At 40.0% G+C, this 1,153,433-nt stretch overlaps 1 protein-coding gene and 1 pseudogene across 1 annotated transcript; both read left to right on the top strand.

Annotated features, from left to right (window-relative positions):
- The first annotated feature begins 3,254 nt into the window (after positions 1-3,254).
- LOC126195465 (dynein axonemal heavy chain 1-like) lies at positions 3,255-966,964 on the top strand. Its single transcript, XM_049934091.1, has 63 exons — positions 3,255-3,488; positions 3,577-3,815; positions 23,791-24,126; positions 25,639-25,765; positions 55,402-55,537; positions 57,596-57,807; positions 68,123-68,290; positions 73,368-73,487; positions 87,239-87,458; positions 108,514-108,769; positions 131,039-131,264; positions 141,736-141,879; positions 147,801-148,043; positions 174,006-174,186; positions 186,427-186,558; positions 186,732-186,860; positions 209,928-210,119; positions 210,199-210,376; positions 224,664-224,796; positions 239,950-240,177; positions 256,244-256,357; positions 268,159-268,362; positions 275,480-275,643; positions 298,023-298,230; positions 298,403-298,500; positions 298,607-298,720; positions 328,609-328,864; positions 333,463-333,625; positions 343,257-343,328; positions 364,977-365,110; positions 377,907-378,260; positions 388,150-388,486; positions 397,610-397,772; positions 417,778-417,896; positions 435,606-435,974; positions 467,618-467,778; positions 512,024-512,242; positions 553,427-553,660; positions 557,917-558,249; positions 586,678-586,886; positions 602,711-602,813; positions 616,501-616,629; positions 642,845-642,965; positions 643,153-643,283; positions 647,804-647,909; positions 661,971-662,125; positions 669,695-669,883; positions 680,250-680,414; positions 687,158-687,374; positions 693,724-693,998; positions 706,997-707,307; positions 712,870-713,095; positions 758,089-758,284; positions 760,687-760,880; positions 761,111-761,265; positions 817,418-817,673; positions 837,021-837,131; positions 865,827-866,006; positions 866,958-867,209; positions 921,470-921,622; positions 943,661-943,929; positions 959,914-960,140; positions 966,753-966,964. The coding sequence occupies exons 1-63, from the start codon at positions 3,255-3,257 to the stop codon at positions 966,962-966,964; spliced, it is 12,192 nt and encodes a 4,063-aa protein (XP_049790048.1).
- On the top strand, positions 834,325-834,442 carry LOC126195960 (5S ribosomal RNA; annotated as a pseudogene).
- Positions 966,965-1,153,433: the final 186,469 nt, after the last annotated feature.

Below are 1,153,433 nucleotides of genomic sequence, written 5' to 3' on the forward strand. Positions count from 1 at the left end.
ATATGAGGAATTAAATGACCTGCAAACTAAGATCCGTGATATTGACACCCCCCCTTTCCGTTCACTTTTTGCACATCGTTTGGATTTTGTTTTGGAGCAGAGCTATTCTTGTATAAAATCACTAAGCCTTATTTTTTCCGCTTTCTTCAAATGGTTCAAATGGCTCTGAGCACTATGGGACTCAACTGCTGAGGTCATTAGTCCCCTAGAACTTAGAACTAGTTAAACCTAACTAACCTAAGGACATCACAAACATCCATGCCCGAGGCAGGATTCGAACCTGCGACCGTAGCGGTCTTGCGGTTCCAGACTGCAGCGCCTTTAACCGCACGGCCACTTCGGCCGGCCCGCTTTCTTCCACCGGTCTTCCAAACGCACAGCAGTTCTCGACACTGTTATTGGTAAACGCATTCCTTCAAACTGCGAAACGAGACGGAACTATAGCGCCAGAATAGTGTCTGCCATTCACGAAAACCTTCCGAGGCTAATTGATGTTTTACATGAAATAATCGGCAGTTAAGACTCTAGTTTAACGACTACAAGTCTGTGTTTCGCAAAAATTCTCCTAGCCTTTAGCTTTTTCTTCACTCTGTTTTTCAAAGCATGTTTTTGAAAACTGAACTGCTTTTCAACATTCTTCAGAACAAAACCAATGATCCTCAATTGTGCTACAATGCTGTCTCAGAATGCATAGCTTACATGAAAAACTTAAAACATGAATATAAATTGATCGCCTTTTTAAATCCGATGAAACGCTCGACTGATTTGCAACCTGAAGCTTCTACGGATAGAGCTGAAATGATGGATGTCAAAATACAAACAGGTATACTTCTTCTGGATGATATTGTAACATAGCTGGAGACAAAGATTTTCACAGCGTGATAAACAGCTCGTCGTTAAACTGGGCGATGCTACTCAGTTCGCCAGTCACGCTCAGTATTTCCCTGTAGACAGTTTGAATTCATTATAGGGCGTCCTTCAATCGCTCGCGGTTATACGTACAACTGGAGACTGTACTTTCTTCCCGCCATGAAGAAACATTTCAATCCGTCGGCATCGGGTATGCTGCCAAAAGAATGACTGAGAATCAAACGGGCCACATTCTTCCAGTAGTTTTCAAACCATTTTGTCTCATTGCTTCCATTCCTGCAACAAGTATTTCATTTGGAAGGAGTTTTTCTTATCTTAAACGCATAAAAACGTATTTGTGAAACAGTATGGACCAGGATCACTTATCAGCTCTTGTTCGTACCTCAGTTGAAAAACCAATACTACGAATACTTGAAAGCAAAGACACATGGTATGTCGATTTCAAAGAAAGATACGAAAAGAAGAAGGATCGCCGAGTTAACTTGTTTTACAGGTAACAACGCTCAAACGCCCAATCTGCCAGTTCGTAAATAAAAGTGAGTGTCATTGTTACTGTGACCAGCGACCTTGTCGCAGTGATAACTCGGGTTACCATCAGATTACCGAAGTTAAGCACTGTCGGGCTTGGCTAGCACTTGGGTCTGCCGAGAGCTGTTGGCTAGTGGGGTGCATTCAGCCCTTGTGAGGCACACTGAGGAGCTACTTGACTGAGAAGTGGAGGCTGGGAAAGCGGTATGCTGACCTCACGCCCCTCCATATCTCCAACCATTGACATCTATAGTCTGAGGAGGACACGGCGGTCGCTCAGTACCTTTCGGTCTTCCGAGTACTGTTCGGACAGAGTTGTAGTTTTATTATTATAATTATCATCATCATTATTATTATTAGCGGTAGCAGCAGTGGTGGTAGTAGTAGTATAGTAGTAGTAACCGCAGTACTAGTGGTATTGGTCGTCGTTAGCTACGCTAAGTACACGTACATTCAAACGGAACGAAAGGGAGTTCTCCAATATGTTTCCTGGTCTCTCAGAATTTAGGCCCATGATCTGCCACTGCTGCCGGGCACATCACTGCGATTTAATACTTACGACAACCAGCTTCAAACTGACACTGACTAGGTCCGCAGTGACCTTGATGTCAGTCTGAATGTAAAACATATATCTGGGGTGTTTGAAGTTTTGCGGCAAAATCTTATGCACCTTTACGGTGCAAGTACTGAGATTTGGAGACAATAACTCTGATCCATAAGTTGCTGAGGTAAAGTGTAAATTGTTTGCGTGAATAAAAATCAGATGTTAATTTCCAGCCATAGGTTTCTTAGCTAAAAATACGGAGTTTAGAATGCTCTGTCATCCTCTATAAATTTTGTTTCTAAAGATATAAGACCACACTATTATAGGCTTCAATCCAAAACATGGTTGGATTGCCGCTCCTCGCGCTGATGTATCTTGGCAAATCTTTTCATATCTGCGTAACTACATCATCTGAACTGCTTACTGTGTACAAATCTCTCTCTGATTCCACCCCGCCCCTCTCTCTCATACTACCCTCAATAGTAAGGGACCTGTTCCTTGATGCTCCAGAATGTGTCCTGTGCAACATATTTCTTGTTTTAGTGAGGCCGCGCCACAAAGTTCTTTTCTCTGCACTTCGACCCTTCTAAACTTCAGCATTCTTCTCTACGATGACTCTGGATACATCTTAATGTTTCTCGGCGTAACATTCGCGAAATGACACGTTCAACGGGAAATTTTGTACTTACAATGATACGCCAAGTTCTCGATGCTAATTGAGTCGACTTCTAAGACTAAATACAGCGAGCGAGGTGGCGCAGTGGCTAGCACACGGACTCGCATTCGGGAGGACGACGGTTCAATCCCGCATCCGACCATCCTGATTTAGGTTTTCCGTGATTTCCCTAAATCGCTCCAGGCAAATGCCGGGATGGTTCCTTTGAAAGGGCACGGCCGACTTCCTTCCCTGTCCTTCCCTAATCCAATGAGACCGATGACCTCGCTGTCTGGTCTCCTCCCCGAAACAACCAATAAGACTAAATACCCCAGATTCATTATAGCATTACGACTCGCATCTATAGGATGTGTTTCAATTCAGTTTTTAAAAAATTATTGGAAATTTCACATAATTCGATAAATTATGCACTTAGTACTGCTCGCTGCAAAGAACAGCTGTCTTTTTTTAACAATAAATCTAATATTTAGGATTCCATGAAGCATAAGTATTCCGAGGTGACAAGACAGTCATAAGCAAAGAAAAACAATTTAGTTAGTGTTCCCTCTACGTCGGTTCGCCAGTCAACGTAGAGGATCTATCGAATATTAGATAACTGAATTATTGAAATAGTGAGAGGAAAACTGACACACGAAAATGAGCTATACTAATCAAAAGAATCTGTACGCTGCTGCGTACACCAGCGAGGAGGAAGATGAAGAAGAGTTACCGGTAATAAAGAGAAGACACAAGTGTCCGCAAAGCACGAAGTTGGCTGAAAAGATGCGAAAACAGCCCACAGTTTATATGAGAAAAATTCCTCCTATTGCAAGAGAGACGTACGTAGCAGCAGCAAGACAGTGGACGACATATTTAGAAGGGCGGGACATAGTGAGTACCATAAATCCCGAAAGTGAGTTCTCAAATTCTTTTTTCTAAAGAATAATACTTAAATCTTTTTCTCTTAACTTTCCACCAGGCATTTCCTATCAAGTCGTTCAAGCCAAAGGTTCAAGTCGGCTACACGTTTCGGCAACAAAGGGAGTACGCTAGTCTGAAAATCAGCGAATTGTTAGAAGAAATGGATATTAGCAACGAGAAATTGATACCACCTCATGTTATGGAGCATTATACTAGCCACAAAAGACGATTTGGATTGTACAGCACTGTGAATTATCTGCCACTGGAAATATTTGACGACGAAGATTTCGACTGCAGGTCTGAATATTTTCACTACGCCATTTCATAGGTTACATCTTTAAAGCCAAATATAGCGTAATATCTGTTAGCACCACTCCCACGGTTCTGCTAACTTCAAATTTCATTTCTCAATTTAATCCCCCCACCCCCTGCCATCGCTTTCTGTTTAGCAAGGCACGCGCAAGTATTGTAAGGTTGTGTTTCTCACTTTCATTTTTAACGTGTTACACAAAACATTTGATATGAAATTTAGGCTTGTTTATCGCAGTTTTCTTGTTCGATGGGATCCTTAGTCCTAAATCGCTAGGTGTCAGTAATAGTTTGAAGACTTCGGGATGCTAGTGTTCATATAAGGACGTTACAGAGTAAACCTGCTTGAGTTTAGTAGACCAACATTACAGATCTAACTATGAAGTTCTGCGTGTCTAATGCTGGGTAGAGTTTACGGTAGGCAGTGAATACAGTATTGCGCTGTATGGCTTGTTAGTTGCAAAATGTCGACTAATCCAATTCCGCGGCCGTTGCGATAGCTATTACTTCTAGGATACAGGGTTAGATTTACAGGCGGCGGAGCCCTAGACCGGATATTTTTCTGGGGTCAAAAGCAAGGTCAATTTCCACTCGTCCGTTTTGACCCAAGACGTATGACGTCAGTAGTTTACTTTCCAAAGGATGTAAGCGACCTGTTGTTACATGCTGTCTGTGTTTTTATTAGTTTCTCGTATAATATAAATGCATTGTGCAGTTGTATTTTTAATTCTAGACACATTTGCGCATGTAATTTTTCGACGTTTTTAGAAATAGTGTCTGGTATTGCTATCTTCGTTTGACCGCTATAGGTCAAGCGAATTGTTCGATTCAGAATATGTATTTTCTGTATATTTGCGTTCCGTTTCTTCCAGATGAATTCTCGTGTCCTATTTTTCGATATCGTGGTTCCTCTGGGATGTTACTATCTTTATTAATTGTTTTTCAAGCTTATCCCCGCCCAAAACCCCTTCATTTCCTCGGTTGCCTCGTTAATTTCATTTTCTTTGCTGACTGAAATACTTTGGGTGTTATTTACGTTCGTGTATGAACATCATAATGGTCTATTGCCATCTTCAACAGTGTAATCGGCCTGTTATTAAACCTAACCTATGGTTGTTGTAACTAAGATAACACGTTCGTCTCTACGCCTAACATCACGTCATTGGTCAGAGCAGACAGGTGGAATCAGATATTACTCTACTCACTTTTTCTGCGCCGAACCTCGTCATCCCCAACATCTTGTTTTCGACTTTTCACATTTCTAGTTTTCGTACATTTCTTTGTTTCGCTACAAAGTTAATATTCCATGTTACAAAAATTGTAATAATGGAATTGCTTAAACGACATCTTCCTTTTTCTGTTCGATAGTTATTTTCTTATTTGTTTGCCGATGAGCTTCTTTACATCGCCCATCGTGTTGCATGTTGCACAGACTACTTTTTAAAATAAATGAAACGATAGTGTGGCATTGATGGCCGGTAGACCCCATCCAGGGACGTTCGGCCACAAGTCATATTGCAGGTGATGCCACATAGGGCTACTTGTGCGTTGGTGACGATGGAGGGAGCATTTCACCCATTCCACGAGCGGAAAAAGTGTCCAACCTGGCCGGGAATCGAACCCGGGCCCGCTGCATGGTAGGAAAACACGTTACTACCCAGCTAAGCAGGCGGACAATATTTTTTTAAAAAAAATAGTAACTATCACGTGTAATGATGAGCTGACAACTAAAGCAATGTTAAACCTTGAGCAATGTATAAAGTGCGCCAACTACAAATAACATTGCATTTATCATTCCATTGTTGTTTTACAGTGGCGAGCCCGTGCCTATTCCTACACTACAGCTTCAGATAACACCCTGATAAGTTGTGCTGTATGTCCAGGTGAGCAGCATTAATGTAAAATGAACCGCGAGCTAGGTGAGAAATAATTAAGATGTGCAAGAAAATAACTCAGACTGCGAGCGAGCAGCACATTCTGACATAAGGCAGTTTTGTATGGGTTAATTAGTAGTCGGCTAAGCGTTGGCTGCGATCTGACCAACTGCGCCTTTTAATGCTTTCTGTGGTGTAGCACTTGTACGCTGGACCATAGTGATATAATGAAAGTCTGTTTTATCATTATTTAACTAAACGAATATTATATGTGATTTTGCTCGTATATGTTTACCTTGGTAATCTAATGACAGCAATTCTTTGCATGTGTACAAAATACGCAGAGCGCCAGCTCGCGTTACGAAAAACGGCGCGCCCCTTCGAAGGTTAATCTTGTGCCAGAATTGATGTGAAACAGCTAGAGATTCGTCGTCCGGGAACTAACGGGTCGAAAGGAACGGTTCACAAAGATGAACGGAAGGAGAGAGGAACGAATTCTAAGGAACGGTCTTTGATAGTTCACTTCGGTCGCGGCTTTCTACTTATAGTTCCCGGGAACGGGAAACGGTTGGTCTCGTTCCAGCCTCGGTCCCGTTCCAGTCTCTGTCTCGGTCGGTCTCGTCCTTCGCGTGGCCACTCGTCGCAGTTCCACTGCCGGCTGCTCCTAGTGTCGAGTTGTTCGTTTCGCCCACTCTAAATCTGTTTCAAACCTTTCTTGAAGCCGGCCGAAGTGGCCGTGCGGTTAAAGGCGCTGCAGTCTGGAACCGCAAGACCGCTACGGTCGCAGGTTCGAATCCTGCCTCGGGCATGGATGTTTGTGATGTTCTTAGGTTAGCTAGGTTTAACTAGTTCTAAGTTCTAGGGGACTAATGACCTCAGCAGTTGAGTCCCATAGTGCTCAGAGCCATTTGAACCATTTTGAACCTTTCTTGAACTCTGCATTTCTGGTTCTTTTTTCTATTCAGCGTCCGCGACCGGTAATGAAAATGTATTTCATAATTATGTAAATTACATAAAAATTACATTGTATGTAATACATACATCTTTTCAGTTAAGAAAAGGGCATATCAGCTTACTTCATTATTTCGATAAACAGCAGAAGACATAAAAAGACAAGTTTTTTTTTTGTTATTACACATGCAAAGGAAGTCAGTCGGCACGGGGCACACGAGTGGCCATTTTCCGTCCTTTTTGATACAAGGTAAAACAGCATTTTCGTTGTTATGGAAGGCAGACCAACTTACAACCGATTGAAGCCCGCACTTCAATTCGAGTATCTAGTCTCACAGTTTGTAAAGATAATATAATTCTACAATATTATTTCAGCGGTACAGGGTGGCGCACGAAAAATCGGCACCGAGCACCTGACTGCTCACTGTCGCCCACCAATCATCAATTGCTTCGAAGTTATTGTTTGCATTAGCTTATTTGTTATTTCTTCACTGCCTAATAATTACATGTTTATCAATCCTTCTCGTAGCGGTCAACAAATCGTGCGTAATTGGCGAGCGGTCTGTAGTCGCTGGCGGTTTTTAGTGCGCCACTTCATATTATTTCACTGCGATCAGCCACTTCACACTACAGTTGGCTAAACGAGAGGTTTTACAGAATCACGGAACATGAATAAAGACCTCGTACTCCTGGGGGGAGGCCAGTACCCTCTCCTGGCGCCTTCCATCCTTCAGTTACTCATGCTACTAATTTTCAAGTTTCCATAAGAACCATATACCATGCACAAATGAACGGTGAACTAGTAAAAATGAATGGTTCCCAAAAAAAAGAGAGATCACCAGTGAACTATAGTTCAATTCTTTTATCTTGGCGGCTCGCGCATGCCCGCCTAGACGCGGGAGATTGCTGCGTTGCCAGTTGCACACGACGCACGCGCCAAGAGAAGCAGCGCCATAGTATAGCATAGTTCGCAAGCTTACGTTTAGGGGGGAGCGCGCAGTTCATTAAGTAAAGCCACCACGGCCGCATTAACCCTTTCGCTGCTACAAAGACGTGCTCCCTGCATTCCGCGCTGTGGGCGATTTTGTCACTGCACTGCTCGCCTGTGCAGACACATTGTGTTCCGACTGCTTTGACACTCTTTATCATTCGATTCCACAAAAACTATTTGGCTCAAAAATTAGATTTTTACCTATCTTCTTGACTGATACCTTCCCCCCATAAATGACTTAATTTTGTTTCGATGTTCAACGCAGTTATTATGCAGCATTAAATATAGTAAACCATTGCACGAAATTCTGAAGAGTTTGCAGAGGTAAAGTCCATAGAGTATACTTTCCGGATGGTCGATTTTAGTTGCCACAATGTTGAGAATGAAATGTGGACAAGATACCTATATATTTCATTTAATTTAAGTACCACATAAGTGTCGTATGTAATATTCAGAAATATTTCACCTTTCGCGACTGTAACAAAAGTTTTACTTACACTAGGCACGTTTGGCTTTATTTTAAAGCTCTCAAAAGGAAGTAGGCAAAATACATTAAACAAAACTGTGGACTTACAAAAACATTAGGACTTGAATATACCGTCTGTCAGTGAAGTGCTCAGAGCTATGCCAAATATAATTTTGTGTGTGGCACACACAAACAGCATTTATTTGCTAAAACACTGATGAGCCAACACAAACGTTGAATATTGTGCTACCGCAGCACAAAACTACGAAAGGTGACTTGGCAATGGAGGACACAAAATACAGTCCTCTTATGATGCTTCAAAAGAGAGAAACGCATCTGGTCTAAATAAGTCGCTTATTACAGTTGCAGAATAGGGATATATTTCAATACCATTGGTAAAACTGCGACTGTGGAACAAAAACAAGAAATAGAACATGAATACCATTGTGTATGTGCCATACCTTTTCACCTTTCACTTTAAAATAAAGCCAAACGCGCCCTGTGTAAATAAAACTTTTATTACAGTCGCGAAAGACGGAATATTTCTCAATATTACATACGACACCTATGTGGTACTTAAATTAAATGAGATATTGTTATACAGTAAATATTATATGAAATTTAGGTATATTGTCCACATTTCATTCTCAACATTGTGGCAACTAAAATCGACCATACGGAAAGTATACGCTATGGACTTTTACCTCTGCAAACTCTTCAAAATTTCGTGCAATGGTTTACTACATTTAATGCTACACATCAAAACAAAATTAAGTCATTTATGGGGGGAAGGTATCAGTCAAGAAGACGTGTAAAAATCAAATTTTTTGGCCAAATAGTTTTTGTGAAATCGAATGATAAGTGTGTCAAAGCAGTGGGAACACCATGTGTCTGCACAGGCGGAAGTGCAGTGATGACAAAATCGCGCACAGCGCGGAATGCGGGGAGCACGTGTCTGCAGCAGCGAAAAAGTTAATGAAGAGGCAAAGCACTAGAAATTTCATTCAAACGAATAAAAATCGTGAAGTATGGCACTCCAATATTGTTTTTAAATAAAGAAAATATTAAGCACCGCACGAGGTTTGAACTCGTAACCTTTCACTGGGCAGCCCAACACCTTAACCGTTCCGCTACATTTTTTTTTATATCTTTTTTCCTTTATTAAAACAACCATATATCTACATAAGCACAAAAACAAAATATTGAAGTGCTGGAACTGATTCAACACAAATTGTATCCTACAATAGACTGAAGAACACATTTCAATATAGTGCCATTTGTAAGCTTACAAAATAGAACATAAATAGTAAACTGACAATAGCCTCTTCAGTCATACAGAGACATAGATCCGAAACGCAAACATATATATAATTGATTGTCTTAACTGGAATGACAGTTCTGTCATTTGATTCATAACCGTCCAAACTCAGTCATTTGGAGCACTCAACGGATAACAAAAGATGCACAGGAACATAAATTAATGAAAATGTCATAATGAAGTTAATAACACCATTAAGAAGTCGGGAGTAGTCCTAGGAACTAGTATAACCCCTTACTCGTTATGTATTTTGTTCGCTACATAGTCTTGCATGTGATTTGTGTCCTTACCGGCATCGAGAATTACCCTACGCCTTGTTTTTCAAAAATTATGTCTAACATGTTAGCAAACATCTTCCTGAAATTTGGGTAACGTTTCATCTTCCAGCGTGCCGTTCTCATGTAAGCCTCGAAACTAATGAGATTATCTTCACTATTGTGGATGATGATATATGTCACAAACTGTCCTAACATCCACATCACGGTGTTGTTCTTGGTAGCGGGAAAATGTTTCGCGTCCGGCCAGAGCAGGATGTCGGTGCAGTGGCTGGCTGGGCTGCTGCGGGTAATCAGGCCCAGCCTCTGCTGCACCCATTTCCAGTTAATGAGATGACCGCCACAAGTGAAGCGATGGCGTAAGGTGTCGACCAGGCCACAGCGGACGCATTTATCACTGTCACTTAAACCGATTCTATGCAACCTTTCATTAGTGGGTATAACATCGTTTACCACTTTATACCATGTGGACGCCACTTCAGCAGTGTGGACGGTTAAACTTATGTTGTCCCAAACTGCCTTCCAATGAACACTCGGGTAATTAAGTTCAATGGGATTCCGGACTATTGGAGATGTCCATCTTTTTAATAACAGCTGCGTCGTCGGTAAATCCTGCGTGCAATAATGTCCATCAATATAGCTTACTTCAAGAAAAAACTGCTTGACATGTCGTAGTTTGTAATGTATTTTACCTACATCAATGGGTGGATGCGTATCGGTGGGCTGTAAGGTTCGGAAGAGCCAACTGGTTACGCTGAGAGGTTCCTTGTCCAACAAACGGGTGATTCGTTTAATATATAACGCAGTACACTTTCGGTTAATGTCAGGCATGTTTAGTCCGCCGGCCTGTCTGGAAGACGTCAGCGTGGTGTATTTCACTTTGAACAGATGCCCTTGCCAGATAAATCTATTAGAGAGTTTCATCACGTGTTTGGCCTGCATCTTGGGAACTGGAAATAGTTGGGCCATATAGTACGCTTTACTGAATATATAACTGCTGAGGAGTCGTATGCGTTGGAGAATGTTAACGGACCGCCAATTGTTTTCATAGATGGCACCTTGCATTTTATTGGTGACCTGCTTCCAATTTTTTGCATTCATTTTTAGCGGGCATTTGTCGATAATCATCCCCAGAGTGGTGTGGTTTTCGACACGCTTCGCCCAAGTTATAATAACTGCGTCGAATCCTCGAATGTTGACAAAGGCGCATTTACCGGCGTTGATTTTAGCACCGGAAGCACGACAGTACTCGTCTACCGCGGTCTTGATGGTTGTTATGTCTCCGTCGTTGCGCAATAACACTCCGACGTCGTCGGCGTAAGCACGAACCACGAAGGACGTCCCGGCGATCGAAAGGCCTGCAAGTTTGTCATGAATAGAGCGTAAGAGCGGCTCGAGCGATAAAACAAATAACATCATGGAGAGAGGGCTCCCCTGCGGCACTCCTCTTTGGACCTCGATGGGTTGAGTAAGCTGTCCATTTACGCTGATTCTCGTTGTAATGCCCGTGACGAAATGTTGCACGACATTTATAGCCCGTTGCTCAAAACCACACCGCTGCAGTAGCTGTAGGAGGTACTCGTGGCGGACGCGATCAAAAGCCTTGCAAAAGTCGATAAACAGCAATGCGAGATTCACGTTAGTGACTGACGCTATGGCTATTACATCTCTATATTCCGAAAGGGGCGTCATAATAGTGCGGCCAGGGATGCATGATTGATGGTTGTGAATCACTTGCTTCATTAACGGGGACAATCTGCTGTTGAGTGCTCTGGCGAAGGTTTTATAATCAAAATTGAGTAAAGTAATAGGTCGGAAGTTATCTAAGGTTTTTCGGTGTTTGCTTTTTGGTATCAATACAATTCGGCCTTCCTTCATTTCGGCCGGCACGTCACTCCCTCGCATCACTTCATTGAGAACATCTGTAAATGCGTGTCCGATTATGGGCCAGAAGCGCACATAAAATTCCCGTGGCAAACCATCAGGGCCAGGGGATTTATTTGATGGCGAGCCAGAAATCAGTTCAAGGACTTCGTCTGGAGCAAAATCGTGTACGACCGCCGAGTTGTCCGCAGGCGTGACTACGGTGGGCAGAGCACTCGCGATATCGCCGCCGTCATCACCATATGTATCGCATTGCGAGTACAGATCCGTGAAGTACCGGTAAACTGCAGTAAGAATCTCACTCTGTCGGGTCAAACGGAGTCCATCATCTGTGTCCAGCTCCCCGATAAAAGCTCGCTTGCGATGGGCACGATGTTTTATGAGGTGATACAGCGATGCAAGTTCGTCCTCTTGAAGCGATTTTGCTTTAGATCTGATCTTCAGTCCTTCAAGCTGCGTTCGCTTTATGCCTATAAGCTTCGCCTTTATTTGTTTGATGGTCGTCAGCTGTGTGTTGGTTGGTGTCGTAGTCGTATACAACTCTCGCAGAACTGTTTGGTAAAAATCAATCGTGCGTTTGACATCTTGCGCCCGTTGCCAACTGTAGTTTCTTAAAGATAATCGCATTTTCCGTTTGACCACAGCATTCCACCAGGCTATCTTGCTCGGATATCTGCAGCATTGCTTGAGACAATCCGCCCATGTCGTGGAGATGACATCTTGTAGCAAGGCATCGGCGAGAATAGAAACATTTAGGCTCCACGGAATCCTATGCCATTTAGTATGCTGTTTGTCCAGATTTATTGTGACACAGAGGGCGCAGTGGTCGGAGAAGCTAGCCGGAATGACATCGGCGTCCAGAACATGTTGGCAAATGTTCTCAAGATGTACAAACGGTCTAGACGGCTACATGCGGTGGTGGTCAGGTACGTGTACTTTACCAGGGTAGGAAATTTTAGTTCCCACGCATCCTTCAGCTGCAGGTGACGCACCAGATCATGTAGTTCCCTACAGTAATTAAAGTTTGGCGATTGGTCTTTCCTGTGGATCACACAGTTGAAATCACCACTAATTATCAACTGGGTTGGGTTGCGGCGTAGCAAGTATATGATGTCTTGTTTAAAGAAGTTAGCTCTTTCTGATTTTAAGGTCGTTCCAGATGGAGCATAGATATTGACGAGGGTGACGTCAAAAATTTGGCAAGCTATGCCTCTACCGGAGTCCAACATTTCGATATTGCTCACTGGGATTCCGTCTCGTACCTGTACCCCCGTCCGCCACGGTGTTTACGATTGTTGCAAATCCTGATACATGAAAATTTAAGGAAGACACTTCCTGTAACAGAACTATATCAGCTTCGGACTCATAGATAAACTGCCGTAGCATTGCTAATTTTAAATCTGTCCTAACTCTATTAATGTTCAGGGACAAAAACTTATAAGCTTGACTCATGATCGTCCGAGACTTGTGGGTGATGGGAAGCGTAGGAAGCCCAGTCCATCTCACCGTCGGACTTCGAACCTACATCCGCAGGTTTTGTGCCAGTTTTTGCGCTGACTTTACTTTTTGAGTTACTTTTACTTTTTGAGTTACTTCCAGCCACGGAGTCCTTTGGTTTAACTTTATTTTGCCGTCGCAAAGGCGTCCGAAGTGTCATTGAAGACGGCGGAGTCGGTGAGTCATGGCTGTAAGCAATTACATCGACTCATCGAACAGTGTAACTCCATAAGGAGTCTAACACCTCACGCAACTACTTATAAACACTGTTGGTATGACTATGAATTACTCACGCTTTGTCGAAGTACAATAGGAAATAAACAATTACCGCTGTTCTTTATTGCGAAAAAGCAGTTCGTGAGATTCCTACAAACACCTTTCCTTGCTATCGCCTGAATTAGGAGTCTTATTGCTTGTTTGGTTTAATTAATTAATAGAATATGAAGCTATTGGTATAAAGAATGCTTTTTCCAAACTTTCTATAAAAGAAAGTCTGCTATCAAGACATTGCTTTTGTTCTATTACTGTATTTATGACTGAACGTTTCTAAAACTGAAGAGACTCGTCCGTGCTCTGCACTGCATTCGAGATCTGGCAACGTCGTTCTCTGTTCATTGGCTGACTGTGTTTTCTGACGTCAGATGCGCAGAACGAACCTAAACTCGGCCGCCAAGATATATGACGCGCACTTTAGTTCCCAAGGAAGAACGAGTTTGCCCATCTCTAGAAACAACACAGCAGTTGGATCAGTGACTTTAACAATCGCAGTCCTACAACTGCAGAGCCGATCGAGATCTCTCGGCGCCCCCATTCCGTACGGCCCCCGTGGCCACATCTACAGGAAGAACGTATATATATCTATACTCTGCAAGCCATCCTAAGGTGTGTGTCAGAGGGTATGTTGCGTACCAATCCCACTCTCTACCTTTCCCAATCCAGTCGCGACTACTCCACGGGGAGAGCAATTGTTGCTGAGCCTGTGTGTGAGCTCGAATCTCTCTGATTCTACTTTCACGGTCTTTCCGTAAAATATACGCACGAGAAAGCAATGTATTGATTGACTCTTCTAGGAACGGACGCTCTCGGAATTTTAGCAGTAAACAGCTTCGTGATGCAGAACGCCTCTCTTGTAGCGCTGCAATCTTTTCTCAAATGACAAAAATTGCTTCAGAAAATTAAACTTTTTCCAGATGTACAACCATGTTCCAAGATACAACATGGTCATGTACGTAGGCACAAATATTCTAATGAAATTTAAAAGCGCTGCAATCGAGAAACTCTGGTGAATACTTTATTTTGTAGACTGTTATATTATTACTTTACTACACACCAGTAATCAGTAAGCGAAAGCAAATTAAGGAGAAGTACTATCAAAAACCGGTTGAAAGTTAAATACATTTTGAAACTGAAGCTATTGTGACACAAATTTAAATTTTCAAGACTGGTAAAAGTGTTAAGACATTGACGGAAGTCAGTTATATGCGATTTCAATGAGTTTCGTACCCATCATCTTCTGGCGATGTGATGGGTACGAAACTCAATGAAACGTTGCAACAAGACGACGCCACCACTCGGCTGATAACCCGAGAAGAATTCATCGGAAGTCAGTTAATTTGCAAATAGCTCATTTTTCATGACAGAAGACCCTCTGTTAAGGTTCACGATGGTGCACGGCCGATTAAGTATGGCTTTACCGTCCACACGTTATGTAGTTAATTTTAAAAATATATATAATTTAAATTGCCATAAAATACTGTAGCTAAAGAACTAAAAATGTGTCCCACATAACATTAATATATTATACAGCACTTAAATATGTAGAACTCTAAATATTTACAAATGCTGTACAAAACGCAATTTCATGTCTGGAAATAACAAAAATTGTAGAAAATGGAGGGAAATGCTTAAGGCAGTCTCTAGTGCGCATTCCTTCACGCGATTCTAAAATCAGACACTACACTGAGAAGCACTGAAAATATTTGTTCCTAGATACATTATCCTCTACGTACAATTTTGTCCCCTACGAATCCCAAGCGAGTAATATTCAAGTATTGATAAAATGATGATTTTGTAAGTTATATGCTATAACGAGCGGTGAAAAGGTTTCCGTTTGTGGGCGTCACTGCATCGTATAAGTAACGTAGCAAGACTTCGATGCAGCACCGACATGTAGGCAAGGAATTCGTGTAGCGTTCGTGTCTTTCCAACTTCCATGCGGTAAATGCAGGAACTTGAACTATGAATACGTTGTTACCAAATGGAGCAATACAGGACCAACACGCTGCTGTTATTTTCTTGGCTGCTGAAGGACGAACATCGGTATACGTCCGCCGGAGAATGAAAAATTTGTACAGGGCAGCATTGTCTGTCGGAAACCACGGCTGTGGAATGGTGAGCCGCGGGGTGCCGCTGCTTCATGAAAACTCACGCCACCATATCGCACGTGTCGTAAGGCCAGTGTTACACTATCAAACTTCTTTGTCAAAGATGTGATCAAATATTCCGTCAAATATATTTGACTGAGATCTTTGACGTAGCGCTAGGAGGGGTATTACACTGTCATAATATTTTTCGTCAAAGTTCAAGACGACTGACAACAACAACTTCTTATTAATCGCATCAGTTGCGTGTACCACAATTGCTCTGTGTGCACATGCGGAAGAGAAGCTGGGGAAAAAACGGAAACATACCTGGGTGAAGCCGTGGGTTTTACGACGCACGATAAGAGCATTCAACAAATCTTGTTATGTGAGCTTATAGTGGAGGACGTCAAGTCGTACATCAATTACTTAAGAATGGATGAGCATACATTTCTGTATGTGCTCAGTGAAGTGTATCCTCATATCACAAAGCACAATATTCACTTAAGAACAGCTACATCTGTAGAAGACAGGCTCCCTGTAACACTCCGATTCCTTGCTACAGGAGAGGGTTGGGTTAGGTTAGGTCAGGTCACGTCTCCAATGTTCTTAATCTATTTTTGTATTCAGGGTGTCTCACGTTGTAAAGCACCTCACACCACAGACAGAATGCTGCAGCGATGCTAGCGCTCCTTGTGGAACATGTCACAGAAGACAAGCGACTTCACCGAGCGAGGTGGCGCAGTGGTTAGCACACTGGACTCGCATTCGGGAGGACGACGGTTCAATCCCGTCTCCGGCCCTCCTGATTTAGGTTTTCCGTGATTTCCCTAAATCGTTTCAGGCAAATGCCGGGACGGTTCCTTTGAAAGGGCACGGCCGATTTCCTTCCCAATCCTTCCCTAACCCGAGCTTGCGCTCCGTCTCTAATGACCTCGCTGTCGACGGGACGTTAAACACTAACCACCACCACCACCACAAGCGACTTCTTTGATCAAATCTACAGCGAGGCCCTAGATTTGATCAAATATTGGACGACATTTGACATCTACAGCGAGGCCCTAGATTTGATCAAATATTGGACGACATTTGACAAAGTTCCCTATTACACCATCAAATATCTTTGACAAAGATTTTTGACAAAGAAATTTGATAGTGTAATACCGGCCTAACGAAGAAATTACGCCAACTGCAGTGGGAAACACTTGAACGCCCACCCTATAGTCCTGATCTCTTCCCATGTGATTATCACGCTTTCGGTCTCTTTAAAAAAGGCCTTTAAGGATCGACGATTCCTGTCGGACAAGGATGTGCAGCAGGCAGTTACAGACTTCTTCACGTAGTAGGATACGGTATTTAACCAGTACTGTTTAACAAACGTGTATCTTCAATCCGGTGATTCTGCAGGATGATTGCCTCAATGCTCACGGCGATTTCACCTGATTGGCATGCCGACTCTGGATTGTTACGGTCTTCGAACGGGAACTTTTTGATCGTTCGTTATATCCCGTTAGTCGATAACTACACTTCCTGAGAATTCTCCCAGTGAATCTCAGTTTAACATCTTCCTCGCCTGCTATTAGTTTTATGTAGTCGTTGTACACAAACTCTCAGACATTTAATGGATGTAACTGCTTCCAATAATTGTTCTGCAATTGTGTAATGATACAATAAAGAATCTTCCTGTCTTACGTTTACACAGTATTTATTCACATTGAAGATCAAATTCCAATCCCTGCACCATGAGTCGATCCCCTGCAGTGCTTCTTGTATTTCGCTACAAGTTTCTAGCGTTGCTGCTCCCCTGCATAAAACATCAATCATAAAAAGCGTCTTCCACCAAGTCATTTACATTATATTGTGAAAAGTAAGGGTTCTAGAACACTTCACTGGGATGCGCCCTAAGTTACTTTTACTGCTGAAGATCACTCTACATTATTTAAGAATGTCAAGCTGTACTCTGCTTGCTAGAAAACAGAAGCGCCGATGGAGGGTTCTACGCGCCCCCTTTCCTCCTGGCACCCTAGGCGTGGAGTACATGGTCTATGCGTAAACAGAAGTTTGTTGGGAAAAAGTTGGATTGAATATGCAGTGATACGAGAAAAACAATGCCGCAGAATCTCGAACTAAAAACCTGACAACGAAATCCGTTGCAGTTAGGTTAACGGAGCTTGCTTCTCTGCTGTCGTACCAACTACTGGAACCGACCACAACAGAACCTTCACAAATAGTAGACAGTAGGCGGTAGGGATGTAACTGAGAGCCGAGACAGTGGGTACACGCAGACCACGCAAGTCCCCATCGAACTGCCATGCCATTACGATATTCGAAACCAACATCAAAATCATGTGACAGCCGACTAAGTCCCTATCACTAAGCGCTTTGTAACTTACAGTCTGGTGAATAACAAGCCAACTATCAAATATGTATGTTTAAATGAAACTAAGACCAAACTCCGTCCGAACAGGCCCTGTAGGGCCCAACAGTAGCGACCGACCGCCGAGTCATCCTCGGCCGATAGGCGTCACTGGATACGGATATGGGCGGCATGTGGTCAGCACACCGCTCTCCCAGCCATTGTCAGTTTTCGTGAACGGAGCTCCTCAACTTCCCTCACAAGAGCTCAGTGCTTCCTGCTGCCAACAGTGCAGTGTGTTAACTTTAAGACGGCAGAGTTTTGAGGGGAGTGCGGGGAGAGGAGGAAGCAAGCATTGGCTGGTGAAGGGTGAGAAGCCGTTGGGGGGGGGGGGGGGGGGACAAGGCACGCCTACCAGTTGCAGTGCTGGCACTACAAATTGCGCGTCATGCTTACACGAAAGCAGACGAAAGGCTTGGAAGTAAAACTCGCTTTAAATGTTCTTCGTAAACGAAACTGAAATCGTCATGTACATTAAAATCTATATATATGAAAATGAATGTATGTATGTTTGTCTACTATGCGCTCACAAACCATTCATCCGATTACAATGAAACTTTGGTGAGTTGTTCTCCGAACGCCCGAAAACACTAATGAACAATGATTCAACAGTTAGGTTATCATTGTACGCGTAGCGCAATTGATTAGGTAAAGGCTTGTCACGCAGCGGACCCGCGTTCGATTCCCATTATTCCCAACTTCTTTTTCATTTTATTTCATTCCCTGCAATGTTAAAACTATTAATTATAAAATTTAAATATACTTAAACAGGTCATATTGTATAACATAACTGTCAATCTCTATATATAAAAATGAACGTATGTATGTCTGCCCTCTGTGAGTTCCGAAACCATTCATCCGATTGCGATGAAATTTTGGTGATTCCTTCAAAGTGATCGCGAATAAAATATCTGAAATGGAAACTCACCTTTTCTTGCCAGGCCTTTGTGGTGATACGCCAGGATGATTCTTGGAAAACTGTTTGGATCTTCCAATGCTACGCATGCTTTGTCCTGTGTATGTAGCAGCTCTCACTGAAGATTTGTAAATGGGGTGAAGCAATTTTTTCTGCTCCCTTTCCCTTTCGTAGCATTCAATCACACGCAATATAATTTTGCGAGCATCGCTACGTAATACTGGCTTCCTTCTAACCGTAGGCCTGCCGGTAGGGGTTGTTGGCGACTCCCGAGATGGGCCAGCAACTGCCTCTTCACTCATTTTGATAATGTTTAGCACAACTGCACAATAAAAACACGCAGAACAGTACAGCGCAAAACAATAACGAAGCAGACGACAATGGCTACCTTGTACAACACAGTCAGCTACGTAATGTTGGCAGCAGTCGAAACTGCGTGCCTACCGAAGCCTCCGGACGTTTACCGACTTCTGCCGATTCAGGACTAGGGAGAGGTCTGCCATCTAAAAGTTTACACACTGTACTCGGCAGACCCGGACGGTCACCCATCCACTACAGCGCGTACCTTTACTGATCTGACAGTCACAGATTTCTCTCATTTGTAGCTGAAATTGGGCATTTATTTTAACCAAATTTTAATCACTGAGCGTTTTCATTTATTAGCTCAACATGCTGAGTACTACGATTGGCGTAATCTCTGCGAAATCCTCAATAATAATGAGATAACTGTCATTTTAACATTCGATCAGGGAAACTTACCAAACGAAGTCTTCAATACTGTTCAGCACTGTGAGATTTTCGATCACCTCCCTAGTCTTAAATTGACAGAAGTCGGAAGGTTTCAGCCGATAGTCATTTGTTTTTGGTTACAGCCACCGTTAGCTACCGTAGTGCTGTGTGAGGTAGCCATTGTTGTCTTCTGTGTTATACTCCACTGCATTTCGCACATTTTTCTTCCCTCGTGATAAGTGTACGTACCTGTTTCAGTTACAATTGTTATTACTTGTGACAGGTGTACGTGATTGTTGAAGTTGGGTCGTTAATAAACATGCCAGTTCACCACATAATTTCAGTTTCGATTACCAACAACATTTAAGCGAGTATCAACCTCCGTGCGTGACTTTTACTGTCGCGGAAGCAGAAGACTGTGACAGTGACAGTACTGCGAGAAGCTGGCGGATTTGTTGGAACCTCCACCTCATGGCTCCTCACCCCGCCGCTTTCTTTACGGAGGCCCAGATAGCTTCCTCTGCTTCCTGCAACCCGCCAACTTGAAGTTAACACGCTGCATTTATATCTGTTTTGTATTTCTCTGTGAAAGCGCCGGAATTATCTTTTCTGCAGCAGATTCCACTTTTTAGCTACGCTGTTCATCTTTCGATTCATAGTCTGGATTGGATTGGACGCAAAGGACCTGTACCTTGGCCGACCCGTTCCCCGGATTTGACACCTGTAGACTTTTTTTCTGTGGGAGAGGCTGAAAGACACTATCTACAAGACATATCAACTACACCCGATGATATGCAACTACGTATTAGTGCAGCCTGCTCTGACTTCTCCGCTGAAATGTTAGCACGTGTGCAACAGTCGTTCCATACCAGACTGGAAACGTGTATTACGGCTACCGGTGGTCATTGTGAACACAACCTGTGATTGTCTCCTTACTGGTCAGAGTCCACTTAATGTGTACATTTGTGTTTTTCTTTAGTGTGTGCTACCACAGGTCTTGTACAAGAGTCGGCGTGAGAGCTTTTTAAAATATATCTTGTAAATGGCTCGCACTAGATTCCTGCAACAAATACCACTGACATTCTAATGTAATCTACTTTTAGTTTGTTAGTGCCCAAAGCCATTGTTCCATTTCAAAAAGTGAATGTTTGCACAAGAAATATACTTTCTAAGTATTATTACTATCAGTTGATTGGATAACAATTCGGGCCCCTGACTACCATTCCATTCTGTGAAAACCGCACTTAAGTAGCACTTTCCAGTTCCGCAATATCTGCGGTGCAAATTTTATGTAGTTTACCGTGTATATGAATACGGTCTGCAAAGCATACTGCGATTATAATTGGTAGAAAAGAAGTAATAAATTATTTGCACATGCCTGCAGCTGAAAATTTAGTGCATGAACAGTGAAAATGCAGTGAGCGATAAGAATTTTTCCTGTAATCATCATGGAGCGAGAAAAAGTTTCACAGAAGTTTAAAATTGTGTGGCTCGTTCGTTGCAAGTCACCAAGTGCTCTCACACTGGAATACTGGATGAATATAGAGTCTGGGTAATTTGCGCGACCTGAACTACAATACCTCTCGTACTATGTTAAACCTTTAACGGAAGATTATAGCTCTTAATTAGTAGATTGTGGCAGCATTTTAAATTGTTAAATTCGGTCAATTACGATACGAAATATTGCAAATCAATATTTGTTGCCCCTTGAAGCCGTTAGATAGGTAACCTGAAACTGAAACCGCGTGGCGGTGCACCGGGTAGTCATTTACTAATATAGACACAATAATGATTTACCAAGTGGGTTTCTAATGACCGTTTCGTTCCCTGCTCACATATTAGAATACCAGATAAAAAATAGCTGTTACCCTTTAATCAACTTGAAGACAAGAAGGGAAAAATTCAGATGATAGAAGGAAAACAGTTACTTACAAGGGAACCTCCCCATCGCACCCCCCTCAGATTTAGTTATAAGTTGGCACAGTGGATAGGCCTTGAAAAACTGAACACAGATCAATCGAGAAAACAGGAAGAAGTTGTGTGGAACTATGATAAAAACTACTAAAATATACAAACTGAGTAGTCCATGCGTAACATATGCAACATAAAGGATAACGTGAACTCAGGAGCGCCGTGGTCCCGTGCTTAGCGTGAGTAGTTGCCGTACTAGAGGTCCTCAGTTCAAGTCTTCCCTCGACTGAAAATTTTACTTTCTTTATTTTCGCAAAGTTATGATCTGTCCGTTCGTTCATTGACGTCTCTGTTCACTGTAATAAGTTTAGTGTCTGTGTTTTGCGACCGCACCGCAAAACCGTGCGAATAGTAGACGAAAGGACGTGCCTCTCCAATGGGAACCGAAAGCATTTGATCGCAAGGTCATATGTCAACCGATTCCTCCACAGGAAAACACATCTGATATATTCCATACGACAATGGTAACGGCATGTGCGTCACATGACAGGAATATGTTGTCGACCCACCTAACTTGTACGCTTAGCGAATGGGTAAAAAGATTCTTCTACCTTGCCCGATTTGTTTTCTTGTGGATGTGATAATCACTCCCAAAAAAGTGGTGAAAACATAAGAGAGTGTCACATAAACTGAATATAAAAAGTTCAACTTTTCACTCGAGGGAAGAATTGAACCTCGGACCTTTCGTTCCGTAGCTGCTCTCGCTAACCACGGGACCACGGCGCTCCTTGCCTCCCATTGTCCTTGATGTTGCCTATCATTGCATGGACTACTCAGTTTGTAGATTTTACTAATTTTTTTCATAGTTCCACACAACTTCTTCCTGTTTTCTCGATTGATCTGTGTTCAGTTTTTCAAGGCCTATCCACTGTGCCAACTTATAACTAAATCTGAAGGGGGTGCGATGGGGAGGTTCCCTTGTTAGAAATTAAACGCCTAGTAATCAAAATAATCATATTAAATGACTTTTAACTACTATCGCGAAAACAAAGAGTTGGGAGGCCCGGCGTGGAGATAGTACCAACAGACGTCGCTAGATCGCGGGACAAGCGAAAGCTTAAAAATTAAGTTGAGTATGATTACTATGATCTGCACCATAGAAGATACTTCAGTCCTTACCAACAGTTTATTTTATTAATAAAGTCCATAGTACATTAATAACATTGTTTTATTCTGTTGTGAATAAATTCCTGTACAACGCCGAAATCAAATGCGATTGCGAGAATATTATGACAGCGCTGACACACGTCGTGGAGATTGTACGAACATAAATTACTACATCGCGAGACGATCGAAATCTTGAGCAGAGCCTGTGACGTAAATTACGCGATCCGTTTGAGTCGTGCTTAACCGCAGCACTAGTTTGCAGTCTTTGGCTTTGTCCACGTTAAACAAAATAATGCAGCAGGCCGACTCATAACAATAACCTAACGTACAGATGTGACCAAACACTTAGCTCAAGGGAATCAGAAAGTAAGTACGAATTAAGATATACTAACTTTCTTATGCAAGTAAGAGAATTATGACTGGAATATTAATCAGATAATTAATATTTTAAGCATTGGCTAGGCGGCCTTTATTTAGTTCCGATCGCTCGATAACTTTTGTCTTCCCAGCTATTTACAAAACGACGCATGTAACAAAGTTTCAAGTTAAATACGCTAATGTGGTATAAATAAATGAAATCAACAGCATATAACTTACGCACTAAGTGAACAATTTTATAAATATGCTGACTGATGTTTTGACAAGAAACTGAAATCATCATAATATACTAGGATTTCATTTATTAACATGTCACTAGCGTTGTTTATAACACTATGTTACCCTATAACAGCACACACACACACACACACACACACACACACACACACACACACAGAACACTAGTAGCCATCTTGGTTATCACTGAATGTATTAACCGACTCCGATAAGTACGTTCTATTGTCGATACTGCCACATTTTCTAAGCTTTGCACTACTTTTGAATCTTTTTCTGTTAAAAATAGTGATCTTATTATTTGAAACGTCTTTTGCTAAGTAAAAAAAAGATTTTGTAATTGATTGATCAGTTAGTATAGGCTAGTTGTGCAAAGCCGCCACTTATAAGTTTAAAATGGTGGTAGCTACTAAAGCGAGAATTCATGTGTTGGCATGGGAACTTTCAATTCCCCTCGTGTCGTGGTGCAAAGAAAGAATGTAGCAGCAGCCTACTGACAACAGCACCTTCCCAATACTACAAAATTTACTGATTTGCATGTTGCAGAATTAGTTGTTATTAAAACCGTGTCACACATAAAATTTCTGTACTTACAGGACTCCGGATGAATGGGTAAATGTCGGCATCGTCGACGATGTTAGGCACCCAGTTCCAGCCGAAGCATTTATCCCGCTCACCGGAGGAACTGACGGCAGCATCCCTACCGGCCCAGACAAGGATATAACCAGCCTCTACGACTGGGTCCGCGTTGCAGTCACGGATTACGACAAGGAGGCGAAGCTGTACACAGTTCTCAGCACATCTGATGGGACTGACAGAATCTTTCATCTACCCAGGATCTACGTCATGTTTAAAGCGGAAGATCCAATAAATTTTGCCGATAGAATCGCAGATGCCGTTCAGAGGAGAGACGAGGCCGAAAACAATATAAAGTGAGTAAGCCGGAAGTGCAAACCAGAGGGCATTTCATGCTATGCAGCAGCAACCATAGTATCCTTTTTTGCGGCGTCCCCGAATTGTTAAAATCTGTGACATTCAAAAGCAGCTAGAAACATTAATATAAGATAACATAATGATCACAGACTCTTTTAATGATTTTATTTCTATACTTTCGACTAGTAGCAGTATTCAAAGACTCAATTTATTAGCTATACGAATAATCACTACCATTCTATATAAAGATATACTGGAACAACTGTATTCGTTCTTTTTTTTTTTAAAAAAAAGTGTACAGATGTACGCATTCTCATAGCATTCGAGAGCTCTTTTTTAATTTATTGGTTTTCGATACGCACCCACACAGCCACCTCAACAGTGAAAAGATGATACTAGAGTGTGCTTCGACAATTCAGTGTGTTCATTAGCGTCAAACCGTACCCTGGTACGAAGTTACACCGGCTTAGATTTGTCATGTGCCGCCATGCTATCGTTTTTTATGTTAGTTATGACGATACGAAGGTAAGAACAACGCAACACCCAGTGCGAGCGGAGAAATGTCCAACTCGGTCGGGAATCGAACTCGCGCATTTTCGGTTAACAATCTACCGCGCTGAACTCACAGCAAAGAAACCTTTTGCAACCAACAGTTAGGAAATGTTAAAAGAGTACTCTATAATTTGATCTCCTTTCATACAGACGATACGTGGATGTTCTGAAATTGGCATATATCGATAGTCAAAAGCAAAATTGCTAGTATCACTGTTTATTGTATAATGCATTTCTAAACGTAAAAGTAAAGGTAAATGTCTCGGTTCCATCTCCTAATGGCACGCCAATGCAACTGAAAATGTGCAGAGTGTCGTCGACTTCGGCTCTTAACATTCATCACAGTTCCTCTTCTGTTTCGAAAAATTTCAGCCACTTAAAACCAGCGAGAGCAATATCCATATACTCATTTTTCCATGAGCTCTTCGGTGCCTTTACATAAGTGAATATATACTTTAAAAATGGTCAAAGTTGTTTCAGTTGGGTTAGGTTGTTTGGGGGAAGAGACCAGACTGCGAGGTCATCGGTCTCGTCGAATTAGGGAAGGACGGGGAAGAAAGTCGGGTGTGCCCTTTCAAAGGAACCATCCCGGCATTTGCCTGGAGCGATTTAGGGAAATCACGGAAAACCTAAATCAGGATGGCCGGACACGAGATTGAACCCTCATCCTCCCGAATGCGAGTCCAGTGTGCTAACCACTGCGCCACCTCGCTCGGTAGTTGTTTCAGTATTTCACTATATACAATGGGAGAGAGTGTGTAGGAAAATTAGCCAAATACCAAAACACTCGCTATTTTGAAAAGTGTGAAGTATAAGGAATATTATTTCAGTATATCGAAATGTTTGTGAACAGTAGTGAGTACATTATATTCTAAACTTATCGAATTAATTCATATTCATGTGTCACAATTAGCCGCTATACGTTTTAATAGTTTTTATTTTTTATTGTTATTCCGAAGGTACCAGTTCTACGTCGACTGTATGATGCTGCCGGGAATACCAGATCTAAACGAAGCAAGCCTCAATAAACTGCTGAAAATGGCATCAGGCTTAAAGTTTTCGCCTCCAAGGGACAGTCTCGACAGGGTAAACTGATTTGAAATGTTCCTGAACTAAATGTTTCAGTTAGTTTAGTTACGTAGACAAGCGATATTTACACACTCTACTATCACCACGCCTTAGGTTCAGTATACCCTCATAGAATGACTTTATGTCTCACGTAAACTGGATCTGAAGACTCTGTCTCTCTTACGTTAGGTTATTGTTAAAAACATATTTATTTACTTGGCATTGTTATTGGTTGGATTCTTAACTACAGAAAGAATTTCATTTTAAAGCTGGACTATGCGACTGACCTGTGAAATATTGCAATACCAGGAACGGAATTCAACTTTTTGCTCACAGCTGTTTTTTTTTCCTTTTCTTCTTCTTCTACTTCTTCTTCTTCTCCTCTGACATTTGGACTGACTTGTCCAATTAGTTGCAGGGCAACTACATTAGAGCTAGGACTCCAAATTACAGTGCACCTTAGCATTTCTCACATTAACATCGTTTGCCAGAGACGAAGGAGGCGGTAAGTGACAGAAAATACCTGAACCGACTGGAGATCGAATTTCCAAAACACTGGATTCGTAACTTGGCATTTACACTCTTACTTTTTTCGCCGAAAATGAATAGAAAAAAAGGATGCGTTGAAATAGAACATCATCTCTTCTGGTGGTTTATTACTGCGAAACGCAATGGAACACTCAACTCCTGATAAATGTAACTCAAATTCTCTTTGAAAATAAAATATTTCAGTCTTCTTGTGCTACTTGGCAACCAAACTTTTGAAGTGGAGATTCTATCCGAGATTAAAATCTGTTGGAACTGTGGAAATTCATTTAAAGTGACGCCAGTCTAAAACCCGACAGCCGTTCTTAAAACAAATCTTCCTGGCGATGCTGTTCTTGAACTAAACGTCCTAAAACTTGGTTACGGAATTAAATTTCTACGTACACATTAATATAAAAGCATTCGCTGATAACGGAGACGGTGAAACAAAAGTTTTCTTGCGACCAAGACGCTGCTTAAAGGCGTAAAAATCTTCGACTGAAATCAGCTTTGATTCCCTGTTCGATTACTGGCCGAAAGAAACTTGACAGAGACTGCGTCGCGAACCCTTTTCTTATAACTAAAATTCCTCATTCCGAAAATGTTCATGCTGCGCTTATATCAACTAGGATTACATTAACTGGAACATCTTTTCTAAATTAGCGATTTATATGCATGTGCCTTCCATATACTGTCCGAATCTTGCGTTACTAACCACATCTGCAAGCATCACCAAGTCAAGTACGCATTGTTTTACAACTTTTTCTCATGTCTGTCCGCTATAATTATATCCTTAAGAAGTCATTCCGTGTCCACCACTTGTAGCAATAATGATCCGAAGAGCGTAACTTTAATCTCCTCATGTCTTTGGATTACTTTCTTTAGTCCGAAATACTAAGCCCATATTGCGAAACAAAAGATTTCCCACTTTTATTCTCGCTCGTTTTAGAAATTGTCCAGAGCTGCTGACCAAGCAGTTACCTCAAGTTGTAGCTACTGTCTTCATAGCAAAGATTACAAAATGTCGCAGTATCCAGATGGTTTTTTCGTGAGGGAGTTCTTCCAGCCGGCCGGAGTGGCCGAGCGGTTAAAGGCGCTACAGTCTGGAACTGCACGACCGCTACGGTCGCAGGTTCGAATCCTGCGTCGGGCATGGATGTGTGTCGGTAGCTCAGCGTGCTCGGTCACAGGGTTAGCCGCCCTCTGTAATAAAAAAACTGAGTTAATAGATCAACAACGAACTTAAAAGGGTGTCTTACGACGTCCGCCCCGATCATATACAACGAAAGAAAACGAACAAAATGAAATTAAAAATTAAAAAAAATGTGTGATGTCCTTAGGTTAGTTAGGTTTAAGTAGTTCTAAGTTCTAGGGGACTTATGACCACAGCAGTTGAGTCCCATAGTGCTCAGAGCCATTTGAACCATTTTTTGGAGTTCTTCCAATCCGGTAGTAAGGTATCTTCGATTTGTAGGCAATTCTACGATGTTCTTGTAATGAGTGCTAATACGTCACAGTTTCAAACCTGAAAGCTATCTTCGCAGGTAAAATGGTGCACCGTTGAAGTTATCACGTGACACTCACGGCAAACCGAGGAGTCTGTTAAACACATTTTAAAACTTTCTTTTTTCCTTACTCATGATTAATTTGGTTACAGCAATGACTACGAACGTTTGTATGAAGAAGGATTATACATGTTTGACCGTACCTGTGCCAATTTCGGGTACAGATTTTCAAGATCCGCGGGTGCTCTGGGGAAACTAGCATGGATTTTTCGTGCGTCTAAATAGTACTGACAGACGTAACTAAATCCAGCTATTCTTACGAGAAGAAAAACTTCTTAGCCAAGATCACAATAAAACACTGCATTGTGGATGAAGGGTTTCAGATCTTCGTACAGGTTATTAGAAACATCTTGTTTCGGATGCGCACGCAATCTTTCTATTAAATCTCCAGGTGCACAACATATGACATGAATGATGTGTTCGCACGTCAAAAGTAAAATTTAAAATTACCGTGTACACAAATCGCCTACTTAGGGTGGTCATCTGCAATGCAGTGTTTTATTGTGATCGTGGCTAAGAATTTTTTCTTCTCCTAAGAAAGTAAATACATATCGCCCCTTCATACTTAATATGAGTAAACTAATAAACCTAGATATTCTGTTATTGATGTCCGTCGGTGGTTCTACAATGCAGTATTAGGAAGTTACTTCATAATACTATTTTCTTCATCTGTTAGCATTTTGTGCACTCTGCAGAGATAGTGTCAATTTACTTCGAGACTGCACAAATCTAAATCCCCTTTTTTTCTACATTCAGTGTTGCCCCACACGTGAACAACCTTGACTTCGCATAGCTTGTCTGACACCTGTTGGTTATTTACTAGAACACTTGCATGACAAATGTAGGAGTGTGTCGTTGTCCTCAAACTCCTAACAAGGGAACCTCCCCATCGCACCCCCCTCAGATTTAGTTATAAGTTGGCCCAGTGGATAGGCCTTGAAAAACTGTACACAGATCAATCGAGAAAACAGGAAGAAGTTGTGTGGAACTATAAAAAAATAAGCAAAATATACAAACTGAGTAGTCCACAAGCAAGATATGTAACGTCAAGGACACTATCACCTCACGAGCGCCGTAGTCCCGTGGTTAGCGTGAGGAGCTGGGGAACGAGAGGTCCCGGGTTCAAGTCTTCCCTCGAGTAAAAAATTTACTTCTTTTATTTTCGCAAAGTTATGATCTTTCCGTTCGTTCATTGACGTCTCTGTTCACTGTAATAAGTTTAGTGTCTGTGTTTTGCGACCGCACCGCAAAACCGTGCGACTAGTAGACGAAAGGACGTGCCTCTCCAATGGGAACCGAAAACATCTGATCGCAAGGTCATAGGTCAACCGAATCCTCCACAGGAAAACACGTCTGATATATTCTATACGACACTGGTGATGGCATGTGCGTCACATGACAGGAATATGTTGTTGACCCACCTAACTTGTACACTTGGCGAATGGGTAAAACAATTCTTCTACCTTGCCCGATTTAGATTTTCTTGTGGATGTAATAATCACTCCCAAAAAAGTGATGAAAACGTAAGAGTTTGTCACATAAACTGCAACAAATGAATGCAACAATTTCACAGTCGCACAGTTTTCCCTGTGCTCTGTCAAAACATATGTTTTTCACACAACGTCCCCATACTACGGCGCAGTTACCTCGCATCGGACGAACAGATAATAATTGTCTGAAAATAAAAAATTAAACTTTTCACCCGAGGAGAGACTTGAAGCTAGGACCTCTCGTTCAACAGCTCCTCACGCTAACCACGAGACCACGACGCTCTGGGTTTCGGATTTCCCTAGATGTTGCCTATGTTGGGCATGCACTACTCAGTTTGTATATTTTGCTTATTTTTGTCATAGTTCCACGCAACTTCTTCCTGTTTTCTCGATTGATCTGTGTTCAGTTTTTCAAGGCCTATCCACTGTGCCAACTTATACCTAAATCTGAGGGGGGTGCGATGGGGAGGTTCCCTTGTAAGAAGTAATCCCTGCACCACAAGTCTCCATTGCGAATGTGTACAACGTAGCGAATAACGCGCGATGGCTGCATGCTTTGAAGGCTTTTATCCCGCTGGGAGACGAGACAGTCCATTACTGTTCGTTGAATGCGGTCGGCCGCTGACGGATGCACAACCGCATTCACGCTCTCTCTTCCTCGACCGACAGAAAAGGACATCCACGTATGTCTCTCTGCAAATTACCAAAGATGAGAAAATCACACGGTTGTACAGAGGCCGAATAGCACTGTGGGGGCGGGCTTTATCGTGCAACAGGATGATTCCATCCGACAGCATTCCCGTGCGTGTTGCCTTGATAGTGCGTCGCAGTTTCTGCAAAGTGTCTTCACAGCGCGGGAGATCCACGCTCGAGGAACTCGACGAGCAGAGGGCTCCTGCCTTCGAAAAATAGGTTATTAATAGTCTCTGTGCAGCGCGTGACGTAATCTTAGGATTACACGGTCACCATTGAATGTAGGCAGGTGAAACAGATTTGAGTTGTACCATTGCTAGCAGTTTAGCATTTTTGTGGCCAAATTTAGCATGTTTTAAAGTAATGCGGTATGAAAAAATTAATCAAAGATTGTTTATTTTTTGTTCAAAACGTAAAAATACATTATCAGGATTGTCTTAGTTTCCACAGTGCCGCCACACTATTGTATAAACATTCGACTTGCCGTCTAGTGTCGTAACATCACAATTGTCGGACATTCTTAATAGTTTTTTTGTAGTTGCTTAGGGGAATCCCAGACAGGACTGAAACTTTATTGTAGATCCAGACCGGAGATTACTTGTTAATTTTTTTGTTCTTTCGCAACTAATTAGTACGTAATGGTTATGTCGGATTAATGATCATAATTCACTAGTAATATGTTGACAATTACCACGAAATACAGTCAAGTTCAGGGTGTACGTTGATATACGAGTTTGAAGACTAGCCTCAACAAATCGAAAACGAATCCACGAAAATATACTGTAAGTATTGCTAGTGCAATATTGTGGCTGAAATCTGCTCTTTAAAAGAACATCTTCCATCTTGAAGACACGTTAAAGCCTTGGCCACTGTTTCTATGTTTCGATACAGTGTATCGATACGTGGAACTGTTTCAGTGTTTCGAAACAGCTATGTTTCACTGTTTCGAAACAGTGGTGTCTCGGATACCGGGAGCAGATTCGATCTCTTGCCAGACACAGAAACTGTATCGCTGTTTCAAAATAACGCTGCTCCAGTCCACTTATGCTTGGAACGGACTAATTGTATCGAAACAGTGACGTTTCATTCCGCTCTGTCTCGGACGAGATTCGGGCACGGTACAGATATTGAAACACATTTGACGTTCACTTCAATAAACACTTTCAAGTGTGTCGAAATCTTTTTGACACACAACAGCACGAAGCTTAAGGTTTCCGAAAATAAAAGCTTCGTTTCTAATTGACTGCCCTATTCCGAAATGGCGTAATATCCGCTTTATGAACATTAACAAACAATAAAATAACGCACACTATTGTCATTCAAAATAATAATAGTGCGAAAAACATTCAGTGTGATTACACATTTCTTATAACATAGACGTGCTGCACTATAGTCGAACTTGATAAATATATGAAAATGCCACTGATACAAAGATCACAAGATCCATTTCTACGGTGGAAATAAAATCATGTGCTGTTTCCTACGCTGTTTGAAATAATGAAATGACGTCTTTGTGTTATGGCCACCTCTGTTCCATGTGAGCGCATATTTTCGAAGCGGGGGCAAACAATAACAGAGAGACGATCCCGTCTTTCAGGCTAAAAGGTATTAAAAAAAAGATCAAATGTGTGTAAAATCTTAAGGGACTTAACTGCTAAGGTCATCAGTCCCTAAGCTTACACACTACTTAACCTAAATTATCCTAAGGACACACACACACTCTCATGCCCGAGGGAGGACTCGAACCTCCGACGGGACCAGCCGCACAGTCCATGACTGCAGCGTAAAAGGTATCAAAAATGATATTTCTAAACTACAACTTGGTATAGGTAGAGTAGATCTATTCAGAAATGAAACAGTAAAATTTCAGATGATTTTGTTCTTCTCTGGCCAATGTGCACTGCATTTGTATTTGACTGTATTTTGTTTAGTCCACTAAATCTTACATGTAGCTACCATACAAGAACATTTTTCTCAGATTTGTTGCACGCAGAAGACACTTACGTTTTTGCTCACCATTCAGTGAGTTCAATTTTTTTGAGTATGTTTATTTACGTGTTCGAGAATAATTATCTGATTTCTTTATGTATATGTTTGTATGTTGTAAATGTGCTATGTTTGGTTATTACACAATATAGGGATCTTAATACTTTTGTATCATAGATAATTCTCAGTCAAATCAATAACGGTACTTTGATAAAAAAAAATGGCTCTGAGCACTATGGGACTTAACTTCTGCGGTCAACAGCCCCCTAGAACTTAGAACTACTTAAACCTAACTAACCTAAGGACATCACACACGTCCATGCCCGAGGCAGGATTCGAACCTGCGACCGTAGCGTCCGCGCGGTTCCAGACTGTAGCGCTTAGAACCGCTCGGCCACCTCGGCCGGCCGGTACTTTGATACTTTCGTTTTTGGCTTTCAGATACTATGATAAAAATTGAATTTCAACAGCAACTTAACTTTATATCTGATTTCCTGGGGAAGTTGACTTAACATCTTAGGTCATCAGTCCCCTAGAACTTAGAACTACTTAAACCTAACTAACCTAAGGACATCACACACAACCATGCCCGAGGCAGGATTCGAACCTGCGACCGTAGTAGTCCCGCGGTTACGGACTGCAGCGCCTAGAACCGCACGGCCACCACGGCCGGCTCGGGGAAGTTTGTAATAAAATGATAATATATCTGCTTGCTGTGAGTGCCTGAGGGAACTCCATATACCTGTACATCGAACAAACCTCCTTAATAAGAATTGTAAGTGGTGTAGAACCAGATCTGACATAATACAGGTATCACAAAGCCATTACACTGTATGAATTGCTTTAAATTTTAGTTTGGATTTTGTACTTCAAGGAAACATACCGAAAACAATGGAAAATTTAACTGTGAGAAAGAAAAGTGTGAGTGGCACACCCATAAATGTTAATTCAGTGCCTTGCTTCCCAGAATGCTATCTCAATAAATTGTATTCCATAATATGCCTTTCAAGAACACACACAGATCGTCACTCATAAAACCAATCAAAATTAGGCACTATAATACAGGAAAACGAGTTTGGCAAAATCTGTTATGTCAATCATACAAACTCTGACCTCAGTCAATTGGAAAATATGAAAGCCACATGACACAAAAGCAGCGGATTTGCTGCAGGAAATACGAAACTGCCAAGACACCAAAGTGAAATTTTCATACTTTCTGCGATATGATTGGCTCTCTCGCACCTCATTTGTGTTTATATGACAATATTTATACAGTAGACACTCAATATGATATAATGTGTAGGTCTATACAATTACGAAACACAAACTATTTCACTGTTTCGAAACAGCGTTTCGAAACATCATATTGTACTGTCTCATTTGTTTCGAAACAATTATGTGTTTCAGTTAGCCCATGTCTACTTATAACCATTGAAACGTCAAAGAAAGATTGAGTTCCCAAAAATAAAATTACTTGACCATGCAAAACGCAGAAACCACGCTAGCCGTATTTATGTGTTTGCATATTTCTATTTTGACGACTGACCATTTATCCCAATTAATGTTAAAAAAGTTAAGCATCCAATGTTTATCCTTATTTTTAATTTATTTTTAACTAATTCAGGTACCATAAAATAAAAATGTATTGTTCGTTCGTATTTTTAACCGAAAATTATATTTAAGTTTTGTTTCAGATAATTTTTAAGATAGTATTTACCTGCATATCACGATATCTCCTACCGACGCAAGCTAATCAATGTTTTCTGTTCCTTTCATCGGGTGATACATAGATGTGGGTACGATGATACACTGTGAACACAAACTACCTTACTAATACTCTTCGCCCTCCTACCACTGGCGTGGAAGTTCCAAATTTTTATACTCGGGTTGTTTTGCATTGAGTTTACAGTTCTGATTTAAGCCCAGTTCTGTGAAGTATATTAAGTTCAAATTTATATTTAATGACTTTAGAAGTTTCGGAGGCTGTTTCAAAGGTAAAACTATCTGCCCAGTTATCCAAAGCAAATAAATTTCACCATAAGTTACGAAATGTATCTCTGAACAGTAATTTTCGTCTACATGCGGTTCTTGATCATGATGCTGAAACCGAAAAAGTGGCAGCATCTATCTATACATCTCTGCAAACCACCATGAAGTGGATGAAAGAGGGTACGTCCCACTGTACCGGTTATTAGGGTTTCTTCCCGTTCGATTAACGTACGGAGCGCTGGAAGAACGATTGCCTTTGTGCGTCCAGTGCACTCTTCGCCAAATAATAGTAATAATAATAATAATAATAATAACAACAACAACAACAATATTTTCAGTAGGCCATTACAGCAATGACACACACACACACACACATTATAATATTAACTGATAACTTTAAAGAAACCGTAGGCTTGTTATTAAAATTACAGTATTATATAACAATGAATTTCTTCAATATGATAGAATGGTTGTTTGAGTGCTTGTTCTGGTAAATAATTTGTGCCTCATAAGGTCACAGCTGTTAAGTAAGCGTGATAATCTGCGGTAAACAGGTACATTACATATCTTAAATACTTTTATATAGGCCTAACTTATTGCAATTGTAATTATATAGTTATTTACATGTGCAAACTGCTGCTTTCATTTGCACCTTTAGTGGCGTCATTTCGACAGTAAAAGCAGCTCCAGCTAGTTTTTCTTTCATTTTATTCATCCAGGGATCCTCTCTCAAAGATGTAAGATTTGACTTAATGCAGTGAAAATCAATAGTTCAAAATAGCCTACATAGACAATGAATGTATATATGTTTTTATGGCAGTCGGACAGGTGGTGAGCCATGGACTTGCTGAAGCCACTATTGTGGCATTTTCCCGAAATGATTTAGGAAAACCACAGAAAACCTATGTCAAGATGACTGGACAGACAAAACTCCATCCTCCCGAATATTAGATTAGATTAGATTTACTTTCATTCCAATTGATCCGTAGTGAGGAGGTCCTCCAGGATGTGGAACATGTCAGAAAAACAACAATACATGACAAATATTTACAATTAAAACAAATAAGCTAATGTACCATTCCACAGGTCCCAAGTGGAATGATCGTCATTTTTTAATGAACACTAAGAGTAATTTTACAAATACTAATGCACTGAATTTAAAATAAAAAAGTTTTTTATTTATTTATAAGGTAATACAACTACTGTAATACTTATTTACAATGAACACATTACTGCACTGAAATGGTGCAGAAGTTAGATTATACTAACACACACACACACACACACACACACACACACACACACAAATTTTCAATGAACACATTACTGCACTGAAATTGTGCAGAAGTTATGTTGTACTTATATACAAATCAGTTGGTTTTACTAAGAAATTCATCAATGGAGTAGAAGGAGTTGGCCACCAATAAATCCTTTAGGCTTCTCTTAAACTGAATTTCATTGGTTGTTAAGATTTTTATGGATGCTGGCAAGTTATTGAAAATGTGTGTTCCTCAATAATGCACACCTTTTTGTACAAGACTAAGTGACTTTAAATCCTTGTGAAGATTATTCTTATTTCTAGTATTGATTCCATGAATTGAGCTGTTGGTTTGAAAAAGTGATATATTTTTAATGACAAATTTCATTAAGGAATAAATATATTGGGAAGCAGTAGTTAGTATCCCTAGTTCCCTAAACAGGCTTCTGCAGGATGTTCTTGAGTTCACACCACATATAACTCTCACTGCACGTTTTTGTGCCCGGAAAACTTTAGCTTGGCTTGATGAATTACCCCAAAAAATAATCCCATATGACATTATGGAATGAAAGTAAGCATAGTATGCCAGCTTTTTCATTTTTATATCCCCTATGTCTGACAAAATTCGCATTGCAAACAGAGATTTGTTAAGACGCTTCAGCAGTTCTGTGGTGTGCTCCTCCCAGTTGAATTTATTATCAAGCTGTAATCCCAAGAATTTAACACTGTCCACTTCTTCTATCTTCTTGTCATCGTATGTTAGACATATACTCTTGGGACACCCCTTACAAGTTCTGAACTGCATGTAGTGTGTTTTTTCAAAGTTTAGTGACAAAGAATTGGCTAGGAACCAGTGATTAATGTCCACAAATATTTTATTGGCTGATCTTTCTAAGACTACATTTGACTTGCTATTTATTGCAATGTTTGTATCATCGGCAAACAAAACAAACTTGGCATCTGGTAATGTTACTGATGAAAGGTCATTGATATACACAAGAGGTCAGGGTCTTAAGTTTCAATGCTTCAAGATTCAAGATTCTTTATTAGCCATTGATCATGCAAGATGAAATAGGCTTCGTCAGTACATAAAATAATATTAATATTCCAGACACTATATATAAGGCATAGATATAATTAGCATATGAGTAACTTACAAATAACCTAAACCTTAAGCAGGTGACTACAATGCTTAATACATATTCTTGTTTCAGATACATACAAAGGTACCAAAAATGGGTTACATTGTAGTAGCAAACACAGTAGTTACGTAACACATCATAACACTGGCAAATAAAGTAGTTACCTAACACAGTTGAAATACAAAGGTATTAGATATGAAATATTTTGTAACAGTATATATAGTAGTTAATTGAGTTAATTATGCAATTACAGGTTTATCTCTGTGCTACTCAGATCATAATATTCTTGCATAGAATAAAATGGATTGTCAGATAACCAATTGTACAAATTTTGTTTAAGAATTTTTTTGGGCATGTCCCGAGCAGATTGCGGTAGTTTGTTGAATATTTTTAAGGTATTCACTTTGTGTGAGTTACTACTTTTTGTTAGTCTGTGTCTTGGTATATCATAATCTGCCTTCCTTCTAGTGTTGTAGTTATGAATTTCTTCCCTGACAACACCTTCCATACCATTGTTTTTAATGTGTAACACACAGATATAAATATACGAGTTTACAATGGTCAACAGTCTTAGCCTTATAAAGAGAGGACGACAGTGCTCCGTGGGACCGACTTTACACATTATGCGCAGCATTCTTTTCTGCATCAACAAAATTTTGTTACTGTGAGAGCTGTGCCCCCATATGAGAAGGCCATATGTAATATGTGACTGGAAGAGTCCACAGTACATTGTTCTCAGAAAGTTCATGCTAATCATGTCCCTAAGTTTCCAAAGGAGATAGGAGACTCTGGAAAGCTTTTTGCAAACCTGATTTACGTGTTCTTCCCAGTTAAGTTTGGAATCAATATGCATTCCTAATAGTTTTACAGTTTTGTTTTCTATGGTTTTGGGTAACCCTAAGAGAAGCTGTTGTGTTTTCTCTGAGTTACACAGTAATTTATTGGATGTGAACCAGTGGATGGCTGATTTGAGTGATTCCTGTGTGTTATTGTCCAAAGCTGAGAAGTTCTGATGTGAGGTGAGGAGGGTTGTGTCATCTGCATAGCATATGGTAGTACTATTTATGTGATGAGGTAGGTCATTGATGGCTATGATGAAGAAGAAGGGTCCCAGAACCGAGCCCTGTGGTACACCAGTACTAACTGCTGCTACAGGGGAGTAATTATTTTTAACTGAGACAAACTGTCTTCTATTATGAAGATATGACTCTATTACTGCTAATGCTGGGTTACATACACCATAAAATTCTAGTTTTGCAACCAGGGTGCCAAAGGGAATGCAGTCAAAAGCTTTGCTCAGATCACACAAGACAAGTGACACCATATTCCGGTCTTCAAAGGCTGTTAATGTCTGGTCAACAATTTCCAGGATGGCCGCAGTGGTATTTCTGCCCTGTCGGAATCCGAACTGACTATTGCTCAAAAGGTTGTGTGTCTCAAAATAGCTACTTAATTGAGTGTACATAAGTGACTCAAATACTTTAGAAAATATTGGCACAATTGAGATTGGGCGATAACTTTTAGGAAGATGTTTGTCACCCTTTTTAAACACTGGAATAACTTTGGAAATTTTGAGGGAGTCGGGAAACACTCCTGACTGTAAACATTTATTAAATATGAATGCCAATGGTTTAGCGATCGAGTCTACAGTTTTTTTTTACTATGTAATTGGAGAGCCAGTAGCAGTCCATACTTTTAGAATTTGAAAATTTTGTGACTTCTTTTAATCTGAGCAGGTGTGATACTATACCAGTTAAAGACATGATCTACTGGTGGAAGGGCATTAAGTAAATCGCTTGCAGATGTATCTGTTTTTTCTATCTTACTTTCAATTTCTTTAATTGAGCTAATGAAGTAGTCATTTAGTTCCCTTGGAGTGAGCTGAGTTTCATGTGTGTGACGTGTGGGATTTTCTTGTGCTACAATCTGCCATGCTGCCTTGCACTTGTTTGTTGCACCTTCTATGTACCCTTCATAAGCAGCCTTTTTTGTCTGTATCAGCTTAAGTTTGTAGAATTTTTTACATTTTTGGTATGCTGCATAAAAGGTGCCCTCCTGCTCTGATCTTTGTTTACATGCATTTTTATATGCTGTGTATAGTACAAGCATGTTTTTTCTTATCTGGACCAGTTCGTCTGTTTACCATTCCAGCTTTTTATTTTTATATGTTCCAGAAGAGTTGGTTTTAATTAGTGGTGAGCATGAATACCATAATTCTGTATAATTTTTAAGGAAGTTTTCAAAGGTAGTTTCAACATCAGACTTCTCAGATGAACACTTATAGACAAAGTCCCAACTTGCATCCTCTAGTATACGAATAAATGACATAATGTATTCTTCTTTTTGTCTTCTTACCCATGTCATATTGTGCACACTAGTGGAATTTGGTTGCTTACTAACGAGATTGAGAAGCAATGGGTCGTGGTCTGCAAAGCACCCATTTGCAAGGCTAACAGTGTAGCTGCCACGGGGAAAATTCACAATAATATTGTCTATGCATGAATTTTTACGTGTTGGACACTGGATGGTACAGTACAGATTAAGGGACCTTAATAAATTAAGAAAAGTTCTTGAGGGCTCATTACTTGTGTTTACCATTTCTATATTAAGATCACCACATATGGCAATCTTTGTTTTATGCATTAGTATTTTTCTAACCATTAGTTCAAATCTTTCAAAAAATGTATCAATGTTGCCATTGGGAGATCTGTATAGGCTTACAATTATTAGATTTTCATCAGTCATTTTTATACAACTAAATTCTGCATCTAACTCTGTACAGTAAGATGATACATCTATTTTTGTAAAGTTGAAATTATCTCTGATAAAGATCCCAGCCCCACCATTTCGCCTCTGCTTTCTGCACATTATGTCTGCAGTGACGTATCCTTGAGGTACAAACATATCTACCTCATTTGCAACTAACCAATGCTCACATAAACATATTACATCAACATTCTTAATCTTACAGAAATGTTCCAATTCTAACATCTTATTTCTAATACAACAAATATTAACTTGAAGTAATGTCAGCATATTATCTCCCTTTTTGTTTATCTGGATACAGTTTGACTTTGAATCACAGTTTATATTTTTTACATTACCTACGAGTGGTGTGCTTGTCAGATTGTTGATCCCCATGTCTGTTATGGTGTGCTGTTGCTGATCTGGGGCCAACAAAAATCCTGACTTCTCGCAGGTGGTTGCCTCTTGTGAATTGGTCGGCTGCTGCTGGCTTCATTGTATACAAAATCCTGGTCCTTTAGCTGTTTCTTTCTTCTCTCTCCTCTCCCATATCTTGGCTGCAGGATCTCTGAAGGTCGTGCTTCTTCTTCAGCTGGTGGTGTCACAACTTCTTCTTCTGGAGGTGACAACACTGGTTCTTCTGCTGGTAATAACACTGATTTTTCCTTTATAGGGCAAAGTGGTGACTCTTCCTTTTCTTCCTTCACTGGCAGTGTTATGGGTGGATGTATCTGTTCTTGTGGTTTGTCAATTTTTTCTAATATTTCTTTGCACAGAATTGTTTTACCAAAATTGTTTCTGTGCAACCCATGCTTTGTAAAATGATCTCTCTGAGAGCTTGTTGCATCAATAAATGTTACATTGGCGAAACTGCTACAGATCTTTCTAAATTTTCTATTTGTTCGAATAATTTCTTTATTTACGCATGAAGCTTCCATCAAGTCGTGTCTTTGTGGAATGCTTACAACATATACATCTGAATGTGTAATTTTCCCTAAGGTTTCACGTAGAGCCCTTGTTGCATTGACACTTTCGTTTCTATAAACGTCGTTACCTCCTCCAATAATGACACATTTCGAACCTTTTGTTACTGATGTTTCACAGTTTTTTAGCACTTCTCGTAGAGGAGCCCCAGGCTTGGTGGTTCCACTTACTTTTCGTTTATTTTGCATAGTGGCCATTTTACCTGCTAAGCCTCTTCCGTGGCTAGCTGAAAAAATGTAAACATCGCCCTTACTCTCACTTCGTGAACCATTTTGCGAAAATTTAGTGTTTTCTTCACTCTTCAGAGTATGCCCTAGAGACGTGTATTCATTTCTCTTATGTCCCTGGTTGTTCGTCTCTTCATACGTGTCTAGCAGCTCATATTTATTCCTTGTTTTTAGTTCGAAACGATTTCCACTTTGTTTCACACGCCTGTTTATTTTAGGCCTAAGAAAAGGCTCGTTTTCCACTTTTTGTTTTTGTTTGAGATCACTAATCACTGTTTCCAAATTATGTATATACTCTTTAGCGTACAATAAATCCTGTTCTAATGTGGAGACAACGTTTTCTTCTCGCACAGTATCTTGTTTTGATAAGCACATCGATCGCAAACAACAGCCAATTACACCACAGTCACATTTTGCGCTTACCGCGGCAGAACTCGAGATGCATTTTGAATGAATCCATTTTTGACTCGCTGAACATAGTCTGAAACCATTAAAAAGTCTTTCACTGCATAAGATGCACTTTATATCGGCAGTATACATGTTTTTCACGGAGCCACTTACTAAAACTTCTATACGAGCCGCCATCTTGCATATACCAGCAAATAGGCCTGTATTGTACAATGTTCTTTTAATTACATCAGATAACTTATAGTATAAAACATAGTTTTGCACAGAATTACTCCAAACCCTGTAATAAGGACACCCACTGGTGACTCTTGGCCCATGAATGTGCTGATATGGTTCTTGCACTCCCTGCAATCTGTTCGGGAAACTGATTCCAGCCTCATAATTGTGCAGCGGTGCCCCTTGCATATCTTAATGGCCTCTCTTCACTCCACCTGCAAAAGTCAGTATCCCCCCCAATGGTGAGTGATAGGACATTACTATCGTGCACTATAAATCTTGGCAGAAGATTTTCTTGTAACAGCGTTGTATTGTTATCAGGTGTTGTAATGTGACAGAGTGTTGTCCCTTTTCATTATTAATCATTACGCTGAGTTCTCCCACTAATATTTAATTGTGTGGTCTGTGTTAGCTCCCTTTTTAAATAGATGTAGTGCAGTAGGACTAATCTTTTTCATCTCATTTGGCAGTTTGTATCTATGTATAAAAATTCAACCTGCATTTGTTTGTGCTTGCGAAACTCGAAAACTAAGTCAGTCAACTGACTTGAAATTTTGACACAATGTTGCATTCAAATATGCAAGTTTTTATCTGCCTATTTTTTCATAAATATAATAATAAATAAATATGTAACATATAAGAGGGAAATATCCCAAAATTCTCAAAAATTCTTTTCCACTTTACTTCAGATTTTTACATGTTACTGTAAGAAACATTTGGATGATATTTTTTAAACAACAATGTAGATGTTTTCTGGTAAAACTGACTGCAAGGAAGAAAATACTCTGCTGTAAAAATGTGCTAATTTGTTTCCTTTGTCACAGGTAATTTCAACTACGATAGTAGGACATTTAAATCATTAGACAAACTGTTTCTCCCAATATATATTCTTTCTCATAATATGTTTTTAAACATGAATTGTTCATACAACAATGTGCAGTGTTTTCTTCCTCACAGACTGTTTTTACAGAAAGCAAGAAAGTTGTATTTATGGCGTATCGGCTTCTGTTTGGAATTCTACTACAGAATCTGAATTGGCAATAACAGTAAACAAGGCTCAAGGTCAGAGGGAGGAGGGGGAGAGGAGATGGATAGAGGGGTGGCAGGAAATAGACATAGAGAGCAGAGAGTAGGAGAGGGGCAGGAGGAGACGGAGAGAGGGGGGGAGGAGAAGGAGATGGATGAAGAGAGCAGGAGGAGATAGATAGATAGGGATGGGGGGACAATGTGATTAGAATGTATATCCATTTCCCGTACATATTGGAAACTTGTGCTTTCACTTTTCTTTCTTTTCCATTCAACAAGACTGAGCCACAGCAGTGCATGGCTGGGTACAGCTGGTAGTATTAAATAATTTTAATCGATGGTAGGAAGTGCTGTTTGGGTTTCTTGTTTTTGCTTGGTAAATATAAGTGCAATTTGGCTCTTCTTCTATGATTGTTTAGAACGCTGTACATTTAGCCCAACTACTACTTTTGGTTATAATTCTTATTGCCCAGTAAAAGAGTCCTCTAAGAGCCTATTGTATGTAGGAATAGTATGTCATCACAGGACATTGGCTGTTACAAAGTAATGCCATTCTTTTTTGTTGGCGATATCTTTGTATATTTGTTCAATGTTAATTGACAGTCAGTATTCACCCCTAAAAACTTTCTGTCAGTTGCACAATTTATAAATTTGTCATTTATACTTGCCATGATGGAATTGTGTTTCCTCTTTATTTTGAAGCACATAATGTTTGTTTTCTTTATGTTCATTCTTAATCTATTACATATAGCCCAAGTGTGAACATCCTTGAAAGTTATTTGTCTTTTCTAGTAGGAGTTCTGGTGTTTTATCAGTGATTATGATGTTGATGTTATCGACAAAGAAACTTTTTCTTCAGATCTTGTACTGTCTGGAAAGTCATTGCAGGGTGTCTCATACTTTTTGGGTCAAATTGAAAGAGGTGATACTGAGTCCACAACCAATTATATTGAGATACTTATTTGCTGCCTCCCTGACTGACTGATCCATTTTACCTACTGTTGCAGCGAGATGTGCTGTCACAGTTCTTGGAAACTGTAGCCTTGTTGTCCATGAAAGGCTGTGATTTCAACACAACAGTGCACCAGCCCATTTTAATGTCAATCTGTGTGTGCATCTGTACAACATGTATACTCCTCGTTGTATTGTAAGGGAGGGGAACTCCTGTGCCATTGCCTGTGGGATTGCTGGATCTCAAACCTCTGAACCTTTTCTTTTGGGGTTACATCAAGATGTTGGTGTATGAAACCCCCATAGAAATGAACCCTCGATGAAGATCGGGTTGCTAGGGTCCAATGTGTCTGTCTCCTGGTACAACAGACAGAAGGGTACTTTGAGAGAGCACAGCAGAATGTCATGCACCATTGGCATGCATACATTGAGGCTTGTGGTGATTACTTTGAACAGTTACTGTGAGCTACGTTGTAGTTATGCGGTATGCACTATGTGTGTTGAGATAGAAAACCAGTAGTCAGAAATACGTATTTATTGTGTTATGGACATACACAGTGGACACCACATTGTCCAAGATCATCTGATAGGTCCTTATTTGCTGCCTCCCCATTTGACTGGTCCATGTTACCTGGTGTTTCTGCAAGTTACGGTGCTGCGGTTCTTGGAGACTATATCTTGGTTGTCTGTGAAAGGATATGGTTTCAACTTGATGATGCACCAGCCCACTTTAATGTTAATCTCTGCGAGCACCTGTACGACTTGCACCCTTGTCGTTAGGTGGAAAAGGGATGTCCTGTCCCGTGGCAGCACAATCACTGGCTCTCACACCTCGGGATTTTTTCCTCGGGGTTTCATCAAGTTATTGGTATATGAAACTCCTTTAGAAACGGATGAAGAACTAATTTCAAAGGCCCAAGCTGCCTGTCTTCTGGCACAATAGACACCAGGTAGTTTTGAGAGAGTACATGTTGTTACAGGGCATTTCACATATAAATGTTACTAACTTTGTTAATGTTTATTGTACAACTCTAAACTAAAACTGTCCCAGCAGGTCTCAGAAGGCCCAGTGGTACCAACTGACCACTATGTCATGGTCAGCCAATAGACGTCACTGGATGCAGATGTGGTGGAGCATGTGGTCAGCATACTGCTCTCTCAGCTGTTGTCAGTTTTTGCGACCTGAGCAATCGAGCAGCCCCTAAATTGGTCTCGCAAGGGATGAGTGCAGCCCATTTGCCAAAAGTGCTCAGCAGACCTGGACGGCCAACTCTGTCATTACATTTTCTGTAACTGGTTCAAATGGCTCCGAGCACTATGGGACTTAACTTCTGAGGTCATCAGTCCCCTAGAACTTACAACTACTTAAACCTAACTAACCTAAGGATATCACACACATCCATGCCCGAGGCAGGATTCGAACCTGCGACCGCAGCGGTCGTGCGGCTCCAGACTGTAGCGCCTAGAACCACTCGGCCACTCCGGCCGGCTTTTGTAACTCTGCTGGAACTGATTTCACTGTTTTCAGCGAATGTATGTAACCTCGCTATGCAGCTCAGCATCCATCGCCATGTGCTGGCTCAGTTTCCCACATTTCTGCCATGCGGAAATCGAGGCAATTTCTGCCTTCAGGCGTGTCGGGTACTTACTCATCTCTGTGTTCAGCTTGCTGTGGCCCCTGACTTTCCTGTCTGGCCTAGCCGCTGTACAGCAAGATGCCAACCATATATTGCTCAGTTAAATTTTCCATCCTTTGGTCAGTATTTGTGTAATATTAGCTTGCTTCATATGACACAGAGTATCACCAGTCTGCAGGTGTTTAATATCAATTTCTTTACATGCGTACTTGTAGTACCAAACCATTTATCATCTGTGTTGTGGATTGTTCAGCATGAGTATTACATGTTCCAGTTACATTAATGTGACCACCACCTATGTTTGATATTAAGGTGCAATGACCACTCACAGATAAGCAGTGGCAGCACTAGCTGTGGAGGGTAAATAAAGCATACCAGGGATGTGGAAAACTGCAATCATTATCATACTGCAGGAACAGAGCGATTTATTTGACGTCTAAAAGGGCATGATCATTGGCTATCGGGCCAAAGGTGGAAGGATTTCTGAAGCAGCTAAGTTTCTAAATTGTTTGCTTGTCACTGTACTTAAAGAATATCATGTGTTGCAAAATGATACTATCCCAAATCGGTGCTGAGGAAATTGTGGTGCACCACAGGCCATAGGTGACAGGGGTGAACAATGGCTGTGGATATGAGTACAAGCAAATAGATGTGTGACTTTTGAGCATCTGACTACCCAGATGAACCAAGGGGCTACCAGCAGTGTCTTCTCAACAACTGTTCAGTGAGCGTTGCTGCATATGGGTCTCCACAACAGGTACCTGATTTATGCACTCATACTGACTGCTGTTCAATGATGAAGACTGTAATTTGCATTTGAATATCACAACTGGATATCAGCTGAGTGGCAGAAGAGGGCATTTTCAGATGAATCATGTTTTATGCTCTGTCGGACAGATAACCTTTGTTGTGTATGGTGCGAAAGCCTGAAATTTGAGGTGTCAGCCTGGAGAAGGGAGTGTTATGGTCTGTGGAATGTTTTTGTGGCATTCCTTAGGTGATCGCATCATTCTGAAAGGCACAGTGGATCAACGGAAGTTTACTTCAATCCTTGGGCACCATATCCACCCGTGCATTGAGTTCATTTTTCCTCAGCATGATCTACCAGCATGACACACTTTTTTTCCCTGAGTAAGGTCTACCAGCAGGACAATGCAATTTGGCACACAGCTCGAAGTGTATGTGCATGGTCCCAGTAGCACCAGGATGAGTTTACCATAGCCCCAGGCCACCAAACTCCCCAGATTTAAATCCAATTGAGAATCGGGTTGTTCATGCTGTGGATCCTCAACCTAGAAACCTAGTGCAGCTGGCCATGGTACTGGAGTCAGCATGGATCCACATCCCTTGTTGTTACCTCCCTGAATGGTATGGACTCTCTTCGTGCATGTCTCAGAGGGGTCTGCACTGTAAAAGCTGGTTACTCAGGCTTTTGACAGGTGGTCACATTAATGTGAGTGGACCGTATAATACTCATATCTCATCGGTGGGCTTGCAGTGTATTATTGTCAACTCTGCTGCATCCATGCTTGTATTTCTCACTGTAATTAACATCCCTTCACTGTGTTTCTGTGTGTAGTTCATTGTTTATATCAAGTAGAGATGCCCTATCTGTTGTATTAGCATTACTGCAGTCCCCGTTCAGGCCACATAGGTACAGCTAACAATCTTGTGCATCCATCACTAACCAAACCATCTGATAAAATACCATAAAATTCTCAAATAAGTGATTGCTATGATAATCAGACACACGACTCCCAGTGATCAGGCTATGTTAACCCTTGCTGCAGTCATCTTATATCCATTGTGCATTGCTTTCAATTGAAGTTAATTAAGACAACTAGAAACAAAAACATACATATTTAAATAGAAACATCTGCTTACCTCCTCTGTTTTCCACACACTACGATGTTACACATAACTATATTAAACATATGCACGTCGCCAAACCATTGTTCATGAAGGTGATAACATATACCTAAATTTTCAGTCCATTATTTAAATGAGCCAGTTTATATGAACAATCCTAGTAAATTTGGAAATTGTATTCAGGAAATTTTATTCAGCACATGTACTGATACAGCTCGTTTTATCATAAGGTATTGAGTAAGATGTTTGGCTACTGTAACGAATTGGTCAGTATATTGATGTCAACAGAAAAGGCCTATTCATCGTTCATTGGAAAATTAAGATCTGTGGGAGACCTTTTCAGCTTTAAGACAGATGTTACATTAACATACATGGTTATTCTGCATTTGTGCAACATGTAATGTGTGAAACAACACCTCATTTTCATGACCAAGTGCAGAACCAGAACATTTCTATGCTGGACAGCTGGCAAGAATTCAACAAGAAGAAAAAATTAACACTTTTCATGGGAAGAATTCTCAGTAAATGGTGTGGTTATCCTTAGTAACATTAGTTAATAGCCAAGATTGCGCAGCAGTGCTGAAGGTAATTATACCATACTGCAAGTGAAGATGATATGATTAGTTGATGAGCAACTGATAAATCCTCTGATTACAGTTACTATAAACAAGAATTTTAGTAGTCAGAAAATTTTCACCTACCACACCAGAAGGCACCCACCACACCAGAAGGCTTCAATCGTGCCATCAGTTCCATGACAGCTTCGCAGCAGTCATTGCAATGACATCTGTGGCTCTTCAGCTGACAGTGTTGGCTTCATCTGTACTCTAGCCTCCAATCTGCAGCAATATTGCCTGATTTTTGTAGTCTCTCCTCAGTAACACAAACTTCTGATCGCACCAAAATAGAAAGTCTAAATGAGTGCAAGAATTTGCTCAAGAATGTAAATGACACAATAATTTGAATTGCATTAGCACATATTTATTCTTCACTAAGCTCAATTATTAGGAACAGTGGCCAGTAGTTTATCGACTATTTTCATAATATTAGCACACTGAAAGAGACCAACATGTACAATTAGAGTGGTGAAGCTAATTGTCCTTTTGTGGCACAAAATAAAGTTCATATCTACATTAAAGTATTACATTTCACACTTGGCACAGTCCTGTAGTAATTTATTAGGGAAAAAATACTATGTGGTAATTTAATTAAGCTTGTCCATAATGAACATCGCCTGTCAAAAAATCACTAATTTCATTGACAGTAATCAGCCATACCACATAATAATCATAGTTTAGTAAAAATGTTTGTTAATTTAGATTGCAGAAATCATTCAAAAGTTACTAAACATTAAAGTTCTTGAGTTCGCAGTTTTTGGTGCGCATATTTTCACGTGCTGCATGTGCATAGTAGTGGTGGGACTCAGCGCTGAAAGCTCACCCAAATTCGTGCGCATTCAAACTGCAAACTGCTAGTTCTGAGCAAAGTTTGGTAACTTATAGACAGGAGTAAGAATTAACTTATTTCCTAAATTACATTATGCATTGAAAATCGGCTAGGCTGGATTTCACTGAATTACAAGAACTAATGTGATTTTGATTTATAAAAAAGTTTGTTGGTCACAAATTCAGAAAGATACATTGACATTATTATTTTTATACAGTGTGGATCCCCTGGTTTACCTTTGTGATGCAGATTTTAGTAAATTAAAATGATTATTATGTAGTGAGTTAATTAACCAATGCTGTACATCATTTTGTCCAGAAAAATTAGTGTAACAAAAGTATGTAGCTGAGGATCGAAACCTGACAGTGAAGAACTCTGCAATGGAAAATGTGGCTGCTTGTGAACTTGGTTTAATTTTTTCATAAGATAATTAGTTCCATATAAGTGAATAGATGCTACTGGAAAGTTGGAGTGCTTAGCTGTACAATGGCATATGTCACTACATGGAATTATACTGATTAGCTCACAAAATTTCCACATACTGAACTGTAGTGCTAGGTTTAATTAACCATAAGTGAATCATCATGCTCTATAGCCAAACTAATGGTATCAGTGACATTAGTGTAGTTTGAAGAATAAACAACAATAAATATAAATGGAGAAAAGCATAATTGTGCTTCTGGAATACCAGTACTTACGCCACATGTTATTTATAAAACAGTATTAAAAATAAAGAATTAGAGAAAGGAAAAAAATAGTTATTAGCAGCAGTCAAAGACATAACAGATGTGGAGAATCCACCATGCTACATTGCAAGTCATACAGTACCCAGCATTGATTGGGCTTTCCATGAGCATTGTAACCTGGTGAGCACCACAAGAAATTTGGTGACCTGTATTGTCCCACTGAAGTAGTTTTGTGCTTGACTATAGTTATGGTGTTTGTATTGTGTGAACTGCAGGTGATTTGAAAACCAAAGTTTGTGGGTGTAATATGGTGGTATGGTTGGTACTATTACAGTAATAATCTAAGTCTAATTATAAACAACAACATTATGGAAAGATGCTACTCACCATATAGTGGAGATGTTGAGTTGCATACAGGCACAACAAAAAGACTGTTAACAGGTAAGTTTTTGGTCAAAAGACTTCCTTCTGAATTAGACAACATAGGTACACATATTCATGCAAACACAACTTGCTCACATATGACCAATTTCTCTGGCTGCCGAGGCAGCTTACTTGTTTAGCAGTCTTTTTGTTGTGCCTGTCTGTGATTCAGCATCTCCACTGTATTGTGTGTCCAGAGGCCTAGACAATTTGTTTGGACATCCAATCCCTAAGTAACTCATGGAATGGAATGCAATTACTGCTCTACACTGGACGAGCCAAACCAATTGCAGCATACTGCATGATTTATGTTAACAAAACTATGAAACGAAATTAATCGTCAGATGACACTAATTTGTTACTACCTAATCATGGGAAGATGAGCATACAGCCATAAATTTAGTGGCTGAGCTGCTAATCTAGAGGTTGTGACGGTTGCTTTGTGTGCTTATGAATGCATCTAATGATTATTTGGGAGGCTTAAGGAAACAGTCAGTGAATAATGTAAAAGAATACATGACTAAAGTAAGTGCTTAAATAAAAAGGGAAGCAAAGTTAATGAACCTTCAGGATTTAATGTAGACTAACCACACTATTAGATTTCATTGTCAGTTTATTCACAGGTGATAAAAATTTACATTGAATGGTGGCCTTACTCATGATAATGTTACTCTCAGTGCTATAAATGAAATAAAAAACAACTATCCTATCTGAGAATTGAATTGAATTGAATTTTATTATATTTGATCCTGTAAGATTACACTGTGTACAGTAAATGTACTTGTAATATAGGACATGTCGAAGTATTAAAATTCTTTATCACTTATTTTTCTACACCTTTAGCTTACATTTTTACATCACTGATAATGAGTAACAATATATACAAATTTAATGGCATAAGTATTCTGCAACACTGTAAAACTCTTTTTCAATGAGATAGTCTTTAAGTTTCTTTGCAAAGTCATTGTGAAGTACACTATCTTGCAGGGTTTTGGGCAGACTTCTTAGTAGTCTGATACCAGAGTACTGGGGTCCTTTTTCTAGCATTGCCAGTCAGTGGGGTATGCTCCGTACTTAATTCTTCTTTCTTGTATTGTGGGTGTGTACACTAGCATTTGTAATCCAGTCCTCACTACCTTTTGTGATGTACATTATTGTTTTGTATATATACAACATGAAAAAGTTAAGATACCTAACTTCTTGAAACAGTTTCTGCATGTTTTAGAGGTCTTTCTTCTTAAAATGCTCCTAATTGCTTTTTTTTTTGTAATGTGAACACTCATTTTGTCTCTTGTTTGTTTGAGTACCCCCACACAGTCACTCCATACTGTAAGTATGGTTCGAAAAGTCCATGATACACTGTACACAGAAGGTTCTTGTGTGAATACTGTGATATCTGCATCATTAAGAATATGACAGAGCTCAGTTTCTTACTGACATTATTAATATGTTTTTTCCATTTCAGTTCATTATCCACAAGAATACCTAAGAATCTAGCAGATTCTACTTCTTCCAGCCTTGTTCATCAACCTCTAAATCCATGTCTACAGACTTTTCCTTGTTTTTAAACACTACATACATAGTCTTTTTTAGATTTATAACCAGTTCATTTTCCAACAGCCATTGAGCTGTGACATTTGCAGATATGTATGCTCTTCTCTCAAGCTGTTCCATATTTTGGTCACTGTTTAGTATTGTCATGTCATCAGCATACAATATTTTCTTTTCTTCCTCCTCAACACCTATATCATTAACAAATACATTAAATAACAATGGCCCCATTACCGAACCCTGCGGCACTCCATATTTGATGGATTTGGTTTCTGATTGGTACGAGTTTCCTAATGATACATACTGCTTGCGGTTGCACAAGTATGATTTTATCCATTCACCTGGTTGCCCCCAAATGCCATAGTTGCTTAATTTTTGTATCAGCATTTCATGGTCAATGGTGTCAAATGCCTTTGAAAGATCCAGAAACATTGCAGAAACAACCTTTTTCTCATCTAAGGACTGTAAAATGTATTCTGTTAGACTGACAATTGCTGATTCTGTAGATTTACCCTTTCTGAAACCATGTTGTGAGGTCATGAGAATGTTATGTTTGTCCAAATAGTTAACTAATCTGGTATACATAAGCATTTCTAGGATTTTTGAGAAACCTGATATCAGTGAAACTGGTCTGTAGTTGTTGGGATCATCCTTACACCCTTTCTTGTACACTGGCACTACCTTCATTATCTTCAGTTTTTCTGGAAAAATTGCATCTCTGAAAGAACAGTTTGCTATGTTCAGCAGTGGTGTTATTATCTCCTCACATACCAGCTTTATTACATGATTTGATATTTCATCATCACCAGCTGATTTCTTGGACTTCAGTTTCTGTATAGTTTTCCGCAATTCATCTTCCGTGACTGGTCTTAAGAACATAGTACTGCATGATCTTTTTGGTACCTTAATACCCTTCTGTTTTGACTATTTCTTTCCAATTTTAGGTTTTCTACTACACTGATATAGTTGTTATTCAGTATGTTTGCTATTTCCATACCATCTGTGACCACTGTGTTGTCTACTTTAATTGACCTAATACCTTCTTCTTTGTTTGACCCATCTTTTTCCTTTCTTTCAGCATTGATTGCATTCCAAGCTGCCTTTGCCTTGTTTTTTGAGTTCGCTATAGTGGTGTCAATTGCTCTTGCTTTCGCTTCTCTTATTGTTTTTCTATACTTATTTTTTAACATTTTATAGTTTTCAGCTTCGCCCATCCATCTCACGTCCTGAAGCTTCCTTCGCTGTTCTAGTATTTCACTCGTAATCCACTGTGCTTGATCTTGATGCCTTTCTTGTCTCTTTACTTTGGGAAATGCTACATTAAAATGGTACTTAATTGTTGAAATAAATGCATCATATTTTTCATTTACACTCTGGGCCTGTAGGGTTTCATTCAAGGTTTCCTTACTTAACATTGTTCTAAAGATGTTGATATTTTGTTCACTGATGATCCTAATTTCTTTGTTTGTTTTGGTTCTGATACTGTGTCATTACTTCTGCAAAAGCTGATTAGTTGTCCATGATGATCAGATATTTGTCTGAACTACATGTGACTCATAGTTACACATATTAGTAATTATGTTGTCAATAATTGTCTCACTTTGTGAAGTCACTCTTGTTGGTGCAGTTATTGTCACTTTCATGTTATGCTGTATTAACAATTCTTCAAAATCCTGTCTTATTTTTGTGTCTTTTCCCATGTCAATGTTGAAGTCTCCACATATGATAAGATTTCTCTTCATATTCATTCTCAATAAGCTAGCAAATTTTTTTAGAAAGATGCTAATATTGCCACATGGTGACCTGTACACACAAAACACTCGAAAATCCTCTGCCACTATACCAGTAACTTCAAAGTCTTTTTCTCTAGCTATGGGAAATGTAGCAGCTTCACTGTTTACTTTCTTTGATAGAGTACCTGTTTTAATATATATACAAACGCCACCACCCTTATATTTAGATCTGCAGAAGTAACTAGCTAGTTTGTAGTCCTTTATTGCCACATTATGTATTTTACTTTCAGTTAGTCCATGTTCACTTATGCATAATATGTCTGGTCTTACTTCACTCAGGAGTACTTCTGCTTCTAATTTTTTGTTACCAAAGTATTGAATATTTTGATGAAGTACTTTTATGTAATTTTTCTTTTGTTGGTTTACATGTTGTGAGCTGTATTCTGGGGCAAATTCTTTAGTATCGTCTTTTTTTGTATGGTGCTTATATTTTTCTTTTCCAGCTTGAGTGTATGATTTTTCATCCCCTTCAGGCCATATTAGTTTCTCTTGCATCACAGGCAATGACTAATGTATGCCAAAGGCAATGTGCAGGGCATCAAATTGTTAATCTTAACAGTCCTAATGTTTAACCAGTTCACTCAAGCCTATTGCAATAGCTGATGCTTTAAATTATAGCTCAGCAAACTGCACACAGTGCTGTCACTTTAACACGTTGCTCATAGGCCACACTAAACCTCACCATCTTACTCCACCAAGAACAGCATCCAAAGAAGATCCCTCTGCCACTTCAGCTTGCTCCCTTCTCAACTCTCTCACATGACTAACACTGTAGCCATGTCAGCTCTAAAGTTCTGGTGTTCTAGAATATTATTTTAACTTACTTACAAGATTTTTTAACATATTCAATTTCAAAGAGATAAGAACACATCTTTACGATTAATTAGCATCCCATTATTACATAGACTAATTTTAGATACAGCTGAAACCGTGTTTTCAGATAATTGTTTTACACTACAAATCAAAATTGAAGGAATCTAGTAAAATTCATATACAGTATTTGGTCTTCACATTCCTGGAGTACTGCTCTAATCAGCTAACCTTCTTACAACATTATATTACCAAATCTTGACTTAAAATACATATAAATAAATTGGGATAGTCAGGTAACTTATTGGCAGAACACTAGGAAAATGCAGTTAATATGCAAAGGAGATTGCTTACAGAATACTTGTGTGACCCATCCTAAAATATACATTAAGTGTGTGGGACACACACACCATATAATACTAAAAGGTAATACTGAACATGTACGAAGAAGGGCAGCAGGTCTACCCACATGTTGTGTAACCCGTTGGAGAAGGTCATGCAGATGTTGAAAAACCTGATTGACTGCTTCTTAAGGATAGAATTCAACTGTTCCTCGAAAGCCTAATCAAAATGTTTCAAGAACCAGCATTCAGTGAGGAATCCATAAATGTTGTAAAATTTCTTATTTACCAATCCCATAGGTGACTTGAAGCACTCTCACATGCCTTATAAGCAAATGGAACTGGAAGAAGCCCTCCTAAATAGTACATTGGGAAATACCTTCTCCAATGTCATTCACATTGTTTTGCAGAATATAGATGTAGATGAATATATTATGCAGAACATTTTTAACTTCTGAAAATTCTCAAAATATTCCTTTATTCACATGATACATAGTGAAATTGGCATGAGTGTTTCTTGTTTTGTTTCTGTACAGTAATACTATTGCTTAAACCATGTAAAGCAAAAATATAGATTACACCTGATGCTATAGAATGAAAATTGTTTTTCATGGCACTTAAGATTTGAAAATTCAAAGTATTTCACTTCACATTGCACAAATTTTGTTACAATCAACAAAAATGTCCCATTTAAATTTTACATAAAATTTTAGGATCTAGGTTTTCAAAGTGAATTTATCTGCGACAATGCAAGTCAGCTTAAAAAAATAAATGTATGGATTTTGCAAATAGCTGGTTCCATGATACTTTCTACACTAGCATGCAAGAGGTGAACAATGTAGTGAAATTAACCACAGAAATAGTGAAAATGTAGAAGTGCAACAAAGCTCTTTTTTGCATAGGGTGGGTAACAATGTGCAATAGTTTGATAACTTTCCAACTCATAATCTTTAGATAAAATTTCCATAGAAACTCTGTATTCTCATATTAAATATATTACAAATCAACGCTTCATCCACTGAATTAAGATGTCAACACTTTGTGGTGTAGGAGAGCACTGAGAATCTAAAAGAAATTTAAATACAGTTTCAGGAAAAGTATACTGTTACGTCACTCACACTGGATATGTCACCATGAGATATTCCAAAACTGGCTTAGAAACTACTGATATAGTGCAACAGCATTCTGTTAAATAGTTGTTGATGACCATGATAGTAATAATAATAATAATAATAATGATAATAACTCAGTGTAGCTCAGTGGCCTGGTGCAAGTGTTTCAATTGGATGCCACTTCAACAACTTGGTATCCCTTCCATTCCTGCTGAATCTTTATATCAATGGTAGACTGAAAATTCCATGGTCTGAGCAGGATTCTATCCCACAACCTTTTCATTCCCAGGCAGTGGCTTACCACTAGACTACTGGGCCCGACTTTGCAAAATAGATAATTGCCAGTGTTTTGACTGTTTAATAACATATTGAATTTCAGACTCTGAACATCGGGCATCCCGGAAGAAAGTAGTCATCAAATTGGAACGTATTTTATATATTTTAAGATACAATGGAAATGCTTAGGTGCATCATAACCCATCTCTTATCATGTTTGTCATTTGTATAATGAATGCATAAGGAAGCAATTTTTTGCTTTCTGTGATTGATCTCTCATCCTCTTGTAGTTCATTTAAGAGCATGGTTCATAATCATAAGAAAAGTAAATTTAGATTCTTCACACTTACATTGTGTTCTTACTTTGTTTACTACGAGAGATTTGGCCTTGTTTTGTGTGTGTGTGTGTGTGTGTGTGTGTGTGTGTGTGTGTGTGTGTGTGAGAGAGAGAGAGAGAGAGAGAGAGAGAGAGAGTTTTAATTTGCTCTGCTTTTTCATGTCATAGCTGGAACTTGAAATAAGGAATGATTACAAGAGAACAATGTGTGAACTCAGCTTTCGTCGCACTATTCAGCTATATCCAAGTACCTATGCTTATGTGACACCACCAGTACAGCAACAGTATACGGTGCCAGTGAAGGGTAAGTCTATGAAATAAGACATTTTTTCAACAATGTTCTTTTATTTGTAACACTGTTGCTGTGAGTACGTAGGGCTTGTTTGAGTCTGCAGTTTTTTATATTAATCTTAATAGGTCTATCAAATTCCATAACTAGGTCCATATTGGCTATGTAGCATATATTTGTGGCTACTAAGTAAAGTAAATAGAGCTTGTTCAAATGACAAATGGCTACGTCTTCCCAGGACACTTTTTTTACTTTTTTAATATTATTTTGAAAATTAGCATATCATTGCACACCTATTTTTTTGGAGCAAACCTTCTTGATCATCTTTTGGTTTGGCTTTTATCGATTCTCTGTGTAGAAGATCATATATATCATCACAAATCAACTCCTGTCAGAGCCAACCAACTGAATTTATCCTGTTGGTGTTTTCATTACAGTTGCCTTTAATTGAGTGGGCTGTAAGATTCTGTTGGGAAATGGAATTCTCAAGGCAGTAACAGAATTCTTTGTAAGTGTAGGAAGTTTTGCCTTCATTGGAGAAAGGTCTCCTCAACAAATCACAACCCAGGGATAAAACTAAACTTGGAATGAGGGAACATAGCATATGGAGCCTCTTATAGTTCAGTACGGGGTGTTTTCCTGTTCTTAACATACACCAGTGAGGTAAAACTAAACTTGGAATGAGGGAACATAGCATATGGAGCCTCTTATAGTTCAGTACGGGGTGTTTTCCTGTTCTTAACATACACCAGTGAGCTGTCTTAAGTCTTTCTAATGAGAGAATCATAGTAACTGTAGGTCTAAATCAGCCATACCTGATGTAGCCTGGATGATGGCTGAACAGGTATATAAGTGACTGATAGCAAAAGCTTTATTGCTTCCTGTTTTGATGCAGCCTACCACAAATTCCTCTCCTGTGCTAACCTCTTCATATCAGAGTAGCACCTACACTCGGTGTCATCAATTATTAGTTGACTGTATTGCTTCCATAAGAAGCTCAGCTTCAGACGGCCTCCCACCATCATCATGCTCCCCAACCCACCCCGATTTTGGTGATGTAGGGTGGCAATAATGACTAGCCATGGGAGGCTAAGTAGTTGTAAACATTGCCACCCCCAACCCATTTCCGGCACACACTACTGTCACCTGCAACCTCCCTTATAAATTTAACATAATAGCTTAGATCAATCTTTGAATCAATAAGGTGTCACTGGAGTTGGAGCCAGTTCGATCTCCCATACTCCCTTGAGCACCCACTCCCTCCCTATGGTGGAGTTCCGTGCTAAAATATGTGCATGCAATCATGTGCATCCACTTGCCTGTTTTCTCTGAAAGCCTTCAGACCCCACCATTTGGTACAGTGTTTGATTATTGCTTGTTGGAAGATTTTGTGCTTTTTGGTATTCACTGTGGACTGATCTTCTAAGCTTGTGACAACTTTGTTGTGTTACAGATTTTGTCCCTTGCCAACCTTCACTAGGTGAACTTGATCATTACTGACCACTAGGAACTAGGATTTGTTTCTCTGATTACTGTGTCACTGAATACTGAGTGATGTTGTCCCTCAGATACCAACATCAAGTAGGATCATAAGCTGGGGATGACCATTACTTATACTATACAGGAGGAGTCATGTCCACATACAAGTCTGTCAACAACACTTACGTTGGTGGAACCATCAACCAGCTGTCCATCTAAATGTATAGCCACTATAAAATTGTGGCTAAGGGCAGAATTAACCACTCAGTTGTGTAACGTACTGCTGAATACAACTTGCCAACATTCACAGCTTCAGTGACTGTTTCTCAACCCATATCTTCTGATTTAGTAATGTCATTTTTAAGAATTGTGTTAAACATGTGTATTGTTTATGCTTAGTTTTTTGTGTATGATAATTATTGTTGATTTTATTTCAATTGAGCTCTTGTTTTAATCAGTGTGCTAAGCTTTCACAGTAAACCTCCCACTCTGCATCTGTCTAACATTGCTAACAGAAATCAGTTTATCAAGCACAATATTTTAGGTGTTGGTACTGCGGGCATTGTCATTAACTTAATGTTTTTCACTTTACAGGATGCATCGGCACTGGCATGAATGATTTTATTGGTAAAAAAAGTAACTTACCGCAGCTTACAATCTATGCCATACCTGAAAGCTATCATGCTATGCTGCATATAGTTGAAGAGTGTGACAAGGTTGCTAATATGAACCTTTTCACATCTGCATTTGGAAAATTTGTGCCACTTGAAGAATTTGAATCTACTCAGACTCATACTACTGAAAATGTATGTACAGTAGTCATTATATAAACCTCATATGTGTTGGGTCACTGTGTTCTTACTATTGTAAAAATTGCACCGCAAAGAAAATGAATTTTTTCATGCAGTGATGGTGACATTTTTCCACCAGGGTTTTAAATTCTTTTGGGCTCTCTCATTGGTCACATCATAAACACACACTACTAATTTCTGCTCACACTGGCATTTTTAATTGTAAAAGTACGTCAACAAGTACGTCATAAAGAGCAGGGTATAAATTTCACTAAGTCTGTCGTACTGCATGCCAGAAGGCTAAGTTCATATTTGTATTTCTGCATCCACATGCATACCAATGGAAGTGTGTGGCAAAGGGTATTTGTCATTGAAACACTTTTAAGAGTTTCTTGTCATTTCATTTGTGTGTGGCTTGCTAATGCCTCTGTGCATGCTGCAGTTAGTCTAGTCTTGGCTTTGCATTCCCTATGGTAGCAATGCAAAGGGAACTGAAGTATGTATATATAGATTCTTCACTTAATATGGATTCTTGAAAACCTTGTAATTAATCTTTTGTTGGATAACTGATATTTATCATCACACATTTGCCAACTCAGGTTATCCATAATTTCATTGACACTCTCCTGTGAATCAAACTTGTGGCTATTCATATTGCCCTTATTTGTGTACAACTGATAGCTTCTATGAGTCCTATTTGGAATGGGTTCCACACAAACATGAGTGGTGTTCTAAGATAGGACATGCAATAGTTTTGTAAGCAATTTCCTTTGTGGGCTGACTGTTTTTTCCCAATGCACTATCAGTGAAGCAAAGTCAGCCACTTGCTTTACCTACAAATGAGACCATGTGATCATTCAGTCACCACACTTTTGTTACACAGAGTTATTTATACGAACGGTAGTCATAAAGTTTGAATTATCACCACAAAAATATCAAACTGTGTTTGTGATAGTGTTGATTCTTCTCTACATATTCACCCTCCAATGTGACACTTTTTTCCAATGGTTAATGACTTGGCAGTGACTTTTAATTGTAGATATCTGCATTTTAGTTCTTTAGGAAGTGTTCCATGTCGAAAATCACCTCATTTTCATTCTGTAAATGCCTGACACACAATAGTTTCTTTGTCTGAGGGAAGAGTAAAAAGTCACTGGGTACTATGTCAGGAGAATAATTTAGATGGGGGCGGGGGGGAATTCGATTGCCCGAAGAACAGCATGTATGACAAGATGACAAGTGTTCTGCGAAGAATGAATTGGGACATCGTGGAACATTGACACTCCTCGTTTTACCACCACACTATGTCACTTAAAAAACTGTAAACATCACCTTATCTGGTGATGGTTGTGACTCCTCGTTTTTTTCAATGTTGAATCCACATTTGCTTGTATCACTCATCCATTGTGATTAGGTGATTAAAGAAGTCATTTGGATTGGCCTGACTTGGCTGCTACATTTGCACAGGTGTCTTGATTCTGCAAGCTTTTTGAAAGGGAGTGAGTAGTTTCAGGACGCAATGGGGAGCAGCCCTTGTCCAGTTCAAAATGTCATGTGGGCCTCCACTTCTCCTGAAACACCTGATTTTTTAGAGAGATTGTCTGCCACATCATTTTTTGTTGTTGATATTTGTTTTAACAAACTCCAAGAATTTGCGCCACCTAATCACTGTGTTATAAGATAGTGCATTGTTGCTGTACAGTTCCACCAACATAGCATTGATTGTTCCAGTGTTGTTCTAACCTTGGTTGGTCTCATAGGAACTTACCTCCACCTACCATCTAACCTTGGGCACAGTTCGAGGGCTGTATGGTTGGTAAAAATGGGAGCTAACTCAGCTATAAATTCTGTATGGAATTCAGTAGGAATTCTATTGGATTCGATAAAGAATTTATAGCTGAGTTAGCTCCCATTTTTACCAACTATGCTCAATAATGTTCATTCTATTGGGCATTGGAGCCTTTTTTGTGATAACAGCTTTTCCTGAATGCCACTGTCATTAATTCCTCATCATTGGATTGGTGTGTGAATTAAACTGAGGCAGTATTTCTGTACCTACCTTTGTACACTTCTGCCCTCAATTTTATTTCCTGTGTCATCCATGAAAGTCTGGCACTAACTTTGGTGCCACTGACAGTCTTTAAATATAACTAGAATTTCTTTAGGTTTTGATCAAGGTGTTTTGGTTAGATTCTTCTACAGTGGTCACTGAAGCCTTCATGCATTGCCATTTTGACAGTGAAACATATTTCATTCAGCATCTCTCTATCTGTTAGTTCCTCATGGAGTATACCACTACTGCCTGTTTATGTATTGGTAGTTTACTGAACATTTAAATCTTTCTGCTCATTTTGATTGTCCTTTGTACTTCAGTAATAATTGTTGCTACAACAGCAGTGGTCATTGATGTCAGTGCGATCATCCTGAAAGAAGTCAGGTCTATTTGTTGGCATTATGTCTAATACACACTGAAGCACCAAAGAAATTGGTACAGACATGCATATTCAAATACAGAGATATGTAAGCAGGAAGAATACGCACTGCAGTTGGTAACACCTCTGTAAGACAACAAGTGTCTGGTGCAGTTGTTAGATTGGTTACTACTGCTACAGTGGCAGGTTATCGAGATGTGAGTGAGTTTCAACATGGTATTATAGTCGGCACAGGAGTCAAGGTAGTGATGAAGTGGGATTTTGCCGTACGACCATTTCATGAGTATACTATGAATCAGGAATCTGGTAAAACATCAAATCTCGGACATTTCTGTGTCCAGAAATATCCTGCAAGAATGGGACCAATGCCAACTGAAGAGAATTCTTCAACGTGACAGAAGTGCAACTATTGGCCATCAACAAGTGTCAGTGTACGAACCATTCAACAAAACATCATCAGTATGGGCTTTCAGAGCCGAAAAGGCCCACTCGTGTAACCTTGATGACTGCATGACACAAAGCTTTACGCATCGCCTGGGCCTCTCAATCTGATGGTAGACTGTTCATGACTGGAAACATGTTGCCTTGTTGCACAAGTCTCATTTAAAATTGAATGGGATGGTATGCGTGCAGTGTATGGGTATGGAGACAGCCTCATGAATCTATGGACCTTGCATGTCAGCAGGGGACTGTTAAAGCTGGTGGAGGCTCTGTAATGGTGTGGGGCATGTGCAGTTGGAGTGATATAGGACCCCTGATATATGTAGTTATGACTCTGACAGGTGACACGTATGTAAGCATCCTGTTTGATCACCTGCATCCATTCATGTCCACTGTGCTTTCCAACGGACTTGGGCAATTCCAGCAGGACAATGTGACACCCCACACATCCAGATTGCTACAGAGTGGCTCTAGCGACACACTTCTGGGTTTAAACACTTCTGCTGACCACAAAACTCCCCAGACATGAACATTGTTGAGCATATCTGGGAAGCCTTGCTACGTGCTTTTCAGAAGAGATCTCCACCCTCTTCACATTCTTATAAACTTATGGACAGCCCTGCAGGACTCATGGTATCAGTTCCTTCCAGCACTACTTCAGACATTAGTCGAATACATGCCACGTCGTGTTGCGGCACTTCTGTGTGCTTGTGGGGTCCCCACACGATAGTAGGCAGGTGTACCAGTTTCTTTGGCTCTTCAATGTATTTGTGTCATGAATGGGCACATGAACTATTTATTCTAAGTAGCAATAAGAGAAAGTGTTTTATGTCATTTCACATTGTCTTGTCATGCCATCTCTTACAAAACTCTAACCCTCCAAACTCTTTGATGATTAATGTCTCATTCATTAATGAGAACATGGTTACGTCCTAGAGGTTTGATTTTCAGCTACATCTGGAAGTGAGTCAGTAGTTGATAGAAGGACCCAATTATAAGTAATGTTTACCCATGATGCTAAGTGTTGCCCAAACAATCTAGCATGCAGCTTCAGTTTCCACCTTGGTGGCCTGAGTTTCTTCTCTATTGCTATGAATTCAACAACTCCATTTCCCATTAGCCTATCCTTTCAATATGCACTTAGATTTAGACAAAAAATTTCATTATTGTTAAATTTGGGATTCATGCAATGCTCATATCGGATACCAAAAGTCATAGAATGATAATTATGAACGCCTGTACAGATAACAGCATAACTGTGTACCTATATAAAAACCTGAAACATTACTGACCTGTAACAGGAATCCAATAGCTACCTGAATGCAATTAGGTACTGGTAGTGTAACATTCCTGGTCACTTGAGCAGCAACTGCTGAGCTTATCTGTATGGCATTTTGCTGTATAATTTATTGCTGGCACACTGGCCAACATATCCATAGAGTTCAAGTTAACAGAAGTAATTGTAGATGCTGCAGTTTGTACCTTAATGTATTTACATAATTATATCTAAAAAGAAAGATGATGAGACTTACCAAACAAAAGCGCTGGCAGGTCGATAGACACACAAACAAACACAAATATACACACAAAATTCAAGCTTTCGCAACAAACTGTTGCCTCATCAGGAAAGAGGGGAAGGAGAGGGAAAGACAAAAGGATGTGGGTTTTAAGGGAGAGGATAAGGAGTCATTCCAATCCCGGGAGCGGAAAGACTTACCTTAGGGGGAAAAAAGGACAGGTATACACTCGCACACACACCCATATCCATCCACACATACAGACACAAGCAGACATATATTTACATAATTATGTATTTTTCTTTCATGCCAATACTGTCAGTTTCTGTATATTTACGGACAGGAAAAATTTACATAGATTATGAAGAGAAAAATAATCCAAAATCTGTGATTTGTAATTACTTAATGCAAAATTGACAGTTTTCACAAATTGTCATGAAATTTGGCATTTTCCCCAGTTCTGTGTAAAAATGAAAATCTGTGGGTGGTAGTTTAGTAATATTGGTAACTGACAGTTATTCAATGATGGAATTGGATTTTGACTTTTTTTTATCAACTCTTAGAATTTTGTATAGTCTTAAAATAACAGTTGACTTCCCACGTAAAGAAAAAAGATGTGACTTCAAACTAACTGCATTCCAGTAACAGCTCTAGTCATCATTATGATACTTCCCAACCCTTTTGCCCAATATGTTACACAAATAATTGTATTTTTAAGAGGTCTTTAATATGGTTCATAATTAAACTAGATATTTTAGTAGTACATAAATATAAATGTGAAAAAAATCAGATATGACACTTTTTTTGCAAACACGTAAACCAATGTGGCATCTGATAATGTCTCAACCTAATCTAGGCCCCAGCCTGTGCAACAGATCACGCTATGATTACAGATCTCATTCATGAAATGATAGCAATAGTATTGAACAAATATTGAAGTAAATATCATTCTTATGGATAGACCATATTTGCATGACGACATGTGTTCTATGCTGCAATTGGCTGATAGAAGCAAGTGAGTGGGAACAATGTTGATAATGTGTTCGTGAAGCTAAATTTCTGTATTTGGCAATTTTCATATTTACTCTTGCTTATGACAAAATATATGCAGTTTAATTGATGCACTACATTAAAGATCTATCCAAACAACATTGTTTTTGGTATGATTTGTTGCCCAAAAATATAGGAAAATCTGACATTGCTGTATGAAAATATTACCTGTGTTCCAAGTTAAGACTGAGGATAGTTTTATCATTGTGAGAAAAATGAATTTATGGTGATAAACCAGTAAGATTTTGAGAAATATAGGGACTAAATATTTGAGGCACAAGTGAAGGAAATGCTGAAATGTCCTCTGTTGCATCTTCAAATCAGGCTTTTAACTATTCTGATCACAAATCCATGTATTAAAAATTTTGCACATGGATGGAGCATCAACCATAGCATTAAATCTTCTTGTAGTGTTAGTAAACAGTCAGTCAGTTGCAAAATGGAAGGTTTATTAAAATCCCTTTACCATAGTTTCAACATTTGTTAAAATGTTTTCTTCAGAAACAGATTTCGAATGGAAACTTTTTTGATCGCTCCTTATGTAAATGATTTTTTTAATAATGTAAATAAATCTGATCTGTGATGTCAATAAATATAATGCAATTCATAAGTATATTTTCATTTTCAATGTAAAGCGGAAAACAATGAAATAAGACAAAAATGGGAACATACAGGACTTAAAAAAAGCCGTCTGAAGCAATTACTGAAATTGAAAGAAAATAAAGCCACAACTGACATAAGATAATGTAAAAAAATAATGAGTACAAACAAAATTTGCAAAAAATAATACGGAAGCTGCTCATAAAATAAAATAGTTTTTCCTGTTCCTCCTCATATTTTACATAACTACTCATTCAGCTATTTCAGTTATTTTCAATTGCAGCTGTCTTCTTGCTCTGTTATACTTCTTATCAAAGTAATGAAGTGGGATGTGATTCATTCCTCATTGTGTCTGCAGCATTTCATGAGCTGCACATTGCTCTGGTGGTTACAAATGGCTAACGTCGTGGGTCACTCACCGAACATTCACTAAGTTTGGGTACTAGAGTTCCACACTGGTCACTGTGCATGATTCCTCAGTTTTGAGCGTACTTTTGACCATCAACTTATAGAACTTTGTCTCTCGGGTAGGGAAATCCTGTCTTATTTGTCTCTGCCTGGATTTTGAGAAAATTCAAAACCCCAAAAAACTCATTCTTAGTGTGAGCTATACACTGAATAAGTGAATGGTTACTGAGGGCAGACAGTCATTAGTGATTGGACTCTGTGGCACTTGATACACATCAGTTGTATTAGGTTTACTCAAGCATTTAGAAAAAATTTTCACCATTCATCCATTGTTTCCTAAAGGCCGATGAGACTACCAATTAAGTGGGCCACATGTGTATATACACTTCAACAACTTATAGAACTGAATCACATTACTTCTGAAACAAAAGTCGTAACGGCCCTTGCTACTACCTATTGTGCCTCATTATCGCCACCAGAGGAATGGCGTTATAATGGAACTACATGATTGCTAGAGATACAAACGCCATCATCACAGTCCCTATTACCAGTAATTTGTAGTGTGATTTGTATATCTATGGCTGTAATAGTGATCAAGATGAAAACAAAATTCTCTTAACAGAGATTCCATACAATGACTGTTGTCTGTGACTAGGACTTGTCAAAAGTGTAATACTTGTGCTGTATGTTATAGTTCAGTGACTGCAAAACACATCAATACTAAAAGCACAACCCTAGTGTTATAAAACTTTGTAAAGAGGTTGTTGCATTTATTGTTGCCATATTTCGTACATTTAACCAAAAGGTGCAATGTCGTTGAAATCATGAAATGTTCCTCAGATCCAAATCTGTACTTCTTAATGTTTGTAATTTAAGTACAGTTACAAATCAGACTTTTGCCTTTAACAGAAGAGACATAAATGATTCCAGATGTAAAAATAATCTGGATAAGGGTGAGTAGGACTTAACACACCAAGAGTTCTGTACAAACTCAATTATGTATACAGATTGGTTCATTCATCCCAGGAATTGACAGTTTCAACAATTTTTGATTTTTGTGTATTATTGACATTGATAATGGCAAGATATCAAAATATGTGACATAAATGGCCGTATCTTTTGATTGGATTGAAATAGAAACTAATATTTTAGACCGCCTATTGACCATGGACTTTAGTATGTGGAAAAGTGTCACAGAGATTTCTAAAAAGCTTTTGATTCCATACTTTTGACAATAAACATAGGTGTAGTAGTACTATGATGTGGTGTACCAAGTGAAATTTGTGACTGCATTGAGCACATTTTGACAGGGAGGATGCAGTATGTTATGTGGGATGCAGAGTTATTGTCAGATGTAGAGTAACTTTGGTTATGCCTCAGAGAAGAGTGTTGGGACTCTTACTGTTCATTTTCTTTATTAATGACCTTGTGGACATTATTAATGGTAACCTTAGACTTTTTGCAGATGATGCAGTCATCTATAATGTAGTACTATCTGAAAGAAGCCTCATGAATATTCAGTCAGATCTTGATGGTGCAAAGATTGGCAGTTTGCTTTAAATGTTCAGAAATTTGAAATTGTGCACTTTACAGAATGAAAGAAGATAGGATCCTATGACTATAATATCAATGAATCACAGTTGGAATCTGCCAACTCATACAAATACATGGGTGTGCAAAGATTGGCAGCTTGCTTTAACTGTTCAGAAATTTGAAATTGTGCACTTCACAAAATGAAAGAATGTAGGATCCTATGACTATAATATCAATGAATCACGGTTGGAATCTGCCAACTCATACACATACATGGGTGTAACACTTCGTAGGGATTTGAAATGGAATGATTGCGTAGGCTCAGTTGTGGGTAAAGAAGGTAGCCAACTTTGATTTACTGATAGAATACTAGGGAAGCGCAATCAGTCTACAAAGGAGATTGCTTACAAATCACTTCTACAACCCATTCCATAATATTGATCAAGTGTGTGGGACCCATACCAAATAGACCAACAGGAGGTGATGAATGTATACAGAGAAGGGCAGCATGAGTGGTCACAGGTTTGTTTGATATATGGGAGAGTGTCACAGAGAAGCTGAAGAAACTGAATGGCAGACTCCTGAATTCAGGCTTAAGCTATCCCGTGAAAGTCTATTAACAAAGTTTCAAGAACTGGCTTTAATTGACAGCTGTAGAAAGTTACTACAATCCCGGGTGTATCATTCACATAGGGATCATGAGGACAAGATTCGGATAATTACATCATGCACAGAGGCATTCAATCAATCATTCTTCCTGTGCTCCATACATGAATGGAATGGGAAGAAACCCTGATAACTGGTACAGCAGAATGTACCCTCTGCCATGCACTTCACAGTGGTTTGAAGAGTACAGTTGTAGATATAGACGTAGAATAATACCAGTCTTCAGGCATTGTGCATAGGACTAGGTTAGCTTAACCAGTTTGAGTGAAGAATGTAAAGAGACGCAAAAAGATGTAGAATGTATTATTTAAGTACTTCGCAGATTGAGCAGCAATCTGCAGTTCAGTGGACCAAATCTTCTGAAAGGAGAAGGAATGTTATGCCAGCATCTTCCCTAATAGATGCATGTTGCCTTCTAAATTGCACTGGCAAGGCCATGGTACTGCTGGGGTGGCATGACATGAGCTTCCAGCCTGACCCAGTGGAGTGTTGGGTTATTCATTCCATACACCGTTTTGTAATAAAACCGAACAGAGCAAGTATAAATACTAAGCCACCCAAACCTAACAGTGGCTGTTGTTGACTGCTGACCACTCTAGAGAACTAGTACACACCAGCTGTCTTCCGATGTGGGTAACCCAGCCTCCATTTACAACTAGCCATTGTTGTTGATAGCTGCTGGTCTATGGTTCACACCTAGAACTTGTGCTATGAGGGCTTGAACTGGTTCCATTTGCTGAGGCCTCCTGCAGGCTGACATCAACCGACTCTTGGGTAGCTTTGAGAGGCACACCTGACATACTTCAGGTCCACTGCCTGCTCTGTGTAGAGGCACCCTGCTGCTCGAGGCTTACATTTGTGGGCCACTCATGCTGCACTCTTCACCGTGGTCCCAGGTTCGAAGCACTGCACATTTCTCTTTTAGGCTGCTATCTGGGGCTTTAGGCCACACACACACCAGCTCCTGTCACTGCCGTCCACTGCTGGACCATCCATGCTGCATCAGTACCCCCAAACAGAACCACTGGGACATAGTGACAGCACAAGGCCACAGCACTGTTGCGCTTTTCTGACTGGAGGAATTACTGCCACCACCACACACTGCCGTCCTGTTGTCAACGCTGCAGCCATGATGCCGTCCATAGTGGCTGTATGAATTCTGCTGAAAAAAATATGTTGTTGATACCACTGCTTTTATGATTCATGACAGCTGAGGAATTGGCTCTTCCTGACATTCTGTGGTGTGAATAATTCACTAATCATCCGAGCACTGTAATTTAAAAATGATTCCATGTTAAATGAGAGAAACATCCTTATGCCGTTAATCTTGTCAAGATAAATGAATACACCAAAATACAACCTATTTCCATAAACATTATTAGTTCTTAATGCCTATCTGTGAAGAATGTGAGCTTCATGGATGTACACACCCTCCTTTTTCAGTGTCATCCAAGCCCAAATTGTATGAGGCTTCCATAATGTAAATTGCTTACAGATATCTTGGGGACTTGCTGAAAATACATCTCTGTCCTTTGAGACTCTTACTTTGCTTGTTTTCAGTACCAAATGACATTCAAACTGGTGGTTTCTAGGAGACAGAATTACTAATCAACATATTTAAATATTTCTTGCTTGTTGAGTGAACATTAGTTTTTGAGGTTAACACTGGCTTACTACTTACAGGTTATCAAATTTTTGCAAAGTACGTGGCTGGAAACCATTACTACAAATATCGTAATGTGTTTGCGAGATGTTGGGAAAGGTTGGTTTGATATATTTGTTGACAAGTGGCATGTATATGAAGTTTCAAAGCTCTCTAGAATGATGGAACTAGCAAAGCTCCGGATGCAGGTATTTCTTCCATTCTTTTCATTATCTAAATATGTTACAATATAATGGACGTTTCATTTGTGACATTTTCCAACTTGGGTAAATTGTAGTGTAATTTTATGATTTTGATGCTCTAGGGTGTTAACAGCTTGTTTCTATTACACATTATTTCAAAAGTAGTGATATATTACTACATAATACAGTCTGCCTCGATAGCTGAGTGGTCAGCGTGACGGATTGCCATGGTAAGGGGCCTGGGTTTGATTCCCGGCTGGGTCGGAGATTTTCTCTCTGCTCAGGGTCTAGGTGTTGTGTTGTCATCATCATCATCTCATCCCCATCGACATGCAAGTTGCCGAAGTGGTGTCAACTCAAAAGACTTGCACCAGGCGACTGGTCTACCCAACAGGAGGCCCTAGCCACACGACATTTCGTTTCGTTTCACTACTAATACAATAATTTCCAAGTGCCTCCATTTTCTGTTTGGAAAAAAGAATTAAGGCTTTTGTTTAGCTCATCCAGCACTGAAGGTGATGGGCTTATCTTTCTACCAAAGCTATAATATAAAGGGAGACACACAAATTTTTTGAGAGGTTAAAAAAATGTAGGGCAGAGCAGGTAAAATAGAAGAAAAGACAAGTAACACAATGACTTCCGTCTTCAGGCCATGAGTGGCCTACCGGGACCATCCGACCGCCGTGTCAACCTCCGTGGAGGATGTGGATAGGAGGGGCGCGGGGTCAGCACACCACTCTCTCGGTCGTTAAGATGGTATTCTTGACCGAAGCCGCTACTATTCGGTCAAGTAGCTCCTCAATTGGCATCACAAGGCTGAGTGCACCCCGATAAATGGCAACAGCGTATGGAGGCCTGGATGTTCACCCATTCATGTGCCAACCACGCCTGACAGCACTTAACTTCGGTGATCTCATGGGTACCGGTGTATCCACTGCGGCAAGGCCGTTGCCCAACACAACGGCTTAAGTAAAAAATAATTAAAAAACACCTTTGATAATGCATTCTTTTACAGGGGTTTCAGTTATTTTCTATTTTTTCATACACTATGTGATCAAAAATATCTGGACAACCCCAAAAACATTTGTTTTTCATATTAGGTGCATTGTGCTGCCACCTACTGCCAGGTACTTCATATCAGCAACCTCTGTAGTCATTATACATCGTGAGAGAGCAGAATGGGGTGCTCTGCAGAACTTACGGACTTCAAACGTGGTCAAGTGATTGGGTGTCATTGTCATATGTCTGTATGCTAGATTTCCACACTCCTAAACATTCCTAGGTCCACTGTTTCCGATGTGATAGTGAAGCGTAAACGTGAAGGGACACATACAGCACAGAAGTGTACAGGCCAACCTTGTCTGTTGACTGACAGAGACCGCTGACATTTGAAGAGGGTCATAAAGTGTAATAGACAGTCATCTATCCAGACCATCACACAGGAATTCTAAACTGCATCAGGACCCACTGCAAGTACTATGACAGCTAGGCAGGAGGTGAGAAAATTTGGATTTCATGGTCAAGCGGCTGCTCATAAGCCACACATCACGGCAGTAAATTCCAAACGACGCCTCGCTTGGTGTAAGGAGTGTAAACATTGGACGATTGAACCCAGCGGAAAAACGTTGTGTGGAGTGATGAATTACGGTACACAATGTGGCGATCCGATGGCAGGGTGTGGGTTTGGCGAATGCTTGGGGGACATCATCTCCCAGTGTGTGTAGTGCCAACAGCAAAATTCAGAGGCAGTGGTGTTATGGTGTGGTTGTGTTTTTCATGGAGGGGGCTTGCACCCCTTGTTGTTTTGCATGGCACTATCACAGCACAGGCCTACATTGATGTTTTAAGCACAATCCTGCTTCCCACTCTTGAAGAGCAATTCGGGGATGGTGATTGCATGTTTCAACACAACTGAGCACTTGTTCATAATGCACAGCCTGTAGTTGAGTGGTTACACGACAATAACATCCCTGTAATTGACTGGCCTGCACAGAGTCCTGACTTGAATCCTATAGAACATCTTTGGGATGTTTTGGAATGCCGACATCAATACCTCTCCTCAGTGCAGTACTCCGTGAAGAATGGGTTGCCATTCCCCAAGAAATCTTCCAGCATGTAATTGAACGTATGCTTCTGAGAGTGGAAGCTGTCATCAAGGCTAAGGGTGGGCCAACACCATATTGAATTGCAATGGAGGGCGCCGTGAACTTACAAGTCATTTTCAGCCAGGTGCCCGGATACTTCTGATCACACAGTATATATCTAGATAACCTTATATATAATTTGAAACCAATCCAAGTAACTCAAATACAGCTTTGTTTGTAAACCTCTGAACAATAACAGAAATAAGCTTCTTGTGATTCCACAAATTACAAGACAAGAGAATCATACAGAAAGTGCAACATAAGCAATACATAGAACAACTGAAGTGAGCAGTACAAACTAAAAACATAGTGAGAGTGAATTAGTACTGTTCTGCACATAAACAGGTGTGAGTTGCTGGAAGATGGCATGACAGAGACAGTGCCATGTGCAGGCTTCCTGCAGGCAGCCTCTAATGGCCAGCTCATGCTGATACAGTTGACAGTATTTAAGTTCATACTCACGGCGACACTACACTTGGCGCACTCATACTCACATGAACTCGTTGCAGGATACAGCATACCTTTCCCTCACATAAAGAGGCCCCCAGGCGACGTAGGAGATGTCAGCCATCCAACGAGAGACACAACCATCAGCTCCTGAGATGCAGTAGCTGGTGCTGATTGCAGTGGCAGGACAATGTGGCAGGTGGGCGCCAGAACATAGGGCCAGAATGCATGGGTTGTGGGCATGCATGAGGGCAGTGGGCCTATGCGTGTCTGATGACAGCACCTGGGAGGAGGGTGCCATTTCAATCTCTGCATCGTCATCAGCAGGCTGGTCTCAGTGTGGATGAGATGGGGCTAGACAAACCAGCATTATGGTTGAGGTGGTGATGGTGAGGGATCCGTTGGAGGTGGCCTGACCAGAGCAGCTGTCTATGGCAATGGACTCAAGGCTGGAGATGGACTGGCACCCATTGCCAGGAAGCTGGAACCCCAGGGTGCCGCATGTGAAGGAGACAACCAGTGAAATGGGGGGACCTGCACAGCGGGGGACGACGGGCTCGAGGTGAAGGGTGATGGGACGGGCTGTGGCGACGTGGGTCACACCAGCTAACCATTAGCTTCCAGTGGTGAGTGTTGGCGCAACTTATCAAAGTGGCATCCTACCAGCCTGTCGGTCATATGGACATCACAAAGACAGTGTTTGGTGGACAACAGTGGCTGGTATCCAATTTGTCCGGAAACCAAACCCTCATGCCCAAACTGATAATCCTGGTGCCCAGCATCCGCGTGAACCTAACTGCAGCAGGCAAGGCGTGGGCTACAGAAGAGGGAGGAGCGTGTGTGGCTGGTGGCTGTGTAGCATCTCAGCTGGGCTCCAGTCCCCCATAGACATGAAGTGATAAGTGATAGGTTCTCAAAAAATGGAGAAGGGCTGGAATGTACAACAAACTTTTTCATTTAGGATTTGAATGTATGCACTAGTTATTGCGCACCTCATCATTTGATTGAGGAGGGAATGGCAGAGCCATAACATGATGAATGCTATTACAGGAACAAAACAATTGAAAGGTGTGAGATATGAACTGGGGCCTGTTATCAGAAGCTAAAGAACAAGGCAACCCCTCAATAGAAAAAATCCTCGAAAGCATATTGATTGTGACCTCAAGTGGCACTCACCAGAGAATGTAAGGAATTTGGGAAAAGTATCCACAAGCAACAGCCAGTAGGAATTTAAGAAGGGTCGCACAAAGTCTATGTGAATGCATTCCCATGGTTGGCACGGAGTGGGCCAGGGGGAACAGAGGTGCCCTAGCAGCTACCTGTAGTCGGGCACACTGCTCACAAACTGCGACAAAACTGGCAATTTTGCCATCAGTCCCTGCTCAAGAAATGTCTCCTAGTTGACTGTTTCCTGATGAAGAAGGCGTAGAACCTCTCGACACAGTGCGGCAGGAATGACTACTCTGGGAGACAGGTCTTCCGTGGACAACAACAAAACACTGTCAGAAACAGAGAGGCGATCCCTTGAGGAACAATAGTTGCTCAGGGGGTCCAAAGCCTGACCCGGTGGTTTTTTGGTAAGCCCAGTTGAACAAACCAAACCACTTGGTGGAGAACAGGATTGGTGAAAATGGCAGCTGGTGTGCGTAAGCTCGTTATCGGGAAACCCTCGACTGCCACCTGAGTTTCAATATCGAGAAGGAAGCAAAGCAATTTTTCATAATCAGGACAGGAATATGGGACAAGGCATTGTCATTGGCATGTTTAGACATAGGTCAAAAATGGACATCGTAATTCTAGCAAGACAAGAACAGCGCCCAGCATTGTAGGCAGTGTGCTGCCTTGTCAGGCAAGAAAACATGAAGGTTAAACAATAAAACCAAGGGTTTATGGTCAGTATTAAGGTGAAAGTTGGAGCCATACAAATAAAACATGAAATTTCTGGAAAGCATAGACTATGGCTAGAGCCTCTTTTTCCACCTGAGAGTAACACTGCTGGGCCGGAGTGACAGACTGAGGCCAATATTAGACTACCATATTTCTTTGACAAAGATATGATCAAATATTTGTCAAATTTGTGTGACAAAGATATTTGACATGGTGCTAAAAAGGGGTGTTACACTGTCATCATATTTTTCGTCAAAGTTCAAGATGGTTGACAGCAACAACTTGTTATTATGCACAGCAGTTGCATGTACTGCAATTGTACTGCATGCGCATTTGGAAGAGAAGCAGGGAGGAAAAAAAGAAACTTACCTCAGTGAATCCATGGGTGTTATGACGAGATGATGAAAGCAGTCAACAAAATATGTTATGTGAGCTTCTAGTGGAGGACGTCAAGTTGTGCATAAATTACTTAAGATTGGATGAAAATAGATTTTAGTATTTGCTCAGTGAAGTGTCTTGTCATATCACAAAGCACAGTACTCGCTTAAGAACTGCTGTATCTGCAGAAGACAGGCTCACAGTAACACTCTGATTTCTTGCTACAGGAGAGAGTTACCCTAGCTTACAGTACAGCACTCGAATACCCACCACAGTGCATATTAACTAAAATAATACCTGGAACGTGTGAAGCAATCTATAAAGCACTAAAGGACCAATATCTGAAAGTAAGTAAATCTTCAGTTCACTTTATGTGCATTAAGAACTATTTTTATTGTCGATCAAATATCCCCCCATGAACCATGGACCTTGCCGTTGGTGGGGAGGCTTGCGTGCCTCAACGATACAGATAGCCATACCGTAGGTGCAACCACAATGGAGAGGTGTCTCTTGAGAGGCTAGACAAACGTGTGGTTCCTGAAGAGGGGCAGCAGCCTTTTCAGCAGTTGCAGGGGCAACAGTCTGGATGATTGACTGATCTGGCCTCATAACACTAACCAAAATGGCCTTGCTGTTCTGGTGCTGTGAACAGCTGAAAGCAAGGGGAAACTGCAGCCGTAATTTTTCCCGAGGGCATGCAGCTTTACTGTATGATTAAATGATGATGGCGTCCACTTGGGTAAAATATTCCGGAGGTAAAATAGTCCCTCATTCGGATCTCCGGGCGGGGACTACTCAATAGGACGTTGTTATCAGGAGAAAGAAAACTGGCGTTCTACGGATCGGAGCATGGAATGTCAGATCCCTTAATCGGGCAGGTAGATTAGAAAATTTAAAAATGGAAATGGATAGGTTAAAGTTAGATATAGTGGAAATTAGTGAAGTTCGGTGGCAGAGGAACAAGACTTTTGGTCAGGTGAATACAGGGTTATAAATACAAAATCAAATAGGGGTAATGCAGGAGTAGGTTTAATAATGAATAAAAAAAAATAGGACTGCGAGTAAGCTAGTACAAACAGCATAGTGAACGCATTATTGTGACCAAGATAGACATGAAGCCCATGCCTACTACAGTAGTACACGTTTATATGCCAACTAGCTCTGCAGATGACGAAGAAATTGATGAAATGTATGATGAGATAAAAGAAATTATTTAGGTAGTGAAGGGAGACGAAAATTTAATAGTCATGGGTGACTGGAGTTCGAGTGTAGGAAAAGGGAGAGAAGGAAACATAGTGGGTGAATATGGATTGGGGGAGAGAAATGAAAGAGGAAGCCGCCTGGTAGAGTTTTGCACAGAGCATAACTTAATCATAGCTAACACTTGGTTCAAGAATCATAAAAGAAGGTTGTATACATGGTAGAACCCAGGAGATACTAAAAGGTATCAGATAGACTATATAATGGTAAGACAGAGATTTAGGAACCCGGTTTTAAATTGTAAGACATTTCCAGGTGCAGATGTGGACTCTGACCACAATCTATTGGTTTTGAACTTTAGATTGAAACTGAAGAAACTGCAAAAAGGTGGGAATTTAAGGAGATGGGACCTGGATAAACTGAAAGAACCAGAGGTTGTACAGAGTTTCAGGGAGAGCATAAGGGAACAATTGACAGGAATGGGGGAAAGAAATACAGTAGAAGAAGAATGGGTAGCTTTGAAGGATGAAATAGTGAAGGCAGCAGAGGATCAAATAGGTAAAAAGACGAGGGCTAGTAGAAACTCTTGGGTAACACAAGAAATAATGAATTTGATTGATAAAAGGTGAAAATATAAAAATGCAGTAAATGAAGCAGGCAAAAAGGAATACAAATGTCTCAAAAATGATATCGACAGGAAGTGCAAAATGGCTAAGCAGGGATGGCTAGAGGACAAATGTAAGGGCACGGCCGACTTCTTTCCCCATCCTTCCCCAATCCGATGAGACTGATGACCACGCTGTCTGGTCTCCTTCCCCAAAACCAACCAACCAACCAACCAACCAACAAATGTAAGGATGTAGAGGCTTATCTCACTAGGGGTAAGATAGATACTGCCTACAGGAAAATTAAAGAGACCTTTGGAGAAAAGAGAGCCACTTGTACGAATATCAAGAGCTCAGATGGAAACCCAGTTCTAAGCAAAGAAGGGATAGCAGAAAGTTGGAAGGACTATATAGAGGTTCTATACAAGGGCGATGTACTTGAGGACAATATTATGGAAATGGAAGAGGATGTAGATGAAGATGAAATGGGAGATATGATACTGTGTGAAGAGTTTGACAAAGCACTGAAAGACGTGAGTCGAAACAAGGCCCCCAGAGTAGACAACATTCCGTTAGAACTACTGACAGCCTTGGGAGAGCCAGTCCTGACAAAACACTACCATCTGGTGAGCAAGATGTATGAGACAGGCGAAATACCCTCAGACTTCAAGAAGAATATAATAATTCCAATCCCAAAGAAAGCAGGTGTTGACAGATGTGAAAATTACCGAACTATCAGTTTAATAAGTCACAGCTGCAAAATACTAACGCGAATTATTTGCAGACGAATGGAAAACTGATAGAAGCCGACCTCGGGGAAGATCAGTTTGGATTCTGTAGAAATGTTGGAACACGTGAGGCAATACTGACCCTACGACTTATCTTAGAAAATAGATTAAGGAAAGGCAAACCTACGTGTCTAGCATTTGTAGACTTAGAGAAAGCTTTCGACAATGTTGACTGGAATTCTCTCTTTCAAATTCTAAAGATGGCAGGGGTGAAATACAGGGAGCGAAAGGCTATTTTCAATTTGTACAGAAACCAGATGGCAGTTATAAGAGTCGAGGAGTATGAAAGGGAAGCAGTGGTTGTGAAGGGCGTGAGACAGGGTTGTAGCCTATCCCCGATGTTATTCAATCTGTATATTGAGCAAGCAATAAAGAAAACAAAAGAAAAGTTCGGAGTAGGTATTAAAATCCATGGAGAAGAAATAAAAACTTTGAGGTTCTCTGATGACATTGTAGTTATGTCAGAGACAGCAAAGGACTTGGAAGAGCAGTTGAATGGAATGGACAGTGTCTTGAAAGGAGGATATAAGATGAACATCAACAAAAGCAAAACGAGGATAATGGAATGTAGTCTAATTAAGTCGGGTGATGCTGAGGGAATTAGATTAGGAAATGAGACACTTAAAGTAGTAAAGGAGTTTTGCTATTTGGGGAGCAAAATAACTGATGATGGTCGAAGTAGAGAGGATATAAAATATAGACTGTCAATGGCAAGGAAAGCGTTTCTGAAGAAGAAAAATTTGTTAACATTGAGTATAGATTTAAATGTCAGGAAGTCATTTCTGAAAGTATTTGTATGGAGTGTAGCCATGTGTGGAAGTGAAATGTGGATGATAAATATATTAGACAAGAAGAGAATCGAAGCTTTCGAAATGTGGTGCTACAGAAGAATGCTGAAGATTAGATGGGTAGATCACATAACTAATGAGGAGGTATTGAGTAGAATTGGGGAGAAGAGGAGCTTGTGGCACAACTTGACTAGAAGGAGGGATCGGTTGGTAGGGCATGTTCTGAGACATCAAGGGATCACGAATTTAGTATTGGAGGGCAGCGTGGAGGGTAAAAATCGTAGAGGGAGACCAAGAGATGAATACACTAAGCAGATTCAGAAGGATGTAGGCTGCAGTAAGTACTGGGAGATGTAGAAGCTTGCACAGGTTAGAGTAGCATGGAGAGCTGCATCAAACCAGTCTCAGGACTGAAGACCACAACAACAACAAAGTAATAATTACATTTTGTGTTTCACAACTACAAAATTAATAGAAATGAATGAAGCTGATGAGGCGCTTAACAATGTGAGGCGTCATGAGTACAAAAATAAATTAAGAAGACTAGTGACCTCAGAAAATTTCATATATACATTGTGTCCCACTCAAACCTCCCTGATCTCAAGGACCCAGGAGGGAAAAACCCAGTAGATACGACAATGAAAAGTGCACCATATTGTAGAGCATCACAAAGAATTAATATTCCCACATCAGAAGTGCCAAGTATCATCGCCAGAGTGCAGCATGGTCGCATTAAGTGAAAATGGCAACTCCACGGCAGCATGCGCAAGTAGTAGTGTGTTTTGCTGAAACAAAATTGCCAATTATGGTGCAAAGAAATTATTGCTGTGTGTATGAATGTGATCCACTTGATGTGAAAACAATTAAGGAAGGGTACAGGGAGTTTCTGGCAACAGGAAGTGTTCTGAAACGTTCTGGCAGTGCACGTTATGGGGTTTCAGAAGAGACAGTGGAGGACATCAGACATTTCTCAGAAGCCCATGTAAGTCAATTTGTCAAGCATCTAGGCAACTTGATGTACCTCGATGAACATTGCATTGTGTAGTTCACCAGTGTCTTCGTATGTGTGCTTACAAAGTGCACATTCTGCAACATCTGACGCAGAACAAAAAACCACTCCAACAATAGTTTGCTGCAGATATGCTGCAGCGTATTGATATGGATGCCAGTTTCTTGGAAATATGTTGATTTTCAGATGAGGCAACCTTTCATCTATCAGGAAGGGTTAATAGGCATAATGTTCGGATTTAGGTTTCGCAAAATCCACACGGATTGTTGGACCGTTCTTCTTTGCGGAACAAATAATGAATGGGTCAGTGTATCGGGACATATTGGAGCAGTTTGTGTACCCTCAGATACAAGACTTGCAACCCAACATCATTTTTCAACAAGATGGAGCTCCGCCGCATTGGTCAACGGCTGTTCACAAGCTCCTGTATAGGAAATTTCCCAATCGTTGGATTGGACGTGGAGGATCCATTGCCTGGCCAACACGTTCACCTGACATTATGCCGCTTGATTTCTTCATGTGGGTATTTGTGAAGGACCACATGTATCCAACAAAAGTGGATGATATTCCTATGTGGTGACATTATATCACTAATGTGATTGCAACTATAACAGACGAAATCTTAACAAACAACTCGCCAAGAAATTGAGTATAGAGTAGATATTCTTCGTGCTTCAAATCGTTGACATGTAGAGGTGTATTGATGATAAATAAATAAATTCTTTGAGATGCTCTACAGTGTGGTGCATTTTCCATTGTCGCATCTCATGAGAGTAGCTTGAGCAGAGGCCATTAATTTACTTTATGTCCGCAGCTGTGCACCTGGGCTGAATCTCACGGCTAATGACCTCCGCAATTTTTTTGTAGCTCTCCATTGTAGTTGACAGCACACACGAATTAAACTTCGCAGCCATGTTTAAAAACACACTACTGGTGACAGAGCGCTGCAGCAATGCTAGTGCTCCGAGTGGTAACATTTCACATTGCAGTGAACAGAAGACAGCGAGGCCATAGATTTGATCGTATTTATTTGACGACAAGCAAGATTTGACAAAATTCCCTATTAAAGCATCAAATTTCTTTGACATAAATATGACATATCAACTTTGACAAAGAATTATGATAGTGTAATACTGATGAGTGAAAGCAATAGGTCATTCAGAGCCATTGTCATTTCAGTGCGATAGGGCCACGCCGAGGCCATACTGTGAGGCATCAGTCGCCAAAACTATGTGCTGGTCCAGAGAGAATGTAGCTAAACAAGGGGTCAAGTGTAGTTTGGATTTCAACATTCAAAAAGTGTGTTCACAATCCAGGCTCCAGCAAAAAGGTATGTTCTTGCATAACAAGGCATGCAATGGGTGAGCCAATGTGGCTGCCCCCAGCAGGAATTTATTGTAGTAGGCTATCTTCCTTAGGAAGGCCTTAAGCTCCTTTGTGGACAAGAGGTGAGGCATAGACATAACAGTGGTGATGTGGTCTGGCAGTGTGTGTCATGCCGTGAGACCTCGAACCCCAAATAAAAAATTGGAGTTTTAAAAAACAGATTTCGTGAGGTTACACTGTAAGCCTGTGGTCTGTAAGATAGAAAATAAAGTGCGGAAGTTTCTCAGATGATCGCCCTTAGAGGAGCCCATGACAACAATTTCACCTAGATAATGAATGCAACCTGGGGCACTCATAGTCAGTTGCTCTAAAAATCATTGGAAAATAGCGGGGGCACTAGCCACACCAGAAGGAAGACACAAAGGGATCAAAAGGAGTATTGAAAACCAGAACTCGCTGAGACTCTTCATCCTCAGGAACCTGCAGAGACACTTCTGACAAATCAGTTGTAGAAAACTACTGACCACCCAATATTTTTACCAACAGTTGCTCCTGGCATGGGAGAGGATACATATCCATGATCGACTGTGCATTGACAGTAGTACTTTAGTAGCCATAGAGGCGAAGTTCCTTGTTGGCTTCCAAACTACAACCAACGGAGATGACCAATATCTAGCCATACCAGGTTGCACCACCCCTAGAGATTGAAGGCTGTCCAATTCTACTTTTACTTGATCTTTCAGGGTGACAGGAATAGGACATGCATGACAAAAATGAGACCAAGCTGTGGATTTCAAACAAATATGAGCAGAAAAATTGGTAGCACACCAAATATCTTTTGAAAATAAGTCGAAACTCCTCACACAGTGTTTCCAGATGAGAAACTGATCAGCCACAAAGCGAATTGTGTCGGTCACAGAAAATCCAAATGCTTGAAATGTGTCAATCCCGAACAAATTCTCATCACTATCATCAGCATCCACCAAAAATGTAGTGGAACGAATCACTAACTTGTAAGAGGCAGATGCCGTAGATTGTCCCAACAGCACAAAGTTCTGTTTGTTATACTGACCGATTCTGTGTGACCGGTGTCAACTGCAGTGTGCCTAAACTCACATAGGTTTGAGAAGTCAGTAATGTCACTGCAGCACCTGGGAGAAGTCACAAGCATTGGAGTCACACAGTTTAAACCATGTCCATATCCTGAGAAACCTATGGCAAATGACTCACAAAGGCCACATGGCCTTTTTTCTGGCAAGCATTACAAGAATTGCAGTGCTTAGGCCACACTAAATGTTCATGCTGGACAAAACAGAAAGGTGAAGATGGAAACAGAGATCACTGATGCTGGCACTGTGGCAATTGCAGTTGCTTGGGCTGGTCCTGGTCTGTTCAGTGATGGGCCCGCATGTTTATCATCACCACTGCCAATTCCTCGTGCCCACTATCTGTTGTCCTAGTGGGTACATCTTGTACCAATACTGCCACATTGCCTCGCGCTTCAATTTGATCACCCACTACCCAAGAAACTCCAATGAGCTATTTGCAAAACTTCTGCCAGTGGTGGTTTTTCACAGAATAAAGCCTTATGGTGCACTTCCTTGTCTGGAGCTAAACAAATAACTGTGACACACACCATAGAGTCTGCATAAGAGTCATTATGGGCATCAGTAATGAATTGAACTTATGGTTAGATCTGTGAAGTTCGACTGTCCTGGCCTTGTATGATTGGCTTGGTTTCTTGCAGCATTGGTAGAATTGAATTGGTTATTATGAAAATGTCAAAGTCCATAAAACATGATTTTGAGATATTCAAAGAAAACTGTTTTATGCTTCAATTGTAGAAGATATGAAGTACTTGGATTTTTATACTCTGGTGTCTGTGGAAACCATTGAATCTACATCTTCAAATCATCAATTTTTATTTTCATATTCTTCAGATTAAATTTTTTTATCTTGGACACATGACCTTTTTGAACCAAATTAAAATATATAATAGTACAACTATAGAATAATTTATTAATGATATGAATATAATAGAGGGAAACATTCCACGTGGGGAAAAATATATCTAAAATATATATTTTTAGATATCTAAAATATATATTTTTAGAATAATTTATTAATAAACACAAATTACAAATAGTTTTTTAACATAATCATCATTACAGATAAGCATTGTTGCAACATTTTCTGTAGGTTTCATACATTTTCATCTTCAGCTGTTGTAGGCCAAGTGAATAAATTAATATAAAAGTTTTTATGCTCCTCTGGGATGTACTGTTCCAGTTTTTGTATATCGTTTATCTTAACTTTGTTTATAGGATAGTTCTCTCCATGTGCTAAGGTTGTTGGGAGTCTGATATTTGCTAGGGGTTTTAAAAGTCTGAAAGAGTTTTGAGTCAGTCCATCAATGAATGATCGGGCTACTGGGTTGTGGCTGTCATACTCAAACATATTGTACTGTGAAACACTGAAGTTGACTTTCATTGAACCGTCTTTTCCTATTGTGTTTCTGAACCCTGGGAGTTGTGTTTAAAAAGATCTGGCCACCAGTCCTTATAGTTTTTAACAGTGTTGTTATCCTCAAGGTAGTTTACAATGAATGAGTTATTTTTATTGGCAGAATGAAGAATAAGTTCAATATATTCTTTCACAGTGTAAACTCTTATCAGTTTTTCATAACTTTCTTTTTATACCCCCAAACACCCTATCACAAGGTCGGAAAGAATGCCCTCCGATAGGAAAGTATTGAAAATTTTTTTCAAACATACCAGTCCCTACTAATGCCACTAGGAATCGGACTACTGTATTGTTACGGTTTTGTCCTGGGCAAAAGTAATGTTCTTTGAAGAATGCAAGCAAGAAACTACAAATCTCATTAGCTCCCTTTTTGGCTATTCCTTCATGGAATACAAAGGAATGAGGTTTGCCACTCTTAAGGTCGTAAATACAGAAAGTAAAGACCCAGAGCTGATGTAGGTAAGACACTTCCTGTACTGGAATGCAGGGAAATGGTGCGCTCTGCATAAAATCCATACATATGCCTTTGACATCATCGTTTTTCTTGCACTTTTCCTGTACAGTTTTTATCTTTTTATAAAACTTTTTGGTCCTTCGAATATGAACTATTTGCTCAGCAACAATCACTCTTTTAGCTCAGTCACAAATGTAAGTGTTTTTAGTTTAGTTTTAAGGTCATAAAAGTAACCACAATCATCTTTTTGAGGTCTATCAAGCCTGTAATTATAATTCTCATGGTAAAACTTTAAATAAAATCCATATTTTACATCCAAATCAGCGATGTCTCTAGAAATAGTGAATGCATGATCTTTACATTCAAACCAGCCTTCAAATGCTTAATATCTCTGTTTGCATAGTGAGTAACTTTTACCTCGAATGATTCAATGTGTTCCTTTATTTTATCAATAACATCACCTTTTATAGCTCTGATTCCCATGTTATCTACAGGAGATTTTCCTAAAACCAGCAGGTCTCCTAATCTTCAAATCCTCCTCTCACTCTTCAGGCCATGAATACAAATAAAGGCAGTTTCACATACCAGTATTCTCTTTGCCTGAACTTGAACATGATATTTGAAGTTCATCTCCCTACTTTTTGGATTAGAATAAACAAGGGAAACATGTATTCAACATTTAGTTTTTAAATTCATACTTAAATTTTTCCCCACTGCAGTTGCAGGAATGTTTTGTCCTTTGTAGTTAATGTGTTCTTCTCCTCATAATCTAACCTTCTTTGTATTTATCATAATGCCGTATACCTTTCCTGTTGTTATGACTGTTACCTTCTTCATTTGAGTCCATGCTCTCTTTTCTGATTAAATTACCACTACTAAATAATGAAAGATTAGACAAGAACCACACAAGATTTTTCTTACAATGTGGTGCCAACAATAGATCCTGAAATCAGTACTGGTAAAATCTGATTTTGTTAATGTAGGGACATAAACCATAGACTATGTCTGGTGATTCAAAAAATATTACATAAAACTAATGGAACATGTAGTACGAAAACTCATGATATTTTCGTACCAACTAAATACTTTGGCAACGATTTTCTTGGCTTTAAAACTCATGACGTTCTCAACGCAGTTGCATGCGTCTACAGATAGAGAATGCAAAAATACTGAAATATGAATTTATGAAAAATTGGACTCGTGACCTTTTCATAATAACTGATTCAATTCAACTCATGCCACTCTGTCATGCATTCATTTGTGATGGTGTTTGGACAATAAACTGCACACATGATCAAATGTAAGAGCTGCCGGTTCTTATAAGGAGCAACCTGACACAGTGATTTACACACCTTGGGTGGAATCCACGAGAGGAATAAGGCTTTGTACAAATTCGAGTCTGTCATACCAAAAGCCAAAAAATGCTGTCTGAGTATGTTTTCTTGAGCTTCCCAGTCCTTGGCTGAATTGTCATACGGATAAAAAGTTGGTGGATGGACCAGTGGAATAGTACCCAGCTGTTAATTGAAGTCGACAAAGAGTAATTGGCGAAGTAAGCCATTCAGTCGGAGCTGGTAGAAAGGCATCCATAATGACTACACCCGCTGAAACTGCACTTAAAGGCTGCACACATGGAGACCATTCCAAACTCGTCACCAATTACGTAGTAAACAAGTAATACATAAAACTGATCCAAGTAACACAAATATGACTTTATTCATACACCTCTGAATAATAACAGAAATAAGCCTTTCGTAACTTCACAAGTTACAAGACAAAAGAATCGTACTGAAGGTGCAACATAAGTGACACACAGAACAACTGACGTGAGTGGTACAAACTAAAAGAACATAGGGAGAGTGATTTGGCACTGTTTCGCACGTATTTAGGTACTGGTATATGTGCGGCGAAAACCGTGCCATGTGCATGCTTCCTGCACGTGACCTCTAGTGGCGAGCCTGTGTGAATCCAGTTGGTGATTGATTTAAGTACACATGTGCAGTGATACTACATGCACATTCACTCACTCTAGTTGCAGGATGCAGCTATATCATTATAATAAGTCCCAGTAGACGTATGGGAGCTGCCTCGAAAAAGAGTTTTTGGTGGTTTGATTTCTGTTAACATTTATATTTATTAAGAGAGAAAAGAGAAAAAGTGATAAATAATTTAAAATGTAAAGTTAATAGATCACCAAATAGTCAATGTGCTGAATTGTTGATAGGCACATTAATGAGTAGGGAACATTCCTGGCTTATAGATGAACCCTTTTTCAGAACTATATAGCACACAATGTGCGTACAGTTGAGATCATTTGATTGCTTCACTACTGTTGGACATCATTTCAAGTCTCTGGAAGCAGGAGCATCTACCTATGAAGCATTCCTGAAGTACTTTTCCAACGGGAGTATACACTGATAAGTCAAAACATTGTGACCCCTGCCCACAGTAATGTTACTTGCTGCCTTATGACATTGCAGGCATGTTACATGGTAACAAAAGTATGTAAGCAGAGCAGACGAGAACAGGGTATCATCCTAGTGCAGGTATGGGCTGCGAATGGGAAAATCCATTGAGATAAGTGACTTTCAAAAAGGGCAGACATTATTAGATCCTACAAAAGAGTATCTTGAAAATACTGAAGCTATTAGAATGTTCACATGCTACTGTTGTGAGCCTCTACAGAAAGAGGTAGAGGACAGTGAAGCTACCACTAGCTGCTAAATGGTTGGATGTCCATGGCCGTTCACAGAATGTGGGGTTCGGAGGCTTGCCTGTGCTGTAAAGTAGTATAGATGGTGATCCGTAGCATCGCTGCCAAAAGAGCACAATGCTGGTGCATGCACAAGTGTTTCGGAGCACACTGTTCAGGGCTATTACAAATGATTGAAGCGATTTCATAAATTCACTGTAGCTCCATTCATTGACATATGGTCACGACACACACTACAGATCCGTAGAGAAACTCATGAAGTTTTGTTCGGCTGAAGCCGCACTTCAGGTTTCTGCCGCCAGAGCGCTAGAGCGCGCAGTGAGACAAAATGGCGACAGGAGCTGAGAAAGCGTATGTCGTGCTTGAAATGCACTCACATCAGTCAGTCATAACAGTGCAACGACACTTCAGGACGAAGTTCAACAAAGATCCACCAACTGCTAACTCCATTCGGCGATGGTATGCGCAGTTTAAAGCTTCTGGATGCTTCTGTAAGGGGAAATCAACGGGTCGGCCTGCAGTGAGCGAAGAAACGGTTGAACGCGTGCGGGCAAGTTTCACGCGTAGCCCGCGGAAGTCGACGAATAAAGCAAGCAGGGAGCTAAACGTACCACAGGATGGTGCTCCACCGCACTTCCATCATGATGTTCGGCATTTCTTAAACAGGAGATTGGAAAACCGATGGATCGGTCGTGGTGGAGATCATGATCAGCAATTCATGTCATGGCCTCCACGCTCTCCCGACTTAACCCCATACAATTTCTTTCTGTGGGGTTATGTGAAAGATTCAGTGTTTAAACCTCCTCTACCAAGAAACGTGCCAGAACTGCGAGCTCGCATCAACGATGCTTTCGAACTCATTGATGGGGACATGCTGCGCCGAGTGTGGGAGGAACTTGATTATCAGCTTGATGTCTGCCGAATCACTAAAGGGGCACATATCGAACATTTGTGAATGCCTAAAAAAACTTTTTGAGTTTTTGTATGTGTGTGCAAAGCATTGTGAAAATATCTCAAATAATAAAGTTATTGTAGAGCTGTGAAATCGCTTCAATCATTTGTAATAACCCTGTATGTTGTGGAACATAGAGCTCCAAAGCAGGCTAGCCCTACATGTTCACATTTTGCAGTGGGCACAGGACTATCAGGATTCAACCATTGATTAATGGAAATGTGTCAGCTCTTTCAATGAATCACATTTTTGCTACACTAGGTCAATGGTTTCCTCCACAGATGCCATTATTGAGCTGAATGGCGGCTCAAAATATGCAGTGCGCCATGGTGTGAGCAGTACTATGCTATGGGAGACATTCTCCTGTGGTTGCCTGAGACCTGTGGAAGAAATCGAAGACTCGCTGACAGCTGTGGACCACTTGCATCCCTTCATGCCTAATGTCCTCCCTGATGGAAATGTCATCTTTCACCAGTATAACTGTCTGTTTCTTGGAGCCAGGACTGTACTACGAAGAGCATTATAGTGAATTCACATTGATGTCTCAGCAACCAAATTTACCTAATGTAAATCCTGTGGAACCCACTTGGATTGTTACTGGGCACCATCAACATGTGCACAAAACAGCAGCCCATTATTTATATGAATCACGTGACCTGTGCATAGACGTCTAAAGCCACATACCTCCCAAACCTACCAACAAACTGTCAGATCTCTGATACGCAGTGTAGTGTCGGCAGACTTGCCAACACTACGCACACTAATTGAAAGAGGTGGCCAAGATGCACGCGCTAACTCACGAAGGATGGAGTGAGGTCTGAAACAGGAGACTTAATGAATGTGATAAAGAAAATATGTATCTTTGGAATATACTTAACTTTTAATACATCCTTGTATACATCGTTCTTGATGAGACATCTGGAGATTGTGGCGATACAAGTGACTCTTTATATACAAGCTATTTAAGGCTAATGGCGCCTTGCTAAGTCGTAGCCATTAACTTAGCTGAAGGCTATTCTAACTGTCTCTCGGCAAATGAGAGCAAAGGCTTCGTCAGTATAGTCGCTAGCAACGTCGCCGTACAACTGGGGCGAGTTCTCGTACGTCTCTCGAGACCTGCCGTGTGGTGGCGCTCGGTCTACGATCACACAGTGGCAACACGCGGGTCCGACATGTACTAATGGACCGCGGCCGATTTAAGCTACCACCTAGCAAGTGTGGTGTCTGGCAGTGACACCACATGCAGAATCAGTGATTTAATTTGTTCCAGAGACAGACAAACAAGCTTAATAAGCAGGTGGTCGTCATGTTTTGTCTCATCAGAGCATCATGGAGCCTTCACAATGTGGGCAGTGGGTGTTAACCATCACTTATACATACAGGAAAGCAACTGGGGATATGTGAAGGTACATCACTGAAAAAGAATATAACTACACTATTTTCAATTTCACTATGTTAGTTCTATGTCGAGCTAAATGTCATTTGTCCAAAAAATGATCATCTCATTTTTGGCAGATGATCTCTTATAGGAGAAATGAAAGTGAAAGATTCTGAACAGGCAAGTGCATACTTCTGAATTATTTTTAACGAATATAAATAGATAACAGACATGTAATTTGGAAGCTACCTTCATGAATTAATAATTTTTTTTTGTTAATTTTAAATTTTCTACTATTGCTGTGACAAAATGTTTTTCTCTTACTAAACTACATCTTTTATTTTATTTTTTTTCGTTTACAGAGTGCACTCAGACAGTTAATTGAAGCCTCACTACAGATGTTAACAAATCTAATAGAGACCCCATGTCTGTGTACCATGGACTGCGATGAGACATTTACATGGGGTGATGATGTTGTTAACACCCAGTTCAAACCATTAGGCATGCCTATATTTGTTTTATATTTGAATGTGAATGAAAATGGTGTGTTCTACAACACAAATCCACTGAATTTTGAGGTTTGTTTTATAAAGACTAGTGTTTTTTTTAGAACTACAATACTTTTTTATATTCTGTTTGCTTAATCAGTTGCTATAACTTAATGGTTGAGCTTCTTTGTTGATCTGTGATACTTGCTATGATGACACATACATTTCATATCTAGTTTCACTTCAACAACCAATGTTGTAGATTCTGAATCAGGAAATATTTGAACATTGAACACTGTGAAACTGAATTTCATATTTTTTTGATAGGCTAAGCCACTAAATTTAGTTTAGTTTTCCCAGATGAATCAAGTGAGTATAAAGATAGCACAAATTGACTAGAGAATACATCATCCTGGCTAAAATTATTTATATTGTGTAAAACTGTTGAAATTTGTAATACAGTAGATTCCCGTTAATCCAAACTAATCGTGACCAGACCTTGTTTGGATTACCGATTTGTTTGGATTAGCCAGAATTATGCTGACGAGTTTCTGCAATCAAGTATACCAAGCAGATAAGTAGGTACACCATGGTAAGAAATGGGAACAAGTGTGGGAACAATGGCTCACTCTCACTCCCTGCCCGTTCTTGTTTTTGTGCATTGTTGAGACCTTTGTAGTGTCTGAGGTCAGTGCTCTGCCATTGGCTCTCAAACTGCTGGTTATGTTAGTTATTGATTTCAGCACTAGTAACAGTTGTATTGTATTCGTTCAGGTGTAGTGGTGTACGTAGTTTTGTCATGAGTAAACGGAAACATACAACGTTAACTCTCAAAGAAAAAATGAATGCTTTGAAGCAGATAGACAATGGTGAGAGTGATTGGAAGAAGAACAGAGTGAAGCTTGAACAGTCCTGTGCAATGTCTTCAAGAAAAACACTCAAAATTCGGCAGACTTTGAAACAGTCCCAGTACGATAAAGTGGATGAAGTTCTTTTCCTTTGGTTTACGCAAGAAATAGGAAGGGGAATTCCTCTGAGTGGAGCACTGGTTCAGGAGAAGGCTGTTTACCTTAACAAGTTAATGAATAAGTTTCCTTTAATTTATGTCTATGGTCACAAACTGTTTGATAACAGATTACTGGTTTTGGTCTTTCATGACCATTGTCAGATCTGTTTCATAAAAACAAAGTCCTAATGTACTGCAGTTTATGAAACAGATCTGATGATGGTCATTAAAGACTGAAACCCGTAATCTGTTATCAAACAGTTTGTGACCATAGAGGTAAATTAAAGGAAACTTATTACATATACGGGTCACTGTTTTTTCACTGTTTTTACTGCAAACATTAAAACTGATTTACAGAAAACAATTTTTAAGAATGCTGATACAAGATGATAGCATTCCTTTAGTGAACAAAATAAAAAAGACCATGTTTTTTATTGGGCCACTGGGGCATGGCAGAATATTTCAGAAAATGCTCTGAGAAGATCGCGGAGAAAACTGTGGACATCTCTTGAATTTCAGGACAACCTAGTTAAAAAATGAAGAGGAAAATCTACTACAAATGATACAATCCCTGGATGTGAAGAAGCTAGTGAACGAGACGTAAATGAGTGGATGGCAGCGGATGGGGCATGTGTGAAGAACCTTAGTGATGCTGGTTTAGTTGCTGCTGTGACTCAAGACCAGGAAGAAGTGGACTGCAGTGACAATGAGCCTGAAAGCGACAAAGGAGAGCTGGTGCCACACAGTGACACAGCAGCAGAAGCCCTTGACCTCGTGCTATGTTATTTGGAGCAACAGCCCACTGCCACACCTGCTGATTTGATGTTTATGAGATGATGGCACAACTGTGTGTCATATAACAGACTGGCTTCATTACACCAAAAAACAATGACTGAGTTTTTGTCATCTAAAAAATAGGGATAAAATGTCCGCTGTATTTTAGTATGTTTGACAGCTTTTCTTTCATTGTTATGCATTGCTTAAACCTAATGTTTTCTTGCTAATTTTTCTAATGCCTGTTTACTGTACTGTGTAAATTAAAATAGTGTGTATGTACAGCTGTTTACCACACAGTTTTCCATATTTTAGACCAACATATTTCATGAATGAGATTTTTACTCTGCAGCGGAGTGTGCGCTGATATGAAACTTCCTGGCAGATTAAAACTGCGTGCCTTTCGCGGGCAAGTGCTCTACCATCTGAGCTACCGAAGCACAACTCACGACTGGTACTCACAGCTTTACTTCTGCCAGTATCTCGTCTCCTACCTTCCAAACTTTACAGAAGCTCTCCTGCGAACCTTGCAGAACTAGCACTCCTGAAAGAAAGGATACTGTGGAGACATGGCTTAGCCACAGCCCGGGGGTGTTTCCAGAATGAGATTTTCACTCTGCAGCGGAGTGTGCGCTGATATGAAACTTCCTGGCAGATTAAAACTGTGTGCCCGATCGAGACTCGAACTTGAGGTCCCGAGTTCGAGTCTCGATCGGGCACACAGTTTTAATCTGCCAGGAAGTTTCAACATATTTCATGTTTGGATTACTGGGGTTTGGATTAGCTGAACTCTGCTGTACTTACAATGTAGATATTTAGCAAGTGCAACACTTGTGTCAAATCCTACAGTGTTTCATCCTTCCCTCCTTTTGCAACTGTGAAAACACTCATTGCTATTTACAAATTGCACCATTTTGTACATAAAATTAGTGTAATAAATTTGATTCTGTGAGGCAGTTTACCAATTTGTGAACTCCCATTCTTCTCTGTGTGCTTTTCAGCAGAGGGCATTGTTAAGATAGATTTCAATAAAAGTTCATTTTATTGTGCTGTAAGGGTTGTACTTCTTCCAATATGTTTGAATAAATGATCTAAATGATCTCATCTTGGTATGCCCCAAACATCACTATTGTTGTTCTGAAGACGTCTCATCCATTTGGAATCATTCATTTTTCTTAGGTGATTGTAAAACTGGACTTGTGTTTCTGCATTGTATCCATAATGTACTGTGTTTTAGAATATATTTCTTCTCTTGATTTTTTTCAATGTTGATTCTGTTTTCATAAATGGGACCTAGTAAATTGTAAGAGCTTTCTCTCTATGTGCCAATATTTCATTAAGAAACATCTCTCAGAGAGGGTGAAACACTAGTGTGTGTGTGTGTGTGTGTGTGTGTGTGTTTTCATTGGTTTTATGAGAGTTGTATGCAAAGTTTGGAAAGCTATTTCCATTTTTCTGTATCTTCTTTTCAAGGCTTCTTTATCTAGCCTGTTGACTGTGTAATCTTATCCTTCCACACATCTCCATTAAAGTTCTCATTCTTTGCACAAATTTTGAAACACTTGGAGAGGAGTAAGATTACAAAAGAAGAACTTTTGTACTTATCTTGATTATCTCATTGTTGTTGCTGTTGCTGGCTCAAAATCTTATTGTGTCTAGGAGTACATTCTTCCTGTTGAAAATTTTGATTTAACGTTGCGAGGTCTTGTTGCACTAAATAACTGATGAAGATTTGCCTGTTGCTGTGAACATCCTTTTTATTTTATTCCATTGTTCTAAATCACACCGACTTGACAATTTTCACTTCTGTCATACCAAAACTTACATAGTTGTTGACAAGTTTAGCAAAACACGTGCGTTTCCGTCAGAGGGATGCCCCCCACTACTTAAATTCTGCTGTACTTACAATTTCCAAAGAGTTTACAAAGCAAAAGAGTTCACAAATTTTCTGGACTGGAGAATAATCTTTACCAAATTATATCATTATTTCATAAATAAATCGAGAAACAAATTTAATAATTAACGTTAGACTGTGCAGTTAATAAAATGAATTTTAACTATGCCAGAAATTTTGTAATTTAATTATTGTTAAAAGAAGTGTATATTTACTGTTAGTGCATATCGATTGTAACACATTAATATCTTTTTTATACATTTTAGCCTGAAATGTAATACATCATATACAAAATCATATGAATTCTTTTAGTGAAACAGCTGAGATAATTTTAACCTATGCAAGAATCGATAGTATGCATGGTATCGATTATTTCTATGAAAAAGGTAATTTTAGAGGAGGGTGAGTCTGATCATACGATGTAAACTTTCACGGCCGGTATTGTCTTCACTTAAAACTTCCGGGCTGATAGGCCATGGTCGAAGTATAAAACTGTCTCCTGACGTTTCATCTCCGACTGCGGGAGACATCCTTGGAGGTAAAGCAGCGAACTGCAGTTCGCCGCTTTACCTCCGAGGATGTCTCCCGCAGTCGGGGATGAAACGTCAGGAAACAGTTTTATACTTCGACCACGGCCTATCAGCCCGGAAGTTTTAAGTGAAGGAGGATGAGTCATTAACTGGAATGCATGAATCCAGATATTTAAAGCTATTCTAATGTATCACATTTTGTGTTTAGCTGATTTGTATTGTCCTTGATATTTGACTCTACATGCGCGCATGCTTGCATGCAAGCATGTATTAAGTCTGAAAATAGCTGGCTGCTTGCTGTATGCATTCCTCCAATTTTTAAATAGTTTGTGTTCATACATTTGTACTTGGATACTGTAATTTAATTTTGTGAAATGATGAAATATACTTTTCAACTTCCATTGAATATTCAAGAGAAGAATTTACATTTTAGAACGTAATCAAATGATTGTGAATGGAAAGTCAATTACTGCACATGTGTTAAGCAAGGGCCACCACGCCAGCAATTAGATATTTATGTATTTTCCTATTTTTACCTTTTAAGCAAACATGATTCAAAGACTTTGTAGGTAAAGATTGCTTGTACACTTATGGGTAAAAAAGCGTACATTCTGTTGTGACGGCACTGGCATGGTACTGTACTGCATGCTTCATAACTGGTAGTTTCTCCAAGGTGACTAAGAAACTACAAATGATGGTATTAAAGTCACTAATTTACTCAAGCCACAATGTATACATTTCAAGTTATATGAGGAAAATCTGGATAAAATGCACAAGTTCATTAAAGATTGCTTAGAATCAAAATCAAAACCGGGTAAATTACATATTACTGATTCAATGCCCAGCCCAAGCTAGCCAGCTTGCAGTCTGTAAATATTCATAAACCAGAGTTGAAATCTGGAGTTCCCTAACCCACGGTTAGGGAACTTAAGAAAAACTGCACATACAATTCAGTGGTAGCTGCTCATTATTTCACTTCACTGGTATCACAATTCAACTGGAGCTATAGTCTGAATACTTTGGCTTGGAGCTGTGCTGTATCTCAAATACTGGCCAAGTGGAAGGTTACTTGTCTTGCTATCTTTTCGTACAAATGACTGGTGTAAGGAGGGGGTAAGGCAGCCTTGGGAGCTGCCTCTGGTGCCATCTGTCCGAATGGGGCCGTCAGCAGGCCTGACTATAAACATGTTGTTGTTATGCTGTTGATGTCTGCAGAGCAGGCAACCCAGCAGACCGGCTGAACTGCGGGTCATACGAGCCCCAGTAAACCTCAACCTCTCCCTCCCCCCTCCCCCTTCTCACTAGGGAGGGATGAAAGATGATGGAGCTCTCTTTATTTTGTGGAGAACGGCCATGGAGGCTGTGCAGATGGGTTGAGATGTCTCTGGATCGGCAAAATCAACCTCCTTTGGAACAGTGTTGAAATCGGCAGTCACATCTTGCTCACGGAGATGTGGCCCTGGAGCCAGGAAGACCCTGGCTTTGGGTGCTATGGCTAGCCGATGGAGACCCAAATGGAGTGTGTCCAAGAATAAAACAAGGCATTGTTCTTGTTGCTTGAGGTCAAACCTGTTATAACTGTTGAGACGCTTCCTAGCAGGGCCTGATAGTCTGTTCGGTCGTCTGATCTGGAGATACCCAACAGCTTGGTAATTTGAGCTGGCATCCATTGTCGTTTGCATGATGAAATGTGGAGACAAGCTCTTTATAGCTTGAACCTGGGCAGGCACCCCATATTTGATAAATCACTATGGTCAACCAGCCCAACAAGAAAGCAGGGTCCCCTGGTGTTGAAGGTTGAGCTTTGCTGCTGGATGGTGACTGTCTTAGGTGTGCTGCTTAAGAATTCCATAAGGTGAATGTGGAGTATTGTAGTGTGCACCATATTGGTTGAGTTGTGCATTTCCATTCCCAACTTTGCGAATAGGTCGAGAGCAAGAATATTACAAGAGTCCTACGATTTGACCACTAACAACTTTGCTGAAATTGTGGTATCTGTATAACATACATTAGTACAGAAATGGCTGCAGACTGGCATGCAGTCATTGCTGCAACTGGTCAGCTGATGGTGGAACGATGTGAGCTGTGGTGAGCCTAACTGTCAATGTTTGCAAATCCTTCCAGTGATGGGTGCAGCAGATTATGAGGTCTAAATTTAAAGGTTTTGTGGATCATGCTACAATAGTGTTGAGCTGAAAGTTACATAAAACTTGCGCCCTTTACTTTCATCCATTGTGAGGAATTCTACACTTTGGCCTTGTAGCCTTTCTTTTGACAATAATTCCATTTGGCCCTTCACTGTTGGGTTATCAAACAATTAACACAAGAGTGTAAGTTACTAAGAACTTGTTTCCCTGGTATGTCCTAAGAGCAGACAGGTGGTTTTCATGTTGTGTCTTGAGAGCAGAAAGTTGCCTCTGACCTGTTGTGTGAACTGGAGCGGCATGAGCACTCTGGGTGTTGCTTTACTAGTCTAAAATGCAACTAAGGGATCCTGCAATGCCACAGTCAGTGTCATTGTTTATTCAAAAGCACAGATGAGTAGTAAACAATTGTCTAATGAAGGTGGTGGTATTCTCTCTCCCTTCAGCATGGTGTTGTTTCTAGAGAGGAATTCAATCCATGCAGTAAAAGAGTCAGAGAAGAGTCAAAGAAGTGGTGGGACACCCATTGGTTCACTGAGAAAATTTCAAAAATATGTTCTGTATGAAGCACTAAATTATCGCTCGTGTTCAAACATTCTCATCACCATTTTGTTGTGATGGTAGTCAAAGAGTGCTGTATTGTGTGCCTAATAAATGGCAATTTCTCCAATAACTAAAAATTACAATATTAATAAAAGGCTCCAAATTTATTCAAGGCAAAATATGTATAGTTCATGCCTTATGAGGAGACGTGTTGTATAAGGACACATGTTCATTTAAGACTATTTTAGAAGCAAAGTCCAAACTGAATAAGTTATGCATTCCTGTTTCAAGTCCATTCCAGGCTACCCGGCTTGCTGGATGTACATTTGCTATAAAAATTAATGACATTCAGCTTATGTTTCGTATGAAGTTCACTAGACTTTGTCTGTTTATACTTTTAAAAAGTAATTGAAATATCGTAATTCAATGGAATCCTTTTGGTCTAATGAATTACAGCACACACTAAATGTGGACAAATGTAAGATAAAACCTGTAACAAAGATAAAGAATCCAACACTATACATTTACAAAAGAAATGGTGGAAATTTGGAGCAAGTCAAATTGCATAAATATTCAAGAGTAATAAATACTAAGAAGGGATATGTAAATGGACCAACACATTAAATAAGTAGTAGAGAATGGCAAATGGAAGATTCAGATTTGTTGGAAGCCTTCTGGCAAAGTGCAATGAAACTATAAATGAAGTTCCTTACAGAACACTAGTGCAAATCTAATGCTATTGTTGTATATTTTATGTAGGAAGATTGAAGTATGCATTTCCTCCCTGCCTCCTGTCCAGAAGTTTTGTCTCGTGATTTTACAGTTTTCTCAAGAGACTTTTTGTTGTGATACTTTTATATAGTTACTAATTTATCCAATATTGTGAAGCATATTCATTATTCCAATTACTTGATGGAGATATACATCCGTCGTAAAGGCAGGTAACCATTTAGATTTGGCACAGCTTTGAAATATAGAATGGTCTTGATCGCACAATTTTTTACTAAGTGTTACGTGATGATGAAATTTTGAAAGGCGTGTTGTTGTTGTGGTCTTCAGTCCAAACACTGGTTTGATGCAGCTCTTCATGCTACTCTATCCTGTGCAAGCCTCTTCATCTCCAAGTAACTACTGCAACCTACATCCTCCTGAATGTGCTTAGTGTATTCATCTCTTGGTCTCCCTCTACAATTTTTACCCTCCACGCTTCCCTCCAGTACTAAATTGATTCCTTGATGCTTCAGAAAGTGTCCTACCAACTGATCCCTTCTAGTGAAGTTGTGGCACAAATTCCTCTTCTCCCCGATTCTATTCAGTACCTCCTCATAAGTTACGTAATCTACCCATCTAATCTTCAGCATTCTTCTATAGCAACACATTTCAAAAGCTTCTGTTCTCTTCTTGTTGAAACTGTTTCATCATCTATGTTTCACGTCCATACATGGATGGCTACACTCGACACAAATATTTTCAGAAAAGACTTCCTGCACTTAAATCTGTACTCAATATTAACAAATTCCTATTCTTCAGATACGTTTTCCTTACCATTGCCAGTCTCTGCATTTTATGTCCTCTCTACTTCAACCATTCTCAGTTATTTTCCTGCCCAAACAGCAAAATTCGTGCACTACTTTAAGTATCTCATTTCCTAGTCTAATTCCCTCAGCATCACCCAATTTTATTTGACTACATTCCTGTATTCTCATTTTGCTTTGCTGATGCTCACCTTTTATCCTGCTTTCAACACACTGTCCATTCCGTTCAACTGTTCTTCCAAGTCCATTTTTTGTCTTTGACAGAATTAGAATGTCATTGTCAAACATGAAGGTTTTTGTTTCTTCTCCTTGGATTTTAATTTCTGCTCCAAATTTTTCTTTTCCTTGGATTTTAATTTCTGCTCCAAATTTTTCTTTGGTTTCCTTTACTGCTTGTTCAGTGTACAGATTGAATAACATCAGGGGCAGGCTACAACCCTGTTTCACTCCCTTATCAACCATTGCTTCCCTATCGTGCCCCTCGACTCATAACAGTATTCTGGTTTCTGTACAAGTTGTAAATAGCCTTTCGCTCACTGTATTTTACCCTTGCCACCTTCAAAATTTGAAAGACAGTATTCCACTCAACACTGTCAAAAGCTTTTTCTAAATCTACAAATGCTATAAATGTAGGTTTGCCTTTTCTTAACCTAGCTTCTAAAATAAGTTGTAGGGTTGGTATTGCCTCCTGTGTACCTACAATTCTACTGAATCGAAACTGATCTTCCCTGAGGCAGCTTCTACCAGATTTTCCATTCATCTGTAAAGAATTTGTGTTAGTATTTTATTAAACTGATAGTTTGGTAATTCTCTCACCTTTCAGCACCTGATTTCTTTGGAGTTGGAATTGTTATATTCTTCTTGAAGTCTGAGGGTGTTTCACCTGGTCTTGCACATCTTGGCAACGCGGGAGTAGCCGAGCGGTCTAAGGCGCTGCAATCATGGACTGTGCAGCTGGTCCCGGCGGAGGTTCAAGTCCTCCCTCGCGCATGGTTGTGTGTGTTTGTCCCTAGGATAATTTAGGTTAAGTAGTGTGTAAGCTTAGGGATTGATGACCTTAGCAGTTAAGTCCCATAAGATTTCACACACATTTGAGCATCATACATCTTGTCCACCAGATGGAAGAGTTTGGTCATGGGTGGCTTTCCCAAGGCTATCAGTATTTCTAACGGAATGTTGTGTACTCCTGGGCTCTTGTTTCTACTTAGATCTTTCAGTGTTCTGTCCAATTCTTCATGCAGTATCATATTGTCTTGTAGAGGAAGGTGTAAGTAGATGAATGATGAACACTAACTTCAGTTAACAAAGGTTTATTCAGCACTTACATATACAAGAGCGTGGAGCAGTGCCTCTGGCCAGAACACATACGGTATATATGCAGCTACTGAACATTTCAGTACAATGATTCGTGCCATTTGTGGGTACTTCTAGAATGTACTTGAACCAAATATAGAAATTAAAATGTTTCTGTTCAGGTGAGTTTTGAACTCACAACCCTCTATATATCAATATAGTATCATAACCAACACACTACAGCAACTGCACTACTGGGCTCATTCTGTGACATTGCTCCCTCCTTAAGAGAACAGTGTCTCGGTGTTATGTCCTCCTATTCCAGGAACGAGTTATCAGTCCTGCATACTCCGACTCCCGATGACTGAAGTTCACCCTGGTGGTGATCTTCTTAGAACTTCCCTTGCTGCTATGTTCTTCGGTACCTTTCCACTTGTTGCCTGTCACTGGAGCTTCAAATGTACCCTGGTTGCAGGATCCTTATAGGGCTTCATTCGAAGGATGTGGACCGTATCTCTGCTCTTTCATCCTCTTGTGTCAGGGTCGAAATCTTCAACTTCATAAGTAACATTAGACAATTGTCTTACAACCTTATAAGGTCCAAAGCAGCGCCTGAGGAGCTTCTCAGAGAGCTCCAAACAGGAGTAACCACGTCACCAGACTGGTAGACAACAGGCCGGTGGCTCGCGTCATATCTTCAGCGATTGTTTTCTTGAGCCTGCAGCATGTGGAGTCGAGCTAACTGCCAAGCTTCCTCAGCTCTGGTTAACACCTGGCCGATGTAGTCATCGTCCACGTCATCAGGATGTAACGGAAACACAGTGTTCGTCGTCGTCACCTCAAGCCCATGCACCAGGAAAAATGGCGTAAATCCTGTGGTGTCTTGTTTGGCGGTGTTATAGGCGAATGTCATGAAAGGTAGCACCTCATCCCAGTTGCTCTGCTCAGTATTGATGAACATTGATAACATGTCGGCCGAGGTCTTATTAAGGCGTGCAGTAAGCCCATTAGTTTGTGGATGGCCGGCAGTTGTCATGTGATGAGTAATGTTGCACCGACAGTTTATCTCTGTCACAAGATTTGATTGAAAAACTTTCCCTCGATTCGTAATTATCGACCCTGGGGCACAGTTTTTTAATACAATGTCTTCTACAATGAATTTGGCTACCTCGAATGTTTCAGCTGTTTTCACGGCTTTTGTAATGGCATAGTGCATCAGATTATCAGTGCAAACAATAATCCATCTATTGCCACTAGCAGACATTGGAAATCGTCCGAGGAGGTCAATCCCAACATGCTGGAAAGGCGTTTCAGCTGGTGGAATTGGTATGAGTCGGCCAAGTGGTTTCTGAGGAATTGCCTTTCTCCTCTGGCACTCTCGACAGTGCGACACATAGTGACGGACACTCCTAAATAAACCTGGCCAGAAAAATCTCTTGCGGATCCTATCATATGTCTTAATAAATCCTAAATGTCCAGCCTCAGGTGTATCAAGGAATTTCTGTAGAACATCTAAGCGCATGTGTTTAGGAATCACTCTTTCAAAATGGATCAAACTTTATCTTGCAAAGTAATCCATTAACTGCCTTAAATTGTCCTTTCACATCCTCTGACCGATTTAAGGCAAGAATAATTTGAGATATTGTGGCATCCTCCTTCTGCTCAGCAGAGAGATCCTGGAGTGCAGTGAGACAGTCAATATCTTTGTCAAAGTCTTGATAGTCTTAACACAGGGTCTAGTCTTACACAGGGTTTCTTGAGAGACAGTCGGCATCTTGGTGCTTTCTTCTACTTTTGTACACTATGGTAATGTCATACTCTTGAAGACATAATGCCCACCTGGCGAGTCGTTCTGTTGGATACTTAAGACCTGTCAACCAACAAAGTGAATGATTGTCTGCAACAACTGTGAATGGCCTTTCATAGAGATACTGTCGAAATTTGCACATGCCACAGATCACAGCAAAACATTCTCCTTCTGTAGTTGAGTAGTTTCTCTCGGCTTTTGTAAGTGTCTTAGAAGCATAGGCTATAACCTTCTTTTTCCCATCGGAAATCTGCACCAGAACAGCACCGATCCCATACCCACTGGCATCTGTGTGTAGTTCTGTAGGTGCTCTCTCATCATACAGACCAAATACAGGGTCAGTTGTCAGAGCTTTTTGCAGCACATCAAAAGAATCTTGTTGAGCACCACCCCAGATAAATTTAGCATTGGGTTTTAACAACTCTTGGAGTGGCCTGGCTTTGATACAAAAGTCTTTGATAAAATGACGGTAATAAGAACATAATCCGAGGAAGCTTCTCACATCTCTAATACTTTTAGGAATAGGAAATTTCATTATAGCTCTCACCTTTTCTGGGTCTGGCTGCACACCTTCGTTTCACACAAGGTGCCCAAGAATTTTGATGTCTTTTGCTCCAAAGAGAGACTTTCTTGGATTAAGTTTCAGTCCGGCTTGTTGGAGACACTTAAGAACGGTCCTCAGTCTTCTTATGTGTTCATCAAATGTCTCTGAGAACACTATAATGTCATCTAAATAACAAAGACACATCGTCCATTCAGGTGCCTTAGAAGATTATCCATCATTCCTTCAAAAGTTGCTGGTGCATTACACAAACCAAACGGTATTACCTTGAACTCATACAGGCCCTCAGTGGTGATGAATGCAGTTTTCTCATGATCAGCCTCATCTACTTTGATCTGCCAGTATCCCAAGTACATGTCCATGGTTGAGAAAAACTTAGCCCCCTTCAGACAATGTAGTGTATCATCAATTCGTGGAAGACGGTAAACGTCCTTTTCGGATATCTTATTAAGCTTCCTGTAATCAACACAAAAGCGCCAACTGCCATCCTTCCTGACAAGAACCACTGGTGACGACCATGGGCTCTGCGAAGGCTGAATGATGTAATTCTTCATCATTTTCTCTACCTTGTCGCGAATTATTCAATGTTCCGTTGCTGAAACATGATATGCTCTCTGGCTTATTGCTTGATGGTCTCCAGTTCTAATCTGGTGCTTCACTGTCGATTTGTCTAATTTGCTCTTCACCTGTGGATTGAGGCATTCAGAGAACTCGTGAAGAATGGCAAGTAGCTTCTTCAGTTGTTCCTTAGTGAGATCTGGTAACAGTTGAGCTAGAAGATCTTGTCTCGTAGTGGTAGCACTAATTTCACCCACAGACTCGGCATGGGAGGTTTCTATGACACTCAGCTGCTCTGCAATTAATGGCTCAGCGTTTGCCACACCCTTGCATCTTGGAAGGATCTGTGGTTCTCGGTGACAGTTAATTATCCACAATTCACTGAATCTGTTCTTAAACAAGATGACAGAGGCTGGAATGACCAAGTTATTCTTCGGTGGTATGCTTCTCTTACATTCCACTACAAGATCCATGGGTTGATGAATGGCATGACACATGACAGCTACCTTTCTGGTGCTGACTGCAGGAATGATCACTTCATCCAGCACACACAATCTCCATGCAAGCGGATGTGCATCTTCCTGTCCACAGTATCTCATCTCGTCTAGCATAATTTTCAAGCAACCACAATCAATAATTGCTTGAGAAGCTTTCAAAATATCCCATCTGAGAATGACGTCATGACTACACTCTAGTAAGACGATGAGTTCTAAGGGCTGTGTATAGTCACTTATATCCACACGAATGACATATCTTCCTGTAGGTTTTACATATTTCCCATTAGCCACCTTCAGTAGAGATGTTTTGGTGTCAATGAATACGATTTTCTGCAGCTGGCGATGGTACTTCTCCGAAATGACTAAATATGATGCTCCAGAGTCCACAAGAGCTTGGGCTGGTTGGCCATCCGTGAGGATATTGACGTAGTTTCCTATCAATTTTGTAGTGACCGACAGCAGAGGATTTTTCTCTTCGGTGGCCTCACCTCCAAGGAAGGTCGCATCCTTTAGTTTTCCAGCTTGCGGCGGCTAGGTGATCGGCTGGAGCTTCTAAACAGTGATGGAGACCTTGATCGGCGTATTGGGGAGCATCCTCTCCAGCGGCTAGCTTGTGGCGATGGTGACGTACGTCGTCCTGCACCCACATCTTCTTGTTCAACTTTGTTTTCCTGGAGTTGGCATCTTCGTCAATTATCCACTACCTTTGTCGACAATAGCGCACCACATGTCCCAGTTGTCCGCAGTGGAAACATACTGGTTGGTTATCCTGGGTCCTCGAGACATCAGTCTTCCTTGGTGCACAAACAGGTTTCTTATGCGCCATTATAGGAACATAACTTCACCTGGGTCTCGACTCTTTTACCGTTTTAAAGGGGAATGAAGGACGAGGGATTGGGTTCAATGTCTGTTCCACTTCCTCCCGTACGACCTCCTGAAGCGTCTCAGTTATCTACTCGCCGTGCAATCCTAGTGCCTTCTGAACTTCCTCTCTCACTATATGACAAAGAACACTTGTGAAATCAGTTTCTTCCTCCATCACAGACACTGATACGAACTTTGGAAGCCATTCAATCTTCTTGCGTTTAATTCTTTTTTTATACATTGTCTTGATATACTGGCATCATTTTATGAAGTCGTCTGCTGTCGAAACTTCCTTCAGGAGTAGGGCTAGATACATGTCCTCAGCAACATCCTTCATGAGATGTGCAACCTTATCTTCCTCCTTCATTTGAGGATCCACTATTTTACACAGCTCCAAGACGTCTTGAATGTAGGATGCTGATGTTTCTCCTGGATGCTGTGCCCTACACTTTAATTTATCTTCCCTTGCACTTTTGTCATTGTGTGTCACCGAAATACTTGCGCAGTTCCGCCTGGAATACTTCTCAGGTTTTGAACTTCTCCTCATTGTTCTCATACCATTGCTTGGCAGTGCCCTCCAAGTAGAAAAATATGTTAGCCAAACAGACGGTGTCATCCCATTAGTTAAATTTGGCTATATACTCATATACCTTCAGCCAATTGTTTGGATCTTGGCCATCATCACCAGAGAACCCGGAAGGATGTCTCATGTGGTAGCACACAGTTGCTGTCATCATGATGTCCTCTTTTTCTTCTTCTTCCGTCTCTGATAGATTGTGATCTGTTGAATATGGCTTGAACTCAGATTTGTCGCCACATAAACGGCGGCTCTGTCGTGGCCTGATGGGAGCCACTGGGTCATCGATAATGTGCGCTGTCATAAATTACAATACCTGACATCTCCACCAGAATAATGTCACGTAGAAGGAGGTGTAATTAAATGAATGACGAACACTAACTTCACTTAACAAAGGTTTATTCAGGACTGGAACCTATAAGAGCGAGGAACAAACTGCCACCGGCCAGAACACATACGGTATATATACAGCTACCGAACATTCCGTACAATGATTCCTGCCATTTGTAGATACTTCTAGAATGTTCTTGAACTGAATATAGAAATTAAAATGTTTTCAGTGCCGGTGAGTTTTGAACTCACGACCCTCTATGCAACAATCTCGTATCGTAAACACCACACTATGGCGACTGCGCTACTGGGCTCCTGTGACAATATCTCCCATTTCATCTTCATCTAAGTCCTCTTCCATTTCCATAGTATTGCCCTCAAGTACATCACCCTTTTGTATAGACTTTCTATATAATACTTCCACCTTCGGCTTTCCCTTCTGGCTTTCCCTTCTTAGCCTAGGACTGGTTTGCCATCTGAGTTCTTCATATTCATGCAGGTGGTCCTCTTTTCTCCAAAGGTCTCTTTAATTTCGCTGTAGGCAGCATGTATCTTACCCCTAGTGATATGCGCCTGTACATCCTTACATTTGTCCTCTAGCCATCCCTGCTTAACAGTTTTGCACTTCCTATCGATCTCATTTTTGAGATGTTTGTATTCCTTTTCGTCTGCTTCATTTACTTCATTTTTATATTTTCTCCTTTCATCAATTAAATTCAGTATCTCTTGTGTTACCCAAGGATTTTTACTAGCCTTCATCTTTATACCTACTTGATCCTCTGCTGCCTTCAATATTTCCTCTCTCATAGCTATCCATTCTTCTTGTACTGTATTCCCTTCACCTGTTCTTGTCAATCATTCCCCTATGATCCACCTGAAACTCTGTACAACCTCTAGTTGTTTCAGTCTACCCAGGTCCTGTCTCCTTAAATTCGTTCCTTTCTGCAGTTTCTTCAGTTTTAACCTACAGTTCATAACCAATAAATTGTGGTCAGAGTCCACATCTGCCCCTGGAACTGTCTTTCAAATTAAAATCTGGTTCCTAAATCTCTGTCTTACCAATATATAATCAATCTGAAACCTTCCAGTGTCTGGAGGCCTCTTCCACGTATACAGTATTCTTTCATGATTCTTAAACGAAGTGTTAGTAATTATTAAGTTGTGCTCTGTGCAAAATTCAACCAGGCTGCTTCCTCTTTCATTCCTTACCCCAGTCCATATTCACTTCCTACTATTCCTTCTCTTCCTTTTCCTACTATCGACTTCCAGTCCCCCATGACTATTAAATTTTCATCTCCATTAACTACTTGAATAATTTTCTTTTATCTCATCATACATTTCTTCAATTTCTTCTTCATCTGTGGAGTTATTGGCATATAAACTTGTACTACTGTTGTAAGTGTGTGCTTCATGTCTATCTTGGCTACAATAATGCATTCAGTATGCTGTTCGTAGTAGCTTACCTGTACTCCTATTTTTTTAATCATTATTAAACCTACTCCTGCATTACCCCTATTTGATTTTGTATTTATAACCCTGTATTCACCTGGCCAGAAGTCCTGTCCCTCCTGCCATCGAACTTTACTAATTCCCACTATATCTAACTCTAAATTATCCATTTCCCTTCTTAAATTTTTTAACCTGCCTGCCTGGTTAAGGGATCTGACATTCCATGCTCCGATCCATAGAATGCCAGTTTTGTTTCTCTGATAACAATTTCCTTCTGAGTAGTCCCTGTCTAGAGATCTGATTGGGGGAGTATTTTACCTCCAGAATATTTTACCCAAGAGGACACCGTTATCGTTTAATGATAAATTAAAGCTGCATGCTGTTGAGAAACATTACGGCTGTAGTTTCTCCTTGGTTTCAGCCGTTCACAGTACCAGCACAGCAATGCTGTTTTGGTTGATGTTACAAGGCCAGTTCAGTCAAACATCCAGACTGTTGGCCTGGCAACTATTGAAGATGCCCTACTAATGACAAGGTTCATGGGGGTGGGGTTTGAAACTCATAACACTTAATAAAGAATTGTGTGACCAAGACTTTTCTCTGTTTCAGAGTTGTGCCATATTCATTATTTATTCTCATATCACATGACTGTAGTCTATATTCTCTCCTATGTTTCATTACCTTTCATCCAAAAATTTGTCTTTCCCTTATAAATTCCTGCCCCATCCCCCTATTCCTACCAAATGTATATTGTAATTCTTAACTTATTTCATATTCTGTGTTTGACACATTTAAAGCACCAGCTAATTACATCTCCCTTTCTATTGTGTTACCAACCAGTTAAAATTAAATGCAGATTATATTAACTGATTTTTCTATTGCTGCTTGGTTGAATAGCAGGGTATTATTATAAATACAGTTGTTTTTGGAGTGAACAACTAATGACGTGAGATTATTCTACCTGTTCTCTGTTAGTGTCTGAAGAATTCCATTTTTCCTCTTGCCATTTCTACCCAGTAGTTGAGAAATGGTTACAGAAACCAGTCATGTAGTTGTCAGTGTGTTGATTTTGTTCTTGAAATGTCTTTTTTGCTGATACATTGTGTTAAACTTTTATCATGATAACTGCCTCGAGTGCCCAATCTCATTTTAACATTTTAGTTTAGATTAGACTGGATTAGATTTACTTTCATTCCAATTGATCCGTAGTGAGGAGGTCCTCCAGGATGTGGAACATGTCAGAAAAACAACAATACATGACAAATATTTACAACTAAAACAAATAAGCTAATGTACCATTCCACAGGTCCCAAGTGGAATGATCGTCATTTTTTAATGAACACTAAGAGTCATTTTACAAATACTGATGCACTGAATTTAAAATAAAAAAGTTTTTTATTTATTTATAAGGTAATACAACTACTGTAATACTTATTTACAATGAACACATTACTGCACTGAAATGGTGCAGAAGTTTAGATTATACTAACACACACACACACACACACACACACACACACACACACACTTAAATTTTCAATGAACATGTTACTGCACTGAAATTGTGCAGAAGTTATGTTGTACTTATATACAAATCAGTTGGTTTTACTAAGAAATTCATCAATGGAGTAGAAGGAGTTGGCCACCAATAAATCCTTTAGGCTTCTCTTAAACTGAATTTCATTGGTTGTTAAGCTTTTTATGGCTGCTGGCAAGTTATTGAAAATGTGTGTTCCTGAATAATGCACACCTTTTTGTACAAGACTAAGTGACTTTAAATCCTTGTGAAGATTATTCTTATTTCTAGTATTGATTCCATGAATTGAGCTGTTGGTTTGAAAAAGTGATATATTTTTAATGACAAATTTCATTAAGGAATAAATATATTGGAAAGCAGTAGTTAGTATCCCTAGTTCCCTAAACAGGCTTCTGCAGGATGTTCTTGAGTTCACACCACATATAACTCTCACTGCACGTTTTTGTGCCCGGAAAACTTTACCTTGGCTTGACGAATTACCCCAAAAAATAATCCCATATGACATTATGGAATGAAAGTAAGCATAGTATGCCAGCTTTTTCATTTTTATATCGACTATGTCTGACAAAATTCGCATTGCAAACAGAGATTTGTTAAGACGCTTCAGCAGTTCTGTGGTGTGCTCCTCCCAGTTGAATTTATTATCAAGCTGTAATCCCAAGAATTTAACACTGTCCACTTCTTCTATCTTCTTGTCATCGTATGTTAGACATATACTCTTGGGACACCCTTTACAAGTTCTGAACTGCATGTAGTGTGTTTTTTCAAAGTTTAGTGACAAAGAATTGGCTAGGAACCAGTGATTAATGTCCACAAATATTTTATTGGCTGATCTTTCTAAGACTACACTTGATTTGCTATTTATTGCAATGTTTGTATCATCGGCAAACAAAACAAACTTGGCATCTGGTAATGTTACTGATGAAAGGTCATTGATATACACAAGAAAAAGTAAGGGCCCCAAAATGGAACCTTGTGGGACCCCACATGTAATTAGTTCCCAGTTGGATGGTGCCTGATAGCTTGATACATGTCTCTTTCCTAATAACACCCTTTGTTTCCTGCCAGAGATATAAGATTTGAACCATTTTGCAGCATTTCCTGTTATACTATAATATTCTAGTTTACTTAAAAGGATATTGTGATTTACACAGTCAAATGCCTTTGACAGATCACAAAATATACCAGTTGCCTGCAATTTTTTGTCTAATGAATTAAGCACATTTTCACTGTAAGTGTAGATAGCCTTCTCAATATCAGAACCTTTTAGAAATCCAAACTGTGACTTTGACAGTATGTTATTTGAGATAAGATGGTTATAAAGACGACTGTACATTACTTTTTCGAAAATTTTTGAGAATGCTGGCAACAGTGAAATTGGACAGAAATTTGATGCTATTTCTTTATCTCCCTTCTTAAACAGTGGCTTAACTTCAGCATATTTCAGCCATTCAGGAAATATTCCACTAATAAATGACTGGTTACACAGATAGCTTAATATGTTACTTAGCTCAGAATCACATTCTTTAATTAACTCTGTTGATATTTCATCATACCCACTAGATGTTTTTGATTTTAAAGATTTTATGATGGACATTATTTCTGTTGGGGTAGTGAGGGTCAAATTCATATTATGGAAGTTACTTGAAATGTCTGGTCTAAGGTAATTCATAGCAGCATCTACCGAACCTGACAACCCCATCTTTTCAGTAACAGTTATAAAATGTTTGTTAAAAAGTTCTGAAACACTGTACATGATGTGTCGACAGAAGTGTCGACACAGTGTGGTTTGGAGGCCGAATGCACGCGTTTAACTCGTGCAGGCTAGAGAGAGGTCTGAAACAGGATATGTAATGAATGCTATAAAGAAAAGTACATAGCTGCTGGAATACTTAACTTTAATCCATCATTGTTGTACATCGCTCTTGACGATACAAGTGAGACTCTGTAGATACATGCAATGTCATATTAATGGCGCCTTGCTAGGTCGTAGCCATTGACTTAGCTGAAGGCTATTCTAACTATCTGCTCTGCAAATGAGTGAGGCTTCGTCAGTGTGCATCGCTAGCTAAGTCGTCCGTACAACTGGGGCGAGTGCTCGTAAGTCTCTCGAGACCTGCCGTGTGGTGGCGCTCGGTCTGTGATCACTGACAGTGGAGACACGCGGGTCCGACATGTACTAATGGAGCGCGGCCGATTTAAAGGTACCACCTAGCAAGTGTGGTGTCTGGCGGTGACACCACAATACACATCTGTCACCAATGTATCATTTACTCTTAATGGTATTTGTCCCTCTTCATGTCTGGTTCTATCGGTCTCCTCCTTCACTATATCCCGTATTGCCTTTATTTTGTTATCTGATATGACTATCTTTTCCTTGTAATATATTTGCTTTGACATCCGTATTACAGTCTTTAATATTTTGCAGTATTTCTTATAATGTGCTATAGCATCAACATTGGAAATGTTTCGGATTGACAGATACAGTTTTCTTTTTGTTTTACATATTTTTCACTAAGTGTGGTTACTAATTTCTCTCTTCCTGAGTAATGATTTTATAATTTTTGCTGTTCAGTTATAGTAAATTTAGGTATTCACCAGTTGAGAGTAACAATTAGATTTATATATAGTGTTCTCATAACTTACATCTTGTAGCTGCCTGTTTAAGCAGTTGTGAATATTAACCAAAACTTCATAGTACATTTCACTCACAGAAGTAATTCGTTGTGAACAGCTTATTTAAGTTTGAGAATAATGAAAATATTAACAGACACAGTACAAATGAATCTAATTGTGCTGTCAGGGAGAATGACATATACAGCTATAAAACTCTTTGACAATAAATCTATTGGAATTTAATGTCTGACAGTGTGCAGAAATGATATCAAATGAAATGCAAACTACAGCTTTCTCCTTGTAAATCTAGAACAGAAATAAATCATCAGCTAAAACCTCTTAATGTCCAGCAGTCATATAAATATATATTTTTAAGAATTATTTTCAGTTTGGTCAATTATCATGTTCAGTACGATAAGGTATTTTGAATGTAGTGTACAGACTACAAAATAGTGAGTGCTTGGAAGTTTGACTTTTAGCTCGCTATAACATTTATGCATGCAGTCATGCCTGTAAAGCTCAGTTTCCCTTTGATTTGATTTACTTGTAATACCTTTAATGCTAAAATAATAGATTCTATGTCATTGCTATGCAAGCTTTGAACTAATGCAATTAGTTGATCATTACAGGAAGTGATAATGCAGCTGCTGAACTCAGCTGTAAGATTAACCCACACAATAAAGCAGGTACACCCAATGGTGCTACAAAATTTGAAGTTTCCGGAGGATCTGTTGCTATCTTCTGTGGGTCTTATGGATCCATATGTATGTAAAATGAGAGAAAGAATAAGAAGTTGCATTCAGCATTCAATAATACCTCTCATAGCCTATTCCAAGGAGTATTACAAACACATGGATCTGTGGAAACTAAACGTTGATGAATACATCAGGTTTGACAATAGCTAAGTGGATAAAATATCACAATGCAAGAGTTACTCTTTAACTTTAGTTTTTATTTAAACTTACTGTCAACATAAATAATTCTTATACACTTTTTTGTAATAGGAAGTGGTTAATGAAGTTAATATTTTTTCAATGAATGATAGTAACAAGTTTGCATCCAGAAATTGCAGTAGATGTATGACATATTATTCTTTTTGTGGGGTTATGCTCTCAGAAACAGAATTATATAATGAATAATGTACCATTCCAATTGTATGTCTTCTAAGCCCTTTCATTTGGTAATAGAATGTTGAACTGTTCATTCCTTACTTTCTCCTATGTTTTTCTCTACCTCTCCCTCCCCTTTCCCTGTTATTATTAATAGGATCTTCTCATTGGTACATGGGTTTCTAATTAAGGTACAATAAATTTCAAGGAGCTATATTTTATTATATTCTGAGATGTTAACCTGTTAGGTATCTCCCTGCTTTAACTAACAGCAAGATTATTGTGATAAGTGTTTTTCGTTTTTACATAATATCTGATCTGTCATCTAATTTTTTGGAGGAGATTTTGAATTTGTTTCCAAGTGACTGGCTTGTACTGTTTAATATAGAGTTCAGACAGCTCCATTGTTATTTATGTTTTAGTCCTTATTAATCTGTTGTACACGTGTGTTTTATTCAGTTGTGCAAGCAGGAATTGTAGAGAATGGGATACATCGAAAAAGATTTATCATTTTAAATGTGAAAAAAAATTGGCCCAAGGGTCAGAGTGCAGGAAGAAATCTTGTACCATCTTGGAGGCAAATGTTTTTGGTGAAACACCTGTGACACTATCACTTTGTTGTTTTCATATTGAAAGAAAGATGGGTTGGTTGATTTGCAGTTAAGTGGAGAACCACCAATCATTGGATAAAAGATGGAATATTAACTGATCATAATACAAAAATCATCGCTAATTTTCAAGGGTTGTATTAGCATGTGTACACAGTAATTTTGTCCTACAGTTTAGATTCTTTGAAGGAAACAAATGCGAAGAAATTTTCTCCACAATTACACAGTTTATCAGCTGCATTATTTTTGTAACACTTCCTGGCAGATTAAATTTGTGTGCTACACCGAGATGCAAAATTGAAACCTATGCCTTTCACTGGCAGCTGCTTACTGACTGAGCTAACATGACTCACGGTCCATCCTCACAGATTCGTTTCTGCCCATACCTCATCTCCTACCTTCCGAACTTCAGAGAAGCGCTCATGCAAAACTTGCAAGACTGGGGCTCTTGGAGGAAAGGATATTGTGGAGATATGGCTTAGCCACAGCTTGTAGGATGTTTCCTTAATGATATTTTCACTCTACAACAGAGTGTGCACTGATATGTAACTCCCTGTCAGATTAAAACTGTGTGCTGGTCCGACATTCAACTCGGCACCTTTGCCTTTCACGAGCAAGTGCTCTACCAACTGTTGGTAGGTATAGGTAGGAGATCAAGTACTGGCGGAAGCATGTGAGGATGAGTCATGAGTTGTGCTTGCACAGTTCAGTCCATAGAGCACTTGCCCATGAAAGGCAAAGTTGCCAATTTCAAGTTTCATCCATCACTAGTTTTATATGCCCGGGGGTGAACACACTGCTACAGAGTGAAAATCTCATACTATAATTTTTTATCGTGTGTAAACATGTAGTTCAGACCAGTGAATACAACAGTATGTGACAGATAACTGTAGCAAACTGACATCTTTGCAGAACAACGGATGTACATATCAATGTGGATGGTGCTTTGAAATATAGGAAACTGAAATGAAATGTTGACAGTGCAAAATGTTTGGAACAATTAAGTATGCACACTCAGCTGCTTGAAGACCACAAAAACGGGAAGGGAGGGGGAGAGTGTGTGTGTGTGTGTGTGTGTGTGTGTGTGTGTGTGTGTGTGTGTGTGTGAGAGAATACTGTTTTCTGTCATGTCTTTATGTGCCAAGCGGGATCAAATAAAGAAAAAGAAAAAAGTATTGAAGCCTGGAGCGATACAAGAACAAGAACAATGGTTTCACTTTGCTCTGTTTCATAGGATAAGTTTTCCCATTACGGGTATAATTCCATACTTGTGGCATAGTCTGCTTTCATTTATGAAGGTAAGACTGGTTGAATGTAAAAAGAATGCCTTTAACAATGCCATAACATTACAATTTCCCAAGTACAATTTTGCCAGTATTATATCATTGGCCGCTTTACAAAAAACGTTTGAAAAGAGTGACCCATCGATCTGATGGGTATCTAGCAGGATGCTAAAGCACTGTGCTGCCTCTGTTAGCCCCATACTTAGCCACACTTTAAAATTTGTGTGTAGGATTGGCCATTTTTGTGAGTGATTAATGTACTCAGCGGTGCAACTGCTTTATAGAAGAGGTGAAAGGGATAATGTAGACAATTTTTAGACCTGTTTCTGTGCCATCCATGTTGCAAACATTATTGAAAAGGCTGCATATATAAGAGTACTTGATCATTTCACTTCATGTAATTTGCTGTCAGCGTTTGATTTCAGAAGAGATTTAACCACTGAAAATGCTATTTTCTCTTTTCTCTGCGTGACACTTGACAGGTGAAATGGAAAGTTACGATCACTAGCTATCTTCTTTGGGTTAACTAAGGTGTTTGAGTATGTTGATCACAAGATATTACTGCAGAATTTGGGTCATTATGGGATAAGAGGAGTAGCCCACAACTGATTCCTCTCATACTTCACAGTAATGAGAACAGTTATGACGTGGCATCTGATTGGGGTGAGGTTAACTGACGGAGGAAGGTGCCCCAGAGGTCAGTGCTGGGACCACTACTGTTTCTTAAATATATCAATGATTTGCCTTCTATTGTGACAGATGATTCAAAAATATTTTTGTTTACTGAGGACACTAGCTGAGTAGTGAAGAATGTGCGACATAGGCAGTGTGTCAACTAGTTCATTTCAAGACAAAGTTCATCACTTGTAGAAAATAAATTGATGCTAAATCAAAGTAAGACCCAGTTTCTACATTTTATAACACACAGGTCAATTAAAACTGCCATTTTGGTTACACAGGGCATATGATTAATGAGTCTGAACAATTCAAATTTCTAAGTATTCAGATCGATAGTCAACTGTCATGGAAAGCCCATATTCAGATTGTTGTTCAAAAACTGGTAGCAGTTATATTTACCATTAAAACAGTATTTGCAATAAGCAGTGATCTAACATTAAAATTAGTCTACTTCGTTTATTTTCATTCCCTTATGACATGAGGCATATATTCAGGCATAACTCTTCCCATTCGCAAAGGGTATTTTTGGCCCAGAAACAGGGGGTTTTAGTAATATTTGGTTTTATTTCGTTAACCTCTTGTCAACACATGTCCGGGGGTTCTGATATTGGCCTCTCAAATGAAAATTTCACCCCCCCCCCCACACCATTAATAATATGACCTTATTCTCAAGACTCAGCATCTATCAATCAGATAATACTAGGCAGAAATCCAATTTGCTTTATGATCATACCTCCAGAAAGGCTTGCAGTGTGCTGCTGCATCCACTTTTGGTAAGCTACCACAAGAATTAAAAGATTTTAGCTGTAACTTCACACTTTCAATGCTAATCTGAAGAATTTTCTCATGGCACACACCACCTATTCTGTTGGGGAGCTCCTGAAAAATAATTTAAGCCCATTCCTATATTACATTGTTGATTGTGCTAATACATGCTTATCAGGTGTAGTAGGATGAAACTAGAATTTCCTTATAGATAGATAGACATCAGTGTATGGCTCATGAGACTGCATCTGCAGCACCATCTGCTTTCTGTAATGGTTGATGACGAATGTTAACACATGGTAACCCAAGTTCCATACATCAGTATCTGTTTCAAACCCCTAAACATGTTGAGTTGTGTGCCTATGAACTAAGATTTGCCGACAGCATTGGTTTTCTGTTATCATTTGAAGAAAACTGCTGCAGAATTGCATTGAATGCTTGTCGAAGCTTTCAGCGAACATGCTGTTGTGAAATAAGTGTTTTGAGTGGTTCAAAATACTGAAAAGTGGTGATTTTGACGTGAGAAATGACGTGCATGGGAAACCACCGAAAAAGTTTGAAGCTAACAAATTGCAGGCTTTATTGGAAGAAGATGATACTCAAACTCAACAAGAACTCGCGGAACAATTCACTTTGACACAGAAAGCCATTTCACTTTGGTTGAGAGCAGTGGGAAAGGTGCAGAAAGTGTGAAAATGGGTTCTGCATGAACTGAATGAAAGACAGCAAGCAAATTGAAAGACCACTTGTGAAATGCTGCTCACCAGATAAAAAAGAAAGCTGTTTCTCCATTGAATAGTGACAGGTGATGAAAAATTGATATATTTTGAGAATGGGTGAATGTAGGCAAACTATTGACATCCACTACAAGATCAAATCTCTTAGGAAAGAAGACAATGCTCTGTTTTTGATGGAATCAGAAGGGTGTAATCTATTATGAGTTGCTAAAACTGGTTGGTGAAATCGTTAACACTGATTGCTACCAACAGCAAATGATTAATTTAAATCGAGCATTACATGAAAAATTGCTGGAATTTGGAGAAAGGCAACACAAACTCATATTGCTCCAATGATAACAATCAATCACACACAGCAAAATGGGTCAGGGAAACGATCGAGGCATGCAGCTTATTCTCCAGATTTGACTCCATCTGATTACCATATGTTTGCATCACTGGGACAAGCTTTGGCAGAACAATGCTTCAGTTTGCATAAAAATGTACAAAAATGGCTCACAGACTAGTTCGCTTCCAAAGAAGAAAAATTTTTTTGGCATAGCCCACCAGAGAGGTGGGGGAAATGTATAAATAGCAACGGAGATTATTTTGAATAGAACATTGTTTATCAGTTTCAAACAACAGATGTGCATAATTATTGCAACCAAATTCTGGTTTCATACTTCTACACCTGGTAAAACTTGCCCTCTGCGTAAGATTTACATACATTTTATTTTATCTATTATTACTTTTCTGATGTAAATTAAATATACTGATTCCTTCCATGACCATGAAGACTTGCTCCTCAGTATGGTCCCATAGAATTAGCCATGTAAAATAAAAAAATAAAAGGATCCATAGTTAAAGGCATTTTACATATCTCCAGTTTTGTGGATGGGTGCTGTCGTTTACCGTGTTGTAAAGTCAACAGATGATCAAAACCAATTGCAAAATGATTTAGACAACAATTCTGTTTGGCACGAAAAGTGGCAATTGACTCTAAATTATGACAAGCAAAGTACTAAAAGAAAACTACTAAATTTCAGTTACACAGTAAATTACTCAAATGTAAAAGTTATAAATTTAACTAAGTACAGGATGTCTCATGAAAGATGCCCGTGAGGGGTCTATGGGTCATGCGGCACATTTGCCAGCTGTTGCTGCTGCATCTGCTGATTGTCGCTATGCTTAGTTCTTGGACACCAGTACTTTGCATGTGCCCACTACACTGTGTGACTGAGTATACGGGCGTTTTGTTACAGGTTGTTCGTCTCAAGTTTATTTGCTTCAAATATTGTAGCTAGACATCGTTATTGGTACTGCGCCAATTTCAGAGGTTTCACTGCCTGTATGTCACTGGGCCCAGTTCTCAGGCAAACACACCATACATGTGTCTTCTATATTGTGCGACTAGGTGTTCAGGTATTTTGTTTTGAGTTTCCTGTCAAGTTTCCATTCAGTATCAATCAAATAATGGAAAATCCAGGATGTAATGTACATTATTATGAAAAGGAAAGTTGCAACTCACCATATAGTGGAGATGCTGTGTTGCATATAGACACAACTAAAAGACTGTCACAATATAAGCTTTCGACCAACAAGGCCTTTGTTGAAAGGCCATTCAGTATGATATGCAGGAAAGATCAGTGAATGATTCATGTGTTGAACTAAGCCGAAATAGGAACGTATGTGGAATGTTGGCTTGAATTCTGGTACTTCAGACTGGTGTGTCAAGAGCATCTGCTCACAGAGATGTGCACAAACTGAAACCATACGAACTAACAGTAGTGCATCAACTGAGGATTTTGCTCAACATTGTTATTGTAACTGGCTGTTAAAGTCTGTGTACAAAGCATGGCTGCAGTTATCAGCGTATGTAAATGCTCAGACCAATAGACATTAGAGCTCCAAAAATCCTCATGAATTACACCAACAACCTCTGCATGAGGAGTCTGATGTGCAGTTAGTGCAAGATGATTTACTGAACCAATCATTTTTCATGGAACAGTGGGTTCTGAGAGTTATGTGAAAAAATATACTGCATCCTTTTTTTTTCAGAACTAATGCCTACAGTTATTTCCTGCAGGATAATGCAAGACCACTCATCACCAACACTTTTGTGACAGCGGTACCAACTGTTTTTGATGATAGGATATTTGACTGGCCTCCTCATTCTCCAGATCTAAATCTGTGTTATTTTTATCTTTGGGGAATGTTAAAAGACAAGATGTATGCAACCAATCTCCACACACTCGAAGAGGTGGAAAGCAGGGTTCAGCTAGTCGTTTACCAGATTTTGGCTGCTGGAATTCATCAAGTGTTTGCTAATGTGTTCAGGAGATGTCAGGCTGCTCTTATCACAGAGGGGCATTGTTTTGAGCAGCTGCTGTAAATAAAGTTAAGCTTAAGTTAAACAGAGGGCAGCATTGTTTATACGTACCTGAGGGGAAGTTCGCATGTGCAGCTGACTACTGGCAGATTATTGTCCGAGAGTCAGGTGCGGCTGCGGCGGTTGGGTGCGGCAGCAGCTGTCTGGTGCAGCGATGGCGGTCGGTGGCTGTGCCACGCGACCTGTGAACCCCTCACGGGCATCTTACATGAGACACCCTGTACTTAGAGATTATAATTACAAATAACTTAAATTAGAATAATCAACTGATAATGTTCATCTACATCTACCTCTGCAAATGAGAGTGCAGAGGCAGAGGGTTCATTGAACCACCTTGACAATAATTCTCTATTATTCCAGTCTTGTACAGTGCATGAAGAATGAACTTCTCTATCTTTTCATGCAAGCTCTGATTTCCCTTATTTTATCATGATGATCGTTTCTCCCTGTGTAGGTCGATGTCAACAAAATATTTTCGAATTCGGAGGGGAAAGTGGTGATTGAAATTTCGTGAAAAGATTCTGGTGCAATGAAAAACGCATTTGTTTTAATGATGTCCACCCCAAATCCTGTATCATTTCAGTGACACTCTCTCCCCTATTTTGCGATAATTCGAAACATGTTGCCATTCTTTGAACTTTCTCAATGTACTCTGTCAATCCTATCTGGTAAGGATCCCACACTATGCAGCAGTATTCTAAAAGAGGATGGACAAGCATAGTGTAGGCAGTCTCTTTAGTGGATCTGTTACATTATCTAAGTGTCCTGCCAACAAAACACATGCTTTGGTTAACCTTTCCCACAATATTTTCTACACGTTCCTTCCAATGTAAGTTGTTTGTAATTCCTAGGTATTAAGTTGAATTTACAGGCTTTAGATTTGACTGATTTATCATGTCACTGAAGTTCAACAAATTCTTTTTAACACTCATTTGGATGACCTCACACTTTTCATTATTTAGGGTCAATTTCCAATTTTTGCACCATACAGATATATTTTCTAAATTGTTTTGCAATGTCCTGATGACTTTACTAATCGATAAATGATAGCGTCATCTGAAAATAACCAAGTATAGCTGCTCAGATTGTAAGTTAGTTAGTTAGTTGGTTGAGTGTTCCATTGATCAATCGCATGATATGGTAGCCTTTGATGTGGAAAGTGTCAAGTTCACAAGAAATGCACATAGAAACAAAATTTGTTAATATATATGGTGTATGTGCAGTTGGATATGGGTGTGTGTGCGAGTGTATACCTGTCCTTTTTTCCCCCTAAGGTAAGTCTTTCCGCTCCCGGGATTGGAATGACTCCTTACCCTCTCCCTTAAAACCCACATCCTTTCGTCTTTCCCTCTCCTTCCCTCTTTCCTGATGAAGCAACCGTTGGTTGCGAAAGCTTGAATTTTGTGTGTATGTTTGTGTGTCTATCGACCTGCCAGCGCTTTCGGCAGATTGTAAGTTAGTTAGTTGGTTGCGTGTTAGGGAAACATTCCACGTGGGAAAAATATATCTAAAAACAAAGATGATGTAACTTACCAAACGAAAGTGTTGTCATGTTGATAGACACACAAACACACACACAAAATTCAAGCTTTCGCAACCTCAGGTTGCTTCATCAGGAAAGAGGGAAGGAGAGGGAAAGACGAAAGGATGTGGGTTTAAGGGAGAGGGTAAGGAGTCATTCCAATCCCGGGAGTGGAAACTAACAACATTCCACGTGGGAAAAATATATCTAAAAACAAAGATTATGGAACTTCCCAAACAAAAGTGTTGGCATGTTGATAGACACACAAACACACACACAAAATTCAAGCTTTCGCAACCAACAGTTGCCTCATCAGGAAAGAGGAAAGGAGAGGGAAAGACGAAAGGATGAGGGTTTTAAGGGAGAGGGCAAGGAGTCATTCCAATCCTGGGAGCGGAAAGAGTTACCTTAGGGGGAAAGAAGGACAGGTATACACTCGCGCACACACACATATCCATCCGCACATATACAGGCACAAGCAGACATATGTAGAGGCAAAGAATTTGGGCAGAGATGTCAGTCGAGGCGGAAGTACAGGGGCAAAGATGTTGTTGAATGACAGGTGAAGTATGAGCGGCGGCAACTTGAAATTATCGGAGGTTGAGGCCTGGTGGGTAACGGGAAGAGAGGATATATTGAAGGGCAAGTTCCCATCTCCGGAGTTCTGATAGGTTGCTGTTAGTGGGAAGTATCCAGATAACTTGGACGGTGTAACACTGTGCCAAGATGTGCTGGCCGTACACCAAGGCATGTGTAGCCACAGGGTGATACTCATTACCAACAAATGCTGTCTGCCTGTGTCCATTCATGTGAATGGACAGTTTGTTGCTGGTCATTCCCACATAGAAAGCTTCACAGTGTAGGCAGGTCAGTTGGTAAATCATGTGGGTGCTTTCACACGTGGCTCTGCCTTTGATCGTGTACACCTTCCGGGTTACAGGACTGGAGTAGGTGGTTGTGGGAGGGTGCATGGGACAGGTTTTACACTGGGGGTGGTTACAAGGATATGAGCCAGAGGATAGGGAAGGTGGTTTGGGGATTTCATAGGGATGAACCAAGACGTTACGAAGGTTAGGTGGACGGCGGAAAGAGACACTTGGTGGAGTTGGGAGGATTTCATGAAGGATGGATCTCATTTCAGGGCAGGATTTGAGGAAGTCGTATCCCTGCTGGAGAGCCACATTCAGAGTCTGATCCAGTCCCGGAAAGTATCCTGTCACAAGTGGGGCAGTTTTGGGGTTCTTCTGTGGGAGGTTCTGCGTTGGAGGGGATGTGGAAGTGGCTCTGGTAATTTGCTTCTGTACCAGGTCGGGAGGGTAGTTGCGGGATGCGAAAGCTGTTTTCAGGTTGTTGGTGTAATGGTTCAGGGATTCCGGACTGGAGCAGATTCGTTTACCACGAAGACCTAGGCTGTAGGGAAGGGACCGTTTGATGTGGAATGGGTGGCAGCTGTCATAATGGAGGTACTGTTGCTTGTTGGTGGGTTTGATGTGAACGGATGTGTGAAGCTGGCCATTGGACAGATGGGGGTCAATGTCAAGGAAAGTGGCATGGGATTTTGAGTAAGACCAGGTGAATCTGATGGAACCAAAGGAGTTGAGGTTGGAGAGGAAATTCTGGAGTTCTTCCCTGTGAGTCCAGATCATGAATATGTCATCAATAAATCTGTGCCAAACTTTGGGTTGGCAGGCCTGGGTAACCAAGAAGAAGGCTTCCTCTAAGCGACCCATAAATAGGTTGGCATACGAGGGGGCTATCCTGGTACCCATGGCTGTTCCCTTTAATTGTTTGTATGTCTGGCCTTCGAAAGTGAAGAATTTGTGAGTCAGGATGAAGCTAAGGTAATGAGGAAAGAGGTTTTAGGTAGGGTGGCAGGTTACCCCATCCCCTTAAATGACAGTAAATGCATATACTATATTTGTAGATTTATTTATTCCTATTCAAGAATTCATCTATGGTATAGAAGGAGTTGTCAAGGAGATATGATTTCAATTTACAGCAGAGGGCCTCTAACACTTCCTTGGGGAGCGCCAGAAATTACTTCTATTTTACTCAATGTGTTTCGGTCAGTTACTACGAACTGTGACCTCCCTGACAGGAAATCATGAATCCAGTCACATAACTGAGTCAATATTCCAGTTGTGTGGTACAGTGTCGAAAGCCTTTTGGAAATTAGAAATATGAAATCAGATTGAAATCCCTTGTCAGTAGCGCTCAGCACTTTGTGTGAGTAAAGAGCTGTTTGTGTTTCACAAGACAGATGTTTTCTAAAGCCGTCAAGAGGCTGTGTGTCAGTAGATCATTTTCTTTGAGGTGATTTATAATGTTCAAACACAATATATGTTCCAAAATCCTGCTGCATATCGACATTAATGATATGGGCCGGTAATGTAGTGGGTTACTCCTACTACCTTTCTTGAATATTGGTGAGACGTGTGCAACTTTCCAGTTTTTGGGTACGGATCTTTCATTGAGTGAACAGTTGTATATGAATGTTAAATATGAAGCTATTGTATCAGCATACTGTGAAAAGAACCTAACTGCTATAGAATTTGGACCAGAAGACGTGCTTTTATTAAGGGGCTCCGGAAAGGCTCAAAATCATGAAAAGTTCAATTTTTACTTTTTTGCATTTTCTGAATCTGCAGACTATTACCTTTTACTAGATATATAATTTATTCAATTCCGAAGACAACTATTTTTAAATTTTTTTAAAAATGTGTTCTACATGGGCGTGACCCACTGTGGCGCTGTTAAACTGCTGTCAAATGGTGTTATTATTAACGTCCGTGTTCATCAGGTACATTTTAGTGATGTGAGATAAAGTATGTGTTGTGGCTAACCTGTGATGGTTCAATATATATCGCTGGTGTGATTGTCGATTGTTTCATGTTTATTTACTCTGTCGTTATCTCGAAAATATTCATAATTAATTCTGTTTCTTGAGTCTCTGTTTTGTTGAAGTATAATAATGAGTAAAAGTAAAGTTATTAGAAATCCTCTGAAGGCTTTTAAGAAAAGGAGAAATGTTGGAAAGCCAAAGGTATGTGTTATTACTGTAAACAATAAAGATGATGAAAATCCCCAACATAGCTTGTGTCCCAAAGAAGAAGACAGTTGGTGTAAATATAACAAAGGATTGCTAACTGGTGAAGTGTACACTCATAAGCATAGTCTGCCTCATGCAATAATGGAGGTGATAAAACCTATTTTCAGAGACTTAGCAGCACCTGAACTGTTGAAAAAGTGTATTCACGGAAAAACTCAAAACCCCAATGAAAGTGTAAATAGCGTTATATGGTCGAGAATCCCCAAGACTGTATTTGTTGGAATAGAAACACTTCACTTTGGTGTGTATGATGCTGTTGTGACTTTCAATGATGGCAACATTGTAAGGTGCAAGGTATTTAGAAATATGGGAATGAAGATAGGTTCTAACATGGTACGAGCGATGCTTGCTTTAGACAAGGAACGCCTTCGGGCTGCAGACAGGGCTGTAAAGAGTCTAGAAATACAAGCAAGAGTAAACAGGAGGAGGAACAAGAGGAAGCTGGAGGAGGAGTTTGCAGAGGCTGAAGATAATCCATCCTATGGACCTGGAATGCACTAAAAAGTTAATCCAATCTTTGTCGCTCGATTCCCAAAACTTTTATTTTCTCATACTAATTACATGTTTTCTAAGGATCTTCCAAACATATTTGTTTCAAACTTTCAGTAAATGTTACACAGTACCTTCTGCATAATTTAACACAGCCTTTTTCCAAAAAACTGTATATTTTTGAATATATAAATAAAAAATTGCAAAAAAATGTTGTGAATTTTCATTACAATTGAAAAAAAAATCATCTTTAATAACTGAACTAAAATTCTGTAAAATCCCTGTGTTAAGTTGTAGCCCATATTCCAATAAATAATCTGTAAAAAGTTCAACTTCCTACCTCAAATACTTTGTGAGGAAAGATGTAATTTGTAAGCGTTATTTTAACATTGCAAGTATAGGGCGTTCTGGAGCCCCTTAAGTGATTTAAGTTGATTCACTACTCAGACGATATCTACTTCTACATTAATCATGTTGGCAGCTGTTCTTGATTCGAATTCTGGAATATTTACTTTGTCTTCTTTGGGGAAGGGAGGCTGTGTTTAGTAACTCTGCTTTGGCAGCACTGTTGTCGATAGTATTTCCATTGCTATCATTCAGAGAAGACATTGATTGTGTCTTGCTGCTGGCATACCTCACATACGACCAGAATCTCTTTGGTCTTTCTCTCAGGTTTTGTGACAAAGTTTCATTGTGGAAACTATTAGAAGCATCATCCATTGAAGTCCACACTAAATTTAGAGCTTCTGTAAAGATTGCCAGTCTTGGAGGTTTTGTGTCCATTAAAATTTACCATGTTTTTTTCATTGTTTCTGCAACAGTGTTCCGGTCCGTTTTGTGTACCAAGGAGGATCAGCTCCATTGTTTGTTAATTTATTTGGTATAAATCTGTCAGTTGCTGCTGATACTATTTTGGGGTTACAATATTCAATCTCACTAAACAACCCTGTATTCACTAATCTATCTATCCATTTTGATGCTCATTATTAACTCAGGATTATTTGTTGGTAAGAGTTCAAGTGTGTTTTCACAACCATTTACTATTTGTGTGGGCCCATGAACTAACTGCTTGAAATAATTTTGAGATAATGTGTTTAGCATATTTTCGGATGATGGTTTATGCATACCTCCAGAATTAAATATGTATTTTCACCAACATATTGAGGGTAAGTTCAAGTCAATACCAACTATAATTGTGTGAGTTGAGTACGTGTTTGAAACCAAACTCAAGTTTTCTATGAACCTTTCAGCAATTGTATCATTTGAATTGGGAGGTCACTAAAAGGATCCAATTATTATGTTATTCCAGTTGCCAAGAGTGACATGTGTCCATACTGACTCACAGGAACTATCTACTTCAATTTCGCAACAAGCTAAACTACTAACAGCAACAAACACGCCGCCACCAACTGTGTTCGGCCTATCATTTCGGAATACCGTTAGGTTCTTTGCAGAAGTTTCTGCTGAACTTATCTCTGGCTTTAGCCAGCTCTTAGTGCCTATATCGATTTGAGCGTCAGCGCTTTCCATTAGCGCTTGGAGCTCTGGTACTTTCCCAACACAGCTACAACAATTTACAACTGTTATACTGATGGTTCGTGTATTTATGTTATTTCTGTGTTCAACCTCCACCCTTTGAGACTGAAGCCCTTTTTGTGTTTTCCCAAGACCCTCTAACCTAAAAAACCGCCCAGTCCATGCCACACAGCCCCTGATACCTGTGTAGCCGCCTACTGCATGTAGTGGACTCCTGACCTATTCAGCACAACCCCAAACCCAACCACCCAAGCCAGCTGGAGTGGCCGTGCAGTTCTAGGCACTACAGTCTGGAACCGAGCGACCGCTACGGTTGCAGATTCGAATCCTGCCTCGGACATGGATGTGTGTGATGTCCTTAGGTTAGTTAGGTTTAATTAGTTCTAAGCTCTAGGTGACTGATGACCTCAGAAGTTAAGTCACATAGTGCTCAGAGCCATTTGAACCAACCACCCAATGGTGCAAGTCGAGGAAACTGTAGCCTACACGGTAGCAGAACCATCTGAGTCTGTGATTCAGATGCTCCACTTGGCTTTGTACCAGAGGTCCGCAATTGATCCTGTTGACTATGCCACAAATGCTCAGCTCTCGTTTCCATCTCACAAGCAAGATTGGCAGCCTTTACCACTTCTGTTAGGCACTTGAAATTAGAATCTCATCTGATCCAAAGTGAAACATGTCATTGGTACCATGTGAGTCACCACCTGCAGTTTGCTGCACCCTGTGCTCTTCATGGCATCCAAAAGGACCTGTTCCACATCTGGAATGACTCTACCAGGTGTGCACATGGAGTGCACATTGTCTTTCTTTCCCTTCTTGGCAGCCATATCCCTAATGAGCCCATAATGCGCCTAACATTGGAGCTCCCAACTATCAATAATCTCACCCTCTGTGGTTGCCTGGATCTTGCATGCTGAGTGGTTTCCTCTGAAACAGGATGGGCTATGGCATCTCACTGAGTGACAGTCTCGGCCAGAGACAGCACCTGGAAGCTGTTTGTCAGATTAACTGGGGGAGGCCTTTGCTGACTGCCATGCTCTGAGCTGACCTTCCACTCAACCATGGGTGAGGGGTCAACCTCAGTGTGAGCAGTAACTGGGCTTGCCACTGGTGAGGACTGATCGGAGGATTCGGACATGCTGGATGTCTGTTTGATCCCCTCGGCTGGCCCTCAACAGTGTTGCCCATCCACTGCAGCTTCAAGCTATGTAAATGAAGCCATCACAGCATGGAGCTGAGAGAGAAGTCTCACCAACTTGGCTCGTATCCGCACACAACAATCACAGTCCCTATCCATACTAAAGACCATGGAAAACTACACTACACAGGCAAATGGACCATCAACATATGCTGTGGAACTCTACTGTAGGTGCTGGTGAAAATGCAAGACTGTGTCTAATAAATTAGATTAATATGCAGAGATTCAAAAAGTTAACTACTGAAGCACTCAAATGAGACTAAACAATTCACTCCTGACTAGGAACTTGTAATATATCACAAACTCTGTTTACTTCTGGTGCAAATGAAATTGCTAGAACTGTGTCAGTTAGATATTAAATTAACATGCAGAAACTCAAGAAACTAAACTATCAAAGCACACAGAACAAATTATACATTTCAGTCCTTGTTAGGAACTCGTAAAAGTCACAAAATCTGTTACTTCCCTGTTGCTGCTTCTGTCTAGGCTGGTTGCTGCTACCTGACTGGTGACTAACGCCAACAAATGATCACTACCTTACAAAACCAAGAAACAAACGACTATCGGCTCGAGCTACAGAACACTCTTGTAGACCCTGATGAAAACACAGGAACTGTGTCTAGTAAATTAGATTAATATGCAGAGATATGAAAACTGAACTACCAAAGCACTCAGACGAGATTAAATAATTCGCTCTCGGTTAGTAACTAATAATGTGTCACAAAATCTGTTTACTTTTGATGCAGATGAAAACATGAGAACTGTGTCTATTAGATATTAAATTAACACATATAAACTCAAAAATGTAACTATTAAAGAATGCAGATGAAATTATACAATTTACTCCTGGTTAGGAACTCATAAAATTCACAAAATTGATTACTCCCCTATTGCTGCTTCTGTCTCGGCCAGTTGCTGCTGCCTGACTGACTGTTGTGGGAAAGTAAACAAAAGAATGCAATTTATTGGCAGAACACTAAGAAAATGCACCAGGTCTACCATAGAGACTGCTTACACTACACTTGTCTGCCCTCTTGTGGAGTACTGGTGTGCAATGTGGTATATGTATCAGATAGAATTGATGGAGGACATAGAGAAAGTCCACAGAAGGGCGGCTTGTTTTGTATTATCACAAAATAAGGAACAGAATGTTGCATATATGATAAGTGAAAATATTTTGTTGGCACCCATCTACATAGGGACAAATGATCATCATCATAAAAAGTCAGAGCTCCCACAGAAAGATTAAGTGTTTTTTTTTTTCCAATACTCTGTTCAAGAGTGGAAAGGTAGATCAGTAGCTTGAAGATGGTTTGATGAACACTCAGCAAGGCACATGAATGTGAATTGCAGAGTAATCGAGTAGATATTGATGTTGACTATGGCATATTCTTGCCCCTTGGACCATGGACCTTGCCGTTGGTGGGGAGGCTTGCGTGCCTCAGCGATACATATGGCCGCACTGTAGGTGCAACCACAACGGAGGGGTATCTGTTGAGAGGCCAGACAAACGTGTGGTTCCTGAAGAGGGGCAGCAGCCTTTTCAGTAGTTGCAGGGGCAACAGTCTGGATGATTGACTGATCTGGCCTTGTAACACTAACCAAAACAGCCTTGCAGTCCAGGTACAGCGAACTCTGAAAGCAAGGGGAAACTATAGCTATAATTTTTCCCGAGGGCATGCAGCTTTACTGTATCATTAAATGATGATGGCATCTTCTTGGGTAAAATATTCCGGAGGTAAAATAGTCCCCCATTCGGATCTCCAGGCAGGGACTATTAAGGACGACGCCATTATCAGGAGAAAGAAAACTGACGTTCTACGGATCGGAGCGTGGAATGTCAGATCCCTTAATCGGGCAGGTAGGTTAGAAAATTTAAAAAGGGAAATGGATATGTTAAAGTTAGATATAGTGGGAATTAGTGAAGTTTGGTGGCAGTAGTAACAAGACTTTTGGTCAGGTGAATGCAGGGTTATAAATACAAAATCAAATAGAGGTAATGCAGGAGTAGGTTTAATAATGAATAAAAAAATTAGGAGTATTGGTAGGCTACTACAAACAGCATAGTGAACACATTATTGTGGCCAAGATAGGCACGAAGCCCCCGCCTACTACAGTAGTACAAGTTTATATGCCAACTATCTCTGCAGATGATGAAGAAATTGATGAAATGTATGATGAGGTAAAAGAAATTATTCAGATAGTGAAGGGAGACGAAAATTTAATAGTCATGGGTGACTGGAATTCAAGAGTAGGATAAGGGAAAGAAGGAAAAATAGTAGGTGAATATGGATTGGGGGTAAGAAATGAAAGAGGAAGCTGTCTGGTAGAATTTTGCACAGAGCATAACTTAATCATAGCTAACACTTGGTTCAAGAATCATAAAAGGTTGTATACATGGTAGAATCCTGGAGATACTAAAAGGTATCAGATAGATTATATAATGGTAAGACAGAGATTTAGGAACCAGGTTTTAAATTGTAAGACATTTCCAGGGGCAGATGTGGACTCTGACCATAATCTATTGGTTATGAACTGTAGATTAAAACTGAAGAAACTGCAAAAAGGTGGGACTTTAAGGAGATGGGACCTGGATAAACTGAAAGAACCAGAGGTTGTACAGAGTTTCAGGGAGAGCATAAGGGAACAATTGACAGGAATGGGGGAAAGAAATACAGTAGAAGAAGAATGGGTAGCTTTGATGGATGAAGTAGTGAAGGCAGCAGAGGTTCAAGTAGGTAAAAAGACGAGGGCTAGTAGAAATCCTTGGTTAACAGAAGAAATATTGAATTTAATTGATGAAAGGAGAAAATATAAAAATGCAGTAAATGAAGCAGGCAAAAAGGAATACAAACATCTAAACAATGAGATCGACAGGAAGTGCAAAATAGCTAAGCAGGGATGGCTAGAGGACAAATGTAAGGATGTAGAGGCTTATCTCACTAGGGGTAAGATAGATACTGCCTACAGGAAAATTAAAGAGACCTTTGGAGCAAAGAGAACCACTTGTATGAATATCCAGAGCTCAGATGGAAACCCAGTTCTAAGCAAAGAAGGGAAAGCAGAAAGGTGGAAGGAGTATATAGAGGGTCTATACAAGGGCGATATTCTTGAGGACAATATTATAGAAATGGAAGAGGAAGTAGATGAAGATGAAATGGGAGATACGATACTGCATGAAGAGTTTGACAGAGCACTGAAAGACTGAGTTGAAACAAGGTCCCGGGAGTAGACAACATTCCATTAGAACTACTGACAGCCTTGGGAGAGCCAGTCCTAACAAAACTCTACCATCTGGTGAGCAAGATGTATGAGAGAGGTGAAATACCCTCAGACTTCAAGAAGAATATAATAATTCCAATCCCAAAGAAAGCATGTGTTGACAGATGTGAAAATTACCTAACTATCAGTGTAATAAGTCAGAGCTGCAAAATACTAACACGAATTCTTTACAGACGAATGGAAAAACTGGTAGAAGCTGACCTTGGGGAAGATCAGTTTGGATTCCGTAGAAATATTTGAACACGTGAGGCAATACTGATTCTACGACTTATCTTAGAAGAAAGATTAACGAAAGGAAACCTATGTTTCTAGGATTTGTAGAAAGCTTTTGACAATGTTGACTGGAATACTCTCTTTCAAATGCGAAAGGTGGCAGGGGTAAAATACAGGGAGCGAAAGGCTATCTACAATTTGTACAGAAACCAGACGGCAGTTATGAGAGTCGAAGGGCATGAAAGGGAAGCAGTGGTTGGGTAGGGAGTGAGACAGGGTTGTAGCGTCTCCCTGATGTTATTCAATCTTTATATTGAGCAAGCATTAAAGGAAACAAAAGAAAAATTCGGAGTAGGTATTAAAATCCATGGAGAAGAAATAAAAACTTTGAGGTTTGCCGATGACATTGTAATTCTGTCAGAGACAGCAAAGGACTTGGAAGAGCAGTTGAATGGAATTGACAGTGTCCTGAAAGGAGGATATAAGATGAACATCAACAAAAGCAAAATGTGGATAATGGAATGTAGTTGAATTAAGTTGGGTGATGCTGAGGAAATTAGATTAGGAAATGAGACACTTAAAGTAGTAAAGGAGTTTTGCTGTTTGGGGAGCAAAATAACTGATGATGGTTGAAGTAGATAGGATATAAAATGTAGACTGGCAATGGCAAGGAAAGCGTTTCTGAAGAAGAGGAATTTGTTAACATCGAGTATAGATTTAAGTGTCAGGAAGTCGTTTCTGAAAGTATTTGTGTGGAGTGTAGCCATGTATGGAAGTGAAACATGGACGATAAACAGTTTGCACAAGAAGAGAATAGAAGCTTTCGAAGTGTGGTGCTACAGAAGAATGCTGAAGATTAGATGGGTAGATCACATAACTAATGTGGAGGTATTGAATAGAATTGGGGAGAAGAGGAGTTTGTGGCACAACTTGACAAGAAGATGGGACCGGTTGGTAGGACATGTTTTGAAGCATCAAGGGATCACAAATTTAGTATTGGAGGGCAGCGTGGAGGGTAAAAATCGTAGAGGGAGACCAAGAGACGAATACACTAAGCTGATTCAGAAGGATGTAGGTTGCAGCAAGTACTGGGAGATGAAGAAGCTTGCACAGGATAGAGTAGCATGGAGAGCCGCATCAAACCGGTCTCAGGACTGAAGACCATAACAACAACAAACATGGCATATTTCAGTGTGTTGGGAAATATTTCCTGACTCTTTCATTTGGTTACAGAGATATCTTAATTTTAAGTGTATAAAGTCAGTACAATATTTTAAAATTTTATCGTAAATACAGTCGTAACAGCAAAATAACTAATTTCCAGTGAACTGAGAAATTGTAAAATCTCCATAAGGATTTTATTATAATTTTTAAAATAATGTCCAAAGGTGATGCCTGCAGTGAGAGTTTCTTCCTAAGTAAATCTAATGCATTTAATTTAGTTGTTTACTAGTGGCTGCTACCTTTACTGCCATTGTGAGGAAATAATTATTATATTTGATGGCTCATGATTTGGAAGGTTGCCATTTTTGCTAGATCTGTTTTCTGGGGGCCCAATTTCATTTCAATCACTGTTTTTTAATAATGTTGCAAATACTTTTTGCCTGATTTCCTGGTGCTGTGTCAATGTCTTCTGCCACTCAGCCAATTACTGACAACACAGATGAGTAATGCAGGTGCAGATTGTGGCTGATCTGCCAGCAAAGCTTGCAGACTGCTGTTATTTCATTATATGCTTCTTGCTATTCAGTGTTAGCTAACAATTTAGAAGCTTGATCCATAAGAGCAGTTACCATATCACTAAGTACTTGCTGCCGTGTTTGTGCCATGTTTGTGCAGTTTACTTTCTCTTTTTTTCACAAACAAACTAACATCACTTCCAAACACTAACTCAGTAACTGCAGTTGTGACCAAGGCTTTTACTTCTAATTCTTACACCTGATCATTGTCCAATGACACTGTGAGCAATCATCTGCTGTGTGCCTGTATCTTCTACATATGGCACATGTTGCAGTTATAAATTTACTTCAAGGTGCACTATGACCTGTTAAATTAACATATTTTACAATGTGTTGGAACAAGGTACTCTTTCCCAATATTATGCTTGAATTTAGATTAATCAACATGCTTAATTGGCTAACTAAAAGTAACTTTCCAATCTTCTAAGTCTTGTTCTGGACATGGCAAAAATTACAGTTTTCCTGAGAACAAGTACAATGTTTCTTCACGACGCACTCTATGAGGCTGCTGCAGATGTCAGTGTACTGGGTTGGAACCACTTCCGGTATCATGTCAGTGTGCTGGGTTGAAACCACTTCCGGAATCATTGTGCGCCTTTGGCTTGACAGATATTTATTGCCCACCAGTTCAAATTGGTGCTGGGCCTGAGCACTTCTGAAAGCCTATTTGTAGCCTTGAACACTTCTGACAAACAGTTTCTAGGGGTCGCCTAGTCCTGTGCTGTAATCCCCTACCTGGGCCGGAAACCCCTACTATTTTGTCAGGATGTAGGTCAAGGAACCTGTGTGGCACCATCATACACAATGAAGCAAGATTAAATATTACTTATTTTATTCCTGAGAATGCATCTTGTAACTTAGTTTTACTTGGTGGCTGGTGGCTTCATAATCTGGAGTGGAATGTGCTGAATCCAGAGGTGGAGTCAGGGCTGCCAAAGGTCATTGCATCATCCCCCAGTGCAGGCCAGTGACTCAGAGTATGGTAGGGTGCCAGAGGGTTCGGAAGGCACTCTCCGTCAGCTGGTCTGATGTGGGTGAGGAAGTGACCAGAGCACGTGTGTCTGGCTCACACTCCATCCTAAGAGTACTTTATCCCTCTGCCCATATTGTCCCATCAGATGGACCATGAGGTTGGATGCCAAGATGTGTTGAATGCTGATCCTGGACCACCATTTTGGTAGGCTGTCTGACCTGAATGATGCTGTAGTTTCAGAGCTGCACTGGAATGGTGTTGGCAGACTCATGGATTACCCTTCAGTGGCAGCTTCAGTACAGGATTTTAGTTCATAGTCATCCATGAATATGGATCAATGGTCATCCCATCAGGCAGCAAGAGTATGACCATTACTGGAACAATCCCACACAAGATGTTAGTATATAATAAGCAGAGAATTAAGTGCAAATGACATGAATGCAAATGATGCTACTGGTTGACTGACCCTAGGCTAGTGGGGTGGAGTATTTATGGTGCCGAGGACGCCTTGCAATGTCTTTTGTAATGTCTGAGTCAGTTTTGCTCATTAGAGTTGTCAGCAGTCTTCAGTTGTGCTGTATTAGCTTAATCAGTTTGTTTCAGTATAATAACTGCTTCGTCAAACCCCTATTGGTTGTTTTGTCCTACCTACTACTTTTTACATATTGCAACAAGAGTAACTGAGGTTGATTTGCACTTGTCTTAATACTTTTCCACTGAGCTGCTTCATGCTCACACACAGAAGTGTTGATGTTGCACACTTTGTGACCACCTAAGCATATTGAAGCATGAAACCTACCTTTCTTCCAATGTCTACAATATTCAAATACTCATAACTTATAGGAATAGATCCAGATGACATCATTGACAACTGCCAAGAAACAGCTACTTGAGTGTGCAGTGTCCAATTTACCTTCGTGATTACCTACCTAAGCAGCCACATATAATAATAATAATAATAATAATAATAATAATAATGGAATATAGTTGCCTCTGCTAGGTAGTGGCATTGTCAGTGGACTGTAAGTTGTTGGCCATTCCAGTTAGGCAGAGAAAGTAGGACCTATGATGGAAATGACACCTTAGCAAATGTTCTGTGAAAGGAACAGCATTTCATTCACTTTGCAATAATGTCAGGAGATTAACAAGCCAACTAGCAAATCTGTATGTTTAACTGAAAAAAAAATAGCTTTATTGTCAAGAAATTCTTAAAAAAAAAGCTCAGATCATACTGTTAATAAAAATGATGCAGACAGAGATATTTGTGAGGTAGTTGATGATTGTTGGGAAGAGGTTGAGAGAGATTCATTCATACAGAGACTCCTCAAATCTGTTTTTTGATAATCCTGCATTGAAAACACAGTGCATATTATTTATATTTTGCACTCATTCTGTTGTAATAAGCAGTTTTTGCCTTTGATGAGTGGCCATTGCTTAGCTTGATCTCTCTCTCTCTCTCTCTCTCTCTCTCTCACTCACACACACACACACACACACACACACACACACTCACACACACAGTCTTTTAATGTGCTAATTTTTGTTCCAGCGAATATGAATCAGAAAAACATGAAGCTGATGAAATCAAAGATCAAATTTCACTACTAGCTAAACTAAGGAAGCATTTGGAACTTACTCTACCAGAACGAATTTGGATTGGACCTTTCATTGTCATCATAGACCCACTGAAAAAATTCCTTGTAAACAAGAGGCAAGACTTATATGTAAAAATGCTGGAAAGTTTTGCAACTCGACAGAGAGAAGCTATTGAAGATGTAAGGAATCATTTTTAAAGAAGGACACTACCTACAAATATTGTTACTGTTGTTTGTCTCTGAGAAAAATTCAGATACCTTGTAAGAGTTGTCTGAATTTTTCCCATTTCTAAACTGATAAAAAGTGTTAACAGTTATCATTTTTGACTGTTCTTGTATCGATTAATTTTTATTGATCTTTAACTTGTAATATTTTGACACATCTTATATGTGTTGAATGCACAGGCATGTGTATCTATGTGTGAGTGTATTTTTTTATTTTTTATTAGGTGTTGCCATGCACTTTTGTACAGTGGTATATTGTAAAATATAATTTTAGTGCACTTTTAATTAACTTTTAGAGACTCCAAATTATTTGCTGTATGCAGATTCCATGACCTCAGCTGCTTTGAGTATTAATGTGTTACCCGACTGTGACATAGAAAATTTTTTACCAGACTTGGGCTCAGAACGCTTGGCAAAAATTCTCATATGTTACAGTTGGATATAATGATTGCAGCTGAGGTAACTGAAATTTGCGTTCAGTGTATAATTTGCCATAATCTTTCATATAGAGCTTCTGATCATCAAATCAGTCCTAGTACACTAGCTGGTTTTCTTTTTATGGAAGTTCAGTGAAGTGCTCCATATTTAAAGATGTATATATAACATGCCACATATGTTTATGAAATTTATAGACACTAATCTGTGATATAATACTTTACTAGCTTATTATAAAACGCCATAAGATGCCTTCGTATCATCATCATTTATTACACTTAAACAGGTCATTTAGGCCCAGGAGTGAAGACAAAAATATACAGAAATGTAAACATAAATCGTATTAAAATGATCAACACATCCAGTCCACAAATGGTGACTAATTAGGATTGTAACATCACAAAAATTGCTTTCACATGTTCACCCATTTACTTCTGCCTCATCCATCCTCAATTCTGGCTGTTGGATCTGCCTCTTCCAGGGCCACTAAAGTTGTTTGCAGATAACCTTTTGTACAAAAGGCTGACCTGCTAATACTTTGTTAGGGAGAGTACCTCTGCTCAGAGAACATGTCCTGCCCACTGTAGTCTTCCCCTTGCAGTCACTCGCCCAGTATCAGCTTTCTTAAACTCTTGATACAGATCTTCATTGTGTCTTCTTTTCCATCTTCCAGTTTCTGTATTGTAAACTGCACCATAAATTTTCCTTAAAATCTTCTTAAAATCCTCCATTGCCTGTGCAGTGCTCATGTCTCACGACCATAGAATGTAACTGGTCATACTGTCATACTTTCCTGGGATACAATGTGTGACATGTATAGGTAGTTTAAACTGTCATAAACCCAGTTTGCATTTATTATTCTTTGTTGACTTTCCTTCTCTGTCTCACTTTTATTCGATCAATCTCCTTCACCCTCTTACTTCCAACTGCATGTCTCACCTTTTTGCAGCACAATGTTGAACAGAACTGGCCGCAGAGGGTTGCCCTGTCTCAACCAGTTCTTAACTGTGAAGGGTGCTGACAGTCGATTTGCAGAGTATACTTGGTAATTTTATTCATTGTAACAGCCTGATGTACTTCATTGGTATGCTGAACTCCTACATTATTTTCCAGAGGGCTATCCGATTAATGCTGTTGTATTTCTGCTGGAAGTCAATGAATGTGAGTTGTAGGTCTTTATCAAATTCATGAAACTTCTCCACCATTTGTATCATTGTGAAGATGTGGTCATGTCTCACAACCATAGAATGTAACTGATCATGCTGTCATACTTTCCTGGGATGCGCCTACAGCCCCTCTGAGCAAAAAAAACTAATGATCGTATGGCATTTATTGGCCGGGATATCCCCTTCGGGGTTCGGCCTCCGTATTCCAAGTGTTTTTAGTTGACGCCACTTCAGTGATTTGCATGTCAATGATGATGAAATGATGATGGACACACAACACTCAGTCCCCTGTTGGGAATCAAACCCAGGCCCCCTTGTGTGGTAGACGGTAACGCTATGGCTGCGCTATGGAGGCGGACTTAGTCGACTCAGTATCAGAGTGGTGTAAACTATATCCTGTCTTCAGCAGCAAGATCCTTCATATACCTTTCGGACCCACTGGCTACAATTGTGTACACTAAATTTTACTGTCTCTCAGGTGGAACAGAAATATTTTTCCCCATTGGAAACCTCATGTACATATTTGTGAATTTTCAATCATTTTATCATGTATAAGTGCTGCCAACTTTTGAGCTTCACTATAGCAGTGCACAGCAGCATTTGACTGCCAGAATACATGGAATTGGTTTGTTATATTCCACTGTATAAATGAATAATTAATGTTATATTGCATTGTAATTATTGAATAATCAGTTTACTTCTTACAGTAGTGAATATTTCAAAATTAGCTATTTTAGACTATAAAAAGAAACCAAGTTATAAATTATATTTTGAAAATGGGTACTTGTTTTTGTTAGATCTTGCATCTAAAGTCATTAAAAATTACCTAAGAACATTACAGAATAAAATTCAGGTCTGAAAGGGGAATACACTTTAAAATTATGCCCTGTATATGTGTAAATTAGATCTAGAGTAGGAGCATCAGTGTGTCATCCATCAAAACAGACAGCAAAATACCCAATATTGCTTTACGTGCAGAGTAAACCAAATTCGTCATACTAGATACAGAGACAGTCATGTGGCATTGTTCTCTAATAACCTTGTGGGTTTATATAATTTCCTTGTTGGAAAACATTTTCTTTTCCGTGTGTAATGCCTTTTTCCATGCAGTATATGAGAATTTTCTTAAATGTATTGATTTACTTTAAGTGACTATAATGCATCTTCGTTTCACACCATGTTTGTGTTGGTGAAAATGCTGATGATGGTGAGAGAAAGTAGAAGACAGGAGTTAGTGTCAACACATAGTATAGCCCTGTCAAATAACACCACCAGGCTTAATATACCATCTGACAAAATCCAATCCAGATAATGACAGCTGTAGGAGACCTGTAAGTATCAGTGTAAGATCCAAAGAAATGCCATCTACAGGTGAGAGTATTTAGATCATCAGTACAGATCTGTGGCTAAGGCTAGTCCTATTGAGTCGGCACAAGAACACTCTGTGAGAAACACAATTGTATCAAGTAGAATTACTACTTTTTAGAGGCCTGAGGACTTATATGATCTCAATTGGTCTTTTTAAAGAATGTCACATGTGGTATTTGTTCTGCCATAGCTGTTTTTCTCCCCTATAGTTTCATAATGTTGCAAATTGTTGTTGTATTACTCTTTGAGTACTTTTTTTAAGCATAGTGCATGTGTTTTGCTTTTCAAAAACTGACAAAAATATTACAGTACTGACGGAAATGCTATTGGCTACAGGCTGTCCTCTGAATTAGGTAGAGCTCTCTGCTCCTAGCACAAGATACTGTAATCCTACGAGTTATCCCTCCTTCATCCTGACTTTTGTTTAGTTTAATTATTTAAGGGTAAAACAAGACACAATATTCTGCGGGCATATATTTAAGGAAGAGTTTAGTTTTAAACTGCATGATTAGGTTTATAATATTGCCCCCTCCCTCCAAGTATTCTTCTCATAATTCCTCTGTAAACATTGTGACTCATTGCTTATAGATCTTTGATGAAGTTCTTTTCTTATGTGGTATATGTCTAAGTGGTCATTGTACTACATTGTCATCATTTGATCATAAAGATCAGATAAACAGTTGACTATTGGTTTTACATCTAAATCACTGAGCATTGTTGGACTCACTACTGTGGCGCAGCTTTTGAATAGTTGTTCAGCACAATATTCATAAACCTGAAGGGCCTGTGCTTCATCTTTTTCATCTATAACCACTCTCCCTTTCCTGTTATTGGTTCTACAGTGGTACAATATTGGCATATATGCATCAAGGAGAATCTGTTAATTTTAGTGTTTTCCATGTTAAATTCTGATAGGCAGAAGTCTGCTGGAATTGCAGTGATCATTTCCTTTTCCTGTTTGGATATGAGAAGTTCACACTTTTTTTAACGGAAGACACTAACACTTTTTCAACTGCAACTTTATTTGTTATGGAGCTCTGTTTTTCAGATGAATTGACTGTTAATAAGTTTAATATGCGGATTGGAACTTAAATACTGGCAACTATTTATTCACAACCAGTGAAAAAGAGTTAGATGTTTGCACCCGTTACTGTCCTTGAAAGTAGTCACCAGCATTGTGTAGAACCTGTTGCCAGCGATGTGGAAGGCGTAGTATACCGTTAACAGAGCCTGTTTTGTTGATGGTGCGAATGGAGCAGTCTACTGCCTGTCGAATCTCTGGAACAATTCTGAAGCGAATGCCACGAAGCCAAAACTGAAACGCCAATCCAACGAATGGCGTCATTATGGGTTTCTGTGAAAGTCAAAAGTGCGTCAGAGCCCCAGTATGGTGAAAGTTATGGTGATTCTCCTGTACAGCTGTGGTGGTGTTATCTTAATGCATTACGTTCCTCCACAGCAGACCATCAGTGAACAGTATTACTGTTCATTTTTGGAGCATCACCTGTGACCAGCTTTACGAAAGAAGTGGCGACTCTTTCTGTGCAACCCACCCATCATTTTTCATGACAATGTGCGGGCGCATACAGCACAAGCTGTGGCTGCTCTGTTCGGTTTATGGGACTGGAAAGTACTGTACCATCCACCATACTCCCCAGACTTACGTGCTTGTGACTTTGATTTGATTCCGAAGATGAAGGAACCACTTCGTGGCATTCGCTTCAGAACTGTTCCAGAGATTCGACAGGCAGTAGACACCTCATTTCGTACCATCAACAGAACAGGCTGTGCTAACGGTATACTATGCCTTCCACATCGCTGGCAATGGGTTCTACACAACGCTGGTGACTGTATTGAAGGACAGTAACAGGTGCAAATGTCTAACTCTTTTGTATCAGTTGTGAATAAATAGTTGCCACTATTTAAGTTCCAACCCTTGTATTTTCCACAAAACGTACAAGTATGAAGAATTTGCTATTTTGTGATCAAATATACACTTTTAGCTATATGTTAACAACTTTTAGAGGTGGTAGATAAGTAGTTAAAGATTGTTAACAGATTTTTTGGTTTATGGTGTCTTTAGTACACAATAGAACACTTGTATGTGGTACACAGTAAAACAGTGTAGTCTTGTGGATGCTGAGAAATTCAGGCCTAAGACAATGTATCAAGTTGCAATATGTGTTGGTTAAAGTTTTTATTAAGGCAGTGACACCAACGAATGTAACTTCTGCATTTAGAAAAAAGTGGAATTAATCCACTTAATGTCACATCCTTGCGGAGTTGGAGTTCTATAAGTCTGCAGTTTCAGACCACTCTCTAAATTCGGATGACATGATTAATGCAGTAGAACCATTGGATTCAGATAGATGTGTGATCTGTCAACACACTTTAGAAGATAATATGCAAAATGTTGGAGGCAGTTGTAGTTTACATGCCAATAACAGTATCACCAGAATATTGTATATCTAACTGAAGCAGTTTCATGGTTACCCAAAGACTCGTCTCAGAAATCAGCTGGACATTCAAAAGAGAGAAGCTTCATATGGACTTCAGTGTCTGAGAAATTGACCATTGAAGATAAACCTTTAAGGAAAGATGAAAAATTAGAAGAAAAAGAGAAAGGAAGTGTGAAGAGGGCTGACAAGCATAAAACTGAGCAACATGAAGATAAAAGCACTTCAAGCAAAAGTAGTGAACAAAGTAGTAAAGATGAAAGTTATATGATAAATCAGACAGATCTTTTTAATTTGAACTGGAATGTTTCTATTTGTGACTATATTTTGGTAGCATTTCCAAAAGATATATTTTTTGTAGCTAAAGTGTTGAAGCCAGTAGACAGTGATGATGAATATTGAGGTCGTATTCATTCTAAAGAGTAAAACCTAGGGCAGGTGTGAGTAGGTCTCGCACTCTAATGGTTCTGTATAAATTTAATTATGTATGTATATAGACAGTTCATCCATCCCATGAATTGAGAATCTCGAAGATTTTTGGACATTATTGACATCAATAATGGTAAGATATCTGTTCTGGATTTTCCAGGACTTTCGGGACTTGTAATTTCAAGTTTGAAGTTTCATAGCAAAGAACAAGGAATATTTTTTTCACGTGATATAATTACAAATTAACATTTTTTTTGTTTTTTCCCATATTTGTATTGTTTGAAACCTTGCTTCTTGCCCGATTTCATGATTCTAGGTCACTGGGAAGTACCCTATAGATTTCAATGATGAGTTTGTGAGCCTCAAAATATGTGGGTTAGATGGCCTCTCTCTTGATTTCATTGACTTAGATGCTTACATTTATGACACTGCCAAGGGATCATGGACTTTAGCATGTGAAATAAATTTCAGCTTGTTACCTAACCTGTTACTGAGAAAATGGCTCGTACCAGACAGACAGTCAGTCTAATAACAAATGCCATAACAATTGTTTTTCATAAAATATAATTACATATTAACAATTTTTGGATTTTTTTCTCCAGTTGTGCTGCAGAAAGTTGCTTTTCGCTAAATTTTATCATCCTAAGTCAACAGGAAATATGCAATAGATTTTCAATCAGTGAGTTTGCAAGTGTTAAAATATGTGACATTAATTGCTGTGTCTTTTGGCTTGATTGATTTGGAAGCTTCATTGGCTTGGAAGTTTCCGTTTTTTACACCACCAAGGGATCATAGACCTTAGTATGTAACGTAAATTTCTACTTCATAAATTAATCTGTTTCTGAGAAAAAGGGTTTAGAATAGTCGACAGACAGGTGGATGGACAACAAAATGAACCTATACAGGTTCTGTTTATATCTATTGAGGTACAGAACCTTGAAAAATAACAAGTTTTGTTTTTCAGAAATAGAAGATACAGTGTATGTATAGCACAAGGATGCCTCCAGCATTGACTATGGCTACTAAATGACTATCAAATTATATTCGATTTCTGATCAGTTTAGGTAACCTTGGTGTTTATTGAAAAAAACTTAACAGTTGTAGCTGTATTGAACTTATTCATTTATGTTGTATGTTTGATCTAAGCTCTTCAGTTGTTAATAAATGTAAAAAATGATTAAGTTATAACTTCATTATACAGTGAAACCTGCTTTTACACTTTTCAAGGGACTTCAAAAAACTGAGGTAAGATGTAGGAAATAACGTTTTAAGCTTTAAAAGTTACTTATAGGATACCCCCTTGCACTTAATGCATGATATATGTACATAATAGGCATCAAAAGACTTGTCAGGGACTTGTTTGTTATCTAATAAAGGTTTATTATCTAATAAAAACTGCTGATGTAACTGGAACTGTTAACTGTGGCTTCCTTGCCAGTTAGCTGTTCAAGCATTCAGATACAAACCATGTCATGTTGATGTGATAAAGTAGGTGACAGGTAATGCATCCAAGTGTTTTCCTGAGTGATCTTACAAGCTCTGCATGAATGTGCTGCACCGAGTGCTTCATCTGTATTGTGTTTAAAATTAGCTTTTGGTAGTTCAGTGCGGAGTGAGTGGAGGGAAACACAGTTGCCAGTGTGTGGTCTGGTAATGATAATGCATGTCCTACTCAGTGAGGAACCTGGCAGGTTTGTTTGACTGTGTGAATGGCAAGTTGCACAAGCTGGCCGATTTGGAATCTTTCACAAATGATTTGAAAGAAACTATTCAGTAATAAACTCTGATACTTGCATATCTTATAGCTTAATTTGTCAGCTTCATTATGACCTACTTATCATTCATTACTGGTCATAGTTATTATGATATTTTGATATTAGGTAAACTACAGCAAGAATTCTTAGAGTTTGCACTGAAAAATAGCAGTCTCTTTGAAATTGTGGTTGGTGTATGGTAGGTAGTATGTTGGCTGCATGTGAAATGTAGATAACATATTGAATTATTCTCTAAACTTGGAAGGATATCACTGTCTCCAACCTCAGGAAAATCGCATGTGTGTAGACTAGTCTGTCATGAACATATGTGGAAGTGAAAAAGCCAGAATGAAATATTCATAACTCCGTCGTATCTCCTAAAAGATTTTGGCATATGATAGCACACGGAAAGGAGATTATTTTGCCATACAATTAATATGTGAATGTTTCATATCTACCACAATATTGAAGCAAATTCAGAATTTTTCAATGAAGTAATTTTTCAGTGAGGTAATGTAATTTTTAAGGACCATCAGTAGCTGGTGAAATGAGAATTGCTTTGGGTTTTGTAACAAAATAAATGAAGTTACACTGTTTATTTTTATTCTGAGAGTGGGCATTTTCATCAAATTGACCCTTTCTTGCATTCAGTTGCTAGTTTAATAATACAGTGTTTCAGGATTCTGTTGCAATTTCAGCTGCATTTGGTGAGATGAATATTTGTAAACCGTGGTGTGTTTTGGCAAAAGAAACAGATTTTAACATGGCAACAAGAGAAGTTCCGTATTATTCAAAACTCATCATAGTCCTTCATGAATCCTTAGTTGGGCCGGCCAGAGTGGCCAAGCTGTTCTAGGCGCTTCAGTCTGAAACCGCATGACAGCTACGGTCGCAGCTTCGAATCCTGCTTCGGGCATGGATGTGTGTGTCATCCTTAGGTTAGTTAGGTGTAAGTAGTTCTGAGTTCTACGGGACTGATGACCTCAGATGTTAAGTCCCATAGTGCTCAGAGCCAATTTTGAATCCTTGGTTGACAACTCAAGATCCATCTTGTGGTTTAACATTTGCAATGGCTTCTTTTGTCAGCATTTTAGCCTCATTGAGTGTAAACTACTTGCTGTTTTTTGCCACATTGCATTTCACCTTGGCCCATATATTCTCAGTTAGATTTAAATTAGCACTGTATGGAAGAAGCCTTATTAAACTATGTCCTTTAGTGTTGGGTTTGTAGACCGGGTAGTGTGGAGTTTTTGGCTTGTACAGCACAAGTTCCAGTAACTTTGTCTTATGCATGGTAGGTTCACGTTAATCCAGTAAAACATTTCTCTGTACCCAGAGCAATATATCTGCTTTCCTCTACTGCACAGTTGTAGCTTTATCAATTATGGCAGAGTGATATGGTGCATTGTTCATTGTTATTATTGAATTTGCAGAAATGTTTTGCAGCAAAACATTATTTTCACAGGCAAGTAAATGTGTTCCTGAATGACCATGTGTATTGAAAATCTCATGTTCAGACATGCTTCATTGCTGTTATTAATGCATCACTGACGCAAACCACTTGTTCACAATACCTGATTACTACAGAACACTTCAACACCAGAAAATATCACTTTACAATGAGCGCTAATGAATTAGATGCATCTGATATATGACACCACATGGTATGTTTATGCATGGCATGTCAGTAGGGATGCTTTACCAACTGAACTGCTGGTGACGAGGTAGGGAAAACAACTCTCCATTGGTGCTACGTGGGTAGCGGTGTCAGGTCCCCTCCAGTGAGCCAAATGTCAAAAGTTGCAATAATTTTAAACTCACTATAGGGCTCATTATACCACTTGGAGAGTAACACGATCTTCACATCAGTCAAGTGTGTGATGTCACCTTTAGTTGTGTAAGTGGGATTATGGTTCAAATTCGTTCTGTACTTCTCCACGATGGTTCCCCAAAGAACCTAAAACAGGACATTTGGCTTAAAAATACTAGTTATCTGGTAATCCCTTCTGAAAAAGTACTGTACCAGGGTTAAATTTTGTGACGAAGTTCTTGTTAAATGTAAATATTTTCGAGTTGGAGGAGACCACTCGCTGAAAAGCAGAAGTAATGAGTTCTCAATAGGCACACACAAAAGAACGAAAACTTGCTGATTTTCAGAAATATCTTTTGATGAGTTAGAGTAAAAAACACACACACGCACACGCGCCTATGCTCCTACATGGTGCTGGCTGTACCAGGTATGACATTCCACTCCCATGACCAGTGCATGCTTGGCCTTGTTAAAGCTTTCTCCCTAAGACTTGACTTGTACCTTATGCCCTGTAATACTAGACTGATTATGAACTTGTAGGGTTGTTTTTGACCACAGTCTGCAAAGCAGGCACTGTGACACAATGTGCAGTTTTCCAGCAGACACTCAGATGTTTCCCATAATTCACCATCAGAGTTGAATTCAGGCTTTTGGTCTGGTACCTATTATAATACAAACTACGAGACATTTAAGTCTGAAAGATGTCCTGCAAAGAATCCTCTTGTTTGTTTATTTGGGAAATTAATAAGAGATGAAACAGGTATAGTTCTGAGGCCCCCTGCCCCACCCCCTCCCCCCAGAGTTGTGTCTGTTCACCAGTAACCCTGTTGGAAGATATTTTGCAGAAACAAAGGCACCCAGCAAATCGGGCTGTTGATTTTATATACGAGTATGCAGTGCTGATGTCACTTGACTGATGTCAAATTGCAGTCCTGCGAGTTTTGCATCATCTACATATGTTACAGACAGATATAATATAAATACCTTATTACATACCTTATTTTGCAGATATTGGATGAATTTAAACAAATATTTCGTAAGCTACTGGAAAAACCAAATTCGATAGAGCATCTTTTTGAAATAAAAGAATGGATGGAAACTGTACCAGTAACTGTGAAAAACCTGGAAGAAGCTACGAGAAAAATTGTGATAGTAAGTACATTATTTTATTTACAAGTTTTGACTATTTTCTTGGAAAGTGTCTTGAGATGTACTTGGTGTATTTCAAGTAACAGAAGAAAAGAAAGTCCCACCAGAAAAATGAGTTAACACTAGAATGGAAGGATAGTGAGAGATAGTTCTTTAACATCTCATTACAAGTATATTGCTTTATCTTTTCTGTTCCTGATTTTTTTGTGCAGTATGGAGCACTGTTAATCTTCTGCTAGTACTGAGCTGAATCATTTACAAACTCTCCACTTAATTTGTTTCTTGTTTTCCGTCTGTATGTATCAATCCTAATAATGCTTAGTAACAAAAGAAGTATTAATATACTAGCTGGTCATTGCTTATCTGACTGTCCTATCCCCTCTATATCTACATATCCTGTGCAAATTCACACACTAGCTCATTCACAAATTATGTTCTCAGTGGAACTTCAGTGATCCTCATCCTGTCCCATAAATTAAGTTGCACATCTTTGAACAAATGTTGATTCTTAACTTTGCATTTAAATTGAATAATTGAGTGCGACCTGGTAAAAATAGTACCTGCAACGAACCATACAAATGTTGGCGTGGTTCCTGCTTTCATGCGGTATGATCGTCCCCAATTGAACAGCTCCATCAGGAGGGTCAATATGGAGCTAGATCAGCTGCTTCGTGCAGCTACTTTGTCAGGCATAGGTTTGTTTCCTGTTGATGGTATTGGTAGATGGGACTTCATGAGACATGGCCTGCATCTCAATAGGAAAGGGAAGGGTAAACTGGCTGGGATGATACCAAAATCTTTAATGGGGGGGGGGGGGGCACTGAAACTCATGGGAGTACTTTTTTAGGGTAAGATCAGTATCCAGTCATCCAAAATTGATTGAAATTAAGCTTAAAGAGAAGTTCAGACAGGCAGGTATTAGAGATGTTAAAATATCACAAGATTCTAATAATAGTACAGTGAAAAATAATGTTAGTATGTCGCAAGATTCACATAAAAGCACAGTGAAAAATTATGTTAGTATATAGCATCAGAATATAAGGGTATTAAAAAAACATAGTAGATGAGCTTCTTGTTTGTTTAGAAGATTTAGAAACTGAGCATGGAATAGATGTACTATGCCTGTCTGAACAACATATAGTCACAGGTATGAAAATGGTAAATGTAGATGGATGTAAACTTTCAGCACATTGTAAGTAGAGACACTATGGAGAGGAGTTGCCATATATGTTAAAATCTGTCGTAGTGTGAAAAATTTGGAAACCAAAAAATGTTGCATAGAGAAACGTATAGAAGCATGTGCGTGTGAGCTTAAACTAAATAATGGCACCTGTATAATGTAGCCGTATATAGGTCCCCATTGGGAAATTTTCAACTATTTTTGAAAAAACTTGGATTCTTTGTTGTGCTATCTGTCAGGCAGAGGAAAGCTAATTGTTGTTTGTGGGGATTTCAATGTAGATTTTCTGAAAGAGTCTGATAGAGAGCTTGACCTAGAAGTATTACTTGGTTCTTTCACTTTGACATCAGTTATTGACTTTCCTACTCAGGTGGTACAGGAAAGCAGCACACTGATACTGTTTTCACAGACCAAGATAAATTTAATCAAATAAAAACTTTTCCTGTTAAGAATGGTCTGTCTGATCATGATGCACAGCTAATTACTGTATATGACGTAACTCCACACGATAATGCAAAACAGCCCTCCAAAATAGTGCATTCAGTAAACGATTTCACAATTCAAAATTTTAGGGAAAGCTTGCAACAGTTAGACTGGGGTGAGGTGTTCAGGGAACATGATGCTAATTTAAAATTTAACCTGTTTCATGATACCTTTGTGAGTATGTTTGAAAACAGTTTCCCTAAGAAAACAGTGAAATATAATTATAAGAACCTATGTAAAAAGCCATGGCTTACTAAAGGGATAAAAATATCTTGTAAACAGAAAAGGGAAATGTATCATATAGCTTGGAAGAGTAATGATACCAAAACAGTGAAACGTTATAAAAACTACTGCAATGTATTAAGAAAAGTTATTAAAAAGTCCAGAAGTATGTGCATTATGTTGAGATTAACACATCTGATAGTAAAATTAAAACAATTTGGAATATTGTTAAAAGGGAAACAGGGCAACCGAGAGTACAGGAAGACTGTATTTCTATCAAACTCAATGAAAAGTTTATTAACAAGAAGTCAGAAGTAGAAAACATTTTTAATAATCATTTTTAAGTGTTGTAGAGAAAATAGGATCCAGCTGTTCATTAGAAAATGCAAGGCAATATATGGAAGAGGCAGTACCAATGCAATTTGATAAAATGGAAATTCAAACCACCTCTCCCACTGAAATTAGGAAAATAATAAATTCACTCAAAAGTAAAACCACACATGGAATTGATGGCATTTCCAACAGAGTACTAAAAGCTTGTTCCCAACAAATAAGTAGGATTCTCAGCCACTTTTGTAGTAACTCACTGAAACAGGGCATTTTTCCAGATAGACTGAAATATGATATTGTTACACTTATGACAGCTTTATCCAACATTCTTGAAAAGGTAATGTATTCGAGAGTAGCATCACATATTTGTAAAAATGAAGTACTAACAAAATGTCAGTTTGGTTTTCAGAAAGGCGTTTCAACAGAAAATGCTATATCAGGTTTCACTGAAGAAATATTAAATGCATTAAATCACCGAACACCACTCATTGGGATATTTTGCGATTTCTCAAAGGCTTTTGATTGTCTGACTCATGAAATCGTTCTAGATAAGTTTAAGTATTGTGGTATGAGTGAGACAGTGCACAAATGGTTTAATTTACACTTAACTGGAAGAATGCAGAAGGTTGAAATTAACAGTACAGTAATCACACCAAACAAGCAAGAATCAGCTGAGGAAATTGTAAATAATGTCTTTCAAAAAATTATTAAGTGCTTCTCTGCAAAAGGACTCTCACTAAATTTTGAGAAAACACAGTTTATACAATTCTGTACAGCAAATGGCATAACACGATTGATAAATGTAGACTATGATTAGAAGTCTGTTGCTAAGGCAGAATACTCAACGTTTCTGGGTGTGTGCATGATGAGAAATTGAACTGGAATAAACACATTGATGATATGCTGAAACTGTTAGGTTCAGCTACTTATGCTATCAGGGTTATTGCAAATTTTGGTGATAAACATATCAGTAAATTAGCCTACCATGCCTGCTTTCATTCACTGCTTTCATATGGCATTATATTTTGGGGTAATTTGTCACTAAAAGAGAGAGTATTCATTGCACAAAAGCGTGTGATCAGAATAATAGCTGGATAACCTTGCAGATATTTATATAAGGAACTCAGGATATTCACAGTACCTTCGCAATACACATATTCACTTACAAAATTTGTCATTAATAACCCATCCCAATTCAAAAATAAAAGTGAAGTGAAGTGCATAGCTACAACACTAGAAGAAAGGATGATCCTCACTGTTCTGGATTAAATCTCACTTTGGCACAGAAAGGGGTGAATTACGCCGCCATAAAAATCTTTGGTCATTTGCCGAATAGATAGCCAACCAACACTTAAAAGCAAATTAAAAGAATTTCTGAATGACAGCTCTTCTACTCAATAGATGAATTCTTAGATATGAAGAAGTAACTGTAAAAATAAATAAATAAATAAAATAAAATAAAATAAAAATAAAAAAAATTAATTATTTTGTGTATAGAAAACTTATGTTAAAGTGACACGTTCCACATCATTACAAAATGTTTTATTCATGATCTATGGAACAAGGATTAATGTATGTATGTATGTATTTCTCATTTTAATGAAGCAACTCTGTAAATAAAAGTACAGCTTTATATGAGGAGAAAACAGAATACAGTGGAAATACACACATGTGCCCATCCTGTTTCTACATTCTTCTTTCATACAAAATTTCTAAAAGTGGATAAGTAAGATTTCTTATTACTTGATAATAACTATGTCTGTGTAATGTTACAGTGCTTTAAAAGTGCATTAGTAAAATCTCCAAAAGTTAAATAGTTACCATAGTGATAGTTATGCCATTGGCAAGTGTTTTTAATAGAAATTAAGCTAAAATATTAAATAAAAAAGTATATAGGGTGTGCATTGAAATTTTGAAAATTAAATATTAGATACGAAAATAATTTTCAGATGCCAAACTCATATAAACAGTATATCAGTAGAAATGTGATACACTGTTTATTGTGTGTGGATATTCAGGAATGTTGATATTTAAGAGAAAACTTGTGTTATTTCCAGAAATGCACTGAATGCTGTGACAAAACATTAACAAATATTCTTTGTTAGTGGCAGGAATTTTAAAGAAATTGTATATTCATTAATCCATCATTGTTGTACATCATAGATTTTAGGCAGGATATTGAACAGGTCAAACATAATGTGCGCTATTAGTGGAAAAGAGAAATATTACAATTTAGTTGATTACCCAACATTTACAGAAAAATGACTGTTTCTACATTTCTATAAATTCTTGACAAAATAGAAATAGTGCTTTATCAGGAATGGCTTTAAAGTGATTTTGATTATCGATTTAAAAGCATGTTTCTTTTGATATGTTGTTCTTTTTTCTGGTAGGATGATGTGGTAAATACTTGATGTGTATTTGATTTTCCTGTGATACAGTAATGTGTGTATCCTTGTTATGTATTAGCCTGCTGGTTTTCTTGAGGCTGTCTGTGGCGAGTAAAATGCTTTCAAGGACAAACAAATACGGAATATTTTGACCAGTAAATTCATTAAAGGGAAATTCATAAAAACTCCATTTTTGAGATTACTAATTATCCTCAACCCCTCTTTGGTTGTAGATGTTAATATATTTTCATGGAGTAGCACACCCTTGAGTGTTTTTGACAAATTACTCATATGTGTATCCCGTTCAAGTTCTGCTGAACCCATCGACCCAAGAACGTAGTCAGATTTAAAGCAGATGAAGCGGATGAAATAAATGGAAGGAAGTTCACATTTACTGTTCTTTCAGTGTTTGCAATTAATTTTTTTATGTTAAACAAATACTAACAAAGAGATAAGAGGGGCTGGCCAGTACTTACCTCAGCTCAGTACAGCCGACAGATACACAAAACAGAACTCTGCCAAAACAGATATCTTTGGCTTCCTTTTGACAACCATGCCTCCATCCTTGCTACCCTCCCTGTTTACCTTTTCTTGTTGCTTCATAACCTGGGTTGTGAGTAACTGAATCCACTTTCCCTTCTTCCCCTTTTTTCCCCTCTCTCCTCCCTGATGAAGGAACAAAGTTCTGAAAGCTAGGAATGTAAATTTTCTGTTCTGTTTTGTGTATCTGTCGGCTGTACTGAGCTGAGGTAAGTACTGGCCAACCCCTCTATCTCTTTGTTAGTATTTATTTCACATCTTTATATGAGATTTTACATTAATCATTTGTTTTTGTTAAAGCAGTCTGAGGATCAAGCTTGGTCTTAAACCTTGAGGTACTTCATATTTTCTGACTTCAACATTGAACTCTTACTGCCATGAAACATCTGCAGGTTTCCAGATGTAAAAATAAAACTGCAGGAGAATATTTTGTGTTCTGAAGGTGGCATTAGCCAAAACCGTTAATAGTGGATTGTAAAAAAATTGTGTGGTCGAGGCGGAGCTTTACGAAGAAAGTGCTACAGTATGATCAGACTCATTACAGACTTTGTCTTCATTTGATAAATGTTTGTTAATGCCTTCTTCTTTGTTAAAATACCCCTCTTAATTTGTGCATTAAATTTATCTTCACAACTATTTCCAGTTGAATCATTAAATTTATCTTTACAGCTATTTCCAGCTGATTCAAAATTTTCTGTTCTCAGACAGATATCAACATAAATTTTCATTTTATCATTATTCTTAGCAAAAAAGTACAAATAGATGACTTTTGTTCATAGGAGTATGATATATTTGACCATTTCTGGTACTCGTTGTCTCAAGAAGATTTTGAAAGCAAATGGGAAGCTGTTGGATGGCCATTGCGAGTATATGAACAAATAGATGAGACAAATTTGTTCCATGAGGAGGAAATAGAAAGGCTTCACAAAATCCAAATAGAAGACGAATTTGCTTTGTATGCCAGACTTGAGCAGATAACAGTTCAAGTCAGTCAAATGGCCAGAGAGACTGATATAGCTAAGGTAATTTCAAGAGTGTTTAATATTGTGTTAAGCATGTTCTGTAGGTATATTTGAGACACCCTAATTGATTCTAAAGAAATAGAAACTTAGTAATAATAAGTTTTGAATGGTGATGTGTCTTTTCTTCAATTATATTTGTCTGCAATCAAACTAGTAATCTAGTCAGTTGGTTTTCAAAACAGCCCAAAATTTGTGGAAGTTTTTTTCTTCAATGTTCCTGTATGTCTTTTGGGGCTGAATCTGAATTTAATGTTATCTGCTTTGTAAGAGCTCGGCTTCTCACCTCAGACTCCAGCTCTCATCTGAGATACGGGTACGTCTGCAGAGTGGCAAGTGAAGTGTTTATCCTTTTCTGTGTTTTCCATGGAGTATGTTTATTAAATTTTGTACGTGTTTGTCTGTTTAAAGGGTTAATCTCACGTTTTTGTAAGAGTAAATTCATCCAGTCCAGTGGTGACACGTCTGGGGGCAACAAGTCACATATCTAGGATAGTCACTTCTTCAGTAGGTTTGTTAGGATGGACATGATGTGCGCATGCTGTGTGTGGGCGTAGGAGAAGCTGGCCACAGTTTGCGAATAGCTGAACATGCTGTTGGCTATGGTCAGTCACCTTCAGGCTGCTGTTTCAGGGTGTAGAGGTGGTGGAGAATCTGGCGCATTGTATGGGACACCTCAGGCATCACTTGTTTTGCACACAGACTCTGCTTCCAAGGCCCCTCCAAGTGCACCTGATGTGGTGGATCCACTCTCACAACAGTGATTGGCGGTTGGTGATGTGTTCGCGTCGCTCAAGCCGGAGAGCCATGACCACTCCTTCAGCAGGGTCTGAGCAGGCATGGTGATGGTGCGGAAGGGGGGGGGGGGGTGTTTAGTGGTTGTTGGGAGCTCCAATGTTAGGTGTGTTATGGAGCCCCTTAGGCAGATACTGTTCGGGACTGGAAAGAAAGCCAATGTGCACTCGATATGTGCACCGGGGGGCCTCATCTGAGAAGTGGAGGCAGCGTCACCTGTTGCTATCGAGCATGCAGGGTGCAATCGTCTGCAAGTTGTGGCTCACATCGACACAAATGATGCCTGTTGCACGGGTTCTGAGGCGAACCTCAGTTCGTACAGATGGTTGGTGGAGGTGGTGAAGACTCCTGGCCGCAGGGTGCAAGCAGAGCTTGCAATTTGTAGCATTATTCCCAGAGCTGATTGGGGTCCTTTGGTTTGGAGCCGAGTGGAGGGTCTCACCCAAAGGCTACGCCGAATCTGTGGAAGTATTGACTGCAGATTTCTAGACTTGCATTATTGTATGACCATTTGTAGGACTCACCTTGATAGGCCAGTGGTGCACTACACAAAGGAAGCAGCTACTCAAGTGGCAGAGTACTTTTGGAGTGCACATGAGGGTTTTTAGGCAAGGTGGTAATTTGCTTGCTGTGAATCGACTGGCGAGTGTTCATTAGCACACAAATGAACATTCGCTAGTTGATTCACAGCAAGGGAAGTCAAACAGCATTCACAATAAAGACACACTGACTGCAAAAGTTTTATCAGCAAACTGTTGAAGTATTCATAATGAAGTTCCTGAATTTACTACTCACCAAGAAAGATTTAGCACTCATTATTCTTGGAACTGAGAGCTGGCTGAAACCCAAAGTGGAAAGCTCTGAGATATTTAATGAGTCATGGAACATATATTGCAAAGACAGATTAGTGGCTATAGGAGGGGCACTGTTCGTTGCAGTTGGCAAAAATGTTGTCTCCATTGATGTCAAAGTTGAGTGTGACAGTGAAATAATCTAGTCACATATAACAGGTGTAGGTGAAACTAAGTTAATTGTTGGATCTTTTTACCGGCCACCCAATTCTGCTTTGACAGTTCTAGAGTCATTCAACGAAAGTCTACTGTCAGTAGTGTGTAAATACCCATATCATGCAATACTAGTTGGAGATGACTTTAACCTGCCTAGAATGGACTGGGATGTCTATGGATTCATTTCAGGGGTTACAGACAGACAATCATGCAAAATAGTTTTGAACATGTTTTCTGAAAATTGTCTTGAGCAGCTAGCCTGGCAGCCCACATACAGTGGAAATGTCATAGACCTTGTAGCTACAAATAGGCCGGACCTTATCGACAATGTCAGTATAGAAATGGGAATTAGTGATCATGATGTCATTATCACAACTAAGATTAAGAAAGTTAATAAATCAGTCAAGAAGGCTAGGAGAGTGTTTCTGCTAGAAAGAGCAGACAAGCATTTATTAATATGTCACTTAGACAGTGAATTGGCACCGCTTAGTCCCAGTAAGATGGATGTAGAGGAATTACGGGAACAGTTTAAGTAGATAGTAAATCTTGGTCTGGGGAGTTACATGCCTAGTATGTGGTTAAAGGATGGGAAAGACCCATCATGGTTTAATAATGAAATTCGGTGGGGGGCTGAGGAAGCAGAGGCTGTTGCACTCTTGGTTCAAAATGGGATGCACAAATAACAACAAGCAAAGGTTAGTAGAGATTTGTGCGATTGTGAAAAGATCTATGCGCGAAGCATACAACTACTACTGTCACAGCTTAACAAAAGATATGACAGAGAACCCAAGAAAGTTCTGGTCGTATGTGAAATCGCTAAGTGGGTCTAAGGCTTCCTTTCATTCCCATGTTGACCAGTCTGGTGTGGCAATTGTAGATAGTGAAACAAAAGCTGAAGTTTTAAATTTCACATTCAAGAAATTGATCACAGAGGAGAACCGTACAAACATACCATCATTTAACCATCAGACAGACTCCTGTATGGACGACTTAGAAATAATCAAACCTGGCACAGAGAAACAACTGAAAGATTGAAAACAAATAAATCACCAGGTCCAGATGGAATCACAATTAGATTTTACAAAGGGTACTCTACGGCATTGACCGCTTACCTAGCTTGCATTTATTGCGAATCTCTCACTCAACACAAAGTCCGAAGTGACTGGAAAAAATCACAGGTGACGCCAGTATATAAGAAAGGTAAAAGAACAGACCTGCAAAATTACAGACCAATATCCCGAACTTCTGTTTTTGCTGCAGAACCCTTGAACATATTCTCAGTTCATATATAATAAACTTTCTTGAGGCTAAGAAGCTTATATCCACAAATCAGCTTGGTTTTAGAAAGCATCACTCGTGCGAAACTCAGTTTGCCATTCTCTTGCAAGATATATTGAGAATTATGGATGAAGGGCAACAGACAAATTCTATATTTCTAGATTTTTGGAAAGCATTTGACATGGTGCCCCATTGCAGGCTGTTAAAGGTATGAGAATATGGAATAAGTTTGCAGATATGTGAGTAGCGCAAGGACTTCTAAAATAATAGAACCAAGTATGTTGTCCTCGATGGTGGGTGTTTATCAGAGACAAGGATATCATCAGGAGTGCCCCAGAGAAGTTTGATAGGGCTGCTGTTGTTCTCGATACACATAAATGCTTTGGCTGACTGGGGGGTTAGCAATCCGTGATTGTTTGCTGCTGATGCCAAGGTGTACAGTAAGGTGTCAAAGTTGAGTGACTGTAGGAAGATACAAGACAACTTAGGCAAAATTTCCAGTTGGTGTGATGAATGGCAGCTAGCCCTAAATGTAAAAAAATGTAAGTTGATGCCGATGGTTGGAAGAACAAACCAGTAATGTTTGGATACAGTGTTACTAGTGTCCTACTTGCCACAGTCAAGTTGTTTAAATATCTTGGAATAACATTGATATGAGGTGGAACGAGCATGTGACAACTGTGGTAGTGAAGGCAAACAGTCGACTTCAGGTTATTGGGAGAATTTTAGGTAATAGTGGTTTACCTGTAAAGGAGAATGCTCATAGGACCATTCTTGAGTATTACTCGATTGTTTGGGATCTGTACTAGGTCAGATTGAAGGAAGACATCGAAGCAATTCAGAGGCGGGTTGTTAGATTTGTTACTGGTAGTTTTGAACAACACATAAGTGTTACAGAGATGCTTCGAGTACTAAAATGGGAATACCTGGAGGGAAGGCGATGTTCTTTTCAAGAAACACTAGTGTGAAAATTTAGAGAACTGGCATTTGAAGCTCAGTGCCGAACAATTATACTGCTGCCAACATACATTGCACGTAAAGACCATGATGATAAGGTACAAAAAATTAGGGCTCATACGGAGTCTCTCAGACAGTCGTTCATCTCTCATTCTATTTGCTAGTGGTACAGGAGAGGAAATAGCAAGTACTGGTACAGGGTACCTTCCACCATGCACCATACAGTGGCTTGCAGAATATCTTTGTAGATGTGGATGTAGATGCAGATGAACACAAAAAACTTAAAATTTTTCCTCTTTCAGTTTTCTCTTGTATTTTGAGAACTACGTTTTTGCTTATGATGACTACTCTACACAGAATTACAGTAGACAAAAATTTTCCACAGAATCCACCAGTCAGGTTTGATTTTCTGGTGAGCGATATTGGCACTGGACCATGCTGAAAAGCAATGATTCATTAGCCCTTCCGCAATAATGTCAAAAATGCCAACTTCCACCCCTAGAATTCGAAAAATATACATGTTATCAACAAAAATCCCTACACCTTTTGAAAGCACATTAAATCTCCTGTAAGCGACATCAGTTTTCTCATAAGGGAGGCTAGAGAAAAACAAAAATTACGAAAAATGCCTTTTGTACCTTACAGCCAAATGACCCCACCCTCCCACCTATCTATCTCTCATTGGTGCTAAACTTTTGGTGTGTTATGCTTGCAAGAGATTGTTTTGAATGAATTGATGGGAAAGCAAGTTTGTTGGAAACATTAACAGGTTATATTTGCATCATATTAGGTACATGACACTGGAGAGGAAGAAGAATATGATGTCTGTATGTAGTAATGTAGAGATTATGTAAAATAAGTGAATGTCGAGCCTAGGATTGGTCATCTCTTTGAGTAGGTTCTCCATCTGGAAAAGAAAGAAGGCATTTAGTGACAGAATATGAGATACAAAAGCCATGTAACTTGTATATTGAACTGGTGCTAATGTTGTGTGTGCTGTTCTTTCACTTGTTTGGCTGTTAGTGGCCCAGTCATTGTATCTTTGGGTCTAGAAGGTCCAGGTGAAGGATCCAGAACAAGGAAGCTCCAGGCAAAGTGTAAGGCTGTGGAATATCTAGTCTGAACAGTGGGTTGTTGCTGTCCTTCAACTGAAAAATTTGTAGTTGGATGATTAATGTTATGATAGGGAAAAAGTGATTCATAAATATGCGTAATGCTGCAAATATCACAAGAATTAATACCTTCTGTCACCTCAGCTGCTTCGATAGTGATACTGCAAGAGACCCATCCAGATCATCTTCTATATCAATATTGTCGTCGATGTTGGAGCGTGATCTTTCACACTGTTTCATGCGAAACAGTCTTGCTCATGTATGCCCACACTGGTCTTCGCAATCTGTCTTGCATTTGCAAGATACAAGCTGAAGATGCCTCTCTGGAGTTGGGGTTTCAGTGTTGTAGTGGGGAGCTAACCCTCTATGGTCTGGATCCAAGTACTACAGTGTATGTGTAAGGCAGGGATATGGTCTTTCACCCCTACTTGCTTTTGAAGAAGCAATGACAGAAATAAAAGAATGGTTCAAGAGTGGAATTAAAATTCAAGGTGGAAGGATATCAATGATAAGATTCGCTGATGATATTGCTATCTTCAATGAGAGGGAAGAGGAATTACAGGGCTTGCTGATTGGAATAAACAGTCTAATGAGCATAGAATATGGACTGAGACTATATCAAAGAAATATGAAAGCAATGAGAAGTAGCAGAAATGAGGACAGTGAGAAATTTAATATCAGGATTAGTGATTGTGAAGAAGATGAAGTTAAGGAACTCTGTTACCTAGGCAGCAAAATAGCCCATGACGCATGGAGCGAGGGGGACATCAAAAGCAGAGTAGCACTGGCAAAAATGGCACTTCTGGCAAAGAGAAGTCTGCTAGTATCAATTGTAGGCCTTAATTTGAGGAAGAAATTTCTGAGAATGTACGTTTGGAGCATGACATTGTATGGTAGTGAAACATTGACTGTGGGCAGACCAGAACAGAAAGGAATCAAATCATTTGAACTGTTACAGCAAATAATCGAGGTTGGCATAGGAGAGGAATTTGCGGTAGGCTGCATCAAAGCAGACAGATGATTCAAAAAAAGGTGTGGGGGGTTTTTGTTGCCAGATTCATATGCTCAAGTGGGCACATTTTCTAACCAATGTGCGACTCGTACATCAATTATGTATAAAGTAAGTACAATAAAAGCGCGACAGTTATGTTCAATGGGTATTCCCATGGACAGAAGGATACCAAGTCTATGGAGAGTTTGAGTAGGTTGAACAAAAAGCACTCTGTGGAGATACAATTTAGCAGCACCGTAACAGCAACAGTTTCACAAATAAATTTCTATCAAATGCAAAAAAGTAAGGATAGACAAATCACCATGCTCATGGCAAAATGCAATGAATGTGGAATCACCTCCAAGCAGGCAGCTGATGATGGAGACACACAGGTTAAGCAGATAGCAGAACACCTGGCTTTGGCTCACAAGAGTGTTACAATTGTGGGGAAGATGTTGATCTTCTGGTTATAATGATGGGTTTCAAACTCGTCCCAGTGTATAGTTCCTAAAGCCAGGGACAGGTACAGCTCCACAGCTCCTCTACTATCTGGGAAATGGAGAAGAATGTTGCCAACCACATTCCCTTAATCCACACAATGAGTGGTTCTTGCCCTATGTCTGCATTATTCAACAAAGGCAAAGTTAAATTTCTCAAGATCCCCTCCAAAAATCAGGGTATTGAATCATACATTTCCCATTCAGTGATCCTTCAGCACATCAAAAGGAAATAACAGCAGCTGGTAAGAAATTTCTAATTGACCTTTATGAATGGTAACCACCCAATCACTACATTCAGCAAGTTGAGGTATAAGCAGTATGTTACATCAGTGTACAAGGCATCAACAAACATAGCCCCAAAACCTTCCATTGAAGCTGCAGCTCAATAACACACCTTCAGAGTTATCTACAAGAAACAGCAGTGGAGTGGATTGTGTGTGGATCTGGAACAGTTTGGGGTGGGAGCTGACAAAAAATGGGTTGACTTCCCACTACCACACTGAAATCCCCAGCTCCAGAGAGATATGTTCAGCTTATTTCTTGCAGATGCCAGACAGAATCCCATGGTTGGTGTGGGTGACAAGCAGTACTGTTCCGCATGAAACAGTGCCATCACTGTGAAGTGTTGTGCTCCAATGCCGATGACAATTTTGATATACATGTGGCATTTAATAAGTAATGCAACACATTTTTTTTCTGAGAGCTGAAGGATTTTATTCAGGTTTTCACTACACCATACTATTCTCCACTCTTTTGGATGCAAAAACCCTAACTTTCAATGTACTCTCAGTTCAGTACAATGCCCTTACGCCACATTACTGGGAGCACCTGTAATGGCCGATGCTGGAGCCATTGTCTTATTGCAACAATAACCTCTCCCTCATTCATATACTGCTTTCCATTGACTTCATTGGCCCAAACATATGGAAGTTGGAAGGTGTGAGATCTGGACTGTATGTTGGATGAGGAAGAACAATCCAATTAAGTTTTGTGAGCTCCTCTCAGGTGTGCGGACCTGGATGAGACCTTGCATTGTCGTGGGGAAGGAGAAGTCATTTGCATTTCTGTAACAATGAACATGCTGAAGTTGGTTTTTCAATTTCCTGATGGTCCCACAATACAATTCAGAGTTGATCATAGCACTATGAAGGAGGTCGTCAAACAGAATAATGTATCAAAAGACTATTTCCTTGACTACCAGCTGAGGATGTGGCTTTGATCTTTTTCTTCAGAGAAAAAGTGGTGTGGCGTTACACCATGGATTGACATCTTGTTTCCAGTTCAAAGTGAATGCATGTTTCATTGACTTGATGATGTTCAACAAAAAATTGTCATGATTAGCCTCATAATGTGCAAGTAATTCTGCACAGATGTTCCATTCATTACTCTTTGTGGTGTCCTGTTAGGCAGTGAGGACCCAGCAGTCACACATCTCTGAGTATGCCAACTGGTGGATGAGTATGTCAGCAGTACCAACAGATGTCTGTCTAGTTGTGCAGCCAGGTGTTTGAATGCGATCTGTTGATTATCTCAAATGAGAGTGTCTACACTTTCCAACATTGCAGGAGTTACAGCTGTTTGCGGCCGGCCAGCACGTGGGAGATTGGACGGGTTTGCATAACCTTGTTGCGATGATGACAGACGCCTCACCCAATGACTCACTTATTTTTGTTCACTGCCATGTCTCTGTAGATGTTCTGCAAGTGCCCATGAATATCTGAAATGCTCTCTCTGGTTTTCACCAAAGGAGACTCAATGACAGCTTGCTGCTTGGAACACTCCTCTGTTACAGATGGCATTTTGAAGGTTAACATATGGCACCATCACCTATCAGAACTTTGTGAAACTGTAGGGGGTGAAGTAGGAATTTTCCATGATGACCCACAACAAATTCTACTTTTTTTCCAACCAAAATTGGCCAAGAAAAGAAATATGTTGCATTACTTACTGAACACCCCTCATACAAACAAAGACCATCTGGACGAGCAACTTGCAGTACCACTGTCTGAAGCAGCTGAGGTAACAGAAGGTATTAATTCATGTAATATTTTGTGCTTTATGCATCTTCAGAATCAGTTTTTATCAATCGTAACATTAACCCTTCAAATACAAATTTTTCAGTTGATGGACAGCAACAACTCACTGTTCAGCCTGGACTTTCCACAGCCCCTGACGCTTTTCCTGGAGCTTCCATTGCTCAGGACCCTTCACCTGGACCTTCTAGTGCCAAAAATACATTGGCTGGTCCATCAATAGTCAAACGGAGATGAGTAAAAAAATTGAGCACATGGTATCAGTACCTCATACATCGATAGTTCACTCTACAAATTATCTGCCTTCTGTATCCATATTCTGTCACCAAACGCCTTTTTTTTCCATATGGAGAGCCTACTCAAAGAGGTGACCAATCCTGGGCTGACAATCACTCATTTCATAGAATATGTACATCACTACACACAGATATCATATTCGTCTTTTTTTCCAGTGTCATGTACCTAATACGTCGTAAATATAATTTGTTAATGTTTTTATCAGACATGCTTTCCCATCAGTTCATTCGAAACAACTTTTTTTAAGCATAGTACCCTGAAAGTATAGCACTGGTCAGAGAGAGGCAGGCAGAGGGGATCCTTTGGCTATACAGTGTAAAAGGCATTTTATGTAATTTTCACATTTCTCCATCCCCCTGCCCCCTCCCTCTTATGAGAAAATTGAAAGTTACAGATGTCGCTTGTTGGGAATTTAGTGTACTTTCATGTGATGTAGGGGTTTTTAGTGACAGCATGTACATTTTTTTTAACTGTAAAGTGTGGAAGTGGGCATCTTTGACATTTTTGCAGAAGAGCCAAAAAGTATCAGCTTTTCAGCATGCTCTAGCACCGATGCAGTGCATCAGAAAATCACAGCTGCAAGTGAGTTTTGTAGTAAATTTTGTCTACTTTAATTTCGTATAGAGTGGTTGTCTTCTAAAATTTTGCGGCCTTTTTTGTGTTTTTGTTGTGGAGCTGAGCTCCTACAAGGCAGCAAGCATGAAATTCGGATTCAGCATCCCAAAAAGGAATATTGAGCTGCTGTGAAAAAAGGGCAGGGTCAACATAATGAGGAGAAAGACAAACACTCCATTGATCACTGCAAGAAAGGGAAAAAATTTTCAGAAAAAAAGGTATGCAGCAAGTCACTTGTCATCCTCTTGGGGAAAATATTCTGGAGGTACAATAGTCCCCCAGGATCTCTGGGCAGGGACTACTCAGAAGGACGCCATTATCAGGAGAAACGAAACTGGCATTCTATGGATCAGTGTGTCAAATGTCAGATCCCTTAATCGGGTATATAGGTTAGAAAATTTAAAAAGGGAAATCCATAGGTTAAAGTTATAGTGGGAATTAGTGAAGTTTGGTGGCAGGAGGAACAAGACTCTGGTCAGGTGATTACAGGGTTATAAATACAAAATCAAATAGGGGTATTGCAGGAATAGGTTTAGTAATGAATAAAAAAAAATAGGAGTGCAGGTAAGCTGATACGAACAACATAGTGAACGCATTATTGTAGCCAAGGTAGACATGAAGCCCATGCCTACCACAGCAGTACAAGTTTATATGCCTACTAGATCTGCAGATGATGAAGAGATTGAAGAAATGTATGATGCAATAAAAGAAATTATTCAGATAGTGAAGGGAGACAAAAATTTAATAGTCATGGGGGACTGGAATTCGATAGTAGGAAATGTAAGAGAAGGGAAAGTAGTAGATGAATATGGAATGAGGGTAAGGAATGAAAGAGGAAGCTGCCTGGTAGAATTTTGCACAGAGAATAACTTAATCATAGCTAACACTTAGTTTAAGAATCATAAAAGAAGGTTGTATGTGGGGGAGGTGCCTGGAGACACTGAAAGGTTTCAGATAGATTATATAATGGTAAGACAGAGATTTAGGAACCAGGTGTTAAATTGTAAGACATTCCCAGGGACAGATGTGCACTCGATCACAATTTATTAGTTAAGATCTGTAGGTTAAAAACAAAGAAACTGCAGAAAGTATAAATTTAAGAAGACAGAATCCCGATAAACTGAAAGAACCAGAAGTTGTAAAGAGTTTCAGAGAGAGCATTAGGGAGCAATTGACAAGAATGGGGGGAAAGAAATACAGTAGAAGAAGAATGAGTAGCTTTGAGAGACGAAATAGTGAAGGCAGCAGAGGATCAAGTAGGTAAAAAAAATGAGAGCTAGAAGAAATCCGTGGGTAACAGAAGAGATACTGAATTTAATTGACGAAAGGAGAAAATATAAAAATGCGGTAAATGAAGCAGGCAAAAAGGAATACAAATGTCTCAAAAATGAGATTGACAGGAAGTGCAAAATGGCTAAGCAGGGATGGCTAGAGAAAAAATGTAGGGATGTAGAGGCTTATCTCACTAGGGTAAGACTGATACTGCCTACAGGAAAGTTAAAAAGACCTTCGGAGAAAAGAGAACCAATTGCATGAATATCAGGAACACAGATGGAAAACCATTTCTATGCAAAGTAGGGAAGGCAGAAAGGTGGAAGGAGTATATAAGAGGGTGTATACAAGGCCAATGAAAATGGAAGGGGACGTGGGTGAAGATGAAATGGGACATATGATACTGCATAAAGCACTGAAAGACCTAAGTCAAAACAAGGCCCCAGGAGTTGACAACTTTCCATTAGAACTACTGATAGCCTTGGGAGAACCAACCTTGACAAAACTCTTACCATCTGTTGAGCAAGATGTATGAGACCGGCGAAATACCCTCAAGACTTCAAGAAGAATATAATAATACTAATCCCAAAGAAAGCAAGTGTTGACAGGTGTGAAAATTACTACCAGTTTCATAAGTCATGGCTGCAAAATACTAACATGAATTCTTTACAGATGAATGGAAAAACTGGTGGAAGCCGACCTCAGAGAAGATCAGTTTGGATTCCGTAGAAATGTTGGAATGTGAGGCAATATTGACCAAATGAATTATCTTGGAAGATAGATTAAGGAAAGGCATTATGGTATTTGTAGACTTAGAGAAAGCTTTTGACAATGTTGAGTGGAATACTGTCTTTGAAATTTTGAAGGTGGAAGGGGTAAAATGCTGGGAGTGAAAGGCTATTTACAATTTGCACAGGAACCAGGCGGGAGTTAAGAGTTGAGGGGCATGAAAGGGAAGCAGTGGTTGGGAAGGGAGTGAGACGGGGTTTTAGCCTGTTGCCGATGTTATTCAATCTGTATATTGAGCAAGCAGTAAGGGAAACAAAAGAAAAATTGGGAGTAGGAATTAAAATCCATGGAGAAGAAATGAAGACTTTGAGGTTTGCCGATGACATTGTAATTCTTTTGGAGACAGCAAAGGATCTGGAAGAGTAGTTGAGCTGAATGGACAATGTCTTGAAGGGAGGATATAAGGGAGGATAACAAAAGAAAAATGAGGATGATGGAATGTAGTCGAGTTAACTTGTGTGATGCTGAGGGAAGTACATTAGCAAATGAGACACTTAAAGTAGTAAATGAGTGTTGCTATTTGGGGAGCAAAATGACTGGTGATGGTTGGAGTAGAGAGGATGTAAAATGTATACAGGCAATGGCAAGGAAAGCGTTTCTGAAGATGAGAAATTTGTAAACATCGAGTCTAGATTTAAGTGTCAGGAAGTCTTTTTCTGAAAGTATTTGTGTGGAGTGTAGCCATGTATGGAAGTGAAACATGGACAATAAATAGTTTGGACAAGAAGAGAATAGAAGCTTTCAAAATGTGGTGTTACAGAAGAATGGAAATTATCATATGGCGTCAGTGGCCGGGAGTTACCAGCGGGAAGTTTGGCCGCCATGTGCAAGTCTTATTGAGTGTGACTTCACATTGGCCGATTTGCGCGCTGACAATGGGGTTGAAATGATAATGAGGACAGCACAACACCCAGTGCCTGAGGGTAAAAAATCACCCACCCCAGCCAGGAATCGAACCCGGGCCCCATGCGAGGCATTCCAATGCGCTGACTGTTCAGCTAATGGGGTGCACCGCAGAAGAATGCTGAAGATTAGATGGGTAGATCATGTAACTAATGAGGAGGTACTGAACAGACCTGGGGAGAAGAGGAATTTGTGGCACATCTTGACTAGAAGAAGGGATTGGTTGGTGGGGCATGTTCTGAGGCATCAAGGGACACCAGCTTAGTATTGGAGGGCAGTGTGGAGGGTAAAAATTGTTGAGGGAGACCAAGAGATGAATACACTAAGTAGATTCAGAAGGATGTAGTTTGCAGTAGTTACTTGGAGGTGAAGAAGCTTGCACAGGGTAGAGTAGCATGGAGACCTGCATCAAAACAAGTCACTGGACTGAAGACCGCAACAACTACAACAACAAATGATGTTACTCCTAACTTCAATGCAGTTAACAGATTGTAAAAAAATAATAGAACTGTACTTACATTCAGTTAGTGAACAACTCTTAAGGTGCACAGAATAACATTAATGACAGGCACACAGCCATTTCAAAATGGTATCTACCTATAGTAATCGATTTACTGTAATATAAGGCACTCAGTTCAGTCAGATAGTTCAAAAAACAGTTATGACAGCTTGGAACCAAAGAGTAAATTTCTGTAACTAACAGTCCCCATGGACCTTGCCATTGGTGGGGGGGAGGCTTGCATGCCTCAACGATACAGATAGCCGTACCGTAGGTGCAACCACAACGGAGGGGTATCTGTTGAGAGGCCAGACAAACGTGTGGTTCCTGAAGAGTGGCAGCAGCCTTTTCAGTAGTTGCAGGGGAAAACAGTCTGGATGATTGACTGATCTGGCCTTGTAACACTAACGAAAATGGCCTTGCTGTTCTGGTACTGCAAACGGCTGAAAGCAACGGGAAACTACAGCCGTAATTTTTCCCGAGGGCATGCAGCTTTACTGTATGATTAAATGATGATGGCGTCCTCTTGGGTAAAATATTCCGCAGGTAAAATAGTCCCCAATTCGGATCTCCGGGCAGGGACTACTCAAGAGGACGTCGTTATCAGGAGAAAGAAAACTGGCGTTCTACGGATCGGAGCGTGGAATGTCAGATCCCTTAATCGGGCAGGTAGGTTAGAAAATTTAAAAAGGGAAATGGATCGGTTAAAGTTAGATATAGTGGGAATTAGTGAAGATCGGTGGCAGGATGAACAAGACTTTTGGTCAGGTGAATACAGGGTTATAAATACAAAATCAGATAGGGGTAGTACAGGAGTAGGTTTTATAATGAATAAAAAAATAGAAGTACGGGTAAGCTACTACAAACAGCACAGTCAACGCATTATTGTGGCCAAGATAGACACGAAGCCCACGCCTACTACAGTAGTACAAGTTTATATGCCAACTAGCTCTGCAGATGATGAAGAAATTGATGAAATGTATGATGAGATAAAAGAAATTTTCAGGTAGTGAACGGAGACGAAAATTTAATAGTCATGGGTGACTGGAATTCGAGAGTAGGAAAAGGGAGAGAAGGAAACATAGTAGGTGAATATGGATTGGGGGTAAGAAATGAAAGAGGAAGCCACCTGGTAGAATTTTGCACAGAGCATAACTTAATGATAGCTAACACTTGGTTCAAGAATCATGAAAGAAGGTTGTATACATGGAAGAATCCTCGAGATACTAAAAGGTATCAGATAGATTATATAATGGTAAGACAGAGATTTAGGAACCGGGTTTTAAATTGTAAGACTTTTCCAGGTGCAGATGTGGACTCTGACCACAATCTATTGGTTATGAACTTTAGATTAAAACTGAAGAAACTGCAAAAATGTTGGTATTTAAGGAGATGGGACCTGGATAAACTGAAAGAACCAGAGGTTGTACTGAGTGACAGGAATGGGGGAAAGAAATACGGTAGAAGAAGAATGGGTAGCTTTGAGGGATGAAATAGTGAAGGCAGCAGAGGTTCAAGTAGGTAAAAAGACGAGGGCTAGTAGAAACCCTTGGGTAACAGAAGAAATAATGAATTTGATTGATGAAAGGAGAAAATATAAAAATGCAGTAAATGAAGCAGGCAAAAAGGAATACAAACGTCTCAAAAAAGATATCGACAGGAAGTGCAAAATGGCTAAGCATGGATGGCTACAGGACAAATGTAAGGATGTAGAGGCTTATCTCACTAGGGGTAAGATAGATCCTTCTACAGGAAAATTAAAGAGACCTTTGGAGAAAGGAGAACCACTTGCATGAATATCAAGAGCTTTGATGGAAACCCAGTTCTAAGCAAAGAAGGGAAAGCAGAAAGTTGGAAGGAGTATATAGAGGGTCTATACAAGGGGGATGTTATTGAGGACAATATTATGGAAATGGAAGAGGATGTAGACGAAGATGAAATGGGAGATATGATACTGCGTGAAGAGTTTAACAGAGCAATGATACTGCGTGAAGAGTTTGAAAGAGCACTGAAAGACCTGAGTCGAAACAAGGCCCCCGGAGTAGACAACATTCCATTAGAACTACTGACAGCCTTGGGAGAGCCAGTCCTAACAAAACTCTACCATCTGGTGAGCAAGATGTATGAGACAGCCGAAATACCCTCAGACTTCAAGAAGAATATAATAATTCCAATCCCAAAGAAAGCAGGTGTTGACAGATGTGAAAATTACCGAACTATCAGTTTAATAAGTCACAGCTGCAAAATACTAACGCGAATTCTTTACAGATGAATGGAAAAACTGGTAGAAGCCAACCTCGGGGAAGATCCGTTTGGATATACTGACCCTACGACGAAAGGCAAACCTACGTTTCTAGCATTTGTAGACTTAGAGAAAGCTTTTGACAATGTTGACTGGAATACTCTGTTTCAAATTCTGAAGGTGGAAGGGGTAAAATACAGGGAGCGAAAGGCTATTTACAATTTGTACGGAAAGCAGATGGCAGTTATAAGGGTCGAGGGGCATGAAAGGGAAGCAGTGGTTGGGAAGGGAGTGAGACAGGGTTGTAACCTCTCCCCAATGTTTTTCAATCTGTATATTAAGCAAGCAAGAAAGGAAACAAAAGAAAAGTTCGGAGTATGTGTTAAAATCCATGGAGAAGAAATAAAAACGTTGAAGTTCGCTGATGACAAATTAATTCTGTCAGAGACAGCAAGGGTCTTGGAAGAGCAGTTGAACGGAATGAACAGTGTCTTGAAAGGAGGGTATAAGATGAACATCAACAAAAGCAAAATGAGGATAATGGAATGTAGTCGAATAAGTCGGGTGATACTGAGGGAATTAGATTAGGAAGTGAGACGCTTAAAGTAGTAAAGTAGTTTTGCTATTTGGGGAGCAAAATGACTGATGATGGTCGAAGCAGAGAGGATATCAAATGTAGACTGTCAATGGCAAGGAAAGCGTTTCTGAGTAAGAAAAATTTGTTAACATCAAGTATAGATTTAAGTGTCAGGAAGTCGTTTCTGAAAGTATTTGTATGGAGTGTAGCCATGTATGGAAGTGAAATGTCGATGATAAATAGTTTAGACAAGAAGAGAATAGAAGCTTTCGAAATGTGGTGCTACAGAAGAATGCTGAAGATTAGATGTGTAGATCACATAACTAATGTGGAGGTATTGAATAGAATTGGGGAGAAGAGGAGCTTGTGGCACAACTTGACTAGAAGAAGGGATTGTTTGGTAGGACATCACCAATTTAGTATTGGAGGGCAGCGTGGAGGATAAAAAACATAGAGGGAGACCGAGAGATGAATGCACTAAGCAGATTCAGAAGGATGTAGGCAGCAGTAGGTACTGGGAGATGAAGAAGCTTGCACAGGACAGAGTAGCATGGAGAACTGCATCAGACCAGTCTCACGACTGAAGACCATAACAACAACAACAACAGTCCCCATGGTACACAGAGATTGAACAGCATGGTTATAATTACAATTGACTAACTTAAGCAGGAAAACAAATTAAATACCTGTCTCCATATAACAACACACAGGTGCAAGTCCCATTATCAAGTCGCTGCTCTGTACATTTTTTAAAATGTCAGTCATGAGTATGGCCTTTACAATGAATTTTTACGGAGCAGAATATTTATATAAAAAGTACCTGAAACATGAATTTGTCATCACAAGCTACCCACATGTGTAAGACATAGAGGAAGGCACTTACACACCAAACAAGGATAAAATTAGTGGTACTTGTTACATAGAGTAGCTACTGATTTAAAACTTAATAAATGATGAACAACTTGAGCTCACGAAACTGTTCAAAATTGGACAGGATAGCAAACTCATGACTTGGATTTCAGCTGTAACCATGGTGCAGGAACAGTATAATAAGCACAATAATTCTCATCGGTTTCTGGAGAACCCAGAAAAAGAGAGCCAGTGCACCATAACGGAGCCCTCAAGACCACCTGGAAGTAACATTGTGGCCATAGACTACCAGAGTGTAGAAGTTGACAATACTTTTGTAATAGTCTTCAACAATGTCATCAGGTCATTGCAGGATCCACAAGACTCCATGCCACAGAATTCCAGATTACCGTGCTGCCCCTTGACTTGTTCTACAGGGGCTGACAGGGCCTTTCATGATACACGTGCTTCTAGCAGTTGCATTTGGCCCACACTATTACTGAAGTGCCAGCCACATTGAACACTCCATTGACTGCTCTTGCCCAAGCCATTGCACTTAGTGTCACTTACGGCACCTCATGCGCAGCCACCACATGACCCAGGTGCTGCAATCCAAGTCTCTCCAGTGGCAACTTACATGCACCCAAATAGTCTCCTGCTCACTGCACAAGAAACGCTTGTGATTAGAAGTTTCGAGAGAACAATCAAACTGACAGAGGTGGTAGAAGGCGCAGTGAAACCATAGCAAAAAATAAATTGCTACACACTATCCAAGGGTCATCGTCAGTGTGTTCTGTGCATTCCTTTCACCTACAGTATTTCTTGAGGCAACACATATGACGTGTGGTTCACTTTCTTCATGATTCTCCCTGGTGGATTAGAGGCAGGCCAATATTCAGCTATTGAGAATTGTTCTATGTCATTCCTCTGTAGCGTTTCTTTCCACTCTCTTGAAATAAACTGTCGATGATTGTCAGTCAGAATCTGTTTATGCTTGCATATATTTGTGAAGTAATGGTTGTCCAGTTTTGCAGATGTCTCCTTTTTTTTTTTGCTCCTCTCAGCATGTACTAGTTGTCATACTTTGAACTCACCTCTAATACCACCATTGGCTGCATTAAATTTCCACAAGATTTCTGTAAATGACCAAGTAAATCTATGGCCACAATATCGTTAATGCCTTTTGATATTGTTTGGTGCATAGACCCTTGGTGTCTTAACAGGTGCTGCCTTTGCCTTCAGGCATATGTCACGTGTGGAGGATCTTATGAATGTTTCTGTGGATTTCCAAAAAATAGACACACTCAGCATTTGTCTGCACCAATATGGTCATTCTGGAATTCATGGACTGCAACAGGTATTCAATTTTGTGTTCCAGAATACAATATCCAAGCCTGTGTTAACTCATTCAGGTGCTGATAGATTGATGAATCAGATAGTATTTCCGCTGCACAACTGTACTTTAATGTTCTTCAGTTGCAGATGCTCAATCTCCCATGATATTCTTAAGTAACTTTTGTCAGGTATGATTTATATGGCACTTCCAGTATCAAATTAATGTAGTGTTCTGGCTTCCAGGTCATTAGATAACCCTAAATTGCTAATGTGCAAAATCAGCACCGATCTAGGAAGGTAGCTGTGGCGTAATTTGCTTTCCAGAAGAAAAGAATGTCTTACCACCCATTACAACCGTAGTGACCCTGAATGCTAAATAGTATCTAAGTTTGGTGAATCCCTACAGGATTGCAGGTACCTCTCTTTCATTTACGGTGTACTGCCACCCCCACTTGGTCAGACACCTGCACGTGCTCATAGACATGATAGGTCTTATGTTACCGTAGTCAGCCTCATTTATTGGTATGGATATACACACAGTCCAGAATGCAAACTATCTCAGGCCATGGAGATCTCATTATTCAAATATGGATGTAAAAGTAATTGCAGATTACACAGATGTCTTAATCTCATCAGATCGCCATTGGCATTCCCCAGTTCATCGCCATAGAGTCTTGTTTTTGAGTAGGTGCAATCATTAATAAGCTTCCTATACCATTCATATAAGCTAAGGAATCCTCGTAAGCTGCTTCTTACAGTGAGGCACTGCAAAACTTAAAAATTACTTTTAATTTTGCATCCTCTGGTTTTATTCCTTGTGTATTGGTAACATGCCTCAGAAACTTTATTGTATCTTTTCCAAATTCTGACTTCTTTAAATTTGCAGTTACACCCTCTGTTTCAAAAGCCATTAGTATGTCTTCAATTATCTTCACTTGCTTTTCCCATGTTGGACTTCCGATTAAACTGCCATCTGCATACATGGTCACCTTAGTAATTAACTGTTCGCCAAATACTTTGTTCATTGATCTTATGAAAGATGAGATGGAAATATTGAAACCAAACAGTAGCATACAGTATTTGTAGCTGCGTACAATGTACAAAAATGTTGTGTGCTATCTGGAATCCTTGTGAAATGGTACTTGCTAGTATCCAGATCTCCAGTCACAAAACACTTTCACGCCATGGAACTTCTGGAGTAAGTTTTTATGTCTGTCTCACTGTGGAATTAATATCTTAGTCACTGTGTGTGCATTTAGAATGAGTTTGATGTCCTAATTTTCCTTTTTTGCCACAAATAATGGGTTTATACTGGCTAGTATACTGTTTCCCCAAGAAAGTAATTAAATCTAATTATAAGAAACTATGCAAAAAACCTTGGCTTACTAAAGGAATAAAAATATCTTGTAACCACAAAAGGGAACTGTATCTAACAACAAGAAAGAATAATGACCGAGAAACAGCCAAATATTATATTTTATTTAATAAAATTGCAGCCAAATAGCCATATACAGTTACTTTGCTTAACATTTTACATTTACATTTTACATTTTTGCATATTCATTTATCGATTTCACTCTTTTACTGCACAGTTCTATGTGATATCGTTCACAGGCTTCGTTACACAGTTCACATACACATGTTGCGGTTGGGTCGTGATAAGTTTTGTTTTTGCAGATTAGATGATGAAAGCCGTGAATAGAAAGTCTAGTTACGACATGTCGCTGTTCGAAGTTTGGTGCTGTCCATGAGCGGTTCGTCATTGCTTCGGTGCCATAAAACTCCGGCCATATTTTTTCTCGTTTGTCCTCCATGATCTTCAGTTGCTTTCTGGAAGCCCTGGTGTGTGGCATCATATATCGAAGTCTGATGTCTTCAATTAGGAATGTCTCTCTCGCTAGCAGGTACACTAGTCTAGATCTTGTTGTCTTTGAGAGACCTAGTGCTCTTTTTAGATAGGTCGATTTTACCTTTTCTAGTGTTTCCAGATTTTTTTCTGTCAGGTGGTCCCATATAACCTCCATCCCATAGGCCAGGATTGGTAAGATTTTTGTGTTGAATAATTTCATGGCTGTTTCTAGACTGAGTAGGCGGATGTTTTTGATGTCCTGTATTGCTATTATTGCTTGGGCTGCGCGTTCTGTTGTATGTTTTGTGAAGCATTTGGCTGTTGGTTGCAATGTCACTCCTAGGTATTTAAAGTCTGATGAGATTTTTATTTTTTGTCCTCTGATACTGATTTCCGCATTCTTGGGTGTTTTGCCTCCTTTTCTGAAAATTACCATTTCTGTCTTTGTTATGTTTATGTGTAGTTTGTGTTCACTGCACCATCTGTCTATTTTCTCAATGATTCTCTGCAGCTTCTGTATATCTGTTGATCCTACGGCTATGTCGTCAGCGTATGCATATACATACACATCTTCTTCATTTTCTCCAATTCGGAGTACTTCTTCAGTGGCAAGAATGTACAGCAAAGGGCTCATTGGGTCACCCTGTAAGACTCCATTTGATTGCAGAATGCATCGGTGGTTCAGTGGTAGAATGCTCGCCTGCCAAATATTATAAAAACTACTGTGCTACATTAAGAAAGGTTATTAAAAAGTCCAGAAGCATGTGCATCATGTCTGAGATTAATACCTCTGATAACAAAATCAAAACAATTTGGAATATTATTACAAGGGAGACAGGACAACCAAGAGTACAGGATGACTGCATCACCATCAAAATGAATGGAAACTTGATAAACAACAATCAGGAAGTCTAAAACATTTTGAATAATCATTTTTTAAATGTTGTAGAGAAAATAGGATCTAAACGTTCATTAGAAGAAGTAAGGCAGTTAATGGAAGAGGCCTTACCCACACCATTTGATACAATTGAAATTCCACCCACCTCTCCATCTGAAATTAGGAAGATAATAAACTCTCTCAAGAATAAAAGCTCACATGGGATTGATGGCATTTCCAGCAGGATAATAAAAGCTTATTTCCAAGAAATAAGTGGGATTCTTAGCCACATATGTAATAGCTCTCTGAAGCAGGGTATTTTCCCAGATAGACTGAAGTATGCCATTGTTATACCACTGCATAAAAAAGGGGATACGTCTGATGTCAACAACTAACACCCAGCCTCTCTTCTGACTGCCTTATCCAAAATTCTTGAAAAAGTAATGTATTGTAGCTTCACACCTTTGTAAAAATAAAGTTTTAACAAAATGTCAGTTTGGTTTCCAGAAGGTTTTTTCAACGGAAAATGCTATATATACTTTCACTAATGAAATATTAAATGCTCTGAGTAACCGGAAGTCACCCGTTGTGATATTTTGTGATCTATCAAAGGCTTTTGATAGTGTAAATCAATGTTATTATGTTATTAACAATCCAAACGAATTCAAAAGTAATAGCAGTGTACATGGCTACAACACTAGGAGAAAGGATGATCTTCACTACTCAAGGTTAAATCTCACTTTGGCTCAGAAGGTGGTAAATTATGCTGCCACAAAAGTCTTTGGTCACTTACCTAATAGCATCAAAAGTCTGACAGATAGCCATATAACATTTAAAAGGAAATTAAAAGAATTTCTTAATGGTAACTCCTTCTACTCATTAGATGAATTTTTTGATATAGTAAGTGGGAAATTTCCCAACCTCCACAAAAAAAAAAATTAAAAATATTAAGTGTCGTGTAATATTTAGCGTAATGTAATATCTTGTATAGGCACATTTTATTAACCTGACACGTTCCACATCATTACGAAGTGTCGTGTTCATGATCTATGGAACAAGTACTAATCTAATCTAATCTAGTTGACTGTTCGATAATTCCTACCTGTAGTGTCTTTTGAATTTCCTCATACACTGCTCCACATTTGACTGTTAAGATTGGATATGGCCTTACCAAAAAGGCATACTATCCTGGCCTCAATGTATGGAAAGCTACTGTCCCCACACCCTCCATCCAACAGTTTCCTGACCCCTCGGTCCTGTCACCTCTTTCCAATTCACGCCCTCACCCTACTGTCTGACACACTGATCTTTTCCCCTTCTCTGCTCCTCTCCTTTTTCACTCCCCCCACAGCCTCCTGACATTGTGTCTGGCAGCCTTATCCTGCCTCCTATCTAGTCCTCTCATGCTCCACCAGAGTCTCTCTCTCCATCTGTACACTGCTATCTCTGCCCCTCCTCCATCCATGTTGTACCCATTCAACAGACCAGCCCTTGGTCAACCAACAGAGAACATGCTGAAGGCTCATGCATGTAATAGCACAAAATAGAAATATGTTATTGATTACTGATTCACAGAAGATTATAGGATCATAATGGAAAGAGTGCCAGGCTCTTGACTGATAATAATTTGTAATAAGTGAAGTCCAGTTAGCTAAAAGATAAATAAGCCAAAGGGCACCATCACAATGCATGCAGTGAAATTTTATAAAAATTATTTGAGTGGCTGAATTAAACATTCAAGGTGGTCAATCAGAAAGAGATCAGCCTAGAGAATGGTTTGCAGGGCATTGATTAAAATGAGAGAGCACTTCTGTGGCAGACTTTGAGGCTCACAAAACCCATTTTCTTAAGTGTTGATCATCATCTGAGACCTTATGAACTATGAATGATTAAAATGATAGAGAAGAATTCCCATGCACCATATGGAAGTGGAATAGTTATGGAGGAGATGATTCTGGTATTTTATGTACTATTCACCATACACCATATAGTGGTGTGTAAAGTATAGATTTAAATGAAGAAGCCTTTGAGAGAGAATTCAAAACTGCTGTTATGGACTTCATCTCGGAATGTTGGTGATGGAGTGATAGTGCTCAGTATTTCTGATTTGGACCTCCATGTTACTACGTGCCTAAATTGCTGCTACTGCATAAGAGCTGTGCACTCACAGACTTGCTTAATTAGCAGAAGAACACTGAAGAAACATCCGACTCAGTAAGTAGATACAGGCAAAACAAGCACTGTGCAGTATCTATTGTTTTACTCCAAAGTTTTGGGAGCCTGTGTTAAATAAGTGTGTAGAAACATATAACTTCGTCTAACTTCTGTGTTACATAATTTCTTTGAGTTTAAAATTAAAGGAACATGTATATACTGAGACATACTGACTGTCATTTTTCTCATGCACTATATGCAAATGGAATAGTTAGGGAGGGTACGATTGTGGTATCCTGTGTACCGTTCACAATACATCACGCAATGGTCTGTAAAGTATAGCTTTAAATGAAGAAGACCTCTGGGAGAGAATTCAAAGCTCCTGCTGTGGACTTCATGTAGGGATGTTGTTGATGGGGTGACAGTGCTCAGTATTTCCAATTTGGACCTCCCAAGTTGCTACATGCCTAAATTGCTGCTACTGCATAAATACTTGACATCACAGCTACTGCAGATGAGACTTGATACTTGGCAATTGCACAAGTAGGCATGAATTAAGTTAGCTTACAATGTTCTGAATAAATATCTCAATCAAAGTAAATTAATGTACCTATGCAAAGTGTCTCTAAGAAGTACAAGTAACGTGGAAAGTTTAATCAAATGTTAATTAATGTAAAATGCAATATACACCATATAGCAGAGATGCTGAGTCGCAGATAGGCACAACAAAAAGACTGTCACAAATAAAGCTTTCACACGTGCGTGCGCGCGCAAACGCAACTAGAGAATGCAGTCGTGTGTGTGAATTGCATTTGCCCTGCTGTATGGTGAGTAGCAACTTTCCTTTTCATAATATTGTTATATTCCATCCTGGATTTTCCATTGTTTAAAATGCATTATATTTTTTCTGGTAATATTTTCAAAGTTATATACTTTTAAATATTGTGTACTGATGTGTGGATTTACAGTGGATTCTAGTGATGCAAAGAAATACATTATTCACAAAATTCTGACTCAGGAACCACAGTCAATGTTGCAATAAAATTGTTGCTGATGCTTGTTTATTCACATTCCAAGTAGCTAGTATACATAATCACATTATTGTGCATAACTGTTATACCCAACTCATATGCAAATTTTAATTAATTCACTGACTGAAAATGTTACATTGGATGCACTGAAGTATGGAAGTGTCAGAATATGTCCATATTTAGAATGTTTAAATCAAATAATATTCGCTAGCTTTTTACTTAATATTTCAAATGTTTTTTATTCCAGTCTTTGATCACAATATGAATTCTTTAGATGATAACCGGTTTCAGTCTGTAATGACCATCCTCAGATCTATAATATACAAATATATACACCTATTGAGCAGTGTGTCTTTTAACATAATACAGCAATATGTATCGCAAACTACGTTGCTAAGTACTGGGAAGGGAAGATATAATTGGTGCATCCGGATACGGAAGAAGAAGAAATCATACAACCAGGGAAATGTACAGAAAATACAGTAAAACGTACCTTTTTTTACACCATGTCCTAAAGTGATAAGGCCATAATGGCATCGTCAAAACATTAAAATATAATCAGCATAGCACCGTCATGTAGATCTAAAATAAGGTGTAGAATAGGCCGCATCATCCACACAGTCATTATTGCAACTGGCTACTGAAGTACAGTAGCTGCCAGAAATTTGTTTGCCTATGTCCTCCCTAGATGTCGCTACTGTCGGCTTAGATGTAGTCATCATTTACGCAAAAAACATAATCTGATAAAAACACATTATGTAAAATGCATGTAGCATACTTTTAAAATTGATAACTATCATAGAAACCAACTGTGATACATTAAAAGATGAATACAGTTACCCATATAAAATTTTTAAAAGGAAATATATGAATAGAATAGGACCGATCCTTTTTATGGTGAATTTACGGCCAACAATTAATATAGGTATTACATTGCCTGTAGCAACCTATAAATTGCCTAAGGAAGATAAAGTGTATATATGACAGCTGGAAAAAGGACAGATCAATGAGCAGCACCCTCTGTTGGGTCGGCTGGCAGGATGTTATTTAGGCGCGCACCGATCTTAAGAACTTAACCACTAGAGGGCTTTATGTACAACATGATATGTCTCCCACAGAAAACTTTTAAACAACATATTAACAGTCAATAAATAAAATTATATAGTCTGGTTAAACATTCAATGAGTAGGTAGGACATAATCAATTACAGGATTAGTGTGATTAATGTATGGAAGTAAGGCAAATGTCTACTGTTCTCGACATAAATTGTCAAGTAAGGCTAGGTATAAATACACGAGGCATTACTTGGTGATCGTAGTATGTTATCAAACAAAGCAAAGTAGGCGTTGGGCACAAAATCACTTTGTCCATTGAATGCCTTAGTGGGCTCATGCTTTTTCACTTTGTAAATCTCCAACTCCTCCAACAAGTCAAGAGCGCGACCCTTCTCTGCCATGTGTAGAATACGCATACAACTCTTGATATTGCCTAGGGTGTGGCCGGTTTCTGCCAATTGCATTCCCAATGCAGTTTTGTTACGTGCCTGCAAGTGCTCCCTGAATCTAACCAGGACATGGTGTAACAAAGGTACGTTTTACTGTATTTTATGTACATTTCCCTGGTTGTATGATAGTATATTGTGATACATATTGCTGTATTATGTTGAAAGACACACTGCTCACTAGGTGTATATATTTGTATATTATAGATTTGAGGATGGTCATTATGGACTGAAACTGCTCATCGTCTAATGAATTCATATTGTGATCAAAGACTGGAATAAAAAACATTTGACAGTATTGGATCACTGTTTGTATACGTGACCATATTTATTATTAACCACAGACTTTTTTGTGTCAGTAAGCATGAGATTATAATCCTGATATCCAAAGTTTTATAGTTGATAAACAGTATATTTTAGAGTGTCCACCAAATTTAGAATTCCATCTTATGATTGTTGATTAAATTCAGTAGATTTCTCAGTTTGACTTCTATTGTTGTAGGCTCACGAACTGGCTGTGGAAGTTAGACGTATGTGGAAAGCAATGAAAGAGACTCAGGAACATGGCCAGCTGCTGAATCAGAGACAAAGGCTCTTTGGTGATCCTATAACTCCTTTTGATGCACTTATGAGGCTCATTAAGGAATCTGAACCATACAGAAATATGTGGCTTGCAACATCAGGTACCTTTTGTCTGTAATGCGTAATGTAATGTAATGTTTAAATAAGTTACACATTCTTTAAGTAAAAATGCACTTGGTCATTTCTTTTTATAATAGAGTATGTCTCGTGGTGAATTATGTTTAGCAATTTAGCAACAATTTTATGTTCTCTAAATACATATTTTATGACATAAATTATGAGCTCTAATAGCTTAATATTTAACATTAAACTGCATTCATTTATGATACAAATTTGTTAAAAAAAGAATAGTGAAGAATGGAAAAGAATATGAAGAATGATAAGTAATAGCTAAACTCATGGCAATTAACACAAAATGGTTTAAACTAATGTATTATTCTTTATTTTATGCAAATACTATTTCTGGGATTGTCAACTCATTTTGAGGAGGGGGTGGGGGTGGACAATTTTGATGTGAGGGCACTTCCAAACAGCATTAGTAGCTGATGAAATGATGACAGAAAGTTATCAAGGCCTTAGTGATAATTGGCTGTTAATAATGTGGAAGAACTGGTAATAGGGTGAGATACAAGTAGATACTTTCATATAATTCTAAAGTTAAAAAATACAGAATTGAAGAGGATAAGACATTTAGAGAATGGTTTTGATTAGGGATGCCAGAAACAAAGGAAGAAATAAAGTGAGAAAGAGGGAGGCGCAAAAAGTGGTTGTAGAGGCAAAGAGAAAGTTGATGAATAAGCGGACCACAATGGTGGAACAAGATAATAAAAGATATAAAAGCTACTGTATGGAATGAGTAGACATAGGAGAAGATGAATAAATGGCAGAGAATAAAATAATCATTGATAAGGATAGAAATGAGGTGGTGGTGGTGGTGGTGGTGGTGGTGGTGGAGGAGGAGGAGGAGTAGGAGAAGAAAGTTAAAGAGCTATCGAGGACATATTTGATGATTTGCTACATCCACATGGAACAGTGGAGGAAGCTAGAGATGTAGAAGAGATAGTGGAATGGAAATATGGAGAGATATAATGTGACAGAAGAGATGAGGGTGTACACCTGCTGTACAGAGTTATGAATGTTATATGGAAGAAAGTGAGAATTCCAGAAAACTCAAAGAGGGAATAACAGTCCAGTTTTCAAGAAAGAAAGACAAAATATTAAAAAAAAAAAAAAACTATGGCATTGTCATGCTTAAGTGCTACTGTGCAAAGCTTTTTTTGAGAAGACTGGAGGAATGAACGAGGATAACAAGGTAAGAGCAACTTAGGAAAGCAGGACAGTGCATAGTAGATCCCCTGTTTGCAGTTAGACAGACGTTGGAACACCACTGTGTATAAAGGAGAGACATACTGATGGTCATCTGTTATTTAGGGAAGCACACACAACTGTGTCCAGATTTAAAGTGTAGTGGGAACTGAGAAGAAAGGGGTCAGGGGAGGAGCATAGTTTTCTACTGTCACAATCACCCCCCCCCCCCCCCCAATCTCCCCCACCAAATGTGACTCACCATCACCAATTATAATGTGTCATGAGTGACAAGTATTCCAATAATGATAACTAAATACTTTTTTTGCATCAGTGCTTAGTTCATCACATTAGCATAATTTACAAGAAATGCCGTTCACAGCATTTGAAAACCATTTGTCTGAAAATTTGAGAATCACATGTGTCACACAATCGATTTCACAACTATAATAGCAACAGACTATCACAGCTTGGACATCAGGATACTTTAGACAATATAAATTCGTAGTGTGTGGTCTCTATAATCAGTACTTCATTTAACTCCAAGATGTGAACACAGGTCTACAAACTGTGGCTGTGCAAACATTCAATGAGATTAATGCTATTTCTTTCTGTTGCCTATGCCTTCACGTGGGAGGTCACTCTTTATGTTTTTTTTTTTCTTCTTAGTGTATGGTCTTTCTGCTTTGTGTTGCCTTAGACAACTGCCTGTGCTTTTCCAGTTCTAGACTTGTGCTCTGTGTCAGATTTGTTGACAGCAGGCATTGAATAAGTACCTTCTATTTGAAATCTTCTGTGCAGATGATCATGCCAGAAACCATCTGACTTCGGGTAATCCACAGGTTGCAAGCCCATCCATTTGCAAGACTGTCACACAAGCAACTGAAAAGCATCCTGTATTAAACAACCATGTAGCTTGTAATTCCTAGAATTCCTTACTATTTTTCACATTGCTTTATTCTCCAAAAATTAGCAGATAAATCTGGAATTTTTTTAATGCCCTATATAAATGCTAGATGCTTTTCTTTAGGAGGGAGTGGTGAGGGGAGGGGACAGGGGACGACACTCATGGCCCCTTTCCTCCCAGATCTATGTCTGCTGAGAATGAAAGAATTGAAATAGTGAAGCATAATTTGCGTGAGAGTGGGAAGAAAGAGATCAGAATGGCTGAAGCAGAGGAATGATCCAAACTAAGGAAGCACACATCTCCATTACTTTCCATAATGTCGATTGGTGATATAATAACACAAGTAGCAAGAGAGGCAAGATGGCAGCAACACTTGTTGCTGATAATTTGATGTGGCTAAACATTGAGGGAAAAGCACAGGCTAAACAATGAGGGAAAAGCACAGAAGTAATTTGATCTTTGGGAAGAAGTTTTCCAAGAGTATGGAATAAAATTGACAGCAGAGAAGTGTGAGCTGGTATTGAGCCTACAGTGTTTAGCAACAGACTTCCCTATAAAAAATTTTGGTTCCTCTGTGGCCTCACATGTGGGATAATTCTAAATCATGATGTGAACTGGACTGACAAAATAATCTAAGCCCCAATGTGTGCACTGTGCACCCACTTGCTGCTGAGAAATCAAGTTAAACACTAACTTCATAATCTCGTGTCCTGAAGAAAGACCTCCTCATTTTTTCAGGTTTAAACAGAGAGCTTCCACACATTCTAGTCCTTCCAATTCCCAACATGCAATTCCTTCGTACTATACTTTCCCCACTGCTTCTGTTAGCTTGGTTCCCACTGGCTGCCACTATCGATTCTTACTTACTAAGCTGCTCAGTTTTACCGATGTGCGTTAAATTACATAGTAATACAGCTTAAGAATTAAATGGCCGACATCAGTGAGAGTGTTCATACTCAAAATGAAATAAAAACAACACACTATATGTCTAAATGAATTGCTTCTCTTAAAACATTCCATTAAAGAATCTGCCACCTCCAATACATTAACAACTGTACATGAATTAGTTATTCTCTATACCTGTTATTCAGTCACAGAGGTTGACCAATATCATAAACATCCTTTATTTTATTAGTTCAGTACTAAGTACTTTTAAATTTCATTTTATAAAATTTCATTAACAGGAATATTCTATTGATAAACTAAGACATATGTACCAAGTGTATAAGTATGAAATGCTGAAAGATTTGACACTGCACCATTTTGTTGTGCCATCAACAAGTGTCAGATGTGTATGACTGATAAATTAGAAAAGTGATTTTTTTGTTTTTATTTGAAGAAAACTGCTGCTTAATCATACCGATTGCTTTGAGAAGCTTATGGTAAACATGCTCTATCGCAAGATACATGTGAATGATGGTTTCAGCCTTTCAAAAATGGTGGCTTTGATGTTATAGACAAGGACTGTGGAAAATCGCCAATACAATTTGAAGATGTGGAATAGGAAGCGTTATTGAATGAAGATGATTCGCAAACACAAAAACAACTCACTGAGCAATTGGGCGTTGGTCAACAAGCTGTTTCCAATTGGCTAAGAGAGATGGGAAAGATTCAGAAGCATGTGTTGAATGACAGGCAAATGGAAATACTCTTGTGTTTGGTGGGGACCAGAGGGTTGTGGTCTATTATGAGCTCTTAAAACATGGGGAAACGTTAATACTAAATGTTACCAACAACAATTGAATGGTTTGAATTGATCACTGCTTGAAAAAAGCCCACAATACCAAAAGAAGCAACACAAAGTCAATTTTCTTCACAACAGTCCTCCTTCACATAAGGCAAAGCCAGTTTGTGACATGTTGGAAGACTCAGGTGGGAAGTTCTGTGACTTACTCACCAGACTTGGCTCCTTCTGATGACCACTCGTTTGCGTCGATGTAGCACTTTGGTTCATACAAAGATGTGAAATAATGGCTTGATGAATGGTTTGCAGAAAAAGGGAAACATTTTTACTGGCGTGATATTCACAAATTGATGGGAAAAATAACAAACGATGAAGCGTACTATGAATAAAGCACCGTTTATCATTCTTCTGAATTCAACAAGTTTTTTTTTAGACAAAAAATCTGCATTTCATACTTGTACTCCTGGTAATCTGCACATTTTCAGTATCAAGTAAGGTTGTGCAAATTTAAAAATAAGGTGATCTAGTTTTGCATGTTGTGATGTGTGCAAGAAGTGTCAAGTTTGGTTTGGTTGAATTATACCTCAGTGGCCTGTGTGGCGAGAGCTGCTCCTCTACACCATTGCTGTCTGGTGGCTTTCCCTCCTTGGGTCAGGCCTAGTTTGACGGCTAGCGTATCTGCTGCTGCTGCTAAGCACCCTGTCAACTATACATTTTGTATATAATAGCATCCCTTTCAACTTTCCTTACTGGAAATATTTCAGTCCCATTTGCATACAGAAACATCCTGTCCTCCTGCAGTATTTCTAATGGAAACCACAACAAAAGGTTTAGAGACCTGGCCGCTCACAGCTTAAGTTCTCTCAAGTGCTCTGTACTCAGTATTTCTCACTGGAAATCTTTAAGTTATTAAAACCCACACTCAGGTGTTTCTCAGTGACCATCAGCGTGGCTTCCACCTGCACCACTAACAAGTATGATTTTCTTCATTGTCAGGGTTTGCTTGGAACACAAGAATAAGTGTTCTCTGATCTTCACACCATCCCTCTGTTGCTATTCTGATGTAGTTTTCTACTCTCTCCTGAAAGCATTCTTCTACACCTCTCAGTCATTCCCCTTGATATCTTACCCTTCATCAATCTTCCTGGGTATCTTCTTATCATCCATTCTCCTCACATGCTCATACTACTTTAAACTTTTTCCTGAATCTTTCCTTGTTGGGTTTCCTCATGGGTTATCTCCTCAGTCATCTTTGGTATTACAGGAGGATCCATCTTACCCTGGGGTCTGGGTAATTTGGCTCTTCTCTTTAATCTTCCCCAACCTATCCCTATCACTCTCTTCTACCTAAGTAAAGATTAGTCCCAAAAACAAGAAGAGTATAATATACTTTTTCGGGTGTCTATCAGTAATTCTAAACATTTCACCTCATGAAAATAAGTATTGGCCAGCAGTTCAATTTTTCAACTTAATTGGCATGTAATATGTTGGGTATATGACCTTACTTTAAATCTTTTCCTTCACAGTTCTCACAAAGTTAACGCCTTGTCTTGCATGTTTACCTATCTTTTTGTCATTTCTTCCATTTTCCTAAGTTATACTCCCAGGTACTTGAAATATTCCACTGATCACAGCTAATCCCCACTATCTATCATGTTTTCTGTAGATCTATTCCTTTTACCTGTTTCACCAGCAAACATTTCTTTGCAGTAAATTCCCAAATATGTAATTACTTTTGTACTTCTAGGTCATTGTGTGCCTACATCAAGTTATTCATGAATCATGAGGGATATTTCAAGTCAGCTATTGTGGATTTGGCTTAGAGCTTATGTTGCTCAGGAAATTTGTACTGTTACAACAACACTGTGTATTTAGTGACTAAACTACTGAGTTTAAAATAAGTAGTGGTGTCACCTAACTTGTTTGATAAAATTAACTCCAGCTACATTTATTTATTTATGTTGCAAGTAACAAATCTGCAAAAAACTACCATTTTTAAAAAATAGGAACTCTTTTGCAGTAGTGTTCAATAGGTCTCTAGGCAACATCTAATGAGTCAAAATCATTTGAAGTAGATCTGATCATGTGTTTATGTTCTCCTTCCAAGACATGTTTATTAAAATAGAGTGGTAACTTGCATGACTCCCTATTAAAATTTCCAACTAAAGCAGTTCCTATGCACACTTATATTTCCTGCTTAGAATATCAATCCTTTCTCAATTTTTTGTATGCGCCCTTTTTTTGGTATGGTGTCTTGCTTGCTGCAAGCCAACCCTGGTCAGGCTCTTAATCTGGTCTATATGCACCACAGTGGTGCATGTGCTCTAGGTCTTCAGCTGTTGATTTTTCCTTCTGTGATTGTTCTTTCCATTGCCTCTTGCCTTCTAGAAATGTAATCAAAATGTTTCAACTGATTTTGGTTGAAAAGAGTCTACAGTCACGGTTTGATCTTCTGTCCACGGTATTTGACGCACCATATTTCCAGAGCATCAAACCTGTGATGATCTGCTATCTTCAGTGATCAAATTTCAGCTGCATATTTCATGATATGGAGTGTGAGTTTTTGTCCTGACAGTTACAGTGTCCTTCCAGATTCAAACAAGTTTTGCTGTAGAATTCCTTGTAATTGAAATGCAGCTATGGATTCCAGGTTTGCAATCTGCAGTATTAATGACAACAGATCCTAAGAACTCAAAGCAACTGATGACCACATAGCCAGCAGTTCTTGTGGTGTCTGGTCTGTTGTCATTAGGGTGATCTACAATCATCACTTTGGTCTTTGTGTTGTTGATTTTGAGACCATATTCACTACTTCATTTGGGCTACTTTTGCATGAAGGTTTCCAGTTGATGTTCATTTTGCAATTATCGGAGTGTCATTGCTTACCTGAGATTGTTAATTTCTGTGCCACTTACAACAGAGCCATCATACCAATCTTCAAGAACCTCCCTCATAACATGCTCACTACATGCATTTAACAGTAATGGAGAGAGAATGAAACCTTGTCTGAACTTTAATTAATTGAAAAGATATCTGAGAGAGTGTCATTAATTCTTCTGGTGCTGTGTTTGAAAAGTACAGTCTCCAGATCAGATAGACAAGGTGTCTTGGTGTACCCATCGTGATGAAGAGTGTCCACAGCTTTGAGCATTTCATCTTGTCGAAAACTTACTTTTAATCCACAAAGCACATGAATATTCTGATATTATATTCCCTTGCCTTCTCTATGGACTGCTGGATGTTTAGGATCTGCTCAGGGGTTCTAACGTCTGAAATAAACGCAGTTTGTTCGTGTGATATTTGTGGAAGCGAGAAGGTTTCAGCCTCTCATTCAGTATAGTGAATGTGATTTTATGGGCATGGGATGGCTATAGTTTGATAGTTTGTGCAGTCAAGTGGAGAACTTTGCTTGAACAGTGGTATGAAAATGGAGTGGCACCATTCCTTTTGCCAATTATTATTATCATCATCACCAAATGTACTACTAGGAGATCAGTACAGACCTGTAGCAATTGGAAGCACTTAGTTTTAAACAACAAACTTTATTGCTGATATTCAAAATTTTATACATTAGATGCTGCAATGAAGTCTAGTTGTGTGAGCAGCAAATGGTCATACAGTATGTGATACATCCCCATCCTACCTCTTACACTGCCAGATCAAAAGTACACCCCTGTGTAATGCAGAATTAACCACTAGATGTCATGAGAGATGGATCCACCATTACAAAGGAAGGAAGGAAGGGAAGATAAGGGTTTTACATCCTGTCCACAATGAGGTCATTAGAGATGGAACACAAACTCAGATTGTTTCATGTATGTGGAAGGATATCAGCCATGCTCTTTCAGAGGAGCCATCCTGGAATTTGCCTAGTGCAACTTAGGAAAGTCATGGAAAACATAAATGTGGATGGCTGGACACAGATTTGAACATTTGTCCTTCCAAATGCAAGTACAGTGTGCTAACCAATGTGCTGCCTCACTCAGTTCCACCAGTACAAAAGGAGACAAGAAGTATTGCGTTGTCAGTAGATAAGCAGTATCAACAGAATGGATTGGTCAGGACAGCTCAGTGACTTAGAATGTGGACTAATCATTGAATGTCACCTGAATAACAAGTTAATCAGAAGCATTTCAGCACCTCTAAATCTGCTCAGGTTGACTGTTGGTGATGTGATTGTGAATTGAAAACATAAGGAAACAACCATAGTTAAGCCTAGACTAGGCAGAACTGTTGAACAATTTGGAGGGTGGTTGTAAAAAATCGCATGAAATCAACAAAAGAAATCACTTGTTAGTTCCAAAGTGCTACCAGCAATCCAGCTAGCACAGGGAAGGTGCATAGAGAGTTAAAAAGAATGGGACACGGCGGTTGAGTAACAGCTCGTAAACCGTACATTTCCATTGTCAGTGCTAAGCAATGCTTGAGGTTGTATAAAGAATGGTGCCACTGGACAGTGGATGATTAGAAATTAGTTAATTTGGAGTGATAAGTCACTCTCTACACTATGGAAATGCGGTGGACATGTTTGGGTTTGGTGAATGCCTGGAGAACATTACTTGCCATCACGTGTAGTAGTGCGAACAGTGCGGTATGGATGGGGTGGTGGAGTGGTATCGGTGTGTTTTTGTGGTTACAGTGTATTTGTTCTCTTATTGCCGTTACGAAGAGACTAAATGTGGAAGGATATGAATGCATTTTACAGGATTGCATACTGTGTAGAGCAGAGGAACTTTTCAATGACGACAACTGATTGTATTGACATGGGTTTGCACCCTTTCATAAAGCAGCATCTATGAGGCAACAGGCAACAGTTTGTGGACAATAACATTCTGGAAATGGACTGGGCTACCCAGAGACCTAACCTGAACCCAATAAAATACCTTTCAGATGAATTAGAATGCCAACTTCACTTCATACCCCAGCATCCAACATCACTACCTTCTGTGATTTTTGCTACTGAAGAGGAATGTGCTGCCATTTCTCCACAGGCATTCTGACATCTTATTGAAAGGGTAGCCAGCAGAGTTCAAGAGTAAAGGTGAAGGGTGCACATGTCTGATATGTCCACTAATAGGTGTTCGGGTACTTTGATTAGATAGTGTATATGCTACAGACCATAGCCATTGAATTTTGCCATAGCTTTGAGAGATGACACAGCAAAAGCAGCAGCAGACCAAGTTGGTGAAAAGACAAGGCCCAGTGGAAATCTGTGACTAATATATAAGATATAGAATGTAACTGACGATAGAAAAAATATGCAAGTATAGTAAATTTAGAATGCAAAATGAAATAGAAGTATCTAAGGAGTAAGACAGACAACACTCTCAATATGAGCTAGCAGTTACGGCTAGAGGACAAATGCCAAGGTTGTAGAAGCATATGTGACTGGGGAAGATATAGATACTGTCTGTGAGGAATTTAAAGAGGCTTTTGGAGAAACTGAACATTTGTTGTAGTAATTTAAGATCTGTTTATGACCTTTTTAATAGGCTATATAATTTACTGCTAACATCAGGATATGCCAAGTGTCCCTCAAAATAACTATCTAGTGCATCTTTTTGTAGCATTTCACAAGTATTTGTGATGTAATTTTACAATAAATGGATAGAGTCAGCCCAAATAAATTCTACCCCTCATGTGTTTCATCTGACACCAACTATCAACAGAAAACATAAATTTATTTCTTGTTACAAATCAAACAGTTTTAAAACTGGAATTTTATATTCCCACACAATAGAACAATCACATAGTAGTCCAATTTTTATAATATATATTAACAGGGACAGCAAACCATTATGATTAACAATATTATGAAAAGGATAGATTTCTACGCACCATAAAGATGACGTATTGTGTTGCAGACAGGCACAACGAAAAAACTGTCTGCAACTCAACATCTCATCTTTATGGTGAGTAGCAATCTCTCCTTTTCATAATATTGTTGAGATTCCAGCCTGGCACTTTCCATTGTTTAAACATAATGTTTAACAACCAATATGGGGCAAGTCAGCCAAGGAAGACATGGCAAACAAATGTTCGTCAACCTTACAGTGTCTGTATCATTGATTGCATTAGACATTGATCAAGTGCAAGCCACATATCAACAATACTAATACAATAAGGGCAGTATCACTCTGATGGCCTGGTTTTACATTTCCTGTATGCTAACATTATAATATGCAGTATAAAATATTTCACAACTATTTGGGATTTAAAAGGCAAACCGCTGCAATGTTCTCTAGCTAGCACTCTTCATATTAGGAACATTTGTTTGCCATGTCTATTACTATGCTGCGGTATTAGTTTCCTGCTGATGTAATGGTCATTGTTTGTGCTATGCTGTCCATAATAATGGATATCATTTGGCCAAATCGTACTAGACTAATTTAGATCCATTCTATCAGATGAACATGCTGCACTTGTAAAAAAAAATGGCTCTGAGCACTATGGGACTAAACATCTATGGTCATCAGTCCCCTAGAACTTAGAACTACTTAAACCTAACTAACCTAAGGACATCACACAACACCCAGCCATCACGAGGCAGAGAAAATCCCTGACCCCGCCGGGAATCGAACCCGGGAACCCGAGCGTGGGAAACGAGAACGCTACCGCATGACCACGAGATGCGGGCTGCACGTGTAAAAATATATTGTTTGTAATAAGAATAAAATCAACATTTTCAGCTGACATTGGGTGTCATATGAAATATGATGAGTGGCATTTCTTTGGACTGGCTCCACTGGAAAAATTAAACTGCAAATATATGTGAAAACACCAGAGAAAATAAGTCTGATGACTCTCTGGAGAGATACCCAGTATTGCTTGAAGATTCTAATCCCTTTAAGTTAAGACCCGCCCTTGCTAGATGTTTGTCATTTAAAAATTTGTTTGGCTCAGTGAATATAGATGCAAGCCCGTTGAGTTGTTCTCGTATAGCACACATTTATTTGCAAATGTGTTTATGATGGTGCTTATTATTAGTTTGGATAATGGATATACACATTATGCTAAACAGAGGTCCTTGTTTTACTGATAATGTACTATTCACTATCACTTTGAACAGAATTCACCATAATATGATTAAAGGCACCTTTATCATTATCCTTGAATTCTGTTGCATTGCCTGATGTACCTTGTTTCAAATTCAAAATACTTTTAATGTGTGTGTTGAGTTGATTTTCTATAATCAGCATAAGCACACCAATCTCATTGCTAGGAGCCACAACATTTCTTAACATAGAGTTGCTATTATTTTGTATCTGATTTGTAGCAAATCATTTCCAACATGATTACAACACCTGAAATCAAAATAATTCTATGCTGCCCACCCACCGTTTAAAACTTTATGCTCAAACTCCATATTATATGGGTATGAAAATTTATTACAAAGTGAAAGGAAGAGAATTGCTCCGCATAAAATTTAGAAACACTGAAAAAATCCTTATATGAGAAACTAGTGCAGGAATGTTACTATTAAGTAGAAGAATTCATAAATGACAACATGAAAATTTGAGCAGGAGAGAGCAAGTACTTAGGACTGTTAATCTTAAAAGTTTGTTACTTTTGAAGAAAAATTATTAACTGCTTAATTAAGTAATTATTCAGTACTGTATATTATATTACTGGTATTATAAGGAAAATTGTAAACCAGTTTTTGTGTTTTGACGAGTCTTCTGTACTTTTCAGTCAATGTCTTGAAATTGTATGTTATGAGACAATAAACTTCTACTTCACAGTGTTTGGTACATCTTTATCAACCCTCTCTTTCCTTTCACTGTCTTCCAGTTTTATTGACTTTCCAATTTCCTAAGTACTTCAATTTTCATATCATCATCACCGTCACCATCACCATAAATACTGCAAATAATTTGTTTATCATAGCATGCACACGAAATTGGTTCTTGCAAATTCAGTACTGCAATTCACTTATTACCTTGGCCAGAAGTTCCATTTTAAGTCTTTCCATGAATCTTTGCAGTAATTTAATTTCTTTTGAATTCAGTGCACTTATTAGATCTGCACTTTCTGAGACATAAGCAGTTACAGCATGACCAAGGAGTGTCACTGATTGTGAATTTCATAAACTTTGAAACATTTTTCATGTATCCAACAATTAACAATTGACTCAGCCCATGAGATTCTGATGAAACACATTTTTCACATCGAACTACCGATGTTTCAAAAAAGTGTTAAAATATTAAACATTTTCTAGACGTTCTGCTAAAATTTTGCACTGTTTCTCTACATCATCTTTTTGGTGAATTTCATGTAGTTACTGCCTGAACCAGATAAAAAGTATTTCTTATAAAAAACTGGAAGCTTCATTAATTACTGTTATCACACATTACTATCACAGAAGATTTCTCTCAATTTTTTTGCCTGGAAATAGAACAATTTAGATACAGGTGTGTAAATAATATATTACTTATTCATTTTCAGATTGGCTACGGTGGTATGATATCTGGATGGACAACCCTCTTATTAACATAGATGGAGAGATGATTGACAAAATGGTTTCTGAAATATTCAAGACTATGCAGAAATCTATCAAAGTGTTCGCTGATATACCTGGTAAATTCCTCTTAATTCCAGTTCATTATTGTGTGTCCTTTTTTATTTAGGTGTAACTTGTTCAGTGATTATATTCATGTGGATCAGTAAAAACTGAATTGAGGCATTTTATTGCTTTTGCACATTATAAAGTAATAAGTCATGTTTATGTTTCATCATGGTGACTTTTGTAGGTGTCCAAGCCATAGCTATGCAAGTAAGAGACCAAATGGAAGAGTTCAAGCCTCTAATCCCAATCCTCCAGGGTTTGAGAAATCCAGGAATGAAGCAGAGACATTGGAACCAGCTAATTGCTGAAACAGGTTATTATTGTGCATGTGATTTATGACTGGTATTTATAGTTTTTTGCTGTAATTCTTTGCATATACGGCAAGTTGGTATGTGTTTTGTGTATGATGCTCATGTGCTTCAAAATGCTTTGACATGTATTCCTTGCTGTGGACATCAGAGATACACAAGCAGTGGAACTGTACTGGCATGTGGCATTGGAAAGTAGGAATTTTAAAATTGCCTTTATTGTACCTGTGTGCCAAAAAGAAAGCTTGCGACTGATATTGTGATGAGCTTTCTACTTTTTCTGTAGTTTATCAGTTTCACATGCTTGAAATGGAATTTTTGTAAATAATTTAAGATTGCAAACCGTTGTATTACTTGCAGACATTGTGTACTTTAATAATGTGCTTAGTTATGGAGTAGAAATGTTGAATAAAACACCTTTGAGAACTGTAGGATAAGACATGTATCGTTGGAGCGTTAGTGGTGCATCCAAGTAGCAATGTTTAAAGCTTGAAAGTTACGAATGAAAACTAGTCACTGGTTGAAACTTTGCAAGCATGCAAAAATGATGATTATATGGCATGAAATCAATGAAGGTATTTTAAATCCATTTTGTGACTCCAAGGAAATTCGGATTTTTGTCACAAAATGTGTTTTGTTTTATTGAAATAAAATAGGTTTAAAGCAACCAACCAACCAGCCACCTAAAAACAGTTCATTACAAAAGATGTTGATGTTAGTACTTGAGACTTTTGCTCACATGTTTAGAAATACAGAAGTCCTTACATTTTAACTACCCTTGAGATCTCAAAATTTGTCATGGAAAAATGCTAAAACTTGTCTGGAACTCAGGAGACATCAGGGAATTTCACATGGGGTAACTTGTGGCAACCCTGAGTGTGTAACCAACTAAGTTCAATTTGCTGATGCTAAATCTGTAAAGGCCTGGTGCTACATAAGAAAGATAAATAGTGTTTACCTGATTAACTCTCCTGCCAGAAGAGTTCATATGAGGTCGATCATGATGTCATCTTGATATACCTTGATGCTGATGCAGTCTTTACCAGGTCACATAGCACTGATATATTGTATCCAGGATCTCTGTCAATACTGTTGCTGGCACACCCACTATAACCATGGTGTCACCCTTGGCGAAGTCCTACTTAGTGATCCTAAATTCTCCGTCACCTGCCCAAGACCAGCAATGACATTTAAAAAACATGTGACCTGATATTGTGATCTTAGTTTATCTTGAAAAAATTGCCTACAACTCTAGCATGAGAACTACCTAACAACAAAAGTTTTTTTTTTTTTTTATCTTTACTGACTTGCCTACATTCTTACTTTTCAGTTTATTGCTGAAAGCCTGTTATGCCCTGTCTACACTTACATCTGCCCGAGACTCATCAGTTTCATACACAACTATTTTTCACTCTCACCATAAAGCAGTCAGATGAAGTTATGACATTGTTCCTTCTCTTAACTGATGCAGAATCTTTCCTATCCTTGTCTAATTCAGCCTGGAGGGCACCAAGTTTGCCCTCCTGTTCCACTATCTTTCATCTCTGTTACATAGCCTAGAAAACCATGCAACTACAGTCACCCAAATGAAAAAAAACTACAGCATCCATCACTTTAAACTCTGGAACTAACAATTCTATGGCAAGTTGGGCATTTTTTGCTCATGATAAAAATAATGAGTTAGGAAGAATAAGTCAGTTACATTACCTATAAACAAGAAAACATTTTTTATAAACATTTGACCTATAAGCAGTTGCATGTAAACAAACAACTTGCACAAAGTTTCTGAACAAAACAACTTGAATACAATGTTAAGGAAAGAGAAGAGGATATAAGTGAAGATGAGATGGGTGATATGATACTGCAAGAAGAATTTGACAAAGCACTGAAGGACCCAAGTGGAAAACAAGGCCACAGAATAGGTGACATTCCCTCAGAATTATTGAGATCCTTGGTAGAGTCAGCCATGATGAAATTATTCCACCTGGTGTGCAGTATAAACGAGGCAGGTGAAATAACCTTGGACTTCAAGGATATAATTATTCCAATTCCAATGAAGATGGATGCTGACAGGTGTAAATATTACCAAACCATTTCTTCAATAAGTTCTAATTGCAAAATATTGACACAAATTGCTTACAGAAGAATGGGATAGTTATCTTGGTTGAAGACCAATTTGGGTTCCAGAGAAATCAATGGCCACACAAGACAATACTGCCCTTATGACCAGTCTTAGAAGATAAACTGAAAGACAAATCTATATTTATAGCATATATAGATATAGGAAGACCTTTTGATGTTGATTGAACTACATTCTGTGAAATTCTGAAGGTATCAAGGATAAAATACAGAGAAATAAAGGTATCTTCGACTTGTACAGAAACTGGGCTGCAGTTGTGAAAGTTGATGTACATGAAAGGAAGATGATAGTTGAAAAGTTTGAATATCAAGTAAGCAGTAAAGAAAATTGCAGAGAAATTTGGAAAGGGAAAAGTTCCAGGAGATTAGTAAATGCTTCAGGATTGCCCATGACAATGTAGTTGTCACACAAGGCAAAGACTGAAAAGTTCAATTGAACAGAGTTTATAGTGTCTTGAAAAACATTATTTGGTGAACGTCTTAACGCCGTCCAGGACGCAATGGCAGGCACCATACCTGATCACACCTCACAACAACGCAGTGCGGCCCTGCCCCAGGAAATCCTAGGCCTAATCTCAATGAGGAATCGCCTCAGGAGACAATGGCAGCGCACCAGGCATCCGTACTTCAAACGGCACATTAACAGACTACAGGGCATCATACATGATAAAATACAAACACATAGAACACAACAGTGGAACCAAAAACTCAAAGGGCTGGACACCGCACGACCTGGCGTGTGGCAACTAGCCCGACACTTCACCAGGGACAAAATATACACCCCAACGCTTCAAGGGAATGACGGACCTGCAGACTCAGCGGAAGAGAAAGCAGAACTAATGGCCCGCACACTCGCAGCGTCATTCACACCGAACCTGGTACCATCAGATCCAGTGTTCACACTTGCTACTGACCAAGAGGTTACACGCATTCTAGCCCAACCATTGCGCGACGACATTCGACATGCTAGCACAGCCGAAGTCTCCTGGGCTATAATGCATTCCGCTGCTAGGAAAGCCCCTGGTCATGATGGCATTCAAAACCGTGTCCTCCAGGAGTTCACGGATAAAGCAACTGAGTACCTAACACACATAACGAATACCATACTAAAACACCAACACTTCCCCGCCTTTTGGAAGACGGCCAAGGTCCTGATGTTCAGGAAGCCGGAGAAAGACCACAGCCTCCCACAAAATTACCAACCCATCAGCCTTCTGAACTCACTCAGTAAGATTGTTGAGAAGGTGATTCTCAAACGCATCACTAGGCACTGCATAACAAGTGACATCCTGAGACCGGAGCAATTCGGCTTCAGGAATCACCACTCCACAACACAACAACTCCTACGGGTCGTTGAACATATAACACATGGCTTCAACATAAACAAAGCTACAGGGGCAGTGTTCCTGGACATCGAAAAGGCTTTCGACCGTCTATGGCACAACGGCCTCATCCGCAAACTCAGCGACGCGGGATTCCCCGACGGGCTGCTGCGTCTAATACACTCATACCTTACAGACAAGAGTTTCAACACTGACGTGCAGGGAAAACAATCAACACGACACGGTATACATGCGGGAGTACCCCAGGGAAGCATCCTAGGGCCCCTACTGTTTAACCTCTACATAAACGATCTCCCAACCACACACAACACAATGATGGCAATCTACACGGATGACACAGCCATCCTTGCGCAAGATTGGAAACCATCAAACATTACGTCACGCCTACAGACTGCACTCAGAGTGGCCGAGCCTTGGTTGGAGAAATGGCGTGTTAGAGTAAACGTCGACAAGTGCGAAGCCGTTCTGTTCACTAGAAGACCGAAGCAATTGCGCAAACACCGCTACTGCAGACCAATAACTCTACATGCACGTCCAATACGTTTCCGCGAGAAAGTCAAATACCTCGGTGTCTGGCTGGACCGGAAATTACTCTGGGGGGACCACATACAACACATGACCAACCGAGCTAGCGCGAGGCTCAAACAGCTCTATCCTATGCTCAACAGGCCTAGCACACTGAACAGAAGGGTGTCGAGGTCCATGTACATGACACTTATCCGACCCCTGATGACGTACGCAGCTCCTGTCTGGGGATACGCTGCACCTACACACCTGCGCCATCTGCAGCTCATACAAAACAAAGTACTCAAAGTCATAAGCAATGCTCCACGATACACACGCATCGCGGACCTTCACCGGGAATACCGACTTGAGACTCTCACGGAGGTAATCCACAAACTCAACACAAGACTATACAGAAACTCCAGACATTCGCAGAACCCGTTTATTCTGAATCTGGGGAACTACGACCACAACCATAAATGGAAACATAAAAGACCAAAAGACATACTTGTAAGGACATAACATCTATGGCCAAGCATACACAAACATAACGGCACAGGCGAGCCCCTGTTAATCAGACGCCATTACTGGATATCCAGCTGAAATACACTGCTGAATAACTGGCACCACACGGGGAAGCTGTACCGTACACTGCATGCAAACAAGCTCCACACATCCCCCACACAGTGAGATGATCTATGCCCGATCTCTCACTACTGTATAACGATCTTGATTGTTCCAGGAATGTAGCAGCTGCAGCAACTGGGACACATCGCCATGGCTTATCACGGTAATGATGCATGATACCTATACTAACAAATCCAACCTTGCATGAGCTATCGCAGCTAGTAAGTTACTACTGCTCTTACTACCCATCCCACTGTCGCAGAGGGTTTTTTCCCACGGCACGAGCCATGGCACTTTTTTCCCTCTGCTCTTCAAATCGCTACCCTCACTCGCATTTCGTCCACTATCTATCACCTGATGGACCGTGTTAATGCATAGTCCTACCCAGACGCACGGACAACATGACTGCCCAGCATCCTGTGATACACTTACTAGATAACTAACATTTTTACAGAGGTGACAGTAGAACTTTTGGTTTGGTCACCACGTTGGTGCGGGCGTGGAGGGGCCCCATCTCCATTTGCGGAATCCTACTCAAAATATTGTCTACTCACTCCCCCATATTAGTCCTAGAGGTTTGTAACGAGACAGATACTGGTTTGATGCAGCTCTCCATACTACTCTATCCTACGCAAGCCTCATTATCTCCGAATAACTACTGCATTGCAACCTACATCCCTCTGAATCTGCTTACTGTATTCATCTCTTGGTCTCCCTCTACGATTTTTACCCTCCACGCTTCCCTCCAGTACTAAATTGGTGATCCCTTGATACCACAGAATGTGTCCTACCAACCAATCCTGTCTTCTAGTCAAGTTATGCCACAGATTCCTTTTCTCCCCAATTCTGTTCAGTACCTCCTCATTCGTTACGTGATCTACCCATCTAATCTTCAGCATTCTTCTGTTGCACCACATTTTGAAAGCTTCTATTCTCTTCTTGTCTAAACTATTTATCATCGATGTTTCACTTCCATACATGACTACACTCCATAGAAATACTTTCAGAAACGACTTCCTGACACTTAAATCTATACTCGATGTTAACAAATTTCTCTTCTTCAGAAAGGAAAATTTGCTTCAGAAAGCACTATTAAAATGGAGGACATATACATTAGGTGTGTAAGGAACATGGCATTCTAGCTACTTTATTAGTTATACCTTTAATTGCATAAAACCAGTTTTCTAACAAAACGTCCTTTTCAGTCCAGTGCCTTGGAGAGGTCTCAGAAAATAGCAACTGGTGATGATATTTTGTGTAAATTGAGAGTATTTTTGAGTCATCATTCTTCTGACTGGTTTTATGTGGCCCCAAAAATTCCTCTCCTGTGCCAACCTCTTCATCTCAGAGTAGCACTTGCAACCTACAGCCTCAATTATTTGCTGGCTGTATTCCAACCTCTGTCTTCCTCTACAGTTTTTGCCCCCTACAACTCCCTCTAGTATCATGGGTGTCATTCACTGATGTCTTAACAGATGTCCTACCAACCAGTCCCTTCTTCTTGTCAGATTTTTCTTTTGTCTTGGTTCCATTATCAATTGTAATGTCAGAATTGCTTCTCTGGTGCCTTTATCTTTCCTAAAGCCAAACTGATCGTAATCTAACACATCCCCAATTTTCTTTACCTTTCTTCTGTATATTACTCTTGTTAGCAGCTAATAGCTGTTAAACTAATTGGGTGATAATTCTTGCATTTGTCAGCTCTTGCAGTCTTTGGAATTGTATAGTTGAAATTTTTCCAAAAGTCAGATGGTATGTTGCCAGACTCATACAGTATACATAACATGAATAGTCATTTTGTTGCCACTTCCCATAATCCTTTTAGAAATTCTGATGGAATGTTATCTATCCCTTCCGCCTTATTTCATTTTAAGACCTCCAAAGCTCTTTTAAATTCTGATTCTAATATTAGATCCCCCATCTCTTCTAAATTGACTACTGTTTCTTCTTTTGTCAGATCAGACAAATCTTTCCATCATAGATGCCTTCAATGTACTCTTTCCACCTGTCCACTCCTCTGCATTTAACAGTGGAATTCCCATTGCACATTTAATGTTATCACCCTTGCTTTTAATTTCACCGAAGGTTGTTTAGAATTTTGTGTTTGCTGAGTCAGTCATTCTGACAATCGTTTCTTTTTCGATTTCTTCAAAATTTTCGTGGAGCCATTTCTTCTTAGCTTCCCTGCACTTCCTATTTATTTCATTTCTCAGTGACTTGTGTTTCTGTATTTCTGAATTTCCCTGAGCATTTTTGTACTTCCTTCTTTCATTGATCAGCTGAAGTATTTCTCCTGTTACCAAAGGTTTCTTCACAAAATGTCTTTTTCCAAAGCTGTTTCACAGAGGAAGACTGCACTGTAGTTCCTTCTCTAGATTGTCGCACAGATGACAAAATGGTAGATATCGAAATAGACGACAGAGGGATAGAGAAACAATTAAAATCGCTCAAAAGAGGAAAGGCCGCTGGACCTGATGGGATACCAGTTCGATTTTACACGGAGTACGCGAAGGAACTTGCCCCCCTTCTTGCAGCGGTGTACCGTAGGTCTCTAGAAGAGCGTAGCGTTCCAAAGGATTGGAAAAGGGCACAGGTCATCCGCATTTTCAAGAAGGGACGTCGAACATATGTGCAGAACTATAGACCTATATCTCTAACGTTGGTCAGTTGTAGAATTTTGGAATACGTATTATGTTCGAGTATAATGACTTTCCTGGAGACTAGAAATCTACTCTGTAGGAATCAGCATGGGTTTCGAAAAAGACGGTCGTGTGAAACCCAGTTCGCGCTATTCGTCCATGAGACTCAGAGGGCCATAGACATGGGTTCACAGGTAGATGGCGTGTTTCTTGACTTCCGCAAGCCGTTCGATACAGTTCCCCACAGTCGTTTAATGAACAAAGTAAGAGCATATGGACTATCAGACCAATTGTGTGATTGGATTGAAGAGTTCCTAGATAACAGAACACAGCATGTCATTCTCAATGGAGAGAAGTCTTCCGAAGTAAGAGTGATTTCAGGTGTGCCACAGGGGAGTGTCATGGGACCGTTGCTGTTCACAATATACATAAATGACCTGGTGGATGACATCGGAAGTACACTAAGGCTTTTTGCAGATGATGCTGTGGTGTATCGAGAGGTTGTAACAATGGAAAATTGTACTGAAATGCAGGAGGATCTGCAGCGAATTGACGCATGGTGCAGGGAATGGCAATTGAATCTCAATGTAGACAAGTGTAATGTGCTGCGAATACATAGGAAGATAGATCCCTTATCATTTAGCTACAAAATAGCAAGTCAGCAACTGGAAGCAGTTAATTCCATAAATTATCTGGGAGTACGCATTAGGAGTGATTTAAAATGGAATGATCATATAAAGTTGATCGTCGGTACAGCAGATGCCAGACTGAGATTCATTGGAAGAATCCTAAGGAAATGCAATCCAAAAACAAAGGAAGTAGGTTACAGTACGCCTGTTCGCCCACTGCTTGAATACTGCTCAGCAGTGTGGGATCCGTACCAGATAGGGTTGATAGAAGAGATAGAGAAGATCCAACGGAGAGCAGCTTGCTTTGTTACAGGATCATTTAGTAATCGCGAAAGTGTTACGGAGATGATAGATAAACTCCAGTGGAAGACTCTGGAGGAGAGATGCTCAGTAGCTCGGTACGGGCTTTTGTTAAAGTTTCGAGAACATACCTTCACCGAAGAGTCCAGCAGTATATTGCTCCCTCCTACGTATATCTCGCGAAGAGACCATGAGGATAAAATCAGAGAGATTAGAGCCCACACAGAAGCATACAGACAATCCTTCTTTCCACGAACAATATGAGACTGGAATAGAAGGGAGAACTGACAGAGGTACTCAGGGTACCCTCCGCCACACACCGTCAGGTGGCTTGCAGAGTATGGATGTAGATGTAGATGTAGAATTACCTTCTTTGTACATATGTTTTTCTTTCCAGCTTCTCTGACTGCCCTTTTTTGAGATGTCCATTCCTCTTCAACTGTAATGCCTACTGAGCTATTTCTTATTGCTGTATCTATTGCCTTAGGGAACTTAAAGCGTATCTCACCATTCCTTAGTACTTCTGTATCCCACTTCTTTGCTCATTGATTCTTCCTGACTAATCTCTTCAGCTTTAGCCTACTCTTTATCACAACTACAGTATGAGCTGAGCCTGTATCTGCTCGTGGATATGCCTTACAATCCAGTATCTGATTTCAGAATATATTTCTAGCAAAGATGTAATCTAAGTGGAATCTTCCTGTATCACCCTGCCTTTTACAAGTATACCTACTCCTCTTGTGATTCTTGAACAGAGTATTCTCTATTACTAGCTGAGTTTTTTTACCAAACTCAATTAGTCTTTCTTCTCTCTCATTCCTTGTCTCAAGCCTGTACTCTCCTATAACCTTTTCTTCTACTCCTTCCTCTACAACTTACAAATGCATTCCAGTCTCCCATGACTACTAGATTTTCATGTACCTTTGCATACTGTATAACCCTTTCAATAGGCTCATATACTGTGTCTATCTCTTCATCTTCAGCTTGCAACGTCAGCATGTATACCTGAACTATCGTTGTCAGTGTTGGTTTGCTGTATATTCTGATATGAACAACCCTGTTGGTGAACTGTTCACGGTTTCACACTCCTGCCCCACCTTTCTATTCATAACGAATCCTACTCCTGTTATGCCATTTTCTGCTGCTGTTGATACTACTGTATACTCACCTGACCAGAAATCCTTGTCTTCTTTCCGTTTCACTTCACTGACCCCTACTATATCTAGATTGATTCTGTGCATTTACCTGTTCAGATTTTCTAACTTCCCTACCTCATTCAACCTTCTGACATTCCATGCCCTGACTTGTAGAACGTTACCCTTTTGTTGGTTATTCAATCTTTTTCTCATGGTCACCTCCCCCTTGGCGGTCTCCACCCAGAGATCCAATTGGGGGCCATTCCAAAATCTTTTGCCAATGGAGAGATCATCATGACACTTTTTCAATTACAGGCCACATGTCCTGTGGATATGCATTATGTGTCTTTAATGCAGTGGTTTCCATTGCCTTTGGCATCCTCATGGCTTTGATCATTGGTGATTCTTCCAGCTTTATGGGCAGTTTCCCGCCCCAAGGACAAGAGAGTGCTCTGAACCTCTGTTGCTCCTCTGCCCTCTTTGACAAGGCCATTTGACACAGTGAAGGTGACTCCTTACACTGGAAGTCTTTGGCCATCAATGCTGATTCCTAATCAAAATTTGAGCAATTGTGGGTTTAGAACCGAGAACATTTTGATTACTTATCAAAGGTGCTAGCCCCCCCGTGCCACACTCCTCCTATTGTTTTTTGTTTTGTTCATTTTCCTTCTTCACATTTGTTCGGGTCGGACACCCCATGACGTCTGTTGAAGTTCATCATTGGTCCATTAACTCAGTTTTTTTTTATTACAGAACGCAGCTAACCCACTTACCGAACATGCTGAGCTACTGTGGTGGCTTTTTTTTTTTTTTTTTTTCACTTTGGCTGCTCCCTAAACCATGGCCATTTCCCAAGAAATACAATGGCAGAGAGTGAGCACCAGAATTACACAGGCATGTGAGAACATTAACAGAAGAATTAACAGTCAAGGTTGAGTCTGATAATAAGCAAAATCCAGTATAGCAAACCCCCCCATGAACCATGGACCTTGCCGTTGGTGGGGAGGCTTGCATGCCTCAGCGATACAGATGGCCGTACCGTAGGTATAACCAAAACGGAGGGGTATCTGTGGTTTCTGAAGAGGGGGAGCAGCCTTTTCAGTAGTTGCAGGGGCAACAGTCTGGATGATTGACTGATCTGGCCTTGTAACACTAACCAAAACGGCCTTGCTGTGCTGGTACTGCGAATGGCTGAAAGCAAGGGGAAACAACAGCCGTAATTTTTCCCGAGGGCATGCAGCTTTACTGTATGGTTAAATAATGAGGGCGTCCTCTTGGGTAAAATATTCCGGAGGTAAAATAGTCCCCCATTTGGATCTCCGGGCAGGGACTACTCAGGAGGACGTCGTGATCAGGAGAAAGAAAACAGGCGTACTGTGGATCAGAGTGTGGAATGTCAGATCCCTTAATCGGGCAGGTGGGTTAGAAAACTAAAAAAGGGACATGGATAGGTTAAAGTTAGATATAGTGGGAATTAGTGAATTTCAGTGGCGGGAGGAACAAGACTTTTTGTCAGGTAAATACAGGGTTATAAATACAAAATCAAATAGGGGTAATGCAAGAGTAGGTTTAATAATGAATAAAAAGATAGGACTGCGAGTAAGCTATTACAAACAGCATAGTGAATGCATTATTGTGGCCAAGATAGACAGGAAGCCCACACCTACTACAGTAGCACAAGTTTATATGCCAACTAGCTCTGCAGATGATGAAGAAAATGATGAAATGTATGATGAGATAAAAGAAATTATTCAGGTAGAGAAGGGAGACGAAAATTTAATAGTCATGGGAGACTGGAATTCGAGAGTAGGAAAAGGGAGAGAAGGAAACATAGTAGGTGAATATGGATTGGGGATAAGAAATGAAAGAGGAATCCGCCTGGTAGAATTTTGCACAGAGCATAACTTAATCATAGCTAACACTTGGTTCAAGAACCATAAAAGAAGGTTGTACACATGGAAGAATCCTGGAAATACTAGAAGGTATCAGATAGATTATATAATGGTAAGACAGAGATTTAGGAACCAGGTATTAAATTGTAAGACATTTCCAGCAGCAGTTCTGGACTCTGACCACAATCGATTGGTTATGAACTGTAGATTAAAACTGAAGAAACTGCAAAAAGGTGGGAATTTAAGGAGATGGGATCTGGATGAACTGAAAGAACCAGAGGTTGTACAGAGTTTCAGGGAGAGCATAAGGGAACAATTGACAGGAATAGGGGAAAGAAATACAGTAGAAGAAGAATGGATAGCTTTGAGGAATGAAATAATGAAGACAGCAGAGGATCAAGTAGGTAAAAAGACGAGGGCTAGTAGAAATCCTTGGGTAACAGAAGAGATACTGAATTTAATTGATGAAAGGATAAAATACAAAAATGCAGTAAGTGAAGCAGGCAAAAAGGAATACAAACGTCTCAAAAATGATATCGACAGGAAGTGCAAATGGCTAAGCAGAGATGGCTAGAGGACAAATGTAAGGATGTAGAGGCTTATCTCACTAGGGGTAAGATAGATACTGCCTACAGGACACATGAGGCAATACTGACCCTATGACTTGGAAAATAGATTAAGGAAAGTCAAACCTACATTTCTAGCATTTGTGGACTTAGAGAAAGCTTTTGACAATGTTGACTGGAATACTCTGTTTCAAATTCTAAAGGTGGCAGGGGTAAAATACAGGGAACGAAAGGCTATTTACAATTTGTACAGAAAGCAGATGGCAGTTATAAGAGTCGAGGGACATGAAAGGGAAGCAGCGGTTGGGAAGGGAGTGAGACAGGTTTGTAGCCTTTCCCCGATGTTATTCAATCTGTATATTGAGCAAGCAGTAAAGGAAACAAAAGATAAATTTGGAGTAGGTATTAAAATCCATGGAGAAGAAATAAAAACTTTGAGGTTCGCCGATGACATTGTAATTCTGTCAGAGACAGCAAAGGACTTGGAAAAGCAGTTGAACGGAATGGACAGTGTCTTGAAAGGAGGATATAAGATGAACATCAACAAAAGCAAAACGAGGATAATGGAATGTAGTCGAATTAAGTCGGGTGATGCTGAGGGAATTATATTAGGAAATGAGGAGTTTTGCTATTTGGGGAGGAAAATAACTGATGATGGTGAAAGTAGAGAGGATATAAAATGTAGACTGGCAATGGCAAAGGAATCGTTTCTGAAGAAGAGAAATTTGTTAACATCGAGTATAGATTTAAGTGTCAGGAAGTCATTTCTGAAAGTATTCGTATGGAGTGTAGCCATGTATGGAAGTGAAAAATGGGCGATAAATATTTTAGACAAGAAGAGAATAGAAGCTTTCGAACTGTGGTGCTACAGAAGAATGCTGAAGATTAGATGGGTATATCACATAACTAATGAGGAGGTATTGAATAGAATTGGGGAGAAGAGGAGTTTGAGGCACAACTTGACTAGAAGAAGGGACCGGTTGGTAGGATATCTTCTGAGGCATCAGGGGATCACAAATTTAGCATTGGAGGGCAGTGTGGAGGGTAAAAATCGTAGAGGGAGACCAAGAGATGAATACACTAAGCAGATTCAGAAGGATGTAGGTTGCAGTAAGTACTGGGAGATGAAGAAGCTTGCACAGGATAGAGTAGCATGGAGAGCTGCATCAAACCAGTCTCAGGACTGAAGACCATAACAACAACAACAACAACAACAGTATAGCAAAGCTGTGGTAGAGTCCTAGTCAGCAATTAGAAACTTCACTGAGCACAGCTGAGGCAAGAGAGGGCAAGGCCATGCTGGCACCATGCGGCCAGGAACGTCCAGCAATGGTGATGCTGTCAGTGAGCAAAGTAGGTGTCCTCATTTGATTTTCTTGTCAGCAGCATTGAATACGAATTATTTGGCTGTGGTGGTGGCATAAATGGGTGTAGCACCCCATCTCTCTCCCCTCCTCTGGGAAGCTGGCACTGCAGGTGTCAGTAGAAGAATGCTCAACAACCCCACAGTGTCAGTCCAATAAACACAAAGATAATTAATTGAATGCAAAATAAGTTTCTGACAGTTCTGTGAGCATCAGCAGACATATAAATGTATAGTATTACACTTTGAGAACCAGAGTTGTAAGTAGGCAGTGCCTATGTTGTTTCTTGCAATAAAAAACTAGTAAAAATGTACTTATCTTGGATTCTTGATGTTAGTGGCTCAGCTCGTAGTCTTGTTAACAAAAATTTGGGATATAATTCTTCTGGGGTCCTGGTCTTGACACGGTCTGTTAACAATGATTCTTTGTAATGAATTCCTGAAATTAACTCTGTCAGTTATGAGATTTTGTTGATTTACATAAAAGTGTAACTGGATAAAATTGTGCACTTTTGAAATAAACATTTTTTTTAACATAAGTTCCCCACACCCCACCCTAATCAGTTGCAAAACAACTCTTGAATGTAAAATATTTACTCATTGTCGAATTTCAACTAACACATATTTCACAGTTAAACATGGGGGCATGACGCAGACTTACTTCCAACGTCCAAACTCTTCCTCCACCTGACACAGACTTATTTAAGACACATTATTCACACTCAACAAAGATGATACATTCTGACAGTACAAAGAATTTGTTAGATAACATTGTAACAAGCTTGTGATAACCTTTATATAGAAATGTTATTTGGAACACAAATATTTTATAGAGAATAAGTAATTTTGTTATTTATATGAATATAATAGAGGGAAACATTCCACGTGGGAAAAATATATCTAAAAACAAAGATGATGTGACTTACCAAACGAAAGCGCTGGTAGGTTGATAGACACACAAAGAAACACAAACATACACACAAAATTCTAGCTTTCGCAACCAACGGTTGCTTCATCAGGAAAGAGGGAAGGAGAGAGAAAGACGAAAGGATGTGGGTTTTAAGGGAGAGGGTAAGGAGTCATTCCAATCCCGGGAGTGGAAAGACTTACCTTAGGGGAAAAAAAGACAGGTATACACTCGCGCACACACACACATATCCATCCGCATATACACAGACACCTTGTTTTTGTTGTTGTAGAGAATAAGTAATTTTGTAATCTTAAATATAATTTCTATAACAGATTTTTAATTACTTGTGTACTGGCAAAAGCATGATTATCTGCTGGTTAATGGCAAAAATGCAAAACTGATTTCATAGGATAATTAATCTTTGCAGAGATAAAGCGAAAATGCCAGAAAATGGATCTTCCCCCCCCCCCCCCTCCCCTCCCTCCACACACTCACACAGACACGAGAAAGGGCAGAAAATATGAAAAGATAAATGAAATTAAATATCAAATAAAGATGACCAAACTGCATCTACATCTACATCTACATTCATACTCCGCAAGCCACCCAACGGTGTGTGGCGGAGGGCACTTTATGTGCCACTGTCATTACCTCCCTTTCCTGTTCCAGTCGAGTATGGTTCGCGGGAAGAACGACTGTCTGAAAGCCTCCGTGCGCGCTCTAATCTCTCTAATTTTACATTCGTGATCTCCTCGGGAGGTATAAGTAGGGGGAAGCAATATACTCGATACCTCATCCAGAAACGCACCCTCTCGAAACCTGGCGAGCAAGCTACACCGCGATGCAGAGCGCCTCTCTTGCAAAGTCTGCCACTTGAGTTTATTAAACATCTCCGTAACGCTATCACGGTTACCAAATAACCCTGTGACGAAACGCGCCGCTCTTCTTTGGATCTTCTCTATCTCCTCCGTCAACCCGATCTGGTACGGATCCCACACTGATGAGCAATACTCAAGTATAGGTCGAACGAGTGTTTTGTAAGCCACCTCCTTTGTTGATGGACTACATTTTCTAAGCACTCTCCCAATGAATCTTAACCTGGTACCCGCCTTACCAACAATTAATTTTATATGATCATTCCACTTCAAGTTGTTCCGCACGCATAGTCCCAGATATTTTACAGAAGTAACTGCTACCAGTGTTTGTTCCGCTATCATATAATCATACAATAAAGGATCCTTCTTTCTATGTATTCGCAATCCATTACATTTGTCTATGTTAAGGGACAGTTGCCACTCCCTGCACCAAGTGCCTATCCGCTGCAGATCTTCCTGCATTTCGCTACAATTTTCTAATGCTGCAACTTCTCTGTATACTACAGCATCATCCGCGAAAAGCCGCATGGAACTTCCGACACTATCTACTAGGTCATTTATATATATTGTGAAAAGCAATGGTCCCATAACACTCCCCTGTGGCACGCCAGAGGTTACTTTAACGTCTGTAGACGTCTCTCCATTGATAACAACATGCTGTGTTCTGTTTGCTAAAAACTCTTCAATCCAGCCACACAGCTGGTCTGATATTCCGTAGGCTCTTACTTTGTTTATCATGCGACAGTGCGGAACTGTATCGAACGCCTTCTGGAAGTCAAGAAAAATAGCATCTACCTGGGAACCTGTATCTAATATTTTCTGGGTCTCATGAACAAATAACGCGAGTTGGGTCTCACACGATCGGTGTTTCCGGAATCCATGTTGATTCCTACATAGTAGATTCTGGGTTTCCAAAAACGACATGATACTCGAGCAAAAAACATGTTCTAAAATTCTACAACAGATCGACGTCAGAGATATAGGTCTATAGTTTTGCGCATCTGCTCGACGACCCTTCTTGAAGACTGGGATTACCTGTGCTCTTTTCCAATCATTTGGAACCCTCCGTTCCTCTAGAGACTTGCGGTACACGGCTGTTAGAAGGGGGCCAAGTTCTTTCGCGTACTCTGTGTAGAATCGAATTGGTATCCCGTCAGGTCCAGTGGACTTTCCTCTGTTGAGTGATTCCAGTTGCTTTTCTATTCCTTGGACACTTATTTCGATGTCAGCCATTTTTTCGTTTGTGCGAGGATTTAGAGAAGGAACTGCAGTGCGGTCTTCCTCTGTGAAACAGCTTTGGAAAAATGTGTTTAGTATTTCAGCTTTACGCGTGTCATCCTCTGTTTCAATGCCATCATCATCCCGGATTGTCTGGATATGCTGTTTCGAGCCACTTACTGATTTAACGTAAGACCAGAACTTCCTAGGATTCTCTGTCAAGTCGGTACATAGAATTTTACTTTCGAATTCACTGAACGCTTCTCGCATAGCCCTCCTTACGCTAACTTTGACATCGCATAGCTTCTGTTTGTCTGAGAGGTTTTGGCTGCGTTTAAACTTGGAGTGAAGCTCTCTTTGCTTTCGCAGTAGTTTCCTAACTTTGTTGTTGTACCACGGTGGGTTTTTCCCATCCCTCACAGTTTTACTCGGCACGTACCTGTCTAAAACGCATTTTACGATTGCCTTGAACTTTTTCCATAAACACTCAACATTGTCAGTGTCGGAACAGAAATTTTCATTTTGATCTCTTAGGTAGTCTGAAATCTGCCTTCTATTACTCTTGCTAAACAGATAAACCTTCCTCCCTTTTTTTATATTCCTATTAACTTCCATATTCAGGGATGCTGCAACGGCCTTATGATCACTGATTCCCTGTTCTGCACTTACAGAGTCGAAAAGTTTGGGTCTGTTTGTTATCAGTAGGTCCAAGATGTTATCTCCACGAGTCGGTTCTCTGTTTAATTGCTCGAGGTATTTTTCGGATAGTGCACTCAGTATAATGTCACTCGATGCTCTGTCCCTACCACCCGTCCTAAACATCTGAGTGTCCCAGTCTATATCTGGTAAATTGAAATCTCCACCTAAGACTATAACATGCTGAGAAAATTTATGTGAAATGTATTCCAAATTTTCTCTCAGTTGTTCTGCCACTAACGCTGCTGAGTCGGGAGGTCGGTAAAAGGAGCCAATTATTAACCCAGCTCGGTTGTTGAGTGTAACCTCCACCCATAATAATTCACAGGGACTATCCACTTCTACTTCACTACAGGATAAACTACTACTAACAGTGACGAACACTCCACCACCGGTTGCATGCAATCTATCCTTCCTAAACACCGTCTGTACCTTTGTAAAAATTTCGGCAAAATTTATCTCTGGCTTAAGCCAGCTTTCTGTACCTATAACGATTTCAGCTTCGGTGCTTTCTATCAGCGCTTGAAGTTCCGGTACTTTACCAACGCAGCTTCGACAGTTGACAATTACAATACCGATTGCTGCTTGGTCCCCGCATGTCCTGACTTTGCCCCGCACCCGTTGCGGCTGTTGCCCTTTCTGTACTTGCCCAAGGCCATCTAACCTAAAAAACCGCCCAGCCCACGCCACACAACCCCTGCTACCCGTGTAGCCGCTTGCTGCGTGTAGTGGACTCCTGACCTATCCAGCGGAACCCGAAACCCCACCACCCTATGGCGCAAGTCGAGGAATCTGCAGCCCACATGGTCGCAGAACCGTCTCAGCCTCTGATTCAGACCCTCCACTCGGCTCTGTACCAAAGGTCCGCAGTCAGTCCTGTATAAAGTATGCAAATTTCAAAGAAGCATTAGAATAAGCATGATATTCAAAATTTCATTTGACACCAGTGTATTGTTATCTACTACTGAGTTGGCATTACAAATGTACAGATTTGTCTCCAGGAAAGGGGCCACCTAGCTGAGACTGCTGTGGGAAATGGGCTAGCGTGGCAGAGGAAGGCACGAGCTTGGCCCAGGTGACCTGGCGGCAGCAACTGATGTGTGGAGGCTGCTGCCTGGTGACAGGGTTTCTTCCATTGGCTTGCTGGCATCCAAAGAGGAGTTGCCAGTATGTGGCTGGCTGTCAGCTGTCTCCACCCTGGTGGGGGACGTGGCTGGAAGTGAGCTGGATGATGGTGAACTGGCTGCAGAAACAACCTTGCACATGACGGTGGTGTGGAAACTATGCTTTCAGCTGAGAGGGACACCTGAGGCAATGTCTGGAGAGGGGACACTGGGTGTTCCTGTGGGAGAGCAATGTGAAGGCAGCTGCTGTCAAACACTAGCTGACGGCTCGGCGAGGCCAGCAGTCACGTTGTGACATCACCCAACAGCACATCAAGCAGTAGCATCCCCATGGCGCCCAGCACATGGAGTAAAGCAACTCCTGCAGGGGAACTCCATTCTGGCATCTACAGTCATGGTGCGTCAGTCCCTCACTGCTGGTGCAGGTGGTTCTGGTGACAGGCTTCTGCCATTCAATGGTGTGTTCTTGTAGGTGCTGAGAATTAAGAGGAAACACATTTGTCCAGTAAGCACTATATTGACTTCCCGTTTGACTGCTGATGAAACAATATATGTAACATAAGGTGAGTGATACTATTGTGGGTGCAGAAATCATGAAATAATGCTGAAGTGTACTGTGGGCTATTATCGGAGAAGATCGTCTGAGGTAACCCTTGAGTCATGAAAACTTAGGAGAGAGCCTGCATAGTAGCTTGTGTCATGGCAGAGAGCATGCGCATGATGTAGATAATTTGACCGTGTGGCAACCACCTCCAAAAACATAAAATTATATAACGGACCTGCTAAGTCGATTCCCGTGGCTGATTGGGTATGGGCAATGGAGAGAAAGTTTTTAGTGGTGCTGCCTGCTGCCCTGCACAGTGTTAGCATTCGCAGACAGTCTCCCCAATCGCTGAACCAGTGCCAGGCCAGTAGACAAAATCCTGTGCAATGGCCTTCATACAGGTTATACCCCAGTGGCCATGGTCTCGGAGAGCAAGGAAGCAAGTCCACAGGATTGGAGGGATGATGGCATGAGGATCGTCCATATAGGTGCTAAAGAAGAGTGTGCCAGCCAATGTCAGAGTAGGAAACAGACAGACTACTATGAATGCAGTCTCTTGTGCCAACCATGCCACACAAAATGGACCTCCCTGCCAGAGCCCATTATTATGCCGAGTGGCCTGTGCTAAGCAACGGACCAGGACTCGAAGTCTATCTGCTCTGTGCTCCAAGTTAATGTCAGTCTGAAAACAGATGACTTAGGTGCTATTGACAGCCGGGTTGGACCCCATCTGCTGGCACAACAGTGTTTCTGCATTAACGTGCTGTAACATAGATCTGTAATGAATCTCATAGTGATACTCAAAAACAAATCTCAATACTGAAGCAGTTGTGCATTCCTGTCAGGAAGCTGCAAATCGGAACAGAAAAGCACCACAAGTGGTTTATGGTCTGGGATGATATGGAATTTGTTGCCATAGAGGAAAACATAGAACTTTGGGACAGAATACACAATGAATAAACCTTCCTTTTCTAAATGAGAGTAATTGCATTCAGTTGCTGTTAATTGTTGGAGGGACACACAATAGGCTTTTCAGAGCCATCACTGTTTCTGTGAGCCAAAACCACCCAAATCCTGTGTTGGGAAGCCTCTGTTGCAAGCATGAGCTGTTTGGTTGGTATAAAGGTACCAATACATTGTGATGACTTTAGCAATGATTTTATATGGACGAAAGCTCTGTCACAGTCCAAAAATGAAACGAAAGAAATGCCTTTTTTCTGCAGCTTGTTGAACATGTGAATAATGTCTGCCACACTGGGGAGAAATTTTGACTAACTGCTTTTTACCATAAATGATGGGCGTTACAAAAGGTACCATGGTTCAGACATGTTGTCAGTGGCTGCTACATGGTGTTCTCTTTGGGTTTGAAGCCATCCTTTGAAAAAAGGTGACCGAAGTATTTGATTCCTGTATGAAAAAAACTTCTGTTTCAGCAGACTGCACTTAAGGGCCACTTTTTGCTGTTTGGTGAACAGAATTCGAAAGTTAGCAGTTATAAACTTCACTGAGCACAGTTGAGGCAAGAGAGAGCAACGCCATGCTGGCAGCATGCGGCCAGGACCATTCAGCAATGGCGATGCTGTCAGCGAGCAAAGCAGGTGCCCTCGTTTCATTCTCTTGACACAGCATTGAATATGAGTTCTTTGGTTGTGGTGGTTGCATAAATCGACATACTGCCCCATCTCTCCCCTCCTCTGGGAAGCTGACACTGTAGGTGTCAGTAGAAGAATGCTCTAACAACCCCGTGCCCTCAGTCCATTAAACACAAATATAAGTAATTGAATGCAAAATTAGGTTCTGGGCATTTCTGTCAGTATCAGCAGAGATAGAAATATATAATGTTGAAGTAAAAAATATACTGATCTTGAATTTTTGATGTTATTAAGGAACACATGATGAGAATTTCATCAAGATAGTTTGAACATCATTGAGCACCTTGCATTAACTTTCCTAAAACCCACTGGAAAATGACAGGAGCACTTGTGAAGTTGAATGGCGGGTGCCTATAATGGTATAATGCAAATGGATTGTTAATAAACATAAACTGTTGACAGGTGGAGCCCAGCTAAAGGTGCATGTATGCCTATGTCAGATCAATTTTCAGAAAACACTCACCACTAGCCAGCTTCACTTGTATTTCTTTTTGGCGGGAAATAATGTACCATTTGACCATTGATTGAGTGTTAATGGTGGACTTAAAATCCAAGCATAAAGTAAGTGCCCCTGGAGGCTTTTGTATATCAGCCATATGCGTAGTCTTGGATGAATGGGTTCAATGATGCCCATGGCCATACAACCTGTCCAGTTTGCTCTTGACAGGAATAGGCCAAACATTACAATATTCAGGAACAGTCATTGATTTAAGGACGACATGAGCCTCATAATCTTGTGCAGCACCCAGTGTAGATGAAAACAGAGACCGTAACTCATGGAAGAGTGCATACAGTGCCTGAAATCGGATGGATTCAAAAATGACATGCACAGCGTGCTGAATTTGAAAACCAAAAACTGTGGATGTGTCAAGACCAAATATGTTTTTCAATGTTGCCCTTTTGACGACCATAAATGTGATCACGCTCTTGACATGCTGATAGACATTGTCGATTGTGAACTGGCCTCAAACAGGAATTGGAGTGATTGTTGCAACCAACCGAACCATGATTGGTGAAGAAAAGAGAAGGGCGATCCAAACAAAATTTCATGAGAGATACAGGTGTCCTGGTATTGAGCTGGAAATGGAACAAATGTTCCTGCCCTTATGTAAACCTGTGAAACTTCACATACTCTACAACTGTGTCCACGGGACGGTCATGGGGGCAGCAAAGTCAGACAGCTGTGTGGGCAGCAACTGTGGGAATGCACACGGAAACAATCAGGGTATGAAGGGAAACAGTATCTGAAAGGACCACAACCCAATGGCAAATGGTGCAAACATGAAGAACACAGTGAGGACATCACTGAAAGACACTGTTGCTGTGGAACTGAATGCACTGTTGCTATGTTCATTGTGTCCTCAAACTGTTCAGTCATAGCATGTGGCAGTTGAAATGGCTGAGTGACAGCCAGCACATCCTCAATTGTGGGATCTTCTGATATGATGTCTCATGACACAGAATGGGTGATGACATCAAATGTCAGATAGTTCGCATGGGACTGTTTACAGTGAGCAGAAAAAAATCTGCACTTCTGACTTAAACCCTGGAGAACGCTACCCGCACCTGTCAGGACTTGTCTGGTTTCTATTGCTCCTGGTGAAACTCCATATGGGATGCCAAGCAATTCTCAAATTTGAGAAAATGACAACACCTCTGCGTACATTAATGGGGCAAGTTTCCAAAGTAAGTCAAACATTCTGGGCTCCATCAAGAGAAGAAAAAGAATTTTGCCAAATTGGGTCTGCAAACTGAAATGCTGCTGCAAATGCTGCACGTATGAGTCGCACAATTCCTTTATATTGTGGAACAGTGGAAATGGTGGGGGCACACGTGGGTGAGACATTGACAGTTGCAGAAAGGCAATGGCACCCTGTGCAGTCATAACCAACTCTTGAATCTAGTCTTAACTGCTGCTGCTGTTGCTGGTCAAGCTGTCACTCCTGTTGTAATAACTGGACCAGTGATTGTGCTCGCACTTACGGAACGCATGCAGATATGAAACAGCCTCATCACCAAAAAGTGTATCTACAATTTTTATTACAACTAAATACATAATAAATACAATTCCAGTGATGGAGCACCAGAATTGTACAGTCACAGAACATTAACAAAATAGCAACAGTCCAGTCCAAGTCCAATAACAGAGGAAGGTCTTTATAGGAAAATCATGAAATGGCCCTAGTCAGCAAGGAGAACCTTATCTGAGCATGGCTGATGCAGAAGAGAGAGAGCCCATGCTTGCATCGTGTGACCAAACTACTCGGCCAGCGAAATTGCTAACAAAATGGGTGGTTGTGGTGATAGCCGTAGGTGCACCTCCACAACATCTGCTATTAATTAAGAAATAAGAGCCTTTTTCTCTTTATTTCAAATAACAAGATTTCAATGAAATTCTTAACACTAAAATTTTTGTTTTGTCTACAGTTGACTTCAAGGCAGTACCTTGTGTAGCATTTCTCTTTCTGAAAAGAAAATAACAGTTGCTTTTGCTGTTGTTATGTAGACAACTATAGAAACTATAGAAATAGATAATAATGTAAATGTGTGTGATAATTACTGAAGTACACGTCATCAGTGGACAGTGAATTAAAAAAGACAATGTTATTAAAATGCACATACATATGCAAATAGTTATATGTATCATGTACGACCAAATCAACAGAAGATGGTTCTACACTCACAGATATCAAAGTATGTCAAAAAAGAATATTTACGCAGGTACTCCCACTAAAATGTGGTGAGCTGCATAAAATGACACTAGCAACCACTTCAGTGACAGATTCATAGGAATACTTCACTTGTAACAACAGTGAAGTAGATCTACTTAAAAGTTAAATTCATTCAATAAAATAAATCTCCAACAATGAAACTTTTATTCTTTGCTTTTAACGTATTGCGTTTCAAATGTTTAGGTATTGAGCTTGAATATACTCCCAACCTCACATTCAATCAATGTCTCGATTTGGGGCTTGCTGACCATGTGGAAGTAATGACACAGATATCAGAGACAGCTGCAAAGGAATATGCCATTGAATTAACATTGAATAAAATGAAGGGAGACTGGGCCCACATAGATATGGAAGTAACACCCTACAAAGCCACAGGTATGTAACAATGGATTTACTCACCTATAATGTCTGTGTTATATTATTGATAATTTTGTGTAGTTTATTTCTCTTTTAGGCACTTACATAATGAAGATTGCGGATGAAATAACTCAGATGCTTGATGATCATATTGCTTTGACCCAGCAGGTTTCATACAGTCCTTACAGACCAGCATTTGAAGAAGAGATTACTGAATGGGAGGAAAAACTGCATCTGACTCAAGATGTGTTAGATGAATGGGTAGAATGTCAGAAGTAAGTAAAAGAGAAAACTGACACACAGATACTGCTGGTGTTAGTACACATAAGGTAACCATATTAATAGCTCACTTTGTGATGATCAAGCATGTATCATGTCTCACCAATCGAAGAGACAGACTGTGTGATACATACATACTCCACAAGCCATCATGCAGTGCATGGTGGAGGGTACTGTGTACCTAGAGTTGCCATCTGTTCCCATAATTGGGGACCGTCACCGGACCTTCTTATCCTGACATCCCGAGAACATGAAATTTTGTCCTGATTGTGCAAAGTACTGTTATAAGCTTGGCTCAAGTAAGAAGTAATGTCATCTGTTAGCGCAACATGTAAATGCAGCCTCAGTTAGTTTTATGTGTGTCAACAAGTTTATGTTGACAACGTTGTCCCACAGATGGTGTTGCTTGTTGCTTATACTGTATCAATGTTGCAAGCACCTTCTACATGATGAGTCACTAATTATTGCCACCTAGAATAACTTCGAAAGTGTGATAGTAGCTGCAAAGTCTGTGGGACAAATGTTTCATGGGACAGGGGGGAGGTAGTAGTTTGGTACTTATTTTCTGATAGCGGCTATCAAGACTAATCCAATGATGTGTAACAGTAAGGTCAATGAAAGTCAAAAAGGCAGTATGAATGTCCATTAACAGAAGGTGTTCGAAGTGATGACTGTTGGTATCAATGCAGTGCTGCAATCTTCTTATCATGGATTGAGTGGTATTCCTTACTTGCCATTCACATGTAAACACTATTTGACAGTTTTGCAATACAACACTGATAGAAACAGTAAGACTATTATCATCAAATCAAACAAACGTGAATGATGTATTCCTTCGAAGAACAAGTTGATATGCTTCTTATTTACAGAGAATGCCAATGAAATACAGTGAGAGCTGGAGACTTAAATGCTGAAAGATATCCTCGCCGTACTCACCCTATACGTGTCGTACATTTAATTATGTCTATGATAAATTGAGAACAATGGGATCTTCAACACATTGGAAACATAACTGGCAAAGGAAAGTTACTAACGAGGAAATGGAAATTGGTACTCTTGCCACTGTGGTTTTAGATCGTTGTGTTTGTTCGCGTCAAATCACAAGGGAATCTGGCATGGGTCAGAGTAGTGTTGTTCATGGTCTGCATCGCCATAAATATCATCCTTACCATATCAGTCTCCACTAAGAATTAACTGGTAGGGATTGTATGCATTGCACTGAATTCTGTCAATGGACTCAATTTCAGATTCAGAGGGATGACACATTTATTAATTTGATTGTATTTACTGATGAAGCTACATTCACGAACCAAGGAAATGTTAATTTGCATAACATGCATTATTGGGCTATTGAAAATCCATGTTGGCTGCGGCAAGTTGCACACCAAAAACAGTGCTCGATCAATGTGTGGTGTGAGATTCTGGAGGACAGAATTATAGGCCCCTATTTCATTGAAGGAAATCTTAACGGTAGAAAGTACACCACATTCCTGCAGGAAACATTAGGTCTATTATTGGAAGAAATACCTTTAGGAACAAGGAACAGACTGTGGTATCAACACATTGGGTGTCCGGCACATTTTTCTCTGATGGATGGAAATGAGTTGCAGAGACAATTCTCGTTGTATTAGATATGGAGGAGATGTGTTGTGGCCGGCTCGATTGCCAGACTTGACGCCTCTGGATTTTTTCTTGTGCAGATTTGTAAAAGACATTGTTTATAAAGATGTTCCAAATACACCTGAAGATATGTGAGAGAGAATTTTCAGAGCATGTGTTTCAATAAATGCCAGTGTGATAAGAAATATCACTCAGTCCATGATAAGAAGATTGCAGCACTGCATTGATACCAATGGTCATAACTTTGAACACCTTCTGTAAACGGACGTCATGCCACCTTTGTGAGCTTTGTTGACGCTGAAAGACCTTATTGTTACACATCAATGGATTCATCTTGATAACCACTATTGGAAAATGAGTACCAAACTATAGCATCCCATTTAAAAAAATGAAATTGGCCTTCATATCTCTGAAGCAACCCCACCTAGCAACAAAAAACCATCATATTATGGGCCCCATTGTCCCATGCAAACTTTTGTCCCACAAACTTTTCAGCTCCTGTCATAATTTTTATTCCTGGTGGCAATAGTTAGTGAATCACCCTGTAGATCTAGTGCTATAATTTGAGAAAATACCAGACTTCTCCAGTAGTATGGGACTGGAACTATTTAAGCAGCACCAAGCAATAGGGCAGTTCCCATTTAAATAGCAATCTGATGAGACAATTCTTTCTAAACATAATACAAACAAAAGTGTGAGTAAGTACCGTATTTACTCGAATCTAAGCCGCACTTGAATCTAAGCCGCACCTGAAAAATGAGTCTCGAAATAAAGGAAAAAGAAATTTCCCAAATCTAAGCCGCACCTGAAATTTGAGACTCGAAATTCAAGGGGAGAGAGAAGTTTTAGGCCGCACCTCCAAATCGAAACAAAGTTGATCCATTGTAATATGAGACACAATTTAGGTCGAATGAATGACGATACAGCTACAGTAGTTTGGTTCGAGTCGCAAGTTTAGCCGTTAAGCTTTACCAGGTAGCCATTGCTATGCGTCAGGCGCTCCGTCCGTATTTATACGGATACCCTTCCTTTTTCACGTGCTTCGTCTGGTTTGAATCGATTGCTTATTTTGCTTTGATCTGATAAGTGCCGTTTTCTATGTTATAGGTGTTTATGTCAGTCACTCTAAGCTGAAAATGCATTACTGTACTGTGTCATGCATTGTTTGTCGCATTCTGATAGTGCGTGTTTACGGTCTGTCGCTGCTCGCGGCATGGCTTGCTTTTGTGCGCGCTACTGCCGCCTACAATTAAAAAAAGAGAGGAATCGTCTCATTAGCGAAACAATGGCAAGAGACTGCTATTTGTTGTTACTTACACTGCTGCTTTCTTTGATAATCATCAACAAGAACCAAATAATAGACTGCGTATGATAGAACATGTTCTGAACGAGAGTTTGGCGAAAATTTTTCTGCATTTGAAAATCTTTGCAGCTGCTTCTTTAGTACATCAAATTCTGCACAGAAATTAGTCATCTTAGATTTAAAAATCTAGTCAGTTGCCGTGCTTCATTTCTGACTGTATCACTATTAGGCGTAAGAGTAATACGAATATAAACATGACACGATACGTATATTCTTCCACGTTTGCTGTTGTCTCACTCTAGTTTCGTAGTTTATTTGGCACACAGGATTTAAATGAGATAGAAGCAAACACGAAAGAATACATGGCAAAATGTTTATATTGGTACTATTCTTATGGTGAAGAGAATACTGCATGTGATTCACATTTCATCATGTTCCTATTAGCAACCATCTCTTCTCACAGATAGGAAAAAATTCAGAACGTAGAGTTGGCCATATTGACAAAAATCCCAGTATAACCAGTCGGATTTTTGTAGTACATTGAAATTCGAAGATGAACAATACGGAATTTGTATTTACTTCGTTGGATAATGTATGAAAATGCAGTGATCGAAACACGGGGCGGAGAAAAAAAGCTCGTCTTCCAATTTTTTTTTTTTTTTTTTTTTTTTAATTTTATTTACTGACGCAGCGGTTTTGGCGCCAGTATTTAATCTTTGTGCCTACAAAGGATGCCTGTGTAGCGCTACATATATTCGATGGCAGAAGTTAGTTGTGGCGGCACCTACCAACATTTTTCAGAACTTCCGCTTGCTTTGCACTCGATTCTAAGCCGCAGGCGGTTTTTTGGATTACAAAAACCAGAAAAAAAGTGCGGCTTAGATTCGAGTAAATACGGGATGTTTGGAAGTGTAAACACTCCATGGAAGAAATGTAACAATATTATGAGAAGGAAAGTTGCTACTCACCATACAGCAGAGATGCTGAGTCATAATTATCCTCCCAACCTTGTACAAAAACAAATCTCCTGTCCCTTATCTTTCCAGTCTCCCACCACCTCCCAAAGTCCCACCGTCCAGCCACAGAGGACGATTCCCCGCGTAACTCAGAGCCATCCGGGACTGGAGCGACTGAATTACATTCTTTGCCAGGGTTTCGATTACCTCTCATCATCCCCTGCAATGAGAAATGTCCTTACCACTATCCTTCCACCCCTCCCACAGTGGCATTATGCCGTTCACCAAACCTACACAATGTACTTGTCTATCTTTACACAACCCCTGCTCCCAATCCCTTACCTCATGGCTCATACCCTAGTAATAGATAAAGATGCAAGACCTGTCCCATACATCCTCTCACCACCACCTACTCCAGTCCGGTCACTAACATCACTTATCCCATCAAAGGTGGGGCTACCTGTGAAACCAGTCATGTGATCTACAAGCTAAGTTGCAACCACTGTGCTGCATTCTATGTAGGCATGACAACCAACAAGCTGTCTGTCTGCCTGAAGGGCCACCGACAAACTGTAGCCAAGAAACAAGTGGACCACCCTGTTGCTGAACATACTGCCAAACACGATATCCTTAATTTCAATGACTGCTTCACAGCCTGTGCCATATGAATCCTTCCAACCAACACCATCTTTTTCTGAATTGCGCAGGTTGGAACTTTACCTGCAATACGTCCTACTTTTCTGTAACTCTCCTGGCCTCAACCTTTGTTAATCACTGTGTTCACGTATCCAGCCCCTTCCCTGTTCCCATTTGAGCACTACACAGTCATCATTCCACCACCACATGCAGCCGATTTTATTTCTCTCCTTTTCCTCAACTCCCTCCCCCCTCACATCGCCCCTGTCCTCCGTCTAACCTGCAGCACTTCAGTGTCTGCCAACCCCATCAAACTATCCCTCTCCCTCTCCACCCTGGTGCCCTCCTTAGCCCCACCCAGTCGCCACTCCCATCATGCACTGGTACTGCTGCTCGTAGTGTGGTTTCAGTTGCCTGAAACTACAGTCGTGTGTACGAGATGCGTTTGCGTTTGTGTGTACTTGTGCATCTGTGTGTGTGTGTGTGTGTGTGTGTGTGTGTGTGTGTGTGTCTATTGTTGACGAAGGCTAAGGGCCAAAAGTTTTAATTGTGAAAGTCTTCTTGTTGTGCCTATTGGTGACTCAGCATCTCTACTATATGGTGAGTAGCAACTTTCCTTCTCATAGTATTGTTACATTCTCCATGGAAGACAGGAGGATTTACTTTCTTAAGGAAACCAAAAAGCCTGAAGCAAATGCCAACTGCTAAAATTATGTGAGTGTTTGTTTTCTAACCCTGCACACAACACCACTGTGGAAAGAGTATTTTCACTGATGTCACCCCAGTGGACTGATGAAAAAAATTTACTGCTGCCAGGGACTGTGGAATTAATTTTACTGTTCTAGTTTAACTACAAGCTGTCTTGCCTGAAGTTTTATAAATATACACTACTGACCATTAAAATTACTACACCACGAACATGACATGCTACAGACGCGAAATTTAACCGAAAGGCAGAAGATGCTGTGATATGCAAATGATTAGCTTTTCAGAGCATTCACACAAGGTTCGCACTGGTGGCGACACCTACAACGTACTGACATGAGGAAAGTTTCAAACCGATTTCTCATGCACAAACAGCAGTTGACCGGTGTTGCCTGGTGAAACGTTTTGATGCCTCGTGTAAGGAGGAGAAATGTGTACCATCACATTTCTGACTTTGATAAAGGTCGGATTGTAGCCTATCGCAATTGCGGTATATCGTATCGTGACATTGCTGCTCGCGTTGGTCGAGATCCAATGACTGTTAGCAGAATATGGAATCGGTGGGTTCAGGAGGGTAATACGGAATGCCGTGCTGGATCCCAACGGCCTCGTATCACTAGCAGTCAAGAAGACAGTCATCTTATCTGCATGGCTGTAACGGATCGTGCAGCCATGTCTCGATCCCTGAGTCAACAGATGAGGATGTTTGCAAGACAACAACCATCTGCACGAACAGTTCGATGACGTTTGCAGCAGCATGGACTATCAGCTCGGAGACCATGGCTGCGGTTACCCTTGACGCTGCATCACAGACTCGAGCACCTGTGACAGTGTACTCAACGACGAACCTGGGTGCACAAATGGCAAAACATCATTTTTTCGGATGAATCCAGGTTCTGTTTACAGCATCATGATGGTCACATCCGTGTTTGGCGACATCGCAGTGAACGCACATTGATAGTGTGTATTCGTCATCGCCATACTGGTTTATCACCCGGCATGATGGTATGGGGTGCCATTGGTTACAAGTCTCGGTCACCTCTTGTTCGCATTGACGGCACTTTGAACAGTGGATGTTACATTTCAGATGTGTTACGACCTGTGGCTTTACCCTTCATTCGATCCCTGCAAAACCCTACATTTCAGCAGGATAATGAACAACCACATGTTGCAGGTCCTGTACGGGCCTTTCTGGATACAGAAAAGGTTTGACTGCTGCCCTGGCTAGCACATTCTCCAGATCTCTCACCAATTGAAAACATCTGGTCAATGGTGGCCAAGCAACTGGCTCGTCACAATACACCAGTCACTACTCTTGATGAACTGTGGTATCATGTTGAAGCTGCATGGGCAGCTGTACCTGTACACACCATCCAAACTGTGTTTGACTCAATGCCGAGGCATATCAAGGCAGTTATTATGGCCAGAGGTGGTTGTTCTGGGTACTGATTTCTCAGGATCTATGCACCCAAATTGCTTGAAAATGTGATCACGTGTCAGTTCTAGTATAATATAATTGTCCAATGAATACCCGTTTATCATCTGCATTTCTTCTTGGTGTAGCAATTTTAATGGTCAGTAATGTATAAAAGGGAAAAAAAGACTTACTGAAAGGTCTGAAATCTTCGGAAAAATATGGTGTTACTTCTGGCACAGCAAGTTCCATGTAATTGTGTTCTAAATAAAAACTAGTTATATTAAATAAACGTTTTACTTCATTTCTGCACCTCTATCTCAGTGTTTTGATGAGGTCCCATCTAGATATGGTAAACCTATGTGTACCACTACTAGTCATTTTCTTTTCTCTTCCACCTGCATTAGAGTGAGGGAAACATGGCTTATCCATAAGCCTCTGTAAGAGCCCCGATTTCTCTATTCTTACCTTCATGGTCCTTACATGAAATGTACCATGGTGGCAGTAGAATTGATCTGCAATTGGCCTCAGCCTCAAATTTCTGTAGTAATGCATCATGGAAAGAGTGTCTTCTTCCCACCAGCATTTCCCATTTGAGTTCACGAAGCATATCCATAATACTTTCATGTTGATAAAATATACCGGTAAAAAAGTCTAGCAGCATTCCTCTGAACTACTTTGATGTCTTCCTTTAAATCTGACATGGTGGAGATTCCAAAAATTCCAGCAGTACTCAAGAACGGGCCGTAATTGCATTCTACGTGCTGTCTCCTTTATAGATGAGTTAGACTTTCCCAAAATTCTCCCAATAAAGCAATGCGTAGCATTTGTCTTTCCTACTACCTACCTTATGTGCTCATTCCATTTCATATCACTCTGCAGCATTACGCCCCGATATTTAATTGAGCTGACTGTGTCAAGCGGCACACTACTAATGCTGTATTTGAACATTACAGGATTGTTTTTCTAACTCATCCACATTAACTTACATTTTTCTACATTCAGTACAAGTTGCCATTCATCACACCAGTTAGAAATTTTGTCTAAGTCACCCTGTATCCCCCTGCAGTCACTCAATGATGACAGCTTTCGGTACATCACAGCATCATCAGCAAACAGCTGTAAATTGCTGCTCACCCTCTCCATCAGATTATTTATACATATAGATAATAAGAGCAGTACTATTGCATTTCCCTGGGGCACCCCTGATGACACCCTTATCTCTGATAAACACTCACTGTTGAAGACAACGTACTGGATGCTATTACTTAAAAAGTGTTCAAGGCTCTCATACATCTGGGGAACAAGTTTGTAAGCTCCCAAACTTTGTCAGCGGTCTGCAGTGGGGGCACCGTGTCGATTGTTCTCCCAAAATCTAGGAATGTGGAATCTGCCTGTTGCCCTCCATCTGCGATTCGTAAGATATGATGTGAGAAAAGGTCAAGCTGAGTTTTGCACAAGTGAAGTTTTCTATATCTGAGTTAATATGTGGACAAAAACTTTTGTGTCTGAGGGAAGTTTATTATATTTGAACTCAATATATGCTCAATAATTCTACAGTGGACCAAAGTTAAGGATACTGCTCTGTAATTTTGCGGGTCTGTTCTTTTGCATTTCTCAGTACAGGAATCACCCGCTCTTTTTTTCAGTTACTGGGACTTTGTGTTGGAGCAGAGATTTGCAATAAGTGCAAGCCAGTGCTGCAGAATAATCTCTGTAAAACTGAATTGGAATTCGAACATTTGCAGCCATTTTTGATGACTCCCATATTGATCCTATGCTCAGAGATAAACAGTTTGGGCCTGGACTGAAACAATTCTGAAAATGGCTATTCTAGGTCATAGCACTGTTGACATGTCTTGCAAAAGTCTTTAGGTTCTAGAAGGTTAGTGTTTTGTGGGCAGAATTGGCATAGGTCATACTGTCATATGCAAGAAATTGGAAATTGGTAATCTGACCCATGGAAGTAAATATTGGTATTAGTGGATTGAGGGAACTAGTCAATAGCTTTGAACTATAGGGCATGCCAGGCTACTTCTGTGCCCACATCTTGCTACATAATGTTTGGACAAGTAATCAATAACATAGTCTGCATAAATGCAACTTGAATAACAATAAATTGCAGATCCTTAATGTCTGAAGATAGGTTAATGAAGTTGGAACAGAAGTTAAATAATGTAAAATGCAGGATGGCAGTTCTTTTGGAAAACAAGGAATTCTCAGGGAATTACATTTTACTTGGAAAAATCAGGAAGTTTGTAAAATCTCTGGGAATTCTGTGTTTTTTAACCTAACATTGGAATTGAATTTTATTGAGCTTCATAAATTAAAAATTTTAAAATACTTAAAAAAACTGTGGTTAAATTAGAGCTGAGAGGAAAGAAAAGTCATTATTGTGATATGATTAATCTCCCCTTCCCCTGCTCACCACTAATTTCTCAGGGGCTTCTTATAACATGATCTTCCTCCAAATACCTGGTATTTTCAGGGAGAGGTTAACCATGGTATTTCTTCTTATTGAGCACTACTACTCCAGTGCAATTGTATCTGTGCTGGAAACCTTAAAACTTAACGTACACAGACAGTCATACATTTTCAGTTGGAACCGAGCGAGGTGGCACAGTGGTTAGCACACTGGACTCGCATTCGGGAGGACGACGGTTCAATCCCGTCTCCGGCCATCCTGATTTAGGTTTTCCGTGATTTCCCTAAATCGTTTCAGGCAAATGCCGGGATGGTTCCTTTGAAAGGGCACGGCCGATTTCCTTCCCAATCCTTCCCTAACCCGAGCTTGCGCTCCGTCTCTAATGACCTCGTTGTCGACGGGACGTTAAACACTAACCACCACCACCATTTTCAGTTGGTATACTATTCTAGACTATCAAACTGATAATAATTTTTGTAAAAAAAGAACCGCTTTCACTACGACGAATATCATTTGTGAGTTTAGTAGATATTGAGCAACACAACACTTCACTCAAATGATAAGTTACACTTCATATCCCCTTTCTGAGATGAAGGATGTCATAGCAACTATAAAACATACACCATTGTATAACACTGGTAGTTCTGAATACACATTCGCTTTCGCAAATTAAAATTAATTAAAACATCGGAAGCTAATAACTGTTAACTTATGTTGTTTGTATGAAGTAATATTTCATATAAGTCCATTTTAAAACATGACGTTTACACAAACTTTGTTACAAAGTAACTAGTCCTTTGGTATGAATTTAACTTCATGAAGTAAGTTATAGTCGTAAATTGTGTGATCTTACACTATTTTTATATTGTCTTTGTTTCCCTGTATGTGGAGCAGGTACTTGTAAACCAATTCACCTCTAGCGTAATTATCAGTTCGTTATTTAAACAGGATGACTATTCATCACTTAATCATACTCATTGAACATGAAGTAATCATTAGTTCCTGTTATGGATTGATTATTGCTGTAACATCATCTGGAAGTCACTGGTGCATGTGCTACATATCTGGAATCCTGTGAAAACAGATTCTAACATGTGTATAAGAGAAGACTTCCACAATGTGAACTACTGATTATGGAAAGAGGAAGGATAGACATGGTATACTCCTGGTGGAGAAGAAAGAAAAGGAAAAGAAAGACTAGGAATGTTAGAGCCAAAGAAAGAAAGAAAGTAGACCCCAAAGACAGATACTTATTCCATTCCACACCCCAAGGTTCCATTTCTGGGAGGTACTTCACCGATGGCCTGAAGGATTAAGGTATTTACCAGTCTTACAGAATGCTCACCACTGGCCCTGGAATTTGATTTTGACACCCTACTATTGTCAGCCTATGGAGAGAGTACAAACACAAGCAGTAACCACCACCTAGCTAACAAACTAAACTCGTAAGGAAGCTCTGGCCTTGGAGCCATACCTTTTACCTTCTCTACACTGCATTCAACTAAGATGAGGTAAGCAGGTGGATATGCTAACCACCCCTAAAAAATGTAGAAACCCAATCATACAATGTAACCAACTGAATATAGGGTATGAATTCTGCTAGTACAAAACTCTCAGCAAACCAGGTTGCTGTGATCCATGAGAAAAGTATGCAAAACATACTAAGCTGTAATTGAAAAATAGGTATACATCTCTTGTCATTCAATGTATGCAGTTACTTGTGACAGGAGACTACTAATTTTTATAGATATTTAAAAAAATAGTACTGTAACTGGCTAGATAATTTTCCAGAAATACACAAACTTCTTTATTTATAATTATTCCCTTCCTAAATTGCCTGTGAGAGAGAGGTATGGTAATACCTATATTGTTACCTTAACATTCCCTTGTGTCTTATAATTTAAGTGTTACAGTTATGATAGTAAAATAACAAACACACTGAGGTAAAGTATTGTTAATATATGTGGAATTTTAAGAAATATTGATGTAACTTCAGTAAGCACAGAATGTATGTGGCACAAGTATGAATGATTAATTACTACTTCGTACTTCTTATTTGTGTGTGTGGTTTGCATGAAGCGCCTGCAAGAGAGACTAATTAGACTGTTAACGTATTGTTATTGAAATAACAGAAAAAATCATTAGAAACGTGTTGTGCATCCAAGTAAATAATGTTACCTGTTATTTAAAAATATTATCTTATTAACAATTTTTTGCTTGGCAGTTTAGAATTACACAAGGAAAACTGTTTAGATCTCACAATACAAAAAGAAGATAATCTTATGCTATCTGCTCATCATTTAAACTTAACGTGCTCAGATTCCCCAATATATGGGAATGAAAATTTACAAGTTAGGTTCACTGAAAGAAAGTGACGTGATACTCTACTTCAGCAATGCTACTAATCAGGTGAAGATTTGATGAAGGATGAACTGAATATTTGAGCTGGATGTAGTTGTTCAGTTCTTGTTATGTAAATATGTAAAGATGTTGTTTCATACAAAAGTTTTATTAGTGTTTAAATACTGCTCTATCTTGTTAATGACAATTTTATATCAGTGAAGTTGTATTAACCATATTTTGGCCTGTCTCCTGTACACTAATCAAATGATTAGCATCTGTATGTTATGAGATGAATGAATCACATTTGACAATTACATAACACCTCATCCTCCAATGATTAGAATGCACATCCCTGCCACATGGTACAGATTTGTGTAACATTCTAGACAAAGACTAGATTAGGCATTCAATATTTGAAACAATATTAGAGAAGGAAAGTTGCCACTCACCATATAGCGGACATGCTGAGTCGCAATAGACACAACAAAAATATTCACACAATTATAGCTTTTGCCACTAATGCCTTTGTCAACAATAGACACACACACACACACACACACACACACACACACACACACACACACACACACACAAACGCAAATGCAAACGCGCAACTCGCTCACAACTGCAGTTTCAGACAACTAAAACCACACATTCTAACGCGACTCAGCAGTGTCTGAGACTGCAGTTGTTGAGCGAGTTGCATTTGTGTGTGTGTGTGTGTGTGTGTGTGTGTGTGTGTGTGTGTGTGTGAGTGTGTGTGTGTCTATTGTTGACAAAGACATTAATGGCCGAAAGCTATAATTGTGTGAATATTTTTGTTGTGTCTATTGCGACTCAGCATGTCCGCTATATGGTGAGTGGCTACTTCTCTAATATTGTTACATTCCATCCTGGATTATCTGTTGTTCAATATTTGAAACACAAACATGCTTTTAAGCATAGTAGCATACTAGCTCCCTCATCAAATACTCATAAATCTCTTTATCTTATGTTGTTTACAGCTTTCCCCATTGTTACCCAACTTCTGCAAATTAGGCACAAATGCCTTTGCTGATCCACATTTGTTAATGCTCTCTTATGCTTGTGTCAACATCACATTTGAATGTTTATTTCCATGACTTTCGTGTATCCCGTATTACATTTGTATAACAACGAAAATAATTATTGACAATACAGTGTAAATGGATAGATAAAAAAATCTGCTCACCAGGTGGCGGCAGGAGAACACACAAACAAAAATGTTTAACTTTTACAAGGTTTTGGAGTCAGTGGCTCCTTCGACTGGCATAAGATTTCCAGGGGAAGGAAGAGGGGTGAAGGAAAAGGATAGTTTTGGAGTCAGTGGCTCCTTCGTCTGGCATAAGATTTCCAGGAGAAGGAAGAGGGGTGAAGGAAATGGATTGGAGAGGTTTAGTGAAATGGGTACAGTTCAGAAAAGCCACTCAGAACCCTAGCTCAGGGGAGAGTTACTGGATGGTAAGTTTCCCCTGACCCAGAATTGTGGGTGACTTTTGTGAACTGTACCCCTTTCCCTAAACCTCTCCAGTCCTTTTCCTTCACTTCCCCTTCCTTCCCCTTCAACTATCTGTCAGATGAAGGAGCCACTGGCTCCAAAAGCTTGCAAAAGTTAAACTTTTTGTGTGTGTGTTCTCCTGTTGCTGCTTGGTGAGTAGATTTTTGATCTATCCATTTACATTGTACAAATATTATGAGAAGGAAAGTTGCTACTCACCGTATAGCAGAGATTCTGAGATGCAGATAGGCACAACAAAAGACTCACACAATTAAAGCTTTTGGCCATTAAGGCCTTCGTCAACAATAGACACGCACGTACATACACACGCACGAGCGCACCCACACCACACACACACACACACACACACACACACACACACACACACACACACACACACACACACACACACACACACCACACTCACACAAACCCAATTCACACACTGCCCGGTTTCAGTTGCCTGAGACTGCAGTCATGTGTGTGAGTTGTGTTTGTGTGTGTGTGTGTGTGTGTGTGTGTGTGTGTGTGTGTGTGTGTGTGTGTGTGTGCTCATGCGTGTATATGTACGTCCATGTCTATTGTTGACGAAGGCCTTAATGGCCGAAATCTTTAATTGTGAGAGTCTTTTTGTTGTGCCTATCTGCGACTCAGCATCTCCTTCTCATAATATTGTTACATGCCATCCTGGATTTTCTGTTTACATTTTATTACATATGTAGCTACTCTAAAAAGATGGGACCACATAATTCACTATATTAAAACACAAATTGCTTGTTGCACTTTTTGAGGGCAAATTGTTTGCCCTCTACGAAATAGGTGATACTAGCTTTTGGTCCCTGTCAGTTAGGGTGTTTTTATGACTGCTGTTCTTATACAGTGTTATATGGCTGTTAGTGTAACAGCCCACATTGATACAGCAACAAATTGAGCAACTACATTCACAGTGTGATCGATGGGATGTCTGTACATAATAACTCCTTTCTCCCATTCTGTCACTTTCTATGTGGACATGTCTTATTGCATCGGTTCTCTACAACTGAGAGGTGCATGCACGCAGTCACCAGTCACAGCTCCCCCCCCCCCCCACCCCACCCCCCCCCACCCCTCTCACACCATACACACATACACCCCTTCATTGCAATGGCATATGTCGATGGTGGAGGAACACATGACAACCTGGTACCTGTTCTACATCATACATATGCAGTCTTAAGGATGTGATTAATATCTTGTCCAGTGAGTTTATTTACTAACATTTTCATATTTATCCGATGATTCACCTAGGCTGGATTGATTTGCTCTAAACCCCCCCCCCCCCCCCCCCCCCCGGTTTTTAATGTTGTGTGTGCTCTGAAATTGCAGAGAATGGATGTATCTGGAACCAATATTTACGAGTGAGGATATAAATCGACAGCTACCTGTTGAAAGCAAGAAGTATAACACCATGGATCGAAACTGGAAAAGGATTATGAAAGGTGCATTTGACAACCCTAAGGTAATTTTTAAAGAAAAATGTTAAGAAGTAAAGCACGCGCGCATGCACACACACACACACACACACACACACACACACACACACACACACACACACACACACACACACACACACACACACACACACATATATATATATATATATACTCCTGGAAATTGAAATAAGAACACCGTGAATTCATTGTCCCAGGAAGGGGAAACTTTATTGACACATTCCTGGGGTCAGATACATCATATGATCACACTGACAGAACCACAGGCACATAGACACAGGCAACAGAGCATGCACAACGTCGGCACTAGTACAGTGTATATCCACCTTTCGCAGCAATGCAGGCTGCTATTCTCCCATGGAGACGATCGTAGAGATGCTGGATGTAGTCCTGTGGAACGGCTTGCCATGCCATTTCCACCTGGCGCCTCAGTTGGACCAGCGTTCATGCTGGACGTGCAGACCGCGTGAGACGACGCTTCATCCAGTCCCAAACATGCTCAATGGGGGACAGATCCGGAGATCTTGCTGGCCAGGGTAGTTGACTTACACCTTCTAGAGCACATTGGGTGGCACGGGATACATGCGGACGTGCATTGTCCTGTTGGAACAGCAAGTTCCCTTGCCGGTCTAGGAATGGTAGAACGATGGGTTCGATGACGGTTTGGATGTACCGTGCACTATTCAGTGTCCCCTCGACGATCACCAGTGGTGTACGGCCAGTGTAGGAGATCGCTCCCCACACCATGATGCTGGGTGTTGGCCCTGTGTGCCTCGGTCGTATGCAGTCCTGATTGTGGCGCTCACCTGCACGGCGCCAAACACGCATACGGCCATCATTGGCACCAAGGCAGAAGCGACCCTCATCGCTGAAGACGACACGTCTCCATTCGTCCCTCCATTCACGCCTGTCGCGACACCACTGGAGGCGGGCTGCACGATGTTGGGGCGTGAGCGGAAGACGGCCTAACGGTGTGCGGGACCGTAGCCCAGCTTCATGGAGACGGTTGCAAATGGTCCTCGCAGATACCCCAGGAGCAACAGTGTCCCTAATTTGCTGGGAAGTGGCGGTGCGGTCCCCTACGGCACTGCGTAGGATCCTACGGTCTTGGCGTGCATCCGTGCGTCGCTGCGGTCCGGTCCCAGGTCGACGGGCACGTGCACCTTCCGCTGACCACTGGCGACAACATCGATGTACTGTGGAGACCTCACGCCCCACGTGTTGAGCAATTCGGCGGTACGTCCACCCGGCCTCCCGCATGCCCACTATACGCCCTCGCTCAAAGTCCGTCAACTGCACATACGGTTCACGTCCACGCTGTCGCGGCATGCTACCAGTGTTAAAGACTGCGATGGAGCTCCGTATGCCACGGCAAACTGGCTGACACTGACGGCGGCGGTGCACAAATGCTGCACAGCTAGCGCCATTCGACGGCCAACACCACGGTTCCTGGTGTGTCCGCTGTGCCGTGCGTGTGATCATTGCTTGTACAGCCCTCTCGCAGTGTCCGGAGCAAGTATGGTGGGTCTGACACACCGGTGTCAATGTGTTCTTTTTTCCATTTCCAGGAGTGTATATAATAAAGGGAAACATTCCACATGGGAAAAATATATCTAAAAACAAAGAAGATGTAACTTACCAAACGAAAGTGTTGGCATGTTGATAGACACACAAACAAACACAAACACACTCACAAAATTCAGGCTTTCGTTCCAATCCCGGGAGTGGAAAGACTTACCTTAAGGGGAAAAAGAGACCGGTATACACTCGCGCACACACACATATCCGTCAGCACATATACAGACACAAGCAGACATATGTAAAGGCAAAGAGTTTGGGCAGAGATGTCAGTCAGGGCGGAAGTACAGAGGCAAAGATGTTGTTGAGTGACAACGATGTACGAGGGGCGGCAACTTGAAATTAGCGGAGGTTGAGGCCTGGTGTGTAACGGGAAGAGAGGATATATTGAAGGGCAAGTTCCCATATCTGGAGTTCTGATAGGTTAGTGTCGGTGGGAAGTATCCAGATAACCCGGACGGTGTAACACTGTGCCAAGATGTGCTGGCCGTGCACCAAGGCATTTTTGGCCACAGGGTGATCCTCATTACCAACAAACACTGTCTGCCTGTGTGTGTTCATGCGAATGGACAGTTTGTTGCTGGTCATTCCCACATAGAAAGCTTCACAGTGTAGGCAGGTTAGTTGGTAAATCACGTGGGTGCTTTCACACGTGGCTCTGCCTTCTGGGTTACTGGACTGGAGTAGGTGGTGGTGGGATGGTGCAAGGGACAGGTTTTACACCGGGGGCAGTTACAAGTGTAGGGGCCAGAGGGTAGGGAAGGTGGTTTGGGGATTTCATAGGGATGAACCAAGAGGTTACGAAGGTTAGGTGGACGGCGGAAAGACACTCTTGGTGGAGTTGGGAGGATATCATGAAGGATGGATCTCATTTAAAGGCAGGATTTGAGGAAGTTGTATCCCTGCTGGAGAGCCACATTCAGAGTCTGATCCAGTCCCGGAAAGTGTCCTGTCACAAGTTGGGCACTTTTGGGGTTCTTCTGTGGGAGGTTCTGGGTTTGAGGGGATGAGGAAGTGGCTCTGGTTATTTGCTTCTGCACCAGGTCGGGAGGGTAGTTACGGGATGAGAAAGCTGTTTTCAGGTTGTTGGTGTAATGGTTCAGGGATTCGGGAGCGGAGCAGATTCATTTGCCACGAAGACCTAAGCTGTAGGGAAGGGACCGTTTGATATGGAATGGGTGGCAGCTGTCATAATGGGGGTACTGTTGCTTGTTGGTGGGTTTGATGTGGACAGATGTGTGAAGCTGGCCATTGGACAGATGGAGGTCAATGTTGAGGAAAGTGGCATGGGATTTGGAGTAGGACCAGGTGAATCTGATGGAACCAAAGGAGTTGAGGTTGGAGAGGAAATTCTGGAGTTTTTCTTCACTGTGAGTCCAGATCATGAAGATGTCATCAATAAATCTGTACCAAACTTTGGGTTGGCAGGCCTGGATAACCAGGAAGGCTTCCTCTAAGCAACCCATAAATAGGCTGGCGTACGAGGGGGCTATCCTGGTACCCATGGCTGTTCCCTTTAATTGTTGGTATGTGTGGCCTTCAAAAGTGAAGAAGTTGTGAGAGGATGAAGCTGGCTAAGGCAATGAGGAAAGAGGTTTTCGGTAGGGTGGCAGGTGATCGGCGTGAAAGGAAGTGCTCCATCGTAGTGAGGCCCTGGAAGTGCGGGATATTTGTGTATAGGGAAGTGGCATCAATGGTTACAAGGATGGTTTCCGGGGGTAACAGATTGGGTAAGGATTCCAGGCGTTCGAGAAAGTGGTTGGTGTCTTTGATGAAGAATGGGAGACTGCATGTAATGGGTTGAAGGTGCTGATCTACGTAGGCAGAGATACGTTCTGTGGGGGCTTGGTAACCAGCTACAATGGGGCGACCGGGATGTTTGGGTACTGTACTTCCGCCTCGACTGACATCTCTGCCCTAACTCTTTGCCTTTACATATGTCTGCTTGTGTCTGTATATGTGCGGATGGATATGTGTGTGTGTGTGTGTGCGTGTGTGTGTGCGGGTGTATACCTGTCCCTTTTTCCCTTTAAGGTAAGTCTTTCTGCTCCCGGGATTGGAATGACTCCTTACCCTCTCCCTTAAAACCCACATCCTTTCATCTTTCCCTCTCCTTCCCTCTTTCCTGGTGAAGCAATCGTGGGTTGCGAAAGCTTGAAATTTGTGTGTGGGTTTGTGTGTTTTTCATTGTGTCTACCTACCAGCACTTTCTTGTTTGGTAAGTCACAGCATCTTTTTTTAATATGTTTTTCCCATGTGGAATGTTTCTTTCTATTTTTTATATATTTGGATATGGAATAATTTAAGCCATCCTTCTCACAGAATACATTACATTTATCAGAAAACAAGATGAGAAAACTTACATGTGTAAAGAATATTATGTTGATAAGTGGCTAAACAGGTTGGTAGAATATTGTCCAATAAGTCTGCATCTCATTCTCTTATTTCAACTGGAACCACACCAAAGATCTTCTAAAGCCCGGTGTTTCTTCAAAGGTCAATTGTTGTTTGATACTGTTGCATATTTTGGAATGTTCCCTCATTCATACAATCTCAGATGTTTAAAGTATGTTTTGTTTTAAATCAAATTTATTAATGTATTTTCTATATGTATTTCCCGTCTCCTGATAAACTGACAACACTACTCTACTGTAAGTAGCCATGTCACCCAATTTAATGAGTCCTCCATATTCATCACAACATATTACTACACAGAGAGGTGTAGAGGCTTATAAAGCCTAAAGTAATATCAATAGGAAATAGGAGTCACAAACAATACGTAACACCTGGTTTCGTAATTTACATAAATCAAAATACAATTTAAATGTAGGTGTGATTGCATGTGTGTGAGGACAGCTTCTAATTTCTGTGAGTGTCTGTGACCATAGAGTGATAAAAATGGAGTGCACATATAATTCTGTTAAATGTTAACTGATCATTGAAGGAACACAATAGTTCTGAAAATGTTTGCTGCAGCTTCAGCTAGAATAACAAGGATGAGACGTAGCACTGTTAGACCATGACGTATCAACCCAGTAAGCTCTTTTCCAAGTCACTGACACCAGTCCAGAAATCCATGTTGTTGTTGTTGTCTTCAGTCCTGAGACTGGTTTGATGCAGCTCTCCATGCTACTCTATCCTGTGCAAGCTTCTTCATCTCCCAGTACTTACTGCAACCTACATCCTTCTGAATCTGCTTAGTGTATTCATCTCTTGGTCTCCCTCTATGATTTTTACCCTCCACGCTGTCCTCCAATGCTAAATTTGTGATCCCTTGATGCCTCAGAACAAGTCCTACCAACCGGTCGCTTCTTCTTGTCAAGTTGTGCCACGAACTCCTCTTCTCCCCAATCCTATTCAGTACCTCCTCATTTGTTATGTGATCTATCCATCTAATCTTCAGCATTCTTCTGTACCACCACGTTTCGAAAGCTTCTATTCTCTTCTTGTCCACAACTCTTTTACTACTTTAAGCGTCTCATTTCCTAATCTAATTCCCTCAGCATCACCCGACTTAATTCGACTACATTCCATTATCCTCATTTTGCTTTTGTTGATGTTCGTCTTATACCCTCCTTTTCAAGACACTGTCCATTCTGTTCAACTGCTTTTCCAAGTCCTTTGCTGACTCTGACAGAATTACAATATCATCGGCGAACCACAACGTTTTTATTTCTTCTCCATGGACTTTAATACCTACTCTGAATTTTTCTTTTGTTTCCTTTACTGCTTGCTCAATATACAGATTGAATAACATCGGGGAAATGCTACAACCCTGTCTCACTCCCTTCCCAACCGCTGCTTCCCTTTCGTGCCCCTCGACTCTTATAACTGCCATCTGGTTTCTGTACAAATTGTAAATAGCCTTTCGCTCCCTGTATTTTACCCCTGCCGCCTTTAGAATTTGAAACAGAGTATTCCAGTCAACATTGTCAAAAGCTTTCTCTAAGTCCACAAATGCTAGAAATGTAGGTTTGCCTTTCCTTAATGTACTTTCTAAGATAAGGTCAGTATTGCCTCACGTGTTCCATTATTTCTGCGGAATCCAAACTGATCTTCGCCGAGGTCGGCTTCTACCAGGTTTTCCATTCGTCTGTAAAGAATTCGCTTTAGTATTTTGCAGCTGTGACTTATTAAACTGATAGTTCGGTAATTTTCACATCTGTCAACACCTGCTTTCTTTGGGATTGGAATTATTATATTCTTCTTGAAGTCTGAGGGTATTTCGCCTGCCTCATACATCTTGCTCACCAGATGGTAGAGTTTTGTCAGGACTGGCTCTCCCAAGGCCGTCAGTAGTTCCAATGGAATGTTGTCTACTCCCGGTGCCTTGTTTCGATTCAGGTCTTTCAGTGCTCTTTCAGAAATCCATAGTACATGTATTATGAGTATGTTTCTTGAGGTGTTAAATATATTTTGTAATTATTATCCTGTGGAACAAAACAATGTGCCAAATGATTTAATAAGACAATTAAAAGTTTAATAGGATATCACATTGTATTACAAAGGGTACAAATTTCTCCAAAGCAACTAACTTTGTTAGTACAATATTAGGTCCTTTTAACATACGAAATTCCGAAAATACACTAAATCAGTAAACACATACAATAACGAAACAAATATCACAAATATTGAGAATTTTTGCTACCACAGTAGCTTGCAAGAATGGCAGCAATGACTTACTATGGACTGTACTGCTGCTTTACATACCTAATTAATATTTCTTCTGTTTACCCAGCAACACAGTATCTGCACATTTGAAACATATGGCTAGTTTAAATGTAATTTTTTTGTATGCAACTTGAAAACAAAGTTGTACACATTGCCTGTTTTTCAACACACAATTTTTTGTTTGGAGTACTTTGATGATTTTTCCATTCTTTGTTGTCTTTTGTTCTCCGCTGTGTATTGTGTCAGTAACCTTGTATAGTGAAAAGAATAGACTGCTAATAACCACATCTAGGAGGCATTGAGTCGCAGATGGGCATAACGTGTGTGACAGCTGTGCTTGTGTGAATGTGTGTGTGTTTCTACTTCAGAAGAACGACTTTGTCTGAAAGCTTAAATATTTTAGTGTTCTTTTCATTATGCCTGTCTGTGACTCAATGCCTCCTCTGTCCTTTCCATATTGTTAGTATAAGGAAAAGGATAGACTGCTACTCACCAAATAGTGGGCCGGCCGCGGTGGTCTCGCGGTTCTAGGCGCGCAGTCTGGAACTGTGCGACTGCTACGGTCGCAGGTTCAAATCCTGCCTCGGGCATGGATGTATGTGATGTCCTTAGGTTAGGTAGCTTTAAGTAGTTCTAAGTTCTGGGGGACTTATGACCACAGCAGTTGAGTCCCATAGTGCTCAGAGCCATTTGAACCATTTTGAACCAAATAGTGGAGACGCTGAGTTGCAGACAGGCACAACAAAAAGACTGCTGGGTCATTCCATGTCAAGTGGCCTAAGGGTCCCCACTCGACCATCTCCAATTTTGTTGAAATTTTTACAGGATGTACATACAGACCTTACATGAAGCACTGCCAAATTACAGCTTCATAAGTAGTATGGTGGGGCCACTAGCCACCTATTTGTAAAGGCTCACTTTTTGACATTGCGACTGAAATGAACAGATGATCAACTTTGTTTTACCATTGTTCAGGATCTAAGAGACCTGTCGTGCTGAAACTTTGTGAAGCTGTTCAACTTTTTGGGTACAATAGCTTAGTTGTAGTACACTAGGTCAAACTATTGTAAATTCATCATAGTGTGCTATCAAAGTGGCTCATAAATCTTGTCGTACTAAATTTTGGCTATCATTTATTGCCTTGTATCTACTGAAAGAGTAACTGAAATCAATACTTGGGTTACCTGCAGCCTGCCAGCATGTCATAAAGCTCTGCTAGTGACACCCAGATTGCTCAAATAATAACTGAGTTATCGAAGTTTAAAGTTTGCTAAAAAAAATTTATCAGTCAATTTTGGCTCACTTTGAAAAGGTCATATCTCAAAAGGGGTCACTTAAATTTGATTTTTCTCAGGACCGTTGGAAAGGTCTCAGCTTATTTGATCAAAAAAAGTTGTTTTTATTTTGGAGACTTTGTATTTGAGAACAAATAAACTTATATATTTCATTACATTACATTTCCCGACATTGCGACTTAAATGAATAAATGATCAACTTTGATTTACCATTACTCAGAATCTAAGAGACCTGTCATGCTGAAACTTTGTGATCCTATTCAAATTTTTGGGTTCAATATCGTAGCTGTAAAACATAAGGTCAAACGATGGTAAATTCATCATAGTGTGCTATCAAAGTGGCTCATAAATCTTGTTGTACCAAATTTTGACTACGCTTTATTGCCTTTTATCTGCTGAAAGAATAGCTTTCTGAAGCTGATACCTTAGTTATCTACAGCCTGTCAGCATGTTATAAAGCTCTGCAAGTGGCATCCAGATTGCTCAAATAATAAATGAGTTATCTGAGCTCACCTTTTCTGATCAGAAAAAGTTGTTTTTACTTTGGAGGCAGACCAGTTTAGTGTCAACAATGGAGTTTGCTAACATGCTTCAACAATCAGTCTGAAGCACACTGTTGTGTAGTGAAGAGTGTTCAGATGTTGTGTGTGCCTTTTTAAATGATGTGAAGTGTGTTGTCGTTACTGAATAAACATCTTTTTTCGGTAAGTAAAAATTATTTCAAGGTATGGGGTGACTCTTTAGAACTGTTTATCAGGTTATTTAATTTTTTTCTGTTGTATTCTCAAGTAAGTTCCCATTATCTATGATTGTTTAATATTTTTCAGTTGGAAATATACACCACTTCTACTTTATCTAATATTGAAACAAACGGCAATTGGAAGCATAAGTTTAATTGTAGTGTAATGGATATCAATGAGGTTTCAGTACCATGTGTCATTGGCCTTGCAGATAATTCTGCATGTCATCTGAAAACATCCACACATCAATAAGGCTTCATTCCAATCAAAGAATTTTCAGTAGAACAACAGGAATTAATAAAGCAAAGAAGTGAGATATGTCTTACTGAAAATGCACAAATATAGTTTCATCACAAAACAATACTGGTGGACAAATATGACTTTCTACAGAGATCTTGTTGTAATTCTTTCGGTGCAAAGAACCCTTCGGTTCAAAAGGGTTTACGGATTGTCAATGTGGAAACAGCAAAACAGTTGCAAGCCGTGACTAAGAGCAATGTGAAACCTGGTCAGAAGATCTGTCAAACTTGCAGAAAACAATTTTTAGCAAAGAAAGCAGAAAAATCGCAGTCAACTTCAAACCAGTCAGAAGATGATGCATATCCAGAAGTATCACTCCATTCAAGTCGAACTGCTCCCCTCTAAAATTTCAGAGAGTATCAAAAAGGGATGTGAAAGGTTGTGCAAAATGAAAAATAAGTGAAGCTCAAGAGGCAGTTGCGAATAACATTGCTGCTGCTGGAGGATTCACCCCAAAAGATCTTCAAACACCTAGTACAAGCAAGACATGTCCTGATTGTGAAGATTATAAGTGGCTGATTAAAGAATTGAAACAGAAGTTGCAATTGTCAAGGCAGCCTGAAAAATTGAAAATACTGACATTAGTACCACAAAGCTGGACTATAAAAGAGAGAATGCAAGAATTTGGTGTTTCAGAGAAGATGGTAAAAGCAGCTAGGAAGTTACAGGCAGAAAATGGTGTATTAGCTCTGCCAAAGAACAAGTGTGGCAAGAAGATTCCAGATGCTATAAAAGATAGAGCGGTAACATTTTTTCAGAATGAAGAATTTAGCCGAATTTGTCCAGGTAAAAAAAACTGTGTATCAATTAGAATATAAGGAAAGAAAGTTTTGATGCAAAAGTAACTTCTTCTGAATAATTTTAAAGAAATATTTGCTGCATATTGACTTCAGCATGGGCCTAAAATTGGATTTTCCAAATTTTGCGAATTGAGGCCAAAATGGTGCATCACTGTGGGTGCTGCAGGAACCAACTCAGTCTGTATTTGCACTTTTCATCAAAATGTGAAACTCATGCTTTCAAGCACTCCAATTAAAGAAGATTATAAGAATTTGATTGCTAAAACAGTGTGTGATTTGGAATCCAAAGACTGCATGCTTCATCGCTGTGAAATCTGTTCGAGAAAAGAACTACTGGAACAGTTTTTAGAAAGTAGTTTTGAAGACAGTGATCCAGATGATACCATTGAGTTTGTGGGGATCGAGATGTTCCGTACGGTAATATCGAACCCAACATTAAGTATTCGCTTGTTTATAATGAATTAACTTTATTTTGATCATGTCGGTACAAACACTTCCACTCGAATACAGAGTTTGGAACACACTGAGTTCAACAGTTTTCAAAGAAGTTCGTTCTTGCAGATGAGGCGGTCGACTCTTGCACTCGATAACCGCCACAGAGCCCCCGCTGGTAGTGCGGAGCACGGTAAGGATGATGAAAGGCGTGTGTGCAGCCTGCCGGCTGATGGCACAGGTGCACGTGACCGATCGTGTCAAGGCAGGCGCTAGTGCAAGGCGCGATCGGAGCGTTTCTCGATGTCTTGGTAGGCACGACCAGCAGAGGGAATGAGGTGCGGAGGCGCGGAAGGTGTCCACAGGTTGACCGTGCCATGCTGCTGATGGCACGGTGGAACCAGAAGGCGGCAGCGTGTCGGTGGGGAGAACATCATCGTGCCGAGGACTTGCGGTGCAGTGGGATTTTGATCCAATCAAAGGCGCGGAGTGCGTCGAAGATGTGATGCGATGTATTGCCAAGGTATTTGCCGGTGAGTGCCACAGTAAGTGCAACGTGTCCGGTAACAGTTATTGGCCGTGTGACATAAAGGAGCAAGTATGCTGTGGCTTAACAGGTTGCGTAAGAGATGCCGGATGAGCAACACTCGCGGTAATGACGGAGGTATAGAGGCGCTTGATGTCGCAGCAGGGGAGAAAACAGTAATCTGCACATGACTGACCTTGGTGGCGGATGATTTCGGTGTAGACGGAAGCTTCACCTCAGAGTCCGTGGACGGTGAGTGTGTTATAGCGGTAGATGGCATGATGTTCCAAGCAGAGTTGACAGTGTCGGTGTTTTGATGTGCAAAACAGCCATGATCGAAGGCTCGGGGGTATGGCCGCGAGCCCTGTGCATGAGGCATGGCGATGGTGAGAGGTGGTGGAAGACGGATGTGGTCGGCGAATCCATGGTCAGAGCAGGAATGCGATGAGATGTGATGTGAACATGAAGAAGTCGAATCAGTGGATGAACTACTGGTCCGTGGCAGAGAGGTGACACAGTTCGTTGGAACTGGAGCTGCGTGTGTGCTGTCGCTGTCGGCGCTGCAGTCGAGTCATAAGCCTGCAAGCTGCTCATACGAAACTGCTGCACGGCCGTGTGTCAAAGTGGAAAGATGCTCACTCGTCGAAGCAGAAATGGCAGATGCGTTGCTCGTACATTACGGAGGTAGTGAAGAGGGCGGCAAAGCAAGCGGCATTGGAATGCGGCCTGTTATGCCGTGGTACAGAAACAAAGTGTCTGGAACTATCAAGGAAATGTGGGAGCAGCGTAAATAAGTTGCTTGTATCACATCAGTAATGTAGAATTTCCACTTGAGGTGGCGTGATGATGACAGTTGACATCTGGGACATAGATCCATGTAGCGTGATCACCAGGGTATTAGTTGTAGCTAGTAGTAATGGCAAAGGATCGTCAGCAGTCGGAGGTGGAACAATGACAGGAGCATCTCGTTGCATGTCATGCTCGGTTGGTGTCGGCTGCAGCATGTGTAACTGATCTTGTACCAACAAGTTGTTTGTCACAATTTGCTTATGTAGCTATCGCAGTTGTTCAGGCGAAAATTTGTGTCGTGAAGCAGTCTGTTGTGTATCACTAAGTAAGATGGGGTAGAAATCAGAATCTGTCTCTATCAAAGGGTAACCTGGCGTACAAGACAAGGTCGTCGGCACAGTATTGACATAACAGTTCGAGAAGAAGAGATTGTGTGTGCGATCGCGAATGTGAAACTCAGTACTTGGCGGCAGCGGAGTGAGAACACGTTCACTGCTGTATGAAGCATTGATGCAGCTGAAATCATCTTCTGGGGTGGGTGAACAAGTCGCAGGCGCGATCGAGTAGTGAACGGCCAGGCAGTAAGCGTGCGTAGTGTCGGCGAGTTGTTGACAAGATGCGGGTGCAGTTGCCGCGGCGGGATCGTATGTCGCGCAGTTGTTTGTTCTGACTGGGTCGAGGTCAGTGAGCCAGCAGGCAGCGGCCGAGACGACGTCACTGTCGGTAGCGGTCGACCAGAGTTGGTGCGGCTTGGGTGCTGTGTAGAGGGAGGCGTGGCACGTGCAGTGTTGCACTGAGAAACAGCCGGCATTGTTGTCGGTGTAATTGGTGCATTGTCGTTGATCGGTAGGATGTCCTTTTTCAATTTGTTCCTGTTTTGTTGGTGACAGGCGCTGAATTAAAGTGGCTTTTGCTGTGGTGTACTTGTCACTCAAATTGTCACAGATAATGTCCGTTATTATATGATAGTCCTTCAGGTGCCTGAAGAGTACGAGGTGTTTTTCACTGTCGTCGGTGATGCCATAAGAGGAGAATGTATACTCCGCAGCCGTGAACCATATTCGAAGTTGGTCCGAGAGAAATGTTGGTAGTTGAATGCTGCAAATGAGGGGCAGGTGCAGAGAAGCGGCGGAAAAGTTGGCACGAACATTCGAACTCTGGAAGACGGGCTGTGTGGAAACCGGCTTCGAACAAATTTGCACGTGGCACGGAAGATGCGGTAGCCGTGACGGGCGTTTGTGAATTCGACTAGGCATGCAATTTAGCCGTAGTTCGGAGTTTGTGCGAACTGGGATTTGCAACGTAGTCCCCGTTTGTTGCAGTCCATTGTTTGGCATGATTGTCCGATGTCGAAGCACTACACAAAGTTAATTCATTACACAAAATCAAGTCAGAATTGTCCAAATTAATCGGTGAAGGAGCACTGCGCTGTCTGGAAGTGAAATTACCGACGCATTGAGCAGGTTTCTATGGACGACGTGTGCGCCTCGGTTGCATTGTCGATGTGTGAGAAGATGACGAATGTTACCAAAAAGCACGATTCACACAAGAGTCGGGAATTTACACACTTAATTACACTTCCTGTAAACTGCATCCAGATGTGGCGCGAAGTGAAGTCGATGGACGTAGAAATCCAGCAAAGGGTTGCTGCATTGTTTGTCCATGGCCATGTTCCAGCACACATTTCTGGTGTCGTAAGCGGTGTTCATGAGCATCGAGGGTCACCAGTGTGGGGATTGGGATGTTACGTATGGTAATATCGAACCCAACATTAAGTATTTCCTCGTTTATAATGAATTAACTTTATTTTGATCATGTCGGTACAAACACATCTGCTCGAATACAGAGTTCGGAACACACTGAGACCAACAGTTTTCAAAGAAGTTCGTTCTCAGAGATGATGCGGTCGACGTTTGCAGTTGATAACCACCACAAGTTCAAACAGTTGGTGCACACTGATAGAGATACATTAGAAACCAAGCAGATGACCACCAAGGATTTTATTGAAGATCTGACTTCGAAAATTGACAGACTTTTCACTCATGTTGCAAAGCACCAGAGCAAGCACCTAAAATGCGTAAAAGAAAGCTGCAAGCCAACTGAACTGATCATATTAATGGACTTTGCTGAAAATTATTCCTTCATTGTCCAGGATGCAGCTCAAGGTTTTCACTGGAATAACAGCCAAGCAATTTTACACCCATTTGTTGTGTACTTCAGAAATAACTTGGACATCAGAGCATCAGCTACTGTATAATGAGCAACAGCCTGAAACATGATGCAATCGCTGTACATGCTTTTATAGTGAAATTAATAGAAGATCGAAAGCGTCGCCTTGGAAAAATCACACACATTTACTACTTCAGTGATGGATCAGCAGTTCAGTACAAAAAATTCAAAAATTTTCTGAATCTCTGCCACCATCAAAACAGCTTAAGAATCTCAGCTGAATGGGACTTTTTTGCTACAAGCCATGGAAAATCTCCAGGTGATGAAATTGGAGGAACTGTAAAGTGCCTGGCAGCAACAGCAAGCCTTCAAAGACCAACTGAGGACCAGATTTTTACACCAACTGATTTGTTTAAATACTGTACAAAGAATATAAGAGGAATCCAATTCGTTTTTGTTTCAAAAGAAGAAATTGAAACATTAAAAAGTGAGTAGGAAGCAAGGTTCAAAAATGACTGCACAGTATCAGGAACAAGAGAGAATCACCATTTTGTGCCATTAAATGAAAAGCAAGTTTGTATTAGAAGAGTATCCAATGATACAAATTTTTTTTGTGGCGAATGTTGACCAAAGTCAAGCAACAGTTTCATTCAGAAATATTACAGCCTTACAACCTGGTCAATACATTGTATATATGATGGAAAATGGTGGATTGGTGGTGTGTCTGAAGTTTCAGTAGAAGAAAATGATGTTCTAGTCAGTTTCATGCACCACAATGGACTTGCACATCCATTGTATTGGCCAGCTAGGCAGGATGCTTGTTGGATTTCAAACCAACATATTATTTCTGTCATTCCAGCTCCATCAGCAACAAGAATGGGCCGATATTATAGCTTGTTAGAATCAACTGTAATTGCTATTAGTAACAAATTTCAGCAAATGAATTAATAAAAACTGAAATATTTGGCTTGGGAACCAGAAAGAGTATGACTGGCACATGTATTTTTTAATGTAATATAAATGTAAGTTTATTTGGTATGACAAGATTTATGAGCCACTTTGATAGCACACTATGATGAATTTACAATAGTTTGACCTAGTGTACTACAACTAAGCTGTTGTACCCAATAAGTTGAACAGCATCACAAAGTTTCAGCATGACAGGTCTCTTAGACCCTGAACAATGGTAAAACAAAGTTGATTATTCATTTCAGTCCCAATGTCAAAAAACGAGCCTTTACGAAAAGGTGGCTAGTGGCCCCACCATACTACTTATGAAGCTGTAATTTGGCAGTGCTTCATGTAAGGTCTATATGTACATCCTGTAAAAATTACATCAAAATTGGAGATGATCAAGTGGGGAGTTTGTCCAAATTTAGGCCACTTGACATGGATTGACCCTGCTACACAAGAAGTTTCACCAGAATGGCTTCTTCTGCGTTACTCAACATACACACATACACATTGATGCAAATGTAACTCACACTCTCATGACTGTGGTCTGGCCTCAGGTACCAGAGACAGTGGTCATGTGAGTGTGAGTTGCGTTTGCTTGTGTGTGTGTGTGTGTGTGTGTGTGTGTGTGTGTGTGTGTGTGTTGTCTTGTCTTGTCTTATGCAGAAGAAGGCCTTATGCTGAAAGCTTCTTTGTGTAGCAGTCTCTTTGTAGTGCCTCTCCGTGACTCAGTATCCCCTCAATAGGATCAGTAGCAATAAATCCTTTTCGTAATACTGTCATTGTTGTATCCTTGATTTTCCATTGTTTGATCTTTCCATATTGTTGTTATTCCATCCTGGACTTTCTATTGTTTGATTTAACCTTAGATAGTGGTTTATGGTTTCAATAAAATAATTTGTTTCAGATTATGGAATATTGTCCTGACAAAAAGCTACTCACTAGCTTGCGAGAATGCAATTATCTCCTTGAGCAAGTTCAGAAGGGACTGTCTGACTACCTGGAAACAAAACGGTCTGTTTTCCCACGATTCTACTTTTTGAGTGATGATGAGTTACTGGAGATCCTTGCTCAAGCAAGAAATCCAACTGCTGTGCAACCTCACTTACGTAAATGCTTTGAAAATATTGCAAAGGTAACGTAATTATCATTTCTGCTATACAGGCAGTAGCGAATAGAATATTTACATTTAAATTTCAAATTTTGTACCGTATTAGATATTCTAGTTCTTTTTATAATCACAAAATACCTGTCTGCTATAGTGCAGTCTTGTACTGTTTATTATAAGTTTTGGCATGCTTTTGTTTTGTACACACTACAGGGGAATATATGAAAGCATGTGAAGAAAACAAATAACAATGATGTAAGTAAAAGATAGATTGCTATTTATCATAAAGATGACAGGCACAGACCAGCAGAGTTGAAAGACACTGACACATTAGCTTTCAGCCACAGCCTTCAACAGAAAAAGAAAAACACACACACATTCCTTCACGCAAGCAAGCCCACCTCACGCACTATGATCTTGGGCACCTCAGGCCAGAATGCCGGAGTGGCAACTGTTGCGTTGAGCAAAAACAGCAATCAGAAGTGGGACAAGGAAGAAAAGGGAGGGATAGCAGAGTATGGGTTGGGGAAGAGAAGATTTCTGTCTGGTGGAACATGCAGAGAATACTGTAGAAAGTGTCAGGACAAGTCTCAGGCAGCATCGGGTGGCTGTGGGGGAGGGGGGGGAGGGAAAATGAGGACTGAAAGGGAGAGGAGCGGAGAGGGGAAACGCAACTACTTCTCCTTTTAAGGGAAGTTATACAAACAACTACATGGCACAGCTATCAGCACCCGCATGACACCCCCCTATGCCAACCTATTTATGGTCCATGTTGAGGAAACCTTCCAAGACTCCTCAAACCCCAAACCCCTAGTCTGGTTCCTATTCATTGATAGTATCTTCATGATCTGAACTCAAGGCCATGGCACCGTACCCTCATTCCTTCACGACCTCAACCCGTTCTCTCCCATCCATTTCACCTCACCCTTACCATCTCAGCACCCCAGCATGCCATCTTCCTGCACATTGCCATCCTCTTCTCTGATGGCTCCATCCACACCTCTGTCCATATTAAACCCACCAACAGTACCTGCATTTTGACAGCTGCCATCCCTACCACACCAAAAAATCATTCTGATACATCCCGGCCACCTAAGGAGACAGCTTATGTGCAGTGACAGGAGCTCCCTGCCCTGGTATGCTGATGTTCTCTCAAGGCCTTCAGACACAGCCACTGTTCCCTAGACATAGTTCACAGTTAGATTTCCTGTGCCATATCCCCACACATCCCCAATCCTACCCACAAGAACCAGCTACAAAGGAGTGCCCCCTTTGTCACCCAGTACCTCGTCGGACTGGAACAGATGAATCACATCCTTCATCAGGGCTTTGATTATCGATCATCATGCCTTGAAATGAGGGACATTGTACCAAAAATCCTTCCCATCCTTCCTAAAGTGGTATTCATTTCAACCTAATCTCCACAACACCCTATTCTACCTCTATGCTACTCCAATCCCAGCCACTTGTCACAGGGATCATATTCCTGTGGAAGACCTAGGTGCATGACCTGCGCAATTCACCCACCCAGCAATTCCTATTCCAGTCTCACAGGTGTAACCTAACCCATCAGAGGCAAGGCAATCTGTGAAAACAGCCATGTCATATGCCATAACATGCTAGATTTTAATGGCTGCTTCACAACCCGGGCCAACTGGATCCTCCCCTCCACCAGCAACTTTTCTAAACTGCACAGGTGGGAGTTATCCTTACAACGCATTCTCCACTCCCTAAAGTATATTGGGCTCAACCTACGATAACCTATGGTCTTCACACCCTCCACCCAACAGTTTCTGCCTCCTCTCAATTTACATCCCCTCATCCTCATTGTCCTCGCTCTCTGAAACCCACCAACCAGTTTTTCCCATCTCTGCTACTCTTCTTTTCTGCTCCCCAATTTCCTCCTCCATCCCCCACAGCCTCCTGATGCTGCCCAAGCCTCATTCCGCCACTTTCTGCAGTAGCTCTACAAGCTCCGCCACACAGCGCTCTCCTCCCCTCCACCAATACTCCGCTATCCCTACTCCTTCTCTACCCCACTCTCAATTGCCACTTTCATTCAGTTCAACACTTGCAGTCTGGCTAAAGCAGCCAGATATAGCAGTCATTTATGAATGAAGTGTGTCTGCTTGTGTGAATGTGAGCGTGTTTTCCTTTCTTTTCTGAAGAGGGCTTTTGGCCAAAAGCTTAGTGCATAACAGTCTTTTCATTGTGTCTGTCTGCAACTCAATGTGTCAGGTTTACTGTGAGTAGTTATCTATCTATCCTTTTAATAATTGTTGATATTCCAACTTGGACTTTCCATTGTTTTATTTGGTATAATAGTGCCTGCTGCATGTGTAAATAGAGGCTATAACACACAAAAAATAAAAATTAATAGACATCTGACAGGCCAATCAGTTGCTTCTTGTTGAGCTATGGAAGATTTCTCACCACAGAATAAATCAAAGGTTTGTCTAACTTCAATACTCAGTTTTTTTAGCTATAGGCACTTATTCCCCTTTTAAACAGGTTATAGTCAAGCAGAAGAAAGAATACTGATGTTAGTTTCAGTAAGGATCAGGCTCAATCACAATCCTCAAAACTTTGAGAATTATTATAAATAATAGGCAACCTAGAAATGATACAGAATGATTCCATATGCAATTTACTGAGTAGGGGACATTGATCTATGGAAAATCCAGGATGGAGTAAGAACAAAATTATAAAATGATAGATTGCTAATCATCATATAGAGGAGGGGTTTAGTAACAGATAGGTACAATAAAAAGACTGTTACGTATTTAAGCTGTTGACAAAAAGGTCTTCTTTGGTGATAGCAAACACAAATGCATTAACACAAGCACAACTCACACACATGACCACTGTCTCCAGCTGCGATGGCCAGACTTAGAGTGGCATTTGCACCTGGTGGTAGCTGCAGTCTGGCGTGGGTGGTGGGGTAGGGTTAGGGATGGCAGGGTAGGGATGGGGGAAGGTGGGGAGCTGTTTGTGGGAGCATGCAGAGATGTGGTAGGACAGTGTAGGGAAGTTAGGAGATTTGTGTAAGTGGTGCATTGGGGGTTGGGGGGAGAGTGGAGTGGAAATGAGAGAAGTAGAGAAGGGGGGATGGGGGGGGGGTGGAGATACTAGAGGATGCAACAGCAGAATAGAAGGCTGTGTAGTGCTGGAGTGGTAGCAGAAATGGAAAAGGTAGGTAGAGGACAGGGACAAGAGAAGGTTGAGGCCAGGGGTTAAGGAAACATGGGATATACTGCAAGGAGGTTCTCACTTGTGCAAGTCAGAAAAGGTGGTGTTGGTAGGAGAAAGATCCAGGTGCTGTGGGCTGTGAAGCAGTCATTGGAGTGGGGCATATTCTGTTGGGCAAAATGTTCAGCAACTGAATGGTCCAGCTGTCTCTTGGCCACAGTTTGTTAGTGGGCATTCATGCAGACAGATGAATCATTAGTTGTCATGCCCACATGGAAAGCAACACAGTGGTTGGAGTTTAGTTTGTAGATCGCATGACGGCTTTCATGGGTAGCCTTGCCTTTGTTAAGATAGGAGATGCCTGTAACCAGACTGATGTAGGTGGTGGTGTAAGATGTATGGGACAGGTCTTACATTGTGGTCAATTGCAGCGATGTGAGCCACGAGGAAATGGGTTGGGAGTAGGATACTGTATAGGTTCATTGGGCTTTGGAATACCACTGTGAGAAAGGTACTGGGTAGGATATTCCACATTACAGGGCACAAAGAGAGGTAGTCAAAACCGTCATGGAGAATGTGATTCAGTTGCCCCAGTACTGAGTGGGCACGGAGACGCAAGGCAGATGCTCCTTTATGACTGGAAAGTGGGGGTGTGATAGGTGCTAAGGTGACTGGAGAGACAAGGCACTGGAGACCTGTTGCTGTACAAGGTTTGGAGCGTAATTTTGCTCAGTGAAGGCTTTAGTGAGACCATGGTATATTTGGAAGGGGACTACGCATCATTACAGATGCAACAACCATGGGTGGCTAGTCTGACTTCATGGTATGGAATGGGGTATATCCCATTCATGGTATGGAATGGGTGACAGCTATTGAAGTGGAGGGGTTGCTGCTGGTTGGTAGGTTTGATATGGATGGAGGTACTGATGTAGCCATCTTTGAGCTGTACTGATGTAGCCATCTTTGAGGTGGAGGTCAGTATCAGGGAAGTTGGCTGTTGGGTTGAGGATGACAAGATGAAGCAAATGGGGGAGAAGGTGTTGAGATTCTGAAGGGATGTGGATAGCGTGTCCCCATCCTATGTTCATATCATGAAGATGTCGTCAGTGATTCTGAAACAGGTGTGGGGTTGGGATTCTCTACGGTTATGAAGGATTCCTCCAGATGGCCCATGAAATGATTGGCAAAGGATGGTACCATGTGGGTGCCCAGTGCTACACCATTGATTCAATTGTAGCTGAAGCCTTCAAGGAAGAAGTAATTGTGAGTGAGGATAAGTTGGTCATTGGGCATTGAGAAAGATAATATTCTATAGAGGCAAGACATGGGCATTAGGGGCATCAGTGTGGAAGGAGATGGAATCAGCAGTGGCAGGCAAGACACTGTGTGGTAAAGGAACAGGAACTGTGGAGAGTTAGTGGAGGTATGGTTGGTGTCTTTAATATATGAGGGTAGGTTACATGTGATAGGCAGAAGGTGCTGGTCCACAAGAGCAGAGATTCTCTCAGTATGGACACCCTAACGAGCCACAGTTGTGTGTTCAGGGTGGTTGGATTCATGGGCTTTAGGAAGAACGTAAAAGGTAGGAGTGCAGCGAGTGGTAGAGGTGAGAAGAGACATACTCATTCACAGGGAGAGCTTCTGGGATGGGCCAAAGGATTTGCGGACGGACTGGAGATCCTGTTGGATTTCTGAAATGGGGTTACTGTGGCAGAGTTTATAGGTGGACAAATCTGACAGCTGGTGAAGTTTTATAAGGTTGGGCATAGTTTCTAGGTGGGGTATTGTGGTTCTTTCTGTGGATATAAGGTTGGTGTCCATGTTGAGGGAATTGGGGATTGATGGTGAAGCAAGATTTAAGGTTAAGAAAGTCTGTAATGTTAACAGGGGTGATTTTTGGACACAGGGGATGAATCATTGTTGGATGGAGTAGTGAACTGAGTCATGCAGGGTTCAATACTGGGTATTGGTTGAGTCTGAATGGTAGGAAACAAGGAGAGAAGAAGGTCTTTAACAAGTCCAGCATGATTGTGTTCGGGAGTAGGGAAAAAGATAAGGCATTTGGAAATGGCTGATATTGCTATGGGACTAAGGCTATTGGAGGAAATGCTCATGACTGTGTTTTGGATCTGTTTAGGTTCTTCCCTCCTTGCACTACCACTGTCCCCAAACTCTACCTCCCCCACGTCCTCTCACAGCTGGCAAAGCCTGCCTTGTAGACCTATTAGATTTACTATGTCTTCATAAACTCCCTCCCTTCACCATACATACTCCAGAATCTGAAACACAGTCATGAACATCTCCTCCAAAAGCCTCAGTCCCACAGAAGAATTCTTTCCAAAGGCTGTACCTATCACTCTACTCCAAAATTCAATTATGCTGGACTTGTTAAAGACTTTCTCTTCTTCTCCCAGTCCCTACAGTGGAAAAACCTTCTCATAGCTAACCCTACCATTCAGACTCAACCTAAACCCTGTATTGAACCCTTCACTACTCCATCCAACCATTAGTCTCCCCCTCTGTCCCCAAATCATCCCTGTTAACCTTCTAGAATTTCTTGACGTTAAACATTTCTTCACCATCATTCCCCAATTGCCTCAATGTGGAAACCAACCTTATATCTGCAGAAAGAACCACAAGCTCCCACCTAAAAACTATTCCCAACCTTATAAAACTCCACTAGCTGTCAGATTCGTCCACCTATAAATTTTGCCGCTGTAACCCCTATTCCAGAAATTCAACAGGGTCTCCAATTCCTCCTCAAATCCTTAGGCCCACCCCACAACTTTTCCCTGTGAATATGTCTCTTGCCACCTCTACCACTTGCTGAACTCCTAACTTTTACATGCTTCCTATGGTCCATAAACCCAACCACCCTGAACATCCCATTGTGGTTGGTTAGGATGTCCATACTGAGAGAATCTCTGCTGTTGTGAACCAACACCTTCTGCCTATCACATGTAACTGACCCTCCTATATTAAAGACACCAACCATTCCTCCACTGACTCTCCACAGTTCCTGTTCCTTTACTACACAGTGCCCTGCCTGTCACTGTTGATCCCACCTCCTCCTACACTGATGATGCCCCTAATGCCCATGTCTTGGGTCTACAGAATACTATCTTCCTCAACGTCCAACTCACTCCAAACCTACAATCTCCTTCCAGGTTGCCATGACCAACCACAGCCTCACTCACAATTACTTCTTCCTTGAAGGGTACAAACAAATCAGTGGTGTAGTAATGCCCCCTCCTACTAGGCACCATCCTTTAGTAACATATTCATGGGCCATCTGGAGGGAATCCTTCATAACCACCCAGAATCCAAAATTGTCACCTGGCTGAGATTCACAGATGGCCTCTTCATCATGTGGACCAAGGGTGAGGATAGAATACCCAATTCACATTCTTGGACCATTGCAGAATACGGGGAGTAGCTCACAATTGGTTCACCTCTTACTTTAGCAACAGGCAGCAAAAGGTCATTATTCACAAAGTCGATAACGGCTGTGATGTGGGGTCTGAGTGGGGTACTGTCAAGTGGGGGGTGCCCCAGGGATCAGTGTTGGGTCCACTCCTGTTCCTTATTTATATAAATGATATGCCCTCTAGTATTACGAGTAACTCTAAAATATTTCTGTTTTCTGATGACACTAGCTTGGTAGTAAAGGATGTTGTGTGCAACATTGGCTCGGTTTCAAATAGTGCAGTACATGACCTCAGTTCATGGCTTGTAGAAAATAAACTTAACGCTAAATCACAGTAAGACTCAGTTTTTACAGCTTCTAACGCACAATTCAACAAAACCTGACATTTTAATTTCACAGAATGGGCATATGATTAGTGAAACTGAACAGTTCAAATTTCTAGGTGTTCACATAGATAGTAAGCTGTCGTGGAAAGCCCACGTTCAGGATCTTGTTCAAAGACTTAATACTGCCATTTTTACTATTCGAATGGTATCAGAAGTGAGTGATCGCTCGACATGAAGAAAAGTCTACTTTGCTTATTTTCATTCGCTATTGTTATATGGTATTATATTTTGGGGTGACTCTTCTCATTCTAAGAGGATATTTTTTGCTCAGAAATGGGCGGTTCGGGCAATAAGTGGTGTTAGTTCATGAACCTCTTGTCATGTCTGTTCACGAGTCTGGGTATTTTGACATTGGCCTCTCAATACGTATATTCCTTATTGTCGTTTATTGTTACCAATATTAGTTTATTCCCAAGAATAAGCAGCTTTCACTCAGTTAATACTCAGCAGAATTGTACAAAAAGGTGTGCAGTATACTGCTGCATCCATTTTCAATAAGCTGCCACTCGAATTCAAAAATCTTAGCAGTAATCCACGCACTTTCAAATTGAAACTGAAGAGTTTCCTCATGGGTCACTCCTTCTATTCTGTCAAGGAGTTCCTTGAAAAATTAAACTGATTTTTATTGTATTGCTGATAGCGTTTACTTAAACTTATGGATTGACTTTTTTAAGGTTCATGAACATTTATTTTTATCTGTTATTATGTTTATGTTGTAATTTCATGTGCTGACATGTTCCACGACTTTGGAGATTTGCTCCTCAATTTCATCCTACAGAACTTGACAAGTAAATAAAATAAAATAATCTCAACACCTTCTCCCCCATTCACTTAATCTGAGCCGCCTCAACCCTTGATGTTGACCTCTATCACAAGGATGGCTGCACCTGTACTTTTGTCCATATCAACTTACTAACCAACAGCAACACCTCAACTTCATCAACTGCCACACTTTCCATACCAATAAATCACTTCCATACAACTTAACCACCCATAGTTCCTCTTCAAATAAACCATGACTTTCACTGAGGTTGTCACGGTGTGAAATTACCCTCCCAACCTTTTACAGAAACAGCTGTCCGGTGCCTTGTCCTGCAGTCACATTACCACCTCCCACACATCCAATGTACAGCCACAACAGAGCATTCACTTTGTGCCTTAGTACCACCCATAATTGGAGCAACTAATTCACGTTTTCCACTGGGGTTTCAACCACCTCTCATCATTCCGTGAAATGAGGAATATCCTACCTACTTCCCTTCTCCTCCTCACATGATGATATTCTGCCACCCACTGTACCTTTACAATGTCCTTATTCATCTCTACTTCACCACTGCTCCTAACCTCATGCCTCATATCACAGCAGTAGGCTGAGAGGCATACATCTTACCACCACTACCTACCCTAGTACAGCCACAGTTATCTTGTACCCCTTCAAAGGCAGGGCTACTTGTCACAATAGTCATGTGATCTAGAAACTAATTAACAATGACTGTGCTGATTTCCACATGGTCATGACATCTAATAAGCTGTCTGTCCGCGTAAATGGTCACTGACAAACTGTGGCCAAGAGACAGCTGGTCCACCCGGCTGCTGAACATGCTGCCCAGCAGAATGTGCCTCACTTCAATGACTGCTTCACAGCCAATGCCATCTGGATGCTTCTCCTACCAACACCAAATTTTCTGAATTGCACAGGTGTAACTCTTCCTGTAATATATCCTATGTTCCCCTAACCCCTCTGGCACCTTTGCTAGTCACTGTCCTCCACCTACCTATCCCCTTTCCTGCTCCCACTCTAACGCTACACAGTCTTCTATTCTCCGAATGCTTCCTCTTAGTCTTTTTCCCCTTCTGTACTCCTCTCCTTTTCCACTCCCTTTCCGTCCTTACTCCCCCCCCCCCCCCTTCACCACTCAAACCTCTGGGGTGCACCTAGCAGCTCTACCATGTCCCCATCACGTCGCTGCAGTCTCCCACAAGTGTCACTGCACCTTCCCCCACCCTCAACCTGCTATCGTTCCCACTTCCCCCCTAATACTTATCACATTTATTGTGCAAAGAATGGGTAAGGACCACTTTCCAGTCTTCTGGAATCTTTTCAGTTTCCCATATTTCTTCAAACATGATTTAAAGGTTAGTTGCAATTTTTGGTTGAGACTATTTTATTAGTTCAGCTGTAATACAGTCTTCTCCACTGACTTTGTTGAAGTATTTCACAGTTCTGATTATTGCTGAGACCTGTTTCACCATTTTCATCTGTGAAATAAATTCTTTGAGCTTAGTAGCCCTTTAGATGATATTTTAAACAGGTACAAATTCTGAGAGTTATTTTCAACAAAGCTGTTTTGTATGTCAAGAAGTTGTGACTTCTGTAAAGATTGTTGTGCGCCCTTAATTACTCTTGCTGTTTCTTTCCTTTGCATTTTAAATTCATGAAGGTGCTCTATCTTCCCAGAACGTTTTCATTTTTTCCACTGTTGTTCTTTCTGTGACTGCTTTTTCACATGTTTCGTTCCACCAGACTTTCTTCTTCATTTTTGTTGATTCAAAGACTGATTTCTTTGGCTAATTCTTCCCATTTCTCTGTTGTAGCTATTTTATTTTTTCTTGAAAATGTTTTGATGTCTTCTTTGTGTTGTTGATCCTGATTTTGTCATATTTTTTGGTTTTTATTGGGGAGAAGTTTGTTTAATTTTAGACAGGTAATGATCAGAGTCAAATTCCATATTTCTTATTACTTTTAGTTTCATGATTTCTTTAATATTGCTTTGGGAAATAGTTATGTGATATAGCTTTAACTCCCATAGTATTGTATTTGGAGATATCTTTCTTTATTATTTTTCTTGGCAGTTTTTTGAAGGAAGTTGACATCAACTTCAGCTAAAAACTTTTACAAAGATTAACTAGACTTTTGACATTTTTATTCTTTCTTTTATGGGTAGGATATTCTCCTACTATTTTTTGAAAAGTTTTTTCCCTCCCAATTTGTGTGTTAAAAACCCCCTGTTGTATCAAAACATTCCAAAACTTCCCAGAACGTTTCTACTTTACTCGGATTTTTCTTATTGTCATCATTGATTGGAGCATGACAATCATTGCATTTTACTATGAGAACAGAGAGTCTTTGTGGATTGGATTTGAATTCTATAGCATTATCTACTAAATTTTTATGAATATAGGAGGCAGTACCGAGTATTAGCATGCCTTTCATAATTTTTATTGCTGGTTCACCCTTAAAAATTCTGTGGTTTTTGGTTTCTGTAAAATTTCCATCTAAAACTCTTGTATCTTGTACTGCTTGATTTTGTATTTCATGATTCTCTAAGAGAATTTCAAGTTCTTTCTATTTACTAATTTTCAGTAATGAGTTTACATTCAAGGTGCCTGTCAAGAATTTCCTTTCAAACTCGAGTTTCTAAGGATACCAAGAATGCTCTGACTTAACAGCAGATTTTTGGACTCCCCAGAATACTATTCCCGATGCTTTGCAAAAAGCAATGGTGGATTCCTCTTTAGAGTTACCACCTGGGCTAGTGCTTACTTTTAGCAGACTTTCCAGTCTGCAGTTGAAATTGTGCATTGTGCATGGTAGGATATAAGTTCCAAGATAAGATCAGACTGTTGATCTGAAATGATTACACAGGCCAACAATGGAAAAACTTTTTTGCTGAAAATGCCTTATTCTTATGTTTTTTAGGGTGGGAAATCCAAATATGATACTTAAAAAAACTGTATCACCCCCCATTTCTTGACATTTTTCAGTTAAATTTATTAAATTAAGCGATTTTTTAAAGAATTTAACAGCTTTTATATAGTTAAAATAATTTAAAAACGAGGTGTTATGACGTCGATAGTTCGTATCAACCACGAAACTTAATATCTTTGAACTCTTTAAGTGCTCTGTCAAGCCTCCATCTTTATCTTAGTCAGTTCTTTGTTATACTTCATTCTGTATGGATGCAGTATCAAGTGTAAATATATATGAGCTACGTTGATGGACACACATACAAACACAAACACACACACAAAATTCAAGCTTTCGGAACCCACGGTTGCTTCATCAGGAAAGAGGGAAGGAGGGGGAAAGACGAAAGGATGTGGGTGCTTGTGTCTGTATTTGTGTCTGTATATGTGTGGGTGGATATGTGTGTGTGTGTGTGTGTGTGTGTGTGTGTGTGTGTGTGTGTGTGTGTGTGTGTGTGTGTGTGTGTGTGTGCGCGCGCGAGTGTATACCTGTCCTTTTTTCCCCCTAAGATAAGTCTTTCCGCTCCCGGGATTGGAATGACTCCTTACCCTCTCCCTTAAAACCCACATCCATTCGTCTTTCCCTCTCCTTCCCTCTTTCCTGATGAAGCAACCGTGGCTTGCGAAAGCTTGAATTTTGTGTGTGTGTTTGTGTGTATATCAACATACCAACGCTTTTGTTTGGTACGTTACATCATCATTGTTTTTGGATATATTTTTCCCACATGGAATGTTTCCCTCTACTATATTTATGAGCTACGACATATACAGGAATTAAGTTTTCTATATCCCAATTACTGATCCCGTTCCCATAGTGGTGACCCCGCAGTTCATTCATGTTTTGTCTCCCGCACTGATGTTTATGCAACAGTTTATATGCACTATGCAATGACCACACCAAACAATGCCTTGTTCGATGATGTGGAAGCACAACTCCTCTCACAGAGTTTCGTTGTTTCTTTGCCAATGGTGTATTCATCATTTATGCACAGTAATTCGCGTTATCAACCAACGCCGTGTGCTAACCTTATTAGTTTTCAACGGTTGACAACTACGCCGTTAGAGCGAACAATGGACTCAGGCTTCACATCACCAGATTATGCCCATCTGACAGTAAAATGTGAACTGAACAATATTTCGAATTGTGTCTCTTCAAATTGAGTATTTCAAGAACAAAGTGATCTCCATTCGAACATGTGTTTAGCCACCCACCGGCATGCTACATCAGTTACTGTCAGGCCATGTGCAACACCGCCATTACTACAAATCGCGCCGGATACGTTCTGTGCACGTGGAATTCCAGTTGTGTCCAATTCACATTTACATGCACAATTCAGTGGTTTGCATAACACAGACCCCTTACCTTGCCTCAGTGACCTGCCACATCCACTGCAGGCATATTATGCATCAGATAGTTTCCACACAGGTGGCATTCTCAACCCCCCCGCCCCTCTCCTCCCCACTTGCGGGCATCCCCATTTCCTGTCACTCAGTCGCCTGCCGCTTCCACAGCACCACCTGTGTCTGCAGTGACCGGTGTCTCACCCTGCTCCAGAAGTGCGTCGTTTCCATCCAGCACTCGTCACTCGTGGTCCAGTTTCCGGGCCCCCCTCTTGTGCTGTTCATCCGCCCGTTTCCACAGTACCATCCGTGCCTGCCGTGCTTTCTTTTCGTGACACACAGTCAACTATGCCAACTGCCACTACTACAGATTCGCTCGCCTGGTTTAAATCCGAGTGTACCACGCCGGCCTCTGACTTAACCTCAGTGCAGCGGCTACCCCAGGAGACACCAAAGCCACCGCCATAACCCCCTCCTGGCCACCTGCTGAAGCTGCCGCCATAATACAAGGACAACCCAGCATCGTGCTTTATGCTTGTCGAGCATCTGTTCGAATTACATCATGTGTCTGACTACAACTCAAGGTTGTCACACCTCTATGACCACTCAGATTTGACTTGTGACCTACTCCTTTCGCCGCCACCTGCACCAAAATATGAGGTATACACTCTCGCCCACACACACACACACATCCATCCGCACATACACAGACACAAGCAGACATTTGGTCTGCTTGTGTCTGTGTATGTGCGGATGGATGTGTGTGTGTGTGTGTGTGTGTGTGTGTGTGTGTGTGTGTGTGTGTGTGTGTGTGTGTGTGTGTGTGTGTGTGCGCGCGCGCGCGAGTGTATACCTGTCCTTTTTTCCCCCCAAGGTAAGTCTTTCCGCTCCCGGGATTGGAATGACGCCTTACCCTCTCCCTTAAAACCCACATCCTTTCATCTTTCCCTCTCCTTCCCTCTTTCCTTACAAAGCAACCGTTGGTTGCGAAAGCTTGGATTTTGTGTGTATGTTTGTGTGTCTATCGACCTGCCAGCACTTTTGTTTGGTAAGTCACATCATCATTGTTTTTAGACATATATACGAGCTATGACATATATGGGAATTAAGTTTTCTATATCCCGATTACCAATCTCATTTCCGTAGTGTAATGAATGTAGAAGATTTTGGTAACATGGCTGAAAAACATTTACTGGCAAAAAAAGGTCGATTCTATTTTTGTGTTAAGAGATGGTGCTTTGTTACTGTCAACCTAACTTCACTTTCCCGTTTCCTGTGCATGTGCTCAGTACAATGTCTAATCGTGGTTGTAAATACTCTGCTGACAGTTTGTGTTATATTTCAGGCGAAATTTTGATTAAAAAACATCAAAGAATTACAGACTATGTGAAAAAGGTTTATCTATCATACTTTGCATCTAAACTTGGTGATCAAGATAAATCTTGGGTGCCGCATAAGGTATGTTATGTGTGTGTTGAAATCTGAGAAAATGGTCCAAAAAGGAGGAAAAAGCATTTAGATTTGCTGTTCCTATAATATGGAGGGAGCCAAGAAATCATTCTGATGATTGATACTTTTGCAGTGTTGATATTACTGGTCATAATTCGAAAAACAAGAAGGTAATAAGCTACCGTAACCTTCTGTCCACCATCTGACCAGTAGGGCATGGTGTAGATTTGGTGGTTCCTGAACCACCAGATGATTTAAATTCTATTCCAGCAGAAGCATTTTCTGATGTGCAATGCGATTTAGATGAACCAGATAATCATGAATTCCATTGTAATACAGAAAGTCTAGAGCCCAAATTGTTTACTCAGACTAATCTTAAATATTTGGTTAGGGATCTGGGCTTAACAAAAGAAAAAGCTGAATTGCTTGGCTCTAGATTAAAAGAAAAGAACTTATTGGAACCACCATATAGATGCGTAGAAAGAGAGAGCAGCAATTTTCCAATTTTTTTCAACAAGAAGGTGATTTAGTGTGCTGCTGAGACATTCCCAGTCTGATGAATGAGTTTGGTATTGAATACAAAAAGGAAGACTGGAGGCTGTTTATTGATCCATCCAAAACTAGTTTACAGGCTGTTTTATTACACAATGATAACATGTATGTATCTATACCTGTTGGACATTCTGTACATATGAAAGAAAGCTATGAACATCTAGAAATAGTGCTAAATAAAATAGACTATTCTGCTCACGGTTGGATGATATGTGGCGATCTAAAAGTAACATGCATGCTCCTTGGTCAGCAAGGTGGCTTTACCAAATTTCCATGTTTCTTGTGTGAATAGGATAGTAGGGCTAGGGATCAATATTGGTGCAGAGAGAACTGGCCTGTGAGGCAGTCTTTAAAACCTGGTGAAAAGAACATTCTATGCAAAAACCTTGTAGATCCAAGAAACGTGCTCCTACCACCTCTGCATATAAAGTTAGGCCTAATGAAACAGTTTGTAAAGGGTTTGCCTAAAGATGGGCCATGTTTTAAGCATCTTTGCTAAAAGTTTCCACACCTTTCAGAAGCTAAACTAAAAGAAGGCGTCTTTGTCGGGTCCACCTGACATCAGAAAATTGATGTTTGATGTTAACTTTGAATCCACAATGACCTTGAATGAGAAAGAAGCAGGGGTATTATTGAAGCAAGTCATTACAAAGTTCTTAGGACATGAAAAAGACCCAGAATAAGTTTCTAATATAGCTACAATGTTGAAGAAGTTTAAAACTGTAGGAATTTTTCACGAGTCTGAAAGTTCACTTTTTCAACAGTCACCTTGATTACTTCCCAGACATCAAAGTGATGGAAAAATGCTACCAAGGCCACTGGAACACCAACATGATGGGGAACTACTGTCGGTCACTTCACCGAGAAGTTCAGCAAGCGACTCATCATAGAAAAAGTGACACAAGAAGCTTCAAAGAAAAAAGAGAAAGAAAATACAAATCAATTCCAGCTTACAAGTGAAACCTCTACTAACGCATATCATTGTTTTAAGTAGCTTACTGTAAATACAAACCATGCTTATGTTGTAACAAAGCGGTTCATTAATTTCCCCATTTACTGAATAGCATAGGATTTTTATACTATATAATAAAAAGCATATTGCTCGAAAACTATGGGTTATACAACAAAACTAAGACTAGATTTGGATTCAGCTCATAAAAATCTATAAAGATCAGCTGTCAAAGTAAAAAAGTTTTAAAAAATTTTCTTTGGATTGTCTTTTTTTTTCTCTCCATTAGATTGTTCTGATCTTTCTCTGCCATTGGGAGCTAGGATTCCTCTTCCACCTTTGAGACTGTTAACTGGGTTTCACCTGCAATGTAGGCAGGGGCCCTTATAGGGTGCTACTATCTGGAGGCAGATGGATCCAGTGTTTTTTTTAATGAGGGGTTACTCCTCCCCTTTTCCTTCCTCATCACTTGCAATGTAAGGTCTTGGGCTTGGGATCAGAAGTGGTGGACTTGGTGTATATTAATATTATAATTGTCATTGGCATGTCCCCATTCATTTAGAATACAGTTGCTTCCTATGTTTATTGAGATTAAGTAGCACTAAGAAGGCAACTTATTGATTGAATCTAAAGGAAAAGGGAAGTTACTGTAGCATTTGCTTACTGCAACAAAACACAAATACTAAAGAACAGGAATAGTTTAAATTAATTTTGTCAATGTGTCATGAATGACAAGACATTAGTCCAGCCTCAGAGGCCTGAGACATGGTTATGTGTGTGTGAGTTGTGCTTGCATGAATGTGTGTGTGTTTTCTATATCAGAAGAAGGTCTTTTGACTGAAAGTTAAATTTATAGGAATCTTTTTATTTCACTTGTCTGCAACCCTGTCCTCTATAAGTTGAGTAGCAATCTATTCTTTTATGATATCATTGTTACTCCTTCCTGGATATACCATTGTTTGAAAGACAGAACTTGGTATATAAATATGTTATCTTGGTTAAAACTTGACTATGATTTTTATTTATTTTTTGTTTTATTTGTTTACTTTTCAGCTGAAATTTGAGGACGATCTTCGAATAACCACCATGTTCTCAGCAGAAGGTGAAAGTGTTGAGCTTAACCCATTTATGTATCCAGTTGGGAATGTGGAAGATTGGTTGCTGAAAGTAAGCATATTATTATATATATAATTATATTTGAATACTTCTCCCTAGTTTATAGTTCAGATATGTGAAATTTGTTTTTACTATCCATCTCTTACCCAGGCAAATTAGCCGTGGGTGTGTTTAATGACTGGATGCATTAGCCCTTCACAGTGGTTGTTTTTGCCTTCTTCCATGGTCATATTTACATAGCGTGTTTAGAACATTACTGTCTGTCTCAGAAGACATTATGTTTGATTGGTCTGATTCATTACTTCATTCAGAAATTAATTGAGCAGAAAAGTGTGTTGCTGAAATCTTAATTCCCACTATTTTTCCAAAAAAGTTTTTGTATTTCTTTCAGTCTCATGTTGTTTCATAAACCTGTCTGTAAAGGATGTTACTGTAAATCAGTATTTCTGCTGCAACTGTCTAGCAGATCAAATGTGTATGCCAGACTGGGACTTCAACCTGTGACCTATGCTTCTGTGCTTAAGAGCTCTAGCATCTAAGCAATCCAAGCACAATTCTCAATCCTCCCACTTCTACATCTACATCTACATCTACATCTACATCCATACTCTGCAAGCCACCTGACGGTGTGTGGTGGAGGGTACCCTGAGTACCTCTATCGGTTCTCCCTTCTATTCCAGTCTCGTATTGTTCGTGGAACGAAGGATTGTCGGTATGCCTCTGTGTGGACTCTAATCTCCCTGATTTTATCCTCATGGTCTCTTCGCGAGATATATGTAGGAGGGAGCAATATACTGCTTGATTCTTCGGTGAAGGTATGTTCTCGAAGCTTTAACAAAAGCCCGTACCGAGCTACTGAGCATCTCTCCTGCAGAGTATTCCACTGGAGTTTATCTATCATCTCCGTAACACTTTCGCGATTACTAAATGATCCTGTAACGAAGCGCGCTGCTCTCCGTTGGATCTTCTCTATCTCTTCTGTCAACCCTATCTGGTACGGATCCCACACTGCTGAGCAGTATTCAAGCAGTGGGCGAACAAGTGTACTGTAACCTACTTCCTTTGTTTTCGGATTGCATTTCCTTAGGATTCTTCTAATGAATCTCAGTCTGGCATCTGCTTTACCGACAATCAACTTTATATGATCATTCCATTTTAAATCACTCCTAATGCGTACTCCCAGATAATTTATGGAATTAACTGCTTCCAGTTTCTGACCTGCTATTTTGTAGCTAAATGCTAAGGGAACTATCTTTCTATGTATTCGCAGCACATTACACTTGTCTACATTGAGATTCAATTGCCATTCCCTGTACCATGTGTCAATTCGCTGCAGATCCTCCTGCATTTCAGAACAATTTTCCATTGTTACAACCTCTCGATGCACCACAGCTTCATCTGCAAAAAGCCTCAGTGTATTTCCGATGTCATCCACCAGGTCATTTATGGATATTGTGAACAGCAACGGTCCCATGACACTCCCCTGTGGCACACCTGAAATCACTCTTACTTCGGAAGACTTCTCTCCATTGAGAATGACATGCTGCGTTATGTTATCTAGGAACTCTTCAATCCAATCACACAACTGGTCTGATAGTCCATATGCTCTTACTTTGTTCATTAAACGACTGTGGGGAACTGTATCGAACGCCTTGCGGAAGTCAAGAAACACGCCATCTACCTGGGAACCTGTGTCTATGGCCCTCTGAGTCTCGTGGACAAAAAGCGCGAGCTGGGTTTCAGACGACCATCTTTTTCGAAACCCATGCTGATTCCTACAGAGTAGATTTCTAGTCTCCAGAAAAGTCATTATACTTGAACATAATACGTGTTCCAAAATTCTACAACTGATCGACGTTAGAGATATAGGTCTATAGTTTTGCACATCTGTTCGACGTCCGTTCTTGAAAATGGGGATGACCTGTGCTCTTTTCCAATCCTTTGGAACACTATGCTCTTCTAGAGACCTACAGTACACCACTGCAAGAAGGGGGGCAAGTTTCTTCGCGTACTCTGTGTAAAATCGAACTGGTATCCCATCAAGTCCAGCGGCTTTCTTCTTTTGAGCAATTTTAATTATTTCTCTATCCCTCTGTCATCTATTTAGATATCTATCATTTTGTCATCTGTGCGACAATCTAGAGAAGGAACTACAGTGCAGTCTTCCTCTTTGAAACAGCTTTGGAAAAAGACATTTAGTATTTCGGCTTTTAGTCTGTCATCCTCTGTTTCAGTACCATTTTGGTCACAGAGTGTCTGGACGTTTTGTTTTGATCCACCTACCGCTTTGATGTAAGACCAAAATTTCTTAGGATTTTCTGCCAAGTCAGTACATAGAACTTGACTTTCGAATTCATTGGACGCCTCTCGCATAGCCCTCCTCGCACTACATTTCGCTTCACGTAATTTTTGTTTGTCTGCAAGGCTTTGGCTATGTTTATGTTTGCTGTGAAGTTCCCTTTGCTTCCGCAGCAGTTTCCTAACTTGGTTGTTGTACCACGGTGGCTCTTTTCCATCTCTTACGATCTTGCTTGGCACATACTCATCTAACACATATTGTACGATGGTTTTGAACTTTGTCCACTGATCCTCAACACTATTTGTATTTGAGACAAAAGTTTTGTGTTGAGCCGTCAGGTACTCTGTAATCTGCTTTTTGTCACTTTTGCTAAACAGAAAAATCCTCCTACCATTTTTAATATTTCTATTTACGGCTGAAATCATCGATGCAGTAACCGCTTTATGATCGCTGATTCCCTGTTCTGCGTTAACTGTTTCAAATAGTTTGGGTCTGTTTGTCACCAGAAGCTCTAATATGTTATCGCCACGAGTCGGTTCTCTGTTTAACTGCTCTAGGTAGTTTTCAGATAAAGCACTTTAAAAAATTTCACTGGATTCTTTGCCCGTGCCACCCGTTATGAACGTCTGAGTCTCCCACTCTATATCCGGCAAATTAAAATCTCCACACAGAACTATAACATGGTTGGGAAATCTACTCGTAATATTTTCCAAATTATCCTTCAGGTGCTCAGCCACAACAGCTGCTGAGCCAGGGAGCCTATAGAGACATCCAATTACCATGTCTGAGCCTGCTTTAACCGTGACCTTCACTCAAATTATTTCACATTTCGTATCTCCGTCAATTTCCTTCGATACTATTGCACTGCTTATTGCTATAAACACGCCTCCCCCTTCACTGTCCAGCCTGTCTCTGCAGTATACATTTCAATCTGAGTTTAGGATTTCATTACTGTTTACGTCTGGTTTCAGCCAACTTTCTGTCCCTAGTACTATATGGGCGTTGTGACTGTTTATTAATGAGAGCAGTTCTGGGACCTTTCTATAAACGCTCCTGCAGTTTACTATTAGCACATTAATATTGTTATTCCCTGTTGCATTTTGCCTACTCCTACCTTGCCGCGTCTCAGGAGGCGTCTTGTCGGGCCTAGGGAGGGAATTCTCTAACCTAAAAAACCCACATGTGCACTCCACATGTACTCCGTTAGACCTTGTAGCCGCTTCCGGCGTGTAGTGCACGCCTGACCTATTCAGGGGGACCCTTCAGTTCTCCACCCGATAGCGGAGGTCGAGAAATTTGCACCCCAGATCTCCGCAGAATCGTCTGAGCCTCTGGTTTAAGCCTTCCACTCGGCTCCAAACCAGAGGACCGCGATCAGTTCTGGGAACGATACTACAAATAGTTAGGTCTGATTCCACCCCGCGAGCGAGGCTTTCCGCCTTCACCAATTCCGCCAACCGCCTGTACGAACGGAGGATGATCTCTGAACCCAGAAGGCAGGAGTCATTGGTGCCGACATGAGCAACAATTTGCAGTCGGGTGCACCCAGCGCTCTCTATCGCCGCCGGCAGGGCCTCCTCCACATCTCGGATGAGACCCCCCGGCAAGCAGACAGAGTGAACACTGTCCTTCTTCCCCGACCTTTCCGCTATTTCCCTAAGGGACTCCATCACCCGCCTAACATTGGAGCTCCCAATAACTAATAAACCCCTCCCCCCGTGTGCCTGCTCGGACCTTGCTGAAGGAGCGGCCACATGTCCACTCACAGGTAGAGCAGGTGATGCCACACGGCCAGCCTCCACATTGACCCTCCGCCTCGTGCGCCGCCAACGCCGCTGAACCCGCCACTCCCCTTGGGGAGAGGGTGGCCCAATCGCGCCCAGTACCCGCGAAGATGTCTCGACAGCAGGGACAGTGGGTGAATCATGTAACACCTGGGGTGTACCATACAACGCACCAGACTCCCCACAGCTGTTACACTCCGAGGCAGCAGCCTGAAGACGGCTGACCACGACCATCAACACGTTTAGCTGAACAGTGGCCAGCTCCTCCTGCATCCGTACACAGCAGTCACACATCCTATCCATCCTAAGAATTCAATTTACTGTAGAGAGTTAATCAACTTTTAACTAGACTGCTAATTCACTAAAGGCAGCTGATTATTGACTAAACTGTGGTTGCTAGCCACTTCTTGTAGAAAACAATGAAAATAGCACTACCTGTCTCTGGACTGTATTGAAAACAAACACTAGCACTACTGGCACTATGGTTGACTAAAGGGACTCTCTCTGACTATTCAAAACAAACACGAAATCTATGGAACACTATTACTAACACTCGACAATTAAAGCTTCCTAAAAGCAAAAACACATGGAAGAAGAAGTGACAAGTAAGAAAAATACAGTTAATACTTAAATTAACGTAGCTTGCTGCACAGCAGCACACTTCTGCCAGTATCTTATCTCCTATGCATCCAGCATTTCTGTGTGTGCACCATCATGCTTTAAACAGACATATACACACCGTGAAAGACATAAGGCCCCAGGTTCAAGTCCTGGTTCAGCACACAGTTTTTTTTCTAGCAGGAAGTTCCAAAGCAGCACAAACTGCACTGTAGAGTGAAAATCCATTCCAGTAGTTCTATTGTGTATGTTGTGCTGCAAATGTGTGTTTTACTTTCCTCTTATATTTTTAAGTTTGTTAAATTAATTGCATATGATACTTCCTTAATCAAAATAACTGCTACTACCCCCTCTTATGATTGTGTACATGTACATTTATACCGTGCAGCAATTTGTCTAATGTGTGTGGTATGATAGTTTGGTTTCCAGACTAGTAGACAATTTAGAAGTATGGATATGGTCCACTGTTTAAGTCTCTTGTGATGCAGCTTGCTTCTAATAAAAATGCATTTAGGTAGATGTGCCTGCTGTGTAATAGATAACTTCATAAATAGGCATAGAATAAGAGGGATTCTGTTTTTCTTTTCATATACTGCCATCCAATCAACTAGCAGCCCTGCTTGTATGGTTTATTGTTTTTACTTGCACATTATTTTTTTGTTAGGTTGCTTCACTTGCATGTAGCATCCTTTGTTAAAACTGCTTCATGATAGTATTATTATTATTATTATTATTTTGCATCTATCATCTCATTGCTGAAAGATCATATTCTTCAACAGATTAAAGTGTGTCCATTGACACATTCACTATAAAAGCCATACAGGACCTGATCAAACAATGCAAAGTCCAAGTTGTAATATCAACAGTATTATGAAAAGGATTGATTGCTATGCACCATAAGGACGACATGGTAAGTATCAATCTGTCCTTTTCATAATGTTGGTGATATTCCAACCTGGACTTCCCATGTTTGATTTTGTATTCCCCATTCCACAACCTAGTGATGCTTTCCTTTGTTACTTTTCTCTAAAGCGTTACTTTACTGATTTTGCATAACAGCTCTTCTCCCATCCCACAACCTGGTGATGCTTTCCTTTGTTACTTTTCACCGAAGCATCACTCCACTCAGTGTCCAAACCACAAATGCTCTGACATCCAAGCCATAATGTATCAAGAGTCTTGTCCATGCACAACGCATGGCTACACAACTATAGAGATAGAAGAACTACATAGATAACAAAAAATTGATAGTAAAGATAAAAAGTACACAAAAATCAGTAAATTCTTAAATGCTTTAGGCAAAGCTGCAGTCTGTTTTCATCACTATTCAACATGCACATAGAACATGCAGTAATTGAATGCAAAAAATACCATACAAGTATCAGAATAAATGGAGAAAGAATACAGATGTTTAGGTCTGTGGGTGCTGTAACTATGATAGTTCCAGATGAAACAAATCTACACAGATACAGTACTAAGTGATAAGTAGAAAATGAAAATTAGCTGAAAAAAGACAGAAATACTTGTGCTTCAAGGAATCACAAGTAGTAAACATTAAAATTAGAGCAATTAAAATGAAACAGTATCATACAAATACTTGGGAAGCAAGGTAACTGAAGATATAAAAAACATAGATGATATAAACAGAGTCCGCAGCTCGTGGTCGTGCGGTAGCGTTCTAGCTTCCCGCGCCCGGGTTCCCGGGTTCGATTCCTGGCTGGGTCAGGGATTTTCTCTGCCTCCTCATGACTGGGTGTTGTGTGATGTCCTTAGGTTAGTTAGGTTTAAGTAGTTCTAAGTTCTAGGGGACTGATGACCATAGCTGTTAAGTCCCATAGTGCTCAGAGCCATTTGAACCATTTTTTGATATAAACAGAGACTTAGAGATGCAAAAGCAGTGTTCCTTAATAAAAGAAATTCTTTATTCTAACAACATCAATATTGAAGTGAAGAAAAAGATGAGCGGATTATGCCTTTGAAACATAAATAATGTTCAAAAATGAAATGAAATATCTTGAAACATTTCATGTATGGTGATGGTGATGCCTGTTAAAGATGAAAGTGGCCAGACATAACCACCAACCAGAAAGTCCTGCAAAGAATTGGCAAAGAAAGATCATTTAGGAGAACAATAGAACACAGAAGACAAGAGTGGAGTCACAATGCAGGAGTCTCTAATTATGATGAAAACATGAAGTTAGCTTCTAGTAAATCCAGATAGACAACTGGGAACCAATTGAAATATTGATGAAGAAGAAAATTTAAACATATTATTGTCGAAGGAGCCTTGGAAGACTTTTTTCACATTTCTGCTGTGTCCTCTAACATATGTACTCGCAAGATAAAGATGGAAGATCTGGAAATTGATATGGCAATATTGTTGCTGTTTCATATGATGTTATTAATATTATAACACAAATTTTCGTTAGTAGGTTCCATAATTTCAGTAAACTGCCTTCATCCAAGAAAGCTAAAGGGTATCACATTCCATTTGTATCAGTATTGTTAAAATATCACAAGGCTAGATTAAGCCACTTCATGTGATTCACATAAAAATGGTTTTACATTGTTCTTCGGTCATTGTTCGCTTCTGTCACTTTCTGGCTTTACAGTGCTCACTCATGATCTGCTCCAACACCCACCATATCTTGTCCACTCAGCAAATACATACATACCATTGTTTTGTGGTCTTCAGTTTGAAGACTAGTTTGATTTGAAGACTAGTTTGATGCAGTTCTCCATGCTAGTTTATCCTGTGCGTGCCTCATCACATCTGCATAACTTCACCAACACTAATTTGAACGTGCGTACTTTATCAAGAACTTCACCTCCCATACTTCCTTCCATTATCAAATTGACAAGTCCTTGAGGCCTCAGAATGTGTTCTATCACCTGAGCCATTCTTTTAGTCAAATAGCCATAAATTTCAATTTTTCACAATTTGTTACAGTACCACCTCTTTGTTTTTCGATCAACCCATCTAAACTTCAGCATTCTCCTGTAGCACCACATTCCAAAAACTTCTGTTTTTGTCTGAACTGCTTATAGCTGTGTTTTCACTTCTGTATTGGGGTACACTCTTGATAAATATCCTGAGAAAGATTTCCTAGCTCTTCAATTTATATTAGAGGTTAAAAAATTCCTATTTTCAAAAATTCTTTTCTTGCTGTTGCCAGTATGCAGTTTATATCCTCTATACTTCAGTCATCATCAGTTATTTTGCTGCCTGAGTAGCAAAACTGATCTACCACTTGTAGTTTCTCATTTCCTTATCGAATTCTCTCAGCATCAACAGTTTTAATTCAGTTGCATTTCATTACCCTTGTTTTACTGTTTTTATATTTATCTTATAATCTCTTTTCAAGACACTGTTAATTTTCCTCAGCTCTTCTTCCAAACCCTGTACCATTGCTGACAGGATTACAGTATCATTGCCATTCGTTAAAGTTTTTATTTTTCCTCCATGGACTTTTTAATTCTCTTTCCAAATTTGTCTTTTGTTTCCTTTGTTGCTTGCACAATTTGCAGGTTGAATAACATCAAAGACAGTCTACAACTCTGTCTCACTCCCTTCTCAACACTTCTTTATCTGAGTTTAATTTGACGGTGCAGTATACTCCATTACTGCCAGTGGCATCAACTTTTAACATTTGTTTGTTCCTGTATCTAATTTCATCAGGCATATGGTATTGCATTAACCGTACATTGGTATGTTACCTCATGAAAATCCTGAGCCCATAATGCTTCAAATGTTCTCAGTTAGTGAGAGATCTGGTAACCTTGCTGGCCAAGATAGAGTTTGGCAAGCATAAAGACAAGCAGTAGAAACTCTCACCATGTGTATGTGGGATCATCGTGCTCAAATGTAAGCCCATTATGGCTTGCCATGAAGGGCAACAAAATGGCATAAAATATGATTGGCTTACTGCTGTGCTGTGAGGAGGCCACAGGTGACAACCATGCAGGTCCTAGTATGAAAAGAAATGGCACCTCAGATCAACACACCTGGTTGTCAGGTCATATGGCAGACAACAGTCAAGTTGACATCCCATCACTGTCTGGTGTGTTGCTAAGACACATCTTCATTGGCCCTTGGGACTCAGTTCGAAGTGGGACTCAGCAGTGAAGACAATTCTACTGCAGTCAATGAGTTTCCAGGCTTAAGACGCGTGTGGAGACTACCTGGACAGCTATGGGATACCAACCTGACTGTCACCTTACATATGGTCTGAGAACCAGGAGTGATTGTCTGGGTTGCCATTTCCTTTCATAGCAGGACTCCTTTGGTTGCCATCTGTGGCACCCTTACAGAACAGTGGTATGTCAGTCGTATTCTATACCCTTCATGGCAAGTCATCCTGGGCTTACATTTCAGCAAAAATAATGTCCACATGCACACAGCAAATTTCTTCTACGGTTTGTCTTCATGCTTGTAAAATCCTACCTTGGCCAGCAAGGTTGTCAGATCTCTTTTCCCAATGGAGAATGTTTGGAGCATTATGGGCAGGACCCTCCAACCATCTCAGGATTTTGATGCTCCAATATGCCAGGTGGACAGAATTTGGCATTATATTCCTCAGGAGTACATCTAACAGCTAACAATGCCAAGCCAAATAACTGCTTCCATATGGGCCAGAGGTGGACCAGTGCATTATTGACTTGTTCAGTTTGTGAAGCTTTTTTCTCTGGAGTAAATCACTCTCTTCTTCTGTACATGTGCATCCCATCTACCGATTTCTGACCCATTCAGATAATTCCTTCATGGTGCATATTTTTTTTCCCTCACTCTCCTCTCACCCCTCTCTCCCTCTCCCCCATCACCCCTCAGTGTATTTCCATTGTGACTTCTGTGAAGCAATGTACACTCAGTCGCAAAAGTATTCGGACAGTGGGAAGTTTCACAATGAGTTCTCAAGAAACACTGACTATGAAACCCATACATATTTATTAGCATTATATATGTGTAACAACATTAATTACAAAAGAATTATTGTATTATTTCGTTTCCAAAACATAAGTAACAGAAAAATTAACAACAAAAATGAAACATCCTGCACACCCTGCTGCTACAAAAGTATTCGGACACTGTCCAATAAATGTTCATAAGTTGTACGACGAAAATGTCAATACCTTGTGTGTTCACCTTTCATTTTCAATGCCTCCTCCAATCTACTAGGCATACTTTCCACAAGTTTTTTCGTGAAATCTGGGCCTATATTTGCCCATTCTTGGCACAGTTTCTCTTTCAAGGTCTCCTTCATTTAGATGTTGTCCGCACGGAGGGTCCGTTTCAATTTATCCCACAAATGTTCGGTTGGGTTAAGGTCTGGTGATTAGGGATGGAGGGGGGGGGGGGCGGGGGGGGGGGTTTACAGTACTTTCGGGCAATTGAAGAGCAACCACATTTGTACAATATGTGCAGTATGCTTGGGATCATTATCCTGATAAAAATGAAAGTTGTTTGCAATACCTAGATGTGCATTCTGCTTCAAATGTCCTCGCAGTATATGCAAATACGCTTCCTTGTTCATCGTATCATCAATGAACACTACATCACCCACACCATTGCCGGACATGCATCCCCACACCATGATGCTCCCACCTCCAAACTTTACTGTTGGTTTGAGGTTCCTGGGATTCAGCTCTTCATTGGTCGTTCGCCACACGTTTGCCTTTCCGTCGCTTTGCCATAATGTAAATTTACAGTTCTCGCAAAATATCACCCGATTTCACCAAGCCTGATTGTATTCGGTGTATTCCTTTGCAAACTGCATACGTTTCTTCTGGTTCACTGCATTTATGAATGGCTTTCACCGTGCCACTCGACCATGGTACTGTGATCGTTGTAGTACTCTCCGCACGGTTTCGAGATTAACGTTTATACCAACGTCTCCCTCCACCTCACTTGCAATTCATGTGGCAGATATTTTCGGATTCTGTTGTACCTTTCGCACAACCACACATTCATCTCTCTGTGAAAATGTCCGTGGCCGTCCTGTACTGCAACAGAATTCCAATCGCTCTTCTTTCTCGAACCGTTTAATGATGTCATGAACTGTACTTTTCTTCATGTTCACTATTGCGGCAATTTCCCTGCAGGTTTTCCCCTTCGCATGATGATAAACGACAAGTTTCCTTTGCTCGAACGTAGAAAACTTCCCTCTGCGTCCCATCGTCGACCTGCACAGGCTCGCACTACGTGTTTACTAATTATCGCTATCGTCTCGTGGAAATGTCGGACATGCTGCAGTCACTTCACCCTCTGTGTGTCTCGGAATGAACTATTCTCTCACGTTGTCTGCCTTTGTCTGAATACTTTTGTTGCACCTTACCATGCCATTTTCAGGAAATATTACGTAACAGACACATGTCCAACAACAATTCTTCGTATTTGACACGTGTTTCATGTTGCGACATCGTACCCAGAGTCCCAAATACATTACAAAGTGCAATCTCTGTATTTGTTCATGCGGCAAACTGCAAAATTATGCGCCATTACGTGCTGTCCGAATACTTTTGCTGCTGAGTGTATACAGTTTTTCCTTATTAGTCCAACTGTGATATTAGCACCTGTGTTCCTTGTTACGTCTCTTGCCTACCTGACTCATCATTTCTTCTGACACTGTATTGACACCAATGGGCTTCTTATCAGATTTTTTGGTAATTTTTTCTTTCAGTTATCTGTTGTTTTTCTTCTATTTTCTCAGTAAATTCTTCAAACATTTTGTCATACCTTTCAGTAACCTCTTTTTAACTGCTTGTTGGTTTTGGTAAGCATTTAGAACTTTCATTTAGTATTTTACTAGTCACTTAAAACATTTTCTCGATTCAGTTCAGCATTTCTGATGTGTCACATTTTGTCTTATGTCTCTTTTGTACGGGATGTCTAGATGAAGGTTCCAGCTTTGCCTTCCCATCAGTATTCTGCAGCTATAGTCCACCCCTAAGTAAATGCCCTGACTCATCACTGGTAACCCATTTCTACGTCAAACACATCTCTTTCCATATTAATTGCATTTAATTTGTTAGCTGCCATCGTGATAAATCTATCTTTCATAGTTACAAGATAAGAACACATTCATATATACAAAAGTAATTTGCTAGTATAGTGTATGACATGACAATTCTCATTTGCTTAACTCTTTTCAAAGGTTGAAGAAATTATGAAGAACACAGTCCGCTTAACTCTGGGAGCTTCCCTGAAGGAAATTAATGAAAAGGATCGCAATCAATGGGTTCTTGAGTGGCCTGGTCAAGTAGTTATTGCTGGTTCTCAAACACACTGGACAGAAGGTGTTGAGAAAAGTGTTCTTAAAAACTGCTTAGAAGATTACTATGGCAGTATGCTGAAGCAGGTGACCACAGTGCAGTACTGCATGGATGTAAAATAAATATGAAAGGGTTTCAAAACTCTAGATTTGCTTTTGTACACTATGAAGCAGTTTCACTATATAACACCTTGAATTGAAACTCACTCGCTGCCTCTGTCATTCTCTCTCTTCCTCTGTCTTCTTCTTCACTTTTGTCTTCTATCTTTGGTTAAAATGATGCTAACTTTCTAAAAATTAGCTTCATTTCTTAAAGGATTCACATATATGGAGCCAGAAATGTTTATGACCTAACTTAGTTGCATTCTCTGTTTTTCTTAGTAGTGTAACGTATTTATTGTCTGTAAGTCACCTACAAACAGCATAGTGAACACATTATTGTGCCCAAGATAGACATAAAGCCCATGCCTACTACAGTAGTACAAGTTTATATGCCAACTGGCTCTGCAGATGATGAAGAAATTGATGAAATGTATGGTGATATGAAAGAAATTATTCAGGTAGTGAAGGGAGACGAAAATTTAATAGTCATGGGTGACTGGAATTCGAGAGTAGGAAAAGGGAGAGAAAGAAACATAGTGGGTGAATATGGATTGGGGGAGAGAAATGAAAGAGGAATCCGCCTGGTAGAATTTTGCACAGAGCATAACTTAATCATATCTAACACTTGGTTCAAGAATCATAAAAGAAGGTTGTATACATGAAAGAATCCTGGAGATACTAGAAGGTATCAGATAGATTATATAATGGTAAGACAGAGATTTAGGAACCAGGTTTTAAATTGTAAGACATTTCCAGGGGCAGATGTGGACTCTGACCACAATCTATTGGTTATGAACTGTAGATTAAAACTGAAGAAACTGCAAAAAGGTGGGAATTTAAGGAGTTGGGACCTGGATAAACTGACTAAAGCAGAGGTTGTACAGAGTTTCAGGGAGAGCATAAGGGAACAATTGACAGGAATGGGGGAAAGAAATACAGTAGAAGAAGCTCTGAGGAATGAAGTAGTGAAGGCGGCAGAGGATCAAGTAGGTAAAAAGACAAGGGCTAGTAGAAATCCTTGGGTATTAGAAGAAATATTGAATTTAATTGATGAAAGGAGAAAATATAAAAATGCAGTAAATGAAGAAGGCAAAAAGGAATACAAACGTCTCAAAAATGAGATCAACAGGAACTGCAAAATGGCTAAGCAGGGATGGCTAGAGGACAAATGTAAGGATGTAGAGGCTTATCTCACTAGGGGTAAGATAGCCACTGCCTACAGGAAAATTAAAGAGACCTTTGGAGAAAAGAGAGCCACTGGTACGAATATCAAGAGCTCAGATGGAAACCCAGTTCTAAGCAAAGAAGGGAAAGCAGAAAGGTGGAAGGAGTATATAGAGGGTCCATACAAGGGTGATGTACTTGAGGACAATATTATGGAAATGGAAGAGGATGTAGATGAAGATGAAATGGGAGATATGATACTGTGTGAAGAGTTTGACAGAGCACTGAAAGACCTGAGTCGAAACAAGGCCCCCGGAGTAGACAACATTCCATTAGAACTACTGACAGCCTTCGGAGAGCCAGTCCTGACAAAACACTACCATCTGGTGAGCAAGATGTATGAGACACGCGAAATACCCTCAGACTTCAAGAAAAATATAAAATTCCAATCCCAAAGAAAGCAGGTGTTGACAGATGTGAAAATTACTGAACTAGCAGTTTAATAAGTCACAGCTGCAAAATACTAATACGAATTCTTTACAGACGAATGGAAAAATTGGTAGAAGCTGACCTCTAGGAAGATCAGTTTGGATTCCGCAGAAATGTTGGAACACATGAGGCAATACTGACCCTACGACTTATCTTAGAAAATAGATTAAGGAAAGGCAAACCTACGTTTCTAGCATTTGTAGACTTAGAGAAAGCTTTCGACAATGTTGACTGGAATTCTCTCTTTCAAATTCTAAAGATGGCAGGGGTAAAATACTGGGAGCGAAAGGCTATTTACAATTTGTATAGAAACCAGATGCCAGTTATAAGAGTCGAGGGGCATGAAAGGGAAGCAGCGGTTGGGAAGGGAGTGAGACAGGGTTGTAGCCTGTCCCCGATGTTATTCAATCTGTATATTGAGCAAGCAGTAAAGGAAACAAAAGAAACATTTGGAGTAGGTATTAAAATCCATGGAGAAAAAATAAAAACTTTAAGGTTCACCGATGAGATTGTAATTCTGTCAGACACAGCAAAGGAAATGGAAGAGCAGTTGAACGGAATGGACAGTGTCTTGAAGGGAGGATATAAGATGAACATCAACAAAAGCAAAACGAGGATAATGGAATGTAGTCAAATTAAATCGGGTGATGCTGAGGGGATTAGATTAGGAAATGAGACACTTAAAGTAGTAAAGGAGTTTTGCTATTTGGGGACCAAAATAACTGATGCTGGTCGAAGTAGAGAGGATATAAAATGTAGACTGGCAATGGCAAGGAAAGCGTTTCTAAAGAAGAGAAATTTTTTAACATCGAGTATAGATTTAAGTGTCAGGAAGTCATTTCTGAAAGTATTTGTATGGAGTGTAGCCATGTATGGAAGTGAAACATGGATGATAAATAGTTTGGACAAGAAGAGAATAGAAGCTTTTGAAATGTGGTGCTACAGAAGAATGCTGAAGATTAGATGGGTAGATCACGTAACTAATGAAGAGGTATTGAATAGGATTGGGGAGGAGAGGAGTTTGTGGCACAACTTGACAATAAGAAGGGACCAGTTGGTAGGACATCTTCTGAGGCATCAAGGGATCACAAATTTAGCATTGGAGGGTAGCGTGGAGGGTAAAAATCGTAGAGGGAGACCAAGAGATGAATACACTAAGCAGATTCAGAAGGATGTAGGTTGCAGTAAGTACTGGGAGATGAAGAAGCTTGCACAGGATAGAGTAGCATGGAGTGCTGCATCAACCAGTCTCAGGACTGAAGACAACAACAAGAAGAAGTCACCTTACAGCATGCCAGAGGGTAGACCTATGATTTAGCTCTGTTTCTATTCCAATGTATGATGGTGCATGAGAAGAGTTCAAATTACTCTGATTTTTCCATCATAGTCATTTCGCTAGCTGTATGTAGTAGATAAGTTACCTCACTATTCTTTTAATCTAGGAACCGTCTCTTAACTCTTGAATTCATCCAGTACTTTCACCCATTTTCCCTCTTTTGCTGGGTTTATTTGACTGATTATATGAACCTATGTATATGTATAAACTGTATATTAAAACTGAAGGCATTGCAAAATGTTGGGAATTTAAGGAGGTGGGATCTGGATAAACTGAAAGAACCAGAGGTCTTCACGGTAAATGATGACTGCCAAAACAGTTGCAAGATAAAAATTTATTAAAATTCTTGACCATGGTTTTAGTATATAGAAATATACCTTCATCAGAAGTAAAATACACCTGTTTTCAAGATTTTAAATGAGATGTTCTTGTATTTCAAAACAGCCTTTGAAACCTGGACAGGTATATATTTCAAGACTTTAAACATGGCTGAAACAGCAACTGTTGAAATTCTTCACGGTAAATGATGACAGCCAAAACAGTTGCAGGATAAATATTTATTAAAATTCTTGAACAAGAGGTTATAGGTAGTTTCAGAGAGAGCATTAGGGAATTATTGACAAGAATGGGGTAAAGAAATACAGTAGAAGGAGGAGGGGTAGCTTTGAGAGATGAAATAGTGAAGGCAGCAGAGGATCAAGTAGGTAAAAAGGTGAGGGCTAATAGAAATCTGTGGGTAACAGAAGTGATATTAAATTTAATTGATGAAAGGAGAAAATATAAAAATGCAGTAAATGAAGCAGGCAAAAAGAAATACAAACACTCAAAAATGAGATTGACAGGAAGTACAAAATGGCTAAGCAGGGATGGCCAGAGGACAAATCTAAGGATGTAGAGACATATATCACTAGGGTTAAGGTACATACTGCCTACTGGAAAATTAGAGACCTTTGGAGAAAAGAGAACCACTTGTATGAATATCAGGAGCACAGATGGAAAACTATTTCTAAGCAAAGAAGGGAAGGCAGAAAGGTGGAAGGAGTATATAGAGGCTCTATACAAGGGCAATGTACTTGAAGGAAATATTATGAAAATGGAAGAGGATGTGGATGAAAATGAAATGGTAGATATGATACTGTGTGCAGCACTGAAAGACCTAAGTCAAAACACAGCCTCAGAGTAGACAGCAGTCCATTAGAACTACTGATCTGGTGAGCAAGATGTATGAGACAGGCGAAATACCCTCAGACTTCATGAAGAATATAATAATTCCAATTCCAAAGAAAGCAAGTGTTGACAGGTGTTAAAATTACCTAACTACCAGTTTAATAAGTCACAGATGCAAAATACTAACATGGATTCTTCACAGACGAATGGAAAAACTGGTGGAAGCCAATCTAGGGGAAGATTAATTTGGATTCCATAGAAATGTTGGAACACGTGAGGCAATACTGAACCTACAACTTATTGTAGAAGATAAATTAAGGAAAGGCAAATCTGCTTTTATAGTATTTGTAGACTTAGAGTAAGCTTTTGACAATGTTGAATGGAATACTCTCTTTCAAATTCTGAATGTGGCTGGGGTAAAATATAGGGAGCAACAGGCTATTTACAATTTGTACAGAAACCAGATGGCAGTTATGATTTGAGGGGCACAAAAGAGAAGCAGTGGTTGAGAAGGGAGTGAGACAGGGTTGTAGTCTTATCTCCGATGTTATTCAATCTGTATATTGAGCAAGCATTAAAGGAAACAAAAGAAAAATTTTCAGTAGGAATTAAAATTTATGGTGAAGAAATAAAAACTTTGAGGTTTGCTAATGACATCTATCTTATGGAATTGTATTGTGGGGTGGGTGTAGCCAATACAATATAAAAAGGGTATTTGTATTGCAGAAAAGAGTAATAAGAACTATGGCAAAAGTAAGACCCAGAACTTCATGTAAAAACCTGTTTATTAAGTTTAATATTATGACTATCTATGCAGTATATATGTTTCAATCAATATTATTAGTGAAAAAAGACAAAAAAGTGACAAACAGGAATATGGAAATCCATGATTACAATACAAGACAAAAATCAGACTTTCATATGGTGAGCAGACGATTGAATCTAACAAAAACTACCCCATTCATTAAGGGAGCAATATTTTATAATTCTCTGCCAAACAACCTGAAACAGCTTTCTGGTAGAATTTTTAAAAACGAGTTAAAGAAATGGCTTGTATTGAAGTGCCCATACAGTATGGTGCTGACATGATTTGACCTCAGGAAGGCTGTATTAAATATACTTAAATGATATTTTACTTAGTAGCATGTAATCTATTTATATTGTGTATCAATAATCTAAATGTAATTATTATAACATTGCCCATGCATGTTAAATACATGTTTCGAGCTGTAAGATAAATAAATAAATAAATAAATAAATACATTGTAATTCTGTCAGATAGAGCAAAGGACCTACAAGAGCAGTTGAATGGAATGGGCAGGGTCTTGAAAGGTAGATATGAGATGAACATAAGCAAAAGCAAAACGAGGATAATGGAATGTAGTTGAATTAAATCAGGTGATGCTGAGGGAATTAGATTAGGAAATGAGACACTTAAAGTAGTAAAGGAGTTTTGCTATTTGGGAAGCAAAATAACTGATGATGGTCAAAGTAGAGAGAATATAAAATGTAGACTGGCAGTGGCAAGGAAAGCGTTTCTGAAGGAGAGAAATTTGTTAACATTGAGTATAGATTTAAGTGTCAGGAAGTCATTTCTGAAAGTATTTGTCTGGAGTGTGGCCATGTATAGAAGTGAAATGTGGATGATAAATAGTTTAGACAAGAAGACAATAGAACCTTTCAAAATGTGGTGCTACACAAGACCGCTGAAGATTAGATGGGTAGATCATGTAACTAATGAGGAGGCACTGAATAGAATTGGGGAGAAGAGGAATTTGTAGCATAACTTGACTAGAAGAAGGGTTGATTGGTAGGACACATTTTGAGGCATCAAGGGATCATCAATTTATTACTGGGGGGGGGGGGGGGGGGGAAGCGTGGATGGTAAAAATCATAGAGGAAGACAAAGGCATGAATACACTAAACAGATTCAGAAGGATGTAGGTTGTGGTTGTTACTCGGATATGAAGAAGCTTGCACAGGATAGAGTAGCATGGAGAGCTGCATCAAGCCAGTCTCTGGACTGAAGACTACAATAACAACAATGTATCCTCACATGTAATGTCGGAGAATTTTTCTTTCTTCATTTGGATAGCACTGTAGATTAAAACTTGTTGGTTGTGCATTAGGGCATAGACCTTCAGGTGATCAGTACTTCATGCCAACACTGACAGCTGACACTCAGCATAGAGAAATGCAGTTAAAATCATTACTGACAAATCACTGAAGTCAGACTTAACTGCGAAATTTGCACTTATGTCCATCAGGAAGAACTTAAGATGGAACAAACATATACATCAAATTGTTAGGAAAGCTGATATTGTAGTAGGAATCATTGGTAAAACTGTGATTTCCTAGGAATGGAGAGGTCACATGCAAAACACATTAGGAGTGAGTGGGGGAGAGAATTAGGTTTAGGGATTAGTTTCTCATTGACAGCAAAGCCATTTGAGAATGTTGTTCTTGAGTATTGTTCATCAGTGCAGGACAGCTACCAAGTTGAATTAAAGGAAGACGAATTGAGAGCTGCACAATTAGTTATGTGTTCAGTCTATGTAAGTGTCACAGTTTTCTACAGGAAATATATTATGCACAAAAAAAAAGTGTTGTACATTCCAGGATGACGCAAGAAACATTTTACTGTCTTCACCTCATGCAATATGTAATCACCATGACGATAAAATTCAGAGAATTTTGGATTTACATGAGGACATACCAAAAATTGTTTATCTGTACATCTGTGAGTCCAATAGAAAGGGAAAAATAATATTGGTTATGCACCCTCTGACATGTGGCTTATAAAGTACAGAAACAGATTTACACATAGATTAATGAGCTGAGTCCTATTGGTTAGTCATTTTATGCAAATATATAATAATTACTCAGAAACTGCTTCTCTCATTTATGTGATATTTAATTTTGTTAATTTCTTGATGTCATTGGCAGCTTGATGGTCTGAGGCAGTTGGTGAAAGGGCCCTTAAAGCGCATTGAGAGACAAGTGCTTTCTGCTTTGATTGTTATAGAAGTTCATGCAAGAGATGTCACAAGTACTTTAGTGTCACAAAATATTTCAAATATAAATGATTTTGACTGGATTAGTCAGCTAAGGTATGTGAATAAAAATGTCTGTATATGTTATGTTGCCTGTGGAGTATGAGTGGTGATACTGAATGATATGGGAGATTTCCTACATGCTTTTCATGCAAAAGAGTGTATTGTTGTTATATATGCAGGTCATTTCCAAATGTTTTTAATGTACTTACCACTACTAACTGCTGTGTATTTCATTGATGAAAGAACCACAGATACAGTGAAAATAATTAGGTAGTAAGAAAAATATTAGTAATTAAATTTGCATGACTAACATATGACAGACATAGGGCTGATTGTATAAAGATCACAGATGAGATTAGTATTGTTCTTACAAGGAGATGTCATGACTTGGGAATTCAGATTAGTAGGAGGTTTGGTTTGCTTTTAATTTATGTAAAATGTGTTACCCTGTAGCAGTAATAAAATGCACTGTCTGGCCAATTCCTAGAAAAAAGGTTTCAAAGTTTTACCCACACATTATATACTAGTTTAATAAACCATGGAACTTGCGTAAAAGTAGCTCATTTGGGGAGCGGCTATGACCCGGGCCCTTGTGCCTTTTACCAATAAATGGTTACGGCCCATTGGATGTGGCAGAGGATCCCATGCTATCATGAGCTTTTTGCGGTGTTTAACTGTCAATGAGTTGGATGAAGTGTATAATCTCTTTTCTGTTTGAATGTTTCATTCTCATTACCTTGCTTTTGGTAAACTTCCCAAAGAAAAGTGTTGAGTGAGGTCTTCTTGGTATTTTCGCCATGGTCTCTTTCCATGTGTATTGTGAGAGAGTTTATTTTGGCACTGTTTGCCTTTTTTGTTTAATGAAAAAAGTAAACAATAAATGTTACAGGCCATGACTGAAACATTTCTTAAAAAGTGGCAGAAACCATGTACAGGGTGCCTCACAAAACATGCCCAGGAGGGGTCTGCGAGTCATGTGGAGAGTTTGCCAGCTGCCAGCTGCCACTGCTGCATCTGCCAGCAGTCACTATGCAGAATTCTTAGGTACCAAAACTTCACACATGCCCCCTACACTTTGCAACTGAGTCTACTGGTGTTTTCTTTTGAGTTTTTTTGCCAAGTTTAATTGCTTGAAATATTGTTGCTAGATGTCATTATTGCAATTGTGCCGAGTCTGAGGCTTTCCCTGCCTTTATGTCACTGTGCCCAGTCCTCAGACAGAAAGACTGTGCGCGGGTCTTCTATACCATGCGACTGAGTGTGCAGGTGTTTTGTTTTGAGCTTTCTATCATCTTTCCATTCGGTATGTTATACATGAAGGATCGACGAATGATTCGTGTAGAATGAGATTTTCACTCTGCAGCGGAGTGTGCGCTGATATGAAACTTCCTGGCAGATTAAAACTGTGTGCTGGACCAAGGCTCTAACTCAGGACCTTTGTCTTTCGTTGGCAAGTGCTCTACTGACTGTGCTACCCAGGCTCAACTCATGATCTGTCCACACAACTTTGGTTCCGCCAGTACCTTGTCTTCTACCTTCCAAACTTCATGAAGCGCCTTTGTGACCTTGCAGAAGTAGCACTTCTGGTAGAAAGGATATTGCAGGGACATGGCTTAGCCACAGTCTGGGGAATGTTTCCACAATGGGATTTTCACTCTGCAGCAAAGTGTGTGTTGATATGAAACTTCCTGACAGATTGAAAGTGTGTGCTGGACCGAGACTCAAACTTGGGACCCTTGCCTTTTGCGGGCAAGTGCTCTACTGACTAAGCGACCCAAGCATGACTCATGACCCATCCTCACAGCTTCAGTTCTGCCAGTACCTCATCTACTACCTTCCAAACTTCAGAGAACCTCATATGCGAACCTCATATGCGAACCACCAGGCCTGGAAGAAAGGATATTGCGGAGGCATGGCTTAACCACATCCTGGGGGATGTTTCCCGAATTTTCTTGAAACACACGCTCAAAGAGTTGGAAGACGGGGTTCAGCTAGTCATTTCCCAGATTTTGGCAGCCGAAATTCGTCGAGTGTTTGCTAATGTGTTCAGGAGGGACATCATTTTGTGCGCCTATTAAATTATTAAATAATATCAAACTTAAGTTAATCAGATGGCAACATCGTTTATGGCTAAGTGGGGGGAAGCATGCATGCAGCCGACTATAATCAGATTAGTGTTTGAGAGTCGGGGGTGGCGGCGGCAGCTGTCGGATGCAGTGGTGACAGCCGTCAGTTACAGTGGCTGAGGCAACCAGGGACCGTGCCGCGTGACTCGCGGACCCCTCCCAGACACTCTCTACGATTAAGTCCAGTTTTGTTTCTTCCCTTTTTGAGTAGCAAGTTGTAAGGTTTCAATTGAAAAAAGATAAAAAAGTTAAAAATGGTGATGAATGATGTGGGTTCACATCCTGTTAAATGCAATGTTTTTCTTTCTTTCCATATTAGCATTGTTAACACATTCTGAGATTTTCTTATGAAAGTTACATTAGTGTGTTCTGCAACATTCATTGTTATTTGCAGTCCATCCGATTTGAGAATGAAGGATGAGGTAAATATTTAACAATTTCCTAGTGTGTAGTAATGAATAACCAAACTGTGGCAAATGAAATCATTAATGATTTTGAATGTTTTTAGCATGGTGCAGCAGAGTCAGCAACAGTAAAATGTAATTATATTAAATTTCAGCCTCCAGTTGCATAAGCAAAGAAACTTTACCTAGGTTTTGGCTATTATAATGTAGCCTTCTTCAGAAATGTCATAATATAAAATTAAATTAAAAAACATCTGGCATGTATTAATTTAATTTTGTATTGTGACATTTCTGAAGAAGGCTACATTATTGTAACCAAAACCTAGGTAAAGTTTTTATTGCTTATGCAACTGGAGGCTGAAATTTAATATAATTAATGATTTTATTTTATGTATGATGCAGCTGTTTGTTAGACATAATGAAGTAAGTTAAAATAAATATTTTATTTAAAATCAATTATATACAACTTTTATTTCAGTTATAACAGATCATCAGTTAGAATAAAAATATCTTCTTTATATTACATTTTTTTTACATATAGGAAGTTGAATGACAGTTATCACAAAAACACTGAAAAAACAAAAACTATTCTGACATCTGGCACAGTTTATAAAAGATGAATTTTTATACGAACAACATTTTTGTAAAAGGTCTGTGGAAAACACACTTCAGTGCCATCCATAAAACTGCCTCTTTCATCAGAAAGTTTAGAAGCATACCAGCATGCCGGATTATTTCATTAAAAATTGGTGATGACAGTTGATAATGTACCATTGGTTGTATTTTTATACAGTCTTGACAAAAATTTATTTCTTTGTCAATTTTGTATCTGCTTTATTAGATTTTTTTTTACTTGCCAGTAAAAGTAGATGTCACAAGGCTGAACAAGAGGAGTACATTTTGGGGAAATCACTTTTAATTGTGCAAGTTGGTGACTTCTCCTCATCTTAAAAGACCTCATCATGTAATTCAGGCTTTGTTTGCCCACTCCAAGAGTAAATAATCAACAGAAACTTTTCTTTCCCAACATAAGGCACCAGACAGCCATTTACAGATGATGACATATGATCCTGTTTTCCAGATTTTGATGATGTTATTACAACATTTATATATTTTTGAGAATATTCGTTTTCTGTTTGCGGAACTCGAGGGCCACATTTGCCATTTGCTTCTTGCAGATAAACTTTGGGTAGCAATTTCCCAGACTTAATGAAGGAATATTCTGTGGTGTATGTATGGGAACTTCAATTTATGTCATGCCTTTGTGTAAAATCATTTTTGTTCCTTTGTTCACAAGAGTTCTATTGCAGACTGACTAGTACTGACATCCTGGAAAGGGGAAATGAGATAAATTAAAATATGTTGTACGGAGGGTGGAAAAAAAATAAATAAAATAAAATAAAGCAAAAATTTTTTAAATAATTTGTGATAATTTTTTTGTCTGGTCAGTGTTAATAATGAGATTGTTAGTGAAAGTGGTATTAATTTCATTGCCTGCATTTAAAAAAAAATCTCTGCAGATGTCATTGTTTGTTGTATAGTTATGATTTCTTCACTTTTCATTGACGAATCCTATGCTTATGCTTGAACTTCTTGACCAATCTTTCAGAGACTTTAAATTGAAAAATCTGCAAACCGCCGTGCTTCTGCCAAGGTCCACTGTTGCAAATTCTGCGTAGTAAACTTTCAATAGCTTCAACAATATGAGCATATGTCCAGGAATCAATGACTGCATGCTTATCAAACTGATTCCCATCTTTCTTAATTTCTTCGTCCCATTTGGGTATATACAGGGTGTCCCACTTATCTTGATCACCCTAAATAACTGTCTGTCCAGATGCAAATTACAAAATGTTTCAAGCAAATGTTATTTAGCCATCGGGGAGGGGGGGGGGGGGGCGGCATCAGTCAGCATGATTGTCTTCATTGTAGCTTTGTTTATTACAAAGACATGAATGTGGTATGACTTTTATAAATGGCACCCTGTATTTTTTTATTTGGTAACTCATTTCCTCTCCTAAGGGCATATTGAAAAATGTATCACAGTGTACCATTCACCGAAACACAATGTTATTAATTACATAACACACCATTGATGTTGATGCTCCCAGCACTTAGTGCAGGTACTCGGGGTAATGGAACACATTCATGTGCTGACGTTGACTGAGGACAAATGTAACCATAAGGGGAATGTACATCTGTCAACCATCGTCAGCTGAAGAGTTGTGTGAGTGGAATGTACACCAATGAAAAGAAGGTAGAAATGCTACTCATCTGTGGGGAATGTAAGTTAGCAGAACAGTAATTGCAATACTGTTTTCTTATGTACGGGTTCATTTAGTACAGTATTTTAGTCCTTTTAAATGCTGTTGTTTAGGGTAAGAATACAGTAAAGGCTGTCCTTCCTACAAACTGCATCAACATAATGTATCTTTTATTGTTGTTGTTGAAGGTAGGCAAGATACTGCACAATAAACTTGGTTTCGGTGCGGGCAGTGGTGGGTTACACCTAAGCTGTTTTAGCTTCCCTGTTAAAATCAATCAAGGTAGGCAAAATTCTACGCAGGCAGAAAAACTGTACAGAGATTGATATTCTGACAAGAACCCCTTTCCTGACGGATTTTTCATGTCGTGTTGTGACGCTTCAGGAAACAGGAAGTTTCAACCCACGACAACGCAATCGTCATAACAGCTGCATAGGCAAAGCTGCTGAAGTTACTGTTCTCTCTTCTGTTGCTATGAATCCACATTTGAGCACACAACAACTTAAACGTGAGATTGTCATTCCTAAAAACAGTGTATATCGTATTCTTACACGTCACCATGTACAACTACATCGAGAATTGCATGGGTATAATTTCTAGAATTGTGTACAGTTCTGTCAGTGGCAAATCCTCACCAACCGGAACTTCTTCTCCAATGTTCTGTTTACTGATGAATGTTCCTTCCCAGACAATGGACAGGTAAATACAAGGAACATGCATTATTGGTCCAGTGACAACCCACGATGGCTTAGACAGCATCAGTGTAGAGTTAACGTCTGGTGTGGGATGCTTAGTACTACAATTATTGGCCCTTATTTCATCAATGGTACTTTAAATGGCACAGCATATGCCAACTTCCTCATATGAATTCTTCCTCGTCTTCTGGAAGAAGTGCCACTAAGAAGCAGAATACTTATGTGGTATCAACATGATGGATGTCCAGCACATAACGCCTTGCATGCACATCATGTTCTGAACCAAAGCTATCCTGCCAGATGGATTGGTCAAGGAGGAACAGTTACTTGGCCAGTTAGGTCTCCTGATAAATCCTCTGGACTTTTTTCTTTGGGGATGCATTAAAGACATTGTCTATCGCGATAGTCCAACAACTCCAGAGGACATGCAGGAACGTATTGTGCTTGCTTGTAATTCTCTTCAGCTGGCTACACTGGAAACGGTAAATAATTCTTTCATTCAATGAGTGCACCAGTGTGTCGGTGTCCAGGTACACCACTTTGAGCACCTCTGAATGTTCTATTCCTGGGCAGTGGTACAGGAGAGTCGAAGTTCAATTTTGCATCATGTGTTTTTTTTTTTTTTTTTTTTTTTTTTTTTTTTTAAAGTCATATCACTGTTCATATCTTTGTAAAAAACAAAGCTACAATGAAGGCAATCATGCTGATTGATGTCCCCCTGATGGCTAAAGAACATTTGCTTGAAAAATTTTTTATCTGGCCAAACAGTTATTTAGGATGGTCAAGATAAGTGGGACACCCTCTTTACTCCTTCTTTTCTAATTGACTGCATCCTTTTCCCTTCCTTTGTGTGTGTGTGTGTGTGTGTGTGTGTGTGTGTGTGTGTGTGTGTGTGTGTGTGTGTACGTGTGTTTCGCAGATTCCATGTAGGATGAACTTTTTCAATATTTATAACATATGTTTTATAATCCAGAGAGAGGTATTTCTCATTTTTGTGGATGAGTTCATCAGTAACAGATATTTTTGAGCCATTATGTAAATGGTACGTGCATAAATTTCTTCACTTAGCACCGTTGGTTCACGAGAAATTGAAGTTGAAGGTTCCAGTGCAATCAAACTGTTGTCAGTCGCCAATCCTATGTGCTGAGCCTGCATGTCTCAATAGTAACATTGATTTTTCGCTGTATAATGAGTCTTGTGTAATTTCATCTCCAACTTCTGATACACTCATGGTTTCTTTATTAACAGACATATTCAGTTCAGCAGTCTTTAACAATATAAACAGCAATATTCCAGAAGGAACTGGCACATATAATCAAGTTTATACAATACAACCAGTTAAAATGTGAAGTATGGCAATGTATGTGCCCTCTAAGTACTACTATTTGAATAGTTTCTGTAGCATCTTGGATATCCTGAAACATCTGCCTATCAACAACAGATCAAGAGTAACCTCTTCAATGGAATAAACAGATTTTTTAAAAAAGTTCTAATGTGACAACTTGCACCTCTTCACATACTATAATAGTTAAAAAATTACTTTTTAATGACATTGATATTTACCTCCCCCTCTAAAAAGTGGATTTACTATTAACTATTTTAAAATATGATATTAATTTGAACTCATTTCATTAGGTCTAACAAACAGTTGCATCATAAATGATTTCATTTATGATGATTCTGATTTCTCATTTTATTTGAAAATCTTTCTGATTATAATTAAAGAAAAAAATGGCAGAAGGTAGGATTGATCATGGACCAGCAGATTAAAACATTAAATGTGCTGCTAATGAGCTATTTCTACATAAGGTCCAACATTCACTAGACTAGTACATAAATTGCAGGTAAAACTTTGAAACCTTTTTTCTGGGAATTGGCTAGCCAGTGCATTTTACTACTGCTACAAGATAATGCCCATCAGGTAAACTAAAAGCCAGCCAAGCCTCATTCCAATCTAAAATTCCCATGTTGTATCCTCTCCTTGTTAGTTCAGAAAATGCTAAATCAGAATCAATAGTATGAGGTTCAGTGTTGATATAAATTAGTACAAGACATATTTCACAATGACACTCAATCAGCTATCAATACAATTATTGTCCTTCAATGCTTTACAGATACTAAAAGGACCCTAATGTTAGTTGTTGATCTTTGTCGGTGAAAGGCAAGTTTCTGTCACATTCCTTGGAGTTGTGGCATATCATATATTGGTCAGACTATCAGGACTATGGACGGCCGGTGTTGCTTTACAACAGCCAAGCAACTCTGGCACTGGTCATCCAGTATAATATAATAACAGAGATTTTGGCATTAACTTACAGCTGTTGGGATAGTGTTATTAAGTAAACAGTTGAACTTAAATTAGCAAGTAACAGTATATAAATAGAGATGGAGGCTTTTTATAAAAATTCTGCAGAGCATCCTGCTCTCTCTCCATTGTCAAAAACTAGAGGGACACAGTTAATTAATTAATTATTAATATTAGCTTCTGGTGTTGGGCATCTTGGTTTTGTGGTGATTTTACTATTTAGTTTGCATGTATGTCATTTCCAAAATTGCTCTGCAAACTGAGGTTTTAAATTCCCTTGCACAGTGCATTCATGCTGTATTTGTGTCATGAAAATGACAAGAGTGTGCACCTTTCGAAATATCAGCAGTTGTCGATGATGTCACCCTGCTGCATTGCCATAAGTGATTTAAACAAGACTAGAGGAGTTCAGAGAGTAGAGTATGTAAGAGAAGGAAAAAGGGAGGAGGAATGGAGTGGAGGAAAGGCGGAGAGGGTGTAGGTGAATGGGGATACAGGAAAGAAAGAGAGAATGGGAGAGGGGTTGAAAAAGGGGGTGAGGTGGAGGGAGAGAGGAAGACTGTTGTGCATGACAATTTATGATCAAACTTATCTTCTTACAAGCATGCCTGCTACTTCCTGATCTTTTAAAAACTATTCTGACCTTCCTTCTAATTTCATACATAGTTTTCTGTATAGTACCTACCACTTATTTCCATTATCACAGTTCCACCATAAATTTTCACCATCTCATTTTCAACCTTTTCTTAACTATTTTTTCAGATATTCCTTTTGTCTCCCACACAATCAGTGATGAATCCCCACTCTTTCTATCTCTCCCAGTTTGAAAACTCTCCTTTGCCCAATCCAAACTCCAGTCACACATCCTCTTTCTGAAATGTTGTCTGGCATGTGGTATCCCGCTTAATGGGCTCACCATTAAAACTGGCATCTCAGGCAAGATCTCGCTGCAAGAACCTTCATATTTTCCAGTTACATCATACAATCCAAGCTCAAACTACGCTTGACGTCTTCTGTTTCTTTCGCAAACTCCTTTTACTCTGTGACCACAACTTCCTTCATGCCCGCCAACAGTTGAAACTGCATTCCCAGCACCATCTGAGGTAGCTGTCCTAGCTCCTCCTATCCTGTGACCACATAGGACTACCTACAGCCAAGAAAGAGCTTACAACTTTGATTCCCCCCCCCCCCTTTTGCCCCTCTGTCAACCCATCATATTTCCTCGCTCATGCCTTGCTGACTTATTTCGCCTGCCACAACTCTGAAAACTTCCTCCTCCCTTCGTGAAACATACTGTTAAATTAAATGTAGATGGTAACTCTATAGACTGCGTAACAAGTGCAATACTCTGAAGAATGAGTATTTTTTCTTACTTGAAGTGATGTGAACACACAAAGATAGTGGAAAACAAAATTTGCTCATCATGTTTGCCTTTAGAGTATCCACCCAACTAGACATATGTGTAAGGATGCCACTTCCAGGATTCTGGCAGGTGCGCTGGCCCCAGATTGAATCCACCTTGCAGATTAATGGGGAGGATCAATGTACCGAACAGCCCAGGTGTGATTTTGGGGCAGTTTCCCACATCCGACTAGGTGAATACCAGACTGGTACCTAAGGACCACCTCATTTATGTGATTCACAATAATTTAGAAAACATTTGCATTGTTCTATGTGGTTAACAGTACATGTGGACAGTTTGGGTCCACATATTCTGTCCTGAGGGGGTAGTGGGGTGGCAAAGGACACATGGCCACCTCTTGAATTAACCATGTCACATCCGTAAATTCCCGTGTTGACTCCAAATAGGCGCAGGACAAAGGCACAAGAAAAAGAAGAAGGTGTTACCCCTTGAGTCCTGTCATCGTCATGTAAAAGTGATGGTCTTCTAGCTACAAACTACTCATATGTAATTTCTTAGCTATGGAATTCTTTTCTGGGGAACAAATGCACAGAATATGAACACAATTTTCAGACAACAGAAAAGCACCATAAGAATAATAACAAAAAATCATAATTGAGTTCATTCTAAAGATCTATTCAAATCACTTGAGTACATAAACTGTACCATGTTAGTACATTTACCAATCAGTTGTATGAATCAAAAATAATTTTAATAATAGCTGGCCTAGGTGGCCGAGCGGTTCTAGGCACTACAGTCTGGAACCGCGCAACCGCTACGGTCGCAGGTTCGAATCCTGTCTCGGGCATGGATGTGTGTGATGTCCTTAGGTTAGTTAGGTTTAAGTGGTTCTAAGTTATAGGGGACTGATGACCTCTGATGTTAAGTCCCATAGTGCTCAGAGCCATTTCAACCAATTTTTTTCAATAATTACTGCACAAACAACTTTGTACATGACGAAGGAACAGGACCTAGACTGAACTTACATTTACCAAGAAATAATAAACCTAAAACTGAAAACAGCATTTTCTGTGAAGGAATAAAACTATACACTAAATTGTGCAAGAAGATTAAAGCAAACTTGTGTAAATTATTAAGCACTATGTTCTATACATTGAAGGATTATTTAGATAGCACAAAGTAGGAGTGTGGTAAAAACTGTAAGACAGATAACAATAATACAATATCTGTCATTGCACATACCATTTTCACACTGTGCTTTTCCTTCTTTTTTTCTTTTGTGGAAAAAGTAACTCACAAAGCTATTCAATATAAAATACAAATATCTTACTCTTTTTCTGAGCTCAGCTTCTGACTTGTTATAGAGAGATACTGACTCAGTGTTTCAGGTCTACAAATGGGAAGTTGCTGCATGCAAAATGAAAACCAAATATCACTGCTATGGTCCTGATGTCACCTGATAGTGTGTGTAGTGTTACAGTACGAAACAATGTGTGTATAATGTGTTTAATGCGTGCTGTGATGGGAGAGAGAAGTCGGTGAACAGGGTGGCACTATCCCTTTACATTATTAAATAACTTCTTTGCAAAACAGTATTGTACGCTAGGGATGAACCAGATGAGGTAGCATTGCTTTGAACAGACTATTCTTGTATTCAGAAGAGTGGAGGCTCCAGTCTTCATCCAGCCATCCTCATTTAGGTTTTCTGTGGTTTCCCTTAATTACTTTAGGCATATGACAAAATGATTCCTACTATAAGTCCATGGCCAACTACCTGTCCCATCCTTGTCAAACGAGACCTATAAGTAGATAAATGCCTGTCCACTATCCTTGTAAAAGTGACGTATGAATCAATAAAACTTTTACTGGTACTACTTTTCCAGCTATTGCTTCATCATTGGCTAGTCTTTCTTCTTCTTGTACCTTTGTTATGTAATGCCCTTATACATTGTGTGTACTTTTTTGCGTAAGTATCATATAAGTTTCTGAAACATGCAGTTACATCTTCTAAGGTCATCCCTTGTTGTCCCAGATGACATAGGAATACTATGTATGTGTCTTCTACATTTTCCATTTTCCCATACACAAGTAAATTTTTGTAATTGCAGAAAGAACAGTATGAAGCCTCTAGTGTTCTGCTTTGCTGTGTTGAATGTAATTGTCACAATGGACACTGTGGTGTATGCAAATATCACAAGAGGCAGTATTGTATCTATGTCTCTCTGTTTGACATCAGCATACATCAGGAGTAGGTCTTCAAATGTCTTATTAAAGCTTTCTGTAAGACCATTCATCTGTAAGACCATTCACACCAGGCGCGTGGCTTCTCATTGCTCAGAGACTTAAGTATTGCGATACCACGCAACGTGAAATTTTCTAAGTTGTTTCACTTCCTAGCTGCGTAAAGACGAACTGTCCACTTTGCATCTCAATCCGAACTGCCCCTTTGGTGACTCGACCAACACTGTCTCTGTCCATCCCCGGCCATGTTTCCCGCGTGCCGAATATCCTCCCTCAACTGACTACGGCAGTTCCCTTTCCTGAAGCCGTCCATCTGATAGGCTACAGCTTATTCTACATTATTTTACATTTTAACATATTTAAATAATCAAAGCTTGACATCTTTCACATTCTAAATAAAGTAACAATAATATCCATTACATAATAAACGTTAAATTATTTTTGAAATCTTTGAATGCCATGGCCAGTAGCCTTATACCAGTGTGCTTTCTGATAAATAAATAAAGAACAAAAGTAATTATTATGCACTAAACTTTACAACAAATATTCTATTACCTAATGATTCAATAAGGTGTCATGCTGTTATCGTTAAATGTGTTTTGTGTGGAGGAAATGATAGACTGATGCTCAAATGTAAATACTGGTAATTTAAATTTACTATGTCTTTTAAACAAAGTTACAGAGTTGATATTTACAATGTTTGTCATTTTAAGGATGTGCTTCTATATGAAATGTCGATTGTTAAGATCGACCAAAGCATTCAGATTTTAGCATTCAAGTCTTTGTTACAAAACTTGTTAACTTCACTTAAACAGTAAATCCTAGATATGATCAATATTCAAGTTTATTGGGTTCACCATGAAAATTTATGGGGGATGGCAGATTAAAATTACTGTGGCTTGATTCCCTGCATTATTACAGAATTAAATAGTTTTCATAAATGTTTCCCTCTATGGTAGATCTTAGGTCCGCCATATTTAACACTGCTATGTCTCCTTGGCCACAAATGGCTCGTACTGGGTTTCCGTATAATGTAGGTTCTCTTCTGTCTCACTTGCACACTACAACACTTAGGCCTCAATAGACAACAGACGCCTGTGAGTTTCCCCATCTCGTGGTGAATCTGCGCCCTTCGTGGCACGCGGTCCTGGACAACAGGGTTTGTTTCACAGTTCCTGTAGACTAACTCTTTTGGCCATATATTTGAATGAGAGCGCAATGCTCTTTAATTCACAAAATTCTTTGAAAGGTTGATTCCAATTCGGTGGAATGGCCCTACTGCAGATGAGATTGGTACCGTATGAACCGGAGGTAACTGGCTCATGCTTCTGCCATAGGCATTCCTTACAGTGGCTCTTGTAGTCTCTAACAGACTGTTAGAGACCTAGCCAGTGGTTCCTGTGCCTGATTCTGTGAAGTCCAAATGTTGGAGTGTCGTTGAAATACTTCAGGATAGCTGGCCATAGTTGAGCTGGGATGATGAGCAACCATATCCACCTTATTGGATCATAGTTCCTCTTATACAAAGTTCCAGTTCCTTTGTTTGATTCCTTATTCTTCAAGGCTTCTATGGCTTTCAGCAGTGCTTGATCTTCTCTCTGTCCAACAATGCTGTCATTTAATGCAGTGATGACTGAATTTTCATCCATGCTGCTGTGTTCTGCTGCATGATTTCTTGAAAGGTATTCAACATCCTTGTTTTTGTTTCTGTTTTTGTATACCATTGTGACGTCATACCCCTGAAGCCTCAGTGCCCATCTCGCCAGTTGATCCACTAAATCTGTCTGGCTAGTCATCCAGAATAGAGAATGGTGATCTGTCACAACTGTGCATGGTTTGCCAAATAAATGTGACTGTATATTGTTGATGGCACAAACAACTGCAAGGCACCCTTTCTCAGTTGTAGAGTAATTCTTCTAGGACTTGGAAAGTGCTCTGGAAGCGTAATCTACACCAATTCCAAAACCATTAGAAACATGGCATTCTTGTCATACAATGCTAAGACTGGAGAAGATGTTAGCAAAGAAATATCTTTCTTGCATCTTGTTCCAGGAAAATTTGGTGGCTCCTGGCAGTAGTTCTTGCGAAGTCCAAGCCTGAGTGTAGGTGTCCTTTATGAATCACCAGCAGTATGAGCACATTTTAAGAAAACTTCTCACATCAGGAATGTGTTGAGGAGTTGGAAAATCTGTGATAGCTTTTATTTTTTCTGGAGTGGGACAGATTCCATCACCATACACTGGGTGCCCAAAGATTTTCATTTCTTGGGTGACAAAGAGGTACTGTTTTGTATTGAGGCAGAGATCTGCAATTTGAGTGCACAGTTATCAGATAGCATAGATGTTATTGTATTTGAAAAAAAGTGACAGTATCATAAAGATGGCAAAGACACATCATCCATTTAATGTGTTGAAGCATGTTGTCCATCAAATATTCGAGGATGGCTGGAGCATTATGTACTCCAAACGTGAAACTTGTAGGGACCATCAGGAGCTAATGAAGGCAGTCTTTTCCCTATCAGCCTCATCAACCTCGATTTGCCAGTAACCGACTGCATGTCCATAGTAGAGAAATACTTTAGTCCATTCAAGTAGTCCAGGCTGTCACCAGAGCTTGGCAATGGTTTGATTTCTTTCTTCATGATTTTGTTCAGTTGTCAGTACTTGATGTGGAAATGCCATGTGCCATCCTTCTTCATAAGAACCACTGGAGAGGACTGGGGACACTCTGAAGGACCAGTGGTGTTACATTGCAGCATCTTCTCCACTTCCTCCCAGATTATCTATTGCTCAGTGAGGGGCACTCCATATGAGAGCTGGCTAATTGTTGGATGATCTCCAATGTTGATGTTGTGCTTTATTATGTTTTTTTTTATATTCTGTCTTTCCTCACTCTGGATTTGAAGGTATCTGAAAATTGATCCAGAATGGCTGTTACTTGCCAACGGTCAGGCCAGATACTATTGGCAAATTGATGCAAAATGGCTGTTACTTGCCAACAGTCAGACTAGATCCTATTGGCAGTTTGATAGTGGCTTCCTCCCTTGTGTGTTGTCTGTAGTGACAGCACAGCATAGTTCTTCATCAGCGACACTAAGCTGCTCTTCCTGGTTCACTTGCCCCTATGCACATACCTCTAGGTACGATTTGTGGCTGCCTGTGATATTAATGATCCAAAGTCCTCCATAACCCACGAACTTATGAGTGTTGCTGGCATGTAGATTTCTATTGTAAGCCTTAGTAGCCTTTTGCAATAGACTAAAGATTCACAATGTAATGGTGCTTGCTGAATGATGACTGAAACTCTTCTTGTTGATAGCAGGATAACGTTTTCAGTGGCAAACAACCACCCAAAGCAATCTTAGTTCTGTGTGCTTGTTGGAATAGCATCATCAATCTGGGACTGTTTTTTCTTACACAGACTATGATTGCTAGTGGTCCCTGCAAGACGTCTCACCCAAGAATGACATCATGACTTTATTTTGTTAAAATGACACATTCAGATGGCTGTGTTCTGTTATTGATTGTTATTCCTGCAATACTTGTCAGCTGGATATATTTCCCATTTGTGACCTTCAGCACCATCTTACATATTTCGGATTATAATCTTCTTTAGCTGGCAGTGATAAATATTTGATATTGTAGAAGAAGAAACCCCTGATTTGACTAGTGCCAAAACTAGTTGACTGTTGGTGATGAAGTTGATGAGATTTGCTGTCATCCTGTATCAGGATTTTCATCTGTGGCAGCAATACCTCCATAGATGCTCACTTTGCTTAGTTGTCCTTGATTCGGCAGCTAGGTGAATGGTTGGTAACTCCGTACAGTGAAGGGTAACATGTATAGTGTGTTGGGGAGTAACCTCATTGAGGGTATGGTGAAGAGCTTCAGCCAACACATCAGCTATAATCCTGTGCAGATTACCCGTGTGAGTAGGACTGTCGTTGTGGTTGAGATGATGTGACATGAGTAGGATTGTTGTAGTGGTTGATCGCTTGTGGTGTAATAGTTGTCAAACAATTGTCTCCTTTTTCGGCAGTAGTGCACAACAGACACAGTGTTCACAGTGAAAACAGCCTGATGTGTTGCCCTCCAAATGTCTGTTTTTCTGCAGGGTGTTACACTTGGTGGAGGAATAGGTTGTACCTGTGTTGGTCAAATGCTGGGTTGTAGTTTCACAGCAGTGACATAGCCTCAAGTTGGTCGAGTCTGTTCTTCTTGGCCTTTAGGATTGGTGGTGGATATTAGTCCTAAAACGTGATACACCTCTTCCTCAAATTCTCCATTACATCCTGATGTATCGGGTTCATATAAAAGGTTGCTATCTCTTGTATCATTGGTTCAACATTTATGGTGCTGTACACTGTTATATCTCTTCTCTTGCTATCTGGCATAAGAGAGAGGTGAGCTCACGGTCATTTCCCACCATTTTTTTTCCTTTCGTGCACTGCACCATTTGATGACTTCTGCTATTGTGACTTCCTTTACCAGAACAACTTGGTACATATCCTCTTTGACTCCTTTCATTTAAGAGTGATATTTTGTCAGCTTGTGTTAGGATTTACAATGTGGCATAGGGCCAAAGCATAAAGACTATGTTGTTCCCCCATAACAAGGTGACCTTTTCTTCATTTGTTCTCCCACTAAGTGGACTTGCTGCTGATTGCACCAGACATTTTCATCAGTTCAGCCTGGAATTAGTCCCAGCTGTTGAACTTCTCTTTGTGTGTTTGTTCTCTAACCATTGCTAAACTGTGCCTTCCAAGTGAAAGTACCTTACATACCTGAGAAACAAATCATGTCATCCCACCTGTTGTTTTTGGCCACTCGAGCAAATCCTTTCAGCCATTTCGTAGGATCTTGACTAGCATCTTTAGAGGGCACTGATGGATGTCCAATGGGCAGCAGATTTACTGCTGGCTTGTAATCCTTTGGTATTCTGAACAGAGTTAAATACCATGAGAATGATTTTTTGCTTGTATGCTGGTGCTTGTTTGTTTAGATAATGCATTTACATTGCCTAATTTCATTAATGGTGTTGCAGATGTTTTGAAGTACCCGGCACCGCCACCAAACAGTGTCACATCATAACCAGGCTCAGGTCCAAATACAAAAGCTCAGTCATCAGAGAAATACAACCCTTAATGCTGAAAGCACATTATTAACATACTATCAAATGAGAACTGATTTCATGGATAGAGAGTGAAGTTATTTAAACAAATATCAGTAATTGCGGAAAGCTAGTATTTATGCAGTTAACAAATATTCCAGATATAAAAACATTATAAACATAAGATATTCCCAGAACCTTTTAGAAATGATAAACAGAAAGTAACAAATAATTGTAGAGGTTTTGAACTGGTGACTCGCAACAAACCATGTGGCAAGCTATCAACTGCACCACACTGATGGCACCAGAGACTGTGGAAATATTATTGACATTGCTCTTATGAATTTCTCTGTTTGGTGAAGTTCTGAATTTCACCAAATACATATGATTCTTAGTCTCTGAAGCCGTAGTGGTTTGTGCATTAAAAAAAAAAAAAGTCCAGATTGGAATCTCATGTTGGGTAACCTTTTTCATATTATTCATTTGCTGTAACTAGTTGTTACCATTCATGCACTGCTTACAGCTAAATGTAAATAGTTTATATCCATAACGGTAGCATCTTTTGTATTGCTTGAGTGCAAAATGATAAACACGTAATTACGGGGAACGTATTGTTTTTGCGGTGACATTCTGAAATGTATGTTTCATGAATTTACTGCTGTGTCATATTTGGATCTAAACTCAAATTTTTTACCCATAATAATAATAATAATAATAAAACTGTAAAACCACTGTCTATCTGTTTGCACACACAGATCTCCAAAACTACGGTACAAATGTTCATGGGGTTTTCACAGGTAACTTAGCATAGCTTGGGGCAAGAAAGAAAATCAGAAAAAAAGTAATCCTCTGCTCATCTTTGTAGTTCAGATCTTTAATCATCACTGTGTAGCACGCCGGAGAACCAATATGTGCCACTTTTAGTTTCATAGTACACCAAGAAACTAATATAGGTTGCTGTTAGTTTTGTTTTAATATATATATCTCAGTGACCGATGTATTTATGGATGTTTACACCACAGACAGAATTAAGCACTGTAATCTTATCTTTACAAATATAACTTAACATCCAATTTACTTGGGTAGGATATACGGATTTACTGATTGCACTTTATGTACTAAAAATTTAATGACATCACTTTTTTTTATAACTTTTATTTATAATCTTTGCTAGGAAGAACTGTGATTATTAAGTTTGCTTTATGAATTGGGTGCGTACTCATTACATTCTGATTTCATTTTGTTTGTGAACAAGGCCAGACGCTGTACATTGCGGACTTAGACCTTAGTGTTTTATTGGTCCTTTTAATTCTTGCAGTTGAGGATGTTAATTCCCACATGCTCTTACATTATCATAATTGTATATTTCCTGCCATGTATAGTTCATGAAACAATATTAATGGAGAAGGTTTAAAGTTGGACACGTCATGCCGCTATTGCTTGGTCTCCCAACACTGCCATCCTAACAATAACTGTACTGTGTATAGCATTATATGAATGTGTGGTGTCTGTTTTGTTGGACATGTCTGAAAGGGCCATGAATCCACCACCTTCAGGCTACTTGCAGGTAGGTGATACTCGGTAGAAGTGTGGGCCAGCTGGGAGGTGTGTCAAGATAGTCTGCACAATTGTGGTAAACACTGTGTCTGGACGGCAACTGCCTAGTAATCAAAAGACCCTGGAATTGAGTCCTTGTCCGGCACACATTTTCTTTCATCCCTGCTGATTCTGCATCCCCTCCACCTTCATTTACATAGTATGTAGTTGTATTGTCATTGACCTAAACTTCAGTACTAGTGTGAATGGGCAACAATAAACAAGAACTTTGATAGTGATAGTGCCTCTTCCAGATAATATATCAGACATTTTCAGAAAGATTTTCTAACAGTTAAATTTATATTTAATGTTACCAAATTTCTCTATTTCATAAATGATTTTCTTTCTGTTGATGGTCTGCTTTTTATACCCTTCCTACTTTAGCCATTGTCAGTTATTTTGCTTCCCAAATAACAAAACTCATGTTCTACTATTAGTGTGTCATTTACTAATTTAATTCCCCCAGTATCACTCAGTTTAATTCCACTACATTCTATTATTCTTCCTTTAAATTTGCTGATGTTCATCTTGTAATCTGTTTTCAAGGCTCTATTCATCCCATTCAGTTGCTGTTCCAAATACGTTAATATGATATCAGCCCCCAAAGTACTCAGTTCTTCTCCTTGTACTTTTAATTTCCTTTCCAAATTTCACCTTGATTTCATTTACAGCTTGCTCAGTATCCTGACTGAACAAGATTGGGGAAAGACTACCATCGAGTTTCATTCTCTTCTCAACTACTGCTTCCCTTTTACGACATTTGACTCTTGTAACTACAGTAGCAAATATCAGATAATCGGAAAATAGCCTTGAAACAGACCAAAATCGATTATTAGAATAAAGAATAAGTTCAGATAAATAAGCGTACAATAAAGATTCTTAAATACCTATTAATTATGTTAATCTGGGTTCTTGAGGTGACTAATAGTTATTATCTTTACTTTTTCCCTTTTCTTGTAATGTTATATTTTGTGGCAAGATATCAAGCAATTCCTAAATTTAGATAATGTGTATATACGAGGGTTGCACCAAAAGTAAGATTCCCAATGAGCTACAGCCTCGAGGGAAGGTACTAGGCTAAATCCAACAACTGTGCCATGCGCAATGGTTCCCCCACTCTAAGAGCCCATCCGTCCGTGATTTGCTACATTGCTCAGTGTTGGCTTGGCAGCTGTCAGAGATGGAAGTGTTGATTGCTGCTCCCACCAAGTGCGATGTTCGAGCAGTACTTCAGTTTCTCCACGCAAGAAAGTTACTGCCTGGCAATTGACTAAGGTTTATGGTGAAGAGTGCATGTCCGTTCAGCATGTCCACAAATGGTGCAGGACTTTTGCTGAGGGTCACACAGAAATTCACGATGAAGAATGGAATGGAAGACTGCCAATTTCAAATGCAATTGTCCAGAAGATCAACAGTGAGCAGCTCAAAGATCAGAGGGTCACTGTCCATGAACTTGTTGAATGCATTCCTGAAGCTTCCCATGGCACAATTGAAAGAAGTTTAACAGAAACGTTGTGTTATCATAAGGTGTGTGCTCACGGGGTCCCCCGGATGCTGGCTGACAGACACAAGGAGCAACGCCTTGACTGTTCTCGCAAGTTTCTTCAACAATGTGAGGAGGGAGGCAACAAGGAGAAGTTGTTGGACTTAATCGTCACAGGAGATGAAACGTGGGTGTTTCATTACACCCCAAAACAAAACAAAAATCTTGTCAGTGGCGTCACTCCGATTCACTGCCACCAAAGGAATTCAAATAAACACAGTCGGAAGGAAAGGTTATAGTGACTGTTTTGGGATCAGAAAGGGGTACTCCTCATCAATTTCATGCAACCTCGGATGACAATAAACTCAGACAGATATTGTGAAACATTGACCAAACTCAGGTGAGCAGTTCAGAATCGCCATTGAGGATGACTGGTGGAGGGAGTAGTGCTTCTTCACGACAACACTCGGACCCGTGTCGCTCGTCAAACACAGCAGCTTTTGAAGAAATTTGGGTGGACTGTTATCCATGTTCCCTGTATAGCCCAGACTTAGCCCCCCCCCCCCCCCCCCCAGTGATTCAGTGATTATCACCTCTTCCCCAAGCTAATGGAATATTTAGGTGGCAAATGCTTCAAGAGCAATGATGAAGTCCAATCAGAGGTCACACGCTTTCTCAATGGGTTGGTGAGAGACTTCAGCTTAGGAATACAAAAGCTGCAGCACCGTCTTCAAAAGTGTGTCAAAAAAAAATGGAGACTATGCTGAAAAATAGACAAAAGTGTAAGCTTTTCAATTATGTATAAACGAATAACAATAAACAATGTCTCCTATTTGTATAAAATATGGTAACCTTACTTTTGGTACAACCCTCATAGCTTCATAATTTAGTAGTGTTATTTTATCTACATCTACATCTACATTCCACTAACCGCTGTGAGGTGCATGGCAGAGGTTGCATCCCACTGTATCAGTTACTAGGGCTTTTCCGTGTTCCGTTCATGTGTGTAATGCAGAAAGAATAATTGTTCAAAATACCTCTGTGCATGCTGCATTGAATCTAATCTTGTCCTCACGATCCCTTTGGGAGCCATATATGGGGGTTTAGTATACACCAAGAGTAATTTAAAGCCAGTTCTTGAAACTTTGTTGCTAGACTATCTTCTGATAGTTTACATATATCTTCAGGAGCCTGCTGGTTCAGTTCTTTCAATAGGGCTCTGATACATTCCCATGGGACAAACAAACCTGTGACTACTCATGCTGCCTTGATCATTCATGCTGGCCTTCTATGTATTATCCCCTTCTAGTCCTATTTGGTACATGTCCCACAGACTTTAACTAACCTAGGGTGTGTCACACAGGTGATTTGTAAGCAATCTCCTTGATAGACTGATTGTATTTCACTTTTATTCTACCAATAAACCCAAGTCTGCTAACTGTTTTGTCTACAACTGAGCCTAAGTGATCATTCCATTTCATGTCACTACTAAGCGTTACACCCAGGTATTTGTATGAATTGACAGATAGGATACTATGGAAAATCCAGGTTGGAATGTAACGATATTATGAAAAGAATGGTTGCTTCTCACCATATAGTGGAGATGCTGAGTGACAGATAGGCATGACAAAAAGAATGTCACAAAATAAGCTTTCAGCCAACAAGGCCTTTGTCAAAATGACTGTTGTCTATTTTTGACAAAGACCTTGTTGGCCAAAAGCTCATTTTGTGACAGTTGTTTTGTTGTGCGTATTGCAACTCAGCATCTCCCCTATATGGTGAGTAGAATGCTTGCTACTCACCATATAGTGGAGATGCTGAGTGACATACATACCTTATTTACCATTTATAACAGCTGTGTCAGAATTGCTCTTTGAAATGCATAACAGTGCAGAATAACCTAATCATGTGACAAAACTATCAGGTGCGATCAAAAAGTTTCCATTTGAGAGCATTGCTGCAGTGTATATGGAACATAGCATGACTCCGGCGTGAGTATATAAACACCGACAGGTATTCAAGGGCTTAGTGTAACATTTGTGTGTTTACAACAAGCATGCAGTAAATGTGGAAACATGAACTATGGTGAGATTATTACCAAAGTGTCCACACAGAAGCAGTGCACTGTTGTTCTTTTCATGGCTGCCGAAGAGCATACTTTGGTAGACATCCATCAGAGAATGAAGGATGTGTATGGAGCAGCACGTTGTGAGAAATGGTGCACCAAGCATTGCTGCAGCATCATAATATACATCGCCATATCACAGATGTCTTAATGCAACAGTTACACCAACTCAAGTGGGAGACATTCGAACATCCCTCCTGTAGTTGTGATCTCTCCCCATGCAAGCATCATGCCTTTGGTCCCTTAAAAAGGGCCTTGATGTGTCAACGATTCCTGCCAGATGAGGTTGTGCAGCAGTCTTCACACAGCAGGAGCCGGTTTTTTACCAATGGATATCTTCAACCCAGTGTGTCAATGAGATGATTGCCTCAGCCTTCACAATGATTTTGCATGATTGCCATATTGGTTCTGGACTGTTTGGCCTTTTAGAAACTTTTTGATCACCCCTTATACATATAGTGTGCTACATTTTGCTGCAACTTGAAAACAAATATTAAATTTTATTCAAATAATGGTCTAATTGTGTATATGTAAAGGTTCAAACTTAAATCCTATTTCTGTGTGTTCCAAAATGTGCAGTCATCTCAGTTTGTTAATTTATTAATTCAGTAACCAATTTTTCATTGTTTTGTGTAGTAACCATCTTTTTTGAGTACTCATAGTCATAGAAAAATGATTAAAATATGTTGGCGGATCTTTAAAGAAATAATGGAATTCCACAGGTATTATTGGGTAGATGACTCCCAACTCAAGGTGCGTGCTGTCAATGCAGAATTCCAGTATGGTTATGAATACCTTGGCAACAGCGGACGGCTGGTAATTACACCCCTGACAGATCGTTGTTACCTCACACTGACTGGCGCTTTGCATCTCAAATTTGGTGGCGCACCTGCAGGACCTGCAGGCACTGGCAAAACAGAAACAACAAAGGTAACTTGCTGGAAATTCTGAACTCTCACTTTTCCTTACATATTAACTGTGTGTTTCAGTAATATATATTTGTCAGTACTGTAAACTAATTTACTTTAGGCATGCTAGAAGTTTTTGTTTGTGGAACCAAGCATTCCTAGTGAAATTATGTATTTTAACTATTTGTTTTCAGGACTTGGCCAAAGCATTTGCTATACAGTGTGTTGTGTTCAACTGTTCGGATCAGCTTGACTATATGGCTATGGGGAAGTTCTTCAAAGGACTTGCAAGGTAACACATTTCAAAATTGGTAGACTGGCAATCCATCACCCTATAACCCAATCATTTAATCATACATGCAGACTGAAATATATCTGGAAATTCTTGATTTTAACAGTTCAGGAGCTTGGGCTTGCTTTGATGAATTCAACAGGATTGACATTGAAGTGTTATCAGTTATTGCTCAGCAGATAACTACAATACAAAAGGCACAGCAATCACGACAAGACAGGTAATAAATAAATTGAGAATTAGAAGAAATTCCAATTAGTACATTTAGGGAACAGTTATTGAGATATTGAAAAATTACCTCTTTAAATGTGAAATCGTAGCTCTTCATATTTGGAACATGTGGCTTTAATTTGAATGACTTCAGTAGTTATGCTTCAAATGCATTTATTACCTCAGAAGTCGCTTATTACTTTACTTTGATGTGTATATGCTCTCTTTATCATGCTGCACGTAAAGGCTGAAGTTAAAATTTATGTTACATAATTCACTGAGTACCTTGTTTTGCCAAATTTTTCAAAACATAAAGACATGAGAAAATTAGTTCATGCATGCGGAGTTTATTTAAGAATGTTCTACATTTCTCTATATATTTCTGAAACTACTGATAATGTTCTACAGATTTCTTTTTAATCTGATTTGCAACATACTCACTGATTTGCAGATCTGTGATAATCCTCAGGCACCTGTATTACTAAATAGGTGGAAGAGATTCAGTATTAACCCTTCAACTTTCTCTTTTCGTATTACAGATAGAAGATCATAATGGCAATTGCACTTTCTAGAACTTGCAGGGTTTTGGGCAGACTTCTTAGTAGTCTGATACCAGAGTACTGGGGTTCTTTTTCTAGCATTGCCAGTCGGTGGGGTATGCTCCGTACTTCATTCTTCTTTCTTGTATTGTGGGTGTGTACACTAGCATTTGTAATCCAGTCCTCACTACCTTTTGTGATGTACACTATTGTTTTGTATATATACAACGATGAAAAAGTTAAGATACCTAAATTCTTGAAACAGTTCCTGCATGTTTCAGAGGTCTTTCTTCTTAAAATGGTCCTAATTGCTTTTTTTTGTAATGTGAACACTCGTTTTGTCTCTTGTTTGTTTGAGTTTCCCCACACCGTCACTCCATACTGTAAGTATGGTTCGAAAAGTCCATGATACACTGTACACAGAAGGTTCTTGTCTGAATACTGTGATAGCTGCATCATTAAGAATATGACAGAGCTCAGTTTCTTACAGACATTGTTAATATGTTTTTTCCATTTCAGTTCATTAGCCACAAGAATACCTAAGAATCTAGCAGATTCTACTTCTTCCAGCCTTGTTCCATCAACCTCTAAATCCATGTCTACAGCCTTGTCCTTGTTTTTAAACACTGCATACATAGTCTTTTTTAGATTTATAACCAGTTCATTTTCCAACAGCCATTGAACTGTGACACTTGCAGATATGTATACTCTTCTCTAAAGCTGTTCCATATTTTGGTCACTATTTAGTATTGTCATGTCATCAGCATACAATATTTTCTTTTCTTCCTCCTCAACACCTATATCATTAACAAATACATTAAATAACAATGGCCCCATTACCGAACCCTGCGGCACTCCATATTTGATGGATTTGGTTTCTGATTGGTACGAGTTTCTTAATGATACATACTGCTTGCGGTTGCACAAGTATGATTTTATCCATTCACCTGGTTGCCCCCGAATGCCATAGTTGCTTAATTTTTGTATCAGCATTTCATGGTCAATGGTGTCAAATGCCTTTGAAAGATCCAGAAACATTGCAGAGACAACCTTTTTCTCATCTAAGGACTGTAAAATGTATTCTGTTAGACTGACAATTGCTGATTCTGTAGATTTACCCTTTCTGAAACCATGTTGTGAGGTCATGAGAATGTTATGTTTGTCCAAATAGTTAACTAATCTGGTATACATAAGCATTTCTAGGATTTTTGAGAAGCCTGATATCAGTGAAACTGGTCTGTAGTTGTTGGGATCATCCTTACACCCTTTCTTGTACACTGGCACTACCTTCGTTATCTTTAGTTTTTCTGGAAAAATTGCATCTCTGAAAGAACAGTTTGCTATGTTCAGCAGTGGTGTTATTATCTCCTCACAAACCAGCTTTATTACATGATTTGATATTTCATCATCACCAGCTGATTTCTTGGACTTCAGTTTCTGTATAGTTTTCCGCAATTCATCTTCCGTGACTGGTCCTAGGAACATAGTACTGCATGATCTTTTTGGTACCTTAATACCCTTCTGTTTTTGACTATTTCTTTCCAATTTTAGGTTTTCTACTACACTGATATAGTTATTATTCAGTATGTTTGCTATTTCCATACCATCTGTGACCACTGTGTTGTCTACTTTAATTGACCTAATACCTTCTTCTTTGATTGACCCATCTTTTTCCTTTCTTTCAGCATTGATTGCATTCCAAGCTGCCTTTGCCTTGTTTTTTGAGTTCACTATAGTGGTGTCAATTGCTCTTGCTTTCGCTTCTCTTATTGTTTTTCTATACTTCTTTTTTAACATTTTATAGTTTTCAGCTTCGCCCATCCGTCTCACGTCCTGAAGCTTCCTTCGCTGTTCTAGTATTTCACTCGTATTCCACTGTGTTTGATCTTGATGCCTTTCTTGTTTCTTTACTTTGGGAAATGCTACATTAAAATGGTACTTAATTGTTGAAATAAATGCATCATATTTTTCATTTACACTCTGGGCCTGTAGGGTTTCATTCCAGGTTTCTTTACTTAACATTGTTCTAAAGATGTTGATATTTTGTTCACTGATGATCCTAATTTCTTTGGTTGTTTGTTTTGGTTCTGATACTGTGCCATTACTTCTGCAAAAGCTGATTAGTTGTCCATGATGATCAGATATTTCTGTCTGAACTACATGTGACTCATAGTTACACATATTAGTAATTATGTTGTCAATAATTGTCTCACTTTGTGAAGTCACTCTTGTTGGTGCAGTTATTGTCACTTTCATGTTATGCTGTATTAACAATTCTTCAAAATCCTGTCTTATTTTTGTGTCTTTTCCCATGTCAATGTTGAAGTCTCCACATATAATAAGATTTCTCTTCATATTCATTCTCAATAAGCTAGCAACTTTTTTTAGAAAGATGCTAATATTGCCACATGGTGACCTGTACACACAAAACACTCTAAAATCCTCTGCCACTATACCAGTAACTTCAAAGTCTTTTTCTCTAGCTATGGGAAATGTAGCAGCTTCACTGTTTACATTCTTTGATAGAGTACCTGTTTTAATATATATACAAACGCCACCACCCTTATATTTAGATCTGCAGAAGTAACTAGCTAGTTTGTAGTCCTTTATTGCCACATTATGTATTTTACTTTCAGTTAGTCCATGTTCACTTATGCATAATATGTCTGGTCTTACTTCACTCAGGAGTACTTCTGCTTCTAATTTTTTGTTACCAAAGTATTGAATATTTTGATGAAGTACTTTTATGTAATTTTTCTTTTGTTGGTTTACATGTTGTGAGCTGTATTCTGGGGCAAATTCTTTAGTATCGTCTATTTTTGTATGGTGCTTATATTTTTCTTTTCCAGCTTGAGTGTATGATTTTTCATCCCCTTCAGGCCATATTAGTTTCCCTTGCATCTAATGATTTTGCAGACATCTGCAAACATTCTGCTGAACGTTACAGACCCCAGTCTATTTAAATGCAAGCCATCCTTCGCTAGTGAGTTTTCACATAGGAATTTGTTTGGGTCTATAAAAATTGCCCCAAGACGATCACATTGTTCTTTAAGAGCACAGTTTATTTTGGCGATATATTTTTCACTCACCGACCTTCTGTTTATAATTCCGCTAAGTATCAGACGAGATCCTGCATACATATTTCTTGCAGAACGAATCATGTTTCTTGTTTCGCTTGCCATTTCTTCCTCACTGCTGCTCCTTAACGAATTCGTCCCAACATGTATAAACACCCCATTATAGTTATGTCTGGTTTCAGAATCTGGTTCTGTAGTATCTTGTCTTGCATTTACCATATTTTTAAAATGTTTACCGAGTTGATGCGTTCTAATACCAGGTCGTACGTCGATCTTGCAATTGGGGACAGCGATATTCTTCAGCAGCGAATCGCCAATTATTAAAAAGTCATTTTCCTTTTGTTGCGTATCTGTCGCCTTGTTCTTCCTTTTGCTGTATGTCACCACCTTCCATTTATATTTATCTTCCGGTTTTTGGCTTACTGAGTTTACCGAGACATCAACGGGAACACTTGAAATGTTGTTTTTAAAGTACGATCGGTCATTCGTATTTTCGCGATCTTCTTGCTTTTCCGTTTGATGGCTTTTACACACACAGGACTTCTTTTCTTGTATTAATGTATCGTTTTCTTTCTTGATGGTTGAAAGTTCGATTTTTAATGCCTCAATGTCACTTCGTAGTAACTTTATAATTTCGTTTTTTGTATCAACTGCACTTACAAGATCGGCCGTTTCGTCACGTAAACAACCGTGACATGTCCACGGAAAATCATCGCTGACGAACTTTAGATTTACTTTCGCGCACTTTTCGTGTAACCAGAAGTTGCATTTGATACACAGAATACCCTTCATCACACGCTTTTTACATTCTCTACACGAAGAACTGTTCATTTTTTGCCTTTTTAACGAGAGAGAAGCGTCACTACACTTTCCTATCGGCGCCAATTAAAATTTAAAAATAGGCTGCATATTTTAATAGTCTGTACTGAAATTTCAAATATTAAAAATTTCATGCAATGTATGATTGGTAGATTACAGATACATTACGATTTGTAACCAACTAAAATGAACTTCAATGTCATCAACACTGTCACCGGTTAGCCTAGTAAATCTAAAGACTATAGATTCAACACTAATGCTGTGTATTTTAAATTACTTTTAAAGGTAACTTTCTTCCCATTTCTAATGTTAACTCGGAGCCCCCTCCCTTGACCCAGACTCCTGCTCCCATAGTATTTTTTGCCAGATATAATTGCTATACAGATATCTGTACCAAGTTCCAGAGAAAGACTGGCCCTTCTACATCTACATAGGTACTCCACAAGCCACCATGCAGTGCATTGTGGAGACTACCCTGTACCACTACTTGTAATTTCCTTTCTTGTTCCACTCACAAACAGAGCAAAGGGAAAATGTCTGTATGCCACTGTATGAGCCCTAATTTCTTGTATCTTATGTTCGTGTTCCTTATGCGTCATGTATGTTGGTGGCAATAGAATCATTTGGCAGTCACCTTCAGATGCCAGTTCTCTAATTTTTCTCAATAGTGTTTCTCAAAAAGAACATTCTCTTCCCTCCAGGGATCCCCATTTGAGTTCCCAAAGCATCTATGTAACACGTGTTGTTCGAACCTACTGGTAACAAATACAGCAGCCCGCCTCTGAATTCCTTCGATGTCTTCTTTGAGTCCGACCTGTTACGGGTCCCTAACACTCAAGCAGTACTCAAGAATAAGATGCACCAGTGTCCTCTATACGTTCTCCTTTACAGGTGTACCACTCTTTCCTAAAATTCTCCCAATAAACTGAAGTAAACCGTTCATCTGGCCTACCACAGTTTTCACATGGTCATTCCACCTCATACTGCTGTGAAACGTTATGCCCAGATATTTAAATGACTTGTCTGTGTGAAGCAGGACACTAATAGTACTGTAACCAAACATTGATCTTCCTACTCCTCTGCATTAACTTATATTTTTCCACATTTAGGGTTAGCTGCCATTCATCACACCAACTGGAAATTTTGTCTAAATTGTCTTGTATTTTACTACAGTCACTCAATTTCGACACCTTACCATACACCACGGCATCATCCCCAAACAATCACAGCTTGGTGCCCACCCTGTCAGCAAAATCATTTATGGGGAATAAAAAATAAAATAGATGAGCTATTCGTGCATTCAGATGATCTCAAAAATAAAGAGTGAGATTGATATACTCGTGTCTGTCTGAGCACCATGTAACTGTGAGCATGGATAGTGTCAATATAAGTGGGTATAATTTAGCAGCTTACACTTGTAGATCTAGGATGGATAAAGGAGGAGTTGCCATTTTCATTAAACAAGGGTATAAATGCAAAACTGTAGAGAAGTAAGCAAATTTTGTGTTGATCAGCACTTTGAGGTTGTGCATGTGAACTTCAGCTAGATAATGTAGTACTGATATTAGCAACCGTGTACAGGTCCCCATTAGGAGACTGGTAGCTGTTCATAAAAATGTTTGACTCCCTATTATGCTGTCTGTCAGACAAAAAGAAGACGTTATTAATCTGTGGTGATTTCAGTGTAAACTTTCTAAGTAATTCTGATAGGAAAAGTGAACTAGAAGTGTTATTAACAACATACAACTTAGAATCAGTGATCAATTTCCCTACTCGTATAGCTCAGGACAATAGCACGCTAATAGATAATGTATTTGTACAGAAAGAGGATGTAAAACAAACTTGTGCTTTCCCTATTGTAAATGGATTGTCAGACCATGATGCACAACTGATTAACTTACAAAACCTAACAGGGTGTACAGTTCAGAAACCCTCAAGTAAAAGTGTTAGGTCGCTCAACCCGGTATATATAAAGCACTTCAGAGAAAGCTTAAGAAATGTTAATTGGGGAGATGTATATAATGAGCCAAATGCTAATGATAAGTGCAACATATTTCTTGATAAATTTATATCCCTCTTTGAACATTGTTTCCCAAAGAAAATTACTAAGTGTAACACCACACACTTTTCAAAGAAACCTTGGATTACTACAGGTATTAAAGTGTCTTCAGAAAGAAAAAGAAAACTATGAGTCAGCAAGAACTAGTAAAGATCCAGAAGTAGTTTTACACTATAAAAATTATTGTAACATACTGACAAAAGCTGTAAGGAAATCAAGAATATGTATGTTAGAGAAGAAAATACAAATCTGGCAATAAAATCAAATCAATATGGAATGTTGTTAGAAGGGAGACAGGAAAAGAAACCACTGGGGTAGGTAGTATTACTGTTAAAGAGAACGAGACCATCCTAACCAACAGTACACAAGTAGCTAATGTATTCAACAACTATTTCTTAAGTGTAGGAGAAAAAATTGGCGAGAACAGCTTAAAGGAAAAAGCTAGGCAGTACATGGAAGAGCCTGTTTTGAAAAAATTTAGTCAGATTAAGTTTCACCTAACAACCTCTTGTGAAATAAGTAAAGTTATTAAATCTCTGAAAAATAAATGTTCTGTTGGAGTAGATGACATCTCTAATAAGATATTAAAACAATGTGGAGCAATTACAGCTGATGTTCTGAGTCACAAATGTAATGCATCACTAACTCAAGGTATTTTCCCAGACAGGTTTAAATATGCCATTGTCAGGCCTCTCTACAAAAAGGGGGACACCACAAGATGTCAATAATTATTGGCCAGTATCCTTGCTTACAGCATTCTCAAAAATATTCGAGAAAGTAATGTACTCAAGAGTGGTTAGCCATCTCAACAGTAATGGGATACTTAGTAAATCACAGTTTGGATTTCAAAAATGCTGTTCCACTGAGACAGCAATATACAATTTCACTGTCCACATAATAGAGTCTTTAAATAGTAAAATGTCCCCAATAGGAATTTTCTGTGACTAGTCCAAAGCATTTGATTGTGTGAACCATGACATTATGTTACAGAAATTACAATTCTTTGGTATAAATGGAATAGCATATGAGTGGTTTGAGTCATACCTACAGAACAGGAAGCATAGTTTCCTTATATGGGTCAAGTGATTTAAATATGTTTACCACTTCATCCAACTGGGGTGAAATTACTTTAAGTGTTTCACAGGATTCAATCATGGGTCCCCTTCTGTTCTTGATATATGTGAACGACCTCCCTCCCTATCTGAAACAGGAAGCTGAACTGACACTGTTTGCTGATGATAGAAGCATCATTATTAATCCAGTACAAAAAAGTCAAATTGAAAGTGATACAAATAAGGTCTCTGGAAAAGCCATTAATTGGTTTTCTGCAAATGGGCTTGCTCTAAACTTTGAAAAAACACTGTACATCCAGTTTTCTGCTGGAAAAAGTACAATTCCTTTTATAAATGCAACACATCAGCAGAAGTCAGTAGACAGGGTAGAGCACACTAAGTTTTTGGGTGTACATATAGATGAGAATCTTAATTGGAAAATTCATATTTTGGATCTCCTAAAGTGACTAGGTTCAGCAACTTTTGCAAATCAGAATAATTGCCAATTTTGAGGATATAGAAATTAGTAAGCTAACATACTTTGCGTACTTTCACTCTCTGATGTCATACGGAGTAATATTTTGGGGTAACTCAAGATTTAGACAAAAAGTATTCACTGCTCAAAAGAAAGTGTTTAGAATAATGTGTTGGGTTCATAGTCGCACATCTTGTAGGCATCTTTTTAAAAGATTGGGAATTCTTACAACAGCCTCACAATACATCTACTCACTAGTGAAATTTGTTCTCAGTGACATGGACTAGTTTAAAAACAACAGTGACATTCATGATTATGATACCAGAAAAAAGAAAGACTTACACTATCCTTTGCTCAACCAATCTTTGGCACAGAAAGGGGTAAAAAATGCTGCTGTAAAAATTTTTGACAAATTACCAGATGAAATAAGGCATCTAACAGACAGCAGTAATAGCTTCAAAAATAAATTGAAATCATATTTTCTTGACAACTCCTTCTATACCATAGATGAATTTTTGAATAGAAATAAATAAATCTATAAATGTAGTATATGCATTTTGTGCCATTTAAGGGAATGGGGTAAATAATATAAATTTTAAACAAACTGTTGCCTCATCAGGAAAGAGGGAAGGAGAGGGAAAGACAAAAGGATGTGGGTTTTAAGGGAGAGGGTAAGGAGTCATTCCAATCCCGGGAGCGGAAAGACTTACCTTAGGGGGAAAAAAGGACAGGTATACACTCGCACACACACACATATCCATCCACACATATACAGACATAAGCAGACATATTTTTTCCACGTGGAATGTTTCCCTCTGTTATATATATATATATATATATATATATATATATATATATATATATATATATATATATATATATATATATATATATAACAGAGGGAAACATTCCACGTGGAAAAAATATATCTAAAAAGAAAGATGATGAGACTTACCAAACAAAAGCGCTGGCAGGTCGATAGACACACAAACAAACACAAATATACACACAAAATTCAAGCTTTCGCAACAAACTGTTGCCTCATCAGGAAAGAGGGAAGGAGAGGGAAAGACGAAAGGATGTGGGTTTTAAGGGAGAGGGTAAGGAGTCATTCCAATCCCGGGAGCGGAAAGACTTCCCTTAGGGGGAAAAAAGGACAGGTATACACTCGCACACACACACATATCCATCCACACATACAGACACAAGCAGACATATGTCATATATATATAAAGAAAGATGATGAGACTTACCAAACAAAAGCGCTGGCAGGTCGATAGACACACAAACAAACACAAATATACACACAAAATTCAAGCTTTCGCAACAAACTGTTGCCTCATCAGGAAAGAGGGAAGGAGAGGGAAAGATGAAAGGATGTGGGTTTTAAGGGAGAGGATAAGGAGTCATTCCAATCCCGGGAGCGGAAAGACTTACCTTAGGGGGAAAAAAGGACAGGTATACACTCGCACACACGCACATATCCATCCACACATACAGACACAAGGGCTTGTGTCTGTATGTGTGGATGGATATGTGCGTGTGTGCGAGTGTATACCTGTCCTTTTTTCCCCCTAAGGTAAGTCTTTCCGCTCCCGGGATTGGAATGACTCCTTATCCTCTCCCTTAAAACCCACATCCTTTCATCTTTCCCTCTCCTTCCCTCTTTCCTGATGAGGCAACAGTTTGTTGCGAAAGCTTGAATTTTGTGTGTATATTTGTGTTTGTTTGTGTGTCTATCGACCTGCCAGCGCTTTTGTTTGGTAAGTCTCATCATCTTTCTTTTTAGATATATTTTTCCACGTGGAATGTTTCCCTCTGTTTTTTTATATATATATATATATATATATATATATATATATATATATATATATATATATATATATATATATATATATATAAAATAGAGGGAAACATTCCACGTGGGAAAAATATATCTAAAAACAAAGATGATGTGACTTACCAAACGAAAGCGCTGGCAGGTCGATAGACACACAAACAAACACAAACACACACACAAAATTCAAGCTTTCGTAACAAAATGTTGCCTCATCAGGAAAGAGGGAAGGAGAGGGAAAGACGAAAGGATGTGGGTTTTAGGGGAGAGGGTAAGGAGTCATTCCAATCCCGGGAGCGGAAAGACTTACCTTGGGGGGAAAAAAGGATGGGTATACACTCGCACACACACACACACACACACACATATCCATCCACACATATACAGACACAAGCAGACGTATTTAAATATGTGTGTGTAAAGGTAGGAGACGAGATACTGGCAGAAGTAAAGCTGTGAGACCGGGTGTGAGTCGTGCTTCGGTAGCTCAGATGGTAGAGCACTTGCCCGCGAAAGGCAAAGGTCCCGAGTTCGAGTCTCGGTCGGGCACACAGTTTGAATCTGCCAGGAAGTTTCATATCAGCGCACACTCCGCTGCAGAGTGAAAATCTCATCCTGCTTAAATTTGCCCATAATTCCTCTACATCGACCTTACTGGAACGAAGTTTGCCAATTCACTGCCTATGTGAGATTTTAATAACTGCACATCTGCTCTATCAGAAACTCTCTCCTATACTTCTTGACTGATTTATTAACTCTCATAATCATAGTTGCTATAATATCATGATTGCTAACCCCCATTTCAAAACTGACGTTGTCTATAAGGTCTGGCCTGTTTGTAGCTACAAGGTCTAAGATATTTCGATTGCATGTGGAATACTGAGCTAACTGCTCAAGACAATTTTCAAAAAACATGTCCAAAAATATTTCGCATGACTGTATGTACCCTCTGCAGTGAATCCATAGACGTCCCAGTCTATACTCAGCAGGTTAAAGTCGCCTGCAACTAGTATTGCATGATCTGGGTATTTACATGCTATTGACCTTAGAATTTCTTTGAATGACTCTAGAACTGTCAGAGCAGAATTGGTTGGCTGGTAAAAACATCCAAAATTAAATTTGGTTTTACCTACATGTGATATGCACAACCAGATGACTTCACTGTCACACTCAACTTCGACCTCAGTAGAGACGATAATTTTGTCAACTGCGATGAACACTCCCCTTCCTGTGGACTCTAATCTATCTATCTAATATACACACTAAATACCTGAGAGCTTTCCACTTTGTGTTTCAGCCAGCTCTCGTTCCTAAGAATAATTTCAACATGAGAACTTTCCTGGAGGGCAGTAAATTCGGGAACTTCATTGCGAATACTTCAATGGTTTAGTGATAAAATTGTGACAGACGAAGTGACTTTATTCTGAACACTGTTTGACTTCCCTTGCTACATATCGACTGGTGAGTGTTTGTCAGAGTACTTTAATCTACTGCCTAGCCTAAAAAACCCTCATGTGCACTCCACAAGTACTCTGCTACCCAAGTAGATGCTTCATTTCTGTAGTGCACCCCTGACCTATCAAGGTGAGTCCCACAAATCTCACATGATAACGCTGGTCTAGAAATCTGCAGCCAAGACCATCACAGAGTTGATGAAGACTTTGGTTCAGGCCCTCCACTCATCTCCAAACCAAAGGACCGTGGTCAACTGTGGGAACGATGCTGCAAATTGCGAGCTCTGCTTGCATCCCGCATGCGAGGCCAGCAGTGTTCACCACTTCTGCCAGCCACCTGTGAGAACTGAGTATCACCTCAGATCCCATGCAGTAGGCATAGTTGGTGTCAACGTGAGCAGATGACTGCACCCTGCATGCTCAATAGCCACAGGCAAAGCTGTCCCAACATCTCGGATGAGGCCCCCCAGCAGACATACCGAATGCACATTGGCTTTCTTACCAGACCTGAACACTATCTGCTTAAGGAGCTCCTTAACACACCTAAAATTGGAACTCCCAATGACTCGTAATTCCCTTGCCCCATGTGCCTGCTTGGACCCTGCAGAAGGAGTGGCTGCCTGTCCACTCACTGTGTGTATGGGTGAGGCCAGGTGACCAGTCACCACATTGGTCCTCCACCTCGAGTGACGCGAATATGTTACCACCCGCCACTCACCAAAACTTACAAAGTTTTTGCAGAAACATACACAAATATACATTCATACTGAAAGTTACAGAATTTTTGCAGAAACAAACACAAATACACATTTATTTTTATTTGTATATCTAAAAACACAGATGATGTGACTTACCGAATGAAAGTGCTGGCAGGTCAATAGACACACAAACAAACACAAACATACACACGAAATTCAAGCTTTCGCAACAAACTGTTGCCTCATCAGGAAAGAGGGAAGGAGAGGGAAAGACGAAAGGATGTGGGTTTTAAGGGAGAGGGTAAGGAGTCATTCCAATCCTGGGAGCGGAAAGACTCACCTTAGGGGGAAAAAAGGACAGGTATACACTCGCGCACACACACACATATCCATCCGCACATACACAGACACAAGCAGACACCCTGTAAGAGTTTATTTTAGATATTTTTATGCTTATTTTTTGTGATATGCCCTATTGGAGATATCAAATCTAAGAAATAAAATAAAGTCACAACATTATGACTGTAGGAACTACTTGTATCCCATTCAGAATAACAAAGTGATTGTCACTTGTTTACAAAAAAGCTACCATACCAGCAAACAGCTGGAGAATGAGCTCTGTATGCCTTCTGTTTTGTTTGCCATTGACATATCACTCCTTGGACAACAATTACATACATTACTGTGACAGTTGATTCATTTTTGTCATATACTTTTTTCTTTGTGCTGGTCTTTATAATAGGCAGAATCTCTTCATCTCACAGCAAAATTGATCAGCAGAGGTAAAAGGCCGTTACAATCTTGTAGTACTGTAGATGAATGGAAAAGTATGAAGTAATTCAGTACTGAAATGCAAATTTGTTGTGTCTGAAGCCATATTGGGGACACATGTAACAGTGACTAAGTATCTGTATTGAACTTCTGGTCATTAATTTTTTTATCAGCAACAAAAATCATTAAGGAGTAAATAAATTGGGCAAAGTATGTAGCAATTCAGAGATCATTTAAAACGTTTCTGCAAAGTGTTCAATTTTCTACTTTACACGATATTCTTACTGCTCATTTGTGCAATACAAACACTTTAGTTAACATTATGGACACTACTCCAGAGAATAATAGTGAAATACAGAGAGTGCAAATATGCAAAATGCTCTAAGGCTCTTTGTCTTCATGTCAACACAGTTTGACATGTTTCTAATGACGTCACATGCTGGACTGAGTTTTTTTTTATTAAATTTCTTTTTATTTTTTTTTATTTTTTTTATTTTTTTTTCCTATAGTGATGGACCACGCACCGAAAACTCCAACTTATTACGATAAGACACTTTTATTAAGGTTTGTATAATTACAGAAACACAAGAAAAACAGTGCAGAATGCAGAATTTCACGACACGTGTATCACTCAGTCATGTGGCAGATGGGACTGCCAAAGAATCTCGAGTCTCCAAAGACCGTTTACTCTGCGCTTCGCCGGTGAAGTTACTGGTGGTTGACTGTCGCCACAAATTTATCCATGTGTTGAATCCATTTTAACTTGTTATCTGGCTGGGCCCCAACGAATTTTTGCACTCTGTGTGGTGTGTGTGTGTGGTGTGTGTGTGTGTGTGTGTGTGTGTGTGTGTGTACAGATAATAATAATTTCTTTCTGTGTATGACAATTAACATCTACTTTTGGTGCTAAAAGGATATTGTTGTTGTTGTTGTTGTTGTTGTGTTCTTCAGTCCTGAGACTGGTTTGATGCAGCTCTCCATGCTACTCTATCCTGTGCAAGCTTCTTCATCTCCCAGTACCTACTGCAGTCTACATCCTTCTGCATCCTCCAATACTAAATTGGTGATCCCTTGATGCCTCAGAACATGTCCTACCAACCGATCCCTTCTTCTAGTCAAGTTGTGCCACAAACTTCTCTTCTCCCCAATCCTATTCAGTACCTCCTCATTAGTTATGTGTTCTACCCATCTAATCTTCAGCATTCTTCTGTAGCACCACATTTCGAAAGCTGTTGTTCTCTTCTTGTCCAAACTATTTATCGTCCATGTTTCACTTCCATACAAGGCCACACTCCATACAAAAACTTTCAGATACGACTTCCTGACATTTAAATCTATGCTCGATGTTATCAAATTTCTCTTCTTCAGAAACGCTTTCCTTGCCATTGCCAGTCCACATTTTATATCCTCTCTACTTCGACCATCATCAGTTATTTTTCTCCCCAAATAGCAAAACTCCTTTACTACTTTAAGTGTCTCATTTCCTAATCTAATTCCCTCAGCATCACCTGATTTAATTTGACTACATTCCATTATCCTCGTTTTGCTTTTGTTGATGTTCATCTTATATCCTCCTTTCAAGACACTGTCCATTCCGTTCAACTGCTCTTCCATGTCCTTTGCTGTCTCCAACAGAATTACAATGTCATCGGCGAACCTTAAAGTTTTTATTTTTTCTCCATGAATTTTAATACCTACTCCAAATTTTTCTTTTGTTTCCTTTACTGCTTGCTCAATATACAGATTGAACAACATCGGGGAGAGGCTACAACCCTGTCTCACTCCCTTCCCAACCACTGCTTCCCTTTCATGTCCCTTGACCCTTATAACTGCCATCTGCTTTCTGTACAAATTGTAAATAGCCTTTCGCTCTTTGTATTTTATCCCTGCCACCTTCAGAATTTGAAAGAGAGTATTCCAGTCAACATTGTCAAAAGCTTTCTCTAAGTCTACAAATGCTAGAAATGTAGGTTTGCCTTTTCTTAATCTAGCTTCTAAAATAAGTCGTAGAGTCAGTATTGCCTCACGTGTTCCCATATTTCTACGGAATCCAAACTGATCTTCCCCGAGGTCAGCTTCTACCAGTTTTTCCATTTGTCTGTAAAGAATTCGCGTTAGTATTTTGCAGCTGTGAGTTATTAAAACGATAGTTTTCACATCTGTCAACGCCTGCTTTCTTTGGGATTGGAATTATTATATTCTTTTTGAAGTCTGAGGGTATTTCGCCTGTCTCATACATCTTCCTCACCAGATGGTAGAGTCTTGTCAGAACTGGCTCTCCCAAGGCTGTCAGTAGTTCTAATGGAATGTTGTCTACTCCCGGGGCCTTTTTTCAACTTAGGTCTTTGAGTGCTCTATCAAACTCTTCACGCAGTATCATATCTCCAATTTCATCTTCATCTACATCCTCTTTCATTTCTATAACATTGACCTCAAGTAAATTGCCCTTGTATAGACCCCCTATATACTCCTTCCACCTTTCTGCTTTCCCTTCTGTGCTTAGAACTGGGTTTCCATCTGAGCTCTTGATATTCATACAAGTGGTTCTCTTTTCTCCAAAGGTCTCTTTAATTTTCCTATAGGAAGTATCTATTTTACCCCTAGTGAGATAAGCCTCTACATCCTTACATTTGTCCTCTAGCCATCCCTGCTTAGCCATTTTGCACTTCCTATCAATCTCATTTTTGAGACGTTTGTATTCCTTTTTGCCTGCTTCATTTACTGCATTTTTATATTTTCTCCTTTCATCAATTAAATTCAATATTTCTTCTGTCACCCAAGGATTTCTACTAGCCCTCATCTTTTTACCTACTTGATCCTCTGCTGCCTTCACTATTTCATTCCTCAAAGCTACCCATTCTTCTTCTACTGTATTTCTTTCCTCCATTCCTGTCAATTGTTCCCTTATGCTCTCCCTGAAACTCTGTACAACTTCTGGTTCTTTCAGTTTATCCAGGTCTCAGCTCCTTAAATTCCCACCTTTTTGCAGTTTCTTCGGTTTTAATCTACAGTTCATAACAGGATATTATTACTTATTTGAAATTGCATAATATGAGTCTTAACAACAATGTGAAATGGATAGAGTGGAAGAAAACACACACAAAGGCATTCATGCAAGCACAAATCTCTCTTACTGTTGTTACTGTTTATGGCCACTCGGACCCAACTGCAGGCTGTGCCTGTGTCTGATGTGATCCATGGTGTATTTTGGGGATGAGGAGGTATGGGGTGAGAAAGGGGAGGGATAGGAGGGTAGGGATGGGGGAAGATGATGTGCTGCTGTGGGACCAAGCAGGGATGTGGTGGAGACAGGATAGGGCTGCTAGGAGAGGGAGAGAAACGGAAAAGATTAGTTGCAGCATTGGGATAGAAAGCGTACTTAATACTGGAATATGAGCAGGGAAGAGGGAATAAGTAGGTGGAGGACAGGGGCTAGTTAAGGTTGAGGCTAGGGAGGTTTTGAGAACAAAAAATATGTTGTAGGACAGTTCTCACCTGCACAGTTAAGAAAAACTGGTGTTGGTAGGAGAAAGATCCAGATGGCCCAGGTTGTGAAGCAGTCATTGATGTGAAGCACATTGTGTTGGGTTGCACGTTCAGCCACAGTTCTTCTGTGGCCATTCCTGCAGACAGAAAGCTTGTTATATGTCATGCTCATGCAGAAAGCAGCAGAGTCGTTGCAACTTAGTTTGTAGATCGCACGACTGCTTTCAGCTCCTACTGCTATTCACCTAGTCCTACCTTGGATTATCACTAACCAGTGCCTCTACAAGTGCCTCCACCAAATTTCCCTCGCATCCTCTCATAGGTAACAAACCCTGCCTCAAGGACCTACTACATTTATTACACCCTCAGAAACTCCCTCTAACTACCATACAGAATCCTAAACGTAAATAGACCTGAAACACAGTCATCAACCTGCACTCACAAGCCTCAGTCCTGCTGAAGTATTAGTTTTTTCCAAAGGCCTTATCTTTTGCTCCCACTCCCTAATTCAATCATCTTAGACTTCTTAAAAACTTTTTCTCCTTCTCCCGATCCTTACAGAGGAGACATTTTTTGCAACCAGCTGTACCAAATAGACTCAGTCCAAAAGCAATATTAAACACTGACTCAGTTCATACCTCTTACCAACCGTGATCCACCCCCATTGTCTCCAAAACATCTCTTGTTAACTTTGCAGAGTTTCCTAACCTTGAACCTTGTGTCACCATCGTTCCCAAAACCCTCAACATGGAAACCAACCTTACACTCACAGAAAGAAACTCACATCACCACCTGAAAACCTAACCTTATAACCTTACCTGCTTACAAATGTTCCACAACTGTGGTTATGAACAGCAGGGATTAACTGGCGGAGGGTCTCCTCCAATTGCCAAATATGTCCTCCTACAAACCGTGCCTCAATGTCCCCATCAGAAATCCAGTAATGTCCCCTGTCTCCTCTCAAATCCTTAGGTCCGTCCTTCAAGCTCTCCCCTGAATCTGTCTCTCTCCTCACCCCCACCACTCCCCTCACTCCTACCTTTTGGGTGTTTCCTAAAGTCCATAAATCCAACCACCCAGGAGGCCTCATTGTGACTGGTTACTGTGCTGCCACTGAGAGAACCTCTGCTCTCATGGATCACCACCTTCAGCCTCCTACGTAAAAAACGCTAACCATTTCCTTCACAGACTCCCCACATTCTCGATTTCTTTACAAACCAGCACCCTGCTTATTACTGTTGATGCCACCTCCCTCTACACTAACATCCCCAATGTCTATGGCCTTACCACTTGTGAACAATACCTTTTCCAATGCCTAACTAGCTCCAAACTTACATCCTCCTTCCTGGCATCATGACCAACTATATCTTCACTCCCTTCTCCACTGAAGGCATCACGTGCGAACAGGTCAGAGATATAGCAGTGGGCATCCATATGTCATTATCCTATGCCAACCTATTCATGAGCCATCTAGAGGAATCCTTCATAACTACCAAGAATCCCAAACAACTCACCTGGTTCATATTCACAGATGACATCTTCTTGATCTGGCCTGAGAACACCCTATCCACATTCCTGTAGAATCTCCACATCTTCTCCCTGGTTCGCTTCATGTGTCCTCATCAACCCAGCAAGTCACCTTCCTTTATGTTGACCTCTGTGTCCTCGTCCTCTGCGTCCTCATAAACTCTACCAACCACCAATAATACCTCCACTTCTGCAGTGTCACCCATTCCATAGCTAGAAGTCTCCTCCATACAGCATAACCACCAATCTATAGCGGTGAGCAGTTCCTCTCCAAATATGCCAAAGGTCTCACTCAGGCCTTCACAGACCAAAATTACCGTCCCATCCAGAAACAAATGTCATGTGCCTTGTCCTGCCTATCACCTACCAACTCCCAAATGACCACTGCTCTGCAACAAAAGAGCAGGACTGGTGCAACTGAATCACATTCTCTACCAGGGTTTTGACTATCTCTTGTCGTGCCCTGAAATGAGGAATATCATACCCGCTATCCTTCCCAACCCTCCCATGCAGTATTCCACTGCCCACGGAATGTACTTAGTATCCTTGTCCATCCCTGCTCCAAGCCACTTGCCTCGTGGCTCTTATCCCAGCAATTGAACCTAGATGAAGACCTGGTCCATACATACTTCTACTACCACCTACTCCAGTCTGGTCACAAACATCTACCCCATCAGAGGCAGGGCTACCTGTGAAAGCCGCCATTTGATCTATACAAAATACGCTGCAGCCACTGTGCTGCCATTATGGGTTTGTTCAGCAAACGCTGAAGCATCATTGAGTTGTGAACCACTTGCAAACCTGACCAGCTATCATCTGAGCTGCTAGGGTTGTGTTTGGATCCTTGATTGGTATGGTTGTGTCACTAGAAAACATAACAGTTTCAGAACTGCACTTCAGCTGCCCTCAGTCATTTATATGAAGTTAGTAATGAAGTTGGCCCAGTACCGATCCCTGTTACAATCCACATGGTATGTTCTTCCATGATGGGGTTATTTTCACGCATAAGATACAATCTGTTACTGACCCCTCTGCTTTCCGTTATGGAGGGTGGTCCAGGTATGTCAAAGGCCATAGTATGCATAGTGTGGGTTCACATTCATGCATTCATTCAAGGTTCTCTTGATCTTATAATGGAAGAGGCATTTTAGTGATGTGGCAGTTGTTGAGTTAAACATTATCCAAGACAAGCCACAATTAGACACTGAATTGATTATTAAATATCATTACACTTTATAAAATAATTTGTTATTAGATTTAACTAAAGAAATTAGCAGGAAAATTGGAATTGGTACTTTGGAAAAATGTGCTGCCTCCTCAGATGTATATTAAATAGCTTCAATTGATGTCTTCCTACTAGCTTAAGGAGACCACAGCCTGGTTCAGGTCGAAAAAAATCGATTATCGGTTTTAATCATCTTTCGATAGATTAAGGTTTTATTTAAGTACTCTGAAAAGGATTTTGCTGAAAAAAAATTTTTTTGGAGCATTTAAAGAACATTTTCCTACCACGTGTGTTTATGTGCTACTCCAACTTTTCTGTCACCCACTTTTCTGCAGATATTTTAGATCTTTATATCCCCTACATTGCATGTTAGGGATTCTTTTTTTTTTCCCCCCCTGAGTGTGTTGGTTATCCTTGGAATGCAACAGTTGGTATTCTTTTGTTTCTGCTGTTTGTAAACAACATGCTTTCAAACATGTGGTTAGTTTTGTTCAAGTGTGATTGCGAGTAGTTGTTATACTTACGTTTTCAGTACTTGTTTATGTGTGTTCTGTTGTGTTTATTGAAGGTGATTAAATGTAAAGGCATTTTCAAGAAACGACAATTTAGAGGAAATTAGTTTAGAAAGCTTTCTGTACAAGAGTTTATGTCAACTGGCAATGATGTTTCTAATTGTAATTCTTCAACAAGTGAATCATCAAAGAACCTCTCACTATTTCAAGAGAGTTACAGTGAATTTAATGTAAGTGACAAGGGGTGCAGTAACATTATTATAAATTTGAGAATATTATCAGATGTAATTTCTGAATTTGTACAATGTAGATAGTGAGGTGAGTCACAGAGTGTGAAACTTTGCGAGAGTGCCAGTGGGAAAAAAGGCCCAGCAATTGCTTTGGATTTAATTTGCACTAAATGCTCAGCTGTGATTTCTTTTATGAGTTCTTCAAAACTAGATGCAATTTGCCCTTATGAAATCAATACTAGATTAGTTTATGCCTTATGATTCATTGGCAAGGGCATGACTGCAGGGAGAACATTTTGTTCAGTGATGAACTTACATCAACCACCAAATAAATTTGAAAAACTGACTGCAAATTAGAGAAAGCTGTATGTGAGGTTGTAACATGCCCAGGGGTACAAATGGGGGTGGGGGACCCTTAAACTGGTTATCGTTTCTGCTTTTCTTGACAGTGAACCCTGTTGACACCATGTACCTGATAATCCCGCGGCAGTCGTGTTGTTCTGCTCCACACTGCTGTTGGCTTGCCTGAAATTATCTGTCAAAATATGCAAGCAGGTTTAGGGGAACCACTCAACATTAAAACACAACACTGTCCTATGTCTGGTATGAACATCTATATTCTGAGACAATATAGAAACCATAGGTTGAACTGTGTACATTCTAATTCATAAGTGTTTGTCCCAGTTAATGGATGATTACCAGTCCACAATGACACTCAGATGAGCGTACGTGTAACTGACATGACACGGTGATTGTTGATGCGGAAGCCGAATGATCACGTGAAAATTCTTATGCTCATCACGCATACGCAGATATCTGGAACCAGTCCTCCTTGAAATTATTAATAAATTTTAACACTGTTCACAAAGTTAAATTTACAGTTCACTGTTCTCAGTTGTATGAGTGTGCACGTAACCGTTACGGTGCGGTTGATTGTTGATGGTGCGGAATGCGATGATCGAATGCACGTTCACACACTCGCTACAAGACACTGGCACTTAAATACTCCCTTTTGTGGTAAATAGTATTAATGATTCACATTAGTTCATTCTTGGAGACCGAACATGGCACGAATGATTGATTCTGTATAGTACGACACGCAACGAGAGGATACACAAATGCGTTATCAGCAGCACTGCTCATTTTTAAATTACTTATTGACGCACTTTCCTCTGAATCATTTGCTTATTTTATCACTTTACTGTAATAGCATTGTAGCAACACTTCAACTTCCATGCTAACAATGCCTCTCACATGCAGAGTTACACACGACACAACATAGTAGTTCCGTGTCCTGCGCTCGACTCTCTACAGATGCGGCTGCCTGCAAAGATACTCCACAACTAAGCCAGCGATATGACAAAACGCTTACAAGGTCAGTGAGGAAAGCATGAAACTGGCTACTAGGAAGCAGTGGAAGAAAATGATGGATGTTCAGATATTGCAGTTGCACTTGATGGAAGTTGGCAGAAAAGAGGACATACTTCTCTGAATGGAGTAGTGACTGCCACGAGTGTAGACACCGGTAAAGTGTTAGATGTGGAGATAATGTCTAAATATTGGAAATGATGTAAAGTCAGGGAACATAAAGAACACAACTGTGTTGCTAATTTTAGAGGAACAAGAGATGGTATGGAAGTTCATGGAGTACAACAAATATTTCATCGCTCCGTAGAAACAAGAGGCATATGGTACACCAAATATTTGGGCGATGGTGACAGTAAGGCATACAACAATGTGGTGAACTCTTAAGCCATATGGAGATGCTATTATTAGCAAAATAGAATGTAGGCCATGTTCAAAAATGTTTGGGAACGAGGCTGAGAAAGCTAACTGTTGATATGAGGTGAAAAAATTAGAAGATGGAAAATTGTTGACCGGAAAGGGTCGGTTAACTAAAACTGAAATAGAAAACTTGCAGGTATACCATGGGCAGGCAATTAGGAGAAATAAAGAAAATCTGGAGACAATGAAGAGAGATGTTTGGGCCATATTCTTCCATAAATCCTTTACTAATGATAAGCCATGTCATGGATTGTGTCCATCAGGAGAAAATTCTTGGTGCAAATACAATAGGGGCTCAGGCTTATTCTCACCAGCATTCTCTTCCTGCTGCTGTTATTACAGCAATTAAACCTATTTTCAGAGACTTGGCTCATCCTGACCTTCTAAGGATGTGTCTGCATGGGCAGACACAGAACCCAAATGAATGTTTCAACAGCATAATTTGGAACCACCTTCCTAAAATTGTATTTGCAGGCATGCATACAATGAAACTAGGAGTCCGTGATGCTGTTATTACATTCAGTTGTGGTAATATTGGAAAGTGTTGGTTATTGAAAAGTCTGGGAATTAATTGTGGTGAAAATATGATCACTGGGCTGAACATTGCGATAAAATGAAGACAGCCGATGCAGACAGGTCTGCATCTAATATGGCCAAGAAAGCAAGACAAAAATCCAGGAAGGGAAAAAGAAGCTGGAAGACCTGCTAGTGGTCAAAGAAGGGCCATCATATGCACTAGGACAGTTTTAATTAACTGTAAGTAACAAATTTCAAAAGTTTTTTTCTTTAAAGTCAGTTTCCAGCAAACTAAAATTTTCAGTACATATGCCCCATTATATCAGATACTATCATAGATAAATGAATGAAATTTTCAGAGACTCTGCATAACATAAAAAGCCACCTCTGGTACTACATTCATTAATATTCCCCCATTAGGAAGTTCACAAAAACATATTTTCTGCATAAAAAAAACTTAATATTTTTTGTAAATAAATTAAAAAAAGTACTTCTTAAAAACTATAAAATGGATCAAGCAAATTTTAGTACAATTGACTCTGTTATCATCATGTAACATACAGTAAAAATATTAAGGTCCTGCATCAAATAGTTTTTTCAGAAATGGGTCAAACACTTCCCTAAATTAACATGGGTTAGATAGACAGGGTGTAACATCCACATATGTTATTCACAGAGCAATTTACTAACAATATAAGCCTGTTCCAATAAAAGTTTCTATAGTCATACAACTAGCAGGAATCTTAAACTTTGGAACCTCACTTCTTTATGACACCATATGAGCTAATCTCAGCCTCGGCTTAGTCAGTTTTTCTGAATTTGTTATCTTTTGTTTATCCTCACAGATTGAAAGCACGTTGCTGGATATTCCATGAAACGGGGATTTTCTTCATAGGAATTGCATGTTCTTGAAAATGAATGGCTTTAATTTAAAGTAAAAAAACAGTAGAAAGTTCATGAGAATAATTAGTATCATGTTAAAATGAGCAGGCCTTCTGTGTTGAAAAACCTCTTAATGTGGATCATGCAGATTTCATACAACACGGTATACACATTTTTGCTTTCATTGTGAAATAGAAATAATGTTGCTAACAAAATAAGTCTGTGACATAAACTTCAGTCCACTAACATTTTAACTGATGTGTGTCAGATTTTTAGCTTGTGTGTGTATTGTAAGGGTTCAGATACGTTGGTTAAAATTTCACAGGTTTTGTGGAACACCTATCCCTTAGCAGGTAGTATAATTGAGTAATCATTCATAATTGGCATTCAGCTAAGTTTAAACAACATTATTATTGTTAGTTAAGGCATTGAGAAGATTCTGGGTTTGTGGGATTGGATTTTATGCATCCCAGGACAACCAGGAAATCTGGGCAAACCCCAGGAATTCTTTTCATGTGGGAGAAAACTGGGAATAACCCAGAAATTTTTTAGAATTATGGGAATTTTTCATTGCTTTGGTTTTAAGTTAAATTTTTTAAGTTTGACTGATAAAAACTGTTACTCTAACAAAGAATTTTACTTTATCCCAGTACTGCAGAATAACACTTCAGCAATAAAACATAAATGAGAGAAAATCACCGACATGAAACTTAAATAGCAAAGAAAATGCACCATTTACAACAAAACACAGTGCACACACAAGCATACACAGTGCACGCACAAGCACCTGCCGAAAACAAAATGTGTCAAAGGCTTTACGAAGAAAACTATGCAGTACTTTGTAACAACAATCTGCTTTCAATGAATGTGATGTCACAATTGTTTACATTAGTTTTGTTTCATCAGTTGCCAGTGGGCTAGTGCAAGTGCAGAGGTGAAGTTGCGTATGAGTGGTGCCTTCTCCCACTTCTATCTACTTGAAGTGTGTCTGTTGGCTGTATAAGCAGTAGTAGCAAGCTGCCAGGTGCTAGTCGTAAAAAATTTTTGAGCATACCCAAGCTGCCAGATTTGCACATGCCCAGAGCATGTCTAGAGCAGAGTTGTAGTTGCAGGAGTTAGTTTCCATGTGACCTGTGTTTACATTTTGTAGTTGGCTATTTTCTCTTATATTATGACTCTCACATCAAGTGAAAACAAAACAGATTTCTGTGGCTGGTAGTGAATTAAAAAAAATTCACATAATTACAGAAGTCTAAAATATGTTATTGGTTTCAGTTCTCTGATTTTATTTTATTTCCACATTATTGGCAATCAAGCGTTAATCACTTTGGCAAACAGTGGAGTTATTTTTGTTTGTTTGCTAAAGAAATTTGGCTGTTATTTGTTTTTTCTGCAGAGGCAACCAGTTTATTTGAAACAAAGTGTTTCATTCAACACTATTGGCTAGTCTCACCTATTTGTTGAATTTCACATTTTCATCTTCAGGCATGAATGGCATAATGCCACAATAAATAACCAAACATGAGATAATACAGTGCTGGTACTCCAAGAAAATTGGTACCCCAAAAACCACACTGAGAAGTTTAATACCAGGTAGGGGCCTACTTCAGTGTGAATATGGACATACAGATGTGCACTTTAAGCCAATTATGGATTTTAGTATGGTTTACGAAATCCCGTTGCTGTTGGAGTATTCTGGTGTCCTGTTGGAATATTCTGGTGTCCTGTTTCTTTTATGAGATCTTTTAATGCTATATATGTATGGTCATACATAAATGTTCTTTTGGAGGTGACTAAGCTGGCAAATTTGGTCAGTAGTATTGAATAGTTTCAAATATATTGACAGCTTTAGAAGAATTTTACAAATCTACCTTCCAGAAACACAGTGTTTTTCAATCACATGTTTCAACACTTGCCTGTTATGTTCTCTATGCTTGACAATATTTGTTAATTTGTGTCGTTTACATCTTAAATTTACAGGATGCCATTGATTGGTAAATTATAGACTGGCAGCACACCATGTTTTATCATTGTAACTCCCCACTAGGCTTTATATTTACTATTGGAGTAGGATGTAAAGTGCCAGTTATACACTTTCTTGACTTCACAGATAACTGTTAATTTTTTTATACCATTTTAAAAAGTCATGAATAATGTATTGTCCTTAATTCTGGCATATAAAAACAACCTTTTTTAATTTTTGCAAGAAATCTTTATTCCTTCTTATTAGCGTTTTGCAGTGCTGTGTGGATATAAACCTGGTTGCAAATGCTAGATAACAGAATCGCAAAGTATGAATTTAAAAAATCTGTGATAAAGTTGCCACATGCAAAATATTAGGGTTCTTCAAATTGTAGAGTCTAGTTTTGAAATTAATGTTCTGCCAAGAACTACTTTCTTATATTGCATTCCTTATCTGGATAGGATATGATAAAACAGTTGCCCTGAGTACAATAACTCCAAATATCCTCTCTGAACATTATGCTGTATGTGATCATGTGATGCCTCACTACACATGAAATTCCAAACAGAAATGCAATGAAAGGCATATGAGCAGAGCAAATACTGAGCAAGGGCTTCATATGTCATCGTAGCTGTGCATTGCAGTAGAGCCTGTTCTCTGGCACTCCCTGGAAACTCCTCAAAAGATCCTACTTCTAACAGGTCATGGGAAAATATTGGGAAAGGTGGTTTAATAAGCATTGCTTGAAGGACTGATAAGTTTTACAGTCCTGTGGAAAAAGTATATTTTCAAATGGGAAAAAGTGTATATAAACCAGGAAATCTGGCACTTTTTTTTCCTTGTCCACATGTACAACCTGGTTTGAGGTGCTCCTGGGGTGTCAAATAGTGGGGAAAGTCACCCTGTTGATGAGTTTGAGTTATTGTGAGTAGTTGCTCAGAATCTGCAGTACTGTGCATCACACCATGGAGCTCCTCCCTAGTGAAGTTCATGGTTTTTGTCATCACAGAACTAGAATGAAGAAAGGAGTAGAATCTGTTGACAGAAATTTGTTAGATGAAGCATTCTTGTGATATGACTAAGTTGTAATCCGAGCTACAAATTGAGTTTGAGGTGAAGTCTGGCCAATAAACCAGATAGTGTACGGAGTAAATAGCCTGTTGTTCTTCGTAGTAAAAGTAGTTTTACAGAAAGAACAGGTAGAAGAAATGGAGGTTCCATCTGGCATAAGGTAAAAGCATACTTCAAGACAGCAGAAACCCTCACGGTATGTGGTTGTTCTTTTTATGGGTAGAGGGGGCCGCGGGTGGGGGGTGGGGGGGGTGGGGGGGGAAGTGTAGCACACACTGTGATGTGTTCACATACACTAATTTAGCAGTCAGATCTTGAGATAATGTTCAAGTGATGTGCAAAGGGGCTAACAATTTAATTTTCAGAAATATAAAATTTTTACTTAAAAAAAAAATCACTGACACACAACTTGAATCTGTCATACCAATACCCGAGTTCTACAATTTCTAAGGATATGACATAGAAGGACCACATAGGCCCAGTTGTAGGTAATACACGACTGTCGGGATATAATTCCTGCAAACCCTATGAAATGCTTTGCAGAGGCTACATCCCATTGCACCAATTATAAGGGCCTTTTCCCATTCCATTCACATATGGAGTGTGGGAAGAAAGATTGCGTAAGTGCCTCCGTGCATGCTGTAATTAGCCTAATCTTGTCTTTGCAATCCCTATGGGAACAATACACAATGGCTTGTATCATCCAAAAGTTTGCATCTGTCTTCAAGCATTTGCCATTTCATTTCTTTTAGTGTCGCTGTGAGACTCTCCTGTGGGTCAGACAAACCTGTGAGCATTCATGCTTTCCTTCTGTGTATACATTCAGTGTCCCCTGTCAGTTCTACTTGAGTAATATTCTGTGATGAGTAACACAAGTCTTTTGTATGCAATCTCCATTCCCTAGTATTCTGCCGGATGGATTGCAGTCTGCCGTTTCTTTGCCAATGACTTACTTCTACATTCTGCATCTTGTTTGGTTGAGTGGGACTGCAGCTAGTCAAAGACTTGAAGAAAACAGTACTAACATCCATAATTTTAGTTAATGACTTTATTTAGCTTATAGTTTTGGTGCCTCATTGGCACTATCTTCAGGCCACTATACACAAAACTTGTACGTCATCTAGTTGATTGTGCTGTTATGGGGACCACTACACCGAACTGGTTCCTGTAGACTTGTCGGTAGGTGTGGATCCTTTATGCCTCGTAACAAGATCTGAAGAATCCATGTATACTGAGAAGAAGCCTGCCGAGACCAGTTGGATATTGTCGTTCCTATAATAACACAAATGACTAGATGACTTACCTAATTTCATCTATAAGGGGCCTGAAGATGGTGCCAATGAAGCACCAAAACTGGTAGCTAAATAAAATCATAAAGTAAAATTGTAGTTGTTGGCTTCTATTTTCTTCAGTATTTCTACACTCCTGGAAATGGAAAAAAGAACACACTGACACCGGTGTGTCAGACCCACCATACTTGCTCCGGGCACTGCGAGAGGGCTGTACAAGCAATGATCACACGCACGGCACAGCGGACACACCAGGAACCGCGGTGTTGGCCGTCGAATGGCGCTAGCTGCGCAGCATTTGTGCACCGCCGCCGTCAGTGTCAGCCAGTTTGCCGTGGCATACGGAGCTCCATCGCAGTCTTTAACACTGGTAGCATGCCGCGACAGCGTGGACGTGAACCGTATGTGCAGTTGACGGACTTTGAGCGAGGGCGTATAGTGGGCATGCGGGAGGCCGGGTGGACGTACCGCCGAATTGCTCAACACGTGGGGCGTGAGGTCTCCACAGTACATCGATGTTGTCGCCAGTGGTCGGCGGAAGGTGCACGTGCCCGTCGACCTGGGACCGGACCACAGCGATGCACGGATGCACGCCAAGACCGTAGGATCCTACGCAGTGCCGTAGGGGACCGCACCGCCACTTCCCAGCAAATTAGGGACACTGTTGCTCCTGGGGTATCGGCGAGGACCATTCGCAACCGTCTCCATGAAGCTGGGCTATGGTCCCGCACACCGTTAGGCCGTCTTCCGCTCCCGCCCGAACATCGTGCAGCCCGCCTCCAGTGGTGTCGCGACAGGCGTGAATGGAGGGACGAATGGAGACGTGTCGTCTTCAGCGATGAGAGTCGCTTCTGCCTTGGTGCCAATGATGGTCGTATGCGTGTTTGGCCCCGTGCAGGTGAGCGCCACAATCAGGACTGCATACGACCGAGGCACACAGGGCCAACACCCGGCATCATGGCGTGGGGAGCGATCTCCTACACTGGCCGTACACCACTGGTGATCGTCGAGGGGACACTGAATAGTGCACGGTACATCCAAACCGTCATCGAACCCATCGTTCTACCATTCCTAGACCGGCAAGGGAACTTGCTGTTCCAACAGGACAATGCACGTCCGCATGTATCCCGTGCCACCCAACGTGCTCTAGAAGGTGTAAGTCAACTACCCTGGCCAGCAAGACCTCCGGATCTGTCCCCCATTGAGCATGTTTGGGACTGGATGAAGCGTTGTCTCACGCGGTCTGCACGTCCAGCACGAACGCTGGTCCAACTGAGGCGCCAGGTGGAAATGGCATGGCAAGCCGTTCCACAGGACTACATCCAGCATCTCTACGATCGTCTCCATGGGAGAATAGCAGCCTGCATTGCTGCGAAAGGTGGATATACACTGTACTAGTGCCGACATTGTGCATGCTCTGTTGCCTGTGTCTATGTGCCTATGGTTCTGTCAGTGTGATCATGTGATGTATCTGACCCCAGGAATGTGTCAATAAAGTTTCCCCTTCCTGGGACAATGAATTCACGGTGTTCTTATTTCAATTTCCAGGAGTGTATATTTGTCTATGACACACCACTCAATGTAACATTCTTGTTCTCCCCACCAAGAAATTCTCAATCCAGTCACATACCTTGCATGATTCCCCATGCAATTGTTCTTTTGATTATAAGTGTTTGTGCAGTATCTTTTGGTTATAAGTGTTTGTGCAGTACTGATTCAAATAGCTTTGTAAGTTAAGAAATTCTGCAACTGGTTTACTGCCTTGATCCACAGCTTTCAGAGTGTCATGTGATAAAAGTGCAAGTTGGTTTTCACTTGATCATTATTTTCAGAATCCATTGAAGAGGTCATTCTGCTCGAGCTACTTCAGTGGATAGTGTATTTATATGAAGAAGGGTGGTACAAATGGTAACAGGTTTGTTTGACACTTGGGAAAATGTTTGGTGATGCAGAAAAACTGAAACTGACAAACACTTGAAGATAGACACCAACAATCCTACAAAAGCCTACTTACAAAGTTTGAAGAAAAATTTTGTGCTGCTCTCTGTGTATGACTCCTGCAGTAAGCATCAAGACAAAATTAGAATAATGACAGATTCACAGGGCATTTATGCAATCATTCTTTCTGCTTTCCATACATGAGTGGAATGGAAAGAAACTGTAACAAGTATTACAATGCCATCCAGTATGCAGTGGTTTGTGAAGTATGGGAGTAGATCTAGATGTAAGAAGCTATCTACTTGTTCTTTGATCATAATTGCAACCTGTTGTCATGGTAACTGTTTTTGACAACAATGCTGCTTGTCTTCATTCTAAAAAAATCAATATGAGGAGTAGTTTGGGTATTTATAAAATATTATTGTTGCAGCCATATGGATTCTGAATTTCAAACAGCTATTGAAATGATAACACAGCTCTTCAACAGCAGTAATTATTTTCTACCTTGTTCTGCTTCTGTGCTGTCAACAGCATTGTGAATGCATGATGAGATCATGTCTGTAATGTAACAAAAAAAGATTTGACAGACTTTCTACTTCAGTTTCTGTTTAATATCATAATATGTAAGTGAGACTTTATCATAGTCATTTGTGATACTTTTATTTTCATTTGTTTCTTGTCCTTTTTTATCAGGTTCCTGTTCGAGGGCGTTGAAATTGCACTGAAACAGTCTTGTGCCGTATTTATAACAATGAATCCAGGTTATGCGGGACGAACAGAACTGCCTGACAACCTGAAAGCCCTCTTCCGACCTGTTGCAATGATGGTGCCAAATTATGCACTCATAGCAGAAATTTCTTTGTTTTCATTTGGCTTTTCAGATGCCAAAGAACTTGCCAGAAAAATAACCACTACATTTAAACTGAGTTCAGAACAGCTTAGTACACAGGTAAATAGTTCCATAGGAAAGAGTATTAATAACAGTTAATGGGATTCTGTATCATCAGAAAACTGTAAAGAGATTTGATAATATTATTCGCTTGTCATAGTTTTCATATTTTTATAATACCTTGAGTATTGAGAGAAAAATTCAGACAGATGATTTATTGGAGGAAAAAAACCTGTTACCATCATGAAATTATTTCATTGTTTACAGTTAGTTAGAATTTATTTCCCTAATGGCATTTGCTTTATTATGTGTAGTTTCTATGCATAAATCAACGTATAAAAAAATGAAAATAATTTTATCCCTCCCTGACAATTTTATGTTTAATAAACTTACTGAATGAAAACAGTTATGGAACTTTCTAGATGGTGCAATATGCAAAATAAGGGAAAGGCATCCTCTCACATATAGTGGATTGATGCATAGAGCATGGTAACAAATAACACAAAACAGCGTCACACTATAATTCAGGCACTAGCTCTTTCTCCAGCAGTAGTACACACATTCACACAGGCACCCGAACACACACTCCCATGGGCACAGTAAGTCTTGCTGTGGGTTTTTGAATTATGTCCTGCTACGACATATGGGAAGTAAACATCTGAATCATTATTATGTCTATTGAAGTAATAGCTCAGCCTTCTGCTGATCATTCATTGAACACATTCTGTGCTCCCGATAGCTTGCACATGTAATAGGGTAATTCTTAGTTTACAAATTTTCAACAAGTGGCACAACTGCTTATCAGCCCTGACATGAAGTTGGTGCCTCAGTCCATGACCATTGCCTCAAGGACACCAAATTTCAGCAACAATTTATTTAGTGCTACAGTGTTTGCCTGTTGATTCGGAAAGATGATCATTGCAACATATTGCAAGAAATGGTCAATAACAGTTAGAACGAAGTGGTTCCTATTTGTGTCTGGGTAAAAGGTCTGGAACTACCCATTACAGTTATCTGTGGTTTGGACGCTCTTGGCAACTTCTATAGTGGCACTTGCTGGTGACACAGATCTGCACATCTGTGCTCTTGTCAATATGTCTATCTCTTCCAGCACTGTGACTAATATGACGGTGGCAGCCAGGTCCTTCAGGTTTAATGTATGTACTTTCCTTGATGTATCGGGTGGCAGACCATTTAGGAAAGCTTCCAATACCCTATGCTCCACTTTCTGGAGAATACATTTGTTTATTTCTGTGGTGTCACCGCCAGACACCACACTTGCTAGGTGGTAGCCTTTAAATCGGCTGCGGTCCGCTAGTATACGTCGGACCCGCGTGTCGCCACTGTCAGTGATTGCAGACCGAGCGCCACCACACGACAGGTCTAGAGAGATGTCCTGGCACTTGCCCCAGTTGTACAGCCGACTTTGCTAGCGATGCTATACTGACCATTACGCTCTCATTTGCCGAGACGATAGTTAGCATAGCCTTCAGCTACGTCATTTGCTACGACCTAGCAAGGCGCCATTACCAGTTTATATTTAGATGGAAATTATGTACAGTCAAGAGAGATGTTCACCAATTGTGGATTAAAGTTAAGTATTCTACCAGTTACCTCCTGTTTTGCTAGTCTTATTTCTCTGACCTGTTCCAGACCTCACGCCAGTCTCCTTGTAATTAAACGCGTGCATTTCGGCCTCCTCTAGCAACACGGTGTTGGCTCTTCTGCCACCACAGCAATTTCAACATTCCCTGTCAACTTGTATAACCATTCATCTTTCTTACTCTGCCAACAAAATTTACCACTGATTCAATTTGCCTATACAACACTCCACTCAACTATTCACAACAGAATCTAAAACTGTTTTGTTTCTTATAGTGCTGCCCGAGACCGCAATAAATGTACTCAAATGTAATTGCATTTCTTAAGTTTTCGTGATACATATGTCCTTGCTCCCACTATTAAGCCAATTTCCTTATATGTAGCAACTGCTCATTGTCCATATCCCAGCCTACAAGGTCATCTATAAATGCCTACAGATCCTCCATTGTCTTGTGCAAAAAGGGGTTAACCAAACTGGCGGCAGCTGAATCTAATGAAGGACGGTCAAACTGGACAAGTCTCTATCTTCTCGTATAACAACTTGCTGCCTATGCATTTCCATGTTGTAGCTTTTAACTGAACTAGATGACCTACCAAATATTCAATCACTTCTTGCGTAGAAAAACCCTGTGTATCAGACTCAGACATTGTGGAACCTCTACCCATACAAAAATTACAGAAACGATGTAACAGTAATAACATAATCAACTGTAACACTGACACACTACTACTAATTCTTGCATCTAATCATAAGTCATCTTGAGTCAGTACACTGTTTAACAAAATGACCAAGTGTTGGCACGTGTGACTAGTGCCGACTGTGCACATGATGCTCTGGCCCAGCAGGTTGCTCTGTGTGCACTTCACTGGATGCATGACAGTGTAATCCACACCAGTGTTTCTGTGGAACTGTGAGCTATCACCAAACTCCACCATCAAGTTCATAAGACAGTCTTCTTACCTAACCATTCCCCTTGTACCCAAAACAGGAGAGGAAAAAACAATCGGTCTGAGTTCGTAATGCTGCAAGCTGAAGCTGGTGACATCCTCAGTCCAGTCGTCTTCTGACACCACTGCAAAACAGTTATGCAACCGGAAATAACATACATGAGTGAAACAATTTTCAAAACATCTTAACATTGCATAAATAGACAGAATACTGGAGATAGAAAGAAAAATAATCAGAATGTGTATAAAGAGAAATTACAAAGAAAATTAACCATAGTAACTAGCTTTTACTGTAATAGTCAACAAGGAAAAGGAATCGGTAATAAGTATGCTTCGGAAGAAACACATTTAATTCTCTGGACTCTGATCACGACAACAGAAAACAGAATCATCAGGCAATAATAGAAACATTATTGAACAGTAATAGCAACAAAAGGCTTCTCCACTTAGAAAGCAACAAATGACCTCACAAACTCATTTCTGGTATGTGTCATCAGATAAATAGATTGCATCCATTGCAAATCTTGACAAAAATGTAAGTCGTGTAGGTTTTTTAGTATGATAAGACTGAAGCATAATACAGTGTTTTAAATATTAATGTTTTTTATTTTTATATTCACTAATCACAAACTTCCCACATGAAATTGCAGTTTAATAGTTTTAACACAAGTCAGTAACATTTTCATATGAACTTTCTCTTGATGTATAAAGAAAGACTAAATGCATAATACATTAGAAGTAGCAGCAGCATTTACACTTAGCGCTAGCAGCAGGTCCACAGCGGGTGGAGGCAGAATCTGTCAGTGGTAGATGGCTGACCTGTCACAAATCGTAGACTAGTGCAAACCTTCCATCCTAAATGGCCCATGGTGATGATTCCATGACCCTTATCTAGAATTGGTGTTATAAATGCAATACAGGTCCACTGTTGTTTCTAGGATGGTATCAGTCAAAACAAGATTGCAGCATGAAGTATGAGCATTGAGCAACTGTGACAACATTGCCCAGCTTTCCTGTTGCATCGGCAACTTCACAGCTGTGGTGCTGTTGTGATGACGCAGTAGCTTTCCTTTCAGAATCCCAGCTGGTGACTTCTACTGTGTCAGTGCACTGAATACATCTGTTTAATTTCCTGTGTCACCCTTCGTATGATGTCCTTACTGAGACGGTCACAGGAGTCTGCTGCTGTGTCAGATGGGACCAAGGTGCAACTCAAGTAAAGGTGCTATCTGCAACTTGGTAAAAATCACAAAGACCTTTTAACTGTGTAGGTCACCAAATTTAGCATGAACAGAAATAGTTGGTATCAAAGGCATTCCCTTTGCATGGGTACTGTCCTCACAATAGAAAAGAGATGATCATATTAACAAATGGTATGACACGAACAAAACTAGATTGGGAGTGGGGAATAATAAATATGTTTGACACAGACTGGATGTATTGCCTGCTCTTTTGGCCTATGTAACTTATTATTTTTAAAATTATACAGAAGTTGTGTGCCCCCCCCCCCCCCTCCGCCAACACAAGTATACTGATAAAAGGCCAAACATGTCCTTGTCACAGTCAAACAATGGAAGATCCACAATGGTATAATGACAATATTATGGAAAGGATAGATTGCTACTGACCATATAGGGAAGACAAGTCACAGACAGGCACAACAAAAAGACTTCTATACGTTTGGGCTTTCCTCCCTCCCTCTCTCTCTCTCTCTCTCTCTCTCTCTCTCTCACACACACACACACACACACACACACACGTCAATCATACATGACCACCATCACTTGCCACTGAGGCCAGACTCTATATGGTGAGCAACAATCTGTCTTTTATGTAGCATCCAAGGAACACACAGCTATGAGCTTGTCAACAAAGTACTGAATCAAAGATTCTGTTATGTATTGTGGTATTTATAAAACAGTACCTCAAGATATGTCTTATACATGAATCCAAAGGCTTACAAAAGGTTTGAAACTTTACCCTTTATCTTAGAAAGATCTTTTACTGCATATTAATTAATATCATAATAAAATATCAAACATAATCTGTATTTTAATGTACTTACAATGATGCTCATATGCTAAGATAATAAATATCACAATTTTCAGGATCACTATGATTTTGGAATGAGAGCTGTGAAAACAGTTATTGCAGTTGCTGGTAATCTGAAACGTGAAATGCCTGATATGGATGAAAGGCAAATAGTACTGAGATCTTTGAGAGACGTTAATGTGCCAAAATTTTTAAGAGATGATCTGAAACTTTTTAATGGTACTGTTATTTTCTATCCTGTTATATTGATATTTTCTTAACTGTTTAACTGCTGTGGAACTATTAATATGCAGTGTCATACCTTTCACCAGGCACTGTGGACATCTTTAATAGAGGCAACTTGCCTTTCACTCAGTGACAATGGTGTGTTTATTTGTGTTAAATGGTTGACTTGAGTGCTAGGGATGAGTTAACATTAAAATTCAAATTTCTTCCTTAATTTCCCAGTAGCTGTTCAGAGTAAGGTTGCTTAGTTGGAATATTTTTGTGAACTTGCTATTGTGACTGCTTGTTGATTTTAACTTCTTTTAGTTTTTGAATATCCTTCTGTAAAGGCATTAAAGTATAGTTGCCTCTGTAAAGTGTCTTAGGTAGGTGAAGTTTGCTCCCTAACTACACAGAGCGAGACAACTTAGAGATAGTGGGAGTGACAGGAAGCTTAATCCATTTATTTGTACATTTGACTTGGATTTGTTACTTGTCAACAAAGTACTGAATCAAAGATTCTGTTATGTATTGTGGTATTTATAAAACAGTACCTCAAGATATGTCTTATACATGAATCCGAATGATTTTATTAATATACAAATATAATAGAGGGAAACATTCCATGCAGGAAAAATATATCTAAAAACAAAGATGGTGTGACTTACCTTACGAAAGCACTGGCAAGTCGATAGACACACAAACAAACACAATCATACACACAAAATTCTAGCTTTCGCAACCAACGGTTGCTTCATCAGGAAAGAGGGAAGGAGAGGGAAAGACGAAAGGATCCTTTCAAAAAATGGTTCAAATGGCTCTGAGCACTATGGGACTTAACATCTGTGGTCATCAGTCCCCTAGAACTTAGAACTACTTAAACCTAACTAACCTAAGGACATCATGCACATCCATGCCCGAGGCAGGATTCGAACCTGCGACCATAGCAGTCGCGCGGTTCCGGACTGCACGCCTAGAACCGCTAGACCACCGCGGCCGGCAAAGGATCCTTTCATCTTTCCCTCTCCTTCCCTCTTCAAATGTCTGCTTGTGTCTGTGTATGTGTGGTTGGATATGGGTGTGTGTGTGCGAGTGTATACCTGTCCTTTTTTCCCCCTAAGGTAAGTCTTTCCGCTCCCGGGATTGGAATGACTCCTTACCCTCTCCCTTAAAACCCACATCCTTTCGTCTTTCCCTCTCCTTCCATCTTTCCTGATGAAGCAACCGTTGGTTGCGAAAGCTAGAATTTTGTGTGTATGATTGTGTTTGTTTGTGTGTCTATCGACCTGCCAGCGCTTTCGTATGGTAAGTCACATCATCTTTGTTTTTAGATATATTAATATACAAAGGTATATTTACAGTGCTCAATAAATTACCTGCTGCCAAAGCTGAAAGATGCAGAATGTGATTAACATTATGCCTTTGTTGCTTCTTGTCCTTTTGAAAATAAGCAATCATTCATCCAGAGATGTATGTTTGAAGATTCACTTTTTAACACAGTTAGGTTCATAAAGCATTTTGCATTTCTTTTGAGAATGCTTCACTTCCATGAAAACTGAACTTGTGTAAAACTTACCTGCTCAGTGACTTCAGTTTGTTACATCTTAGGTTTTACTCTCTATACAGGTGATGACTAATAATACAGGTTTACAATGTATCACATTGGTTTAGGGGAAATCAAAACAAACAATTTGATATGAGACACTTGGTCTATAAAGCCATGAAATAAGCTAAGATTGGACAACAAAAGCTACCTAAGCTACAGTGCTTGCAAGTCATATAAAAAGACATTTGTAAACATTATGCAGAAACTAATTTTGCTCTAAACTTGTACAAGCGCAATAGTCTCATATTAAGATGGCCAGAGAAACAAAAGGCTTATTTGTTAATTTTATGCTGTTAAAATTCACAAACTTTTATGTAAAATATACACAAAAGTCAATTTTGTAATTTGCAGGTGCAAAAGCAAGTTGTGTTTAATATTCAAGGACAATTTTAGCGAGACAACAAGATGAGCTTCAAACAGTTAAGACCAACTGAGTCAGTGTTGTGTCACAAAATGCAAAGAAATTCTGGTCATATGTAAAGGCTGCTAGTGGGAACAAAGTTAATATCCAGTCATCGCAGATGAGACAGAAACTGAAATTGAGGGTAGCACAAACTGAGATGACCAACTCAATTTTCAAATGCGTCCTTACAAGGGAGAACCCAAGAGAATTGCCCTGATGTAATCATTGAACCATTGAAAACATGAGTGGAATAAGAGTTACTTGTGAAATTTTTCACCTTGAAAAAATCTCCAGTGACCGACTAAATCACTATCAGATTCTATACTAAAATTACAGCCGAGTTAGCCCATATTTTAATTATAATCCAACAAAGATCCCTCAAACAAAAACCAAGCCCAGTAATTGGAATAAAGTACAAATCACAATCGTTTGGATGAAGGGAAGTAGAAATGATCCACAAAACTACTGTCCAATATCCTTGAAACTGATTTCCTGTAGGATCTCAGAGCATATTCTGAGTTCAAATATAATGGAGATATATCGAACAGAATGACCCCCTTCAAATCGGCAAGCATGTATTTCAAAACCCTTGATCATATGAAACCCAGCTTGCACTTCTGTCACATTATGCATCAAAAGCCTTCAATGAAGGCAGTTAGGTAGATGCAGTATTTCTTTATTTCATTTCCAAAAAGCATTTGTTTGGCTACCATATCTACAGTTACCATAAGTGCGATAATAGGGGTATCAGGTGAAATATTTGACTGGATTGAGGATTTTTTGGTTGGGACAATGCAGCAAGTTATTATTTTGGATGGAGATTCATTGTCAGATGTACAAATAATGTTGAGTGTGCCCCTGAGAAATGTATTGGGACCCTTACTGTTCATGTTGTATATTAATGACCTTGTGGAAAATATTAATAGTAACCTCAAACTTCTCTCATATGATGCAGTTATATACACACATCAAAAAAAGTTTTGCATCAGCCTGGTTCCCTGAACTCCTGAAGATAGATGTTGACTGTGGATATTGTATCACAGAGACAGTCCCTTTGACTGTTCAGAGACATCACTAAACCCGCCCAAGGTTGTAAACAACCATGCATAAGCAGCACCTATTAGACGGAGGGGTTCTGAAGCCGATCAGTTCCAGTCATTCCACCAGGAAGGAGGTACAAGGCTCATGTTGTCTGTATTTCAACCATGCCTAGATGACCATTACTGCGATTTGACCGCGTCCACACATTTACTTTGTGCCAGGAGGGCTCTGTGTCTATGTGTCTCTGAGTGAACCAAAGCAATGTTGTTTGGACATGGAGGAAATAACAAAGAGACAGGAACTGCTGATTACATGCTTTGCTGGCTCAGTGAACAAAAGCAATGTTGTTTGGACATGGAGGAAATACAGAGAGACAGGAACTGTCGATTACATGCCTCGCTCATGCCGCCCAAGAGCTACTACTGCAGTGGATGACCACTACCTATGGATTATGGCTCTGAGGAACCCTGACAGCAATGCCACCATGTTGAAAAAGCTTTTCGAACATACACAGGATGTTGTATTACGACTCAGTCTGTGCACAATAGGGTGCACGATGCACAACTTCACTCCCAATGTCCATGGCAAAGTCCATTTTTGTAGCCACGACACCATGCAGCGTTGTACAGATGGGCCCAACAACATGCCAAATGGACCACTCAGGATTGGTATCAGATTCTCTTCACCGATGAGTGTTGCATATTCCTTCAACCAGACAATCGTTGGAGATGTTTTTGGAGGCAACCCAATCGGACTGAACGCCTTAGACACACAGTCCAGTGTGTGCAGCAAGGTGGAGGTTCTCTGCTGTTTTGGGGTGGCATCATGTGGGGCTGATGTACACCGCTGGTGGTCATGGAAGGTGCGGTAACGGCTTTATGATACGTGAATACCATCCTCCGACCTATAGTGCAACCATAGTGGCAGCATATTGGCAAGGCATTCATCTTCATGGACGACAAGTTACCCCATCGTGCACATCTTGTGAATAACTTCCTCCAGGATAATGACCTTGTTCGACTAGAGTGCCCAGTATGTTCTCTAGACATGAACCCTATTGAACATGCCTGGGATAGATTGAAAAGGGCCGTTTATCAGGGTGTATACGACCTGGGACAACCGGGAGATCTGCAGAAAACCTGAGAATTTTTTTAATCCGGGCAAAAAGCGGGAAAAACCTGGGGATTTTTTAGAATTCCGGGAATTTTTCGAAAATGGTTCAATGGCACTATGGGACTTAACACCTGAGGTCATCAGTTCCCTAGAACTTAGAAATACTTAAACCTAACTAACCCAAGGGCATCACACACATCCATGCCTGAGGCAGGATTCGAACCTGCGACTGTAGCAGTTGCGCGGTTCCGGACTGAAGCGCCTAGAACCGCTCTGCCACCGCGACCGGCAGGAATTTTTCATTGTTTTAGTTTTTAGTTAAATTTTTGTAACTTTGATTGGTATGAACCAATACTCTAACAAAGAATATTACCATTTCTTGCTACTGCAGAATAATACTGCAGCAATAAAAAACGAACTAGAGGGAAAAAACGAAAATAAAACTCAAGTTACAAATTAAATGCACCATATACAACAACAAAACACAGTCTCATACAAGCATCCACCAACAGCAAAATGTGCCACAGGCTTTAGGAAGACTGTGATGTATCTTAAGTTGTAACACGCGCAAAATAGATCAACATTATGTGTGAAAGCTTAGCTTCTCTTGCAGCTTATTAATCTTAGAGACCAATGTTGTATGTAAAAGCTTTTCTTTTCTTGTAGCAGCACTTTGTATCTTAATTTAAACCATTACCTTTTCCTATTTGTGTGTTCATGCTACTGAACAGTGATGTTGCTATTGGCTGACTACATCACGTATCCTATGCTCTGAGTGTCTGCTGTCATTGGCTGGCGAGATTGCTTGACATGAGCTATGACTGGCTTACAAAAGCACATTGCAGTCTCAATTTCAATCCTTCGGAAAGTAACATGTGGTGTTTGGTGGAATTCGAATTTATGCTTCTGTAATACGAAAATATGCAGTGTACATGTTGCTGCACATCAGACATCTTTCCAAAACGTGTTTTTTCCCCTGAGTTTCTTTTTCTAAAGTGCCGGGAATTTCTATGGCGGTGTATAAAACCACAACCATTGAAAGGAGTGATAAGTGTTACCGTTCCGAGGAAAAGTATACTGTTACTTAACATGGAAAAAGTGTATTTTCATCCGGGAGAAAGTGTATTTTTAACCGGTAAATCTGGGAAAAATCCGGGAATTTTTTTTCCTCGTCCACGTATACAATCTGGTTTATGGACAATGTGACTCACCAACCACTCTGAGGGATCTACACCGAATTTCCATTGAGAGTGGGACAATCTGGACCAACAGTGCCTTGATAAGCTTGTTGATAGTATGCCACGACGAATACAGGCATGCGTCAGTGCAAGAGGACATGTTACTAGGTATTAGAGGTACCAGTGTGTACAGCAATCTGGACCACCACCTCTGAAGTTCTCGCTGTATCGTGGTACAACATGCAATGTGCGGTTTTCATGAGCAATAAAAAGGGTGGAACTGATGTTTATGTTGATCTCTATACCAATTTTCTGTACAGTTTCCAGAAGTCTTGGAACTGAGGTGATGCAAAAATTGTGTTGATGTGTGTATAATGGAGTACTCCCTGAAAGAAGTTGCATAAACATTCAGCCAGACTTTAAGATTTCAAAGTAGTGCAAAGATTGGGAACTTGTTTTAAATCTTCAGAAATGTAAAAGAGTGCATTTCAAAAATTAAAAAAAGTAGTATTGTATGACTATAAGTGAGTCACTGTCACCTCATACAAATATCTGGGTGTAACACTTTGTAGAGAAATGTAATAGTATGATCACATAGGCTCAGTTGTGGGTAAATCAGATGGCAGACTTCATTTTATTGGTATAAATGCAGACATTCTACAAAGGAGACTGCTTACAAATCATTTGTGCCACCCTTTATAGAATATTGTTGAATTGTGTGGGACCCATACCAAATAGCACTAACAGGGGTTATTGAACATATAAAGAGAAAGGCAGCACGAATGGTTACAGGTTTGTCTGGCGTGTGGAAGAGTGTCACAGAGATACTGAAGAAACTAAACTGGCAAACCGTGGAATATAGGTGTAAACTATCCTGAGAAAGCCCACTTACAAATTTTCAAGAACTGCTCTTTCTCTCTGCAGGATGACCACAACAGTCATGTAAAGAAGCTTTAATAGCTATATACACATATGTTAAATGCTTTTGTAATGCCAATATAGTCTGATGATGAGGTGTCACCTCAAAACATGTTCCTAAATAAATAACTTAGTTGTCAACATATTTTGTGACTGGTAGCAGTATCTGAGAACCTTTGCATTCTGGCTTTAAATGGTGACTGGAGGTATACTACAACCCCCAATATATCACTCCCATAGGGATTGTTAAGAAAAGATTAGTTTAATTATAGCAGACACAGAAGCATTGTAAGAATCATTTCTCCTGTTCTCCTTATGTGAATGGACCGGGAAGAAACCCAATAACCAGTACAGTAGGACGTACCCTTTGCCATCTCCTTCACATTGTTTTGCAGAGTATAGATGTAGATGTAGAAAGTGTGGTAGGGTATTTTTAATCTTGCATGGTGCACAGGCATTGTAGCTTAAATGACTATATTGGCCAATTTGCTTTCATAGATCACAAGTGTCCTACACCAAATTGTGTCTACTTCCCCTATAACACCATGGTGAATTGTAAACAGTAGTCATTTACACCGTGTATAGGAAAAAGTAACAGTGTTGTATTGACACTGATAGTTCCTTATTTGGGATGGACAGATAACTGCTACGTCAACAACTGGTATGTTCTTGCCCAAACTCATTTCTCAGGCTTCAAAACCTCAAACTATTTGCATGTTTACAGCAATGGGAGAAAAACTACAGGAGAAACTGAAAGAAGGAGAAATCCAATTTCAGTTATGTAGTACATTGCTTGCCAATCAAACTATACACATACAATCCCATAGAAATGCCTTTTTATTGAAAGTGCTGACTGAGTGACTGGTGAAATAATGAATAAAATGCAGGTTTTTGTTGTTTAAAAGTTGCGTGTGAGTCAGTTGATCTCTCTGGCATGCTACTGAGTCAGTGCATACTGCTATGAAATGTTAGAGTGAGTTCATACTTGATATTTTAAACCTGTGTATTTTAATTTCTCATACTTTCTGCTCAGTGTAACTGAATGAAACATGTTAATAGTGGTGTTTTATCTGCCTCTGGTTGGAGAAGTTTTAGAAATGTATAAAACAGAACTGAAAACAGCCAGTAAAAGAATACGTTCCTGTTACGTTTTCTGTGCTGCACTTTCCAGTTGCTTTTTAAGTAAATTGTATTCTAAGAAGAAGAGTGTGATGTGTAGATGTATAGTCACAAGAAATTTAATTAACAAATACAAATATGAATACTTCAAAGAACTGTGACTGACACCCAAACAACAGGGACTTACATGCATTGAGAACAGAAAATAGTGCATTGAGAAATCTGGATTTGCATAATAAAATCCAAAAAAGGATGACTGATTGCTGCACTCTATAATTTGTAAGCCAAAAAACGATGTAAATTCAGTGAATAATTTTTGTTGTATAGGTGGTGAAATAACATTTTTTTACAGAAATGCATTGAGACACCTATGGTGAAGACAGCTTATCAGTATTATTTTGTTGTGAATGTAGGGGACTAGGATAAATCATGGGCACTTTGTATATGTTGCAACTCTTGTTCAGTTATAATATGAGAATCTTGTGCATATGATTTGGCAGGAGCCTACAAATCATACAGGTAGCTGGTATTTGTGCTTGGCACCACAGATGTGATAAATTTGTCACTGAAGAAAGGAGGAACAGTTCTGTTTCTTAATTTTCCATCTACTATACGAACTATTTCACATTCAGATAATTTAAAATTACCTTTCTACCACAAACTTATGAGCCTGAAGTGTAAAATGTGTTGGAAGAGTGGAATAAGAAGAACACAGCAAGCCTTCCACAGCCCATGAGTCTTACATGACAAAAAAAAAAAAAAGAAAAAGAAAAAAAAGAAAAAAAAGTGGACTAAGTCGAACGGAATTGAGTGACGTCATTGAAGACCCTGATTTTTTGAAGGAGAAGGAAGAACTTCTATGGCAAAGACTACAGCTTGGAAGCTGTATTATGTCACAGTGGCAACTGTCTTCCTTCTATTCCTGTTGGCCATGCAGTATACAAGATGTACACTTACACCAATATGGCAGTCCTTTTTGATTTGATCAGATATGCTCAACTCAAGGGGAAAATTTGGTGTGAATTAAATGCCAACTCTTTAGAATTTATGTGGAACAGTAGTGATAGGAAATCAAATTATATTTCAGCCGACTGGCATGCAAAAAATTTTAACACTGGCAAGAAAAATGTTGTTGCCGAATGGAGAAGGGCAAGCCTTTAAGTATTTAAAGAGAGACTTTTCTTACGTAAGTTGATACAGCAGTTGAGGAAGGTACTTTCGTTGGGTCACAAATTTGACAATTTGTATAGGCCCTGCATTGTACCAGATTTTGGATGGGAAAGAAAAGCAAACTTGGGAAAAGTTCACGAATTTTTCGGCAACCAAAGAGATGAAAACTACAGTCATTTCTTGCCAGTACTTCTGCAAAAGTACCATCGACATGAATGCAACATATCCTTTAAAATCTATTTTTTACACTCACACCGAGACATTTTCTCTCCTAGTTGTGGAGATGTCAACAATGAGCATGGAGAAAGGGTGCATAGGGTGTTTTTGTTCCATTGCAGAGGTATCAGGGCCATTTCAATGAAGCATTGCTTGAGGATTACTGATGGTCTTTGTGTAAGGATGCTTTGTAACTCACTCACTAGAGACAAACCAAACAACAGTGATCTCATAAAGCCACTACATGATTTTCTTCAGGCCCAACCAACTTCCAGGTATTTTGCCATCAATTTAGAACTCTTAGAATGGTACTGCTATTTAAAAAAGCGAAATGATCTTTCAATTTTGTTGGGATATGTAATTAAAACATATCATTCTCTCTTAAACCGTTATAATAAAATATCATAGGAACTAGAAATAACAAATATTTTTCTTTATGACTTTCCATTTTCTCAACACAAAAATAACAAGATTATGCTCATAAAGTGAAGGAAACATTAAAAAATTGTTGGGCAATGAAACAAGCACAGGAGAAGGCAAGCTGCTTGGAAAAGTCTGCACCTTTTAGCAGTTGAAACACAACCCATTCTGAGCAGTTAGTCACGACAGATCAGGTAATTACTTTGTGCCCAACATGCCATGTAGCAAGTTCATCTGCAGCAGCCAAAGGGTTTAAACATATATTTATTTACCATTTATTTATGTACTATTTGCTTTAGATATATCCAACTTTTAGAAAATTGTAATAGTTCATAGGTTAAACATTTTTGTATTGTTTGTACAAAAGTATATGTCAAGCAAGAAATGCAGTATTTTAATGCAGTATTAGATTTCATACTTTCAATACATGTCTGAGAACATTTTTAATTAACTGTCCTTTAGGAATAGTCTCAGACTTGTTCCCACGAATGGTAGAACAAGCTATTGATTATGGAGAAATGGAAAAGGCCATCTGCAAGTCTTGTCTTGTCCTACAAATGGAAGTTGTTCCAGGTAAGAAAGCAACCAACTGTTATATTTTCTTTCGGTGTAGCATACTTTCTAAAGCCTCCATTTTGTGTCAGTTTTGTGAAGGTGGTGAAAGGAAACCTGGTGAATGAATGAAAATCAAACTAGATAAGGCATACTATGCCTGCAGAAAAATGTACATTTCAATATATGTACCAATGAATACCAAATCAAGACACTATAGTACAGTAGTCAGACCATCAGCCCTCTGTGCAGCAGACTACCTAAGCAAGTAGACCCCAATAAGAATCCTTAGTTACAAGAAATGAAATTCCTGCGAAAAACCAAGGGTCCTACTAGATGGTAGACATGAACTTTACCAACACCAGAAAACACCTCATTGATGATGATGATGATGATGATGACTAGTTTTCAGTTTCCACCTGTACAGAATGGATCCCCATAGATTATCCTACAAGATTTTCAAAGTAGTCAACCAGGGTAAACCCACTGGATCTCTGTGGACCAAAAAATTTAGTAAGACATTGCAGAACTTCATATGAAGCATGCCTTAGTAACAACAGTGACTAATATTTTTATATTGAAACCAGTGTGATCCAATCTGGAGCATGATGGTCTTGGAAGATCATAAACTTAGCCTCATGACTTGTCAGCAGTAATGGTCTTGCAAAGTATTCTGGGGGAGTCGCTTCAAAGTGTAGCATGCTTCCATTTTCCTCTCTTCTTGCTGGTAGAATCAGAACTCCCCAATGCATCAATTTGGCAGCTACCTTTCTTGTTGCCAAAACTCCTGTTAAAATTTTCTGAACCTAGCTCCATAACAATCTAGTTAAGTTTACAGTATGTTCGATGGCTTGTTATTGGTCTTTAAGCTCAAGTCTCCAAATTTTCTCAATATTTTCCTCTGTTCAGGCAGTTAGTGCATATTCGAAGTGGTTTCCTGTCAGTCAGTATGTTAACATTTTGAAAGGATAACACCACTCTTATAGTTGAGTTTTCCATTGTGTCTTCTTTATATGCTATTTTCAATATGACAACAGTTTCTGTAGAATTGTTATAGCAGAAAGCAAAATTTCAGCCACACTTTGTTCACTTAACCTGCCATCATAAAAAAATGAGGAGGGGGGGGGGGTGGAGTGAAATAGCTGTTGCAAAAAAATTCACTGGACAGACAAAATAGTGGGCAATGCTATAAGGAGGTCTGAATTTGCAGGAGCTGCGTGACACATCCCTCATGAGAAAAATGTGTACAAGTAATGGTATGTAGAGAGGCACATAATTTTGTATCATGTTTAATGCTCCTTAAACTCTTGTATCAAGTGAGATAATGCAACAAATAAATGGAATGATATACTTGTAATGGTATTTAGAAGCTCTTGGAAAGATGAGTGCAGTGCTATAAAGTTAGTTAATCATGAGATTGAAAGTTTTTGCAGTGAAATCTGAGAAAACTGCAGAAATTGAAAGAATAGGTGTCTGGAGTTGCCTGTTGTGGCATAAACACAGCAATGTGGAGCACTCATTCTGCTTGTTTCAGCAAAACCTGTCCACTAAAAAATGAGTATCTCCAAACATCTGATATGGTTTTCTAAGAGACAATAAGGATATAAATCCATTTACAGAAGTCATAGCTCACCTGCATCAGTGTCGTATAAATTAGGGCCAGGAGGAAATGTGTTTTATCTTAGTGACATAGCTGTAGCTTCTAGTTTCTTATAACAACTGAGCCTGGTGTGAGAGCTCCACATAGTGGTGTCTTCAGTGCAATAGCTGAGTCCTTCTGCCTTGCGTTTCAATTGGAGCATTTTCCTTTGATAAATTTTATGGAATTGGTGGTGTATAGCTTTAATGAATATTGTTGTTGTTGTTGTGGTCTTCAGTCCAGAGACTGGTTTGATGCAGCTCTCCATGCTACTCTATCCTGTTCAAGCTTCTTCATCTCCCAGTACCTACTGCAACCTACATCCTTCTGAATATGCTTAGTGTATTCATCTCTTGGTTTCCCTCTATGATTTTTACCCTCCACGCTGCCCTCCAATACTAAATTTGTGATCCCTTGATGCCTCAGAATATGTCCTACCAACCCATCCCTTCTTCTAGTGAAATTGTGCCACAAATTTCTCTTCTCCCCCATTCTATTCAATACCTCCTTATTAGTTATGTGATCTACCCATCCAATCTTCAGCATTCTTCTGTAGCACCACATTTCGAAAGCTTCTATTCTCTTCTTGTCCAAACTATTTATCATGCATTTTCACATCCATACATGGCTACACTCCATACAAATACTTTCAGAAACGACTTCCTGACACTTAAATCTATACTCGATGTTAACAAATTTCTCTTCTTCATAAACACTTTCCTTGCCATTGCCAGTCTACATTTTATATCCTCTCTACTTCGACCATCAGCAGTTATTTTGCTCCCAAATAGCAAAACTCCTTTACTACTTTAAGTGTCTCATTTCCTAATCTAATACCCTCAACATCACCCGACTTAATTCGACTACATTCCATTATCCTCGTTTTGCTTTCATTGATGTTCATCTTATATCCTCCCTTCAAGACACCATCCATTCCGTTGAACTGCTCTTCCAAGTCCTTTGCTGTCTCTGACAGAATTACAATGTCATCGGCGAACCTCAAAGTTTTTATTTCTTCTCCATGGATTTTAATACCTACTCCGAATTTTTCTTTTGTTTCCTTTACTGCTTGCTCAATATACAGATTGAATAACATCGGGAAGAGGCTACAACCCTGTCTTACTCCCTTCCCAACCACTGCTTCCTTTTCATGTCCCTCGACTCTTATAACTGCCATCTGGTTTCTGTACAAATTGTAAATAGCCTTTCGCTCCCTGTATTTTACCCCTGCCATCTTTAGAATTTGAAAGAGAGTATTCCAGTCAACATTGTCAAAAGCTTTCTCTAAGTCTACAAATGCTAGAAACGTAGGTTTGCCTTTCCTTAATCTTTCTTCCAAGATAAGTCGTAAGGTCAGTATTGCCTTACGTGTTCCAGTATTTCTACGGAATCCAAACTGATCTTCCCCGAGGTCGGCTTCTACTAGTTTTTCCATTCATCTGTAAAGAATTCGTGTTAGTATTTTGCAGCTGTGGCTTATTAAACTGATTGTTCGGTAATTCTCACATCTGTCAACACCTGCTTTCTTTGGGATTGGAATTATTATATTCTTCTTGAAGTCTGAGGGTATTTCACCTGTCTCATACATCTTGCTCACCAGATGGTAGAGTTTTGTCAGGACTGGCTCTCCCAAGGCCGCCAGTAGTTCCAATGGAATGTTGTCTACTCCGGGGGCCTTGTTTCGACTCAGGTCTTTCAGTGCTCTGTCAAACTCTTCACGCAGTATCGTATCTCCCATTTCATCTTCATCTACATCCTCTTCCATTTCCATAATATTGTCCTCAAGTACATCGCCCTTGTATAGACCCTCTATATACTCCTTCCACCTTTCTGCTTTCCCTTCTTTGCTTAGAACTGGGTTTCCATCTGAGCTCTTGATGTTCATACAAGTGGTTCTCTTATCTCCAAAGGTCTCTTTAATTTTCCTGTAGTCAGTATCCGTCTTACCGTTAGTGATACACGCCTCTACATCCTTACATTTGTTCTCTAGCCATCCCTGCTTAGCCATTTTTCACTTCCTGTCAATCTCATTTTTGAGACACTTGTATTCCTTTTTGCTTGCTTCATTTACTGCATTTTTCTCCTTTCATCAGTTAAATCCAATATCTCTTCTGTTATCCAAGGATTTCTACTAGCCCTTGTCTTTTTACCTACTTGATCCTCTGTTGCCTTTACTACTTCATCTCTCAAAGTTGCACATTCTTCTTCTACTGTATTTCTTTTCCCCCTTCTTGTCAATCGTTCCCTAATGCTCTCCCTGAAGCTCTCTACAACCTCTGGTTCTGTCAGTTTATCCAGATCCCATCTCCTTAAATTCCCACCTTTTTGCAGTTTCTTCAGTTTTAATCTACAGTTCATAACCAGTAGATTGTGGTCAGAGTCCACATCTGCCCCTGGAAATGTGTTACAATATATAACCTGGTTCCTAAATCTCTGTCTTACCATTATATAATCTATCTGACACCTTCCAGTATCTCCAGGCTTCTTCCATGTATACAACCTTCTTTCATGATTCTTGAACCAAGTGTTAGCTATGATTAAGTTATGCTCTGTGTAAAATTCTACCAGGCGGCTTTCTCCTTCATTCCTTACCCCCATTCCATATTAACCTACTACGTTTCCTTCTCTTCCTTTTCCTACTATCGAATTCCAGTCACCCATAACTATTAAATTTTTGTCTCCCTTCACTATCTGAATAATTTCTTTTATCTCATCATACATTTCATCAATCTCTTTGTCATCTGCAAAGCTAGTTGGCATATAAACTTGTACTACTGTGGTAGGCATGGGCTTCGTATCTATCTTGGCCACAATAATGCATTCACTATGCTGTTTGTAGTAGCTTACCCGCATTCCTATTTTTTATTCATTATTAAACCTACTCCAGCATTACCCCTATTTGATTTTGTATTTATAACCCTGTATTCTCCCGACCTTGTTCCTCCTGCCACCGAACTTCACTAATTCCCACTATATCTAACTTTAACCTATCCATTTCCTTTTTAAAATTTTCTAACCTACCTGCTCAATTAAGGGATCTGACATTCCATGCTCCGACCTGTAGAATGCCAGTTTTCTTTCTCCTGATAACGGTGTCCTCCTGAGTAGTCCCCGCCCAGAGATCTGAATGGGGGGCCGGCCGCGGTGGTCTCGCGGTTCTAGGCGCGCAGTCCGGAACCGTGCGACTGCTACGGTCGCAGGTTCGAATCCTGCCTCGGGCATGGATGTGTGTGATGTCCTTAGGTTAGTTAGGTTTAAGTAGTTCGAAGTTCTAGGGACTGATGACCACAGCAGTTGAGTCCCATAGTGCTCAGAGCCATTTGAACCATTTTTGATCTGAATGGGGGACTATTTTACCTTCAGGATATTTTCCCAAGAGGACGCCATTATCATTTAACCATACAGTAAAACTGCGTGCCCTTGGGAAAAATTACAGCTGTAGTTTCCCCTTGCTTTCAGCCATTCGCAGTACCAGCACAGCAAGGCCGTTTTGGTTAGTGTTGCAAGGCCAGATCAGTCAATCATCCAGACTGTTGCCCCTGCAACTACTGAAAAGGCTGCTGCCCCTCTTCAGGAACCACATGTTTGTCTGGCCTCTCAATCAACAGATACCCCTCCATTAAGGTCCATGGTTCATTGGGGGGGGGGGGGGGGGGGGTAATGGATGTTAAGAACTGCATAATGCAATACACAGCTGTAACAGGATATTTATTTAGAGACGATCTGTTTCGATGTTGGCTCAGACCATCATTGGGTCCAAAAACCATCTCAGCTAAGCATTTGTGTAAGTGGTATAACAGTTATCAGGTGTAGGCCATTCCATCATTGATATTGGATAACAATGATGGAACAGTGTACATCTGATAACTGTTATGCCAATCATGCAAAAGTATAGCCAAGATGGTTTTGGACCCGATGGTGGTCTGATCCTAGACCAAAACCTCTAATAGAATATACCATTACAGCTGTATATTGCATAATGCAGTTCGTAATATTTCTTAGATACCTTCGTGAAAAGTTCCCATGCAATCATTAACAATCATCATCATAATATTATTATTTCTTTACTTTCTCGGACGTTAAGTCTGGTTAAAAATGGAAAGTGACGCGGACCTTGATCAAGCGTCACTTCCTTCTAACAGTATGGTATGTGTTATATTGCATTTAGGAACTTTCGGGTAATTGAACATGTATCAATAATTACAGATTTCTGTAGTTGTATATATGAGTTTGGATGTATAGCATTGATGTACTGGTGGATATTATGTGGTATGACTCCTGTAGTTGATAGTATAATTGGTATGATGTCAACTTTATCCTGATGCCACATGTCTTTGACTTCCTCAGCCAGTTGGATGTATTTTTCAATTTTTTCTCCTGTTTTCTTTTGTATATTTGTTGTATTGGGTATGGATATTTCGATTAATTGTGTTAATTTCTTCTTTTTATTGGTGAGTATGATGTCAGGTTTGTTATGTGGCGTTGTTTTATCTGTTATAATGGTTCTGTTCCAGTATAATTTGTATTCATCATTCTCCAGTACATTTTGTGGTGCATACTTGTATGTAGGAACGTGTTGTTTTATAAGTTTATGTTGTAAGGCAAGCTGTTGATGTATTATTTTTGCGACATTGTCATGTCTTCTGGGGTATTCTGTATTTGCTAGTATTGTACATCCGCTTGTGATGTGATCTACTGTTTCTATTTGTTGTTTACAAAGTCTGCATTTATCTGTTGTGGTATTGGGATCTTTAATAATATGCTTGCTGTAATACCTGGTGTTTATTGTTTGATCCTGTATTGCAATCATGAATCCTTCTGTCTCACTGTAAATATTGCCTTTTCTTAGCCATGTGTTGGATGCGTCTTGATCGATGTGTGGCTGTGTTAGATGATACGGGTGCTTGCCATGAAGCGTTTTCTTTTTCCAATTTACTTTCTTCGTATCTGCTGATGTTATGTGATCTAAAGGGTTGTAGAAGTGGTTATGAAATTGCAGTGGTGTAGCCGATGTATTTATATGAGTGATTGCCTTGTGTATTTTGCTAGTTTCTGCTCGTTCTAGAAAGAATTTTCTTAAATTGTCTACCTGTCCATAATGTAGGTTTTTTATGTCGATAAATCCCCTTCCTCCTTCCTTTCTGCTTAATGTGAATCTTTCTGTTGCTGAATGTATGTGATGTATTCTATATTTGTGGCATTGTGATCGTGTAAGTGTATTGAGTGCTTCTAGGTCTGTGTTACTCCATTTCACTACTCCAAATGAGTAGGTCAATATTGGTATGGCATAAGTATTTATAGCTTTTGTCTTGTTTCTTGCTGTCAATTCTGTTTTCAGTATTTTTGTTAGTCTTTGTCTATATTTTTCTTTTAGTTCTTCTTTAATATTTGTATTATCTATTCCTATTTTTTGTCTGTATCCTAGATATTTATAGGCATCTGTTTTTTCCATCGCTTCTATGCAGTCGCTATGGTTATCCAATATGTAATCTTCTTGTTTAGTGTGTTTTCCCTTGACTATGCTATTTTTCTTACATTTGTCTGTTCCAAAAGCCATACTTATATCATTGCTGAATCCTTCTATTATCTTTAGTAATTGGTTGAGTTGTTGATTTGTTGCTGCCAGTAGATTGTAGATAGTAGTCATTGACTATATAATAACAGATCAGGAATTCAGGAAGGCTGTGAGGGACACACGTGTATTCAGGGGATTCTTTGATGACACTGATCATTATTTAATCTGCAGTGAAATTGGGATTGTGAGGCCGAAAGTGCAGGAGGTCAGGTCCATATGTAGGAGGATAAGAGTGGAGAAACTTCAGGATAAGGAAATCAGGCACAAGTACATAACAGCGATCTCAGAAAGGTACCAGTTAGTTGAATGTAGTCAATCACAGTCATTGGAAAAGGAATGGACAAGGTACAGGGACACAGTAATAGAAGTGGCTAAAGAATGACTTGGAACAGTAGTGTGTAAAAGTAGGATGAAGCAAACAGCTTGGTGGAATGATACAGTCAAGGCAGCCTGTAAAAGGTAGAAGAAGGCGTATCAAAAATGGCTACATACCAGAAACCAGGTAGACAGAGAAAGTTATGTTGAAGAAAGAAACAAAGCCAAACAGATAATTGCAGCATCGAAGAAGAAATCGTGGGAAGACTTTGGAAACAGGTTGGAGACTTTGGGTCAAGCTGCTGGAAAACCATTCTGGAGTGTAATTAGCAGTCTTCGAAAGGGAGGTAAGAAGGAAATGACAAGTATTTTGGACAGGTCAGGAAAACTGCTGGTGAATCCTGTGGATGCCTTGGGCAGATGGAGGGAATATTTTGAAGAGTTGCTCAATGTAGGTGAAAATGCGATCAGTAATGTTTCAGATTTCGAGGTAGAATGGGATAGGAATGATGATGGAAATAGGATCACATTTGAGGAAGTGGAAAAAATGGTCAATAGATTGCAGTGCAATAAAGCGGCTGGGGTGGATGAAATTAAGTCGGAACTCATCAAATACAGTGGAATGTCAGGTCTTAAATGGCTACACAGGATAATTGAAATGGCCTGGGAGTCGGGACACGTTCCATCAGACTGGACAAAAGCAGTAATCACACCAATCTTTAAACATGGAAACAGAAAAGATTGTAACAACTACAGAGGTATCTCTTTAATCAGCGTTGTGGGTAAAATCTTCGCAGGTATTGTTGAAAGGAAAGTGCGAGTATTAGTTGAGGACCAATTGGATGAAAATCAGTGTGGGTTTAGGCCTCTTAGAGGTTGTCAGGACCAGATCTTTAGCTTACGGCAAATAATGGAGAAGTGTTATGAGTGGAACAGGGAATTGTATGTATGCTTTATAGATCTAGAAAAGGCATATGACCGGGTTCCTAGGAGGAAGTTATTGTCTGTTCTACAAGATTATGGAATAGGAGGCAAACTTTTGCAAGCAATTAAAGGTCTTTACATGGATAGTCAGGCAGCAGTTAGAGTTGACGGTAAATTGAGTTCATGGTTCAGAGTAGTTTCAGGGGTAAGACAAGGCTGCAACCTGTCTCCACTGTTGTTCATATTATTTATGGATCATATGTTGAAAACAATAGACTGGCTGGGTGAGATTAAGATATGTGAACACAAAATAAGCAGTCTTGCATATGCGGATGACTTAGTTGTGATGGCAGATTCGATTGAAAGTTTGCAAAGTAATATTTCAGAGCTAGATCAGAAATGTAAGGACTATGGTATGAAGATTAGCATCTCCAAAACGAAAGTAATGTCAGTGGGAAAGAAATACAAACGGATTGAGTGCCAAATAGGAGGAACAAAGTTAGAACAGGTGGACGGTTTCAAGTACTTAGGATGCATATTCTCACAGGATGGCAACATAGTGAAAGAACTGGAAGCGAGGTGTAGCAAAGCTAATGCAGTGAGCGCTCAGCTACGATCTACTCTCTTCTGCAAGAAGGAAGTCAGTACCAAGAATAAGTTATCTGTGCACCGTTCAATCTTTCGACCAACTTTGTTGTATGGGAGCGAAAGCTGGGTGGATTCAGGTTATCTTATCAACAAGGTTGAGGTTACAGATATGAAAGTAGCTAGGATGATTGCAGGTACTAGTAGATGGGAACAATGGCAGGAGGGTGTCCACAATGAGGAAATCAAAGAAAAACTGGGAATGAACTCTATAGATGTAGCAGTCAGGGTGAACAGGCTTAGATGGTGGGGTCATGTTACACGCATGGGAGAAGCAAGGTTACCCAAGAGACTCATGGGTTCAGCAGTAGAGGGTAGGAGGAGTCGGGGCAGACCAAGGAGAAGGTTCCTGGATTCGGTTAAGAATGATTTTGAAGTAATAGGTTTAACATCAGAAGAGGCACCAATGTTAGCACTGAATAGAGGATCATGGAGGAACTGTATAAGGCGGGCTATGCTCCAGACTGAACGCTGAAAGGCATAATCAGTCTTAAATGATGATGATGATGATGATGAGTAGTTTTAGATCATCCATGTATAGCAAATGTGTGATTTTGTGTGGGTATGTTCCAGTAATATTGTATCCATAATTTGTATTATTTAGCATGTTGGATAGTGGGTTCAGAGCAAGGCAGAACCAGAAAGGACTTAATGAGTCTCCTTGGTATATTCCACGCTTAATCTGTATTGGCTGTGATGTGATATTATTAGAGTTTGTTTGGATATTAAGTGTGGTTTTCCAGTTTTTCATAACTATGTTTAGGAACTGTATCAATTTAGGATCTACTTTGTATATTTCCAATATCTGTAGTAACCATGAGTGCGGTACACTATCAAAAGCTTTTTGGTAATCAATGTATGCGTAGTGTAGTGACCTTTGTTTAGTTTTAGCTTGATATGTCACCTCTGCATCTATTATCAGTTGCTCTTTACATCCTCGTGCTCCTTTGCAACAGCCTTTTTGTTCTTCATTTATAATTTTGTTCTGTGTTGTATGTGTCATTAATTTCTGTGTACTGACTGAAGTTAATATTTTGTAGATTGTTGGTAGGCATGTTATGGGGCGATATTTAGCTGGGTTTGCTGTGTCTGCTTGATCTTTAGGTTTCAGATAGGTTATTCCATGTGTAAGTGTATCAGGGAATGTGTATGGGTCTGCAATGTAACTGTTAAATAATTTATCTAAAAAGAAAGATGATGAGACTTACCAAACAAAAGCGCTGGCAGGTCGATAGACACACAAACAAACACAAATATACACACAAAATTCAAGCTTTCGCAACAAACTGTTGCCTCATCAGGAAAGAGGGGAAGGAGAGGGAAAGACGAAAGGATGTGGGTTTTAAGGGAGAGGATAAGGAGTCATTCCAATCCCGGGAGCGGAAAGACTTACCTTAGGGGGAGAAAATGACAGGTATACACTCGCACACACACACATATCCATCCACACATACAGACACAAGCAGACATATTTAAAGACAAAGAGTTTGGGCCTTAACAGAAGGAGGAAATAAGACGACAGAAAAGACTTCGAAATGTAACAGTGACAATAACAAACGTCATTGTTGGGTTCAAATTATGATATGAATATAACAGAGTTATATATTTTTCCACGTGGAATGTTTCCCTCTGTTATATTGTTAAATAATTTAGTTAGATGTGAATGTGTTGAGGTGAACTTCTTTAGCCAGAAATTTGCTATTTTATCATTTCCAGGGGCTTTCCAATTCTGCGTAGAATTAATTGCTCGGGTGACTTCATGTTGCAAAATTATCACTTCAGGCATTTGTGGTATCATCTTGTATGTGTCTCTTTCTGCTTGTACCCACCGTGCATGCCTGTTATGTTGTACCGGGTTTGACCATATGTTGCTCCAGAAGTGTTCCATGTCTGTTATGTTTGGTGGATTGCCTATTTTAATGTGTGTGTTATCTATTGCTTGGTAAAATTTCTTTTGGTTTGTGTTGAATGTTTGGTTTTGTTTCCTTCTATTTTCACTTTTTTTGTATCTTCTAAGTCGTTTGGCCAATGCTTGTAACTTCGGCTTCTTTTCATCTAATTGCTCTATTGCTTCTTGTTGTGAGATTTTACCTAACCTTTTTCGTTTTTTGTCTGATATTTCATTTCTTATAAATTGTGTTAGCTGTCCGATGTCTTTTCTCAGTTTTTCTATTCTGATCTGTAGCCTGTGTTGCCATGCTGGTTTTGTGGGTTTCTTCTGTGTGTTCATTGGTTCTGATCTCTGCCTAGTGTGTATATTTAGTGTAGTGAGTGCTCCTACATAAACCAGTAGTTGTAACTCTTCCATTGTTGTATTTTCATTTATTTTGTTGTGTATGATTGTGTTGATAATTGTTATTGTTGTTTCGACTTGTGGGTTATTTGGTGGTCTATGCAAGAATGGTCTAATGTCTGTATTTGTGTCTTTGTATTCTATACATGTCAGCTGAAATTTCTCTTCTATATCTAACATGTGTGTCACTTCGTGTTCTGTTTGTGCTTGTTCTGGTGGCTGTCTTAAGATGTCGTTTTCCTCTGATTGTTTAATTGATGTGTGTTGTTCTTTGTTTGTTTGCTCTGGGATGTTTGAGTCCATTACTGTATTTTCTTCTTCTTCTTCTGATTGCACATTATTTTGTTCTAGTATTTGTTGTACTTGTTGTTTGATGTTTTCTAATTGTGACTGGGGTATCCTGTTATTTTTGATTATTACACGGATCTGATCAGCTAGTCGTTGTTCTGTTAAAAATTTTAATTCTGGGTATCTGGTAATAAATGTTGTGTATACTTGTGATCTGTATCCAGTTGTGTTGGTTCCTAGATTTGTTGCTTGGTAATAACAGAACATGAGGTGTCGATTAACTTCATCTGACCATCTCATCCTCTGTCTTTGTTTTCCTTCTAGGGTGGTTGCAGGAAGCATATCCTGCAAAACACCTCTATTTGGATTTAAATCATTTTCCAGTTGGCTAGCAGTGTCGTTACCATTGTGGGCGGGCATAGGGTTCAAGCGTCGTCCCCGACCATGACGGCGCTTGTCCGAGGCTTCTTTAGTTCTGTCCTGAACCAAGTAATCACACTAAAAGGGGGGTTAGCCCTATTAGTGGTTTGTTCTTTTCGTCGCCTTTTACGACTGGCAGAACATACCGGAGGCCTATTCTTTTCCCGGGCCTCCACGGGGGATATTATTATTATTATTATTAAAAAACTTCTTCATTATTTTGATTGATGCAAAAGTTAAGAATGTTAACCATATAACATAATTATATACCTTCTGCATCCTATTGGCCACTAAAAAACAGTATATTGATGTATGGAACCATTGTAAAAATAAAATAGTTGTTACTTCTTTCGCAACTTACCCTGTGTAGTTCTGCAAACCATTTCCCACTGTCAGGAGAGGTCCCACAAATTTCTGCACTACTGTACCATATGTAAACAAATACAGGGCTATTACAAATGATTGAAGTGATTTCATAAATTCACTGTAGCTCCATTCATTGACATATGGTCACGACACACTACAGATACGTAGAAAAACTCATAAAGTTTTGTTCGGCTGAAGCCGCACTTCAGGTTTCTGCCGCCAGAGCACTCGAGAGCGCAGTGAGACAAAATGGCGACAGGAGCCGAGAAAACATATGTCGTGCTTGAAATGCACTCACCTCAGTCAGTTATAACAGTGCAACGACACTTCAGGACGAAGTTCAACAAATATCCACCTACTGCTAACTCCATTCGGCGATGGTATGCGCAGTTTAAAGCTTCTGGATGCCTCTGTAAGGGGAAATCAATGGGTCAGCCTGCAGTGAGTGAAGAAACGGTTGAACGCGTGCGGGCAAGTTTCACGCGTAGCCTGCGGAAGTCGACGAATAAAGCAAGCAGGGAGCTAAACGTACCACAGCCGACGGTTTGGAAAATCTTACGGAAAAGGCTAAAGCAGCAGCCTTACCGTTTACAATTGCTACAAGCCCTGACACCCGATGACAAAGTCAAACGCTTTGAATTTTCGGCGCGGTTGCAACAGCTCATGGAAGAGGATGCGTTCAGTGCGAAACTTGTTTTCAGTGATGAAGCAACATTTTTTCTTAATGGTGAAGTGAACAGACACAATGTGCAAATCTGGGCGGTAGAGAATCCTCACGCATTCGTGCAGCAAATTCACAATTCACCAAAAGTTAACGTGTTTTGTGCAATCTCACTGTTTAACGTTTACGGCCCCTTTTTCTTCTGCGAAAAAAACGTTACAGGACACGTGTATCTGGACATGCTGGAAAATTGGCTCATGCCACAACTGGAGACTGACAGCGCCGACTTCATCTTTCAACAGGATGGTGTTCCACCACACTTCCATCATGATGTTCGGCATTTCTTAAACAGGAGATTGGAAAACCGATGGATCGGTCGTGGTGGAGATCACGATCAGCAATTTATGTCATGGCCTCCACGCTCTCCCGACTTAACTCCATGCGATTTCTTTCTGTGGGGTTATGTGAAAGATTCAGTGTTTAAACCTCCTCTACCAAGAAACGTGCCAGAACTGCGAGCTCGCATCAACGATGCTTTCGAACTCATTGATGGGGACATGCTGCGCCGAGTGTGGGAGGAACTTGATTATCGGCTTGATGTCTGCCGAATCACTAAAGGGGCACATATCGAACATTTGTGAATGCCTAAAAAAACTTTTTGAGTTTTTGTATGTGTGTGCAAAGCATTGTGAAAATATCTCAAATAATAAAGTTATTGTAGAGCTGTGAAATCGCTTCAATCATTTGTAATAACCCTGTACATAATTCAGGTGCAGTTTGTGCATTTATGTGAGTGCTTGGAGTCCATCAGTTTATGTTCTGTTGTTGTAGTGATCAGATGACTTGTTCATAAAGCTAATTAGATGACGGATGAAGATGGGGATATGGGTTTCGTGTGCAAAGAATGTAAGCAAATGGTGAGAATAGTGGTGTGTCATGTCCTGAAAAATATCCTTATAGTGCCAAGACTCAGTAATCTTCATTTGAAAACATAAAAAAATAAACTGGAAATGTAAAGAATAAAATAGGCCAGTGAAAAATAACAAATTGATAAGAGAACAGCAACTAATATTTTAGCAGTGTTAACACCAATACGCAAATTACTATGTGGCAGCTTGTGTGATAGGAATCAGTCAAAGGAATGTTTTGAAATAATACATTTCAACATGTTTCATCCTTTCCATATGTATTATATCTGTCTGAGCACCATGTACATACTTGAATCCATATTTTATACATAGAGGGCTATTTTACATGTAGGGTTCTATAAGGTAACAGCCCATTTCCGTGGGAGAAACATGGAGAAAGGAGGAACTGTAGTGGATGTGAAATAATAAAATCAAGTTCAGAGCTCTTGATACCAGTAGATTCTGCTTACATCAACAATTGGAAGACAGTGCTTGTGAATTGTTGCTACCAGAAAAGCCATTTATAATTGGTACAGTGTATAGATTGCTACTGGGAATTTTTGAGATATTATTATAAAAATTTAGGTCATTAGTATGCCACATAGCTAGCAATGGATAAGTTGAAAGAGCCAGAGGTTGTTGAGAGTTTGAGAGGGAGTATTAGCAACAATTGACAAGAAGAGAGGAAAGAAACCCAGTAGAAGATGAATGGGTAGCTTTGAGAGATGAAGTAGTGAAGGTACCAGAGGATGAAATAGATCAAAAACAGGGCCTCGTAGAAACCCTTGGATAACACAGGAGATATTGAATTTAATTGATGAAAGGAAAAAATAGTAAATACAATAAATGAAGTAGGTGAAAGGGTACAAACGTCTGAAAATTGAGATTGATAGCTAAGCAGCCATGGCTAGAGGAAAAATGTAAGGATTTAAAAGCATATATCACTAGGAGAAAGGTAGATACCACCTATAGGAAAATTAAAGAGGCATTTGGAGAAAAGAGAAGCAGTTGTATGAATATCAAGAGCTCAGATGGGAAACCAGTCCTAAGCAAAGAAGGGAAATCTGAAAGGTGGAAGGAGTATACAGTGTGTCTATACAAGGGAGATGAACTTGAGGGCAGTACTGTAGAAATGAAAAGAGCATATGTGTGAAGATGAGATGGGAGATATGATACTGCGAGAAGAATTTGACAGAGCACTGAAAGACCTAAGTTGAAACAAGCCCTCTCCGTCAGACCTACTGACAGCATTGGACAAAACTCTTCCATCTGGCATGCAAGATGTATTCCAATTGCTAAGAAAGTAGTTGCTGACAGGTGTCAAAATTACTGGTGGAAGCTGACATCAGGGAATATCAGTTTCGATTCAGGAGAAATGTAGGAACATGTGTGGCAATATTGGCCCTACAACTCCTCTTAGAAGACAGGTTAAGGAAAGGCAAACCTATTTTTATAGTATTTGTAGATTTAGTGAAAACCTTTTACAGTGTTGACTGGAATATTATCTTGGAGATTCTGAAAATAGCTGAGATAAAATACAGGGAGTGAAAGGCTATTTGCAACTTGTACAGAAACCAATTACAAGAGCTGAGGGCCTTGAAGGGGAAGCAGTGGTTGAGAAGGGAGTGAGACCGGGTTATAGCCTGTCCCCAATGTTATTCAGTCTGCACATTGAGCAAGCAATAAAGGAAACCAAAGAAAAATTTGGAGTGGGAAATAAAGTTCAGGGAGAAGAAATAAAAACTTAATAGTTTTGCCGATGACATTGTAATTCTGTCAGACAGCGAAGGACTTGAAGAGCAATTGGAAGGAATGGACAGTGTCTTGAAAGAAGAATGTAAGATGATCAGCAAGAAAAGCAAAACAAGGATAATGGAATGTAGTTGAATTAAATCGTATGATTCTGAGGGAATTAGATTAGGAAACAAGACAAAGTGGTAGATGTGTTTTGCTGTTTGGGCCACAAAATAAGAGATGATGGCTGAAGCAGAGAGAATATAAAATGTAGACTTGAAACAGCAAGAAAAGTGTTTCCGAGGAAGATAAATCTGTTAAGCTCAAATATAGATGTAAGTGTCAGGGAGTCTTTTGTGAAAGTATTTGTGTGGAATGTAACCATGTATGGCAGTGAAACATCGATGATCAATATTTTAAAAGAAGAGAATAGAGGCTTTTGAAATTTGGTGCTACAGAAGAATACTAAAGATTAGATGGTTAGATAATGTAACTAATGAATAGAATTGGGGAGAAAAGAAATTTGTGGCATGGCATGACTAGAAGAAGGGATGGGTTGATAGGACATGTTCTGACACATCAAGGGATCACTGGTTTAGTATTATAGGGAAATTGAGGGTAAAAATCATAAAGGGAGACTAAGTGAATTGTGAATTGTGTTTTATTCATCTCATGACGTACATTTGCAATCCATTTGGTTTGCATACAGGAGACATGTCAAAAATTTATAAAACAATTACAATGATTTTTACATTAATAAATAATAGCACTATAATAAATAACAGCACTATAAGGATAACACATTGTACCCAGCTCAAATTTCCAGTTTGTCCTGCATGAATTCATCCACTGAGTAATAACACTTCAGTGTCAGTACCTCATATAGTTTTCTTTTAAGTGAACCTAAATTCATCTGCATCAACTTGTTCCATTTTAATTTATTACAAATTTTCATTCCCATGTATTGATGTCCCTGGGCATACAGTCTGAGGCGGTGGGTGGGGAGCATAAAGTTTTCTTTGTTTCTGGTATCATGTGAATGGACAAAATGGTTTCCCTCAAATAATTCATGTCTGGTGTAGAAAAATATAATACTCTCATATATGCATAAGGAAGGCATTTTAAGTTTTCTAAATAATGGTCGACATGATTCTTTGTGATTTGCAGTGCACATATTTTGTATGATTTTTTGGATTTTGAGTATCCGAACTATGTTTGTTGAGTTACCTCAAAAAAACAATACCATACCTAATAATCGATTCGAAGTAGCTTGTATATGCTACTTTTCATGTGTCCATGTCATTTGCCGTTGACAAATTTGCATTGCAAATGCAAAGCTCCTCAGTTTGTTTGCCAGGTATTCAATGTGTGCCTGCCAGCTCAAATTTTTATCTACATTTAAACCTAAGAATTTGACTGAGTCAACTTCTTCTATACCTTGGTTGTTGTGTACAATCTTAATCTGCTCACATTTTGACTGTTTGGTTCTGAATTGCATCATGTGTGTCTTAGATATGTTTAGATTCGACCCATTTAACTGAACCAAGTTTCTAAGGTACTGAGGGTACTGATAACAAATGTGGGAATTTTTTCCGAGTTCTGATCTTCAACTAAGACAGAAGTATCATCTGCAAACAGAACTGATGGGGAGCTGATATTTAATGGTAAGTCATTTACATAAAAGAGAAATAGGACTGGGGCTAATATGAATCCTTGTGGAACATGCTGAGATATCTTTTACCAGTCAGAAAAATAATATCTGCCATTTGAAGAAATGCTAACCCTTTGCTTTCTGTTGGATAAGTAGGAGTTAAGCCATTGTAGGGCACTGTCGCTAATGCCATACTTTTCAAGTTTGTAAACAAGCAATGCATGTTATGTTACTTATAATCTGTCTTGATTGCAAATTTTTTATTCATATGGCCGGTTTTGGTTCATTCAGAAGCATCTTCAGATCTGATATTTCAGTTACAGGATTAACCCGTCCAAATCCAGCAACTTTCACATGCTGCTTAGTGTTACGCAGCATGTGAAAGTTGCTGGATTTGGACGGGTTACTCCTGTAACTGAAATATCAGATCTGAAGATGGTTCTGAATCAACCGAAACCGGTCATATGAATAAAAAATTTGGAATCAAAACGGATTATAAGTAACATTATAAAATCACTGATTGCTGTTATCCCATCAGACATTAAGTCTGTTTTTGCAAAGCAATGCATGGTTTACGGAATCAAATGCCTTTGTGAGGTCGCAGAAAATTCCTGCCACCTTATTTCTCTTGAACGATGTGCTTATTTTCTCAATGAAACTGCTAACTGCATCAATGGTGTTTTTACCCTACTGAAAACCAAATTGATTGTTTAGAATAACAGAATATTTTGCAAAGAAGTTTTGGATTTGTGCAACAGCAAGTGTTTCAAATATTTTAGATAGGACTGGGAGAATGGAGATAGGACAATAATTTCCCATGATCTCTCTTGATCCCTTCTTGAAGAGTGGTTGGACTTCAGCATATTTCAGTACCTCTGGGAAACAGCCCTCTTCAAAACATTGATTTATTACTGAGCTAGTGGGTTTGCAATTCTATTGTGTACCACTTAAATACCTTTGGTGGGTATTCCATCCCAACCTGCAGATTTTTTGTTTCTTAATGTTAGAATAGCATTTTCTACATCCTCCACAGAAACTTTTGAGAATTTTGTAAAGTTTTCATAGTTTTCGCTTAGGCCAAAGGGATTTACTTTGTTGTGATAATCTCTTACATCTACATCAGACTTTGCTACATTTATAAAAAATCATTAAAGTACTCTGGTATTTGAGCTGGATTTACAATAGTATTTCCTTCAATGTCAACTTTTGAAATTTCTTGGTTACAGGTTTTAACACCCAACTCAGATTTAATGACGGACCACACAGCCTTTGTCTTATTTTTATGATTTAAAATTAACCTGTTATATGCCAGTTGTTTTGCTGCCTTGACAACTCTTTTAAATATGGTTTTATAGTGTCTAACATATTTAATGAAATCAATATCTCTATTATATTTTAGTTCTCTGTGCAGTTGCCTTTTCCTTACACTGGAAATTTTTATGCCCTGGATAATCCACTTTACTGTATTTGTTATTTTACTGCTGCAGAGTCTAGATGGAAATGTTTCATCAAAGTCTCCAAGAAAACTGTTTAGGAATTTCTCAAAGTTTTCGTCACTTGAGTTACAATAATCAAAAGGCCATGTTTTATCTCTTAGCTTCTCACTAAATGTTAGCAAGTTTTCTTTGCTAAAGTTCCTGCTCATATGGGTTCTCATATGTGAAATGTTCCTGTCTGTCTGTGGCAGCTCAATGAACAATGCTCAATGATCTGAAATACCTAGATCTAGACAAAATTTATACACATCTTCATATACATAATTAGTTAGAACATTGTCAATGCATGTTGCTGATTGCCCATTGTCTCTGGTAGGTTCAAAGAAATTCTATTTGAAACCATATTTCTTTATTAAGTCAGTGAAACTTGACGTGTGGCTACTATCACATGTGATATCAATATTAAAATCAGCAGCTATTACAACTTTTTTTTCTCTGCGAAGGTCTTCTAGCATAATTTGAAGCTTAGATAAGAATAGTTCTGTTGTTGACGTCCCTGGAATTCTGTATATTGAGATTATTATAACATTTGCTAGTGAGTCCACAATTTCTACACAACAGCTCTCGAACACACATTCTTCATTTAAATTATTAAAACAGTTTCTGGTCTCATAATTTATATCACTATGTAGAAGTATACACGAGCCTCCACGTGACTTGTTTTTTCTGCAAAAGCTACTTGCTAATCTGAAGTTCCCTATTTTGTTTAGAATTTTAATTGTGTCTTCAGTAAACCAGTGCTCATTTAAACAAACAACTTTAATATTTGCACATTCTGACAGAATGATTTCCAATTCATCTATTTTGGAGCTTTTATTGTTAGAAGCATCAATGTTTAAGCCATTAATATTCCAGTGGATAACATACCTACTTTGACTATCACTTACAGGCTTTAGCACATTTCCTGCCAGATAATGGCTTGGTTCTGTCTTTCTTAATGCTACAAAAGTTTTTTCACCCCCATCACTACTTCTAAGTTTCCCTTATTTTTTATGATCTGGCAAGTATCTACGAACATCTTACTGAATATTTTTGAGCCCAACCTATTCACTTGTATACCATCTGTGGCAAGACACTTTGCACTTAGAAATTTGTTGGGATCAATGAAAATGACTCCTAGTTTATTGCACTGTTCTTTAATATTGCTGTCTATTCTCAGCACATAGCTGTCACTCACCGATCTTCTGTACGCAATGCCACTTATTATTATTCTGGAATTCGGGTAGAGTCTTCTGGCAGTCGGATGAGGTTTCTAAGAGATGAAAACAGGTAGCAGATTCAGGAGGATGCAGATTGCAGTAGATACTCGGAGATGAAGAGGCTTGCACAGCATAGAGTAACATGGAAAACTACATCTAACCAGTCTTCGGACTGAAGACCACAACACCAACATGCATAAAATGCATGCATTTATAATAGAGAAAATCAGAGATTACCATCATCTCTCTTACATCTACAGTCATCAAGAAGTTGAATATCATTTCTGTTCCCAATTTCATTCTTAATAATGCTCCAAATCACCTTTGTTTTTTCTCAGAATTTATAATTTTTTGTGCATATTACTGTATGATGATGTGATAAAGAATTTTGTAAGACTGCTTGTAGTGTCTTTAATACTTGATTAGAAGTAGTCCTCTGAGTTAGATAAAGATCTCTGTTCATCACAGATATGCCATATGTCTGCCATACTTTCTCGTGGCTTCCACTGTAATTATTCATGACCAGTTGCAAAGGAAAACTGGATTTTTAGTGTTGTAAGAATATTTTTAAGAAAGAATTAAATTTTAAACTGCTGTGTGTCCATTGTAAACTCTGTATCTTAGTAGGCATTATTCTATAAAAGATGTTGTTGACCCACCCGTAGCAGGAATTAAGTTGGTCATATGACTAGGTACAGCAACATTTGTGTTCAAAGTATTTTGCATTGTTACCCTATAGCATAGACGGCCATAATAGCATGCTGTTAACATCAATAGATCTTTTGATGATGAGAAGGAGGAAGAAGAAAATATTGATTTAAAAGGTGATGGAATGTACAAGTACTACATTAAATGTTGACCAAGATGATTGTGGGCAAATTTTGGAAGGAGGAAACTATGCGAAGCAGAACAAAAGAAAGTGCACACAACAAATGCCCCATTGTTAATGTGGATAAAAGTATTATTAAGCAGCAATTTCACTAATGAAGTATAGTCTGTAACAAGAAATGGAGTACTCTGAAAATTTTGAACTGTCTCTCCTAAAGAACTGAACTGGAAGGCTAGGAAGAAAACACTGTGAAAAATGTTGTCCCTATGATATTTGCATTTAAAAGGTAACAGAATAAAAGAGTCGCCATGTGTGAGTTAGTTGACAGTTTCAAAAAAGGCATACTGCTTTTCTTTTTACAAAAATGACACATCGGAATTAAAACAGTCATTAGTGTACTCAGATGAAGTGTACGTTCATACACACTACACTATGAGTAAAAGTCACATATTTGTGTTCTTTCTGGATCCTTGATTTCTATAGGAACATATGGATGAAACTACTTGTACACTATGTCTCTGAAGGCAGTGTTGTTCACCTCTCATACTTTCACTTCTCTTTTTCTTTCTTCATTTTATAGCTGAAGTTTTGTCACTGTAAACTTCACAATTTCTCGTACTAGGTCTTGCTCTGCTGTAAATATGATAGGGAAGACTAAGAATACAGTGACATTGAAAAATGTCAGAGACAATTTAAAAATAATTAGGTGTTCTTTCACTTCTGTTACAGAATTTGTGAAAAAATGTATACAGTTGTATGAGACAACTGTTGTGCGTCATGGACTGATGCTGGTTGGCCCTGCTGGTGGTGGAAAGACAAAGGTAATAAATGTTACTACATCTAAAAGTGAATAAAGATTAAGCAGCACAGCTTTCATGGTATTCACTCTAAATTTTTTTAGGTGTACTTACATTACTAACTGATATAGGTACATTTGATCCACACGAGATGAAATGCCAGAGATGCTAAACTGATGTGACTCATTTCTTAAACAAATAAGGCTTCACCAAAATCTCATGTTTCACTTTTTCACTGCAGCATTAGATTGAAGAGTTCATAGCAAAAAGAACATGTTATTCTTAATGAACAGAAATCGTCAAATGTTACGTATCTTCAGGTGTACGCCAATGAAGTGTTATAGGACCATTTCTGTCCATAGTATATGTAAATGACTGAGTGGATAATGTCAAAAGCTTCATAGAGCTGTTTATGGATAATATTGTATACAGAGGAGTCATAAAACTAGGAAATTGGTTGCAGAATGCAGGAAAACTGCAGAGAATCAGTACTTGGTGCAGGTATTTACAACTGACCCTCAACTTAAACAAATGTAATTTAGTGTGCATTAGTTGGTGGAAAGACCCATTTTTGTGTGTTTTCACAACTGCCAAACAATATATAGAAATAATAAAATTGATTCAATATCTGAGTGTATGCATTCAGAGCAATTTAAAGTGGAACCTGGTGTTTCTCATGAAGATTTGTTAATTTGGGGGGAGGGGGCCAAACAGTGAGGCCATTGGTCCCACCAAATTAGGGGAGGATGTGGAAGGAAGTTGGCCACATCCTTTCAAAGGAGCTGTCCTGACATTTGACTGAAGTGATTTAGGGAAATCACAGAAAACCTAAAACAGGAAGGCCAGACACCTGTTTGAACCGTCATCCTCCCGAGTATGAGTCCAATGTGCTAACCTCTCTGTGTCACCTTGCTCGGTAGCTCATGAAGGAAAGATAATGTTGTTACCACCAGTATCTGTAACACAAGTGGCAGTGTCTAGTCACATTATTTCCGTAAGACACTAAAGTTTTATTGAGATAAGTTAATTCAGATCTATGTAATAACAGCCTGAAACTCATGGGCTTTTCAGAATAGGTTCCAATGTGCATACATCTTGCTTGGTAGAATATTTTGTGTTGTCTTGTTTGAGGCGTATGCAGCCTGAAGTTTGCTCTAGCTGAACAACTGGTGCCAGTGGAAGATAAATGATGCCGATTAACCTGACACTGAAGGATTATGTTTAGCAGGAAACTCTTTATTCAATTGGCATAGGAGGCTAATTGAATTGTAAACTAAAGTGACAGTACAGAATATAAAACATCAAAAAATGTCGAATATAAAAACACAGGAATATACATTGTGTATGGAGAATGTAGAAGCACGCGCGCGCGCGTGTGTGTGTGTGTGTGTGTGTGTGTGTGTGTGTGTGGTGGGGGGAGCAGTGACCCTGGCTGCCAGGCGCAGAACTCTTTTGACAGCCACAATTCACTTATTACTCATGAAACACAGCACATATAGCAGCCAGTTTGGAACTACTTTGACAGTGTCAGTATCGAGGAGACAGGCAGGGAAGTGGACACAGCATCCAGAGTGAGTCATCCGAATCAGTGGATGTTCTGCAGGCAGCTGCTGCAGTAGGTGGTGCTTGTGGTTGGGCATCTTGTTCAGACGGGTGCCAATGTCTCCATTGTGAAGTACATGGTGATGCCGTTGAAAAATGTATACAGGGTTGACTCTGTTCGAAGAAAGTCATTGACTTGCTATTCACCAATATGTCCATTGTATGCATACTTCTCCATAACACATGGTACAGGCGAGTATACCGAGATTGTAAGATTTGTCTTACACCGTCAGTGTGGAGCATGCCATTAGACCAGTGATCCAGGTCCTGATGCATGTAACAAAGTGGTGTGCTTTGATGTGAAGCCTTTGGAGGATGTGTCTGTGTGACATGGTTCCACAGATGACATAAGAAATGCAGCTGGACTTGCGAGGGTGTTTACAGCGTATCAGCATTGACGAATTTCCCAGGCAGATGCAGTGTCTCTCTGTAGACCAACTCCATGGCTGAAGAATAGATCTCAGGTTGATAAGTTGTTCATAGGCCAAGTATAACCTTTGCAAGAGCCAAAGTTCATGTGTTTACATAGCAATGAGCACTGTCTTCAAGGAATGGTACCAGCATTCAACCATGCAATTGCTAGTGGGATGGTAATTGGTGCTCTTGTGGTGGACATACATCTACATCTACATCTACATGGTTACTCTGCAATTCACACTTAAGTGCCTGGTAGAGGGTTCATCGAACCATTTTCATACTACTTCTCTACCATTCCACTGTTGAATGGCGCATGGGAAAAAGGAACACCTAAATCTTTCCATTCGAGCTCTGATTTCTCTTATTTTATTATGATGATCATTTATCCCTATGTAGGTGGGTGTCAACAAAATATTTTCGCATCTGGAAGAGAAAGTTGGTGACTGAAATTTCGTAAATAGATGTTTCCGCAAAGAAAAACCACCTTTGTTTCAGTTACTGCCACCCCAACTCGCATTTCATATCAGTGACACTCTTACCCCTATTGCGCGATAACACGAAACGGGCTTGCCCCTCTTTGCATCCTTTTGATTTCCTCTGTCAATCCTACCTGGTAAGGATCCCACACCATGCAGCAATATTCCAACGAAGAACGGACAAGTGTAATGGAGGCTGTCTCTTTAGTTTGTCGCATCTTCTAAGTTTTCTGCCAACAAGATTATTATTATGTTGATTATTAGTGTTTTAGGGTGCACAACAGCGAGGTTATCAGCGCCCGCTCTGCCAACAAAGTGCAGTCTTTGTTTTGCCTTCCCCACAATATTATCTATGTGGTCTTTCCAATTTAAGTTGCCTGTAATTGTAATTCCTAGGTATTTAGTCGAATTGACAACCCTTAGATTTGTGCGCTTTATCGTATACCCAAAATTTATCGGATTTCTTTTAGTACCCATGTGGATGACCTCACACTTTTCTTTGTTTTAGTGCCAATTGCCACTTTTCACACCATGCAGAAATTCTCTCTAGATCATTTTGTAATTGGAATTGATCATCTGATGATTTAAATTACAGCCTGAAAACTTGACAAACTGTGCAAATAGGTCCAAATCAAACTGTTGTCCACAGTCGATAGTGAAGTGCTGGGCGTCCAAATCTCACTAACCGTGCTGACACAAAGGTAGAGGCTTAACATTTCAGTGGTAATATCACTTGGCACTGCCTGTGTCCAGCCAGTAAAAAGATCAATTATTATGGAAAGGTAGCGTCAACTGTTTGATGAGCAAGTGGTCCTGCAACATCTAGATGTATTTGGAGAAAACATACAGTTGTGTCTGGAAAGTCATCAGTAGGGGTATTTATATGGTGAGACACTTTACACCTTTGGCATTGAAAACATGTTCTTGTCCATTCTCGACAGTCCTTTTCCGTGCCTGGCTACTCGAAATGTTTGGGAGACCAATAGAAAAGTGGGATGTACTTCTGGATGGTGCAAGTTATGTGTGATATTGAAAGTTTTTGTTCCTAATGCTGGTGGATGAAAGGGTTGAGGTTGTCCGCAAGAGACTTCACAGTAGAGCTTGACATCTGCTCCCAGACCGTCGATGAGCTGCAATTGTAATGCCGATGCCTCATTGTCGACAGACTTTCGGAGTTCTTTGTCTTCTTGCTGCACTCAGTTCAGTGCAGAAAAGTTGATAGGACTCATCACACTTCTGATGATGCATGAAAAACAGTCAGCCACAATGTTACAGTTGTCACTGTTTCTCCTCAATACAAAAAGGTTATGGTCTGTGAATATTGTGAACACTAGCACTGGAGCTTGAGGACACAAGTATTTCACTGCTTTAGAAGCTTGCTGTCATAGGCACTCCACTTGCTCAGAGATGGTGCAGTTTTCGTGAAATTTTACCAGTGACTGCCATGAACCACCTGACCACTGCTGTAACACCTTGCTGACAGCCATCTGGCTTGCATCCACTACCTGTGCAAGAGATGCATCGAGCTTAGAATGATTTAGTGGTTGTCAGCCATGCTCCTCACACACAGCCTCAGTTCACTGTGCTGCAGAGTGGCCCCGTGCCTTAGGGCCAGACAGCACCGCATTCAGTGGTTCCTGCAATTCTGCTGCGTGAGGCAGGTGATAATAATAACAATTTAAAATAACAAAGAAGCAATGCAATTCTGTGATTGGTTGGCTTAGGTAACTGCAAAATCCCACCAATCTTGTTTGTCAGAAGATAGGGAGCCTGCAGCAGAGATACTATGTCCAAAGATGATCACTTCAGATTGTTCTAAAACACTCTTGGCAACATTCAACTCGACTCTATAATGCTTGAACACCTCTTGTAGATTTTATTGGTGTTGTTCCTCAGTCTCCGAGAACATGAGCTTATCATCCAGGTACACAAAATCGAAAAGGAGGCCTTGAAGGACAGAGTCAGTGTGAATCTTTGCCACATATGGGCTATGTTTTGCTATGTGAAGGTCATACACGTGATCTCAAACAGGCTGAGTGGTGTTATAGTTGTGGTCTTTGGAATTTTCTCTTTAGCCACAAGTTTCTGAGTGTAGGCCTTACGACAGTCGTGACACTGAATATTACCACCCCATGTAATGTGTAGATGTAATCTTTTAGTAATGACCCAGAATATCGATCAGCCGCTCTTCTCATATTCAGTGCATGATAATTTCTGCAAAGGCACCGGGACTCACCTTTTTTGGCACCAAATGTTAGGCAGAGTACCACAGACTGTTCAACAGTCTAATGATGCCCTCTTGCATTCAGCTTTCACGATTGCAAGATGGTCTAGTGCTAAACGTCCAGGTTGACACAACACTGGTGGTCAATCCGTTGTCTTGATGTGAGCACCATATTGTACTGAAACTGTTTAGTTGCTTTGGCTGGCCTGGTCAAATTTGGGAACTGCATTAACAGAAAAGCGTATTCATCCTCAGTGCCTGGACAAGCTTTGTGGTGTGGTTGGTTGATCTGCGATGAAAACCGGTGACAGTTAAACCAGTAATGCTGTCCACCAATCAGGCGTTCAACATGTCTTATTGTGCAAGTAGATGTGCACCGATGATCGCTTCTGTGATCTCTGCAACAGTGAAATTCCATGTGAACAGATGATGTAGACCTAAGTTTAGCTCTGTTCGCTGGGTTACATAGGTTGAAATAGTTGAATTATTGGCAGATGTTAGAAGGGAGTTGAATGTGTACAATGATGCAATGAAGACCATAACAGATACTGAGGTCCGAACCAGTATCTATGAGAAATTTCAGGCCAGAACCTCTGTTGCTGATGAACTGGTTCCTGGATGGTGACGGGCAATCAGTTTTTACGCCTACAATCAACCACCACTGGCATTTAGGTAGAAGCACTGTAATGTACATTTTTGCACATTCTCGCCAAATCTGTACTGATATCAACAGAGAGACTTGTCACCTTTCGAAGATGTAGTGTTGCTCAGAGACTGGCTCCTTGAATGTCTACCCTAATGCACTCTGCTTCTGTTGTGTCCAGTGCTGAATTGCGACAATAATGCACTGACCTGCATGTGTAACATGTTTACTTTTGCTGCGACCAAGTCGTGATTTGTGTGCTTGACCTTAGCTGAGGCTGTTATACTGCTGCTTTTTGCTGTGACCATGCTAATCTGGGGAGGTGTGATTGCTTCCTGTTTGCAGTCTCCCATCTCCACCATGGCATCCAATGGCATGCTAGTTCGTGATGCCAATATTGCTTCAATTTCTGGTGACAATCTACTGCTCCACTGTGTACACAATAAGTTGTCTGGAATGGTGACTGTGTCCACTTTACTGTGCAGATGCCTAAGATATTGTGGTGGCTTATGATCATCAATGTCTTATTGCGTAAGAACTTGGTGAATTTGATCTTCCTGCAAAGCAGCAACTCTCTGTATTACTTCTGCCTTGAATTTTTTGTAGAAATCCACCACCAGGGGAGCAGTGATGATGTCTTGCACCTCGGCCACGAAACGGTGGTCCAGCTGACTTACAACAAATGCAGACTTCACAGTTTGGCCATAATTCCAGCACAACAAAAACTTGCTTCCACCTGCGTGAACCATAAGAAGGGGCTATTGAACCAAAATGGCATCAAATAGACCGCTAGTCTTGATAAGGGGCATTCTTCAGTTAGCTCCTGAGCTCAATAGAAAAAATGGCTATAGGTCATTTCCTTCAACTCACAGATCATGTTGGATCACAACTTGTCGGGTAATTCAAACTGATTGACTTAACAATACTGATTAATCTGATGCAAAAAGATTACACTTAGTGGGAAACTCTTTATTCAGTGAGAGCAGGAGGGTAATTGAGCAGTAAAACTAACCAACAGTGTAGATCATAAAACATCAACAAACATGGAACATAACAAAGGAATAAATATTGCATATGGAGAAGACACAAGCACAAGTGAAAAGTAGAAACCAGCACCCCAGGGGGCTGGGCACAGAAGCTATGATTCAGTTATTACACATGAAACACAGCGCCTTTAGCAGCCAGTGTAGAACTACCTTGACAGCCATGATTCATCTTGTAGCGACGCTGCCGCGTGCTACTTCAAGCTCGCCAGTGTGTGTGTGTGTGCTGTGCACGTGTGTCAGTACAGTGATGTAGCGACGCTGTGTAGTTCCGCGCCCAGCCTCTAGAGGCGCTGTGTTTTATAACTTTTATATACGTTCTGTTTATTATGATTATTATTCCTTGTTTTTTAGAGTTAGTTAGTAGTTCCTTGTCTCCTGACTTGTGTGGACGGATACTATTTTCTCTCCTAACTACAGAAGTTCCCGAGGATTGAGGATCCTCTGTATAGATCGGAAGCAAATTTTTATAGCCCCGAACTGTCCACGCATGCCGGGCGTCGTCAGATACGCGCCGCAATAAAGTTATTATTACTCAACTGAAGGTCTTCATTCTTCCGAATCACGTCAAGCAAAAGTCGGACAGCCACCAGTTTAGCTGTACCCGACAAGTGGTGACCCCGACGTGATCCAAGCAGAGACCGACGTGATTAAGAAGAAGCAGTCGTGAGCTACGCAAGTAACGAGCACGTAATGACCGAACAGCAGGCCGTCTCCAGGATTGCAGTCCGTTTGCCGCCGTTCTGGCCCGACAACCCAGTACTCTGGTTCGCGCAGGCAGAGGCAAGTTTTAGCTGCGCTGGAATAACGGTCGAAGCAACTAAATTTGCGCTGATTGTGAGCCAACTCGACCAACGTTATGCAGCCGAGGTGCAGGACATAATCACAGCACCGCCCGAGGCTGGAGCTTATGCCAGGCTAAAATCGGAGTTGATTCGACGGGTTGCCGCATCACAAGAGGACCGGATACATCAGGTTCTGACACAGGAAGAAATTGGCGACAGGAAGCCTTCCCAATATCTGCGACATCTACGCAGCAAGGTTGACACCGTTACTGTGCCAGACAGTCTGCTCAGAACGCTGTGGAGCAGTAGGTTGCCGCCGCAAGTAAATGCCATAATCGCCTCACAAACGGACATGCCGCTGGATGACGTGGCGCAGCTAGCAGACCGGATTCAGGACGCGATCACACCGGCTCCGGTCAGCGCAGTCGCGGCGTTGGACAACAGTGCAAACAGTACCGCGTCTGTGGCACGAGCCGACCATGATTCTCTCGCTGCCAAGGTTGAGCTTTTGTGCGCCCAGGTCAGTGTGCTGCTAGCACGGGACGACGACAATAATAGAAGAAGTCGATACAGACGGCGGCGTTCGAGAAGCAGATCTTCCGGCAGTACTACCACTCCGCAAGGCGAGGTACCATTGTGCTGGTACCACCGACGATTCGGCGATCAGGCAAGGAAGTGCACATCACCATGCTCGCACCCAAACGCCACCGGCGGTCGACAATAGGCGCAACTGACTGCCAGTTATCCTCCAAGCGCCTGTTCGTTACCGATAGGAGTTCCGGCGTTAAGTTTTTAATTGACACTGGGTCGGACCTGAGTATCATACCACGAACAGCCATACATCGTTGCCGGCCGCCAACTGCCTTCCGTCTGACGGCTGCCAACAATTCTTCCATCGCAACATATGGCACACAGAGGATGGAGCTTAATCTCGGCCTACGTCGCGCGTACGAGTGGAATTTTACAGTTGCTGACGTCACGGAGGCGATCGTCGGGGCTGATCTCCTCGCGCACTATCACCTGCTGCTGGACGTCGCGAACGCACGCTTGGTAGACAGCGTCACTGGCTTAGCTGTCACGGGTTTCCGTCGCAACACCGCAACGCACAGTGCCAAGTTGGTCCATGCTACGGAGGGTGAGTACACTGAATTACTGCTTAACTATCCGAACTTGACCAGGCCGCCCGGCGCTCCCAGGTTCATACCACATGACACGGTGCATCACATTCAAACGACTGATAGTCCCCCAGTAGCATGCCGACCTAGGCGTCTCGCTCCGGACAGATTGAAGATAGCGAAGGCAGAATTCGACGCCATGATTCGCGAGGGCATAATGCGGCCATCTAAGAGCCCGTGGTCCTCCGCATTACATCTTGTTCCGAAGAAGGGTGGAGCTTGGCGCCCATGCGGTGACTACCGTGCGCTTAACGCGCGAACGGTGCCGGACAGATATCCCGTTCCGTTACTGAGGGATTATAATCACGCTTTACATGGTGCCACGGTGTTCACAGTCCTGGACTGCGCTAAAGCGTATACACAGATTCCGGTGGCCAATGACGACATTCCAAAGACTGCAATAATAACGCCTTTCGGTTTATTTGAAAGTAAATTTATGACTTTCGGTTTACGCAATGCCGCTCAGACCTGGCAAAGGTTTATAGACTCGGTTCTCCAGGGGCTGCCGTTCTGTTTCGCCTACCTGGACGATGTGTTAGTGTTCTCTGCTGACCACGATCAACACCGACAACATCTGCGAGAGATTTTCGAGCGATTGGAGCGTTACGGTGTCGTCTTGAACGTGGACAAGTGTGTTTTTGGGCAGTCAGAGGTGACATTTCTTGGCCATAAGATTTCTGCTGAAGGCTCTCTTCCTCTGTCCGAGAAGGTGGACGCTATCTTGCAGCTACCCCGACCAACTACAATCAAAGAATTACGTCGTTTTTTGGGGATGCTCAATTTTTATCGACGACACCTTCCTCACGCTGCGGAGCTGCAGGAACCTTTGACGGCGGCATTATCAGGCCCTAAAGTAAATAGCAAGTCTCTGATACAGTGGACAGAGGACATGTGTTCTGCGTTCGAGGCAACAAAGAGGAGTATGGCCGACGCGGCGCTTCTCGCACACCCACGACTCGACGCGCCATTAGCAATTGTCGTAGATGCGAGCCAGACGGCGATCGGTGCCGCGTTACAACAATGGTCCGACAACGCATGGCAGCCACTGGCGTATTATTCCCACAAGCTTTCGCCTGCACAGAGAAAATGGAGCACATACGACCGTGAACTCCTGGCAGTATACCAAGCAGTGAAATATTTTCGCCCTCAAGTGGAAGCGCGAACTTTCACGGTATATACAGACCACAAACCACTCACTTTCGCCTTCCGTCGGAATAGTGTCAACTGCTCTCCCCGTCAATTTCATCACCTTGAGTTCGTGGCCCAGTTTACTACCGACATTAGACATATTTCTGGGATCGACAACATTGTTGCGGATTGCCTTTCACGGATCAGCAGTGTTTCCAGTAACATAGACTTTCCTGCACTGGCACAGGCACAGAGAGACGACGAAGAACTCCTTGCCTATGTTAAAGACACGGCTTCAGCATTGCAACTGAAACTTGTTGATGTTCCGGGGGAGGACACACAGCTATACTGCGACGTTTCTCGCGGCCGACCTCGTCCCTTTCTGACGCCGGCTTTTAGAAGACAAGCTTTTGATATAGTGCATGGATTGTCCCATCCCGGGGTACGCCCGACATTCCGCCTAGTATCGCAACGTTTCGTGTGGCCAGGCATGCAAAAAGACTGCCGCGAGTGGGTCCAATCTTGTCTTCAGTGCCAACGCTGCAAGATTAACCGCCATGTACACGCACCGATCGGCGATTTTCTGGATACCACCGCCCGCTTTGCCCACGTTCATTTGGATGTAGTCGGACCACTTCCACCTTCGAACGGGCAAAGATATCTGTTTACTATGATCGACCGTTTTACGCGTTGGCCGGAGGCAGTGCCGGTGGATAATATCACAGCAGACACATTAGCTTCCGCTTTTGCAATGACTTGGTTGGCAAGATTTGGATGCCCACTACATATTACCACTGACCGCGGACGGCAATTTGAATCAGACCTGTTCTCACAGCTGGCCAAGTTTTGTGGTTACACCCACCATAAGACCACAAGTTATCACCCAGCAAGCAACGGCATGATCGAACGCTGGCACCGTTGTTTGAAGGCCGCGCTGATGTGCCACGAAGAAACCTGGACAACCGCACTACCAGTGGTCTTGTTAGGCTTACGGACGACTTTCAAACCAGACCTGGGGTCGTCAGCGGCAGAACTGGTTTACGGAGAAACACTGCGCCTTCCTGGTGACTTTGTAGACGCTGATGCCACGGAGACAGTTGCTACTGGCCAGCCGGATCTCTTGCGACGATTGAGGGACCATGTATCAAAGATTCGCCCTCCGAAAGCCACACGTCATGGCAAGCCGCCCACTTTCGTGCACCAGGACCTGGAACAATGTCGTCACGTCATGCTCCGCACTGAGGGCGTTAAACCGCCTCTACAAGCTCCTTATTCTGGTCCATATGAAGTGCTACGGCGCAGTGCCCACACCATGGATATCCTAGTGAACGGCAAAACGACGACTGTCGCGTTGAATCGGGTTAAACCTGCATATGTTTTTCCTGACACCCCACTAGCGGCACCTCGTCGTAGGCGTCCACCTACCGCTGTTCCAGACACTGACGCCACATCTCCGGCGCCGGCTCTTCAACATTCGCCGCCCAACGCAGCACAACATCCGCCTCCTGACGTTGTTCCTCCTCCTCCGGCGAGGACGACCCGTTCTGGACGTCGGGTGCACTTTCCGGCGCGGTATCTCGACGCCGACGCTCCGCTTCCGCCCGGGGGGCTGATGTAGCGACGCTGCCGCGCGCTACTTCAAGCTCGCCAGTGTGTGTGTGTGTGTGCTGTGCACGTGTGTCAGTACAGTGATGTAGCGACGCTGTGTAGTTCCGTGCCCAGCCTCTAGAGGCGCTGTGTTTTATAACTTTTATATACGTTCTGTTTATTATGATTATTATTCCTTGTTTTTTAGAGTTAGTTAGTAGTTCCTTGTCTCCTGACTTGTGTGGACGGATACTATTTTCTCTCCTAACTACAGAAGTTCCCGAGGATTGAGGATCCTCTGTATAGATCGGAAGCAAATTTTTATAGCCCCGAACTGTCCACGCATGCCGGGCGTCGTCAGATACGCGCCGCAATAAAGTTATTATTACTCAACTGAAGGTCTTCATTCTTCCGAATCACGTCAAGCAAAAGTCGGACAGCCACCAGTTTAGCTGTACCCGACAATCTGTTACACTACATGACATTGCATGTACACACACTACACAAACACTTGTAGTGACTGGTGACTATGCACTACCCTAGTGCATAGCAGCTGCGATGTCAGATGCCATAGGCTGGCAATCAGTGCCTAGTCTCATAACATCTTGTTCATGTGACATGCCATACTATTCCATTCATATAGTTGACTCACCTCAACAGGCAATGAATCCACCACATTCAGTGTGGATGCACAATTATGTCTGACCTGCTGTGGAAATCTTCAAGTAGTGAGCATGGAGGACATAGATGTGGATTGCAAGTATGTTTCACTGGTTGCAAATGTGTGTTGCCTGAGAAGAGTGCTGACATAGTCCACACACTTGCAATAAACTCTGTGTCTGGGTGGCGCAGTAGATAATCCAAGTGCCTAGTGAGAAGGAGATCCTGGGTTCGAATGTTGGTCTGGCACACATTTTCACTTGGCACCGCTGATGCTGCACAAAGTCCCGATGCAGCTGATATCAATAGTCCCTTCCTTTTCCTTTTATTCCTCACCTCTCCTCCTTCACTGTACATGATATTCCATTCACCATCACCATTGTGTCTTCCAGTACAGCAGGTATCTGTAGTTGAACAACTGTTCATGATATGAAGTTCTATAAGAGCCAACCAATTAATGTTTAGTTGATTTGATTTCTTTAATAGTTTGCTTACTTTTAATGTATTGTTAACAGATGAACATCCAGTTTAATAAACTGGTAAACCTTTTTGTTACAACTTCAAGTTGAACAAATATATTTCAAGGAAAAGACGTAATACATGAAAGTCACAGATCAAGTCAACAGAGTAAGACGTGTGTACACTTTAACAGTCAAATCATAACTGAGTCCAAGTCTAGCGGCCACTGGCTGGCTGGCCACTTAGGTGGTGCTGCTGCTGCATGGCTGGCAGACAGTGCCACATGTAGAGGACGCGCGTAACTGCACGGCGGCACTTTGAAAGATCGGCGAGTCACAACACTTTTTTAAATATGTTACATTTTATTCCAGTGCCATTCTTAGTATTCAGGAGATAAGTATCCAGCAAAGAAGAAGAAGAATCTGAGTATATCCAAAATTTGAATGTTTGTTATATTCAGTGCAACCTTCTAAATGTATCTCATTCATACATATTTTACATACAAATTTGATTGTATGGGGATAAAAAAGTAAAAATTATGAATTAATTTTATTTCCCTTGTTAGTTCACTGTTAGCATTATTTATACTGATTAATTATATGTATAATTACTTTATTACAGTGCTATGAAGTCCTAGCCCATGCTCTAACAAGCTTGAAAGGGAAACCATCTCCAAGTGGGTTACCATTTGAAAAGGTCCATACGTATGTGCTAAACCCCAAGTCCATCACACTGGGACAGTTATATGGTGAGTTTGATGCCCTCACTCACGAATGGACAGATGGCATACTGGCAAGTCTAGTACGTGGTGGAGCATCTGCTGAAGATGATGACAAACGCTGGTATGTGTTTGATGGTCCAGTTGATGCTGTGTGGATTGAAAATATGAACACTGTCCTGGATGACAATAAAAAGCTCTGCCTAACTAGTGGAGAGATTATTAAACTGCAGGAGTCTCAAACAATGATGTTTGAGGTATGTTCTGTAAGACTAGAAAACATTTTATTTTATCTCCTTTTACCCATTTCTCTTGCATTATACTCGTGAAAATTGGAATGAGGCTGAAAGATCTTGAAGTGATGATCCTCGTGGCAGTAAAGAACTTATGTGGTAAGATATTGGAGAAGGCAAGTTGTACATAACACAGTTCTGAAAGCTTTCATTTGGTCCTATCTTGATTGTGGTGATATTAGTTATGATTTTGTACATTTTCTGGAGATGCTGGACACTCTCCGCACATGGCGGAAAGGACTTGCAGAATCTTCTGCATCTCCTTATGAGTTGATACACGTATAAAGCCTAGTTCTAATTCTACATCCACATCCATACTTTGCTAACCCCTGCGAAGTGCATGGCAAAGAGTCCTTCCCTTTGTACCAGTTAGTACATTTTTCTGTTCCATTCACGTATAAGACATAGGAAGAGTGATTGCTTCAGTGCCTCTGTGTGTGCTGTAATCATTGTAATCTTGTTTCTGCAATCCCTATGGGAATAATACAGGTAGGTAGGTGGTTGTAGTGGTTCCTGGGATCATCACTTAAAGATGGTTCTTGAAAGGCACTAAATAGGTTTTCATTTGATAGTTTGAAACTATTTTCAGTCCAGTTAGTATCTTCATTTGACCATTCTTGTGGCCCTTGTTCATATACATTTGGTATACCCTCTTAGTTCTATATCGTATGGGTCCCACACACTTGAGCAGGATTCAAAGGTGGGGTGCACGAGTGGTGGTGGTAAGTTCTTATGGGACCAAACTTCTGAGGTCATCAGTCCCTCAGCACAAGTGTTTTGTGAGCAGTGTCCTTTATAGATTTTTTTGGATTTGCCTAGTATTCTACCGATGAACCAAAGTTTGCCACATCATTTACCTAAGACTGAACCCAAGTGGTAATTGGTGTATGGGTAGCGCATTTGAGTGGTAACTAAAACGTCCTGTATCCCAGGATTGAGCCCAGCCACTGCTTAAATTTTGAATGAAAATCTTTGTGAATGGTGGCTAAAGACTTCCACTATAACAAGTCATCATCAAACTGACAACAGCATTGTCAAAGAGCATGGAGGAGCACACGGAGTTTCAGGGCAACCTCTCGCTCTTGGTGTTGGTGGGGATTCTTTTGAGCCCTGGAACTTTGTTCAGTTTTAACGATTTCAGCTGTTTTTCAGTGCCACTGATACTACATCACTGATTTTTTCTTGTGGTGTGAATATTAAATTGAGACAATCCTGCATGGTTTTCCTTTGTAAAATAACATTTGACTAATAAGGTCATCATTTCTGGTTTTGAATTGTTACTTTCAGTTTTGCTTCCTGCCTCACCTATGAGTGCCTGGACACTAACTTTGGTGCCAAAATTTCAAGTATTGTGAGAAATCACTGCGGTAGTAGTTGGCAGTTTCATGCATTTGGCTTTTGATAGATAAATGAGTTTTGTTCAGTGTGTCTTTATCTATAGCCCTATGCTTTGTTTTTATAGCTATTATGCAGTAATATCTGTTTCTTTAGAAGTGTGATTACGAGGTTGTATACCATTGAAGGGTCCATCCCATCATGAACTGTTGTACTAGATATACATCCATCCAGTGCATGGTTGTCTATTCTTTTACACTTGAGCCAAAGTTATTATTATTTTATTTATTTATTCATCCATAGCCCATTCATTATAGCAGTACAGGGTATGTCAGCTACATTACAGAAATAAGATGCGCATACGTAAAGCAGGACACGATTAAGTGAGGATAGGGCAGTCTCATACAGGCTCCTGTTCAGAGCAGAATTTGAAACACCCCTCACTGAATCACATTGTTACTGCCTCCTTATCTAGTTTGCTGTTTAATATAAATCTTTCTACTTGTTTTAGTTGCGTTTAGTACTGTCGTATTCATTTTGTTACAACTGCCTTGTGGTCACTGATACTAATTTTGATGCGAACGTTCTCAAAGTGGTTAGGTCTATTCCTTGCCATTAGATCCAATATATTTCCATCATTTTCATGATGGTTTTCATAAAGGCATTTAGAAGTGTTTCACATGCCCACCACTAACAAAATTGTAGTTATCCCAATTGATTATTGGATGACTAAATTCTCATCTGAAGATTTAGTGTGATTGGGAACTTACGTACTAGTGAACTCAGAGTTTATCGAAATTTTTCTGTTACATCTGGGGATGAGTCTGGCAGCTGATAGAAGAAGCCAGTTATAAGTTGATGCTCACCCTCAATGACTTGTTCTTGCATGAACAATCTCACATGTAGCTTCAGTTAACGTCTGGTGGATTTGAGTTTCTTGTCTACTACGACAAATATACCATACGCTTTTTCCATTAGCATATCCTTTTGGTATATGCTTACATTTTCTCCACAAATCTCACTGCTATCAATTTTAGGTTTTAACCAGCATTCTGTACCTTGGATTATGTAAGCTCCACTGCTTTTTAGGCGTTTTTCAAACTTTTGCACTTTGTTGTGAACCTCTAGGATTTTAATGCTCTTGCCTATGGTGGGCATTTCTTTGGATCTTGATATTTCCAGATCTCCTACAGCTATTATTATCTGATCTGGATAGAGAGTGCCCTAATCCAAAATAAGTAAATAAATAAATAAAATCCTTGGGTGCACCTCACGTGCCTGGATAGCAGGCTCAAATGTGTAGTGCACAGCTGACCCATTTAGGGGAACTCTACAGTTCTCAATGCTATGGCACAAGTTGAGAAACTTGCAGCCTATCTTTTCACAAAACCTTTGATGTTCAAGCTTTCCTCTTGACTCAGAATCAAGGTGCAATGATCAGATCTGGGCCAATGCAATAGAGTGTGAGCTTTGATGAAACTCTGTGACCAAGGTTGGTCTTCTCAATTAGTATCCAGATATGATCTCAGAACCCAGATAACTGGCATTGTTTGCTCTGACATGCACCACAGTTCACAGTTGGCGTCACCGTATTCCATTAATGGCTGCTAGAACAGCTTCTTCAGCACGTTGAAAGAGGTCCCCAAGGATACCTACTGACTGCAAAATAAGTTCTTTCCCATCCCATCCAGCCATTATTCACTGCATGCTTATACTGCCAACATCTGCACTGAAGTCCAAAGAAACTGGTATAGTCATGCGTATTGAAATAGAGAGATATATTTAGGTAGTATACAGAGATGTGGTCTGCAGTTCCTATATAAGACAACAAGTGTCTGGTGCAGTTGTTGGATCGGTTACTGCTGCTACAATGGTAGGTTATCAAGATTTAAGTGAATTTGCATGTGGTGTTATAGTCGGCGTACAAGCGACAGGACACAGCTCTCCAAGGTAGCGATGAAGTGGGGACTTTCCCGTACAACCATTTCCCAAGTGTACAATGAATATCAGGAATCCTGTAAAACATCGAATCTCTGACATCAATGCGGCCGGAAAAAGATCCTGCAAGAATAGGATCAACGACAACTGAAGAGAATCTTTCAACCTAACGGAAGTGCAATCCTCCCACAAATTGCTGCAGATTTCAGTGCTGGGCCATCAACAAGTGTCAGCATGTGAACCATTCAATGAAATGTCATCGATGTGGGCTTTCGGAGCCGAAGACCCATTCATGTACCCTTAATGACTGCACAACACAAAGCTTTACCCCTCGCCTTGGCCCATCAACACTGAACATTGACCTTTGTCTGTTCATGACTGGAAACATGTTGCCTGGTTGGATGAGTCTCGTTTCAAATTGTACTGAGTGGATGTGTAAGGAGACAAACTCATGAATCCGTAGACCCTGCATGTCAGCAGGGGACTGTTCAAGCTGGTGGAGGCTCTGGATTGGTGTGGGGCGTGTTCAGTAAGAGTGATATGGAATCCCTGATATGTTTAGATATGACTCTGACATGTGACACATACATAAGCATCCTGTTTGATCGCCTGCATCCATTCATGTCCATTGTGGATTCCGATGGGCTTGGGCAATTCCAGCAGGACAATGAGACACTCTATGTGTCCAGAACTGCTACAGAGTGGCTCCAGGAACACTCTTCTGAGTTTAATCACTTCTGCTGGCCACCAAACTCCCCATACATGAAGATTATTGAGCATATCTGGAATGCCTTTCAACGTGCTATTCAGAAGAAATCGCCACGCCCTCGTACTCTTATTGATTTATGAACAGTCCTGCAGGATTCATGGTGTCAGTTCCCTCCAGCACTACTTCTAAACATTAGTCAAGTCCATACCACGTTGTTTTGTGGCATTTCTGCATGCTCGCAGGCGCCCTACACAATATTAGGCAGGTGTTACCATTTTCTTTGGCTCTTCAGTGTAATAGGACCCTACCCTTTTGTATTTGCCACCCCTTGTCATGGGGGACAGCACATAACCTAATGGGTGAAATAGGTCTTACTGGCTCAGTTTCTGTGGAAGTACAGTACTTTGGTTTGGGGGATGGCTGAAACACCCTGGGTTTTCCAGTTAAGAATGCCAACAGCAAATATTTGGTTACTGATTTGAGCCTTGGTGCTTTGGAATGGTAGGTCCGCAACTGTATAGTATTAAGGAAAGTTTGAGAAGTTTTTATTTTGTCCATCTCAGTTCCTGCAGTGTTACTAGTTTCATCCTGACTCGCTCACTCTCAAATCACACACCTAACAATAAAGAAGTACATGTCATACAGAAATATTTACATACAATATGCATATCCATATTACAGGTAATTATATGATTATAGACATACCTTGTTCTTAATCATAACTAGTTATAAAAAATGGTGCCAAAAGGCATGAATAGCTTTGTACAAGCAAGTCAAGACTGTGAGCAACAAATACTGATAAGACAGCCTATGAGTCTATTGTTACACCTGAATGACACAATCAAATTGAAAAATACAGTTGGTAGTGGCCAACAGGACACCTTGGTAGGTGTTGCCCTCATACGTGTGAGCATACGGCTACCTGTTAGCTTGCTGTGATGCTGCCATACCCACTGTCATACATTGATAACAATTGTATAACATAGAAAAGTACCAGTTTTACGTTACAAAAGATGTTTTAAAAAAATAACATGGTATTCAGGTGAAACATACAAAGACTGGAGGTGAAGATTAGCATGCCTTCCCATATATGACCCTGTATTTTAATTGTGAGGTAAAGTATTTCTGCCCATCTCTTGAGATAAAAATACAGTACCAAAAATTGCTACATTCCATACAGCAAGTCAAAGCTAAAATCTAAAAATCCTTTTCTTGTTATATGTTATTCACACACTGTCTGGAGGAATAAAAGGTAGGTGAAAGACATAAAATGTTACATATTTTATTTTACATTATTGATATAACCTTTAATAAGGAACCTCCAGTTACACAATGAATAAACAAAACAGCACCAAACTACGCATCATATGACATAATTATTATCTATGGTGCGAAGACCACATTAAATGCCAAAGTCCTATTTGTACATTGATATTACGTGCATAAAATCATAGGTAAAAGTATTATATAAAATTAACATTAATAGATCATTTCATAGGGCCATATTACCATAAGCACCATTGATAGAAACAGCACAGCACATTTTATGACCAATGCGTACCATATCATGCAATACCTGGGTTGTGGAAGTGAACCCCCTACCACATTTCACATCGTGCACTAAGTGTTTCCTATTAAAAGAAAAAAAATCTCCTATTGCTTATAAGGTGCCATGAAAAAATATGAATGTATTGTAAACAATGTAGTCATATTCATGCAACTATGCCAACAAATATTACCACATGTGACACCTTCCTACATATCAATACATAAATAAAGTTATTACACACCAATGTGTATGGATAATACTAGTGATATGATTCCATATATCATATCACATTGACGCGCATTAGCCTCGTTATTCACAGCAATCCTTTGTCAAAACACGCCCTTCTTGAGTTATGGACTCAAACCCCTAACCACAGTATATTTCTGGTACTAGCTACTTAGTACCAGGAATATTACAAATCACCTAACGCTTACAACTGATTGTGAATGCATATGTCTGCCTGCGTCTGTATATGTGCGGATGGATATATATATATGTGTGTGTGTGTGTGTGTGGGCGCGCGCGCGCGCGCGGTCCTGATGAAGCAACCTTGGGTTGCGAAAGCTTGAAATTTGTGCGTGTGTTTGTGTGTTTTTTATTGTGTATATCAACATACCAGCACTTTCTCGTTTGGTAAGTTACAGCATCTTTGCTTTTTATATATCTTTGTTTTTTATATATATTTTTTCCATGTGGAACGTTTCCCTCTATATGATGGTTGTTGCTCACTGTTACATTGTGAGCTTGAAATATGAGGTGATATGGGGTTTGCATCTAGTGCACACACGCGACTGTTAATACGCAGTACAATAGAGATGTGTAGTATGTAGATAATATGTTTTTGTAGATATTACATGTATATAACATTTTTTACATGTTTAGGTGTTGCTATCTGTAACTGTCAGCCATAATAAACTGTAAGGCAGACAATACAATACTGTATGTACATTCCACTTGGTTGGAACAGATAAATACTGTGTTTTTGTTTAGGCACCATGCTTGTGTGGTACAGACAGAATAAAAGTTTATTATATTTTCCTCAAATATTGGGTTGTCATTTGAGTGAGTGTGTTCCCTCCTCAATTTTATTGCAAGAAAGCTGTATATACGAGAAGATACCTCATTTATATGGAGGAGGCAGATGTGTTAGCATTTAGCATCTGACATCAGGATTATATGTTTGTGGGAATAAACTGCCCATAAATGACATTGTGTGTGTCAGTATATTTAATTGACATGCATACCTCATTGTATTCCAATGCAGAGATTGAAGGACAGAGAAGCTGCCCACACTCATCCAGAAAATAATTTTCATAAAGACTTAAGATTATTTAAAAAGAATTATTGTTTCCTATGTTTGATAATATACAGCTAAAAATTTCAAGTTCATTTCCACAGTTTGCATCAAAGTCAGATCAGTGAGTTGGGTTCTATTCAGTTTTAAAGGTAGTGAAGGAGCAAATTTCAGAGACAAACATGGAAGGTACATTTTCCATTGCTGCAGTAGTCATGAAGAGGAATAATATGGCAAACAAAGGCAGTGGCAGACAGGGTAGCATAATTTGCTGACAGGCAAAGGAGGTTCCATATGGAGATACTAGTGAGCTCTTGGAATCTGCTAGGAGATTAACATAACATTTAAAGAGAAAAAAGACCGGTTGAACCAAAACGGAAACCCTGTGGGTCAGGAGTGGTGGACTCAAGAATTGTCATATTTGGAAGATAAGTAGTCATAATAAAATTTTTGAGGTGGAATAAGAATTACTCACACATTTCACTGGTAAGATTGTTCAGATTATGTTACATAAGGAATCTGATGTGTATGATATCACAAACAGTAGAAAGTTCACTTAATAGGGACTGCACCCCTTGTTCAGAGGAGATGGTGAAGGGGTTGACCAAGAGCAGATCATGTCACTGCTGTTTGCTTGGATCAGAGTGGTGTACTTAGTAAGCTGTGATAGAATTTGTTTTTGATGAGTGAAGTATGTCACATCATTTAGGAAGTGACTTTCATCATTTTTAACAATTGTTTGACTTTTATGGTGACATTACTCCCAGGCTTACATGTGATTAGGCAGTGATGAAAACAGCCTATGCCCTGCCCGTACATCTGTTTTCGATACTGTGATCATATGTTGGACTATGCTCACTAGTTTGCTGTGTAGATGTTCACTGGTTGCAAATGCATGTGTAAAATATGACAAGAGTGAAGAAATCTATGCTGATTTGATACTGAGTTAGGGTTTCAGTATCCTGACATTTTATGAGTAAAGTTGTATGTGAAAGGAATATTTTAACAGGTGTTTGTTAAACTGTTTACTTAACTTTTGCCTGTGTGTTTAATTTTACAAGGGCTCTGTGAGTTCTGAATTAGTTGATCCCATGAAGGTTCCATGGATTCTGATGTTGAGCACAAGTTACTTTTAGTGAGATGTGAAACTTATGAATACTAATTTAGTTTGAGGACACAACATCATAACAAAAGTAGTCTAGACTAGTGGGGCTAACCAATCTCTTCCTTAGCCTATTATTTATCGTAAAGTAAATAGGTATTTCACCAGGAAGAGTGCTGCATCAGATGAACTTGTGCAGTAGGTGAACAAGAGAGTTTTGCTGGTCACTGTGTAACTGAGCTCAAAGCCTTTTCCACCAACCTAGGTGAGTATGAGCCAGAGCATTCTTGGACATGTCCAAATCTATGTTAGCAATCCCTTGCGTAGAGTTTCTATTATATGGAGAAGTTGAAAATGTTACTTGCTACAGCTTGTAGAAACCAACGTTACAAACTGTGAAACCTTGAAAAATTGTATAGGAAGTGGGTACAAAGGGATATAGGAATCCAGGGCATTCAATAAGACATCACACTGTCAACAGTGCCATAAACAGGAGGGAAGATCTGCTGTGTATGGGGTTTGTGGCAGCTGTTCTTGATGTGGCATATTTTAACTTGGATTCTATACACAGAAATGAGGCCATCCCAATACATCTCTGCCAACACTTTCAACTAGGTGAAGGGTGACACGTGTGAAGAAAAATCTGAAATTTTGTTTGGAATAAGGTCTCCTTCCTAAATTGTAGAATATTGCAATGGTGTCAAAGTTTTGACCATTGTGATGCACATTTCTTGTTATACTTTAGTTTCTCCTGTAATGTTTCCTATATCAATAAGCTTTATTTCTGCCCATCTGTCTATTCCTTTCACATTAATTTCCGTGCGTGACCTAGCAGTAGGTGGTTTCTGATAAGTCTTACCTTCTAGAACTTTCTGTAGTCTCTCAGCTCCCTGGTTTACAAAGCATTGTCATGTTGCACCAGTATGACTGTGCTAGTGAATAGCAAGTGTGTAAAACCAGAAGTTGGACATAGCTGGTCGAGTTAACTCTGTTGAAAGAGTTGAGAGACAGGAATCCACAATAGGAAGTGTTCAATAGTGCACTGACAGGAGTATTTAATTGGGATAAGAACATTGAATCGTCCATGGGTTTTTCACAGTGAATGATTTTTAGATTTTTGAGTTTCATCAAAGTGAATTTGTCTGATATGTTTAGGCATAAATTACATTAAAGGATATCATCTTTTATTCCAGAAGAACCTTACCATCTTTAATCCATTAAATGATATGACACGTCATGCACAGTTAGGCTACAGTTTAATTTTTTATGTGATCATAGCTATTTAAGTCTGCTCATCAAAGGTCTGATAGCAAATCATTAGGAACATTGTCAGTTCAGTTAAAATTACAGTGGCAGAGCATACACATTGTACAAGTGTGCATAAATTTACATTGCAAATGAATTTAAAGTTGATTTTAGAGTTTATTAATTGTGCTAAAGATGTAATATTGATTACACAGAAATATTAATTGATCCATCTATCCAACAAGTTTAAATTATAGATTGCTACTTTAATGAGATATATACTAGCTGGGATATTTATGATGCATGAATTTCAGTTGTACTATGAAGTATTCTAGTAGATGGGTTGCCTTTTGTTTCTTTTGTAGTATGCAAACTGTGGTGCACTATTGTCCATATGCTGCGTTTTAGGCAAATTGTAACTGAGCCACAACAGGACACCCCATAGTCTGCTAGGAGTGTACACTCTAAGAACATATCCAGTCATTTACAGTAGTATTTAATGGGGATGACATAGTTACTTGTTGATGTATTATGCCTTAAATGAAGCATGTACTTCAGATGTTATTCCATAATTTTTTTACTGTTAAGTGAGGTCTTGTTGACATCTTGAACAACAGTATGTTTTACACTTTAGCATATCACAAAACAGCATTCCAATCATGTAACTGTGTCCCTTTGTAGGTGGCAGACTTGGCTGTGGCATCACCAGCAACTGTATCACGTTGTGGTATGGTGTACCTGGATTCAGGTGTTCTTGGATTACAACCTCTTATTGACTGTTGGCTGCGAAGAGGACTGCCACAACTGGCTGTTCAGTATAGAGAACAACTGCGAGAACTGACTGACAATTATCTCTTTCCTGCTCTCACTTTCCTTCGGTCTGGATTGACTGAAATAGTTGCAACACAAGACAATGCCCTTGTGTTTTCATACATCAGGATGGTCAATCATAGACTGCGGCCTCTTGCTAACCCTGAGGGAAAGCCACCACCCGCACAACCTTTTCTGGATTTGATGCGTAAGTAGTTCTTAGTAGCATGTTACTTATTATGTGCTTATCAAAGATATTGTTTTGATGTTGATTTTGTCCCACAACTTTTATAAATTGTAGAAATGACTTCATGTAACACCTTAAGTTACTGTTCAACTTATTCTTTATTGTGCAACCAGTTTCAATCAAAGATCATTATCAACGATAGACTTTTGTTAGCAGCACAAATATATATATATAAAAGAAATGTTAATGGGCACTCCAGGCATCTCCCTCTACAATATTAAATGTTAATGGTCACTCCAGGCATCTCCCTCTACAATATTAAACATTATTTATAAATGTTGTGTTTTTGACATTGCCTGATTTTCTTTTTGTAATGCGCAGTGCAACTTTTGCTGTTAACAGAAGTCTGTGCAGGATAATGGTCTTTGAACAAAACTGTACACTCAATAAAGATGAATTAAACAGCAGCATGAGATGTTACATGATGGTATTTCTACTGCTTATTGAAAGTCTTTAGAGTACTAAACCATAGATGATAACTTTTTGTGCTTTCTTACTGCAATATTACATGCCTATTATGTATTGCAGTAATTAAGTTATAGTGCTATTATAGCTTTATTCAATTTTGATAACAAAACCATAATTTCACCACTTATCAGTCATAGTGACGTACAGAGGCACGAAGAATTTTGTCTTTACATATCTTTAAAGTAATAGTCCTATATGGAAAGGCTTGAGATTCTCAGCCTCTACCTAAAGAATCAGTCCAACTCCCTAAACACAGACACTGCCTCCTTTTTCCAAGGTTTGGTGGATGGTACCCAATAGAATAGTTCGTGGTTGAAGGGACCCTCCATGAAATGCAGACACTGTGAAGAAACTTCTAAAGAAATAGAGGCTACTGCACAATAGGTGTAAAACATGGGAGGCTTGCTTGTGTTAATGAATGGTGTGTCTTTCTCTTTCTTTTCGTGACAAAGGCTGTGCCAGAAAGCATGTGTGTAACTGTTTTTTAATTGTGTCTTTCTGCAACTTATAAATGTGTCATCTTTACAGTAAGTAGCAATCTATCTTTTCCAACATTTTTGATATTCCAAAGTTGAGTTTCCATTGTTTGTTTTCATAGGGCTATAGATATAGAGGTGCTGAATGAAACATATTTGCCTGTCAAGAGAGCAATACATAAAGCCTTCACTGTCTACTTTAGCAGAATATTGTCAAAATCTGTTGCAAAACCCAAAGGAATTGTTGTTCTATGGAAGGCTGTTAGTGGCATCAAAATTAATGTCCAGTCACCTACAGATGAGGCTGGAACTAAAATTGAGGGTAAAAAAGCAAAAGCAGAAATCCATAATGAAATTTTCACTCTGCAGTGGAGTGTGCACTCATGTGAAATTTACTGACTGATGAAAACTGTGTGGTGGATCAAGACTCGAACTTGGGACATATGCCTTTTCTGGGCAAGTACTCTACCAACTGATCTATGCAAACACGATTCACAACTCCTGTACACAGCTTTTTCTCCACCAGTACTTCATTTCCTACCTTCCAAAATTCACAGAAGCTCTCCTACAATTTTAGCTGGAGAACTAATATGAAGTTTTGAGGATGCAGTCTACCAAGAAGTTTAAAAAGTAGAAATGCTTAATTCCATTTTGAGGATGCAATCTACCAAGAAGTTTAAAAAGTATAAATGCTTAATTCCATTTCAAAATGTTCCTTTACTAAGGAAAATGCATGAATATTAGTTCTAGTTCTCATACCACTGAAAAGGTGAATGAAATAGATACTAGTGTCATTGACATTGAGAAACAGCTGATAAAATTGAACAAAGCTCCAGGGCATAATGGAATCTCTTATCAGATCCAGTACTGCATTTGCACTGAGTTAACACCTCTCTTAACTATAATCTATTGCAGATCCCTTGAGCTAAAAACAGTGCCCAGGTAAGATCCACAGAAGTGATCCATTAACCCTGATATCTGTTTGTTGTAGAATTGTAAAGCTTATTCTGAGCAAAAATGTGATGAGGGATCTTGTACAGAAGGACCTGAATCAGCATGGATTCCAAAAACATAGATCATGTGAAACCCAATCTCACTTTCACATAACATATTGAAAGCAGTGGATCATGGCAGTCAGGTAGACACAGTATTACTTGATTTCCAAGCAGCATTTGAATCAGTAGCACACCAAAGTTCATTATCAAAAGTACTATCATATGAGGTATCAAGTGAAATTTGTGACTGGATTGAGGATTCTTTGACATGAAGGGTGCAGCAAGTTGTCTTGCATGGAGAGTCATTGACACAAAAGTAACTTCAAGTGTGTGGGGTGGCGTGTGTCTTTTTAGTTTGCTGTTAATGCTGTCTTTCGCCGTTCTCAACACTGGCGCTCTATTTACTTTGTAGGCCCCCAGAAAGCGATTCAACAAAACTTGAAGCCTATAAATAGAGTTCCTAGTGCCCACTTCATTTGAGAATATAGTTATAGCTGCAGCTTATAGCTCTGAGGAATTAGGAGATTGTCCGGGATTTCTAATCAAAAACGATTTTCCAAAATAGTTGAGTATATTCTGAAATTCACAATTAAACAACTCAAGTATCCCTACAACCTATCTAATAGAGCAGTTCAGAGTCTATTGCGCTGATGCAACTATAAATGTCCGAATTAAATGTTGAAATGAATGCTCGCCATAATTTGATGAGAGTATTTCATCAAACGCCACGCTAAATTATTGGTAGAATGTCTGTCCCGCGACGGCACGTGAAAATACGACAATACGCACACTGAGGCTAGATAATGCAAATCATTCCAGAATTAACACTCTACTTGAAACGTTTTCCTGGTTACGCGCTTCTCGAGTAACAGAATACGGCACCCGAGGCTGTTAGTAGCACTGATACTGGCGCGACGCGATTCCCGACACAGATGGCGTGTCATTCAGCGTCTGGAGAGAACTGGGGCCTTGCTTCCTCGCACAGTGCTCTTATATATAAAGCCGCGGCGCGGACCGCTGAGGGAACGCTTGATCAAATCGGCTGTCCCGACTAGCCGCTGTGCTAGTAACGCACCTCTTCAAGTCATATAATAAATTATAGCTTCTCTTGCTGATGGCCGATGAAGCTCTTAATTTAACTGTGCATTCAGCACGCAGGAAAGTATTGATAATAAAATTTTGACGTGGATAAGTTAGGTATTGTGGGCGAGAGAATTAATTTAATTGCACTGCACGCAGCAGATGAGCTCTGAACTGTCCCTTGTGAGATCCGCTATTGCTAGAATTTTATAGGTATTCAAAAGAAACTTCACACATCTTCATAATCATAGCAGACCTCCAACCTATTTAAATCTAAACATCCTAGCCTTAATTACTAACCTACTTAATCTATCTTGCTTCCTTCAGTTTTGAGACGAAAACCAGAAAATCATGAATTTCCACTAAAATCTTAATTTGTGAAATCCAAAGTACAGTTTTTATTAAATCATTATGAAAGATGAATTTAAATATAAATTTTGAAGTCTCTAGCTCTTTGCTGTTGCGCCAATTATTTTCATAGAAAAACGTCCAAATTTCGGAAATGGCTGAAGTTATCAAACTGATATTTAACACACATTACTTTAGCATTACTTCTGACATACTAGGAAAGTTTTAGTTCATTTGCTTGATTTTTAAGGTATTGCGCAACATTTATGACGTCAGAGCTAGTTACAGCAGACTGACTGGCACACAATTGAAACTGATGTGAATTTACTATAGCGTGAGTAGGCTGCTTCCCTACAAGTGTACCCCAGATAAATTTATTCAGACTCTTGGTTTTCATGTTGTATATTAATGACCTTCCAGCATTATTAAAGGTATCCTCAGACTTTTCACGGATGGTGTATCTGTCTATACTGAGGCACTGTCTGAAAGAAGCTGTGCAAATATTCAGTCAGAGCTTGATAAGATTTCAAAGTGGTGCAATGACAGATTGCTTTAAATGGTCAGAAACATTGCATTTTGAACTTTGTGAAATAAAAGGAGTATCCGATGATTATAATATCAGTGGGTCACAGTTGTAACTGGTCAACTCATACAAATATCATATTTGCCCAAGTACAAGATGAACCTGAATATAAGAAACTCCTCTTTTTTTAAGACACTCCTTGTGAAAAACTTTCTTTTTAATATCTTCTGACTAATCAAAATTATAAACTTTTATTGATGTAAGACATCTACCTGAAAAGTTAACAAAATGCCTGTTCTAACAATATGATGCTTATTGATTGTCTACATTTTGATAATAGAAGGAGAAATAAAACAAACACAAAAAAGTGTTTAATTTTTATCTTCACTGCCTTTCTGTTTACTTAGCCTGTCATCTTTGGTATCACCACTTGATTATTCATCATTCTAACTGAACAACTGTGAAACTTACATCTTTGGTTTCACAAATATTTGGCAGTTTCTTCTGAATATGTTTCAATTTCTGAGGTTATGGCTACAATGGGACCTGGGGAACACAACATTTTTTTCTCCTGAACACCCAGTGGATTTTGCTTCTGTACAGATGTGAGGATGTTACAATGTCTGTTACTTCCAAACATATCATCTGCCTGCCATTCTCTCATTGGCTGTGTAGGACCTGTGGCTAACACATCCCACATCATTCTCACCACACCTCATGGTGAGTATTGACAACATTGCTGCAAAAAACGCATTGGTATGACACTGACCCTGATCTAGACTTTCAGCAGCTCCTGTAGAAATGAATGCTATTGCTGAGTATTTTTCCAATTTTGAAGTCAGTTCTATTCCGAGTACAAAAGGATTCAGGCAAACTGCAGTTTAAACAAGGTAGATGTTCATAAAAAGTGACTGCACTACGAAATTTGCTGCCTGCTCGACATTTACCACCCCGCACTCATCACAGTTCTCAGCCAAGTTGTTATCACTGTTCCCCATCCAAAATTCCATAGTTCACATATGAAGAGAATAGTCCTCCATTGAGGGGCATTCCAGTGTATATGCTTGCGAACACACCAAAAATACCATCTCACATGATTAATTGTGTATGATGCATGTGTTGTTGTCTTCAATCCAAAGACTGGTTCGATGCTACTACTATATCTTCACAAGCCTCTTCATCTCCAGGTAACTGCTGCAACCTACATCCTTCTGAATCTCCTTACTGTATTCATCTCTTGGTCTCCCTTTAGGATTTTTATCCCTCCATGCCCCTCCAGTACAAAACTGGTAATCCCTTGATGCCTCAGAAGTGTCCTGCCAACCGATCCCTTTTTCTAGTCAGGTTGTGCCACGAAGTTCCCTTTTCCTCTATTTTATTCAGTACCTCCTCATTAGTTGTGTGATCTACCCATCTAATCTTCAGCATTCTTCTGTACCACCACATTTCGAAAGCTTCTATTCTGTTCCTGTCTAAACTGATTATTGTCCACGTTTCACTTCCGTACATGGTTACACTCCATACAAATACTTTCAGAAAGGACTTCCTGACACTTAAATCTATACTCGATGTTAACAAATTTCTCTTCCTCAGAAACGCTTTCCTTGCCACTGCCAGTCTACATATTATATCCTCTCTACTTTGACCATCATCAGTTATTTTGCTCCCCAAATAGCAAAACTCCTTTACTACTTTAAGTGTCTCATTTCCTAATCTAATTCCCTCAGCATCACCCGACTTAATTCGACTACATTCCATTATCCTCATTTTGCTTTTGTTGATGTTCATCTTATATCCTCCTTTCAAGACACTCTCCATTCCGTTCAACTGCTCTTCCAAGTCCTTTGCTGTCTCTGACACAATTACAATGTCATCGGCGAACCTCGAAAGTTTTTATTTCTTCTTCATGGATTTTCATACCTATTCTGAAATTTTCTTTTGTTTCCTTTACTGCTTGCTCAGTATACAGATTGAATAACATCGAGATAGTCTACAACCCTGTCACACTCCCTTCCCAACCGCTGCTTCCCTTTCATGTCCCTCGACTCTTATAACTGCCATCTGGTTTCTGTACAAATTGTAAATAAACTTTCGCTTCCTGCATTTTACCCCTTGCACATTTAGAATTTGAAAGTCAATATTGTCAAAAGCTTTCTCTATGTCTACAAATGCTAGAAACGTAGGTTTGCCTTTCCTTAACGTACCTTCTATGAGAAGTTGTAGGGTCTGTATCACCTTACATGTTCCTGCATTTCTCTGGAATCCAAACAGATCTTCCCCGAGGTTGGCTTCTACCAGTTTTTCCATTCTTCTGTAAAACTGATAGTTCGGTAATTTTCACATGTGTCACCACCTGCTTTCCTTGGAATTGGAATTAATATATTCTTCTTGGAGTCTGAGGGTATTTCGTCTGTCTAATACATCTTGCTCACCATATGAAATAGTTTTGTCATGGTTGGGTCTCACAAGGTTATCAGTAGTTCCAACAGAATGTTGGCTACTCCCGGGGCCTTGTTTCGACTTAGGCTTTTCAGTGCTCTGTCTAATTCATTTTGAACTTCTTGTTGATCTCTTTTTTAAAAAATTTGTACTTCCTCTTGCCTGCTTCATTTACTGTGTTTTTATATTTTATTCTTTCATCAATTAAATTCAATATTTCTTGTGTTACCCACAGTTTTCTTCTACCTCTTGACCTTTTACCTGCTTGATCCTCTGCTGCCTTCACTGTTTCATCTCTCAAAGCCTCCCATTTTTCTTGTACTGCATTCCTTTCCCCTGTTCCTGTCAATCATTCCGTTATGTTCCCTCTGAAACACTCTACAACTTCGGGCTCCTTCAGTTTATCCATGTCCCAACTCCTTATATTCCTACCTTTTTGCAGTTTCTTCAGTTTTAATCTACAGTTCATAACCAATAAATTGTGGTCAAGTCCACGTTTGCCCCTGAAAATGTCTTACAATTTAAAACCTGGTTCTGAAATCTCTGTCTTACCATTATATAATCAATCTGAAATCTTCCGGTGTCTCCAGGTCTCTTCCATGTATACACCCTTCTTTCATGATTCTTAAACCCAGTGTTAGCTATGATTAAATTATGATCTGTGCAAAATTCTACCAGATGGCTTTCTCTTTCATTCCTTTCTCCCAGTCCATATCCACCTACTACTTCCCCTTCTAGTCCTTTTTCTACTATCAAATTCTAGTCCCCCATGACTATTAAATTTTCATCTCCCTGAACTATTTGAATAATTTCTTTTATCTCATCATACATTTCTTCGATCACTTCATCGTCTGGGGAACTAGTTGGCATGTAAACTTGCACAACTGTGGCGGGTGTGGGCTTTGTGTCTATCTTGGCTACAATAATGTGTTCACTAAGCTCTCCATAGTAGCTTCTCTGTGCTCCTATTTTTTTATTTTTTATTAAACCTATTCCTGCATTACTCCTATTTGATTATATATAATCATGCATTCACGTGATCAGAGATCCTGTTCTTCCCACAGAACTTCACTAATTCCCACTGCATCTAAGTTTAACCTATCAATTTCACTTTTTAAAATTTCTAACCTACCAACCTGATTAAGGGATCTGACATTTCCACACTCTGATCTGTAGAACACTAGTTTTGTTTCTCCTGATAATGACATCCTCGTGAGTAGTCCTCACCTGGAGATCCAAATGGGGGACTATTTTACCTCCGGAATATTTTACCCAGGAGGATGTCATTTTCATTTAACCATACAGTAGAGCTGCATGCCCTCGGAAAAAAATTACGATTGTAGATTTCCCTTGCTTTCAGCCATTCGTAGTACCAGCACAGCAAGGCCATTTTGGTTTGTGTTACAAGGCCAGATCACTCAATCATCCAGACTATTGCCCCTGCAACAACTGTAAAGATTGCTGCCCCTCTTCAGGAACCACATGTTTTTCTGGCCTCTCAGCAGATACCCCTCAATTGTGGTTGCACCTACGATATGGTTATCTGTATCTCTGAGGCATGCAAGCCTCCCCACTAATGGTAAGGTCCATGGTTCGGAGGGGTGGGGGGGGGGGGGGGGGTGGGGGGGGGATGCATATGTAACTGATAATCTCATAAACAAGTAAATTATCATTTTGAGCTTGTGCGTAGGATACTGCTTATGATTGTGTGGATTTATAGAAAGCTATAAAGGTCAATCAAAAAGTTTCCATTTGGAAGCATTGGTGCAGCCCTGGTGCCATGTAGTGCAACTCCGATCTGGATATATAAGTACCGGTACGTAGACAAGGGAGTAGAGTGGTATTTGTGTCTTTCTGACATGCTTGCAATAAATGTGGAAATTTTAACTATGGCAACATTATTACCACATTCATCTAAACAGAACCAGTGTTCTGTTATTATTTCTTGGCTGCTTGTGGGTAAACATCAGTAGACATGTATCGGAGAATGAAGAATATGTTTTGGGGCACATGTCTGCCAAAAACCACCATTGTGGAATTGTTCAAGTTGAGTGCTGCTCACAACTAATGCAAGATGCCAGTCTGGAAGGCCAGCCTCATCCAACCACTGGAAACTGGAGTTGAAAGCATCAACAATGCAGTGGCGTCAACCATCGCCCCATCCGTTTCCTGCTAGAAGGGTGATGCTCATCTTGTTCTTTGAGTCCCAGGGCCCATTGCATATTGTTTTGAAGGAACCTGATGTGTCCATCACTGGGGAACAGTACTGCACATCACTGGAGAAGTTACGGCGTGCAATTAAGGTGAAACATTTGGGATAACTGCGACAAGGGATGCTGCTGCGTCATGATAACGTCAATCCCCACATCACAAATGTTGTAATGCTGAAGTTACACCAACTCAAGTGGGAGACACTTGAGTACTCACACCCTAGCCCTGATTTCTGCTCATGCGATTATTACACCTTTGGTGCCTTGAAAAAGGCCTTGAAAGGTTGACGATTCTTTTTGGATGAGGATGTGCAGCAGTTATGGACTTCCTGACACAGTAGGAGACAGTGTATGCCTACAGTGATTTTGCAGGATCGGCAGATCAATCTGTTCTGTACGGCATTTGAATGGAAACTTTTTGGTCACCCATTATGGGACTGAGTGCCTTAATATTAATCTTTAGTATTAAAATGTTTTGGTAACTATTAGAATAAACATTGCAATATACATTGTGGTACTAGACTGACTAGTAATATTATTCTTAGCTGTTCTCCTTGTGCCGTGGATTCTGTTCTCAATTGTTTGGAGTGTGGGAGCAACATGTGACGGTGCATCCCGGACAAAATTTTCTGATTGGCTGCGAAGGCATATTAGGCATCATGGCCACGTACCAGCTTTCCCTCATGAAGGACTTGTTTATGATTACAAGTATGTAATCTGTGTATTGTCATTTAAATAAGTTAGAGCATATTAATGTCCTGTGACAAACATAAAGCATTATATTTCAAACACAGTTACCTAGTTGCTGTATGTAGTAATTTGTGCTATGTGTATCAGTATAGTTTACTGTTAGTGCAATGTCTTTTGACTTGCTTATTTCTTTCTTAATGTAGTCCTCAGTTCATTCCACAGCCATGAAAGTTTCCTTCTCTATAGCATTGAAAAACATGATGAATTGCATGTTTAAAGTCATGAATATGTATCTACAAAATTAATGATATTAGGAAAAGGATAGGTTGCTACTTACTGTAAAGGTGACCCATTGAGTTGCAGATGGGCTTAACGAAAAGACAGTTACACATTAATGGCTTTCGGCCAAAGCCTTCTTCAGAAAAGAAAACACACATTCACACAAGCAAGTACACCTCACGCGCACATGACTATTACCACTGGCAGCTCCATCCAGATAGCTGGTCGGAGCTGCCAGTGGTTACAGTCATGTTGTGTGAGGTTTACTTGTTTGTGTTAATGTGTGTGTGTGTTTTATTTGTTGAAGAAGACTTTGACCAAAGCTATTAATCTGTAACTGTATTTTCATTGCACCTGTCTGCAACTCAGTGGGTCATCTTTACAGTGAGTCCTTTTGCTAATGTTGTTGGTATTCCGACCAGAAGTTTACATTGTTTGATTTTATCTACAAAATTGGCCATTTTGCGAATACGTATCACCACAGTCTTGGAAAACCAATCTTTTCAATTAAAAGACACTGGAACTCATCTTTAACCACTCTGAAGCCAGTGTGTAGCATCTCGGCAAAGTTTAATGTCACAACAACATATTGCCTTTCAAATCATTTTTGCTCTCTTTGCAATACCATAGTTTTAAATGGCATAACAGCTTGTCTGCAGATATGTTGTTTTGTCACTGTATTTTGAGATATGCATCAAAAATATGGAGCAACCTGTATCCCAACGTACCAGCACTTGCAATAAACAGTGTCTACAGCATTACATACATGAATACATAAATATATTGTTAGTAATATGTTATTCAAGTCGTTACTGCTGTGATGTCAACATAATTTCTAGAGGAGTAGCACAGCTCGAAAAAATGGAAAAAAGAGACAGAAAAAGCAAACATCAATTGAGGAAACCATATTTTTGTTCCAAAGGCAAATATATCTCTGCATGGTCAGTTAAAGAAAATAATAATAATAATTTGCTCAAAATATTTCAGAAAATGCAGATTGAATTTCACTGAGGGTGACAGACTGAAAGTTCATGAAGAATTTTGGAATTAGGTGATACAGACAGCTAGCAGCTGTAAGTCAAGTTCACTTTTAGAAAAGGTGGAGAAGCAAAGTAATAGGCTCAACCAGAAGAAAATTCACAAATAAACTTTTTAATCAATGATGCTCAAAAGGTTCATGATTGTCCATCCTCCTTTCTTGCAATTTTTGATTTGATGACGTCATTCATGCACCAGGTTTTGTTCAAACAGAATGACCACAGCATCATTTATAGACATAAAAAGTAACTGCACAAACTAGCAGTGGCTAAATCAGCTTTTACCAAAGAAAAAAATTAGATACCATATAAAAACCTTTCCCAACCTCTCTTCACATTATGGTAGGAAGAATTCAGAGGAAGTTTACTTGCCACAAGAATTAAATCTTTGAAAAATGTATCTACTGTATGACATTCGGATACTTAAAAAGAAAGTGACATGGTCCACAAACACGAGGATCTCCTCAGTACAGATCTATGGAACAAAAAACTGATCTAATCTAATCTAATACTTGCAAAAATATCGCCTCTGAAAAGGAATCTTACTATCACAGCATATTTAATACAGAACTTGACCTTTCCTTCGATGTACCTAAATATGTTATGAATGATAGATGCTATAAGTTCTCTCATATGAATACCACAGAGTAAGAAATTCACCAATCAGAGCAAGACACTCACATAAATCAGAAGTGTTTCACATGGTCTATGAAAGACAGCATCAAGATGAAAGCTGCATCAGAAAGAACCCATGTAGCTGAATTTGATCTGGAGGCTGTCTGCTACTGCCCAAACACAAATGCTAAAGCATTGTTTTATTGACAAAGACTTGCTGTGTATGGTCTAACTTTATACAATACAACTTCAAGAGAAGCCAGTTGCTAGATGTGGAATTAAAGGACAGTCAAACATGTTTCTGCAGAAATTTCTTTTATTTTCTAGAAACAAATGCAGATGGCAAAGACTGAAATTTATTTTCCGATACATGTCAAGAGCAAAATAGAAATGTGAGTCTATTTGCTATGTTCCTGTATGCTGTTGATCATCTTGATATCCCTGTAATAAATCATGTTCTTCGAGCAGTTCACTTGCAAATAGAGTTTGACTCGGTTCATGTGTGAACAGGATTATATATATATATATATATATATATATATATATATATATATATATATATATATATATATATATATAAAGAAAGATGATGAGACTTACCAAACAAAAGCGCTGGCAGGTCGATAGACACACAAACAAACACAAATATACACACAAAATTCAAGCTTTCGCAACAAACTGTTGCCTCATCAGGAAAGAGGGGAAGGAGAGGGAAAGACGAAAGGATGTGGGTTTTAAGGGAGAGGATAAGGAGTCATTCCAATCCCGGGAGCGGAAAGACTTACCTTAGGGGGAAAAAAGGACAGGTATACACTCGCACACACACCCATATCCATCCACACATACAGACACAAGCAGACATATTTAAAGACCAAATATGTCTGCTTGTGTCTGTATGTGTGGATGGATATGTGTGTGTGTGCGAGTGTATACCTGTCCTTTTTTCCCCCTAAGGTAAGTCTTTCCGCTCCCGGGATTGGAATGACTCCTTATCCTCTCCCTTAAAACCCACATCCTTTCGTCTTTCCCTCTCCTTCCCCTCTTTCCTGATGAGGCAACAGTTTGTTGCGAAAGCTTGAATTTTGTGTGTATATTTGTGTTTGTTTGTGTGTCTATCGACCTGCCAGCGCTTTTGTTTGGTAAGTCTCATCATCTATATATATATATCTAAAAAGAAAGATGCTGAGACTTACCAAACAAAAGCGCTGGCAGGTCGATAGACACACAAACAAACACAAATATACACACAAAATTCAAGCTTTCGCAACAAACTGTTGCCTCATCAGGAAAGAGGGAAGGAGAGGGAAAGACGAAAGGATGTGGGTTTTAAGGGAGAGGGTAAGGAGTCATTCCAATCCCAGGAGCGGAAAGACTTACCTTAGGGGGAAAAAAGGAAAAAAGGAGGAAAAAAGGACAGGTATACACTGGCACACACACACATATCCATCCACACATACAGACACAAGCAGACAAATATGTCTGCTTGTGTCTGTATGTGTGGATGGATATGTGTGTGTGTGCCAGTGTATACCTGTCCTTTTTTCCTCCTTTTTTCCTTTTTTCCCCCTAAGGTAAGTCTTTCCGCTCCTGGGATTGGAATGACTCCTTACCCTCTCCCTTAAAACCCACATCCTTTCGTCTTTCCCTCTCCTTCCCTCTTTCCTGATGAGGCAACAGTTTGTTGCGAAAGCTTGAATTTTGTGTGTATATTTGTGTTTGTTTGTGTGTCTATCGACCTGCCAGCGCTTTTGTTTGGTAAGTCTCAGCATCTTTCTTTTTAGATATATTTTTTCCACGTGGAATGTTTCCCTCTGTTATATTCATCTATATATATATATATATATAACAGAGGGAAACATTCCACGTGGAAAAAATATATCTAAAAAGAAAGATGATGAGACTTACCAAACAAAAGCGCTGGCAGGTCGATAGACACACAAACAAACACAAATATACACACAAAATTCAAGCTTTCGCAACAAACTGTTGCCTCATCAGGAAAGAGGGAAGGAGAGGGAAAGACGAAAGGATGTGGGTTTTAAGGGAGAGGGTAAGGAGTCATTCCAATCCCGGGAGCGGAAAGACTTACCTTAGGGGGAAAAAAGGACAGGTATACACTCGCACACACACACATATCCATCCACACATACAGACACAAACAGTTTGTGTCTGTATGTGTGGATGGATATGTGTGTGTGTGCGAGTGTATACCTGTCCTTTTTTCCCCCTAAGGTAAGTCTTTCCGCTCCCGGGATTGGAATGACTCCTTACCCTCTCCCTTAAAACCCACATCCTTTCGTCTTTCCCTCTCCTTCCCTGTTTCCTGATGAGGCAACAGTTTGTTGCGAAAGCTTGAATTTTGTGTGTATATTTGTGTTTGTTTGTGTGTCTATCGACCTGCCAGCGCTTTTGTTTGGTAAGTCTCATCATCTTTCTTTTTAGATATATATATATATATATATATATATATATATATATATATATATATATATATATATATATATATATATATATATATATATATATATATATATATATATATAACAGAGGGAAACATTCCACGTGGAAAAAATATATCTAAAAAGAAAGATGATGAGACTTACCAAACAAAAGCGCTGGCAGGTCGATAGACACACAAACAAACACAAATATACACACAAAATTCAAGCTTTCGCAACAAACTGTTGCCTCATCAGGAAAGAGGGAAGGAGAGGGAAAGACGAAAGGATGTGGGTTTTAAGGGAGAGGGTAAGGAGTCATTCCAATCCCGGGAGCGGAAAGACTTACCTTAGGGGGAAAAAAGGACAGGTATACACTCGCACACACACACATATCCATCCACACATACAGACACAAGCAGACAAATTGCTCTTGTCTGCTTGTGTCTGTATGTGTGGATGGATATGTGTGTGTGTGCGAGTGTATACCTGTCCTTTTTTCCCCCTAAGGTAAGTCTTTCCGCTCCCGGGATTGGAATGACTCCTTACCCTCTCCCTTAAAACCCACATCCTTTCGTCTTTCCCTCTCCTTCCCTCTTTCCTGATGAGGCAACAGTTTGTTGCGAAAGCTTGAATTTTGTGTGTATATTTGTGTTTGTTTGTGTGTCTATCGACCTGCCAGCGCTTTTATATATATATATATATATATATATTCGTTACAGCAGGATTGTTCACTGACTCAGAATTACTAATGAAAAGTTACTTGTCAGTGATGTTCAACAGAAGAATATTTTGAATTTCCCAGAACTGAGATATTAAAAGATAAAGAACAGGAAAGTTGATATGTTGGAAATAATGTGAACTATCTCTAGATAACCTGGTTTCACTAGTAAAGAGAAGTCTTGGAACTTACTTATTTTTAATCTAGTTGTACATTTGAAGCATTTAAAAGAGCGGAAACTTCATGCAGAACTAAAACAGGTTTACAAGAATCTTTTACATTTCAGCCTTTGTTATCTTCTACAATTCTCACACAGGAGAATAAGATCTAGTATATTTTTTATCTTTAAAACATGGGGACTCTACGAGAGCAATATCGTTTCTACAAGTCTTTAATGGCAGTTCAACATCCAGTGAAGAAACAAATTAATGCTGGTGATGATTACAGTTGACCCAACTTTCAGTAAGACTTGCTTCATTGTACACATACAATTATTTTGTGTTTTTATGTATTTTGCCATATATTCATTATGATTATTCTTTTTGATGTTTAAAACCAAATGGCTATATAATTATGATGACCAATAACAATATGGGAATGGTAGATCACTACTCATCACATAGAGGAGGTGCTAATTCACAGACAGGCACAATTAAAAAGAATGCTTGCAATATTAATAGCTTTCAAACACAGTCCTCCTGCAGAAGTGGACCTCTCATACACTCACACAACAGCAACTTGCACACACATGGCCACTGTCACAAGGAGTAGTGTAACTGCATCCGACTTGAGTAGGATGGGAAGTGGGGGTAAAAAAGAGGTTTGGAATGGGAAAGAGTTGTGGGATACAACTCCCCCAAGCAGTACCCTTGTCCATCACTATTCCACCCTTGCTCCCATCCCCTTGTCTGACATGTCATATCACTACAATAGACATAGGTGCAATACCTGTTTGATTCATCCTCCCACTACCAAGTACACCTGTCATGTTACATGCATCTCCTACCCCGTCAAAAATAAGGCCACCTATGAAACCAGTCATGTGATCTACAAAATCAGCTGCAACCACTGTGCCACATTTCTCATGGGTATGACAACTGACAAGCTGTCTAGCTGCATGACTACTGCCAAACTGTGGCCAAGAGTAATTGGATCACCCAGTTACTGAGGATGCTTCCCAATACAATGTGCTTGACATCAACTGAAAGCTGAAGTATTTCTATTATTCTTCCTCAATGTGCCTGTTTGTGACTCAAAATCTCCTCTGTGTGGTGACTCGCAAACTGTTCTTTCCATATTGTTGTCATCCCATCCTGAACTTTGTATTGTTTTATAAATATCTGAAATACATTGCTTAAGAATATCCATCACAGTTAAGCAAAATAAATTTGTATATGAGTGAATTCTTTGTTATTGTTATTGTTATTATTACTATATCAGATGTAACTAACCAGACCACCAAGATGATTAAAGATTAAACAATGTATCTACAACAATGTTTGTTTTTTGTCTTGTAGTGTTTAAATTTAAGGATGATAAATTGTTGAATAAATCCCAACACACTCTAGGAGCCACAAGGTATGAGGATTATCAGCTTCATGAACTTAGTTGGTAAAAGTGTTTCTGCTGTTGTAAAACTTCTTATGCCATTATCTCGAAACACATTTTTAAAAAAGTCAACATGACTCTAAACTGCCAGAATGTATGAGAGAATTGAAATCTGATTTTTCTACTATGTTCAAATAATATCTCTTTTTTTTTCCCCCTATACATCATGGATTCAACTTAGTCTTTTCTTCTCTCAAATAGTATGCTCATCTGTTTTTTCTACATCTCTTCTCCCAGATTATGTTAATTTTTAAATGACGTCACTTGAGCATTAGTGATTTCAACATTGTTTTGTTAATGTAGATGATTCAAATAATTAAATACATATTGTAAGACATTTGTTTTTAGCAGACACACATTTTTATCATCTCATTTGTGTGCAAAATTAGGTGGGTTCAAATGTATGAGATACTCACCAAATTATGAAATTTATTTAACATAGGTTAATTGTATCATAGGAACATTCAGCTGAGAGAACTATTACATTGTGAGACAGAATTGCAGGACAGTACTTTACCTTAGGAGGCAAAATGTACAGTATTGCTGATAGACACTGCAAAAATGCCACACTACCTAGCTTTCTACATCTACATCCATACTCTGCAAGCCACCTGACAGTGTGTGGCAGAGGATACCTTCAGTACCTCTATCGGTTCTCCCTTCTATTCCAGTCTCGTATTGTTCGTGGAAAGAAAGTTTTTCAGTATGCCTCTGTGTGGGCTTTAATCACTCTGATTTTATCCTCATGGTCTCTTTGCGATATGTATGTGGGAGAGAGCAATATACTGCTTGACTCCTCGGTGAAGGTATGTTCTCGAAACTTCAACAAAAGCCTGTACTGAGCTACTGAGCATCTCTCTTGCAGAGTCTTCCACTGGAGTTTATATGTCATCCCCGAAAGCTTTCGCGATTACTAAATGATCCTGTAACGAAGCGCGCTGCTCTCCATTGGATCTTATCTATCTCTTCTGTCAACCCTATCTGATACAGATCCCACACTGCTGAGCAGCATTCAAGCAGTGGGCCAACAAGTGTACTGTAACCTACTTCCTTTGTTTTCAGACTGCATTTTCTTAGGATTCTTCCAATGAATCTCAGTCTGGCATCTGCTTTACCGACGATTAATTTTATTAATTTCAGGACTACTAGTCTCTTTCTCAGGGTAGAGGGAGGAACAGGTTGGGAAAGTTTGAAAAGGAAAGGCAAGTCACTCAGCCCCTAGGATGAGAGGGCAAGGGCAAGGTACCAGAGAGAGTACATCAAAGATGGTGCCTTGGTGCTGTGCCAACCTCAGTATGGAGATGACAAGTACAGAGGGAACAGTAAAGCTGGATTAACGGGAAGAATAGTGAATAGTGCAGTTAAGAATGGGAACAGTATTTTTAGAGACTAAAGACGCTGTAATTGTAGGTTGGTCTTTATTTATTTATTTATTTATTTTATTTATTCCATGTGATCTGATGGTACACAGTGTGTTGCAGATGTCGGAAAATGTCATTTAACATTGTTAACATGTATTAATGTAAGCCTATAGTATTCTAATGTATTATATTGCTCAATGTTTTCAATTTAGCACAAACAGCAAGATTACTGACCTAAGTATTCATTTACAGAGTAAAAACAGTGACACAACAAATATGACTTCACGGCTTTGCTAAATTTTATGTTGTCTTCAATGGACTTAATACTAGTGGGAAGATTGTCGAACAGTTGGAGGCCCATGTGGAAAACTCCCTTTTTACACAGTTGAGTGTTTGTACGTATAACATGCAGGTTTGCGTTTTTCCTGGTGTTGTGTTCATGTATTTCATTATTTTTTACGACTCTGGGGTCAGTTGGCACTATATGTTTTCTGAAGAATTTTAGAGTCTCAAGAATGTAGAGACAAGGCAGTGTAAGGATTTCTAACTTTCTGAAGATGGGTTTGCAGGAGTCTCTGGGTTTGCTCCCATTAATAATCCTTAATGCTCTCTTCTGGATTCTGAATGTGCTCAGAGCAGTTGGAGCATTTCCCCAGAATATTACACCATATTTTAGGTGGGCTTGTATATAAGCATAGTATGCACTGGTTAATGTTTTCAGGCTAGTACATGTTTTCAGTACACTCAATGCATAACAGCCAGTACAAATCCTGGCATTTACCTTTCCTGTATGTGTATTCCATTTCAGGTTATCTTGAACCCACAGACCTAGGAATTTGAAAACAGTGTCGGTATCTATTGACTGGTTATTCTCTGAAATAATTTGTAAGGCCCATAATGTCTCATATGTTCTTTGGATTTCTACAAAATTCAAAATAGTGTCTCTCCAGGCAGGTTTCTACCAACATCTCTCTGCAAATAATTGGTCGTATTTAGCAACTGTGACTTACTAGACTGATGATTTAGTCATACTTATACCTAAAAGCACCTCCCTTATACGCTATTGGGATTATTCCATTAGTTTGAAGTTATCTGGATACTTTGCCTGCCTCGTATAATAATAATAATAATTTTATTGTCATTCGGCCATAACAGCAATAGACAACGTCATATACACACTAAAATACAATTAATTGTTTGAAAGAAACAACAGGTTTCTTGTTAACATTATAGTATTATATTACAGTTGATAAATTCTCTTATGTCATAGAATGGGTGGAGGACTAGCCAGTCATGAATTGTTTGTTTGAATAATTGTTCAGGTAATTCTTGAACAGATTGAGGAAGATTATTAAATAATTTGTACCCCATGATTTCGTAGCTGTTGAGTGACTTTGACAATCTGTGGTAAGGAATATAGAGGCACCTATTCCCTCTTGTATTGTGGCTGTGTACATTTTCTCTGGTTTTTGTTTCTGGTAATTTCTTCTTCGTATAAATTAGAACATAGTATATGTACAAGTTTATAACAGTCATGATTTTCTGTTCACAGAACAATGGTTTACAGTGTGCCTTATATGCAGAACCAGTAATTATCCTAATAGCTTTTTTTTTGCAGTATTAATATGTCATGTACACAGCTAGAGTTCCCCCACAAAATAATTCCATATGTTATTATACTTTGAAAGAACGAAAAATAGGATGTTCTAACATATTTTTCAGGAACACAATCCATAAGTCGCCTTAACAGGTAAATAACTCTTGACAATTTACCACTAATATATTGTACATGTTGACCCCAAGATAATTTATCATCAATGTATACCCCCAAAAATTTGACATAACTTGGATCATCTGACAGAAGCTTGTCTCTAAGACTACAGACCATCTGCTGTGTGTTGTTTTCATTCAGCAGGAATCCATTTGCCTTGAACCAATAGGATGCTTGGTCAATTGTCTTTGCTGCACAAGTTTTAAGGCTATTGAAATCCTCACTAGCATGAAGAAATGTTGTATCATCTGCATACAACACAGTGGTGGACTTGATAAATGATGGCAGATCATTTATCATTATCAGGAACAAAAAGGGGCCCAGCACAGATCCCTGCGGAACACCTACCTTGACTTGCTCTATACTCGACATTTCTCTCCCTACACAAACAACTTGCTTACAATTCTGAAGATATGATTTTATTAATTTAAGGCTTTTATGTCTAATGCCATAGAATTCCAGTTTTTCTAGGAGTGGCTTATGCTTTACACAGTCAAAAGCTGTTGGTGCACTTTTCTGTTGTCATTGGCAGAAAACCTGTTGCAGGTAGTGCTATTTTTACATAGGCATCCACTCCTGCTGTCTTTATCACCTGGAGAATTTCTTTGGCCAGCACCTTCTTGCCTAGGTTGTTTCTGTGCAGTCCATGTCTAGTAAAATGCTCTCTTACTGAACTCGTTGCTTCAATGAAAGTTGTGTGCTCAAAACCACTACAAATCTTCCTGAATTTCCGATTTGTTGCGATGATTTCTTTGTTTACACACGAGTCTTCCGTTAAGTCGTGTCTGTAGGGAATGTTTACAACAAATACCTTCGCCTGTGAAATTTTTCCTAGCGATTCTTTCAGTGTTCTTACAGCAAGGCTGCTTTCATTTTTATAGACATCGTTTCCCCCTCCGATTATGACAGTTGACGTCGCTTTTCACGGAACTTTCACAGTTTTTCAGCACTTCTCGTAGAGGAGCACCAGGTTTCGAAATTCCAATCACTTTATATTCGGACTGCATATCAGACATGATTGTAGCCAGTCCCTTGCCATGACTCGTCGATAATATGTATATTTCTTCCTTCTTCTTCTCTGTTTCCTTTTTTGTCTCGTGTTCAGTTTTATTACAAGTTGCTCTCACATGATTTTTTCGTTTAATAGTATTTGATGGTAATGTGTTTCTGCTGGCACTTTTTTGTTCAACAGATCTTTCCGAGCAGTTACCTGTTACACGTAGATTTTTTGTCCGTGATTCTGAGCTGTCTGCACTTAGAACATCGTATTTATTCATTAGTGGGACACGAAAAACATTGGTATTTAAGACAGGTCGAGAGATTTTCTTAGGCCTAGTATATACACACTCTCGTTTGCCTGTTGGCGTATCTGTGGGAAGGTCCATATAGTCGATCAAACTTTTCAGCATTTCTGCATATTCTCTAGCTTTACTTAAGTCACTTTGCAGTTCTTCCCTCACACTTATTTCGAGTCCAGCATTGCATCATACATACCAAATGGAACAATATTTCCATGCTTGGATTTTACAAGAATTTTAATAATTCTGAGGAAATGTTGTGTATGGCAAGAGGCTTGTTTTCAGTTGAATTTTTCAGTGCTGTTTCACATTTGTCTCTTGCTATCACATTTTCATCATATTTACCGTCCTGTTTCATATTATTGTTCTCATGTTTATTACTTTTATAGACACTTTCTGTATGTTACCTTCAGATGAGTGTTATCTGCTTGGTTTTGGCTTTGAATCTGACCTCCTAAACTTTAAAGAGCTGCTTCTCTTTCCTCCAAAGTTTACTTTAATTTGTGTGTAAGCAACAATTTATTTTTCTTATAGCCATGCATGCCTCTACAGCTTTAACATTTTCCCTCTAGCCAATACCTACTTACCACCAATCTGATTTTTTATACTTGGGTGTTCTCTTTTCCCTGCTTCATTTCTTGCATTTTTATATTTTTCTCCATTGATCAGTTAAATTATCTCCTGTGTTATCCAAGAATTTCTGCTGGACCTTGTTCTTTTTCCTAATTATTCTCCTCTACTGCCTTCACTATTTCAACTCTCAAACATAGTCATTGTTCATCTGTTTCATGTCATTCTCCAGTTTCAGATGGTTGTTGCCTAATGCTTCTTTGAAATAATCAACAATCTCAAATTATTGTGGTGTGTGTGTGTGTTTTCTTTCTTTCTTTCTTTCTTCTACTTTTTTTTAAACCACATTCTGTTGGTTCTTGAAGGGACATAGATATATTAAACACAGAAATGCACAGTACTGATGTAGTAGCTATTTGCTCAGACTTCCCCAGTTATGTGTATGTCACATATATTTCACACATCTGTGTCTGATTTCTCTCCAGATCTATTTTTCCTTTCTATTTATCTCATCCTCCTTCCACCTATTTCATCACACCCTGTCCCTCTTTCACCTGCTTCTTCACACCCTGACATTCATCCACCTGCCTCATCACACCTTTCTCAGTCTACTTTTCCTCTCCCTGTTTCTGTCCATCTCTTGTACTACCCCATTTTCACCTCCCTTCTCCCCACCGCAGTGTGAGGTAAGTGGTTCTTATACCCACACAGTAATTCCCATGTGCATCAAATTTGGTTCAAATCAATCAAACGATTTAGAATATGTGGAACAGAAATACATGGAAACTTAAATTTTTATAATATGCTGGCTTTTTGCCTGAAGGTTTGCCTGTGTACATGTATGCCACTGTCCACAAATCTCCTCACTTCCTCTCTCTCTGTCTGTCTCCTCCTCCTCTCTATCCATCTCCTCCTCCTTGATCTATCCATCTCCTCCTCCCCCTTCTTTCTGCTTTCTGTCCATTTCCTCCCACCTTTCTCTGGCCATCCCCTCCTCTTTATGCCCACTGTTCATCTCTTTCTCCTACCTTTTGCTGTCCATAACCTCCTCCCCTCTCCCGTTATTCATCTGTTCCTCCTCCCACTGTTAACTGTCCATCTCCTCCTCTCTCTGTCCATCTCCTCCTCTCACCTAATTCTGACTATTCCTCCTCTGTCTCACTGTGTCCTTGTACTCCTTGCCCCCATTTCTGTTCATCTTGTCCCACAACTCTATCTTCTCCTCCCCTTCACTCCATCCATCTCCTCCTCCCGTCTATCTGTCCATTTTCTCCTCCCCAATTGGTTAATCTCCCATTCCCCCAACAGTACATCTCCTGCTTCTCCACCCCTCACTTCATCTCTTCTGCCCCTCTCTCTGTCTGTCTCGTCCTCCCATTCTCTCTGTTTTTCTCCTCCTCCCACTTCTCTGTCCCTCTCATCCTTCTTGTTCAATCGTCCTACCTCTTTCTGTTCATCTCCTCACCCCAACACTGTGTCAATACCCTCCTAACCCCATCAGCTCACCTCCTCCTCCTCCTCCTCCCCTTTTAGTCCATCTCCTCCCCCCCTCCCCCCTACTCCATCTCCTCCTCCATACTCTCTGTTTCTACTCCTCTCCCTCTCACTCTGTTCACATCATCTTGCCTTTTATCTTTGTCTATCTTCTCCTCCCCCCCTCTCACTGTCCATCTCCTCCTCCCCCTCTCTCTGCCTGTCTGTCTTGACACCCCGTGTCATTCTGTCTATCTCCCCGCCCCCAACAATCCATTTCATCTTCTGCCCCTCTCACCCTCTGTGCCTCCCCCCCCCCCCTCTCTGTCTTACTATCCATCTCCTCTATCACATCTCTCTGTCCATTTTCCCTGCCCCCTTTCTCTCTCCATCTCCTCCTCGTACTCTTCTCTCTGCTCGACTCCTCCTACTCCTTCTCTGTATACAGTCTCCCCTTCTTTCTGTCCATCTCCTCCTCCTTGTTGATCAACTCCTTCCTGTCCATCTACTCCTTCCTGTCCATTTCCTCCTTGACCCTCATTCTATTCATCTCATCCCTCAACAATCTGTTGATCTCCTTGGCCTAACTCTATCTCCTTGTAGCCCAAGCTCCTGGCTGACAGGCGTCTTCTCCTCCCTCCCCCCACTCCTCTGCATCTCCTCCTCACCCTCTCTCCATTCTTCTCTTCCTCCTACCTCTCCTCCCCCTTTCTCTGTCAGTCACCTCCATTATCCTTTCTTTCCTCATCTCTTCCTCTTCCTCCTCTCTTTCTCCCCCTACCTCTTCTCTGACCATGTCCTCCTCCTGATTCTCTGTGTCCATCTCTCTTTCCGCTTACTCACTGTCCATCTCCTCATACCACCCACTGTGTCAGTCTCCTTATTCCTCATCCCAGTTCATCTCCTAATGCTCCCCACTCGGTCCATCACCTCCTTCTCTACCCTTACTCCATCTCATCTCCCTCCTCCTCTCTGTCCATCCACTCCTTCCCCGGCTCTGTGCACGTCATCTCATCCCCTGTCTTTGTCTGCCAGGAGCCATCTTTTTTGCACACCATATGTAACAGGGATGTCCAAGAACTATCTGATCTAGTCGCAATACCAGCTTTCAATAGCTTCTTGAACTCCACTTTTATTGCCAGGAGCCTTGTCTGGTGAAAGCCATCTCAGACAAACAGTAGCAGGCTCACCAGTTGATCTGCAGCTATGGTGCACTGTCAAGTAATGACACTTCCCATCAGTGGCAATCAGATGGCTGAGCACTGCAATTCTAGCAGTATGCCCTCCTTCATTGTAATAATTGTCTTGTTCAGCCAAAAAACAGTTGGACCCACAGACAACATCATTGTGACAAACCCCAATGGTTTCTGCACTGTTGTATGGGCGCAATCAACTCCAATACAGATGACATGGTTGATGGATTGGCACTGCAGCTCACTGTATCGAAACTCCGGTTCATTAAATTCGATGACAGATGAAAATGAGACAAAAAATTCACACCAAATATAAGGTCTTTGACATTGACAATAATAAATGTCCAAGTAGGCTCTTATTGAAGACCCAAATACGTTGTCATTGCGTCAAAGCTCTGGGAGGAGAGGAGGAACAGTGCTACTGCCCAGGATGGCAAAATTTTAGTTTTAATATGGTTTCAAATGAATGAATTAAACAAAATAATAAAAGTTTTCCATAAATAAATAAATGTGAGAGTAAGTTGGTGATGATTTCAGCCATAAATTCTGGTTTCTTCTGGGAAATTACATATAATCTCATGAAACAGATGATAAATGAAGTGCAGGAGTTTTGACACCGTGGGTGCATCTTTCAAAATAGCAGAGCTTGCTAATGGCAGTTTCGTCAACTCCATGTGTGCCTATAGAACACTTAAAATGTACCTGTGGCAGCTTGAAAGTTCCTGTAGAAGTGAAAAACTCTACAGTAAGGAAATAAAGATAAATGATAGATGTGATGACCTAATGCTTGCTATATAGCAGCCTTACACATCTGTGTCAGTATCATCAAGAAAAATACTTTATAATACATAAATAAATTTAAAAAAGTAATACCGGGTGATCAAAAAGCCAGTATAAATTTGAAAACTTAATAAACCATGCAGTAATGTAGATTGAGAGGTAAAAATTGACACACACGCTTGGAATGACATTGGGTTTTATTAGAACCTAATAGAAAAACAAAGTATTGCTAGATGCGTGAAAGATCTTTTGCACGCGTTGTTTGGTGATGATCATGTGCTCCGCCAACACTTTCGTCATGCTTGGCCTCCCAGGTCCCCAGACCTCAGTACGTACGATTATTGGCTTTGGCGTTACCTGAAGTCGCAAGTGTGTCGTGATCGACCGACATCTCTAGGGATGCTGAAAGACAACATCCGACGCCAATGCCTCACCATAACTCCGGACATGCTTTACAGTGCTGTTCACAACATTATTCCTCGACTACAGCTATTGTTGAGGAATGATGGTAGACATTTTGACCATTTCCTGTAAAGAACATCCATCTTTGCTTTGTCTTACTTTGTTATGCTAATTATTGCTATTCTGATCAGATGAAGCACCATCTCTCGGACATCTTTTGAACTTTTGTATTTTTTTGGTTCTAATAAAACCCCATGTCATTCCAAGCATGTGTGTCAATTTGTACCTCTCTATCTACATTATTCCATGATTTATTCAGTTTTCAAATTTATACTGTCTTTTTGATCACCCGGTATATGCACTACCTGTCACATGCCACAGTCTTGTGAATCGAGACATTGTGACTAAGTGGCATTTAACATAAAAAGTTGCATGGCATCCATCCCCTGCTACTCCCTCTCCTTTCGATCTGCCAGTAATACCATTCACATTGATTTTCTTTTAAGTTTTGTCTCATTTTCTTTACTTTCTTGGTATTGAAGCTATAATCAATAGATATTAATATTAATATCATATGGAGATAAAACTGTTTTGAACCTTCTTTTGGACCTGAAACAACTAACTGCACTGCACAAACTCTTTATTCAGTTTTGCCATATTTCAAACTTTGCATTTCAACAATTTTAGTTAGTGCTTAACTGTTACTTCTCAGTACAATAAACGAAATTGCTTTCAGAACTGCTTGTTTTGTACCATAAATCGTGGTGATGGCATGCCAGAAAGCACACCTTTTCGATGTCTGACCAGAGGCGTTTTTCCTATTTCTGTTACAGACACACTAAATATCCGCCAGTGATTTATAGACTTTTTCAACAAATAAAGCATATATAAGTCATTTGCTGTCCTGTGACCATCGACTTCACACAACAGAAAGCCTGACGATGTGGTTGACTGCAATACTCAGCTGTGCTGGTTGCTGCAGATCTCATACCGTCCACTCCCCTCTGCTCAGGGAATGAGAGAAAGTGAACAGATTTTAGTTATAAACTCCATGAGTGACATAACTTAATTTTTGATTGACATAATTATGAGGTGTATTCAGGTTACAACACTGCCAACTATTTTTCTCACAAAACTAATCACGTGAAAACTGTGAAATTTGTGTCACTTCTTGACAAATCTCCCTGCAGCCGTAAACATTTTTCATAATGTCAATTACATAATTCCTTGACCACTGCAAATGCTGCTATTAGGTGTCTGGCTTAACCACTGGAAAATCACATACACACCTCACTCATTGTTACACTCAGTGAAAATAAAGTCCTATTCTTCCCGTCATCATGCATAAGGATTTTGTGGTAACATGCTATGGATGCAGCATTCATGGCACCCACCTGCAGTTTTAAGTATTAAAAACATTCATTACTCTCGCTGCTGTTGCTAGAATTTTATGTGGTATACAGTGACATCTCTTGTCACCCATTCACAATGGGTGCAGACATATGTTAAAACAACCCACTTTTTAAAAAAATTTTTTTTAAAAAGTCTCTTTCCAGTCCTGAGAAAGAAAATGAGAGGTATCATAGCTTGGATGCACCCATAATTTTGGAGTTTCACTCAAAATGTTTGAATTGTAGACATTCCACTTCCGTTTTACTGATGGAGCCTCATACGTACCTCTGGCCTTAGATATCAAAAAGATGTGTGTCAGAGTGATATGTGCAAATAAGTCCTCATGAATGAAAAAGGTTCACAATATCTGGAAATGTGAGGAGGGGTCGGGGAAAGGGGTACTTGAAATTTTCGCAGTAGGTGGCAAAATCCCTGGAGTCAGCCCTGCATTCTATTTTCACTATATAAGTTTGGATGCATGAATCATTACTGCAGCGAGTATATGCTTTATTAATGAGCAGGTACAACACTCATCTGGGGGTAAACACTTACCTCAGACCTGGAATCTGCAAGAAAATTTTTACTGGAGATGAGGTTGTGGATGAATAATTTCTGTTAATGTTGCAATGCTAATGACATTGCATTTGCATGCTGCCTTTCATCCCTTAGTTGTGGACGCACACATTGCTGATGACAGATGTTGGCATGTTTTAACATCCATCTGTGGCATTTGGGTAATAGCGAGCTGCCTCTCCAAAATGCTTGTAATATCAACTCAGTTTTCCAGTACTCATAAAATCTATGCCAATCATTTTTCTGGCACATAAAATCCATGCCAATCATTTTTCTGGCACCCTGTCTGCTGGTCAGGAGTGTATGATGATAGCAGCAATGGAACTTGTACTGCTCTGTTGAGAGCTTTCATGTTTAAATGTGCAATTTGATCTTCTAAAAGTTTGACCTTTTGCTCTTTTGTTGGTGCATCTGCACTCATCACACGTTTAAGCGCTAGTTACGGCACTTGCTGCTTCAATGTACTTCAATGAGAGCTGTGTTGTGCTCTCAATTTTAGCGCATACAGAAATTTCAGACAGGTCATTCGCTACTGCGTCAGCCATCTGTGCCAGGGCCTGCAATCACAAATCTTGTGTTGTTATGGCTGTACAAATACTAGCTGGTAATTTACAAAGCCTTAGCACACATAGTAACTGTTCAGGCAGCAGATCAGGACCTGCTAAAGCATATAAAACTCACAACATTTGAGATGAGGAGCTGTTGTTCTAGCTTTTCATCATTAAAAGCTTTCTGCTGCTGAATCCCTGGCAAAAATGTGTAGCATTGCATGTGTGCCTGCTTAAGTGAGGTGTAGCAGTATTGTGATATAATACCTTCAGTTTCTTCTATCATTGCTCCCTCCAAATGTGCAACTGAAATTACATACCTGTCATGGCTGGTGCCATGTTGTGGAAAGATGCACTCTGTGTGCATGAATCACATCTGTGGATGATTAGGCCCAAACAGCAGAAGTTGAATATGACCCTAACAGGTTGTGGAATACACATCTTGCTCATTTTGTCAGTGGCTGCATGTTTCAGCATACCGTAGCTGAAGACATGGTTTCTTTCATTTTAAATTCAGTCTCTGGCATTTATGATGTTGCATTCATTACTATCACAAGAGGGGAGGTAATGGTGGTGGTGGGGGGACAATTTTCTGTTCCAAATTTTTTCTTAAAGGCTCACTTCACGGTCACCACTATGAGTAATTTGTCAACAAGAAATAATGCCCACATAAAATCTGCAGACATGACGATTAGTCAGTATGTTCTTTTTATTGCACACACACTAAGTTGTGACAAAGCAAGGAAATGCAAAGAATATCTAACAAAACTCTCTATCTATAATGAAGACACTCTGCTAAATCAGCAATTCATCTTCTGTCTGTTGTGTCGGCTACATGCACAGGGACTGATGTGACCACAAGCTTCTTGTCACTGGCAGATTCATTCGTTTTCTGGAAAAGATAGCTAACATGTAACCCAACATATGTTTGCAATATTATATAGCCTGGTGGAGTTGATTAAACTTTTTAACCACATGCTCCCAAGGAACCATGAAGAATTAACAATAAATTATCATTTAGAAAAAAGCAGCAATGTGACATCATAGAGCTTGTCCTTTCATCATCAGCTGCACGAAATACTTCAAAATTAATTTGTGCAGCTGTGGATCATCATCTGTGTCTGATCTTTCAGCTATGCATGTAAGTATTGCAAGATGAGGCAGGCACGTGACGATAACAACATTGGTCTATGTTCCTCATTGTTGTTCTCCGTGTTGTGGGAATTCAAATGATGTTGGAGTGTTAGGCTGTAGACAGTGTGATATCTGAAATTTGGGTCAGTCCAGGGAACATTCATGGATAGCCGAAGTGGTTAAGGGACCATATGCACAAGTGGGAAAACCCGGTATACATATTTTTTGTGTTTCAGTTGGGTGATAGATTTATATCTAACACAGCTGATGTCAAGGAATCCACAGTCAGCCAGTTAATTTCAAAATGTTTCAAAGATTTATCCAGCACACAGAGGTCTTCCCTGAGTACTGCCACTGTACTAGAACAGATGAAAAGAAGTGTCGTACATTTCAGATTATGCAGTGTTTATTTCATCTGAAACTAAAATCATCACTGCACCAAAGAAAGCTCAGTTGCAGATATTCAACCATTGCTCGAGTATGCTACTGACTGCATCCTACTCTGAACTGTATAAATTCTTTCAAAAATGAATCTACAGGACACACAGCTGAATAGCCAAGGACAAAGATAATTTACCATTTAGAATATAATGTCTGTATGTGTAAAAGATGATTTATTCAAATGATAAAATGACATAACATGTTGGAAGTAGCAATAGTGGCTGTATTTCTAAATTTTTATAACAAATGTGATATTTAGTATTGTGCAATAAAAATTTTATATCCACATAACACCATGAAGGAAGAGGTACATTTTTTTCCATAATAAGAAAAAATGAGCAGTAGATTTTATTCAGATTATTCTTAAATATTTCTTATGCTTCCTGCAGACTTCATGACGGTGGTTTCACAGACACAACTGCAGATGGTGAACCATCTGTTCCTATGTGGCAACACTGGTTGAGTGGTGTAGAAGAGTATATAATTGGTCCCGAGATGAAATTTGAAGGTATGTTTGATGTAATTATTTACAACTTGTAACCAATATTCTGATAATATGAATATCTTCAGGTGGCTTGTGATGGATGTAGAATGAAATACATTGTCCCTATGTATAATTTCACATGCACTCTATGATGTATTTCACAGTCAATGGAAAGAGTGAGGTCACTGTACAGTTAAGATATGTATCAGGCAATAGACTGGCGTATAGACAAGATTGAACTTGCAGTTTTGGACGTTTTGTGCTTCAGAGCTGACAGACTAACTTGGTAACTCGTACCTACCAGTCATAAAAAAGCTTTGTTCCCCCACCCTTACTCCACCACTTACTTATCCCCACCCTCCTCCACGATTGCTAACCCAATGTAACTCTAATGACCCACTTCAACACTGTTCTTCTTATATTCTTCCATGATTATTTCTACTATCTAGTGCTTGCTACCCTGTTGAGGTGGTGCCATGAAATGTTGTTATGTATTCACTAACAAACATATTTGATACATTAAAAATTTATGTAAAAATGTCCAAATTGTGTTATAGTCTATAGAATATGGAAAATCTTGAGAGCACCATAGAAGCCGAAAGAAATATGATTCAGTTCATGTTTTTGCATGATGTCATCAGACTGATGGATTTCGCAAACATTAGATATGATATTAATGCAGTAATTGTTTTTTGGAAACGTATGTTCTAGAAAACAATTTTTCAACAAAAACACTCAATTTTTGAAAATGTTTTGGTTAGATAAGAAATCTATTCACCAAGTGGTGGCAGGAGAACAGACATACAAATGATATTACGAATGCAAGCTTTCAGAGCCATCAGCCCATTATTCTGGCAGAAGGGTTGAAAGTGAAGCAAGAAGGGAAGGGGGTAGAGTTCAGAAAAGCCACTCAGAACCCTGTGTCAGGGGAGACTTACTGGACAGGATGAGAAGCAAATACTAAACCTCACCAGAAAACAGTTTTTGCATCTTATGTCTATTTTATGTATTTGTAAGATTATTACAGTTCATATGTTACTGTTTGAAATCGATTCACGACACAACACAACACGTTTTTCTATCAAAAGATATTTTAATTTTGTTTTCAAATCATTTCATTTCTGTGGCTTTGGTGAGCTTGGCAACTTGTTAAACTAAATGAAATGGTTGATAAGCAGAACTTAATCTGTAATTTTGGGTTTGTCAAAAATGGTTATTTTTTGTCCCAGTGTTGTGATCATGTGCATCATTATGGTATATTTTTGGGGGGCAACAAAAAGAGTGTTTACTTTGATAATTATGAAGAACATATAGACACTTTATGACAAGAAACTGTGGCTTACTCTGTGCATAGATCTTATTGTCTTTTCTGTAAATGCGCCACTCACCTCCATAATTTGATCACATACTTAAGAAATATATAAGTTGTCTCAAAACACAACTCGTAACACTTAGCTATGGACTATCTTTGCTGACTGCTAAGGAGATACAAGCTACTATTGATTTTTCTACATATAAAATTAATGTAGTTTACTAATAGAAACCTTCATCCACTCACAACCTAGAAACTTAAGTTACCATTTTCCACTGCCATGATAATACACTTATTAGTTACATTTGTCTGGTGACAGCTACCTGTTTTAAATAAATAAATAATAAATGGTTTATTTGTCCATAATAACAAAGATTTACTGGCTTTCATGTGATCATTGAAGTATTTACTTATTTTCATTATACTATTAACTGCTAGAGATACCAGGTCCTTATGCTCTGCCAGAGAGTGAGATTGTGGTGTTACTGCCTAGCTTATCATGCTGGAGTTACGGGGTTGTGCCATGCCATTAATATATAGGAGGATGAGATCAGGGCAACTATTGAGCACTGCTGTACACCATGTGTTAATGTTTCATTGATTGATTGGAAATTGATGACCTTATATCTTGTGTGTGTTATTTTTGTATTTTGCTTATGATTCATCAGGTATGTCGATGATTCTCCGATGTTATTTGACATACGGTATCTTAGAATAACCCATGGTTCACTGAGTCAAAAGAGTTTGTCAGGTATATAAATAGATATGCAGCCTTCCTCTTCTGGTCCAGCAGACAGTATACTTCATGCATTAACTATGTAACAGCTGTTGTGCTTGTATGCTTGAGCAGACATTTAGTACATTAAGGTGAGCAGTTACTCTAATACTGCAGTTAATAAAATAGGTAAGAGGTTCTGCAATCTTTTGAGCAAATCCTAATAATACAACTGAGTATGCCATCCCACCCTGATATTTGTTGTTTAACATTTGTATGTCTATCACCATGTGTTTTACATCTTTATTTACTTCCACAGATTTAATATCAACATTCTGTATAAGATTATCTGGTGGGGGTGGTCAACAAGAGAAATGAAATACTTAACCATAAGTGCTACCTCTAATATTTTTAATACTTCATTTCTGTGCATGTGTGTTGCTTGCTGAGTCAGTGTTCATCATCTTGATAGTCATTTGTCTCTCTGACTTTGCCATTTACCTGAATCCTAAGGTCTGCAGTTTATATTTTAAAGGTTTTCTTTGGCTGATTGTATTGTGTCTTCAAAATCTGCATAATAGTTGTGAGGTTAAGAAGGTTCAGAACACATATACTCTACCTGGGACTGATCAGACACTGTGGAAGTTCTGTAGTATTTTAAAACGGCCTTGCCTTCTCTGAAAGTGTGGCATTAGTGGTAAACAATATCCTATTTTTCCTCTTTTCTGTTATCTTTGAAGGTATTAGTGCTATAGATTTTCTGATTTTCTGTTGAGCAGTTTCTGGTATTATTGGCATAGATGAATTTTGAAATTCTCTACCATCAGACAGAAGTGCTCAGAATAATGAATACCTAATCTATCAAACAATGGAAAATCCAGGATGGAATGTAACAATACCAGAGAAGGGAAGTTGCCACTCACCATATAGCAGAGATGCTGAGCTGCGAAGGCACAATAAAAAGAATCATAGCTTTCGGCCATTTAGGTATTTGGCAGCAGTAGACACACACACACACACACACACACACACACACACACACACACACACACACACACGCACGCAACTTGCACACACATCTGCAGTCTCAGAGAACTGAAACTACACTGCGAATGAGGCTTGGGGGGGGGGGGGGGGGGGAGGGGGAGGGATAGTATGGTGGGAGTGACGGACAGTGAAGTGTTGCAGTTTAAACAGAGGGTAGGAGAGAAGGTTCGGAGGGGGGGGGGGTGGAGTAAGTAGCGGAAAGGAGAGAAATAAAAATAAAAGAAATTAAAAGACTGGGTGTGGCGGTGAAATGACAGCTGAGTAGTGCTGGAATGGGAACAGGGAGGGGGCTGGATGGGCGAGGACAATGACTAACGAAGGTTGAGGCCAGGAGGGTTATGGGAACGTAGGATGTATTGCAGGGAAAGTTCCCAGCTGCGCAATTCAGAAAAGCTGGTGTTGGTGGGAAGGATCCATATGGCACAGGCTGTGAAGCAGTCATTGAGATGAGGGGTATCATGTTTGGCAGCGTGTTCAGCGATAGGGTGGTCAACTTGTTTTTTCCACAGTTTGTTGGTGGCCTTTCATGTAGACAGACAGCTTGTTGGTTGTCATGCCTACATAGAATGCAGCACAGTGGTTGCAGCTTAGCTTGTAGATCACATGACTGGTTTCAAAGGTAGCCCTGTCTTTGATGTGATAGGTAATATTAGTAACTGGACTGGAGTAGGTGGTGGTAGGAGGATGTATGGGACAGGTCTTGCATCTAGGTCTATTACAGGGGTATGAGCCATGAGGTAAGGGATAGAGAGCAGGGGTTGTGTAAGGATGGATGAGTATGTTGTGTAGGTTCGGTGGACGGCTGAATACCAAAGTAGGAGGGGTGGGAAGGATAGTGGGTAGGACATTTCTCATTTCAGGGCATGGTGAGAGATAATTGAAACCCTGGCAGAGAATGTAATTCAGTTGCTCCAGTCCGGGATGGTACTGAGTTACGAGGGGAATCGTCCTCTGTGGCCGGACTTTGGGAGGTGGTGGGAGACTGGAAAGATAAGGTACGAGAGATTTGTTTTTGTACAAGGATGGGAGGATAATTACAGTCATTGAAGGCTTCAGTGAGACCCTCGATATATTTAGAGAGGGACTGCTCATCACTGCAGATGCGACGACCACGGGTGGCTAGGCTGTACAGAAGGGGCTTCTTGGTATGAAACGGGTGACAGCTGTCGAAGTGGAGGTATTGCTGGTAGTTAGTAGGTTTGATATGGACGGAGGTACTGATGTAGCCATCTTAGAGGTGGAGGTCAACATCTAGGAAGGTGGCTTGTTGGTTTGAGTAGGAACAGGTGAAGCAAATGAGGGAGAAGTTGTTGAGGTTCTGGAGGAATGTGAATAAGGTGTCCTCACCTTCAATCCAGATAGCAAAGATGTCATCAATGAATCTGAACCAGGTGAGGGGTTTAGTATTCTGGGTTTTTAGGAAGGATTCCTCTAGATGGCCCATGAGTAGGTTAGCATAGGATGGTGCCATGCAGGTGCCCATAGCCGTACCACGGATTTGTTTGTAGGTAATACCTAATCTACTGTAATTGGCATTGGAATTCACATTGTTCCTGATTGTTGAGTAATCTATTCTGGTGGGGTTTGTATAAGTTATTCTAGTGTCTTGAGCTGGCCACATTTATAAGAATACGTCAGCTTAATCCATTTTATTATTATTCTATTTGAATTTCTGTCTTTATTAAAGTCATTAAGACCAGTCTGACCAGCTACACTATTAAGTATGTCCAGAAAGTATATTATATCAGCATTTGGTGGGCAGTACACCCCAATCATTTTATATTTAGATAACTTACATATTTGTCCGTTACTGTGGAGCACAGCAACCACCATTTCTTCTGCACGTTCTTTGGAGTTATATTCTGGAATTGAAATTTTTTTTTAACTGCAACAGGTTCATGAACAAAAATTGTCAAACTGTCATCTTTATGGTGGTGTCTGCAATAATAACATAATATTGATGGTTTATTGATAGCAAAATCGATTTTCAATCACGTAGTGATCATCTTCAGTGCTGTGGTGTACAAATTAAACTCATAGGCACTGGTATCAAGCCATTATCAGTAACCAAAGCTAAGAAACGATCACAAGGAGTTCTTAGCTTTGGTTACTGATAACAACTTGATACCAGTGCCTATGAGTTTAATTTGTACACCATAGCACTGAAAATGATCACTATGTGATTGAAAATCGATTTTGCTATCAATAAACCATCAATATTATGGCCAACACTCACCTTTCATGTATATGGTCGTTGTGCACACAACACTCCATGGAGTCGTCAATCAATAGAATTAGACAACAAGCACTCTCTCTCTCTCTCTCATGAAAATGCAACTCACACCAGATGACCACAGTTTCTGGCTTCCAAGACCAGACCACTACTTCTTCTTCTTCTCTTCCCCCCCCCCCCCCCCCCCCCCCCGTAGAAGGTGGCTTGTTGTGTTGTGTTGTGTTGAGGAGGATCAGGGGAAGCAAATGAAGAAAATGTGTTGAGGTTCTGGATATGAATGTACATATGGTATTCTCACTCTCAATCCAGATGATGCCATCAGTGAATCTGAATGATGTAAAGGGCTTGGGATTTTGGGTGGACAGAAAGGATTCTCCTAGTGGCCCATAAATGGGGTTGCATAGGATGGTGCCATGCAGATGCCCATAGTCATATGCCGGATTTGTTGATTGGTGATGTCTTCAAAGGAGAAGTAATTGTGGGCAAGAATATAGTTAGTCGTGGCAAGTAGAAAGGAGGTTGTAGGTTTGGTTGGAATTTGTCGGGCATTGGGAAAGGAAGTGTTCAATAGCAGCAAGGCCATGAGCAAAAGGGATGTTAGTGTTAAAGAAGGTGCATGCCCATAGTCATACGCCGGATTTGTTGATTGGTGATGTCTTCAAAGGAGAAGTAATTGTGGGCAAGAATATAGTTAGTCGTGGCAAGTAGAAAGGAGGTTGTAGGTTTGGTTGGAATTTGTCGGGCGTTGGGAAAGGAAGTGTTCAATAGCAGCAAGGCCATGAGCAAAAGGGATGTTAGTGTTAAAGAAGGTGGCATCAGTAGTGATGAGCAGGGCATCATGTGGTAAAGGTACAGTAACTGTGGAGAGTCAGTGGTGGAAATGGTTGGTATCTTTTATATACGAGGGTAGGTTGTGGTTAATAGGCTGAAGATATTGGTTTGCAAGAACAGAGATTCTCTCAGTGGGGCACAGTAACTAGCCACAATGGGGTGTCCTGAGTGGTTGGGTTTATGGACTTTAGGAAGCATGCAGAAGGTAGGACTGGAGATAGTTGTAGGGGTGAGGAGATCGATGGATTCTACAGAGAAGTTCCTGAGATGGGCCTAAGGATTTGAGGAGAGTCTGCAGATCCTGCTGGATTTCTGGAATGGTATCACTGTGACAGGGTTTGTAGGTGGAAGAATCTGACAGCTGGAAAAGTCCTTCTGCCAGGTACTCCTAGCGGTTCAAAACAATAGTGGTGGTGCCTTTGTCAGCAGATATGGTTGTAAGTTCGAGATCAGTTTTTAGGTGATGGATTGCAGTTCTTTCTGCAGATGTAAGGTTAGCTTACATGTTGAGGGATTTGGGGAATGATGGTGGGGCATGATTTGAGGTTAAAAAAATTGTGGAAAGTTAAAGGGATGATTTCAGGGCAGTGGGGGTGTATCACAGTTGGATGGAGGAGTGAACTGAGTCAGGCAGGGTTCAACATTGGTCTTTGGTTGAATCTGACTGATAGGGCTAGTGGCAAAAACGTGTTTCCATTGTACGGACCAGGAGAAAGAAAGGAGATCTATGTGTCCTGCATAATTGAATTTGGGAGTGGGGAAAAAGGTGATGCCTTTGGAAAGGACTAATACTTTTGTGGGACTAAGGCTTCTGGAGGAGAGGTTCATGACTGTGTTTCGGGTCTGTTTAGGTTGTGGATTCTGTATGGTGGTAGGAGGGAATTTTTCAGGAAGGCATAAATGTAGTAGGTATGCAGGGCGACGTTTGTCAGCTATGAGGGAATATGGGGGAGGTTTGGGGGTTGTTGTAGAGGTGGTGAATAGCAGTAGTCCAAGGTGGGAGTTGGAAGTGAAATGGGATGGAGAGTTTTTGGAGGTGGCATTGTGCATGCTACTCTAATTCCTGGAGGTCAGAAGCTTCAATGTATGATATGATATGGGGTTCTGGAGGTCAGGAGCTTAAATGTGTGACATGGGATCCTGGAATTTGGGATTGGTCTGGAATTATCAGCCAGAGACTGTGGTCATTTGTATGTGAGTTGCGTTTGCGTGATTGTATGTGTTATCTAATTCTCATGAAGCACTGTTTGGCTGAAAGTTTTGTTTGGCAGTCTTTGTGTTGTGTCTATCTATGACTGAGCATCTCCGCCGTATGGTGAGTAGCAACTTTTAATTTCATCTGTATCTGATGAGTGAACATAATTATATTTATCAAGATTTCTTTTTAGCTCTGAATTTTAGTGTTTTATTATTTGTTTGTTATTGGCTACTTGAATTAAATATTATTATTTCTTGGACAGAAAAGGCACATATTTTAATAGAATTGTATAATATAATCTACTGGAAGTAGATTCCATCGGGAGCTGTAAACTTTTCCCACTTTCGGGTAACAAATGTATTTTAAAATAAAAATGTGTAGGTTCTTTTAGATGATCTGCTAAGAGAGCCAGTTCTTGAGATGGTTAAAATATGAGAAAGTCCATGCTGCATGAACAAAAACAAATGGTAATCAGAAGGGGTAATGTCTTGTGAATAAGGCAGGTGAGGTAAGATATCCCATAAAGTCCCTTCCGCATTTCTTTCACTCAGTTTGCAACATGTGGTTTGACATTGCCATGAAGCAGAATGACTTTGTCATGTCTCCAAGCATATTGCAGACGTTTTTGTTTAAGGTTGCAATTGACATTGAGTAATTGTGTCTCTTAGCCATCAATATTCACTGTCTGACCTAGTTGCAGCAGCCCATGGTACACCACACCAATCATGGTGCATTTTGTCACTTACCTCAAAATCATTGTCTTTGTAGCATCAAAATTCAATCTCTGGATAATGTTTCTGACAGATCATGCATTCCATGTGATTCCTCAAGCAAACAGTGACTTTCTGCTGCAAATTTTTTGTGATGAAAGTGGAAGAGTGACACTTCCTGCAGATCTGATTTGTAGGTACCTAATGTGACACATTCAGTACACTAGGTACCTAACCTGACACACTCAGTACTCTAAATAGGTTTATTATTTTCACTCCACATGCTGATCTGGAACCCTAATGCTTCTGTAGTTAAATAGATCTCATGTTGCTCTCTGCTATAATGCTCTAGTACAACTACTGCCCTCTCTTCATCAAAAACAAGAATAAATTCAAATTCTCAATAACAATGCCAGTGTAGCTATTAATGTGACACTGGCACATAGGTGATGGCAATGTTCATGTTATAAAGTATTTAAAATTTTGAGGAGCTGTTTTGCTATCCCTTTCCCAGACATTTTTGCCACCAGCTATAATTTCAACTTGATTGCCTTTCTTTCATTTAATCTGCTTCTGTGGTAATTTTTTCTACTGTTTACGGAACATGGTACTAGGTTCAACTTTCATGAACATCCTCTGTGTGCAAATTTTTGCAGGTGGATGTAGAGGGGCCTCTTCCATGATGTCAGTATAATGTAGGAACATCTTTGCACCTCGTAGCATCAGAATGTTCTTATATGGAGTTTTGTCAGAAGTTTTATTACCACATTTTGTTTTGTATCTGTTGGTTGTTTATCACAATCATGCTCTAGTGCCAGAAATTTATTTTATGCCATTATCACTGCAGATATATGGGGTGGTTGTAATTAAACTTTTGCTACTTGAGCCAGTGTAGATGGAAAACTATTTACTGTGTAGGTACCACAGTTTATCGGACTGATGTTCAGACTGTGTGCTGCAGGATTTCATTTTTAGTAGTGTTAGTGTCATGACTGACCATTAGGTACTGGTACAGTGATGTAGAATTGTAACATTTGCATTAGTGTGCATTACAGTTGCAAACTGTAAATGTAGGTCTGGATAAGATGAACAAGGCTTTACTTGTAAAACTGAATTTTATTAAAACAACAGCAATAGTGCTGCTGCTATTCACAAGTCTCAATGCATTAGAGGAATGTGGAGAGGTCCTCTTTCTGTAGCACGGTTGAAGAACATTATTCAGAATCTTGAATTAACTGGCAACTTTGGAATTGCTGCTAATAGAAGCCAGCTGTCGATTGCACCACAAATTGTCGAGTAAATTACTGTTGCCATGCCTCAGAATGCTGTATGCAATGTGCGATCTTTAAGCAGTACACAAGCTGTATCTTGACAGCTGAACATTCCATGGTTCATCATTTGAAAACTGCAGTGAACGGCTGTGAAATGGGTCTCTAATAGTGTCTGTGGCTGTCTTTGATGCAGATGGTCATCACATTGAGCAATATTTGTAACCTAGTGCATGAATTTGGTATGCAATTAAAAAATGTTACCCTTTTGTGCAGAGATTGAACTGTGTTTCTTTCAGTGGTTTATTTATCATTTTTCTTTTGCATATCCTTACAGATGTTTCCACAAAATTTCATTGTCCTATAGTCACTTGTTTTTCATGGAGACCCTCTCAGATAGTGGAAGTTTAATAATAACCACCCCGTGATTACTCTTCTTGCTTCCTTTCATGGTTTGTTAAGTACATGCTGTATTTTCTTTAAAGAAGGATCATTATCAGTTGTACTGTCATGGGTTAGGTGACATGACCAAGTTATAAGTATTTATTTTCCAGCTCTTGACATTTTGTCACTGCTTTTGCATATTTGGAATTCTCAGTATAATATGCTATTTTGACTGTAACATGTTTTTCAAGGCATTACCATCACATTATGTAATGTCCCCAAAACTTTCTTGTTCTCCAGATCTCTTCCATGTCTACAACTGTCTTTCATGACATAAATGGGTAGTAATGATTTGTGCAAAAGTCTACCTGGCAGTTTTCACTTTCATCTGTTTCCTCAGCCCACGTTCTCCTAGTATTTTCATTCTCTTTTTTTCCTGCTGTCGGTTCCAGGCCTCTCTCTTAATTAAATTTTGGTTTCCCTTAATGTTGTGAGTAATTTATTTTATCCCATCATACCTCTCATCATCATCATCTGTGAATATAGTAAACATATAGACTTTTACTATTATGGCTGGTGCTGGCTCTGTGTCTGTCTTGGTTATGATATCACATTCACTATTTTTGTTTATAGCAGTTGACTCACAATAGGATTTTTTTATTTGTTACTAGACCTACTCCTGCATTAACCCCACATGATTTATGTTGATTACCCTTTTCTCCAGGATTAGAAGTAATTTCATTGCTGCCGCCATATTTCACTAACTCCAATTATATCGTATAACACCAACCTATCCATTTCTCTCTTTAAATGAAGGTGTCTGACATTCTGTGCTCATGGAAGTACACTCCTAAGAAGTCTGCATCAATTCAAAAGGTGGGCTGATTTTATCTCTGAAATACAGGGTGTATACGACCCGGGAGATCCGGGAAAAACCCGGGAATTTTTTCATCTGGGAGAAAACTGGGAAAAAGCCGGGAATTTTTTAGAATTCCGGGAATTTTTCATTGTTTTAGTTTTCAGTTAAATTTTTGTGATTTTTGACTGGTAAGAACCAATATTCTAACAAAGGATATTAGTGTATCCCGCTACTGCAGAATAATACTGCAGCAACAAAACGTGAACGAGAGAAAAACAAAACGAAAATAAAACTTAAGTTGCAAAGGAAATGTGCCATATACAACAACAGAACAGTGCTCATATAAGTGTCTGCCAACAGCAAAGTGTGTCATAGGCTTTAGGAAGACTATACAGTGCTTCGTAACAACAAATTGCCTCCAATGAGCATGACGTGATAACTGTTTAAATTAGATTCGTTTGAGCAGTTGTGGGCGGGCTCTTACGCATGCGCAGTTGAGTAGCGTTTCGGTAGTACCTTCTCCCACTTCTGGTTACAGAAGTGTGGCTGGGCGCAACTTCTTAATATTGCCCCGGTTCGGAAATATAGTAAATCTGGTGCTGAGGCACAGAGCAGTCTGAGTTGTGGGGAGGTGGATCGTCTCCCTGTGACCTGTGTTTACATTCAGTGATTTTGTTGTTTCCTCTTCGATTATTGCTCTCATGTTAAATGATAACAAAACGGATTTTTGTGGCCGGGAGCTATCAAATGAATTAAAATACATTCGCATAGTTACGGAAGGATAAAATATGTCATTAGTTTCAGATTTTATTTCCAACTTTCTGACAGTCAAGCATTGATCGCTTTGCAGAACAATGAAGTTATTTTTGCCGTTTTGCTAAAGAGACTTGGCTTTTATTAATCTTTTCTGCTGAGACAGTCAATTTATTTGAAATGAAGTGAGGGAATAAGGTATAGTTGTAGGTAAACAAATATCGATATTTATGGCGCTCTACGCCACATACCCCCCCCCCCCTCCCGACACACACACACACACTCTCTCTCTCTACCGCACAGTATGGAGTAAGTCCCTGTCCTGTTGGAAGTTAGGAAGGTAACGTACAGTTCTTCTGCATCAGGCGGAAGCGGTCGATTGGTGGGAGACGGGGGGTTGAAACCCAGTACATCGACGGCGAATTCAGCAAGCGACGCCAGTGGCTGAAGACGACATCCCGTCCTGGAGTGGAGGTGTAGCACTTCATCAGCAGGCAGACGGAGAATCACCTTGCCAGAAGGCCTAACAAACGCACGTAAATTGCCACACGCAGCACTTCTGCTCAATTTAAAGCGGCGCACCACACGAGAATCTGCACTTCCTCCCTCAACATTGTCACATGCGAGTACCACACACACCGTATCGCCATCTACGACAACAGATAATATATGTATGTCATCGGGGTGTACATGTGTTGTGTATTCTTGGGTGGCACCTGTACGAGCAATGGTAGGGAGGCAGGGAGGTGTGGGAAAGCCATGGCAGGGGGAAGCATCTGCTAAGAAGGGGGTGGCAGGTGCACTTGACTGCGCAGGCGACAACCTTGGGCGATCAGCTGACAGACGAGGGAGCGTGACCGAAGGCAACGAGGAGCCAGTGTGGATTGAATGGCATGACAAAGAGCTGTCACACGAAGATGTTAACACAATGGTAGAATCCGAGTGGTTGGCAGTTCGACTGCGAGGGCTGTGAGGAGTGAAACCCCAAAAAGATTGGCCACTAGAATTAGATGAACGCAGAGAAGGAGCAGTGCTTGGAAGAGAAGCACGCTGTGGAGAATCAATACCCTAATGCATGGTGTGAGAAGATGGATGGCCGCTCGAAGCAGGAGTGGGAGAAATAGGGGCAGAATCAGGGAGGTTCACCTGAGGCTCAATGAAAGCTGGTTTCGTTCGGTTGAGTGAGACCGTGGTTACAGAGTCTTTTATGAGGAGATCCATGTTATTCTGAGAGTGTTTGATGACCTTGTAAGGACCTGTGTAGGGCGACTGAAGCGGGGCTTTGATTGAGTCGTCTCTGAGAAACACGTACTCACAAGAGTCTAGCGTGCGTGGTACGTACACGCGCGGCGTGGAGGTGTATGAGCAGCCGGAGGTGGCGGCTGAATTTTGCTGCAGTGCAAGCGCACCCGCTCGAGAAGTGAAGGGAGTTCAGAGGGCCGTGGAAGTGGGGTCGGAGTGACTAATTCTCGAGGCAAAACCAGAGGTTGGCCATACACAAACTCGGCTACGGAACCCTTGAGGTCTTCCTTGAAAGTCGCACGAAGGCCAAGAAGCACGAAGGGCAGTGCCTCTGTCCATAGTGAGTCATGGCAATGCAAGGAAGACCTTAAGGTGCGATGCCATCGCTCGACAAGCCCATTGCTTTGGGGTTGGTATGCAGAAGTATGAATTTTGACAATACCACATATTTTTCATAGGTCAGAGAAAACTGAAGACTCGGATTGTCACCCCCCGTCAGTGGTGAGGTAAACAGGTGAGCCAAATCTAGAGATCCACGAATCTAAGAATGCTCGACTTACTGTCTCAGAGGTACTGTTTGGAATAGGCACAGCCTCAGCCCACCGAGTCATCCTGTCAATAGCTGTAAACAAGTAACGGAAACCCTCGGAGGAGGGCAAAGGACCTACGAGGTCGACATGAACATGGTGAAACCGGCCTGGCGGTTGGCAAAACAGCCAAGGGGTGGGGCAGTGTGCTATTAGTGACTACTGCAATACATGACGCGGCACAACAGTCATATGTCCGTGAAGCGGAGCAGGCAGTGGCGGACGGGCAAAGCTGTGGCGCTGAGGGCACGGAAGTACTGGTGTGCCAACTGCTCGTAGGCTGCGTAAAGGCCGCACGCGTGTTAACATGGGCGAGGTTGGTACACCGGTTCTTGGTAGAGGGCCGTGCCACTACAAGTGCTGTAGGTGCGAGTGGGCGTGGCCGAACAGCAGATGGCCGTAGTTCATTGCCACAAGCTTGGGAAGTTAATTGTCCATTCGGAACGCAAGGAGCATGAGCACTCTGGCATACACAGTCATTACAAGAGGGGGTGCTGACACAGTTTACAGAGTTCACAACATTGCCGTTAACGTGTGTGGGCATGGGAACACCAGATTGGCACGGATTGACCTTGTCTGTAGTGGACGAGTCGTCTCCTTGTAGTGCCGTGAGGCGTTGTTGTGTGGCGCAACTTCGAAGACTTGGCGCACTCCACTAGCCACTTGTTTGTCCAAGATTGCAGCTCCAAGGGTGGGGTTAAATACTTCTTAGCACAGCACACCTGTTTGGTGTTAGCCGAACTGTCACTCAGCGGAGCGAAAGGAATATGTTTGTTAAGGGGGGAGGGGGGGGGGGGTAAAACACAGTATTTTGCACAAAATCTAGTGACAACTTATTGTGCTTGAGGAAATCAATTCCGAGAATAGGTTCTTCAATTGTTGACACTAAAAACGTCCACTCCAGCTTGCACTCGGGTGAAAGTTTCACTGTATACAAAGTAGAAACCGAACACTGTAGGGTAGACAAGTTCACTGCACGAAGTACTGTTTTGTGTGGTTGCACCTTATTGGTTGCTAGGCGAACCGGCAGCAAAGAGACGTCTGCGCCAGTGTCTACCAGAAAACGTACACCTGATTGTAAATTGCGAACATAGACTCGACCATACTTACTGCTGTTGTCCGAAACGGAGTGCAACGTTGGATGGTGCCCGTTCTTTACATCGCAGGAGGTGGCACCATAGCCTACCTGCGGTTGGAGTTTGGGTAAGAACACGGTGACTGGCATTTGCGAGCTTGCTCCCCTAATCTTGCGTGGAAGAAACAGTAAGGTTGGGCGGGCCTGTGCTCCTGTGGGTAGTTGCTAGGTGACGGAGTATGTGACCCAGAGTCTTCCACAGAGGCCGATGCACTGTCGTTGCGGGGAGTTGAAGGTGCAGGCAGGGTGGCTAGTTTAACAAACTTGTTATTAGCAGCACCAGACAAGGGCGTGGTGTCAGAAAGCATCTTAGTGCGGTCATGTTCAGAATGCAGTGCACGGAGCTCACTTTGCCTGGCGGAGTATGCTCTGTCGGCGGCGCGTAAACGTTCATTTACTGGCCTATCTTCATACACAGAGATTGCAGTCTGGACAGGCAAAGGCAGCTTATCAGTCCAGATTTCTGCGAGCGTGTCATCAGGCATAACGTGCTCATCGACGAGAAGACGGATGCACCGCCACAGCTGGGACGGAGACCTGTCACCGAGACGCTCTTCGTAGATAAGTTGTCACACATTTTCTCTCCTGGTTTTCGAGACGCGCTCCAGTGTCGTCTGTTTCGCCACATCATACTTCTGTGCTGGGGGAGGGGGAGGGGGAGGGGGGGGTGCTTTGACCAGATCATAAAATAAATCGACGCGGTCGTGAAGATGGTTCACGAGGCAGGCGAAGCGTGTGTTGTCGTCCAAAGCACAGACATTGAATGTTTGCTCAACCAGGTTAAACCAGAACTCCGGGTGAGCGGGTTTGAAGTCTGGTAGTTTCGGCAGATTCGGCACTGCAGTCACTGCGGAGGCGCACCTATTACTTCGGACGGAAGTAGAGCATGCAGAAGATAGCGAGTCCGAAATATTGGCGTCCCGTAATGGCGGGAATTGCGAAATTCACTTGACGCCGAGGGGGGGGGGGGGCTGGCTGAGAAGCGATGGACGCTCGAACGGTGTGACGATCGTAGTCAAGATGTGCATTCTCATTGACGTGGTAGCTCGGAGAGAAGCCACAAGTACTTAAGTACGCCGGTGAATGTCCGCTATGCACTCGACCATGAGTGGTGGGGCTGGTTGTAGATGTCCGAGTAATTACTGTCCAGCACAGAATTGTTGATTTGATTAGAAGCAACACAAGGATCCCACACACGTCCACTAGGATGCACACTCGGTGTGATATTTGCTGTTTGGCGAGCATTGAGCACCTGTTGACTAGCCGGTGCGAAAGGATACACACGTGGCGGGAACTGATTCGAGTTTGAATTTACTACTGGACTTTCCAAAGTAGCAAAACTTTGCTCGATGCCACAAACTGTATTGAATTGTGCGTTCGACACAGGAGTAGGAATGTTCCGAACAACACTCTGTGGAGAACATGTTGGAAGGTCTAGGCTAACAAAGCCAGAGTCCGCGACCGTTGGCGGTTGGAAGAAATGGCTGAAGGATTCCGAAGAGTCTTGCGGCATGTCCACTATGACGGCAGGAGTGCTGGAGAGATGTTGCTGAAATCCGGGCGGCGGTGAGTGCTGAAAGGCCATTGTCTGGAGCTGAACAAAGGCCCTCGTGATCGTGAAGAAACCCTACACGGTAGGTGCGTAAATAACCTTCGGGCGGTAACTCGGACGCGTATTACACAAAAAATGGGGTCACCAGTGAGGGAATAAGGTATAGTTGTAGGTAAACAACTAGAATTCTCTCAGATACAGATTTATTAGCACTTGACTTCTACACAGATACAAGTCCGGAGGCTAACACCTTTAGCGTCCAACATCCTGCCCAAAGCCCTCTCCTCAAAGATAGCACACTTACACACTGAACAAATATCGATATTTATGGCACTCTAATGCCACAGAAGTGTTTAATTTCACACTATTGGCTAGTTTCAACTGTTTGCCGCATTTCAAATGCATATGTGGCATTATGCCATAGTAAAAAACCAAACATAATACAGTACTGGTACTCCAAGAAAATTTGCATACGAATGTGCATTTTAAGCCGCATTGTGCATTTTAGTATGGTTCACGAAATTCCAATGCTCTTGAAATATCCTCTGATGTCTTGTTTCTTTTATGACATAATGTAAGATCTCTTAATGTTTTACACAAACGAACACACGGGGTTCCTGCGTCATCGTAGCTGTGCAAGTGCGGTGACACTTGTTATCTGGCACTCTTTGGCAACTGCTGAAACGAACCTATTTCTAAAAGGTCGTGGGAAAATATTGCGAATGGTGGTTTGAAAAGCGTTACATTCAAAGCAAATTTCCTTTCACACAAGATAACTATGTGCAAGAATGTACGATGAATTTCTTAAATCACAGAGAGTTTGACTCTCATTTAAAAATCAACTCTTTGAGGACGACCATCTAGAAGAATTTCGAGCCCAGAAGATCAGACATTTACACCGTTATTAAAAAATTTTCCTAGCACATTTGTTTGATGTATCTTAAAGTGTAACACGCGCAAAAAAGATCAACATTTTATGTGGAAGCTTAGCTTTTCTTCCAGCTTATAAATCTTAGAGACCAATATTATAAGTGAATGCTAAGTATATTAATTTAAACCATTAACTATTCTTATTTATGTTTTCGCGCTATTTAAGAGTGATCTTGCTATTGGCTGACTGCATTACATGTCCTACGCTGTCATCACCTGGCGAGATCACGTGACATGAGCTGTGACTGGCTTACAAAAGCGCATCGGAATCTCGATTTCAATGCTTCAGAAAGTGACATGCAGTGTTTGGTGGAATTCAAATTTATACCGTCGTATCTTCGTAATACGAAAATAGGCAGCGTACATGTTGCTGCACATCAAAGATCTTTCAAAACATGTTTTTCTCCCCTGAGTTTCGTTTTCTAAAGTGCCAGTAAATTCTACGTTGATATATAAAATCATAAACATCCAAGGACTGATGAGGTTTACAGTGCCGAGGAACACGGAAAAAGTGTATTTTCACTCGGGAGAAAGTGTATTTTTAACCGGGAAATTCAGGATTTTTTTTTTCCTTGTCCACGTATACACCCTGAAATATTTTACCCAGTAGTATGTCACCCTCATTAATCCCTGCATCAGAGCTACATGTCCTTAGAAATTATAATTACAGTAGTTTCCTCTTGCTTTCAAATATTTGCAGTACCAACTTGCATCTGCATTAACTATTAATCTAATTTTTTAAATTCTTTACCGCACTAGCTAGCTCTCTTCTGTGTACCTCCTCCTGCCCATCACATGTTTTCTTATTGGCTACTTAGAAACCAGGCCTCCAGAATTGCAGTATTCAATTATTTTATCTTGCTTGTGCAATTATTAACAGAGTTAAGAAGCATCAAAGTCTTTTCCAGGTTTTAGTAAATTAAATTAACTTTATAATATTTTACCTTTTAATTCTGACATTGGATATTTATTTTCAGACATTGAAGTACCTACAATCGACAATGTTCGATCAAGTGCATTGTTAGCCATACTGGTAACATGTGAACACCAGGTTCTATGTGTGGGACCTACAGGAACAGGAAAGTCAGTGACAGTAGCATCAACACTTTCAAGAGGCTTGCATCGCCGCTTTCTTTGTGAATTCCTGGCCTTCTCAGCACGGACATCAGCCAACCAGACACAAGATCTGATAGACTCAAAATTGGACAGGAGGCGAAAAGGTGTTTTTGGGCCACCACTATTGAAGCGACTTGTTTTCTTTATCGATGACCTTAATATGCCAGCCCTGGAAACATTTGGGGCACAACCACCTATTGAACTATTGCGACAGTGGATGGATTTTGGAGGTAGGTCTTGAAATGATGGTGGTAGTAATTGCTTCAGAAATACATGGAAATATTTTGTAGTAAATCTGTGTGTGTGTGTTATACTTATTTTGTTAGTTAGTCAGTTGGGTGATTGATTTGGGTGAAGGGGACCAAATAGCGAGATCATCAGTCCCATCAGATAGGGAAGGATGGGGAAGGAAGTCAGCTGTACCCTTTCTAAGGAACCTCCCATTATTTGCCTGAAGGGATTTAGGGAAATCGCAGAAAACCTAAATCCGGATGGCTGGACTCGGGTCTGAACCATCATCCTACTGAATGTGAATCCGGTGTGCTAACCACTGCACCATCTCGCTCTGTAGTTATTTTGTACACCACTATGTAGAAACATGTAAATTTTATGTCACAAGACTCAAAATTTGAGCTCCACACCAAATTATCCAGGAGCTAATCATACAACAATGCTGCCTGTAAAAGTAGAGAATACTTAAAATTTTGTGTGTGACTGGAACAGTAATACCTCCTTCACTTGCTAACATAAAGATGCCCTTTATAGAATCTCACAAGAATCAGAACAATGTAATTCCTAGTTTGTTAATATATACCTTGACCGATTCCACATCCAAAAAAGTACTTCTTCGTGATGGCATCTGTGGAACATGATGAATGAATGAATGAATCAGTGAAAGTTCTCATTAATATTTCACCTTGCTCTGAAATGAATAGAGAACATGATTTCTTCACCAATTAATATTCCATCAAAAGATTTAAAACTTCAGTGACTATAAGTACAGGGCTATTACAAATGATTGAAGCGATTTCATAAATTCACTGTAGCTCCATTCATTGACGTATGGTCACGACACACTACAGATACGTAGAAAAACTCATAAAGTTTTGTTCGGCTGAAGCCGCACTTCAGGTTTCTGCCACCAGAGCGCTTGAGAGCGCAGTGAGACAAAATGGCGACAGGAGCCGAGAAAGCGTATGTCGTGCTTGAAATGCACTCACATCAGTCATAACAGTGCAACGACACTTCAGGACGAAGTTCAACAAAGATCCACCTACTGCTTACTCCATTCGGCGATGGTTGCACAATTTAAAGCTTCTGGATGCCTCTGTAAGGGGAAATCAATGGGTCGGCCTGCAGTGAGCGAAGAAACGGTTGAACGCGTGCGGGCAAGTTTCACGCATAGCCCGCGGAAGTCGACGAATAAAGCAAGCAGGGAGCTAAACGTACCACAGCCGACGGTTTGGAAAATCTTACGGAAAAGGCTAAAGCAGAAGCCTTACCGTTTAAAATTGCTACAAGCCCTGACACCCGATGACAAAGTCAAACGCTTTGAATTTTCGGCGTGGTTGCAACAGCTCATGGAGGAGGATGCGTTCAGTGCGAAACTTGTTTTCAGTGATGAAGCAACATATTTTTTTAATGGTGAAGTGAACAGACACAATGTGCGAATCTGGGCGGTAGAGAATCCTCACGCATTCGTGCAGGAAATTCGCAATTCACCAAAAGTTAACATGTTTTGTGCAATCTCACGGTTTAAAGTTTACGGCCCCTTTTTCTTCTGCGAAAAAAATGTTACAGGACACGTGTATCTGGACATGCTGGAAAATTGGCTCATGCCACAACTGGAGACCGACAGCGCCGACTTCATCTTTCAACAGGATTGTGCTCCACCGCACTTCCATCATGATGTTCGGCATTTATTAAACAGGAGATTGTAAAACCGATGGATCGGTCGTGGTGGAGATCATGATCAGCTATTCATGTCATGGCCTCCACGCTCTCCCGACTTAACCCCATGCGATTTCTTTCTGCGGGGTTATGTGAAAGATTTAGTGTTTAAACCTTCTCTACCAAGAAACGTGCCAGAACTGCGAGCTTGCATCAACGATGCTTTCGAACTCATTGATGGGGACATGCTGCGCCGAGTGTGGGAGGAACTTGATTATCGGCTTGATGTCTGCCGAATCACTAAAGGGGCACATATCGAACATTTGTGAATGCCTAAAAAAACTTTTTGAGTTTTTGTATGTGTGTGCAAAGCATTGTGAAAATATGTCAAATAATAAAGTTATTGTAGAGCTGTGAAATCGCTTCAATCATTTGTAATAAACCTGTAAGTATACTTCATTTCTGACCATATATTTTTAATGGAACTAAAGCACAGGATGGGAAAAGTCCAATTGGGTTATTGTGTTCTGGAAACCATCCAGGTACATTGTTGGCATATCCACTGGGGACCAGCATGCAAAATTCCTGAAAGGGGGGGGGGGGTTAATTATAATGAGATAAACAGCAACACTTACACCACCAAAATAATTCCATTTCAAGAACAATTTTTCATTAGATTACTAATAATAATGCATTGTACTTCATGAAGATCAGTTAAATTTTTAATATCAGAAACAATTGATTGGAAATATTGAATTCACTGTGGTGGTTTTGTATAGAGTGGCAGTTTTGATTATGTGCTTGGCAACTCCATAGTGAGCAGTGACAGAAATTGTAAATGGTGCTGTCAGTCTATCTATTGAAAACAGAGGAGATAATACTGAAAACGGACACAAAGAAATGTACCAAAATTGGATTGATTATCCAGTTCTTTAAATGTGATAATTTTAATGCTAATATACCATCATTAGATATGATGGTATCACAAGATTTGGTGAGTGAAAATGTGTGGGAAAATATGATTAAAATACCTAGAAGTGATGAAGCAGTCTCAGAGGTGGAGTATTTGTCCTTTAATTAGATAAAGTTATAGGCAACAACAAAGATAAATCTACATCATCAAAGAGTGACAGTGCAGTAGGAAATAACTTTTCAACATCCTGGATGAAAAATCAACCATGTTTAATGTTTACTACTATTAATGAAGAAGACCCATTAGTGATGATGTTTTGCTGTGCTTGTGTTAAACATGCTCAGCAAGTGTGTAAAACAAATAGAACTTCATCTGGTCAAAAGATAGTATAGCAAGGAAGAATACAAAAAAGAACCTTAATGGCATATATAAACATAAAAAAAGTGTTATTCAGATTGTATACTGCAGGAAAAAATATGCAGAAAGCAAATACATGTTTCTACATGCACAGTAAATGCTTGTGAGCTATTTTAACAAACAGGAAGGAAAAAGTAAGATGCAACTGTTACAGTGTTGTAATCAGTTTGTGGCTACAAAAAGAAAGTGTAGTTTTCATGACTATCAAGATCTTATACAGCTACCAATTACAAATGTTGTAGACATGGGAACCCATCTTCATACAGATAATATCTCAGCAACAATGACTAATTGTATTGTGGAACAATTTCTTTTAAAATTAGATAATTTCTTTGAAACTGGCTGACCTTTTTCCCATTTTCGTGGACGTGTCAGCTGATAATTTTTCTGAAAAACACTTGAGTTTACATACACGAATAAAAAAATAACACATTCTACTGTTTTTGTGAAACAGTATCAATGGAAAATGCTGGCACAGAGTCCCTTGAAGAAAAATTTATCCAAGCTTTCTGAAAAGATGGCATAGGCATGGAAATGTTTAAGGAAATATCTATAGAATTTGATTGAGATAGAGCTGCAAGTTTGCTGGTAAAAAAGAAAGTGCTGCAGCTAGAATTTGGAGAATCATATACCCACACCTGATTAGTGTACACTGTAGGATGAATCCTGTTTATGAACAAGTTTTTAGTGTTATAAATTCTGTTCATAGCTCTCAATGCTTCTTAGATGAACTTAATAAAATTTTCAGTAAACCGCATACAGCTGAAAAACCTAAAAACATCGTGGCATCCTTATGCAACACAGCTTACCTGAAAGTTAAAAAGCTGTCATATATGTTGGATTTCTAGTGAGAAGGATGATTAATTGGCAGTATTCAAAGTTTTTAGTTGTATCATGCACTTCTTAATCGCAAAATCTGAAGTGCATGAATTATGAAATAGAGATTGTCGAAAATTGGCAAGGCTTTATAATAAGCTTCCCTGAGAACAAATTTTCTATTGATGGATTTCTTATCAGATAAATCATGTGATCTGTGTCCAATTACTGCAGCAATGCAAAAAGGGTATGTTTCCAACTGTGAAACAGCGAATAAAATTAATTCCACAACACAAACTCTTAAGTATATGCTTGTTAAGGATGACCTTTAGTTGAATTAATGCAAAGAAAATCACATAGTGTACCATAACCTCCAACCTGAAGAGTAAGCTGAAAACAGAGTATTTGACAGAATAAGAGGACAAATAATCCAAGGTTTAATAAATGAACTTAGAAGGCATTCTTCACATAATGTGATACAGTGTTTCTCAGTTTAATGGTAAAAGTGGATTGTACAGTAACTCTGATGTATATAAAGCAGCTCAGTTGCTTGGTTTGGATGGTGACACTGCAGTGGAGGGATTATAAGTCAGGTTGTCTAACCATAAATGTTTTCCCTGTTTTTGAACAATGAATATGGAAATTCAGTTCTGTGCATCTCTCAACTGCCACACATGGATGAGGTGTCAGCATTGCTCATAGTGTCAAACCTGCCAAAACAATTGTCTGTTGGTGAACCTTTACAGTCTCTAATGACAATTAAACCTGATAGGTCACCATTGAATTTGTGAGATGTCTTTACATCTCAGATGTGCCGCCTCCAGATGTCCTTCAGCAGGTAAGTCTTACTTGCTAAAGTAAAGGACCAAGCAGGAGCTTATGACTACAAAACTTTTCTTTAAGTTAAGCGTAATTTTGTTTGACATATTTTAATATCTGTAAGTCTTTTAAGCTGACAAATTATTCATGCATGCATTTATATATACTTTTAACTTTCCATACCATAATTTTTTCACTCAGCCAAATTTTACCAATATCACACAGTGCTGGAGATTTCTGCTACTGGAATTAAGTTACTCCTTCAGGCTCTAGTTGTTGCACTGGTGGGATTATGACAGGACTAATAATTATATAGTGAGCAACATTAATCCATCCATTAATCTATAAGATATTCAAAGTCCACAGCAAGCTGTCACAGACACTCGGCCACTTTGAGATGTCTCAGAGATGTATTTGGGGCTTTGGTCCATAGACTTGTATTAGACAATCATATACTGGAAAAATACCAATTTGATTAAACATTTGTTTCAGTTTCTGAAAATGTAACATGTGACTGTAATGCACTGGCAGGGGTGGCTTAGAGACTCACATGCACTGAATGTGTGCATTATGGCTGCCTCGAGTGTAGTCTACACCACCTGCACCTGCCCGCCAATGAGCAGACGGGTGCCCGGGAGTGCCTGTGTCCTAAGGGGCAACAATGGAACATATTGATCTAGACCTTTAATCGTCTGCAATATGAAGTACAGGATCACTGAAATTCATTCCATTTATGACATTAGTGTAATGCCAATAATATCTTCTTTTTTGTACCAAATGCATCAAAATGCAATTTTTTGTCCAGGATCATAAGCTACCATCAGTTACTTGAATTGTGATAATACTAATTTTATATCTGTATATGGGGGATGAGTGATTATAAGATATAGGTGCCTGAAGTCCTACTGGGTAATAGATAAAGGAATGTCACTGAAATCATATATCGATTATGACCCATCTGGATAGCCGTGCACATTAACATGCCACTTCAGGATTGAGACAGGCTGACTCTGGATCAAATTTAGAAAATTTAGGAAACGTACACACACTTTCATGTAGGAAACACTAGGTGCAGACATTTGGAGTATTGGCATATACTTTCAAAACACTGTGCCTGGCATCGACAGAATGCATTTCACCAATTGTAGCAACTTAGAGGGAAATCTGAGGAAATCCTACTCTTTTTCAACAAATGAGGCAGAAAAAAGACATCATTTCATGTTGGAAAGATGTAATTTTGATACCGCTGAGTTGAACATTTTCATTCATTATTATATTATTGCAGTGGTTGGCTGTCTCGCGAAGACCTTGTAGTGGCTGCTATCTCATCTGCAGTACCAACTTCAAACAGGATCTTAATCACTTCCAGTGTGGCTTCAGGAGATACCATTCCATTGCTGATAACCAAACTCAGTTGAAAGTGGCTGCATAAGAAACATTTTTATGCAAGCTATAATTAATACCCTTTTGATTTTAAATGCTTAGGAGATCTACATTATTATTACCTAGAGAGACCTTGGACAGCTCCAGCAATAAGGCGTCTGTGGATATCCTCACATTATTATGCAGTCCTCATAGAAACAGTGTTTCTTCATATAAGAAATAAGTGAATTTCTGACAGACTGATTCGAACAGGAGGATTTTGGCACTCAAGGTAGAATCTTAGATGTTAAGGACTCAGATTTTGTGACTTAATAATTGATTACAGTTTGACATGACTACCACATTGTAGGAATATTTATACTGGATCTCTTAAGGTATTTGTTACGTGAAAGTTCTTTAGTTATAGGTCATAGAGAACAGACAAAGTAATTCTGCTCAAATTCTGTCAGATGTTGATATGATGGCAGATGCATGGGTGCCAATTTTTTGGTTCATATCTGAAAATCAAGTGCACTGTTTGGAATGAGGAAATGACAGTTGCTTACAGGACTAATCCCTTAGTCATCCTCCGCAAAGGTACTATCAAGCAACCATTTTTCATATAGCAGCCATTTCTCTGGGTAATACAGCTTACAAGTTGTTTGGTCACATCACAATCACTAGTTTCAGTCTTGCTTACCATCTCTCAATTGAAATGCTTTTTATAAATAACTTGCATGTCACATACCCATCTGCGACACTTCCCTTGAGAAACATAGTTATCAAATGTCAGTATTTACCAAGAATTAATACCAACTGGCACCTTTGATGCTGAACAATGCACCATCTATTGAAGTGCAGAAGAAACTACTCTCTAGAAATTAGTTAATGTGTTTATTTTTATTGTCTATCTGTCAGGTTCTGTGGGACTATTCAAGACAGCTGCTTGGCCATGGAATGAGTTAGTACATAGTTTATGGTATGCTTATAAGAATTTTTGTAATTGAAATAGTTTTTAAAAAGTTGTGAGAGAGTATATGAATAAATAACACATTAAAAAGTCTTCAGCTGCTGGAAGGAACTCTTGTGCTAAATAGGAATAGTGTGCCACAAGGAACATTTCAAGTTGGATTTAAATACTTAGGGTTTATTACTCAATTTTTTCAGTACTGCTGGAAACTTAACTGATGAAACCTAATGAATAGTTCACACTTTCCATACTGTGCTTAAGAAAGTGTTATCCAACTGCATATTGTTTTTCCATACAGCTTTCACTGAATGAATGTTGCAGTTTCTTCTGAATGAGTCGGTATTGTCAACAACAAATCTTGTGAGGGAATATATGTACAAGTGTGGCACATTTGGAATTCCAAGACACTTGAACAGCAGCTTGCATGTCATTCATGGCCTGGCACCACAGATCTGTCTGATCACCCTAATCTAAGTTAAGAATATACTTGGTGAGTGCACAGCATTTCCCCTAACCATAACACCATACAAGATAATAGAGTGAAAGTATGGTAAATAAATAAGCCTTTGCATTTCAGGGACAGTGGAGATCATTCTTACAGTTAAGACAGAAGCATTCAGCTCCTACACAAGATGTTAAATGTGATACTTGTACCCTCATTCCTAAGAATTTAAAATGATTGACTTGACTTTCACTTTTACAAGAGTTTCATGTCACAAACAGTATGCTTTGTGTTTTGTTGCAGTTAACAACCTGTTGCAGAAGTATTGCTTGGTCTACACATTCAAAAGGTTTATCAAATAAAAGAAAATAGCTACTGTCCCCAATATGTCATTTAGTCCTGATAGTGCATTACACACAAAAGAATACATTGCATATTCTGTGGATACCAGTTACCTGAAACCAAATTGTGAGTCTTGCAGGAAATTGTGTACTGATATGTGCCCTGATCCTCTTGAGCATTCCTTTCTCAAAAACTTTTGGAAACAGTAGTAGCAACAAAACTGATCAGTAATGTGTCTACATTACATCTTTCACCCTCTTTATGAAGTGCTTTCACTTGTGAGTATTTCAGGTTGTTAGGAAACTGATCACATATAAAAGACATAGTACACAGTTGATAGATTACAGAACTAAGCTTCTCGTCTGCACAGACTCTCTTAGTGCTCTACAGGCTATTCAACAAATCAGATTGGGTAGTTCAGATGGTTCAGGACACTATACTTATTCTGCAAACGCAGAAGAAACATGTGGCCTTCTGCTGGTACTTGGGAATCGAGGGAATGTGGAAGCTGACAGAACAGTGAAAGCAGTGTGAGGAAAACACTGCAGTTCATCACAGTGTACTCCCCCAGACTATCACATTATGGGTAACAAAGAGAGTGATGGCTAAGTGGGAAATTCACTGGCTGCAAGTGGGCAATAAAAAGCTGTGGTTGGTCAAACCAGTTATTCAACCATGGTGCACTTACTTCCTTTCACACTCAAAAGACAGACGATGTTGTCTTCACTTGCCTCCAAATCGGATACAACCCAGTGACACATGCTTATCCCTTGCAGCATGGTGACCACCAGAATATGGTGCTTGTGGTCTGGCTCTCACAGTATTAGAAGTAGTAGTAGAAGTAGAAGTTTATTGTCTCATAACATACAACTTCAAGCCATTGACTTTAAAGTACAGGAGACTCATCAAAACACAAAAACTGGTTTACAATTTTCCTTATAATACCAGTAATATAATATACAGTACTGAATAATTACTTAATTAAGCAGTTAATAATTTTTCTTCAAAAGTAACAAACTTTTAAGATCAACAGTCCAAAGTACTTGCTCTCTCCTGCTCAATTTTTCAAGTTGTCATTTATGAATTCTTCTGCGGAATAGTAACATTTCTGCACTAGTTTCTCATATAAAGATTTTTTCAGTGTTTCTAAATTCATGCTGAGCATTTCTCTTCCTTTCACTTTGTTATAAATTTTCATACCCACATAATGTGGAGTTTGAGCATAAAGTTTTAAATGGTGGGTGGGCAGCTTAAAATTATTTTGATTTCTGGTGTTGTAATCATGTTGAAAATGATTTGCTACAAATAAATCAGGGTTACTGTGTACAAAGATAATCAGCTCATATTTGTATAGTGAGGGAACATTTAGTATACTCAGATTTTTAAGGAGTGGGCGACATGATTTTCTTCACCATACATTGTGCATATGTCTAATGATGGTTTTCTGAAGTTTTAGTATTTGACATATGGTTTGAGTTACCCAAAAATACAATACTATACCTTATTACTGACTCAAGTAGCTGTAATATACTACTTTTCTTATGCCCATACTGGTAGCATTGTACAATATTCTCATTGCAAATGCTAGGCTATTTAATTTATTTTCAAGGTACTGTATGTGTGATCCCCATGATAGATTTTTATCTAGTTGCATTCCTAGGAATTTCACACAGCTAGCTTCCTGCAAATCCTGGTTTCTGTGACTGACCTGAATATCATTTAATTTTGTTTGTTTTGTTTTAAATTGCATTAACTGAGTCTTTTCCATGTTTAATTTTAAGCCATTTAAATCAAACCAGTTATCTAAGTTTTCTAAAGTATTTAATACAGTTTGTGGAATTTGATCTGTAACGTTACTTACAATGATTAAAGATGTGTCATCTCCAAATAAAACTGAGTGACACTCAATATTAAGTGGCAGATCATTTACGTAAAACAAAAACAGAATGGGACCTAAGGCAGAACCTTGGGGTACTCTATATGAAATGGTTTTCCAATTTGAAGTATAAGTTCCTCTCTCTGATGTTATAACCACTCTTTGTCTTCAGTTGGTTAGATGGGATTTAAACCATTGTAATACTGTGCCCCTAATTCCATACTTTTCCAGTTTACAGAGTAGCAAGGAGTGATTCACACTATCAAAGGCCTTTGATAGGTTACAGAAGATTCCTGTGGCATGCAGTGAGTTGTCTAGAGACGAGATAATCAGCTTTGATCACTGATCATAATGCCTTTGATTTGTTTTCACTATCCAATATAAATCTATTATTTGCCAGTTCTTTGGCTGCCTTTTCAACATTTTTTAAAAATATGTTTGTAATCTTTTGCATCATGTGTCATGTTCTAACTTCATGTGTGTTGTATGCTGATAGGAAGGAAGTCTTTGGTCTACTAAGACCCTTAAATATCAGTTCTAGACAATGACTAGACAATATCAAGAAAATTGTTGACATTTTAGTGTGTTTTTGAGTGGCTGTTTTATTTTGGCAGTCAACCAGCCAGTTTATGCCATAAGCTGTTTTATTTTTTACTAGTAATGTATGACAATGACCTGAACAGATATACTGGAGTATGTATACTCTCTGATGATGTAGTAATTGATTGATAATTGCCTGTTTCCTGAAGCTGCATGTGATGTAGTTGTCTTGGAACAACATCTTTCAAGAGTTCTATATATTTACCTGGGCTTATAGAACTGGTTTAACTTTCCAACTATTGACAATAAGTGATTATTAAATATTTTACTCATCTCTGATGATCACTAACAGTTTTAGCCTCACAGAGAGGTATAATATGTTGAGCCACCCACATTCTGCCCTGATACTTCTTTCACAATTGACCGTATAGTTTTAATTTTATTCTGAGAGCTTTCTATTCTCTTAGTGTAAAATATTGTTTCAGTGTGTCTGATGACATTCCTCAGCACTTTGCAGTATTATCTATAGTGAAATTCTGTTACTTGGCTCTGACTGTCCTTCACATTTTGATACAATTCCATCTTCTCCTATATAATATTCTAGTTCCATTAGTTATCCACATCATTATCTTATTAGTACTGCCATTTTGTGATGGATGGATAAGAGCTACTAAATAACTGATGAAGGTATGATGAAATTTATGTGTGTCATTCAAGTTATCAGTATTGTAGACTTCTTGCCAAGTTGGCCCTTTGAGATAGGATTTATATGTCTGTATTGTAAGTGGACTCACTCTAAATATTTTGTTTACTACTTTAGGATATGACACTGTTTTGATTCCTTGTAGTATTACTGTCTTTGCATTATTGTCTGACAGATCTTTACTAATTATTCTCACGTTGTGACCTTCAACTAGACAACAATCTGTGAGGATATTGTCTACTGCCATGGCGCTGTTTCCCTTAATTCTAGCTGTAAAAGTACACTGTTTGTACCAGGTTGTAAGATTCAAGTAAATACACAAACATTCTTTCCTCTGCGGAATCAGTCAGAAAGAATATATTGAAATCACTATGCAACATCAACCATGTGCCTTTCTTAATAACTGAGTGTAGTGCAGTATCAAGTCTGAATAGGAAAACCTGTAGTCTGTCCTGGAGTATCTGTAGAGGCCTATAAGGGAGTATCTGTAGAGGCCTATAAGGGAAAGTTCTTCCTCCCCCGCCCCCTCCCACCCCCCACCCTCCCCGCCTCCTGTACTCTCCTCCACCAACCCCAAAATTCTGAACTCTCCCACACAACCTTCTAATATCTGTTCTTTACAATGTTTTGATTTGTAAACTCTTTTGAATGAAACATTATACATAGCATAAATGGCCACTCTTGCCTTTCGCAATGAACTCCTTGCTTGGAAATCAGATAAGATATACCCCTTCAGAGGAAGGCTTAGTATTTCTTCACTATGTAAATGATGCTCGACAGAGCTGTATTTAGGCAGGTACAACATAAGCAGCTGCTCAGGGTGGCGAAGTTCTGGGGGCGGCAAAATATAGTCATTGAAAAATTTTTTATGTGGTTTAGTGTTGATTGCATCAGCATTCAGGCATTCAGTAATTTATTGGGAAAATGTTGGCAAATGTTTGTGTCTGTCATTAAACTCACATTTTACTACTAGTCCACCTGTATAATGTCTTCCCTGTATGAACACATTAAGGCACTGTCAAACAGGGATTGTGTAGCCTGTGCAGTCTCTGTGCTGTATGCATTTTTTTTTTTTTTTATGAAACAGGGCTTTAGCTCATGCTAGACTGCCCTTGCTTGTAGCTGGCAGGTTGTGATTTTCTACAGAATCCATAGTGAGCATGTATGCACAAGATGGCAGCGGGAACAGAAAGTCTGATTGAGTTGGTGCATGCAAATGTATTTTTGCATGATGTACAACACTGTGATTATAAAAATGAGATGAGAAAGGCAGCAGCAAGGAAGAAAATTGACATAAGTGCATATCAAGTACACACTTCTTCTTTGTTTGTGAGTAAATGCCCAGTTGCATGATGTAGCACCAGTACTATACTATTCAGTTGAAATAATAATGTCCTTACACAATCTAGTGGACCCTGAGCATGACGTGTGAGCGAGAGCTGAGTGTGGTCGGCACGTAAGTGTCAGGTGGGGATTGGCTGACAGGTGGGTGTAGCTGTGTGTTTCTAAAGTGTGCGTGTATCCTTCCGATAAAGTCTGGGAAGGAGGAGGAATCCCTGGGAACTTGGGGAAGAATTAGTTCCCCAGGTAAAATTGGGTTTTCACCGAAAATGAATTTGGGAAGTGTCCCCTGTAAATCTTGTTTAAATGTAGAACGTAGGCCCAGAAACATCCAAGGAAGTGCGTCAGACCAGAGACAGTCGTTGCACCTGAGTGCAGTTTTAAGGGTGCAGTGCCATCATTCCACCAACTCATTGCTTTGCGGGTGGTAGGCTGTCATATGGATCTTTTTAATAGTGCAAAGATTACAGAGAATTGTAAAAAGTGGAGATTCGAACTGTCGACCCTGGTCGGTTGTGACGGTTGACGGACAGCCAAACCTAGTGATCCAAGAAGAAATGAATCCTTTGGCCACAGTTTCTGCTGTGATGTTGGGTAAGGGGACAGCTTCCACCCAACGAGACATTCGGTCTATTGTGGACAGGATATGCCTGTGGCCCTCTGACGGAGGCAGGGGACCGATAAGGTCGATATGTACATGACAGAAATGTCCTTTAGGGATGTCAAACTTGCCAAGTGGTCGAGAGGTGTGACGTCCTATTTTGTTTCGTTTACAGGAAATGCAGCTGTGTGTCCATATTTGACAGTCCTGTTTCACATCTTTCCATATACGAGGTGCATTCAAGTTCTAAGGCCTCCGATTTTTTTTCTAATTAACTACTCACCTGAAATCGATGAAACTGGCGTTACTTCTCGACGTAATCGCCCTGCAGACGTACACAGTTTTCACAATGCTGACGCCATGATTCCATGGCAGCGGCGAAGGCTTCTTTAGGAGTCTGTTTGACACTGGAAAATTGCTGATTCAATAGCAGCACGGCTGATGAATGTGCGGCCACGGAGAATGTCTTTCATTGTTGGAAAAAGCCAAAAGTCACTAGGAGCCAGGTCAGGTGAGTAGGGAGCATGAGGAATCACTTCAAAGTTGTTATCACGAAGAAACTGTTGCGTAACGTTAGCTTGATGTGCGGGTGCGTTGTCTTGGTGAAACAGCACACGTGCAGCCCTTCCCGGACGTTTTTGTTGCAGTGCAGGAAGGAATTTGTTCTTCAAAACATTTTCGTAGGATGCACCTGTTACCGTAGTGCCATTTGTAACGCAATGAGTAAGGATTACACCCTCGCTGTCCCAGAACATGGACACCATCATTTTTTCAGCATTGGCGGTTACCCAAAATTTTTTTGGTGGCGGTGAATCTGTGTGCTTCCATTGAGCTGACTGGTGCTTTGTTTCTGGATTGAAAAATGGCATCCACGTCTCATCCCTTGTCACAACCGACGAAAAGAAAGTCCCATTCATGCTGTCGTTGCGCATCAACATTGCTTGGCAACATGCCACACGGGCAGCCATGTGGTCGTCCGTCAGCATTCATGGCACCCACCTGGATGACACTTTTCGCATTTTCAGGTCGTCATGCAGGATTGTGTGCACAGAACCCACAGAAATGCCAGCTCTGGAGGCGATCTGTTCAACAGTCATTCGGCGATCCCCCAAAATAGTTCTCTCCACTTTCACGATCATGTTGTCAGACCAGCTTGTGCGAGCCCGAGGTTGTTTCGGTTTGTTATCACACGATGTTCTGCCTTCATTAAACTGTCGCACCCACGAACGCACTTTCGACACATCCATAACTCCATCACCACATGTCTCCTTCAACTGTCGATGAATTTCAATTGGTTTCACACCACGCAAATTGAGAAAATGAATGATTGCACGCTATTCAAGTAAGGAAAACGTCGCCATTTTAAGTATTTAAAACAGTTCTCATTCTCGCCGCTGGTGGTAAAATTCCATCAGCCGCATGGGGCTGCCATCTCTGGGACGTATTGACAATGAACGCGTCCTCATTTTAAAACAATGCGCATGTTTCTATCTCTTTCCAGTCCGGAGAAAAAAAATCAGAGGCCTTAGAACTTGAATGCACCTCGGAAAACGCTCGGTGACGAGGCGAGTGGTGGCTCGGACACCGGGGTGGGCGAGATTATGCTAGGCGTCAAAAACCTTTCAGTGCAGCTTGGGCGGGAGCAAAGGCTGCAGAATGCCCTTAGAAGAGTCGCACCACACTTCGTCCGAAATGCCATGGAACTTAGCCTTGGTAAACACGAGTGAAGATTGTGGTTCCGTGAGCAGAACCTGAGTGTCCTTGTCTGAAGCCCTGGCGAGGTCGGATAAATCAACGTTACTTGAAACAGCAGTTATCCGTGAGAGGAAATCAGCGGGGATGTTCTCCATGCCTTTGATGTAGCGTACTCCCGTAAATTGAGAGACCAGGTTGAAGTGGCAGAAACGTTGGGGGGGAGGATCCTCTGGCGGGTTGCAGAAGGCATCCACCAGCAGTTTGTGATCAGTAAGAATGAAGAAAGGACGGCCCTTGATGTCAGTGTGGAAATGTTTGACGGCTTTGTACACCGCCAGAAGCTCTCTATCAAAAGTGGAATATTTCTTCTGTGCTGTAGACAGTTTTTTTGGAGAAGAAATGAAGTGCTGAAACTGTGTTGACTTTGCCCTGTTGTAATACTGCCCCGACCGTGATGTCACTGGCATCTGTAGTGATGAACAAATTGGCAGACGGATCAGGGTGGGGGAGTATGACTGCGTGAGCTAAAGCTGTTTTAAGAGCCCTGAAAGCCTCTAGCATGGGTTCAGTCCAACGGACTGGTTTAACACCGGAAATTTGTTTGGCAGAGAGTGAGTCCATCAGCATGGCCTGCACAGCGGCGGCAGAAGGTAGATGGCAGTAGTAATTTATAGTACCTAGGAAACACCTGAGTTCTTTGTACGTAGCTGGGGGTGGCAATGACACGATAGCCTGCACATGGGATTTGGGAGGTTGTATTCCGTCTGCGGATACAGTGTGGCCCAGAAATGTCACAGAAGACTGATGCAATTGGAATTTTTCTTTGTTGACCTCGACACCGTTGGATGCCAAAGTCTGGAGGATAAATGATCTTCGTGGTCTTCAGTCGATTTGCTGAATATGTGTATGTCATCCAGGTATGCGAAACAGAACTTGAATCGTCATAAGAATGAGTCAATGAAACATTGCCACATTTGTGTCGCATTCTTTAAACTGAATGGCATGAAGTTGTAATGGAACAAACCGAGCGGCGTGATGATCGCAGTCTTTGGAATGTCTTCCGGCATTACGGGAATCTGGTGATAAGCATGTTTGCAGTCAATCAAACTGAAGATTGTGCCACATGATAATATATGAGTGTAACCATTTTATGTTTGGCGCAGGGTAATTTTCCATGACAGTGTAAGCATTTAAATGTCTGTAATCACCACGCATCTACATCTACACTCTACAAGCCACCTGATGGTGTGTGGCGGAAGGTACCTCGAGTACCTCTCTCGGTTCTCCCTTCTATTTAAGTCTCGTATTGTTCATGGAAAGAAAGACTGTCAGTATGCTCTGTGTGGGCTCTATACATAGGAGGGAGCAACATACTGCTTGACTCCTCAGTAAATGTATGTTCTCAATACTTCAACAAAAGCCCGTACTGAGCTACTGAGCGTCTCTCTAGCAGAGTCTTCCACTGGTGTTTATCTATCATCTCCGTAATGCTTTCACAATTACTAAATGATCCTGTAACAAAGTGCACTGCTCTCCATTGGATCTTCTCTATCTCTTCTATCAACCCTATCTGGTACTGATCCCACACTGGTGAGCAGTATTCAAGCAGTGGGCAAACAAGTGTACTGTAACTCTTCAGGCTTTCCTGGCGATCTAATGACATCTTGGGTTGTCAGGTGTTCTGCCGGATATCAGCGTCGTACTTGCACTATATTTGGGTCACGTAGCTCGTAACCTTCATCAGGTGTGACCTGAGACTGCTGCTCGAGTGGACCTGGTCCAGTATTTATGCCTATGGCCTTCCCCCTCCACCAACGGCTGCAGGCAGTCTCAGGTCGCACCTGATGAAGGTTACGAGCTACGTGACCGAAATATCGTGCAAGTATGACGCTGATATCCGGCAGAACACCCGACAACCCAAGATGTCAAGTGTACTGTAAACTACTTCCTTTGTTTTCGGACTGCATTTCCTTAGGATTCTTTCAATGAATCTCAGTCTGGCATCTGCTTTACTGACGATTAATTTTATATGGTCATTCCATTTTAAATCACTCCTAATTCCTACTCCCAGATAATTTATGGAATTAACTGCTTCCAGTTGCTGACATGCTATATTGTAGCTAAATGATAAAGGATCTGTCTTTCTATGTAATTGCAGCACAGTACACTTGTCTACATTGAGATTCAATTACCATTCCCTGCACCATGCATCAATTCGTTGCAGATCCTTCAGTACAATTTTCCATTGTTACAACCTCTCAATATACTACAGCATCATCCGCAAAAAGCCTCAGTGAACTTCCGATGTTATCCACAAGGTCATTTATATATATTGTGAATAGCAACAGTCCTACGACACTCCTCTCTGGCACAGCTGAAATCACTCTTACTTCGGAAGACTTCTCTCCATTGAGAATGACATGCTGCATTCTGTTATCTAGGAACTCTTCAATCCAATCACATAATTGGTCTGATAGTCTATATGCTCTTACTTTGTTCATTAAACGACTGTGGGGAACTGTATTGAATGCCTTGCAGAAGTCAAGAAACACGGCATCTACCTGGGAACCCGTGTCTATGGCTTTCTGAGTCTCGTGGACGAATAGTGCGAGCTGGGTTTCACACGATCGTCTTTTTTGAAACCCATGCTGATTCCTACAGAGTAGATTTCTAGTCTCCAGAAAAGTCATTATACTCTAACATAATATGTGTTCCAAAATTCTACAACTGATCTACGTTAGAGATATAGGTCTATAGTTCTGCACATCTGTTTGATGTCCCTTCTTGAAAACAGGGATGACCTGTGCCCTTTTCCAATCTTTTGGAACGCTATGCTCTTCTAGAGACCTATGGTACACCACTTCAAGAAGGGGGCCAAGTTCCTTAGTGTACTCTATGTAAAATCAAACTTGTATCCCATCAGGTCCAGTGGCCTTTCCACTTTTGAGTGATTTTAATTGTTTTTCTATCCCTCTGTCATCTATTTCGATATCTACCATTTTGTCATCTGTGCAACAGTCTAGAGAAGGAACTACAGTACAGTCTTCCTCTGTGAAACAGTTTTGGAAAAAGACATTTAGTATTTTGGCCTTTAGTCTGTCATCCTCTGTTTCAGTACCATTTTGGTCACAGAGTGTCTGGACATTTTGTTTTGATCCACCTACCACATTGACGTAAGACCAAAATTTCTTAGGATTTTCTGCCAAGACAGTACATAGAACTTTACTTTCGAATTTGTTGAACGCCTCTCACATAGCCCTCCTCACTCTACATTTTGATTCGTGCAATTTTTGTTTGTCTGCAAGGCTTTGGCTATGTTTATGTTAGCTGTGAAGTTCCCTTTGCTTCCGTAGCAGTTTTATAACTCGGTTGTTGTACCACGGTGGCTCTTTTCCATCTCTTACGATCTTGCTTGGCACATACTCATCTAATGCATATTGTACAATGGTTTTGAACATTGTCCACTTTCTTTATATTCTTCACATTCAAAAAGAACCGTTGTGTTTGGTGACGAGGTGAATTGGTGGAGACCAATTGCTGTCCAATGGCTGTAGGACGCCTGCCTCCAGAAGTTCGTTAATTTGCTGCCAGGCCACGTGCAACTTAATGGGGTTGAGGCGTCTAACCTTGTGTCTAATAGGAGGGTCAGCAGTGGTAATTATCTTGTGTGTCATTCCTTCAGTGATGGAAGAGACTGAGAACTGCACAAGAGGCTGAGTAACATTCTGACGTGGAGTTTTGGGACGAGTGAGGCACGATGAGGCGTAGCCATTAGTGTGAGTGGGAAAAGGCAGCACGAAAGTCACATGCCTATTACAAAAGTGCTGCATGTGCTTGTTTGTAGAGGTCAGTTGCATGCGCAGCACGGAGTGGAGTGGGGCGTGCTGTGACTGTATGTTGTTAACTTTGCCTTGGGCAACCGGTGCGGGTGAGAGAGGTACTGGCATCGCACGAGGAAGAGCGATGGCCACCGAGTTGCTTGGCTGGCACGCGGGAGAGAGGGAATATTTATCAACAAGTGGGGCAGCTGCTTGCATGTGGGCGTGGTAGTGCTGTGCGAGTGACTGTTATTAGAGACTCTGCTTGAAACACAAGGCACTGCATGTAGTGGGCACTTGGGCAGTGCAGAGATCACACACAGTGAATGTTTACCTGATGAGTGTTTGAACTGATGCTTCGTGATGAAGTTTGATCCGGTGAAGGTGTGGTGTCACAGCCAGACACCACACTTGCTAAGTGGTAGCTTAAATCAGCCGCGGTCCATTAGTACATGTCGGACCCGCGTGTCGCCACTGTCTGATCGCAGACCGAGCGCCACCACACGGCAGGTCTCGAGAGACGTACGAGAACTCGGCCCCAGTTGTACGACGACGTTGCTAACGACGATACGGACGAAGCCTTTGCTCTCATTTGCCGAGAGACAGAATAGCCTTCAGCTAAGTTAATGGCTACAACTTAGCAAGGCGCCATTAGCCTTACACAGTTTGATAGTTATCGTATGAAATGTCTCATCAAGAATGCTGTATTCACAACAAGGATAAATAAAAGTTAAGTATTGAGGAGCTGCGTTCTTTTCTTATTAGAATTCACTACTTATCCTGTTCCAGAATTCACGCCCGTCAGGCGTTAGATAGCGTGCATTTCGGCCTCCTCTATCTACAAGGTGTTGGCACATACACCAACACATCAGAAGGAACTACAGATTGCAGTTTCAACAGCGAGGTGCGGGCTGCAGCGAGCTCGTTGTAAGTGTGAGCAATGTGTTGTTTCATCTTATCATTCTCCCAGCAGAGGTGCACTGCTGAGTCATATTCTGAAAGTGGGTTAGTGATGCAGGTCACAATCTCGCCCACGAGGGAGGAACACTTGCGAACTAAATCCCATGTTGCAGCAGAAATGGAGTGAGGAGAATGGGTGCCAGAGCACGGTATCTGAGTGTTAGATGGGTGGTGTAACACTGAACACTGGACTATGTTCGGGTAGAGCTTGTAATGGGACAAAAATTCCATACCGAGAATAGGTTCGTCGATGTGGGTGATGTAGAAGGTCCACGGGAAATGCAGAGAAGGGGATAGGTGCGCCATCAGTTTCACAGAACCGGCAGTTTATAATGTTGACTCGTTAACAGCTTGTAGGAGTGACTTTGTCGGTGAAAAGATGGTAGGAGCCAACGATTGGGGTATGATAGGCATGTCAGTGCCAGTGTCAATTAGGTAGACAAACTGCAATGAAATGTCTGTCACGTATAAACGACCGCTCAGCCGAGGGGGCGAGTGGACGGACTGCAATATTAGGGGATGCCTGTGAAGTTCCCCGCAGGACTCGGTGTCACTTAGTTCCTGTGGTCAGCATTTGGGTGTTGGAAAGGTAACCTGCACTTATTGGCCTCAGCTGCAAAAATCTTGCGGTACCAACAGTACGGATGAGCTGGATGTGGTGGTGGCAGTGACAGTGATAGCGGGGAGGCTTGTCCTCATTGATCTGTTCTGGGATGTAAACCGGGACATATGGATCTTAGGGGAGTCTTGAGTGCTCGGAAAGAGGATAGAGTGAACGAGTACTGCCTGGCGGCGTAGAAGGCGTGGAAGTGGAATGGGCCCTGCCCCTGCCTGCAGGCGGCCAGTAAACAGGAGGTTTAGTGTCACTCAGCGATGGGGGATGAGCTGGGTGTTTCTGGCACAGGAGCGCATACAGTTGATCTGCGATGCATAGGCGAGAACCGATAGACTTGAAAGAGTGTGGCAGTAGGTGTATCTGTAGGTCGGTAGGTAACTTGGCAGACCATACCATCCACAGAGTGACGTCTAGCATCGTGTGTTCACTCATGAGTAACCTGAGGCGATGCCAAAGTTGTGACGGAGTGCAGTCCCCCAGGTACTCCTCATACAGAATCTTGATTATCAGTTCCTGTGGCGACCAGGCAGATCGGTCCAATATCGTTTTCTCGGCGAACTTGTACTTTGGTGGTGATGGAGGTGAAAGTAGGAGATCACAAATTAAATCCGAGTGGTCATGAAGGAGTGTGACCAAACATAGGAACTTGGAGTTGTCATCAGTCACTTGATGCAGCTCAAAGAGGTGCTCTGCCAGTGCGAACCATGAAACTGGATTGTCCTCATATAGGGGAGGTAGCTTGGGTAGGCAGCCTGGAGGTGGAGATGAAGGTGGCTTTGGCATGTCTTGGAAGGCCTGCAGTCCCGCTGCACAAGAGTTCATGCTGGGATCCGGCATCACCAGAGCGGAAATGTTACTAGCGCACACGTTTGGAATAACGGCCAATTGTAATGTCTATGAAGACGCCCAAAACCATGATGCGGCAGGCACGGTCGGTACCGTGGGAGTGAATGTGCGAGCGGCGCGTAATGAGGGCCCGTAAACTGGACTGGAAATTGCAGGAATAGCACTGACATTGTGACATTATCCAACTCGAAATCACAGAAGGAGCAAGCAGTTGTATGGTCGGAATTGAGGCCTCTCGTGGGTGAGTGGCGATGAGGTGGGGGGGGGGGGGGAGAGGGAGGGGGGGGGGGGTGGTTGGCTTGGAGCTTAAAGTGGCAACAATGAGAGTTTTCCATGCACCCTTCGTGGTAGGACCATAAAACAGTGGTGAAACCTGTTGGCAGTCGCACTGTCGTAGTACAATGTTGATGGGTGAAGAGGCTTTGTTGGATGCACTTGTACACACGTGGTCGCGACACTGGGCTGCCAATCTGGTGAGGCTGGCGTAGCTTGGTAATAGTTGACTGCGTGTGCGTTTTGCACAAATGGCAGCATTGCACACGGCACTTCTGTAACCGATGTCATGGTGCGTAGAGGATCAAAGAACGTGTATCAATTTTGGTCCCTTTGACCTTCATACGGGTGATCGATCATCACACTATTTAGTAGATTGTCCACTTTTCACTTGTTGTTGTGTGTAATCTGGCAAAACGAAACCTGAGTCCATTGTTTGAGGTAACTGCGTAACACTCGGTAGTAGAGGTTATCCTCGTCGAAGATCGTAGATCATTGTCTGTTAGCTGCAAAATGACCGACAGCAGAGGTTTGTGTTGGCCTAGTCGTAAGAGCTGGGCCTCCAAATCTTCGTAAAGAATGTTTGGTGATGTAGCCATGGCGTCGGATGTGAAACCTGTTGATTCTATACAACCAGCACGGAAGATGTAGAACTTTTTGTCCTGGGTCACCAATGTGGGATTCTGGATATGGATCGTAATATACGTAATAAACAGTTTCCAAGTTTTCTATATACACATATATTTTACCATAAAGACTGATAAACATGAACACTGCATGAAGTACAAAGGCAGACTGGATTAAACATGGCAGCTCATCAGAGCAGTTAATATTCCAAAGATTGTAATTTGTGTGGTCAATGTGACCTATCGATGCCACATTGTTATTATTATTTACATTTTATGGCCTTAATTGGGCCACTATAGACAACTTTATACAAAGAATTTTTCAGTTTCCTTTCAGCCCAGTACTACTTAATTCTCTTGAATCTTATCCTTCTTTCTTCATCGGAAATCCTATTGTCTGTTTGTTGACTCTTGTTTGCAGTCTGGTTTATTTGTCTGTGACTTTCCTGATTTTGTCAGTTTTGTTTCTTAGGTCTTCCAGTGAAATCTGTGGCTCATCAATATCTTCCTTGATTTCTGTAATCCACTTAATGTTGCACTTACTATTCCACAATTTTTCTATTATTCTCCTGATGATCCTGTTCTCTGGTGTTCTGATTAGATGTCCAAAAAATGATACGAGTTTGTTCCTGCTTGTACTCATTACTGGTTCTATTTCCTTGTAGACTGTTTCATTTGTGGCTATTCTCCAGTGTCCATCTTTCTGGTATGATTTGTTGATGCACGTTCAGATGATTCTTCTCTCTGTTTTGAATATTTTGTCTGTTTGTGCAGTGTTAGTTGTTTTGAAGATGGTTTCACTTGCATATGTTATTTCTGGTTGAGTGACTGTTTTGTAGTGTTTTAATTTTGTTGCTATTGACAGACTCTTTTTGTTGTAGATGTTCATGGTGATTTGTTGTGCTCTAGTCAATTTGTTTATTCTGTTATGCCATGTTGGCTTTTCATTGAGGTTATATGTTATGATTTCTCCCAGATATTTAAATTTATCTACAATTTTGATTTCTTGGTTTCCTATGGCAGTTTTGTTTATGAGTGGTGGGTCAGTTAACATGACTGTTTTTTCAAAGGATATTCCAAGACCAATTTTCTGTGCTATTTCCTGTAGTGAAATAATTTGTTGTTTGGTTTCCTGAATACTGTTGGACAAGAGAGCAAGGTCATCAGCAAATCCTAGACAATTTAAACTTACGTTGTCTTTGGGTCTTCCAATTGAGATGTTGTTTGTGTTACTCCTGTACCATTCCCTCATTATGTATTCTAAAGCACAGTTGAACAGCGGGGGTGCCAAGCAATCTCCTTGTCTTAAACCTGTTTTTATGATGAATGGCTCAGAGAGTTGCCCCCTGAACTTGACTTTTGATACAGTGTTGGTTAAGGTGAGTTCTGCCATTTTGATTAATTTTGTATGAAGCCCAAAATTTCTTAAGATTTTTAACATTTAAGTTCTATGGATACAGTCATATGCACTTTTAAAAAGTCCACGAAGGCTATTACAAGAGGTTTATTTCATTTCTTGTAATATGCTACGGCTAATTTTAAAGTGATGATCTATTCTGCACAGCTTCTCCAAGGTCTGAAGCCTCCTTGGTATTCACCTAATTCTTCCTCTAGTTGCTCTTTGATCCTCTTGTATAGGATTCTGGAGAAAATCGTGTATGTGCAGTCCAAGAGAGATACCTCTGTGATTATCTAGGTTGCTTGTATCTCCTTGTTTGTGGAGTGGGTGGATTATGGCTGGATTATGGCTGTGGTCCAGTGTTCGGGAAACTTTTCTGTTATCCAGAGTTTTGTTAGGGCTATGTGTAAGGATGTTTGAACTGTATAACTTTCATATTTCCACACGTCTGCAAAAACTTGGTCTTCTCTGCATGCCTTATAATTTTTCATCTCTCTTAGCACTGTTTCCACCTCTTGGATTATTGGAGGATCTATGAGATCAGGTGGAATCTTGATGGGTGTGTCTGTATTAATTGCTAAAAGTTCCTGGGGTTCTTCACAATTCAAAAGTTTACTAAATGCTTTGCCATGATTTCAGCATTTTCCTTGTCATTATGTGCTATTTTTCCATCTTCCCTTTTCAGCATTAATGTGGGAGAGGCAAATTTTTGTAGTTGTCTTCCAAACATTTTGTAAAAGTCTCTGGAATTGGTTTTATGGTAATTTTCTTCTATTGAGTTGATTAAATCTTTCTGTGATTGTCTCTTGGTTTGCCTGATAAATTGTGTGAACTTTTTCCTGATATTTTTTAGGTTGGTTGCATTTTCTTCTGTTTAGTGTGTTTGAAATTTTAACCATGAATGATGTCTTTCTTCATGAATTTTGTCACATTCTGTTTTCCACCAGACATGTCTTTTGCATGGGTTCAATGGGGCTAAATTTTCTGCTTGTTGCCTCAAATTTGAACCAGTTCTTCTAAATTATCTGTCAGTTTTATGTTTTGTGTGACTTCTCTATATTTATCATTTCTAATTAATTGGTGGGGATCGAAGTTCCTCTTTCGTTTATTGCACTTTGGTTTCTTTTTTAGAGGTGTAAACGTAATTTTGATTTTGACAATGTAATGATCTGAACCTGTATCTACCCCTCTTAATACTTTAACATTGTAAATTTCTCTGTGGAAGAATTGGTCCATAAATACATGATCCAGTTGCCATTCTCCTTTTCTCCAATCAGGATGTTTCCAAGTTTTAAGTTTGTTTGGCCATCTTTTGAACTATGTGGACTTTTAGATCAGTTTGTGTTCCCTACAGAGTTCAACAAGTCTTTGACCATTCTTATTTGCTTGTTTATGTGGAGCCCATTTCCCAATGATATCCAAGTAGCCTATTTCTTTTCTCTTCCGAGTTGGGCATTGAAGTCCCCTAACAGGATCTTAACATTGTTAATATTTACTTGGTTTATTGTTTAGTCAAGGAGATACCAAAACTTTTCCACTTCTTTCCTAGTCTTTGTTAGAAAATTCTTTTCATTAGTAGGGGCATGGGCATTAATGATGATGGTATAAATTTTGTTGGATGCTTTTAAACTCAAAGTTGCAGTTCTAGGGGATATGGCTTGAAAATCTTTAATTTAATCTATTATTTTCACATTGACTATAAACCCAGTTCCAAATTGGGGACATCTTTTCGTAACCCTTATTCCAGATTTCCCATTGTAAATGTTGTGTTAGCAGAAGAGCCAACACCATGTTACGAGTGGAGGCTGAAATGCAAGTGTTTTAGCTCACGCAGATTGGCGTGAGGAGTGAAGAACTATACTGACGTGAAGTCTGGAACATGACAAGGAATGAGAATTCAGAAAGTGAACGTAATTAGTTTGATACTTAACTTTAATCCATTAATGATGAACGTCGCTCTTGACGGTACATGAGTCACAATATTATCTGTTCAGAAGACATTCTTGAAGATAGTACTTATAGTAACTGAATGTGGCACCTTGCTAAGTCATAGCGAATAACGTAGCTGAAGGCTATGCTAAACTTGTCATCTCTGCAATTGAGAGCATCTGTAGACAGTGAACCATCGCTAGCAAAGTCGGCTGTACAACTGGGGCGAGTGCTAGGGAGCCTCTTGAGACTAGACCTGTCGTGTGGCGGCACTCGGTCTGCAATCACTGATAGTGGCGACACACGGGTCCGACGTATACTAACGGACCGCGCCAGATTTAAAGGCTACCACCTAGCAAGTGTGGTGTCTGGCAGTGACACCACATTCCTCCCCCGCAAATCGGCGGACGGTTGTGGTATAAGGCCTCCGCCCGCCGTGGGGAGGACCCCATGTTGACGTATGCGACGAGGTGGGGAGCCTAACAACAGGCGAGGCTGTGCCACCCGCACCCTGCCATTTGGACTGCGGGGAGCTATGGAATGCCTGAAAACCTACTCCAGGGTGCACGCCAACATGCGGTGTCGACATATGGTCTGGAGCGGGCAAGAGTTCCATGTCGGAGGACAACTGGTCCCGGGGAGCGATCAGTGGTTCGTGACCCAGGGGGGCGCCCGGCGGCTGCAGCGACGCATCCACTGCGGGCATTGCCGGTGGGAGAACAGGTGGCGGCGGCGGTGGCAGCGCGTCGCCATGGGGCAAAATGGAAGGCAGCGTCGGTAACACCTGGGACTGAGGCGAGCCAGTAGATGGGTCCCCAGGGTGCTGACCGGATGGCACCGTCGCTGAAAGTAGACGGCAAGTGGCAGATCCCGTGCGACGACAGAGGCGCAGCTGATTGAGACGCCAGCGCACCTCACCAGAGGCCCCCAAAACCAGAAACATAGCGCATCCGAGGCAGCGAAGAATGCGCCCTTCGAGCCAAAGCCGTGAACCTCGATAGTGGCGGTAGTAGACAATGTCGCCTGGGGCAAAAGCAGGTGTCTGCCGCTGCACAGGAACCTGATGCAGCGGATGTAGCAAAGACATCAAGGTGCGATGATGATGGCGACCGTCGAGTAACTCAGCCAGTGAGCGACCATCTCGGGGCTGAGAGCGATACGAGGACAAAAAGAAACACGTCCTCCCGAGAATGCGACTTTTTCAACTTCAACTTCTGCGACTTGAAAGTCCTGCCCTTCGTTCAGTGGCACCGTTTGACTGTGGCGAAAATGGCGCGGGCGTCAGATGTTGAATACCATTGGCCTCGCAGAATGACTGAAATTCTGCGGACATTAATTGTGGGCCATTGTCGGAAACAATTGTGTGTGGAAGACCTTCAATGCACAAGATAGCAGATAACGCTTGGATGGTGGCAGATGATGTCGTGGAAGACATCCGGACAACAAAAGGAAAATTACTGAATGAATCTATCACAACCTACCATCAAGCATTCCAGAATGGACCAGCAAAATCGATGTGTAAGCGTTGCCAAGGGAAAGTGGCTTTTGGCCATGCAAAGAATTTCCACAGTGGTGCTGATTGTTGTTCGGCACACACCATGCAAAAAGAGCACATATTCGTAATCGTGGCATCGATTCCTAACCAAGTACAGTGCTGACGAGCAAGTTGTTTTGTTCTCACTATACCCCAATGTCCTTGGTGGAGAAGCTTTAAGACAGAGGACTGTAATGAACGTGGGACCACGACCCTGGACTGATCATTATCAGAACGCAACAGCAAAACACCACGTCGAACAAAAAGTATCTCCTTGTGAGCAAAAAATCGGCGAACCAACGGGTCCCCGATTCGTGACTTTGACAAGGGCCATTGCATAGCAACAAAACGCAGAATGGAAGCAAGGACTGTGTTGACAGTTGTGGCTGTAGCTACACGACGAAAATCAATCGGAAACGATACGACCATGTCATCAATTTCCAAATCAATGAACATGCAAACACGTTTGGAGGAATCGAATGCCCTATCCTCAGCAACAGGCAAACAGGAGAACGCATCGGCATTTCCGTGCTTAGCAGTGGACCGATACAAGATATCGTAGCGGTACTGCGAGAGGAAAATAGACCAGCGAATGAATTTCTGCACTGTACGTGGAGGTACAGGCTTGTTCGGATGAAAAAGCGAAGTCATTGGTTTGTGGTCTGTGATTATGGTAAAGTGATGACCATACAAAAAGTCATGAAACGTTGTAACACCAAATACGAGAGCCAATGCTTCTTTCTCGATCTGTGAATAATTTCTTTGCGCAGACAAGAGTAATTTGGACGCGAAGGCAATAGGGCGATCGTGTGATCCATCTTTGTGCGCAAGCACAGCACCGATCCCGAAATCCGATGCATCCACCATCAACAAAAGGGGCTTCTGGGGATCGAATGGCATAAGGCAAGTATTGGAAGGCAACGCCGATTTCAACTGGCGAAAGGCGCCTTCGCATTCTGTCGTCTACACGAACGGAACACCTTTACGGCGTAAGTGATGAAGTGGAGCTGAAATGGAAGAGGCATGTGGCACATATCTGTGATAATAGTTGATTTTTCCCAACACGCTCTGTAGCTGCTTCAAATTCTGCAGCGAAGGCAAGTCTTGTATGGCACGGAGGTGCGTGGGACTGGGATGTATGCCTTGGGAATTTCATGATGTGTCTTGAAATTAATTGAGAGTACGATTCCTTTTTGGCTGACCGTATAGCAAGGTTTGGTAACCCTAGAAAAGGATTTATTTCATACTTGTCACCAGCAACTTACAGAGATTTAATACATCTTATGGAGAGTTCAGTATCCCAAAAAGTAATAAATTTATTTCTTTTAAATATTTTCCTGTCATAGTAGAATCTACACCATATATATCCCATAACGAGCAGTTAAGTATAATAACCAGACACGTAAATTAAGATGGGCTGTATTCTATGAGAAATGCAGATCACAATGGAGAGGAGCTCTGTGAAGCAGTTTTGAATCCTACAGAGCTACATAGACTGCAGATTGATAACTGCAGAGGTCATTCATACGATAATGCAACCAACATTTCTGATTCATATTCAGGCTTGCAAGCAAGATTCAGGAACCAAAACCCGAATTTTCTTCATTCTATGTTCGGCTCACTCGATGAATGTAACTGTCTCATGAGAAGCACAATGCTGCTCTGCTGCAGAATGGTTTTTTGAGTTAATTTAAGGTTTATACAACTTCTTTGCAGTTTCTACAGGCAGATGGAACATCTTGCAAACATTTTTTGATTTTGTGAGTATGACACTGAAATCACTGTCTACAACAGAATGGTACGCCCATGAGGATGCGATGAAGAGTTTGAAAGCAGATTGGAAAACTGTGTTTGCTGCGTTCAGAACAGTTTTAGAAAATGAGGGTGGCATAGTTAAATGTGAAGCTCAGTGGCTTCTTAGAAAGTAGTATTGAGGTAGCTTTCATGACATCAGTGTGGGGGTTGTATTCTGCAGCAGTTTGACAAAGCAATGAAACACCTGCAAGGTGAACATGTATACATTTCATCTTATGTTGAAATGTATGAATCCCCTACAGAGTTTTAGCTGAGCTTTTGACGTCTTTTTCAGTTCACAAGGATTTAGGTAAAAAGAAATGTAGGGAGATCAGGACTTTGGAATCAGCTGCTGAGAATCAAAAAGGAAACATGAAATTAAATGCTAGAGATTCTTTGACGAATGATCTGACTCAGAAGATGAACGCATATGTCCTGAAGAACAAACATGATCAGATTGTGTTGAGATCCAGAGAAAAATTAGTATGTTGCATTCTAAGATTTTGCAAACTCTTCAGGATGAGTTACAGAAGAGGGTTAATATCCACAAAGGATATAAAGACATTCATTTCCCTCAAACACTCAGTGAATTGACACATTGGAATAACAAATGTCAGATGGTGCATTTCTGCCATACAATCCCAAGGTGACGGACAGAATTGGCTATATATTGTGCAAATACAGCTTAAAGAGTTTTTATAAACTGGCGAAGAAGATCAAGGCAAAGGAGGAAAGGGACCTACTTCCAATGTTGATAATATACCAAATACCATGTACATGTGATCAAGTCTGTGTGGGAATGACTGGATGATCAGTCAGCACCAGGATCACAGAACATGAGTGGCATTGCAGGTTTGGGGCTCGTGAAGAAGTCAGTGTTGACGGAGCATGTGCTGTGAGGGACTACAGAGTAAAATTCACCGACATGGAAATTCTTTCTATAGAGAAGAGCTATTACACCTGCTAGTTCAGGGAAGCTATAGAAATACACAAACATGTCAATAGCTTCAACAAGAAAGAAGAAAGCCTCTATGTGAACTGATCCTGAGTTATGTGCTGCAGAGAATGATTTTTGCAGGTAGCAACAGGAGATCCATAGCGGATAAGATCACAGAAAAACCTTTGGAAGTTGGTACACCAGGTACATATAATCTGTGGCCGCGAGCTGGACTCCAGTCTACCACCAGCAATGGAGGGTGAAGTTTTTGCAATGCCAGCCACTCATGCTGGTGAAATGCCACAAAAATTATCAAACAAATGTTGACTGAGGGACCCAAAACAGAAAGCCAATAGGCAATTTGTCTCTCAAACATCAGCAAACTAGAAGTGGTTCAAATTTATGATGCTGGAGTGAAACTTAAGAGCCATCTATAATTCTGAGAGAAAACAACTTTGATGAAGAACGTATCTGCTGTAAAAGCTGCCTGTTGTCCATGAAGAAAGATGATGGTGGCAAGTTGTTCTCTCTTCCATTTCTCTATTGAATGAATGTTAGTTTAAAAAAATTGGTGATGTCTGTCCAAATGTGTACACTGCACTCAAAATTTATATCTATGCTCTGTCGACAAACTGTCTAGCTGAAAGGTCCTTCTGTGTTTTAAAATGGATTAAGAACTACCTGTGGACAGCAGATAATCAAGAACAACAAGTCAGTCTTAGACTACTAGCCGTAGAATCAAGCATGACAGTTAGTGAGATTTTCAGCAAATGATAAACAAATTTGCATATACAAAAGGAAGGAGGAAGTCATTTCTTTAACTTCTCTGTATTTAGGAAAAGGTCTGTTAAATGGTACTGTATCATGCATTTGGGACTGACTAAATTTCACATTTAAATGAAGTAATTTTTGTAGGATATTAAACTGTATTGAGTTTCCTTGTATTTTTACCATACATTGTGTCGAAGTTTGATGCTTTTGTGGTAATTTTTCAATAAAAGGAGCTGTTGAAGTGTGGCAATTATTTCATGATTTTTTAATATTTAACTTGCACGTGTGCTTCGCTTTATGTGTTATTTAAATACTTAAGTAAAGTTCAGGACTGAACTTAATGATTACGCAGCTGTAAACAAATATCAGTAATGCAGTTTAGGAACAGGGCGCATCAAATAATAATACTGCATAAGGATGTCATACACCCTAAATACAGCCATGATGTTCTGAGAACCAAATACCCCAATGTCAAAATCTATTAGCTGTTGATCTATTTTACTCCTAATTTCCATAACATTTTGATGGAATAAGCTTACTGTGTATTCTGTTCTGCAATCCCCATTTATTGAATTAACTTTCAACTTTAAAGGGACCTTTCTCAAATAGGGCATTCCTCCCACATGACTTATCCTTAAAAAAGGTCAATATTGCTGGAGTTAGGCTCAAGTGTGCCCGTATCCACCCACTGCCCCACTGCGTTGTCGTTTATAAGTAATAGTACCACCAAACACACAACCATATAAGAGCACAGAAATGTTACTAAATTTTGAGTGCTAATCTTTCTCCAGTTCAAGTACACCCAAATAATCACAAGACACCCAAACATGTCAAGGGCACAGTGATGTGCAAAAGTAAAAAGTCACAGAGGCCTAGAAAAGATTTAGCAGACAGTGTTCTCCTGATGATGCATGTAGAAACTCAAAGAAACAAATTGATAAAGACAGCAGCCAAGGAGGCTTACGTGATTCACTCTTTCTGGCTTCATACAGTAACTTTGCTGTTGCCCAGGATCATGCACAAATGAGAGGAAGAGTGGCTGGAATTGAAGGACAGTAAGATGTTGTTGATGAAACTGTTGTCTGTACTGTAGTCCCACTGAGCCATTGAAGTGAAACAGAAGCTGTTAAGATACTTGTTTTGGACATCACTCTTTGATACAAGGATACCTTCGCTGGTGAAAGAACTAATCAATATACAGTGCTTATGGCAAACTGATCTCAGTATGCCACTGTGTTTTAGGATACGCATTAGCTTCTGAAGTGATGCCTACTCATGAAATGGCAAAGGACGTGGCTTGTGTTTTGATATTCATTAATTTTTGATTAATTTATCATTATATACCTAAACTGATTGAAGGAGAATTTAATTTACTGTGATGGCTACATAATCAGTCTGAAAATTTTATGAATTTCTTAACCAGTTGGCTGTATTTTTAAGAATAACAAACTTTTTATTACTTTTTTGTTTTTCTGAAATGTGTATGACTATTTAGCTGCTGGTTGTTTTATTTACTTACATATGGTTGATAATCACTATACACTGGTATGTGTCCTATCATTAAACCATCTTCATCTCTTGGCTTATTTTCCAGAGAAAGAAAGAATTCACTTTGGTTATTTAAGGACATTGTTGTTCCACAGGTTGGTATGATATAAGAAACATTGGTGAATTTCGTACACTTGTGGATGTGATTTTTGTTGGGGCCATGGGCCCTCCTGGTGGAGGACGGAATCCAGTCACTGCTCGACTTCTCAGGCACTTTCATTTCCTCAGCTTTCCTGAACTTGAAAATACAAGTAAGGTAATTAATCCAGTCACTGCTTGACTTCTTAATTGCTTTCATTTCCTCAGCGTTCCTGAACTTGAAAAATACAAGTAAGTTAATTAATCCATTAGTGCCAAAAAAGAAGCATTTAATGTAAAAAACCAATTTTACATTTCTAGATTTAATATAATATACTCTAGCATGTGTGCAATAATAAACACTGTTGAGAGCCATACGTACACTTTTAAATTGAGTGAAACAAATTAACATGTGTTCAAATTATAAATAAAGAACGAAAACAACAAATTACATCTACATCTTCACCTACATCTATATTCTGAAAATCATCGTGAGTTGCATGGTAGAGGGTACATCCCATTGTACCAGTTACTATGGTTTCTTCTCATTCAATTCACATATAGAGCACAGGGAGAATGATTGATTGAATGCCTTTGTGCATCCAGTAATTATTCTAATCTTCTCCTCAACATCCCTATGTGAATGATACCAAGGGAATTGTAGTATATTCCTAGAGTCAGTTCTAGAAACTTTGTTAATAGACTGTCTCGGGATAGTTTATGCCTGTCTTCAAGGGTCTCCCAGTGCAGTTTCATCCTGCGACCATTCATGCTGCCCTTCTCTGTATATATCCAATATCCCCCATTAGTCCTGTTTGGTACAGGTCCCACACACTTGAGCAATATCGTAGGATGGGTCGCATGAGTTATTTGTAATCAATCCCCTTTGTAGACTAATTGCACTTCCCCAGTACTACCAATAAACTGATGTCTCCAGAATGAAATTTTCACTCTGCAGTGGAGTGTGCGCAGATATGAAACTTCCTGGCGGAGACTCGAACTCCAGACCTTTTGCCAAGTTCGAGTCTGGGTCTGGCACACAGTTTTAATCTGCCAGGAAGTTTCAAACTGAAGTCTACCACCTGCTTTACTTACAGCTGAACCTATGTGATCATTCAATTTCATATCCCTAAACAGTGACTCGTTAATATTTTAGTCATAGGATATATTTGTGTGTGTGTGTGTGTGTGTGTGTGTGTGTGTGTGTGTGTGTGTGTGTGTGTGTGTGAAGTTCAAATCAAGGGATCTATGACAGATTATGGTTAGAAGAGGGACTAACTGAACCGCAAACAAATTTGGTATAGTATCTGGGACTAAACTGAACCGCACGTTTGGTATAGTATCTGACAGGGATTCAATCGGGCCCTGGAGCTTGTTCGGTTTTAACAATTTCAGCCGTTTCTCAACACCACTGACACTGATACTTATGTCATTCATCTTTTCAGTGGTACAAGGATTAAATTGAGCAATTTTCCTGGATCTTCCTTCGTAAAGGATCATTTGAAAACAGAGCTAAGTGATTCAGCTTTTGCTTTGCTCCCTCAATTTCAGTTCCTGTCTAATTTGCTAGTGACTGGACACTAACTTTGGTACATGTGACAGTGTTTACAAACAACCAGAATTTCTTTGGGTTCTGTGAAAGATCATTTGACAATATGCTACTATGGTATTGATTGAAGGCATCGTGCATTGCTCTCTTGAAAGCAAAATTAGTTTCACTCAGCATCTCTCTATCTATGCTCTATGCTTTGTTTTACACATATTATGCAGTAGTCTCTATTTCTTTAGAAATTTTTTTACAGTGACTGTATACCACAGAGGTTCCCTTCCATGATGTACTGTCCTACTGGGTACGTATCTGTTGAGTGCTTGGTCAACTATTCATTTAAACTTGAGCCATAGTTCCTCTCTGTGCTTCTACCCTCTGCTGAAAGTTTCAAGTTCCTCATTGAGATATGACACTACTAATACTAAGTTTACTGAATGTGTGTATCTTTCTGCTTGGTTTAGTTGTCATTTGCACTTTGGTAATCATTGTTGCCACAACCACATTATGGCCATTGATACCAGTTTTGATGTGGACATCCTCAGAGGTTAGCCCTGCTTGTTGCCATTAGATCCAATATGGTTCCAACATGGGTGGAGTTCCTAACTATCTATTCCAGGTAGTTTTCAGAGAAGGCATTCAGTACTGTTTCACAGGATGTCTCATCATACACACCACTTACAAAACTGGACTTGGTATGATAAGCAGCAAAACATTCAACACACAATTCCACATAATGTTTCTTGCACTGGTATGTAATGGTGTTTTACAGTTTATTCCAGCACATTGTCTTCCTTTGAGTTCCTGTATTTTCACAATCTGGTGGTTCATTCCATTGAACCAGAGCTTATCTGCTACAGTACTGGGCTGTGGTGTTAGTCCAGATCCTTTCAGTGGTACCAAGTACCTCTCCAATAAAGAACTGAAAAGAGCCTGGCATCATTTCCTGTTAGGAATATTTCTCCTATACTGATTCGCATTTTGGTCCGTTCGATCAGTTTCACCAATTGCTTGTAGTATTCTGTCGGTATGAAGGGTTGAGGAATTTCATGGGGTCCCTTGACCGCTGAAAATATTTTTAAAGACTAGTTACTTGTTTCACAACAGTTGTATATGATGCCACAGAAACAATCGAGATGTCATACAATTTATGCAGAAACAGACCATTATCATCTTGTTGCTGCAGATTGAATAGTGCATCTTTCATCTTGCTACATTTCCTTCTTATTTGGAAGGGGGCAGTTTTTGGGGATATTATATTCTCTCACAGTTCCAGTGCTCCAAAACCTTGCTCTCTTGTTGCATTTTTAGACAAGCATCTTTTATTATAAAAGTCTTCAGTTATAACATATATCCTTTCCATTTTACATTCCCTTTCTTCTATAGTAGCTTTTTCCAAACTACTTTCTTGGATTATCTCCCAAAAACATTTAAATTTTTTTAACCTTCTTAATTTGGTCAATGTCTGTTTTCATAAGTCACTATTATTGTTGTAAACAAGAGCAAGCATTGTAAACAAGTTGTCAAAATAGAAGTGAAATGGTGATTTCATTTCTGGAGGTAAATCTTCAGTAGTTTTTATGAGAGGCACAGTTGCTTTGCTGAAACACTTCCCTGCCTTGGGATCATGACTAGCTGACCAGTCTGAATATGCATTGAAGTCCATCAGGTAACCACAAGGTATTCTGAAGTTGATTGGTTTACCTTGAATAAATTGTTTCGGGCCATGCCTCCCGAAATACCTGACCATGCTTTCATCATAGAACAAATTCTGTTCACGAACAAAATATTTGGAAATCTCTCTCTCTCTCTCTCTGTCTCTGTCTCTGTCTCTGTCTCTCCCCCTCCCCCCCCCTCTCTCCACCATCCCCTCCCACTTTTTTTTTTTTAAACGTAGGCCTACTCCCTAAGGACTAGATTTACTAAGAAACATTTCATTTCCTCAGTGAGACTTCCATAATTACGATACACGGCAATGTAAAGATCTCCACATACAAGCTGTAACAAGGACCCGAAGCCAGAAACATGTATGTAATCAAGGCATCAAACTTTTTAATGCACTACCAAAACATATCAAAGAGCTGGAAAATGAGGATAAATTTAAAACTGTTCTAAAGAACCACATGTTTGACAAATGCTATTACAGCATAAGCGAATATCTCTGCGCAACTGTATAAAATATATGTTTAAGTTAATGTGACAAATGAAATTACATCAGTGCATAATAAATTATGTTATAAAAACACTTATTAGTTGTATATTGTATTAAACATAAGATAGATTAATATGAATTCAGCACAGATACAAATTTTGTAAAGATATTATATAGTTGTTAAAATGTACCCTGACAAATCCTATATCACAAATGTGATCATTGGGATGATAATAAATAAATAAATAAATAAATTACAGAAGGATCGGGATGATTCTTAGATAAAGCATATCTTCATTTCCCTGGGTAATTACATTGATAACTTCATCGATGAATAGGTCAAATAACTCAAGTGCACTACAGATATCTTGTCACTGGAAAGGGGAAATGTTAAAATTCTTTACAAAATCTACTGTAATCCATGTGCCCATTTTATCACAATGAACGGTTGTAAACCATGGTGGTTGGAGCAAGCATAGCCATTGGTACTGAACCAGGCCTGTATCATTTTACAAGTTTGATGTTTGTGCTGCATATCATTCAAGTAATGTCTTTTCTCCATTTGAAGTTCTAATTTCAGATTCAGCAACAAGTTGTCTTGACTAAGACTGTCAGGAATTGCCCCATCTTTGTCGTACCAGAACCCCACCAATCACTATGTTTGAATTAGTTGTTGCAATGAAAATGTCTTGCACATTGTTCATTTCCAAATACTACATCAAAAGCTTAAAGATGATGATAATGATGATGATAGTAGTTTCTGAAAACAGACATTGACCAAATTAAGAACATTAAAAAATTTAAATGCCTTGGGGAGATAATCCAAGGAAATAGTTTGGCCAAAACTGCTCAAAAGAAATGATACATAGAATGGAAAGGATATATGTTATAATTGAAGACCTTTATAATAAAAGATGCAGGTCTAAAAATGCAAAAATAAGGCATCATAATATTGTAATGAAGTCAGAATGTCTATATGCGAGCATTAAACTGTAAATGAGAAATATTAGAATTTATAGAAAGTTGAATAATAAGGAAAATATCAGGCCCATGAAAAAATGTGGAAGGTTGTAGATTATGAAGTAATGATGAAATTTATTGAAACATAGAAAACATATCAGAAGTAGTAATGAGAAAAAAAGACTGTTTTATAAAAAACATGCATATCAAATACAAGAGAGCAGAGTAACCAAAAAGTTCTTCAAATATTTTTGGGATAAAAAGTCAAGTTGGATCCATAAAGTGAAATAGGATTTAGAAAAAATAATAGAGAAGCTGAAGAAACAATTGACAGAGAAGTGTTTCAGGAAAAAGTATTGAATATGGAAGGACTGAGGCATAGAAAAATGAAGAAAACTGTTCTATAATTGACAAAGACAGGAAGAAAAAGGACAAGGTTACTATAAATGATATAAATGATCGAAGGAATTTCATAGATTTGCTGTAGCTAAATTATTTCCCATATTATCACAGGGCTTTGCATGCACACAGAAAAACTCAAAGTTTTTTTTCCCCACAAGTTCTCCATATGTGTCCACCAACCTAGTTGATAATCAAGTTCTTCCCACACTCAATGTATCTATTGAAAAGCACTGTTGATACAAACTTACAGTTCTGGTAGGTAGGCTGACAGAGGAGGCAGATTCATGCATTGTGCCTGTTCACTGCACCATTCACAAAAAATCCAAGTATCTGAATTTGTCAGGGCTTGTAGTAATTGCAAGCAGTAAGACTTTACTTGCAATCATTTGCTTAAGATCTTCCAAATAGTCAGTTGTGGTATATTCAGCTCTCTGCTTCCTCTGTTTGTCAACTTCTTTAGGCTACTTGCGACACCCCTGCACATGTGATCAACAGTTTCTTCACTCACTGCTGGTCGACCCGTTGATTTCACATTGCAGAGGCATCCTGAAGCTTTAAGCTGTGCATACTATTGCCAAATGGAGTTGGCAGTGGTACATCTTTGTTGAACTTCATGTACATTGCACTGTTGTGGTAGACTAGTGTGAATGCATTTCAAGCACAGCATACACTTTCTCGGTACCAGTCACCATCTTGCCTAATAGCTCACTGCTGTGCTCCGATGACAGGAATCTTAAGTATGGCTGCAACAATACAAATTTTTTGACTGTTTCAAACAACGAAAATTCCAAGTTGGAATATCAACAACATAAGGAAAAAATAGATTGCTACTCAAGGTGACAGATTGAAGTGAAAACAGACACAATGAAATGACACTTACACATTAGCTTACAGCCAAAACCTTCATCAGAAGGGGAAAACACACACACATTTATTCACACAAGCAATCACACCTCACACACGACTGCGACCTCCGGCAGCTTGAACCAATCAGAATGGATGTGTGTGTGTTTCCTTTTCTGATGGGAAGCTTAGGGCATTATATATGGCAGACAGGTGAGCACTGGGCAGGGAAAAATAGACAGGTCATAAAATAAAAGATTATGGGAAAATAAACAGTAGTGGCGGTAATGAGCTAGACAGAAATTACTGAAAAAAACTCTGTGGAAGAGTCAATAAGAGTGGAAATTGTAGGACACTATGCATGGTATACAGGTGAGGCCTGGGAAGGGAAAAAAAAGGAAAGAAAATAAAAAGTTGTGGAAAAATAAAAAACAGTGAATGAAGGGAATAGTTACTGAAAAGAAATGCTGAGACCACAAAAATCAACATAAATTTAGCCCAGGTGGGCATGTGGGTGGGAAGAACTAAGTAGTTCCCACGTGATGAGCTCTGAGAAACTGATGGTGGGAGAGAGAACAGAGATGGCATGTGCAGTGAAACAGGCACTTAGGTCACGACTCTCATGTCGTACAGTGTGCTCTGCAACAAGATATTGTGTGTTGCTGGTACGCTCTCTGTCTGTGCCCATTCATCCCATGTGATAACTTGGTGGTAGTCAACCAATGTAGAACACCGAACACTGTTTACATGACTGGTACAGCACATGTTTCACAGCTATTTCTTCTGCCTTTGGTGGTAAACATTTTGCCTGTTACAGGACTGGTGTAGGTGATGGCAGGAGGGTAAAACCTGATTTACAATGGGTATGGTCACATTGGTAGGAGCCACAGGTTAGAGAAATTGACCGGGACAGTATTGTGGAAATTGTGAAAATATGACAGAATGGGCCTCTTTCAGGGCACAATTTTAGGAAGTCATAGTCCTTTTGAAGTAGCTGACTAATACAGTCAAGACCAGGATAGTGCTGACAAGTGACTAGAGGCGCACACCTACATTGTATTTTGAAGGGATCAGCAGTGCCAGGATTGAGTTTGATGCCCTGAAACCTACTTTTGAACTATTCTGATAGGATAATTATATAGAGTGAAGGCTGATGTGAGAATCGTGGCGGTGTTGCTGTAAAGAGTCTGCATCTGAACAAATATGTTTGCCTTTAATGCAAGAGCTGTATAAGAGGGAAAGTTTGATATTTAAAGGATAGAAACTGTCAAAATGTGAGTACTGCTGTTTGTGCGTAACCTTAATGTGAACATACAGGGGGAAGACAAAGTGCAGGAACACCACACACCCAACAAATTACCATACCTAAGATGGTGTAGGAAAACTGTTGGCATTCAAAACAGCTTCCCATCCATCTTGGAATGGATAAATATACATCCTGTATGGTGTGATGTTTAAAGTTTTCCCGGCGTACTGATTGTTCCATAAAAACACCATACATCCTGTATGGTGTTCAGAGGGAACTTCTACCATTCTGTAGGTAAAATAGTGGCTAGTTCAGATAACACCGCAGGAGATGGGTAGCAATTGCTCACCACACCACTGAGATCTGGTGGCCGGGGGAGATGTGACAGTTCATCTTCATGCTCACAGAACCAGTCTGAATGATGCAAGCTGTGTGAACTGGGGTTCTGTGATTTTGGAACACAACATTGACATCAGGAAACAAATATTGTACCATTGGATGACCTGATCAGCGAAAATGGTCACATAATCCTTGGCAGCAAGTCAACTTTGTAGAGTAACCATGGGGTCCAAGAAATACCATAATATGATTGTCCAAATCACCAAACCTCTGCCAGCTTTCACTCTTGGCAGCAAACAGTCTGCATCATAGACTGGGGATGGCATATGCCAGGCAAAAACTCAACCAGAAGTTAGAAACAGTGTGAAACAAGGCTCATCTGACCAAATGTTTTTCTTCCATTGCTCAATAGCCCAGGTTTTATGGCTATGGCACTTCGTTTTCCTGTTACAAGCATTTAATCACTAACATGCGGTTTTGAAATTCCAGCTCTCCCTGCAACTCCTCACTTAGTGGATTTTTTGACATTGGCATGGTGCTGATTGGGTTTGTGAGTGCAACATACAGTTCTACAGTGACTTTTTCAGATGTTGATCTCTTACTTTTCGCCACAATCCTTTTCATTGACCTTTGTTATGATCACTCAGCTCACAATTTTGTCCACGTTGTGACTTAGCTTTTCCTATGTGCCTTATAAATCTTTGATATGGTGCCTCTTGAAACACCAAACACTTCAGTTACCTTGGTTACAGAAGCACTCACCATATGACCACCAACAATTTGCCCAAGTTCGAATTCACGTAGCTCTGATATACTGCACTAGCAGTTGTGACCACAACTGACAGTAGCAACGTATTTAGGGCATTGCACAGGTGCCATTCATGGTCAAACCTTGACAGCACCACCTGCAAGCTTCGCTAGCATGTGTATTATGTTTAATCAAGCATTTGTTGTGGTGTATCTATATTTTTGTCCAGCTCCTGTGAGTGCATAGCTGACACTTGCTGTGGATGAAGTTATCATCAAGGATTTCACATAGCAAAGATGTCATCAGTGTATCTAAACCAAATCAGGGCTGAATGCTTATAAATCCCCCCTCCAAGTGGTACATGAAAAGATTGGCATAGGAAGAAGCCAGTCTGATTCCTGTGATCATACATCTGATTCTTTAGTTATTTCATATTCCATAGATCATTTTATCGAAACAGTGTAGAATGGGTCAGTTTATAGGATATGTAAACACGATTTGTTAACATTAATGAACATATATTTTTTAGTTGTACTCATGCAGTTATGCTTAAAAACAAGGTTTTTTTTTTTTTTTTTTTTTTTTTTTTTTTTTTTTTTTTTTTTACTGTATACCAGTTTTTAAATAGAAATTCATCCACAGTGTAGAAAATAAGTTGTCAAGGAGAAAATATTTTAGGTTAGACTTAAAATTTGCTTCGCTGTCTGTCAGATATTTTATTTGATTGGGCAAATGATCAAAGAATTTTATTGCTACATATTGAACTTCTTTCTCAGTGTCTGACAAGTTTAATAATGGGTAGTAAAAGTCACTTTTACATCTAGTGTTGTAAGTATGGACCTCGCTGTTCTTGCCAAATTGTGGTTATGATGAATTTCATAAGCAAATATATGTCTTATGACACTGCAGTTAAAATGCCTAACTTACAAGTAGCTACATGACATCAATCACTGAACACTGCATGTTATTCTTACTGCTTGCTTTTGTGCAATCAGTACTTTATTTATGTGTAGTGAGTTACCACAGATAATTATTCCATAAGACATTATTAAGAGGAAATATGTCAGGAGGTCAGTTTGTTTGTGTACAAGATTAGCAATTATATGAAGAGCAAAAGTAGCTGAACCTAATTGTTTGAGAACTCAGTAATATGCTTCTTCCAGTTCAAGTTTTCATCAGCATGTACACCCAGAAATTTGGAGCAGTCTACCACATTTACTGACTCCTGGTCATGTGTTACGTCAGTTATTGGTATGACTTTACTTGTTGTACATAACAGAATTTTTTTTCCTTCCCCTCCATGATTAGGGAGAGTCCATTTCCTGAAAAACACTTAATAATTCTTGGAATTACTCTGCACAACTTTATGCATTCTGTTTGATAAGTATGATTCAAACTGTGTGTATTTAAGTAATCAGTTCCATAAAACTTGAGTTTTTGTAAGAGAGTATCATGATCTGCACAATCAAACACCTTGGAAAAATCACAAAAACGCTGTTATAACGTCAAGTTTAACAAATATATTTCAGAACGACACAACGCATATAAGTCAGAGAGTAAGTTGACAAGCAAGACATGTGTACACGTTAGCATTCGAATGAGCACTGAGTCCCAGTCTAGTGTCCGCTGCTCGACTGACCGCTTAGGTGGCGCAGCTGCTGCATGGCGGGCAGACAGCGCCGCACATAGAGGACGCGCGTAATTGTGCGGCGGTGCTTTGAATGATCGGCGAGTCACAACAAACACCAACTTGTGATACTTTATTATGTAAGGCTCGTACTATTTGAAGAGCGAATGTGTGAATAGCATTCCAAGTTGAGGAACCTTCTGGAATCCAAACTGTGACGTGCTAAGTAAATTGATTCTACTTAAATGTAAGACACCTCTTGAGTACGTTACTTTTTTGTATATTTTGGAAGATGTCAGTACAGATACTGGTTGATTATTACTTAAGCTTGTCTTCTAATCTTTATTATGAAAAGGTTTAACAATAGCTTATTTTAATCTGTCTGAAAAAATTCCATGTGTCAGTGATGCATTGCATATATCACTAAGGCCCATTACTTATTGGGTTGGAACAGCTTCTCAGAATTCTTTGTGAAATTCCATCAATACCACATATGTTTTTGTTTTTTAGAATTTTTATAATTATTTTAATTTCTGTGAAGGATGTTGGTGCTGCTTCTAGTTACTTAATGTTGTGTGGAATTATATTTTTAATACACTCATTTGCTTCCTCAGCTGAATCATTTTAATCATATTTTTGCTGCCACAATTAGAAAGCAATTATTAAATGTACTTGCAATTTGTAAATCCTCAGCCACAATATTGTCATTTAGTTTAACTAACACAGTATCTTGTACACTGACACGCTGTCCTGTTTCCCATTTGACAATACCCCATACAGCTTTAATCTTATTATCTGGATGACTAATTTGTCTGGACGTACATATTTGTAGATATTTTAATGATTTTCCTTCAGATGATGTGATGAAATGAAATGAATTGATTGTATGACACTGATGGGTGGGAGTCCCCACCTGGGGTTGTTCAGCTGCTGAGTTTCAAGTCTTTTCAGTTGACACCACATTGAGTGACTTGCTTCTCAGTATGATGATGAATTGATGATGAGGACAGGGTATTGAACCCAGGCTCACTGCATGGCAGGCAAATTCACTGACCTCACAGCAAAAGACAATATTATAATATTTTTTTTGTTATTAATCAGTATCCTACTACCATACTGCACACAAGGTGGAAAATTGACTGGTGAGATTAGTTAAAACATCCAAATAATGATTCTAGTTCATTTTTACCATCCGTATCTTTTAAGAAATCTATATTGAAATCTTCACAAACAGCTAACTGTTTCTTCTTGTCTGACAGATAGCACAGTAATGCATCTTGATGTATCTTAAAAATCTGAAAGTTTCACCAGAGAAGCATTCTGCAGTCAACAACTCTCAAACTTGTGTTTCTAGATTCTAATGTACACAAAAAATATATGTTTCAGTAGTTTTGACTTTGTGTCCCAAATTTACACATGTATGCCGGCCAGTGTGGCCAAGCTGTTCCAGTCGCTTCAGTCTGGAACCGCGCGACTGCTACGGTCACAGTTTCGAATCCTGCCTCGGGCATGGATGTGTGTGATGTCCTTAGGTTAGTTAGGTTTAAGTAGTTCTAAGTTCTAGGGGGCTGATGACCTCAGCAGTTAAGTCCCATAGTGCTCAGAGCCATTTGAACCATTTTTGTAAAAGAATTTTTATTTTTGATAAAAATAATTTTGTTACTCTACACCTGGGACTCTATATATAGAAACAATAATAATATTTTGTGTTTCTAATTCAATTGAGCAGCTTTCAAACACTCCTTCATATAGAAAATTGAAATTGTGTTTTACTTTATACTCTACAGAGTTATTTACAAGAATGCATGAGCCCCCAAGAGTACTATTTGTTCTACAAAAACTTGAGGCTACATTGAAATTTTTTAACTTATTTAAAATTATGATACTATCTTTTGTAAGCCAATGCTCGTTTAAACAAACAATTTAAATATTTTTACATTCTGAGAGTGAAATTTGTAGTTCAATTTTATTCATTCCTTCATTTTGATAGTTTGTAACCATGCCATTTATGTTCAAGTGCATTAAAAAAGTGCTGTTCTTTTGCCTAACGTTTCAAGAATAGCTTTCTTTATAGGATTTTTACACTTCCTATTCTTTTTTTCCTTATTTACAGTTTATAAATTAATAACTGAAACAAATTTTAATAATAGAACAATATTTAATGAAAATTTAGTCGATATTCATATGAATAAAACAAAAATTTTGTTTAGTAAACATATTTATATTGGAATGCCCATACTTGATGCATTGAAAGAAATAATGTGTGATTTTGACTATGGAATAGAATAGAACAAAATAATTTGATTGATTGATTGATTGATTTCTTTATTAATCCATGTAACAATTTACATTGTGTGGATTTCGTCAGCAAAATCATATACAATACAATATACCTACACTTATACACATAAAATTTGTATTTACACACATTTTTGAGGTATCTTAAATTAGTTTTATATCCTTGTGTAATTTGTAATTTTCTTATACAATTTTTGATTTCCTCATGTATTACAATGGAGGCTACTTTAATTACACTACATGTTTTAATTCAGATAGTCCATTACTGCGTAATAACTTTTATTTAATAAAAAAAATTTTAGTTTTGTTTTGAACTGTCCGATTTTATTGACATTAGGCCATTAAGGCAATAGACAAAGTCATACATATAATACAATGTAATTCATGTTGCAATAGAACAATAGGTTTGTTATTCCAGTGTAATATTACAATTGTTGAAATCCTACAAAGTCATACTTATAACACAATATAATTCCTGTTGCAAAAGAGCAATAGATTTGTTATTACAGTATAATATTAAAATTAACAAGGTCATACACATAATAAAATATGTAATGTTGCAAAAGAACAATAGGTTTGTTATTACAGTATAATATTATGATTGGTGAAATCCTAAAGTCATACTTATAATACTATATAATTCCTGTTGCAAAAGAGTAATTGGTTTGTTATTACAGTATAATATTACAATTGATGAAATCCCTTATGTCGTGGAATGGGTGGGCAACTAACCAGTCATACAGTGCTTGTTTGAATGGTTGCTCTGGTAAATCTTGCATGGCTAGTGGAAATTTATTAAATAATTTGTGCTGCATTAGTTCATAACTGTTCAGTGATTTTGAGAGTATAAATACACCTATTCGTCCTCGTGTTGTAGCAATGTATGTTTTCTCTGTGTTTAGCTGCGGGTAGCTTCTTTTTCGTATAGATTAAGTCATAGTTTATGTATAGGTTTACTTCTGTCATAATTTTTTGGTCAGAAAACACAGGTTTACAGTGTGCCTAATTACCCTAATAGCTTTCTTCTGCAGTAGAAGGATGTCACGCACACAACTGGAGTTCCCCCATAAAATTATACCATAAGTTATTATGCGTTGGAAGAATGAGAGATAGGATATTCTAACATAATTTTTAGGTACAAAATCCATTAGTCACCTTAACAGATAGATTACCACTAAGATACTTGACATGTTGACCACAAGATAATTTGTCATCCAAATATACCCCTAAAAATTTAACATAACTGGGATCATCAGATGGTAGCTTGTCTTTTAGACTAAATACTATCTGCTGAGTTTTATTTTCATTAAGCAAAAATCCATTTGCTCTAAACCTGTTGATGCTTGAGCAATTGTCTCTGTAACACAAGTTTTAAGGCTATTGGGGTCATTACTGCTGTCCAGAAAAGTTGTATCACATCTGCATATAGTACAGTTTTTGATTTAATACATGACAGCGGGTCGTTAATCATGATTAGGAACAGGGAAGGGCCCAGTACAGATCCCTGTGGAACACCTGCCTGAACTAGTTCTACACTGGACAATTCTTTGCCAACATGCTTACGGTTCTCTAAAAATGATCTTGATAGATAGGCTATTACCTCTAACACCATAGAAGTCCAGTTTTTCCAGTAGTAATGTATGTTCTACACAGTCAAAGGCTTTGCTTAGGTAACAAAAACTGACTTGAACAAAGTCTTTATCCTCAAATACTTAATGGATGTATTTTACAACAGCATCTATCACATCAATTGTTGACATGTTGTTCCTAAAACCATATGAGATCTACTAATAATTTCTATATTATCAAAGTAATCAGATAATTGTTTCTAAATTGTGCATTCCAGAACTTTAGAAAAGGATGGGACTATGGAAATTGGCCAGTAACTTGCGGCAGTCTTTATGTCCTTTTTTATAAACTTGAACTACCCTAGACAATTTAAGCTCATCAGGAAAATATCTTTCAGCAAGACATTTGTTTATACAATGTGTACACTATACTGCCTATGACTTTCTTCAGTATGTTACAGGATAAGTCATATTGTCTACACTGTCTGATGATTTTATCTGTTTCACTATTCTTAATACAAAACCTGGTGAGACCTCAGAGAAACTGAAGATACTTGTATTTGTTTATGATCTACAACTATTTTTTGACAGTAAGTGTGATGAGCTAATTTTGGGTGTAGCAATACCTAAACTGATTTAACAAAATAATCATTGAATTTCTGGCGAGAGATATTAATTCTAACATTTCTTTCATCTTTAGCAACACTATTTATTAGCTTCCAAGCAGCTTTGCACTAGCTGGTGGATTTCTCAATACTTCTGATATTTTGTGCTTTTTTGGCTTCTATGATTGCTTTTTTGTATTCATTCCTACATGTAACATAGGCTAGTTTAGCTTGATTAGTCTTCAATCTACAATAAACATTGTGCAACATTGTAACTTGGTTTTTCGGATTGGTCAGCTGTTCTGTATACCATGTATTTTGTCTTTTTGGAACTTTAGTTTTCAAGACTTGATCAGTTAGGCCTACTTTGAATTTCTTTGTTGGAATGCAGTCATTAAAGTATGCCAGAAATACTTTAAAAAACCTATAAAATAGTATATTTGCTGGCAAATTGTTACTTAAGGTATAGGTTGTGTCTCGATAACACTGGCCAAACCAGTCTCTGTCAGCAAGGGAATTACAAAATCTATGAATTTTTTCATCTGAGACAGGTCAGATGATCACAATTTTTGGGGCAGGCTTAGTTATACTAGTCTTATGAGGAGGGAACCTACTTGTATAATTTAAGGTTACAGAACTACAGTATAATCAGAAAATGCAAACTCTGACACATCACATGATTCATCTGTTGTTTTAAAATTCACAAAAATATTGTCAAAACATGCTTATACTCTTGCGGGCCTATTATTGACACAGTGTAAGTTGGATTGTCTTAGTAGATTTTGAAGTTCAGCGACACTACGTTTGTGTGTTGTTACATCAAGATCTGAATTCAGATCACCACCTATTACAATATCATAATTTATCCATCTAGTTTCGCCAAGTACATGTAACAGCTGGTCCAGTTTCTCTAGAAATACACTGATGATGCCCTTAGGTGATCTGTACAGGGTTATTACCAATAACTTAAAACTGTCTAAAACTATACCAGCAGCTTCAAAGCTCAGTTCATCACACAAATAATCTAGATCCAGTCTATTGATTGAACATCTAAGTGACTTGTTAACATAGATTGCTACATCACCTCTTAAATGCAATTTTCTGCAGTAGATATTGGCTATATTATAATTATCAAATTTAACGAATCTTAGGTCACTCTCAGTAGCCCAGTGTTCACTCAAACACAAAATATCAAACCCATTTTCTATTCCAAGATTATTGACAATAAGTTCCTTATCCCTCACTCCTTGATTGTTAAGATAGCATATTTTAAGATGAAATCTGCCCCCAGGGGCTCAGCATTCATTTTCTGGGTACGGGCTTGGCGACCCCGGGGTTCCTGAGCTGGGGACTGGTAAGCGCCGCCAGTCCCCTGTCACCGTAAGCTCTGGGCATACTTCGGCAACCACCGTGTGGTGCAGTGGTGGAATGTTGTGTGTCTCAGGGAATGGAGATCTTGGCTTGACCGCCCAGATCACAAGGATGGAATAAACCTCTATAAACAACCCCTCAATCTCAAGGTGTGCTGCGGGCTGATGAGATGCATGGCTGTTGAGGTGGAACAGTCATTAGCGGGCAACCTCTGGGCAACCTGCCGCACCTCAGTTGTATAGGGCTTACCTAGGCACGCGGGGCTCTGTCTAGGTGGACTTCTAGTTCCCTAGCTGCTCGTGGGACCAAGATGGAACCCTCGAACTTTTATTCTTCTCCTCCCAGCGGAAAGGGTGGACCGCTGGTGGGTTCTAACACCCAATCCAACAAGAGGGCTCATGTAGCCAGTACTCCTGATTTAGTTACTAGTAACAGAATGCAAACTGCTTTGCAGAATGTGTTCCTCATAATTAAAAGAAAGGAGGGGAGTTTCGATAAAGTTTCACCATTTTATATACAGAAAGGCTTAGAAGGCATTGCTGGCACCTTAAAATCTGTCAAGTCATGGTAGCTGACAGCATGGACCTTCCTGCCCCTTCCCGAGTCCAATCTTGTGCACTGCCCAGCGCTGCTACACCCCCTACTGCTTCAGATCTTATCGAACAACTCCGCCGCCCATTTCTCCTCCTGGGCAACTACAATGCCTGTCATGTCCTGTGTGGCTCCACTTCTCTTTATGCTCAAGGTCGAGTTTTGGAGAGCCTCCTGACATCTCAAGTGTTGTGCATCCTCAACACTGGTACCGCGACTCATTTCTTTGGTGCTACTGGGTCATTGTCAGCCATTGACCTATCTTTCTGCTCTCCAACCCTCACCGACACTGTTCACTGGGATGTCATTGACGACCTTCATTCCAGCGATCACTTCCCCATCCGCATCCATCACCTGGATGGTGTATTGCTGGAGTGGAGGCTGCCATCTTGGCTGATTGGCAGGGCTAACTGGCCACTGTTCAGTCGATTGGCTGTCTTTGAACGCCACAACAGCGTACAGGAATGGGTGGATCACATCACACTTGTGATCCATCATGCTGCTAACCTGTACATACCAAAGTCTTTTGACCCTCTTAAGCGGCACCTTGTGCCTTGGTGGACAGAAGAGTGCCATTCAGCCATCCGGGACAGGCGTGCAGCTCGATGACGATTTAAATGCCGCCCAACAGCGGTCAATCTTACCGCCTTTCAAATCGCGAGAGCCAGGGCATGCCGTGTCATTAAGGAGAGCAAGAAAAGGTCATGGCAGAAGTTCCTGGACTCCATCAACCGTTCCACTTGTTCCACTAATGTATGGGAAGCCATCCGGAGGATTTCCAGTAAACGCAGCCGTTTACCAATAGCTGCAGTCCTAAACCAGGGATGCCTCCAAACGCCACCCAGATCCATTGCTCAGATGCTGGCAGAGCATTTTGCACAAAGTACTGCCACTGCAAATCAGGATCCAACGTTTCGTCGCTACCATGCGACTGTCGAGAGAGCAAACTTGGACTTTCGGTCGAACAGTTCTGAGGCCTATAACTCCCCTTTCTCCATGTGGGAACTTGAATCAGCACTTACTGAGACTTCTGATACTGCACCAGGTCACAACCGCATCCGGTACTCCATGCTTCATCATCTGCCAGTGGCGTCAAAGGAAATCCTCCTCGAATGTTTTAATCTCATATGGCAGACAGGAGTGTTCCCCACCTCGTGGATGGAGGCAATTCTCATCCCTCTCCTCAAACCAGGAAAGGACCGCACATGTCCCAGTAGTTATCGGAGTATCGCCTTGACGAGCTGTGTCGGAAAGACCCTGGAACGGATGGTTAACCGTCGTCTGGTGTGGCTGTTAGAAACCACACAGCTCCGTAGCCGCTCTCAGTGTGGATTCCGAAAATTTCGGTCCACGTTCGGCAAACTGACCCTCCTAGAGGCGGCTATTCAGCAGGCTTTCCTACGTCAGCATCACTGTATTGGTATCTTCTTTGATATCAGTAAGGCATATGATACTACTTGGAGACACTGTATTCTTGCACAACTGCATCAATGGCGCTTTCGTGGCCACCTCCCCATTTTCATTCGGTCTTTCCTGTCTCAGCGGTTTTTTCGGACCTGAGTTGGTAACACACTGTCTGATCGCTTTGAGCAAGAGAATGGTGTTCCCCAGGGCAGTGTTTTAAGCATTACCCCCTTTGCCATAGCCATCAACAGTATAACGTCTACAGTGAGGAGTCCAGTACAGTGCTCATTATGTGTGGACGACTTTGCTGTTTTCTGTTCCTTCTCCAGTGTTGCAACTGTGAGCCGTCAGTTGCAGCTAACAGTGCGGCAGTTAGGTGAGTGGGCTGCAAAGATGGGTTTTCGGTTTTCTGCCGATAAGTGTGTTTGTGTTCATTTTAATTGTTCTCGTCATCTTTTTACTTTGCCTGCCTTGCATATGGGGGATACTGTCCTACATTTTAGAGACACAGTGCGGTTTCTGGGCGGCCTAATTTTTGACTCCAGGTTGTTATGGCTGCCACACCTACGCGACTTGAAAGCCAGAACCCTGAAGGCACTGAACATCCTCAACTGCCTCAGCCACAGGTCTTGGGATGCGGACAGGGCGTGTCTCCTTCAGTTTTATCGAGCTTTTGTGCATTCACGGCTGGACTATGGGTGCACAGTGTATGGGTCAGCGAGGCCGTCTTATTTGCAGATCCTTGACGTTGTCCAACATGCTGGGATTCGACTGGCCACGGGTGCTTATCGGACCAGTTCCATACCCAGCCTCTGTGCTGAGGCTGGGGAACCACCACTTACCATCCAGCGGCAGCTCCTGCTGGTGCGCCAGGCTTGTAAGTTTCTTGCAGCTCCCACCTCGCCTGCTCACCGTCTTGTTGCTCATCCACCTCTGGACCACCTTTTTTCCCACCGTCCCCGGGCTACGTTGCCGTTTGGGATCTGTGTGCAACGTGTTCTAGAGTCGCTCGGTGTGGAGTCTGTACACCCCCAAATCCTGGGTTTTAACCGCCTGCCACCCTGGTTACTGAAGAGGCCCGGAGTGATTTTAGATTTATTGCAGTACAAGAGAGATTGCACTCCTGCCATCATTTTTAATGCAGCATTTTCTGCCATTTTATCTGAGCACCACGACTATGTAGCTGTTTTTACGGATGGGTCGAAACAAGGGGATTCCATTGGTTGCTCTGTTGTTTTTCCGGATTGTGTCCTCAAGGTCCGACTGCCTCAGACTTTTACTGTCTTTGATGCAGAATTGTCTGCGATCTTGCAGGCAATGGAGCAGATTAGACATTATTCCTGTCCTAAATTTATTGTCTGTTCCGATTCACTAAGTGCCCTTCACTCTTTGCAACATTTGTATCCAGCAGATAAAATAGTCCAGACCATCCAGGATGCCCTCCTCCACCTACAGCAATTGGTGAAGGTGGTGGCTTTCTGCTTGGTTCTGGGGCATGTCGGCATTGCTGGGAATGAAAGGGCAGATCTCGCAGCCAAGGAGGCATGTCTCAATCCATAAGTATCTCAGTGTGCTATACCCCTGCACGCACTCACCTCACTGTTGAGCTCACGAGTCATGCGTCGGTGGGAGGATGAGTGGCTGGAAGTGACTGACAATAAGCTCCGTATAGTCAAGCCCAGAACACGTGTGTGGTGTACTTCCTTTCAGCCCTGTCGACGGGAAGAGGTTCTCCTCACTCGGCTTCGGATAGGCCACATCCCTATGACTCATGGCTTCCTGCTCCGGTGGGAGGACCCTCCAACGTGTGGTGCTTGTGGCGTCCAGGTCACTGTGTGCCACGTTTTATTGGATTGCGTTTTATTATCTGACCAGCGGGCCACAGCTGACTTGCCAGCAGACCTGCCATCTCTTTTAGGCAACACTCAGATGAATGTGGTCAAAGTTTTAAAGTTCTGTGCCATATCAAATGTTTTTACAAAGATTTTAGGGAGAGGATCTTAATTTGCTCACTGTGTGACAAGCTCGCCCATATTTTACGTAAGTGGCCAGCCAATGACAATTTACTGTGGCATTCTTGTTGCTACGTTTTCCCTTTCCTTACGTTCTACTTTCTTGTGTCGCATTTTCCTTCTTTTCCTGCTTTCTTTGCGTGTGTGTTTCAGTTTTATTAGGTCTGTCGACATTCGTTTCCTTTAATGTGTGTCAGTTCGCTGATGACCTCAATGTTGATCGCCCATTGGCCCCAACACACACACACACTCACACACACAAGATGAAATCTGTCTTGTCTCACAGATGTACCATTATGGTGAGGGGCTATTAAATCTCCTGCACTATTTACCTTATGGGCTTCTTGTCCTTGCTGCCTTCGACTAAAAAATCGTTCAGATTTTATGAGACCAAAATATGAAAAAAATATTGAACTTTGTTATCTAGATACTGATAGTTAAATCTATAATATAAAAACTGAGGATTTTTATGAATGTATGAAATCAGTGATTCATTGTTTTAATGAAAATATATACTTATAAAGTTGGTGATAAAGAAAATAAAAAGTAAAAAGGGGTAATTAAATGTGTTGCTAAAAATAAAATATGTTTAGAAGATTATAATGATTGTTTATTTAAAATAAAAAACAATATAGAACCATAAATTTAATGTGAAGTGAGAAACATGAAATTTATTCAGCTGAAGGCAGTGAAAAATCTTTAAGGCCTCACAGCGATAAAAGATATTTTTTGGGAAATAAAATATGTACATTACTGTATGGTCATTATTTAATTATAAATGTATAAAATTACCTTACTTAAAAATTTATGAATAATTTTTCATTATGTATATAAATAATATTAATCATCTTCAGACAGTATTATTTGGTGTCTAAAATGTAAGATTGTTAAAAAGTTTGTAGGTGTTTGAAAGTGGCCCAATGATAATATTCACGAAGAAATAATTAATGAGTTACATAAACCAACGAGAAAAAACTTAACAAGAAGAAATGTTATTTTGTTATAGATAATTAATAGCAAGCCAATCTTTTAGAAATGGGTTCAGGTAATTTAAAAGTGCTTTCGAAAATAAATAAAGGATATTGATATTTATTAACTATAATATATGTTTTCTCAAAATTGCTTGGGCTATTTCAGTTAAGGATAAAACAGGTGAAAATGTAACTGATTCTTTTGAAAAAAATTAAAATAAAAAGTCCATGAATTTCCAAACAGGTAATGGAGAAGAATTTTAAAGATAAAGATTTTCAAGAACTTATGAAAAAATATAAAGTAATCATTTTTAATCTTTTACAAAATTAAAAGCATCTGTTGTTGAAAGATTTAATAGAACATTAAAAGAAAAAAAATGTGGAAAAAATTGAGTTACAGAGAAATTATAAATTGATCAATTTACTTTCTAAATTAATTGCTGAAATAATAGTACAAAATATTCAACAGTAGAAATGAAACCAATAAATGTAAATAAAGAAAATGAAAAAAAGTTATTGCAAACTATTTAACAAATTTCGAACCTTGGAAGTATAAATACAAAGTAGGTGATAAAACTAAGAGCAAGTAAATTTTTGCTAAAAGCTGCAAAACTAATTGATCAACAGAAATTTTCAAATTTGAAAAAGATATTTATGCTGATTCTATTACATAAAAATTAAGAGATTTTAATGGAGAAAAAGTTAATGGAAATTTTCCTGAACTGAAACTACCAAAACTAATGATCCAGATGTGTATCTTGTTGAAAAAGGTATAAGAAAGAAAAATGATATAGTTTTTGTTAAATGGTTTGGTTTTGATAATTCTCATAATAGTTGGGTTTCAAAAAATAATGTTATAATATAAAATAAAAAAATTATTTTCCTAACATTGTTTATTATTATATTTAATGATTCAATTTTTTAGAAAAGTTGATTATTAATTTTTTTAATACATGGTAGCATTCAAATCTAACATTTGTAAAAATTGTAAGATTGAGTAATCAGTTGATAAATTTACCTCACAGAAATATTAAAAGATGGTTATAGAACAATGTGTAGAATTTGTTTAAATGAATATCATAAATATATAATAAAAATCAAATTATCTCTGTTCATGAAAAATTTGTCTCTTAAGTATTATTGCAAAGAACATTTAAAATGAATTCCGAGTGATGAACATTCAAATATATTATCATCATTTGAAAATGATGAAAACATAAAAGATTTAGAAGAATGTATAAATTCAAAAAAGTGTGTGAATCATTTTCATTGAATCAACTGTGGGTTCTTGGTGAAACATTGTTAATTCACTAAACAAACAGTGGTTTTTGCCTTCTTTCACAGATTTTATCATGGTGACTGCACAAACAACCTAGGTTTCGTGTTATGGTGCCCAGGAAATTTATCCCCCCCCCCTCCCCCACCACCACCACCACCCTCCCCATGGACCTCAGCTTAAGAATAGAAGACAGTAACCATAAATTTAAAATTTAATGAAAAGACTCCTTCACTGTCACATTCATCCCAATTTTGTACAGCAAATAAACATGCCGCATTCCACCACATGATCCTTGGTCTCCTTTCTATCCCTATGTCCGAAGAAGACTTTGACTAGGAATTTAATACAAAAAATGGCTCTGAGCACTATGGGACTTAACATCTGAGGTAATCAGTCGAACTTAATACAGTTAAAACAATAGGCACAAATAAAGAATTTTACCACAATATCATTGACAAAATTTGATGTAAAAGGATGAAGCAGTAAGCGAGATCCCTACTCTCGCCAATGGTGCAGATTACTTTTTATAGGGAAAATGTCAAACATGATAAGTAATTTTTGAAGGCAAAGGGTTTCTCTGTGATTTTCCATGCCCCTCAGAAACAGGTAGTTGCTTGTCCAATGCAAAAGACAAACAATCACAAAAAGCGGTGTTTATAAGATTATTCTTGCTACATTGGACAGATGCTGAGGTCAGTCTGCACCAGGCGTTAAGAACGTCATAGAAGCTGGAGAATGAAGAAGCCTTTTTCAGCCTTTCTACATCTACATCCATACTCCGCAAGCCACCTTCTATTCCAGTCTCGTATTGTTCGTGGAAAGAAGGATTGTCGGTATGCTTCTGTGTGGGCTCTAATCTCTCTGATTTTATCCTCATGGTCTCTTCGCGAGATATACATTTGCAGAACATTGCCTCAACAAAAACCACAAATACATAATAGATGTACAAGTCTTACACTCAGACAGTTAGGAACTTTTTTTTTATGTGTACATCACCACACACATGTTATTGAATGAGCAGACCCAATTCATTTACTCACATCTTTTAGATGATATCATAACTCCGGGATAATAGTAAAACTTTGGGACTGAGTCCATCAGTAGAGTAAAAGTTCTTGGCTTATGCACAACTTTATTCATAGGCACGTTTAGTCATGTTAGTATAATTGAAGAATTGTGTAATTCCATATGTAATTTGTTAAAAATTGTCATTGAAGTGATTTTACATTGTGCCAAGAATCAATACATTAAGAAGTTGAGATGGCTGTCTGCCTGATCATCATGTTTATCTGTGCATTATCATCTTTGGAATCAGTATTGTACTTGAAAACGGGGTTATACCCGAAACCTAGGCAAAAAACAGTGTTTGTTTGGATAAATGTATAGTTGTCAAGAAATTAAAGATTTAAATTATATTTATAAAAAATCAAACAACTAAAGATAACTATTCAAAGAAATGTAAAGAGTATATTCTAGAACATATCAAAAATTTAAAAAAAAAATAATTCTTTATAAAAGGGTGTTTCTAAAGTTTTTGAAGAGCTATACAATTTCAGTATAAATTGTATGTTAAAAGAAATATCAAAGTTGTTATTTGATACATCTGCAAAACTGTTAATTACTGCAAACACCACATATTATGAAAAACATATTTCTCAAGTTGTATTAATGTTATGAGTTTAAAATAAGGTTATGATGGTTGGGAATATAGCTTAGGAACAAAGAACATATAGCTGATTTATTTTTTAATGGAAAACCTAAGTATATGAAATGTGAATTTTTTTTAAAAATGAAAAATAAAAAGATGTATTATATTTTTTAGAAATGGATAGTAAAATAATTTTATTAGAGTTTTTAGAAATAAGAAACTAAAATAATTAAAATATTAAAAATTAAAAAAAGTGTTTGTATTTTAATATTTTATTTATTTATTTATTGAGATTTTCCTCTATAAAAAGGTTTTTCTCCAACATAACTTATCTCCACAGGATGTCCCTCCAGGTGTTTCGATCTTGTGTATCTTCTTCCTCTGCACCAAGTCTTCTCATTGTTGATCGTACATTTTGGAGCCAGGTAGTCATAGGGTGTCCTCTTTTCTCCTTTCCCTCTGGTTGCCATTCCAGGATCATTTTCAGAATTCTGGCTTCCTCCGTTCCCCTTACATGCCAGTACCATTGTAACTTCCTTCTATCCATCATGTCGTGTATACTTTCTCTTACTTCCATTCTCTTTATTATTATGTCGTTACTTACTTTCTCTTTCCTAGAAATTCTTGCTGATCTTCTCCAGAAGTCCATTTCTACTGCTTGCAGTTTTTTAGGTGTCTTCAGATTTACAGTCCAAGTCTCCACTCCATACATAACTATGCTCTCTGGTATCAATTTATATATGATATTTTTGGTTTGGTTTATTACATTTCTGCTCCATAAGTTTGAGTTGAACATCCCAATGGCCTTCCTTCTACTGCTAATTCTTTTATTAATTTATACCTCTGATTTTCCCTGAAACTCTAAAATGGATCCCAAATAACAGAAAGTATCGACCTTAATTTTCTTTCTCTCTATGTATAAGACATCTGGATCATTAGTGAGGTATTGTGTTTTCTGGTAATTAATCATCAGTCCTCACTTTCTGTATTACATTGCTAATTGGTTACACACATGTAATTTGCATCCTCTCCATCTTGTGCTATAACTACTTGATCGTCAGCAAATAGTAGTTGATGTAAATAAGCCCCATCTTTAATTTCTAGCCCCATCCCATTGCATTTATGAGACCATATCTGAAGACTGACATTATATCGATTTTAAATAATGTTGGTGACATGGGGCAGCCTTGTAACAGATCCTTGCTTGTTCTAAATTTCTGGGAAAATGTACTACCAATTTTCACCTGACATATGTTGTCTTAATATAATTCTTGTGTTATATTAATTAAAGGACCCTTTATGTTTGCCAGATGTAATGCTCTCCAAAGTAGTTCTCTTGGGACAGTATCATATGCTTTTTCTAAATCTATGAAAATTAATTCTAATCGCCCAAGATTCCAGTTTTTCCTAGGCATTTTATTAGTGTTTTTAGAATTTTAATTTTTCCATGTGAGTGAGGAGCTAGCCCACTCCACAACCCCCAACTGGGGGCCAGATAATTTATTCTCAAGGTTTTCTTCCTTTAGCTTTTCATAAGCCAATATTGTCACAGAAGGAGCCGAGTAGCACAGTCGTCATACTGTAGGGGTTATGATACTAGATTGTTGCATGCAGCGTCGTGAATTCAAAACTCACATGCACTGTACAATTTTAATTTCTATATTCGGTTTGAGTACATTCTAGAAGTATCCACAAATGGCAAGAATCTTTGTACTGGAATGTTCTGTAGCTCTATGTATACCGTATGTGTTCTGGCCAGAGGCAGTTCACTCCACGCTCTTGTATGTGCAAGTGCTGAATAAACCTTCGTTAAGTGAAGTTAGTGTTTGTCATTCATCTACTTACACCTTCCTCTACGTGACATTATTCTGGTGGAGGCGCTGGGTATTGGAACTTGTGATACAGCACATTATCCACGACACAGTGGCTCCCATCAGGCCACGAGAGAGCCACCATTTACGTGGCGAGAAACCCAAGTTTGAGTCATATTCAACTGATCGCAAGCTATCAGAGAAGACAGAAGAAGAAGAGGAAGTCACAATGACAGCAACTGTGTGCCACCACATGAGACATCCTTCGGGGTTCTCTGGTGACGATGGCCAAGATCCAAACAAGTGGCTGAAGGTATATGAGTGTATAGCCAAATTTAACAAATGGGAAGACACCGTGTGTTTGGCTAACATATTTTTCTACTTGGAGGGCACTGCCAAGCAATGGTATGAGAGCAACGAGGACAAGTTCACAAGCTGGGAAGTATTCCAGGCGGAACTGCGTAAGTATTTCGGAGACACACAATGACAGAAGTGCAAGGCTGAAGATAAAGTGCAGGGCACAGTGTCCAGGAGAAATGACAGCATCCTACATTCAAGACGTCTTGGAGCTGTGTAAAATAGTGGATCGTCGAATGAAGGAGGAAGATAAGGTTGCAAATCTCATGAAGGGTGTTGCAGAGGACATGTATCAAGCCCTATTCTTGAAGGAAGTTTCGACAGCAGACGACTTCGCAAGATGGTGCCAGTATATCGAGACAATGCATAAAAAAAGAATTACACGCAAGAAGTTTCAGTGGCTTCCAAACTTCGTATCAGTGTCTGTGGTGGAGGAATAAACTGATTTCACAAGTGTTCTTTGTCATATAGTGAGAGAGGAAGTTCAGAAGGCACTAGGATTGCACAGCGAGCAATAACTGAGACGCTTCAAGACATCTTAAGGGAGGAAGTGGAACAGACATTGAACCCAACCTCTCATCCTTCACTTTCCTTGTTGTTGTGGTCTTCAGTCCTGAGACTGGTTTGATGCAGCTCTCCACGCTACTCTATCCTGTGCAAGCTTCTTCACCTCACAGTACCTACTGCAACCTACATCCTTCTGAATCTGCTTAGTGTATTCATCTCTTGGTCTCCCTCTACGATTTTTACCCTCCACACTGCCCTCCAATACTAAATACCTTCAGCCACTTTCCTTTAAAATGGTAAAAAAGTTGAGACCCAGGCGAAGTTACATTCCTACAATGTCGTGTGAGGAACCTGTTTGGGCACCAAGGAAAACTGATGTCTGGAGAACCCAGGATAACCAACCAGTATGTTTCCACTGAGGACGGCCGGGACATGTGATGTGCTATTATCGAGAAAGGTGGCAGATATTTGATGATGCCCACGCCAGGAGACAGCAGACCAATCTTAGCCGATGCCAACTACGGGACGATGAAGATGAACTAGAAGATGTGGCTGCAGGATGACATAGGTCACCATTGCCACAAGCTAGCCACTGGAGATGATGCTCCCCAACATGCCGATCCTGGTCTCCATCACCATTTAGAAGCTCCAGCCAATCACCTAGCTGCCGCAACCTGGAAAACTAAAGGGTGTGACCTTCCTTGGAGGTGAGGCCGCCGAAGAGAAAAATCCTCCACTGTCCATTACTACAAAAATGATAGGGAACTACGTCAATATCCTCATGGATGGCTGACCAGCCCAGGCTCTTGTGGACTCTGGAGCATCATATTCAGTCATTTCAGAGAAGTACCATTGCCAGTTGCAGAAAACCGTATTTGTTGACAACAAAACATCTCTGCTGAAGCTGGCTAATGGGAAATATGTAAAACCTACAGGAAGACGTGTTATTCGTTTGGGTATAAGTGACCATACACAGCCCTTGGAATTCATTGTCTTACAAGAGTGTAGTCATGATGTCATTCTGTGATGGAACTTTTTGAAAGCTTCTCAAGCAGTTATAGATTGTGGTCGCTCAAAGATTATGCTAGACGAGATGAGATACTGTGGACAGGAAGATGCACATCCGCTTGCATGGAGACTGTGTGTGCTGGATGAAGTGATCATTCCTGCAGTCAGCGCTAGAAAGGTAGCTGTCATGTGTCATGCCATGCATCAACCCATGGATCTTGTAGTGGAATGTAAGAGAAGCATACAACCGAAGAATAACTTGGTCATCCCAGCCTCTGTCATCTTGTTTAAGAATGGATTCGGTGAATTGTGGATAATTAACTATCGCTGAGAACTGCACATCCTTCCAAGACACATGTGCGTAGCAAATGCCGAGCCATTAATTGCAGAAAAGCTGAGCGTCATAGAAACCTCCCTTGCCGAGTCTGTGGGTGAAATTAGCACTACCACTAAGAGACAAGATCTACACGCTCAACTATCACCAGATCTCACTAAGGAACAACATAAGAAGCTACTTGCCATTCTTCAAGACTTCTCTGAATGCTTCAATCCACAGGTGAAGAGCAAATTAGACAAATCGACGGTTAAGCACCGGATTAGCACTGGAGACCATCAACCAATAAGCCAGAGAGCATACCGTGTGTCAGCAATGGAACGTCGAATAATTTGTGACAAGGTAGAGAAAATGATGAATAATATTCAACCTTCACAGAGCCCATGGTTGTCACCAGTGGTTCTTGTCAGGAAGGAGGACGGCAGTTGGCGCTTTTGTGTTGATTACAGGAAGCTTAATAATATAACTAAAAAGGACGTTTACCCTCTTCCAAGAATTGACGATACACTAGATTGTCTGAAGGGGGCTAAGTTTTTCTCAACCAAGGACATGTACTCGGGATACTGGCAGATCGAAGTAGATGAGGCTGATTGTGAGAAAACTGCATTCATCACCCCTGAGGGCCTTGTATGAGTTTAAGGTAATGCCGTTTGGTTTGTGTAATGCACCAGCAACTTTTGAACGAATGATAGATAATCTTCTAAGGCACTTGAAGTGGTCGATGTGTCTTAGTTATTTAGATGACATTATAGTGTTCTCAGAGACATTTGATGAACACATAAAAAGACTGAGGGCCAGTCTTAAGTGTCTCCACCAAGCTGGACTGAAACTTAATCCAAGAAAGTGTCTGTGTGGAGCAAAAGAAATCAAAATACTTGGGCATCTTGTGTCAAACGAAGGTGTGCAGCCAGACCCAGAAAAGGTGAGAGCTATAACGGAATTTCCTATTCCTAAAAGTATCAGATATGTGAGAAGCTTCCTCAGATTATGTTCTTATTGCCATCGTTTTATCAAAGACTTTTGTATCAATGCCAGGCCACTCCAAGAGCTGTTAAAAGCTAATGCTAAATTTATCTGGGGTGGTGCTCAACAAGATTCTTTCGATTTGTTGCGAAAAGCTCTGATGACTGACCCTGTACTTGGTCTGTAAGGTGACAGAGCACCTACAGCACTACACACAGATGCCAGTGGGTATGGGATCGGTGCTGTTCTGGTGCAGATTTTGGCTGGGAAAGAGAAAGTTATAGCCTATGCTTCTAGGACACTTACAAAAACCGAGAGAAACTACTCAATTACAGAAAGAGAATTTCTTGCTGTGTGTGGGGCATGTGCAAATTTTGACAGTATCTCTATGGAAGGCCATTCACAGTTGTTACAGACCATCATTCACTTTGTTGGTTGACAGGTCATAAGGATCTAACAGGACGACTCGCCCGGTGGGCACTACGTCTTCAAGAGTATGACATTACCATAGTGTACAAAAGTGGAAGAAAACACCAAGATGCCAACTGTATCTCGAGAAACGTTGTGTAAGACCATCAAGACTTTGATGAAGATAGTGACTGTCTCACTGCACTCCAGGATCTCTCTGCTAAGCAGGAGGAGGACACCAAGATATCTCAAATTATGCTTGCCTTAAATTGGTCAGAGGATGTGAAAGGACAATTTAAGTTAGTTAATGGATTATTTTGCAAGAAAATCTTTGATGTGTTTGGAAAGAGGTAGCTACCAGTGATTCCTAAACACATGCGCATAGATGTTCTACAGAAATTCCATGACACACCTGAGGCCAGACATTTAGGATTTATTGAGACATACAATAGGATCCACAAGAGATTTTTCTGGCCAGGTTTATTTAGGAGCGTCCGTCACCATGTGTTGCTCTGTCGAGAATGCCAGAGGAGAAAGGCAGTTCCTCAGAAACAACCTGGCCGACTCATACCAGTTCCACAGCCGAAACGCCTTTCCTGCATGTTGGGATTGACCTCCTTGGGCGATTTCCAACGTCTGCTAGTAGCAATAGATGGATTATTGTTTGCACTGATTATCTGACACGCTATGCCACTAAAAAGGCCTTGAAAACAGCCAAAGCATTTGAGGTAGCCAAATTCATCGTAGAAGACATTGTAGTAAAACACGGTGCCCCAAGGTCGATAATTACAGATCGAGGGAAAGTTTTGCAATTGAATCTTGTGACAGAGATAAACTGTTGGTGCAACATTACTCATCACATGACGACTGCCTACCATCTGCAAACTAACAGGCTTACTGAACACGTTAATAAGAACTTGGCCAACATGCTATCAATGTTGAGCAGAGCAAGTGGGATGAGGTGATACCTTTCGTGATGTTTGCCTGCAACACCACCAAACAAGACACCAGAGGATTTACATCATTTTCCTAGTGCATGGGCGTGAGCCAATGATGACGATGGACACTGTGTTTCCGTTACATCCTGATGACGTGGACAATGACTACATTGGCCAGGTGTTAACCAGAGCTGAGGAAGCTCGGGAATTAGCTCGACTCCGCATGCTGCAGGCTCAAGAAAACGATCGCAGAAGGTATGACGCGAGCCACCGCCCTGTTGTCTACCGGCCTGGTGACCTCGTCTGGATCTTCACTCCTGTTTGGAAGGTTGTTCTCTCTGAGAATCTCCTCAGGAGCTACTTTGGACCTCATAAGGTTGTAAGACAGTTGTCTGATGTTACTTATGAAATTGAAGATTTCGACCCCATTTTCTTGAGCCTGCAGCGTGCGGAGTCGAGCTAACTGCCAACCAAGCTTCCTCAGCTCTGGTTAACACCTGGCTGATGTAGTCATCGTCCACGTCATCAGGATGTAACGGAAACACAGTGTCCATTGTCATTGTCGCCTCACGCCCAAGTACTAGGAAGAGTGGTGTAAATCCTGTGGTGTCTTGTTTGGCGGTGTTGTAAGCAGACGTCACGAAAGGTATCACCTCATCCCAGTTACTTTGCTCAACATCGACAAACATTGATAGCATGTCGGCCAAGGTCTTATTAAGGCGTTCAGTAAGCCCGTTAGTTTGCGGATGGTAGGCAGTTGTCATGTGATGAGTTATGTTGCACCGACAGTTTATCTCTGTCACAAGATGTGATTGAAAAACTTTCCCTCGATCTGTAATTATCAACCTTGGGTCACCATATTTTTAGTACATTGTCTTCTACGATGAATTTGGATACCTCGAATGCTTCGACTGTCTTCACGGCTTTTGTAATGGCATAGCGTGTCAGACAATCAGTGCAGACAATAATCCATCTACTGCCACTAGCAGACATTGGAAATCATCCGAGGAGGTCAATCCCAACGTACTGGAAAGGCGTTTCGGCTGGTGGAATTGGTATGGGTCGACCAGGCTTAAATTGTCCTTTCACATCCTTTGACCGATTTAAGGCAAGCATAATTTGAGATATCTTGGTGTCCTCCTTCTGCTTAGCAGAGAGATCCTAGAGTGCAGCGAGACGAAATCTTCATGAAAGATCACAGATACGGTCCGTATCCTTTGAATGAAGCTCTATAAGGATCCTGCAACCCGGGCATTAATTCGGAGCTCCAGCAACAGGCAACAAGCAGAAAGGCAACGAAGAATGTAGTGACAAGGGAAGTTCTAACAAGATCACTGCCAGGGCGAACATCAGTCATTGGGAGTCAGAGTATGTGGGACCGATAACTCGTTCCTGGAATAGGAGGACGTAACACCGAGAAACTGTTCTCTTATGGATGGAGCAATCCCGCAGAAGAAGCTGAGTAGCGCAGTCACCATAGTGTAGTGGTTATGATACTAGATTGTTGCATGGAGGGTCGTGAGTTCAAAACTCACGTGGACTGTATAATTTTAATTTCTATATTCGGTTTGAGTACATTATAGAAGTATCCACAAATGGGAAGAATCATTGTACTGGAATGCTCTGTTGCTCTATATATACCGTATGTGTTCCAGCCAGAGGCAGTTCGTTCCATGCTCTTGTATGTGCAAGTGCTGAATAAACCTTCATTAAGTGAAATTAGTATTCGTCATTCATCTACTTACACTTCCTCTATGTGACAATATCATGCTACAAGGCAGCAGCTGCTAGTTTTGGCCCACTCTGGGTATTTTATTGCCCCAGTACCCTCCATATCTGGTGAGTGTTACCCTATCCGCCACCTAAGAAGGTGCCCACTGGGAGACTAGCAACTGCATACGGGTATTTTAATATTTAATCTCAAAGAATATTTTTTTTTCATGTGCGGGTATTTCAGTGGTTTTATATTCAGTTAAAATTAATAATTTTAATTGATATATTTATTGAGGTAATTCAGACAAATTAAATGATTAAAATAGATTAATATTAGCACAGTTTTATTTAAAATAATTTTATCGAATAAAATTAATTGAATAATGATAAAATGGGGCCTACACACATAAAGTGTGTGAGGGCCCTATTTTATCTCTACTGACAAATTCATGCCTTCTGTCTGTCATGGATGGTGAAAGATAGTACAAGATCGCTGAAACATCTGATAGGAGTTTTTACAAAACATAAGAAAATGAATAGTTTTCATTTTTTCCTGCTATCTCCAAAGGCTCAATTGCTGTGGGCAATACTACATTTTAATCTTTGCTGTAAACTACTTAGGGGAATTAATGAACAAAAATAAAGAGAGAAATATAAAACGTGTACCCAAATAGGTAAACCAGCATAAGTCCCAATATGGAAGCTGCTCACCATGGTACATATTTGTGCAGTGTGTGTCTTACAGGCTTGCTGAGCCATCATTATTTTCACTTCAAAGGAGATGCTGGAATGTGAATGTCTGCTGTCAACATTGTGTACTGCACCCACATCTGACTAGAGGATTCCAGCTGTCATCCTGATACACAGAAAGACAACTTCAAACAACTGAGAAATAGTAAGGACTTGTTCCAAGCAGGAATCTTCAAATTGAATCTCCTGTTGACAGATCTCTTTGTCAGAAACCAACCTAATGACAGCTGTCCTGACTATAATTCAGCATAAGACACTTTGTACAGAGTGGTAACAAACTGACTCTTCTGACCAAGACCCTATAAATCTGCTGCCCAAACATGGTACATTAGGTGAGGTTGTACCAATAGAACTCCACCATTTATAAAATAACGTAAGCATGCTATTAATGTTAAGATGTCAGTAAGTTAACAATTTCATTAAATGAGAGGAAAGTAGGTACTTGAAATAGTGGCAACCTGCATAACAAGTGATTCATACAGGGAATTATGTACAAATTAAAAAATATATATATAAAAAAAATTGATAATATTGGTGTCTGTTACCTTGCAGGCAGCGAAGTACTGCCATAATTGCTTTTTGTATGCCTCCCAATCCTCTGTCCTCTGCAGACTCGTAATAGGTGGGAAAAGAAGGCGGGTGAGTTGGCAGCTGTTGTGGTTTGGCCATCGGTCCTATCAACACACTATTGAACGCAGTGTTGGGTTCCTGCTGCTGCAACTTCGAATGCTGTTGGCTCTCCAGTTGCTGTTGAAGTAAGTTTAGTAACACCTCAAAGAACGCACTTGTTGTCATTGTCTAATCATTGAGAAACGTGTGCAAAAGTCCAAACACAGTGTCATCGCTTACATCGTAACTCCACACACAAGTAATGCCGAGCAGTTGAGAATAAGTGTCAGAAATGCCTTACAAGTTCCAGAATAGTCAAGGCAATGTACGCAATACAATTCAGAATCGGAGCAGAGTCCAAGTAACCACAGTGAACATACTTTTCTGCGGGGCAAAACGAGGATAATGGAATGTAGTCAAATTAAATCGGGTGATGCTGAGGGAATTAGATTAGGAAATGAGACGCTTAAAGTAGTAAAGGAGTTTTGCTATTTAGGGAGTAAAATAACTGATGATGGTCGAAGTAGAGAGGATATAAAATGTAGACTGGCAATGGCAAGGAAATCGTTTCTGAAGAAGAGAAATTTGTTAACATCGAGTATAAAGTGTCAGGAAGTCGTTTCTGAAAGTATTTGTATGGAGTGTAGCCATGTATGGAAGTGAAACATGGACGATAACCAGTTTGGACAAGAGAAGAATAGAAGCTTTCGAAATGTGGTGCTACAGAAGAATGCTGAAGATAAGATGGGTAAATCACGTAACTAATGAGGAGGTATTGAATAGGATTGTGGCACAACTTGACTAGAAGAAGGGATCGGTTGGTAGGACATGTTTTGAGGCATCAAGGGATCACAAATTTAGCATTGGAGGGTAGCGTGGTGGGTAAAAATCGTAGGGGGAGACCAAGAGATGAATACACTAAGCAGATTCAGAAGGATGTAGGTTGCAGTAGGTACTGGGAGATGAAGGAGCTTGCACAGGATAGAGTAGCATGGAGAGCTGCATCAAACCAGTCTCAGGACTGAAGACCACAACAACAACAACAACAATTTGTTTGACAGTGAGCACTGATCAGTGGGATGGCGGCATGCACAGGCCACATGGCAGAGCTGTTTTCTGATCTTTGATCATGCCATCACCAGGTTGCCTGCCCTGTGCTGCCTGGCACCAGCAAGTTGAATAGTGATGGCCTGCTATGGTGCCTCACACAACTTTATAGTGATGGCGAAAGAGATGCCAATATGTGATGAGCTGAAACTAGTAAATTAGCAAAGTATGAAGTTGAAATTTGTGTTACATACTAAGGTTGACAATCCCTTGGTGGTGTAAAGAATTTATGCATCAAAACCTGTAGATGAACAATCCATATACATACACAATTAAGTTTGCACGGAATCCTCAGCGTGTGAGTCCTACTAATATTTGCTGGTGTTCTCCCCCCCCTCCCCCAACCTGTCACCCATTCACCCCCCCCCCCACCTCCCCTTCCCCCTCTGCTGCCCCACACACCTATCTTCGTATACTATGTATAATGCATTTAGCTCTCTGCTCATATTTACTCTTTCATGGTTTTCTTCTCATAATTTATGTCTTGCTTATTACCTTATCATCCCGGGAGATCCGGGAAAAACCCGGGAATTTTTTCATCCAGGAGAAAACCGGGAAAAATCTGGGAATTTATTAGAATTCCAGGAATTTTTCATTGTTTTAGTTTTCAGTTAAATTTTTGTGATTTTGACTGGTAAGAACCATTACTCTAACAAAGGATATTACTGTATCCTGCTTCTGTGGAATAATACTGCAGCATTAAAACATGAACGTGAAAATAAAACGAAAATAAAACTTAAATTGCAAAGGAAATGCGCCATATAACACAGTGCTTGTACAAGTGTCTGCCAACAGCAGAATGTGTCAAAGGCTTTCAGAAGACTATGCAATGCTTCATAACAACAAATTGGAGTTGTCTTGTTGTCGTGTATGAGTATTACCTTCTCCCGCTTCTGGCTACAGAAATGTGGCTCTTGGCTGTGTAAGCAGCAGTAGCAGCAACCAGCCACATGGTGCCCAGAAAAATTTTACTGGCACGCCCAAGCTGCCAGATTCACACGTGTGCAGCAGGCCCGGATCTAGTGGGGAGTGAGGACAAACCGGGGTATCTGAACCGGGCGGCAATTTCGGGGGGAGGGGGCAAATTCATATTCTTGAGGAAAAAAAAAAACCTTGTTTCACAAAGCACCTAGCATCCAGCGCATGTCGGTCTATCAATTATTCATATGATTTTGAAACGCACCCCTGCTGCTTTTTGAACACATTCTAAGTTGATTTCTGAATGAATTATGAGTTGGTTTTTGAATGCGTGCATAGTGTACGTGACGTCTTTGCCAGGGGAATCCTCGTGACATTTAGAAATAAACTTTCCTGCAGACAAAACAGGACGGGGCTATACGAGCTGAGCGGAATAAAGCCAAACCGGTGAATGCCAAGTGCAGCTTGTTTATGTGGTTGATTCGGTTTGCGAATGTTCAGTGTTGTTAGGGGAAAGCTCACCAGATATGGTGGGTACTGGGGAAAAAAATACCCGGGGTGGACCAAAACTAGCAAGCCTCTGCCCCTCTAACAAGGGAAGGGGGTTGGCGGCAGGAATGTCATCCGGCTGTAAAAACATTCCCAAAACAAGAGGAATGATGGGTGCTTCTCAAGATAAATGTTCCGGAGTAATAGCCTCCCATTCGGATCCCCGGGGGAGGAGTTTTGCAAAGGATCCAAAGGTGTTCAAGATCAGAGTGGGAACTCTAAATGTGGGAACAATGACAGGAAAGGGAACATAGATAGTAGACATGATGCAGAGGAGGAATATAAAGTCTTTGTGTGTGCAAGAGTCAAGGTGGAAGGGCAATAAGACAAAGATCTTAGCTGAAGGCTATAAGCTGCTTTATAGTAGTGCAAGCCCGGAATCAAGAAATGGAGTTGGAGTTATTCTGCACAGAGAGCTTCAAGAAGAGGTATGTGAAGTCAGCAGAGTAATTGATAGGATCATGTGTGTTAAGATGATGTTTGGCGGAGTAATGGTAACAGTGCTGACAGCCTATTCACCCCAAACGAGATGTTCGGAGGACGAGAAGGAAAAATTTTGGAGAGATTTGGATGGAGTAATGGTCGGAATACCAGAGAATGAAAGAGTAATAGTCGGAGGGGATCTAAATGGTCATGGCGGAAGGAAAGGTGGGGAAGAGAGTTGGCATGGAAGATGGGGGTATGGCGAGAGAAATGAGGAAGGAAAAAAGATATTGGAGTTTGCAGTGGCTTTTGGTCTAGTGATTACGAATACCTACTTCCAAAGAAAAAGAGAAAAACTAATAACATACAGGAGTGGCGAAAATAAAAGCCAAATTGATTACATATTATGTAGAAGGAAAAATAGTGGGGAGCTGCGAAATACTAAGGACATACACGGTGAAGGAATACCAACACAACGTAAGTTGATTGTAGCAGATTGTGAGTTGAAAGTATGTAAAAGACAGGGGCACATAAATCAATGTGAAAGGAAAATTAAGTGGTGGAGATTAAAGGATAAAAATTTGAGAGAGGAGTTCAGTAAAAAAGTACTGGGAAAGGTAAAATTGGCAGAGTGTGTGCAGGAGTGGTGGAAAATAAATAGTGCTGCTATAAGGAAGGCCGGGGAGTGTTTGGGTTAACATCTGGGAGAGGGGTGCCAGAAGATAATGAAGCATGGTGGTGGAATGAAGAGGTGCAGAAGGTTGTGAAGGAAAAGAAAGATGCTAAGAGGAAGTGGGATATGTCCGGAAGTGCTGAGGATGGGCAAGCATACAAAAGTGCAAAGGAGGAGGCAAAACAAGCTGTGGCTAAAGCTAAAGCTAAAGCTGAATCAGTAAGGGAGGCATACGAACAACTACAGAAAAATCAGGATATGAGACAAGTGATACGGATTGGCAAATCAAGAGATAAAGCTTCTAAGGATCTAACAGCAATAAAACAAATGAAAGATGAAACAGGAATAATTCTGGGGTTGAATTATTTTGAGAAATTGCTGATGAAGAAAATGTAAGAGTGAAAACTGAGGAAGGAGGGGCAAACGAAGGATTAACGATGGATATAAGTAGAGATGAAGTTGAACGGGCAGTTGAAAAGATGAAAAATGGAAATGCAGTTGGCCGAGACCAGATCCCCATTGAGGTATGGAAGTGTCTTGGTAAAAAGGGAATTGAACTCCTTTGGGATTTAATGAAGAAGATTTGGTGACAGGAGGAGATGCCAGACGAGTGGAGAACTAGTGTACTGATCCCAATATGTAAGGGGAAAGGTGATGTGCAGGACTGCAGTAACTATAGAGGTATTAAACTGATGGCACACACAATGAAAATTTGGGAAAGAGTTATAGAAGCAAGATTATGCAAGAAGACTGTGGTGTGTGGAGAACAGTTTGAGTTCATGCCTGGAAGGGGAATGACTGATGCAATACATGCTATAGTGGAGAGACATGGGAAGCTACATGCCGATCTACATATGGCTTTCATTGATTTGGAGAAAGCATATGACAGAGTCCCAAGGGATAAAATATGGAGAAGCATGAGAGAGCAGTGTGTGACAGGGAAGTATGTGAGGTTAGTGAAGGAAATGTACAGAGGAGCAATGACACAGGTGAGAAGTAGTGTGGGAATGACAAACGAGTTTCCAGTAAAAGTAGGGTTACATCAATGGTCTGCGCTTAGTCCCTACCTCTTTGACCTGATTATGGATGTGCTGGTGAAAGATGTGAAGAAGGAAGCACCGTGGAATATGATGTTTGCGGATGATGTGGTTCTTTGTGAGCAGAGCATCGACAGAATTGAGGAAAAGCTGGAGGACTGGAGGAAGGCACTAGAAGAAAGAGGGATGAAAATTAGCAGTACAAAGTCAGAATATTTAGCACTGAAGGATGTGCAGATGAGGTCTTGCAAGATCCAGGATGAAATGCTGAAATCGGTCTGCAAATTTAAATACCTGGGGTCGTACATACAGAGGGATGGAGGACTGGAAAGCGAGATACAACATTGAATAAATTGCGGTTGGAACAACTGGAGGAAAATGAGTGGAGTGTTGTGTGACAAGAAGGTGAGCATTGGGTTGAAAGGGAAAGTGTACAAGTCGGTGGTAAGGCCTGCTATGATATATGGGGCAGATACATGGCCAATCACAGTAGCCCAGGAAAGGAAGATGGAAGTGGCGGAAATGAGGATGCTGAGGTGGATGTGTGGGGTAACAGAATTAGAAATGAATTTATTAGAGGAGCTGTGAAAGTGTGACTCATGCGGAAAAGATACAAGAGAGCAGACTAAGGTGGTACGGACACTTACAGAGAAGAGTATATCAGAAACAGAGTTGAAGATATAGAGACTGAAGGAGCGAGAAGGAGAGGAAGACTGAAGATGAGGTGGAAGGATAAGCTATCCGGGGACCTACAGGAGAAAGGATGGAAGAAGGAAGAGGCAATGGATAGAGAACTATGGAGGAGAAGGATCCAGAAGAGCAACGCCGACCCTACGTGACGTGGGACAAGGCGACGATAAAGAAGAAGGAAGAAAGTCCAGTTTTTCTGAAGAGTTCTTGTTCTCATGGTTACAAATAATCCTATCCAGTATTAACTGCGAGGGGTTTTCTAAAAATAAAAATAAAAAAAATAGAAAGGGGGGGGGAGAGCAGACTGTCAAACCGGCCGACTGGGAGCAGAAGAGGCACAACAGGACATTTTAATTTTCACTGTTCTGAAATAGTTTGATGGAATCCATTACAAAATATACAGGTTTGAGCTCCACAAAGCAAAATACAGTGACGTGCAGTATAACAGTGTTGTTTGAAGATGCGTGGCACCTCACTGCACACTTAAGACGAAATGACGTGTCTTACATATCCTCGAAGATATATCTTTTATGTATCAGGCTCTTCAGAATGATGTGCACTACAAAATGAACTTATTTTTGAAAAGCCTTTTTTTTTATTTTTGACATTCTGATGCGCAGAGCAGGTCTCTATGTGACCCGTTTTTACATTTAGTGATTTTTGTTTCCTCTTCGTTTACTGCTCTCACATCAAATGAAAACAATATGGATTTCTGTGACTGGGAGCTATCAAGTGAATTAAAATACAGTCACATAATTACAGAAGGGCAAACTATGTTACTAGTTTCAGATTTTATTTTATTTCCACCTTTCTGACAGTCAAGCATTAATCGCTTTGCAGAAAAATGAAGTTATTTTTGTCGGTTTGAAAAATAAATTTTGGCTTTTATTAAACTTTCCTGCTGAGGCAGTCAATTTATTCCACACTATTGGCTAGTTTCAACTGTTCGCTGCATTTCAGGTGCACGTTTTCACCATCTAGCACGTATGGCATTATGCCATAATAGAGAACCAAACATGAGATAGTACAGTACTGGTACTCCAAGAAAATTTACATCCTGAAAACCACACTGAAAATTCTGTGCCTCGTGATGACTGGGTGTTGTGTGCTGTCCTTAGGTTAGTTAGGTTTCAGTAGTTCTAAGTTTTAAGGGACTGATGACCGTAGCTGTTAAGTCCCATAGTGCTCAGAGCCATTTGAACCATTTTTGAACCACACTGAAAAGCTTTATATCTGGTCGAAGCCTACATCATTGAGAATCTGGACATACGAATATGCACTGTAAGGCAAACTATGCATTTTAGTGTGGTTCACGAAATTCTGATGCTGTTGGAGTATCCTCTGATGTCTTGTTTCTTTTATGACATAATGTAAGATCTTTCACTGTTTTACACGTACGTACATACGGGCTTCCTACATCATCATAGCTGCGAAAGCGTGGTGATGCCTCTTATCTGCCGCTCTCTGACAACTGCTGAAATGAATCTATTTTTAACAGGTCACGGGAAAATATTGCGAATTGTTGTTCGGAAAGCATTATTTTCAAAGTAAATTTCCTTTTACACAAGATGAACTATGTGCGAGAATGTATGATGGATTTCTTAAATCACAGAGTGTTTGGTCTCTTTTAAAAATCAACTCTTTGTTGATGAGCCATTTAGAGGAATTTCGAGCCCAGAAGATCAGATTTATGTCTGTATTAAAAATTTTGCTGGCGTATTTCTGTGATGTATCTTAAAGTGTAACATGTGCTAAACAGATCAACATTATAAGTGAAAGCTTAGCTTCTCTTGTAGCTTATTAATCTTCAAGACAAATATTATATGCAAAAGCTTTGCTTCTCTTGTGTCAACACTATGTATATTAATTTAAACCATTAACTTTTCCTGTTGGTGGAATTCGAATTTATACTTTCGTAATACGAAAACATGCAGCGTACATGTTGCTGCACATCAAAGATCTTTACAAAACATGTTTTTTTTCCCCTGAGTATCGTTTTCTAAAGTACCGGGAAATTCTACGCTGCTGTATAAAACCATATCCTATCAAAGGATAAGTTTTACAGTCCCGAGGGAAAGTATACTGTCACTTAACATGGCAAAAGCGTATTTTCACCTGGGAGAAAATGTATTTTTGACCAGGAGATCCAGGAAAAATCCGGGAATTTTTTCTCCTGGTCTGTGTAAACGCCCTGTCCACCTATAAGGTCTCAGGTGTTTATATCTCACCCAGTGCAGACATCAACAATTAGTCTTTCCATCTCACCCTGTGCAGTAAGTATCCCCTGACATGGCGTTGTGGATGACTATTCCATAACTCTCACCATTTCCTAAGTGTCACCAGTCCTTTTCCTTCATCCCTCCTCCTTTCCCTTAAGTCCTTGCACCCAAAGAAGGGGTCACTGGTTACAAAGCTCACACTTCTCTTGCATGTTTTATGTGTGTTTCCTCTTGCTGCCACTTGGTGAGATTTTTTAATCTGACCATATAATATTTTAAACAGTGATTATTTTTGTTGATATAAAGTGTTGTTTAATGGTTATACTCTCTGTAAGGACATGTTGTCATTAGATTCAGGCTGTAGGAAAAAATGTGTAATTCAATTGCCAATTTTTCCCAGTAGCGGCTTCTCATCACTACTAACACCAGTATGAAAAAACATATCTTCAGTATCCATTAAATAAGCATGAAAAGGTTATAGAAGCTCCTAGTCCAAAAAAATAAAATAAATAAAAAATAAAATAAAAAATAAAAATAAAAAATCAGTAAAAGGCCGGTCCTGTTGTGTGCACCATTAATGTAATGCTGGACACTTAATATCAGTTAGTGCACAGAATAATCTACTTTCAACTACTGAATAGTAGTGAAACTATTTGTTTGCAGATTATGGTTTGCATTGGCATGAACATTGCAGAAGATAGTAAATTAGATGCTGTTTGGTAGGAGTATTGCAAATGACATAATTTTCATCATAGATTTCTCATTACTTACCAACCAGTTCTTTAAACAATTTATGTGCTATGTTTCTGCACCTATAGCTATATTATATGAATCATTACAGTGCACATTTCAGAGGATATATTTTATTTTGTTGTCTTTTAAGAGTTCTTCCCATCCCATCTTTATCTTCTCATCTTCAGAAAAGAGATGTCGAAGGCTGAAGAATATTTATAGGTTCAGTCCTGGAAATGAATTCTAGGAGGTTTTCAGTTAGATTGTCTTGAAATATTTTGTGTCTTTCTTTGTATGTATATCAGTTGAGATGTTCATAAAATGTATACCTTTCCCCTTGAGGCAGCAAAGCCTACAACCATACACACTGTTGTTTTTGCACACTTGATATACCCTACTATTCTCTCTTAGTGTGGACCCCAAATGCAGCCTGCACAAGACTGTTGTAAGCAATCAGTTTTATGGACAAACCATAGTTTTCCACTCTGCTATGAGTGAAATAAAGGTCCATTTACTTTTTCAACAAACAATGTGCAATTTTTTTACTTGATATTACTGTGCAAATTTAATCCCAGATATTTGTTGTACGTAATTGATGCCAGTAGTGGTTTATTTATATTGTAGCCAAAGGAATGCAACATTTTTTGTGAAGTGCTTTGTAGCCATACATTTCTCTACATTAAGGGCTAATCGCCATTATTGTTATCAGGTTGATATGTTGCCCAGGTCTCGGTATTAACATAATTTCTATTGTCTAATGGTTTGTTGTGTGCTATCACCCTAAGAAATTCTAAACTGCTAATAATGAAATTTGGTAATGGAATGTTCTGGTGGAATATAAGCAATTTAGTAATAGCAACTCACCGAATAGTAGAGGTGCTGAGTCTTTGGCACATAAACAAGACTGAAAACTTTACTAATTTTTGGACCATGCTTTTTTCTATCTAGGGTAAACACACACACACACACACACACCACCAGTAATTTCTTTGCTCGGTATTGTCTGCAACCATACTTCGCAAACCATTGAGGAGTCCATTGTACTCCACTTGATCAGATCATTCCTGCATTCATTTTATATCTTCATTATGGTGTTCAATTTTACTTCTATGTTCCCATTGAAGCAAGAAACATTGCTTTTGGGAAGGTAAGAGACGAGGTACTGGCGGAAGTGAAGCTGTGCATGGGTAGCGTAGTTGGCACTTGCCCATGAAAGGCAAAGGTCCTGAGTTCGAGTCTTGGTCTGGCACACAGTTTTAATCTGCCAGGAAGTTTCAACTTTGCTTTTGGTTTGCCTTATTTTGTTTTTAGGTTTGTGTATGCCAGTTCTCCTTGTGACTGAATCAATTCAATGATTTGACATTGCAGTTAAATCAGCATCTTGAATTTACTTGTCCAACTAACTCAATGACTTGTCCAACTACCTCATTTTTTAATTTGATACAATTTTCTACACTTGTTTCCTTATCTTCACAGTTGTTATTTTCATTATCAACATCATCAGTCTCTTTCACAGCCACATTGCCCTTAGCTGCAATGGATTAAATTTGTATCCTCCATAACATCACTTCTTCACCTATAACAAATTATTTACTGTAGTAGCTGTCCCATCACTTATTATTGCCTTGTATAGTTGAAAAGTACCCACCTAATTTTAATTTTGCCCAGTTATTTACAGTCAGTCATTTAAAGCACTGTCCTGTCCCTGTACTTTCTCTGTGACATTGAAGGACACTTTTTCGAATAAGTATATCAAGGTTTACTGTTCTAAAAATTATTTTCCAACTATGTCATGCATGCAATCCACATATCTAACAAAATGATCAAAAAGTTATAATGTGAACCTGTAGTGAAGTAGGCTTATGGGAAACCACAATGACAACCTTATATGTCAAAAGAACAGAACTCTTTTTGCCATTTAAAATTGATAGTGTCTCCTTGATCTGAATATTCACTCTGGCTACTATTATTTCAGTTAAGTAACACCATTGTATTTTCCAAATAAAGGTATATGATGAAGTAATAAAGTTGCACACTGCATTTAATAATATTGTGTACTAGTTCAAAAGTATACATTGATCTTCATACATTAGATCATGTTGCTTTCTACCTCACTACAGGTTGTTATCTTTTAGATTTACAAAAAATCTTGTGGGACTGTTGCGTTGTCAATATCTTATGTCTTAATTCTGATGTTTAACATTGAATACCACAAGGCACAAAATTCATGGAATCCTCAAACTCTCAAAGCATTCCATCTGGATGGATGGAAATGGGCCATGCGACATAGACTGAGGCGAGTGGTTTTGATGAGTGGATTGGGTGAGGAGCAAAGGGAGGTATGGAGTGTGATGGAGACTGGAAATGGGAGGGAGATTTGGAGATAGGGAGTGAGATGGAGACTTGCAGTGGGAGGGGGGTTTGGGGAAGCGTGCTGACACCTGGGAGGCAGGCAGCAGGTTTGCAGTATAGGATTGTAGGATGGAGAGGCAGCACAGAATAGGAATGCGAGACTCTGGCACTGCCATCGGTGAGTTTGTGGAGGGCACAATGACACTGCTATGGGGGGAGGGCCTTGGGAGGGGGTGAGTGTACAGAGGAAGGGGAGACACTGGACAAGAAGGTGTCAGTACAGAATGAGTGAAGTTGAGGTCAGGGGCAAGGTGGAGGTGTATGTGGTATATGGGACTAGTGGAGGTTGATTAAGTGAAGCAGATGTTACCCCCATAAAGCATCAATGCAGTCCTTAATATGGAATTTTAGCTCCAATACCTATTGGACTAAAACAGGAAAATAAAACATTTTAACTGAAGATGGTACATTGCTAACAACAATGTTCCGAACCAAAACTGTGTAACATCTGTTTAATGCATCCCTGTACATTTTAGTCTTCAGAATTTTGCATCTTTGACTTTGTAACAGATAACTGAAGTAATTGCTGTGACACCTACATTTATTTTCTTATTTTTATAATGATTGAAGCATTGTTTATTATTAATAAATATTGTTAATAAAAAATATGTATTTGAATATTGTCTGTAGTCAGAAAATATTTTCTTCTGTATAGGTTCGAATGTTTGGAACAATTGTGTCATCATGGCTTGGCCGTTGTTCTACAGTGGACAAAAGTATGGAAACAGCGGTTGTATCAGCAACAATGGCAGTGTATAGTGCAATTGAATCAGAAATGAGGCCTACTCCTGATCGTACCCATTACACATTTAACCTTAGAGATTTAGCACGTGTTTTCCAGGGCCTTCTAATGCATGTACCAGGAGAAATTAAAGTAAGTTGACTGAGAATGCATAATACTTTCCTAAGTCCTACATCAAATTATCTCAAAACTCTTAGGTAGTATTGTGTTGCAGCCTTTGAGCTGCTAAACTCGGCAATAAATTAATTAAAGGCTGTAATAGAGTATTTGCAAACTGCCACCAGACAGTTAATTATAAATTCAGGTAATTTCTTTGCATTTATGCATACATTCTACTTAATATAACCATTTTCTAATTTTGTGAAGTTCCATATATGTGCCCAGAACCACTATTTATTTTTTGTTAATTGTGGTTATTTAATTCATGAAACCTGATAATTACATCAATGTCTTAATGCCTCAGCATCTATATTGAACTTTCTAACAGTGGAAAGTACAGGATGGAATAACAGCAATATGGAAACGATATATTACTACTCACTACACAGAGGATACATTGAGTCATGAAGAGGCACAATGAAAAAGAATGTTGGAAATGTTGAGCTTTTGGCCTGTGTCCTTCATCAGAAGTAGGAAATACACATACATTTACAAGGCACAGTTCACACAGACACAGCCAATCTCTGGATGCTAAGGCCCAATTGTAGCTGTGCCTGAGATAAGCAGGGGGAGGAAGTGGGGGTACAGAATAGACATAAGGTGAACAATGGTAGGGATAACAGGGTGGGAATGAGTAAAGATGTAAGTGGTGCATGTGGGAGCAGGTGCAGGAATATGGTGGGGCAGGAGAAGGACAGTATCTACATGCGTTGGCAGGGTAGAAGGTGTGTGTAGTACTGTAATGGGAGCAGGGAAGACGATAGATAGGTAGATAGAGGACAGGAACTAACAGAGATTGATGCCAGGAATGAAGGATATGTTGCAGGGAGAGATGTGCAGTTCAGAAATTCTGATGTTGGTGAGGAGAACACAGATGGTACAGGCCATGAGGTAGCCATTAAAGTGAAGCACATCACGTTAGACAGCATACTTGGCAACTGGCTGGTCAAACTGCCTCACAGATAGTGTGTTTGCTGCTGTTGGTAGTAGTTTATCTTGTAACAAAAGTTGCAGGTAGCGTGGGTAGTTGTTCTGCTTGACAAACAGAATAAATTAATAATTGGTTCCTTTTACCAAATCCCTGCAAAGATGATACAGTTGCTGATCATTTCAAAGAAATCTTGAGTCTCATTTCAAATAGGTACCGGTACCCCACTCATACAGTTATAAGTGGTGGTGAATTCAATCTACCCTCAAAACGCTAGTGAAAATGCATGTTTAAAGTAGGTGGTAGGCCCAAAGAATCGTCTGAAATTGTACTAAGTGTTTTCTTAAAAAATTATTAGTTCAGGAATCCATTCAATGCATAAATGATTGTGAAAACATACTTGATCGTTCAGCAGCAAATAATCCTGAGCAAATAGGAAGCATCGAGATGGATACAGGGCTTAGTGACCACAAGGTCATTATAGCAAGACTTAATACTGTACTTCCATATCCACCAAAAATAAAAGGAAAATATTTCTATTTAAAAGGAAAAGCACATAAGAATTTGCTTGATGTCTTCCTAAGAGACAGTCTCCACTCCTTCCAAACAAACTGTGTAAGCATACAGTCACAAAACTTGCAGACTTCAATCTTTCATCATCATTCTCTAGAATTACATCCAGTCATGGAGGGTCATGTATATTTGTTAAAACTGGTATTGATTATTGTAACATAAAACCCATTGAACTGTTAGGTGAAAAGAAAGCTTCTGAAGTATCTGCAGTTGAACTCTCTGCATTAAAATTAATAATCATCTGTGTATATAGGAGCCCTGATGTGAACTTAAATGATTTCTGTCATCAACTCTGCAGCTTTAAATACTATAAAAAACTTCAACAAAACAGTGATTATATGTGGAGATATCAATATCGATTTTCAAGAAATCTCAAAAGACCAGCAAGGCGTAATGGCCCTACTGGAAACATATAACATAAAAGCCACCATAGATTCTCCTACAAGAGTTACACCAACAACTAGCTCAACAATTGATCAGATATTAATAAACACAAATGTTAATCACAATTTCTGTGCCGGGAATCTTAATACTGGCTTCAGTGATCACTATGCACAATTTATTGCTTTACACACCCCAAGTGAAACAAATGAGAAAGAGGAACTTGTAAAAGAAACAAGAAAATTCACCAACAAACAAATAAACGTTTTTATACAGAGACTAAGTGAAGAAACCTGGCACGAAGTGTATACTTGTGAAAATACCAACAAAAAGTTCGAAAAATTTATGGAAATCTTCATGTCATACTATGAAGCTGCATTTCCATAAAAAATAAATAAATAAATAAAAAGTCAACCTAACTTCAAAAAGAACAAATGGATTACAACAGGTATTAGAATCTCTTATGCACAGAAAAGAAGATTACACAATATAGCAAAGACACAGAACATGCCTCATGAATTTCATTTGTACCTGAAGAATTACAAGAGGAACCTCAAAAATGTTGTAAGGAAAGATAAAACACTGGCAAATGACAAATACATTGAAAATTCAAAAAAACAAATCTAAAGCTATATGGGAAGTTATAAAAAATCAAACAAGTGAAACTGAACAGTATAAAAATATAAACTTATGATATGAAGGACAAATGATTTCTTGCCCAACAAAAATTGCAGGGACCTTCAACAAATATTTTGCAAGTGTGGTGAACAGTTGGTGAGTGGACTGGAAGAACACAACAGAATATTTATTTATTCTTTGCCCATGGACTCCAGCTGAAAATCCAGCTGAGCGTATTGGGTGTGTCATACAATAGGCTGTTAACATCAAACTTGATTTCATTATATATAAATGAAACAAATAATTAAACAGAAATAGTCTATAAGCATACAAAGGTATTACATGTTTCACTTTATATATACACACAAATCCAAACAACATACAGAAATGATAATTTTTAAAGGTACATTTCAGTAATGATATGTTTAAACACATTCTTAGTATTCACCCAAACTGTATATACATTTCTCTGTGAGATATAGTTTCAAATGATGGTTAAAACATTTTAGGTCTGTTTCTTTTTTAATGATTTTGGGGAGTTTATTAAAAAACCTTTTGCCTGCTTCTTCAGGGGCAGTCATAGACAGTTTTAGATTTCTGTTTATCATGTAGTAATTTTCATTTCCTCTTGTACCGTGTTTGTGTACATCTTTATTTAGGAGGTGTTTATCGCTTGACCTTACCGCCATTATGCTTTGGTATATGTACAGTGAATATACCGTCATAATATTATAGTGTACAAAAGCTTCCCTACAGGTCTGTCTTGGTGGTATTTTTGCAATGCATCACAGTGCCCTTTTCTGAATTGTGAATATTCTTTTTAAGTAGCTCACCTCCATCATCCAATAATGTGAGGAACGTGTCTACATCGTTCCTTTCACCCACAAATACTGAAGAAATTTTATCAATTATAAAAACCTTGAAAACAGGGTACTCATGTGGAATTATTAAAAAATGCTGTCTTATGTTAGCTGAACCCTTGACACATTTGTGCAACACCTCACTGGTATCAGGAACCTTCCCTTCATGCTTAAAAACAGCAAAACAGAAACCACTGCTCAAAAAAGGAAATCCAGAATGTGTTTCAAATTATAAACCAATAGTCCTATTGCCTGTATTTAAAAAAAAAAATTAGAATTTTTTTTTTAAATAAGACATTGTCTGATTTCCTAAATAAAAATAACATTTTCTCTCCCTCACAAATGGTTTCAGGAAAGGCTGTTCAACTGAAAGTGCAATATTTGAATTTCTTAATGAAATCTGTACTAAACTGGATGCAAGTGAGTTTGTGACAGGCATATGTCTTGATTTATCCAAAGCTTTTGACGTCATTGACCATAATGCCCTGCTGCAGAAGCTTGACCTTTTAGGAATTAGAGGTACATCCAATGAGTGGCTCAGGACATACCTATGTGGTCACAAACAGGTGGTTGAAGTGCAATATACTGACCATAACAAAATCGGCTACTACTATTCAGGATGTGCAAATGTGAAATATGGCGTCCCTCAAGGATCAGTATTAGGACCCATTCTGTTTCTCCTCTATGTCACTGATCTTATGTACAACAAGTATTGCCAAACTACCCTCCAATTTGCAGACGATACAAGCTTCCTTGTTAGTGGTAAAATAGAAGAAAAACTAGAAGACTCCACTACCCAAACAATGAACAGGGTAGAACTGTGGTTCAGCTATAACAAGCTAATTATAAACAAAGAAAAGGCAGTAGCACTGAACGTCTATAATCCAAAAGGAAGACACCACCCAAATAATACAAATAGAACTAAGGGACAGAGTTCTTGAAAGTGTTGACAGCACAAAATTTCTGGGACTCTGGCTCCAGAACAACACAAAATGATAGTTACACATTGAATATTTGCAAAGAAAATTAAGCAAAACCTTCTACCTGATAGGGATCTTAAAAACTTGTTGCAGCAAAGCCAACCTGTTAAATGTGTACTACTCCTATGTGCATATTGTAATTAAATATGGCATAATATTCTAGGGCAATGCAACAACAAATATTAAACTTTTCAGGATGCAAAAGAGAATATTAAGAATTATTGAATGAGTAAACAATACAAAATCATGCAGACCCATATTCAAAAAACTGTCAGTTCTTCCTTTTCCTTGCATTTTTATCTATGAAACATCAGTTTTCATCATTCTATATATTGATAGACACCCAGATATCTTATTAAAAAAATGAAAATATATATGCATACAATACAAGGCAAAAATCTGACCTTCATATGAAACAGGTGAGAACACATTATGCCAAAAAGGCACTCTACATACTGGGATAAAGATTTACAATAATCTGCCTAACCGTTTTAAATCAGTAGGTAAACTCAGTAGTTTTAAGGCTGAACTAAAGGCATACTTAATTGATCGTTGCTTTTCCAATCTGACAGAGTACCTACAAACCAAACAACAAAAATAAAGATGCATTATGAATATTCTACTTTGTATGTTGCCTCTAATGTTTGTTGTACAAATGATTCTTTGCTAAATTACTTCAATATCTAGTCCTTAGGAATGCAATACAAATGGTATTTTATCTTGTAAAGACCTAACCATGTCCAATATCCTTGTATATATTCTATACATGTAGGATTTGAAGAACTAATTAATAAGTACATCAGTTGTGGCTTAAATTTAAGGAAATAGTATTGACAGCAGTTGAGAGACTTATATAAAATAAATTATTAATAAATGGAACTGATCATGCATGGTACTGAAAAAGGTCAGAACACTATTACTTAAGCAACCAAAAAGCAAGCTTTGTTTAAAAGAATCCAAAATCTCCAAGACTGGCAATATTAAACTGAAGCTCAAGACTGAGTACTGTCTTCAGTGTGAGATGCTTTTGATAGTTTCCAGTTGCAAACTTTGTCTCAAAATCTGGCAGAAATTCCAGAGAGCACCTGGTCATATGTAAAGTACAGCAGTTGTAGGACATAACCAATACTTTCAATGTACAATACCAATGACAGTATCACTAAAATGGAGTTACTAAATATGGTCGTCAGATGTTCCTTAACCAGAGAAGACAAAGTAAACATTCCAAAATTTGGATAAAGAACAGCAGCCAACGTGAGTAACTTAGAAACAGATATCCTAGTGTAGTGAAGCAACTTACATCAATTGGTAAACACAAGTCCCCTGGTCCAGATTTTACACCAGTTTGATTCCTTTCAGAGTATGCTGATGCAAAAGCTCCATCTTAGCCATCATATACAACCCTCTCCCTTAAAACCCACATCATTTCGTCTTTCCCTCTCCTTCCCTCTTTCCTGATGAAGCAACTGTGGGTAGCGAAAGCTTGAAATTTGTATGTATGTTTGTGTGTTTTTTTAATTGAGTCTATCAACATACCAGCGCTTTCTCATTTGGTAAGTTACAGCACCTTTGTTTTTTATATATATTTTTTTCCCATGTGGAATGTTTCCCCCTATTATATTCATATCATTAATTTGAACCCAAAAATTATGTTCGTTATTGTCACTGTTGCATTTTGAAATCTTTTCTGTCATCTTACTTTCTCTTTTTGTTTGTGCAAATAGTTTCACTTTGTATTCACCTTCCCTTTTTACCGTAATCTATCATACAATTTTATCCTGCATATATATACTCTATAATACATAACTTACTTCCAAACCATAACAAAAAAAAATTTTTACCACTTTCAACATTATCACTGCTATAAAATCCACTGTTCCCAGTTTACAAACTTTTCTTGTGTAACCTCGTGAATACTATTGCACAGCTTCAGTTCCTTTCACCTATTAAACCACCATTTCGGCTAGTTCTGACAACTTTTGGTTTATTTCCATTCCCGTTTTTCCCACATCACTGATCATTTTTTAGCAGCTTCCCACAGGTTTTAACGTTATTATTTCTTCGTCAGACAATTGTTAGGCTCATTTTCATAATCTGCCACCACATAACCACTCCTTTTAATACATTTACACGCAGTTTTTCGAAATTTTCCCGAATTTCTCCGCCCTTTAACGTGTTTTGGAGGTTAATACAACTACCTGACCTTTGTGCACATCGTTGTTTACCAAACCAATTTCACCACAGGATCAACATAGCTCAGCTTTAACCAACACTTTTTCGACTTTTTTCACACCAGAACTCCAGTTGCTTACTAGTTCACTTTTATCTCTCCCCATATATTTTTATTTTCATTTTAGCCTCATGTTACACTTTCCACCATCTAAATACCATGTCAGCCTCACAACATCCTCACAACGACCCCATTAAGTTTTATTTACATTCCCTCCGCAAACATGCCTTCACCTTAGCCAGATTACACTCCCATATTTTATTTACTCAGGCTTGTCTGACACTTGGCATTACCCCCAAAGGCCTCACACTTAAACTTCCCATCTCTGGCTGTAACCCTTCTTTCCATCAGTCCCTATACCAGTTCCAAACTGAACAATCCATAGCCCTCACCTGCTTAATCCTTCAGCTATACATCAACTCAGCCAACGAACACACCCGTCAACTCCTATCCCTAATCAACGTCCTCAATCTTTCCTCTCCCACATCCACACCGGCTGTTCAGAGCATCCTCCTACAGGCCAACTGCAAATTAGAACAGCACGTCGCCCCCCACCTCAAAAAACTTTCCAATCTCCTGGTTTCCCACCTCCAGAAAGGCAACTCTTTCACGCTCCACAACCTTTCCAACAAACCTCAACCTCCTCTTATTGCACACAGACCCAGTCTCTCCCATCTACTCAATCTCCCACTTCCAGCTCCATTCCCCCCAAAACCTCAAAATTCTAATCAACACAATCTGTAACCACAACACCCCAAATCAGTAGTTGACCTTTCCTCCAAACCTCTCTCCCAATCCGAAACCTCTGTCTTATCCAAAGGCCTCACCTTCAGCCCTACTCCCAGATTCAACCAAACAGCCCTCGTCAATGATTTACTGTCCTACACTCGTAGTCTCTGCTGGAAATATCATTTTGCCACGAAGAAAAATAATCCTAATCCTACTCCTAATGATCCAACTCCCCAAGACATTATCCAAATTGAACCCTGCCTGGAACAGTTCCATCCTCCGTCACAGCGGGACCCACCTCCTCTTCCTCAAAATCACCCTCTCCAAACCTTCCAGGAATTACTCACTTCCAGCCTTACCTCTCAATCTTTCTTGAAAATCCTTAATCCTCCTCCCAACTTCACCACAGCTGAAGCCCAGGCGATCTGTGATCTGGAGGCTGACCGATCCATCGTCATTCCTCTGGCTGACAAGGGTTCCACAACTGTGGTACTTGATCGTTGGGAGTATGTGACCGAGGGACTGCGTTAGCTTTCAGACAACACTACATGCAAAGTTTGCCATGGTAAATCCATTCCTGATGTCCAGGCGGAGCTTCAAGGAATCCTCAGAACCTTAAGCCCCCTAAAAAACCTTTCACCTCACTCCATCAACCTCCTGACCCCACCGACACCCCACACCCCTACCTTCTTCCTAAAATTCACAAACCCCATCATCCTGGCCGCCCCATTGTAGCTGGTTACCAAGCCCCCACAGAACGTATCTCGGCCTACGTAGGTCAACACCTTCAACCCATTACATGCAGTCTCCCATCCTTCATCAGACACCAACCACTTTCTCGAACGCCTGGAATTCTTACCCAATCTGTTACCCTGGAAACCATCCTAGTAACCATTGATGCCACTTCCTTATACACAAATATCCCGCACGTCCAGGGCCTCGCTGTGATGGAGCACTTCCTTTCATGCCGATCACCTGCTACCCTACCTAAAACCTCTTTCCTCATTACCTTAGCTAGCTTCGCCCTAACCCTCAACTTCTTCACTTTTGAAGGCCAGACATACCAACAATTGAAGGGAACAGCCATGGTTACCAGGATGGCCCCCTCGTACGCCAATGTATTTATGGGTCGCTTAGAGGAAGCCTTCTTGGTTACCGAAGCCTGCCATCCCAAAGTTTGGTACAGATTTATTGATGACATCTTCATGATCTGGACTCACAGTGAAGAAGAACCCCAGAATTTCCTCTCCAATCTCAACTCCTTTGGTTCCTGGTCCTACTCCAAATCTCATGCCACTTTCGTCGACGTTGACCTCCATCTGTCCAATGGCCAGCTTCACACATCTGTCCACATCAAACCCACCAACAAGGAACAGTACCTCCATTATGACAGCTGCCACCCATTCCATATCAAACAATCCCTTCCCTACTGCTTAGGTCTTCGTGGCAAACAAATCTGCTCCAGTCCTGAATCCCTGAACCGTTACACCAATAACCTGAAAACACCTTTCGCATCCTGCAACTACCCTCCCGACCTGGTACAGAAGCAAATAGCTAGATCCACTTCCTCATCCCCTCAAACCCAGAACCTCCCACAGAAGAACCCCAAAAGTGCTCCACTTGTGACAGGATACTTTCCGGGACTTGATCAGACTCTTAATGTGGCTCTCCAGCAGGGGTACGACTTCCTCAAATCCTGCCCTGAAAGGAGATCCATCCTTCATGAAATCCTCCCCACTCCACCAAGAGTGTCTTTCCACCATCCACCTAACCTTCGTAACCTCTTGGTTCATCCCTATGAAATCCCCAATCTTTTCACTCCCGGGATTGGAATGAGTCTTTACCCTCTCCCTTAAAACCCACATCCTTTCGTCCTTCCCTCTTTGGTTTTTTATTTATTTATTTACATCCTGAATCTTTGTGGTACATATACCATACCTTAGATGTTGGACAAAATGATATTACATTAATATACTGTTACATTGGTGTACACATTACATTTATAAATTGTTACATTTTTATATTGCTATATTGTTACATTACATTTTTATATTGTTACAACCAACTTATTTTTCAAGATACTGTGCTACTGAGTAAAAACAGTTTTCCAAGAGATATGATGTTACAGATTTTTTAAAGCTATGGATTTTGTTTATGGCCTTTAGGTTACTTGGCAGCTTATTAAACAAATGTGAACCTGAGTGATATACACCTTTCTTGCACAGTGTGGTATAACAATGATGTCTGTGTATGTCACTATTTGCCCTTGTATGGTGTTCATGTACAGATTTATTTTGAATAAATACATTTCCATTTTTTAGCATGCTTTTTTTTAGGAACATTACAACTTCTAGTATATAGATACATGGTAGGGGTAGAATCCCCAGTTCTTTAAAGAATGGTTTGCATGATTTTCGGCTGTTGGCATTTTTCATTACCCTCACAATCTTTTTTTGTTTCCGGAATGTGGTTATGCAATGAGGAGAATTTCCCCAGAATATGATGCCATATCTTAATAGGGAGTGTATGCAAGCGTAATACACTGCTCTAACTGTTTCAGGACTTATGTTGTTCCATATAATCCTCATCGCATAAGTCATTTTGGATAGTTTAGAATTTAATGAAGTGATGTGGGAATTCCATTTAAGATTGTCTTGTAAGTAGATGCCAAGGAATTTTGCTTCAGTGACACTGTTAATTCTTTGGTTTTCCATTGACATGTTTGGTTTTAATGGGTTTTTATTTTGTTGTGTATGGAAGTGTAAGATGACTGTTTTTTGAGGGTTTATCAGTAATTTATTCCTCATAAACCACTCTGAGACATTTTCACTTGTGACTTTAGCATTTAAACTTAGAGCCATTTCATTTTCACCTTCAATTAGTATGCTTGTGTCATCTGCAAATAGCACTGGTTCGGAGTGTTGAACGTGTAGGGGGAAGTCGTTTATGAAAATTAGGAAGAGAAAGGGACCTAAAATTGAGCCTTGTGGTACACCATGGGTTAATGTGGAAGGTTTCGATTGATAAGCTTGGAGTTCGTTTTTTCCCATGTGTTTTACCTCTGTTATCTGAGAGCGATTTTCTAGGTAGGATTTCAGACACTCGTGTGGCAGGCCTCTTACACCATACCACTCTAACTTTCTTAGGAGAATTTCATGGTCTATTAGATCAAATGCTTTTGTTAAATCCAGGAAAATCCCCGAAACCTTTTTGTGATTATCCACTGAATTTAAAATACGATTTATGAGGCTAAAAGTGGCTGTTTCAGTACTGCACTGAGGCCTGAAGCCATGCTGACATCCTGAAATCATATTTTTTTTGTTAAAGAAATCAGTTAGTTGTAGCAGAACTAGTTTTTCAATGATTTTTGAAAAACCTGATAGGAGTGACACAGGCCTATAGTTGACCATCTGCTGCCGATCGCCCTTTTTGTAAAGGGGTACAACTTTTGCAGTTTTTAACTGTTGTGGGAAAATACCATTTGATAGTGAAGAATTGCATATATCTAGCAGTGGTGCGAGTATCTGTTCAGCTGATACTTTTATAATATAGTCTGGCACATCGTCGACTCCGGCTGAATATTTATTTTTTAATGACTTTATACTGTTTAACAGTTCTTTCCTACTTATTGGACGGAGGAACATGGATGTATTTGTTACACTATTTCCAGAAATTTCCTGTAATATTTTGTTTGATGTTTTTCCCATTTGTTCCTTCACTAACTCACGAGCAATATTGGTGTAGTAAGAATTGAAGTGGTTAGCAATTAATTTTGGATCAGTGATCTTGCTGCCCGCCTGTGACAATACAATATTTTTGTGTGTTTCCACCTTTCCAGTAAGTCTCTGTACCGTATTCCACATTGTCTTAGCTTTGTTTGATGATTCCATAATAAGTTTGTCATTTTCCCTTAATTTTGCTTCCCTTATTACACGACTCAGAGTTAACTTGTATTTTTTGAAGTGGTGAGCAAATTCAGGGCTGCTATCTGTTTTTGATAGTGCAAAAAGTTCCCTTTTTCTTCTACATGATACTTTGATCCCTGATGTAATCCAAGTTTTGGGTTTGCTGGGGCCTTTACAAATTATTTTCTTTTTTGGAAATGCAATTTCGAAACAATGTCTGTAAATTTCCATGAAATTATCCATCTTTTCATCTGTGTTGTAACTGTTGTAGATTTTATTCCATGAGTGGGTACTTAGCATATGTTTGAAGTGCTCAATGTTTTGCGTGCTGAATTTTCTGTTGTAGATAACACTTCCATTCCTAGACAAATCAACACTTCCGCATACGGCAAGTAGCTGTGCATTGTGGTCACTGTAGCCGGTATTAAAGTTTTCTGAGGTGTGCATGTCAGTGTTTACAAAGATCGGATCAATAAGTGTAGCACTAGTTTTTGTTACGTGTGTAGGGGAGTTTATTTTAGTGCACAGGTTATATTCTTGAATAATATTAAGGAATTTTTCTTTTTGGTGGCTGTGTGTTAAGAGGTCAATATTAAAATTGCCACACAGAACTATAGTTTTGCAAGTATTTTTAAGTTTCCCTAGTGCAAGGTCAAGTTTTTTAAAGAAAATGTTTACATTGCTGTTGGGTGATCTGTAAACACACATTATTAAAGTTTTTCCTGGTGTTATTTCAATAGCTGAGGCTTCAAAGTGTTTTTCGCTTCCTAAGTGATGTACACAGTCTATTATCTTATAGTCTATGTTTTCTTTTACATAAATGCAGCTTCCTAATGAAGCAACCTTGGGTTGCGAAAGCTTGAATTTTGTGTGTGTGTGTATCAACATACCAACGCTTTCGTGTGTGTGCGTGAGTGTATACCTGTCCTTTTTTCCCCCTAAGGTAAGTCTTTCCACTCCTGGGACTGGAATGACTCCTTACCCTCTTCCTTAAAACCCACATCCTTTCGTCTTTCCCTCTTTTTCCCTCTTTCCTGGTGAAGCAACCATTGGTTGCGAAAGCTTGAATTTTGAGTGTGTGTTTGTGTTTGTTTGTGTGTCTATCAGCATGCCAACGCTTTCGTTTGGTAAGTTACAGAATCTTTGTTTATAGTGAGTGAGAGAGAGAGAGAGAGAGAGAGAGAGAGAGAGAGAGAGAGAGAGAGAATCTGAACTAACTTAATTTAATCCTTAAACATATCCAAAGGGCCTCAAAAACAACACCTGAGGAATAAGGCAGTATTGTGAAATTATTGAAGCCCATAGGAGCAATAGAGTTGAGGAACATACAGAAATCGTCGTGGATATTTGGCAAACACAAAATCTCCCAGGATGCTGGAAGTGTCTGCTCATCCACCCTCTCCACAAGGTGACAGGGCATACCTGGTAAATAACCACAGAAAGATCTCTCCTTCAAGTCATATACGAGTTATTTTCAGTAAGTTTACTTTTGAAAACACAAGCATAGCTTGAACATAAGACCAGCATACGACCCGCTAATAGCAAGCCTGCTTTCAACCATGCCGCTTATGCATAGTTCTTCAAGAAGGCATATGACTTTGTTGTTAGACAATCCCATTTTGATATTGTAGAAGGACAGTGACTAGACTCAGAGAGTAAGCCTGAGATATAATTTAAGTAACTGATTATTGGTTATGGAAGCAAAGTCAGTCGAACATCTAACTTGATATCATGTAAATTATGTTTTTGTTATGTATAAGAAACATTACTAACATCAACACAGCATTGCTGATTCTGTAGATATGGAACAAACCCTCTGAAACTGTATTTTCAGATGCCTGTAAGAAACTCATATTTTGAATGTTGAAATCAGATAAGTCCAGTACCCCATATTTTGCTACCATTAATTGAGTATAACAATTAAAGATCATGTTAGTATAATAAGCTTCATGGAGGACATACTATTTTGGCTAATTACAAAATTGTATTGATTATAGACAAACCAAACTGCCATGGAATATCAAAACCCAATTAAATGGTGTTTTCAAACACACTCATTTTCAGAAAAAACAGAACATGTACATTAGTACAGGACATGTACATTAGTATGTTTTGAAGAAATGATTAGCCTTTAAATCATGTTGGCCTGTGGGTTCAAGGTAAACATCAATATCGCAGCATAACACCACCTACCGGTGAAACGTACCTACGTCTCTTGTTGTTACTGAAGGTAATGGATCAGTGTGACTTGTGCAGATGTGCATGATACCTTGAAGATGTCTTCACGAACTGTACCTTCAAATCAGTGAATCTGAAAGAGAGCACATTATTGACATGTTCCACATCCACGAAGATCTCCTCAGCACAGATCTATGGAACGAAAACTAATCTAATCTAATCTCATAAAAACATATGCATTTTGAATCAAGAAATATATTTTACATCATAACTGATGTTTCAAACATGCTACATAATGTTTAGTTTGAATAATTTGTTTATTCTTTTGGTCTGACAAATACCATTTTCCATAGAGCGTTTCTCTCACAATGATACCACAGCAGTAATGGAGTTGACATACTTGGAAAAATGCAACATTTTCATTTCCCTTAAGAAATTTTCATTCACTAAGATCCTAGATTTTTTTTTTGTTACTAACACCAGTTGCCTATAATAACAATAAAGCACTCCATCTTCAGACCACAAGGGGCCCATTGGGACCATCCAACCATTGTGTCATCCTCAGCTGAGGACGCAGATAGGAGAGGTGTGTGGTCAGCACATCACACTCCTGGTCGTTATGATGGTTTTCTTTGACCGGAGGCACTACTATTCGGTCAAGTAGCTCCTCAATTGGCATCATGAGGTTGAGTGCACCCCGAGAAATGGAAACAGTGCATGGCAGCCCAGAAGGTCACCCATCCAAGTGCCGGCCATGCCCGACAGCGTGTAACTCCGGTGATCTGACAGGAACCGGTATACTAACAATAAACAATAAAATATTTTCAGTCCAACTTCCCCTTGTGTCCAAATTTGTTTTCCAAATTGCACAAAAGTTTCCCAAATGACAGTAATTGAAATCTATTTATCTTGAACTAATCAAAACAGCAGTAGTACAACTTAGCATACTATAATTCAAGGAATCCAGATTTTAAAAAAGTTCAAAAAGAGCATGAAGATTTTCTCGTTTCCCACTTTGCTTCACATAAACATAAACACATCTACACCTACGTTTACACTCTGCAAACCACTATGAACTGCATACCAGAGGATATATCCCATTGTACCAGTTACTCAGGTATCTTCCCGTTACATTCAAGTATGAAGCGCTAGAAGAATCATTGTTTAAATGCCTCTGTGTGTGCTGTAATTAATCTAATCTTGTCCTCAAGATCGCTATGTGAGTGATACATAGCGGGAATAATATGTACCTAGAGTCATAATTTAAAGTCTGTTCTTGAAACTTTGTAAGTAGCATTTCTCTCTTTGAGGGTCTGCCAGTTCAGTATCTGCAGCTTCTCCGTTACCCTCTCCAAAGGATCAAACAAACGTGACTATTCTTGCTGCCCTTCTCTGTATACATCCAATACCCCATATTACTCCCATTTGGTATGGCTCCCACACACTTGAGCAATATTCTAGAATGGGTCGTATGAGTGATTTGTAAACAATCTCCTTTGTAGAATGATTGCATTTTCCAGTGTTTTACCAATAAACTGAAATCTACCACACACCTTACCCACAAGTGAGCTTGTGTGATCATTCCATTTCATGTCCCTACAAAGTGTTACACCAAGGTATTTGTATGAGTTGGCAAATTCCTACTGCAACTCATTGATATTATAGTCATAGAATACTACATTTTTTCGGTTTGTGAGATGCACAATTTTAAATTTCTGTTTAAAGCAAGTTCCCAATCTTTGCATCACTTTGCAATCTTATTAATGTGTGATTGACAGGGTGTATACGACCCGGGACAACCGGGAGATCCGGGAAAAACCCGGGAATTTTTTCATCCGGGAGAAAACCGGGAAAAACCCGGGAATTTTTTAGGATTCCGGGAATTTTTCGTTGTTTTAGTTTCAATTTAAATTTTTGTAATATTGACTGGTAAGAACCGATACTCTAACAAAGGATATTACTGTATCCCGCTACTGCTGAATGTAACTTCAACAATAAAACATAAACGAGAGAAAAGAACGAAAATAACTTAATTACAAAGTAAATGCGCCATATGCAAAAACGACTCATAGTGCTCATGCAAGCGTCTGCCAGCAGCAAAATGTGTCAAAGGCTTTAGGAAGACTATGCAATGCTTCAAACAACAAATTGCCCCCGATGAGCGTGAAGTCACAACTGTTAGCACTTAGCAGTTACGAGCGGGCTCATGCGCATGCGCAGTTTAGTCGCGTTTGAGCAGTAGATTCTCCCGCTTCTGGCTACAGGAATGTGACTATTGTTTGTGCAAGCAGTCGCAGCAAGCAGCTAGATGCTACCGGGAAAATTTGTTTCGCAAAGGACCTACCATCCAGCGTACGTTTGCCTATCGATTATTTTGAAACTCTTCCCTGTTGGTTTTTGAACACATTTTAAGTTGATTTCTGAATGAATCATAAGTTGATTTTTGAAAGCGTGCATAGTGTACGTGATGTGTTATAAATAAACTTTCCGCAGACGAAACGGGTCGGGGCTATTCGAGTTGAGCGGAGTAAAGCCGAACGGATGATAACAATCGCTGTCTGATTATGTGGTTGATTGGGTTTGGGAATGATCAGCGTTGTTATAATTACTAGGGAAATACATAGATTCAGACTATCAGAATGGAAATAAACGACTGACAGGAATAACAGGCGAGAAAGATGACGTACTATCTTCTCGGTGTACCCAAGAAAATGAAATTTTGACAGAAAATTTTTGGCCAGGTCGCTACACTAGTAAGGACCAATTGTACTGTACCCGGCTAGCAGCCGATTAATTCTAGTAGTAACGCGGAAAACGTGTTGTACGAACATGTAACAACGCATAATCGGAGAATATTCGCGGGATAACTAAACCTGTGATTCTGGCAGGATTAGTGAAATTAATCAACGAACAAATTTTGACAATTGTAGGAGTAGCTGCAGAATTGGTGATGACATAACACAAATTATGGAAGAATAAGACGATTCTAAGTTATATAAAAATTTCGTAATACTACTTTTCGATCTCATACTTGGTGCGTATGAATAAAATGTGAAACTATTTCCTAACATAAATCTTTTTGCTTGTAGTAGGTCTAATATGCATTAGATAGTGGCACTTCGTGAAATATATTCCATCGTGTTTTAAAAATGGCCATTTGTGCCAAAACAGTCTCGTTTATTTGGTGTGTCATACAAAATTGCTCCAACATGAGAAAGGCCTCTTTTGTTTTATCTAGCAGACAGTGACGAAATAGACGTAATCAGATCGAGAATCCACACCAGTCTTGGGTATTATTTGTGTTAACAGCTTTCTCAGTATTAGATAACAACATTTCGATATTTCATGTAGTGAATCGTCTGACGAGCTTTGATGAGGTAATAGCTTCTTTCGCAGAAAGGAAAGCATACCATGTAAAGCTGTAGCAAGATTAGAGAGAGAAAAAATATCTAGGAGCTTGAAGAAATGTGTACTTTCTTGCTTGTCTCTCTTCTTTGTTGGTTTTTATGTATCCTATATTTAATGTTGTGTCACACAAAACAGCAAGTTATTAGCTAATAGGCAATAAATAGTGCAATTTTTCTGAAGATTTGTTGTTTTCCCGATTACAAATAATCCCAGCCGTTATCAATTGCGAGATTTTTTTTAAAGAGGGGTAGACTGTCAGACCGGCTGACTGGGAGCAGGAGATGCACCACAGGACATTTCAACTTCAACTGTCCTGGATATAGTTTGATGGCATCTATTACAAAATATACACGTTTCAATTCCACAGAGCGAAATACGGTAACGTGCGATAGAAGAATGCTTTATGAAGAGGCGTGGCACTGCGCTTTGGGACCCTTAAGACCAAATAACATGTCTTACATATCCTCGAACACATATGTTTTATGTTTCAGACTTTCAGAAAGATGTGCGCTACAATATGAACATATTTTTGAAAATTCGATATTATTATTATTATTATTATCTTTTTTTTCCGGTGTTTACATTAACCGATTTTCCCGTTAGCTTACTCTCAAGTCAAATAAAAGCAAAACAGATGTCTGAGGCCGGGAGCTATCAAGTGAATTAAAATACATTCTCATAATTACGGAAGTCTAAACTATGACATTCGTTTCAGGTTTTATTTCCACCTTTCTGACTGTCAAGCATTAATCGCCTTGCAGGTCAATGAAGTTATTTTTGTCTGTTTGCTACAGAAATTTGACTTTCATTAATATTTTCCACACAGGCAGTCAATGTATTTGAAATGATATGTTCAATTCCACAGTACTGGCTAATTTCAACTGTTTGCTGCATTTCAAGTTCACGTTTTCATCTTCTAGCACGTATGGCGTTATGACATAATAAAGAACCAAACATGATATAATACAGTACTGATGCTCCAAGAAAAGTTACATCCCGAGAACCACACTGAAAAGATTAACATCAGGTCCAGGTCTACTTATTGAGCATCTGGACATACGAATGTCCACTTTAAGTATGCACTTTAAATGTGCACATTTTAGCTATGGTTCACAAAATTCCGATGCTCTTGGAGTATCGTCTGATGTCTTGTTTCTTTTATGACATAATGCTTGATCCTTCAATGTTTTAGTCGTACGTACATACGGGCTTCCGTCATGGTAGCTGCGCAAGTGCGGTGGCGCCTGTTATCTGCGCTCTCTGGCAACTGTTGAAACGAACATATTTCTATGGTGGTTCGAAAAGCGTTACTTTCAAAGTAAATATCCTTTTACGTAAGTTGAACTATGTACGAGAATGTACCATGAATTTCTTAAATCACAGAGCGTTTGACTCTCATTTAAAAATAAGCTGTTTGATGACAGTCAGCACTAAGTCACCACCAACATCCTATGCAAATATCCCGTAAAGTGCCACAAATCAGTCAGCCCACGACATCCAAGTGGAAACAGCAAAAAATGTGCAGCCACACTCCAAATCAGTAGGTACCACTGGAAACTGAGACAAGATCTTCAACACGAAAACGCAGACCTCCAGCCTACAGCCAGGATTTTTTATGGGCAAGAAGGCCATAAGCTCCCTGCTAGCAGCAAACCAAAGGAAAACAGGTGCAGAGCAAAATTTTCATGAACCAAAACTACAAGAAAACCCGGTGACTGGTGACAAAAATCATCCCATTGGAAAACAGTCACTATTACTCTTTAAAATATTACACCATAATGTGCAGTCAATGTTTAATAAGTTACTAGAAATAGATCTCTTCCTAAAAACAAAGCCACACTTAGATGTTCTCTGTATTACTGAACACTTGTTAACAGAAGACAAAATTTAAAAAAAAAAAACACTTGGCGAATTTACTCTAGCTGGTTATTCTTTTCGGAACAAAAGTAAGGGAGGTGGTACAGCAATGTAAGTCAAAAAAATGTTTAAGATACAAAAGCCTCACAAAGTACAATAATATGCAAATAGAAACAGACTTTGAATTCTCCTTAATTATCTTAACAGACCTATTGATACTGAATGTATGTAGAGCCCCTGATGGGAACATCCAAACCTTCAAACACTCCCTCGCAGCACTACTCACAAAGTTCACTCACTACACAAAAATCTATTAATAAGTGGAGACTTTAATATTGACTTCCTCACACCTGGAAAAAACAAAGATGAATTGTTGAATATTACAAATTCATTCAACCTATCCCAAACTGTAAACACACCAACCAGGATCACAAAAAATTCAAAAACAGCTCTAGATCAGATTTTCATAAACGCGGACAAACTACACCACTCAATCGAAGTCATCAGCACAGGTTACAGTGACCATGAAGCCCAAATACTAACAGCGAATTTAAATTACATACGACAATATCCCACAATAACTAAAATGCAAAGGCAATTTAATGATGATAATATAAGGCTTTTTAACTATCTGTTAAGGGCTGAAAACTGGGCAGAGGTCTATAAAGAAAATGATGTAAACTACATATTTAATTCCTTCCATGAAACATTTCTCCACCACTTCAATACTGCATTTCCACTGAAATCCAGGAAAATCGGAAACAAACACACAAACTCATGGGTAACAAAAGGGATAAGGATTTCCAGCCAAAAAAACGTGACTTAAAAAATCACATGATGTCGATGATCAGTTTAGGTCATATTGTAAGACCTATTTTGCAATCTACAGGAAAGTTATCCAACAAGCAAAAAAATTATACAATGATAAATTTATAAAGGAATCTAACAATAAAATGAAATGCTTGTGGACAGTTGTAAAAAATGAAACAAACAGTAAGCAGAATGTTATAAACAAAACATTAAAACTAAACCTAAATGATGAAGTCACATCAGATCCCCAAAAAATAGTAAATGGTTTTAATGACTATTTTAGCAAAATAGCAGAAAACCTGATAAAGAACAACTGCCACAGACCAAATACTCAACACCAAACACTAATAGAGACCATACTAGTACAGGCATCAATGTTTCTTCACAAAGTCTCCAATACTGAAGTACTTACAGCTATAAAAGGACTAAAGAATAAGTACTCCAGTGTTAGTGACAGTATTCCTGATTTAATTGTAAAGAAATGCGGAGAATCCATTGTAGAACCCCTAACCCACATAATAAATGCATCCTTTACAAATGGAGTTTTCCCTGACCTACTAAAGACTTCTAAAATTACCCCACTTCACAAAAAGGGCTCTAAAAATGATATAGCCAATTTCCATTTCCAACTTTAGCCCATATAAACAGGTATTCATCTGCATTCAATTTCTTCTTTCTTCGAGTAGTCAAAACAAATGGCATACTTGGAACCAGTGTACCATATGGAACTTTAGCTAAGGGTCCTGTAGTCTCAGCTATACTCCATGTCTTCCATGTCAAAATATTTGCATCTGGGAAGGCTTCAAGGCCACCATAATCTGCATGGTTGCCCCATACAACAGCAAGCGTGAGCCATGTACTACCTCCAAAAACTGCTTGCACATCACATGTAAAGTTCAGACAGAGTCCTCGAAAAACATTTGGACCTCCAATGAGTTGTTGTTTATTGAACTGTCCAGCCAAATCAATATCTATAGCCCTCAAGCTGCGATACACAGGAACGCTGCGCCGCCAGCGACGACGCTATGCACGTCGCCTAGGCATTGCTGTGGCACGTTAACTCAGCTCATTCTCAAAAATATTTGAAAAATTATTTTACACCAGATTGGAAGACTTTACTAATAAACTATCCTTATTGACAAAACACCAGCATGGTTTTAGAAAGCAAAAGACAACTACCACAGCTATTTATGAGTATCTCAACAAAACCTTAAAAGCACTGGATAGTAAGGAAATCACTACTGGTATCTTTTTAGATTTATCCAAAGCCTTTGATGTAATTGACCATACCATACTTCTTAAGAAGGTAGCAAATAAAGGTATAAGAGGAATTGCAAACAAATGGTTAGAATCTTACCTGTCAAACAGATCTCAAAAAGTTGAAATTAATTTTGAAAAAAAGAATACAACCACCCATCAATCTACTGTCCACTCCTCTGACACAATGCCTATTAGATATGGTGTGCCACAAGGCTCAATCCTGGGACCCATACTGTTTCTGCTATACATTGATGATATAAGCACAAAGCTTGCTACAGGACATACCACACTATTTGCCGATGACACGAGTATACTAATAACGGGTTCTGATACAGAGGACCACAACCAAAAAATTAAACCGCTTATGTCGTCACTCAGCAAATGGTTCAACGAGAACAAACTGATTATAAACATACAGAAAACAATGTACATCAACTTCAGACTCTCATCCCATAAACAAGAAATGCCTGATGTGATTCTAAATAACCAAGAGCTTATGTGTGTGGACTCTGTCAAGTTTCTTGCCATATGGCTTGCAGAAAATCTTAAGTGGGAGACTCACACAAATTATATCTCAAAAAAGCTGTCAACTGGGGCGTGTTACATTTTAAGGATACTCAAAAAATCAGTCACAAAATCTGTTCTCATACATGTATATTATGCTTACTTCCACTCTACATTACAGTATGGAATCAAATTTTGGGGCAACTCACCTGGAGGTAGATATATTTTCATAATGAAAAAAAAGGCAATACGCACAATATGTAATCTAAGACATAACGAATCATGCAGACAACATTTCAAAACAATTGGCATTATGACACTGCCCTCTGCTTACATTTATAATATCATCTCATTTGTCAAGTCATACCTGTTAAACAATGACTGCACACTAAAATTCAATGGAGATATTCATAACTATGCAACAAGGCAGCAATCTGACCTACATATGATTCAATCCAGAACCACCTGCTACCAAAAAAGTGTTTTAAATGTTGGGATACAAATGTATAATAATTTACCCAATTAAATCAAAGCAACAAAGAACCCAAGAGCCTTCACACATAAGTTAAAAAAAATATCTGTTGGACCATTGCTTTTATGCAGTTGATCATTTTTTTGAAAGGGGTTAAAAATGTAAAAAATATGATAAATGTTCAATTAGGTCTGAAAATTATATACTGTGCATGTCTATGAAATACACTGGACTACTTTACTATTACATTTGTATTGGCTGTTTGTATTTTACCATACAACATTTGTATTTACTGTTTTGTTAAAGATAGCTAACTTCCTCATTGCAAAATAATGTAAAATCAAGTTATTAAATATTACCTGCAAATATGTTCCCTTGACCTATCCAATATCATATGTACAACATTACATTTCTATGATTTGTGTTAACTGTTTTGTTTAAGATAGATAATTTCCTTGCTACAAAATAATGTAAAAATCAATTTGTAAAAATTACTTGTAAATAGCTCTCTTGACCTATCCAATATCATATGTACAGCTGTACAATACTATGATTGCCTGGATCAATAAAAATACAACACAATACAATACAAAGCCATTTAGAAGAATTTCGAACCCTGAAGATCAGACATTTGTTATTATTAAAAATGTTACTGGCACATTTCTGTGGTTCTTAAAATGTAAAATGTAAAACACGCAAAAAAGATCAATATTATATGCGAAATCATAGCTTCTCTTGCAGCTAATAACCTTAGAGACCAATATTATATGTGAAAGCTTTGCTTTTCTTGTAGCAACACTGTGTATATTAATTTAAACCATTAACTTCCCCCTCTTGTGTGTTCATGCTACGTAACAGTGATGTTGCTGTTGGCTGACTACATAACACGTGTCCTATGCCCTGAATATCCGCTGTCATCTGCTGCCGAGATCACATGACATGAGCTATGACTGGCTTACAGAAACACATCGCAATCTCGATTTAAATGATTCGGAAAGTAATATGCGGTGTTTAGTGGAATTCCATTGTATACTTTCATAATACGAAAATACGCAACGTACATGTTACTGCTTATAAAAGATATTTCCAAAACTCGTCTTTTTCTCTGAGTTTCGTTTTCTAAAGTGCCGGGAATTCTATGCCTGTATATAAAACTGTAACCATTCAAAGGATTGATAAGGGAAAATATACTGTCACTTAACACCGAAAAAGCGTGTTTTCACCCTGGAGAAAGTGTATTTTTAACCGGGAAATCCGGGAATTTTTCTACCTTGTCCACATATACACCCTGGATTGAATATCTATGCAGCGTCTTCCAGACAGTACTTCATCATAGATAATTGCATCATCTGCAAAAAGTCTGAGAATATTATTAATATTGTTTGCAAGGTCATTAATATACAACATGAACAGCAAGGCTCCCAACACACTTACCAGGACACTCACAAAGTTACTAGATTAGATTACTTTTTCATTCCATAGATCCGTTCTGAGGAGATCCTCGTGGATGTGGAACACGTCCCTTTTTTTATGTTGAAATAACAGTACTAATAGTATGAGTATATACAATACATAATTTGTTTATATTAAAAAATTCGTCAATGGAGTAGGAGTTGGCCACTAGTAAGTCGTTCAGGCTCCTTTTAAACTGATCTTTATTTGTAACTAAATTTTATATGTTTGCTGGCAAATTATTGAAGCTGAGTGTTCGTGAGTAGTGGACCCCTTTTTGAACTAAAGTAAGTGCTTTTAAGTCCTTGTACAGATCATTTTTGTTCCTGGTATTGTATGTATGAACTGAGTTGTTTGTTGGAAGAAGAGATATATTATTTAGGACAAATTTCATTAAGGAGTAAATATACTGAGAGGTAGTAGTTAGTATACCCAGTTCTTTGAAGAGGTTTCTACAGGAGGTCCGTGAATTTACTCCACAAATAATACATATGGGAATCAGGTCGCTTAGCTGCCGTAATAACCTGAACACCACTTGTATGAAACTCGTATTTATTCTAACTGCACAATTACACATATACACACATAAACAAGCCTCGCGAGCGTCACCGGTCGAAACGTAAACACAACTGCACAAAGGCGTGCGCCAAGACCGGCGTCCTAAGAGTGTGTCAGTGCGCAGAGATACAACTCTGCTCTATTCTGGTGGTCGATGACCGCCACAGAGCCACACCCTTCCAGTGCGGAGCACAGTGAGAGGAGGTGATGTAGGTTGGCGTGGTGATCAGTCCGTTGTGATGAAGTCGCGGTGCCACGCCGGTGGGCGTAGCGGGTCGCCGAAACGGGAAACTGGGATCAAGCGGCCCGGCGATGTGGGGGCATGGTGTGCTGTGAGTGGCATGCGAATGCAGAGGTGGACGTCCTCGTCGATCGAAGCGGTGATTGCCGCCTCCTCCACGTCTGTCGGTACCGCAAACATGTGTTGGAGTGTAACTTGGGCGGCTGAATTGTCCAATGTGCGGAGGGGAGCGTGCAGGACGAACAGTGTCCCATCTCGTAGCTGGAGAGACAGGTCGTTGACTGGAAAAGGTGACACGTCGAAGTGGAAAACGGCGATGCTGGCGTCGTTGGTCTGCGTCGGCCAGTCGACGGAAACAGTAAGGTAAGGTGAGGGGAGGGAGGGGTGAAACCTTCACACGCGACCTTTCCTGCAGCCTCTGAGCTGGGGGGAGAACACGAACCACTGGTGTCACACGCAACATCACATGCATCGTCACACACGTCACGGGTACCGGAGGGGGGGTTCGGCCCGTTTGAGGTATTAGAGATGGAAGGTGGCACGAGAGTGTGGTCGGGGTGGAAGTTGTATTCTGAAGTTGCCTCGTCGTTGAGGCGCCAAGCTGGTTTAAGGTGCGAGACGGACACACTATTTTACTGTTGCACAGACTGACAAAGGTCTGCGGCGAGCGGCTTATCACATTGTGTGGGCCTGAGTAGGACGGGTGTAGTGCGGGTCGTACCATATCATCGCACAGCATCACGTAATCGCAAACGTGTAGGTCTTTCTGCACGAAGACCCAAGGGACCGTGTGTGCTCGTGGGGGCGGGCGGCGTACATTCGCGGCGAAGTGTCGGACGCGTTTTATAAACGTCGGAAGTTCTGACTGCGGGGGAGGATCGGAATCCTCGATGAATTGTGCTGGGAGGATGAGGGGTTCCCCGTACAACAATTCCGCTAGGGAGGCTTGCAAATCATCTTTGTTAGCTGAACAGACACGTAGTAGTACCCAGGGGAATGCTTCAGACCAAGATCTGTTGTGGCACATCAGCGCTGCTTTTAAGGTGCGGTGCCAGCGCTCGACCAACCCATTGCTTTGCAGGTGGTAGGTGGTTGTACATAATTTGTTTGCACCGCATAATTTGCCAAAGAGCACAGCTTCAAATTGTCGTCCTTGGTCCGCGCGATCCAGGAGGCGATGAAGGCCCATGTGACACAGTCGGCGGTAATGTCTGTTATTGGAATTGCCTCCAGACTAACACAGTTGATGATAGATAAAATGTATCGGAAACCCTTGGAAGGAGGGAGCGGTCTGACCAGGTCAAGATGGATGTGACGGAACCTGCCTTTCGGTACCTCAAACGAGCCCAACGGTGGGTATGCGTGACGGCCGACCTTAGCGCGTTGGCAAGGTATGCGTGCCCGTGTCCAGTTTTTGCAGTCTGCTCTAATGCCAGTCCATATGAATGGCTCTGTTATGAGGCGAGTTGTAGCCTGAATATTGGGATGTTCTAGGTCGTGGATAGCGGCAAATAACTTACGGCGCAAGGCGGTCGGTACTAAGGGGTGGGCAGTACCTGTGGAGACGTCACAGAGGACTGGTGAGGCCGAACCTGGAATTTGGCGGGGCTGAATTGAGAGCGAGGTGGACTGGCTATTCAGTAACTGTTGAATGTCGTCATCCGCTTGTTGCTGGGCAGCTAGGTCGTCGAAGTACCAAGAAAACGAGATTGTACCGACCCGTGACATGTAGTCAGCAACGACGTTATCCGCACCCTTGATATAACAGACGTCTGTTGCGAATTGACATATTAGGTCCATGTGTCTGAAACGGCGGGGGGGTGGGGGGTGGGGGGGGGGGAAGGTTGGTTGTGGGACTATGCACAGCGTCCGCCAACGGTTTGTGGTCTGTATATATGGTCACTGACCTACCCTCAATGTCCTCTCAGAACTGCCAAACTGCCTTGTAAATGGCAAAGAGTTCTCGGTCGAAAGTGGACCACTTACTTTGGGAGGCTGACAACTTCCGCAAGAAGAAACGAAGTGGTTGTGCGGAGCCTGCCACCTGCTGCAGGAGCACAGTGCCGATAGCAGCGTCGCTTGCGTTAGCTGTGATTGATATTGGGGCGTCAGATACTGGGTGCGTGAGCGTGACAGCATTTGCTATTGCCGTTTTTAGTGCACCGAGCATGTCGTCGCCCCACGGGACCTTGCGGAGCCATGAAGTATTCTTTCTGATGAGTGCGGCGGTCAACGGAGCCTGTAGAGATGCGGCGTGTGTGATGTGCCACCGGAAAAAAATTATCATCCCTAAAAAGCGACGTAGGTCGCAGTAAGTCTCAGGCAGGGGGAGGTCGCGTATAAAGGTGACTCTGTCTGACGTGGGGCGGGTCCCTTCTGCGGAAACAGTATAGCCCAAAAATGTCACACTAGCGGACCGCAACTAAGATTTATCGTCATTGATTTGGACTCCATTCTCGGCGAGAATACTAAGAACTGTTGATAGGGGCTGTTCGTGTTCCTCGAGCATAGTTGATGAAATGAGAATGTCGTCCAAATACACATAACAGTATGGGAGTGAGAAAAGGATGGAGTCGATAAACAGTTGCCAAGTCTGTGCCGCGTTTTTGAGGCCGTACGACACGTAACAGTATTCATACAGTCCGAAAGGGGTGATAATTGATGTTTTAGGGATGTCATACTGGAACTTGGGGATCTGATGGTACGCTTTTCGGCAATCAAATACACTGGAAGCGCGTGCACCGTGGAGTTGTTGGGCGAAATCTTGCATGTTTGGTATAGGGTAGTTGTCTAAAATCGTTCTGGCGTTCAACTGTCGGTAGTCGCCACACAAATGAAATGAACCATCCTTCTTGGGCACTAGATGGATAGGCAAGGACCAATTGCTGTTGGGTGGATGGACAATACCTGAATCTAACAGCTTCTGTACAGTGGTTTTTGCATGCTGTAATTTGGTGGCATTAAGGTGTCGAGCCTTGTTGCGTACTGGGGGCCTTCCTTAGTTTTCAAACGGTGACAGGTACTGTTAGTAATCGCGCCTATCACCTGCGGGGCACCCTGGGGAACCACACTGGGAGTAGGTGGGGTAACATGTACTACATTAGAGGTAGGAATGTCACTGACCTGTGGGAAAATGCATCGTTGCGGAGGTATCTGCCACTTGGTGGAGTTCTCTTGGGAGTATCCTCGCGGTGCGGAAACGTCCCCTGCTGCCTCCCGTGTGTGTGACAGTTTGGCTGACATGGTGGTGATCAGCTGTTGCAGGCGCGAAGGTCGGTGATCTCGAGGCGCTGGGTTGTCAGGCGCGACTGGGCGGCGGAGAGCTCTGTCGTGAGATGGGCGCGTTTGGCTGTCACGGTGGGCAATGTATCACAGTGTGTGGCAGGGGGCGGGGGGAAGGTGGCGAAAATCCCTGGTATACTGTTGCCGGAAGCGTGATGCAGGAGGGCTGCTGCCTCAAGGTCTGGTGAGAGCTCGAAGTTATGCAGGAAATCCATACCGATAATGGGGCAGTCGGCATCCGCGAGCAAAATGTCCAGGTGCAGCGTAAATCAGGAGAGAGATTTAGTTGGAGTTTGGCTGAACTGTGGACGCAAATTGCTGAATTGTTGGCTGCTCGCAGTGGCACGGTGGGCATCAGTGTTGAAGATGGGGCGCTCGACTTAGGGATGACGCTAGCATCGGTGCCCGTGTCCACCAGGAAATAGAGCGTGCTTGCCCTGTCGTGGATGTACAGTCTGCCGGCATGGTGGGCAATAGGGGTGGTCAGTCGATAATGTTTTTGGCGGACTAAATGGCCGGTGCGAGTTGTGGAGCCTATTCTGACTCACGCTTCCCGTTTGGGTGGTTGCAGGGTGCGTGACAAGAATGCGCAGTGTCGCCGAACATGATATGATACCAGCATAGTGGGTATGCTGGGTGTTGTGCCTGAGACGGCAACGTCACGTGGCGTGTTCTGTTGCGCCCGCATGGAGGTGGGTGGGGCAACCGGTCGAGGAACTGTAACAGGTAAGGCCGTCTGGCCACCAGGGGCTCCATCGGTTGTTGCTGCGAGCTGCGAGCCCGGCCTCTTCCGGCTGGCTGGTGAAACGTAGTAGACATGACGGCAGTGTTGCCAACATTCGGAGTGTCAGAAAAACAGGAGGACGTGACCTGGCGATGTTTGATGATGGAATATGCCTGGTCCGCCAGTCGTAGTTTTTCCTCCAGAGCGGCGTTTTGGTAAGCCAACAGGTGTAGTTGGAGGTCTGGCGGTAATTTCACAAGCCACAATGCCCGGAGTGCGAGGTCGGGGAGTTGCTCCTTGCCCACCTTGGCCCTCAAATGGTGCCAAAGTTGTGAAGGCGTACGGTCCCCTATTGACACGTCGTGAATTATGTAGTGGATGGCTTCTGCTGGAGGGCACGATAAGCGCTCGATGATGCGAGCTCTTGCGATGGCATATTTGTGCCGGCTTGGTGGCGAGAGCAATAGGTCACTGACCAGGTCTGGTTTGTCGTGGAGGAGGGTAATTAAAGAAATGAAACATGCGTCACCTCCCCTCACTCTGTGAACATCCAGAATATTGTCCACTAACACAAACCATGGTATAGCGTTGTCCTTCTGTAGATGTGGCAGCTTCGGAAACTGCCCTACAGGTGGCTGCTGTGGTGTTGTGGGAAGATGGCGATGGGGAGGCAGCGGAGGCCTGGAAACTGGTATAGGGTCGAGTGTCTGTACTATAGCACAATTAGGCCTCTGACCACACGACACACACGGCACAGGAGCAAACGCGGTAGGTGCAGGCGCCGCGGCTGCTGCAAACGCGGTCGCATGCTTTTGGTATGTCGGGAGCGTGGCCGTATGCGCTTTGGGCCAAAGTACCTGGTCGTGTGTCAGGCTGGTATGTAATATATTCATACGGGATGTTGCTAAGCACTGTGGTGAGGGAAGTTCTTGTTTCACCTGCGGTATGAAGTCCGGAAACTGCCACGCGTTTGGATGCACTGCAACGTGTTTGGGCCACGGTGTGTGGACTGTACTAGTGGGGTTATGTTGTGCACACGGGTTTAACACTGTACTCGGAGCCCTTGATGGCTGAATTACCGGAGATTGGTCCATGAATGAAATTGTAGGCAAACTCATGGCGAGCTCCCGTCACAAATCACGTGGTGGTTCATCGGTGCGTAACGGTGGCAGGAGGAAAGATGAGAAATGCGTGTACCGTGATTGTATCGAAAAAGTCCAGGGTCAACACTATGGGAATCAGGTCGCTTAGCTGCCATAATAACCTGAACACCACTTGTATGAAACTCGTATTTATTCTAACTGCACAATTACGCATATACACACATAACCAAGCCTTGCGAGCGTCGCTGGTTGAAACGTAAACACAACTGCACAAAGGCGCGCGCCAAGACCCGTGTCCTAAGAGCATGTCTGTGTGCAGATATACCACTCTGCTCTATTCCGGTGGTCGATGACCACCACATACGATTAAACGCTTTTGGACTCTGAAAACTTTTGTTTGACTTGAAGAGTTACCCCAAAATATTATACCATATGATATTATGGAATGAAAGTAGGCAAAGTATGCAAGCTTTTTCATTTTTATGTTGCCTATGCCTGCTAACACTCGAATTGCAAGTACAGATTTGTTAAGGTGTTTCTGCAGTTCTGTGGTGTGCTCCTCCCAACTGAATTTATTATCAAGTTGTAATCCCAGGAATTTAAGACTGTCAACCTCTTCCATCTGCTCTTCTTCATACTTTATGCATATGCCGGGTGGAAACCTCTTACAGGTTCTGAATTGCATATAGTGAGTGTTTTCGAAGTTTAATGTCAGCTTTAAACCATTTATTAATATCCATGAAAATATCATTAGCAGATCTTTCTAGAACTACACTCAACGTACTATCTATTGCAATACTTGTGTCATCTGAAAACAAAACGAACTCTGCTTCTGCCAGTGTAACTGATGAGAGATCATTAATTTCCACAAGAAAAAGCAATGGCCCTAAGATGGATCCTTGTGGGACACCACATGTAATTTCTGACACCCTTTGTTTCCTGTTAGCGAGGTAAGACTTGAACCATTTTGCAGCACTGCTCGTGACACCATAGAATTCTAATTTATTTAAAAGTATGTTGTGGTTCACACAATCAAATGTCTTTGACAAATCACAGAAAATACCTGCTGCTTGTAATTTGTTATTTAATGAATTAACTACATTTTCACTGTAGGTGTAAATAGCCTTCTCGATATCGGAAACCTACAGAAATCCAAACTGTGTTCTTGATAATATGTTATTTGTGGTCAGATGGTTGAGAAGCTCCCTGTACATTACTTTTTTCTAAAATTTCTGAGAATGCTGGCAAAAGTGAAATCGGCCTGTAGTTTGATGGTATCTCTTTATCACCTTTCTTGAATAGAGACTTACCATCTGCATATTTTAGCCAGTCATGAAATGTCTCAGTTATAATTGACTGGTTACACAAGTAATTTAGAATTGTACTAAACTCACAAGAACATGCCTTAATTAACTTTGTTGATATTTCATCGTAACCACTAGAATGCTTTGTTTTTAAAGATTTTATTATGGAAATTATTTCTTTTGGTGAAGTGAGTGACATATTCATGTACCTGAAGCTATTTGTAAAGACTAGTTTCAGATATTCAAGGGCATTATTTACTGATCCTGACAATCCCTTCCTATCAGTAACGGATATAAAGTACTTGTTAAATAGATTTGCCACACTATGCCCATCGGTTACTAATGTTTCATCTACCCTTAATGCTATTTGCTCCTGTTCCTTTCTGGTTCTATCAGTCTCCTCTTTCACTATATCCCATATTGTTTTTATTTTGTTCCCTGACATTGCTATCTTCTCATAGTGCATTTGTTTAGATGTTGGAATTACTTTTTTTAATATTTTACAGTATTCCTTGTATTTAGCCAAATCATCAGCATTGGAGCTATTCTTGGCCGACAGATACATTTTCCTTTTTGTCTTACAGGAAATCTTTATTCCTGGTGTAGTCCATGGTTTTATTATAGACTTCTGTTTAATTTGAGTAACTTTTAGAGGAAAACAGTTTTCGAACATGGTACTGACATTGTTCATGAATGTGTTATATTTTTCATTCATGTCATGAGCACTATAAACATCTTCCCAGTTCATATCTTTGAGCAGTTTTCTAAAACACTCAATTTTTGATTGATTGACTACTCTTCTGTACTCAGATTTAGCAGTCTTGATAATCTGCTTAGAATTTATGTCTAAAACCGGGAGCTGCATGTTATGATCTGATAGTCCATTTAGTACAGGTTTTATTATACGATTTTGTTCCTTTGATTTGTCTATAAAAATGTTATCAATGGCTGTCCTTGAGGATTTTGTGATCCTAGTTGGAAAGTTTACAGTATGAGTTAGATTGAAAGACAACATTACTAACTGCAGTAAATGTTTACTGGAAGATTGAATTAGAAAATCTGTATTAAAGTCACCAGCAATCAAAATTTCTGTGTGTCTTGCTGTTAAATAACCCAAAAAGAGCTTCTAGATGATTTATGAATAGATTATAATTTCCTGCAGGTGCTTGGTAAATAGTTACTATTATATAGGATCTGTTATGGAACTCTACTTCTGTTGCACATGCTTCTAGATACAGCTCTAAACAGAATTTATTAATGTCAGTGTTCTTGAATTTATGGCAGTTTTTAATAAATGTGGCAACTCCTCCTCCATCCATATCTACTCTGCAGAAGTAGGAAGCTAGTTTAAATCCTGATATGTCTAACATATCTATAGCAGTGGTCACTTTATGTTCAGAGAGGCAGATTATGTCAATTTGGTTAGATGAATTCATTTCATCAATACAAATGAGTAGTTCATCAACTTTGTTTCTGAGTCCTGGAATGTTCTGGTTTAATAAAGATAACTGATATTGCATACTAATTGGATTATAACTGCTTTGGCGAAGACTACATCTGACAATGACTCTATATCCGAGATAACATGCTGTGCCCTCCCTACCACCTCAGCCCAAACACAGATTTCACTTGATACCCGTATGATCATATATTTGATAGTAGGTGTAGATGTGGTACTGAGTCAAATGCTTTCCGGAAGTCAAGAAATACTGCATCTTCCTGACTGCCTTGATCCAAAGCTTTCAGTATGTCATGTGAAAAGTGGGAGTTGGATTTCACATGATGTTGTTTTCGAAATCCGTGTTGTTTGACATGCTGGATGTCATTCTGTTTGAGATAACACATTATGTTTGAGCTCAGAATATATTCTAAGATTCTACAACAAATCATTGTCAAGGATATTGGACGTTTTGTGGATCACTTCTACTACCCTTGTTGTAGAAGGATGTGACATTTGCTTTCTTCCAATTACTAGGACGGTTTTCCGTTCAAGGGATGACACCATTAGCCCCTGGAGCTTTGTTCAGTTTCAGCTGTTTCTCAAAACCACTGAGACTACCACTTACAGTGAGTCCAAAAAGTATTCATCTAGCTGCATATCTTTTAGAAAAAAAAGTCTGTATAACATGAAAAGAAATGTATACAAAACCTAAGAGCCACTCATCTAAGAAGTACCTCGGTAAGTCATTTTGGTTGAAAAGCAAGGAAAGAAATACATCCAAATCAACAGCAAAGTTAACAAAATAGAAAATGTAATACAAGAGCTAGTTGATAAAGTATTCATCCACCATCAGAACATGTTGAAATTCTGTGTGCAGTGATTAAATTATAACGCTGACCCACGGCACATACTAGAGTCAACCATGCTCGGCCCCACTCCATCACCTGTTGTGGTTCTGAACAGCACCAATATAGTGCAATTAGCACCATGGGCCATAAGAGTAGTGAGACGACGCTGATCGAAAGGAAACTTATTCTGCACTTACATAATGAGTGAAATCTTCTTACGAGATTGCTAAAGTAGTCGGTAGACCTAGATCAACGTTTAAGTCGATAATAGATTAATTTTGCGCAACAAACGTATTAAGAAACCAACAATGTACCGGATGCCCTCAATCTTTGACTGATGCAGACATGATATTTATCATCAGGGAAATGAAGAAGAAACCTAAAATCAGCACTCCTAAGTTGACTGGGGAGTTAGAGTCTAGGGGAAAGAAGGTATGTGCCAGCAGAATTAGAAATACCTTCAAAATGTATGGATATCACTGCCAGGTAGTGTGCAAGAAATTTTGGGTCAGTGAACAGAATCGAAAGAAACATCTTCATTTTGCAATGGAACATAGATTCAAAAAGGAAGTCTTCTGGAATAGAGTAATATTTTCTGATGAGAGTAAATATAATGTATTTGGGTCAGATGGCAGGTGAATGGTGTGGCGTAAGAAGAATGTGGAGATGTTGCTACGCAATATTGTGCCAATGCCGGTCATTGTGGCCGAGCGGTTCTAGGCCCTTCAGTCTGGAACAGCACTGCTGCTACAGTCGCAGGTTCAAATCCTGCCTTGGGCATGGATGTGTGTGATGTCCGTAAGTTAGTTAGGTTTAAGTAGTTCTAAGTCTAGGGGACTGATGACCTCAGATGTTAACTCCCACAGTGCTTAGAGACATTTGAACCATTCTTGTGCCAATGGTTAAACGCAGTGGTAGCTCCTTGATGGCGTGGGGCTGCATGAGTGCTGCAGGTGTTGGAAAATTACATTTCATAGAAGATACAATCACTCACCATATGTATATCAACATTTTAAAGGACAATCTGAATCCTAGTGCTGAAAAATTAGATCCGCAAGGAAATTACATTTTTTAACAAGATAAAGGCTGTGGCTCCTGTACAATACCCGAAAACGACTTAACACCCCTCCTCAGAGCCCAGACATTAATCCTATTGAACACCTTTGGAAAGTAATTGAAGATAGCATCAGGAGAAGAAACATTTCTAACAAGACAGACCTAAAAGAAGCACTTCAAGATGAATGGGACGAAATTCCAGTCTCTCTGACGGCAAACTTGGTCAAGTCGATGCCCAGATGACTACAAGCAGTAATAGCTGCAAAGGGAAATCCCACTAAATATTAATTTTAGTGACTGAAACCATATTTTCAGATTGTAAATTAAAAACATATGAGTGGATGAATACTTGTTGAGGTAGCCCTTGAATAAATTCTCCATTTTGTCAAATTTGTTATCGGTATGGATGTATTCATTTCTTTGTCCATCAATAAAAATGACTTACCAAGGTTCGTTGCATATGACTGAATGTTCACATTTTATGTTCCCTTCATTTCTTGTGACATATACTTAGTTTTTTGTTAAAAATTACAACTAGACAAATACTTTTTGGACTCACTGTATGTCACTCATCTTTTCAGTGGCATGGGAATTGAACTGGGGCAGTTCTTGTGGGTAATACTTTGTAGAGGAGCATTTGAAAAAAAGAGTTAAGCATTCTAGCTTTTGCGTTGCTATCCTCAGTTTCAGTTCCTGTCTCATCTGTGTGTGATCGGACACTTCCTTTGGTGCCACTAACATACAGTCAAAATTTAATACATACAAATAGTGTTTCACATGTATAAGGTTTCCCAATGTAAAGAATAATGAACCTTATATTTTGCTTTCCATTTGCTATACAATTAGTCATTTCAGTGTGTTTATTTGGTGCTGTGAGATCATAAGACTACTACATAACTACACCATTGTCTTTTATACTAGTGTGAAGAAGAAGATAGATTGACGGTAGGAGACAGTTGTACAAGGATAAATAAATGAGTAGGAGAAAACATGCAGTATATAAATTTGTAATTACTGAAGTAACATTGCAAGAACATCAAGGCCCTGGGCTTGCTGCACCCAAATCACGAATAGAGTTTGTGATCCTCTGAGAATTTTACTGCTGCAACTCCTCATCAATATCCTGGATTCCACCTATTCAAAGATTGTTTCTGTTTCAATGCAAGCCCCAGTTTTACTAGTACTCTGTTTGGTGTAAACACAACACCATGCCAAGGAAAATATATAAACTGTCTTTGAGCTGAGCTTTTTGTTGATCTGTAGCAAAGCATGTAACACTTGACATAAAAGTTTTCTGGGTATGGTACTGCGTCATTGTGTGTAAAACTACTGCTAGAGAAAAACCAACGTTTCTGCCACAGTTGCAGTGGCCTTCTTCTGGGTCTACTAGTGCCTTCTAGCTATGCAATGTCCCTTATATTTTGTTGTTACTGTTCATTGTGCATGCCATTATGTCATAATTTTAAAAAGATAATTCATTTCATTGGTCGCTTCAGGAAGAAGGATAGGGAACTTTATTTTAATAGGTTATTGCAATGGAGGGTGAGCGTAACCTCTGTTGTCTATTGGCTCTTGTGTTATGTACCATGCTTTGTGGTCACCGTCTGTGGTCCTTAAGGGGATACGCCTCTAAATGGGCTGCGTTTTTAGCATTATCTTCACCCTCATAGTGCAACTGATCTATAAATGAGAGAGAGCTCAAAACTCTAACACACAATTAGGGTCATTAGTCAAAGAATTTCCCAAAAAACCATTGAGATACTTATTATATCTTGATACTGACAACAATATTTATAATAGTATAAAAAATGAAACACTATTTCACTGCGGTATCATTTTCTTTGGAACCACTGACTGTACAGCTTGGAAAAAGAGTCAGAGTACAGACAACATTCACATTAGTGTTTTATGCCTCCAATTTCCTTCCCTGATGCTGATCTGTGAAAAATAAAAGTTATTTATTTTACTACAACAAAATTGTTTTAAAATGTTCCTCAAATATCACTGACATCATCATCATGTTATAAATTTTTCAGGAAATAGTAGGCAAGGGAGGTAGACGAGGTGAGTTTAACTTCAGTCATTTAGGGGAAAAGTGTAGCTACCCGAATGATGAAAATTCAAGTTTTTGGTAAATCGCAAAAGAAGATTTACATATTTATTGACTTACCACTATGCTCATTTAGAACATTCTAGCTGCATACTACAGTTATCCTCCTGTTTCCTTATCCTCCAACTCTTTCTCTTCATTCTTTTATTTATCCTAGATTCCTTGGTAGAAGCTTCTGCAACTGTCTCTGCTTCGCTTACCTGCCGCTTATCAATAGCAGTTAGAACTAAATGCATATTCCTTCTCATCTGGATGTTCAGTTTCCTTATAACATTGATCCTTGAAATTGCACCATCATTGATTGTTATTATTGCATCCATTACACCAATTTTCAGCACCGTCAGCTCAACACACAGTGTTGGGTATTCTCTCCCATATACAGCTGTTGAAGCTTTCATTTGCATTCTGACAGAGACCACGCATACATTTCCTAAGTAGATTCTTATTTGTCAGATCCCTATGTATAGGCCTAATTACCTACATTACAGAAGGTGGTAGGGAATGCTTGTGGGTATATTGTATGCCTGTAGCATTGCTCAACCAGTACTTGCACCACGAATGTTCCCTGTTTGGATACAAACCATGCTGTGGGGTTTCATCTGTTGACACTCTGTAGAACCATGTTGCCCAAACAGCTCGTCTCATGTTCTCCAAATCTCCTACATTTCTCCTTATTGCTAGTCCATAATATTGAGTCAAAGAATCAATTTCACTTTTTGTTAGATGACCTGGACCACCTACATGTTTTCCGTCTGGCAGTTTTTTTCCACTGAAGTCTTTACATAATTTTCTCAGCTGAGCTCCCATTCTTTTTTGTACATGCCCAACACATTCAAGCTTTTCTATTAGTGTCCCCATATGGTCTGTCCATTAACAACAGGTAGTATGTTGTTTACAGTCTCCATCCCCAAGGTAGCCTATATACCTCACACCATGACTGACCTCTGATCTTCTAAAAATTTTTATAACTCATTTCGTTTCCATGTTTTCACTTGGGCCATCAAAGTTCTTTACACAAACATGGGTGCCAATAAATTTACTTGAACAACCCTGGCAGTGCTTTGTTAGACATTGATAATCTAGTATCTTGCCAGATTCAGTAAATGTGGCAGTTACAGCCCCATTCAGAGAAGTATGACCTCTCTTCTGCCAAGATCCATCAAATGCTGCTACAGCATCTGTATTCTCAGACAAGGCTACTGTTTCTTCTGCTGCTCTTTTCATTGAATGTTCACATACACCACATAAAGCATTATGTATTAATTTACTGTATCTGTCAGTGGAGGTGGAGGCAAATCCATCACTGCACAAAAAGTCTGGGCAGCTCTCCTTCCCCTTCCAGTATATCGCATTGCATAAGCAAGCTGAATATTTACACTGTAATGTCGACTATCAGTTACTGTCAAATTCATAGTATCACTGTGCATCTTACATGAGTTACAAGCAATCACTAACCGATTTGAAAGACCCTTCCTTGCTGTAATGTCCTCATAAACGTCAGTACTACCTTCACAATTGCAGTACTTACATTTCACAGCATTCTACAAAAGTCTTGACAGAATATTTAGGTTCGCATTAACATTTCCATCATTATTGCTCCTCACAATACTACTAGGCTTATTCATCTTACATTCAGAAAGCAAAAGTTTATGTCTAGAAGCACTGCCTGTAGACACAGTTGACATGGGCGACTTTTGAAGCTACTGATGCGCATTATTCGGTTGTGTGGAACTGGTTGCTACAAAACTTTTGTTTGGGGCTAAATTTCTTTACTCTCGGCATTTGTAGCACAGGAAACAGACACACAGAAACAAAACAACACTTAATAACTACAAAACCACACACATATGAAATTCCGAAATCATATATTCTCAAATCTTTGTTTACATTCAAACCATAGCCTTCTAGACATGCCTGTAGTTTGGTTGTGGGAGTTAGTGCCTTCTAGAATACACCTGTGTTAACAATCCGTAACTAACAACAGAAAAAAATGGAAGAACAAAATAATGCATAATGTACTCTGACACACTTGAAACAGACAGATGAGCGTAGCCCCTGTGCAACATTATGTTCAACCTCAATATTAGAATGAATGGAAAATGATAATGCCTATAAACTATACATTTTTGAAATCAGCATGAAATGCTCTTTTCTATAGGCCAAGAAAATTTTTTCAAATTTTTTTGTCATTTTCACAAGCATGTCCCCTTAGTGACCAATGAAATGAACTATCTTTTTAAAATTATGACGTAATGCCATGTGCAGTGAAAAGTAACAACAAAACATAAGGAACACTGTATAGTTAGAATACACCAGTAGAGCCAGAAGAAGGCTGATGCAACTGTACCCAAAACGTTGGTTTTTCTCCATCAGTAGTTTTATACAATATGATGTGGTACCATACCCAGAAAACTTTTATGTCAACTGGCTCTGGCTGCGGAAGCCTATGCAATTACGTGTAACACTCATTTGACAGAAACCTTTCCAGATTGCAGTTTGTAACTTTGTTGATCTGTCATTGAAGTCAACATTTGCACAAATCGTCACACAGATAAAGTTTAAATTTTAAATTTTGTGAATAATATGAAATTACCACCATTGTTCATCGTGCACACTTTTTCAGTATATAGTTCTGCTATGATTTCACATCTGCTCTTAGATACCATTTTCCTAACAGTTTTATAAGTGTAAACTGCAGCTGTTCCACTTTGTACAATATCTGGTGGAGCTGTGCTAACACAAGATTCTTCCACAACAAGAATACTACTTTCCACAACCATATTCTCTAGACTGAGTTCCCTGTTAATTTTATTTAATATGCAGTCCAAAGAATTATATGCTTCAGTAAGTTGGTTGCATATTATTCATGAGGTATATTCTAAGTTTTCTAGTCTTGAAACTAAATGATCACTATTGGATTTTATTTTAGATGTAATAGGTCACTGTTAGATTTCATTTGGTCACTGTTGGATTTCATTTGGTCACTGCCATCTCTCATTTCTGTTTGCATATCTCCCAGTTATGCTAAGATAATTCTTAGTTTATCATTCTGGGCAGGTTTTCTATCAACTTCCACATCTTTTACAGTGTTAAAAATACCCCGAGTTGCATCTGATACTCCTCCACCCCTTGCTTCACTTTCAGCTTCTTTATTGTCATTCATTTCAGCTATATTTGAGAGCATAATACCTCACAAAATACCAAAATTAAGGTCCTAGGTGTATGGAGCTTCTCTTTTCCCCTGAAATCTCATGCAAAAAGCATTTGATTGTGTCTTTAGTTTCATTTTCGTATAAATGTAGAAAACTGCACTATTAGTGAAACAAAGACTCCTCAAAACCAACTGAAAAATACAATGGCAAGAAAGGTACAACAGGCTATGATTAAATAATTCTTCTAGATGTGTACAGGCACCATTTAGTCAATAACCTGTGCTGCTTGCTGTCATATTACAACAAGGTTCCTGAATTCTGTTGATTGTACTCCACTTCTCCTTGTTTGATAAAGAGCCATGGCTTGATATTTTTCTGAAGATGCTGAGATTTCAAAGCTCCTAGCAATTGCTGCTTGCTTTGAAACTTATTGCATCCAATCTTTCAATCTTTCCAATCTGTTAGTTTTTAGAGCAACTTTCCATCTCAGTGCTGCACTACTCCTTAGAAGTCAACACTTTTAAATTTTTGTGTTATTTGTATGTTACACATTTCTCCAAACTTTTTTTTCAGAGGTATTGAAAAGAATCAGATGTATTGCCAAGTTTTTATATCCAAAAGCTTTCATAGCAAGTTCCATTTCCATCACTGATCTTGTACCTATTGAGTACTTCAGAGGGACTAGGAGTAAAAAAGCATGATGTGCTTTGTCTTGCTGAAACTATTGAAGCTGATGCTGCTACATTTATTGCTGTTGTGGGTCTGTGCTGAAGAATGAGAGATGACCTTTACTGCTGTTGCCAGAATCATTGCTTTTGTTGGTTGATGTTGAACTGTATTTTTTGGTGTAAGTAGCTGATGAGTCACCAAAAATTGTTTCATTTATTCATAAATCCATTGTATCCTTGCACTTTACTTTGGAATGGATTTCAGTGATATTTCATCCTTGTTTTTGTGGTCAAATGTTTGTGAGGAATGAAAAAAAAGACCCCCTAGAAATTCACAATTACACAATGGATTTTTGACCAGCTTTTGATAGAAAAACTAACAGCTGTAAATGGACAAATTGGGTATCAAATTGACCAACATGAGGTCTAGTTATGCAAACCAGTGTTTACTCACTTGGGATTAATTGGGGTAATTAGGTAAAACTTAATTAGTGATTTAAGGGAAATTGTTTTCTGAATTTTCTTAGATAATGAAAGAATGGGAAATGGACAAATGGGGTATGGAATTGATGAGTGGGCTGTCTAGTTTTCCAAAAATAGAAAAAAAAAAAAACTTGACTCTTGTGCAGAAAAGAGTGCAGTATTCTGCTGCATCCATTTTCAATAAGCTACCACAAGAACTCAAAAATCTTAGCAGTAGCCCAAACTCTTTTAAGTCTAAACTGAAGATTTTCCTCATGGATCACTCCTTCTATTCTGTCGAGCTCTTGGAAGAGCTAAAAAATTAAGCAAATTCCAGTGTTACATTGTTGATTTTCTTTATTTAAACTTAACGACTTGTCACCTGAATATGTTTTTTTATATTTCATTTTATCTGTTTCTAATATTGTATTATAATTTCATGTATTGACTCGTTCCATGACCATGGAGACTTCTCCTTAATTTGGTCCCACGGAACAATAAATAAATAAATAATCAACATAATTAAGAAAAACTTAATTAGTGATTTGAGGGAAAACTGAATATTTCACAAACCGCTGCTGCTAACTCTGTGAATGAAGTGTTGAAAAGTTCATTTTTTCAAAGCTTAGCTATTCTGTGCATAAAAAGTACGTTGGTAAGAAATTTAACTGCCAAAAACTTGAAAATAAAAAAAAAATTGAAAACAAAGGTCAAATGTTGTGTGAAATGATTTGTCTAAAGGTAAGAAATAAAATTGATTTGCGATACGTTTGATGTGCCTTTGAATTCTTAGTAGCTCTTAGTTTTTTTCCCCCCTGATATTGCTGCTATGTTATTTGTGTGTAGTTCCATCCTGAAGATCTATGAACAAGCAGCACTGATGAATATGTATTGATCTCTCTCTCCCCCTCTCCCCACCTCCCTTTTAACTCTCTTCTTCCCCTCTATATACCTCCAACCAACCTGCCCCCCCCCCCCCCCCCTCTCACACACACACATGATAGTTGTGTCCTATAACAAAGATCACATGACTGAAAGAGTAAAAACTTAATATTTATTACAGGATGCCCATCATATGTTACGCTTGTGGTATCATGAATGCTGTAGAGTGTTTCAAGACCGCCTTGTGAATGACCAGGACCGAGGTTGGTTTGATCAGCTGCTAATCCAGCACATCGAAGCAGACTTTGAAGCAGATCCTGATGAAGTTTTGGGTGACAGAAATATACTGTTTGGTGATTTCATGGATCAGATGGCAGATGTTCGGATGTATGTAGAGATAACAGATATGGCTAAGGTCAGTGAGGCATTTGGAGTATTTTACAATAAATTCACATACACTTTGCAATTCTTTGCCCACTAAGCAGTATGTGTAAATTGGCTTGTGAGGAATCTGTGGTACATTTCATGTTTTACATTAAGTATTACTCATACACATCTTCATTTAAGGGCCACATACATAATATGACAGAAAATGAATGTTGTCTTCAAATAAAATCAGTTCGAAGGAAGTGGATCAGCAGTAATTTTGTATCACCCCTTTATTTCTAAATTCATGGATCAGCTCTGAGGCATGCATATATTTCAACTACAATGTGTCTAGACCATCAAATCCTGTCTTCCTTAGTTTTACTAAACAGATTTAAAACATCAGCACCCTGGAATCCATGATGTCATCTAGTGTGATTGTGGAGGTGAAAAAGCGTGAAAGTGAGTTCAATTTGATCTCAGATTGTTTTTATCTATTTCTGTGTTTTCTCTGTTTCTTCCAATTTGATAAGGATATGGATAAACTCGTCATTGAGTGCCCTAAACCGCAAACGCACACACAAAAGCAAACATTTTTGTAATAAGAAACCTTCTGTTTACCAATGATGGGTTTTCACAGCACTTCTGAGTAACCTGTATATGTGGTGGTATGTCCCCATGCTCAGATGCAGATTTGGATCCATTGTGAGACACCTCTGATGAGATCATCACCCCCTGTCCACATTATTCCACTCTTCACTGGTGAATCTGCATATGTCGTGTAGTGTACATGGTCATTGTTGACATCCAAAAACAGCTCATTTCAATTGATTCCACACGTTTGATTGGGTTCATGTCTGAGGAACAGGCAAGCCACTCCATTCTGGTGAACCTAGCATGCTGAAGGAATGAGCACATGTGTTATTCAGCAATATGACATTATCACCAAAATGTTGGTGATACAGAGCTACTATTGCTTGCAAAATCTTGTCCCTCTATAGTAGATCAGTGAGACTGCTCTGAACAACCACAAGAGGTATTCAGTGGCCGCATATAATGCCACCCCACAACATAACTCCGCCACCACCAAACTACACATGTGGGAGACAGTGTTGGGGGTGATCAATATACCCTGTTGTCTCTAGACATGTCGTCTGTGATTAGCAAGGTACAAACAGGACTGAGTTACATCAGTGAACAGTGTCCAGTGTCAATCCTGGGCTGACCATTCTGCATGATTTCTCACTCATCTGTAACGGAATCCATGGTGATGTGATGTATGATGTGATGCTTGTCATGGTTGCTGGGATGGATATTTGCATCATGCAATCTTAACCTAACAGTTTGATGCTATATATGACACCCTGTGGCATCTTCAAATGCTGAATTCAGTTGGAACACTCAGCCCATTGTTTGACTCAAAAGTCATAGATATTGATCATGCAGTGCACCTGTTAAATGGCGATTACCTGTGTGGTGTAAGTCCTCAACATTAATTGTCCATTGGAACTGATTCCATGTCCACACCACATCACTTTGATTCTGGTGCACACATTGAGCAACTTCCCTGGTTGACAAGACTTATGTGCTTAAATTAAGATTATAACCCTATCATTGGTCGTGACTGGCCTTCATGGTGTGATGGATATTTACTCTTCTCTTCTGCAGACGCCTCTAATGCATCGCTACTGTTGCTTTACTTCAATTGAATGGCTGCATGCATTCAACTGTCATGTATTTTTATGAACCATGTCAGGGATGACCTTCAGATTGGTGCAGGAACAGTTACAATACCAACACGCCTGTATGACATATCAGGGTGATGCAAAACATTTGTTGATGTGATGGAGTACGCATGGTGTGTTTACGGAAAAGGTCAAACAAATTTTGTTATTAACTGCCGTGTACACAATTGGTTCATTTTGATAACCAGAGACATGAATGAGATGCTGCATCTGTAAAAAGATGTCATCAGCAGTTGCTTGCAACAGTTCCGATGACATCTGAGCAGTATGTTCATGTATAATGGCCTTCAGATCAGGTAGAGGCTGAATGTGTCCCAGGTAAATACTTTCTTGAAGATGTCCCCCAGAGCCAAAAGCCACATGAATTCTGATCAGATGATCTTCAAAGCCATACAAGCCTCTGGAGATAAACCATTTGTGAAAGGTTACATTAAGCAGATCTTTCACCGGGCAATCAACATGACATGTTGCCCCATCTTGCGTGAAAGAAGCAGCTTCTGCACTGTTGTAGTCTTCCAAAGCAGGAATCACATGCTGTAGGAGGACATCTCGATAATGTGCAGACATCATGGTATACGTGAACCAGGAATAGAAGTGCTTGTGAATACACACCACACTGTCACATACAGCAAGTGCTGTAGCTCTTTGTGCACATCATGTGGTTTGTCAGTATCCCAAATTCACCAGCTCTGTGTATTCACTGCTCCCTGTGGTGTAAAGCGTGTTTCGTCACTCCATAGAATCTTGCGTGGCCAGATGTCATCAACTTCAATCTGTACTAGAAACCAAAGGGCAAATTTAGAAAGTTGCTGCAGATCACGAGGTTTCAGTTGCTGCACCATCTGGATCTTGTAAGGGTATCAGTGTAAAATAGACGACAAAACTGTCCATACTGTTAATCATAGGCTGGACATTTCTCCTGACACTGCTTAAGCACTAGCACTATCCTGGGCATGTGCTGCATTGTCATTTACAGCAAAAGCAAGCTTCTCAGTTACTTCCACCGGGATAGGACACCTTCGTCTTCCAGGTGCCTTAAAAAGGTCATCCATGTTTTTGGATTTCATTATTATCTTCTTTAAATCATTTAATGACATCGAGCCTCTCAGACCTTCCAGTCATCGGTATTCTCTCAATGCAGCACTGTAATTTACATAAAACAGTTTCAGGAACAGTGCACTGTCTCTCTTCTTGATAATCCTACTGTTCACTCATGTTTTGGCTTGTCAAATGACAGGTTGAATGAAATGATCGTCTGGCATTGTTGGCCAGGATGTCCCATTCGGGTTTGGTCGCCAAGTGCAAGTCTTATTTCAATCGGCCGGCGCCACATTTGGCGAATTGCGGCCAATGATGAGGATGAAATGATGATGAGGACAACACAACACCCAGTCCCCGAGCAGAGAAAATCACCAACCCGGCCGGGAATCGAACCCGGGCCCAGTGCATGGGAGGCAAACATGTCACCTCCCAGCTAAGCAGGCGGACACAGGTTGGATGTTATACTGTAATACAAATAGTGCACATCACCAGATTTTCACTTGGTAGCCACAGTTGGAACTAATGTTTTACCAGTGTAAATCGGTTCTGCATTAACACATTAGCATTCTACCAAGTTTTGCTGCCATACAATAATTACAGCCCACACTGGACCTCCATGAGTAGCTGCACTTCAATTATAACCACATAGTATTGATTCTTTTGTGATGTTGACAATGTTACATAAATCATGCATAGTTTCAATTTGACCAGTTACAGAATTAATTAGGTGATGTCTTCACTTATAAATACATAATTATTTGTAAGAGTTTTTTGATGAAATATTCTGCTTCTTTGGCAGGTTGACGTCTCATGTTTGTTTGTTAGTTTTAGTTTCCCCACTTGAGGCCAACAAAATGATTTCTTCAAACAAACATTGATTTCATCTGCTGGCATTGATTTTAGAATAACTGGAAATGTTTGCTGAAAATGCACAGAATAAGTATGCGATGCATCTCCTATTAGTTCCAGATTACCTCAGGGATCTAGAATATTCTAAAATCTTCTAGAAGTTTCTGTAACATTGTGGAACAGTCTACAACATTCTCCAACATTCTAAAAGGCACATTTGTGCCTGAGTCCCCACTTTCTCACTTGATTCCAAGCTGCTTCTCCACCTTCTGATAAGAAGTCCATTGGTGCAATGCCCTCTTTTGACTCAGATCCAACCTATATAGTTCCATACCAAACCTTCTTCTTGGATGGGGGATAGAGAGCTAGGATACCATAAAACCACCATGGGGCTGTGAGAGTGTGTGGTGGAATTATGGGGGCAGGTGCAGACAAGCCACATTTTCTTATACTATGTATTTGAATTGTAAGTATTAACTTACATCTATTTCTGATAATACTCCCTGTCCACATTCTCTGTAACATGGAGCACTGGGTCATTGGGTGGTGTGAAGTATTCTAATACATAATATCACTTTCATGCTATAGAGGATGCAAATTGCATATTCAATGAACATTATTCATAATATTAAAACTGTTCTGTGAAACAAATTAAATTTATTTGTTGCAGCTGTCAAGAGTTCTTGAAGAAGCTCTCGCTGATTACAACTACTCAAGCACTGCACCAATGCGCCTTGTACTTTTTACTGATGCAGTACGACACACTTGTCGCCTGGCACGGATTTTACGGCTTCCTCGTGGCCACGCACTTCTCCTTGGAGTTGCAGGTTCTGGCCGACGGTCATTGGCACGGCTGGCTACTCATGTTGCTGGCTTGGCTGGTTCTGAACTGCAAATGAGTCGAACATATGGTCTGTCGGACTGGCGTGATGATGTGAAGTCTATGCTCCTGAATTCTGGTGTCCAGGGTCGACAAAGTGCATTCGTGTTCTCAGATACTCAGGTTAGTAATAACAGTGGCAGGTCATGTAAAATGTAGAAACAGTTAATTTGGTTCGAAATAATATTTATAATGCTGATGATGCTAATTACATAATTACATGCAGGGTAATTCAAAAAATATATATAGAAACTAGCGAAGAAACCAGACATTTCCCAGACATTTATTTATAGCTGTGCATCCATGCCTGTACCATGCAGCATTTGGTCTTGTGCTAATGTTTATGACACCATTTCTCCTGAACTATGAGTCATGCACTGTCATAATTTTGTAGGTATATTCAATGGTATATGTGGATACTGTCTGGCGAATGAGTTGCAAATGGAATTGCTAACAATGAAGTAATAAATTTAAACATCATACATGATGCAACAGTTTTTTGTACATCACATTGTTTATATCTCATGAATTGTGTGTCTTATGACAATATTATGACAAGAATAGTTGCTACTCGCCATATAACAGAGATGCTGAGTCGCAGATAGGCACAACTAAAAGACTGTCAGAAAGTAAGCTTTCCACAAATAAGATCGTCATCGGAAATAGACAAAATACACACACACACACGCATGACCACAGTCTCTCTCTTGTCTGAAAGAAAGGTACATGTTTACTTGAATTTGGTCCAGTGGTTTGTATTAAGGAACACCACATGTAATTAATTCCTAATCATATGAAGACTGACTGCCTACTGCACGGGTATTTCACGACATCCTTTGTTTCCTGTTAGTTAGGTAAGACTTGTTTTGTATCACACCTGGAAGGTGGCGTGTGGGTCTGCTCCTGTAAACTGAAGGGTTGGCCGAATGTAGGAAGTGAGTAAGAGCAGGAAAAGGTGAAAATCTCTTGGTACTGCTCTTAGAAATGGTTTTACTGTATCACAATGTTGACTGAATACATAACTTTGCACTGAGGTGCGAAGCCTTAGACCCGTCGTAAGTAGTACATAGTCTCAATAGCAAGCTGAGGTTGAAGTGATGTTTCCAGGCCATCAGCTCTTGATGAAATGGGCAGAATCTGCAGCGGAGCTCATAGATCTGCACAGCGCCTGCTAGAGGGCGCTATTGTCGGTGTCTGTCGTAGTGCCAACTTATGAACTTGCCACTATGCCGTGGCATCATTGCTATCGATACCACAACTTGAACCATTTTACAGCATTGCCAGTGACACTGTAATATTCCAGTTTACTTAAGAAAATTGTGTGATTCACACAGTAAAATGCTTTTGACTGGTCACAGAAAATGCCAGTAGCTTCCAATTTGTTATCTAATGAATTAAGTACATTCTCACTGTTTGTGTAAATAGCCTTTGCTATATCGGAACCATTAAGGAACACAAACTGTGACTAGGACAATACATTATTTGCAGTTAGATGCTTAAGGAGAGACTTGAACTCGGCCTTTTCAAATATTTTTGAAAAAGCCAAAATTGGTCGGTAGTTTTATGGCATCTCTTTATCCCTCCTCCTTCTAAAAAGGTAGAACTTCCGCATATTTTAGCCAGCCTGGAAATGTTCTGCTTATAAGAGATTGATTACACAAATAACTTAAGATAGAACTCAACTTGCATGAGCACTCTTTGATTAATTTTGTTGATATGTTTTCTTAACCACTAGAATACTTAGATTTTAAGGATTTTGTGATGGGCGCTGCTACTTTGGGAGATTTGAGTGTCATTTCCATTTCACTGAAGTTATTTGTAAAGACTGGCCTCATATCTCCTATGTACTGTTTACTGAACCTGCTGTCAGTAGTGGAAACAAAGTACTTGTTTAAGAGGTTTGCAACACTACATACACTTGTTAGCAATGTCTCATTTATTTTCAGAGCCATCCGTTCCTTTTCCTTGCTATCCCCACCAGTCTCTGTCTTCACTATATCCCATATAGTGGCTATTTTGTTGCCTAATGTAATTATCTTTTTCTCATAATTAAGCTGCTTAGATTTCTCATTTACTTGCTTCAGTATTTTGCAGCTGTCTTTGTAATGTGTTACAATGCTAACATCGGAGCTGTTCCTAGATGGTAGATACAGTCTCGTTTTTGTCCCACATGATATCTTTATTCCTTGTGTAATCCATGGTTTATTTTTAGTTTTCTGTTTGATTTGAGTTACCTTTAGGGGAAACAATTTTTGAAAGAGTAAGTAACTTTATTAATGAATTACTAGTATTTTCCATTTGAGTCGGAAGTATTATAAACATCTATCCAGTTCATGTCTTTGAGCAGTCTCCTAAAATTCTCAATTTTTGACTGATTTATTACCCTGCTGTACTCAGATTTAATAGATTTTTTTATCCTGACAAGTTTCATTGTTTAATACAAGATCCTGCATGTCATGATCAGATAGCCCATTTACTATTGGTTTTGTGATATGACTTTTTTTTTTCTAGGTCTGCCTACAAATATATCATCAGTCGCAGCCTCAGATCATTTACATACCCTAGTTGCAAAGTTCATTGTAGGAATTAAATTGAGTGACAGTATTACTGATTGCAATAATCGTTCACTGACAGAGCTTTTCAATAAATCCACATTAAAATCACTTGCAAACACTATTTCCTTGTTGTTTACTGTGAGATGTGGAACATACAAATGCACACACATACATAAATCTATTTTTATAATATGTATGGATTACAAAAGGCTGTAACTGTTTAATGCATCTTTGATAAGATTTACAGAGAATGTGAAAAGTTCAAAATTTAGCTTGTTGTGGAAGCACAGAAAACTAGAGTTAGTATGTGTATGTTGATCAATAAGAGAAAAGTTCCATGTCAAGAGTGTAAATTGCATATTCTGTACAGAAAGTATTGTGCATGTTAGAATTTAACAGTTAAACAATGAAAATTCCCTGTTGGAATATCAACAGTGTTATGAATGAAAATTCCCTGTTGGAATATCAACAGTGTTATGAAAAGGGTAGATTGCTGCTCACCGAAAAGATGAAAGGCACAGCAAAAAGACTGTTATACATTGAACTCTTTGACAGAGCCAAATAGGATTGAGCAGGAGTGGCTGGAGATAGCAGTAATGGTGGGAGGTGTTCTTGCTACTGTGAATGTGGTGTATTTTCCTTTCTGAAGAACGCTGTGGCCGAAACTCAGTGTGTAACAGAATTTAACATTTGATGTTCTGTCATTACCGTTCAGAGAAGATTTCATCAGTGGTAGCGTCAAACACCTCCAAATACCAGAAATATTTGCAGATGGCATCAGCTGCGGAAAGAGAATGTTTGTGCAAAGGAAAAACTACCAGCCAGCCACTTATATCACCACAAAACATTGAAAAAATTTGCCTTTAGTTTGAACGTTGTCCACAGAAATTGACATATGATTCCAGTGGAGAATTATAATTCTACAAAAAATGGTTTGCATGCTCTCTAAATGAAGCTGAAAATTAAATCATATATAGGAAGACTATGTTAAACATATGAATTATGCTACAAAAATGTTGGAAGCCAAATGGGAATTAACATTTCCTGCTCATCTCAATTTTAATGATGAGGCAAACTACTACATAAACAGCAAGAGCAATGAGCACAATATTTGAATATGGGGTACAGCACAACTCACCAAAAGTTTTATTCATGGAGATTAGAGTGTCAACAACTATTTATCTAGACTTTTTGACAGAGCAAGTAGGAACCATCCAGTAGTTCTTATACCATTCTTGGCAGCAACATAATTTTTTTCTTCAGTTTTATGTTTAATACATATACAAATGTCACAGAAAATAGCAATTTTGAACTTGAGAAGTAAGAGCTACCCTACCTTACACCTGTGGATTTCTTTTCATGGCATTAGGTAAAAACTTGGGTGTGTGTTCCTCCTTTGCCCAAAACAATTCAGATTTCAAAATATACATTTCTAATGTGCTTTTATTGGTGACTCCACGTATGCTTCAGATGTGGGGCATGAAATAAATGATCACATAGATCTTGAGCCTGTGACCAAGGATAGTCGTGTAGAACACGTGTAATTTTTTCTGTCGCATTGACATTTTTTCCATTTATGCTCTTGCTTTCTCATTTCAAATATATGTTGTGTGAAATTTACAATGTACATGAAATGAGAATTCTGAAACGTACACTTTGTTTTCTCTACACATCATCTGTCCCTCAGTTTGTGATTATTGGTCTTTGTTAATTTGTTTATGCATTCACAGATCATTTTACTATGGTATTATACATGGGGCAGAAGGTGCTTAGAAAGGCTGGGAGCAATGTGCTTAATTACACCTTAGTGTTGAGACCAACTGGGGTAAATACTAATGTTTATTCCAGATGTTGTATTGAATTAGTGGCTGCATCCATCTAGATTATCTGTATGAGACACATAAGGATTGATTGACTGCTAAAAGAGTGTTGACTTCAAGGGTCTGTGATACATTATCAGCATGTAAACTTGTTATGTTGATGTCTTGCACTGAGAATTTAGAGGCATATTGGACTGGGTTGAGTCTGCTGTGTGCATATCTCTGCCAAGGCTGCAGAACATATGCGCTGCATAGGGCAAAAAATTGTTTATAGTGATATGAAGTACCCTCTGCAACACACTGTACAGTGGCAAGTAGAGTACATATGTAAATGTGTATGCTTTCAGTGAATCACAGTATGACATCATAAATACTTACAACTTGGTAATGTGCTTTTCAGCCTTAAATCACCCTGAATGCACACCTGTAGATATTTTATCTACATTTCAACTTAAATACCCCTAGATCCATAATTCTAGACATTGTATGGTTGTGATTATTCACAGTAGCTAATTGTAAATAAAACAATGGAAAGTACAGGTTGGAATATAAACAATGTCATGAAAACGATAGGTTGCTACTCACTGTAAAGGAGACATGTTGAGTTGCAGACAGGCATGACAAAAGACTTATACATTTAAGCTTTTGGCCAAAGCCTTCTTCAGAAAAAAAACACAAGCAAGCACACATCATGCACACATGAGAACCATCTCTGGGTGCTCCAGTCGGACTGCAGCTGTGTCATGTTGGACGTAAGCAGCATTCTGGACTGGTGCAGTAAAGGGGGATGTGTTGCAAGAATAACTGCCATTAGTGCAGTTCAGAAGAGCTGGTGGTGGAGGTGAGGATCTAGATGGCAAGAGTGATGAATCAGCCAGTGAAATCAAGTGTGTTATTTCCAGCTGCATTTTGTGCCACAGGGTGGTCCATTTTGTTCCTGGGGTGAGATAAGCCTATAACAGGACTGGAGTAGGAGGTACTGGGTGGGTAGATGGATTTGACAGGTCTTGCACCTGTCTCTCCCACAAGGACACGATTCCTGTGGCAATGGGTTGGGATTGGTGGTTGGGTTGGGTGATGAAACACCACTTTAGGAGAGTAGGAGAGGACCGGGGGGGCGGGGGGGGGGGGGCTGGTGGAGCTTTGGTAGGATTTCCCTCCCCTCTATTCATGACATGATGATAGATAATCAAAGCGGTGATGAGGATGTGGTTCAGTTGTTCCAGGGTGGTTTTGAGTGATGGAGGGAGTGCTCCTTTGTAGCTGGTTCTTGATAGTGGCGGGAGAATTGGGGAATGTGCAGATACAGCATAGGAAATCTGTTTGCGGACTAGGTCCGGGGTATAGCATCTAGGTGTGAAGGCTTTTGTCAGGCCTTAGGCATAATGGGCAAGGGAGTTCTTATCACTGCACATATCCCGCCTCCAGGTGGCCAGGCTGTATGGTAGGTATATTTTGGTGTGGAAGAGATGGCAGCTGTCGAAATGCAAGTACTGTTTGTGTTTGGTAGGTCTAATGTGGACTGAGATGTGGATGGGGCCATCAGAGAGGAGGAGGCCAACATCCAGGAAGGTGGCATGCTGGTTTGAGAAAGACTAGGTGGGCAGGTTGTGAAGGAATGAGGATAGGGTGTCTTAGCCCTGAGTCAAGATCATAAAGATATATCAATGAACCTGAAGCAGACCAGTGGTTTGGGTTTTTGGGAGGCTTGGATAATTTCCTGTAGATAGCCTGTAAACAGATTGGCATAGAAGGACACCATGCGGGTGCCCATGGCTGTTCCGTGGATTTGTTTGTCTATCTTCTCTTCAAAGGTGAAGTAGTTATATGTTAGGATACAGTTAGGAAGGTGTGTAAAGAATGAGGTAGTGGGTCAGGAGAGGTAGTGTTCAATAGTGGCAGGACTGTAGGTGTGAGGGATATTGGTGTATATACAAATGTACAGGATATAAAGTCACTCTCATCTTCATACCTTGATCTCTTTATCAAATCATCCTTAATCCCAAAAGATGGCAATACTCTCATTTCCCATTAATCATCTCGCCTTCCCCCCCCCCCCCCCCCCCACACACACACACACAAAATATCTTCATTATTTGTGGTATGGAAAAAAAAAGAAAAAAAATTTAACTACCACTTCCTCATTGTCTACATTGCTTAAAAATAATTTTCTTATGTTGTGTTTCATTGTTGTGGTATGTGAAATTATCTACATTTCCTTGGAGCCAAAAACTAAATAACAGGACTCCGTCGTCAGGCCAGGAATGGCCTACCGGGACCATCCGGCCGCCGTGTCATCCTCCGAGGAGGATGCGGATAGGAGGGGCGTGTGGTCAGCACACCGCTCTCCCGGCCGAAAAACTAAATAACAAGCAAATGAAATTTGCGTGAAAATATAGACATATAAAAATGTAACCTTATGCTTGCCATCCAAAATGCCAATAGTTTCTTAGTACATGGGAGGTTAAATAAATTCATATTACAGTAACTATTACATTATTCTGTGAGACAATTATCCATAGTAAAATAAAAATAAAGATCCTACTTCTTACATATTCAGCATCATCTTTCCATTCCAGATTTGAGATTTAAATATTGGTCATGTATGACATTAACATTTGTGTTCAAAATCTACTGTTTTTTTAATCCGTCTGATAAGTGTGAATATTATACTGGCGTACATTATTCTTGTTGTGTGTTATAGTCCACGTGTCATAGACAAGGATATGAATTCTTATGGTCATTTGTCAACATTTTTTTCTGTTAATAGAATTCATCTCAATAACGAGCAACAATTGGCGCACGAGAGTTGCATTTAATTCGTTCATATTTGGTATAGCCTTAACCACCTTTTTCCTAACAGAACAATATCAACATTATCTTTCAAGCCTTCAGTTCTCTCAACCCAAAACCGAACATTAAATAGTCTCCTAATTATTCTGCTACAACTTAACCACGATAGCTGCTTCTTCTGAGCTCCAAAAATAACTAATAAATCATTTCTTCCCTTTCCTCTCCATAGCATAACAATCCATTCTACATAATTTGCACAGTAAATAAATAGCACAGTTCCTTTGCTGAATAGCAGTTGCCTTCTACTCTCTTAATGATACAAATAACAGTCACACACCATGATGAGACATACAAAATGCTTGCTTACCAATGTTGTCACCTGTCAGTAAAAATCTTTTCTTCCTCTCCTTCTACTTTCATGAAACTTGTCAGCTTTTGTTAACCTGAATTTCATTTAAAATTAAATAAATTTCTTCAGTACTGCATCTGTTTATTTACTTATTCACACTACTTCAGTGAGTGAGGTGGCGCAGTGGCTAGCACACTGGACTTGTATTCAGCAGGATGACGGTTCAATCCCACGTCCGGCCATCCTGATTTAGGTTTTCCATCATTTCCCTAAATTGCTCCAAGCAGATGCCGGGATGGTTCCTTTAAAAGGGCATGGCCGACTTCCTTCCCTGTCCTTCCCTAATCCAATGAGACCGATGACCTCGCTGTGTGGTCTCCTCCCCAAAACAACTGAGCCCATCCACACTACTTCATTTTCAGTGTGCCCAGCATGTAGAGTTAACCCCAAGTAAAGTTCCATATTTTGCTTTGCTGTGACGTATCTCATCATATATTTTGCAAGGCCAGTTGTCTCTTTTCTCCATGGTACTCTTATCTTTTCCTCAGCAGTATATAACTCTACTCCATTTTTAACTAACCACTCCATTTTCAATAGATTTTGCACACCAATGTTAGCAGCAACTAACGTAGATCACATAAACCACATATTTTTAATATGAAAGCCCACTAATGGTTCTTTCTTTAGCTGTGTTCCTTCCTTGTCCTTTTACCCAGAGTTGCATAAACGACATACTTTCAATAGAAAATTCCACTGATGTTTCCCTCCTTATATTGTACTTGTTCTGTATCCAAGATACTTATTTCTTAAAGTGATTGAAACATTTACACGCAGTAATATTTATGCACAATGAAATGGCAGTACCGAGTGCAGACATAGTTAATTAAAGAAACCGTATATCAGGCTGGAATACATAGTTTCCACTAATGGATGCTGGATCTTTGACTCCTTAACAATACTTCTTTGTGCAGTTTTAAGTTTTCCATCATAATTGGGCATTCTTGTATGTCTGTGATCCTTCTTAATTACTCTCTAATACTCAAGGTATATGGAGGTTTGTAGAACATTGTATTCTCTTTCATCTTTAGTCTGCATTCAAACCCTGGGATAATTCCAGGGCTTTCTAAAAAAAACTTATCTATATTGGTTAAACACTTGTTCAAACTTAAAAATACTTCCCTTATAATTATATCTTTTACAAACTGTTCTTCCTTCTTATTTACTACCTCATTTTTAAAATCAGTCACTGCTATAGTCATTTGGCATACATTTTTTTCTAAATTCTGCTCTTCCAATGCCTGTTGATCAGGCAAAAGTTTACACTTATTTTCATACCCCAATGAAGACAATGATTTGGTTTTTCCTAAACCAGTCCATTCCCAGCAAAATTTTCTCTCCTAATCCCACTGCTACATACACTGTCAGAAATGCATTCATTCTGAACAGATTTTTATGTTAGCTTTTCCCTTTACCAGCCCCATTGCAAACTCAAGTCACCCCATGCAAAATCAAACCTGAGTGAAAGCTGCTAATTATTGGGATTAAGCCGATATTGTTAATAAGAAATAACAGTAAAGAATATATATATATTGAGAGGGCAATGTCAAAATACCTAGACTAATGAACAGGGGTCGACAAGAGGTTTAGCCAAAAATATCCTTTTATAGTGGGGAGAGTTACCCCAAAATATAGTACCATATGACATAAGTGAATGAAAATAAGCAAAGTAGACTAATTTTGGTGCCGAATGATCACTTACTGCAGATACCATTTGAATGGTAAAAATGGCAGCATTAAGTCTTTGAACAAGACGTGGGCTTTCCACAACAGTTTACTATCTATCTCAACATAGAAATTTGAACTGTTCAGTTTCACTAATCATATGCCCATTCTGTGAATTTAAAACATTGGGTTTTGTAGAATTGTGTGTTAGAAACTGTAAAAATTGAGTCTTACAGTGATTTAGCATTAGTTTATTTTCTGTAATAGTAGAGGGCATATCATTTATATAAATAAGGAACAGGAGTGGCCCCAACACTGAATCCTTGGGCAGCCCCCCCCCCCCCCCCATTTGATCATACTCCACTCAGACCCCACATTGCATCATTATCAACTCTGCAAATAATTACCTTTTGCTATCTTTTGTTAAAGTAAGATGTGAAATAATTGTGAGGTACTTCCCGTATTCCATAATGGTCCAACTTCTGGAGCAGTATTTTGTGATCAACACAATGAAATGCCTTAGTTAAATCAAAAAATATGCCTAATGTTCGAAACTTTTTGTTTAACTCATCCAGTACCTCACAGAGAAAAGAGAATACAGCATTTTCTGTCGTTGAACGACTTCTAAAGCTGAACTGTACATTTGATAGCAAATTGTGTGATATAAAATGATTAATTAAGCTTACATACTCAGCCTTTTTAAAAACTTTAGCAAACACTGATGGCATAGGAGTAGCTCTAAAATTGTCTACATTATCCATTTCTCCCTTTTTATAAAGTGGCATTACTACTGAGTAATTGTTCATGAAACTGGCCATTCTTAAAGGAAAAATTACAAATATGGCTAAGTATATGGCTAACATTTGCAGCACAGTACTTCAATATTCTGCCAAGCACTCCATCATATCCATGAGATTCCTTTGTCTTCAGTGATTTAATTATTGACTCAGTCTCCCCCTTGTCAGTATCACAGAGAAATATTTCAGATTTCAGTCTCGGAAAAGCATTTTCCAAAAGGGTTATATGATTCCCTACAGAAACTAAGTTTTTGTGCAATTCACCAGCAATACTCAGATGTTGTTGATCTGGTCTTCAGTACTGAGACTGGTTTGATGCAGCTCTCCATGCTACCCTATCCTGTGCAAGTTTCTTCATCTCCCAGTACCTAGTGCAACCTACATCCTTCTGAATCTGCTTAGTGTATTCATCTCTTGGTCTCCCTCTATGATTTTTACCCTCCACGCTGCCCCCCAATGCTAAATTTGTGATCCCTTGATGCCTCAGAACATGTCCTACCAACCGATCCCTTCTTCTTGTCAAGTTGTGCCACAAACTCCTCTTCTCCCCAATTCTATTCAATACCTCCTCATTAATTATGTGATCTACCCATCTAATCTTCAGCATTCTTCTGTAGCACCAAATTTCGAAAGCTTCTATTCTCTTCCTGTCCAAACTATTTATCGTCCATGTTTCACTTCCATACATGGCTACACTCCATAAAAGTACTTTCAGAAATAACTTCCTGACACTTAAATCTATACTCGATGTTAACAAATTTCTCTTCTTCAGAAACGCTTTCCTTGCCACTGCCAGTCTACATTTTATATCTTCTCTACTTTGACCATCATCAGTTATTTTGCTCCCCAAATAGCAAAACTCCTTTACTACTTTAAGTGTCCCATTTTCTAATCTAATTCCCTCAGCATCACACGACTTAATTCGACTACATTCCATTATCCTCGTTTTGCTTTTGTTGATGTTCATCTTATATCCTCCTTTCAAGACAATGTCCATTCCGTTCAACTGCTCTTCCAAGTCCTTTGCTGTCTCTGATAGAATTACAATGTCATCGGCGAACCTCAAAGTTTTTATTTCTTCTCCATGGATTTTAATACCTACTCCGAATTTTTCTTTTGTTTCCTTTACTGCTTGCTCAATATACAGATTGAATAACATTGGGGAGAGGCTACAACCCTGTATCACTCCCTTCCCAACCACTGCTTCCCTTTCATGTCCCTCGACTCTTATAACTGCCATCTGGTTTCTGTACAAATTGTAAATAGCCTTTCGCTCCCTGTATTTTACTCATGCCACCTTTAGAATTTGGAAGAGAGTATTCCAGTCAACATTGTCAAAAGCTTTCTCTAAGTCTATGTAAGATAATTCGTAAGGTCAGTATTGCCTCACGTGTTCCAATATTTCTACGGAATCCAAACTGAGCTTCCCCGATGTCGGCTTCTACCAGTTTTTCCATTCGTCTGTAAAGAATTCGTGTTAGTACTTTGCAGCTGTGACTTATTAAACTGATAGTTTGGTAATTTTCACGTCTGTCAACACCTGCTTTTTTTGGGATTGGAATTATTATATTCTTCTTGAAGTCTGAGGGTACTTCGCCTGTCTCATTCATCTTCCTCACCAGATGGTAGAGTTTTGTCAGGACTGGCTCTCCCAAGGCTGTCAGTAGTTCTAATGGAATGTTGTCTATACAAGGGGCCTTGTTTCGGCTCAGGTCTTTCAGTGCTCTGTCAAACTCTTCACACAGTATCGTATCTCCCATTTCATCTTCATCTACATTCTCTTCCATTTCTATAATATTGTCCTCAAGTACATCACCATTGTATAGACCCTCTATATACTCCTTCCCTCTTTCTGCTTTCCCTTCTTTGGTTAGAACTGGGTTTCCATCTGAGCTCTTGATATTCATACAAGAGGTTCTCTTTTCTCCAAAGGTCTCTTTAATTTTCCTGTAGGCAGTATCTATCTTACCCCTAGTGAGATAAGCCTCTACATCCTTACATTTGTCCTCTAGCCATCCCTGCTTAGCCATTTTGCACTTCCTGTCAATATCATTTTTGGGACGTTTGTATTCCTTTTTGCCTGCTTCATTTACTGCATTTTTATATTTTCTCCTTTCATCAATTAAATTCGATATTTCTTCTGTTACCCAAGGATTTCTACTAGTCCTCATTTTTTACCTACTTGATCCTCTGCTGCCTTTATTACTTCATCCCTCAGAGCTACACATTCTTCTTCTACTGTACTTCTTTCCCCCACTGCTGTCAATTGTTCCCTTATGCTCTCCCTGAAACTCTGTACACACTCTGGTTTAGTCAGTTTATCCAGGTATCATCTCCTTAAATTCCCACCTTTTTGCAGTTTCTTCAATTTTAATCTTCAGTTCATAACCAATAGATTGTGGTCAGAGTATACATCTGCCCCTGGAAATGTCTTACAATTTAAAATCTGGTTCCTAAATCTCTGTCTTACCATTATATAATCTATCTGATACCTTTTAGTATCTCTGGGATTCTTCCATGTATACAACCTCCTTTTATGATTCTTAAATCAAGTGTTAGCTATGATTAAGTTATGCTCTGTGCAAAACTCTACCAGACGGCTTCCTCTTTCATTTCTTAGCCCCAATCCATATTCACCTACTATGTTTCCTTCTCTCCCTTTTCCTACACTCGAATTCCTGTCACCCATGACTATTAAATTTTCGTCTCCCTTCACTATCTGAATAATTTCTTTTATCTCATCATACATTTCATCAATTTCTTCATCTGCAGAGCTAGTCGGCATATAAACTTGTACAACTGTAGTAGGCGTGGGCTTCGTGTCTATCTTGGCCACAATAATGCATTCACTATGCTGTTTGTAGTAGCTTACCTGCACGCCTATTTTTTTATTCATTATTAAACCTACTCCTGCATTGCCTCTATTTGATTTTGTATTTATAACCCTGTATTCACCTGACCAAAAGTCTTGTTCCTCCTGCCACCGAACTTCACTAATTCCCACTATATCTAACTTTAACCTATCCATTGCCCTTTTCAAATTTTCTAACCTACCTGCCCGATTAAGGGATCTGACATTCCACGCTCCGATCCGTAGAACACCAGTTTTCTTTCTCCTGATAACAACGTCCTCTTGAGTAGTCCCCCGCCCAGAGATCCGAATGGGGGACTATTTTACCTCCGGAATATTTTACCCAAGACAACACCATCATCATTTAACCATACAGTAAAGCTGCATGCCCTCGGGAAAAGTTACGGCTGTAGTTTCCCCTTGCTTTCAGCAAAGCCGTTCACAGTACCAGCACAGCAAGGCCGTTTTGGTTATTGTTACAAGGCCAGATCAGTCAATCATCCAGACTGTTGCCCCTGCAACTACTGAAAAGGCTGCTGCCCCTCTTCAGGAACCACACGTTTGTCTGGCCTCTCAACAGATACCCCTCCGTTGTGGTTGCACCTATGGTATGCCCATCTGTATCGCTGAGGCACGCAAGCCTCCCCAACAACAGAAAGGTCCATGGTTCAGATAGTGATTGTTAAATACTGTACATATATCTGACTTATCCATAACAGATATATTTTTACTATTAACTGACTATGTCATTGATCTTGTGCTGCTGACTGGACACTTTCTTCACAACTAACCATATGGTTTTAATTTTATCCTGTGAATTAGCTAGTCTATTTCCATACCACATACTCTTTGCCTTCCTAATAACATTTTTAAGCACCTTACAATACTGTTTGTAATGGGCTACCATACACTGTGTGATCAAAAGTATCCGGACACCTGTCTGAAAATGACTTACAAGTTCTTGGCGCACTACATCAGTAATGCTGGAAATCAATATGATGTTGGCCCAACCTTAGCCTTCATGACAGCTTCCACTCTCGCAGGCATATGTTCAATCAACTGCTGGAAGGTTTCTAGGGGAATAACAGCCCATTCTTCATGGAGTGCTGTACTGAGGAGAAGTATCGATGTCAGTTGGTGAGGCCTGGCACAAAGTCGGCATTCCAAAACGGCCCAAAGGTTTTCTATATGATTCAGGTCAGGACTCTGTGCAGGCCAATCCATTACAGGGATGTTATTGTCGTGTAACCACTCTGCCACAGGCCGTGCATTATGAACAATGCTTGATTGTGTTGAAAGATGCAATCACCATCCCTGAATTTCTCTTCAACAGTGAGAAGCTAGAAGGTGCTTAAAACATCAATGTAATCCTGTGCTGTGATAGTGCCACGAACAAGGGTTGCAAGACCCCTTCATGAAAGACACGACCACACCATAACACCACTGCCTCCAAATTTTAATGTTGGCACTACACATGCTGGCAGATGACGTTCACCAGGCATTCACCATAACCACACCCTGCCATCGGATTGCCAAATTGTGAACCATGATTTGTCACTCCACACAGTGTTTATGCTCCTTACACCAAGTGAGGTGTCATTTGCCATTTACCAGTGTGATGTATGGCTTATGAGCAGCCGCTCGACCATGAAATCCAAGTTTTCTCACCTGCCACCTAACTGTCAAGTACTTGCTGTGGATCCTGATGCAGTTTGGAATTCCTGTGTGATGGTCTGGATGGATGTCTGTCTATTACACATTACAAGCCTCTTCAACTGTCGGTGGTCTCTGTCAGTCAACAGACGAGGTCAGCCTGTACACTTTTGTGCTGTATATGTCCCTTCAAGTTTCCACTTCGCTATCACATCGGAAACATTGGACCTAGGAATGTTTGGGAATCTGGCATACAGACGTATGACACAAGTGACACCCAATCACTTGACCACGTTCGAAGTTAGTGAGTGCCGTGGAGCGCCCCATTCTGCCCTCTCACGATGTCTAATGACTACTGTGGCTGCTGTCATGGAGCACCTGGCAGTAAGTGGCAGCCAGTGCACCTAGTATGAAAAGCACTTGATTTTGGCGGTGTGCGGATACTTTTTATCACATAGTGTAGCTTGATTGCGACTACTTCTAACATTTTGATGTAATTCCCACTTTGTTCTACATGATATTCTTATCCCACTAGTCAGCCACCCAGTGTGCCTTATACTCCTCAACATTCAAATATCTGCTTTGTGCAGTGTCATGAGATGTCTGTGGATGCAAACAGAATACTGTTTTTTACGTACATGACCAGTCCCCCACTCCACAAGGAACTCCTTGAAAAACAGCCAGCTAATCTGCATTCTGATAAAGAAAGCCTCTGAATTGTCCAATTATTTAAGTGGTGCTCTGATATACCAATAATGTCGGAGGCTATATCTATAAGCAGTTCACTAACTTTATCTCTAATACCTCTTATATTTTGATGAAATGTGCTAATTGCTTCTCTACTTGGATACCTGACCTCCTCTGAAAGTGATTCCTTAGTTAGAGGGACTTCCTTTAAGCAGGTATACCTATCAGCTGACTTCAATCTAAAAAATGTGCAGCTCTAACACCAACTACTACAGGAATTTTTCAATGAGTGATCTCACCACCACCCACTACAATGTCACCTATAAGCTTTGCCAGCCTTCCCTCCTCATACCTATTGAGGCGCAGGCCATGCCTAATGAAACCTGACCTATTGAAAGACTCACCTGGCACCACTGCAATGTGACCCATGCCCTCTGCCATCAGTGCCTTCTCCTGCCCCATGTTAACACGACTAACAGCCGTGAGGCTAATCATGATGCTGAAACAGTTGCACAAAATGCACATTAGTGCCACCAGTTTAAGTAGCTATCTTTATCAGGTCACCACCTACATCATATTCCCCAACCCTATCTAGACTATTCCCTGCTCCACCCAGAATCACTTCCTGGACCTCTTGTGTAAGATTCCTGCATAACTCCTCTATGCTGCTCCACCCAGAATCACTACCTGATCCTCTTTCGTAAGATTCCTGCATAACTCCTCTATGCTGTCAGTCACCTGAGCCAACCCTGCACTAAGCTTGACAATGCTGGTGACCTGGTGCTCACTCCCCCAACACTTCCTGCAACTGCTGGCCCTCACCTCTACCGTGTGAACTATGTAGCAGCAGAACCTTCTTCTTTCTGTTAAACTTTGCAACTGACTTAGACCTCCTACCTGCTGAGGACTGCTGCATGTTTCCTGCACCTACAGCTACGAGAGGCTCCGCTCCACTCAACTCTGACAATTGGTCAAATCTATTGCATCAACTCTGTGTCATTGACACATCAACTCAGCTGAGGTTTTGACAAATAACAGTTCTTTTGACTCTCGTTCTTCATGAAATTTTACAAAACCTTAGTGCTATACCTCTTTATTGGGTTATGTGTTGTCAACACAACTGGTTCCTTCCTAGGGTGGACACTCACTAATTCTCACACCTTTGGTAGCCACTGGCTCTCTCCAAAGCCTATTAGTGTCTGTTGGCACTTGGTATATTCCTCGATTCCCCAGACGTGGGCTGACTTCCTTTTCTCCTCCCATTCTTACTATTACTATTAATTTTATCAATTATTATTACAGTTCTGGCTTTGGTATCCCTCATTTCTGTTATGGTAAAACCTATTGTTTCCTCTGCTATTCTTGTTAGTATTTTACTGTTTATGTACCATCCCCTCATAACTGACTTGATAGGCAAGCTCCTCCTAGTTATTCTCCTTTTTTATCCAGGTCTTTTTTTGACTACTACATTATTATTATAACTACACTTGACAAATTTAAGTATTTAAGTTGATCAAGGAATTCTAACAATTGCTGGGCACTTTGCCAAGTTCTTCCTATGAGTTTTTCTCTAGCTATTGCGGGTAACCTATTGATAAATTTTCCAAGCAGGTGTGGCTCATAAATACCTTATCTGAATATTTTGCCAGATTGAGATGCCATTCCATAAAATTCCTATAAGCAACCCACATATCTGTGTAACACCTGGCCCCAGCAAGTACAATATTAGTTTCTTCCATGCACCCTCTGACCAAAATTTTGACTTAAACATTCTTTTAAACCTCTCATAAGACTGAAATCTATCTACACTCAGCAGTCTTCACTGAATGCACTTATCTCTAAATGATTTTTCACAAGATATATCTTTCTTTTGTAGTGCCAAGCTACAGGCAAGGTTTCATGAAAAGCCTGGGTGGGTTGTTCCTTCTCAGTCAAAGGTCAGAAATTTCTTATTTACACCTCTTCCCATTTCAAACCTAAATCCTTCCCAGAATTAATTCTCACAATCACTCACTCCTGCTTGAGGAGCACTACTTCTAAAATGTACTCTTCCTTCATTTCCCTCTAAATGTTGCTCTAAACACCCCATATAATTTCCAGAATGATTTGCTAGTAGCCTAATCTTCTCTTGTAACAGAATCTCATTATTCATTTTCTTCTCTAAGAAATTCCAGCACTTGTTGGACATGCTGCCTATGTGTCTTAAGTTCACTGGTCTTATGTTGTAATTTTTCAAACTCTCTTTTATTTTTGCTCCATCCACTATTCATTCCAATACCACCTCATTCAAATACATGACTTGATTATTGATTTCATATAGTTGTTCCATAAAATAAACTTGCAAAGCGTGTGCTTAAACTCTTCCTCACCTCCCTACAATTTCGTAACTACTTCTTTTATGTTATTACCAATTTTTTTCTTTTACTCTGCGTCATGTAATAACATTTTATTACTTGCTAGCAAATAATAAAAAAACTCATCACTTGCCATTTTGTTGAAACTGGAAAATTGCTTCTAAATACAGAAAGTAAATTAATTATATAAAATAAATACCAGCTGAAAAATCCCTGTCAGCATATAACAAAGGCCTGTATGCTCCTCTTTGAAATCCTCAGACAGAAAAGTAGGGGACCAGCTGCCTCAATCCCCATTCCTCTGTCTGTGATGTTGCAAGCAGGTAGTTTGATTGCTGCAGTATGGGGGTGAATCTGACAGCTCAGCTGTGGGCCAGTGTGAATGTTTGTTGGTGGGGGAGGGCGGGGGGGGGGGGGGGGGCAGCTGTCAGATAGCTATGACAGGCAAGCCAAGTGGAAGTAAAGATGACTAGCAAGCTGTAAGGCCCAGCGGTCATATCAGGGTTTTTCCAGGCAGGAAGAGGGATGTGTTCAGTGACGTGGTTGCAGAACAAGTCATCACTTGTATGTTGTGATTTAGTGGATGTTGCTGGGAATAATGTTAAATCTGCACAAAGTGATGCCAAAACTTGCACTGGCGATACACAGTTTGGTTTTTCAATGAGTTATTTGTCTGTGGCCACCATTCACATACATTGTGCTTCTCTAAAAAAGTAATTCAGATGGATTTATATAAAACTTAGTCAATCTGTTTTGAGCATTTTTATTACCCTTTGGGTTTTTGACATACAGAGCTAACCCCAATACATCTTTTATTAAATTTTTCAATAATGTCTCATTGCTAATATAAGGCTTTGTAATCAACATTATTATGTTGTGTTGCTGGGCTAAAGAGTGACTGTGTATGGCTGGCAACTACCAAAGTTAGTGAGCAATGCTGAGAGGTAATGACCGTACATTGCCCACACTCTGGGTAAGGGGTGAAAACGACATACTTCTCGTCAAAAGTTTTGGCATCTGAACACATCTGCAATCTTTTAACACAGAGCATTCTAAATCCTTTTACCCAGTCTCTCTTCTTTGTGAAGCCCTCATACTCTGCACGTCCCTCTCACTGCCAGTGTGTATGCGTGTCTGTGTTCCACTGCCTCATTTTTCTCCCGCTGACTTTTTCTCTTGTCTGTTGCTTCCACTGTCACTGTCTTCTCCATTTTTTTACTCTTCTTTACCAGTGTCTCCTCTCTGCCACTTTCACTGTCTCACTGCCATTGTCTTTGTCCCGTTTTTTTTCTCTCTCATTGCCACTGTCTCTTTCTTTCTCACTTACAGTCTACTGTGTTTTGCTGCGCCCTCTCCATGCATGTCCTTGGGGATGGTTTCTGAAGGTTTTGACCCCTAGACTGGGAATCTTTAAGGGTATAGGGGTTGGGAGAAAGTGGACAAACTTCAAATTTTTTCATGTTGAAGGTCACTGGTTGTGGGGGGAGGGGGCGACAGGTAGGAAAGGGGGGGGGGGGCAGTCCCAGACCCCCTAAGCCTATGTGTGGCCTCCACTCATCATCTCCCTTTTTCATTGTTCTTTTGTTCCCACTGCTAATATCTTTATCCTCATCTCTTTCTCTTTTACTGCCACTGTCTCTCATAGACCATCACTATCTCTCCTCTCTTTGACTCCCACTGCTATTGTCTTCATTAGTCTCTCTCTTTCAATGTCATTTTCTTCTTCCACTTTCATTGACTCCTCTCTCTTTCTCTCCCACTGGCACTTCTCATGTCTCTTCCACCATCACTGTCTCTCTGCTACTCTCTTTCATCATAAAAAAGTGCAAAAAAAAAAAAAAAAAAAAAAAAACATTATTTTCATTGAGGAAGGTGAAATGTGAATTGAGGCAGCTTGTTCGTCGTGTTTTCTGTTGAAGTATTTCTCCTTTTTTGTGCTCTGACAGGAGCATTTTTCAGCTGGTTCCCTTCTTTTCCTTGTTACAGCAGGGTGTGCTGCTTATATATAAAATGAATTCTGTGGGTCAGTAAAGTTTTGGCAGTTATTTATATTATTTGACACATTTACGTACTTTGATATATATATATATAAGGTTAAATTAAAATTGTCTTCCATCCAAAGCAAGTTAAATTTACACTACTTTACATAAAAATGCACATTTTTAAATTACACTTACAGTATATCAAAAAATGCAATGTTTGATTTGCAAGTACAAGATATCTCTTATGACAAAATCATTTTTTGTTAGCTGTTTACACTGCCAGGCTACACCATCAAATAATTTCCAGGTCTTGACAGCCTGCATAGGTGTGAATTGCTATGTATTCACTACATGAGTTGAAACCACATTTACTCCTCATACGAGATATTACATGCTTGAATATGGTAACTCTGAACCTCTGGACCTGAGTAACAGATAATGATATTGAAAAAAGAGTCACAGTTCTCTGAGTACATCATCTTGACAACATATGGTAAACATTTTGCTGATTTGTCATGAATAGAAATTGTAGAAGTGGCCATCCTCACTGTTGGTATTTTTGGTACTCAAAAATCATGGTTTTTCAGGATTTTCTGAGGAACTGTCTATGAACAAATGGAGCTTTTATGAGCCATTTAAGTCCCACCATAATACAAAATAACCATCTTGTTTGGACTGGAGAAAGTGTGTAATGTTTAAATTTTGAACCCATCTTCTGATAAGTATACAAGTGGTTGCTAAGCCAAGGGCTGGACACCTTACCTTTTTGATCAATATAATCCAAGATATCACCCCCTGAAAACCCACATTTTTGCATGTACCGTTTTGGAAACTATTGGTACAGTGCACTTTTATTCACAGACTGATTTTCAATTCTACTAAAACTGTAATATCACTACACTGGTGAAATACTTGAAAATACAAATTATTCAGTGGTACTTTCAGTGCCAACTTCACCTTAGTTTGTACCTGCATGCTGTAGTCTATCAGAAGTAGTCTTTTTATTTGCAACAGACAGACCTTTTTTTCTCAGCTGACAACAGTGTTATTTGTGTCCTACACCTGCTGTCTGTGTCATGTTCAGACTATCATGTATCCCATTCAGCTGCAAACAGATCACTCATGGGTGTATGTCATTATTTAAAACTTCTTTCCTTATGCAGATGATAAAATATTAAGTTATATTTTCATTATCAGATTGTAAAACACCTGAATGTTTGTTACAGATTCAGATCTTAACAAAATTCATCCTGTCACAGTCTCCCAAAAATTATACTCCACAAAAGAAAAACTTTTTGAAATTTTAGTGGCGATTATACAGTACGACAGCTGCTGTCTGCAAATTGTAGAGAAACAACAGATATTTAAGTTTTTGAAGAACACTTCTTGCATCTCCCACGTCACATGCGAGGAGGCCAGGACAAATCACCACTGTCACAATACAAGTCAAACCTTTGAGCAATTCTTGTGAAACATGTTTATTTACCTGGGGACTAGACACCAAGCTATGCTGCTTTCTGAAAATAGATACATAAGTGGTCCTGACGTGTGTGCAATGTGCTCTGAACATCAACACACTAAAAATATTACTTACTAAAAGCTAAGACTGAAATCTTTAAAGAATAATAACATGCATGAATTTAAATAATGGAAAATGAGCCAAAGTATTTCAGGTGACTTAATTATATTGCCATTCAGAATAAAACAAAATTTTGGTTAGAGTAGCTTCGAATATTTTGCCATTTCTCAATGATATTTCCTTTTACAGTCTCAGAATAAAATCCTTTTTCATGTCCATAAGCTCACAGACTAATCTCTATTTTAGAAAAGTCCAGAGTAGCTACTCGTAATAGCAAAACTCAGAAAATTAATTAAGAATAAGTTTCTTTGTTACATAGCCATATCAAAGAATAAACCTTTTTACAAGTATATATATATGCTACTCATTAAAAAAAAGCTCTCTAGTCCAGTTCTAAGTTTATTTTATACATTCACTCAGAAATGTCATTCTTGTCTTTGTTCCATGACGATCTCTGTATCAAGTCCTCCTTAATCTCAATAGATGGCAATACTCTCATCTGTCATGGATCCCCCCCCCCCTCCCCCCTTCCTCTATACTTATATAGTTTAAAAACATTTTACTTACATTCCATTTTTTGCTGCAAGAAATTATCAACATGTTTTTGGAGGCAATAACTACACAGCTTGCAAATGAGAAGTGCATAAAGAAATAGATCTGAAAAAGTTTTATCTAGCATCAGCTTGGATTCAACTGATCTCAGTTGAGTTTCCAGTGGCATTTGACTTGTTTGTATTCGTGAATCATTAAATACAGTTTCACTGTCAGAGACCGTTAGCTCTACTCCAATTTTCACATTTCATTCTTCCATAAACTACTACTACTACTACTACTACTACTACTTCTGCCAGCTGCAATAGCTCCCTAGAGGATGTGGCAGGGTCTTAGCAGAGCACAATGGTGTTGATAGCACATTAATTCCTTCTGCACTCGGCAGCAATTGCAGCCACAGTGTAGTGTTGTCTTCTCTTGGCTTGTAAACTCCAAGGTCATCAAAGGTAACATCCACTATACAATCACTAAACTCGCAAAAAATTATGAACTGTTTTCACTGTTCATTTAATAGGATATATTTACTTCCTGTTTCATATACTTTTTCTGTGCCTACTGAGTTCAGTATTTACATGAACTACTTTCTCTTCTTTTCATAGATGATCCACACCATATGTGGAACAACAACTTTACAAACCTGCCACCCAACACATCTCTGTATACTTGAGTATTGATTGAACCTACATTATACACTACTTGCCATTAAAATTGCTGCACCACGAAGATGATGTGCTACAGATGCGAAATTTAACCGACAGGAAGAAGATGCTGTGATATGCAAATGATTAGCTTTCAGAGCATTCACTCAAGGTTGGTGCTGGTGGCTACACCCACAACATGCTGACATGAGGAAAGTTTCCAACTGATTTCTCATACACAAACAGCAGTTGACCGACGTTGCCTGGTGAAACGTTGTTGTGATGCCTCGTGTAAGGAGGAGAAATGCGTACCATCACATTTCCGACTCTGATAAAGGTCGGATTGTAGCCTATCGCAATTGCGGTTTATCGTATTGTGACATTGCTGCTCGTGTTGGTCGAGATCCAATGACTGTTAGCAGAATATTGAATCGGTGGGTTCAGGAGGGTAATACGGAACGCCGTGCTGGATCCCAACAGCCTTGTACCACTAGCAGTTGAGATGACATGCATCTTATCCACATGGCTGTAATGGATGGTGCAGCCACGCCTCGATCCATGAGTCGACAGATGGGGACATTTGCAAGTCAACAACCATCTGCACGAACAGTTCGACGACGTTTGCAGCAGCATACAGCTCGGAGACCATGGCTGCGGTTACCCTTGACGCTGCGATGGTGTACTCAATGATGAACTTGGGTGCATGAATGGCAAAGCATCATTTTTTCGGATGATCCAGGTTCAGTTTACAGCATCATGATGGTCACATCCATGTTTGGCGACATCGCGGTGAACACACGTTGGAAGCATGTATTCGTCATCACCATACTGGCGTATCACCCAGTGTGATGATATGGGGTGCCACTGGTTACACGTCTCGGTCACCTCTTGTTTGCACTGACGGCACTTTGAACAGTGGACGTTACATTTCAGATGTGTTACAACCTGTGGCTCTACCCTTCATTCGATCCCTGCAAAACCCTACATTTCAGCAGGATAATGCACGACCGCATGTTGCAGGTCCTGTACGGGCTTTCTGGACACAGAAAATGTCCGACTGCTGCCCTGGCCAGCACATTCTCTAGACCTTTCACCAATTGAAAACGTCTGGTCAATGGTGGCCGAGCAACTGGCTCGTCACAATACGCCAGTCACTACTCTAGATGAACTGTGGTACCATTTTGAAGCTGCATGGGCAGCTGTACCTGTACACGCCATCCAAGCTCTGTTTGACTCAATGCCCAGGCGTATCAAGGTCGTTTTTACGGCCAGAGGTAGTTGTTGTGGGTACTGAATTCTCAGGACCCAAACTGCGTGAAAATGTAATCACATGTCAGTTCTAGTATAATATATTTGTCCAATGAATACCCATTTATCATCTGCATTTCTTCTTGGTGTAGTAATTTTAATGGTCAGTAGTGTACTATCTTCTGTTGCTACACCAGACATGGTCAGCGAGTGACTGGGTAGAAGCAAGTGACCCATTTAGTGATGTTACATAGGACCACAATTTTCTCAGGTTTTGGCAAGATCTTTTCACTAAAGTATGACTGTGAAAGTTGTATGCTTCAAGCATTAATATTTTTATAGGCACACAAATTTAAACAAATTTTTTTCCTGTCAACATTCCACATTCATTTTTGAAATGAGATTCCAACAATCCCTGCTTCCTCAGCATTTTACAAATTTTATTAGTAAATCATTGTGTGTCCTTTTCACCCTTAATCCACTTACTCATTACGTACTTCTCCAAAGCATGCTTTACAATCAGTTTAAACTATGCCTATAATTCTCCTCCATCCATCATATTGGAACCAAGTTATGTCCATTCTTTGTGTAAGTAGGATGATAATAACAGCTTTTCCACTCTCTCCTGCCTATATAGTCTTCTTGTCTCATTGTTGTAACCACTGTCTCTATGGTGCCATCATGACACTAATCCCTGCCTATTCTGACCCTGCCGATAAGGTGAGGCCTGTTTGTAGTTGTAAGGTCTAAAATGTTTCCATTGCACGTGGATTGTCGAACTAGCTACTCAAGACTGATTTTGGAATGTGTGCTCAGAACTACTTCACAAGACTCTCTGTCCATACCGCCTGCAGTGAATCTATTGATGTCCCGGCCTATACTCAGTATTGCATGAAAGGGGTTCTCCTGCATTACTGAGGCTAGACTTTCTTTGAATAGTTCTACAAATGTTTGATAGAAGTCCCAAGGTGGTCACTAAGATTAATGACCCTACTGTACTTACCTGATTGTAAGATGAGGTTTTTTCCCGTATTCGTCAGTCGAAAAATACATCATCTTATATTCCCCAGTTAATCCTTGCTGCTGAAGTTAACATTTTTATGTTGTTTAATAGATTATATAGGAGTCATATATTTACACATGAAACTTTGACTGTTGAGGTTACATGCAGATTTATTTTGAAGGACTCAAAGGGGCGGGGGTGGGCAAACAATGCTCGTATTCCAACAGCCTCAAGATTTCTCGATACACCAAAGCACTTGATACAGTATCGATGTTGCTTGAAGATCATTTGTCATTTGACTTTCATGGTGGGAGTGCAAGAGATACACGAGAAATTGTGGGCTAGCCACTGCAACAATTTATTGCTCTGTTTAAAATTTGACAATTTTGTGAAATGCAAGAGGAAATAGCACAAATTTGTATCATTTTACAAACTCATGTTGTATTTTAACAGGTTTACAATAAATCTCATACATGTATGGTTACCATGTTCAAGCATTAATGCTGCTGTTTAAATAACGTAACATTCAATATTTGTTTTTTATTATAAGAGAGCATAATGATTTACTAAGAAGGTTGCAGATGAAAAATTCAGTGAAATTCAGTTGCTGTTCACGTATTGGAATAATGGAGAAACACATTACCAGCTTTTAATTAGCTTTAGAACACACACAGAAATTGAGACAAGAAAAAAGAAAAAAAAGAAGGAAAATTGATCCAGATTAATGTCTAACGAACAAAATAATTCATATTAAACCGACTATAATTATTGTCATGAGAATAAATTACATCAGCAAGAATCGTCGAGGAGTTAGTTCAGCAGATCGCGAGAGTTCGGGAACTGGTCTGTATTGTGATTGCGATCTTTTACTTATGTGTTAGTTGCTGATGTTACAGAGGACTTGTACCCTACTAAATATTGCAGTCCATGATTCACAGTTGCTCAAGCACAGCAATACTGTAGGGTTTAGGGGGAGGGGGGGGGGGAGCAGTGATACCAGCATGACTGAACTGAGTGTGGGGAGGGGAGCAGTGAGCGGGCAGCAAATCGTGTCATGTTGCCAATCATGGGAATGTATCCCATGTACTTTGTGGTTTTAGGAATGTCTACCATGTTTAAGCTGCAGTTTGCATGAATCCATTTGTAGTCTGAATTGAACTGACTTTAAAATTGGACAAATACTCAACAACAGTATCCGTTCCTGTAGGAGATGGTATATGTCTGTACAGGGGCTGTGGTGTATATACGTGTTGGTACTGCAATGTTGTCGATGTGCACCATGATGTATGTTGGGGAATGAAAGAGAGTGCTGGTTCTACACAGGCAATGAAAGACAGTTAGGCAAACAATTTGTTTGGATGCAAGAGCCATTGTAACATTCTCACGTCAGTGTAGAAGTGAAATCTGATAAGTATTCAGGTAAAAACGGCTGTAGTCTTAGGTCCCATGGTAACCTCAACCTCAGAATCTCAACATATTCAGAAAAAAACAGCCAAATATTTGTGACAACAATGATATAAATTTCACAGCTGTTCTATTAGGATGATGATGATGATGATGATGATGATGATCGAATCGAATGTCATGTGACTAGGGCCTCCCGTCGGGTAGACCGTTCACCGGGTGCAACTCTTTCGATTTGATGCCACTTCGGCGACTTGCACATCAATGGGGATGAAATGATGATGATTAGGACAACACAACACCCAGTTCCGGAGTGGAGAAAATCTCCGACCCAGACGGGAATTGAACCCGGGCCCTTAGGATTGACATTCAGTCGCGCTAACCACTCAGCTACCGGGGGTGGACACATGATAGCGACATCACAGATGACAGGGTTAGTAAGCGAAAAACGTAGAAAGGAAAAAGTCCATAAACTAATGTGAACCATTTCTTTTCATTTATTTTATTTCTCCTTGTGTTATCAAAATGTAGTCAACCAATAAATGGCATCAATTTAGGATAAGTGTAATGTTAATTTTTTAGGCAGATACTTTATTTAAATAAAACATTTCATGATTTTGGTTACTCAGAATAGTTTAAAAATAATTTTTTCACAAGACACCCCTGAAGAAAAGGGTACATATTAACAAACAGGTTTGCCTTATATTCCGGTAAATACAGTGTATGATGATCAGTTATCAATAGGACCTGAAAATGCAACATCTATTTCTAGCAAAATTTGCATGTATTTTTGGCAAAATGTGCATATAATTTTTTTGTTTATAAATGATTAGATGCACAAATTTATGTTGTCACACTATGTGCCTGAAAACAAAGCCTTCATGTGAAGAAATTGTGTAATAAAAAAGACTTTTCACTGGAATGTTTACTTTTGCAAAAACTAAAATAGTTTTTTCCCTGCCTGCCTCCCTCTCCCCAGAGGCCCAAAATGATCTTTGCTTACTTCTTTCTTAGGGCTTCATTTTGTTTATGGTGAAAATCAGCCGCATTTTTCCACCAGTGAACAGAGTGCTTCTCTGATTTAAATATTTCTCATCTGAATTTTGTAAACCAACTTCTCAATTCTGCTTCTGGTTCATCATGTGTTTGCTCCAGTATTGATTCTGAAAATGCAGTTATAGTTGCCCGATTTCAACTTCAACAACAGTTTTCACTCTCTTGTGGTCAGATTATCTTGTTATAAATTTTTCTTAATGTGGATGCGGAGTGACTTTTTGTGCAGGAAAGGAGAAGTAGAAATAGAAATATTAGACTGAGTATGAAGTTGCCTAAATCTAATAGTTAATTAAAGACAGTCAGCCATTGTGCTGACTGAATCAGGAACGGGAACAGCTAATTTCCTGTTGTTATATTTGACAATTCTAGCAAAACTTCTTCAGCCCTTAATATGTAGACAAGAAAGTAAACAACAATTTGCAGAGTTGGTTTTTTGTCACGTGGGAGATAAAGTGATTATACCAACTTTTGAACTGTCGGAGTAGACAAATGGAAGTGTTTCTATGTTCTAAGATGCTAAGTCCTACAGCTGATTCCTGTGTTGTGTTACACAGTGTTTATTAAGACCATTCAGCCACCCAGGGCCAGTTTAAAGCTTAAGTGACACAAACCGCCACTTAGAGCACCAAGCTGACAGGGGCACCTTAGGTGCCACAACAGTACGATTTCTGTACATAGTGTATCACAGTAAGTAGAAGAAACTGACATAGATGAAAGTATACAGAGGGAAATGGGGAGTCAAAGGATAATTTTCTTCTGTAGAAATGTTCTCAAATTGGCCCTGCTACCAACCACAACTGACATTTTCCAAGACCATTGAGTGCACCAATACGTCAATGCATTCATGCAGTTATTATTTTGCAAACCCATTCTTACACATATTATTTCACCAAATTGGGCTTCGCCAGATGATATGACTTACTAGTAACTGAAATAGTGTTATGTTTTTGATATTTTTTGGGGAAAATAAATCTATTTCAAACAATCTCCAAGAAAATAGTTCATCTGGATACACTTCACCATGATATAGCATTTACCAGGTAACTTCACATTTTGAGGCATTGGATCCATAGTTGCATTTATCACAGAATGCAAATTTTTCAGGTCTGTAGTTAGAATAAACTATTTTACATGCTCTCATTCTATGAGACACCATAGAGATGTTTGGGACTTCAGCAAGGATGTAACAGCATAGCTTGGGAATAAGCAACTGCACACCAACACTTCTGCTCTCGACCCTTTTCCAACCAACTGTTGGTGATCAAAAATTCTTCTCCAAAAATGTTTCAACCAGCTACCTCTCAACAAACACCATTTATTAGTATCCATTAGCAACCTTGAATATGGGGACAAATAGACAAGAAGTAGTTTATTATTCTCATATTTCAAAGAGTCCTTTTATCAGCAAGTATAACAATGAAATGAAAATCTGTTACTGAAATATGATTTGTTTCTGAATCCTTGCCACAGCACTAATGTAGCTCAAAAATTGCTTTATATGTTTACAGATTAAGTTGGAGTCCTTCCTAGAAGATGTTAACAGTATTCTTAACTCCGGTGACGTCCCTAATTTGTATGCAGCAGATGATCTGGAACGCATAAACCAGAAAATGCGTGGTTTTGTGACAGAGATGGGACTCCCACCAACCCCAGCTAACCTATTTTCAGCGTATGTGAAACAAGTTCGCGCCAACTTCCATTGTCTTCTGACAATGAGGTAATTGGTAATAATTTATCAGATTGTGACTGGTAAAACTTGCTTTCGTGTTTTATTAATCACAGGGAGTTTTTGTATACTATTACAGAATCTGCTTTTAACAATCTATTGTAGGAATCATTATATTTATTGTAATCATATGTGAGGCAATGCTGACCCTACGACTTATCTTAGAAAATAGATTAAGGAAAGGCAAACCTACATTTCTAGCATTTGTAGACTTAGAGAAAGCTTTTGACAATGTTGACTGGAATACTCTCTTTCAAATTCTGAAGGTGGCAGGGGTAAAATACAGGGAGCGAAAGGCTATTTACAATTTGTACAGAAACCAGATGGCAGTTATAAGAGTCGAGGGACGTGAAAGGGAAGCTGTGGTTGGGAAGGGAGTGAGACAAGGTTGTAGCCTCTCCCCAATGTTATTCAATCTGTAAATTGAGCAAGCAGTAAAGGAAACAAAAGAAAACTTTGGAGTAGGAATTAAAATCCATGGAGAAGAAATAAAAACTTTGAGGTTCGCCGATGACATTGTAATTCTGTCAGAGACAGCAAAGGACCTGGAAGAGCAGCTGAATGGAATGTACATGGTCTTGAAAGGAGGATATAAGATGAATATCAACAATAGCAAAATGAGAATAGTGGAATGTAGTCGAATTAAATCGGGTGATGCTGCGGGAATTAGATTAGGAAATGAAACGCTTAAAGTAGTAAATGAGTTTTGCTATTTGGGGAGCAAAATACCTGATGATGGTCAAAGTAGAGAAGATATAAAATGTAGACTGGCAGTGGCAAGGAAAGTGTTTATGAAGAAGAGAAATTTGTTAACATGGAGTATAGATTTAAGTGTTAGGAAGTCATTTCTGAAAGTATTTGTATGGAGTGTAGCCATGTATGGAAGTGAAACATGGTCAATAAATAGTTTAGACAAGAAGAGAATATAAGCTTTCGAAATGTGGTGCTACAGAAGAATGCTGAAGATTAGATGGGTAGATCACATAACTAATGAGGAGGTATTGAATAAAATTGGAGCGAAGAAAAATTTGTGGCACAACTTGACTAGAAGAAGGGATCATTTGGTAGGGCATATTCTGAGGCATCAAGGGATCACCAATTTAGTATTGGAGGGCAGCGTGGAGGGTAAAAATCGTAGAGGGAGACCAAGAGATGAATACACTAAACAGATTCAGGAGGATGTAGGTTGCAGTAGGTACTGGGAGATGAAGAACCTTGCACAGGATAGAGTAGCATGGAGAGCTGCATCAAACCAGTCTCTGGACTGAAGACCACAATGACAACAACATGAGAAAGAGTAATTACAAGCCGAGCAATCATATTTTACAGTAGGTTATTTGTCCTTCAAATGTATGCAGCTATGATTCTGTACAAACACACTTATAATGATTTATGCAAAGGGCTGTTAAAGGGTAAGAAATTGCTGACACTCCAATGAATACATTCTTCTAAACTGTTAAACAAAGATGTACATATTTATAACACCAGGAGAGACCTTGACAAAAGATGCGACAACGGCTCCTAACACGTAGGTATCAGTTAATTTAACAAACTTCCAAAGTACTGAAAAAAGGGAAGCTGCTTTTTAGTAGCTTTGAATGAGTTTATTATTAATAAGCATTAGAGTATGACAGAAAGTGTGTCAGAGGAGTAGCAACAATGAAAGGAAAGGGATAGATTGCTACTCTCCATAAAGATGACATGTTGAGTTGTAGACTACCATAATAAAAAAATTGTTAAACTGTTAGATTTCAGCCGAAACGTTCTTCAGAAAAGGAAACACGCACACCATTCACACAAGCAAGCATGCCTCATGCCCACGTAACCACTGTCACTGGCAGCTTGCATCGGACAGCCAGAGAAATGTCAGAGGAGTAGATTATCTTCATTTATGCCGTATTATTTATAAGTAATTGAGATATCTGTGTTTTGTAATTGTACCCAGAAAGTCATGACATGATTTGAAATGTATGTTTGTAATTCAGGACAATTATTGTTTTCATCTAAGGAGAAAAATAAATAATAGGTGACTTGACCAGTCAGTAAGCATACAGGATAACCAGCTTACATGAAGAGAACATACCAGTTGCATCTGTAAGATGAGGTGCATCATTTACATATTAAAATGTAACAACTGCTCCTATCCTGAAAAATATCTACCATGCTTAATCCATGTATGGGGTTGAGTTTACATGGAGAGAGTTTTCAGCCTCCAGAGGACACCAGTTTCAATAATTGTGAATGCAAGTAAATATCAGTTCTGCAGGATCTTTTTCATTAAGTATAATTTACTAACTGTGTATTCTATGTTCTTTGGTAAATACACTCCTGGAAATTGAAATAAGAACACCGTGAATTCATTGTCCCAGGAAGGGGAAACTTTATTGACACATTCCTGGGATCAGATACATCACATGATCACACTGACAGAACCACAGGCACATAGACACAGGCAACAGAGCATGCACAATGTCGGCACTAGTACAGTGTATATCCACCTTTCGCAGCAATGCAGGCTGCTATTCTCCCATGGAGACGATCGTAGAGATGCTGGATGTAGTCCTGTGGAACGGCTTGCCATGCCATTTCCACCTGGCGCCTCAGTTGGACCAGCATTCGTGCTGGACGTGCAGACCGCGTGAGACGACGCTTCATCCAGTCCCAAACATGCTCAATGGGGGACAGATCCGGAGATCTTGCTGGCCAGGGTAGTTGACTTACACCTTCTAGAGCACGTTGGGTGGCACGGGATACATGCGGACGTGCATTGTCCTGTTGGAACAGCAAGTTCCCTTGCCGGTCTAGGAATGGTAGAACGATGGGTTCGATGACGGTTTGGATGTACCGTGCACTATTCAGTGTCCCCTCGGCGATCACCAGTGGTGTATGGCCAGTGTAGGAGATCGCTCCCCACACCATGATGCCGGGTGTTGGCCCTGTGTGCCTCGGTCGTATGCAGTCCTGATTGTGGCGCTCACCTGCACGGCGCCAAACACGCATACGACCATCATTGGCACCAAGGCAGAAGCGACTCTCATCGCTGAAGACGACACGTCTCCATTCGTCCCTCCATTCACGCCTGTCGCGACACCACTGGAGGCGGGCTGCACGATGTTGGGGCGTGAGCGGAAGACGGCCTAACGGTGTGCAGGACCGTAGCCCAGCTTCATGGAGACGGTTGCGAATGGTCCTCGCCGATACCCCAGGAGCAACAGTGTCCCTAATTTGCTGGGAAGTGGCGGTGCGGTCCCCTACGGCACTGCGTAGGATCCTACGGTCTCGGCGTGCATCCGTGCGTCGCTGCGGTCCGGTCCCAGGTCGACGGGCACGTGCACCTTCCGCCGACCACTGGCGACAACATCGATGTACTGTGGAGACCTCACGCCCCACGTGTTGAGCAATTCGGCGGTACGTCCACCCGGCCTCCCGCATGCCCACTATACGCCCTCGCTCAAAGTCCGTCAACTGCACATACGGTTCACGTCCACGCTGTCGCGCCATGCTACCAGTGTTAAAGACTGCGATGGAGCTCCATATGCCACGGCAAACTGGCTGACACTGACGGCGGCGGTGCACAAATGCTGCGCAGCTAGCGCCATTCGACGGCCAACACCGCGGTTCCTGGTGTGTCCGCTGTGCCGTGCGTGTGATCATTGCTTGTACAGCCCTCTCGCAGTGTCCGGAGCAAGTATGGTGGGTCTGACACACCGGTGTCAATGTGTTCTTTTTTCCATTTCCAGGAGTGTATGTTCGAAAAATTAGACTGTTGAAAACAGTATAATGGAGATATTCATAAACACATGTGCCAAAGGGAATAATGTGTGCAAACTTTAAAACTGTGTATTACGTCAGATGCATAGATGCAAGTCCATTGTAAAAAATATGGCTCTGCACAAGAGAAAATGAAAATTATTTAAGTAAAAATTAAATAAAAGATTAAATTATCATAGTGCTGTTAGAAGAAGGATGAGGCTTAAAATAGGAAATGAAGCAACAGAATGGACAATAAGAAAGTGAGACACTGGGCTGTTGCTGAACACTAGATCTCCAAAAAAACACAATAATAATCTATGTGAGAAATGCTAGAAACATGACAGAAGCATTAAATATCCTAAATGTGACAGGTAGTTACATTTTCGTTGTGAAAACATAGACCTGTTACTGACTGTAGATGAAAAATCTGTGAAGGAGAGGAAATTTAATACATCCATTAACAAAGCAAGTACAGAGTTACTAAATAGACAGTAAGTGCACAGCAATGATAGTGTTTATATGTTAAAATGAAGACACCCAAATATCATATGCCACTGTGACTATTTTAAAAGATGACAGTGGTATGAAACCTCATGATGACTAGTATAAAGTACTCACACATGGAAAGAGCTTCCAGATTCATTGAAAAATCAACAAAAACATCTCAGACAGAGAAGAGAAGGGTTCTTATGCTATCTGATAGCTGTGGAAGGTATTTATTTAAGTTGAATAGTTCATAGCTCAGTGCAGCTTATAGTGTGAATGCTGGATGTACCATTCTTTTTAAGTGATAGGTTTTGTTTTTCTGCTGGCTAAATATTTCAGCCAAATTGATACACTAATGGCTATAGTCTGCTCAAATGACATAGAGACCAGTTCAAACAGTAAAAGTGTTAGAAACAGTGCTATTGCAGTCCTTTCACCACTTAAGACATGTGACAAATCTAATATGTATGATAAACCAGAGCTATATACTAATAATAAATTATTTAATAGTGTAGTGGTGCCACCTGATGTCACTGCAGAAATGAATAGCTGGTGCAGCCCCACTGAGGATTGCTGTGGTGGCTTTACATAGGGAGCACATATCATCAGGAACAACCTCTGATGAGACCACACAAGATATCAACATGTAAGCTGTCCCAGAGCCAGTCTGAGTCAGTGGCGATACAATATGTGGAGTTTATGGCAGATGCTAACAGTGTGGCTGTTGTGTGTATAGTGTGGGATGAACTTTGATATAGCGTAAACTGGGCCTTGCTTCAGAATAAGAGCTTAAACTGTTTCTGAGGAGCTTCTTGTATACAGGATGGTAAAAAAATTCCATACCTTGAGAGAATCTGAGTAGACGGAGAGGATGGGTGCAGGGCGGGGGAGTCAACAGGGGTTCCAAAAGGCACACCATATGTTCATCATTGACACTGTGAAACACATCCCATATACTTCAAGGCTGTTGCTATTACATCCAACTTCCAGAATACAGTAAATAAATGAGGACACATTCCTCTGTTATTGTCCGTGGGTGCAGAATACAGTAAACATCTGTTAATGTTACTGTAAACCATATTTATGTTTTGGCCATGTGGAGTGCATACATCGATGGCAATGGAACCACATCGTGTTTTGATAAGTTTGTGAAATGTTTTCACAGTGAAGTTTCATCTTTGAACTTATCAGCATAATGGAAGCCTATTATTCCACACAGGAAATGCAGATTTTACAGTACTGATGCCATCTTCATCAACTGCACCCACTGCACCGCTCGCAGCTAAATAAGAGTTGGCAGTTTTGAATCTACCACCAGCTCACTGTTAGGCAAGCATCACTCTTCCATTGCTAGTCAATCTGACAAGGAATGGATCACTGAACTGGAGGGCATGACTAAGAACTGTAAATTTAACTGTTCTTGTGGAGCCTCATTTCAAGATGAAATGCTTCCTGATGCTTTTATTCAAAACCTTGCTGATACTAGAATACAGCCTGAGATTCAAAAACATCACAGTCCTTGTCTCAGTGACGCACTTAAAGTAATCAAGGCTCAGGAAGTTCAAGTTAATCTGCCTGTTGTTGCTACACTGACCACGGATAATCAGGTACCGCAGTACCTAGAATTTTTCAATTGCTTTTGACCTGACAATCATTGGCAACACTTTTGTATTGATTTTTCTGGTCTTTTCTGGAGCAGAAGATGGCTCATTGTTATTGATGCATGTAGGAAACCACCTTTTGTTATTCCAGTGCAGTCTATTACTAGTGCTAGCACTATCAAAACACTCACTTCTGTCTTTTTCTTACAATGATTGTCACAAACAATTGTTTCAGACAATGGTCTGCAGTTTTCTTCTATATAATTTAAAAATTTTGCCACCACTCTCTCATTAATCAAACAGAGAGGCAGAACCATGCTTAGCGTTCTAGAGAAAATGCTTTGTTGTTGTTTCTGAGCATCTTTTGCACTATACCTGCTGACAATGCTTTGCTAGCAGAATTCTTACATAGTCATCACCACCCCACTTTGTTGCATCTCTTTCACCCTAACCACTCTGTTTCTCATGTAAACTTTCCAACGAAGTTCTGTATGAATAACAAGGTTTCCTATCATGCCTATAATAAGCCTTCCAACTGGGAAACCAGCGTTTTCACTCAAACATCTGGCCATCCTGATTGTATCTTTCATGGCACATCTGGCACCCATCTTCAGCACCTAAATGATTTCATTCCCGTGATTATAGTAATTCTACCATAAAGATTAGTTTTTAAGACATGTTGTCTGCAACACAGTCTGCTGCACTGGAGCAAGCCCTCGCTGGTGCCTGACAACCAGGTGTGTGGGTCTCCCGATGGCTGTGCCATAGAGATCAACCTCTGCCAACTTCCACAGCTGCCTTCTTCATAGCCACTGCTGCAGCCACAATGCCTGTCACTGTGATGGCCATCATAGACATCGAGCATACACCAGCTGTACAAAATTCTGCGTCCTCAACATTGCCAGTGCTGCACCCACGTGAACTCTCGGATGGACATCTACCTCCAGATTCTCGGCAGATGTTCCTGAATGTTTGTAAGGTGAATGTCGGGACGCTTGTGGTTGGTGCCATTGTGCCGCAGCCAGCTGCATCAGCAGTGGCACAGCACAGACCTCCTGCTCGTAATCATCCATACCATCATTGTGTATTCACAGTACACAATTTTATTGGGAAAGAATGTGGTATCAGTGGCATCTTTGTCAAACTACTGCAACACATCATGTGCCACCCACAGCTAAGTGAGAGATGGAACTTTTAAATCTGCTGCCAGACGAGCGTCAGTCTTCCATTACTTGCAGTTGTTCATTGGTTGGCAGTTATGCCACTGGAGGACACAAATCCACATGACCTAACTGCTCAAGACTCTGACTGGCTGGCACATCTTTTTAAGCAACCACAATTCTGAGCTTGTCTATCATATACAGTGCATCTATAGACTCACCAGCAGTAGTGTGGAAGACTGCAGCGAGGGCAATACATCGAACATACTGATCTTAAAAGATGTAAATGAGGTGTGATCAAAAAGTAAAGGAAATTTTTTAATGTTGTGGGCTTTATACAACAAATTTTCAATTTTTTTTCCTTTCTTTTTTGTTGCCACATATGTTCCTGGTGTGTGTTTGCATTTTCAGCCATTTTGAATATTTAGTTTATTTTTACGAGTTGCAAAAGGTTTTACATGTTTTCGAGTGCTCAGCAGATTTTTACTTTCAAAAAAGATTGATCAAAAGAATCTGCATGAAATATTGTTTGAGTTATGGAATAGAGTGCAGCACCGCATTTGAAATGTTGCCTGTGTCATTTGGCAAATCTACTATGAGAAAGACAAGTGTTATGAGTGGTATAAATGTTTCAATGTGGGTCGAGAAGACATTGAAGACCACGACTGCCTTGGATGCTGTAGGACATCAGGTACTCTTGACAATGTAGAAGTAGTAAAGAAAATGGTTCTTAAATATCACTGAATCACCATCAGAGAGGTTGCTGATGATGTCAACGTATCATTTGGCTCATGCCAAGCAATTTTTTCAGATGTTTTGTGCATAAAAGGTGTAGTAGCAAAGTTTGTTCAGAAGTTGTTGAATTTTAACCAGAAATGATGTCGCATAGATTAGATTAGATTAGATTTACTTTCATTCCAATTGATCCGTAGTGAGGAGGTCCTCCAGGATGTGGAACATGTCAGAAAAACAACAATACATGACAAATATTTACAACTAAAACAAATAAGCTAATGTACCATTCCACAGGTCCCAAGTGGAATGATCGTCATTTTTTAATGAACACTAAGAGTCATTTTACAAATACTAATGCACTGAATTTAAAATAAAAAGTTTTTTATTTATTTATAAGGTAATACAACTACTGTAATACTTATTTACAATGAACACATTACTGCACTGAAATGATGCAGAAGTTAGATTATACTAACACACACACAAATTTTCAATGAACACATTACTGCACTGAAATTGTGCAGAAGTTATGTTGTACTTATATACAAATCAGTTGGTTTTACTAAGAAATTCATCAATGGAGTAGAAGGAGTTGGCCACCAATAAATCCTTTAGGCTTCTCTTAAACTGAATTTCATTGGTTGTTAAGCTTTTTATGGCTGCTGGCAAGTTATTGAAAATGTGTGTTCCTGAATAATGCACACCTTTTTGTACAAGACTAAGTGACTTTAAATCCTTGTGAAGATTATTCTTATTTCTAGTATTGATTCCATGAATTGAGCTGTTGGTTTGAAAAAGTGATATATTTTTAATGACAAATTTCATTAAGGAATAAATATATTGGGAAGCAGTAGTTAGTATCCCTAGTTCCCTAAACAGGCTTCTGCAGGATGTTCTTGAGTTCACACCGCATATAACTCTCACTGCACGTTTTTGTGCCCAGAAAACTTTAGCTTGGCTTGATGAAATACCCCAAAAAATAATCCCATATGACATTATGGAATGAAAGTAAGCATAGTATGCCAGCTTTTTCATTTTTATATCCCCTATGTCTGACAAAATTCGCATTGCAAACAGAGATTTGTTAACACGCTTCAGCAGTTCTGTGGTGTGCTCCTCCCAGTTGAATTTATTATCAAGCTGTAATCCCAAGAATTTAACACTGTCCACTTCTTCTATCTTCTTGTCATCGTATGTTAGACATATACTCTTGGGACACCCCTTACAAGTTCTGAACTGCATGTAGTGTGTTTTTTCAAAGTTTAGTGACAAAGAATTGGCTAGGAAACAGTGATTAATGTCCACAAATATTTTATTGGCTGATCTTTCTAAGACTACATATACATTATGTAGGAATTGCTAAATGAAGCTCACAATGATCCAGAACTTATAAGGAAGGTTATAACAGGTTATGAAACGTGGGTATGTGCAATGATGTCGAAACCAAGCCCAGTCATCCCAGTGGAAACTCTCTGAAGAGCCAAGACTGAGAAAAAATGTGGTAAGTGTGATCACATTTGAAGGTTCTTCTCACTGTTTTCTTCAATTACAATGGGATAGTGCATCATGTGTTCCTGCCTTATGGTCACATGGTTAATAAGGAATACTACCTGGAAGTACACACCATTTGTGTGAAGCAGTCCAAAGAAAACAACCAGAAATGTGGCAAAACCACTCGTAGAAATTGCATCATGGTAGTGCTCCCACTCACACATCAGCTCTTTTTTGTGTTTCTTTTTTTTTTTCTCAAAAAAACAAACATTCTGTGTTGCCTCAGCCATCATACTTTCTGGACATGGCCCTCTATGACTTCTTTATTCCCTAAGCTGAAGAGAACCATGAAAGGACATTGTTTTGCCACCACTAATGTGACAAGAACAGAATCGCTGAGGGAGCTGAACACCATCACAATATGTGAGTTCCACAAAGTGCTTCCAAGATTGTAAAAATCTTTGACACAAGTGTATTATATCTGAGGGAGATTTCTTTGAAGGGGACAAGGCTGATGTTTATGAATAAATAAAGAGTCTTTAAGAAAAACAAAAACTCCCATTGCTTTTTGATCACACCTTATTTAGGTGTATCGGCATTCTAGACTATTTTTTACTTTCAGTAGTGTTACTATATTGTAAATACCTCAGGGCCACAGAAGATCCCACAGCATTCACAACTATGTATAACTGTTATTAAACTACTGATAAAACTGACATGATCTTCAGTTGCTTCCATTTCCTAGACCATGACAGAAGACAATATCTGCAATTTCCTGTGTGGTATAATAGGTTTTCATTGCCTGGTAAATGCAAAGATACAACCACACTGTAAAAGCATTTCACAAACTTATCAAAACACAAACGAGTCCATTCAAACTGATGTATGCTGTGCATGTACTCAAAACTCTGAATACAGTTTACAGTAAGGCAGTAACAGATGTTTAATACATGCTTTATCCATGGACATCAACTGAAGAGTGTCATTTATTTACTGCAGTCTGTAGGTTGTTTGCAATAGCAAAGAGCTTGCAGTAGAAGAGATGTTTCACAGAAGCGTAGTTGAACAAGTGCTCCTGTCTCTTAAGTTATACATTTTATAGCACCTGTTTACTTGACATTTTTGTCCTGTTTAGCTCCACACTTCCATCTCTTAAAATGCAATAAAATTAATCTGTTTTTAAAAAAGTTCTAACAACTTCTAGGAATATGTAATTGTTTTAGTAACAATACAAGAGAAGGAAAGTTGCTACTCACCATATAGCGGAGATGTGTGAGTCACGATAGGCACAATAAAAAGATTCATACAATAAAAGTTTTCGGCCATTAAGGCCTTTGTCAGCAGTAGACACACATACTAACATAAACGCAACTTGCACACACGTCTGCAGTCTCAGAGAGCTGAGACCACACTGCGAACAGCAGCACCAGTGCATGATGGGAGTGGCGACTGGGTGGGGGTAAGGAGGAGGCTGGGGCAGAGAGGGGGAGGGATAGTATGGTGGGAGTGGCGGACAGTCAAGTGTTGCAGTTTAGATGGAGGGCAGGAGAGAAGGTGCGGAGGGGGGAGGGGGTAAGTAGCGGAAAGGAGAGAAATAAAAGAAATTAAAAGACTGGGTGTGGCGGTGAAATGATGGCTGTGTAGTGCTGGAATGGGAACAGGGAGGGGGCTGGATGGGTGAGGACAGTGACTAACGAAGGTTGAGGCCAGGAGGGTTATGGGAACGGAAGATGTATTGCAGGGAAAGTTCCCACCCGCGCAATTCAGGAAAGCTGGTGTTGGTGGGAAGGATCCATATGGCACAGACTGTGAAACAGTCATTAAGGTGAGGGATATCATGTTTGGCAGCGTGTTCAGCAACAGAGTTTGTCGGTGGCCATTCATGCGGACAGACAGCTTGTTGGTTGTCATGTCTACATAGAATGCAGCACAGAGGTTGCAGCTTAGCTTGTAAATCACATTACTGGTTTCACAGGTAGCCCTGCCTTTGATGGGATAGGTGATGTTAGTGACCGGACTGGACTAGGTAGTGGTAGGAGAATGTATGTGACATGTCTTGCATCTAGGTCTATTACAGGGTATGACATTTCTCATTTCAGGGCACAACAAGAGGTAATGAAAACCCTGGCGGAGAATGTAATTCAGTTGCTCCAGTCCGGGATGGTACTGAGTTACGAGGGGAATGGTCCTCTGTGGCCGGACTTTGGGAGGTGGTGGGAGACTGGAAAGAAAAGGTACGAGAGATTTGTTTTTGCACAAGGATGGGAGGATAATTACGGTCAGTGAAGGCTTCAGTGAGACCCTTGGTATATTTTGAGATGGACTGCTCATCACTGCAGATGCGACAACCATGGGTGGGGTAGGCTGTATGGAAGGGGCTTCTTGGTATGGAATGGGTGGCAGCTGTCGAAGTGGAGTTATTGCTGGTGATTAGTAGGTCTGATATGGATGGAGGTACTGATGTAGCCATCTCTGAGGTGAAGGTCAACGTCTAGGAAGGTGACTTGTTGGGTTGAGTTGGACCAGGTGAAGCAAACGGGGGAGAAGTTGTTCTGGAGGAATGTGAATAAGGTGTCTTCACCTTCAGTCCATTTAGCAAAGATGTTATCAATGAATCTGAACCAGGTGAGGGGTTTAGGATTCTGGGTTTTTAGGAAGGATTCCTCTAGATGGCCCATGAATAGGTTAGCATAGGATGGTGCCATGCGGGTGCCCATAGCCCTATTGTGGATTTGTTTGTAGGTAATGCCTTCAAAGGAGGAGTAATTGTGGGTGAGCATACAGTTGGTCATGGAGACTAGGAAGGAGGTTGTTGGTTTGGAATCCATAGGGCATCTGGAAAGGTAATGTTCGACACCAGTAAGGCCATGGGCATTAGGAATGTTAGTGTACAGGGAGATGGCATCAATAGCGACGAGCAGAGCACCGTGTGGTAATGGGACAGAAACTGTGGAGAGTCGGTCGAGGAAATGGTTGGCATCTTTTATATAGGAGGATAGGTTCTGGGTAATAGGTTGAAGGTGTTGGTCTATGAGAGTAGATATTCTCTCAGTGGGGGCACAGTAACCGGCCACAATGGGGCGTTCTGGTTGGTTGGGTTTATGGACTTAGCAAGCATGTAGAAGGTGGAGTGTGGGGTTTGGTAGGAGTAAGTAGAGAGATGGACTCTGGGGAGAGGTTCTGGGATGGACCTAAGGATTTGAGTTGTGACTGGAGATCCTGCTGGATTACTGGAATGGGATCACTGTGGCATGGTTTGTAGGTGGAACTATGTGACAGCTGACAGAGTCCTTCTGCCATGTAATCCTTGTGGTTCAAAACAACGGTGGTGGAGCCTTTGTCAGCAGATAGGATTATAAGGCCGGGATCAGTTTTTAGATGGTGGACTGCGGTTCTTTCTGTGGATGTAACGTTAGTTTGCATGTTGAGAGATTTGGGGAAATGATGTTGAGGCAAGGTTCAAAGTTAAGAAATTCTGGAAAGTTAACAGGGGGTGGTTTGGAGGCAGTGGGGGGGGGGGGGGGGGGGGGGATCACGGTTGGATGGAGGAGTGAAATGAGTTAGGAAAGGTTCAATATTGGTCTTTGGTTGAGTCTGATTGGTCGGGTTGACAGCAAAAAGTGTTTCCACTGCAGGGACCGGGAGAAGGAGAGAAGGTCTTTAACTAGTCCTGCACAGTTGAATTTGGGAGTGGGGCAAAAGGTGAGGCCTTTGGAAAGGGCTGATATTTCTGTGGGACTAAGGCTTCTGGAGGAAATGTTCATAACTGTGTTACGGGTCTGTTTAGGTTCTGGGTTCTGTGTGGTGGTGGGAGGGAGTTTGGGAGGGTGGCGTAAATGTAGTAGGTCTGCGCGACAGGGTTTGTCAGCTATGAGGGGGCGTGGGGGAGGTTGGAGGTAGTTGTAGAAGTGGTGGACAGTGGTACTCCGGGGTGGGAGTAGGAAGTGAGTAGGATGGAGAGCTTTTTGAGATGACGTTGTGTGTGTTGCTCAAGTATCTGCAGGGCAAGAGTTTCAGTGTTTGTTATGGGTTCCAGGAATTTAGGATTGCATAGCAGGAGAATTTTGCGGATGGAGAGAAGGTACTGGAAGGAGGATTGGGCTTGGTTGATATGGTTTTGCAGGACTATTTTGGTCAGGCCAAAGGATTGGCGGAATCTGAACAGGTGGAGGTTATTGTGGATGGAGGGGTGGCAACCAGAGATGGGTAATTTGGTGGTAAGGCCATTAGGGGGGATTTCATGAGCCAAACAACAACGCAGGAACAGTATGTGGGACTGGGATCTGGCTAGGAATAAGGAAACTTTTCTGTATTGACGCAGATGGAAGGAGCATGGATCCATGGTGGTGCAAAAAATACGAAAAATTACATAAGAAAGTAAAATTATGTCCGAAAAATTACTCAAAAATACACCCAAATATGTGTGGAAATTACGAAATGGATGAACAAGGGGGAAAAAAACGAGATGAAATCTGAGGAAGACAATGATAGTGGAAGGCGAAAACTCACTAAAATTTGTGAGAAATTACAAGGGTCAAAGTAGAAAATTACTAATCAATAATAAATATATGTATATTACTGTGTGTAGCAGGTTTAAGGGCGGATAAGCGTTAAGGGGGACGGCAGATACGACTGGAAGAGGTGGATTTAGTGGGTGCGAACAGGCATAGAATGGGGAAAGTGTGGGGGGTGGGGAGAGGTTCGTAGTTAGAGATGTAAGATTGTGTGGCACCGGAAAAGTGCAACAGATAACATGGAAAAATCCAGGAATTGGCACAGGGAGTGTGATTAGTTTGAAGGTATAGGCTTCATTATATCGGTGGGAGTAATGTTGGACCTAAGATGCTGCACTAACAATCAGCGTGGTCTTCAGGCCATCTTTTTCTGGTGGCCGAGATGGTTGATACAGTGTGGCTCATAAGTAGAGCATGGAGTGCAGTTCGTAAGGCAGCAAGAGAAACATAGGAAAGAAAAGAAAGAAGGAATGACATTGAGTATAGCAGATGTGAAAGAATATAGTTACGAAGGAAAACAGCACAAGGTTAGGATTGAAGAAAAGCCGTCAGGCATAATCAAACAATGGAAAATCCAGGATGGAATGTAACAATACCAGAGAAGGAAAGTTGCTACTTACCATATAGTGGAGATACTCAGTCACGATAGGCACAATAAAAAGATTCACACAATTAAAGCTTTCAGCCATTAAGGCCTTTGTCAGCAGTAGACACACATACACACATGCGCGCACACACACACACACACTCACATAAACGCAACTTGCACACACGTCTGCAGTCTCAGAGAGCTGAGACCACACTGCGAACAGCAGCACCAGTGCATAATGGGAGTGGCGACTGGGTGGGGGTAAGGAGGAGGCTGGGTCGGGGAGGGGGAGGGATAGTATGGTGGGAGTGGCGGACAGTCAAGTGTTGCAGTTTAGATGGAGGGCAGGAGAGAAGGTGCGGAGGGGCGAGGGGGTAAATAGCGGAAAGGAGACAAATAAAAAAGAATCTTTTAATTTCTTTTATTTCTCTCCTTTCCGCTATTTAACCCCCCCCCCCTGCACCTTCTCTCCTGCCCTCCGTCTAAACTGCAACAATTGACTGTCCACTACTCCCACCATACTATCCCTCCCCCTCCCCGCCCCAGCCTCCGCCTTACCCCCACCCAGTTGCCTCTCCCATCATGCAATGGTGCTGCTGCTCGCATTGTGGTTTCAGCTCTCTGAGACTGCAGACATGTGTGCAAGTTGCATTTATGTGAGTGTGTGTGTGTGTGTGTGTGTGTGTGTGTGTGTGTGTGTGTGTGTGTGTGTGTGTGCGCGTGTGTGTGTATGTGTGTCTACAGCTGACAAAGGCCTTAAGGACCGAAAGCTTTAGTTGTGTGAATCTTTTTATTGTCCCTATCACTATATGGTGAGTAGCAACTTTCCTTCTCTGGTATTTTTACATTCCATCCTGGATTTTCCATTGTTTAATTGTTTTAGTATTTAGAAATATCTTACAAATTACTGCTTCTAGAAGTTGATTATCTACAGTCAAGGATTGTAGATTTCCATTAGCAGCATGGCAGGTAATAACATTCATTGTAAACTGGCCTCAAGTATTAAAAAAAATAAGGTAATTCTTCTTCACTGACAATTGCTTGTGTGATTATTTAAATATTAAGAATGACATTGCAGATAATACAAGCTGTTGTGTGTAATCTGGAAAGCAATAAACTTTACAAAGTAATGGCTTCTCTGTCGGTTTTGATATGTAAATAAGTGCAGATAATATATAATAATTAAATGATAACTATTAATAAAGTTTACGTAATGAGTTTGTGACATCTGCTTCTCTTAACACTTGGTTGCCTTCATTCTTTCTTTATACACATAAAACTTAGATCCCCCCTTCATAATGAGACCTATTAAACATGCTCAGTGAATAACTGAATCACGATTTTAAATGTCAAATAATGCTTTACGATGTTGTTGCAAACTGGTCTTATTATTTCAGAACAGAGTGTGGCAGTAATAATTTTGTGTAAGAAATTTCCTAATTTTTTTTTTATGAAATAACCTGATTAATCATTTCTCTGCTAACAGTCCCATTGGAGAGGTGTTCCGTGCACGTCTTCGACAGTTCCCTGCCCTTGTTAATTGTTGCACAATTGACTGGTTTAGTGCATGGCCTGAGAGTGCTCTTCAGGTGAGGCCAATAAAACATCATAGCTGTGTTTATAATTGTAGTACAGATACTTTCTTGTATTAAGAAGTGTAGTGTGCAGTGTTGCCTGTGTTTTTAAATTATCAAATAATCTTTGGATTTTATTTTTATGTCCTAGTTCAGTTAATGTACTGCAAGAACTGAGGAATACGTACTCAACAAGAACTTCCATAGTTATAAGGGACGCATTCAGTCTATAAATGTATTTTTACTCTTTCTTCATGCTTCTCTCCCTCCATTTCTCTTCTGACAAAAATTCCATCTGGAATTGTTTCACCATCTATCAGTTGTGGTGACATAGGTGTTAATAAAATTATGTTCTCAATTCCTTTCCCGGTATGCAGAAAGACATACTAAGCTCTTTAAGGATGGCTACTGTCCTCCAAGCATAGTCTGCCAATAGTTGTTTCTTATCATATCTGCAGATGCACCCAATCCTCCAGTCATTCCCATGAGAGAACAACAGCTGAGCTCCACTTAACTACCCACATTCTTCACAGTGACTACTTGTCATCATGCCTGGAAAGATGATCATCCTCATCTCCGTGCCTCACAAGTCACTCTTTCTACATTCACATTCTCCTCTCCACTGTCTTCCAGTTCATTGTGTGCCACACACTACTCCTGCAGTGTTTACCATGATGAACCAACTGGTGTCACATTGCTAGTATGTCTCATTTCTGTCTCTCCCTCCCAACCATCAGCGGTCCTCCCCTTCAGCCTTTAGCTGCCCATGTCACCTCATTTCTCTGGACATAACTATTCATCCTAAGGTCTTCGAGACACACATCCATGAAGCTCTCGCTAAGTTAAGTGATAAGTAGTGAAATAAGAGCTAATTTAGTTAACATTACATTTTAGACCATTGCTGCCTATTGAAGGCTTTGCTTTTCTGTGTGTATTTAGATGGAAAAGAAAGTGTTTAGTAAAGGCTGGTAGTCATTAGTTTTGTCTACATTCTAGGTGTGAATTTTGTGCATGTGTTGATCTTTATTTTTTGCTATACTTAGTGGTTCAAAGTTAAATTAATTCATGTCTGTCATATGGAGTTTAGGTAGTTAATTAAAACTTTTGAAAGTAAATTTAAAAGTTTCTTTACATTAGCATTCCGTTACATATTACAGGTAACAAAACTTCAGTGCTCTTGTGCCAAGTTATTCTCTGCTTTTGTGTAAATTATTCTGTCAAATCTTGTGTGACAAATGTGGTGGTTGGCGTAGAAATCTGAAGGAGGGGGTGTTCTGTGAAGACTGTAGGTTATGGTTTTATTGGGGTGAATGTAGTGGTCAGGAAAAACAGTAGAATATGAGGCTCTTCCATAGCAATGTAGATTATGTAGAAAGGGCGGGAAAATTGCTTAACGGGAGGCTGAATTCGAAAATGTGAATTTGGAAGGGAGGAAAAAGAGAATGTGCCTGAAAAAGGTAGCAAGCAAATGGCGAAAAAGGGATACTGTTGAAAAAACTTTCTAAATTCAGTTAGTAAATCAGTGTGGCTTCCTATCTGAAGTAGCGGAGGAAGGTCCTCATCCAGAAGTAGTTGAATGTAGACTAAAGCAGAATATTAGCTTAAAGAAAAAAGACAGGTCGGGATCAAATCAGAATAGGAAAGGAAGAATTCTGCTTCTAGGTAGCAGTCATGGGAGGGGTGTAGGTCAACAGCTTCAGGAGAAATTAGTTGCAGGATACCAGGTCACAAGTTTTGTGAAACCAAGTGCTAGCCTTAGCCAGGTGACGGCCAGCTATGCAGCGACTTTCAGAAGGAAGATCAGGTAATTATAGTTTGGGGAGCAGGAAACAGCCTGACTATGAATCCCGGATATAGTATTAGGAGTGACCTGGATAAAATAGGAGCAGAAACTGGGCACATAAATGTGTGCTTTGTGAAGGTTTTTCAGCGCCATAATTGGCCCTGGGTAAACACTGCTATAAGGCATGTCAACACTGAACTGAACAGGATTCTCCAGACATGGCCAAAGTCTCAAGTAAGTGTTGTTCCAGTTGATGCTATTGGCAGATGGGGATACACTACATATGGCTTGCATCTAAATAGAAAGGGGAAAGATATGTTAGCTTCTCTATTAGCAGATACTGTAAGGGGGCCACAGTCGCACAAGGGGACCAGACAGACAGGTTTTTTAGGTTACAGCCAAAGTCCAGACAGATAACAGTCAAGAAAAATAGAATAAAACAATCTTCATGTACAGTAAATAGGGATAAAGCTAAGGGATAGTATCAACTTAACTTCATCAAAATATCAGGGGAATAAAAAATAAAGTAGATGAGTTGTTAGTGTGTTTAGATTATCTCAGAAATAAGAATGAGATTGATATACTTTGTTTGTCTGAACACCATGGAGCTGTAGGGATGGATAGTGTCGCCATAAATGGGTATAATTTAGCATCTTACACTTGCAGATCTAGTATGGATAAAGGAGGAGTTGCCATTTACACAAAACAAGGGTATAAATACAAAACAGTAGAAGTAAGCAAATTTTGCATCAATCAGCACGTTGAAATTTATGCATGTGAACTACTCATAGAAAATGTAGTGTTAATACTAGCAACAGTGTACAGACACCCGTTAGGAGATTGGGAGCTATTAATAAAAATGTTTGACACTCTATTATGCTGTCTGTCAGACAAAAAAGAAGTTATTAATCTGTGGAGATTTCAGTGTAAATTTACTAAGCAGTTCTAAAAAAAAAATTTAACACCAAACAGTTTTTGTATGAGACGGCAAGAATTAGTAAAGACTCAGAAGTAATTTTACACTATTAAAATATTGTAACATAATGAGAAACGTTGTTAGAAAATCAAGAAATATCTATGCTAGAGATGAAATTAACAACTCAGGCAATAAAATCAAATCAATATGGAATGTTGTTGGAAGGGAGACAAGAAAAATAACTACCGGGGTAGGTAGTACTACTATTAAAGAGAATGAGACCATCTTAACCAACAGAACACAAGTAGCTAATGTATTTAACAACCATTTCTTAAGTGAAAGTGAAAAATTTGGTGAGAATAGTCCAAAAGAAAAAGACAAGCAGTACATGGAAGAGTCATTTTTGAGAAATCTTAGCCAGATTAATTTTCATCTAACATCGTATTGTGAAATAAGGAAAATCATTAAATCTTTGAAAAATAAATGCTCTGTTGGAGTGGATGACATCTGTAACAAGACATTAAAACAATGTGGAGCAGTTACAGCTAATGTTCTGAGTCACATATGTAATACATCACTAACTCAAGGTAATTTCCCAGAAAGGTTAAAATATGCAATTGTCAAGCTTCTCTACAAAAAAGGGGACACCATAGATGTCAGTAATTACTGGCCAGTATCCTTGCTTACAGCAGAGTATAATGTACTCAAGAGTGGTTAGCCATCTGATCAGTAATGGGATTCTTAGTACATCACAGTTCAGACTTCAAAAATGCTGTTCCACTGAGACAGCGATATACGATTTCAATGCCCACGTAATAGAGTCTTTAAATGCTAAAATGTCATCAATAGAAATTTTCTGTGACTTCTGCAAAGCATTTGATTGTGTAACCGTGACATTATGTTACAGAAATTACAATTCTATCGTATTAATCGAACAGCATATGAGTGGTCTAAGTCATATCTACAGAACAGTAAAAAGGATTCTTTGTATGGTTTAAGTAGTTTAAGAAAGTTTGCCACTTCATCTAACTGGGGTGAAATTACATTAGGTGTTCCAAATCGTTCAATCATGGGTTCTCTTCTGTTCTTGATATATGTGAATGACCTCCCTTCTTATCTGTAGCAGGAAACTAAACTGGCACTGTTTGCTTATGGTACAAGCATCATTATTAATCCAGTAAAAGAAACTCCTATAGAAAATGATAAAATAACGTCTTTGGAAAAGTTATTAATTGGTTTTCTGCAAATGGGCTTGCTCAGGACTTTGAAAAAATACAGTACAATCAATTGTCTGTTGCAAGGAGTACAGTTCCTTCAACAGGAGACAGTAGCCAGGGTAGAGCATGCTAAGTTTTTGGGCACACATATAGATGAGAATCTTAATTGAAAAATTCATATTTTGGATCTCCTAAAGTGAATAGGTTCAGCAACTTTTGCAATCAGAATAATTGCCAATTTTGAGGATATAGAAATTAGTAAGCTAACATATTTTGCATACTTTCATTCTATGATGTCATACAGAATAATATTTTGGGATAATTCAACACTTAGACAAAAAGCATGCGCTGCTAAAAAGAAAGTGGTTACAATAATGTGTGGGGCTCATAGTTGCACATCTTGTAGGCATCTGTTTAAAAGGTTATGAATTCTTACAACAGCCCCACAGTACATTTATTCAGTAATGAAATTTATTCTCAACTGTTATGATGATGACAAACAAGTCGTCACCAATGTCGACTGGTGACCAGTGCTAAATAAAAACGTATAAATCACAGCAGGTTTGTCGGTAACGTCGATAAAGTGTTGGCTGCATGGTCTGGATCTGCAACTATTAAAATAATTAGAAACCATTGGTAAAAAATAATATGTATTGTACTTAACTGGTTGTACAGGATTGTTCTTGGCTGCATACATATAATTATAAATATATCTAAAAACAAAGATGATGTGACTTACCAAACGAAAGCACTGGCAGGTCGATAGACACACAAACAAGCGGAGGCCTCACCGCCTTGTTAGAAGTTGCTTCCTATTAGCTGAAGGCTGTGCTGCTTTACTACTTGATGTCCCAAGCAAGAGTGGACAGAGCGTGCTAGAAACTTGATACCGCCTTGTTAGAAGTTGCTTCCTATTAGCTGAAGGCTGTGCTGCTTTACTACTTGATGTCCCAAGCAAGAGTGGACAGAGCGTGCTAGAAACTTGATACAAGCTGCGGAGCGGCTCTAGCGGCACTGGTCGCGACTCGCAGGTCCAACGATACTAATGTGGACCACGGCCGATAACTGCAACCCCTAACAAGTGTGGTATTGAATGTGGATACCACATAAACAACATGGACCAGTTTAAAAACAACAGTGATATTCATGATTATAATACCAGAATAAAGAAAGACTTACAGTATCCTCTACTTAACCTACCTTAGCACAGAAAGGGATAAAATATGTTGCTGTAAAACTTTGGCAATATATTACCACATGATATAAAATGTCAGACAGTAGTAATAGTTTCAAAAATAAACTGAAATCATATCTCCTTGACAACTCCTTCTATACCATAGATGAATTCTTGAATAGGAGTACATAAATCTTTAGGTATAATATATGTATTTTGTGACATTTAAGGGAATGGGGTAGGTAACAAAAATTTTAAGCTAAATGAAAAAAAAAAATCCTTTGATTCATGTGTGCATTCCTTATGCACTTGACACGTTCCACATCATAATGGTTACCATGAGATTGATCAATGGAACATGTAACTAACTGACTAACAAACTAACCTGTCTCCACTGTTGAGCTACAGCACCATGTCTTTATGGGGGGGGGGGGGGTTGCAGCAATGTAACTCTCTCTCTCTCTCTCTCTCTCTCTCTCTCTCTCTCTCTCTCTCTCTCTCTCTCCCTCCCTCCCCCCCTCTCTCTCTTTGTGTGTGTGTGTGTGTGTGTGTGTGTGTGTGTGTGTGTGTGTGTGTGTGTGTGTGTGTGTGTGTGTGTGTGTGTGTGTGTGTGTGTGTGTGCAGTATTGATAAGCTTTGAAGGAGGATGTCATCAGAAAGCAACATTTTCATTCTTGTTTAAGCGATTATCAACTTCTTAATACCTTGGCTACATGGTAAATTGTTATCTTTGATTCTTCTATTATCTGTGTTTGATAGCCATAAACCATATACTGACTGTTAATATCGAATTCAAAAAATTCATTTTACTGCTGTCACTCATGTTTGTTATATTACCAGAAACATCCACGTTAGTAGAGAATAGAGTTAAACAATGGAAAATCCAGACAGAATAATGACAGTGTTATGAAAAGGATAGCTTGCCACTCACCATATAGAGAACTTGTTGAAGTTACACACAGGCACAACAAAAGCACTGCTCTACATTTGAGCTTTTGGCCAGTAGGACTTCTTCTAAAGTAGAAAACACACACACGTTCATACAGTCACAACTTTCGTACACAGGACCACTGTCTCTGGCTGCTTGTATTGGCTGACCATTGTAACAGCTGCCACATTCACAAGGTATTTTATGAGTTCCAAGAATACTGAGCCCAAGGGTGTCTTTTACTGGGAGTGGCATCTCTAATTTTCTTGGATGTAAAAGTGGCTCATGAATAAATAAAATTTCTACTACCAAATAATAATAAAACACTATCATCTCACACTACACTTTCACATTAATTTTTTTTTCTGGAAAACTTTCCACTTAAGCTCTGCAATGGACAATACTAACATCTTAACCTGTTTCTTAGCTCAACATCATGGTCATTATAACTCAGTTTATTAGGCAAGGAAATGGAATGATTTAGTACACAAAATGGAAACTAAACGTAATTCTCATGGTCCTCAATTCAGTAATAGTGTGTGTAGTGATGGATTTTGAGATGTGAAGGAACAATGTAACACTAGTTTTAACCCAAGGGATAAACAGAATCAGGTTGGCCTATTGTTAAAAGACAGGTTGTATATTCAGTAATTGGATAGATGAAAACCCAGTCACCAAGTGGCAGCAGGACACACACATAAAAGGAAGTTGTAATTATGCAATATTCTTGCAGCAGAATGGTTGAAGAGGAAGGAAGAGGGGTGAAGGAAAAAGACTAGAGAGGTCTAGTGAAAGGGGTAGATTTCAGAAGAGTCACCCAGAACTGCAGATCAGGGGGGACTTACCAGATGGGGTGAGAGGGAAAGACAGTGTTTCCTTCTCATGCCATCTGGTAAGTCTCCCCTGACGCACATTTCTTGGATGACTCTTCCAAAATCTATCCGTTAGACATCTTGAGTCCTTTTCCTTGACGCCTCTTCCTTCCCCTTCAACCCTTCTGCCGGAAAGAGAAGCCACTGGCTCTGAAAGCTTGCATAGTTATTACATCATCTCCTGCTGCAGCTTGGTGAAGTAAATTTTTTATCTATCCAGTTACATTATATTGTCAAAAATTTATTGTTTTCGTTGTTATATTAGGTTGTATATTCAGAATGATTTATGCTTTAATCCCCATATGGGCACCTAGATTTTTGTTTTCTGTGATTTGCCGGAGGCAAATTCCAAGATGATTCCTATTATAAGGCCATGACAATGTGTCTCATCTTTGTCAACCTAGACCTATAAGTTGTAAATGACCGTATGTGTGACAATGTATGTTTGCCTCATTAAGAGGAAACATTTTTAGCCACCCAAGATTCTAAAAATCTTGTTTGTGCAGGTTAAATTGATAATACCTTAATGTTCTTGATCCAGAGCCAAGACATGATATCTTCAATCCTCCACAGGCTCAATATTCTCTCTCCCATCCAATTCACCTGGGCCTCCTTAGCAAAGTGTGCCACTTTCTTGAATGATGACCCCTACATCTCCAGTGACTCCCAAAAAAGTTCTGTCCATATCACACTGGCTGACCATCCATCCACAGTGCCTCTATTATGAGATGTACCATTCATTCACACTAATAGATCATTCCCATACAGTTGGTCTACCCATGACTGGCACATCTGCTTTGACAAGCAATTCCTTTCCCAGAAGGCTGTATTCACAGATAGGCACTACATTCCATGCCTAGTCCACAAACAAGTCTCCCATGCCTAGTCCACAAACAAGTCTCCCATGCCATATCCTCACATCCTCCTAATTTATACCCACCCCAAAAAGCAACTTCAAAAAATGATCCCATTTTATTATCCAGTATTACTCCAATACATTAACCACTTTCTTTGTCAAAGTTTTGGCTATTATCATGTCCAGAAATGAGTGGCAGATTACTCAAAATCCTTTGCACCCCTCTGCTGCCCTAACTATCTGTGAAATAACTTGGTCCATCCTGAACCAATTTCTTGCCATATCAGTTACATGACTCTGGAAGACCTACTGCAAGATCTGTTCTATACTAGTAAATCCTATTCCCTTCCCATCCCATCACAGGCATATCATATGGTATCAGAGACAGGACCACATATCGTGACTGCTGTGACTTCTGCTAAGTGTTTTATGTAGCCCACACAGTGGCAGAAAACACTGCTTGAGTACAACATACTTGACTTCCATGGATATTCCTTAACATATAATCTTAATGCCAGTGATACTAGATAAAGAATCAGTGTTCTCTTGAATGCACAGAGGTTTTGAATAAATTAAAGGTTACTAGATGGCTGGGCTGGGTTGGAGAAGGAGATGGATAAAGGTTTTGTGCTGTAGATGTGTACAGCCAAGATGCTGGGCATATCAGCTCTTGTATTGCTGTTAGAAAATGGTAACAAGTATTTGATATCCAAGGAGAGGTATTGAGGACATGAGTGACTGAGAAACCAATGAAGAAAATCTAATCACATCCATCCTAACTGAGCATAGGAAGGACTGATGTAATGAAAGAACCAAATGTTACACACATGTTGTATGCAAGCACTTATGGTGTGATACACCTCTTACTATTGAGCCAATTATTCAATTGACAAATTCAAGTGACATATTTTTAGCAAGTGTATATCATGTAAAATTAAAGTTGATGGAGCGGTGTTCACATATAATCTGGCAACAAAGATACTCATGATTATTTTATGTTATGAATTGGGGAGTCAGTGTGCAGTTTGCTGCCTGGAGAAATCGTTTGTGCAAATTTGTTCTCTCAGTAATGTAGGTGATATCAGGCTTGTAATTGAACTTTTCATGTTTATTACAATTCACTTCTTTTGCACAAAAACAGAGTGGAATAAAGATTGACAAAACTTTTACTACATGACAAAGTTTAAACTTCTTTGGCATGGGCCTTAACAAAATTTTGATACATGTACCACAACTATAGTTGCCTCTGCACCTCCGCCTTTTATATAATCCAAGAATTGGAAAATTTATTTGCTGAATTCATTTATTAAATAAATTAATTTACAATGATTAATTCTGACTTTCAGTTCTTTACGTATTTCATTTGATTACAGATACATATACCAACTTGTACATCTTGTCTTTATCATGAAATATGAGTTTTTTGCATGAAAATTGATTTTTACAAGTCATTTAACAGTACAAAAAATATACATTTAATTATCTTGTTATATGTGTTTTATGTTCCTAACATTTACACATCATACTGTTCCAGAATACAGGGTGTCCCACTCAAACCTCCCTGATTTCAAAGATCCAGGGAAAAAAACTACAATAGATACAACAATGAAAAATGCACCACATTTTAGAGCATCTCAAAGAACTCATTTATTCATTAGCAATACACCTCTACATGTGAACCATTTGCAACACGAAGAATATTGAGTCTATATTAAGTTTCTTGCGAAGTCCTTGATAACATTTCCTCTATTATTGTTGCAATTGCATTAGTGGTACAATGTTGCACTTTGGTCACATACATGTGGTCCTTTACAAATCCTCACATGAAGAAATCAAGCGGCATAATGTTGGGGGAATGTGGTGGCCAGGCAATGGGTCCTCCACATCCGATCCAACGATTGGGAATTTTCCTATCCAGGAACTTGTGAACAGCTGTTGACCCAATGCCGCGGAGCTCCATCTCTTTGAAAAATGATGTTGGGTTGCAAGTCTTGTATCTGAGGGTAAACAAACTGCTGCATCATGTCCATATTCACTGACCCATTCACTGTTGAAAGCTACCTTAAAACCGGATGTCAATGAGTTATCTGTGAATCGAAGTCATCGTAGAAATAAATGCTCTCATGTGGTACATTGTTTATCTTGTTAACCATAATTTATATGCTGATGACATTTAGTTGAATCTAAGCACCAGCATTAAAAACATTGCCGCCATCATGTCAGGTATGGATGACAAACTTTTTTCAACATCATGATAGACAAAAAATGTGGATCTAAAGTTAATCCTAAGAAATCACAGGTCTTCCTAAGCTGACCAGTGAACACCTTCATGAAACAATCCTGTACATATACGAAGACGCTGGTGAACTACATGATGCAATGTTGATCGTGGTACATCAAGTTGCCTAGATGCTTGATGAATTGACTTACTTGGGGTTCTGAGAAACGTTTAATGTCCTTCACTGTCTTTTATGAAACTCCGTAACGTGCACCACCAGAATGTTTCAGAATACGTCCTGTTGCCAGAAACTTCCTATACCATTCCTTAATTGTTTTCACATCAGGTGGATCACATTCATACACACGACAATAATTTCTTTGCACAGTAATCGGCGATTTTGTTTCTGCTAACCACACTACTGTTTGCGCGCACTGCTGTGGAGTCGCCATTTTCACTTCATGAGACCATGCTGCACTCTGGTGACCATACTTGGCACTTCTGATGAGGGATAATAAATTCTTTGAGATGCTCTACAATGTGCTGCATTTTTCATTGTTGTATCTTCTTTGGTTTTTCTCTCCTGGATCCTTGAAATCAGGGAAGTTTGAGTGGGACACCCTTTATAACGAAACTGCATAGTTAGTTTTTAATAGAATGATTCAGAATCAAAGGAAACATGAATATAGGTTCCTGTTTGCAACATAATCTTCAAACTTGACTCTGTCAATCAAACATAGTAGCAAAATGTATCTAAAAACAAAGATGATGTAACTTACCAAACGAAGGCATTGGTATGTTGATAGACACATAAACAAACACAAACACACACACAAAATTCAAGCTTTCGCAACCCATGGTTGCTTCATCAGGACAGAGGGAAGGAGAGGGAAAGACGAAAGGATGTGGGTTTTAAGGGAGAGGGTAAGGAGTCATTCCAATCCCGGGAGCGGAAAGACTTACCTTATGGGGAAAAAAGGACAGGTATACACTCACACACACACACATATCCATCTGCACATATACAGACACAGGCAGACATATCAAATATATATTTTTCCCACGTGGAATGTTTCCCTGTATTATATTCAAAACATAGTAGCGAGTTTTACAATTATTGACAATTTTATACTGCATAGTATAGTTTGGAGAAAGAAATCATGTAAGCTACATTCCAGAAACATACAAAATTTCATGTGAGAGTTCTTAATAACTGGTATTGCACCGTTCATACTGTCCAACTGCGTTTACCATATTACAGTGGCTTCATCAAGTTTTCACTATATGTTGTATGTTGATCTACATTATAGTAGTAAAGATGCAGCAGGATTAGTTATTGTTCTATTTTTGTTGGGAATGTTTTTTCTCTAAAATGTTAGTTTGGATGTAGAAAGGAGACAGAGGTTTCCTACATGCTATGACAGTTAATTATTTCTCATCCAAGATCTTTCACTGTTCTTTGATAGGGAATTGGACACCACAAGGATATAGGAGAAATTGTTTCATGAAGGTGTTCACTGGCCAGCTTACGAAAACCTGTGACTTCTTAGGATTAACTTAAGATCCACGTTTTGTGTCTACCATGATGTTGAAAAAAGTTTGTCATCCATACCTGACATGATGATGGCATTGTTTTTAATGCTGGTACTTAGATTCAACTAAATGTCATCAGCATATAAATGATGGTGAACAAGATAAACAGTGTACCACATGAGAGCATTTATTTCTATGATGACTTCAATTCACAGATGACTCATTGACATCTGGTTTTAAGGTTGCTTTCAAACACAGTGTTGCACTGTTTGAGAAAGTCAGCTGTTTCATTTTCGTAAGTAATATATGATAATCAACAGATGGAAAGCGGTACCAAAATCATGCAGTGTTAAAATGCTGACTTCTCACCGGTCTGTGACGTGTTTCATTTCATCAGTCTCTTTGTTTAATGCAGTTGCTGAGGGATGATGTTTCTGGGAACCTGATTGGTGTTTGTCATGGATTTTATAAGTTTTAAGACAGTCAGTTATCTACTCATGAAGAATATATCCAAGGCTTTAGGTGGTGTGGGTAATAAGCTGACAGTCTGTAGTCACCTAATGCTTTTGGGGTATCATTCTTGGGTTCTGGTCAAATTAAGCTCATCTCTACTCATTAGGATATGCATCACTGATGAGAGAGAGATTGAAGATGTCTGTAAGAACTGGAAAATAATATCAGCAATGTTTTAACCATACCTATGTTCACTCACTATTTACTACCTCAGAAGAGATTCTCATAATTGCTTTTTATTGTGTGCATGTATGGCCTTATTTATAGAAAAATGTGTGGTGAAGATGCTATCTTGAGGATGATAATTTATCATATTTTAAGAATTGACTGTTGTTGAGAAGAAGTTATTAATTCATCTGCAGAAGCTTGAAAGACAGCATCAGAATTTTGGGTTTCTTACACCTTACACAGTTTTCTCCACAATGTTGCAGGATTTGATCCACTGCATACAGCTGAGCTGGTGTACCTTTACTCCCGTCATGCTTTTATTCCACACATGATTTCTCCTTACTGTCTTGTGTTTTTTGTTCCTAATCTGTAGTAGCTTTACATGCCCAGTATCTTGTAAAAGTGATCCATGGATAAATAAATCAACTGCTGCCACTACTACTGCTACTACTACTGCACTTATGTATTGACTTTAGGCTATATAAATCATACAACCAGTGTTAATTTCAAATTTAAAATGTTTAATGTATAATTGAAATTGAACTAGGCATACATCTCAACTCTATAAAGTGCCAGAAATGTTATGTGTATTAAAATATTCTGGGCTATTATGCCAGGGTCTGATGAATTTGTTATTGAAACCCAATCTTTCATCCCAATCTGTGGAGGTATGAAGATGTCCTCCGCAGATGGGGAAGAAATGTTGGGATTCAATAAGAAGTTCATTAGGTCACTGCATAATGGCTTGAATATTTTAATAGTTCTGATATACTTCAACTGGCCACAATGTCATGTACAGTACAGTTTTCTAGGAAACTGTAATTAATTATATGACTAGACATCAATACTTGGAGTAATTCCATAAATCATATTTGACAGAGTTTGAGACTTCATACACACATATATAAGCTTGATTAAAACCATCATCAATTTTTAATAAATCTTAAAATATCAATACAGAGATACACATAATAAAGAAGACCTGGAAGGAGAAGTGTGACCCAAATGTATAAAATATTGAAGGAGACCCTGAAAAATATGTGCTGTTACAGCTTGAAAAATATGTGCTGCTACAGCTTAGAAGGGGGGGGGGGGTTTCTTCTTTTTTTTTTTTTTTTTTTTTTTTTAAATATTTGATTATTTTGTTAGTCTGTACATAATGTTAGAATTGAAAAATCACCTCTGCCACAATCTTTGATTGTATGAGGCATGTTATTTCATGATAAAGATTTAATTTGACACAGTAAACACTGCAACTAAACTGTCAGCATGGCATATATGAAAACATTTGACATATTGTCATTTGATATTAATCATATTCATGTATATTACAATCACATCATAGTTACTTAATTCAGATACACTCAGTACAGCATTCACATCGCACAGCAGAAGAATTTCCTTTGTACACAATGTCTTGTGCTTGCTCATCCATGACTGTGTTATATGATTCAAGTCAGGTACATGATAATATTTTCCTTGATTGTGAGCCATAAGAAGATGTACTTTTTATTTTCTTTGCAGTCTGTTGCTATGCGGTTTATGGATGAGATGCCAGAACTTGATGTTACCGAAGAAATACTGAATGGTATTGTAATCACATGCCAGTACATGCATCAAAGCTCAGCGGATGCTAGTGAACAGTACCTACAGGTTTGTAATTCAATAGTAACTTCTGCACATAAAACCATTAGTTTTTCAGTGATTGTGCTTATATTCGCTTACTATAAATAAGTTGATGTATATACCTAATAATAACAGTAAGATTGGATTAACTTTGTGTGCTACTGTAGTACAGCTGCATCCCACTCTATTGCTGCCACACACTTAGCAAAAAGCTGTTGAACACACACACAGAGATATATATGAAAAGAGGAGGAGGATGACGAATGAACCATGTTGTATTCAACAGTAAATAATACTTTCATGGTCATATGTTTATGTTCTTTATCTGCACAATTTTAAGGTTCTTCTTAAAAACATCCCATTATATTTTTCTTAATTCGTTTGTTCATTCATTCATGGTATTCCTTTGATCCCATCAAAAAGGAGAACTTTCAGGCATGTGGATCGAGTAGAGGTATTCATTAACAAAATACAAATTATGAAAAATGTAATAACAGACTAGCACTATACCATTTAATACTATTTGTTTATTTATTTATTTTATTTTATTTTGAGCCAACATCAACTGATTACAAAAAAAGGTTTTTTTTGTTCCAGTCTTCTGGATAAGTCAGAGCCTTACTTACTAGGGTTACATATTATTGGCTGGCACTTTTATCTACACAACTTTTTCTAAATTTAGTTGAGAGAACAGAGTTACATATATGGACTATACAGAAAAAAAGTTGTTATTGCCATACTTAGATTAAGGAGTCTACAGTTTGTAGCGGGACTTTGAATTTCGCCGCGCTACATTCGTCCCCTCAGATATAAATATCCCGTCGCAGCAGTATGAGCGCTCGACGGCAGAGAGAAAATACCAAAATTGTAACCTTTTTTGTTTTTCTATCCGTTTTTTCAATTGTCTCTTGATAGCAGTAGCTTAAGGCAGACGTGAGCTGATTAAGACGAATAAACTTATTAATGTGTAGACATTGTGGAAGTTATTATGAAATTCGGAGGATGGAGAGAAGCAACTAAAATAAATTGTGTTTAAGAGCAAGACGGTTTTGTGCACATTATAAATTCCTGGACAATGAAACTTACTGCAAGATTTCGGAGCCGACTTTTCACCCAGAAATGAAGGAGACGCCGCAAGAAAGAAGACAAGTTAACCTGGTGAAGGATGATTTATCTACGCCACTTCCCCCTGTCAGTTACATTCTGTTATTCTCTGTTCCTTTTCAAAAATTTTGTAGTGGAAATTGGTTTAACTTTTGCTCAAAAACGCCACAAGGACCACCCCAACAATAGATTTTCTGTGATACGAAGTCCGATCTGCATTTCTTTCTTTCTTTCCCTTTTTTCACGGTCACTCTTTTCCCATTTTATTTTTTTTTATTAACCACTAAAACTGGCTCCCGCGTCAGGACGCAATTTTCGGATGTGTCGTTTTTGAGCAAATTTGAAACTTTAATTTGTATTTTTTCCCAACAGAGAATATCCAAAAAACCTGAACTTTAAAGGGTAACTAAAACACCAACTTTATTGTACCTAAGCAAATGATTATACAACAATATTGTAAAGAATTTTCGTAACTAATTCAATCTGTTTTTCTTTTCATGGCATATATTGATGCAAAAACCGTTATTTTGAGACCTTTTGGTGATTATCCGATGGAGATGTATTAAGAAAATCCATATTTGGACGAATACGATTTACGCAGAAGTGATTGACCAGCCGCTGCAGGACAGAAAATTTAATGGTGAGTCACACAATTATGTTTCATTCAAACATTCAATAGCCAACTGCAGAATCCATTTTTCCCTTTCCACGCATCCTGTAGTTTTCTTCTAGATTTTTCCAAAATTATCTATCTCTATTGTAGTTTGTGGTAATTATAGTATTGTTGTAGCTGCATATGAAGATCGTAAATTTGACCGCCAAACAGTCATTTGTTACGAAAAATTTTGTCCGCCCTGCTGCATCTTTCTCAACCATTGTTTGCAATAGAGCAATCATTTACACTGACGAGAAAATATTCAACCCAAATTTGAGTCAAATCTTTATTAATCAGACTTGTATTATTCCCTTTTTGACTTACTATTATACATCCTATTACAATGGAACGCGGTAAGGTAGAGATAGTTTCGGCAGATGAGTTAAGTGAAGTAGATTCATCTTTCAACCAACAAGAAAGTCCGCGTTTCCCTCCATGGACGAGTTCACAGATCAATGCAATGATTTTGCCTCAAACTCGCAACATTTGTGATAATACACAGATGGCGACTTTAAATGACGAAATGTGTAATGGACGCGAGACTAGACCGTCAGCGCCATTGTTAACATCAATGTCAGAACCGAATATGAGACAAATTCAGCAATGTGACACAAATCGGACACAGGAGACTGACAAACTGGACCGACTATTCGAGTTATTTGCAGACATGAAACGAGACGTTAGTCAGAAAATTGACGCAAAACTGGACGCACTTGGTCAGGACTTTAAACAAAGGCTAGATAAAAGCGACGAAAAATTTGACGTATTAAACCGTACTATGACCGAAAATTTTGAACGAACGACAAAACAGATGACAGAATTAAATAACACCACTCAAAAGCTCAGCCAGCGATTTGAGACACTGTCCGATCGAGTCACTAAACAGGAAGAAACTTTGGTTACATTCACACACGAAACAAAAAACAACATCAACCGATGTGAGAATCAGTTAACTCAAATAGTTAATGTGCAGCAGGAAGTGAACACTCGTGTGGAAGAGTTAGCTCAGGCCCACACTTCAGCTAGCTCCACCCAAGAAAAGCTGACTGAAGAAGTGGGAAATATTACCCAACAGCTCACAATGGTAGTTCTTGAACAAACCCACCTCAAAGAAAAGATAGAAAAATTAGAAGACCGAGCGGACCTCGCGTCACTAAACAACGACACCAACATTGCCGAAAGAATTGTACATGAATGTAAATTGTGTGACGACTATCTGGACAAAAAACTTGAAACAATTACACAGGACATACTTTCAAAAACAAAGACACATGTTAAAGACGGGCCAAAAACTACAGAAGACGAAGTGACAAAATTACGAGACAATGGTGTGCCGTGTTTGGCGATTGGTGCAAACGCATCGCTAGGAAACGACAAAACAGCTAAAACCATGGCTAATGACACAGACAGAACACCTATTGTGGAATCACCTATTTCCAATCAAAATTACAACGTGCCGCCTTCTTTTCCACCAAACGAGCAATATTACGACACGACACCTAGAGTAGCAAGTGACACAAACTACGTCAATACAGTTATGCCAACCGGCATGGCCGATGACACGTTTGTAAGACATGGGCATTTCCAGACATTTTCCAGTGAGGACAAGCACAAAGTCCACCCTATTGTGTTTATTAGATCATTTGACGGTGTTTTTCCACGTAGTTGGTCAGAAGTCGATAAAATCAGATACGTCACCAATCTCATGAGAGGACGAGCAGCTAAGTGGGGTGCCGCTATGAAACGGCGGTGCCTTACGTTTGATCAGTTCGAACAAGCCTTCTTGGACGAATTCTGGTCCGAAAATGAGCAACAGAGTCTAAGGAGAGAAGTGTGCAACCCGGAGACCTATGACCCTAAAAAAGAGACATTAAGACAATACTTTGAGAGGTACCTAGACAAGACACTGTACTGGTCCAAACCAGCCGACTTGCCAGCTATAATTGACACTTTAAAGAGCCACTTACCCTTTCCATACAGAGACAGATTAATAGGAGTACCGGAGAATGACGTTAAGACTTTCTTAAACTTCTTAGATCAAATGGACGTAGTTTACAGAGGCGATTCACGCCATTCAAATTTTATTCATATTAGTAACCAAAATCAGCACCCACCCCAAAGGAACCGTAGTGACGGTGGTTGGTGGAACCATCCGTCCGCGCCGCGACACAATACGATGCCAGCGCGCGAAACATATTCAAATGGAAACGTGTATGACAGTAGGAACAACCGCAGATATTCGTGGAATAATAATAATAATAATAATTATCACCCATATCAAAATGGTAACTACAAGCAAACTGAAAATTACAGACAGTACAACAACAACAACAATAGGAGACGTGAGAATAACCGGTACAACCCGGGCTACTTTGACAGGAACGTGACATATAACAGACATAATTACCACCAAAACATTAGCAATCCCAACAATCACCGACAGAATATGTGGAACACACAAAATTCACGCATGACAAATCATAACCCTCCACGGAATCCGCCCCCGTTCCCTAGTACAGTTATGCACTCCCCGCCACGAAGTAGCAATAACAATTGCGGCGCGCCATCAGCTGACGCGTGGGCGCCAACCGGCCGGAATGTAAACATAGTGGAGCTGGTCAATGAACCCGGCCAAACACAGCAGACGACGGAAAACAGTCGCCGACCGAGCTAAGCGCTCGTGCTACGGTCGTGAGGTGTTGTAAGAGCGCAATGGCTGAGACGGTTTGTTTCCTCAGGTACGATGACAAAATGACAGCAGAACAGGAATTAACCGACGAGATAAACATTAAATCAGGCAGTTGTGTAAAAGAATTCATACAAGCTACGGCATGGGTTAAGTTTAACGAATATGATGTACAAATTTTATTCGATACTGGTGCTGCTGCAAGTGTGATGTCAACCGCATTCTATAATGAATTGAAACAAATTATAAACATACCTACATTACCTGTACAGAATTGCCACGTGGTTAGTGCCACAGGTACTAAATCTAAGAACATACGCATGCAAGCCCTTGTTAACTTCACATTTTCCAATACACAGTTCAAGTGTAATTTTCTGATTGTAGACAAGCTTATCGTACACTGCATCCTAGGGATGGATTTCTTGAATGAACACAAAGCAATCATAGATTTAAGTAATGGCATATGTCAATTATCCGTAGGAGAACAACTAATTAATGTTGAACTTAACAAGACGATTGAACCACGACAAAAACATTACGAAGTAAGTCAATTTCAATTGATATATCCTACCATAGTTAGTGTATGTAATTTAACACCTGAAGATTCAGACTATCAGGAGACTGAGCAGGATTTATTGTATCAGAAATGTGTCGAATCTGACTATTTAACGAAACAACAGCAAGAAGAATTGTACAAATTATTATGTGATTATGCACAAGTTTTCAGTGAGAGGCCTGGTGTAATCAAAGGTTATAGCTATAAAATGGATGTTAAGCCACATAAAACTTATTGTAGGACACATTATAATATTCCATGGGCGAAGAAACCTGCAGTTTTACGTGAAATCGAGCGTATGTTGACCTGGGGTGTCATAGAAAAATCACATTCCCCTTATTGCAGTCCTATCCTGGCGGTAGGCAAGCAAGATGGAAATGTCAGATTGGTGCTAGACGCACGTGAAATCAACAAAATTATTATACCCGTTAACACAAGACCCGTCAACTTGGATGAACAGTTGCTAAAATTTTATAATGTACAATACCTAACTAATATTGACCTCCGCTCATCGTACTGGCAGGTGTCCCTTCACAATGACAGTCGTAAATACACTGCTTTCCTTTGTGAAGGACGCAGTTATCAGTTTTGTGTGTTGCCTTTTGGTTTGCGCGTAAGCGCGGGCGTGTTCATCGAGGCGCTTGACGCCGTTCTCGGCCCGTGTTTGTTGTCACGCGTCACGGCGTACGTCGATGATATTGTCGTGGCAACAAATACGTGGGAGTAACATATTGATCTGTTACAGCAAATTTTATTTAAATTTTCACAAGCTGGAGTCACAGTAAATCTTTCGAAGTCCAAAGTAGGAAGGCGTGAAATCAAGTTTTTAGGCCATATTGTCTCGCCGGAAGGTATTCGTCCCGATTCTAAGAAGATTGATGCTATTCGTAATTGCCCTCCTCCACAAAACCGCAAACAGTTGAAAGCATTCTTAGGTTTATCTTCTTTCTTTCGGAAGTTTGTTTCAAAACAGCTTCTGAACAGCTCTCACCTGCTAACTTTACTGAAAAAGAACGCAATTTGGAGATGGACAGAGTTTTGCCAAGCTGATTTTCAGGCTATTAAAGATGCATTGGTGAACGCACCCCTCCTCTGCCACCCTGACATGACGTCAGATTTCTGCCTAGCCACGGATTCGTCATCATACGGCCTTGGAGCTTTTCTATTTCAAATTCAATCCGAATCAAGACAATCTGTCATCAAACCGATAAGTTTTGCGAGCCGCACGCTCACTGAGTGCGAGAGGTCGTACTCGGTGACGGAACGGGAGGCTCTTGCCATTATTTGGGCATTCCGTAAGTTTCGCTACTTTCTTTGGGGTAAACATACTCGCATATACACAGACCACCAAGCCCTTTCTTTCTTACTATCATGCAAATTGCTTCATTCACGGCTCACCCGGTGGTGCCTTTCACTCCAAGAATACAGCTTCGAAATTATTTACATTAAAGGTAAATCAAACGTAGTAGCCGATGCCCTGTCCCGTTTGCCCCAAGGCATACAGGATTTTTCGGAACTTTCCGAGCAAACATCAGACTTTAACATCTTACTTATGTATGATGGTACATACGCCCCATACTACCGCAATATGTGCAAGAACTTTGCTTCACTTCAGGACAGCGACCCCAGGTGGTCAAATATCAAAAAGAAATTACGTACAGATCCTTCTTCACATTTACAAAAATATTACACGATACACAAAAATGTACTTTTTCATAGGCGTACCCCAGACTCGCACCATTGGTGTGTTTGTCTACCCGACGCGCATGTTGACGATTTTATTCTGTTCACACACAAAACTTGGGGACACTACGGAGTCACCAAATGCACTGATAAAATAGTACAGTACTGTTACTTTCCCAATCTGCGTCGGAGAGTGTTGCAAATTGTTCGTAAATGTATCATCTGCCAAAAAGCAAAATTTTCCAACCGATCATCTTTGAATGAATTACATCCTATTGTACCAACCCGACCTTTGGAGATAGTATCGTTGGATATCGCCGGACCTTATCCCAGAGCTCGTGGAGGTGTGAAATACATCGTTGCTGTATTTGATGTCTTCTCAAAATACTTAAAATTGTTTGCTATCCGCACTGTCAACGCATCTGCTATTACTAGACGTTTGACTAACAGTTACTTTACAAGGTTTGGCAAACCCCACAGCATTATCACGGATAACGCACCCTATTTTACGGGAAGAAAATGGAAATCTTTTGTTGCCACACATAACATCAAACATATTCTTACATCAGCATTTCACCCAGAAGGGAACCCTGTAGAAAGGATTTTTAGAGAGTTTGGTCAATTTATGAGAGTACATTCACCTCGTAAACACACAAAGTGGATCGAATTTTTAGCACCCTTTGAGCAGATAGTAAACAACTTGCCTCATGCCTCAACAGGATACCCACCACAGGAATTATTATTAAACAAACCTGAACAGAACAAGTGGGCTATGCCCATTCCAAAGCTAACCGCATCCACAACACACACACCTTTGGAAGAGAAAGTAAGACAGGCATACACTACGTTGTGCAATAAAGCCAAGATCAGGAAAGAGAAGTATGACAGATATGTTACAAATACACAAACCTATCAGGTTGATGACCTTGTTCTTTTGCGTTCACATCCCAAGTCTACAAAGTTAAAACAACTGAACAGAAAATGGCAGCTATTATATTCAGGTCCTTTCAGAATAGCAAGCATACCTCACCCAGGTTGTTACTCCCTAGAATACCCGCTATCTCACAAGCCGAGGGGGCTGCATCCCCACAGACATTTGAAACCCTTTGTGCACTAAAACAACATAATATAATGATAACTAAGTTGAACATGAGCAAGTTGCTGTGAAAACGAGATCATAAATATTTGTATTGAATACACGACACATTAAGTTATTCAGCCTAAGAACACAAACATTCATTTATGGAAATTATATACTGCAGTTACACTTGTATACATAATTATGAAGAGAATGTAAACCCAGGTGAGAAAAGATATTCATGTAGGAATGAGATCTACACAGGTTACATTTGTTGTTAATTGTAAATTATAAGGTGAATCAACCATTAGTTAGTTATTTCAAGGCACTACAATGAGATCAGTAATGACATAGGTATGTAGCAGAATGAATGAGGATGTAAGAATGAATGAGTTAATATTTAAGTTAATATAAGAAGGTAAGTTACTGTGAAGTTGATGGAGACAAGAGATTATTTGAGGAAAATATTATTGGAGTTTTATGAGAATGGAAGTGCCAAATGGCCCCACGTATGTGATATATTAATGTTTGATGAGGAATATGTTTAATGTATAAGAATATATATATTATGATGAATATGTGAATAAGGAATGAGTGAGAATGTTTTGGTAATATTGTGCTACATGGAGAAGTGAGTAAACAGTCTACATCTTTAAGATTACATAAGAATTTCAGTTTGAGAGAATACATTTGTGATGAGTTAAAACACGTGAGTACAAGGCGTTAAAGGTGAATCTCTTTACAGTGCCCTCGAAAATGAATGAATGCAAGAAAAGCAGAGTGAACATAATGATGATTACAGCTGTGGAAAGAAGTTTAATAAGAATGTAACTTGGAAACACGTTAGCCTTAATTTATTGCAGAAGTGTAACTTGGTAACCTTTCGTTAAGTTTTGTTAAGCCAGTGTGTGGAAGAAAACATTTCTAGTTAGTGCTCAGATAAGGAGAATGATATTTTAAGGAACTTAAGTTGAAATACAGTTTTTACACAGCCCTCATGTGAATACATTTGTATAGAAAAAATTTTTTTTTACACAAGACAGAAAACCCTGAGGAAGCAAAAGATAGAGTTATTAAGGCCGTTTTGCGATTCGTACAACACCTCCACTTTTTCAGGCAATGCAAGGTAAGTAAAAAGGAGCAGTGGCCACCCGTGCAGCCGACATCGAGCAACGGACACTGAGAAAGAGACATTTTACTGTCAATTATAATACTATGTTCTTTATTTATGTTTTATACAAAGAAATGATATATATACACCACATACATGATGTTTAACCTTCACTAAAGTAGAAGAAAGTTCATGGTTGAACTCTTGAGAGGAAATTTGGTATGTTATTATATAATACACATTATGAGAGAGACAATCTCTGAGAGATATATTTTCCATTTGTATAGACGGTATCCACAAGAAGTGGAGATATCGAGGAAGTACTGAGCAGATATGTGATTTACTCATGCAAGGATTTGTTAAGGTATAATACACTTAGTCATATGAACAGTCAGAACACAAACAGAGAATCTGTCATGACGTTACACTACACAGACTTGACGTAAGGACACTTACATTTACCCATGATTTGGTAAATTGTAAGTACCTCCTTTCACACACCCCTTGAAGGTGATGCAAACGTTATAATGTATTATGTTCTCTTTTTTTATGTATTAGCTGTAGGATTTGGTAGTTTATAGGTAGTGAATAGTTTCTTCCAGTCTTTCTTTCTTTCTTTCTTTCTCCATTATCCTACCACCTCCTGCAGCTGGGTGTTGTTTGTTTATGGAATGTAAGAATATATTGTGTGACAGTAAACTTTCAGGTATGAATTAAAAGAAATGAAGAAAATTGAGAATGGCATTACAAGCCTGGTCAACCACTAGCCAAGATATGGAATTAAAAAAAAAAAAAAAAAAAAAAAAAGCCCGTGCTTTTAAATATTAAGTCTTATATCCCTTGGCACACCCAAACCTGAATAAAAAATTAATACCCCAATAAAAGAAAGCCAATGGGACTTAGTATAATTTTTTTTTAGTATAGATATTTCACATGCATATTCTTGTAAATTTATATGTATTTGTATATGTATAAAAACTTTGCATATTGTCAACATATTTTGAAATGTGACCACGGAATGTAAGCTTTCAGAATTAACGATGTAAACATGCTTGGACAAAGTGAGCTTTGTTAAAATGTAAATATGGCAAAAAAGTGTTACAAACTGTGTTAAACAGTGAACGTTATAAACGACGAATTTTGTGTTGTTTATGAAACTTATGTTGCATAAACCAAATAACTGTCTGTAAATCGATATAAACTGCAATTTACTTCGACGATAATGAGGATTTTCACACTGCAAATGAACGTTTGTTGGCAAGTGTAAACAATGTGGTGAAACACCTACCTTTGCGAACATCGACGCCGTTGTTCCTGGCCGGCCTTCAGATGCTTTGGAGACTATAAACTCAGCACCTGTCGTAGGCGATGTGGAGGCTAAAAACTACATCGACCATATATGCCCCGGGAACAATAGTCATGAAAACGCACAAGGACCTGGAGTGTTGTGTCGTAACAGAAGACATAGACATTGCTTCAGATCACGCACACGCTCAATCTTATGGTGTCACCGGACTTAACACGCCATTTATGCTGGAATAACAACTTGTAATGAACACTTTGTGAAAGTGAATACTGTTCAAGACTGTCATAACACAGCAATTTTGAAACTGCCGCACGCGAAATTCAGTGATGCTACTGCGCGTGCGCAAAGACTACGTGCTGCCAGAGATGCATTGGGAAACCAACGCTGGGAGCACACAACATTAACTGCGCTGGCGAGCAGCTTTTTCAAACAAACTGTATGTAAATATATTTATTAATTGTGTACAAAGGATCCAAACTGTAATAATTGTATTTAGTATATAGACTTAGAAAGTAAGATAATCCCCTATGAATGCACGTGGCCTTTCCTAAGAAAATATGTATAATTGACATTTAGGTATATCTATTCTATTGTTTGCTAGCCTGCCACGCTAAATGTTTTAGCGTGACAGTCGAGGGGGCGATGTAGCGGGACTTTGAATTTCGCCGCGCTACATTCGTCCCCTCAGATATAAATATCCCGTCGCAGCAGTATGAGCGCTCGACGGCAGAGAGAAAATACCAAAATTGTAACCTTTTTTGTTTTTCTATCCGTTTTTTCAATTGTCTCTTGATAGCAGTAGCTTAAGGCAGACGTGAGCTGATTAAGACGAATAAACTTATTAATGTGTAGACATTGTGGAAGTTATTATGAAATTCGGAGGATGGAGAGAAGCAACTAAAATAAATTGTGTTTAAGAGCAAGACGGTTTTGTGCACATTATAAATTCCTGGACAATGAAACTTACTGCAAGATTTCGGAGCCGACTTTTCACCCAGAAATGAAGGAGACGCCGCAAGAAAGAAGACAAGTTAACCTGGTGAAGGATGATTTATCTACGCCACTTCCCCCTGTCAGTTACATTCTGTTATTCTCTGTTCCTTTTCAAAAATTTTGTAGTGGAAATTGGTTTAACTTTTGCTCAAAAACGCCACAAGGACCACCCCAACAATAGATTTTCTGTGATACGAAGTCCGATCTGCATTTCTTTCTTTCTTTCCCTTTTTTCACTCTTCTCTCTTTTCCCATTTTATTTTTTTTTGTATTAACCACTACAAGTTTGTAACAGTATTCATATCTGACATTCAAATATTTACAGTTTGTGACACAGTCTAACACCTGAGATTACATATATTTCTAGATACATGGTCTTCCATCATACGAGTGTACTAAATCTAGAAACTCGTCTATTGAATATACAGGATTGTTTACGAGCCATAATTTTAATTTCATTTTTCATTTTGTAATGGGCAATTTGGAAATATTAGGATGGAAAATTCAGTAGTTTTATGCCTGCATAGTGAGGGCTTTTCTCATAAAGTGTTGTTCTATGAGAGATGATGTGGGGTCTCTCTCTACCTCTAGTGTTATGATCGTGTATTTCTTTATTAAGTGTTTTGTTATTGTTTACTGCCATAATGATTATCTTCAGCACATACAGGTTATGAACAGTTAGTATTTTAAATTCTTTAAACAAATTTCTGCAGGACTCCCTGGCACATTTCTTTCCCATAATTCTAAGTGCCTTCTTTTGTAAGGTAAGTACACTTTTCGTATTACCTTTACTGCTGGATCCCCATACCTCTATCCCATAACTTAGATGGGATTCAAATAGTGCAAAATATATTTGCCTCAGAGTGGTGATGTTGCAAAAAGGTGTCAGTTTTCTTAGGACATAGATGGTAGTACATAGCTTTTTGCAAATATCATTCACATGATCAGACCAGTTTAACTCTGCATCTAGTGTCAGGCCAAGAAATTTGGTTGAGTATTGTTTTTTAATGTATTCGTCACCCATTAAGATTTGGTTTTCATGAGTTTTTTGCCTCCCAAGATCAAATTCAATATAGACAGATTTATTTGTGTTTAATTTTAGTTTGTTTTCATTAAAATACTGCAGAATTAAGCCTGCTGGAGTATTGGATTCCACTTCGAGCTGTGAATAGCTTGGATTGCTGCATATTAACGTGGTATCATCTGCATATAAGATAGCTGTTGCATGGTTTGTTATGGACTGAATATCATTTACATAGATAATAAAAAGAAGTGGTCCTAATATCGACCCCTGTGGGATACCAAAATTTATGTCAGTGGTGTTTGATTTGTATGTTCCCTCTGTAGTGCTAATAGACACAAACTGCTTCCTATTTGTCAAGTAGGACCTCATCAGATTATGTGCTGTGCCTCAAATGCCATAGTTCCACAGTTTGTCCAGCAATATGGTTGTATCAACACAGTCAAATGCTTTTTGTAAGTCTAGAGAGATGCCACATACATGTTCTTTATTATCTATTGCTTGAGTGACACCTTCGATTAAGTTTGTTGCTGCTGTAATGGTGGACGACCCCTTGACAAACCCATACTGCCCCTTAGAAATCACTTTTTTGCATACCAGGAAGTTCCAGATTCTTATGTATATTACTTTCTCAAAGATTTTGGATATTATTGGAAGAACAGAAATGGGTCGAAAGTTTTTTACTAAATTCCTGTTTCCTTTTTTGAAAATAGGCACAACTCGGGCAATTTTCAACTCATCTGGAAATAGACCATCTTCCATATGAGAATTGATAACTGTTGATAAAGGTGATGCAATTTTATGTATACATTTCTTAAGAGTGTCCAGACTAAGACCATCATATCCTGTTGCATGGGAATTCTTTAAGCTACTCACTATTTTAATTATTTCTTCTTTACTTGTTGGCATCAAAAATATACTTCCTGACACTGGTGTTCCTCTGAATTTGTATTTATGATTTTTAAGCTGATTGTTTATGCTGGAGCCAACAGAAGCAAAGTAATTGTTAAATAGATCTATCTTATTCTGATCAGTTTCTATTGTGCCGTTTATCAGCAAGTGATTTTCAGTTGTATGGTTCCCAGATTTACCTATTTCTCTATTTACTAGTGACCATGATGTTTTGGAGATATTATTTGTGTTCTGAATGACACTTTCAAAATGTTTCTGTTTTTCTGAAATTAGGAGGTCTACATAGTATTTCTGATACTTTTTGAATTCTTCTTTTAATTTTTTATTGCTCAAGTCATTTAACATAGCATACTCATACCATCTTAGTTTTTCTCTAGCCTCAGTGACTGAACTTGATATCCAGTTTCGGGTTACAGCATGTGACTGAATTCTCTTTTTTATTAATGGGCAGGCTTGGTTAAGAATGTAGAATAGTTCACTTGAGAATTTGCCATAACTATGAAGTGTCGTTAGAACACTGTTCCAATCCACATTCCTTAGCATATTATTCAACTGAGTTATATTTTGGTCTGTATTCACCCTAATATATCTGTAGCAACTGTGTGTAGGAACCTTTTTTATGTGCACACTTAGTTCTACTGCATGGTGGTCTGACAAAGCACTTATAATAACAGAAGATGTAAGATCGTAAAGATGAATACCAGTGGTTATGTTATCTAGTGCAGACTGGCATGTCTCAGTCTCCCTGGTTGCAGTGTTTATCAGGTATCTTACATTATATTCAAGCAGAGTATTCTTGAATAGTGTAGTGTGTAACTTATCTGCTAATACATTTATGTTGAAATCTCCTATAATTACTAACTTGTTCAGGTGTGATATAAAAACATTCTCTATCATGTCACAAAACATTGTTAAGAAAACTTCAAAGTTTCCACCTGGTGGTCTATATAAACATATAACATAAATTTCATCATTTGGTATCTTTATACATGCTGCACATAATTCAATTGTCCCTTCTAATGAATATTTACTTACATTTACAGAATTAAAATCAAATGTGCTCTTAACATACATTGATACACCCCCACCTCTGATAGTAGATCTGCAAAACTTATTAGCTAGTACCATGTTTAGAGGTTTAAAAAGTTCTAATTTGGCATCAGATAGCCAGTGTTCACTAATACCAAGCACATCAGGCATAGTTTCATTTACAAACACGTCTAATTGTTCATATTTCTTGCTCAAGCCCTGTACATTCTGGTGGATTATTTTAAAGTTGTAAATACCTTGTAGATTTCTCTGCTTTACTGACTTAAATAAGGTATTTTGTGGTGTCATACTCCATTCCTTGCCCTGGCGAGGTACCAAGAGTCCTCCAGAAGGACAGGTTTTCTGCACCTTGTAGGTCGTTCACTGGGATATGGTGAGTAGCTTGCTGGTGTAGCTCCCGGTGTCATTGATGCTGTCATTTCTGTTGTTGTTGTTGTTGCTGTTGGTGATGATGATGGTGTATCTGTTTCTGATACTTCACGTGTTGGTTCTGTTGTTTTTGATATGCTTCCTTGTGAACTACTAGCACTTGGTGTGTTTTCTTGCAATGCCAGAACATCACACTTGTCTTGTAGTGGTGATGCTTCATTTTCAGATTCACCAAGTAGTTTGTGGGTCTTGTCCTTGAGGGGAATTACGTTCGAAGTGTCACAACTTAGTTTCGTGTTGGCATTTACTGTTTCTATTATTTATGCAATTACGAAATTTTTTCCTAATCTATTTAAGTGGAAACCATGTCTAGTATGGTATCTCCTTCCTAGTTTGCTTATATCAATGAAAGTCACATTTTTGAATCGTTTGCATATCTGTTTCATCTCACTATTTGCACTATTTGTGCTTTTACCAACTAAATTTAACCTGGTAAATAGAAGGAAAGCTGCTGTTTCCTCAGTTGTTTTAAACTGGTACTGTTTATCTTCAGTTTTAGTTTAATCAGGTGCCTGAAGATGATGGAGATGCATTCCATCGAAACTTTGCTATGAGACAATGATGTTACTCGCCTGACAACCCGTGAAAACTTCATATATGAAATTTGCCAAGAAAGCCTGCACTCACATACCACTTCTATTTGTCAATCAGTGGAAACTCCATATTGGAATATCAACAATGTAGAAAAGATAAATTACTACTTAACATAAATATGACATGTTAAGTCAGACAGTCACAGTTAAAAGACACTTACATGTAAGATTTCAGCCATAGCCTTCAACAGAAAAATAAAGAGAAACACACACCATTCATTCACACTAGCAAGCACACCTAAGCCACACATGGCAGTCAACTCTGGAAGCTCAGACCAGGATGCATTTCTCATGCAACTCTACAATGAAAGTGCCAGGAAATTTTGCTCCTTGATTCGAGATAATGAAAAAATTTGTAAAAGGATATCCTTCAAATTATTTTCTATTAGTTTCTGGGTAACATGTAGTTTTGACCTCTGTCAGAAGTTTTTTTTTTCTAAGAATGTGCCAGTTCCAGTGTAGCCAGCTTTCTCTCATTTTGTTGGCTTACAAAATAGTTCATCAAATTTGTAGTTTCAGAGAAAACTGCTGCTTTAGAAAACTAATTTTTCTCTAAATCCTTACCCAACTCACAAGCTACACTTCACAGTGACAGTAATCGGGTTCTGAAGGTGACCTGTATTACAAATTGAAACTTGGAAGTGCACATCTGTTACTCCATATTGCGGATTGTAACATGCTTGAATTCTCTGTGGTGTGTTGTGTATGAAGTGGTTCAGACATTGCTGTTGAAGCATGTATTACTCTTGACAGCTGCCTTCTCAGGAAATTCAGTGTGTGGGGAGGACTCCTGTAATGACACACTGCAAGTTTCAGTTGGTCCCAAGGTATGCTTAACTCAGATTAATATCGGCAGATACCATAGACCATTCCATTTGGTTGATACCTGCTTTGTGGAGGAAGATGTTCAGAGGGTGTGCATGGTGTGCCTGTCCATTATTGTCCTTAAATAGAATCCTATTATTGATGTGTTGACTTCAGTGCTTGACATGGGGCTGGAGGATGCACTTTTTTGTGTTGTTGTTGTTGTGGTCTTCAGTCCTGAGACTGGTCTGATGCAGCTCTCCATGCTACCCTATCCTGTGCAAGTTTCTTCATCTTCCAGTACCTACTGCAACCCACATCCTTCTGAATCTGCTTAGTGTATTCATCTCTTGGTCTCCCTCTACGATTTTTACCCTCCACGCTGCCCTCCAATACTAAATTGGTGATCCCTCGATGTCTCAGAACATGTCCTACCAACCGATCCCTTCTTCTTGTCAAGTTGTGCCACAAACTCCTCTTCTCCCCAATTCTATTCAATACCTCCTCATTGTTGAGGGTATTCGATTAGGAAATGAGACACTTAAAGTAGTAAAGGAGTTTTGCTATTTGGGGAGCAAAATAACTGTTGATGGTCGAAGTAGAGAGGATATAAAATGTAGATTGCCAATGGCAAGGAAAGCGTTTCTGAAGAATAGAAATTTGTTAACATCGAGTATAGATTTAAGTGTCAGGAAGTCATTTCTGAAAGTATTTGTATGGAGTGTAGCCATGTATGGAAGTGAAACATGGACGGTAAATAGTTTGGACATAAGAGAATAGAAGCTTTCGAAATGTGGTGCTGCAGAAGAATGCTGAAGATTAGATGGGTAGATCACATAACTAATGAGGAGGTACTGAAGGGGATTGGGGAGAAGAGGAGTTTGTGGCACAACTTGACCAGAAGAAGGGATCGGTTGGTAGGACATGTTCTGAGGCAACAAGGGATCACCAATTTAGTATTGGAGGGCAGCGTGGAGGGTAAAAATCGTAGGGGGAGACCAAGAGATGAATACACTAAGCAGATTCAGAAGGATGTAGGTTGCAGTAGGTACTGGGAGATGAAGAAGCTTGCACAGGATAGAGTAGCATGGAGAGCTGCATCAAACCAGTCTCAGGACTGAAGACCACAACAACAACAACAACCTCCTCATTAGTTATGTGATCTACCCATCTAATCTTCAGCATTCTTCTGTAGCACCACATTTCAAAAGCTTCTATTCTCTTCTTGTCCAAATTATTTATCGTCCACGTTTCACCTCCACACATGGCTACACTCCATACAAATACTTTCAGAAACGACTTCCTGACACTGAAATCTATACTCGATGTTAACAAATTTCTGTTCGTCAGAAACGCTTTCCTTGCCATTGCCAGTCTACATTTTATAACTTCTCTGCTTTGACCATCATCAGTTATTTTGCTCTCCAAATAGCAAAACTCCTTTACTACTTTAAGTGTCTCATTTCCTAATCTGATTCCCTCAGCATCACCCGACTTAATTCGACTACATTCCATTATCCTCGTTTTGCTTTTGTTAATGTTCATCTTATATCCTCCTTTCAAGACACTGTCCACTCCGTTCAACTGCTCTTAAAAGTCCTTTGCTGTCTCTGACAGAATTACAATGTCATCGGCGAACCTCAAAGTTTTTATTTCTTCCCCCTGGATTTTAATACCTACTCCAAATTTTTCTTTTGTTTCCTTTAATGCTTGCTCAATATACAGATTGAATAACATTGGGGAGAGGCTACAACCCTGTCTCACTCCCTTCCCAACCACTGCTTCCCTCTCATGCCCCTCGACTCTTATAACTGCCATCTGGTTTCTGTACAAATTGTAAATAGCCTTTCGCTCCCTGTATTTTACCCCTGCCACCTTTTGAATTTGAAAGAGAGTGTTCCAGTCAACATTGTCAATAGCTTTCTCTAAGTCTAAAAATGCTAGAAACATAGGTTTGCCTTACCTTAATCTTTCTTCTAAGATAAGTCATAAGGTCAGTATTGCCTCACGTGTTCCAATATTTCTACGGAATCCAAACTGATCTTCCCCGATGTTGGCTTCTACCAGTTTTTCCCTTTGTCTGTAAAGAATTCGTGTTAGTATTTTGTAGCTGTGACTTATTAAACTGATAGTTCGGTGATTTTAACATCTGTCAACACCTGCTTTCTTTGGGATTGGAATTATTATATTCTTCTTGAAGTCTGAGGGTACTTTGCCTGTCTCATACATCTTGCTCACCAGATGGTAGAGTTTTGTCAGGACTGGCTCTCACAAGGCTGTCAGTAGTTCTAATGGAATGTTGTCTACTCACGGGGCCTTGTTTCAGCTCAGGTCTTTCAGTGCTCTGTCAAACTCTTCACGCAGTATCGTATCTCCCATTTCCTCTTCATCTACATTCTCTTCCATTTCTATAATATTGTCCTCAAGTACATCGCCCTTGTATAGACCCTCTATATACTCCTTCCACCTTTCTGCTTTCCCTTCTTTGCTTAGAACTGGGTTTCCATCTGAGCTCTTGATGTTCATACAAGTGGTTCTCTTATCTCCAAAGGTCTCTTTAATTTTCCTGTAGTCAGTATCCGTCTTACCGTTAGTGATACACGCCTCTACATCCTTACATTTGTTCTCTAGCCATCCCTGCTTAGCCATTTTTCACTTCCTGTCAATCTCATTTTTGAGACACTTGTATTCCTTTTTGCTTGCTTCATTTACTGCATTTTTCTCCTTTCATCAGTTAAATCCAATATCTCTTCTGTTATCCAAGGATTTCTACTAGCCCTTGTCTTTTTACCTACTTGATCCTCTGTTGCCTTTACTACTTCATCTCTCAAAGTTGCACATTCTTCTTCTACTGTATTTCTTTTCCCCCTTCTTGTCAATCGTTCCCTAATGCTCTCCCTGAAACTCTGTACAACCTCTGGTTCTTTCAGTTTATCCAGATCCCATCTCCTTAAATTCCCACCTTTTTGCAGTTTCTTCAGTTTTAATCTACAGTTCATAACCAGTAGATTGTGGTCAGAGTCCACATCTGCCCCTGGAAATGTCTTACAATTTAAAACCTGGTTCCTAAATCTCTGTCTTACCATTATATAATGTATCTGATAGATAGAGCTGCGTGAAAGATCGATAGCTGCTACGTCATGGAGATCTGTGGCTGCGGCTCCCTGGAGGAGGCTGTGGAGGCTGCCTCTTGGAGAGTATGGTGCTGCATGTCCTGCGATGCGGGCTGACCTGCGTACTGGTTGTGGTGGCAGTATGGGTGGGACCAGTGGCATTGGTTCGTCTTCATTGGTGGCCATCGGCTGGTGGGGTGGCGCTGGAGAGGGGCTGGGTCGGGCAGCTGGTCCGTCGGCTGCGGCTGCTGTGTTGGAGGTGCTGGTGGCGGCAACTGATGACCTGAAACGTCAACCATGCAATGAGTAGATGGCATTAGTGAAGGAGTCTGTGTAGGTGGTCGGGAATGGGTTGTAGAGGTGGTGGTGGTCCATGTTGTAGGGTGCGGTGCAGGTGTCTCAGGGTAGCGAGGACGCAATTGATTTCGATGGCGATGGACTATGTGGCCATCCAAGATGACATCAAAACATTCGCGACACTGGGAATGCTGGATGACGGTGGACAGCCAACCTGCTTTAGTGCCAAAACCTCAGGTCCAGACTAAGGAGCCGGGGAAGAACTAGGACTGTCCAGGAGGAATTGGAATTCTTGGAGAGCCAAGAGAAGATGAAGGAGGGTCCTGGGTTGGTGGCCATGGAGTGCTTCTGCTGGGCTTTTGTCCTCTATCAGAGTGGCTCGATCGGAACTGAGGAATAGTGTCAGAGCATCTTCAAGGGAGTGGTCTTTGGCATATTTGAGCATTTGTGTCTTGAAAGTTCTGACCAGGCGTTCCACTTCCCCATTGGATGGGAGATGGAAGTGCGGGGTGAGAAGATGCTGGATGCTGTTGTCGGTGCAAAAGGAGAGGAATTCCTGGCTTCGAAATTGTGGTCCATTGTCCGTGACTATGGCTTTCGGTAATCCTTCCAAGCAAAATATTTTTGTGAGGGTTGATAAGGTAACGTGCATGGTGATTGCTGAACACTGAATGATGTATGGGAAATGGCAAATTCCTTAGTGACTAGGAGGTATTGGTGGCCCAAAATGGTCCCGCGAAGTCAAGGTGGAAGTCTTCCCAGGGACCGTACGGCATAGGCCAGTGAAAGAATTTTTGGGGGTGACGAGGCAATTGTTGGGCACAGACGGTACAGCGCTGCACCATCTCTTGTGTTGTCAGACATGAGGCCAATCCAAAAAACATGCCTTCTTGGGAGGGATTTGGTGCGAACAATCCCCCAGTGCCCTTGGTGAAGAATGTGGAGGATGGTCGGCTGCAGGGATCTCGGAATGATGACCCTCGGTTCTGCTGAATGTAAGCGAAGGAGGACTCCATCCACCACCGAAAGCTGGTGTCAGATGGAATAGCACAACTGGAGGTGGCATTTATCCTGAGGAGGCAGCAAGGATGGCCAACCATGGAGAACGCGATGTTGGACGACTCGGAGGAGGGAATCTTCTGCGGTGGCTGCAGCTACTTTGACAGCTGTAACGGGAAATGCTTTCAGGGCCTCTTGGACGTCATCATCAATCTGAAAAACGAGGAGGTCCAACTGGTCAAAAGCAGGGTGTGGACCCTGTGGTAGACGCGACAAGGCGTCCGTGTTGGCATGCTGGGAGGTGATATGGACATGCATGGTGTAGCGAAATTGGGATAGGAACAACGCCCAGTGCTGGAGTCGTAGGGATGTTTTGGTCAGTAATTGCGCGGAAGGCGCAAATAAAGAGAGGAGCGGTTTGTGGTCAGTAATAATGTGAAAGGGCTTGCCATAGAGAAAGGGATAGAACTTGGAACAGGCAAAAACGATGGCAAGTGCTTCTTTCTAGATTTGGGAATATTTGATTTGTGCTGTGGAGAGAGCTTTCGAGATGTATGCTATGGGGCACTCTGTGCCATCCGGCAATTTGTGAGACAGGACGGCTCCCACACCATACTCAGAGGCATCTGTAGCAAGTATCAAAGGAAGATTTGGATCATAAGGCATGAGGCATGAAGCGGATTGGAGCTGCTGTTTGAGGGTATGGAAGGCGGTCTTGCAGACTGGGGTCCAACAGAATGGGACATTTTTGCGGCAGAGGTGGTACAGGGTTGCTGCCACTAGAGCTGCAGAAGGAACAAATTTCCTGTAATATAAAATTTTGCCCAAGAAGGATTTCAACTGATGAAGGTTCTGGGGACGGGGCAGGTTGTTAATGGCGTCGATATAAGAGAAAGATGGAGAAATACCATTCTGGGAAATGATGTGACCCAGATAGGAAATAGATTGTTGGAAAAATGAACATTTAGAAGTATTACATTTCAGACCTGCAGTTCAAAGGCGGAGGAAGAGGAGGCGGAGGTTGGCTATGTGCTCTTCGGAGGAGGGCCCCGTGACGACTATGTCGTCTAAGTAATTTATACAGCCCAGGATATCAGTGAGAAGTTGTTCAAGGTATCTTTGCGAGATTGCAGGAGCACTGGCTAAATCGAACATGAGTCGGTTTAGTTGGAAGAGGCCAAAAGGAGTATTTATAACAGTGTATCGTCGGGAGGAAAGATCAAGAGGAATTTGGAGATATGCTTCTGCTATGTCAATTTTGGTAAAGTAGGAGCCCCCTGCCAATTTGCGAAAAAGATCTTCTGGTCGTGGAAGGGGATAGTCGTAAACGAGAAGCTGTGGGTTGACTGTAGACTTAAAGTCACCGCAGAGGCGAAGGCGGCGGCCTGGCTTCTGCACGATGACTAAAGGCGCGGACCACAAGCTGAACTGCATGGACTGGAGAACCCCTTCATCTTGAAGACTTTGGAGTTCTTCTTTGAGTGGCTGTTGTAGTGCCACTGGTACCTGACATGCCTGGAAGGAGCGGGGCCGGGCAGTGGGACGGATTCGGAGCGAGGCCTCAATGTCCTTGACACAGCCTATGCCTGGTGAAAACAGGTCCTGGAATTCATTACAGAGTGCATCAACTTCAGGAAAATGAACGTGCTGAGACACTAGGTGAACATTGTCCACAATGGAAAATCCGAATAAGCGGAAGGCGTCCAGTCCACCAAATAAGTCTGCTGTGGAGGAATTGTTGACAACCAGAAACGTGACTGGACGGTGAACCGATTTGTTCTTGAGCCGTGAATTGTCCTAGGAGAGCTATCTCTTGCTTATTGTATGCCAGTAGGCGCTTAGGGGCTGGAGAGAGGGGTGGTGAATCAATGTTGGCATGTTGTTGTTGTTGTTGTTGTGGTCTTCAGTCCTGAGACTGGTTTGATGCAGCTCTCCATGCTACTCTATCCTGTGCAAGCTTCTTCATCTCTCAGTACCTACTGCAACCTACATCCTTGTGAACCTGCTTAGTGTATTCATCTTTTGGTCTCCCCCTATGATTTTTACCCTCCACGCTGCCCTCCAATACTAAATTGGTGATCCCTTGATGCCTCAGAACATGTCCTACCAACCGATCCCTTCTTCTGGTCAAGTTGTGCCACAAACTCCTCTTCTCCCCAATCCTATTCAGTACCTCCTCATTAGTTATGTGATCTACCCATCTAATCTACAGCATTCTTCCGTAGCACCACATTTCGAGAGCTTCTATTCTCTTCTTGTCCAAACTATTTACCGTCCATGTTTCACTTCCATACATGGCTACACTCCATACAAATACTTTCAGAAATGACTTCCTGACACTTAAATCTATACTCGATGCTAACAAATTTCTCTTCTTCAGAAACACTTCCCTTGCCATTGCCAGTCTACATTTTATATCTTCTCTACTTCGACCATCATCAGTTATTTTGCTCCCCAAATAGCAAAACTCCTTTACTACTTTAAGTGTCTTATTTCCTAATCTAATCCCCTCAACATCACCCAACTTAATTCGACTACATTCCATTATCCTCGTTTTGCTTTTGTTGATGTTCATCTTATATCCTCCCTTCAAGACACCATCCATTCCGTTCAACTGCTCTTCCAAGTCCTTTGCTGTCTCTGACAGAATTACAATGTCATCGGCGAACCTCAAAGTTTTTATTTCTTGTCCATGGATTTTAATACCTACTCTGAATTTTTCTTTTGTTTCCTTTACTGCTTGCTCAATATACAGATTGAATAACATCGGGGAGAGGCTACAACCCTGTCTCTATCCCTTCCCAACCACTGCTTCCGTTTCATGTCCCTCGACTCTTACAACTGCCATCTGGTTTCTGTACAAATTGTAAATAGCCTTTCGCTCCCTATATTTTACCCCTGCCACCGTTAGAATTTGAAAGAGAGTATTCCAGTCAACATTGTCAAAAGCTTTCTCTAAGTCTACAAATGCTAGAAACGTAGGTTTGCCTTTCTTTAATCTTTCTTCTAAGATACGTCGTAAGGTCAGTATTACCTCACGTGTTCCAGTATTTCTACGGAATCCAAACTGATCTTCCCCGAGGTCGGCTTCTACTAGTTTTTCCATTCGTCTGTAAAGAATTCGTGTTAGTATTTTGCAGCTGTGGCTTATTAAACTGATTGTTCGGTAATTCTCACATCTGTCAACACCTGCTTTCTTTGGGATTGGAATTATTATATTCTTCTTGAAGTCTGAGGGTATTTTGCCTGTTTCATACATCTTGCTCACCAGATGGTAGAGTTTTGTCAGGACTGGCTCTCCCAAGGCTGTCAGTAGTTCCAATGGAATGTTGTCTACTCCGGGGGCCTTGTTTCGACTCAGGTCTTTCAGTGCTCTGTCAAACTCTTCACGCAGTATCGTATCTCCCATTTCATCTTCATCTACATCCTCTTCCATTTCCATAATATTGTCCTCAAGTTGGCATATGAAGTGTAATTAATCAAGGATACTGCTGCACCTGTGTCCACTTGCAGACGCATAGGCTTGTCATTGATAGTGACGTCTATAAAAATTTTGATGTTGAGGAGTTGTCTACCTGGTTGACGTCCATTGGGGTGTCGTTCAAGCCGTCTGGATATGGCCTGGGTTGGCGGTTGCTGGAGGTGGTTGTTTTTGCGCGACAAACGGACGCTAAATGGCCTTCCCTGCCGCAGTGTGCGCATTGCGCCCAGCGGTCTGGGCAATCTTCTCTATCATGTGTTGAATAGCATGTAGGGCAGGTGGAGACGATCCCCACGACGACGTTGCATGTTGTGTTGTTGCTGCAGTGGCTTCTGGCTCCAGCTGGGATGGTGCGACTCGGCGTCTTGTTGTGGAGGTGGTGTCCGACCGTGGCGGCGGTGGGAGTGTGGCGTTGAGCCCTGGATTGCTGCGACAGCTTCGGTGTCTGTCATGGCCTCATCATGTATTGCTGCTACATCTGCCCAGTACTCCAGTCGACGATCGGTGGCCGTAGAAATTTCGAACTTATAGTCTAATTCTATGACCTGCTCGAGGGACAAGTCTTCTACTTGAGGGCGTCGTGGCGGAAAGCAGCGTCTGGTGCTGCCTGTATCAAGTGGTCATGCACCATGTCATCAGCCTATGATTCCTTGGAAAGATGTGTGTGAAACTTACATTTTCTGCTTGGGACGGCGGTGGCATCGCGGGGCGGTGGGGGCTTCAGATTTCAGCAATCAGTTGTGTTTGAGTTTCCAAAAACTGGTGCAGATGTCCTTGAAAGAATTGTTGCCATTCTGTAGGTGCTGCTGTAGTAACCATGATGTTCGTCGGTTCGTTCCACTATACTCGTCCCTACTGGAGAATACTCAGTATTGTAGAACACTCAGTATAATGTCGTTTATTGAAACTGAACTGCTCTTCTCAAACAATCACTGTGTACACACAAAAACAAATAACTTGTAGATGACTATTCATCAAGAGCGTCGGTGAGGTCCGTCAGAGCTGGTCCTAGCTCGGCGAGGAACTGGCTGTACTGCTGCGGCGCTGGCCTTATAAAGCTGGCGGAGTACTCCAACTTTCCCTGTATCTGTGAGGCGACCTCTGCAGAAAAAGGTTCGCATTAGTCTCCAGCAAGTTCTGTTTGTTTTGAAGAATTGTTTTCCTCTTGGTTGCGCCTGCAAGTGCTTGTGTACGTTATATGGTACACAGGGGTGTCTTGAGTGTAGTCTGCCTGGCAGGGGCCGTCTGTGGCAGACGTAACACATTCATCATCTGGTGTTGTAGAATGTAAATGACCACTTTGAGACAGATATATTTTGTGTCTCATGATAGGAACTGGATGTCTGAACAACTTTGCTATGGTCAGTAAAATTTTTCTTGGTTTGTGACCACATTGTCAGTATGTAAAACTACCAATGTTTTGGTCACTGTTGCAAATGACCTCCTTCAAGTTGTCTGTAAACAAAAACACCTTGAAGAACATTGACCAAAACGTTGGTAGTTTTACATATTGACAATGCTGTCACAAACCCAGAAAAATTTTGACTGTGACAATAGCTGCAGAAGCCTACATTTATATTTAACTTTGCTATGGTGTAAGCCAATCTGGTAAGCAACTTTGGAAACTGAAGACCTTCCTGCAGTAAAGTAACAATTTATGTATGGTCTGAGCTTGAAGTTACCGTTCACAAACTGTGCAGTAAACACAGGCAACATTTCCCAGTTCAAAACTGGATAATTTGGCCCACAGCTTGCTCTAATAAAATGTCCTGAAAATTAAGATCTATATTTACCTTCACTACCCATGTGGCTGTATGTAATGATTTGCTATAGTCAAAAAAGTTTTAAAAATTAGCATCTGAAAAAAAAGAAAAAGGAAAAAAAAAACACAAGCTGTGCAAGTCATGAGAGTGACATAATACTTTTATTGTGCAGTTCATGACTAAAAGAAGAGATCAGTTTCTTGGACCTACCTTGAGACATCAAGTAATTGTCAGTCTGGTAATGGGTAGAAGTGTGGAGAGATAATAATTGTATAGACAGATCAAAATATATTGTAAATGTAATGATTTTTAATGCAAATTTTGTAGCCCCGTATACAGAGTTACTTAAAGTATATTTTGTGTGTTTTGTATGCCTGTCACTTGTCTTATTGGGTCAGGTTCTTTAATATGGGGATTTTCTGTAAAATGAGAAAAGTGTTTTGCTCTAGACACTGTTGTAACCCATTATGCAGACAGTATGGTCCTCCTGTTAATTATCTTTTCAGTTTGTAGCATTGATTTTTTTTTTCCTTTTGTGAAATATTCAAAATATTTTATCTCATAACTATTTGCACAGTGCTTCACACTTACATTGCATGTTTTAACAGGAGTTGTCACGACATAATTATGTGACTCCCACTAATTATTTGGAGCTTCTGTCAAGTTTTCAGCGACTATATGGTACCAAAAGAGGAGAATTGGCAAACGGCATTAAGCGGCTTCAAACAGGTTTGCTCATTAGTCTGATTATTTTAATCATTTTATACCTAAGGTTCTTATCATTTTATTACATACTCTGTGTTTTAAAATTTTGCAATTTGCACACAGTTATGCAATTGTGTGTTAGTGAATAAAAGTCTGTTACCACTATTGACATGTATGAATATAACTACCAAAATTCTGATGGTCTCCATAGGGCTTGACAAGCTTCTGAGCACTGCTGAAGAAGTGAAGCAACTTCAAATAGAGCTAACAGCAATGAGACCAGCTCTTGAAGTAGCTGCCAAAGAGGCTGCAAAGATGCTGGAGAAAATAGCTGAAGACACTGTGAGTACTAAAGCCCAAAGTATATCTTTTCAGTTCAGTTTATTAGTTGGAATGTGCCATTGCAGTGCTTGCAAACAGGATGCACCTCTGCTTAAAGCAATCAACTAGTGAAATTCTAGCTATATAATGGGAGCAGGCACTGTGACTTATGCATATTTTCTGCAGTGATATAGACAACAGCAGATGAGAGTTAGAAAGATTCCTTTACAAAGTTCATTTCTCAATCTCCACCGTCCCTTAATGTCAAGTTTTATTTTAATGTAACATAAAACAACATAAACAAATGAACAAAGTTGCTGCTCACACATAAATAAAATTTGTCTTATCACCCATGTAAAAAAGTGTCAAATGTGAAGTATGTGACATTTATAGACATTTTTGCTGTATTATTTATCACAAGTGTCTAAATGTACACTCTGGGAGTAGTCCGCAGCTCGTGGTCGTGCGGTAGCGTTCTCGCTTCCCACGCCCGGGTTCTCGGGTTCGATTCCCGGCGGGGTCAGAGATTTTCTCTGCCTCGTGATGACTGGGTGTTGTGTGATGTCCTTAGGTTAGTTAGGTTTAAGTAGTTCTAAGTTCTAGGGGACTGATGACCATAGATGTTAAGTCCCATAGTGCTCCGAGCCACTCTGGGAGTAGTTTCTGTGCTAATGTGCATTTTGGATTATTGCACATCTATAAAAAATCGTCCCAAACAGGGATCTGGGGAATACATTGTGTAAATGAATGAATGTACTTATTGTTACCATCATTGATTGCATTAAGATTTTGTACTTGCTCTTGTCAATTTGAGTAAATATGTTGGCAAGCAGACAGGGGAAAGCTGAAAGGAGCGAAGAGTATATGGATGGTCTGAACAAGGAGATGTACTTGAAGGCAGAATCATAGAAATGGAAGAGGATGTAGCTGATGATACTATGAGAAGAATTTGACAGAGCACTAAAAGACCTGAGTTGAATTCCGAAGAAAGCAGGTGTGACAGCTGTGAATATTACCAAATAATCAGTTTAATAAGTCATGGTTGCAAAATACTAACATGAATTCTGTACAGAAGAGGAGAAAAACTGGTAAAAGCAGACCTTAGGGAAGGTCAGTTTGGATCCTTGAGAAACATAAGAACACATGAGGCAGTACTGACCCTACGATTTCTCTTAGAAGAGAGGTTAAGGAGAGGCAAACCTAAGAGAATAGCATTTATAGACGTAGAGAAAACTATTGACAGTGTTGTCTGTAACACTTTCTTTGAAGTTCTGAAGGTAGCAGGGGTAAAATACAGGGAGGGAAAGAAATTTTTAACTAATATAGAAACCAGATGGCAGTTGCAAGAGTCAAAGGGCATGAGAGGGAAGTAGTGGATGAGAAGGGAGTGAGGCAGGGATGTAGCGTATCCTTGATGTTATTCAATCTGTACATTGACTAACGGAAACCAAGGAAAAATTTGTCTTGGGATTTGGGGGAGAACAGATAAACACTTTGAGGTTTTCGGGTCACATTATAATTCTGTTGGCAAAGGATTTGGGAGTGCAGTTGAATGGACTGGACATTTTCTTGAAAGGAGGATATAAGATGAATATCAACAACAGCAAAACAAGGATAATGGAATGGAGCCGAACTAAATTGGGTGATGCTGAGGGAATTAGATTAGGAAATGAGACACTTAAAGTAGTAGACGATTTTGCTATTTGGGCAGCAAAATACATGATGATGGCCGAAGTACGGAGGATATAAAACATAGACTGACAATAGCAAGAAAAAAGCTGAAGAAGGGAAATTTGTTAACATTGAATGTAGATTTAAGTGTTAGGAAGTCCTTCCTGAAAGTATTTATATGAAGTGTAGCTATATGTAACTTTGAAACATGTAAATTAGAGAGATTTAGACAAGTAGAGAACAGAAACATTTGAAATGTAGTGCTACAGAAGAAGTCTGAAAATTAGATGAGTAGATCAAATGACTAATGAAAAGGTATTGAATAGAAAACCAGAATCAAAAGGATGTAAGTTTCAATAGTTGTTCGGAGATGAAGAGTAGTGTGGAGATCTGCATCAAACCAGTCTTTGGACTGAAGATGTTGTTGAGACATGTAGTATATGTTGCGAAAGGAGGAGGCTAATGAATGCAATCAATTTCTTCCTTTATAAATAAAGAATCTTCAAAATCTCATAAGTTAGTGTGCTTTCTTTAGCTTTGCATCTACATCCATTCTCCACTAACCACTATTAAGTGTATGTCAGAAGGTACTCCCTGTCATACACATATTTGGTTGTTTTCCTGTTCCATTTGTTAATGGAGCATGAGAAGAAGGGGTGCATAATGTTATGAGAAGTCTAATCTTTTATTCAAACTCAGGAAGCAGGCTATTGTAGGATAGTCGTCATCTGCCTTCAGTCATCTGCCAGTTTAGGTTTTCCAGCATTTCTGTGACATTCTCCCATGAAAAAATTAACTGATGTCTACGACGTGCTTTACTTATGACCAAATGTATTTGATTATACCATTTCATATCTCAGCAAATTGTCACAGCCAGGTATTTGTATTAGTGGACTGATTCCAATGTGAGTCATTGATATTGTAGTCATGGGATACTACTTTTCTGTTTTTTCTTTGTGTGTGTGTGTGTGTGTGTGTGTGTGTTTGTGTGTGTGTGTATGTGTGTGAGTAGTAGTAGTACAGAGTGGTTATAAGTAAACTTTCACTACTTGGGTCATTGTAGACAGAAAACTGTTTACTCTATGGATACCTAATTTCATAGGCATGATGTTCAAACTATGTTTTGCATGATTTGCATAGTTAGTAGTGTTAGTATCGAGACTTACCATTGGACGCTGCTACTGGAATGATGATATATCTGGTTAAAATCAATGTGCATTACAGCTGCATTCAGTCAGTATGGGTGTGGTCACAAAGATCACCAAATTTGAACCTTTGTGATTTCTGGCTGTGGGGTTGCCTAAAGGATGTGGTTTATTAATAGCATGCTAACACACATTGGAAGTTGAAGATGGGTGTAATGGGGAAGGTCACTAGCATCCCACTTTCCCACTTGAGACGTTTTTGGCAACAGTAAAGCAATCTCTAGTGCAGTTCCAGGCTGTCATGGATGCTGATGGTCATCACATTGAGCAACATTTTTAATCTGGAACGTAAGTATGCTACACAATTAACAAACATTACCCTTTCTCATGGATATTAAAATGTGTTTCTTTCAGTGGTTTATTCATTACTTCTGTTCTGAATATCCTTACAAATGGTTCCACAAAGTTTTATTGCCCTACAAACATTCATTTTCCATGAGGGCTCTTTCAAGTTGCCAGTCTTTACATCCCTTTGATACGTTAAGATCTCACTGATATCTGAGGTTGCTATTAATACTGTGTGCCAAGTCATTAATGTACTACATGAACAGCAGTCTCCCAATACATTTCCTTAAGGCAAATCTGAAGATACAGCTAGAGCTATTGATTATTGTGCATAATAGATAACATGCTGCACCCTCTCTACCAAGAAATCGTCAGTCCAGTGACAAATATGTTTAGTAACCATTAGTATGGTAGCAAGTCATAGGGTTTTCAGAAGTCAGTAAATACTGTTCCACTTGATTGACTTGATCCATTGCTTTCATGATTGTCACGTGAAAAAGTACGAGTTGGTTTTTAAAGGGCTAATGTTTTTGAGGTTTGTGCTGTTTGACATGGAAATTCAAGTTCTCATTAAATTTGACAAAAAATGGATGTCAATAATTTCGATGATAGTTTTGTGATCAGTTCTGCTATCCCTTTTTTTAGGCAAATGTGGCCTGTGCTTTCATCAATGTGCAATTTTCTGTTTGAGGAATGTTTTGCATTTTATGATCAATAATTAAACTCATCCATAAAATCTCTTTAGGATTTCTTCACTTTTAGAAGTTTCAGCTGTTACTGTCTCTCAAACTAATATCTATATCACTTTTCTTTGCTATAGTCCAAGAATTAAAATGAGGAAGTGTTTCTGGATACCCCATTGTAAAGGAACACATGAAAGTGGAATACAGTAGTTGTGCTTATTCAATGCAACTTTCACTTTTGGCTCCCATATTATCCCTCAGTGTCTGGCCACTAACTTTGGTGTCTGGTTAACCAGAATTTCTTCAGGTTTTGTCAATAAGTTTCCACTACAGCAATTTTTTAAGGCCTCACATGTTACCCTTTTGACAGCCAAAAACATTTAATTTAGCATTTCAGTCTGTGTAGTGCTGTGGTTTGTTTTACACCCAATGTGTGGAAATTTGTATAGAGGGGCTGTGTACTATGGATGGTTTCCTCCCATAACTAACTTTATAACTGGGTACCCACCTAAGCAGTGTTGGTTAACTACTCTTATAAATTTTAGCCACAGTTCCTTACAAGCTCCTGTCCAGATTTTATGCTTCCAATATTTAATACCACATAAACTCATTGCTTTTTGTTTGACACTAAAAAAGCAGTGTCATATCATTGGTGTTTATTTTTTTAGGCACTGGGACATGTTTCATTTATTTACAGGCAGTAGCAGAGGAAACAAAGATAGTTGTTCAAAAGGAAGAACAGGCAGCAGCTGTTAAAGCTGAGGAAACACAGGCCATTGCAGATGATGCACAGCGTGATCTTGGTGAGTGTTGTATTATTTGTTTTATTTTAATTATTAGCTATCTTACTTAGATACCAATTCTAGAGTTATAAGTGATACAACATGGGCATTGATATTTCCATTAACCTATTTAAGAGTGTAAGTGGTGATCATAAAGGACAGTCCCAACTCATAAATGTAACACAGATCTTCTTCTAGACTCTTTTTAAATATCAGCATGTTAGATAACTTGTTGCAGTGGTATTGTCTTTGGAAAAATGGCTAACACTGCCACGTGTACACTGGGCTCTGAGGGAATTTCCAAATGCTAAATGAAACCCTGTTTTATATACTTAATGCTGTGCAATGTGTCCACATGCTTAGCTGAGTGGTAACGTGCTTGCCTCCCATGCAGAGAACCCGGTTTCGATTCCCAGCCAGGTTGAAGATTTTCTCCTCTCGCGGACTGGGTGTTGTGTTGTTATCATCATCATTTCATCCTCAACCGCAGCATGCAAGTCGCCCAATGTGGCATTGACTATAATAAGACTTTCTGGCTGAACTTCACCAGTTGGGGCCTCCCAACCAGCAATGCCATATGCTCATTTCATTTTTGCTGTGAAATGTGTTTGGAGTGAAAAAAGTGGGTACCAGCACAGTTAATTGCTGTAAAGAAACGTCAAAACAAAGATCCTTGTGTATCGATGTAATAAATACACCACTCCACAATGAGAGAGTTCTTTTGGACACTTTGCTGCACTTCACAGTGGTTCCCTCTATCTTCAACCACCACAGGTTGTTAGATCATGAACAAGAAAAGCTAATAAGACATTGGCTGTAGTTGAAAAGTGTTAGTGTTACTTTGAGTGACTCGTATCATCAACTAATGTGTATATTGACTGCCCTTATGTATGTATGTATGTATGTAGAGCTGTGCTACTCTACTGTCTGCAATTCTAGGCTGCATTTTTACAAGCCCCTGTCCGCAGCTCGTGGTCATGCGGTAGCGTTCTCGCTTCCCTCGCCGGTGTCTGTGTATGTGCGGATGGATATGTGTGTGTGTGCAAGTGTATACCTGTCCTTTTTTCCCCATAAGGTAAGTTTTTCCGCTCCCGGGATTGGAATGACTTCTTACCCTCTCCCTTAAAACTCACATCCTTTCGTCTTTCCCTCTCCTTCCCTCTTTCCTGATGAAGCAACCATTGATTGCGAAAGCTTGAATTTTGTGTGTATGTTTGTGTTTGTTTGTGTGTCTAACAACATGCCAGTGCTTTCGTTTGGTAAGTCACATCATCTTTGTTTTTAGATATATTTTTCCCACGTGGAATGTTTCCCTCTATTATATGCATAACTTATTTATTTATTTAACATGGCAAGATTAGGACTGTCAGGTCCTTTCTTATATCCAACCAGGTGTTCTGTATACTAAGGCAACAACAGTATTTTGAAAAGGATAGACTGCTACTTACCCATAAATATGACAAATTGAGTTGCAGACAAGCACAATGAGAAAACTGTTGCACAAGAGTTTTCAGCCAAAGCGTTCTTCAGAGAGAAAAACACAGTGCACGTCATGCATATAACTGTTATCTCTGTCCACAGAGGTGAGAATGCAGCTGTGTCAGGTCAAATGAAAGCAGTAATCTGGAGTGGAGTAGGGAAGAAGGAGGGATAGCAGGTCGGGGGATGGAACTTGGCACTGCTTGGAAGAGCCTGCAGTGATGAGATGGTGTTGGGGCAATGCTGCCAGGCATATCATGAGTGAGTCGAGGGGGGGAGGAGGGGAATGGTGGGTGGAAAAGGAAAGGATCAGAAAAGGATAAAGAACCAGTTAGTGCATTGGCATAGAACCGTTCCCAATGAAGGTGAGGGGACATGAACTGAGAGGATGTGATAAAGGGTGCGGAAACTGTTGGGTGGAGGGTGTCGCGACAGTAGCTTATCATAGTGTGAATTTAAATATGAAAACAATCAATGACTGATAAAATTATTTAATTGTATAGATAAAAAATCTACTCACCAAGCGGTGGCAGAACATACACATAAAAGACTGTTATGATAGGCAAGCTTTCGGAGCCAGTGGGTCCTCCTTCAGGCAGAAGGATTGAAGGGGAAGGAGGAAGGCTGAAGGAAAAAGACTGGAGAGGTCTAGGAAAAGGAGTAGATTTTGGGAAAGTCACCCAGAACCATGGGTCAGGGCAGACTTACTGTACAGGATGAGAAGGAAAGTCTTAATTTTTGGGAAGTCCTATAACGATGACAGAATGAACTGCTTCAACATTTTCTTAAAAGCAGCAGAGCACTGAATTGTGCGAAAAGTGCAGGGTAGATGTTCCACTGGCAGACAGGAGTGAGGATGAAGAAGTTTGCAAACGTTTTTATTCTATGAATGGGCACAGCTAGGATACTAGGAAGGTGAGACCTTGTGTTTGTATTATTGGAGTGTAGCCATGTATGGAAGATGAAACGTGGACAATAAATAGTTTGGACAAGAAGAGAATAGAAGCTTTCAAAATGTGGTGCTACAGAAGAATGCTGAAGATTAGTTGGGTAGATCACATAACTAATTAGGAGGTATTGAATAGAATTAGGGAGAAGAGAAATTTGTGGCACAGCTTGACTAGAAGGGATCAGTTGGTAGGGCATGTTCTGAGGCATCAGGGGATCACCAATTTAGTATTCGAGGGAAGCGTGGAGGATAAAAATTGTAGAGGGAGACCAGGAGATGAATACACTAAGCAGATTCAGAAGGATGTAGGTTGCAGTAGATACTGGGAGATGCACAGGATAGAGCAGCATGGAGAGCTGCATCAAACCAGTCTCAGGACTGAAGACCACAACAACAACAACTGTTGCTACTCAGTCCTTGGGCAAAAGTAATAAGAAGTAGTGAGAGCTGCCTTAAAGCATTGCATTAGCAGCCTGGGGCCAGTAGGTGCCAGTGTGGTGATGTGGGTCACAAAAACAGACACACAAAAGGGGATTGTGAGATGAGGATAGTTGAGTGCAACAATAAACTGCACCATGCAAAGGTAACTGGGTAGCGAGCAGGTTGATGTCACCACACCAGGGCAAGTATCATGTTATTGGCAATGTGCCTAGGTACTGGGATTTAGTGAAACAAATGACACCAGAGGCTTATAAATAAGTCTGAAATTTGAAATGGGCCATTTCTCATTGCCAGAGACCAGGAGCACCACTATGATACCGAAGCTATGCTGGGCATTGAGACAACTGGACGTTGCCTGCAGTAGCTGTGGGCTTGAGACAGGGCTGTACCTGCTGTCAGCACTTAGTTCTTCACAGGACTTGGTGTCACAGCCCTGCCAACCTGACATCTGTGCCTGCTGAGTTTCTCGTAGGACTTGGCACCTTAATGTCAGCTGATATCCAACTCCTGCCAGAGAACAGTGAGTCAAACCCAACGCACAACTGTCTCCACCTGCCACAGCGGTGAAGGGAGCCGAGTGAGGGGCCACCAGGGCTCTGCACTAATGAGGGAAGTGGTGCACCACTGATGTCAATGGCCGTTGCCTCCAGAAGACACTGACCTGCCACAGGCCAGCCATCAGCAACATAGGGGCCTGATCAGCATTCAGGTCGGAATCCACTGCCCATGCATCAGTGCTGACTGGAGCAACTGAGAGGGAGGCGGAGGCATATGTGCCTGCTGAGGCACGAGATGTAATGTATTGGAGTTAAAGTGATCCTTTATTGTCAACAATGTTTCCACTGGATCCTCCAGCCCAACACTCACTTCTCTTACTCTTTAGAGTGGTGTCAGGAGCAGCTGCAGCTGCTGACAAGATCAATAACTGTACATGGTTGGTGTATACGACCTTTCAGGGGTGCACCAGAGGCAATTCCATGAGAGGTACTAGTGAGGGCAAGGAAAGAGGCAAAGAAGAAGTGGGAGGATGAGCAACAGGAGAGGGAGTTCCAGGTACCTCATGCTCAGTGTGCACTGAAGCCAAGGAAATAACTGATATTTATTGTGATTTCTGAATATTGTTCTTTTGTATGTAGTATAGGGCGTTAACAGTTTAGATAAGGTTCTGTGTTGATTTTAGGGTAGGTTATCATTAGTGTGTTAAGACTTGCTATTCAGAGACAGCAGGCTTCTGGGGGGAAGGGAGGTGATACAGATTCCTATCCTCAGTTTGTCGTATGGGAGAACAGCCGGAAGAGAAGAATGCTAGTTTTGGCAGTGCTATGCCTCTTCACTGGGGACAGAATGGGGCTGCTGCAAGATCATAACCTGAATGGTGGAGTCCTATTTTCCATGCAGACAAATGTTGTGTTATTCAGTCACAGTCCGCCTCCAGAGCTGAGTTGTCAGTGTGGTAGAATGCCATTCAAGGGGCCTGGGTTTAATTTCTGGCAAATTCGGAGATTTCCTCTGCTCAGAGTCTGGGTGTTGTGTTGTCTTCCGTATCATTTCTTCCTCATTGGCACACAAATCACCAAAGTCTTGCACCAGATGACTGGTCTACCTGATGGGAGGCCCTAGCCATACACACCATTTCATTTCATCCAGTCACAGATAGTCATTAAGTTTAGTGTTTAAAGTGTGGAACTTGCAGAGTGAAATTAGGCAGTGGAGGAGGTCTTCTCAGGGGTACAACACTAAGCAGTTTCAAAGGAGCACAGGAAGTTACTCAGTGCATATGTATGACTAAAGGAGCAGATAGCAGACACAGAAGGAGATTGGAATGGTACTGCACGAGTCCAGGAGGACACCAGACACAAGCGATATAAGCAAATTGAACAAAACTGTGGAGGCCGCAAGGGGGTTAGTAGAGGCAAATAAAATAACTACGGAATGGGAATCCATGCAGATCATGAACTTCGAGAGCAGCAAGTTAAGTTAAGTGCATGCTTCAACAGCATACTAAGGATAAAAGGATTATGCCAGGGCCTCATCCAGCACTCTAAACTCGGATTTGGAAGTGATACAAACATAGATGCAAGTATCAGGTGCAAGAATAATGATAACAAAACTGCTGCAGTCACTAGGATATAGTATCTGGGATGCAAGGGTGGAGTTAATGATCTTGCAGGAACCTTCCCGTCATGCGTTAGATAGGCAGTTAAGCCCACTCTTGCTGTCAACTAAACAGTATCTGAAGGGGTTGTGAAAGGTACAAGGTGACCAGAATGACAGCTAGTAGCATAGCCAAGCAGCCAGAACTTGCTCGTCTACTATCGTGGTACTATGGTGGGCATAACAAGGGATTATGTGGGGTTGTATGTACCAGTAAAGATACCAGTAGTGAGGAAGGATGCATTGTTTAGGTGTTACACAGTGCACACTTATCTATTGAAGTTAGTGTCAGTTGGAAAACTTGTGCACTTGAGAGGGGAAGGAATGCTACTATTGGATTTGCGGCATATGAGGATTGATATGTGGTGATCACAGAGGATGAGCTTTAGCAATGTCAGAGCAGGGTAGTAAGCATGTGCCTGACTTGCAAGATAGCAGTAGGTGGGAGCACATCATGCAGTTGTTCTGAGGCAAAATGGATGCACGTCCTTCCCAAAAAGGGGTGACCAAATCAGAATCTTATTTTCAGAGAATGAGTTTTCATTGGATATACTCAGTATACAATGTCACAGCAGCATAGTTGTGCTGATCAATGGAAACTCATGGGGGCAAGACGTTTAGAGCTGTGAGGTGGTGGACTGTTAAACAATGGGACTATGTGTGATATTATGGGACCCACATTTCATTTCCAGCTACTATAATGGGGGTTACTCTGTCGAATGTGACATAGCCACAGCTGTATTGGTAAGATAAACCTCTAGATGTATTGTCCAAACAAAATCATGCCTTACTTTATGACACCTGGGAATCAAGCCTGGACTATTCACTAAGTCAGGTGATAGCAACATATGATGGGCAGATCACTGCAAAGTAATTGTTGCAGCATGTGGAACTGTATTGGGCTGGTGGATATTAGGTAACCATGACATGTGTAGCATTTTCTATCCTCATAGTGACTCTTTGTTGTGCCTAGATTTGATGTATTTGAAATGACAAGCCGTGTGAAAACCCAATCCAGGAGTAGTTCAAGTTCTTGTAGACTGGATTCCCCAAGCAACGGATGAAAGGTAGATTAACAAAGTTGCTGATTAATATAGTAATTATGTAGTAGTTAAGAGTAGCTGATTTAGTATTATGTGTTTGTTTTACAGATTAAGGATAAAGGTGATCCGGGCCACAGTAAGAATAAGACCTGAGGGACTCATCACCGTGGAGGGGGACAGTGCAGTGATGCAACCCGGTTTTTAAACAAAAGTAATAAGTCTTTAGCAAAAGTAATAAGAATGAGTAAGAAATTTGCCATAGGGCATTTCGTTAGCAGCGACAGGCTTATAAGGCCATTGTGGCAATACGTGGGTCACTATAACATACACACAAGAGGATTGCGAGATGAGAATAGCTGAATGCAATAGAAAACTGAAGCACCTTCACGAGACTTGGTGCTATGACCCCACTGTCCTACCGTGTGCACCTTCTATCACCAGTGCTGCATTCCAAGTGACAACTGGTGCCTCAGCACCAGCTACTGTCTGACTCCCACCAGAGGGAAGCAGGTCGAATACCGCACACAGCTGTCTCCACATGCTGCTGAGGTGACTGGAACAGAGTGAGGGGCAATCACGTCTCCACACCACCATGAGAAGTAACACCACTGATGTCAACAGCCATGACCTCCAAAGGCTGTCACTCAATCACAAGCCTGCTGTCAGCATAGCACGGTGCCTGCTCTCTGTTCAGGGTGGAAATAAGTTTCAAAACTTTCTAAGGGTGGTAGGCAGACGGAAGTCTTGTGGCACTCACCGCTGTATTCTCTGTGCAGTTTAAATGCTCATTCAAAATTACACATAAATCTTCACCAATGAAGACAGATCATCATTCATCTAAGCAATCACAGTATTTATACCTTTAGGTCAGGTACTTGGCCAGAGCTGGAGGTTATTGGTGTAGAAATGTTATTACAGGAAGACAAAACTGATGAAATATCATGGACATACAAGGGAAACAAATGTAGGCCTAATTGGACCCCTGTGGCACTCCAAGATCATGTTCCCAGTACAATTTTTCATTACCATAGACATCACTTTGATTTCTGGTTTTCAAGTAACTGTCAGACCACTTCTTCATGGTTATATTTCAAGCCACTTCAATGCGCTGTCTGACAAATTTAGCTGTCACATTTTTGTGACCATTATATCAAAGTTGACAGTATAAAAAGATTTGCTGAAGTTTACTAGTGGCAATATTGTGGTTTCACAGTTGTCCATAGCTTATCTCAGGCCATCAGTTACCTTGATTAGTGCAGTGATTGTACTGTGGTGTTTGTAAAAACTGGACTATTATTTGTCAAATAAGTAGAATCACACAAGTGTTCAGTAATTTGGCCACTAACAATATATTCTATGCCTTTGGGAATGACAGATAGTATGCTGATTGATTGGTAATAACATGCCAATTGTGGGTTTTCAGTCTTAGCGATAAGTCAGAGTATACTTCTTTTCCATGAATTTGAATATATTTCATTCATGAGTCAAAAATTAAATATGCCTATTAAGGCAGGTATTAAGCTGTCAGTGACATTCTTGATCATGGGTATGCTAATACCATTGTTGTTTATCACTTTGTAAGAGATTCTCACTATCAGTGTTCGTGTTATGTTATGTTTATTGTTGTGTGTTTTAAGTGGAAAGCTTTCTGGTTCGTTATGTAGTTATGGTATTCTTGTGGCTGATAGTTCATTGGTGCGTGCAAGTTTGTAGGGAAGCAGCCTACTCACGCCATATAAAATTCATATGCTTTCCATTGTGTGCCAGCCTAGTCCGCTGTAAGTAGCTATGACATCAGGAATGTTGCGAAATACCTTAAAAATAAAGTAAATAATCTGAAATGTTAATATCATGTCAGGAGTGGTGCTAAAATAATAATGTGTTAAGTTTCAGTTTTCAGAATTTGGACGTTTTACGTAAAAATCATCGGTGCAACAGGAAGGAGCTAGAAACTTCAGAATTTATATTCGGATTCCTTTTTCATTGTAATTTAATAGAAACAGCATGCTGGATCTCACAAAGTGATATTTTGGTTGAAATTCATGATTTTCTGTTTTGTGTCCTAAAAGTTCGGAAGCAAGATAGATTAAGTAAGTGATTAGATAAAGCTAGGAGTTTAGATTTAGGCATAATGGAGATACGCTATAATAACAAAGATGTGAGAAGTTTCAAAGAGGTAGTTATAAAACTATAGCTGTAGTGTTAAAACTACAGCTGTAGTGTCTCTCCAAAGGGCAAGTTCGGAGTTCATCTATTGCATGTAGTACAACTAAATGAATTCTCTCGTCAAAAGTATTTAACCTAGCCACATTAGAATTTTGTTATAGATAATTACCTGTATGCTGATCGCACAATTAAATCAAGAGCTTCATTGGCCTTCAGTGAATGAAGCAGTTAATTATTTAGTAAATTGAAGTGGTGGTTTGCTAGCCCAGCGGCTAGTCAGTAAGGCAAATGTTGTCGGCTGCTACTTCGGCGGTCCGCACCGTGGCTATGTAAATAAGAGCGTGCAAGCTAGAGTAAGGCCACAGTTCTCTTCTAGGTTCATATCAGAGTGCACTCCGTGTCAGAAGCCGCATCGCATTTGTGCAGTTGCCAGGAACAGCCTTGGATGCCATATTACGTAACTCGATATGCACTTAACAATAAGGTCACATTGGGGTAAAGTGCTAATAGTGGAATGACTTCAGTGATTTATTCTCAGTTTGCGTTTGTCGTATTTTCACGTGTCAGTGCAGGACGGACTTTCTACCTTTACTAGCGTGCCGTTTGATGAGTGTTAACATCAAATTTTGGTAAACATTCACTTTGAACATTTACATTGATAACGATTATTGAACAGTTTCATTATCTAAGGATATTAGGATCCATGCAATAGACTCTGAACAGCTCTGATAGTACAATAGCTGATAGGGGTAATCTTCTGTCTGGAATTTTATGCTTTATCGTTTTCAGAATATAGTGAATATTGTTATAGTAAACTGCATTTTCTATGAATCCCAAACATCATCCTAAATCCTCAGAGTAATGAACTTCAATAATCAATATTCTCCATCAGAGTGGGCACAGTGGACTCTAATTACAGGCATCACATTTTTGCTAATCACTTGCCTACGTGATAGTTAGAGAGCCTGTGTAGAGAACAGCAACAAACATACGATAGGAAACAATTCTTTATTTTCCACCCGCCGCCCCACAAGTTGATAGAGAGCAGAGAAATTCATTCAGTTCATTGCCTGAGACCTGAAAAGTGGTTGCTGATTTTGATTTTCAAACAGCTGAGCTACAGAGATTCTTCCACAGAGTCGCTATTGCCATATTACTGCATGCGTAAGAATGAGCATGCCTGGTTTTGGCATTGTAAATGCATTGCCTCACCATGCTTCATAGCTTTCTGTATTCTCCACATCCGTTGTGTTTCAGAGTTGCCTTATATCACCCGTGAGCAGTATCCCTGTTGTTCATCATTTGATGTATTTCTGTTGTCAGCCAAGGAGCAGGAGATTTTCTTACACAGGCTGTGTATAGGAGCATGTATGTTGCATAGAACAGTGAGTTTGTGCATTTTACCTTCAATTGTGGGCTCTCTGGTTATTTGATGCCACGAGGTTTCTGAGCAGTTGCCTGTTTGAGTGTCATGATCTATTTGTTTAGTTTCTACAAGTTATATGTGCAATTTGATTTCTGTGGGCAGCACAGAGTAGGCCTTGAATATTACATCGTATGCTCAGAGGCCTGAAGCTGAAGTTTGACCTATATCTGCTACTCTACCGCCCCCCCCCCCCCCCAGTCAAATGTATAATAGTGTGACTGTGAACTTAATGGTGTGTAGATTATAATGGAAGACTTTTCATATAGTTGCAACTAAAAAGTAGGGATTGTCTCTCAACAAGTCTATGTTCTGGTCTCCCATTATGATATGTTTGTATTGACACTTATTTCAATGAGCATGAATTTACCGGTAGCCTGTCTTTCTTTGCTTGGGTTTGATGTGCTTAAGACTTTGGGATCGGTTTGTATATAGACTCCGACACCCCTGCCATGTTTGTTTGATCAGTCCATCCTGTATATGCTGGGAAATGAACATATGCAGCGGATATGTGTGGTTTTAGCCATGTTTCAAACAGGATAATTATATGAATGTAGAGGTGGAGGGAGAGTAGACCCAGTTCTTTGTAAAGTGCAGATAAAGGATGGATGTTGGAATGAGCTACTAACAGCTCTGACACATACTGCTGACCTTTTTGGAGGAGGTTGCCTGACAGGTAAGACCTCGAGTATGCCTCTTCCTGCAGAGTGAAACACTGACCTGTATTTCTGGGTTGCCGTGTTCCTTAACCAGTGGTGTCCAAGAGGTTTATGCCCTATAGCAATTCTTGCTCACAGCACTGAAGCAGCTGAAACAAGAGGTTACGATTTTGCGAGGTTAAGGAAATATAGCTGAAATAGTAATTAATATGAAAAGTTAACCCTCTATATTAAAGGATGAAACATAGTGTGTTGTACAGTTCAGGGTGGCAAGGGAGAGGTGTGTTATTTACAAGGCTGATGCTGCCAGCAGAGAAAAATAAATCTAACAACTACAAAATTAAAACAGAAAATGGCAGTTAAATTAAATATAACTGAAATAACACTGATTGTAATTTTGTTCTTGGTAGTTTGAACAAAGAAGGTGGGTGAGTGATGTGACCAAAGAAAATAGTAATAATTAGTGTACTGCTATTACAAACTGGTAGAGAAATCTCAGGGAAATTTCATTCATAGCTGATGCATTGGAAGAAATATACTCTATACCCCTTCATGTAAGCCTGTATGGGTCTAATTTAACTCTTGGTCATTATGTAAGATACAATTTGGAGACAGTAACATTAACCTGTATTAGAAACAGGGCATCTCTAACACACACTCATGCAGATTGATATGAAAACCGGTAATGAAGTACAGATATTTCTCAACTCATGTCTTCTTCCTTCATTAATATTACTTTATAAAAATCCCTGGCTAACAAGCAGAAATTTTTGAACCAAGGTTTTGTAAGCAACCTCATTTGTGCATTAATTACTCTTCTGTATGATTTTACTAATAAATCTGGATCAGGATCTGGTCACATCTAGATTTTTTTTTAAATGTGATCATTCTAGCTTAAAACCTTTCACGTGGCTAATCAATGATCACATAGTAATTAGATTACAGGCATCACATGGCATCTATTTATGTTCTAAGTCAGCTGCTGATCTTTTTACTAAATGTTTATAAGGCCCAAGTCTCTCTACAGTTTGCAAGAGTTTCCGAAAGATATCGGCTGCCGGTGTACAGCTGTATCTTTGAACAGCCTTAGAAAGGTAAAACTATTGCGTGTAAGTATGTATGGTTGGGATCTCTTCCCAAACCACTGATCAATTTGAACCAAATTTGACACAGAAACAGTAGGCCTAATGAGTATCAGCACTCTGGGGTTTATGATCTTCTAGCTCAAATAGGAGTGGAGATACGGGCAAAAACATGGTTTTTCCAGTCTCTGCATACAGGCTGCCCTGCACAATAGGATATTGTTTAAGAATGGTATTGGCCTACCAAATCAACCTGCTTTGCAGGGCACCCTACATTCAGGGGCAAGAGACTGTGTTCTGGTTGCTGACATGTAGGCTGCCCTGCATGAGAAGCGTGCTGCACTAGAGTAGTATCGGCATGCTTTATTGACCTGCTTTGCATGGTGGTCTGTACATTTGGAAAAAAATCAGTTATTTTCAATACCCTCATGAGTAGTCTGCCCCATAAGACAAACATTTTGTTGGGAGTAGTATCAGTCTATTTTATTGAACAGTGTTGCAGGGGCTGCACATGCTGATAAGCAAGGCTGGGTACTGGTTGAGATGAATAGAGGATGGCATGGACATTGTGAGGGGGAGGAGGAATTGGACAGAGAGGAGGAGGGAGGGAGGGATGCATGAGGCAGGTGGAAAGTGTAGAAGGTTACTGAGCAGGTGGAAGAGGAAGATGGGGAGGTAGAGATGGAAAGAAAGAGTGGGAGTAGGGTATGGTCAGAGGGAGGTGGGAGGAAGATATGGTGACACACAGGGGTGGAGGAAATGGACAAAGAGGGGTGGAGGAGGAGATGAAGAGGCAGAGAGTGGGGAGGAGGTAATAGACAAATTGAGGTAAGAGGAAGAGGTGAACAGGTAGAGGACAGATGAGGCGTGCACAGAGAGGGGCAGAGACATATTAAATATATATGTCGAATTCACATGTAGGCAGAGCCAGGGGCAAAAGGTTAGCATGTATAAATATAACCTCTTTAGTGCAGTCAAATGTTCCAATATTCCGAAGCATGGGTGAGTATTTTTCATGCAAGGGGACAGGCAGAACTGTATTGAATTTTTTTAGGAATCAAGAAATGCACCATCAACATTGAATCTGCCATTTGCTTGACTGAATAGAGCAAACAGTTTCTCAAAATTAATACATGTAGAATCCATGTTTGTTCCTACAGAGTAGTTGTTTTGTCTTCAAAAACAGATTTACACATGCAAAAACTAGCAAATTGTTGAAAAGTGTCCAACACTTACTAATTGAAACCAGTAAGAGAGAGTGAATATCTCAAATAATTGCGGTCATATGAGGTGCTATCCAAAATTTTTGGGACTGGTGCTGCCATCTGTTGAAAACCTTACCTTTGGACTAATGGTCACCATCACCCTCGAAGTTGTTCCCATCTGCACATACACACCAGCCGCAGTGCTTCTGCCACTGGTCACATGTTTTCTGGAAGTCTTGTTCTTTGAGGGTGTTTATCACTGCCAGCAATGCTTCTTGAATCCTCTCTAGAGTGCCGAACCAACAGCCTTTCAACTTGAGTTTCAGTTTTGGGAATAGTGCGAAGTTGCAAGGTGCCAAATCTGGTGAGTATACGGTAGATGGGGGTACAACTGCCATGTTGTTTTTTGCCAAAAAGGCCCTGGTGAGCAAGGATGTGTGACAGGGCGCATCTTTGTGATGTGGCAGCCAGTTCCCTTGATGCCAAAGTTTGGGCCGTCATCGCCGCATGCTTTCATGGAGCCACCACAAAATGTCACAGTAGTATGTGAAATTCACTGTTTGCTTGGGTGGGACGAATTCTTTGTGCACAATTCCCTTGCTATCAAAGAAAACGATGATAATGCTCTTCTCTTTGCTCTTCACCTGTCTTGCTTTTTTTGGTCTTGGAGAGCCCCGGCTCTTCCACTGGGATGATTTTTGCATTGTTTCTGGGTCATAACCATAAATCCAGCTCTCGTCGCCAGTGATAACCTGTGACAAGAAGGTTTGATCATCAGATGGTGTCTGATGAAGGTCTGTGCACACTTCAACACACTGTGCCTTGTGGTCGGGAGTCAAGATCCTTGGCACAAATTCTGCAGCAACACAATGCATGCCCAGTTCATCAGTCAGCATTTGTTGACATGTCCCATAACCGATACTCACTTCATCTGCAAGGTCTTGAATGGTTCGACGCCGATCTGCACGATCCAATTGTTGAATGCGTTGTGCGCCTAACGGGCCTTCCAGTGTGAGCATCATCTTCGACGTTAGTACGGCCGGCCCTGAACCGAGCTTGCCACTCAAACATACGCATATGGCTCATGCTTTGTCCCCCATACACTTGTTGAATCATTGCAAGGGTCTCCGTAGCACTTTTCCCGAGATTCACACAGAATTTGATACACATGCGCTGTTGTGTTTGCGGATCCATCATAAAATCGCCGCACACCAAACACAGAGTATTACAGAAATCACTGTGGACACACAACACGTCCTCCCAGCTAACAGCTCTCACCACCTAGTGGTGCAAAGATCTACTACTGTCCAGACGGCAACACCAGTCCCGAAAATTTTGGATTCCACGTCATAGACTAATGTAGACTTATCGTATCAGTATTTCATTGCTGTTGTACACAGCTGAACTGCTTTAACTATGTTTTGCATTTTTCTGATTTCAGTCCTTTGGGACTTAACATTTGTATATGTGCACCATTTCAGATGAGGCAATGCCATTGTTAAATGCAGCTGAAGCCAGCCTTAGAGCATTGAATAAAGGAGATATCACTGAAGTCAGAGCACTGAAAAAGCCCCCTGCAGGGGTTCATCTTGTTATGGAAACAATCTGTATTGTCAAGGATGTCAAACCAAATAAGGTAAAAATACATTGAAGATATTTATAATTAATTTGTGACAAGTTATTTTTGTTACGGCTTCAGAATGGTATCTCATTTCATTCTTGAGTTATTGATTTTTATATCCCATGGACAGCCACATGGAACACACCCATTTCTGTCCCTGCACATGGGGGAAATATGTCTGCATCTACATAGATACTCCATAAGCCACCATAAGGTGCATGGCAGAGGGTACTGTATACACTACTTGTCATTTCCTTTCCTATTCCACTTGCAAATAGAGTGAGGGCGAAACGACTGCCTGTATGCCTCCATATGAGCACTAATTTCTCATATCTTATCTTTGTGGCCCTTAAGCGGAATGTATAGTGGTGGCAGTAGAACTGTTCAGCATTCAGCTTCAAATGCTGGTTCTCTAAATTTTCCAATAGTGTTTCTTGAAAAGATGTCACCTTATCGCAAGGGATTCCCATTTGAGTTCTGAAGCAACTCCGTAACATCCATTGTTCGAACCTACCGGTAACAAATCTACCAACCCGCTTCTGTACTGTTTCAATGTCTTCCTTCAATACGACCTGGTACGGACCCCAAACACAAAAGCAGTACTCAAGAATAGGTCACACCAGTGTCCTGTATTTGGTCTCCTTTATAAATAAACCACTCTGTCCTAAAATTCTCCATATAAACTGAAGTTAACCATTTGCCTACCTACCACAGTTCTCACATGCCCATTCCACCTCATATCACTATGCAACATTGTGCCCAGATATTTAAACTTGATCGTGTCACGCAGGACACTAGTAATACTGCATGTGAACATTACACATTTTTCTGCAGTTAGGGCTAGCTGCCATTCATTACACCAACTGGAATTTTGTCTAAATTGTCTTGTATCTTCCTAAAATCACTCAACTTCAACACATTGTGAGCAAACAACCACAGACTGCTGCCCACCCTGTCAGCCAAATCATTTATGTATGTAGAGAACAACAGCATTCCTATCACACTTCCCTGGGGCACTCCTGACGATACCCTTGTCTCTGATGAACACTCGGTATCAAGGACAATATACTGGATTCTATGATTTAAGAAGTCTTCAAGCCACTTACATATGTGTGAACTTATTCAATATGCTCATACCTTTGTTAATAGCCTGCAATGGGACACCATATCAAATGCTTTCCAGAAAACTAGAAATGTGGAACGTACTTGTTGCCCTTAATCCATAGTTCTAAGTATATCATGTGATAAAAGGGCAAGCTGAGTTTTGCACGAGCAACGCTTTCTAAAACCATGCTGATTTGTACACATAAGCTTCTCAGCCTCAAGAAAGTTTATTATATTTGAACTGAGAATATGTTCAAGGATGTCATTATAACAACCTTCATATTTCATAAACAGTTCAAGATATGTGAACAAGGTTTTTTGCAAATGATAGCATGCAAAGAGGCACATATGTTGTATGATAAATACTTGTATTCTCCGTGAAATGTAAGTAACTCATCCACAGCAGTGAGAGGTCAGCAGCTGAGGATGCACATTTAGTCCTCAATAGCACTGTAGGAAAACCGAAGCGGTGCATGTATAGGCATCGACAGCACCTTGTGAGTGGCTGAACAAGACGTATATAGACATCCACAGCAGTGGAAGAATTAATCTTGCAAAGAAAGTGATATAAAGAACTTTGTTATGTATGGATCATTCTGTTACAAGGCAGTGCTACCAACAATATGTAACTAAATATCTCCTTTGGGGTGTAATTCAAAATGGTCACCTATTTTCTGAACAGACCTTGTATAGGAAACTATTTTTCATGATCACTTTTTTTAGAGAAAATACTTCCACTTAACTTACAAAAATTCACTGTATATCCACATCAAGATCTTTTGGTTTTCTTGTTTTTATATTTTATTTTTCGTTTGTTGAATGATGTTAAACACCTCATGATTGATCTGGAAAGATCTTTAGATTTATAGTACAAGAACAGTGTCAATGTCATAAGAACTTTCTCAATGATTTTAAATATCCACTGTAGGCTGTCAGATTCCTTATACAAGATGACCTTTGTTTCATCATATACTTTTGGCCAGTTTAAAGCTGTGGCCATGTCAACATATCATATTAATGATATCAACAAAGCAAAAAGATAAATCACTCATTTAACATTGTCACAGTTTGCATATAACAATAACTGTTAAATTAAAGCTGTGTTGTTGATATATGGGTTGTATTCTAAAACTAAATCAACAATGGAAAATCCAGGGTGGAATGTATCAATATTAGAGAGGAAAGTTGCTACTCACCATATAGCGGAGATTCTGAGTCGCGATAGGCACAACAAAAAGATTCACAAAATTATAGCTTTAGGCCATTAAGGCCTTTTTCAGCAATAGACTCACCATAACACACACGCACGCACACACTCACATGAACGCAACTTGCACACACGCAAACGCAACGTGTGTGCAAGTTGCGTTGACATGAGTGTGTGTATGCGTGCGTGTATGTGTGTCTATTGCTGACAAAGGCCTTAATGGCCAAAAGCTACATGTGTGCAAGTTGCGTTTGTGTGAGTGTGTGTGTGTGTGCACAGACGTTGCGTTTGCGTGTGTGCAAGGTGCATTTGTGTGAGTGTGTGTGTATGTGTGCTGTTGCTGACAAAGGCCTTAATGGCCAAAAGCTACATGTGTGTAAGTTGCATTTGTGTGTGTGTGTGTGTGTGTGTGTGTGTCTCTCTCTCTATTGCTGACAAAGGCCTTAATGGCCGAAAGCTATAATTGTGTGAATCTTTTTGTTGTGCCTATCACAACTAAGCATCTCCACTATATGATAAGTAGCAACTTTACTCTCTAATATTTTAAAACTATTTAGTGCTAAGTGGGAAGAGACTCTTGTTCTCACATGCACACTTCAAAAATCTGCATCTGTAATCTTGTGCATCACTTACTGCACACAGGAACACATTTTGTAATATCTCATGAAACTAAATTACTGCTAACAAGTGGTAAGTGATGTAACAGTAATTGTAATTTGCTAAATGTAAAAACATTAAATTAGTGCTTTACCTTTTTGCTTTGTTGGTATTATTTTTAAACTGTTGAAAATGGCCATAGGCCAAAACTGGCTTGTAATGTAATGTACTACATGATGAAACAAAGCTCATCATTGATAAATAATTTGACAGCCTCCAATGGATGTTTAAAATAGTTTTATCATTAAGAAATTACATCAGGGCTGTGGACCCACACATAAAGTAATTAATGGTGATAAGAACAGTTTGTTCATTTGGCACATCTTGTTGTGTTTGTGTAGACAGGACAAACTGAAGATGCCATTAATATAAAAGGTAAAATATGTCTGAAATGTAGGTATTATCGTTCAGCAGATATTTATATACATGCTATGGACAATATTTACAGTAAAAAAGGAACAAAGAAATTAATGGAATTGTTAAGAAACCTTTTCGAAAGATGTTTAAATGGGGAAGATGTCCCAAATGATTTGAAAGTAGGATATATTTCAGTGATACATAAAAAAGGAGCGAAAGATGAGTGTAAAAATTATAGGGGAATAACAGTGACCAATACCTTCAGTAGATTATATGGAAGAATTATTAAATATTTGTTAGAACAAGAATACAAAGAAAAGGAGGCTGAAGAACAAGCAGGTTTTAGAGCTGGAAGATCAACAATTGATCATATCTTTTGCCTACAACAAATTATTGAAAAAAAAAAAAAAATGGTTCGGGCACAATCTATACATTTAGTATTCATAGATATAGAAAAAGCCTATGATAGTGTGCCTTTATCCAGTTTATGGAAAGCTTTAACATCAATAGGAATAAATCCAAGAATAATTAAAGCAATTCAAAATTTATATAAAAATTCTGTTTCAAAAATAAAAATTGGTAAATATCTATCACATGGATTCCAAGTCACAAAAGGATTACGTCAAGGATGTAGCATCTCACCTACATTGTATAAAATATATACAGAAGTAACTTTACAGAATTGGAAGAAAAAATGTCACGCTATGGGAATACCAATAAATGATAGAACAATATACTCGTTACAATTTGCAGATGACCAACTGATTATAGCCCAAGACTATGAGGACATAGAGTATATGACCAGAAAATTGATTCAAGAATATAAAAAATCAGGTATAAATGTAAACATGAATAAAACAAAGTACATGGTAATTGGTGGAGTGAATGGAGACTTAATATTAGAAGAAGGGATGGGAACAATAACAGATACTGAGGAATATAAATATTTAGGTGTGAAAATTACAAATGATGGGAAACAGGACAAAGAAATTAGATCTAGAATAAATTCTGGAAAGACGACAATCTCTTTATTGAATGGAATTCTCTGGGACAAACACATAACAACTGATAACAAAATAAGGATTTTTAAAACGATAGTTAGGAGCATTATTACATATGGTTCAGAAGTGTGGACAACAAAATGGCAACTGAAATCAAAATTATTAGCCACAGAAATGGATTTCTGGAGACGTTCAGCAAGAATATCAAGACGAGAAAGAATAAGAAATGAAGTAATCAGAGACAAGATGAAATGTAAAAATTCAATTATTGATTTCATCAAGCACAAACAACTTAAATGGTATGGACACGTCAGACGAATGGAACAGGAAAGGCTACCAAAATGGGAATTGAAATAAGAACACCGTGAATTCATTGTCCCAGGAAGGGGAAACTTTATTGACACATTCCTGGGGTCAGATACATCACATGATCACACTGACAGAACCACAGGCACATAGACACAGGCAACAGAGCATGCACAATGTCGGCACTAGTACAGTGTATATCCACCTTTCGCAGCAGTGCAGGCTGCTATTCTCCCATGGAGACGATCGTAGAGATGCTGGATGTAGTCCTGTGGAACGGCTTGCCATGCCATTTCCACCTGGCGCCTCAGTTGGACCAGCGTTCGTGCTGGACGTGCAGACCGCGTGAGACGACGCTTCATCCAGTCCCAAACATGCTCAATGGGGGACAGATCCGGAGATCTTGCTGGCCAGGGTAGTTGACTTACACCTTCTAGAGCACGTTGGGTGGCACGGGATACATGCGGACGTGCATTGTCCTGTTGGAACAGCACGTTCCCTTGCCGGTCTAGGAATGGTAGAACGATGGGTTCGATGACGGTTTGGATGTACCGTGCACTATTCAGTGTCCCCTCGACGATCACCAGTGGTGTACGGCCAGTGTAGGAGATCGCTCCCCACACCATGATGCCGGGTGTTGGCCCTGTGTGCCTCGGTCGTATGCAGTCCTGATTGTGGCGCTCACCTGCACGGCGCCAAACACGCATACGACCATCATTGGCACCAAGGCAGAAGCGACTCTCATCGCTGAAGACGACACGTCTCCATTCGTCCCTCCATTCACGCCTGTCGCGACACCACTGGAGGCGGGCTGCACGATGTTGGGGCGTGAGCGGAAGAAGGCCTAACGGTGTGCGGGACCATAGCCCAGCTTCATGGAGACGGTTGCGAATGGTCCTCGCCGATACCCCAGGAGCAACAGTGTCCCTAATTTGCTGGGAAGTGGCGGTGCGGTCCCCTACGGCATTGCGTAGGATCCTACGGTCTTGGCGTGCATCCGTGCGTCGCTGCGGTCCGGTCCCAGGTCAACGGGCACGTGCACCTTTCGCCGACCACTGGCGACAACATCGATGTACTGTGGAGACCTCACGCCCCACGTGTTGAGCAATTCGGCGGTACGTCCACCCAGCCTCCCGCATGCCCACTATACGCCCTCGCTCAAAGTCCGTCAACTGCACATACGGTTCACGTCCACGCTGTCGCGGCATGCTACCAGTGTTAAAGTCTGCGATGGAGCTCCGTATGCCGCGGCAAACTGGCTGACACTGACGGCGGCGGTGCACAAATGCTGCGCAGCTAGCGCCATTCGACGGCCAACACCGCGGTTCCTGGTGTGTCCGCTGTGCCGTGCGTGTGATCATTGCTTGTACAGCCCTCTCGCAGTGTCCGGAGCAAGTATGGTGGGTCTGACACACCGGAGTCAATGTGTTCTTTTTTCCATTTCCAGGAGTGTATATCAAGAACAGTAAAGGACCTAAGACCGAACCCTGTGGGACCCCGTACTTGATAGCCCCCCAGTTTGAGGAATCTGCTGTTGTTTTAACATTACATGAACCACTTATTTCAACTTTCTGCATTCTTCCAGTTAAGTATGAATTAAACCATTTGTGCACTGCCCCCCTCAAACCATAATGATTTAGCTTATCTAAAAGAAATCCATGATTTACACAATCAAAGGCCTTTGAGAGATCACAAAAAATACCAATGGGTGATGTCCGGTTATTCAGAGCATTTAATATTTGATCAGTGAAAGCGTATATAGCATTTTCTGTTGAAAAGCCTTTCTGAAAACCGAACTGACATTTTGTTAGTACTTTATTTTTACAAATATGGGAGGCTACTCTTGAATACATTACTTTCTCAAAAATTTTTGATAGAGCTGCTCTTGAGCAGCTCTCTTACTGTGAAATATGGTCAGTAACTCAGTTTTTGATAGCAAGAAATATGAGGGTAGCAGGAAATCATCAACAAATGTGTGTGATGTATGATTCCAATAGTTATAGCTAAGTACATAAGTAGGTGAGACTATTCAAAGGCAGGATGACAAACAACATTGATGAGCACTGTGTAGGTTAGACATATGTCATCACTTATTATTTATTGACTACAGTTGACAAAAAATTGCAGGAAAAAAGATATTTGTGTGATTGTTAGTGATTTTTTCATACATTTTTATGTCCACAGTTATTGTGACAAATAATGTGACCTTGGTCTTCTTGGAATTTATTGCTTCACGCTAACGCTATATTGATATGGCTGCCCAGATGGAAGGTACACCTTAAATATTTTGGTTGGGAGCTAGTTAATCACCCATCATTATGTTTTGTTCCTTACAGAGATTGACCATTGCTTCTTTCAATATCTAAAGTAGTTCCTTGGTGATTGCTGTTTTAACAAAATGGTAAAGAAGTATTGCTGTTGAAGCATGGTTTTTCCCCACTGTTGGCAGAATACTGTGAGGAAAGGTTAGGGTAACCGATATACCATTATTATGAAAAGGAAATGCTACTCACCATATAGCAGAGATGATGAGTCACAGATAGGCACAACAGAAAGACTGTCAAGACTGCAGTCATGTGTGTGAGTTGCATTTGTGTGAGTTTGTGTGTGCGTGTCTGTCATCTATTGGGTGCATTTCTGTCATCTATTGCTGACAAAGGCCATACTGACTGAAAGCTTTATTTATGACAGTCTTTTTTTTGTGCCTATCTGCGACTCAGCATCTCCACTATATGGTGAGTACCACATTTACTTTTCATAATATTGTTACATTCCACCATGGATTTTCATTGTTTGATATACCATTATGATATAAATAAAGGTTTAGAAATATATTAAAAATTAGATAAAACTTTAAATCTGATCATTAATTGTAACTAATTACTTGTTTTATGTATAAGTAGCCAGTCTGTTTCTTTGATAATACTTTGAAATTGAATTCATTTCATGCAGGTCCCAGGAAAAGGTATTGGTGAGAAGATATTGGACTACTGGGAGCCAGGAAGGGGACTCCTTGCAAATCCAGATCACTTTCTGAACTCACTCATGAATTTCGACAAAGAGTCAATAACAGAGGAGATTATCAACAAGCTTGAGTCATATATAGTAAATCCTTTATTTCAGCCAGAGAAGATAATAACAGTGAGTTACTGTACTTTTATCATTATAGTCAGATGGTATCACATTATGTTACATATCACTCTATGTAACATTCTTACACTGTTTTTAAAAAATTTGCTCCCTTTCTGTTTCTTTTTGCATCTGTTCTCTTATGTCTTTCTTCAAGTCAAACGTTGTTTCATGCTGTATCATGTTTCTTGTAGTATTCAAATATATTGTACTGTGACAAATTATACAGCATACTGTCATCTAGAAAAATATTATTTAACTGATGAATGGATTATATTGTAACATTGCACAAACACAATGCTATAATTCCACAAACCAACATTTAACACTGAAGTGTTTCATAATCATGAAAACGTTAGAGTGGCCAAGGACCAGGTGCACCACCTGATATATGACTATTTGCAGACGGCATGTCACTTGCTTCTCTGTCTGTTCCACTGTGAGGTGGCCTCTTTAGAACAGCTGTGGAGGTGCATGCTGTTCAGTTATGTGCACTCACTGTATATGGTTTTGACAGTCCTTCCCCCTTCGGGGAAAACTTCTCATCATGGAAATGTCCATTCTTCATTGGAAGGAGATGAGTGCTGGAGCAGGGGTTGTGACACCACAGGAGAATACAATCTGCAATGCTGCAGGCATGGACAGGTGTGCCACCCACTCATACACCAGAGACCATAGGGGAGCAAAGTGATGGAGGCACTGTACACATGTCCATCTTCGGGCAAGCACTCAACGATGGAGGCAGCAGAAAAGACAAAGGCAGTGGTGGCTGTGACATGGGCCATGGAGATGGAGGCGGCCTGTTTGCTAAATATTCTGTCTGGCAATGGCAGTACCCAGAACAAAACTGGTGCATGAGTTGAAGGGGGCATAGACCATGCTGTGGGTGTTGGTGCGAATGGTAGAGGCAGACTCGGAGGCAGCACGGTCTGTGTTTTGTATTCGGTCATGTGTGGGTGAAGCTCATCGTAGTGGCAGGACACCAAGTCATCAGAGGTGTGCACAATGCAGAGGCAGCAGCCTTGGGAATGATGGACAACCACTGGTATCCAGTTAGGATGCTGGCTTAACCCAAAGACCCAGATGGCGGAGCCTGGATGGAACCACTTTGAGGTGGGTACCTGCAGTGTCTGGGTGTCGGCTGGAGCAGATGAAACAGTGTAAGGGGCTGGCAGCCATGAAGCAACTCCACCCAGCTATAGTCACCAGAGAATGTATAGATGCTCAAGAATCTATTGAAGATTTCCCCAAGAGAAGATTGCATGATGAATCTTTTCATTTCAGTTTTGAAACTACAGACTAGCCACTCAGCATCATTTGACTGAGGGTGAATAGGGGGCCCTTAACATACTGAATGCCACTATTTGTAGAAAAATCTTCAAAATCTTGAGACACAAACTGTGGGCGTTGTCCATCACAAGCATATACAGTAATCCTTCCAAGGAAAAACCTTTGCGAAGGCTGAGACTGTAGCTGCCATGGATATGGATGTTCAGTGAACTACATAAGGAAATCTTAAGAAAGTGTCAACTACAAAAACCCAAAAGGAGCTAAGGTAGAGCCCCAGAAAATTAGCATGAATATGCTCCCAGGGGTGCTGGAGAAAGAGAGATGCATGGTGCCACCTAATGGATGGCACATTGTGGGCGGGCTGACACAGCATGCATGATCTCATTGTGAATTCCTGGCCAAGACACATGGTGCCAGGCCAGCAGTCTTGTATGAGGATCGCCCCAATTGTTCAGATGCAGAAGACACATGATGTCCCGACACAATGTTGATGGGATCTCAACTTTGGGTGCTGACTCTTCAGTACTCAACAGGAGCACACCACCATGAACTGAGAGGCAGTGGCAGAGAGCATAATAATTATGTGAAAGATCCAATGCGTGCCCCGATGGTTTACCCAGCAGCCATGGTGGAAAAATTGACTAAATTCTGGAATGGGGTCAGTCGACAACTGAGAAAGAGTATCCGCGTTAGCGTGCTGTGCCGTGTGGTAGACATGAATGTCATAGTTATAGCATAACAAAAACAGAGCGTAGAATTGCAGGCAATTGTCCTCTTTGTCCAGAAGAGATGTCAAAGGATGGGAAAGAGAAACTAGAGGTTTATGACCAGTAATAAAATGAAATTTAGAACTGTAGTGGAAACTGTGAAATTTTTTGGGTGTGTACACAATAGCAATAGCTTCTTTTCCTAACTAGGAGTACACTGTTGCACATGGTTCAGTGTTGTGGAAGCATACACAGTAGGGCATTTGGAAACATCCATGTATTTGTGCATAAGAATGGCCCCATAGCCATACTGGGAGGCATCTGTGGCCATAACAAGATGTAGACCGGATCGTAAGGTAACCAAGCAAGGTGCTGAATGTAATTTGGGCTTCAACAGGGTAAAAGCACTCTCGCAGGCAGGCAACCAGTGAAAATGAACATCTTTACATGAGAGAGCATCAAGAAGAAATTTATGGTAGTACCCAATCTTTACAGCATTGACATGTTGAAGTAAAGGCTTGACACAAGCACGCAAGACTTTAAAACTGAGGTAGATTGTAGACAGCTGAAAAAATTGCATTTTGTCCAAATTATGTTTCAGCCTGGCAGCCTGCAGCACCATGAATATGGCACAAAGGTCCTGCAGGTGTTCATCTGTTGAGGAACCAGAGACCACAGTATCATCTGGATAGTTAATGCATCCCAGCATGGAGGCCGAGAGTAGCTCCAAATATTATTGGAAAATAGCAGAACTACTAGCAATGCTGAATGGCATATGTTGGTATTGGTATAACCTAAAGGGGGTATTCACTACAAGAATATGTTTGGAATCATCATCCAAAGGCAATTGCAAGTAGGCTTCTGACAAGTCTATTTTGGAAAAATATTGGACTGTGACTAAGAATTCATCCTAAAAGGATAAGGTACAGGTATCAATAACAGACAGTGAATTTACAGGCTTCTTAAAATCACCTCAGAACCAAAGGTTCCCATTAGGCTTTGTGACAATTACAACAGAATAGGCCATTCATTAGAGGTGTTTGTAGGGAACCTGATCTGAGACCAGATGCTTTTCATCAGAAATAGAGAATCCAAAAGGTCTGAAGGCATCTAACCCAAATAAGTTTTCAGTATTGGCATTATCTACCACTAGAAAGGTCAAAGGCTTAGGAGGAGAAACCACAGTGGCTACTTCACATAAGTTTCTATCTGATTTCCTGCTTCCTTAGATACTTCAAAATACTGGACAATGTTCAAAATCGCTGTGAAAGAGGGATTTTCACATTGCAAGGCATGTTCACAAACTTCTCTGTGAGATGCCAAGCATATTATAGCATGTCAGGTCACCACATGAGTCCCAGTGAGCTTCTGTAACAAACTGGCTATGACAGCTAAGCCCATGAAGTTCCACTGCCCAAGCTCTGTATGACTATTGTGATCCTTTTGACAATGATAGAACTCAACACGAGCAGCATGAGTATGTACATGATAATTTGAGAGCAACTGGCACATTTCATCAATATAAAGAATGGCAGGTTCCTGTAGAGGAGCAAGCTGATACAAAAGGTGATGAACATGAGGAGAAATTCATCACAGCAAGAAAGGCTTATGCACATTGTTGTCGAAAACACCAAAAGCTTGGAAATGTTGCCAAAGACTATTTTCTGTATGCGTCCCAATTCTCCACATCATACGAAGGAAACGGTAGGGGTTGTGATAATGGTGGTTTACCCTGGCATGACAACAACAAAGCTGTCAAATTGTTTAGTGCCATAGTGAAGTGTTCACTAGTCATGAAAACATTAGATCAGTTGAGGGCCTGGCATGCGTGCTTGTGTACAGCTGTTTGCATTAAACTGCAATTGTTTTCCATTTCCTTGTTTATTTGAGTGGTTGATGTCAATTTGTTCCTTAGAGGCCTGTAAGTTAGCAGATTTTGGTTAACAGCGGAAATATCTTTTTGAGCATTGTGTAATTTGTAATTTGAAGAGCATCGATTTACCAAATTTGATTTCATTATTTCCTATAAATTGTATTACAGAGAGTAATTGTTAATATACTGTATTGGCAGAATGCAATGTAAACTCATCATAGTTCACAGTACTTTGCTTTTGAAGTGGTGCAAGGGGCTGGTACCACATTTGAAATTGGCACTCCCATCTCCTTGCAAGCATCAAGCATCTGTCTTTGCTTTTGTTCAGTGACCAAAGCCTAGCTCCCATGTCCTACTTAGTCTACCCTCTTGATCTTAGTTAAAATGGTATGAGTCTTGTCTGCCTCCTTTATAATGGAGTCCTGGTATGATGACACAAAGACCCTTGTCTCTCCAGGCTGTATCTTTTGTTTATTTTACAGCTGATATTCATCAACTACCAAATTCTAAACGCTCAGTGCAGTACTCAGAAAGAGAGGAAATCTTTAGGCCTATATAGATGCTGCTGCATTCATAGAGGCATGTGCAGATGTAGTCAACTTTATCAGGCTGTAGCATATCTTGTATCTTGGAATTAGGCTGGAATACTGGCTGAATCCATATTTCTGCAGCACATGTCCCACTTTGCTAGTCATCATCTCACAGTGTGGGAAGACTGCATCTGGCTTGACCTAGGTTGAATCATAGGGCTCCCTTCACAGTGTTCCACTTTATGTGCTAATAATGCTGCCAGATGTTTCATGAGTCTGTAAGTAGACAAACTGATGACACCAACAGTTGGCCTAAGATGATGCCTTCCTTGTGTATGTTTAGCAATGTGTAAAGGCTCAGTAATATTAGTATCCTTTAATAGATTTCCTGTGTTTCTGACGATGGACTATGTCAGATCATGATTAAGCTTCTGGTACATACAATCCTCTAAAAATTGCTGCATTTTCTAGTGGTAGTCTTCAGTATTAAAAAGAAAGTAGGCTTTCTTTCACTGATTGCCAAGACAACCAAGTCATCATTTTCATGTGAAAATCTTAAGCCTTGCCATCCTTTCACCTAATATTAGAGTGTGCTGAGTATATGTGACACTGAGAAAATCTTGAGAAGTGTACTATACCTGAGTAGAGTAGATATAAGATTTGGTTTGAAAAGACATGTGTTCCCATATTGTTTGCATGTGACTTGCTCATCCTTAAGAACATTATCACTTTTGTTAATTATCCTATGGCTGATTTTGTATTTCTGACACTTCAGAACCCAAACTATGACATACTTGGGAATGTTTTGTTTATTCAATAAATCATTAATCTGTCTGTCATAACTGATACTAATATATTTGAGATCAATGACAGCAGAGAGGTGGATTTGTTCTCCTACCTTTCTTTAGAGAGGCACAAACGTTGCCTCTTTCTTATACTCTGGCAAGTTACCCGATATGAAAAATTTATTTATTATATCTGTTAAGGGAGCCTGTACATATTGTATTCATTTTTTAACACACAGCTTGCTACTTCGTGTAGGCCTGCTAACTTTTTTTATGCTCTGGTGCAGTCGTTGTAGTAATGTGGAAATGACTAAGTTGTAAAATATTCACACGCCACTGCGGTTACAGTATAGTGTATGTGGTAAAATTGTACTATCCAAAACTGGCACCATGTGATGCACCATGGGCCCTAGATGACAGGGGTGAACAACAGCTGCAGAGATGTGTACAGGCTAACAGACACGCAAATGTTGGGCTACTGACCATCCTGAAGAACCAAGGGCTTACTAACAGTGTCTTTTCAATGACCATTCAGTGGACATGCTGTGTACGTATTTTATGGACTGTTCAGACTATAAGATACACTTTTTTCTTTGAAGAATTGCCTCCAAAATTCAGGTGCATCTTATACTCAAAATTAATATAAATATGTCCATTGTTTGGTTTAAAATTCCTCCCAGTCTTAAAAATGGCCATATATTTGATGCTGCGGGAAACCTATCTCTATCTGGCAACATTGGATTCAACTGCCTGCAGCAGTGTACTGATGCAATGAAGGTGAGCTGCGATGATTCACAAGCTTACCAACACTGTATCTGTCCCAAACCGCTATCAGAAACCCAGACCACTGTCTAGCTTGTGATGCATCATTGCAATCGACAGTGCTAGTGAACTTGGCTTGTGTTATCGGTAACGGTACAATATTTTTGTTAGCGGCTAATTTCATAATGGAAAAAAAGGTATTTATATGATGCAGACTACAAATTGAAAATAATACCATATGCAGAAGTACATGGAAATAGTGCAGCTGAGTGGCATTTCGGTCCTCCACCAACAGAAGCAAACCTTTCACTATTGGCAGATTAGTAAAGAATAACTGGAAAAAATGAGAAAGACTTAAGTTTGCAAGTAGAGGACTAAATAAATGTAAAGCGGCCAAAACTAGAAGATGATGTGCTGAAATCGATTCAAGGACACTGTCAAGCTGGCACTGGAATTAGTACAAAAATGATTCAAATAAATGCTCATAAGCTAGCACTACAGTGGAACTTAACACATTTTAAGGGTTGAGTTGGTTGGTGCTACAGGTTTATGAAGCGCCCTGGACTTAGCATGTGAACCAAAACCAAAATATCTCAGAAAATGTCACAAGAGTATGAAGAGAAAATGTTTATCTTTTCATCCCTGTATTATTCAACGTCAAAAGAAAGCTATTGTGGAACTAAGCCAAATAGTGAATATCGACAAAACTCCTCCGACATTTTATGTCACAAGTAACAGAACTGTTGCTACAAAAGGTGGTAAAACTGTAACTATAAAAACAAGTACACATGAAAAAATGCACTTCACTGTTGTCTTTTCATGTTGTGCTGACGGTACTAAACTTAATCTAATGATTATTTTCAAACTAAAACAAAGCCAAAACCTTCTGAAATACTGCCAGGTGCTGCTGTTCACATACATGACTAGGGTTGGATGGATGAGGCTGGTATGAAATTATGAATTAAGAGAGTGTTGAAGAGAAGGAAAGGTGCTTCATTGAAGAAGAATTGTCCTCTTGTGCTAGATCTGTTTAGTAGTCATTTGAAAATTCTGTGAAAGAGAAATTGAGACACAGAAATAGAGAGCTTGGTGTTATTCTGGGAAGATTTACTTTGGATGAAATCCAACATGAATTCATGCTGAAGGGAGTATTAAAATAACCTACGATCAAAGAAGTATGTCAGTGGATAAAACAGTTGTGATCTAGAGTGAGAGAAGACATTATTGTTAAGTCCTTCATGAAGTGCGGCATAAGTAATGCTCTCGGTGGTAGTGAAGACCATTTTATATATGAAGAGGACAACAATGATGATCAAGAGCAAGAAGAAGAAGAAGAAGAAGAAGAAGAAGAAGAAGAAGAAGGAATCTGTGGACAATTTTGAGGGATTTCAAAGGCCATTTGAACTTTATAAACTAAGATTTTTTTTTAGTTTGGCTTTGCAATCTAATAATAAAAATGTTATTTAAAAAATGCTTAAAAATTAAGGTGCATCTTATAATCTGCAGCAAATTGTTTCAATCCAAGGAACAACATCCCAGGAGCAGAAAGTAGAACAAGGCGTGCCCCAAGGTTTGGTCATAGCCCGACTCCTCTTCCTCATTTTTGTAAATGATCTAAGTGAAGTTGGTGAGACACAACAATTTGCAGACGACTCCACTCTTATTGCCAAAGGGGAAAATTCTGCCCAAGCAGTCATGAAGTCTGATGTACAGTTCAAAAATGCTAAAAAATGGTTCATCACCAACAAGAAGAAAAAACCCAGCTTATATGCAGCCTTAGAAAAAACACATACACTGACCATATAGAATCTGTGAAACTGTTAGGCTTAACAATAGACCACAAACTCTCATGGAATGGACACACTGCGCATGTATGCAAGAAACTCTCTCATGTAATATACCTCCTATGAAGACTAAAAAAGTGTTTACAGAGCAGTTTCTGATAACTGTCTACTATGCTTTGTTCCATAGCCACATTTTGTATGGATTACAGCTATTGGCTCATTCGGTAGGCTGCAAGGACGTGCTGCTACTTCAAAATAAGCCAATAAGAATTATTACATTGAGCAGCAGCCAGGAACACTGTAGACCGTTATTCAGAAGATTGGGAATAGTGACTGTTTATAGCCACTACGTATTATTATGCCTCATCCACATAAGGGAAAACCTAGACACCTACAGCAAGAGGCATAACATCCATAAACATAATACCCACAGCAAAGAAGACATAACTCTACCAACCCGCCGACTGTCCAAAACAGGAGACAGTTTTCTGGTGATGTCTGTGAAGATGTTCAACAAACTACCTGTTAAATTGCAGACCCTGACAGTGGACAACTTCAAGAAACAAATTGCTGAAGGCCTAAAACAATGCTCACTATACTCAGTCCAAGAATTCTTTGACTATGAAGAAAACGAATGGACACAGTGAACATAACATAGTCTATATACGTTACCTGTATAAAGTTTAGATGTTATTCTGTAATTCATTATATTGTAACTCAGTTGATTGTAACTTTGACACGGTCTGTCCAGCCATGGCTGGTGAACGGTGAAGACCTGGTATTCCGTAAAATAGGGTACAGGCCTAATAGGATACAGGGCTCCGCAGCAGATACTCGTTCATGCATCCATGTTGACTGCTGTTCATGGGCGATGAACACAACTGGCTGCCCACTGAATGGTGACAGGTGGCATTTTCAGATGAATCACGTTTTATGCTCCATCAGATAGATGAACATTGGCATACACAGTTTGAAGAAAAGACACCCTACTACAGTCATTGAAAAGATCCAGGTCGGAAGAGGGAGCAATAAGGTGTGGGGAAATTTTTGTGGCCTTCTCTAGGTTATCTCATCATTCTGAAAGGCACAATTGGTCAGCACAATATGCAGTTTGTTTTTCCTCAGCACAATGGCATCTATCAGCAGGACAGTGCAATGTATCGCTCAGCTTGCAGTGTACATGTGTGATTCAGAGAGCACCAGGATTAGTTTACCGATCAGGCAGTTCAAATCAGCATAGAAATCTAGCACAGCTGACCATGGTACTGGAGTTGGCATGACTCCACATCCCTGTTCATATCTTCCAGAACCGTATTGACTCTCTCCCTGCACATCTCACAGTTGTCTGCCTGCAAAAGGTCGTTATTCAAGTATCTGACGGGTGGACAGTGTGATACCAAATGACACACAGAATAAAATGCCATAGACAAATCTAGAAAAGCCCCAGTCACTTTTTTCTTGTATCGAGTCTGTTTAGCAGGTCAAGGAAAAAATTTGATACTGCTGTTATTGTGAATCTTCTTTTCTGGAATCCATGCTGAGAATTGTTTACTAAGGTTATTTGCAGAAGAAAGATTCCATTTAACAACTTGCCAAGTGTTGAAACCAACGAAATTGGTATGTAATTATTTATGCCACCGGTTGTTCCCTTTTTATACAGTGGACATATCTCAGTAATTTTTAAGAGTTCATGAAAGGTCCTCTGGCCAATTGGACGGTTTATTAAAGGTGTTATTGGTTCTATTAACTCATTTTTGCTTTCCTTAAGTAATGTAAATGATATGGCATCCCATCCACTGTATGTTTTTATTTTGAATATTGACATTATTTTCATTACCTCATATTCTATTATCCTCCTAAGGAAGAATGAATCCCTCATTTTAACTGAGTTTATTTGTAGTCCTGGTTCAGTTTCTTCTTTGCATGACTTAACGTAAATGATTTATGATAGTCTCATGTACTGTCCATGGCTCACTCATCAGCATCTGATTTTCTTCTAGTGATGATGTTGTTGTAGATGCCCTTCTTACACTCTTGACAAACAGGGACATGCCAAAATTTTGAAGGATTTTTATGTGCGTGCTACTCATTTCATCTGTGATATTTGTGTCTCCACTCAAAATTATGTACAAGGCTAATAGTAAAATTGTATTGTGTTTTTACATTGTTTAGGAACATCATTATTTCCTTCACATTACCTGTTTAGTTCATCTTCGAGCATTACCAGACTAGTAACAACCACTTACAGCAAATGACTGTAGCAGGTTTTAATAAAAGATTTAATTTTCATGCTAACTGCATTTTTTTTACATCGTTGACTTTCTACGCACAAGTAGAGTACAGGAGTTGAATGATTGTTAGTACTATCAATATGAGGAGCTTGTAATATCTACTTCTCTTAGTTAGTTTGCAATTTAACTTGTTAAATGTGCTTGAAGGATCTTCTTTATCATTTCTATATGAGTGAATGAGCACACATGCCAAGCATATATTCCTTTCATTTGATTTTTTAAAACCCTTTTCACTGTTTTATATTTAAGTTCAGTTTGGGCTTTTATCTTGATTAGTAATCACATAAAGTGTCCATTATTTGTAATTTTGCTTATTAATCTTTATGATGTATATTGTTTCATTTACCCTTTTATAGGTATCAAAGGCATGTACATCTCTTTGTATGTGGGTGCATGCAATGTACAAATATTATTTTGTAAATAAAGCTGTGGCACCTAAGAAGGCAGCTCTAGCACAGGCAAAGGCAGAACTGGAGGCAACTGAAAGAGCATTAGCAGCAGCCAAAGCTAAAATGAAAGCGGTGAGTAGAGAGAGAGTTTATGGCACCATTTACATAGCTAATGTAACAGCTAGACTGTATTTTTATTTCATCCTGGACTTTCCACTGTTTAGTTAGACTATAAAGTGGTAGAAACAAAGTATTTAAAGTATTTAAGTGTTTAAATCAAAGAATATACAAAGGAAATCAAGGAAAATTGGTATCTAATGTCAGTCTGTATTTTTTTAACCGTTTGGTGATAATCAATGGAATAAATTACAGTTTTACATATACCCCACAACAAACAAAACATACAGGACTAGCTCTATACTATCCTGTGTAAATAATGTGTGGAATAACATTATCAAGATGAAGACTTTTACTAGAATGTGAAATAGCATTTAAATTACATTATGTTACATTAATACTTGTTCCATAGATCATTAATACAGCATTTTCTAATGATGTGCAATGTGTCAATTTAATGTAAGTTTAATTTGCACAAAATAATCTCCTTCTTTTTTATTTTTCTTCAATTACTACTTCATATCTAAAAATTAATCCATTGAGTAGAAGGAGTTGTCATTCAGAAATTGTTGTAATTTGTTTTTAAATGTTGGTTGGCTATCTGTCAGACTTTTAATGCTATTTGGTAAATGACCAAAGATTTTTGCGGCAGCATAATTCACCCATTTGAGGAAGGTCAGATTTAACCCAGAATAGTGAAGATCATCCTTTCTTCTAGTGTTGTAATCATGCACTTTGCTATTATTTTTCAATTGGGGTGGGTTATTATAACAAATTTCATAAGTGAATATGTGTGTTGTGAAGATATTGTGAATATCAGAGTTCCTTGAACAAATGTCTGCAAGGTGATCTTGGGTGGGATCCACCTATTATTCTGATTACACAGTTTTGTACAGTGAATACTTTTTCTCTTAATGATGAATTACAACAAAATTTGATGCCATGTGAAAGCAGTGAATGAAAAAAGGCACAGTAGGCTAATTTACTGATATGCTTATCACCAAAATTTGCAATAACCCTAATAGTGTAAGTAGCTGAATCTAAATGTTTCAGCACATAATGAACATATCTCTTCCAATTCAGTTTCTCATCAGTGCACACACACACAGAAATTATGAATATTCTGCCTTAGCAACAGTTTTCTGCTCAAACACTATATTTATCAATGGTATTACACCATTTACTGTGTGTGTGTGATGTAACTTACCAAACGAAAGCGCTGGCATGTTGATAGACACACAAACATACACACAAAATTCAAGCTTTCGCAACCAATGGTTGCTTCATCAGGAAAGAGGGAAGGAGAGGGAAAGACGAAAGGACGTGGGTTTTAAGGGAGAGGGTAAGAAGTCATTCCAATCCCGGGAGTGGAAAGACTTACCTTAGGGGAGAAAAAAAACAGGTATACACTCGCAACACACACACATATCCATCCGCACATATACAGACACAAGCAGACATATGTAAAGGCAAAGAGTTTGGGCAGAGATGTCAGTCGAGGCGGAAGTACAGAGGCAAAGATGTTGTTGAATGACAGGTGAGGTATGAGCAGCGGCAACTTGAAATTAGCGGAGGTTGAGGCCTGGTGGGTAACAGGAGGAGAGGATATATTGAAGGGCAAGTTCCCATCTCCGGAGTTCTGATAGGTTGGTGTTAGTGGGAAGTATCCAGATAACCCGGACGGTGTAACACTGTGCCAAGATGTGCTGGCCGTGCACCAAGGCATGTTTAGCCACAGGGTGATCCTCATTACCAACAAACACTGTCTGCCTGTGTTCATTCATGAGAATGGACAGTTTGTTGCTGGTCATTCCCACATTGAAAGCTTCACAGTGTAGGCAGGTCAGTTGGTAAATCACGTGGGTGCTTTCACACGTGGCTCTGCCTTTGATCGAGTACACCTTCCGGGTTACAGGACTGGAGTAGGACCGAGCGAGATGGCGCAGTGGTTAGCACACTGGACTCGCATTTGGGAGGACGATGGTTCAATCCCGCGCCCGGCCATCCTGATTTAGGTTTTCCATGATTTCCCTAAATCGCTCCAGGCAAATGCTGGGATGGTTCCTTTGAAAGGGCACGGCCGACTTCCTTACCTAATCCGATGACACTGATGACCTCGCTGTTTGATCTCTTCTCCCAAACAACCCAACCCAACTGGAGTAGGTGGTGGTGGAGGGTGCATGGGACAGGTTTTACACCAGGGGCGGTTACAAGAGTAGGAGCCAGAGGGTAGGGAAGGTGGTTTAGGGATTTCATAGGGATGAACCAAGAGGTTACGAAGGTTAGGTGGACGGCGGAAAGACACTCTTGGTGGAATGGGGAGGATTTCATGAAGGATGGATCTCATTTCAGGGCAGGATTTGAGGAATTGGTATTCCTGCTGGAGAGCCACATTCAGAGTCTGATCCAGTCCCGGAAAGTATCCTGTCACAAGTGGGGCACTTTTGGGGTTCTTCTGTGGGAGGTTCTGGGTTTGAGGGGATGAGGAAGTGGCTCTGGTTATTTGCTTCTGTACCAGGTCGGGAGGGTAGTTGCGGGATGTGAAAGCTGTTTTCAGGTTGTTGGTGTAATGGTTCAGGGATTCGGGACTGGAGCAGATTCGTTTGCCATGAAGACCTAGGCTGTAGGGAAGGGACCATTTGATATGTAATGGGTGGCAGCTGTCATTATGGAGGTACTGTTGCTTGTTGGTGGGTTTGATGTGGACGGATGCGTGAAGCTGGCCATTGGACAGATGGAGGTCAACGTCAAGGAGAGTGGCCTGGGATTTGGAGTAGGACCAGGTGAATCTGATGGAACCAAAGGAGTTGAGGTTGGAAAGGAAATTCTGGAGTTGTTCTTCACTGTGAGTCCAGATCATGAAGATGTCATCAATAAATCTGTACCAAACTTTGGGTTGGCAGGCCTGAGTAATCAAGAAGGCTTCCTCTAAGCAACTCATAAATAGGTTGGCAGACGAGGGGGCCATCCTGGTACCCATGACTGTGCCCTTTAATTGTTGGTATGTCTGGCCTTCGAAAGTGAAGAAGTTGTGACTCTCACGAAATTCAATAATTCTTGTTTGTTGAGTGCAATTACTGTACTTCTAGCATGAGAAAAAAGAACTAGCTTTGCATCTTGATGAATACAGAGTGGCAGGTCGTTAACATACTGGGTGATCAAAAAGTCAGTATAAATTTGAAAACTGAATAAATCATGGAATAATGTAGATAGAGAGGTACAAATTGACACACATTCTTGGAATGACATGGGGTTTTATTAGAACCAGAAAAATACAAAAATTAAAAAAATGTCCAACAGATGGCACTTCATCTAATCAGAATAGCAATAATTAGCATAACAAAGTAAGACAAAGCAAAGATGATGTTCTTTACAGGAAATGCTCAATATGTCCACCATCATTCCTTAACAATAGCTGTAGTCGAGGAATAATGTTGCGAACAGCACTGTAAAGCATGTCCGGAGTTATGGTGAGGCACTGGTGTTGAATGTTGTCTTTCAGCATCCCTAGAGATGTCGGTCGATCATGATACACTTGCGACTTCAGGCAACCCCAAATCCAATAATCGTACGGACTGAGGTCTGGGGACCTGGGAGGCCAAGCATGACGAAAGTGGCAGCTGAGCACACGATCATCATATAGCATTTTCTGTTGAAAAGCGTTTTTGGAAACCAAATTTAAATTTCGTTAGTACTTCATTTTTACAAATATGTGAAGCTATTGTTGAATACATTACTTTTCAAGAATTTTGGGCAAAGCTGTCAAAAGTGAGATGGGTGGTAGTTGTTAGCATCAGACCTAAACCCTTTTTTATGCAATGGTTTAACAATAGCATATTTCAGTCTATCTGGAAAAATGCGGTTTCAGTGAGCTATTACATATGTGGCTGAGAATCCTACTTAGTTGTTGGGAACAGGCTTTTAGTACTGTTAGAAATTCCATCAATTCCATGTGAGCTTTTACTGTTGAGTGAATTTATTATTTTCCTAATTTCAGTAGGAGAGATGGATTGAATTTCTATTTTATCAAATTGCATAGGTATTGGTCTTCCACATACAGCCTTGCGTTTTCTAATGAACAACTGGATCCTATTGTCTCTGCAACGCTTAAAAATAATTATTAAAAATATTTTGTACTTCTGACCTTTTTTAACAACTTTTCAGTGAGTTTGATAGATATACAGTCTTCCTGTGCTCTTGGTTGCCATCTTTCCCTTTTAATAATAGTCCAAATTGTTTTATTTGTGTTATCAGAGGTGCTAATGTCAGACATAATGCACATACTTTTGGACTTTTTAATAACTTTTCATAATACAATGCAGTAGCTTTTGTAATGTTTGACTGTTCTGGATCATTACTCCTTTTAGCTCTAAGATGCATTTCCCTTTTCTGTTTACAAGACATTTTTATCCCTTTAGTAAGCCATGGCTTTTTTGATGGTTTATTACAATTATGTTTCACTGTTTTCTTTGGGAAACTGTCTCCAGTTATACTCGCAGAGGTGTTGTGAAAAAAGTTAAATTTTAAATTAGCAGCAGGTTCCATATATACCTCATTCCAGTCTAACTGTTGGAAGCGTTCCCTAAAATTTGTGATTGTTAAATCATTAGTTGAATGCACTATTTTGGAGAAGTATTTAGCATTACTGTATGGAGCTATGTCATAAACTGAAACTAGCTGTGCATCATGATCAGAAAGACCTTTCTTAACAGGAAAAGTTATTATTTAACTAAATTTATCATGGTCTGTAGAAACTTGCTACTTACATATGCTGCTTCTCTGTACTACCTGAGGAGGAAAACCAATAACTGACGTCAAATTGAAAGAACCAAGTAATACTTCAAGGCCATGCTTTCTATCAGACTCTTTCAGGAAATCTAAATTAATATCCCCACAAATAATAATTTGCATCCCTCTGTCTGACAGCACAACAAAGAATCCAAAATGTCCCAGTGGGGAGCTATACACAGCTACAGTTACCAAAGTACCATTATTTAGTTTAAGCTCACAGGCACTTGCTTCTGTAAGTTACTCTACACAAAATTTTTTAGTTTCTAACTTTTCCACACTGTGATAAATTTTAACGTATATGGCAACTTCTATCTCCATAGTGTCTCTACTTACTTATGCAGAAAGTTTATATCCACCTACATTTACCTTTTCCCTTATCTGTGAATGTATGATCCTCAGTTCCACCCTCAGTTTCTAATTCTTCTAAACAAACAAGGAGCTCATGTATTTTTTTTTCTCCTGATATTGTGATGCAGTATACCAACATTATTTTTCAATGTACTTTTATGAGAATATTGTGATATTTTAACATCTCTAGTACCTGCCTGTCTGAGCTTCTCATTAAGTTTAATTTCATTCAATGTTGAATCACAACACACGGATTTTAGCCTAAAATAGAGATACTTCCATGAGTTTCAGTGCCCCACCTAAAGATTTCGCTATCATCCTATCCAATTTACCCTTCTCTTTCCTATTGAGATACCATGTCCTGTGAAGCCTCACCTACCAATAGCATCACCAGAAACCAAACCTATGCCTGAGAAAGTAGCTGCCTGAAGCAGCTGATCTAACTCCATACTGACCCTCCTGAGAGAGCTGTTATAGTTTCTGTAATCACTACAGTATATTTAACTTTTTCTTTGGCCAGTGGCTGCTAATATTGAAAAGTTAATCATTTTTTTAATACTAGAAAGTTTCATGAAAGCAAAATTATGTTTTTGGCTAACAACGGAGATAAGGGAGATCCATATTTGATGCTGCTACAGTGAGATCCATATTCAGTATATAATAAAAATAATTTCTGTTTGTAAAGAATGTTTGATGTTAAAAAAGTGAGGAATATTACTAAACAGTATGTCTCACCCAGTACATTAGTATTGTTCAGAGTCCATTTTTTGAAAATAAAATGCTATCAAGTAATGCGACCTTCACACAGTACACACTTTTCGATTGATAATTGAGTATCAATTTGTGCAATGAAGATAATGTTAATGCTGTTTGAATAATTTCAGTGGTATAAACGACTTTTATTTTCTTCAGATAGGGTTCTGCATTATGCACTCTTTCCCCCCAAACGATTAAGAGGTTGCATGTGCAGTACTGCGCTGATGTCACTTTAGGTGTGGCGCTCACGCAACCCTCTAGTTTTACGAAGGGTTGTACACGATTTTACTCTGCAGACACTCACAGTGTCTGAAGTCTTGGACCCAGTTCAGTGTTATAGCTTTCTTCACTGATAGTTTTCTGTTCATGTTATGCCCAGTAATTTTCACATTTTCAGTGGCAATAAGTGACACATTAATATGACACATATTCAAGGTATCCAGGAATAGTTAAGTTGCTAACAGCAGAAAATACATCACTAAAAATTGCAGAGGGAGACAAAGACTTGACTATGGTATTCAGTTTCAAGTGGATTTAAGATGGAGCAGTTATAGAGGTGAAGCAGCTGCAGGGTATAGACTGGCACAGAGAGCTTCATATACTAATCTTTTGACTGAAGACCACAACAACAACAACATATTTTATAAAGAAGCTGATTTGGGGTAGTAACATTGGTAGTGATATGTGTAGTATCAGAAACACAAATAGTCAAAACACTCGACTCTCTTTTTCTGTATGGAAGCTTGTAGATGGTGAAGTAAACTGTGTAATTTCTATATCCAAGTACTACTCAGCAATATGGTATAAACAACATCAAATCTCACATGTAAGCACACTATTCTTAGTCTTTCTTGTAACTGCAGGTACTCGATGGCCTTAAACTGCTGCAAGACACATTAGAGAAAACAGAAGCTCATAAAGCTGATCTGGAGGCAAAGATGAAACTTTGTGAGGAACGAATGGGACGAGCAGTGAGGCTTATATCTGGACTTGCAGATGAACGGGAACGTTGGGGTATATCAGTGAAAACTCTCTCCGAATCTGTTATCAATGTTGTTGGAGATGTGCTGCTCAGTGCAGGTAAGGAATAAATTTCTCAATATATCTACATATGTACCTGACAAAATAATGACCAGATATCTGTTTTCAAAGTTACATTTTTCACTAGAGGTGACAGTCCTACTTGATGAAAACAAACAGTTTGAACAAATTTACGACCTTTTCTGAGAAGATACTGACTACATACATAAAAAAAATATGTGGCTTCTATGTGGTCTGTGCTTTCATTCATCACTATAATAGCTGAATAAGTACACCATAAAATAATTATATTCATTAGAGTAGAAAAACTCATATGTGGCAACTTAAAACAAGTGAAATTGACCCCCCCAGATACCAGAAGTAGCCATGTTTATATGCCAAATGGAAGGCTGTGTGCAACATTCCTTTGTGTCTAGAATGATAAGAAAGTGAAATCATATCTTCACATCAGTAAGCAGCCATGATCACAAGCAATGAGCTGATGACACATATGTTTGTAGGTAAATTTGTATTTCATCAGCTTGTATTTTTAAACCTGATTGAATTAGCTGAGGACCGAACAAAATGTGTGCTTTGTTTTAGATGAAGTATTAAATTAATAGTAGTGTGCAACATCTTTGGAAAATGTACTGCATAACAGTAATCTATAACATATTTAGAAAGTGTAGAGAATTTTACAGAATAGTACTACAGTATGTGTAAGAACTGTCTTCATACTTGAGCAGTAGCAAAACTGCAAGAACTGACAGATGTTTATCTGCCAAATTTTAACACTTTAAAATATAATTTGTATTGTTTTGTACTTACATAAATACACAGGCTTCCACTGCCAGTTTCATTCTCATTGGAATACCCTATATCTGCGGGTTGCTGGATGCCGGTGCACACATCAGAGAAACAGGCGAGAAACAATGACGACTCGAGTTGGGAAGACCACTTGCGGTTGGGACTCAAACCCACATCAGAGTTGAGCAACAGGGCAGACAAAAGGACAGACCCGACACAGCAAGAGCAAGGGACTAGCAATCTAGGCTGCAATGAAGTGTGATCAACTTTCAACAAAATGCTGTCAACAGATCAAGTACAAGACACAATCCAAATAGAGACACCAACTTTCAACAAAATGCTGTCAACAGATCAAGTACAAGACACAATCCAAATAGAGACACCAGAGAGGTATACCAATATCGAAACAAAGTTGTTGGTGAGTAGCCAGTGTGTAGATAGTAATGAACTCTATCAGACAAAGTACACGACTGACTGAGCAGTTTAGGTATGATGGTATTTATGCCAGCTGCATGGAGCTCTGTTGACCAACGTATTCACAAGGCGAGACAGTAGCACACTCGCTAGGCGAGTGCAGTACTGTGGCAACACTGCCCTCTATCGGCCATTGAGATCCATTTGTTCTGGGGGCATTCAACTTCTGCCTTGCCCAATACCAGAGGGTCCTTCTAGGTGTATTGCCACAACATTTTATAAAACAGTGAAATAAACCAGTGTTTCATCCGAGTTGTAGTGGCTGTCCTCAGGGCAAAGACTAGAAATACTTTGAATATGATAAATTTCCTTGACTCAGGAAAATGCCTGTCCACAAATCAGCACAGATCCAGAAAGCATCATGATACTTGTCTTGCCCTTTCATCATAGGATATCCTGTAAACCATAGATGAAGTGCAATAGGCAGAATTCCAAAAAGCATTTGGCACAGTATCTCACTGCAGACTGTTAATGAAGGTATGAATGTACAGAATAAGTGTTGTGACTCGCTGATCTTCCAAAGTGCCGCCGCGCAGTTACACACGTCCTCTACATGCGGCGCTGTCTGCCAGCCATGCAGCAGCAGCGCCACCTAAGCGGTCAGCCAGCCAGTGGCCGCTAGACTCGGACTCAGTTATGATTTGACTGTTAAAGTGTACACACGTCTTACTCTGTTTACTTGATCTGTGACTTTCATGTATTGCATCTTCCTTGAAATATATTTGTTCAACTTGAAGTTATAACAATAAGTTCTCAGATATATGAGTGGCTTGAAGACCTTTTAAGTAACAGAACTCAGCCTGCTGTTCTGGCTGGCGAATTCTCATCACAGATAAGGGTATCATCAGGTTTGCCCCAAGGAAGTGTGATAGGACTGCTTTTGTTCTTTATACACATAAATGATGTGACAGATAAGACTGAGCAGCAGTCTGTGACTGTTTGTACAGGAGGACTTAAAAAGAATGTGTGTTTGACATGTTGAATGACAGTTTGCTCTAAATGTAGAAAATTTAGGTTAATGAAGATAAGTAGGAAGAAAGAAACCTGTAATTTTTTACTATGGTATGGGTGATGCGCTGCTTGACACTGTCATGAAGATTAAATATAGGCATAACATTGCAAAGCAAAGTGAAATGGAACGAGCACATAAGATCAGTAGTAGAGAGGGCAAATGATAGGCTTTCTCTTATTGGGAGAATTTTAGGGAAGTGTAGCTCATCTGTAAAGGAGATCACATATAGAATACTAGTGGAATGTGCTTTTGAATATTGCTCAAATATTTGGGGTCCGCACCATTTCAGAGTACAATAAGGTATTCAAGCACCTCAGAGGTGTGCTGCTAGATTCGATCAACAATGAGTGTTACATACTTGTTTTGTGAGCCTAAATGGGAATATTTAGAAGGAAGACAATGTTCTTTTCACAAAAAGTTATTGAGAAAATTTAGAGAACTCAGCATTTGTGACTAATTGCAGAAAGATTCTACTTACAAGGGGCAATACACAAGTAATGCAACACATCTGTCTTTTTTCTGGCCATTTTCAGTTGAAAAAATGTGTAATTTGGAGGGGGACGTGTATTCCCACTTCAGCCACTATAATTTCATGAAGTTCTAAAAGATAGCGGCACTATACGTTGCCTTCAAAATGCCATCTGTAACAGAGGTAGGGTCCAAGCAAAGAGCTGACATTGAGTGTCTTTTGGCAAACAACTGTAGCATCACAGATATTCACACGCACTTACAGAATCTCTACTTAGACTTGGCAGTGAACAAAAGCACTGTGAGTCATCATCGCAACAAGGTCATGAAGACATGTCTAGTCTCTCACATGTTGGCTGGCCAAATACATCTGTGATTCCTGGAGTGTTTGAATGTGCGGACACTCTCTTTTGAGGTGGTCGATGGATCACAAACAGACTCCTCACAGCTCAGCTGGATATCTCTGTTGGTAGTGCTGACATACTCATCCACCATTTGGAATACTCCAGTGTGTGTTCCGTGCCACTTAACAGATGACGATAAAGAGCAACAAAGGACCATCTGTGCAGAATTATTTGAGTGCTACAAGGCTGATTGCCACAATTTTTTCTCGAACATTGTCACAGGTTATGAAATATGGGTTCATCATTTCAAATTAGAAACAAAACAGCAATTCATGGAATGGTACCACATCACCTCTCCTCCAAAGAATAAGTTCAATACAGCAGCCTCAGCCAATAAAATCATGGTGATGGTCTTCAGGGACTCTGAAGGGTTTATTGTGTTTGATGTCCTCCCTCAGAGTGCAACGATCAACTCTGAAGTGTATTGTGCTCTATTGCCACGAAACTGAAGAAACGTCTTCAGAGCGTTCATCATGTCAGAAATGCAAACGAACTTCTCCTTCTCCATGACAGTGCAAATATGCACACCCAAGAGGACTGGGCCTGTTGTTTTCCATCCACCCTACAGCTTGGTTCTCACACCTTCCAACTCGATCTGTTTGGCCCAATGAAGGATGCACTCTGCATGAAGCAGTATGTGGATGATGGGGAGGCTGTTGATGCAAGAGGACATTGGCTCTGGCTCAACTATTAGAGTGGTACCATGTGGGCATTCAGCCCCTCCCAGTAGTGTGACATAAGATCTTCACAGTGAACAGAGATTGTGTTGAAGATTAGGGTTTTGTTGCAAAAGAGTGGGGAATACTATGGTGTGTCGGAATCCTGAACAAAACCAACCTCATTTTTTAATTAAAAAAGAAAGTGTTGCATTACTTGTTGAAGGCCCCTCATACATTTCGCACCACATAGGACCATGCAGACAAAGTAAGAGAAATTAGAGCTCTTAACCTTTTGCAGTGCACCACATGGTGGCTTGTGGGTGTCTGTACATAAAGATTAAAACAGACATTTTACATTTTGGTAAATTCTTTTGACAAAATTTTGATCACCATATTTCTCTGCTGAATGTGTAGATACTGTATATAGTTTACCCTCATCTATATAGAGAGAAATAACCACCATGATATAATAAGAGAAATCAGAGCTCACATGTAAAAATTTAGTTGTTCATTTTCCCATGTGATATCTGAGAGCGAAACACTCCAGAAATAGTCCGAAAGTGGTTCTATGAGCTGTCTGCCAAACACTTAAGTGTGAATTATAGAGAAATTTTGTAGATTCCATCAGGCATTGTGATGTTGCTCAATTCTGCAATTTCACCAGTTTCTTAGTGCCACTGATTCTCATATGTGCCATGCATCTTTGCCATTATGTGAGAATTAAACCACAGCTGTACTTCTGGATCCTTCTTTGTAAAGGAAAGCTTGAAAGCAGAGTTCATCATCTCTGCTCATGCTTTGCTTCGCTCAATTTCGGTTGTGAATGGCCAGGGGCAGTTGGCAGCTGTAGTGGGTGGTAGAACCAAGTTGACAGCATTAGGAGCCATTAGTATACCAGTTACCGGGTTGCAGGCTGAACAACATTGATTCAACACACATTTTATTAGTGAACCAGATTCAGCAAACGCTGTGTTGCTCAGCAGTAGCAACATACTTCAGGACATGTGCTGAAGGCAGACACTATGTAAGCAAGCTGCCTGTGGCCTTGGGTGCACCGCGGTAATGCCAGTGGCTGACTAGAACTTCTGACTCGAATGCATGTAGTGGCATGTGCACCATCTGATCACAGCTTTGAGCTGAGGGCAGGATGCACCGGAGGGTGTGGAATCCTGTCATGGAAACAAATCTCCATCAGTTCAAACAAATCTCCCACTATTCAGTTACTCAGAAAAGTAAATCTTTGATTGTAATTTGTGAAAATCAGGCAAGCAACAATAGACAGATTCAGTTGGAAACCATTTTAGATCAGTCTGCAGCAAGTTTTGAAATAAGTAAGATATGTGTCTGATAATAAGGGATAATGTTCTGCAGACACTTTAGTACATATTACAAGTGTATGTACCGACTGTTATCTAAATTTCCTGCCCTGGGAGTTTACTCAGTGATTCAGTTAACTTACTTTATTGTGCTTAATTGTGAACTTGTAATTTTTTTCAGTGAAAGTGTTAAATATCAATAATGGCTAGTGCAAACTGTGATAATAGGGTAAGACAATGGACTGTGTTGTTTTGAAATGATAGTTACAATGTACACAGTGTTTGTACTGATATGACAGTCAGATCTGAAGTACAGTGATGTAAGTGGTTTGTTCAGTGACTGTGTTAATTAGGTATTTACCATACACGAATATTTATGAATGATTATATCAGCATAATGTAACTTCACTCGAACAATATTGCAGGGCATCTACAAAGTGCAATATGTGGCTATTTGTTTATCTGTTCTGTAATTATATTAAATGAGACTCGAACTAGCCATAAACAGTCGTTCATTCAACATCTAAGAGCAGTTAAAGTGTGTGAACTGCAAATGTTGGTTAGGGCCGTATTATTGGTACTAGATTGGTCCCACCATCAACGTTTCAGCCATTTTTGATGAGGGTGCTGTTACTGAGGCTAACTGCGTGTGAGGATGTGTTCACTGCCAGGTCACTCAGACCCCAGGATGAGAGGGTCCTGGTGGTAGTCTAGTGTGTAAGGACAGCTATTGTGGACTAATTTGTGAGTTATACATATTATTAGACTATTCTAATAATAGAAAATGACTCAGCTGTAATCAATGAATAAATTAGAGTTACTCTGTAAGTAATTTAATGATAGAGGCACACTTGACCATGTTAATGTTACAAAGTGAAAAAATAAATGTATGGTAATGTTATGAAGTTATTTATGTACATGATTTCGTACCATTATCAAAACTGACCCTGTTCCAAACCTCGGTGGTGAACTTACAGGCATAATTTTCTGCAAGTTTGACATATCTGATAGATAATCATGTTCTAGCTAATCATTTTCCTACAAAAAATTGCAGCACATTTGCATATCCTGTGCACTCAAAGGGTCCTTCTGAATATGTTTGGCATGAATGTGTTTTATTATTTTCTTTTGTGATTTAATAACCTCAACCATTTCTCCATGTTCTCATTTCTTGTGCGAATCTGTTCCTGTTGTCATTCATTATTGCATTCCTTTGAAAATTATTTTACGTGTGTGCTACACATTTTCTACTTTTCCTGGTGATTTCAGGTGCAGTGGCATATTTGACACCATTCACTGACAGTTATCGTCGCAATCTCATATCGAAGTGGATGACTTTGGTGTCAGAACGTGCCATACCGCATACAGACAACGTCTCGCCAGTTTCTACAATGGGTGATCCAGTACTCATTCGCACTTGGCAGATCTTTGGCTTGCCAAGAGATACACTGTCAGCTGAGAATGCTGTTCTGGCTTTCAATTCCCGACGGTGGCCATTGTTTATAGATCCTCAGGGCCAAGCAAACCGTTGGGTGCGTAATATGGTATGTACAATAAATAAATAATTTTTATTTCATGTATACATGGATTTCTGCCTGTATAACAAATTTTAAATTCATTGTTCACATGATGAACAAACACTCAAGTGTAATTTTTTGAGAACTGGGATGCAAATTTTTTCCTAAGCACTGGCTTTGGAGAGAGGAATGAAGAGGGAACCATACTAGCGAGAGTAACAGGACACTACCTGATCCCTTTGACTGCTGTTGATGAAGTAACTTGTCATGCTTCACCTCTCCACAGGTACTGTTGTCAAATTGAAGTGCAGCCTATGGCTGTTTCTCGAGCGCTATCAATGACTTGACTTGAGCCTCCTTGCTGACCCCTGAGTGCTAATGACACGTATAGCCGTGACACCTACATCTACATCTACATCTACATGCATACTCCACAATCCACCATACGGTGCATGGCGAAGGATACCCCGTACCACAACTAGCATCTTCTCTTCCTGTTCCACTCCCAAACAGAACAAGGGAAAAATGACTGCCTTTATGCCTCTGTATGAGCCCTAATCTCTCTTATCTTTGTGGTCTTTCCGTGAAATATAAGTTGGCGGCAGTAAAATTGCACTGGAGTCAGCCTCAAATGCTGGTTCTCTAAATTTCCTCAGCAGCGATTCACGAAAAGAATGCCTCCTTTCGTGTAGAGACTCCCACCTGAGTTCCTGAAGCATTTCCGTAACACTCGCGTGATGATCAAACCTGCCAGTAACAAATCTAGCAGCCCGCCTCTGAATTGCTCCTCCCTCAGTCCGACCTGATAGGGATCCCAAACGCTCGAGCAGTACTCAAGAATAGGTCATATTAGTGTTTTATAAGCAGTCTCCTTTACAGATGAACCACATCTTCCCAAAATTCTACCAATGAACCGAAGACGACTATCTGCCTTCCCCACAACTGCCATTGCATGCTTGTCCCACTTCATATCGCTCTGCAATGTTACGCCCAAATATTTAATCGACGTGACTGTGACAAGCGCTACACTACTAATGGAGTATTCAAACATTACAGGATTCTTTTACCTATTCATCTGCATTAATTTACATTTATCTATATTTAGAGTTAGCTGCCATTCTTTACACCAATCACAAATCCTGTCCAAGTCATCTTTTATCCTCCTACAGTCACTCAACGACGACACCTTCCCGAACACCACAGCATCATCAGTAAACAGCCACACATTGCTATCCACCCAATCCAAAAGATCATTTATATAGATAGAAAACACAGCGGACCTACCACACCTCCCTGGGGCACTCCAGATGATACCCTCACCTCTGACAAACACTCACCATCGAGGACAACGTACTGGGTACCTCTGATGTACCTGCATGCTGTTTAGGCATACAGCAGATTTTCCACTGCAAATCACAGTAACCTTTCACAGTTTTGTTCACTAAGCTGCGTCCAGCTATGTGGGTTGTGGTCTTGTTTTGCTTCATGTCATATTGTTCATGAAGATTGGCATAACAGTGTTTTTCTCATCCATTCTACAAAGAACATAACAAAATGGCATGATTGCACTGAGAGAGAGATCATAGAGATACTCATGAACATTTTAGAAGTAGCAAGTGAGCATTCCCCATCTGTTAACATCTTCCACTCCCAACAGTTATTGATTTTTTCTCAAGGTATTTTTTTTAAATCTCTGATACAATTAGTTATTGGTTGTGATAGGTACCTGGAAACCTGTAAATCAGTTATCAGGCAAAGTTCAGTTCAAAATCATTGTTTAGTTTATTCTTCTTACTGCACTGATTACATTGATACCATAGGTTTAGCTGTAGATTATGTTAATTAAAAGTTATAATTAATTGAAGTTAATACTGTAGTTCAATATGTGGAAAAAACCTGTAAGCTAATTAGCAGAATCCAGTATAATGACATACATCATATTTGAATGCTAAACATTCTGACCACCAGTGAAATATCTTATATTACCTGAAACTAATTAGCTTGTGAAATAATTAAATTTCTGATCAATAAGCAAACATCATTGCATGTTTTCCCATGACCACTGTTAGATTCTGATCTTCAACTACATGCTTTTGTTACCTTAATATGATGTACACCACTAATTATGTTATACAGATGTCATTAAAAATATAGATAGTCAGTGGAAGACATGGTTTTTGTCACTATTACCTTTAATGACAACACTGTATCTCAGAACAAATAATTCAGCAACACTTCAAGAATCACACCAAACTAGAGCAATCCAAAGTCCTTCAATCTCGGTGATCTCACACTGTGTTTTAGTTAGTCCTTTATAGGTTGATCTGTGTTGTTACATCAGCCCCTCCCCCCTTCCAATAATAAAATTCCTTTTTTATTTAAATCCAGAGCCACAGGTGTTTAAGGGAAATGGTGGTTTGTAACACAGCCAGTTCTTGTAGTCTTTGGAACCATCAGGGGTTCCTGCTGGTGGCAGCCAGTCTAGAGGGTGTGTTCCTCTGCACTGCACCACTTGGAGGTGGTGTGACAGGATGTCCTGGGTTGGTGTCCACAGGTGCCTCCTAATGTCCAAGTATGCTGGGTTTAACTGCTCAATAGGAACCGTTTCATCTCATCCATTACATTGAATTTTAAAGGTGTGTGCTCCATGCAGTAGGACCTTTCACAGGCCATTGTATAGGGGTATAACTAGTGGTTGTATAAAGTCATCCTGCAGTCAGACAAAGGGGACGCTGTAGAGGTTCTCATGTATAAAGACACTCCTGTATCCATGTAACAGAAGTGTGGATGGGTGATTTGGGTCATCATTTCTTACAGGTGTTGACTGAACTCGGTGACAGTGACTGGGAAAGTGGGTAGGAGGGGAGGTCTTGTTGGTAATTAGTACAGCTAGTAGGGGTAGCTGTTCACCATACATGAGCTGTGCTGGTGGATGTTGCAGATACTCTTTGATTGCAGATCACAGGCCCATCAGATCATTTACATATGAGAAGGACAAAGTGGATCAAAGTTTAAACCAGTGGAAACCCCGTGTATGATTTCTCCCACTCAGAGGAATTGGTTGAATTATTAAGTGCAATAATCTGCATTCTTTGGTTAGATATGACATTCATTGAAACTTCCTGGCAGATTAAAACTGTGTGCCTGACCGAGACTCGAACTCTGGACCTAGGTTCGCAGGAGAGCTTCTGTAAAGTTAGTAAGGTAGGAGACGAGATACTGGCAGAAGTAAAGCTGTGAGGACCGGGCGTGAGTCGTGCTTCGGTAGCTCAGATGGTAGAGCACTTGCCCGCGAAAGGCATTGGTCCCGAGTTCGAGTCTCGGTCGGGCACACAGTTTTAATCTGCAAGAAAGTTTCATATCAGCGCACACTCTGCTGCAGAGTGAAAATCTCATTCTGGAAACATCCCCCAGGCTGTGGCTAAGCCATGTCTCTGCAATTTCCTTTCTTTCAGGAGTGCTAGTTCTGCAAGGTTCGCAGGAGAGCTTCTGTAAAGTTAGGAAGGTAGGAGACGAGATACTGGCAGAAGTAAAGCTGTGAGGACCGGGCGTGAGTCGTGCTTGGGTAGCTCAGATGGTAGAGCACTTGCCCGCCAAAGGCAAAGGTCCCGAGTTCGAGTCTCGGTCGGGCACACACTTTTAATCTGCCAGGAAGTTTCATATCAGCACACACTCCGCTGCAGAGTGAAAATCTCATTCTGATGACATTCATTGGTTGGCTATACCACCAACTGCATATCTAGCAGAAGGTGGTGATTTGTACAGTCAAATGCCTTAGATGCTGTTGTTGTGGCCTTTAGTCCAGAGACTGGTTTGATGCAGCTCTCGATGCTACTCTATCCTGTGCAAGCCTCTTCATCTCCGAATTACTACTGCAACCTACATCTTACTGAATCTGCTTAGTGTATTCATCTCTCGGTCTCCCTCTACAACTTTACCCTCCACACTTCCCTCCAGTACTAAATTGGTGGTCCCTTGATGACTCAGAACATGTCCTACCAACCGATCCCTTCTTCTAGTCGAGTTGTGCCACAAATTCCTCTTCTCCTCAATTCTATTCAGTACTTCCGCATAGTGATATATCCATCTAATCTTCAGCATTCTTCTGTAGCACCACATTTCGAAAGCTTCTATTCTCTTCTTGTCTAAACTGTTTATTGTCCATGTTTCACTTCCATACAATGCTACACACCATACAAATACTATCAGGAAAGACTTCCTGACACTTAAACTTATACTCGATGTTAATAAATTTCTTCAGAAATGCTTTCCTTGCCATAGCCAGTCTATATTTTATATCCTCTCTATTTCAACCATTATCAGTTTTTTGCTGCTCAAATAGCAAAAATCCTTTACTACTTTTAGTTTCTCATTTCCTATTGTAATACCCTCAGCATCACCTGATTTAATTTGACTACATTCCATTATCCTCATTTTGCTTCTTTTGATCTTCATCTTACATCCTCCTTTCAAGACACTGTCCATTCCATTCAGCTGCTCTTCCAGGTCCTTTGCTGTCTCTGACATAATTACAATATCATCAGCAAGCCTCAAAGTTTTCATTTCTTCTCCATGGATTTTAATTCCTACTCCAAATTTTTCTTTTGTGATCTTTACTGCTTGCTCAATGTACAGATTGAACAGCATCAGGGATGGGCTACAACCATATCTCACTTGTTTCTCGACCCTTTTCATGCTCCTTGACTCTTTAACTGCCATCTGGTTTCTGTACAAATTGTAAAAAAGCCTTTTGCTCCCTGTATTTGACCCCTGCCACCTTCAGCATTTGAAAGAGAATATTCCAGTCAACAATATCAAAAGCTTTCTCTAAGTCTACAAATCCTAGAAATGTAGGTTTGCCTTCCCTTAACCTATCTTCTGGGATAAGTCGTAGGGTCAGTATTGTCTCACGTGTTCAAACATTTCTACAGAATCCAAACTGATCTTCCCCGATGTTGGCTTCTACCAGTTTTTCCATTCGCCTGTAAAGAATTCGTGTTAGTATTTTGCAGCTGTGACTTATTAAACTGATAGATAAGTAATTTTCACACCTGTCAATACCTGCTTTCTTTGGTGTTGGAATTATTATATTGTTCTTGAAGTATGAAGGTATTTCACCTGTCTCATACATCTTGCTCACCAGATGGAAGAGTTTCGTCATGGCTGGCTCTCCCAAGGCTACCAGTATTTTTAATGGAATGTCGTCTGCTCCTGTGGCCTTGTTTCAACTTAGGTCTTTCAGTGCCCTGCCAAATTCTTCATGCACTATTGAATCTCCTGTTTCATCTTCCTCTACATCCTCTTCCATTTCCATATTATTGCCATCAAGTGCATCACCATTGTATAGACACACTATATACTCCTTCAGTCTTTCTGCTTGCCCTTCTTTGCTTAGGATTTTCCATCACGAGCTCTTGATATTCATACAGGTGGTTCTCTTTTCTCCAAAGGTCTCTCTAAATTTTCCTGCAGTCAGTATCTATCTTACTCCTAGTGATACATGCTTCTATGCCCTTACATTTGGCCTCTAGCCATCCCTGCTGAGCCATTTTCCACTTCCCGTCCATCTCAGTTTTGAGACACTTGTATTCCTTTTTGGCTGCTTCATTTACTGCATTTTTATATTTTTGTCAATTAAATTCAGTATCTCATCTGTTACCCAAGGATTTCTACAAACCCTCGACTCTTTACCTTCTTGGTCCTCTGCTGCCTTCACTATTTCATCTCTCAAAGCTACCCATTTTTCTTCTGATGTATTTACCTCCCCTGTTCTTGTCAATCATTCCCTAATACTCTCTCTGAAACTCCTTAAACCCCTGGTTCTTTCAGTTGACCCATGTCCCATCTCCTTACATTCCTACCTTTTTCAAGTTTCTTCAGTTTTAATCTACAGTTCATAACCAATACATAGTGGTCAGAGTCCACATATGCCCCTGGAAATGTCTTAAAATTGAAAACTTGATTCCTAAATTTCTTTCTTACCATTATATAATCTGTCAGAAACCTTCCAGTGTCTCCAATCCTCTTCGATGTATACAACCTTCTTTCATGATTCTTAAACCAACTGTTAGCTATGATTAAGTTATGCTCTGTGCAAAATTCTACCAGACAGCTTCTCCTTCCATTCCCTACCCCACCTCCTCGTACAATCCATATACTTCTACTACTTTTCCTTCCCTTCCTTTTCCTAAAATCGAATTCCACTCCCCCATGACTATTATATTTTCATCTCCCTTAACTATCTGAATAATTTCTTTTACCTCATCATACATTTCTTCAATCTCTTCATCATATTCAGAGCTAAATGGCATATAAACTTATACTACTGTGGTAGGCTTGGGCTTCTAATGGTCTTCGGACGACAGGAGAGAGAGTGTGGTACCAGGGTGCAAGACTCACACGTCTCTCGAAGTTGACTCACATATTGTGTGCAGCCGATCTTCTTCTCGGGTCAGACAGCTGCATTGATCTTCACAAACTCTTCTTCTCTGAAGACTATAGCTGGTTAAGGGAATTTCAAAATAAACTTTTCTACTCTTGAAATGATTCTCTACTCCCAGGATACTTTTGTTCAAATCTGTTATATTTTCATCCCCACAATAAAACAACTTCACAAGATTCACACAAACGTTCAACTCTCGGAAGTCAACACCGTCTTAGATCATTAGAAACTAACAGACACAATTATAATGAGTTTGGTTTAATAACCACTATAAAATCAGTTCTTGCTTCTCCCAAGTCCAACATCTGAAAGTCAAATGTAAGTGTCTTTAGTTCAATACATAATTCATTTGTTCACAACAATACAGTTGTTACACTGTCAAGAAATAGTGCATGCTTGCTCCTCGTACTAGACATACAGCTTCTCAGGCACACACTGCAACCACTTGTCGACGCCGATAGACTGTCGCTATTGCTGTATTCTCCTGCTACACGTCCATCCTGCACACACAGAAACCGGCGGTGAAGTAGACACATCTCCACTCTCTCACCCTCATACATAAAATATTGGGTGTTCGAGACGGTGGGAAGCTGAGTGTGTCTAGAATTTACACAGAAATTCTCAGGGCACTACAGGCTTCGTATCTATCTTGGCTACAATAATGCATTCAGTATGATGTTTGTAGTAGCTTATGTGTGTTCTTCTTCTTCTTCTTCTTCTTCTTCCCTTTTTTTTATATATTTAAAAAAAAACTACTCCTGCATTTCTGTTATTTGATTTGGTATTTATAATCCTGTATTCACCTGACCAAATAGCTCACATAAATTACCAAGCTTTGCTATTTTTTAAAATTTGGTAATGAACATGTAAATGGGATTCACAGTGGAGCAATTCTTCTGATACCTGAACTGTGATTTGCTGAGCATATTATTGTTGCTCTGGTGGGATACTATTCCAGAACACATCACCTTCTCAAAAAAATGTTAGAAAATGATGTCAGTACTGAAACAGGTTGGTAGTTATTAACACCTCTTCTATCACCTTTCTTAAAGAGGGTCCCCAGCTTGCGGTCTAGTGCCTAGCATTGCTGCCTCAGGATCACAGGTTCCCAGGTGTCTGTCAGCCAGGTCGGGAATTTTCTCTACTTGGCTACTGGGTGTTTATGTTGTCCTCACCATTTCAGCATCATTTGGGAAAGTGATGAGAGTAAATTTTCCAAACAAACAAGAAACTCTTCTACCTTATTACTCAATCCTTTTAGATTCTGATGAAACATGCCACTCTTACTTTTGTCTGTATTCAGACATTTTGTGGAGCTCTTCTGTTATATTAATTTACTTCATAACAGGATGCCAAACTCCTGATTCTGCCCTAAAAAAGTACCCCACTGATACCAGTAACCACAGGGATCTTGCTTTGTGCCATGGTGGGGCAGGGGGGATGGAGGCCCTTACTGTTCTGCAAGAATCTGAGCCAGCCTACCTTTCCCCCTCTTATTCAAGCACAGACCATGTCTAGTATATCCAGTCTCCCACTGCAGCAAAGGGCATTGCACTAATATGAGCTTTTGTTTCAGTCAGTAGCAGCCCACTCAACTGTGTGTTCATACAGCTCACAGCAGTGTTAACCAGGGTCGGTCATGGTGCTGCGGGACTCTTCACATGTGTGTGTGTGTGTGTGTGTGTGTGTGTGTGTGTGCGCGCGCAGTTGCTACTCCCATTTTATTTATATGACCTCCAATGCTGTAATTCCTGTCTTCAGCCAGGCCATTCCCTGCTCCACATACTATGATTACCTGATCTGCTTTTTCAAAATCTTTACAAAAATTTGATATGTTCTGTCATCTGGCTAAGTCTGGCACTTGAATCCACAGTACTTGTGACCTGGTACCCTGTTCATAATTTTTCCTGTGACATGTGGCGTACACCCTTGCCATTGCTACTACCTAGCAGCAAGACTTTATTCTTCCTCCTGTCTTTTTGTACCAACCTACACTTTGTTTGCTTGTAGTTTGCAGCATCCTACTTTGACCTACAGCTGGATGCAGCTCTTCCCCTTGTATTTCAGGTAAAAGGTCACTTATTAGATACTGTGAGCTTAAATGTATATGAAAAAGTTGAATATCTCTTCCTCTCTAGCTGATGTTTATTGAAAGAGATGTAATGTGTACTGCAGTTGGTGAATCTTGGTCCGTTATGCTACTGTCTCATAGTCTCCATTTTGATGTTCAAGAAGTGAAGTGGATAGTGGAAAAAAAGTAATTTTGGAAGAAGTTTGTTTGTTATCAAAATGAAGGAAGTCATGACAAGTATATAAGGAGTAACAGCCTCTGATGAAATTCTTATAGTGAATTCATAGTAGTATTTCTAGATTCCTACTGTTCTCCATTCATCTTCCACAAATGAATGAAGAACTTTTAATAAGATTTGCATTAGGCATAGTCCATACCAATTGAGGCAGGCTAGGAAAAATTCTCACCTTCATAGTCTTGAATGTTATTGAATTTAGCATATGTTAAAATGAAGGACTAAGTAAGGAACATATATTTTTTTCTCCAAAAAAAATTTTGTTCCGAGATACAGCCCTCCAAAGATGACACTGTGTGTACCATTTTGAAGATGCAAATTTTGGAAAAAATTGTTAAAATGCTGTTTCTCTGGAACAGTTCTAGATATTTTGTTGTTTTTTTTATTTGAAAAATAATTGCTTTATAATTACAAAGAACTCATCCATTTGGACTTATTTGTCGAAGTTCTTGTACTATAGTGTTCTGAACTTTTTTGTAATTTATGGATTTTTTTCCTCAAAAATGCCAATCCATAAAATTTTGATTTTTTTCTGTTGATTAGTACCATACAGTTCTACCTTCCCTGAACAGGAGAGCTTCCACTTTTGGATTGAACAGGTTTTATAAACAATTGAAATTTTTACCATACATAAAACCTTTTTTATTATCACATTATCACATAACAATCTAATGAAAATCAAAACCTAGCCTTATTTAACATAATTTTAGTTTTGAAATATGAGTAAAGACAGTCATTTTTCAAACATTTCAAATGGTTCCAAAATGTATGTGAAAGGTCCAAAGACTTAAAGGTTTCAATTTATACAACTTCTGTGCACTCAGTTTTGTACTGAAATGAGCCAGTCAATGAACTAAAAAAGTGTTCCATTACTTCAGTATCTTCCTTTGATATATAGTGACACCTGCCTGTTGAGCCAATAGGAACTGGAGCACTTACAGTCTTCAAAACATTGTGAACAGGAAGCCAACACTGGAGGCATTGTTGCTGTCCATCAGCTGGAAACCTATATCCAGCAAGTGGTCCATGTGGTAGCATAAAGTTCACTACAATTCCATTTAACTCATATCTGGTGTCCATAACCTCTGCAATCCACCAGTCACAGTCACACACACATGCCACAAACATCCCCCTTCTTAGGTTGTGATTCTGAATATTATCCTGATGTTTCTGAGGTTTTGGCTGAACGAATGAAATTTCTTCTTTCTTCTTCTTTAAAGTGCATGCAATATGAATTCACCCATCACTTTGACTCCAAGAATGTGTCTTCTGAATTCCTTTCACAGGGGTAGTTTGTTTCGACCATTCTTCTTTTTTCTCCTCGTGGAATTCTTCAGTTTCCTCTTTGGACAAAAGAATGAAAGCTGTGGGTGTGCTATGGATGTGTAAGATTTCATGACTCTTGTAAAATCCACAGCATTCTGAATTGCAGCTGTATTTGGTCTGGAAAGATGGTGTTGTAGCATGATGCTTCAGCAGGCCACCTACACCATCACAAGGCCCCTTCCCATGACCAATAGCACTGCATACCCAGTCAGTTGGCACTAGTGACTTGCTCAGTTCAAACATCTGGTAACGATTTTAAAATAACTTGGAGCACAATCAGAAATAATGATGATCTTCTCTGCCCCTGTTTGCTTTTGAACAATTTTGCACATTGCTAGCAAAGCATGTGATGAATCATTTCATATGCCATCGCTTATAACTGTGAAACTTGTGGTCTCTCCCTTAATAATTGAAACCTGGTCATTACTCCAATGGGCACCCTTGTACTTCTTGTGTGAGAATTACAGACCAGCAAAATCTCAGTGAAGCATTAAACATAGTTCTTCAGCCTGTACACATCCTTTCACTTCTGCAGTGTGTTGTTGCAGTTTCTACAGATGCTAGTGTGTTACTGCTTTCACTGACCATTTACCAAGTTCATCAATGAAACTGTTGAAGGCAACAGTTTTCTTAATAAGCTTATTTTCCTCCAATGTTGCATATGTAATTTCTGCAGAATTGTCTGCTACATCTTCCAAGCCCAGTGTCTGTAAAGACAGTCCTTCCTTTTTATGGTTGTCACCACATTCTTGAAAGAAACAAGTCTCTCACTTTACGTTACAGACTACTAATGACTTCACACGCCCAATCAAGGTGTCATATGTCACGTGTTCCAGTAAGTTCTTCAAAGTTACCACACAAAGTTCAAAATTTGCATAGTACACACATAACCATCTCTAGGTGGGTGTTGAACTACCCACTTAGGTCGTAGTGCATAAAATTTTGATCTTCCAGTATGTAAAGTTGTATAGTTGTTCTTACAAATTGCTAAAGTTTCTTCAATACTGTGAGTCATGTACCTCTTTACTTTCACAACTTTTTGACCTAGAACTGTTACAGTTATAGTGTCTTTTTTTGTTGGCACTCTGGAGAGATCAGTCCCATTTATCTTCAAGATTCTATTTGAACTTGAGCTGCTTCTACGGTATGACCATAATAGGGATCTGTTCTTCCTAAGACTCTTTTTACAGACCTCACATGTCTTGATTTGTCTACCATGTACTTTGATACTGATGAAGAGTGGTTCAAAATTGTTTCCTTTGAAAATGTCTCTGGAATAAGAGTTAAAACTTGCACCTTTTCACTGTACGAAGCACAATATTCAACAGCTGAACTGATATTTGTGAAAAATTCCTGGTAAGAGGTGCAAGAGTGCTTTGGTTCATTTTCCTCTGAAGATGGAATTTCTACTTTGAAGAGTGTGGTCAGTTTTGCTGTAGTGTATTCATCCATAGCTTTAGTAATTTGTCTGCACTTTCTTGATGCATAGAGCTTATGACCCGACTTCACAGATCACAGTTTCTTAACAGGACTAACACCTGCCTCTTCAGTTGATTGACTCAGGGTATTTAATTCTTCCTATATTGATGGAAAATCTGCATCATCTGCACCATGGGAGGCTTCACCTTGTTCAGATTCTATCATTGTTGTTATTCTATCAAAACATTTAGTACACAAAATGTCATCACTGGAAACGTCTTCACTTTGATACAGAGTCTTCCAATGAGAACACTCATTCCCAACCTGAACAAAGTCTGCTTTTTGTTTGTCTTGCATATCACTCTTTTATGGTGATGCAAATAGTCAGCACACGTTTGTCTTGCATATCACTCTTGTATGGCGATGCAAATAGTCAGCACATTTCACTCTCCTGTGGCCCTGGTCAAAAGAGATTTCAAACAGTTTGTTTCACAAAACACACCACAACTGTGTCAACTGGCAAATTCCTCACGAAAACACAGAACTCACTGGATAGTCTCAGATTTCATAGAAGCCTCTTCAGTAAACAAATTAGCACTGAACAACTACAATACAGAAACCTGGCAATGAACAACCATGACAAAGAAACTGGCAAGAAACTAAAACAAAGTGTAAGAAATATCTGCAAGAATGAAAATGAAAAGAGATAACTGCAACAAAGAAAGTGATAAGAAATAACTGCAACAAAGACAATAAAAATAAACATTGTAACAAAGAAATTAGTAAGAAACAATTTCAGTGAAGACACACATTACCCTTAATAATAATATTTAAAATAAAACCTGTCTGACATAAAAGTGGAAGCTCTCCTTCACAGAGAATATAGTACTACATGATACTAATCAACAGAAAAAAATCTAACTTTCCTGGATTGGCATTTTCAGGGGGGAGGGGGGGATTTGGATTTTGTAAATTATAACAAAAATTCAAAAGGCGAGAGTAAAAGAACTTTGAAAAATATGTCCAGATTGTGTGTACCGTTGTAATCATGAAGCAATTATCTTTCAAATAAAAAAGACTCTTAACAAAATATCTAGAACTGTTACAGAGATACAGCATTTTAAAAAAATTTCTGAGTTGCATCTTCAAAATTGTGTTCGCAGTTTCACCTTTGGTGGCCTGTATCTCGGGGCAGGAATTTTTTTGGAAAAAACAAAAAAATGTGTGTTTCTTTCTTACTCCTGAATTTTAACATATGCTAATTTCAATAACATTTGAGACTATGAAGGTAACTCCCCTGCCTGAAGTGATACAGATTGAGCCACAAGCATGCAGTTTTGCGGTTCCAAGTGTCATTTCTTTAGATTAGATTAGACAATCATTAAGTTATTTCATAAAAGGTTTTTTCCTTGTGTGAAATAATTTGTGTTGATTTATTCTGTGGCCATTTAGTTAATTTAAGCATTGAATATTTCTGTGTTTTTGTTGGTACAGAATTTGTAGAGGTAGTTTAATCGTTTTGTGATTTTTAGGGAAAGGAGTCAGGTATGTCCATTGTAAGGCTGTCAGATTCAGACCTACTGCGGACACTGGAATCTGCTATACGTCTGGGCAAGCCATGCCTCATTGAAAATGTGGGTGCAGAGATAGATTCTGCTTTGGATCCAGTGCTTCTTCGACAAGTATTTCAACAGAGAGGCACAGATATGCTAAAGTTGGGCGATAGTGTAATACCTTACAACCATGATTTTAGGTTGTACATTACAACAAAACTTCCAAATCCTCATTACACACCTGAACTCACTGGCAAGGTTATGTTGGTCAACTTCACTCTAGTGCCAAGGTAAGTTTCATAGTTTAATATGAGGAGCTCTTTTAAAATAAGTTTCAATAAAATACAGGAAAGCCTGTGTTTAAGGAACCTTATTATGTTTTTTAACCTTGAACATGAATTATTTATTGTTGTGATGAGAAGTATAGAAACAGCATAAGCAGAGGAGTTGTTCAATTCATCAGGTGATTTTGATGGCGCAGATGATTTAAAAGATCCTACACCTGCAAAATCATTCCCTACTGCAATAAGGAGATGTAAAATGAGGAATAAAAAGTAACACCGTGTTCTGGAAGAAGAAAGGTGGTTGTGGAACCAATTAATACAATCATAATTTGGAAGTGTATCATAAACCAATTTCCAACATGGAGGATGAGGTGAAATCTAATAACATAGATAGTGAAAGTCTGAAAAAAGTGGAGGAAATATGGCAAGTACATTGCAAGCAGAAAAGCTGAGGAGTGGTTCCAAGGAAAGCAAACACAGAAAGATAATTACCAAAGACACAAGAGTAGACAAAAGATAATGTTGTTTTTGTTGTTGTGGTCTTCAGTCCTGAGACTGGTTTGATGCAGCTCTCCATGGTTCTCTATCCTGTGCAAGCTTCTTCATCTCCCAGTACTTACTGCAGCCTACATCCTTCTGAATCTGCTTAGTGTATTCATCTCTAGGTCTCCCTCTACGATTTTTACCCTCCACACTGCCCTCCAGTACCAAATTGGTGATCCCTTGATGCCTTAGAACATGTCCTACCAACCGATCCCTTCTTCTTGTCAAGTTGTGCCACAAACTCCTCTTCTCCCCAATTCTATTCAATACCTCCTTATTACCTCTAATCTTTAGCATTCTTCTGTAGCACCACATTTAGAAAGCTTCTATTCTCTTCTTGTCCAGACTATTTATCTTCCATGTTTCACTTCCATACATGGCTACACTCCATACAAATACTTTCAGAAACGACTTCCTAACAATTAAATCAATACGTATTTGGTTTCAGGTATAAAACTGTGCAACAATCTGTGAGTGTGACCATCCCTCCACTTCTATCTGCTTTGACATTTGAAGTGAGATGCAGTATTCGTAAACAAGTTTGCCTGGACACAAATGCAGGGCTGGATCCTTGAGCAGTTATGGAATCTAGGGGAGGCAACTATAAGGGACATTCAAAAGTTTCTGTTCAAAGGCCATACAGCCCAGAATTGGTATGCCAAGGAGGCAAAATTGCCATGAGTATTGAGGCAATCATCCCATCAACACACCAGGCTGAAGATACCCATTAGATAAAACACTGTGTCCTGCTTTGTGAGTAAGTCCATAACTGTCTGCGGCACATCCTAGTCCAGCAGGAATTGTCAACCTTTCAAGGCCTTTTTTAAGGGACTGAAGGTGTGATAATCACATAGGAAGATATCAGGACTAGACCTTGTGCTTGATTGTCTCCCATAATAGATGACGCTGGCCTCCCAGATCAACCAACATTTTGTGTTGAATTGCAACCATCATAGAACCTGGCGCACAATGATAGCTTAATTCTTCATTCTCTGATGGATGTCTATAGGTGTTTATCCTTTGGCAACCATGAAAAGAATAATAGCACATTGGTCATGTTCCGACACATTTGGTAAAAACATTGCTATGGTTGACATTTCTGCATTTCCTGGACGCACATCGGAAAGACACAAATGCCACATTAATCCCTAGCCTACATGTCTGTGTGTATATACCCTCATCAGAGTAACACTATGCATAATTGATGCAGCAGCGCCCTCTCAAACATAAAACTTTTTGATTACCCCTTACGTACCTACCACCCTGCACATTCAGACTAAAAACTCCTGGTTTCATTCATAACCTGTCTCCATCATTCTTAATAGAAGTCTTTGGATTTTGGGGAGAGAGAAAGAATAAAGAAACGTATAGAAATAGGAACAGTAGGAGAAATGTCAGTGACTAAATCTTGTTTAATGTGGATCTCAGCTTGTAAATAAGTGCCTCATACACTGTGAGTATGAAGTTGTTCGTCACAACACTTGTAGTGTGATAAAATTTCAGGGGACTGCCATGATTATAGTATACACCAGTTATGGCTTTGTTGCCAGTCCTCATGCCATAGTTTCATCTGTTATTGCAGCCATTGTGAGTGGCACCATATGTAATAGTTACTCATCCGTCTGCTTGGACATCGAGTGTTACCCATTTTGCCTCAGTTGATGTGTAGAGTCTTACGTGATTGTGCTTCAGTTGTGCATGTCTTGTGTATCTACAGGATACTCCTTAATTGCCAAATGTAGCTAACTGGATGCAATATGTGATGGCTGACAGCGATGTGAGGTACTCCAGTCTCTGAATGCAGAATGGCAGAGATACGGTACTCCGATCTTAATGTCCCAGGAAAGGTTTTACAGGTTGTGACAGAATGACATTTTAAAAATGTGGGGGATTGTAGAAGATGAAAATTTGAACATTTTGATAGAAGTGAACTATATCCAGAAATGTTAAATAATGTTTCTACATTCCCCGCTGGGCTGTTGAAAATCAATGCAGTACCCGTATGAGAAAGTACCAGGTGTGATTCTCAGTGAACTTTTGGGTCAGAATTCTTGGAGATCACCATATTTGGCCACACATCTTACCAGATCATTTGAATGGTGCAAGGTTTTTGAACTGTCTGGACTATGCCTTGCCTCAATTTCTGAAAGATGTTCCTTGCAATTGCAGACTGCTTTGTGGTTTCTGACCTCACCTCTCATGACATTTTCCTCTTGGGTTAACTAAGGTCCTTTGTGTACTAAGCACCAGTTGTACCAATATCTGAGTTTATTAAGCACATCTTTACAGCATTTGGTACAATAAAAGGTTAGGATGGAATCTTGCAGAGAATCACACAAAACATGATTAATCAGAGCACATTGTGTAAAGATGTTGATGGTTGTCACATTGAACATTAATTTTTAATCTACAGTGGTGAAGCAACAAATTAGATTTACAGTATTTGGCTGTACTCTACTGTCAGTAAATGCTTTTCAGAGTACAGTATTCTGGTGTTTCATTTAGCCTACCAAATGTGCAGACAGGACATAGTGCTGTGGAGACTGTATTTCACTTTTCTGAGTACAGGTTCCTTATATCAAAATGTTCAAAATTTCATCCTCTACAATCTCCCAAATTTTTAAAATGTCATTCTGTTGCACCCTGTACACAGCATCTTCTCAGTTCACTGCTGAACCTCCAAACAAGTTTTTAAAAAAATGTTGTGTGACTAGGGCTTCCCATTGGGTAGACTGTTCACCGGGTGCAAGTCTTTCAATTTGATGCCACTTTGGTGACTTGCGCGTCAATGGAGATGAAGTGATGGATGATTAGTACAACACAACAAAAATCCTGCCCCAGCTGGGAATTGTACCCGGGCCCTTAGGATTGACATTCTGTCACACTGACCACTCAGTTATGAGGGGCGGACAGCAAGTTCACTGAGCTTGGGATATAAAACCATCCCAAAAGTTCAGATAAGATTTCGGTAACTAGCTGTCTCACAATATAAAAAAAGGATTAAAATCTTGAAGGAATTCAGACATAATTTGTAAAAAGGGGCTCCACTGGTCCTAAAAACCACAAGCCAATAGAAATTCAGTGTTGTAGTTAGTTTTTTAAAATTAGGTACCATTGATAGAAGAAATTCACACTTAATCCTTTCAATGCTTAGTTCATGCCAACATTTCAGCTGCTGTGTGTAGTGTAACTCACCTAACGCCACTCCCAACTGTTCTGGCCATTTTTGTCACACAGTGCAGTGCGCCTATTGTGCTGAATTGTCATCACTGATGTGTCTGTTTATTTGTCTACTAATATTCACAAAACTTTACACTGAAGGAAAAGGTTATCTTCCATAAATTCTTTCAAGTATAGTGTAGACCAAGAAATTGGCTAAAACATATTCCCACACTGCTTCTTTTTCACCACTACTGCTATTCCTTCCTTTTGTTTTACATACTGCAACCGACATATTTTCTCCAGGTCAGATTGCTTTCCAAGATGATTCAGTAATGCGTGGAAAGTGTTTTTCTCATAGTTACACGATGTTTTCTGATAGTTACGCCCTTTATTTCGTTCATTCTTTGTGATGCTTCTCCAAAATTTCAAGTTAGTGGGAACTTGGACATAGACAAGTTTTTTTACTGTATCAAGAATGTATTAGACACATGTGTAGTGTGTGAAAAAATAAATTTTGTACCCCCTTTTTTTCAAATGCATTCATTCACACTTAGTAGGTCTGTTTTTCCAGTTGATCCTGTTCCATCTGTATGACATGTGGACAACATATGGATGTCTCTTTTGTCATGCCACTTGAACGCCATTAGTGTGGTAATCAAGATAATTTCCAGTTCTCTGCTCTGCAACCAGAGTTCAAAATTTTGCATCTTTTTTTCTATTCACAGAAATTTTACCTACTGCATTACTTTCTGTGCCATGCAAATAATGGAAGAGAACTGGATTTGTATGCCAGTTGTCAATGTACAATGTGGATCTAATTCCGAATTATGTTTCCATAAGTATTGTAACTACATTGTCCGTTTATTAGAAATCTTACTTAGAACACTTTACCTGCTGGCAGGTGAGTGCAGGAAACATGAAGCACTGTTTCCTCATTATCAAGGTGCTGAAGAGCCAGGATTGACTAAAGGCAAAGATGAATGCAAAATTCAACGTCTCTATCACTATTCATAAGTAACCTATCTACTTCTGAATTTATCAATCCTCTCTGCACACCTTCGAAGAGCTTCACAACACACTCCTGTATTGTAATCTGGATGAAAAGTGTGAATGGTAAATAGTAAAGTTGTTAGTATCACTATACTAAAGGGCTGTAGGTTACATTATGTATTCGTGTCACAAACAGCGAAATTAATATGTCCGGCATGAACTGGCGACATTATTGACTCCTCTGCATATGTCTTTTTGCTATCATGTGTGTGTGCACTTTTGTGATTGAGTACGCACTGAAAGCATTTATAGACTTAAGCAACACCCACAGTGTGAAAGGGTCTCTAGAATGAAATCAGAAAAAAAGAAGCTTTTACATACCACACAGTGGCAGGCATGAACATCAACTTAATGGTGACACAAAAGCTTCTTAATTTTGGAACAACAAAAACTCTCAGACAAGAGAGAAGAATCAAGTAGAGTGTAGGAAGAATCAAAAAATCAAGCAGAACATCTGGATCAGTAGAAGCCTGGCTGTACAGTACGATAGGGAAACCATCACTGAATTTGAAGTTATTGGGATGTTATTTGTATCTTCTGTGATGTTGTATGTGAGAATGCAGCATTCTCCTACAACAAACTCATTTTGTCTATGGGAAACAGCGTTTTTAAACATTTCCTGCCCAAATTTCAATCTAAAGTTATGAAATTAATGCCGTCTATAAGTATCTGTTATTTTAATATAGAATAGCTTACTTTATACTTTAACATTTGTGTTGACACAAAGCTGTATCCGAATTTTCAGATGTGTGTAGTACAATCATGGTATTGAAGTAAATATTTTAGTGATCTTCCTTTTTCTTTTGTTTACAGTGGCCTACAGGATCAACTGTTGGCACTTGTTGTAATGCAGGAACGGCCAGATCTGGAGGAGGCACGTAGTTCACTTATTGTAAGCAGTGCACAAATGAAAAATGAACTCAAAGAAATTGAGGATCGAATCCTGCACAGATTGAGTGTGTCAGAGGGCTCACCTGTAGATGACATTGACCTTATTGTCACTCTTGAGGCATCTAAAGTCAAAAGTGAGGAGATTAAGGTAAATAGATTCAATTTATCCCCCAACTCCCTAAGCCAGTAACTATAATATCTAATTTTCAATGACATTTTGAATAGGAATAAATGTTTCCAGTAATTAATGGCTGTATGGCTCAGTAGTGAACTGCAAAACTACATATCTATAGTTCTCGAGATTGATCTCCAGCCAAACCTAAGGTCTTTATCTGTCACCACTTATTTCACCTCTGGCACTGTTTCTTAATGTGAAAAATGCTGAGTTGCACTGTGGTTTTGTGTCCACACTAAATCTCCCTGTAACTGGCTGGATTAGTTAGTTCAAATGTTGTTCTCAGCCTAATGAAACACTGCAGTGTTTAAACCAACTGTCAGGGTGACGACAGCTTTACTTTTTTAGTTGAGGCATTGACTGGTGGATAGGCCCATAAACAAATGAAAATGTTTACACACACACACACAGAGAGAGAGAGAGAGAGAAATACCATAATTTTAACATAGTATATACAGATGGTTCCAAAATGGGGGACACTATTGGCTGTTCTGTCTTTTTATTCAATTGAATCTTTAGAATCCACCTCTTCAGTCAGCTTGATGTATTTCATACGAATGTCTATGCAAATCTGCGAGCAATGGATCACATGAGACATGACTGGGAGGCGAAATTCTTCATCTCAGTTCCCTCAGTATTCAACAGACCGTCCAGCACATTATGTGCCCAGCATATGAAACAGTCCAGAATATCCAGGACACGATTTTTATTTGCAAATAAATGGAAAAGAGGTGTCATTCTGTTGAGTACCTGAACCATTGGAAATTTGTGAGAATGGTGTGTCCAATTCCACAGCAAAGTGACCACTGATATAGATATGTTAGACATTTCAGGATTTAAGCTAGCTTCCTACTTCTGCAGAGTAGATATGGATGGAGTACGAGTTGCCACATTTATTAAAAACTGCCATAAATTCAAGAAAATTGACATTAATAAATTCTGTTTAGAGCAGCATCTAGAAGCATGTGCAACAGAAGCAGAGTTCCATAACAGATCCTATATAATAGTAACTATTTATTGAGCACCTGCAGGAAATTATAATCTATTCATAAATCATCTAGAAGCTCTTTTGGGTTATTTAATAGGAAGAAACAACGAAATTTTGTTTGCTGGTGACTTTAATACAGATTTTCTAATGCAATCTTCCAGTAAACATTTACTGCAGTTAGTAATGTTGTCTTTCAATCTAAATCACACTGTAAACTTTCCAACTAGGATCACTAAATCCTCAAGGACAGCCATTGATAACATTTTATAGACAAATCAAAGGAACAAAATCATATCATAAAACCTGTAATAAATGGACTATCAGATCATGACATGTAGCTCCTTGTTTTAGATGTAAATTCTAAGCAGATTATCAAGACTGCTAAATCTGAGTACAGGAGAGTAGTCAATCAATCAAAAATTGAGTGTTTTAGAAAACTGCTCAAAGATATGAACCGGGAAGATGTTTATAGTGCTCATGACATGAATGAAAAATATAACACATTCATGAACAATGTCAGTACCATGTTCGAAAACTGTTTTCCTCTAAAAGTTACTCAAATTAAACAGAAGTCTATAATAAAACCATGGATTACACAAGGAATAAAGATTTCCTTTAAGACAAAAAGGAAAATGTATCTGGAATAGCACTCACATAGTGCATATTGTAAAGTGTATGAAGCTTGCGTTCGAAAACATAAACGCACGAATATTTCGTCAGGCAGAACTACACAGCTCATAAGTACACTAACCTGCAAGTTTACTAATGTTTATAAAAACCATCTCATGAGCAATTAGATCTTGTAAAAGAAGTAAATCTTTCGTAAAAATACCATTACCGATATGACAACAAAATATTTCTTTTATTTCCCAGTGCAGCAAACGAATAACACAAACAAAACTAGGTCCAACCAAGAATGCGTGTAATCTGCCATCTGAAGATGGATTTGTAAAGGAAAATCCGAAACCGGTCATGGTCTGAAGATAATAAACCTTTTTAAACCATACATGTGGCTGGTAGCTGTTTTTTATATAAATTATAAACCGAAAATGTATCTGTCGACCAAGAATAGCTCCAATGCTGATGATTTAGCTAAATACAGGGAATACTGTAAAATATTTAAAAAAAGTAATTCAGCCATCTAAACAAATGCACTACGAGAAGAATATAGCAATGTCAGGGAACAAAATAAAAACAATATGGGATATAGTGAAAGAGGAGACGGGTAGAACCAGAAAGGAACAGGAGCAAGTAGCACTAAGGGTAGATGACACATTAGTAACTGATGGGCGTAGTGTGGCAAATCTACTTAACAAGTACTTTATATCTGTTACTGATAGAACGGGATTGTCAGGATCAGTAAATAATACCCTTGAATATCTGAAACTAGCCTTTACAAATAGCTTCAGGTACATGAATATGTCACTCACTTCACCAAAATAAATAACGTCCATAATAAAATCTTTAAAAACAAAGCATTCTAGTGGTTATGAAGAAATATCAACAAAGTTAATTAAGGCATGTTCTAGTGGGTTTAGTACAATTCTAAGTTACTTGTGTAACCAGTAAATTGTAACTGGGACGTTTCCTGACTGGCTAAAATATGCAGATGTTAAGCCTCTGTTCAAGAAAGGGGATAAAGAGTTACCATCAAACTACAGACCGATTTCACTTTTGCCAGCATTCTCAAAAATTTTAGAAAAAGTAATGTACAGTCAGCTTATAATGAATTCTCACTACTTATAATGAATTCTACCCTGTGAATGATGAAAGTCTATGTGAATGCAGCTTGCCGCTAACTTGGTGTAATTTCTTGTCTGTACAGCGGTGTATCTGTCGCCTTAATTACTCTTTCACTCTCACACATAAACCGGTGCAATAAAGTCAGGGCTTCGTGTTTTCTTATTAGGCTGATCCGTGAAAAGACAGACAAACAATTATGCTAATGGAGGATTCTGAGTAATTTCTCGAATTCCATTCGCTCTTTCTCTCTCTCTGCCCTTTATCTGTGTACAGTTTAAATATATTAATTACGTGAAATCAGCCTAGTAGAATCTCTGGTGGAGCCCTTCGTCTTAATATTCAGCGGCTGGCTTGCTAGAAAAGATCTTTACATTTGTTATTATTATTAAGCGCTGCATTCAGTTGGGAAAATCGATCGTTTGAACAGTTCGTTCAGTTTACGACAAATCTAAAATTTCAGATGTGGACGAAGCCTTTTTGGCGATTTATAAAAACTCAGAGATTGCAGGCTCTCTTCGTCACAGCTGAAACTTCCCAATTAATTACAGGGCCCAGACAATCATCAATGATTCAGACAGAGAGCTCATTCATCATTCACTCTAGTATAAAACGGTCACAAACCTTATTTCTGAGGAAGATTGTATATTGAATCCATTTCCGTACATGTTCCGTTTCCGTGGATTTTAAGTCTCATGCAATTTACTTTTACAGGTTTTTCCTTCTCTTTATCTATCACGCTAGCGGCACAAACTTTCCTATCTCGCTTTAGCGCGAAGAAGAGTAAATAAATCTCTTTTAGCAATCCGAAAATCTACCAACCGATACTTTCCGAAGCTGTTCCTTTCTCCCACTATAATAACCATGGAGCATACATCTCTGTACCTCTGTTGTTCCAAAGAATAAACGTACTAGAAAAATACCTTGGCGTCGACGAGCTGTCGGCGCATATATTACTAGGAAATCTGATCAGATACTTTTCAAACGTAAATAAATGTGGATGATTTGATTGACCATTATTAATTATTGTGTGGTAGAGGGTAATTTTCCGTGGGGAGATTACAATGCCCCTCGCAGCGAGCGAAGTTTGTGAGCTCAATTTTGATTCACCGAACACACTTCACGAGCTATCTATTAGCGTGGATAACCCGGAAGTGATGATTGTCAGTCCTCTGACTGAAAAAGAATATTATGTTTGAAACCGACTAAGAAAAGAAATGTTGAAGACAGAAGAAATGAAGAGACAGGTACTGCGGCTGTATTGCTTTTATGTGCATCTAGGTGTTATGTTTGCTGTGCACAACCGAGGAAGATGATCTTTCATGAACTGATGTCAGGGTCTACCCATTCTGGAACTTTCTTAAGCAGGGAAACCTTGGAAAACCTCTTAAGCTTAGACCCCCAGCCTACGGTACATAGAAGATAGGAAAGCCTATAGAAGAACAAAAATAATTTTGAAATTCATCTCTAAAGGAAAGACAGGGATCAATTTGTATCACGATTTGGAGAAGAGTGGTTTGTGCCTCTAGCAAAAAAACGTTTTACAATAAATAACGTGAATTCTCGTTTTACAATCTTGTTTCTCGGACAATATCTTGCGGTGCTAAACTCCCCCGGGTCTTGCATGTCCCCGACGTCCACATTTGTAGTCGGTCTTCTACGCGGCCCCCTTTGTAGTTGATCTTCTACGTGGCCCACAATGGGAAGAGTAGAAGGAACAGGGATACTCGAATTCACATGCAACATTCATTCCAAAAGAATTAGCAATGACCAAAAGGGAAACTCTTCCTGTAAGAGAACTGATTAGGTTGCACCGTCCAAGATTCTCCTTTTTGAAAGCAAAATCCTTATGGCTTCATGGATCCTTTTTGTTACGACGTACTTCAAGGAATTCCACCATTAACTAATGATGTTGCCAAAAGCATCATCCGATTTACTCCCGTTTGAATACTCCTTTTGACTTTGCCTCCCCACTTGTGCTTATAAGTCCAAAAGTTCTAACAGATTTTCTATCACTGATTTGTTCTTCGTAATTTAAAGGATTCATGTAACTTACTATAGATTTTGGATTCAAATCATCGAATAATGGAAAGTGTAGTTCATTTTATACCAAGACATCATCCATATTCCCTTGATAAGTCATATAATTTAGCTATACTCAAAACTTTTTATTCTAAATACATATATTTTTACGCTTGAGTGCTGAAATGTAAAAGTTATTAGCATTGAGGAATGTGGATTCACTTCTTTCATTTACTCTCTGATTCATACGGTGTTCATCCATGCTCATATATGGAAATCGATTTTTCACACAAAATTCCCAAACGAACACGAACCATTAAATTACTACTGAATCTATGAATATTACTTTCTTTAATCACTCATTAATAAATTAAAAACTCTTAACTTCTAATTACAACACCTATTTCTTTTAAAGTTCAACATGAATCCGTTTATCCTCGCGTTTGGTGCGAGTCTCTTACAAAGCATATCTGTGTTGTCTATATCGATTTTAATTCTCGCGCCGACGTCAACTGTTTTGCGCGGGAAATTATCTTTGCGGCGTTAACCGTCACTCACGATTCACTACCACAACACATTCCTTCACACGTTTACACATCTAAGCGTTCACATGAGATTATATATGAATATTCACTCGGAACCTCTTTTGATTATTCAGCGTCATTTGCGGGAAACATTTCATTCTTCTTGAAGGTCAGTTAGATCCTTAATCATTCTTGATGACATTAGCAATGCTAAAGTTCTATATTCACCTCAACACAGGTGAAGCCTATCTCCACTATCTTCTTTACAACACTCGATAATAATAGATAGTCACTATTTCTATACTCTATGTCACTGATTAACTATTTCAATTTAAAGGTTTCTATCACTACACACACACAGTTTATTGTTATGGTTTTTACGAGCGTTCATTTCTGTCACTCGGAACACCATTCCTCACTATCTTCTAATCTTCATTATATTGTTTTAAGTTGTTATGAGAAAATAACCCTTTTATTTTATTCGATCCCGGCTATGCTAACAGATAAGCTCCAGGATTCGGAATTTGTAGGATAATGTATGGTCCAGTATATAGTAACTCCCATTTCTTTATACTTTTCTTTATTACAGATGATTTGGTATGTCGTTTAACTAGTACCTTCTCTCCGACATGGTATGTCTGTACCCTTTTTATTAATTTGTCATATCGTTGTTTTCTTTGATCAGCCTTTTTCGTCATATTTATGATAGCTTGTCTTATTTTTTCTTCCCAAGGCATCTCAGTTTCCTGAGTTTTGGGGATATGGTCAGTCCAGAAGTTTTCCTCTTTTGCTTCGGACATCAATTCATGAGGTGTATATCCAGTTGAGGAGTGGGGCATGTTATTATATATTTGCTCAAACTCTTCCACATAATTTGCCCACGCAGTTTGTTTATTATGGCAATACGTCCTCATAAATCGATTGAATTCTCTAAAAATCCTCTCAACCAAATTGCCTTGTGGGTGGTAAAATGATGTTAATATGTGTTTCACACCGACTTGAGACAAAGTCTGCTTCCATCGGAGTCCCGTGAATATTTTAGCATTGTCTGTTATGATCGCCTTAGGTGTACCAACATGTGGAAGATAATTCCTTATCAATCTTAATACAATTACTTTGGCTGTAGCCGCCTTTATCGGGTACAGCTTTACATATTTCGTACACACATCGAGAAATGCCAACACATATTTAACACCACCTCTTGAAGTAGGTAACGGTCCACACAGATCGCACGAAATTAATCCTTTTGGTTCTTGTACTAATATAGAGCATAATGGGTGCTTAGTCCCTTTTGAATCCGGCTTTGTTTTTTGACAGATTATGCACCTCTTTAAGATCTCATGCACTCTGCGCTTTATGTTGGGAAAATAACAGTACCCACTTATTTTGTCTGCACATTTTGTCGCACCGAAATGTCCCCAGGTTAAATGAGTGAACCATACAAGTTTCTCTATTTGTGCCTCAGGTATACAAACACACCAACGGACTTTGTTTGGCCTTCCACAGCGGAAAAATAATACAGACAATTTGGCTGCGAGTATTTCTTCTCTTTTCCAAGTTAAGTTGTCTCGTCGTAGTTCACATGAAACAGAGAACAAAATTATTTTAACAACGTCCAAAAACGTGTCCTGTCACGGATTGGCCATTATAATGAATTCTCACTACTTATAATGAATTCTACCCTGTGAATGATGAAAGTCTATGTGAATGCAGCTTGCCGCTAACTTGGTGTAATGTTTTGTCTGTACAGCGGTGTATCTGTCGCCTTAATTACTCTTTCACTCTCACACATAAACCGGTACAATAAAGTCAGGGCTTCGTGTTTTCTTATTAGGCTGATCCGTGAAAAGACAGACAAACAATTATACTAATGGAGGATTCTGAGTAATTTCTCGAATTCCATTCGCTCTCTCTCTCTCTCTGCCCTTTATCTGTGTACAGTTTAAATATATTAATTACGTGAAATCAGCCTAGTAGAATCTCTGGTGGAGCCCTTCGTCTTAATATTCAGCGGCTGGCTTGCTAGAAAAGATCTTTACATTTGTTATTATTATTAAGCGCTGCATTCAGTTGGGAAAATCGATCGTTTGAACAATTCGTTCAGTTTACGACAAATCTAAAATTTCAGATGTGGACGAAGCCTTTTTGGACGATTTATAAAAACTCAGAGATTGCAGGCTCTCTTCGTCACAGCTGAAACTTCCCAATTAATTACAGGGCCCAGACAATCATCAATGATTCAGACAGAGAACTCATTCATCATTCACTCTAGAATAAAACGGTCACAAACCTTATTTCTGAGGAAGATTGTATATTGAATCCATTTCCGTACATGTTCCGTTTCCGTGGATTTTAAGTCTCATGCAATTTACTTTTACAGGTTTTTCCTTCTCTTTATCGATCACGCTAGTGGCACAAACTTTCCTATCTCGCTTTAGCGCGAAGAAGAGTAAATAAATCTCTTTTAGCAATCCGAAAATCTCCCAACCGATACTTTCCGAAGCTGTTCCTTTCTCCCACTATAATAACCATGGAGCATACATCTCTGTACCTCTGTTGTTCCAAAGAATAAACGTACTAGAAAAATACCTTGGCGTCGACGAGCTGTCGGCGCATATATTACTAGGAAATCTGATCAGATACTTTTCAAACGTAAATAAATGTGGATGATTTGATTGACCATTATTAATTATTGTGTGGTAGAGGGTAATTTTCCGTGGGGAGATTACAAGCTGCTCAGCCATCTGACGACTAATAACATATTATCAAGAACACAGTTTGGATTTCTGAAGGGTTCTGATATCGAGAAGGCTATTTACACGTACAGTGAATATGTACTTAATTCATTAAATAACAAATTACAAGCAGCAGGTATTTTCTGTGATTTGTCAAAGGCATTTGATTGTGTGAACCACAACTTCCATTTAAGTAAATTAGAATTCTATGGTGTCATGGGCAGTGCTGCAAAATGGTTCAAGTCATACCTCGCTAACAGGAAACAAAGGGTGTCAGTGCAAGGGACTAGTGAATTAAGTCATCAGTCATCATCATTATGGGAAGAAAATTACATGTGGCGTTCCACAAGGATCCATCTTAGGGCCATTGCTTTTTCTTGTGTTCATTAATGATCTCTCATCAGTTACACTGCCAGAAGCAGAGTTCGTTTTGTTTGCAGATGACACAAGTATTTAGTACATCGAGTGTAGTTCTAGAAAGATCTGCTAATGATATTTTCATGGATATTAATAAATGGTTTAAAGCCAACATACTGACATTAAACTTCGAAAAGACTCACTATATGCAACTCAGAACCTGTAAGAGGTTTCCATCCAGCACGTGCATAAAGTATGAAGAAGAGCAGATAGAAGAGGTTGACAGTCTTAAATTCCTGGGATTACAACTCGATAATAAATTCAGTCTGGAAGAGCACACCACAGAACTGCAGGAACACCTTAACAAATCTATATTTGCAATTCGAGTGTTAGCAGACATAGGCAACATAAAAATGAAAAAGCTTGCATACTTTGCCTACTTTCATTCCATAATGTCATACGGTATAATATTTTGGGGTAACTCTTCAAGTAAAACAAAAGTTTTCAGAGTCCAAACGCGTGTAATACGTATTATTTGTGGAGTAAATTCACGGACGTCCTGTAGAAACCTCTTCAAAGAACTGGGTATACTAACTATTGCCTCTCAGTATATTTACTCCTTAATGAAATTTGTCCTTAATAATATATCTCTTTTTCCAACAAACAGCTCAGTTCATACATACAATACCAGGAACAAAAATGATCTGCACATGGACTTAAGAGCACTTACTTTAGTTCAAAAAGGGGTCCACTACTCAGGAACACTCATCTTCAATAATTTGCCAGCAAACATAAAAAATTTAGTTACAAATAAAGATCAGTTTAAAAGGAGCCTGAAAGACTTACTAGTGGCTAACTCCTTCTACTCCATTGATGAATTTTTTAATAGAAACAAATTATGTATTGTATATATTCATACTATTAGTATTGTTATTTCAGCTTTTTATTTTTATTTTTTTTAAAAAAAAGAGCAGCAAGTTATAAGTATAGCTTTTTTTTAAAAAAAATCTCAAGTTGTCTGTGTGATTGTGTGTCAGTAACTTAATCTTGCACTTCAGTAACTGTAAAGTGTAGATTCATTAAGTCTGTAGCACAGTTGTCATTTCTTTTGAATAGCTGGTTACAAATCACAGTAAGGCATCACCCTCCATTGGTAACATGTCAGGAGGGTAGCAAATTGCATACTTAGGTTTATCTGTGTGCTTTTATAATTTAGTTATTAAGTTAGTTATGCTGGGGTGGATGCAATGTGTGTATATGGTGTGTGAATGCAGGATAAGCTGATCTCAAATTGCAAACAGCGGAAGACACTTTTACCGTTGTTTGAGAATGTGGTGTGTCATGTTGGGCACCTCAAGTGTTCCACCCATGGACTCTGCTGCCAATACACCTCACAGTGTACTTGTCACTGTGGATCTGCCCTCACCATAGGATGAGGGGTGTTCAGTACAGCAATCAAATCACTCAAGGGGAAGGATCAGCCTGGAGGCTGGCTGTCTGACCTCGCCCATTCACTCTGTGGGTGCACAGATGGCCACACCTTCACTAGGGTCTGAACAGTCACACACACAGGAAGAGGGGTTTGCTTCTTATTGGGAACTCCAATGTTAGGCGTGTTACGTAGCCCCTTACGTAAATAACATCCAGGGCCAGATAGAACTCCAATGTGCACTCAATATGTCTGCCAGGAGCCTCATCTGGCATGCGGAAGAGGCCCTGCCTGTAGCTATCGAGCATGCAGGTTGCAGTTGTCTGGAATTAATGGCTCATGTCAGCTCTAATGACTCTTATATCTTGGGTTTTGGGTGAAGACTGCTGGCCTAGTGGGTGGGCTGCATGCAGAGCTCACAATTTACAGCATAATTCCCTGAGTTGATCAGGATGATTCAGTTTGGTGCCAAGTAGAGGGTCTCAACCAGAGATTCCATGAACCATGGAACTTGCCGTTGGTGGGGAGGCTTGCGTGCCTCAGCGATATAGATAGCCGTACCGTAGGTGCATAGGTGCAACCACAACGGAGAGGTATCTGTTGAGAGGCCAGAAAGACGTGTGGTTCCTGAAGAGGGGCAGCAGCCTTTTTCAGTAGTGGCAGGGGCAACAGTCTGGATGATTGACTGATCTGGCCTTGCAACAATAACCAAAACAGCCTTGCTGTGCTGGTACTGTGAACGGCTGAAAGCAAGGGGAAACTACAGCCGTAATTTTTCCCAAGGGCGTGCAGCTTTACTGCATGGTTAAATGATGATGGCGTCCTCTTGGGTAAAATATTCCAGAGGTAAAATAGTCATCACATTCGGATCTCCAGGCAGGCACTACTAGAGGACGTCGTTATCAGGAGAAAGAAAACTGGTGTTCTACAGATCGGAGCATGGAATTTCAGATCCCTTAATCGGGCAGGTAGTTTAGAAAATTTAAAAAGGGAAATGGATAGGTTAAAGTTAGTGAAGTTCAGTGGCAGGAGAAACGAGACTTTTGGTCAGGTGAATACAGGGTTATAAATACAAAATCAAATAGGAGTTATGCAGGAGTACTTTTATAATGAATAAAAAAATTGGAGTGCAGGTAAGCTACTACAAACAGCGTAGTGAAAGCATTATTGTGGCCAAGACAGACATGAAGCCCACGCTTACTACAGTAGTACAAGTTTATATGCCAACTAGCTCTGCAGATGATGAAGAAATTGATTAAATGTATGATGAGATAAAAGAAATTATTCAGATAGTAGAGGGAGACGAAAATTTAATAGTCATGGCTGACTGGAATTCAACAGTAGGAAAAAGAAGACAAGGAAACGTAGTAGGTGAAAATGGATTAGGGCTATGAAATGAAAGAGGAAGCCGCCTGGTAGAATTTTGCACAGAGGATAACTGAATCATAGCTACCACTTGGTTCAAGAATCATGAAAGAAGGTTGTATACATGGAAGAACCCTGGAGATACTGACAGGTTTCAGATAGATTATATAATGGTAATACAGAGATTTAGGAACCAGGTTTTAAATTGTAAGACATTTCCAGGGGCAGATGTGCACTCTGACCACAATCTATTGGTCATGAACTGTAGATTAAAATTGAAGAAACTGCAAAAAGTTGAGAATTTAAGGAGGTGGGACCTGGATAAACTGACTAAACCAAAGGTTGTACAGAGTTTCAAGGAGAGCATAAGGGAACAATTGACAGGAATGGGGGAAGGAAATACAGTAGAAGAAGAATGGGTAGCTTTGAGGGATGAAGTAGTGAAGGCAGCAGAGGATCAAGTTGGTAAAAAGATGAGGGCTAGGAGAAACCCTTGGGTAACACAAGAAATATTGAATTTAATTAATAAAGGAGAAAATATAAAAAAAGCAGTAAATGATGCAGGCAAAAAGGAATACAGACATCTCAAAAATAAGATCGACAGGAAGTGCAAAATGGCTAAGCAGGGACGGCTAGAGGTCGAATGTAAGGATGTAGAGTCTTATCTCACTAGGGGAAAGGTAGATACTGCCTACAGGAAGATTAGAGACACCTTTGGAGGAAAGAGAACTACTTGTATGAATATCAAGAACTTAGATGGAACCCCAGTTCTAAGCAAAGAAGGGAAAGGAGAATGGTTGAAGGAGTATATAGAGCGTCTATACAAGGGCGATTTACTTGAGGACAATATTATGGAAATGGAAGAGGATGTAGATGCAGATGAAATGGCAGATATGATACTGCGTGAAGAGTTTGACAGAGCACTGAAAGACCTAAGTCGAAACAAGGCCCAGGGAGCAGACAACATTCCATTAGAACTACTGACAGCCTTGGGAGAGCCAGTCCTGACAAAACTCTACCATCTGGTGCGTAAGATATATGAGACAGGTGAAATACCCTCAGACTTCAAGAAGAATGAAATTATTCCAATACCAAAGAAAGCAGGTGTTGACAGATGTAAAAATTACCAAACTATCAGTTTAATAAGCCACAGCTGCAAAATACTAACACAAATTCTTTACAGACGAATGGAAAAACTGGTAGAAGCCCACCTTGGGGAAGATCAGTTTGGTTTCCGTAGAAATGTTGGAACACGTGAGGCAATGCTGACCCTACGACTTATCTTAGAAAATAGATTAAGAAAAGGCAAACCTACGTTTCTAGCATTTGTAGACTTAGAGAAAGCTTTTGAAAATGTTGACTGGAAAACTCTGTTTCAAATTCTGAAGGTGGCAGGGGTAAAATACAGGGAATGAAGGGCTATTTACAATTTGTACAGAAACCACTTGGCAGTTATACGAGTCGAGGGAGATGAAAGGGAAGCAGGGGTTGGGAAGGGAGTGAGACAGGGTTGTAGCCTCTCCCCGATGTTATTCAATCTTTATATTGAGCAAGCATTAAAGGAAACAAAAGAAAAATTCAGAGTAGGTATTAAAAGCCATGGAGTAGAAATAAAAACTTTGAGGTTTGCTGATGACATTGTAATTATGTCAGAGATAGCAAAGGACTTGGAAGAGCAGTTGAGCAGAATGGACAGTGTCTTGAAAGGAGGATATAAGATGAACATCGACAAAAGCAAAATGAGGATAATGGAATGTAGTCGAATTAAATCGGGTGATGCTGAGGGACTTAGATTAGGAAATGAGGACTTAGATTAGGAAATGAGACACTTAAAGTAGTAAAGGAGTTTTGCTATTTGGGGAGCAAAATAACTGATGATGGTCGAAGTAGATAGGATATAAAATATAGACTGGCAGTGGCAAGGAAAGCGTTTCTGAAGAAGAGAAATTTGTGTCAGGAAGTCGTTTCTGAAAGTCTTTGTATGGAGTGTAGCTATGTATGGAAGTGAAACATGGACGTTAAATGGTTTGGATAGGAAGAGAATAGAAGCTTTCGAAATGTGGTTCTACACAAGAATGCTGAAGATTAGATGGGTAGATCACATAACTAATGAGGAGGTACTGAATAGAATTGGGGAGAAGAGGAATTTGTGGCAGAACTTGGCTAGAAGAAAGGACCAGTTGGTAGGACATATTCTGAGGCATCAAGGGATCATCAGTTTAGTATTGGAGGGCAGTGTGGAGGGTAAAAATTGTAGAGGGAGACCAAGAGATGAATATACTAAATAGTTAGGACATATTCTGAGGCATCAAGGGATCACCAGTTTAGTATTGGAGGGCAGCGTGGAGGGTAAAAATTGTAGAGGGAGACCAAGAGATGAATATACTAAATAGATTCATAAGGATATATGTTGCAGTAAGTACTGGGAGATGAAGAAGCTTGCACAGGATAGCGTAGCATGGAGAGCTGGATCAAACCAGTCTCAGGACTGAAGACCACAACAACAGCTTGGATTTTGGGTGAAGACTGCCTGCCTAGTGTGTGGGCTGCATGCAGAGCTCACAATTTACAGCATCATTTCCAGAGTTGATCAGGGTGCTTTGGTTCGGTGCCAAGTAGAGGGTCTCAACCAGAGGTTTTCTCAGCTCAACAAATATTGAAAAGACAGATTAGGAGGGGGAGTGTTTATTGCAACCAACAAAAATATTGGCTCTGTGTTTGTTTTGAGTGTGACTGTGGAGTTTATGGACATGGATAACTGGTCTGGGTGCAATCATATAAATTGTTGGATGTTTTTACCTGCCAGCTGACTCCACTGTGACAGTTTTATAGTCTTCAAAGAAAGTCTACATTCATTAATATGGAAATACCCAAATCATGCAACATTAGTTGGAGTCAGCTTTAGCCTACAATGCATAGACCGGGTGTCTATGGATTTATTGCAAGGTTGTGGGCACATAGCCTCGCGAAGTACTTTTGAACATGTTTTCCAAAAATTATCTTGAGCACCTAGTTTGACAGCCCACAAGCAGTGGAAACAGATCTTGTAACTATAAACAGGACTGATGTTATTGGTGGTGGTGTCAGTGTAGATGCATGGATTAATGATCATAATGTTATCAGATCACAAGACTAGGAGATAAGCAGTTCTTAGCTTGCCACTTAGATAATGAATGGACATCATTTAGTTCTGATATGATGGAAGCAGAGGAATTATGGGCAACACTTCAGCAGTATGTGATGAGTGACTGGATTAAGGATGGAAAAGACCCATTGTCGTTTAGTAACAAAATTCAAAAAATGCTGAGGAAGCATAACTGTTGCACTCTCTGTTCAAAAAATAATGTACAAATGATGATAGCCAAAAGTTGTTATAGATTCATGCATCCATAAAAAGATTGATGTGCAATCCACACAACACCTACAACCATTGTACCTTAGCAAAGCACATAGCCAAGAACTGAGAAAATTCTAGTCTCACGTAAAGTGGTCAAGGGCTTCTATGCAGTCACTCATTGACCAATCTTGGGTGACAACAGAAAACAGCAAAAGGAAAGCTCAAGTTCTAAGTTTCTCATTGAAAACATCATTGACACATGAAGATCATACAAACAAACCATTGTTTGAGCATCACACAGACTCCAGTGTGGATGACATAGAAATAGACATTCCTGGCATAGAGAAGCAACTGAAAGAGTTGAAAGCAAATAATTCACGAGGTCCTGATGGAATAGCAATTCGGGTTTACAGAGAGTAGTCTATGCCATTGGCCTCTTACCTAGCTTGCCTGTGAATTTCTTGCCCATCACAAAGTGCCAACTGACTGGAAAAAAGTAGAGGTTGCTTCTGTATACAAGAAGGGTAAAGGAACAGACTTGCAACATTACAGACCAAAGTCCTCAACACTGGTTTGCTGAAAAATTCTTGAAAATATTCTCAGTTAGAATATAATAGACTTCCTAGAGATGGGAAAACTTCTGTGAACAAATTACCAAGGTTTTAGAAAGCATCACTCACACAAAGTTCAGCTTGCCCTTTTCTCACGATATCCTGCTAACCATGGATGAAGAGCAACAGGCAGATTCCGTATTCCTATTCTTACGTATCCAGTGTTTTGTCTTCAATGGCAAGTGTTTTTCATCAGGGACTGGGGTATTGTCCAAAATGCACCAGGAAAGTGTAATAGGACTTTTTCTAAATATATAAATGATCTGACAGGTAGGGTGAGCAGCAATCTGCTACTGTTTGTTGATGATGCCATAGTGTATGGAAAAGAGTCATCATTGAGTGACTGTAGGAGGATACAGGATGACTTGAAAAGAATTTTATGTGGTATAATGAATGACGACTTGCTCTAAATGTAAGAAAATATAAGTTAATGCAGATAAGTAGGAAAAACAATTCTGTAATGTTTGAATACAGCATTAGTAGAGTGCTGCCTGCCACAGTCACATTGATAAAATATGTAGGCATAACACTGCAAAGTGATATTGAAATGTAATGAGCACATAAAGACTATAATAGGGAAAATGAATGGTAGACTTCGGTTTATTAGGAAACTATTAGGAAAGAGTGGTTCATCTCAACTGTAAAGGAGAATGTGTATAGAACACTAGTGCGACTCATTCTTTAGTATTGCTCAGGTGTTTGGAATACCGACCAGGTCTGAATAAAGGAAGACAACAAAGAAATTCAGAGGCTTGCTGGTAGATTTGTTACTAGGAAGTTCAATCAGTATTTGAGTATTATGAACATGCTTTGTGAACTCAAATGGAAATGAGGGAAGATGGACACTCTTTCTGCGGAACACAGTTGAGAAAATTTAGGTATTGGCATTTGAACCTGACTGCCACTAATATACATTTTATGTAAGGATCACAAAGGTAAGATACAAGAAATTAGGGCTCATACAGAGACTTACAAACAGCTGTTTTTCCCTCGCTCTCTTTGTGAATGGAACAGCTAAGGAAATAACTAGAGATGGTACAAAGTGTCCTCCACCATGCATCTTGCAGTTGCTTGCAGAGTATGTATGTATTACAGAACATGTTTATGCTCATGAATTTCTGACATTTTTGGAGAATTAAAATCTCCCTTATAGAAACCAATATGGATTTCATAAACAGAGATATTTTGAAAACCAGATTGCTCTGTTTATCCTTGAAATCCAGAGCAGCATAGACATTGCCACCTAGGTTGATGCCATTTTCCTTTATTTGTGGAAGGCATTCAGTACAGTTCCACTCTGACATTAGTGAACAATAAGGAGCTTAGTGAGTATTGACCAGATTTTTGGCTGAAAATGAAACTCAACAAATTGTCCATAAAATAATGAAATTGACAGATATGAAGGTAAATTCAGGTGTGCCATAAGGGAATGCTGTAGGGCCATTACAGCTTACAATATACAAAATAATCTAGTAAATAGTGTTGGAAACTCAGGGAGGCTATTTGTGGATATTACTGTTGCCTATAGCAAGGCTGTGACACTAGAAGACGGCAACTGAATGGAGGAAGCCTTGTCGGTGATTGAAGACTGTTGCAGGGGTAAGGAGATGCCCAGCAAGAGGAGTTGTGTATCATGAGGAGGTTTCTGTTGAAACTTTGGGGGATGTAGATTAAATAAGATTTAGGGAACATATTACATCTGTCCACATATCTTGCAAAATGGTCAGACCAAAAAACACATAGAAATTAGAGCTTATATGGAGATTTATTGACATAATTGCCCTCACCATTCATTGATGGAACAGGAAGAGGGAGAAATGATAATGGTACTAAAAGTACCCTTCACCGGGTATAGGTATAGATGTATGAGGTTCATTGACATCAAATCTGGTCAGTGCATCTACCTTTGCTTTACACGTAAAGTGGCACCGTGTAACTGTCGGTTGGGTGGCACCATCTATTGGTAGAGAGACTGACCCGTGTGCACCATTTGATGTTGCATAGCACCAGTGTGGTTTCACACCGAAGAGAAGGTGGTCACACAAGTTATCATCTACTACCGAATATGCAGACGAGTAAGCAGAAACAACGAGGTATGATTCGAGTTTTGGTGGTGGAGGGAGTTGGAGGCCATGAGGTGTGTTGACAGATGAAGGCTGTGTACGGTGAGTACAGTCATGAGTCGTTCAAGTGTTGTGGAATGGCACAAACGATTCCTTGAGGGGCACGAGTCACTGGAAGATGATGCTCGTCCTGGACAGGCTCATCATGTCATCACACCGGAAATGGTTGCGGAAGTGAATGTTTTAGTCATGGGAACAACCACAGAATCACTGTGGACAACATCCATTGGTTACTGGGTATTAGCGTGGGCACTGTCCACACCATAATGCATGAACTTTCGAAAAATCTGTTTGCAGTGGGTTCCCCACTAACTGACCACCGAACAGTGCAATACTCAAATGGCACTGTCTTTGAGTTATCTGAAGGTGACGAAACATGGTGTCACCATTTAGAACCAGAAATCAAGCGTCAGAGCAAGCAGTGGAAATGTGCGACTTCACCACCTCCCAGGAAATCAAAGGCCGTGCACACCAGTTCTGCTAAGGTCATGATGTCCTTTGTTTTTGACCACAAGGGCCCACTTCTTGTCGAGTTGCTGGGACGGGGAAGCACTCTCAATGCCCATGGTTATTGAGCCACTTTTCAGAAACTTAGACAAGCCATCAAGTCGAAACACCAAGGCATGTTGTCCAATTGCGTTATCCTCGTGCATGATAATGCCTGCCCTCACACGGCCAATGCAGTGAAGACATGCAGCAGTTTCGGTGGGAAACACTGGAACATCCACCGTAAAGTCCCGACCTTTCACCGTGTGATTTTCATGTGTTTGGGTCTCTAAAACAAGCTATTCACAGATATCGATTCGCAACAGATGACAAAGTGTGTGACTGGATCTAGGCCTCGACCCGACAGCAACCTACTAGCTTCAAGGATGAAATCAACCAGCTAGTGTCGCAATGGGGTAAATGTGCCAGCAGTTTTGGTGACTTTTTTTGAGTGTGTGTACTGTGTATAACTACATTTTGGAGTTAACAAGATCATTACCATTACTTTACTCTAGTGACCAGGTTTCATTTGAATGCCCCTTATACATGTAGATGCAGATGTAGGTCTTAGGCAGCCACCCACTTGGTGCCATCGTATGCCAACCTATTCATGGGTCATCTAGAGAACTTTTTCCTAGCCACCCTGAATCCCAAACCCCTTACTTGGTTCAGATTCATTGATGACACTGTGATCTGTACTGAGAATGAGGACTTCCTACCCATATTCCTCCAGAACCTCAACACCTTCTCCTCAATTTGCTTCACCTGGCCCTCCTCAGCCCAATGAGCTCCATTCCTCGATGTCAACCTCTGCCTCACTGATGGCTCAATAAGTACCTCCATCCACATCACACTTACCAGCCTATAAAAATACCTCCATTTCAACAGCTGCTACCCATACCCCATCAAGGACTCCCTCCTATACAGCCTAGCCACCTGGGGTCATTGTCATGTAAGTAGTCTTCAACTAACAATAAACGTCCTGATGAGTGATACGAAAAAACATACATCTGAAAAGTGTGAACTGTCATGAAAAGCACGTATACTTTCGTGTAATAACAAAACTTTCCAAATATGAATATGAAAAAGCTAACATCTAACAAGTGTTGTGAACCATGATTGCTAAGAAAATTGCGTAATTTTGTAGATGATGGTCAGACTCTTCCAAATAAGTGGACTGCAATTACTACTGAAACAAGTGTTAGTGATAAACATGAAAGTGTGGAGTTTGGTGGTAACAAAGTTCATAAACAACACAGTGGTGGAGCAAACGAAACAACAGCAAGACACAGTGACAACAGAACCCAGAATCGGTCGCAAAAAAGGTGTGGCGTTCTTTTCTTAACAGACAACCATGGCAGAAACCTGGTGAGTATTTTACAAGACAATAACAGAGACTTCCAAGCAATGGGAAAGTAAAACTGGGTACAAGTATGAAAAATGTTACCAATGTCGACCTGCAGAAAAATATGAAAGATGAAAATGAGTATGTTGTGTGCAGAGCTAGTGCCAATGATTTCACAATAAACAGGGCATAAAATTGCTTAGCAAGGCAGGAAAAGTTCTTAGAAAATAAAAAATCTTGAAACACAATAGTTAGAACACTACATGATCTAATATACAATTTGTGTGTCAACAAGGAGATATGAAAATTGAACACCAAAATCAAACAGATGGGTGCTTCATTTGGAAAATGTAGAATAGATGACATAGGTAAAATGGACAAATGTCTATATACCAAATATGGGATGCATCTAAATTTCGAAGGCAAGACTTTTATGAGAGAAAATAAGCAAAATTATCACAGAGAAAAATGGCTTAAACAAAATTATCAATCACAAAGGTAATAGGGATGCTTTTTTAGAGTAAAATGTAGTAGTTTAATGCTTACATATCAGAATGTTCAGTATATAATAAATAAAACAGAGCACTTTAACATATACCTAAATGAAGCAAAAACACATTTCTTTGATAGCGAGTGAATTAGGTTTCAAGGGAGAGGAAGTGTATGGATACAGGCTAAGAAATTATGAACTGATAAACTTGTATTGTGGAAGGACACATCAAGTTGGAAGGGTAGGCATTTATAGCAGAAACAATATAGCATGTGATAAAGTCAAGTGGACTGATGATCTGACTAAAGAAATGGTACTTGAGGTTGCAGCAACAAATTTAAAACTAGGGAACAATAGCTTGATTATAGCAGCTCTGTATATGTCACCTGGAAGCAGTATTGAAGAATTTTTCAGTTGTCTGGAGGACCTGCTGGAGAAGACATCAGTGTACAAAAAACATGTGCTGTTTGTTGGAGACATCAGCATAGACTCTTTAAATAGTATCAATAATTATTTGTGTTATGTTGACTTACTTCAGTATTATAACTATTATCACATAAACTGAGAACCTATAAGAGTTACTGTAGAAGACAGACATGCACTGACCACGTTCTCACAAACATGACAAAGAACAACATAAATATAACCACTGTAGAAAAAAAACATATCTGACTACAGAGCCCTTGCTGTGGAAAGAGATGTAAGGAATGTAGATATAACTAAAAGTGATATGTTTATGTGTAAAAGAAAATTTAATTGTAATAAATTTAAGAGGGCATTAGCCAGTGAAAAATGGGAACTAGTTTAAAATGCAAAAATGTGGATGATAAATGGGAAAATTTCTGTAAACTATTCAATAAAACTTTTAATGAAACCTGTTCTTTAGTAATACAAGTAAACAAAGCTATTAGTCACAAAGCTGAGAATTTCCCTCCAGAAATCGTCGAACTGAGAGAGAACATGAAAGACTGTTACATACTGTTTAGAGATACTAAATTACAGTACTATTTAACAAAATACAAACTGCTCAGAAAAGGAACACAGAGATAAGTTAACTAGCCTTAAAGCTCATAAATATGCCTGTCAGATAAGCAACTCAACCTGTGTTAGTAAAACAGCCTGGAAAATAATGTACACTCTTTGACATAAAACTTGACCGGCGGCCGGCCGCTTCAGAGGCTAAGTCCGCGCCGATCGCGACATGGGACAAAAAAACTGGCCAACTCGCTAATTCTCTAAGTCCGGTTATCTGCACAATCTGGCAACACTGTAGACTGCGGCACTTCCTGGAGGAAAACTTGTCCCATGATAGAGGAACTCTAGGCTGATTATGCCTGTGGTCTAGCGGTAGCGTGCGTTGTTTCTGTTCATAATGGCAGTGGATCGAGAGCAGCTGGCATAAAATATTTTTATAGCCTCTTCTGTCTGAATGCTGAAGACGTGAATGTAATGGTAGCGCAGATTCAATCTATTTCGCTTTGTGACACACCGATATCAAAATTTTATCCAGTAACGATTTTGCGGCAGATTTCCTGCAGACTGTCCTCCTCTGGACGCCGTATGCGGCAAAGCTCCGGGATCCATTTGCTGGCTACAGGCAGCGGCCGTGGCGACAGCAGCGGCGCTGCACTCCCCCGTTCTTTATCGAAAGCGCCTGCTACCGCTCATCGCTTTTGATGATTTAAAACGCTTTACTATTAAATGTTGCTCCACAGAAAATTTCTACAATTTCCATTCACGCTCAAAAGCAACGGAGACAGACGCCCTGATTAGTAGGCGGGTATTATATTACATTAATCGGCAAGAGCTGAGTATGGCCCGAAATTAATTTTATAGACTGGGACGAAATTAAACCACCTCACTACATTCGATGAATTTATAAATGCTTCATACCTCGTGTCTTTTCCTTTCAAACTCAATTTTTTGTGCAACTTTTGGTCAATGTTTGGATGTTTTCGTCAAGCCAGAGTGAGCGTCTGTGGTGTATTTTCTACATTAGCCGTCGTGTGGTAGTGATATTTTATTCTTCTTCAAACTTTGTTTGACAGCTTTAACTCAGAACAAGTTTTCTACATGCATGTAATCAATAAACTGCATGTGCATTGTCAGACTGTCATAGGTAACATCAGAGAATTCGCATATATCGTTGATGATTAATTTCCCTCTCATGTTTACTATTGTTTTAACAACACTAAAGGAAACCTTACGAAAATTGTGCTCTGTATTATAAGAAATGAAATAAAACTAACCATGATAACCTTACGACGAAAGTATCTGTACACAAGCATGCCTCTATCGACACGAATTAGTAAAATACTACTCACTTAGATTTTGATTGGGTCTGTGTTTAATTGGTATGCTGTGTCATACTCAAGAGGTATGCAAATGTGGCATTTCATAAATATAGTTACGTATTCCTAGAAACCCAAAATTCGCTTGTCAGCAGCGGAAAGAGGCCTTACCTGTTGTGCAGCATTGTAAGTTTTTCAACATTGCACTATGAGCTGAAAGCATTTTCTTGCGATTTCCTTATTGATGTTTGATCTGACTGCTTGTAGCTCTTTCACAGAAGGGATAAAAACGTTACAGTCAGTGAGACTGGAACTGCGAACCGTAACAGACGCTTTTTCACACGTCAGCACGTTACCACAGAGCTGGCGAGGAGGTATGGGTCTGAGCTTCCTATTACGAGGCCAATAGTAACTAGAACTCGTAAACCGCTATTTGAAGGTCGAGATTAGTTGCGGTTTCCACCTGCAACGACTTTCCTGGGCTGAAAACCGTAAATTTTCAATCTTTTGTTACCCTTCAAGCGATAATAACTCAGATTATTCAATGGAAATGACAGGTAAAATCAAGTGAACTTTGAGGCTTAATTCCGTGCACACCAGGAAGTAACTCGTCGATCACAGAGTTGCCAAACATACGTTGCCTTGTTGCCAAATCTCAGTTACAGTACCAGCAGGAAGAAGACGAACCGATGTGATCCTACAGCGGTCTGGGAAGTGACCATAGCTGGTGTCTCCAAGTCGCGGCTGCTACGGCCTGGAATACGTAATGCGTCTGATTCGCTTTCTGTAACTAGGTTTAGGGACTGGAGCGTAGTTACTAATAATACTCAGAACTGACTGCAAACTGAGCATCATAAATCAGTAACTCTCATTGTTGTTTTTATATTTCTTTCGTAAGTGTACTCAAAACTAAGAAAGTCATTCACAGGCGTTTTCGTGCCTCGCCGATAGTCGAGCACAACATACAAATAAAAATAAAAAAGAATGTGTGTGTCTGTGTGTGTGTGTGTGTGTGTGTGTGTGTGTGTGAGAGAGAGAGAGAGAGAGAGAGAGAGAGAGAGAGAGAAAGAGAGAGAGAGAGAGAGAGATAAATAAAAAGCAATGAGAGAGAGTGTAAAAAATTGTTGTAAAGAAATTGAATCATGGTATTTAAAGAAATCTTTCATTAAAATGACACGTTCCACATCATTGCGAAATGTCGTATTCATGATCTATGGAACAAGAGTTAATCTAATGTAATGTAATCTAATCTAATCACATCATATTGATGATTAGCCATGAAGAGTCATGAATTACCGAAATTTTGGCCAATACCAGTAACCAAATCTAAACTTGAAAATAAAAGACGACAATTTCTGTAATAAACCGTGACTCCTATCAAGACCCTTTCGTCCCTGTTATCTAACCACGAAAGATGTCTGATATACCTCCATTCTGAAGTAACAAATTGTGCATGCATTTAAAGATGAAGTGCATGATGTGAAGTTCTGTGACGGAGATACGAACCCAACACGTAATCCGATTGTTAACTAAGAAAAATCAAATGTTACGTATCGGTTTTTCTTACGAGCCGCTAAGTGTCTGAATCTAAAATAAGGATACAAACTTTTGTGCCTAAGCGACAATCGAACTGCACACCTACCGTGCATCCACGAATATAGCTTAAGTATCAGTTGCTTACTCATGAACAGTAAGATGTGTGCGTGTTTGACCAGAAATAACGACACCTGTTGCGATTGTTGGAAACACATGAACAGACATTGAAATTGCGCGTTAATTTTCACTAGCAGGTGGGTGTGCACTTGATAAAGGTAGAAATTAAATTATGAATATTTTGTACTGGATCAGGTTTCAGACCCACATACATACCTTTGGAGGAGACCTAGAGAAGATTGTAGTCTTGGGAAAAGGAACGAAATGACTGAACTATACTGTTCCGAGAGATTCAGATCCTCGAAAGAGGAGATACGAATTCGAATCACAGTCCAGCACCAAATTTTTAAACGTCTCTAGTTCAATCAAGTACAAGGAAAATAAAAGCCTGTCCCTTTAAATGGCTATCGGTTCATCAAATAAAATAAAATTTTCTAATGTAAGTAAGCTTACTGGCGACTGTATTTCTGTTTACCATGGCTTCCGCTGTGTCATTTCCCAACGTAAACCGGCTCTGCCCAGTTGGTAATGAAGGAACGTGATGTTTAATGCGGATTCTGGATTATAACGTCTTTCTCTTGAGGTCACCAGAGGTAAAATAAATCTGTTTGTGCCTCTTAAAAGTAAATGCCTGAACCCACGCATTGCACCTGTGATAGCTCGTTCCACCATACCATTGTGGCCACATTACCCAGCCCCAAGAGTGTGCTGTAACGGATGATGTGCTTAGCTTACAAAATTAGTCACGGTGGAAAAAATGCGAGTCTATTAAATGGTCAAGTAGAAGCAAGCTTCTGACGCAGAGATTATGCTATTCTCATGTCAGCAGGATGTAAAGACTCTTCTAGGCATCATAGGCTGGATGTGAAGCCATTTTGATTTTTCACAAATTCAGCAAATTTCTTAAGTGAGGAAAATCCACTGTGAAGTGTGAAGTTACCGGATAATTCGATTATTACTGTTATTATTAATATCATTTTATTCATACCGCTGCTTTAACACAAGTGCTTGAACATCATTTAATGCCTTTTGGTCACTATAGATGTAGTTTCCCAAGAACAGGTTCTTTCCCTGTCTACGGAATCCTTTTCATGTTAATATCAAACACCAGCAATTACTCGTAGATTACTTTAAAACTAAAGTAATTGACGAAGACGTTACTTGGTAACAAAAACGCACTGCCTTTCTTCATTTACTTTCGCCTAGAAATGGCTATCGAGTACTGACAAACCAAAAGGCAAGAGATCTTACTGCCTTCCGATATACGTTGCTGTTAGTTCTTCCACATGATTTGGTCGACATGATGTTCAAGCACTTGTGTTAAAGCAGCGGTATGAATAAAATGATATTAATAATAACAGTAATAATCGAATTATCCGGTAACTTCACACTTCACAGTGGATTTTCCTCACTTAAGAAATTTGCTGAATTTGTGAAAAATCAAAATGGCTTCACATCCAGCCTATGATGCCTAGAAGAGTCTTTACATCCTGCTGACATGAGAATAGCATAATCTCTGCGTCAGAAGCTTGCTTCTACTTGACCATTTAATAGACTCGCATTTTTTCCACCGTGACTAATTTTGTAAGCTAAGCACATCATCCGTTACAGCACACTCTTGGGGCTGGGTAATGTGGCCACAATGGTATGGTGGAACGAGCTATCACAGGTGCAATGCGTGGGTTCAGGCATTTACTTTTAAGAGGCACAAACAGATTTATTTTACCTCTGGTGACCTCAAGAGAAAGACGTTATAATCCAGAATCCGCATTAAACATCACGTTCCTTCATTACCAACTGGGCAGAGCCGGTTTACGTTGGGAAATGACACAGCGGAAGCCATGGTAAACAGAAATACAGTCGCCAGTAAGCTTACTTACATTAGAAAATTTTATTTTATTTGATGAACCGATAGCCATTTAAAGGGACAGGGCTCTTATTTTCCTTGTACTTGATTGAACTAGAGACGTTTAAAAATTTGGTGCTGGACTGTGATTCGAATTCGTATCTCCTCTTTCGAGGATCTGAATCTCTCGGAACAGTATAGTTCAGTCATTTCGTTCCTTTTCCCAAGACTACAATCTTCTCTAGGTCTCCTCCAAAGGTATGTATGTGGGTCTGAAACCTGATCCAGTACAAAATATTCATAATTTAATTTCTACCTTTATCAAGTGCACACCCACCTGCTAGTGAAAATTAACGCGCAATTTCAATGTCTGTTCATGTGTTTCCAACAATCGCAACAGGTGTCGTTATTTCTGGTCAAACACGCACACATCTTACTGTTCATGAGTAAGCAACTGATACTTAAGCTATATTCGTGGATGCACGGTAGGTGTGCAGTTCGATTGTCGCTTAGGCACAAAAGTTTGTATCCTTATTTTAGATTCAGACACTTAGCGGCTCGTAAGAAAAACCGATACGTAACATTTGATTTTTCTTAGTTAACAATCGGATTACGTGTTGGGTTCGTATCTCCGTCACAGAACTTCACATCATGCACTTCATCTTTAAATGCATGCACACTTTGTTACTTCAGAATGGAGGTATATCAGACATCTTTCGTGGTTAGATAACAGGGACGAAAGGGTCTTGATAGGAGTCACGGTTTATTACAAAAATTGTCGTCTTTTATTTTCAAGTTTAGATTTGGTTACTGGTATTGGCCAAAATTTCGGTAATTCATGACTCTTCATGGCTAATCATCAATATGATGTGATTAGATTAGATTACATTACATTAGATTAACTCTTGTTCCATAGATCATGAATACGACATTTCGCAATGATGTGGAACGTGTCATTTTAATGAAAGATTTCTTTAAATACCATGATTCAATTTCTTTACAACAATTTTTTACACTCTCTCTCATTGCTTTTTATTTATCTCTCTCTCTCTCTCTCTCTTTCTCTCTCTCTCTCTCTCTCTCTCTCTCTCTCTCTCTCTCTCTCTCTCTCTCTCTCTCTCTCACACACACACACACACACACACACACACAGACACACACATTCTTTTTTATTTTTATTTGTATGTTGTGCTCGACTATCGGCGAGGCACGAAAACGCCTGTGAATGACTTTCTTAGTTTTGAGTACACTTACGAAAGAAATATAAAAACAACAATGAGAGTTACTGATTTATGATGCTCAGTTTGCAGTCAGTTCTGAGTATTATTAGTAACTACGCTCCAGTCCCTAAACCTAGTTACAGAAAGCGAATCAGACGCATTACGTATTCCAGGCCGTAGCAGCCGCGACTTGGAGACACCAGCTATGGTCACTTCCCAGACCGCTGTAGGATCACATCGGTTCGTCTTCTTCCTGCTGGTACTGTAACTGAGATTTGGCAACAAGGCAACGTATGTTTGGCAACTCTGTGATCGACGAGTTACTTCCTGGTGTGCACGGAATTAAGCCTCAAAGTTCACTTGATTTTACCTGTCATTTCCATTGAATAATCTGAGTTATTATCGCTTGAAGGGTAACAAAAGATTGAAAATTTACGGTTTTCAGCCCAGGAAAGTCGTTGCAGGTGGAAACCGCAACTAATCTCGACCTTCAAATAGCGGTTTACGAGTTCTAGTTACTATTGGCCTCGTAATAGGAAGCTCAGACCCATACCTCCTCGCCAGCTCTGTGGTAACGTGCTGACGTGTGAAAAAGCGTCTGTTACGGTTCGCAGTTCCAGTCTCACTGACTGTAACGTTTTTATCCCTTCTGTGAAAGAGCTACAAGCAGTCAGATCAAACATCAATAAGGAAATCGCAAGAAAATGCTTTCAGCTCATAGTGCAATGTTGAAAAACTTACAATGCTGCACAACAGGTAAGGCCTCTTTCCGCTGCTGACAAGCGAATTTTGGGTTTCTAGGAATACGTAACTATATTTATGAAATGCCACATTTGCATACCTCTTGAGTATGACACAGCATACCAATTAAACACAGACCCAATCAAAATCTAAGTGAGTAGTATTTTACTAATTCGTGTCGATAGAGGCATGCTTGTGTACAGATACTTTCGTCGTAAGGTTATCATGGTTAGTTTTATTTCATTTCTTATAATACAGAGCACAATTTTCGTAAGGTTTCCTTTAGTGTTGTTAAAACAATAGTAAACAAGAGAGGGAAATTAATCATCAACGATATATGCGAATTCTCTGATGTTACCTATGACAGTCTGACAATGCACATGCAGTTTATTGATTACATGCATGTAGAAAACTTGTTCTGAGTTAAAGCTGTCAAACAAAGTTTGAAGAAGAATAAAATATCACTACCACACGACGGCTAATGTAGAAAATACTTTTCTGACATATTATGGCACGATGCGCTCTCCCTGCACATCTTCGAGATGCATCTGCTGCCTGCTGTCTATTAAACCTGAATAGAACAAAATGTCACAGTAGTTAGCCCTTTTTCCACATGCGACTACTTTGGGTTGAGAAGTGAAGGGAATTATGTTCAAAGTTCCATTAGATTGATACCTTCAGCAGAGAGCAGAATTGCGTTTTAAAAAATGTAGCACTGAATGTATTCGAACTCGCGACATCTTATCTATGCTACAAGCTGACACGTAGCTACAGCAGCTCCAGAGCTCGGCAACTATTCCTCCAGAACTTTTGGATTCCACAGCACTGTGAGATTATGCATATGGCCAGGTCTTGACTTCTGAGAGACAAACAGTTACAGCTTTTCTTTTGGACTGAACGACGTTTTCTAATAACAGATAGCGCAATAGAATAGCTCAAGTGGAAAGGAACACTTCCTATTTAAACTTCTGCATCCTACACTGTTGGCAGTTGTGCGTAGGTGGCAGTTACGTGATTTTATTTCTGTGATTACAAAATAGTCGAATGTATGCACTGGGTAGCCGAGGCAGCTAGTTCATGGTGATTCGGTCAACCAAGTAAATGAATTTACTGAACATGCTGCAAATTACTACAGGGAGCCTGTGTGTCAGAATTCTCATCCAGTGTGGCGCAACTGCGTTACGATTGAAAAATGACTCGCAGAGAAGAGGATTTCGTGGTCTGTTGGAAGGATGGTAGGTTGTTATACCTATGGTCTGGGTTCGATTCCCACTTCCGTCAATGATTTTAGATAGGGAGAGACAGATTCCATTCTCTCCTGGCTACACCAAGTGAAGGACATATAATGGCTGCGTGGTCTGAAAATTCACATTAAAGATGATATTCCTTCTTTACCAAGTAGACGGTAGGTTGAACCACAATAAAGTCTGGAGTGGCGACATGTAGAAACTCTATCACCAGTAACCTTTCTTATACTAGTTATTTATTTCAAGTGACGACACAAACGCTATGTATGGTCACAGGACACTTATTCCATCTTTTATTTGAGCTTCTGTATGTCGATAAAATTGGTTCTAAACTGGGAATGCAACTCAGACCGCCCTTAACGCGGAATTTGATCCCTGCGTGGCAATACAGCTCGGCTACAATTTGTTGTTTGCTCAAAACTGCAGATTCCTCAACACCTTCACATATTACGCGTGAATGGGATCGAATCCTGGCCCGGCACTAAAGATTTAATTATGTATTATCAAGCTCTATCATGAGAACACCTATCTGCTGGTGGATAATAATTTTGATTTTTAATGTATTTTCATTCGTTGTCAACACTAACGATATCTGACGTTTTTAACTCCCAGTGAGACACAGAACTATTTGCGAGATGACTGTAAGTTCAAGATGCTATTCTGAGCAGCTGGTGGAATACAATTCGGTAGCTGACGTCTCTTTGTGTGTAGTCAACAACGATATGTGTGGGGCTCGATTCCCAGTGAGCGCTGAACTCTTCGTCATATTATTTCAGTTCGTCGTGTCATTTAATGTTCATACATATTCTCAAATAGCTGCTCGTGAATAACTTTAATGTTTAATGTCATTTTGTGTTAAATAGTTCAAATGGCTCTGAGCACTATGGGACTTAACTTCTAAGGTCATCAGTCCCCTAGAACTTAGAACTACTTAAACCTAACTAACCTAAGGACATCACTCACATCCATGCCCGAGGCAGGATTCGAACCTGCGACCGTAGCGGTCACGCGGTTCCAGACTGAAGCGCCTAGAACCGCACGGCCACACCGGCCGGCCCCCACCATCTGGTATCAATGCATTACCCTATCATCCATTATATATAATCATTTTTATAGTACACTTGATATTATAGATGAGTAGGACACAAGACAGGACATAGATAATGTCCGTTTGACGTCAACAGTGTATAACTTTTTACTTTTTTTGAATAGGACAATGTTCCTCTCCAATAATTTTTAGATTAGCTACAATAAGCTTACGCTGCAAGAGAATTCGCTTGTATTTTTCAATATGTGGTCTGTTGTCGGTTTGAAGGCCTTCCATAACATCGGCAACGTAGTGCAACTCCACCGAGGGCTGTCTGGAGTAGGGTGGAGATAGCAATGTGAAAGTTGCGAGCTGTCGAAGACGATCTTCATATTCCTAATGCGATTAGGACATCGTATACTCTTGACGACGTTTAGCACCTGTGCAGTCAGTCACCCAATTTCAGAATTCATTTTGAGTAATCCTGCTAAATTCCCAAAATATTGTCTTTTTATATTGATGAGTAATATGGATAGTCGTCACGTTCATGTGCCGTCTACAACGCAAATTTAATGTTACTATCCTAGGAACTAACCTGCAATACGTTTTGTATTTCATAATCGGAACTATCTGCATTAACCGTCATCAGAGCAATGTCAGGGAACAGAATGCAGCAGTGCCTTGCTACCTACTTGAGGACCTGCTTGAGTCGTGTTCTAAGGAAAGGGTAGTTGCTGGTTCACATTATATTACACTAGCGAGAAGTACCGACTTTTCCTTTTCTCTGCAAACATCCAGAACTAAATTCAGTAACTAAATGCCAAGAATATATTTGCATTGTGCCAACTCAAAGATCAATAGATATGGATATAGATATAGATACAGATTTTTATATTTAAAGCCATTCTCGTTCTGCGTTGGAATAAACATCATTCATTATTTGCTTGTTCTTGTTACGATTGTTATTGTCATTCTCTCACTCGCAAGAGTTTTCGCATTCCTATTTGGTATCGATGCACATGAAGAGTGGCTATGAAAGAAGGGAATACTGAATGTTACGTCATGCAGAATACACTCATTTACTTCGGCTCCTCGTGATCTACGCTACAGGAGAAGTGAGATACATAAAGTTGACAGTGTGAGGACAGACCTGGTAGCACAACTGTGCAACTACACAGTGTTACCAGATAAAATGGTGCTGCGGAATCGAAAGTGTAGTACGGACTTTGCCACAGTAGCAGACAGCTGGTAATTTAGGACCATGACCGTGGATTACACTTTGGTCAGTGCTGGTTAGAGTGCTGCAACTGTAAATGGAAGGCTTTGTTTGATAGTCTTATGCTGATGCTGTCTGAATAAATTATGCCATTGGATACAAAGCGGTTTAGTTTTGAGACCTAACCCACGAGGGGGGAAGGCACAGTGGTCTGCTTCAGGAATTCCAAGCAATAAAACACAAAAAACAACCCAGGAAGGGAGACATGCATTTGGAATCTGTTCATCGTTACGGGGTCAAACAAGAGGGTAACATTACTGAAACAATGATCGGGCTACTTAGTATATAATAGAGCATACAGGTTTCAAGGAGGAAACGTATGAAGACGCAGACTTCCTCGTTATCAATATGTGCGGCATATCTTTCGTGTTAACGAAAGTAAATTCCCGCTTTACCTCTTCTTACGTGTCAAATGAAATGAATGCAATGAGGAATAGAATATTTGTTGACTGCGTCTCTTCTTGCTTCCATCCTTACCAACATATTTCTTCATTCTCGTGGTAATCATGACATTCTATGTGTGTGCTGCAAAAGATTGCAAGTGGACAAATTCGACATTGAGGTGCAAAGCGTTATATTCCATTCGAATAAGCTTCCGGTGTATTTTTACTTCGTTTGTATTTTTAGATGATTATGAATGTTACGGAAAATTATCTCACATGCTTTATGTTGAATGAGAAACATTGAATGATCCGTTTTGCTTTCCCTACGTTGAAATGATATAATGTCGGCGTCAACAGCCTTCTTCCACGCCGGAAGCTGAAACTTGTATCATTCTGGATTAATGATAATTGAATGTCTCATATGTATACATAGCCCACAAGGCGACGTCAGAAACCATCAGGGGAGAACGCCGCATAAAAACCAAACGTGCGCGCGCGTCTCCACTCTGAAGAACCGTATCGGAGAATCACGGCAAGCATTTCGCTGAAGAGCTGCCTCGTCAGAGAGCCTAGAAATGGCAGCGTCGTAGCAAGTATTTGTCAACACTCTGATAGTGCATTTACTTCCGGGTGTAGGTCGGCGTTACCTCGCTAAATTCACTTGACATTCGTTTTCCAGATCGAAAACTCGTACGATATAATCTACTGCAAGATGACATAATTAGAAAGTATATCTAATTTCTGGACTCCAAGAACGGCGTTCTTCACATAAGTAACACCTGTTTGTATGTGCATTCGGGAGGACGACGGTGCAATCCCGCGCCCGGCCATCCTGATTTAGGTTTTCAATGATTTCCCTAAATCGCTTCAGGCAAATGCCGGGATGGTTCCTTAGGAAGGGCACGGCCGATTTCCTTCCCCATCCTTCCCTAATCCGAGCTTGTGCTCCGTCTCTAATGACATCGTTGTCGACGGGATGTTAAAACAGTAGCCTCCACCTCCTCTGTTCGTGTGTTTAAGGTTGCGTTTTGAGGCTCAGGCAAAATCGCAGTAACTATATTCCGCCTCTGGCCGCCAGAGTGTCGTTAGCTCAGAGGTTCCCTTGTGCGTTGCAGTGCTTGTGCTATAAGACATAGCAGTTCGAATCACGGTAGAAGCCGCTGACTATAACCTTTTATTTTCCATTTTAATTAATGGAGTTGCAAAGTGCTAGTAAAAATTTCTTATGCGAAATCTGAAGAATGCCTTTAAACATCAATCTTCGTCCGATTTCGACTTAGTAAATTAAGTTAATATCATTGATTTCTGCTTTGCAAATTCCAAGGTGCTTCACTGTAAAATAGACCCTGAAAAGATTCAAACCGACTGTCAACGATATAAATTTGAGCTTTGTTCGTCATATAGGCCTAACATGTCAGAAGGTTGTTTATGAAGTGCACATGTTCATTAATATAGTTCCCTTCTTCTAAATTTTTGCAATAGCATTTAACTGTAGACGTTTTCTAACACCGGCGCTAGCAATTCCTTTCCGTTCTCTGAAACCTTCAAAACGACAAATTTTTCTGGTTTAAATCTGATGACCTTAACTATCACTTCCGATCAACAATAAATACTTCATGAACCCATACATGGAACTCCAAATGTGCAGTGTTCCTGCACTGCTACAGAGCATGCATTGCAAGGTATTCACACAGTTTATCGCATAGACTTACCATAAGGAATGAAACAAGAACTGTAATACACTTTACACCACAGACGCTCACTCTGGCTTGACGAAAACATCCAAACATTGACCAAAAGTTGCACAAAAAATTGAGTTTGAAAGGAAAAGACACGAGGTATGAAGCATTTATAAATTCATCGAATGTAGTGAGGTGGTTTAATTTCGTCCCAGTCTATAAAATTAATTTCGGGCCATACTCAGCTCTTGCCGATTAATGTAATATAATACCCGCCTACTAATCAGGGCGTCTGTCTCCGTTGCTTTTGAGCGTGAATGGAAATTGTAGAAATTTTCTGTGGAGCAACATTTAATAATAAAGCGTTTTAAATCATCAAAAGCGATGAGCGGTAGCAGGCGCTTTCGATAAAGAACGGGGGAGTGCAGCGCCGCTGCTGTCGCCACGGCCGCTGCCAGTAGCCAGCAAATGGATCCCGGAGCTTTGCCGCATACGGCGTCCAGAGGAGGACAGTCTGCAGGAAATCTGCCACAAAATCGTTACTGGATAAAATTTTGATATCGGTGTGTCACAAAGCGAAATAGATTGAATCTGCGCTACCATTACATTCACGTCTTCAGCATTCAGACAGAAGAGGCTATAAAAATATTTTATGCTAGCTGCTCTCGATCCACTGCCATTATGAACAGAAACAACGCACGCTACCGTTAGACCACAGGCGTAATCAGCCTAGAGTTCCTCTATCATGGGACAAGTTTTCCTCCAGGAAGTGCCGCAGTCTACAGTGTTGCCAGATTGTGCAGATAACCGGACTTAGAGAATTAGCGAGTTGGCCAGTTTTTTTGTCCCATGTCGCGATCGGCGCGGACTTAGCCTCTGAAGCGGCCGGCCGCCGGTCAAGTTTTATGTCAAAGAGTGTACATATAAAGAATGTGGTAAACAGCAACTCATCAACACCCAAGCATAACATCAAAAGAAAATAACGATATAACGAATGATCCAAAAGAAGTGTGTGAGAAATTCATAGAGATGTTTAACACAATTGGCACAAATGAAACACGTGACTGGGCACCCAGTTTAAATGTTACAAAAACAAGCCAATCTTTTTTCATTGTTTCATGTAGTCTAAGATCTGAGATTCATATATTTTTAGAAAAAAGGGTCTTTCATCATACAAGTGTACCAAATCTAGAAATATTGAATACACCATATTGTTTAGGAGCCACAATGTAATTTCTTTTTTAGTTCTGTAATGGTCGATCTTGTAGTTTTATGCCTGCATAGCGAGGGTTTTTCTCGTAAAGTGTGGTTCAGTGAGAGATACTGTCGGATCTCTCTCTACCTCTAGTGTTGTGGTCATGTGTTTCTTTATTAAATGTTTTGTTACTGTTTACTGCCATAATGATTATCTCAAGTACATACAGGTTATGACCAGTTAGTATTTTAAATTCTTTAAACAAATTTCTGCAAGATTCCCTATCAAATTTCCTTCTTTAAACAAATTTCTGCAAGATTCCCTATCACATTTCCTTCCCATAATTCTAAGTGCCTTCTTCTGTAGGACAAGTACTCTTTTGATATATTCTTTAATGCCAGATCCCCGTATCTCTATCCATTAGCTTACAAGGGAACCTCCCCATCATACCCCCCTTGGATTTAGTTATAAGTTGGCACAGTGAATAGGCCTTGAAAAACTGAACACACATCAATCGAGAAAACAGGAAGAAGTTGTGTGGAACTATGAAAAAAATAAGCAAAATATACAAACCGAGTTGTCCATGCGCAACATAGGCAACATCAAGGGGATCTGAGTTCAGTAGTGCCGTGGTCCCGTGGTTAGTGCGGTAAGAGAGGTCCTCGGTTCAAACCTTCCGTCGTGAGAAAATTTTAGTTTCTTTATTTTCACAAAGCTATGATCTGTCCGTCCGTTCATTGACGTCTCTGTTCACTGTAATAAGTTTTGTATCTGTGTTTTGCGACCACACCACAAAACCGTGCGATCAGTCGACAAAAGGACGTGCCTCTCCATTGGGAACCGAAAACATTTGATCGCAAGGTCATAGGTCAACCCATTCCTCCACAGGAAAACACGTCTAATATATTCTATACGACACTGGTGACGACATGTGCGTCACATGACAGGAATATGTTGTCGAATCACCTAACTTGTACACTTGGCGAATGGGTAAAAAGATTCTTCTACCTTGCCCGATTTAGGTTTTCTTGTGGATGTGATAATCACTCCCAAAAAAGTGATGAAAACATAAGAGTTTGTCACATAAACTGCAACAAATGAACGCAACAGTTTCACAGTCACACGGTTTTCCCTGTGCTCTGTCAAAACGGATAATAATTGTCTGAAAATAAAAAATCAAACTTTTCAGTCGAGGGAAGACTTGAACCAAGGACCTCTGATTCCGCAGCTCCTCACGCTAACCATGGGACCACTGCGATCCTGAACTCAGACAATCCTTGTTGTTGCCTATGTTGCGCATGGACTACTCGGTTTGTATATTTTGCTTATTTTTTTCATAGTTCCACACAACTTCTTCCTGTTTTCTCGATTGATCTGTGTTCAGTTTTTCAAGGCCTATCCACTGTGCCAACTTATAAATAAATCTGAGGGGGTTGCTATGGGGAGGTTCCCTTGTTAGATGTAATTCAAATAGTGCAAAATATATTTGCCTCAGAGTGTTACTATTATGAAAAGGTGTCAGTTTTCTTGGGGCATATACAGCAGTAGATAGGTTTTAGCAAATATTTACATGGCCAGACCAATTTAATTCTGCATCAAGTGTCTGGCCAAGAAATGTCACAAGCAAAGCAACTCACAAGATACTTCGGTGTGGTGTGCCCCAAGGAATTATACTTGGACCTTTTCTGTTTCTTGTGTACTTTAATGATTTAACTGAGCCCACAAACTGCAAGGCTGTAAGCTATACTAATGACACATCTTTTTTCAGCTGGGACTGTGTTATGAAAACTTATTCAAACAGTAGTGAAATCAATTAATCAATTATAATTTTCTGTCAAGTTATCTTACTGCAAATAAGCTACTCGTATCTAAAGAGAAGACAGTGACAATGCAGTTTATGCTTAGCTATAATCACAACATAAATAGAACTCTATTTACACCCCATTGGCCCTGAGCTACACAAACAAACACATATTTTTGGATATAATTGTTGATGTCATGGAAAGAACATATAGACCATATGTGTAAGAAAATCAGTACAATTTTGTATCTACTGAAAAGGGTCTCAGCCTTCTTGGGTCTCAGCCTTCCTGTGCCATGATAGCTTGAGACAAATATACATCCGTATCTTCATTACGGTATTGAGATATGTGGTGGGCACCAGCTTTCTATACAGACAGACAGGGTCTTCAGACTACAAAATAGGCAGTAAGAGTGGTAACTAAGGTAAACAGGAGAGAGCCCTGCAGAGAAATCTTCAGGGAATATAAAATACTAACCATCTACTCTATGTACACCCTTCAGACAGTAATATTTGTGGAACAAAATCCAGAATACAATATAACAAACAGTAATGTACATAGGTACAATAAACATAGAAAGGAAAACTTTTACAGAATTGCAAGTCAAAAAAAGGCTGCAGGCCGTAGTGCACATACAATAAGAACCATCTTTATAACAGGTTTCCATGTGACCTAATGACAGCTAACATGAATACTTTAAATAATAAATTTAAGCATCTATTAATAGAGTAAAGCTGTTATTGAGTAGCAGATTTCAAGTTGTAGTATCCCTTTCTAAAACAGTGTACATAGCATAAGTTTGTTTTTGCAACACAAAAATGATAATTTCTGATCTTCACACACTATATCGGTGTATGTATTTATATTTCAAGTTATAAAGTGTCTCTATAAAACAGTGAATATAACATGTTTGTTTGTAACATGTTTGTTTTGCCAACAAAAAGCACAATAATTTCTGATCTTTACTATTTAGATTGATGTGTGCATGTATGTACATTAACTAAACCTTTGTATATGTGAATTAAAATCTGTGACAATGTCAAAAACCTGATTGTTATGTGGATAGCAAACAGACAAATAAATAAAAAATAAACATGTGCAATGATGAGCAGTCCTCTTGCTGAGGCCTTGGCAGAGCTGAATTACCATCCCCTCCTTGCACAGAAACAGATCTCCAGTGCCTTGTCTTCTCAATCACCCATCATACTTACTGACCAGTCACAAAGGAGTGCCTCCCTTTTCATGACTCAGTACACACCAGGATTGGAGTAGCTGAATCTGATTTTCACCAAGAGTTTCAGCTATCTCCCACTACGCCATGAAATGAGTAATATTCTACCTACCACTGACAGTGGTATTCTGCAGTCCTCCAGCCTATGCAAAATACCTGTCCAGCCAGCCGCATTCCACTGCTGTTCCTAACTCCTTGTTCAATGGCTCACATCCCTACAGAAGTGTCAGATGCAAATCCTGTCCCATAGGTCCTTCCACTACTATCTGCTCCAGTCCTGTCACAGGCATTTCGTATTCCCTTAACTTGCAGGGACACCTGTGAAAGTAGTCGTCTTCCATCTTAGCTGCAACCACTGTTCGCCATTTTGTATGAACAGCTACTGCCAAATTGTGGCCATGAGACAGCTGGACCACAATACCGGTTGCTTGACTTAGTGAGTGCTTCACAGCCTGTACTATCTGTATTCTTCCCACCAACACCATACATACATACTTACTGTTCAATGCTACAGCCCATTTTAGAGCCATGACATCTTTTGTCACTTCCGTCCATTCTTCTTTGCCCATTGGTTTCCTTCTCCAATTCCTGACTCCCATTGCTTTGATGTCCTCATCCATATCTTCAAGCTACTTTCTCCTTCTCCTTTTGAACTTTCCAATAAAGACTTTCTTGACACTCTTGAGTTTCTGCCATTCTCTGTGTGTGACCAACCCATCTTATTCTTCGTACTTATTCTGTAGCAGTTTTCCTCTCTCACTGCCCCCAATATCTTTCCCAAAATCTTCCTTTCCCATCTCAGTGACCCAGTGACCAGCCTTCTTCCCTTGTAGTCATCACCCAGTCTCTTAATCCATACATTTCTGAAGGGTTTAAAATAGTCATATATATTTTGATTTTTATAATCTTATTAACATTCTTTCCACTTGCTATCCTTTTTTGATTTTCTGCTGCTGTCCAATTATCTTCTCTTATTACCAAACCTAGATATTTAAATACTTCCACTATTTGATATTCTTTAGTGTTCATTTTAAATAAAATATTTTCAGTATCTCTACTAGGACCTCCCATCATCATATACTTTGTTTTGCCTATATCCTCTTCCAGTCCTAACTTCTGTGCTACTCCTTCCAATACAGCACCATTTCTTTCAAAGCTCTGATGTGGCTTGCAACTAAGGCTACATATCAGTGTATGCCTCCACCTGGATCTGCTCATTACATATTGATTACATTGAGTTCTTTGGCATTTCCTGAATTTCACTCCTCTAGTGCTAAGTTAAAGAATAGCACAGAGTTCACACCTCCTTGCCACAGCCCCCTACTTAACTTGAACTCACCTGATGACTCTTGTTATGTTCTGACCTTACAAACTGTTGCTTTCATTGTTATTTCTGCCAACCCCACTTATTTTAAGGGGATTCTAATATCTTTAATACTTTTGAGAATCTTATTCTTGTGTAGACTGTTGTATGCTTGTTTAAAATGAGTGTACAACAAATGAAATTGCTTGTCTCGATAAAAATAACTGGTCATTGTAGGTCTATTTCTTCTAAATCCCATCTCTTAATCTCCAGTTTCCTTTCCACCCTGCTTTCCAGTCAAGAAGATAAAATCGTACTACACAGCTTAGGTGTTGTATCTAAGAGAGTAATCCTGTGGGAACTGCTGCATTCTAACTTATTGCCTTTCTTACATAATGGCCAGATTATTCCCATGCTCTGAACTTTTGGAATTTCTTTCTTTGCCCATGTTTACTTTATTAATTCATTAATGGCCACTTCTATCTTCTTTCCCCAAAATGTTAATAATGCAGCCGTTCTGCCATCTTCTTCTGTCACTGTTATTATTCTTTAAGTTTTTAATTGCATTCTTCACTTTTGTGTAAGTCTGATGGTTTGACTTCCTGCTCCTCCACTTGTATTCTAATTCCAGTTATGAATCCAGTTCCTCTCGTTCCTCATTCAAGGCTTTCTCTCTGTTACCTCCTTCCTTTCCTTTGAGTAACACAGTAAAATACTTGTGTCATCTTCCCAAAGCTGTGCTTTTATCTCAAGTTAGTTTCTATCTTCATTCTGGTAGATGACTGCTCTCATTTGGAATTCTTTCTTCAGTTCTCTAGATTTTTCATAAAACTTTCGTATCTCATTATTGCCCCTCATTTTGTCCAACAATTCAATCTTCGCCCTTTCATTCTGGCTTTCTTCACACTGCATAACTTAGCCCCTCATTTCTTCTTCTATCTATACTCTTCCAACACTAGTATAGTTTTCCTTCACAGCATTCTTTGCCTCTCTTTATTCATCTTTTGAATTATCAATGAACACTCCTCATCAAAACATTTAACTGTTCTTTTGTGTTTTACCCTCCCCAGTACTTCCTCTGCAGCAGTCTCACATTTAGTTTCTGCATCATCTTCCTTCCATGTATTCTTTCCTCTTGTCTCAAAAATCTCTTTTAATTTCTTTTTGTATTCTTCCTGCTTTTCTTTAACTTGGAGACTTCCTATACTGTGTTTTGCTTACCACTACTCTTTGTATTTCTTGCCATATTTATCTTCTGTCTATATCTGATAAATCTTGCACTATACCTCAAAGAACACAGCCTCTCACTAACTACTGTGAAACTAATTATATTTGCCATCACTGAGCTATGTATAGTGGCCTGTATCTCCTTCACTATGTATTGGCCTGTGTTTCCTGAAAGCTATCATTCCTTGTCCTTTCCACCATATTTCTTGAAGTGCCACTATTTTCATTCTATATTTATCTATTTCTTCTCTAATTTCTTGCAGTCTGCCATGTTTCTTAAGTGTCCTCACATTCCAGATGGTTATCATAATATCCATTTTCCATCTCATTAATCTTTTTCCTCTTCCGAGACCAGTGTGTGGTAGCCACAACACTTTCATTTTCTGAGTGGGGATTACTAGCCGCGAACCCAACCCCCAACCTGGAGGACAAGGATCTTCCCTTGGGTTTTACTCCTGGGTTTTCTTCCCTAGGCCTATAGAGCCTCTCTTGCCCTATGTGAGACACAATTTGTCTGGCTCGTCTGCCAGTGCCTGTCTGTCTTATATGACCTTGCCAGTAGCTATGCTTCTACCAGTGTAGCCCTCAACTTTTGTGGAGCACACATCCCCTCTTGGCTGGCACTAAAGATGTCCTATGGGAGGTTCCCACCAAGATCAGCTTTTCTGAACTGCAGATGAGGTAACTGTGCCTGTAACATATCTTTTGTTCCCATAAACCTCCTGGTGTCAACATTCCCTAGTCCCTGACTTCCAGTTGCCTCTTATCTCCATCTCTACTCCTACTCCAGCCTCAGAAGCACCTTCCATCCCCCTGTCTCACCTGAATAGCACTTTCTCTCTCCCTGCTTCTCTCCCCTCCGCCTTCCCCTAAGCACAGCTCTCCTGATGCTGCACCTATCAGCACACCAAACTGTCCAAACCACACCCCTCCAGACTCCTACAGAGGCACTGAAATAGCTTCCCCCACCCCTATCCTGCTATCTGTCCCCCCTCCCTACCTCTAAACCCACACAAACCAAGATTGCTGCCCACTGCAATGGTGCCACAGCACCCAGAAATAACAGTGGACATGTGAGTGTGAGTTGTGTGTTTATGAATATGTGTGTGTGTGTGTGTGTGTGTGTGTGTGTGTGTGTGTGTGTGTGTGTGATCTGATGAAGGACTTTGTCCAAAAACTGAAGCTTCCCCAACAGTCTACTTTTACATATGCCTGTCTGCTCCTCAATGCTTCCTGCACATAGTTAGTAGCAATATATCCATTAGGATAGATAGTATTGGTTGGTCACAAAGGTAGCTTAAGAGTACTTCTTAAATGTGAATATTTTAGGTTAGGTGTCACTGTAATTGTTATGAATAACAACTGGAAATAAAAATTCTTGTAAACAGTAACATTTATTTTATTGTATTTTCCACTGTGTGTTTGGAAGGATTGCACCTACATATTACTTGTATTTATATTAGTCAATAAAATATAGATGTACTGTACGTACAACTTATGCATTTCACTGACACTCAAAGTTCTGTGGATGTTTTGATTGCATCAAAATGTAAATACCATTTAGAGTTGTTACCAGGTCTGGTAGGGTATGTAGAGGGTGTGAATACCATCAGATATTGAGCAGTGGCTATGAAGGACATGAAGATCATAAGTTCTCATTCATACAACATTTAACAGTACCTGTCAGAGTTTGGGGTCTCATTGTTGGCTGCCATTTTGCCAGCATGATCAAATCATGCAATATCCAGAGTTGTGGGGCATTATGATGTGATAGCGTCTGAAGGCTGAGGATGACACAGTGGTCAGTCAGTACTGTTAAGGTCTTCGGAGACCTGTTAGGATGGAATCTAGTTTTGTTAGTGTCTGGTGTTGCACTTCATGGGAAGGTGAGGACAAGCATATTTATCATCAAGATTCCAGTCAATCACCTTCAACCACTAAAGGGAAGGAACGTGAATTGTGCGCCATGCACACTGCAACCTCTTCACTTCTCAGCATACCATTTGAAAACAAGTAATTGAGTCCATGCAACATTCTATGTCATCACACCCCATTAGTCAGATGCTAACAGCACCTAGACTTGGGAATTACCATTGCATATGTAGGCTGTCATTAATATCACATCACAAATGTCTGTGTTTGTAGTAGTGCCATGACCAAGAAGCATGGACTGCTGATGAATGGTGTCACTTCATGCTTGAATTGCTGTTCAGTAATAATCTGAATGACCACTGTCGGTGATTATGCCTGTGACTTACAAAGAGGTCCCATTCTTCCAAAGTTTCAGGCGGCATGTTGGTCTTACTTCTGGCATCATGGTGTGGTGTATGTTTTCAGTTAAAGCTGGTAGTGATTGAAGGAAATCTGACAGCGCCAGTATTATGATGTGGTGTGTGGGCTTTCAAATAAGAATGAAATGATGGCCTTCAACTCACAGACTCAGGGTTGTAATATTAAAAGTTTAGGCTGGTTTTGTTGTCTAGGGGCTGGGATACATAGTTGCCGCATTACAAGCCAAATACTGCTGAGTCTACAGTATGCAATATGAATATACATATGAATTGAATGGTTGAAGGTTCCTATCACTCGGCAATTGTGAACTTTGAATCTTATATGAAATTTATAAATGAAAGCTTGCAAGTAGGTAAATTCTGCAGGTACTATTTTAACGACTTCAGATGATGGGTACTATAGTAGAAGTACCTTTAAGAATGCCCTTTATCACTGTAAAACACTTAATGGTGTCGGTGGTCCAGCAATTATATAAAATATAAGTTGAATAACAGGGAAACAATAGATTCTTACTTCACGTAATTAGTTTTGAACAGCAACATAGCTCGCGAGATATTCACTTCTAAACGCGTACTCTGTCTTCACTGCAGAAGCCACGGAAATCTCACAAGTGCACCAGTTGGCACTACAAAATATTTCTGTCTCCCGCGACCATGCACAAACTACTTCACTCTCCAAGTCCTTCCTGTGACACTGCGTCCATCGCACCGTACTGTCCAGGACCTCTCATGTCCTCTCCTGTACTCCCCTGTCCCCTCTTGAAACGATGCTCCTCCCCCTCTTCCATACAGTCTCTCCACATATCCTGTTTGGAACGATCGCTGTGATTGGCTAGAGCGGCCCTGCCCTGTCTCCAAGCCAATGCACACTCACAAACATAATGAAACACATTTGAAATACTGGATTTACATTTAAATAACTTGAAATCAAATAAATATTCCTACAGCTGGACCATAAATACACTCTAACACACATTATTAAATACATAAACAAATTAAATAAATATATATCAAAGGAATATAACAGAAGTAAGCCAGTAGCCTAATGTCTCTGTTCTTTCTAAAACACAGTAAATAATTGACGAATATCTTCATGTATAGTATATATAGGATATAAACAAAGAAATAGATGTATAAATATATTTATAAGCATGCTGCTACCATTTTTTCGTGTAGCTGTCGAGTACTTTTGGCCTGACGCGATCGATAGTAATCGTCCACTTTGACCTCCAATAACTCATGTACTATTCAAGTTACATGCCTGTAATTTATACCAATTTAGGTTTACACTAATAGCTTTCAAAAGACATGTCGATTGACAAAATCAGATGAACCGTTTAGACTTTGAAAATTCGTTGCTGGGTGTTACTTGAAAAATTTATCATGAGATACTAAAGTTTAAACTAATAAAGATATTGAAAATCTCATTACACCATCAGAATCACTGTGCCAATAATGGTAACGTACATGTTTCTTTTTGAGGTATCATGATTATCTGGCTACTATTAATTTCTTTTCGAACTGTGAAATGTCTGCCATTAAGGTTTTACAAAGTCTGCCAATTTGGCACTCCTGGCATGTCTCCATCTACACAGCGTCACCAAGGAATTCCCAGCCATGCGGTTGGCTGGACCATGTGGTCCGGCTGTTGTGCGGTATCACGCGGTTGCTAACGAGCCGCAGCTTGCCGAGCAGCTCGAGCGATGGCTGCCAATTCTGAAATTAAAATATTTCCAGGGCACCACAACTCATCCGTTACCACACAGGTGACTATCGGTTATGATTTCAGATAAAGGGCATATAGATTGAGGGAACTCTGACAGCACAACAGTACGTCACTGACACCCAGCTCCCATAGGTGTTACCTCTCCTGAGACAGTATTCTAGTGCTATTTTTCAACAGCACAACTCTTGCTTACATATGGCATGTGTGTCAGTGAAAAAAATGGAAATGAGTATATGGTATCATTGGCCGAGAGCCCCCATCCAGGGAAGTCCAATCGTCAAGTACAAGTCTTATTTCAGTCGACGCCACATTGAGTGAGTTGCGCGCCAGTGATGAGGATGAAATGATAAGGACAATACAACACCCAGTCCCCAAGTGTAGAAAATCTCCAACCCGGCCAGGAATCTAACCTGGACCTGCTTGCATGGGAGGCGAGCACAGTACCACCCAGCTAAGCAGGTGGATTGTGTCAGTGAACTATCTGCTTGATGCTGAGGTACTCCTATGGCTAGCAAGATCCCCAGATTGTGTCAGGAGAGAATACAATGGTTCCATGGTACCTTTCCTAAGTAAATCAGAGTGTGCATCCAGGGCAGAACAGTTGTAATGACCGATACATAAGTGGGCTCGTATTGCGAACTTCTTTGTGAATTTTACTCCATATTGTAAGCAGTGAAATAACATCACAATCTCTCTCAACCCATAAAGTTTTGAATCATTGTCTACTCCCTTATGGGTGCTTATCTTTTTTTATCATCTAGTGTAACAAACTATACACTGAACTAACAATGTTGGTATATAGGAGCTAATAAGTGGAATGAACACATTGAAAAGACAAATATGTAATGCTGGGATAGGATGGGTACTGCTTTGGTCAAACAATTTTTCTAGCAGTAAGGCATCCAAGTAGCCTCTTACCAGAGGTATTCATATGCAAATTGTGCTGTTTACAATGGCAGAAAGTGAGAAGCCACACTCGTGTGAACATCTATCTCCCTCCTGCAATTTCTCACTATCCTGCAGCAGTTTCCATATTTGTCCATTGTGACAATATTAATTCTTTTACATTCACAGTTTGTCAAACTGTTCAACAGAAATTTATGATTATGCAACATTCTGTTGTATTTGGTTTAATGGTAAATGACTGTTTTATGAGATGGACTTCACAAGAGAAACTTGTATATATGATTTTTTTTAACCAAATATTTAACTAAATATCTTATTTTTATATATTTTTCATGTATTTCTTATGGTGTATGTCATTATTTCATTACAGCAAAAAGTGAAATCAGCAGAAGAGACACAAATTAATATTGATAATACAAGAGCGCTGTATATACCTGTTGCAAACCGAGCACAAATACTCTTTTTCTGTGTATCAGATCTGGGCAATGTTGATCCCATGTACCAGTATTCATTAGAATGGTTCATCAGCATATTTATTGGGAGCATGACTAATACAGAAGCATCAGGTCTGTAATAAATGCAAATTTTCTGCATTTGTTTTCTATACACAAGGATATCTTCTCATGTATATAATGCATATTTGAACTATCAACTGTTTTTATTTTAAAACCAAATATCTGCTGATTTCAGTCTTGGACCATCTTCATGGATGAGGGTTAAAATGCTTTAAGCCACCGTATTGCTTTAGTCATTAATTAAAATATGTAGTCGATGGCATGAATGTAAATATATGTCACAGTACTTTAAAAGCAAACATACGAATACCAAATACAGGGTGATTCAAAAAGAATACCACAACTTTAGGAATTTAAAACTCTGCTTCGACAAAAGGCAGAGCTAATCACTATCTGTCGGCGAATTAAGGGAGCTATAAAGTTTCATTTAGTTGTACATTTGTTCGCTTGAGGCGCTGTTGACTAGGCGTCAGCGTCAGTTGATGCTAAGATGGCGACCGCTCAACAGAAAGCTTTTTGTGTTATTGAGTACGGCAGAAGTGAATCAACGACAGTTGTTCAGCGTGCATTTCAAACGAAGTATAGTGTTAGACCTCCTGATAGGTGGTGTATTAAACGTTGGTATAAACAGTTTACAGAGAATGGGTGTTTGTGCAAAGGGAAAAGTTCTGGACGGCCGAGAACGAGCACTTCATCACTGGCCTCCAAGAAGCCCTGATCTTACCCCCTGCGATTTTTTCTTATGGGGGTATGTTAAGGATATGGTGTTTCGGCCACCTCTCCCAGCCACCATTGATGATTTGAAACGAGAAATAACAGCAGCTATCCAAACTGTTACACCTGATATGCTACAGAGAGTGTGGAACAAGTTGGAGTATCAGGTTGATATTGCTCGAGTGTCTGGAGGGGGCCATATTGAACATCTCTGAACTTGTTTTTGAGTGAAAAAAAACCTTTTTAAATACTCTTTGTAATGATGTATAACAGAAGGTTATATTATGTTTCTTTCATTAAATACACATTTTTAAAGTTGTGGTATTCTTTTTGAATCACCCTGTATATACAGAGCAGTACTGAAGAGACACAACAGTACCTCTCTGTATGCATTTAATATTTGTATGCCTGCTTTTAAAGTCCTGTGCCATATATTTATATTCATGGCATGCACTACACATTTTAAGTAATGACTAATGAAATATGGTGGCGTAAATCATTTTAATCCATGAAGATGGTCCAAGACCAAAACCGGTAGATATTTGGGTTTTTAAAACAAAGCATCTGATGTTTCAAATAACCACTTATACATTACTTAATGGCTGTAGAGAGCCACCTCCCAAAAATGATATTTTATCAAATGGCATTATTACAATTTTAAAGAAAAATTATAATGATTCTTCTTTCTAAACTGTCCTACATTCTTATTACTATTATTTGATAATCATCAGTAATGTACAAAGATAAAACAGTCCTCAGTCAGTACTGTTGCTCTGTTGTGTCCAAATGTAGAGTTACACAGTGTGACTTTAAATACAAAAATTTAGGTCAGACTTCACCATGACTTTTACTGATATCGATTGAAGCTTCAAATTTGCTATTACCAATCACAAATAAATTGTGACTGCTAACAGTAAACTTATAGTTTCAATTAATTACAAAAGTGTGGCCAAATGTAATTCTTGCATGGTGCTTTCAGTGTCACAGTTAATTAAAATTAAAAGTTAAATTAGCATGTAATGATTTTTTTATGTTGCTGTTTTGTAATATGGTCAAAAATTATGAACCTGTATATTGTATTTATATTATGAAAAGGAAAGTTGCCACTCACCACATAGCGGAGATGCTGAGTCACAGATAGGCACAACAAAAAGATTATCACAAATAAAGCTTTCAGCCAGTAAGGCCTTCGTCAAAAGTAGACAACAGATACGTGCATGCGCACGCGCGCGCGCGCACACACACACACACACACACACACACACACACACACACACACACACACACACAAGACAACAGTCTCAGGCAACTGACCCCAGCCTCAGTTGCCTGAGACTGCAGTCATGTGTGTGAGGGTTGCATTTGCATGAGTGTGTGTGTGTGTCTGTCATCTATTTTTGATGAAGGCCTCATTAGCTGAAAACTTCATTTGTGACAGTCTTTTTGTTGTGCCTATCTGCGAGTCAGCATCTCCATTATGTGGTGTGTGGCAACTTTACTTTTCATAATATAGTTAAATTCCATCCCGCTCTTTCCATTATTGTATATTGCATTATTTAGATATCATTATAAAAGAGAACATTCAGGAATCTTATAGCTAAAGCTTGACTATCATGATGTAATAAATCATAGTATGGTTCCCTTTTTTTGTCTAAATACCTGTATCTGGATATCATTATATTTGGAACACGGTTCTTTCTGTGACCATGTCTACAAGCTTGATATTCATTACTTTGCAGCTGACATAAATGAAAGAGTGGAGAATATTAATAATTACTTTACATTTAGTTTATATTCCAATGTCTGCCGAAGTCTATTTGAAAAACACAAGATGCATTTTGCATTTCTTTTATGTGTAAGAATATTGATGGATGAAGAAAGAATAGATCCCACTGAATGGCAATTCTTATTGGCAGGGGGAAACCCTCTACAGGTATGTTTCTGATAGTCATGTGCTAATTGTTATCAAACTTTTAACTGTGCAGTGCTTTCATTGCATTTATTGATATATCTCCCCAAACTTGTAAAAACTAGTAATTCTCCATGTGTAGAACTTTTTAACAAGAATAGCATATATATCAAACATATGATAGCTCTTTTGATTCTTTCATTTACTAACATTTTACTTGTTATGCTTAAACTTCACACCAATGTTTCAATTAGGAGGTTGAGAATCCTGCCCCAGAATGGTTATCAAGCAAATCTTGGAAAGAAATAATGTCCCTTGAAGCACTTCCAAAATTTAAGCCATTTGTAGATTCATTTGTGTCTCAGTTGGCTGGGTACAAAAAGATATTTGATTCATTGGAGCCCCACAAGTAAGTAAAAATATTATTTTTTATCTTTTTCTGTTAATAACATGGGCTTACAAAAACAATGAAAATTATTCACATTAAATGGAGATAGCAGTGGTAGTAGTATTCTTGGTACAGTTACGTAATTATATATCCCACATTTTATTTTTAATGTAAGTTGTGGTCATTCACTTTGAAATTATTTGGCTGCCTACTATTGTTTGTTTTCAGTGTGGATAATAATAACATTTCCAATGTCACCCATAAACAAAGTTTAGAAGACAGCAAATAAGTAATGTAAAATATAATAAATACGAAAGTCTGTACACTTTGGTGGAAAGATACTAATTAAGCTTGCTACAGAATAATGTGTCTCCTTAAGGTCCATGTTACAAACTGCCTTTTGTGCTTCATAGAAGTCATAGAAAGCATAGACTATTGGAAGAACACTCTGTATCTACAAATACATAAGTCAAGATGGCATCAAGTTCGAATAGTCAGTCACAATACTTGACAAAAAAAAGTAAAATTCGTGTAAGTAAGTGTTGTAAATGTAACTCATATGATGTAACATACCAAACGAAAGTGTTGATATGTTGATAGACACACAAACACACACACAAAATTCAAGCTTTCGCAACCCACGGTTGCTTCATCAGGAAAGAGGGAAAGAGAGGGAAAGACGAAAGGATGTGGGTTTTAAGGGAGAGGGTAAGGAGTCATTACAATCCTGGGAGTGGAAAGACTTACCTTAGGGGGAAAAAGAACAGGTATACACTCGCGCGCACACACACACACACACACACACACACACACACACACACACACACACACACACACACATATCCATCCGCACATACCAACGCTTTCGTTTGGTATGTTACATCATCATTGTTTTTAGATATATTTTTCCCATGTGGAATGTTTCCCTCATAGACACACAAATAAACACAAACACACACACAAAATTCAAGCTTTCGCAACCTACGGTTGCTTCATTAGGAAAGAGGGAAGGAGAGGGAAAGATGAAAGGATGTGTGTTTTAAGGGAGAGGGTAAGGAGTCATTCCAGTCCCGGGAGCGGAAAGACTTACCTTAGGGGGAAAAAAAGGACAGGTATACACTCGCACACACACACATATCCATCCGCACATATAAAGACACAAGCAGACATTTACGTATATAATGGAAATATGTGTTTAGCATGCTTTATAACATCAAAAGTTACGGAAAAGAGATCTAAAGAAACGATCAAATTAGACAGCATAGCAACAACATCTTACCAGCAAAGTACAATTTCACCTTGAAAAGTCTCAGTACTCTGTTATTGTGGAAAGCGTGTGTGCAAGGGATTGTTGTTGTTGTGGTCTTCAGTCCAGACACTGGTTTGATGCAGCTCTCCCTGCTACTCTATCCTGTGCAAGGTTCTTCATCTCCCAGTACCTACTGCAACCTACATCCTTCTGAATCTGTTTAGTGTATTTATCTCTTGGTCTCCCACTGTGATTTCTACCCTCCACGCTGCCCTCCAATACTAAATTGGTGATCCCGTGATGCCTCAGAATATGCCCTACCAACCGATCCCTTCTTCTAGTCAAGTTGGGCCACAAATTACTCTTCTCTCCAGTTCTATTCAATACTTCCTCATTAGTTATGTGATCTACCCAGCTAACCTTCAGCATTCTTCTGTAGCACCACGTTTCGAAAGCTTCTATTCTCTTTTTGTCTAAACTATTTATCGTCCACGTTTCACTTCCATGCCGGCCGGTGGTGGCCGAGCAGTTCTGGCGCTACAGTCTGGAACCACGCGACTGCTACGGTCGCAGGTTCGAATCCTGCCTCGGGCATAGCTGTGTGTGTTGTCCTTAGGTTAGTTAGGTTTAAGTAGTTCTAAGTTCTAGGGGACTTATGACCTCAGCAGTTGAGTCCCATAGTGCTCAGAGCCATTTGAACCATTTTTCACTTCCATACATGGCTACACCCCATACAAATACTTTCAGAAACGACTTCCTGACACTTAAATCTATACTCAATGTTAACAAATTTCTCTTCTTCAGAAACGCTTTCCTTGCCATTGCCAGTCTACATTTTATATCCTCTCTACTTCGACAATCATCAGTTATTTTGCTCCCCAAATAGCAAAACTCCTTTACTACTTTAAGTGTCTCATTTCCTAATCTGATTCCCTCAGCATAACCTTACTTAATTCTACTACATTCCATTATCCTCATTTTGCTTTTGTAGATGTTCATCTTGTGTCCTCCTTTCAAGAGACAGTCCATTCTGTTCAGCTGCTCTACCAAGTCCTTTGCTGTCTCTGACAGAATTATAATGTCATTGGCGAACCTCAAAATTTTACTTCTTCTCCACGGATTTTTATTCCTACTCCAAATTTTTCTTTTGTTTCCTTTACTGCTTGCTCAATATACAGATTGAATAACATCGGGGATAGGCTACATCCCTTTCTCACTCCCTTCCAAACCACTGCTTCCTTTTCATGCCCCTCGACTCTTATAACTGCCATCTGGTTTCTGTACAAATTGTAAATAGCCTTTTGCTCCCTATATTTGACCCCTGCCATCTTCAGAATTTGAAGCAGAGTATTCCAGTTAACATTTTCAAAAGCTTTCTCTAAGTCTACAAATGCTAGAAACATAGGTTTGCCTTTCCTTAATCTATTTTCTAAGATAAGTTGTAGGGTCAATGTTTCCTCACATGTTCCAACATTTCGACGGAATCCAAATGATCTTCACCGAGGTCGGCTTTTTTTTCCATTCGTCTGTAAAGAATTTGTGTTAGTATTTTGCAGCCATGGCCTATTAAACTGATAGTTTGGTAATTTTCACATCTGTCAACCCCTGCTTTCTTTGGGATTGGAATAATTACATTCTTCTTGAAGTATGAGGGTATTTCACCTGTCTCATACATCTTACGCAACAGATGGTAGAGTTTTGTCAGGGCTGGCTCTCCCAAGGCTATCAGAAGTTCTAATGGAATGCTGTCTACTCCCAGGGCCTTGTCTTGACTTAGGTCTTTCAATGCTCCATCAAACTCTTCACGCAGTATCATATCTCCCATTTCATCTTCATCTACATCCTCTTCCATTTCCATAATATTGTCCTCAAGAACATCTGTATAGACCCTCTATATACTCCTAACACCTTTTTGCTTTCCCTTTTTTGCTTAGAACTGGGTTTCCACCTGAGCTCTTGACATTCATGCAAGTGGTTCTCTTTTCTCCAAAGTTCTCTTTAATTTTCCTGTAGGCAGTATCTATCTTACCCCTAGTGACATATGCGTCTACATCCTTACATTTGTCCTCTAGCCATCCTTGCTTAGCTGTTTTGCAGTTCCTGTCGATCTCATTTTTAAAATGTTTGTGTTCCTTTTTGCCTGCTACATTTACTGCATTTTTGTATTTTCTCCTTTCATCAATTAAATTCAGTATCTCTTCTGTGACCCAATGATTTCAATTAGCCTTCTTCATTTTACCTACTTGTTCCTCTGCTGCCTCCACTGTTTCATCTCTCAAAGCTACCCATTCTTCTTCTACTGTATTTCTTTCCCCCATTCTTACCAGTCGTTCCCTAATGCTCTTCCTGAAACTTTCTACGACCTCCGGTTCTGTCAGTTTATTCAGGTTCCATTTTCTCAAATTCCCACCTTTTTGCAGTTTCTTTAGTTTTAATGTGCAGTTCATATCCAGTAGATTTTGGTCAGAGTCCACATCTGCCCCTGGAAATGTCTTAAAATTTAAAACCTGGTTCCTAAATCTCTGTCTGACCATTATGTAATCTATTTGAAACCTGTCAGGATCTCCAGGCTTCTTCCATGTATATGACCTTCTTTCATGATCCTTGAACCAAGTGTTAACTGTGATTAAGTAATGCTGTGTGCAAAATTCTACCAGGCGGCTTCCTCTTTCATTCCTCACCCCCATTCCATATTCACCTACTACATTTCCTTCTCTTCCTTTTCCTACTATCGAATTCCATTCAGCCGTGACTATTAAATTTTTGTCTCCCATCACTATCAGAATAATTTCTTTTATCTCATCATACATTTCATCAATCTCTTCATCATCTGCAGAGCTAGTCGCCATGTAAACTTGTACTACCGTGGTAGGCGTGGGTTTCGTATCTATCTTGGCCACAATAATGTGTTCACTATGCTGTTTATAGTAGCTTACTCACATTCCTATTTCTTTTATTCATTATTAAACCTACTCCTGCATTACCCCTATTTGATTTTGTATTTATAACCCTGTATTCACCTGACAAAAAGTCTTGTTCCTCCTGCCACTGAACTTCAGTATTTCCCACTATATCTAACTTTAACCTATCCATTTCCCCTTTTAAATTTTCTAACCTACCTGCCCAATTAAGGGATCTGACATTCCACACTCCGACCCGTAGAACGCCAGTTGTCTTTCTCCTGATAACAACGTCCTCCTGGGTAGTCCCCACCCGAAGATACGAATGGGGGACTATTTTACCTCCGGAATATTTTACCCAAGAGGACGCTATTATCATTTAACCATCCAGTAACGCTGCATGCCCTCTGTAAAAAGTAGGGTTGTAGTTTCCCCTTGCTTTCAGCCGTTCGCAGTACCAACACAGCAAGGCTGTTTTGGTTAGTGTTACAAGGGCAGATCAGTCAATCATCCAGACTGTTGCCCCTGCAGCTACTGAAAAGGTTGCTGTCCCTCTTGAGGAACCACACATTTGTCTGGCCTCTCAACAGATACCCCTCGGTTGTGGTTGCACCTACGGTATGGCTGTCTGTATCGTTGAGGTACGCAAGCCTCCCCACCAATGGCGAGGTCCATGGTTCATTGGGAGAATTAATGTGTATCAAATGCAAAACTGTGTTTCATTCCACCTGTGTAACTGTGAATTCAAAATAAAAACTTTGGTTATGTATGGAAGACGAATTAGGATTAAATTTGAATAACAATGAGTGTTCTTATTAAGTTATTTACATGCTCATTGATGAAGTGAAAGAACTAAAAACTGAACTCGATGTTCTTCCTCAACAGAAGTGACAAAATGATAGTGAAATTCGAAGAGAGAAAAAATATGTTGCTAAATCATGTGAAGATCAATGTTGGGTTAAAGAACATGTGGCGAAAACAAAACAATATATGGTGCCTGAAAAGACATTTAAAACAGTGAGAGGCATTTCAAAAGATTTTTCATCAATTAGAAGGACAAGCAACAGCTTTTGAAGTTCTCCAAACAGAGGACAAAAATAATATTTCTGTAACAAGGCCTAATGTGAACAGTTTAGTGTTACAGGAGCAAACAAAATCATGGTAGGGCTAAAAAATTCATCCTCCCAACATAACACACAAGAAAAGGCTGTAGGTTTAAGTACTGACAAATCCAGTTTCTTAATGACCAAAAAAAGTGTAGACAAGGACATCGTCACAAAAGTATCTAAAATTGACCTGATAATCACAGAGATCTGTATTGAAATTATGTAACAGTAACACTGTAGACAGAAGTGTAAATATTAATTACGAAAGCAGGTACACTGTGAAACGTAATGTTAATCGATCAAAAAGGTTCTACTGTTGTCAGATGCTCAAGGCAGACATTGTGCTTCAATTTTAAGGGAAACTATGGAGTCGGAGTTCAGTGTGTCTGCAATGATCAAACGAAATGCATTGTTTGGGAATGTGATCAAGGATGTAGACAAGTTAACAAAAGACTTTACCTTAGGTAATGTTATTGTAATTCTTTCAGGCTCAAATGACTGTGATAAAAACATTAACAATCTTATGATTACCACAAAAAGATTATGTTCAGTAATTACCAATACCAGAATTGTGATGTGTACAATTCGCTGTTATCATGATAAACCAGAAAACAACCTAGCAATTTATACACTAAATAGTGCAATAATGGACTTGGAAGGGGTGTACTCTAATGTCAGTGCCTTGGATGTGAATGCTATATTGCACAGACGGCACTTCATACATCATGTTAGTTATTATAATAGAAGAGGAAAAAACGAACTTTGTGCAAGCATTGCCATATTAATAAGGTCCTACTGGAAGGTAAAACATACCTTAAAAACAATTTCACCTACAAAAAGTAGTGAAGACATTAGAGAATTAGGCCTAGCAATACCAGTAATAGTAGTATTAAATGAAAAACTAGAAACCACAGTGGAATGGTAAATGCACTAGGAACAACAGCTACATTATCAACAACAGCAGTAGTACAACCATCAGTTGCCACACAGAATCACGCCCCCCCTCCCTGTGGGTCCGGGGTAAGAACAGGCCCGAGGTATTCCTGCCTGTCGTAAGAGGCGACTAAAAGGAGTCCCTCCCCCTCAAGGGAGTAGTTTGCGCCTGTGTCCGGAGACGGACGGTTCAACAACTTACATTTGTGGTCATTTTGGTTTTTCGCTTATTCTGGTTTCTTCCTTCCTTTGTTTATTTCCTTTCTTTGTCCTTCTCCCTCTCTCACTGTCTTCCTTACTTTTTACCTTGCCTTCTTCTCATTGACTTCTTGTCCACCCTATGGTCTGCACCTCGGCGTTTGAGACAATCTGTCCTTCCTCTCCCTCTCTCCCTTTTTTTCCCTATTCTTCTTTCCTCCCTGTGCGTGCCTGTAGGCTGACCCACGCGTTCGCATGCGTAGCCAGTGACGGGGTAAAGCTTAATTCTCCGCCCTAGGTAGACAAGTAGGGCCCGTGCGTACCCCCTGGTACCTTTGATAGTGTTCAGCTGCCATCGCACTTCAAAGTGGGCTATGAGGTTATTTCTGTTCGCCCTATGTCCCAACACCTACGCGCTGCTATCAGTGTCAGCATTTTAACCACACCCACCAGTCTTGTTCTAATATGGCTAAATGTGTCACTTGTGGCAGGGACGCCCATGAGGGTGACTGTCCACTGTCTCCTCATTGCGTGAACTGTGAGGGTGACCATGCAGCGTCCTCTCGCGACTGTCCCATCTACAAGGATGAACGCTGTATACAGGAAATTCGGGTCAAAGGGAAAGTGTCCACCTCGGCTACTAGCAAGCTTTTTGCTAGTAGGAAGCCCACACTGCTCCTAGCGGGGAAATACAGTACCATCCTCGCCTCTCCTCGGACTACCAGGGAGGTATCGATGCAGACATGCGATCTGACCTTTAGCGCTACGGTCGTCCGTTTGGCCAGTGCTAAGATCGCCCGGTCAACGTCTCCTCTTCCTCCCGTCACCCCTAAGACACAAGCCCCTTCATCAGCTTCTACCAAGACCCAGAAGTCAGATGAATGGGCCTTCAAGAAGGAACTGTCCCGTGAAGACTTCTTACATACCCCGAACTCCCAGCCATCGACCAGTACTTCGTCTGAACGACCTTCCAAGAAGGCTCATAGGAAGAAAAGTTCTCCTTCTCCACCACGACGCGTTTCTTCTCCTGCGCCGCCCAGTGGTTGCCGCCCCAGGCCATCATCCGTTTTGCCTGACCGCACCACTGGTAGCCGAACATCTGGCCATTCACCGGTGGAGGAAGCTCCCCCTCCCGACCATCTTAACATGATGGCCAATGAACCTATTGAAAAAATGGACAGTGACTCTCCGCCTATTAAAAGCGACAGCAGTGCTCGATTGAAGCCAGGCCCTCAGCAGCCTTCGAGGTGACCCCTCTTGCTTCTCCTTTTTCTTTTTCTTCTCACGATGGCACTTATTCACTGGAATATTCGCAGCATTCGCTCCAACCGAGAGAACTTAAAGTTGCTGTTACGCTTGCACTGTCCGCTCATAGTAGCTCTCCAGGAAACGAAGCTACGCCCATGCGATCGTATTGACTTTGCACACTATACCTCTGTGTGTTTTGACTAACCCCCTGTGGCAGGTATTCCGGCTCATGGAGGGGTTATGTTGCTGGTCCAGGATGATACTTACTACGATCCCATCACATTGCACACCGATCTGCGGGCAGTTGCCGTCCGAATTACTCTCCCCACTTTCACATTTTCCATTTGTACTGTTTACACTCCATCATCGTCTGCCGTTACTAGGGCAGGCATGATGCAACTTATTGCTCAGCTACCTGCACCATTTTTGTTGACTGGAGACTTCAATGCCCACCATCCCCTTTGGGGCCCTCCAGCATCCTGCCGAGAGGCTTGCTGTTAGCAGACCTTTTCAACCACTTCAATCTTGTCTGCCTCAATACTGGCGCCCCTACTTTTCTTTCGGACACAACTCACACCTATTCCCATTTAGACCTTTCTATATGCACTACCCAACTTGCATGTTGATTTGAGTGGTACGCTCTTTCTGATATGTATTCGAGCGACCACTTCCCTTGTGTTATCCATCTCCTGCATCGTGCCCCATATCCATGCTCAACTAGTTGGAACAGACTGGGGGCTCTTCTCTTCCAGGGTGACATTTCAGGATCAAAACTTCGCAAGCTGCGATAGTCAGGTCGCACACCTCACGGAAGTCATTCTCACTGCTGCTGAATATTCCATCCCTCGTACTACTTCTTCTCCACATCGCGTACTGGTCCCCTGGTGGACCGCAGCGTGTAGAGACGCTATACGTGCTCATCGACCGTGCTTTACACACCTTTCAACGCCACCCTACGATGGCGAATTGTATTAATTATAAACGATTACATGCGCAGTGTCATCGTGTTATTAAGGAAAGCAAAAAAGCCAGCTGGGCTGCTTTCACAAGCTCCTTCAACAGTTTTACTCCTTCTTCTGTTGTCTGGGGTAGCCTGCGCCAGCTATCTGGCATCTGGCAACAGCAACTGAACACTATCAAAGGTCAAGAAAAGTGTCTGGGTCAGTACAAGGTCCACTCACCAGTTTCTGGCTTGACGGTCGTGAATGATGTCCTTGTGGTCCCTGAGGATGTCTCCAATGCCTTCGGCCGATTTTTCGCAGAGGTTTCGAGCTCTGCTCATTACCACCCTGCCTTCTTCCCCAGAAAACAGGCGAGGAGGCAGGGCCACCTATCTTCCGCTCCTCGAATCATGAAAGTTATAATGCCTCATTCACCATGTGGGAACTCGAAAGTGCACTTGCCTGGTCACGGTCGTCCGCTCCGGGGCCAGATTCTATTCATATTCAGATGCTGAAGAACTTTTCTCCTGCGGGTAAAGGCTTTCTTCTTTGTACCTATAATCACATCTGAATTGAGGGTCATGTTCCCACATGCTGGCACAAATCTGTTGTTGTCCCGATTCCAAAGCTGGGGAAGGACAAGCACTAGCCTTCCAGTTATCGACCCATTTCCCTTACCAGCTGTGTCTGTAAGCTGATGGAATGAATGGTTAACTCTCGTTTGGTTTGGCTGCTCGAGTCTCGACGCCTACTTACCAATGGACAATGTGGATTTCGTAGGCGCCGCTCTGCTGTTGACCATTTGGTTACCTTGTCGATATCCATTATGAATAACTTCTTGCGGAAGCACCAGACAGTGGCTGTGTTCTTTGATTTGGAGAAGGATTATGACACCTGTTGGAGGGCAGGCATTCTCTGCACCATGCATACATGGGGCCTTCGCGGTCACCTCCCTCTTTTTATTCATGCATTTTTAATGGATCGAAAGTTCAGGGTACGTGTGGGTTCTGTCCTGTCCGATGCCTTTCGCCAGGAGAATGGGGTGCCACAGGGCTCAGTTTTGAGCGTCGCTCTCTTCGCCATAGCGATCAATCCAATAATGGATTGCCTCCCAGCTGATGTATCAGGCTCCCTTTTCATGGACGATTTTACCATCTACTGCAGCGCGCAGTGTACATGTTTCCTGGAGCGCTGTCTTCAGCGTTGTCTTGACCGTCTATACTCCTGGAGTGTTGCCAATGGCTTCCGTTTTTCTGCTGAGAAGACGGTCTGTATTAACTTCTGGCGCTACAAAGAGTTTCTCCCACTGTCCTTACATCTTGGTCCCATTGCTCTCCCATTCATGGAGACAAAAAAATTTTTAGGTCTTACATTTGACAGGAAACTTAGCTGGTCTCCACATGTGTCATATTTGGCTGCCCGTTGTACCCGTTCCCTAAATGTCCTCCGTGTTCTCAGTGGTACGTCATGGGGAGTGGATCGAACCATCCTACTTCGCCTATATCTGTCGATCGTCCGCTCAAAGCTAGATTATGGGAGCTTTGTATACTCCTCTGCACGGCCGTCCATCTTACGCTGCCTCAACTCCATACAACATCCGTCTTGCGATCGGAGTGTTCTATACTAGTCCCGTCGAGAGTCTTCATGCTGAAGCCAGTGAATTGCCACTAACCTACCGGCGCGATATACTGCTTTGTCGGTATGCCTGTCAGCTATTATCAATGCCCTACCACCCATCTTATCATTCCTTTTTTGACGACTCTCTCGACCGTCAATACGGGTTGTATGTATCTGCCCTGCTACCCCCTGGAGTTCCCTTTTCGTAGCCTCCTTCAACAACTTGATTTTCCACTCCCTGCAACCTTTAGAGTGGGCGAAAGCTGAAAACCACCTTGGCTCCAGGATCAGGTTCGCGTTCACCTTGACCACAGCTCACTCCCAAAGGAGGTTACCCCAGCTCGGGTATACCGCTCGCGGTTTGTCGAACTTCGTTCGAAGTTCATTAATATGATCTTCATTCATACAGATGGCTCTAAGACCAATGACGGTGTCAGTTGTTCTTTTATTGTCAGGGCACACAGTTTCAAATACCGGCTGCATGGCCATTGTTCGGTCTTCACAGCTGAGCTATTTGCCCTCTATCAATCTGTTCTTTACATCCACCGCCACCGACACTCTGCGTATGTCATCTGATCTGATTCCCTGAGCGCCATGCAGAGCCTCAGTGATCCGTATCTGGTTCACCCTTTCATGCACTGGATCCAACGCTCTCTTCAGCAGCTGGTTCTCTGGTTACCTTTATGTGGGTGCTGGCCATGTCGGTATCCCTGGGAATGAAGCTGCAGATGCCACGGCCAAGGCTGCGGTCCTCCAGCCTTGGACAGCTTCTTGTTGTGTGCCTTCATCTGATTTTAGCAGGGTCATTTGTCAGCGCATTTTATCGCTGTGGCATGCCGATTGGTCTACACGTACTGAAAACAAGCTTTGGGCCTTGAAACCTCTCCCCATGGTTTGAACGACCTCTTCACCCCCTTCTCGGCAGGAGGAGGTCATTTTGGCCCGGTTACGGATTGGACACTGCCGGTTCAGCCACCGCCATCTGCTGACGGCTGCGCCGGCGCCGTTCTGCCCATGTGGGCAATTGCTGACAGTACGCCACATTTTAATGTCCTTTCCGAATTTTAATACACTGCGCATTGATCTTGGCCAGCCATGTACTCTGGATGAAATTTTAGTGGATGATCCAGGAGCTGCTGCTTGCGTTCTTCATTTCATCCACTTGACAAACCTGTCCAAGGACATTTGATTATACTGTTTTCTTTTAATCCCTTGCCTGTTAATGTGCCTTCTATAGTGTTGTCCTTTTTAGTTGCTGTTTTAACATTGTGCCTCACAATGCATTCATAATTCAGTCTGTGTGCTAATGACGCTGTAGTAGCGCGCCCCAGTAGCAACAGTAGGCATAGTCACAACAATAGCTGACAATCCACCATCAGCCACAGCAGAACCACTACCACCAGCAACAGCAGAAGAATCAGCAACATCACTAATCCCAGTAACAAGATCAAATACTAACAGGGCGAGTAAACGGAAAAAGTGCTTCCCTTCCATCTAAATGATTTTTTAGTGGTAGACCAGATGGGGAGGAAGATCACAAGGTAAACAGACTCAAGCACAGATCAGACAGTTTTAATGTCCTTCACTGGAATGTGCAATGTTTATCTAATAAATTGGAAGTAGTGGAAGATGTCAGAGAGACTTACCATATAGATGTAGTCTGTCTCGTAGAACACTGGTTAAAGCATGATTAGACAGATCTATACTGCCCTGAGGGCTACACCCTAGCTGACAAATATTGTAGAACTAATAAAAATCATGGTGGGTGTGTGATATTTCTAAAAAAAGGTATTCAATATGAACCAGTAGCGAAAGTTAAAGCGTCATCTTTAGAAATGTTCTGTGAAATTGCAGCTGTTAGATTAACAGATTCAAATGTAATAGTTGTAGCTTTGTACTCAACTAAGATTGGAGGCAATTCAACAGATAATTTTGTTAACAAGTTAGTGTCTTTATGTGAGACAGTCTTTAAGTATAAGTGTAGGATAATAATCTGTGGAAATTTCAATATGAATTTTTAGTTGTCCACTATCTATAACTCATATGTAAATAATTCATTAAATTCGTTTGGTGTTTATATTACAACCACTGAAATAACAAGGCCACATTATAAAGTTACAGGTACCTGTATTGACAATATAGTTGTATCAAATGAGAGTTAATGCACCTCAAGTCAGATATAATGAAGACCTGGGTATCTGACCACTGGCCACTATTTCTTAGAGCAGATATAACAAGAAATTGCAACACTGACTCAGTGCACATGGCAGGAAAGAAAGTATGTGTGGTTAATTATGATAATCTAAACATGTTTAAGTCTGATATTGATAAAAGTAATTGGTTGCAGGTTTATCGAGAACATGCAATAGATAAAAGGTGGAAGATTTCATATCTACTCTTTCTGTATATGCTAAGATGTCCTTTCCCATTAAGTTAACTAAACAATAAAAAGGCAATTAGAGTAAATAAGGTCAGGGATGAAAAGGTGTTGAAGATCAAGAGGGAGTGTGATCAATATTATGACTGGTATAGAAGTAGAGGTTCTCAAGTAATTAAAAACATGCTCTCAGTGAAAAAGAAAAGATTAAGACAGGCCTTAAAGGAAGCTAGGTGTAAAAAACAATAAAGATATAATACTAACATCTGAAAATAAGACACGTGAAATGTGGAAGATCATTAATAGTCAGTGCAATAGGAAAATTTCTTCACTGAGAAGGTGCAAGAAATTATAAAGGTGATTGGCACTGGCCATAATTATTATCTGAGATACAACACAAAGCCTGAAAGTACATTTAGCTTTAAAGTGGTCAAAGTACAGGATGTTACTAATATACTGAAGAAAATGAACAGTTTCAGTGCCACAAGGCTCAGTGGTTGGGCCATTCCTTTTCTTAATATACATGAATGACTTGCCTGACAAGCCAATAATATATGCTGATGACACCACCCTGATTACTGTGGGCTGCAAATTGGAGGAGGTGAAACAAAAAACAAAAGCTAGTCTTGAAAACGCTGCCATATGGCTCCACAGAAACATGCTAATCCTAAACAATAGCAAAACCAAGACTATGTTTTTCTACCTGCACAAGCTTAACAAAAAAGTAAATGAATCTGACTCAGTAAGGATTCGTGGAATCCACCTGGATCCTACAGTAACATGCTAATCCTAAACAATAGCAAAACCAAGACTATGTTTTTCTACCTGCACAAGCTTAACAAAAAAGTAAATGAATCTGACTCAGTAAGGCTTCGTGGAATCCACCTGGATCCTAAACTTACTTGGAACTACCATACCGAACAGTTATGTACCAAACTATCAAGAGTAGTCTTCTTGTTTAAGAAATTAAAAACATTAGTTAGCAAACAAAAACTTTTAACTTCTTACTTTGCCTTCTTTCAGTGTCACCTCCAGTATGCAATAAAACAATGGGGCAACTCTCATGGTGCTCAGACAGTGTTCATGTGGCAGAAGAAAGCCATAAGTGCAATTACAGGCATTACAAACCAAGAATCGTGTAGAAAGCATTTAAAGACTTCAACATCTTGACTGTACCTTCCCGTTAAATTAAAACATGTCTTCTCTCTACAAAAAATCAAATACATACACTACCTTGCAGAACAGACATTCATTTGCATGAAACTAGATACAGAAATAACGTAGATGTAGATTTTACAAGACTGTGTAAGGTCCAAAGTAGCTTTAAACAAATAGGGATAAAATTATATAACAAGTTACCACCACCAGTGAGAGACTTACCATGCATTACCTTCCATAGGCACATTCACAAATTGTTAGTTGATAAGTGTGTGTATAGTATTGAGGAATTTGAATGTATGTAGTATAGTATAGTATTAAGGAATTTGAATGTATCTAGTAAAGCTAAACATGTAAACTATCAAATGTGATCAAATTTTAAGTATGTAATTGTCTATTTCCCAACTATGGTTCAGCCATGTTAAAGTGTGATTCAGTTCAACTGCCAGGGCTATGGCTTCAAATAGAAAAGTCAGCCTTCAGTTCTACAGAGAGAGAAGTGACATATAGAATTCTAGGTGAATCCAATGTAAACAAAATGATAAACCAGTTAAAAGAAATGGATTGGACTCATGTAATGGATAACAAGAAAATGATTAATAAATGTTTTTCCATTTTCCTGACAGAGATCAAGCATATAGTAGAAATGACATGCCCCTTGGTAACCAAAAGGTACCAGAGTAATATTACTCATAAGCAACAAAATACTAACAAGTGGTACACCCCACAACTTAACAAACTCAGAATACTACTGATGATTATGCAAGACAAATCTCATAACAGTGATAGGGACAAGGAAAATTACACTAAAATGAGAAACCTTTACAGATTAGAAATAAAAAATGCTAAGTGCTGTGCAAATGATGAATATATTTTAAATTCTAAAAATAAATGTAAAGCTACCTGGACTGTCATTAAAAGGGAAATAAATAATACCAATAAAGAAAGGAGTATCCCTATTGACTGCAATATTCTCAATGAATATTTTGTAAATAGCGTCACCACCCCACCCATCAATTCTGCCTCTGATGCAGAAGCATTGCTCACTTGTGCAAAACAAACAAGAAGTGAGAAGTTCACTTGGACCCGAATCACATTAAATGATATTCATAAGTCAATAAACAAATTAAGTAATTCCAAAACAGAAGATTATTATGGACTCAGTAATCTCATCATTAAATGTGTAGCAAAAGAAATTGAAATGCCACTTCTCTCAATATCAGAGTACTTGATGAAGGAATATTCCCCAACTATCTTAAGCTCACAGTTACATTGCCTGTTTATAAAAAAGGTGAAAGAAACCTCCCAAATAACTACAGACCCATTTCAATAGTACCAATCATATCCAAGTTAGTAGAAAATTGTGTGCATAAGCAGATATACAGGTATTTTGAAACCAACAAAATTTTAAATGAACAACAGTTTGGCTTCAGGTCACACCTATCAACTGTAAAAGCAGTAGAAGCTTTGGTAAGCAATGTGTATGAAGGGTATGAAAAAAGGGTATCAATGTCTGGAACACTTATTGACCTAAGTAAAGCTTTTGACTTGGTGTCACATGACATACTCATCAAAAAGTTAAAATACTATGGCATTGAAGATGACACACTCCAACTATTCAGATCTTATCCAAGCAATAGGTTACAACTTGTGTATGCAAATAAGCAGAGGTCAGAAATACTCCCTATAGAAAGAGGAATACCCCAAGGCTCTGTTCTTGGACCTTTTCTGTTCATTGTCTATGTTAATCGAATTACATACCGTGTAAGAACATACTATATGCTGACGATATGACATTAATAAGTACAGGAGAGAACTTACAGAGTGTACTGGACAAAAATAGAGAAATGATGCAAATGGCTAATTACTGGTGTCAGGATAACCAGCTGTGCATAAATCAAACAAAAACAGAAGAAATAATTTTTAATTTCAAAGTAACTAAAAATGAAAACAAAACAGTGAAATTACTTGGACTAATCATAGACCAAAAGCTCTCATGGGAAGGACACACCAATTATCTATGTAGTAAACTAGCATGAGTACTTTTCTTATTGTATAAATTAAGAAACAGTGTGAGCAAGCAATTGCTACTCCACTCATACTATGCTTTTTTTTCATTCCCAACTGCAATATGGAAAATTGCTTTGGGGTAACTCCCCAGGGGCTGAATGTATTTTCAGATGGCAGAAGAAAGCAATCAGGTGCATGGAGGGGTTAGCACGCAGAGAGTCCTGCAGAAATTATTTTAAATCTCTTGGCGTAATGACAGTGCCAAACATGTACATATATAACTGTCTAATATATGCCAGGGAAAATCTGAAAAAATTGAACATGAGATGTGATGTGCATGCACACAGTACAAGAAACAGTCACCTGCTGGACTTGCCTTCCACAAGACATGCTGTAGTCCATAATAACTTTAAGTATTTAAGCATAAAATTTTTCAATAAGTTACCATGCTCAGCTCGTACAGTACCACTAAATAAATATAAGAATACATTGCAAACCTGGCTAAAAAACAACGAATTCTATACAACTGAAGAATTCTTAGAAACTAATCATAAAAATATATGTTTTACCTAAGTTATGAAGAAAATGTTGTGATGTTATATAAGCTAGTTATTTACTGTGATTCTTTTCTTATGTGTGTATTTAATTACTGTATAAAACATTGTTTTACATAATGCTGAAGAAAAGGTCTTTAGTTCCTTTTCTCCCCTTTCTGTAACTATTTGAATATCATACTGAAACTAAAACCCTCTGTAAACTTTGACGAAGCCAATTGTATGAAAAATACTGAAAGGCTAATAAAAATATTCTATTCTATTCTATTGATTACACATGTAGTAAATACATGTATATTGGACACTCAGTTCCCAAAGGCACTAAAGTTTGTTAAAGTCATTCCAATACACAAAAAGGCAGCCTCTCAAGTTGTGATAATTGTAGGCCTGTTTCAATTTTGCAAATCTTCTCTAAAGTGATAGAAGCTATACTAAATAATCAAATAGTAAAATACTTTGAAGAAAACAAAATCTTCACTGATAGTCAATTTGGCTTCAGATCAGGGTTAGGAACTGTTAAATCTGCCTTATCACTTTTAACACAGTGTGTGTGTGAAGCAACTAGAAAGCAAGCTAGTGGTTCAAAATAAACTCTTTGATTTATCAAAAGCTTTTGACACCGTGTCTCATGAAATCTTATTGAACAAACTGCAATTCTGTGGCTTTACAGGAAGTGCTCTGGAACTGATAAAATCTAAGTGAAAGAGTGCAGAACGTGGTTTTTAATGGTGCAGAATCAGATTACTTACCTGTGGGTATGGGTGTCCCACAAGGTTCTGTACTTGGCCCAATTCTATTTATTATTTATATAAATGACTTACCATGTAACATATTTGGGCTGTCAACTAGGACTTACTTATTTGCAGATAATTGTGCAGTCTGTATAGCTGCAGAAACAGCACAGGAGGTGAAATATGAAGCTGACCAGTGCACTGTCAAAGTTGAAAATTGGTGTAAAGCTAATGCCCGTTGTGTCAACCGGAAAAAAAAGGAAAAAAAAGAAAAAAAAACTGTATGTATCATGGAATAATAACACTGAATTTGAGCAGAGCTCAAACGATGTGAATGTCCTTGGAATCTCAAATGATTCAAAATTATCCTGGAGCAGCCATATAGAAGTGGGAAGCAACATTAGCAAACGAATATTTTCTCTAAGGAAGCTTCATCTTTGTCTAGACGTGCTAGTACTTAAAGTGGTTTATTTTGCTTTAATACACAGTCACATTTCCTATGGCGCAATACTGTAGGGACATCAAAGCAAGGCAGCTAAGGTCTTCAAACTACAAAGGAAGGCAATAAAACTGATTTGAAGCTTGGCACTCAGAGCTCACTGTGCCAAGCTTTAAAAAATTACAGATTTTGACCCTACCATCAATATTTATACTACAGCATGTAAAGCATATTAAGGAAAACTATTCCAGTTATCAGCAGTATGACATGCGACATAAGAAACACAAGAAACAAGCAGAACATAGTTTATTTCCAATGTAACTATAAAAATACACAAAAGTGCTTCCTATAAAAGTCCAAAAAAATTTTTAATGCCATACACCAACATATCAGGGATCTTCCAATTAAAAAAAAAAAAAAAAAAAAAAAAAAAAAAGAGGATTTCTTCTTGAGCTCAGCATTTATGAAACTGATGAATTTTTAATAGAGGCAAAGAATATGATATGACTACCCTTTATGTGATCAGTTTGTATATGCTTCTATATCTGAGTAAGTCTGTAATTGACTAAATTTACTGTGCAATATCAATTTGTACCAGAAGTATCTCTGTTTTGTATTTGTGTGATGGTACTATAATTATTTGTGTAATATTTTTAATGTGTAATATTTTTCTTGTTTTTGTAAGTGTTTGTGTAACATTTATACTGTGTAATATTGGCTTTTGTAATGCCTCAGATGATCTCTGAGGTCTCTACAAGAACAAAAATCAAATCAAATCTGCATCAGGCTTATTGACAGTGAGATAAAGGGAAGTAGGGCTTGCAGAAGCTCACTTACCTTACATAATTTAGGAGAACCAAATAAATATAAAATGTGAAAAGGGAATGGAAAGGGTTTATTTATGGCAAAAGCATGATTGGATACAAAGAAACAGACCTTAAAATTTTCTTGGATTTCATTGTATTAATATGTAATACATTTTTCTTTGATGGTTTTTCCTTGCCATACATTTCTTGTAGTAACATGATTCACGTTTTCCATTGCACTTCACATAGTGTAGACCAGGAACTGTCTGCTAGGCAAGCCTGATGTGAACTGACTGGGCACGGCCCGTGCTGCCTGAGTTGTTGTTGTTCCACTGGCAGAGGGCGCAGCCGAATTTTCGTATTCCCTCTGGTGGACAGGTCTTTACTTGTGGCAACTACTGTCCGTGACGCGCTGTGCCGATGTGCACCTCCCGCAATCTTTCTGGTGGTTACTGCACTCCTCCTCCTTCGGGGGGTGGAGCAACTGTGATCCACTGCGTCGGAAGGTGGAGCGTTGTGCAGAATCGATGACCTCCACGTCCATTGGAAGGCTCGAGTCAGGGGGATCTGCCAACCCTCGAGCCGGAACCTTGGGTTGGAAGTGACCCACACGAAGATGCCCCCGTCGTCCCACCACTGGAGCCAGGGACAGAACGGGTGAGAAGCCGTTGAACTCCGGATCCCGGTCCACCTCGGGAGGGGTAGGACCCAATGGCGGGGACGATGGGGAAGGGATGACCACAGGTGAACCAACCTCCTGAGAAACTGGGCCTGTGAGAGGGGCCAGCTCTCGCCGGGGCATCTCTAATGATGGCGATGCCAGTGCTGGAGCTACTTGAGGCTGCCAAGGCTGAGAACCATCGCAGTGTGGCGGAGTCACAGGTGGGAGGGGCGGTAGCGTCCCCTGAGAAAACAACATAGGTGCCGGCAATGGGGAAGCAGGAGCCCAAGGGGTCGGAGGGTGGGTGCCCAAACGTGGACGTAGCTGATTTTGGTGATGACGTACCTCCCGGTCCCCCGCCTGCAAGGTATAGACCCAGCGGCCATTGTGGCGCAGGACCACTGCCGGTATCCAACGTGGATTGCGACCAAACCCACGTGCCCAGACCGATATACCTGGTGGAAAGCCGGGTACCCCATTTTGCGAAGACTGGCGAGGACCGGGCCGGAGGAGGTGCAGCAGAGTCCTAGGTTGGCACCCGTGGAGGAGCTCTGCGGGGCTTCGTTCTCCCATCAGTGTGGTCCGGTATGCCAGCAGGAAAAACATCAACACCTCCTCCGCAGGAAATTCGTGCACATACTTTTTCATCCGCGTCTGAAACGTGCGCACCATGCACTCGGCTTCCCCATTCAATTGTGGATGAAAGGGGGGAGAGCAAATGTGCCGAATACCGAAGCACCTACAAAAATTCTGGAAGGTCTGCGAAATAAACTGAGGTCCATTGTCCGATACCAGGGTGACTGGCAGACCTTCCACAGAAAAGATCTTTGCTAGTGCCTGGATGGCAACTTCTGAAGAGGTTGAGGAGCAGTGAACCACATATGGGAATTGGGAATTAGCATCAATCACAGGGACCGATGACCGTTGCTGTCTGGTCCCTTAAACCCACAAACCAACCAAACCAACCAACCATTAATGACAATGAGCCAAAAGCCATTGAGAAATGGGCCCGCAAAATCTATGTGAACACGTTCCCGTGCCTGGGTTACAGCCAGCCATGAAGGGAACGTTGACCTGGGAGACACCTGTTGGCTCGCACACTGGGAACAGGCGGTCACCAAGTGGTCAATTTCTCTGTCAATAACGGGTCAGTACACATGTCTGCGAGCCAAGGTTTTAGTACAGGAAACCCCCAGTGCCCCTCATTTAATAACGCGAGGACCTCCCTTTGCAAACTTGCAGGAACAACCATGCAAGGAGCTGTATCATCAGTAGCCAGAAGGAGAACTCCTTCCAAGGCTGAGAGGCGGTCACGTAGAACAAAATAATTACGAAGAGGGTTCGATGCCCGGCCTGGAGGTCGGGACGACCACCCCCTGCTGAATGAGGCGAACTACTTGCCGGAGAACCGTGTCAGCTGCCGTTTCCCAGGCGACTCTAGAACTAGTGATCGGGAAGCCATCAAACGCTTGGCAGGACGCCACATCCAAATGAAAACATATAATCTCATCCTGATCGAACTTAGGATCCAGGCCCACCGGAAGACAGGAAAGAGCGTCAGCGTTGGCATGCTGTCCGGTAGGGCGAAAATGAATGTCATAATGGTACTTAGAGAGGAACAAGGGCCAGCACTGCAGTCTGTGGGCTGCCCAATCTGGAATCTTAGAGGCAGGGCCAAATAACGATATTAATGGCTTATGGTCAGTGACTAACTGAAACTTCGTGCCATACAAGAAAGGGTGAAACTTGGCATAGACAATGGCCAAAGACTCTTTTTCCACCTGGGAGTAATGGGTCTGTGCGGGACTAAGAGTTTTGGACGCAAACGCCAGTGGCTGCTCAGAGCCATCCGTGTTGCGATGGCCCAGGACTGCCCCCACCCCATACTGCGAAGCATCTGTAGCCAGGACCAATGGCTTATTGGGGTCAAAAGTAGCCAAAGAAGGCGCTGACGTGAGGAGGCCCTTCAACGAGGTGAACGCTCGCTTGCATGCAGGCGACCAATCAAAAGGAACACCCTTGCGCAGAAGGCAGTACAGGGGGTGGTCTATGGTGAAAGCCCTGGGAAGGAACCAGTGGTAATAGGCAATCTTGCCTAAAAAAGCTTGTAACTCCTTTAGCGAAGCGGGCCGCAGAAGGTTGACAATACCTTGGACCAAACTTCCTAGCAGCTGGATGCCATGCCGAGAGATGGTGTAGCCCACATACTCAATGGATGGTTGGAAGAAGTTCGATTTATGCAGGTTGCAACGCAGGCCCACGAACCTGAATTTGAGAAAGAGGGTTCGAAGGTTGTGCGAGTGTTCCTTTCGTGCTGCGGCCTGTGACAATTATGTCATCCAGGCAATTAATACAATGAGGGATTGTTGACGTGACGTGCTCAAGATAGTGCTGAAATATCGCCGGGGCACTGGATATTCCGCAGGCCAACCACTGGTATTGGTAAAAGCCAAATGGGGTATTGACGACTGCCAGCCATTTGGAGTCCTCATCAACTGGTATCTGATGATAAGCCTCCGAAAGATCGATTTTCGAAAAATATTGGCCTCCCGCCATGGTGGAGAACAATTCATCAGAACGAGGCAAGGGATAGGTGTCCACCACCAATTGGGAATTAATGGTGGCCTTGAAATCGCCACAAAGACGTGATTTTCCCGAGGGTTTCCTGACAATAACGAGGGGCGAAGCCCACTCACTAGAAGAAATGGGAAGAACGACCCTGAGGGCTGTCAGCCGGACTAGCTCTGCTTTTACCTGAGGGCGGAGAGCCAAGGGGATCTGCCTAGCGCGTAGAAAACGCGGGCAAGCCGACGCCTTCAACGTTAAGTGAGCTTCAAAGTATGAAACATGCCCCAGGCCCTCCTCAAAGTTATCCTTAAAGTCAGAGATCAAAGATTCCAATGACTGATAGGGAATGTCTTCGGAGACCAACTGTATGGTGTCTGCGATAGAAAAACCGAAAGCTTGAAAGACATCCAATCCAAAAAGTTTACCGGAGCCTGGCCCAATGAAACTTCCTGAATGTCAATGTCCATGTCATCTGTACCTGCCTCCTTCAATTCTTTTGAGGCTGAGTGGCAGACTTTAGCAATGTGTCATTTTTTATTACATTTGCGACAAACGGCCCAATGCTGGGGGCACTCTGACCGATCATGATGTATATAGCATGACGCACAGGACGGTAACAGGGGCCGGCGGCCGGAACTCTGTTTACGTGCTGTGCAGGAGCGGCCGTAACGGCCGGATTGTACCGCTCGCACATTGTCCACCTCAGATGCAGTGGATGCGGCCGCGCCGCCCTGAACTACCGTAACGTCGCACCAGGCTTCCAACTGTTGATCTGCGGCGTGAGAGACTTCATACGATTGAGCAATGGACAGGACTTCCTCAAGGGAAGGGTCTTCCAACTGCAAGGCCCGTTGTCGGACCTCCCTATCAGGGGCCAAACGAACAATGACGTCGCGCACCATAACGTGGGCATACGACTCTCGCGACTGCTCCGTGACAAAATGACACTTGCGACTAAGACCGTGCAGGGTAGCGGTCCACATCCGGTAAGACTGATGGGGCTGTTTCTTCCATTGATCGAACTTGACCCTAGCCGCCACAACATGCGTGTGGTGGTGAAAATATGAAGACAGCAATGAACACAATGCGTCAAAACACAAGGACGAGGGTTCCTGCAACGGCACTAGCTGCCGCAAAACTTGATACAGCGAGGGAGATATCCAAGACAAGAAAAGAGCGTGACATACCTCCACATTGGCAACATGAAATGCCTGGAAATGCTGCCGAAGGCGATGTTCATATGCATCCCAATCCTCCGCCGACTCGGCATACGGGGTAAAGGGAGGAGGGAACGGCGCTGGAGTAGACTGCGTGGAGAGCAACACCGGAAGCACTTGTTTCATGGTTGCCATGAGTTCCGTCTGCTGCTCAACCAAAACTCGCACTAAAGTCTCCATGCCGTGGATAAGCTGCGAAACTGGAACGACGCAACATGCGAAAGAACGACCCTACTCGTCACCAATTTTCTTTGATTGATTTTTCCTTGCCATACATTTCTTGTAGTAACACGATTCATGTTTTCCGTTGCACTTCACATAGTGCAGACCAGGGACTATCTGCTAGGCATGCCCGATGTGAACTGACTGGGCATGGCCCGTGCTGCCTGAGTTGTTGTTGTTCTGCCGGCAGAGGGCGCGGTCGAATTCTCGCGTGGGACTGTACTTGCGGCAACTACTGCCCGTGACATGCCTTGCTGATGTGCGCCTCCCGTGATCTTTCTGGTGGCTACCGCATTTCTCATGCTAAAAACAAACTCATGTGGATTTTAGTGTATGAATTGTATGTGACTTTTAGATATGGTTTCCACATCTCTGTTTTACATCTTTAATCCGAGACTCATTCTTTGATTGAAAGCAATGACAACTTTTTCACATCTGCTGGCCTGCTAAGCCTAATGCATCCGAGGATTTTCTTGCAGGGTTTACTCCCTCAGCCTATGAAGATCCCTCTGCACCACAAGGCAGTGGGTCCACTCCTAATTTGTTCTTAGTAGGGAAAGGGTGCCTCCTCCGCCAGTTGTGCTGTACCAAAGATGTCCTTCTCCACCGTAGCCACCATTAAGAACAGACCATGTATAAAACTTATCTCCTGCCAATCATGATGTATAGTCTAGAGAACTGTGTCATAAATAAGAGAGAAGGGAGTCAAATACAAGCATGTGAAATGAAGTTCATTAGGTCAGCTCTACAAAAAAAAAAAAAAAAAAACAAAAAAAAAAAAAAAAAAAAAAAAAAACTAGGAGAGACAGAGTCAGGAATGATTATGTAAGGAGAGACCTGCAGGTGACATTGACTATGGAGGAGAGAATGAGTGCTTTGAGATTGAAGTGGTGTGGTCATGTGAAGCGAATGCACCCAGCTCGAACTCCATGCCAGCATTTGGAGATGGAGGTACCAGGAAGAAGACCAATTGGGCAGCCTAGAAAGAGATGGACAGACCAGGTTAAGGAGGATCTCAAGAGGAGAGGAGGAACATGGGATGTAGTGGAGAGGGAAAAGCTGTCCCAGGACAGAAACCAATTGAGGCAAATCGTTCACAAAGTTCCTACCCGGTTCACTGGAAGAAAATCCTGATGATGATGACCTCTGTTCTACATCCATCTAATTCTCCTAAATCATTTTGTCTTTTCTGTTCTTTAGTTCTTATGTTGGCTGCTTAGCAGTTGAAACTAGTCAAACTTGTTATTCTGTGAAACTTTTTATTCTGTGATCTAGACAGTTCCAATAGAAACATTTTGTGAATAAAACACACATGCTTTATTGACATTGTCTAGTGTCAATCTATAGATTAGTCTGTGAAGGAAATCAGTGTAAATACCCATAGTTTTAGTTTCAAATGACATGTTGTGCTGCAGTCTGCTTGAAAAATACTCCAGGCTATTTATAATGATGCACTGATTATTGCTACAAAATTGTTTATAGCCCACCCTCATAGTTGAGATGGCTATGCACATGCATTGTTGCTAGGTTTGGAGATAAATGGTTCAATTTCTGGTGCTGAGAGATATTTTGGCATTATCTGTTCATTTGATGGAAGTATCAAGCTCACAAGTCCCTTTGGTGGTGTTTAGGAGAAGTAAGCTTTGTTCAAATGCTAGGTTTCACCATCTGTACTCTATTCATCTGGAAAAACACCATACACTACCTTTCCTAAAAGTCATCTACATGACAAAAGTACACACTTCACATTTCTTAACTGGTAAGAGGAAGGTAAAAGTACAGCACGTTTTACTTTTTTTATTCATTTGTTTTCATTTCCCTACATGTAGTCTCTAAGCTGACTTTTGCAAACCTCATACTTACATTAAGGTTATAATGTCACTGTAATAATGTTAGATACATTTGGAATTCAGTGAGTGAATACAAACTTATTTCTAGGAACGTTTTTAACTTCCTGTGGTCTAGCTTTGCTTTATAAGTTTTCAAAGTATGTGGCAGTATTATAAAAAGAATAGATTGCTTCTCACTAAATAGTAGAGATGTTGAGTGGTATTTCCGCTATTTGTGAGTGGCAATCTGTCCTTTTCATAATGTTGTCACTTTTCCTTTTTGGGTTTTACAAAGTATATTTCAGCTTGTTGAACCATATCTGGCCATTAATATATGAACTATGGTCTGTTATTGTTAATTTTTACTTTTGCCTGAAGTTGTTACCTTTATCTAAGATTTTTTTGTTTTTCTGTTATTGAATTTTTATATTGTTCACAGATTGCAACAACTTCAATACTTTATTTGCTAATTAAGGCGGAAACATTATCTCCTACAAATGTACTTCTGGCCATAAGCAATTCTGGTAGCTGAGGTTAAGGTTTTTGTTAATCATGCCTTTTGCACTCATGTTATGGTATTTCCATAGAAACTTTCATCCTCTAACACATTTCTTTATATCTAACTGAGAAGTGAAATACCAATTTTCATAAATTTAACTTCAATTTTTTTAACATAAGCAAGTTTTTCTTATCAATTTTTATCCCCAGTATCATCCCCTTAACTGTTGAATTTCCAAAAACACTGAAACATATTTTTTGAATCTAACAGAGAAGCCAAATACAAATTTTAATTGATTTAGCTTTGAAAATGCTTTCATAATATAACAATATTATGAAAAGGAAAGTTGCTACTCACCATATAGCTTGGAATGGCCGAAAGGTTTGTGGGAGTCTTTTTGTTGAGCCTATCTGCGACTCAGCATGTCCACTATGTGGTGATTAGCAACTTTTCTTTTCATAGTATTGTTATATTCCAGCCTAGATTTTCCATTGTATGTTTTCATAACATACGAGGCGTGTTTTTTAAGTAAGGTCCTTTTTCTTGTAGACGCTAGTAGTTCATGCACATACCACAACAAGAACATGCGTTATGTTCCGGCATGCCTCGGGAATAACTGTGCTCAGTTTCAGCTCTGTAGCTAACCTGTACGGTTCTTTTCTGTGCTTTCAAAATCAACTCGCCCACCGCATGTGAGGTTCGCTCAGTGATACGGTTTTTGTCAGAAAGGAACCTTTCTGCTGCAGAAGTTCATCAACAGATTTGCAAAGTGTATGGTGATTCTGTTATGAGTGAAAGCAAAGTGTGTAACTGGGTACAAAAATTCAAAGATGGCCATGACAATGTCCATGATGAGGACTGCTCCGGTCGCCCTTCTTTCATTCCAGACAATTTTGTGGCTTCAGTTGAAGCAAGGATTCGTGAGAACAGGTGCTTCACAATAACAGGTCTTTCAAACAAATTTCCTGGCGTGTCAAGATCAGTGCTTTACAACATTGTTACTGAACACCTAAAGTTTAGGAAACTGTGCTGCCGTTTGGTCCTGTAACTCGTAACAGAGGACCACAAAAACCAAAGATTTGAGTGTGCGATGAATTTCTTGACACGTTATCATGAAGAAGGTGACAGCTTCTTGAGTCAGATCGTAAGTGGAGAGAAAACTTGGGTTTCACATATCACACCCCAATTGAAGCAACAGAGCATGGAAGGGAGACACACACACTCACCCGTAAAGATGAAGGCCAAACAGACTCTGTCCCAGCACAAAATCATAGCATCAGTGTTTTGGGATAGGCATGGTGTTTTGTTGGTTAACTTCATGCAACGAGGAACCACTATCAATGTAGAAGCAAACTGCCAAACCCTGAGAGAGCTATGCAGAGCGATGCAAAACAAAAGACGCGGCATGCTGACAAAGGGAATTATCTTTTCCATGACAATGCAAGACCTCACACTGCAGGTCAGACCTGTGATTTATTGGACAGTTTTTGTTGGTAAGTTTTAGACCACCCACCCTACTGTCCTGATCTTGCGTCGAGCGATTACCATCTGTTCCTCTACCTCAAACATCACCTCAGTGGTAACCGTTACCATGATTACGATGATGTGACAACAGCAGTGAACTCTTGGTTATCGGAGCAGGTGGCAAGTTTTTATGAAGAGGGTATTTTAAAATTGGTTGAGAAGTATGATATGTGTTTGAACAAACTTGGCAACTATGTCAAAAAATAGAGTGAAGTATGTACTTTCTGAAAATAAATTTACTTTTTTGAAATAACCTTTCATTGTGTACTTATCTTCAAACGGACCTTACTAATTAAACATGCCTCATAATAAATTCATAAAACTTTTCATCTCTCATGTCACTCCCTTAGGGGGCTGAATTTCCAAAAACAGTGAAACATGTACTTTTATCATTTCTAACTGAGAAGTCAAATACCAGTTTTCAAAGATATGGCTTTATAAATTCTTTCACAAAGAAATAGTTTCATAAAGCATTTTGCCCCTTTAGGGTTTGAATTTCGAAAAACAGATTTTTTACACCCTAACAGAGAACCCAAATACAAATATTCGTAGATTTAGCTTCAAAATCCTTGCACAATGAAATATTTAATTAAAAAAAAATTCCATCCCCTATTTTCCTCACATAGGGGTTGAATTTCCAAAAACTGCAGGACATGTATTTCTTTATTTGTAACCAAGACGTCAAACACCAATTTTCATAGATGTAGCTTAAAAGCACTTAAGCAGTTCATCAGTAATGATTTATTTCCATAACAATCTTTTATCTACTTTTCATCCTCTTGAATGTTAAATTTCCAAAAATGCTGAAACATGTATTCCTTTATTTCTGACTCAGGAACCAAACACGAGCTTTTGTAGGTCTATCTGTAAAATTGCCTTAACAGTGACATATTTTTTAAAAAAACTTTCTTCCTCTGTTTCACCATCTTAGTGGTGAAATTTTGAAAAATCCTTTCTTAAATGATGCCTACGATATAAAATCAACACATTCTGCAAATTTCAAGTTTTTGTCATTAGTGGTTAGGGTTGGGTGATAATGAATCTGTGAATCAGTCAGTCAAGGCAATGCCTTTTTTATGGAGAGATTGTAATATGTATCACTGCAGTTTCTTACTTTGTATAGACTGCATAAAAATATAATATGGTTAAATGAATACCAGGGATATATTTTCAGATATTTATGATGGACAAATGATTCACAATGGGGTAGTTGGTCTATTGATGAAATACCACCTATATTGCTTACGTAAGTCTGGTGAGAGCTGAGTGTTTTAAATGTTAATAGCTGGGTTTACTGTTGTAAGTGTTTAGCCCCTGATGTAGAAAATACATGGTTACTTCCATCAAGCCCTTAATTCTGACTGACTAATTCTTTGTGGGTTTTGGAACTCCCATTGCACATTCAGACTTTCACAACATTAAATAGTACTTATCATTTTGTCATTTTCTCCGTGTACTGTTTTTAGTTAGTAAAGAACATGTCACTGCTTAATTTGTTTGTGTATTTTTTACTTTTGTTGTTTTTTATTTCAATATTTATAGTTTAATAATATTTTCCAATGTTGTCATTTCTATACTCCATGTATCTTTATATAGCCATCATACACAAATCATAGTCAGTAGGAGGAGGATATTCAATCAGTTGAAAAATTACATGATGTGTTTTGTTAGTGCAGTCAGCCATTGCCAACAACTCATTATGCAAATATCATTGTCAGTCAGTTGGGTGTAGCATTCACCTGCCACAGTTATTATGTTGTTAGTCTGTCTGCATTCTGCAACCATTATGTAATATTCTATGTTAATCAGTAAACATTCAGTCACTGCAGTCACCATGTTGGTTTTTGCCATTTGTGAAAGTTTGTGGAACAGTCATATTTTGCGTAGCTTAATGATCTCTCTTGCAAATCTGGCAAAAACAGTGAAGCACTCAGAAGACATATTTTGATATCAGTGCACCAAACAGTCACAAAACTTTATTTTCCTTTGGTATTACAGACAAAACACTGCTTATGAGCATATTATTATATTTTCAAACTATTTACTTGTACTCAACTATTGTTTGCAGAAGCTTACAAGAACAAACATTTCTCCTTATTTTGCTATATGCAACATTACTGGCTTTGCTTAAATTTATTTTATGATGACCTAAAGGACTATGAAATGGCACACTTACCTACAACTGGTACTTTATGACAGTAAACTAATTTTAGGTTTACTTTAATTTATGAAAATGTGTTTAAATTTATTTCTGCTGCTACTATATTAATAGTATACACATTTGTTTACTTAATACGTCATTAAGCTGAAAAAGATTCTGTAATTATTTATAAAAAGTCATTATTGTTAATTCCAAACATAAACATATTTTTCATAAAATTTTAGCTGAAATAACATTTAGACATTTGCTTCCATCTTGTTACATTGTACCAGTATGCCTTAACATACCAAATTCATACTACTGGCACACAGTACATTCAACTATTAGTGTAGCAATTACTTAATTTTACAAACACACAACATTTTAATTATTGACAAATGTTTTATGTACTTTTGATATTGTAAATGGCAGAGAATGGTTGTATTGTCTTATTCTAAAGAAATCAAACATAATAAAAGAATCTTCCATGCCCTCTCTCCTACCATTCATTTTATGAACATGATTTTCTTGTATATGAAAATATGCTACACAGAACTTAGCTTTTTCCAGAAGCTTGCCTAAACAGCAGTTCATTAAATTCTGCTCTCATTAAAGAATCCACCAGAATACTATAATTACTTTGCAGCATGTTCCATCACTTTCAGTGCGATTTTACCTCACCAAGTGTACTAAAAATGACTACCTGGTGTAAGATAACTGACTGCAGGATGTATACATTAGAAACAATAAGAAAATCCAATATGTATATTGACTATGGTGATTGTAGTGATCACATGTATTGTCGATGTGGAGCTTGAGCCTTTGAAGCAGTTTAGATTATTCAATACGTACCCAGTTATGAGCCACTTTTAACTCTGCTGGCCCCAATTAAAGTAACATTTAAGAACAGACTTGAACTGCAAAGTGAGATAAAATGGTACATACAGTAAAATCTGGAGTAGAACCTTGAATTTGAGGACAGAAGCCTGTACTAAAAAGATGTGTGAATACTAAGAAGATGTGTGAAGGAATGCAGCACAAAGAGAAGTATGGAGCACTCAGCTGGGGATGGCACTACTTATAACATAGCATGTTCACTAAAGAGAAGTGAACCCCCCCCCCCCCCCCACACCTATTTACTTTATTCATTTTTTGAAATGCTTTCCATTCTAGTAGCAAAGTGGATGTTTCCCAAATACTGAAGTACCTTAACCTCGAGTTGGTGAAATTTCAAACATTTGGCAGACAGGATGTATAATCAAATCAGTTATCTTTTTAAAACAAATATTCTGTTAGATCTAGGGCAGGCTAATTCATAACCATAGCTGTTAGCAGTTGTCACTACCCTGGATTAGCCATGGCACACATGCAATAATTTTTGGATCTCTTCATTTGCCCTACTAGAATTTTGTATTGTTTTTACTAATTCTAAATCCCTTATTTTGAAAACGGTTGTTTTATATTATTGTCGTGCCTCTTTTTTTTTCTTTCCAAAGCTGTTTTTCTTTATTGTTCCCTTTGTTAACCTGATGCTTTCATTTTGAGTTATTTCACTTAAGGTGGGGAAACACAGTTTATTTGCTAATTATATTGGTAGGTCATTCCCCAAACATTAATGCACAGGGAGCAAACCCAGTAGACTCATTCCACACGGTGTGGGTATGGCTGTCCTGTGTTATTGAAATATGTTGTGTACAATTTATTGATTTCTTTCATGAACCATTCACTCACATATCCTTGTGGGAAAAAAGGAGGAAATTTTTATGTTATTTACTTTGTACATCCCCAGACATTGCATAAATCTTTCAGAAATGAACTGAGGCCCATTGTCTGACAAAGATGAGTTTGGTTTTCCAAAATTGTAAAAATAATCAGCTTTTAGTTTTTATACAATAGTTTTAGTGTTGACTTTCTTTTTATGGTAGAATTTTGTGTGTTTTGAAAAACTGTTGAGAATGACAAAAATATATTTACAACCTCCAGTAGAAATAGGCAGTGGTCCCAGATAATCAACAATGATTAATTCGTTTCAGGCAGTAGGGAGGACTGAATGCATTAATCCTTTTGATGATATTGTTGTGATTTTTTCTCTTTGGCATCTGTCACATTCAGCTAACCTTTTCTTTACTCATCCCCATAACTTGTTAAATATTGCAGTTTACTGAATTTTAGCCATAATTTTTTTACTACCACAATGACTATAGCACATGTGTAGGTAATCAGCCAGTTCATCAGCCAGTTGCTCAGGTAAACAATTTCCACTCTTGTTTGTCAAAAGACTTTCTCCTGAAGTACATACACTGTTGTTGTTGTTGTGGTCTTCAGTCCTGAGACTGGTTTGATGCAGCTCTCCATGCTACTCTATCCTGTGCAAGCTTCTTCATCTCCCAGTACCTACTGCAACCTACATCCTTCTGAATCTGCTTAGTGTATTCATCTCTTGGTCTCCCCCTACGATTTTTACCCTCCACGCTGCCCTCCAATACTAAATTGGTGATCCCTTGATGCCTCAGAACATGTCCTACCAACCGATCCGTTCTTCTGGTCAAGTTGTGCCACTAACTCCTCTTCTCCCCAATCCTATTCAGTACCTCCTCATTAGTTATGTGATCTACCCATCTAATCTTCAGCATTCTTCTGTAGCACCACATTTCGAAAGCTTCTATTTTCTTCTTGTCCAAACTATTTACCGTCCATGTTTCACTTCCATACATGGCTACACTCCATACAAATACTTTCAGAAATGACTTCCTGACACTTAAATCTATACTCGATGTTAACAAATTTCTCTTCTTCAGAAACGCTTTCCTTGCCATTGCCAGTCTACATTTTATATCCTCTCTACTTCGACCATCATCAGTTATTTTGCTCCCCAAATAGCAAAACTCCTTTACTACTTTAAGTGTCTCATTTCCTAATCTAATACCCTCAACATCATCCGACTTAATTCGACTACATTCCATTATCCTCGTTTTGCTTTTGTTGATGTTCGTCTTATATCCTCCCTTCAAGACACCGTCCATTCCATTCAACTGCTCTTCCAAGTCCTTTGCTGTCTCTGACAGAATTACAATGTCATCGGCGAACCTCAAAGTTTTTATTTCTTCTCCATGGATTTTAATACCTACTCCGAAGTTTTCTTTTATTTCCTTTACTGCTTGCTCAATATACAGATTGAATAACATCGGGGAGAGGCTACAACCCTGTCTTACTCCCTTCCCAACCACTGCTTCCCTTTCATGTCCCTCGACTCTTATAACTGCCATCTGGTTTCTGTACAAATTGTAAATAGCCTTTCGCTCCCTGTATTTTACCCCTGCCACCTTTAGAATTTGAAAGAGAGTATTCCAGTTAACATTGTCAAAAGCTTTCTCTAAGTCTACAAATGCTAGAAACGTAGGTTTACCTTTTCTTAATCTTTCTTCTAAGATAAGTCGTAAGGTCAGTATTGCCTCACATGTTCCAACATTTCTACGGAATCCAAACTGATCTTCCCCGAGGTCGGCTTCTACCAGTTTTTCCATTCGTCTGTAAAGAATTCGTGTTAGTATTTTGCAGCTGTGACTTATAAAACTGATAGTTCGGTAATTTTCACATCTGTCAACACCTGCTTTCTTTGGGATTGGAATTATTATATTCTTCTTGAAGTCTGAGGGTATTTCGCCTGTCTCATACATCGTGCTCACCAGATGGTAGAGTTTTGTCAGGACTGGCTCTCCCGAGGCCATCAGTAGTTCTAATGGAATGTTGTCTACTCCCGGGGCCTTGTTTCGACTCAGGTCCTCCAGTGCTCTGTCAAACTCTTCACACAGTATCTTATCTCCCATTTCATCTTCATCTACATCCTCTTCCATTTCCATAATATTGTCCTCAAGTACATCACCCTTGTATAAACCCTCTATATACTCCTTCCACCTTTCTGCCTTCCCTTCTTTGCTTAGAACTGGGTTTCCATCTGAGCTCTTGATATTCATACAAGTGGTTCTCTTCTCTCCAAAGGTCTCTTTAATTTTCCTGTAGGCAGTATCTATCTTACCCCTAGTGAGACAAGCCTCTACATCCTTACATTAGTCCTCTAGCCATCCCTGCTTAGCCGTTTTGCACTTCCTGTCGATATCATTTTTGAGACGTTTGTATTCCTTTTTGCCTGCTTCATTTACTGCATTTTTATATTTTCTCCTTTCATCATTAAAATTCAATATTTCTTCTGTTACCCAAGGATTTCTATTAGCCCTCGTCTTTTTACCTACTTGATCATCTGCTGCCTTCACTACTTCATCCCTCAGAGTTACCCATTCTTCTTCTACTGTATTTCTTTCCCCCATTCCTGTCAATTGTTCCCTTATGCTCTCCCCGAAACTCTCTACAACCTCTGGTTCTTTCAGTTTATCCAGGTCCCATCTCCTTAAATTCCCACCTTTTTGCAGTTTCTTCAGTTTCAATCTGCAGTTCATAACCAATAGATTGTGGTCAGAATCCACATCTGCCCCTGGAAATGTCTTACAATTTAAAACCTGGTTCCTAAATCTCTGTCTTACCATTATATAATCTATCTGATACCTTTTAGTATCTCCAGGATTCTTCCAGGTATACAACCTTCTTTTATGATTCTTGAACCAAGTGTTAGCTATGATTAAGTTATGCTCTGTGCAAAATTCTACAATGCGGCTTCCTCTTTCATTCCTTCCCCCCAATCCATATTCACCTACTATGTTTCCTTCTCTCCCTTTTCCTACTGACGAATTCCAGTCACCCATGACTATTAAATTTTCGTCTCCCTTAACTACCTGAATAATTTCTTTTATCTCGTCATACATTTCATCTATTTCTTCATCATTTGCAGAGCTAGTTGGCATATAAACTTGTACTACTGTAGTAGGCATGGGCTTTGTGTCTATCTTGGCCACAATAATGCGTTCACTATGCTGTTTGTAGTAGCTAGCCCGCACTCCTATTTTTTTATTCGTTATTAAACCTACTCCTGCATTACCCCTATTTGATTTTGTATTTATAACCCTGTAATCACCTGACCAAAAGTCTTGTTCCTCCTGCCACCGAACTTCACTAATTCCCACTATATCTAACTTTAACCTATCCATTTCCCTTTTCAAATTTTCTAACCTACCTGCTCGATTAAGGGAGCTGACATTCCACGCTCCGATCTGTAGAACACCAGTTTTCTTTCTCCTGATAACAACGTCCTCTTGAGTAGTCCCCGCCCAGAGATCCGAATGGGGGACTATTTTACCTCCGGAATATTTTACCCAAGAGGACGCCATCATCATTTAACCATACAGTAGAGCTGCATGCCCTCGGGAAAAGTTACGGCTGTAGTTTCCCCTTGCTTTCAGCAAAGCCGTTCACAGTACCAGCACAGCAAGGCCGTTTTGGTTATTGTTACAAGGCCAGATCAGTCAATCATCCAGACTGTTGCCCCTGCAACTACTGAAAAGGCTGCTGCCCCTCTTCAGGAACCATATGTTTGTCTGGCCTCTCAACAGATACCCCTCCGTTGTGGTTGCACCTACGGTGCGGCCATCTGTATCGCTGAGGCACGCAAGCCTCCCCACCAACGGCAAGGTCCATGGTTCATGGACTTTCTCCTGAAGTACATACACTATGTATTATATAACACGGTGTTACCTTTACATTACCATCTGAATTGTAATATTGCTTCACTAATTTTAAATTTTAACACTGTAGGAAAAGACAGATTGCTACTTACCATAAAGAAGACACATCAAGTTACAGACAGGCACAATTAAAAGACACTCACATAAAGCTTTTGGCCACAGTCTTCATCAGTAAAAGAAGACACATGCACCATTCACACTCACACTCAAGCAACCACACCTCATGCAGATTGCCAACTCCAGCATCTCAGGCTAGAATGCATTCTTTAACGCATCTGTCTTTTCCTGCATTGTTGATCCTACCTGGAGTCTCCATTGTTTGATTTTAAATTTGGATTTTCATTTTGTTCACTTCTCTCATCTTGCAGATATGCCTGATTGGTTATTCATCTCTTAGCTCCTGTAAATAAAATAACCTTATCTGACCACTAATGCATCATGACAAACGTCATTCCTTTCTCCCACTGACACCTGAGAAAGATCATTAGCTATTATAGTGTGCTTACCTTTGATTATCTGATTTCTAGGTCTAACTGCTGTAAATACAAAGCCCATTTCATGTTCTTGGAATCCAAAAACAATGGCAAGTGCCTTTCATTCAGGAAAGTAATAATTTTTCTCATGAGCATGTGAAGTCTTGCAGCAAAAGGAGTTGTTCTGTGATCCTTTCCTCCCTCTTGTTTTATTAACAGAAATATTTCAATTCAATAACCATGAAAACCTGAATCAGTGCTCGTACAAAAGGACAATTCAATCTGGATGGTACAACAACTGCCATTTAATAATTCCTTCTTTAAATTTTGAAAAACCTCTTCATACCTGATTTCCAGTTGCATACAACATTCTCCTTCAACAAATTGCCAAAACAATGATGACTAAATGATTGGCCAGTCACAAATTTTCTGTGGTATCCAAATAAACTGAACATTGCTTTTACTTGTTTTTTGGTTCTACATCCTGGGAAGTCTGCTACTGATTTCAGTTTAGCTGGTCATGTTGTATCCTTTTTTTAATTATATGGCCTAAAAATGAAGTTTCTTTTCTTCCATCTCAGACTTACTTTGTTTCAGCTTTGTACCCCCTTTGTAAATAGCTGTAAACCAGTAAACCAGTGATTCTTGAAGCCTATGACTGCTCTGGACGGGTTAACTCATCATATTCTGTCATCCCTAAGTACCGAGGATGTGTTTAAAAGCAGCCTCTGTGTTTTCCTTATGTGTCAGGGATGTGTTTATGGGTACCATTCTGCTAACCCTCTCATTGTCTGAAGGAGACTTGCTTCTAAATCTTGGTGAAGAAAAAAGTTTTGAGTATTTATCATGCAACATATGTGGCTCTTTGTGTGCCATCATTTGCAAAAAATCTCATTTCAATATCTTGAACTGTTTATGAAATATTACATTTATGACCACATGAATCTCAATGCACAGGGATGAACTTCGGCATACTGTGTGTGACCATCCTCCAGATATAAAATAAAAAAAGCAATAACTTGAGAAGGAAATGAAGTATTTTTCTACTCTCAATTTTAAATAAAATTTCATCTTATCTACATTTCATACACAGCAATGAGCTGAAATCAGCAGTATGCAACATTTACACAATGCATTTTTACCTTTCCAAAGTGTTAAAGTTCCTTGCAGTGCCTTACATAATGTAATGGGTAACTATGATGAATACGAAAAAAAAATTCAGTCCTTTATTGATTAAAGATATGACCTAAGATGTGTAAAAATAAATTTTTGTCACTGAATAGTTTTCTTAAAATCGGCATCAGGCAAGCATTACACCAACAATGAAGCCAGATCAGCACAGAATACAGAGAGCACATATGTGGCAGTCAAAGGATTAAAGAATGGAACTCCTGTGTGTAAATCAGCTTCAAATGGCTGACTAAAAATGAGTTAATGTGTTAAATATTTGTTTAAAGAATATAAGTGAGAAACATCTAGGAAAGTTTTGCAATAATACTTAAAGTTGCTAAGTGCGCTCATTATGAAGTACTGGATGAATATAAACTGGATAGTTTCCATTGCATTTTAAGCAAAATTTAGTATATCATACATCTCAATGTTTATGACATTTTTATGAACTGTACGTCATACAATAATATAATTTTTCAGGTATATTCAGCGATATATGAGTAGCCCAGGTGTAAATGCGGCTAAGTCAATGTTAAAATATTTTGGGGAAAAAGCAGTGTTACAAAGCTGGTTATTTTCCCAATAAGAAAGAATAAACATAACAACCTTATGATGAATGTCTCTACAACCCTACATTAACTACTGAATTATTATTTTTATATCAGAATTTATTTTAGCCAATTTTACAAACAAATGGTTGAGTTAGCTTCTTGTGCAGTCACATTAGTGGCCATGATGGAAATGCAATCACTTGCAAAATTGGTTGGAAAAGTAATTCATGTGCAGGTCTGGCTATGTCAGGAAGTATGGTAGACTACATGAGTATTTTAAAAGAATGCTAAAGGGAGAAGCTTAAACAGACAAAATGCAGAAATCTTGTTTTATTTTAAATCTTTAAAGAGGTTTAAACCACATAGTAATACATAACTTGTACTGTTACAAGGAACAGTAATAATCTTAGTCTGAATCATTCAGTTCAAACTTAATGTTAATAGCACCTTGCATGAAAGTAGGAAATGTTTGGAACACAGAATATTACAAAGAAAGGATCACAAGGTAAAATGACTTTAAATGTCATTCAGGGAATCATCATCACCCAAAAGCTTAAAATCAAGCTCTTCAGCCTCACCATTTTGAATTCTGCTCATTTCCACAACCTCCTGCTGCTCAGAAACTTTAATATGAAATTTTGATTTTTCCTCCATGGGCAAAGTCTCTCCCCAGTAACGTGATAGGAGCCACTTGATGTCTGTAATTTTAGCTTTTTCGTGTGGGATCCCTTTTGGAGGCTCCTGAGGAAGAGTTTTTTTTTTTTTGTGAAATGTTTGCCTTCTTTTACAAAAGAGACTTCACCTCTCTACTCTCAAAATTTACGAATGTCTCTCCCTGCACAAGGCATGAGTTTGTTTGCTGCCTAAAGATTTGAGGATGTCATTGGTGAGCTGCTTCCAGTTCTTTCTTGGCATCAACTGACCCCAAGGGCACTAATCTGGTGAATTTCTCCATTATGCCAATGTAGACTGCAGGATTTTTGATTGTGTTCAGTTTGGAAAATTTTCTCTCCATGTTTCCAAAAATCTTGTGGGGGGTTATGAACAAATGACTGATGATTGGAAACCACACTTTGACACTTTCTACATCTAGTGGAGCATCATGAAGAAACCAATACATCAACATCCCAGTCATTGTTCTATTCTTATTTTGCCCATCACATCCACCCGAAAAGAGACATAGTTTGGTGACACTATCCAAATTGGCTTCAGGCAGTTGATGACAAAGTGCTGAATCAACCTGGTTTGACCCCTTCACAAACTCATTCTCTAGCCAAACATACGAGGTCACATTTTTTTGTGCCAGTATTCGTAGAGAAACTTAGGCAAACCATGAAATTATGTAATTATATATGTCTTGAATAACAGGCCACCTGATTTGAGACTTCTGTAAGAATGAAATTCTTCTGGCAGTCGTAACTAGACTGTCAATGCTTTCCTTCTATCTATCTATCATAAAACATGTTACTTCAAATTCTGTGAGCCATGAGCTGATGTTTCAAATTTTTCTTTTCAGTTCATTGATTTTCCAAGGAAATCCTACTTTTTGGGTATGAGCATGTAGATCATGTGTCAACATAAGTTGCTCTGAAGCCGATACTAAATTATTGCAGAATAGTGCCCTGTAGTAGTCATACTTTATGTCCAGATTGAGACCTTCCTCACAGAAAATTTCTCACACATTATTTTCACATTTAACTCACTGCTCAAATATTGGTGATGAAGCATTTTTCCTCTAGAATAATAACTTTTGGTATGCCTGACTTGTTCAATGTGTCTGTCAACTGCAGTTTTCTTATCTTCGTGCAGCTTTATTCTTCTGTCACCTCTCCTTTTTCAACAGTTGCAGGCGAGGAATCATCAATCATACTCTGACAGATTTTGTTGAGTCTCATTTTTTTACCTTCAAAATCTCCATGAAACAGCTCTGCAAACCCATATGATTCTAGAAACTCCTTCACATCTTTTTATAAGTACGAAGTTAGTAATTAGTTCCTTTCTTGTCGCTTTGTCTCCTCTAAGCTCAATTTTTCGATGAGATGACATGATGACATGCTGTCGAATATAGTTGCTCTGCCAGTCTCAGTTAGTTTCTTCAAAAAATTCTTCAAGGATCCGCTGTACGTCCTGCATAGTGAGTTCCTTACATTTCAACTTGGGTGATTACAGTTTGGAACTGCAGAAACCTCAGGCATGGGTGTGTGTGTTTTTCCTTAGGTTAATTTAGGTTAAGTAGTGGTAAGCTTAGGGACTGATGACCTTAGCAGTTAAGTCCCATAAGATTTCACACACACTTTTTTTTTTCAGAAACCCCTATGGTTGGTACCTAAAGATAGATGAAAAATTACAGATACTAGTTGTAGTTCAGTGTTCCTATTTTCAAGTACATTGAATCAATGAGAAATGTGTTTGAAAGGAGAATTATATTTTAGATTTGCAGAGATTACCCTGCAATGAAGAGCTTAAGTTATATGGTTAGGTCATTAACTCCAACAGTAATAAACTTATAAATAATTGAATATTACTATAACATTTATGTTTTCTTTACTTAACATATTCCCTTACTGAAACAATCGAAAATTTTTCCGTCTCATCAATTTTTGTCTTTATGATTTTTTGTAATGCAGAATTATTTTGCCCACTGGAAATAGTTTTGTGTACCTCTAGATATGATTTAAGTTCTCCATCTTCTCTACTGTATCTGTCTATTCTTTGATCATTAACATGGAATTTGACCTGTTTATTAGTGGGTCTTATCTAGATCTTGTTCAAGTGCGAAACTTGACTGGAACAAACTTAAGTTTGCTCCCTATAATTCTATCATTCAGGCCCCTTCTCTCACCCCTACATCCACTTGGATCCATTACATCTCTGTTATTCCTTCCAGAACCTGGCTAATCCCTTGTGGGTTGGTTTCTTGGCTTACAATTTCTCATATTGTCTTCTGATTTTCCCCATATAATTCAAAAAGTCATTAATGTTACTCTTGGGGACTGGCAAAAGCCATTCTCTTACAATTTGTGTCTGTTTATTTTCTAATCCTATTGTTATTGCCTCATTTTCTGATTCTTTGTCCAGGTACTTAAGTTTGTTAATCAAATATCGACAGAAACCTTTAATAGTCCCTCTCATGGACTCGTATCTCTCACTAGCCCAGAATTCACAAGCAGTTTTCTGCTATTCTCCCTTTTTTCTCAAAAATAATTTCCTGCATTATTCTCAAGAATGGGAAGCCCAACCATAAGCATCCTCTCTCCAATAACCTCTTGGAAAGGACATTTTTTCCTGATCACTCCTATTTCTAGGTAACTCACTAAAATCTCTAATAAAGTCAAGGGGGTGTACATTCCGCATGGTTCAAAAGCTATGAAACTTTTTACAATTGATAAAGTAAGCTTCATTTGATACAGTAAAAACACTATGATTTACCAACTTTGTTTTCAATTTTGGTAAATGCAGATCCATTTACAACTTGATATTGTTCTACAGTTTCATTGAACTCTTCAAGTTTTTCTTCAGTAGTTAACAAACACCTGTTTTCTACTTCATTTCCCACTTTTTCTATTTTATTATTCAATTCTGCTTTTGTTTTCTCCATTTGTAAATCCAACTCATCCTTATTTTCAGCATTAATTTTCTTTAACTGGCCAGAGGTTAAGAAGACAAGAACTGACCACTGCTTCCACCCTCTTTTCATAACAATTTACAATCCTATCTTGTGTAGCTTCACATTATTTGCTGTCTGTTTATTCTTAAATTTGTTTCGTTAGTTACCTTTCCAACTTATTATCCAAACAAATTTGTACAGAGTCTACCTTTTTGCCCAAATTTTCCAATTTCTTTAAATTTTACTACCACTTGTATTCATTCCTACTCTTAAGCTGCCGATGTCACTTTTGATGCATTTAGTTACTTCAGTGAACTCCAGTGAACATTTCAATGTATCTGTCTACATAAAATTCATGTTCTTATTTGCTTTCATTATTATTAACATTTGAAAGTTCTGTGGGTGGTGCCCGAGACTTTTCTTGGTAAGCTGACTAGCATTTACTTCATCATAGCAAGTTATATCTAACTTGGACCTAAACTCACTGTCTTCTCCAGATTTTAGTTCTTATTCCCATATTGTCTTCGCAAGATTTACTTTTAGCCAATGCTCTCTCTCCCTTAATGTCTACCTCATGTCCAACAACATGAAGTACACTGTCTTTTTCATTACATCACTCATTTTGACAAAATAGTGAATAAAATGTAGTAGCAGGAACGCCTTATATTAATTATTTATAACAGAAGTTGCTGCAGCAGTCTTGCTTGCTGTCATCTGTTCACTGATCCTTTTCATATTCCTATGTCAGGTTGCAAAGTTTACTGCTGGGCTCCCCTCTGGTTCCTCACTGACCACGTCTCACCAAACATAATGTCAGTCCCCTTTGCCTCTCATTGGTTGACAAAGTTTCATCCAAGATCCATTTATTTTTTATTTATATAGCATCTTAGTTAGTTATGTCGTTTTCATTAATATTATGTGTGCTGTTCTATTTACTGTCCACATAGTAACAATGGAAAATCCAGGATGGAATAATGACAGTAGTATGAAAAGGATAGATCTCTACTCACCATATAGTGAAGATGTTGAGTCACAGACAGGCACAAAAAGAACTGCTAAACAAGTAAGCCTTCAGTCAGAAGGCCTTGTTCTGAATTAGACAACATACACACAGACACATTCATGCAAATGCAACTCTGACTGCTGGACACAGCAGCCGAAGACAGTCTTGCAAATGTGAGTTGCATTTGCATATGTGTGTGTGTGTGTGTGTGTGTGTGTGTGTGTGTGTGTGTGTGTGTGTGTGTGTGTGTTGTCTGATTCAGAAGAAGGCCTTTTGGCCAGAAAGCTCATTTGTTTAGCTGTCTTTTGTGGTGCCTTTGTGCCTGTCTGTGACTCATCATCTCCACTATAAGGTGAGTAGCAGTCTATCTTTTTCATAATATTGTCTTCTTTTACCTCCATACACTTTACTCCTACAGTGCCACTAGAAATCTTTATTTACGCATGGTTCCTTCTCAGTGCATTTTTATCATCAGTTTCTAGGTTTCCAGTCTACTTTAACCTCAACACATATGTCTGTAAGTTCTATGCACATATAACTGTCCTTAACCACATAAATTCATTCTAACAGTGCAAGAGTTACCTTCATGTAAACCCTTCTTCTGCACTCAGTATCTCATTGAAGAAAGGTCACTGCATTGCTTTAAATCAGTTCTCTTGAAAAATATTCCAGTAATATACACCACACAACTTTTAATTAATAAGGCTTCTCCCATTGACTTACCGAACGAAAGTGCTGGCAGGTCGATAGACACACAAATAAACACAAACATACACATGAAATTCAAGCTTTCGCAACAAACTGTTGCTTCATCAGGAAAGAGGGAAGGAGAGGGAAAGACGAAAGGATGTGGGTTTTTAAGGGACAGGGTAACGAGTCATTCCAATCCCGGGAGCGGAAAGACTTACCTTGGGGGAAAAAAGGACAGGTATACACTCGCACACACACACATATCCATCCGCACATACACAGACACAAGCAGACATTTGTAATGGCAAAGATTTGGGCAGAGATGTCAGTCGAGGCGGAAGTAGAGGCAAAGATGTTGTTGAAAGACAGGTGAGGTATGAGCAGCGGCAAATTGAAATTAGCGGAGATTGAGGCTTGGCGGATAACGAGAAGAGAGGATATACTGAAGGGCAAGTTCCCATCTCCGGAGTTCTGACAGGTTGGTGTTAGTGGGAAGTATCCAGATAACCCGGACGGTGTAACACTGTGCCAAGATATGCTGGCCGTGCACCAAGGCATGTTTAGCCACAGGGTGATCCTCATTACCAACAAACACTGTCTGCCTGTGTCCATTCATGCGAATGGACAGTTTGTTGCTGGTCATTCCCACATAGAAAGCTTCACAGTGTAGGCAGGTCAGTTGGTAACCTTCCTTATACACAAATATTCCGCACGTCCAGGGCCTCGCTGCGATGGAGCACTTCCTTTCACGCCGATCACCTGCCACTCTACCAAAAACCTCTTTCCTCATTACCTTAGCCAGCTTCATCCTGACCCACAACTTCTTCATTTTCGAAGGCCAGACATACCAACAATTAAAGGGAACAGCCATGGGCACCAGGATGGCCCCCTCGTACGCCAACCTATTCATGGGTCGCTTAGAGGAAGCCTTCTTGGTTACCCAGGCCTGCCAACCCAAAGTTTGGTACAGATTTATTGATGACATCTTCATGATCTGGATTCACAGTGAAGAAGAACTCCAGAATTTCCTCTCCAACCTCAACTCCTTTGGTTCCATCAGATTCATCTGGTCCTACTCCAAATCCCATGCCACTTTCCTTGACGTTGACCTCCACCTGTCCAATGGCCAGCTTCACACGTCCGTCCACATCAAACCCACCAACAAGCAACAGTACCTCCATTATGACAGCTGCCACCCATTCCACATCAAACGGTCCCTTCCCTACAGCTTAGGTCTTCATGGCAAACGAATCTGCTCCAGTCCGGAATCCCTGAACCATTACACCAACAACCTGAAAACAGCTATCGCATCCCGCAACTACCCTCCCGACCTGGTACAGAAGCAAATAACCAGAGCGACTTCCTCATCTCCTCAAACCCAAAACCTCCCACAGAAGAACCGCAAAAGTGCCCCACTTGTGACAGGATACTTACCGGGACTGGATCAGACTCTGAATGTGGCTCTCCAGCAGGGCTACGACTTCCTCAAATCCTGCCCTGAAATGAGATCCATCCTTCATGAAATCCTCCCCACTCCACCAAGAGTGTCTTTCTGCCGTCCACCTAACCTTCGTAACCTCTTAGTTCATCCCTATGAAATCCCCAAACCACCTTCCCTACCCTCTGGCTCCTGCCCTTGTAACCGCCCCCGGTGTAAAACCTGTCCCATGCACCCTCCCACCACCACCTACTCCAGTCCTGTAACCCGGAAGGTGTACAAGATCCAAGGCAGAGCCACGTGTGAAAGCACCCACGTGATTTACCAACTGACCTGCCTACACTGTGAAGCTTTCTATATGGGAATGACCAGCAACAAACTGTCCATTCGCATGAATGGACACAGGCAGACAGTGTTTGTTGGTAATGAGGATCACCCTGTGGCTAAACATGCCTTGGTGCACGGCCAGCACATCTTGGCACAGTGTTACACCGTCCAGATTATCTGGATACTTCCCACTAACACCAACCTGTCAGAACTCCGGAGATGGGAACTTGCCCTTCAGTATATCCTCTCTTCCCGTTACCCGCCAGGCCTCAATCGCCGCTAATTTCAATTTGCCGCTGCTCATACCACACCTGTCTTTCAACAACACCTGTCTTTCAACAACATCTTTGCCTCTACTTCCGCCTCGACTGACATCTCTGCCCAAACTCTTTGCCTTTACAAATGTCTGCTTGTGTCTGTGTAAGTGCGGATGGATATGTGTCATCTGTGTTTTATATACACTCCTGGAAATGGAAAAAAGAACACATTGACACCGGTGTGTCAGACCCACCATACTTGCTCCGGACACTGCGAGAGGGCTGTACAAGCAATGATCACACGCACGGCACAGCGGACACACCAGGAACCGCGGTGTTGGCCGTCGAATGGCGCTAGCTGCGCAGCATTTGTGCACCGCCGCCGTCAGTGTCAACCAGTTTGCCGTGGCATACGGAGCCCCATCGCAGTCTTTAACACTGGTAGCATGCCGCGACAGCGTGGACGTGAACCGTATGTGCAGTTGACGGACTTCAGCGAGGGCGTATAGTGGGCATGCGGGAGGCCGGGTGGACGTACCGCCGAATTGCTCAACACGTGGGGCGTGAGGTCTCCACAGTACATCGATGTTGTCGCCAGTGGTCTCCGGAAGGTGCACGTGCCCGTCGACCTTGGACCGGACCGCAGCGACGCACGGATGCACGCCAAGACCGTAGGATCCTACGCAGTGCCGTAGGGGACCACACCGCCACTTCCCAGCAAATTAGGGACATTGTTGCTCCTGGGGTATCGGCGAGGACCATTCGCAACCGTCTCCATGAAGCTGGGCTATGGTCCCGCACACCGTTAGGCCGTCTTCCGCTCACGCCCCAACATCGTGCAGCCCGCCTCCAGTGGTGTCGCGACAGGTGTGAATGGAGGGACGAATGGAGACGTGTCGTCTTCAGCGATGAGAGTCGCTTCTGCCTTGGTGCCAATGATGGTCGTATGCGTGTTTGGCGCCGTGCAGGTGAGCGCCACAATCAGGACTGCATACGACCGAGGCACACAGGGCCAACACCCGGCATCATGGTGTGGGGAGCGATCTCCTACACTGGCCGTACACCACTGGTGATCGTCGAGGGGACACTGAATAGTGCACGGTACATCCAAACCGTCATCGAACCCATCATTCTACCATTCCTAGACCGGCAAGGGAACTTGCTGTTCCAACAGGACAATGCACGTCCGCGTGTATGCCGTGCCACCCAACGTGCTCTAGAAGGTGTAAGTCAACTACCCTGGCCAGCAAGATCTCCGGATCTGTCCCCCATTGAGCATGTTTGGGACTGGATGAAGCGTCGTCTCACGCGGTCTGCAAGGAAACATTCCACGTGGGAAAAATATATCTAAAAACAAAGATGATGTGACTTACCGAACGAAAGCGCTGGCAGGTCGATAGACACACAAAGAAACACAAACACACACACAAAATTCAAGCTTTCGCAACAAACTGTTGCCTCGTCAGGAAAGAGGGAGGAGAGGGAAAGACGAAAGGATGTGGGTTTTAAGGGAGAGGGTAAGGAGTCATTCCAATCCCGGGAGCGGAAAGACTTACCTTAGGGGGAAAAAAGGACGGGTATACACTCGCACACACACACATGTCCATCCACACATATACAGACACAAGCAGACATATTTAAAGACAAAGAGTTTGGGCAGAGATGTCAGTCGAGGGGGAAGTGAAGAGGCAAAGATGATGTTGAATGAGGATCACCCTGTGGCTAAACATGCCTTGGTGCACGGCCAGCACATCTTGGCACAGTGTTACACCGTCCGGGTTATCTGGATACTTCCCACCAACACCAACCTATCCGAACTCCGGAGATGGGAACTTGCTCTTCAATATATCCTCTCTTCCCGTTACCCACCAGGCCTCAATCTCCGCTAATTTCAAGTTGCCGCCACTCATACCTCACCTGTCATTCAACATCATCTTTGCCTCTTCACTTCCGCCTCGACTGACATCTCTGCCCAAACTCTTTGTCTTTAAATATGTCTGCTTGTGTCTGTATATGTGTGGATGGATATGTGTGTGTGTGCGAGTGTATACCCGTCCTTTTTTCCCCCTAAGGTAAGTCTTTCCGCTCCCGGGATTGGAATGACTCCTTACCCTCTCCCTTAAAACCCACATCCTTTCGTCTTTCCCTCTCCTTCCCTCTTTCCTGTTGAGGCAACAGTTTGTTGCGAAAGCTTGAATTTTGTGTGTGTGTTTGTGTTTGTTTGTGTGTCTATCGACCTGCCAGCACTTTCGTTCGGTAAGTCACATCATCTTTGTTTTTAGATATATTTTTCCCACGTGGAATGTTTCCCTCTATTTTATATATATATTTAAAAATAGAGGGAAACACTCCACGTGGGAAAAATATATCTAAAAACAAAGATGATGTGACTTACCGAACGAAATATATATAATAGAGGGAAACATTCCACGTAGGAAAAATATATCTAAAAACAAAGATGATGTGACTTACCAAATGAAAGTGCTGGCAGGTCGACAGACACACAAACAAACACAAACATACACACAAAATTCAAGCTTTCGCAACAAACTGTTGCCTCATCAGGAAAGAGGGAAGGAGGGGGAAAGACGAAAGGATGTGGGTTTTAAGGGAGAGGGTAAGGAGTCATTCCAATCCCGGGAGCGGAAAGACTTACCTTAGGGGGAAAAAAGGACTGTTATATATATATATATATATATATATATATATATATATATATATATATATATATATATATATATATAACAGAGGGAAACATTCCACGTGGAAAAATATATCTAAAAAGAAAGATGATGAGACTTACCAAACAAAAGCGCTGGCAGGTCGATAGACACACAAACAAACACAAATATACACACAAAATTCAAGCTTTCGCAACAAACTGTTGCCTCATCAGGAAAGAGGGAAGGAGAGGGAAAGATGACTGCTTGTGTCTGTATGTGTGGATGGATATGTGTGTGTGTGCGAGTGTATACCTGTCCTTTTTTCCCCCTAGGGTAAGTTTTTCCGCTCCCGGGATTGGAATGACTCCTTACCCTCTCCCTAAAACCCACATCCTTTCATCTTTCCCTCTCCTTCCCTCTTTCCTGATGAGGCAACCGTTGGTTGCGAAAGCTAGAATTTTGTGTGTATGTTTGTGTTTGTTTGTATGTCTATCGACCTGCCAGCGCTTTCGTTCGGTAAGTCACCTCATCTTTGTTTTTATATATATATATATATATATATAACAGAGGGAAACATTCCACGTGGAAAAAATATATCTAAAAAGAAAGATGATGAGACTTACCAAACAAAAGCGCTGGCAGGTCGATAGACACACAAACAAACACAAATATACACACAAAATTCAAGCTTTCGCAACAAACTGTTGCCTCATCAGGAAAGAGGGAAGGAGAGGGAAAGACGAAAGGATGTGGGTTTTAAGGGAGAGGGTAAGGAGTCATTCCAATCCCGGGAGCGGAAAGACTTACCTTAGGGGGAAAAAAGGACAGGTATACACTCGCACACACACACATATGTGTGGATGGATATGTGTGTGTGTGCGAGTGTATACCTGTCCTTTTTTCCCCCTAAGGTAAGTCTTTCCGCTCCCGGGATTGGAATGACTCCTTACCCTCTCCCTTAAAACCCACATCCTTTCGTCTTTCCCTCTCCTTCCCTCTTTCCTGATGAGGCAACAGTTTGTTGCGAAAGCTTGAATTTTGTGTGTATATTTGTGTTTGTTTGTGTGTCTATCGACCTGCCAGCGCTTTTGTTTGGTAAGTCTCATCATCTTTCTTTTTATATATATATATATATATATATATATATATATATATATATATATATATATATATATCTAAAAAGAAAGATGATGAGACTTACCAAACAAAAGCGCTGGCAGGTCGATAGACACACAAACAACCACAAATATACACACAAAATTCAAGCTTTCGCAACAAACTGTTGCCTCATCAGGAAAGAGATATATTAATAGAGGGAAACATTCCACGTGGGAATTAATTTATATATATATATATATCCCACGTGGAATGTTTCCCTCTCTCTCTCTCTCTCTATATATATATATATATCCCACGTGGAATGTTTCCCTCTCTCTCTCTCTCTCTCTCTCTCTCTATGACCTAAAACTAGTTTACACAGGCATGCACCTTCACCTTACTACCCATCAGTGTTTTAAAACATGACCCATTTTTTTTTTAGAGAGAGCCTATAGATCTAAAGAAAGCAATCAAATAATATTTAAAAAAGTAAAAATAAAAATTATCTATCTGTATGTCGGTGACAAAACGTTCACAGTTGGAATTGAATTCTGACACAACCAACACCGTACAATAGTGACTTCAGTTTGCATAGATGACATATACTCTGTCTTTCAATCAATGATCGACCTAAATGAGTGTCCATGTCTACACAATATGTAGCCTGAGTCCAAATTATTCACACATATATGCTCAAAGGAAACTTCATAGAAGTTAATACCAGTTACTAGTTGAATTTGATATATTAAGTAAGTCTCACAGATGCACAAAGCATGCAAATACTGGTGACAGATATGTACTTGGTACTGGAATGTTACATGGATTCGTTACGTTGATGATACAGTAGTGTTGGCTAGGTGTGGACTTTGCTATGTTAACTCGTTATATGACATTGCTGCTAAGATTTCAGGGCCCAGCCTGCAGATTTTGGGGTGGGTTTGGCCTTATACGAGGTGCGGCTAGAAAAAAACCGGACTGATGCTGGAAAAAACATTTATTTACAATTTCATGTTATCTCCTTCAATGTACTCTCCTCCTCGGTCTCTACACCGCTCCATACGAATTTTCCACTGTTCATAGCAATGCTACAGATCATTTTCGGTTAGTCCATACATTACTTCCGTCGCTTTTTCTTTTACTGCTTCAACAGTCTCAAATCTAGTTCCTTTCAAAGCTGACTTGACTTTAGGGAAAAGAAAAAAGTCACAGGGGGCCAAATCAGGTGAGTAGGGTGGATGATCTAAGATGGGAATGTTGTGTTTTGCCAAAAACGTCTTCACTGACAACGCACTGTGAGCTGGGGCATTGGAAGGATCCATGACTTTTTTCTCCACAAATCGTCCCGTTTTCTCCGTACTCGCTCATGTAGGGTAGCCAGGACGCTAATGTAGTAATGCTGATTCACTGTTTGTCCCTCTGGTACCCAATCAATGTGCACAATCCCTTTGATGTCAAAAAAAAACATCATCATTGCCTTGAATTTCGATTTTGACATTCGTGCTTTTTTTGTTGCGGAGAACCAGGAGTTTTCCAATGCATTGATTGGCGTTTAGTTTCGGGATCGTAAGTAAAAAACCACGATTCATCGCAAGTAATAACATTTTGTAAGAAGGTGGGATCACTTTCAATGTTTTCCAGGATGTCAGAACAAATCATTCTTCGGCGTTCCTTCTGTTCAATTGTGAGACACTTTGGAACCATTTTTGAACACACTTTGTTCATGTTGAAACTTTCATGAAGAATCTGCCTAACACTTTCCTTGTCAACTCCTGTTAACTCAGACACTGCTCTGATTGTTAAACGGCGATCTTGTCGAACAAGTTTACCGATTTTTTCAATGTTTGCATCAGTTTTTGCTGACAATGGTCTGCCAGTGCGAGTGTCATCACTGGTGTCTTCGCGGCCATCTTTAAATCGTTTAAACCACTCAAACACTTGTGTTCGCGATAAACAATCATCGCCGTACACTTGTTGTAACATTACAAACGTTTCACTTGCAGATTTTCCTAGTTTGAAACAAAATTTGATGTTAACACGCTGTTCTTTCTGTACACTCAACATTTTCCGACGCACAGACAAAACGTCAACTACTTAAAACAGACGCCACGGGCAGACTGAGTGCAGGAGGCAGATGAAACTCGAGCAGTAGGCGGAGCGAGAGTCATGTGACAGGCCACGCGACTTTCAGCCTTATTGCATTCGTTTTATTGTTTCACCAGTACTAGTCTGGTTTTTTTCTAACCACACCTCGTAAAAGCTGGCACATGAACATTTTAGTTGTTTTGGAATTTCTAATTTAGATGAGCTGCATGTTACAACAATAAGTTTGTTTACAAAAAATTATGATAAATTATGGAAATTCTTAATCATCATCATCATCATTTAAGACTGATTATGCCTTTCAGCATTTAGTCTGGAGCATAGTCCCCCTTATAAAATTCCTCCATGATCCCCTATTCAGTGCTAACATTGGTGCCTCTTCTGATGTTAAGCCTATTACTTCAAAATCATTCTTAACCATATCCAGATACCTTCCCCTTGGTCTGCCCCAACTCCTCCTACCCTCTACTGCTGAACCCATGAGTCTCTTGGGTAACCTTGCTTCCCCCATGCGTGTAACATGACCCCACCATCTAAGCCTGTTCGCCCTGACTGCTACATCTATAGAGTTCATTCCCAGTATTTCTTTGATTTCCTCATTGCGGACACCCTCCTGCCATTGTTCCCATCTGCTAGTACCTGCAATCATCCTAGCTACTTTCATATCCGTAACCTCAACCTTGTTGATAAGGTAACCTGAATCCACCCAGCTTTCGCTCCCATACAACAAGGTTGGTCGAAAGATTGAACGGTGCACAGATAACTTAAGTCTTGGTTCTGACTTCCTTCTTGCAGAAGAGAGTAGATCGTAACTGAGCACTCACTGCATTAGCTTTGCTACACCTCGCTTCCAGTTCTTTCACTATGTTGCCATCCTGTGAGAATATGCATTCTAAGTACTTGAAACCGTCCACCTGTTCTAACTTTGTTCCTCCTATTTGGCACTCAATACGTTTATATCTCTTTCCCACTGACATTACTTTCGTTTTGGAGATGCTAATCTTCATACCATAGTCCTTACATTTCTGATCTAGCTCTGAAATATTACTTTGCAAACTTTCAATCGAATCTGCCATCACAACTAAGTCATCCACATATGCAAGACTGCTTATTTCGTGTTCACATATCTTAATCTCACCCAGCCAATCTATTTTTTTCAACATATGATCCATAAATAATATGAACAACAATGGAGACAGGTTAGAGCCTTGTCTTACCCCTGAAACTACTCTGAACCATGAACTCAATTTACCGTCAACTCTAACTGCTGCCTGACTATCCATGTAAAGACCTTTAATTGCTTGCAAAAGTTTGCCTCCTGTTCCATAATCTCGTAGAACAGACAATAACTTCCTCCTAGGAACCCGGTCATATGCCTTTTCTAGATCTATAAAGCATAGATACAATTCCCTGTTCCACTCATAACACTTCTCCATTATTTGCCGTAAGCTAAAGATCTGGTCCTGACAACCTCTAAGAGGCCTAAACCCACACTGATTTTCATCCAATTGGTCCTCAACTAATACTCGCACTTTCCTTTCAACAATACCTGAGAAGATTTTACCCACAACGCTGATTAAAGAGATACCTCTGTAGTTGTTACAATATTTTCTGTTTCCATGTTTAAAGATTGGTGTGATTACTGCTTTCTTCAAGGCTGATGGAACCTGTCCCGACTCCCAGGCCATTTCAATTACCCTGTGTAGCCATTTAAGACCTGACATTCCACTGTATTTGATGAGTTCCGACTTAATTGCATCAACCCCAGCTGCTTTATTGCACTGCAATCTATTGACCATTTTCTCCACTTCCTCAAATGTGATCCTATTTCCATCATCATTCCTATCCCATTGTACCTCGAAATCTGAAACATTACTGGTCGTATTTTCACCTACATTGAGCAACTCTTCAAAATATTCCCTCTAATGGCCCAAGGAATCCACAGGATTCACCAGCAGTTTTCCTGACCTGTCCAAAATACTTGTCATTTCCTTCTTACCTCCCTTTCGAAGATTGCTAATTACACTCCAGAATGGTTTTCCAGCAGCTTGACCCAAAGTCTCCAACCTGTTTCCAAAGTCTTCCCAAGATTTCTTCTTGGATGCTGCAATTATCTGTTTGGCTTTGTTTCTTTCTTCAACATAACTTTCTCTGTCTACCTGAGTTCTAGTATGTAGCCATTTTTGATACGCCTTCATTTTCCTTTTACAGGCTGCCTTGACTGTGTCATTCCACCAAGCTGTTTGCTTCATCCTACCTTTACACACTACTGTTCCAAGACATTCTTTAGCCACTTCTAGTACTGTGTCCCTGTACCTTGTCCATTCCTTTTCCAATGACTGTAATGGACTACATTCAACTACCTGGTACCTTCCTGAGATCATTGTTAAGTACTTGTGCCTGATTTCCTTATCCTGAAGTTTCTCCTCTCTTATCCTCCTACATGTGGACCTGACCTCCTGCACTTTAGGCCTCACAATCCCAATTTCACTGCAGATTAAATAATGATCAGTGTCATCAAAGAATCCCCTGAATACACGTGTGTCCTTCACAGCCTTCCTGAATTCCTGATCTGTTATTATATAGTCAATGACAGATCTGGTTCCCCTGCCTTGCCAAGTATACTGGTGAATGTTCTTATGTTTAAAAAAGGAGTTTGTGATTACTAAGCCCATACTGGCAAAGAAATCCAAGAGTTGTTTCCCGTTCCTGTTGGCCTCCATATCCTCTCCAAATTTACCCATAACGTTTTCATACCCTTCTGTTCGATTTCCAATCCTGGCATTAAAATCACCCATGAGCAGAACACTGTCCTTGTCCTTTACTCTAACAACTACATCACTGAGTGCGTCATAAAAACTATCCATCTTATCTTGATCTGTCCCTTCACAATGCAAATATACTGACACAATCCTAATTTTCTTGCTAGACACTGTCAAATCTATCCACATGAGTCGTTCATTTACATACCTTATTGCAACTACGCTGGGTTCCATTTCTTTCCTGATGTAAAGCCCTACACACCATTGTGCTATTCCTGCTTTGACTCCTGACAGGTAGACCTTGTATTCTCCCACTTCCTGTTCTTTCTCACCCCTTACCCGAATGTCACTAACAGCTAAAACGTCCAGCCCCATCTTACTTGCAGCCTCTGCCAGCTCTACCTTCTTCCCAGAGTAGCCCCCATTGATATTAATAGCTCCACATCTCATTACCATTTGTTTGCCAAGTCGTATCTTAGGAGTCCCTGGTTTGTCAGTTAGAGGTGGGACTCCGTCACCTCCAAAGATCCGAGGCATTTTGCTCTCATTGTTGCCAGCATCATATTTAAAGTACCAGGAAAGCAGGTTGCTAGCCTTACTTGCCCCGAGTCCCATTGAGTTTTACCCCTAACGGTTGAGGGACTAACGGGTGGATTTGGTAGTCTTTGCCGTATGAGCACAAAGGTGACCACGACTCAGAATATGTCCAAGATGCCCAGCCTTATTCCAAAGTAACTGGTATCCCGACTGAAATTCTTAAGTAATGGCTTAATTAATTAGTAATGGTTGTCATTTGGTCCAGAAAAATCATAACAACAAAAATACAGTGGTAGAAACTGGAATGTAACAAGTACAATGGCTAAATCTGCAATAGACATTTTTGGTGTGTATGAATTTTAATATTAATTGTCTGTTAAGACAATGAATTTGAGGAAAATAGAAACATACATCTTATGTAAAATCTAGATGCTGGTATTTCTAATGAATAGTGTCAATATCTTGTTGTTGTGGTCTTCACTCCAGAGACTGGTTTGATGCAGCTGTCCTTGCTACTCTATCCTGTGCAAGACTCATCATCTCTGAATAACTACTTTAACCTAAATCCTTTTGAATCTGTTTACTTTATTCTTCTCTTGATCTCCCTCTCCAATGCCCCCCCCCCTTCTCCCCCCCCCCCACCCCTCACTTCTCTCAAATACTAAATTAGTGATCCCTTGACGTCTATCAACTAGTCCCTACTTTCAGTCAAGTTGTACCACAAATTTCTTTTCTCTCCAATTCTATTCAGTACCTCCTTATTACCTATGTGATTGACCCAGCTAATCTATAGCAATACATTTCAAATACCTCGTTTAACTTCTTCTCTGAACTATTAATTGCCCACATGTCACTTCCATACAATGCTGCATTGCAGAAAAATATCTTCAGAAAAGGCTACTGGTTGCTTAAGTCTATATTTGATGGTAAGAAATTTCTCTTCTTCAGAAACACTTTCCTTGCCATTATCAGTCTACATTTTACATCCTCTATACTCAGGTCATTGTCTCTTTTTTATTCCCCAAATAGCAAAACTCATCAACTACTTTTAGTTTATTACTTCCTAATCTAATTCCCTCAGTGTCACATGATTTAATTTTCACTTTTGTTGGTGTTCATCTTATATATCCTCCTTTCAAGATCCTGCTCTTACATTCAACTGTTCCTCCAAATCCTATGCAGTCACTGACAGAATTGAATTGCTACTAAAAGGCAAATTTTGTCAGTTTTGGTTTCTTGAGACATAGATGCATTATTTGGAGCTAAAATGGGAGGCGTTCATGGTCTTGCTGCTTGTAGAGAGCTGATTTAAATTTGCAGTTGTTTCTAACGGGGGACAACTCCAGGAGTTGCCATGTTTTAGGAATAAACTTGTGGCAGGCCTGGAAGCATGCTGAAGCAATTGGTAATTTTTGTTGAAAATTTGGTTAACTATTCCACTTATAACATTAAGATGAGCAGCTTAGAGTTTGAAGTTTCAGATAATGATGAAAAAAATGAAAGAAAGGTAAGCATGATTACTTTTTAGTGTGCTAAGGATTTTTGAGATACACAACATGAAAACAGATGGAGGTAGATTTTATTGTTATAATGAGAGCCAAGGTAAGAAAGGTCATAATGAATTGTGTGTCTTTCTGTACCATTACATTGAGAACTTTGTCCCTACAAGAGAACTCAGCTTGTTCAACATGCATGTGGTGGCCAGAATTGCAATCATATGGCTGTAATAATGTTATTTTTCTTAAAAGGTAATGGCAAATTTGATAAACTCTACCACTGTTTACTTATTGGAGGGCACTCTTATCCACCATCTGATTGCAACTTAGGTGTGATGAAAAGGAAGTTAAAAATTTGTGACCTAATACTTATTCCAGATCCGTGTATGTCACTTATCACCAGATTTAGTCACCTTAGTCGCTTTGAAGTTTATGCAGTAAAAACAAAAGAAATAGGTACCCTTTTATATAAAAAAGTTATCATCTCTAAAATGGCACGAGGCACAGGATAAAGAATAATTTGCTCCTTCTAACATTCTGTACTATTAGTACAGTTAAAAAAAAAAGGCAAGTGGTTCCTAGGCCCTATATCAAAGGACACTTTTGTCCTTTTCTTTACGTTAGTGAAAGTTCTCGTGAAAAAGAAGTAAGGAGATGATATTGAGAAACTACTGAAGTATATTACAGATAGATAGTATCAAATATTTATAATAAGCTTAAAACTTATCCTATAACAGAAATGGATAAAGATGACTGAAAAGTGACTGGAACCAATTATTTCTTTGTAACATGTGTTTTGTGTTCATTTTTGTATAAACTTAATATTTTCTGTGAACAAGTGGCCATTCATCATTTGTAACACGTTTTGTATTTGTTTTTGCTTGAACTTTGGCAGTTTTTAGAACATTAGTTTAGGTTCATAAGCATTAAGGAACCATAAGTTATTTCTTTGTCATTTAAATGCACCTCATATCATTATGTATGATAATTTTTCCTTGTAATGGTATGCTACAAACAGAACACTCCATCACCTTTTTTCTTATCAAATGTCTTCTGTTTTCTTGATATGTGTTTGCCTTTTGAGCTGCTGAATTCAGCTTCGTAATACTGTCAGTTGTTGAATCTATTGCTGAGTATATTTTTCTTTATTTTACTGGATTTCTTTTTAAATTCATGTTTCTTCCTCCTGATTCATATTGTCTGTCTCTCTCCTTCTCCCTTCAATTTTCGAAAGCCACTCTTCTTAGAATGTGTCAAGTAATCACCTTTAGTTAACATGGCTCTGCCAGATCAGTGATGACTTCACTTTGAAGTGTAAACAATCCCTTACCCCATGAATAGTATTTAATTTTGCTAAAATGTCAGCCACAGGGTAATATAAATCAATTTTGAATATTACAAAGTACAAAGTGCTAGTAACAGAAATCTTGGTTTGTTGCAGGGAGCCTTTACCTGACCCATGGGAGTCAGAACTGGACGAGTTCCAGCACTTACTAATCCTGAAAGCATTACGGCCAGACAAGGTTACAAATTCAATGCAGATATATCTTAGCCATAACCTTGGTCAACAGTTTGTTGAACCACAGACAACTGAACTTTCTGCCATGTACAAGGAGTCAGGTCCTGCAGTACCACTGATATTTGTACTTTCCACTGGGACAGATCCAGCTGCAGATCTTTACAAATTTGCTGACAAGGTATTTTTCAATACATTTTTATTGCCTTTATGTGCTGTAGTTAGTATACACTGAAGGGTAAGAAAAACTCAATTTTCAGTGTGTTGGGTTTTACCACTCTGTAATCTGTTTACAGTTGATACAGTATAATATATATGAAATTTATCAAAACAGAAAGATGTAGGTTGCAGTAGTTACTCGGAGATGAAGAAGCTTGCACAGGATAGAGTAGCATGGAGAGCAGCATCGAACCAGTCTCTGGACTGAAGACCACAACAACAACAACCAAAAATTGTATTTTCAGTTGCATTGAATGTTAATGTTGTCATGGGTTTGATACAGAAAATTCAGATAAGAACTTTGTGAAATTACAGACTGGAAGGTTGGCCAATACTTTCTGTCAGAGAATGTAAGTATTACTGACAGGAACACTTAAAGAAGAAAATACCAGTCCTAACTTTCTTCAGGAGAGGGAAAAGGGGATTGGTTTGGGAGCATTAAAAAAGGGATTACTTTTTGGGTGGAAAGGTTTGGAATGTCAATGAGATTCATCATTGAGATATCCACCTGAGCCCAGGGGAAGGCAAATTGTGCCTCCCAAAGATAAGCACTGGCCAGCTTTCAGTACCATGTAATTTTTGTCATGCACAGTGGTCGGCCAATGCATATACACAGCAAGCAATTTGTTTTTTGAAGTTCTCAATATTTTCAATGGTTTGATGCTTCCATCTATCTTTTCCTGTCTTGGGCTAATATTTTTGTCTCTACATACATGTGATATTCAACACCTTCAATATTCTCCTTCGTGTATTTTTATCCTTGTTTGCACCTGTTGTTTCCCCACTTCCTCCACCACAAAATTATCTGTTCCATGACCTTCAATACTCAATGGAAAATCAATGGGTTTGGAGCTAATTACCATCTAGGTTTCATTGTAGCATTCTTGCCTGCCTATCAAACTGTCAGAAGCCTTTGGTACCATAAGACTCCTGTCGCATCAGTCAGTTGCTCAGAGAAATAACAGTGTTAATAGTACTGTTTATTGACACTGCTGTCACTTTACTCACTGGCAGCAGATCGCACTGGTCTTCGCGCCTCCTAATACTTATCACTAACCAAAGTAAATTGTTCAAAGGGCATGAAATGTTGTAGAATTAGTGTACTATGTGAACATCCATTTATTCAATTTTTTTGTATGTCCATCCTTTTTGACTGGAGGTCTTGGGGACCACGGCCATTCACAATCATAAGAAAATTAAATGCCTAAAGCTACCAGTTTTGGTGCTTTAATGTGCCATCTTCATGCCTTAGTTGATGCTGAAGGGGTTATCATGATTCATATATTCACTGCATCAATGGCCAACATAACTGGTTTATGCAGACTATGTGTAACTGTGATGTCAGCACTCCATGATGGTTGGAGTGCTGGCATCACAGTTACAGATGCTTACATATGGATTGTGATAACCCCTTCAGCATCAACTAAGGCCTGAAGATGGTGCACTGAAGTGCTGAAACTGGTAGCTACACAATAAATAATATCATAAGGGTGATGGTAGACAAAAAAGATGCTCGAACATCATGCAAGGCATTGTTTAAAGAATTTAAAATTCTGACTATCTATTCAATGTATATGTTTGAAACAATAGTATTAACTGTAGAAGATAAGAAATATACCTGTCGTAATGCAGAAAATCATGATCACAATACTAGACAAGTACAAAATTACCATATGATACACAGAAGACTGAAAAAAACTGCAAACAGTCCATATATTAATGGAGCAAAATACTTCAATGCACTGCCAAATGAACTGAAGGTAATAACTGGAGAGACATTCAAAAAACAAATTGTGGCTCATTGAGGAGTGCTTCTATAGCCTACTGTAGAAACTAAAATCTAAAGTACTATTATGTCAAATAATTTGGACTACATTCTTAAGTTCCTATTATAAAGTAAAATTAGATTATATACTGTTGTATTGTACTGCCAATTGCTATGCATGTAATTACATGTTTCACGCAAATAAATTACAAATTGCAAATTTCGTTTCAAGCATGAAATTGAAGTGCTGAAATTGGTAGCTACACAATAATTAATATTATAAGGATGATGGTAGGTATTTCGTTTCAAGCATGATGGTTGGAGTGCTGACATCACAGTTACAGTTATGTTGGCCACTGGTGCAGCGAATATACAGATCGTGATAACCCCTTCAGTAGTATATAAGGCCTGAAGATGGCGCAGTGAAGCACCGAAATTGCTAGCTACACAGTAAATAAGATCATAAGGATGGCTGTTGGCATTTCATTTTCTTACAATTCATTTGTGCAGTTTCCCTTAAATAGATTTTATCTAAAAGTTGTTACTAAGTATGTTGTCCTTTCAAACATGATAACCTAGTAGAGACCATCAAAATGTGTCGTGGGCTGTGAAGTACTGGTGATTGGCAACTACCTAGCCATTTGTCCAACAAACAACTACAGAAGGTATGATACAACATGGCAGAACAGACCAAGGAAATAAACAGCCAATATGGCAAAATTAGCATCCTGGAGGCTTTTTGAGCAGGCCCAGGTGAAGGCAGACAGCTGGAGAATAAAATACTGTGTACTGTAGTTTCTTTGCCAGGAGGCTCCCTGAAAAAGATGGGGCACCCTGTGCCTCAAAATAGTTCATCTATTTCTCCTAATTACAGCATGATTCTGAAAACAACATATTTCTTTTTCTGCTGAAGATCACCCCATCAAGGCTTCCATCCAGTCACTCATTGACCAGTCTGGTTTGGCAGTAGAAGATAGCAAAAGGAAGGCTGAAGTTTTAAATTCCACATTTAAGAAATCGTTCACACAGGAGAATCATACCATCATTTGACCATCCCACAGAGTCCAGTATGGATGACATAGTTATTAGCATCGCTGACATAGAGAAACAACTGAAAGAGTTGAAAACAAATAAATCACCAGGTCCAGTAGGAATCCCAATCTGGTTTTACAAAGAGTAGTCAATGTCATTGGCTCTTCACTTAGTTTGCATTTATCATGAATCTCTCGTCCAGTGCAAAGTCCCAAGTTACTGGAAAAAAGCGTAGGTGACAGCTGTACATAAGGGTAAAAGAATGGAGTCGCAAAAATACAGACCAATACTCATAACATTGGTTTGCTGCAGAATTCTAGAGCATATTCTGACTTCAAATATAATAAATTTTCTAGTGACCAAAAAGCTCATTTCCATGAACATTTAGAAAACATTGCTCATGTGAAACCCAAGCTTGCTTTTTTCTCACATGATATACTATGAACTATGGATGGAGGATTTCCAAAAAGCATTTGACACAGTACCCTGCTGCAGACTGTTAATGAAGGTATGTGCATACAGAATACACTCCCAGATATATGACCGTTTTGAAGACCTCTTAAGTAATAGAACCCAATATGTTCTCCTTGAAGGTGAGTGTGGTGTCACCACCAGACACCACACTTGCTAGGTGGTAGCCTTTAAATCGGCCGCGGTCCGTTTGTATACGTCGGACCCGCGTGTCGCCACTGTCAGTAATTGCAGACCGAGTGCCACCACACGGCAGGTCTAGAGAAACGTCCTGGCACTCGCCCCAGTTGTACAGACGACTTTGCCAGAAGGGGATCACTGACAATTACGCTCTCATTTTGCCGAGACGATAGTTAGCATAGCCTTCAGCTACGTCATTTGCTACGACCTAGCAAGGCGCCATAGCATTTGATATTATTTTATGAAGCATGTACAATCAAGAGCGATGTTCTACAATTATGGATTAAAGTTAAGTATTCAAGAAGCTCCACACTTTATTTAGTAGACTCAACTCCTTTAACTGTTCCAGACCTCACGCCAGTCTGCGTGAGCTTAAACGCGTGCATTTCGGCCTCCTCTAGCAACACAGTGTTGGCTCTTCTGCCAACACTACAGTGAGTGTTCATCAGAGACAGGGGTATCATCAGGAGTGCCCCAGGGAAATGTGACAGGACCATTGCTATTTTCTGTATACATAAATGATCTGGCAGATCTGGTGGGTAGCAATGTGCTGCTGTTTGCTGACAGTGCTGTAGTGTACAGGAAGGTGTCACAGAAAAATGACTGTAGGTTGATTCGAAATGACCTAGACAAAATTTCGAGTAGGTGTGATGAATGGCAGCTGGCTCTTAATGTAGAAAATTGTAAGTTAATGTGGAAGAGTAGGAAAAACAAAGCTGTAATGTTTGGATACAGTATTAGTTGCATCTTTCTTGACAGTCACATCATTTAGATATCTGGGCATTACATTGTGAAGCCATATGAAATGGAAGGATTGTGGTAGGGAAGACAAATGGTCGACTTCGGTTTGTTGGGAGAATTTTAGCAAGGTGTAGTTCACCTGTGATGGGGACTGAGTATGGGATGCTAGTGTGACCTATTCTTGAGTACTGCTTGAGTTTTTGTGATCTGCACCAGGTTGGATTGAAAGAAGACATCAAAGCAATTCAGAGGCGAGTTGCTAGATTTGTCCCCCTGAGGTTCAGTCAGCATGCGAGTGTTATGAGTCAGCTTTGGGAGCTCAAGTAGGAATCCCTGGAGTTAAGAAGACATTTATTTCAAAGAACACTACTGAGAAAGTTTATAGAATGGGCATTTGGAGCTAACTGCTAAAAAATCCTACTGCCGCCAACATACATTTCGCATGAAGATAAAATACTAGAAATTAGGGCTCTTATGGAGGCATATAGACAGTTGTTTTTCCCTCACTCCACCTGCATGTGGAACAGGAAAGGAAATGACTAGTTGTGTTATAGGCTACCCTCCACCATGCATGATATGCTGGCTTGCAGAGTATGTACACTATATAATCAAAAAGTATCTGAACACATCCAAAATTGTACGTTTTTCATATTAGGTGCATTGTGCTGCCACCTACTGTCAGGTACTCCATATCAGCGACCTCAGTAGTCATTAGACATCATGAGAGAGCAGAATGGAGTGCTCCGCAGAACTCACAGACTTCGAATGTGATCAGGTGATTGGGTGTCACTTGTGTCATATGTCTGTACATGAGATTTCCACACTCCTAAACGTCTCTAGGTCCACTGTTTCCAATGTGATAGTGAAATGGAAATGTGAAGGGACACGTACAGCACAAAAGCGCGCAGGCTGACCCCATCTGTTGACTGACAGAGTCCGCCAACAGTTGAAGAGGGTTGTAATGTGTAATATGCAGACATCTATCCAGATCATCACACAGGAATTCCAAACTGCATCAGGATCCACTGCAAGTACTATGACAGTTAGGTGGGAGATGAGAAAACTTAAATTTCATGGTCAAGTGGCTGCTAGTAAGCCGCACATCAAGCTGGTAAATGCCGAACGACGCCTCGCTTGGTGTAAGAAATGTAAACATTGGATGATTGAACAGTAGAAAAATGTGGGTATTGCAAATGCCCAGTGAACATCATCTGCCAGTGTGTGCAGTGCCAAAAGTAAAATTCATAGGCGGCAGTGTTATGGTGTGGTCATATTTTTCATGGAGGGGACTTGCACCCCTTGTTATTTTGTGTGGCACTATCACAGCACAGGCCTACGTTGATGTTTTAAGCACCTTCTTGCTTCCCACTGTTGACAAGCAGGGATGGTGACTGCATATTTCAACACGATCGAGCACCTGTTCATAATGCACGACCTCTGGCAGAGTGTTTACAAGACAATAACATCCCCGTAATGGACTGGCCAGCATAGAGTCCTGACCTGAATCCTTTAGAACACCTTTGGGATGTTTTGGAACGCTGATTTCATGCCAGGCCTCACTGACTGACATCGATACCTCTCTTCAGTGCAGCACTCCATGAAGAATGGGCTGCTGTTCCCCAAGAAACCTTCCAGCAACTGATTAAACATATGCCTGCAAGAGTGGAAGCTGTCATCAAGGCTAAGGGTGAGCCATCACTATATTTAATTCCAGCATTACCAGTGGAGGTAAACATATGCCTGCAAGAGTGGAAGCTGTCATCAAGGCTAAGGGTGAACCATCACTATATTTAATTCCAGCATTACCGGTGGAGGGCACCACAAACTTTTCAGCCAGGTGTCTGGATACTTTTGATCACATAGTGTATGTAGATGTAACAACATTTGGACACAGTATTAAATGTTAAATGTTTAAAAACACAAAATAGAAAAGGATGTGGCTGTGGCAGAGGGCAGAGAGACCATATAAGCCCTCAGCCTCAACTGATAGAAGGGAGAATAAACCTAAGAGTCCAGAATGAGATTTTCGCTCTGCAGCGGAGTGTACGCTGGTATGAAACTTCCTGGCAGATTAAAACTGTGTGCTGGACCAAGACTCAAACTCGGGACCTTTGCCTTTCGCGGGCAAGTGCTCTACCAACTGAGCTACCCAAGCACGACTCACTCCCTGTCCTCACAGCTTTACTTCTGCCAGTACCTCGTCTCCTACGCATTTCTTGTAACATCTCTCTAACTATAGCCCTGTGTCTTACTTTGCACCTATTATGCAGTAATCTCTGTTTCTTCAGAAGTGTCTTTACAGTGACTGTGTACAATGGCGGATCCCTCCAATTATTAACTGTTCTACTGGGTACATATCTAGTTAGTAGTGCATCATCAACTATTCCTGTAAACTAGACTCACAGTTCCTCTACATGCTCCTGTCCTGTGCTAAAAGTGTCAAGTTCCTCTTTGAGATATGACACTACTGCTTTACTATCTAGTTTACTGAACTAATATAAGACACATCAGGTTGCAGAAGGGCATGATTAAAAGACACTCACATGTAGCTTTTGACAACAGCCTTCGGCAGTACAGAGACCACACACACACACACACACACACACACACACACACACACACACACACACAAAGCAAGCAAGCACACCTCACACACACACACGACTGCCAACACCAGCATCTTGGACCGAAAATAACATCACATGGGATGCAAACAGCAGTCTGGAGGGGAAAAGGAAGGGACAATAGTGTACCGGTGGGGAGACAGACAGATGCTGCCTGGTGGAGTGTGCAGGTACTAGACTAGGCTCCAGCAGGCACAGCATCAGGAGGTTGTGGGGCAGGGAGGTGGGGACAGAAGGAAAAAAAAGGAGAGGAGTGGGGAAAGATGGGCGGATGCATTGGCAGAGGGCTGCAAATAAATAGCATGAGAGACAAGAATGGCGAGGAGATTATAGGATATTGGGGGGGGGGGGGGGGAGTGGAAACTGTTGGGTGCAGGGCATGGTGACAGTATGTTACCTTATTACTGTAGATTTAGGCCACGATAATTATGGGAGTGTGAGAATGTGTTGTAAGGATAACTCCTGTCTGCGCAGTTCAGAAAAGCTGGTGGTGGAGGGAAGGAGCCAGATGGCTCAGATAGTGAAGCAGCCATTGACACCCAGTGTGTTATGTTCAGCTGCATGTTGTGCCATAGGATGGCGTACTTTACTCTTGGGCACAGCTTGGCAGTGGCCATTCATCCTGGTGGACAGCTGGTTGGTAGTCATACCAATATAAAAAGCTGTGCAATGATTGCAGCGGAGCTGGTAAATGATATGGTTGCTTTCACAGTTGGCCCGGCACCTGATGCTAGGGTAAACCTGTGACAGGACTGGAATAGGAGGTGCTGGGTGAGTGGATTGGGCAGGTTTTGCATCTGGATCTTCCACAGGGATATAATCCAAGTGGCAAGGGGTTGGGATTGGGAGTGGCATAGGGATGGAGTAGTGTGTTTTAGAGGTTGGATTGGCAACAGAACACCACTTTAGGAGGGGTAGGATTTCCCTCACTTCAGGGCGTGGTGATAGGTAATCAAAATCCTGGGTAAGGATGTGGTTCAGTTGTTCCAGTCTGACATGGTACTGGATGAAGAAGGAGACACTCGTTTGTGCCTGGTTTTTGGGGGTGGTGGGAGGATTGGGGTTGTGGAGGGGGAAAGGCACAGGAGATCTATTTGCGGACTAGGTCTGGGGGGTAATGCCTGTCTGTGAAGGCCTTGGTGAGACCCTCAGCATACTGAACAAGGGGGTTTTTGTCATTGCAGATACACTGTCCTTTGGTAGCAAGACTATGTGGGAGCGATTTTTTGGTGTGAAAGGGATGACAGCTGTCAAAATGCAATTTCTGTCAGTGGTTGGTGGGTTTAATGTGGACAGAGGTGCGGATAGAGCCATCAGAGAGGAGGAGGTCAATGTCTAGGAAGGTGATGGGCTTGGTTGAGGAAGACCACATGAAGTGGTTGGGAGAGAAAGTGTAGAGGTTATGAAGTAACGAAGATAGGGTATCTTGGCCCTGGGTTTAGATCATAAAGATATCATCAGTGAATCTTTCTTGCGACATGCCCAGTCCACACACCCAGCACTTCCTATTGCAGTCCTGTCACAGGTTTTCCCAATGCAGTCAGGTGCCAGGCCACATGTGACAGCTGCCATTTCATTTACCAATTCTGCTGCAATCATTGCAAAGCTTTTTATATTGGTATGACCACCAACCAGGTGTCCACCAGGATGAATGGCCACCACCAAGCTGTGACCAAGAGCAAAGCAGACCACCCTGTGGCACAGCATGCAGCTGAACATAACACACTTGATTCATTGGCTGTGTCACTACCTGAACCATCTGGCTCTTTCCCTCCACCAACAACTTTTCTGAACTGCACAGATGGGAGTTATCCTTACAACACAATCTCTGCTCCTTTAATTTTCTGGCCTCAGCCCACAGTAATGAGGTAATATACTGTCTCCATACTCTGCACCCAACAGTTTCCACCCCCTATGTCCTATCATCTCCTCCCCATTCCTGTCTCTCACCCTATTTATTTGCAGCCCTCTGCCAACACATCCACCCATCTTTCCCCGCTCCTCTCATTTTTTGTTCCTTCTGTCGCCACCTCCCTGCCCCACAACCTCCTGATACTGTGCCTGCTGGAGTCTAGTCCCAGCACACTCCACCAGGCAGCATCTGTCTCTCTCCCCACCTGTACACTACTATCCCTTCCCCTTCCCCTCCAGACTGCTGTTTGCATCCCACTTGATGTTATTTTCTGGCCCAAGATGCTGGAGTTGGCAGTCGTGTGTGTGTGAGATGTGCATGCTTTTGTGTGTGTGTGTCTCCTGTCTTTACTGCTGAAGGCTGTGACTGAAAGCTACATGTGAGTGTCTTTTAATCATGCCTGTCTGCAACTTGACATCTCTTCTTTGCGGTAAGTAGCAAACTATCTTTTCCTACATTTTTGAAATTCCTGCCTGGAGTTTCCATGGTTTGACTTTTGCTGCAAGGCTTTCTTCCATCCTACAATCCTATGATGTTTTCCTTTGTACTCTTCTCTGTAGTATTACTTTTCTCAGCATCCATTCTTTTTTTTTCTTTCTGTCATTATTCAACACTTTCCAAACAGCATCTACTTTTGAGCCACACTGTATCAACAATCTTTCGCGCATATCGGACTTCATGACCTCACAGATTGTTGATGCAGCATCTAATGTCCTAGTTTCTTTTTTCTGATAGTTAATTACATTTATTCCTATTGATTCGACTTCATCACTCATCCTGACATATATTAGAGTTTCACTTTCCACCTCTTCCCATGCCACATGAACTTTTGATACTCAACCTAACTCATCCCCCTCCCTCCATCTTTGCTTATCACAAAACACACACACACACACACACACACACACACACACCGAAACCTCATTGTTACATTTCACCCATGTTGCTGTACATTTTAATCTATTTGTGCATTGTTGTAAATGGTTTCATGCATTTTTGCGTATTTTAATGTACTTGTCCATATTTTCACGTTTCTGTGCACATTTTTGCATATCTGTGAGTGTTTCTGCGTGTAGTTAAGTATTTTTTTTACACATATTTACACGAATTTACCAATATCTATCTCCTTTCACAACCATCAACACCTATTTTGCCCATTTCTGCGTCATTCCCATTTCCTTCGCACTATTCCTGCCATAGTGGACTCTTGCTCCATCTTTCTGCATCAGTGCAGAAAAGTATCCTGTCCCTGACTAAAACCCAGTCCTACATCCTGTTTTTCAAATGCTGCCTAAACCATGCAATTCCCCCAAATGAACTAACTGTAAAGATTCCTTTCTCTGGATATCACCCCCTCCTTTCACAATGACCTACACCTTTTCAGCTTCTGCCAATCCCTGATACTGCAAAAACACATCTCCACAGCACAGCCATCTCAGAACAACCTCTGGCCTTGGCTTGAGTGTTAGTTATCTCCAAGAAATTTAATACAGCTGTCAGCTTCATCTGAACCACTTCCTCCACCCTTCTCACTCCACAGAAACATGTGTCATTTATTTAACGCACAATTGTGGATACTGTAGTTATACATCCATATTTTTCTCTTGTAGAATGCTGGGTCAGCAGTTTTGGCACGGGAAACATTTGTTGCATGTCCATTGCTATTATGTTGTGCTGTTTCTCTGTCCCTTTAGCCAGAGAAGTTAAAGACATGATCATATTTTTACCCACTATCAGCCTTTCGCAGATGGAATTCGTGTTGTTTTTTCATTTGTGTAATTTCTTCTGTACATAATTCTGGGTTACTTGTTGCTGTTAGAAAGGCATCACATGTTGAACAGTTGTCACTTTGTGGCAGTTTCAAGCCTGTGTTAAATTCGGACACAAAAATTGCCCTGAATTTGCATTCTGTTACAGTAGGGGCACCCTTTTCCTTGCAGTATTCAGAGTATTTCCCTGAAATAAGGATGTGATTATCCAAAATTTACTTTGTTGGGGTTCTGCTGCCTGCTGTAGTGACTGTTATATTTTTGCATAGCATTGAGGAAGTCTCTGACGCCTTGCACAACTTCATCTTGAAATTTATGCAAATGATTGCCATGTTTGTCTGAAAGAAAAGAGCACATGAGTGCTTCGTGTTATTATACTTCAACATTATTTTATTTGGCTAAAATGGATACCTTATAGTAAAATGTAATATTCAAACCTCTTAAAGCTTTTTTTGGAACTGTGCAACCCAACTTCATTTGCTGTTGCAAATTTCTCACTCTTTTTGTGTGGTTCTGTAAACCATGAACCCTGAGGAAAGCTTGCTTGCAAATCATGACTTCCATTCCATTTACTTTCACATTGTATGAAAATGTCACAGCTCTAGATGAAATTTTCTTTGTAGTCTTTTTTGGATACTGTGAAAGAAAGAAATGTGAAGCAGAACAAGGTATAGTTAATTTGTGACAGTTGGTCCATTCATGTTTAAAAAAAGTGAAATGAACCTTCGCTTTTTTTGGTACCATTTTCATACAGCACATTAGGTAAGTATTCTGGGCATTAAAGTTTCCTATTTCCCAAAACGAGTGGAAAATATTTTCTTCTTTTCCGATTACTTTCCTATAGCAGTTATTTGAACAACTACAGGGACTTCCAAAGATGCTGCCTGAACAGTCTTGTTGATTTTAGAAGACACATACTGCTGACCCACATTATGTTGATGTTTGGCCTTAATGTTTTTCCACTGATCAATATCACGCTTTCTTTCTCTTGAAGAACTTGGTTTCTGGGGTGATACTTCATTTGCTCTACTTATCTCAAGCTGTAATATGAACAGAAAAATACTTGCAGAACTTCCGTGACATATAGTCACAAGCCACAGAAATCATCATATGCCGCTGAAATGGCATTGATAATAAAATATATTCTTACAAGTTTGTAGCCATGAAAACTATATTGTTACCACACTCAGTGGTCATTAAAATTAGGCTCTAAAGATTTGTCATTAACACAAAAGACAACGATCAACCGTGAGAGCAATGTTATGAGAAACAGTCACAAGCCGCTGAACAATGATCACCAGTGAAAAATATTTTTGTATACTTACTAAATCATCTTCCAAGCTAGTATTGTTGCCTGATGGACACCAAGACTCATCACCATCACTGTCAAAGGGATCAAAATCCTCATTTACACTACTGTCACTGCCATATAAGCCTAGAATGTGCGAAGCACCTTCAGGTGTATGTGAGCATTCGGCCATTTTGATGTGGCTTGTGACAGTGTGTCTTCTGAAAAAGACACCAGGGGAAGAGTATAGAACTACACTATGTCATCACCTGCCACCTGTTGCAGAAAGACAGAACTTCTTCAACCCAAGATGAGGAGAGTATCGTTAAGAATGTCATAGCGTGAATACCTCAATTTCAACAAAAGTGTGGCTTATTGACTATATCTCTCCAACCCCTTCAGTTGGTTGGATAAAAAATGTACTCACCATGTGGCAGCAGGAGAGCACCTGTGAAACTTTAGGAAATTTGCAAGCTTTTGAAACCAGTGCCGCCTCCTCCTGGCAGAAGGGTTAAGGGAAAAAAAGGGGCACGAGGGAAAAAGACTGGCGAGATTTAGGAAATGGGAATAGTTATGGAAAAGTCATCCAGAATATGGGAGACTTACTGTATGGGATGAGAAGAAAGGATGATCGTTGGGGACTACACCAGATAAGATTTGAAAACCTGAGAGCTTAAAGGTGGAAGAACGAGAAATAAGCAAGGCAGTGATTACTGATGTAAACATCCTTTCAGAGTAAATGAGAGTGGAAAGCTTAAGTGCATTATACATGATAGAGTGGTTGGGTTGGGGGTGGGGGTGTGGGTGGAGGAACAGACAAGTCAAAAAATAAAAGATATAGAAAACAAAAAGAGTGTGAAAACAAACATTGAAAATCCAGGATGGCATTGGATGGAATAATACTGTCATTAAAAGTAGATATTAAACAGATGTTAATTTCTTTGGTCATGGCATTTCCTCTCACTACCTTTTTCTTTCTTCAATGCCCTTTAGTTTTCTATATCTTTTATTTTCTGATCTGTGTGTTTTTCCCTAACCTCTACAAAGTTTAAGCATCAGAAATTAATTATTATTATTTATCATTGCAAAATCAAAGTGCACATCCACATATAAAAGCGGACATACACGATCACTCGCATGTGCTTGTGTGTGTGTGTGTGTGTGTGTGTGTGTGTGTGTGTGTGTGTGTTTTCCAAATCTGCTCCTAAACCAGTGGACCAATTTCAACCAAACCTGGAACACACATACCTTGCCGTCAGATGACAGTTGCTTGAGGGGTGGCGAGGGTGGGGAGTGGGGGTGGGGATGGGGGGAAGCATCGGTGTACAGTGCATGAATTTCGTTAATCCAATATTTGAGAATGAGAGCACTTAGTGATTAGCAACAAACTTTACACATAATTTCAAACCTTGACGAAACTTTTTCTTGCTGACAAGCCCTACAAAATGATGAAAGGAAAAATATGTATCGCTTATTAGTTTCTGCTATTCATGCAGTTATGAGAATATAATTTAATATGTGTTTCTTACTGACTGTATTCATGACACATTTACTTTTACAGACAGTATTCACACTGAGTGCCAGTGCAAAATTTTATTGTTGTATGACATGTAGTTCAGGAGATATGAAGTCATAAACATTAAGCAACAGGCCAGATGCTCTGTGGTACAGGCATGGACACACATGGGCAACGCTGGCCTTCTCCTCATATATATGAAAATCATTTTTGCCCTAAGTTTTCATGGTGAATTTTATATTCTAAGCTTCTCTGCAGCCTACTTACCTACACATACATTCTCTTAAAATTAATAATCCTTATCTCTATGTGCTGTACAGTTAAATGTCTGTGTTATAATATAAACTGGAAATTAGAAAATAACCGTGATTCCTATTTATTACAATCTGCATTAAAGCAAGAAACTAGATTGCATTTATCAAAGCCTTTTCAGGGATCATGTTGGTCAAAATTGTCTCAATATGTATATCTTACTACATAGCCATAAACATAGATTAAGCACATTAGTCATTGATACATAATTTTATACAGTACAAACACGAATCATTTTAATTTTTTACCTGTCTGTGGATATAACAAATTTGAAAGCTACATTATAAATGAATTTGAACTTTGAGATTTCATTGTCTGTGTCACTAGATTTATCATGAGTTTTCACGAGAACAACTTCCGCAATATTGAACATAATTGGTTTTATATATGTATCATGTTTTTTGATTCTTCCTAATGCACACTTAAGCATTTTTTTCTCTCAGTAATTCTTACTCTTGTGAAGCATTGAAGTTGAGTCATGATGAAAAATTAATCAGTTCTTCCGCTACATTTTTCAGTTTAACAAACAATGTAACCAAACTTACCATAAATCTGGTGCTTTCATATGGCATAGAGTTCATAATTTCTTTGTTCTCAGCTACATATTTGCCCTACATCCTGTGGTGGTTGTGGCAGGATGTTGTGAATTACCTTCCTTGGTTGCACATGTAATGCTTGGCTGGATTGCTCTAAGTGTGGTAAACAGATATGCAAATAATTTCTACTCCTTTGTCTTTCATTCCATCATTCCAAATTTTGGAAATAAAGTGAAGTCCATTATCCAATAATATTGATTTAATTCCCTGATTTTTACAAAATGGTCATTTACAAATCTGTCGAACACTGTTTTGGTTGTGGAGTCATGTAAAGTACACAGCCTAACAAATTTTGAAAATGTATCTAGCACAAACAATATATATGTAAAGTTACCAGAAGTTTTAGATAATGGACTGTAAGAATCTGTTGCCAAGATTTCTAAATTATCTTTGAGTTGTATGCTTTGCATTGGACCATGGCTAGTCATATTTGACACTTTTACCTTTTAAAATTTACCATATGTTTATACTCTCTCAGTTACTTTTCTCATCATGTTGTTAAAAGTCACAGATTCAGCTATCTTATCTACACATCTTTTTTGGCAACAGTGACCAAAAGCCAAATGAAAATAGTCTGTTAGCTCTGATACATATATGAGTAGCCAACACACATGCAGCTCTTGTCCATTTACATTCTGTCATTTATACAATAAACCAATATAAATTTTATAATATTTTTTAAAAATTTTTCAACAACTTCATCTTTAGCATCAAATTTGGTATTAACTTATTTCAGACTTTCTTCTTCATTCTGATAGCAATGCATTTTTTTAGACTCTACTTACTTTCTTCCCTCAACACCCTTGAAATACATTACTATGTATATGTCATACATATCCATTTAATTAACTATCACATAAGGATCGTATGGTAATCTTGACAATGCATCAGCTATATGTAGTTGTCTACACTTCTTACATACTGTGCTGTTGCCCAAAGAGCAGGTTGTCAAAGCCAGGTTGGTACCCTACAACAAAACCTCAGAAAGTATTGTCACTGCATGCCGCACTAATGAATGAGAAATGTTGATGTAGCCACACCTAGTGGAACTTTGCTGCACTGCTGAATCAATGGTCTACTTAACCTAACTTGACCCAGTTTGCAGTCAACAGTCAAGATGACAGCATTGTCTTAGATAGGCCACCAACATATTAAATGTCGTAGATAGAACTTTATGTGAACATTATGTTGTATTCTTGAAGTGAAGAGTTTTGTAAATTTCCCTGCATCAAGTGATACTTAAATATGCAGACAGTTTAAATGCTCAGAACATTCCTTTGAAAATGGATTATATAGAGTTCAGTAAATCTTCATAACCATATTGGAATAAAGTGAACTAATATTGTACATGTTCTATTTCCACTCCATCTCCTCCCAGAGCAAACCAAAGAACCCACCTTTGTTCTGGGGCATGTATTTTCATACAGAACAACACATACTTTATAGTCAAATTTTTGTATAAACAATGCCCATCTTGTCAACCTTCTGTGTAGCAGACCACAGTTATTTAAAAATGACAACACTTTGTGGTCAGATGAACCACAGATTTGTGCCCTCACAGAAATTCTTTGAAATTATTAATCCCCAGACAATAGCTACAGCTTCTTTTATTTCATATTTAGGAGCTCTACTTGTGAAAGGTGCATGTCCAGATAAAAGGACTACTTTTCTTTAGTAAATTATATAAATGTGGATCATGAAAGATTTGCCTCACCATGTATTTGTGATAAAAATTGTAAGGACCATGAAATGCTTTTAATCTTTTTTAGTTTTCAGAAGTGGAAAGTCTTTGATTGGTTCAATCTTTTATGGGTCCTTAGTTCTCCCTGATGTCAATATAATATGACTTAAAAATTCTAATTCTCTTTGCACGAATTTGCATTTCTTTATCTCTGGTGTCATTCCATCACATTTCAGTGCATGGAAAACTTCACTAAGTTGCAGTGTTCTTCCCATGAAAAAGTTCCTATCAGCAAATCATCAACATAGATCATAATTCTGACATTAAGTGCTTTTCCTAACATGCAATCGAGAGTTTGTATGAACACTGATACAGATGTGTTCAGTCCAAGAGGAATAACTTAATGTGGACAGCATTTCCTAGCAAAGAGGAAAACTATCTATTTTTTTGATTCCTGCTCTAAAGCAATTTGCCAGTAATCCATGTCACATCTAGATTTGTCATGTACCACACATTGTGAAATTTCTGCAACATATCGTCTAAACATTCTGGATGATCTGTGTCATGTTTTACAACATTGTTCAAATTGTATGCATCTATTAGAACTCTGCAGTCTTTTTTTATTAACTAAAATCAATGGATTACTATTTTGAGTCCTACATCATTCTGTGATTCACCACTCTTCCATACAGTTCATTTCATTTTGCACACCCATCTCCCTAGGCAGCCAATGGCCTTGCCGCAGTGGTAACACTAGTTCCCGTCCGATCACCGAAGTTAAGCGCTGTCAGGCTGGGCTAGCACTTGGATGGGTGACCATCTGGTCTGCCTAGCGCTGTTGGCAAGTGGGGTGCACTCAGCCCTTATGAGGCAAACTGAGGAGCTACTTGATTGAGAAGTAGTGGCTCCAGTTTGGTAAACTGACATACGGGCGGGAGAGTGGTGTGCTGACCACATGCCCCTCCATATCCGCATCCAGTGACGCCTGTGGGCTGAGGATGACACGGCAGCCGGTCAGTACCATTGGGCCTTCCAAGGCCTATTCGGATGGAGTTTAGTTTATTCCCTAGCTAACGGTACCTAATTAAAATGTCCACAAAGTGATTCATGTGGCACTGTTTCAATTTTGTATTCAAATTTATGGACGAAACCAGGTTTCTCTGAAAATACATCTTTATTAGTAAACAAAATATGGTATAACTCTTTCTTTGTACAGATTTTATGTTCGAAACTTGCCCTACACAGGTTGCAAATTCGTCCTCAGAATAGGAAATTCCATTCAAATTTCAAAAGTGATAGAATTCCCCTCCTTCACTTAGCCTATTACATATAAATAAGGCAGTTAGTTGCAACTGTGTATCATGATTTGTACCTGTTTGTTAGCTTCATGGAAATTCATTTCCATCTTACCTTTTCCTACTTGACAAATTATCATCCTCTTATTACAGCCAATAGGTTTGCTACAGACACCAGTAGCACTTAAATAACTTCACAGCCATAACAAGCATCTAAACGAAATCTTACTCTGTTTTAATGTGTCCATAAATCAAATCAAATAGAACACTGCTTTGACTATCAGTGTTTGCTGAAAGTTGAGTTCTATTCTATACATTTAATTAGGAACTTGATTTTGATACGTTGCTCTGAGTCATTATCCTTATCCTCCCATAATGAGTCCTGTGCTACTTCTAACTCACTCAACAGCACATCCAGATACTTTATTTGGGGGTTTCTCTTGCCTCTACCTACTTCTTTCTTTGGTTTGATATAATACATGTTTTATTTCTGATGTATTTAATTCAGCAACAGTTTCACCATCCTCAACACTCTCATCTGAATCTAATAAGTCCATCTTGACATTGTGTAAATTGTAATCTTCTGATTCATTTACAAACTTCACATGACTATCAAAAGTTGTATGTTCATGCTGCAAATTACAGTTTCCATCTGTCTGCACAATTCTGTCACCTTTACTACAGTCAGGAGAGGATAAATTAAATTTTGATTTATCAGCATCTCACATGCATTATCTTCTCTATATTCACTAAATCTTACATTCCTCTCTCTCTCTCTCTCTCTCTCTCTCTCTCTCTCTCGCTCTTTTACTTTTATGACCCATCATGTATTTGACCAAGTTGCATTTTCCACTCCCTATCATCTACCATTTTGAATTAATTGACTGAGAGAGTTTCCAAGCTTTTTTTGCATTACATATGTCTGCCTGTGTCTGTATATGTGCGGATGGATATGTGTGTGTGTGTGTGTGTGTGTGTGTGTGTGTGTGTGTGCGCGTGCGCCCGAGTGTATACCTGTCCTTTTTTCCCCGTAAGGTAAGTCTTTCCGCTCCCAGGATTGGAATGACTCCTTACCCTCTCCCTTAAAACCCACATCCTTTCGTCTTTCCCTTTCTTTCCCTCTTTTCTGATGAAGCAACCTTGGGTTGCGAAACCTTGAAATTTGTATGTGTGTTTTTTATTGGCTCTATCAACATACCAATGCTTTCTCGTTTGGTAAGTTACAGCATCTTTTTGTATATAAAGAGAAGCAACTAAAAATACTGGATCTAATATCACAATAAGCATATGAATAACAAAATGGAAGTAAAATGTGAGGACAGAATGAATGACAAATGCAAGCAACATGATCAGTACTTAGCAAAAATGAGGAAAGGCAGCCAGTCAACTACAAATGATTTGTGGATGGCACACAGGCAATTGTAAACCTAAGTACAAAAACGCAAGTGTTCCTCCTGCTGCACCACCTAATACAAGTGATCTGTGTATATATATCTGTCTGTGTGTGTGTGTGTGTGTGTGTGTGTGTGTGTGTGTGTGTGCAGATCACTTGTATTAGGTGGTGCAGCAGGAGGAACACTTGTGGTTTTGTACTTAGGTTTACAATTGCCTGTGTGCCATCCACAAGTCATTTTAGTTGACTGGCTGCCTTTCCTCATTTTTGCTAAGTACTGATCATGTTGCTTCAATTTGTCATTCATTCTGTCCTCACATTTTATTTCCATTTTGTTATTCATATGCTTATTGTGATATTAGATCCAGTATTTTTAGTTGCTTCTCTTTGTTTATATGAGTGTCTCACTAGACTAACATAATTCACAGTCTTTATTTTTGCAGTTTATATTTCAGATATATATTTTACTTGTCTAGAGCCTCTAAGAAATCCCTAGAAATAGCTTTTGCACTTGTTCAAACAAATTTAGTCTTGTTTATGATCTATGTCAGGATTTATTTCCTGTTTCATCTTTGTATTGCCACATCTTAATTTAATAGATACAGATTAAAACTGAGTAAAGATGTAATCATCAAACAGGTTCCTCATAGTTTTGATTTTGAGATAACTGTTTTGGTAGTCTTCTTTGCTGCTATATGATGAGAAATTGTTTGAAAATTTCTTTATATCTGCAGATGAAAATGGGAAAACGCATGTTTGTGATATCACTTGGGCAAGGACAAGGACCGAGAGCTGAAAGCATGCTGATGAATGCACTTGAGATTGGAAACTGGGTCTTCTTTCAGGTAAACAGTTTAAAGATAAAGTGAAGAAACTAATGTCACCTGCTTGGACCAGTGACATCATGAACATAGCAGCAATCTATGTAAATGCAGAAGATTGAAACTGTACTTGATCTTTTATTGAGAAGTTCAGTAACTGTAGCAAAGACCCTTCTTTTAACACACACATTGACTTTGCCAGTTAACAAACAAACTATCATCTTCCATCCCAAGGTAGACTTTGGGATGCTCTGTGTATAGTGTTATCACTACAAATGTTATTCCAGGTATATACTGCTGTTACCATTATGTCACTGTTCAAAGTTGACAACCAGTTTTGAAAACTCCATTCATTCATTCACGCATCATGTTTTGCAAATCCTAGCGTGGAACAAATGTTTCAGGAAGTGGAATGAGTCAAGTTACACATTAACAGACAGAAGCAACCATGCTGGCTATCTCTATAAAGTATACTAACAGCAGATTTTCAAACTGATAACTGTGGAAAATCAAAAGATGCTTATTTTGAAGGAAAATAAATGTTGTTGTTGTTATTGTTGACATGAACAAATACCTATCCTTGGTTCAGAACCTAGAGAAGCTTTGCATTTTTACTTTTATTTCTAGTCAAGTGAGAATGACATCAGTTGGCAACTGGTAAAGACAAGTGTCAGCAAAACCTTTTCTGTGTTTCTTATTTGTGTATTCATACTGAAGTAATGGGGGAGACTAATTTTATTGGCATTGATATGTTATCAGATGCTTTCTTTGCTGATGAGAATCTCAGCAGTCTCTTCTAGCATCCTGTCTGCTTTTTTATTGCCTGTTTTGCCAACTTTATTCATGAATAACTGTATTATTAGCACAGCACAAGTATGGGAAGCAGTCAGAAGAATCTCTTGAAAGCAAAGCAGGCCACCTATCACAACTGGACTGAAGGAGTAATGTCTCCAAATCAGACCTACAGACATTGCCCAGACAATGACACAGCATTCAGCCAAGACTATTGTTAGTCCTAGCCTGGATCCAGAATCCAAAACCACCATCGAAACAATGAAAGGGATGGTTTAAACTTCATGTCTAATAACAATGAGTACTATAATTGGCCCTTCTCCATGTTGAAGCTAGGTTTGGATCTCTCTCTGAGACTTTATACTACATCTGCTTATGACCAAATCAAGTACAACATTCTGCAGAAACTTCAAGAAAAATCAAAGAAAATCCTTCCAGAAGTTTTGAATAAAATGAACATATAGAACAATTTGTCACCTTGTACAAGAAGACAATTTTGGTCTCCCTCCTCTAAACAGGGAAGGGAAAACTAGCCTCAGCAGTTACCAAATCATCACCTTAACTACTAGTGTAGGAAAGACATTGGAATATATGATAAACCATCACCTGATCTGGAACCTGAGATCAATAAGTTCTTCAGTTACTCTCATTGTGGCATTGTGGTTCAGGAGGTATCAATCAACTATTGACAAGTTTGTTAGTTATTCTCAATGTGGTTCAGGAGCTATCAACCTACTACAGACACTCTAACTATGTATACCAAATGTGAGAGGCATTTTTTATAGATAAGGTGCATGATACCTCTTGGAAGCACAGTACATTATCATAAAGGTCTGTCAATGAGGCTTCCCTGGAAGGCTGCCTGTACTTATGTGGTCCTTCCTGTTACAATGTATTTTAGATACAGAGTTGATGGAGTTCTGACTGATCTGAATAAGAGAATGATGTTCCTTAAGGCAATATTATAAGCTGCTATTAATGGTACGATGTACACAGTAAGGAGCCCTGTGCATTGTTTCTTATTTGTGGATGATTTTCCATTTTTTTTGTTCCTCTTCCAACCCTGCAAAAGTGACTCTCAAACTACAACTTGCTATTTGAAGGTTGGAGGACTGGGTGCTCTTACAGATTTGAGGTTAGTTACAGATTAGTGTGTATGTATGTATGTGTGTGTGGTAGGGGGGGGGGGGGGGGCATGTGTATGCGATGGATACACACCTAAGAGATCTAAAGGCAAAATCTCTCAAGGTAATGAACAATGTATCAGTATTTTTAATTGCCTGAATCACTGGTCTTGGTGAGCAGACAGGGTACATCTTCTGGTTTATGGATCAACAAGAGCTACCTACCTGATTATTGCTGATATCCATCAAGAGGGTATTAGGCTGAACAAAGGTGTGTACAGTGTATTCCAATACAATACTTAGCTTCTTTGCTGAGCCTGGAGAGCTGCCACTTACCATCCGATGGTAGCTTTTTCTGGTGCATCTAAAGTAGAGATTACCTGCTGTTCCAGAGTCACTGGCTTGCCAAATTATTGCTCATTCTCCCATAGAAGAAACAATTTTCTCAAGTTGTTGTAGGCCAGTAGGCCTTTTTTCTAGATCCTTGAAAACCATGACCTACTGACACGTGGTATGTACGACTGCCGTAGATGGCAGTCTTGTGTGCGTGAGGTGTGCTTGATTGTATGAATGAATGTGTGTGTTTCCTTTTCTGACAAGGGCTGTGGCAGAAAGCTAGTGTGTAATTGTCTTTTAGTTGTGCTTGTCTGCAACTTAACATGTTAATCTTTACAGTAAACATTTCTGTGATATGCAAAGCTCTTTTTGAGCTTCTGCCACTGGAGTTCATTGAACATTACTGCAACATCCTTGTGACAACTAAACAATCCTGTGACGAAACACATGGCTCTTTGTCAGATATTTTCTATGTCTTCTATTAATCCAACCAATTAATGGTCCCAGAGTGCTGAATAATGTTCAATAATTGGGGAAACAAGTGTTTTGTGAGCCACTTTTTTCCCCCTAGTAATTTGTCACCAATAGCATAATCAAACAATAATGGATCTCTGTGCCTAGTTGGGTGCACTACATTACATTTTGGGGTCAAGTGCTAGTTCCGGTGCCAATCATTGACCCTCCTGCATTTCAGTACAGTTTTGTGCCATTGCAACTTTGCTATAGAAAACAGCATCTTCCACAAATAGCATCACAGTAGTCCCATCTTTATCCACTAGATAATTAATATGAATTGTAAAAATTAATATCCCTATAAGATGCCCTTGGAGTTTTCCTGAAATTACTTACATCTGTCAGTTTTGTTCTATTAAGAATGATGTTTTGAGTTCCATCTGCAACAAAATAGTGAATCCTCTCACAAATCTGATCGAATACTCAGTAAGCTTGTATTTTGTTCACTAAACAAGACCATTGAATTGTATCAAATGCCCTCCAAAAGTTGGAAGATGGCATCATCCTGGCTTCATTTGTCTATGGTGCTCTGAATCTCATGGACAAATAAAGTGAAACGATTTTTGCAAGATCTTTATGTGGGAATCCATATTGATTTTTATAGAGGAGATTCTCATTCTTCAAAAATATCATGAAGTGTGAGCATAAAACATGTTCTGAAACTCTATAACAGATTGAAGTCAGTAATAAACACCTATAATTGTCATCAGTCTGATGATCCTTCTTTAAAACTAGTATTGCATATGTTTGTTTTCCAGTTGTGAGGTGCTCTTCATTCCTCCAGTGACCTACTATAAACTACTGTTAGAAGAAAGTTCTTTCACATAATATGTATGCAAAGTCCCAGGTATCTCATCCAGTCGAGTTATCTTTTTCACTTTTGAGTGCTTGTTGTGTATGGAGCAAGGCAGTGGCCACTGCTTGGAAATACCTCAAAGCTGCATTGGCCATGGTTGACACCTGCCCTAAGCTACAATTATTTTTGGGCACCAGTGGTAAAAATTGTGACACCTCTGGACCAGGAACCCCAGATGCCACCACATTTTCTGATATACATCATGTCAATGGTTTGTCCTCACAAGAGGCTGAGTGGCAGTCAGTGGTGAGATTGGACATCTTTGAATGGAGGACAAGTATGGGAACTGGGTGCTCTGCTGTCTCCTTACATCTTAACAACAGGTTTGAGTTAAAGGCTGCCTCTGGTGGCAACAGTGAGTAAAACTTGGATAGTGTGTACTTTTGATGAGCATCCCATTTCTTAACTGACTCTCAAAAGACAAGCTCTGCTATGTGCACTTGTTACTAATTGTGCAATTCATGTTAACTTCATGATTATGTTAACACTGTAGGAAAAGATAAGATTGCTACTCACTATAAAAATGACATGTTAAGTTGCAGACAGGCACAATTAAAAGACACTTACACATAAGCTTTTGACAACAGCCTTTATCAAAAAAAGAAAGAGAAACACACACCATTAATTCACACAAGCAGGCACACCTCACACACACATGACCACCAACTCTTGCAGCTCAGACCAGAATCAGTTAGAGTAGTTAAATGTCAATATATAATATGGAAGATTGCTTCTTTAACTGTGAGTGGGTTACATGGCTTCCAAGCACCAGGATTTTGATTTCTTTGTAACCTTTGGAGGTAACTGATACTGCAAACATTGCATATGAAGTGAGTGACACCATAGATATGCAGCAGTGCATTGTTCAGGTGAAACCAACATTGAGTAAAAGTGAATTTTATTGATGGCTTTAAATGTGTGTGTGTGGTAGATGTGGACATTGGTAGGCATGTTTCAGTGTTAAGCAACATGGTTTAACACATTCTGGTCAAGCCACAGTAACTGCAGCAGTACCCAGGTGTCATACATTTTCCATCTCCTTTGTGTGACTCTTGCTTATAAGATGGAGGAGGAAAGCAGATTGCTGTCTGTTTCAGAAATACTGTCATCAGTCATTGTCAGTTTGGGAATTTCCCCGTTTTATAACAAACTTTTGTGATCAAGAAAGACTGAAGCACATTGCAACAACAAATGTGTGGAAACTAATCACACCTGTAATATTTTTTCGTCATGTAGCACTTGTGGAAGCAGGAATGTCCATTTACCAGCTCTTAAAACTACTAAAAGTGTGAAAAATCGACTTCCAGCAGCCACTGCTTGGAAATAATGCATCGTGAAATAACAAGCAGGAAAGCCACACTGGGAACTTCTTCCAGCACTGACTGTTTGGGAAATCACACCATGCCCATAATTTCTATAGGCAATGATCAAAATGTGTTAAAAATAGTGCTGACAGGAGATTTGAATGTTGTTAATGCAACAGAAAAGTCTGGAGATACTTAATTTAATATAGAAATCAGTGTAATTTCAGGATTCATATTAACATATGTATGTATTACTGTAGTTTTGAAAAGTAATAAAATCAAAGAACCAATACTTTGCCCAACAATGTTGGCCACAATCCTAAATGTTGGTAACAGAATGATCAATAATAATATAATTATTAAATTTCTCCAGTCATTAGAAACTAATATACAGGGTGTATCAAAAGATACAGTACAAATTTAATGAGCTATAGTAACCAGACTACTTAAGATATTCACACTATGTTTGGCTTACGTGATACGCTACCTCACAAAGTTTTTATGCCATTCAATTAATTTGTGAGCCATGGGTGGCATGCACAACATCCAGTCTGTATTCAACCTACATCCACATTAGGTGTAATGTATCTTCATCAACTGTGGCAGTGGCAGCAACAATTCAGTTCTTCAAATCAAACAATGGAAAATCCAGGATCAAATGTAACAATATCACGGAAAAGATATTTGCTGCTCCCTATATAGCAGAGATGCTGAGTAGCAGATAGGCACAAGAAAAAGCCTGCCGACCAACAAGGCCTTTGTCAGAAACAGGTGACACACACACACACACACACACACACACACACACACACACACACACACACACATACACACACTCCTGCAAGTGCAACTCACACACACATGACCACAGTCTGTGGACACTGAAGCCACACTACAAGCAGCAACAGCAGTGCATGACAGGGAGGGCAACTGGGTGGGGGTAAGGAGGAGGCTGGGTCGGGGCGGGGGAGGGATATCAGGATAGGGGTGGGGGATGGTGAGCGCTGCTGTGGAGTGTGCAGACACAAGGTGGAGAGAGGGTAGGGCAGCTGGGTGCAGTCGAGACCCTACACAGAGAGGGGGAGGCAGGTGGGAGGGGACTGGTTGTAGAAAAAGAGAGAAGTAAAAAGTGCATGGGTGGAATAGAGGTACGTGTAGTGCTGGAATGCGAACAGGGAAGGGGCTGATGGCTGAGGACAATCACTAACGAAGGTTAAGGCCATGAGGATTACAGAAATGTAAGATATATTGCAGGAAGAGTTCCCACCTGTGCATTTCAGAATAGCTGGTGTTGGTGGGAAGGATCCATATGGCACAAGCTGTGAAGCAGTCATTGAGATGAGGGATATCATATTTGGCAGTGTGTTCAGCAACAGGGTGGTCCACTTGTTTTTTGGCCACAGTTTGTTGGTGGCCATTCATGTGGACAGACGGCTTGTTGGTTGTCATACCTACATAGAATGCAGCACAGTGGTTGCAGCTTAGCTTGTGGAACACATGATTGGTTTCACAGGTAGCCCTGCCTTTGATGGGGTTGGTGATGTTTGTGACTGGACTGGAGTAGGTGGTGGTGGGAGGATGTATGGGACAGGTCTTGTATATAGGTTTATTACAGGGGTATGAGCCATGAGGTAAGGGACTGGGAGCAGGGGTTGTGGAGGGATGAACGAGTCTGATGGACAGCGGAATACCATTTGTGTGTGTGGGGGGGGGGGGGGGGGGGAGATAGGGGGTAGGACATTTCGCATTTCAGGGCTCAACAGGTAATCGAAACCCTGGCAGAGAGTGTAATTCATAATTCAGATGCTCCAGCTCTGGGTGGTACTGAGGTACAAGAGGAATGCTTCTCTGAGGCAGGACGGTGGGACTTTTGGAGGTGGTGGGTGACTGGAAAGATAAGGCACAGGAGAACTGCCGGATATCAGTAACGTCTTGCCATGATATTTCGGCGCAGAGTCTTCTGGCCATCTTCGGGTGAGTGCCACTGTAGTAGTATTACAACAGTGGCACTCACCTGAAGATGGCCAGAAGACTCTGTGCCGAAATATCGTGGCAGGACGTTACTGATATCCGGCAGTTCTCCCGTGTTTTTATGGAACAAAGATGTACTCATGTTACAATGTATCTGCAACACCAACAGTATCCAGAAAAAGGGCGTCTAAAGAAGTAAGTGCACTTTCAGATAAAGAAACTGTTCTGATGTCAGCTGGTTAAAAGCCAGTGCAATGTATAAGTGCAACTGAAGGCAGTGTTTACACAGCAATCAGCAAAAACAAAACTGTAATGAACAATACCGATAGTGTTCCAGAAGATAAAGCACCTGAACATATGAAACAAAGTTACGAGTTACGGAATCCAAAAGTTTTAATAGTGAGTGACAGCCAAGGCAGTTACTGCAGAAACATTCTGGAGGCAAAACTAGACACAAAATATGAGATTCAAAGTTTTATTAAACCAAATGCACCTCTCCATGAAGTTTTTAATCGAATTGACAGATTAACAGAACACTTGAATGCGAGTGATACTCTGATATTAATGGCTGGGTCGAACGACACTGAAGGCTCCTACAACAACATTGAGGAAAACATTGATAACGTCTTACCAATTGTTCTACATCTTAGTAACTAGACAAGTATCGTTTTGCATCCAATTCCCAAAAGATTCGACAAAGAATGTATAAACAAAAAAATCGTCATAGTTAACCATCATTCAGTGCAAACAGTGAACTGTTCACAATCTTGCAACAAAAGTAGAATATCCATTAACTTTGAAATGGAAAGACTGTCTTGTGATAAATTCACACATCACGGATTCCTCTTGAACAGACAGGGGAAGGAGCATGTATGCTATAGACTATCTTCATTAATTAAAATTGTACAAACCAGATGCATTTATCTCTGAATCGACCAGTCTATGTGAAGACATCAGTGTTTCACCAAAATAAATACAATGTGAAAACCAGTGCAATACAAGTGCCCAAATTGAAACAAATGCTACTTGACAAGTGGATTACAATTAGAAGCACAATAGCACACGAAAGGCAGGGCCCAGAATCCAGGGAACCAGCTAGCAAGAAGACACCACCCACACATCACCCCCCTGTGGGTTCGGGGGTTAGAATAGGCCCGCACTATTCCTGCCTGTCGTAAGAGGCAACTAAAAGGAATCTCAAACGTTTCGGCCTATATGTGATGGTCTCATCTTGGGTTTAACCTCCATCTTTCCAAATTCTTACGAAGAGCGAACCAATTTGGGAAGGGCACCTTACATGGTGCATTTTGTCCATCGTGTATTGAGACTTCTAGCCAGCTTTATCGTCGTCGCATTGCTGTCCCACTCGTTCTCCATCTCTTGGGCGACGGTACGTTCCTGGGTGCAATTTCCACTCTGCACTGTGCTGTGTTGCTTTTTGCGGAGGCAACGACCATGGACTTTATTGCATCTAATATCCAGCATGGTAGCCAGTCTGTTGTGGTGGGGCCGCCATGTACCCTGTTGGTTGTAGCCCCCTGACAACACAGGGATTGCTCTACTGATGATGCCTGCGCCGTTTTCTCCCCATGTATGCCAATGAGTAGATGCCCATCTCCCTGGGGCACCAGGACTACTGGGAATGGCCATCCTGCCAGGTGGCCCTTGCTGTGGCTGGGTGCCACCCGTGGGGAGGGCCCTTGGTCGGAGTAGGTGGCATCAGGGTAGATGACACGGAATGAAGCGTGGCACATCATCTCTTGCTGGTGGCCAGCCACCAGCAGTCTCTAAGCGTTCGAGGGCTCACTTTAAAGCTAACGTGTATGACCTCAAATCGTTCCCCTCCCTGGCCACACCATGGGAGGAACGCAAGGCTATGAATGACAGTGAAACGTATTCACCCCGATATCTCGTCTGTACCAGAGCTGATGGGGAATCCTTTGTATTTGTGAAGCCTCAGTTCTTTGTAGAGCATTTAGAGGACAATTTTAGGGAGGTGGCGGCCTCGTGCAAAATGTGGTCCGGTTCAGTCTTGATAAAAACAGCATCCTCTGCCCAGTCATGAACCTTGCTCGCTTGTAAGAAGCTGGGTGATGTTTCAGTTACTATCATAAAAGCTTAAAATTGGTCCAGGGCATTATTTTCCACAGGGATATCCTTTTACAGTCCGATGACGAGCTGCGCACCAACTTAGAGCGACGAGGTGTCCATTTCGTCCGGCGCATCCACCGGGGTCCGAGGGATCATCAAGTTACCACAGGTGCCTTCATCTTGGCCTTCGCAGGTGACACATTACCTAAGAAGGTCAAGGTGATGGACTACCTCTGTGATGTAAAGCCATATATCCCTCCTCCGATGCGGTGCTTCAAGTGTTGGAAGTTCGGCAATATGTCTTCCCACTGTGTTTCCAGCCTCATGTGTCGCGATTGTGGTCATCCATCCCATCCTGATACACCATGTGCCCCACCTCCCATCTGTGTCAACTGCGGAGAGCACCATCCCCCTTGCTCACCAGATGTCTGATTCTGCAGAAGGAAAGGAAAATAATGGAATACAAGACCCTGGACCTACTGACCTACACTGAGGCTAAGCGGAAATTTGAACGGCTTCACCCCATGCACATGACATGTTCTTATGCCGCCACTGTCACTCCTGCTGCAGTTCCATCAGCTGCAACACTTATAGTCAGCTCTCAGAGTCGAAGGAACACACCTGCCCCCTTGATGGGGGGGGGGGGGGCTCTTCCCTCCCTGTTGCTCCCACACCACCTCCCTCGGGAGCAGCACCACCTCAACCTCTGGGGACACTGGTCCCCACTTCCAAACCGTAGAAGTGTAAGTCTTCTTCGGCTTCTCTTGCTAGGAAGGGATCCCTTGGGTCACTCCCTTCTCAGGTTCGTACCAGCAGCACAGCAGACACCCACCAGTGGCTGAAGAAGCCACAGGTCGCTGGTCGTAGGGCTTCGTGATCGTCTTCAGTCCCAGTGACTGACTCCAAGAAGCCCTCCCAGCAAGGGCAACCAAGGGAACAGTGCGAGAAAGCGAATTTGAAGACCCATAAGAACAAGGAACCTGCGGTTTGAAAGTCGCTCGAACGCATGGTGAGCCGGCGGTTGAGTTGGGTACTCGAGTCTCGGGGCCTTCTGGCTCCATCTCAGGGTGGGTTCCGTAAAGGCCGCTCTGACAATCTGGTGAGCCTGGAGTCAGCCATCCATACGGCCTTTGCCCGCCATCGGCACCTCCTCGCTGTCTTTTTTGACATGCGGAAGACATACGATACGACATGGTGACATCACATCCTCTCTACGCTTCATGGTTGGGGTCTTCGGGGTCCACTGCTGATTTTCGTTCAGAATTTTCTGATGCATCGTAGCTTCCGTATGCAAGTTGCGGCCTCCCATAGTTCCCTCTGAGTTCAGGAGAACGGGGTACTGCAGGGATCTGTCTTAAGTGTCTGCCTGTTTTTAATTGCAATTAATGGGCTCACTGCAGCCGTGGGAACATCTGTCTCAGCATCCTTGTATGCTGAAGACTTCTGTCTCAACTATATCTCCATTGGCATTGCAGCTGCTGAACGTCTGCTGCAGGGTGCTATCCGCAAGGCGCAGTCTTGGGCTGTAGCGCATGGCTTCCAGTTTTCGGCTGCCAAGACCTGCGTTATGCATTTCTGCCGGCAACGCACAGTTCACCCTAACCCACGGCTTTATCTTACCAGCGAACTTCTTGCTGTGGTGGAGACACATCGGTTTTTGGGTGTGGTTTTTGATGCCCGGTCGACTTGGCTCTCTCATATTCGGCAGCTTAAACAGATGTGTTGGCGGCATCTTAATGCTTTGCGATGCTTGAACCACACCAGCTGGGGTGCCGATCGATCTACCCTCTTACGGCTCTACCAGGCGTTAATACAACTCCGTCTGGATTATGGGAGCCTGGCTTATGGTTCAGCATCCCCTTCTGCGTTGCAGGTGCTGGACCCCATGCTTCACAGCGGGGTCCGACTTGCCACTGGAGCTTTCCGGACCAGCCCTGTGAACAGCATACTTGTGGAGGCAGGTGTCCCTACACTACGGTTACGGCGCCGACGTTTACTGGCCGCTTATACCACACAAGTTTTTAGCTTGCCCAGGCATCCTAATTATCATCTCCTGTTCCCTCAGTTGGTTGTCCATCTCCCAGAACGTCGGCCCCGGTTGGGTTGTACAATCACAGTCCATGTCAGAGAGCTTCTCTCCGGGCTTGGGGTTTTCCCTCTTCCACCTCCTTTCCGGGCCCCTCTGCATACACCCCCGTGGTGTGCGCCCCGCCCTTGCCTTCGGCTCGAATTGGCACAGGGCCCGAAGGACTCAGTCCCTCTGGAGGGTTTCCACCGCCGCTTTCTTTCCATCCTTGCCACGTATCAGGGCTCTGGCGTTGTTTACACTGATGGTTCGATGGTTGCTGGTCGTGTCGGTTACGCTCTCACTCTAGGGGACCATTACGAACAACACTCATTGCCGGCTGGCTGCAGCATTTTCACTGCTGAGCTGGTCGACATCTTTCGTGCCCTAGAGTATATCCGCTCCTGCTCAGGTGAGTCCTTCGTTATCTGTAGTGACTCCCTGAGCAGTTTATGAGCTATTGACCAGTGTTTCCCTCACTCTCGTCTGGTGGTGGCTGTTCAGGAGTCCCTCCATACTCTTGCCCGTTGCGGCCGCTCTGTGGTCTTTGTGTGGACCCCAGACCATGTTTGGATACCAGGCAATGAACATGTTGACCACCTGGCCAAACAGGCCACCAGTAAACCATCTCTGGACAATGGCCTCCCAGAGACTGATTTGCGAGCTGTCTTACGCTGCAAAGTTTTCGAACTTTGGGACACTGAATGGCGCAACCTGACCACACCAAACATACTCTGTCCTATCAAGGAGATGACAAATGTATGGTTGTCCTCCTTGCGAGCCCCTCGAAGGGACTCAGTTGTCCTTTGTCGGCTCCGCATTGGCCACACACGCTTGACACACAGCCATTTACTGCCCTGTGGGGACCCGCCTCACGTGTTTGTCTTTATTTTGTGTTGAGTCTGACCTTTGGACTACGATTTTAGACTGAGTTTTTTGTGTGTTTCTTGGTGGTTGGCTTTTCCTTTTTTGTCTCTATGGTCGGCCAACCACTGTCAGACTCTGTGTGATTTTAATTCCTTTTGTCTGGTCTCTGCTTGAGTCTTTCTTGTCCTGTGTCGTGTCTTGTCGTCTCCATTGTTCATTTTTATTCTTTGTGGGTGTTTGAAGGTTTTTGAACAAGGGACCAATGGCCCTAGCAGTCTAGTCTCTTCAATCCCACAAACCAACCAACCCACACCTCAAAACAAGGAGGATTTTTTACAGCTAACAATACTAGATGTAAAAAAGAGGTACGTGGTCAAGCAAGACACAATATAGTCCATGCTTCACACTTTAAATTGTTCCATCAGAATGTTCAGTCTCTTTCCAATAAGCTGAATGAAATACAAATCTATAAGTGATATTTCTGTTTTATGGTTTACTGAGCACTGGCTAAATAAAGACATGATAGAACTAGCACTCCTACCTCAGTTTAAATTAGCTGGCACATTTTGTAGAGAAGTACTCAGGCATATGTTCGAGAAGATATAGGCTTCAGTAACATAACCAAATTTGACAGCTTATCTAAAGAAAGAGACATAGAACTCTCAATAGTAGAACTGCCAACTAGAAATTCTGTAATCATCTATGTATATAGGCCACCGGATGGTGATAAAAAAGTTTTTTATAATCATATGGAAGAGCTGTTAGAGGATTTCAACACCCTCAAAAAATATTATCATATGTGGAGATTTCAACGTTGATTTCTCCAAACCCAGTAAATTTAAAGATGAAATCAAAGATTTACTGAAGTCCTTTAACCTAAAACCAACTATAACTAACCCAACTCTCATAACCACTACTTCTGCAACAACCATAGATCAGGTGTTTGTAAATACAGATAAATATACCTGCAACACACAGACTGCAAACACTGGTTTTAGTGATCACAGTGCCCAAATACTAACAATCACTATTCCAGGAAACGCAAAAGCCAAGAAAACTAGAGCTATTGTCAGGAAGTTTAATAATGAAAACATAGATTAATTTTTTTATCTCTTGCGAAGCGAAAACTGGACTGATGTTTACAGTCCAAACAATGCAGATGACAAGTTTGATAAATTTATTGTCAGGTACAAACATTTCTTTGAAATAGCCTTTCATAAACGAATGTCACTTATAAATTCTGTACACAAACCAAATAAATGGATCCCAACAAGAATAAAAATATCACACCAGAATAAAAGTAACTTATATGAATACTCAAAGCAAACCACAAATCCTGTATTTATCAACTACTTTAATAGACATGATATAACAAAAGCAAAGAAAATGGAAAATGACAAACAAATAAAAAATTCCAGGAATAAGACTGAAGCAACCTGGAGTCTCATAAAATGAGAAACAGGTACTACATCATTAGCCCAAAAAATATATAGAACTTCATGAAAACAACAATAAAATAATCAACTCCACAGTAGTGGCTAATAACGTAGCACACCACCTGATTACCAAACATTACATCTCACAACCAGACAGCAATACACTCCAGTCAGATACAAAAATTCTTACAAGAACCCTATTTATGTCTCCTACAACACCTGAGGAATTATCTGTCATTATAAAAAGGTTACCCAATAGGTATTCAGCAGGTACTAATGAAATACCAGATATTATCATCAAAGCAAGTGTAACATCTATCGTAGAACCATTAACGGATATTTTAAATTCATCATTCATGAGTGGTGTATTCCCAAAAAATCTGAAAATGGGAAAAGTGACACCACAGTACAAGAGATGGGGACAAACATGAAGCTGTAAACTATAGACCTGTATCACTGTTGTCAGGCTTTGGCAAAATTCTTGAAAAACAATTTCTTAGAAGGCCGACAGCCTTTCTAAATGAAGAAAACATAATAAGTGATGTGCAACACAGATTCAGAACTGGCGGATCAACACAGTCAGCTATTTATACCTTTTTAAATGAAATTCTAACTGCAGTAGATAATAAGCAACATGTGTCTGGCATATTTCTTGACCTTAGTAAAGCCTTCGATGTAACTGATCATAATACTCTTTTGCAGAAGCTAAGTAATTATGGAATACGAGGCCTGCCAAACAAGTGGATAAATTCCTACCTTCCTGACCATCAACAGATCACTCAAATAAAATACAAAGACATAAAAACACAAAAAATTGTAATTTTTACAGTAATGCACAAAATATTACATATGGAGTTCCTCAAGGGTCAGTCCTTGGGCCAATTCTTTTCATTTTTTATGTTAATGATTTGTCAGAAAAAATAACTAAAGAGACAACAGTACTTTTTACAGGTGACACAAATATCCTAATCAAATCATGTGATGAGGAAAAAACAACAGTTACAGGTATAATACAAAATTTAACACAGTGGTTCAGAACAAACAAGCTAATAATAAATAATGAAAAAACAGTGACAGTCAATTTCCACAATTCACAGAAACTACATCCTGCAAGACCGATTTTTAAAATTGATGGAAAAACTGTCTCATCCGTGAGCGACACAAAATTTTTAGGTATACATATTCAGCAAAATCTAAAATGGGAGACACATCTTAATCATGTAATTAAAAAGCTAAACACACTTACATACGCAGTAAGAATCCTCGCACAAAATACAAGCTGTGCATCTGTGATCACAATATATCATGGCAGTATTCAGTCACTACTGATGTACAGCATTATCTTTTGGGGGAACTCCGTAAGTACAAACAAAACATTTAGGCTACAGAAAAAGATTGTTAGAATTATAAACCATGCTAAGTACAGAGACTCCTGTAGACCAACATTTAAAAATCTCAATATACTGCCTCTACCATTCTTATATATGTATGAAATACTAAATTTCACAAAAGGAAGTATTTTAAAAGATGGAAATATCTTCAAGTATATCTGTGATTTCCACCCTCATGATACTAGGCAGAAGCATTATTTGCATGTCAATACAGTAAGTACAAACATTTGTAAGAGAGGAGTGTATCATACTGGCATAATGCTGTACAAATCTCATGCCATCCTATATGAAACAGATACAAAATTTAAAAAGTTTAAAGTGAAACTGAAAGAGTTCTTGCTTGACCACTGCTTCTATTCTGTTTCTGAGTTTTTAGAGTACCAGAAAAGTATAGTGTGACTGCTCAAATATTCTTAACCAATCTATCATTTTATTTCATTATATTAATTTTGTCATCAATATTCAACATGTATTGAATAATTTTTAATTATTTATCTTTTCAGAGTAACAGTGCGTATGATGTTGTATATACTGTACCAACCTGACTTTTCCTACATCGTTTGTGCAAAATATGTACCTAAACATGGTTTACAGGACCAACAAAGAAATATAAATAAAAATACACAGTTTTAACAATATTAAGTCAGCAGAACTTGCAATACGTCTACCCACTATCAATTATTGAGACGAACAGACTTTTTAACTATATTAACGTGGCGGAGCTCATAATACGTCTGCCCTCTATGATGTATATACACAGACAGAGCTGAAGCAGTTAAAAAATTGAGGAGCATTGTTCTACCTCTTTTGTTTGTATGTCACTGTTATCTATGGTACAAAATTATTAGGTGTGAAAGAACAAGGGAGAAAAGAAAGAAATTATTATAATAATAATAGTAATAATATTATGCTACATCATAGTGTTTCTTTCAAACCTTATTGAATTTTATGATTAGTTGTCTGAGTAGGAAATTTGCAATTTTGTTGTTAATTCTTGCACTTTTTATGATATTTCTGAATCGTCTTTTAAGTTTAATGTGTATAGACACGACTTTTGTGACTAAGCCATTGTCAAGAATTTCTGAATCCTCTTGTAGTTTAATATGTAAATACTTAATTTTTGTGACTAAGCCTTTATCAAGATTTGGTACATACTGATCACAGCGCATAGTCTGATGGTGTGTGTAGCCATTCAACAATTAGTTCTGAACTTCTGTGTTTTCATTGTTAGCACTGGACAATTTTCATATATGCTCTGTTATTTGTGTATAAAGAATTGTAAAAGATTAGATAGTTATTTCTCCTAGTGACTGATCATATATTGATGTGCCATCAGTGTTTGAAAGCAAATACCATCACTCTTACTAGTTTGCAGTTTTTCATCTATGTTGTTGTTGTTGTTGTTGTTGTTGTTGTTGTGGTCTTCAATCCTGAGATTGGTTTGATGCAGCTCTCCATGCTACTCTATCCTGTGCAAGCTGCTTCATCTCCCAGTAAGTACTGCAGCCTACATCCTTCTGAATCTGCTTAGTGTATTCATCTCTTGGTCTCCCTCTATGATTTTTAACCTCCACACTGCCCTCCAATACTAAATTGGTGATCCCTTGTGACTCAGAACATGTCCTACCAACCAATCCCTTCTTCTAGTCAAGTTGTGCCACAAACTCCTCTTCTCCCCAATTCTATTCAATACCTCCTCATTAGTTATGTGATCTACCCATATAATCTTAAGCATTCTTCTGTAGCACCACATTTCAAAAGCTTCTATTCTCTTCTTGTCCAAACTACGAGGGCGGTTCAGAAAGTAACCTCCGATTGGTCACAGTGCAGGTTGTGGGGGGAGTAGCGACGCCATCTGTGCGTTCACGCACTCAACAGGTCAGTCGGCATCAAGCCGTGGTCGAGTGAACGTCGTACCTGCACTAGTTTAGTTTTTGTGGCAGTTTGAAATGTGTGCTGCAATAGAAAACCCCGCCAAATGTGAAGTGCGTGCTGTCATAAGGTTTTTTACAGCCAAAGGATATTCTGCAGCAGCTATTCATCGTGAGCTTTGTGCCGTGTACGGACCAAGAGTTATGAGTGAAGGAGTTTTCCGTGAATGGGTACGTTTATTTAAAAGTGGACGAGAAAACGTTCATGATGAAGAGAGGAGTGGTAGACCATCATTGGTGACTGACGAACTCGTTCAGACAGTTGATGCAAAAGTTCGTGAAAATCGACGTTTCTCAATGTCGGAGTTGTCTACTGGCTTTCCACAGATTTCTAAGACTCTCTTGTATGAGATAGTGACAGCAAGATTGGGTTACCGTAAGTTCTGTGCACGATGGGTGCCCAAAATTCTTACCGACCACCACAAAACTCAAAGAATGGCCTCTGCATTAGACTTTCTGTCATGTTATGAGGACGAAGGAGAACCATTGTTAAACAGAATCGTGACCGGTGACGAAACCTGGATTAAGTACGTGAACCCTGAGACAAAAGAACAATCAAAGATGCGGGCACATTCAAATTCGCCTACCAAACCAAGAAAAGCCTCGCAAGATTTTTCTGCCAGAAAACTGATGGCAACGGTGTTTTGGGATGCCAAAGGGGTGTTATTGGTTGAATTCATGGAACGTGGTACGACCATTAATCAAGACGTGTACTGTGAAACAATAAAAAAGTTACGACGGGCTATACAGAACAAACGCCGTGGTATGCTGACTTCCGGTATCGTTTTTTTGCACGATAACGCCCGTCCTCACTCTGCTCACAGAACAACGGCCCTTCTTGAGTCCTTCATGTGGGACGTTATCAACCATCCACCTTACAGCCCAGACCTGGCGCCAAGTGATTATCACCTCTTCATGCATTTGAAGAAATGGCTCGGGTCACAGCGGTTTGATGACGACGAAGAGCTCAAAGATGCAGTCACAGGCTGGCTCCAGGCACAAGCGGGTGATTTTTATGCAGAAGGAATTTCAAAGCTTGTGAAGAGATATGATAAGTGCCTCAATCGCTATGGAGACTATGTAGAAAAATAGTGCAAAGATGTAGTTGTAAGATGTATATATTAAATTATTTTTATTTAACTTGGTGTATTTTTTTAAATCAACCGGAGGTTACTTTCTGAACGGCCCTCGTATTTATCGTCCATGTTTCACATCCATACGTGGCAACTCTCCATACAAATAGTTTCAGAAACGACTTCCTGACACTTAAATCCATATTCGATGTTAACAAATTCCTCTTCTTCAGAAACACTTTCCTTGCCATTGCCAGTCTGCATTTTATATCCTCTCTACTTCGACCATCATCAGTTATTTTGCTCCCCAAATAGCAAAACTCCTATACTACTTTAAGTGTCTCATTTCTTAATATAATTCCCTCAGCATCACCTGAGTTAACTCGACTACATTCCATTATCCTCGTTTTGCTTTTGTTGCTGTTCATCTTATATCCTCCTTTCAAGACACTGTCCATTCCGTTCAACTGCTCTTCCAAGTCTTTTGCTGTCTCTGACAGAATTACAATGTCATCGGCGAACCTTAATGTTTTTATTTCTTCTCCATGGATTTTAATACATGCTCCAAATTTTTCTTTTGTTTCCTTTACTGCTTGCTCAATATACAGATTGAATAACATCAGGGAGAGGCTACACCCCTGTCTCACTCCCTTCCCAACCACTGCTTCTCTTTCATGTCCCTCGACTCTTATAACTGCCATTTGGTTTCTGTACAAATTGTAAATAGCCTTTCGCTCCCTGTATTTTACCCCTGCCACCTACAGAATTTGAAAGAGAGTATTCCAGTCAACATTGTCAAAATCCTTCTCTAAGTCTACAAATGCTAGAAACATAGGTTTGCTTTTTCTTAATCTAGCTTCTAACATTAGCCATATGGTCAGTATTGCCTCATGTGTTCCAACATTTCTACGGAATCCAAAGTGATCTTCCCCGTGGTCGGCTTCTGCCAGTTTTTTCATTCGTCTGTAAAGAATTCTCATTATTAATTTGCATCCGTGACTTATTAAACTGATAGTTCACATCTGTCAACACCTGCCTTCTTTGGGATTGGAATTATTATATTCTTCTTGAAGTCTGGGAGTATTTTGCCTGTCTCATACATTTTGCTCACCAAATGATAGAGATTTGTCAGGACTGGCTCTCCCAAGGCTGTCTGTAGATCTAATGGAATGTTGTCTACTCCCGGGGCCTTGTTTTGACTCAGGTCTTTCAGTGCTCTGTCAAACTCTTCACGCATTATCATATCTCCCATTTCATCTTCATCTACATCCTCTTCCATTTTCATAATATTGCCCTCAAGTATATCGCCCTTGTATACACCCTCTATATACTCCTTACACCTTTCTGCTTTCCCTTCTTTGCTTAGAATTGGGTTTCCATCTGAGCTCTTGATATTCATACAATTGGTTCTCTTTTCTCCAAAGGTCTCTTTAATTTTCCTGTAGGCAATATCTATCTTACCCCTAGTGAGATAAGCCTCTACATCCTTACATTTGTCCTCTAGCCATCCCTGCTTAGCCATTTTGCATTTCCTGTTGATCTAATTTTTGAGACGTTTGTATTCCTTTTTGCCTGCTTCATTTACTGCATTTTTATATTTTCTCCTTTCATCAATTAAATTCAATATTTCTTCTGTTACCCAAGGATTTCCACTAGCCCTCGCCTTTTTACCTACTTGATCCTCTGCTGCCTTCACTACTTCATCCCTCAAAGCTACCCATTCTTCTTCTACTGTATTTCTTTCCCCCATTCTTGTCAGTTGTTCCCTTATGCTCTCCCTGAAAGTCTTTACAACCTCTGGTTTAGTGACTTTATCCAGGTCCCATCTCCTTAAATTGCCACTTGTTTTGCGGTTTCTTCAGTTTTAATCTACAGTTCATAACGAATAGATTGTGGTCAGAGTCCACATCTGCCCCTGGAAATGTCTTACAATTTAAAACCTGGTTCCTAAATCTCTGTCTTACCATTATATAATCTATCTGAAACCTGTCAGTATCTCCAGGTTTCTTCCATGTATACAGCCTTCTTTTTATGATTCTTGAACCAAGTGTTAGCTATGATTATGTTATGCTCTGTGCAAAATTCTACTAGGCGGCTTCCTCTTTCATTTCTTACCCCCAGTCCATATTCACCTACTACGTTTCCTTCTCTTCCTTTTCCTACTATCGAATTCCAGTCGCCCATGACTATTAAATTTTCATCTCCCTTCACTACCTGAAAATTTCTTTTATCTCGTCATACATTTCTTCAATTTCTTCGTCATCTGCAGAGCTAGTTGGCATATAAACTTGTACTACTGTAGTAGGCGTGGGCTTCATGTCTATCTTGGCCACAATAAGGTGTTCACTATGCTGTTTGTAGTTGCATACCCACACACCTATTTTCTCTTATTCATTATTAAACCTACTCCTGCATTACCCCTATTTGATTTTGTATTTATAACCCTGTATTCACCTGACCAGAAGTCTTGTTCCTCCTGCCACTGAAGTTCGCTAAATCCCACTATATCTAACTTTAACCTATCCATTTCCCTTTTTAAATTTTCTAACCTACCTGCCCAATTAAGGGATCTGACATTCCACACTCCGATCCATAGAATGCCAGTTCTCTTTCTCCTGATAACGACGTCCTCTTGAGTAGTCCCCACCCGGAGATCCGAATGGGGGAGTATTTTACCTCTGGAATATTTTACCCAAGAGGACACCATCATCATTTAACCATACAGTAAAGCTGCATGCTCTTGGGAAAAATTACGGCCATAGTTTGCCCTTGCATTCAGCCGTTCGCAGTACCAGCACAGCAAGGCCATTTTGGTTAGTGTTACAAGGCCAGATCAGTCAATCATCCAGACTGTCGCCCCTGCAACTACTGAAAACACTGCTGTCCCTCTTCAGGAACCACACGTTTGTCTGGCCTCTCAACAGATACCCTCCATTGTGATTGCACCTACGGTACAGCTATGGCTATCTGTATTGCTGAGGCACGCAAACCTCCCTACCAACGGCAAGGTCTGTGGTTCATGGAGGGGTTTTCATCTATATGAAGTGTAATTCATTTCCATTTGTCCATCTTCTCATGTGTCTTAGTAAGTTATGTTTAAATAATTTCTGTTGGTATCAAAAGTAACTGTGCTTAGACAGTTTGGTCTTGTTTCGATGTTTTTTAAATTTCTTTTACTGAAATTTTGTACTGTTACTTATTGATATCAAAGAAACCCAAACTACATGGTTTCATTTGCCTGAGGATGTAACATACTATGCTCACAGATTGCTTTAGTATTTATAGTTGCAGTTATTGCTATTATTTCATATGTCCGCAGAAGTCAGTATTTTGAAGGTCTGTAAATTTGTCAAGAGTATCTGTACATTGATAGTGTAGGTTGAAGTTCGCCTGTGTTGGCAACAATGAATAAAACTAGAATATTATTTAATGTTGATGAAAGCACCCCTTCTTAACTGTCACTCAAACAGACTAACACGTTTTGAGATTTCTGTTGTGGATACTTGTTATGCCAAATTTACATTAATTTCATGTTTTATTAGAGTTAGCTTGTAATGCAGCACCATGGCGAATATAGGTAAGAGGGACATTCATATATAGTCCACAGGTTGATATTACTATGGATTTTTTGATGCAACATCAATGAAAATTACGCCAGATGTAGTTAGGAGCTTCAGAAAGAAACACATTTTTGTTTTTTCACTGTGTACTCTTAACAAAAAACTGGTGAGAGGTAGAAATGCACACTGCAGGGGTCTTGGGTTCGTAACTGTTGAATACTACAAGTTGTACATCAATATCAAAACTTCATGCAGTAAAAATGCTACAGAAATCCACAGTGTATTAAGTGAAGTTTGTAATGAATTTACAATGGACTGTAGTACAGTTTCTTGTTGGGTTAGTCATTTTCGTGATGGCTGTATGAGCATTGAGAGTAATCCAAGAACCAGAAGGCCAAAAAGTCAACGGATGAAAGAAATATGAAACTTTTGGCAGATGCTCTTGAATAACAGTGTGACTTGTGAGGAATTCTTTGGAGCAATGGGAATTCCCTCACCAACAGTATTCCATATTCTGACTTATGATTTGAGCTAGAGAAGGATTTCTGTGAGGTGGGTCCCTCACCTCAAGAGAAGCTTGACATTGCAACCTTGCTCAAACCACAATTCTACTGAGAAGCTCAAGAATTCTTGTGTTGAATGGTCGCTCTTTATAAAACATGGTTTAGAAAACTTTGAACCGGAGTTGAAATCACAGTTCAATGAGTGGAGAGCTTCAGGTTCTCCACATCCAAACAAATTTCCACATGTCATTCAATGTCAAGCAAATGATTTTTGCTTATGATCGCCAAAGAATGATCATGACAGATAAATTTCCACGTGGAACAAGTGTCACAGTAGTATAACTTCATACAAAACCTGCTCAGAGGATTTTTTGACAATGGAGATTATTCCAATACCAAGGAAATAAGGAACCAAATATACTGTGAGCACAGGACAATTTGTGACAATAGGACAGGAAGGTAAGTGATGTATAAAATCATTATAGTTAAATTGTCAGTGAGAGTGAGAGGAGAAATGACCAAATGGACTGAACCACAAAAAGGAATAAGACAAGGTTGCCTCCAACTTTTTTCAATCTGTACTCAGACAATATGTCTGAGCACTGCCCATGACATGATGACAGGGAAAAATCAGGGGAGAAGGTTTGGAGATGACATGACCATCCTAGTATCGATGAAAAAGAATTGCAGGAAATACTGAATATCACTGAAACTAAATGGAATAACTATGGAATGAAAATCAAAGGTAAAAAAAATAATGGCACTAGAAGGAGAGAAGCAGCAGAACATTAGTAAAGCTTTAAATACCTAGGAAGCAGGATACAGAAACAAGTGGAAGAGCAGCACAGACATTAAAATCAGGATACTAATGGCGAAAGAGGCATTTTGTAAGCAAAAAAAAATATGGGCAAAGATTTGAGGAGAAGACTGAAAGTGTGGTTTGTATAGATTGTCCTCCTGTATGGTACTGAAATGTGGACAATAGCGGTGTGGCAGAGGATGTAAAAAGTAAATTCAATGTATAGGATTTACAATTAGGAGGTACTGACAAGAGTAGAGACCACAAACAATTACTCAATGTAATAAAAGAAAAGAATGTGGATATGACCTCCATGTTAAGAAAGAAGGAAGGAGGTGCTTATAAAAACAGTCTTAGGGCTGACTGTATAAAGCAATTGTTTTTAGGTTAGCACAAAAAATAAATTCAGATCAAGCTGAACACAGAAATGTGCACTGTATAAACCTTGTCATAGATTATTTTGCTGTGAAGTAGGAACAACTTCGACCATCAAAATTTCACAAATCAAGTAGAGTTCCATTGCGATCATCAGCTCATAACTTAGTGACATTGCAAAAGAGACAGTTTCATTTTGCACAAACATACACTAAAAAGAAGGAAATGATGATGCTGTTGTTGGCCTTCTCACATTGCTTATTTTTTAAGGAGAATATCAGTGACGCTAAGTAATGAGTGCAGATAACCATAATTTCTTCCAAAATAATTCTTGACGGTGTTTCACTGGCACTTAGCATAAGAATTAAAAAGGGAAACTGAAACTATTTGCAGTGAACAGTAAGTATATGTAGTTTGACAGCAGCTAATAATTACTGAACACCTCTTGCAAAAATGTTCTCTACATTTAATAGCAGTAAATACAGAATTCTTATGAATTTTTTTACTAAACATGTGCATAGATTGTGGACAACTGCATGTGTATTGACGAGAAGAAATAGTTAGTGGGGACATGTGAGTCAATGAGCAACGTCATTTTTGTCAGCTAATTCCAAATTGAAGCTGTGTCTTAGTAGCTCAGTGGTTATGTGCTGGATGTTGGTCTATGGTCCTAATGATAGATCTGGGTTTCAACTCAAATCCAGTGCCCCCCTCCCCACAAAACACTTCTTTCTTTCTCCTCTTGTAATGTTTGATACTTTGTAAATTGCCAACCTGAATCATCTCCAAAAGTACCTTGCCCAGTAAAACATGGTGGTGGATAAACCAGTATTCAGGTTGATGAAAGGTCTACCTAAGCAGACAACACAGATTTGTTCCTCTTCCACTGCGAACTATTGAAACTTCCATCCAACCCACTTAAACCAATGGCCAACAAACTGTAATATGTATGTTTTCATTATACTCAGCCTATTTACCCTGACATGACACCTCTGTTGTCTACAGTGCATTTTCACTGTCAAACTGTCCATGCTACCCACTCGGCCATGAATTCCCGGCAGTCAAGTGATATATCCTCTATTATATTTATTGTACTCTTTACTCTGTTGTACAACAAATCATGTCTTCCCTTCCTCTCCAATTCTTCAATTGCTTTTTTAGCCATTTTTCCTAGTTTGCTCTGTTTCTCTACATGGTTCATTATTCAGCCTCCTGTAGATCTTTACTACATCTTCATCACTCTTCTTTTTGAATTTTCATCTCTCCTCCATTTTAGAATTCATTTCTGTGCAACCCACTATAATTTTCTGCACTAATTTTATGATTTCTTCTATTAGCGTATTCCATCACGTATTGACATTATCAGGTGATTCTTTGTTTCACAATGTGTTAATATGCTCGAGTGATAGCATTTTTCAAATTATTTCTTCTACTGATCTTTGCTTTTTTGGGTCTCACTTTTTCAGCACGACAGTCCTCGTGTTTTCATTTTTACTTCTGCCTTAAGCAAATTGTGATCACAATATATGTACCTGGTAATTTATGAAGCTTCTTAATTCTGTTTTTGTATCTTTCATCCACAGTATAAAATCAGTTTTGTGTCAATAATTATCTCCCAGTGACTTTCAAGTGTAGATCCATCTCCTGTTGTAACAGTCCTGTGCTTGGATATCCTGTCAACTCATTGGCATCTTGTAGCTCGCTTCTTCAGTGAAATAGCTGAAAACTGTTTTGTAAGATCATGCAAGTGACATACACTACACTTTTGTTACAGTTCAGTGCTCTTCCCACATTTATTAGCCCTGTAAATGACGTTATGCCCAGGTACGGCTTTATATTCACACATTTTATGAGAGTTATAGTCCTCACAATAGTAACTCCAAAAAATACACTTAGTAAATTGTCTCAATGAAGTTGCATGATAACTGATGAACACAACAAGAGTTTGCACAGTGGTAGCAAAATGAAAAGAATGGTTCCCATGATGTTTTCAATAAAGCTACATAAATAAAAGAATCAAGTGATAAACCTATCACTGTACAAATCTAAATTTTAAGTGGTAAATATTCAAGTTCAGACTTTCTTTACAAAACATTTGCACAGAGGTGTTGCATGTTTGATAGTTAAACACCAACTTCATTCATAAGAGAGTAACTCGGAATTTTTGTACTGTGCACTCAGAATGGACAGATAGATCGCACACAGATATTGCATGGTTGCTGACACATAGATATGCATGGTTGTTGAAGCACACAGGATTGTGAGCTACATAGATCTTATGTGTGTGATTACCAGTAGCAGAATCTTTCAACACAGATGTTGCCTGCAAACATTCAGACCATTGACTATTTTGGGTGAAGTCGAATTGATTAGGATTTTGTTACTGAGGATGGATTATAAGTGCTGATAAAAATTTGCTGTGGGAAGTAAATGGTGGTGCAGGAATTCACAAAAGTTAATAGAACTATTTTATGCATGTGTGTTGGGAGTACCCTATTTATGAATATGATTGCCATCTTAAAAAAATATTTTACATTATGGTAAATTATGCAGATTCTTAATCGGGTACTTAATCAAATAGTAAAGTATGTCATCTTGTTCATAAAAATTGTGGCAACAAAAGTATAATGTCAAACTTCAGAATCTAACAAGCACAGAGGCAAAATCTGCAATGAAAAATTAGGTTGATCCTGATCTTTAATGTTAATTGTTTTGTAAGTTAACCAGTTCTGTGAAAATTGGCATATGTTACGTAAATGCAATCCTTTTACTGTTGCATGTCAGTTTATCAAAATTGTGGATTAGCTCACTAGAAATTTCACATGATGAACTCTGTAGTATTATTCTCAGTTAGGGCTAATTTTCGGTTTTCAAAGTTCTCATGAAGTACTTACAGTACAGGAGACAGTACATTAAAAATAATAATTGGAATAACTAATGTAGTGGGTAAAAACTTAGTTAAGTTTTGGAAATATATATGAGCATCTGCCACGTGTATAATACTTAGATAATGTACAAAATTTGAAAAATTATTGCAGGAGTTAAAATCATAATGGATGCTGTAGTTTGAACTTGCTATGTCTCAGTGTGATTTTTTGAACCATGTATTGTCACTACTAGTGTCGTTCCCTGATCTTTACTACTTCCAACATCATTACTGCCTACAATGGTTCCCTAATTCGAGTAACCTAGACTACTACTTTGCAGCAGTGGCAGATAACCAAAAAAACCTCTAGGACGGGTTGCTAAAGATATCTTGAGCTACCTTACTTTTACTGTAATAAAAAAATAATCAAGTCACATGCAAAGTTTAAGAAAGTTTTATTTAAACTGATTATACACATATACAAGACAATGCCGTCTTATCATATGAAAAAGTTACAATTGTGGCTCTCTTCCTTAAATGATGAATTCTGTGCACCCTTTCTTCCTGGAGAATTGGTTAATTAAATTGTCAATAGGACAATCAACGTCAGGGTGAATGTTCTAGAGAGCTAAGCCATTAAGTTGATCCTCCTTCATTGTCAAACTCAGCCATGTCTTTGTACGCTGCAGGTAGACAAGCAAATATTTTTTACAGCTTGTGCAGAGTAGGGTAGTCAGATCTAGGACAAACAGACCACTTTTTACTTATTCATTCTTAATATTTCTGCTTATGAATGTAAACTAACACCCTATTCAGCGAATAGTCCTTATTAATAACGCTACATATCGAAGGTTCTCTGTATGAGAAAAGAGTAGAATATTTGCGACTTTTCTCAAACAAATGCCAGACAGAATAACATATGGAGATCACTATGTCACTTGAATGGCCGCGACTTTTGTCGTAGGTATTTGTTAGCTATCTACGTGGCAGAGAGAAACATATAAAATATGATGACGTGGACGTACATGCTACATAGGAAAGTACAACTACTCGATAACTTGATTCATTCGAGTCAATAGAAACGAACGAACCAGTAACAATTTTCTGTACTGATTTATATTTCCTTTACTAACTGGTCATTGTGTTCTGAAGCTGGAATACATACCTGGATAATATATGAGGTATGTCCAGAAAGTGAGTTTCATTTGGTTATATAAAACAAACGTGTACAGATACAGAAAAAATATTTATTGTACAAAAATCTACAACTGTTAAACTACTTTTCTGCATAGCTTCCGAAATTTTGTAGGCACTTGTCATAGGTTGGCACAAGTTTTTGTAAGCCTTCTTCATAGAAGGTTGCCACCTGTGTTTTCAACCAAGTGATAACATGTCCTTTCACTTTGTCATCATTGTTGAAGTGTTGACCACCAAGGACAGACTTTAGGTGTAAGAGGAGAAGAAAGTCACAAGGAGCAAGATCCGGGCTGTATGGAGGATGATCAAACACGTCCCAGTGAAATTCCCGTAAGAGTTGTTTGCTCACATTATCGTGGAAAAAAACAACAAATTTCAGTTTTTCAGTAACCATTTCATGAATTAGTGATTGTGAGATCTGCAGAACTTCCATAGCAAGGGCAATAAGTGTACTCTTACAGTTGTGCTTAATCTTCTCTTCAGCTGTGTGAACCAGTTCATCAGTAACCACAGACGGGTGTCTATTTCGTTCTTCCTCGTGCACTTGATCATGCCCTTCATTGAACAGTCTGACCCATCTTCTAACCATTGAATCACTCACAGCATTTTGTCCATAAACCTCACAGATTTTCCGATGAATTTCCTTTGGTTTAACTTTCTTTGCATTTAGAAAATGAATCACAGATCTGATTTCACATGCGACGGCATTTTCAGTTATGGTTGACATTATAAACAAGCACTACATAGCACACATCACCAGCAGCGATCTGAAAATGGCATATGTCTTCTCCTTGAGTCAGAGTAACTGCCACACATGTTCAGAACTGCGATCGTTGTGCTGCTGCAGATAGAAATAGAAATGGAACTTACTTTGTGGATGACCCTCGTATCTTTTTGCATGCCATCTAGTCTACGCTGATGATTGTGTCGCTTGCATAGTCAACTGTTTCCACACACTTAGCCATTTTCTGTCATAATCATTCCTACAACAGTTCTTGCTTTAAATTGTCATCATGAATAGTACATTGTATATTCATCTGACTACAACTCCCCACGTACATCGCATCTGATCTCAGCAATTTGTATCAGAGTGATATTATTGCAAGCTATCTTTCATGTAAGGTTTTCTAGTTTTCCAGCTTGTAGCAGTATTCTTACAATACAGGTACCAATCTTTGTTTTGTCTTTAATGTGTGCAATTAAATCAAATACTGTAAGTGTGGTTATATTGTCATCATTGTTTTACACAGAATTAGTTATAGTGTGCTGTTTTTCCAGTGGGGTAATAAATGAGAAACAATTTAGGATGGTCACAGTTTTGATGCAATTACAGTTTATTCCCAGTTTTGGCAAGTAGTTGACACCTTCAGATGTTTTCAGCTTGGTTATGGTGTAACACGTCAACTTCATTACAATGTCTCGCACCAATTCAAAATTGTGACATTAGTAAAAAGTAGACAGTATGTCTGTCCTTATAAAATATGCTATTGTGTTGGCTTTTAGTATTGTTTTTCAGAAGAAGATGTATGAAATGCAAATTAATTGTTAATTTTTAGCTAAATATAGCATACTATGTATAAAATCTGCATTTTCAGTATATTAGTAACAGCTGCTGTTTTTGAAGTATTTCATAGGCTGTAATAACCTTTGAAAAATCCGTCCTTTTCAGAACTGCCATCTGGCACCAAGTTGGATGCCACGGCTTGAGCGAATCATTGAAAATATTAGCCCTGAGAGTTCACATAAGGAATTTCGTGTCTGGCTTACGTCGACGCCATCACCATCCTTTCCTGTTTCAATTTTACAGAATGGTACCAAGATGACAGTTGAACCTCCCAGAGGAGTTAAGGTAGTACTTATGATCAAAAAATTTATACTTTCATGAATTGTGCTTAACAAATATGTAATGAGTAGATTTTTCATATTTCAGACACAGTTGATGAATTTTAAGCTTCTTTATTTAGCACATCTTTGAACTATAGATAGGCCTTGATCACGAAGTTCTTTATTAAATGTTAATCATTTCAGAATTTCATCATCAGACTGAGGTGGTGGAATTAGAGTGTCCAAGGAAATTAATGATAACAAATATGTACAGAATAACATAACTGTGCATCTTAGTAATCCATATACAGAATTTTCAGTTAACATTGTACTTACATTTAAATTAAACTGTAGTAAAAAGCTCATGAATGTGATCACATAGACTGAACTTAATCCAGATCTTGTATAGGGATAATTGATGGTGCTGTTGTCTATTTGAAGAGAACTGATGCTAAACTGACTGTGGTGAATAAGCTACCAAAGAAGTAAATGAAGGCCAGTACTACTTAGCACTGTAAAATATGCCTAATGAGATCTATATTATATTCAGTCTATGTGCTCTCTTTTGTGAGCTTTCTACTAAAGTTTGATGTAAGTGTAAGTATGATATTAATTGAAAATTCTGTATTTGGGATAACAAGTTGCATAGATATGTTATTATGTACATATTTGTTATTGTTAATTTCCTAATTTGTTATTGTTAATTCCATAGCTTCAGTCTGATGGTGAAAATTTGAAGTGCATAATGCTTAATAAAGTATTGGGTGATCAAGATCTTTCTATAGTTCAGAACCATGCCAAATCTAAATATTTGTCTGCCTCTGCTGTGGATACATTTCTCCATCATGTAATCTCTTCCTTATTTGTAAGTTTCATTCCATAATTGGCCAGATATTTTATAGATACATAAATATATTTTAGACAGTTATTATAAATAAGTGTATGTTTAATTATTTCAATGAATTTACATTTTCAGGCAAACATGATTCGTGCGTACAGCAATCAAGTCACAGAAATGGCAGGCTACATAAGCTCCGATGGAGTAAAAGTGCCTATTTTCAAATGGCTTCTTTTCTCACTGTGTCTCTTCCATGGTGTATGCATAGAGAGACGTAAGTTTGGACCTCTTGGTTTCAACATACCATATGAGTTCACAGATGGAGACCTCCGTATTTGCATTTCACAGCTTCACATGTTCTTGGAGGAGTATGAAGATATCCCATTTAAGGTTAGCAGATCTTGATTTTTCATTAAAATAGCAACATACAGAACTACTTGCTACTCTTAACATTTTCAGCAATTTATTATAATGTTTAATGGTTCATGGCACATGGTCACAATAGCTCATCATAATTAGCCAGTTGATATATTTATATCAGAACTTGATGTTAAATAAAGTAGCCGGACAGAGTAGCCATGTGGATAGAGGCATCATCTCACAGATTGCACAGCCCCTCCTGCTGGAGGCTTGGGTCCTCCCTCGGGCATGGGTGTGTGTGTTGTTCTTAGCATAAGTTAGTTTAAGTAGTGTGTAAGTCTAGGGACTGATGATCTAAGCAGTTTGGTCCCTTATGAATTCACACACATTTAAATAAAATAAAGTTATACTGCAACTTCCTAGTAGTCATTTCCTCCTTTTTTTAAAATGTCTGTATACAATTTTTCTCTGAATTATCTGGTTTTATGTTCATGTATGATCATTTCTGAAGTGAGAGTACTTGACTGTTTCATTGTAGGCTGTTCACCATTGTACTGCTTCCAATTATTACTGTTTTTCTATTTTTCATATTTGTGTTCACCCATAATCTCAGACATCTATGAACAGTATAACTTCCAATGCTATGATGTGTCTAGCAGACACCATAGGCAAACATTCAAACTTCCCTAATATCACCTTCTATTTTGCATTTAAAATAGTCAGTAATGGTTTTTAATTTGTATCACAAGAGACATAATGCAGCAGGTGATACATGAAAAATGAATGGATTCATTACTGTTCCAAGAATTGTAAAGAAAGTATTTCATAGAAGGATTCAGATAATAGCACTATTAATTCACAAGATGGTCTGCCAGTCTACTGAAACCGTAGGAAGAACTTCACTTCTCAATATTTTTATCCCTTAATTCAATTTTTCATTAATACTGTATGTCTTTTTCAAACCATCAGCTCCATTCATCCAGTGAGTATTAGAAACAAGTAACTCCAGGCTGGATTATCAACAATATTAGGAAGAGGATAGATTGCTGTTCCCCATGAGATGACACATTACATTACAGAAAGGCACAACAAATTGGCTGTTGCACATTACACTTTCAGCCAAAGCCTTCTTCAGTAAAGAAAACACACACACACACACACACACACACACACACACTCACACTCATACACATTCACACAAACAAGCACACCTCATACATACATTACTGATACCACTGCCAGATTTCCTGTCAGGACTGCTGGTGGTTGTAGTCACATACGCATTACGTATGCTTGCTTGTGTGAATGTGTGTTTATTTTCTTTGCCGAAGAAGACTCTGACCAAAAACTAAAATGTGTAACAGTCTTTTCATTGCACCTGTCTGGGGTCATCTTTACAGTGCGTAGCAGTCTATCCTTTTTCTAATATTGTTGTTAGAAACAAGAAAACACTTCCTAAAGATTTAAAGTCACATAATGTGGCCCAGAAAGGTGTCTGTTATTCAAAAACACAAAATTTTAATAAATTTAATAAATAGTCTGTAAACTGATTTTCTGATTGGTGGCAAAGTATATACTCCTATCTAATATGCAAGAAGGTGAAATCACTGCAGTGCTACTCTTGCCATAAAAAAAAGGTCACTAGAATTACAGAACCGAAACCACTTACCATACAACAATAATTACTGAAAGAATACAGACACATCAGAAGCAATTAAGTGTGTTCAGTATGTAATTATTGTCCAACGATCAATGTCCCATGTCTACTTGTTGCTGGAATTTGATGTCTTCACACAATATGTGAAACAATAAAATTGTGATGGAATAGTAGTTCATAGTGACTCCAACTTGCCCTACTAAAATCAGTAACTGCTTTAATATCTTTGCCATTAATATATTTTGCTGCTGCCATAATATATTGCACATCAAATATTTCAGTTTGGCTAAAAGACTGTCACATTTCACAAACCACATTGCACAAAAGTAGCTCGGTGTTAAAGGCAATAATATAAAATAATTTTTCAAAGTCATTAGCTTTTTAGTTATTCTGAAGCTGTTTGCTTCTTTATTGTAAATTGTTGTACTGTGTAAATGAGTGAATGCTTGTGGTGACATGCTTGTGAGAGTCTATGCATAATCTTCTGTTTCCACTAAAGTTACATGTACGATCTGTTCGATGATTTACCATGATTGCTCTGGATAACACTACATCTACATCTACATCTACATCTACATTTATACTCCGCAAGCCACCCAACGGTGTGTGGCGAGGGCACTTTACGTGCCACTGTCATTACCTCCCTTTCCTGTTCCAGTCGCGTATGGTTCGCGAGAAGAACGACTGTCTGAAAGCCTCCGTGCGCGCTCTAATCTCTCTAATTTTACATTCGTGATCTCCTCGGGAGGTATAAGTAGGGGGAAGCAATATATTCGATACCTCATCCAGAAACCCACCCTCTCGAAACCTGGCGAGCAAGCTACACCGCGATGCAGAGCGCCTCTCTTGCAGAGTCTGCCACTTGAGTTTATTAAACATCTCCGTAACGCTATCGCGGTTACCAAATAACCCTGTGACGAAACGCGCCGCTCTTCTTTGGATCTTCTCTATCTCCTCCGTCAACCCGATCTGGTACGGATCCCACACTGATGAGCAATACTCAAGTATAGGTCGAACGAGTGTTTTGTAAGCCACCTCCTTTGTTGATGGACTACATTTTCTAAGCACTCTTCCAATTAATCTCAACCTGGTATTCGCCTTACCAACAATTAATTTTATATGATCATTCCACTTCAAATCGTTCCGCACGCATACTCCCAGATATTTTACAGAAGTAACTGCTACCAGTGTTTGTTCCGCTATCATATAATCATACAATAAAGCATCCTTCTTTCTATGTATTCGCAATACATTACATTTGTCTATGTTAAGGGACAGTTGCCACTCCCTGCACCAAGTGCCTATCCGCTGCAGATCTTCCTGCATTTCGCTACAATTTTCTAATGCTGCAACTTCTCTGTATACTACAGCATCATCCGCGAAAAGCCGCATGGAACTTCCAACACTATCTACTAGGTCATTTATATATATTGTGAAAAGCAATGGTCCCATAACACTCCCCTGTGGCACGCCAGAGGTTACTTTAACGTCTGTAGACGTCTCTCCATTGATAACAACATGCTGTGTTCTGTTTGCTTAAAACTCTTCAATCCAGTCACACAGCTGGTCTGATATTCCGTAGGCTCTTACTTAGTTTATCAAGCGACAGTGCGGAACTGTATCGAATGCCTTCCGGAAGTCAAGGAAAATAGCATCTACCTGGGAGCCTGTATCTAATATTTTCTGGGTCTCATGAACAAATAAAGCGAGTTGGGTCTCACACGATTGCTGTTTCCGGAATCCATGTTGATTCCTACATAGTAGATTCTGGGTTTCCAAAAACGACGTGATACTCGAGCAAAAAACATGTTCTAAAATTCTACAACAGATCGACGTCAGAGATATAGGTCTATAGTTTTGCGCATCTGCTCGACGACCCTTCTTGAAGACTGGGACTACCTGTGCTCTTTTCCAATCATTTGGAACCCTCCGTTCCTCTAGAGACTTGCGGTACACGGCTGTTAGAAGGTGGGCAAGTTCTTCCGCGTACTCTGTGTAGAATCGAATTGGTATCCCGTCAGGTCCAGTGGACTTTCCTCTGTTGAGTGATTCCAGTTGCTTTTCTATTCCTTGGACACTTATTTCGATGTCAGCCATTTTTTCGTTTGTGCGAGGATTTAGAGAAGGAACTGCAGTGCGGTCTTCCTCTGTGAAACAGCTTTGGAAAAAGGTGTTTAGTATTTCAGCTTTACGCTGTTTTGTTTTATCCTGTCTTGTGTGTGTTTTAAGAATAAGCATCATTAGAATTGTCAGTCTTTTTAGGCTGGGCTGGTTCTCGTAGAAACTCAGTAGGGGTTATTAATATCATCCTCTCCTCCGCAGAATGTACAGGTTCTGTCATTACTCATCTTGACTATGAGTGGCATGTCAATGGTAAATGTAGGCATCCCGTACAGGGTGGACAGGGACCCGGGAGGACTCGAGGTGTTGTACCGATCCCCGTAACCAAAAAGTTTGAGGTGCTGTCTTTCATTGAAACTGAAACTGAGTCAGTGGGACCCACTTCACCTATTTTGGAGAAACCTGTTTCGTCCAGTGTCAAGAAGAGCCAAATGCAATAGGATAAGGGTTTATTAAATGTCAGCAGTTCAAATGGTTGCCTCACAAGTGCTGAGTGCTCCCTGCTTGCCAACAGCATTCGGCGGACTGGATGGTCACCCATCCAAGTGCTAGCCCAGCCCAACAGCACTTAACTTCGGTGATCTCAAGGGAACCAGTGTTACCACTGTGGCAAGGCCATTGGTGGTGAATGATAATATCCATAGGGAAATGGCAAGAAGGAACAGGAAAGGACACCAGGTGCACTCAGTGTGTATGCCTGAGGACCTCATTAAACATGTTGAAAAGGATATTCCAGCAGCCATTGAGGGAACAGGGTGCAACCAGCTGCACATTGCGGTGCACATTGGAACAAATGATGCCTATCATCTGCACTCTGAGGTCATACTTGGGTCATTCTAGTGACTGGCGGAGAAGGCCAGCCTTGTGCATGGAGTTTCAACAAAACTCAGAATTTGCAGCATTGTCCCCAGAACTGATCAAGGCCCCTTTGATGTAAGTTGAGTGGAAAGAATAGTCCAGAGACTTCAAAGGCTCTGTGACAACCTGGCTGTGATTTTCTAGACTTGTGCCATAGGATTGAGAACTGTTGGGCCCCCCAAGTGGATGAGATGTGGACTACATATCAGCGGCTACTACTCAGGTAGCTGGCTGCGAGTGAGGTACACACAAGGGTTTTTTAGATTAGTTGAGTATCCATCCAATCTAAATAATGTACATTGTAGGAAACCCAAAAGTATCAGTGTAAGATCAGAAGAAATGCCTCCTAGGGATGAGAGTATTAAAATCCTAATGGTAAATTACTGAAGCATTCGCAATAAAATGTCAGAGTTTGAAGTGCTCATGAAAAACAGTGAAACTCACATAATACTAGGTACAGAAAGCTGGGTGAAACCAGAAATTGATAGCAGTGAGCTTGTTGTGAAAATTTAAGTGTGATTTTTTGGAAAATTCAAGTGTATGAGGCCTGTTTAAAAAATTCTGGAACATTCGTAATTTCATGCCAATGGTATGTTGGAATGAAATGCAGTTGGCATCCCTGCACATGCCTGTGTTTAGTGTGTAACTGCCAAAAGTTTCATTGTTGTATGTCTGTTATTTATTGTTCAGTGCTGTATTGAGTGAACATTATGTTCCACAGTTTGTGAATTTTGAGATGGCAGAGTTGGAGGAGCAATGCACCTGCATTAAATTTTGTGTGAAACTCAATAAAGCCGCAACAAGCAAATGGTAATTAGTAATTAAGCTGTACTCAGTGTTAAGAATGGTCCACACTGTTTAAAAATGGCCAGATTGAAGTTAAAGATGACCCTCATTCAGGACACCCTTTGACATCTACCAATGATTCTCATGTCAGGAATATCAATGAAAATGTGTGTGCCAGTTGAAGAGATTGCAGAAGACTAACATTTCAGTTGGGTTATATCATGAAATCCTGAGATAGCGTCTTGGAATACATCATGTTGCTGCCAAGTTTGTACCACTGCTCATGAGTCATGACCAAAAAAACCTTCACCTTGCAATCTGTGCAGAGCTTTTATATCATGGAAACAAGAATGAGGTGTTCCTTAAGAGAATCATAACTAGTTATGAGCTGTGGGTCTATGGTTATGGTGTTGAGACCAATGTTCAATCTTCACAGTGGGTGAGGAAAGGTTCTCCAAGACCAAAAAAAGCTCTTCATGTCAGGTCAAATGTCAAAGCTATGCTGATAGTTTTCTTTGACTTTGAAGGATTAGATCACCATGAACTCGTGCCACAGGGACAAACTGTTAATCAATAGCACTATCGGGTCACGTTGCGACACCCACAAAAAGATGTGAGAAGGAAACCGCCTGAAATGTGGTGAGACAATTCTTGGCTCTTCCACCATGATAATGCGTGCTGCACATATTCATCCCTGTTGGTGTGTAACCATTGCACAAAAAACGAAATTGCTATGCTGCCTCCTCCGTACTCTCGAGACCTGGCCCCTCTGGACCTTTTATTTTATTTCCAAAGCTGAAAACCCCATTGAAAGGGTGATGATTTTCAATGATAGATGAGATAAAGGAAAATTTGCAGATGTGCTTTGGACAATCCAGCAAGAGGTGTACCAGCACTGCTTCTGGAAGTGGAAACACCATTGGGAGTGGTGTATCAATTGTGGAGGAGACTATTTCAAAGGAGACGATTCACAATAAGTAAAAGGTAAGCATAGAAAAAGTTTGTGGACAAAGTTCCAGAATTTTTGAACAGACCTCGTATATCTACATCTACATCTACATGGTTACTCTGCAATTCACACTTAAGTGCCTGGCAGAGGGTTCATTGAACCATTTTCATACTACTTCTCTACCATTCCACTCTTGAATGGTGCATGGGAAAAAGGAACATCAAAAATTTTACTGTTTGAGCTCTGATTTCTCTTATTTTATTATGATGATCATTTTTCACTACATAGGTGGGTGTCAACAAAATATTTTCAAATTTGGAAAAGAAAGTTGGTGATTGAAATTTCATAAATAGATCTCGCCGAAAAAAAACCGCCTTTGCTTCAATGACTGCCACCCCAACTCACATATCATATCAGTGACACTCTCACCCCTATTGCATGATAACATGAAACAATTTGCCCTTCTTTGCACTTTTTGATGTCCTCTGTCAATCCTACCTCATAAGGATCCCAGATCGTGCAGCAATATTCCAGCAGAGGACGGACAAATGTAATGTCTTTAGCGGGTTAGTTGCATCTTCTAAGTGTTCTGCCAACAAAGCGCAGTGCTTGTTTCGCCTTCCCCACAATATTATCTATATAGTCTTTCCAATTTAAGTTTCTTTTAATTGTAATTCCTATGTGTTTAGTCAAATTGGCAGCCCTTAGATTTGTGCGATTTATTGCATACCCAAAATTTATTGGATTTCTTTTAGTACCCGTGTGGATGACCTCGCACTTTTCTTTGTTTAGTGCCAATTGCCACTTTTCACATCATACGGAAATTCTCTCTAGATCATTTTGTAATTGGAATTGATCATCTGACAATTTTACTAGATGGTAAATTACAGTGTCATCTGCAAACAATGTAAGGGGCTGCTCAGATTATCACCTAGATCATTTATGTAAATCAGGAACAACAGAGGGCCTATCACACTACCTTGCGGAATGCCAGATATTGCTTCTGTTGTACTCAATTATTTACCATCTATCACTACGAACTGTGACCTCTCTGAGAGGAAATCATGAATCCAGTCACACAACTGAGACGATACTTCATATGCACACAATTTGATTAATAGTCGCTTGTGAGGAACGGTATCAAAACCCTTCCAGAAATCTAGGCATATGGAATCAATCTGAGATCCCTTGTGGACAGCACTCATTACTTCATGGAAATAAAGAGCTGGCTGTGTTGCACAATAACAATATTTTCTGAATCCATGTTGGTTATGTATCAAAAAGTCATTTTCTTCAAGGTGATTCATAATGTTAGAATACAGTATGTGGTCCAAAATCCTACTGCAAATTGAGGTCAGTGATATGGGTCTGTAATGCAATGGGTTACTCCTATTTCCTTTCTTGAATATTGGTGTGACCTGTGCTACTTTCCAGTCTTTAGGAACAGACCTTTCATCAAGTGAGCAGTTGTATATGAACACTAAGAAAGGCACTATTATGTCTGCATACTCTGAAAGGAACCTGATTGGTATACCATCTGGACTGGAAGACTTGCCTTTCTTAAGTGATTTGAGTTGTTTCGCAACACCTAAGATATCTACTTTAATGTCACTCATGCTAACAGCTGTTCTGGTTTCTAATTCTGGGATATTTACTTTGTCTTTCTTCATGAAAGAATTATGGAAAACTGTATTTAGTAACTCTGCTTTAGTGGCACCATCTTCGGTAACATTTCCGTCACTATCGTACAGTGACGGTATTGACTGTTTTTTGCCACTGGTGTACTTTACATATGACCAGAATCTCTTTGGGTTTTCTACCATACTTTGAGAAAATATTTTGTTATGGAAACTACTAAAAGCATCTTGCATTAACGTCCGCACTAAATATCGAGCTTTCATGAAACTTAGCCAGTCTCGGGGATTTTGCGTTCTTCTGAATTTGGCATGTTTTTTTCGTTTCTTCTGCAACAGTGTTCTGACGTGTTTTGTGTACCATAGTGGATCAGTACCGTCTCTTATTAACTTATGCAGTATGAATCTATCTATTGCTGTCAATACTGTATCTTTGAATTTGAGCCATATCTGGTCTATACTTACATAATTAGACTGGAAGGAATGGAGACTCTCTCTTAGGAAGGCATCAAGCGAATTTTTATCTGCTGTTTTAAATAGATATAGTTTGTGTTTATTTTTAGTGGTTTTGGTTGATATGGTTTTGAGCCTTACTACAATGACCTTGTGTTCACTAATTCCTGTATCCGTTATGGCACTCTCTATTAGATCAGGATTATTTGTGGCTAAGAGGTCAAGTGTGTTTTCGCAACCATTTACAATTCATGTGGGCTCATGAACTAATTGTTCAAAGTAATTCTCAGAGAAAGCATTTAGTACAATTTTGGAAAATGTTTTGTTTTTACAACTGGCTTTGAACATGTATTTTTGCCAAAAAATCAAGGGAGACTGAAGTCTCCACCAATTATAACTCTATGATTGGGGTACATATTTGTGATGAGATTCAAGTTTTCTTTGAACCGTTCAGCTATTATATCATATGAGTCAGGGGGTTGGTAGAAGGAGCCAATTATTATTTTGGTACGGCTGTTGAGTATAACCTCTACCCATAGTAATTCGCAGGAACTATATATTTCAACTTCACTACAAGATAAACTACTACCAACAGACAAACACACCACCACCTACTTTATTTAATCTATCCTTTCTGAACGTGGTTTGCACTTCTGTAAAAATTTTGACAGAATTTATCTCTGGCTTTAGCCAGCTTTCTGTTCCTATAAAAATTTCAGCTTCAGTGCTTTCTATCAGCACTTGAGGCTCTGGTACTTTTCCAACACAGCTACGACAATTTACAATTACAATACTGACTGCTGCTTGGACGATTCTCATCGTTCTTTTGCCCTGTACCCTTTGAGACTGGAGCACTTTTTGATCTAACCTAAAAAACCGCCCAGTCCATGCTACACATCCCCTGCTACCCATGTAGCTGCCCCCTGTGTGTAGTGGACACATGACCTATTTAGCGGAACCTGAAATGCCACCACCGTATGGCACAAGTCGAGGAATCTGCAGCCTACACAGTCGCAGAACCATGTGAGCCTCTGATTCAGACTCTCCACTCAGCTCTGTACCAAAGGTCCGCAATTGGTCCTGTCGATGATGCTGCAGATGTTGAGCTCTACCTTCATCTCACTAGCAAGACTGGCAGTCTTCACCAACTCAGATAGCTGCCAGAAACCAGAGAGAATCTCTTCTGATCCATAGCGACACACATCATTAGTGCCTGCATGAGCCACCACCTGCAGTTGGCTGCACCCTGTACCCTTCATGGCATCCAGAAGGACCCTTTCCACATCTTGGATGACTCCCCCTGGTATGCACACAGAGTGCATATTGGCTTTCTTCCCATCCTTAGCTGCCATATCCCTAAGGGGCTCCCTCACCTGCCTAACATTGGAGCTCCCAGTGACAAGCAATCCCACTCTCTACGCTTGTCTGGACCTCGCAGGAAGACTGGTCACTGCCAAAACAGGCGAGGCTGCCCTTGCTGGCTCAGAAGTACTTTCAGCAGTGGGCAGTACCACAAACCTGTTATGTAGGTGTAAGTGTACAGCCTTGTCACCAGCACCAACTTTCACCTTCTGCCAAGGGATTCGTGACGCCTCCACGGTTCGCCAATCACTGTCAGGCAAGTGTCGACCGGCAGGGACATCCGAATCTGAGGGCACAGTGGCATCAGAGATTCCAGGCAATGCTAAGGTTCCAGAGGCACCAAAGAGCTTGCCGCCGGTGTCCCAATGTCACCGCGGCCCAGGGCAACAGCCTGGGGCCTGTCGACCACAGTCAACACAACTTCCAGCTGTTTACGGATGGTGGCCAATTCCGCCTGAATCCATACACATGTAATGGTTAATAAAAAAAGAGAACAAAAGAAAAGAAAAAGAAAAGGTTGAAAATGTGGGAAGAAATCTTAAGTGAAAATGGGTTTTTTAAAATCGTTAATTGACCGTGAAAAAGGGAAGGAAAGAAAGAAATGCAGATCGAACTTCGTATTACAGAAAAGCTATCGGACTTCGTGATTCGGAAGAGCTATTGTTGGGGTGGTCCTTGTGGCGTTTTTGAGCAAAAGTTAAACCAATTTCCACTACAAAAATTATTGAAAAGAAACAGAGAATAACAAATTGTAACTGACAGCGGGAAGTTGCGTAGATAAGAGTTCATCCTTTACCAGGTTAACTTGTCTTCTTTCGGGCGGCGTCCAGGTCTTCAAAAATCTCCTTCATTTCTGTGTGAAAAGTCTGCTCCGAAATCTTGCAATCGTCCAGGAATCACTAATTTGTACCAATTAAAATCATCTTGATACTGTATGCAATTTAATTTACTTTGCTACTTCCATCCTCCGAATTTCTTAACAACTTCCACAATATGTCTACACATTAAAATCAGATCAAGACTAGCTAATAAGTTTTTTTTTTACATCTTCATCAGATCACGTCTGCCTTAAGCTTCGGCTATCAAGAGACAATTAAGAAACGGATAGAAAACAAAAAAAAGCGTTACAATTTTAGTATTTTCTCTGCTGTCAAGCGCTCATACCGCTGCGACGGGATATTTTTTATCTGAGGGAGCGAGTGTAGCGCGGCGAAATTCAAACTCCCACTACATCGCTACATTGCCCCCTCGACTGTCACGCTAAAACATTTAGCGTGGCAGGCTAGCAAACAATAGAATAGATATACCTAAATGTCAATTATACATATTTTCGTAGGAAAGGCCACGTGCATTTATAGGGGATTATCTGTGTCAATACTTACTTTCTAAATCTATATACTACATACAATTGTTACAGTTTTGATCCTTTATACACAATTAATATATATTTACATACAGTTTGTTTGAACAAGCTGCTCGCCAGCGCAGTTAATCTTGTGCGCTTTCGGCGTTGGTTTCCCAATGCATCTCTGGCAGCACGTAGTCTTTGCGCATGCGCAATAGCATCACTGAATTTCGCATGTGGCAGTTTCAAAATCGCTGTGTTATGGCAATCTTACACAGTATTCACTTTCACATAGTGTTCATTACAAGTTGTTATTCCAGCATAATTGGCGTGTTAAGTCCGGTGACACCATAAGATTAAGCGTGTGCGTGATCTGAAGCAACGTCCATGTCTTCTGTTACGACACAACACTCCAGGTCCTTGTGCGTTTTCATGACTATTGTTCCCGGGGCATATATGGTCGATGTAGTTTTTAGCCTCCACATCGCCTACGACAGGTGCTGAGTTTATTGTCTCCAAAGCATCTGAAGGCCGGCCAGGAACAACGTCCTGTCACGGTCGCCAGTTGTAGTGGTTAATAAAAAAAGAGAAGAGAAGAAAAGAAAAAGAAAAGGTTGAAAATGTGGGAAGAAATCGTAAGTGAAAATGGGTTTTTTAAAATCGTTAATGACTGTGAAAAAAGGGAAAGAAAGAAAGAAATGCAGATCGAACTTCGTATTACAGAAAAGCTATCGGACTTCGTGATTCGGAAGAGCTATTTTTAGGGTGGTCCTTGTGGCGTTTTTGACCAAAAGTTAAACCAATTTCCACTACAAAAATTATTGAAAAGAAACAGAGAATAACAAAATGTAACTGACAGGGGGAAGTGGCGTAGATAAGAGTTCATCCTTTACCAGGTTAACTTGTCTTCTTTCGGGCGGCGTCCAGGTCTTCAAAAATCTCCTTCATTTCTGCGTGAAAAGTCTGCTCCGAAATCTTGCAATCGTCCAGGAATCACTAATTTATACCAATTAAAATCATCTTGATACGTATGCAATTTAATTTACTTTGCTACTTCCATCCTCCAAATTTCTTAACAACTTCCACAATATGTCTACACATTAAAATCAGATCAAGACTAGCTAATAAGTTTTTTTTTTACGTCTTCATCAGATCACATCTGCCTTACAAAAAGAGTTACAATTTTAGTATTTTCTCTGCCATCGAGCGCTCATACCACTGTGACGGGATATTTTTTATCTGCGGGAACGAGTGTAGCGTGGCGAAATTCAGAGTCCCGCTACATCGCTACACACAACAGGCGCCGTCCCTATCCATCCCTAACAATTTTTTTCCTCTCTTTTATCTCACAAGCCGTTCAAAACAAACAGATGACTGACAACTATGCGAATTTACACTATACGGGTACTAACATGCAATGCTACAACTCTCAAATACTATAATACACCTGAAATTTGTGAATTAAACTATGCATGTACCCAAACACACGCAAAGAAAGTAAGAATTATACTATAATACTAGTAAGTGAGCTAAGAATGCGACTTGCTGCTGGCTGCTGCTTATCCAATGGCGGCAGGGAGCTCACTGGCTGTGACCAACCGACACTGGCCATTAAAAACAAAAGCAGATGACTGACGACTACACAAATTTACACTATTCAGGTACTAAAATGTGATGCTACAACTCTCAAATACTATAATACACCCAAAATTTGTGACTTAAACTATGCAAGAACCCAAAAACATGCAAAGAAATTAAGAATTAAACTATGGAACAAATAATTGAGCTAGGAGTGTGACTTGCTGCTGGCTGCTTCTTATCCAGTGGCAGCAGGGAGCTCACTGGCTGTGACCAACTGACACTGGCCATTCAAAACAAAAACAGATTACTGACGACTATGCGAATTTACACTATCCAGGTTCTAAAACGTGATGCTACAACATTCAAATACTATAATATGCTCGAAATTTATGAATTAAACTATGCAACTACCCAAAAACACACAAATTAAGAATTAAACTGTGAAACAAATAAGTATAGGCAAATGGGAAATGGAGATGGTGTATTTGTTGCAGTAGACAAGAAACTCAAGTTCACCAAGATAGAAATTGAAGCTGCATGTTAGGTTATTTGGGCAAGACTCAATATAAGAGGAGGACATAAAATGATAATTGTATCCCTCTGTTGCCCACCAGACTCATCTCCTGATGTAACTGGAAACCTTAGAGAAAACCTCAGTTAACTTGTACGTAAGTTCCCCAATCATACTGTAATCATTGGTGGGGACTTTTAATCATCCAGCAATTAACTGAGCAGCTAGTAGTGGGTGTAATAAGACATCCTGTGAAACATTACTAAATGCCATCTCTGAAAACTGCCTAGAACAGATAGTTAGGAACTCCACTCATGATGGAAATATGTTGATCTAATCGCAACAAATAAACCTGACCTCTTTGAGGAAGTCCACAGCGAAACTAGTATCAGTTGACCATGATATGGTTGTGGTGACAATGATTAATAAAATACAAAGGACAAGTAAAACAAGCAGAGAGATATACATGTTCAGTAAACTAGATAAAAAATCGGTAATGTAATATCTCAGTGAGGAAATTGAAACTTTCAGCACAGTGCAGGAGCAAGTAGAGAAACTCTGGCTGAATGGTTGACAATGCCCTGGCTATGTACCCAGTAGAACCGTTCATAATGGGAGGGAACCTCTGTGGTAGACAGCCACTGTAAAGAAGTTTGTAAAGAAACAGAGATCACTGCATAATAGATGTAAAACACTGCATAATAGATGTAAAACACAGCATAGGGCTAGAGATAGAGAGATGATGAATGAAATGTGTTTGGCCGTCAAGACAGCAATGCGAGATGCCTTCAGTGACTACTGTAGCAGAATATTGTCAAGTGATCTTTCACAGAACCCAAAGAAATTCTGGTCATATGTAAGGGCTGTTAGTGGCACCAAAGTTAGTGTCCAGTCCATAGTGAATGAGATCAGAACTGAAACTGAAGACAAAGCAAAAGCTGAAATGTTTAACTCTGTTTTCAAATGCTCCTTTACAAAGGAAAACTCAGGAAAATTGCCCCAATTTAATCGTCATACCACTGAAAATGTTAATGAAACAAATATTAGTGTCTGTGGTGTTGAGAAACTGATGAAATCATTAAAATTACTTATGGCTCAGTTAGCCCAGCCCCTCTTCCAACTGTAATCTATCATAGATCCCTCGAACAAAAAACTGTGTCCAGTTCTTTGGGGGGAGGGGGGAACAGGTCACACACATCTACAAGTAGGGTTATAGAAGTGAGCCACGAAATTACTGTCAACCTAACCCACACTTTTCTCAGAGGGCATACTGAAAGCTATGGATCAAGGCAATCAGGTAGATGCAGTATTTCTTTGATTTCTGAAAAACATTTGACTCAGTACCTCACCTATGGAATTTGTCAAAAGTACAGTCACATGGGGTATGAAGTGAAATTTGTGACTGAATTAAGGAGTTTTTGGTAAGGAGGACATAGCATGTTATCTTGGATGGAGAGTCATCTTCAGATGTAGAAGTTAACTTTGAGATGTACCCCAGGGAAGTGCGTTGGAACTCTTGCTGTTCATCTTGCATGTTAATGACCTTGAAGACAATATTAATAGTAACATAAGACTTTTTGCAGATGATGTCATTATCTATAGTGAAGGACTATCTGAAAGAAACTACGTAAATATTCAGTCAGACCTTAACAAGATTTCAAAGTGATGCAAAGTTTGACAACTTACTTTAAATATCCAGAAACGTAGAAATTGTGCACTTCACAGAAAGAAAAGATGTAGTATCCTATGACAATAATATCAGTGAGTCACTATTGGAATCAGCCAACTCATACAAATACTGGGTGTAACACTTTGTAGGGATATGAAATTGAATGGCCACAGAGGCTCAGTTGTGGGTAAAGCAGATAAGAGACTTATGTTTACTGGTAGAATACTGGGAAAGTGCAATCAGTCTACAAAGGAGATTGCTTACAAATCACTCAAGCAATCAATTGTAGAATATTGCACAAGTGCTTTGGACCCACACTAAATAAGACTAACAGGGGATGTTTAACATATATAGAGAAGATCAGCATGAACGGTTACAGGTTTGTGTGATCCATAGGAGAGTGTCAGAGAGATGGTGAAGGAACTGACCTCGAAGAATCTTCAAGATAGATGTAAACTATCCCAAAAAAGTCTACTAACAAAGCATCAAGGACTGGCATCAAGAACTGGCTTTAAATGATAACTCAAGGAATATGTTACAGTCCCCTTCATATTGCTCACATAGGGATCATGATAAGATTAGAATAGAATAATTACTGTGCATGCAGAGGCATTTAATCAATCAATATTTCTGTGCTCTGCATGTGAATGTAACAAGAAGAAACCCAAATAACTAGTACAATGGGACATTCCCTCTGCCATGAACCTCATGGCAGTTTGCAGATTATAGATATAGATGTATCATTATTTATTTATTCACAATCAATACTGTGGTGAAGAGTGTAATGTTCTACTGCACTTCAAATTATTTGACATTCAGAATCTGAGAGAGGATTCACAACTAGAAATTTTGACTTGCCATACAGTATGATTACTATCTGAATCTTTGTCTGTTCCAAGAACAAAATACTTAACAGACATGGTATTCAGCCAATATGCCACTAGGTATGCTGGTTTTATTGTGAGATTATATAGTTCATATCAAATTGTGATCACAGTTTTACACAAATTTGGGTTTTTTATATATCCGTTACATTAGATCAATAATCAGCACTCAACATAACACTGTTTATTCCAACAAATCTTGTAGCTTTACCAGGAAGATCAGTTGTTAGGCAAGGTGTACCTACTTCTATCATCTATTACTTCTGCAATTGTTCCAAGTAGGTCACATGTAATGAGTTTTATGTCTCTGGTGTTTTAATTGCTCCTCTTTGTTCTGGTTTCATAAAATATAAATACAAGTTAATTAAATGTATCTGAATTACCTTAATTTTGATGATGATATACTGTTTACTTTTAATGGAAACAGAAGAATTGAGGAGAATGAGTGTGGAAGTAGGCCCAAAAATTGGTTAGAATAACACCTCACAAATTTATAATCAAAACAGAGAATGTAACACAAATTAACAGTCAAGTCATAGAATCAATTAATGATATTTTATGTTTATGGACAGCTGAAAAGAATGACTTGCTAGATTGCCTAATGATGTGGCATGGAGTTCCCTCAGTGAAGTAAGTTTGGGTTTTTAGAACTTGTAATGTATCTGAAAAGGAAAGTGTATGATCAGTTTTGATGTATCTCAGTAATACTTGGTATTTAAATGCAAAAATGATTCTAAAACTAAGGTTTGTTAAATAAGTGATGCAGGGACACATCTTAGGAATTATTAGAAGAGATAGGAAAACAATGAAGTAGCCTAATGGTGGAAACTTAAATGGAAGAGGTACTGATGAATGAAATGCAATTGGAATACATGTGTGTTGTACATGTTACCAGGTGAATGGATGGTATACTATCCTTTCTAGTTAGTTAGTTGTTCCATAGATCAAATTCATAATAAATATTATGATGTGGAACCTATCAACAGAGCAAACATAAAACACTTTCTCAAAAGTATTAGAGAAACTAATGTATACAAGAATTGTAGAACATCTTAACAGCCACAACATACTCAACAGAAACCAGTTTGGTTTCCAAAAAGGTAGATCAACTGAGCAGGCTATTTTTTTCTCTCACAAATGAAATTTTAGAGTCAATAAATAATAAAATGTCACCTATTGGAATTTTTTGTGACTTGTCTAAGGCCTTTGACTGTGTGGACCACAACATTCTCTTACATAAGGCTAATTTTTATGGCTTGCGAGGTAGCATTGGTAGATGGATAGAATCATATCTGCAAAACAGAAAACAGAAAGTGATAATTAATGGTGCCAATGATAGTCCCATTTCTTCTGATTGGGGCACATTAAAGTGTGGTGTGCCTCAGGGGTCCATCCTAGGACCTTTGCTTTTCCTTATCTTCATCAATGATCTCCCACTTTGCACAGACACCGAGTGTAAATTTACTCTTTTTGCCGATGACACCACTATTCTGCTTGAAAGTCGAACTAACAGTGACCTAGAAAATAAATGTAATGCTGTACTCGTTGACATCCTACACTGGTTTAAGTGCAACGGACTAACTCTAAACATTCAGAAAACTCAGTATATGCAATTTCACACATCTCAACAAGAAAATGAAGTATGCCACTTAAACTGTGGTAACCAAAATATACTACACTGTGAATCATCTAAGTTCTTGGGCATTCTAATTGATGGCAAGCTGAACTGGTCTGAGCATATCTTAGACCTACATAGAAGGCTCAGTGTGGCAACTTATGCTCTGCGTGTAATCACCCCCATTGGTGATGAGGACGCTACTAAAGCTGCCTACTTTGGTTATTTTCATTCTATCATGTCGTATGGCATAATATTTTGGGGCAACAAGCCTTTAGCCAAAAAAATATTTACTGCACAGAAGAGAGCTGTTAGAATCATGAGTGGTGTTCATCCAAGATATTCTTGCAGAAGTCTGTTTCATAAGTTACAAATATTAACACTTACCTCTCAATTCATATTTTCTTTGATGATTTTTGTTTCTAACAACCTATCTCTTTTTAAAACTAATAGTGCATGTCATGATCATAATACTAGGTCTAAAAATGATCTACACAGGGATCTGAAACATTTAAGTCTTGTTCAGAAAGGTGTTCATTATTCAGCCACAAAAATTTTCAACTCCCTTCCATCAGGTATTAAAGATCACATTAATGTCTTACCTACTTTTAAATGTAAATTGAGAGAATACCTAATGGTAAATTCCTTCTATTCTCTTGATGAGTATCTACAGATAAAGCAATGATTTTTTATACTGATAAAAATTTGTTTGCTATAGATCACATTAACTGTTTAATTTGGAAAATGTACTATATTTCCTTTTTAGGTATTGTTTTATATTACTTGAGCTACACCTTTGATTTGATTTTAACCTACAAACTTATTCATAATCTTATGGTACATTTTTGTCATTTTATATATGTGTATTATTTGTTTAATTTGGAAAATGTACTATATTTCCTTTTTAGGTATTGTTTTATATTACTTGAGCTATACCTTTGATTTGATTTTAACCTACAAACTTATTCATAATCTTATGGTACATTTTTGTCATTTTATATATGTGTATTATATCTGTTGTATGTAATCATGACTCATTCCACATCCTTGTGATTTATCACAATACGGATTAATGGAATACGAAATAAATAAATAAATAAATAAATAAATAAATAAATAAAAAATAAAAACTTGTATTCAAATAAATAAAAAATAACGTGATCTGATAGTAAAATATGTACTTGCAAGTAATGGCAGAATAAAACATATATAAAGGTTAAGTAAACATGAAAGCTTTTGGAGCCAGTTGTTCCTTTTTCTGGCAGAATGGTTGAAGGAGAAAGAGGAGAAATGAAGGAAAAGGACTGTCAAGGTTTAAGAAATGGGGAGGCTTCAGAAATATCACCCAGAACCATGGGTGAGGGGAGACTTATTGGTCAGGATGAAAAGGAAAGATTGATTGTTAGTGACTGCACAGGATGCAACTTAAAAACCTGAGACCTTAAAGGTGGAAGATAGACTAAACAACCACTACCCAAGCTACCTTCTAGAAATGCCTTTCTCTCCCCAAGGTCCATTTCCAAGAACACATACCTCATGGTGATGGAAATAACAGCCATCCCAGATTTTATCACCCTCCCTGTAGGTAGAGCATCCACTACAGTAACCTGACACAAACTGCCTGCCAACTGCGTGACTCTTCTGCCTGCAAGTCCTGCCACAGCAATTCTATCCCAAAAGTCTACCATGACATCCAACTCCTACTCAAATCCTTTCCAGAAGTTCTCTTCAGTGTCAGTCCCCTTCCTCACTTCAACTACCACATCCTTATGCCCTTTCTATTTGATCATAAATTTCATAAACTTAACTATCCTAGAAGCACCAAAGCAGCAAGTTTCTGTGCTTCCACAGGAAGCCCTTGTTGACTAAAACATCTGATCCAGTGCACATAGTCTAACATCCTTTATCAAGAACATGGGCCACTTCCTTCATTACCTTCCCACTGTCCTCATTCTATTACCACTTGGATCCTTGCTTAGCACTAATAATAACACATTCCAGTAAACATAACCCCCCTCCATGCCCATGGCCTGGCCTCAGTTGGCACTACCCCTCACAAAATTCTCTAAACTCCAACCCACTACCTCATTTGTTACACACTTGATGAACAATACCCGTAGCCACAATTATTTCTCATTTGAGGGATTATATACAAACAAATCTTCAGCACTTCCATTCGTGCACACTTGGCACACTCCTGTGCTAACCTACTTAAAGGCCATCTCGAATAATCCTTTCCAATTACCCAAGTTTGTAAACTCCTTGTCTGGTTCAGGTTCATTGACATCTTTGTGATGTGGATCCAGGCCAAGGCACTCTGGCCTCATTCCTCCATAGTGTCAACAGTTTCTGTCCTTTTGATTTCACCTAATGCTCTTCAGCACGGCATGCTGCATCCTGGACATTGACCTGCACCTCTCTGATAACTCCATAAAAATATTTGTATAGATAAAGCTCAACCTTCACTTTGATATCTGCCTTTCCTTGTGCACTAAAAACTCTCTCCCATGCAGTATAGCCACCTGTGGATGGTGCATTTGTAATGAGAAATAATTCCTTGTACAGAATCCACACTTGCTCCTTATTCTCCATCTGCTAGCCACAAAGGAGAGCCCTCCCATTACTCATTATCAACCTGAGCAGGAACAACTCTTCTAACAAAGTGCTGACTACCTTTCATCATTAGCAACAACAAAATGTTCATCCAAATGAATAGTTACTGCCAAACCGTGGTCAAGCTACCCACCAAGTGACAGAATGCTTTGCTGAGCACAGCATACTCCCATACTCCACTTTAATGGCTGCCTTATGACCTGACCTACGTCCTCCCCTCCCCCTCCTCCCCCCTGTGTTGCCAGCTTCTCTGAACTACACAGCTGTAATTACCCTTATGGCACATCCTTCAAGCCTGCAATCCTCCTGATATTAACCTGTTTCACATCTATCTCAACTCTATCCTCATGTGTCCCACTTCACTCCATTTATCTACACCCACAGCACTCTCCCTGCAATTTCCCTTTCCCTCCCATCTCCCTCCTGTAGTCAGTCCTGTACCACAATTTTTGCCATGTACAACTTACCTTGCATGCTGCACTAGTGCTCTACTTGTTCCTGTTATTTTCTCCACCTGAAATATCACTCGTCCCATTCAAACTACATTGTCAAGGCAATGTAGCCATGTATGTCTTATATTTATACTTCTGTTTATCATCAGGTATTTTGTCAATTTTGAGATCAAGAAACTCAATGAATTTAGTGTTCTCATTACATTTATCCAAGGTTTCCCCAAGTACAATCATGATTTTGTCTTCCTCCCTGCAGGCAAAGGAATCAGCAAAGAACAGTTGCATCTCTGTACCATATCTTAGTGGTTTCTCGAAGATAATAATAGGTTTCAGTGCATTATAAGCAACAATCTTTTACTATTAAAGCATCAAGGAAGACTAGGACCACAAACACAGCTGTCTTTTAATACCTGCATGACCTTATTGTAATTTTACTGATATATAAGCCTGATATGGAGTCCTCTTTCAGCCATGATCAGTGATTTATTAAATAATGCTAGGAATTTTCAGTAAGTAAGCTGAAATAGCAGATGTTACAGTCAGTATGCATTATTTTACAACTGACTCTGAATGATAATCAATTTCCAGTTTTATGTTGTCCATTATTCGTCGAAAAATAGCTTCGTAATACAATGGCACTGAGTCTAACACAGTTCAGTGAGTGGCAATATTAACACAGGTTCTTTACGTTTACATTTATTAATTAGGTGACTAGTTGTAACTAACTGTTTTATGGCAGCTAAAAGTGACTATTAATGACTGAATATTTAGCAATTATAGAATGTGGAGCTATTCACCCTGGGTAGTTATAGACTTCTTTATATATTATTGTCTAAAAGTTTTTATAGCATATAAGTTAATTATGTTTTAAATATAATAGAGGGAAACATTCCATGTGGGAAAAATATATATAAAAACAAAGATGCTGTAACTTACCAAACGAAAGCATTGGTATGTTGATAGAGACAATAAAAAACACAGACACAAATTTCAAGCTTTCACAACCCAAGGTTACTTCATCAGGAAAGAGGGAAAGACGAAAAGATGTGGGTTTTAAGGGAGAGGGTAAGGAGTCATTCCAATCCCGGGAGTGGAAAGACTTACTTCAGGGGGAAAAAAGGATAGGTATACACTCGCACACACACACACATATCCAACTGCACATATACAGACACAGGCAGACATATGTAAATGCAAAGAGGTTAGGCAGAGATGTCAGTCGAGGCGGAAGTACAGAGGCAAAGATGTTGTTGAATGATAGGTGATGTACGAGCGGCGGCAACTTGAAATTAGTGGAGGTTGAGACCTGGCGGGTAACAGGAAGAGAGAATGTATTGAAGGGCAAGTTCCCATCTCCAGAGTTCTGATAGGTTGGTGTCAGTGGGAAGTATCCAGATAACAGGATGGTACCGAGCAAGGTGGCGCAGTGGTTAAACACTGGACTCGCACTCGGGAGGACGATGGTTCAATCCCGCGTCCGGGCATCCTGATTTAGGTTTTCCGTGATTTCCCTAAATCGCTCCTGGCAAATGCCGGGATGGTTCCTTTCAAAGGGCATGGCCGACTTCCTTCCCCATTCATGTCTAATCCGATGAGACCGATGACCTCGCTGTCTGGTCTCCTTCCCCAAAGCAACCCAACAAACCCAACAGGATGGTGTAACACTGTGCCAAGACCTGCTGGCCATGCACCAAGGCATGTTTAGCCACAGGGTGATCCTCATTACCAACAAACACTGTCTGCCTGTGTCCGTTCATGCGAATGGACAGTTTGTTGCTGGTCATTCCCACATAGAAGGCCTCACAGTGTAGGCATGTCAGTTGGTAAATCACGTGGGTGCTTTCACACGTGGCTCTGCCTTTGATTGTGTACACCTTCCGGGTTACAGGACTGGAGTAGGTGGTGGTGGGATGGTGCATGGTTCAAATGGCTCTGAGCACTATGCGACTTAACTTCTGAGATCATCAGTCACCTAGAACTTAGAACTAATTAAACCTAACTAACCTAAGGACGTCACACACATCCATGGCCGAGGCAGGAATCGAACCTGCGACTGTAGCGGTTGATCGGCTCCAGACTGTAGCGCCTAGAACCACACGGCCACTCCGGCTGGCGGAGGATGCATGGGACAGGTCTTACACCAGGGGCAGTTACAAGGGTAGGAGCCAGAGTGTAGGGAAGGTGGTTTGGGGATTTCATAGGGATGAACCGAAAGGTTGCGAAGGTTAGATGGATGGCGGAAAGACACTCTTGGTGGAGTGGGGAGGATTTCATGAAGGATAGATCTCCTTTCAGGGCAGGATTTGAGGAAGTCGTATCCCTGCTGGAGAGCCACATTCAGAGTCTGATCAAGTCCCGGAAAGTATCCTGTCACAAGTGGGGCACTTTTGGGGTTCTTCTGTGGGAGGTTCCGGGTTTGAGGGGATGAGGAAGTGGCTCTAGCTATTTGCTTCTGTACCAGGTCGGGAGGGTAGTTGCAGGATGTGAAAGCTGTTTTCAGGTTATTGGTGTAATGGTTCAGGGATCCAGGACTGGAGCAGATTCAGTTGCCACAAAGACCTAAGCTGTAGGGAAGGGACCGTTTGATATGGAATGGGTGGCAGCTGTCACAACAGAGGTACTTTTGCTTGTTGGTGGGTTTGATGTGGACGGATGTGTGAAGCTGGCCATTAGACAGATGGAGGCCAACGTCGAGGAGAGTGGCCTGGGATTTGGAGTAGGACCAGGTGAATCTGATGGAACCAAAGGAGTTGAGGTTGGAGAGGAGATTCTGGAGTTCTTCTTCACTGTGAGTCCAGATCATGAAGATGTCATCAATAAATCTGTACCAAACTTTGGGTTGGCAGGCTTGAGTAGCCAAGAAGGCTTCCTCTAAGTGACCCATAAATAGGTTGGTGTACGAGGGGGCCATCCTGGTACCCATGGCTGTTCCCTTTAATTGTTCGTATGTCTGGCCTTCAAAAGTGAAGAAGTTGTGGGTTAGGATGAAGCTGGATAAGGTAATGAGGAAAGAGGTTTTAGGTAGGGTAGCAGGTGATTGGCGTAAAAGGAAGTGCTTCATCGCAGCAAGGCCCTGGACGTGTGGGATATTTGTGTATAATGAAGTGGTATCAATGGTTACAAGGATGGTTTCTGGGGATAACAGATTGGGTAAGGATTCCAGGCATTCGAGAAAGTGGTTGGTGTCTTTGATGAAGAATGGGAGACTGCATGTAATGGGTTGAAGTTGTTGATCTATGTAGGCAGAGACACATTCTGTGGGGGCTTGGTAACCAGCTACAATGGGGCGGCCGGGATGTTTCGGTTTGTGAATTTTAGGAAGTAGGTAGAAGGTAGGGGTGTAGGGTGTCGGTGGGGTCAGGAGGTTGATGGAGTCAGGTGAAAGGTTTTGTAGGGGGCCTAAGGTTCTGAGGATTCCTTGAAGCTCTGCCTGGACATCACGAGTGGGATTACCTTGGCAAACTTTGTATGTAGTGTTGCGTGACAGCTGACGCAGTCCCTCAGCCACATACTCCTGACGCTCAAGTACCACGCTCGTGGAACCCTTGTCAGCCGGAAGAATGACGATGGATTGGTCAGCCTTCAGATCATGGATAGCCTGGGCTTCAGTTGTGGTGATGCTGGGAGTAGTATTAAGTTTTTTCAAGAAGGATTGATAGGCAAGGCTGGATGTGAGAAATTCCTGGAAGGTTTGGAGAGGGTGATTTTGAGGAAGAGGAGGTGGGTCCCGCTGTGATGGAGGATGGAACTGTTCCAGTGTTGTTCAGAAAGTATGCTCTTATTTACACTTCATTTGCTTTACTGGTGTCTGTTCTCTAAATGTCTTGCATTTAGTACCTACTAAAAGAAAACAATTTTGACAGTTAAATATTACACCAACATATCTTTTTATGCACAAATTAACTAGGCATAGAAGAAATGAACTTTGTGACTCTTCATTTACATAGCTAGCAGCAGCTGTTCGTAAAATGTTTCAGTTTTCCCTCAAATCACTAAATTTTTACTAATTGTCATGTGTACTCTAAAGCAAGTAAAATAATTTTTTGCAAATTGCATCCCATGCTTGTCAATTTGATACCCTATTTGTCCCATTTCCCACTCTTCATTTGGCGATGAAATTTTGAGCGAAACTTCATTGGGTAATTTTCCCTCAAATCACTAATTAAGAATTTATTAATTATCATGATTACTTAAAAGCAAGTAAATATTATTTTGAAAGACTATACCTCACACTTGTCAATTTGAAAACCAATTTCTCTATTTCATTTGCCTGTGAAAATTTGCACAGAAACCCATTGAGTAATTCATAGGGAGTATTGTTTTCACTGCAGTCAGATATTTAACCAATAATTAAAACCAAGCTGAAGTTACTCATGATGGACTGTTGTTAATTAACTCCTGGGTAGATGAGTTTGTAACTCATTTTGAAAAATCCGTGTGTGGTGATCTACATTATAGTGATTAATTAGTATCAGTTTTATATTATAAAAGTAAGTGTACTTTGTGTATGTTGCTAAAACTCTGAAATGAGTCCCCATAGGATCAAGGGAGTTATATGGTATGGTAGCCCTCTATCCCCCATCCATGTAGAAGGTTCCCATTTTTACCTGAAGGGCATGCTTTTAAAGATATAAGAGTTGGGAAGTTTCGCCATCTAGAAATTTCTAGAACCTTCCAGAACATTTGGGAAAATTCAAGAACATTCCATAATATTTGAGAGTTTTCCACAACATTCCAGAATGTTCTGTAATGTTCCACAATGATATGGGATGTTCTGGAATGGTGGGAATAATCTGGAACATTTGAGAAGATTCCAGAATGTTTGTGAAGATACTGGAACATTTTAGATCATTGTGAAGCATTCCAGAACACACTCAAATGTTGTCGAACATTGGGGACAATTCAAAGTCTTTTTGGCATGTTCTCAAATTTGCTGCTGGTGGGGCTACCCATTGTTAAGTGTATATAAAGAAAGGCCCACCTTGGTTGGGAATGTCAGTTTCTTATGAGAGATGAAGGGAGGAACTGAAAAAGTAGAGCAGTGAATGAATAAAAACAAACAGTGAAGTGTGAGTATTCAAAGTACTACAGTGACCATATACAAATTGAAAATAAAATGTGAAAAGTGTGTAAAGGGTGCTTAGTGCATTTTTTAATGAAAAATTGATTTGATGTATTGTTAATAAAAGGTTGATTTGATGTATATTTTAGACAATGCCCTATACATAAAAGAGGAGGAGATCTTTCCAGTTCTGAAGTAACTTGGCGAAAACAAAAACAACATTGAAAATATGAAACTGAAGGATCAAGAATTGTGAAAAAGTAGAGCCGAGAGTGGGGGCATGGAGGGGTGGGGAGGGGGGGGGGGGGGGACAGTGAAGCGTGAGTAGTCAAAAGTCAAAAGTGTGAAAACTGTGTAAAGTGTATTTAGCATATTTATTAATAAAAAGTTGATTTGATTTATATTTTAGACAGTGTCCAAATGTAAAAGACAAGGTTCAATGCAAGACGCCTATAACAGTTCCCACAACGAAACTTTGTCTCAAAACCTGGCAGAAAATCCAAAGAGATTCTAGTCGTATGTGAAGTATGTTAGCGGCAAGAAACAATCAATGCCTCCTCTGCACGATAACAATGGAGATACTATCGAAGACAGTGCTGCCAAAGCAGATTTACTAAACACAACCTTCTGAAATGCCTTCACAAAAGAAGATGAAGTAAATATTCCAGAATTCGAATCAAGAACAGCTGCCAACATGAGTAACGTAGAAGTAAATATCCTTGGATTAGTGAATCAACTCAAATCACTTAATAAAAGCAAGTCTTCTGGTCCAGACTATATACCAATTAGGTTCCTTTCGGAGTATGCTGGTGCATTAGCTCCATACTTAACAATCATATACAACCGTTCACTCAACGAAAGATCCATACCCAAAGACTGGAAAGTTGCACAGGTCACACCAATATTCAAGAAATGTAGTAGGAGTAATCAACTAAATTACAGGCCCATATCGTTAACGTTGATATGCAGCAGAACTTTAGAACATATATTGTGTTCGAACATTATGAATTACCTTGAAGGAAACGGACTATTGACACACAGTCAACATGGGTTTAGAAAACATCGTTCCTGTGAAACACAACTAGCTCTTTATTCACATGAAGTGCTGAGTGCTATTGACAAGGAATTTCAGATCGATTCTGTATTCCTGGATTTCCAGAAGGCTTTTGACACTGTACCACACAAGCGGCGCACAGTAAAAATGCGTGTTATGGAATATCGTCTCAGTTATGTGACCGGATTTGCAATTTCCTGTCAGAGAGGTCACAGTTGGTAGTAATTGATGGAAAGTCATCGAGTAAAACAGAAGTGATTTCAGGCGTTCCCCAAGGTAGTGTTATAGGTCCTTTGCTGTTTCTTATCTATATAAACGATTTGGGAGACTATCTGAGCAGCCGTCTTTGGTTGTTTGCACATGACGCTGTTGTTTATCGACTAATAAAGTCATCATAAGATCAAAACAAACTGCAAAACAATTTAGAAAAAATGTCTGAATGTTGCGAAAAGTGGCAGTTGACCTTAAATAATGAAAAGTGTGAGGACATCCACATGAGTACTAAAAGGAACTCCTTAAACTTCGGTTACACGATAAGTCAGTCTAATCTAAAAGCAGTAAATTCAACTAAATACCTAGGTATTACAATTATGAACAACTTAAATTGGAAAGAACACATAGAAAATGTTGTGGGGAAGGCTAACCAAAGGCTGCGTTTTATTGGCAGGACACTTAGAAAATGTAACAGACCTACTAAGGAGATTGCCTACACTACACTTGCCTGTCCTCTTTTAGAATACTGCTGCTCGGTGTGGGATCCTTACCAGTTAGGACTGACGGAGTACATTGAAAAAGTTCAAAGAAAGGCAGCACATTTTGTATTATCGCGAAATATGGGAGAGAGTGTCACAGAAATGATACGGGATTTGGGCTGGAAATCATTAAAAGAAAGGCGTTTTTTTGTTGTGACGGAAACTTCTCATGAAATTCCAATCACCAACTTTCTCCTCTGAATGCAAAAATATTTTGTTGACACTGACCTACATAGGGTAGAACGATCACCATGATAAAACAGGGAAATCAGAGCTCGTACGGAAAGATATAGGTGTTCATTCTTTCCGCACACTATGCTACATCTACATCTACATCTAAATGATTACTCTGCAATTCACATTTAAGTGCGTGGCAGAGGGTTCATCAAACCACAATCATACTATGTCTCTACCATTCCACTCCCGAGCAGCGCACAGGAAAAACGAACAACTAAACCTTTCTGTTTGAGCTCTTATTTCTCTTACTTTATTTTGATGATCATTCCTACCTATGTAGGTTGGGCTCAACAAAATATTTTTGCATTTGGAAGAGAAAGTTGGTGACTGAAATTTCGTAAATAGATCTTGCCGTGACGAAAAATGTCTTTGCTTTAATGACTCCCATCCCAACTCGTGCATCATATCTTGCCACACTCTCTCCCCTATTACGTGATAATACAAAACGAGCTGCCCTTTTTTGCACCCTTTTGATGTCCTCTGTCAATCCCACCTGGTAAGAATCCCACACCGCTCAGCAATATTCTAACAGAGGACGAACGAGTGTAGTGTAAGCTGTCTATTTAGTGGACTTGTTGCATCTTCTAAGTGTCCTGCCAATGAAATGCAACCTTTGGCTCGCGTTCCCCACAATGTTATCTATGTGGTCTTTCCAACTGAAGTTGTTCGTAATTTTAACACCCAAGTACTTAGTTGAATTGACAGCCTTGAGAATTGTACTATTTATCAAGTAATCGAATTCCAACGGATATATGAATCACCTCACACTTATCGTTATTTAGCGTCAACTGCCACCTGCCACACCATACAGCAATCTTTTCTAAATCGCTTTGCAACTGATACTGGTCTTCGGATGACCTTACTAGATGGTAAATTACAGCATCATCTGCGAACAACCTAAGAGAACTGCTCAGATTGTCACCCAGGTCATTTATATAGATCAGGAACAACAGAGGTCCCAGTACGCTTCCCTGGGAACACCTGATATCACTTCAGTTTTACTTGATGATTTGCTGTCTATTACTATGAACTGCGACCTTCCTGGCAGGAAATCACGAATCCTGTCGCACAACTGAGACGATACGCCATAGGCCTGCAGCTTGATTATAAGTCGTTTGTGAGGAATGGTGTCAAAAGCTTTCCGGAAATCTAGAAATACGGAATCAACTTGAGATCCCCTGTCGATAGCGGCCATTACTTCGTGCGAATAAAGAGCTAGCTGCGTTGCACAAGAACGATGTTTTCTGAAACAATGCTGATTACATATCAATAGATTGTTCCCGTCGAGGTGATTCATAATGTTTGAGTACAGTGTATGCTCCAAAACCCTACTGCAAACTGTCGTCAATGACATAAGTCTGTAGTTCGATGTATTACTCCTACTACCCTTCTTAAACACTGGTGCGACCTGCGCAATTTTCCAATCTGTAGGTACAAATCTATCGGTGAGCGAGCGGTTGTATATGATTGCTAAGTAGGGAGCTATTGTATCAGCGTAATCTGAAAGGACCTAATCGGTATACAATCTGGACATGAAGTCTTGCCCGTATCAAGCTTCGCAACCCCTAAGGTATCTACTTCTAAGAAACTCATGCTAGTAGCTGTTCGTGTTTCAAATTCTGGAATATTCCATTCGTCTTCCCTGGTGAAGGAATTTCAGAAAACTGCGTTCAATAACCCCGCTTTAGCAGCACAGTCGTCGGTAACAGTACCATCGGCACTGCACAGCGAAGGTATTCACTGCGTCTTGCCGCTTGTGTACTTTACATACAACCAGAATTTCTTCAGATTTTCTACCAAATTTCGAGACAATGTTTCGTTGTGGAACCTATTAAAGGCATCTCGCATTGAAGTCCGTGCCAAATTTCGCGCGTCTGTAAATTTTAGCCAATCTTTGGGATTTCGCGTTCTTCTGGACTTCGCATGCTTTTTCCGTTGCCTCTGCAACAGCGTTCGGACCTGTTTTGTGTACCATGGGGGATCAGTTCCATCTCTTACTAATTTATGAGGTATGAATCTCTCAATTGCTGTTGCTACTATATCTTTGAATTTGAGCCACATCTCGTCTACATTTGCATAGTCAGTTTGGAAGGAATGGAGATTGTCTCTTAGGAAGGTTTCTAGTGACACTTTATCCACTTTTTTAAATAAAATTATTTTGCGTTTGTTTCTGGTGGATTTGGAAGAAACGGTATTGAGCCTAGCTACAACGACCTTGTGATCACCAATCCCTGTATCAGTCATGATGCTCTCTATTAGCTCTGGATTGTTTGTGGCTAAGAAAAAAAATGGTTCAAATGGCTCTGAGCACTATGGGACTTAACATCTGAGGTCATCAGTCCCCTAGAACTTAGAACTAATTAAACCTAACTAACCTAAGGACATCACACACATCCATGCCTGAGGCAGGATTCGAACCTGCGACCATAGCGGTCGCGCGGTTCCAGACTGAAGCGCCTGTAACCGCTTGGCCACACCAGCCGGCTTTGTGGCTAAGAGGTCAAGTGTGCTTTCGCAACCATTTACAATTCGCATGGGTTTGTGGCCTAACTGCTCAAAATAATTTTCGGAGAAAGCATTTAGGACAATATCGGAAGATGTTTTCTGCCTACCACCAGTTTTGAACAAGTATTTTTGCCAACATATCGAGGGAAGGTTGAAGTCCCCACCAACTATAATCATATGAGTGGGGTATTTATTTGTTACGAGACTCAAATTTTCTCTGAACTGTTCAGCAACTATATCATCGGAGTCTGGGGGTCAGTAGAAGGAGCCAATTATTAACTTAGTTCAGCTGTTAAATATATCCTCCACCCATACCAATTCGCACAGAGTATCTACTTCGACTTCACTACAAGATAAACCATTACTGACAGACACAAACACTCCACCACCAATTCTGCCTAATCTATCTTTCCTGAACACCGTCTGAGACTTCGTAAAAATTTCTGCAGAACTTATTTCAGGCTTTAGCCAGCTTTCTGTGCCCATAACAATTTCAGCTTCTGTGCTTTCTATTAGCACTTGAAGCTCAGGGACTTTCCCAGCACAACTACAACAATTTACAACTACAATTCCGACTGTTCCTTGATCCAAGCTAGATTGGAATAATAGAGAATTGTGAAGGTGGTTCGATGAACCTTCTGCCAGGCACTTAAATGTGATTTGCAGAGTATCCATGTAGATGTAGATGTAGAGGAGATTGTGCCAGTGCTGAAGCAAAATGGTGAAAACAAAAACAACAGCAAAAAAAAAAAGGAAACAGGCGAAGAGCACAAAGCACCTTTAAGTTCCCAACGAACGACAGTGAGCACCGTGAGAACCAGAGAAACCAAAAAACAACAAAATGAACAGATTGAAGAATCAAAATGTGTGACACAATCTTATAATAAGAGACTTATAACTCAAGACAGCCATGAAAATATCCCCCTATGAGAAGTGTGGACAAGGGCAAGTAAACAGTACAATCTAACAAATGTGGCATTCCACTATTACCTGAAGAAAGAGTATAACAAACACAAATATGTTATTATCGTAAAAATGGATAACATTTGCCAATTTTGCAATGCAAAAAAATTCTGTAGAGAAACACCAGGATACTGTTGCATGAATGGAAAAATTTGAGTACCACCACCACCAGAAGTATCTCTGCAGTAAGTTTTACATTACATGACCTCGGAAACTCCAGAATCAAAACAATTTCTTCAAAATATAAAAGCGTACAACACCTGCTTCCAACTGACTTCTTTTGGTGTCACTTTGATCAAGGCTGACAGAGATGAAATCAATTATGTTTTTCAATCCAAGGACAAATCTGTCACAATATGGGATCATTACGACCACTACCCAGTGAAGACCAAAAATTTCTGTGCAAGTAGATTTCATCCGAAATGAAGAAACAGAAATTGATCAATGATGTACAGATATCACTGAATTGAGATAAGTAGTAGCCCAAAACATATGGAGGATTTTACACAAATGCAATAAACTGAATCACATATTCAAAACAGCTGTAGATCAGATGATTTCTGATGCCTGTAAAACTATAATTCGAGGTGACAAAAGATCGCATGGAGAACACAAACGCTGATTTAATGTACCTCTTATAGACAAAGTCACCATCAAAAATGTCGACAATGAAAACGCAAGCCATGACATAAATGTACAATGAAGAAGTGAAAGACTACAATGCATTGCAGATACATAGAGACAAACAAAACAGTCACTACCAAGGAGTTTCATGCTTACCACTTAATGATAAGAGAAAATGAAATATACAATCACATTCTCAACATTGCCCAATTATTCCAACAATTCCTAGTAGAACAGAAGTGGAACAGATGCTTTACATAAGACTGAACCAGAAGAAACTATGCACGGAAAAATACACCCACCTCTGAGATGCAATCATAAATGACAGAAACATTGATGACATTGGAACAATGTTAATCTTACCCTTATCATTCATAGGAAATCAAGTCACATGCACGAATACACTGAAAATGCCGTGACCTACATAAGAAAATATGGACAACCTGATCTCTTCATAACATTCACATGCAACTCACCAAGAATAGAAAAGATAGAGCAACTAAGATATGGACAAGCCCCCATGCATCGACACGATATAATAGCCTGTGTTTTCTGACAAAAACAAGTGAGATTTATCAAAGTCATCACAAAAATCACATCTATCTATAAAAAAAAAAAAAAAAAAAAAAAAAAAAAAAAACACTCAAAGGCATGGACAATACATTACAAGACTTGTGAAGAACCTCTGAAATGATGGGAGGAACTCTACTCATACTCTCAGGAGATTTTCAACAAATACTTTCAGTCATTCCTGAGTCCGCACCAGCAGATGAGATCAATGCATGCTTTAAAAAAGCCCATCTCTGGCCACACATACAAATACTGTGACTAAGAAAAAATACATGAGTTGAACTATCAACAAACAAAACAACAGCACATTTTGCTCAATGACTTTTACAAATACATGAAGGCACATATCCTACTGATCAGACGAATGGCCTCATTAAACACAACAGTGACATCTGCAACATAGCCACTGTTGAAAATGAACTCATCGACCAAATTTATACCAAACATTGTTCACAACTATACCAGACTGGACTGGTTATTTGAAAGGGCAATTTTGCCAACTAAGAAGAATATTGTCAACGATATCAAGTTTAATATTCAAAAGAAAATTCCTGGTGAGGAGAGAATATACAAATTGATCGACATGATGGTAACTGTTGAAGGAAGTGTGAACTTCAGTACAGAATTTCTAAACTTTTTGCAAGTACCAGAAATGCCATTATGGATCTACAGTCATACTACTCAGAAATCTCAGCTCACCAAAAATTATATAATGGAACAGCTACCGAATAACATCATCAGAGCTGAACTTATGTCTGCAAAGTACAAAGAACAATCACTATTTATCCCCAGAATACCACTGATCTCTACTGAACTGTCATTCCAATTTAAAAAACTGCAATTTCCAATCAAACTAGCCGACTGTTTTTCTATTAACAAAGCACAAACACAAACTTTAAAATATTTCCGCATCAACCTCAAAGACACTTGCTTTTGTCACAGTCAGCCAATATGTAGCTTGCACTCAGGTAGAAAATTCAAAAAATTTGTACATATATACCTCAGATAAGAAATGAAAAATGTTGTTTATAAACAAGTATTGTAAATAGTTATAATGTATTTTCAATAATTTTTTTACCTCTTATATTTTAACAAGTATTGTAAATAGTTAGAAAATGTTTTCAGTAACATTTTTTTATGTCATGTACTTTAAAGTTTATCCTTTTATTCCACCTACCACACAGTGTTACTTCAACTCCTTGAGCGAAGCCTGGTACCGCAGCTAGTAATATATATTTTAATTAGAGAATAGTAATGCATAGACTTAAGACAAAACATAACTAATTTTCATGTTTGATTATTTATTATATTTGACTTGTCCTACATGTGTGTAGGATATCACAGCACTAGACCCAAATAAATAAGTACTGTCATGTCAAAGCAGTAAGCATGTTCACCTCATTGAGCAAAGTCAAATCATTCATGAGCCAGTGTTCAAACTGTACCCCTTCAGTCCATAAGGTTTTGATATTGGATTAATGCAAAATAGAGAAAAAGTTAAGATGGTGATTTTAATGTTTCAGGTATTCGACATAGTCTTCTCGCACTTTAGTACAATGCACAGCATGTTCATACAACCACGTGAAACTGTCAGAAAAGTCTTTATTTGGGAACTTGTTCAATTTGTATGTCACATTTACTTCATTTTTATCAAAGTGTTGACACATCATGTGAATTTCTGCACTTCATCATTTTGTGATAGGTTTGTTTTGGTAACAAGTCTCATTACTCATGATGAGTTTTATCCAGAAAGGAATTGTCTGTGTTTTGCATTTCAAACAAGTCACATCCCACATCCATCCATCATTGTTTTTGTTTGGGGATCACAGTGTGTGGGAAAAAATTCGCACACACTTTTCTCGTCTCTAAAGCATTCTGGAGAATGTCTTGAACACTTGATTTAGAGATGTTGCTCCATTGTAATGTTGACACACTATGGCCACACAACCACTTCATAACACTGGCTGCTCACAAATTGAATGGTCAAATCCACATCTGTTTTTATTGTTAGTTACAGTTGCCACAATTGTAACTGTGCTGACATCACGTGTACACCAAGATTAAAATCAGTCTTGGAACTTTTTGGATGGAGGACATACATATGACATTATGAAAAATTTGCACAACTCACTCATCTTCAAAAATGTGCTTGTCATGAGTGATTAACAGTCTGAAGTTGTGGGACTGGAACCAGGTGATGCTTTTAAATGTATTTTTTAATTTTGACAACTGTTTCCCTTTCTGTAACCACAATGAATTCCTTAGATAAATTACAAAGGAGGAGGAGATAGCATTTTAACATCCTGTCGACAGCGAGGTCATTAGAGATGGAGCACCAGCTCAGATTAGAGAAGGATGGGGGAGAAATTCTGCTGTGCCCTTTCAAAGGAACTATACAGGTATTTGCCTGAAGCAGTTTAGGGAAACCATGGAAAACATAAATCAGGATTTCCTTATGCAGGTTTGAACCATTGTCCTCCCAAATGAAGAGTCCAGAGTGCTAACCAATGCGCCACCTTGCTCAGTAGATAAACTACAAAATAGAAGAAAAAAAGGCAGAGACAAAGCATGGTACAGTCCCAAGCCGGAAAACATAAAGTGTGCTGTTTTGCTGCTAAATGACTGAGTTAAAACAGCAACACATGTCAGGGACAAAGCTATGTTTCATTGCTATTATCTGAAAGGTAAAAGAAAATGAAGTAATAAGCAGCCAAGAAGGTATGTAATGTTTGGTTCATTTCTGAAGTTCGCAGACAATGCAAAGGTACTGGTTAATGGACACAGAAAAATACCCACTGCCCTGTTAAATTCTTGCAGTCCTGATGATTTTAACACATATTTTATTGATGTTGCTGAAAATAATGTAACTGAAGTACCAGATTTAGAAATTGATATTGTTGGGGCCGGCCGGAGTGGCCGAGTAGTTCTAGGTGCTTCAGTCTGGTACCGCGTGACCACTAAGGTCGCAGGTTCAAATCCTGCTTTGGGCATGGATATGTGTGATGTCCTTAGGTCAGCTAGGTTTAAGTAGTTCTAAGTTCTAGGGGACTGATGACCTCAGATGTTAAGTCCCACAGCGCTTAGAACCATTTGAACCATTTTTGATATTGTTGTTGTTGTGGTTGTCAGCCCAGAGACTAGTTTGATGCAACCCTCCATGCTCTGTATCCTGTACAAACTTCTTCATCTCCAAGTAACTACTGCAACCAACATTATTCTGAAGCTGCTTAGTGTAATCATCCCTTGGTCTCCCTCTATGATTTTTACACTGCACACTGCCCTACAATACTAAATTGGTGATCCCTTGATACTGCAGAACATGTCCTACTGTGGGGCGGCGGATTAGTGGTAAATATACTTGTTTGCTGTATAAATGTTTGAATGTTGAATCAGTTCCTATTATTTAGAATGTTATTAATGCTGTCTTTCGCCGTTCTCAACACTGGCTCTCTATTTACTTTTTAGCACCCAGAAAGTGATTTAACAAAACGTGAAGCCTGTAATTAGAGTTCCTAGTGCCCACTTCATCTGAGAATACAATTATAGCTGGAGCTTATAGCTCTGAGGAATTAGGAGATTGTCTGGGATTTCTAATCAAAAACGATTTTCCAAAATAGTTGAGTATATTTTCAAAGTCACTGATAAAAAAAAAAAAAAAACACAAGTATCCCTACAACCTAACTATCAGAGCAGTTCAGAGTCTAATGCGCTGATGCAACTATAAATGTCCGAATTAAATGTTGAAATGAATGCTCGCCATAATTTGATGATTAGTTTCATCAAACGCCACGCTAAATAATTGGTAGAATGTCTGTCCCGCGCCGGCACGTGAAAATATGATAATACGCAAAACTGAAGCTAGATAATGAAAATCATCCCAGAATTAACACTTCACTTGAAATGATTTCATGGTTACGCGTATCTCTAGTAACTTAATACGGCACCCGAGGCTGTTTGTCGCAGTGATACCGATGCGACGCGACTCCCGACACAGATGGCGTGTTATTCAGCGTCTGGAGAGAACTGGGGCCTTGCTTCCTCGTGCAGCGTTCTTATATATAAAGCCGCGGTGCGGACGGCTAGGGGAACGCCTGATCAAATCGGCTCTCCCGACTAGCCGCTGGGCTAGTAACGCACCACTTCAAGTTACATAATAAATTATAGCTTCTTTTGCTGATGGCCGATGAAGCTCTTAATTTAAATGTGCATTCAGCACGCAGGTAAGTATTGATAATAAATTTTTGACGTGGCTAAGTTAAATATTTTGGGCGAGAGAATTAATTAAATTACACTGCACGCAGTAGATGAGCTCTGAACTGGCCCTTTTGAGATCCGCTATCGCTATAATTTTATAGGTATTCAAAAGAAACTTTTCACATCTTCATAGTCATAGCGGACCTCCAACCTATTTAAATCTAAACATCCTAGCCTTATTTATTAGCCTACTTAATCTATCTTGCTTCCTTACGTTTTGAGATGAAAACCAGAAAATCATGAATTTCCACTAAAATCTTAATTTGTGAAATTCAAAGTACTGTTTTTATTAAATCATTATGAAAGATGAATCTAAATATAAATTTTGAAGTCTCTAGCTCTTTTCTGTTGCGCCAATTATTTTTTTAGAAAAACGTCCAAATTTCGAAAATGGCTGAAGTTATCGAACTGATATTTAACACATATTAATTTAGTATTACTTCTGACATGCCAGAAAAGTTTTAGGTTATTTGCTTGATTTTTAAAGTATTGCGCAACATTTATGACGTCAGAGCTAGTTACAGCAGACTGGCTGGCACACAATGGAAAGGCTGATATGAATTTACTACAGCGTGAGTAGGCTGCTTCCCTACATCACCCTCTACTTAAATTTTTTTGTTTTATGAATGTTAATGAATGAAAAAAAAAATTTAATTACAAAAGGGAAGCAAGAGTACAGCTTAACTTCGTATGAAAATTAAAATTGAATGGAAACATATAGAAATATTAACAGAAAACTGATTACCTACATTAATTATTTAAATTGCGGGCATGTTCACTGCCTCTTAAGCAACATTATTACGCAAAATTCAAGCAAAATCAATGAAACACTTTGGCATACATATTGCCTTAGACAACTAACACATACAATATGAAAATTATGAAAATCTTAAATCCATTAAATACACTTTCACGCAGCTATCAGGCTGCCATTATCTGGTTTGTCCTGTAGAACAAACAAAAAGAGTGCCTCAGACTCTGTTCACTTAATATCTAAGGGTGGGTCACAATGAAATGGGGATATATACATTTTATCTTTCAATATTTTGCTGGAACAAAGTTAACAGAATTTTTCCAATTTTACTATTACGGTTACTTAACTGTCATAAAATCGGTAAACAAATGCCTCAAAACGCCGTTAGTCACGTACTAGAGAAAATCTATGCTCAAGGCATATAATCATAAATCATATTTAATTTCAATTTATCATTTCTGGGCCGGAACACTGAACCAATGCTTGGTACATTCCTGACAAATCTGTATTTTATTCACTTAGCCGACTCATCTTTGATTACCTTATTCTTAGAGATAGTATGAGTATATTTGCTTAGTAGTTTTCTCAGCTTCTTTGTACATGTGAGTAACTTTTGGTAATAGTACAGTTCTGAGTGTTCAAAACACACTACGTTTAGTTGACTACAAAATCCACTTATTGGTCCACTGCTGTTGTGTCAGTTCCACATCTGCAATTATGTACTTACATATGTGAGGTGTATTTATGCTGAGCTAAAAATAATGTTTCACGTCTGTCATTATGTTATTCAATTATGTTGCTAGTGTATGTACTTATTTAACACTCACTCTATTAAAATTTAAAGCATAGGATAGCACATTTATTTCATATCTTTAGTGTATTGCAGCTGATTAGTTTGCTCACGTGACAATCCATTTCCACTCGATCGGGCGCTGAAACCACAGTTAGTCTCTCTCGACCTACCACTAAAGTGCATCAAGTAATTATGGATGAGCGTCATGCTAAATTCCTTAAACCTATAGGACACCATGAGCTGCTCTGTCTCATCTAACATAAGGGTACCTATGGTCGCATTCACGCCTCCAACTCATAACCTCAATACGTGTAGGTGTATCTTGTCACACACTACACCAAAATAATGGCCAGCTCCAACCTTATAAATACTTCAGGGACGTGTCCTTCACGTCTCAACCACAAACACTGTTCAAATCTATTACACTGCCATTCCTTGCTACACAAGGTGAGTTCATCCTTACAACTTATCTGCATATTTTTCATAACACTGAGCAATCTCTGTTACACTTATTTAGTTAGCTCTAATGCGTACACTAGGTTTCACTACCACTTCAGATCCTGCTTGTACATGAATTTGTACATTTTTTTAAATTACTGTTGGTGGACCATTTCCAATAAAACAACACTTTGTACTTACAATATTACCAGGGTCCTATACATACTTGTTACTTAAATACATTTGTATCTTAATTACGTCATACTTCTCTATTGTTTACGTCACTGTTAGGTTTGTCTCATTAGGTATTTTTCTTCACTAATCGGTGGATAGAATGGTTCCAGAACTCATGGCTTGATAGCCATGACGGAAAATTTTTGTATTAGAGAGTAAGAGCCGAAATTTTTGGTAGATAGCAAAGATGAAGAATGAGTGAGACCTGAAAAGGAAAGAAGATCTCACACAGCTGGGACTGCACAGCTGCCACACTGTGTAGAGGTTACAGAACAACCTCCTCCCTACAGCATTCATTAGTTTAATGCTGGCTTGATAACCATAAAGGAAAATTTAATGTTGGACAGAAGAGGTCGAAATTTTTGTGGACAGGAGAGATGAAGAACGAGTGAGACCTGAAACGGGAAAGAAGATCTCACACAGCTGGGACTGCACAGCTGCCACACTGTGTAGAGGTTACAGAACAACCTCCTCCCTACAGCATTCATTCATAACCCTTGATCACGCCACGTTGATCTGAAAATACTTTATGATGCCTCTTTAGAACCAGTCTCAGTTCTTCCTTCTGATTGGCGGAAATTTTATCGATTTCCTGCAATTTAGCATCTATTTTGTCCAAAATTATTGCTTCTTCTTCTTCTTCTGTGTTTAGCTTACGTCCTCTAAGGTTAACATCTTCGTCCCAATAGCTCCTATTTCTCAGAACTCGTATAGGCAGCTCCCAAGTTTCATCATTAGTTACCACATGTTTATCACTAAAAGGGATGGTAATTACTCCGGTTATTGGCAAGACCATTTTTAACTGGCTTCTTTCAAAGTGAACAACACTCTGATATTTTGACAAGAAATCTATGCCAATTAAAACCTCAATACTGAGATTGTTTACAATTAAACATGGATGATCAATTAAATTACCATTAATGTTAAAGGGCAGTAAAGCTTCTTGCTTTACCGTTTTTGACACCTTGCCAGTAGCACCAATTATTCTTAGTCCTGATACCCTCATTATTGTAAGCTTGTCTTTACCAGGTAATGCATCAAAGAAGGACTGAGATATTGCACTCACCTCACTTCCACTGTCTAAGAGACAACGTACATTGATACCCAACATATTCACTATTATTATAGGGTGGCTTATTCTAGGTTGTACAGGTGGTTCCTCAAATTCATGTAATAGTTCCTTTTGGATTTGTCTCCAACTAAAGTGATTGACATCTGTCTTCATTACATTTAGGTCACAGGGTGTAGGGGTTTCCTTAATTACATTTTCAGCTGCCTTTTCCAGTCGGTCTATTAATTTCAAATCGAAACACCACACGACTTCATTACATTTAGTTTGCTGAACATGACCCAAATTACTGTAGTCTGAGTGATTCTGCGCCTCCAGACCGGGCATAACACTAGTTACAGCTAAACCACATTCTCTATTATCGTCGGGTTCCTGCTCAAGTGACAACTGGTCACAGCTACTGGGTTCATCGACCCCCAACAGGCTACCCTCTACATTCTCACTTATCTCCTGTCCTAAATCTATTAGTACATTATCAACATCCTGCACAGGCACTTTAGATAAGAGCACATCATCTTCATCGTAAATATAAGCATGAATTTCTTCTGCTTCTTCACCTGACAATTCAGTATTTTGTAGCTCTTCCCTACCATTACTCTGCTGCGCCTTCTCTTTCTCTTCCCACTTAGAAAGCGTCTCTAACACGGTATCTATCAAATACTGTGAGTGATCTAATATTTCTGTTGTATCCTTAGATGCTACCGACACTTCATCCACATGTTCAGTTTGAGTATTCTGATCTGTCTTACCAATTCCCTTAACTACTGGCTTAGGAAAAGTAACCGCCTGGTGAGCGCCAGTGTCCTCATAGACGGGAACTAGTTTTCCTGCCTCGGCCTACTACTGTTTCCTTTATTTTCATTATTGTTAACTGGCATAGCATTGCTTTCCGTACTGTAGTTTACCTGCATAATTCTGTTTGGAACAACATTACTGTCATTTGGATGCCATTGTTGGTTCTGATAATTATTTCCCCAATTCCTACCTCTCCTAGGATGGCGAACACCTACTGTTCTGATGTTTACATTGCCATTTTGCTCGTTCCTAAAATTACTACTATTGTTATTAGCATTTCTGTTATTACGTGCTTGCTCCTCATTGGCAGCAACACATTCTACACGTTCCAAATATTCAATGAAACGATCCAGATTGTCTCTAGGGGCAGATATAATTCTAGTTTGCCAATACCATGGCAGTTTGGCTTCAAGACCTAGTATTATCATTTCAGGTTTCAGCTTTTTGTCCAAATGTGACAAACGTGAAATCCATGACCTAGCAAACTCTTTAATTGATTCCTTGCCTGCATTGAAGCGTTTTCCACTCCAAAATTCTCTCAACACTTCATTTTGCTTATTACTAGACCAATATTCATTAATGAAAGCTATTTTAAACTCCGCTAATGTTTTACACTTCAACATAACATCAGCTGACCAACGCATGGCGTCACCTGCTAAATGGCTTCTAATGAATGAGATTCTCTCTCGCTCAGACCAAGTTGGTGGAATCACATCTTCAAAATCGTTCCAGAAATCTAGCGGGTGGATATTTTTATCTCGATCGAACCGCAAGAACTGCCGACACCCGATAAAAGCGGCGTTTGCAGCTACAATTTGTTGTATACTACCATTACCAGAAGTTACTGAAGCTACTTTACTCTCTATGTTAGCAATGTTAGTACTGAGATTTTCTACTTTCATTTCAACATTATCTACTCTTTGCACAATATGAGTAGTATCAGTTTTGTTTGCATCTACGTCTGCTTGACATATGTTTACTTTTATATTAACATCTTTAAATCTATCTGAGCACAGTTCAGATTCCGCCTCGATCTTTTCTGTTAACTTGTGCTCCAGCTTCGCATCTTCCATTTGGAAGTCTTTGCAAACCTCAGCAACTTTGGATTTTACTGTTTTATACATTTCAGAAAATTCTTGAGCAACCTTTTTCTTAATATCCTCATGATTGTAATCAATTTTATAATTCAAACTGTCTAGATCCTCTTTCAATTTACTACAACCAGCCTTGAAGGTATTGTCCATTTCCTCCAATCGTTTATTAAAATTAGTTTGGCTGGCTACAATCTCATACTTTAATTCAGCATTCATTCTAGCTGACATTTCTGCATGACTGCTTTTGACCTCAGTTATTTCAGACTTTAATTCAGCATTACTGCTTTTGACCTGTTCACTTATTTCAGACTTTAATTCAGCATTATTGGATTCTAATTTATTGTCCATTGCCTCAAACCGTTTATTAAAATTTGTTTGACTGGCAGCTATTGCTTGTAATATAACATTTAAATCAACAGCCCCAGCACCTTTGGGTTGCTCAGTAGCTGGCTTTTTATCACACTCAGGTGACGAAAAACTAGCTCCAATACCAGAATCATCAAAACTAAATGAAACTTCTGATTGATCAGTCATATCTAACTTCTCCTTCTTAAACTCTACCACCTCTGTTGACTGATTCATTTTTAATTCATCAGAGAAACTATCATCCAATAAATTTACAATTTCTAATTTCTGCTTTACTACAGGGGTCTTTATTATTGAATCATTGCCCCCTTTTACACTACTGTCAGGAGACGATACTTCATATTTCACTTTTACATTACTACTTTCATGCATGTTTACACTTGAATCGTTGTCTGAATTTACAGTTCCCTCAACAGACATAGGTTCTAATTTAAGTTTAAACTCGGTTTCTTTTGGCGGTTCCATCGCCGACAGTCTTTTAGTGCAGGTTAGTAAAATTTTTAACAGCTTTTCACTTAACTTAGTTCCTTCTGCACGACGTTGGCATTGCCGGCGCGGCGTACCAGGATTACTGATGCGACGTGGCACGTTGAACTGCAGACGGCACTCCGACGGCTGTTGTGTGTTTGCGTGGCCCGTAACTGCAGGCGCGGTTCCGGCTGCTCCAGCGGACGACTGCGGTGCGGCGAAACTGGCTTCTCGCGATGCCGGCAGCACTGCTAGACTCAGTGCCAGCTCCGTCAATCCAGATGCGTTGTCAATCCAATAGCGTCGTCCACATGCACACGTAACACTTTCACTGTCTATTACTCAGCTGTGTGTCGCATTTCACTCACGAATCCGAATAGTTAAAAAATCACTTTCACTTTTACTCTGTTTATTTCCCGGCCGATGCACCATATGTGGGGCGGCGGATTAGTGGTAAATATACTTGTTTGCCGTATAAATGTTTGAATGTTGAATCAGTTCCTATTATTTAGAATGTTATTAATGCTGTCTTTCGCCGTTCTCAACACTGGCTCTCTATTTACTTTTTAGCACCCAGAAAGTGATTTAACAAAACGTGAAGCCTGTAATTAGAGTTCCTAGTGCCCACTTCATCTGAGAATACAATTATAGCTGCAGCTTATAGCTCTGAGGAATTAGGAGATTTTCTGGGATTTCTAATCAAAAACGATTTTCCAAAATAGTTGAGTATATTTTCAAAGTCACAGATAAAAAAAAAACACAAGTATCCCTACAACCTAACTATCAGAGCAGTTCAGAGTCTAATGCACTGATGCAACTATAAATGTCCGAATTAAATGTTGAAATGAATGCTCGCCATAATTTGATGATTAGTTTCATCAAACGCCACGCTAAATAATTGGTAGAATGTCTGTCCCGCGCCGGCACGTGAAAATATGACAATACGCAAAACTGAAGCTAGATAATGAAAATCATCCCAGAATTAACACTTCACTTGAAATGATTTCATGGTTACGCGTATCTCTAGTAACTTAATACGGCACCCGAGGCTGTTTGTCGCAGTGATACCGATGCGACGCGACTCCCGACACAGATGGCGTGTTATTCAGCGTCTGGAGAGAACTGGGGCCTTGCTTCCTCGCGCAGCGTTCTTATATATAAAGCCGCGGTGCGGACGGCTAGGGGAACGCCTGATCAAATCGGCTCTCCCGACTAGCCGCTGGGCTAGTAACGCACCACTTCAAGTTACATAATAAATTATAGCTTCTTTTGCTGATGGCCGATGAAGCTCTTAATTTAAATGTGCATTCAGCACGCAGGTAAGTATTGATAATAAATTTTTGACGTGGCTAAGTTAAATATTTTGGGCGAGAGAATTAATTAAATTACACTGCACGCAGTAGATGAGCTCTGAACTGGCCCTTTTGAGATCCGCTATCGCTATAATTTTATAGGTATTCAAAAGAAACTTTTCACATCTTCATAGTCATAGCGGACCTCCAACCTATTTAAATCTAAACATCCTAGCCTTATTTATTAGCCTACTTAATCTATCTTGCTTCTTTACGTTTTGAGACGAAAACCAGAAAATCATGAATTTCCACTAAAATCTTAATTTGTGAAATCCAAAGTACTGTTTTTATTAAATCATTATGAAAGATGAATCTAAATATAAATTTTGAAGTCTCTAGCTCTTTTCTGTTGCGCCAATTATTTATTTTAGAAAAACGTCCAAATTTCGAAAATGGCTGAAGTTATCGAACTGATATTTAACACATATTAATTTAGTATTACTTCTGACATGCCAGAAAAGTTTTAGGTTATTTGCTTGATTATAAAGTATTGCGCAACATTTATGACGTCAGAGCTAGTTACAGCAGACTGGCTGGCACACAATGGAAAGGCTGATATGAATTTACTACAGCGTGAGTAGGCTGCTTCCCTACACTACCAACATATCCCTTGTTCTAGTCAAGTTGTGCCACAAATTCCTCTTCTCCCCAATTCTATTCAGTACTTCCTCATTAGTTATGTGATCTACCCATCTAATCTTCAGCATTCTTCTGTAGCACTACATTTCAAAACCTTCTATTCTCTTCTTGTCTAAACTAGGTATTGTCCATGTTTCACGTCCATACATGGCTACACTCCATACAAATACTTTCAGAAAAGACTTTCTGATACTTGAATCAATACTCAATGTTAACAAATTTCTCTTCTTCAGAAAATCTTTCCTTCCCATTGCCAGTCTACATTTTGTATCCTCTCTACTTCGACCATCATCAGTTATTTTGCTCCCCAAATAGCAACACTCCTTTACTACTTTAAGTGTCTCATTTCCTGATCTAATTCCCACAGCATCACCTGATTTAATTTGACTACATTCCATTATCCTTGTTTTGCTTCTGTTGATGTTCATCTTATATGCTCCTTTCAAGACACTAGCCATTCCGTTCAGCTGCTCTTCCAGATCCTTTGCTTCTCTGACAGAATTACAATGCCATCGGCGAACCTCAAAGTTTTTACTTCTTTTCCGTGGATTTTAATTCCTACTCCAAATGTTTCTTTTGTTTCCCTTACTGCTTGCTCAATATACACATTGAATAGCATCGGGGATAGGCTACAACCCTGTCTCACTCCCTTCCCAACCTCTGCTTCCCTTTCATGCCCCTCGACTCTTATAACTGCTGTTTGGTTTCTGTACAAATTATAAATGGCCTTTTGCTCCCTATATTTGACCCCTGACTCCTTCAGAATTATAAAGAGCGTTTTCTATTCAACATTGTCAAAGGCTTTCTCTAAATCTACAAATGCTAGAAACGTAGGTATCTTCTAAGATAAGACATAGGGTCAGTATTGCCTCACATGTTCCAACATTTCTACAAAATCCAAACTGATCCTCCTCATATTTTCCTTCTTTTCCTGCTTTCTTTGCATCTGTGTTTCAGTTTTATTAGGTCTGTCCACATTCGTTTAATGTGTGTCAGGGCACTGATGACCTTGACATTGAGCGCCCATAAGCCCCAACACACAGACAGTCGGCTTCTACCAGTTTTTCCATTCGTCTGTAAAGGACTTGTGGTAGTATTTTGCAGCCGTGACTTATTAAACTGATAGTACAGTAATTTTCACAACTAACACCTGCTTTCTTTGGGATTGGAATTATTATATTCTTCTTGAAGTCTGAGGGTATTTCACCTGTCTCATACATCTTGCTCACCAGATGGTAGAGTTTTGTCAGGGCTGGCTCTCCCAAGGCTATCAGTATAGTTTTAATGGAATGTTGTCAACTCCTGGGGCCTAGTTTTGACTTAGGTCTTTCAGTGCTCTGTCAAATTCTTCTCACAGTATCATATCTCCCATTTCATCTTCATCTACATCCTCTTCCATTTCCATAATATCGGCTTCAAGTACATCTCGCTTGTAAAGACCCTCTATATACTCCTTCCACATTTCTGCTTTCCCTTCTTTGCTTAGAACTCGTTTTCCATCTGAGCTCTTGATATTCATACAAGCTGTGCTATTTTCTCCAAAGGTCTCTAATTTTCCTGTAGGCAGTATCTATTGTACCCCTATTGATATATGCCTCTATATCCTTACATTTGTCCTCTAGCTATCCTTGCTTAGCCATTTTGCACTTCCTGTCAATCTCATTTTTGAGACATTTGTATTTCTTTTTATCTACTTCATTTACAGCATATTCATATTTTCTTCTTTCATCAATTACGTTCAATATCTCTTCTGTTACCCAAGGATTTCTACTAACCCTTGTCTTTTTACCAACTTGATCTTCCGTTGCCTTTACTATTTCATCTCTCAAAGCTACCCATTCTTCTACTGTATTTCTTTCCCCCATTCTTGTCAATCGTTCCCCAATGCTCTCTCTGAAACTCTCTACAACCTCTGGTTCTTTCAGTTTATCCAGATCCCACCATTTCTCAGTTTATTCAGTTTTAATCTACAGTTCATAGCCAATATATTATGGTCAGAGTCCACATCTGCTCCTGGAAATGTCTTACAGTTTAACACCTGGTTCCTAAATCTCTGTCTTACCATTATATAGTCTATTTGAACCCTTCCAGTGAAACCAGGCCTCTTCCATGTATACAGCCTTCTTTCACGATTTTTAAACCAAGTGTTAGCTATGATTATGTTATGCTCTGTGCAGAATTCTACCAGGCAGCTTCCTCTTTCACTTCTTAGCCCAGTTCCATATTCACCTACAACTTTTCCTTCTCTTCCTTTTCCTGCTATCAAATGCCAGCCCCTATGAATATTAAATTTTCGTCCCTTTTCACTATGAGAATAATTTCTTTTATCTCATCATACATTTCTTCAATCTCTTTGTTGTCTGCAGAGCTAGTTGGCATCTAAACTTGTACTGCTGTGTTAGGTGTGGGCTTGGTGTCTATCTTGGCTACAATAACGCATTCACTATGCTGTCTGTAGTAGCTTACCTGCACTCCTATTTTTTTTACTCATTACTAAACCTACTCCTGAATACCCCTATTTGATTTTGTATTTATAACCCTGTATTCGCCTGACCAGAAGTCATGTTCCTCCTGCCACCGAACTTCAGTAATTCCCACCATATCTAACTTCAACCTATCCATTTCCCTACCCAATTAAGGAGTCTGACATTCTGCACTCTGATCCGTAGAACCCAGTTTTCTGTCTCCTGATAACGATATCCTCCTGAGTAGTCCTCACCCGGAGATCCGAATGGGGGACTATTTTACCTCTGGAATATTTGACGCAAGAGGATGCCATCATCATTTAACCATACAGTAAAGCTGCATGCCCTCTGGAAAAATTACGGCTGTAGTTTCCCCTTGCTTTCAGCTTTCACAGTACTAGTACAGCAAGGCCGTTTTGGTTAATGTTACAAGGCCAGATCAGTCAATCATCCAGACTGTTGCCCCTGCAACTACTGAAAAGGCTGCTGCCCCTCTTCAGAAACTACACATTTGTCTGGCCTCTCAACAGATACCCCTCCATTGTGGCTGCACCTATGGTATGGCTATCTGTATCGCTGAGTCATGCCAGCTTCCCCACCAACGGCAAGGTCCATGGTTAATGGGGGGGGATTTGATATTACGTGCAATATAAACATTAGCAATAGTTGACCTTGACCATGTGGAAGAAAGTGTTGTCAGAGAACGTGGTGAAAATGGTGAAAGGTTTTAAACACACTATTAGCACAGATATATACAGGGTGAGTGACCTAACGTTACCACTGGATATATTTCATAAACCACATCAAATACTGACGAATCGATTCCACAGACCGAACGTGAGGAGAGGGGCTAGTGTAATTGATTAATACAAACCATAAAAAAATGCACGGAAGTATGTTTTTTAACATAAACCTACGTTTTTTTTAAATGGAACCCCGTTAGTTTTGTTAGCACATCTGAACACCTTTTTATTGGTCTTTTTCACTGACGCACATGTACATTACCATGAGGGGTGAGTTACACGTACACACGTGGTTTCCGTTTTCAATTACGGAGTGGAATAGAGTGTGTCGTGACATGTCAGGCCAATAGATGTTCAATGTGGTGGCCATCATTTGCTGCACACAATTGCAATCTCTGGCGTAATAAATGTCATACACGCCGCAGTTCATCTGGTGTAATGTCGCCGCAGGCTGCCACAATACGTTGTTTCATATCCTCTGGGGTTGTAGGCTAATCACGATACACATTCTCCTTTAACGTACCCCACAGAAAGAAGTCCAGAGGTGTAAGGTCAGGAGAATGGGCTGGCCAATTTATGCGTCCTCCACGTCCTATGAATCGGGCTTGTCGTCCTGTTCAGAAGGACACTGTATCTGATGTTGCTGACCCTCTTGATGCTGTCATCAACCAATGCCTTCATGTTGGGACTTTTTCGGACTACTTAAAATTGGCAAAGATAGTATAAGTGTATAGAAAAGTTAATTGTATCACTCCATCCAGTTATAGAGCAAATTCTATAATACCTGTACTAGCAAAAAGATTGAAACTGTAATGAAGAACCAACTGTTATGTTATTTTGAAGACAACCTCTTCCTGGATAACCAGCCTCGATTTAGAAGAGGAAAATCTACATTTACTGTTACGCTTGATGTAATAATTAAAATAATGGAGCATTTGAAGAAAAGAACTACATGGCTTTAATTCTTTGTGATCTAACCAAGGCGTTTAATTGTGTCTCTCATATGATACTGTTGGAAAAATTAAAATCTTATGGTATAAAGGGTGTTATTTTTGAGAATCTTGTCATCTTACCTAAGAGACAAGTGGGAGAGTGTTTGTATCCAGGGAGCGATCTCTTGTGAAATGGCACTCGGACACAGTGTAGAGCAGGGCTCCGTACTTGGCTGTGTGCTCTTTTTAATGTTTGTCAATGACGTAAGTTGTGATGGTCATACCCTGCTCTTTGCAAATGATACAACATTAATGACTAAGGTTAGAAATACAGCTGAGGCACTAAAGGACTCTGAAATTTTGTTTGAAGTAGCCAAAAAGTGGTTTATAGCAAACAAAATCAAATCAAATGAAGATAAAATCCAGAAAATGTTAAGCAGCCTTTGTGACTGTGGACTCAAAGCAAATGTGCAAATGTTATTAGTGTCAAACTCCTGGAAATAACAACTGACAGTAAGCTGACATGGATGGAATACACTGCTCATTTCTGTTCTGAATTCTAAAGAGTAATTTACCTCCCAGGGAGCTCAGATATGTGACAACAAATCAGTTCTTAATCACACAAACTGTTCCACAGCCACATTAAATATGGATTGCTGCAGCAGGGGCACTCTACTGGGAGTAAAAGTATCTTCCTCCTACAAAAGGAAGCTGTAAGAATAATATCTTCCAGCTAGAAATTTGACCGCTGTAGTCCCCTTTTTAAGCAGCTGGGAATAATGACAATATTTAGCCAGTATAAATCTTCAACTCCCTTGCCTATGTAACAGAAAATCAAGGATCCTTCTGCAAGAAACAGGAGATTCACAACTATGACACAAAATAAGGCCAACAAGCTGTTGCCTAAGTAAGAAACTGGACAGTTTTCTCACAGCAGCCCTGAAGATGTTCAACCACCTTCCACTGGATGTTTGAACATAGCCATTGAGGATGTTCATGGCTAGACTAGACTGATGTGTGTGCTCAAACAACAATCACTATATTCTGTAAATGGATTTTTCTGTATAAGGTGATTTGTAGACTGATCAACAAGATAACATCAAGCCTCAAACCAGAAACATTTAAGAGCTGTAAAATGTTGTTTATAACCACTGTTTATAACATCAGTGTTGTGTAATGTTTCTTGTCTGTTGTCTTAGTTTTTGCAGTGGCTTTAATATATAATCACTAAGATGTGATGCATACTGTCTGACCATGGCTGGTGAACAGTCTTGACCTGTTAATAATAATGATATGCATAGTTGTGCTAATTTCTTATTGTATTATAATGCTTGTGTAACCTTAACCTTGTAACACTGACACAATGTATCCAGTCTTGACTGGCGAATGACATATTTAGTAAATGATGTCATTATATCTGTACTGCGTCTTTGTCAGCCGTGTGTTTTGCTCTTAATCAAAGAGACATTGTGCATTGCGATTTATTAGTCACATACCATACACTTACAAATCATGTGATAATGGTACTGGAGACACATAAAAAATTACAAACTAGAATCTAATATTAATTTTTAAAACTATATTTAGTCTATGTGGCAGTATCTATATTTTCTTATTTTCCAGCATAGGTAAATATCTTTGTTGATAATGGACAATTCCCCCCCCCCCCCAATATAATGCTAATTTGTGGTTGGATTCTGCTCAAATTATCAGTTCATCTTCCATGAACTCTTCTAATGAGTAATAACATTTGTGTGTAAGAATTTCATGTAACTTCTTTTTTAGTATCCCTAGTTCCATGTTTCGAATGTTTTTGCCTTTAAGTTTGTTGTACATTTTCATGTCCATATATTGTGGGACTGAGCATATAATTTCAATCTATGGGCAGGAAGGTGGTTGGCTTTTCCTATTTTGTCTCTATGGTGGGCCAACCACTGTCGCACTCTGTGTGATTTTAATTCCTTTTGTCTGGTCTGAGTCTGCATCTTTATTCCTATGTCGTCTGTTCTCATGTCCATTGTTCGTTTTTATTCTGTGTGGGTGTTTGAAGTTTTGGAAAAAGGGACCGATGACCATAGCAGTCTGGTCCCTTTAATCCCACAAACCAACCAACCAACAGGAAGCATAAAATTACCTTTATTCCTTGTACTGTATGGATGATCACATTGGTTTCTAATGAACAATTCCAGTTTGTTGTGTAAAAATATCATTAGCTCATATATGTATAGGGAGGGGACAGTCAAAATTTTTAGTTTCTGTAATAATGGATGACATGATTCTGTTTGCTGTGCAGTGCACATATTTCCGATAATTTTCTTCTGGACCTTCAGTACACGAGATATATTATTGGAGCTCCCCCAGAAAATAATGCCATATCTTAAGTAACTTAGATATGCTACTTTTCGAGTGGACATGTTAGTAGCACTTGAAAATATATGCATGGCATATGCAAAGCTACCCAGTTTGCTGCACAGGTACTCAATATGTGTGTTCCAGTTTAAATTCTTATCGAGGTGTAGACCTAGAAATTTGGCAGAATGCACTTCTGTTAATTCTTCAGTTTCATGATAACTAATTTCCTGGTCTCTTGACTGTTTGGTTCTGAATTCAATCAAGTTTGTTTTTGATATGTTAAGCTTCAGACCATTAAACTGGAACCATGACTCTAGCCTGTCTAATGTACCAGTGACTCTATCAGGAATCGTTTCTGTTTCTTCGCTTTCTATCAAGACAGACGTGTCATCAGCAAACAGAACGGATGGCGAATTTATGTTTAATGGTAAGTCATTGACATACAATAGAAAGAGAATTGGACCGAGGATTGAACCTTGCAGGTCACCCTGTGTTATTGTTTTCCAGTCTGAATGGTAGTTTACACCATTTGAAGAGATGGTTTTTCTTTGTTTTCTATTAGATAAGTAAGAAGTAAGCCATTGAAGTACTGCACCCTTAATCCCATATTTTTCTAGTTTGTGGATTAGCAAGGAATGATTTACGGAATCAAAAGCCTTTGTCAGGTCGCAGAAAATTCCGGCTACTTTACTTTTTTGTCTAGAGCTGTGCTAATTTTTTCTATGAAATTATTTATGGCATCTGTTGTATTTTTCCCTTGCTGGAAGCCAAACTGATTGCACAAAATAATAAAGTTTTGGATTTGGATAGCAACTACTTTCTCGAAAATTTTTGACAGCACTGGAAGGAGGGAGATAGGATGATAATTCCCCATATCTTCTCTTGACCCTTTCTTAAAAAGTGGTTTTATTTCCGCGTATTTTAATGATTCTGGAAAACAACCTTCTTCAAATCATTTGTTGATTAATTCAACTACTGGACGACTTACTATTTTGTACACTGATTTAATTACTTTTGCAGGTATCCCATTCCAATCCACCGAATTTTTATTTTTTACTGATAGTATAATGTCTTCTATTTCTTTGATTGTAATATTTCTAAATTTAATGGGACATATATTGTGGCTAAAGAGATTTTCACACACCTTGCCACTGGTTCATACTTATGGATCTTGTATTGTGAAATAGAAAAGACGTAGGGAACCCCCTCCATATGGAAGGGGCTTGGCACATGAGAAAATGTGAAAGTGGCAGTCAATCTGGGCAGCAAGAGAGAGAGCACGTTAGGCAGTCAGTGGCCAGCAGTTGCATAGTCAACACTGCAGGTGCCTAGTGAGGCATTCTGAAACCAAATCTATGATGGAATGGCCTCGGATGTGGTTTCCGCTGTAAAATGGTGCTCTTGCATTTGGAAAGGCTCTAAAGATGATGAATACGTTGCCAAGAAGAATTAAATAGAGCTTAAAACTGCCAGAAGGAGACCTGATAGCCACTATGTGCTTGCCACCTCTATTGCGCCACTGCTTCGCCTACTTTGGAAAACATATGTATGCCAGTATGAACCAGTGTGCTTGTGTGTGCTTTTGCAATAATAATTCAAGTGTTGCAAAATTTGTGTTTGAACTTTGAAACTGTCCTCTTCATGATACCAAGTGGGGTCCTATCCTAAAAGTGCTAAAGACTGAGTATCCTGTTTATGAAGAAATGCAAATTTGTTTCTGTTTAAATGTGCCTACGTTTCAGTTTTAAAACATATAAAAGTTGCTAGTAAAATCATTTGTTTCATAGATAAAGAGAGAGGCACATTATTTTAAACTTGTTAAAAGAACTTTATTTTGCTTTGAATTGCCACTACTTTGATTTTCCCAAATTTGATAATTAAAATCACTTGCTTAGCATGTAATGAAAAAGGCACATAATGGTAAACCTATCTGAAACTTTACTTTACCTTGAATTTATTTCCGAAGCTAAATAAGAATATTGCTAGTGTAAACTGTTATAAAGCATTGAGGACTAAATAATCTTAAGTGGGGTTGTAATTCAGCATTTATGTGACGCAAATTGTTTCTGAAATATGTGCATAGTTGCTTATAAAGAAAGGGACAGTTTAAGGGCCCCCACTTTAATCTTTGCTAGTAGGAAAAGGTTAATTTCAATTTGGTTCTTGCTATTGAAATCTGGAACATTTCCACAGTACAGTAACATGAAATATCTTAGTACAGTGTTAAATTATTGCATTTGTGATGTGTACGTGTTAGTCAAACTTGAACACTCGTAAGATGCCACTTAGTCTCGTGAGGTCTTGGAGAACATATAGTGCTGAATTAATTGATGGTTGAGGTAGTAATTACAGTTAACAGGAGTAAAGTCTCTCTTACATTTCTGTGATTGCTAACCTATGCTATTAATAGCTACTGTTATCCACTGTGCATTTCACCTGGTAGTTGTGTGTGTTCATTGCACTTCACTAAAACAGAATTTATGAAAGTCCCTTTTGCAAGAGTATATTTAAATCCACTGAAAATAATGTTTTCACATTATTATACCTAATTAGGCTGGTGATCGTTTATTATTTCATTTGAGGGAACTTTATTGCTTTCATTTCTTACAAAATTAAAGTCTTTCTGCTTTCTATTAGTTGCCATAGTACGAAATTCAGACATGATATCCGCTGTCCATTAGTTTAACACATGATCAATTTCAAATTCCTCCCAGAGGGTAATGCTTACTGCAAGTTAGGCTTATATTTGGCATTTTACATTTCCTCTCTCCCACCCCCTCCTTCTCAGTAAAACCCCCCACCCTGCAACATATGTATAAGCTGAGGGCTATTGGCTGCTTGTTAACCAGATGTAAAGGAAAAGACACATAAAAAAGTGCAGTGTTACTGTTGTATGCAGTAGCTTTTAAATTTTTTCACAAAGAGAAAAAAACTTTGCAATGCCCAGCTGCCCAACAGTCCTCTGCATGCTCAGTAAATGGAATTTGATAGCAGGCGGGGAACAACCTGTCCTGATGTTACTTTGAGGCAATCTGGCATCCATATTCCGTATCACACAGTTGGTCATGATGATAAATAGCAACACAGCAGTGATATTATATCATCTGTGAATAGGCAAAATGTACGTGTTCATTATGGAAAGAATATTTATTCATTCCGTCACTTGATACTTCGGATGTTGCAGCTGTGCCATGATGCTTTTGTGTCCCATTTCATATAAGCAATAGAAAAAATAATTTAATAATAAAGTATGTTTTATAATTCAGATATGTTTATCTCCTTCAGGTTCTCATGTACACTGCTGGTCACATTAACTATGGTGGTCGAGTCACAGATGATTGGGACAGGAGGTGTATCATGAATGTTCTTGCTGATTATTACAGAATTGAAGTGTGCGATGAAAATCATCAGTTTGAAGAGACTGGAATGTACCATCAGGTGAGTCATGGTGTTACACCACTTGTTGAAACATTTTACTTTGTACATATTTTGTAATTGCTACTGTTTACTTATTTCTAGTCTTAGGAAGAAGATTTAGGTACTTGATATATTTATAGAATATTTAATAAATATGGCCATGGGAAAACTTTCAGTAATTTTGGTGCTGTATATGAATCTTAAACTTAGCTGTGTTTAGCTGTGTTTTCTGGAAGTGAACCATCTTAGCAAAGTGCCAGTGATGCTACCTGAATAACTCTTGGAACTGCTATAGTGATGATTTTTTTTTTTTTAATAATTCATATATGCTTTCTGTGAACAAAATATTGTCTGACAGGAATAGTGTTTTATACAACTGTACTGAAAAGTGGGTCAGATTTGATAGCTGTTGAACACTTTTTTGTGAGGCACTAATTTAGTAGTGTATGTATGTAGTCCATACTGTTTTACATTGCATATAATTGTATTTGGTGCTAGATTGTAGATTGTATTTTATTGGTCCAGTTGTCTACAAAGCAGCTTATATGTAAGACATTAGACAAATCAGTTTATAAATTACAGGTGAAAGTGATATGCATACTTATCAAAGAGACAACAATATACCACATATGTTAAGTCTTTTTATAGTTGTTGTTGTGGTCTTCAGTCCAGAGGCTGGTTTGATGCAGCTCTCATTTTTATAGTACATTTTGTGAATTTAAATATTTTTCAATGGAGTAAAAGCTGTGATGCTGTAAAAATGACTTAAAAAATTTGCCAGTTATTAGTAATTGCCTTTATATTTTGAAGAAGTAACAAAGTGTAACCCACATTTTGAAAGTACCATTTTAGCACACGTATGTGTTGATTTGGAGTTATTGCTTTTATATTTTCAAGAAGTAACAAAGTTTAAACCACATTTTGAAAGTACCATATATGAGTTGAAGTGGATCATATGTAACCTTTTGTTTTCTCCTCTCTCTGGTAAAGTGTTCATGAGTACCAGGGTTTTTGTGTACTTTGCTGCATTCTAAAGGGAACACACATCATAAAAAATTGTAAATTTATTGGGGCATGGAGTGACAGGACGAATACAATTTAGGCAGAGTCATGGAGTAACAAGAAGAAGAAGACAGTAAAGAGCTACTCACTTATGAAACAACAACAGAGACCCTGGAGGCCCATATATAAACTTAAAAAGATGCTGTCTCCATCTAGTGGTGCCGGCTTCATCGTGTGCACACATGGTTATCCAGGTGACTGCGGATGGTCATGGTGTCATGGTGCAGCCTCAGGGAGGCACCTCGGGTATCTGTGGGCATGCCATTTGAATGTCAGCATGCACTATGCTTGCCATAGTGACCCGACTTGTGTTTGCAGTAGGAATAGTAGTGTGTCACTACACTCCTTGTTCGTTGTGGGGGGAAGGACCAGATGTGGCCATCAGTGATTCTGCTATAGCAGATAGCATCAGGGGCAGCAGCCAAGTTCAGTGTGTATTGGTGAAAGTGACTGGGACAAGAGCGCCCCCACTACCTGCAGACCCAAGGGTGACCAGTGGACAACACCACTGATAGGGGGGGCAGGAGCCATCTGGACATCAGAGTCCATGATGTGTGGCATTCGCTCAGCCAGTGACAATGGCAGACTGAAGAAGTGGGTAGTCTCTGGAAATGGAGAACTGGCTAACATTCTTTCTGATGTGCACAGTGGGAGGTGCTCGAACTGGTCGTGGGATGCAAACCCTCTGATGGTGCCAATGAAGTGGTGTTCACTAAGGAAGGCAGGTATGGACAGGCCTGCCCAACACCAGAGCGACCAGGGCCAAACTAAGGATGAGCTGTCAAACCCACACTAGAGAAGGGGCGCTGCATCTCTCCTGGCATGCAACTGGTTCAGGTGTTATGGCATGAGTTGATGTTCGGTGTGAATATTGAGATGGCTGAAATCTGTTGGGGGCACCATCGAATGCCCCTGACCAAAAATGGCATGCCTGGTGTGAATGTTAATGAAATTGGTGCAGGTGGGTGACACCTGCTCAGCAGCAAGAGCTTGTGAAGCATCTACAGCTGAGAGCCGTGCAACGGTTTGGCAGAACTTCAGCCATGTCTTAAATGTTTGGACAAAGAGTTTCACCTCCATTCGACTGTGGATGAAAGGGAGGTGCCATGACATGCTGAACGCCATTGTGTGTACGAAAGGCCTTGAAATTTTACAATGCAAATAAACTATGGAAAGTTGGAAAAAGTGAGACCCAGCAAGATTGTATTTGAGGCTCCCAGAAAACCGTAAACAAGTAACGGAAGTTGTGTAGGTGATCTTCCACGATCGCACCTGTCACGATGATATCGAGGTAGTTAATGCAATGAGTGACAGCTGGTGTAACCTGTTCTAAAAATGTTGAGATGTGGTGGGTGCACTTGCACTCCCAAACATTCCTGTTGATACTGTTAAAGGCCGAAAGATGTATTAAACACAAACAATGGTTTTGATGTCCTGTCCAAAGGAATCTGAAGGTAGTTTTTTGCCAAGTCGATTTTCAAAAAGAATTGAGCCTACCAACATTGTGAGTAGTTTCTTTAGGCAACATAGGGTGTAAGTGTCTATGAATGTATTAATAGTGACTTTGAAGTCACCGCAGAGCTGAAGCTGATCAGAAGGCTTATTTACAATCACTAAGGGTATAACCCATTCACTTGAGGAAATCAGTTTAATCGCTCCCAATGATATAAATCAATCCATTTCTGTTGTAACCTGGTCATACGAAGCTACTGGCACCAGCAGCACCCAGAAACAGTGGGTGCAAGCAGGCAGAGGGTTTGAGGGTGGCATGCTGTTAAATTGTATGCACAACATAACCCTGTGACAAACAGATTTGAAAACTCATAACACAAGGAGTCCAATTTGTGATATGGCACTTGATCTGACACCAGATGCAATACATTTTTAATAAAAAAACCAATAGCAGCAAAGGCATCTAACCCAGACAAGTTTTAAGTAATCATACCATTGACCAGCAAGGACATAATCAACCAAACAGCTGACTTCTAAACTGCATCAGCCATGCGTTTGCTGACAATAGGTATCTGTTGTTTTTTATAGCTTACCAATAAATGGTTGATGCCTGATGTAGGTTCAGAAGTTGAGTAGGGACAAGGTGGCCTCTGTAAAGTAGTAATGGCTGATCCATCACCCGCACTTCTACGATAAATTTGTTCTGACCTTCAGAGAATGGCAAACTCAACAATGAAACAGTATAAATATTAACTTCCGTTGGTTCCTGAAATGACTCAGAGAGGGGCGCAGCAGAAATCAACATACTGCTGCTATGTGATATTTTTGGTTACATTTACCAAGTGGTCCAGTGCTTGGGGCTATCTGGCTGCTTGTGCTGTACAAAATTACACTGAGGTGACAAAAGTCATTGGATATTGATATGCACATTTACAGTTGGCAGTAGTATCGTGTGCACAAGGTGTACAAGGGCAGTGCATTGGTGGAGCTATCAGGTGATTCATGTGAATAGATGTCTGATGGGATTATGGCCACGTGATGGGAATTAACACACAGTGCAGAATGGTAGTTGGAGCAAGAGGCATGGAACATTTTATTTCAGAAATTGTTAGGGAATTCAATATGCTGGAGTCCACTGTGTCAGGAGTGTGCCAAGGATCCCTCATTTCAGCCATGACCTCTCACCACGGACAATGCAGTGGCTGACAGCCTTCAGTTAATGCCCGAGAGCAGTGAGTAGTGTTTGCATATAGTTGTCAGGACTAACAGACAAGCAACACTGCATGAAATAACCAGAAATCAAACATATCCGTTAGGACATTAGGGCAGTGCCACATAATTTGGTGTTAATGGGCTATTGTAGCAGATAACAGAAGTAAGTACTTTGATTACAGCACGACACCACCCGCAGCGTTTCTCTTGGGCTCTTGACCATGTTGGTTGGCCCCTAGATGTCTGCAAAACCATGGGCTGGTCAGATGATTCCCTATTTCAGTTGGTAAGAGCTGATGGTAGGGTTTGAGTATGGCTGTGAGCTCACAAAGCCATGGACCGAAGTTGTCAATAAGGCACGTGCAAGCTGGTGGTGGCTACATAATGGTGTGTGCTGTGTTCACTTGGAATGGACTGGATTGTCTGGTCCAACTGAACCAATCCTTGACTGTAAATGGATGACAATGCATCATATCACAGGTCCACAGTTGTTCACAATTAGTTTGAAGTACATCTGGGTGGTTCAAGCAAATGATTTGGCCACCCATATTGCCCGACATGAACCCCATCGAACATTATGGGCATAATCAAGGCATCTCTTAGTGCACAAAATCCTGCACCAGCAGCATTTTCGCAATTACGGACAGCTATAGAGGCAGTGTATCTAAATATTTCTGCGGGGGACTTCCTGTGACTTGTCGAGTTGAGTTGATCCACTACACTCTGCAAAAGGAGATCTGACATAATATTAGCACATATCCCATGAGTTTTGTCATTTCGGTGTACAGGTGTGTGAAGGAAGTGGCGTTCACTGTTTCTACTGCAATGACATGTTTGGTCCTATTGGGTTGTTTGTTCTGTGGCTACCTCCTTTTCCCCCTCTGTGCTTGGTCCATGTGTCAGGGTTGCATGCTGTCGACAATGGCGACATCACTCCAGGCCTCTAATTGGCGGCCCAGGTGTGGGAGGCTTCGGAGCAGCTGCGCAGTATTGAAAACCTTCTCCATTGTAGGGTCCTCAAGTTGAAAGGCACACTGGCACACTTCCTTATCTAAGGCTGAATGTACGATTAAATCTCTGACCATCATGTCTGCATATGAAAACTGATACTTAGCTGTGATGAACCTACATTCACGACTGGGGCTATGAAGCTCGGTCGCCCAAGCACAGTACAGTTTCTGTTTGTGTCACTGGTAGAATTCAACATGCACAGTGATCACTTGTGTATGTTTGCAGTGATAGGCTGACCGCAAACTACACATTTCATCAAAAGAGAGTAACGCTTGGTCTTGGAGAGGAGCTAACTGGCACAGTAAATGATACGTAAGAGGGGATCTCAATGATAAGAAAAGAGCTTTAGAAACCTCCTTGCCGATCACTTGAACAGCAACAAAATGTTGGCAAAGCCTCTTCTTGTAAGTATCCCAGTGTTCACAGATTCATGGTAGGGTGGGAATGGGAGTGGCTGAACAACCAGCAGCAAGGCCTGAATCAACATAGCAAACAACCATTCCAACACTGCCATGTTCATCTTCTGTTGTTGCAGGAATGACTGGAGTAGACATCCATGATTGGCAGAAAAACTATAAGATTCGAAACATACAAAAATACTACCCTCACTAGTCACCACTTGTGTTCTAACTAGGAACACAGACAAACATAAAGCCATAAAAGAAATAAGAGTTTATTGGGTTATGGAGTGACAAATACAATGTAGGCAGAGTCACAGGGTGACAGCAGCAACAGTACAGAGCAGATAGTTACAAATGTAGGAAAAGTTAAAAACTGTATAGCCTTATAAAGATACTGTCTCCATCTGGTGTTGCTGGCCTCATGCCACATATGCATGGCACTCTTAGGTAACTGCGGTGAGAGATGATGCTGCCCTTGGTGTCCTTCTCGGGTTCTGTGGGTAGACCGTTCGAATGTTGGGGTGCACCATGCTTGCTGAAGTGGCCTGCCCTGCATTCACAATATGTTTAGCAACCGGCAAGTTACTGCATGTGGTCCTTACCTATTACATTTATTTTGAAGAACAGGAGGGCTTATATAATGTAGACACATGGTAAAGGAGAGATACCAAAATCATAAACAGAGGTTTACAGGAGTCCCTAGGTTTGCATCCAAACATGATTCTGATAGCTCTTTCTTAATGCCTTGAAAGAGCTGATAGCTGGTTTAGAGTTTCCCCAGAAAGTCAACCACATATTTAAGGCAAGAATGAAAGTATGTGTGGCTTGCATTCATTACTATTTTCTCATTACAGCAGGTTTTAGTGAGCAAAGAATCTCTTGTTCAGTTTTGTGTTAAGGCATTTAATATGTTTATTGCATTTTACATTACTTTGCAATGATAGTCCTAAAGATTCGGTTTCCGTACTGGTACCAACTGGGTCAGCATTGATGGAGGCAAGTGGGGTGTATGTCTTCTAGTTTGGAGTAGTGCAAAATTTTATTGCAATAGTTTTTATTTTTTACTTTCCATGTTAATAGAATTGTGGTATGATCTGGAAATAAGATTATTTTATGAGCATCCACATTTAAGATTAGATCATTTGTGTACAGAAAGAATAGAAGGGGTCCCATTACTGATCCTTAGGGTACATCATATTTAATGATTTTATAGTCTGACAAGTGTTGAAAAATAGTTTTTAAGTTGATATTTGTGTAATCCAGACAGATTATTTGCTTAGAATTGCTCGGGAAGGAACTGATCCAATTGTTGGACAGATCTTGAATATCATATTTTTCAAGTTTTGACAGCAGAATCGTATGATCTACCTCATCAGAAGCGTTTCATAGGTCACTAAATACTCCTGTTGATTCCTGTTTCTTGTCCATCAGGCTAGGTATGCAGTTGATGCACTCATAAATGTCCATTGTTGCTGACTTCATAATTCCAAATCCTTGTTGCTCATTACATGTTGTTGTTGTTGTTGTTGTGGTCTTCAGTCCTGAGACTGGTTTGATGCAGCTCTCCATGCTACTCTATCCTGTGCAAGCTTCTTCATCTCCCAGTACCTACTGCAACCTACATCCTACAACCTACATACATTACATAGTATATTGTTTATTCTTATGATTTCTGTAAATTTGTCATACATGAATTTTTCTAATATTTTTGGAATGCTAGGGGAAATTGTGGTGGGTCTGAAGTTATTTATGTTATGTGTCTTATCTTTTGTATATACTCTGAATGACCTTAGATAGTTTCAGTACATCATGGAAAATGCCTGCTTCAAGTGAGCTGTCACAAAAGTGAGTATTTCCATTAGGTTTGGTGCAGTCTTCTTTAAGACTGCAGCAGGGACACCATTAATGCCAGCAGAGTTTGACTTTTTTAGTCCTTTTGTTGATATGTATTTGCACTCTGAAATGACAAATGAAAATTTTTACTAAGGCTGGGATTCAAACTGGGGTCTGCTGCTCACTAGGCAGATGTAACCACTATGCCATCCTGTCACAGTGGCTTTGCACAACTGCATGGGCTGCTGTAGCATGCCTCCCTCCTCAGTCCAAATTTTCATTTATCACTTCAGTCTGCGTACATACAACATAGATGTTCGAGACCTGAAAAGTTTCATCCTTTTATTGATTTTGCTCCTGCATCTTGTGAAACAGAGCCAATGTACATTGACACTCTACATGCACTTAACACTCATCAGCCAGAACATTATATAAACCTGTCCAGGTGATTGCAGATCACCTGGTGAGGGATGACTGCTAGTCAGACACATGCAGAGTGCTTGTATTGTCAGAGAACATGCAGTTCATGTATAGAATAGAGAAGACGTGTGATCTATCTGAGTTTGACTGAGGGTAGATTGTGGTGGCCGGGAGGCTCAGCACAACTTGTCAGGTGTTCAAGGAGTGCTGTGGTGAGTGTCTTCAACATATGGCAAAAACATATCAAGACATCTTGGGGTTGGGCAGCCACCCTTATTCTAGAAGTAGGACCAACATGTGGTGAAACCAGACCAAGTAGTCTTGGGATTGGGTGGCCACCCTCGTTACAGATGTTGAATGTCATAGGCTGGGCAGACTGGTAAGCAGAACAGGCAGTGAACTGTGGCAGAACTAACATCAGACTTTAATGTTGTGTGGAGTGCAATTTGTCTGAGCACCCAGTGCACCGAACACTTCGAACGATGGGCCTCTGCAGCCAATGATGCTTGCATTTATAAATGTTAATACTGTGACATCGGCAACTGTGACTGAAATGCGCACGTGACCATCGGCACTGGATATTGAAACAATGGCAATGGCAGAGCACTACACGATCTGATGAATCCCACTACCTTCTTCATCGTGCCAGTGGGAGAGCCCGAATCCATCGTCTTCCAGGGGAACAGTTCCTTGACACCTGTACTGTGAGACAGAGACAAGCTTGTGGTGCCTCCATTATGCTCTGGGGAACATTCCCATGGGCATCCATGGGTCCATTGGAGCTTATACAAGAGACCGTGACAGCCAAGGAGTATCACACACTGGTTGCAGACCATGTACACCCCTTCGTGACGATGATGTTTCCTGATGGCAGTGGCATTTTTCGACAAGATAATGCACCGTGTCACAAGGCCAGAAGTGTGATTGAGTGGTTAGAGGAACACAGTGGTGAGTTTCAATTGATGCACTGGCCCCTCTAGTTGCGAGATCTGAACCTGATCGAATACATCTGGGATGTGATTGAATGTTGGCGTCAGAACTCATTGGCCCCCTTAACAGGAATTAGGTGGCTTGTGTGTGCTTATTTCAGTAGTGGTACGAGTCCATTTTTCTTCATATTGAGATACAGAGTCCTAAAGTTAAATGAGCGCTGGGAAATCCGCAGTTAAGATACCAGAAATATTCAAGCATATGGCTTCTTGCTAGAGATGAACCTTTGTTTGGCTCATTAATTTCAGAAGCATTATAGACAGAAAAGTGGAGGTGATGGACTTGGACCACTATTGAAATAAGCCCTTTGTGTTTTCCCCACACTTTTTAAATAACACTCCAGGTAGCCTTTGCTTTATTAGCTGAATTATAAATTTATTCATCATTATGAATTATTTTTGCTGCTCTTATTTTTCTTAGTGTTGTGAAATATTTTTTGTAATATTTTTCTTCTTGTGTTATGGCCTCTGTAGGACCACAGGTAGCCCCTTCGTGGACTGCATTTTCCTCTTCTTCTCTCAGAACCTCTTCATTCTTTATCTTTGTCTCTCCCGCTCTTCTTCCGAGATCGTCAGTGTCCGTTTCTCCTGTCGGCTCCACTGGTGACACTCTAATCTTTTCCTGTATTCTTCTCTGTCATTAATCTCCGGCATATTGGTCGGTGTAGATTTGTTCCCCAAGTTTTCCTTTCCTTCGACCTTGATCCCCAATTCCAACCACTCCTTCCGAAGTTCAACAATCCACTTGGCTCCTGTCTTTCCCCTTGTCCTCCCTGTTGTTTCCCACAATCTCTTCGTCATTCTGTCCATACTCATCCTAACTACATGTCCTGCAAACCTTGCCCTTTTGAGTCTGATTTCCCCAGATATTGTTCTCATGTTCCGGTACAGTTCTTCCATAGGTCTTCGCATCCACCTCTTTTGGGACCTAGTATCTTTCTCTTGTCTTTCTCTAGTTGTTCTGCCCCATTTCTTCCTAGTGTCATCATCTCAGCAGCATATAATACTGCATTCTTCACCATTGCCTTGTAGTGGCTTATCTTTGCCTCTGTTGATATATTCTTTTTATACATATCTCTCTCGTCATGCAGAAGACTGACCTCATCTTCTTTATCCTCTCTGTTATTCTCTCCTTGCTCCTGTTCCTTCCTGTTATAAATTCTCCCAGGTGTTTAAATTTGTCCACCATTTGCACAGTGCCTTCCGGTGTTTCTCAGTCTGCAGTGCTATTTAATGTCTTTGTCTTGTTATAGGTGATCCTCAGTCCCACCTTTCTGGCTACCTTACTTAAGTTGTCGAGTTGTGTCTTTGCATCTTCTTCCATCTCACTTTCTATTGCTATGTCATCTGCAAAGGCTAGGCAGTCCACTTGAGCCCTGTTGTCCTTTTTGTCCCCCACATCGGTCTTTGTTATTCCCATTTCCTCGTTTATTGCTCTCCACTGCCTGATCACTTCGTCCAGTGCTATATTTAACAACAATGGTGACAATCCAAATCCCTGTTTAACACCAGTCTTGATCTCAAATTCTTCTGACAGCGCTCCTCTGAATCTCACCCTTGCTTTTGTGTCTATCAGAATTTCTTTTATGAGTTCTTATGTAGTTCCATCAAGTCCTCCATTCTTCAGGATCCTAACAAGAGTCTGTCTGTCAATGGAGTCATATGCCTTTGTGAAGTCCACGAAGGTTATTACTGTCTTTTTGTTTATTAGAGCCCTATGTTCTATCAGTTGCTTCAGGATAAACATCTGTTCTATACAACCTCTTCCCTTCCTGAATCCCGCTTGGTAGTTGCCAACTGTACTTTCTACCTGTTCTTATACTCTCTTGAGCAATAGTTTTGACAGCACCTTGTATCCGACCTCTAGTAGCGATATTCCTCTGTAGTTGTTTGCATCCCTCTTGTCTCCCTTCTTATGTATTGGTACTAAAGTTGCATTCTTCCAACCTTCTGGCAACTTCTTTGTTCTCCAGATCTGGTGGATTATGTTGGTCATGTTGTCTGTTGCTTTGTTGCCTCCCCACTTTATCATCTCGGCTGTTATACCATCTTCTCCAGTTGCCTTATTATTCTTTAGATCGCTTATGGCATGTGCGACTTCATCCCTGGTTGGAGGGTGTGGCTCTCTCTCTTCTGTGTCAGTTCCCAGTTCCAGCTCTTCTTTACGTGGTTCACAGTTCAGCAGGTCGTGAAAGTGCTCTGCAGAATTCCGACAGTTTTCCTTCGTACTGACAGCCAGCTCCCCTTTCTTATCTCTTATAAACAGTTCTGTACCCTTGTATCCAATCAGACTCTTTTTGAATTTCCCGAAAAAGTGTCTGCTCTTGTTTTTCCTGAAGTTGGTCTCAATCTTGTCCAGTTCCTGCTTCATCTTCTGTCTTCTGGTCCATCTTATTGTTCGGGCTGGTTCCTTTCTTGCTACTAAGAAAACTTCCCATTTTTGTGGGTCCTTCTTGCTACTCCAGTCTCTCCAGGCTTTCCTGCGAGTCTCTACTGCTTCCTCACATTCCTTGTTCCACCACCAGTGCTTCTGTCTCTTTTCTTCCTTTCCCCATAGTTAAGCCTGTTTTGCCATATTTTGGTTCATGTCGTCCCATTCATAGAATGATTCAATTCCTTCCTCATATCTGGATTGATTGTGTCTTAATTTGTCTCTGTCTATCTTTATGTTGTCTGTTCTTCTATTCGTTTGTGGCAGTCTGTCTCTGTTTGGAATCCAAAGGCACTTAACTTCTGTAAGATAGTGATCCGATTCTATTTTTGTGTTCTTCCTGACCTTTGTGTTCATAATCTCTTTAGCATTTGTCCAGCTGGTTGCTATGTGGTCAATTTGGAATTCCCCAAGGCGGGTGCATGGGTTTGCCCATGTCTTTTTCTTACACGTTTTGGCCCTGAAGTGTGTTGTCATCAATCTCATTTTGTGTTCTCGACACAGTTCAATTAGTCTTTCTCCATTTTTGTTTGTCCGCTGGTGTGCAGGGTACTCACCCACTACTCCTTTATGTTGCTTCTCTCTTCCAATCTGTGCATTATAATCTCCTACGAGTATCTTTACATGTCGAAATGGTATGTTTTTCAGTGTATCATCTAGCTCTTCCCAGAAACTATCTGCAACTTTCTTATCTTTCCTGTTCTTGTCATTTGTAGGTGCATGTCCATTTATTATTGTATACAATTTGTTCCCTGCTTGAAATGTCAGTGTTGATATCCTTTCTGGCCTGCTCTTCATTTCAGTTATCCCATCCTCATATCTCTTGTCTACTATGAACCCTGTACCAAAGCACCTAGGTGCGTGCCTTTCCTTTTTGTAATATATACATAATTCATTTTTCGTCTTACATATTTTATGAAGCAGTCTCATTTTCTAACATGAAATGCTTATTCCCCCTGAGATCCAACAATTTTGTTCTAGAATTCCCCCTTATGGTTACAGTTTTCAGTAGAAATGCATTTTGAAGATAATGGATTACTATACCTCTTTACTTCTGTATGCATCCTCTTTGGTTTGAAGCTGGCACAGTACTTACAGTAGAATATCTTTGGCTTCCCTCTGACATCCATGCCTCCATCTTTGCTACCCTCCCTGTTTCCTTTTCCCCTGTTGCTTCATAACCTGGGTTGTGAGTAACTGAATCCACTTTCCCTTCTTCTCCTTTGTCCCCTCTTCCTCCCTGATGAAGGAACAAAGTTCCGAAAGCTAGGATACGTAACTTTTCTGTTCTGTTTTGTGTATCTATTGGCTGTACTGAGCTGAGGTAAGTACTGGCCAGCCCCTCTATCTCTTCGTTAGAATCAGAATATTTTGACAACTTCAGCTATCTACTGTAGATAGCCTCCACAGATGGGAGGCTGTATGGAAGAGACTTTTTGGCACAGGTGACAGTTGTTTGTTTGCTGTGCAGCTGCTGAGCCATATGGCGAAAGACCTGCCTCACACTGCCCTGTTACCCCCTCCTTGCTTCACACGTCTTTCCCTACCTCCTACCCACCTCCACCTACCCAGGAAATTACTTTTGATAATCAATATTCAGTAATCAGTCTCACCACTAGCACTAGCATGTTTGGATGTCTGCATGGTTGTGTGTGTGAATATGTTCTCTTACTAGAAAAAAAGCAAGAACTTGAAAGCTAGTGTTAACTGTTTCCTGTTATGTTTTCCTGTGTGCCACCCAACAGACCTCTATTTCAGACAATTTTAGATACATTGCAGAAAAGTTGGAGATATAGGCTTCCAGTGATAGGTGTTAATATGCCAAAATATGTTTCCCACCACTCACTAAATATGCAAGGTCATACTGTATGAACATTTTCAATTAACAATATTTCATAATTAACAAAGTTTCTGAGTTAGCTGATTAGATCACTGCAACTGTATTAACAAGTACTATGAAATGAGCAATGAACTTCATTTATTTATGAATTTGGAATTACTAAGTACTCACTGTGTACTGGGGTACACTATCATATTGTATTATCATAGTTTAGGAAAAAAATTAGAAAATCTTGGAAGGCTGAAAACATAGCAGATGGTAATGGATACTCAACTTGATTTGTCTCAATATAATTTTTAAATACTATATCAAATCAGTGTAAGCCATCTGCTAAATAAAATTAGGTTATCTATTTTCCAAATCACATAATGTGCATAATACTGTATCACCTCATATAGCATATCAAACTGTAATGGAGAGAGCACCTCACTTTCCTCCGTAAATGCCCAATACAAGTTACGATTGAGCCTCAGTTTGTCTTTAAACTTGTCATGAATTTCACGCTTATAAACTTTCACTATATGTTTTCATACACTTGGCCACTGCTGATCTACTCTTTATCTTCACATTTACATATATAGGGACAAAGGAGAAACATGAATTGATATTCAGTATGATTTACTTACATGTTATGTTTAAATCTCTCTTTGACATAATCAAAAAGGCTAATTATAACTTCTGTATGTTGATGTAACCACTGTATTATTTGAAGTTTGCTTGTAATAGGTGGTTCATTATCCAAAAGGATGTTAAGTTTGCCCTCAAGTTATTGTATACTTGAATCTTCCACATTTTCTACTGTTTTTGCAATTGTATTTGATACAGAGCATGCTAACATTGAATTGTGACTCTCTGGTATAATAGGCTTTGTCTGAAAACGAATAAAATGAAAAGTGTTGCTCCACATGTGGTCTGACACATTGATTTGCATGTCTGATCTCATACAACAGAGTGCATAATGTTACTGCATATGTAAGTATTGGATGGTACCTTACACTTAAGTTACAATTTTGTCATTTGTAAACAACAGTGTAACGAAAAGGGTAGATTGCTACTCACCATATAAAGGAAACATTGAGTCACAGGCAGGTACAACAGGAAGACTGTTATATGTCTGAGCTTTCTCCCAAACGGTCATCTTCTAAAGTAGGAAACACACACACACACATTTTCATGCTTGTGCAGCTCTCACACACATGACCATTATCTCTCATCCATGACAGTCGTCATGGGTGTTGTGATGAGGCAAGCTGGGATAATTTTAATTCCCTTCTTGTTTTGCCATCTGCCTCCTTAAATTTGTTTTGTTACTTTTAACTATTTACCATTAGAATATGCATGTTTAATCTACATTTTCACATAAGAGAAAGGTTGGCCCTCAGTTTTAAAGTATATAACACCAGATCTAATTTTGTGCTTAGTTTTATGTAGGTAATTGATGTTCTAATTTATTTTGACTACTCCTAGTTAGTATCTTTCATTACAGGGTGAAATCAGTAATTGTTTCATAACTTAAAGTCTATTGTTGACTTACAAACAAATATAAATTCCATAATAATTATAAGCATTTGGAAGACGAGATACTAGTAATCTGAAAGTATCTATTTGGCTCTATTCGAAAACATGTTATCAAAACCAGCCCCAAATAAATTCCAAAGTAATTAACAGTTTTCTCAAAAATATTGTTTGCATAATGATATTGATTAATTTGAAATAAATTGGCTTAACTCTTGCAGTAGAAGAAACTGTTAAAAAGACCAATTATTTCGATGTATTCAGTTAATTTAATGAGTTAAGTTTTAATTGTAATTTCTGTAAATTTAACTTTGAACAATGTGTAGTTTTGGCACTTATTATTGTGATGATATATAAGGGCCCGATTTTCACGAGACAGTCAGTCCACAGCTGAGTTTCAGATGAGTAATCTGTGTTGGCTAGAACAACAGCAATGCTTCAAATTAACAGTGTAATAAATGTTAAACAATTAGGCTGTGTGTTAAAACAGTGACAGTCTCTGCTCCATATGTACCTTTCTATTCTTCAAGAACTGTGAACTTTGTGGTTATGTTTTTACTGATCATAGATGCTCAACAGAAAACTATTGTAGCAGTATGTGGAGGTTCACCTGCAAACTATTAATGAGGCTTATGGAAAGTTTAAACAACAGTCCACTCGCCATACATACATAGCTGTGGATTATTGGGGGGTTGTGTAAACAGTGAAAGTAAAAGACTGTGCATTGCTACTGTGCATATGTCGGCTACATTATTTACAGTAGTCAGTGTCCAAATTAGAAACCCCGTTTTTCAGCCAGTGTAGCAATGCAGTGCATTGACACCGAGGACAACAAACGAAGAAGATAAAGCAGACAGAATTGCTACTGTGTGTGAGTTGTGCTTGTGTGAATATGTATTTCCAACTTTAGAAGAAGTCCTTTTAGGTGAAAGCTTAGAAGTATAGCAGTCTTTCCATTGTGCCTGTCTGTGACTCAGCATCTCGTCTAGACAGTGAGCAGCAATCTGTCCTTTTCATAATACAGGGTGTCCCAAAAAGAATGACCCAATTTTAAATAGAATTATTTATTAGGAAGAAGGGCTTAACACCAACAAATTGCTTACTAACTTACTCAGAAAAGACAGAAGTTTATAAAAATCCATCATAAATGTTCAATATGTCCTCCATTGGCTGCATGGACAACATCTAGCTTGGCTGCATGGACAACATCTAGCCGATAACCGAATTCATCCCAAACTGAGTGTAAGGTGTCTTCTGTCACTGAAGCTACAGCAGCTGATATTCTGGTTTTTAGTTCATAAATGTCACAAGGTAAGGGAGGGACGTAAACACATTGTTTAACATATCCCCGCAGGAAGAAATCACATGGTGTTAAGTCAGGGGACCCAGGAGGTCAAGAGTGTAAAGCCTGGTCTCACAGTCCTGTACGCCCTATCCTACGATAAGGCATGTAGGCATTGAGGAAACTGCGCATATTGTTGTGCCAGTGTGGTGGTGCTCCATCTTGCTGATAGATGAAATTGTCAGAGTCAAGTTGTGGGAATAACCCGTTCTGTAGCATTTCAAGATATGATTGTTCTGTTACAGTTTCTTCCTCAAAAAAATAAGGTCCATAAACCTTGCTTTGCGAAACAGCACAAAAAACATTCACTTTTGGGGAATCACGTTTGTGTTTAATTGTTTCATGAGGATTTTCGAGCCCCCATATACGCACGTTATGACTGTGAACCTTACCGCTAATATGGAAAGTTGTCTCATTGCTCAATATCAACCTTGACATAAAAGTGTCATCTTCCATGTCCTCCAGAATAGAATTACTAATATCCACTTGCTTCAGTTTGTCAGTATCTCTAAGAGCTCGTACCGGTTGTAATCAGTATGGTTTAAGGGCTAGCACAATGCATAGACTTGTGGGGGCTCCGCTCAAATGCTCGTCGGATTTGTTCCATTGTTTGTTCAGGAATGTGTGGCCGGCCAGGACTTTTCCCTTTACAGAGGCACCCTGTTTCTTCAAACTGTTTATATCACCATCAAATGTTCTTTGGTGATGGTGCTTTAGCACGAAATCAAATATGAAATGCCCGCTGAACTGTGGTCACAGATTGAGTACGACTAAATTCAGTAACACAATATGCCTTCTGTTACATGGACGCGATATTGCGTGAGACTGGCTGCATGCTCCAAGTCAGCACTCGTAGCGACATCTAGAAGATTTTTTCTGAAACTCTAGACCATGATGGGTACATCTAGCACTGTTTCAGTTACCTAGTGACATTTGTCTCAATATCATTACAAGTTAAAATCGGGTCATTCTTTTTGGGACACCCTGTATTGTCATTATTCCATTCTGGGTTTTCCATTGTTTGATTTTGTCATTCATTATGCTTTCAAGGGAATTTGAGGATATGGGACCTGGATGAACTGAAAGAACCAGAGATTGTAGAGAGCTTCAGGTAGAGCATTAGGGAACAATTGACAAGAATGGGGGAAAGAAATACAGTAGAAGAAGTAGTGAAGGCAGCAGAGGATCAAGTAGGTAAAAAGACGAGGGCTAGTAGAAATCCTTGGGTAACAGAAGAAATATTGAATTTAAGTGATGACAGGATAAAATATAAAAATGTAGTAAATGAAGTAGGCAAAAAGGAATACAAACGTCTCAAAAATGAGATCGACAGGAAGTGCAAAATGGCTAAGCAGGAATGGCTAGAGAAAAAATGTAAGGATGTAGAGGCTTATCTCACTAGGGGTAAGATAGACACTGCCTACAGGAAAATTAAAGAGACCTTTGGAGAAAAGAGAGCCACTTGTACGAATATCAAGAGCTCAGATGGAAACCCAGTTCAAAGCAAAGAAGGGAAAGCAGAAAGGTGGAAGGAGTATATAGAGGGTCTATACAAGGGCGAGGTACTTGAGGGCAATATTATGGAAATGGAAGAGGATGTAGATGAAGATGAAATGGGAGATATGATACTGCGTGGAGAGTTTGACAGAGCACTGAAAGACCGAAGTTGAAACAAGGCCCTGGGAGTAGACAACATTCCATTAGAACTACTGACGGCCTTGGGAGAGCCAGTCCTGACAAAACTCTACCATCTGGTGAGCAAGATGTATGAGACATGCGAAATTCCCTCAGATTTCAAGAAGAATATATTAATTCCAATTCCAAAACAGCAGGTGTCGACAGATGTGAAAATTACCGAACTATCAGTTTAATAAGTCACAGCTGCCAAATACTAACACAAATTCTTTACAGATGACTGGAAAAACTGGTAGAAGCCGACCTCGGGGAAGATCAGTTTGGATTCCGTAGAAATGTTGGAACACGTGAGGCAATGCTGACTCTACGACTTATCTTAGAAGAAAGATTTAGGAAAGGCAAACTAAGTTTCTAGCATTTGTAGACTTAGAGAAAGCTTTTGACAATGTTGACTGGAATACTCTTTCAAATTCTGAAGGTGGCAGGGGTAAAATACAGGGAGCGAAAGGCTATTTACAATTTGTACAGAAACCAGATGGCAGTTATAAGAGTCAAGCGACATGAAAGGGAAGCAGTGGTTGGAAAGGGAGTGAGACAGGGTTGTAGCCTATACTCGATGTTATTCAATCTGTATATTAAGCAAGCAGTAAAGGAAACAAAAGAAAAATTCGGAGTAGGTATTAAAATCCATGGAGAAGAAATAAAAACTTTGAGGTTTGCCAATGACATTGTAATTCTGTCAGAGACAGCAAAGGACCTGGAAGAGCAGCTGAACGGAATGGACAGTGTCTTGAAAGGAGGATATAAGATGAACATCAACAAAAGCAAAATGAGGATAATGGAATGTAGTCAAATTAAATAGGGTGATGCTGTGGGAATTAGATCAGGAAATGAGACACTTAAAGTAGTAAAGGAGTTTTGCTATTTGGGGAGCAAAATAACTGATGATGGTCAAAGTAGAGAGGATATAAAATGTAGACTGTCAATGGCAAGGAAAGTGTTTCTGAAGAAGAGAAATGTGTTAACATCGAGTATAGATTTAAGTGTCAGGAAGTCGTTTCTTCGGTTCTGAAAGTATTTGTATGGAGTGTAGCCATGTATGGAAGTGAAATGTGGTCGATAAATAGTTTAGACGAGAAGAGAATAGAAGCTTTCAAAATGTGGTGCTACAGAAAAATGCTGAAGGTTAGATGGGGAGATCACATAACTAATGAGGAGGTATTGAATAGAATTGGAGAGAAAAGAAATTTGTGGCACAACTTGACTAGGAGAAGGGATCGGCTGGTGGGGCATATTCTGAGGCATGAAGGCATCACCAATTTAGTATTGGAGGGCAGTGTGGAGGCTAAAAATCGTAGAGGGAGGCCAAGAGATGAGTACACTAATCAGATTCAGAAGGATGTAGGTTGCAGTGGGTACTGGGAGATGAAGAAGCTTACACATGATAGAGTAGCTTGGAGAGCTGCATCAAACCGGTCTCAGGACTGAAGACCACAACAACAACATGCTTTTAAGATCTTTAGACTGTTATAAATATTATTTATTTTACTTTTCTGTAGTTGCGATGTTATGTAGATGCTTGATAAGGATGGCTGAGTTGAAATTGAGAAATAGCACAACAAATAAAAAGTAAATTTATATCCTACAGTGGGTTATGTTTATTTTTACAAGTTGAAATGTATTGTCCAGGAACTTGCTAACCTAACAGTATGAGAGTACAGGAGTATTAAATTACACTTTTCATTGCTGGGGCAATGCAGTGAACAACAGCACATAACAGGGAAAGAGATAAATGTTGGCAAGCAGAGGAATCTGCAACAAGGATTTTTGGTACCCGGCCTCAGTTACAAGACTAACATAAGGCAGATACCTTCAGATACATTAACTTCCAAGTCTAACTGGCAACAGACTCACCTCCACTGTCATCAACAGAAGAATAACCATGCCACCAGCTCATCTAAAGGATTTTTTAGCATCAGGTGTAAAGGGAAAGGCACCACCAAGATAAGTGAAAACAAATGCCTAACAGTGTTTCACCAAAACATTCAAGCCATAAAGAACAAAGCACAACAGCTAGAAGTAGAATTGGAAAAGTTTGATAGCCAAATTTTTTGTATCACTGAACACGGTGCAAAGGGAAGGAAATTGAACACATTGCATTAGCCTCATTTGACCTTGCATGTTACTATAGCAGAATCTCAATGAATGGTGGAGGTTCATGTATCTATGTAAAAAAAGGTATGCCATTTAAAGTTAGATATGATCTTTTAGATCTAGGTGAGGACAAACATTTCGAAATTTCCGCTGTTGAAATAATAGGACCTGGCATAGCAAAAAAATTAGTCATATTTTGTGTGTACCGCTCTCCCAGTGGAGACATTGATATATTCTTCTCAAAACTGAATCAAAGCTTAGACAAGGTCTCTGGACCAAAAGCAAATGTAATTATCTGTGGTGACTTAAACATTAATATGATGAAGCCTGATAAGGCTAGCAACATATATGTGAATATTCTAAGCTGTTATGGAATATCCTCCCTTGTTAATTGTCCAACTAGAATAACGAAAGAATCCTCCTCATCTATAGATCATGTAGCTACAGATATTGATAGTAAAAAATGTCATATTGTTGTCCAAAACCTGGGCCTATCAGACCACCTCTGCCAGATCTTAAAAACTAACATTCATGTAGAAACTCCTCCTAAACTTTGTACATACAAAAGAATGTTTTCCAAATCAGCCCTGTATCAGTTTAAATCCCAGCTAGAATATGAAGATTGGAGGGAAGTCTATGCAGAAACCAATGCAAGTCAGAAATTTATCAAGTTCATGTCAATTTTTAAACTCAGATTTGAAGAGATGTTTCCCAAAACTCTTTATCAAATTAAAACTACAAAGAGAAATCAATGGGTGACTACAGGCATCAAAAAATCCTCAGAAACTCTTAGATATCTCAACTCCATAAAAAATAATCAGTCTAACCCGGAATTTCTGCAATTCTACAAAAAGTACAGGAAAATATACAGAAAGGTGTTGCTAGCCGCAAAAAACTTTCAAACAACAAAATATTACTTGAAGCTGAAAACAAGAGCAAAGCAGCCTGGAACATCGTCAAACAGGAAACATCTAACTCTGCTAAAAAGGACCTCAATTCACATATTAAAAACAAAGATGTACCAGTAGGTAACCCTAAAAAATTAGCTGATTTTGTAAACTCATATTTCAGTAGTATTGCAAAAAAATTACAGCAGAAATTTCCAGATATGTATGATTTACCTACTCAGAACCAGCCAACAAACTCAATGGTGCTCTTGCCAACTACAGAAAGGGAAGTGGCACTAGTAGTACACCAACTAAAAAATAAATCTTGATGAAATCCCAGTCTGCGTAATTAAAGATTGTATAGACTCCATAAAGGGCCCATTAACAGACATAATTAAAGAATCTTTCGAATCTGGATACTTTCCGGAGTACCTAAAACAAGCAAAAGTTATACCTATCCTTAAAAACGGAGATGTGGAAAATGTAGAGAACTACTGGCCGATCTCTATACTGTCTATCATTTCTAAAATAATAGAAATACTAGTCAAAAAGAGACTGCTAAATTACCTGAATAAATATAATCTTCTTTCCAATGACCAATTTGGTTTTAGGCCTGGAAAAGGCACACAATCTGCTATAGCACAGTTCACTAAAGTAATTTTAGGAGCTCTGGACAAAGGTGAAAATGTAAGTGGTATCTTTTTAGACTTGTCCAAGGCCTTTGATACAGTTGACCACAAAATCTTACTTCATAAATTAGGGCAAATAGGAATAAGAGGTGTGACAAAGAAGTGGTTCAAATCATACTTGGAAAACAGAGTTCAACGATTTGAGATATCACAAGTTTCAAAAAATTCCCTTATAAAACACCAGTCTGACCCAGAAAATGTGAATATAGGCGTCCCACAGGGAAGTGTATTAGGCCCAATATTGTTTCTTATATACATTAACGACTTCCCACAAAGTATCAGACATGGAGAAAAAATACTTTTTGCTGATGACAGCAACATAGTAATAACAGGTGAAAATCCAACACAACTGTCAGAAAGAGCAAACGAGGCTCTCAATGATGTCCACAACTGGTCATTAAAAAATAAAGTAACCCTAAATGTAAAGAAAACTAACTATATTAACTTCCAATTGAACAAAAAACACAATGCCACTAGAATAAAAGTTAATAACAATGAATTAGAATGTGTAACAAGTACCAAATTCTTAGGGATGAATATAGACAGTATATTTTATAATGGGATAAAACTGTATAACAAATTACCACAAGAAATTAAAGAAATAAATGAGCCCCTCACTTTCAGACAAAAGCTTAAAACCTTTTTAGTAAGTAAAAGTTGTTATACTGTAAAAGAATATTTAACATAGGTGTAGATTATTAGCAACATATGACATTATCACCAAAATATTACGTAATTATAAATGTGTGTATGACTAGTTATAAAAACTACACAAAATATGAGAAACCTGTTTCATTGTAAATGTAAATGTGTGCTCATGTGTTGTAAACTGACGACATCCATACAATATTTATTGTTCCACAGATGAATAAATAAATAAATAAAATGACCAGTACCAAAAGGATACCAAATAAATATATACAATATTTATAAACTTTACAGGCTGTTGTGAATGTAATTGAAGTTACTGGGAAAGTGTGTGCAGTATTTCATCATATTTCTTTTTGCTATGCTTTTCTGTTAATTTACATTCTATTTATTTTTTATTCAGCTAATATCATTTATAGTTAACAGCTATACTTCTTGTCTTGTTCTGATTAATTATTACTTGTCATGTAAATAACTCCTATTATTCTTCACAAGAAGCTAATGTATGAGTTCATATAACCTGTATGAAATCCTACAGTTGCCTGCAGATGCACTACTTGCAGACTATGTTGATTACATTCGTACGTTACCACTGAATGATGATCCTGCACTTTTCGGGCTTCATGCAAATGCGGATATCAGCTATGCACAAAGTGAGACATACAGCTGCCTAGCAACATTGCTAGCTCTCCAGCCTCGTGTGGTTGGAGGGGAAGCACAGAGCCAAGAGGAAGTAACTTCGTCCAGTGCCAGAGCAGTACTGCAGCAAGTTCCACAGCCTTTCAATCTGTCTCATGTATCAGAAAAGTAAGTAAACAAGAAAAATTTATGAGTTGTGTTTCTAAGTCTTACTCTTGAGAGACTGTTTCCGTCAATCTGAGGAACATTACGGAACTCTTTTTACTAACATGTCCTGACAATAAAAGACCTGAGATATTTCATGCCATAGCTTGAAAGAATGAAAAATACTTTTTGATGTGTACTTTGCAGAAATAGCATTGATCACATATAGAGATGAAATTTATTGTATGTGAAATACTTCATTTCATGGTAATTTATTAAGTAATTATTGATTACAAAGAAAATATGAAGATACTTCGCAGGCAATAAGCGTGAACATTGCTTTTTCTCACATATAGTGAGAATTGCTCAGTCCATAACATCAAAATTAGTTAGAAGGATTTCTGAGTTTGGTTTACTAGTAATTTTAAAATCATACATTAACATTTACGTACTTATAGGTTTTAACATTCCATCTCATGTAACATATCCAAAAATAACAACAATACAACCTCATTATAACAGCTGTTGCATTATTACAGACCAGTACAACAGCACCACATGTCAACAACGGAAGTAGAAATGTTAAGTTATAAAACTGCACTTCCATCAAAATATGTATACATTGCTGTGCAAAACTTAAGGAATGGGTAGATAAAGTACATAACATATTGACAACTCAGTGGAAATGAGTGAAAGTGTGGGAGCATGTTGCCAGAGGTCTCCTAGTCATGCTCAGAAAGCCAGATGTCACATGCCATGAGATCAGCACAACTATGACACCAATTAGGCCTGGTCCCGCAACACAGGTAATTGAACTAATAGCAAAAGACGGTGTGTGTCAGTCAGGGAACAGTTGTGGTGGACTCTGGTGGTGTTCTTCACTACAATATGGCCTGGATCCAACATCTGGATGGCATCCCATGGGGAAGAATTGCCGAGAAACTGGAAGGAGGATGAGGTGTGATGGCTGTAGGAAAGGAAGTATTGCTCATGGCATTGTTTCATGTGCATGGGGAGTCATCCAAACTGCAGGCACTGCTGCGTGAAGGAGAGGAGGTGGTAGACCATGGTCAGCTACAGTAGCAGATGATCATGACATTGTGCAACAGGCAAGAAGGTACCCATGTCAAACAGTCAGTGCAGTGGCATCCACATTTAACAGGACAGCAAGGCACACAATCTCACATTCCACAGTGGCTTGTCAGCTGCATGTGAGTAATGTTGACCAGTACCTTGTGTTCAGTTTGGCATCTGCACATCAGCAGCACCATTTGCATTGTTGCCAAGAGCATAAGTTCTGGATCAACTATGGGTGGCCCACTTGCTTTTCTGAGATGAGGGCAGAGTCAGTGTGGGTAGTTATTCTGGATGTATCCTGATATGGTGAAAGGTGGGAACATGTAACGCACCAGTAACATTATTCTAAGTGATCAGGGTGTTCTGATGTTGGGAGGCGTAATACTGCATGGGTGCACTGACCTACAAATCTTCAAAAATGGTACACTAACTACCAAATGTTACTGTGACATTGTACTCCATACCCCTGTGTTTCTTTTCAGGGGTGCATTCAGTTCTGACTTTATTTTTATGGATTACGATGTGCAACCACATTGAACAGTGCAAGTGGAGGAGCTCTTGGAATGAGAGGATATTCATTGAATGCACTGACCTGATGATCATTCATTGACTTAAATCCCATTAACATATGTTGGATGCATTAAGGAGACATATTGCAGCACATCTGCATACACCAATGACCATTCAGTAGTTATCACCTTTGCATTGGTGGAGGAGTGGAACACCCTACCATAAGAACATCTTACAAACCCTTTGGCCAGCATGGGAGCATGTTGCAGAACATGCATTTGCATCCGTGGTGTTAACACACCCTATTAAGAACAATGTCCCACCTTTCATTATGTCCAGGGAACCATCATAAAAGACAGTGACTTCAGTGTAATTATTGTTTTTGAATCAGAGTGTCATTTTCCTTCATCTCATTGCATATGTCTTACAGGTACCTTCTTGTACTATACAAAATATTACAGCTGTTCTTTCATATATGGTGTGATTTTCATTGCACTATGTTACTTGGCAGACACATAATGTGGAAGTTACTTTCGTCCTTAAGTTTTACACAGAATCACTTTTTTCTGACCTTTAATTTACACTAATGTAGAAAAGCAAATAAAGGACATACAAAATCTTATACTGATGCAAATAAAATATTTGTAAATATCATCATACTGGCAAAACAACTGTGATTTGGCATTTTATATGCACATTACAAAAATCCTTATCTTCAGTCAACACATGGTGTAAGTAATTGTTCTTGATAACATCATTACCTATTCTCATATTGTCAATGCAGAATGGTCAGATATGGTATATGGGTTTGAAGAAAAACTATTATTTTGCTCACATCCTTATTATATTGAGACAAATAGGTAGGATGTTACACAACTGATGCAAATCAGAAGAATAAAAATGGAAACTAGAGTCATGTAGCTCATGGCCCTGTTTTCCAAAGCAAATAACTCACAAAGACTGTGAGTGTTTGACAAGATAATTAGTAATTTAAAAGACACCATGTGACAATTATATACAGACTACTAGTAAACAAGCACATAAATTTTTCTAAATTAATTTTATTGTTATGGAGTGAACAGTTCCCAACATGTGTGGGAAAGGCAATGTTTTATGTATTGTCTGCAAAGTGTGTATAAAAACTGATAATCCAAAAATACATCCATAATCATGAATGCAACAAGTTTCATAATTGCTGTAAAAATTTCATAAACAAAATTCTGCTATACTGGAAACCATTGACACGAAAACATCATGAACTATATTCTGGCAAGTAGCTCATTGGAAAAAAAAGTCCCTTGATATATTCAATGTCATCAAACTTTACAGTTAAATGAAAGATAACAATGGCAGTAAAAGATATATTTGACAGATTGAATAGACAATTTACGAAATGATGCAGCACAGGAAATGAAAATGGGGAGCCATGCCAGATGACTTGAAGGGGAAACAAAAAATGTGTAAGAAAATGAAATGCCTACAGCCATTTTTATGATCTTATTTATTGTGTAGCTACCAGTTTCAGCACTTCAGTATGCCATCTTCAGGCCTTAGTTGATGCTAAAGAGGTTATCACGATCTGCACATATGCTGCATCAGTGGCCAACGTGACTGGTTTACACAGACTATCTGTAACTGTGATGTCAGCATCAACTGTTGGAGTTGGCAGCGCAACCTAAGGGCCATGTTTATCCAGCATGGTGACTGGTCCAACACATTCCAGTGGGTGCTGCTGGGTGTCCACATGGTGCATACCTACTAGCTGAGATTGTATATGGTGAGACACTGTCCCTCCCTGGTGATTAGTCTTTTCCAACCATCCCCCTGTGCCAACCTTTGATTAATAGTGTTTGGTGTCACATTGCCAACCTTCCTGTCCACCCACCCCTCCCATCATACCCTTCCTAAAATTTTTGTATCCAGCGACATGTGACCAAGTCATGCCGCGTGATGATACTGTCCATGCCGCTGTACAGCCCCCATTCTTGGGCCCACATAGAGTTCTCCAATGCATCCCCAACACGTGTGCTGTATATTAAGCCAGTCATGGTCTCTATCAGCAATTGAAACCTGCCTGGTATCTCATCCACGAGCCCCCTGATACAGGCTCTACCATCACGGTGGCTTGCCCCCCTACTCCCAGCCCTCCCACTCCTTTGACTTCGTCCCTTCCTTTCCAGACACTATTCCACATCTGCTGCTTTCACCGAGAGGATCTTAGCCTCACATGATTGCATGGTCTCACCTGAGTCCCTGGTACATCATTTATAGGTAGTTCTCACCTTACCTAATAATGTCAACTCTGCACACACATTTCACCGATGATGGCCACCTGGCCATCTCCAGTACTTGTCCTCCCCCTCCAGACAGCAAGCTCCTCGCAGACCCACCCGAAGCACACATACAGGGGGATACATCTTCCCCGCATCCCCCTCAAATGCTGTGACTCCCAGTCTTATCTCTCTCGGTTCATGACAGCAGTTAATTTCATTCTGTGACTGAGGTGTGTTATGTCATGTATCCTTGTATACATAGAGTTTCTATAAAATAAAGTATTTTGTGTACTCTGTAGCCGTGTGTTGTCTAACACACACTATCACTACATGCTGGAGTGCCACACAACTATTAGTTTTACTCAGTTTTTTATCCTCCTAGCTTTCTGATTTTCCAAACCAGTCTGGACACATATTTTTAATTCACTAAATTCTGCCTATGTGAAATGCACAAACAAAAAAATCAAATCAGTACTTACCATTGTTACAAAATTTATTAAAACTCTGTTACTTAACATTAATTTTACATGGTTTTTTCATTTGGCATTACATTCTAGCTTTCTGTTTATTAATAATGACATGTCAATCTTTTAAAATCAAACCCTTTTTGTCATAATTTGTTGTTTTTAGTTTAATTGTGGTATTTTATGAAATTTTCTTCTGTTGTTAAGCCAAAACATTTGCGAACATACATTGAAAATTATTTTACCAAGTTTTATTCATAATTAAATTTGATTTTTACTAGAAGTGTTTGTTTTCATCGAAATATAACTAAACAAGCATTACCTAACAATGTATCACATTTTGTGAGTCAGGCTTCAGGAGACCCAGAGGTACTGACTGACCACCCTGTCATCCTTAGACAGTAGGCATCATTGCTTGTAGATATGGAGGGGCATGTTGTCAGCACACCACTCTTCTGGTTGTTGTCAGTTTTCCTGACCTGAACAGCCACTTCTCACTCAAGTAGCTCTTCTATTGGGCTCACAAGGCCTAAGTGCCCCTCATTTGCCAACTGCGCTTGATAAACACGGATGGTTACCCATCCAAGTGCTAGCCAAGCCTGACAGCACTTAACTTTGGTGATCTAATGGGAACCGGTGCTACCACTGTGGTTTGCATAATTATTATTTGACATAATACAGTTTCTTTGTATCACGTAATAAGTTTTAATCATGTATGGACAGTTATCAAATAGTTTGTAATATGTCGGTATCAGTTCATTAGTTTCCTGTTTTGTCAGTTACAGCTCTTAGAGTCTAGTTGGACAAGTATGGGCAGGTAATAGTGTGCTTTTGTTTGAAGCAAAGCATACCACTAACCAGTCACAGTGAGTGAACCTAAGAGACAAAATCACATCATCAGTGGGACAGATAGTTGACTGTGGGCTTACAGTAGGCACACTGTACTCTATAGGACATACAGGATCTGTCACTAATTGTCCACTTGCCCATAAGTGTTGTGTCTGTGGTAGGATAGGCACCCTGTATAGGGGAGACGGAACCAGGGATAACTCTGGGTATTATATCCATCCCCCAATTCAACACATTTGTTGTGCCATCTTCTGCCGAAACAGAACCTAAGCCAGGGAGGCTCACTTCACCTGTTTTAAAACCTGCTGTGTCAAAAAGGGACTGATAACCTCACAGTTTAGTCCTTCAACCACCAACCAACCAATCAAACTAGCAACCAACCAGCTAACTATATGGTGCCACGAGGAAGTAAACACAAAATGGCAATGGCCTATTAATCATCAGTACTTCAGACATTTGCAAAATAATGGCACCCTTTACAGAATTGCCAGCAAGGAATGGGAAGGAAAATCAGGTGTACCTAATGTGCATGCCTAGAGCCTCATTCAAAATGTTGAAGAGGCTGCTCTGGCAGTGGCTGAGGGAAAAGGGTGCAGCTAACTGCAGAATGTTGTGTGCAGTGTGTAACACTCCCATTTTATGGTATCGGGATCTGATAGCAGCCCAAATAATAATTAATTAATGTGACCGTGTACCTAATGGGGCTGGCAATCGGAATGGACTACTGCGGAGTTGTTACATTCCATTTTGTCCTTCCCAAATGCTGTAATAATGAAATGTCTGGTGGCAAGAAGAACAACAACACAGCTTCACTAATCAAGACCTATATTCGTCTCAAAAACACAAGAAAAAGGAGACAGCCACTGCCTTCGTCATACATGTTTAATTACGGCTAATCTCAGCACAGGCTTCTTTGTTATTCATAATCGTCACACGCTAAATGCAATCACTGCAATCCAACACTGCAATCCAAATGATGCCGGTGCGGTAGATGTGAAACCACAAATATCGGCACAGAAATATCACTGATCACTCTCGTAATTATACTCTTTCACTTTCCCGTATTATTCTAACACAAAGGGGATAAACCACGGCGATGGCCACTCCCTTTGTCGGTAAGCCTTTTATCACAGCAACCGGCCTCCGCACGGCTCGGCCCGCAACCCGGAACTGACTTCAACTCTACACTCGCTCTCGCAACCCGACACTATCGATTGTTTGCCCTGTCGACCTGTGCCGAGTGCAAACTTATAGTAAGGGCCTACAGACCCCTTACATCCCCGCCCTCGAAAACTTCTTTGGAGCCTCTGGCGTGAAAGAATCGGCAAGGGAATTAGACATTACTACATCTGAACAAAACACATAATGTAAATAATTAATGAAATTACAATTCACCAAATAATCCCTCGACTCCGGTAGTGGGCTGCCTCCACAATAATTTCTACAAAAGGTTATTACATCTCATAAACATGGCATTATCTAAATTACAATTTTTTTATCAAGCAGCAATAGTCCTCTATAGTCCAATATTGAATGAAACACACAACATACAATCAAAAATTATTACTTAAACACATGACATATGAATTATTATACTATAAATTAGTTGTTACAGGTTTTATACCCATTCTCAGATAATCGTCGATATGAAATATGCAATTCTAATTATAATACATCAGAAAACACAATGTAAATAAACATCTTCCTTTTTCATATGTCCGTTTAACAACTAAATGTCCTAAATACATCTTAGTAGGTTTATTCGGGTCCTTGTAGCTCTCACTCTTGACCGGACCTCACCTGGAGTGTCATTCAGTTTTCCGGTTCCTCCACCTCTTCCTCTATAATCGGACGAATGATTAAAATGATTCCTTGGGTCATTACTTCCCCCTCGGTTTTGATCACTAGCTTGACTGTGTTCCTGTGATCGAACAGATTCCAACTGTTCCAGTATTTCCATCAAGGCCTCCCTATCTTTAATTAGGCTCCCGGATACTGTTTCTTGCATTCTCTGATTCAATCTTCTTTTTATCGCAGATATCATTACGTCATCACTCAGGGGTTGTTCCAAGCTCTCGTTCAATTCCCACAAATGTTCGGCAAACTCTCTCAACGTTCCTCTCCATGTACTAAGTGACTTGCGGTGGAGTAGGTCCTCAATTGCTGCACACTGATGACTTTTGGACCAGTATTTCTTCAAGAATTCCTCTTCAAACTGATCATAACTAGTAGTCCCTTCCTTCTTCCTGACTCCCCAAGTGAAGGCCTCACCTTCCATTCTATCTATTGCAAATTGGATTTTGTCTGAGTCTTTAAGATGTGCTGGGAAAACTCCTTTTAACCATTTCATAAATATCATTGGGTGCAACCCTCCTTTCGGTCTAAATTTTTGCCCTGTATTATTTTGGACGTACCGATTATCACTGCTCATCAAGGTAACGACTCTACCTTCCCCAACGGTTAAAGTGGCATTGCTAATTCGTTTATCAATTTCTTCTGTCTTGCTCTCCAATTGCTGCACTCCCTGTTGTAATTGTCTGACCTCCATTGCAATCCTCTTGTTATCCTCTTCTCGTTGCACGGCTATAGCATTTCTCAGATTGACAGCTAGTTGGTTTTGCCGATCTCCTATCCCCTTAACCGCATCATTGCATTGTTTCTGCATCTGCGTCACCTCAGCAATTCGATGATTGCAATTTGTCTCCACTTCTTTGATTCTTTCTCCCAATTCGGCTTTCGTTTCTTCAATATCGTCTTCTATCTTTGTTGTTAACTTTCCTTCCATCTTCTCCACGTCTCCCTGGACTTGGTCTATGCTCTTCTGTAACTTCCTCTCTCTCTCTCGTCGATGTCCATCTTCAGTCGTTCTTGTAACTCTTGCATTTCCTTCTTCAGATTACATTCCATCTTCATTTGCGATGTTTTGATCTCTTGTAAACCTCTCTCTAATGATTCTTGGGCTATTCTTCCCTCTTCTCTAGTTTCTTGTAAACCTTTCTCTAATGATGCATTATTTTCTTGTAAAACCTTTAGTTATTCTCTTGTTTCTTGTAAATCCTTCTCTAATGATTTTCGGAAATCTTCCTTTAGTGATGCGTTGTTTTCTTGTAAACTTTTCTCTAATGATGCGTTATTTTCTTGTAAACCCTTCTCTAATGATTCGTTAGTCTTCTTTATCAAGTCTACCAACATCGACCACCTATCGGCATCCTCTGAAACTGGCCTAGCTCTCGTCGTTTGTCCCGGTGTTTCGGGATAACTAGTTGAATGTGCTGATGGGCTTCCTAATGACAATCCATAATCACTGATTCCCGAATCATCTCTGTCTTCTTGTCCTATCCCTTTCCTTTCAACTACTGCCTCATAAACCTGCTTATCTTCAGTAGACATGTTTGGTTTATTTTTAATGCACAGGCAAGTAACACAAAATAACCTCTAGTAACCCAAAACACTCCTAATTACCATGAAACTAATCAAACAGCACCTGCAGTATTTTCAGTTAATCCCAAATTGATACAATATGCGTAAGTACTGAACATAATGACTCTCAAAACCTAATAACTTCAAATATCAATTCTCGCATACACAGCTTATGTAAAATGTTCCAAACAAGATAAATCACACCACTCATAAAATCTATAAATGTAAAATTCCCAAAAACAATGACCATATCTGTATAATTACCATTTAGACAGCGCAGTATGCATAAATAAGTATGCTATATTTCAGAGTATGTTTCGCAAACTTTTCAGAAATTACTGTAATTGGGCACTTTTCCTAATGTGAAATTACGTTTACCATTGTTTATTTACCGCGAAAACAGTACACTGCAATTTAATGTTATGTCAACCAGTCGTCTTCACTCACCAACTGACGTTACCACGAGTCGCGATGTTTTGACGTTTGAAGTGGGCGTGGCGCTGTACTACCGCTGGAGCTGCGTGAAGTCACGCTGAAGATCTGGGGCGAGTCGTCGTAGTTCTCCGTCGGCCGCTCTGTGGCGCTGCAGGCGGGCGTAGTTTGTAGTTCGGCCGCTAGATGCCGGGTCGGCGCTCGGTGTCTCGAAGTCGCGCTGAAGACGGTCGGTGTAGTGCGTCTGTGCTTGAACTACTCCTTGCACAGGTATTTGGGATGACGTGTGAAATCACCTCGCAGATCGAAGCTCTTTGGCGCAACTGCTACACGGGTCTGCGTGACGTCACTCAACAATTGCGTCGCCACAATAAATTGTCGTCTGCATAACAGTTTATGGGTCCACATGAAGCTGTCCAATTTTCACTATTCAAAAAGCAATTTCAGTCAAAATACTACTATTAAACACTTCTGTAAAAGCTTTAGTGACGAATTCTTAGTTCGTTTTGCTATAGTAATGTTCACACGTGTCTTTCTTTAGTGTCCACTTTTCACAGTTTTTCGCGCGGATTTACGCATTTGCACATTATAACACAGTTTATTGACACTATTATTCTTATCTAATATGGCAAGGAAAAAGTTTAGTCACAATCGTAAGATATTACTACTTCGTATTGTTCAAAACGCACTGTTTCTTGTCGTGATTTTAAAGTTTATGCTCTGTCCCGATCCAACATTGAAAAATATTTTCTCACGTTAAGCAAGATAAAATTACCTATTGTTCTTTACGATTCGTCTGAAAATTGCACTTGTCCTTTCACGGTAAGCCAAGGGTGTAACACTCCCATTTTATGGTATCCCGCTTGATCGGGATCTGATAGCAGCCCAAATAATAATTAATTAATGTGACCGTGTACCTAATGGGGCTGGCAATCGGAATGGACTACTGCGGAGTTGTTACATTCCATTTTGTCCTTCCCAAATGCTGTAATAATGAAATGTCTGGTGGCAAGAAGAACAACAACACAGCTTCACTAATCAAGACCTATATTCGTCTCAAAAACATAAGAAAAAGGGGACAGCCACTGCCTTCGTCATACATGTTTAACTACGGCTAATCTCAGCACAGGCTTCTTCGTTATTCATCATTGTCACACGCAAATTTAATCACTGTAATCCAACACTGCAATTCAACACTGCAATCCAAATGATGCCAGCGCGGTAGACGCGAAACCAAATAAATATCGTCACAAAAATATCACTGATCACTCTCGTAATTATACTTTTTCACTTTCCCGTATTATTCTAACACAAAGGGGTTAAACCGCGGCGATGGCCACTCCCTTTGTCGGTACAGCCTTGCATCACATCGACAGGCCTCCACACGGCACGGCCCGCAACCAGGGAACTGACTCAACTCACACTCGCTCTCGCAACCCGACACTATCGATTGTTTGCCCTGTCGACCTGTGCCGAGTGCAAACTTATAGTAAGGGCCTACGGACCCCCTACAAGTGGGACAAACAATTCCTGTTGTCTGGGCTCTGAGGTCATGCTTTAGTTATTTCAGCAGCTGCCAGACAAGGTTGAGTGTGCCAACCCGGCTCACAAGGTTACAACAAAAACTGACAACCTACAGCAATGTCCACAGAACTGATTGTGGCCCTATGGTTCTGAGTTGAGTGGAAGGACTGAACCAGAGACTTTGAAGATTCTGTGACAAGCTAGGCTGTGAGTTCGTGGACTTCTGTCATAGGTCTGAGAGCTGTACAATCCCCCTAAATAGTACAGTTGTACACTAAACATCAGAGATTACTACCCATATGTGGGTCGCACACAAGGGTTTCGTAGATTAGGGACACTCCAGTCAGTCTGTAGGGGACCTGGATGTGCAGTATAAGGAAATGACACTACAGGTAAGAGTATAAACTCATAGTGATTAACTACTGAAGCATTTGGAACAGTGTGTCAGACTTTGAGACGTATTTTAAAAAGGAGTGGAGGGCACACAATACAAGGTACAGAAAACGGTAAAACTCAAAATTGATAGCAATGAGATTTTTGTTGAAAACTGAAGCTTGTATAAAAAAGATTGACTAATGGGAAATGAAGGTGTTGTATTTGTCACAGCAGACAAGAAACTCAAATCCACCTACTTAGAAACTGAAACTGTGTATGAGATTGTCTGGCCAAAACTCAGGCTCAAGGCTGGGCAATTACTTATAATTAGATCCTTCTGCCGAGCACTAGATGTACATCCAGATATAACTGAAATATTTAGGGAAAACCTAAGTTCAGTAGTATGTAAGTTACACAATCATACTATACTCCTCAAAAGAGATTTAAGTCATCCATCAATCAACTAGGATGTTTGAAAGTTTTTTGTCAGTGGTGGGCATGACAAAACATCCTGTCAAACATTACTAAATGCATTTTCTGAGAAGTTGCTAGAACAGATTGTTCAGAAGCCCACTCATGATGTAAATGTATTGGATCCAACAGTAACAAATAGACTTAATCACTGTGAGAATGCCCACATAAAAACTGATATCAGTTACCATAAGGCAGTTGTAGCAACAATGATTACCAAAGTACAAGAGGCATCTGAAACAAGTAGAAAGGCTTAAGGAAGCAGTACTTTCATTTCTCAATGAGGAACTTGATACTCTTAGCTCAGGCCAGAAGGATGTACAGGAACTATGGCTCAAGTTTTAAAGAATGAGTGATAAAGCACTGGGTAGATACAAACCTAGTCAAACGGTTCATGATGGGAGGGATCCCTTATGAGAGGCAGTTACTGTAAAGAAACACATTTGGCTGTACAGAGGATAATACGTGAAGCGTCCAGTGACTGCCGTAGCAGGATACTGTCAAATGATCTTACAAACCTAAAGAAATTATGTTCACATTTGAAGGCTGTTAGTTGCACCAAGGTTAGTCACTTATGGATGAGACAGGAACTGAAATTGAGTATAGCAAAGCAAAAGCAGAAATGCTTAACTCCATTTTCAAATGTTCCTTCACAAAGGACAACACAGTAGAGTTACCCCATTTTAACCCTTGTACCTCAGAAAAGCTAATTGGAATAGGTATTAGTGTCAGTGGAATTGAGAAACAGCTGATATTGTTAGAAGTAAACATAGCCCCAGGACTCAATGAAATCTCTGTCAGATTCTATACTGAATTTGCGGCTGAGTTATCCACTCTTTTACCTATAATCTATCATACATCCCTCAATCAAAAACCAAGCCCTGTAGCTGGAAGAAACCACAGGTCACACCAGTCCACAAGAAGGGTAGCAGAAGTGATCAACAAAACTACCGTCCAATATTCTTGAGATTTATTTGTTCCAGAATCTTAGGGTGTGAGGTGTTTGAAGGAAACTTAAATGTGGAGGGTGGCTGACATTGTACCACACTTTTGGAAAATAGGATCTTTAGGGTCCAGAGCAGAATTATTAAGCCAGAAAAAAAATTGCATCATGTAATGAGGCAGTAAAGTTTGAGTATCATTTTGATACTTTTGTATTATGTATCTTCTACCATTTTTGCTCTCTAACTTTACATTAGAGCACAAAACATAAAAACACTATTCTACACACAGACAATATCTTGTCATTTATATTTATCTCTGTCCAGTTAGTCATGAGATAATGATGTACATAGACTGGTGTCTGAGACAGTCATCTTGGGCATGAAAACCTCACATTGTATGTCTTAAATTGGTTTTTATATGGGGTCTCTGCTTTATGTGTGCTTGTCATATCTGGCTTTGACCCTCTGGTTTTTGAAGTATGGATGTAGATGTAGATGGAATTACATGCCTACAACTAGTAATGACATTCATTCTAATACAGATACCCTGTTTTATGTATTTATTTTTAAATTATATTTGCTATTTTATTTTATATTTTTATGTTTTTCTTTTTATGTTGTGGGGTACTCATTGCTACAGCTGATAAGAAGAAGAAAGTGAAAACACTTTCCCCTAAGTACACCTTTGGTACACTGCAATTTATCCCTCACCCAGAATGAAAGTACACTACTTGCTATATGGCTGTCCAATTGGCAAGAATAGCCACACAGTCCTTTGCCTCCTTGACACTAAGTTTGTCCTTTATATGAAGATTATATCATTGCAGATCAAGATTATGTTGTATATAGCCTTAAAATGTGTATCTCGAAGGCATATGCACATATAAGTGCCCTGTACACACAGTTTTAATATCCATTCATATGTGACTGAAAGATGAGAACTATTTTAACATTTGAGTTTCTCCCTCACAGTCTACAGTCTGGTAGTCAAGTTGAAGAAATTGAGGGAGGGGCAAAAGGAGCTGATGATTCATTCAAACATATTTTTAAATCTGTCATAAAATCCTCAAGGGATCACCAATTTAGTATTGGAGGGCATCGTGGAGGGTAAAAATCGTAGGGGGAGACCAAGAGATGAATACACTAAGCAGATTCAGAAGGATGTAGGTTGCAGTAGGTACTGGGAGATGAAGAAGCTTGCACAGGATAGAGTAGCATGGAGAGCTGCATCAAACCAGTCTCAGGACTGAAGACCACAACAACAACAACAACAACATAAAATCCTCGCCATAAGACATGGATGGATCCTTGTGATAAGATGATTTCATGTCTAGCTTCTTCGGTGTACTGCTTTTAAGCTCAAAATTTTCCCTCTCTGTGGAGTTGGTGGGAAGGATACACATGGAGACATTTTATTCTGAAACTTTTTTCCAGAAATTAATACTTACTGAGATATGGGTCTTTTTACTAGTATTGAGAGCTGCCAGTACTCAGTGGAATTGGTTGTTGATGTCATTACTCATTTCTTTTTGTTTGTGTTTGTCTCTGTAATTAGTCCCTAAACTTGTGAAATGATGTTTGCACAGCTTGAGAACTAATGGAACTCATAGCAGAGACTTCAAGCAGCTGTTGACCTGTTATGCTCTGAAGCAGTATCTGAATCAGCTGACGCTGTAACTGAAGGACTTCAATCAAATGATAGTACTGGCACAATAAACCAGAAACCTTACATGAAAATACACTGCCAACAAATTATTGAATTATTGAGTACAAAAATAGCCATTGAAATCAGTGCAGACCAAAAGCATCAGTTTAGAGAATTCACTCATGTACAACACTTGAACAAACTATGCAGAAAGACAACAAGTACTAAGAAACTTGTTGAACATGCGTAGACTGAGAAAATCACAGAATGCAATGAACACTGATGCATGCATGGAATGTGATGAACACCACTGCATGCAGACTATAACAAAATAAGAAGCAAGAAGATGCTGCCCCACAGAACAAACTAGTGCACAAGCAATAATCAAGCCAGTTGAAAACCACTCGAACTAACTTCAAAAACAAAATGCCCTGCCTCAGCAAAATGAACTAACATATGGTGAGAAACACTAAAACACACTTAAAGAATACAGAAACACAAAACCTTTTGCCTCACTGCCATTGAAGATTATGGCGGATGAAAGGAGAGAAGATGACATTAAAAAACATTGTTAACACATGTGAGAAACAGACTCATCACCATTGCAGTATCCTCTTACTGAAGAGTGAGACCTGCTGAACAGACACACACAGTGTACAGTAACAACTGTTTATTACAAGAACCATACTAAATACAACTTCTGAGTATGATGTCTATAAAACTTGAGAGCAGCATTGTCTTGAGGAGCAGGGAAGATTAATAACAACACAGTCCTATGAGTCTGAGAGCTTGTAGGCAATCCACAGATGAGCGGCGAAGTGCCTTAATGCCTTGACCCCATGGGGCAATGAGCTCATAGGTAAACTGCGTAATGCAGTCCCCTCAGTAGCCACTAGTGGGACTGTAGTGGTGAATGTGGCTCACAACAGGTGCAGCACAAACCTTGGCAGCAGCTGAAGTGTCAGGCATGGCGGGGTCCATTGCAGAACTCATAGCAGAGACTTCAAGTGGATGTGGGTCTGTTCAAGCCCAGAGCGTTACTATCTTTCAAAATGTGGGTCGCCAACCTAAGTAGATAACTATGGAAGGATACATCCATGGAGTCATGTGGAAATGTGACTGTGCAGATGTAAGTAGGACCCATGGCCTCAGCACTGTGTGCTGTGACTTACATATCACGTAATGAAAAGGCTGCTGTCTCTGGATGCTGTGGTGTCTGCTGGTAGCTTGACTGTACACAGAACCATGACTATTTACAAACAACCTCTGAGATGAGGCAGGGGCTGTTCCTGACCCCCTAAGCTTACTGTGAAGTATGGTGGCTGAATGTCGAGGGGCCCAGCCCTGCAAATGCCATGCACAGCTTTTACTTTATTTATGAATGAAGTGGGATTCACATGTAGTGGGATAGGATCACAATAATCATGTAACACTGCCTGTGCTGGAAGAAACAGGTGTGGTGTATGCACAGGGTGGCAAAACACTTTTTTTGTGTCTCATATGACTGCACCTAACACAGTCATTTAAAGAGTAACAGATTAGTTAAGGAGGTGCATTAGTATAGGCTCTCCAGTCACCTAACCATAATATCTTTGATTTATGGTTATGAGCACATTTAAAGACATTGGTTTATTCTGCACCCTTCAGGAACATGCAAATGTTACAGAATTGTGTTTCCTATCCATGTGATTCAATCTGAAGGCTGCCAGGGATGTTCAGACAAGTTCGTAATTCTTTGAGAATGAGGGTTCAAGGATTATAAGAATGAGTGGTAACCCCATTGAGCAGCTGCTTTAGTGTTAACAGACAGATGGCTAGTGTATGACAGAATGGTCCCATATCTCAAGAAGCATCTGTTTCCGGGCATAGGTTTAAAGGACTTCTTTGTATTTTTGACCAGAACTTCCTCTTGTAAGAATATTGAACTTTATTTTAAAAAATCCTGTATTACATAACAAAAAAACAAAAAAAATTAAATTGTGTTTAGTTTTCAGATTATACTTACATTGCCTATTATTTTGCAGGTATCCAGTGCTGTATGAGGAATCGCTAAACACAGTATTAGTGCAGGAAGTCATTCGATTTAATCGTCTGCTGAAAGTAATCCATTCAAGTCTACAAGAACTGCTTCGAGCTCTGAAAGGCCTTGTTGTGATGTCTGAAGCACTAGAAAATATGGCCTACAGTCTCTATACAAATATAGTACCTTCTATGTGGTCCAGCAAGGCTTATCCCTCCCTCAAGCCTCTAGGTATTGTGATTTCTGATTGCTTTACCTACTGTACACTAATTTTTATTGTAGTGAGAATTTGATTATAATATAGCACCTTATCAACTGGTTGAAACTTCTAACAATACCAAAGATGAATAAAGATTCAGTTGTTAATCCTTTATGACCCTGCAGAGTTTGCTTGCTGTTTGTTTGCAAATAATCACTCATGTACCAAATTTCCAATTAATTTTCTTATGGCACTCAGTCTCCAAACTGTAAACAGGTCTACTTCAAACGACTTTTATCTTATTCAACTGTATAATGCTGCAGACTGTAAGTTTGTAGTATGCAGAGCTCATTTTATGTTGGGACCCTTATTATTTTGTCTCAGCTACTTGTGTATGTTGTCCTTCCTTGTGATGTGCCTGTAAAATTTTTTGTAGTAATATTATGTTTTCCAGACCCCCCCCCTAGAAAGCAATCAAAATTTTACATTCAAAGATATGTTACCTTTTTAAAACATTCTTCAGAAGTCAGCATGTCATAGAGGATAACATGCACATTCCATGCTGCTAAGTGTGTAAAATATTGCAGAAGTAAAATAGTCCCACATTCGGATCTCCGAGTGGAACTGTGCAGGAGGATGTTGTGATCAGGAGAAATGAAATTGGCGTTATACGAATCAGAGTGTGAAATGTCAGATCCCTTAATTGGGTAGCTAGTTAGAAAATTTTAAAAGGGAAATGAATAGCTTAAAGTTAAAATTAAGTTTGGTGGTAGAAGGAACAGGACTTCTGGTCAAGTGCATGCAGGGTTATAAATACAAAATCAAACACAAATATGCAGGAGTAGGTTTAATAATGAATTAAAAAAAATAGGAATCCGGATAAGTTACTATGAACAGCATAGTGAATGCGTTATTGTAGCCAAAATAGACACAAAGCCCACGCCCACCAAAGTAGTACAAGTTTATATGCCAAATATCTCTGCAGGTGAGGAGGAGATTGAGGAAGTGTATGACCACATAGAAGAAATTATTCGAATGGTTAAGGGAGTCAAAAATTTAATAGTCATTGGGAACTGGAATTTAATGGTAGGAAAAGGAAGAGAAGGAAATGTAGTAGGTAGAATAAGGACTGAGGGAAAGGAATGAAAGAAGAAGCTGCCTGGTAGAATTTTGCACAGAGCATAATTTAATCAAAGCGAACACTTGGTTTAAAAATCATGAGAGAAGGTTGTATAACTGGAAGAGACATGTGAGACACTAGAAGGTTTCAGATTGATTAAATAATGGTTAGGCAGAGATTTAGGAATCAAATTGTAGATTGTAAGACATTTCCAGGGGCAGATATGGACTCTGACCACAATGTATTGGCTATGAACTACAGATTAAAACTGAAGAAACTGCAAAAAGGCAGGAATTTAAGGAGATGGGATATGGATAAACTGAAAGAACCAGAGGTTGTAGAGAGTTTCCAAGGTAGCATTATAGAATGACTGACAAGAACACAGGAAAGGAATACAACAGAAGAAGAATGGGTAGCTTTGAGAGATGAAATAGTGAAGGCAGCAGAGAATCGAGTAGGTAAAAACACAAGGGCTTGAAGAAATCCTCGGATAACACAGATGTTGAATTTAATTGAGGAAAGGAGGGAATATAAAAATGCAATAAATGAAGCAGGCAAAAGGGAATACAAATGTTTGTAAAATGAGATCAACAGGAAGTGCAAAATGGCTAAGCAGGAATGACTAGAGGACAAATGTAAGAATGTAAGGGCATATATAACTAGGGTGTAAGATAGGTACTGCTTACAGGAAAATTAAAGACTTTGGGTGAAAAGAGAACCACATGTATGAATGTCAAGACCTCAGATGGAAAACCAGTCCTAAGCAAAGAAGGGAAAACAAAGATAGAAGGAGTAGATGGATGGGCTATACAAGGGAGATGTACTTGTGGGCATTGTAATGGAAATGGATGAGGATGTAGAGGAAGATGAGAAGGGAGACATGATACTGTGTGAAGATTTGATAAAGCACTGAAAGACTTATGTTGAAACAAGGCCCCGCGAACAGACACAATCCGTTAGAGCTACTGATAGATAGCCTTGGGAGAGTCAGCCATGACAAAACACTTCCATCTGGTGACACAGGTAAAATACCCTCAGACTTCAAGAAGTATATAATAATTCCAATTCCAAAGAAAGCAGGCTGACAGGTGTGAAAATTACTGAACTATTGGTTTAATAAGTCATGGCTGCACAATACTAACATGAATTCTGTTCAGAAGAATGGAAAAAGTGGTAGTAGCTGACCTTGGGGAAGATCAGTTTGGATTCTGGAGGCAATACTTACCCTACAACTTCTCTTACAACATGGGTTAAGGAAAGGCAAACCTAAATTTATAGCATTTGTAGACTTAGAGAAAGCTTTTGACAGTGCTGAGTAATACTCTATTTCAAATTCTGAAGGAGGCAGCGGTAAAACACAGGGAGCAAAAGGCTATTTGCAATTTATACAGAAACCAGATGGCTGTTATAAGAGTTGAGAGGCACAAAAGGAAAGCAATGGTTGAGAAGGGAGTGACACAGGGTTGTAGCCTATCTCCGACGTTATTCAATCTGTATATTGAGCAAGCAGTAAAGGAAACAAAAGAAAAACTTGGAGTAGGAATTAAAATCCAGGGAGAAGAAATAAAAACTTTGACATTTGCCAATGACATTGTAATTCTGTCAGAGACAGCAAAGGACTTGGAAGAGCAGTTGAACGGAATGGACAGTATCTTGAAAGGAGGATATAAGATGAACATCAACTAAAGCAAAAAGAGGATAATGAAATGTAGTCGAATTAAATCAAGTGATGCTGAAGGGATTAGATTAGGAAATGAGACACTTAAAGTAGTAAATGTGTTTTGCTGTTTGGGAAGCAAAATAACATGATGGTTGAAGTAGGGAGGATATAAAATGTTGATTGACAATGGCAAGAAAAGCGTTTCTGAAGAAGAGAAATTTGTTAACATCGAATATAGATTTAAGTGTGAGGATGTCCTTGCTGAAGGCATTTGTATGGAGTGTAGCTATGTATGGAAGTGAAACATGGATGATAAACAGCTTAGACAAGAAGAGAAAGAAGAAAACAGAAGCTTTTGAAATGTGGTGCTACAGAAGAATGCTGAAAATTAGATGGGTAGATGACATATGGGAGAAGAGAAATTTATGGTAATCCTGACTAAAAGAAGGGATCAGTTGGTGGACGGACACATTCTGAGGCATCAGGGGATCACCAATTTGGCACTGGATGAAAGTGTGGGGTGGCAAAAATTGTGGAGGGAGACCAAGAGACGAATACAGTAAGCAGATTCAGAGGGATGTAGGTTGCAGTAGGTACAGTTCGACTTTAGAGGTCATTTAACAATTGAAAATGCTATATTCTCTTTTCTCTGTGAGCTACTGGCTGGGTTAAACAAAAGGTTTTGAACACTAGGCATATTTTTTTTTATTTTACTAAGGTGTTTGATTGTGTTGATCACAAAATATTGCTCCAGAAGTTGGACCATCAGGGAATATGGGGAGTAGCTTACAATTGGTTCTCCTCTTACTTGCAACAGACAATCATTCACAATGTTGAGAATAGCTGTGATGTGGGGTCTGAATGGGGTACAGTCAAATGGGGGGTGTCCAAGGGATCAGTGTTCTTATTTATATAAATGAAATGCTCTCTAATATTACAGGTAATTCAAAAATATTTTTGTTTGCTGATGACACTAGCTTGGTAGTGAGGGGTGTTGTGTGCAACATTGGCTCGGTTTCAAATAGTGCAGTTCATGACCTAAGTTCGTGGCTTGTAGAAAATAAACTAACATCAAATCACAGTAAGACTCAGTTTTTACAGTTTCTAACACACAATTCAAGACAACCTGGTGTTTTAAATTCACTGAATGATAAATTAGTGAAATTGAACAGTTCAAATTCCTAGGTGTTCAGACAGATAGTAAACTGTTGAGTTTCCTCATGGCTCACTCCTATCTTGTCAATGAGTGCCTTGAAAAATTAAGATGATTTCTGTTGTATTGTTGATTGCATTTACTTAAACGTATGGATTGACTTTTTTTGGGTTCATAAACATTTTATTTGTATCTGTTATTACTTTTATGTTGTAATTTCACTTACTGACACATTCCATGACCTTGGTGATTTGCTCTTCAGTTTGGTCCTATGCAACTTAAGGCGTAATTAAAAATAAAAATACTGGGAGATGAAGAGGCTTGCACAGTATAGATAGAGTAGCATGGAGAGCTGCATCAAACAAGTCTTTGGCCTGAAGACCTCAATAACACAACCACCTTTCTCTGATAGCTTCTTGAATCTAATATCACAGTTGGTCTCATAAGAAAATTGTAAATAGCAGGACAGACTTTTTTTTCCTATTGTGAATTAAAAGTTTATCTAAGAATTTGGCTGATCCTATGTGCTATCACATTTATCAGTTGACTTACAAAGGTGATGACACACTGTTCAGCAGAGCTACATTTTGCAGTCACATATTCCTCTCTTATGAAGGGAACAGCAATGTCCCAACGTCTGATTATAGTATTTTGCATTACAAATACCTTCAAGGCTATTGCTTTCTAGAGTTGCAGGTTGTAAATATTTTCATGGATTCTAGCTGATGACCATCATTCTGAGTTTTAGATATGGCAGTACATTGCTATTGTTAGCTTGCCAAATAATTATGATTCAGTACCCCCCCCCCCCCCCCCCTCTTTTCCATCATTCTTGGCCTATATCTTCAGAGATCAGTATTCCATCCATGTACAGGCCAGGCATGTCTGTCTTCAGTCTATCATTGTTTCTGTATGTCAAATATGATGGATTGATGTAGTGGCCGTGTTGGTGACACTGTTGAGTATTGTTTCGAGTGACTGTTTAACAAGGGCAGATGTATAAAAAGTAATGTACAGTGTAAACTAGAACTCCACCAGTGAACTTTTTTAGTGGTGGTAGTATGAACCAAAACAAGGAAAAAAAGTGTAGTAAACATTGGTTCGAAATGCGTATCTCAAGAGCTATGAGCACTTGTTCATTTTCATTACCATGAAGCACACCTCTTCCACTGCACAAATACTCATACTTCTTAAATCTCTTAAGGTATGCATTTTATAGCCAATGTTTACTAGACAATTTTTCTTGTTTTGGTCTATACTTTCTCCTCCCAAAATATGGAAAACAAAGATCTTGCAGTAGAAGAAATGTATTTCACAGGTAATCATCATCCTGGGGTGATTTTTTCCTTGTTTTAATCCATAGCCGGCCGCGGTGGTCTAGCAGTTCTAGGCGCTCAGTCCGGAACCGCGCGACTGCTACGGTCGCAGGTTCGAATCCTGCCTCGGGCATGGATGTGTGTGATGTCCTTAGGGTAGTTAGGTTTAATTAGTTCTAAGTTCTAGGGGACTGATGACCACAGATGTTAAGTCCCATAGTGCTCAGAGCCATTTGAACCATTTTTTAATCCATACTACCAACTCTGAAATTTTATTGGTGGAGTTCTTGTTGGCCCTGTACATTATTTTTTCTATAACTATCCTTGCTAAACAGTCATTAACAACAATATTTAACACTATTTCTCTCACAGCTCCTTCATGTCCTTCATTTTATTACAGTGTCACCAACATAGCCACTACATCAATCCTTTATGTCTGACATATCAAAACACTGATAGATTGATAGACATACCGTATAATTTGATATCTTATTTGATGTCACTCTCATTGAAAGTTAGGGGTTTATATTCTTTCTTTAGTCCTGTATGCAGTGATACTTTAGTCTTGTAGGTTACTATTAGTGCTTACTTTTATTACTTAATGTATTCTGATATTACTTCCCATGATTACAAACCCTTTCAGATTAGTATATGACATTTTAATATCAGACAGAAGTTTTATGTGAGAGTTTTAATCTAAAAAACTTGTTAAACAATCCTCTGTCTCAAATGGAGTTGTCGCTGATGGAACATAGATCCTAAGCTTCCTTCATTAAACCACACACCAGAACAGATTATATAGACAGTCAATTCAAGTAGAAAATAAAGACTGGTATATAATGCTACAAAAGACAATACACAGATTTTTTTGGAGTCGCTTTTTGCTTTTCAATTTACAGCCTATCTCCAAAGCCTGTATTTAGAGCAATACAAGTCTGAAATCCCATTTTAGTCAATCGGGACACTATGAGGGTGTACTGAAATGCCTTCAAATGTTTTATGTGAAACATCCTGAAATATTTTCAATAAAACAAAACTGACCACTCGTTGGGAGAAATGTGTGTGTCACCAGGATGACTATCTTGGGAAATAAATACATAGATGTATAATGCTAATAATGTTTGTTTTATTTATAAAACTTCAAGAGTTTTCACATTAAAAAATTGGAGGCATTCCTTTTTGAGATGCCCTTGTATATACCAGTTTGCTGTTGGGAAACTCAATAACTTATGAAACTTAAGTAATTTTGTAAAAGCATGTTCTGTTGTATTATTGTGTGCCCTCTCTCATGTATAATGTATTATCTCAGTAGCAGGACAGGAATCTGTTTTCTAAGGCAATCTGATATACATTTTACCATTTACAAGAAAAAATTGAAATTTCATTAAATTGCAGGTGCTTGGGTGCAGGACTTGATTGCCAGGATCAAGTTTCTTCAAGATTGGATTGATTCTGGTATACCTGCTTGTTTTTGGATTTCTGGCTTTTTCTTCCCACAAGCCTTCCTTACTGCAACATTACAGAACTATGCTAGAAAGTATGTAGTGTCCATAGATTCCATTGGTTTTGGATTTAAGGTAATAACAAAATTTTCATTAATTGATTAATAAGACTTACATATATCTATGAACATAATGTAATTGATTCCTTGCTTTAACTGAAAGCAGTTACTTGAGATTTGTTATTTCACACTTTGGGTAGTCACAGGATTTCAATGAAAATTGTTAATGGAGTAGTTTATTAGGCTAAAGTATTGGAATAGTTGTACCATAGTTATTAACAGGTTTCTTAAAAAGTTTTTCAGTGGTACATTACTGAGCTAGATTTTGGAATCAAACAGAAATCACAAACAGAGAAGATGAGGCAGTAGTTGTTGTTTAAATATTTGTTAAGTTTTTGTCACCAGGCTTTGCTGTTCAAGCAATTCAGTGGCATAATGTTTGTTTATTTCACACTAAACAATAATACTTATCACTTTGAGTTATTTTGAAATTAGTTTTTAAATACAAATATTGGAGCTCCGTCTCTAATACCTTGAAAACTGATTATATATTCAACACTAATCTTCAGTTCTTGTTTTGGAATACTGTTAATGTTAAACTGGTCCTAATGTGTTTGAAACAGAGGCACTAATTCTTTGAACAACAATAGTGATCTGACATAAATTCTTACAGAGATTTACATTAAATTCTTATGTTTATTGCTAGTTGTTGCCACAATATGGACAAATTCAGTCAGTGTCATGTGGAAAACAAGTTACTGAAATCAACTAAGAATAGGCAGAATTTTGGCCACCAAAAGTGCCACATGTCATTTCGTGAGAGTCAGATGCTGTGAGAAAGTGTTAAATACATAGAGAGGAATGAAAATGCTCTTCACAGCAGTTGCACACATCATAGTGGAATGTTTAATTAACAGTTCTTTTATGGGATAGGTTATTCCTTTCTGGCTAGGAAAAATTCCTCTAGATGGCCAGTGAATAGGTTGGCATAGGATGGTGCCATGCAGATGCTCATTGCTGTACCACAGATTTGTTTATAGGCTATGCCTTCAGAGGAGAAGTAATTGTGGTTGAAGATACAGTTGGTGATGGTGATCAGGAAGGAGGTTGCAGGTGTTAGGAAAGCTAATGCTCAGTAGTGGCAAGGTTTATTTATTTATTTTATTTATTTACATTTTCTTTGCATGGCGCTATTGTAATGATGGCTTTTGCAAATGTCAGACTTAATACTATTGTTATATTTACACTTACAAAATACACTGTATTCTGTAGCTGTTGCTTCTTATGTCTATTTTTTTACATTTATCACGTTACAACTGATATGCTAATGCCTCATGTTACAATCACTATCTTAAAATTCGTTGAAAGAATATAAACATTTTTCTATTAGAAAAGATTTTAATTTTGTTTTAAAAACATTTCCCGTGTACGTTCTTAGAGAGTTTGGTAGCTTGTTATACCAAATCAAACCACTGATATATGGACTTCTATCAGTCATTTTTAACGTTGTTCTGTTAGGGAAATAGTTACACTTTGTTCTAGTGTTGTGATCATGTACATCACTGCCCTTGATAGCTTCTGTTGGTTGACTTATAAAAAATACAACTATTTTGAAGTTGTACGGAGAATATATTGTCAGATATTTGTGCTGCACAAACACTTCACGACATGAATCTCTATGTCCCATCCCATGTATATGTCTTATTGCTCTTTTCTGTAGTAGTAGTATTCTTTTTAAATGTACATCAGCTGCACAGCCCCTCAGTTCAATTCTGTAATTGAGAAAGGGGTAAAGTGTTCCATAATATACTAATTTCAGTGCTTGGCTAGGAACTATCTTTGCGGGCTGGCTGAGGAGATATATGGCACTACCGACTTTTCCACATACGAAATGAATGTGGTATGTCCACCGCAAATTTTCATCAACATACACACCCAGGAATTTACAGTTACCATTTTCTGTTGCAGAGATATTACACACACGATTCATATTGTTGTGGTGAGAACTGCCTGTTTTAAATGTCAGTAGTTGAGATTTGTTGACATTCACCCTGAGTCCCTGCTCATTGAAGTATTTTGTAACTTCTGTTACACCACTAGTAGCAAGAGATTCTAGTCCATTAGATTTACTCCCATAGAATAATATTGACTTGTCATCTGCATAGCTTACAATATGGATGTTAATGGGTTGTGCAATGTCGTTAATATAAATAAGGAAGAGAAAGGGTCCAAGGATTGAGCCCTGTGGTACATTTTGTAATACAGGTTCACTGGTAGACTGTGAGTTCATGATTTTATTATCTAGCTTGTATGACAATTTAGTGCTTTGCTTACAATTCAGCAGGTATGTGGTTAGAAGATTCATGCCTTGATCCCCAATACTATAAGATTTTAGCTTTCTAAGAAGTACCTTATGGTTTACCGTATGAAATGCTCTTGTCAGGTCCAAAAATATACCTGCAGTCTGCATCTTCTGGTCCAACAGACAGTAAACTTCATGGATGAACTGTGTTAACTTCTGTGGTTGAACTTAGCTCTTTTCTGAAGCCATGCTGTGAATCTACAAGCAGTTTATGTTTTGTGAAAAAGGCACTTAGCTGAGAAAGAATAATGCTTTCTAATATTTTACTTAAAGTGGGAATTAATGATATTGGTCTATAGTTGGAGATATCTTCCTTACTTCCCTTTTTATACACTGGTTTCACTACACTCATTTTTAGAACCGTTGGATACATGTTTTCTCTAATGCTGCAATTAATCAGGTAAGTAAGAGGTTTAGAGATTTCTTTTAAGCACGCTTTAGCAATAGCACTGGATACACGATCCCATCCATGTATATTGCCCTGTGAATCTCCTGCTCATTCACTTCCATAAACTCAAATTCATGGGGATTGTTGATGTTAATATAGAGGAAGTGATGTGCAGGGTGCCTGGTAGTAAAGGAATGAGAACTGTAGAGAGTTGGGGGAGGAAATGGTGTCTTTTATACAGGAGGTAGGTTACAGGTGATAGGCTGAAGGAGATCATACATAGTGGCAGAGATTCTTTCTGTGGGGACACAGTAACCATCCGCAATGGGTCATTCACACAGGAAGGTTGGGTTTATGTGGTTTAGGAAGCATGTAGAAGGCAGGAGTGCAGGATGTGGTGTGGGTGAGTAGATAGATTGACTAAGGGGAGAGGTCCAGGGATGAATCTGATCCCTCGACATTGAAACCAATCTCTCATCCACAGAAAGAATCACAATCTGCCACCTAGAAACTGATTGGAACATTATAATCATACCTGTTGTCAAAGGCTCCATCACCGTGGTTGTGAATCACTACAATTATTTCACAGAGGGACTGTACCAGCTGTTAGATAGGTCCACTTACACGCCTACAACAGTGGCCCCATTCCAGAAATCCATCAATATATCCAGCCCTTCCTCAAAAACTTAGGACCAACCCAGAATCACTTTCTTGTCTGATCCCTCGACATTGAAACCAATCTCTCATCCACAGAAAGAATCACAATCTGCCACCTAGAAACTGATTGGAACATTATAATCATACCTGTTGTCAAAGGCTCCATCACCGTGGTTGTGAATCACTACAATTATTTCACAGAGGGACTGTACCAGCTGTTAGATAGGTCCACTTACACGCCTACAACAGTGGCCCCATTCCAGAAATCCATCAATATATCCAGCCCTTCCTCAAAAACTTAGGACCAACCCAGAATCACTTTCTTGAATCTTCCTACCTCCTCACCCCTACCACTCACCACAGTCCTAAATTCTACATACTTCCTGAAGCACATAAACATATCCATCCAGGATGTAATGGGTTAATGTGCTCCTACAAGGACAATCTCTGCCCTCGTGGACCAATACCTTCAGTCCATTACTCGTAAGTTACCCTCCCATAAGAGACCAACCTTTTCCTCCACCAACTCTTGGCATATGTTGTTCTTTAGCAAGCAGTGCCCTGCTTGTCACTGTCAATGACACCTTCCTCTACACTAACATCCCCAGTGCCCACTCCCTTGCTGCTATTGAACCTTTACCTTTCCCAACTCCCAATTGACTGAAAACCAGCAACCTCCTTCCAGGTCACCACCACCAACTATATCCTCACCCCCAATTACTCCCCCTTTGAAGACAGCACTGAAAAGCAAAACCTAGGGTACAGCAGTGGGTACCTACATGTTGCCATCCTGTGCTAACTTATACATGAGCCATCTAGAGGAATCCTTCCTAACCAGAATCCCAATCCTTTCACTTAGTTCAGATTCACTGATGACATCTTCATTCTGTGGACCAAGGGCATTGATACTCTATCCATATTCCTCCAGAACCTCAACACCTTCTCCACCGTTCACTTCACTTGTTACTCCTCTGCCCACAAAGCCACATACTTCGATGTCACCCTCCAACTCAGCGATGATTGTCAGTGTCCATCTACATCAAACATACTAACCACCAAAAATACCTCCACTTCAAGAGCTGCCACCCACTCCACACCAAGAAGTCCCTTCCAACAGCTTAACCATCCATGGTCATTGCATCTGTAGTAGGAGCAGTCCCTCTCCAAATATCCTAATGGTCTCACTGAGGTCTTCACAGACCAAAATTACCCTCTCAGTGTTGTTCAAAAACAGATCTCCAGTACCCTTGTCTCCCCAGTCACCTACCATCTCCCACATACCCAATGTTCAGCTACAGAGGTGCTTTCCTTTCATGACTCATACCATGCAGAACTGGAGCAACTGAACCACATTCTCCACTGTGTTTCGACTATCTTTCATCGTACCTTGAATGGGAAGTAATGTCCCTCTGTCCTCCCCAACAGTCCCATAATGGTACTCCGCTGCCCACCAAATTCATGTAATATGCTTGTCCATCCCTGCTCTCAGCCTTTTGCTTCATGGATCACATCCCTGCAATAGACAAAGATGCAAGACCTTTCCCACATATCCTTCCACTATCACCTACTCCAGTCCTGTAACAGCATCTCTTATCCCATCAAAGACAGGGCCACCTGTGAAAGCAGCCATGTGATCTACCAGTGTAGCTACAACCACTGTGCTGCATGAGCTGTCTGTCCTCATGAACTGTCATGGACAATCGGGGGTCAAGAGACAGCTGGAATAAGCTGCCAAACAAGTCACACAAATGATGTGTTTCACTTTAACTACTTCTTCACATCCTGTGCTACCTGGATACTTCCTGACAACACCAGCTTTTCTGAATTGCACAGATGGAAGCTCTGCAACATACCCTTCCTTTCCATAACCCTCCTGGCCTCAACCTTCCTCCACCTGTCTGTCCCCTTTCCTACTGCCACTGTAGTATTGTATATACCTTCAGTCCACTGATATTTAGAGATTTAATCAAACACATAAGACCAGTAACTTAAAACTATGTCTTTGTGGATCAGCACTTTCTTCCGCTGACTACTTCAATTGTATAATACACTACCAGAGGTTTCTGTCTCAAGTCTATGCTGTACACCATACACTCCCCTCCGAGCACCTTCATCTGTTTTTGACCTGTCAGTAAACCAGACTATGTCTCCTGAATGGTGTTGTGGTTCATTCTTCCACTGCTCCATTCTTCCAGTTGTTACACTGAAAGGTCTAGTGAAGCAGCTGGAAGTTGCTGTATGATCAGCCTCATTTCCCCAGACCATTGCTATATTTACCACATCCACTATTTTGGTGTGAGATTTTGGAGGTTCTAAAGGAATCCAGTTATTTCCAGTTTTTAACCTGTATGCCCCTATTACTGCCTCTATTGTAACCCAGGGATGTAATGGGAGCATGGCAAGCATGGTCTCCATCCCAGCAGTGGGTGTGCTGCTAATTTTGCCTGTTATGGCCATGCAGGTCGATCACTGCACTTCCACAAGCTCCTTGGCAGCCTCTTTTTGTTCTACTTTATTCTGCCATAATGTGGCCACATAAATTACTGAGATGTATAGGGTGACAAAATTCCTGGAATCCTTACCCAATCTGTTACCCCCGGAAACCATCCTTGTAACCAGTGATGCCACTTCCTTATACACAAATATTCCGCATGTCCAGGGCCTCGCTGCGATGGAGCATTTCCTTTCACGCCGATCACCTGCCAACCCAACCTAAAACCTCTTTCCTCATCACCTTAGCCAGCTTCATCCTGACCCACAACTTCTTCACTTTTGAAGGCCAGACATACCAACAATTAAAGGGAACAGCCATGGGTACCAGGATGGCCCCCTTGTACGCCAACCTATTCATGGGTCGCTTAGAGGAAGCCTTTTTGGTTACCCAGGCCTGCCAACCCAAAGTTTGGTACAGATTTATTGATGACATCTTCATGATCTGGACTCACAGTGAAGAAGAACTCCAGAATTTCCTCTCCAACCTCAACTCCTTTGGTTCCATCAGATTCACCTGGTCCTACTCCAAATCCCATGCCACTTTCCTTGACATTGACCTCCACCTGTCCAACGGCCAGCTTCACACGTCCGTCCACATCAAACCCACCAACAAGCAACAGTACCTCCATTATGACAGCTGCCACCCATTCCACATCAAACGGTCCCTTCCCTACAGCCTAGGTCTTCGTGGCAAACGAATCTGCTCCAGTCCGGAATCCCTGAACCATTACACCCACAACCTGACAACAGCTTTCGCATCCCGCAACTACCCTCCCGACCTGGTACAGAAGCAAATAACCAGAGCCACTTCCTCATCCCCTCGAACCCAGAATCCCCCACAGAAGAACCACAAAAGTGCCCCGCTTGTGGCAGGATACTTTCCGGGACTGGACCAGACTCTAAATGTGGCTCTCCAGCAGGGATACGACTTCCTCAAATCCTGCCCTGAAATGAGATCCATCCTTCATGAAATCCTCCCCACTCCACCAAGAGTGTCTTTCAGCCGTCCACCTAACCTTCGTAACCTGTTAGTTCATCCCTATGAAATCCCCAAACCACCTTCCCTACCCTCTGGCTCCTATCCTTGTAACCGCCCCCTGTGTAAAACCTGTCCCATGCACCCTCCCACCACCACCTACTCCAGTCCTGTAACCCGGAAGGTGTACACGATCAAAGGCAGAGCCACATGTGAAAGCACCCACGTGATTTACCAACTGACCTGCCTACACTGTGATGCATTCTATGTGGGAATGACCAGCAACAAACTGTCCATTCGCATGAATGGACACAGGCAGATGGTGTTTGTTGGTAATGAGGATCACCCTGTGGCTAAACATGCCTTGGTGCACGGCCAGCACATCTTGGCACAGTGTTACACCGTCCGAGTTATCTGGATACTTCCCACCAACACCAACCTATCCGAACTCCGGAGATGGGAACTTGCTCTTCAATATATCCTCTCTTCCCGTTACCCACCAGGCCGCAATCTCCGCTAATTTCAAGTTGCCGCCACTCATACCTCACCTGTCATTCAACATCATCTTTGCCTCTTCACTTCCGCCTCGACTGACATCTCTGCCCAAACTCTTTGTCTTTAAATATGTCTGCTTGTGAGATGTCTGCTTGTGTCTGTATATGTGTGGATGGATATGTGTGTGTGTGCGAGTGTATACCCGTCCTTTTTTCCCCCCTAAGGTAAGTCTTTTCGCTCCCGGGACTGGAATCACTCCTTACCCACTCCCTTAAAACCCACATCCTTTCATCTTTCCCTCTCCTTCCCTCTTTCCTGATGAGGCAACAGTTTGTTGCGAAAGCTTGAATTTTGTGTGTGTGTTTGTGTTTGTTTGTGTGTCTATCGACCTGCCAGCACTTTCGTTCGGTAAGTCACATCATCTTTGTTTTTAGAATAACAGGAATGTTTGAAATGAGCAGTGGCAGCCATGGGCAGGTGGCAGCTCTACAGGTTTGTGACAGTTAGTGAGTAAACAGTCTGTCATTTCAGTAATCATGGAGCAGTGGAACGGACAACAGCATGTGTTAGCCGTAAAAATGTTTTATAAAACAATGTCAGTTTGGTATCGGCGCAGAGGGAGTTTTGATGTTTTTATAATTTAGGATGTCATGATGCTGTTCCATCGAAACACCCAGTTAAATTTTGGATTAATAACTTTGAAGAGTGGATCTGCCCTCAAGAAGAAAGCAACAGGATGACCAAGAAGTGTGTGTTCTCCAGCAAACATTGATGTTGTATGCGAGTCTGTATTACGTAGCCCATGGCATTCAATTTGTAAGCAAGCAGCAGTGGTTGGAATGCCCCGGGAAGTGTTCGCAGATTTAAAATTTCGTCTGTACAAACTACAGATGGTGCAACAATTGAAGGACTATGATTATCGGTTACAATTAGGATTCTGTCAGCAAATGATAACAAAAATAAACAATGACAATGAATTTCTAAACAAATTGTGGGTGTCAGATGAGGCACATTTACATCTCACAGGTTCTGTGATAAACAGAACTACTGTTACTGGGCAAACACAAATCCCAATGACATTCATGAGCAGCCTTTACATGCTGGTAAAGTGATAGTATGGTTCGGCGTTTCATCACGTGGGATTATTGGGCCGTATTTTTTCGCAAATGAACAGGGAAACACAATAACTGTCAATGCCGATCATTATGTGGAGATATTACGAACTTTCATTACACTTTCATTGAACAACTTTCCAAGAATTCAAGAAGCCTGGTTTCAACAGGATGGAGTGACATCACGCACTGGACGACAGTCGATGGCATATGTGCGAGAATTGTGTGGCAACTGTGTGATCTCACAATTTGGTAACATTCCCTGGCCTCCTAGATTGCCAGATTTATCTGTTTGTGATTTTTTTTTCTTGTGGGTCTACCACAAGAGCAAAGTCTACACAACTTGACCAAGAACCCTGGGTCAGTTAAAACAGAGAATTCAGGATGCAGTTCACAGTATTCCAGGTGAGATGATGCAGCGGTCAATGAGGAATCCCAACAGCAGATTTTACAAATGTATGTGTACAGGAGGATGCCATTCAAAGGATGTAATTTTAAAAAAATGATATAGCCCATCAATGTTTCGTAAATCGCAAAGTTGTAAGGATTCAATTACTGTGAATGCAATTTCTTTCCTTAATCTCTTCTTGCTTTATTGGGTTGTGGAAATGTTCCCATTTTTCAGTGTCACCCTGTATATCGAGTACATGCTCCTGGAGATTAGACTCCATTTTTTTCCACAGGCCCTGCTATTGCGCATAAGAGCACCTTTTGCCATGGAATATACATTCTTTATTTGAAGGGTCCATGATAGTTTCACATCCAGGGTTACCATTAGAGACTTCAATACTCACTCTACTGGTACGATTGTGTCAAGGTGCTTAAGATTCCAGTATATGCCCTGGATACTCTTCTTTGTGAATGATGCTACAACACTTTTCCTGGGAATGATCCTTAGATCTTGTTTTTTGCACCAATTTTGAATCATGTTCAGAGTGCACTGTGCATTGTTCTAAAAGTACTTGTAAATATAACCTTTAGCATTTAACCCTTTGATGAGATCATTCACCTCTAGGTTCCACAGTAATGGGGACAAAACTCCTCCTTGTGGACACCCTCTGGTGGTGTTGATCACCATTGTCTCATTCGTAATGGTGGCTTTGCAAGATTTTTATAAAAAAATTAGTTTTTGAATTTCTCTTTTTAATTAGGCATTTTTAGTTTGTTGGAAGAGTTTAGTATTAAGTATCAGATTTTAAATGTATTTTTCCAGTGTGATTTTTTTTTTAGATAAATTAATTTTATGGATGTCAGAAAAAAAAATTATAATTGTGTTAGAATGACATACTACTATAAGTCAGAGTTTAAAACATTTCAAATAAGATCGAAAAAAGGATAAGATCGTAAATTCAAGAATATACATGGTCCAAACGGCTTACTGCATGTTACAACTTGCAGGCTACTCTCTATGCCTGCAGCTGTCAGCCAGTTTTTTCTGAGATGTAGCAAAAATAAGGGATCTTGTGATAGGTTGAATTGAATTGAATTTTATTTGATCCTGTAAGATTACATTGTGTACAGTAAATGTATGTGTAATATAGGACATGTCATAGTAGTAACACTCATTATCACTTATTTTTCTACCCCTTCAGCTTATATTATTACATCATTGATAATGAATAACAATATATACAGATTTAATGGCATAAGTATTCTACAACACTGTAAAACTCTTTTTCATTGGGATAGTCTTTCAGTTTCTTTGGAAAGTCATTGTCAAGTACACTATCTTGCAGGTTTTTAGGCAGACTTCTTAGTAGTCTGATACCAGAGTACTGGTGTCCTTTTTCTAGCATTGCCAGTCAGTGGGGTATGCTCCTTACTTCATTCTTCATTCTTGTATTGTGGGTGTGTACTCTAGCATTTGTAATCCAGTCCTCACTACCTTTTGTGATGTACATTATTGTTTTGTATATATACAACAATGAAAAAGTTAAGATACCTAACTTCTTGAAACAGTTTCTGCAAGTTTCAGAGGTCTTTCTTCTTAAAATGGTCCTAATTGCCTTTTTTTTTTTGTGTGTGTGTGTGTGTGTGTAATGTGAACACTCGTTTTGTCTCTTGTTTGTTTGAGTTTCCCCACACAGTCACTCCATACTGTAAGTATGGTTCGAAAAGTCCATGACACACTGTACACAGAAGATTCTTGTCTGAATACTGTGATAGCTGCATCATTAAGAATATGACAGAGCTCAGTTTCTTACAGACATTATTAATATGTTTTTTCCATTTCAGTTCATTATCCACAAGAATACCTAAGAATCTAGCAGATTCTACTTCTTCCAGCCTTGTTCCGTCAACCTCTAAATCCATGTCTACAGCCTTCTCCTTGTTTTTAAACACTGCATATATAGCCTGTTTTAGATTTATAACCAGTTCATTTTCCAACAGCCATTGAGCTGTGACATTTGCAGATATGTATGCTCTTCTCTCAAGCTGTTCCATACTTTGGTCAGTAAGTAGTAGTGTCATGTCATCAGCATACAATACATGTCTTTTTATTATGTGCACTGTAAGGATAGTGGATGGAATGATGGTGTTCTTTTTTATTCTTTTAACCATACTTTGGCTAATGTCATCCACAAACTTCCTGTACTAGCCATTTTTAACAGCAATATAAAAAATAATCTTGAACTCTGTTTTTGAAGGCTTCCTTAGTAGTGGGTACAGAATGGAGTTTATGTAACAGGGATCTAAAAGCGACTTTGTTGTACTGAAGAGGTTGACATGATTTTCTGTGGATAACTACATCAGTTGTCGTCATTCTTTAAATCTTGAAGGTCACATGACTCACATTTAAACCAGAGATCCAACTAGGGGACTTCCCACCTCCTCTGTACTACACCGAGAGCTGAATGTTATCATGGAGCCCATTATTATCCTTAATAAATGAGATGCGCTGTCCTTGTGTTGCATTATAAAATGAAATGATACCATCCACATATTTATACCAGGCAATGACTCTCTTAGTTTGGGTAGTGAACTGTATTCAAAGGATGTCATGAACATGTTGGCCAAGCAATATAGCAGTGATGACCCCATAGCAAGGCCCAACTTTGTATAAAAATGTCATCACCAAATCAGAAGTAAATAAATCTCAAGGTGACTTCCAAGGGCTTGATAATGTTATTAATTTCACTGTCAGTTTTACCACTACTTGTTTACAGATTACTGGTTACCATGTCTTGAATGTGGTCCATGGGAATATTCTCTTACATATTTTTGACATTCACGGTGACCATTTACATTCTGGTTCGGATGCTTAAAGTGTAAAGATTCTCTATTAAATGCTCTCTGTTATTGATGCTATACATAATCAGATGTTTATAATATTGGCTTGTGTACCTACACAACTTCACTCTTGTTCCCACCGGGTGATTTTCATTGTGAAGTTTAATCATTGCCTTGGAGCTGAAGAATTCGTTGATATAATATTCTCTTTTCTGTATAATTCTGGTACAGATGTTAATAGCCTTAAGTATCTTTTTCAAATTAGCCAAAAATCTATTGAGTAGATCTATATTAGTTTTGGTTGTGCCATTATTTGCAAGAAAATTATGGGCTTTGTCAACTTTTGTGTCTCCAATAAAGTTACTGTAATTTTTCCTTTATGAGATTATATTACATAGCCTTAGTTTTTTATTTATATCTAATATGACAACTAAGTTGTTACTGATTTCGTAAGTAGTTTCTATGACAGTAGGTCATATTACACCACATTGCATGCATGCCCATGCTTTCCATGACCCACACGACTTCTTGATTAGTCCTGAAATGAGCACTTTCTCGCCTGCATCTCCAAGCATCATGGTTTGCTGTATTTATGCTATGTCATTTTCATTAGCATACAAATTTCCTTCTTATTTATCAGTTTTATACTGTTTTTATTAGTAAGTGGGTTCTTGTCAACAGATTGTGACCCTTGATCTAATGGTTAACCGGATGATGTGGCTTCTAAGATATAAATCTGGCAGCTTAATAAATTGCTTACAAGAGCAGTTGAGTGGTTATTATTCAGTACGTTTAAATGTTCCCACCACTCACTGGATTCTCAGGCAGATTCCCAGTTCTCCCATTAGTCTGACCCTAGCAGCTGTACCTTGCAACTCCTCACAAAATACCTACTGGGATGATAATTTTGTTTGCTTAATTGCAGGGTTGCGTTAACAAGAGCCTCCTGATATTGTGCCCATTGTCCTTTCCTAATTGTGAAGTTGAACAGTCTTTTTCCCTGCATTCTTTGCAATTCCAAATTATTGTCCCACCAAGGTACATTCCTGTGTGTGCACATATGGGTGATTGGACAGATTTATAATGTGAGGTTGTAATGACAGACATCACTTTGGACTGAGCGAGGGGACGCAGTGGTTAGCATACTGAACTCGCATTCGGGACGACGAAGGTTCAATCCCGCATTTGGCCATCCTGATTTAGGTTTTCCATGATTTCCCTAAATTGCTCCAGGCAAATGCTGGGATGGTTCCTTTGAAAGGGCATGGCCGACTTCCTCCCTGTCCTACCCTAATCTGATGAGATCAATGACCTCGTAGTTTGGTCTCTTCCCACAAACAACCCAACCCAAGACACTTTGTCTGCCATTTCCTCAAGATCTAGTGGATTTGTTATTGAAGTTTTAACTTTAGGTAAGCATGAGTTTAGGTCTGTGCTATATGAGACCCAGTTTGTTTTCCTGGGAGTTCTATAGGCCATGATCTTTTTAATATCCATTTCAACCCCAGGCTTAATACACATGTGGTCAGATAAGGATGGCTACATGCCATTGTATAACATAACTAATCATTAGGATGGACCCAAACATTATGCCAATTAACTCTTCCCTCCATGTTTTCCTGAAGCTGGATTCCCTACTCCTGTTCAAGATATCCAAATTACTCTCCATTGGGTACTCACCTCTCCTGTTGGTGACACTCCTTTGTCACACCAGGTTGCGGGCACTGGCATCACAACCAACCAACAGTTGTTCATTCAGATGCAAGCAGCTATCTACGTCTCCTCACTTCCTGGGAAGGAGGAGCACTGTCCTTGTGAAGATGGTAAGCTGAGGCCAGTACAGATTCCCTTGTGCTTCCTTCCTTGTGCTGTTTCTTCCTGATGGTCATTAAGTTCTTCCAACAGAAGTCCATCATTGGCATGAATGACATTCCATTCATAACATAAGTGCACATTCTGGGAATCTTTTTAGATTTCTAGCATAAATCAACTTACCTCCAGTTCTTTTGTTACAGAACACTAGAGCAAGTCATTTGCGAGGTATCATATCTTAAAAAATTCCCACACTGACACTTGTACAACACATGTGGTAACACACACTAAAAAACAACACAACTGCATGTGATAACAGTTTGTGTTCAAAATGACCATTGACAGCAACAACACATGCTTCCAGTCAGGTATGGAACAACTGCTGCACATATACTAGCATTTCAGTGGAGATGTCCAAGTAATATGTTGTTGCACATCATTAGGTGTAGCTTGTATGTCCTTGTAGACAGTATCTGTCAGCTGTCCGCAAAGAAAAAAGTCTGCAGGTGTTAAATCCAGGGAAAGGCCAGCCAAGGTACAGGTCCTCTGCTTCCAATCCAGCAAGTTGGAGACAATCCACGAAGACATGCTGTCGTACTTCATGCATTATGGACTGGACAGCCATCATGTTGGTAGCACAGCTTCCTCATAGTCTGCAGAGGAATGCCTTCTAGCATCTGTTAAGATGGTCTGCAAGGAGGCTGCATGTTCAGTGTTCTGTCTGTGAAAAATGGGCCTATGAGCTGATGGTTCATTACCCCACACCATATGTGTACACGCCATGGATGCTGACATTCCACCTGATAAAGCCAGTGGGGATTATCGAAAGTCCAGTAGTACATGTTTCGGTGCTTTACCTGCCCATGATTGGTAAATGTGGCTTGATCGATAAACAAGATACATGATACATATGGAATATCCTGTCTTAGTGCCCATTTACAGAAGTTAACATGATTCTCATAGTCATTTCCATGGAACTCTTGATACAGAGATGTGACAGGGATAGAACCTATATCGATTTGAGAATGCATAGGACACTTGCCTGATTCACGCCACTTCCTCATGCAACTGTGTAGGAGCTAATGTGCAGATCAACTGGCAACAGCAGCAAGAACATTAATTTCTACCTCTTCTGTCACCACATGTTTCCTTCTGTTACATTGTGCAGGTGTTACACTACCACTTTCACATAACTAGTTGAAGAGGTTGATAAATGATTGCCAAGATGGTTGACATTTGTTGGGATATCTTGCTGTGTACACCATACAAGAATGAACTGCATTTGTCCTACACTCTCCACACACCATGAGCATGTTGGCTTTTTCTGGATTGGGAAATCCCATCATCCACTCATGACCTACTGCTTGAACTGTCATATGCTAACTCACTAGCAAGTTACACACAAGCACACTGTAACTAAACATAACGACATTTTATGTAGCAATTATGCAGGTTGAATGGCACAAACAAGTGTCGATGGGGAAACATTTCAAAATACAATATCTCATAAATGACTCGCACTAGAATCCTGCTGCGAACATCGCTGAAAGCCTGATTTACCCTAATTTTAGTTCGTTAATGTCTGAAGGTATTGTTTCATTTAAGATTTGTATGTTTGCACAAAAACTACACCTTCTAAGTATTATTACAATGTAATTGTTGGCTAACAATATGAGCCTCTAATTACTGATCTATTCTATCAAAAACACACATCAATACTACTTTTCATTTCCACTAAATTTGCGGTGTAAGGTTTAGGTTATTCATGCTGTATATATGAGGTTCCTGTATCAGGGCCATATCTACTTCCTGTCTTCTCAGAAGATGATTGAGACACTGGACTCGCATCCGGGAGAATGACGGTTCAATCCCACGTCCGACCATCCTGATTTAGGTTTTCCGTGATTTCCCTAAATCGCTCCAGGCAAATGCCGGGATGGTTCCTTTCAAAGGGTGCGGCCGACTTCCTTCCCCATCCTTCCCTAATCCGATGAGACCGATGACCTCGCTGTCTGGTCTCCTTCCCCAAAACAACCAACCAGAAGATGATTGTAAGTGGCTGTTTCCTCCTTACTATGTAGCTGGTTTATCTGCAACACTCCCATCCGCAAACTTGCTGTGTTGGTCATTTCCAGCGCCTGTAATTACCTTGTTGGTAACATGTGAGAATCCAGTTTCAGGTCCTGTTCTCACATTGCCCTCTGCGTTTCCTCACCGACATCCATCACAAGGGTTTCGCAATCAGATACAGCCATTTGGTTGATTACCCTCTAGTCCTCTTCTGTCTATGCTCTCTGGTTCTGCACCTGTGCTTCCTCACAGTCTTTGGAGGAACATCTATAAACAGTTTTGGGATCCAAACCAATATCTTCGCAGTCTTCAAGAGTTCTGCTGTTTTCATGATCAGCAGATTTGCCTTCTGCCATGGACTCACATTCAGGATGATGATGTTTAAAATTCACATCCAGTCATCCAAATTTGGATTTTCCATGATTTCCCGAAATCATTCCAGGCAAATGTTATGATGATTCTTTTCAAAAGGCATGGCTGATTTCCTTGCCCATCCTTGATACAACATAGCTTGTGCTCCATATCTAATAACCTCAATATGATCTTCTTAAGCCAATCCTCTGTTCCCTATGTCCTCATAGACCCAACTAAATTTAGGGCTTAGTCTCCCCTCCCCCCTCCCAATCCTATCAAAGGGAGACATCTTGACTAGCCTTTCCAGCTGCGAAATGATCCATGTTGGATAACCACTATACTAAAAACTGATACTGCAGTACTACAGGTCTTTTTTCCTGCTTTTTGGTATGGCTTTTTCTGGATCTGATTATCCTGAAAGCGGGCATGCTAGACTCCTCCCTTGTTCTCTTGTTCCTTTTCATGGAGGTGGAAGGAGTCTGTTTACCTCTTTCTGTCAGGGTTGGTCTTTTTTGAGGTCTTTAGTTCAAAGTATTTTAATTCCCTCCATTGTTATTTAGGATGCGGTTCTTTGCCTTAATTTTCTTTTTTGCCCCAGAGAAGAATTTGATCCTGTTCTGACCCAATTGTCACGCAGCTGACCCAACTGTCACCTGATATAGTAGCAGAAATGACTTCTATTGGTTCCAACCTTGGTGTTTGGGTAATTGAGACATCATCAAGCCCCCCCCCCCTCCCCCTCCCCACAGAATTCGAATTGTTTTCTGTGTTCTCCATACTGGTACCACAAAAATTGGAGCTGTATCAGGTCAGCACCAAATAAGGGCAAAGCTGGTGTAAGGTTAATTACTCACAGAGGTTGCCTGGTATCCCTGATGCTCTGTTCATGACACATCTTCCCATTGCCACACACCCCTTGCCACATATCACATCACACTTTGGGTTGGGAACCTAGAGAGTTTGGGAAGGGCTATAGAAATGGATGTCGGAAGAGATGGGATGCTGTGGGACACACTTCATAAAGTTCACCCATTGAGACTTATCCAGCTACAGCAGTCATAGGCCTCAGCTTCACACGAACACACAAACCTTGCCACCTGCTTTCTCAGTGCTACGATAAGGTGGTATCCCCCAGAGAGAATGCACAATGTAAAAACAAAATCCTTGAAAAGCCTGTAACTTTTATTGTGTAGTGTGTCATCACAATAACAAGAACAGCCAACTTTGTATACATACTCATAGAATCGTATTGTATTCTTCTGAGGCAGCAAATGGGGAAGGTGAGGGGAAGGGGAAAAGGAACAAAAACACACAACACAAAAATATTTAGCTTATTTTGTACAAGAAACCATGATAAATGAAACATCAAATATGGCAGTACAGTAGAACTTTAATTACCTGAATTAACTGGGACCCAACCCATTTGGATAATTGGGTGTTTTCTGGAAAAAGGGTATATGTATTTTAATTACAGTAAGTACATGCTATATGTTCAGTTCTGTATGTTGAAAATTGGAGAAAGAAATATTTTTAAACGAAAAGAGACTTTAATTAATTAAAATTAAAATGAGACACTTTTATGTACATGCTACGTAGTTAACTGTACAGTACAGGTGCTGAAAGTCATTGCTTGCTGAACTTCTGAGTCAAAGTAAGCTGTTTGACTGTCTTCATCTGTTTTTGGGCGGCAAAGTCGCGAATCTGCTTGACAGTGAGAAACTGCATGTGGTCACACTGTGGCTGACACTCCATCCACTTCAACAGAGTTTCGAGGCCAGCAAATGCTTCACTAGCTTACGGTTCCATGTCTGCTTCAGCTTCAACATTGAGGTCATCTTCTTGCTCGACACTTTCTTCTCACGTTTGAAACCCAAGGTCTGATGAATCACACACCACCCATTCTGCTGTATCTTCAGCACTAACTTCTGAACATCCAGGAGTTTTCAAAAGAATGTTTGTTAATTCCTCAAGTGACACATCATCCTCATCTTCTCATGTCTATTCCATTTCTTTTCTTGAGCTTATTTTTCCTTTTTCACCTTTTCCTTCTCTATTCCAGTTGATATGCTTTGTAACTTGTTCCATGCATGTTTTAATGTGACTGCCTTTACCAACCTCCAAGCTTCTACCACCTTGTAAGCTCAATCTTTCAAATTAATTTTGTTTTTTTGTGGTTACCCAACATACCTTCTATGTCTTCATTCTCTACCAAAAGTTTCCTTAAAAGTTGCCTTCTGTAATGGCATTCCATGGTTTGAATAACAGACTGATCCAGTGATTGCAACAAGCTTGTGAGTAAGTTGGGTGGTAAAAAGATGGTTGTAAACTGGCTATTTTCTCTTTTCAACACTGCTGGAAGGAGTTGGTACATCATCAACAATCAAAAGCACTTTACTGCCACCTTTTCCAAGAGATTTTTATTGCCTTATCTCTTCAGGGAAGAAAATTTTGTAATACCACTCAGTAAACAATGCTGTAGTCATCCATGCCTTGGGGTGGTTTTTATAAAAAGAGGGGAAGCTTTTTCACATATAGAAATGCTCTTGGGCTTTTTGACTTCCCTATCAACAGAAGGGGTATTTTATGGCCTCCTGTAGAGTTTGGACAGGTAAGCGCCATTCTTTACTAACTTCATGTTCTGGAGCACTACACTTCTTTTAGATGCTAAAGTGGTTTTAGGCAGAACTTTCCAAGCAAGACTGTGTCACAAAAAAACTCAGGATTGTAGAGTCTGTTACAACTTTAAATTTTTCAATAAAATCTTCTGCAGCTTTGGAGTCTGTTGAAAACATCTCGCCACTTAAATCTAGTTCATGGACACTGTGCCGGCAATTAAAATTTCTTAGCCAGCCATTACGTGCTTTGAAGGCTGAACAACCAAGCTTCTGAGCTAAGAGTTTAGCTTTTTCACAAAGAATTGGATCCGAAATTGCATATCCTATGGAAAGTTTTTGCAAAAACCACTTGAAAACAGAATATTGTAAATTTTTGTCTGTTGTGGCCTTCATTGCTTTTCTTGAAGACTTCTATCTTCATTTTCAAGCACTGACATGAAGTTTAAAAGTGTAGGTTTGCTCCTTTTAATGTCTGAAATCATTGCTTGTTGAACTCCATCCATTTATTTCTTCCAAGAAAATTGTACAACCAGTGCTTACCCACAATTTTTTTAATGGTGTTAAAACTGTGCTGAATATTGTTAGTTTCAGCTAACTTAAAAGCTAGGATTCTCAAGTCGGTTAGGGTAATTCCAAAGAGCCTTTCTTCTAATATCAGTACATGTTGAGCCAGCTGTTTTTCCTGATCTTCAGTAAAGACATTTTCAAACCTGCCCAGCTTTTTTACAGCAGCTACTTCTGGTGTCAAAGCATTTGAGTGAGCTTTTTTCACTTTTCTCTCCAGTGTAGATTTAGGGACATTAAATGAATGGGCAGCTTTCAGAAAACCCATCCTCCCTTCTAAAACTTCTCGAACAGCCTCTGCCATGCTCTGCTCATCCCAGCTATTTCCAGATGAAGTTCGCTGATAATTGCAAGGCATCTTGTAGGCCTATTCTGAAACCAAAATAAATTATTAGCTGTTTAAAAATTGCCAAAGAAAATATGGTTAAAGTTTAGTTGTGATTATACATAGGCCTATTTTAATTCATCACTTATTTCAATTAAAATAACTTAAACACATTGCTAAAACATTAATGGAAATGGTCGGGTAAAACAGGACACATCAAAATTGTATCCCGTTTTGGGCACCCCAAAAGTGTCCCATTTCGCCAGACCGTGATGCTTTTGACAACATAAATGGCTGACCCCTGAACCGTTACTCACTATCAGTATTTACATACATGAAATTGTTGTTAAACGAGCTATGAACAAAACACAGTACTTACTGGAATTGTTCCGAAGAATGGAGAAGCACAAGGATAGTTGTTCTGCAGCTCAAAAAAGAACAATGTAAGTAAAAATCTCACTTGAAAACTTTGAAAAAATATTTCTTCACGAAACTCATGGCTAGCATTGAGAGATCAACTCAGAATGCTGTCATGGCGGTTGGGAACCAGTTTAGCCTGTTTCCCATGAGATAACACTACCAGTCAAGCTCCTAAGCTCAATATCCCATTTTGCCCGCCTATCCCATTTTGGGGAACTTTCCCCTAATGCTGTTTTGTTTTTATTTCTCCTAATTACACACACACACACACACACACACACACACAATGGTATATCTTCAGCTGTAGAGATCAGGTTTCAGTTGACATACTTGTTACAAATATGTATTAAAGGTTGGTGTGTTATATGTAGCAAGTACATAGAGTTAAGTAAATGTGGGTGTGATTGCATTGCATGTGTCAGAGGAGTGTTTACAATTATTGCATTATTTGCACAGTTTGAATTTTCTTTATCTAAGTGAAATATTACTGTCACAATATTATGAAAAGGACAGATGCTACTCACCATATTAGTGGAGATGCTGAGTTGCAGATAGGCGCAACAAAAAGACTGTCACAATATAAGCTTGCAGCCAGCAAGGCCTTTGTCAAAAATAGATGACCCCCCCCCCCCCCACCCCACACACACACACACACACACACACACACACACACACACACACACACGCGCGCGTGCACGCATTCATGCAAATGCAACTCACACATATGACTGCAGCAGCTGAAGTGTGGCTTCAGAGATAGTAGTCATGTGTGTGTGTGTGTGTGTGTGTGTGTGAGTTGCGTTTGCATGAGTGTGTGTATATGTGTGTGTTGTCTATTTTTGACAAAGGCTTTGTTCGCCAAAAGCTTATATTGTAACAGTCTTTTTGTTGTACTTATCTGGGACTCAGCTTCTCCACTATGTGGTGAGTAGTGCCTATACTTTTCATAATACTGTTACATTCCTTCCTGGCTTTGAAATAATACTGTCAATAATTCAGAGGCTTTGAACTAGCAGAAGGTACTATTTTCCATAATATTTACTCATACTAAAAATATACCTTCAGATTTAAAATTTTGTAACTGCAGGTGCTAGAAAAGTTCCCAGAAAAGAGACCAGAGGATGGCTGTAGCATCTGGGGGCTATACCTCGAAGGATGTAGATGGAGTCATGTAACTCATCTCTCAGAATCAAAACCGAAGGAACTGTATACAGGTATATTATTTAAATGATTTTATGCCTATGATTGAGTTTTTTACACTTTTGCACTCTTTTTATTGAAAATTGTACTACTGATATGAATGTTTGTAGAAGTAAATCAAGAACACTTATAAGATGTTGTAACATCATTTCCCACATGTAAAATGTAAAGGCTAATTCATAGACAGAATAAAATCTGGTTTACAAGGCTACAAAAATGTCATCTCTTCTAATTATCTAAGGAGATGAACATCATTTCCAGATAAAAACTTCAACATCCATCAGAATAACTGAAGTATTTACTTGTCATTAAATAAGGTGTGTAACAGGTTGCAAATAATATTCCAGTTGATTAAGAAAAATTAATTCATTTAATTCTGCATGAAGTTACTAACAATCTGATGTCTCTTAGGTACATCTACATTGGGCAGATTTAAAAATACAGTGGAAGTGGAATCTCTGTCTACCAGATATGCTACTCTTCTTATCTATTCTTCAGTATTTATGTTTCAGGAAGCCTAGTAACAATGTAACAAACTTCACAAGATTTTGTTCTTTGATTTGGACCTTCCAGGGATAATAACTATGTCAAAGGAGTCAGTTTTTGTGACATTCTGTCAGTATCCAAACTGACTGAGACATGCTTAGACTTGTCACTGCAATTTCTGTCTTGTAAAAGCAGAACCATAATATCATCAGCAAAGAAAATCATAGTTATGTTTTACCGCAAGTCTTGTGTTTTGGTGCTGAAGCTCAACTTAAAAAACAACAGTGAGATTGATTACTCTCAGTGTGTCCCAACTGCCATAAAAGCTGTTGGATAGGGCAGCTGACTAATTGACTTTACATCCCTTTACTGTATTTTCACCCAGCTGATGAGAGGTTGATGCACTCTGTAGTCACAGCTTTATCAAGTGAGTAGGCGTGTAAAAAATCAAAGGCACATGTAATGTGACATTAGCACATACAAGGAATCAACCTACATGTACCAAAATATAACATTACTGAAACAAGCCCTGTATACAAAGTATGGTTGGTGGCCATGTATAGTCAGTTCCCTGCAACACCTAATAATGATTGTTGACAACTTTGTCAACTGTGTAACTCAAATAATAAATACTGTAAAATAAACTGTCAAATGGCAGGACATTAGAAATTGTCTAATATAGAAAAAGTTATATGATGCTGTAAGTTATGAACTTCATACTAGTGCCTGAAGTGAGAGTGAAATGGTGTAGTTAGTATTAATGTTGGTAAATTGAACACAATATTCATGGTGACTCTCACTACAGCAGACTGAATATGTTACTTGTTTTTGTGCTCAAAACAACTTTCAATTAGCTGCAGTTTGAACAGCATCCACTTTGAAGTAACTTCACATTTAAACACATTTCAGTAGCATAGAAAAGCATATAAGCACTTTGTCAACTGCGTGATGCTCCCATATGGTACAGTTTTACAACCACTGTGTTGTCTGAACCAGACAAGTTGCCCAGCTGCCCCAAGACACAAGGGGAGAAAGCCTTACTGCCCCAAGGAGAGACATGTATCTGGATAATGAAATTGTGGGCGCCTTCTGATAATTGTTGATACCATTGCAAATGACTCAGTTCAAGGCTTCTCTTTGTTCTGAGGCAGATGTGCAGATATTTGGACAGTAAAGGTGTTTATTGGAAACCTCTGACAAACTTGTAATGTAACCATCCAAGAAGCTTTCAGTTATCAGAGAACCCAAAGTAATTTGAGATAACAGAGTAATGTTTTCAGAGAGGAACTTATATGGTGAAAATAAGTGTTTTTTAGCCTGGGGAAAGTGGGAATTATGCAACAGCTATGAATGTTGCTGTTAAATAATTTGGTTGGCGAGGCAAAGACTCCAAGCTGGCCAGTCAGATAGTAGGATATGTCCGTAGTGAATTTTACATAGATGCTAATGCTAGGGGAAAGAACTTCATAATGTGAGGCACTTCCCTGACTTCCTTCATCAGAAATATTTTGCACCTAGACCTATAGTAAGGCACATCAACATTTGCACATGCAAGCTATGGCTCGTAGTAAGAGATGTAGCCATTACATGCCCACCTGGTCCAGCTCTAGCCATAGCCGCAAGATATGCACTACCTGCTGCCTTCATGTAGCCAACTAGAAATGCCCGTCAACTACCACTTGCTGTCAGCTGAATTTGCAAGTCCAAGAATAACAATGACACTTAGGAAAAATGATGCTGAAAATGTTGTTTAATGTGATGGGTGTAGTAATGTTTTCTCTTTTAATAATAATGATGGAATGACAGTTCCCCTTACTGAACATTAAAAGTGGATAACCTTGGTTTGCTTAGTGTGGAGGATAAAACTACAGGTACAACATGGGGACATGTAACAAAAAAGGTCTCCCACTACAAACAGTTCCTTTATGGGAACATTTACAGAAACAATGAATTGCAGATTGCATTTACAAAGATGAGTTGCCACAAAAACGTCTGTGAAAAAAACTTTCAAAAACTTTCAATTGAGTTGGTCCAGTAATCCCCACCACTCATGAAGGCATTACGAGTACATACAAAGGATTCCCACTATCTGTGTCTGATGGAATTGGTTTACACAGTTTTTTAAGACTACGTGAGAAACATCGTTAATGATCTTGAAATATAGTAAATGGAGCTAACCTAATAGAGTGATCAAGGAAATACACAAACACAAATAAATGAACTTAGAGGTTCCACGAGTGTGTCTAATCTTAACACAGTAACAAAAGCAAAATACAAATTAATGAACCAGAGGTAGCTCATCTAACACAGTGACTAAAGCAAATACAAAATACAAATAAACAAACTAGACATACAGAAGGTGAAGTTAATCTAACACAGTTGATGATTTCATTGTCTAACAACCATATGCATGGTGATGCAGTGGCTAGCATATACTTTACTGAAAAGAGATCAAATCTTGGTGCACTCTATGATTTAGCATGCTCCATGAAGTGTATGCTCCATGCTCAGGACATGAGACCATCAGATGGGTTCTGAACAATTTTACCCTGAAGTATGGTATAAATCTCACCTACTAGTTCTCCATAGCCATTGCAGGAGCCCAAAATGCCGTTTGCTATATAGACATTGGAAACAGAATTACAGTTTATGGCTTATTCTGTAGCTCAGTGACAAGCCATTAAGTTCTGATAATGAAATAACTTGAACATAAAGTTCACACCATAAGAACATTAAAGCTCTGCACTCATCATGTGGACAGCTTGGCAGTGGCACAGGAGGGGGTTAGGAGTTGGGTACGCTTCCTGTAGCATGCTGTAGGGAAAAACTACAAGCGTTCTGGCAAGTAGGTGCATGGCAGAGAAGACACTTGTCATTGGATGCATAAAACTTGCAAAGTGGTTTTTCTTTGCTGGGCAACACATAGTCTGCTGCAGTGTGAGATCATCTGGTAGAGCAGAACATAATTTTTTCTGAAAATAAATTGATAGTAATGTACACTATTTAAATTTCTGCAGCTATTGCACCTGTTGTGTTTGTTTGTTGTGGTCATCAGTTTGAAGACTGATTTGATCCAGCTCTACACCCCTGTCTATCCTGTGCAGATCTTCTCATGTTTGCATAAATACTGCAACGTACATCAATTTGAACCATTGTATTGTATTCAAGCCTTGGTTTCCCTTTACTATTTTTACCTTCCCCTCTTCCCTCCCTTGCCAAATTGGTGATCTGGCTATCTGATTGTCAACATTTTCTGTAGCACTACATCTCAAAATCTTCTTTTCTGAAGTTTTTATCATTCATGTTTCACTTCCATTCAGGCTACATTCCAAACAATTAATTTTAGTAAAGACTATGTGACATTTATATTTATATTGAATGTTAATAGATTTCTCTTTTTTGGGAAAACGTTTCTTCGTGTTGCCATTCTGCATTTTAAATCCTCTCTACTTTTGCCATCATTAGTTATTTTGCTGCCCAAACAATAATAAAGCCCACTGACTATTTTTTGTGTTTCATTGCCTTATGTAATCTCCTCAATGCTGCCTAATTTGATGCGATGACATTCCATTCCCCCTGTTTTAATGTTGTTGATGTTCATTTCATAACATTTTTGCATGGCACTAACCATTCTTTTCAGCTGCTTTCCAGGTCTTTTGCTGCCTGTGATACAATTACAAGAGTCATCAGCAAATCCCACTGTTTTTAGTTCTTTTCCCTGAACTTTCTCTCCCCAGTCCCTCCTTGGTTTCCTTCATAGCTTGATCAATGTATAAATTGAATAACATAACTGTCTCACTCCCTCTCAACTACTGCTTACCTTTCACGTCTGTTGACTATTTTAATTGGAGTCTGGTTTCTGTAAAAGTTGTGGATGAACTTTCACTCCCTGTACTTAACCCATGCTACCTTCAAAATTTCACAGAGTGTAGTTCACTTAACATTGTCAAAAGTGTAATCCAAATTAACAAGTGCTATAATTGTAGGTTTGCCTTTCATTAACCTATCCTCTAAGACAAGTTATACAGTCAGTGTTGTCTTGTGTGTTCCCTACATTTTTGCGGAATCCCAAGTAATATTACCTGAGATCAGCCTTTACTTTTTTCAGTCTTCTGCAAATAATTTGTAGGAATATTTTGCAGCTATGTTTTATTAAACTGATAATTTGATAATATTCACACCTGTCAACTCTTGCCTTTTTTGGGATTGGAATTATTACATTCTTCTTGAAGTCTGAGAGTATCTCACCTGTCTCACATACCACATAGTGCAAAGTCTTTGCAAAACATATATGTTTTTAAGCCCTTTACCAATTTGATCGTGTAAGAAATTACTCATAAAATTTGAACATAATGTCAAAAAGACTGGCAGACATTTCATCAGCTTTTATCAGTCACATATTGCCAGATGTACTAATTTAATCATCAGTAACATCTGTGTAAAAGGGAAAACAGTCTATATATTAGACAGCAGATACAAAACCCAGTCGTGTTGGAAGCTTTCTTCAAAATGAATTTAATTACGAATTTAGCTGCTACCTGCCATTATGTAGGGTACTGCCAACACAAAAATTTAGAGGAAAAAATAAATTTCTTCTCATGGGATAGTTTGTTCCTGCTGACTGTAGATATTTTCATCAATGTCAATTACCTTTCAGCATTATCTTACTTCTTTTATTCATTTATTCTCTGTTAAGCATGTTGTACTACATATATTCCTGGTTAACATGTTGAATAATACTGTTTTGACTCAGCGTTTAATATAGTGTGTAATTGTTTCATCTTATAGCAAATGAAATACAAATAACAATTTATGAAGTTCTTCATCTGTTATTAGTACTGTACAGTTTCTTTCATTTATTCCTTAACAGATATGCCTCCAGTCTGGCTGATTCCTGAAGTGAATCATGTGACTGCTGAAACTGGTATCTATGAGTGTCCTGTTTACAAGACACTGACAAGAGCTGGCACTCTGTCAACGACCGGTCACTCCACCAACTATGTACTTGCTATAGAGTTGCCAACTGATAAGCCACAACGTCACTGGATAAAAAGGGGCGTTGCACTCATATGTGCACTTGATTATTAGAAGTAAAATTGCAACCATGCATGTCACACAATGTACATGTCACTAATAGGATATTGCAGTCCTGCGTGCCACACAATGCACATGTAGCTAACAGTGTACTCACATATATAAGGAGAATAACAATTGTAGCCCTGCATGCTACAAAGTGTATATGCCACTAGAAATGCACTTTTCTGTGTAAGGGAACAATTGTACTCTGCATGTTACATTATGTACTTGCCACTAATGATGCACTCATATGTATAAGGAAAATAATTGTAACCCTACATGTTACAGTATGTGTGAGGCACTGACACTACTCTCATAAGAATAAGGAACACAATTGTAGTCCTGCAAGTTATAGTATGTATGAGCCACAAACAATGCACTCTGAGGTAAACAACAATTGTAGCCCTGCATGTTACAGAGTGTATTTGTCACTAATAATGGACTTTTATGTATATGGAAAACAATAATTGTATCCCTGCATGCTATGGAATGTGTGTCAGTAATGACAATAAAAATTATGCCACACATTCTTATAAAATGCAAAGTGCATTTCTTTACTTAATAATAGAAAAGAAACATTGAGATTGCCTCATTTATTATGTCAGAAATATGCTTCAATGACTAATTTCTTCTTCTCCTGTTTTCATTCTTTTCTTTCAGATTAACCCAGTGGTCTTGCATATAGAGTAAAGAAGTGGAATAATATATAGATGCTTTTCCAATCACTAACAACTTTTCTGATAAGTGTAACCACATAATATGTGATCCTAATGGGGTGAGATGAAAATATCAATATTGCAGTAGTATGCCAAAAAGCTTAAGGAAATTTCAGAAGTGGGATTTCATTATTCTTTACTGGTGCTTTTTTATTTATACATGTTGCATGGATCTGTATTGCAGCTGTTTCCATCAGTGTTGACGAAATAAGCATAGACTTTATGAAGTAAAGTTTTTGACAATATTATGTAACTGAATAGATAAAAAATCTACTCACCAATCGGTCACAGGACAACACACTCATAATAAAAGGTTTTACATATGCAAGCTTTCATAGCCAGTGGTACCTTCTTCCAGCAGAAAGGTTTAAGGGGAAAGGACTGAAGACATTAGGAAAAGGAGTAGAGTTAGATAAAGTCAACCCGAATCCCATGTCATGGGAGACTTACCAGATGGGTGAGAAGGAAAGACTGATTGTTGGGGGACTGCACTGGTGAAGATTTCAAAACCTGAGAGCTTTAAGGCAGAAGACAGGGTAATATGCAAGACAGATATTACTGTTAAAACTTTGTGTATGAGTTAATAAGAGTGAAAAGGGAAGTGCATTGTATGTCAGACAGGTCAGAAAATGAAGATGTAGAAAACTAAAACAGAGTGAAGAAAGGAGTAGTTTCTGTGAAGAAATTCTGAGACAGAATAAATTAATGTACATTAAGGCCAGGTGGGTGATGAGAACTGAGCACATGTTGTAGCACAGGTTCTCACCTGCAGAGTTCTGAGAAACTGGTGTCTCGGGGAAGAATCCATATAGCGAGTGTGATGAAACAGGCACTGAGGTCACAACTGTTATGCTGTAGAGCATGCTCTGCAACAGGATATTGTGTGTTGCCGGTGTACACCCTCTTCCTATGCCCATTCATCCTAACAGATAACTTGGTGGTAGTCATGCCAATGTAAAAGGCTGAACAGTGTTTACACATCTGGTATGGTCATTTCACAGGTGGTTATTCCTTTGATAGTATATGTATAGAGTTGCAGGGCTGGAATAGGTTGTGGTAGGAGCTATAGGGTAGGGAGGTGGGTTGGAAGGAGCATAGGGTCTGACAAAGATATTGCAGAGATTGGGAGGGAGACAAAAAGCTATTATAGGTGTGGTGGGCAAAATCTCAGACTGAATGGATCTCATTACAGGGCATGATTTTAGGAAGTCATGGCCTAGTTGAAGTAGCTGATTAATACATTCAAGACCAAGATAATATAAGTGGGAAGTGGTGTGCTCCAAAGTTGTTTTTTTGGAGGGATCAAAAGTACCAGAATTGAATGTGATGGCCCAGGAAATCTGATTTTGAAATAGGCTAGTGGAGTATTTGCATCCAGTCAAGGCTGAGGTGAGAATCATGATGTATTGCTATAAAGAGTCTGCATCCGAACAAATACATTTGCCTCAAATGCCAAGGGTATGCGGGAGGGAATGTTTGACACGGAAAGGATAGCAACTATCAAAATATAAGTACTGTTGTTTGTTAGGTGGTTTAATGTGGGCAGAAATGTGTAGCTGGACTTCAATGAGGATGAGCTCAGCATCAAGGAAAGTGCCATGGGGTTCAGAATATGACTATGTGAAATTTAATTGGGAGAAGGTATTTGGAGATAACAGAAATTTTAACTTGTCAGCCTCACCATGAGTCCATATGGCAAAGATGTCATCAATCTATCTAAACCAAACCATGGGCTGAAGCCTTTTGGATCCCAGGAAAAGCCCCCCCCCCCCCCCAAGTTATCCATGCAAAGTTTGGCGTAGGAAGGAGACAGCCTGATATCTGTCCCTCAAAGGTGAAGTACTTCTTGGTAAGTATGAAGTTGATTAAGGCAAGCAGGAAGGATGTCATAGGTTTGGAATCAGGTGGGTGTTGACTGAGGAAATGTTCAGAAGCAGACAGACCACATATGTGAAGGATGATGGTATAGATGGGGGATGCTGTTACAGAGGGAGGTGGCATCAATGGTGACAAGCAAGGTGTGTGGTGGGGTGGGATGGGCATGGATTTCAAATGATCTAGGAAATGGTTGATGTCTTTTAATACAGGAAGGAAGGCAGTATACTATGAGTTGCAGATATTGATCAGCTAAGGTGTTCGGTGGGTGCTTTGGAGTCAGCAACTATAGGATGTCCAGGATGATTGTGTTTGTAGATCTTAGGAAGGTGGGGGTGCATGGTTTAGATGGGGTGAGAAGACCTGTGGATTGAGGTGCTAGTCCCTGTGAGGGGCCTAAGGTTTTAAGGAGGGACTACAGGCCAGTTTTAATCACAGGGATGGGGTCGTGAAGGCAAATGCTGTGTGTAGAGGCTCAGACCTTCACTAACATACCCCTGTTGGTCAAGAACCACAGTGGTAGGTCCTTTGTCTGCTGGGAGGATAATGATGGAGCCATCAGTTTTAGGTAAAGCAGACACTGGAGTTTAGCAGAGGATAGATTAGAGTCATGTTATAGGGTCATGGGGAAGGGTTGTGAAACAAACCTGGATGTGAGGAATTCTTGGAAGTCTTGTATGGGATGATTTTATGGTAGTGGTGGTGGATCAAGTTGGGATTGTAGGCAGAACTGTTCAAGGCAGGGTTCAAAGTCTGGTTTGCCTTTGGAAGGGTTTTCAGATTGGGTTGCAAAGTGATATTTCTAGTTGACATTATGCATGATGGAAAGTAGGTCCTTCATCGAAGCAGCATGATTAAATTTAGGTTTAGGACTGAAAGTTAGATTCTTGGTTAATATAGATAATTGAAAAGGGGAGAGTGCTTTAGACGAGAGGTTGACTATAGTTCTGTGACTAGTTCCTGTCATTGTGAGTTATTATTGGTCTGGGAGGTAGGTTGGCCAAGCTTGGTTTGTAGAAAAAGAGTGGTGGCTGATGGTATGGATGTTTAGGGAGCTGCAGAGGGGCAGGAAGGGAAATACCACTGTTGAGGTAGTTAGGAGAAGGTGGGATAGCTTTTTGAGGTGAAATCTGTTATGCTTTTGTAGTTTGAAGTTAGCTGGCACATGATACCACCCAAGGAAACATTTTAGCAGATAACTGCAGGATTTTGTAGAAGGAGAGAGGTCTGGTGGAGTGTAAATTGACAGATGTAGCAATGTGACATATAGGTCACAGATTAGCTGGGTAAGTGCAAGAGATTGCTGTATTTGAAACTGTAAAACAGCCAGGCATAGAGTAGGATTACATCCAGAAACTGGGACTTCAATGTTAGGCTTTGCGAGTAACTCCAAGGGACAACCAGGCATCAACAAACATAATGTGGAACCTTAGTTTCGATAGTGCAAATACATGATTTCAAAAAGAAAGGATGTAATATGTGATGGGATTCATCATGCGTTGAGAGGACAGTTTGGAATGTTTGAAAGACAGTGGTTAATGAGAGCTAATGAGTGGGTGAGAATTTCATGCCAGTAAAGTGGTTTATATGGTACAAGAAAAAATAAAAAAATCAACAGGGAAAGTCATGAAAAGAGACAAAATTTTAAAGCCTGGGCAAACAGAAAGTCATAGGAGAAAATGTAAACTACTTTACTTGGCAAATAAAGTAATGTAGCGGACAGCAGTAAAAGGTGATCAGAGCAGTTTGCCAAAAAACAAACAAACAAAAACGTGAAAGAATTATGTGTAAACAAGGTATGTGGAGAGTGGGAAAAAAATACCTGTCAAATTTGCAAGTAAATTGGCAAAAGACGATTGGCAGAAGGCCCTGCAGTGAACCATTAACAAATTGTTATAGGCAAATTCGTAAATAACCATGGATCCATCTACATGCAAGGAAGTCAGTACTAGAAAATAGGTAGGGGAAAAGTTTTGATTAATATGGGTGCTACAGAAAAATAAATGAATGGACTAGCACATAAAGTAGAAATAGACTATAATTTGAAAAAGGCTGGCGACAACAAAGACTGATGAGAGTTACATTAGGAGGAATGATGCCCAAATGGGCTAGTATAACTGCAAAAGTAATCAATTTCTGACAATATAGTGTAATTGGATAGATAAAAAATGTACCCACAAAATGACAGCAGAAGAACGACATACGAAAAATGTTATGAGAATGTAGGATGTATTTCAGGGAAAGTTCCCACCTGCGCACAGGCACAGGCTGTGAAGCAGTCATTCAAATGAACAATATCTTGTTTGGCAGCGTGTTCAGCAGCAGGGTGGTCCACTTGTTTCTTGGCCACAGTTTGTCAGTGGCAATTCATGTGGACAGACAGCTTGTTGGTTGTCATGCCTACATAGAATGCAGCACAGTGGTTACAGCTTAGCTTGTAGATCACATGACTGGTTTCACAGGTAGTCCTGCCTTTGATGGGATAGGTGATGTTAGTGACTGGGCTGGTGTAGGTGGTGGTGGAAGGATGTATGGGACAGGTCTTGCATCTAGGTCTGTTACAGGGGTATGAACCATGAGGTAAAGGATTGGGAGCAGGGATTGTGTAAGGATGGATGAGTATCTTGTGTAGGTTCGGTGGAGTGTGGAATATCACTGTTGGAGGGGTGGGAAGGATAGTAGGCAAGACATTGCTCATTTCAGGGCACAACAAAAGGTAATCGAAACCATGGCAGAGAATGTAATTCAGTTGTTCCAGTCCTGGGTGGTACTGAGTTCCGAGGGGAATGCTTCTCTGTGGCTGCACGGTGGAACTTTGGGAAGTGCTGGGAGACTGGAAAGATAAGGCACAGGAGATTTGTTTTTGTACAAGTATGGGAGGATAATTACAGTCAGCGAATGGTTCAGTGAGACCCTCAGAGGGACTGACTTCTTTTCCAATTGCAGAGGGGCAAGGGCTGGAAGAGAGCTCCTACATTTAAACAACTTACTATGAAGTCACAAAACACGGTTTCTGTATTCTTCTATATTCAGATAGGTACTCAACTCACAACTGATAATTAACAAAGCCTTTCAGACAGCATCTTCATACATGCTACTTCAAAGCGTCAACAAAATCGTAATTTCATGTTTAACTCGAGATAGCATGACACAGAGTCTGTAACAGTCATTTTTTGTTAGTGCTCGACCATTGTTGTCAGGCCCCTTTCTTCTTTGGAGTCCACAACACCTCTAAAGCATGACTGCAAAATGCAAGTGATCCCTCACTGGCCAATTCTAATTACACATCTGTCATCACTATCTATGCTGTGCCTGCATTTTTCTTTCTCATATCTGCACATATATTCCAGCAAACCCAGGCACAATAGATGCTCTTTACACTACTCTCAATTAAAGTCATGTTTTTTCACATGCACATTTTTCATCAGTGTAGTAAAAGGAAAGTGAGACATGTCGCTATGCTTTGTATCAACATGTATCATTACAACTGGCATGAACTTTAGTGCTAAAATATGTATCTCATCCTATGGGCAAAATCCAAGCAAATACGACAGAAATTAAGAGTGGAAAGTTATAGAAACCACACTGTCACTTTATCGCAAACTCTTATTATCATTTGCGAAACCCAGTGGTAATCTCTGACTTGTACTACACTATTGGGCTATAAATCATCATCGCAGTTTGCATTACACCAGAAAACCTACACAGATGGTCACAAAAGTTTTATAATGTTAAATTCCTTGCAGGCATTGATCTGGGACTTTTGTACTGGCAAGTGAGCGTCTCAGAAGAATCTAGAAAAAATACGGCCTTCTTGTTTGTTGGAAGGAGGTATCTGTTTTGTGGTACCGTTTGAAATGAATGAAAGTTCAGTTGCTCTTTATCACTGCATTAGGCAGAGTCTGACTTATTGCAGAAAGTAACTTCATATGTTGATGACATATTAAGAGCTACCTCTATTTGGGAAGAACATACTGATTTACTAGAGAGGACATTACAGGAGTTTTCAGTTGCAGGAGATGCAGCAAATCTCCAGAAATCAAAGTTCAGGAGGTGAATTTCTAGGCTACGTAATTCCTTCCGCTGAGATAACACCAGATCCAGATAAAAATTAGTGCAATACAGAATTTTTCAGATTCAAGAACTAAATACCAGCTTAAGACATTCTTAGGATTATGTTCATTTTTAGACCCTCCTTACCTGATCAGCATACCATACCTCACACATGATTGGGGCATGTCTATTTCAGTTCCATGAATAAAAAGGTAAATGTGATATTCATGTAATATAACTGTAACTTTGTTAATAGACTTTCTTGGGATAGTTTATGTCTATCTTCTAGAGTCTTCCAGCTCACTTCCTTCAGTATCTCTGTGACACTCTCCCATGGCTTAAACAAACCTGTGACAATTTGTGCTGCCCTTCTGTGTACGGTTAATATCCCCTGTTAGTCGTATCTGGTAAGGTTCCCAAACACTTGAGCAATATTCTAGAACTAGTTGCATGAGTGAATTGCAAGCAATCGCCTTTGTATATTGATTACACTTCCCCAGTATTCTACCAATAAACTGAAGTCTACCACCTGATTTACCCACAACTGAACATATGTGATCATTCCATTTCATATCCTTTTTTTTTTTTTTTTTTTTGGTGAAATGGCAAAATTTTATGTTTCTGGGCATTTAAAGCAAGTTTCCAATCTCTGCAACACTTTGAAATCTTATCAATAACTGAGAGAATATTTATGCAACTTCTTTCAGATATCACTTCATTATACATAACTGCATCATCTGCAAAAAGCCTGATTTTACTATTAATATTGTCTGCAAGCTCGTTAATACACAACAGAGCAGTAAGTGTCCCAACACGCTTCCCTGGAGCACACCTGAAGTTATGTCTACATCTGACAGTGACCCTCCATTCAAGATATCATTCTGCATTCTCCCTATCAATCCAGTCACAAATTTCACTTTATACCCCTGAAAAACAGCATTGACCTTGTAACGTTCCCTGGCATTTTCACAATTTATTTGTAACATATACGCCGATCTGGGCAAGTTATATATATATATATCTTAATATTACTGAATGTGGTATGAAATATGTTTGTTATTTTTATTATATTTTTTTGTAACATTTCTCTGTATTAGGATAGGAAATTTCTATATTTATTATATGAATGTAAAAGTGTCAGTATTTGCGGTATCAGCGATATTTGCTAGAAATCGATTTACAAAGGAACGTTAATAATCGTAATAGTCGTGCCGTTGTTTATCTTTGGCATGTGGAGACTCTCTGTAGTTGTGGACAGAGCAGCTAGTGTGTGGAAGAGTCAGTGTGTGGACAGAGCCGCTAGAGTGAGGAAGGGTCGTTGTATGGACAGAGCAGCTAGTTGTGTGGACAGAGCAGTTAGAGTGAGGAAGAGTTAGTTGTGGACAGAGCAGCTAGAGTGAGGAAGAAGTGAGGAAGTGTTAATCTTTGATCGCTCTAGCAGACGCGATGTGCAGCTATGCTCGCGCCCATTAGACGCGCCTGATTCATTAACCCGCATTGTGGGCACTAAAGGTTGTGTATGCATCGTGGTTGTCCAGCAGAGTTAAGATGTACTTCTTTTGTATCTGTCGGGACTTAGCCGCCTTTAATTGAAGCGTTACGAATTAATGTGAGTTGACTTGTTGTTTGGGCTAAATATATTAGTATTCATTAAAAGTGTGAATTATTTATGTAAATGAGCATGCCCACGTCATCTATAAATCACATGCGTAATGTAGTAGGTTTGATCAGTGATAAATGTCGGCTTGGCAATAATTAAGACATTTTCTGTTAATCAAAATATTCTTGTGTTCTATGGCTAGTGCCGGGATAAAAGTCAGTAAAAATATTTCACAAAAAGAAAAACCCACTGCATTCTGGAAAGTGTATGCCAAGGCCGAATGATTTAAGAGACTCAGTTCTTATCCAGATAGTACTATCCAATTAATATGAGTGCACGTAATAATTTCCTTTAAATGTACGTAATCCTTAAGAAAGTAAAATTTGTTTTTTTATTACCACACGTAATGAAGAGAGTGGTTCTACAACAAAGTTCGCACTAAGGCAAATTAACTTTTAAGCAAGAAATAAAATTATTATTTCCTTTTTTTTATTTCTACGAAATTTCAAATCATTCATTCCAGGAATTTCGTTAAAATGGCACCCAGCGTGAAGCTCGATTCAATTTTAAGAGAATATCATTAAAATGGCACCCAGCGTGAAGCTCGATTCAATTTTAAGAGAATATCATTAAAATGGCGCCCAGCGTGGGGCTCGATTCAATTTTAAGAGAAAATCATTAAAATGGCGCCCAGAGTGGGGCTCGAATATGCAGTGGCCACGAAATACCCTTGAGATACCTAGGGAATTAATATAGTCGAACTTTGTTGCAGGACATTTAATAATTTTGTCATGTACTGTATGTATTGCTTAACCAATATTGTGTGGTAATACCTGTGTATGATTTTTTGCATGAGAACACTATGTATCCGGAGCTGAAGCAGAGAGCTCATTATTTTGAAAAATTAATAACCTTCCACAATATCAGGGGGCAGCAGCACCCAAGATAGATCACCAAAAGGTAAAGCTACAGTGTAGTTGTCCTGTAGGTAGTAAAGTAGCCTCCGTGCAGTGTCCTCGGATCATTAGTGGTGTGCTTGTTGTTAGTACTTTGTTTTAAAATAACAGGACATTTAAGTAGTTAGTCATTGTAGTATATAGTACGTATGTATTGGGTAATGTCCATTTCTTGTGTGCTTATGTGAGTGAAACCTGAAGTGTTAGGATACTTAGTTCAGATTTTATTTCTTTTGTTTACTATGGTTAGATTGCGTAGTCAGAAAGATATCAACATGGATAATGAGCAACAGTTAGTTAATAGTGATACCGAGTTAGAAAATGGGACACAAAGTAATGTTAGTGACGTAGCTCAGGAAGTACAATGTGAGAATCTGGGGGCAGAAGGGCAAGAAATGTTGCCACTGCCACCCAGTGATTCAGTTGATAGCGTAAATAATGTGCCATCCGCAAGCACTGGGCACGGACCAGAGAGTGGTGTGATGTCAGAAGTGCAATCATTAAAAGATATGTTTGAGCGCATGCTCACTTTCCAAGCTGAATTTGTACAAATGCAAGCAGAGCGTGACCAGAGATTGGTAGCTGAATTTGCATGTAAACAAGCAGAGCGTGATAAAGAACGTGATGCCAAACAAGCAGAGCGTGACCGACGCATGTATGAGAGGGACTTGCAGTTGATGCAAGCTTTAGAAGTTATGCAAAGTGACATTGTTAACTTGAAACAAAAATATGAAACCATGCCCAAAACGGTGCAAGCATTAAGCGAAGGACTAAATAGTATTCAAATGGCTAATGCCAATATCGTAGAGGAAGTCAGTGTCCTGACTAATAGGGTCGAACAACTAGAACTTAACACAACCCACGTAATTGAGAACAAAGTGATCGAACATGTGCACAAAGTAGAACGTAACTTCATAAAGGAATTAGATGAGAAAGTGCACGCCGCAATTGAGGCCAGAGAGATGGATTCTACTGCGGATGTGCAAGATCTTAAAAAGATAGTGCAAAAGGACATTCCGCTATGGCAGCGGAGTGTGGACCGCCGTCTTGCCGAAATGGAGCTAAGTTTGCGGCAAGACGATGCGCTGGCGTATGTCACGCCAGCCAAGTCCAACAATGATAGGCATATAAATACAGCAGTACACAATTGTGACTGCAAGACAGGACAGGCAACCGATGTAAGCGGAACAAATAAATGTCATTCCAAAGTAGTGATTGAAGAAAGTCTGATTAGGAACCGACAGTTTCAGATCTTTACAACGGAGAAGAAATCTGTGCACCCTGTAGTGTTTATCAAGGGATTTAGAAACATTTTGCCTAGCGTTTGGAGTCATACCCAGAAAATACAGTTTGTTATGTCTTACATACAGGGAGATGCTGCGTTATGGGCAACCGAAGCAGCTGACAGTTGCGATACATATGAGCAATTCGAAAAGGCATTCTTGGCCAAATATTGGTCAACATGTATTCAGGAGAGATTACGGAAGGAAGTATATAATCCAGAGCCGTATTCTCCACGATTAGGCAATTTGCGAAAATATTTTGAGAAGTACATTAATAAGACCCGTTACTGGGACGAACAGATTTCATCTCGGGATTTGATCAGACTTTTGAAATCACACTTGCCGATAGATGTAAAGGAAAAGCTTATACACGTGCCCGAAAATGATATGGAACATTTCTTGTCTATTCTGGACGCAATTGACCTGATTCAGGAGGACATTAAGGCGGCCTCTGAACAGATTAGAAGTAACGGAAATAGTTATAGAAATGGTAGAAATAACACGCCTCTAACCAGTAATAGAAACGGCGGAGGTAATAATAGGAGACAAGGGTATACACAAAACGGAAATAGAGATAGAGACCGGAACGGAAATAGACCACCGGGGAATAATGATAGGAAAAGGAGGTTCGATGACCGGTATGAAACAGGCCCACCAAGCAGTCATAGATGGAAAAATGCCAGGGGGCCGTACAACACTAATACTTATAATGATGCAAACCGAACTTGGCCACAGAACCAGAGGCCCAGTCCGGACCGGCAAAACAGTGATAGATATGACAATAACCGACCGCCACCACAAAATGCGCCAATTGCGCAGCCGTGGCGGCCGACGCAACACAACGTGCACATAGTGGAGGTCAATGACACAGAGCAGCCACGCCCATCCACTAGCAATAATTCAACAAACTAGATGCGGCCGAGATACGCTCTCCATCGTCGGCTACGGTTTGGAGTGAGAGCAGCCCGACACAAAACAAAACACCGAAAACAATCTGTATCCTTAGGTATAATGACGGGGTACAGATGGGAGATGAATTAATAACCGAACCATCCACGTGCATAAAGGAACACAAGGACAATGTACAAGTGATAATAGAAGTTAAAATTAACAATATTGATGTGCAAGTGGTCATAGATACAGGTGCTACTGTTAGTGTTATGAGTATGGACTTATTCAAGGTACTGGGGAAGGAAAGGCGTATGCTGACTTTTCCCGTGAATAATTGTAGAGTCACTGGAGCCATAAGTGCACAGCGACAAATAATTAAGCTCCAAGTGCGGGTAGAGATGTATATAGGGGAAGAAGCCATAACGAGCTCATTCCTGGTAGTAAAGGGTTTAAAAGTAGCCTGCATTTTGGGGGTAGATTTTTTGAGAGAGAGGGACGCAATAATAGACCTTTCTCGGGGAAAATTAAGTTTGATGAATGCTGGTAGGAGAATAGAATTTTCCATGCTTAGATCTGAAGAGGTACCTGTACCTAATTGTAACGCCATAAATATAAAATGTAGGAATCAATCAATACTACAATTAGACAATTATTGTCCAGGGCAGAATCTCTATTATCCTGACGTACAAGGTGATCAATCAAAGGCGAATATGGATATATTAGTGAACAAAGTATCACAGTCCGAAAATATAAATTCAATTCAACAGAAGGAAATACTACAGTTATTATCTAATTATGCAGATGTATTTTCTGAACGACCAGGAGTTGTTAAGGGATATCAATACAAGATCGAGGTAAAGCCTCACAAAACTTACTGTCGAGCCTCATACTCCATTCCTTGGTCCAAGAAGGAAATAGTAGCTAAGGAAATAAAACTGAACGAGTGGCTGGCACCCTTGCCTAAGGTCCCAGTCATTCCTGAGCCTAAGGAAGAGAAGATAAGAAAAGCGGGATGCAACCTTACCAGGTGCGCCCAGAAAAGGACGGAAAAATATAATCGACATGTAACGAATAACCAAACATTTAATGTTGGGGACTTGGTGCTCTTACGCAATCATCCTAAGTCCTCGGCATCTTCGAAACAGAATAGCAAGTGGCAATTGGTGTATAATGGACCTTTTAGAGTAGTAAGTGTGCCACATGAGTGTAGCTATCTCTTAGCAGATCCCCACTCAGGGAGAGTACGGGGACTGTATCCGCGTAAGGATGTAAAAGCATTCCTACAGTAAAAGACTAATAGTCCTATGCGGACACCGTTCCTTTGTAAACAATGAACATTAATAAGGTGTACTAGTGTAAGAGTGTATAGTTATAAGAATATGATTGACTTTTTTCATGTGTGTGGATATTTGTGTTATGTACTCTTTTAATTTGTGTTTAATTTGAGATATTTCTTGGCACAATCCTTTATATTATGTGTATCTATGTGTAGCTGTCAGATTGACAGATCTGAACCCGGAACAATATTAGTAATATAAGGCCCTGAGAACTTTATTATCTCACTAGTGTTATCACAAAATAATGCACCCAGTAGTGACCCGAGAGCACCACGGGAGGCAACCTTGTTGTAAATTTATGTAGCGTAAAGAAACTCACAAAGAAGCTTCAATTGAAGCATGTGCAGATTCAATCAATAAGAAAGAGCTAGCCAGATACGGTCCAAGTAAATTTTCGCCTACAGAGACTTCACTGTGGTTACGTAGGACGTTGATTGTATGTACGTAAATCTTACACTCTGGTAAAAGGTTACGAATGTGCTGTTGCAAACAAATTCAGCAGCGGACATTGTAAATAGAAATAAATAAACTTTAATAAAAGTGTAGTATTGTGCGGCAGAAACAGACAGTGACAGTCACGGATAAAGAACTAGCACAACACGAACAGTGAACCGATAACGGACGGTGGATAAACCTAGTGTCAAATTTTAACTTTTTGTATGTAAAGGGACGCTAGGAAAGAGCGTGTGACTAATGACAAGTCATGACGGTGGAAAATATTGTGTGCCCATAAAAGTGTACTGTGACAATGAAACCTTATGCGAACCAGACTAGTGAAGGCCTACTGAGTAATAACTACCACTAATTGTGTGCGTTCTTTCCCACAGCAGGAAATACGGATAGTATACTGTTTGTGAACTTGTTGCATGTTTCCTGGAGCACCGCAAGAAGACGTCGCACGGGCGAGCTGGTATCCAACGCGTTCGGCTATAGCAGCTATGCAGCGGCCACAGCAGCCCGTAGCAGACCAGACAGCCACGCCCGTACGCGCCGTAGCTGTCAACGATGGGGCGGTGACCTACACGAAGTCAGCGCGCCGCGCCGAGCGCCGCACCCCATCGCTCATCAAATACATTATTGGCTTTTGAAATGTTTACATAAACTGAATAACATATTAATGACTTCATTTTGATAAATATTGAACATGTACTATGTACGTCCGTAATTGATATATCCTAGGACAAGTGACCTTGTAGTGTATCACAAGACAAATAGTGATATTGTGTAATTGTGTAAACCCGTTTGTGACAAACTGCAAAAATACTTCAAATGAAAAACTGTTAATATGGACTATAAACCAACTGGGATGGCTGGGCTCCGGCACAGTTTTGCCCAGGTTTCCTGATTGCCTACGCCCAAATGGGGGAGCCATGTACTTATATAATCCTGGGGCTAATTACAAGAGCCATTCCATAAAACATACAGAGGTGTAAAGAACGTTACTGGCACCATTGTGTCAAAGTGTAAAACCCCTTTGCCAAATGCTGCCAGGGGGCAATGTAACGTTCCCTGGCATTTTCACAATTTATTTGTAACATATACGCCGATCTGGGCAAGTTATATATATATATATCTTAATATTACTGAATGTGGTATGAAATATGTTTGTTATTTTTATTATATTTTTTTGTAACATTTCTCTGTATTAGGATAGGAAATTTCTATATTTATTATATGAATGTAAAAGTGTCAGTATTTGCGGTATCAGCGATATTTGCTAGAAATCGATTTACAAAGAAACGTTAATAATCGTAATAGTCGTGCCGTTGTTTATCTTTGGCATGTGGAGACTCTCTGTAGTTGTGGACAGAGCAGCTAGTGTGTGGAAGAGTCAGTGTGTGGACAGAGCCGCTAGAGTGAGGAAGGGTCGTTGTATGGACAGAGCAGCTAGTTGTGTGGACAGAGCAGTTAGAGTGAGGAAGAGTTAGTTGTGGACAGAGCAGCTAGAGTGAGGAAGAAGTGAGGAAGTGTTAATCTTTGATCGCTCTAGCAGACGCGATGTGCAGCTATGCTCGCGCCCATTAGACGCGCCTGATTCATTAACCCGCATTGTGGGCACTAAAGGTTGTGTATGCATCGTGGTTGTCCAGCAGAGTTAAGATGTACTTCTTTTGTATCTGTCGGGACTTAGCCGCCTTTAATTGAAGCGTTACGAATTAATGTGAGTTGACTTGTTGTTTGGGCTAAATATATTAGTATTCATTAAAAGTGTGAATTATTTATGTAAATGAGCATGCCCACGTCATCTATAAATCACATGCGTAATGTAGTAGGTTTGATCAGTGATAAATGTCGGCTTGGCAATAATTAAGACATTTTCTGTTAATCAAAATATTCTTGTGTTCTATGGCTAGTGCCGGGATAAAAGTCAGTAAAAATATTTCACAAAAAGAAAAACCCACTGCATTCTGGAAAGTGTATGCCAAGGCCGAATGATTTAAGAGACTCAGTTCTTATCCAGATAGTACTATCCAATTAATATGAGTGCACGTAATAATTTCCTTTAAATGTACGTAATCCTTAAGAAAGTAAAATTTGTTTTTTTATTACCACACGTAATGAAGAGAGTGGTTCTACAACAAAGTTCGCACTAAGGCAAATTAACTTTTAAGCAAGAAATAAAATTATTATTTCCTTTTTTTTATTTCTACGAAATTTCAAATCATTCATTCCAGGAATTTCGTTAAAATGGCACCCAGCGTGAAGCTCGATTCAATTTTAAGAGAATATCATTAAAACCTGACTGCCTTCATCCACTGCTTTCAGTACGTCCTGTGAGAAAAGTGGGAGTTGGGCTTCACATGATCAGTGTTTCGGAATCCATGCTGGTTGGCACAGTGGAGTTCATTCTGTTCAAAATACCTCATTATGTTTGAGCTCAGAATATGTTCTAAGATTCTATAACAAATCAATGTCAAGGGTGTTGGACGATAGTTTTGGATATCTCTTCTACTACCATTCTTGTAGGCTGGTGAGACCTGTGCTCTTTGCAAGGACTGGTCATGGTCTTTTGTTCAATGGATCTATGATAGATTATAGTTAGAAGAGGGGCTAACTGAGCTGCAAATTCAGTATAGAATCCAACGGGGATTCCACCAGGCCCTGGAGCTTTATTCAGTTTTAACAATTTCAGGTGTTTCTCAATACCACTGACTCTGATACTTATTTCATTCGTGTTTCCAGTTGTATGAGCATTAAATTGGGCAATTCTCTTGGGTTTTCCTTTGTAAAGGAACATTTGAAAACAGATTTAAGCATTTCAGATTTTGCCTTGCCTCCCTCAATTTCAGTTCCTATCTCATTCCCTAGAGACTGGACACTAACTTTGGTGCACCTGTCAGCCTGTACAGATGTCAAGACTTTCTTTGGGTTCTGTGAAAGATCACTTGACAATATTCTGATACGGTTGTCATTGAAGACATCACACATTGCTTGCTTAACAGCCAAATGTGTTTCATTCAGCATCTCTCCATTCATAGCCCTATGTTTTTTTTAATGCTTATCATGCAGTAAGCTCTGTTTCTTTAGACGTTTCGTAACAGTGACTGTATACCTTGGAGATTCCCTCCAACTATGAAGTGTTCTACTGGGTACATATCTATCCAGTGCATGGTCAACTATTCTTTTAAACTTGATCCAGAGTTCCTCTACATGCCCATGCCCTGTGCTGAATGTTTCAAGTTCCTCATTTAGCTACGACACTACTGATATTTTATCTAGTTAACTGAACATATATATCTCTCTGCTTGCTTTAGTTGTCCTTTGCACTTTGGTGAGCATTGTTGCCACAACCATGTCATGGTCGCTGATACCAGTTTCATGTGAACATCTTCAAAGAGGACAGGTGACCAGGTCTATCTATTGCCATTAGATCTAATATATTTCCATCATGAATGGGTTTTCTAATTATCTGTTCTAAGTAGTTTTAAGAGAAGGCATTTATTAATGTTTCACAGGATGTCTATTTATTAAAGTTTCACAAGACGTTTTATCACAACCACCACTAACAAAACCTCGGTGGATTTGAGTTTCTTGTCTACTGCAACAAATACGCCACCTACATTTTTCAGTGATCTATTCTTTCAATATACACTTAAATTTCCTCCAAAAATCTCACTGCTATCAATTTCAGATTTCGGCCACCTTTCTGTACCTAGTGCCATGTGAGCTTCACTGCTTTCCATGAGTGTTTTTTAACTCTGGCACTTTGCTGCGAATCCTTCAGGATTTTAATACTCTCACCTGTGGGATCTTACAACGATACTTCTGTGTCTCTTACAGCTATCATTATATAGACTGGATGAGAGTCACCTGATACAAAAAATCCTTTTGTGCACTCACACCTGAGTAGCAGCCTCCAATGTGTAGTGCACACTTAGGGGGACCCTAAAGTTCTCAACACTATGGAGCAAGTCCAGGAAGTCACAACCTAGCATGTCACAGGACCTTCAAAGTCTCTGGTTCAGTCCTTCCATTCGATTCTGAACCAAAGTGCCACAATCAGTTCTGGTGTTGCAAATTGTGAGCTTCGTTGAAACTCCATGTGCAGGACTGGTTTTCTCAACCTTCTTTGCCAGTCACAGGAATGACCCAAGTATGATCACAGAAGCCAGATGACGGGCATCATTTTTACCAACATATGCCACAGTCTGCAGTTTAGTTGCACCCAGCTCCCTCAATGGATGCCAAAATAGCCTCTTCAACATGTTGAATGAGGGCCCCAGGAATACATATTTGAGTGCACCTGGTGTTATTTCATGTCCCTTGCTGCCATTTCCCTAAGGGGTATCATCATTCATCATATCTTTGAACTGCTGACGATTAATAGCCCCTACTGTCTGCTGCTGATATTGGACAAAACAGGTTTCTCCAAAACAAGTGAAGTGAGTCCCACTGCACAGTCAAGCGGATGAACAATGACAGATCCTGTACTTCCTGCAGAGGAGACAGGATCCACAGAAGAGGATAGTGCATGATATACCTCTGGTACAGGTATCACAGGTACTGACTCTTCGGAGCCCTTCCAACACACCAATTCGTGCAGCTGCCAATCGTTTGACATTAGACAGGGCGATTTCAACTCCTTATGAACATCAGCCAACTCATCCTATGTTCAAGAACAGCATTCACAGTGGGGCTGCATTTTGGCTGGTGCAATGTATAAGGCAGTGAACAAATAGATATAAATTAAGCTTGCTGATTATCTTTTTTGGTTGAGCTAAAAAGTTGCTAATTCCCTATAAGAACTGAAGCAAATACACAAAACGTGATTTCTGTTAAGGTAACAAAAAACCTATGGTAAAAAGTAATAGTTTCCTAAAACATTTTTAGGTTAATTATAGTTGTTAACAAACTCAAAAACATAGTTAATTTAGAATAAATGCAGATAGTGTATAGGTCTACTCCTCTTTAAGGGAAAACTAGATATAATGTTATAAATAATATAATATGTTAGTTAGAAAATGTGCTACAATAACTAAATCACAAATGCCAATTTGCTACAGATTTCTCGTAGATGACTCGAAGGACAATGGTATCTTCTGAAAATTCGCAGAAATGCACTTTATTTGTGTTGATATACAGAGAAGTTCAGAGGTGATGCATTCTTTGGCAGAACTGTGAACTAAAAATGCTGATTTGCTCTGAAATAAATTACGTATCCAAAAGACTTGTACTGGTAACTTACGAAAGTATAATTTTTTAAGCATTCAAAAATTCTCAAAATGACGTACTTCTCATGTAACTGTGTAATTGTCAATGAAATGTGCCCCAAAGTTTATCTGAATTCTCAGAAATCATAGAACAAATGACAGTTTGTAGAGTATTGTTGATGAAAGACAACAATTAGACAGCATTTCTTGGATTAAGAATATTGCAGATTTACAGCATGCTCACCATCGCTGGAGGAAAGTTAAATTACTTATGTCATAGAATTCTACAGAAAAACTAACTAACCACCACAAAATCCATAATAATGAACTGTTCTACAGGCAAAATTTGCAGCCTGATCCATGGCATGTTTGTATTTCTGCTGCATGTGAAGATGCTTCGATTTGTTACACACATCACACATGGGACGTTTACAGTGCAGCAAAATATTTAAAAAAGATAAATCCTCACTGCTATTTTTCCAACATGCTGAGATGTATCAAAGAGCTAGTAAAAATGTGTGACATGTCAGGAAACAAAGCCATCAAACAAATGTTATCACACAGAACTGTACCATGTGCTGCCAAACAAACCACTGCAAATCTTAAGCTAGGTGTGGAGTTAAATATCTAGTAACACTTTATGAAATTTTTTCAAAGTATGTCAGATTATATGCAACAAAACCTACCACTGCAGCTCCAATTATTAAGTGAATTTTGAGTGATTATATACCAACTGTCTGCAAGCCTGCTGCCTTGCTTCTTGACAATGCTTCAGCTTTCACCAGCAGAAAGTGGAAAGCATTTTTACATGAACTAATTCTAACATCAAAATTTCATCCAGAAAGGTAGAAAAATTCCAAGAATTTAATACATTAATGTGTACTTATGCAGCTAATCTACAAACATGTTGGGTAGAGTATCTTAACTATTTGGTCAAATTGTAAACATTTTGCTACTGTACACCACACAATACACACTAACTGAACATGTATGTAAGGTAAAGTGAAGGAATGAGTGGACAGATCCTTTTTCACAGCTTCCAAGAAAGAATGCTCCTATGAAAATAAGGTAAGGCAAGTTTTAGTCACACTTACAGAACAAGAACTCCAAAAGAAAGCTTGTTATGATATAAATTCTGTATGAAGATATCAGGTAGGAGACTGTATATTTTTGAAACCTCACTGAAAATCTTCTCTTCTGCACCTTAAGAACTGTAAATGACAACTACTCTGATCCTTTCAAAACAATCAGGACCCCCATGAAGGGAGCTACTTGTTAACCTATCCTAGAACCAATAAAATAAAGGGCTTTTATTCACATCTTGATGTTAACAAGTATCTGCATCGATATTTAATCTTGTTTGTCTTTCAATAATATTTGTAAATACATGACTAATTGGTTATGTAATAGCAACTAACTTCTAACTTAACTGGTGAAATTAGAAGAAATTCAGAGAACCATATTTATACATAGGATTCACATGAACTGAGAGAAGCCTATATCATTGATGCTGTTGGTTCTCGGGCACTTATTGCAGATGGACAATTTAGACAATGTTTAGATTAAATGCCACACTCTTTGTACTTGTCAGACAGACTGAATACTAGGCACTACACTGACTGTGTCTTCGAATGACTAAATGGAATCTAAATATGTAAATAGTGGATATTAGAGATACACAACAAAGAGATATTTTAGTGTAAGTATGAGGAGGTATTGAACAGAACTGAGGAGAAATTTGTGGCACAACTTGACTAGAAGAAGGGACTGGTTGGTAGGACATATTCTGAGGCATCAAGGGATCACCAATTTAGTATTGGAGGGCAGCGTGGAGGGTAAAAATCATAGAGGGAGACAAAGAGATGAATACACTAAGCAGATTCAGAAGGATGTGGGTTGCAGTAGGTACTGTGAGATGAAGAAGCTTGCACAGGATAGAGTAGCATGGAGAGCTGCATCAAACCAGTTTCTGAAGACCACAACGACAACATGTATCCTGTGTAGACTGTCAGCTATGATAATCTACACTTTGCGGTACTCAATAAGGTATATGCACAGAATCATTAACTGAGCAAAAATACCATTACATCTGATACTTTGGAAGAAATAATGTGATGTATTCTGTAAAGAAGAAGAGACACTTGGGTACATAAAGCAAGACCATTCAATATCTAAAGAATCTACACTCCTGGAAATGGAAAAAAGAACACATTGACACCGGTGTGTCAGACCCACCATACTTGCTCCGGACACTGCGAGAGGGCTGTACAAGCAATGATCACACGCACGGCACAGCGGACACACCAGGAACCGCGTTGTTGGCCGTCGAATGGCGCTAGCTGCGCAGCATTTGTGCACCGCCGCCGTCAGTGTCAGCCAGTTTGCCGTGGCATACGGAGCTCCATCGCAGTCTTTAACACTGGTAGCATGCCGCGACAGCGTGGACGTGAACCGTATGTGCAGTTGACGGACTTTGAGCGAGGGCGTATAGTGGGCATGCGGGAGGCCGGGTGGACGTACCGCCGAATTGCTCAACACGTGGGGCGTGAGGTCTCCACAGTACATCGATGTTGTCGCCAGTGGTCGGCGGAAGGTGCACGTGCCCGTCGACCTGGGACCGGACCGCAGCGACGCACGGATGCACGCCAAGACCGTAGGATCCTACGCAGTGCCGTAGGGGACCGCACCGCCACTTCCCAGCAAATTAGGGACACTGTTGCTCCTGGGGTATCGGCGAGGACCATTCGCAACCGTCTCCATGAAGCTGGGCTACGGTCCCGCACACCGTTAGGCCGTCTTCCGCTCACGCCCCAACATCGTGCAGCCCGCCTCCAGTGGTGTCGCGACAGGCGTGAATGGAGGGACGAATGGAGATGTGTCGTCTTCAGCGATGAGAGTCGCTTCTGCCTTGGTGCCAATGATGGTCGTATGCGTGTTTGGCGCCGTGCAGGTGAGCACCACAATCAGGACTGCATACGACCGAGGCACACAGGGCCAACACCCGGCATCATGGTGTGGGGAGCGATCTCCTACACTGGCCGTACACCACTGGTGATCGTCGAGGGGACACTGAATAGTGCACGGTACATCCAAACCGTCATCGAACCCATCGTTCTACCATTCCTAGACCGGCAAGGGAACTTGCTGTTCCAACAGGACAATGCACGTCTGCATGTATCCCGTGCCACCCAACGTGCTCTAGAAGGTGTAAGTCAACTACCCTGGCCAGCAAGATCTCCGGATCTGTCCCCCATTGAGCATGTTTGGGACTGGATGAAGCGTCGTCTCACGCGGTCTGCACGTCCAGCACGAACGCTGGTCCAACTGAGGCGCCAGGTGGAAATGGCATGGCAAGCCGTTCCACAGGACTACATCCAGCATCTCTACGATTGTCTCCATGGGAGAATAGCAGCCTGCATTGCTGCGAAAGGTGGATATACACTATACTAGTGCCGACATTGTGCATGCTCTGTTGCCTGTGTCTATGTGCCTGTGGTTCTGTCAGTGTGATCATGTGATGTATCTGACCCCAGGAATGTGTCAATAAAGTTTCCCCTTCCTGGGACAATGAATTCACGGTGTTCTTATTTCAATTTCCAGGAGTGTATATATTTAGTTGTAAGAAATAAAGTATCTGTTTTTCCTAGCACCGCCTCACCAAATGAAAAGAGACTGGCATATGAAATAAATGTGTTCATTACTGGTTATTTATAAACATGTAATAAAACTTCTTGTTATAATGTAAAAATGAATTATAAACAGAATTCCAAGCCACATGAATGATAAATTACCAGGCTTTGAATGATTACGTTTGATTAGGCACTTCGCAAGTTCTCAATAAATATTCCGCTCTGATATTGAAGTTGCTTTTTTTCCCTCGCCTGTTGTGTTTTGACTTTTATATTTAACGCAAATATGGAGAGACTAACTTTGTGGAATGAGTGAATAGATGATATCCTGGTCTACATAAATGATGAAACATCAAAGAATTTTGAGATTGCACTATTCTCAGGCCAGAGACGTAAAAACCTATGCCATGGTATGGAATCTGTTTTCTGTTATGAATTATGGGTTTGATTGCCAATGAAATATGTTTTTATTTATCCTGTAAATGTGTTGTTTGGAAGCAATGAGTAGAGAGAGACTACGATCTAGTGGACGTAGTTTTGAAAATGTTTTCATGTTGAAGGATGCTGATAAACTAGTGTTATGGTAGTGTGGATTGAAATGGACAACAAAAACTAGTACAGCATCGGAAGTTCATTTAAGTATTAGCACTTACTTGAGTTGATATAATTGGGCTCCTATCATCTTGTGGTGCTGTACCATTGGTTAAAGTTTCCTTAAAGTGAGATAAGATAGGTTTATATGCACTTGCATTCACTAACCATCGGGTTCTAGCATGGCAAGGCCAACAACCCTGTCTGCCTCGAGCAAGCATTGGTTGTTGACATGAAACATTCTGCGTACTATTATTACTGACTTAACTGTACATCAAACGTAACTAAAAAAATAGCTCAGTGCATGTTGTGGTCATTAACTAAAAGACTGCTATTGATGTTATTTGCTAATTCAAAATGAAAATTGATGGTTTAAACTGCAGTGTGCTGGACACTGCGCAGTGATATAGAAATGAAGTACAAAAGGTCCTCTGAAAGTAAACACAGGTCCATTTCATGCATTTGAGTTATTCTTTATCAGTTTTACTTATATGAAAAATTGTTCATGTGTTAACAAAGTTCAGGACAACTTATATAAGTTGTGCATTACATAGAATGATTCCTTTGTGCATCCGGATCCTTATACAGCCAACAACCATTGCCAGTGTCCTGTCCCTGGTTCCATCTTACCCTGTCATTGGTAGTTTAACCATCGAGCCATCACCACATTTCAGCATCTCCTATCTTCTGACAGCCACTGTTACAAGCATGAACCGAAATCATTTTTATTGTATCCATACCATGCCACCTGTGAGGCCAAACTATTATAAGGATAGTTGCTACTCACCACATAGTGGAAATGCTGAGTCACAGATAGGCACTACAAAAAGACTGTCAAACATAGCTAGGCAATCAGCGACTGTGGTCATGTGTGTGTGTGAGTTGTGTTTGCTTGTGAATGTGTGTGTGTGTGTGTGTGTGTGTGTGTGTGTGTGTGTGTGTATGTTGTCTATGTCTGATGAAGGCCTGTTTGGCCAAAAGCTTTGACACACTTTTTCTTGTGCCTATCTATGACTCAGCATCTCCACTATTTGGTGAGTAGCAACTATCCTTTCCATAATACAGTGGAACCGCTTTCATATGTTTCTCAGCTCTAAATTTTTCACTCTTCTATGCCGTATACTATGTACTTTCCAATTTTGCATGCCAAATTACCCCACTTTCGCATTTTTCATATATACGTTTTTGCACTTTTACACTATTATTTTTACTCTTCTACTGTCATTTTTGTCACTCTTATGCATTATAAAGATCAAGCAATCATCTCGAAACATTTTGTACATGGTGTAACCAGTGAGTGTTGGTTTGCTGTCTGCATGCAAAGATGCAGTTATTATTCCGGACCTTAGCTACAGTACACATGGGGACACTGTTGTTGACCTTGTGGCAGTCAAATTCAGATCATATAAATTGGCAGAACATTCCTCCCAATAGCGACCATCACAGGATGCCATTCGGGAGTGCTGCTCACTGACCAAGCAGCAGGTAGTCGCTTATGAACAGTTGGGATGAGACACCAGTGAAAACAGCAGCAGCAGTGGCAGCAACAGTCACACCTGTTTTCAGTGGCTGCATGACGTGCCATGCCTTGTGAATTCGTGAGCACTGCAGAGTAATGTTTATTGATGGCGATGTGTAATGAGGCCCTAAGGAGAGGGATGTGGTCCGCAGTACAGCAATCAAACAATACATACCAGTGGCACTTGACGGTAATGTAAGCAGGTGGAGAGCACACTGAATGAAACTAGGATTGTTTTTTTTTTTTTTTTTTAGGTAGGTTTCCAATTTTCATGCATGCAAAAGTGATTAGTTAGTCACAAAATAGATGTCTTTCTATGCAGGAGAAGTGCAAACAAGTACTAGTGAACATAAAGTGAGCATCTCAAAATCCCATATTCAATCTTAACTACCATACTGGCCAATGAAACACAGATAAGATGTAGCACTTCAAAAGCTGGGCCAAGTGGTGACAAAGGCATGCATATCCAGGGTGGGGATTTGCAGACATGGAAAAATGCCTACAGACTTGGTTTCAGCAACAGTGTGCAGCTAATGTACCTATTTCAGCAGCAGTACTGAAAGAAAAGGCTTCAGAACTTGCAAAAAATTTAAATGTTGAAAACTTCCGTGCTTCTTCTGGTTGGTTACACTGCTTCAAAGTAAGATGTGGCATTACTGGCCCCAGAGTTTGGATAATGTCACCACAGAATGTTGGAAAGAGTGTTATCTCCCAAATATAATTGCAAAATACAGTCTGAAAGATATTTACAACAGCAACAAAACAGGATTTTTTTAACTTTTTGCTAGACAAAACAATGACTTTTAAGGATGAGCCCTGCTTTTTGAGATGGCTCTGATATACTTCACCCACTAGTGATTGGAAATCAGCGAAACTTCGATGTTTCAGGGGCATAAAGTTGTTTTCCACTGAGTGTGAGTCAAACAAGAAGGCATGGACAACTGCAAACCCCTTCAAGAGTCACCTCAATGAGCTTAATCCCCACATGGATCTTGAGAAGAGGAAAATACAAGGGTCACTCCAAAAGAAATGCACAATATATATTTTTTTCAGTCCATCTTTTATTCCACATGTTTGAAAGTTTTACAGTGTGTAGATACATCCTTTAGGAACAATATTTTCATTTCTCCACATAATTTCCATCCCTCTCAACTGCCTTATGCCATCTTGGAACCAGCGCCTGTATACCCGAACGGTAAAATTCTGGATCAGCCTGTTGGAGCCACTGTTTGGCAGCATGCGCAAGGGAGTTATCATCTTCAAACCTTGTTCCATGAAGAGAGTCTTTCAGTTTCCCAGAAAGATGATAGTCTCATGGAGCCAGGTCAGAACTGTAAGGCGGGTGTTTCAGTGTTGTCCATACGAGTTTTGTGATCGCTTCCATGGTTTTTTGACTGACGTGGCCATGCATTGTCGTGCAACAGCAAAACATCCTGCTTTTGCCGATGTGGTCGAACACGTCTCAGTCGAGCTTGAAGTTTCTTCAGTGTCGTCACATATGCATCGGTTCCACTTGGCATGATTTCGGAATCGAAAAACACCGTAGCCATAACTTTTCCAGCAGAAGGTGTGGTTTTGAATTTTTTTTTCTTGGGTGAATTTGCATGATGCCATTCCATTGATTGCCTCTTTGTCTCTGGTGAAAAATGATGGAGCCATGTTTCATCACCTGTCACAATTCTTCCAAGAAATTCATCTCCACCATTCTTGTACTGTTCCAAAAGTTCGCTGCATACTGTTTTCCTTGTTTCTTTGTGAGCCATTGTCAACATCCTGGGAACCCACCTGGCACAAACCTTTTTTAACACCAACACTTTCAGTATTCTGCAAACACTTCCTTCCCCTATCCCAACGTAGCATGACAATTCATTCACTGTGATGCGTCTGACAGCAGTCACCAATTCGTTAACTCTGTGCACATTGTCTGGAGTGTGTGCAGTACGAGGCCTGCCACTGCGAGGACAATCCCCAATATTGCCGTGCCCGCTTTCATCACGTAACCTGCTTGCCCACCGACTAACTGTACTGCGATTGACAGCAGCATCTCCATACACCTTTTTCAACCTCTTGTGGATGTTTCCCACTGTCTCGTTTTCACAGCAAAGAAAGTGAACAAAGAGGAGAACATGCCGGAACAATCTTTAGCTTTTCTTCCTTTCGTTGGCAACACTTCATTTAAAATAGCAAGAATCCTCCGAAAATTTCAGGTAAAAGTGGTTTTCCGCCCACCATCGAAGATTGCGGACCTTGTGGGATCAGTTAAGGACAATCTGTTACTACCTTAGGCAGAAATTTACAAGATACCATGCCAATGTGGTATGGCTTACATAGGTCAAACCACATGCACCGTGAAAGAACGCTGCACTGAACAGCAACATTACACCCGCCTTTTGCAGCCAAGAAAGTCCGCTATTGCTGAACATTGTATTTCTACTGGACATTCAATGGAGTATGAGAAAACAATTATTTTATCCACAGTCCTTCTGGGACTCCATTATTAAAGAATCCATAGAAATACGACTGGCGGAAAATCTATTAAACCGTGACAGCGGCTACCAGCTGGACAGTGCATGGAATCCCATCATCTCCACGATTTGCTCAAATCGAAGACGACAGAGTGAGTCGACAGCCGTGGCAAACAGCAACGCAGAGGGCGACTGAGTTCTGCTATTCCACCAGCGAGGGCACTGCCAGTGGGCAGTGTGGTTCATCTATCAAGTTTTTGACAAATTCACAGAATAGTTAAAGTACGCTATATATTGCGGAACGGAGGAAGTTTTTGCCAGTCTGCGATGGCTCACCTGAAGATGACTGGCAGGTGATCAGTTGAAATATCATGCGAAGTATTGAAAGATGACCAGCTGCAAGCCCGAAATTTGTTTGAAGAGTATAGTTGTCTTTTTCCTACTTTTTCCCTGTGCCTTGCTACTTAAAGGTTGTAAAATTCTGTCGTCTAAATGATACTGTAAGATAATAACTTATATTTAAACTATTTATGTGTTTATTAGTTGTGCTGTGTTTAATCCTGTTATCCACTAGTGGGAAAGACTTCTGTATATTTATCAGACTTTTAAATTCTTTGGAAGTGGTGACGCAGTTATCACACACCTTAAGCGCACCTCCATGTTCATATTCCAATACTTGCAAGTCGAGCCTGCAATCCATAGTCTTGACAAAGTGTGGTCATTATTATTATTATTATTATTATTATTATTATTATTATTATTATTATTATTATGCAAATCATTTCTTTGCACTGAAACCCAACAATGGCAGCATTGTGTGTCACCAAGCTCGCTGTTTTTCAGTGTCAACATCTGTGCCTGTGGCTATCAGTCAGTTGGAAAAAAGAAAAAGTATGTCATGTTCCCACTGTGTGTGGAAGAAGTACGTCTTCTGTGTTTATCTTGTTTTTAATGAAGATCACTTAAGAAAGAACACATAACATAGGCAGCGAATACACAATAATAACCAATGGAACATTACAGAAAACTTGGGTAGAACACCCCAGAAATGTTCTGTGAAATCAACAATGGAACATTTATAATGTAGCACATAGTTTAAAAGTCATGGAACGTGCCACAGCAAGGTGTAAGTACATGTCAGTGCTCCTCATGGCCGGCACGCAAACCTCATTGACACTTGTGTTCCGTCAGCTGATCGTGGCTGCTAGCTGCACGACCGACTTAGTCGCCACACACCCCCCACGGGAGAGTGGAGTGCCATTGTTGTTGATAACTGCCTCAGACACTGTCCTTGAATCTGGCCACAAAGTGCACACAACGTCCAGACCGCGTTGTACGTTGTGTCTGCATCAAAGGAGCTGCGTGAGGCACTGGATTATCAGCTGGCAAAAACGCCAGTCAGTGGAGGGAACTGTACGCATCTAAAGATTCCTCCAAGATAAAAGCAGGTTTAACTCGACCGACCGACACTTTGTTCCTTTTTCCATTCACCATAATGTCCATCGTTTTGTCCCCCGGTGAGGCACCTGGTAGCCACAGGGATTCCCCAGAGACCAACTCATTAGGGGATGCATCGCGGTCTAGCTTAGTGATGCTGCGGAGGCTGAGTAGCAAATAAAGGAAGAGCTGTGGTCCACTTTGATTCATGTCACATTAGGGCAGCATTGAGGGATCAGTGCCACCGTTCAACAATACCATTGCTGGCTGGATGATAACTCGTTATGTGATGAGATGCGCCAATAAACTTGCTCAGCTGAGTAAACAATTTAGACTCAAACTGGCGTCCTCTGTCAGTTGTTATATGTAATGGACAGCGACCCAGTTGGACATAAAAGTGGCAGCCAGCATTTCGGCAGAAATGTTGTCAATCGGAATAGCTTCTGTCCAGCGGGCGAATCTATCAATCATGGTTAGCAATTAGCATTGACCCTCTGAGGGCGGTAAAAGTCCAAAGACGTCCAAGTGGATGTGAGCAAACCTCTCGGTCGTGTCTGGGAATTTGCCTACTGGCGTGGGAACATGAAGTGAAATTTTGCTGCGTTGACAACTGATGCACGCGGGAGCCCACTGACAGCAATCTTTTTGTATCCCAGGCCACATGTAATGACCAGATATGAGCTTTGTCATCACCTTTACCCCTGGATGACATAAATCTTGGAGGTTATTAAATATTTGCTTACGCAGGTCTGCCGGGACGAATGGGCCACTTTGTTATTGGAGGTGTCGCAATATATCTTAGTGTTTGATCCTGGTACATCAATGAGCTTGAGCTGCAGTCCTGCTGTGTCATTGTTTAGACAATTTTCAAGTTCTTGATGTGATTATTGTGCTTGGGCCAGTTGTGCGAAGTCGATAGTCTCTGCGATTGCATTGACGCGCGACAAACAGTCTGCCTCTACATTGTTCAACCCAGAGATGTGTTTAATGTTGGTGGAAAATTGAGAAATAAATTCCAACTGATTAAACTGCATTTGTTGTTATCCTGGCAGAAGGCGAATGTCAGAGGTTTTGGTCCATATAAATTGTAAATACTCTCGCCTCCAGCTGCGTTCAGAAATATTTCATGAAAGCGTAAATGGCCAACAATTCCCGGTCATAAGCACTCCATTGTTGCTGAGCGGGCGATAATTTCCAAGAGGAAAAAGCGAGGGGCTGCCAGGCTTCGCCCACATATTGCTGCAATGCTGCGCCAATGGCTACCTGGCTAGCATCGACCACGAGTGCAAGAGGTGCATCTAAAGCAGAGTGAGCAAGAAGCGTTGCCTCATCTATGCTTTTCTTGGCGGTTTTGAAAGCATCTATCATTGTCTGTGACCACTGCACAAGCACTTTGCCTTTTGTTTTCGGATCGGCCAGCACTGCTGTAAGTGGTTCTTGAAGTTCTGCCGCATGTGGTAGATGACAGTGATAGAAATTGAGGATTCCAAGGAATCTATGTAATTCTTTGGCTGTCTCTGGGTGAGGAATATTCAAAATGGCTTTAACATTCTCTTGCAAAGGGCGTGATCCCGTAGGAGACCCAAAAATGTTATCTCCGGTTGTCTGAACACACACTTAGTGACATTCAAAACAATGCCGTACTTGTCAAGGCGCTCAAAAACTTCAATGTGATGCTGTTCATGTTCCTCTGGCGTCACTGGGAAGACGAGTATGTCGTCTAGGTAGGCAAAACAACATGGGTTCCTCTGGCGTCGCTGAGAAGACAAGTATGTCATCTAGGTAGGCAAAACAACATGGTAACCCTCGTAATACAGAATCAATGAATCGTTGCCGTGTTTGTGCAGCGTTTCTCAGGCCAAACGTCATAAATAAGCTTTCAAACAAGCCAAAAGGCATTGTAATGGCTGTCTTCAGAATATCTTTCTCAGCAACCGGAATTTGTGTGTATGCTTTGGCACAATTCAACACACTGAACACCTGTTTGCCACACAATGCATGATTGTAGTCTTTTTAGGAGAGGCACTGGATAGCGGTCTCGAATTGATCTTGCATTTAAGGTTCGGGAGACGCCGCATGGGCGACACATGCCGTTCTTTTTAGGCACCAAATGCAAGGGTGATGACCACACCCCACCAGATGGGCAGATAATGCCCTCGGCCAGCATAACATCAAACTCTGCCTTAGTGATCACATACTGGTTGGGAGTTAATCGTCTGGGTCTGCATGAAATCGGGGGGCCGGCCTACATATTAATGTAGTGTACTGTGTCATGACGTACTTTTTGTGGGGCCCCTGGAGGCCTCGTGAGAGCAGGGAACCACGCTAGCAGCTTAGAGTACCTGTCATCTGCAGCCTGGATCGCCTTGGCATCGTAAGTTGCAGCATGCCAGAATCCAGCAGTGGACAGCTCTGTGACTGCATCCAGCAGCCGAGCGTTGGCAACATCAGGCATTAGGTGGTAATGCGCCAAGAGGTATGTGCCAATGATAGGCTCCATCATGTCTGTGACTATGAAGTTCCACACCAAAGAAAGTCTCAGTCCAAGATCTAGTTCCAAATGCTGTACTCCATACGCTGTGATTGCAAAATTATTAGTGGCCAACAGTTGAAATGCAGTAGCCAGACACTATTTATGTAGCTTATTGCATGGTAGAATGCTGAGGTCAGATCCGGTGTCAATCAAAAACTTTCGGCCTGTCTTGCAGGTCATTACGAATAGGCATACAGAAGATCCGCCCAGTGCATTTACTTCCGTGTGATGTTTGTTGCTGTTATATGCACAAGTTAGATTACATTTGTGTGCCTGTTCTCCAAATCACTGGTGATACCAACATAATGTTAGTAGGCAACGCATCATCAGAGGTGTGTGTGTGCGATGAAGAGCGGCTTCAGGATCTCTGTTGGAACTGTCCTTTAACGTTCTGGCCAGCAAGCAATTCATTATTTTTTCTACTGAGGGTGTTGACCTTGCTTAATAAGTTCTCATTCAGCTGTTTGTTGAGTGTTTCCACTTTATTCATGAGACTATTGTAGTCAGGCTTAGTTCCCATCAAAGCACTGGAACATGCTGTCAACAGATCAGAATAGGAAGCAGGCACAATTGCATCTTGAATACGGTTGGCGAGGTCAGCTGCAGCATCAAGTGGCATATCGATTTATGATACAACAATAACTTTCACTTGAGCCGGCAATTTAATGCTCCATAATGAATGAAGGAGTGTATCCGAGACCGTGCCTGCATCGACGGAGGTATTGGGATGGTTTTTTGTCTCCAATGTCCTCCTGTATTAGAACCTGCTGTACCCTCTCCTCATGTGAGGCAGATACTCGTCAAATTAACTCGGTCTTGAGTTTCGTGTAGGCCTCTATGTTGGGCGGTGAAGTTATAATACCCTGTACTTTGGCAGCATATCGATGGTCAAACTGGCTCACTACCAATGCCAACTTGGTTGAATCTGATGTAACACCTGCACAAAGAAAACTCACCTCGACTTGTGTGAACCATAACATGGGGTTGTGAGGCCAGAATGGTGGTAGTCGTACTGAGAGTCTTGAAATTGCAGGAGTTTCTAGTGTATCAGTCATGTTTTGGCTAACGAATGTCACTTTCTTGGTCCTGGTTAATTGTCTTCTTAGCCACAATTACGTTGGGGTCACCAGATGTCGCATTCCCACTGTGCGTTAGGCTCGTGACTAACTATCACGTACTTATTGTGGAAGAAGTACATCTTCTATGTTTATCATGTTTTTATTGAAGATCACTCAGGAAAGAACAGATAATATAGGCAGTGATTACACAATAATAACCAATGGAACGTTACAGAAAGCTTGGGTAGAACTCCTCAGAAACATTCTGTGAAATCAACAACGGAACAATTATAATGTAGCACATTGTTTAAAAGTCATGGAACACTCATGTGCCATGCCAAGGAGTAAGTGCATGTCAGCACTCCTTGCAGCCAGCACGCGAACTTCGTTGACACTAGCCTTCCATCAGCTGATCACAGCTGCCAGCCGCGCAACTGCTTTAGTCACCATGAGTATTTTGCAAAATGCTCTATGTAAGAAGAAGAGAGAGAAAAAGCTTTTTTCTATTTTTAATTAAATGTTTTCTCCCTCTACTTTGATGGCAATCCTTTCTAAACATTTTTACCTTCTTAGTTAAATTTCAAGAACCAACACTGAAAGGAGGGAGGTAGTATAACAAGACACACACACACACACACACACACATGTGCATGAACACCTGCATTGTGCTGGCCAGCAAAGTCTTTATTCTCATTTTGGTGTGTCTGTTGACAACTCAATGCTTCTGTTGTTTGGTAAGTGATCTTCTTTACTTCTAAATTATTTACATAATTCCCCTTCTAAATGGCAGAACTGATTAAGAAATACACAGAGAACAAAAGGCACACTTACTGAAAACTATTTTCTCCAGACCATTTACTAAACAAAAAATAAATAAGCTTTGAATTCATTGAAAATGAGAATGAAAGTTGAACTGGATTGCTTGTTTCCATAATTCTTAAGACACCTGTGAAACCCTGATTGGGACTGGGTTATTAAATTCTAGACTAATGTTGGAAGAGAAGTTGCCAACTAAGTTTAAAATACTCAAAACTGTTGCCATAAAAAATCCATGTGAATCTAGTGAAGACTTTAAATGTTACTGCACAGTAGTTTGTCTAATTAAATGTTATAAACTGTTCAAGAGCCATGTATGCAAGAGAAAACATGAACAAATCAAACAGTGCAAAATCTGTGAAGAAGTAACATAAATAGAGTGATATTCACCACATAGAGGAAACAATGAGCATCCGACAGACACATTTGAAAGTGTGTTTAACACATTGACTGCTGCATGCTTAGTGACAGATGTTTCACCATCATGCCAGACCAGGTACATGGTGGGAGGCTCTGCCTGTGACAACCAATGGCTGAATTGTTGTCAGGTGTGCAGTTCTGTTGTGGCCAACACTGCCCACTTGGCGGTCAACAAGTTAAAAGTAGACTAAGCTGTTGAATACAGTACTTCCTCGTACGTAGAAAAACATGCACACATTCATACATGAACAATTCACTCTCTCATGGCCACTATTGTCTCTGTTTGCTGAGTTGTTTTTAATGTTCTTTACATAACTTACACACAGATAGAACATTTTGGTTCTGGAGATAATGAGAGAAAACCAGAAAATACTTTACGAGGTGCGGCTAGGAAAAAACCGGACTGATGCTGGAAAAAACATTTATTTACAATTTCATGTTATCTCTTTCAATGTACTCTCCTCCTCAGTCTCTACACCGTTCCATACGAATTTTCCACTGTTCATAGCAATGCTGTAGATCATTTTCGGTAAGTCCATACATTACTTCCGTCGCTTTTTCTTTTACTGCTTCAACAGTCTCAAATCTAGTTTCTTTCAAAGCTGACTTGACTTTAGGGAAAAGAAAAAAGTCACAGGGGGCCAAATCAGGTGAGTAGGGTGGATGATCTAAGATGGGAATGTTGTGTTTTGCCAAAAACGTCTTCACTGACAACGCACTGTGAGCTGGGGCATTGTCTTGGTGAAGGATCCATGACTTTTTTCTCCACAAATCGTTCCGTTTTCTCCGTACTCGCTCACGTAGGGTAGCCAGGACGCTAATGTAGTAATGCTCATTCACTGTTTGTCCCTCTGGTACCCAATCAATGTGCACAATCCCTTTGATGTCAAAAAAAACAATCATCATTGCCTTGAATTTCGATTTTGACATTCGTGCTTTTTTTTGTCGTGGAGAACCAGGAGTTTTCCAATGCATCGATTGGCGTTTAGTTTCGGGATCGTAAGTAAAAAACCACGATTCATCGCAAGTAATAACATTTTGTAAGAAGGTGGGATCACTTTCAATGTTTTCCAGGATGTCAGAACAAATCATTCTTCGGCGTTCCTTCTGTTCAATTGTGAGACACTTTGGAACCATTTTTGAACACACTTTGTTCATGTTGAAACTTTCATGAAGAATCTGCCTAACACTTTCCTTGTCAACTCCTGTTAACTCAGACACTGCTCTGATTGCTAAACGGCGATCTTGTCGAACAAGTTTACCGATTTTTTCAATGTTTGCATCAGTTTTTGCTGACAATGGTCTGCCAGTGCGAGTGTCATCACTGGTGTCTTCGCGGCCATCTTTAAATCGTTTAAACCACTCAAACACTTGTGTTCGCGATAAACAATCATCGCCGTACACTTGTTGTAACATTACAAACGTTTCACTTGCAGATTTTCCTAGTTTGAAACAAAATTTGATGTTAACACGCTGTTCTTTCTGTACACTCAACATTTTCCGACGCACAGACAAAACGTCAACTACTTAAAACAGACGCCACGGGCAGACTGAGTGCAGGAGGCAGATGAAACTCGAGCAGTAGGCGGAGCGAGAGTCACGTGACAGGCCACGCGACTTTCAGCCTTATTGCATTCGTTTTATTGTTTCACCAGTACTAGTCTGGTTTTTTTCTAGCCACACCTCGTATTTCGAAACCGCTTTGTAGAATTCTAGATGAGCAGGAGATATCTATCTCAACTTGGATTAGAAACCATCATGGCATTTCAGTATGCCACTTGACTGAATTCAAATGTTTTCTTTGAGCCGTAGTTGAAATTGAAGACCCATTTAAATTACTTGATACTGCAATCTTCTGTTGCAAGAAAGATGATTTGTTTTTAAAGACACTGAAGACCATACTTCTGAAGACATGACTTCTTTATGTATGACTATCAATCTCTTGAAAGCATTATGGGACCAAAATGGCCCAGTATGGAAATCTTCAATATAATTTCCCTTATGTTGTTTTTGTGAAAAACGCAACCAAAAACATTTGAAAATAGAGTATTTATGTTTTGAGACACATAGATGCCTTTCTGAAGAAGGTATATTGCTAAAACTCACTTTAGCAGTGGCACCATAATTTCCAGGTCTGACACACAGTGCTTCTTGACAGATAGTCCACATCTTTGCCATATGGACTCATGGTTAGGCTGACTTTTTAAAATCTCTAAATATCTTCTCCCATTTCAATTTCACAAGGTTCTATTCTGAATCCCATGCCACTTTCTTTGATGTTGATCTCATCTTCACTGAAGCCCAGCTACGCACTACTGTCCACATTAAACCTACTAACAAACAACAGTACTTACATTTTGACAGCTGCCATCCTTTATATGTCAAATGTTCCCTCCCATACAGCCTTGGAATTTGACGCAAATACATTTGTTCAGATGCAGACTCTTTACAACAATACACCACCATTCACACCTCAGCCTTCTCTTCTCCTCCTCCTTCTTCTTCTTCTTCTGCTTCAGCACAACAGCCATTGGTGGGCCTTGGCCTCCACAACAATATTCCTCCACATCTCTCTGTTCTCAGCTTTTTTCTTCCATCCATGGATCCCCATCTTGGTAAGGTCAGCCAGCACATTATCCATCCATCTAGCTCTTGGTCTGCCCTTCCTTCTGGTGGAATGCAGTCTGGCATTGACTGTTCGTTTGGGCATCCTGTCTTCTGTCATCCTCTCCACATGTCCTAACCAATGTATTCTTTGAGATTTGTTAAATTTCACTATATCTTTCCCTTGTATAAGGTCCTGTATTTCATGGTTGTATCTCACTCTCCACAGGCCCATAGATTTTTTTGTAAGATTTTCCTTTCAAATGCCCTTAGGCTGTTGCTGGGCTGTTACTGTCTGCTTCTGTCACTGTCCATGTTTCTGGTCCATACGTGACAACAGGTTGCACAAGGGAATAGTATACTCTCAATTAAGTTGTTCTTGTAATTAGAGAGTTCTTGAGTATCTTTAGGTTTGCATAATAGTCTTTGTTTCCAGCTTGTATCCTTTCTTTAACACATTTTCTCATACTATTATCATTGGTTAGGAGGACACCTAAATAACGGAAGCATCTAACAGCTTTGAAGGATTTATCAGAGATCTTCAGGTCCAGTGGTGTTCTTCTAGCTTCAGAATTGGACTTAGCTATATATTTTGTCTTTGCTTTCATTTACAGTAAGTCCAATTCTTGTTCCTTCTGCTTCCATTTGCCCATATATTTCTTTAAGTGATGTTACATCCCTTGCCACAATGGCAATATCATCTGCATATGCACATATCTGGCTGGACTTCAACATTATTGTTCCTCTTTTATCTACTTTTTGTATGATACTATGCAGTGCTAAGTTAAACAGGACTGCAGAGAGGCCAACAGCTTGTTTCACTCCATCCTCAAAGTCAAACTGCCTGGTCATCCTGTTATTCACTTTTATTTTTGCTTTTGTATCCTTCATTGTTAGCTCGATTAACCTTCTCAGTTTATCACAGATGCCCAGTTCTTTCAGCCCTTTATACAATTCTGGTCTATTAATACTATCGAAAGCTTGTTTAAATTCAACAAACAGGAAGTGGAAATCTAGATCGTATTCATAAAATTTTTCCTTTATTTGTCTAACAACAAACAACTGGTCAGATGTACCTCTCTTTGGTCAGAATCCACATTGGTATTCTCCAAGTCTCTTCTCGGCACACTCCTTTATTCTTTCATTTAGCACTCCAGAGAAAATCTTATCTTCCGTATTCAGTAGGGTTATGCCTCTATAGTTCTCACAATTGAGCTTTTCTCCTTTCTTATATATTGTGCATATTGTTCCCCTATTCCACTCCTGCGGAGTGCTTTCATTTACCAATATGTTCTTTATTAGTTTAAATATTTCTCATCTTATAGGTTGCCCCGATTTCATTAGTTCTGACATGATCCCATCTTCACCAGGTGCAGGGTTATTTTGCAGTTTATTTATTACTATTTCCACTTCCAGCATTGTTGGGTTTTGTGCCTCATCCCTTTCAATTTCTCTTGCCTCTGTGCTCTCTTCCTGTTTGTGTGTACCTCTTGGGGCCTGATCTGCATTTTTATTGAGCAAACCTTCAAAGTATTCTGCCCACCTCTGCAATATTTCTTGTTCATCTCTTATTATCTCACCGTTTCTGTTTTTTCATGCATTTTGTCTGGGTTGAAAATGTTTTCTCATCTTTCCCACAACATGATAGAATTTATTTGTTTCATTCCATTCCTTTAATTATGTTTTGAGACACATAGCTGCCTCTGAAGAATTATCCTTTCACTTTTAGGTATATTGCTAAAACTCACTTTAGCACTGGCTCCATGATTTCCAGGTCTGCCACACAGTGCCTCTTGACAGGTAGTACACATCTTTGCCATATGGACTCATGGTGAGGCTGACTTTTTAAAATCTCTAAATATCTTCTCCCATTTCAGTTTCAGAAGGTTCTATTCCGAATCCCATGCCACTTTCTTTGATGTTGATCTCGTCTTCACTGAAGGCCAACTAAGCACTTCTGTCCACATTAAACCTACTAACAAACAACAGTACTTACATTTTGAGAGCTCCATTCTTTACATGTCAAATGTTCCCTCCCATACAGCCTTGGCATTTGAGGCAAATACATTTGTTCAGATGCAGACTCTTTACAACACTACACCACCATTCACACCTCAGCCTGCACAGGATGTAATTACATGACCAGCCTACTAGATTTCCTGGGCCATCACATCCAATCCTGGTACTGTTGATCCCTCCAAAAAATAACTTTGAAGTACACCACTTGTTACTCAGTATTATCATCACTACTTCGACAAGGCCACAACTTCCTAAAATCATGCCGTGAAATGAGATCCACTCAGTCTGAGATATTAAACACCACAACTAGAACAGCTTTTTGTTGCCCTCTATAGCATTGCCTCCGATAAAAAATAGGAGGAATACATTGCAAAGACATAACAATAGAGAATCGTTATCTGTGATATCAAAATTACAGACATTATTATCTGTGTTCTTTTGTAGGGGAAGAATGAGTGGTTTTTGTTTCATTGTCTTATCAATTCTGCTGTTCTCACTGATGGACATTAATTGTTCATGGTCTGTAACTGATACAATTATTTGTAATAGAAATATAATTGTGTTGAATATATGTATATATGAGATCAATAATTGTACTGCATGTTTTGGTGAGTAACGAGTACCAATCCTGTATATGATTCAGTACGTAATAATTAAATGTTGCCCTGGCCATTTCTGTGTAGACTCATTATTGTAGTGATGCCATTAATGACAAAAATTATATAAGTTCGTCCAACAGTAATTAAATGCTAAAAGTATTTTAATAATTTGAAAACTGTGTCCTGCAATATTTTTTAATTCATATTAGGCCAGAGGTACAGTTTTTTTACTAACAATATCAATGAATGTTACGCTCTCATTTCACATATGTAGCTATCCTGGAGCATTAAGCCCCACAGAAAAATTAATTAAAAGTTGTTTAAATGTATTATCACTTAATGTTAAAAAAGGATTTTAATCCACCATGAGTAGGGCTGATGTCTTCATGTTGGGATATGTATGCTGTTGTTGGTGATAGTGCCCTGAGAAAAAACAGCCATGGCTTTTAACAAACATAAAAGAGAAAAGATTTATTATTTCTGTTTTTCAAAACCGTTTCATACAATAAGAATAATGGCACAGTTATCATTGTATGAAGAATTCAATAATAACCAATCAATTAATTAATTATTATGCAATACCTCCCAGTCTCTGCAACATCCTTGTCAGACCTTATGCTCCTTCTGCACCCATCTCCCTACCCTATGGCCCCAACCCCTGTAGCCATCCCCACTGCAAGACTTCTACATCTACATCTACATCTACATTCATACTCCGCAAGCCACCCAACGGTGTGTGGCGGAGGGCACTTTACGTGCCACTGTCATTACCTCCCTTTCCTGTTCCAGTCGCGTATGGTTCGCGGGAAGAACGACTGTCGGAAAGCCTCCGTGCGTGCTCTAATCTCTCTAATTTTACATTCGTGATCTCCTCGGGAGGTATAAGTAGGGGGAAGCAATATACTCGATACCTCATCCAGAAACGCACCCTCTCGAAACCTGGCGAGCAAGCTACACCGCGATGCAGAGCGCCTCTCTTGCAGAGTCTGCCACTTGAGTTTATTAAACATCTCCGTAACGCTATCACGGTTACCAAATAACCCTGTGACGAAACGCGCCGCTCTTCTTTGGATCTTCTCTATCTCCTCCGTCAACCCGATCTGGTACGGATCCCACACTGATGAGCAATACTCAAGTATAGGTCGAACGAGTGTTTTGTAAGCCACCTCCTTTGTTGATGGACTACATTTTCTAAGCACTCTCCCAATGAATCTCAACCTGGTACCCGCCTTACCAACAATTAATTTTATATGATCATTCCACTTCAAATCGTTCCGCACGCATACTCCCAGATATTTTACAGAAGTAACTGCTACCAGTGTTTGTTCCGCTATCATATAATCATACAATAAAGGATCCTTCTTTCTATGAATTCGCAATACATTACATTTGTCTATGTTAAGGGACAGTTGCCACTCCCTGCACCAAGTGCCTATCCGCTGCAGATCTTCCTGCATTTCGCTACAATTTTCTAATGCTGCAACTTCTCTGTATACTACAGCATCAACCGCGAAAAGCCGCATGGAACTTCCGACACTATCTACTAGGTCATTTATATATATTGTGAAAAGCAATGGTCCCATAACACTTCCCTGTGGCACGCCAGAGGTTACCTTAACGTCTGTAGACGTCTCTCCATTGATAACAACATGCTGTGTTCTGTTTGCTAAAAAATCTTCAATCCAGCCACACAGCTGGTCTGATATTCCGTAGGCTCTTACTTTGTTTATCAGGCGACAGTGCGGAACTGTATCGAACGCCTTCCGGAAGTCAAGAGAAATAGCATCTACCTGGGAGCCTGTATCTAATATTTTCTGGGTCTCATGAACAAATAACGCGAGTTGGGTCTCACACGATCGCTGTTTCCGGAATCCATGTTGATTCCTACATAGTAGATTCTGGGTTTCCAAACACGACATGATACTCGAGCAAAAAACATGTTCTAAAATTCTACAACAGATCGACGTCAGAGATATAGGTCTATAGTTTCGCGCATCTGCTCGACGACCCTTCTTGAAGACTGGGACTACCTGTGCTCTTTTCCAATCATTTGGAACCCTCCGTTCCTCTAGAGACTTGCGGTACACGGCTGTTAGAAGGTGGGCAAGTTCTTTCGCGTACTCTGTGTAGAATCGAATTGGTATCCCGTCAGGTCCAGTGGACTTTCCTCTGTTGAGTGATTCCAGTTGCTTTTCTATTCCTTGGACACTTATTTCGATGTCAGCCATTTTTTCGTTTGTGCGAGGATTTAGAGAAGGAACTGCAGTGCGGTCTTCCTCTGTGAAACAGCTTTGGAAAAAGGTGTTTAGTATTTCAGCTTTACGCGTGTCATCCTCTGTTTCAATGCCATCATCATCCCGGAGTGTCTGGATATGCTGTTTCGAGCCACTTACTGATTTAACGTAAGACCAGAACTTCCTAGGATTTTCTGTCAAGTCTGTACATAGAATTTTACTTTCGAATTCACTGAACGCTTCTCGCATAGCCCTCCTTACGCTAACTTTGACATCGCTTAGCTTCTGTTTGTCTGAGAGGTTTTGGCTGCGTTTAAACTTGGAGTGAAGCTCTCTTTGCTTTCGCAGTAGTTTCCTAACTTTGTTGTTGTACCACGGTGGGTTTTTCCCGTCCCTCACAGTTTTACTCGGCACGTACCTGTCTAAAACGCATTTTACGATTGCCTTGAACTTTTTCCATAAACACTCAACATTATCAGTGTCGGAACAGAAATTTTCGTTTTGATCTGTTAGGTGGTCTGAAATCTGCCTTCTATTACTCTTGCTAAACAGATAAACCTTCCTCCCTTTTTTTATATTCCTATTAACTTCCATATTCAGGGATGCTACAACGGCCTTATGATCACTGATTCCCTGTTCTGCACTTACAGAGTCGAGAAGTTCGGGTCTGTTTGTTATCAGTAGGTCCAAGATGTTATCTCCACGAGTCGGTTCTCTGTTTAATTGCTCGAGGTAATTTTCGGATAGTGCACTCAGTATAATGTCACTCGATGCTCTGTCCCTACCACCCGTCCTAAACATCTGAGTGTCCCAGTCTATATCTGGTAAATTGAAATCTCCACCTAAGACTATAACATGCTGAGGAAATTTATGCGAAATGTATTCCAAATTTTCTCTCAGTTGTTCTGCCACTATCGCTGCTGAGTCGGGAGGTCGGTAAAAGGAGCCAATTATTAACCCAGCTCGGTTGTTGAGTGTAACCTCCACCCATAATAATTCACAGGAACTATCCACTTCTACTTCACTACAGGATAAACTACTACTAACAGCGACAAACACTCCACCACCGGTTGCATGCAATCTATCCTTCCTAAACACCGTCTGTACCTCTGTAAAAATTTCGGCAGAATTTATCTCTGGCTTAAGCCAGCTCTCTGTACCTATAACGATTTCAGCTTCGGTGCTTTCTATCAGCGCTTGAAGTTCCGGTACTTTACCAACGCAGCTTCGACAGTTTACAATTACAATACCGATTGCTGCTTGGTCCCCGCATGTCCTGACTTTGCTCCGCACCCTTTGAGGCTGTTGCCCTTTCTGTACTTGCCCGAGGCCATCTAACCTAAAAAACCGCCCAGTCCACGCCACACAACCCCTGCTACCCGTGTAGCCGCTTGCTGCGTGTAGTGGACTCCTGACCTATCCAGCGGAACCCGAAACCCCACCACCCTATGGCGCAAGTCGAGGAATCTGCAGCCCACACTGTTGCAGAACCGTCTCAGCCTCTGATTCAGACCCTCCACTCGGCTCTGTACCAAAGGTCCGCAGTCAGTCCTGTCGACGATGCTGCAGATGGTGAGCTCTGCTTTCATTCCGCTAGCGAGACTGGCAGTCTTCACCAAATCAGATAGCCGTCGGAAGCCAGAGAGGATTTCCTCCGATCCATAGCGACACACATCATTGGTGCCGACATGAGCGACCACCTGCAGATGGGTGCACCCTGTACCCTTCATGGCATCCGGAAGGACCCTTTCCACATCTGGAATGACTCCGCCCGGTATGCACACGGAGTGCACATTGGTTTTCTTCCCCTCTCTTGCTGCCATTTCTCTAAGGGGCCCCATTACGCGCCTGACGTTGGAGCTCCCAACTACCAGTAAGCCCACCCTCTGCGACCGCCCGGATCTTGCAGACTGAGGGGCAACCTCTGGAACAGGACAAGCAGCCATGTCAGGCCGAAGATCAGTATCAGCCTGAGACAGAACCTGAAACCGGTTCGTCAGACAAACTGGAGAGGCCTTCCGTTCAGCCCTCCAGAATGTCTTTCGCCCCCTGCCACACCTTGAGACTACCTCCCACTCTACCACATGTGAGGGATCAGCCTCAATGCGGGCAGTATCCCGGGCAACCACAGTCTTAGTCCGATCGGGGGATGCGTGGGACGAGCTGGCCGTCCCCGACAAACCCCCATCCGGACCCCCACAGTGATGCCCATTGGCAACAGCCTCAAGCTGTGTGACTGAAGCCAACACTGCCTGAAGCTGGGAGCGAAGGGATGCCAACTCAGCCTGCATCCGAACACAGCAGTTGCAGTCCCTATCCATGCTAAAAACTGTTTTGCAAAGAACGTCTGAACTAATCTACAGAGATCTCCAACCAGCACCTACACCAGCCCTGTTACTGGTGAAACATATACCATGAAAGGAAGAGCCACCTGTGAAATGATACGTCATATACCACATGTTTTGCAAACACTGTTCAGCCTTTTACATTGGCATGACTACCACCAAGTTATCAGTTAGGGTGAATGAGCATAGGAAGAGAGTGTATACCAGCAATACACAATATCCTATGGCAGAGAATGCTCTACAACATGACAGTTGTGATCTCAGAGCCTGTTTCTTGCCCTAGACATTAGTTTTTCAGAATTCCTGAGGTGGGAACTAGCACTACAATGTGTGCTTGGTTCTTGTCACCCACCTGGCTTTAATTTACGTTAATTTCTTCTGTCTCAGCATTTCTTTACAGTAACTACTCCTTTCTTCAGTCCATTTTAGTTTTCTACACCCTTCATTTCCCGACCTGTATGTTTTTCACCACCTCACTCCCACTTCAGTTACATACAATGCACTTAGCTTTTCACTCTTATTAACTCATGCATGATTTTCTAGCAGTAATCTCTGTCTTGCATATTACCCTGTCTTCCACCTTTAAGCTCTCAGGTTTTCAAATCTTGTACAGTGCAGTCCCCAGCAATCAGTCTTTCCTTCTCACCCTGTCTGGTAAATCTCTCCTGACCCGCAGTTCTGGGTGACTTTTCCAAAATCTACCCCTTTTCCTAAACTTTCCCAGTCCTTTTCCTTCACCCCTCTTCCTTTCCCTTCAACCCTTCTGCCAGAAGAAGGAGTCACTGGCTCCAAAAACTTGTATAAGCATAATCTTCTTAATGTGTGTGCTCTCCTGCCACTGCTTGGTGAGTATATATTTCATCTACCCAGTTACAGCATATTACCTTTGGAAACACATGCATTATGATGAACACAATTCCTCATGGCACATAGCAAAGTATCTTATATTAACTTTTGAAACACTTGCTTTAAAATGATACACATTCAATTTCCTGTTATAAAAGAAATTTCTAAACCTTGCGCAATACTATCACATTTTGGAGACCAGAACACATCTCCAACCAGTCACATTATCTAACATCTGTTTTGATAGGTCATCAATAACCCTGTTTTCTTTTTTGTGTCATGATTGAGTCTTCACTAAGGTCATACCCATCTGGTCTTGGCACCAAAAAGCCAAAATTGTATTAGCTGTTGAATGTTATTGTCGTTGTTCCACCCCAAAGATTGGTTTGATGTAGCTCTCAACATTAGTCTATCCTGTGCAAATTTCCTCTCTTGGCATAACTGATACAGCTTCATTCACTTGAACCTGTGTACTGTAGTAAAACATTGGTCTCTCTCTATGATTTTTACCCACCACACTTTATTCCATCTTCAAATAGAATAGTTGTAGCTTTCTCATGATATGTTACATCAACGGATACCTTCTTTTAGTCACATTGTGCCATAAATAACATTTTTCCAATTTTAATGCAATGCTTCTTCATTAGTTACTTGATCTTAAGCATTTTTCTGTAGCATCACAATTCAGAAGCTTTTATTCTCTCTTGTATGTACTGCTTATCATACGTATTTCACTTCCATGTAAGGTCTACATGCCAGACAAATACTTCATAACACATAAATTTATACTATACATTACAATACTTCTGTTTTTCAGAAGTGATTTTGTTTCTGCTGCCAGGCTGGATTTTAGATCTTCACTTCTCTTCCCATCAAAAGTTATTTCCTAATATCATTTCCTCAGCATCATTTGATTTAATTTGACCACATTCTATTACACATTTTTTTTTTTTTTTACTTTTGTTGATATTTATCCAACAACCTCTTTTTAAGAGCTAACCATTCCATTGAATACTAAATACATTAAATTTATTCACAGATGAAAATATAGATAACCGTCAGCTGCATAACAGAATCATGACAATGAAAATTTGTGCTGGACTAGGATTCAAACCTGAATTTTCCACTTATCGCAAGTGACCACCTCACCATTTGACCATCCAAGCATGTTTCATACCCTGACCAAAACTTCCTTATGTGGTCAACCCCGTGTCTACATCCTGTACTATTGCATCCATCATGTATATTCCCACACAGGGGAGGCACTGCCAAATATCAGCAGATAAATATGGTATTGCAGCGCCTGTGTTATTCTGAATTACGATGCAATGCATGCATGTGTGAAGGAACATAGCATCGTAATTCGGAATAACACAGGCACTACAATATTGTATTCCATTCAACTGCTTTTGCAAGTTCCATGCCATTTCCCTTTTTTAATTTAGTTTTTCATTTCCTTTGTGACAAACAACATAGATAAAAGTATGGTCAACAATCAAGTATATTTCACAGCACAAGTATGACACAAACTTTCATTGGCATAACAAACAGTTCCAAAGAGCAAAACTGAAAGAGTAATTCAGAATAACATCATTCAGCTTTGTGTGCAGAGATAGTAGGTAGATGGTACACTGCAAATGGAGAAGTCGTTGGTCAGCTCATGACATCAGTATAAATAAGACAGTCATAGTTTGGCCTGATGGCAGTGGCGCTAGGGGGCACCAGCATGATCATCATGCACAGTAGATTTGAGCTGGGTGCAACAGTGCAGTTCTCAGATAGCTGAGCCCCAGCATTCTGGATGGATTGGTGAATCTTTGTGGTGTACCTAGTTGAGACCCTAGGCTGCTGCCACAGAGGCATGCTGCATGGCACCCAAATGTTGCGGGGGTGGAGGGCAGACTAGTTGAAACTGTGACTGGCAAAGGAGGTGGTACCACTGACAGTTTTGCTTAAGTTATGGTACCCCCGTGGGATACTGCAGTGCTTCCCCCTTCTGTGGGTGATGAGCAGCTCTGGTTGGTGTGGCCCTGCACCTGGCAGGACACTGAGAGGTATGTTAGGAAAAAGCAACATCCACGGAATTGCTGGAATGACATGCAGACTAAACCAGCAACTGGTTGGCCCACAAGGAGGTGTACAGCTATAAGGAGCCCTTGTGGTGGTGGCTCCTGGGCTGCAACATTGTGTGGGAGGGCACCAGAGGTGCCAGAGGGCATTCCAAGTCCACATCTGGCTTGGATGGGTGTGGGAGCCCTGACTGGAGGTGCTGCTCAGATAGGTCCAGCAGAGCTCCCTGCTGTGGCACCACTGGTGGCTGGTCATCTGTGGGTGGCCTAGAAAATGAGAGTGATGAACACATAGCAGGAGGCGGCATGCAGAGTTGCAGGGAAGGAGGAAAGAAGGGCTCCGTAGCTGGAGTGCAAAAACGTTGAGGCAGGGGTTAGAAGAATCTTGTATGGTGAACCTGTGAGGAGTTTCCGGGAGGGTGATCTGGAACTGTGGTGGATGGTCACCCATCCACAGGCAGACTTGTTTTGATGCCTGGTCACTTGTCCTGGTGTCCACATTGGGTGCCTGGCTTGGTGGCTGGTGGCCGTGGAACAGCTTCATCAGCACCTTTTCCCCAGTAGTTGTAGCCCTGTATGAATTCAGAAAAAGTGTTAAAGCACTGCCTGTAGGTGATTTGCCGACAAATTTTTCACCTGTGTTTTGAAGATTCAGACAAGTCTTGCAGCATCCCCTTTGGATTGGTAGTGGCAAGGTGGTGACACTGTGTTGAATGCCAGTCTCTTTCCAGAAAGTGTACAAAAGGTAAACATAGAGTTGTGACACATTCTCTGACACATTGGTGAGGGGAAGACCCTCCGTGATGAAAATTTTGATAAGTTCTTTAACAGTGGCTTCCATGCTAATGGTACGGTGGTTACCTACAGTAAGCATCTACGACTATCAGCCAGACTGTGTCCAAAAATAGGCAAGTGAAATCAATACAGATTCTGTCCCAGGGATGCGAGGACACCGGTGAGGGAAAGATTGGCTGGTAAGCTGCTGCTTGCCGTGTTGCACAGTTATGACAGTTCTGTATGAGGTGCACCCCAATGTTCATGGTGCAGGGGGTGCGAGATATCTGCTGAAAGCATTCTAGAAGGACCACTCATGGAGAGTTTTGGTCTTGATAACAAAATTATGGGGTCCACTAGAGTGAGTCTGTGATGGAGGTAAAAATAGTGCTGTTGTGGGCAGGATTTCTGGCTGGGGAGCTCATTTAAGCCATCCCTGCAGGATGTATTGACGCTCTTGCTTTAATGTTGTGTTTGTGCACACAGTGCCTGTCATACAGGGTCTGGTAATGGGAAAGTGATACATGGCTTGCTGGGCCTCATCCTCTAAATGGAAACAAAGGAGCTTTTCCTGTTAGAATGATGGACTGGGGTCCATTGGAAGGTGTGGCAGGTCATTGGCATTGGCATGCTGAGTAGTGTTTCTGAAATGTATCTCACACTTCTATTTGCTGAGAAGAAGAGCCCAGCACTGGAGCCAGTGCTCTGTTCCAGTGAGTGGCAGGACCAAAGGGGCTTATGATAATTGATTAAATGGAAACTGACTCCATAGAGAAAAATGTGAAAGTTTTTGGTGCAAAAATGATCATGAGTGCTTCCTTTTCAGTTTGCCAATACTACTTCTGGCCTGTTATAAGCATTCTTGAAGTGTAAACAAACTGCTCTTCAGAGCCACTGGCATTTCAGTGCTCTAATACAGCACCCAATCCCTATTCAGATGCATGAGTCACCATCACCAGCAACTTCCCCTGTTGAAAAGTGGAGAGGTGTGTTGTGGAGAGTAAGGCCTGTTTGAGGGTATGGAACACCTGTTCACAATCTGTCACTGTGGAAAGTGAGACCCTTTCCTTTCTAAGATTGTGTAGTGGGTATGCAAATTCTGTGTGGTGGTACTGAATTTACTATATTAAGTGATTTTTCTGAGGAAAGGTTGCAGTTCCTTCTAGTTGAAGGGGTGTGGGAGTTCTGTGATTACCTACACATGCATATTCATTGGTTAAATTCTGTTTTGAGAGATGATGTAGCAAAGTTATTTGACTGGTGGTTAGAAGAATTTGAATATGTCAAGATTACATTCTAGGCTGGCAGCCTGTAGTGTGTGAAATAGTTGCCATACAACCTGAAGATGTTTGTCCATTGTAGCTCCAGTACGGAAATCATCATCTAAATAATTGATGTATCCAGGAATATCTTTAATTGTCTGACATACCATTGAAAAAAGGCTGGTACACTGACTGTGTGTAATAAATACCAAATGCTTAAATTTATAAAGAAAGGTCATTTGGAACTAGTATACCCATACCCGGGGGCAAGGGGGAGCCATGCCCAATCATCCCACAGATCTCAGAGAAAGGAAAATACATAACAGTCAGGCATTTTTGTTTCAAGAAACTGATTTAAAAGTCAGTGTTATGCAAGTTTCCACAAGGTTGGAACTGAAACTTTTTACAGCTTCTTACAAGCCATTTTCTGTCTTCCAAAATATTAAAAATACAACATACCCCCAGGTTTAGAGTTCTTGTGGCTCTGGAATTGGGTAAGTGTGGATTTTATGAATTTACTTTAAATCACCACATAAAGTTTTTTCAAAATTTTTTTTCATAATTAACAACAGTGTTCCCCACTCACTGACATGTAGGCTCAATGACATCGAGGTTTGTCAATCTGTCCAGCGTGTCCTTTACTGCAGTGCTAAAGGTATAGGCTGTCTATGAAAGAAATGAGGGCACACCAGTTTCTTTAATGTGATAGGTACTGTGTTGGTTTTTCAAGGCCTTCTTAAAAAAATGTTGGTGCACTTGTTACAAATGTCTTCTAACTTCTTAAAAGGTACTTGGTTAGAGACAAAATTCATGGATTCATCAATGATGGACCCAAAAGTAGAAAAGGCATCTAAGCCAAAATGATTTTCTGCATTTACACTCTTTACCACTAGGAATGTAAGTTACCACATAATGTTCTTGTTAAGCCATCTCTATTGACAGAAAATGTTTGGTAACAATCTGAGTGTTCGACATCTGGAGGTTTGGGTGTCAGATGCATCCCCATCTTCAGCCATTTCATCATATAGTTGGAACACCAAAGAATATGTTGCCATCTGATGTGATAGCGATTTGGCCAGTAGGGCCTCCTGGCACTTCTGTGGCATGAGTCGTGCAAAATGACTTCCATGGTAAGGACTGGTAGTGACTGATGCTGTGCTGAGTCCATGTTTACACAATGTAGCACTATGTTCAATCATTGTCATTGCCACTTATGTTGTGACAAGTAACATAAATAAAAGTGTGGCACAACAGTCAAAAGGTAGATTTCACATCACAAGTATGGTACAAACTCTGACATGTGTAATGAACAGTTCCAAAGAGTCAAATGGACAGAGTAACAGCATGAGTAGCTTCATATGCAGAGATAATACGTAGATGGTGCACTGCAAAAGGAGGTGTTGAACAGTGGTGCTAGCTGGGTGCCAGTGCAAGCATCATGTGCAACAGATTCACAGTGGGTGCAGTGGTATCACTCTTTGATGGCTGGGCCCTGTGACTAGCATCCTGGCTAGATTGGTGAACCATTGAGGACACGACACTCTATGTTACTTAGCTGCAGTCGCAGAGCCATAACACTGGACACCCCATGGTTACGGATGCGAAGAGCAGACTGGTTGTAACCATGACTGGCAAAGGAGTTGATGACACCGATGGTTTTCAATACTTGCCAAAAGATGTGGTAGCCCAGTGCGTTACCACAATTTTCTAATCAAATTCACACTGCAGCCCCAGATTTAATCTTACTAAATTCTGTTACCTTTGTTTTACTTTTGTTGATGTATTGAAAACAGTTCTGTTCAGCTATTCTTTCAAGTCCTTTGACAGTGTCTGATGGAATTACAAAGTTGTTGTCAAATCTTGAAGATAGTTTCTTCCCCTCAAATTTTAATATCAGTGTCAAATTTCTCTTTGGTTTCATCTGCTTCTTACAAAATGTAGGGATATAATAAAATGAGGATAGGTTACAGTGCTGTATCATTCCCTTCTCAACTTGTGCTTCCCTTTTATGTAAAAAGCTTTCTCTAAATCTACAATGCTAAAAATGTTGGTTTGCCTTTCATCAATGTACCTTCTGAGGTAAGTTGTAGGGTCAGTATTGCCCCATGTATTCCTTATCATGCAAGGCTGGCTTATATGAGTGATTCCACTCTTTTGTAAACAGTTTCCATTAGCATTCTGTTCATGAGTTATTAAACTGATGATTATGTAATATCTATGTCTGTCAGCACCTGGCTTCTTTGGAATTGGGACTAGTACATTCTTCTTGTATGCTAATGGTTTTGCTTGCCTCATATATCTTGCATACCAGGTGGAATTAGTATTGTTATAGCTGATTCACCCAATAATCTCAATAATTCTGTGAGAATCTCATCTACTCCTGGTATTTAGATTGACTTAGGTCTTTCAGTGCTGTGTCAAATTATTGTCACAATACTTCACCTTCTTCTTCTTCTTCTTCTTCTTCTTCTTCTTCTTCTTCTTCCCTTTTAATAGTTTTGTCTTCTAGTTTCTTTCCTTTATACATCTTTCCTATATATTGCTTCCACATTTTAGCTTTCCCTTCTTTGTTTACTAGTGGCTCCTCAGCTTAGCTCTTCATGTTCATATAGCTGTTTTTCCATTTTGCTACTCACCATATAGCGGAGATGCCGACTCGCGACAGGCACAATAAAGAGATTCACACAATCATAGCTTTCAGCCATTAAGGCCTTTGTCAGCAGTACACACACACACGCACACACACACACACACACACACACACAGACACACAAACACATACAAACGCAATTTGCACACATGTCTGCAGACTCAAGAGTGCTGAAACTACACTGCGAGCAGCAGCACCAGTGCATGATGGGAGTGGCGACTGGATGGGGTAAGGAGGAGGCAAGGGAAGGGAGGGGGAGGGATAGCATGGTGGGAGCGGCAGGCAGTGAAATGTTGCAGTTTAGACGGAGGGCAGGAGAGAAGGTGCGGAGGGGGGAGGGGATAAGTAGCGCAAATGAGAGAAATAAAAATAAGAATAAAAAGAAATTAAAAGACTGGGCGTGGCAGTGAAATGACAGCTGTGTAGTGCTGGAATGGGAACAGAGAGGGGGCTGGATGGGTGAGGACAGTGACTTACGAAGGTTGAGGCCAGGAGGGTTACGGGAATGTAGAATGTATTGCAGGGAAAGTTCCCACCTGCGCAGTTCAGAAAAGCTGGTGTTGGTGGGAAGGATCCATATGGCACAGACTGTGAAGCAGTCACTGAGATGAGGGGTATCATGTTTGGCAGCATGTTCAGCAACAGGGTGGTTCACTTGTTTTTTGGTCACAGTTTGTTGGTGGCCGTTGTAACATTATGTGATTGCCTTATCATTTTAAATCATTAATCGAGCAGTCGCTCGGCAACAGCTACAGTTAGCAAATAATGTTGCGAAAATGTAAAAGGTGAACGACCTGTGATGTAACTTGTTTATTGTCGAAGCGCCGTCAGAGATACTGTGAGTTATTGACTTTGAAAACCGCGGCGCGAAAAACGGACAGAAGAAGAACATTTTTACACATTTTGTTTAGATGTACGAGATATTCTCGATGAACAGTTACTCATTCTTCTCTTGTCTCCTGTAACTTGTGTCGGACGCGCATGTCTTGCCGCCGTATTATTATTGTCAAAATTAATATTGTTCTAGTGTAAAGTAAGTGTGTAATACTAAAAGTGCCTAGCAGTAGATTTATTGTGCGACGTGTATGTGAAAACGTCAAAGGAATTGTTTTCATTAAGAGAAGTGCCAGTCAAAACGGCATCCATGTTAAATCCGTCATTGCAGTGTAAGTTTGTCTATTAATTGCCATAAATTCAGAGTTAAATGGAACTGGTGTATGGACTATTCATTTACTATAGAATCTATGTCTCACTTCTTCATGAAATTATTTAATTTTCTATATGTTTTTGCCAAATAGAGAGTTCACAGTCACGAATTCTTTCGTCGAGTTTGGACGGAAGTTGCATGCGGCGAAATATTTTCTCCGCACCATATTCTACTGGTAAATGCATGATAAACTACGGTCCCTTAGGAAATTTATGTTGAGCTATCCAAAAATAATTATATTTTCAATAGGCATTTACTCTCCTCTGCAATGCAACTTCCGACTGATCAGACGATCCAACAAGAAACAGCCGCACACGGTCGGCTTTCGCAAATATGTTTCCACCGCTGATTATAGCTATATGTTACAGCACAAAAGTAACATATTGTTATAATTAGAGACTACGAACGGGGACATTTATAACTGTATGTTTATGTATACACATTACGTAAACATATCGTTATAATTGGCGCCCGAACAGGGACCTGAATTTAAAAAAAAATAAAAATAAAAATAAAAAAAAAATTTAAAAAAAAAAAAAAAGACCTGAATTTAAAAAAAAAAAAAAAAAACACTTAAAGGAATAAAAATTTATCTAAGATAAGGCATTGTGGAAATATTCATAAATAATTGTAGCTAATCTTGTGCTTTTTATTTGTTACATGACATCAAACGCCATTCTATAAAATTTCCATTGAGTGAAAGAAACGAGATATTCAGAGAAAATTACGGAAGAGAGATTTTTTTTGGAACCGAATTTGTGCGAAAATCTAGTTGCAACGCCCAAGGCAGTCATCAGTAACGTAAGTTAAAATTTTGTTAGCCGTAGCCAAGCTTCCTTAATTTCAGCCGACATTAATCAATTTGTGACGATCTTTATTAGTTGCAGTAAAATTTGCTTTGAACTCAGTAGATTGCATTTAGTAGATTAGTAATTTCTTTAAGTATTGTTTAAATTAAATTGTTGTGTATTGTATATCATTTGTTTTTAAATGTCCGCTGCCTGTTCACGGAGCTGACCAGCCTTAGTTTTCATTTGTTTTGAACAGTGTGCCGCCATACTTTCTTTACGGTCCAGAATAGTCTCTTGTTCTCGTGACGTGCATCTCCCGACATTCCGATCTTGTGACGTAGCAGTGACAACCGACTCGCAACCGATAAATTACATCTCTGTCGACAGCTGACGGCCGTAGCTCAAACGAACTTCATTGACTTACTGTTTGTAAATAAGTGAGCTATGGCAGACGATAAAATGTCATCACTAGATTCAAATGAACGGAATGAAACGAGTGAAGTGTCGCGTCGCTTACGGTCCCGCACGATAATTAGTAGGGCTGAGACACCAATTGAAACAATTGTAGAAAGTGAAGTGGGAAATCTTACGGACTTTGGTGTCTCACACCACAATGTTACCGGTACTGAACTAGACAATGCCAGCATAGTTTCTGCCACTTGTAGTCGTAGCCATATACCGGTTACAAGGGAGGCAGGTGAAAGCAATTCAGGGGTAGTGACAGACGATGTATTCAAACAGCTACTGAGTCAAATAAGTCAAATGATGCAGGACGGAAATAGCCAATTGAAAGAGGAAAATCGCCAAATGGTGAATTCCATTAAAAATGATTTGAAAGACGAAAATCACCAAATGTTAGCCTCGATTGAAGATAAACTGTCTACAGTAAGCGAAGAAATAAAAACTGTTAGAGAAAACGTAGCCAAAGAAGTAGCAAAGCAAGTTAAGGATGCTGTTTCTCAAATGCGAAGTGGAATAATTTTCGAACTGAATGACACTTTAGCTACCATGCAAAGCGAGACAGCTGACATCCGAAACGCAACCAAGAATCTTGATTCCACCGTAACCACGGTTAATCACAGATTAGACAGAGTAACTACGCAGGTAGAAAAATTAACCGAGGGAATGTCAAACTTGACTCTGGAAACGGAAACGAAAGTAAAGGAGAGGCTAGATAGTCATGAGAGAGAATTTAGAGAAAAGTATGAGAACTGGATTGCTGGAAAGGACAAATTTGTCGAAGATAAAATTAACAAAGACCTAGTAGAGACTGTGAAAGCAACCACTCTTGGTATCTTGTCAGCTCCTGGAAGCTCCGGAGATACTGTAATGTCTGAACTCGGTAGCATTAGGCGTACCCTTCAGCAAGAATTACCAAATTGGAAGCAAGAGGTAACGGAACAGCTAAATAACCTGAAGGCACAAGTGAGTAGTAGTTCCCGAATACAGAGACCGAATTATCCTAACTCTTTAGCCTCAGAGGAAGAAGATGAATTATTTCGGCAATTCCGAATACCTGTTGTATCTAATGAACACACTTCACCACCACATATTCCAGTTAGTCAACGAAACCAAGAATCTGACTCATTAGTAAAAATGATGAAGGAAGAAAGCATGATAAAGCATCGAGTTTTTCAAACCTTTAACCCGGAAAAACGAAATATCCAACCAATTGTTTTTCTTCGTGGATTCTCCGGCATTTTTCCAAATTCGTGGACTGATAGACAGCGTATCCAATTTGTTACCGGATATATATGTGGCGAATCGGCAATATGGGGCACAGAAATGGTTGATAAGTGTCGAACATATGAGGAGTTTGAGCACTGTTTCCTCAGCAAATTTTGGAGCGAAGGTGTTCAGAAGCGCCTTCGTAAAGAAGTCTATAATGCAGAACAATTTGACCCCAGGAATAGTAGCCTGAGAAAGTACTTCGAAAAATATCTTGGCAAAATTAGGTATTGGGATAACCCTATCAATAGTAAAGATGTAATTATGATTCTCAAGTCTAAATTACCCATTTCGATTCGTGAAAAGTTGATAGCCATACCAGATGATGATCCAGATACCTTTCTGTCGATATTAGATTCCCTAGACCTGATCTATGAGGACATGAGAGCTAACAAACCGTGCAATACTCCGCACAATTCTTGGCCACAACATTACGAGAGTAACGGCTATGAAAAGCCATGGAACGGTTCAAAAAATAGTAACGATTGGCAAAACGGAAATAAAGGAGTGGGTATCCGCACAAAAGGAATAGACATAATCAACACAACAGATTCAATCCCGTGTATAACACGACTGGTAACCAGTACGGCAATCAATCGTACAAGCAGAAGTTTGGAAACGGTTTCAGTCAAAAAGGTTGGCAACAGCAGAGCGGATCGCAATGGAATGCACCGTACTCGCGCAGCCAACACTCAGATTACGGGCAGCAACAAACAGCTGATAACGCCCACTCATACCAATACAACTCCGCGCCTAGTAAAAATCAAGCGCAGGGAATGTACAGAAACACACAGTTTAACGGCAAACCACAGTGTGAAGGTGGATTTCACAGTAACAATTCCGGAAATCATAATAGTAATAAAAATCATCAGACCCCGCGAAGGCATTACAATCCCCCTGTATTTTTCGCAAACGCGGAAGACAGTAACACGTATTGGACACCAGAACAAACGCAGCAACATTTTGACACGAGGTTTGTGCATAACAGTAATTTTGTTCAAATGGTTCAAATGGCTCTGAGCACTATGGGACTCAACTGCTGAGGTCATTAGTCCCCTAGAACTTAGAACTAGTTAAACCTAACTAACCTAAGGACATCACAAACATCCATGCCCGAGGCAGGATTCGAACCTGCGACCGTAGCGGTCTCGCGGTTCCAGACTGCAGCGCCTTTAACCGCACGGCCACTTCGGCCGGCCGTAATTTTGTTCCTCAGTGTTCTCATAATGTCAGATTGGTCGAACTTTCTAATGATGAAGGCCAATCAAAACCACACAAGCAGGAAAACTAGGTTCAGCATCTGAAAACTCCCTAAGTGATGCTCTGAGACAGAATGGGGGCTACCACTTCGACGGAGAGACTAACTATGACGTACTTGTACTGAGATAAGGTGTTAACTTACAAAGTAGGCGAAAAGGTCTTGCTAAAAACACACTTTAAACCATCGTTGCTCTTACACAAAAATCGAAAACGGCAAAGTCTTTTTGAGGGACCTTACGAGATCCTTCGTATACCGCATACAGGTTGTTATCTGATTTCTGATCCCGCAAATGGAAAAATAAAAGGGTTATACCATCACTCTGATCTTAAAAAATATCATGCTACAGAATAAGTCAAAAGGAAAGCTTTGTAATGACAAGAGAAGGTTAGCCGCTAGTGACTAAGTGACAACTGATCTGACTTCGTTAAAAAAAAATGCTTAGAATAAATTACACGACAGTGAGTCTATCTTGCTATACAGCAGAGAATTTAAAATATGTTATCTTGAGCCATAATTTAAGTACAGACAAGCTGATAAATAATAAAAATTCTTGTTTAACAAAGAAAGTGATCAACTCCAAGAAATCTAGTTTTAAGATTTAGTTTTTAAGGAGATAATATTTAAGAGAGAAAAATGAAATATAAAGCGAAGGATGTGCCTAACAAGCCGGTTTCTGCGATATGAAATGCTAAAGAAGTGAAAATAAAACATAGTATGTAAGAATTTTTTTTAAGTTCAAGGACCAATGATCGAGAAATGAAATTTAGTTTCGTCAAGGACAAGGGTCGCTTGACAATTATTGGTTCCTGATCCCACTAAAAAGGAAAACAAGTAACTAATTTCTAAGTCAGCTATGTCTAGATTAAGTTCCAATGTACATAGAAATCTGGAACAGGTTCATCTCTGCATTAAAATAACGTAATGTTTACGAAGCATGTGAGTTACTTGTAAGTACCAACATGACCACGAAAGCGCTATCCTTCAGGTAGATAAACAAAGTAGCATTAATTGTAATTGCAATACGCAGGACAGATACATTCAAAGCCATAAGTGAAATAAATACCAAGTATAAGAGCGTAAGTGGCAAGGACAAAGCAATGATGACTTAAGGTCATATATAGAGGCCAATGCAATGTAGCGCAAGCAGGCGTCAAGGCGAGAATAAAATGACGATGAAACCGCCGGCAAAACAAAGTAGCTAGTTTGTAATTGGAGCGCGTACGCAGACGTACGGCGCAAAGGAAAATTAATTTCTAAGTCATAAGGAACAAGGAGTTGTTTGCTAGATTTCTTCTTCTATGTACTATTATATCTATGTCTTTCTTCTGAATTTGTGTAAATATCCTAACCCGCCTAAACCCGTCCCGTAGACTTGACGTCACCGATTGAGAAATGCGGTTGACGTGGAAGGCTGGTTTGGCATACGATTTTCAAAAGGAAACGCGTGAACGAAATCGGGAAAAGCTAGTTTTGAAATGTCTTTATTTTTCCTTTTAAAGTCAATCTGAGACGCAAACCGAGATCGCGATAAGGAATTTGAATATTTTCTTGAATGGTGTTCTGTTCTCATGTGAGAGGGCGATCAAATGTGACTGATTGATCCTCACATCTAGTAAAAAGAGAATTTTTGTTGAAATGACAGTGATAACTTTAATGAATCTAATAAATAGAAAGAACGATTGAAATGAATTAAAATAATAATAATTGCTAACAGATCGGAGAAACTAATGTATTGTGACTGTGAACTAAAAGCATAATTAGTCTTAGAGAAAGATGATGAACAATGTAAAGCGAAATGTTAAAGATAGTTACCAACAAAGTAACAGAAATTGAAATGGACGTGATAAACGAAGCTCTCAATTAGCAAGCTTCAAAGTGAGACAAACTATTTGATTATAAACTGTAAAAAAATTGTGTACATAGTAGTGTATAAGAAGGCTTAAAATGGTGTGGAAGTCTGCCACAGACACGATGAAGATAAAAAGTGTTAAACGTGCAGATAGGCCGACGGACAATGATAGTCCGGTTGTATAACCGAAGGCGGTGATGTGATTACGTGCAGTGCATCGGAAACCAAGTGTGTTAGCTGCTTTGCAAAGTGCGAGCGCTAGCCTACCTTAAAATCTTCAAAATCGGCTGGAAAATGTGGAGACAGGGATGGTTTCAATGAAGTCTCCGCACCAGCTCAGCAAACCACAAAACCATGCGTGTTCACTGAACCGTGCGCGGAAAAGCTGAAGTACCGCGTGGAGGCTAGTGAGCGCCTCGAGTTGCGATTCAGCTCTAACAATCAGCCTGTGTCAACGTCCATCGACGCAACAAACGCGTTAAATTTAAAGTGATGTACTTGCACAGCACTCCCGCTGCAGTTCGACGAAACGGACTTTCCATGAAAGCCGCTCCCAAAATAAAAGACTCTTATATGAGTTCACAACATATCACATACTATGCTAATGTTATATCCCGTGGATGAAATGCGAACAGCCAAACCACACGCGAATAGTGACAAAGTCAAATTCCTATGAATCCCAAGTCCTAAAATTAGATTTAAGCTTAGTTCTTAGACTAATGGGTATTTATATTTTTTTTGTTACATGTAACGTGTGTACGTAACGTGCGAGTGAGACTCGCCCACCAGAGCTGATTAAAAGTTTTCTACTCGGAGACCGCAAAGAAGCGATCCAACTTCTCAAGGGATAAGCTTCACCTGGAGAAGAATCAAATTTTAACTTACCTGTCAAATACACAAACAATGAAAGCGTAAAAATCATGACAACTAGTGAGCAATGGAAAATGGACACGTGTGAGAAATTCCATGTGTGAGAATTATATGTGTATAAAAATGGACACGTGTGAGAATTGTGTGAGAATTATGTGTGTATAAAAAGATGAATCCTATGTGTTTTCTTTCAGGAGCAAAGAGCCTATGAGCTCTGGACAATAACTTGAGGCCACAAAGATGGTCGGTATGACCTGTGTAAAAAAAAAAGGACTGTAATGAGTATAATGTATAATGTCCATTGTAAACTTCGTAGATTTACTCTCTTAGTTTTTAAATTTTTTTTGTGTATCTTTACCTTAAGAACTGACTTTGTCTATGAATGAGAGATCACCATATTTGTGTAATCCTAATAATCAAATGACAGAAATACTGTGTTTGATCAATGTAAATCTGTAAAGTACTCAATCCCATAATGTTAACGGCGACATGTGAATCTTGGTAATCTCCTTGATTTCCAAGATTCCCATGGAAGGCAATGTAACATTATGTGATTGCCTTATCATTTTAAATCATTAATTAATCGAGCAGTCGCTCGGCAACAGCTACAGTTAGCAAATAATGTTGCGAAAATGTAAAAGGTGAACGACCTGTGATGTAACTTGTTTATTGTCGAAGCGCCGTCAGAGATACTGTGAGTTATTGACTTTGAAAACCGCGGCGCGAAAAACGGAGAAGAAGAACATTTTTACACATTTTGTTTAGATGTACGAGATATTCTCGATGAACAGTTACTCATTCTTCTCTTGTCTCCTGTAACTGTGTCGGACGCGCATGTCTTGCCGCTGTATTATTATTGTCAAAATTAATATTGTTCTAGTGTAAAGTAAATGTGTAATACTAAAAGTGCCTAGCAGTAGATTTATTGTGCGCCGTGTATGTGAAAACGTCAAAGGAATTGTTTTCATTAAGAGAAGTGCCAGTCAAAACGGCATCCATGTTAAATCCGTCATTGCAGTGTAAGTTTGTCTATTACTTGCCATAAATTCAGAGTTAAATGGAACTGGTGTATGGACTATTCATTTACTATAGAATCTATGTCTCACTTCTTCATGAAATTATTTAATTTTCTATATGTTTCTGCCAAATAGAGAGTTCACAGTCACGAATTCTTTCGTCGAGTTCGGACGGAAGTTGCATGCGGCGAAATATTTTCTCCGCACCATATTCTACTGGTAAATGCATGATAAACTACGGTCCCTTAGGAAATTTATGTTGAGCTATCCAAAAATAATTATATTTTGAATAGGCATACTCTCCTCTGCAATGCAACTTCCGACTGATCAGACGATCCAACAAGAAACAGCCGCACACGGTCGGCGTTCGCAAATATGTTTCCACCGCTGATTATAGCTATATGTTACAGCACAAAAGTAACATATTGTTATAATTAGAGACTACGAACGGGGACATTTATAACTGTATGTTTATGTATACACATTACGTAAACATATCGTTATACCGTTCATGCGGACAGACAGCTTGTTGGTTGTCATGCCCACATAGAATGCAGCACAGTGGTTGCAGCTTAGCTTGTAAATCACATGACTGGTTTCACAGGTAGCCCTGCCTTTGATGGGATAGGTGACGTTAGTGACTGGACTGTAGTAGGTGGTGGTAGGAGGATGTATGGGAAAGGTCTTGCATCTAGGTCTATTACAGGGTATGAGCCATGGGGTAAGGGATTGGGAGCAGGGGTTGTGTAAGGATTGACAAGTATATTGTGTGGGTTCGGTGGATAGTGCAATACCATGGTAGGAAGGGTGGGAAGGATAGTGGGTAGGACATTTCTCATTTCAGGGCACAACGAGAGGTAATCAAAACCCTGGCGGAGAATGTAATTCAGTTGCTCCAGTCCGGGATGTTACTGAGTTACGAGGGGAATGCTCCTCTGTGGCTGGACTTTGGGAGGTGGTGGGAGACTGGAAAGATAAGGTACGAGAGATTTGTTTTTGTACAAGGATGGGAGGATAATTACAGTCAGTGAAGGCTTCAGTGAGACCCTCGGTATATTTAGAGAAGGACTGCTCGTCACTGCAGATGCGACGACCATGAGTGGCTAGGCTGTACGGAAGGGACTTCTTGGTATGGAATGGGTCGCAGCTGTCGAAGTGGAGGTATTGCTGGTGGTTAGTAGGTTTGATATGGATGGAGGTACTGATGTAGCCATCTCTGAGGTGGAGGTCAACATCTAGGAAGGTGGCTTGTTGGGTTGAGTAGGACCAGGTGAAGCAAATGGGGGAGAAGTTGTTGAGATTCTCGAGGAATGTGAATAAGGTGTCCTCACCTTCAATCCAGATAGCAAAGATGTTATCAATGAATCTGAACCAGGTGAGGGGTTTAGGATTCTGCGTTTTTAGGAAGGATTCCTGTAGATGGCCCATGAATAGGTTAGCATAGGACTGCGCCATGTGGGTGCCCATAGCTGTACCGCGGATTTGTTTGTAGGTGATGCCTTCAAAGGAGAAGTAATTGTGGGTGAGGATATAGTTGGTCATGGAGACTAGGAAGGAGGTTGTTGGTTTGGAATCCATAGGGCATCTGGAAAGGTAGTGTTTGATAGCAGTAAGGCCATGGGCATTAGGAATATTAGTGTACAGGGAGGTGGCATCAATAGTGATGAGCAGGGCACTGTGTGGTAAAGGGAAAGGAACTGTAGAGAGTCGGTCAAGGAAATGGTTGGTATCTTTTATGTAGGAGGGTAGGTTCCAGGTAATAGGTTGAAGGTGTTGGTCTACGAGAGCAGAGATTCTCTCAGTGGGAGCACAATAACCGGCCACAATGGAGCGTCCTGGGTGGTTGGGTTTATTGACTTTTGGAAGTATGTAGAAGGTGGGAGTGCGGGGAGTGGTAGGGGTAAGTAGAGAAATGGACTCCGGGGAGAGTTTCTGGTATGGGCCTAAGGATTTGAGTAGTCACTGGAGATCCTGCTGAACTGCTGGAATGGGATCACTGTGGCATGGTTTGTAGGTGGATGTATCTGACAGCAGACGGAGTCGTTCTGCCACGTAATCCTTGCGGTTCTAAACAACAGTGGTGAAGCCTTTGTCTGCAAGTAGGATTATATGATCAGGATCAGTTTTTAGATGGTGGACTGCGGTTCTTTCTGTGGATGTAAGGTTAGTATGCATGTTGGATGTGCATTAGCATGGATGTGGATTTTCCATTGTTTGATTTTTGCCTGATGGCTTTTCTTCAACCCTAACCCTGTGCTGTTTTCCTTTGTAACTACTTTCTTTTGCATCGCTATACTCAGTGTCCATCCTTCTTTCTTTTCTTTCCTGTGTTGACTTACGAACCACACTGCACGCTCTACTTATGAGCCACACTGTATCAACCGACTCAGCCGCATGCAACAGACAGCCTCAAGACCACGCTGATTGTTGGTGCAGCATCTTGTACCCCACATTACTCCCGCCAATATAATTAAGCCTATACCTTCAAACTGATCACACTCCCTGTGTCAGTTCCCGTACTTTTGCGTGTTATCTCCCGCACTTTTCCGGTGCCACACGATCTAACTACATACTGCTCCCCCCCCCCCCCCCCCCACACACACACACCCCACACATACACACACTTTCTCCATTCCATCCATGTTCACACCCACTAAATTCACCTCATCCAGTCTAAATTCACATCATCCAGTCGCATCTGCCGCCCCACTTCTTTATGCTTATCCACCCTCAAGCCTGCTACCCACAGTAATATACATATATTTATTAATGATTAGTTATTCTCTACTTTGACCGTTGTGACTTCTTGCCAATTTTAGTGAGTTTTCGCCTTCCACTATTGTCATCTTCCTCAAACTGCATCTCTTTTTCCCCCCTGTGCATCCATTTCACCCTTTTCATACTTTTCACACGTATTTGGGTGTATTTTTGAGTAATTTTTTGGGCGTAATTCTACTTTCTTACGTAATTTTTCACATTTTTGCACCACCATGGATCCTTGCTCCTTCCATCTGCATCAATACAGAAAAGTTTCCTTATCCCCAGCCAGATCCCAGTCCTACATATTGTTCCTGCGTTGTTGCTTGGCTCATGAAATCCCCCCTAATGGCCTTACCATCAAATTCTCACCCCTCCTTCCACAATGACCTCCACCTGTTCAGATTCTGTCAATCCTTAGTCCTCACCAACATACTCCTGCAAAACCATATCAACCAAGCCAATCCTCCTTGCATTACCTCCTCTCAATCCACAAAATTCTCCTGGTATGTAATCCCAAATTCCTGGAACCCATAACACACAGTGAAACTCTTGCCCTGCAGGAACATGAGCAACATGCACAACGCCACCCAAAAAAGCTCTCCATCCTGCTTACTTCCTACTCCCGCCTCAGAGTACCACGGTCCACCACTTCTACAACATCCTCCAAACCTCCTCCACGCCCCCTCATAGCTGACAAACCCTGTCTCACGGACCTACTACACTTACCCCACCCTCCAAAACTCCCTCCCACCACCACACAGAACCCAGAACCTAAACAGTCCCACAACACAGTCATGAACCTTTCCTCCAGAAGCCTTAGTCCCACAGAAATATCAGTCCTTTCCAAAGGGCTCACCTTTTGCCCCACTCCCAAATTAAACCATACAGGACTAGTTAAAGACCTTCTCTCCTTCTCCCAGTCCCTACAGTGGAAACACTTTTTCGCCACCAACTCGACCAATCAGACTCAACCAAAGACCAATACTGAACCTTGCCTAATTCAGTTCACTCCTCCATCCAACCGTGATCCACCCCCACTGCCTCCAAACCACCCCCTGTTAATTTGCCAGAATTTCGTATCCTCAAACCTTGCCTCACCATCATTCCCCAAATCCCTCAACATGCATACTGACCTTACATCCGCAGAAAGAACCGCAGTCCACCAACTAAAAACTGACCCCAACCTTATAACCCTACCTGCAGACAAAGGCTCCACCACCGTTGTTTTGAACCGCAAGGATTACGTGGCAGAAGGACTCCTTCAGATGTCAGATACTTCCACCTACAAACCATGCCACAGTGATCCCATTCCAGCAATCCAGCAGGATCTCCAGTCACTACTCAAATCCTTAGGCCCATACTAGAACCTCTCCTCAGAGTCCATCTCTCTACTTCCCCCTACCACTCCATGCATATACCTCATTGCTTCTTTGATGTATAGATTGAACAGTAAGGGCAAAAGACTACATCCCTGTGTGACACTCTTTTTAATCTGAACACCTTGTTATTGGTTTTTCCACTCTCACTTGACCCTTTTACATGATGCATATTACCTGTCTCTCCTTATAGTTTACCCCTATTTTCCACAGAATTTCGAACATCTTGCACCTTTTGACATTGTCGAACACTCTTTCCAGGTTGACAAAGCCTATGAACATGTCTTTATTTTTCTTTAGCCTTGCTTCCATTATCAACTATAATGTCAGAATTGCCTCTCTGAGGTCTTTACCTCTCCTAAAGCCAAACTGATCATCATCTAACACATCTTATATTTGCTTTTCCATTCTTCTGTATATTATTCTTGTCAACAACTTGGATGCATGAGCTGTTAAGCTGAATTGCAGTAATTCTCACACTTGTCAGCTCTTGCAGACTTCAGAATTGTTTGATGACATTTTTCTGAAAGTCAGATGGTAAATCAGACTCTTACATTCTACACACCCAGACTCTTACATTCTACACACCAGCATGAAGAGTCATTTTGTTGCCACTTCTCCTGATGATTTTAGAAATTCTGATGGAATGTTATCTATTACTTCTGCCTTATTTAATCTTAAAGCAAACAACTGAAAATCCAGGATTGAATTATTTCCATTATTTGACATTAAGTTTTACAAAGCTCTCTTAAATTCTGATTCTAATACTGAATCCACTATCTCTTCTAAGTTGACTCTATTTCTTCTTCTATCACATCAGACAAATCTTCCTCCTCGTAGAGGCCTTCAATGTATGCTTTCCACCTATCCACTCTCTCCTCTGCATTTAACAGTGTAATCCTCATTGCACTTTTAATTCTACCATTCTTGCTTTTAATTTCACCTAAGGTTGCTTTGACTTTCCTATATACTGAGTCAGTTCTTCCCACAATCCCCCACCCTTTATTTTGAGTCTTCCACAGCCTCTTTGCTCCCAGATAAAGGAACTAATAGTTCCAAGAGCTATGACAGTTTCTTGTCTCTCAGTAGTACAAATAATTTCATCTCTTTAAAGTTAGTACTGGCCAGCAATTCTGTCTTTTAGTCTTAGATTATGTCAAATTAATTTTCCTTTTGATCTAATATATACACTCCTGGAAATGGAAAAAAGAACACATTGACACCGGTGTGTCAGACCCACCATACTTGCTCCGGACACTGCGAGAGGGCTGTACAAGCAATGATCACACGCACGGCACAGCGGACACACCAGGAACCGCGGTGTTGGCCGTCGAATGGCGCTAGCTGCACAGCATTTGTGCACCGCCGCCGTCAGTGTCAGCCAGTTTGCCGTGGCATACGGAGCTCCATCGCAGTCTTTAACACTGGTAGCATGCCGCGACAGCGTGGACGTGAACCGTATGTGCAGTTGACGGACTTTGAGCGAGGGCGTATAGTGGGCATGTGGGAGGCCGGGTGGACGTACCGCCGAATTGCTCAACACGTGGGGCGTGAGGTCTCCACAGTACATCGATGTTGTCGCCAGTGGTCGGCGGAAGGTGCACGTGCCCGTCGACCTGGGACCGGACCGCAGCGACGCACGGATGCACGCCAAGACCGTAGGATCCTACGCAGTGCTGTAGGGGACCGCACCGCCACTTCCCAGCAAATTAGGGACACTGTTGCTCCTGGGGTATCGGCGAGGACCATTCGCAACCGTCTCCATGAAGCTGGGCTACGGTCCCGCACACCGTTAGGCCGTCTTCCGCTCACGCCCCAACATCGTGCAGCCCGCCTCCAGTGGTGTCGCGACAGGCGTGAATGGAGGGACGAATGGAGACGTGTCGTCTTCAGCGATGAGAGTCGCTTCTGCCTTGGTGCCAATGATGGTCGTATGCGTGTTTGGCGCCGTGCAGGTGAGCGCCACAATCAGGACTGCATACGACCGAGGCACACAGGGCCAACACCCGGCATCATGGTGTGGGGAGCGATCTCCTACACTGGCCGTACACCACTGGTGATCGTCGAGGGGACACTGAATAGTGCACGGTACATCCAAACCGTCATCGAACCCATCGTTCTACCATTCCTAGACCGGCAAGGGAACTTGCTGTTCCAACAGGACAATGCACGTCCGCATGTATCCCGTGCCACCCAACGTGCTCTAGAAGGTGTACGTCAACTACCCTGGCCAGCAAGATCTCCGGATCTGTCCCCCATTGAGCATGTTTGGGACTGGATGAAGCGTCGTCTCACGCGGTCTGCACGTCCAGCACGAACGCTGGTCCAACTGAGGCGCCAGGTGGAAATGGCATGGCAAGCCGTTCCACAGGACTACATCCAGCATCTGTACGATCGTCTCCATGGGAGAATAGCAGCCTGCATTGCTGCGAAAGGTGGATATACACTGTACTAGTGCCGACATTGTGCATGCTCTGTTGCCTGTGTCTATGTGCCTGTGGTTCTGTCAGTGTGATCATGTGATGTATCTGACCCCAGGAATGTGTCAATAAAGTTTCCCCTTCCTGGGACAATGAATTCACGGTGTTCTTATTTCAATTTCCAGGAGTGTATATTGAAGTTCTGTAACTATTTCTACATCTACACCTATACTCTGCCAACGACTGTGAAGTGCTTAGCAGTGAGTACATCTCATTGTCTCAGTTATTAGGGTTTTGCCCATTCCTTTCACATTTGGAGCACATGAAGAATGATTGCTTACATTCCTCTTAGCATGCTGTAATTAATCTTGTCTTGTCCTCATGGCCCCTACAAGAGTGATATGTAGGGGCTGTAGTACATTCCTGGAGTACTTATACAAAGCTGGTTCTTGAAACCTTGGAAGCAGTCTTTCTTGGGATAGTTTATGTCTATCTTCAAGCACGTGGTAGCTTAGTTTCTTCAGTATCTCTGTGACATACTCCCATGGATCAAACAAATCTGTGGCCATCTATGATGCCCTTCTCTATTAATGCCACCTGTTAATCCTGTGTGGTATAGGTCCCACAAATGTTATCAGTATTCCGTGATGGATTGCACGGAAGATTTGTAAGCAAACTCATTTGTAGAATATCTGCATTTCCGCAGTATTCTGCCAATAAACTGAAATGGACCACCTTCTTTACTGATTTCATATCCCTGCAAAGTGTTAAACGCAGTATTTGTGTGAATTAACTGATTTCAACTGTGACTCATTGATATTATAGCCATAGGATACTGTTTATTTCGGTCTTTTTTTTTTTGTTTTTTTTTTTTTTTTTTTTTTTTTGTGGAATGCACTATTTTACATATCTGAACAATTAAAGGAAGATCCCAAACTCTGCACCACTGTGAAATCTTATCAAGATCAGACTGAATATTTATGCAGCTTCTTTCGGACAGAACTTTGTTATAGATAACTACATCATCTGGAAAAAAACTGAGGTTACTATCAACATTGCCTGCAAGGTCATTAATACACAAAATGAACAGCAAGAGTCACAACACACATTCCTGTGGCACATTCCATCTACATCTGTTGATTACTCTTCAAGGTAACTTGTTGCATCCTTCCTACCAAAAAATCCTCACTGTAGTCACAAATTTTGCTTCGTACCCCATACAATAATTCTTTTTTGAGTCAAATGCTTTTCACGAGGAAAGAAATACAAAATTTACTTGACTGCCTTGATCCAATGCTTTCAGTATGTCATGTGACAGAAATGCAAGTTGGGTTTCATATGTTCGATGTTGTGGGAATCAATGCTGGTTGGCACGGGGGAGGTCATTCTCTTTAATATATCTCATTATGTTTAAGCTTTCAATATTTTGTAGGATTATACAGCAAATCTATGTCGAGGGCACTGGATGATAGTTCTGTGGATCACTTTTACTACCCTTCTTGTAAATATGTGTGACCTGTGCTTTCTACCACCTAATGGGCACAGATCTTTGTTCATAGAATCTATGATACACTATAGTTACCAGAGGGGCTAATCTGAAAGGAATAAGATTTGACTCTGGAGCTTTGTTCAGTTTTAATGATTTCAGCTGCTTATCAATGTCATTTGTAGCACTTTTACTACCCTTCTTGTAAATATGTGTGACCTGTGCTTTCTACCACCTAATGGGCACAGATCTTTGTTCATAGAATCTATGATACACTATAGTTACCAGAGGGGCTAATCTGAAAGGAATAAGATTTGACTCTGGAGCTTTGTTCAGTTTTAATGATTTCAGCTGTTTATCAATGTCATTTGTAGCAAAGCAGGTGGATTCCTTCCTTCTCTTATGTTTTTCTTCCCACAAATATTTTTATTTAATTATTTATTTTGTAGATATCACCAATATGATCACTTATATGTCATGTGCACAAAACAAAAAAATTTGCATATTGACTCAAGCCTTAGCCAACTTTTAACATCCATTACTTCTTTTGGTTAACTAGAACTCTTAAGTGTAATTAGTTTACCTAAAACTGTGCTAATTACACTCACCAGTAATTTATAAAGCTTTGTTATCATTGTTCATATGTAAAGGTATACCTGATTGTCAACTTCCTGATAAAGTAAATGAAAAATCCATATACAGGACTGCAGCATTTATACAGCTAAATATTAGCAACCTCTGCCATTATTTAGTTTGAGAGTAATTAAGATCTTTCATAGAAACATTGTTACTGAAATAGAATCTCATATTTTGGCAAACTAGACAGCATAATTCAATAGAAATTATTATTCTTTATAAAAGTCCCAGTTAAAACAAATATCTCTCCATATTCAGTTAATCAGCAACATAACTCTTTAATTGTAACTTTGGAAGATGCATTAAACAACAATACCTAACTTCAGTTTTAATTAGAAAGTTATGAAATGTGCAAGATATTTGGCTGATAAAAGGAAATGTACTGTAGACAAGACAGTACAAACTACAAGTCATGCTGAGTTTTATCTAAATTTTGCATCTGGGAGACCATTCTGTAATACAGTGACTGTTTTCTGAGGAATGTCTATGATGTTGCAGTTAAGTACGATCAGAGACTGTGCAATTAAGTACGATCAGAGACTGTGTCAAACTTTAATAATGATCATGTACTGTCATCTGCTGTGACAGCTGGGTCAGACTGTGAATTGTGTTTTTAATTCCAATAGTTATTTACTGTGCATATAATTTTTTATAATTTCATGGCTGTTAAGACATCAAGAACTGTGTTAATTATTCATTTGCCACACATGAACTTTTCTGTCACTTCAGTGTTAGGTGACTGCACTCAAATAGACATCAAGAGAGTGTAGTAAGTGATAAACCATTTATCTGTGAATAAACTGTAATAAATTAGACTCAGTCTGACCATAAACCATGGATTATTCAACATATAAGTCCAAGTACAGTGGCTGAACTCCAAACCTGGTGTAGCCTACATCATTAACAACAGTCTACTTCTGACAACCAGTTTTCAGCCATATTTGACTGGGCTGCAGTTACCCATAACAGATGTGTACAGACTAATATGGTTATGCTACACACTGACACTAACACTGATTTCTCTCATTTTTGTCAGTGGTGTGAAGATTAAATTTGGGCTGTTCTCCTGGGTTTTCCTTTGTAAAGGAATGCTTGAACACAGTTACGGATTTCTGCTTTTGCTATGTTACTCTCAGTTTCAGTTCCTGCCTCATTCATGAGCGAATGGCCACTAACTTTGGAGCAACCAGTAGTCTTCACGAATTTCTTTGGGTTTAGTGAAAGATCATTTGACAATATTCTGCTAGAGCAGTCTCTGAAGACTTCATGCATTGCTGTTTTGACTACAAAATGTGTTTCATTTAGCATCCCTCTATCTATAGCCATATGTTTTGTTTTGCGCATATTATGCAGTAGTCTCTATCTCCCTAGAAGTTTCTTTACAGTGACTGTATATCATGGAACGTCCCTCCAATTATGTAACTAAATATCCATCCAGTGCATGGTAAACTATTCTTTTAAATTTGATCCTTAGTTCCTCTTCAGACTCATGTTCTGTGCTATAAGTTTCAAGTTCCTTGTTGAGATATTACACTACTGCTTTTTTATACAGTTTGTTGAACATACATATCTCGCTGCTTGTTTTAGTTGTCCTCTTTAGCTGTTGCCAAAACTGCCTCATAGTCACTAATACCAGTTTTGATGTGAACTTCCTCAAAGATGTCATGTTTGTTGCCATTAGGTCTAATAGATTTCCATCATGAGTGGGGTTTCTGAACTACCTGTTGTAAGAAGTTTTCAGAGAACGCATTTAGCAATGTTGCACAGGATGTTTTCTCATGTCCACCACTAACAAAACTTTGAGTTTGCCAATTGATAACTGGATGTTTAAAGTCTCCACTGGTGATTACAGTGTGAGTGGAGAACTTAAATATAAGTAAACTGAGGTTTTCTCTATAGTTTTCCATTACATCTGGAGGTGAGTCTGGTGGTCCACAGAAAGATCCAGACATAATTTTATGCCCACAACTGATACCGAGTCTTGCCAAACAGTCTTCAATTTCTTCTCTACTGTGAAAAATACACCACCACCATTTCCCATTAATCTGTTCTTTCAATACATATTATACTTCCACAAAAATTTCACTGCTATGAATTTCAGATTTTAACCAGCATTCAGTGCCTAGTAATTATGTGAGCATCACTGCTTTCCAGGAACACTTCAAAATCTGACACTTCTTTTTCAGTGCTTTGGCAGTTAACTACTTCATTTTAATACTCCTGCCAGGGGGGGATCTTACATTAATACTTCCAGGTCTCCTACTGCTCTCATTATCTGGACTGGATGGAAAATTGCCTAATCTAAAAAATACTTGTGTGCATCCAACACCTGGGTAGCAGTATCTGAGGTGCAGTGCACACCTTACCTATTTAGGTGGAGCCAGTTCTCAACTCTATGGCAAAATTCCAGGAAATTGCAGCCTAACTTGTCAAGGAACCTTCGAAGTCTCTGGTTCAGTCCTCTCACCTACTCAGAACAAAGGGGCCACAATCTGTTCTGGGGACAATGTTGCAAATTGTTCATTGAATTTCTTCATTGTTAACTCCATGGGCAAGGTTGGTCTTTTCAACCTTCTGTAAGAGTCGTTGGAATGTGGGTTCACCCTGTTCCCTCAATGGTGTTGGAATAGCCTCTTAAACACGTTGAGTGAGCCCCCTAGGCATACGCACTGAGTACACCTGGTGTCCTTTCTGTCCCTATCTGCCTTTTCCCTAAGGGTTGCCATTATTCATCATACATTTGAACTGCCAATGATTAGTAGGTTCCTAACCTTTTGCATTTGCCTCCTCTTGACACAGGACAAAGCGAGTTTCCCAACAGGCAAAACAAGACCCACTGGTTAAGTTTTGGTTTCAACGGAAGATAGCACCTTGAATCTACTGCTTATGGGGACACCTTGAGTTTGCACTGGTCCCTGTCTACCATGTAAAGAGTCCCATCACAGTCAAGTGGATGAGAAATGAGAGATCTTATACCACTGCAGAGGAGACTGTTTTCACAGGAGGGGGCAGTACTTGAGATGCCCTTTTGTAATTCTGCTACACGACTCTTAGAAGCCCTCCCAACACACCAGTTCACAGCAGCTGCCAATGGTTTGACAGTAATCAGGGGGATTTCCAGCTGCTTATGAATGTCAACTAACTCATCCCATGTTTGAGAGTAGCATACACACTGGGTCTGCATTGTGGCTGGTGTGATGTTTTACAGGACAGTAATCAAATAACTTTAAACTAAGCCTGCTGATTATTTTTAATCTGTTGAGCTAAAAATATGACAGATTCCCTTTAAGAACTGAAGCAATCAGTACACAAAACAAGATTTCTATTAAACCAACAGAATAACGTGGAAAAAGTACTGGTTTCCTACTACTTTTGATTTTATAATCACTAACAAATTCGAAAATAGCATTAAATTATGATAAAGATAGATGATATACACTCCTCTTGAAAGGAAAAACTAGATATAACACAATGTGTTACTTATAAAATGTGCTATAGTAATTAAATCATAAACACTGATTTACTATGCATATGACAAAAGTAATTTCCAAACATTCTCAAAAATGTATGTTTATTCACATTGATACATACTGAAATTCAAAGTGAATTATTCTTTGACAGTGACAGTAAATTACAAACATTGATATGCTGTGAAATAAGTTATCCACAATATCATTAACTTACAACAGTTTTCAAAAATAGACTTTCATAAACTTCCAAAAATTCTCAAAAACAAATCTGATTCTCATGTAACTGTTTTTGTAAGTTTTGTGTGTTGTGGATAACCTATTCTATAACATAGCAATGTTTTTGATTTATTGTTACTGCCAAAGAGTAATTCACCTTAAGTTTCTGTATATATCAAAGTGAATAATCATACATTTTTCAGAATTTTCAGAATTTACCAATATCATCTTCATAGTAATATGATGTTTGTGATTTAGTTACCATAGCACATATTATAACTAACACATTGTGTTACATATAATTTTTCCTTTCAAGAGGAGAGCATATTCTCTGTCTTTATGATAACTTAATGCTATTTTTTAATATGTTAGCAAATATAAAATCAAAAGTGATAGGAAACCAGTACTTTTCACCCCAAGTTATTCTGTTGCCTTAATAGAAATCTGATTTTGTTTACTAACTGATTTAGTTTTTAAAGGAAATAAGTCACATTTTTAGCTCAACAGATTAAAATGTAAGCAGCAGACTTAGTTTAAAGTTATTTGATTACTGTCCTACAAAACATTGCACCAGTGAGAAAGCACCAGTGACAAAGCAGCCCAACTTGTTCTCAAACATGGGATGAGTTCGTTGACATACATAAGCAGCTGTAAATCACCCTGGCTACTGTCAAATGAGTGGCAGCTGCTGCGACTCAGTGTGTTGGGAGAGCTCCCATGAGTCATGTGCCAGAGTTACCAAATGCATCTCAAGTATTTTCCTCTTCTGTGAATCCTGTCTTCTCTCCACAAAGTACAGGATCTGTCATTGCTCATCCACTTGACTGTGAGTGGCATCCTGTACATGGCTAGACAGAGTAGGGTGGACTTAGGGTGTCCCCCCTAACCAACAAGTATGAAGTGCTATCTTCCACTGAAACCGAAACTGAGCCAATGAGACTCACTTCGCCTGTTGGGGAACCTGCTATGTGCTATGTCAAGTGGAGGCAAGTGCAAGCACTTAGGACCTACTAATTGTTGGCAGTTCCATTGTACAGTGAATAATGGTTCCCCTTAGGAAAATGGCAAGGGAAAGGAAGGAATGCCAGGTGCACTCAGTGTGTATGCCTGGAAGCCTCATTCAACATTTTGAAGAGACCACTCCAACAGTCATTGAGGGAACAGGATGCAACCAAATGCAGATTATGGTTCTTGTTACAACAAATGTTTCCTGTTGTCTGGGCTCTGAGGTCATACTTATTCCAGCAAATAACAGAGAAGGTTGAGTTTCAATGAAGCAATTCAATGAACAATTTGCAGCATTTACCCCAGAACAGAGTGTGACCCCTTGGTTCTGAGTCAAGTAGAAAGACTAGGCTGCAACTTCCTGGACTTGTGCCATAGGTTTGAGAACTATAGGACCCCCTGAATGGATCAGGTGTCCACTACACATCAGCTGCTGTTACCTAGGTGTAGGGTGCATATGAGGGTCTTTTATTAGGCCACACGCCATCCAGTCTACATAACAACAGCTGTAGGAGACCTGGAAGTATTAGTGTAAGATCCAAAAGTATAGCCCCCACAGGTAGGAGTAGTACATCCTAGTAGTTAACTGTGAAAGCATTCATAACAAATTGCCAGAGCCTGAAGCGCTCCTGAAAAGCAGTGAAGCTCACATAATTATTAGGTACAGAGAGCTGATTAAAATCTGAAATTAAAGGACAGGCTAGTGGTAAATGGAGGTGGTATATTTGTCATAGTAGATAAGAAACTCAGACGTACTGGCATAGAAAGTGAAGCTGCATGAGAGACTCTCTGGGCAAGACTCAGTATTAGTAATGGGCATAAAATTGTATAATTGGATCTTTCCCCAACCACCAGACTCACTTTTATAGAAAAATCTCAGTTCACTCATATGTAAGTTCGGCAATCATAATGTAATCATCAGTGGAGTCTTTAATCATCCAACAATCAATTGGCAAAATTACAGCTTTGTTAGCAGCAGGCACAAGAAAACATCCTGTGAAATATAACTAAACATCTTCTCTGGAAACTACTTAGAACAGCTGGTTCGGGAACCCACATCATAATGGAAATATATTAAATCTAATGGCAATGAACAGACCTGACAGCATTTAGGATTTCCACATCAAAACTGGCATTAGTGACCATGAGACATTTGTGACAACAGTGATTACTAAAATATAAAGGGAAACTGAAACAAGTAGAAAGATACATATGTTGATCAAAGTGGATACAGCTTAAATGAGATCACAGGATACACATATTCTGTGACATTCATTGTATAACCAAGAATTTTAAATTATTACTTGCTTAATGTGCAGGATACGATGCAATTGCCCCCACTGGCTCATGAGTCATGAATTTACGGGTGAATGACGACAAGAGACAGTTGTTTGATATCAGCTGCTTTATAGTGAGAGGGATGTTGAAGATACAGTACAACATAGTAATATAGTATATTGCAAATGATACACAACATCCTGAAACCACATGATCTGGTTGTAAGGAAATTTATATACATGGATTACACGTCCACACAACTGAATAAAAGTATTTATAATACAATACACACTCTTTGTAGACTAAGGTGCTGTATTTTCTTTATTTGTAGGTTGGTTATGTAGATCATAGGGAGTGAGGATAAGGATATCAGGTGTTTATATTACTTTGAAAAGCAGTACAGTTTTCAATAAAAACATTCAACTTGAACAGAATATGGAAAACACCTATAAATAACTCAACATGTGAAAAACCAGGAAAGCAGTTACATTTACGATTACTATCATTGTATGGATTTACAATGTAAACATAATTTTTTATTCATTTTTGTTTTACGTTGCAATCGGCAAGCAAATTTCATGATAGTTCATTTTTACTTTGAGGGGGCCATGTTTTTACACATTATTGATAAATGGCATGTTTATACTTTGTTACAATGTCAGTATAGTTCTACAAAGGTGTAGTCCAACCAGTATTGTTGCTTGGCATTTGTGTCACGTGGGACAGTGTTGCTGGCAGTAGCAGGATTGAGAGGAAGCAGAGATCGCCCGTGCCCTATCTCTACACAGAAGAGCATTCCCCTGATTGCTAGTGCTACTATCCTTCCCACCTCTCTTCCAGTAGTATCGCACCACTCTCTGAATCTACGAAATATATTCATCCATCCCTATAACCCCTGCTCCCAGCCCATTGGCTCATATTCCTGTAATAGACACACCACCACCTACTCCAGTCCGGTTGCAAGTATCACTTATCCCATCAAAGGCAGGACTATATTTGAAACCAGTCACATGATCTACAAGCTAAGCTGCAACCACTGTGCTGCATTCTACACGTACATGACAACCAACAGGCTGTCTATCCACTTGTATGGCCACTGACAAACTGTGGCCAAGAAACAGTTGCACCCAGTTGCTCAGCACACTTCCCAACATTATGTTGTTCACTTCAGTGACTGCTTCATAGTCTGTACCATCTAACTCCTGCCTACAAACACAAGCTTTTCTGAATTGTGCAGGTGGTAACTCTCCCTGCAATATAAACTATGTTTCTGTGACCCTCCTGGCCTCAGCCTTTGTCAGTTATTCCACTATATGGTGAGTAGCACTCTATCATTTTCATAATACTGTCACTATTCCATCCAGGATTTTCCATTATTTTAGTGAACACATATTTGATCAACTACACTCCACTGACACACTTAAATTACTCTTGTTTGGTAATACAGTTTCTCTTGGGATAAAGTACATCTGGCTCTGCATACAATTAGTTCATTTCCAAAAGCAAAAATTGTTATTACACACCAAACAAATCAAGTAAATACTGAAACTTCATTCTTTATCTCACAAGGAGGGAACGTGCTTTGCAATAGATTCACATCGCTTACACATGGCATAATTCTGAATTGTGTATAGAACCCTAATAGTTTGCTATAAAATACAACACTCTTCAACAAGAAAATATAGGCTTTACTCAGTGGTCAGGCTTCAGCTATATGAATGCAAGCAATAAACCTGCACAGTGTACCTTCTATCAGTAAAGTGAAAACAGCTAATGCGACAGGGTGAGCACAAAGTCTTGCCCTGATTATAAAAATTTATAACAGTATAACCATTTGACATAAGTTACATTTGGTGCTGTTACATAGGTTAATGTTACTAGTTTTTTTAAGACTACTTATGTTAGTAAACCTCAATGTGTGCTCCCTTGGTTGCTCGGAGAATGTCGAGGCGGTATTCCAGTTCCCACCAGGTGTTTTGTAACGTGTTCTGTCACAGTGCCACAGCAGCTTGTATCCTAGCCTTCAGTTTGTTTATGTCAGCAACTGGTGTGATGAAGACTCTGTCACGGATATAGCCCCAGAAAAAAAAAGTCAAGTGGCGTATTGTCTGGAGAGCTGGCTGGCCAGGGTATTGGACTGTTCCTTCCAATCCACTAATCCAGACATTACTCCCCTCTGCACACATTACGCCCCTTGACTTTTTTTTCTGGGGCTATATCAGGGACAGAGTCTTCGTCACACCAGTTGCTGACATAAAAGAACTGAAGGCTAGGATACAAGCTGCTGTGGGTACTGTGATGGAACACATGTTACGAAACACTTGGTGGGAACTGGAATACTGCCTCTACATTCTCCGAGCTACCGAGGGAGCACACATTGAGGTTTACTAATGTACATGGTCTTAAAAAAAAAAAAAAAAAAAAAAAAAAAAAAAAAAAAAAAAAAAACACTAGTAACAGTAACCTATGTAACGGCATCAAATGTAAATTATTATGTCAAACGATTATTCTGTAATAAATTGTTATAATCAGGGCAAAGCTTTGTGCTCACCCTGTATTATGTTAAATACACATTGAATCTACAGCAAAGGATATGTCTTCTTATCATATCTTCATGTCAAATTGTCTCCAACTTGTGTGTCCTCATTTTTACTCAAAATGTGCTTACTGTATCCACTTTTATGCTCTACAAAAGTGGTCATCCAAAATTACTTATTATTCACCTCCTACTGTGTAAAGTTAGAAATTTGGATTAGTCCTCTCCAAGTAGAAAATTTGTTTCAGCCACACATTTTATGACATCTCTGAAATTGTTTTTACCAATACTTTTCTGTTAGATCACAGCTACAAAAATATTTACATTATTTTTATTTTTCTTTACTTGTATATGTAGAAAAAAATAATTGAAGTCCATGTCATACAAATATGTACATAAGAGGGAAAGGACGTGAGATAATATTTATCATTTTTTTCTCAGTTTTGCATCACTAATTCCATATTCCATGCCAAGTTATTGCACAAAGTTTTACTTTAATTTAATTCTGCATCATGTGACCCAGTTTCATTCCTCATGAAAAATTATGTCGCATGTAACAAAACAAATTATTGTTGTATATTGTCAGTTCTTTTATAAAAGAATGTAAGTAGGCATACTTCCAAGTACAAGTGGGGGACCTAATCTTCTTTAGTATAGTTCCTTACTAGTTGGTTAAAGCAGAATCTGAACAGTTTGTAGCTTTATGTCTAGGTCATACCCCTTCAATTCATCTGACATGCCAGGATAGCTCAGTTTATAATTCTGTTTGACTCCATAGAGAAACCAGAGTGATGTTACTGATCATATTCTTCATAATTAGTACTCACATATGCCTCCTTACTCCCTCTTCAACACATTCATACATTCACATGCATACCTGTACATTGGAACAGTGGGGTCCTACTTTGGTTCCTACCACTGCACTTGGTAATTAATCCTTCATCTCACAGGGGGATTTGCACTTGCATCATTCTCAATGCTAAATTACTAATACATAAATTAACTAAAGCACTTGGCCCCCAATAAGTTAGCCAAGACCACACTCATACAATGACACAGTATCAGCAAAGTACTATCAGCGCATACTATTTCCTAATGGTTACCATATGTTCTCTTAATAATCTGCACAGTACGCACTCATGAAAATTCGAAATATCATGGGTCAAACTTACACTTGTGCGCCAATGTGTTATTTTCTGTTTTTTCCTAAGAAAATAGCATTTCTGCTCTAATACTGTGTTCATTTGTTATTCACAAAGACTTATCTTCTTGAAAATTCTCTTGGCTTTTTATGATGTAATTGGTTAATACATCAGGCAGTGTGGTGCAGTAAAATTTTTTGATCATTCATTTCATTTCCTTACCTTCCCTGGAGCATCTTATCTTTCTTTTTAGTTTCCTACATTTGGTATTTGTAGATAATGTGTTAATAATAAGGTATGCATTTTGTAAATACTAGTGTATATATTTTGGTTATCAAATAGACGTGAATCTTTTGTAGCCCTTCTTATAGTCTAAACTTGAAATTAGTTTATTTCACAATATGTATTTATGTTGTCTTCTCATATGGTTTCCCCCTCATAATATGAACATGGTGAAACTTGATAGTAAAGTGCACAGCAATATAGTGCCACTCTGTCAAAACAAATCTTAGTTTGTGTGATGTGCTGACCTTGATAAATTGTCTTGAATAGAAGCTGGTCAGTGTAACATTACTTCTGACAGTAAATGTGAGCAGATCACAAATTAATTTCTGCAGTCTTGTGTTCATAATTCAGGTCAGTGACACTTCAGTGAGCAAACATATGAAAGAAAGCACACAATGAATCAAAGAGATGGTTGGAGACATGACATGAACCATCACTGCAGAGAAAGAAAAAGGCAGAGACAAAACAAGTAAATCAAGGACTCTCTTTAAAGTTAAAAATGTTTTGGTCACAGATAACTGACACTTTTATAGATTTTCCCCTGTTTTTAAGTTTAAATAGGCTACAGTCCATGTTGACCGTCTGATATTTGTAATATACTAAGTTGCTTACTTTTTTCATGGTGGTGCTGTTGTCAAGCCAATTTATATGAGAGACATAAAACAATAGTAAGTAGCCACTGATCAATCTCACTATTGGCAGGATTAGGAAAAATTTTTCCAGCCATGTGCTATCGACTTTACAATCACTTAATATAGGTAAACATACTTAGTGAATTACTCACTTATTGACCAGCCAGTGGCCCTGACAATATACAGATAGCTAAGGAGAATAGTAGTGTTTTGTGATTTCACATGATGCCAGCAACATGATCAATCCTTCTATTTCAGAACAGGATGAACACCAGTTTTGCTTCCTTAATATCAGAAAGGCTCCACAACTTGTCTAGTTTACCGATAAATGTCTAAAGCAACTTCCTCCTAAAATGGTTCCCTATGCTGAAGCTGTCTCAATGACATAGTCCTTATTGGGCACTATCTGGAGGATGAAAACACACTGAAATAGTAACCGTACCAAAGGCAGGCAGAGGCCTGTGCCTTTGAAAGATTATAGGCCAATAAGTCTACTGCTAATAATGAACTCAATACTACTTTAAGGGTTATGCTAGCAGAGACTGCCATTCACACATGCAAAAAGAACACATTATACCTGAGAAACAGTTTTTGTTTCAGTGCACACACTCTACAACCCATCAACTTGTGCAGTTGGTTGAGGAAAGAGTGGGTGCTCGGAACACTGGGAATTCATGAAGAGGAATCTTCCTGGATGTACTCCATGCTTTTTATAACCTCCTATTCAAATATGTTAATCATGGGTTCTCGGTGTCACAAGTCTTCCTCTTCTGGACACATATACAAAGACTAACATTCTACATGTGTGTACAACATGGGATCTCTTCAGTCAGCATCAGTGTTGATGTGCTGGAAAAGGCACTAATGGGGCCAATCCTATATTCTGTTACCACACCTAACATGCCTGTCAGGCACTGCATGCAGCTTACACTCAATTCAGATGACACAGTGGTCTTCGGACAGATGAAACTATCTAGGGCCTGGAGTGGTTCTTGGTTTTCAACATAGACAAAGGCCAAATCATTGTCATCAGCTGTCAGGACATCCCAACAAACCTGCAAACCATCCATATTATTGGAAACTGAGTGCAATGGAGAAGAACTGAATTTACCTTGGCATCTTGTTGAACACTCAGTTAACATGGTGCCAGCACAAAAAGAAACTGCAGAGGAAGGTGCTGTGACAGCTGTGAAACCTTGATCATCTACCCGTTACTAAAGGCAAAATAAATGTTGCTAGAACACCTTGTTGTCATTCTGCACAAGTCACTAATCCAATCAGTCATGGAGTACACCCCTCCTCAGTGTGAGAAACTGCAGTATATTTACATTTCCAGCTCATACAATGTATTCCGGAACTAAAAGAATCATAAAAAAGAGAATCATATGTAAAACACAAACCATGGACTAGATAAAATGGAAGAAATAACTGAAAGTTGTTGACATCATCTCAAATAGGACACACAAAAGAAGACTCTGCAAGAATCCCACTGCTTGGTTTCCTCTTTCCATTTCCTTGTCATCATCCTCCTACCCTGTCATCATGCTGCTGTCTCTCTGTAGATATCTTGGATATCTCTTGCCCCACCCCTTACCCATGGCCCCTGTTCCCACCCTCCCATGCACCACTGCCTGACTTTACCCATGGCCCCTGTTCCCACCCTCCCATGCACCACTGCCTGACTTTGGAGATGGTTAGTTTATTCAGTCTTCATGTTTTGACTGCTACAGCCATCTGTCTGCTCCCCTCCTGTCTCCCATACCTCTCTATCCATTCCTTACCTTCCATAGAGATGAACATTCAGAGCTTATACGTGTGTGTGTGTGTGTGTGTGTGTGTGTGTGTGTGTGTGTGTGTGTGTGTGTGTGCATATGCATGCATGCATGCACACCTGTGAGACAGAAACAGAACTTAAACTGAAAAATAGTGATAGCTCTCTTGGAAGCTAGTGGCATTTTCATTTATACATGTGTTCGTGTACCACGCACAAAATCAGTTTTAACAAGTTGTTGCCTTCCCTTTTGACTTATTATTATATAATTCATTTCTAATTTCAAGTTATTTTATTATGTTGAACCAAAGTAAATCACACATCTTTCAATTCTTTCCATATACCAGAGAGTTTCCTCCATATAGTCTATAAAATATGAACAATGCAACTAAAAAAATATGAAGAAAGTGGAAATCACACTCGTGCCCATAAAACTGCCCCCTGAAGAAAGCTATTATAGAAGAAATTTAGCTTTCCCATTAAAATTTATCATTGGAAGTACGTACCGGCAAAAAAGTATTTTTATTATACAGGGTGTTCAAAACGTCTCTCCGCAGTGCCGTATGATTGTTAGCCGTGCGTGCCGTATGATTAGATGAATTGAATTGTTTATTCAACAACAGGGGGGACATTTTCAACATTTAATGTTAGAATCTGTAAGTAAAAATGAATATTCAATAAGTTAATAACTTATATTTCACTGAGTTTCATTTCAGTATATTCACTGCAGCATACGGCACATGCGGCTAACAACTGTGGAGAGACTTTTTGAGCACCCCATACATACATGCCATCAAAGGACAAATACTTGAAGGTTATCTTGCGTGCAGCATATGCTCGCCACAGAGTTTCCAGTGCTCTGGCCAGTCCACCTAAATTCAAAGACCCCATAACAATAATTAAGGTTGCAGGGGCAACAGTCTGGATGATTGACTGATCTGGCCTTGTAACACTAACCAAAACGGCCTTGCTGTGCTGGTACTGCGAACAGCTGAAAGCAAGGGGAAACTACAGCCGTAATTTTTCCCGAGGGCATGCAGCTTTATTGTATGATTAATTGATGAGGCATCCTCTTGAGTAAAATATTCTGGAGGTAAAATAGTCCCCCATTCGGATCTCCGGGCGGGGACTACTCAGGAGGACGTCGTTATCAGGAGAAAGAAAACTGGCGTTCCACGGATCGGAGCATGGAATGTCAGATCCCTTAATCGGGCAAGTAGGTTAGAAAATTTAAAAAGGGAAATGGATAGGTTAAAGTTAGATATAGTGGGAATTAGTGAAGTTCGGTGGCAGGAGGAACAATACTTTTGGTCAGGTGAATACAGGGTTATAAATACAAAATCAAATAGGGGTAATGCAGGAGTAGGTTTAATAATGAACAAAAAAAATAAGAGTGTGGGTAAGCTACTACAAACAGCATAGTGAATCCATTATTGTGGCCAAGATAGATACGAAGCCCATGCCTACTACAGTAGTACAAGTTTGTATGCCAACTAGCTCTGTAGATGATGAAGAAATTGATGAAATGTATGATGAGATAAAAGAAATTATTCAGATAGTGAAGGGAGACGAAAATTTAATAGTCATGGGTGACTGGAATTCAACAGTAGGAAAAGGAAGAGAAGGAAACGTAGTAGGAGAATATGGATTAGGGCTAAGAAATGAAAGAGGAAGCTGCCTGGTAGAATTTTGCACAGAGCATAACTTAATCATAGCTAACACTTGGTTCAAGAATCATGAAAAGAGGTTGTATACATGGAAGAACCCTGGAGACACTAGAAGGTATAAGATAGATTATATAATGGTAAGACAGAGATTTAGGAACCAGGTTTTAAATTGTAAGACAATTCCAGGGGCAGATGTGGACTCTGACCACAATCTATTGGTTATGAACTGTAGATTAAAACTGAAGAAACTGCTAAAAGGTGGGATTTTGAGGAGATGGGACCTGGATAAACTGAAAGAACCAGAGGTTGTAGAGAGTTTCAGGAAGAGCATAAGGGAACAATTGACAGGAATGGGTAGCTTTGAAGGACGAAATAGTGAAGGCAGCAGAAGATCAAGTAGGTAAAAAGACGAGGGCTAGTAGAAATCCTTGGGTAACAGAAGAGATACTGAATTTAAGTGATGAAAGGAGAAAATACAAAAATGCAGAAAATGAAGCAGGCAAAAAGGAATACAAACGTCTCAAAAAGAGATCGACAGGAAGTGCAAAGTGGCTAAGCAGGGATGGCTAGATGGCAAATGTAAGGATGTAGAGGCTTGTCTCACGAGGATTAACATAGATACTGCCTACAGGAAAATTAAAGAGACCTTTGGAGAAAGAGAATCACTTGCATGAGTATCAAGAGCTCAGATGGAAACCCAGTTTTAAGCAAAGAAGGGAAAGCAGAAAGGTGGAAGGAGTATATTGAGGACAATATTATGGAAATGGAAGAGGATGTAGATGAAGATGAAATGGAAGATATGATACTGCGTGAAGAGTTTGACAGAGCACTGAAAGACCTGAGTCGAAACAAGGCCCCAGGAGTAGACAACATTCCATTAGAACTAATGACAGCCTTGGGAGAGCCAGTCCCGACAAAACTCTACCATCTGGTGAGCAAGATGTATGAGACAGGCGAAATTCCCTCAGACTTCAAGAAGAATATAATAATTCCAATCCCAAAGAAAGCAGGTGTTGACAGATGTGAAAATTACCAAACTATCAGTTTAATAAGTCACAGCTGCAAAATACTAACGCGAATTCTTTACAGATGAATGGAAAAACTGGTAGAAGCCAACCTCGGGGAAGATTAGTTTGGATTCCGTAGAAATGTTGGAACACGTGAGGCAATACTGACAAATGTTGGAACACGTGAGGCAATACTGACCCTATGACAAATCTTAGAAGAAAGATTAAGGAAAGGCAAACCTATATTTCTAGCATTTGTAGACTTAAAGAAAGGTTTTGACAATGTTGACTGGAATACTCTCTTTCAAATTCTGAAGGTGGCAGGCGTAAAATACAGGGAGCGAAAGGCTATTTACAATTTGTCCAGAAAGTAGATGGCAGTTATAAGAGTCGAGAGACATGAAAGGGAAGCAGTGGTTGGGAAGGGAGTGAGACAGGGTTGTAGCCTCTCCCTGATGCTATTCAGTCTGTATATTGAGCAAGCAGTAAAGGAAACAAAAGAAAAGTTCGGAAAAGGCATTAAAATCCATGGAGAAGAAATAAAAACTTTGAGGTTCGCCGATCTCATTGTAATTCTGTCAGAGACAGCAATGGACTTGGAAGAGCAGTTGAACGGAATGGACAGTGTCTTGAAAGAAGGATATAAGATGAACATCAACAAAAGCAAAACGAGGATAATGGAATGTAGTTGAATGCTGATGCTGAGGGAATTGGATTAGGAAATGAGACACTTAAAGTAGTAAAGGAGTTTTGCTATTTGGTGAGCAAAATAACTGATGATGGTCGAAGTAGAGAGGATATAAAATGTAGACTGGCAATGGCAAGGAAAGCGTTTCTGAAGATGAGGAGGTATTGAATAGAATTGGGGAGAAGAGGAGTTTGTGGCACAACTTGACTACAAGAAGGGATCGGTTGGTAGGACATGTTCTGAGGCATCAAGGGATAACCAATTTAGTACTGGAGGGCAGTGTGGAGGATAAAAATCGTAGAGGGAGACCAAGAGATGAATACACTAAGCAAATTAAGAAGGATGTAGGCTGCAGTAGGTACTGGGAGATGAAGAAGCTTGCACAGGATAGAGTAGCATGGAGAGCTGCATCAAACCAGTCTCAGGACTAAAGACCACAACAACAACAATGCTTGCCACAGAGTTTCCAGTGCTCTGGCCAGTCCACCTGAATTCAAAGACTCCATAACAATGATTAAGGTTCCCAAAAAGGGTTACTCAGAAAAAAAGAGTTTTTTAGTTTATTAATATTTGGGACTTCAAGTCCAGTAAGACCAATACAACCTGCATAGAGCTCAATGATTGGGTCTTATTTCTATGGGATTCTCTTCTTTAAAGTTATCTGAACTAATTTATGCCCTGATATCTTCTCAACAAAGATATCTGATATGAGTTTTTTCTACAAGGAAGAAAGTCAGGTCCAATCTAACAAATTACACAAAAGTAATCAATTTTTGAAAATGTAATACAATTGTGTAGATCTACTCACCCAGCAGCAATGGGAGAAAACACACATAAAAGTTATGGAAATGTGCAAGATTTTGGAGCCGGGGGCTCCTTTTTCTGGCAGAATGGTTGAAGGAAAAGGAACAGTGAGGTTTATGAAATGAGAAAAGTTAAGAAAAAGTTGCCCAGAACCCATATCAGGGGAACTTTATCAGATGGGATAAGAAAGAAACAGTGACATAAAAAGAGGAAAATCAATGACGATGAGCAGAGACCTGTCGTAAGTATTTAAAAAGCCAATGCAGTAAGAAAAGATGATAAAATGTACTAAAGAAGCTCAGCATAAAACTAGCTCTATCTAATAAATATTTTACCAACTATGTATACTGACATAGCAAAGTGGCATGAAAAACCGGCTATAAACAAGAGTTTTCTCTTCACTAATATCACTCAGATGATTTTTTTTTAACAAAACTCATAACAAATATTTGTACAAGAATTTACACACACACACACACACACACAGTACTTATGATGGCATTATGATGCCAGAGTCACACTGTTGTCATCTTGTGATTGCACTTGTATTTCTGTGTTTTCTTTTGGCATTACATTTTCCTTTTCAGGAGAGGGAATCTGAAAAAAAATACATTAATTAGAAGAAAATTATAATGCTCATAGCTGATCACAATAAATTTCAGTATTAAACCTATTCAATAATGGATAAAATTCAGGAAGAAACATTCATTTAAGTTTTCAGTTTGATGTACAGAAACAGCGAAAAATAATTCTTGAATCAAGATTTAATTCATTCATTACAGATGAAAAATAAAATCCTGACTGTCTGCTCTATGTGCCATATTACTATTATTGCAGGTATTGTTTTGTTTTCTACACTGTTCTTGGGAACTATTCTGCCAAAGAGAAGAAAATCCCTTGCCTCATTTATGGAAGTATATATTTTTGGCTTTAATTGTATGGAAATGTAAAGTAGTAAATGGACATGCCACTCCAAAATGGTTTCTAGGGTTGAAGGACCTGCACAGCAGACTAATGAGATGCATTTTGAGATTCAGTGAATTCAGTTAAGAAGTAGTGCATAAGCCAGGGAAGAAACATAGAAATGCAGATGCTTTGCACAGAAAGGTTCTGTGTCATAGCCTTTTTGAATGGCAGGCAGCGCAGATCACTGACAATAACTCAAGCTATACAGGATGCAGTTGATCTTGTGTGATGGTCTGTTGTGTAAGATAATTATGTTACGGGTTTGGCTAGTGATGGTGGCCAAGTTGAAGCAGGGAGTCATGAGAGAGACACATGACCACATATTGTCTGGTCATGAAGGCTGCAACAAACCAAAGGAAGGCTGAGAGGTGCTGGTAGAAGGGAAGAAAGGGAAATGTGTATCAGTATGTGAAAATTGTGTGCAATGTACACAGCATGCAGATTTAAGTTATGTGCGAATACTATTACAAACATTGCCAAGGCATCAGAGCCACAGGATAGAGGTGCTGGGACTATTTAGTCAGACTCCAGCTGGAACCATTTTGGTTTGACAATAACGGATCATTTTTCTCAGTATTTGGAGCTGATTACTGTGTCAAACCACTGTTACAAGCAAAGATCAATGGTTAGATACTTAAGTATGTGGTGCCCAAGATGCGTTGAAATTAGGAAATCCACTCCCTGAACCAGCTCACAGAGTTGCAAGAAAGGCATATCTTGGTGGAAGTGATGCTACAGCATCTGCAGCAATATAGGAAGGCACAGCATCACACGGCTGTGACCTTAAGTGTCATGGTACCTGGCAGCATAGCTGCTCTGACTCTGTTCCGCATTGCCTTCATCTTACTTAGGTAGGAAGCAGCCCCGTTGTAGACTGGGTCACCTATCATGATTCAGGTACAAAGAATGGAGAATGAAATGTGATTGGATGTATGACATTTTGATGTGCATGGCAGTAATAAATGTATTAGATCACATTTAAGATGTATAAGGCTATTGAGCAGACCATTATGACCTTGAAAGGTTGATGAGGTGTTAAGCATCATATGGTGAGTTGTCAAGATAACATGGCTAGTGAGATGCTAGTAGTTGTACACTATCTTCTCTTGAGAACTAATGGACTGCTAAGCCACATACCAGTTACGGAATGTGAATATTATACATTGTTGTCCATGCATGTTGTGTTGTGTATGAGTGCAGGGTAGAGACCTGGGGGCACAGGTCTTCCAAAGGAGGGGTACTGCAATTTTTTGGTGGTTCTGTAGAAACATGGCAGTGCAACACTGCAGAAGCCGTAGGCAACTGGTGAACACATATCAGAATGCCAGTATAGCAACTTGGCTGTTTATACATTGTGAGACAGACCAGACCTGGAAAGATAGGGGTATTATTACAGAATAGGCCAAGTGGTTTCCTCACCAGTGGGCAGTGGAAGTGTTATGAGGAATGTGACCAGCAGTGGCGCATCGGCCCAATGAATGAGCTGCTATCCTGTATAAATAGCTGTAACCTTTTAGCAGAAATATTCACAGTTTGACAATGACTAGGGGCTATGCTAGGCACTGCTGCACCATGGGTCAGCAAACAGCTATCATGATCCTGGGCAGCTGTTACCATGGCACTAATAGCTCCAAGACCTGCTTCCAGGACTTGGTGCTGCTTCATGGGGGGAAGGGGGCGGGGGGTAGGAGGAGGGAACAATCCAGGGTTGTCCCAGCAGGAGCTCAACTCCTGTCCAGGGAGCAGTAGGTTATGACTGGGATGGTACAATCCTCCCTTCTACACTGGTGCATGCAACATAGATCTCTCATCACCACTCACAGAGGTGGAACCTCCACTGGGAGTCTGGTGTCCTCTCCAAGCATTCCAGTTGTGTACTTTGTCACTGATGGCACTAACAGAGCACAACATGCCTAACTGGAATGTGTGACACTAGCAGGCTGCAGGTGTCAGCATTCCAGGATGCAAACATCAGGATATGCTGGCCTGTCGCCAGCCAGCATTGTGTCTTATGTACCTACCTCACCATGTTATGTGAGGGGCATGGCCACCACACCACAGCATAAGCTGCATGAGTTTTAATGAAGTGATTGACTTGTTAAAATTGTTTTAATGAGCTGTCAATGACCTGCATCCTCACCATGACCCACTGCCACCTCCTAATCCTCCACAGAAGTGGCCTGCCACACTCGGGCCAACTTCACAGTACTCATATGTCTTGGCAAAATAAAGAGTTATAGAACAGCCAGAATATTATGCTGACACATTTAAATAAAACCAGAAAAACTCTACTAATCAGATGGCAGCAAACTGACAGAGATATACAAAAGCTGAAATATTGAAAATCCTGTCGAACCCATGAGTCCTTAAATCAGATCTCATTAAGATTCCAGTTTCCAAAAGCTACTGGTGATCTGTCAGCCTGTTGTAGCACTCTGTGCCTGTAATACCCTAAAACACCCTTGCTTATCACCATGTTTAGGAAGATAGGTGGACAGTTGCAGTAATAGATGAAACAATTCACTTACATTTGTTTTGAAAAATCACACCTAACATTTATGACAAGTATGTGTATACCACAGAATCAATAGTCAAAGTATCAGGTATAAAAAGCTAAATAAAATGAACAAAAGGAAAATCCACTCAAGAAAACTATAAAATTATGAAACAGGCATGCAAAATTTCAGTACTGTTGATAGGCACATATAAAAAACCACAGCACTTTCCAGAATTAACAGTTCCTTCCTTAGGAAGGAGAAGGTTATTGGCTGAGGGAGGTTAAAAATGAAAGGACAGCTTGTTCAGACAAAGAAAGGAGGGACCCACATGTTGTGAGAATAGTTTCTGTCGATAGGCACATATAAAAAATCACAACGTCATCCTAACTTTCTGAAGGAACTATTATTATTCCTGAAAGCTAGACTAATGCTGTTTTCTTTTTTATACATGCCCACCGGCAATACTGAAATTTAGCCTCCAGAAGTTAAGTACTTACCAGAAATTATGTTCATAATTCTAGAGATAAAAGGAACATTCTATGACAGCTGTTAGAAGTAAATGAAAGAACATTTTCTAATATTTAACTTGGGAGGCCATAGTTTCACTCTCTAAGAGTTGGTCTTGATGCATAAGCCACAGAATGCTCCTCACTGTTGGCCTTCTAACTCAGGACACACCTCAAAGCAGGAGGTTACATGCATCACATGACAGTATAAATTCCTTCTGAAAATCTAGAAAATTAAAACTGGATTTGACATTAACACTTTGTTCAATACTTTGACTGCGTGCTGACAGTCCCCCATCCAAACAAATTTTGCACCTTCTTTCTACAGCTGTGTGAGTGGTTACGTTATATCAGTGAGTCCCCCCACAAACTTCCTACAATAATTCGAGATTCCCAAGAATGACTGTAGCTCCTTACCCAACTTGGTAACTGGGAAATCTTTTACTGCAGATACCAATCTTGGAACTGTTTTCACTCTATATTTGCTCTAAGTTATCTGCTTCCTTCAAAGCAAAACAACACTTTTCTACATCTACATCTACATTTATACTCCGCAAGCCACCCAACGGTGTGTGGCGGAGGGGACTTTACATGCCACTGTCATTACCTCCCTTTCCTGTTCCAGTCGCGTATGGTTCGCGGGAAGAACGACTGTCTGAAAGCCTCTGTGCGCGCTCTAATCTCCCTAATTTTACATTCGTGATCTCCTCGGGAGGTATAAGTAGGGGGAAGCAATATATTCGATACCTCATCCAGAAACGCACCCTCTCGAAACCTGGCGAGCAAGCTACACCGCGATGCAGAGCTGAAAGCCTCCGTGTGCGCTCTAATCTCCCTAATTTTACATTCGTGATCTCCTCGGGAGGTATAAGTAGGGGGAAGCAATATATTCGATACCTCATCCAGAAACGCACCCTCTCGAAACCTGGTGAGCAAGCTACACCGCGATGCAGAGCGCCTCTCTTGCAGAGTCTGCCACTTGAGTGTATTAAACATCTCCGTAATGCTATCACGGTTACCAAATAACCCTGTGACGAAACGCACCACTCTTCTTTGGATCTTCTCTATCTCCTCCGTCAACCCGATCTGGTACGGATCCCACACTGATGAGCAATACTCAAGTATAGGTCGAACGAGTGTTTTGTAAGCCACCTCCTTTGTTGATGGACTACATTTTCTAAGCACTCTCCCAATGAATCTCAACCTGGTACCCGCCTTACCAACAATTAATTTTATATGATCATTCCACTTCAAATCGTTCCGCACGCATACTCCCAGATATTTTACAGAAGTAACTGCTACCAGTGCTTGTTCCGCTACCATATAATCATACAATAAAGGATCCTTCTTTCTATGTACTCGCAATACATTACATTTGTCTATGTTAAGGGACAGTTGCCACTCCCTGCACCAAGTGCCTATCCGATGCAGATCTTCCTGCATTTCGCTACAATTTTCTAATGCTGCAACTTCTCTGTATACTACAGCATCATCCGCGAAAAACCGCATGAACCTTCCGACACTATCTACTAGGTCATTTATATATATTGTGAAAAGCAATGGTCCCATAACACTCCCCTGTGGCACGCCAGAGGTTACTTTAACGTCTGTAGATGTCTCTCCATTGATAACAACATGCTGTGTTCTGTTTGCTAAAAACTCTTCAATCCAGCCACACAGCTGGTCTGATATTCCGTAGGCTCTTACTTTGTTTATCAGGTGACAGTGCGGAACTGTATCGAACGCCATCCGGAAGTCAAGAAAAATAGCATCTACCTGGGAGCCGGTATCTAATATTTTCTGGGTCTCGTGAACAAATAAAGCGAGTTGGGTCTCACACGATCGCTGTTTACGGAATCCATGTTGATTCCTACAGAGTAGATTCTGGGTTTCCAAAAACGACATGATACTCGAGCAAAAAACATGTTCTAAAATTCTACAACAGATCGACGTCAGAGATATAGGTCTATAGTTTTGCGCATCTGCTCGACGACCCTTCTTGAAGACTGGGACTACCTGTGCTCTTTTCCAATCATTTGGAACCCTCCGTTCCTCTAGAGACTTGCAGTACACGGCTGTTAGAAGGGGAGCAAGTTCTTTCGCGTACTCTGTGTAGATTCGAATTGGTATCCCATCAGGTCCAGTGGACTTTTCTCTGTTGAGTGATTCCAGTTGCTTTTCTATTCCTTGGACACTTATTTCGATGTCAGCCATTTTTTCGTTTGTGTGAGGATTTAGAGAAGGAACTGCAGTGCAGTCTTCCTCTGTGAAACAGCTTTGGAAAAAGGTGTTTAGTATTTCAGCTTTACGTGTATCATCCTCTGTTTCAGTGCCATCATCATCCCGGAGTGTCTGGATATGCTGTTTTGAGCCACTTACTAATTTAACGTAAGACCAGAACTTCCTAGGATTTTCTGTCAAGTCGGTACATAGAATTTTACTTTCGAATTCACTGAACGCTTCACGCATAGCCCTCCTTACGCTAACTTTGACATCGCTTAGCTTCTGTTTGTCTGAGAGGTTTTGGCTGCGTTTAAACTTGGAGTGAAGCTCTCTTTGCTTTCGCAGTAGTTTCCTAACTTTGTTGTTGTACCACGGTGGGTTTTTCCCGTCCCTCACAGTTTTACTCGGCACGTACCTGTCTAAAACGCATTTTACGATTGCCTTGAACTTTTTCCATAAACACTCAACATAGTCAGTGTCAGAACAGAAATTTTCGTTTTGATCTGTTAGGTAGTCTGAAATCTGCCTTCTGTTACTCTTGCTAAACAGATAAACCTTCCTCCCTTTTTTTGTATTCCTATTAACTTCCATATTCAGGGATGCTGAAACGGCCTTATGATCACTGATTCCCTGTTCTGCACATACAGAGTCGAAAAGTTCGGGTCTGTTTGTTATCAGTAGGTCCAAGATGTTATCTCCACGAGTCGGTTCTCTGTTTAATTGCTCGAGGTAATTTTCGGATAGTGCACTCAGTAGAATGTCACTCGATGCTCTGTCCCTACCACCCATCCTAAACATCTGAGTGTCCCAGTCTATATCTGGTAAATTGAAATCTCCACCTAAGACAATAACATGCTGAGAAAATTTATGTGAAATGTATTCCAAATTTTCTCTCAGTTGTTCTGCCACTAATGCTGCTAAGTCGGGAGGTCGGTAAAAGGAGCCAATTATGAACCTAGCTCGGTTGTTGAGTGTAACCTCCACCCATAATAATTCACAGGAACTATCCACTTCTACTACACTACAGGATAAACTACTACTAACAGCAACGAACACCCCACCACCGGTTGGATGCAATCTATCCTTTCTAAACACCGTCTGTACCTTTGTAAAAATTTCGGCAGAATTTATCTCTGGCTTCAGCCAGCTTTCTGTACCTATAACGATTTCAGCTTCGGTGCTTTCTATCAGTACTTGAAGTTCCGGTACTTTACCAACGCAGCTTCGACAGTTGACAATTACAATACCGATTGCTGCTTGGTCCCCGCATGTCCTGACTTTGCCCCGCACCCGTTGAGGCTGTTGCCCTTTCTGTACTTGCCCAAGGCCATCTAACCTAAAAAACCGCCCAGTCCACGCCACACAACCCCTGCTACCCGTGTAGCCGCTTGTTGCATGTAGTGGACTCCTGACCTATCCAGTGGAACCCGAAACCCCACCACCCTATGGCGCAAGTCGAGGAATCTGCAGCCCACATGGTCGCAGAATCGTCTCAGCTTCTGATTCAGACCCTCCACTCGGCTCTGTACCAAAGGTCCGCAGTCAGTCCTGTCAACGATGCTGCAGATGGTGAGCTCTGCTTTCATCCCGCTAGCGAGACTGACAGTCTTCACCAAATCAGATAGCCGCCGGAAGCCAGAGAGGATTTCCTCTGATCCATAGTGACACACATCATTGGTGCCGACATGAGCGACCACCTGCAGATGGGTGCACCCTGTACTCTTCATGGCATCTGGAAGGACCCTTTCCACATCTGGAATGACTCCCCCCGGTATGCACCCGGAGTGCACATTGGTTTTCTTCCCCTCTCTTGCTGCCATTTCCCTAAGGGGCCCCATTACGCGCCTGACGTTGGAGCTCCCAACTACCAGTAAGCCCACCCTCTGCGACCGCCCAGATCTTGCAGACTGAGGGGCAACCTCTGGAACAGGACAAGCAGCCACGTCAGGCCGAAGATCAGTATCAGCCTGAGACAGAGCCTGAAACCGGTTCATCAGACAAACGGGAGAGGCCTTCCATTCAGCCCTCCGGAATGTCTTTCGCCCCCTGCCACACCTTGAGACGACCTCCCACTCTACCACAGGTGAGGGATCAGCCTCAATGCGGGCAGTATCCCGGGCAACCACAGTCTTAGTCCGATCGGGGGATGCGAGGGACGAGCTGGCCGTCCCCGACAAACCGCCATCCGGACCCCCACAGTGATGCCCATTGGCAACAGCCTCAAGCTGTGTGACCGAAGCCAACACTGCCTGAAGCTGGGAGCGAAGGGATGCCAACGCAGCCTGCATTCGAACACAGCAGTTGCAGTCCCTATCCATGCTAAAAACTGTTTTGCAAAGAACGTCTGAACTAATCTACAGAGAGCGCAAACAAATCGACCAAATTTAAACGGTTATTAAAACACAAGATTGCCTAGTAAATGCAGTAATGCTGCTACTTGCGCACTGCTGACACACTGCTCGGCATCGGAAGGAGACTACGCGATTTTACACTATTCAGATGGAAAATTACCACCAAGTCATGCATTATGACCGATCATGCACCTTGCAACATGACCATAACAGTGCTATGTAAAACTGACACTGATTCTGTGTATAACGCAGTATGCCAAGCAGACTGCACTGCAAACACCTATCAGGCACCAACTGCTACTCCCTGTGGTTACCTTGAAATTATAAAACATTAGCCAGTTTGTCAGGCCCAAAACAATGTAACCTACAAATTACAGTGACATTTCCACCTAAATCCCATGTCTGTCACACACACCAAAAGTAACCAACTGTTCTCTCTGACTCACCCAACTATGATGACACTGCACTATGATGACACTGCATGCTGTATTGTAGACATCACACTGTGTGGGCCACGAACCATGTGCTGCCCACTGAAGATGACAATATACCTATTGACTCTAACTGTAGTTGGCCCCAGGGTCGGTGTGGCGGCTATGGCGCAGGACGCTTGGCAGCAGAAGGCTGAGCTGGGATTGCTGGCCGGTGTTGGCCCAGAGAAACTTGGCTATTAAAACAGATACTTTATTGCACTCAAACATCTGTGTTCTGCTGGAATGGAATAGCAACCACATTGCCCACAGCATGTGACTGTGGCAGAGGGCTAGTGAGGTGACAGCCTGCATACAGCCAGCTGGTCACAACGTGCATACCCAGGATTGCTGATGAAAGTGCGCAGTGTGCAGCATGTGACTTGGTTCCATGAGCCAGGCTACAAGCACCCTGAATCAGCAGCACCTGGAGACAGTTGGGAATCTTCCAGCAGTAACCAGCTCTGCAGACAATGACTGTGTCCCAGTGGCTGATGCCATGAGGTGTGGCAGTGACCATGCTGTAATGATGGTATGTGTCTGCCATGCCCAGATATAACTTGATGGCTCCCTGGGCTGGAGTCTGGCTCACTGATGGATTGAGGATGGAATGGCCATGCTGCACCATGGCACTAAGACTGGGAAGTGGACAGGTGGACAGGAGTCAGGACCACGATGGAGACCGGAACTTGTTGTTATTGCTGGAGGCTCCATGTAATCGTGTTGGTTGATGTAACAGCCATGTCATGGTTGAGCTGCTGGGCTGTAAATAAATCTGCCACCAAAATGACAGCTGTTTGTACAGAAAAGTAGTGCACCTATTATGTCAGTTTGCTCCTTCTAGTCACACTCCTGAGGGCACTACTGAAACCCATCCCCTCACCAGCACTGCAGAACCGTGTCTTTCTGCTGTGCTGGCAGATTTCATTGAGCCAAGCCTGGCCCATCTCAAAATAAATCTACAGCCCTGTTGCTGTAATTGGAATGCCAGCACTCTGCACTTTTCAGCTGCCAGTAGCTGCTGCAATGCTTTACCACTATATTTCCAATGATTTGCCCATAAAATAGTAATGGCACTGCATCTCAGACAAATTTTACTTTCATTATTAATAGCAACTGCTTGTATTTCCTAGTTCATTCTTCTTTGTATTCATGTCATTTATGGCAACAAAGGATTAAATGTGGTCTTTCTCAATGCATTTTTGATGTGAATTCAAATTTCTGGTAGGTCAGGTATCAAAGATGGCAAAAAGGTGACACAAACACTGAATCTGTAATATAACCCCACAGAAATTTACATGGAACTTTTGATCATTGTATCACCTTGAGAAATCCCACTACCTTGAGAAATCCCACATTTTCTCCATATCATGATCAAGAATTCTTTAACATTCAGGTAGAAATGGAGTTATGAACCATTTTGTTGGATGTTTACACTGCTAGTTCCAGCAGTGGCATGAGCAAGTTTTACAGCATGTCTATGTGCGCATGTACTATAATGGTATGTGAGCTATAAATTAGTGAAGGGCATTTCTGTGGTTCAGATTTGCCTATTGTATTTGTTGTACCAATCAATAAAAAGTATTGTTTTATCACAAAAGACAAGATTCTCATGAAAACCACAATTTTCCATACATTGCTGCATCTGTTTTGCAAACTTAAAAGTAACTTATTTCATCCTTGGCTATCAGAACTTGTGGAAATTACAAGTGGTATCGGCTCTGCTTCATTCATTTCTGACAGCTCTTACAAATGGTCCTTTGTGGAATTTTCAGCTCTTTGCTTGCTCTGCTCATCAACTTCTTGAGTCATGACTCACACAAATCCACTTAACTGCTGGCTGACAGTAGAAGCTGCTGCATCACAACAAAACTTTTAAATTTATCAGTACGATTTGAGATGTCCAATATAATGTCAAAAAAAATCTAGTTGAAATGATTGTTATATTGTACTTCTGCACTTAGGACAAATAAAAATTGTGAGAAGATGAAATGTGAAAATAATGAACAGTAGAATAATGACATATTAAAAAAATCAACAATAGGCTTGAATGTGAGACTTTGTGCTGACAGTTCCAGCCTACAGTAGGCACAGTGAGTAATTTATTTTATATGTTGAGCTTTCAAATAAGTTTCTGTTTACCACTGAGCCTTTTGCAGCCATTTTGCATGTTTGTTTTCATTAAAAATTCCAAAAATTCCAGAAACATTTTCAATCTTGTTTATGTGACTGCTGCCTGCTCAATGCCACAGCAAATTTGGTAGTGTTACCATCAATCCCATTATTTGTATTAACCTCTGTTCAGTCAGATGACTTGACAGTTCTTGAGCACATTTCTAAGTGATTTACATTTCTTAACTTTAAATCCTTGATGTGTGGGATCAAAATGTACTGAGGTGATAGAAGCCATAGGATACCTCTGAATATCACGCTGGACCTCATTTTGGCCAGTGTAGTACAGCAACTCAACTTGGTATGGACTCAATAAGTTGTTGGAAGTCTCCCACAGAAATATTGAGCCACACTGCCTCGATAGCCACCCATAACTGCAAAGTGTGGCTGGTGCAGAATTTTGTGCACAAACTGGCCTCTCGTTTATGTTCCATAAATGTTTGATGGGATTCATGCCGGGCAATCTGGATGGCCGAATCATTTGCTTGAAATGTCCAGATTGTCCTTCATGCCAGTTATGAACAATTGTGACCCAGTGAATGGTGCATTGTCTTCAATAACAATTCCATCATTTTTGGAAACTTGAAGACCATTAATGGCTACAAATTGTCTCCAAGTAGCCACACATAGCCATCTCCAGTCAACGATCAGTTCATTTGGACCAGAGGAGCCAGTCCATTCCATGTAAACACAACCCACACCATTACGGAGCCACCACCAGTTTACACAGTGCCTTGTAGACAACCTGGGTCCATGGCTTCAGCAGGTCTGCACCACACTCTAACCCTACCGTCAGCTCTTACCAACTGAAATCAGGCTTCTCATCTAGGGTCAAGTTGATATGGTCAGAAGCCCAGGAGAGGTGCTGCAGGCAATGTGCTGTTAGCAAAGGCACGCACATTGGTCGTCTGCTGTCATAGGTCATTAATGCAGAATTCATTACACTGTCCTAATGCATATATTTGTCATATGTCCCACATTGATTTCTGGGGTTATTTCATGCACTGACAACTCTACACAAATGCCACTGCCTTCAGTCGTTAAGTGAAGACCGTCCACCACTGCATTGTTCATTGTGAGAGATAATGCCTCAGATTTGGTATTCTTGGCACGCTCTTGACACTGTGGATCTCAGAAACTACATTCCCTAATGAATTCGAAAACAGGGTGTCCCATGCGTCTAGCTCCAACTACCATTCTACATTCAGAGTCTGTTAATTCGCGTCATGTGGTCATTATCATGTTGGAACCCTTTTCATATGAATTACCTGAGTAGAAATGAGAGCTCTGCCAATGCACTGCCCTTTTATACCTTATGTACATGATACCACTGGCATCTGTATATGTGTATATCACTATCCCATGACTTTCATCACCTAAGTATAATGCAAATACTGCTTGTCTATTTTTTCCATGTGATGCATCATTTTGCATGAATCAGTGGTGTGCTGTATGCCATTTAATATTTTTATGTTGTGTTAAAAATAAATTACAGCTGTGGTACTTACATCTTTCTTTATATTGTTGATTACACTAAGTCTGTCACTGAGAATGGCTAATGCAAGTGCATCTTTTATAATCTGAAAAAGAAACAAAAGCAAGTGTTTATTCATTAATGTAAATTTTTTTCAAATAACAAAATTTCAGATTTTGTTTGTAATTGTCACTCAGTTGAGATGCAACTGCTCCAACATTTACAGTGTGATCAAAGAAGTACTTACAATTCATAGTCTGTCTGCATTTTGAGTTGTTGTAATTTTAATGTTACAATATGCAAACTATCTTAATTGTTAACTAATTTATTTGCAAATCTACATGAAAGTGCAGAATTTCACACTGAAAAAGCTCATGCTGGAAAATTTCACTCGCACACACACACACACACACACACACACACACACACACACACACACACACACACACACACACACACACACACGCGCGGAGAGAGAGAGAGAGAGAGTAACCAAAATTTGAATGTGGAGCACATTGATTACTTAATTTTCTTTTGTCTTCATGATACCTCTGGGCACAATACATAAGGGGTTGTAGTATATTCCTAGACTCACCCCTCCAAAGTTGGCACTTGGAACTTACTAAAAAGGATTTCATAGGTTAATCTGTGTACATCTTCAAGTGTCTGCCAACTCAGATATTGCAGCATCTTTGTGACACTCTCCCATTGGTCAAGCAAACCTTTGACTATTCATGCTGCCCCTCCTTGTATGCATTCATTATCCCCTGTTAGTGGTATGTGGTATGGTTTCCACACACTTGAGTAATATTGTAGGATGGGTCACACAACTGTTTTAGAAGCAACCTTCTTTGTAGAGTGATTGCATATTGCCAGTTTTCTAGCAGTGAACTGAATCCTGCTACCTGTTTTACATACCACTGATTGTATATGATCATTCCATTTCATATTCACATTTTCAAAGTGCTACACATATATGAGTTGACTGATTCCAACTGTGATACATTTACACTGTAGACCCAAAGAAACTAGGCACGCATGCCTAATATTATGTACGGCCCCCCACGAGCAAGCAGAAGTGCCGCACCACAATGTGGCCCAGACTTGATTAATGTCTGAAGTAGTGCTGGAAGGAATTGACACCATAAATCCTGCAGTGCTGTCCATAAATCTGTAAGAGTACAAGGGGGTGGAGACCACTTCTGAACAGCGTGTTGCAAGGCATCCCAGATATGCTCAATAATGTTCATGTCTGGGGAGTTTGGTGTCCAGCAGAAGTGTTTAAACTCAGAAGAGTGTTCCTGGAGTCACTATGTAGCAATTCTGGATGTGTGGGGTGTCACATTGTCCTGCTGGAACTACCAAAGTCTGTCAGAATGCACAATGGACATGAGCAGATGCAGGTGATCACACATGATGCTTACATACTTGTCACCTCTCAGTTGTATCTAGATGTATCAGGAGTCCCATACCACTCCAATTGCAAATGCGCCACACCATTACAGAACCTCCACCAGGTTGAACTGTCCCTTGCCGACATGCAGGGTCCATGGATTCATGAGGTTGTCTCCATGCCCGTACATGTCCATCCACTCGATACAGTTTGAAACAAGATTTGTCCAACCAAGCAACACGTTTCCAGTCATTAACAGTCCCATTTCAATGTTGACATGCACAGGTGAGTCATAAAGCTTTGTGTTGTGCAGTCATCAAGGGTAACGACTGGGCCTTCAGTTCCAAAAGCCCATATCGATGGTGTTTCGTAAAATGGTTCGCATGCTGACACTTGTTGATGGTCCTGCATTGAAATCTGCAGCAATCTGCAGAACGGTTGCACTTCTGTCACATTGAATGATTCTCTTCAGTCATCATTAGTTCTATTCTTGCAGGATCTCTTTCCAGCTGCAGCAATGTCAGAGGTCTGATGTTTTACCAGATTCCTGATACTCATGGTACACTCAGGAAATGGTTGTACAGGAAAATCTCCACTTCATCACTACTTCAGAGATGCTGCGTTCCATCGCTCATGCGCCAACTATAACACCACATTCAAACTCGCTTAAATCTTGATACAATGCCATTGTAGCAGCAGTAACATATCTAATAACTGCATCAGACACTTGTCTTATATAGGCACTGCCAACAGCTGTGCCGTATACCACCTGCTTACATATCTCTATATTTGATGATGCATGCCTATACCAGTTTCTTTGGCACTTCAGTACATATTGTAGTCATAGGATACTATGTTTTTTTCATTTTCTGAGATGAACAAGTTTACACTTCTGAACATTTAAAACAAGTTGCCAATCTTTGCACCACCTTGAAATTTTAGCATGATCTGAAAAAAAAAAAGTGCAGCTTTTTTCAGACATTACTTAATTATATATACCCTGCATCATATCCAAAAATTCTGAGGCTGCTATTAATAGTGCCTGCACGGTCATTAGTATACAACAAAGACATGAATAGCAGGTGCCCCAACACACTTCACTGGGACACACCCGAAGTTATTTCTACATCTGTCAATAACTCTCCATCCGAGATATCATGCTGCAGCTTTCCTACCAAGAAATCCTCAACACAATTACAAATTATAATTTACACTCCATTAAATTTAACATTTGATAATAAGGGTAGGTGCGGTACTGAGTCAAATGTTCATTGGAAGTGAAGAAATACTGCATCTACCTCATTGTCTTGACTCATGGCGTTCAGGACATCATGTAGGAAAGGATGCTTTGTGTGTGTGTGTGTGTGTGTGTGTGTGTGTGTGCATGCTTGTGTGAATTGCAACATATCAAATTAAAGCTAAATACAAGACAAGCATATAAATACAAATCAAGCTGTAAATTGTGCACTAATGAACCTCACACAACTATTGTGGATTACTGGAGTTCAGGCAATGACAGATTATAATTTTGTATTTAAAATGAATATGCATCTTTTCTTCTGGATCATTTTAATACGTTTGTAACATTATCCTAGAAATTCTACACACAGCAATAATGTATTAGAAGCATAAAATAAACATATTAAGTAATCTCTTACCTCCTTTCTTGCTTCGTCTTGAATTACGGCAATATCATCAAGCTGAAAGATAAAGATGTCAAGCAGTATAGGAAAAATTTTTTGCTGTCTATAAAATAATTATGTGGTCTATGTAATTAAGTGGTTTGGGATTACAGCACCCGACAACTAGGTTATTGAATGCTTACACAAAATTTATATCAAACAAATGTGACTACTGTACATTAAGTATAACAAAAATTACATTAAAATTAACAGTGAATGTGCTCAGTATGTATTTTCTTTTTCCTGTCTTAATTACAATGTAGTGAGCACTGACACAGTTATCTCAGACCAGAAATTAAAATCAAATTACTCCAAACATGGGCTACACCAGAAATTTTTCCAAGGGTGGTGGGGGAGGAGGAGGGGGGGGGGGGAGGAGTGGCAAGATTCTGTTCTGAAATAGCCATTTTTCAATTGACTGGGGGATCCGAAAATGTCTCTTGCCCTAAGAAGAAAATCTGTTAAAGGTACACAAAACAAACTGTATCTCAAAGGCAGATTACATTGATACTTAAAGGATTAGCATATTTTAGTTCCACATGAAAAAAATCATTACTTTATGTTATTAATATTATTCACATCATAACTAGAACCAAGTCCAAATCCGAAAGCAGGGTTGTCAATGAAGTACAACACTTGGCACTGAAAATAATGCTGTGGGCAAGATGGCCGCCAAGTAAGTGACGCCAGAAACCATTTCCAGAAAGTTAAGTGATTTAGACAGGAATATAATTTAGTTTAACGCCGACAACAAATTAAATACGTGCATTAGTGTATCGTTTAGTCTTGCCGTTAAAGGTTTGACTTTTCTTTGCGTATTTTTTCAGAAAACACGAAATGATCGTAACTTCGCGAAACCGCGCTTAGGCTTAAATTTTGTAAACGTGTTTATTTCTTGTTTCACGGTAATTTAACTAGTTTCTCGGTAACAAATAAGTAAACTACCGTAAATAGCGAATAACTTCATTGTTTTAATACAGATTTCAGAAAAACAGCGTAACTTTATATCAGAAACTTGCTTATATACATTTGTTTATAGGCCTAATTCTCGTAACGTTTTTGGAGAATCAAAGTTAAAGTAGGCTATCTCGTTTCATTGTCCTTTTTTTTCATTCCATCGAGTGAAATATATAATAAATAGCGTATACCTTCATTGTTTTAATACAGATCTCAGAAAAACAGCGGAATTTTAAATCAGAAACTTGCTTATATACATTTGTGAATAGGCTTAATTCTTGTAACGTCTTTTTTGATTTTCGGTAATTTAATTGATTTATTCTAGCTAAAGTATTATTTTTGCCATGAGTGAGAAGTGCCTGACTTGCCGTAGAATTGTTAGTTCCGGGGTTTGGTGTGATGGATGCAGTAGTTTTTTTCACTGGGGGGACTGCAGTGGCGTGGGTGTTGGGAAAGTGGATCAGGCTCATCAGTGGTTATGTAGGATTTGCAGCAGAGATAGGAAGATAGTGGAACAGGAGGGGAAAATTGCTGCCCTTCAGGCTGAGCTAGATCAGGCTAGGGAAGATCTGGACAGGTTAAGGAGGAAGAAGGGCAAAGAGAGGTGGGAAGTGGCAACAGGTAGCAGAAGGAACAGGCCTAGAACCAAGTCTGACAGTTTTGTGGTGAATGTCAAAAATAAGTTTGACCTGTTGCTTCAGTTAGAAACTGATGAGCCTCAAGCAGAGGTAGGTGTAGACAGGACACAAGAAACTTTCAATAGGAAATTGAAAAAGAATGTAGGAAAGTCATCGAAAAGGAAGAAAGTTTTGTTGTTAGGCAGTTCTCATGCCAGAGGTGTAGGCCAACTTCTGCAGGAGGAATTAGGACCAGAATACCAGGTCACAAATTTTTTCAAACCAAGTGCTAGTCTGGATCAGGTGACAGAGGATTTAGGTTCACTCTGTAAAGGATTTACCAGGGAAGACACCGTGGTTATTGTGGGAGGATCGACAGAGATCCTGGGTACAGTATAGAGTGTGACCTGGTAAAGATTGCGTCGGCATCGAGGCACACCAATGTTGAACTTGTATCTGTCCTGAGACACCATGACCGGACTCATTTGATCTCTTCTGTTGGGAGAGTTAATTTGGAGTTGGAACGGCTGCTTGGGTCGGGTGCGGGGGGCTCATATTGGTGTGGTTCCTGTTGATTATCTCAGTAGGTGGGACTATACCAGGCACGCCCTACATCTCAACAGGAAAGGGAAGGGGAAACTGGCTGGGGTAATAGCAGGAAATTTAAGGGGGGGAGGCACTGCCATGAATGGTAAAATACCAGTGGTTACAGGTGTTGGAGCAGCACCTTTTTTAGGATAGGTAAGACAGAAAGATGTCAAGTTCTACGAGAGGTCAGGATTGAAACAAATCTTCAGTTTAGGAAAGAAATTAAACAGCACAATTCTAGCACATTGGATCACCAATCACAGCTGTCAATTATAAATTTTCACCAATCACCAGAAATTTTATCTCCACCAAGTTGTATCTCAGTCCTAGGTAATTGCATTGATGAATTAAAGTCACCCAACCCAGTTGACATAATCTGCCTCTCTGAACACCATGTGACCACTGGTATAGGAACTAGGCCTAAGCACAATGAGAAACTCAGACAGGAGAGTACTGCAAATGTTAGAATAACGAAAGGTTCTCATAAAAGTATAATTAAAATTAATGTAAGTATATTTCATCAAAATATTGGGAGTTTAAAGAATAAAGTAGATGAGCTTCTGGTTTGTTTAGAAGATTTAGAAGCTGAGAATGAAATAGATATACTATGCCTGTCTGAGCATCACATTGTTACTGATATGGATAAGGTAAATGTAAGTGGATATAAGCTCTCTGCACATGTAATGAGAGAAAATATGGAGAAAGGAGGAGTTGCCATATATGTCAAAAGTTATCATTGTGCAAAAAGTATAGAAACAAAAAGGTTTTGTGTAGAGAAACATATAGAAGCATGTGCCTGTGAGCTTAAATTAAATAAAGGCACATTTATAATTTAACTGTGTATAGGTCCCCACAGGAAATTTTCATCTATTTCTGAAAAATTTGGACTCCTTGTTGTGCTATCTGTCAGACAGAGGGAAGCAAATTATTATTTGTGGGGACTTCAATGTAGATTCTCTTAAAGAGGGTAATAGGAAAAATGACCTTGAAGCATTACTTGGTTCTTTCAATTTGACACCCGTTATTGATTTTCCTACTCGGGTGGTAAAGGATAGCAGCTCACTGATAGATAACTTCTTTATAGACCATGATAAGTTTAACCAGATAAATGCTCAGCCTGTTGAGAATGGTCTTTCTGATCATGGTGCACAGCTAGTTACAATATATGACATAGCTCCATTCAGCAATACTAAACAGTCCTCCAAAGTAGTACGTTCAGTCAACGATTTAACAATTGCAAATTTCAGGGAAAGCCTACAGCAGTTAGACTGGGATGAGGTGTACCGTGAACCTGATGCCAATTTAAAATATAATTTATTTCATGACATTTTTGTAAATGCATTTGAAAACTGCTTCCCCAAGAAAATAGTTAAATATACTCGTAAGAAACCTTGTAACAAACCATGGCTTACTAAGGGTATAAAAATATCTTGTAACCGGAAAAGGGAAATGTATCTGACAGCAAGAAAGAGTAGTGACCCAGAAACTATCAAACATTATAAAAACTACTGTGTTATATTAAGAAAAGTTATTAAAAAATCCAGGAGTATGTGTATCATGTCTGAAATCAGCAACTCTGATAATAAAATTAAAACAATTTGGAATATTATTAAACGAGAAACAGGTCAACCAAGAGCAGAGGAAGACAGTATTACCATCAAATTGAATGAAAACTTTACGAACAAAAAGTCAGAAGTTGAAAATATTTTTAATAATCATTTTCTAAATGTTGTGGATATAGTAGGATCCAGGTGTTCATTAGAAGATGCTAGGCTGTTAATGGAAGAGGCCATACCTATGCAATTTGATACAATCGAAATCTCACCCACTTCTCTCTCTGAAATTAAGAAAATAATAAACTTGCTTAAAAGCAAAAACTCACATGGAATTGATGGCATTTCCAGCAAAATACTAAAAGCTTGTTCTCAACAGATAAGTAAGATTCTCAGCCACCTGTGTAATAGCTCTCTGGAACAGGGCATTTTCCCTGATAGACTGAAATATGCTATTGTTATACCTTTGCATAAAAAGGGGGATAGATCTGATGTCAACAATTACCGTCCAATCTCCCTTCTAACAGCTTTATCCAAAATTTTTGAGAAAGTAATGTATTCAAGAGTAGCTTCACATATCTGTAAAAATGAAGTACTAACAAAATGTCAGTTTGGTTTCCAGAAAGGTTTTTCAACAGAAAATGCCATATATGCTTTCACCAGTCAAATTTTGAATGATATGAATAACCGAACACCACCCATTGGGATTTTTTGTGATCTATCAAAGGCTTTTGATTGTGTAAATCATGAAATTCTGCTAGACAAGCTCAAGTATTGTGGCATGAGTGGGACAGTGCACAAATGGTTTAATTCGTACCTAACTGGAAGAGTGCAGAAAATTGAAATAAGTAGTTCTCATAACATGCGAAGATCAGCACATTCCTCAAACTGGGGAACTATCAAGAATGGGGTTCCACAAGGGTCAGTCTTGGGTCCTTTGTTGTTCTTATTATATATTAATGACTTGCCATTCTATATTCATGAAGAGGCAAAGTTAGTTCTCTTTGCTGATGATACAAGTATAGTAATCACACCTGACAAACAAGAATTAACTGATGAAATTGTCAATACTGTCTTTCAGAAAATTACTAAGTGGTTCCTTGTAAACGGACTCTCACTGAATTTTGATAAGACACAGTACATACAGTTCCGTACAGTGAATGGTATGACGCCATTAATAAATATAGACCTTAATCAGAAGCATATAGCTAAGGTAGAATATTCCAAATTTTTAGGTGTGTCCATTGATGAGAGATTAAATTGGAAGAAACACATTGATGATCTGCTGAAACGTTTGAGTTCAGCTACTTATGCAATAAGGGTCATTGCAAATTTTGGTGATAAACATCTTAATAAATTAGCTTACTACGCCTATTTTCACTCATTGCTTTCATATGGCATCATATTTTGGGGTAATTCATGACTGAGGAATAAAGTATTTATTGCACAAAAGCGTGTAATCAGAATAATAGCTGGAGTCCACCCAAGATCATCCTGCAGACATTTATTTAAGGATCTAGGGATATTCACAGTAGCTTCTCAGTATATATACTCTCTTATGAAATTTGTTATTAACAACCAAACCCAATTCAAAAGTAATAGCAGTGTGCATAACTACAATACTAGGAGAAAGGATGATCTTCACTATTCAAGATTAAATCTAACTTTGGCACAGAAAGGGGTGAATTATACTGGCACTAAAGTCTTTGGTCACTTACCAAATAGTATCAAAAGTCTGACAGATAACCAACAAGTATTTAAGAAGAAATTAAAAGAATTTCTGAATGACAACTCCTTCTACTCCATAGAGGAATTTTTAGATATAAATTAAGAAAAAAAATATTTAAAAAATTAAAATAAAAATAAAAAATAAAGAAAAACAAAAAAACACAAAAAAATAAAGTTGTTATATTAACTTTAGTATGTTGTTAAATTAACCTAATTATGTCATGTATTGGAAAATTCGACTCGTTCCACATCATTACGAAATATCATATTCATGATCCATGGAATTTGTATTAATCTAATCTAATCTTACGAACACCACTTATTGCCAGAACCGAAATGAACTCTTGGATAGTGTGCTGATATTTATGCAAATGCCAAATATTCCAGAATATACAAACAAAACAATTTCTAGAACTTCCAAAAACCGATAAATACTAACTGCTAGTTGTTGGGTTAGAACCGACAACCTGCAACACACTAGCCAGTGATGCTAACTGCTTTGCCAGACTGCATACAGCACAGCTCATGGCAACATGGAGTGCATCACAAACTATGTTTACCCCAAAAGGCAGACAAATGGGGGCAGCTGACAATATTGCACATACACACAATGGAAAATCCAGAAAGGCATAAAGACAATGTTATGAAAAGGGTAGATTGCTACTCACTGTATAGTCGAGATGTTGTGTCACCGATTTGCACAACAAAAAGACAGCTAAACAAGTAAGCTTTCAGCCAGAATGCCTTCTTCTGAAGCAGACAACACACACACGCACACACACACACACACACACACACACACACACGTATGATCACTCTCTCTAGCTGCTGAGACCAGACAGTGAGCAACTGGGCATGATGGGGAAGCACTCTGGAAGGTGGGGGTAAGGAGGAGGCTGGAAGCAGGGAGTGGGAGGGATAGCAGAGCAGGAATGGGGGATGGTAAAGTGCTGCTTATGGAAGCACACAGGGATGAGATGGGAGAGAGTAAGCGTAAGCTAGGAAGGTATAGTTTGGAGGTTAGATTGTGTGCGAGGTGGTGAGTGACAGAGGGGGGGGGGGGGGGGGATGGAAGGGAACAAAATCGAGAGAATTAAAAAAAACTGTGGTTGCATTGGTGGAATAGGGGGCTATGTAGTGCTGGAAGGGGTTAGGTGGGTGAACAACAATGACTAATGAAGGCTGAGGCCATGGGGATAACGCAAACATAGGATATACTGCAGAGAGAGTTCCCACTTTTGCAATTCAGAAAAGCAGATGTTTATAGGAAGAATCCAGATGGGACAGGATGTGAAGCAGTCATTTAAGTGAAGATTATTGACTTGCGTAGCAGGATCAGCAATTGGATGGTCCTACGTTTATTGGCCACAGTTTATTGGTGGACAGACAGCTCGTTGGTTGTCACACACAAGTAGAACACAACACACTGGTTGCAGCTTAGCCTGTACATCACTTGACTGCTTTTGCAGGTAACTGTACCTTTGATGGAAAAGGTGATGCCTGTGAGCAGTGATGGGAGGATGTATGGGACAGGCCTTGTATCTAGTTCTATTACAGGGATATGAGCCAAGCGGTTGGGAGCAGGGGTGGAGTATGGATGGACAAGGATATTGTGTTGGGCCAGTGGGTGGCAGAATACCATTGTGGGAGGGGTGGGAAGGATATTGGGTAGGACATTTCTCATTTCAGGGGGTAGTTTAACCCTGACAGATAAAGGGATTCAGTTGCTCCAGTTGTGGGTTGAGATGTAGTTGGTCATGGTGATTAGGAAGGAGGTAGTTGGTCTGGAATCCATTGGGTGCTGGTAACGGTAGTGTTCAGTAGTGGAAAGGCCATGGGCATTAGAGCTATTAGTGTAAAGAGAAGTGGCAGCAGTAGTGATGAGCAGGACGCCGTGTGGTAAAGGAACAGGATCTGTGTCAAGCCAGTGGAGCAAATAGTTGTGGTCTTTTATATAGAAGGGCAGGTTGTGGGTAACAGGCTGAAGGTGTTGGTCTAAAACAGCAGAGATTCTCACTGTGGGGCATAGTAACCAGCAACAACGGGGCATCCTGGGTGGTTGTGTTTAACAACTTTAGGAAGCATGTTGAAGGTAGGATTGTGGGGAGTCGTAGGGGTGAGGAGAGATATAGACTCCCAGAACAGATTCTGGAATGGGCCTAAGGATATGTGGAGATCCTGTTGGATTTCCAGAATGGGATCACCACGGGAACAAATCTGACAGCTGCTGGAGTCCTTCTGCTAGGTAATCCTTGTGATGCAAAACCACAGTGGTCGAGCCTTTGTCAGCAGGTAGGATTATAAGGTTGGGATTAGTTCTTAAGTGGTGGACTACAGTTATTTCTGCATATGTAAGATTAGCTTGAATGTTGAGGGATTTGGAGAATGGTGGTGAGGAAATGTTCAAGTTTAAAAAATTCTGGAAAGTTAACAGGGGGTGACTGGGTGCAGTGGGGGGTCATGGTTGGATGGAGCAGTGAACTGAGTCAGACAGGGTTCAACGTTGACTGATAGGGCTGGTGGTGAAAAAGTGTTTGCACTGTAGGGACTGGGAGAAGGAGCCCAGAGTGATTGAGTTTGGGAGTGGGGCAAAATGTATGGCCTTTGGTAAGGACTGATACTTCTTTGGAACTTTTTTTTTAAGCTTTTGGAGGAAAGGTTCATGACTGTGTTTCGGGTCTGTTTAAGTTTTGAATTCCATATGGTGGTGGGAGGTAGTTTTAGAAGGTGTAGTAAATGGCTGTTGTAGAGCTCGTGGATCGTGGCAATCCAAAGTGAGAGTAAGAGGTGAACAGGTTGCAGAGTTTTTTGAGGTGGCCTTCTGCATCCTACTCCAGTTCCTGGAGAGCAAAAATTTCAGTGTGAGAGAGGGGATACAGAAATTTGGGATTGCAGAGCAGGGAGGGATTTCAGAGCAGGAGAATTTTAAGGATGGAGAGGAAGTATTGCAAGGAGGTTTGGGTCCAATTTACATGGTTTTTTAGTACTATGTTTGTGAGAGTTAAGGTCTGGTGCAGTCTTAACAGGTGGGGGTCATAGTGGAAAGAGGGGTTGCAGCTGGAGAAAATAATTTGAAGGTAAAGCCATTCGGGGGGTTTCCATGAGCCAGGCAAGAACAGATGAACAGTATGTGGGTCTGGGTTCTCATCAATGATAAGAAAACTTTTCTGTATTGGCACAGCTGGAGAAAGCAAGGATCCACAGTGCAGGCAAAAAACATATAAAAATTTGTACATAACATAGAAATACATGCAAAAAAATCACAAAAATATGCCAAAATATGTGGGAAAAATTGCAAAAAGGATGGAACGGATGACGTATGGGGAAACAAGATGAAATCTGAGGGAGTAGGTCTGATAATGAAAGGTCACTTCCAACTTTGCACTGGGTGAGAGATTCTTGATAAAATGTTAAGTTAGGTAAGGGGCCAAGGCCTGGTTCGGATTCATCAAAGATGTCTTCGTGATCTGGATCAAAGGTGAGGACACCCTACCCACATTACTTCAGAACCTCAACACCTTCTCCCCCATTTACTTCACCTGGGCCTACTTAATCATGTAAGTCACTTTCCTTGATGTTGACCTCCACCTCAAAAATGGTTACAACAGTACCTCCATCTGTGTCAAACCTACCAACCACCAGCATAGCTCAACTTCAATAGCTGCCACTCATTACATACAAAGAAGTCCTTTCCATGACAAGCAGTCCCTATCAAAATATACCAAAGGTCTCACTGAGGCCTCCACCACCCAAAATTACCCTCCCAACCTCATACAGAAACAAATCTCCCATGCCTTATCTCTCCATTCACCCAACAACTCCCAAAGTCCCACCGCCTGACCACAGAGAAGCATTCCCCTTCTGACTCTGTACCACCCAGGACTGGAACAACAGAATCATATTCTCTGCCAGAGTTTCGATTACCTCTCATCATGCCATGGAATGACGAATGTGCTACCCACTATCCTCCCCACCCCACCCAAAGTGGTATTCCACCACCCACTGAACCTAAGTAATATCCTCATCCATCCCTATGCAACCCCTGCTCCCAACCCCTTGGCTCATGGCTCATATACCTGTAATAGAGCTGGATGCATGACCTGTCCCATTCTTCATCCCATTACTACCTCGTCCAGTCCAGTCACAAGCATCACCTAACCCATCAAAGGCACAACTACCTGTGAAAGCAGTCATGTGATCCACAAGCTAAGCTGCAAGTAATGTGCTGTGTTCTACTTGTGCATGGCCACTAACAAGCTGTCTGCCCATAAGAATGGCCACTGACAAATTGAGGCCAAGAAACAGCTGGACCACCCACCTGCTGAGCATGCTGTCCAATACAACATTCTTCACTTCAATGTCTGCTTCACAGCCCACAGGCTCTGCCATCTTGAACCTTCCTACCAACACCAGATTGTCTTAGATTCACAGTTGAGAATTCTCCCAGCTATATATCTTACATTCCAGTAACCCCCCTGGCCTCAATCTTCATTAATCACTGTCCTTCATCCATCTATCCCTTTCCCTGTGCCCACTCCAGCAGTACACAGCCTTCTATTTCAACAACACATTGATAGTCTTTTGTACTTCTCTTCTTTTCCACTCCATTCCTGCTCCCCTCTGTCACCTCACACCCCATCTCACCTTCTGACTGTACCTAGCTGTCCCACCCTGTCCCTGCCACATCCCTGTATGCCCCCACAAGCAGTACTTTACCATCCCCCACCCCTACCCTGCTCTTCCCCCCACCCCTGTCTGTCTGTTGAGACCTATTTCTGATTTCTGACAAAGACCTTGTTGGCCAAAAGCTCACTTTCTGACAGTCTTTTTGTTGTGCCTATCTGCGACTTGGAATCTCTTCTATGTCACTACAGCCATATGCTTTTCTACCTATCGTGTTTCACACACGGAGACTACCTGCTTCATGAGTACAACATTTTGTTTTGGTAAAGCTGCAAAAATTCCAATTCAGTTTGGCACAAATTGCACATCAGAGCACTTAAAAATAGAAAAGTTTAAAGAGCGATTAAAAGAAGATTATTGAAGATAGACATAAACTATCTTGAGAAAGCCTACTTACAAAGTTTCAAGAACTGGCTTTAAATGATGGCACTAGAAATATACTACAATCTCCTATGTATTACTCTCATATAAATGTACTACAATCCCCTAAGTATTGCTCCCATAGACAACTACAAAGAATACAGAGGCATTTTAATAATCATTCTCCCTGTCCTCCATAAGTGAACGGAATGGGAAAAAGTCCTTATGACTGGTACAGTGGGACATACCCTCTGCCATGCACTTCACCGTGACTTGCAGAGTATGGATGTAGACATAGGTGTACTGTCTGAATATTACTGAAAATGGAAATGACAAATTTCCACAGAAATATTGAATTATGCAGAATGAAACTATTCACTTACTTTTATGATTGAATTTGGAGATACCTAAAATTCCTTTGCAACAGGAATAATTGAGCAAGTCAATTGATGGTTTTTTCAACAAACAATGATGATGAAAATATTATCCAAAAGATAAATAAAAAGATCAACCACTTATGTTAGTGAGCATAAAATACAGAATGCCTAACCAAACTTCTTACTTTATTTTAAGATATAAGAAAATAGTCAGCAAACAACCTCATAAAGTGGGGATATAAGGCATGCAAAATAACTGATCTGCATGTTGTAATAAAGAGGTAGTTAGAAAGGAAAGCGAGTTTGTACAAAATGCTTGTGTACAATGACATATTGATCAGATGCATTATGTCTTTTAGCCTGGCTTGGCAGGATACTTGACACACAAAACCTCCATTGTGTCACACTGGATAATGGTTGGGAATTATTTAAACATTCACTGCACTCCCACTAATCAACTGACTTTTTTGCAGCCAAGTGAAACTGCAACAGCCATGTGCTCCCCTCTGTCATGGTGTACCTGCCTGAACTGTTGCATTAGATTCTGCCCTGGCAATCAAAGTTTCTTGGCACCCCAACATAGTGTCATTGTGTTTGAGACAAGGCAGAAGGGCCAGCTCTGTTTGGGGGCATGAGAGCGGGGATGGGGGATTGGGGGGGGGGGTGGAGGGGGGGGGCAGTGGAGAGGCAGATGGAAGGGGTGTCTAACAAGTCAGCTGGATGTATAATCCATTATGAGGAGTTAGAGTGAATGTGATCCTGTGACAAAATGCAGTCAGATCAATGCACTGAATTATCTGACAGTAATTCTTACTGTGATTGTTTGATCTGTGATGAAACACTGCTGCTTATCAAGTAAAATGTCATAGCAGATCCAGGCCTATAATTGGGCAGGTGTCATTGGTGAAGATAAAGTTCCTTTCAAAAGATCTCAGCAAGTCTAGGTTATGGTTCAATGTCACTCACCCATAAGGTTGCTGTGAGGTGTCTGTTTGTTGCAACAAGTCTGAAGTTGTTGTATGGCCTCCACTGCCCTGGGAATGCCCATAAGATATACAGAAAACAGAGTTGATGTCAACTAGAACCTGCAGCATGCAGTGGCTAGGGGATCTGCATCGCTGTGCTCTGGCCCCAAAATATCTAAGGTAGAAACATTCCTTCTAATCTGATGTGGGTGAGTAACATGTGCTGTCGGATTCCAGAAAATGTTTTGTGTTTCTATTTCCTGTGGGCTGTGGATGGGAATTTACATCCTTGACACACTCCAAGAGACACAACCCGATGTGTATGATCATCTAGTTGTGATGTTATGTTTTCCACAAAATTTTCATATGCCACACCACATATGGTAAACATCTTAGGACCTGCAGCCTCTGAAATTTTATCAGTGGTTTCAGCTTCTGTTAATGTTGACAGTAAGGTGACTTTCTGGAAAGTATGACATGCACATGAAGTGAAAGAATTCATTGGGCACTTCTGAACTTGCCAACAGGCAGAGATGAACAGGAATAAAATGGTTTTCTGCTCTCTAGCTCCTCACAGAACAACTGCTGCAGCCAGTGCTTGGTCCTCCCTGACTTACATTTTGAGTTGATTCTTCCCACTCCATGTGAGATTCTGTTGCCTCATGGCTGCTGCTGAGCAACTTTATCACTGCAGGCAGGTAGTGGTTGACTCATGTGGTTGTCAGTATGGTAATTGGTCTCATATCTAATGTGTCACTTTGCTGCTGGCTTAGATGCAACCGGGTTTGCTGCAATGTAGAAATTTTACCATGGTGACACTCTGCTGATATTACTGCTGATCTTGGTATTTCTAGTGTAAGGCTTGGTACCACCCCTCTTGATCTTGGAAGAATTCTTGCTGCTGGTAGAGCAGTTGCTGCTTCTGCTCTTCTAACTGGTGAGTCTGCAGCTGCAGCACTGGTAAGAGTTGTAGCTGTGTCCTTATTTACTCAAAATTTGCATCTGATGATGATGTACTGTCAATGTTCACATCTTAGGATTGCTGGTACATGTTGCTCATGCCGTCTTCTTGTTAAGTTTTCATTCTCGTGCCAGGGTTACCACTTGCGGGGTGTAAATGCAAAATGATAGCACATAGATTTATTTGCGTGCTGTTGGCTGTGGTGCATAGAGTGTGGCATAGTGGTTAGCATTGTTGGCTGCCATGCTGCAGGTCACCAGTTCAAGTCCAAAAACCAGCAACTATTATTTAGTATTTATCATTTCTGGAAATTTCGTGAAATATCTTATGTTTGTAATGTTTGTATATTCTGGAATACTCAATGTTAATATAAATATCAGCATTCTGGAAGAGTCAACATTTATGTAAATAACTGCACTCTCTATCCAAATATTTAGTTCTGTTCTGGCTGTAAGTTGGTGTTCGTAAAAAACAAGCTCTCAGTGCAAAGTGTCATATTTCATTGGCAACCCTGCTTTTGGATTTGGTCATGGTTATGGTTTTGACACAACTTTGTTTGTTAGAGGCACTGGGTCTTTCATAACATATACACCACTGTGGCTTCAAATAGGCAATGTAAAAGCCATCACCCACACTGACAGGAACCAGAATACAAGCAGTATGTTGCTCCCAAGGTCCACATATCCGGGAAAGCAATGGATTACAACCCAGCAGTAAGTCAGCTGCCTATGAGGCATACATCAGTGTTTCCTGGAGATGCTGGTCTGAACCCGATGAAATGGCTGAAAGGCGTCAGTTGGGTCACCTGATACAACAGGTAGGATGACATGATGTGTTTGGCACTTCAGCAGCATAGCCCCAGCAGTGGTTCAAGAATGACAAAGAGAGGCTCAGTAGTTGGAATAAATTCCAGGCCAAGTTGAAGAAAATGTTTTGCAACAATCAGTAGTAAGTCCACTTACCAGAAGAACAATAGGAAAACAAGGCCAAACATCATGAAGAAATGACACAGTCTTACACACAGAATATTTTTGTCCTTTGGACTACTATGAATTCAAAAATGACAGAATCCAACAAAATCTCACATTTGATGAAAGGATCTGCAGAAGACATGTGCCAAGCTCTTCTGGGTAGGATGTCACAACAGAACAATTCATCAAATGGTGCTACAGCATCAAAGAAATGCAATGGAAGAGAGCTGGATGAAACTCCTGAATGTTTGTCCCTGTGGCAGTTGTGGAAGATCACTAGGACCTCACCTCCCTCATACACCAGGTTGTAAGAGAAGAGATACAGCATTCTGTGGCAACCTGAAGTGTCAGACTGAGTACTCGGACTGTGGATGCACTGGACACATCATACACTACTGCAGAGAGAGAAGACTGACTAATACAATGCAAGACATCAGCCATCACAACGGTCCTATTCATGCCAGTCAACTGCAGATGATTGTAGGCTGAAGCCCATCACCGTATGCTGGAAAAGGTTGCTCCCTAACATGCCATTGCCTTTCCTTGTTGCTGTACCATGGTAACAGCAGTTCACCTAGCCTCTGACTTCAGGAGAGTTAAGTAAAGTGACCATCTATGGAGGTGCGGCTGTGACAGATTTAAATTGTCCAAGGTAGACAGTCACCAATATGTCAGGAAACCTCATTGATGTCACCATCGATGCCCACATGCCCAGGTGGTAACTCAGCGGCTTCCATTTCTCTAATGTCAGATGCTTATTGCCATCAGCCAAAGAATACCACGTACCACGATGCAAAAGTGATTGCACTGAAAGTCGCAAATGGGAAATACTTGCAGCTGACAAGAACATGTATTGTTGGAATAACTATCAATGACAGAAAGAAGCCATTAAAATTTGTTGTTTTTACAGAAATTAGTCATAATATTTTCTTGGGCAGCACTTCTTGCAGGCATCAGAAGCAGCCATATATTGTAGAAGATCAGAGCTTCAGATTGATGAAGCTATTCCAACAAAGGCACATAACAAAGATTACTCTGGGCCACTGTTCGGCTCTGAAGATGTTTTATCCCACCATCATCAACCAAACAAGTCTCAGTCTTTAATCACATGCTCACTTAAAATGTAAAGCCCTGATTGATTGCAAAAAGTTTTTCAGGCTCACAAAAGAAATCTACATGTCAGTCACAGTCACATGCATTGTATGTGGCCAAGGAGAACTTTAACTACTAACTGTCACGAGCAGCCACACTCTTCCGTAAATGTATGTGTGTAGAAACAACTAAACCAAGCCAGGAAGGGCACCTTCATGTTATCGATAAAGATTCATGCACCAGTACCTCTACAGACAACAGAAGAGTGGAAGATCCACCAATAGCCAGCATTCATATAGTGTATCACCAGCCGAATGACGGATAATCGTGGAGGAAGTGGAGAAGATCCCATAGGACAACCTCAATGAACCTTTAGAGAGTCCTTTGTTCCCTCCTGAGGTACTTGTGAAGAAATATGGAACCGGGCATTTCTGTGTTGACTAATGATGACTGAACGAAATCATGAAGAAAGATGTCTATCCATGGTCATGCACTAGTGACACCCTAGACTGCTCAAAAGGAGCAAAGTATTTCTCAACTATGGGCATTCGGACAGGCTCCTGTCAAATCGATGTTCATGAGGCTCACTGGGGAAAGACTGTCTTATGAACTCCTAATGGTCTCTATGAATTTAAAGTTTTGCCACCTGGACTCTGTAATGGTCCAGCCACCTTTGACTGCATGATGGACAACTTGCTTCAAGACCTTAAACAAACAAAGGGCATGCTGTTACTTTCTGGATGACATTATCATTTTCTCAACATTTTAATATTTGTGTTGAGACTGCAGACTTCCATCTGAATCAGAAAAAGTGCCTTTCCACTGCCTAAGAAATAAAAATCTTGAGGCATATGGCCACTGATGATGGAGTCTGTCGAGACACAGAGAAAATAAGAGTAATAAGAGCAGTCACAGATTTACCTGCTCCTGATGGTGAAGTTTTCTGGAACTAGGTGCAAGAAAAATCTTTCATTGTCCTTACGGAGATGCAAACATCTTTAGCATTGTATGATAGGGATGCTGAGACTGTACTTCATACTGACACTAGTAATTATGGAATAGGTGAAAATCTAGTGCAAATTCAGGAAGCTGCTTAAAAGATGATCGTTTGTGCTTTCAAGAGTACTCTTCAAGTCCTAGAAGAAGTACTCTACAACCAAGAAACAGTGTCTGGCAGTTGTTTGGGCCTTCAATAGGTTCTGGCTGTATTTATTTGGCAATCCATTTACCACTGTGACAGACCACCATTCTCTGTGCTGGCTGACTAGCAAACAGGAGTCAATGGATGACAGTCTGCACTGGCTACATCACCTGTATGCTGTCACCAAAGCTGTGCGAACTGCTGAAGATCCAGAAATTGCAAAAGTCATTGTAGAAGACATAATTTTGAAGCACAGAGCACCCAGTGTGATGATCTCTGATTGGGGAGAAGCTTTCCAGCTGAGAATAGCATCAGAGGTAATTTCACATTGAAAAATCACCCACAGGATGAAAGCTGCCTATCATCCACAGATGAATGGCCTCACAAAACATTTTAATTAGACATTAACAGATATGTTCTCAATGTATGCTGATCAATAGAAAGATTGGGATACAATGCTGCCTGTTGTCACATTCACATGCAACAAAGTGAATAAAGACTCTAAGGCTTCACACCATTTCTCCTGCTTCATGGTTGTGAGGCCGAACAACAGTGGTACACTGGACCCATTCCAACCAGATGATACTCAGGATCACTGTAACACTTCATCATCAGGACCAAAGAAGCTAGACAGCTGGTTTGCATGTGGACCCTGGATGACCAGGAGAAAGACTGAGAGCACTATAAAGCCAAGCACTGAGCAATGAGATACAGCCTGGGAGACCTGGTATGGATTTTTACACACATGTGGAAAGTGGGACTATCAGATAAAATACCAAACCACTATTTGGGCTCTCATATGCCTTGCTGCTTGTCAAATGTCACATATGAAGTCAAGGATTATGACCCTCCATTAAGAAGACAGAAGTGAGTGCACAGATCGATGATGAGTGGTTCAAGGAAACTGATGACCCACTCAACAATTAGGAAGCTTCAATGGTAGGTTTACCTTTGATGTTCATCGAGGTAATGGAATGTAACAACATGACCAGAATGCAGGTATCTGCTAGCACCACCATACAAAGGACTGTTGACAATATCTAGATCTGAATGCTGCATCAGATCCATTGAAAACTTTTGAAACAGAAGGTCACTGTTCTTGCAGGAGAGGGAGCAATGCAGCAAGCTGTACATAGAGTGTGGTATAGTGGTTAGCGTTCTGGCTGGGCACGCTGCAGGCTGCCTGTTCAAACCCAACTACAAGCAGTTATTTGTTATTTAGTATTTATCTTCTCTGGAAAGTTCTTGAACTATCATACATTTGTAATATTTCTGTAATCTGGAATATTTGATGTTTGTTTAAATAACAACATTCTGGAATACTCAATTTTCGTATGAATAGATGCAATCTTTGTCCAGGAGTTCAGTTCTCTTCTGGATGTATGTTGGTGTTTGTAATCAACTTGCTCTCAGTGCTAAGTTTTGTTTTTCATTGACAGTCCTGCTTTTTGTTCTGGAGCTGACTGTGGTTTTGATGCTACAATATACAGACTAGCACTAACAAACCTGTCCATCACTGGCTAAATGCAGACTGGCATTCTTACCACAGGTAGTTTGCTGTAGTACCTGGTAAATCCCTGCACCAAAGTTGCTGGTTTCCAAGCATGGAAGATGGAAGTATGGGGTGCTGCAACCATCATCACAGCAATGACGTACCATTTCTCAGGGAGACAATGCCCAAAATTATGTGGACTTTAACTTTTGTTTGATGTGCTACTCTGCAGCTGAATATGATTGCATGTAGGTTCAATCACCTCACACAAGGAAGAGTGATACTACAGTAAATAATACTTGCAGGATTATCACTGGCTATCTTAAACTAACCTTAACTGAAAAACTTTAACTCTGAGCCTGAACTGATCCTCTAAACATCAGAAGAGGAGTATGTACTTATTTGAAACTTATGTGGAGCCTAAGAATCAGTAAGGATCATTTGTAACTGCAGATGGGAACTTCAGTCAAGGATGAGCATTATGAAGAACACACAAGGGCTTGCACAATCACCAGAGGATATTCTTATGAAACAATGGAAAACAACTTAGGGTAACATGGGTGAGCAGATGAGATCTGTTGAAATTGCTCAAGAACATTAGTATGGATCAGCTCTCTGTAGAACTGAAATATGTTGAGGCAAGAAGGGGCAAATAAAAGACAGTTCACTTAAATGAAACGTACTAGAAAATGTGAAACATGAATGTGGAAAATCTCAGTCAGTGCTAAGTTTTAATCTGTCCCCAAAATCTGGTGAAGTATGACCTCATGAAACAATTTCTCCAATGGTCAAGGTAGTAACACTGGCAGAATACTATTGTAAATTAAATAAGTAAGTTACTGTTTTAAAAATCAGTGTAAAAGTGATTTTCTGTGTAATGAAGTTAAATTGTTTCTTGAATTGGGGTAAAGTATATTGTGATTGCTAATGACAGACATGGCAGTAACATTGCCAGATGTCACTGTCATTTAAGCTGTTGTTCAAAAATTTTTATTGTTGTGAGTGTAAAAGTTAATATTGTGTTAGAATATTTACAATTCAATCTTTTGTCAAATAAAATTTACTGATACTGACTCAAAATTAATAAACAAATAAAACAACCAAAAACACTCTTTATCATCCACATTTCCAGAGTACTGATACAGCAACAGATCTATAAAGATGTCATCAGCAACAAGATAAGTCCAATGTCCAGTACTGAATCCTCTTTTATTTCTCGAGTTGTTGTGGCCTTCAGTCCTGAGACTGGTTTGATGCAGCTCTCCATGCTACTCTATCCTGTGCAAGCTGCGTCATCTCCCAGTAACAACTGCAACCTAAATCTTTCTGAGTCTGCTTAGTGTATTCATCTCTTGGTCTCCCTCTACGATTTTTACCCTCCGCGCTGCCATCCAATACTGAATTGGTGATCCCTTGATGCCTCAGAACATGTCCTACCAACCGATCCCTTCTACTAGTCAAGTTGCGCCACAAATTTCTCTTCTCCCCAATCCTATTCAATACCTCCTCATTAGTTATGTGATCTACCCATCTAATCTTCAGCATTCTTCTGTAGCACCACATTTCAAAAGCTTCTATTCTCTTCTTGTCCAAACTATTTATCGTCCATGTTTCACTTCCATACATGGCTACACTCCATACAAATACTTTCAGAAACGACTTCCTGACATTTAAATCTATACTCGATGTTAACAAATTTCTCTTCTTCAGAAACGCTTTCCTTCCCATTGCCAGTCTACATTTTATATCCTCTCTACTTCGACCATCATCAGTTATTTTGCTCCCCAAATAGCAAAACTCCTTTACTACTTTAAGTGTCTCATTTCCTAATCTAATTTCCTCAGCATCACCCGACTTAATTCGACTACATTCCATTATCCTCATTTTACTTTTGTTGATGTTCATCTTATATCCTCCTTTCAAGACACTATCCATTCCGTTCAACTGCTTTTCCAAGTCCTTTGTTGTCTCTGACAGAATTACAATGTCATCGGCAAACCTCAAAGTTTTTATTTCTTCTCCATGAATTTTAATACCTATGTCGAATTTTTCTTTTGTTTCCTTCACTGCTTGCTCAATATACAGATTGAATAACATCGGTGAGAGGCTACAACCCTGTCTCACTCCCTTCCCAATCACTGCTTCCCTATCATGTCCCTCGACTCTTATAACTGCCACCTGGTTTCTGTACAAGTTGTAAATAGCCTTTCGCTCCCGGTATTTTACCCCTGCCACCTTCAGAATTTGAAAGAGAGTATTCCAGTCAACATTGTCAAAAGCTTTCTCTAAGTCTACAAATGCTAGAAACATAGGTTTGCCTTTCATTAATCTAGCTTTCCCACAAAATGTTGGATCACTCTATCAGACAGGTGAATTGAAATAACTGTTCAGTTAATGAAAATATATGCCTATTGCATTTGTGGGGACTTTGCACTTGCACAGTATCAATTGTGCACAATGTTATCTGAGAGATTAGTTTCTTTTAGTGAGTTTTATCATTGTCATGTAGCAGGTTCTTTTTTGGCTCTTTGGTTTTTTGTTGGTTCTTTGTCCCTTTTTGTCTGAATGCCTCTGTACACATAGTCAGTGGTTTATTGAATAGAATAAAGCAATTTCTCTCTACAACAACATGAATGTTATTTCGAGTATTAGTTCACCCAGAATTCCTGTAGCAGTGACTGTGGAAAAGCTAGCAGCTCAGCAATATCCAAAATAAGCAACAAAGTGCTATGCAGAAACAATGGCTCATTCTAAGGAACAAATGCTACTTGGTCCATTTTACCAGCACTGTGATATTTTTAGTGCCTTGCAATGTGTTTTGAATGATGCTGAACAAACTTTGCATGCAGTAAAATCAGAAAGTGATGAACTTTCACATAGGGTGATGGTCATATAACCTCTCTGCCACGGGAAGTTCCCTAAGGATTCCAAGCACTTATGGACACACATGCCAGCAATGCTGCACACAAACAAAAAAAGGCTATGGCTAATGGGAATCCCAGACACCATCCATTCACAGCAGCCATGCTACCAGCCAACAATGATGAGAATTTGGACTACAACCCAGAAGAGAAATCTTGGTGCTGTTTTCACATTCTGAGACTCCACCAATGTTCTGCACCATGCAACCACCCTAACTGTGTGACCTACAGTAGATGTTATGGGTCAGGACACATTTCAAAAGTGTCTGCAATGTAAAATAGTTAATCACACTAGTTTAGCATGAATCAGAGGTGAGCACTATTCCAAAAACAGCATCTCAAACAGAAACTTCGGTTTCCTTCCACCAACTGTGAGCTGCAGATGAGAGGCCCATCAAATTATATGACACTGCCACATGCACACTGGATCTCTTGACTATGTGTACCTTTCATTTGGGAATTCCCAACATGCGAATGAATCAGTACTGTGAGCAGATTTTTTTTTATGGCATTTCATGCTAGGAACAATGAGCCAGTGCTGGGTATAACAGTCAAACTACACATTTGTCCATAAAATCAGATCAGCAGTTCCCAGCACAATGGGGTCCCAGCACAATGGGGGTGAGTCAACGACTCACCTCCGAAGATGTTCTCCGTAGTTGAGAACGAAACGTTAGGGAGAAGAAGTTTTACAGATCGACCACGGCAACTTAGCCCGGAAGTGTTTATTGATGAATTTACAGATAGAAAATCACGTTTTACAATTTCAACACTGGCCACTAAGAAAAGAGAATTGGGTGAGACTAGGAAGTGACTAGTACAACTGAGAGAGGACACCACATATTATGAAGAATAACCAAATTTTCAGACTCTTTTCTTCCTGGCAATTTTGAAGGAGATGAAAAATCTCGGGAGGCTTACAAATAATCTTACTGTTTCGTCTGCAGATGACAGACAGTTTTTTTAGCTGGAAGAGATGCTGACTAGCACTTTGTTGAATTTAGATGAGATCGACTTGCAGGGCAAGGATAATGTGCGGTTTGGTTGAAGTCCAACAGTGGACCAAGGTTGCCCATTTGAATCACAGTTGTTTTCAAAACTATGCAAAATTTATGGGGTCCAGCAACTTCAAACAACAACTTATTACCATTAGAGCAATAGACATGGATGGTGTTTGCATTGCACCCTTAAAGCAGCATTTATGTGACATAATGAACAGTGAATGATAGCTTGCCGTTGGTGCTTCTGGAGGTTCAACTGACCTTCAAGGAAGTCTTAAAAGCAACCTTAGCAGAATTTTTATGTAGCAAAATACACAACTTTCCGGTGGAATTCGCGGTTGCTGCTCCACTGACAAATGACATTGAACTGGCGGCTTTGGTTAGGGGTGTTAGACAACACATTGGCATACTGTGAATACACAAATGCTCAGAGATGACACAATCAATCCATGTGGTTCTACAGTCTCCTTCTAGAGGACTAGATCAGGTATTTAAGGGAAGATAGCAGAGGTTTAACATACCGTTCAAAGGAAACCTTTGACAGTTTCTGTACAGAACCCGAAACCACTGTGGATACTACAGAAGCTATCAAGCAATAATGGGGATGAGGCTCCACCAGAGGGTCAACATTCGCAAGAAAGGGTTGATGTCATCGAATTCCAGAACCAAGCTCCAACCAATGAGACCGTTGATGATGCAACACAAATCACACAGCAAGATGATGCAAACCACACCCAGAACTCCCAAAATAGGTGGGTCTCTAAAGCTCCAAACTTCCTTAGTCAGTATCTATGGGATCAGGGGACCAGCACAGAACTTACCACATGAGGAACAGCCCAGTTGTTGTGCCCAAAGTACAATGTCCTGGTCAGTAGAGGACACCACAGAAAAGGTCAAGTCATGCTCTGTGTTGCAGCCTCCCACACTATGACTGACCATGAACCTGAACAGTATTGATAGGCCTACAATGTTACCTGAGTGACTAATTTCTAAGGTGAGTTTTATCTTTGTAGTGTAGCAGGCAGTTTATTCTTTGTATCCTTCTTGTGTGGACACTTGTGTACATGTGCTTAATGTTTTATTTAATAAAATACTGTAGTTTCACTCTACAACCACATGAGTGTTATTTCAATTACCAATACACCCAGAATTTCTAACCATGTTTGCTCAATTTTGCACTGATGTGACCAAATAAAAAATGAGGCTATTTTCCATTAATGTTAAGTCATTTGCTAGAATTGATAAGCCAAAATCTACAAAACTACACATCTGTGATGTGGGGTTGGTGTATTCTCTTTTAGTGCATGTGTAAAACACTTGACAGTTGGTATAACGTTACTGAATTTAACAACTCTAAAAGGAAAAATAAAAAAATTATGCCTTTGTGGCACCGATGAAATTGACACCAACATCGATGCATCCATCTTTGAAGTAAGCTAAGATTATCTTTGGCCTGTTCCTCCATGTTCAGTTCTTTGTGAGCCTAGCTTGTGTTTGGGTGAATAAATGAACTACTGCTAAATGGGGGTTGTTTGGTGTAACTAACCCGAACTTCTCCCTACCTAGTTTATTATTTTTACTGTAAAGTAACTGCTTGCTCACTTACGAACTAAGGAAGAAAGATTACAGTTCAATGTTCCATCGATGACAATGCCATTAGAGACAGAACACAAGTTCAAAATAGGGAAGGATGGAAAAGAAATCAATCATGCCATTTTAAATGAATCATCCAAGTCTACACCTTAAGTGATCTAGAGAAATCACAGAAAATGTAAATCTGGATGATTAGATGATGATATGGACCAAGCCCTCCTAAATATGAGTCCAATGTTATTCAATTACTCACTTATGGTACCTGTAATGTTGTAAAGGTGTTACCACAATTGTATAAAGTTTGTAATCTTACAGCGTAGTCAACTAAGAATGTCACTTCATAAAACATGTAAAGTTATCTGCTTATCTTTTTATACTGCTAACGTTACAAATATAAGAAGTAGCCTAAACTAAAGAAGTTCACATATGAGCAACTGAATTTCAGATACAAACATTAGTGCATATAGCATCTCTTTTCCCCCTCCCCTCATCCAAACCATGTTCCGTCAAGCTGTCTTCAATGCATTGGATAATTTAGCACACCCCAGTGTTCGTGCGTCCACCTGCCTCGTAGCAGAGCACTTCGTGTGGAGAAATGTCATCAAGGACTGCCAGCAATGGGCACGCTCCTGTGTCGTGTGCCAATGCTGCAAAGTACACAAGCACACTTCACCCCTCCTCAGCGCCTTTTCGATCCCTCCTGGGCGTTTCCAGCATATCCATATTGACATTGTTGGCCCTCTCCCCCACTCTAACGGCTTTTGTCATGTTCTCTCGTCTATCGACCGAACAACTCACTGGGGCGAGGCTGTCCCCCTCCTAAATATTATGGCAGAAACTGTTGCTCGAGCTTTCATCGTGTCATGGGTATTGCGTTTAGGATGTCCAGCTATCATCACAACTGACCAGCGCAGACAATTTGAGTCGACCCTGTTCAATGAGATTTGTAACATTTGAGCATTCCGGCGCATCCATACCACAGCAGATCACCTGCAAAGTAACGGGCTAGTTGAGCGCTGGCACCACACCTTCAAGATGGCTCTTCGATGCCACGACTCTCTATGGACAGGGGCCCTTCCCCTTGTGCTACTCGGCATTCGTGCGATCTATAAGGAAGACCTCAAAGGCACAATAGCCGAGTTCGTATATGGCCAGAACATTGTTCTCCCTGGCAAACTTGTGAGCCCTTCCGCTTCTCTTCCACCTCGACTGACATCTCTGCCCAAACTCTTTGTCTTTAAATATGTCTGCTTGTGTCTGTATATGTGTGGATGGATATGTGTGTGTGTGCGAGTGTATACCTGTCCTTTTTTCCCCCTAAGGTAAGTCTTTCCGCTCCTGGGATTGGGATGACTCCTTACCCTCTCCCTTAAAACCCACTTCCATTCGTCTTTCCCTCTCCTTCCCTCTTTCCTGACGAAGCAACTGTTTGTTGCGAAAGCTAGAATTGTGTGTGTGTGTTTGTGTTTGTTTGTGTGTCTATCGACCTGCCAGTGCTTTCGTTCGGTAAGTCACATCATCTTTGTTTTTAGATAAATGTATACCTTCATACATAGGAAAAGAAAACTGCAGCTGTACAACTACACTATTGATGTCAAACTGCTGGGAACATTATTTACCATAAAATATCTAGGAGTAAGAACCCAGAGCAATCTTAAGTGGAATGACCACACTGAACAAAAAGCAGGAAAAGCAGATGCCAAAGTGAGATTTAAAGGAAGAATCTTAAGGAAATGTAAATCATCCATGAATTAAGTGGCTTATAAGATGTCTGTTTCATTGAGTCATGAGTATTGTTCATCAATATGGGATCCTTGCCAGGTTAGACTGATAAAAGTGACAGAGAAGATCCAACTAAGAGTGGTGCATTTCATGACAAGACCATTTAATCAGAGGTAGAGTTCAACAAACGCTACTGGCAGACATTACATGAGAGGCATTGTGCATCATGGATAGGTCTACTATTGAAATTTTGAGATAGCACTTTCCAGGAAGTGTTGGACAACATATTACTTCCTCGCACATACAACTCGCTTAATGACCATGATGAGAAAATCTGAGAAATTAGAGCCAATAACGGGCTTACTAACAATCATTCTTCCCACATGCTATTCATGAATGAAACAGGATAGGGGAGATCAGTTATTAGTACCAGAAGTACCCTTCACCGCACACATCATCATGTGGCTTGTGTATTTTGATCTAAATGTAGATATAGAAACCCCCCCCCCCTCTTCCTACACTACTTAGAGCTTGAGTGTGCCATTTGTCAAGCACCCATGATCTGGCCATGATCTGATGCTCAGATACCCCACATTTTGCTCATACTTTGGTAATTATGGGTCAATGAGTATAATATTTGGTAGACATGTTTTTGTAGTGTATTTGAACAGTTTGGCGTTGTCAGAATTTGCATTTTCAAAATTTCGATTTTTGGCGTTATCCCGGACGGGCGTACTAGCCGTACTAGGTCCGCCCGTCCGTTGTGCGTCAAGTCAGAGATGGGTGATTGGATTCAGGATTTCCTAGAAGAAAGAACACAACATGTCATTCTTAACGGTTCAAAATCTGCAGATGTAGAGGTAATTTCGGGAGTACCGCAAGGAAGCGTGATAGGACCTTTATTGTTTACAATATACATAAATGACTTAGTTGACAACATCGGTAGCTCTGTGAGGCTATTTGCAGATGACACGGTTGTCTACAAGAAAGTAGCAACATCAGAAGACTCGTACGTACTCCAGGAAGACCTGCAGAGGATTAATGAATGGTGCGACAGCTGGCAGCTTTCCCTAAACGTAGATAAATGTAATATAATGCGCATACATAGGGGCAGAAATCCATTCCAGTACGATTATGCCATAGGTGGTAAATCATTGGAAGCGGTAACGACTGTAAAATACTTAGGAGTTACTATCCGGAGCGATCTGAAGTGGAATGATCTCATAAAACAAATAGTGGGAAAAGCAGGCGCCAGGTTGAGATTCATAGGAAGAATTCTAAGAAAATGTGACTCATCGACGAAAGAAGTAGCTTACAAAACGCTTGTTCGTCCGATTCTTGAGTATTGGTTCATCAGTATGGGACCCTTACCAGGTTGGATTAATAGAAGAGATAGACATGATCCAGCGAAAAGCAGCGCGATTCGTCATGGGGACATTTAGTCAGCGCGAGAGCGTTACGGAGATGCTGAACAAGCTCCAGTGGCGGACACTTCAAGAAAGGCGTTATGCAATATGGAGAGGTTTATTATCGAAATTACGAGAGAGCACATTCCGGGAAGAAATGGGCAACATATTACTACTGCCCACATATATCTCGCGTAATGATCACAACGAAAAGATCCGAGAAATTAGAGCAAATACGGAGACTTACAAGCAGTCGTTCTTCCCACGCACAATTCGTGAATGGAACAGGGAAGGGGGGATCAGATAGTGGTACAATAAGTACCCTCCGCCACACACCGTGAGGTGGCTCGCGGAGTATAGATGTAGATGTAGATGTACTGTGCTTGCCTACTACACTGTTGGCCACCACTAGATTTGAGGACTATTCTATCATGTGACATGCTGAGTTATTCAATGGACAGTGGAAACAGGAGCTAAAACTTCCTCGCAGATTAAAACTGTGTGCCGCACCGATACTTGAACTTGGTACCTTTGCCTTTCGTGGGCAAGTGCTCTACCATCTGAGCTACCCAAGCATGACTCTTGCCCTATCCTCACAGCTTTACTTCTGCCAGTACCTTGTCTCCTACTAGTCTCAGAGGTCCTGAGTACGAATCTCAGTCCAGCACACAGTTTTTATCTGCCAGGAAGTTTCATATCAGTGCACACTCCGTTGCAGAGTGAAAATTTCATTTTGGAAACAGGAGCTCTTTGGCCCAATATTGCAGCTATTTCTAATTCGGTTGATCATTGGTGTACAAAACCAATTAAACACCTTAAAGGAAAACACCTGAATATTAGGTTCCTGAGGCATGAAAGGGCAAAATAACATTCCTTCTTCTAAATATGTTACTGATTTGAAATAGAATGAAATGATGGTACAAACTAAGAAAAGATTGATCATACCTGCTTTGTAAGAGTTAATTTTGATTTAATCAGTTCCAGCATGTCATCATCCATTGTTCTCTCCTGAAATGGATTTTAGATTAATTTCAATGTGAAGATCTGCCAAGTAATAAATGATTTCACGTGAAGAATGGCTTACCTCTTCTATAACTTTCAAGTCTTCCTCTGTTTGTTGCTCTAATGTTTCCTTGCCCCATACAACCTACAAAAATATTTGCACATCTCAGTCAAAATATGTAACTGATTCTGTGATTGTTGCATATCCCTTTGTTGCCTCTGTTATGTTATTTCACCTTATTTTTTCTAGGATTAATGGAATTTGCCTTGAACATTTATAATATGGATACACACATTTTGTTCATAAGGAAATTCACCTAGCTTATTGATGCAGTAATGTCACATTGCTGCTATATAATGTTTGACACAGATGCCATTATGGAAGATACAGAAGAATTTTTATATGAATGAAAGAATCTCTCACAGCAGACAGCATTTAATTCCTGGTATCTAATTAAGCAGTGAAACTACATAATTCAGCAGGTAGACACAATGCAAGATATGTGTTCAATTTCAGTTTGTGGTAGTCCATGACTTATAGCAATAACAAAGTTGTTCAGAAGGTATGTTGCATGTCAAAGGCAACCTTCACTTGTCTAAGATCTTAAGAGTTAGTGTACAGCACAGACCTCTCAAGTATTGTTAACATATCACAATTAATTGATGATGACTTTAGGTACAGCATTCATCTGATTTAAGTTTTTGTGATATCAATACTTCCGCTTACCTTACCAGAGTGTGCATGGCATTGGATCTAGGAAAATGCAGGGCAGTGAAGCATAATGTTTCATTTCAGCAGTTACACTGTTATTAAATTGGTGTAGATTTCTGCAATGAGTAATTTAATAAAAATAAGCAAAAGACACTCATTTTGTGATTGATTGACATTAAATGAAGTTGTAATTAAAGTAAGGTATGTAAAATAAAGAAGTAGGTATTACTTTTATACAAAAATCTTTCATTATAAATCTCTTGCAAACTCTACAACAAATCAAATGATTTAAAAATGTTATATTATGAGATAACAAATCACACACCACATAATTCCATGAAAGCTGCAAGTTTTATTTTATTTATTATTCCAGTAACAGTTTCAATCACACATCCTTATCAAGTGGCAAAGATAAACTAACAAACTTGGGTGTCATACTGGATCAGTCATTAATGTAAAAAAATCACTGCAAGGAACCCGTCATAAAGTTATTGCAAGAAATCACATACTTAGAAAATTTAGCTAACTGCAAACGAGGAGCTGGAACAAAGGTGCTGAGAACCAGAGCCCAGACATTGTGATTCTCCATCTAAGAATATACTTGCCCAGTGTAGTCCAGATCTGTACATGCCAACAAGATTAACTAAAGCTTAAATGAAATATGCCAACTAATAACCAATTGCATGAAATGTGTGCCACTTGATAATCTATACAAACTTCATTATAAATCTCTTGCAAACTCTACAACAAATCAAATGATTTAAAAATGTTATATTATGAGATAACAAATCACACACCACATAATTCCATGAAAGCTGCAAGTTTTATTTTATTTATTATTCCAGTAACAGTTTCAATCACACATCCTTATCAAGTGGCAAAGATAAACTAACAAACTTGGGTGTCATACTGGATCAGTCATTAATGTAAAAAAATCACTGCAAGGAACCCGTCATAAAGTTATTGCAAGAAATCACATACTTAGAAAATTTAGCTAACTGCAAACGAGGAGCTGGAACAAAGGTGCTGAGAACCAGAGCCCAGACATTGTGATTCTCCATCTAAGAATATACTTGCCCAGTGTAGTCCAGATCTGTACATGCCAACAAGATTAACTAAAGCTTAAATGAAATATGCCAACTAATAACCAATTGCATGAAATGTGTGCCACTTGATAATCTATACAAACTTCCAAAGAGCCAGACATGAGCACACTTAGAAGCTTAAGCATACCTTCAATGAACGATGCTCCTTATTGTGATCTTCCTGTGAACATGGAGGACTTGAATCATGGAAGAGATTCTTGAATAAACAACTTAATGAGCCTCCAAATGACTATCTCTCACTACACAAGATATGTAGCACTTGAGATGGAATGATAGGGAAAGAGTGAAATGCGCCAGAATGGAAATAGCACCAGTGATTGTACACCTGATCAAGAGGGGCCTTACAAATGAATATGACAACAGATATGATTGTGTGCAAATATCAGAATATGGAGCATCTCATGACTTGTCCTAACTGTGATACTTAATGTACCTTCACTGAATTATGGCATGTAAGCATACGGTAGCCCAATTTTGGGCTGAAAAACTTTGATCACTGTTCACAAAAAAGTAAAACAAACAACCCACTGTAGAGAAGCTAAGGATACACAGGTCTTGGGTTCGACTTCCAGTCAGTCCTGTGATATGTATCTGTCACATATCACTTCTTTTACCTCTGAGAAAGCTTGTTGATGGGAAAAATATCAAGGTGCTCCATGGTTCACAGTCTAGGTTAAACTGCAAGTCCTCTATGACTATAGTGCGCGTCATATATCTTGGCGGCCGAGTTTAGGTTCGTTCTGCGCATCTCACGTCACAAAACACAGTCAACCAATGAACAGAGAACGACGTTGCCAGATCTCGAGAGCAGTGCAGAGCACGGACGAGTGTCTTCAGTTTTAGAAACGTTCAGTCATAAATAAAGTAATAGAACAAAAGCAATGTCTTGATAGCAGACTTTCTTTTACAGAAAGTTTGGAAAAAGCATTCTTTATACCAATTGCTTCATATTCTATTAATTAATTAAACCAAACAAGCAATAAGACTCCTAATTCAGGCGATAGCAAGGAAAGGTGTTTGTTTCAATCTCAAGAACTGCTTTTTCGCAATACAGAACAGCGGTAATTGTTTATTTCCTATTGTACTTCGACGAAGCGTGAGTAATTCATAGTCATACCAACAGTGTTTGTAAGTAGTTGCGTGAGGTGTTAGAGTCCTTATGGAGTTCCACCGTTCGATGAGCTGAGGTAGTGGAACGGATAAGGTGTTGGGCTACCAAGTGAAAGGTTATGAGTTCAAACCTTGTGTGGCGCGTAATATTTCCTTTATTTAAAAACAATATTGGAGTGCCTTACTTCACGAATTTTATTCGTTTGAATGAAATTTCTAGTGCTTTGCCTCTTCATTAACTTTTTCGCTGCTGCAGACACGTGCTCCCCGCATTCCGCGCTGTGCGCGATTTTGTCATCACTGCACTGCTCGGCTGTGCAGACACATGGTGTTCCCACTGCTTTGACACACTTATCATTCGATTTCACAAAAATTATTTGGCCAAAAAATTTGATTTTTACACGTCTTCTTGCCTGATACCTTCCCCCCATAAACGACTTAATTTTGTTTTGATGTGCAGCATTAAATGTAGTAAACCATTGCACGAAATTTTGAAGAGTTTGCAGAGGTAAAAGTCCATAGCGTATACTTTCCGTATGGTCAATTTTAGTTGCCACAATGTTGAGAATGAAATGTGGACAAGATACCTAAATTTCATATAATATTTACTGTATAACAATATCTCATTTAATTTAAGTACCACATAGGTGTCGTATGTAATATTGAGAAATATTCCGTCTTTCGCGACTGTAATAAAAGTTTTATATACACACGGCACGTTTGGCTTTCTTTTAAAGCACTTCCATCGGTGAAAGGTATGGCACATACACAATGGTATTCATGTTCTATTTCTTGTTTTTGTTCCACAGTCGCAGTTTTACCAATGGTATTGAAATATATCCCTCTTCTGCAACTGTAATAAGCGACTTATTTAGACCAGACGCGGTAGCACAATATTCAATGTTTGTGTTGGCTCATCAGTGTTTTAGCAAATAAATGCTGTTTGTGTGTGCCACACACAAAATTATATTTGACATAGCTCTGAGCACTTCACTGACAGACGATATATTCAAGTCCTAATGTTTTTGTAAGTCCACAGTCTTGTTTAATGTATTTTGTCTACTTCCTTTTGATTGATTGAAGTGCTTTAAAATAAAGCCAAACGTGCCCAGTGTAAGTAAAACTTTTGTTACAGTCGCGAAAGGTGGAATATTTCTCAATATTACATACGACACTTATGTGGTATTTAAATTAAATGAAATATATAGGTATCTAGTCCACATTTCATTCTCAACATTGTGGCAACTAAAATCGACCATACGGAAAGTATACTCTATGGACTTTTACCTCTGCAAACTCTTCAAAATTTCGTGCAAAGGTTTACTATATTTAATGCTGCATAATAACTGCGTTGAACATCGAAACAAAATTAAGTCATTTATGGGGGGAAGGTATCAGTCAAGAAATTAGGTAAAAATCTAATTTTTGAGCCAAATAGTTTATGTGAAATCGAATAAGTGTGTCAAAGCAGTCGGAACACCATGTGTCTGCACAGGGCGAGCAGTGCAGTGATGACAAAATTGCCCACAGCGTGGAATGCGGGGAGCACGTGTCTGCAGCAGCGAAAGGCTTAATGCGGCCGTGGTGGCTTTACTTCATGAACTGCGCGCTCCCCCCTAAACGTAAGTTTGCGAACTATGCTATACTATGGCGCTGCTTCTATTGGCGCGTGCGTCGTGTGCAACTGGCAACGCAGCAATCTCCAGCGTCTGGGCGGGCATGCGCGAGCCGCCAAGATAAAAGAATTCAACTATAGCTGAGTAAATCAATTCAGTGGTTGAAGGAAGCTTCCAATAGCAGTTTGCTTGTCCTGTAGATTTCAAACCTTCAGGGTGGTGGCAGCTTTACACAGTTCTACACTGTGAGTTAATTAGACCATCTTATATCTTCAACATATATAACATTACATAGGTGATGCTGTTAAAATGTAAGCTGAGGGTCACAAAATCATTAAATTTGAACAAACCTCCAGGATGTTATGGAATCTCCAGTAGATTCTAAACTGAATATGCAGCTGAGTTAGCCCCTCTTTTATTAATAATAAACCACAAATCCGTTACACAAAAATCCATGCGCAATGGTTAGAATAAAACAAAAGTCATACACATCTGCAAGAAGAGTAGCCGAAGCAACAAAATAACCATCCAGTATTCTTGACATACATTTGTTAGGTAATCTTAGAATATATTCTGAGCTCAAATGTAATGAGGTTTTCAATTGGAATGACCTCCTTCATGCCACCAACATGGATAACAAAAACAGCTTCCATGCAGAACCCAGTGGGCACTTTAGTCACATGACATTCTACAAGTTATGGATCAGGACAGTCAGATAGCTGAAGTATTTCTTGACTTCTGAAAAGGATTTGTCTCAGTACCACACCTACAATTATTACTGAACATTTGATCACAAGGGATAACATGTGAAATTTATAAAAGAACTGAGGATTTTCTGGCAGGCAAGACACAGCACGTTATCTATGATGGAGAGTCAGTGAGAGAAGTAGAAGTAGTACAGGTAACTTCAGGTGTGCCCCAGGGCAGTGTGTTGTGATAACTGTCATTCACATTGTATAGTTTAGCAACAGTAAACTCAGACTTTCTGAACATGAAGCTGCAATGTATAATAAAGCACGATCTGAAGAAATCTGCAAATTTTCAGTTGGATCTTGATAATATTTTGAAGTTCTGCAAAGGTTGACAAGCCACTTTGTTGAGAAATGTAAAATTGTGCACTTCACAGTCTACAAAGGTGACTGCTTACAAAAAAATTGTGTAACCCTTCTAGAATATTTCTCAAGTGTGTGGTACCCATACCAAATAGCACTAACAGCAACAATGGATATTGAACATATACAACCAAAAGGGCAGCACAATGGTTATATATTTCTCTGACTCATACAAAAGCATCAAGAAGATGTTGAAAAAACTGATCTGGCAAATGGCTGAAGATAGACACAAATTATCCCATGAAAGTTACTTTGAAAGTTTCAAGAAGTAACTTTGTGATGGATCTAGGTACGTACTACAAACCCCCACTGTACAGATCACAAGAAACAGGAAACATCACTGAGACAGTTTCGGCTCTCATTGACCAGTACCTCCAACCAACTGCCCATAATCTAGCCTCCCATTACAAAGATACCAACTGCTTCCTTCATTGACTCTCCACCATTCTTACCCCTTCACCTCTTGGATTCTTACTCACCACTGTTGACGCCACCTCCCTATACACCAACATCCCTCAAGCCCATACATGGTCTTACCACTACTGAACATAACCTTTCCCAGTGTCCTTTGGACTCCAAACCCACTATCTCATTCTGTATCCACCTTACCAACTTCATCCTAACACACAACTACTTCTCCTTTGAAGGGAAAGTATACAGACAAATCCATCGCACAGCCATGGGCACCTGCATTGCACCCTCCTATCTCAACCTGTTTATGGGCCAACTAGAGGAGACCTTCCTAGCCTCCCAAAGTGTGAAACACCTAGCCTAGTCCATGTACATTAATGATATCTTCATGATCTGGACTTAGGACCAACACATCCCATCTTCACTCCATCATATCTTCAAGAACTTCTCTCCCATCTGCTTCACATGATCCTCCTCAACCCAGTGTGCCACCTTCCTAGATGTTTACTTCCTCCTCTCCATTGCTTGACACAGGAAATAAAGTCTTTCTCACTACCAAATATTTTACCGTGCAGGTGAGCCTTCAGACAACCAAAGAGGTAAAAATCAGATGGAGCCAAGTCTGGACCGTAGGGAGGATGAGGAACAATTTTCCAACCCATTTTCCTGATTTTCTCCTGCATCATAGGGGCTGTATGGGGTTCGGCATTGTCATGGTGTAGTCTGTTGAGCTGACCCTGTGGGTCTTGATGGTACATCGCAGCTTGTCCAGTGACAAATAGTAATGGCTCCAGTTAATTGTGGAGCCAGGTTCCAAAAAGTCAATGAAAATGTCACCACACTGATCCCAGAAGAAGGAGGCCATCACCTTTCGGCCTGCTGTTCGTGAAAGTCTTGGTTTCTTCTTCCGAGGGGAACCGGGATGATGCCATTCCATGGTCTGGGTTTTGCTCTCAGGTTCGGACAAAAACAACCATGTTTCATCCTGGGCAATGACACCATCAAAACACTGTTTCCACTCTTCAGTAAAGGTCTTCATGAGAACCTTGCACACATTCTTCTTCATCATTTTCATTTCTCTTGTCAATAATCTAGGCACCCAAAGCGTACAGATTTTTCTGTACCCTAGTGACTGTACCAGTGATACCACACTACCCAATGACAAACAAGTCATTTAAGCAAGCTGTCGTGTCATCACACATCTGTCGATGTGGCAGAGTCATTGCCAGTCTTGAAGAGGAACTCCATCACTGACCGTTGTTGCAACCTGACGTCTACGTCATGGTCCATTATGGATCACCTGTAAATAAAAAAAAATACTTTTATATACCAACTTATAGCTAAATGTTCCAAGCATGTTCACAAAAAATTTCACTCTCCTCCTGCAAAAAATAGAAAAAAATAAGGACGACTGTGCAAAACTTTTTGAACACTGTTTGTAGTACACCTGGCTTTAGGCTCACATAACAGAATGCATGCTAGAAACTGTTATAAGCAGTTTCTCACATTTTCTACTGTTTTTGTTGCTGTGAGACAGGAGGCTGCATTTTGTGCAGTGTTTGTAAGTATTATGAGTTCTCCACATTTAAGTACTACATAATATATTAACGCTATTTGCAGGACATTGTTAATTCTTCAAGTACAGTGATTTATGGTGAGCAAAATTCAGAACATTTTTAAAACTCATTGTTGTGCACTACATTGCACCTTGAAACGGATGGTCTTCTACAATGGAACACCTGATATTTGCAAATGAACTGAGTTTCTTATATGTCTTAACAGTTCTAAAGTACTGTAGAACAGACACAGTATTGATCTTTTCATTTATTATTATGTTGTCCTGCCAACAAGTGATAAAAAAACCAGTAAAGATGCTCATACTACATCTTAATTTAATTTCACTTACTGGTTATTGGTGTGTAGTAGATTAATAATGCAGCACACAAAGTATAGTATTTACAAGATTTTCTCAGTTGTATATTTTTAAATTTGAATAAAATATTTGTTTTGCGGTGCTTGACTGTGTTGTACCACAGAAAAGTTTTTCAAATTTGGAGAAGTCTTACTTTTTTGCAGTTGTTTTTGTAATTGCAGAAAAAGACAGTACCGGTAGCACACATAAAGTGAATACTTCCATTTCAACCTAAAACAAGTAAATATATTAAACTTCTATTACAAAACTGACAAGAGGCAAAGCCTGAAAAATGTTCTGAGATACAATACTCTTTCCTACAGATTATATTGCACTCAAAAGCATTTAAACAATCATTCTTCCCATGCTCTATACACGAATGTGACACAGTGGACTGAAGAGTATTCTTATAAATGTAGATACAGATGAAGGAATGAAAATAATTTCAAAATGGGAGAACATAACATGTAAGTCCCTCAAGGAAATGTACTCAGTCTGCTTATGTTCTTTACCTACATAAATGGCTTTCAAGGACATTCATGAAGTGTTCATAGCAGATAAAAATTTTCCATCATTTTTTGGGCACGCATATGACACATTAACATTTTATGTTGCAATATTTCTGCTGTGAGTGTCTAAGCATGGCAATGTATACAGTCAAATGTTAAAAACATGTTCTTCAAAGCTATAGGCTACTGTGGAGGAAAATGCACATGTATCTCACTTATCTTATTCATCAAAAATCAAAATGCCACAAGTGTTAAGTGCAAACACACACAGAGTAGTTGCAAACCCACAGTATTTATGAATTACATGGTTAATAATTAAAACTTATGACAGGTGTCAGAATAGAGGGTAATGCAAATTCAGAACAAAAATTCATTTTAGGGGGCAGATATACACTGAAGTGCCAAAGAAACTGATATAGGTGTTCATATTCAAGTACAGAGATATGTAAACAGGCAGAATACGGCGCTGTGGTTGGCAACACCTATACAAGACAAAAAGTGTCTGGCACAGTTATTAGATCGATTACTGCTGCCGCTGTGGCAGGTTATCAAGATTTATGTGAGTTTGAACATGGTGCTATAGTCAGCGCACGAGCAATGGGACACAGCGTCTCCGAGGTAGCAATGAAGTGGGGATTTTTAAGTATGACCATTTTACGAGTGTATCGTATCAGGAATCTTGTAAAACATCAAATCTCCCACATCGCTGTGGCCGGAAAAAGATCCCGCAAGAAGGGGACTAATGACGACTGAAGAGAATCATTCAGCAGGGCCCTACACGATATTAAGCAGGTGGACCATTTTCTTTAGCTCTTCAGTGTTTAATAAAAGGTATAAATGGATTATCAAAATTTTAACCGTCATCTCGTATGAGAAGGTTTTCTCCCAGATGCATTTCCACGACTTCTTGATCACTGAATTTCTGTACAATGATGCCGTGGTCAGTATTTTCGTAATCCATGGAATGGCTAGTGGCGTAGCTAGGTGTGGCAGTGGCGAAGGGCTCTTGACAAGGGTCCCACAAAAGAAAGGAAGGAAAAAAGGATGGCTTAAATTGAAAGAAAAAAAAGTGTGTAAAGTCGATCAGTCGAGTGAAGTCTTTCACTGTATTGAAATAGTTCTAATCAAAGATGTTTTTGAAAATCCATAAGAAGTAAATTAAACATGTGCGAATGATTTACCTCTTCTACTCAGGTCAAAGATCTGCCTTCGGACTCGAACATAAATTAGATGTATAAATAGAACGAATGGGCCTAGATGTGAACAAATGTTGTGGCCTAGGCTACGGCGAAGAATTCGTCATGTGTGCCCTATAAAACAGCGCGAAAAAAAAAATCAAGTCACAGTTCAATTTAGTCCTTACGAGGGCTGTAGAGGCTAATCAAGGAACATCTCTTTCTTTCGAAAGAATTGACAAGATCCACAAATTGTTTGTCCACACCATGCTATAGTTGTAGGATTTAAAAATTGGTTCCGCGAGTGTTTCATTGGTACACGGCAACACTAAAGGCACTAAACACAACGATCTGTACTGATTTAGTGCTAGGAAGTCGAAAGCACAAGTAAATATGAAAACACTGTAGTGAGACTGAAGTTACGATCTGCAATGGGACACAGACTATAGAGTTGATGCACTTTATTTAATTCTACGTCGGCTGAAAAAATTTTAAATCGCATTTCATTCCATTTAAGACTCCCATGATTTAAACGGTTAATTAACCTCATGACAAAAAAGGTTTAATGCATTTAACGCATGTATAACGCGTCACAGATTCTTATTAAAAGCATTAATTGTTGTAGTACATTAATGGAAAACATACAGTATTCTTTTTAAGACGTCATGGTGACGTATTTGACTCGTAGAGCATTATCTGCACAATCGAATGTGGAAGTGCACGTTGCACAGAAACTTCGAAGAAGAATGTATAATATCTAATATCAAGATTTTTCCTGTAATTACGAGATTTATTAAACTCTGACCCCTCCGACACAAGCTGCTTTAGACAAAGTTTGGTACTGGTAAACAGTCTAGATGACTGGTCTTGATAAATCAAATTAGTGGAACATCTAGAATAACTGTCGTGTCGAATATCTCCGTATTCATACTTATACATTCCGGCAAACGCTTGGGAGAATTTATGTAATACGTCCGCAGAAGGGTACAGTTATTTTAACGGCTGGGTGTCACGGAACGGCATAACTCAGATATCCGTTGATGGCTTACCTTCTGAGCGCTGTCAACGACGTCGGTAAAAAGTGCAGTCGTTAGGTTTACTATTTTTCGATTGGTTATTGATGAAAAGCGCGGATTGACGCGGGAGAATGTTGTTTTGCTATTGGCTATTGAGTAAACTGATCAATGGTAAATAGAGATGTGCAAACTGAAACACGTAACTGTTTCGAAACTAATGAAACAGTACGATGTAATGTTTCGATACACTGTTTCGAAACAGTGAAACAGTTTGTGTTTTGTAACCTAATAAATCTACACATTTTATCATCTTGAATGTCTACTGTATAAGTATGTCCACATAAACATAAATGAGGTGTGAGAGCGCTAATCATATCGTAGAAAGTATGAAACTATCACTTAGGCGTCTTGGCAGTTTCGTATTTCCTTCAGCAAATGCGCTGCTTTCGTGTCGTGTGACTTTCATACTTTTCAATTGGCTGAGGACAGCCATATCTGAAGACAGAGAACCACCACGAACGGAACTGGGGGTGGGAGCAAACTGCAGAAACAACGGATATGCTACTGGGATTCCCACATTCCATTAGTGTGGCTAATATACCCATCCTACTAATTTCCATGCACACAAAGGGAATCATTGTGGATAATAGACACAGTGACAATAGACTCACAAATAACACCAAATCATTCGAATAAATAACAAAATATAACAGAAAAAAATTTTGTGTTTCAAGGTGTTTCGAACCGTTACTATAAATTTACGATGCTTTCCGTTCACCATTACACTATCAGTGATATGTGAAACAGATTGCTTGCAATTATACCTACATCAAATTTATGTGACTAATAACTGTCACTCTACGCCTTTTTTTATTTAAAATGTTGTAGTCTTACTTGCGTTTCTTAATAGGATTTCTGTACATGAACAGAGAAGCGTATGTTATAAAAAAAGTGTAATTTAACTGAATGATTTTCACATATTTATTATTTTGAATGTGAATAGTATGCGTTGTTTTATTGTTTGGTTAGTGTTTATAAAGCAGATGTTACGCCATTTCGGAATAGGACAGTCAGCTATTAACGAAGCTTTATTTTCGGATATCTTAAGCTTCATGCTATTGCTTGTCAAAAGATTTCGACACTCTTGAAAGTGTTTCATGAAGTGGTATGTTGTGTTTCAGTACCTGTGCCGAGCCCGAATCTCGTACGACACAGAGCGGAATGAAACATCACTGTTTCGATACAATTAGTCCGTTCCAGGCACAGGTGGACTGAAACAGTCTTATTTTGAATCAACGATACAGTTTCTGTGTCTGGCTCGAGATCCGAGACAGGGGCGGAATGAAACACCACTGTTTCGAAACAGTGAACCATAGCCGTTCCGAAACACTGAAACAGTTCCAGGTATCGATACACTGTATCGAAACATAGAAACAGTGGCCAAGTCTAATGGTAAAGCAATATTCTTCGCGCGCCTTTCTCTGCTGGTAGAGAAGACTTAAGAGTATTCCAAAGAGGAGTGGGAGCCTAGCTATGTAACAGTTCGCACATGTGTAGTAGTAGTTCCGATGGAAACGATTAAGTGGCCGGATCTAGCAGTGTTTCATACATCAAAAGTGTTGGAAACTGACGGCACAATAATTCCGATGGGTGTGTAGAAATTTCGGAATTTTTAAGTGAATTTTGTGACGAGAAAAGACATATATTCCGCGTGGCGAATTGAGGTCGGCGGCTAAAAACTGTGACTGCATTTGGTACCGTCAGACTTAATGTTTGGCGAGCATTCTCAATCAAAAACAATCCGTATTTTTGTAGCTATTACGTTTTCGGGAAATGCAGCACCATAAACTTGCTAACGTGAGTGAAAGGGATTGTGAGTGACTGTGTTAAGGCTAGCACGGGCTTGGCAGTGATACTTGTTCACCTAAGTTTCAGAATATATTAATGAAGGACAAAATTTCCAACCTTTCATTTGTGTGAAAACTTTCTCCCGAAACGTAGATTAGTGACTTAAATTGCAGCCTGGTTCACGTCGAAGTACAGTAGGTTTCACTCGGCTTTCCTACTGATGATCTGCTGAGACAATGTTCACAGGTAGGGCAGGTCCGTCGTAAAGGGACAGAAAGAACCGCACCGCCGCACTACTTACTTATAGACTTCTTTAGGCCCTGAATAATTATTCCGCGAATGTCTGCAGTAACTTCTGTTGTGCGAACTGAAGGAATTATTTGCCGTTTTACATTTTGCACGGATCTACTGATGTACCTATTTTTATTGAGGCTATTTTTTCTCTTTCCTGGTAGTCCTCTATCCGGATACCTGACCCCGAAAATTTCGAGTTTTATTAAATGAACCTGTTTTCACATATGCTTCCACAATTTCTGTTCTTCCTTCTATAGAGAAAGTCATTTTGCGGACAGCGAAAAGAAACGTCTAACTTCAGTGATGAAATAAACTAAAATGTAGACAGGGGAATGCTAACAATTGACTACTGCATAAAACTGTCGACTGCTGTAGCTGTTTACTACTTCAGAAGTCGAAATGTTGCATTCGCAGAGGGGAGGCGGGCTGGTTTTAACTGAACCACCCTATATAATCAGATTGCTCTGAAAATCTTTCAGAGGTACTAATAGCATGACGCAAGAAAACTGCAACACCAAGATGGAGTTGAGCACATGAAGGGACTAGTGAATTAAGTCATCATCAGAATGGGAAGAAATTACACGTGGTGTCCCACAAGGATCCATCTTAGGGCCACTGCTTTTTCTTGTGTACATTAATAATCTCTCATCAGTTACACTGCCAGAAGCAGAGTTCGTTTTGTTTTTGCAGATGACACAAGTATTGCAATAAATAGTATGTCGAGTGTAGTTCTAGAAAGATCTGCTAATGATATTTTCATGGATATTAATAAATGGTTTAGAGCCAACTCACTGACATTAAACTTCGAAAAGACTCACTATATGCAATTCAGAACCTGTAAGAGGTTTCCACCCAGCATATGCATAAAGTATGAAGAAGAGCAGATAGAAGAGGTTGACAGTCTTAAATTCCTGGGATTACAACTTGATAATAAACTCAGTTGGGAGGAGCACACCACAGAACTGCAGAAACGCCTTGTTGTTGTTGTGGTCTTCAGTCCTGGGACTGGTTTGATGCAGCTCTCCATGCTACTCTATTCTGTGCAAGCTTCTTCATCTCCCAGTACCTACTGCAACCTACATCCTTCTGAATCTGCTTAGTGTATTGATCTCTTGGTCTCCCTCTACGATTTTTACCCTCCACGCTGCCCTCCAATGCTAAATTTGTGATCCCTTGATGCCTCAAAACATGTCCTACCAACCGATCCCTTCTTCTAGTCAAGTTGTGCCACAAACTTCTCTTCTCCCTAATCCTATTCAATACCTCCTCATTAGTTACGTGATCTACCCACCTTATCTTCAGCAGTCTTCTGTAGCACCACATTTCGAAAGCTTCTATTCTCTTCTTGTCCAAACTAGTTATCGTCCATGTCTCACTTCCATACATGGCTACACTCCATACAAATACTTTCAGAAACGACTTCCTGACACCTAAATCTATACTCGATGTTAACAAATTTCTCTTCTTCAGAAACGCTTTCCTTGCCATTGCCAGTCTACATTTTATGTCCTCTCTACTTCGACCATCGTCGGTTATTTTACTCCCTAAATAGCAAAACTCCTTTACTACTTTAAGTATCTAATTTCCTAATCTAATTCCCTCAGCATCACCCGACTTAATTTGACTACATTCCATTATCCTCGTTTTGCTTTTGTTGATGTTCATCTTATATCCTCCTTTCAAGACACTGTCCATTCCGTTCAACTGCTCTTACAAGTCCTTTGCTGTCTCTGACAGAATTACAATGTCATCGGCGAACCTCAAAGTTTTTACTTCTTCTCCATGAATTTTAATACCTACTCCGAATTTTTCTTTTGTTTCCTTTACTGCTTGCTCAATATACAGATTGAATAACATCGGGGAGAGGCTACAACCCTGTCTCACTCCTTTCCCAACCTCTGCTTCCCTTTCATGCCCCTCGACTCTTATAACTGCCATCTGGTTTCTGTACAAATTGTAAATAGCCTTTCGCTCCCTGTATTTTACCCCTGCCACCTTCAGAATTTGAAAGAGAGTATTCCAGTCAACATTGTCAAAAGCTTTCTCCAAGTCTACAAATGCCAGAAACGTAGGTTTGCCTTTTCTTAATCTTTCTTCCAAGATAAGTCGTAAGGTCAGTATTGCCTCACGTGTTCCAACATTTCTACGGAATCCAAACTGATCTTCTCCGAGGTCCGCTTCTACCAGTTTTTCCATTCGTCTGTAAAGAATTCGCGTTAGTATTTTGCAGCTGTGACTTATTAAACTGATAGTTCGGTAATTTTCACATCTGTCAACACCTGCTTTCTTTGGGATTGGAATTATTATATTCTTCTTGAAGTCTGAGGGTATTTCGCCTGTCTCATACATCTTGCTCACCAGATGGTAGAGTTTTGTCATGACTGGCTCTCCCGAGGCCATCAGTAGTTCTAGTGGAATGTTGTCTACTCCCGGGGCCTTGTTTCGACTCAGGTCTTTCAGTGCTCTGTCAAACTCTTCACGCAGTATCTTATCTCCCATTTCGTCTTCATCTACATCCTCTTCCATTTCCATAATATTGTCCCCAAGTACATCTCCCTTGTATAAACCCTCTATATACTCCTTCCACCTTTCCGCCTACCCTTCTTTGCTTAGAACTGGGTTTCCATCTGAGCTCTTGATATTCATATATGTGGTTCTCTTCTCTCCAAAGGTCTCTTTAATTTTCCTGTAGGCAGTATCTATCTTACCCCTAGTGAGACAAGCCTCTACATCCTTACATTTGTCCTCTAGCCATCCCTGCTTAGCCATTTTGCACTTCCTGTCGATTTCATTTTTGAGACGTTTGTATTCCTTTTTGCCTGCTTCATTTACTGCATTTTTATATTTTCTTCTTTCATCAATTAAATTCAATATTTCTTCTGTTACCCAAGGATTTCTATTAGCCCTCGTCTTTTTACCTACTTGATCGTCTGCTGCCTTCACCACTTCATCCCTCAGAGCTACCCATTCTTCTTCTACTGTATTTATTTCCCCCATTCCTGTCAATTGTTCCCTTATGCTCTCCCTGAAACTCTCTACAACCTCTGGTTCTTTCAGTTTATCCAGGTCCCATCTCCTTAAATTCCCACCTTTTTGCAGTTTCTTCAGTTTCAATCTGCAGTTCATAACCAATAGATTGTGGTCAGAATCCACATCTGCCCCAGGAAATGTCTTACAATTTAAAACCTGGTTCCTAAATCTCTGTCTTACCATTATATAATCTATCTGAAACCTGTCAGTATCTCCAGGATTCTTCCATGTATACAGCCTCCTTTCATGATTCTTGAACCAAGTGTTAGCTATGATTAAGTTATGCTCTGTGCAAAATTCTACAAGGCGGCTTCCTCTTTCATTCCTTCCCCCCAATCCATGTTCACCTACTATGTTTCCTTCTCTCCCTTTTCCTACTGACGAATTCCAGTCACCCATGACTATTAAATTTTCGTCTCCCTTCACTACCTGAATAATTTCTTTTATCTCGTCATACATTTCATCTATTTCTTCATCATCTGAAGAGCTAGTTGGCATATAAACTTGTACTACTGTAGTAGGCATGGGCTTTGTGTCTATCTTGGCCACAATAATGCGTTCACTATGCTGTTTGTAGTAGCTAACCCGCACTCCTATTTTTTTACTCATTATTAAACCTACTCCTGCATTACCCCTATTTGATTTTGTATTTATAACCCTGTAATCACCTGACCAAAAGTCTTGTTCCTCCTGCCACCGAACTTCACTAATTCCCACTATATCTAACTTTAACCTATCCATTTCCCTTTTCAAATTTTCTAACCTACCTGCCCGATTAAGTGATCTGACATTCCACGCTCCGATCCGTAGAACGCCAGTTTTCTTTCTCCTGATAACGACGTCCTCTTGAGTAGTCCCCGCCCGGAGATCCGAATGGGGGACTATTTTACCTCCGGAATATTTTACCCAAGAGGACGCCATCATCATTTAATCATACAGTAGAGCTGCATGTCCTCGGGAAAAATTACGGCTGTAGTTTCCCCTTGCTTTCAGCCGTTCGCAGTACCAGCACAGCAAGGCCGTTTTGGTTAATGTTACAAGGCGAGATCAGTCAATCATCCAGACTGTTGCCCCTGCAACTACTGAAAAGGCTGCTGCCCCTCTTCAGGAACCACATGTTTGTCTGGCCTCTCAACAGATACCCCTCCGTTGTGGTTGCACCTACGGTACGGCCATCTGTATCGCTGAGGCACGCAAGCCTCCCCACCAACGGCAAGGTCCATGGTTCATGGGGGGAGAAACGCCTTAACAAATCTGTATTTGCAATTCGAGTGTTAGCAGACATAGGTGACATAAAAATGAAAAAGCTTGCATACTTTGCCTACTTTCGTTCCATAATGTCATATGGTATAATATTTTGGGGGTAAATCTTCAAGTCAAACAAAAGTTTTCAGAATCCAAAAGCGTGTAATACGTATTATTTGTGGAGTAAATTCACGGACATCCTGTAGAAACCTCTTCAAAAAACTGGGTATACTAACTACTGCCTCTCAGTATATTTACTCCTTAATGAAATTTGTCCTAAATAATATAAGTCTTTTTCCAACAAACAGCTCAGTTCATACATACAATACCAGGAACAAAAATGATCTGCACAAGGACTTAAAAGCACTTACTTTAGTTCAAAAAGGGGTCCACTATTCAGGAACACTCATCTTCAATAATTTGCCAGCAAACATAAAAAATTTAGTTACAAATAAAGATCAGTTTAAAAAGAGCCTGAAAGACTTACTAGTGGCCAACTCCTTCTACTCCATTGACGAATTTTTTAATAGAAACAAATCATGTATTGTATTTATTCATACTATTAGTATTGTTATTTCAGCATTACAAAAATTGACATGTTCCACATCCACGAGGATCTCCTCAGCACGGATGTATGGAACGAAAAACTAATGTAATCTAATCTAACGAAAGGTGGTAGGCATGTTTCCTGAAAGATGATTTCTATTCAAATTTCGCGCCAGTTTCGTAAGATTGGCCCTAGTAGATGCAAATCAGGTTTGCTTCAAATATACGGTGCAACGGTCGTGAACGATAGTTACCTTTGAGGTAGGACGTGAGAATGCCTTTAAGGCGACAAAGACGCCATTATCAACACCTCACTCAGTTTGAACGAGGTCGTGTAATACGGCTACGAGAAGCTGGATGTTCCTTCTGCGATATTGCAAAAAGACCTGACGGGAAAGTAGCCAGGCGGTCACTAGAATGTAATATCGCAAGAAGACCGGGCTCCGGATGTCCACGTGGCATTAGTACAAGGGATGGCCATCGTGTTCGCCGTATGGATTTGGCGCATCGAACTGTAAGCTCCCCACTTAGCAATCATATACAACCGCTCGCTCACCGATAGATCTGTACCTACAGATTGGAAAATTGCGCAGGTCGCAGCAGTGTTTAAGAAGGGTAGTAGGAGTAATCCATCGAACTACAGACCTATATCATTGACGTCGGTTTGCAGTAGGGTTTTGGAGCATATACTGTATTCAAACATTGTGAATCACGTCGAAGGGAACGATCTATTGATACGTAATCAGCATGGTTTCAGAAAACATCGTTCTTGTGCAACGCAGCTAGCTCTTTATTCGCATTTCCCTAAATCACTCCAGGCAAATGCCGGGATGGTTCCTCTGAAAGGGCACGGCCGACTTCCTTCCCCATCCTTCCCTAATCCGATGAGACCGATGACCACGCTGTCTGGTCTCCTTCCCCAAAACCAACCAACCAATCTTTATTCGCACGAAGTAATGGCCGCTATCGACAGGGGATCTCAAGTTGATTCCGTATTTCTAGATTTCCGGAGAGCTTTTGACACCGTTCCTCACAAGCGACTTCTAATCAAGCTGCGGGCCTATGGGGTATCGTCGCAGTTGTGCGACTGGATTCGTGATTTCCTGTCAGGAAGGTCGCAGTTCGTAGTAATAGACGGCAAATCATCGAGTAAATCTGAAGTGATATCAGGTGTTCCCCAGGGAAGCGTCCTGGGACCTCTGTTGTTCCTAATCTATATAAATGACCAGGGTGACAATCTGAGCAGTTCTCTTAGGTTGTTCGCTGATGATGCTGTAATTTACCGTCTAGTAAGGTCATCCGAAGACCAGTACCAGTTGCAAAGTGATTTAGAAAAGATTGCTGTATGGTGTGGCAGGTGGCAGTTGACGCTAAATAACGAAAAGTGTGAGGTGATCCACATGAGTTCCAAAAGAAATCCGTTGGAATTCGATTACTCGATAAATAGTACAATTCTCAAGGCTGTCAATTCAAGAAAGTACCTGGGTGCTAAAATTACGAACAACTTCAGTTGGAAAGACCACATAGATAATATTGTGGGGAAGGAGAGCCAAAGGTTGCGTTTCATTGGCAGGACACAAGATGCAACAAGTCCACTAAAGAGACAGCTTACACTACACTCGTTCGTCCTCTGTTAGAATATTGCTGCGCGGTGTGGGATCCTTATCAGGTGGGATTGACGGAGGACATCGATAGGGTGCAAAAAAGGGCAGCTCGTTTTGTATTATCACGTAATAGGGGAGAGAGTGTGGCAGATATGATACGCGAGTTGGGACGGAAGTCATTAAAGGAAAGTTATTCGTCGCGGCGAGATCTATTTACAAAATTTCAGTCACCAACTTTCTCTTCCGAATGCGAAAATATTTTGTTGAGCCCAACCTACATAGGTAGGAATGATCATCAAAATAAAATAAGAGAAATCAGAGCTCGAACAGAAAGGTTTAGGTGTTCGTTTTTCCCGTGCGCTCTTCGGGAGTGGAATGGTAGGGAGATAGTATGATTGTGGTTCGATGAACCCTCTGCCAAGCACTTAAATGTGAATTGCAGAGTAATCATGCAGAGTAGATGTAGATATAGATGTAGAACTGCAGCAGCAGTTTGAGGAGCAGTAGGCACCACAGTGACACAACCAACTGTTACAAGTTGGTTAGTTCAGTGACAGCTCTGAGCCAGACGCCATGTAACGTGCATTCCCCCAGACTTCAGTGGTGTCAGGCGTGAGTGCATTGGAGGGCAGGATGGGGGTTTGTTGTGTTTTCTGGTGAAAGCTGGTTCTGTCTCGGTGCCAGCGATGGCCGTGTTGGTTAGGAGGCGGCCAGGAAGATAACATGTCTGCGCCCAAGACTCACTGGACTTACACCTGGTGCTATGGTCTGGAAAGCGATTCCGTATGGCAGCAGGAGCACTGCAAATCTATACGTCAATCTAGTGACTCCACCTGCTGTGCTGCCGTTCTTGAACGCTATTCCAGAGGGTGTTCTCCACCAGGGTAACGCCCGCCCACAAACAGTGTTGTAACCCAATACGCTCTACAGAGCGTCGACGTGTTGCGTTGGCCTGCTCGATCACATCTGTCTCCAGGCGAGCACGTATGGGCCGTCATAGGACGACAACTCAAGCGTCATCCACAAACAGCGTTAACCATCCCTAGGGTGACCAGATGCAATTGTTTAAGAAGGAGGGCAAACAGCTTCTAAAAGGAGGACAAAGGAAGAAAAAAGAGGACACATCAAACGGGTCAACTGCAGATGCGGATACTACCCGTCAGCTTTGGACAAGCCACGTGACTGCCAGGAATTACCGGTACAACTAGTAGTTAATTGTTACTGATGGTCACGTGGTGGTTATCTGAGCAATATAAAAAAAATTAAAAACATTGTGGAGACAGTGTGGCGTCAATTGTTTTGTTATGTCAACAAGACGGAATTGTTTACAAAGCGAAAAACATTAAGACTATTCATCTGCCTTCATTCGACGCACCGCTACCAACATCTACAATTCAAGCAGCAGCTGACGACATCTAAACTGCACTTTAACCTTTCGAATACAAATAAATTGAATGACTACGAAACAATGAAATAAAACCATGGCAGTTAATCTGTCGAGTTATTTCTCACCTTTATTGGCCACTGAGATGTACGTTCAAGCTCCACGTTTCTTACATGCTGCTTCAAATACATTTCTCCTTTTCTTGAAAGCCGGATATTTGCAGGAAAGAACATCAGAAAACGTACACTTTCGTTTAGGCATAGCCAAATATTTTACGTAACTCACTCGGTTAAAAATTACGCTCACAAATCACACGCGCACTACAGGAAGCCAAGCCAATACAATGCGAAGATACGAAACGAAAATTTTACATAATCAATATTTGCATTCTCTTATAGATAGATCAACGATAACATCGACGATTCTGGTGCCACCTACTAACACCGCCTTCCTGCGTGCTTATCACGAAGGCTTTGCCAATAGTTAAAGTATTTCAGAAAAGAGCAATAGAACGGGACGAATTGTAAATTTAACTGTATTACGCTCAACATCGCGAAAAAGCCGGACACTGTAAAAATCCGCCCGGACCCCGTACAAAGAGCTAAAAAGGAGGACATGGATTAACCCGGACGTCTGGTCATCCTAACCATCCCTGTGTTGCTTTCTGGGGTTTAGACCTAATATTAATGTACCAGCAGTTCATATTTACAGTGGCTTATCTCGCGCTTACATTAACGTGATGCGACGTAACGCGCTCTTTCGCACATCGACGGCGGTTCTGCAACATAAACTGTCCACCCACCTCGATACTGCTGCAGATCTGCACCCGTAACTCCTGACTGCAGCTACTTAAGAGATCTCAGAAAAGCAGTGTTGAAGAAACTGAGATTTCATAACTACACGTCGGAGGCCGCTATAAGTACAAAAATCTGAAAATAGTCTTGTGAACTCTAAAGAATAAATCGGAAATGGGTTGCTGTTCAAATTTCTAAGTTCAAAGGTCCTTTTAAACTTGCATTAGGATTTTTTTAATTACTATTAAGCAAGATCATCAGCCCCCATGTTTTCAAATCATTAAAGTTCCTGTTCACAGGATTCAAATCAATGAAAGTATAAAAAGTTTATTTTACGTTTGTTGTTTTGTTACGGCTTACTATTGATCAGTAGACCAGTAGACACCAAACCTCGCCTTTTTAAAGACTCGAATTCCTATGCATAAAACGTCATATATCCACAACTAAGTGTCGTACACTGACATAATTTTGCAAGTACATTCAGCAGTATATGTGGATACTGTCTCCAAAGTATGTTGCGAATAGCACTGACAGTAAGAGGTAAAAAAATTAGAACGTTAGCTGCAATTATACTGCGTGAACAGCGAAAATGTAGTGATAAGCTTTTTACCTTTCATCATTTTGTGAGGGGTGTCAACGAACAAAAGTTTCGTAAAAGTTTGAAATGATGTGTAAGTTTGTTGAAAGTCTCTAAGTGCTCTTATACTCAAATACTGGATGAATCTGCAACTTCCTGGCAGATTAAAACTGTGCCGGACCGACACTCGAACTCGGGACCTTTGCCTTTTGCGGGCAAGTGCTCTACCATCTGAGCTACCCAAGCACGACTCACGCCCGGTCCTCACAGATTTACTTCAACCAGTACCTCGTCTCCTACCTTCCAGACTTTACAGAAGCTCTCCTGCGAACCTTTCAGAACTAGCACTTCTGAAAGAAAGGATATTGCGGAGACATGGCTTAGTCACAGTCTAGGGGATGTTTCCAGAGCTTCCAGGAGAGCTTCTGTAAAGTTGGAAGGTAGGAGGTATTGGTAGAAGTAAAGCTGTGAGGACGGGGCGTGAGTCGTGCTTGGGTAGCTCAGATGGTAGAACACTTGCCTGCGGAAGGCAGAGGTCCCGAGTTCGAGTCTCGGTCCGGCACACAGTTTTAATCTGCCAGGAAGTTTCATATCAGCGCACACTCCGCTGCAGAGTGAAAATCTCATCTTATATGCAATTTGGGCGACGTAAGTTATGCAGCCTCGAGACAATATACACAGTTTCTAACTGTACTACTTGGTTTATTGTGTTAAGCCTTCAACATATGATTATAGCTCTTAATGAGCGGATTAGACAGCACCAGAAGCACGGAAAACTGGAAACACAAAAACCACGTTTGCAAACCACTTCATATAACAATCACCGCCCTACTGGTATAAAAAGCCGTCAAGCAGTAATAATAATTTGTAGACTGCTAATACCCACCTACCACAACTCAAAAAAGATCCACTACAATAACTACCGTATAAGATACACCACCGTTCTCACTTGAACAAAATATTTTTTTAAGATAATAAATTACACCTAAAATTTGCCCACTTATAGTTTCCAATAAACTTGGGATTTCAGTCTGTAGGTTCTGAACTACAGTACTGGCCATTAAAATTGCTACAACAATAAGACGCTATGGTCGCAGGTTCGAATCCTGCCTCGGGCATGGATGTGTGTGATGTCCTTAGGTTAGTTAGGTTTAACTAGTTCTAAGTTCTAGGGGACCAATGAACTCAGAAGTTGAGTCCCATAGGGCTCAGAGCCACACCAAGAAGAAATGCAGATGATAAACGGGTATTCATTGGAGAAATATTTTATACTAGAACTGACATGTGATTACATTTTCACGCAATTTGGGGGCATAGATCCTGAGAAATCAGTACCAAGAACAACCACCTCTGGCCGTAATAACGGTCTTGATATGCCTGGGCATTGAGTCAAACAGAGCTTGGATGGCGTGTACAGGTACAGCTGCCCATGCAGCTTCAACACGATACCACAGTTAACCAAGAGTAGTGACTGCCGTATTGTGACGAGCCAGTTGCTCGGCCATCATTGATTAGACGTTTTCAGTTGGTGAGAGACCTGGAGAATGTGCTGGCCAGGGCAGCAGTCGAACATTTTCTGTATCCAGAAAGGCCCGTACAGGACCTGCAACATGCGGTCGTGCTTTATCCTGCCGAAATGTAGGGTTTCGCAGAGATCGAATGAAGGGTAGAGCCAAGGGTCGTAACACATCTGAAATGTAACGTCCACTGTCCAAAGTGCCGTCAATGAGAACAGGAGGTGACCGAGACGTGTAACCAATGGCACCCCATACCATCACGCCGGGTGATACGCCAGTATGGCGATGAGGAATACACGCTTCCAATGTGCGTTCACCGCGATGCCGCCAAACACGGATGCGACCATCATGATGCTGTAAACATAACCTGGATTCATCCGAATAAATGACGTTTTGGCATTCGTGCACCCAGGTTCGTCGTTGAGTACACCACCACAGGCGCTCCTGTCTGTGATGCAGCGTCAAGGGTAACCGCAGCCATAGTCTCAGAGCTGACAGTCCATGTTACTGAAAACGTCGTCGAACTGTTCGTGCAGACGGTTGTTGTCTTGCAAACGTCCCCATCTGTTGACTCAGGGATCGAGACGTGGCTGCACGATCCGTTACAGCCATGCGGATAAGATGCCTGTCATCTCGACTGCTAGTGATACGAGGCCGTTGGGATCCAGAACGGCGTTCCGTATCACCCTCCTGAACCCACCGATTCCATATTCTGCTAACACTCATTGGATGTCGACCAACGCGAGCAGCAATGTCGCGATACGATAAACCGCAATCGCGATTGACCTTTATCAAAGTCGGAAACGTGACGGTACGCATTTCTCCTCGTTACACGAGGCATCACTACAACGTTTCACCAGGCAACGCCGACCATCTGTTGTTTGTGTATGAGAAATCGGTTGGAAACTTTCCTCATGTCAGCACGTTGTAGTTGCCGCCACCGGCGCCAACCTTGTGTGAATGCTCTGAACAGCTACTCATTTGCATATCACAGCATCTTCTTCCTGTCGGTTAAATTTAGCGTCTGTATCACGTCATCTTCGTGGTGTAGCAGTTTTAATGGCCAGTAGTGTATATCCCGATTACGCTGTTTTTCATCGTCAGGATGCCAAAAGCTCACTCTTCCTTGGACTAAACTTATCAGCTTCTGACAGTCCATATTCCGTGTTTAAAAGAACGTCGGTCGATTTGAACGAAGGAAACAAACTGATTTGAATTTTAGTGATTGTCGTCCGAAGTCTGTACGTTCGGGCTGTGACATCGGCTTCAGTGTGACCGCCCACGTAGTGGCAGACTGATTTCAAAAGATCGGCCGTCTTTGGCCGATGTTGGTCGTCAGCGGAATCCGCTGATATCGGTGCCACTATGAGAGCAGCGTTAGCCGTTTAGTAATATCGATCGTCAACGAAACACGGATCGCGATATTGCTGCAAGCGCTGCGTCTTTGGACTGCACTTTGTTGCATCCTTCGAACTGCATTATACAAAAAAAAGAGTTACTGAAATTGTACCTTCCACAACAGTGTTAATTCTAGCTGATGTGAATAAAGGAACTAAGTCACGATGAATATTTATCATAAATAAAAACGAGGTGTAGTCGGTAGGGTGTGTGAAGAGAGACTTGGAATCGGGGGGGGGGGGGGGGGAGGGAAGGGGGAGAGGCGGAGCGAAGTCGAAGTCTGGGCCCCAGTTACCTAGCTACGCCACTCCCATAGATATGCACTGAAAACACGATCTAAAGACGCCGCGGGCTGAACTTAAAATAAGTGAAAGTACAACAGTATCGAAATAACAGTGACCTAGATTATTATTAATCTAAGTCTGATGAATAGCTGCCAGACTTTGAGAGACTACCACCTGCGGTACTCAATGGCGTGTGCAAGCTGGGTTCCTCGCCGCTTAACAGAAAGACATAAAGTGCAACAAGGCCCATCTGTTGACTTGCTACTTGTTGCAATGTTTGTACCATTTGCAAACAAAACGAACTTAGCATCTGGCAATGTAACAGACTAGAGGTCATTAATGTGCACAAGAAAAAGCAACTGATCCAATATGGGACCTTGAGGAACACCACATACAATTAATTCCAAATTAGATGAAGACTGATTACTCAGTGCACAGGTATTTTGAAAGGACACCCTTTGTTTTCTGTTAGTTGGGTAAGACTCGAACCATACTGCAGCACTGTCGGTGACGCACCAATGATGCCTGTCGCTTGGGTTCTGAGGCGATCCTCAGTTCGTACAGGCGGCTGGCGGATTTGGTGAAGACCGCTGGCCACGCACGCGGGGTGCAAGCAGAGCTCTCTATTCGCAGCATCGTTCCCAGAGTGGATCGGGGTCCTTCGGTTTGGAGCCGAGTGGAGGGTCTCAACGAGAGGCTTCGTCGACTCTGTGACGGTCTTGGCTGCAGATTTCTCGACTTGCGCTATTGGGTGGGGAATTGTAGGACGCCCCTAGATAGGTCAGGGGTGCACTACACAAAGGAAGCGGCTACTCGGATAGCAGAGTACTTGTGGCGTGCACATGGGTTTTTTTTAGGCTAGGCAGTAGTGCGAGGTGTCCTGATGAACACTCACCAGTCGACGTGCAGGCAGGGAAATCAGGACGCGCTCAGAGTAAAGACACTTCAGCTATCAAGATATTAGCAGTAAATTTTCAGAGTGTTCGGAATAAAGTTCCTGAATTTACTGCCCTCCAGGAAGCGTGTGGCGCGCAAATTATTCTCGGGACTGAGACCTGGCAGAACCCTGAGACAGGAAGTTCTGAAATATTTAGTGAGGGTTGGAAAGTGTATCGGAAAGACAGATTAGACACCGTATAAGGTGGTGTCTTCATTGCAGTTGACAAAAATATTGTGTCTACTGAGGTCGAAGTAGAGTGTGATAGTCAAGTTATCTGTACACGTTTAACAGGGCTACGGGAAATAAAGTTAATTGTGGGGTGTTATTACCGGCCACCAGGTTCCACCGTGACAGTTCTAGAATCATTCAAAGGGAGTCTACATTCTGTATCGCAGAAGTACCCGGATCATGCTATATTAGTCGGAGGCGACTTCAGCCTTCAGCCTACCTAGTATAAACTGGGATGTCTATGGATTCATTACAGGTGGTACAGACAAGCCGTCGTGTGAATTACTTTTGAACATATTATCCGAAAACTGTCTTGAGCAGCTAAACCGACAGCCAACGCGTAATGGAAATATTTTAGATCTGGTAGCCACGAACAGACCAGACTTCATCGACGGTGTCAGTGTTGAGACAGGGATTAGTGATCATGATGTTGTCATTACGACTATGGTTACGAAAGTTAAAAAGTCGGTCAAGAAGGCTAGGAGAGTATTCTTACTAGAAAGAGCAGATAAGCAGTTGTTAGCATCCCACTTAGTAAATGAATCGACTTCATTTACTTCCGGTGCGATGGACGTGGAAGAATTATGGGCAATTTTAAACACGTTCTAAATCATGCATTGGACAAGTATGTGCTGAAAAAGTGGGTTACGGACGGAAAAGACGCACCGTGGTTTAACAGCGCAATTCGGAGAATGCTCAGGAAGCAAAGGCAGTTGCACTCGCGGTACAAGAAAGATCGGGAGAATGAGGACAGGCAAAAGTTAGTAGAGATTCGTGCTGGTGTAAAAAGAGCGATGCGCGAAGCATTCAACCACTACCACCGTCATACCTTAGCAAAAGATCTTGCTGAAAATCCAAGGAAATTCTGGTCTTACGTAAAATCGGTAAGCGGGTCGAGGGCTTCCATCCAGCAACTGACTGATCAGTCTGGACTGGCAACGGGAGACAGCAAAATGAAAGCTGAAATTTTAAATTTAGCATTTGAGAAATCTTTCACGCAAGAGGATCGTACAAACATACCGCCGTTTGAGTATCGTACAGATTCCCGTATGGAGGACATAGTGATAGACATCTCTGGGGCTGTGAAGCAGCTGAATGGGTTGAAAATAAATAAATCGCCAGGTCCTGATGGGATTCCAATTCGGTTTTACAGAGAGTACTACTGCATTGGCTCCTTACTTCGCATGCATTTATCGCGAATCTCTTGCCCAACGTAAAGTACCGAGCGAATGGAAAAAAGCGCAGGTGACGCCTGTTTATAAGAAGGGTAGAAGGACGGATCCTCAAAATTACAGGCCAATATCCTTAACATCGTTTTGTTGCAGGATTCTCGAAAATATTCTCAGTTCGAATATAATGAATTTCCTCGAGGCAGAGAAGTTGCTGTCCATGCATCAGCACGGCTTTAGAAAGCATCGCTCCAGAGAAACGCAACTCGCCCTTTTTCACATGATATCTTGCGAACCATGGATGAAGGGTATCAGACGGATGCCACATTCCTTGACTGCCGGAATGCGTTTGACTCGGTGCCCCACTGCAGACTCCTAACTAAGGTACAAGCATATGGGATTGGTTCCCAAATACGTGAGTGGCTCGAAGACTTCTTAAGTAATAGAACCCAGTACGTTGTCCTCGATGGCGAGTGTTCATCGGAGGTGAGGGTAACATCTGGAGTGCGCCAGAGAAGTGTGGTTAGTCCGCTGTTGTTTTCTATCTACGTAAATGATCTTTTGGATAGGGTGGATAGCAATGTGCGGCTGTTTGCTGATGATGCTGTGGTGTACGGGAAGGTGTCGTCGTTGAGCGACTGTAGGAGGATACAAGATGACTTGGACAGGATTTGTGATTGGTGTAAAGAATGGCAGCTAACTCTAAATATAGATAAATGTAAATTAATGCAGATGAATAGGAAACAGACTCCCGTTATATCTGAATACTCCATTAGTAGTGTAGCGCTTGACACAGTCACGTCGATTAAATATTTGGGCGTAACATTGCAGAGCGACATGAAGTGGGACAAGCATGTAATGGCAGTTGTGGGGAAGGCGGATAGTCGTCTTCGGTTCATTGGTAGAATTTTGGGAAGATGTGGTTCATCTGTAAAGGAGACCGCTGATAAAACACTAATACGACCTATTCTTGAGTACTGCTATCAGGTCGGATATAGGAAGGACTTAGAAGCAATTCAGAGGCGGGCTGCTAGATTTGTTACTGGTAGGTTCGATCATCACGCGAGTGTTACGGAAATGCTTCAGGAACTCGGGAGGGAGTCTCTGGAGGAATGGAGGCGTTCTTTTCGTGAATCGCTACTGAGTACATTTAGAGAACCAGCATTTGAGGCTGACTGCAGTACAATTTTACTGCCGCCAACTTATGTTTCGCGGAAAGACCACAAAGGTAAAAGAGATTAGCTCTCGTACAGAGACATATAGGCAGTCAGTTTTCCCTCGTTCTGTTTGGGAGTGGAACAGGGAGAGCAGATGCTAGTTGTAAGGGGTACCCTCCGCCACGCACCGTATGGTGGACTGCGTAGTATGTATGTAGATGTAGACGCCATGATATTAAAATTTACTTAAGAGATCGCTGTATTTCACACTGTCAAAAGCCTTTGACTGTGATAATAAAAGACAAGATCCTGATCAGCCTACGGGACACAGGATATGTTCCTTTATCCTGTATTAATCATTGATGATCAGGCATCTGGCGACCCTTGTATTCACTCATTAGTCGAATGTAACACTATAGGACACTAAATACCTCCCCACAGATAGGACAATAGTAGATATTCTTCGCTTAGGTCATCCTAAGAAGACACATAGCACCCCGTAATAGAAACCTTTCATTTAGCTCATCTGCCAGGATATCTACATAGGCTCCCTCGCTCTCCCCCCCCCCCACCCCCCTACCCCCCCCCCCCCCCCGCCCCCCGCCCAGGCCCCACCGCCACCGGCCACCGTAGTAGTCTTTCAATAGCTACACCGAAAGCAGAAACAAAGAAGTCATGGATCTCTCGGGAAATACTCGAGCCGTCATTTGATGGAAGAAGACTGTACAAAAACCTAAGACTGTCATCGGAAGGCAGAAATAAGCTGCTTAGGAATGAAATGAACAGGAAATGGAATGGGAAGAGGCTAAATCAAAATGGAGCACTATCACGATATCTGCAACTATACCCTACATACCATGTATATATGTGGCTGATGACTTGGGTTAATCTCTATTCCAACGACATGGGATCAATAAACTATCAAAATGATATTATTTGTTCAAAAAACTAGAAATACATGAAGTATTAAATTGACTCAGATACAAACAATATTCATGTGGCCGGACCGCAAGGTACTGGGAAATGCGAAGTAAAAGAGGCGTTATTTTCAGAGATGCGACTGAAAATTGTCTTGAACACCTAGCTCGGCAGCCAACACGCAGTGGGAATATCTTCGACCGTGTAGCTACAAGTATGCCGGACTTCATAGACAATGTCAATATAGAAACGGGGATTAGCGATAATGATGTCATTATAGCAACTGTGATTACGAATAAACCGGTCAAGAAGGCTAGGGGAGTTTTTCTCCTAGATAGAGCAGATAAGCAGTTGTTAACATCTTACTTAGACAGTGGATTGGCATCAAGTACCAGTAAGATGGATGTAGAGGAATTATGGGCAAAGTTCAAGCAGACTGTAAATAGTGGTCTTGAGAGTTACGAGCCTAATAAATGGGTAAGGATGGAAAAGACCCACCAGGGTTTAATAACGAAATTCGTAAGATGTTGAGGAAGCAGAGGCTGTTGCACTCTCGGTTCAAAAGGGGACGCAGGAACGCCGACAAGCGAAGGTTAGTAGAGATTTGTGCGTCTGTGAAAAGATCCATGCGCGAAGCATACAACTACCACCGTCACAGCTTACCAAAAGATCTGAGAAATGTAAAATCGCTTAGCGGGTCTAAGGCTTCCTTTCAGTCCCTTGTTGACCAATCTGGTGTGGCAGTTGAAGAGAGCAAAACGATGGCCGAAGCTTTAAATTTGACGTTCAAGAAATCGTTCACGCAGGAGAACCGTACAGACATACCGTGATTTGAGTATCGGACAGACTCCCATATGTACGACATAGAAATAAGCATATTTGTCGTAGAGAAGCAACGCAATAAATCACCAGGTCGATTTTACAAAGAGGCATTGGTCCTCTGCCTAGCTTGCATTTATCTTGAGTCTCTCTCCCAGTAAAAAGTCCCAAGCGACTGGAAAAAAGCGCTTGACTCCAGTATACATGTAAGGTAGTAAGACGGATCCGCAAAATCGCAGTCCAATATCCCTAACTTCTGTTTGCTGCAGAATCCTTGAACGCATTCTCAGTTCGAATATAATAAACTTTCTTGAGGCTAAGAAGCTTATGTCCTCGAATCAGCATGCTTTTAGAAAGCACAGCTCGTGCGAAACTCAGCTTGCCCTTTTCTCACGTGATATACTGAGAACTATGGTTGAAGGGCAACAGGCAGATTACATATTTCTAGATTTCCGGAAAGCATTTGACATGGTGCCCAATTCGCAGGCTGTTAATGAAGATACGAGTATACGGGAAAAGTTCACAGATATGTGAGTGGCTCGAAGACTTCTTAAATAATAGAACCCAGTACGTTGTCCTCGACGGCGAGTGATCATCAGAGTTAGGAGTGTGATAGGACTGCTGTTGTTCTCTACATACATAAATGATTTTACGGACAATATGGGCAGCAGTCTGTGGTTGTTTGCTGATGATGTCATGGTGTACAGTAAGGTGTCGAAGTAGACTGACTGTAGGAACATACAAGACGACTTAGACAAAATTTCCATTTGGCATGATGCATGGCAGCTAGCCCTAAATGTGGAAAAATGAAAGTTAGGGTGGATGAGTAGGAAGAAAAAGCCTCTAATGTTGGGATACAATATTACTAGTGTCCAGCTCGACACAGTCAAGTCGTTTAAATATCTGGGCGTAACGTTGCAAAGCGAAATGAGGTGGAACGAGCATATGAGAACTGAGGTAGGGAAGGCAAATCATCGACTTCGGTTTATTGGGAGTACTTTAGGAAAGAGTGGTTCACCTGTAAAGGAGACCGTATATAGGACGCTGGTGCAACCTATCTTGAGTACTGCTTGAGTGTTTTGGATCCGTACCAGGTCGTATTGAAGAAAATTGAAGCAATTCGGAGGAGCGCTGCTAGATTTGTTATCGGTAGATTCCAACAAAACATAAGCATTACGGAGATGCTACGGGAACTCAAATGGGGATCCCTGGAGAGAAGGTGGCATTCTTTTCGGGAAACACTATTGAGAAAATTTAGAGAACCGGCATTTGAAGCTGACTGTCGGACGATTTTGTTGCCGCCAATATACATCGCGCGTGAGGACCACGAAGATAAGATACGAGGAATCAGGGCCCGTACGGAGGCATACAGGCAGTCGTTTTTTCCTCGCTCTTTTTACGAGTGGAACAGGAGGGGAAATGACTAGTAGTGGTGCAGGGTACCCTCCGCCACTTGGGGAATGTCTGTGTAGAAAATGGTTCAAATGGCTCTGAGCACTATGGGACTTAACATCTGAGGTCATCAGTTCCATAGACTTAGAACTGCTTAAACCTAACTAACCTAAGGACATCTCACACAACCATGCCCGAGGCAGGATTCGAACCTGCGACCGTAGCGGTCGCGCGGTTCCAGACTGAAGCACCTAGAACCGCTCTGCCACACCGGGCGGCTGTCTGTGTAGTTGTAGATGTAATGATGTTGCAGAAATACGAGTAACTCCGTTATCCACGGTGTTATGGAAAGGTTAGATATGTAGCAGAATTAATACGTGAACCAGGCATGTTAACGAGCAAGTCAGTGGTAACTCAAGATTCAGTGTAAGAAACGCTGTGTCCTGGGACGCGAAAGAATTGAAATGAAAAGTTAAAACTCATGACGCTGATGTGTGTCAGGTCCTAATCCTGTAGCGAGAATAGGGCTACTCACCATTCGCGCTGCAGTCTCGTATCTCCATCGATCTGAGACGAGAGTCGTCTCTCTACCGCCCTCCACAACAGTATGCTCTCTATGCCGCTGTCAGAAACCAATTGTTCTTCCTGCTTTGCATTTCCCTAACTCTGGCATCTCAATACGACTAATTGTACCAAAAATTCTCATCAGCCAACCAACGCTCATGCTTATTTGTTTCACCTGTCGGAGGAGAGAAAATTTTCCGCTCGACTCCCCTCCTCTCGTCTTATGAATCTCAGAAGGATGAACAAAACACAGTAACAGCCAACGAGAGCTCTAGTCTTGGCGTTAACCTATCGGAATGAGCAAATACTCATTTCTCCCCCTACCAACTGAATGTTTTTTGAAAGCATCTTAAGTCTTTATTCGGCTGAGGTAAACGCCTCTGGTGACGGTATGTCTGCCGGGGACGTGACTCATTACTTAATGAATAAGCTAACAGTTTTCAATTGGAGACAGAATGTCGCCTGCGGCGTACAAGGTCATCAGTTTCCGAGCTGTGTTTTCGCAGCTGGAGCCATCGCGTCTGCAAGAGACATGTCTCCACCGTTAATCAGTG

Source organism: Schistocerca nitens, chromosome 7, assembly GCF_023898315.1.
Source record: "Schistocerca nitens isolate TAMUIC-IGC-003100 chromosome 7, iqSchNite1.1, whole genome shotgun sequence".
In the NCBI taxonomy this organism is placed as follows: Eukaryota; Metazoa; Arthropoda; class Insecta; order Orthoptera; family Acrididae; genus Schistocerca; species Schistocerca nitens.

Excerpts from the sequence above, each read along its gene's own strand:
- LOC126195465 (XM_049934091.1), top strand. The coding sequence starts at position 3,255 with ATGAGCTATACTAATCAAAAGAATCTGTACGCTGCTGCGTACACCAGC. Across the intron at positions 186,559-186,731 it reads AGTGTTCGCTGATATACCTG|GTGTCCAAGCCATAGCTATG; the intron begins GTAAATTCCTCT and ends TGACTTTTGTAG. Across the intron at positions 867,210-921,469 it reads ATGAAGATATCCCATTTAAG|GTTCTCATGTACACTGCTGG; the intron begins GTTAGCAGATCT and ends TATCTCCTTCAG.